This window comes from Homo sapiens, chromosome 15 (assembly GCF_000001405.40).
Source record: "Homo sapiens chromosome 15, GRCh38.p14 Primary Assembly".
NCBI classification, from domain to species: domain Eukaryota; kingdom Metazoa; phylum Chordata; class Mammalia; order Primates; family Hominidae; genus Homo; species Homo sapiens.
In genome coordinates this window covers 73,843,947-74,910,532 of record NC_000015.10, presented here as the reverse complement: position 1 = coordinate 74,910,532, position 1,066,586 = coordinate 73,843,947, and the positions used below count along the sequence as shown (strand labels likewise).

The 1,066,586-nt window shown below is 50.2% G+C and overlaps 25 protein-coding genes, 16 long non-coding RNA genes, 4 other non-coding genes and 4 pseudogenes across 232 annotated transcripts, besides 335 other annotated features; 28 read left to right on the top strand and 21 right to left on the bottom strand.

Moving 5' to 3' along the window:
- Positions 3,340-3,619: an enhancer, noted in NCBI's record as "active region_9818". NCBI's record gives its function as "activates an Ori minimal core promoter by ATAC-STARR-seq in GM12878 lymphoblastoid cells {active_cell/tissue: GM12878}" and the evidence as "EXISTENCE:reporter gene assay evidence [ECO:0000049][PMID:35858748]".
- Positions 3,340-4,265: a biological region, named in NCBI's record as "H3K27ac hESC enhancer GRCh37_chr15:75198609-75199413".
- Positions 3,461-4,265: an enhancer, noted in NCBI's record as "H3K27ac hESC enhancer chr15:75198609-75199413 (GRCh37/hg19 assembly coordinates)". NCBI's record gives its function as "activates a minimal SCP1, AML or CMV promoter by ChIP-STARR-seq in naive H9 embryonic stem cells {active_cell/tissue: H9 hESC(naive)}" and the evidence as "EXISTENCE:reporter gene assay evidence [ECO:0000049][PMID:30033119]".
- Positions 3,680-3,979: a silencer, noted in NCBI's record as "silent region_6660". NCBI's record gives its function as "represses an Ori minimal core promoter by ATAC-STARR-seq in GM12878 lymphoblastoid cells {active_cell/tissue: GM12878}" and the evidence as "EXISTENCE:reporter gene assay evidence [ECO:0000049][PMID:35858748]".
- Positions 3,682-12,570, top strand: FAM219B (family with sequence similarity 219 member B). Of its 25 annotated transcripts, none has more exons than XR_007064481.1 (7): positions 3,682-3,946; positions 4,168-4,255; positions 5,302-5,379; positions 5,821-5,869; positions 7,750-7,929; positions 8,470-8,583; positions 10,396-10,541. XR_007064481.1 is itself a non-coding variant. In XM_017022433.3 (6 exons), the coding sequence occupies exons 1-5, from the start codon at positions 3,733-3,735 to the stop codon at positions 7,912-7,914; spliced, it is 594 nt and encodes a 197-aa protein (XP_016877922.1). In that variant the 5' UTR covers positions 3,682-3,732; the 3' UTR covers positions 7,915-7,929; positions 11,261-12,570. The 25 variants fall into 25 exon arrangements, 8 of the variants coding, with proteins under 8 accessions (XP_016877922.1, XP_047288839.1, XP_047288840.1 ...); XR_243118.5 differs by having other exon boundaries at positions 7,747-7,929; NR_135853.2 differs by adding an exon at positions 5,494-5,551 and having other exon boundaries at positions 7,747-7,929; positions 8,470-10,541.
- Positions 4,266-5,072: an enhancer, noted in NCBI's record as "H3K27ac hESC enhancer chr15:75197802-75198608 (GRCh37/hg19 assembly coordinates)". NCBI's record gives its function as "activates a minimal SCP1, AML or CMV promoter by ChIP-STARR-seq in naive H9 embryonic stem cells {active_cell/tissue: H9 hESC(naive)}" and the evidence as "EXISTENCE:reporter gene assay evidence [ECO:0000049][PMID:30033119]".
- Positions 8,314-20,491, bottom strand: MPI (mannose phosphate isomerase). 7 transcript variants are annotated; one of them, XM_047432536.1, is made up of 8 exons: positions 20,332-20,491; positions 19,879-20,006; positions 18,954-19,154; positions 17,731-17,872; positions 17,213-17,395; positions 14,208-14,381; positions 13,314-13,522; positions 8,314-13,021 (listed from the first exon to the last, which is right to left on the bottom strand). In XM_047432536.1, exons 1-8 carry the CDS (start codon positions 20,333-20,335, stop codon positions 12,803-12,805), a joined length of 1,260 nt encoding a protein of 419 aa, XP_047288492.1. In that variant the 5' UTR covers positions 20,336-20,491; the 3' UTR covers positions 8,314-12,802. The 7 variants fall into 7 exon arrangements, with proteins under 7 accessions (XP_047288492.1, NP_001317301.1, NP_002426.1 ...); NM_001330372.2 differs by having other exon boundaries at positions 19,879-20,095; positions 20,444-20,491; NM_002435.3 differs by having other exon boundaries at positions 20,444-20,491.
- Positions 11,322-11,821: an enhancer, noted in NCBI's record as "H3K4me1 hESC enhancer chr15:75191053-75191552 (GRCh37/hg19 assembly coordinates)". NCBI's record gives its function as "activates a minimal SCP1, AML or CMV promoter by ChIP-STARR-seq in naive H9 embryonic stem cells {active_cell/tissue: H9 hESC(naive)}" and the evidence as "EXISTENCE:reporter gene assay evidence [ECO:0000049][PMID:30033119]".
- Positions 20,042-20,575: an enhancer, noted in NCBI's record as "H3K27ac-H3K4me1 hESC enhancer chr15:75182299-75182832 (GRCh37/hg19 assembly coordinates)". NCBI's record gives its function as "activates a minimal SCP1, AML or CMV promoter by ChIP-STARR-seq in naive and primed H9 embryonic stem cells {active_cell/tissue: H9 hESC(naive and primed)}" and the evidence as "EXISTENCE:reporter gene assay evidence [ECO:0000049][PMID:30033119]".
- Positions 20,042-20,664: a biological region, named in NCBI's record as "H3K27ac-H3K4me1 hESC enhancer GRCh37_chr15:75182299-75182832".
- Positions 20,165-20,244: an enhancer, noted in NCBI's record as "active region_9817". NCBI's record gives its function as "activates an Ori minimal core promoter by ATAC-STARR-seq in GM12878 lymphoblastoid cells {active_cell/tissue: GM12878}" and the evidence as "EXISTENCE:reporter gene assay evidence [ECO:0000049][PMID:35858748]".
- Positions 20,365-20,664: an enhancer, noted in NCBI's record as "active region_9816". NCBI's record gives its function as "activates an Ori minimal core promoter by ATAC-STARR-seq in GM12878 lymphoblastoid cells {active_cell/tissue: GM12878}" and the evidence as "EXISTENCE:reporter gene assay evidence [ECO:0000049][PMID:35858748]".
- Positions 20,825-20,874: an enhancer, noted in NCBI's record as "active region_9815". NCBI's record gives its function as "activates an Ori minimal core promoter by ATAC-STARR-seq in GM12878 lymphoblastoid cells {active_cell/tissue: GM12878}" and the evidence as "EXISTENCE:reporter gene assay evidence [ECO:0000049][PMID:35858748]".
- SCAMP2 (secretory carrier membrane protein 2) lies at positions 37,168-66,803 on the top strand. 2 transcript variants are annotated; one of them, NM_001320778.2, is made up of 10 exons: positions 37,168-37,334; positions 55,884-55,952; positions 56,414-56,512; positions 57,037-57,165; positions 58,347-58,464; positions 59,052-59,180; positions 59,860-60,019; positions 61,832-61,933; positions 64,940-65,060; positions 65,316-66,803. In NM_001320778.2, the coding sequence occupies exons 1-10, from the start codon at positions 37,278-37,280 to the stop codon at positions 65,448-65,450; spliced, it is 1,119 nt and encodes a 372-aa protein (NP_001307707.1). In that variant the 5' UTR covers positions 37,168-37,277; the 3' UTR covers positions 65,451-66,803. The 2 variants fall into 2 exon arrangements, with proteins under 2 accessions (NP_001307707.1, NP_005688.2); NM_005697.5 differs by lacking the exon at positions 57,037-57,165.
- Positions 38,985-39,970: an enhancer, noted in NCBI's record as "NANOG-H3K27ac-H3K4me1 hESC enhancer chr15:75162904-75163889 (GRCh37/hg19 assembly coordinates)". NCBI's record gives its function as "activates a minimal SCP1, AML or CMV promoter by ChIP-STARR-seq in naive H9 embryonic stem cells {active_cell/tissue: H9 hESC(naive)}" and the evidence as "EXISTENCE:reporter gene assay evidence [ECO:0000049][PMID:30033119]".
- Positions 40,486-40,996: an enhancer, noted in NCBI's record as "H3K27ac-H3K4me1 hESC enhancer chr15:75161878-75162388 (GRCh37/hg19 assembly coordinates)". NCBI's record gives its function as "activates a minimal SCP1, AML or CMV promoter by ChIP-STARR-seq in primed H9 embryonic stem cells {active_cell/tissue: H9 hESC(primed)}" and the evidence as "EXISTENCE:reporter gene assay evidence [ECO:0000049][PMID:30033119]".
- Positions 44,042-44,973: an enhancer, noted in NCBI's record as "H3K4me1 hESC enhancer chr15:75157901-75158832 (GRCh37/hg19 assembly coordinates)". NCBI's record gives its function as "activates a minimal SCP1, AML or CMV promoter by ChIP-STARR-seq in naive H9 embryonic stem cells {active_cell/tissue: H9 hESC(naive)}" and the evidence as "EXISTENCE:reporter gene assay evidence [ECO:0000049][PMID:30033119]".
- Positions 50,943-51,052: an enhancer, noted in NCBI's record as "active region_9814". NCBI's record gives its function as "activates an Ori minimal core promoter by ATAC-STARR-seq in GM12878 lymphoblastoid cells {active_cell/tissue: GM12878}" and the evidence as "EXISTENCE:reporter gene assay evidence [ECO:0000049][PMID:35858748]".
- Positions 52,431-52,500: an enhancer, noted in NCBI's record as "active region_9813". NCBI's record gives its function as "activates an Ori minimal core promoter by ATAC-STARR-seq in GM12878 lymphoblastoid cells {active_cell/tissue: GM12878}" and the evidence as "EXISTENCE:reporter gene assay evidence [ECO:0000049][PMID:35858748]".
- Positions 52,731-52,780: an enhancer, noted in NCBI's record as "active region_9812". NCBI's record gives its function as "activates an Ori minimal core promoter by ATAC-STARR-seq in GM12878 lymphoblastoid cells {active_cell/tissue: GM12878}" and the evidence as "EXISTENCE:reporter gene assay evidence [ECO:0000049][PMID:35858748]".
- Positions 53,131-53,190: an enhancer, noted in NCBI's record as "active region_9811". NCBI's record gives its function as "activates an Ori minimal core promoter by ATAC-STARR-seq in GM12878 lymphoblastoid cells {active_cell/tissue: GM12878}" and the evidence as "EXISTENCE:reporter gene assay evidence [ECO:0000049][PMID:35858748]".
- Positions 53,221-53,330: an enhancer, noted in NCBI's record as "active region_9810". NCBI's record gives its function as "activates an Ori minimal core promoter by ATAC-STARR-seq in GM12878 lymphoblastoid cells {active_cell/tissue: GM12878}" and the evidence as "EXISTENCE:reporter gene assay evidence [ECO:0000049][PMID:35858748]".
- Positions 54,077-54,146: an enhancer, noted in NCBI's record as "active region_9809". NCBI's record gives its function as "activates an Ori minimal core promoter by ATAC-STARR-seq in GM12878 lymphoblastoid cells {active_cell/tissue: GM12878}" and the evidence as "EXISTENCE:reporter gene assay evidence [ECO:0000049][PMID:35858748]".
- Positions 66,878-67,789: an enhancer, noted in NCBI's record as "H3K27ac-H3K4me1 hESC enhancer chr15:75135085-75135996 (GRCh37/hg19 assembly coordinates)". NCBI's record gives its function as "activates a minimal SCP1, AML or CMV promoter by ChIP-STARR-seq in naive H9 embryonic stem cells {active_cell/tissue: H9 hESC(naive)}" and the evidence as "EXISTENCE:reporter gene assay evidence [ECO:0000049][PMID:30033119]".
- Positions 66,896-67,615: a silencer, noted in NCBI's record as "silent region_6659". NCBI's record gives its function as "represses an Ori minimal core promoter by ATAC-STARR-seq in GM12878 lymphoblastoid cells {active_cell/tissue: GM12878}" and the evidence as "EXISTENCE:reporter gene assay evidence [ECO:0000049][PMID:35858748]".
- ULK3 (unc-51 like kinase 3) lies at positions 67,377-74,415 on the top strand. 16 transcript variants are annotated; one of them, XM_017022068.2, is made up of 17 exons: positions 67,377-67,529; positions 67,859-67,994; positions 68,113-68,253; positions 68,338-68,458; positions 69,024-69,128; positions 69,892-70,035; positions 70,217-70,299; positions 70,820-70,975; positions 71,160-71,265; positions 71,483-71,523; positions 71,788-71,890; positions 72,029-72,093; positions 72,189-72,267; positions 72,341-72,381; positions 72,735-72,776; positions 73,098-73,164; positions 73,289-74,415. In XM_017022068.2, exons 2-17 carry the CDS (start codon positions 67,860-67,862, stop codon positions 73,303-73,305), a joined length of 1,446 nt encoding a protein of 481 aa, XP_016877557.1. In that variant the 5' UTR covers positions 67,377-67,529; position 67,859; the 3' UTR covers positions 73,306-74,415. The 16 variants fall into 16 exon arrangements, 12 of the variants coding, with proteins under 12 accessions (XP_016877557.1, XP_005254346.1, NP_001271294.1 ...); XM_005254289.3 differs by having other exon boundaries at positions 72,735-72,782; NM_001284365.3 differs by lacking the exon at positions 67,859-67,994 and having other exon boundaries at positions 68,415-68,458; positions 72,735-72,782.
- Positions 67,858-68,383: an enhancer, noted in NCBI's record as "H3K4me1 hESC enhancer chr15:75134491-75135016 (GRCh37/hg19 assembly coordinates)". NCBI's record gives its function as "activates a minimal SCP1, AML or CMV promoter by ChIP-STARR-seq in naive H9 embryonic stem cells {active_cell/tissue: H9 hESC(naive)}" and the evidence as "EXISTENCE:reporter gene assay evidence [ECO:0000049][PMID:30033119]".
- On the top strand, positions 69,826-69,891 carry MIR6882 (microRNA 6882). The gene has a single exon (NR_106942.1). It is a non-coding gene; the product is annotated as a microRNA 6882 (primary transcript).
- Positions 70,860-71,007: a silencer, noted in NCBI's record as "fragment chr15:75131867-75132014 (GRCh37/hg19 assembly coordinates)". NCBI's record gives its function as "represses an EF-1alpha promoter that drives an FKBP-Casp9 reporter gene in an ReSE screen in K562 erythroleukemia cells {active_cell/tissue: K562}" and the evidence as "EXISTENCE:reporter gene assay evidence [ECO:0000049][PMID:32094911]".
- Positions 73,491-74,067: a silencer, noted in NCBI's record as "fragment chr15:75128807-75129383 (GRCh37/hg19 assembly coordinates)". NCBI's record gives its function as "represses an EF-1alpha promoter that drives an FKBP-Casp9 reporter gene in an ReSE screen in HepG2 liver carcinoma cells and K562 erythroleukemia cells {active_cell/tissue: HepG2 | K562}" and the evidence as "EXISTENCE:reporter gene assay evidence [ECO:0000049][PMID:32094911]".
- Positions 74,667-74,736: an enhancer, noted in NCBI's record as "active region_9808". NCBI's record gives its function as "activates an Ori minimal core promoter by ATAC-STARR-seq in GM12878 lymphoblastoid cells {active_cell/tissue: GM12878}" and the evidence as "EXISTENCE:reporter gene assay evidence [ECO:0000049][PMID:35858748]".
- Positions 78,731-83,906, bottom strand: CPLX3 (complexin 3). The gene is made up of 3 exons (NM_001030005.3): positions 83,666-83,906; positions 82,412-82,499; positions 78,731-80,403 (listed from the first exon to the last, which is right to left on the bottom strand). The coding sequence occupies exons 1-3, from the start codon at positions 83,827-83,829 to the stop codon at positions 80,179-80,181; spliced, it is 477 nt and encodes a 158-aa protein (NP_001025176.1). The 5' UTR covers positions 83,830-83,906; the 3' UTR covers positions 78,731-80,178.
- LOC105370897 (uncharacterized) lies at positions 80,832-82,401 on the bottom strand. The gene is made up of 2 exons (XR_932478.1): positions 81,645-82,401; positions 80,832-81,415 (listed from the first exon to the last, which is right to left on the bottom strand). It is a non-coding gene; the product is annotated as an uncharacterized LOC105370897 (long non-coding RNA).
- Positions 83,717-83,924: a silencer, noted in NCBI's record as "fragment chr15:75118950-75119157 (GRCh37/hg19 assembly coordinates)". NCBI's record gives its function as "represses an EF-1alpha promoter that drives an FKBP-Casp9 reporter gene in an ReSE screen in phorbol 12-myristate 13-acetate-treated (for megakaryocytic differentiation) K562 erythroleukemia cells {active_cell/tissue: K562(+PMA)}" and the evidence as "EXISTENCE:reporter gene assay evidence [ECO:0000049][PMID:32094911]".
- LMAN1L (lectin, mannose binding 1 like) lies at positions 84,779-97,698 on the bottom strand. The gene is made up of 14 exons (NM_021819.3): positions 97,504-97,698; positions 94,222-94,376; positions 93,999-94,106; positions 93,843-93,901; positions 91,716-91,815; positions 91,261-91,381; positions 90,434-90,489; positions 89,766-89,898; positions 89,307-89,458; positions 88,633-88,704; positions 87,824-87,891; positions 86,851-86,974; positions 86,055-86,182; positions 84,779-85,057 (listed from the first exon to the last, which is right to left on the bottom strand). The coding sequence occupies exons 1-14, from the start codon at positions 97,676-97,678 to the stop codon at positions 84,928-84,930; spliced, it is 1,581 nt and encodes a 526-aa protein (NP_068591.2). The 5' UTR covers positions 97,679-97,698; the 3' UTR covers positions 84,779-84,927.
- Positions 87,423-88,235: an enhancer, noted in NCBI's record as "H3K4me1 hESC enhancer chr15:75114639-75115451 (GRCh37/hg19 assembly coordinates)". NCBI's record gives its function as "activates a minimal SCP1, AML or CMV promoter by ChIP-STARR-seq in naive H9 embryonic stem cells {active_cell/tissue: H9 hESC(naive)}" and the evidence as "EXISTENCE:reporter gene assay evidence [ECO:0000049][PMID:30033119]".
- Positions 89,050-89,863: an enhancer, noted in NCBI's record as "H3K4me1 hESC enhancer chr15:75113011-75113824 (GRCh37/hg19 assembly coordinates)". NCBI's record gives its function as "activates a minimal SCP1, AML or CMV promoter by ChIP-STARR-seq in primed H9 embryonic stem cells {active_cell/tissue: H9 hESC(primed)}" and the evidence as "EXISTENCE:reporter gene assay evidence [ECO:0000049][PMID:30033119]".
- Positions 89,864-90,677: an enhancer, noted in NCBI's record as "H3K4me1 hESC enhancer chr15:75112197-75113010 (GRCh37/hg19 assembly coordinates)". NCBI's record gives its function as "activates a minimal SCP1, AML or CMV promoter by ChIP-STARR-seq in primed H9 embryonic stem cells {active_cell/tissue: H9 hESC(primed)}" and the evidence as "EXISTENCE:reporter gene assay evidence [ECO:0000049][PMID:30033119]".
- On the bottom strand, positions 107,336-128,453 carry CSK (C-terminal Src kinase). 14 transcript variants are annotated; one of them, NM_001354988.2, is made up of 15 exons: positions 121,956-121,989; positions 119,587-119,716; positions 117,285-117,487; positions 112,221-112,300; positions 111,805-111,918; positions 111,595-111,707; positions 111,042-111,261; positions 110,028-110,121; positions 109,787-109,852; positions 109,611-109,710; positions 109,431-109,521; positions 108,938-109,011; positions 108,643-108,838; positions 108,450-108,536; positions 107,336-108,202 (listed from the first exon to the last, which is right to left on the bottom strand). In NM_001354988.2, the coding sequence occupies exons 4-15, from the start codon at positions 112,233-112,235 to the stop codon at positions 108,020-108,022; spliced, it is 1,353 nt and encodes a 450-aa protein (NP_001341917.1). In that variant the 5' UTR covers positions 112,236-112,300; positions 117,285-117,487; positions 119,587-119,716; positions 121,956-121,989; the 3' UTR covers positions 107,336-108,019. The 14 variants fall into 14 exon arrangements, 13 of the variants coding, with proteins under 13 accessions (NP_001341917.1, NP_001374019.1, NP_001374022.1 ...); NM_001387090.1 differs by lacking the exons at positions 117,285-117,487; positions 119,587-119,716; positions 121,956-121,989 and adding exons at positions 126,010-126,098; positions 127,813-128,453; NM_001387093.1 differs by lacking the exons at positions 117,285-117,487; positions 119,587-119,716; positions 121,956-121,989 and adding exons at positions 126,010-126,090; positions 127,813-128,453.
- Positions 109,002-109,851: an enhancer, noted in NCBI's record as "H3K4me1 hESC enhancer chr15:75093023-75093872 (GRCh37/hg19 assembly coordinates)". NCBI's record gives its function as "activates a minimal SCP1, AML or CMV promoter by ChIP-STARR-seq in primed H9 embryonic stem cells {active_cell/tissue: H9 hESC(primed)}" and the evidence as "EXISTENCE:reporter gene assay evidence [ECO:0000049][PMID:30033119]".
- Positions 109,852-110,703: an enhancer, noted in NCBI's record as "H3K27ac-H3K4me1 hESC enhancer chr15:75092171-75093022 (GRCh37/hg19 assembly coordinates)". NCBI's record gives its function as "activates a minimal SCP1, AML or CMV promoter by ChIP-STARR-seq in naive H9 embryonic stem cells {active_cell/tissue: H9 hESC(naive)}" and the evidence as "EXISTENCE:reporter gene assay evidence [ECO:0000049][PMID:30033119]".
- Positions 110,031-110,325: an enhancer, noted in NCBI's record as "tiled region #11341; HepG2 Activating DNase matched - State 12:CtcfO, and K562 Activating DNase unmatched - State 25:Art". NCBI's record gives its function as "activates a minimal TATA promoter and a strong SV40 promoter by Sharpr-MPRA in HepG2 and K562 cells {active_cell/tissue: HepG2 | K562}" and the evidence as "EXISTENCE:reporter gene assay evidence [ECO:0000049][PMID:27701403]".
- Positions 110,330-110,449: an enhancer, noted in NCBI's record as "active region_9807". NCBI's record gives its function as "activates an Ori minimal core promoter by ATAC-STARR-seq in GM12878 lymphoblastoid cells {active_cell/tissue: GM12878}" and the evidence as "EXISTENCE:reporter gene assay evidence [ECO:0000049][PMID:35858748]".
- Positions 110,979-112,178: an enhancer, noted in NCBI's record as "BRD4-independent group 4 enhancer chr15:75090696-75091895 (GRCh37/hg19 assembly coordinates)". NCBI's record gives its function as "activates an origin of replication core promoter dependent on BRD2, P300/CBP, MED14 and CDK7 cofactors, and independent of BRD4, by STARR-seq in HCT116 cells {active_cell/tissue: HCT116}" and the evidence as "EXISTENCE:reporter gene assay evidence [ECO:0000049][PMID:35650434]".
- Positions 110,979-112,421: a biological region, named in NCBI's record as "BRD4-independent group 4 enhancer GRCh37_chr15:75090696-75091895".
- Positions 111,555-112,406: an enhancer, noted in NCBI's record as "H3K4me1 hESC enhancer chr15:75090468-75091319 (GRCh37/hg19 assembly coordinates)". NCBI's record gives its function as "activates a minimal SCP1, AML or CMV promoter by ChIP-STARR-seq in primed H9 embryonic stem cells {active_cell/tissue: H9 hESC(primed)}" and the evidence as "EXISTENCE:reporter gene assay evidence [ECO:0000049][PMID:30033119]".
- Positions 112,372-112,421: an enhancer, noted in NCBI's record as "active region_9806". NCBI's record gives its function as "activates an Ori minimal core promoter by ATAC-STARR-seq in GM12878 lymphoblastoid cells {active_cell/tissue: GM12878}" and the evidence as "EXISTENCE:reporter gene assay evidence [ECO:0000049][PMID:35858748]".
- Positions 116,567-117,395: an enhancer, noted in NCBI's record as "H3K4me1 hESC enhancer chr15:75085479-75086307 (GRCh37/hg19 assembly coordinates)". NCBI's record gives its function as "activates a minimal SCP1, AML or CMV promoter by ChIP-STARR-seq in primed H9 embryonic stem cells {active_cell/tissue: H9 hESC(primed)}" and the evidence as "EXISTENCE:reporter gene assay evidence [ECO:0000049][PMID:30033119]".
- Positions 116,590-116,639: an enhancer, noted in NCBI's record as "active region_9805". NCBI's record gives its function as "activates an Ori minimal core promoter by ATAC-STARR-seq in GM12878 lymphoblastoid cells {active_cell/tissue: GM12878}" and the evidence as "EXISTENCE:reporter gene assay evidence [ECO:0000049][PMID:35858748]".
- Positions 117,396-118,225: an enhancer, noted in NCBI's record as "H3K4me1 hESC enhancer chr15:75084649-75085478 (GRCh37/hg19 assembly coordinates)". NCBI's record gives its function as "activates a minimal SCP1, AML or CMV promoter by ChIP-STARR-seq in primed H9 embryonic stem cells {active_cell/tissue: H9 hESC(primed)}" and the evidence as "EXISTENCE:reporter gene assay evidence [ECO:0000049][PMID:30033119]".
- Positions 118,715-118,774: an enhancer, noted in NCBI's record as "active region_9804". NCBI's record gives its function as "activates an Ori minimal core promoter by ATAC-STARR-seq in GM12878 lymphoblastoid cells {active_cell/tissue: GM12878}" and the evidence as "EXISTENCE:reporter gene assay evidence [ECO:0000049][PMID:35858748]".
- Positions 120,156-120,255: an enhancer, noted in NCBI's record as "active region_9803". NCBI's record gives its function as "activates an Ori minimal core promoter by ATAC-STARR-seq in GM12878 lymphoblastoid cells {active_cell/tissue: GM12878}" and the evidence as "EXISTENCE:reporter gene assay evidence [ECO:0000049][PMID:35858748]".
- Positions 120,426-120,495: an enhancer, noted in NCBI's record as "active region_9802". NCBI's record gives its function as "activates an Ori minimal core promoter by ATAC-STARR-seq in GM12878 lymphoblastoid cells {active_cell/tissue: GM12878}" and the evidence as "EXISTENCE:reporter gene assay evidence [ECO:0000049][PMID:35858748]".
- Positions 120,516-120,565: an enhancer, noted in NCBI's record as "active region_9801". NCBI's record gives its function as "activates an Ori minimal core promoter by ATAC-STARR-seq in GM12878 lymphoblastoid cells {active_cell/tissue: GM12878}" and the evidence as "EXISTENCE:reporter gene assay evidence [ECO:0000049][PMID:35858748]".
- Positions 121,076-121,155: an enhancer, noted in NCBI's record as "active region_9800". NCBI's record gives its function as "activates an Ori minimal core promoter by ATAC-STARR-seq in GM12878 lymphoblastoid cells {active_cell/tissue: GM12878}" and the evidence as "EXISTENCE:reporter gene assay evidence [ECO:0000049][PMID:35858748]".
- Positions 121,186-121,495: an enhancer, noted in NCBI's record as "active region_9799". NCBI's record gives its function as "activates an Ori minimal core promoter by ATAC-STARR-seq in GM12878 lymphoblastoid cells {active_cell/tissue: GM12878}" and the evidence as "EXISTENCE:reporter gene assay evidence [ECO:0000049][PMID:35858748]".
- Positions 121,776-121,861, top strand: MIR4513 (microRNA 4513). The gene has a single exon (NR_039738.1). It is a non-coding gene; the product is annotated as a microRNA 4513 (primary transcript).
- Positions 122,556-122,665: an enhancer, noted in NCBI's record as "active region_9798". NCBI's record gives its function as "activates an Ori minimal core promoter by ATAC-STARR-seq in GM12878 lymphoblastoid cells {active_cell/tissue: GM12878}" and the evidence as "EXISTENCE:reporter gene assay evidence [ECO:0000049][PMID:35858748]".
- Positions 122,556-122,733: a silencer, noted in NCBI's record as "fragment chr15:75080141-75080318 (GRCh37/hg19 assembly coordinates)". NCBI's record gives its function as "represses an EF-1alpha promoter that drives an FKBP-Casp9 reporter gene in an ReSE screen in HepG2 liver carcinoma cells {active_cell/tissue: HepG2}" and the evidence as "EXISTENCE:reporter gene assay evidence [ECO:0000049][PMID:32094911]".
- Positions 122,676-122,725: an enhancer, noted in NCBI's record as "active region_9797". NCBI's record gives its function as "activates an Ori minimal core promoter by ATAC-STARR-seq in GM12878 lymphoblastoid cells {active_cell/tissue: GM12878}" and the evidence as "EXISTENCE:reporter gene assay evidence [ECO:0000049][PMID:35858748]".
- Positions 122,846-123,065: an enhancer, noted in NCBI's record as "active region_9796". NCBI's record gives its function as "activates an Ori minimal core promoter by ATAC-STARR-seq in GM12878 lymphoblastoid cells {active_cell/tissue: GM12878}" and the evidence as "EXISTENCE:reporter gene assay evidence [ECO:0000049][PMID:35858748]".
- Positions 123,136-123,325: an enhancer, noted in NCBI's record as "active region_9795". NCBI's record gives its function as "activates an Ori minimal core promoter by ATAC-STARR-seq in GM12878 lymphoblastoid cells {active_cell/tissue: GM12878}" and the evidence as "EXISTENCE:reporter gene assay evidence [ECO:0000049][PMID:35858748]".
- Positions 126,094-126,153: an enhancer, noted in NCBI's record as "active region_9794". NCBI's record gives its function as "activates an Ori minimal core promoter by ATAC-STARR-seq in GM12878 lymphoblastoid cells {active_cell/tissue: GM12878}" and the evidence as "EXISTENCE:reporter gene assay evidence [ECO:0000049][PMID:35858748]".
- Positions 126,164-126,293: an enhancer, noted in NCBI's record as "active region_9793". NCBI's record gives its function as "activates an Ori minimal core promoter by ATAC-STARR-seq in GM12878 lymphoblastoid cells {active_cell/tissue: GM12878}" and the evidence as "EXISTENCE:reporter gene assay evidence [ECO:0000049][PMID:35858748]".
- Positions 127,176-127,751: an enhancer, noted in NCBI's record as "H3K4me1 hESC enhancer chr15:75075123-75075698 (GRCh37/hg19 assembly coordinates)". NCBI's record gives its function as "activates a minimal SCP1, AML or CMV promoter by ChIP-STARR-seq in naive H9 embryonic stem cells {active_cell/tissue: H9 hESC(naive)}" and the evidence as "EXISTENCE:reporter gene assay evidence [ECO:0000049][PMID:30033119]".
- Positions 127,984-128,243: a silencer, noted in NCBI's record as "silent region_6658". NCBI's record gives its function as "represses an Ori minimal core promoter by ATAC-STARR-seq in GM12878 lymphoblastoid cells {active_cell/tissue: GM12878}" and the evidence as "EXISTENCE:reporter gene assay evidence [ECO:0000049][PMID:35858748]".
- Positions 128,354-128,573: a silencer, noted in NCBI's record as "silent region_6657". NCBI's record gives its function as "represses an Ori minimal core promoter by ATAC-STARR-seq in GM12878 lymphoblastoid cells {active_cell/tissue: GM12878}" and the evidence as "EXISTENCE:reporter gene assay evidence [ECO:0000049][PMID:35858748]".
- Positions 128,794-128,863: an enhancer, noted in NCBI's record as "active region_9792". NCBI's record gives its function as "activates an Ori minimal core promoter by ATAC-STARR-seq in GM12878 lymphoblastoid cells {active_cell/tissue: GM12878}" and the evidence as "EXISTENCE:reporter gene assay evidence [ECO:0000049][PMID:35858748]".
- Positions 128,884-129,003: an enhancer, noted in NCBI's record as "active region_9791". NCBI's record gives its function as "activates an Ori minimal core promoter by ATAC-STARR-seq in GM12878 lymphoblastoid cells {active_cell/tissue: GM12878}" and the evidence as "EXISTENCE:reporter gene assay evidence [ECO:0000049][PMID:35858748]".
- Positions 131,611-131,905: a silencer, noted in NCBI's record as "tiled region #4992; K562 Repressive DNase matched - State 8:EnhW". NCBI's record gives its function as "represses a minimal TATA promoter and a strong SV40 promoter by Sharpr-MPRA in K562 cells {active_cell/tissue: K562}" and the evidence as "EXISTENCE:reporter gene assay evidence [ECO:0000049][PMID:27701403]".
- Positions 132,248-132,778: an enhancer, noted in NCBI's record as "H3K4me1 hESC enhancer chr15:75070096-75070626 (GRCh37/hg19 assembly coordinates)". NCBI's record gives its function as "activates a minimal SCP1, AML or CMV promoter by ChIP-STARR-seq in naive H9 embryonic stem cells {active_cell/tissue: H9 hESC(naive)}" and the evidence as "EXISTENCE:reporter gene assay evidence [ECO:0000049][PMID:30033119]".
- Positions 134,995-135,064: an enhancer, noted in NCBI's record as "active region_9790". NCBI's record gives its function as "activates an Ori minimal core promoter by ATAC-STARR-seq in GM12878 lymphoblastoid cells {active_cell/tissue: GM12878}" and the evidence as "EXISTENCE:reporter gene assay evidence [ECO:0000049][PMID:35858748]".
- Positions 135,085-135,194: an enhancer, noted in NCBI's record as "active region_9789". NCBI's record gives its function as "activates an Ori minimal core promoter by ATAC-STARR-seq in GM12878 lymphoblastoid cells {active_cell/tissue: GM12878}" and the evidence as "EXISTENCE:reporter gene assay evidence [ECO:0000049][PMID:35858748]".
- Positions 136,294-136,871: an enhancer, noted in NCBI's record as "NANOG-H3K27ac-H3K4me1 hESC enhancer chr15:75066003-75066580 (GRCh37/hg19 assembly coordinates)". NCBI's record gives its function as "activates a minimal SCP1, AML or CMV promoter by ChIP-STARR-seq in primed H9 embryonic stem cells {active_cell/tissue: H9 hESC(primed)}" and the evidence as "EXISTENCE:reporter gene assay evidence [ECO:0000049][PMID:30033119]".
- Positions 137,828-138,541: an enhancer, noted in NCBI's record as "H3K27ac-H3K4me1 hESC enhancer chr15:75064333-75065046 (GRCh37/hg19 assembly coordinates)". NCBI's record gives its function as "activates a minimal SCP1, AML or CMV promoter by ChIP-STARR-seq in naive H9 embryonic stem cells {active_cell/tissue: H9 hESC(naive)}" and the evidence as "EXISTENCE:reporter gene assay evidence [ECO:0000049][PMID:30033119]".
- Positions 138,542-139,257: an enhancer, noted in NCBI's record as "H3K27ac-H3K4me1 hESC enhancer chr15:75063617-75064332 (GRCh37/hg19 assembly coordinates)". NCBI's record gives its function as "activates a minimal SCP1, AML or CMV promoter by ChIP-STARR-seq in naive H9 embryonic stem cells {active_cell/tissue: H9 hESC(naive)}" and the evidence as "EXISTENCE:reporter gene assay evidence [ECO:0000049][PMID:30033119]".
- Positions 142,422-143,199: an enhancer, noted in NCBI's record as "H3K4me1 hESC enhancer chr15:75059675-75060452 (GRCh37/hg19 assembly coordinates)". NCBI's record gives its function as "activates a minimal SCP1, AML or CMV promoter by ChIP-STARR-seq in primed H9 embryonic stem cells {active_cell/tissue: H9 hESC(primed)}" and the evidence as "EXISTENCE:reporter gene assay evidence [ECO:0000049][PMID:30033119]".
- Positions 146,792-146,906: an enhancer, noted in NCBI's record as "fragment used in the pGL3-38k-wt (38N) reporter construct". NCBI's record gives its function as "activates an SV40 promoter in TCDD-treated RWPE-1 epithelial prostate cells and HepG2 liver carcinoma cells {active_cell/tissue: RWPE-1(+TCDD and DMSO) | HepG2(+TCDD and DMSO)}" and the evidence as "EXISTENCE:reporter gene assay evidence [ECO:0000049][PMID:17785579]".
- Positions 146,800-146,806: a protein binding site, noted in NCBI's record as "DRE 2 high affinity site". NCBI's record gives its function as "TCDD-inducible binding to AhR in TCDD-treated RWPE-1 epithelial prostate cells {active_cell/tissue: RWPE-1(+TCDD)}" and the evidence as "EXISTENCE:protein binding evidence [ECO:0000024][PMID:17785579]".
- Positions 146,801-146,899: a transcriptional cis regulatory region, noted in NCBI's record as "range of bases mutated in the pGL3-38k-mut (38X) reporter construct, specifically an ACG->TAT mutation in the DRE 1 site, and a CGT->ATA mutation in the DRE 2 site". NCBI's record gives its function as "necessary for dioxin-responsive activity of the -38 kb CYP1A2 enhancer in TCDD-treated RWPE-1 epithelial prostate cells and HepG2 liver carcinoma cells {active_cell/tissue: RWPE-1(+TCDD and DMSO) | HepG2(+TCDD and DMSO)}" and the evidence as "EXISTENCE:reporter gene assay evidence [ECO:0000049][PMID:17785579]".
- Positions 146,894-146,900: a protein binding site, noted in NCBI's record as "DRE 1 high affinity site". NCBI's record gives its function as "TCDD-inducible binding to AhR in TCDD-treated RWPE-1 epithelial prostate cells {active_cell/tissue: RWPE-1(+TCDD)}" and the evidence as "EXISTENCE:protein binding evidence [ECO:0000024][PMID:17785579]".
- Positions 153,926-161,688, bottom strand: CYP1A2 (cytochrome P450 family 1 subfamily A member 2). Its single transcript, NM_000761.5, has 7 exons — positions 161,636-161,688; positions 159,964-160,803; positions 159,224-159,344; positions 158,679-158,768; positions 158,286-158,409; positions 157,263-157,349; positions 153,926-155,742 (listed from the first exon to the last, which is right to left on the bottom strand). The coding sequence occupies exons 2-7, from the start codon at positions 160,792-160,794 to the stop codon at positions 155,445-155,447; spliced, it is 1,551 nt and encodes a 516-aa protein (NP_000752.2). The 5' UTR covers positions 160,795-160,803; positions 161,636-161,688; the 3' UTR covers positions 153,926-155,444.
- Positions 160,795-161,932: a promoter, noted in NCBI's record as "1137 promoter fragment". NCBI's record gives the evidence for it as "EXISTENCE:reporter gene assay evidence [ECO:0000049][PMID:12920202]".
- Positions 160,795-166,102: a biological region, named in NCBI's record as "CYP1A2 5' regulatory region". NCBI's record gives its function as "regulatory_interactions: CYP1A1 | CYP1A2".
- Positions 161,598-164,893: a promoter, noted in NCBI's record as "-3202 to +86 promoter; KpnI/BamHI fragment". NCBI's record gives the evidence for it as "EXISTENCE:reporter gene assay evidence [ECO:0000049][PMID:2747632]".
- Positions 161,722-161,727: a GC rich promoter region. NCBI's record gives its function as "important for promoter activity" and the evidence as "COORDINATES:motif similarity evidence [ECO:0000028][PMID:19571439]".
- Positions 161,748-161,769: a protein binding site, noted in NCBI's record as "EB11". NCBI's record gives its function as "positive regulation of promoter activity" and the evidence as "EXISTENCE:protein binding evidence [ECO:0000024][PMID:15849719]".
- Positions 161,798-161,821: a protein binding site, noted in NCBI's record as "NF1-like site". NCBI's record gives the evidence for it as "EXISTENCE:protein binding evidence [ECO:0000024][PMID:15849719]".
- Positions 163,019-166,102: a transcriptional cis regulatory region, noted in NCBI's record as "-4412 to -1329; Bst1107I fragment". NCBI's record gives its function as "negative regulation of CYP1A1 and CYP1A2 promoter activity" and the evidence as "EXISTENCE:deletion mutation evidence [ECO:0005510][PMID:16505155]".
- Positions 163,664-164,212: a promoter, noted in NCBI's record as "-2520 to -1970 promoter". NCBI's record gives the evidence for it as "EXISTENCE:reporter gene assay evidence [ECO:0000049][PMID:8120057]".
- Positions 163,705-163,732: a protein binding site, noted in NCBI's record as "3' AP1". NCBI's record gives the evidence for it as "EXISTENCE:protein binding evidence [ECO:0000024][PMID:9466818]".
- Positions 163,786-164,044: an enhancer, noted in NCBI's record as "259 bp enhancer fragment". NCBI's record gives the evidence for it as "EXISTENCE:reporter gene assay evidence [ECO:0000049][PMID:7723729]".
- Positions 163,878-163,900: a protein binding site, noted in NCBI's record as "EB2". NCBI's record gives its function as "positive regulation of promoter activity" and the evidence as "EXISTENCE:protein binding evidence [ECO:0000024][PMID:12663044]".
- Positions 163,885-163,912: a protein binding site, noted in NCBI's record as "5' AP1 site". NCBI's record gives the evidence for it as "EXISTENCE:protein binding evidence [ECO:0000024][PMID:9466818]".
- Positions 164,160-164,182: a protein binding site, noted in NCBI's record as "EB3". NCBI's record gives the evidence for it as "EXISTENCE:protein binding evidence [ECO:0000024][PMID:12663044]".
- Positions 164,179-164,197: a protein binding site, noted in NCBI's record as "X1 site". NCBI's record gives the evidence for it as "EXISTENCE:protein binding evidence [ECO:0000024][PMID:8120057]".
- Positions 164,430-164,451: a protein binding site, noted in NCBI's record as "EB4". NCBI's record gives the evidence for it as "EXISTENCE:protein binding evidence [ECO:0000024][PMID:12663044]".
- Positions 180,647-181,375: an enhancer, noted in NCBI's record as "NANOG-H3K27ac hESC enhancer chr15:75021499-75022227 (GRCh37/hg19 assembly coordinates)". NCBI's record gives its function as "activates a minimal SCP1, AML or CMV promoter by ChIP-STARR-seq in naive H9 embryonic stem cells {active_cell/tissue: H9 hESC(naive)}" and the evidence as "EXISTENCE:reporter gene assay evidence [ECO:0000049][PMID:30033119]".
- Positions 183,168-184,542: a transcriptional cis regulatory region, noted in NCBI's record as "-1829 to -464; EcoO65I/EcoRV fragment". NCBI's record gives its function as "positive regulation of CYP1A1 and CYP1A2 promoter activity" and the evidence as "EXISTENCE:deletion mutation evidence [ECO:0005510][PMID:16505155]".
- Positions 183,168-186,738: a biological region, named in NCBI's record as "CYP1A1 5' regulatory region". NCBI's record gives its function as "regulatory_interactions: CYP1A1 | CYP1A2".
- Positions 183,261-184,460: an enhancer, noted in NCBI's record as "BRD4-independent group 4 enhancer chr15:75018414-75019613 (GRCh37/hg19 assembly coordinates)". NCBI's record gives its function as "activates an origin of replication core promoter dependent on BRD2, P300/CBP, MED14 and CDK7 cofactors, and independent of BRD4, by STARR-seq in HCT116 cells {active_cell/tissue: HCT116}" and the evidence as "EXISTENCE:reporter gene assay evidence [ECO:0000049][PMID:35650434]".
- Positions 183,393-185,297: a promoter, noted in NCBI's record as "-1612/+292 promoter; PvuII fragment". NCBI's record gives the evidence for it as "EXISTENCE:reporter gene assay evidence [ECO:0000049][PMID:8442004]" and "EXISTENCE:transgenic organism evidence [ECO:0001131][PMID:15037607]".
- Positions 183,939-183,962: an enhancer, noted in NCBI's record as "DRE6; also known as DRE-1056". NCBI's record gives its function as "TCDD-responsive enhancer" and the evidence as "EXISTENCE:reporter gene assay evidence [ECO:0000049][PMID:9874250]".
- Positions 183,940-183,961: a protein binding site, noted in NCBI's record as "XRE". NCBI's record gives its function as "negatively regulates induction by Ahr" and the evidence as "EXISTENCE:protein binding evidence [ECO:0000024][PMID:9388470]".
- Positions 183,940-183,961: a protein binding site, noted in NCBI's record as "DRE-1056, also known as DRE6". NCBI's record gives the evidence for it as "EXISTENCE:protein binding evidence [ECO:0000024][PMID:9102211, PMID:9388470]".
- Positions 184,009-184,168: a silencer, noted in NCBI's record as "silent region_6656". NCBI's record gives its function as "represses an Ori minimal core promoter by ATAC-STARR-seq in GM12878 lymphoblastoid cells {active_cell/tissue: GM12878}" and the evidence as "EXISTENCE:reporter gene assay evidence [ECO:0000049][PMID:35858748]".
- Positions 184,011-184,025: an enhancer, noted in NCBI's record as "DRE5; also known as XRE1, DRE-983, X-992". NCBI's record gives its function as "TCDD-responsive enhancer" and the evidence as "EXISTENCE:reporter gene assay evidence [ECO:0000049][PMID:9874250]".
- Positions 184,012-184,030: a protein binding site, noted in NCBI's record as "XRE1; also known as DRE-983, X-992, DRE5". NCBI's record gives the evidence for it as "EXISTENCE:protein binding evidence [ECO:0000024][PMID:8120057, PMID:9102211]".
- Positions 184,060-185,235: a DNaseI hypersensitive site, noted in NCBI's record as "2.4, 2.6, 2.7, 3.1 DHS region; the nucleotide coordinates are approximate for this feature". NCBI's record gives the evidence for it as "EXISTENCE:in vivo cleavage assay evidence [ECO:0001075][PMID:8382688]".
- Positions 184,062-184,100: a protein binding site, noted in NCBI's record as "PPRE1". NCBI's record gives the evidence for it as "EXISTENCE:protein binding evidence [ECO:0000024][PMID:15521013]".
- Positions 184,100-184,122: an enhancer, noted in NCBI's record as "DRE4". NCBI's record gives its function as "TCDD-responsive enhancer" and the evidence as "EXISTENCE:reporter gene assay evidence [ECO:0000049][PMID:9874250]".
- Positions 184,168-184,277: a silencer, noted in NCBI's record as "NRE105; BstNI fragment". NCBI's record gives the evidence for it as "EXISTENCE:reporter gene assay evidence [ECO:0000049][PMID:8349622]".
- Positions 184,168-184,448: a silencer, noted in NCBI's record as "NRE275; ApaI/SacII fragment". NCBI's record gives the evidence for it as "EXISTENCE:reporter gene assay evidence [ECO:0000049][PMID:8349622]".
- Positions 184,191-184,210: a conserved region, noted in NCBI's record as "conserved region; human/mouse/rat conserved". NCBI's record gives the evidence for it as "COORDINATES:sequence alignment evidence [ECO:0000200][PMID:3409463]".
- Positions 184,235-184,253: a conserved region, noted in NCBI's record as "conserved region; human/mouse/rat conserved". NCBI's record gives the evidence for it as "COORDINATES:sequence alignment evidence [ECO:0000200][PMID:3409463]".
- Positions 184,273-184,448: a silencer, noted in NCBI's record as "NRE170; BstNI fragment". NCBI's record gives the evidence for it as "EXISTENCE:reporter gene assay evidence [ECO:0000049][PMID:8349622]".
- Positions 184,349-184,428: a silencer, noted in NCBI's record as "silent region_6655". NCBI's record gives its function as "represses an Ori minimal core promoter by ATAC-STARR-seq in GM12878 lymphoblastoid cells {active_cell/tissue: GM12878}" and the evidence as "EXISTENCE:reporter gene assay evidence [ECO:0000049][PMID:35858748]".
- Positions 184,456-184,495: a protein binding site, noted in NCBI's record as "PPRE2". NCBI's record gives the evidence for it as "EXISTENCE:protein binding evidence [ECO:0000024][PMID:15521013]".
- Positions 184,456-184,495: a protein binding site, noted in NCBI's record as "ER8; -502 to -541". NCBI's record gives its function as "positive regulation of CYP1A1 and CYP1A2 promoter activity" and the evidence as "EXISTENCE:protein binding evidence [ECO:0000024][PMID:19682433]".
- Positions 184,467-184,513: a protein binding site, noted in NCBI's record as "XRE-ER8". NCBI's record gives the evidence for it as "EXISTENCE:protein binding evidence [ECO:0000024][PMID:22837390]".
- Positions 184,469-184,494: a protein binding site, noted in NCBI's record as "ER8-1". NCBI's record gives its function as "positive regulation of CYP1A1 and CYP1A2 promoter activity" and the evidence as "EXISTENCE:protein binding evidence [ECO:0000024][PMID:23041609]".
- Positions 184,493-184,516: an enhancer, noted in NCBI's record as "DRE3, also known as X-508". NCBI's record gives its function as "TCDD-responsive enhancer" and the evidence as "EXISTENCE:reporter gene assay evidence [ECO:0000049][PMID:9874250]".
- Positions 184,526-184,546: a protein binding site, noted in NCBI's record as "DR4; also known as ER8-2". NCBI's record gives the evidence for it as "EXISTENCE:protein binding evidence [ECO:0000024][PMID:21646728, PMID:23041609]".
- Positions 184,535-184,550: a protein binding site, noted in NCBI's record as "RARE1 A1". NCBI's record gives the evidence for it as "EXISTENCE:protein binding evidence [ECO:0000024][PMID:8024563]".
- Positions 184,535-184,550: a protein binding site, noted in NCBI's record as "RARE A1". NCBI's record gives the evidence for it as "EXISTENCE:protein binding evidence [ECO:0000024][PMID:8024563]".
- Positions 184,848-184,870: a protein binding site, noted in NCBI's record as "BTE". NCBI's record gives the evidence for it as "EXISTENCE:protein binding evidence [ECO:0000024][PMID:24382322]".
- On the top strand, positions 185,005-190,991 carry CYP1A1 (cytochrome P450 family 1 subfamily A member 1). 3 transcript variants are annotated; one of them, NM_000499.5, is made up of 7 exons: positions 185,005-185,092; positions 187,410-188,260; positions 188,816-188,942; positions 189,030-189,119; positions 189,211-189,334; positions 189,480-189,566; positions 189,759-190,991. In NM_000499.5, the coding sequence occupies exons 2-7, from the start codon at positions 187,436-187,438 to the stop codon at positions 190,042-190,044; spliced, it is 1,539 nt and encodes a 512-aa protein (NP_000490.1). In that variant the 5' UTR covers positions 185,005-185,092; positions 187,410-187,435; the 3' UTR covers positions 190,045-190,991. The 3 variants fall into 3 exon arrangements, with proteins under 3 accessions (NP_000490.1, NP_001306146.1, NP_001306145.1); NM_001319217.2 differs by having other exon boundaries at positions 187,407-188,260; NM_001319216.2 differs by lacking the exon at positions 189,480-189,566 and having other exon boundaries at positions 187,407-188,260.
- Positions 186,338-186,738: a DNaseI hypersensitive site, noted in NCBI's record as "+0.9 DHS; the nucleotide coordinates are approximate for this feature". NCBI's record gives the evidence for it as "EXISTENCE:in vivo cleavage assay evidence [ECO:0001075][PMID:8382688]".
- Positions 214,460-214,549: an enhancer, noted in NCBI's record as "active region_9788". NCBI's record gives its function as "activates an Ori minimal core promoter by ATAC-STARR-seq in GM12878 lymphoblastoid cells {active_cell/tissue: GM12878}" and the evidence as "EXISTENCE:reporter gene assay evidence [ECO:0000049][PMID:35858748]".
- Positions 214,509-279,975, top strand: EDC3 (enhancer of mRNA decapping 3). Of its 9 annotated transcripts, NM_001142443.3 has the most exons (10): positions 214,509-214,653; positions 217,515-217,647; positions 223,354-223,442; positions 233,511-233,592; positions 235,391-235,572; positions 238,759-239,078; positions 254,465-254,800; positions 269,914-270,067; positions 274,907-275,124; positions 277,587-279,975. In NM_001142443.3, the coding sequence occupies exons 5-10, from the start codon at positions 235,409-235,411 to the stop codon at positions 277,919-277,921; spliced, it is 1,527 nt and encodes a 508-aa protein (NP_001135915.1). In that variant the 5' UTR covers positions 214,509-214,653; positions 217,515-217,647; positions 223,354-223,442; positions 233,511-233,592; positions 235,391-235,408; the 3' UTR covers positions 277,922-279,975. The 9 variants fall into 9 exon arrangements, with proteins under 9 accessions (NP_001135915.1, NP_001338307.1, XP_024305845.1 ...); NM_001351378.2 differs by lacking the exon at positions 217,515-217,647; XM_024450077.2 differs by lacking the exons at positions 217,515-217,647; positions 223,354-223,442.
- Positions 278,233-278,382: an enhancer, noted in NCBI's record as "active region_9787". NCBI's record gives its function as "activates an Ori minimal core promoter by ATAC-STARR-seq in GM12878 lymphoblastoid cells {active_cell/tissue: GM12878}" and the evidence as "EXISTENCE:reporter gene assay evidence [ECO:0000049][PMID:35858748]".
- Positions 278,443-278,502: an enhancer, noted in NCBI's record as "active region_9786". NCBI's record gives its function as "activates an Ori minimal core promoter by ATAC-STARR-seq in GM12878 lymphoblastoid cells {active_cell/tissue: GM12878}" and the evidence as "EXISTENCE:reporter gene assay evidence [ECO:0000049][PMID:35858748]".
- CLK3 (CDC like kinase 3) lies at positions 280,332-302,161 on the bottom strand. Of its 2 annotated transcripts, none has more exons than NM_003992.5 (13): positions 302,107-302,161; positions 291,185-291,336; positions 290,308-290,524; positions 288,317-288,413; positions 287,973-288,039; positions 285,515-285,631; positions 284,565-284,731; positions 283,087-283,181; positions 282,865-282,994; positions 282,481-282,563; positions 281,850-281,929; positions 281,501-281,591; positions 280,332-280,826 (listed from the first exon to the last, which is right to left on the bottom strand). In NM_003992.5, exons 2-13 carry the CDS (start codon positions 291,334-291,336, stop codon positions 280,650-280,652), a joined length of 1,473 nt encoding a protein of 490 aa, NP_003983.2. In that variant the 5' UTR covers positions 302,107-302,161; the 3' UTR covers positions 280,332-280,649. The 2 variants fall into 2 exon arrangements, with proteins under 2 accessions (NP_003983.2, NP_001123500.2); NM_001130028.2 differs by lacking the exon at positions 302,107-302,161 and adding an exon at positions 294,635-294,697.
- Positions 280,708-281,208: an enhancer, noted in NCBI's record as "H3K4me1 hESC enhancer chr15:74921666-74922166 (GRCh37/hg19 assembly coordinates)". NCBI's record gives its function as "activates a minimal SCP1, AML or CMV promoter by ChIP-STARR-seq in primed H9 embryonic stem cells {active_cell/tissue: H9 hESC(primed)}" and the evidence as "EXISTENCE:reporter gene assay evidence [ECO:0000049][PMID:30033119]".
- Positions 288,964-289,013: an enhancer, noted in NCBI's record as "active region_9785". NCBI's record gives its function as "activates an Ori minimal core promoter by ATAC-STARR-seq in GM12878 lymphoblastoid cells {active_cell/tissue: GM12878}" and the evidence as "EXISTENCE:reporter gene assay evidence [ECO:0000049][PMID:35858748]".
- Positions 293,332-293,942: an enhancer, noted in NCBI's record as "NANOG-H3K27ac-H3K4me1 hESC enhancer chr15:74908932-74909542 (GRCh37/hg19 assembly coordinates)". NCBI's record gives its function as "activates a minimal SCP1, AML or CMV promoter by ChIP-STARR-seq in primed H9 embryonic stem cells {active_cell/tissue: H9 hESC(primed)}" and the evidence as "EXISTENCE:reporter gene assay evidence [ECO:0000049][PMID:30033119]".
- Positions 293,943-294,554: an enhancer, noted in NCBI's record as "NANOG-H3K27ac-H3K4me1 hESC enhancer chr15:74908320-74908931 (GRCh37/hg19 assembly coordinates)". NCBI's record gives its function as "activates a minimal SCP1, AML or CMV promoter by ChIP-STARR-seq in primed H9 embryonic stem cells {active_cell/tissue: H9 hESC(primed)}" and the evidence as "EXISTENCE:reporter gene assay evidence [ECO:0000049][PMID:30033119]".
- Positions 294,643-295,182: a silencer, noted in NCBI's record as "silent region_6654". NCBI's record gives its function as "represses an Ori minimal core promoter by ATAC-STARR-seq in GM12878 lymphoblastoid cells {active_cell/tissue: GM12878}" and the evidence as "EXISTENCE:reporter gene assay evidence [ECO:0000049][PMID:35858748]".
- CLK3-AS1 (CLK3 antisense RNA 1) lies at positions 294,741-311,614 on the top strand. 13 transcript variants are annotated; one of them, XR_007064714.1, is made up of 12 exons: positions 294,741-295,542; positions 297,022-297,116; positions 298,736-298,853; positions 298,939-299,122; positions 300,127-300,230; positions 300,302-300,931; positions 301,404-302,319; positions 302,518-302,634; positions 305,319-306,248; positions 306,779-306,846; positions 307,752-308,170; positions 308,565-311,614. XR_007064714.1 is itself a non-coding variant. In XM_017022794.3 (9 exons), the coding sequence occupies exons 2-8, from the start codon at positions 300,857-300,859 to the stop codon at positions 307,818-307,820; spliced, it is 699 nt and encodes a 232-aa protein (XP_016878283.1). In that variant the 5' UTR covers positions 300,104-300,230; positions 300,302-300,856; the 3' UTR covers positions 307,821-307,871; positions 308,565-311,614. The 13 variants fall into 13 exon arrangements, 7 of the variants coding, with proteins under 7 accessions (XP_016878283.1, XP_016878282.1, XP_016878284.1 ...); XR_007064715.1 differs by having other exon boundaries at positions 294,741-299,122; positions 300,130-300,230; XR_007064716.1 differs by lacking the exons at positions 294,741-295,542; positions 297,022-297,116; positions 298,736-298,853; positions 298,939-299,122 and having other exon boundaries at positions 300,104-300,230; positions 301,404-301,789; positions 302,130-302,319.
- Positions 295,603-295,922: a silencer, noted in NCBI's record as "silent region_6653". NCBI's record gives its function as "represses an Ori minimal core promoter by ATAC-STARR-seq in GM12878 lymphoblastoid cells {active_cell/tissue: GM12878}" and the evidence as "EXISTENCE:reporter gene assay evidence [ECO:0000049][PMID:35858748]".
- Positions 311,520-312,408: an enhancer, noted in NCBI's record as "H3K4me1 hESC enhancer chr15:74890466-74891354 (GRCh37/hg19 assembly coordinates)". NCBI's record gives its function as "activates a minimal SCP1, AML or CMV promoter by ChIP-STARR-seq in primed H9 embryonic stem cells {active_cell/tissue: H9 hESC(primed)}" and the evidence as "EXISTENCE:reporter gene assay evidence [ECO:0000049][PMID:30033119]".
- Positions 311,951-312,245: an enhancer, noted in NCBI's record as "tiled region #315; HepG2 Activating DNase unmatched - State 1:Tss, and K562 Activating DNase unmatched - State 1:Tss". NCBI's record gives its function as "activates a minimal TATA promoter and a strong SV40 promoter by Sharpr-MPRA in HepG2 and K562 cells {active_cell/tissue: HepG2 | K562}" and the evidence as "EXISTENCE:reporter gene assay evidence [ECO:0000049][PMID:27701403]".
- ARID3B (AT-rich interaction domain 3B) lies at positions 312,402-369,313 on the bottom strand. 4 transcript variants are annotated; one of them, XR_007064418.1, is made up of 9 exons: positions 366,045-366,673; positions 337,600-337,671; positions 337,329-337,401; positions 320,530-320,713; positions 319,099-319,382; positions 318,719-318,973; positions 317,297-317,398; positions 313,615-314,922; positions 312,402-312,752 (listed from the first exon to the last, which is right to left on the bottom strand). XR_007064418.1 is itself a non-coding variant. In NM_001307939.2 (9 exons), the coding sequence occupies exons 2-9, from the start codon at positions 366,594-366,596 to the stop codon at positions 314,759-314,761; spliced, it is 1,686 nt and encodes a 561-aa protein (NP_001294868.1). In that variant the 5' UTR covers positions 366,597-366,673; positions 369,203-369,313; the 3' UTR covers positions 312,402-314,758. The 4 variants fall into 4 exon arrangements, 2 of the variants coding, with proteins under 2 accessions (NP_001294868.1, NP_006456.1); XR_007064419.1 differs by having other exon boundaries at positions 317,297-317,395; NM_001307939.2 differs by adding an exon at positions 369,203-369,313 and having other exon boundaries at positions 312,402-314,922.
- Positions 313,024-313,524: an enhancer, noted in NCBI's record as "H3K4me1 hESC enhancer chr15:74889350-74889850 (GRCh37/hg19 assembly coordinates)". NCBI's record gives its function as "activates a minimal SCP1, AML or CMV promoter by ChIP-STARR-seq in naive and primed H9 embryonic stem cells {active_cell/tissue: H9 hESC(naive and primed)}" and the evidence as "EXISTENCE:reporter gene assay evidence [ECO:0000049][PMID:30033119]".
- Positions 315,517-316,017: an enhancer, noted in NCBI's record as "H3K4me1 hESC enhancer chr15:74886857-74887357 (GRCh37/hg19 assembly coordinates)". NCBI's record gives its function as "activates a minimal SCP1, AML or CMV promoter by ChIP-STARR-seq in primed H9 embryonic stem cells {active_cell/tissue: H9 hESC(primed)}" and the evidence as "EXISTENCE:reporter gene assay evidence [ECO:0000049][PMID:30033119]".
- Positions 319,427-324,935, top strand: LOC124903527 (uncharacterized). The gene is made up of 2 exons (XR_007064718.1): positions 319,427-320,077; positions 320,472-324,935. It is a non-coding gene; the product is annotated as an uncharacterized LOC124903527 (long non-coding RNA).
- Positions 320,906-321,691: an enhancer, noted in NCBI's record as "NANOG-H3K27ac-H3K4me1 hESC enhancer chr15:74881183-74881968 (GRCh37/hg19 assembly coordinates)". NCBI's record gives its function as "activates a minimal SCP1, AML or CMV promoter by ChIP-STARR-seq in naive H9 embryonic stem cells {active_cell/tissue: H9 hESC(naive)}" and the evidence as "EXISTENCE:reporter gene assay evidence [ECO:0000049][PMID:30033119]".
- Positions 321,692-322,477: an enhancer, noted in NCBI's record as "NANOG-H3K27ac-H3K4me1 hESC enhancer chr15:74880397-74881182 (GRCh37/hg19 assembly coordinates)". NCBI's record gives its function as "activates a minimal SCP1, AML or CMV promoter by ChIP-STARR-seq in naive H9 embryonic stem cells {active_cell/tissue: H9 hESC(naive)}" and the evidence as "EXISTENCE:reporter gene assay evidence [ECO:0000049][PMID:30033119]".
- Positions 321,711-322,005: a silencer, noted in NCBI's record as "tiled region #307; HepG2 Repressive non-DNase unmatched - State 10:DNaseD, and K562 Repressive non-DNase unmatched - State 7:EnhWF". NCBI's record gives its function as "represses a minimal TATA promoter and a strong SV40 promoter by Sharpr-MPRA in HepG2 and K562 cells {active_cell/tissue: HepG2 | K562}" and the evidence as "EXISTENCE:reporter gene assay evidence [ECO:0000049][PMID:27701403]".
- Positions 330,080-332,027: an enhancer, noted in NCBI's record as "VISTA enhancer hs1510". NCBI's record gives its function as "enhancer in: tail[3/3]" and the evidence as "EXISTENCE:transgenic organism evidence [ECO:0001131][PMID:17130149]".
- Positions 363,959-364,268: an enhancer, noted in NCBI's record as "active region_9784". NCBI's record gives its function as "activates an Ori minimal core promoter by ATAC-STARR-seq in GM12878 lymphoblastoid cells {active_cell/tissue: GM12878}" and the evidence as "EXISTENCE:reporter gene assay evidence [ECO:0000049][PMID:35858748]".
- Positions 363,959-364,511: a biological region, named in NCBI's record as "ReSE screen-validated silencer GRCh37_chr15:74838363-74838905".
- Positions 363,969-364,511: a silencer, noted in NCBI's record as "fragment chr15:74838363-74838905 (GRCh37/hg19 assembly coordinates)". NCBI's record gives its function as "represses an EF-1alpha promoter that drives an FKBP-Casp9 reporter gene in an ReSE screen in HepG2 liver carcinoma cells {active_cell/tissue: HepG2}" and the evidence as "EXISTENCE:reporter gene assay evidence [ECO:0000049][PMID:32094911]".
- Positions 364,091-364,385: an enhancer, noted in NCBI's record as "tiled region #9638; HepG2 Activating DNase unmatched - State 8:EnhW". NCBI's record gives its function as "activates a minimal TATA promoter and a strong SV40 promoter by Sharpr-MPRA in HepG2 cells {active_cell/tissue: HepG2}" and the evidence as "EXISTENCE:reporter gene assay evidence [ECO:0000049][PMID:27701403]".
- Positions 368,318-368,377: an enhancer, noted in NCBI's record as "active region_9783". NCBI's record gives its function as "activates an Ori minimal core promoter by ATAC-STARR-seq in GM12878 lymphoblastoid cells {active_cell/tissue: GM12878}" and the evidence as "EXISTENCE:reporter gene assay evidence [ECO:0000049][PMID:35858748]".
- Positions 368,367-368,551: a silencer, noted in NCBI's record as "fragment chr15:74834323-74834507 (GRCh37/hg19 assembly coordinates)". NCBI's record gives its function as "represses an EF-1alpha promoter that drives an FKBP-Casp9 reporter gene in an ReSE screen in HepG2 liver carcinoma cells {active_cell/tissue: HepG2}" and the evidence as "EXISTENCE:reporter gene assay evidence [ECO:0000049][PMID:32094911]".
- Positions 369,068-369,427: a silencer, noted in NCBI's record as "silent region_6652". NCBI's record gives its function as "represses an Ori minimal core promoter by ATAC-STARR-seq in GM12878 lymphoblastoid cells {active_cell/tissue: GM12878}" and the evidence as "EXISTENCE:reporter gene assay evidence [ECO:0000049][PMID:35858748]".
- Positions 369,445-375,192, top strand: LOC124903528 (uncharacterized). Its single transcript, XR_007064719.1, has 2 exons — positions 369,445-369,635; positions 374,798-375,192. It is a non-coding gene; the product is annotated as an uncharacterized LOC124903528 (long non-coding RNA).
- Positions 369,452-369,993: an enhancer, noted in NCBI's record as "NANOG-H3K27ac-H3K4me1 hESC enhancer chr15:74832881-74833422 (GRCh37/hg19 assembly coordinates)". NCBI's record gives its function as "activates a minimal SCP1, AML or CMV promoter by ChIP-STARR-seq in naive H9 embryonic stem cells {active_cell/tissue: H9 hESC(naive)}" and the evidence as "EXISTENCE:reporter gene assay evidence [ECO:0000049][PMID:30033119]".
- Positions 369,452-370,057: a biological region, named in NCBI's record as "NANOG-H3K27ac-H3K4me1 hESC enhancer GRCh37_chr15:74832881-74833422".
- Positions 369,728-369,877: an enhancer, noted in NCBI's record as "active region_9782". NCBI's record gives its function as "activates an Ori minimal core promoter by ATAC-STARR-seq in GM12878 lymphoblastoid cells {active_cell/tissue: GM12878}" and the evidence as "EXISTENCE:reporter gene assay evidence [ECO:0000049][PMID:35858748]".
- Positions 369,928-370,057: an enhancer, noted in NCBI's record as "active region_9781". NCBI's record gives its function as "activates an Ori minimal core promoter by ATAC-STARR-seq in GM12878 lymphoblastoid cells {active_cell/tissue: GM12878}" and the evidence as "EXISTENCE:reporter gene assay evidence [ECO:0000049][PMID:35858748]".
- Positions 378,658-378,858: a silencer, noted in NCBI's record as "peak2387 fragment used in MPRA reporter construct". NCBI's record gives its function as "represses an SCP1 promoter by STARR-seq MPRAs in K562 erythroleukemia cells {active_cell/tissue: K562}" and the evidence as "EXISTENCE:reporter gene assay evidence [ECO:0000049][PMID:32103011]".
- Positions 397,955-398,014: an enhancer, noted in NCBI's record as "active region_9780". NCBI's record gives its function as "activates an Ori minimal core promoter by ATAC-STARR-seq in GM12878 lymphoblastoid cells {active_cell/tissue: GM12878}" and the evidence as "EXISTENCE:reporter gene assay evidence [ECO:0000049][PMID:35858748]".
- Positions 398,325-398,374: an enhancer, noted in NCBI's record as "active region_9779". NCBI's record gives its function as "activates an Ori minimal core promoter by ATAC-STARR-seq in GM12878 lymphoblastoid cells {active_cell/tissue: GM12878}" and the evidence as "EXISTENCE:reporter gene assay evidence [ECO:0000049][PMID:35858748]".
- On the bottom strand, positions 407,726-411,699 carry LOC102723714 (uncharacterized). Its single transcript, XR_007064712.1, has 2 exons — positions 411,666-411,699; positions 407,726-408,373 (listed from the first exon to the last, which is right to left on the bottom strand). It is a non-coding gene; the product is annotated as an uncharacterized LOC102723714 (long non-coding RNA).
- Positions 411,700-413,068: 1,369 nt separating this feature from the next.
- On the bottom strand, positions 413,069-413,904 carry LOC124903526 (uncharacterized). The gene is made up of 2 exons (XR_007064713.1): positions 413,478-413,904; positions 413,069-413,354 (listed from the first exon to the last, which is right to left on the bottom strand). It is a non-coding gene; the product is annotated as an uncharacterized LOC124903526 (long non-coding RNA).
- A 5,600-nt stretch (positions 413,905-419,504) lies between these two features.
- On the top strand, positions 419,505-419,574 carry LOC124900366 (small nucleolar RNA SNORD77). Its single transcript, XR_007064817.1, has one exon. It is a non-coding gene; the product is annotated as a small nucleolar RNA SNORD77 (small nucleolar RNA).
- A 674-nt stretch (positions 419,575-420,248) lies between these two features.
- Positions 420,249-432,386, top strand: LOC101929333 (uncharacterized). Its single transcript, NR_198993.1, has 2 exons — positions 420,249-420,297; positions 429,130-432,386. It is a non-coding gene; the product is annotated as an uncharacterized LOC101929333 (long non-coding RNA).
- On the bottom strand, positions 429,241-449,268 carry UBL7-DT (UBL7 divergent transcript). 3 transcript variants are annotated; one of them, NR_038448.1, is made up of 5 exons: positions 448,435-449,268; positions 444,403-444,497; positions 431,255-431,473; positions 429,619-429,912; positions 429,241-429,482 (listed from the first exon to the last, which is right to left on the bottom strand). It is a non-coding gene; the product is annotated as a UBL7 divergent transcript (long non-coding RNA). The 3 variants fall into 3 exon arrangements; NR_038449.1 differs by lacking the exon at positions 429,619-429,912 and having other exon boundaries at positions 448,502-449,268; NR_120377.1 differs by lacking the exon at positions 429,619-429,912 and having other exon boundaries at positions 448,506-449,268.
- Positions 447,854-448,354: an enhancer, noted in NCBI's record as "H3K4me1 hESC enhancer chr15:74754520-74755020 (GRCh37/hg19 assembly coordinates)". NCBI's record gives its function as "activates a minimal SCP1, AML or CMV promoter by ChIP-STARR-seq in primed H9 embryonic stem cells {active_cell/tissue: H9 hESC(primed)}" and the evidence as "EXISTENCE:reporter gene assay evidence [ECO:0000049][PMID:30033119]".
- Positions 449,286-450,132: an enhancer, noted in NCBI's record as "H3K27ac hESC enhancer chr15:74752742-74753588 (GRCh37/hg19 assembly coordinates)". NCBI's record gives its function as "activates a minimal SCP1, AML or CMV promoter by ChIP-STARR-seq in naive H9 embryonic stem cells {active_cell/tissue: H9 hESC(naive)}" and the evidence as "EXISTENCE:reporter gene assay evidence [ECO:0000049][PMID:30033119]".
- Positions 449,302-449,451: an enhancer, noted in NCBI's record as "active region_9778". NCBI's record gives its function as "activates an Ori minimal core promoter by ATAC-STARR-seq in GM12878 lymphoblastoid cells {active_cell/tissue: GM12878}" and the evidence as "EXISTENCE:reporter gene assay evidence [ECO:0000049][PMID:35858748]".
- UBL7 (ubiquitin like 7) lies at positions 449,345-464,556 on the top strand. 7 transcript variants are annotated; one of them, NM_001286739.2, is made up of 12 exons: positions 449,373-449,425; positions 451,430-451,514; positions 451,637-451,849; positions 453,862-453,981; positions 458,155-458,237; positions 459,013-459,097; positions 459,674-459,731; positions 460,464-460,597; positions 460,858-460,907; positions 461,180-461,347; positions 461,933-462,055; positions 464,306-464,556. In NM_001286739.2, the coding sequence occupies exons 3-12, from the start codon at positions 451,666-451,668 to the stop codon at positions 464,441-464,443; spliced, it is 1,143 nt and encodes a 380-aa protein (NP_001273668.1). In that variant the 5' UTR covers positions 449,373-449,425; positions 451,430-451,514; positions 451,637-451,665; the 3' UTR covers positions 464,444-464,556. The 7 variants fall into 7 exon arrangements, with proteins under 7 accessions (NP_001273669.1, NP_001273668.1, NP_001273671.1 ...); NM_001286742.2 differs by lacking the exon at positions 451,430-451,514 and adding an exon at positions 449,755-449,865 and having other exon boundaries at positions 449,373-449,496; XM_011522124.3 differs by lacking the exon at positions 451,430-451,514 and adding an exon at positions 449,755-449,865 and having other exon boundaries at positions 449,373-449,644.
- Positions 449,742-449,831: an enhancer, noted in NCBI's record as "active region_9777". NCBI's record gives its function as "activates an Ori minimal core promoter by ATAC-STARR-seq in GM12878 lymphoblastoid cells {active_cell/tissue: GM12878}" and the evidence as "EXISTENCE:reporter gene assay evidence [ECO:0000049][PMID:35858748]".
- Positions 450,288-450,807: an enhancer, noted in NCBI's record as "H3K4me1 hESC enhancer chr15:74752067-74752586 (GRCh37/hg19 assembly coordinates)". NCBI's record gives its function as "activates a minimal SCP1, AML or CMV promoter by ChIP-STARR-seq in naive H9 embryonic stem cells {active_cell/tissue: H9 hESC(naive)}" and the evidence as "EXISTENCE:reporter gene assay evidence [ECO:0000049][PMID:30033119]".
- Positions 450,808-451,327: an enhancer, noted in NCBI's record as "H3K4me1 hESC enhancer chr15:74751547-74752066 (GRCh37/hg19 assembly coordinates)". NCBI's record gives its function as "activates a minimal SCP1, AML or CMV promoter by ChIP-STARR-seq in naive H9 embryonic stem cells {active_cell/tissue: H9 hESC(naive)}" and the evidence as "EXISTENCE:reporter gene assay evidence [ECO:0000049][PMID:30033119]".
- Positions 456,043-456,092: an enhancer, noted in NCBI's record as "active region_9776". NCBI's record gives its function as "activates an Ori minimal core promoter by ATAC-STARR-seq in GM12878 lymphoblastoid cells {active_cell/tissue: GM12878}" and the evidence as "EXISTENCE:reporter gene assay evidence [ECO:0000049][PMID:35858748]".
- Positions 460,546-461,046: an enhancer, noted in NCBI's record as "H3K27ac hESC enhancer chr15:74741828-74742328 (GRCh37/hg19 assembly coordinates)". NCBI's record gives its function as "activates a minimal SCP1, AML or CMV promoter by ChIP-STARR-seq in naive H9 embryonic stem cells {active_cell/tissue: H9 hESC(naive)}" and the evidence as "EXISTENCE:reporter gene assay evidence [ECO:0000049][PMID:30033119]".
- Positions 467,220-467,729: an enhancer, noted in NCBI's record as "H3K27ac-H3K4me1 hESC enhancer chr15:74735145-74735654 (GRCh37/hg19 assembly coordinates)". NCBI's record gives its function as "activates a minimal SCP1, AML or CMV promoter by ChIP-STARR-seq in primed H9 embryonic stem cells {active_cell/tissue: H9 hESC(primed)}" and the evidence as "EXISTENCE:reporter gene assay evidence [ECO:0000049][PMID:30033119]".
- Positions 467,691-467,875: a silencer, noted in NCBI's record as "fragment chr15:74734999-74735183 (GRCh37/hg19 assembly coordinates)". NCBI's record gives its function as "represses an EF-1alpha promoter that drives an FKBP-Casp9 reporter gene in an ReSE screen in HepG2 liver carcinoma cells {active_cell/tissue: HepG2}" and the evidence as "EXISTENCE:reporter gene assay evidence [ECO:0000049][PMID:32094911]".
- Positions 468,242-468,751: an enhancer, noted in NCBI's record as "H3K27ac-H3K4me1 hESC enhancer chr15:74734123-74734632 (GRCh37/hg19 assembly coordinates)". NCBI's record gives its function as "activates a minimal SCP1, AML or CMV promoter by ChIP-STARR-seq in naive H9 embryonic stem cells {active_cell/tissue: H9 hESC(naive)}" and the evidence as "EXISTENCE:reporter gene assay evidence [ECO:0000049][PMID:30033119]".
- Positions 476,433-476,942: a silencer, noted in NCBI's record as "silent region_6651". NCBI's record gives its function as "represses an Ori minimal core promoter by ATAC-STARR-seq in GM12878 lymphoblastoid cells {active_cell/tissue: GM12878}" and the evidence as "EXISTENCE:reporter gene assay evidence [ECO:0000049][PMID:35858748]".
- SEMA7A (semaphorin 7A (JohnMiltonHagen blood group)) lies at positions 476,575-501,244 on the top strand. 4 transcript variants are annotated; one of them, NM_003612.5, is made up of 14 exons: positions 476,575-476,792; positions 491,581-491,732; positions 492,224-492,265; positions 492,564-492,656; positions 492,858-492,942; positions 493,088-493,198; positions 493,819-493,958; positions 494,548-494,732; positions 495,587-495,695; positions 495,788-495,986; positions 498,521-498,648; positions 498,823-498,977; positions 499,177-499,238; positions 499,548-501,244. In NM_003612.5, the coding sequence occupies exons 1-14, from the start codon at positions 476,615-476,617 to the stop codon at positions 499,907-499,909; spliced, it is 2,001 nt and encodes a 666-aa protein (NP_003603.1). In that variant the 5' UTR covers positions 476,575-476,614; the 3' UTR covers positions 499,910-501,244. The 4 variants fall into 4 exon arrangements, with proteins under 4 accessions (NP_003603.1, NP_001139501.1, NP_001139502.1 ...); NM_001146030.3 differs by lacking the exon at positions 476,575-476,792 and adding an exon at positions 476,829-476,943; XM_047433177.1 differs by lacking the exon at positions 476,575-476,792 and adding an exon at positions 489,806-490,294.
- Positions 476,993-477,142: a silencer, noted in NCBI's record as "silent region_6650". NCBI's record gives its function as "represses an Ori minimal core promoter by ATAC-STARR-seq in GM12878 lymphoblastoid cells {active_cell/tissue: GM12878}" and the evidence as "EXISTENCE:reporter gene assay evidence [ECO:0000049][PMID:35858748]".
- Positions 477,293-477,412: a silencer, noted in NCBI's record as "silent region_6649". NCBI's record gives its function as "represses an Ori minimal core promoter by ATAC-STARR-seq in GM12878 lymphoblastoid cells {active_cell/tissue: GM12878}" and the evidence as "EXISTENCE:reporter gene assay evidence [ECO:0000049][PMID:35858748]".
- Positions 480,592-480,691: an enhancer, noted in NCBI's record as "active region_9775". NCBI's record gives its function as "activates an Ori minimal core promoter by ATAC-STARR-seq in GM12878 lymphoblastoid cells {active_cell/tissue: GM12878}" and the evidence as "EXISTENCE:reporter gene assay evidence [ECO:0000049][PMID:35858748]".
- Positions 480,732-480,811: an enhancer, noted in NCBI's record as "active region_9774". NCBI's record gives its function as "activates an Ori minimal core promoter by ATAC-STARR-seq in GM12878 lymphoblastoid cells {active_cell/tissue: GM12878}" and the evidence as "EXISTENCE:reporter gene assay evidence [ECO:0000049][PMID:35858748]".
- Positions 481,432-481,521: an enhancer, noted in NCBI's record as "active region_9773". NCBI's record gives its function as "activates an Ori minimal core promoter by ATAC-STARR-seq in GM12878 lymphoblastoid cells {active_cell/tissue: GM12878}" and the evidence as "EXISTENCE:reporter gene assay evidence [ECO:0000049][PMID:35858748]".
- Positions 486,415-487,045: an enhancer, noted in NCBI's record as "H3K27ac-H3K4me1 hESC enhancer chr15:74715829-74716459 (GRCh37/hg19 assembly coordinates)". NCBI's record gives its function as "activates a minimal SCP1, AML or CMV promoter by ChIP-STARR-seq in naive H9 embryonic stem cells {active_cell/tissue: H9 hESC(naive)}" and the evidence as "EXISTENCE:reporter gene assay evidence [ECO:0000049][PMID:30033119]".
- Positions 487,311-487,605: an enhancer, noted in NCBI's record as "tiled region #521; HepG2 Activating DNase unmatched - State 1:Tss". NCBI's record gives its function as "activates a minimal TATA promoter and a strong SV40 promoter by Sharpr-MPRA in HepG2 cells {active_cell/tissue: HepG2}" and the evidence as "EXISTENCE:reporter gene assay evidence [ECO:0000049][PMID:27701403]".
- Positions 488,309-488,940: an enhancer, noted in NCBI's record as "H3K27ac-H3K4me1 hESC enhancer chr15:74713934-74714565 (GRCh37/hg19 assembly coordinates)". NCBI's record gives its function as "activates a minimal SCP1, AML or CMV promoter by ChIP-STARR-seq in primed H9 embryonic stem cells {active_cell/tissue: H9 hESC(primed)}" and the evidence as "EXISTENCE:reporter gene assay evidence [ECO:0000049][PMID:30033119]".
- Positions 497,883-498,383: an enhancer, noted in NCBI's record as "H3K4me1 hESC enhancer chr15:74704491-74704991 (GRCh37/hg19 assembly coordinates)". NCBI's record gives its function as "activates a minimal SCP1, AML or CMV promoter by ChIP-STARR-seq in naive H9 embryonic stem cells {active_cell/tissue: H9 hESC(naive)}" and the evidence as "EXISTENCE:reporter gene assay evidence [ECO:0000049][PMID:30033119]".
- Positions 498,384-498,884: an enhancer, noted in NCBI's record as "H3K4me1 hESC enhancer chr15:74703990-74704490 (GRCh37/hg19 assembly coordinates)". NCBI's record gives its function as "activates a minimal SCP1, AML or CMV promoter by ChIP-STARR-seq in primed H9 embryonic stem cells {active_cell/tissue: H9 hESC(primed)}" and the evidence as "EXISTENCE:reporter gene assay evidence [ECO:0000049][PMID:30033119]".
- On the top strand, positions 499,101-499,176 carry MIR6881 (microRNA 6881). Its single transcript, NR_106941.1, has one exon. It is a non-coding gene; the product is annotated as a microRNA 6881 (primary transcript).
- Positions 500,793-501,293: an enhancer, noted in NCBI's record as "H3K4me1 hESC enhancer chr15:74701581-74702081 (GRCh37/hg19 assembly coordinates)". NCBI's record gives its function as "activates a minimal SCP1, AML or CMV promoter by ChIP-STARR-seq in primed H9 embryonic stem cells {active_cell/tissue: H9 hESC(primed)}" and the evidence as "EXISTENCE:reporter gene assay evidence [ECO:0000049][PMID:30033119]".
- Positions 500,890-501,149: an enhancer, noted in NCBI's record as "active region_9772". NCBI's record gives its function as "activates an Ori minimal core promoter by ATAC-STARR-seq in GM12878 lymphoblastoid cells {active_cell/tissue: GM12878}" and the evidence as "EXISTENCE:reporter gene assay evidence [ECO:0000049][PMID:35858748]".
- Positions 504,513-504,612: an enhancer, noted in NCBI's record as "active region_9771". NCBI's record gives its function as "activates an Ori minimal core promoter by ATAC-STARR-seq in GM12878 lymphoblastoid cells {active_cell/tissue: GM12878}" and the evidence as "EXISTENCE:reporter gene assay evidence [ECO:0000049][PMID:35858748]".
- Positions 504,633-504,702: an enhancer, noted in NCBI's record as "active region_9770". NCBI's record gives its function as "activates an Ori minimal core promoter by ATAC-STARR-seq in GM12878 lymphoblastoid cells {active_cell/tissue: GM12878}" and the evidence as "EXISTENCE:reporter gene assay evidence [ECO:0000049][PMID:35858748]".
- Positions 504,723-504,772: an enhancer, noted in NCBI's record as "active region_9769". NCBI's record gives its function as "activates an Ori minimal core promoter by ATAC-STARR-seq in GM12878 lymphoblastoid cells {active_cell/tissue: GM12878}" and the evidence as "EXISTENCE:reporter gene assay evidence [ECO:0000049][PMID:35858748]".
- Positions 506,192-506,271: an enhancer, noted in NCBI's record as "active region_9768". NCBI's record gives its function as "activates an Ori minimal core promoter by ATAC-STARR-seq in GM12878 lymphoblastoid cells {active_cell/tissue: GM12878}" and the evidence as "EXISTENCE:reporter gene assay evidence [ECO:0000049][PMID:35858748]".
- Positions 506,481-507,446: an enhancer, noted in NCBI's record as "H3K4me1 hESC enhancer chr15:74695428-74696393 (GRCh37/hg19 assembly coordinates)". NCBI's record gives its function as "activates a minimal SCP1, AML or CMV promoter by ChIP-STARR-seq in naive and primed H9 embryonic stem cells {active_cell/tissue: H9 hESC(naive and primed)}" and the evidence as "EXISTENCE:reporter gene assay evidence [ECO:0000049][PMID:30033119]".
- Positions 506,481-507,591: a biological region, named in NCBI's record as "H3K4me1 hESC enhancer GRCh37_chr15:74695428-74696393".
- Positions 506,532-506,801: an enhancer, noted in NCBI's record as "active region_9767". NCBI's record gives its function as "activates an Ori minimal core promoter by ATAC-STARR-seq in GM12878 lymphoblastoid cells {active_cell/tissue: GM12878}" and the evidence as "EXISTENCE:reporter gene assay evidence [ECO:0000049][PMID:35858748]".
- Positions 506,842-506,931: an enhancer, noted in NCBI's record as "active region_9766". NCBI's record gives its function as "activates an Ori minimal core promoter by ATAC-STARR-seq in GM12878 lymphoblastoid cells {active_cell/tissue: GM12878}" and the evidence as "EXISTENCE:reporter gene assay evidence [ECO:0000049][PMID:35858748]".
- Positions 507,062-507,591: an enhancer, noted in NCBI's record as "active region_9765". NCBI's record gives its function as "activates an Ori minimal core promoter by ATAC-STARR-seq in GM12878 lymphoblastoid cells {active_cell/tissue: GM12878}" and the evidence as "EXISTENCE:reporter gene assay evidence [ECO:0000049][PMID:35858748]".
- Positions 507,357-507,566: a silencer, noted in NCBI's record as "fragment chr15:74695308-74695517 (GRCh37/hg19 assembly coordinates)". NCBI's record gives its function as "represses an EF-1alpha promoter that drives an FKBP-Casp9 reporter gene in an ReSE screen in K562 erythroleukemia cells {active_cell/tissue: K562}" and the evidence as "EXISTENCE:reporter gene assay evidence [ECO:0000049][PMID:32094911]".
- Positions 507,812-507,861: an enhancer, noted in NCBI's record as "active region_9764". NCBI's record gives its function as "activates an Ori minimal core promoter by ATAC-STARR-seq in GM12878 lymphoblastoid cells {active_cell/tissue: GM12878}" and the evidence as "EXISTENCE:reporter gene assay evidence [ECO:0000049][PMID:35858748]".
- Positions 508,591-509,091: an enhancer, noted in NCBI's record as "H3K4me1 hESC enhancer chr15:74693783-74694283 (GRCh37/hg19 assembly coordinates)". NCBI's record gives its function as "activates a minimal SCP1, AML or CMV promoter by ChIP-STARR-seq in naive H9 embryonic stem cells {active_cell/tissue: H9 hESC(naive)}" and the evidence as "EXISTENCE:reporter gene assay evidence [ECO:0000049][PMID:30033119]".
- Positions 510,360-510,860: an enhancer, noted in NCBI's record as "H3K4me1 hESC enhancer chr15:74692014-74692514 (GRCh37/hg19 assembly coordinates)". NCBI's record gives its function as "activates a minimal SCP1, AML or CMV promoter by ChIP-STARR-seq in primed H9 embryonic stem cells {active_cell/tissue: H9 hESC(primed)}" and the evidence as "EXISTENCE:reporter gene assay evidence [ECO:0000049][PMID:30033119]".
- Positions 510,372-510,601: an enhancer, noted in NCBI's record as "active region_9763". NCBI's record gives its function as "activates an Ori minimal core promoter by ATAC-STARR-seq in GM12878 lymphoblastoid cells {active_cell/tissue: GM12878}" and the evidence as "EXISTENCE:reporter gene assay evidence [ECO:0000049][PMID:35858748]".
- Positions 512,733-512,782: an enhancer, noted in NCBI's record as "active region_9762". NCBI's record gives its function as "activates an Ori minimal core promoter by ATAC-STARR-seq in GM12878 lymphoblastoid cells {active_cell/tissue: GM12878}" and the evidence as "EXISTENCE:reporter gene assay evidence [ECO:0000049][PMID:35858748]".
- Positions 512,803-513,222: an enhancer, noted in NCBI's record as "active region_9761". NCBI's record gives its function as "activates an Ori minimal core promoter by ATAC-STARR-seq in GM12878 lymphoblastoid cells {active_cell/tissue: GM12878}" and the evidence as "EXISTENCE:reporter gene assay evidence [ECO:0000049][PMID:35858748]".
- Positions 512,803-514,062: a biological region, named in NCBI's record as "P300/CBP strongly-dependent group 1 enhancer GRCh37_chr15:74688843-74690042".
- Positions 512,812-513,445: an enhancer, noted in NCBI's record as "H3K4me1 hESC enhancer chr15:74689429-74690062 (GRCh37/hg19 assembly coordinates)". NCBI's record gives its function as "activates a minimal SCP1, AML or CMV promoter by ChIP-STARR-seq in naive H9 embryonic stem cells {active_cell/tissue: H9 hESC(naive)}" and the evidence as "EXISTENCE:reporter gene assay evidence [ECO:0000049][PMID:30033119]".
- Positions 512,832-514,031: an enhancer, noted in NCBI's record as "P300/CBP strongly-dependent group 1 enhancer chr15:74688843-74690042 (GRCh37/hg19 assembly coordinates)". NCBI's record gives its function as "activates an origin of replication core promoter dependent on BRD2, BRD4, P300/CBP, MED14 and CDK7 cofactors, with strong dependence on P300/CBP, by STARR-seq in HCT116 cells {active_cell/tissue: HCT116}" and the evidence as "EXISTENCE:reporter gene assay evidence [ECO:0000049][PMID:35650434]".
- Positions 513,463-513,662: an enhancer, noted in NCBI's record as "active region_9760". NCBI's record gives its function as "activates an Ori minimal core promoter by ATAC-STARR-seq in GM12878 lymphoblastoid cells {active_cell/tissue: GM12878}" and the evidence as "EXISTENCE:reporter gene assay evidence [ECO:0000049][PMID:35858748]".
- Positions 513,713-514,062: an enhancer, noted in NCBI's record as "active region_9759". NCBI's record gives its function as "activates an Ori minimal core promoter by ATAC-STARR-seq in GM12878 lymphoblastoid cells {active_cell/tissue: GM12878}" and the evidence as "EXISTENCE:reporter gene assay evidence [ECO:0000049][PMID:35858748]".
- Positions 514,113-514,182: an enhancer, noted in NCBI's record as "active region_9758". NCBI's record gives its function as "activates an Ori minimal core promoter by ATAC-STARR-seq in GM12878 lymphoblastoid cells {active_cell/tissue: GM12878}" and the evidence as "EXISTENCE:reporter gene assay evidence [ECO:0000049][PMID:35858748]".
- Positions 514,203-514,272: an enhancer, noted in NCBI's record as "active region_9757". NCBI's record gives its function as "activates an Ori minimal core promoter by ATAC-STARR-seq in GM12878 lymphoblastoid cells {active_cell/tissue: GM12878}" and the evidence as "EXISTENCE:reporter gene assay evidence [ECO:0000049][PMID:35858748]".
- On the bottom strand, positions 515,777-531,451 carry LINC02255 (long intergenic non-protein coding RNA 2255). Its single transcript, NR_146881.1, has 4 exons — positions 531,352-531,451; positions 528,882-528,964; positions 519,452-520,014; positions 515,777-517,226 (listed from the first exon to the last, which is right to left on the bottom strand). It is a non-coding gene; the product is annotated as a long intergenic non-protein coding RNA 2255 (long non-coding RNA).
- Positions 517,645-518,199: a transcriptional cis regulatory region, noted in NCBI's record as "candidate enhancer chr15.2230 targeted for multiplex CRISPR interference". NCBI's record gives its function as "positively regulates SEMA7A gene expression with high confidence in K562 cells {active_cell/tissue: K562}" and the evidence as "EXISTENCE:mutant phenotype evidence [ECO:0000015][PMID:30612741]".
- Positions 521,798-522,338: an enhancer, noted in NCBI's record as "H3K27ac-H3K4me1 hESC enhancer chr15:74680535-74681075 (GRCh37/hg19 assembly coordinates)". NCBI's record gives its function as "activates a minimal SCP1, AML or CMV promoter by ChIP-STARR-seq in naive H9 embryonic stem cells {active_cell/tissue: H9 hESC(naive)}" and the evidence as "EXISTENCE:reporter gene assay evidence [ECO:0000049][PMID:30033119]".
- Positions 522,339-522,878: an enhancer, noted in NCBI's record as "H3K27ac-H3K4me1 hESC enhancer chr15:74679995-74680534 (GRCh37/hg19 assembly coordinates)". NCBI's record gives its function as "activates a minimal SCP1, AML or CMV promoter by ChIP-STARR-seq in naive H9 embryonic stem cells {active_cell/tissue: H9 hESC(naive)}" and the evidence as "EXISTENCE:reporter gene assay evidence [ECO:0000049][PMID:30033119]".
- Positions 522,879-523,420: an enhancer, noted in NCBI's record as "H3K27ac-H3K4me1 hESC enhancer chr15:74679453-74679994 (GRCh37/hg19 assembly coordinates)". NCBI's record gives its function as "activates a minimal SCP1, AML or CMV promoter by ChIP-STARR-seq in naive H9 embryonic stem cells {active_cell/tissue: H9 hESC(naive)}" and the evidence as "EXISTENCE:reporter gene assay evidence [ECO:0000049][PMID:30033119]".
- Positions 523,364-523,683: an enhancer, noted in NCBI's record as "active region_9756". NCBI's record gives its function as "activates an Ori minimal core promoter by ATAC-STARR-seq in GM12878 lymphoblastoid cells {active_cell/tissue: GM12878}" and the evidence as "EXISTENCE:reporter gene assay evidence [ECO:0000049][PMID:35858748]".
- Positions 523,364-523,961: a biological region, named in NCBI's record as "H3K4me1 hESC enhancer GRCh37_chr15:74678913-74679452".
- Positions 523,421-523,961: an enhancer, noted in NCBI's record as "H3K4me1 hESC enhancer chr15:74678913-74679452 (GRCh37/hg19 assembly coordinates)". NCBI's record gives its function as "activates a minimal SCP1, AML or CMV promoter by ChIP-STARR-seq in naive H9 embryonic stem cells {active_cell/tissue: H9 hESC(naive)}" and the evidence as "EXISTENCE:reporter gene assay evidence [ECO:0000049][PMID:30033119]".
- Positions 523,962-524,502: an enhancer, noted in NCBI's record as "H3K4me1 hESC enhancer chr15:74678372-74678912 (GRCh37/hg19 assembly coordinates)". NCBI's record gives its function as "activates a minimal SCP1, AML or CMV promoter by ChIP-STARR-seq in naive H9 embryonic stem cells {active_cell/tissue: H9 hESC(naive)}" and the evidence as "EXISTENCE:reporter gene assay evidence [ECO:0000049][PMID:30033119]".
- Positions 525,030-526,229: an enhancer, noted in NCBI's record as "P300/CBP strongly-dependent group 1 enhancer chr15:74676645-74677844 (GRCh37/hg19 assembly coordinates)". NCBI's record gives its function as "activates an origin of replication core promoter dependent on BRD2, BRD4, P300/CBP, MED14 and CDK7 cofactors, with strong dependence on P300/CBP, by STARR-seq in HCT116 cells {active_cell/tissue: HCT116}" and the evidence as "EXISTENCE:reporter gene assay evidence [ECO:0000049][PMID:35650434]".
- Positions 525,030-526,414: a biological region, named in NCBI's record as "P300/CBP strongly-dependent group 1 enhancer GRCh37_chr15:74676645-74677844".
- Positions 525,315-525,434: an enhancer, noted in NCBI's record as "active region_9755". NCBI's record gives its function as "activates an Ori minimal core promoter by ATAC-STARR-seq in GM12878 lymphoblastoid cells {active_cell/tissue: GM12878}" and the evidence as "EXISTENCE:reporter gene assay evidence [ECO:0000049][PMID:35858748]".
- Positions 526,155-526,414: an enhancer, noted in NCBI's record as "active region_9754". NCBI's record gives its function as "activates an Ori minimal core promoter by ATAC-STARR-seq in GM12878 lymphoblastoid cells {active_cell/tissue: GM12878}" and the evidence as "EXISTENCE:reporter gene assay evidence [ECO:0000049][PMID:35858748]".
- Positions 526,505-526,804: an enhancer, noted in NCBI's record as "active region_9753". NCBI's record gives its function as "activates an Ori minimal core promoter by ATAC-STARR-seq in GM12878 lymphoblastoid cells {active_cell/tissue: GM12878}" and the evidence as "EXISTENCE:reporter gene assay evidence [ECO:0000049][PMID:35858748]".
- Positions 527,048-527,548: an enhancer, noted in NCBI's record as "H3K4me1 hESC enhancer chr15:74675326-74675826 (GRCh37/hg19 assembly coordinates)". NCBI's record gives its function as "activates a minimal SCP1, AML or CMV promoter by ChIP-STARR-seq in naive H9 embryonic stem cells {active_cell/tissue: H9 hESC(naive)}" and the evidence as "EXISTENCE:reporter gene assay evidence [ECO:0000049][PMID:30033119]".
- Positions 527,536-527,615: an enhancer, noted in NCBI's record as "active region_9752". NCBI's record gives its function as "activates an Ori minimal core promoter by ATAC-STARR-seq in GM12878 lymphoblastoid cells {active_cell/tissue: GM12878}" and the evidence as "EXISTENCE:reporter gene assay evidence [ECO:0000049][PMID:35858748]".
- Positions 527,626-527,705: an enhancer, noted in NCBI's record as "active region_9751". NCBI's record gives its function as "activates an Ori minimal core promoter by ATAC-STARR-seq in GM12878 lymphoblastoid cells {active_cell/tissue: GM12878}" and the evidence as "EXISTENCE:reporter gene assay evidence [ECO:0000049][PMID:35858748]".
- Positions 531,119-531,428: an enhancer, noted in NCBI's record as "active region_9750". NCBI's record gives its function as "activates an Ori minimal core promoter by ATAC-STARR-seq in GM12878 lymphoblastoid cells {active_cell/tissue: GM12878}" and the evidence as "EXISTENCE:reporter gene assay evidence [ECO:0000049][PMID:35858748]".
- Positions 531,554-532,054: an enhancer, noted in NCBI's record as "H3K4me1 hESC enhancer chr15:74670820-74671320 (GRCh37/hg19 assembly coordinates)". NCBI's record gives its function as "activates a minimal SCP1, AML or CMV promoter by ChIP-STARR-seq in primed H9 embryonic stem cells {active_cell/tissue: H9 hESC(primed)}" and the evidence as "EXISTENCE:reporter gene assay evidence [ECO:0000049][PMID:30033119]".
- Positions 534,942-534,991: an enhancer, noted in NCBI's record as "active region_9749". NCBI's record gives its function as "activates an Ori minimal core promoter by ATAC-STARR-seq in GM12878 lymphoblastoid cells {active_cell/tissue: GM12878}" and the evidence as "EXISTENCE:reporter gene assay evidence [ECO:0000049][PMID:35858748]".
- Positions 535,319-535,866: an enhancer, noted in NCBI's record as "H3K4me1 hESC enhancer chr15:74667008-74667555 (GRCh37/hg19 assembly coordinates)". NCBI's record gives its function as "activates a minimal SCP1, AML or CMV promoter by ChIP-STARR-seq in naive H9 embryonic stem cells {active_cell/tissue: H9 hESC(naive)}" and the evidence as "EXISTENCE:reporter gene assay evidence [ECO:0000049][PMID:30033119]".
- Positions 535,998-536,057: a silencer, noted in NCBI's record as "silent region_6648". NCBI's record gives its function as "represses an Ori minimal core promoter by ATAC-STARR-seq in GM12878 lymphoblastoid cells {active_cell/tissue: GM12878}" and the evidence as "EXISTENCE:reporter gene assay evidence [ECO:0000049][PMID:35858748]".
- Positions 536,348-536,397: an enhancer, noted in NCBI's record as "active region_9748". NCBI's record gives its function as "activates an Ori minimal core promoter by ATAC-STARR-seq in GM12878 lymphoblastoid cells {active_cell/tissue: GM12878}" and the evidence as "EXISTENCE:reporter gene assay evidence [ECO:0000049][PMID:35858748]".
- Positions 536,658-536,707: a silencer, noted in NCBI's record as "silent region_6647". NCBI's record gives its function as "represses an Ori minimal core promoter by ATAC-STARR-seq in GM12878 lymphoblastoid cells {active_cell/tissue: GM12878}" and the evidence as "EXISTENCE:reporter gene assay evidence [ECO:0000049][PMID:35858748]".
- LOC124903524 (uncharacterized) lies at positions 539,321-545,071 on the bottom strand. Its single transcript, XR_007064709.1, has 2 exons — positions 545,028-545,071; positions 539,321-544,871 (listed from the first exon to the last, which is right to left on the bottom strand). It is a non-coding gene; the product is annotated as an uncharacterized LOC124903524 (long non-coding RNA).
- Positions 540,535-542,937: a promoter, noted in NCBI's record as "PvuII/HindIII fragment for 2327CAT construct". NCBI's record gives its function as "cyclic AMP responsive promoter; drives expression in adrenal cortex, testis, ovary, granulosa cells" and the evidence as "EXISTENCE:reporter gene assay evidence [ECO:0000049][PMID:1700277]" and "EXISTENCE:transgenic organism evidence [ECO:0001131][PMID:10579324]".
- Positions 540,751-540,759: a protein binding site, noted in NCBI's record as "Ad4BP site HSC-h". NCBI's record gives the evidence for it as "EXISTENCE:protein binding evidence [ECO:0000024][PMID:1517227]".
- Positions 540,959-540,982: a protein binding site, noted in NCBI's record as "AdE2". NCBI's record gives the evidence for it as "EXISTENCE:protein binding evidence [ECO:0000024][PMID:8703023]".
- Positions 540,959-541,017: an enhancer, noted in NCBI's record as "AdE; -1903 to -1845". NCBI's record gives the evidence for it as "EXISTENCE:reporter gene assay evidence [ECO:0000049][PMID:8703023]".
- Positions 540,987-541,017: a protein binding site, noted in NCBI's record as "AdE1". NCBI's record gives the evidence for it as "EXISTENCE:protein binding evidence [ECO:0000024][PMID:8703023]".
- Positions 541,136-541,144: a protein binding site, noted in NCBI's record as "Ad4BP site HSC-g". NCBI's record gives the evidence for it as "EXISTENCE:protein binding evidence [ECO:0000024][PMID:1517227]".
- Positions 541,155-541,163: a protein binding site, noted in NCBI's record as "Ad4BP site HSC-f". NCBI's record gives the evidence for it as "EXISTENCE:protein binding evidence [ECO:0000024][PMID:1517227]".
- Positions 541,187-541,309: an enhancer, noted in NCBI's record as "-1697 to -1523; similar to U-CRS". NCBI's record gives its function as "cyclic AMP responsive enhancer" and the evidence as "EXISTENCE:reporter gene assay evidence [ECO:0000049][PMID:1847689, PMID:8119986]".
- Positions 541,220-541,228: a protein binding site, noted in NCBI's record as "Ad4BP site HSC-e". NCBI's record gives the evidence for it as "EXISTENCE:protein binding evidence [ECO:0000024][PMID:1517227]".
- Positions 541,225-541,242: a protein binding site, noted in NCBI's record as "CRE-1". NCBI's record gives the evidence for it as "EXISTENCE:protein binding evidence [ECO:0000024][PMID:8026494, PMID:11864972]".
- Positions 541,237-541,257: a protein binding site, noted in NCBI's record as "-1597 to -1573". NCBI's record gives the evidence for it as "EXISTENCE:protein binding evidence [ECO:0000024][PMID:15613430]".
- Positions 541,247-541,254: a protein binding site, noted in NCBI's record as "Ad4BP site HSC-d". NCBI's record gives the evidence for it as "EXISTENCE:protein binding evidence [ECO:0000024][PMID:1517227, PMID:11328860]".
- Positions 542,185-542,193: a protein binding site, noted in NCBI's record as "Ad4BP site HSC-c". NCBI's record gives the evidence for it as "EXISTENCE:protein binding evidence [ECO:0000024][PMID:1517227]".
- Positions 542,324-542,332: a protein binding site, noted in NCBI's record as "Ad4BP site HSC-b". NCBI's record gives the evidence for it as "EXISTENCE:protein binding evidence [ECO:0000024][PMID:1517227]".
- Positions 542,731-542,755: an enhancer, noted in NCBI's record as "-155 to -131". NCBI's record gives the evidence for it as "EXISTENCE:reporter gene assay evidence [ECO:0000049][PMID:7748495, PMID:10644752]".
- Positions 542,731-542,755: a protein binding site, noted in NCBI's record as "-155 to -131". NCBI's record gives its function as "negative regulation of promoter activity" and the evidence as "EXISTENCE:protein binding evidence [ECO:0000024][PMID:16730372]".
- Positions 542,731-542,755: a protein binding site, noted in NCBI's record as "-155 to -131". NCBI's record gives its function as "positive regulation of promoter activity" and the evidence as "EXISTENCE:protein binding evidence [ECO:0000024][PMID:7748495]".
- Positions 542,731-542,755: a protein binding site, noted in NCBI's record as "-155 to -131". NCBI's record gives its function as "may compete with binding and block upregulation of transcription" and the evidence as "EXISTENCE:protein binding evidence [ECO:0000024][PMID:10644752]".
- Positions 542,731-542,755: a protein binding site, noted in NCBI's record as "-155 to -131". NCBI's record gives its function as "positive regulation of promoter activity" and the evidence as "EXISTENCE:protein binding evidence [ECO:0000024][PMID:11349124]".
- Positions 542,731-542,755: a protein binding site, noted in NCBI's record as "-155 to -131". NCBI's record gives its function as "positive regulation of promoter activity" and the evidence as "EXISTENCE:protein binding evidence [ECO:0000024][PMID:10644752]".
- Positions 542,769-542,792: a protein binding site, noted in NCBI's record as "P-CRS; -117 to -94". NCBI's record gives the evidence for it as "EXISTENCE:protein binding evidence [ECO:0000024][PMID:8119986]".
- Positions 542,831-542,858: a protein binding site, noted in NCBI's record as "-50 to -25". NCBI's record gives the evidence for it as "EXISTENCE:protein binding evidence [ECO:0000024][PMID:15613430]".
- Positions 542,837-542,854: a protein binding site, noted in NCBI's record as "SCC1 site". NCBI's record gives the evidence for it as "EXISTENCE:protein binding evidence [ECO:0000024][PMID:12145340]".
- Positions 542,840-542,848: a protein binding site, noted in NCBI's record as "Ad4BP site HSC-a". NCBI's record gives its function as "positive regulation of promoter activity" and the evidence as "EXISTENCE:protein binding evidence [ECO:0000024][PMID:1517227, PMID:9468515, PMID:11328860]".
- Positions 542,858-542,863: a TATA box. NCBI's record gives the evidence for it as "COORDINATES:motif similarity evidence [ECO:0000028][PMID:3038854, PMID:10419010]".
- Positions 542,887-572,771, top strand: CYP11A1 (cytochrome P450 family 11 subfamily A member 1). 2 transcript variants are annotated; one of them, NM_000781.3, is made up of 9 exons: positions 542,887-543,216; positions 562,478-562,633; positions 565,290-565,489; positions 566,541-566,744; positions 567,396-567,556; positions 570,780-570,946; positions 571,218-571,296; positions 571,765-571,962; positions 572,430-572,771. In NM_000781.3, exons 1-9 carry the CDS (start codon positions 542,948-542,950, stop codon positions 572,559-572,561), a joined length of 1,566 nt encoding a protein of 521 aa, NP_000772.2. In that variant the 5' UTR covers positions 542,887-542,947; the 3' UTR covers positions 572,562-572,771. The 2 variants fall into 2 exon arrangements, with proteins under 2 accessions (NP_000772.2, NP_001093243.1); NM_001099773.2 differs by lacking the exon at positions 542,887-543,216 and adding an exon at positions 544,339-544,817.
- Positions 544,345-544,504: a silencer, noted in NCBI's record as "silent region_6646". NCBI's record gives its function as "represses an Ori minimal core promoter by ATAC-STARR-seq in GM12878 lymphoblastoid cells {active_cell/tissue: GM12878}" and the evidence as "EXISTENCE:reporter gene assay evidence [ECO:0000049][PMID:35858748]".
- Positions 548,492-548,981, bottom strand: PPIAP46 (peptidylprolyl isomerase A pseudogene 46; annotated as a pseudogene). Its single transcript, NR_045207.1, has one exon. The product of NR_045207.1 is annotated as a peptidylprolyl isomerase A pseudogene 46 (transcript).
- Positions 574,061-707,534, bottom strand: CCDC33 (coiled-coil domain containing 33). 19 transcript variants are annotated; one of them, XM_047433141.1, is made up of 23 exons: positions 707,435-707,534; positions 700,999-701,145; positions 698,256-698,387; positions 691,672-692,036; positions 666,385-666,548; positions 647,960-648,093; positions 643,746-643,855; positions 642,075-642,191; positions 638,739-638,830; positions 637,642-637,762; positions 630,441-630,570; positions 629,732-629,865; positions 628,684-628,755; positions 614,585-614,779; positions 580,179-580,344; positions 579,782-579,870; positions 579,421-579,552; positions 579,237-579,330; positions 577,688-577,854; positions 577,211-577,312; positions 576,566-576,652; positions 575,445-575,558; positions 574,061-574,297 (listed from the first exon to the last, which is right to left on the bottom strand). In XM_047433141.1, the coding sequence occupies exons 4-23, from the start codon at positions 691,897-691,899 to the stop codon at positions 574,076-574,078; spliced, it is 2,670 nt and encodes an 889-aa protein (XP_047289097.1). In that variant the 5' UTR covers positions 691,900-692,036; positions 698,256-698,387; positions 700,999-701,145; positions 707,435-707,534; the 3' UTR covers positions 574,061-574,075. The 19 variants fall into 19 exon arrangements, 18 of the variants coding, with proteins under 18 accessions (XP_047289097.1, XP_011520387.1, XP_011520389.1 ...); XM_011522085.4 differs by lacking the exons at positions 698,256-698,387; positions 700,999-701,145; positions 707,435-707,534 and adding an exon at positions 692,952-693,332; XM_011522087.2 differs by lacking the exons at positions 691,672-692,036; positions 698,256-698,387; positions 700,999-701,145; positions 707,435-707,534 and adding exons at positions 673,793-673,930; positions 678,417-678,561.
- Positions 581,844-582,345: an enhancer, noted in NCBI's record as "H3K4me1 hESC enhancer chr15:74620529-74621030 (GRCh37/hg19 assembly coordinates)". NCBI's record gives its function as "activates a minimal SCP1, AML or CMV promoter by ChIP-STARR-seq in naive H9 embryonic stem cells {active_cell/tissue: H9 hESC(naive)}" and the evidence as "EXISTENCE:reporter gene assay evidence [ECO:0000049][PMID:30033119]".
- Positions 587,676-587,795: a silencer, noted in NCBI's record as "silent region_6645". NCBI's record gives its function as "represses an Ori minimal core promoter by ATAC-STARR-seq in GM12878 lymphoblastoid cells {active_cell/tissue: GM12878}" and the evidence as "EXISTENCE:reporter gene assay evidence [ECO:0000049][PMID:35858748]".
- Positions 590,497-591,407: an enhancer, noted in NCBI's record as "H3K27ac-H3K4me1 hESC enhancer chr15:74611467-74612377 (GRCh37/hg19 assembly coordinates)". NCBI's record gives its function as "activates a minimal SCP1, AML or CMV promoter by ChIP-STARR-seq in primed H9 embryonic stem cells {active_cell/tissue: H9 hESC(primed)}" and the evidence as "EXISTENCE:reporter gene assay evidence [ECO:0000049][PMID:30033119]".
- Positions 590,841-599,019, top strand: CCDC33-AS1 (CCDC33 antisense RNA 1). Its single transcript, XR_007064711.1, has 2 exons — positions 590,841-591,013; positions 598,575-599,019. It is a non-coding gene; the product is annotated as a CCDC33 antisense RNA 1 (long non-coding RNA).
- Positions 594,641-594,740: an enhancer, noted in NCBI's record as "active region_9747". NCBI's record gives its function as "activates an Ori minimal core promoter by ATAC-STARR-seq in GM12878 lymphoblastoid cells {active_cell/tissue: GM12878}" and the evidence as "EXISTENCE:reporter gene assay evidence [ECO:0000049][PMID:35858748]".
- Positions 609,010-609,831: an enhancer, noted in NCBI's record as "H3K4me1 hESC enhancer chr15:74593043-74593864 (GRCh37/hg19 assembly coordinates)". NCBI's record gives its function as "activates a minimal SCP1, AML or CMV promoter by ChIP-STARR-seq in naive and primed H9 embryonic stem cells {active_cell/tissue: H9 hESC(naive and primed)}" and the evidence as "EXISTENCE:reporter gene assay evidence [ECO:0000049][PMID:30033119]".
- Positions 618,328-619,529: an enhancer, noted in NCBI's record as "VISTA enhancer hs2614". NCBI's record gives its function as "enhancer in: forebrain[3/7]" and the evidence as "EXISTENCE:transgenic organism evidence [ECO:0001131][PMID:17130149]".
- Positions 618,778-619,206: a silencer, noted in NCBI's record as "fragment chr15:74583668-74584096 (GRCh37/hg19 assembly coordinates)". NCBI's record gives its function as "represses an EF-1alpha promoter that drives an FKBP-Casp9 reporter gene in an ReSE screen in HepG2 liver carcinoma cells and phorbol 12-myristate 13-acetate-treated (for megakaryocytic differentiation) K562 erythroleukemia cells {active_cell/tissue: HepG2 | K562(+PMA)}" and the evidence as "EXISTENCE:reporter gene assay evidence [ECO:0000049][PMID:32094911]".
- Positions 632,391-633,115: an enhancer, noted in NCBI's record as "H3K4me1 hESC enhancer chr15:74569759-74570483 (GRCh37/hg19 assembly coordinates)". NCBI's record gives its function as "activates a minimal SCP1, AML or CMV promoter by ChIP-STARR-seq in primed H9 embryonic stem cells {active_cell/tissue: H9 hESC(primed)}" and the evidence as "EXISTENCE:reporter gene assay evidence [ECO:0000049][PMID:30033119]".
- Positions 633,116-633,840: an enhancer, noted in NCBI's record as "H3K4me1 hESC enhancer chr15:74569034-74569758 (GRCh37/hg19 assembly coordinates)". NCBI's record gives its function as "activates a minimal SCP1, AML or CMV promoter by ChIP-STARR-seq in primed H9 embryonic stem cells {active_cell/tissue: H9 hESC(primed)}" and the evidence as "EXISTENCE:reporter gene assay evidence [ECO:0000049][PMID:30033119]".
- Positions 645,569-646,399: an enhancer, noted in NCBI's record as "H3K4me1 hESC enhancer chr15:74556475-74557305 (GRCh37/hg19 assembly coordinates)". NCBI's record gives its function as "activates a minimal SCP1, AML or CMV promoter by ChIP-STARR-seq in naive and primed H9 embryonic stem cells {active_cell/tissue: H9 hESC(naive and primed)}" and the evidence as "EXISTENCE:reporter gene assay evidence [ECO:0000049][PMID:30033119]".
- Positions 646,400-647,232: an enhancer, noted in NCBI's record as "H3K4me1 hESC enhancer chr15:74555642-74556474 (GRCh37/hg19 assembly coordinates)". NCBI's record gives its function as "activates a minimal SCP1, AML or CMV promoter by ChIP-STARR-seq in naive H9 embryonic stem cells {active_cell/tissue: H9 hESC(naive)}" and the evidence as "EXISTENCE:reporter gene assay evidence [ECO:0000049][PMID:30033119]".
- Positions 664,578-665,577: an enhancer, noted in NCBI's record as "H3K4me1 hESC enhancer chr15:74537297-74538296 (GRCh37/hg19 assembly coordinates)". NCBI's record gives its function as "activates a minimal SCP1, AML or CMV promoter by ChIP-STARR-seq in primed H9 embryonic stem cells {active_cell/tissue: H9 hESC(primed)}" and the evidence as "EXISTENCE:reporter gene assay evidence [ECO:0000049][PMID:30033119]".
- Positions 666,078-666,579: an enhancer, noted in NCBI's record as "H3K4me1 hESC enhancer chr15:74536295-74536796 (GRCh37/hg19 assembly coordinates)". NCBI's record gives its function as "activates a minimal SCP1, AML or CMV promoter by ChIP-STARR-seq in primed H9 embryonic stem cells {active_cell/tissue: H9 hESC(primed)}" and the evidence as "EXISTENCE:reporter gene assay evidence [ECO:0000049][PMID:30033119]".
- Positions 670,366-670,961: an enhancer, noted in NCBI's record as "H3K4me1 hESC enhancer chr15:74531913-74532508 (GRCh37/hg19 assembly coordinates)". NCBI's record gives its function as "activates a minimal SCP1, AML or CMV promoter by ChIP-STARR-seq in naive H9 embryonic stem cells {active_cell/tissue: H9 hESC(naive)}" and the evidence as "EXISTENCE:reporter gene assay evidence [ECO:0000049][PMID:30033119]".
- Positions 670,962-671,557: an enhancer, noted in NCBI's record as "H3K4me1 hESC enhancer chr15:74531317-74531912 (GRCh37/hg19 assembly coordinates)". NCBI's record gives its function as "activates a minimal SCP1, AML or CMV promoter by ChIP-STARR-seq in naive H9 embryonic stem cells {active_cell/tissue: H9 hESC(naive)}" and the evidence as "EXISTENCE:reporter gene assay evidence [ECO:0000049][PMID:30033119]".
- Positions 675,920-676,516: an enhancer, noted in NCBI's record as "H3K4me1 hESC enhancer chr15:74526358-74526954 (GRCh37/hg19 assembly coordinates)". NCBI's record gives its function as "activates a minimal SCP1, AML or CMV promoter by ChIP-STARR-seq in naive H9 embryonic stem cells {active_cell/tissue: H9 hESC(naive)}" and the evidence as "EXISTENCE:reporter gene assay evidence [ECO:0000049][PMID:30033119]".
- LOC105370893 (uncharacterized) lies at positions 677,028-678,940 on the top strand. Of its 2 annotated transcripts, XR_932459.3 has the most exons (4): positions 677,028-677,187; positions 677,317-677,472; positions 678,283-678,495; positions 678,683-678,940. It is a non-coding gene; the product is annotated as an uncharacterized LOC105370893 (long non-coding RNA). The 2 variants fall into 2 exon arrangements; XR_007064710.1 differs by having other exon boundaries at positions 677,182-677,472.
- Positions 677,308-678,507: an enhancer, noted in NCBI's record as "CDK7 strongly-dependent group 2 enhancer chr15:74524367-74525566 (GRCh37/hg19 assembly coordinates)". NCBI's record gives its function as "activates an origin of replication core promoter dependent on BRD2, BRD4, P300/CBP, MED14 and CDK7 cofactors, with strong dependence on CDK7, by STARR-seq in HCT116 cells {active_cell/tissue: HCT116}" and the evidence as "EXISTENCE:reporter gene assay evidence [ECO:0000049][PMID:35650434]".
- Positions 685,672-686,409: an enhancer, noted in NCBI's record as "H3K27ac-H3K4me1 hESC enhancer chr15:74516465-74517202 (GRCh37/hg19 assembly coordinates)". NCBI's record gives its function as "activates a minimal SCP1, AML or CMV promoter by ChIP-STARR-seq in naive H9 embryonic stem cells {active_cell/tissue: H9 hESC(naive)}" and the evidence as "EXISTENCE:reporter gene assay evidence [ECO:0000049][PMID:30033119]".
- Positions 686,410-687,147: an enhancer, noted in NCBI's record as "NANOG-H3K27ac-H3K4me1 hESC enhancer chr15:74515727-74516464 (GRCh37/hg19 assembly coordinates)". NCBI's record gives its function as "activates a minimal SCP1, AML or CMV promoter by ChIP-STARR-seq in naive H9 embryonic stem cells {active_cell/tissue: H9 hESC(naive)}" and the evidence as "EXISTENCE:reporter gene assay evidence [ECO:0000049][PMID:30033119]".
- Positions 691,747-691,956: a silencer, noted in NCBI's record as "fragment chr15:74510918-74511127 (GRCh37/hg19 assembly coordinates)". NCBI's record gives its function as "represses an EF-1alpha promoter that drives an FKBP-Casp9 reporter gene in an ReSE screen in HepG2 liver carcinoma cells {active_cell/tissue: HepG2}" and the evidence as "EXISTENCE:reporter gene assay evidence [ECO:0000049][PMID:32094911]".
- Positions 697,683-698,223: an enhancer, noted in NCBI's record as "H3K27ac-H3K4me1 hESC enhancer chr15:74504651-74505191 (GRCh37/hg19 assembly coordinates)". NCBI's record gives its function as "activates a minimal SCP1, AML or CMV promoter by ChIP-STARR-seq in naive H9 embryonic stem cells {active_cell/tissue: H9 hESC(naive)}" and the evidence as "EXISTENCE:reporter gene assay evidence [ECO:0000049][PMID:30033119]".
- On the top strand, positions 698,274-731,067 carry STRA6 (signaling receptor and transporter of retinol STRA6). 13 transcript variants are annotated; one of them, NM_001437994.1, is made up of 19 exons: positions 698,274-698,406; positions 708,251-708,378; positions 712,715-712,781; positions 713,110-713,195; positions 714,386-714,525; positions 714,858-714,881; positions 715,065-715,231; positions 716,611-716,733; positions 719,042-719,109; positions 719,290-719,366; positions 719,632-719,693; positions 721,256-721,418; positions 725,478-725,553; positions 726,544-726,677; positions 728,073-728,190; positions 728,271-728,372; positions 729,075-729,238; positions 729,596-729,751; positions 730,290-731,067. In NM_001437994.1, the coding sequence occupies exons 2-19, from the start codon at positions 708,266-708,268 to the stop codon at positions 730,451-730,453; spliced, it is 2,004 nt and encodes a 667-aa protein (NP_001424923.1). In that variant the 5' UTR covers positions 698,274-698,406; positions 708,251-708,265; the 3' UTR covers positions 730,454-731,067. The 13 variants fall into 13 exon arrangements, 12 of the variants coding, with proteins under 12 accessions (NP_001424923.1, XP_016877968.1, NP_001185969.1 ...); XM_017022479.2 differs by having other exon boundaries at positions 708,219-708,378; NM_001199040.2 differs by lacking the exon at positions 698,274-698,406 and adding an exon at positions 700,828-701,174.
- Positions 701,384-702,045: an enhancer, noted in NCBI's record as "H3K27ac-H3K4me1 hESC enhancer chr15:74500829-74501490 (GRCh37/hg19 assembly coordinates)". NCBI's record gives its function as "activates a minimal SCP1, AML or CMV promoter by ChIP-STARR-seq in naive H9 embryonic stem cells {active_cell/tissue: H9 hESC(naive)}" and the evidence as "EXISTENCE:reporter gene assay evidence [ECO:0000049][PMID:30033119]".
- Positions 704,032-704,693: an enhancer, noted in NCBI's record as "H3K4me1 hESC enhancer chr15:74498181-74498842 (GRCh37/hg19 assembly coordinates)". NCBI's record gives its function as "activates a minimal SCP1, AML or CMV promoter by ChIP-STARR-seq in naive H9 embryonic stem cells {active_cell/tissue: H9 hESC(naive)}" and the evidence as "EXISTENCE:reporter gene assay evidence [ECO:0000049][PMID:30033119]".
- Positions 704,694-705,355: an enhancer, noted in NCBI's record as "H3K4me1 hESC enhancer chr15:74497519-74498180 (GRCh37/hg19 assembly coordinates)". NCBI's record gives its function as "activates a minimal SCP1, AML or CMV promoter by ChIP-STARR-seq in naive H9 embryonic stem cells {active_cell/tissue: H9 hESC(naive)}" and the evidence as "EXISTENCE:reporter gene assay evidence [ECO:0000049][PMID:30033119]".
- Positions 706,841-707,474: an enhancer, noted in NCBI's record as "H3K27ac-H3K4me1 hESC enhancer chr15:74495400-74496033 (GRCh37/hg19 assembly coordinates)". NCBI's record gives its function as "activates a minimal SCP1, AML or CMV promoter by ChIP-STARR-seq in primed H9 embryonic stem cells {active_cell/tissue: H9 hESC(primed)}" and the evidence as "EXISTENCE:reporter gene assay evidence [ECO:0000049][PMID:30033119]".
- Positions 706,841-707,585: a biological region, named in NCBI's record as "H3K27ac-H3K4me1 hESC enhancer GRCh37_chr15:74495400-74496033".
- Positions 707,416-707,585: an enhancer, noted in NCBI's record as "experimental_40904 CRE fragment used in MPRA reporter constructs". NCBI's record gives its function as "activates a minimal promoter by MPRAs in K562 erythroleukemia cells, with activity observed for both the introgressed and non-introgressed 15:74495374 variant alleles {active_cell/tissue: K562}" and the evidence as "EXISTENCE:reporter gene assay evidence [ECO:0000049][PMID:34662402]".
- Positions 709,378-710,011: an enhancer, noted in NCBI's record as "H3K4me1 hESC enhancer chr15:74492863-74493496 (GRCh37/hg19 assembly coordinates)". NCBI's record gives its function as "activates a minimal SCP1, AML or CMV promoter by ChIP-STARR-seq in naive H9 embryonic stem cells {active_cell/tissue: H9 hESC(naive)}" and the evidence as "EXISTENCE:reporter gene assay evidence [ECO:0000049][PMID:30033119]".
- Positions 709,885-709,944: an enhancer, noted in NCBI's record as "active region_9746". NCBI's record gives its function as "activates an Ori minimal core promoter by ATAC-STARR-seq in GM12878 lymphoblastoid cells {active_cell/tissue: GM12878}" and the evidence as "EXISTENCE:reporter gene assay evidence [ECO:0000049][PMID:35858748]".
- Positions 710,012-710,647: an enhancer, noted in NCBI's record as "H3K4me1 hESC enhancer chr15:74492227-74492862 (GRCh37/hg19 assembly coordinates)". NCBI's record gives its function as "activates a minimal SCP1, AML or CMV promoter by ChIP-STARR-seq in naive H9 embryonic stem cells {active_cell/tissue: H9 hESC(naive)}" and the evidence as "EXISTENCE:reporter gene assay evidence [ECO:0000049][PMID:30033119]".
- Positions 713,377-713,546: an enhancer, noted in NCBI's record as "experimental_40898 CRE fragment used in MPRA reporter constructs". NCBI's record gives its function as "activates a minimal promoter by MPRAs in K562 erythroleukemia cells, with activity observed for both the introgressed and non-introgressed 15:74489413 variant alleles {active_cell/tissue: K562}" and the evidence as "EXISTENCE:reporter gene assay evidence [ECO:0000049][PMID:34662402]".
- Positions 716,558-717,059: an enhancer, noted in NCBI's record as "H3K4me1 hESC enhancer chr15:74485815-74486316 (GRCh37/hg19 assembly coordinates)". NCBI's record gives its function as "activates a minimal SCP1, AML or CMV promoter by ChIP-STARR-seq in naive H9 embryonic stem cells {active_cell/tissue: H9 hESC(naive)}" and the evidence as "EXISTENCE:reporter gene assay evidence [ECO:0000049][PMID:30033119]".
- Positions 725,157-726,356: an enhancer, noted in NCBI's record as "CDK7 strongly-dependent group 2 enhancer chr15:74476518-74477717 (GRCh37/hg19 assembly coordinates)". NCBI's record gives its function as "activates an origin of replication core promoter dependent on BRD2, BRD4, P300/CBP, MED14 and CDK7 cofactors, with strong dependence on CDK7, by STARR-seq in HCT116 cells {active_cell/tissue: HCT116}" and the evidence as "EXISTENCE:reporter gene assay evidence [ECO:0000049][PMID:35650434]".
- Positions 725,365-725,424: an enhancer, noted in NCBI's record as "active region_9745". NCBI's record gives its function as "activates an Ori minimal core promoter by ATAC-STARR-seq in GM12878 lymphoblastoid cells {active_cell/tissue: GM12878}" and the evidence as "EXISTENCE:reporter gene assay evidence [ECO:0000049][PMID:35858748]".
- Positions 726,035-726,189: a silencer, noted in NCBI's record as "fragment chr15:74476685-74476839 (GRCh37/hg19 assembly coordinates)". NCBI's record gives its function as "represses an EF-1alpha promoter that drives an FKBP-Casp9 reporter gene in an ReSE screen in HepG2 liver carcinoma cells {active_cell/tissue: HepG2}" and the evidence as "EXISTENCE:reporter gene assay evidence [ECO:0000049][PMID:32094911]".
- Positions 728,861-729,397: an enhancer, noted in NCBI's record as "H3K4me1 hESC enhancer chr15:74473477-74474013 (GRCh37/hg19 assembly coordinates)". NCBI's record gives its function as "activates a minimal SCP1, AML or CMV promoter by ChIP-STARR-seq in naive H9 embryonic stem cells {active_cell/tissue: H9 hESC(naive)}" and the evidence as "EXISTENCE:reporter gene assay evidence [ECO:0000049][PMID:30033119]".
- Positions 731,412-731,581: an enhancer, noted in NCBI's record as "experimental_40888 CRE fragment used in MPRA reporter constructs". NCBI's record gives its function as "activates a minimal promoter by MPRAs in K562 erythroleukemia cells, with activity observed for the introgressed 15:74471378 variant allele {active_cell/tissue: K562}" and the evidence as "EXISTENCE:reporter gene assay evidence [ECO:0000049][PMID:34662402]".
- Positions 733,489-734,005: an enhancer, noted in NCBI's record as "H3K4me1 hESC enhancer chr15:74468869-74469385 (GRCh37/hg19 assembly coordinates)". NCBI's record gives its function as "activates a minimal SCP1, AML or CMV promoter by ChIP-STARR-seq in naive H9 embryonic stem cells {active_cell/tissue: H9 hESC(naive)}" and the evidence as "EXISTENCE:reporter gene assay evidence [ECO:0000049][PMID:30033119]".
- Positions 733,662-736,823, bottom strand: ISLR (immunoglobulin superfamily containing leucine rich repeat). 2 transcript variants are annotated; one of them, NM_005545.4, is made up of 2 exons: positions 736,514-736,823; positions 733,662-735,682 (listed from the first exon to the last, which is right to left on the bottom strand). In NM_005545.4, exon 2 carries the CDS (start codon positions 735,672-735,674, stop codon positions 734,388-734,390), a length of 1,287 nt encoding a protein of 428 aa, NP_005536.1. In that variant the 5' UTR covers positions 735,675-735,682; positions 736,514-736,823; the 3' UTR covers positions 733,662-734,387. The 2 variants fall into 2 exon arrangements, with proteins under 2 accessions (NP_005536.1, NP_958934.1); NM_201526.2 differs by lacking the exon at positions 736,514-736,823 and adding an exon at positions 735,880-735,986.
- Positions 735,113-736,101: an enhancer, noted in NCBI's record as "H3K4me1 hESC enhancer chr15:74466773-74467761 (GRCh37/hg19 assembly coordinates)". NCBI's record gives its function as "activates a minimal SCP1, AML or CMV promoter by ChIP-STARR-seq in naive H9 embryonic stem cells {active_cell/tissue: H9 hESC(naive)}" and the evidence as "EXISTENCE:reporter gene assay evidence [ECO:0000049][PMID:30033119]".
- Positions 736,102-737,089: an enhancer, noted in NCBI's record as "H3K4me1 hESC enhancer chr15:74465785-74466772 (GRCh37/hg19 assembly coordinates)". NCBI's record gives its function as "activates a minimal SCP1, AML or CMV promoter by ChIP-STARR-seq in primed H9 embryonic stem cells {active_cell/tissue: H9 hESC(primed)}" and the evidence as "EXISTENCE:reporter gene assay evidence [ECO:0000049][PMID:30033119]".
- Positions 737,090-738,078: an enhancer, noted in NCBI's record as "H3K4me1 hESC enhancer chr15:74464796-74465784 (GRCh37/hg19 assembly coordinates)". NCBI's record gives its function as "activates a minimal SCP1, AML or CMV promoter by ChIP-STARR-seq in primed H9 embryonic stem cells {active_cell/tissue: H9 hESC(primed)}" and the evidence as "EXISTENCE:reporter gene assay evidence [ECO:0000049][PMID:30033119]".
- Positions 742,139-742,318: an enhancer, noted in NCBI's record as "active region_9744". NCBI's record gives its function as "activates an Ori minimal core promoter by ATAC-STARR-seq in GM12878 lymphoblastoid cells {active_cell/tissue: GM12878}" and the evidence as "EXISTENCE:reporter gene assay evidence [ECO:0000049][PMID:35858748]".
- Positions 754,169-757,734, top strand: LOC124903523 (uncharacterized). 2 transcript variants are annotated; one of them, XR_007064708.1, is made up of 2 exons: positions 754,169-754,406; positions 757,328-757,734. It is a non-coding gene; the product is annotated as an uncharacterized LOC124903523 (long non-coding RNA). The 2 variants fall into 2 exon arrangements; XR_007064707.1 differs by lacking the exon at positions 754,169-754,406 and adding an exon at positions 755,461-755,504.
- Positions 765,895-765,954: an enhancer, noted in NCBI's record as "active region_9743". NCBI's record gives its function as "activates an Ori minimal core promoter by ATAC-STARR-seq in GM12878 lymphoblastoid cells {active_cell/tissue: GM12878}" and the evidence as "EXISTENCE:reporter gene assay evidence [ECO:0000049][PMID:35858748]".
- On the bottom strand, positions 768,707-810,215 carry ISLR2 (immunoglobulin superfamily containing leucine rich repeat 2). 15 transcript variants are annotated; one of them, XR_931875.4, is made up of 5 exons: positions 779,912-779,979; positions 779,217-779,326; positions 776,382-777,786; positions 771,953-772,217; positions 768,707-768,839 (listed from the first exon to the last, which is right to left on the bottom strand). XR_931875.4 is itself a non-coding variant. In XM_017022446.3 (4 exons), exons 3-4 carry the CDS (start codon positions 777,776-777,778, stop codon positions 772,208-772,210), a joined length of 1,407 nt encoding a protein of 468 aa, XP_016877935.1. In that variant the 5' UTR covers positions 777,779-777,786; positions 779,217-779,326; positions 779,912-779,979; the 3' UTR covers positions 771,111-772,207. The 15 variants fall into 15 exon arrangements, 14 of the variants coding, with proteins under 14 accessions (XP_016877935.1, XP_024305771.1, XP_024305772.1 ...); XM_017022446.3 differs by lacking the exon at positions 768,707-768,839 and having other exon boundaries at positions 771,111-772,217; XM_024450003.2 differs by lacking the exons at positions 768,707-768,839; positions 771,953-772,217; positions 779,912-779,979 and adding exons at positions 806,619-806,687; positions 810,064-810,215 and having other exon boundaries at positions 773,731-777,786.
- Positions 769,529-770,060: an enhancer, noted in NCBI's record as "OCT4-NANOG hESC enhancer chr15:74432814-74433345 (GRCh37/hg19 assembly coordinates)". NCBI's record gives its function as "activates a minimal SCP1, AML or CMV promoter by ChIP-STARR-seq in naive H9 embryonic stem cells {active_cell/tissue: H9 hESC(naive)}" and the evidence as "EXISTENCE:reporter gene assay evidence [ECO:0000049][PMID:30033119]".
- Positions 774,012-774,703: an enhancer, noted in NCBI's record as "H3K4me1 hESC enhancer chr15:74428171-74428862 (GRCh37/hg19 assembly coordinates)". NCBI's record gives its function as "activates a minimal SCP1, AML or CMV promoter by ChIP-STARR-seq in naive H9 embryonic stem cells {active_cell/tissue: H9 hESC(naive)}" and the evidence as "EXISTENCE:reporter gene assay evidence [ECO:0000049][PMID:30033119]".
- Positions 778,823-779,731: an enhancer, noted in NCBI's record as "H3K4me1 hESC enhancer chr15:74423143-74424051 (GRCh37/hg19 assembly coordinates)". NCBI's record gives its function as "activates a minimal SCP1, AML or CMV promoter by ChIP-STARR-seq in primed H9 embryonic stem cells {active_cell/tissue: H9 hESC(primed)}" and the evidence as "EXISTENCE:reporter gene assay evidence [ECO:0000049][PMID:30033119]".
- Positions 779,131-779,330: a silencer, noted in NCBI's record as "fragment chr15:74423544-74423743 (GRCh37/hg19 assembly coordinates)". NCBI's record gives its function as "represses an EF-1alpha promoter that drives an FKBP-Casp9 reporter gene in an ReSE screen in HepG2 liver carcinoma cells {active_cell/tissue: HepG2}" and the evidence as "EXISTENCE:reporter gene assay evidence [ECO:0000049][PMID:32094911]".
- Positions 779,732-780,641: an enhancer, noted in NCBI's record as "H3K4me1 hESC enhancer chr15:74422233-74423142 (GRCh37/hg19 assembly coordinates)". NCBI's record gives its function as "activates a minimal SCP1, AML or CMV promoter by ChIP-STARR-seq in primed H9 embryonic stem cells {active_cell/tissue: H9 hESC(primed)}" and the evidence as "EXISTENCE:reporter gene assay evidence [ECO:0000049][PMID:30033119]".
- LOC283731 (uncharacterized) lies at positions 781,255-784,160 on the top strand. 2 transcript variants are annotated; one of them, NR_152622.1, is made up of 3 exons: positions 781,255-781,568; positions 781,909-782,517; positions 782,800-784,160. It is a non-coding gene; the product is annotated as an uncharacterized LOC283731 (long non-coding RNA). The 2 variants fall into 2 exon arrangements; NR_027073.1 differs by having other exon boundaries at positions 781,909-784,160.
- Positions 787,324-787,930: an enhancer, noted in NCBI's record as "H3K4me1 hESC enhancer chr15:74414944-74415550 (GRCh37/hg19 assembly coordinates)". NCBI's record gives its function as "activates a minimal SCP1, AML or CMV promoter by ChIP-STARR-seq in naive H9 embryonic stem cells {active_cell/tissue: H9 hESC(naive)}" and the evidence as "EXISTENCE:reporter gene assay evidence [ECO:0000049][PMID:30033119]".
- Positions 787,569-787,618: an enhancer, noted in NCBI's record as "active region_9742". NCBI's record gives its function as "activates an Ori minimal core promoter by ATAC-STARR-seq in GM12878 lymphoblastoid cells {active_cell/tissue: GM12878}" and the evidence as "EXISTENCE:reporter gene assay evidence [ECO:0000049][PMID:35858748]".
- Positions 799,610-799,802: a silencer, noted in NCBI's record as "fragment chr15:74403072-74403264 (GRCh37/hg19 assembly coordinates)". NCBI's record gives its function as "represses an EF-1alpha promoter that drives an FKBP-Casp9 reporter gene in an ReSE screen in phorbol 12-myristate 13-acetate-treated (for megakaryocytic differentiation) K562 erythroleukemia cells {active_cell/tissue: K562(+PMA)}" and the evidence as "EXISTENCE:reporter gene assay evidence [ECO:0000049][PMID:32094911]".
- Positions 810,278-810,377: an enhancer, noted in NCBI's record as "active region_9741". NCBI's record gives its function as "activates an Ori minimal core promoter by ATAC-STARR-seq in GM12878 lymphoblastoid cells {active_cell/tissue: GM12878}" and the evidence as "EXISTENCE:reporter gene assay evidence [ECO:0000049][PMID:35858748]".
- On the top strand, positions 810,327-813,420 carry COMMD4P2 (COMM domain containing 4 pseudogene 2; annotated as a pseudogene). The gene is made up of 5 exons (NR_160652.1): positions 810,327-810,510; positions 812,119-812,190; positions 812,702-812,741; positions 813,062-813,179; positions 813,340-813,420. The product of NR_160652.1 is annotated as a COMM domain containing 4 pseudogene 2 (transcript).
- Positions 813,216-813,807: an enhancer, noted in NCBI's record as "H3K4me1 hESC enhancer chr15:74389067-74389658 (GRCh37/hg19 assembly coordinates)". NCBI's record gives its function as "activates a minimal SCP1, AML or CMV promoter by ChIP-STARR-seq in primed H9 embryonic stem cells {active_cell/tissue: H9 hESC(primed)}" and the evidence as "EXISTENCE:reporter gene assay evidence [ECO:0000049][PMID:30033119]".
- Positions 816,100-816,616: an enhancer, noted in NCBI's record as "H3K4me1 hESC enhancer chr15:74386258-74386774 (GRCh37/hg19 assembly coordinates)". NCBI's record gives its function as "activates a minimal SCP1, AML or CMV promoter by ChIP-STARR-seq in naive H9 embryonic stem cells {active_cell/tissue: H9 hESC(naive)}" and the evidence as "EXISTENCE:reporter gene assay evidence [ECO:0000049][PMID:30033119]".
- Positions 818,777-819,577: an enhancer, noted in NCBI's record as "H3K27ac hESC enhancer chr15:74383297-74384097 (GRCh37/hg19 assembly coordinates)". NCBI's record gives its function as "activates a minimal SCP1, AML or CMV promoter by ChIP-STARR-seq in naive H9 embryonic stem cells {active_cell/tissue: H9 hESC(naive)}" and the evidence as "EXISTENCE:reporter gene assay evidence [ECO:0000049][PMID:30033119]".
- Positions 818,981-822,087, top strand: LOC107987224 (uncharacterized). The gene is made up of 3 exons (XR_001751605.1): positions 818,981-819,202; positions 820,656-820,694; positions 821,072-822,087. It is a non-coding gene; the product is annotated as an uncharacterized LOC107987224 (long non-coding RNA).
- Positions 823,565-824,274: an enhancer, noted in NCBI's record as "OCT4-NANOG hESC enhancer chr15:74378600-74379309 (GRCh37/hg19 assembly coordinates)". NCBI's record gives its function as "activates a minimal SCP1, AML or CMV promoter by ChIP-STARR-seq in naive H9 embryonic stem cells {active_cell/tissue: H9 hESC(naive)}" and the evidence as "EXISTENCE:reporter gene assay evidence [ECO:0000049][PMID:30033119]".
- GOLGA6A (golgin A6 family member A) lies at positions 827,983-840,676 on the top strand. Its single transcript, NM_001038640.2, has 18 exons — positions 827,983-828,107; positions 829,798-829,917; positions 831,844-831,924; positions 832,780-832,818; positions 833,080-833,130; positions 833,231-833,312; positions 833,409-833,515; positions 834,548-834,634; positions 834,743-834,850; positions 835,043-835,130; positions 835,532-836,040; positions 836,317-836,385; positions 837,716-837,791; positions 838,224-838,315; positions 838,877-838,979; positions 839,063-839,166; positions 839,256-839,409; positions 839,496-840,676. Exons 1-18 carry the CDS (start codon positions 828,024-828,026, stop codon positions 839,621-839,623), a joined length of 2,082 nt encoding a protein of 693 aa, NP_001033729.2. The 5' UTR covers positions 827,983-828,023; the 3' UTR covers positions 839,624-840,676.
- On the top strand, positions 837,857-838,079 carry RN7SL429P (RNA, 7SL, cytoplasmic 429, pseudogene; annotated as a pseudogene).
- Positions 844,494-844,995: an enhancer, noted in NCBI's record as "H3K4me1 hESC enhancer chr15:74357879-74358380 (GRCh37/hg19 assembly coordinates)". NCBI's record gives its function as "activates a minimal SCP1, AML or CMV promoter by ChIP-STARR-seq in primed H9 embryonic stem cells {active_cell/tissue: H9 hESC(primed)}" and the evidence as "EXISTENCE:reporter gene assay evidence [ECO:0000049][PMID:30033119]".
- On the bottom strand, positions 844,778-846,844 carry DNM1P33 (dynamin 1 pseudogene 33; annotated as a pseudogene).
- Positions 862,046-862,255: an enhancer, noted in NCBI's record as "active region_9740". NCBI's record gives its function as "activates an Ori minimal core promoter by ATAC-STARR-seq in GM12878 lymphoblastoid cells {active_cell/tissue: GM12878}" and the evidence as "EXISTENCE:reporter gene assay evidence [ECO:0000049][PMID:35858748]".
- On the bottom strand, positions 862,706-915,817 carry PML (PML nuclear body scaffold). 9 transcript variants are annotated; one of them, NM_033238.3, is made up of 9 exons: positions 915,592-915,817; positions 912,057-912,529; positions 887,125-887,705; positions 885,606-885,676; positions 877,818-877,961; positions 877,119-877,377; positions 876,003-876,055; positions 867,394-867,544; positions 862,706-866,312 (listed from the first exon to the last, which is right to left on the bottom strand). In NM_033238.3, the coding sequence occupies exons 1-9, from the start codon at positions 915,718-915,720 to the stop codon at positions 865,525-865,527; spliced, it is 2,649 nt and encodes an 882-aa protein (NP_150241.2). In that variant the 5' UTR covers positions 915,721-915,817; the 3' UTR covers positions 862,706-865,524. The 9 variants fall into 9 exon arrangements, with proteins under 9 accessions (NP_150241.2, NP_002666.1, NP_150252.1 ...); NM_002675.4 differs by lacking the exon at positions 862,706-866,312 and having other exon boundaries at positions 867,195-867,544; NM_033244.4 differs by lacking the exons at positions 862,706-866,312; positions 867,394-867,544 and adding an exon at positions 874,139-875,361 and having other exon boundaries at positions 877,111-877,377.
- Positions 863,979-864,170: a silencer, noted in NCBI's record as "fragment chr15:74338704-74338895 (GRCh37/hg19 assembly coordinates)". NCBI's record gives its function as "represses an EF-1alpha promoter that drives an FKBP-Casp9 reporter gene in an ReSE screen in HepG2 liver carcinoma cells {active_cell/tissue: HepG2}" and the evidence as "EXISTENCE:reporter gene assay evidence [ECO:0000049][PMID:32094911]".
- Positions 868,725-869,297: an enhancer, noted in NCBI's record as "H3K27ac-H3K4me1 hESC enhancer chr15:74333577-74334149 (GRCh37/hg19 assembly coordinates)". NCBI's record gives its function as "activates a minimal SCP1, AML or CMV promoter by ChIP-STARR-seq in primed H9 embryonic stem cells {active_cell/tissue: H9 hESC(primed)}" and the evidence as "EXISTENCE:reporter gene assay evidence [ECO:0000049][PMID:30033119]".
- Positions 872,561-873,442: an enhancer, noted in NCBI's record as "H3K27ac-H3K4me1 hESC enhancer chr15:74329432-74330313 (GRCh37/hg19 assembly coordinates)". NCBI's record gives its function as "activates a minimal SCP1, AML or CMV promoter by ChIP-STARR-seq in naive H9 embryonic stem cells {active_cell/tissue: H9 hESC(naive)}" and the evidence as "EXISTENCE:reporter gene assay evidence [ECO:0000049][PMID:30033119]".
- Positions 891,174-891,344: a silencer, noted in NCBI's record as "fragment chr15:74311530-74311700 (GRCh37/hg19 assembly coordinates)". NCBI's record gives its function as "represses an EF-1alpha promoter that drives an FKBP-Casp9 reporter gene in an ReSE screen in phorbol 12-myristate 13-acetate-treated (for megakaryocytic differentiation) K562 erythroleukemia cells {active_cell/tissue: K562(+PMA)}" and the evidence as "EXISTENCE:reporter gene assay evidence [ECO:0000049][PMID:32094911]".
- Positions 903,292-903,591: an enhancer, noted in NCBI's record as "active region_9739". NCBI's record gives its function as "activates an Ori minimal core promoter by ATAC-STARR-seq in GM12878 lymphoblastoid cells {active_cell/tissue: GM12878}" and the evidence as "EXISTENCE:reporter gene assay evidence [ECO:0000049][PMID:35858748]".
- Positions 912,443-912,945: an enhancer, noted in NCBI's record as "H3K27ac-H3K4me1 hESC enhancer chr15:74289929-74290431 (GRCh37/hg19 assembly coordinates)". NCBI's record gives its function as "activates a minimal SCP1, AML or CMV promoter by ChIP-STARR-seq in naive H9 embryonic stem cells {active_cell/tissue: H9 hESC(naive)}" and the evidence as "EXISTENCE:reporter gene assay evidence [ECO:0000049][PMID:30033119]".
- Positions 915,235-915,404: an enhancer, noted in NCBI's record as "active region_9738". NCBI's record gives its function as "activates an Ori minimal core promoter by ATAC-STARR-seq in GM12878 lymphoblastoid cells {active_cell/tissue: GM12878}" and the evidence as "EXISTENCE:reporter gene assay evidence [ECO:0000049][PMID:35858748]".
- Positions 915,911-931,607, top strand: STOML1 (stomatin like 1). Of its 12 annotated transcripts, none has more exons than NM_001256677.1 (8): positions 918,185-918,442; positions 919,588-919,718; positions 920,076-920,182; positions 921,276-921,425; positions 921,731-921,934; positions 925,020-925,215; positions 925,665-925,874; positions 926,403-927,315. In NM_001256677.1, the coding sequence occupies exons 2-8, from the start codon at positions 919,712-919,714 to the stop codon at positions 926,594-926,596; spliced, it is 1,068 nt and encodes a 355-aa protein (NP_001243606.1). In that variant the 5' UTR covers positions 918,185-918,442; positions 919,588-919,711; the 3' UTR covers positions 926,597-927,315. The 12 variants fall into 12 exon arrangements, with proteins under 12 accessions (NP_001243605.1, NP_001311156.1, NP_001311155.1 ...); NM_001324230.2 differs by having other exon boundaries at positions 918,238-918,442; positions 925,662-925,874; positions 926,403-931,607; NM_001256676.1 differs by lacking the exons at positions 918,185-918,442; positions 919,588-919,718 and adding an exon at positions 915,911-915,982.
- Positions 918,012-918,571: a silencer, noted in NCBI's record as "silent region_6644". NCBI's record gives its function as "represses an Ori minimal core promoter by ATAC-STARR-seq in GM12878 lymphoblastoid cells {active_cell/tissue: GM12878}" and the evidence as "EXISTENCE:reporter gene assay evidence [ECO:0000049][PMID:35858748]".
- Positions 918,702-918,771: an enhancer, noted in NCBI's record as "active region_9737". NCBI's record gives its function as "activates an Ori minimal core promoter by ATAC-STARR-seq in GM12878 lymphoblastoid cells {active_cell/tissue: GM12878}" and the evidence as "EXISTENCE:reporter gene assay evidence [ECO:0000049][PMID:35858748]".
- Positions 918,832-918,961: an enhancer, noted in NCBI's record as "active region_9736". NCBI's record gives its function as "activates an Ori minimal core promoter by ATAC-STARR-seq in GM12878 lymphoblastoid cells {active_cell/tissue: GM12878}" and the evidence as "EXISTENCE:reporter gene assay evidence [ECO:0000049][PMID:35858748]".
- Positions 921,371-922,570: an enhancer, noted in NCBI's record as "CDK7 strongly-dependent group 2 enhancer chr15:74280304-74281503 (GRCh37/hg19 assembly coordinates)". NCBI's record gives its function as "activates an origin of replication core promoter dependent on BRD2, BRD4, P300/CBP, MED14 and CDK7 cofactors, with strong dependence on CDK7, by STARR-seq in HCT116 cells {active_cell/tissue: HCT116}" and the evidence as "EXISTENCE:reporter gene assay evidence [ECO:0000049][PMID:35650434]".
- Positions 922,028-922,087: an enhancer, noted in NCBI's record as "active region_9735". NCBI's record gives its function as "activates an Ori minimal core promoter by ATAC-STARR-seq in GM12878 lymphoblastoid cells {active_cell/tissue: GM12878}" and the evidence as "EXISTENCE:reporter gene assay evidence [ECO:0000049][PMID:35858748]".
- Positions 922,258-922,317: an enhancer, noted in NCBI's record as "active region_9734". NCBI's record gives its function as "activates an Ori minimal core promoter by ATAC-STARR-seq in GM12878 lymphoblastoid cells {active_cell/tissue: GM12878}" and the evidence as "EXISTENCE:reporter gene assay evidence [ECO:0000049][PMID:35858748]".
- Positions 922,328-922,517: an enhancer, noted in NCBI's record as "active region_9733". NCBI's record gives its function as "activates an Ori minimal core promoter by ATAC-STARR-seq in GM12878 lymphoblastoid cells {active_cell/tissue: GM12878}" and the evidence as "EXISTENCE:reporter gene assay evidence [ECO:0000049][PMID:35858748]".
- Positions 928,512-928,701: an enhancer, noted in NCBI's record as "active region_9732". NCBI's record gives its function as "activates an Ori minimal core promoter by ATAC-STARR-seq in GM12878 lymphoblastoid cells {active_cell/tissue: GM12878}" and the evidence as "EXISTENCE:reporter gene assay evidence [ECO:0000049][PMID:35858748]".
- Positions 937,120-937,329: an enhancer, noted in NCBI's record as "active region_9731". NCBI's record gives its function as "activates an Ori minimal core promoter by ATAC-STARR-seq in GM12878 lymphoblastoid cells {active_cell/tissue: GM12878}" and the evidence as "EXISTENCE:reporter gene assay evidence [ECO:0000049][PMID:35858748]".
- Positions 944,458-944,607: a silencer, noted in NCBI's record as "silent region_6643". NCBI's record gives its function as "represses an Ori minimal core promoter by ATAC-STARR-seq in GM12878 lymphoblastoid cells {active_cell/tissue: GM12878}" and the evidence as "EXISTENCE:reporter gene assay evidence [ECO:0000049][PMID:35858748]".
- Positions 952,594-953,793: an enhancer, noted in NCBI's record as "CDK7 strongly-dependent group 2 enhancer chr15:74249081-74250280 (GRCh37/hg19 assembly coordinates)". NCBI's record gives its function as "activates an origin of replication core promoter dependent on BRD2, BRD4, P300/CBP, MED14 and CDK7 cofactors, with strong dependence on CDK7, by STARR-seq in HCT116 cells {active_cell/tissue: HCT116}" and the evidence as "EXISTENCE:reporter gene assay evidence [ECO:0000049][PMID:35650434]".
- Positions 957,319-958,002: an enhancer, noted in NCBI's record as "H3K4me1 hESC enhancer chr15:74244872-74245555 (GRCh37/hg19 assembly coordinates)". NCBI's record gives its function as "activates a minimal SCP1, AML or CMV promoter by ChIP-STARR-seq in primed H9 embryonic stem cells {active_cell/tissue: H9 hESC(primed)}" and the evidence as "EXISTENCE:reporter gene assay evidence [ECO:0000049][PMID:30033119]".
- On the bottom strand, positions 958,397-984,071 carry LOXL1 (lysyl oxidase like 1). 4 transcript variants are annotated; one of them, NM_005576.4, is made up of 7 exons: positions 982,648-984,071; positions 967,571-967,679; positions 963,979-964,116; positions 963,310-963,466; positions 962,631-962,726; positions 960,959-961,074; positions 958,397-958,702 (listed from the first exon to the last, which is right to left on the bottom strand). In NM_005576.4, the coding sequence occupies exons 1-7, from the start codon at positions 983,747-983,749 to the stop codon at positions 958,696-958,698; spliced, it is 1,725 nt and encodes a 574-aa protein (NP_005567.2). In that variant the 5' UTR covers positions 983,750-984,071; the 3' UTR covers positions 958,397-958,695. The 4 variants fall into 4 exon arrangements, with proteins under 4 accessions (NP_005567.2, XP_016877668.1, XP_047288454.1 ...); XM_017022179.2 differs by lacking the exon at positions 982,648-984,071 and adding an exon at positions 967,879-968,319; XM_047432498.1 differs by lacking the exons at positions 958,397-958,702; positions 960,959-961,074; positions 962,631-962,726; positions 963,310-963,466; positions 963,979-964,116 and adding an exon at positions 968,475-968,658 and having other exon boundaries at positions 967,586-967,679.
- Positions 969,097-969,992: an enhancer, noted in NCBI's record as "H3K27ac-H3K4me1 hESC enhancer chr15:74232882-74233777 (GRCh37/hg19 assembly coordinates)". NCBI's record gives its function as "activates a minimal SCP1, AML or CMV promoter by ChIP-STARR-seq in primed H9 embryonic stem cells {active_cell/tissue: H9 hESC(primed)}" and the evidence as "EXISTENCE:reporter gene assay evidence [ECO:0000049][PMID:30033119]".
- Positions 972,419-973,018: an enhancer, noted in NCBI's record as "H3K27ac-H3K4me1 hESC enhancer chr15:74229856-74230455 (GRCh37/hg19 assembly coordinates)". NCBI's record gives its function as "activates a minimal SCP1, AML or CMV promoter by ChIP-STARR-seq in naive H9 embryonic stem cells {active_cell/tissue: H9 hESC(naive)}" and the evidence as "EXISTENCE:reporter gene assay evidence [ECO:0000049][PMID:30033119]".
- Positions 977,411-977,705: an enhancer, noted in NCBI's record as "tiled region #13651; K562 Activating DNase matched - State 20:ReprD". NCBI's record gives its function as "activates a minimal TATA promoter and a strong SV40 promoter by Sharpr-MPRA in K562 cells {active_cell/tissue: K562}" and the evidence as "EXISTENCE:reporter gene assay evidence [ECO:0000049][PMID:27701403]".
- Positions 981,898-982,731: an enhancer, noted in NCBI's record as "H3K27ac-H3K4me1 hESC enhancer chr15:74220143-74220976 (GRCh37/hg19 assembly coordinates)". NCBI's record gives its function as "activates a minimal SCP1, AML or CMV promoter by ChIP-STARR-seq in naive H9 embryonic stem cells {active_cell/tissue: H9 hESC(naive)}" and the evidence as "EXISTENCE:reporter gene assay evidence [ECO:0000049][PMID:30033119]".
- On the top strand, positions 982,285-993,065 carry LOXL1-AS1 (LOXL1 antisense RNA 1). Of its 5 annotated transcripts, none has more exons than NR_040067.1 (4): positions 982,747-982,879; positions 985,028-985,263; positions 990,495-990,573; positions 991,150-993,065. It is a non-coding gene; the product is annotated as an LOXL1 antisense RNA 1 (long non-coding RNA). The 5 variants fall into 5 exon arrangements; NR_040066.1 differs by having other exon boundaries at positions 990,495-990,695; NR_040069.1 differs by lacking the exons at positions 982,747-982,879; positions 985,028-985,263 and adding an exon at positions 982,285-982,468.
- Positions 982,564-982,613: a silencer, noted in NCBI's record as "silent region_6642". NCBI's record gives its function as "represses an Ori minimal core promoter by ATAC-STARR-seq in GM12878 lymphoblastoid cells {active_cell/tissue: GM12878}" and the evidence as "EXISTENCE:reporter gene assay evidence [ECO:0000049][PMID:35858748]".
- Positions 982,704-982,823: a silencer, noted in NCBI's record as "silent region_6641". NCBI's record gives its function as "represses an Ori minimal core promoter by ATAC-STARR-seq in GM12878 lymphoblastoid cells {active_cell/tissue: GM12878}" and the evidence as "EXISTENCE:reporter gene assay evidence [ECO:0000049][PMID:35858748]".
- Positions 982,704-983,565: a biological region, named in NCBI's record as "H3K27ac-H3K4me1 hESC enhancer GRCh37_chr15:74219309-74220142".
- Positions 982,732-983,565: an enhancer, noted in NCBI's record as "H3K27ac-H3K4me1 hESC enhancer chr15:74219309-74220142 (GRCh37/hg19 assembly coordinates)". NCBI's record gives its function as "activates a minimal SCP1, AML or CMV promoter by ChIP-STARR-seq in naive H9 embryonic stem cells {active_cell/tissue: H9 hESC(naive)}" and the evidence as "EXISTENCE:reporter gene assay evidence [ECO:0000049][PMID:30033119]".
- Positions 986,604-987,589: an enhancer, noted in NCBI's record as "H3K4me1 hESC enhancer chr15:74215285-74216270 (GRCh37/hg19 assembly coordinates)". NCBI's record gives its function as "activates a minimal SCP1, AML or CMV promoter by ChIP-STARR-seq in naive H9 embryonic stem cells {active_cell/tissue: H9 hESC(naive)}" and the evidence as "EXISTENCE:reporter gene assay evidence [ECO:0000049][PMID:30033119]".
- Positions 987,590-988,577: an enhancer, noted in NCBI's record as "H3K4me1 hESC enhancer chr15:74214297-74215284 (GRCh37/hg19 assembly coordinates)". NCBI's record gives its function as "activates a minimal SCP1, AML or CMV promoter by ChIP-STARR-seq in naive H9 embryonic stem cells {active_cell/tissue: H9 hESC(naive)}" and the evidence as "EXISTENCE:reporter gene assay evidence [ECO:0000049][PMID:30033119]".
- Positions 993,066-1,000,508: 7,443 nt separating the features above from the next.
- On the bottom strand, positions 1,000,509-1,036,969 carry TBC1D21 (TBC1 domain family member 21). 10 transcript variants are annotated; one of them, XM_011521281.4, is made up of 11 exons: positions 1,036,764-1,036,969; positions 1,029,027-1,029,134; positions 1,028,786-1,028,889; positions 1,026,288-1,026,382; positions 1,025,642-1,025,752; positions 1,025,430-1,025,530; positions 1,024,359-1,024,455; positions 1,023,921-1,024,021; positions 1,022,797-1,022,913; positions 1,022,020-1,022,103; positions 1,000,509-1,000,882 (listed from the first exon to the last, which is right to left on the bottom strand). In XM_011521281.4, the coding sequence occupies exons 1-11, from the start codon at positions 1,036,821-1,036,823 to the stop codon at positions 1,000,775-1,000,777; spliced, it is 1,086 nt and encodes a 361-aa protein (XP_011519583.1). In that variant the 5' UTR covers positions 1,036,824-1,036,969; the 3' UTR covers positions 1,000,509-1,000,774. The 10 variants fall into 10 exon arrangements, with proteins under 10 accessions (XP_011519583.1, XP_047288154.1, XP_011519585.1 ...); XM_011521283.3 differs by lacking the exon at positions 1,000,509-1,000,882 and adding an exon at positions 1,003,247-1,003,291; XM_011521282.3 differs by lacking the exon at positions 1,000,509-1,000,882 and adding an exon at positions 1,009,487-1,009,537.
- Positions 1,002,030-1,002,149: a silencer, noted in NCBI's record as "silent region_6640". NCBI's record gives its function as "represses an Ori minimal core promoter by ATAC-STARR-seq in GM12878 lymphoblastoid cells {active_cell/tissue: GM12878}" and the evidence as "EXISTENCE:reporter gene assay evidence [ECO:0000049][PMID:35858748]".
- Positions 1,007,720-1,008,221: an enhancer, noted in NCBI's record as "H3K4me1 hESC enhancer chr15:74194653-74195154 (GRCh37/hg19 assembly coordinates)". NCBI's record gives its function as "activates a minimal SCP1, AML or CMV promoter by ChIP-STARR-seq in primed H9 embryonic stem cells {active_cell/tissue: H9 hESC(primed)}" and the evidence as "EXISTENCE:reporter gene assay evidence [ECO:0000049][PMID:30033119]".
- Positions 1,023,162-1,023,420: a silencer, noted in NCBI's record as "fragment chr15:74179454-74179712 (GRCh37/hg19 assembly coordinates)". NCBI's record gives its function as "represses an EF-1alpha promoter that drives an FKBP-Casp9 reporter gene in an ReSE screen in HepG2 liver carcinoma cells {active_cell/tissue: HepG2}" and the evidence as "EXISTENCE:reporter gene assay evidence [ECO:0000049][PMID:32094911]".
- Positions 1,028,618-1,029,179: an enhancer, noted in NCBI's record as "H3K4me1 hESC enhancer chr15:74173695-74174256 (GRCh37/hg19 assembly coordinates)". NCBI's record gives its function as "activates a minimal SCP1, AML or CMV promoter by ChIP-STARR-seq in naive H9 embryonic stem cells {active_cell/tissue: H9 hESC(naive)}" and the evidence as "EXISTENCE:reporter gene assay evidence [ECO:0000049][PMID:30033119]".
- A 28-nt stretch (positions 1,036,970-1,036,997) lies between the features above and the next one.
- Positions 1,036,998-1,044,346, top strand: LOC102723657 (uncharacterized). Of its 6 annotated transcripts, none has more exons than XR_001751602.2 (7): positions 1,037,018-1,037,173; positions 1,037,293-1,037,395; positions 1,038,430-1,038,590; positions 1,039,417-1,039,781; positions 1,039,921-1,040,056; positions 1,042,229-1,042,506; positions 1,043,232-1,044,346. It is a non-coding gene; the product is annotated as an uncharacterized LOC102723657 (long non-coding RNA). The 6 variants fall into 6 exon arrangements; XR_001751603.2 differs by having other exon boundaries at positions 1,037,293-1,037,399; XR_932455.3 differs by lacking the exon at positions 1,037,293-1,037,395 and having other exon boundaries at positions 1,036,998-1,037,238.
- Positions 1,052,849-1,053,541: an enhancer, noted in NCBI's record as "H3K4me1 hESC enhancer chr15:74149333-74150025 (GRCh37/hg19 assembly coordinates)". NCBI's record gives its function as "activates a minimal SCP1, AML or CMV promoter by ChIP-STARR-seq in primed H9 embryonic stem cells {active_cell/tissue: H9 hESC(primed)}" and the evidence as "EXISTENCE:reporter gene assay evidence [ECO:0000049][PMID:30033119]".

Below are 1,066,586 nucleotides of genomic sequence, written 5' to 3'. Positions count from 1 at the left end.
GTAGTAGTCCTTGCTCCTAACAGCCAATAATCTCTCCCCGAGGATTCACTACCCCCCAATAACAAAGAAATAAGACTGGGAACTGGGAGATACCTTATTTGTCATCATTAGGTTTGCAGGACCCAGCATAGCACCTGTGACACAGTAGGAGATGAATAAAGCTATGCTAAATTGAGAAGCCCCAGGCCCAGCAAGGCAGGCAGCACAAGCACTGGGTTAAGGTCTGAGTAGTAGGAGCAAGGAAGAGGGGCTTTGTGCCCTTTCTGCTGTGGCAATTCTTGCTCTGGAGACTCATCCCCTTGCAACCTAGAGTTGGTTGGGGGTATTTTTGGTGGTGGGGTGGGTATTTATTTGTCTTAGGTTCCTAGTGAACATAATTTTTTTTTTTTGAATTGTAAGTTATTTATTTTTTGAGACAGGGTCTCATTGTCATCTAAGCTGGAGTGCAGTGGTGCGATCGCAGCTCACTGCAGCTCCACCTCCTGTCAGTCAGCCTCAACTGCCTGGGCTCAGGTGATCCTACCACCTCAGACTCCCAAGTAGCTGAGACCACAGGCACACACCACCATGCCCAGCTACTTTTTCTATTTTTTTTGTGGAGACGGGGCTTTGCCATGTTGCCCAGGCTGCTCTTGAACTCCTGGCCTCAAGCGATCCACTTGTCTTGGCCTCTCAAAGTGCTGGGATGACAGGCGTGAGCCCTAGTGAACATAATTTCTTAAGTGGAAAAGGGAACTTCCCACATCCAGGCCAGGATCATTGAGTACAACTATCACAAGACCACAATTTCTTCATTAATAATGACTTTATATAATCTCTAAGAGCTCTTCCAGGCCGGGTGCGGTGGCTCACACCTGTAATCCCAGCACTTTGGGAGGCCGAGGAGGGCGGATCACGAGGTCAGGAGATTGAGACCATCCTGGCTAATATGGTGAGACCCCGTCTCTACTAAAAATACAAAAAAAAATTAGCCAGGTGTGGTGGCGGGCGCATGTAGTCCCAGCTACTCAGGAGGCTGAAGCAGGAGAACGGTGTGAACCTGGGAGGTAGGGCATGCAGTGAGCCAAGATCGCGCCACTGCACTCCAGCCTGGGCGACAGAGCAAGACTCTGTCTCAAAAAAAAAAAAAAAAAAAAAGATCTCTTCCAGCCCCAAAGTTCTATGATACTAGTTAACTAAAAGAGGGGAAATAGGATATTAATTCAACAAATACTTATTACTATAACCTTATGCTAAAAAGTGAATAAGGTCTGCCCTTGGGGAGTGTAAAGTCAAATGAGAGAATAAACACTAAATCCTTGTAATGCTGTATAAGGGTTGTGTAAATAATAGCATATATTTCTTGAACACTTACTATTTGCCAGGTGTCATTCTAAACACTTTACAACTGAACTTCACAATTCCACTTCCATTAGATGGGTTTTCTTATCTCCACTTAGCTAAAGAAACTGAGACATAAAGAGGTTTAATAATTTGCCAGTAGGTAACAGAGCAAATAATTTGGCTTCAGGGTCTATGTTCAATCAGTCAGCAGTTAACAGCATTATTGATGGAAGATTGGGAGGAGTGTGCATGAAGGCTGTCACACTTTTGCTACAAGTTCCTAGTGATCTTGTGACATTAAGTGGGTTTAGGTCGGGGTTCCCAAGCCCCAGGCCATGGATGGATACTGGTCCATGAGTGAGCAAAGCTTCATCTGTATTTACAGTGGCTCCCCATTGCTCACATTACCACCTGAGCTCCGTCCGCCTCCTGTCAGATAAGCCGTGGCATTAGAGTCATATAGCAGCATGAACCCTATTGTGAACCACACATGCAAGGGATCTAGGTTGTGGGCTCCTTATGAGAATCTAATGCCTGATGATCTGTCATTGTCTCCCATCACACCCAGATGGGACCGTCTAGTTGCAGGAAAACAAGCTTGGGGCTCCTACTGATTCTAAGTTGAGTTGTATAATTATTTCATTATATATTGTAATGTAATAATAAAGTGCACAATAAATGTGCTTGAATCATCCCAAAACCAGCCCCCGCATTTCCACCCCGTGGAAAAACTGTCTTCCACAAAACCAACCCCTAGTGCCAAAAAGGCTGGAGACTGCTGGTTTAAATCACATTTTCTTTGGCCCTTGGTGATGTCCACATCAGCATAACCAGGAGAAAACCACTTCGTTGTTTTTTTGTTGGTTTTTTTTTTTTTTTTTTTTGGCTGGGGGGTGGTTGGTTGGTTGTTTTTGAGACAGCGTCTTGCTCTGTTGCCTAGGCTGGAGTGCAGTGGCCTGATCTCGGCTCACTGCAACCTCCGCCTCCTGGGTTCAAGCGATTCTCCTGCCTCAGCCCCTGAATAGCTAGGATTATAGGCACCCGCCACCACGCCCGGCTAATTTTGTATTTTCAGTAGAGATGGGGTTTCACCATGTTGGCCAAGCTGGTCTTGAACTCCCTACCTCGGGTGATCCGCCTGCCTCAGCCTCCCAAAGTGCTGGGATTACAGATGTGAGCCACTGTGCCCGGCCAGAAAACTACTTCTTTGGAGTCCACAGGCAACTGGGTACAAATTCCAGGTTTATCACTTAACTGGTAAACTTGACCAAGTCTAAGCTTCATTTGTTTAACAAGAATAACTATTGGCTTCATTGGGAGGTTATAACCATTAAATACTAAGTTGAGCTATATGAACCTGCTGTTTCTGGAGGCAAAAACAGTCTAACATCATGGGGAGTGGGGGGAATCTACCAAAATGGTAAGGATTCCTTTGTGCTTTTGATTTTTGAAAACTTCAGCCCTAAATTCTTCCTTTTCACCTCTCTTGCCCAAGGCATAGTGCCACCCAACGGTCTGCGTGGCCCTGGGAGCTCGGAGGTTGCACACTGTTGACCTACCCTATTGAAGCCAGTAAGTTAGTCAAGGGACAGCCTCATGAGATTTGGGAGTTCTACAAGGATCTGGAGTTTCTTTCCAGCCAGTCACAAGCACATCCCTTGGGGGCTAGAGAAGTCAAGAGCCCTGACACATAGCCTACCACACACAGACTCAGAGTGCACTTTCACCCTCCTTTTCAACGCCTATTTGCCTCACTGTACAATGAGTAGTGACATTGGCTCTATTTTTAAATGTGGAAACTGAGGCCTAGAGAGGGTCAGGTCCTGTCCAATGTCACAGGCACCAATTGGTGTTGGAAAGAAGGTGGGGTTTGGCGTCAGATGGATCAGCGCAAGCACTGCCTCTAGATGTGTCACCTTCACAAGGTTCTTTAACTTCTGGGGCCTGTTTCTTTTGCTAGAAAAGGTCGCTGATAACGCTTGTCCTCATATGACTCTTCAACCCAAGTCTGCTCTCTGGCAGCCCCACATGTGGGGAGACCCCCAAGGAGACACTGCGAGAAGCACAGAGTGCGGCGCGCCAGGACTCAAACCGTGGGCACCCGACCGACGCACACGCGCAGCCCCACGACAGTATCAGTATTTAATTTCCACTAGAGACAGAACTAAGCCTAACCATCACCAGGCTCAAGCCGCCTACCCCAAAACCGAGAACGGAACTGCCCGGTCCCCCCGAAAAGAAGGGCGGAACATTTCGGCCAAGTCCTCAGACTACCGAACCGGAGAGCTCCGAAAGGGGACTACCTGCGCCTGCGCACCGCCATCTTGTTAAAAGAGCCCGCCTCTCCCTCGGCCGGTCACTCTTTCGCCACGGGCGGGGTTGCACCATCCGGCAGGGCGGGGCCCGGCCATGGCGACCGCGGAGCCCAGCGGGCGCGCGTTGCGGTTGTCTACCCCGGGACCCCGGCCCAGCGGGGCTCGGGACCGCGCGCCGGGAGCTGCGGGGCCACCCTCCGGGCAGATCGGTAATAGAGCCCTCCGTCTGGGGGAGCGCACCCCCGCGGCCGTGGAAAAGCGGGGGCCATACATGGTGACGCGCGCACCCTCCATTCAAGCCAAGCTGCGTGAGTGTGGCCCGATGGTCGGGGGAGGTTTCTCCCTGGGCGGGCGGCCGCGTCCCCAGGGCGGGTTCCGGAGCTCCGCTGGGCCTCGGCCCCGGAGGGAAGGGGTTAGCTGCAGCCTGCTCTCGCCCCTCAAAATCCGTTCGGAAAGAGCGGCCTCCCAGCCTTCGGGAGACGCGGCGGAGTGGGGAAGACCCGGCTGACCCGGGTCCTTTAACTTCCAGAGAAGCACCGGGACCTGGCCAAGGCCGTTCTGCGGAGAAAAGGCATGCTGGGGGCCTCGCCGAACCGCCCAGACTCTTCAGGGAAAAGGTCTCAGCAGGCGCCACCTCCTCTGTGCCAGCAGCTTTAGAGAAGGCTTTAATCCCCAGGACGGAGGCAGGGTGCTCTGGTTTAAGGCCGAGCTAGCGATTCCCCTGATGCAACCTGTCAGGTTCACTATCTTTAAAATGGGAAGAGGAACAATCTCTCTTTTCCTTTAAGGATGTGATAGGATCAGATAAAGGGCTTCGGAATAAGGGAGTTCTGTGAGTGCACAGGCTCATTCACTATCATTCTCCTCCTCTGTTAGGGAGGAGAATGGTGGCTGGAGTCCCCAGCAATGAGGACGAAGAGCAGTGTGGGAATGGCTAGACCTGTTTTTGTTTGTTTGTTTTTAACAGAATAGTAAACTCGGAGCTGCATAGAACCTTATTCAGTGCCTCCTTTTACAGATGAGGGTTGAAACTCGGAGAAGTGAAGGTTAACCCTAACCTTTTACCCAAAGACTTGCAGTTTTTGTGTCCTCTGATTAAATAAGTGGGGAGAGGGTGCTTTTCCTAGATCAGGCAAGGGGAGGTGTGCTTTTTTCCAAGACCTATGGGAGGAGTAGAATACAGGCCGGGCGTGGTGGCTCACGACTGTAATTCCAGCACTTTGGGAAGCCGAGGCGGGTGGATCACTTGAAGTCAGGAGTTCGAGACCAGCCTGGCCAACATGGTGAAAGCCCGTCTCTATTAAAAATACAAAATTAGCTGGGCACGCCTGTAGTCCCAGCTACTCAAGAGGCTGAGGCAGGAAAATCACTTGAGCATGGTAGGCGGAGATTGCAGTGAGCCGAGATCGCGCCACTGCACTGCAGCCTGGGTGACAGGGCCAGACTCTGTCTCCAAAAAAAGAAAAAAAGAATGAGAACATACACATTCTGAGGCACTGTAGCCAGGTACATGGAGCTGCAGGCAGTGGTGGCTGTGACCAGGGAGAAGGCAAGTCAGTAGTGCAGTCAATTCTTTCTCCTTCAGGGCGAGGACTCTGCCTATCCCTGTGAAATGCCTATGCTTTCATCTATGTTTGGTCTCTTCTCCCCCGTCTCCCCTCAGGTCAGTGAAGTTTAACAAGGGCTATACTGCTCTTAGCCAGAGTCCAGATGAAAACCTGGTGTCCCTCGACTCTGACAGGTGAGTGCTCCCCTTGGAAATACCCCCTTGGGAAGCAACTTGGCTGGGACTGAAGATCGCCTGATGCCTTTGCTTGTTCCCTGTCTCCTCCAAGGCCCTTCATGTACATTCCAGGGCCGTTCTCTTCTGAACAATATCCCTTCCCAGGATGGCTTGGTTAGAAGACTCATAGGTAATCGTGCTGCTCTAGAATTCGGAGCACCAATGTCCGGGGGATCATCCTGCCCTGTTATGTTTGCATTGTTAGTGAGAGTGACCCTGTCCCTGCCAGAACCAATTGAGGGAACCAGTATTATTCAAGGCCTGTTCGGACTTGAGTTCTGTTGTGTGTGGCCTTTGCTTCAAAAGTCTTCCAGATGCCCTTGCATGCTCTCCGCCTGATGATTTACAGCTGTGCACCACAGGTACCTCCCGGAACTGACTGTTTTCCTCTTCTCCTAGTGATGGGGAGCTGGGATCCAGATACTCCTCCGGGTATTCATCTGCAGAGGCAAGTCCAGAACACCTTTCTGTGCAGGGCCAGGCTGCAGGCAGCATTACCACCACTGCCAAATGCTTGTTTGGTGCCCGCTGTGAGCACAGCACTGTGCCAGACTTCTGGTCTGTTCTACGATCTTCCACTCTGCCCTCTTCCCCCGGTGGAGGTATAGGTGACCAAGGAGGGCTGTTGAGAATCGAGGAGACCATTTAGACTCAGGGCTAGAAATGATCTCAGAAGTCATGTAAGCTGGGCATGGTGGTACATGCCTGTAGTCCCAGCTACTAGGGAGGCTGAGGCAGGAGGATTGCTTGAGCCCAGGAGTTCCAAGACCAGCCTGGACAATATAGCAAGACCCTGTCTCTAAAATAAGACTCTAAAATAAAAGTCTTCTAGGCCACAGCTTACAAAAGGAACCCTTTTGATAGATCCCAGCTAAGTGTTTGCTAGTCTGTGCTTACTTGAATGCTTTTTGTAATTGGGTACTGACCACCTCCAAGGAGCCTTGCTACCCACCCTTCCCTCAACACACACAGAATTTTTTCTTTGAGTAGCTGTTAGAGAAATCTTCCTTATTAATCTGAATGGGTCCATTGGTCCTTGACCTGCTTTCCAGTGTCACACAGCAACTCTAGTTTCTCTGAGATCAGCATTTCCGTCTCTCCCCTGCCCATCTTTCACCAAGCTTGCTTTCTTCCAGACCAAACAACTTCTGTTTCTTCAGTTGTTCCATCTATGAAAACTCAGGCTAAAACACTCCTGGGATAGCCATGTAGACATTTTTCTAGAGTGACTGTCCCAGATAGAAAAACAGGGATGTAAAATCCTGGCAAGTGAAGCCCATTCCCTTTGACAGAGGTGAAGTGCTGGGGACCTGACTCTACACCACTTGCTTTTCTTACTCTCCTGGAAATCTTGGCTAATCTCTGAGTTTCTGTCACAGAGAATAGAGCAGTTTGCAAATTTTGTCCTCCTTAAATGTCTGAGTGTCAAAGATTGTGTGTAAGAGGAAGTCTTACACTTTCCCCAGCCTCATTTATTTTTCTTTTTCTTTTTTTTTTTTTTTTTTTTTTTTGAGACAGAGTCTCACTCTGTGGCCCAGGCTGGAGTGCAGTGGCATGATCTCAGCTCACTGGAAGCTCCGCCTCCCAGGTTCACGCCATTCTCCTGCCTCAGCCTCCCGAGTAGCTGGGACTACAGGCGCCCGCCGTCACGCCTGGCTAATTTTTTCTATTTTTTAGTAGAGATGGGGTTTCACCATGTTAGCCAGGATGGTCTCGATCTCCTGACCTCGTGATCCACCTGCCTCGGCCTCCCAAAATGCTGAGATTACAGGCGTGAGCCACCACGCCCAGCCTTATTTTTCTTATGTTCAGTGAACTGATGAAACCAACCAACAAATTCCACTTTGCAGGAACCCACCTCTGTTGGCATCAAAGGATAAGTCTAACCAGCAGTGTGTAGACAAAGCTGCTCACCACCCCCTTCCACTGTAACCCATGCTCTACTACGCTAGCCCATTGTTCTGTTATTATCCCATATTCTTCAGCTTTGATAGGGACTAGTCTGGGCTCCCAGTGGGAACTGTCAGAGCACTGATTTTCAAACATATTGGGAACTCGATATTTACATGAATGCCTCAGGATTTAGTGAGAACAGATCCCTGGGGGTCAGTGACAGTGAAGTCTGGACAGTACTAAGGCTTACTGCTGGCTGAGGCACAAGTAGGAGAAGGTGGTACTTCCTCCTGTAGTCCAGGGATGTGTGGGGTTGGCCTGGGGTGGGACATGGACAGGAAGCCCTGGTAACGGAATGTGGTTCTGTCTTTTGGGTAGCAGTTACTTCTGCTTTGCATCTTGGCCTATAGTTCCCTCCTCTCCTTCTCTTAGCAGGTGAACCAGGATGTGAGCCGGCAGCTGCTTCAGGATGGGTATCACCTGGATGAGATTCCAGATGACGAGGACTTGGACCTCATCCCCCCTAAGCCCATGGCCTCTTCAACATGCTCCTGCTGCTGGTGCTGTCTTGGGGACTCTTCTTCCTGTACCCTCCAGTAGACATTACCCTCCAAGGTGGGCCCTGCTCACCATGAGGCCTACAGAGCCCTGTTGGCCACTCATAGCTCACACAGTGCAGTGAGCACTGAAGTCACTGACCCCTAGAAAGTGACCTGCAGGTAGCCCTTACCTGTTGCTTCTCAGGCCAGAGGCCCCCATCTGGGCTGTGGGCTGATAGGTAGAATTCTGTAGTTTTCCTCTGCTGTTGGAGCAGAGTTTGGAGAAGTCACTTTAATAAGGGCAAGACAGAAAATTCTGGTTCTTATGGTGGGTGACAAAGGTGGCTAAGGAAAACACTTGCAGACAGCTTGATTGGTATTTGTCATAGTGCTTCAGGGAGGCAAAAAGGGAGCTCTTGTGCCCAGGCTGTGCTAGATAGTGTTGAATGGAGGCAGAAAATAGCACTTTATGGTTTATTATAGCTGGCAATCCAAAAAAGAAACTGTTTGAGACCAGTTCGAGAAATTCCGTTTGCTCTATTCTTCCTAGCTCTAAGATGGTTTGCAGGCTTGACCTTCAAGACAGCATAAAGTGAGTCCTTTTGTCCCTCTTCAGGTTGCACCTGTCTAACTATGACAGGGATCATAGCAGGTTGCTTAATGATACAGCAGGATCCTGGCTTCCAGAATCCCTGGACCTGGGGCATCCCCAACTGGTCCAACCGTCCGGGTGAGTTTAGTGATTCTGGTTTGCCCTTCCCTAGTTAGAGAAAAACTGCTCTGACATGTTCATATTTATTTATTTGTATTTCCTTGGTCTGGGTGAGTTTCTTCACCCAGTCTTTGAGCTAAAGATTAGGTCGAAGGTACTGGGGCTGGCCCCAGAAGCCTGCAGTTTTTATTATTACCAGCAGAGGGAGCTACAGGGAGCAGTCCGGTGCCTTCCTATTGTTTACTTTTTAAACTTTTGAGAAGTAGCAATGGACTCGTGAGAGTGGGTATACAGCTGTGTGGGCTTTGTCCTAGACTGAGGCTTACAGACAGGAAGGGTAAGAGAGACCTAAGCCAGCTCCTAGACCCTTGCCTGAGGAAATCAGTCCACCAGTGTAGAGGGCCTCCCTTCACTCCAGCATGGACCATTCTATTGCCAGATTCTTCTGGTCACAGCATGGGCCTTACTGGATACTCAGGATTGGGCTTTAAGCAGACCTCTGGGTGTGACACAGCCTCTTTCAGCCCCCAGCCCAAACAGCAGAAATAGGCATAATTTCTGCTGTGACACCCCCTACCCACAAATTGGAGAGTATATCTTGCTATACTCTATACCAAGCCTCTTTCTAGAATTTTTCCAACAGGTTTTGTTTTGTTTTTTGGCTTAACTCAGAACCATGGTGAGCGTTCTGCTTTGTTTTGTTGGAGACAGGGTCTCTGTCACCCAGGCTGGAGTGCAGTGGTGTAATCACAGCTCACTGCAGCCTCAACCTCCCAGGCCCAAGCAGTCCTCCCACATGGTGAGCTTTGAATGGGCATAGACAGGGTTCCCAGCCCAATAGTCGGGATTGGGGTATAGGTTCTACATGGGAAAGTATCCAGTCTCTTGCTTTACTCAGTGTCCTGTGACCACCAGAGGCATGAGAGGGACAACACACTCTTTTCGCTCTACCACAAGGGGTGACTAGAAGATGAGCAAGTCTAATAAAAAGATACGGCCTTATTTGTTATTTGTCTGACAACCATCCTTACGATGGTAATCCTGTGAGTGCCTGATGGACATCTATCTTTGTGTTTTTCTCAAACCATGGAAGGTTGAGAGGAATATACAGTATCTGGGGGCTGACTTACTCTACTAGCTAGGAGCATCACAGCAGAGAGATAGGACAGAGACCAGAGTCATGCCAGCTTGGGGTCTTGGGAAGAGAGGCAGATGGTTACTCTGTTCTGGAATGGGACTCTGCAGCTCTATGCAGTGGCCAACATTCTGAGCACTTTGTGCAAATGCTTGTAGAGCTCAAGAACATCTCCATCCAGAACCCCTTCCCCATCTGCAGAGACCATGTCCAGGCCTTTCTTGTGTCTGCAGAGGTGAAGTGCACATGTGGAAAGGGATCAAATGTAGCACAGTGTAAAGAAAGACAGCAACACAGGTAGAGGGACCCAGTGTGTGCTGGGAGGTGGCTGTGGAAGGTAAGTATAGACCTACATCTCTGTTGGGGAGGTGGTCAGGGCAGAATGGCCTGGGTGTTTAGCAGCTTCTAGGGGTGAGGGTGGCAGGACCCCAAAACCAAGGCCCTCTGCATCGTTGTTGTAATAATCAGCTCTGGCATATTCAGCTGCAACTGTCCCTGAAGAAGAGGTTTCTGAGCTGGCTGACCCCATGTAGGAGGGTGTTACCTTGTAGAAAAAGCTGGAGGGACCTGGTGGGACAGTGCAGTGAGGCAGGGTAGAAATGGTCAGTTGTTTAGGGCCAGTGGCCACATACCAAAATACCACCAATGTGCCCAGGGCCAAACTGCCTTAATTCTGAGTGCTGTGTGTTCTGCAGGTGACAGTTTCCTGAGGAGAGGGGTGTATCCAGGCTTACCTCCCAGCAGGAGTGGTACCATATGGTGTTTATGTACTACTCTATAGAACTCTTGGCTTGCACTTCTACAGCTCTGTACATTTATAAGAATAAATGCAATCACACTAGTTGAGCTGTGTCTGTGTTGCAGTGGATTTTAAAGGCCTTGGCCAGGCACAATGGCTCATGCTTGTAATCCCAGCACTTTCAGAGGCTGAGGCAAGCAAATCACAAGGTCAGGAGTTTGAGACCAACCTGACCTTACCTGGAATTGTAGATCCTGTCACCCCGTCTCTACTGAAACCCCGTCTCTACTAAAAATACAAAAACTTAGCTGGGTGTGGTGGCAGGCGCCTGTAGTCCCAGCTACTCAGGAGCTGAGGCAGAAGAATCGCTTGAACCCAGTGGGCGGAGGTTGCAGTGAGCTATCGCGCCACTGCACTCCAGCCCGGGAGACAGTGCGAGACTCCGTCTCAAAAAAATAAAAGTTAAGAATATCCTGGATATCCTGAAATGAAGAAATAGCTTAACAGCTGACTACAGCAATTCCTTCTGGAAACTCCCTCCCCTTTCTGCTGTTCCCACTGGGCATCACTTTCGGGCCTGTTTCACTGGACGGCATGAGTGAAATAGGCTCTTGCAAGTCACTTCTGTAGAATGGGTTCCCTTTAGCAGACCTTTTCTTTCCAGCTCATCTTTATTGTTTTTTAGCTGAAGAAAATTTGGAGGCAAGAAAACCCAGGAGATTTTTGAAGGTGGTTTCCTGGAACTCCATTGTATAGGGACTCTAGTGTGGGCAGAAGCCCAGAAAGATTCTTTTGCATGAATTTAAACCTTTATCCCACAGGAAGGAGCCAGTGGACTAAGTGATTAGTCTGTGGTGACAGGATCTACGATTGCAGGTCAGAAACCTCAGCAGCAGCAGACAGCCGACAGCCTCTTGCAGGTGTGTGCCACCCCTGGAGCAGGGCATCAGGAGATTCCCTCCTTCACACTTCCTGCCCGTTTAGGAAAGCTAACTGGGCTTCTCCTCGCCATGAAAATTGTCTAATTCGGTTCCTGAGTCCCTGTAATCTGCAACAGTTGAGTATGTTGTAGAGAAGTGGTTGACAGTCAATGGTTTCAGTTTTGCAGGCCGTACAGTCTAGTGCAACTCTTCAACTTTGCCACTGTGGCTTGAAAGCAGCCAGACAGTATGGAAATGAACAGGTATGGCCAGAACTGGCCTGCCAGCCTGGTTTGCGGACCCCTCCTCTAGGGCCAGTTGAAAAACAGGAGCCGGGCCAGGCGTGGTGGCTCACGCCTGTAATCCCAGCACTTTGGGAGGCTGAGGTGGGCGGATCACGAGGTCAGAAGATCGAGACCATCCTGGCTAACACAGTGAAACCCCATCTCTACTAAAAATACCAAAAAAATTGGCTGGGCGTGGTGGTGGGCGCCTGTGGTCCCAGCTACTTGGGAGGCTGAGGCAGAAGAGTGGCGTGAACCCGGGAGGCGGAGCTTGCAATGAGCCGAGATCGTGCCACTGCACTCCAGCCTGGGCTACAGACCGAGACTCCGTCTCAAAAAAAAAAAAAAGAGAAAAACAGGAGCGAAGAGTCTTGCACTGGTGACTGGTGTATCCTTTGAGTCACCTTCTCTGTAGGGCTGCTTGCAAGCTGTGCCTCTGGGCAGACCCAAGGCCTGCTTGCAAGCTGTGCCTGTGAGGCCAAAGCTGGCTTCCTCTCCCACTCCTTCCCATACCGGTGTTCTGGAGTGTAGCCTGCTCACTCCCCCGAGAAGCTGTATGAAATAGGAATAAAGCAAAAACTGGGGCATCATGTAGGGAGGGCTCTTTTGGCCCACTTTAGGAACAGGTACCCCAAAGGCTGAGTGCTCATTACCCCACAGCCTCAACACAAGTGATCTTTAATTGCTTTGACAGAACAAGGGTGTAAACAGCGTTAGTCTACAGGCCTACCCTTTCCCTTTCCTCCTCTGCAGCTGAGGAAATGGGCAGTCCCATCGCTAGAACCCTGTTCTTAGAAATTACCTGGTCTCTTGCTCTGACAGATGCTGAGCTAATGCTGGGTCACATATTTAACAGCTAGCCTAAAGCCATAGGCTGGAACAGAGTTGGCAAGAGCCTGGCTCAGGTGTAGCGAGGAGTAGAGAGGGAAGACAAAGGGAGTATCAGACCCCTCACACGGGCCTCTCCTCCCCAAAGATGGTTCCACCTGGGTGTGTTCAGGAGTCACTACCTTCACGCTCCCTCCTCCCCCACCCCAGCTCTTCCAGGGTATACCTAAGGGGTCCAGAGCAAGGAAGGGGGCTTGAGCTGGGCCCGAGGAGGTGAGGTTGGCTGGAATTTAGGGTGGCTGGCAGAGGAGAGCTGGGGAGGCTGCAGCCTTTACAGCAGACAGCAGGCACGGAATATCAGCAGGTCCTTCGGCTCAGTAAGCTTCAGTGAGACACTCTCATTGGCCCCAATGAAGAGCACGCCACCACGTTGCAGAGGGATTGGTGTCTGGGTTGTGGGTGTGCTGGCTATTACTGTCCCCTGTACCATCAGGAGGATGCTGGCAGAGTCCAGTGCCAAGACCTTGTATTCAGTGACAGAGCCAGGGACCTGGGCAGGAAGAAATGATAAGGCAGTGCAGCTCAGACTCTGCTCTCATCAGCTCATGGGCCCAGGACAGTCCCCAGGGCACGAGGGAGAGCTCTGCCACCTTCTCGCACAACCCAGGCTCAGTCAGCATAGAGGCCTGGTCCCTGGTACAGGAAGGAATGGGCAGGCCCTGGGGCCACCCTCCGCCAAGTGGGCTTGACAGGAAACCCAGCCCCAGGTGTCCTCCACATCGTGACCCTTGCCAGAGATTTTCATGGCACACGAAGGACACCCATCATAGCCCCTCACTCACCTCCGTCTTCATAATGGTGAAGTCTGGTACAGGGGGGTCATAGATTGAGAGGTAGGGGTCTTCCTGACTCCGTGTTGGGAGAAAGAGCCTGTCCTTGCTGGAGCTAGGGGTATAGCTGAGCATTTCACACAGGGTTGGCACATCAATGAACTTGGGTGTCAGGCCAGCACGAACTGTGTTGTCTGAACACGCCATGCACTCCACGCAGTCTGGAGAGACAGTCGTCATGTGCTAAGCTGATGAAGTATGCCTTAGCTCTCCAGTTCTGGGCCTCCTAACCTGAGCTCCATGAACCCCATGCCAAGTTAGGTAAAAATTTCCATGAATTGTATTCTCTGGGAGAATGGGGTTAAGATATCAAATACCAAAAACAGGTGACAGGTCACCCATTATTGTCAGAGGGGAGTCATGTTAACCCCTGGGGGTTGGGGAGCCCCAACTCTGTAGTCTCCCACTTCTACCCCAGAATCCTGTGCATGAGGCATGTGTGGATAAGCAGCCAACAGTCGAAAGGTGGCATCCTTCCATGGCAACATGCATATTTTAGTGTAAAAATCCCTGGTAGGTAGGACAGACATACAAAGGCTGTGACAGAACAACAGCTTTGATCCAATATAGCCTGCGTTCAAATTGTGGTTCCCACACTGACTGGCAGGACTTAAAATCAGAGTAGCATGGCATCACAGGGTTGGTGTCAGGATTCAAGGCGTGTTCAATGCTAAATGCATTCATCATCCCTACCAGCTGTTGCTTGCTGAGCCCAGGAACCCTCAGAGGTCAGAGCTGCAAGGTCCTTGGGGGTCTCCTTGACCACCCTTCTCCTTCCTTTGTCCAGATAGGGAAACAGGGCCCAGCAGGGATGGCAGTGGGGCTCACTGCTGAAATGTGGCTCACCTCCTTTCAGGTAGGCATGGGGTACGTTGGCCTCCAGAAACATGGCCTCCCCAGGCTTCAGGGTAAGCAGGTTCAGGAAGTAGATGGCAAAGCAGCCGATATCACCTGGGTACTGCTGGTGCAGCTGTAGCAAAAGCTCCCCAAAGATGTCCTCCATGTTGTTTCCGGCAGCCGCTGAGGGTCACAGAGCACCCCAAGGTCACTTAGGGGGATACTCAGTGCTGTTCATAGCCCCACATTGGCCAGGGAGTCCTAGGAAAAGGTCCCTGCCACAGGAATCCAGAAGCCAAAGTGGCCCTGTCCTTCTGGCCACGCCTCCAGCCCTTTGGGGGTCGAGCCTTGCTTGATACTCCAGTCCATACAAATACCATCTTTCATCATATCTTGACTATTCATATGCCCAGGACTATACTAGCCACTAAAAGAGCTAGAGTATGGTCCTTTCAGGATGGGATTTCTCAGCCTTGGCGCTACTGACATTTGGGCTAGGTAATTCTTTATTGTGGGGGCTGTCCTGTGTACTGATGGATGTGTAGCAGCTTCCCTGGCCTCCACCCACAAGATGCCACTAGCAACCCCTATCTGGGTTTTGACAATCAAAAAATGGCTCCAGACAACAGCCAAATGTCCCCTGTATGAGAACCACTGCCCTTGGAGCTCAAAATCTAGGGAGATAACGCAAAAGAGTTTCATGAAGGGTAACCAACATGCCCGAGCTTTCCCTTTTTTTTTTTTGAGACGGGGTCTCGCTGTCACCCAGGCTGGAGTGCAGTGGCACGATCATACCTCACTGCAGCCTCAACTGTCCAGGACCAAGCAATCCTCCTACCTCAGCCTCCTGAGTAGCGAGAACCACACGTGCATGCCACCATGCCCGGCTAAGTTTTTTATTATTTGCAGAGAGAGGGGGTCGCTATATTGCCCAGGCTGGTCTCGAACTCCTGAACTCAAGGGATCCTCCCACCTAGGCCTCCCAAAGTGCTGGGAATACAGGTGTGAGCCACCGCACCCGGCGACTTTCTAGTTTTTAGCACTGAAAGTTCTGTGTCTCAGCTGGGCGCGGTGGCTCACACCTGTCATCTCAGGACTTTGGGAGGCCAAGGCAGGCGGATCACGAGGTCAGGAGTTCGAGACCAGTTTGACCAACATGGTGAAACCCCATCTCTACTAAAAATACAAAAAAAAAAAAAAAAAAAGCCAGGTGTGGTGGCACGTGCCTGTAATCCCAGCTACTCGGGAGGCTGAGACAGGAGAATCGCTTGAACCCGGGAGGCGGAGGTTGCAGTGATCGAGATTGCACCACTGCACTCCAGCCTGGGTGACACAGCGAGACTCCGTCTCAAAAAAAAAAAAGAAAGTTCTATGTCTCAGAGAATCTCTCTCGGTCTGCTCCAGAGAGCATGAGGCAGAATGCGCTGAGGGCCAAAATGTGTCCTGGAAACGACAAGGGAAAATGAGCTCAGCCTGGGTAGAGTGGCAAGGGTGGACTTCTTTAATTTTTAAATTTTTTTTCTTTTTCTTTTTCTTTTTTTTTTTTCCGAATCGGAGTCTTGCTCTGTCTCCCAGGCTGAAGTGCAGTGGTGCAATCTAGACTCACTGCAACCTCCACCTCCTGGGTTCAAGTGATTCTTGCGCCTCAGCCTCCTGAGTAGCTGGGATTACAGGCACACACCACCATGCCCAGCATTTTTTTTTTTTTTTTGAGACAGAGTCTCACTCTATTGCCCCGGCTGAAGTGCAGTGGCATGATCTAGGCTCACCACAACCTCTGCCTCGCCTGGCTAATTTTTGTATCTTTAGTAGAGATGGGGTTCCACCATGTTGGCCAGGCTGGTCTTGAATTCCTGACCTCAAGTGATACGGCCGCCTCAACCTCCCAAAGTGTTAGGATTACAGGTGTGAGCCACCGTGCCCAGCCAGGCTTCTTTAAAGTGAGGCAAGGGGCCTGGCGTGGTGGCTCACACCTGTAATCCTAGCACTTTGGGAGGCTGAGGCAGGTGAATTGCCTGAGCTCAGGAGTTCGAGACCCGCCTAGGCAACATGGTGAAACTCCGTCTCTACTAAAATATAAAAACTTAACCAGATGTGGTGGCACATGCCTGTAATCCCAGCTACTCAGGAGGCTGAAGCAGGAGAATTGCTTGAACCCGGGAGGCAGAGGCTGCAGTGAGCCAAGATCGCACCACTGCACTCCAGCCTGGGGCAACAGAAAGAGACCACACACACACACACACACACACACACACACACACACACACACACACACACACACACACACACACACACTGAACAGAAAAAAATATGCTTGGGTCAAATAAATAATGCCCTAAGGCTCAAAGGTAATGGGAAACCTGTAGAGGTAAAATAAAAAGAGAGCTCTGGGCCACCTAGAGAAGGGGTTGTGGCTGCCAGGCTAAGAAGCTGAGACCTCATCGCCTGCACCACATAAGCTCATTGCTGGGAGTCTGTTCTGTTTTGGGTTTCTTACTGCTTGTGTTGACTCCCCACCTTTAGGGTGACAGTGACCACACCCATCACAGTCATTTCCTGAACTCTTCTTAGCACAAGGTTGGGCACACAGAAGGTAAAGGAAAGATCAAATGACTGAGTGCTGGAGGCATCAGTCCTTTCCAGGAGAGGGAGGATGCTCGTGTCCCCTTCCTGCCTCTTTAGCCCCGAGATACAAGTCCATCCATGGAGGGCAGCTGCAGGGCTAGGGAAAATCTCAGAATGCCTAGGTGGAAGGCATCCTAAGAGTCCTCTATGCCAGTCTGCCTCCAACCATCTGGAGAAGATGACCAGTTGGGAAGCAGCACTCAACTAAGAAGGGCCCTGCTCCACAAAGACTAGGCAAGCAATGCTAAGTTGCCAACAGGTCATCTAAGTGGGGCCCCTTTTAGTGTTCCACTTGGGCAAGGGGGTTGAGAACTGTCCCCAGAGTCTGGTGTCTGCTGGGAAGCCCAGGCCAGAGCATTGCACCCAACCAGGAATATAACTGTGTCCACCTTGCTGGGAGATCCGCTTCACCAACAGGTTGAGCTGTTCCACCACCACCTTCTTCTCACTCTTCATCAGGTGGGAGAAACAGCTCTGCAGAGAGGAGGCCACAGCCTGGGAGTCATGGCTCATGGTCTGCTTCAGGTGTGTTGCTGCCTCATCTCCAATCAGGAACTGAAACTCAGGCACCTCTACAGGAAGGCAAGGCCCAGGGCCCATATCAGGAATGGTAAGATGGAACCCACACAAGTGGGGAGTTGGAGGACACCTTTCCATCCCAGCCCTAACCAAAGAGCCGGCAATGCTAAGTAAACTTTGCAGTGGAAACCAATCACTCACCACCAGCCCTTGACTACCACACCTGAGCCTGGTCTCACTGGCCTGGCTCACTGGCTCCAAAAACTGCTTCATGAGGCCCTTCAGTTCCTGTGACATGTGACCCGTTCTCAGCCACTGTTCCTATCATCTTGGTTCCCCAGGTATCCCTGGCCCAGTACGCATGCCTTCAGCATTCTGCCCAACTTACTCTTTAGAAAGGTTACAATCTCCTCAACTGGCCGGAAGCCACACAAGCCCTGGAAGGGGGTGAGGGCAATGGCCATCTCTGGCTTGTGGTTGGCATCGGGGTAGTGCTGCGGAGCCTGGAGGTGCAGCTTCTCTGCCAGCTCCTGTGGGGTGGCCAGGGGAAGAGGAGGATGGTGAGGGTACAGCCATTACCTAGCAGGTACACCAGTGCCACCTAGCCCCTGCTGTCCACCCTCCCCAGTTGCAGGATGGCAGTGACTACCTACCTCTGGCAAGGAGCCCAGTCAAAGCATGTTGCAGAAACTTGGGGCTCAGCCAACCCAGGGCAGGGGCAAATCAGGGGCAACCCCGGGGCAAATCAGGGAAAAGCTGGGGCAGACTTTAAGAGGCTTGGCCTGTGAATCAGGAAACCCAAATACCAGACCAAGCTCTGACACTAACAAGCTGTGTGGCTTTGGTAAATCCCTCCCTTCTCTGGGTCTTACTTTGTGTATCTAGAAATAAGGAGTTTTGGCTGGGCATGGTGGCTCACGCCTGTAATCCCAGCACTTTGGGAGGCTGAGGCGAGCGGATTACGAGGGCAGGAGTTCAAGACCAGCCTGGCCAACATGGTGAAACCCCATCTCTACTAAAAATACAAAAATTAGCTGGGTGTGGTGGCGCGTGCCTGTAGTCCCAGCTATTTGCGAGGCTGAAGCAGAAGAATTGCTTGAATTGGGAGGAGGAGGTTGCAGTGAGCCGAGATCGCGCCACTGCACTCCAGCCTGGGCGACAGAGCAAGACTCAAGTCTCAGAAAAAAAAAAAAAGGAGTTTTGATCCACAGTTGCTTAGGATGGGACTCCGGCTTGTGTAGGGAGACTCCATGGGGGTGGGGCTGAGGGTACCTGCCCTGCCTTGCAAGTTGAACTCTTCCTGAAAGCAGATGAGTAAATGGCAGATATGAATAGACATGGGTTGGATGAGGGAAGACCAGGAACAAGCCCCTTGGAATGAGCTTAGAGAAACTCCCCTGGCACAGGCCGGTGAGCTGTTTGCTTAGACTTAGTTGCTGCATGTGTCACTACCATCTGGCTTTGCAGAGCTAAATTGGGAGTTGTCAGCCTGGATTTGGCCTTGGGCAGGAGCCTGGCATGGGTGGGGTAAAAGTGGCAGTAAAAGTCACGGGAGGGCCTTAGCATAAGCCCTTCTGTACCCTGACCTCTGCACCGCACTCTGTCCTTTACCTTGTTAGGGTGTGCCTGGATGGACAGGGGTGTTTCAACTGAGAGCACTTTGAAGAGGAAGGGCAGGTTGCCATTAAAGGTGTCCTTGACCTTTGAGCCCAAGCTGTCCTGGTTCTCAGCAATCCACTGGCTTAGGGTCTTCTGTGAGATGCGGTTGTCAAGGATCTTGGCATCCCCTCGGGGGTGAGTCCCCATCCACAACTGGAAAGACAGGAAACTTGGGAGGGGAAGGGGGAAGAAACCTGCCACCCTGAGTTGGCCTGTCCCAATCCGTTATGCTGTGCTCCCCACAGGGCAACTGAGTCCTGGGAAAGGCCTCCCAGGTCTGGATACAAATGTTCATGCCATCATGGACATACAGGGAGGCAGTAGACCCAGGCCCTTGTCCAGACTCGGCCTCTAGCCATCTATGAAGACTTGGACTAGTTATTTCCCTTCTTTAGATGTATCTTCTTTGTCTGTCCAAAGAGGAGAATGACATCTGCACTGTCAAGGTAGCAGAAAAACTATGACTCTTAAATGATTCTTTCAGGGGTTAACATACATCTTCCAGTTTCAGAAGCAGAGGCGAAAGCCTTCCTATGCTTTGGCTTTTTCTCCACTAAATAGGCAGGAGAAATATTTTAGGTTAATAAAAATGCAAAAAAATAGTCAAAGTAAAAAAACTTAATTGTCAAAGAGGGCTGAATTAAAATTCACTAAGTGCTAAGAGTGGTTGGGGGAAGGAGAGTGCTGGAAATCCCAGCCTATTATGACAAAACCTCTCTTCTTTTTGATAACACTATCTAGTCCATTAGCCTGAAGAGCCAAGTGGGTCTCCTCCCTCCTTGCTGCCTCACCCTTCCCAGCTGATTCTTATGACTTGCCTCAGGCCCTTTCTCCTGACCTGCGGGTAAAGTGGGCTGAAATACAGCCCGGGGCTCACCTCTGCATAAGGCTTGTCCTCTGCGATCTGGGCCAGTGGATCACTGCTGGCCAACAGCCGCGCCACTTCGCTGTTGGAACCCATCTTCCCCCAGGCATACTGCTGCACCGCACAGGAAAGTGGGAATACTAGGGGCACAGACAGGGTCAGCTGCCACTCCACTCCTCAGGCCCCACCCTAGTGTCCCGGGAAACCAGGCAAGAGCTGGGGGTGCTCACTGGGGACAGAGTCAAATAAGGGTTTTGTAGGCTGTTGGATGAGACCCCCCTCCGCTGCAGGCCTCGATGTTCCCAACTGTCAGATGGGCAGCAGTAAGGACCTTGTGCTGATCTGAGGCAGGGTGGCGGGGAGGGAGCAGAAGGTACCTATCCCACGGCACGACGTCTAGAAGGGCCCCCTCCCCTCGGAGGTCAATCCCCATCGCAGGTGGCCACACCTCTGCCCGGCACCCACCCATCTTTCCGCGGAATGCCAGGAGCGGACTCAACCTGGCCGATAATGCCGGGAGTCGTCCCCAGGACGCGCTCCACGAACACACTCGCCGACACCCCAGCCAATGGCTCACCTCGCGGAGCGGCCATGCTCGCCCCCTGCACCAGGATTAAGCACGTATGCCTTTCCCGGCAGCCCCCGCGGCCCTCTGCGCCCAGAGCTTCACGGGAAATGTAGTTCCCTGAGCGTTCCGCCAGGCCCCGGGGCACCCGTGCCCAGAGGCTTACGGCCGCGATCTTCGGTCTCACTATTCATTCATTCTTTCCATCGCCGGGCACAGATGTACTGAAAACCTGCTAAGTACCACGGACTGTTCTAAGGGCTGGAGGATACATCAGAGAGCAAGATAGCCTTCCCTCTGCCTTTGTAGAGCGCTTACATTCTGGTGAAGGCAAGACAGACAAGTATTGTAAGCAAATCATGTAGTATGTTGAAAGGTCAAGGCCACAAAAAGTAAGGGGGCAGGTGGCAGTGGGAGGCAGTTTGCAGAATATAAAAGGCTGTCTGGGCAAGCCTCTTGAGGAGGTGAGGTTTGAGTCCAGACTTGGCGGTGAGGAAGGCAGGAGTGTTCTGCGGGGAGGAAACAGCCACAGCGGAAGCCAGAGCAAGGCGGGAATGTGGGACTGTGCCGGGCGTGTTGGGGAGGGAACTGCTAGCAAGGAGGCCACTGTGGCTGGAGCAGAGTGAGTAAGACAGGGGCAGTGAGGAGGTCAGAGAAGAGAGGAGGGGGGCAGAGCTTTGCAGGCTATTGCTATTGTGAAGACTTTGGGTTTTACTTCGAGTCTCAGCAATTACAGATTTGAGCAAAGAATTGCTGTGATGTGAGTAGGGACATACTAGTGATGATGATGGTAAATGTCACATGCAAGGCCCTTCACTGCTCTGAGCTTTGTAGAATGGGGTGAATAATGCCAGCCTGACATGCTTGTTGGAGGGTCAGATGGGATGACGTGAGACACCTATAAGGCAGTCAGCTCCCTGTGCTCCTCTGATCCTTCCCGTCCCAGGTGCTGTAGAAAGTCAGAACCCCAACTTCTACTCCAGGCTGAGCTGCTTACAAGTTGCACACACAGAAGTCAGGGGAATTACGAAGAGCTGTGCATAGGGAAGGATGGCCTTGGGCCTTGGCTCTGCAGTAATCTTGGCTATATCCTGTGGTGAAAGGCTTTGACATCCAGACCTTCTCAGTCAACAGCCTCCTAGGAGGAGGACAGTCAGTGGCTCAGGCCTGTAATCCTAGCACCTTAGGAGGCAGAGGCAGAAGGATTGCTTGAGGCTAGGAGCACAACAGTCAAAGCTCCGGGGAACCTGGAATGAGGAGTTACAGTCCTGACTCTACCCTCATCACCCCTGCAATACCCTCATTCCCACAGCCTCTACCATATGTGCCCAGGGGAAAGAGCGGGTGCCGTTTTCCCTGTAATCCTCTGCCCAGGTGTGGGTATCTATCTCACCTCCCCTGGGGTCCTCTGGCTCAAATAAATCAGCTTGCATTTTAAAGGAAGCTTTACCATGCACTAAGGAATAATAAAATGGATAATACAAGACTCATGACAGCCCCCCGCCTGGCCAGCCGCCCCGTCCGGGAGGGAGGTGGGGGGGTCAGCCCCCAGCCCGGCCAGCCGCCCCGTCCGGGAGGTGAGGGGCGCCTCTGCCCGGCCGCCCCTACTGGGAAGTGAGGAGCCCCTCTGCCCAGCCAGCTGCCCCGTCCGGGAGGGAGGTAGGGGGGTCAGCCCCCCGCCCGGCCAGCCACCCCGTCCGGGAGGTGAGGGGCGCCTCTGCCCGGCCGCCCCTACTGGGAAGTGAGGAGCCCCTCTGCCCGGCCACCACCCCGTCTGGGAGGTGTACCCAACAGCTCATTGAGAACGGGCCATGATGACAATGGCAGTTCTGTGGAATAGAAAGGGGGGAAAGGTGGGGGAAAGATTGAGAAATCGGATGGTTGCCGTGTCTGTGTAGAAAGAGGTAGACATGGGAGACTTTTCATTTTGTTCTGTACTAAGAAAAATTCTTCTGCCTTGGGATCCTGTTGATCGGTGACCTTACCCCCAACCCTGTGCTCTCTGAAACATGTGCTGTGTCCACTCAGGGTTAATGGATTAAGGGCGGTGCAAGATGTGCTTTGTTAAACAGACGCTTGAAGGCAGCATGCTCGTTAAGAGTCATCACCACTCCCTAATCTCAAGTACCCAGGGACACAAACACTGCGGAAGGCCGCAGGGTCCTCTGCCTAGGAAGACCAGAGACCTTTGTTCACTTGTTTATCTGCTGACCTTCCCTCCACTGTTGTCCTGTGACCCTGCCAAATCCCCCTCTGCGAGAAACACCCAAGAATGATCAATAAAAAAATAAAAAATAAATAAAAAAAAAAAAGACTCATGAAACAACGTACTCAATACCTCGTGCTTTGGAATACCACTCCTTTCCCTCATCTCCACTACCCAAGTGATATGATTTGGCTCTGTGTCCCCACCCAAATCTCATCTTGAATTGTAATCCCCACATGTTGAGGGAGGGACCTGGTGGGAGGTGATTGGATCATGGGGGTGGTTTCCCCCATGCTGTTCTCATGATAGTGAGTGAGTTCTCCCAAGAGCTGATGGTTTTAAAGTGTGGCACTTTCTCGCTCTCTCTCCTACTGCCATCTAAGATGTGCCTCGCTTCCCCTTTGCCTTCTGTCATGATTATAAGCTCCTGAGGCCTCCCCAGCCATGTAGAACTGTGAGTCAATTAAACCTCCTTTCTTTTTTTTTATTTTTTCTTTTTGAGTATTGAGTCTTGCTCCGTTGCCCAGGCTGGAGTGCAGTGGCATGATCTCAGCTCACTGCAAGCTCTGTTTCCCAGGTTCAAGTGATTCTCCTGCCTCAGCCACCCAAGTAGCTGGGTGCACACCACCATGCCCGGCTAATTTTTGTATTTTTAGTAGAGGCGAGGTTTCACCATTTTGCCCAGGCTGGTCTCGAACTCCTGACCTCAGGTGATCCACCTGCCTTGACTTCCCAAAGTGCTGAGATTACAGGCATGAGCCACCGCGTCAGGCCAAACCTCCTTTTTTTTTTTTTTTTGAGATGGAGTCTCACTCTGTCACCCAGAGTAGAGTGCAGTGGCACGATCTTGGCTCACTGCAACCTCCGCCTCCCGGGTTCAAGCGATTCTCCTGTCTCAGCCTCCCAAATAGCTGGGACTACAGGCACGTGCCACCATGCCCGGCTAATTTTTGTATTTTTAGTAGAGACGGGGTTTCACCATGTTGGCCAGGCTGGTCTCAAAATCCTGACTGCAGGTGATCCACCCACCTCAGCCTCCCAAAGTGCTGGGTTACAGGCATGAGCCACCATGCCTGGCCCAAACCTCCTTTCTTTATAAATTACCCAATTCAGGTAGTATCTTTATAGCAGCATGAAAACGGACTAATACACCAAGCAATAGGAACCTTCTCAGATAAGAACGAGGGACTAATGAGGCTCAAGGAGTTCTTGGAGCACTCCCCACTACCACTACCACAGAAAACAGAGTCAGGGTTATTTGCTCATAGTATCCCTGCAAAGTGAAGGAAGAACTTAGATTGTTGGGAGATACAGACCACCCCCCAACCCCATGCCACCCTCCCCCAATACAGAAAAACTTATCTGTAAGAGAAACTAGGGTGTTTGGAGAACCTAGAACCTTCTACTTCTTCCCTCTTGCTGGTCTATCTTGAGAAAAGAGATTTTATCTGAGGAATGTGCATCCTTTTATATTATCAGGCCCAGAGAGACATTGATATGGAGGACAGACCCTTCTTAGGTGCCCCTCTGGCCCGCAAGTATGGAGATAAAGGGAAAATTTTGAGTCCCTTCAAGGGAGATTTCAGGAACTAGCTAGCCCTGCACCCAGCAATTAGGGAAGTAAATGAATAACCCACCAAGGAAGAAGGTAATAGTAACTTAAGCAGCCACCCAAGTAAGCCAGAGTCACAAGATGTTTAGTTCTCTATAAAAACTAAAGATAGGGGCTGGGCGTGGTGGCTCATGCCTGTAATCCCAGCACTTTGGGAGGCCAAGGCGGGCAGATCATGAGATAGAGTTCAGGAGATCGAGACCATCCTGGTTAACACGATGAAACCCCGTCTCTACTAAAAATACAAAAAATTAGCCGGGCGTGGTGGCAGGCGCCTGTAGTCCCAGCTACTCGGGAGGCTGAGGCAGGAGAATGGCAGTGAGTGGAGATCGTGCCACTGCACCCCAGCCTGGGCGACAGAGCAAGGCTCCGTCTCAAAATAAAAAAAAAAACAAAAAAACAAACAACAACTAAAGACAGAGTGCAGTGGCTCAGGCCTGTAATCCTAGCAGTTTAGGAGGCAGAGGTAGAAGGATGGCTTGAGGCCAGGAGTTCAAGACCAACCTGGCCAACATAGCAAGATCTCATTACTATTTAAAAAAAAATGAAAATAATATCTTGGCCAGGTGCAGTGGCTCACACGTGTAATTCCAACACGTTGGGAGGCCAAGGCGGAGGATAACTTGTGTCCAGGAATTCAAGACCAGCCTGGGCAACATAGCAAGACCCTGTCTCTAAACATACTTTAAAAATTAGCTGAGGGTGGTAGCACATGCCGGTAGTCCCAGCTACTCTGGAGGCTGAGGTGGGAGGATTGCTTGAGCCTGGAAAGTCGAGGCTGCAGTGAACTGTGATTGTACCACTGCACTCCAGCCTGGGTGACAGAGTGAGACTGCATCTCTAAAAACAAATAACACCTTGACATGTCTTCTGGTTTTGTTTTTTTTTTCAGAGATGGGTTCTCTCTGTGTCATCCAGGCCTACTGCAGCCTCGAACTCCTGGGCTCAAGCTATCCTTTCATCTCAACCTCCTGAGTAGCTAGGACTATAAGCACATGCCACCACACCTGACTAATTTTTAAATTTTTTGTAAAGACGGGAGGTTCTTGCTATGTTGCCTAGGCTGGTCTTGAACTCCTGGGCTCAAGCTGTTCTCCTGCCTCAGTCTCCCAAAGTGCTGGGATTCCAGACTCCTACCAGATGGAAAATGCCCACTGCTGTCACATTGACCTCAGATAAGGGGGAACTGAAGACTGAACTCTGACCACCATCCTTTTTTCCAAATTATTCCTGAGGGATGTGGAGAGAGTCACACCCACGGGCCAAACCTTAGCATTCCTTTCTGCTGACACCAAGTTTTTAGACAAAGCCTTGCTTCCTTAGCCAATTACAAATCAAAGAATCTCTGAATTCACATGAGCCCCTGCTTCAAGATATCCCACTTTTTTGGGGCAAACCAATGTGTAACCTCTATGTATCGATTTACAATTTTGCTTTCCTGAAATGTGCCCCTTCTTTTAAAAACCCTTGCTTGTAAGCCATTGTGGAGTTCAGGTCTTAAGCATTAGCTGCCTGATTCTCCTTGCTTGGCACCTGCAATAAATTATCTCACTTTCTTTTGCTGCAAGTCCTGGTGTCGCTGTTTGGCATTTTTTTTTTGTTTGTTTGTTTGTTTTTACTTTGAGACAGAGTCTTGCTCTGTTGCCCAGGCTGGAGTGCAGTGGCACAGTTACAGCTCACTGCAGCCTCTACTTCCAAGACTCAAGTGATCCTCCCACCTCAGCCTCTTGAGTAGCTGAGATTATAGGCACATGCCATCACGCCTGCTTATTTTTTAAGAGATTGGGTCTCACTATGTGGCCAGGCTGGTCTTGAACTCCTGGCCTCAAGTGATCCTCCTGTCTCAGCCACCCAAAGTGCTGGGAGTATAGGCATGAACCACTGTGCCTGGCCAGTGTTTGGCTTTTTCTGCACACTAGGAAAGCAGATCCAAGGTCAATTCAGTAACAACATTAAAATGAGACAGCAACCACATTCTACTTCCTTCCTTTTGAGCTATTTATTTATCTCTTGAAACTGCTTGCTATTGCCACAACTAGGTATAAATTAACCTAATAATACCACAATGGACACTGTAACCCATACCCTACAGCTTAACAATGTATGGCCAATCACTAATCAGTGCTAATTCAGTAAACCAATGAGAATTCCTGACAAAAGACTGTATCAGCCCACTCCTTGTCCCTGCATTTTACCTTTAAAAACATACTTGTGGCTGGGCACTGTGGCTCATGCCTGTAATCCCAGCACTTTGGGAGGCCAAGGCAGGAGGATTACGAGGTCAGGAGTGTGAGACTAGCCTGGCCAACATGGTGAAACCCTGTCTCTACTAAAAATACAAAAAAATTAGCTGGGCGTGGTGGTGCATGCCTGGAGTCCCAGCTACTCAGGAAGCTGAGGCAGGAGAATCGCTTGAACCCGGGAGGCAGAGGTTTCAGTGAGCTGAGATTGCACCACTGCACTCCAGCCTGGGCGACAGAGCAAGACTCCATCTCGGAAAAACAAACAAACAAACAGAAAAAAAAAACTTGAAACAAAGGCCTAACAGAGCTCATATCCAAGGTTACTTGGGTATGAGTCTTATGGACAGCTGTCTCACTGTGAATCAAGTAACTTTAATTTTGTGACTCAGCCTCTTCTTTTTAGGTTAACAATCTCTAGTAGAACTGATCACACTCTATTATCTAGTGACAATACACTTTCCTCTCTCTCTTCCCTTCTAGACTATATGTCTAATTCAGCTTCACATTTCTGCCAGTGCCCAGCTGAGGGTTCAAGCTATAATAGCAGCATTTTTTTTTGAGACAGTCTCCCAGAATGGAGTGCAGTGGCAAGGTCACATCTCACTGCAACCTCCATCTCCTGAGCTCAAGTGATCTTCCCACCTTAGCCTCCTCAGTAGCTGGCACTGCAGGCACACACCACCACACTTGGCTAATTTTTGTATTTTTTATAGAGACGGGGTTTTGCCATGTAGCCCAGCTGGTCTCAAATTCCTGAGCCCAAGGAGTCCACTGGCCTCAGCCTCCCAAAGTGCTGGGATTACAGGTGTAAGCCACCGCACCTGGCTGCAGCTAACTTTTATTGTTATGAGAGTGGCAGGAGGCAGACAAATCCTAGGCAGACAGGGACAGGTCCCCGGTGAAAACCAACCTTCAAACCAAAGACAGTTTAAAGCCTGAAAGCCAAGCTACAAGTCCTGGGTAAATCCACGGACTGGAGTGAGAACCTCTCTTCCACTTTGGTGCACTTTCCTCTGATTGATCCCCACCCCTCACCTATTTTACATATACCTACCCTTCCCTAATTGGTTTCTTACACTGTTGTGCCCACCTTTGAGTGATGCCTTTGTTTTAGCCTTTTTTGCATACTCACAAACCAATCAGCATGTACTCTGCCATTCTGAGCCTATAAAAGCCGCAGACACAGCCACACCGAGTAAGAGACCACCCAACTTCAGGTGGGGGAAGCCCTCACATCCTCCTCTCCACTGAGATCTCTTTTGTCACTCAGTAAAGCTCTTTGTCCCCCTCACCCTTCAATCGTCAACATAACCTCATTCTTCTTGGACACGGGACAAGAACTTAGGACTACCGAATGTAGGTAAAAAGAGGCTGTAACACTGGTCCTCTGCCTTCCACTGGCTGAGGTCAGGTGCCTCATGTGATGGGAAGGAGTGGCAGGGCCAAGCCAGTACTGGAGCCATAGGCTGGAATGGGGCAATGGGACTGACAGAGCTGTTAACACATCAGCCGCTGTCCATCAGGCTGCAGACAGTGGGACCAAAAGAGCTATTAGCATGCTGTAATACCCACTCTGGGGCTTTGGGGTCATAGGCATCCCTGTTCATATACCACCACTTTCCCCTCAGTGCAACATGCCTGGTCCAGCCTCAAGCCCTGCATGGAACCCACTCCTGTGTCTGTGCTTGGTGTGGTGGTCAGACTCCACACTTGCTCACACCTCCTCCCTCCAGGGGCTGAGTGCAGGGATCTGCATTGGAGTGGAAGCCAGGCGTGGCCCAGTGACCTGAGTAGACGGGGCATCTCCTGCAGCAAGCCCAGGCCTGAGCAAGGCCCGGGCAGGGGTGTCGCCAGCTGAAGACCTCCGGCTGACAAAGGGGCTGAGAAAAATCCCGCCTCAGTTATACACTGGGTAAGGCCAGAGTTCAGTCCTCAGTTCCCCCTTATCTGGGGTCTATGTGACAGCAGTGGGTGTTTTCCATCTGCTAGGGGTCTGGGTTTCTGGAAGACAACTCAAGGGCATATGTCAGCCAGGTGCGGTAACTCACGCCTGTAATCTCAGCACTTTGGGAGGCTGAGGTGGGCAGATCACTAGAGCTCAGGAGTTCAAGACCAGCCTGGGCTACATGGCGAAACCCCAGCTCTACAAAAAAATACAACAATTAACTGGACATGGTGGCACATGCCTGTAGTCCTAGCTACTCAGGAAGCTGAGGTGGGAGTTTAGTCTGAGCCCAGGAAGGTCGAGGCTGCAGTGAGCCATGTCCCTGCCACTGCACTCCAGCCTGGACGACAAAGCAGACCCTGTCTCAAAAAAAAAAAAAAAAAAAAAACCACCAAGGCTGGACGTGGTAGCTCACGCCTGTAATCCCTGTAATCCCAGCACTTTGGGAGGCCGAGGCGGATGGATCGCTTGAGGTCAGGAGTTCGAGAGCAGCCTGGCCAACATGGTGAAACCCCATCTCTACTAAAATATAAAAAAAAGTAGCTGTGTGTGGTGGTGCGTGCCTGCAATTCCAGCTACTCGGGAAGCTGAGGCAGGAGAATCGCTTGAACCTAGAATGAGACTCCGTCTCAAAAAAAAAAAAAAGCTTCCAGATAGCTGAACACATGGTCCCTGGAGGTCACTGGAGGGTGGTCCTCCAGAAAGGGCATGGAAACACCACACCCCTTCCCACGGGTCTTGCTCCATGCATCTCTTCCATCTGGCTATCTGTATCATTTGTAATATCTTTTGTTGACCTAAAGAGAAAAGAAACTTAGACAAATTTAATATAAGTAGTGTTTATTTGGGCCAAATTTGAGGCCTGTGATCAGGAGCATGGATTCAAGTTGCCCTTAATATATGCTCCAATTAGCAACAGTTACTAATGGTTTTTTTTTTTTTTTTTTTGAGACAGAGTCTTACTCTGTTGCCCAGGCTGGAGTGCAGTGGTGCCATCTCGGCTCACTGCAACCTCCGCCTTCCAGGTTCAAGTGATCCTCCTGCCTCAGCCGCCCTAGTAGCTAGGATTACGGGCACACACCACCATGCCCAGCTAATTTTTGTATTTTTAGTAGAGACAGGGTTTTGCCATGTTGGCCAGGCTGGTCTCGAACTCCTGACCTCAGGTGATCTACCTACCTCAGCCTCCCAAAGTGCAGGGATTACAGGCGTGAGCCACCGCACCCAGCCACTAATGGGTTTTTAAAGGAAAAGAAGAGGCAGTTCCTATGTTGTTTACCAAGAATTTGCATTAGGCGGGGCATGGTGGCTCACGCCTGTAATCCCAGCACTTTGGTAGGCCAAGGTGGGTGGATCACCTGAGGTCAGGAGTTTGAGACCAGCCTGGCCAACCTGGTGAAACCCCATCTCTACTAAAAATACAAAAATTAGCTGGGTGTGGTGGCGTGTGCCTGTAATCCCAGCTACTCGGGAGGCTGAGGCAGGTGAATTGCTTGAACCCGGGAAGTGGAGGTTGCAGTGAGCCACGATTGCACCATTGCACTCCAGCTGGGGCGATAGAGTGAGACTCCGTCTCAAAAAAAAAAAAAAAAAAGAAGACAAATATATTTAAAATTAAGCATTAATCAGGCTGGGCCGGGTGCGGTGGCTCATGCCTGTAATCCCAGCACTTTGGGAAACCAAGGTGGGTAGATCACGAGGTCAAGAGATTGAGACCATCCTGGCCAACATGGTGAAACCCTGTCTCTAATAAAAATATAAAAATTAGCTGGGCGTGGTGTTGCACGCCTGTAGTCCCAGCTACTTGGGAGGCTGTGGCAGGAGAATCACTTGAACCCGGGAGGCGGAGGTTGCAGTGAGCTGAGATCACGCCACTGCACTCCAGCCTGGTGACAGAGCGAGACTCCGTTTCAAAATAAATAAATAAATAAAGTAAAATAAAATTAAGCATTACTCAGTCTGCACTTAGGGCCACCTCCCTGTAACCAAAAGTCACCGTAGCCCTAGATACTGACCATCTGCATCCACACTGTTCCTATAAATAGGATGTCTGACATTAGAATCATAAAGCTTTTGTTTAAGAATTGCTTAAGATGGGCCAGGCGCGGTGGCTCACGCCTGTAATCCCAGCACTTTGGGAGGCCGAGGTGGGTGGATCACGAGGTCAGGAGATGGAGACCATCCTGGCTAATACGGTGAAACCCCATCTCTACTAAAAAATACAAAAAAATTATCTGGGTGTGGTGGTGGGCACCTGTAGTCCCAGCTACTTGGGAGGCTGAGGCAGGACAATGGCGTGAACCTGGGAGGTGGAGCTTGCAGTGAGCCGAGATCGTGCCACTGCACTCCAGCCTGGGCGTCTCAAAAAAAAAAAAAAAAAAAAAAGAATTGCTTAAGATGTTTTTCAGATCCTTAATTCTGGGGGAACAAGTGATGCCAAACAGTTTAAAGACTCCTGACCATGTACAGTGGCTCACGCACCTTGGGAAGGTGGAACGCTTGAGCCCAGGAGCTTGAGACCAGCCTGGGCAACATGGCAGAACCCCATCTCTACAAAAAATACAAAAATTAGCCATGCATGGTGGGCGTTCTCTTGTGGTTCCAGCTACTCGGGAGTCTGAGGTGGGAGGATCTCTTGAGCCTGTGAGGTTGAAGCTGCAGATTGCTTCACTACACTTCAGCCTAGGCCAGAAAGCAAGAAAGACCCTGTCTCAAAAAAAACAGAAAACAAACCAAGCCAGGCACAGTGGCTCACACCTATAATCCCAGCACTTTGGGAGGCCGAGGCGGGCGGATCACGAGGTCAGGAGTTTGAGACCAGCCTCCTGGCCAACATAGTGAAACCCCGTCTCTACTAAAAATACAAAAAATTAGCTGGGCCTGGTGGCGGGCGCCTATAATCCCAGCTACTTGGGAGGCTGAGGCAGGAGAATCGCTCGAAGCCAGGAGGCAGAGGTTGCAGTGAGCTGAGATCGCGACACTGCACTCCAGCCCAGGCGACAATGTGAGACTCTGTCTCAAAAAAAAAAAAAAAAAACCTTTAAAATCCCTAACCCGGCCGGGCACGGTGGCTCATGCCTATAATCCCAGCACTTTGGGAGGCCGAGGCAGGCGGATCACCTAAGGTTAGGAGTTCAAGACCAGCCTGGCCATCATGATGAAACCCCATCTCTGCTAAAAGTACAAAAGGTAGCCAGGCATGGTGGCAGGCGCCTGTAATCCCAGCTACTCAGGAGGCTGAGGCAGGAGAATGGCTTGAACCTGAGGGAGGCAGAGGTTGCAGTGAGTCGAGATCACGCCCCTGGGCAACAGAGTGAGACTCCATCTAAAAAAAAAAAAAAAAGATCCCTAACCCTAAACACCTTGGGGAAATAGATTTGGGGTTTTCTCCCATCCCCTCTTTAGGTCGCCCTACAATTAAACCTTTTTCTTTGCTGCAACCCGGTGCCTCAGCGTATTGATTTGCACATCTGGCAATGAACTTACTGCAGTTACAATCTGACACTATCTCCAGGTAGAAAGTGTTGGAATTAAATTAAATTGAAGGACACCCAGTTAGTGTCTGCTGCAGAATTGCTTGATGTGTGGAGAAACAACCCACACACGTCAGGTGTCAGAAGTATTGTGTTGAATGACTGTTGAGGGAGTCTGTAGTTGTGAGGGAGAAAAAAACACTGCTTTTTTCATCAACTCTCAAGACAACCCTGTGAGATTGTAACCACCTAACAGCTTCACCTTGCCTGCTGCCTAGACAGAGCCAATTTATCAAGACAGGGGAATTGCAATGGAGAAAGAGTAAATTCATGCAGCGCCAGCTGTGCAGAAAACCGGAGTTTTATTATTACCCAAATCAGTCGTCCTGAGCATTCAGGGATCAGAGTTTTTATTTTAATTTATTTGTTTGTTTATTTTTGAGACAGAGTCTTACACTGTTGCCTGGGCTAGAGTGCAATGGTGTGATCTCGGCTTACTGCAACCTCTGCCTCCCGGGTTCAATCGATTCTCCTGCCTCAGCCTCCGGAGTAGGTGGGATTACAGGCGCCCCGCCACCATGCCCAGCTTATTTTTTGTATTTTTAGTATATAGACAGGGTTTCACTATGTTAGCCAGGCTGGTCTTGAATTCCTGACCTCATAATCTGCCCGCCTAGGCCTCTCAAAGTGCTGGGATTACAGGCGTGAGCCACCGCGCCCGGCCTATTTATTTATTTATTTTAGATGGAGTCTTGCTCTGTCTCCTGTGCTGGAGTGCAATGGCACGATCTCAGCTCACTGCAACCTCCACCTCCCGGGTTCAAGCAATTATCTGCCTCAGCCTCCCGAGTAGCTGGGATTACAGGCGACTGCCACCATGCTCAGCAATTTTTTTTGTATTTTTTAGTAGAGATGAGGCTTCACCATCTTGGCCGGGCTGGTCTTGAACTCCTGACCTTATGATCCACCTGCCTTGGCCTCCGAAAGTGCTGGGATTACAGGTGTGAGCCACTGCGCCCAGCCTCTGGGATCAGAGTTTTTAAAGATAATTTGGCCGGGTGTGGTGGCTCATGCCTGTAATCCCAGCACTTTGGGAGGCCGAGGCGGGCAGATCACGAGGTCAGGAGATCGAGACCATCCTGGCCAACATAGTGAAACCCCATCTCTACTAAAAATACAAAAATTAGCCGGGCATGGTGTCGCATGCCTGTAATCCCAGCTACTTGGGAGGCAGAGGCAGGAGAATCCCTTGAACCGGGGAGTTGGAGGTTGCAGTGACCCGAGATTGTGCCACAGCACTCTAGCCTGGTGACAGAGCAAGACTCCGTCTCAAAAAGAAAAAAAGAGAGAAAAAAAAAGATAATTTGGCTGGTAGGGGCTAGGCAAGTAGGGAGTGCTGATTGGTCGGGTTGGAGATGGAATCATAGGGGGTCGAAGTGAGTTTTTCTTGCTGTCTTCTGTTCCTGAGTGGGATGGCAGAACTGTCTGAGCTACATTACTGTTGGAGGTGGTGTCAGCAGATCCATCAAGTGCAAGGTCTGCAAAATATCTCAAGCACTGATCTTAGGTTTTACAATAGTGATGTTATTCTCAGGAGCAATCTGGGGAGGTTCAGACTCACAGCTGAAGGCTGCATGGTCCCTAAACCATAGTTTCTAATCTTGTAGCTAATTTATTAGTCCAGAAAGGCAGACTGGTCCCCAGGCAAGAAGGGATTTTTTTTTTTTTTTTTTTTTGGAAAAGGGCTATAATCAATTTTGTTTCAGAGTTAAACTATAAATTCCTTCCCAAGGTTAGTTCAGCCTACACCCAGGAATGAACAAGGACCACTTAAAGGTCAGAAGCAAGATGGAGTAGGTTAGGTCTAATCTCTCCCACTGTCATAATTTCCTCAGTTATAATTTTTGCAAAGGTGGTTTCAAGATCAAGATGAGAAAAATGGGTCTTGGAGAGGTGAAATAACTGGTTTAAAAGCAAAGAGCTGCATTCTCTATACCTCCTCTCTTGTAGAATAAATGAATGATGTCTCTCTTGTAGGGAATTAGACAGATAGATGGGCAGCCACCACATTGGTTGTAATTAAGTTTCATTCTTTCTTCACCAGCCCAGCATTGTACTTGGCTGCAGCAGACCCAGAGCAGGCAGGACTGCCTTGTGGGGTGTGGACTGTTCTCCTCTGAGGCTGCAGAGAGCAGACAGCAAAGATCTGTCTGCTGCCCTTGAGGGGTGGCCATAGAGGCTTGGGGACAGGCAATTTCTAAGGGGATACAAAATGGATCCTTCCCCATCCTCCCACTTGTGTGCAGATATTTCCCGAAGTAAAGCTGAGCTAAACCCTAAAGGATAGTCAGGATTTAGATGGGAGAGGAAGGTGAAAGAAACAGATGACCAGGCGCAGTGGTGTGTACCTGTAGGCCCAGTACTTTGGGAGGCGGAAGTGGCAGGATCAATTGAAGCCAGGAGTTCAACACCAGCTTGGGCAACAAAGTAACACCCTGTTTCTAAATAAACAAACAAAATAAATGGATGCAGGGAAACAGTAAAATAGTTACTAAATGTGTATGATGCATGTGGGCTGGGCACAGTGGCTCACGCCTGTAATCCCAGCACTTTGGGAGGCCGAGGCGAGCAGATCATTTGAAATCAGGAGTTCAAGACCAGCCTGGCCAAGATGGTGAAACCCAGTCTCTATTAAAATTACAAAAAAAAAAAAAAAAAAATTAACTGGGTGTGGTGGTGAGTGCCTGTAATCCCAGCTACTTGGGAGGCTAAAGCAGCAGAATCTCTTGGACCTGGAAGGCGGAGATTGCACTGAGCTGAGATCATGCCACTGTACTCCACCCTGGGTGACAGAGTGAGACTTTGTCTGGAAAAAAAAAAAACCCCAAACCCACAAAAAATAAATTAATAAATGTGTATCATGTGCTTTATACTATGTTAGTGACAGAAACACAACAGTGAGCAAAACAGACCTCAGCCCTACCCTCATGGAGCTTTCAGTCTAGCGGAGGATACAGGCATAAAGAACCACCTATACTAGTATTAATTACAATCTGCAATGGGTATTGTGAAGGAAAAGTACAGGGCAATAGGAGAGCTTATGTTGGGTATGAGGTGATGATGTAACCAAGAGAGTGAAGGGAAGCTACTCCTGAAGAAAGGCATCTGAACTTGCATTTAAAGGGTAAGGAGAGGTTAACCAGAGGATGATAGTGGGGCATGGGTTAAGTGCATACCAGGTAGAAGGAACACATGTGTAAAGGCCCTGAGACAGGAGGGCACAAGGAAGGTTTGAGCAACTGAAAAGAACTTGCATGGCTGGAACAGTGGGTGGGGGTTGGGGGCTAGAAGGGGTCAGAAGGGGAGAAACGTAGGGGCAGATCCTTTAGGACCTTGAAGACAAACTAAGAATTTGGGCCTTTATGATTTTTTTTTTTTTTTTTTGAGACAGAGTTTCACTCTTTTTGCCCAGGCTGGAGTGCAATGTTGCAATCTTAGCTCACTGCAACCTCCGCCTCCCAGGTTCAAACGATTCTCCTGCCTCAGCCTCCCAAGTAGCTGGGATTACAGGTGTGCACCACCACACCCAGCTAATTTTGTATTTTTAGTAGAGATGAGGTTTCACCATATTGGCCAGGCTGGTCTCGAACTCTTGACCTCAGGTGATCTGCCTGCCTTGGCTTCCCAAAGTGCTGCGACTACAGGCATGAGCCACCTTGCCTGGCCTGATTTTTTTTTTTTTTTTTTTAACTGAGACAGGGTCTCACTCTGTCACTCAGCTGGAGTGTAGTGGTGCAAAGATGGCTCACTGCAGCTTTGACCTCCTGAGCTCAAACAGTCCTCCTGCCTCAGCCTCCCAAGTAGCTGGGAGTACAGGCACAGGCCACCATGCCTAGCTAATTACGTGTGTGTGTGAGATATGTATATGTATATATATATATATATATATATATATATATATTTTTTTTTTTTTTTTTTTTTTTTTGTAGAGCCAGGGTCCTGGTATGTTGCCTAGGCTGGTCTCGAACTCCTGGCTTCAAGTGATCCTCCTACCTCTGCCTCCCAAAGTACTGGGATTACAGGCATAAGCCACGCACCCAGCCCTTTATGGAAATTAATTGAAAAATTTTAACAAAGTTCTGTGATAATTTTGCCCCCTTTAAACATATCTTTGATTACAACATGAAGAACAATAGACCAATTAACAGCACTGTATTAGTTCAGGGTAAAAATGACAGTGGCTGGGATTCGGTGACAGCAGAGATGAATAATACCAGACAGATCCAAATAAATAAGGTGGATTTGGCCAGACAGTGGTTCATGAGTATAATCCTAGCATTTTAGGAAGCCAAGGCGGGAGGATCACTTCAGCCCAGGTGTTTGAGACGAGCCTGGGCAATATAGTGAGATCCCCATCTCTACAAAAAATCCATAAATTAGCTGGGTATGGTGGTGACCAGCTGTAGTCCCAGCTACTCAGGAGGCTGAGGTGGGAGGATTGCTTGAGCCCAGGAGCTCGAGGCTGCAGTGAGCCATGATTGCACCACTGCACTCCAGCCTGGGCGACAGTGAGACCCTGTGGGGGGCGGGGGCGGGGGAAAGCGGAGCTGTGGAGAGTGAAGCAGCCACCTCCCCCATGATTGAGGCTGTGTTGCTGAATTCCGTGAGTCACTTCATAAATGTTTGATGTCCAGGTTCAAGTCCCAACTCAGGTCCCAAAGCTGATGGGCCCAGGAACCCTCGTCCCTAAAACGATGAAACGACATCAGAGGGCGAGCAGCCCTAGAAGAAGCAGGCTCAGCTCGGGTGGAGGACTGCTGGATGGTCCTGGCACTTCTCTTTCCCCGAGCACGTTCTGCAGAAGAAGCGCTTTCCTAGTTCTCCCAAGGCCTCTGGCCTCACCTGTCACCCCTGTCCTTTGCCCAGGGATCAGTTTGGACTTCTTCCCAAACTTGGTCTACAGAGAAGTGAAGGGGCTGTTTCCTGTCCCACTTTTGAGAGTTTGCTTTAGAAACATAAAATTGGAAGGTGTCAGATTGATAGGCAGTTGGGAAGGACTCCGGCCACGCCTCTGGCTCCGTAGACGCTCCGCGCAGCCAAGACCCCTGAATCCCCAGCAGAGCGAAGATGTGGACGGAAGCCGAATGCCCACCCACCGCACTATTGTGGGCTGGGCGGGGGGGGGGGGGGGGGGGGCGGAGCGACCCCGGTGCCGTCATAGGGCCACGCCCTCGGGGGAGGGCATCGCGCCTGCGCCAGAACCGCTGCCTCGCTCCCGGAAGTGGAGGGTCTACACGAAGCGCCGCTGGGTCTGGGTGCCCGGAGGCAGCAGCGTTCGCGGAGTTCGCCCGCTGGCCCCCGATCACCATGTCGGCTTTCGACACCAACCCCTTCGCGGACCCAGTGGATGTAAACCCCTTCCAGGTAGAGCCCCTCTCCCGCCATCCAGCTCTCAGATTTCCCTAGGGCCCACGGCCGCCGCCCGGGCCTCTCGCTAGAGCCGGGAGACGTGGCGTAGGAGGGACGGGTCATCTGCCCAATGGGAGAGCGGGCTTTGAGGTCTGGCCTATCGTAACGCGTGAGGGGCGCGACTAGCAGCAGGTGGAACTGCAGAGGAGGCGGGGCGCTGAAGTGTTGGAGACAGTGGGGTCTTCTAGCACCCGGAGGCTGGGCTGTGCTAGGGAAGGGGACTGGAGCAGGTACGGTCGGACCCTTCCGGAAGTCTCCTAGCGTCAGGGAGAAGCGAAATGTGGCTATCGCATTCCCTCATTCTTGGATAGACACCTGTCTTGAGTCACTTTAGAAGAGGGGGTGACAGCAACATATGAGGAGGTGGTGAAGCCTCTGGTGGAGGGGAAAAATGTGGGAAAAGCCCAGGACACCTGCCACCGCTCCACCACCAGCCAAACTAGTGTATAAAGTACAGGAGAGCCCCTGAGATTTGTCAGGGAAAGAAAGATGGGAGAGGGCGGGAAGGTAGCCCAAGTTGAAAAATGGCCTTGATAAGAATTCCACATTTTGGCCATGGGTCTAGTTTGGAGTGGGTTTTGACCAGATAGGAGAGCCCGGGTTAGGGAGAGAGGAGAGGTGCGGGGGACTGTGAAAAATTCTGGACCCACAGGGAACGTTTGTCTGATGGAACTGTGTGTGGTGGCAACATAGTTGAGATGCACTGACGTGTGAGCTGGCCTGACTTTTTTTTTTTTTTTTGAGACGGAGTCTCGCTTTGTCGCCCAGGCTGGAGTGCATTGGCACGATTTCCGCTCACTGCAACCTCTGCCTCCCGAGTTCAAGCAATTCTCCTGCTTCAGCCTCCTGAGTAGCTGGGACTACAGGCGTATGCCACCACACCCAGCTAATTTTCATACTTTTAGTAGAGACGGGGTTTCACCGTGTTGGCCAGGCTGGTCTCAAACTCCTGACCTCAGGTGATCCATCCGCCTCGGCCTTCCAAAGTGCTGGGATTACAGGTGTGAGCCACCACGCCTGGCCTGACCTTTTGAACAGCAATCAAGGAAGAAACAATCTTCCTGCTTTCTTTCTTTTCCTTTTTTTTTGTTTTGTTTTGTTTTGTTTTTTGAGACAATTCTTGCTCTGTCGCCCAGGCTGGAGTGCAGTAGCGCGATCTCGGCTCACTGCAGCCTCAGCCTCCTGGGTTCAAGTGATTCTCGTGCTTCAGCCTCCCGAGAAACTGGGATTACAGGTGTGCACCACCACACCCGGCTAATTTTTGTATTTTTAGTAGAGACGGGGTTTCACCTTATTGGCCAGACTGGTCTCAAACTCCTGGCCTGAAGTGATCCACCCACCTTAGCCTCCCAAAGTGCTGGGATTACAGGGGTGAGCCACCACACCTGGCCTCTTTTTTTTGAGACAGAGTTTTGCTCTTGTTGCCCAGGCTGGAGTGCAGTGGCGCGATCTCGGCTCACTGCAACCTCAGCCTCCTGGGTTCAAGCAATTCTCCTTCCTCAGCCTCCTGAGTAGCTAGGATTACAGGCATGCACCACCACGACCGGCTAATTTTGTATTTTTAGTAGAGACGGGGTTTCTCCACGTTGGTCAGGCTGGTCTCGAACTCCCGACCTCAGGTGATCCACCTGCCTCGGCCTCCCAAAGTGCTGGGATTACAGGCATGAACCACTGCGCCCAGCCCTCTTTCTTCCTTTTTTAAGGCAGGGTCTCACTCTGTCGCCCAGGCTGTAGCACAGTGGAGGTCATGGCAGCCTTGACCTCCAGGATTCAAATGATTATTTGAATCCCACCTCAGTCTCCTGAGTAGCTGGGACTACAAGAATGTGCCACTGGGCCTGACTCCTTTTAAAAAAAATTTTTGTAGAGAAGGGGTCTCGCTGTGATGCCCAAGCTGGTCTCGAAATCCTGGTCTCAAGCAATCCTCTGGCCCCAGCCTCTCAAAGTGCTATGATTACAGGCATGAGCCACAGGACAGTCTTCCTACTTAAAGCCCACACCTTTCTGCCTTTCAGCTGAGAGCACAGGGATGATCTTTTTCCACCATGAGGGGCTGAACTGTTACCTCCAGAGCTCCTATGCCTCTTGTTTCACGTCTGCTCAAAACCCGTTCTAGGGAAGCTTGTTTGTGCTGACTGGTGAATTATGAGCCCTGATATTCTGCTCTGTCAGGATGTCACCAGGCACATTAACTCACCCTGCTTGTCCTTTATTTTGGTCATTGGCAGCTTTTAAGTTTCCTGCAGGTGTCAGAGAAGTCCTTGAAGGAGTCCTTCCTGTCATTCACAGCATGAGTTTTCCCACTTTGAATCGCTTCAAGGGTCAGAGCAAAATCAAAGGAGACTTGAACTAAATAATTATACGCTGTCAGGAGAGTGAAAATGTTTTGCTTCTTTCTTGGTCTCAAGGTGTCTTAGCCAACAGGAGCCCTCAGGGCAAATTCTGATAGCTTGTTCCTTAGAACATCAGGGAATTCTGAACATTCCTCTCGTAGCTTAATGTTTCTTGACAGAGCGTTTGCAAGGACCTTGTCTCTTATGTAAGGCAAACAGTCATCTCTATTGAGTAAAGAAAGAAGATTTGCATTTTTTTTTTCTGCCAATGTCTTCTGGTAACAGACTTTAATTACAAAACTGCTGTATAATACTGGGGTTTGGGTTTTAGTAGGATCTTGTAGCCTTATGGTGTATGTTGTATGTGATGATTTTCCATTTTTTATGTGTGTTTTTTTGTCCTCTCAGAATCAGAAATAAAAAGTCTGCTGCTGTCTGACAGAGAGGAAGTCAGTTGTCTAAAAATGCAGAGAGCTTTGCTCCAGTGTTAGCAGAGGGCAAGATAGTTCTACCCTGTATTAATAGCTGCTTGAAAGTCTTAAACCTCATCTCTGGCTCCAAAAATGACTGTGCAAACTGTGGTAGAAGTAACTTCTGCATTCTAGCGAGACAGTCTGTCCATCAGGAAGCCCCAGGATATGGCATGACAGGAAGCAGCTGTGGTCCTGTCAACCAGCCACATCTGGTGGGGAGTCCTGGGTGGGAAGAAGAAAGCTGGCTGGCTGGCTGCGATTTGCTCCTCCTCATCCTGGGCTGGGCTTTTCCTCTTGGCACACAGTGGTGTGGGGAGAAACAGCTTTGGATGTGAGGCCTCTGAACCTTCTCCTGGTCAGAGCTGCCCACCTTTTCCTTGAGATGGTGATGTCTGCTTCCTTGACTGCCAGGGCTAGGACGTTGGGAGGTGTAGCCCTTGGGTGCCTGGGTGTGAGCCCAGCTTCATTTACTCAGGGTGTTGGCACCAAGCTCAGGAGAGAGCAGGTGGAGAGGCGATAGACTCAGAAACTGTCACACCTAGTCACACTCCAGAACAGTCGTTTTTATTTCCGTCATGCAGTGACAGAAATGGTGGATTGCAAAAATATACCTAGTGTTCAGAGCTCATAGTTGACTGTTAAGAGCTGAGAACATTCTTAGAACTCTATTCTAACCTCTTCAGTTTAGAGATGAGGAAACCAAGACCTCAATGAGGATGGTATGTGCCAGAGTCATCAGTTGTTTAGCAGCAGGAAGGTGCTGACCTGGGTCTCATTCCCAGGACAGGGCTGTTTTAAAGGTTTTGAAGCTCAGACATTGGTGTTAAACTGCACTGGGGCTATTTTAGGCTGGCTAAGGAAAGAATGGAATGTAACATCATCACAGTTGTCACCATTCTTGAGAGTACTGGGAGTGGTGAAAGTAACAAATTAGTATTAGCTAAGCTACATTTTTTCTCCAGTGTGAGGGGATGGAATAATACAGATCTTGTGCTTTTGTTCTTTAATTTTTTTATTTTTTATTATTGGTTTTTTTTTTCCACTGGAGAACAATTCTTGGGCTTTTTAAGACAGTTCTTTAAAGCAATATATATTCTGAGTAATGCCAGTCCTGAAAGGTGCTCATGGTTCTGTGGTCAAATAGGTTTGGGAATTGCTACCTATTTCGTTTTTGTTTCTTTGTTTATGTTTTTTGAGATGGTGTTTCGCTCTTTTGCCCAGGCTAGAGTGCAATGGTGCGATCTTGGCTCACTGCAGTCTCCACCTCCTGGGTTCAAGCGATTCTCCTGCCTCAGCCTCCTGAGTAGGTAGGATTACAGGCACCCACCACCACGCTCAGAATTTCTGTATTTTTACTAGAGACAGGGTTTTACCATGTTGGCCAGGCTGGTCACGAACTCCAGACCTCAGGTGATCCACCCGCCTCAGCCTCCCAAAGTGCTAGGATTACAGGCGTGAGCCACTGTGCCCAGCCTGTTTGTTTTTTCAAAGATTCACAAGGCTTGGCCAGGCATGGTGGCTCACACCTATAATCTCAGCAATTTGGGAGGCCAAGGCAGGTGGATCACTTGAGGTCATGAGTTTGAGAATGGCCTAGGCAACATGGCAAAACCCCATCTCTACAACAAATACAAAAAATTAGCTGGGTGTGGTGGCATGCACCTGTGGGCTCAGCTACTCGGGAGGCTGCCACAGGGGGATCACTTGAGCCTGGGAGGTGGAGGTTGCAGTGAGCTGAGGAGTGCCTTTGCACTCCAGCCTGGGTAATAGAGTGAAACTCTATCTCAAAAAACAAACAAACCAAAATAAAGATTCACAAGGCCTGTTAGTTTGTTAAAGGCTCTGAGAAATCCTACAAAAAGACATTGGCTCAGCTTTATTTGACCCAGCATTTCTCAAGGTTATTCGACCATGGAATCTGTTTTCTGCTCAGTCGTTATATCCTTTGAAACTCCCAGTGCACCATTTAGTTGACTTCCTCATCCAAGGTTCTTTATTAAGTGCCTGCTTCCACCCCGCACTGTGGGCATGTGCTTTTATGACCTCTTCCTTGCGTGTGGTTATGATCGGGATGATTAGAAAACTTCCTGCACAGAAAGAGCTGTGAATGGGAAGTTAAGATATGAGTGTGCCACAGAGGTTTGCCCACCTCCTAGGAGGAAGCAGGAAACTGCAAGCCAAGTGTTGTTGATTTCACAGCCTCCACTGGCACACCCTAATTCCTCTGTTGGTTATGGCAGCTGCTTTGTACCCTCTGAGTATTTCGGTCTCTGCTTTGGAATGATCCAGGGTGTCTGCTCCCAAAAGTTTCTCATTAAGTCTTGTCAGGTGATGAAGGGGTGGAAAGCTAAAGGGAGTCATTGTACTGTCCATTTTTCAGCAGTCCACTAAAAATCAGACCACCCAGGCAAGTGCCTAGGGCTGCTTTCCCACTCAGCACTTCTGCCAGATTATCCCAGGCAGACAGCATTGATCTCAAGGAGAGGAAGTGGAATAGGTGGTGGCATTGAACAGAGAAAACCTTTCAGTGTTTGTAAGTTGCCAAGTCACACAATATCACTTTCACACATTGCCTCCTTGCAGTTAAAAGATAATCTCAGTGTTGTGGCTGCTTCCCAAGGATTTGAAATATTTCTCTCCTGTGGAAGGAAGAAGTGGTGGCAGAAACGTGATTTGGGTGTGAACAAAGTTACTTGAATTTCCCTGTGCAGACAGTGGGACCTTCCCAGAGAGGGTTGGCCCCAGCTTGACCATAACTTTGGGAATTCTTGGAATAACCAGATGGACCTGGTAGAACTTTCCTGTGTAACAGAGCATTGTCTCAAGAAATTTGAAAATGGCAGGGTTCTTACAGCTTCACTGTGACTACAGACAGCTGCCCAGATAGGATTCCTGCCTTTATGGTTGGCACCTGGAGCCAGGCTGGGTGTTAAAACTTGGGTAGAGAGATAGGTGAACTTTGACTCTTCCGTTAAGTCTTCTTTGGAAACACTTGGGGTAAGATAATCTTAATTTCAGAGAAATGGTAATATTTAACCAGGACAAACAAGGGGTACTTGCTGTTCATTCAGAGAAGAGTGCTGTGCACATTTGCAAACTGTGACCCATCCAGCAAGTGCTGCTTTGAGATGTTCACGTTAGTGCACATCACTGAGGTCATGCTGCTCTGCAGGCCTGTGCAGGAGACCATGGTAAATGAGCACAGTATGTGATCAATGGCTTCTGGCAGGAGAGCTAAGAAATACTCACTGAGGCTGGGGCGCAGTGGCTCACGCCTGTAATCCCAGCACTTTGGGAGGCCAAGGCGGGCGGATCACAAGGTCAGGAGTTCGAGACCAGCCTGGCCAATATGGTGAAACCCCATCTCTACTAAAAATGCAAAAATTAGCCAGGCGTGATGGCGGGCACCTGTAGTTCCAGCTACTCGGGAGGCTGAGGCAGGAGAATCGCTTGAACCCGGGAGGCGGAGGTTGCAGCGAGCCGAGATTGCACCACTGCCCCCCAGCCTGCATGACAGAGCGAGACTCCATCTCAAAAAAAAAAAAAAAAGAAAGAAAATAAATGCTCACTGAGAGTGACAGCACATCACAAGTGGGATCAGGGCAGTGTCCAAAGGAGCTGGGAGGGCTCTCAGGAGGAAGGGCAGAGACCTGTGGCACAGAGGGCTTGGACTGAAAGCAGAAAGCCTGGCAGATGGGAAAACAGGGTTATTCATTTATTTTTTGAGACAGAGTCACACTCCCGAGTAGCTGGGATTACAGGCGTGCACTAGCATGCCTGGCTAATTTTTGTATTTTTCGTAGAGGTGGGGTTTCAACCACGTTGGTCAGGCTGGTCTCAAACTCCTGATCTCAGGTGATCCACCCACCTCGGTCTCCCGGAATGCTAGGATTACAGGTGTGAGCCACCACGCCCGGCCAGAAAACAGAGTATTTTTGGGTGAAGTAGTGCCAAGAACCAAAAGTCGCTCCTGCTTGCTGTCATCCCTGTACTCCTGTGTCCACTCTTACCCCTGCACCCCCAGGCATGTCCTCACTCTTAGATCTTAATGGTCTCTTAGGGAGTCATGAGCCTGGGATGCGTCTGCTGCTTGTGACTCACATGCTTGTTTGGCCAGTCTCTTGAAATTCTCTCCATCCTTGGCCTCTTTTATCCTGATAATTCTCACCTTCCTCAGCCTGTTTTCACTTCCTGTCTCATACATTTAGGAGTATTCCAGAGTTCTTTTTTTGTTTTTATTCATGCTATTGGAAGTTCAGAACTTAAACTTTGTCTTTCTTTTTTTTCTTTTCTTTTCTTTTCCTCCCCTCCCCTCCCCTCCCTCCCTCCTTTCCTTCCTTCCTTCCTTCCTTCCTTCCTTCCTTCCTTCCTTCCTTCCTTCCTTCCTTCCTTCCTTCGAGACAGAGTCTCACTGTGTTGCCTAGGCCGAAGTGCAGTGGCACAATCACGGCTCACTGCAGCCTCAATCTCCTAGGCTCCAGAAATCCTCCCATCTCAGCCTCCCAAGTAGCTGGGACTACAGGCAAACACCATCGTGCCTGGCTTTTTTTTTTTTTTTTTTTGGAGAAATGAGGTCTCACTTTGTTGCCCAGGCTAGTCTCGAACTCCTGGATTCAAGCAATCCTGCCTCAACCTCCCAAAGTGCTGGGTTTACCCTGTTCTCACTTTATACCTTCATTTCTATGACTTCAGAATAGCATCCACATTTCAGCGATCCCAGATCTAGATCTCTAGTTCTCAGCTTCCTCCTGAGCTCAGACCACTATTTCAAACTCACACCTGCACCTTCCCAATCCTTCCAACCAGAAATATTCCACAGCTATCTCCAACCTGACTCAATATCTTCTCGGATCCTCTCCCTACCCCACCACACCCACCCTTGAAAAACCTGTTCCTCCTCTCCCACAGTCACTTATTTTGGGCACTCCTTTCTTTCTTTTTTCTTTTCTTTTCTTTTTTTTTTTTTTGAGACAAAGTCTTGCTCTGTTGCCCAGGCTGGAGTGCAGTGGTGCTATCTTGGCTCACTGCAACCTCTGCCCCCTGGGTTTAAGCGATTCTCCTGCCTCAGCCTCCCAAGTAGCTGGGACTACAGGCGCATGCCACCACGCCCGGCTAATTTTTGTATTTTCAGTAGAGATGGGGTTTCACTATGTTGGCCAGGCTAGTCTCAAACTCCTGACCTCAGGTGATCCACCTGCCTTGGCCTCCCAAAGTGCTGGGATTACAGGCGTGAGCAACTGTGCCTGGCCTTTTTTTTTTTTTTTTTTTTTTTTGAGATAGAGTCAGGGTGGAGTGCAGTGGTGTGATCTCAGCTCACTGCAGCCTCCACCTCTCCTGGGTTCAAGCAATTCTTCTGCCTTAGCCTCCTGAGTAGCTGGGATTGCAGGAATGTGCCACCACGCCCGGCTAATTTTTGTATTTTTAGTAGAGATGGGGTTTCACCATGTTGGCCAGACTGGTCTCAAACTTCTGACCTCTAGTGATCCACCTGCCTCACCCTCCCAAAGTGCTGGGATTACAGGCGTGAGCCACTGTGCCTGGCCTCAACTCTATTCTTTCCCTTCCCTTTCCTGCCCTGTAGTCTTTCCATTCCCAGGCCAACCCAGAGAGTTGCTGAGCCTGTGGGATTGATGTGAGGAAGGTCTCTGAAGTCCCTCTTGTTCCTCTTCTCCATCCCCAGCTGCTGTCCCTCAATTTGGTCCTCACTTCACCCATGTTGACAGTTGTGTCCTAGCCAGTCTTCCCGCTGTTGTCCTACCATGCTGTTGCACTCCCTTCACTGCTGATAGAATGATCATGTCACCCCTGACTGCAAATCTCTAGTTGTTCCCCGTTGCCTGTAGAGCAACATCCAAAGTCCCACAATCTGGCCCCACCCTCTTCAGACTGGTTCCCTGATACTCCAGACTCTTCTCTCCACACACCCCTCCACAGCCTCCATAACCTTCTCTCTTCTGAACACATGCAAGCTCTTTTTAAAGATTCTCGGCCAGGTGCGGTGGCTCAAGCCTGTAATCCCAGCACTTTGGGAGGCCAAGGCGGACGGATCACAAGGTCAGGAGATCAAGACCATCCTGGCTAACACGGTGAAACCCTGTCCCTACTAAAAATACAAAAAATTAGCTGGGCATGGTGGCACACACCTGTAATCCTAGCTACTCAGGAGGCTGAGGCAGGAGAATCACTTGAACCTGGGAAGCGGATGTTGCAGTGAACTGAGATCACGCCACTGCACTCCAGCCTGGACGACAGAGTGAGACTCCGTCTCAAAAATATATACATATATAAAATAAATAAATAAATAAAGATCCTGTGGCTTTGCAAGTGTGGTTCTTGCCTTCCTCTTTACTGTTTGCTAGGTTTCTTTCATCTCTCAAGATCCAACTCAGATTCCAGCTCAGTAGAGCCTTCCCTGACTCTCCCAGACAGCTTAATTACTCTCTCCTCTATGATCACACTGTGTCTCACCCTGTGTCTGCCCTCACCCTGTTACAGTGCTGATCATGTGCCATCACCTCTTGCCCTGGCTTCTGTGTGATTCTCTGTACTATTTGCTTCTCAAAGGCAGGAATCAAGGTTCTTTCTTGGTTTCCCTAGCCCAGTGCTTGGCATGGAATGGTTTGTGTATGGAGAGACTACACAGAGGTGCGAGGAGATAGTAAGTGTCCCATTTTGAGGGTAGATTCCTTTAGAGGATTGGTGCCAGGTCCTGGAAGGCCTTGAATGCCCGGCCAGGTGACTCAGACTTGCTTTTCTGAAGGGTTCCACACATTGCAGCCGGTGGCAGGAAGCGAGGCCTGAGTGTACCTTGCTCACTTACTGTTTTTTTTTTTTTTGGAGATGGGGTCTGTCTCTGTCACCCAGGCCAGGGTGCAGTAGCGCAATCATGGCTCACTGCAGCCTCGACCTCCTGGGCTCAGGCAGTTCTCCTGCCTCAGCCTCCAGTGTAGCTGGGACCACAGGTACCCACGACGAGACCTGGCTGATTTTTTTTTTTTTTTGAGACGGAGTCTCACTCTGTTGCCCAGGCTGGAGTGCAATGGAGTGATCTCGACTCACTGCAATCTCCCCGCCTCCCAGGTTCAAGTGATTCTCTTGCCTCAGCTTCCCAAGTAGCTGGGGTTACAGGCGCCTGCCACCACACCCGGCTAATTTTTGTATTTTTAGTAGAGACTGGGTTTCATCATGCTGGCCAGGCTGGTCTCAAACTCCCAACCTCAGGTGATCCGTCCACCTCAGCCTCCCAAAATGCTGGGATTACAGGTATGAGCCACTGCACCCGGCCTAATTTTCGTATTCTCTGTAGAGACGGGGTTTCATCATGATGCCCAGGCTGGTCTTAACTCCTGGGCTCAAGCGATTCTCTCACCTCAGCCTCTTAGAGTGCTGGGATTACAGTCATGAGCCATGTGTCCAGCCTATTTTTTTTTCTTTCTCTTTTTAAAAATATGTGTGTGTGTGTGTGTGTGTGTGTGTGTGTGTGTGTGTGTGTGTATGGTTTGTTTTTTGTTTTTTTTTTTTTTTTTGAGATGGAGTCTCGCCCTGTCACCCAGGCTGGAGTGCAGTGGCACGATCTCAGCTCACTGCAACCTTTACCTCCCTGGTTCAAACGGTTCTCCTGCCTCAGCCTCCCAAGTAGCTGGGATTATGTATATGTGTTTTTAAAATCAAAATAACATGACCATATTATAGAAAATTTGGAAAACAGAAAATAAGTCTTCCATATTTCTACCAGTCATTTGCAACCATTGTTAATTATTTATTTATTTATTGAGATGGAGTCTCACTCTGTCCCCCAGACTGGAGTGCAGTGGTGTGATCTCGGCTCACTGCAGCCTCTGCCTCCTGGGTTCAAGCAGTTTTCCTGCCTCAGCCTCCCAAGTACCTGGAATTAGAGGCATGCACCACCGTGCCCTGCTAATTTTTGCATTTTTAGTAGTGAGAGGTTTCACCATGTTGGCCAGGGTGGTCTTGAACTCCTGATCTCAAGTGATCTGCCCACCTTGGCCTCCCAAAGTGCTAGAATTATAGGTGTGAGCCATTGCACCTGGCCAGGAATTTTTTTTTTTTTTTTTTTTTTTTTTGGAGACAGAGTCTCACTCTGTCACCCAGGCTGGAGTGCAGTGATGTGATCTCGACTCACTGCAACCTCTACCTCCCAGGTTCAAGCGATTCTCCTGCCTCAGCCTCCAAAGTAGCTGGGAATACAGGCGCATGCCACCACGCCTGGCTAACTTTTGTATTTTTTTTTTTTTTGGTAGAGACGGGTTCTCACCTTGTTGGCCAGGCTGGTCTCAAACTCCTGACCTCAAATGATCCGCCTGCCTCGGCCTCCCAAAGTGTTGGGATTATAGGCATGAGCTACCGGGCCTGGCCCATAATTTAGTATTGATGTAACAAAGCCTTTTCTTTTCTTTTCTTTCTTTCTTTTTTTTTTTTTTTTTTTTGAGACAGAGTCTTGCTCTGTTGCCCAGGCTGGAGTGCAGTGGTGTGACCTCGGCTCGCTGCAAGCTCCACCTCCTGGGTTCACACCATTCTCCCACCTCAGCCTCCAGAGTAGCTGGGACTACAGGCGCCCGCCACCACGCCCGGCTAATTTGGTTTTGTATTTTTAGTAGAGACAGGGTTTCACCGTGTTAGCCAGGATGGTCTCGATCTCCTGACCTCGTGATCTGCCCACCTTGGCCTCCCAAAGTGCTGCGATTATAGGCGTGAGCCACCATGCCCGACCAGAAAGCCTGTTCTGTATTGCTGCACCATCTTCATAGCTGTGATGCTTAGTGGCGTTGTGGGCCTTCAAGGGGATGCGTACCAAAACATACCTGTGGTCTCTGTCATTGGATGTTTGTTTCGTGCTTTTTTCTCCTATTGTAAGTCCTGGTCCTATGAATATCATTGCAGGTACAGATTTTTACATGTTTTTGTGATATTTTCTTAGGACAGATTCTCAGGTATCAGGTCAGAGAGCACCAAGGTCAATTGTGGCTCTTTGTGCACTGGGACCCAGCTAGCCACTCTGGGGGTGATTGCTTTTTCGTGCTCTGTGACACTCAGCCTCATCTCCAAAGCCAATAGGACTTCACAGAGGTTCCAGAGTGTTGCTGACTCTCTGCCTCTCAGCATGACCCTGAATTTTTAATGTTTTAAAATTTATTTATTTATTTATTTTTCCCTGAGTTGAGTCTCGCTCTGTTGCCCAGGCTGGAGTGCAGTGGCACGATCTTGGCTCACTGCAACCTCTGCCTCCTGGGTTCAAGTGATTCTCCTGCTGCAGCCTCCTGAGTAGCTGGGATTACAGGCACCCGCCACCATGCCTGGCTAATTTTTGTACTTTTAGGAGAGATGGGGTTTCACCTTGTTAGCCAGACTGGTCTTACACTCCTGACCTCAGGTGATCTACCCGCCTCAGCCTCCCAAAGTGCTGGGATTACAGGCATGAGCCACCGTGCCTGGCCAGAATTTATTTATTATTATTATTATTGTTTATTTTTTTGAGACAGAGTCTTGCTCTGCTGCCCAGGCTGCAGTGCAGTGCTGCGCAGTGATCTTGGCTTACTGCAGCCTCCTCCTGGGTTCAAGTGATTCTCCTGCCTCAGCTTCCCAAGTAGCTGGGACTACAGGCATGCACCACCACGCCTGGCTTTTTTTTTTTTTTTTTTTTTAAATGGAGTCTTCCTCTGTATCCCAGGCTGGAGGGCAATGGCACAATCTTGGCTCACTGCAACCTCCGCCTCCCAGTTCAAGCGATTCTCCTGCCTCAGCCTTCCAAGTAGCTGGGATTACAGGCGCCTGCCACCACGCCCAGCTAATTTTGTATTTTTAGTAGATATGGGGTTTTGCCATCTTGGCCAGGCTGGTCTCAAACTCCTGACCTCAGGTGACCCACCTGCCTCAGCTTCCCAAAGTGCTGGGATTACAGGCGTGAGCCATCACGCCTGGCCAATTTTTGTATTTTTAATAGAGATGGGGTTTCACCATGTTGGCCATGTTGGCTGGTCTAGAACTCCTGGTCTCAGGTGATCCTCCTGCCTTGGCCTCCCAAAGTGCTGGGATTACAGGTGTGAGCCACCAGACCCGGCCAATTTTTGTATTTTTAATAGACATGGGGTTTTACCATGTTGGCCATATTGGCTGGTCTGAAACTCCTGTTCTCAGGTGATCCGCCTGCCTTGGCCTCCCAAAGTGCAGGGATTACAGGCCTGAGCCACCGCGCCAGGCCTAAACTTATTTTTTATTTTTACTATGAAAAAAAAGAGACAGGGTCTCGCTATGTTGCCCAGGCTGATCTCAAACTGGATTTAAGCAACCCTCTCACCTCAGCCTCCCAAAGTGCTGGATTATAAGCTTGAGCCACCGTGCCCGGCTGGCCCTGAATTTTTTTTAGTCCGTGAGATAAGATATTTATTTAATGTGTTTATTTGGAGCCTGAAATAAACCTCACACTGGGAGCCTGGGTGGAATACAGGAAGGGAAGGCAAGGAAAAGTCACAGAGAGCTCAGACAGCCAGCACCTGTGAAACGCATGGTATGAGGTTTCCAAACCAGTGACAAGTGTGGTTTTCAATTAGCCGGGCGTGGTGGTATGTGCCTGTAATCCTAGCTACTCAGGAGGCTGAGGCACGAGAATCGCTTCAACCTGGGAGGTGGAGATTGTAGTGAGCAGAGATTGCGCCACTGCACTCCAGCCTGGGCAACAGAGCGAGACTCCATCTCAAAAAAAAAAAAAAAAAAGTGTGGTTTTCATGGCCGTTCCTGGGAGAGCTGCAGCCTAACTCTGCCTGCCTCTCTTCCCTCACTGCCTTTACCCCCCAGCTATGTGGAAGTGCCCCCCTGCCTTGCAGTGGTGGGGGGCCTTACTGATCTGGGCCTTTGCTGTCTGTCTTCCTTCTACAACCTGGCCTTTCTTGAAGCCCACCGAGGTGTCTCCCCTTCTTCCTGTTTTTTGCTCTGCACCTTGCCGTGGTCCCCAGCACCCCTTCAGGGGGTGCCCACTTGTCTCAGATACCAGATTGTGGACTCCAGAAGGGTGAGAGCTGTGTCTTATGCATTGTGGTATGTTCCTCACACTGTAGCTGGTTGCTGAATGAAAAGAACTGAGGTTAAGAGCCTTTTATTTGTTACAAATTCAGTAAAGGGCAATAGCCACTCTGAGTGGCACTGCAGGGGAGTTTTAGGTTATTCCTCCTTGTAGGTGAAACTTAGCCCTCACCATCCTACTTGACCCATTTAAAAGCCAGTTAGGACCGGGCATGGTGGCTCACGCCTGAATCCCACCACTTTCGGAGGCTGAGGTGGGCGGATCACAAGGTCAGGAAATCAAGACCATCCTGGCTAACACAGTGAAACCTATCTCTACTAAAAATACAAAAAAAGTAGCCGGGCGTGGTGGCAGGTGCCTGTAGTCCCAGCTACTGGGGAGGCTGAGGCAGGAGAATGGTGTGAACCCGGGAGAGCTTGCAGTGAGCTGAGATCGCGCCACTGCACTCCAGCCTGGGTAACAGAGCAAGACTCCGTCTCAAAAAAAAAAAAAAAAAAAAAAAAGAACCAGCTCTTTGAAGGAAAGAAGGAAGCAAGGAAACAAGCAGAAGCCCTTGTCAGTGTCCTCCTGGAGTGGGGCTCATTCATCCTGCCACATATTCACTGAGCGCCTTCAATTTGTCAGGCTCCGTACCAGGCTTCGAGATGCTTTGCCCCACTCAGCTTTACCATCTTGTGTCCCTGGAGACAGACTTGGATTGAAAATCTGGCTGAGCCACTACCCCTGAGATCTTAAGACAAGCTACTTCCCCTCTCTGAGCTTGAGCTTTTCCAGCTGCAAAATATAAATATTCCTTCCTCATAAGGCTGTTGTGAGGGTTAAATGAGGAGCTGTATTGTAGCTTTTCTCAGCCAGGGTCCCGAGCTGAGCCACAGAACAGAGAAGCTGATTGGAGTGACTCTCTCAGCTCTCTCAAGTATGGAGTATAACTAGTACCACCCTAGGTACCAGGAGAGCAGTAAAGTCATTATAAATAGTGGATTAGGGGGTCATAAGTCTTTTGAAGAACCAGGTCAAGGAAGGCCAGTAAAACCCTCTTTTCTGACAACTCGACACAGTGGCTAGTTCTGGGGTGACTAGAATTTCACAGTAGCATCATTGTGTGGTGAGTTTGGCACACCGTAGACACTAAGTAAATGTCAGCTTCCTTCCCCAGTCCCTCCTCCTCCCTCCCTTTCTTGCCAGGGCTCAGCTTGTCTTGAAGCCACGCACATCTTTCAGAAAGAGCCTAGGTTTTCTTAGATGGGAAAATATCCACTTGTCTCAGCGTTTTAGGTTGCTCTTCCTAGGCAACGTGCTTCCAGGCCCTTGGGCTACTGCTGTGATGCAGGTGCCTCCTGTTTGCTATGCCCTGGCACTTGGGCAGTGCTTTCTAAAAAGAGGGAGGCCCTACAGCGTGCTGCGTGTCTTCTCAAACCGCTGAGCTGCTGTGCTGCCATAGGCCCTTCACCAAGCACCAAGGAACTAGAATATGAACCAGACACAGATGCACATGGCTGCAGGGAGCTTCTAACTTAATCATGGAGATCAGATTTGTTTATGAGGAGCCCGGTGAGGAGTCCAAGGCCATGTCTTTAAGATTTTAGGAAAAAGGGAGGGATCAGAGTGGACAGGGCAGTCACCCTATGATCCCCATCACAGTCCCCTTCTGTCTGCCATTCATAAAGGAAATGGCATCTCTTTGTGGGCCTGGAGATCACCTATTAAACATGTGCACCTTGGCCAGATGTCTGTTTGCCATTACCTGAAACTGCTACCAGAGTGGCCCCTCTTCCTCTGTCCTCTGGTGACTCAGACTCGAGGAGCCACTTCTGTGGATGGTAGATCCGATTTCAGTGACTTCAGCGGTGGCTAGGTGTCTGCTGAGTCTGAGAGGGGAACAGATACCAAGCCCCAAATCTTCCTTGCAGGAAGCCAGATGATTCTGGTAGTAAACCACTGGTCATTCAGGCATGAAATAACCTCAAGGCCAATTCTTCAGCAACACAGAGCCTCCTGAACTTCACCTTGTCACTTTGTCCAAGTTGCAGGAGCCATCAGGGCAGAGGTGGTGTTCAGCAGGAAGAACATAGCCACAGTCTGTCGCAGAGGAGGTTGGAAGGGGTGGAGGCTGTAGTATGAGGCCCGTCCAGACACAGTGAGTTCTGGCTGTATGCCTGGAGGCAGTCAGACATTCATACCCTCTATGAACTGGTGGCTCAGGTGGGAAGATAAGAGATAAGAGGAAGTATCTGTGATAAAACCAGAGAACATATTCAATGCTGACCCTCAGCTCTATAAATATTCAGAGTAAGGAGAGAGCTCCCATTTTGGGTCCTAGGATCATGGTGAATATCAGTTTCTACATCTGTAAACTGAGGGGGTCACTCTGTGGCTATGTCTAATATTAGCATTGTATTTAACAATTGGATCTGGACAGGGCAAGGTGGCTCACATTTGTAATCCTAGTGCTTTGGGAGCCCAGGGTGGGAGGACCACTTGAGCTTAGGACTTCAAAACCAGCCTGGGCAACAAAGCAAGACCCCATCTCTACAAAAAAACTTTAAAAATCAGCCAGGCCTGGTGGCTCATGTGTGTAGTCCTGGTTACTCCGGAGGCTGAGGTGGGAGGAATGCTTGAGCCCAGGAGTTTGAGGCTACCATGAGCTATGATTGCACCACTGTACTCCAGCCTGGGCAACAGAGTGAGACCCTGTCTCTAAAAAAGAAAAAGGAAAAAAAAAAAAAAGAACTGGAGGCCAGGTGCAGTGGCTCACATCTGTAATCCCAGTACTTTGGGAGGCTGAGGTGAGCGGATCACCTGAGGCCAGGAGTTCAAGACCAGCTTGCCCAACATGGTGAAACCCCATCTCTACTAAAAATATAAAAATTAGCTAGGTGTGGTGGCAGGCGCCTGTAATCCCAGCTACTCAGGAGGCTGAGGCACGAGAATAGCTTGAGCCCAGAAGGCGGAGGCTGCAGTGAGTGGAGATCATGCCACTGCACTTCAGCCTGGGTGACAGAGCGTGACTCTGTCTTAAAAAAAAAAAAAAAAAAAAAAAAAAAAGAACTGGCTCTGCAGAGGCTTCCAGTGGAGGTGAGGCTGGGCCTGAAGTTTGGGAGCATCTGGTTTAATAATTAGGGGTGTGGGGTGAGGTGTGGAACCCAAGCGGTGTCTCCACAGGCAGGAACAGCCCTGAATTTGGCCACCCTCAGGGCTGTTCCTCATGGAGCCCAGGCATGGCTGTGAAGCTGGACCTGAGCCCTGCATCTGTTACTAGGAAGGGGAGGGTGTGGAGGAGCTCTTCTTGGGGCAGGGCAGGGTGAAGACAACTGTTCCAGGCCAGCAGGGGCACAGTAAAGAGGATGGCAGAGCCCCATGCAGAGATCAGATGGGAAAGGGAGACAAGGTTGTGTTCTGAGGACATTCTTGGATTTTATGAAAAGACTTTAAAAAACCCCCGAAACCCAGAAACATTTTCTTGAATTTTCACCTCAGCTCATCATATCTCTGCTCTTAGCAAGTGTGCCCGATTTAATAAAATCAGTACTGGCAGCCAGCAGCATGTTTTTGTTCTAGAAACTTAGACTACTTTTTTTTTTTTTTTTTTTTTTGAGATGGAGTTTTGCTCTTGTTGCCCAGGCTGGAGAGCAATGGCACAATCTGGGCTCACTGCAACCTCTGCCTCCCGGGTTCAAGTGATTCTCCTGCCTCAGTCTCCGGAGTAGCTGGGATTACAGGCATGCGCCACCACACCTGGCTAATTTTATATTTTTAGTAGAGACGGGGTTTCTCCATGTTGGTCAGGCTGGTCTTGAGCTCCCGACCTCAGGTGATCCACCCGCCTCAGCCTCCCAAAGTGCTGGGATTACAGGCATGAGCTACTGCACCCGGCTACCTTAGACTGTCTTTTACAAAATAAGAGGAATGGCCAGGCATGGTGGCTCACGCCTGTAATCCCAGCACTTCGGGAGGCCGAGACAGGCAGATCACGAGGTCAAGAGATTGAGACCATCCTGGCCAACATGGTGAAACCCTGTCTCTACTAAAAATACAAAAATTAGCCGGGTATGGTGGCGGCCGCCTGTAGTCCCAGCTACTCAGGAGGCTGAGGCAGGAGAATCGCTTCAACCCAGGAGGCGAAGGTTGCAGTGAGCCAAGATTGCGCCACTGCACTCCAGCCTGGGTGACAGAGCAAGACTCTGTCTCGAAAAAATAAAAAAATATAAAAAAAGAGGAATAAATGAATAATAAGTAAAACAGTACAGAAAGGTTATAAAGTCAATAGTAAGTCTCTACCCTCACCACCCCATTCACTTGCCCCTCAGCACCCCACCCCTCAAAAAAAAAAAAAAACCCACTCCCTAGAGGTAAATACTATGAACCATTTTGAATCTGTATAGGGCACCAACAGGAGCCTGTGTGGTGTGTACTCTCAAGCTTCTGGGTAAAGCTTGCTCTGGGTCTCTTCTGGGCTGAACCTTTTCCAGGAAGGGGGAAGGGAGAAGGGACCGCAGCTGTGGTGTGGCAGAGGCAGGCACAGGACCCTTCCAGAGAGGCTTCTCAGGGTCCCGGGAGGGTGATCAGCTGCCCTGCTTCAGTCAGGCGTCACCGGCTCGCCTGCCGGCCCCTGGCCCGGATTTTCTCCACTGTGTCTAAGGGCTTTTTTTCACCTTCTCAGGATCCCTCTGTGACCCAGCTGACCAACGCCCCGCAGGGCGGCCTGGCGGAATTCAACCCCTTCTCAGAGGTTGGTGAGCAGGCCCTCTTTCCAAGTCCCATGGCCCTCTAGGGTGGTGCTGGGGTGTCCGGGGCAGGGATCCTTGGCAAGGACAGAAGCAGCTCTGAGAAGCGGCAGTCCTCAAAGGGACAGTCCTAACATGAACCCGGGAGGCAGGGTAAGGATGGCAAAGCCACCAAACGCTCTGTAAAATTCTCCCCTTGGGATCTGTGACCGGGGCCCCTCCCCAAGGAGGTCAGGGCAGTGCCCAAGTGTGCTGGACCCAGCGAGCCCAGGGGTGCCGGGTTAGGGATCAGATGGCCTGAACCTGAGGCTTGTTGGCTGGGAAGCCACAGGGGAAGGCCCAGTGCAGGCCCCGAGGGAGTCCCCTCACAGGCAGGGGCACATCACTCATCCTGCTGTGGGTTTGCCCCCTCGTCACCAGCTAATGGAGTCCCACTCAATTCTGTCTTTTGATTTGTTCCATGTAGACAAATGCAGCGACAACAGTTCCTGTCACCCAACTCCCTGGGTCCTCACAGCCAGCGGTTCTCCAGCCATCAGTGGAACCAACCCAGCCGACCCCCCAGGTAGTGCTGACAAAGAACTCTGGCCTTTTCTCTCCAGTGAGGGAATCATCCAGACCAGTAGCTGAGCCCTGAGGCTGGGGGCAAGCAGAGAGCTTTCAGCCTTGGCCCCCTAAGGGCCCTCTTGCTAATTTGTTCGGAGCTGGTCACCTACAAGTAGAGGGGCTGCTCTGCCAATTAATATCCTTACTCCCTCCATCCCACCCACCACCACCACTGAGAAATAAGCTCTACTCACCAGGCCGGGCTCCTCGGTGCCTCCAGAGAGGGCATTTGTCCCTGTTGTACCCCTCCAGGTCCTCCTCGGGCCTTTGGCTTGTTCTCTCTTCCTTGGGGCCCAGAATCTCTCTCTTTTTTTTAACTTCATTAATTCTCACCTTCCTTCCTGTCTTCCTTTGTCCCTTCACCAAATACTGTGAATCTTGCCTGCTTTGTGCCTGGTGCTCCACTGCGCCGCCTCACTGCCCTCCCGCTGCACCCCTCGCTGCCCCTATGAGCGTGACCCATGGTGGAGTTGTGTGTTGCAGCTCCTGCTTAGACAGGCCAGCAAGTTCCCGCCTGCCCAATTCCTGGCAGTGAGCGAGCTCTCAGAGAGGCAGATGCTCCTAGGAGGAGAAAGTATTCTCAGAGACAGCTACATGCGAAAGCTTCCGAAGGTAGGCCTAATGTAGATGAGCAGGAGGAAGGGCAGGGCACCCGGAGCCTGCCCCACACCCCTCCCAGGCCCCAGAGCCCTGTGGAGGTGAGGCAGGCCTTACATGCGGAGTTGCCTTTCTGTGCAGCTGGGTGGTGGGCTGTAGGGAGCTGGGTCCTTCTCAGCTGGCGTCACAGACTTGGAGGAGGTCAAGACCCCCAGCGTGGCACAGCGGGGTCAGTTCTGCTCCTGCTTCCGCCCCCAGTGCCTGAAACTTGGCTCTCCACGTCAGCCTTAGGTCTTTGAAGAGCTTTTGGAGAGGTTGGTGTGTGTATACATGTGTGTGTGTACACATGTGCCTGGTTTGTCATCCTGTGAAATGACCAGTTTGAGATCTCTCCCTAAAAAGGACTGTAGTCTCATCCTTCAGGAGGAACCTGGCCCAAATGGCAGCAGCTGCCAGCAGGTGCAGGGCCCCGGGGCCAGGTCTGTTCAGCCTCACATACAGTCAGTCCCTTACTGTTACTCAGAGGCTCTACCCCGCCTGGAGAGGAGATAAGTGTGGACTCTGCATGCCACTAAAGCCAGGCAGGGCAGGGCCACACCTAAGGGGCTGTCCTGGGGTGTAGCCAATTGCAGTTTAGGGGGACCTCAGGAGGCAGCTCCTGGGGGCAGGCCATGGGGCAGGGTGCTTGTACAGATCCTGAGGCTCAGGCACACGCCATCTGCCTTCACGTGTCTCCCCTTTCCACTCACTGTTAGCAGGCTTGCACTGTTTTCCTTCTCACACATCCACCAGGCTCTTCAAATGAGGCTTGGGTCTGTGGGTTTCTTATTATAGTTTAGTTTCTTGTGAGGTCTTTTTCCCAAAGGTCACAATCACTGAGCGCTGCCTTGACCCAGTATGGGGAAGAGGTGGAGAAGCCAATGGGGGTAGTTTTCCCAACTCAAGCTTAGGGATGAGGGGAGAGGACAGCTTAGTCATGGCCAAGGGGTCAGGAAGGTGTGGGGGCAGTGGAAGACAGGTTGGCCTCTCTAAGGTGGTCTCTGGTACCTAAGACACTCTGTGGGGCGGGGACTGCTTCTGGGACTCCTTGATGGCTGTCCCTGCCTGGGGCAAGGCCTCTCTGCCTGCCTACCCAGGCTGACACTGTTTCTGTTTGTTGTGTCTGGCTGTCCCTGTACCTCCCCTGTTCTCTCCAGGCCGTGGTGTCTGCAGCCCAGGCAGGCCTGCTCCGGCAGCAGGAAGAACTGGACAGGAAAGCTGCCGAGCTGGAACGCAAGGAGCGGGAGCTGCAGAACACTGTAGCCAACTTGCATGGTAAGGGAGGCTGCTGGGGCCTGGGGCTGCCCTGCCTGGCATAGAAGAGTGTCCTGAAACCTGTGCGGAGGGCCTCCCAGCATTCACCCTGAGCTGCCTTAGAGTTTTGTGGGGCTCTTCTCATCACAGGATGCTGGTCCTGGGAAGAGCAGTAAGTTGCAAGTCAGGAGACCTGCAGTGTAGTTGTAATGGCTGTAGATTACTTCTGCACTCCTTCCTAGCTCTCAAATTCCTTGATTCTTTGATAGCATAGGGGCTTTGGTCCCACAATTCCTTGCTAATGATGATGAACTGAGTTCTCACACTTATGGGCTGCTTGTTAATAAAAATAATCACTTAGGCCATTTAGCTGTCTGTATTTCCCAGTGCATTTGGGGTCTTTTATCTCCATGTGAGCTTGTTGGTATCTCTTTGGGTTCCATTATCCTGTTCTGTCCCACTCCATGCTCCATGCAGACTCCAAGCCCCGCTTGCTGGAGCCCCTCTGGGAACCCTGGTTTGGCCCATACACTATGCTGGCGTGCATGCACCTTGATGCCCCTTCTGAGGCTGGGCCCTTACCTCGTCACTCTTTTTGCCCTACCCAGTGAGACAGAACAACTGGCCCCCTCTGCCCTCGTGGTGCCCTGTGAAGCCCTGCTTCTATCAGGATTTCTCCACAGAGATCCCTGCCGACTACCAGCGGATATGCAAGATGCTCTACTATCTGTGGATGTGTGAGTCCCACTCCTGCCTTCCAAGCGCAAGGGCGAATTGGGTGTGACTTGAGAGCCCCATCTTGGTCCTGGCTGCTCCTCCCTGGTATACAGGCTTTCAGCAGACTCCAGCCTTCCTCAGTGCCTGGGCTGGGTTGGGGAGATGCCTCTGCCCACAGGCTGCCCCCTGTCTGGAAACCTCCTTGAAAGGGGCAGTCCAGACCACCGATCAGGGAGGGTGGGACTAACTAGAGGCTTCCAAGTTCCTTCAGAGCTCACTGCACTAAAAGGCCCTCCTTAGGTGAAGGCCTTCCCTGCCCACAGGCCTGTGAACTCTGAGGGGTGAGGAAGGAGACTCCCCCTGCAGCTCCATCAGGGGCCATCCAGGGCCAGGGAAAAGCATTGCTAAGAGAAAGACTTCCTTCCCCAAGGACCAGCCCTGGGTCTGCATCCTCCCTCCACACCCCTCAGATACCCGGGCTGTCCCATCACCTCTCAGGAACGTAGTTTGATCCCTGGTTTTGAGGTCCCAGAAAACCAGGATATGGGAACTATCCCTGCCTAGGTACAGAGCGGGCTCCTCTGTTTCAGCAGCTGCCTTCGCAGCATGAACCTCACCTCTCCTAGGGAGTGGCTGCCACATTGGAGCCCCTCAGCCACTGTGGCACAAGTCATAACTCTGTCCTGTCCCCTTCCCCAGTGCATTCAGTGACTCTGTTTCTGAACCTGCTTGCCTGCCTGGCCTGGTTCTCGGGCAACAGCTCCAAGGGAGTGGACTTTGGCCTCTCCATCCTGTGGTTTCTGATCTTCACTCCCTGTGCCTTCCTTTGTTGGTACCGACCCATCTATAAGGCCTTTAGGTGAGTGAGGCCGGGGCAAGGGGTGAGACTTTATGGCTGGCATCCCAGGTAGCAGGCTAAGGGCTATAGGCCCTGGGACCCCATCTGAGTCTTAGAGCAGAATAGAATGTAGGGAAATCCACTTTCCCTACATTCTGTTCCTCTGTTCCCACCCAGAGCAGAGATTGGGGGCCCCGTTCCTCAGTTTCTGTACCTGAGGTCTGCTCTGGGCCCTGTCCTTGGACCAGGCACAGGAGACCTAGAGAAGGGACCTCCCATCCCACTGCTCCCAGTCTGGCTGATGCCGTTACTGGGAAGAGGGAGGGGACGCTCTTTGGGAACTCCCTTCTGAGGCTCTAAGGTGTGCTTCTCTGGTAGTATCAGATGAGTGCTCTCCAGGGCTCTTTCTCCATGACTATTGATGCTTCCCAATAAAGACTGCCAACACCTAAGCTAGATACTGGGAACATAGCTGGATACACCTTACAGACCCCCAGGGGTTCTGGAATTGTACCTCAGGGTTTATGCTTTCAGGGCTGGGAGCCCAGCAGGCCCTGGGAAGAGGGATTAGGGTAGTGGCTGAACCATCCCTGTACCACTGGAGGCCCTGAACCCTCACTGTGATCTAGCCCTCAAGGACACAGAGATGGAAGTCCTCAGCTCGTGAGAGAGTTTTGTCTGGTGTCCCCTGTTTCCCAAATATTTTTTTCTTCCAGTCAGATGTACAGGTTTTGTTTTTTTCTCATTGTTCTTTGTTACCACGTATCCTCAAGTTCTATTGTTTTTGTTTTGAGAGGGAGTCTCGCTCTGTCACCCAGGCTGGAGTGCAATGATGCGATCTCGGCTCACTGCAACCTCCTCCTCCTGGGTTCAAATGATTCTCCTGCCTCAGCCTCCGGAGTAGCTGGGCTTACAGGCACACACAATCACACCTGGCTAATTTTTGTATTTTTAGTAGCGATGGGGTTTCCCCATGTTGGCCAGGCTGGTCTTGAACTTGTGACCTCAAGTGATCCACCTGTCTCGGCCTCCCAAAGTGCTGGGATTACGAGTGTGAACCACCGTGCCCAGCCTGTTTTGTTTTTTTGAGACAGAATCTCAGTCTGTTACCCAGGCTGGAGTGCAATGGCGCAGTCTCGGCTCACTGCAACCTCCGCCTCCCAGGTTCAAGTGAGTCTCCTGTCTCAGCCTCCCAAGTAGCTGGGATTACAGGCGCACACCACCACGCCCAGCTAATTTTTGTGTTTTTAGTAGAGACAGGGTTTTGCCATGTTGGCTAGGCTGGTCTCAAATTCTTGGCCTCATACAGTTTTATTATTAAGAGATTTACTTAGTTTTACTTATTATTAGAGATTTTACTTATTATATAGAGATTTACTTATTATTAAGAGATTGGCTTAGTTTTTCTTGCCTGTTATGAAACGCAAGTACTCCAGGAGATGGAGTGTTAGGTTCTTTGTTTTTTATTTACTTATTTTTCTGAGACAGAGTCTTACTCTGTCACCCAGGCTGGAGTGCAGTGGCGTGATCTTGGCTCACTGCAGGAGTGTTAGGCTCTTTATATTGTCCTTTGGGGGAGCAACTTTATCAGCTCTTTGAGGAAGGGGTCAAGCACTGACCCCTTAAATTGGAAGGCAGTGAAAGGCAAGCTCTTCTTGATTATGGTGGGGGGTGTGTGCGTGTCCTTACGGGTGGTATGGCTGGGCCCCTGGAGCTCTGTCTCTTGCCCATGCTGCCTCCTGGCTCCTAGTGAGGAGGGATGTCACACCAAGTAAGGATGCTGAGGAACACAGCCCAAGCCCTCTTGTGACTTATTTCCCTCTCTCTCCACAGGTCCGACAACTCTTTCAGCTTCTTTGTGTTCTTCTTTGTATTTTTTTGTCAAATAGGGATCTACATCATCCAGTTGGTTGGCATCCCTGGCCTGGGGGACAGGTGAGACCTGGGCATCACAGAGGGAATTAGGCTTTGGATATGGGACTCAGCCTCTCTTGCCCTGTTTTCTAGCTCCCACAGAGCCCCGCCAGTGCCCTGCTTTTCCCATGGCGGGGAGTGGGTGAGTGGGCCAGCTCGGATCTGCTTTGGGCCTTCTCTCCAGTTCTTCATCAGTAGCCACTCACTTTTTTTTTCTCCTTGATACTAAAGGCATCAAAAGACACTCACTATTGGTCAGGTGCAGTGGCTCATGCCTGGAATCCCAGTACTTTGGGAGGCCGAGGCAGGCAGATTGCTCAAGCCCAGGAGTTCGAGACAGCCTAGGAAACACAGGAAGACCTTGTCTCTACCAAAAATTAAAAAAATTAGCCTGTTGCAGTGGCATGCACCTATAGTCCCAGGTACTTGGGAGGCTGAAGCAGGAGGATCACTTGAGCCCAGGAGGTTGAGGCTGCAGTGAGCCATGATTGCACCACTGGACACCAGCCTGGGTGACAGAGTGAGATCCTGTATCAAAAAAAAAAAAAAAAGACACTATCTTCCCTTGCTCTCCACTTTCCAGGGTATTGTGGGTGAACTTGGCTTGACTCTTTAGGCTACCATGACAGTGTCCTGCACTGGATTGCAGCCTCTTCCTTTTCTCCTGCCACACCCTCCTGAAAGCTGATGGATGCCCAGGCCTTTGCAGACTCTGAGCTGCAACTTTTTCCAGATGCCTTGTAACTTAAGGAGACGGTTCCCTCACCTCCCCTGGACAGGCTTCTTCTGGCTGCCCTCTTTGAGCATACGGCTGGTTTGAGTTTCCAGGGTACCTCAGTCCTCAGCTCAAAATTAATCTCAAAAGAAAAGCTGATGGCTGATGTTTTCCTTTCTGCCCCAGTGCACAGGGAGCATTGCAGAAAGGTCAGACTGGCACTTGGCTGACAGCCTGAGCCTGGAAGGGCGGTGCTATTTTGGTCCCCTCCCTCTGGCAGAGCTGGCAAGTCCAGAGCAGTGGGGAGAGAAAGGTTGCCTCCCCTTGCCCTCCAAACAAGTGCACGCTGCCCTCCCACCACCCCTCATGCTTCTTGCCCTGCTGTTGTTAATCTGGTCCCTTTTGACCAGTGACCCAATTTCATTACTCCTTACCTAAGTAAGACCCTGGTAGAAAAGCTGTGATTCATGACTGCCGTTTGCACCTGTACTGGGAATCAGAAGGCTTGAGTTGGCTGGGTGCGGTGGCTCATGCCTGTAATCCCAGCACTTTGGGAGGCCAAGGCGGGTGGATCACCTGAGGTCAGGAAGGAGTTTGAGACCAGCCTGGCCAACATGGCAAAACCTTGTTTCTAGAGAGTACAAAAATTGGCCAGGCGCATTGGTAGGTGCCTATAATCCCAGCTACTTGGGAGGCTGAGGCAGAAGAATCACTTGAACCCGGGAGGTGGAGGTTGCAGTGAGCCGGGATCACACCACTGTTCTCCAGCCTGGGCTACAGAGCAAGACTCAATCTCAAAAAAAAAAAAAAAAAAAAAAATTAACTGACAATAGGTGTATGGGTTTATTTCTGGAATCTCAGTTCTATTCCATTGATCTATTGATCTATATGTCTATGTTTATGCCAGTCCTACACTATTTTAGTGACTGTAGCTTTGTAGTAAGTTTTGATGTCAAGAAATATGAGGATATCCCTTTTACAGATGAGGACATGGGGCTCAGACAGGTGACAGCAAGTTGGCCAGTGATCCTCCTTCACAGAAGGTGGGTCCTCAGGAGTGAGCAGCCACGCTTTCCATACTCCCCACCCCCAAAGCAGCAGAAAAAGGCCCGGCCCAGTGCTACCTTTTTAATTAATTATTTTTTGAGATGGAGTCTCTGTTGCCCAGACTGGAGTGCAGTGCCGCGATCTCTGCTCACTGCAAGCTCCGCCTCCCAGGTTCACGCCATTCTCCTGCCTCAGCCTCCCGAGTAACTGGGACTATGTAGGTGCCTGCCACCATGCCTGGCTCATTTTTTGTATTTTTAGTAGAGATGGGGTTTCACTGTGTTAGCCAGGATGGTCTCGATCTGCTGACCTCGTGATCCGCCCATCTTGGCCTCCCAAAGTGTTGGGATTACGGGCTTGAGCCACTGTGCCCAGCCCTTTTTCTTTTTTCTTTTCTTTTTTTTTTTTTTTTGGAGACAGGGTCTCACTCTGTTGCTCAGGCTGGAGTGCCGTGGCGTGATCACAGCTCACTGCAGCCTTGAACCTCACGGGCTCAAGTGATCCTCCTACCTCAGCATCCCAAGTAGCTGGGAGCATAGGCATGTATGACCACAGCCAGCTAATTTTTTTTTTTTTTGAGTTGGAGTCTCGCCCTGTCACCTAGGCTGGAGTACAATGGCATGATCTCGGCTCACTGCAGCCTGCACCTTCCAGGTTCAAGTGATTCTCCTGCCTCAGTCTCCCGAGTAGCTGGGATTGCAGGCGTGTGCAACCACGCGCAGCTAATTTTTGTATTTTTAGTAGAGCAAGGTTTCTCCATGTTGGCCAGGCTGGTCTCAAACTCCTGACCTCAAGTGATCTGCCTTCCTTGGCCTCCCAAAGTGCTGGGATTACAGGCACGAACCTGGCCTTTTTTTATTTTTTATGGAGACAGGGCCTCCCTCTGTTGCCCAGGTTGGTCTTGAACTCTTGGGCTCAAGCGATCCTCCTGCCTCAGCCTCCCAAAGTGCTGGGATTACAGGTGAGAGCCATAGCACCCAGCCCGGTGCTACTTCTGACTCTGTGAAGGCAGCAACCACATCCTCCCTTTCAGACCTCACATAACCAGAAGATTCCCCTTGTGAATGGGGTAGTGTGGGCCTGTCAGCCTTCACGGAGGTCTGGCCTCACAGGCCAAGGGCTTCTGGCTCACAGGGCTCCCTGTGCTGTGGGGAGATGCCAAGGTGATGGTCAGGACACAGCAGCCACTTGGAGAAGAGCCCCTTATGCTGACTTTTGGAGCCCACTCCCACTTTGCTCCCTCTGGCCTCTTCTTCCCTTTATAGCGGTTGGATTGCAGCCCTGTCTACACTGGATAATCATTCCCTGGCCATATCAGTCATCATGATGGTGGTGGCTGGCTTCTTCACCCTCTGTGCCGTGCTCTCAGTCTTCCTCCTGCAGCGGGTGAGTGGTGTGGGCAGGGCTGACAGCAAATGGGAGGAGGCAGGCAACCGTTTCCTGCCCTTGCCACGAGATGTTTTTCACCACTGCAGTTGGGCATCCTAGGCCCCCAAAGGTCCAGTACCTTTCTCCAGGGATCTGGGTGGGGGGTCAGGCAGTGCCAGGCTTCTGGTGACCCCTTTGGGAGTATAACCTGGATGGCTGGCTTCCTGGTGGGCCCAAAGGACAGGCTTCTCTCACCCCACCCCTCTTCGCCAGGTGCACTCCCTCTACCGACGGACAGGGGCCAGCTTCCAGCAGGCCCAGGAGGAGTTTTCCCAGGGCATCTTCAGCAGCAGAACCTTCCACAGAGCTGCTTCATCTGCTGCCCAAGGAGCCTTCCAGGGGAATTAGTCCTCCTCTCTTCTCTCCCCCTCAGCCTTTCTCTCGCCTGCCTTCTGAGCTGCACTTTCCGTGGGTGCCTTATGTGGTGGTGGTTGTGCCCAGCACAGACCTGGCAGGGTTCTTGCCGTGGCTCTTCCTCCTCCCTCAGCGACCAGCTCTCCCTGGAACGGGAGGGACAGGGAATTTTTTCCCCCTCTATGTACAAAAAAAAACAAAGCTCTCTTTCCTTCTCTGGTGATGGTTTGGTAGGATTCTTTTGTCTCTGGAAGCAGTGGGACTGAAGTTCTCTTCGTCCTGTGCACACACAGACACCCCCACACAGTTGGGATCACAGGCTGACCTGGGCCCATCCCAGCTGGAGCTTTCTGCCAGGGTCCTGGGCCTTGACTCCCCCACCCTGCAGGCCTGGCCTGAATCTGGCTTCTTAGACACAGCCCAGTCCTTCCTGCCTGGGCTGGGAATAAGCCTCTCACAGGTTCTGGTGGACAGATCTGTTCCCCAGGTCACTCCAGTGGTCTCCAGGCTTCCAGAGAAGGCTGGTTGCCTCAAGCTCTTCTCTGCCTCATAAACGGATCCAGAGAAGGCTGGTTGCCTTAAGCTCTTCCCTGCCTCGTGTTCCTGAGAAACGGATTAATAGCCCTTTATCCCCCTGCACCCTCCTGCAGGGGATGGCACTTTGAGCCCTCTGGAGCCCTCCCCTTGCTGAGCCTTACTCTCTTCAGACTTTCTGAATGTACAATGCCGTTGGTTGGGATTTGGGGACTGGAAGGGACCAAGGACACTGACCCCAAGCTGTCCTGCCTAGCGTCCAGCGTCTTCTAGGAGGGTGGGGTCTGCCTGTCCTGGTGTGGTTGGTTTGGCCCTGTTTGCTGTGACTACCCCCCCCCCTCCCCGAACCGAGGGACGGCTGCCTTTGTCTCTGCCTCAGATGCCACCTGCCCCGCCCATGCTCCCCATCAGCAGCATCCAGACTTTCAGGAAGGGCAGGGCCAGCCAGTCCAGAACCGCATCCCTCAGCAGGGACTGATAAGCCATCTCTCGGAGGGCCCCCTAATACCCAGTGGAGTCTGGTTCACACCCTGGGGGGTGTGTCACTGTGATGGGACACGTAGGAGTCCACCCTTAAAACCAGCACCCTGTCCCTCGAGGCTGCCGAGTGGGTGTGTGGACTGGGGTGCCTTCCCACAAAACTAGCCTCCGGCTCTGGGCCCGAGACAGCCGCAGGCCCCAGCCACTGAATGATACTGGCAGCGGCTGGGGTTTTATGAACTCCTTTCTGGTATTTTTTCCCCTCTATGTACAAATGTATATGTTACGTCTCAATTTTTGTGCTTAAGTAAAAATAAAAACATTTTCAGACAACACGGGTCCACATGTCTGGTGGACTTGGGAGGACGGGGCAGCCCACAGGATTAGGGGCTGGGCGCCGCTGCTAAGATTGGAGAGCGGGGACAGTTAAGATGCAATAAATAGGTCAAGGCCCTTCCTCAGAAAAGTGAAAAGCAGCTGGGAGGCCTGGGAAGCCAACGCGGCCTCTTCCAAAGGCGCCTTCTCGTGCCAGTAGCTCTCCTTTCAGAGCTGCGGGTCCTGGGGAGGGGCCCTGGGAGCCTCCCGGACGCCGTCGCCCCCACACACGCCCGCTCCGCCGCCCGCGCCCTCACGTGGGCGATCTCTAGACGCCTCTGCGCCCGCTAGGAGTCCCCGGAGACCACGCCGGCCGTCCTCCGTTGTTAACTTCTAGGCTCGCGGGGCCTCCGTATCCCCACGTGGGCCCTGCAGGAACTGGCGGGGCGCGTGACCCGGCGAGGCCCAGAGACAGGGGAGGGGCGCCGGGAGCCGGGCGGATCCGCGTCCCCGATGCGCGCTGCATTTCCGGCGGGCGGCGCTGGGGGCAGCGTGGAGCCACCCAGTGCTCGGCCCGCCCCGCAACCCGCCGGAACCGCCGCCCGCAGCGAGGAAGCGCCCGCGCGGGCGCAGGCGGCCGGAATGGCGGGGCCCGGCTGGGGTCCCCCGCGCCTGGACGGCTTCATCCTCACCGAGCGCCTGGGCAGCGGCACGTACGCCACGGTGTACAAGGCCTACGCCAAGGTGGGTGCCGGCCGATGGCCCCGTGCCCGCCCGAGCTAGCTCGGCTGGTGCCGGCCGGGGAGACTCTGAGAGGTTAGCGACAGTGTGGGAATAGTTAGGGGCGGGAGGCCGGCCTCGCCCCAGCTGACCCTCGGCGGAGGTTGGAGCCGACTGCCACGCTTAGGTCTTAAAGAGCGCACCTGCACCCACCTGCAGGGTCAGTGGCTGAAGAACAGGCTCAAAACAGGTTACCTGGTGGGCTGGGAGGAGTCTGGGACTGGAGCCAGTTGGGAGGCAGAGTGGGCGGTTCTAGAACCCTGAGTGACATGCCTCTGCCGGGAGCACTCCAGAATGCAAAGAAATGGATCAGCTAGCCGAGGGTTGGAGAAGACCAGGCTGAGGCTGTGTCGGGAAGCCAGGATTCCAGAATCAGCATTCCTCACTGGCCTCACAAGGGAAAGCTGGGAAGCCCGGTGCTGGTGTGCAGTAGGTAGACCCGGGGAGGGGCGGGGTGGGGGAACAGAGGGAACCAGATAGAGCCTTTCCAGTCAGACAAGGGTCCTGGCCCCCTCAAGGCAGAGTCCCCAAATCTCCTGTCTCGCAGAAGGACACTCGTGAAGTGGTAGCCATAAAGTGTGTAGCCAAGAAAAGTCTGAACAAGGCATCGGTGGAGAACCTCCTCACGGAGATTGAGATCCTCAAGGGCATTCGACATCCCCACATTGTGCAGCTGAAAGACTTTCAGGTGTGAGCCTGGGGCGGGGCCGCTGCCAAAGGGAGCTGGAGAAGGGACACTCTCTTCAGGCCGCCTCTCTGCCTCTAAACACAGTGGGACAGTGACAATATCTACCTCATCATGGAGTTTTGCGCAGGGGGCGACCTGTCTCGCTTCATCCATACCCGCAGGATTCTGCCTGAGAAGGTGGCGCGTGTCTTCATGCAGCAATTAGGTAAAGGCCTGTGACACCAGCCTGACACTCTGTCCCTTGTTCTCTGCCCCCCACCATCCCACCCCTCCCCCAGGCTTAGAGCCTTGGCACGCATTGCAGCTGCCTCCTGCACAGCCTGAAATTTTATGGTCCTGTTTATCTCATACACTCAACCCTTGCTCAAGGACGCTGTGGGAGAGATGAGGGGGTAACCCCTCTGTGGGGTGTTCAGGCTTCCATACATAGAACATAATATAAGGACCTTGTAGAACATTCCAGAGTCCTGTAGGTAGGACTCAAGTGCTGTGCCAAGGAAAAGAGCAGGATCTCAAGGGCTGGGGCATCCAGAGAAGCTTCTGAGAGGTGGGGAGACTTGTGAAGGGGCAGAGGGAAGGAGGGTGGGCACTCGGGTGGGGTGGCAAACTCCTAGAAGTGGTGTGATCTTGGTGCTTATATGGAAAACATTAGACCAGCCAGGCAGGAACTGGGGTTGTGCAGGCTTGAGGAGGCAGATGTGAGCCGGGGAGGCGAGAGGCAGGCGGGAATGGGCTCTGAACTGTCTCTCTTCGTGGGTCCTGCTCCTCAGCTAGCGCCCTGCAATTCCTGCATGAACGGAATATCTCTCACCTGGATCTGAAGCCACAGAACATTCTACTGAGCTCCTTGGAGAAGCCCCACCTAAAACTGGCAGGTCTGTGTCTGAAACAGCAGGGATGAGGTTTGGAGAGTGCAGAGGCCTCCCTCTGCCTGGGCTCACTCAGCAGCCCTGGTTCTTATGGAGCCCTCTATAGAGTCCTCAAAGAGTGACAGGCCGTGAAGTCTGGGGTTGGGCCCTGTCATCAAAAGGTGGAAGCTTTCTCAGGCTACCCATGCTCAAGTCCAGCAGCATAATGGGTGGAGTTAGGGCTCAGTCTGTGGCCAGAGTTGGGACTCACTGTGTGTCCAGGTTTAGGGGTCAATCTGGGAACAGTGCCAGGGTTCAGCGTGTGACAAGCATCAGGGATCCCTCTGTGGGCAGGGACAGGACTTGGTCTGTCATCAGAATTGGGGCTCAAGTCTGTGACTCCATCTGTGGCCACATAGGAGGGGTGTGGTGGGGGAGTAGGAGGTGGTGACCCTTGATAAGATTTGGATAATTGACACTGGAGGCCAGAGACTGTGATAGAACCTAAGCCTGGGGGGACAGTGAGAGGGTGGGGGCTTATGCAGGTAGCTGGTGTGATCAGGTGGGCTTCCTAGGAAAAGGTGCCCAAGGGAGCTGGGAAGGATGGGTAGGTTTTATACCCCAGAGGCAGATATAGGAGGGTGTTCCAGCCTAATGATGAGCAGAGGCTTGGAAATAGGGTTGATCCTGGCGGGTCTGGAGGGTGGAGAGGAGCCTGGGGTGAGGCTTTACAAGTCAGGAGCTGAAGCAGCTGGAATTCAAGCCCTGCTGCCTCTCCTCTTGCCTGCAGACTTTGGTTTCGCACAACACATGTCCCCGTGGGATGAGAAGCACGTGCTCCGTGGCTCCCCCCTCTACATGGCCCCCGAGATGGTGTGCCAGCGGCAGTATGACGCCCGCGTGGACCTCTGGTCCATGGGGGTCATCCTGTATGGTGAGACCTCTTTTCCCTGCTTCTCACCCTGAGGCCTACAGTTTCCTCAGGCAAGGCCTCTCTGGGCCACTTCTGAAGGGTTCTGATGAAAACTGACTGCTGGCCCAGGGCCCCTGCTGAGGGGCGTCAGGCCAGGCTTGACCCATTCCCTCCCAGCCTCCGCTCTGCCTCCCTTCCACAGAAGCCCTCTTCGGGCAGCCCCCCTTTGCCTCCAGGTCGTTCTCGGAGCTGGAAGAGAAGATCCGTAGCAACCGGGTCATCGAGGTGTGTCTAGCAGGGCCTTAGCGACCACTGGGGGGCAGAGGGAGTCAGGGCCCTGAGGGTTTAGACCTCGTTCTGACCTGCAGAGACTGGAGTATGGGCTCCAGGCTGCCTTTGTGGTGGAGGGGCAGGTTCTAGGCTGGAAGTCGAGGTGCCAGGCTGTCCCAGGGCCTCAGGTCAGCCCACAGCTGGCAGCACAGTGCCCATTTTGCAGGCCCTTGTGGGGAGAATGCAAAGCAGAGCCAGGCCCAGCCTTCCTAGGAGCATAGTCCAGGGAGGGAAATAAGGACCCAGAAACACGATTCTAGCTCAGCTCAGGGCTCCAGCGAGGGTGCACCGGGAGCCCAGGGATGGAGGCCTCGCTCCCCGCTGGCTCCATCATCCTGACCCATCCTGTTCCTCCTCGGTCTCAGATTCCCCACCTGTCCAACGCGTACCTCTGGGGTTCCTCGCAGACCCCTGGGCTAGGGGTAGGGGTGGAGGAGCCCAGTGTGATCTGTCCCTGCCGTTCCCTTCCCTGCAGCTCCCCTTGCGGCCCCTGCTCTCCCGAGACTGCCGGGACCTACTGCAGCGGCTCCTGGAGCGGGACCCCAGCCGTCGCATCTCCTTCCAGGACTTTTTTGCGCACCCCTGGGTGGACCTGGAGCACATGCCCAGTGGGGAGAGTCTGGGGCGAGCAGTGAGCAGACGGCTGGGGCTGGGGTGGGCTGAGGGTGGGCTGGAGGTCTCCTTGCCCCCGTTGGTGGTGAATTGGTGACTCACCCAACAGAGACAGAGGGCGGGCTCAGGGGAGCTGATCTCCCATCTTGGTGAGTGTGGGAGGGTAGGGAGGTGGACCTGACCCCTGATCTGCCCATCCCCAGACCGCCCTGGTGGTGCAGGCTGTGAAGAAAGACCAGGAGGGGGATTCAGCAGCTGCCTTATCACTCTACTGCAAGGCTCTGGACTTCTTTGTACCTGCCCTGCACTGTGAGTCCCAGGCCATGCCTGAAGCCCGTGGGTGCAGCAGGGATGGGAGTCATCTGTGGCTGCAGTAGGTGGATTCCAGAAGTTCTCTATCTAGAATTTTGTAGGCGATAAAGCAGAGCGTAAACCTGGAATATTGTGTTTTGAGGGATTCCAGAGGGTTCGTTGTGGGGCAGGGAGGGGTTCGCCCAGACTCCTCATATGACCTCACTTTCTGCAGATGAAGTGGATGCCCAGCGGAAGGAGGCAATTAAGGCAAAGGTGGGTGAGAGTCCCCATGAGGAAGTGGGGGGGCAGGGGGTAAGGCCCGGAGATCTCGGGGGCCTCTGGGGAATGGCTCTCTTAGAATTGGAACTTCCTCTCCTGCAACACAGAGCTGGGAATGGGTCAGGCCAGCCACATTTGCCCCCTGACATGTTTATAGCTTGAGGCAGTCACTAACAATGCAAAGGGAGAACTTGGAGGTGGGTTCTGGCAAGGGTAGCTGGTGAGACAGCCCCTCCTCAGGCCCTTTCCCTGCTACAGGTGGGGCAGTACGTGTCCCGGGCTGAGGAGCTCAAGGCCATCGTCTCCTCTTCCAATCAGGCCCTGCTGAGGCAGGGGACCTCTGCCCGAGACCTGCTCAGAGGTAGACTCCGGTTTCTGGCTGACCCCAGGGCCCCCAGCAAACCTCCCCACAGCCTGAGGGGGAGGCGGGTGGGGAGAGGCATCCTGCAGCGAACAGGCAGGTTGCTTCCCTCACCCTGAGCCTTTCCCCTCATCTCAGAGATGGCCCGGGACAAGCCACGCCTCCTAGCTGCCCTGGAAGTGGCTTCAGCTGCCATGGCCAAGGTTTGTGCCAGTGGGAGGGGTCCAGGTGGGTCGGGGCAGGGCAGGGAGATACCCAGGCCATGACCCTAAGCAGCCTGGTGTCCTTGTGGCTGCAGGAGGAGGCCGCCGGCGGGGAGCAGGATGCCCTGGACCTGTACCAGCACAGCCTGGGGGAGCTACTGCTGTTGCTGGCAGGTGAGGGCCCCCATTTATGCCCCCCACAGGGCCTCTGGCCACCCTGTCCTCACCACACACCCTCTCTTTACAGCGGAGCCCCCGGGCCGGAGGCGGGAGCTGCTTCACACTGAGGTGCCCACTGAGCTTGAGAGGGTTGGGGGGCTTCCTCTTCCCCTTTCTCTGCTCTTACCTGTGGGGACCTCTTTGGGTTCCCTCTGGAATGTCCCACTGTCAGGGTGTTCCAAGTCTGGAAGTCAAACCATAGGGCTGGGGTGCTCAGACAGGGCAGTGGGGGATCTGGGAACCCAGCAGCAAAAAGTCTGGGAAGGCTTCCTGGAGGAAGGAGCAGATAAGGGACTCAGGAGGCAAGTTGTTCTGATGGGGCAGAGGGTTCTGGAGAGCATCAGGGGTGAGGAGGAGTTCCCTTTGAAACCCCACCCCCCGCCACTCTCCCCCACACCCAAGGGCATATCTTTCCTTGGCAGGTTCAGAACCTCATGGCCCGAGCTGAATACTTGAAGGAGCAGGTCAAGGTGGGCACATGGGGGCCACGCTGGGGCTAGGGTCTGTGGGTTCTGTTGCTCTCTGCTTGTGGCTGTCGTCCCCCCCTGCTGGTGTATGTCTGCTCTCTCGCCTCCTCTGCAGGCCTCCCTGTCCCTGTATCTGCCCTTCACTCTCTCTCTTGCTCGGCACTGCGCTGTGGCTCGTGTCCCCGTCCTTCACTCTCTCACTTGCTCGGCACTGCGCTGTGGCTCGTGTCCCCGTCCTTCACTCTCTCACTTGCTCGGCACTGCGCTGTGGCTCGTGTGTCTGCCTCTCATCCCTTGTGCTGCCTTCACATCCCACAGATGAGGGAATCTCGCTGGGAAGCTGACACCCTGGACAAAGAGGGACTGTCGGAATCTGTTCGTAGCTGTGAGTCCTGCCCTGGGGTCGATCCTCCATCCAAGGAGGGGTGAGGGCTGGGGGCCCTGGGTTCTGCCTCCCTTACCAAAGACCTGAGACTGACCCTCCCCCATTGTCCCCCTCACCCCCGTAGCTTGCACCCTTCAGTGACCCTAGAAGAATGATTGGACAGATGTGAGCCATCTGGAGCAGAGGGGCACTAACCCAGGCTGACGCCAAGAATGAAGTGGCCCACTGCAGCCCTGGCGAGCAGGCTTCTTGGATGGACAGTGCTGAGACCCCCATATCCCAGAGTCCCCAGCCTCCCTCAGGTTACTCTGCACCCCACAGATGGTTTGATGGCTGTGCTGTATACTGGAGGGGAGGGCAGGACTCTGGGAGAACAGCACTTCTTTCATGAGACCTTTGTTACTCGGTGGTTACTGGGTCCTGTGCCTGTCCGTTTTGGGGCATGCAGCCCTCTATCATTTTTGGCTCCGAGAAGAGGGCAAGGGGCCCCCGCAGGGTACTTCTGTGCTTGCCCTCGCCCTGCCAGCAGGCAGCTGTGCCCCTGGCCTGCCCTTCCCGGGACCCCTTATTCCAACTCAGCTCCTCTTTGCACTGGAATGGGGCACTCCAACACCCCTCAGGGACCACCCTCCCCACAGTATGCACTCAGCCCCACAGAACCCACCAGTCTTTCTGGGAACTCACACCTGCCCGCCATCTTGGTACTTTAGGTTAATCCCTCAAGCATGAAAGCTGGATCTTTTGGGGTTTAAGAAGCCCAAGCCTTGTTCCTGCCCTGGCCTAGGGAGCACTCAGGAGGGTTCCTTGGTCCTCATCTCTCCCACCTCCGTTCCCTCTGGGCCCCACACTAGCCACAGCGCGGGCCTTGTGCTGGAGTTTGAGCCTGGGACAGGGAGAGGGAGGCTTGGAGACAGTCTGACCCAGTGCCCTCTAGGCCACCCACTTCTAGGCCTGCCCTGCCGCCGTGGAGCCCTGGGCAAGCTCTTTCCCCTTTCTGGGCCTGGGTCTCCCCATCTCTTCAATGGGGCTGATACCTTCACAGCCCACAGCATGGGCACTTATGAGGACAAAGTGAATTTAACCTGGAAAAGAATGTATTTGAGAGTTTCTTTTAAATAATCAGCGGGTGTTGGTGATTTGTAGCCCTTCTGCCCTTAAATGCTTCCTTGGGCAAGAGCTGTCTGTCCTCCCTGCAGGAGGCTGAGTGTAAAGAGTATCATTCATTGTTTCTCTATTAAATTATTTTCTCTATTTGCGCGTCTCTTCTTGCCTTAAGAACGACAGGAGAGGTGGCCGCTGCCCACAGGCTGGGGCAAGAAGGACTGCAGCAAAAGCTGCGGAAGCTGAGGTAGGGCCGGAGAGGTCGCGAGATGGAGGGGAATGCTGAGAATGATAGCCACATCTGCCCTCAGCCCCCAGAGATCCAGGAGAAGGGCTGACCAGGGTCATTGCTGCCCACACCCAGGCGACCGGTGGGGAGAGGAGCACAGGCCTGGGAGCTGGGAAGGCTCAGCTCCAGGAGTGCAATCTTCCACCATGCTCTGCCCTCCACACCGCACACTGTCTCACCCCAGACAGGATCTCTTGGCTTCCTTCCCTCCCTTACCCTGGGCCACTGAGGGAGCAGTGAGCTGGACTGGAGGAAAGGGCATGTTTTGAGGTATCATGCTCACACCCAGCCCCCAGGGTCTCCATTTCCAGCAGGCTCTGTACCCTGGCCTTCCCCCAACCCCACGTACACCCCAGGTGTCAATCTGATCAGCACTTGTTGGGAGTAGGAGGGGAGCACATCCCCTGGCAGCCAGCAGGGGAGCAGTTCCTTAGACTTACCCATGCCCCCGGGTTGCTCAGTCATCCCAGGGTTTCCCATACCTGGATGGGAACAGACCCTGGGAACTATTCTCCCTGAAGCCCCTGGCCTGGCCATCGGGGGGCAGTGTGGAGCAGTGTCCCAGAGGGCAGGAGGAACTGCTAGAATTCTGGCTCTGCTACTTGGCCTTGAAGTTTAGGATCCATCGATGAGCCTATTTCTTCATAGAATGAGGTTGAGGATAAGGGCCCCATGTGTAATGAGATGTTGCACATGGGCATGGCATACAGTAAGAATACAATAAAATGTGACTTTCAGATCTAAGGAGAGAAAGGTACTTCAGATTATCTCTGGAAATGGGCCAGACAAAAAAGCCTCAATATATAAAGTGAGGGAACAGGAGGGGAATGAATGGACCTGGTTGAGTGGATGAATTGAGAAGATGGGAGGGGCTGGGTGCGGTGGCTCACACCTGTAATCCCAGCACTTTGGGAGGCCAAGGCGGGTGGATCACGAGGTCAGGAGATGGAGACCAGCCTGGCCAACATGGTGAGACCCCATCTCTACTGAAAATATAAAAATTAGCCGGGCGTGGTGGTGGGCGCGTGTAGTCCCAGCTACTCGGAAGGCTGAGGCAGGAGAATCACTTGAACCTGGGAGGCGGAGGTTGCAGTGAGCCAAGATCGGGCCACTGCATTCCAGCCTGGTGACAGCGAGACTCTGTCTTAAAAAAAAAAAAAAAAAGAAGATGGGAGGAAGAGTGGAAATGAAAGACGAGATGGAAGACTAGAGAGAATTGAAGGGCAATAGAGAAAGGGTTGGCCCATCGACTCCAGTTGCTTATTTGTGATCACTATATTGGCTGGCTGAGAACAGAGGCCTGAAGTTCTTAGGCAGGTAGGTGTGGAGAGCAGTGGGCCCCCACAGGGAGGATTCAGTACTCGAAAGGCCTGGGGACTGAGGCTGCTGGAGGAGCCCCTGGGAAGGGGCCCTTCTTGAATAAAACATCTAGATGGTCTCTAGGTTGGTCCTGTGTCCAAGCCGCCTGCCAAGCAGGGAGGCAGCGCAGTCCGGAGGCTGGGGCGAGGGGGGCAGGGCTTGCTTCTAACGGCAGAGGCCTGTAGGAAATGCGCAGATCCACTTTCTAAAGGTCATGTTTTCCTTCAGAGGAGGCAGAGTTGTTTTTGCCTCTCACTTTCAACACTCTGTAGGTGCCCAAAGCAGGATGGCTACCTCCTAGCAACGTTCAGGGGACTGCCCTGTCCTCCTACCTCCATCCCAGTCACCCAAGCACAGAGCCAGCCCTGGGCCAAGCTGGGGGAAGCACCCAAGCCTTCTCCCACGGGGCCAGCCCTGGAAGATGCAGATGGGCCTCAGAAGCAGATAGAGGGACCCAGGTGTCCAGCTGGCCCTTCTTTACCCTCTTTACCTGGGATGTGGGAAAGGACATAGGACCTTTGTTCCTGCGGAAGGTCATCTAGAAGGGCTTTTGTCCCCAGAGGCCGGGTTGCTGTCCCAGCCCTCCCTGAAAGGGCAATGGCCCAACACCGAGGCTGGGGCCCAAGGGAAGGAGCACACCAATGACAGCTTCCCCAGAGGAACTCATACTACACCTACACACAGCAGATCCCACAGACACAAGACAGCCGTGTGCAGGCTCACAAACCCCCGCAGGCCCCACACACACGCTCATGAGCACACATGCAGGCGCAGCTCCTGCTGAATGAGGCTGAGGCTGCCTCAGTGCTGCTGCTGCTCCCCTGATCTCAAACCTCAAATGGCCTCTGGGGACAGCTCTGCCTGGCAGGCATTGGGTTGGAGGCATGGCAGTGGACCCTGTAACTACACCCCCAGCCCCACCTCAGGTCTGTGGGATAGAGGACAGAAGCTCCAGCCTCACGGCTGAGTGTCAGCTGGGTCAACAGGCAATGTCAGCAGCTCGGCTCAGCTAACAAGCATGTCCCAGGTGTCCTTAGCGCCTGCCTGGGGCCTCCGGTGTCTGAGGAGGAACCATCTGGCTGTTGAGGGAAGAGGAGATCCTCCATGCTGCAAACCCTGGTCACCCTCCCCAGTTCCTTCCTGGGGACCAGCTGGCCTTGGGAAAGTCACTTGTTCTCTTGGCACCCTCTTCCTGCTGGCAACTGGGCCTGAGCTGTCCGGGTGGGTAGAAGGTAGGAGCAGGGGACTGCAGGCTCCTTGGGCAGGGTTTCCCTGAAATCTGCATTGTGGAACCAGAGCCCCTGAGGGTGAAAGGTGGTGGGACAGGCAACCATCTCTGCCTCTTCCCTCCTGCTGAAGGGGTTTGGGGAAGTTGGAGGGGCTCTCTTAACTACCTTTTAACATTTCCTGTATGCTCAGACTGCCTGCAAGGGTATGAAGGAGAAAGGAAAGGGGAAAAGGAGGGAGGGAGGGAAGGAAGGAGCAGGCCTGAAACATCAGAGTCCTAACTACGGGGTACTAACGGGGTTCTAGGCAGAGGGTGAAATGGGAAGTTTTGGTGGCAAATGACTCTGTGGCCCTCACATCACACCAGGTGGGTGGACCAGTCACAGGACAAATATGTAAATATCCTAGTTAGACATTGGATTGTCTAAATAAGAGAGGGTGGGAACAGCTTGGGAAGAGAGTAGTAGTTGATGTATTCAGGGCTCGAGGGCTTGGGAGTTGGGGGGCAGGTGCAGAAGAGCTCCAGTTGGGCCAAGTCAGCCCCCAGCTGCGGGCAGATACAGGACAGGCACTGAGCCAGCAGAGCAGCAGGGCATGAGGGCACACAGGTGAGAGGGGTGCAGACTGACAGAGACCCAGATTGCAGGGCTGATGGGGAGGGGGAAGGAAGAAGGGAGGCCAGGCATGCCCAACAGAGCCAGGGACCCCTCAGCCTACCCTCATTGTCCATCTCTATCTGAGCCCCACAGCCTCCTCCACCCCATTCCAGGGATAGTGCAAACTGGTCAGGGCTTCTTGGAGTTCCGCTCCCAGGGTGAAGGGGAAACTAATGTGGGGGCTCACCCCTCTCCCGACCTTTAATCCAGGTTCCAACCAGCCTTGCTTTGACAGGGTTCAGCGAGTGCAAGTTCCCCAGCCCCCACTGCCCACCACCCCTGCCTCTCCTTCTCGGCCCTGCGAAGCACTGAGGGGGAAGGGGTCTGTCGAATCCCATTAGGCAGAAGGCCCCGGAGGGCGGAGTGCTGACGTGGGCCTTGCTGCTGATGCTGCGGAGGCAGCCCATGACCCCCCTACCCGGCTTGGGGCTCTGGCTTGGGTCTCCTCCAGCTCTGAGAAGGTCAGGAGGAGGCCCTGGCCTGGGGGCAGCCCAGGAGCAGCTCAGAGGCCCAGGCCCATTCCCTGGGGACACTCAGGAGAGTGAGACCAAGAGTGACAGCTTCAGCAGCAGACTCCAGGGCTGGGCCTGTGTCTCTCCCTGCCCTGTCTCCTCTCTTCCAGCCCCGCATGATCTCCTGTACAGGTTGTATATGCCTTGTTTTTATTTTACAAAGGAGACCTCATGGAAACTTTGCCCTTGAAACCCAATCCTCAGACAGCCGCTCCTGCCTGTGAACCTTGGCTGGCTTCCCTACAGGCCGGGCCCTGGACCTCGGGGTGGGGCACCTAGGGTTGGCCCCATAGCACCTTCCTCCTGCCCAGGCCCCTGGGGCGACCTGCTTGGGGAGCTTCCTGGCTGGTTTCTTAAACCTCCCCTGACCCCTGCCCCTCAGCCCCTGCCACAGGTGAGCGGGATGAGATCTGGGCTCTTCATTTTTTTAAAAGAATGAGTTACATTTATTGATATGGTTTGTCATATGCTTTATAAATGGTCACCCTTTGAAACATGTATTATTACTATTTGGGGGAGAGGGGGACTGTTCATTTTACAGGGGACAAGCAAGACAGGCTCAAGGAGGGAAAGGACAGGCTCAAAGTCATCACAGTGTGGGGCTGGAATGCAGTTGCCCTTCCTTCTTTCTTTTTGCACATCTTCCGTCTCTAGGGTGAGGAGGGGTGTAGGCACAGGCACCCAAGACAGCTGCGGTCCAGCCCCGGCCCCACCTGTGGTCTCAGTGACGCCCCAGAGGCCCCATCTTCCCCACATAATGAGGCTGCTCCATCCTCCTCAAAGCCCAGACCTATTTCATAAGCCCCAGACCCCACCTTCACCCAGGGCCCCAAGAGAACAGAGCTGGAGACACTTCTACTCCTAGCACTGGATGCCTTCTCCCCTCCTGTGAAGCTGTAGGTGGGGGGTGGAGGACACCCCTTTAAGGCAGGCTCGGGGGGCTATGAACTCCAAGACTCCTGGAAGCCAGTAAGAAGTGGGAAGGTAGGCACACCATTTGGGATTTTTATTTTTCACTGAGCTAAGAGAGGAGATTCCAGCTATGGAATCCAGAGAGCGTTCTACAGGAACAGAACAGAAATTGGCTGGGCCCTGGGCCCAGAGGAGGCCTGGAGCCGCTTACTGTTCAGTGCCAGCTTCATCCTTGGCACTCTGCCTCTCACACAGCATCGCTCCGGCTCCCAGAGCCCACAGTGGCAGCCGCTGGAGGCTGTGGCAGCAGCTGCTGCCCTGCCCAAGGAGGGATGTGGGCTTGGCTCTGACAGTTCAAGCCAGAAAGAGCCTTAGAAGTCATTCAGGACATTCCCATTTTACAGATGATGAAATAAGGCTCAGAGAGAGCAGGGGCTTTCAAGAACAATAAAGGTGGAGACTGGAACTCAGGCCTCCTGTCTGCTGAGGGTGTCTGCCCATGCTCTCTCTCAGAGTTTCTGAGTGGTGGTGTCTGGAGGGGCTGGACACGCAAGGGAGCTGGCCTCGTGTGTGTCTGTCTGTGCCGGGATGTATCTGTGGCTTCTGTCTCTGAACGTGCCAGGGGTTTTGTGTCCTGTGTGTGTCTCTCTGTGGGTGCTCCTGTGTGCAGGAACTTGGGGCCATGGCCAGAGAGGGATGGGCCTATTCCTACAATCTTGGGAGGCCTCCACAGGCTGAGCTGGTGGGGAGGGTCCTGAAGGGTAGAGTGAAGATGGGGACTTTACTCCCAGCGGAGAGGAAGAAACCAGAAGATAGGCTTGGGGCATGGATGGGAAAGGTCTTGGAACTAGGATGGGGCAAGGGAAACAAAGCCCCAAATGGAGTATGGGTCCCTGGAAGTTGACACACTCTTAGCCCTCATGGGGGCCCAGCCCAGTGGGTAACCCCGGGGAAGTGGTCACATGACGTGACACTTCTCAGCTGATTGCTTGAGATCCCCCAGTGTGGCCTGGGCCTTGTCCTTGAGTGAGCCCAGGTTCAAGCCAGGAAGGCTGGCCAGCTGCCCAAGGACTGAGGCCTTCTCCTCCTCCTCCTCTGTGTCCTCCTCGATCATCTTGGCCAGCTCCCGGGGCAGCTCCACGTCTCCACCTGCCATCTGGATCTGGCTCTCATCTGTCTCGTTCTGAAGGGAAGAGGGGAAGAGGGGGTGGGGTGGAGTGGAAGTCTGTGAGGACCCAGAGTTGAGAGGACAGGGAGGAGGCTTGGACTGGGTTCCAGGCCCCTAGATTCTATTTTTTCTTTTTTTTTTTTTTTGTAGAGACGAGGTCTCCCTATGTTGCCCACGCTGGTCTCAAACTCCTGGGCTCAAGTGATATGCCCACCTTGGCCTCCCAAAGTGCCGGGGGAATACAGGAATGAGCCACTGTGCCCGGCCCCTTAGATTCTTGAGCCCCATGTTCCAGTGAGCTCAGCTCCCACCCCCACATCCCAGGATCAAGCGTTTGATGCCTGGACATGGAGACCTTTTTATATTACCTTATTTCACTCTGAGATGCTGAAGGACCAGCACAGTGAGTAAAGACAAAATGAAAATACCTATGAGTCACACTGTTACAGTCAGCTAAGTCATGTTTTGACTCTTGTTATGCTTAAGGGTGTAACCAAAAATAGTGATGGGTACCATTTATCAAACATCTATTATATCTATTACATGGCAGACGTTGAGCTGGGTGCTTTTAATTCTCACAATAACCCTGTGAGGTAGGTAGGTATTGTTATTTCCACTTCACAAATAAGGAAATTGAGGCTTACAGGATTTAAGTAACTTACTTTAAATTTAAGTTACTTAACTAACTTAAGTAACTTAAGTAACTTAAATTATCCAAGATCACACAGGCAGGATGTTGGGGAGCTAGATTCAAACCTATGTCACTGATTCCAACATCTGTGTTTTTTTGCATGGCACCTACGATGACCATTGCCCTTCACTATTCTTCTGGGGGGCGCCTTATGTCCTACTCAGTTGCATCCAAGTCTTGGCTCTTCTGCTCAACTCTGACTTTGCTGATGGCAGGTGTCTCTTATATGCCTAGCGCAAGCATCTGAGGAATGATTTTATTCCTAGAAGAGTTTGCAGTGAGGCAGGCTTTCTGGACCGGTTTTTCCCCGTGACAGATTTCCAAAAGATTGGTGCCCTGTGGGGAGTCAGAAGCAGCTGGGGACTCAGTAAATATTTGTTGAATGAGTGAATGTGATGTTCATATATTTGGTCATTCAATTCAAGTGGAAGATCAAAATCAGGAGCGCTATAGCCCTGTGCTGTTTTCCCCTGAGTCCAGCACAGTTCTGGATGCACTAGGGTGATATTCTGGGAGAGATTTGTGCTTCATTCCCCTCCTTAGACAACAGGAGCAGCACACTTACACGCCCATCTGGTGGTGCACTGCCCAGGGGAGCGTGGGGGCAGGGATCTCCTGAGATATACTCTCTGGCTGCTTGGCCGGCCAAGGGGGTACTTGGCTCTCTACGGGCAGACTCCATACTCTGGAAAGCAGCCTGGGGCCCTGGAGCAAAGGCAGGCTCATATTCACCGGCTTGAGGGCTGGTCCCAGCTCCATGGCTCACTGGCTGTATGATCTTAGCCAAGTCCCTCCATTTCTCTTAGCCTCAGTTTCATCTTTTGTCGCTGTGGGTGATAGCTGCCTGGCAGCATTATTGGGGGTTAGATGAGGACATGAAGGTCAAGTACTTGGCACACACAGGGCTTCTCTCCCCCACCTTAAGTAAGTTCTGCCCTTCAGTAGGTTCAGAAACCCCCAGAACACTCACCTCTGCAGTCAAATCTACTGATTTCTGCCTCCCCTGTGTCTTCCTCTGCCCAGGCCTGGCCCAGGCTTGGTGGGGATATGGGGGGTGGAGGAGAGAAGAGGCCTAGATTGGCTCCAGAAATACAGACCTGTCAGTCTCATGAGGACTGGGGTCCCCTCAGCACAAAGCCCTGGCCCTTGGTGGGCACAGATTTAACTACGAGTGAGTGAATGAATAAAAGAACAAATGAATGAGAAGGAAGGATCTAACCAAATACCCTGTGAGTCTCATAGCTGAGGGCTGTGGTGCCCAGAATGGGGCGAAGGAGTCCAGAACCCAGAGCTCAGGGTCCCAGATGTGCCTCACAGCCGGGGCCAGCTTACCTTGGGTAGCCGGTATTTGTCTCGGAAGTGGCTCCGCAGTGTGGCCCGCTCTGCCTTCCTCTGTGTGAACTGTGCATCCCGCTCCATCCTGCAGGGTCACCGGAGGCAGAGTCACCACGAGGGCTGAGAGAAGGGGGTTGAGGTCTTCGAGGGAGGGACAGAAGGGGTCTCTGAGTCCTAGCAGCTGCTGCATTGGTCCCTGTGTGTAGCAAAAGCGCTCCAACCCGGACATCCAGGTTTCTGCTGCCTCTGCCCATCACAGTGCCCTTTGTCGTCTCTGCCACTGGATGGAACTAGGGAACCAGGGTGGCAGTCTGTCTGGCTCTCTCTGCAGATCCTAATTATTTGTCCCTCATGGCCTCCAACTTGGTCTGCTGTTCCCTCACTGACAAGCTATGTCATGTGGGGAAAAGTATTCAGGCCAAACTTGGGTTCACATCCCAGCTCCACTACCATTTTAGGTATATCCTTAGGTAAGTCACTTACCTTCCTCTTCTGTAAAATGGGGATAAAATTTTGCAACTCACAAAACTGTTATCAGGATTGAGCGAAATAATAGCTATCATTTATGAGACTTTATCATGTGCCAGGTGCTGTGCTAAACAGTTTACATGCATTGGCATTTAATCTTCATAAATATACAAGGCATGTATTATGATTACCATCCCCACTTTCCAGAAAAGGAAACAGAGGCACAGAAAGGTTAAGTAACTTGCCTAAAGTTATCCAGCTAATAGGCAAAGCCAGGCTCTGAACCCAAGTAGCCTAGCAGCAGAGTCCAGCCCCAAACTCTGTCCCAGCACTGCGGGCACACAAGTGCTCAATGTTTGTGAGTGCCCCCATCTCAGGGTCTGTCTCCGCGACTCTGAGCGGCTGCACCACTTTTTTCAGAGCCTCAAGTTCAGAGGAGCCCCAGTTGGAAGACATAGGCGGCTGGGACCAGATCGGATTAAGGGATTATCGTTTCGTCAGAAACGCACGTGCACCCCCTTCCTCGTCCCAGGCTCCGGTCGGTCCCTCGTCCGGTCGCCCCTCCCCCCACTCCCCCTTGGCCGGAGCATGATGCTGGAGCGGGGTTTTGGGTGTCAGATAGGATGGGTCTGGGGGCAGTGTAGAGGACACCTCCCGGTCTCTTACCGTGTCTAGGAAAGTAGGGGAGAAGGGATTGGGACCTGAGGCTGGCCCGGGGATGGACTGAGCAGCTGTGGGGGTGGGGAGGGGAGGTCGTTGGAGCCAGGAAGGGATCCCACTCACTTCTCTTCCACGAGTTGCTTCTGATACTCCTCGTACTCCTCCCGGCTCATGCCCTGAGCTTCGGCTGCCGACTTGTCCCCATCTCCCTTATCCTCGCCGCCTCCCAGGCTCCCAGTGAGGTTCTTCAGCTGGCCGCCCACCATGGTCTTCACCATGAACGCCATGGTCTTCGCCGGCCGGGGCACCGGGCGCCTGCTACCACGCGCCAGGCACCGGGCACGTCCGCGCCTACTTCAGCACTAGGTTTCGCGGACAGCTCCCGCCGCGGGCCCGCGCCCCACGCTTGGCACCGCCCGCCGCCCGCCCCCGCCCGGGCCCGCCCCCACCTCCCCAAACCCCTCCTCACTGGGGGCGGGGGGCAGCACGGGGCTGAGAAGGCTGGACCACGTGCCCGCTCCCCACTCCCGCCTCCCCCACGTGCCTCCTTCAACGCCGAGCTCCGCTGGGCACTGCTGACAGAGGATTAGGGCCTGCGGTGGTGGGGTCGCTCTCCCGGGAGAGGGGTTGAGCTCATACACTCCCGGAACCCTGTTCCATAGCCTCTTCCAACTTTCTCCTCTCCTGGGCCACTAATAACTAGGATTTCAGCTGGGAGATCCAGGTAGCAGCAAGGGGTAAAAACCCAGCCTTGGGTGCCCCCCATTCTCCCCACCCACCCAAGTCACTGAACCCAGCAGCTGCCCAGAGAGCTTGACGCTGGAAAAGGGAGGGAGACCTGAGGGCGCGAGCGGGAATCCCAGTTATGGTTCCACGAGTTGGCCTCTCAGGGTTGCTCTGTCACGCGCCTCCCCTGCTGCCCCTGGAGCAGCTAGGAGTGGGGAGGGAGAGAGCTGCTCAGTGATGCTGGCTGAGCTGGGCCAGGAGGGACACTGGGAGACACTGCTCTCTGTTATGGGTGAGTTTGAGGACAGAATTATATACAGTCATGGCTCTCTTTCCCTCCATAGTCGAGGGTTCAAAGCCCGTGGGGTATCCGGTCTTTTGGAGGTTAAGCCAGGCCTTGGCCTCCTTGCCTGCTTGGAGCGCACTCCCAGCCAGGTACTCAGAAGGGGTGGAAGCCTTCACAGAGATTAGGGTGAGGCTGGAAAGAAGACCAGCATATCACAGCATGGGGAGAGGGAAATCACCTTTAACGAGGTGGGAGCATGCCGAAAGCTCAGGTGTGCGTGGGAGCTGGGCACCCAGACGGAGAGGATACTGACCAAGCCCCCACCCAAGACACTGCCTGCTTCCCAGTGATGCAAAGCAGGCTCTGAGGTGGGTCAGGCAGGCATGCTGGCAGGGAGAGGCTGCCTCCTCAGAATCCCCAGGGCCCTGGGGGTGTGTGGTGCAGGACCCAGAGGAAGGCTGCCTGTGGACAGACACTCCTGAAGGCTCTTGTTCAGCTCCTGCCTGCTGCCAGAGAGAAGGTTACAGGTTACTTGCGTCTCTCCTTTATGGGCTTTTGAAAAACCAGGACTCTCATGCTTGCCTTGCTACACTCACTGCACCACAACCTCCGCTGTTCTTGGACTTTCTGTGGCTCCTTTGGCCCGCTGCATATGGTCCACGCTTTCCCCCTGGGCATGTAAGGTCTGTCCTAGTGGCTCCAGGCTGATTGCCACCACTGCACTCCTGTGCATGTGCTGAAGCCTGTGAGCATTTCTACCTTGTGCTTTTTAAAGCTTAGCTCATTTTACTCCTCCTCCAGGACCATCCCAGCCCACACGGACTCTTCTTGTCTTGAAATTCCACCAACAAAGATTGTCAGTCTCATTGCTGAGGCCTTTAGCACACCCCACATCTCTAAACGGTGCACGTTCATTCAGCAAACACACACCAAGCAAAACTAGTGACCTCCTCTCACTTTTTCAGATCTCTTTGCCCAATTTCACAAACTCGTCCTGCCCTTTGCTCCAACATTACTGAACTTGCCACTTTTTCTCTAAAATATTATGTTTTTCTCATGCCTCCCTGCCTTTTCTCATGCTGTTCCCTCTGCCTCTATGCCTTTACCTATCTTGTCAGGGTGGAAAACTCCTAGTCACCTTAATGACCATATCAAATGTCCCTTCCAGGTTGATTCCCTAACCAAGGGGGGTCAAGTGTGTTCTCCTGCACTCTCGTAGCCCCTCAGCTTCCTGACATCATGGCATTGACGACACAGGGTCAGTTAGACCTGTGTGAGTGAGCTCCGTGAGAGCAGGACCCAGATGGGGCTGGGGGCCGAGCAGGTGGTCAGTAGTGCTTGGTGAGAGAATGGGCCCTATCCCGCACTGTGCTCTTTGTGATTTGGGGACTCGGCAGGTCCCCTCTGAGCTGAAGTGTCCCCTCTCCTAAATCCAATGGTTATAGCTGAGAACCAAGAGATGCCAGTGCTGTGGGAAATCCTGCTCACGGGGTGGCCCACCTGAAGTGCACGTAGCCGAAGAAGCCTACAGTCTGAATGAGGAGGTAGAACAGGAAGATGCCAGGCTGCAGGCACGAGGAGGCCCTTGGGGGCTGGCCAGGTGGGCGGGGGGCCTTGGCTGCTGCCTTCTGAAAGGGGAAAGTCTAAGGTCCTAGCTTAGCTTCTTACCCAGAAGGAGTGGGGGACCTGGAATCTAGGCCATGTGCATGCTCCGTTTCCTTTCCCCAGGCTTGGGGCGTCCTGGCTCTCATCCAGGGAACTTGGAGAGGGGGCAGTGTACAAAGCTGCCTCCCCCACCCCAGCTCCCATGGCTGCATCTGTGGGAACAGCTGGGAAGGCCTGGGGCCTGGGATCATCAAGGGGCCCAGGGTTCAAGAGAAGAGAAGAGAGAAGTAAAGAGCCAAAGACAGGGTGAGCAGGGTGAGGGCGAGGGAACGAGGATGGGACAGGGCATGGGGAAGCGCTGACTACCACTGGACTCAGTGATCTTGGACACAGCCCACCCTGTTTCCCCTCTGGTCATTGGATATTGGATCGAGGGGTGTCCAGGGCCCTGCTGCTGCTGAGTCTGTGGGACTCTTCAGAGAGGAGAGAGGACAGAGAAAAGATGAGATGTGTGGTGGCACGTATGCACGGACACACAGACACTGACGCAGGCACAGATGTGCTTGCCAGCAGTCCTGGGAGGGGAGGGCAAAGGCAGGAGGGCTTGGGGCTGCTGAAGTGCTGGAAGAAGGGTGGCTGAGCCCAGACGTCAAGGTTGGGGACCCCATGCTGCCCACTACTTTCCCCTCACCGCCGGGCCCCGAAGCTCCTCCTGCAGGAGGCCCAGGATGTGGTCCAGCTCTAAGAAATGATGCTCAATGCCCACAGGCAGGTAGGAGACCTGGGCTTCTGCAGCCATGCGGACAGCTGCATCCCTAACCGGGGGTGGTAACCAAGTAAGATGACTCATTACCTCTTCTGCTTCCACCCAGATGGCCTAATCATTTCCCATCTCCCCAAGGGCAGCACATGGATGGGGAACAGGTACCATCCATGGGGCCCCTTCTTGGGGGCTGGTCTTTTCACCTCCAACCTTCTTCCTAGATCCTGAGACTTTAGCTCAGATAAAGATCTCCCTAAAGCTATCTGTGTCAACCCCAGGCTCCCCGGCTCTGCCTTCCATTCCCAGCCCCTGGGGATTTAACTCCTTTCCTTCTTCTCATCTAGGTGCCTCTCCACCCCCAACCCTAGGCATCTAGCTGTGTGTGTACAGGTGGGGCTTTAGGCTTCAGCCTGGGATGCATGCCTCCTCCACAGCATCCCCAGGACTCCCCCAACCCCCAGGGCTCCAGAGGCCTGGCCTAGAGTGGGATACCGGGAAGTTAATGGGGGCACAAAACCAAGTCAGGGACTGTCTCATCCAACTGGTCTGATCTTGGCTGTGCTCCCTCTCCAAGAGCCCCCAACAAAATGCCCCTCATCCTAGGAGCTGCCATTGAAGGAATGCTCAGATTTCTTAAGCCTCCTGAGGGTGGGAGTGTCTGAGGGGGCCTTCATGATGGGCTTCTCCAGGAGAGAATTGCTTTTTAACTAGGACTTGCAAAACATTAAACTTGATTCAATTAAATTCAAGTCAACTCAACAAACCTAACTCCACCAGTAGCCCTTCCAATTGACAGGCTGTGTGCTGGGCGCTCAGGAAATGATGGAAGGAATGAAGGGCTAATGGAGGAACTTAAGGCGGAGAAACAAGGTGGTGGAGGGGTCCCCACCCAGTCCCTTACCTCATCTCTTGCAGGGCCTGGAGCAGAGTCCACTGTCCATGGAGCAGGGCACCGACCTTGGCAGAGTCCTGCAGAGGGGCAGCCTCTTGTCTAGGGCCCAGGACATAGCCCCTCTCTTCTCAGAGCCCACCTTCCCAGCGGCACTGCAGCCTCTTCCTTCCAGAGGCCTTCCCAGATTACCAGGGCCTCCTTATTTGGACACACTGTGTTTCTCTGACCTCATCCATAAGGGCATCCACATTCCCCCTCCACTCACGCCCCTCTCCCCAGGGGTGGTTGTTTCCTCCCAACAGTGGCCACTTCAGGGTTTTCTCAAAATACTTCTCCCTTCTTATTTATTTATTTGAGATGGAGTCTTGCTCTGCGGCCAGGCTGGAGTGCAGTGGCACAATCTCAGCTCACTGCTACCTCTGCCTCCTGGGTTCAAGCGATTCTTCTGCCTCAGCCTCCCAAGTAGCTGGGACTACAGATGCATGCCACCACGCCCAGCTAATTTTTGTATAATTTTTGTATTTTCAGTAGAGACAGGGTTTCACCATGTTGGCCAGGATGGTCTCGATCTTTTGACCTTGTGATCTGCCCGATGGTGTCAGTCTTTTGACCTCGTGATCTGTCCGCCTTGGCCTCCCAAAGTGCTAGGATTACACGCGTGAGCCACCATGCCAAGCCAAAATACGTCTCCCTTCTAAAAGTGGTTCTGTCCCCTGAAGGAAGCAGAGGCCCAGCCCAGTCCTCTCTGCCCTGGTTCTCCCAGAGCACCAGCCAAGCTGGGGCCAGTGCTGGTCAACACCCAGTGTTTGGGTCCCTACCTTATTGAGTGACATGGAGAGGTGGCCACCCCTCCCTGGGGTGGATGGAATCTGGCAGGAAGCATCCAGGGCCTGGGGATAGGATCAGAGAGGCTTGGCCCTGGAGTGTAAGTCCCCTCCCCTCTTCCCCACACTAGCAGCCCAGCCTAAGCTGCTCTGACACAAGATTAAAACCTCGAGCTGTCAGAGCCCAGCAAAGCCCACAAGAGCTGCTGGCCTCCTCTGCCCAGTATCTAACACCTTGGCTGAGTTTAGCTCTCAGGCCCCCAGGCTGGGCATGACCCGAGTTATGACTCCCTGGGGGAGGAGCCAGATGGCAATGGAGATGCAATGAGGCTTCTGGTGCAACTGAGCATTAAGCAAGCCCTATGCAAATCGCATGTGAAGCTACATGCAAATTAGCACCTAGTCTATTTCTGTCATTCATCTACAGAGCTGAGTCCAAATAGCTGGCATCTCCTCTCCCCAGCCCCAGCCTCAGCCCCAGCCCCGTGCGCATTTGCTTGTGCAGAGATGCCATCCTGCATGCTGCCCTGCCCCATCCTGTGACCTGCAGCATTTCATCCCTGCCTTCCTTTCCCTCCAGGCCTTAGGGGAGACTAGTTGCTGACTACAGTGCTTGCTCCTCTTTCAGGCCCGCAGGTGGAGCCTTGGATGCCTGTAGGGCTTCTCACCCAGCCTCCGTCAGGCCTGGCTTGGCCTGGGGGCCCCAGCTGCTTCTTCCATTGTCTCTCAGCCTGGGCCAGCTGCTTGGAGAGACCCCGCAGAGCCTGCAGGATCCGGCGGTGTCTGCCCAGCGTCTCCTCCAGGTCAAAGAGCCTTTCCCCTGGGGATTAGGGCAGAGCTGGGATGGGCAGCCAGCCATGGTGGGGTAACACAGCCTATCTTATCTTTGGGGTGGCTTCTTGGAGAGGGGTGCCAGAAGGTGTGGCTGCTGCCTCCAAGACCCTCTCCTGGAAGATGAGTCTGAGTGGTAAGGTGGGGATAGCACAGAACACTTGGGCCCAGGGCCTGCTTAGATGTGGCCTCCTCAGGCCTCAGTTTCCCTACTGATTAAAGGACCCCTGGTCATAAGGGTGGAGGATGCTGTGACACTCAGATGGGCGCCACCTGCCCGCTCTCTCGGTCCCTACCTTCTCCTTGAGCTTCAGAGTCTGATTTTGGAGTTACATCCTCCCTGGTGCCCAAGCCCAGCCTTGCCCACAGCCCTTCCAGCTGCCTCGCCAGGCGGAGCTGCTGCATCTCCAGGAAGGGCTGAGGGGGAACCTAGGGGAGGAAGACAGAAAGTCGGGCCCCAAACCCATGGGAGATCCAGAAGCAAGGGGAGCCTTCCCACAGGCTTCCCCACGAGCCCAGCCTTCCTCCCTGGCCAGCTGGCCCTGCAGTTTCCAGCCCTCTGAGTTCTGCCTTCACGCAGATCCCCACCATCTTCCCTCCCTGCTGTGGCCTCAAGCCTATATGTGCTGGTCCGAGGCTCCTTTAAGCTCATCTCCTCCAGGCAGCCTTCCTTGACCCCCTGGCTGGTTGGGACTCCTCCTCTGTGCTCCCACAGCCCCCTGCACCTTTTGAGACCTGGCACTGATCGCTCTGAACTGTAATGTCACAGCCTGAGCCAGCCAGCCTGCGAGACCTCACACACCGGCCCTGGCCCGCAGCACTGCCCTGCACAAGGTCTGGCCTGAGCAGAGCTCAGAGGCCAGGTGGAGGTAAGGGCTGGAATGGCAGGTCTGAGGGCACCATGACATGGGTGAGGGCAGGGTCCCTGGGCTGCCATTCCCAGGTAGGCCAGGGCTGGCATCACCTCTGGGCTGGGCTCACTCAGGCTGAAGGTCAGGAAGGACAGGACATCATGATCATCTGGAAGGGGACAGATGAAGGAGAAGTAAGACCCCTCCACCCAGCAACCCCCTCGCTCAGCCTTCACCCTAACCGCCATGATATCCCACCGAGGCAAGAGGGGTGACTTTGGGCCACCGTCTGATGCTTGTCTTGCTTACTTCCTAGGAAAGGTGTGAGGGTTGACAGGTAGACGGGTGGGTGGTGAGGGTTGAACCTCACACTCAGTCAGAGGCAGGCCCCTGTGGCAGAACTGGACGATCCCAAAACATCCTGGGCTAGAGCCATGGCAGCAGACCATCTGACACTCTTAGGCCCCCAGAGCACAGCTGCTACTGGTAGTAGCAACTGCACAGTGGCCACCTTTCCAGCATAGCTCTGACCATGTCACTCTCCTCCTCAGAAACCAGACCAAGGTCCTGGCATTCAAGGACTCCCACGCTCTGGTTGCCCTCAGCTTTCCCGCTGTGGGACCCTCCGTGGACTCTCCATGGTGTCACATTTCTTTGCTCCATTTTCCTAAATGCCCCTCTTTGCTGTCTGTCTTCCACTTGTCCCGCAACTCACAGCTAGGGGCACTTATGTGGCCAGCACTGAAATCAAAGCTTCTCTTGTTTTATCCCATTTGAGACTTGCAAGTCTCAAGGCAGACATGACTTCTCCCAAGGGTCACAGAAGCCCAGGTCATGTGGTGAAGTGGCTGACGCCACCCCAGTGCTCTTTAGAAGGTGTGCTGAGGGTGATTTATTCATCACTGCCCTTCTGCTCTTACCTGTCCAGTGGGATCCTCACCTGCCAGGGTGCCGGTGGCTGCTGAGACCCCAAAGAAACCTCCAGGGACCAAAAGCAGGGGCCCCACATCCACACAGAACTCACCTGGATCACTGGGAGTGAGGCCACTGTTCAAGGACATCTGAGGGACATGGAGAGAGTGAGCAGTGGGGGGGTGTCCCTACCTCTGACTCCCTGGCTCCCCTGGCCGTGGGATGGCAGGTGGCCCTAGGGCTTGGTATCAGAATGGCATGGAGGTGACCCGCACTCCTGGTCTCATGTGAGCCCTTACATGTATGTGCTCTGGGTGAGTGTTAGGATTCTGTGTAGGGATGGAGGATCCCCTGTGGATGTTGGCCCGTGTGTGCCAGGGACCTCACGTGGTGTCACAGGCACTGGTGTGTTGGGGCCGTGGGCACGCACACATAGCAGCTCTGTAACTCAGAGCCCTGTCAGAAGCAGGAAGGGTGACTCACGCGCAGCCTCTGCCCCCAGTAGGTGATCCGTGCTCTGAAGGGGTGTGGCCGGTTCCGGAAGTCCCAATGACAGGAGCCCAGCCCTTGGCTAGCTCCATCCCTGTGGGCAGTTTGTTCATTTGTTTGTTTTTGAGAAAGAGTCGCTGCCCAGGCTGGAGTGCAGTGGTGCAGTTGTGGCTCATTGCAACTTCTGCCTGCTGGGCTCAAGTGATCCTCCCACCTCAGCCTCCCAAGTAGCTGAGACTACAGGCATGCACCACCATGCCCGGCTAATTTTTGTATTTTTAGCAGAGATGGGGTTTCACATTGTTGGTCAGGCTGGTCTCAAACTCCTGACCTCAAGTGATCCACCTGTCTTGGCTGCCAAAGTGCTGGGATTACAGGTGTGAGCCACCATGCCTGACTCTTGTGGGCAGTTGGAATCCAGCCAGGATATACAGGACTCAAGGCCTGGACAGTGAGGGCAGTCCCAGAAGCCACTCTGCCCAGATTTGCTGTGCCACCTCCCTTTCCGCTGGGCGAGCTGGCATGGGACATGTACCTTGTCTAGCTTGAGTCTCCCTTGTTGTACCCTGCTCCCTTGGCAGAAGAGAGAGGAGCAGGGGAAGCAAGCCCTGCCTGACGGAGTGTTGGGACTTGGATTTACAGAAGGGGCCAGGGGCCTCCCTGTGGCCCTTCCTTAAGGGGACAAAGGCCTGGACCAACAATACAGTTTCTGCCCTCCATTCCCCCGACCCACCTATCACCCTCGTCCTATCACCCTTACGTCCCTCCTTCTTCTCTCTCTCTTTTTTTTTTTTTTTCTGAGACGGAGTCTTGCTCTGTTGCCCTGGCTGGAGTGCAGTGGCGCGATCTCGGCTCACTGCAACCTTTGCCTCCTGGGTTCAAGCGGTTCTCCTGCCTCAGCCTCCCGAGTAGCTGGGATTACAGGTGCTCGCCACCACACCCGGCTAATTTTTTTAATTTTTAGTAGAGACAGGGTTTCACCATGTTGGCCAGGCTGGTCTCAAACTCCTGACCTCAGGTGATTAGCCCGCCTCAGCCTCCCAAAATGCTGGGATTACAGGCGTGAGCCACTGTGCCTGGCCTCTCCCTCCTCCTTCTTTTAAACTCCAAGTCCTCTGTGCCTCTGGCTTCCTTTTCCTCTCCCAGCTGCCAGGGCTCAGAATGCAGCTGACTCAGGACGGATGACCTGGACATGTCCCGGCAGCCAAGGACAATGTGACCAGGCTGCCTCCCTGACAGGTCGGCTCGGCAGGCTCTGGGGAGTCAGGAGAAGAGTGTTAAACGCTGAGTGTCTCTGGACACCTCAGGCTACTCACAGCAGAGCGTCTGACAGTGCCGCCTTCCGCCAAGAGGGAGGCAGCACAGGGCAGGGGAGAAGCCAGCACCACAGCAGCCACCTGGGTTTGTGCCCCGAGCTATGTGACCTTGGGCAAGCCATCTCATCTCTCCAAACCCCAGTGTTCCCATCTCTAAAACGAGGATGGTAATTGGAACGACCTCATAACAATGTTATGAGGGTTAACTAAGACAGTAAATGAGAAGGGCTTGGTGCTGTGCCTGGCATACAATCAGCTCACTCCATAAATGCAGGCAATTACTCTAATTGTTATGAGCCGAGAGAAGGTTGCTGAGAGACACTGACAAACCGGCCCAGCTACTGAGGAGGCAGTAGGGCCGGGGAGGGACAGAAGCCAAATCATCAGGGGAAAGGGAAGGGACAGCTATGCAGGGAAGGGCGAGGACCCTCCAGGGGTAAGTCTGGGCTCAAAGTTCAGCACTGCGCACGGCACATCCCTTCCCCTCTCTGGGCTCAATGTCCTGACCTGTAAATGGGACGAATAACCCCCCACTTATGGAGGGTGTTGGAGATGGGATGAGATCATGGGAGCAAAGATACTCATCACAGGCCCCAGCCTGTGTCATTTCACCTGGGGCTGCTGGGTCGAAGGAATCAAGCCCCAGGGGGGCGGACGTCGGCTAAGTGAGAGAGTCCAGCAAGTATGGCGGCCCGGCAGGGTGGGCCCCCTGCTGGAGGAGGCTGGGGCAGGGGCTCGGATGGGGGGGATGGGCCCCTCCCAGTGCAAAAATGGAGGTGAGTGGTCAGTCCAGACAGGCCCTTACCCAGGCTGCTCAGAGGGGATGTGCCCGTCGCTGGCCAGCACACGGATGGCAGGACTGTCCTGCAGGGAGGTGAGAAGCAGCCTGAGCCGCGGACATGGCGGGAGGGGGAGGGTGTGAGCGGGCAGGCGGGCTGGCAGGCAGGAGACCACTACGCACCTGAGTATCCTCTGCCGGAGAGTCAAAGAAGATCCCGATGCCGTCCCACGAAGCCAGCCCCCCAAGGACAGAGCCTACATGGCCCCTGCCCCGGGTGTACCACACGGCCTGCAGGTCCCCAGCCCCTCAGCTCAGGGAACCGTGTGGGATACTGGGACCCCGGGGCTCATCACCCGCCTCCCTGACCCACCCCGCTCTGTCAGCTCTGGGAGAGGACACTCACCATGCCCTGGGCTCCCCGGCGCCCCAGTCCCGTCACCCTCATCTGCACCTCTACTTCCCAGGCAGAGAAGGGGACAGAGGCCCTGCTCCACACGGCGCCACTCCGGTTCCTCATGGATGGCGTCAGCCGCACTTCCTCCAGGCCCAGGATGGCGTCTGTGGACAAGGGCAGCTCAAGCCCCAGGCTCCACTACACCCCATCTCCCCCTTCACTCTCTCACTTGGCCCGGGCTGGGCTCCCGGAAGAGAAGGCGACAATGCCAAGGCCTACCATTAAATAAGCGGCCAGCCAGGGAAGCAGGAGTCAGAGCCCAGCACAGCTGGAGGGGCCTTTGCTGGGGAGGGCAATGAATGCCAGCACCATCCACGTCGTCAGTGAAGCCTCACCGCAGTGTGTGCTGTCTGTTTTTATAAGACCCCATCTAACAGATGAGGAAGGTGAGGCTCATAAAAGTTAAGGAACTAAGTGGATTGGATGGAATTCAGCTCCATATGACTCCAAAGCACAAGCTTTTTCCACCACGAGAGAGATTTGTGTCTAACCCTTCCCATTTCTCAGATGACGAAACTGAGGCCTTGTGACAAAAAAGGAAGTGCCTGAGACCACAGAACACAGGAGAGCACTTTAGGAGGGAGTAACTGCAAGAAGGCCCAAGACTCTAGGCTGTGGCCAAATGAGGCCAGAGCTTCCTGGTGGACAGGACCTAGGGGGCATTCCAAGGTGAGGAAAGCAGGAAAGCAAAGATGTGAAGGTGAGAACCGGCCCACAGGACTGCGATGAAAGAATGCAGGATGGAGTATGTGTGTGAGAATTGCCACTGGCGGTGGTGGGGCGGGGAGGAAGGAGCCCTGCATGGTAGGAAAAAGGAATGGGAGAGAAACTGAGGCAGTCTTGGCAGGAACTGGGGGCAGGGAACTCAGAGGCCCTACTCGAGCTCGCTCCCCACCCTCCAACCTGCCAGCCTGGAACCTGGCCCAGGGCCCAGACTCTGCCAGGACGTTCTGGAGGCAGCTAATCCAGCCTGTTTGCTCTATAAAGGCCAGGGATGGGGGTAGGGAGGCTCAGAGCTGCAAGGCCACAAGTCCCAGGGCCTCTGGAAGCTGTCACTGCCTCTGAAATCCTTGCAGAAGGCTTTCAGCCTTACAAGGCCTGTGGGTGAGACCTTGCCCCAGACCATGGGCTCCTTCAGCCTCACTCTGCCTGGTATCTCTGGGCTGGGCACAGAGGAACATCAGGGTGAACGAATGAATGAACAGACAATGCACACATCACTGGGTGATCTTGGAGAAGGTGCCTCTGCTCCCTCACATGATCTGTGACACCCAGATTTGGCAAGGCCCATAGCAGTGAGTGTTGTATAAGTTTTGCCATCCTGGTCCTGAAGCAGGGCCCAGCTTGGTGCTGTGAGAAACAGCCCACCTTTTTGTTACCTCCTGTGTCTCTATGAAGGAGGACTGGAAGAAACCCTACTGACAGGGCCTATCATCTTAAAGGAATATTTTGGGCTGGGCGCGGTGGCTCATGCCTATAATCCCAGCACTTTGGGAAGCCGAGGCAGGCGGATCATCTGAGGTCAGTAGTTCAAGACCAGCCTGGCCAACATGGTGACAACCCGTCTCTACTTAAAAAATACAAAAATTAGGCTGGGCGCGGTGGCTCGCCTGTAATCCCAGCACTTTGGGAGGCCAAGGCGGGCGGATCACGAGGTCAGGAGATCGAAACCATCCTGGCTAACAAGGTGAAACCCCATCTCTACTAAAAGTACAAAAAATTAGCTGGGGGTGGTGGCAGGCACCTGTAGTCCCAGCTACTCGGGAGACTGAGGCAGGAGAATGGCATGAACCCAGGAGGTGGAGCTTGCAGTGAGCCGAGATCACGCCACTGCACTCCAGCCTGGGCAACAGAACGAGACTCCGTCTCAAAAAAAAAAAAACAAAAACAAAAACAAAAATTAGCTGCGTGTGGTGGCACACACCTGTAATCCCAGCTACTCAGGAGGCTGAGGCAGGAGAATCACTTGAATCTGGGAGGTGAAGGTTGCAGTGAGCCAAGATCACACCACTGCACTCCAGCCTGGGCAACAAGAGTGAAACTCCATCTCACAAAAAAAAAAGGGATATTTTGTCCTGGCTTTAGTTAGGAATCGTGCCATTTCTCAGAACTCACATCTTTTTTTTTTTTTTTTTTGAGCCAGAGTCTGGCTCTGTGCCCAGGCTGAAGTGCAATGGCAGGATCTCAGCTCACTGCAACCTTGGCCTCCCAGGTTCAAGCAATTCTCCTGCCTCAGCCTCCTGAGGAGCTGGGACTACAGGCGCACGCCACCACACCCAGCTAATTTTTGTATTTTTAGTAGAGTCAGGGTTTCACCATTTTGGCCAGGATGGTTTTCAACCTCTTGACCTCGTGATTCATCCGCCTTGGCCTCCCAAAGTGCTGGGATTACAGGCGTGAGCCACTGCACCTGGCCAAGAACTCACATTTTATAGACAGAAATCCACAGCCGATCTGCTTTCTGTCTTTGCTTTGCCTGCTAAGAGGCTCAGAATTAAATCCATGGCCCAACTCTCAGGTGGACAGACCTCACAGCATATGTTTTGGAAGCCATGCTCCTAGACTATTTCACGCTCCACTCTAATCCTCATTGTTCTTGCTCACTCCCTCTATCGTGTAGTTCCATCATCACAAACCCTTTTTTGAACAAGATCTGGTAGAAGACACACTCTTTGTAGGTCTGGGTTTGGAAGTCCCTGAATACAAACCTATGGGCTAAGATGCTCTCATGCCTGCTTCCACCCACAACACACATACAGGGAAGGGCTGGTGCCCACTCACCTGGGATGAGGATGCTTCCCTCCAGGTAGCCCCCAGTTCTCATGGCCAGCCACAGGCCCGCTGGGATGGAGCCGGGAGAGTGGAGGTTTGTGCTGGTCCACATTGCCTTCTGTGTGCCTGGGACTTAGTGTGTGAGCATGTGTCTGTGTGTTCACAGGTCAGAGGTAGAGGAAGGGCAGGGGTCCAAGGAGAGGCAGAGGAGAAGAGAGAAGTCCTGGGGCAGGGAAGCAGAGAGGCAGAGGAGAAACAGCTTGGGCAGGGGTGGGGGGTGTTGAGGCGGTGGAGCAGGAGACAAGCCTGGAAGGGGTCCTGGGGTGCCTGGCACTGTCCCAGGCCTTGCCCCACCCTGGACAGAGGATGGCTGTGACAGACCCACTCCCCACCAAGTCACAGCCCCTCCAGCACTTTGAGGGACCCTGGGCATAGCTGGTCCCCACCCCTGCCCCTCACCTCCATGATGGCTCCAGAAGGGTATTCCAGCCCCAGGCAATGCCAGCCTTGGGCCTTTGAAGCTGAGCTTGTACTCAAACCTGCGTAGAGGAGGACACCCCGTCTCAGGGCTGTGGGGGTCCAGGAGCAGGAGGAGAAGGCAGAATAAGGGACCTGGACCACTGACCGCCGGCATCGTGAAGGCGCCTGAAGTCTGGGCCCCGGGGTAGATCATAGCTGGGAGGCCGGGGAGGGGATCCTGGGATAGGGCCAGGCAGGGAGGAGCTGGGGACTGGCCAGGAGCTGGGTTTTGGCACTGTCCTCTCCCTCTATCTCCAGCATAGACATCCTGTTCCTTCCAGGCCTGCTGTCAGGCCCCGCCCATCCCTCACCTCCAGTCTGACGTGGGCAGCGGGACCCCACGACAACCTGAGCTCTGCCCCTGCTCCTGACTCAGGCCATCTTTCTGTCTCCCATCACTTCCAGCAGTTGGATGCGGCAGAGGGGAAGGGGGGGTGCCCAGGGTTGGCCCCCACCCTTCAGCAGCCCTGGCCTCCCCTCCCAGTTAGGGAGACAGGCCTCCACATTCTGCCTGTGTCCCCCAGCATGGATGGCACATCTATCTGGACACCCATCCTTCTCTCCTCCCTGCCCCCTCTCTCCCTCTCCCGAATTCCCCCAGGCTCATCCTTCCAAGCAGCCTGGTTTCCTCAACAAAAGCATTACATGGAAAAAAGAAGGGAGTCTTTAGAGACAGCACAAAAACGCAACGTGCAGACCTTGTTTGGAGCCAAATTTTAACCCAACTGCAAAAAAAAAAAAAGATATTGGGGAAATTTGAACAATGGATATTTTTGAACAATGGATATTTGACTATATTGAGGAATTGTTAAAAATTTTAGGGCACTGTGGCTCATGTCTGTAATCTTAGCACTTTGGGAGCCCAAGGCAGGTGGATCACCTGAGGTCAGGAGTTCGAGACCAGCCTGGCCAACATTGTGAAACTCTGTCTCTACTAAAAAAAAATACAAAAAATTAGCCAGGCCTGGTGGTGCATGCCTGTAATCCCAGCTACTTGGGAGGCTGAGGCAGGAGAATCACTTGAACCTGGGAGGCAGAGATTGTAGTGAGCGGAGATTGCACCATTGCACTCCAGCCTGGGTGATAAGAGCAAAAATCCATTTCGAAAAAAAAAATTGAGAACTAATATGGTATTGTGGTTATGTTTTTTATTTTTTATTTTATTTTATTTATTTATTTTTTGAGACGGAGTCTCGCTCTATCGCCCGGGCTGGAGTGCAGTGGCGCGATCTTGGCTCACTGCAAGCTCTGCCTCCCGGGTTCACACCATTCTTCTGCCTCAGCCTCCCAAGTAGCTGGGACTACAGGTGCCCGCCACCATGCCTGGCTAATTTTTTGTATTTTTTAGTAGAGATGGGATTTCACCGTGTTAACCAGGGTGGTCTCGATCTTCTGACCTCGTGATCCGCCTGACTTGGCCTCCCAAAGTGTTGGGATTACAGGCGTGAGCCACTGCGCCTGGCCTTTTTTTTTTTTTTTGAGAGGTGGTGTCTTCCTATGTTACCAAGGATGGACTCAAACTTCTGGGCTCAAAGGATCCTCCTGCCTCCTGAATAGCTGGAAATAAAGGCATGAGCCACCACGCCTGGCTTGTGGTTATGTTTTTAAAGTGTCTTTTGGAGAAACATACAAAAGCTTTACAGATGAATTGCTGTAACATCGGGGATTTGCTTCAAAATATTCCAGGGCTTGTTGGTGAGCAGGTGGGGTAGAGATGAGACAGAATTGACCTTGAGTTGGTAAGTGCTGAAGCTGGATGGCGGGATGCAGGGGTTCCTTATATCTTCTACTTTTATTATTTTTTGAAACAGGGTCTCACTGTCACCCAGACTGAAGTGCAATGGCAGGATTGTAGAGGAGCTGGGACTACAGGCACACACTACCGTGCCTTGCTAGCTAATTTTTTTTTTTTTTTTTTTTTGAGACGAAGTCTCACTCTGTCACCCAGGCTGGAGTGCAGTGGCGGGATCTCGGTTGACTGCAACCTCCTCCTCTCAGGTTCAAGCGATTCTCCTGCCTCAGCCTCCTGAGTAGCTGGGATTACAGGCACCCACCAACCCACCACCATGCCCGGCTAATTTTTGTATTTTTTTTTTTTTTTTTTGAGATGGAGTCTCCCTCTGTTGCCCAGGCTGGAGTGCAGTGGCACAGTCTCCGCTCACTGCAAGCTCTGCCCCCACCGGGTTCATGCCATTCTCCTGCCTCAGCCTCCAGAGTAGCCGGGACTACTAGGCGCCTGCCACCACGCCCAGCTAATTTTTTTGTATTTTTAGTAGAGACAGCATTTCACAGTGTTTGCCAGGTTGGTCTTGATCTCCTGACCTCGTGATCCACCCGCCTCAGCCACCCAAAGTGCTGGGATTACAGGTGTGAGCCACCGCGCCTGGCCAATTTTTGTATTTTTAGTAGAGACAGGGTTTCACCATTTTGGATCAGGCTGGTCTCGAACTCCTCACCTCAGGTGATCCGTCCACCTCAGCCTCTCAAAGTGCTGGGATTACAGGCATGAGCCACAGCGCCCAGCCCCCAGCTAATTTTTTAATTTTTATTTTTGTAGAGATGGGGGTCTTGTTTTGTTGCCCAGGCTGGTCTTGAACCCCTGGCTTCAAGTGATCCTTCTGCCTTGGCTTCCCAAAGTGCTGGGATTACAGGTGTGAGCCACAACACTGGCCTATTTTTATATATTTGAAAATTTTCATTAAAAATTTTTTTTAGAAAGAAAGAAATCCTATATTTCAAATATTTTCATCCAAATAAAAGTTGGTTTTCCAGAATGACTCATTTGCCAAGAATCCTGGATAGCTGAAATTTTACTGTGCTTTGGAGGTTCCCAATAGGAGTCAGTGACTGAAGCTTTACAAATGGATTAAAATCAAAGTTGTACATGTGAAATGTTAGAACATGCTATGAGAAATCATTTCACAGGCCAGGTGCAGTGGCTTACACCTGTAATCCCAGCACTTCGGGAGGCCGAGGTAGGCGGATCACCTGAGGTTGGGAGTTCAAGACCAGCCTGACCAACATGGTGAAACCCCATCTCTACTAAAAATACAAAATTAGCCAGGCGTGTAATCTGAGCTACTCAAGAGGCTGAGGCAGGAGAATCGCTTGAACCCAGGAGGCAGAGGTTGCAGTGAGCCAAGATCGCGCCATTGCACTCCAGCCTGGGCGACAAGAGTGAATCTCTGTCTCAAAAAAAAAAAAAAAAAAGCATTTTGCAACACCAAGCCCTCACCTGCCTCCATCTGCTCCTCCTCCCTTCACAGCCACACTGGTGGACAGGTTGTCCATTCTGTCCCCGCCTCCTCACTGGATCCTCAAGCCCCTCAAGCCCACTGGATCCTCAAGCCCTTGGCTTCCCGATCCTGTCCCCACCACTCCATGGAAAACGCCCTCGCAAAGGCCTGAGCAGCTATGCCTGTTCTTTGGTCCTAGGAGACTCTTCTCAACCCAGTCTCTGCCGCTTGAAATGCTGCTGACATCCACCTGCTCTCCCCGACCCCTCCTGTACCCTGAGTCCCCCCAAGGCCCACCTGCTTCTCCCCCTGCCCCTGGCTGCTCCCTTCACTAATCCCTTGCCAGCTGCTCTCCCTCCCTACCCCCATAAGCCTCAGGGCTTGCTTCTCCTCAACCCCACACTCCCTGACCAAGCTCCTCCATGCCCATGACTTCAAGCACATCCCTGTGCACACTCTCAAATCTACTTCTAGCCAGCCTCTCCTGGAAGACTTGAATGAATGTGTCTCTCTGCAGCGGACATCTCTGCTTGGATGTCACTAAGGCCCCCAGGAATTCCAAACTGAATTCCTCTTCTCCAGCCCCTTCATCCTCCTCCAGGCCTCAGGTCTCCCAGGTGGCACCGCCCCCTTACACCAGAGAGTGGAACTGCTCCCATATCCTTCCCTCTGCCTCATCCCCACATCTAGCCATAGGCAGGTTCTTACATTTGTTCTTGCCATTCATACCGTGTTACCTGGTTCCTTAATCTTGCCAAGCCTTAGTTTTCTTATCTGTAAAATGGGAGCATTAATGGTATATGCCTCCAAGAGTTGTTTGAAAAGTTACATGGAACGTATTTAGAACAGGGCCTGGCAGACAGTGCTCAGCTCAATAGGACAGCAGCCCCTTTATCCTCCTCTTCCCCACTACCTGCTGACTGCAGCCTCCTCACCGTCTCCCAGACTGCAGTGAAAAAGGTCTTTCTAAAATGCAGATCTGGGCTGGGTGCGGTGTCTCACGTCTGTAATCCCAGCATTTAGGGAGGCCAAGGCCGGTGGATCACCTGAGGTCAGGAGTTCCAGACCAGTCTGACTAACATGATGAAACCCCGTCTCTACTAAAAATACCAAATATGCATGATGGTGCATGCCTGTAATTCTAGCTACTCGGGAGGCCGAGGTAGGAGAATCGCTTGAACCCGGGAGGCAGAGGTTGCAGTGACTCGAGATTGCATCATTGCACTCCAGCCTGGACAAGAGCGAAACTCTTTCTCAAAAAAAAAATAAATAAATACAATAAAATAAAATACAGATCTGGCCATGCCACACCTCTGTCCTAAGCCCTTCAATTGCTTCTGGCTATCTTCCCATAACATTGAGCTCCTCATTGGGCCTACAGAGGCAGGTGAGGTCCAGGCCCCTGCTTTCGCTTCAGCTTCACTGGCTTCCAAGCCACACCCCTTGGCGTCTGAGCCCCAGCAAGCTGGTCAGCTCGCTGTCGCACCTCACCACCTTTGGCTGGGCAGTGCCCTTCCTTTGCCAGGAATGCCCTTGCTGTCCCTGCCTGTTCTTTGAGTGTCTGAGGAGCCGCCCTGCACTTCCCACCGCCTCTGCCCCATTGGTGGGGTGCTGGTGGCAGGTATTCCCCCACTTTTCCGGACAGCAGACTGAGTCCTGAGAAGGTTCCCCATCAGTTCACAAGCTCCTTAAGGGCAGGATCTATGTCTTGCTCATCTGTGATGAGCCAGTTGCCAGGGCAGAGAAGGGAGAGATGAGAGAAAAGAAAGAGGAAAAAAACAAGCAGAAACAGAGAGGCTGGGTGCAGTGGCTCACACCTGTAATCCCAGTACTTTGGGAGGCTGAGGTGGGTGGATCACTTGAGGTCAGGAGTTCGAGACCAGCCTGGCCAATATGGCAAAACCCCCTCTCTACTAAAAATAAAAAAATTAGCCAGGTGTGGTGGCAGGCGCTTGTAATCCCAGCTACTGGGGAGGCTGAGACACGAGAATCGCTTGAACCCAGGAGGCAGAGGTTGTACTGAGCCAAGATCATGCCACTGCACTCCAGCCTAGGTGACAGAGCTAGACTCCCTCTCAAAAAAAAAGAAAAAGGAAAGATGAATGGGAACACCCAGCCATCTGAGCCTGCAACCCTCAGGGTCCCATTGGCTGAGCCCTGTCCCTTCTCTCCTGTTGTTTTATGCCTGGCCCATCTCTGTTGTGTTGCTTGGCTGGCCCCTGTTGTGACCCTATAGCCACGGGCTTCACTGTGGGTTTCTGAATCCTAGCTGGCTTGGACCAGCTGTGAGAGCTGATTGCTGGAATCCCCATCCAGCGCTGTATTCAGTGAAGTCAGATTGGTGCTTGAAATTGACCACAGTCAGAGTATTAACTCCGCGGATATCAGCAAATGCTATAAATCAGAGCTACCCCACCCAGCCCGTGTCCTAGATTTGGATATTAAACATTCATCAGTGCACCACTGCCTGAGTCTCCCTCCTTCTCTGCACTTGCGGAGGGACTATCCCTCTCCCATCTCAGGCCGGTTCCCCCATGTTCTGGGTTCCCACCACCCACCCCCTGCTCTAAGGAAGGCTCTACCATCTACATACCACCCCTCCTGTCTATATCTCTTGCCTCACTCTCAGTACTCAGTACAATTTAAAGGTCAATGTCCTTCCCTTTGGCAGCCAAATTTGCTCAAGACTCTGCTGTCTTAAATCTACCAGCCGGGTGCGGTGGCTCATGCCTGTAATCCCAGCACTTTGGGAGGTCAAGAGATCGAGACCAGCCTGGCCAACATGGTGAAACCCTGTCTGTACTAAAAATACAAAAATTAGCTGGGTGTGGTGGTGGGCACCTGTAGTCCCAGCTACTCAGGAGGCTGAGGCAGGAGAATCACTTGAACCCGGGAGGCTGAGGTTGCAGTGAGCTGAGATTGCGCCACTGCACTCCAGCCTAGGTGACAGATCGAGACTCCATCTCAAAAAAAAAAAAAAAAGAAAAAGAAAAAGAAAAAAACCCTAAATCCACCACATCCTCCTGTCACTCTTCCTCTCTCATCTCTCCATTACAACTTCATTTCTCAGACTGTCCACCTCTTGCGTTTCTCACACCCTTCTCTAGTCACTGTGATCTGGAATCAGCCCTTATCAACACAGACATTGTGGCTAAAACCAAGGGGCAGTTTGGCCAGGTGCAGTGGCTCATGCCTGTAATCCCAGCACTTTGGGAGGCCGAGATGGATGAATCACTGAGGTGAGGAGTTCAAGACCAGCATGGCCAACATGGCAAAACCCTGTCTCTACTAAAAATACAAAAATTAGCCAGGCGTGGTGGTGGGCACCTGTAATCCCAGCTACTTGGGAGGCTGAGGCAGGAGAATTGCTTGAATTTGGGAGGTGGAGGTTGCAGTGAGCTGAGATTGTGCCAGTGCTCTCTGGCTTTGGCGACAGAGCGAGACTCCATTTCAAAAAAAATAAATAGCCAGGCATGGTGGCTCACGCCCGTAATCCCAGCACTTTGGGAGGCCAAGGCGGGTGGATCACGAGGTCAGGAGATCAAGACCATCCTGGCTAACACAGTGAAACCCCGTCTCTACTAAAACTACAAAAAATTAGCCGAGAGTGGTGGCAGGCGCCTGTAGTCCCAGCTACTCGGGAGGCTGAGGCAGGAGAATGGTGTGAACCTGAGAGGTGGAGCTTGCAGTGAGCCGAGATCGTGCCATTGCACTCCAGCCTCGGTGACAGAGTGAGACTCTGTCTCAAAAAATAAATATAAATACATAAATAAAAACCAAGGGGCAGACTCAGCCTCCATCTCTGTGCCTTCTGGGAGGCGGGGACCCTGGTGGCTTCCTCCTCTTGAAGTTCTTTTTCCTTGGCTTTTACGACATGGCACTGGCATGGTCAACCTCCTCTTCTTGACCTTTTTTTTTTTTGAGAGATGCAGTTTTGGTCTTGTTGCCCAGGCTGGAGTGCAGTGGCATGATCCCGGCTCACTGCAACTTCTGCCTCCTGGGTTCAAGCAATTCTCCTGCCTCAGCCTCCAGAGTAGCTGGGATTACAGGTGTGCACCACTGCGCCCAGCTAATTTTATATTTTTAGTAGAGACGAGGTTTCACCATGTTGGTCAGGCTGGTCTCTAACTCCTGACCTCAAGTGATCCACTGGCCTTGGCCTCCTGAAGTGTTGGGATTACAGGCGTGAGCCGCCGCGCCCAGCTTCTTGGCAGTTTCAAAGCCTCACTTAAAACTCAATGTGTGGCTTGGTGTGGTGGCTCACGCCTGTAATCCCAACACTTTGGGAGGCCGAGGTGGGAGGACTGCTTGAGCCCAGGCGTTCAAGGCTAGCCTAGACAACATAGGGAGACCTCGTCTCTACAAAAAATTTAAAAATTAGCCAGTCATGGTGGCAGGCACTTGTAGTCCCAGCTACTTGAGAGGCTGAGGCAGGAGGACTGCTTCAGCCTGGGAGGTCAAGGCTGTAGTGAGCTGTGTTTGCACCACTGGACTCCAGCCTGGGTGTCAGAACGAGACCCTGTCTCAAAACAACAAAAACCTTAACATGTCCTTAACAGAGCTCATGATACTCCCTCCTAAGCATGAGTCTCCTGTCCTCGCTCAGCAGATGCCCCCTGCTGCCCTCCCTGCATCCGTTCTGCTCAATCAGGCCTTGCTACGGCCCTTCCCTCTCCTCCACTCTCACACTGAATCCATAGCCAAGTTCGGTCAATTTTAGCTCTGGAGCTAAATCTCTCTGGAGACCGTCTCTCATCTGGACCAGTCCTCACTGTACTCTCTGAAACTCCTCTACCAGTAGCTAGGGTGATTTCAAAAACACATATCTGGGCCGCGTGCAGTGGCTCACGCCTGTAATCCCAGCACTTTGGGAGGCCGAGGTGGTGGATCACCTGAGGTCAGGAGTTTGAGACCAGTCTGGGCAACACGGCGAAACCCCGTTTCCACTAAAAATACAAAAATTAGCCAGGCATGGTGGCGCATGCCTGTTGTAATCCCAGTTACTTGGGAGGCTGAGGCAAGACAATCGCTTGAACCCAGGAGCTGGAGGTTGCAGTGAGCTGAGATGGCACCACTGCACTCCAGCCTGGGTGACAGAGTAAGACTTCTTCTCAAAAACAAACAAACAAACAAAAATTATCTGACATCTCACCCTCCTGATCAAACTTGTCATTGGCTTCCCATTATTCTCTGTTTGATAAAAGCTAAGTCTTTGCCACAGCCACAGCCTCACCTCTCAGGCCTGGCTGTTCGTCCATCCTCACCCACTTTCTTGGAGATCTGAGACAAAGCTGCCCTCCCTCCAGTCTCAGCATCTCTTCCTGGAATGCTGCTAACTCCTGCCATACAACCTGTTCATTCTGCTTCTGATCTCAGCTTAAACGCTGCTTCTTTCCAGAAGCCCTCCCTGATCTACAAAGATTCCCATGTTTTGTGTTCCTCATGTAGCACTTAAGTTTGTCACTGTCTATATGTGACTATTTGATTGTCTTCCCAACTGTGGACTCCACAGGGTGTGTTTTGCTTATTGATGAACCTCAGTCCTAGCAAACAGCAGGTATTCAAATATTTGTTGTTGAATGAATGGTGTAGTTTTAGAAAAATTAAGTCTGGCAGTATGCAGAGAAGATGAAGTGGAGGCGGCGAGGAGGCTGTTGCACTGGTAGATGGAACTACAGTGGGGCTGAGGAACAGACACAAGGTAGACTTCGAAGTCAGATCTTCCTGGATTTCAGGTCCTGTTGGCTGGTAGAGGAAGGGTCGGGGCCACAACAGGACAGGGGAACACCCCACCTGCCTGCCTCAGGGAATACATGAAGCCTCCTCACACCTTCAGAGGTTCTGTACTGACCACTGCCCCTGGACAACCTGAGTGAGGGGAGAAAATCTCATGGCTGGTCCACATTCTCTATATGTTCCCCGACAAGGTGGGGTGGGGAGGGACTCCCCCTGACTGGAAGGTGCCAGGATCTCCCCTCTGCCCTGCATCCTCAACCCCTGCCAAGTCTGGTATGACCTAAGGCCTGGCACATGGCAGGGGTGGGGACAGGGCAAAGCTGTGACATCGTGGGTGAAACTGGAGAACCACCAGGAGCTTTCCCGTCCCTCTCCGGGTCAGCATCTTCTCAGGCATGAGACACTTCTCCTCCTGCCAGAGGAAGCCCACTGGGCCCACCATTGCTTTTTCTCTCTCTTGCACAGGGGGCTTGACTAGAACCCCGTTCCCATCTGTGCAGGCCTGGGCTCCCTCCCATCCCTAGCTGTAGCCCTCCTTGTGCGGCAGGCTTGAAAACAGCAGGGGAGGCAGCTGGAACCCCCAGGCAGCATCCTGTAGATGGGGCCCCGGAGCTGGGCCTGGCGGCAGCAGGGCAACTGGTGAGCACTTCCCGGAGGGCAGACACAAGGACACTCACTCGTGCAGCTGACACAAAGCGGCGGCTACATCTCCCAGCCATGCTCCCCACCCAGCCCCACTCACAGACACAGGGGGATGGACAAGATGGCATGGGAGGGACGACCGGGCAGGACAAGCAGGCTCGGTGGAGGAAGCGCCGAGGCGGGCGGCGGTGTCCTCATGGCGTGGTTTATTACAATTCCATCTCACAAGGCGGGTGGGCGGGTGGCAGCGGCACACGAAATCCAAGCCCCTGACAGACGTCTGCCTCGGGCGCATGCAAACAGTGCAACATGGTCAAGCGCAAACACGGGGCGACCGAGGAGACACGGGACATGGGACACAGAATGGGGAATGAGGCTGGGGCGAGGGGTCCCTAGAGAGGGGCCCGGTCCCCCCCACCCTCACGGGCAGGACAGGAAAAATAAGATTCGTACTTCTTGTAAAATGCCCATTTGCTGGGTACTTTCTTTCTCCTTATCTTGAAAAATAATAAAAAATAAACACACGGAAAAAAAATCTCAAAAAAGGAAAGGAATAAAACTCTAAGAAGGCGAGTGGCGGGAGGCCAGGGAAGCCCGACGTGGTGGGGCGCTGCCTCCCGCTCCGTGGCCTCCTTCCTCCCTGGCCCCTCAGTGGGCTCCCCAGGCCCCACAGGTGGGTCCAAGAGAGACGGGGCCGGAGGGGTGCAGGCTGGGACGCAGGAAAAAGGCCCGCCAGCCCGCTGGGGCTCAGTTCAGGCTCGGGCCCAGTGAGCAGGGGCACCAGGTCCATGATCTTCCAGGTTCAGTCCCCACAGGCCCATGACCCAGGCGGAGGCCAGCCGTCACAGGTGCAGCTCGTGGGTTTTGATGTGCTCAAGCTGCTCTCGGAGCTGTAGGAAGGAGGGCCGCATGGCGGCGTCCAGGTGCCAGCAGTTCTTCATGACTTCATAGACTGCGGGCGGGCAGCCGTCGGGGGCATCCATCTTGTAGCCCTTCTCCACCCGAGGGACGACGTCCTTCAGGGGCTGTGGCCAGGGGGAGGCAGGAGTCAGTCCAGGCCCTGGCCTCAGAGAGGACACCTACCCAGCAGCCTCTCAGGGATGCCCATCAGCTTTGCCGCAGACCCAGGCCCGGAGAGTGGCCTGTGAGCTCCCCAGGGCAGGCCTGAGGCTTCTAGGCCTTGATTGGGGAGGCAGGGCCCAAGGAGGCTCACGCCCCTGCCAACCCCTCCGGTGCTCCAAGAGCCACCCTGATCCCAGTACCCATACTCACAATTCTTGGATAAGGCACTCGCCCAAAGGAGTAGATTTCCCAGAGAAGGATTCCGAAACTCCACACGTCAGACTTAGTGGAGAATTTCTGCCATGTGGATGGAAGAAGCAGCGTCAGATCCTGGGACTCCAGGGTGGGGAGTGACCCAGGACTCCTGCCCACCTCTGTAGGCCCCAGGGGAGGCCAGCCCCACCTTCTCTCTCAGGGCCTCAGGGGCTGTCCACTTGACTGGCAGCTTGCCCGTGTCCTGGGTGCTGGACGCCTCCTTGGTGAGACCAAAGTCGCTGACCTTGGCCACGTTGTCCTCAGACACCAGCACATTGCGGGCAGCCAGGTCTCGATGCACGAAATTGTTGCCCTCCAGGTATTCCATGGCCTCGCAGACATCTCTGGGGGTAGGCCAGCCACATGTCCCCTCAGACTGGGGCTCCCATAGCAGGGCAGGGTACCCCTCAAACCCTACCCATCCAAGAGGCTGCTTCACTCACAGCGAGAACTTGAGGAGACAGTCTCCGCCCAGCACTGACCGACCCCTAGACCGCAGGTAGTCCACAAGGCTCCCCTGGGGGCAGGAAGGACAGACCAGGCCGAGGTCAGACGTGCCCTGCAGCCCTCTCACACAGCACGCTGGGGCCGGGTGGGTGTTGACACTCCAGGGAGGTGTGAGACAGGGAAGGAGTGGGGAGGGGCCAGAACATCCATGCCGGACACTGCTCTGTGTTATTCATGCCTTATCCCTTGACTCTCACAAATCTCTAAGTTGTTATTATCTCCATTTCCCAGATGTGATGCTGAGGCTTGGAGGTGACATGATTTGTCCAATGTTACAGTCAATGAATGGTAAACCAGGACAAAAGCCCAGCCCTGGTGACCTAAAAGCTCACTTGGGGTCGGGGGACTGAGGGAGCAGGGGCCCTAGAGCACAGTGGGGGTTTCGGGGCAGTTGGAAGGCCTGAGTGCCGGGTCTCGGCAGGTGCCCACCTTGGCCATGTACTCAGTGACGATGTAGAGCCCGCCCTTCTCCTCCACGATCACGCCCAGGAGCTGCACCAGGTTGCTATGCCGCAGTTGCCTGGGGCAGGACGAGAGTGGTCAGAAAGGGGAAGCTGGTGCCTCACTCCTAACCTAGGCCAACCTCCCCCCTACCCCGCCCCCACTCACGTCATGACTGAGGCTTCAGCCAGGAAGGCCTGGGCAGTGGCGTCGTTCTTAATGCACTTGACGGCGACTTTGTTCCCTCGGTAATCGCCCAGCATCACGTCTGGGGGCAGAGAGGTGGTCTTGTTCCCAAGTTCGGAGTCCCTCAGAACCCCCCCAGGGGGCCCGGCCCAGCTCACCTCCGAACTCCCCCTTCCCGATGGTCTGCAGCAGCTTCAGCTCCTTCATGTTCAGGGCCCAGCCGCCTGTGGGGAGGGGCCAGTGAGGGCCTGGAGGCCACTAGGGACATGGCTGGGATGACAGAGGCTGACTGGACTATCAGGCACTGGGGTTCTCTGGAGGTTCCTGGATGGGGCAGTGCCAGGAAGCCTGCGTGGGAGGAGGTGGGTGGGCAAGAGGTCTGGGGTGGGGTGCACTCACTGCGGTAGAACTCATCCTGGGCCGCCACTGTGCCCTCCATGACCTTTGGTTTAATGAGGCGCGTACAGAGTCCATCTGCGTCTGAGGTGTAGTGCTGCAGGGTGTGGGGGGCAGGGTGCTCAGAGACAGCCCAAGGTGCCCCATATGCACCGTCCAGGCCTGACCACCAGAGGGCGGCAGAGGCCAGCCCCGCCTAGCCTGGAGTCACTGAGTGGGGAGGGCTCCCCATTTCTGGTAGGGCAGGGGTTAGGGAAGTCCCAGATTATGACGTATGGCCCATTTCCCATGCCACCCTACATGCGGTTGCTGGACACTCAGCTGCTGCTACCACTCTGGGCCCCATGGGTATCTGATGCAGAGGGCAACCCATGGCTCAGTCCTGAAACCAGCCTCTAGCCAGGAGTGCCCAGGACCCCACCCTCACCTGCCACAGGCCAAGCCAGGCCAGTAGGGGAGGGAGATAAGAGTGAATACAGAGGGACACGGGAGGCTTCCTGTGGCTACCGGATGCCAGGTGTGGCCTGGCCAGGGCTGGCAGAGCTGGCCTGGGAAGCTGCAGGGACCTGTGGGCATGTCCGTGCAGGTGCGAGAGCCTCAGGGGCCCTGGCGATCAAGGCGCATGGCTCATGTTTCTGCACACGCTTCTGAGCATGCAGGTCTGTGAGTGGCTGGAGGAAAGTTAGCTCTGGGATCAGACAGACTCAGATTCTAGTCCTGGCACCAAATTATATCTGTGGGACCTCAGGTGGGTCCCCTAACTGCTCTGAACCTTCAACTCCTGGTCTATAAAATGAGGATAAGGCTCCCCTCCTCATGGTGGCACTGTGGGGTCAGAGGTGAGTCCTGGCACGCAGCAGCTGCTCCACCAAGGTGTGAGGAAACAAGGGCTCACAGAAGTTGCCCCACATGGCTGGTCACCACGCAGAAGCAGTGGGGCTGGAGCTAGAAGCCAGGGCCCCAGATGGGTTTAGGGTGTGTGAGGGTGGGAGCAAGGCTCTGTACCCCCCAGCTCACCTCCACCAGCTGCATGAGGTTCTCAAAGTACACCTCCTCGTCGATGCTGAGCTTGCTGGCATGGTACATGATGCGGTAGTGCTCCACCTTGCCGTCGCAGCTCACGCACAGCGTGTAGTCTCCGGGGTAGTTGGTGCTCTCCCGCACCAGGAACAGGCCTGTCTCCGGCGGGTACAGAAGCCGCTCAGCCTGCTCCCGTGTGATCTTGCCGTGGAACCAACTGGGGAGCAGCAGGGCTGGAGGTCATGGTGGCCCAAAGGTACTGACCCTGGCTCCCCTTTCTGAAGGGGTTCCCTCTGCTTGGCACCCGTGGCTCGCACTCGCTCAGTCAGGCATTTGAGGCCCTCTTCTTCTGCTCCCTGTCCCTTCTTTGCCACCCTCCTGCCTCTGCCCCCAGCCCTGCTCTGTGAGGTCCCGCACCCGCACCCTGCACCTCCTCCTGAGGCCCTCCCCAACACCCAAGCCCCTCACTCTGGCCTCCCTGCTTGCTCCTGATGCTCCTTCAGGAGGACCAAGGCCCCTTCCCTCCCCAACCCCTCCTCGTGGTACTCACGGCATGAGGCTGAGTTTGGTACCCGCCTTCACGCCCTCCCGCTTCTGGACGTAGTTGGCTGGGATGATGCCCTCACGGCCCACCTTGTTTTTGGCTTTGTACCAGTTGGGGTCCTGGGGAGAGGGCAGCCCAGACATGCTCTCAGGCCCACCTCCCCCTGCAGAGGGAAGGCCCAGCAGTGGGATGGTGGGGTGGGCGTCACCTGATTACCTTGGTGACGGCCACAATGGTGAGCACGTCTCCTTTGCAGAAGGGCAGGTCCTGCTCGGCAGTGCCGTGGAAGTTGTACTTGGCAATACATTCTGTACCGGATGGCCAGGCGGCCTGCAAGGCAGGTGACACGTGGGCGGGTGCAGCCTGGGCCCCCTCCAGCCACCTGCTGGCGCACCCTCGTGGTCACAGCCTCTGAGCTGGCCTCTGTGAGCCTGGGTGAGGTGCTCTGCCCGGAGAACGAGCCCTGGGTCCCTTCCTGTTGAGACTCCCCCACTTCCCCAGGCCTGTACCTGACTGAGTGCTGGGAAAAAGGGGAGTGGGTTGATCTAAGCTGCATCCTCTCTCCTCTGCTAAGCACCCCGCTGGGGCTGGTGGGAATGCTTGCATGTCCCAGACCCTCACCCCTGTGGTACCTGTATTGCTGACATCTTCTCAGGAGCTCTGGCGTCCCCGAGTCACAGTAAAGCCAACCTGTCACTTGGTACCATTAGAGCTGTGGGGAAGAGCATGAAGACTGAGGAGGGGTGTGAAGAAATGCCCCCCAACTGCTGAGATCTGGCTCCTCACTGGGCATGAACAGGTGCCAAGAGTGTCCTGCGCTGGGATTTGACACATGGGCCATTCTCTCCAGTCCTGGCAGGCTGACGGTACTGGGTAGAGGAGCATGAGGGCTGAGGACCCCCAGGGGCAGAGGGAGCCACCAACCCTAAGGCCACAGGGGGCCTTCCAGGACTGATAGAAAGGAGCAAAGGGGGCTAGTGGGACAATGGACACCTGACCGTCAGCCCCAGGCCTGGTTCCAGCTACTGTTCTGTGGGGAAAGGGGCCCCGGAGCAGCTCTGAGAAGGGGCTATGTGATCTGAGAAAGTCCCTTATGCTCTGTGGGTCCTTGGGTCCTTCACCTGCAAAATCCCGCCCAGGTAGCATCTCTAAACATATACCAACCCCACTTCTAGGTACACACCGAGAGGACACAGGACATGTGTCTGCCTAGACAGGCACAGGAGGGCTACAAGTGGCATGCTTTGTAATAAACCTCAAACTGGGAGCTGCCCAGATGCCGATCCAGAGGAAAATGGATAAACAGTGGCATATTCACAAAAGGGACTACGTACAGCAGTAAACACCAACCATTAAATAAACTCCAACACAAACTCCAACCATTAAATAACACTGATGAATTTCTTTTCTTTTCTTTTTTTGAGATGGAGTCTGGCTCTGTCACCCAGGCTGGAGTGCAGTAGCACAATCTCGGCTCATTGCAACCTCCACCTCCTGAGTAGCTGGGATTACAGGCATGCACCACCACAACCAGCTAATTTTTGTATTTTCAGTAGAGATGGGGTTTCACCATGTTGGCCAGGCTGGTCTCGAACTCCTGACCTCAGGTGATCCACCCACCTCGGCCTCCCAAAATGCTGGGATTACAGGTGCCAGTCACCGTGCCTGGCCAATCCCGATAAATTTCAAAACATAATGATGGCTAGGCACAGTGGCTCACACCTGTAATCTCAGCACTTTGGGAAGCTGAGGCAGACAGATGGCTTAAACCCAGGAGGAGTTCAAGACCAGTCTCGGCAACATGGCGAAACCCGGTCTCTACTAAAGATACAAAAATTAGCCGGGGGTGGTACTGCGTGCTTGTACTCCCAGCTACTCAGGAGGCTGAGGTGGGAGGATCGCTTGAGCCTGGGGAGGTCAAGGCTACAGTGAGCCAAGGTCACACCACTGCACTCCAGCCTGGGCGACAGAGTGAGACCCTGCCTCTAAATGAATGAATAAATAAATAAATAAATAAAATGTTAACCAAGAAGCCAGACACAGGAAAGTACATATTATGTAATTCCATTTGAATAAAGTTCAAAATCTGGCCAAACTAATCCATGCTGTCAGGATAGCTGCTCTTGGGACAGGGAGACTGGAAGGAATGCAAGGGGACCTCTGGGGTTGGTTTTCAGACTGTCTGAGCCCAATCATGAAGTGGGTCCACTCTGTGACAATTCACTGAGCTGTACCATTGCGATCGGCACACTTTTTGGTGTATAGTGCACACTTGAACAACTCGGGTCTGAACTGCGCAGGTCCAGTTACACATGGATTTTTTCTTTTTCTTTTCTTTTTTTTTTTTTTTTGAGAAAGGGTCTCACTCTGTTGCCCAGGCAGGAGTGCAGTGACGTGATCATAGCTCACAGCAGCCTCAAACCCCTGGGTTCAGCCAATCCTCCTGCCTCAGCCTCCTAAGTAGCGATTACCACAGGCATGCGCCACCACACGTGGCTGGATGTTTTTCAGTAAGTTACACTGAGTGTGCCTGCCTTTTCTGCCTTCCTTTCCACCTCCTCCGCCTCCACCTCTGCCACCTCTGTGACGGCAAGACCAACTCTTCCTCTTCCTCCTCAGCCTACTCAATGTGAAGGATGAAGACCTTCATAATGATCCCCTTCGACTTAAAGAATAGTAGATATATTTCCTCTTCCTTATGATTTTCTTTCTTTTTTTTTTTGAGACAGCAAGACTCTGTCGCCCAGGCTGGAACGCAGTGGTGGGGTGACTCACGGCTTACTGCAACTACCTCCGCCTCCCAGGTTCAAGTGATTCTCATGCCTTGACCACCTGAGTAGCTGGGATCATAGGCGTGCGCCAACACAGCAGACCAATTTTTGTATTTTTAGTAGATACAGGGTTTCACCATATTGGCCATGCTGGTCTTGAACTCCTGGCCTCAAGTGATCCGCCTGCCCCAGCCTCCCAATGTGCTGAGATTACAGGTGTGAGCCACTGCACCCGGCCATATGATTTTCTTATTTTATTTTCACTAGCTTACTTTATTGTAAGAATACAGTATATAATATATATAACAAACAAAATGAGTGTCAATCAACTTTATCTACAAGGCTTTCTGACAACAATAGGCTATTAGTAGTTAAGTTTTTGAGGAGTCAAAAGTTAATATATGATTTTTTGACTGCAGGGAGGAGGTTGATGCCCTCAACCCCTGTGTTGTTCAAGGGTCAACCGTATATTTACTTCAATAAAGTTGACTCCCCAAAAAAGCTACCCTAGCCAACCCCATTCCCTGAGAGCAGCAACCCACCCGTCTGCACACACATACTTTGTAATCCCAGCCCAGAGCCCCCTTGGACCTGTCTCAGGAAGCAGAGGGGCTGGAACTACTGTTTCCTTTCTACGGGTGAGGAAACTGAGGGTGAGAAAGGGCCAGTGGCATCTTCGTGGTCACAGTGTGTTAGAAGAGAAACTCCTCCATGAGCCTCTTTGCTGGGCTCTTTGATACAGTGGATGAGGTCTGGGGGCTAGGCTGACAGTCACAAATATTGCTACCTACCCCAGTGGAAGGAGACATTTTATTTTATTATTATTGTTATTATTGCGACGGAGTCTTGCTCTGTTGCCCAGGCTGGAGTGCAGTGGCGCGGGAGAAGACATTTTAGTGCAAAGTGCTGGGGGTGTGAAGTAGGCACGGACTGCAGAGCTCAGACAGGCTCCCTGGAGGAGGGAGCTCTGGGGCTGAGCCCTGAAGATTGCAGGGCTTACACAGGCAGAGGGCGGGCCAGGGAAGGCACCCCAGGTTGATGCAGCAGTCTGAGCAAAGGTGTCAGGCAGGGGACTGGCATAGTATGAGAAACTGGCCCAGGTGGAAGCCGATGGTGAGGGAAGCGGGAAGGCAGACCCTGCCCATCTGGGGCTCTAGGACCCCACACACTTCCAGAGTCCACCTTGAGCACCGCTGCTCAGGGGACACTGTAGGGGATGGTTTCAAGTGGGCCTGGCATAAACTCTGCCAGGCAGCAGGGGGACTTCCACTGCCAATGTGAGGAACCAGGGTTTGACTCCAAGGGCGATGGGGCCTCAGCAGGGGGGCATGTGATCATGGAGAGCAGAAGGAGCTGGGGAGGAGACGGCCAGGGAGAACCAACACTTCCAGGCCGCACACCTGGCTCTATAGTCAGGCCTGGGCTTAATACCTGGCTCTGTTGACTGTGCGACTTGGGGTGAGTGACTCAACCCTTCTAAGTCTTGCTTACCCTGAAGGGGAGGACAGGTATCTCCTGCAAGCTGGCTGAGGAGGGGCTGGAATGAAACCCTGAACTTGGAAATGTCTGGTGCGCCCCTGCCCCATCCCCTGGATGAAAGAGCTTCCGTTCCTCCCAGAATACAGGGCCCTTTCTATCCCCAGAGGCCAGGCCATCAATCCTGCTGTTTAGGCAGGGACACTGAGGCCCAAGGAGGATGAGCCTGAAACCTGCCTCCATCCACATGACTCAGTCACCACTAAGTACAGGAACCATCCCTTGCCCCTGCCTCCTGTGGACTGTAAGCTGTGAGGGTGGGGGTGGCGGGGACCCCTTGCCCCTGCCTCCTGTGGACTGTAAGCTGTGGGGGTGGGGGTGGCGGGGACCCCTTACCCCTGCCTCCTGTGGACTGTAAGCTGTGGGGGTGGGGGTGGCGGGGACCCCTTGCCCCTGCCTCCTGTGGACTGTAAGCTGTGAGGGTGGGGGTGGCGGGGACCCCTTGCCCCTGCCTCCTGTGGACTGTAAGCTGTGAGGGTGGGGGTGGTGAGGACCCCTTGCCCCTGCCTCCTGTGGACTGTAAGCTGTGGGGGTGGGGGTGGCGGGGAGGGAAGGAGGATTGTGAGCTCTTCTAACCCTCTTACCCCCATTTCACAGAAGCGGAAACTGAGGCTCAACTGGTTGAACAATTTGCCTGAAGTCACATAGCTAGTTAGGGGTGACAGAGCTTGAATTAGGGTCCCACTAGGGCTGGCTGGGCCCCCAACCTTTAGGTCCTTCTGAATAGGGGCCCTGCTAGCATTCCACATCCCCATGCCTCCCCCTTCCTCCCCAAACTCCCTGCCACCACAGGGGGGCGCGGAGGCTGCTGCGCTGTTAGTCACCCTTCCAGCTGTCAGTTTGCAAACACTCCCTTCCTGGCCTACAGCTACTGCCACCGCCGCCTCCCCACTGCCTTGATTATAATAATAAAAATAATAACAGGCCCTGTTTTCTGAGCACTTATTCTGTGCCAGGCCCTGTCCTTGGCACGTTATGGCTCATCACATCCTCTAACAACTCTGAGACAGAGAAGCTATTATTATCCCCATTTTGCAGATGAGAACCCCAAGTGAGGCCCACAGGGGCAAGGCGGGGGTCCCTAGGGCCACACCTTGAGTGAGCATTCTGTCCCCCTCAGGTGTCAAACTCCTGAGCTGCTGAGCCAGCCCTCCCCATAGCCCCGTGCCTCCCTGCCGGACAGGCCCCAGGAGTTGCCATGGGGACCACACTAGCCTAGGGGCAAGGGAGAGGAGGGAGGAGGGAGGAGGCAGAAGCAGCTATGAGGGGCACAGGGGCGGTGCTCAGGGAAGGGTAAGCCTAGGAGCGGTCGGGGTGGGCTGCCTCAAGGAGCTGGGCTCTGAAGGCCTCAGAGGGTCTGGAAACAGGGAAGAGGGCTAAACTCATCACCTTTACTCTGCTGGCTGTGACTCTAGAACCCAGCTTCCCCATCTGTGCAATGGACTGGTGATACTCCTTGGCTCTGGGGGCTGCTGTGAGGACTGGAGTTGAGCTCTCAGCACCAGAACAGTGCCTGCCTTGCCACAGACATCTTGCAAGTGGGAGCTGCTAACTCTCTTGGACGGCTCCTCCCTGGTGGGGTCATGAGACCCCTGAATGAATGAATAAATGAACAAACAAAAGGGGGAATCCAGCCTGGCTACATCACACTGAGGTCCCATAACCAATGGGACTATAGTTAACCCCAAAGGGACTATAGTTAACCCCAAAGCGATAGCAGCTGTCACCCCACCCCCACAGAGCTAGGGGACAAGGGGCTTGGGATGTGGCAGGACCAGTGCTTCACGCTGACTTCCTGCCCCAAACCCGGCTCCCAGTAGCCCTTGTGCTGGGGTCCCGGGAACAGGCTGGCATTGTGCCCAAGCACTGACGTCAGTGGCCGCAGACAAGATGGCTCAGTGGCTTCCCAGCTAGTGCCTAGGCCGGGGTCCCCTCCTTAAAACATCTCCAGAAGGTGAGACCCTCCCACTGCAGGTCAGAGGCTGACAGCCAGAGTGGCTGGGAGGAGCTACTGCAAACTTAGGCCTCTACAACCCAGCGGGGGTCAGGCACAGAGAGGGGGTCCTTCCTGGGGTTATTTAAACTTAAGAGTCGGGCTACTCTATGGAACAGTGCAGGAACATCGTCCTGGGTGTCAGATGCTCTGAGTCCTGTACCCAGCTCTGCCATCAACTTGCTGTGTGACCTTGGGAAAGTCACTTGACCTTTCTGGGACTTGTTGGCTTCTGGTACCTTAGCCAGACCTGTTTCCCATCTGCTGTTGCCAGGACACCTGTGCCCTGTCTCCCTCCCCGCCTTGCCATTCCCTTCACACTCTCTCCTCCTCCTTTACCGAGGGACTTCCACTCAACCTTGGGGGTGCAGCTGAGCAACTGCTTCTGGAGTACCCATGCCTTAAAAAAACACAGCAGGACAGTCCCTGCAGTGCTGTCTGTAGTAGCAGGAGATGATGGGGAGACAGCCTTTATGTCCATCAGTTGGGGGCTGGGTGGATAAATTACAAGATGTCCCTGAAAGGGGACAGCATAGCTCTAGCTGTGATGGGGCCAGGGGAGATCTCTAGATGCCGATACTGAACACTCCCCATGATAGAGTATGGAAAATGGCAAAACACCAGCTCAAGTCATTGAAGAAAAAGTTGCCAGGGGAGCAGAACAGACACAGCTTCCAAGTCCCATCCCACAGGCTAATTGGAAACAGGAAGGAGCACCTGCACTACAGGGAGACGTGCGGACAACCCCGGAACCAAGTGATCCAGTGAAGCATCACCAGCAAGGTGACGCATGGACACTAAGTGCCTCCTGGAGGAGGACTCTGCATTGCCCGGGGGGGCGTTCCTGCCAGAGCTGTTCCACCTGACTCCAACCAGGGAGAAGCAATCAGACAAATCCAGAACAACTGGCCCGGACTCTTCATGTCAATGTCATAAAAGAGCAAAACAAAAAAAGGGCTGGAGAATGTTCTAGATTGAACAGGACACTAGAGAAACATGACAAGATTCAATAAATGATCTTGAATTGAATTCTATATCAAGGGGTGGTCGGGGGGACAGCTATAAAAATCACTTGGGGAGAGGGGAAATGGACATAGTAGATAATATGGAATTAATGTCAATTTTCTTAAGTGTGATCATGACATTGTGATTATATAAGAGATACACGCTAAAGTTCTTAGGGTGAAAGATGCAATGCCTACAACTAACACTCAAATCAGCAAAAAATACATACACACATATGTCTATGTAGATAAAAGAAGAGATAGAGTAAATGTGGCAAAATGTTAAGAACTGGCAAATCTGCATGAAGGATATATGAATATTCATTATACTATTACTTCAACTTTTTGGTAGGTTTCAAATACTCAAAATAAAAGGCTGTGAAAAAAAAAGCCAGGTGCAGGTTCTCTATGGAATACTACAAGTTGTGTTTTTAAAGAGGTATTAATGCAACACCTCCCTAAACTCAAATATGCCTCGATTATCTTTGGAAAGACAGAGGAAACTGGTAACAGAGGTTGCCTCTAGGATGAGAAGGGAAAGTGAGATCAAGTTCAAGAGAAACTTACTTTTTACTGTTCATTTGCTATTTTGTCCTTTTGGGCTTTTAAAAAAATTATTATTATTTTTTTAAAGCCACATGCATCTATTACCTTCCCCCTTAAAACTGGAAATAAGAAACTTTTTGTAAATCACCTCTCTCTGGAGAATTCCTTGGGTCCCCAGCTGTGTTGGCTGCCGAGGCCTCCAAGGCCTCTCACACATCCCCGTGCTCCAGTGAGAACCTCACTGGTTGTGGCCTGTGGTTTAGGGTGGACTGGGAGCTCTGCAGGGGGAAAGTGAGGGTCTGACTCACGTCTGCATGGGCTGGGCCCAAAGCGGCTGCTCAGTAAATGAGTGCTGAATGAATGAATGAATGAACGAATGAAAAAAAGGGGACGCCAGGCTGGCTGTACCACACCGAGGTCTCATAACCAATAGGACTATAGTTAACCCCAAAGGGACAGCAGCTGTCACCCCATTCCCGCAGGGCTAGGGGACAAGGGGCTTGGGATGTGGCAGGACCAGTGCTTCACTCTGACTTCCTGCCCTAAACCCGGCTCCCAGCAGCCCTTGTGCTGGGGTCCCGGGAACAGGCTGGCATTGTGCCCAAGCGCTGAGGTCAGTGGCTGCAGCCTCAGGCAGCCTTTCTTGTGAGCCCAGGCTGACAAGGAGTGGGGAGAAAGAACTGGGAGCCCAGAAACTCCCAGGCTGCCCTTTTCCTACCCTGGAAGCAGCTGTAGACCCCCAAGGCCAGGCACGTGCTGAGGGCCAGGGGAGGTCAAGGGGCTCCCTTGCCCTTCCCCCTTGCCAAAACTCTGCTGCCTAATGGGGCGTGGGAGCCTTCAGTAACTGTTTACGCCCAGCTAAAAATACCCACTGAAAAGGGAAGTGCACAAAAGACCTGGGGGAACTCAGGGCCCTGGCCCCCGGAGATTCTGGTGCTGCCACAGGACCTAGCTGGATGCTCTGGGGGATGGGGACAGCCACTGGAGGCAAAACAGGCAACAGCAAGGTCCACCTTGCCTTCTCATTCTTTGAGCCAGTGTTTTAGAAGCCTTCCTGTGTGCCCAGAGCCATGCTTGGTAGGCCAGGATATCCGGGTGGAGAAGGAAAGGACTCAAGAGGTCCTGCCTTTGGGGACCCAAGGTCACCACTCACACACCTCTCCTCTGTGCACAAGCCAGGGCTGGATGCTGGGAACCACCACAAAATGCAGACCCGGCTCCTGTCCTCCTGGTTACTGGATGGTCAGCCATGGCCTGGTATGTTCAGTGCCTCAATAGATTGTGAGACAGGGGCCACCCGGGAAGGCTTCCAGGAAGATGGGTGAGGGGAGCAGGAGCTAGAAGGATTTTAGGGGAAAGTGACTGAGAGAGGGGCGCCTTGAAGTAAACCAGGATTAAGACTGCAAACTGTGGTACAGAGCGAGTTAATGAAGACTGAAGAAGGTTCAGGATGGGGGCCCAGGGAACCTCCGAGCAGGGCCTACAGGTCATAGTACAGATACAGGCAGAATTAAGTTTCAGATTTGGGCCCGCCCCTCCAAAGGGCAGTGCACCTGAGGAGGGCGGGGCACCCACCAGCAGTTGGGCAAGTTTGGCAGCAATAAAATCAGCTCCACCTCTGGTTCTGCAGAGGACACCAGGCTGAGGCACTGTGACATTCCCCACCACACATCAGGCAAGGAAGGGTGCCCGAGGGCTTCCACTGACCCCCGCAGCCTGCGCTGGTGGTCCCTCAGCACCCCCACTGCACAGGTGTCTCAGGGTGAGCAGCAGCAGAATTGGGCGCCAGGGTCTTGGAGATGCCTACACCTCCCGGGGCGGTTACGAAGGAACAGAAGAATGCCTGCTCTGGCTCCAGGGCACGCTGCCCTACCCCCATCCCGGGGCTCCCGTCAGCACCCTGACCTAAGGAGAAGGGCGGATTTAATGGATAAATACCAAATTATAGCAACACACTGGCTTTTTTTCCCCTGCCCCCAATGGTTCAGTGGGACCGGAAATCCCGTCTAGTGGTTTGGGAGAGGTGGGGGCTGGGGTTAGAGCAGGCTAATGGGGAGCCTACTCCCCAGGCACCGCTGCGGCTTGAGGCTGCCATTCCTGGCCCAGAAAGGTTTCTAATTACCGCTCAGGAGCCTAATTACCTATGTGCGCTGGGCAATGGGGACTCTGGGCCTCCCCAGGGCCCTAACCCAGGCCTCTGCTCCCCCACCCCCTTAGCACAGGATGTGGTCTTTGCATCTTCATTTGCCTGCATTTGCATATAGCCTCTCAGCACTAGCCTTCAATGGACCCTTCAAAGTCATGTTCTTGTCCCTCACCCGGAAGTCTCCTGGCCACATTCTAGGTGGGGAGACTGACGGCTGGAGGCCCATAAGCTGTCTAAAACTTCGGCCCCCAGATTTCTGGTCTCCCCACTTCAGAACCAGGATCTGCAGAACACACAGCTCAGAAGGTAAAGCTGTGGGGATCAACACAAAGGACAGACTTGCTACTACTTAAGGGAGATGGGGGTGTTACCAGTACACTCCTCCAGCAGGATGGGCTGCAGAATGAGAACACGGGAATTACAGCTGACTGACCCAACCGGGTTTGGGGCACTGCATTAGTTACTTAATCCTTCAAACACCCCATAGGGCAAGGACTGGTGATCTCTGACAGAGGAGGAACTAGCTGTGTGGGTACTTGAGCTCAGAGTTGTCTGAACCTTGGTTAGGGGACCTTTCTTCCCACCTTTCCTTGTGCAGGACAGACGACACCCTGAAAATGGACAGGTGGGGGGCACCGAGGGGAGGTCTGCCCAGAGCTTGGCTGTTCTGCTCTGGGAAGCAGAGGTACTTCTGTGCCCACTTCTTGCTTGTCTGCATACCCCAGCCTCTCAGAGAGGCCAAGAGCCTGTCGAGGGACACACAGAAAAGAGCCAGCAGCCCTAGAGAGGGCAGAAGCTTCAAACAAGGACCTCTCCTCCTACCACGCTTCTTCTTCAAACACTTCTCAACTTTCACAGGACCTTCCCCTCCAGGAGGCCCTCCAGGCTGCCCCAGCCCACGCAGAGCCCCAGCTTCAGAGCTCCTACCAGCTCTGCCAGGAAGTGAGAACCACAGGCCTCCCCTCACTGACTCCTCGTCTCCTCTACCCGCCAGCAGAGGCGCTCTCAGGGTTTGCTCTTCATCCTTCCCTCCTGTCTCCCTGCAGCACGGACAGCACAAGCTGCAGATAGATAGATGCGCGAGTCTGCATGAGGACCAGGTGTCAGGCTGGGCTGAGAAGCAGCAGCCAGGGTCCAAGGGGGGCAGATGATGCCCAGGTTTTCGCCTGCCCACGAGGCTTACAACCATGCCATGATCAGGACAGCCAGGGGGGCACCAAGCAGCCTCTCTTCTACTTGTTCCTTCGACTCTGGGCCCAGACCACAGAAGGAGGGGTGGAGGGAAGCTGCGGTTGGAGGGTGTGTGCACAGCTAGTGTGTGATGAGAAGCTGACTTCATCTTAGCACCTCAAAACCAGGAAGAGAAACTGAGCAGGCAGAAAGGGCAGGCTGGGCTGCACAGGGCCCTCCAGTCCCTGGGGGCCTGCTGAGGGGAGCTCTCAAATAGTCGCTTGACAAACCACTTCTCCTTTCTGGGCCTCAGTTTCCCCATGGGAAAAATGGGATTTTTTTTCTAATGGGTCCTGCCAGTCTGCCCTGAGTGGTGCCGTCTACACTTAATGGGCCACATCATGGCAGATAAAAGAGCACCCCCCCAACTGGTGGAGTACTTCTGATCCCGAGGAGCAGGGGCTCAGCCACCCAAAGCCAGCCTCTCCCTGCTCACTTCTCCCCTCAGCCATGCAGGGAGCACCAGCTCTTCCTTCACCAGCTCTTTATTTTTAGGTCTGAATTTGACTTTAATCATTACTTAGCGGATTCTATTTCCAGCCCTTGGATGAAGGGACCCAGAGGAGAGGGGGAAGGGAGGCAGTGCTCCCTGCCGGGCGTTGGGGGTGGCCTGCTCCTCCACCCATCCTGTCCCCAACCAAGGGCGGGGGAAACTGAGAAACACCCAAAGGGCTCTCATCTGAGCCAGGCCAGGCCAGCATCTTGGGGCGGACCCCACCCTGTGACCTCATCCCATCCCAAGCTGTGGGACAGGAGGGCAGTTGTCATGCCCACTTCCCTTACACTAAGACCAGGGAGGAGGAGATACTCCACAGGCCAAAGTTTGGCAGCTGGAGTCTGAAGTCGTGTGCCCAAGGGACCTCTGCACTGAATGGGCCACCTGGGGGAGGACCCCTTCCTTAGGTTAGTCCTGGGCCACCCTAGGGTCATCTGGGGCTACAGTCTCTTAGGCCCAGGGTTGCCAGGAGGAGACTGGTGTCCTGCTACTGCCCACGGGGTGGCTGTAGGAGGGCACTCCCAGTTACCCTGGTCTCCACAAAAGTAGAACAAGAGGAAGCAGGTGTGTCACAGTGATACACACTCAGGTTAGACCTGGGGAACACCTGCTGAGGAGGGGGAGGCTAACATGAGTTTCCCGATGTGTCCAACTCCCTCCTGGGAAGCTCTGGGAGGCTCCAGAATCCCCCTACCCTTAATCTCCCAGCTTCTTTCCCTTCCTTGGCTACTGGAACAGGGTGCGAAGATGAGGCTGGCATGGCTGTTCTTGGGCTGGGGCTCAGGATGCCTGGGTTCCTTGTCTAAGTCTCAGGCTAAGCAGGCCTCTATTTCCTCTGGGAAAATGCCAAGCTGGGCTGACCTAGCCAGAGCTGGGAGGCAGGAGGCAGCCAGGCTCTTACAGAAGAGGCGCAGTGGCTCACGCCTATAATCCCAGCACTTCAGGAGGCCGAGGTGGGTGGATCACCTGAGGTCAGGAGTTTGAGACCAGCCTGACCAACACGGAGAAACCCCATCGCTACTAAAAATACAAAATTAGCCAGGCGTGATGGCACATGCCTCTAATCCCAACTTGGAAGGCTGAGGCAGGAGAATCGCTTAAACCGGGAGCCGGAGGTTGTGGTGAGCCAAGATCGCGCCATTGCACTCCAGACTGGGCAACAAGAGCAAAACTCCATCTCACACACACACACACACACACACACACACAAAAAAAAAAAAGAGAGAGAGAGAGAGAGAAGAGGCCTTGTCTATTTAGCTCTGATGCTGGGAGACCGGAAGGGGAATGGGTGGAGTCAGGTCCCGGACCCTAACCAGCAGCCCATCTTCCCAGGGCCAGCCCCATGTCCTAGGCCAGCCAATCATATGGTAATGGGGAGAAGGGAAGGCAGGCAAGGGCACTGGCCATAGTATTCTAGAACCTCAGGGCCAGGGGGTTTCACAGGGGCTCCTCAGGCGGAGACCACCTCTTTGCCAGGTGAGTGGTCAGTCAACATTGGCCCGTGGCTCAGGCACCTTCCCCACAGGTTGAGGCAGCCAGCAGTGGGCACTCCTTCAACAATGCCAATCCTACTCACAGAGGGAGTGAAGAAAGGGCTGTGCCAGGCACTTTAGAGTCCCTTGGTTAGTTAGTTGACACTGTCCTTACACCTTCCTCTGAAGTAGGTGTTACCATCCTGTTATTTATATCAACGAGGCTCAGCAGGTCAGTGACCTGTCTAAGGTCCCTCTACCCTGGGCCTAAGTGGCATGTCTGGGCCTGGAACCCACATTCAGTTGGGTGCCAAGTTGCTTGTGCCCTCCAACACCCTGGCTGCTTTTGGGACTCATAGTAACGACAACCACAACAGCAACAGAGGGGAAAAATGCACACGCTCCAGTGTATGGGTGATGGCGCTGCAGCAGGCCAGCCTAGAATGTTCTGTAGCTTTTTAGAAGCAACGTTACTTAGACCGCGTAGCACCATGAGAAAATGCCCACAGACGCAGTATTAAATGAAAAAAGGTGTCACGGCACACACACTCCAGTGACAACGACAATGAAGGAAAAGGATGGGGAAAAGACTGGCAGTGAACTCCAAAATGCTAACACAGTCACTGCCTGCTGAAGAAATAGTGGGTGATTTTTGTTTCATTTTCTAAATTTCCTGTAGCGCTGTTTTGTTATTTTCTAAATCAAGAAAATGAGTACATTCATGGTTTCCCTATAATGAGCTCAGATTCACTTCCCTGGGACCCACCTGCTCCCTAGCTCTGGCCCACGTGTCTGGGACAATTTCTGCCATGGGATGCCTTTCTCATTTGGGACAGTCCCTCAGACATATGAGAATCTGTCCCTACTTTCTCTTTCCCAGACTCAGTCAACATCCCTGGCTCTTTGAAGATGACCTGTCAAGGTTTTAAAATCCTTCAAAAGATGGAGCCCAGAACCGCACCCAGGTGGGTCTGCCCCCTTTGGGGGGCAGCCATGTCACACTGTGGATCCTGGGTCTCAACCCCTACCTATACTTGTTTGGAGGAAGCTGCATTCTGTCCCCGAAATTTCCAACCCTTGCCGAGGGCCACTCTGTGTGGCTCAGCCTTTTGGGGTCTGGCCCCCCTGCGGTGGTGAATGGGAACATTTTCTGCTTTTTCCTTGCCCCTGACCCAATGCAGAGAGAAGAGCAGCTGCTTCTGAGAGGGTGGAGGGCACCAAGCTCACCAATGAAAAGCACATCCCTGCACACGTGCCAGCCAGAAGCCAGACTCCTTTCTTCAAAGGCCCTGGGACCCTGGATCACACCTTCACAGCTCACAGTTGGTAAAAAAATAAAATAAAATAAAATAAAAATTAAAAAGGCTGACTGGGGTGGGAGGGAGCTAACCATGTCAGGCTCCAGCCCCAGTCCCTCAGGCTGGAAAGGAAGTTAGGGCTGGGTGTGGGGCCATGTGAGGGGAGTCTCACAGGCCCAGGACATCTGGGTCCCCTCCACTGTGCATGTCAGGACAGCCAGAAAAAAAAGTGAAAAAACAAAAAAACCCTAAATCGTGAGCAGGGACCCAGCAGGACAAAACTGCCAGCAGCTCCAAGGGAGCCCAGACACTGCTCAGCACCCACCAGGGCAATGCCTGCTCTCCTGGGCCAGAGGATCCTGCCAGGCCTCAACCTCACCCCTGCTGTCCTTGCCCTGTTCCTGCTGTGGCCACAACCAAGAAAGACACTGGAACCGCCAGGGTACTAGGAGCTTGAAACAGGCCCCCTGGGTGTCCCCACTCTCACAATGCTCCCATGTCCCCAGTCTGTAGCCTGCTGCCAGTGGAGACAGAGCTTCCACGGTTCCCATGTGACCCCATTTATATCCTGAACTTGGCTGCTCCTGTGCCAGCTGGGCCATAGGTGTGGCGAGTGCTGGGTCAGGACTGACCACCAGGTTGTTTCAACTCAGAGCCGGGGCCAGGACCGGACCTTCCTGCCACACCACACAGATGGCCATACACCACACATTCCCCACATCTCCTGCTAGCTGACCCAGCCACAGCTGGAGCCGGAAGCCCTTTCACTCCCTCCAGCCCTCTGCAGGGAAGCACGTGCTCAACCAACAAGGTCCCTCTGGGGCCGGGCTGGGGGCCTGTGTCCCCAGTGGGTGAAGGTGCCTGCCTGGTTTCCTTCCACCCACAGCCATCCAGCCCTGTATAGCTGGGGATGAAAGGACAGCCAGCCTAACTCCACTAGAGGCCTGGGGTAGCAACTTCTCCCTTTGAGCCTCGGTTCCCGGGTGTACAAAATGGGCGGGGAAGTGAACTGGTAGTTAAGCTCCAAAAAATCTGCTGGCTGGACACACCCCTTCCTGACACCTGGTCTGGGCCACAAAGAGCCTAGGAGAATGGGCTGCCCAGGGTGCCAGAAGGTGGGGGCATGGTGCTAATGCTCCGTTACCTCCCCCCGGGCAGAAGGCCTGCCCAGTTTCCCACCCAAAGATCCCTTGGCTTAGGCCTGGTCTTCTGAGAGGCCAAGGGTGACAGGCTCAGTCCTAGGACCTGGGCTTCTAACTGCTCACCCGAGGTGGCTGGGCCCTGGGCTTGCTTGCAGCCCGCAGGGTCATGGTGGGGTAATGAGGGAGGGGTCAGAACCAAGCAAGCCAGGGCACCTGCGGGGAGGCCCTGTACAGGGAAGGGCAGGGGAGTCCAGCACTCTCTCTAGGGACCTGGCCCATACGGATCCTCTTCCTCCAGACTCCAGCCACCTCCTACTCTGAGCTCCACAGAGGGGGGGACTCGGGATGACCCGAGAAGACGAGTCCGTGGAGCTGCAGGGCAGTACCTCCCTCATGCACTCCCTTCCAATTTGGGTTCTGACAGTGGCTCCTGGGAGAATTCGAACCCGTGCAAGGGAGTAAAGGAGAGAAGGGAGAAGTGGGAGAAGAGGGGAATGGGAGTGGACGCGACAGTGGCAGCAACAGAGACTAGACGCGCGACCTCCACCCTCTTCCCTCCAGGGGACACTCCGGGACGGCCAGGCACTCACCTCTCTTGGGGCACTGCGGTCCGGGCCACCTCGCCGCGGGCGGCATCAGCGGCCTGCGGGACGGTCCATGCGGTCAGGGGGGAGGGGAGGGGCGCAGGGGTCCCCAGGGGGTGCGGTACAAAGAGGTATGGGTGCAAGGAGAGGGGAGGAGGGACCGCCAGGCAGAGGCAGGGGGACGGACGCACGGCCCGGGTCGCGGAGGGAAGAAAGGCGGGGGAAGGGGGCGGGAGGGAGTCGGGGGGAGGAAACAATGTAGCCGGCGCGGCCCCGGCAGAGTTCCGCTTCCGAGCGCCGCCACTGAGGTTCGATTTTGGAACGTCGCGCTGGCTGCCGGGGGCCGCCCCGGACGCTCGATCGGGGCCGCGGGGCTCCTCGCGCTCCACGCCCCGCGGGCTCCGGCGGCCAGAGGCTGGCTGGGGCGGGAGGGACGGCGGGCCGGGTTACGGCCCCGACGGCGGCGCAGCCGGGCGGTCGCCCGGCTCGGACCCCACCCCGGCAGAAGCCCCCGGGCAAGGCGCGGGTGGGGCAGGAGCGGGAGGGCGGCAGCGGGCTCGGCGGCGGCGGCGGCCAACCTCGGCTCGCCCAGGGCTCCGCTGGGAGGAAGCTCGCAGGCCTGGCGAGAGGAAGCGCGGCCCGGATCCTCCGCCCGCGGCAGCGCGCCTGCGCGAGGGGGCCTGCCCGGCGCGCGGCGGGGCGTGGGCCGGCGGGGCGGCGCCCCCTGCCGGGCGCCGGGGGCACTGCGGGGGGTGTGTCCGCGCCCACGCCCTGCCCCCACTTGCCGCCTGGCTGCGTTGAAGGCTCCGAGGGTCTCTCCTCAGCCGGCCTGGGAGCAACCTCCCAGCCTTCTCTGGACGCAGCTTTCCCGCTGCAGAAGCGCTGGGGGCCGGGCCTGGGCCCCTCTCCTCAGGTCTGTTTGTGGAGAGTGGGCCTGATTCGCAGCAGAAAGCCTTCATTCATTCATTCACCAACATTTCCTGGCGCTGACATCGTGGCGGAGCCTGCTCTGGAGTCTATTGGCAAGACCATTTCACTACCGTCAAGGCGTTCTCGGTCGGGTGGGGGTAGGCTGACAGGCCGACAGACAACGGCAAGGAAATAATTGATCAAAGTGGAGAGGTGGTGGACACGGTTCCCAGGAGGCAGAAAGAAAACTAGGGCTAACGGGGAGACCTCACACCTCACAGAGCCGGGACCAGGCAGAGGGAACAGCATGCACAAGGGCGGGGAGTGCGGAGGGAGCTTGGTGGCTTCTGGGATCTAAATATAGCTCAGGCGGCTGCCGCTTGCAGTGTGGGTGGGGGAGAGTGGTGGGAGATGGGTTCCTGCAAACAACAGGGGCAAAAGAGATCCAAAGAGCCTCATGGGACTTTCTTGGAGTTTATGTTCAGCCTGGAGGCAATAAAGAAGTTGTCAGCAGCTCTGTGACCTTGGGCAAGTTACTTAACCTCTCTGTGCTTTAGTTTCCCCATTTGGTAAAATAGGTGATATATAATGGCACCGACTTCTTAAGTTTTTGTGGGGAGGGGAGGAAATGAGTTAATACGTTTAAAGTGCTTAGTATGCAGTAGCTGGCACGTGAGGAGCCCTCCGTTAAGCAAGGGCTGTTACATCACTGTTAACGAAAAGCAGGGAGATGACCTGCTCTGAGCCACAGGAGAGGACAGCGTGCTCAGGCATGACAGGGGTGGGAGAGTGCAGGGTGGCGGGGGAACAGAATGGGGATGCAGTGATGAGGGTGAGACCGGGGAACAGAATGGGGATACAGTGATGAGGGCGAGACCAGAGACTCCAGCGTAGGGAGGAGGTAAAGGTGGGGGACTTTCTAGGGACTAGACCCTGAAGCAAGGGTCAGGCTTGGGTGGACAGAGGGAAGAGGCACTCTTGGGGTTGGGGGGGAGGAAGTGGGGCATGCTGACAAAGTCTTGGAACACAAAATAAGCATGAAGAGGCCCGAGGGAGCGAGAAGAGGGCAAACAGCCCTGTGGGAGACGGAGCTGGGAGACAGTGTGGCTGCAGATTGTTTTAAAGAGCCTCGGATGCCAGGAGGAGTTGCCCCCAAAACCACAGGTCGGCCCTCTGACCCAGGGCACCCTTAGGCCGGTTTCCCAGCTGGAGCCAGCCCTTTGGAGAGGGATGTCCTTTGAGGAGACAGCCAGTAAGTTTCAGAGATAGGTGTGGTGTAACAGAAAAAAGATGAATTTGGGGTTCAAGTCTCCAAGTTAAATTTCAACCCGTCCACTTACTAGCTGTGTGACTTAGGGCTAGTTACCTAAGGTCTCTGAGCTGTTTCCTCTTTTGTAAGATCAGGCTCAAAATATACTTCTCTCATGATAGATAGTGCAGATTCAGCAAGATAACGGCCTGGGGGTGAGGGAGTGGAAAGGGTGCTCAGCAGAGCTGGTTTCCCTTTCTTTCCTCTGAGGTCAAGATGGAATGATAATATGGGGCCGGATGGGGGGCCGCCTCTCAGCCTACAAGAAAGCACTTCAGCAGCTCTGCAAAGCCTTCTGGGAGGGAGAAATTGACATCTCCCCTCCCCTGGCTGAATCAGCTAGCAGAATGGGAAAGAAAAGACTGGGGATTTGGGGAAAATACTCTAATCCCTGTTCCAGTTTTGTCACCAACCTTTCTTTATCCCCAAATGCACTTGACTTTTTCCCCTGGGTGTGCTGTGGCCCAGCTGTGAACTTTGGAGTCAAATAGACCAGCATTTGAATCCTGGCTCCACCTCTTCTCAGCAAAGTGAAATAAATTTTTTAATCTTCCTGTACTCCAGGCACTGGGGATAAAACCATAAACAAATCGATAAAGGGCCCCACTCCCACAGACCTGTCCTCTGGTGGAATTATTGGGCTGGGCGCCGTGGCTCACACCTATAATCCCAGCACTTTGGGAGGCCGAAGCAGGCAGATCACAAGGTCAGGAGATCGAGACCATCCTGGCTAACATGGTGAAACCCTGTCTCTACTAAAAATACAAAAAATTAGCTGGGCGTGGTGGCGGGTGCCTGTAGTCCCAGCTACTGGGGAGGCTGAAGCAGAAGAATGGTGTGAACCCAGGAGGCGGAGCTTGCAGTGAGCCGAGATCACGCCACGGCACTCCAGCTTGGGCAATAGAGCGAGACTCTGTCTCAAAAAAACAAAACAAAACAAAACAAAACAAAAAAACAAATGCTTATTGAGCACCTACTAAGTGCTAGGTGGGAAGTGCTAATTAGGGAAAGGGAATCTGGTCGGTGGGAGCAAGGGAAAGCAAAAAGAGAAATTAGATAAGCTGTGAGTCTGCCTTTCTTCATGTCTAGGACATATAGCTCTCCTGTGCAAATAATTCACAATCTTCCTGTGCCCGACTATCACCAGACTCCTGCAAGTTAGCTCACTGTACCCTTGGCAAGTTAGCTCACTGTACCCTTGGCGTTTGATACTGCACAAAAACCTCCTCAACAGATAGCATAACACTAATTCTATAAAATCTCCAACAACCTTTTGTTTCCTGGCAGTCAGCTTCTCTTCTGCCTTCTTGCAATGTATTTTCCTACTTTTTCTAATAAATCTGCCTTTATCTACAACTGTCTTAGTAAGTTTTTGTTTTGTTTTGTTTTGTTTTTTGTTTGTTTGTTTTGAGACGGAGTCTTGTTCTGTTGCCCAGGCTGGAGTGCAGTGGCATGATCTCGGCTCACCACAACCTCCCGCTCTGGCATTCAACCATTCTTCTGTCTCAGCCTCCCACGTAGCTGGTACTATAGGTGTGTGCCACCATGTTCAGCTAATTTTTGTGTTTTTAGTAGCGATGGTTTTCACCATGTTGGCCAGGCTGGGCTCAAACTCCTGACCTCAAATAATCCACCCACCTTGGCCTCCCAAAGTGCTGGGATTACGGGCGATAGCCACCACGCCCCAGGCCAGTGTTGGAGGAGTGGGGGAGGGTATTGCAGGTGGGGAGGAAGATAGTGAAAGACCCTGAGGCACAGAAAGCCTCAGTGGCTCAAGGGACAGCCAGAAGGCCAAGGTGATGAGACCGGCAAGCAGGGGAGAGTGGTGTTTGAGGAAGGGACAGATTCTATAGGGTGTTGTGGGCCAGAGATTTTTATTACAGGAGTTTAGGTTTTATCATATGAGCAATGGGGAGCCATTGAAAGATGTTTATAAGCAGGGTAGTGATATGATAAAGAGTGAAGGTCGGCTGGGCCCTGTGGCTCTCGCCTGTGATCCCAGCACTTTGGGAAGCTGAGGCAAGAGGATCACTTGAGGCCAGGAGTTTGAGACCAGCCTGGGCAACAGAGCAAGACCCTGTCTCTACAAAAAAAAAATTTCTAATTAGCTAGGCATGGTGGTGTGTGCTGGTAGCTAGCAATCTTCCCATCTCAGCCAGGCTGAGGTGGGAGGATCACTTAGGGTGGGAAGATGGAGGCTGCAGTGAGCCACTGAACTTCAGCCTGTGCAACAGAGTGAGACCCTGACTCCAGAAAAAAAAAAAAAAAAAGTTAAGGTCAAAGGTCAAAGCCCTAGTGAGGAGGCTGTTGCATGGCCTGGACCAGGGCTGACGGGTCTAGCCCTGGTGGAAGCAGCGGGATAGGGAAGTGAATGGACAAAGGCAAGTCCCAGGGCAGCTCTCCGTGAGGGGTTGTTTGTGGGGAGTGAGGCCACAGGAGAAATCAGGCATGACTCCTCAGTCCTCAGGTGTGGCTGGAGCACCTGGGGAGATGGTGCGAGATGGGAGAACCTGGGGAGAGTGCCAGGCTGGGGGAACACTCAGGAGTTTGGTTTTGGACAAAATGAGCTTGGGATGCCTGTGAAATGTGGAGTCAAGGCAGTGTTGGGAACTGAACACTAGCTCTCTGAGGCTGGGCCACTCTTGCCTGGCTGTTGGGCCTGCCCCAGGGGAATGGAGAAGAGAGGAGAGGTTGGAGACCCACCCCTGGATGTGGGGAACCAGAGAGAAGCTTCTGGCTGCATTTTGATGATACAAGTGCCAAATGGGATAGCTCCATGCAAAGTTGGGTTGGCCTCCAGCAGTCCAGAGCTTATGCACATGTATGTGCATTTATACCCTTATGGGGTCCCCTGGGAAGGGAAGGGCCGCTCCTCTCTCCACCCAGCCTCCTCCCCTCCCCCAGCCTCTTTGCACAGAGATGACAGTTTAGAGAAGCTGGTGTGAAATAGCTTGAAACTCAGACCGTCTGGGCAGTCCCCCAGGGCAGAAAACAGGAAGCCAAGATTAAAGGCAGATTTCCAGCAAAGTCCCCTTCTATTTCCTGCAGAGCAGGTGCTCAGGCTGAGTTGGCTGCTAGCAAGAGGGGCCGGGCAGCTTCCCTTGCTGACAGCACCTCCAGGCCCCCCGCAGTGGCTGGCTTTCCAGCTTTGGGAGCTGTCCTTTGGCCCTGTCATCACCATCCCCACCAGGCCCTTAAGGAATGCGCCTCCTCCGGAAAGAGGCTGTCGCGGGAGTCATCACTAGGAAAGAGGCTTAACGGTGGCACAGACAGGAAGCAGAACTTGGGGGCACCCGTGAGGCAATGGGACCAAGCAGAAAAGGCATGGGCCGTGGGTCACTCAGGCCTGGCATGAATCCAAGGTGCAGGGTGCAGGGTGCAGGGTCTCACTGAGCTGTGGGGATGGGTTGAGACATGAAAGTAGGGGGAAAGGGGCCTTCAGGGAAGGTGGCCAGGGAGATCCGGCCAGTGCTGGGGCTGAGTGTCTCTAGGGAGAAACAGGGAGAAGCCAAGAGGCCACAGTAGCCCTTGTCATCTTAATGCCAGGGGCCTGTTGGCTGAGTGCCAGCTGAGGCCCACAGATAGCAAAGACTCAGGGAACCAGGGGCCAGGACAGGCCTCCCCTGTGACCTCTGCCCCTTCCTGCCTGACCTGCGGGAGAGCAGGCTCTTGGGGATTCCATCAAGTCAAGCAGCTGAGACTTCCTCCTGCAGAGATAAACCTTGGCCTTCCCAATAACCCCTCTCGCCCTCCTGAGAAGGCCTGAGCTCCCATCCTTCCAAAGCTGTCCTTTGGAGGAAACATGTCTGCCTGAATCTAGGCACTGAAAACCTCCCTCCTAAGGCTGGAAAGTTTATTATGAGGATGAGGCATTGGCCCAGGAGACCCAGGTTCTAGGGACAGACACTGCTTCTTTTTTTTTTTTTTTTGAGATGGAGTCTCGCTTTGTCGCCCAGTCTGGAGTGCATGGTGTGATCTCGGCTCACTGCAACCTCTGCCTCCCAGGTCCAAGCAATTCTCCTGCCTCAGCCTCCCGAGTAGCTGGGATTACAGGCGCCACCACCACACCCGGCTAATTTTTGTATTTTTAGTAGAGATGGGGTTTTACCATATTGGCCAGGCTGGTCTTGAACTCCTGAACTTGTGATCCGCCCGCCTTGGCCTCCCAAAGTATTGGGATTACAGGTGTGAGCCACCGCGTCCGGCCGACACTGCTTCTTACTTTGGGCCAGTCCTTCTCCTCTAGGCCTGTTTCCCTACCTAGCAACTGAAGGGTTTGGATTTGGTGATCCATAGGTCTGAATCCCTGTGTACAAGTGGAGGACCTTGGGAGTAAGGTGGGGAGGGGCTGCTGACTGCCTCTAATTTCTGTCCCCCTGGGACCAGAGAACTATCATTTACTGAACACCTACTATGTGCCAGGTACTTTATTATTATCATTGATAATAGCAGCTAATATTTATTGAGCACTTACTATGCACAACCGCTTTTCATGTCAGACCAAGGTCAGCTCTCTCCACTGCACCAGTTTGCTCCAAGAGGATTTCCTGAGAAGTTAGTTTTTGTTTCCCGTCGCGATGATGGTAGAAGTCTTGATTTGTTGGCTTGGTGGCTTGAGTGGTGTGGTGGTGACCCAACTGAGAGGCCACTGGGAACTGGAGGACCCCACCCTCGGGGCCTGAGGCAGCCAGCACTCAGGGGTTAACTGGCAGACCCCTGATCGCAAAGGTTTTGGGTCCTGGGCTTCCTGGTTTGATATCTCCCTAGAGAGGGCAGATCCAGAGCCAAGTCTATGACAAGAGTTCGCCAAGGTGCCTGGGATCCCTGCAGGCTGTCCCAGCGCCTCCCCCACGCACACGATTCCCTCCTCCTGGGTCCCTATCTTCTTGGAATGTTCTGTCTTGTGGGGGCAGAGGTGTTCAACAAGGCGAGGCAAGTTCCCAGAGGATTGTGCAAGTGCAGTGTGAGTGCGGAGCAGAGACCTCTCCTCACCTGAGCACTCAGACCCTGCAGGAGGAGAGGTGGTGCCTGGGGGCCTGGCAGAGGGGGCAACAGGAGCAGAGGCCCTGGAACTGGAAGGGATTGAGCTTTGGGCAAAAGGAAAACAGGCCAGGATGGGATGGGGTCAGAGCCTTGGAAGCAGAGGCGCAAATGGCCAGAGCCTGTAGGATCCCCTGTGGAATAGGGGAGTCTTTGGACTTCATCCTTAGGGCATCGGGGCCCCGCCCCCATGCTATTTGAGGGTTCACCACAGCCTCAGCTGATCAGATTTGCATGTTAAAAATATTACTTCTGCTTCTGGTTGGAGAATTGACTGGCTGTCCTCGGGAAGCTTTGATGACCTCTTCCCACATCCCAAGGCTGGAAGCCTCCCCTCTGCTATTGTCCCTCACTGGCCCACTTCTTAGTATTATAGCACTGACTACCCACTTCGTATTTGTGTCCTGATCGGCTGCTGGAGGCTGAATCCTGGTACTCAAACGTTTGTTGAATGAATAAGTGATATGAATTTCAATTAATAATAATAATAATAGGCAATGCTAATGTAGGTGTTGCATGTGCTAGCATCATTCTAAGCATTTTACGTGTCTTTTTGTTTGTTTGTTTTTGAGACAGAGTCTTGCTCTGTTGCCCAGGCTGTAGTGCAGTGGTGCGATCTCATCTCCTGCAACCTCCACTGCCACCCCCCTCCCCCCACCCTGGGTTCAAGTGATTCTCCCACCTCAGCCTCCCAGCAAGTAGCTGGGACCACAGGCACATGCGTGCCATCACACCCAGCTAATTTTTGTATTTTTAGTAGAGACAGGGTTTCGCCATCTTGGCCAGGCTGGTCTGGAGCTCCTGAGCTCAAGTGATCCACCTGCCTTGGCCTCCCAAAGTGCTGGGATTACAGGTGTGAGCCACCGCACCCTGCTGTTTACTTTTTTTTTGAGAAAGGGTCTCCCTATGTGCCTAGGATGGTTTTGGAGCTTCTAGGCTCAAGCAATCCTTCTGCCTCAGCCTCTCAGAGTAGCTGGGACTACAGGGGCCTGCCTGGCTATTCTACATGTCTTAAGTTTCATTTGATCCTCCCAATCTCTTTACAATGTAGATATTATTATTACTTCTATTTGCAGATAAGAAAACTAAAGAGGGATTTAAGGAGGACACAGTCACCAGATCCCAGCTGGGGGAAAAGGGACCCGGGATGCCACCACATCATTCTTGCTCAATTTATTACAAAGTCTTCCAGGTTGGAGTCCTGGCTGCACCCCATCCCAGCCTTGTGACCTTAAGCAAAAGTCACTGAACCTTTCTGAGCCTCAGTTTCCTCATCTCTAAAGTGGGACTGAGAGGACCCATGTCACAGGGGACTTATGCTAAACCGAGATGATGTAAAGTTGCTTGCTTAGCAGGGTTCTTTGACACAAGGCAGACTTTCACACCACGGCAGTTAGATGAATATTTTTTCTCTCACTCCTGAAACAGGCTTTGTAGTTCTGGCTCTCCCCTGCTGGGTTCAGTCGGGCTTTCCAAGGGTAGGGCCAGGCCTTTTGTCTGTTCCTAGGCCTACAGTTTCGCAATGGCTGATGAATTGAAAACCCTCATTCATCCATTCACTAAATATTGAGGGCGTGTTTACTACCTTCCAGGCACTGGAGCAGCTGGAATTGGGCAGAGCCAGAGCTACCTGGTTCCCACCTGGAGTCCTGGGCTCACAGCAGGCTGACATATCTCCCTCAATGCTGTCAGGGGTCACTTTTGTGCTGAACCCAATAGTCCCCAGGCTCTGCCTTGCTGACTGGAAGCCGCAGTTGGCACTGTTCTGGCTTTCCTCCTGGGAACTCTTTGGGCGAAAGCAGGAAAAGAGGCCCTGGGGTTCTCTGCAGTGCAAAGGTTAGAGACCTGGCCCAAGGTGGGGCAGGTGAGAAGGAGCAGGAGGTCTGCTCTGCGAGGGCTGGGAAGAGAGAGCAACTGGGCACTGGTGAGCCTCAGGCCCAGCTTTTGCAAAACCCATGCAAATGCCCCCGCCCAGGTGTTACACCTGTGAAGAAACCTGTGTGCCAACATTGTCCCTGTCAGAGATCAGAGGAGCTTTTGAAAGACCTCCTTGCCTGATTGGGGGTGGGGTGGAACTGGGCTGGGGGCTGGGGCCAGGGATAGATACTCCCTGAGCCGGAGGAGACTTTGGAAGCCCCAGTGAGTCAGGGATGAGGCCTGGAGGGCCCTTTGTCAGGGGACTCCAGAGGACCTGGAGGGAAATGCCCCTTCCTTTTGGCCCGTAAGACCCCCAGAATTTCCTTCTAGAGAGTGTGTGTTTGGGTGAGGTGAGCTCCGTGAGGACAGGGACTGGCTCCCTTTCTTCTGTCTCTCCATGGGAAGGCACAGAGCCTGTAGCCATAAATGTGTGCTGAATGAATACGTGAGTGACCAGATTTTCCCCCGGGGGTCTCAGGGCTCCCGTTCCAAGGAGAAGCTCCTTGCCTGCATCCCTATTGCCCGCGCCCCAGTCTATCTTCTTGAATCCCTAACTGGAAGCTTTGGGTCTCCAGGAGTGCTCTCCTGACATTGAGGTAGCCCCGGGAGGTCCCAGTCACCTCTCCCTCCAGCCAGGGTCAGTTCCTTCTTTTCTTTTTTTTCTTTTATTTTGAGACAGAGTCTCACTTTGTCGCCCAGGCTGGAGTGTAGTAGAGCGATCTTGGCTCCCTGCAAGCTCCATCTCCCAGGTTCAAGTGATTCTCCTGCCTTAGCCTCCTGAGTAGCTGGGACTACAGGCGTGTGCCACTATGCCTGGCTAATTTTTGTATTTTCAGTAGAGATGGGGTTTCACCATGTTGGCCGGGCTGGTCTTGAGAAATCCTGACCTCAAGTGATCCACCTGCCTCGCCCTCCCAAAGTGCTGGGATTACGGTGTGAGCCACCGAACCCAGGGCCGATCCTTTTTTTTTTTTTCTGAGACAGGGTCTTGCTCTGTCACCCAGGCTGGAGTACAGTGGTGCGATATCAGCTCACTGCAACCTCTGCCTCCTGGGCTCAAGCAATCCTCCTACCTCATCCTCCCGAGTAGCTGGGACTACAGGTGCATGCCACCACGCCCAGCTAATTTTTGTATTTTTAGTAGAGACGGGGTTTCACCATGTTGGCCGGGATCGTCTCGATCTCTTGACCTCATGATCTGTCTGTGTTGGCCTCCCAAAGTGTTGGGATTACAGGAGTGAGCCACCGCGCCCAGCCTGGGGCCAGTTCTTATCCCCTAAAGATTCCCACCCTCACCCCGCAGCCAGGTTGCCTCCTGCAGCCTGCAGCCCTCAGCGACTCCAAGTCCTCTGCAGCTGGTGGTGTAGCCAGCTCTCAATGCCTGTCTCCACCAAGTGACCAGCCAGCAGTGTGTTTGGCAGCTCACTGAGGAGGCCCACCAGGTGGGCTGCTGGGAGCCAGCCCCTTGCGTGGGGCCTGGCGCGGGTGCTGACACCCACCTCCACCCCCCGCTTTGCTGAATGAGTGAGGATAGATGTTGGGGAGACAGGACCAAAGCTTGGGATGAGTCAGGCCGGCTAGGGCCAGGATGTGTGACTGGGGCCCAGGGAGATGATGTTTGCTGGCAGTGCCCTGTTCCAGCCGCACTGGAGCCCTTACTTTCCCTGGGTGACTGCCCTATTCCCAGCTTGGTTCTCTGTCTTTGTGAGCGGGGCATTTATTTTCTGCTAATGTTAGCTGGAGGTCAGTCTCTGTTGTTTGTGACTTAGAAGCCTGACTGGTGCCCCCTGACCCCACCCCCATCATGGCGGGTGGGAAGATGAGGTCAGGTCTTGCGTTTGAAGTGCCAGATTCACAGCAATTAGACAAAGGCCATTGTCTTCCCTTGCACTCTGGGTGATTACTCGCCTCCTGCCTCTTTCAGAATCTAGAATTCAGGCCTGGCTTGGTGGCTCACGCCTGTAATCCCAGCACTTTGGGAGGCCGAGGTGGGCGGATCACTTGAGCTCAGGAGTTTAAGACCAGCCTGGCCAACGTGGTGAAACCCTGTCTCTACTAAAAATACAAAAAATTAGCCAGGCGTGATAGTGCACGCCTGTAGTCCCAGCTACTCAGAGACTGAGGCAGGAAAATCGCTTGAACCCAGGAGGTGGAGGTTGCAGTGAGCGGAGATTATGCCACTGCACTCCAGCCTGGGCGACAGAGCGAGACTCCATCTCAAAAAAAAAGAGAAAATCTAGAATCCAGTCTGGTCTCTGGTGGCGCTGGGCTGTTGGTCTACTCGGGTCTGAGGGGGAACAGCGCCTCCTGGTGGCCACAACACAGAGCTCAAGGGGAAGGAATGAGAGAGCGACAGAGAGGCAGGCAAGGTCACACTGCCCTGTCGGGCAGGCTCAGAGGCACGCCTGGAGAGCAGGCGCATGTCTGCTCTGGGAAAGATGAGCCGTTTGGCTCCTGGGAGGACCATGTCCCAGGCTTACCTAGGGCTGGAGCCAGAGCTGACTGTTCCCGATTGCGAGCATCACAGGGCAGGTCCTGGGTGGATGAGGGCAGGGAGCTGGAAGGGGCCCCATTTGGCTGTGGAATAACTTTTCTAGAGGAGGTGCTGGGGGGTGGGTGAGCCAGATCAGCATATGGCTGCTGGGACCCCACAGGGCCCCCTACCGTGGGCTGCTCCCTGATTTGAAGGCCACCACCACGCTGGCCCCTGGGGATCCTGGATTGGCCTCAGTGTTGCTGACATCCTCAGATTTTCCTGAGTAATAAGAGCAAAGTGAGGACAGGTAGGAAGGCACACTTTGTTGAACACCTACTGTGTGCTGGGTGTTTGCACATTTGCTCTCATTTGATCATCTTCCTTCAAGGAAAACAGTAGCATCTAGATCTTAACTGTAGGGCAAGGGAGACCCACAGAGGGTGATTTACAGAACCACCCCAGAGCCTGAACTCTTTTTCCTGCCCCATGAGGAGGTCACCAGATGGCAGCTGCAGAGACCCCAGGCCCCAGGTCCTAGGTTTGCTCGGCAGTGAAGGGCTGCAAGTTGGGGGAGATGTTTGCCTTCTGCCTGCCAGCCCTCCATGTAGACCTTCAGAAGCTTCTGGTGCAGGGACCATCTCCTGCTGGACATGGTTGGGGTAGGAGGGTCTGGTTGCAACAGTCCTGGACCTTGAGGTGGGAGGCAGAGATAGGGCACAGGTGGAGGCAGGGCCAGGAAGGAGGAGCATGACATAGCAGGCTGGGGTCAAACTCCTGACTTCACAGTCTGCCCTGAGCCTTCTCCGCAGCTTTTGGCTTGGTCCAGGCCCTTTGAGGGGAATGCCAAGTTGGAGTGTCATGTGTTGCCCCAGTCACTTCTGCATGGGCTCCAAGAGCCACCAGCAAGCTTGAGGCCAGATCCAACTCCGCAAATGACTAGAGGTGTCATCCTGGGCAAGTGACCTCCTGCGCCTCTGTCCCCATCTGCCCAGTGGGCATTAGCACATCGCTATCACAGCGAGCTTTAAGGACTAAGTGGGACAAAGTGCCAGGAGGGACCTGGCATGGAGCAGGTGCTCGGGGAACTTCGGCTGATTCTCAAGTGAAAGCAGAAGCAAGGGGGCAGCTGGACTGCAGCCATCTCCAAGATCCTGGAATTTAATCCCTTTGAATATAAGATCCCTGAGAAGAGGCAGGTGGAGGTGTAGGTCCGTGAAGAACTGGCCGCTCTCATCCCTGTGCCTTTGGCACACCTGCAACCCTCGTTTTCTCACCTGTTGCTCCAGCTAAGTGAGCAATGTGAGAGTCCCAGGAGGTTACAAATGGATCTGCACCATCAGTGTTCCCAGTGCCCCAGCACAGAAAATATAATGAATCAGCCTTGAGGGTAGTGAGCTCTCTGTTCTTAAAAGTATGAGAACAGAAGTTGAACTCCTGGCAGGGAGTTAGATGAGGAATTGGTGTTTTTTTTGTTTTGTTTTGTTTTTTTGAGATGGAGTCTTGCTCTGTCACCCTGCCTGGAGTGTAGTGGCGTGATCTTGGCTCACTGCAACCTCTGCCTCCTGGGTTCAAGCGATTCTCCTGCCTCAGCCTACTGAGTAGCTGGGATTAAAGGTGCCTGCCACCATACCTGGCTATTTTTTTTTTTTTTTTTTGTAGTTTTAGTAGAGACGGGGTTTTACCCTGTTGGCCAGGCTGGCCTCGAACTCCTGACCTCATGTGATCAGCTCGCCTCAGCCTCCCAAAGTGCTGGGATTATAGGTGTGAGCCAGCACGCCTGGCCTGCACGAGGAATTTCTACTCCAGGTGGGTCTATGAGGACCAGGCTGGGGAATGAGAGGAAGTGGGGGGCTGTCCTCTGGCCACTCTTAGTGGCTTCTCTAGAATTTCTGCATAGGACTGACTTGAGACTTGTCTTGAAGTTGTATTTGCAAAACAAAGTCGCTTATTCCTTAGGTTGCCTTTTTATTTGGGGTGGGGTCCCCAAGACAGTGGGTAAAGGCTAGCAGCTATGAGAAACATGTGTTTCTCTAACTGCCCACGAGGGGGCAGCCTACACTGCATTTTCGGCTCCAGTTCTTGGCTGGGGAGAGTGACGCGGGCAGATCCTGACATGAGGACAGGGCTGGGGGCTGATGGATTGGGAAGAATTGGGCATCAGATGGGTGTGGGGCGGGGGCTATTCTTCTCCCCATAGATCACAAGCCCGACTTTTTTGGGGTTAGGAGGAACAGGCAAGGTGGGAAGCTTTCCTTTCAACAGTGAATCCTGCCACTGGAAAAATTTAGTAGAATTTGAAGACCACGGTTGTAGCAAGCGTCCAGGAAGCGTTTCAGCTCGACATTTCGGGACAGATTCCTGCCTCTCCGGGGCAAGGAGCACGTGACAGCATGGCTGCTGGGAGGAAGGGAGCCCCGCACATTGTGCACATGTACCCTAAAACTTAAAGTATAAATAAATAAATAAATAAATAAATAAATAAATAAATAAAAGAAAAGCCCCCAGAGGGCGGCCCTGAGCTCACATAGGACAGTTAAGCAGGGGACTTGAGGCACGGTGGTGAGCTGGAGCTCCTCTGTCATCCCCTGGGTGGGAGGAACCTGGTGCTGGCTTGTGTGTAGTGCGTATCTACCCACTTCAGCCTCCCAAAGTGCTGGGATTACAGGCTCATTGCAGAGCTCCTGGCCTTTTCCCCGGGCAGCCACTCGCAGCAGGCCCAGTGACATCCTGGGTGGATGAGGGCAGGGAACCGAGAGCGGCTGGAGGGGAAGGAGATGGGATAGGACCATTTCTGGAAAGAATGGGTGGATTGGTCACTCAGAGAACAGCAGAACCCAGCCCTTCCAGGAACCATCCCCAGAAGCCCCTTCTGGCTCTGGATGGGCTTTTCTAGATGGGGTGCTACAGGGGTGAGCCCGATGTATATGTGGCTGCCAGGACTCCCCACAGTCCCCTGAGTCTGAGCCCCTGTGCATCCGCAGCTTATGCATGTAGCATTATCAGCGCAGGATGCTCACACTGGTTTAGCACAGTGCGCCTGTAGGCACCGGGAAGTTCTGACTCTCCCTTGGAGTGGGGCCTGGAGCCCCTCTCTGGGTGAGGGGATGGCCTCACCTCTCTCTGGGTGAGAAGGCAGCCCCTTCTCAAACTCATCGGGTGCATCCCTGGGGACACAGGGCAGAAAGACCCATGACCCCCTTTGGGCTCCAAGTTGGGGGTGCAGGGCAGAGGCCAGAGAGCTCAGCCAGAGCCTAGCAGACCCCAGGCGGGCAAGGAGGAAATTATACCGAGTCCCACCCACTGCCTGTTTGCCCAGCTGCAGGGGAGCCTGGCAGGAGCCAGGATAGGATTCTGCAGCCCTGGGGCAGCAGGGACTAGGAGGGGACTGGCCTGGCAGAATGAAGGCTGGGTTTTCAGCCTTGCCCGTACACCACCTTCCTGGAAAGAAGACCTTCTTCCCAGGAAAAGAAAAGCCCCCGGAGGGTGGCCCTTTCCTTCCCGTCCTGGTCTTTACAATCTTGCAAAAGGTCCCCAAATGCATACCTGAAATACCTCTGAGTTCATAGAGCCAAAAAGATCTAGGTTTCAGTTCTGGCTCTTCTGCTTTCCTGAAGAAGCCATCTTCCCTCTCTGAACCTCTGTCTCTCCATCTCTAAATTTGGGTTATTTCACAGGTGAGGCTATGCCTTTCCTAAGAGGGGTGATAATTTGCCTTCAAGCACACAGTAACCCCTTTCCTGCCTCAGGACCTTTGCACAGGTTGGTCCCTCTGCCTAGAACTCTTTTTCCTCTTTTTTTTTTTTTTGATTTTTTATTTTTTGAAGCAAAGTATCGCTCTATCTCCCAGGCTGGAGTGCAGTGGTCCGATCTCGATCTTGGCTCACTATAACCTCCGCCTCCCGGGTTCAAGCGATTCTCCTGTCTCAGCTTCCCGAGTAGCTGGGACTACAGGCATCCGCCACCACTCCCGGATAATTTTTGTATTTTTAGTAGAGACAGAGTTTCACCATATTGGCCAGGCTGGTCTCGAACTCCTGACCTTGTGATCCGCCCGCCTCAGCCTCCCAAAGTGCTGGGATTACAGGCGTGACCCACCGCGCCCACCCTCCTCTTTTCTTTTCTTTTCTTTTTTCAGATGGAGTCTCGCTCCTTCGCCTGGGCTGGAGTGCAATGGCACAATCTTGGCTCACTGCAGCCTCCGCCTCCTGGGTTCAAACAATTCTCCTGCCTCAGCCTCCCGAGTAGCTGAGATTACAGGCATTCACCACTATGTCTGGCTAATTTTGTGCTTTTAGTAGAGACGGGGTTTCTCCATGTTGAGGCTGGTCTCGAACTCCTGACCTCAGGTGATCCACCCGCCTCAGCCTCCCAAAGTGCTGGGATTACAGGCGTGAGCCACCGCGCCCGGCATACCTGGCTATTTTTTTTTTTTTTGAGATGGAGTCTCGCTCTGTTGCCCAGGCTGGAGCGCAGTGGCATGATCTGGGCTTACTGCAACCTCTGCCTCCCAATGCCCAGCTAATTTTTGTAGTTTTAATAGAGACAGAGTTTCACCATGTTGGCCAGGCTGGTCTTGAACTCTTGACCTCAGATGATCCTCCTGCCTCAGCCCCCCAAAGTGCTGAGATTACAGGTGTGAGCCACTGTGCCCAGCCAACCTTTTTTTTTTTTTTTTAATGGGCTCTCGTTCTGTTGCCCAGGCTGGAGTGCAGTGGAGCCATCTCAACTCACTGCAACCTCTACCTCCCAGGCTCAAGCAATCCTCCCACCTCAGCCTCCCGAGTAGCTGGGGTTACAGGCACCCGCCACCATGCCCGGCTAATTTTTATATTTTTAGTAGAGATGGGGTTTTCACCATGTTGGCCAGGCTGGTCCTGAACTCCTGACCTGAAGTGATCCACCCACCTCAGACTCCCAAAGTGCTGGAATTACAGAAGTGAGCCAACGTGCCCAGCCTCCATCTTAACCATTTTTAAGTACACAGTTTAGTGGTATTAAATGCACTCATAATGTTGTGCAGCCATCACCACTGTCCATCTCCAGAGCCCTTTCCATCTTGTAAACCTGAAACCCTACCCATTAAACACTAACTCCCCATTCCCCCTTCTCCCCAGCCCCAGGCAACCACTGTTCTGTCTATCTGTAGGGTTTTGACTATTCTAGGTATTTCACAAAAGTGGAACCATACGGTATTTGTGTTTTTGTAACTGGCTTATTTCACTTAGCATAATGTTTAAAGCTTTACTTTTCAACTAAAATTCACTTCCACCAATGATAAATATGAATGCCAACTTTTCAGCACCCTTGCTAACACCATACATCTTTCCCAATGTAATTGGTAAAAAATTATATTTGTAGTTTTAAGTTATAGTTCACTGATGCCAGGCATGGTGGCTCACACCTGTAATCCCAGCACTTTGGGAGGCCAAGATGGGTGGATCACTTGAGGTCAGGAGTTGGAGACCAGCCTGGCCAACATGATGAAACCCTGTCTCTACTAAAAATACAAATATTAGCCAGGCATGGTGATGCATACTTGTAATCCCAGCTACTTGGGAGGCTGAGGTGGGAGGATCGCTTGAACCTGGCAGGTGGAGGCTACAGTGGGCCGAGATTGTGCCACTGCTCTCCAGCCTGGGCGACAGAATGAGACTTCGTCTCAAAAAAAATTGTAGTTTGCCGATTGTAGGTGCAGCCAAGCATCTCTTTATATTTTAAAATATATTTGTGTCTGTTAACAGTTCATGTTTTTCATCTATTTTTTACTGGATTGTTGTTTTTTTTTTTTTTTTTGCTTTTTGTTTTTTGACATGGAGTCTTGCTCTGTCACCCAGCCTGGAGTGCAGTGGCGCGATCTCAGCTCACTGCAACCTCCGCCTCCCTGGTTCAAGCAATTCTCCTGCCTCAACCCCCTGAGTAGTTGGGATTACAGGCACGTGCCACCACGCCCGGCTAACTTTTGTATGTTTAGTAGAGACGGGGGTTTCACCATATTGGCCAGGCTGGTCTCGAACTCCTGACCTCGTGATCCGCCCGCCTTGGCCTCCCAAAGTGCTGGGATTACAGGCATGAGCCACTGCGCCCGGCCTGGATTTTTTTTTTTTAATAGGAACTCTATATATTAAAGAAATTAACCTTTAATCTGTGCATCATTCAGGGTCCCCAGCAGGAAACAGTTTAATTCGAGGAAGGATTAATACAGAGATTATTACACGGGGTTAGGCAGGGAACGGTGGGGGCCCTGAGAGGGTAGTGCCTGAAGAATGCTACTGGGGGAAAGAGCTGCATGGAGAGGATTGCCTCAGAGGACACATCCCCATCTCCTGTGAGAGCCTCCATTCTATGAACCCGTCTAGGAGCCAGAGGGCCAGGGAGTCTGTGGATAGAAGCCCCACAGGTCAGCTTCCCCTCACAGAGCACGGGATGGAGGGGGACTGAAGGGGAGAACTGGAAGCCAACCGGCTTATGTTCCTTGTGTGTCTTCCAACTTGGTTATGATTCTTTGGAATGCAGAAATGATTGATTTTTATGCAGTGGAATCAGTCTTTTCTTTTGCCGCTTCTGGACCTGTGTCAAACTTAGAAAGGCTTTCTCCACTCTCATACTACTTTAAAAAAATCAATTCCTTGCCAGGTGTGGTGGCTCACACCTGTAATCCCAGCACTTTGGGAGGCCAAGGCGGGCGGATCACCAGGTCAGGAGATCAAGACCATCCTGGCAAACACGGTGAAACCCCGTCTCTACTAAAAAATACAAAAAATTGCCAGGTGCGGTGGCTCACGCCTGTAATCCCAGCACTTTGGGAGGCCAAGGCGGGCAGAACACGAGGTCAGGAGATCGAGACCATCCTGGCTAACGCGGTGAAACCCCATCTCTACTAAAAATACAAAAATATTAGCCGGGCGTGGTGGCGGGCGCCTGTAGTCCCAGCTACTCGGGAGGCTGAGGCAGGAGAATGGCGTGAACCTGGGAGGCAGAGCTTGCAGTGAGCCGAGTTTGTGGTGGAGGCACTGACCCAGAGCGCAGCCTGTCTGGTGTGCGATGGTTGCTGAAATTTGCCCAACTGTGCTCAGCTACTTGTTTTATCACTGTGGACCCCCAAAACTCTGGGCAGGGCCTCAGCTTCCCGCCCCCCACTACTGCTGTCCAAGGAGGTAGAGTTACCAGTCCAGGTCTCCCAGCCCTCAGATGTAACCATGGCCCGCCAGCAGGAGCAGAAGCATGCTTCCCAAACCTGCCTGATTACCCAGCCAGCCACCCCACTCCAGCCCCCACCTTGGAGGAAGCACTAATCTGGGGACTTTGAGATTCCATGATTCTCACGGCAAGAAGGACTCTCAGACACGCGAGCCAGCGGCTCCCTTGGCCCTGAGGGCACAGGAGATAGAGGCACACCTGTAAACACATGCCTGGCTACAAACACGCACATACCTGGCTGGCGTGCTGAGCCACCTGAACTGACACCTGGAGAACTCACGCACAGGCATCCACCTGACCACTCCAGGCCACATCTGCCCATGCGCATGCACCCGCTGAGAGCTGGCACTCACGTCTGTTGTTGCCTTATCGACACACCCGAGACTAGGGTTCAAAATGCGTGCCCACGCCTGCTCCCAGCCCCTGCCGGCCCACTGGCACTTTCAGCTGGGCCACCCCAGGTCAGCAAGGCCCAGGGCAGGGTCAGTTTCAGCCAGGCCCCCCAACTCTTCATATTTTCTAGCTGGGGAAATTGATGTCCAGAGTTTCTGGTCAGCAGCCAGCCTGGTGGGGACCCTCTGAGCTATCCTGCTAAGTGTGGATAGGCACGGTGCAAGAACAGCTCCTCATCTGCTCCTGGCCTCCTCCCTGACCCCTGCCTTTAAGAGCCCCCATCTGATGGTGGAGCTGCTGAGACCCCTGGAATGAGTGTGATTGTGTATGAGAGAGAGAGAGGAATGCGGGCCTGTAAGGGAAGTGTCACTACACAAATGAAACTGAGCTGAGTGTTCCAAAAATTTGGGGGGAGAGCATCCCCCAGCCCTCAACAGCATGCCCTGTGCTCTCCAGAGGCATTTCTGGGACCACACCCCTATCTGCAGCACAGGCGTTTTGGCCACTCTGAGCTGGGCCCTTCTCTCTCTCATGTTTTCTGGCTCAGCTGCTGGGTCCCTGATCACCCCTAGTCTGGCTCCTTTCCCTCAGCCTCTCATGCAGTTGGCCAGCATTCCTCGAGACGACTCCGGAACAGGCTACACACGGGGGACACAGAGATGAATGAGAACAGGGCCCTAGACTCTTGTGGGGAACCCAGCCCAGCCCCAGAGAGAGGGTCTGGGACCATCTTCTCTGAAAGAGGGGGCGGGGGAAGCCAGTCCAGGTGGTGAAAACAGGATGTCCCAAGGGTGGCAGGCCTGGAGTGCACAGAGGCCCGCCCCTTGAGCAGCATGGGGGTCTCCAGACTTCCCTGGGGCAGACGTCAGGGGGGCGGCGGCCTGTCCCACTGGGAGGTGAGTTTCCTTCCGGCAGCTCCTTCTCACGCAATGGGCGGGAAGGGGTTGGGGGCCCATTGTTCCCTGGCACGCTACCACCCCCAGCCCTCCCCAGCTTCTGGGTGGGGGGAGCAGTGGAAGGAAGTGGGCTGAGCCCAGGCCCTGGCAAGACCCCAGTGAGAGAGCGCAGGGTTTGGGGAAATGCTGGCTCACGTGTGGGCCTGGTGTGTGCACAGCTGCACATGCCACACGTGTGTCGGGGGTCCATCTTGCCCTGAGTCCACCTTTCTCAGGATTTCTGGTGTGTGTGTGTGTGTGTGTGTGTGTGTGTGTGTGTGTGTGTGTGTTGTACCCTGACCTGTAATTTGGCACTTTACACACATTATCTCATTAAACCTCCCACCCAACCTGTAAGATAAGATTATCATCCCCAGTTGCGAGATGAGAAAGTCTAGACTCAGAAAGTTTATGTCACAGGCCCAAGGTTAGTGGGTGAGCTGGGATTTTCTTCTGGATCTGTGAGCCAGCCTCTGGTCTCATCTCTTTTCCCTTTCCCAAGCCCTGTAATTATCTTAATACTGGCCTGGGGTGGAGGGGTAAATACAGAGGTGAAGGCCTGGGGGAACCTATTGAGTATCACCTATGCCACTATGTTATCTTAAACCCAGAAAAACCCGCTGGGCTGCAGGGCCCACAGGGAGAGTGCAGGTCCCTCAATGCAGAGCAGAGTCTGCTTCCCTTATTAGTGCAGGGTGATGGGCATCGGGCAGGCTCCTTGCCCAAAAGTGCCCCCCTCCGCCCCATTGCACTGCCTGAGAGGCTCCATCGCAGCTGTACTCCAGAGGACTCTAGTGAACCTGGTGTTATGTCATGGCAGAGGGGTGGACAGAATGCAGGGTCTCAGAACTAATTTTGAGGGGGATCACTAAAGAATGGGGAGCTTGGCTCAGGGTATGGCTACCTCTGGTGGCAGTCCCCTCTCAGGGACAGGAGCCAGTGATAGGGATAAGATATAGGGCAAGCTCATGGACTGACGCTGAACTGCATAAACCCTGGTCTAGTCAGCCTCTGCTTGGTTCCCCCACCCAGATGGTATACTCACTACCATTCTTTCAGAGAGTCTGCACCCTCCTCAGATTCCTTTGTCAACTGGAAAATCCTTCCTTGGGGGGCAAGTTACTTTAAGACTGAGATTTGGCTGGGCATGGTGGCTCATGCCTATAATTGCAGCACTTGGGGAGACCGAGGTGGGTGGATCACCTGAGATCAGGAGTTCGAGACCAGCCTGGACAACATGGTAAAATCCCATACTCTAATAAAAATACAAAAATTGGCCGGGCACGGTGGCTCACGCCTGTAATCCCAGCACTTTGGGAGGCCGAGGCAGGCGGATCACGAGGTCAGGAGATCGAGACCATCCTGGCTAACACGGTGAAATCCCGTCTCTACTAAAAATACAAAAAATTAGCCAGGTGTGGTGGCGGGCGCCTGTAGTCCCAGCTACTCAGGAGGCTGACGCAGGAGAATGGTGTGAACCCAGGAGGCAGAGCTTGCAGTGAGCTGAGATCGCACCACTGCACTCCAGCCTGGGCGACAGAGCGCGACTCCATCTCAAAAAAAAAAAAATTGGCTGGGCATGGTGGCACATGCCTGTCGTCCCAGCTACTTGGGAGGCTGAGGCAGGAGAATTTCTTGAATCCAGGAGGCGGAGGTTTCAGTGAGCCGAGATCGCACCACTGCACTCCAGCCTGGGCGACAGAGCAAGACTCCACCTAAAAAAAAAAAAGAGAGAGAGAGGCTGAGATTTATCTGGGCAGATCTGGGTGAGGGAGACCCCAGTGACTGAGTTCATTTGCATAGGGACTGAGTGGAATCCTGGGAGGGAGGTCACCCTTAGGGAAAAAAGAGCCAGGCAAGACCACCTGACCCAGTGTTCCAACCTTAGTTAGAGCAGTGTAAGCTGGTTTGCAATGGGGTGTGTGTTAAAGCTATTTCTAATTTGTTGTTAGGAGGTCTCAACCTGGGAGTCACGGGAAAAGATGAGAGCAAAGATAATTTTCTTTGTAGTGTGGGTGTGAGGAGAGGTGGGCAGAGCAGAAAAGTGACAAATGGAGGCTTTTGTGTGTTCCGCTAGCTTTCCGCTGTGCCATTGTTTCTTCCAGGACTTGTGTGCAGGGATCCCTTGCTGAGGTAGCTTAGACCCTGTGACCCTCACTCTGTTGCCTGTGGCTATTTACCAGGGTAAACATTGCTCCAAGGGGACCCAACCACTGACTGACTGTGGTCTCTGACCTGTGTAGCCTGGCTGAAAAAGATGAGCTGAGCCAATCAAACCCCTCTCTCAAGAAGCTGAAACTAGGCTGGGCGCGGTGGCTCACGCCTGTAATCCCAGCACTTTGGGAGGCGGGCGGATCACGAGGTCAGGAGATCGAGACCGTCCCCGGTGAAACCCCGTCTCTACTAAAAAATACAAAAAAATTAGGCGGGCATGGTGGTGGGCGCCTGTAATCCCAGCTACTGAGGAGGCTGAGGCAGGAGAATGGCATGAACCCAGGAGGTGGAGCTTGCAGTGAGCCAAGATTGCGCCACTGCACTCCAGCCTGGGCCACAGAGCAAGACTCCATCTCAAAAAAAAAAAAAAGAAGCTGAACTAGCTCGGCACGGTGGCAGGAGACTGAGAGACTGAGGCAGGAGGATATTGCTTGAACCCCAGGAGTTTGAGGCCGCAGTGAGCTATGATTCGCCAGTGTACTCCAGCCTGAGGGACAGAGGGAGACCCTCATCTCTTTAAAACAACAAAAAACAAACAAACAAGAAAGACCTGTACTAAGATATAAACGAAAGATCTGGTATCTGGTTGGTGGTAGATGCTTGACATAAAGGGAGTTGGGGATCTGAACTGAACAGGTGGGGAGGTCTAGAGAAGTCTCTTAATTTTCCCTACCAGGCAGAGGTGGGATTCCCAGCTCAAGGTTTTTCCCACCATTCTACCATCTTTCATTCCACCATCTTTGCCAAAAATCACCCCTCACCGGGTACACTGCACTTCGAAATTTGCCAGGCACTCACTGGATTTGCCCACAGCCTTATTAAGCAAGAGGCTGGCAGAGCAGGGGTCATTGCTAGTGGCCTGAACTTCAGGCTAATGGTGCTGGAGAAGACCTCACAGAAGGCTGAAGATGGGGTCGAGGCCTGTGAGGGGTGGGACTGGCCCAAGGTCACCCACACTTGGAACCTGAGTGCAGGACTCCTAGCCCTCTGGCCAAGAGCTCTTTCTAACTCTCCATGCCGTTCCTTGATCATGTAGTGTTTCCAAGCTTCCTGTTCCAGTCCCACAATCCTGACTCAGGGAGAGACACAGGTAGGGAAGAGACCCTGGAGGTGGTATAGGGCAAATGGTGCAGTCCTGAATCTCTCCACCACACATGCCCTCCTCATGCTTCCTGAGCCTCAGGCTTCTCATCTCTAAAGTTGGTATAACAGTACCCATCTCCTGTGGTTGTTGTGAGAATAGCCTGAGATGATGCGTGTCCAGGGCCTACCAGGAAAAGATAGAACAGGCTGGTCCCACCTGCCTCGTACCTGCTGTGGGAGGCAGGAATGGCAAGCAGCGGGGCGAAGTCTCCAATTCCTCCTACCTTGGCTCTGGCCAGAGGGGAGCTCTAGGCCAACCAGTTAAAGATTGGCCAGGTGTGCATGAGAAGCTCAAGCCATCTCCAGACCACAGTGAGCCAGATGGGGCAGTGGCTGTATGGTGACCATCGAGCCACCTCAGATCGGTCCTGAAATTACCTCAGGGAGCTGGGCCCTGCTGATTCTTAGATTGGCAAAGTATGGCAATGCCTGCTTGCGGCTTGCCGGGAGGTTTTTTTTGTTTTGTTTTGCTTTTTGTTTTGGGACAAAGTTTCGCTCTTGTCGCCCAGGCTGGAGTGCAATGGCGTGATCTCGGCTCACTGCAAACTCTGCCTCCGGTGTTCAAGCGATTCTCCTGCCTCAGCCTCCAGAATAGCTGGGAATACAGGCACCTGCCACCATGCCTGGCTAATTTTTGTGGTTTTAGTAGAGATGGGTTTTTTTTTCTAAGCTGGAGTCTCACTCTGTTGCCAGGCTAGAGTGCAGTGGCGTGATCTCGGCTCACTGCAACCTCCGCCTCCCAGGTTCAAGCAATTCTCTGCCTCAGCTTCCCGAGTAGCTGGGATTACAGGTGCCTGCCACCACGCCTGGCTAATTTTTTGTATTTTTAGTAGAGATGGGGTTTCACCATATTGGCCAAGCTGGTCTTGAACTCCTGACCTTGTGATCCACCCACCTCGGTCTCTCAAAGTGCTGGGATTACAGGTGTGAGCCACCGCCCCCGACCTTTTTTTTTTTTTGAGACAGAGTCTCCCTCTGTTGCCCAGGCTGGAGTGGAGTGGCGCAATCTCAGCTCACTGCAACCTCCATCTCCTGGGTTCATTTGATTCTCCTGCCTCAGCCTCCCAAGTAGCTGGGATTACAGGTGTGTGCCACCACTCCCGAATAATTTTTGTATTTTTAGTAGAGACGAGGTTTCACCATGTTGGCCAGGCTGGTCTCGAACTCCTGACCTCAAGTGATCCACCCGCCTTGGCCTCCCAAAGGGCCAGGATTACAGGCGTGAGCCACTGTGCCTGGCCAGGTTTTACTCTTAAAAATTTTTTTGGCTTGGCGCAGTGGCTCATGCCTGTAATTCCAGCACTTTGGGAGGCTGAAGCAGGTGGATCACTTGAGATCAGGAGTTCGAGACCAGTTTGGGCAACATGGTAAAACCCCATCTCTACAAAAATTAGAAAAATCAGCCAGGCATGGTGGCCTGCATATGTTGTCCCAAGGTGGGAGGATCGATTGAGCCTGGGAGGTTGAGGCTGCAGTAAGCCAAGATGGTGCCACTGCACTCCAGCCTGGGCGACAGAGTGAGACTGCAAACTCTGTCCCTGGGTTCAAGCGATTTTCCAGCCTCAGCCTCCTGAGTAGCTGGGATTACAGTCGCCCGCCACCATGCCTGGCTAATTTTTGTATTTTTAGTAGAGACAGGATTTCACCATGTTGGCCAGGCTGGTCTCAAACTCCTGACCTCAGATGATCCACCTGCCTTGGCCTCCCGAAGTGCTGGAATTACAGGGGTGAGGCATCGTGCCCGGCCAGGAGTTCTTTATATATTCTATATATAAATGCTTCAACAGCTATATGTTTTGCAAATATTTTCTCTCATTCTGTGGGTTGTCTTTTCAATTTTTTTTTTTTTTTTGAGACAGAGTCTCACTCTGTAGCCCAGGCTGGAGTGCAACAGCAGGGTCTCAGCTCACTGCAACCCCTGCCTCCTGAGTTCAAGTGATTCTCATGCCTCAGCCTCCTGAGTAGCTGGGATTACAGCCTCCTGATCAGCTGAGATTACAGTCTCCTGAGCAGCTGAGGCTAGCCACTACATTCAGCTAGTTTTTGTATATTTAGTAGAGATGAGGTTTCACTATGTTGTCCAGGCTGGTCTCAAACTCCTGACCTCAAGTGATCCGCCTGCCTTGGCGTTCCAAAGTGCTGGGATTACAGGCGTGAGCCTCTGTGCTTGGCCTCCTTTCAATTTCTTGATAGTGTCCTTTGATGAGACCTGGGCCTTTTTCAAATAACCTAAGCACTTCTGGGAAGCTTATCCCCTCCCGGGCTGTGAATGAAGAAATCAAGGCCTTGTGAGAAGTCACGTGTTCTGCCTTTTGAGAATGGGACAGGAGGGATCCCCATCCACCCAACTGGGTTTGGCCCCTGAGACTGGATCCCTTTCTCCTTGTTCCCTTCAATTGTTAAAAAACTTGGGTCAAACAACATGAAAGGAGAGGAGAGGAGTGAAGGAGGTGCCTATCAACGACTTAAGAGAGCACAGACCTAGACCCAGTCTCAGGACTCAAGCACCAAGAGCTTACTGACGCACACCACAACACACATAAGCCTTGAAAACATTGTGCTAAGTGAAAGAAGCCAGTCACAAAAGACCACTCATTGTGTAATTCCATTTATATGAAATGTTTAGAGAAGGCAAATCCATAGACACAGAAAGTAGATTAGCAGTTGCCAGGGCTGGTGAGGCAGGGGAGGCAGGCTAGGGGGAAATGTGGAGGGACTGCTAATGGGTGCAGGGTTTCTTTTAGGGGTGATGAAAATGTTCTAAAATTAATTGTGGGCCGGGCACCGTGGCTCACACCTGTAATGCCAGCACTTTGAGAGAGGTCGAGGCGGGCAGATCACTTGAGGTCAGGAGTTTGAGACTAGTCTAGCCAACATGGTGAAACCCGTCTCTACTAAAAATACAAAAATTAGCCAGGCGTGGTGGTGTGTGCCTGTAGTCTCAGCTACTTGGGAGGCTGAGGCTGGAGAAGCACTTGAACCTGGGAGGCAGAGGTTGCAGTGAGCTGAGATGATGCCACTGCACTCCAGCTTAGGAGACAGAGGAAGACTCTGTCTCAAAAAAAAAAAAAACAAAAAGGCTGGGCGCGGTGGTTCATACCTGTTAATCCCAGCACTTTGGGAGGCTGAGGCGGGTGGATCACGAGGTCAAGAGATGGAGACCATCCTGGCCAACACAGTGAAACCTCGTCTCTACTAAAAATACAAAAATTAGCTGGCCATGGTGGCGCATGCCTATAGTCCCAGCTACTCGGGAGGCTGAGGCAGGAGAATCGCTTGAACATGGGAGGCGGAGGTTGTAGTGAGCTGAGATCGCGCCACTGCACTCCAGCCTGGCAACAGAGTAAGACTCTGTCTCAAAAATAATAAGAATAATAAAATTAATTCTGGTGATGGTTGCACAATTCTACACTAGAAGTCATTCGACACTTTAAGAATGTAAGTTAGGCTGGATGTGGTGGCTCACACCTGTAATCCCAGGACTTTGGGAAGCCAAGGCAGGTGGATAACTTGGGGTCAGGAGTTCGAGACAAGCCTGGCCAACATGGTGAAACCCCATCTCCACTAAAACTACAAAAATCAGCCAGGCGTAGTGACTCATGCTTGTAATCCCAGGTGCTTGGGAGGCTGAAGTGGGAGGATTGCTTGAACCTGCGAGGTGGAGGTTGCAGTGAGCTGAGATCACGCCACTGCACTCCAACCTGGGTGACAGACTGAGATTCTGTCTCAGACAAAAAAAAAAAAAGAAGGTGAATTATATGGCATAAGAATTATATCTCCATAAAGCTGCTATATATATATGTATATATATGGTTTTTTTTTTGTTTGTTTGTTTTTTTTTTTGAGATGGGGTCTTGCTCTGTCACTCAGGCTCTTGGCAAATTTTTTTTTTGTAGAGACAGGGTCCCACTATGTTGGCCAGGCTGCTTTCCAATTCCTGGGCTCAAATGATCCTCCAACCTTGGCCTCCTAAAATGCTGGGATTACAGGCCCTGCACTTGGCTAAAGCTGCTATTTTTTAAAAAAAGAAAGGAAGAGAAACAAGGGCTGAGTCCCCGTGGCTGGCCCCCACTCGCTCCCTGGCCTCAGAATGGTGGTGTCTTCTTCAATTGATGGAGAAGCGCAGCCGCGCCTGGACATGTTCACAGCGGGCGTGCTTCATGGTCAGCCCGTAGATGGGGGTCAGGTCGACTTTCACGCCCGGCGGCACGCTGAACTCCAGTTGCTGTAGCAGGATGGCCAGGAAGAGGAAGATCTCCCACTTGGCCAGGACTTCCCCGATACACCGGCGCTTGCCCATGCCAAACAGCATCATCTTCTCACTCAAGGGCTTGTTAATGGCAGTGCCATCGGCGGTGAGGAACCGCTCAGGCCGGAACTCAGAGGGGTCCTCCCACAGCTCTCTGCAAGAGGAACAGAGGAGATGGGACCTCAGGGCTGGAGAGGCCCTGGGAGGAGGTGCCTGGGGGAGGGAGACTTCTGTTGAGAACACAAGTGTGAGGGCACTTTGAAAGCAATGAAGGGTAGGTGGGAAGGAACCAAACTGAACTTTGATGCTTATTTCTTTTTCTTTTCTTTCTTTTTTTTTTTTTGAGACACCCTCCGGCTCCTATCACCCAGGCTGGAGTACAGTGGTGCGATCTCAGCTCACTGCACTCTCTCTGCCTCCCCAGCTCAAGCCAACCACCCACCTGAGCCTCCCGTGTAGCTGGGACTACAGGCACCATATCCGGCTAATTTTTGTATTTTTTTTTTTTTTTTTTTTTGCAGAGACGGGGTTTCACTGGTCTCAGACTCATGAGCTCAAGCGATCCACCTTCCTCGGACTCCCAAAGTGCTGGGGTTACAGGCATGAGTCACCACACCTGGCCTGATGCTTATTTCTTTTACAAAGCTCTCTCTAAAATGACCAGCCTTAAAGATAGTGCCTTTTAATATTAATTTACTTTAAATAATGCTTTATCTAAAAGAAATTAAAAGAAGAAAAACAGGCTGGGTTTGGTGGCTTACACCCGTAACCCTAGCACTTTGGGAGGCTGAGGCAGGAAGATCCCTTGAACCCAGGAGTTCAAAACCAGCCTGGACCACATAGGAAGACCTTGTCTCTATTTAAAAATTAAAGTGAAAGGAAGAAAGAAAGACATACGTTTCTTCATCCTACTCAAAATATGCCTCCTAAGGGGCCTCAACAGTATGTCCTGGCTTATGTTTATTGTTTTGGAGTAATGATGACTAGCATAAACATTGATAGCATTTTCACACTCAAATGTCCCAGTGTGGATGGTAAATTATATATATGGTCCCCCTACCTATACACTAAAGTGGGGCTTTCCAAAGAGAGGTCTCTGAGCCATTCACATCAGAATCGCCTGAGGTACCCCACCTTAGATACCACAGTAGAATCCTGGGGGAACCATCACCTGTAACAAACGTCTTGGTTGATTTTTTTTTTTTTTTTTTGAGGCAGAGTCTCACTCCGTCACCCAGGCTGGAGTGCAGTGGAGCGATCTCGGCTCACTGCAGCCTCTACCTCCAGAGTTCAAGCAATTCTCCTGCCTCAGCCTCTGGAGTAGCTGGGATTATAGGCGCACCACCATGTCCGGCTAATTTTTGTTTTGTATTTTTAGTAGAGATAGGGTTTCACCATGTTGCCCAGGCTGGTCTCAAACTCCTGACCTCAAGTGATCTGCCTGCCTCGGCCTCCCAAACTGCTGGGATTATAGGCTTGAGCCACTGCGCCTGGCCATCCTAGTTGATTCCTGTGCACTAAAGTTTGTGAAACTTTTGTAAATATCGTCACTTAGAGCAGACTATAGCAATTGAGGTCCCCTCCTTTCATTATATAAACAGTTCCTAGCAGGGACAAACAGCCTTCCTGACTGCTGAACCTGCACACATTTTTTCGTGAGGGGTATGTACTCACGGGTCATGGTTGACCTGCCACTGGTTTACGAAGACACAGCATTTCTTGGGGATGTAGAAGCCATTCAGCGTTGTGTCCCTTGTTGTGCTGAGGAGGGAAGAGGGCACTGTGAGGCTCAGGGCTGGAAAGCTGGGGCATGTGTTGCTCCTACCTCCACCCCATCCAGACAGCCTGCCCACCGCCATCTCCATCCCTACACTGGGAGGGGAGGGGAGGAACAGGGAAGAGGTAGAAACATCCTCCCTCTTCCTTGCGTCCTGTTCTTTAACTTCAGCAAGTATTTACTAAACTTCTCTTTGCGCCTGGCTGCGCACTTGGCTGTTCTCTGGAGCCAAGAAGCAGGCAATTTCAGATAAATGTTTTTCTATTTTCTATGAAAAAAAAAAAAAAAAAAAAAAAAGCAGCAGGCAGCCTGGGGCAGCCCCGGGGAATTTCTAGCCTGGCTGGGGATTCAGGCCTCTTACTGCAGGAATAACTAGAACAACGTTTGGGTAGAAGTAAATGCTCACTAACTCTCTTGACATTGTTAAAATTCCAGGGCATGATCAAGGGCTGATGGCTGTAAGTCCTATAAGACATCAGGAATGAAGCTGTGCCAGCTGGATGAGTCAAAAGGCTTCTGGGGAGAGGAAGCTCGTGTCGGCATTGACTTTGAGCAAGGGTAGGATTCTGGTGGTCAGAGAAGAGGCTAGAAGGTATTCCAGGCAGAAGGTTCAGCGTTAGCAAGATTGGAGGCCAATAGGGTCATGCTTGTGAGGGTGAGGCCGACCTGACTGGCACAGAGGGCACTGGGAGGGAGGGAATATGAACAGAGGGGAATGAGCGCTGAGATCACAAGTGGAACTTTCTCCTGAGAGCTGGGGGTTAGATTATGTTTGGACTGGATGGGGGCAGACTGAGGCCGGGATCTGTGGGGAACGAGGTCGGGAAGGAGATGCTGAGCCAGGGCCAGGGCTGAGAAGCCAGGAAGAGAAAACATGGCAAGCACTTTAGAGGTGGGAGGGCAGAACCGGCAGGCCTCACCTGTGGGGGATGGTGAAGGGCAAGAAGGAGGAGTGTCGGAAGGTCTCCAGGATGAAGGCCTCCAAGTAGGGCAGCTGGGGTCTGTCAGAGAGCCGGGGCCGCCGCTCCCTGCCAATCACAGTGTCTGTAGAACACAGAGGACAAGCAGAGCTCAGGGGCTGCCCTAACTGCCCCATGAATTATCCCCTCTTATACCCCATGTCACTCTTATGTAAGACTGTCTATTCACAAGTCTGCGACCCCACTAACCTCCCACATCTTCTAGGCAAGGGCAGGCACTACTGTGTGCCCAGGGCTTGCACACAGCAGGCACATAACAGGTGTTTGTAGACTGAACAAACAACCTGGGTCTCAAGGCTTCTCCTGGCTATAGGGTTGGGGGCCCCCATGTACCCAGCTCCTTCTGGATCTTCCTCTGTATCTCAGGCTTGGTCACAAGGTACATGAGGCTCCAGGAGATGGCTGTGGTGACTGTGTCAAATCCTGAACCGTGTAGTGTAAGGTGAGGAAAGAAGGAAGACAGAAACAAGGAAACCATCATTTCCCAAGTATCTGCTATGTATGTATCCAGCATTAGCTTTCTCTGGCCCTAGCCTGTGAGTTTCCTGAAGACAGAGGCTGGGTCTCTTCAACATAAACTTGAGATACAGGTTTCAGAATTAGCTGCTGGAATTATAGGGGCCTAGACTTACAGGCCAGAGAACACCTTATTGTTCAGATGGGGAAACTGAAGCCTAGGGGAGGAGAAGGACTTTGCTGTTTCTCCACTGGGAATTGGTGGCATAGCCCAGGCTCAAACCCTGATCCCAAGCCAGATCTCAGTATGTTGTACCATCTGGTGTAGGGTTGGTGGGTTATTTCATGGACTGAGGGGCTGGGCAAGGCTGTGGGTGAACAGCAGGCATTGTTGGATGGAGGGGCAAGGTTCTGGTTCCTACCTGCTCCAAAGATGTCATTGACAAGGTTGACAATCTTCTCCTGTGGGATGAGGTTGCCGCTGGCTCTAGGCCCCTTCTTGCTGTGCTTGAACAGGGCACCCGTGATGTCCCGGACACTGTTCTGAGGGGGCACAAGCTTAGGGGCACCTCTGGCACTTCCAAGGTCAAAGGCTGAACGTTGCTCCACTCCCCTGGCCTGTACCTGGTGGCTGGGTACCCCCCTATCCTCCCAACTTGGTCTCTAGGCAGGGGGTTGCAGCTTGCAGCAGGAGCTGGTAGCAGCCCTGGGTATGGCTTAAAGTGTCATTTTATGCCCCATTGACCCTTCCTCCCAATAACACCAGGGGTCCAATTTCAAAGAAGGAAAAGGTTAGTGTGAACACAGGGAAGCAACGTGACACCAGAGCTGGGGATTAGCCTCTGTTGGGGTTTAGGTTTCTGCAGAATGAAAGCTTTCTCACTCATAGGCCCCCCACATTGCAGGACTCTGCTAGGGCCCCATTTCCAGGGCTTTTTTCTTGGGGGCTTTGAGGAGCCCTGAGAAGGGGGCTTCAAGGATGAGGAAACTGAGGCCCAGAGAAGGGGAAGAGTCGGCTCCAGGTCACACAGCTGGTCTGAGGTGTCCAGAGCCTTCCTAGGCCTTGGCAACACAGCAGCTGTGTGGGCATGCTGGAGCTGGGAGGGAGGGGCTGCACCCAGGCCCTGCAAGGTGCCCCTTGCCACCTGCACCCCGGGCTCACCTTGTCAAAGTCCTGATAGTGCTCCTGGACTGTTTTCTGCAGGAACCACAGGAACCTCTGGTTGAAGGCCTTGAACCTCTGCAGGGCAGGGTTAGGCAGGTAGCGAAGGATGGGGAAGAAGTCCAGGGGGTTCCCGGAGGAGGCAGTCTCCACGAACTCATGAGTGTTCTTCACGAGGCTGAGCATCTCATCGCTACTCTCAGGGAAGTGCTGTCCGAAGCACATGGCACCAATGACGTTGGCCACTGACACCACCACCTGATTGTAAGGGTCGAAGTGCCCAGGCCCTGCCATCAGCTCCTGCAACCTGCTGATCAGGGCCTTAGCCTCCTTGCTCACATGCTCCTCCAGGTAGCAGGAGGATGAGGAAGCTGGGTCAGAGGCGATGGAGAAGGTGTTGAGGGCATTCTGGGCCAGGCGCCGGCGGGCAGCCCACACCGGTCCAGAGTCTGTGCTGAAGGTCAAGCTCTGGCCATCAGTGATGAGGGTGGAGGTGTAGAGGTCAGGCCGGCCCTTGAAATCGTCGCCCTGCCGCACCAGGGCCTGCCGGATGGTGTCCAGGCGGCTCAGCACCAGCACGGGCGTGGAGCCAATGCGGATCTGCAGGACGTCCCCGTAGCGCTGGCTCATCCTTGACAGTGCCAGGTGCGGGTTCTTCCCCAGGGTCAGCACATGCCCGAGCAAGGGCCAGCCCCATGGCTCTGGTGGACTTTTCAGGCCTTTGGGGACCCGAGGCCTCAAACCCTTGAGCACCCAGAATACCAGGCAGAAGATGGCAGAGGCCAGGAGAAGCTCTGTGGCCGAGAAGGGAACAGACTGGGACAATGCCATCTGTACCAACTGCAGGGAAAAAAGGAGGGACCAGGCTGAGGGTTGAGATGGAGACATTCATTCATTCATTTCCTCAGTCATTTGATAAACACTGATGCGTGTTCTGTGCTTGGCTCCCAGCTGGATACCAGAAAGACTAAGCTCCATCTACCATGCGTCCTGGGCCCACAGAGCTCACCCTTTGAGCATCACAGAATCTGAGAGCTGGAAAGGAGCCTCAAGATTCCCAACATGAACGCTGGCTCTCTCCTCCACACATCATCTCAGTTTCCACTTCTGGGGCTGGAGTAGAGGCAAGTGACCACTCCAAAATGGGGAAGCCAAGGACAGCACCCTTGTCAGCCCCTGGCACAGCATGCATGCTGGGTATTGTACCAAAGAGTCCCTGCCAGTGCTGGCTTTCTGCTGATACCTTCCATATACCCAAGGGACCAGGAGTTCCCCCTACCCAGTGACACTGAGGTGGCCAAGGTCCCAGGGCTGGTTCAAATAGCCTGTGATGCCCCCTCCCCAGGGCATTCTTTATCAATACCAGGAGGGGCACCTCCTCCAGGGATGAGTCCCCATCCTCTCACAGTCTTGGAGGTTGGGGTTGGGCTTCAGCCAGGGCCAGGGCTGCCCTTGTGCTAAGGGGGAAGCCCTCCCCATCGCTCTCCTTAAAAATGGCTTAGTCCAAACTGCTCATTTAAAATCGGGAAACAGAAGTCAAGAGCTGGGTAGCAAAGCCCGGAACTCAGGACCCCTACACCTAGCCCAGGCTCCCCGTCTTTCTGTCCCCACTAGCTTCCAGGTTCTATAGTTGGGGATCCCAGAGATTGTAAATTGGTCCCAAGAAAGGTACCTGTAGAGGCAGGTGCTTGAGATTGGCAGGGTTGTAATGGCTGGTGTGGAGCTTCTGGCTCTAGGTGAGTGGCCTTTTTATAAACACCGCCCCCTATCAGATTGGCCTGGTTGTCCTGATCACCTGATATGAAAGCTGGATCACTGAACAAAGTTGGAAGGATCAACTCTTGGCCTTGGGCCATTATCCCTCAGCTCCACCTACTACCTAAGACCCAGGGTGACTCTTTGGGGATAGGCCAGAAGGGGTGCTGGGTCCCTGGGGATGAAGGTACAGCTGTCTTTAGGGTTCAGGGTAGGGAGCCTATTTCTCTGAAGAGTAGGGTAGGGTCTGGGAGTGGGGGTTAGGCCTTTGGACTGATCTGGGCTTCTTTCCCACTGCACACATGAGGAAGAGCTCTGCCAGGGCACTCAGTCTAGGCCAACCAGGCTCACGGCCCCTCTCCAGAGGGATGTTCTTCTGTAGTACCCTCCAACAACCTGCAAAACCAAACAGTAAATGGGCGTGTTCCAGCCACTCCTGATTTTCAGCCCAAGTCCCCAAGTGGAAAAGAAGAGATGATAAAGATTTTGCATCCTAAAGAGAGGCCCCCCTTATGCAAAAAGACTAAGAGACATAACCAAATGCAATATGGATTTGCATTTGATTGCCATATCGATTGGATATGGCATTTAAACAAAATTTTAAAAAAATCTATAAAAGATGTTTTGGGGACAATTGGGGACATGTAAGCACGGACTGGAGATTAGATGATATTCTGGAATAAATGTAAATTTTTTTAGGTGTGAACAGAGTGTCATGGTATGTGGGAGTGTATCCTTATTCTTAGGAGATTAATGCTGTAGCATGGAAGTGTCATGATCCCCACAACCTCCTTTTGAATGGTTCTGTTAAAAAATGTACACCTCTAGGCCAGGCGCGATGGCTCGCACCTGTAATCCCAGCACTTTGAGAGGCCGAGATGGGCGGATCACCTGAGATCAGGTGTTCAAGACCAGCCTGGCCAACCTGGTGAAACTCCGTCTCTACTAAAAATACAAAAATTAGCCAGGCATGGTGGCATGTGCCTGTGATCCCAGCTACTCGGGAGGCTGAGGCAGGAGAATGGCTTGAACTTGGGAGGTGGAGGCTGCAGTGAGCCAAGATCGTGCCACTCCACTCCAGCCTGGGCGACAGAGTGAGACTCCGTCTCAAAAAAAAAAAAAATGTACACCTTTAAAGAGTGTAATTGGATTGTTTGTAACTCAAAGGTTTATCCTTGCTTGAGGGGATGGATACTCCATTCTCCATGAATGCTTATTTCATATTGCATGCCTGTATCAAAACATTTCATGTACCCCATACATATATACACCTACTATGTACCCATAAAATTAAAACAATGTATACCTATCTATCAATAAATCGAGAGAAAGTAGATATGAGAAATGTCAGATATTCATGGACTTACGTGAGGATATATGGTGTTTGTTGTACTAAAGGAGTCTTTAATATGGACCCAGATCTCAGTCAGATCTAAGAGGAGGAGGAGGACAAGCCTTAAATTGGATGTGAAAAGGAAGTTTGCTATCTTTTTTTTTTTTTTTTAGATACAGAGTCTTGCTCTGTCACCCAGGTTGGGGTTCATGTGCCACAATCATGGCTCACTGCAGCCTCGACCTCCTGAGCTCAAACAATCCTCTTGCCTCAGCCTCCTGAGTAGCTGGGACCACAATCACAGGTGTGTGCACCATGCCTGGCTAATTTTTTTATTTTTAAACATTTTTTTGTAGAGAGGAGGTCTTGCCATGTTGCCCAGGTTGGTCTTGAACTTCTGGGCCCAAGCAATCCTTCTGCCTTGGCCTCCCAAACTGCTGGGATTACAGGTGTGAGCCACTGTGCCCGGCATGGATGTGAGAGGGAAGTTTTGATTTAGACTGGAGTGGGCTTTTATTCCTGAAAATGAGAAAACTGTGGGATCAACCTGTGAAGATGCCAAGGCAGATGGATGGGGAATCCAATAGAGAAACAGAGCATGTTTGAAGGCCATGAATGGGAGAAGAGGAAAGTTGTTTCCTGTCTATATCTCCATTGGGTTCAGATGACTCAATGAAAAAGGTCAAGGTTTGAGGTTAGGCTCGGTTTTATAGAAAATGGACTCTTTCTTTCTCTCTGTCTGTCTGTCTCTCTAATTAACTAAAGTTCATGGTTTACTTAGATTTCCTTGCGTTTTACCTAATGTCCTTTTCCTGTTCCAGGACCCATTGGATATCACATGACATTTAGTCATCACGTCTCTTTGGATTCCTCTTGGCTGTGACAGTTTCTCAGGATATCCTTGTTTTTGATGACCTTGACAATTTTCAGGAGTACTGGTTGGACATTTTGTAGGATGCCCACTATTGGAATGTGCCTGATGTTTTTCTTCTCATGGTAAGCCTGGGGTTATGGTTTGTTGGTGGGAAGACCTTGGAGGTTAGGTGCCATTCTCGTCACATCATATCAGGGTTACATCCTATCAATGTGACTTACAGATGTGGATGTTGACCTTGATCACCTGGCTAAGGTAGTGCGTGTCAGGTCTCTTCACTGTAAAGTTACTCCTTTCCCACCTTTCCATACTGTACCTTTTGGAAGGAAGTCACTATGCACAGCCCACACCGAAGGAGTGGGGGATTACGCTCCTTCTCCTTGAGGGGGGATTATCTCCATAAACTATTTGAAATTCTCCTGTATGACAGACTATTTATCTTTTTATTTTTAATGTTTTCTTAAAACTTAAAAAAATTAAATTACAGGATACAATATAGAAAAGTGCATATGTCAGCTGGGACCGGTGACTCACACCTGTAATTCTAGCACTTTGGGAGGCCGAGGTGGGAGGATCACTTGAGTGAGGCCAGGAGTTCAAGACCAGCCTGGCCAACATAGTGAAACCTCATCTCTACTAAAAATACAAAAAAAAATTAGCTGGGCGTGATGGTGCACACCTGTAATTCCAGCTACTCGGGAAGCTGGGGCATGACAATTGCTTGAATCCGAGAGGCGGAGGTTGCGGTGAGCCAAGATCGCACCACTGCACTCCAGCCTGGGTGACAGAGCAAGATTCTGTCTCAAAAATAAATAAATAAATGGAAAAGTGCATATGTCATGTATAGCTCGATCATGTGTAGCTTGATGAATTTTTGCAAACTTAACAAACACACATATAACCAGCTCTAATCAAGAGACATCATAAGCATCCAAGAAGTCCCGTTGTGTTCCTTTCTCAAGGGTACCCATGACCCCAACATCTATTGCATGGATTTGTTTTGCTTGTTGTATTTTACATAAATGAGATCATGTCATATGTACACTTTTTGGAGGGGAGCCAAGGAATTTTAAAAAGCTAATAGATTTTTTTAGAGCAGTCTTTGGTTCACAGAAAAATTGAGTGGAAAGTATGATGAGGGAGGTAAAAGTGGCCATTTACCACCCCCACTCTGCAGTTTCCCCTATTATTAACATCTTGCAGTGGTGTAATATATTTGTTACAATTCGTGGATGAATATTGATACATTCTGGTTGTTGTTGTTGTTGTTTTGAGACAGAGTCTCAGGCCTGGTGTGGAGGCTCACATCTGTAATCTCAGCACTTTGGGAGGCTGATGTGGGCGGATCACTTGAGGTCAGGAGTTCTGGACCAGCCTGGCCAACATGATAAAACCCCATCTCTACTAAAAATACAAAAAAATTAGCCGACCATGGTGGCGCATGCCTGTAGTCCCAGCTACTCAGGAGGCTGAGGCAGGAGAATCCTTTGAACCCCAGAGGTGGAGGTTGCAGTGAGCCAAGATCGCGCCACTGCACTCCAGCCTGCGCCATAGAGCAAGACTCGTCTCAAAAAAAATAATAAAATAAAATAAAGAGAGACAAAGTTTTGTTCTGTTGCCCAGGCTGAAGTGCGGTGGTACAATCTCAGCTCACTGCAACCTCTTCCTCCCAGATTCAAGCGATTCTGGTGCCTCAGCCTCCTGAGTAGCTAGGATTACAGGCACACACCACCATGCTCGGCTAATTTTTGTATTTTTAGTATAGACGGGGTTTCACTGTGTTGGCCAGGTTGGTCTCAAACTCCTGACCTCAGGTGATCTGCCCACCTCGGCCTCCCAAAGTGTTGAGATTACAGGTGTGAGCCACCACGCCCAGCCTCTGATACATTATTATTAACCGACGACCATAGTTTAAATTAAGATGCACTTTGTGTTGTACAGTTCTATGGTCCCCCACCTACACTTTTTTGGTTGTGGTGAAATAATATACATAACATAACATTTAACACTATAGGGCCAGGCATGGTGGCTCACACCTGTAACCCTAGCACTTGGGAGGCTGAGGTGGGAGGATCGCTTAAGCCCAGGAGTTCAAGACCAGCCTGGGCAACATAGTGAGACCCCATCTCTATTTTAAAAAAAATTTTAATTTACCATTTTAACCATTTTAAGTATACATTTCAGTGGGCGGTATATAATCTTGTGTCTGGTTTCTGGTTTCTGTTACTTAACATTCTTTTTTTATGAGACTCATTCATGATGTTGGGCATAGTTATAGTTCATTCTCATTGCTGCACGGTATTCCATTATAATATGAATACCCAACACCTTATTCATTCATTCAACTGTTGATTGATACTTCGGTTGCTTCCTCTGTTGGGCTAAGATGAGCCCTGCTGTCAGGAGCATCTTTTTTTTTTCTTTTGAGACAGAGTTTAGCTCTTGTTGCCCAGGCTGGAGTGCGATGGCGTGATCTCGGCTCACCACATCTGCCTTCCCGGTTCAAGCGATTCTCTTGCCTAAGCCTCCTGAGTAGCTGAGATTACAGGCTACCATGCCCAGCTAATTTTGTATTTTTAGTAGAGATGGGGTTTCTCCATGTTGGTCAGGCTGGTCTCAAACTCCCAACTCAGGTGATCTGTCCTCCTTGGCCTCCCAAAGTGCTGGGATTACCGGCGTGAGCCACCGTGCCCATCCAGGAGCATTCTCGAACCTGCTTTTGAATGCATGTTTGCTGCTCAGGCTGGAATTGCTAGTTCATAGGATAGGTGAATGTCCAGCAGTAATATATTCTACCAAACAACTTTCCTGGCTGGGTGCAATGGTTCACACCTGTAATCCCAGCACTTTGGGAGGCCAAGGCAGGCAGATCGCTTGAGCTCAGGAGTTTGAGACCAGCCAGGCAAACATGGCAAAACGTTGTCTCTACTAAAAATACAAAAATTAGCTGGGTGTGGTGGTGTGCACCTGTAGTCCCAGCTACTCGAGAGGTTGACACACAAGAATCGTTTGAATTCGGGAGGCGGAGGAGGTTGCAGTGAGCCGAGATAGTGCCACTGCACTCCAACCTGGGTGACAGAGTGAGACCCTGTCTCACAAACAAACAAACAAACAAACAAACAAAAACTCCAACTTTCCTAAGCAGTTGAACCAGTTTATACCCCCACCCGGTGTGTATGAGGCTCCAGCTGCTTCTCATCCTCACCACCACTGGATATTTTCTTTCTTTCTTCCTTCCTTCCTTCCTTCCTTCCTTCCTTCCTTCCTTCCTTCCTTCCTTCCCTCCTTCCCTCCCTTCCTCCCTCCCTCCCTCTTTCTTTCTTTCTTTCCTTCTTTTTTTCTTTCTTTCTTTCTTTCTTTCTTTCTTTCTTTCTTTCTTTCTTTCTTTCTTTCTTTCTCTCTCTCTCTCTCTTTCTTTCTGATGGAGTCTCGCTCTGTCACCCAGTCTGGAGTGCAGTGGCACAATCTCTGCTCACTGCAGCCTCCGCCTCCCAAGTTCAAATGATTCTCCTGCCTCAGCCTTCCGAGTAGCTGGGATTACAGGCACCCACCACCATGCCCAGCTAATTTTTGTATCTTTAGGAGGGACAGAGTTTCACCATGTTGGCCAGGCTGGTCTTGAACTCCTGACCTCAGATGATCCACCTACTTCAGCCTCCCAAAGTGCTGGGATTATAGGCATGAGCCACCACACCTGGCCACCACTGGATATTTTTGATCTTTTTCATTTGAGCCACTCTGGAGGTATGTTGACTACTTCCCTTTTAAAAGTGCTTCAATATTCCCCAGAGATTTCAGGATAAAACCAACTCTTTTGCTTAGCACCCAAAGGCTTCAGCAGCAGTTTCTGTTCACTCTCTGGCTCTGTTGCCCCCCATGTCACCCTTGCCCCCACCTTTACTGTCTTTCTCCAAAGCTGATCCCTTTGCTTGAAACCTTCTCCCCACCCTGCATTCCCCGGCCACTTTGGCTCATCATTTTATACCCTGCTCAGCTGTCACCACACTGTCTGAGTCTCAGCTCCCCCGCAGTTAAGTTCCCACAGCCTCCATACTGCCCTCCTTAGCAGCATCCGTAACACCGTTGCCCCTCTGGACTTTGAGCTCCTTGAAGGTCAAGGCAGCTTCTGCCTTTCTTCCTATCTCTAGTCTCCAACGCAGGGGCTGGCATGCAGCCACACAGTTGGCCCTCGTATCTGTAGGTTCCATGGATTCAACCAACCACAGATGGAAAATATTCGGAAAAAAGATGGATGGTTGCATCGGTACTGAACATGTACAAACTTACTTTTCTTGCCATTATTCCCTAAATAATATAGTATAACTAACAAATCTTTTTTTTTTTTTTTTTTGAGATGGAGTCTTGCTCTTGTTTCCAAGGCTGGAGTGCAATGGCACAGTCTTGGCTCACTGCAACCTCCGCCTCCCGGGTTCAAGCAATTCTCCTACCTCAGTCTCCCTAGTAGCTGGGATTACAGGCATGCGCCACCATGCCCGGCTAATTTTGTATTTTTAGTAAAGATGGGGTTTCTCCATGTTGCTCAGGCTGGTCTTAAACTCCCGACCTCAGGTGATCTTCCTGCCTTGGTGTCCCAAAGTGCTGGGATTACAGGCATGAGCCACTGCGCCCGGCCAACAACTCTGTATATAGCACTTATGTTGTATTAGATACTACAAGTAATCTGGAGATGATTTAAAGTATAGATTATATGCAAATACTATGCAAAGATTATATGCAAATTTTATGCCATTGTATATCAGGGACTTTGGCATCCATAGATTTTGGTATCCATGGCTAGTGGGGAGGTCCTGGAACCAATTCCCCACAGTTACTGAGGAACACCTATTCAGAAAAACATTTATTGAATCAATTAGTGTTCACAAGTAAGAATGCTCACCTGCCCAAGAACTTTAGGAAGACTCTGCTTGGGGGCATTTCCTGCATTGGTTTTATGGAAATTGCAAGGAATAATGCATTAAGATTTATTGAGCACCTACTATGCCCCAAGCTCTGTGCTACATGGTTAACACGAACCATCCTTGTTTTAGCTTTATAGCCACCCTGTGAGGTGAATACTAGTTTTTTCGTTTTGTTTTTAAAAAAGGGTCTCACTCTGTTGCTCAGGCTGGAGTACAGTGGCACAGCCTTGGCTCACTGCAACCTTGACCTCATGGGCTCAGGTGATTCTCCCATCTCAGCCTCCCAAATAGCTGGGAATACAGATGCATGCCACCACATCCAGCTAATTTTTTGTATTTTTTTGTAGAGATGGAGTTTCACCATGTTGCCCAGGCTGGTCTCGAACTCTTGGGCTCAAGCAACAAGCCCATCTTGGTCTTCCAAAGTGTTGGGATTACAGGTGTGAGCCACTGCGCCTGGCCTAATTTTAAATTTAAGTAGCCACACAAAGCTCTAAGGCTTCCTGCTCCCTCATCCTTCCAATCCACACACTCCACGCTGCCACTCAAGTGAAGTCTCTGAAGTTGCAAATCTGAGCATGTCAGATCTCTAATCAAAATCCCTTATCAATTTCTTCAGGCATTCAGAATAAAGCTTGAACTCCTCAGCTCAACATGTGAGCCAGTTCCTACTCTTCTCTCACCTCATTTCCCATCCCTTCCTCCTCACACAATTTTCCCACCAGCCAGTGGGGACAATTTCTCTAGTTTTCTGTCTTTCTGCATGCACACATGATGTTCCCTCTGTTTGGAACACCCAACCTTCCTTCCAACCACTTCTTCCCCATTCAACAAACACCCTCAAGGAAATGCATTGCTTTTGGGTTAGAGATACTTACTCATACTGCAATATTATGATGCATTAATGACAAAGCATCCTCACCTCTCCATTAAAACAAGTCCTTCAACACTTGGTACCAGGCCCACCTCCTCCAGGCCCTACTCTGGTCAGAGCCTCCTTCCTTGGGCATGTCTCTCTCCTGGTATGACACCAAGATGCCATATTGCTTTGGTTTTACTCTCCCTCTCCAGCTTGTGAACAACTGAGGCACGCTATGTTTTATTCATTTGATTTTTTTTTTTTGGAGAGTCTTGCTCTGTTGCCCAGGCTGGCGTATAGTGGCACCATCATGGCTCACTGCAGCCTCGACCTCCCGGGCTCAAGCAATCCTCCCCTTCAGTCTCTTGCATAGCTGGGACCACAGGCACACACCACCATGCCTGGCTAATTTTAAAAAATTCTTGTAGATCCAGGGTCTCATCATGTTGCCCAGGCTAGTCTTAAACTCCTGGGCTCAAGCAATCCTCCTGCCTAAGCCTCCCAAATTGCTGGGATCATAGTCGTGAGCCACCACACCCGGCTTCATTTGATTTCTAGTACAGTGCCTGCTGCATAGTGGGTGCTCAACCATATTCTTTGAGCGTAAGTTGTGCAGCCATCCGCTGTTCTAGGAGGAAACTTACAGCAGTAAGGCAGTTCCTGCCTTCAGGGAGGAGACCGCCAATATGCAGGCAAACAGATGAAAAAGATAATTGCAGGCCCGGGTAGTGCTGAAAATCCTTTGTCCTCTAGATCACTCTGCGAGTCTCTGTGTTCTGGGAGGATGACCTCTGCATATTGTCCATGGGCTCCCCGCCCACTGGCTTCTTGTTGGGTTCAGCCAATGGAAGGCACTGGCATAAGATGGGCGGGTAGGAGAAGAATGAGTTTGGGGTTGTTCCCCTCCAGACCCTGTCTGTGAAGACACCTGCTAGGCAGCTCTCCTCTCCTTATAGTGTCTCTCTGGGTTCCTGCCCCTTGCTCCTTCAGGCCCAAGGTGGTGAGGGCTCCCCTCCGTTACTAGTCCATTGGTACTACACTATCCTGGGTTAGTTTCTCTATGCTCTGCCTGCACTTTTGTAAATAGCCCCCTTATTGAATTCTTCTAATAATCCAGTTTGAGTGGATCCTCTGTTTATTACCAGGATCCTGAAAAATGCAGGATCTTTCTGCATTTTTGCACTGCTAATCTTTGAATGCAGCTTCCCCCCACGCTGGCTCCCTTGTGGTCACAAGATGGCTGCGGTAGCTCTGGCCATCACATCATCCACACCTGACAAAGGCCAGAGAGACTAGAGTGTATCTCTTGCCACTTATCCCCCTTTCAGAAAAACTCCCCACACCTTGCAATTATTTAATTTAATTTATTTTATTATTATTATTATTATTATTTTTGAGATGGAGTCTCACTCTGTCGCCCAGGCTGGAGTGCAGTGGCGCGATCTCGGCTCACTGCAAGCTCTGCCTCCTGGGTTCATGCCATTCTCCTGCCTCAGCCTCCCAAGTAGCTGGGACTACAGATGCCTGCCACCATGCCCGGCTAATTTTTTTGTATTTTTAGTAGAGACAGGGTTTCACTGTGTTAGCCAGGATGGTCTTGATCTCCTGACCTCGTGATCTGCCCGCCTCAGCCTCCCAAAGTGCTGGGACTACAGGCGTGAGCAATAGCACCCAGCCTATTATTATTATTATTTTTTGAAGATGAAGTCTCACTGTCACCCAGGCTGGAGTGCAGTAGTACGATCTTGGCTCACTGTAACCTCTGCCTCCTGGGTTCAAGTGACTCTCATGTCTCAGCTTCCCAAGTAGCTGGGATTACAGGTGCATGCCACCACTCCTGGTTAACTTTTGTCTTTTTAGTAGAGACAAGGTTTCACTATGTTGGCCAGGCTGGTCTTGACCTCCTGACCTCAAGTGATAACCCCACCTGGGCCTCCCAAAGTGCTGGGATTACAGGCGTGAGCCACCGTGTCCAGCCTAATTTTAATTTTTAATTTTTGTGGGTACATAGTAGGTGTATATGTTTATGGGGCACATTAAATATTTTGATACAGGCATACAATGTGTAATAACCACATCGGGTTAAATGAGGTATCCATCATCTCAAACATTTATCCTTCCTTTGTGTTACAGACATCTATTCTTTCAGTTATTTAATAATGTACAATAAATTTTCATTGACTAATATGGTTTGGCTGTGTCCCCACTTAAATCTCATCTTGAATTCCCACATGCTGTGGGAGGGACCCAGTGGGAGGTAATTGAATCATGGGGGCAGGTGTTTCCTGTGCTGTTCTCGTGATAGTGAATAAGTCTCATGAGATCTGGTGGTTTTAAAAAGGGGAATTTCCCTGCACAAGCTGTCTTCTCTTGTCTGCCACCATGTGAGATGTGCCTTTCATCTTCTGCCATGATTGTGAGGCCTCCCCACCCACGCGGAACTGTAAGTCCATTAAACCTCTTTCTTTTGTAAATTGCCCAGTCTCGGCTATGTCTTTATCAACAGTGAAAACGGACTAATACATTGACTGTAGCCATCTTGTTGTGCCATCAAATACTAGATCTTATTCATTCTTTCTAACTATATTTTGTACCCATTAATCATCCCTACTCCCTCCCTGCTCCCACTACCCTTCCCAGCCTCTAGTAACCATCATTCTCCTATCTCCATGAGTTCAACTGTTTTAATTTTCAGCTCTCAAATAAGTGAGAACATGTGAAGTTTGTCTCCCCGTGCCTGGCTTATTTGACTCAACATAATGACCTCCAGTTCCATCCGTGTTGCTGCAAATGACAGGATCTCATTGGTTTTTTTTTTTTTTTTTTGAGACGGAGTCTCGCTCTGTCGCCCAGGCTGGAGTGCAGTGGTGTGGTCTCGGCTCACTGCAAGCTCCGCCTCCCGGGTTCACGCCATTCTTCTGCCTCAGCCTCCTGAGTAGCTGGGACTACAGGTGCCCGCCACCATGCCCGGCTAATATTCTGTATTTTTAGTAGAGACGGGGTTTCACCGTGTTAGCCAGGATGGTCTCTATCTCCTGACCTCATGATCCGCCCTCCTACGCCTTCCAAAGTGCTGGGATTACTGGCGTGAGCCACTGCGCCCGGCCGGATCTCATTCTTTTTACAGCTGAATAGCACTCCATTGTGTATATGCACTATATTTTCTTTACCTATTCATCTGTTGGTGGACACTTAGGTTGCTTCCAAATCTTAACTTTTGTGAACAATGCCGCAGTCAACATGGGAGTGCAAATATCTCTTTGACATACTGATTTCCTTTCTTTGGGTGTATACGTAACAGTGGGATTGCTGGATCGTATGGTAGCTCTATTTTTAGTTTATTGAGGAACCTCCAAACTGTTCTTTGTAGTGTTTACACTGATTTACATTTTCAACAGTGTACGAAGGTCCCCTTTCCTCCACATCCTCTCCAGCATTTGTCATTGCCTGTCTTTTGGACAAAAGCCATCTTAACTGGTGAGAGGATATCTCATTGTAGTTTTGATTTGCATTTCTCTGATCAATGATGTTAAGCACCTTTTCATATACTTGCTTGCCATTTGTATTTCTTCTTTTGAGAAATGTCTATTCAGATCTTTTGCCAGATTAAATTTAAAAGCCAGATTATTAGACTTTTTCCTGTTGAGTTGTTTGAGCTCCTTATATATTCCAGTTATTAATCCCATGTCAGATGGGTAGTTTGCAAATATTTTCTCCCATTCTGTGGATTGTCTCTTCACTTTGTTGATTGTTTCCTTTGCTGTGCAGAAGCCTTTTAACTTGATGAGATCTCATTTGTCCATTTTTGCTTCAGCCTGTACTTGTAAGATATCACTCAAGACATCTTTGTCCGGGCCAGGCAAGGTGGCTCATGCCTATGATTTCCAGCACTTTGTGAGACCTAGGCAGGAGGATAGCTTGAGCCCAGAAGTTTGAGACCAGCCTGGGTAGCATAGTTGAGACTGTGCCTCTACAAAAAAAAAAAAAAAAAAAAAAAAGAAAGAAAAAAAGAAAAGAGGAATTTTTGTCCAGTCCTGGAGAGTTTTCCCAATGCTTCCTTTTAGTAATTTCATAGTTTGTGGTCTTAGATTGAAGCCTTTAATCCATTTTGGTTTTGATTTATGTATATGGTGAGAGACAGGGGTCTAGTTTCATTCTCATGTGTCTCTTTGAAGAGTGAAGAAAGCTTCTCCTAAAAGTTGTCCCAGCAGATTTTTTCCCATATCATTGGCCAGAATCATGTCACAGATCTATGTTTAATTAAATCACCAGCAAGACAGCCAGGGCAACAATGACTGGTTCAGATCAGCCAAGACCCACTCTGTGAGGCTGGGGCTGGGGTCAGCTTCCCCTAAAGCACATAGTTCTAGAAAGGAAGATGGAGGGTTCCTAGACAAAACAAGAGCGGTGAGTGCTAAGGAGGAAAAATCAAGATTGGGAGGAAGGGCTATTGGGTGTCTACAAGTGATGGAGCAGTTGAGTTGGAAAAGGATTCGTAAGTTGGCTGAGTGGCCCTCACTGGCTGGACACCCCAGTGGATCTGAATAGGCTACCTCCTTGGCAAAGACCATGGGAGCATGTATGTCTCAGTCTGTTCTCGGTTGCTATAACAGGATACCACTGACTAGGTCAGGCGTGGTGGCTCACACCTGTAATCCCAGCACTTTGGGAGGTTGAGGTAGGTGGATTACTTGAGATCAGGAGTTCCAGACCAGCCTGGCCAATATGGTGAAATCCCCGTCTCTACTGAATAAATGCAAAAATTAGCCGGGTGTGGTGGTGCATGCCTGTAATCCCAGCTATTTGGGAGGCTGAGGCAAGAGAATCACTTGAACCTGGGAGGTGGTGGTTGTAGTGAGCCGAGATCACACCATTGCACTCCAGCCTGAGTGACAGAGTGAGGCTCAATCTCAAAAACAAACAAACAAACAAACAAAACAAGCCAAAACACCAAAACACAGAGGGGGACATTACATGGTAAGAGGGCAAGAGTGTGGTGTCAGCTCAGGTCTCTCTTCCTCTTCTTATAAAGCCTCCAGTCTCATCATGGGAGTACCACCTTGATGACCTTATCTAATCTTAATTACTTCCCAAAGCCCTCACTACCTTTAATCAACATATGAATTTTGGGATTATGTTTCCAACACATGAAAATTGGGGCGCACATTCTAACCAGGGCGGAACACTTCTAGGAGCACTTGGCTGATAGAGAAGTGTCCCCAGAGGCTCTGCTTTGATTGAGGACATGAATGTTCATTATCAACAAACATCAGTGTTTATATGTAAAGAGGCATTACTAACTTGGAAACAGAGTGTTCCTCTGATCATGCCGAACATGCCCTTCAGTAGCTCAAACATTCCCCTGCAAGGCTTATTTCATAATTCATTGGCTTGGGAAACATTTGTGCAATAATAAACTGCTAACCTGAGAAGAATTAGTCAAATTCTCATCTATAATATGGACCTAAATTAATCATATTTGATGTTATTAAAGGCAGAAGAGAAAGGAAAAAGAAGATCTCCTTTCATCTCCACTGCCCTCCATCTAGGGTCAGTCCAGAAGCTCTGGGCCACCTGCTCCCCAGCTTTCTCTGGGCAGCATCCCGGAGGCTGGATCTTCATAGCCCTTCCCCACCCACCAAAACATGGAGGATTTTTGTCCCAATCCTGCTGAGAGCAGCTGCAGAGCCTGATCTCCCCTGATTACTGTGGTGTATCTGGGGTGTGTAGAGAGAAGCCATCCTGTTGGGAGGAACCTGGAGACTTTAAAATTGGAGGAGGTTGGGAAAGTCTGAGGATCATGGCCATGTGGTTGGCAGTGAGACCCAGCCCAGATGTTGGTCTTGGATAGAGTGAAGCTGGCACAAGGCAGGATGCTAAGCTAGGCCAGACCAAGATGAACTTCTTAAGGCAGGAGTGTACCTGATCACCTATCTCCTGGGAGCAAAATGATTAACGCCCATCTAGCAGGCATTAAAAAAGCATCTGAGCTGAGGGGATCCATTCAGCTGACTGTCTTGGACTTGGTGCCCTGCCTACCAGGAACCAGACTCTCACACAAGGCCTCTGCCACTTCAAATCTCGTGTATTTTCCCACTTGGGGGCCTGCCACGCTTAAATTCAATTATTTAACAACTATCTATTTAGCATCTGCTATGTGCTAGATGCTATTCGTGAAGCATTGATCACAAGAGATCAAAGTGCCTGCTCTGTTGGAGCTTACATTTTAGTTGAGGGATATAGCCTATCTGCAACATAAATACGCAAAATATACAGTATGTTTGGAGTCTCTAAGTGCTATAAAATTAAGTAGAGAGAAGGATAGAAACTATGAGTCAGGGTAACAGTTTTAGGTGGGATGGCCAAGGAAGGTAAGGAATACCTGAGACTGGGTAATTGATAAAGAAAAGAGGTGTAATTGGCTCATGGTTCTGGAGGCAGTACCAGCATGGATGCAGCATCTGCTTCCGGTGCGGGCCTCAGGAACCTTACAATCATCCCAGAAGGCAAAGCGGGTGCAAGAGAAAGCAGGAACAAGGGTAGGGGGAGGTGCCACATACTTTTAAATAATCGGATCTCACATGAACTTAGGGTGAGAACTCACTTAGCACCAAGGGGATGGTGCTAAACCATTTATGAGGATCCGACCCCATGACCCAATCACCTCCCACCAGCCCCCACCTCCAACATTGGGGATTACATTTCAACGTGAGATTTGGAGGAGACAAACATCCAAACTATATGAGAGTCTGGGCGTGGTGACTCACACCTGTAATCCCAGCACTTTGGGAGGCCGAGGAGGGTGGATCACCTGAGGTCAGGAGTTCGAGACAAGGCTGGCCAACATGGTGAAATCCCGTCTCTACTAAAAATACAAAAATTAGCTGAGCATGGTGGTGGGCACCTGTAATCCCAGCTACTCGGGAGGCTGAGGCAGGAGAATTGCTTGAACCCAGGAGGCAGAGGTTGCAGTGAGCTGAGATCATGCCACTGCAAACCCGGTGAGACTGTCTCAAAAAAACAAAAACAAAACTATAGGAGAAGGCATACTGAGAAAGTGATATTTGAGGAAGTAAGACATGAGGATTTTGGGAAAGAAGAGTTTTCTGGTAAAGGAGGTGGATGATGAGAAATTACTTAATGGGTAATTGTACAATGCTTTTGGGTACCTTAAAAGTCCTGGCCTGACCACTTTGCAATCTATGCATGTAACAAAATTGCACTTGTACCCCATATATTTGTATGAAAAATAAACAAATAAAAATTGGGGAAGGGGGAAAAGATAAATGCAAGCAAGCTTTAAAAAAAAGTTTGCTGGTGAAGGGAGGAGCAAGTGCAAAGGCCCTGGGGTAGAGCACTAGATGCTTTCCACTTGTCTCTCCAGACTCACTTTCCACCCTTCTCTGCCCACTGTCCTAGAGGGCTAACTTATGCAGGCTGCATTCATGGACTCTTTGCATCCTGGCTTCCAGTTAGGTTCCATTCATGGAAGTCACCAGCAGGACAGAGAGCACGAATGGAGCGAGGTTGGAACATGTAGGCTGTTTCTCTGCGGGTCTTTGAGCACTAGCTGTGACCCTCTACTGAAGGCCACAGCTCCTGTCTATAGCCTTTCCATAGCAACCCTCTCTGGGTTCCGTTTTCTCCTCCTTTCCCTTGTTGGCTATTTGCTTGGAGCCAAGGAGCCTCCAGCCTCCATGGTGGTGAGCTCTGCTCCCAGACTGCTGGGAGTGCAGGAGGAACTGCACAGTGACACGGCGCAGACTCAACTGATCAACAATGTCACGCACATGGCTTCTCTCACAGGAACTGTCCAGCCAACAACTTGACACCATCATGGGGTCTTCTGGAGATACAATTTGCCTCCCACAGTGGTTCGGATGGTGGCCATTTAGGTACAGAAGCAGACCAGTGGGAAGCTGCTAGATAGAAGTAACCTCTTAGGACTCTGTTCAACCTGGGTAGGTCTTCTTGGGGCCTGCAAGTACCAGGCTTTAGTCACTCAGAGAGCTCTGCCAGGTAAGGCTTCCTGGCTGGCAGGTTTGTGTTCTTGCAGTTGTAAGTCCCCCAAACCCACCTCATACTAGAAAAGAAAGAAGAGGAGGAGGAGGAGAGGGAAGAGGAGGAAGAGAATGAGGCAGGGGTGAAGAAGAAGGAAAAAGAGGGAGACAGGAAGAGAAGGGGGAGGTGATGGTGATATTGGTTTTTTAACAGGGACCTTCTATGGGTGAACTTCATTGACTTCAGGAATAACTGGATCTAGAGGCTTAATGTCTTCAATTTCCCCCCCGCTTCCTCCCCTCATCTCCCAGATCTGCTTTTCCTTGAGTAGGTATCATTCTAAGGCCGGCTTCCTTAAAAAATGACTACTGGCAGCTTCAGACTTACTTTCTAGCCAGTGTAGCCACCTCTGACAGAAGGAGAACCTCTCTTTTCCAATGATTTCATCAAAACTCCCATAGGGGGCCAGGTGTGGTGGCTCACGCCTATAATCCCAGGGAGGCCAAGGCAGGGGGGATCACCTGAGGTCAGGAGTTCAAGACCAGCCTGGCCAACTTGGTGAAACCCCGTCTCTACTAAAAATACAAAAAAAAAAAAAAAAAATTAGCTGGGTGTGGTAGCAGGCGCCTGTAATCCCAGCTACCTGGGAGGCTGAGTCAGAAGAATTGCTTGAACCCAGGAGGTGGAGTTTGCAGTGAGCCAAGATCGCACCACTGCACTCTGGCGAGCAACAGAAGGCAGGGGGTGTTGGGAAACTCCCATAGGGTTCTCATTGGCTTGGCCTGGGGTGGGTCAGCTACAGTAACCCTATGGGCTGAGAGTAGGGGTGAGGTGATCCCGAAAGGACAATTGATGTGGTATTGCCAAAAGAAGGGAGAACAGATGCTGGGCCCCCAAAACCCACCCATGCCCACCATCACTGGGGTGACTATATAACTTATTATCATCTAAGCCAGGATCTTTTGAGAGTGAAAGAGGGCACTTTTAACAATTCTTCCATGACAACAGGCTTAGACTGTCCTGGGAAAATACTGTCATCCTAACTATAGCAGCCAAGAGCCAGGGAGCCAAGAGCTGCCCCATCTGAGCCCTGTATCCTGCAAACTCAATCTATCTGGCTCTCTGGGCACAGGCAGGAGAGGAAGGGAAGATGCTCAGGCTCAGATCTCAGTAGGAGAAGGGGATGACTGGGTGGGGAGAGGACACATTGGGAGACAAGTCCCAGTTCTCCACATCCACCCAAACTGCCTCACCCCGACCTCCCACTACTATCTGTTGTTCACATTGTGTCTCTTCCCCATGCTAGGAATGCCCTTCCTATGCTCCTTAGACTCCAGGGGCCTTCTCTAGTTCTCCACTCTCCGGGGAGCATCCCTTTAACACCCCTCCTGCCCCAGCCTCCTCACAGCTCCTGCAGCATCTCCAGACTCATCACAGGACTTGTCTAGGGTATGACTCCCATCTCTACCATGGGGCAGGGGTTTGCTGTGGATCTTGCTTGTCTTCCAGTCCCCTTTGCCCACAGCCTTCAGCAGGGCTCACTGAAAGCCCTAGGCTGATGATTTTGCTGGGCTAAGGCCTCTCAGCTGTCTCGATCTCTCCAGCCCAGAGCCCTTTCCCCTCCCCAGCACTTCTGCCCCTGCTCCTGGTATTGATCACTAGGGAATCCTAGCCAAAGAGCTTCTCACGCAAAGGCATGCAAACTTTGACCCAGGAATGAGTGTTCAGCTCCAGGCCAAGGTCCTCTAACCTCCTGCCTGACTCCCTCCTTCTCTGCCCAGTGCTCAGTGTGGGCCCCCTTCCTGTTATTGTGAACTGTTAGCCAAGATACGGCTTGGTGATGAGAAGTGCAACATCTCTTGTAACCCCAGTGCACCAGTCCAGGGGTGTGGAGAGGTGAGGGGCCCTGGCCCAGGGGCTGAGTCTGTCTACCTTTGGCCCCCTGGGGCTTCACTCATAGTCTGGGATGATAAGTTATGGTGAGACGGGCCCTGGCCTAGAAGCAAGAAGCTGGAGTTCTAGGCTCTGCTTTGATTTGCCATGCGTACTTGGGCCTTTTCTTTTCTGGCACCCATCTCTCCACCTAAGAAGTGAGAGACGAATTGGTTTTATTAGCTAATGAGTTTTTGAGGAGTCAAGAGCCTCTTAGATAATGCAAGCAAAGCAACGCACTTTCTATCAAGAGAAGGGTCCCTGGTTGGGAGCCCTAGCACTAGTTGGTCTTCCAGCCCTGGTGACCAGGCTGCCATGATTCTCCAGCGCTGGGGCATTGGTGGGGACCCTGGGAAGCTGAAGAAGAGGTTGTGCTGCAGAGCATGTTGGAGGATCTAGGAGTGCCTTGCTTTCCACTTCCTTGCCATGGCTTCCACACAGGCTCGTTCTCTGTGGCTCTAGCTCCAACTAGGATTGAAGGACAGACCTCTCTTGGGTACCATGAAGCTCCTCAGACTGAATCAAAGATGCAGAGAGTAGAATAATTGGAAGGGTGCTGAGAAAGCCCAGCAATACCTCCCTTGTCTCCTGCCTGTTCTGTTGCCTAAATTCCACCATTATAGCATGAGCACTTTGGATTCAACATCTCTCTTGCCATTTGGCCTGTGTATAGTATAGCTGTGTCTAATTCCTTTACCAGTTATTAATATCTTGCCTGGACTTGGCTTATCAGATCAATTTCCTGCAGGTTGGTTTTCCTTGTTAGAGCATACGGAAAGAAGTGGCAGGTTGGGTCGGGGCTATAGCAAGTATCCAGTGTCCTAAGAATTACCGTGGAGAAGTGCTGGAAACAGCGACCAGGAGAAACATAATTTTCTGGGGGGAGAATCCAGGAAGGCATCCCAGAGGAAGTGATGTTTTATCTGAGACTCAAGGTAGGGGACACTAGAACTAGAGGCAGGCAGGCCTGGTAGGTTCTGCTAAAGATACTTTTTTTTTTTTTTTCAAGAGTGCAGGATGGATTTATTGCTCGTGGTTTGAGGAGGCTTCAAGCATGTCCTTATTTTTTTTTTTTTTTTTATTGATCATTCTTGGGTGTTTCTCGCAGAGGGGTATTTGGCAGGGTCATAGGACAATAGTGGAGGGAAGGTCAGCAGATAAACAAGTGAAAAAAGGTCTCTGGTTTTCCTAGGCAGAGGACCCTGCGGCCTTCCGCAGTGTTTGTGTCCCTGGGTACTTGAGATTAGGGAGTGGTGATGACTCTTAACGAGCATGCTGCCTTCAAGCATCTGTTTAACAAAGCACAACTTGCACTGCCCTTAATCCCTTTAACCCTGAGTGGACACAGCACATGTTTCAGAGGGCACAGGGTTGGGGGTAAGGTCACAGATCAACAGGATCACAAGGCAGAAGAATTTTTCTTAGTACAGAACAAAATGAAGAGTCTCCCATGTCTACCTCTTTCTACACAGACACGGCAACCATCCGATTTCTCAATCTTTTCCCCGCTTTTCCCCTCTTTCTATTCCACAAAACCGCCATTGTCATCATGGCCCGTTCTCAATGAGCTGTTGGGTACACCTCCCAGATGGGGTGGTGGCCGGGCAGAGGGGCTCCTCACTTCCCAGTAGGGGCGGCCGGGCAGAGGCGCCCCTCACCTCCCGGACGAGGCGGCTGGCCGGGCGGGGGGCTGACCCCCCCACCTCCCTCCCGGACAGGGCGGCTGGCCGGGCGGGGGGCTGACCCCCCCACCTCCCTCCCGGACGGGGCGGCTGGCCTGGCGGGGGCTGACCCCCACCTCCCTCCCGGACGGGGTGGCTGCCGGGCGGAGACGCTCCTCACTTCCCAGACGGGGTGGCTGCCGGGCGGAGGGGCTCCTCACTTCTCAGACGGGGCGGTTGCCAGGCGGAGGGTCTCCTTGATTCTCAGACGGGGCGGCCGGGCAGAGACGCTCCTCACCTCCCAGACGGGGTCGCGGCTGGGTAGAGGCGCTCCTCACATCCCAGACGGGGCAGCAGGGCAAAGGCGCTCCCCACATCTCAGACGATGGGCTGCCGGGCAGAGACGCTCCTCACTTCCTAGATGGGATGGCGGTGGGGCAGAGACGCTCCTCACTTTCCAGACTGGGCAGCCAGGCAGAGGGGCTCCTCACGTCCCAGACGATGGGCGGCCAGGCAGAGACGCTCCTCACTTCCCAGACGGGGTGGCGGCCGGGCAGAGGCTGCAATCTCGGCACTTTGGGAGGCCAAGGCAGGCGGGTGGGAGGTGGAGGTTGTAGCGAGCCGAGATCACGCCACTGCGCTCCAGCCTGGGCACCATTGAGCACTGAGTGAACCAGAATCCGTCTGCAATCCCGGCACCTCGGGAGGCCGAGGCTGGCGGATCACTCCCTGTTAGGAGCTGGAGACCAGCCCGGCCAACACAGCGAAACCCCGTCTCCACCAAAAAAATACGAAAACCAGTCAGGCGTGGCGGCGCGCGCCTGCAATCGCAGGCACTCGGCAGGCTGAGGCAGGAGAATCAGGCAGGGAGGTTGCAGTGAGCCGAGATGGCAGCAGTACAGTCCAGCTTTGGCTCGGCATCAGAGGGAGACCGTGGAAAGAGGGGACAGGGAGAGGGAGGGAGAGGGAGAGGGAGAGGGAGAGGGAGAGCTGCTAAAGATTCTTATTCCTGCCTTCAGAGTGGTGGGAGCTACCAAAGAAATTTAAGCAAGGTGGTGATGGAATGAGATTTTGCATTTTTGACAGGACCACTCTGGGTGCCACAGGATGGAGAAGTAATTGGACGGAGCAAAAGGCAAATGGGAACCTAGGTGGAGGCTAAGTGCTCCAGGGAGCAATGATGGGCCCTGGATGAGTTGTGGCAGTGGAGCTGGACAGATGCCAAAGCAGATGCCAAGCAGAGAAATGTGCCTCCTATTCTTAGCACAGTAGCCCGAGTGACCTTGCTTCTCTTACACCCCAGCCATGTCTCTATCTCGCACAGAGGAAGTCTCATGTCTCTCAATGGGGTGCTCCCTGCACATGCGGCAGGGCGCTGTGCCTCATGGGCATCCCATCCCCCTGGACTACATGCCAGGAGAACTCCCCAGTCACATGACCTCTGCACATCCCTGGTACTGCTCGGTCCTTCAAGAACCACTGTGGTGGGGGGTGGCGGGAGGCTTTGATTTTGCTTATTCCCTCTGCCAGTTGCAGTCTTTTATTTGAGATGGAGTCTCGCTCTGTCACCCAGGCTGGAGTGCAGTGGCGTGATCTCAGCTCACTGCAACATCTGCCTCCCAGGTTCAAGCAATTCTCCTGCCTGACTCCACTCCCCCCAAACCCCCCTCACCGCCCCAGTATCTGGGATTACAGGTGAGCAACACCATGCCCGGCTAATTTTTGTATTTTTGATAGAGATGGGGTTTTGCCATATTGGCCAGGCTGGTCTTGAACTCCTGACCTCAGGCGATCCTCCCGACTCGGCCTTCCAAAGTCCTGGGATTACAGGCGTGAGCCACCGCACCTGCCCAGGTACACTTTTTATCCAGATATCTATGCACATTGATTCTTGACTCCACACTCCTGCCTCTCTCCGCAAGGCCTTCCCTGACCCCCTTGTTTTGAATTGCAATCTGCCCTCACATAATCCGTACGCCTTTTCTGTTTAATTTTTTTCAACCGCACTTTTTACCCTCTCACATTCTCTAGATTTGGGGCATATTACTTGTCTCCTTCCATCAGAATGTAAACTCCACGAGATTAGGAGTGCTGTCAGCTGTGTTCCCTTCTCTGTCAATCGCCAGCGCCTCCGAACAGCTCCTGGCACATAGTAGTTGCTTGGTAAATATTTGTGCAATGCACGAGGCCGCATATGACCGGAATGGGAGGTGAGGGGATTATTTTCTGGCCTGGACCAGCGACGGATGGTGGTGCCACCGGGTTGGGGAGCACGTCGGGGATGGCGCGTAACGATGTTAGCTGGGGCCAGGTTGAGCTAGGCACGCAAATACAACTTTTTTTTTCCTGGAAACCCTGTAACAGGAAGGTTCCGGAGGGCGGGACAGCGTCGGAGGCAGGCAGCTAGGCCATGCCAAATGGCACTGGGGCTTCGTGTCGTGCCACAGGCGTGGACCGAAAATGCGGACACATGCAGGCTGCCTCTCCTCGCAGGCAGAAGCCACACGCAGACCTAGACCCTTTGCACCGCATCCCCTTATTCAATCGCGCACCCGCCACCCTTCGACAGTTCCTCTCCCTCCACCCCAACCCCACGCCGCGCGCGAGGCTGGCCCTTTAAGAGCCCCGCCCCGACTCCCTCCCCCCTCGCGTGACTGCGAGCCCCCGCGCCGGGCCGGGGAATGGGTCGGCTGGGTGGCTGCGCGGGCCTCCGGTCCTTCTCACGCAACGCCTGGGCACCGCGCCTCCGGGCCAGGTGGGGCGGGGACGGGCCGCCTGACCTCTGCCCCCTAGAGGGATGTCGCCGGCGCACGCAAGCTAGCCGGGGGTAGGGTGGGGGCTCCGCGCCAGGTGCCCCCTCCGTGGTCCCTGGGCCCGAGTCTTTCCGTGGCCCCCCGCCGCCGGATTTCTGTGCTCTGCCAATCAAAGCACTAGCCACCCCGGGAGCCAAGAGGGACCCTCAAGGGCCGGTGGGTCCTGGCTGGAGGGACCGCGCGTTGCAATCAGCACTAAGGCGATCCTAGAGGCTGCGAGGAGCCGCTAGTGAGCGCTCAGCGAGCCTGCCCCTTCGCCATCCATTCCGATCCTTCAATCAAGAGGCGCGAACCTCAGCTAGTCGCCCGGGCTCTGGGGGACAGGTCCAGCCCCGCGGCGCCTCTGGCCTTCCGGCCCCCGTGACCTCAGGGCTGGGGTCGCAGCGCTTCTCACGCGAGCCGGGACTCAGTAACCCCGGGAAGGAGGTCACCACGGGGCAGCCCCGCCCCCGCCTGCCGAGTCCTGGTAGGCTGTAGCGCTGGGGAGGCATCTGCACGCCCAGCGTTCCAGTGGGTGCAAAAATGACGAAGAGGAGTCCCCGCGCCCCAGGATGGAGCTTCCCGTACCCTCTCTTCGGGCTGTCCTGGGACTTCTCCCTCAAGCCCCCTCCTCGGCTGGGTTCTGCACTGCCCTTGGGACGCCTTGGAATTGGGACTTCCAGGTGTTCCCAGCCCTCACCCCTCTATGTACAGGCACCGAGATGTGTCCCATAGTGGGTTCTTGCCCACCCGACCCCCCACCCCCGCCGCCCTCCGCCACCTTTCTCTCCAATCCCAGAGAGACCAGCCCGGTTCAGGCTGCTTCTCCCTCCATCTCAGCTCGCTCCAGGGAAGGAGGCGTGGCCACACGTACAAGCCCGCCTATAAAGGTGGCAGTGCCTTCACCCTCACCCTGAAGGTGACAGTTCCTTGGAACCTTCCCTGATCCTTGTGATCCCAGGCTCCAAGAGTCCACCCTTCCCAGCTCAGCTCAGTACCTCAGGTGAGTTGCTGGGGGACTTCTGGCTTGCCCTTTCTCTCCCAATAAAAGGAACATTTTGGTGCCTCCAGGACTTCTTAGGTAGCTACCTGTCTAGCACCTCCAAAAAGGGAGGCTCAGAGTGTTTTTAGTGACCAGGCAGTCTAGCCCCCTAGTGGGGAAACTGAGGCCAGGGGAAGAGGAGGACTTGCCCATGGTCCCACAGCTGGTACCAGACCTCTAGATACAGATGGCATCTCATTCAGGACTTCAGGACCCAGGCTCCAGCTCCATCCCCTAGTGAGTGTCTCCCTGCCTACCCTGGGGCTTCCCCATCAAGGCCACCTGGCAGGCTGGAATATGTGCAGCCCCTCCCTCAGGCTTTCTGATGACAGGGGCTTCTCCTTGGGTGGACAGGGTGGATGGAGGGGGTGGGCTGGGTTCTTACCAGCTGTACCCTGCCCTAGCCTAAGAAGCTACCCCTGGCAGATTTTACCCTCCTAAGGGTGGCTTGTCAGTGCTGAGATGTCCTAGACAGCTGGGACAATAGAGGCAGATCTGTGCAGGAGTCCCAGGCCTTTCCTATCTCATTGACCATCTTCTTTGTCCTTTGCTGGGAGACAATCAGGGTGACAGATTGCCAACTGCAGGGAGCTGGAAATACCAGTCCCTAAAAACTCACCAGTCACATCTCCCTTGGCCTCCTACCATCTTACAAAGGCTGCAGGTCCTTGGGATACCCACTGTGCAGAAGGGGACACCATAGCACACCAAAGCCTGGCACTGTCCCCTGTTGACTCAGGGATCTAGTGTGCTTTGATATTTAGCCCCTCCAGGAAGCCTCCCTCCACTATAATACTTGTGGTAGGAACCATCCATCTCCCTGTCTTGTGAGGTTCTCCTGTGGGGAGCCTAACTGGTAAGACTGTCAGGTTCCCCACAGCAGATCTGGGTTTTCTCTTCCCTCTGGATCCAGCTGGGTACTCTGAACTGAGAGATCTTGTCTTACCCTCTCTCAGATGTTGAAATTGGACCCCAGAAAAGTAAAATGTGCAGTCCAAGATCACTTTGACTAGAATGTTGGGTCTACTGACCTCTAGTCCAGGGTAACAGGCAGAGATGCCTGATATGTTGGAGAGAGTGGTTTATGAATTTAAACACCCTTTTTAGGTCAAGCTTACAGAGAAAGTATTGCCTCAGTTTCCTTTCAGTTTAGATCCATTCCTGATTTCCCTGATTCCAGTCTGGGGTTTTCTTACAGCCTAGTGGGAACCTTCCATTTATTCTCTGCTCTCTGGTAACCTGCAAAAGGGGGAGGTCCAAACTGTTCATTCATTGAGAATTGAGCCAAAAAAAAACCCTGGCCTGGATTTCTCTGACTAAAGAGCTCAATCTAGCTGGTCTCCAGCTGCCTTTAAACTGTGGATCAGTTGAACTCAGAGAGCTGGGGCTGAAAGCAATGTGGTTTGGGAAGTGGCCATCCTGTCCCCTATCTCTTCCTCAGTCTGTCCTGGGGTCTGGTGGGATTTCCTGCATCCTGGGATTGAGCAGCAGAGAACTGAGGGTTCTGGGAAAATTCCTTCATTGATCTGACCACTCTTCAAAAGGAGGTACATGTGACAGCAGCTGGAAATTTCCAGGGAAGTGTCCCTAAGGAGTCTGAGTCCTGGCTCTGTCACTGATTGCTGGGGGACTTTGGACAAGTCAGCGCTGCTTCCCCCAAATGTTAAATGAGGCTAAAGGATCAGATGATCCCTAATTCCCCTGAGAACATGATTTTCCTAAGTGTGGTGGGTAGGACTCGGGGTGATACACCTTGATTATGTGTTTATTTTAATGTGTTAGGGGAAAAATCAAACTTGTACTTTCACATAGATATTGTTTATGATGATATGTAGGTAGATTTAAAGTTGATTTTAGGAAAATGTGAAGTAAATAACAGTACTGGTACTATGTGGAAATCACAGATTGACATTGGAAGATGTCAGTTTAGATTGGTACAGCAGTTAAGAGAAAGCGTTCTGGAATTAGGCAACTTGGCTTGGGAGTCTGCATCCAACACTTTCTGGCTGTGTGACCTTGGGCAAGTTACTTACCTTCTCTGAGCCTCATTGCAGGCTACTTCATAGATTTGTGGCCAGGGCTGAATGAAGAAGGACTGTGAAATTCTTAGCCCACAGTGGTAGTTCAACAACTTCTCCCCACCTCACCCTCTTCTTCATGCCCAGTAAGCAGTTCTGGTGGAAAGGTTTCCCCTTTCCCTGACACTCTAGATATTGGCTTTTCTCATCCCCCAATCTGACGGCTTGACTTTTTTTCTTCCTGCACCTTCTCTCAGCAGCCACCTCCAAGATCCCTACACTGATCATGCTTTTCCCAATCTCCATGTCGGCCACGGAGTTTCTTCTGGCCTCTGTCATCTTCTGTCTGGTATTCTGGGTAATCAGGGCCTCAAGACCTCAGGTCCCCAAAGGCCTGAAGAATCCACCAGGGCCATGGGGCTGGCCTCTGATTGGGCACATGCTGACCCTGGGAAAGAACCCGCACCTGGCACTGTCAAGGATGAGCCAGCAGTATGGGGACGTGCTGCAGATCCGAATTGGCTCCACACCCGTGGTGGTGCTGAGCGGCCTGGACACCATCCGGCAGGCCCTGGTGCGGCAGGGCGATGATTTCAAGGGCCGGCCCGACCTCTACACCTTCACCCTCATCAGTAATGGTCAGAGCATGTCCTTCAGCCCAGACTCTGGACCAGTGTGGGCTGCCCGCCGGCGCCTGGCCCAGAATGGCCTGAAAAGTTTCTCCATTGCCTCTGACCCAGCCTCCTCAACCTCCTGCTACCTGGAAGAGCATGTGAGCAAGGAGGCTGAGGTCCTGATAAGCACGTTGCAGGAGCTGATGGCAGGGCCTGGGCACTTTAACCCCTACAGGTATGTGGTGGTATCAGTGACCAATGTCATCTGTGCCATTTGCTTTGGCCGGCGCTATGACCACAACCACCAAGAACTGCTTAGCCTAGTCAACCTGAATAATAATTTCGGGGAGGTGGTTGGCTCTGGAAACCCAGCTGACTTCATCCCTATTCTTCGCTACCTACCCAACCCTTCCCTGAATGCCTTCAAGGACCTGAATGAGAAGTTCTACAGCTTCATGCAGAAGATGGTCAAGGAGCACTACAAAACCTTTGAGAAGGTACAGTCTGGGGAAAGGCAGGTGGGTGGTGGGAAGCAGATGGCATCAGGGCCTGGGAGGTCAAAGGTAAGAGGAACTGCATGGGGCTTGGCAAGTTCTCAGGAAGGCTTCAACCTGGGATCTTGAAGCCAGTTGTGGAATAGTCTTCTTCCTTGGCAGGGAAATAGAACTTTATCTTGACTAACCCTTCCATGCTTCCACAGACAGCAATAGCCACTGAAGAGTCATTACATGCAGGACCCTGGGGCAGTTGCTGAGGGAGCCAGGAAGAGTTAAAGAGTTCATCTCCTGGCCTCATAATAGAAAGAAGATAAAGAGCACATCCAGATGATAACAGTACAAGACGCTGTGTGTCAAATGTCCCATGAGTTGGGGCTAGCAGCATTCTAAGGTAGTAGGAGAGAGCCTTGCAGAGGCAGAGAGAAGCTGGGACAACAGCCTCAGGGGGCATCACCTCCAGAACAAATGTGCTAGGAATAGTGAAGGACCAGACCTGGATGGAGAGGTAGCTCTGGGTTTGAGATCTTGCTCACCTGTGGACTTTCCCTACCTAAGGGCCACATCCGGGACATCACAGACAGCCTGATTGAGCACTGTCAGGAGAAGCAGCTGGATGAGAACGCCAATGTCCAGCTGTCAGATGAGAAGATCATTAACATCGTCTTGGACCTCTTTGGAGCTGGTATGGTTACCCCATTGTGTCCTTCCTGTGCTCAAGTGCCCTGACCTGCTGCTGCCTGCCTAACTTCTTCTGTTCTACCCTGTCCAGGGTTTGACACAGTCACAACTGCTATCTCCTGGAGCCTCATGTATTTGGTGATGAACCCCAGGGTACAGAGAAAGATCCAAGAGGAGCTAGGTAGGTAGTGGCTCCCTTCAAAGGGGTCAGTGCCAGGGGTCTGGCCAGGTCTAGGCAGCCCCTGCATCCATCTTGTCCCTGTGTTCTGCAGACACAGTGATTGGCAGGTCACGGCGGCCCCGGCTCTCTGACAGATCCCATCTGCCCTATATGGAGGCCTTCATCCTGGAGACCTTCCGACACTCTTCCTTCGTCCCCTTCACCATCCCCCACAGGTAAGGCCCCATGGAGCCACTGCTGTCTGTTACTGATCTTACTCCGGACCACATACCTGATTAGGGTTAGTGGGAGGGACACGGCATGGGAGACAGGGAGATTTGCCTGTTGCCCTGAGCCTGACTGAGCTTCCTTTCTCCCTAGCACAACAAGAGACACAAGTTTGAAAGGCTTTTACATCCCCAAGGGGCGTTGTGTCTTTGTAAACCAGTGGCAGATCAACCATGACCAGTAAGTTCAGAGATGCAGAGGAAAGGCTGGGTCCACCCTCTTAAGCTCTTATATATGATTAATACAATCATTGCATTGATCCTCCTGTCCATGGGCTGCTTGCCTGTCCTCTATCCTTTGGGGCTGGAGCTCCACTCACTTGACACTTCTGAGCCCTGAACTGCCACTTCAGCTGTCTCCCTCTGGTTACAGGAAGCTATGGGTCAACCCATCTGAGTTCCTACCTGAACGGTTTCTCACCCCTGATGGTGCTATCGACAAGGTGTTAAGTGAGAAGGTGATTATCTTTGGCATGGGCAAGCGGAAGTGTATCGGTGAGACCATTGCCCGCTGGGAGGTCTTTCTCTTCCTGGCTATCCTGCTGCAACGGGTGGAATTCAGCGTGCCACTGGGCGTGAAGGTGGACATGACCCCCATCTATGGGCTAACCATGAAGCATGCCTGCTGTGAGCACTTCCAAATGCAGCTGCGCTCTTAGGTGCTTGAGAGCCCTGAGGCCTAGACTCTGTCTACCTGGTCTGGTTGGGCAGCCAGACCAGCAGGCTGGCCTATGTGGTCTAAGGTTCAGCCTGAAACTCATAGACACTGATCTGGCTGCAGTTTTGCTATCTGGGCTGTGGGCAAGCCTAAGGGATCCTGCCTGCCCCTACCCTGGACTTGCCTCTGCACACCCTCCAGAGACAACAGGTAAAACAGGGCCACATAGATGCTGATGGAGCCTTCCCAAGTTGTGCTTGAGCCAGGAGGCCTGCTAGGGTTAGGAGGTCCTTAGGCCTCTGAGAAGCTCTGAAGAACTCTCTGGAAGCCCCTGGGCCCAGTACCTAGCTGGCTCTGTGAGGGTGCTGACTGGCTTCAGCAAGTTAGAACTAGCCAAACCAGGACCCTGTCCAATCTTTGACAATTGGGAGCTGCCAAGAGTGAAGGGAAGAGACAGCCCAGGATACTGGCACAGAGGTAGTCTCACTGCTTGAACTAGGCTGAGCAATCTGACCCTATGGGTCTAGGACACAGTTCCTGGGAACATCACATTCCTCTGCCCTTCCTGCAGGCAGGAACAAACAGGGCTGCCTTCTGGCCTTGTAAGACCCTTATTGCTGTCCTGGAGGGGCTGGGGACTTGTGTCTGCGGGGATCAGAGCGCACAGGGAGTGCACATATCCAGGCACCAGGACTAGGGCTGGAGTGAGGGGGGGGTATTTCAATTACCTTCTATTGGTCTCCCTTCTCTACACTCTTGTAATAAAATGTCTATTTTTAATGTTTGTACACAACAATCCTTCTATTCTAGCCTGCATTGAGCTTGCATGCTTGCATAAGAGCTTAAGAACCATTGATTTAATGTAATAGGGAAAATTCTAACCCAGGTATCCAAAAATGTGTAAGAACAACTACCTGAGCTAAATAAAGATATTGTTCAGAAATCCTATAGGTGGAGATTTTTTGAATCATAAATGATTCATCACTCGTCTAAATACTCACCCTGAACCCCATTCTGTGTTGGGTTTTACTGTAGGGAGGAAGAAGAGGAGGTAGCAGTGAAGAGGTGTAGCCGCTGCACTTAAGCAGTCTGTTTGAGGGACAAGACTCTATTTTTTGAGACAGGGTCCCCAGGTCATCCAGGCTGGAGTGCACTGGTACCATTTTGTTTCACTGTAACCTCCACCTCCTGGGCTCACACGATTCTCCCACCTCAGCCTCTGAGTAGTTGGGGCCGCAGGCACACGCCACCACAGCTTTTTTTTTTTTTTTTTTTTTTTTTTGTAGAGATGGGGTTTCACCATGTTGCCCAGGCTGGTCTCAAACTCCTGAGCTCAAGTGATCCACCTGCCTCAGCCTCCCAAAGTGCTGGGATTACAGGCATGAGACAAGACTCCTAATCACTGTGCTGACTTACGCCCTCTCTAACTTATCACAAATTGATGAAGCGTATTCTCCGAATTAGGCAATAAGGGTATCAAGTGAATATAGTACAGTCCCTGCTTTCAAGAACCTCCCAAAATGGTTGAGGGAACTGACACATAAACACATCATTCAATTCATTGTGGTCAGAACTCTACCAGACAGATGCATACGGGAGGTGGGGTCCAGAGGCTGGGTTGGGGAGTGGGCACCGCGAGATTTCCAGGTCTTTTTTTTTTTGAGACGGAGTCTCACTGTGTCGCCCAGGCTGGAGTGCAGTGGCGCGATCTCGGCTCACTGCAAGCTCTGCCTCCGGCGTTCACACCATTCTCCTGCCTCAGCCTCCCAAGTAGCCGGGACTACAGGCGCCTGCCACCACACCCGGCTAATTTTTTTGTATTTTTAGTAGAGATGGGGTTTCACCATGTTAGCCAGGATGGTCTCGATCTCCTGACCTCCTGATCCGCCCACCTCGGCCTCCCAAAGTGCTGGGATTACAGGCGTGAGCCACCACGCCCGGCTCCAGGTCTTGAGACTATCTGAGCCAAGCCTTCCTTGAAGGATGAGAGACAGTCTTTCATTTGGGACTGATAGCATTAGATGCTGAAGTCCAAGTGGGTAGGCTCTGGTCACAGTTTTGTGGGGAGAGGGGTTCTCAGCTCAGCAGTTGTAATCTGCTGCTCACTCTTCATGCCCTGGCGTGGGTTCTACAATCACATTAGAACCCACATCTCAATGCTGAAAGCCCCTGTCCATCTGAGATGGCAGAGTGGTGGTGATGCCAAGTATGGCAGAGGCTGAACCCACATAGCCAGGAGCTGAAGGGAGACACACCTTGGGATGTGACCTCCCTACCCCACCCCAGACCAGCTTTCTTCCTGAAGCATTGCGTAGTGGCCAGCAGTTGCTGTTCATGCACCGTGGCTCCCGCTCACCAGGAGCTTCAGGCTACTGCAAGGAACAACCAAGCTGAAGTCAGCTGCGGCAACCTGCTTTGTGCAGCGGCGGCCGGGGGGATGAGAAATTTGGTGCTCAATCATTCTTGTAGTGATTTATATTTTCTACTTAAACTATAACTTGCATTTATGCTATATACATAAACAAGCCATGAAAGCATGCTACGTGAAAGAAGCCAGACACAAAAGGCCGTGTATTGTATGACTCCATGTGTATGAAAAGTTCAGAATAGGTAAATTTATAGGGACAGAAAGTAGATGAGAGGTTGCCAGGGAATGTGGGGCAGGGAGAATTGGGAGATGCAGAGTTTACTTAGGGGTGATGGAAATATTCTAGAATTAGATAGTGGTGATGGTTGAACAGCTTTGTGAATATACTAAAAACCAGTGACTTATGCAGTTCAAAATGGCTTAAATGGTAGAAAAAAGGCCTGGCGCAGTGGCTCACGCCTGTAATCCCAGCATTTTGGGAGGCTGAGGTGGGTGGATCACTTGAGGCCAGGAGTTTGAGACCAGCCTGGGCAACAAGGGGAAACCCCGTCTCTACCAAAAATACAAAAATTAGCTGGGTGTGGTGGCACACGCCTGTAATACCAGCTACTCAGGAGGCCGAGGCACGAGAATCGCTTGAACCCAGGAAGTGGCGGTTACAGTAAGCTGAGATCACACCACTGCACTCCAGCCTGGACAATATAGCAAGAATCTGTCTCAAAAAAAAATCAAGAATTTATTCTACCTGTCCTATATGAACTATACCTAAAAAGAACCAAATAGATTAGAAAGAAGTATCTCTTAAAAATACTCCAGCTGGGCACAGTGGCTCATGCCTGTAATCCCAGCACTTTGGGAGGCCGAGATCACCTGAGGACAGGAGTTCGAGACCAGCCTGGCCAACATGGTGAAACCGTCTCTACTAAAAATACAAAAATTAGCCAGGCGTGGTGGCGGGCGCCTGTAATGCCAGCTACTCAGGAAGCTGAGACAGGAGAATCACTTGAACCCGGGAGGCAGAGGTTGCAGTGAGCCGAGATCACGCCACTGCACTCCAACCTGGACAACAAAGATCGAAACTCCGTCTCGAAAAAAAAAAAATTCAATTATTATGTGAAAAAGAAATTATAGAATTAGTGTCATTATTTTGTAGTCACCAATAAATTAATAGATCTAAACATTGTGCCTAACAACTGCTGACATCATAAAAGGAGAGAAAATCAGACATCATGTGACTCCTGATGAAAGAACACAACAGCACCTATAGTGTTGTCAAAGGGATTGCATCAGAGGCTGACCAAGCCTCCGGAACCAGCAGCCAATATGCAATAAATACAGAGGATGTAGGGACGTGAATTGCAACATGAATGTGCAGTCAGTAAAATTCAGACTTTGGAAGACTGTGGGTCAAAAGGCCTGGGTTCTTCAACAGAAAATCTATAAGGAAAAGAAAGGGATGGAGGGAAAACTTGTAGATGAAAAGAAACTATAAAAAGACATCAAATTGCTTGAACCCAAATTTTAAGAAATGAGCAACAATAAACTATAGTGTCCAGGGATACACACTTAGTGATGAAACTGTAAAGAACAGGGAAATGATTACTACAAGAGTTTGGGGAGTGGTTACTTTTTGGGAGAGGGAGTGGGTGATAATTGAAATGGGACATGTGGAGGGCCTCTGGGATAGCTGATAAAGTTCTATTCCTTGACCCAGTGTGGTTACAAAAATGTTTGCTTTATAAAAACGAAGAAAAACATATAAATAGCTTGTATTGCTTTTTGCTTTTGAGAAATATAATTAATATATATTGTCAATGCCCTCCAGTCAAGGGCCACCAGGAAAACACCTGTAGTTAAACAAGTTGGATTTATTACTCATTGCAGTGGGGAACCATGGGGTATCTCGACAAGAGGGTTTTGAAAAGACTGATTATATATAATACATATATAATTGGCTCTCATGAGCCAATACCTCAAAATAAATCTCTTTATATATATAATATATATCTTTATAGGTATTATATATAACATATCTTTATATGTAATATATAATATATATCTTTAGATGTATTATATATAACATCTTTATATGTATTATATATAATATATATCTTTATATGTATTATATATTATATATCTTTATATGTATTATATTTAATATATATTTATATGTATTATATTTAATATATATTTTATATATTATATATCTTTATATATAATATATAATGTATAATATATAATATAATATGTAACATATCTTTATATAATATATATGTTCATATTCTTTTTCCATTTATAAATATATATCTTTATGTATAATATATTATATATATTATATATCGATATATTATATATACTATATATCTTTTACATAATATATCTTCATATATTATATATGATATATATCTTTATATATAATAATCTGTATATAATATATAATATCTCTTTATATGTATATAAAGAGCTCATGTAATATCTCTTTATATGTATATAAGAGCTCATGAGATTATGGAGGCTGAGACAGTCCATAATTTGTCATCTGCAAGCTGGAGACCCAAAAAAACCAGTGGTGTGTTTCAAAGGCCTGAGAGCTGAAGAGTTGATGGTTTAGATTCCATTCCAGGTCTGAAGGCCCAAGAACGAGAGCACCATGGACAGAAGAACCATGTCCAAATTCAAAGGGTCAGGCAGAGTTCACTCAACCTTCTTCTGCCTTTTGTTCTATTCAGGTTCTCAACAGATGCCCACCCACATTGGGGAGGGCCACCTCCTTTACTCAGTCCACCAATTCAAATGCTAATTTCTTCTGGAAACACCCTCACAGACACAGCCAGAAATAGTGTTTAACCAGCTATTTGGGCATCTTGTGGCCCAGTCAAGTTTACACATAAAATTAACCATCACACCCGCTGTTAGAGCCATTCAGAATCCTCTGTGCATACCCAGTGCATATATATATATATATATATATATATATATATATATATATATAATGTATATGGAGGGGTGTGTGTGTGTGTGTATATTATATATAATATATATATGAACAGCTGAAACATTTTGGGGAAAGACTGTATTTCCAAACTAATGCAGGTATCTGCTGCTCAGCAAATTTAATATGTTCAGCATCTTTCAGTTGGGCTCCTTATCTTATTAACAGTTTGGAAGTTTCACCAAAATGAAAGCCCCACATAGTGACAACTGCAAGGGACCCTCAATTCTTGAGTACTCAGCTCTGTCCTGTCGTATGCTCTTCACTGATAGTCTTCTAGTTCTGCTGCTGGGATAGTATGTGTCAAGGACAATAGCAAGCTTCAAATATTTCCATTGACTTCTCATTGCTTTCTCTCTCTCTCTATCTCTCTCTCTATATATAATATATATATACACATATATAATATATATTATATATACACATATATAATATATATTATATATACACATATATAATATATATTATATATACACATATATAATATATATTATATATACACATATATAATATATATTATATATACACATATATAATATATATTATATATACACATATATAATATATACACATATATAATATATATAATATATACACATATATAATATATATAATATATACACATATATAATATATATAATATATACACATATATTATATATATTATATATACACATATATTATATATATTATATATACACATATATTATATATATTATATATACACATATATAATATATACACATATATACACATATATAATATATACACATATATAATATACATAATATTTACACATATATAATATACATTATATATACACATATATAATATACATTATATATACACATATATAATATACATTATATATACACATATATAATATACATTATATATACACATATATTATATATGTAATATATACACATATATATGTAATATATACACACATATGTATATATTATATACATACACATATATAATATATATTATATACATACACATATATAATATATATTATATACATACACATATATAATATATATTATATACATACACATATATAATATATATTATATACATACACATATATAATATATATTATATACATACACATATATAATATATATTATATACATACACATATATAATATATATTATATACATACACATATATAATATATATTATATACATACACATATATAATATATATTATATACATACACATATATAATATATACATACACATATATTATATATATTATATACACATATATAATATATATTATATATACACATATATAATATATATTATATATACACGTATAATATATATATTATATACACACGTATATAATATATATTATATACACACGTATATAATATATATTATATACACACGTATATAATATATTATATACACACGTATATAATATATTATATACACACACATAATATATATTATATACACACACATAGAATATACATTATATATACACACATAGAATATACATTATATATACACACATAGAATATACATTATATATACACACAGAATATACATTATATATACACACAGAATATACATTATATATACACACATATAATATATATTATATATACACACATATAATATATACATTATATATACACATATATAATGTATATATTTTATATACACACATATATACACATATATATAATATATATTATATATATACACATATATATAATATATATTATATATATACACATATATATAATATATATTATATATATACACATATATATAATATATATTATATATATACACATATATATAATATATATTATATATATACACACATATATAATATATATTATATATATACACATATATATAATATATATATATTTTTTTTTTTTTTCTGAGAGGGAGTCTTGCTCTGTCACCCAGGCTCGAGCGCAGTGGCGCGATCTCAGCTCGCTGCAACCTCTGCCTCCCAGGTTCAAGCAATTCTCCTGCCTCAGCCTCTGGAGTAGCTGGGATTACAGGTGCCCACCACCACGCCTGGCTAATTTTTGTATTTTTAGTAGAGATGGAGTTTCACCATCTTGGCCAGACTGGTCTTGAACTCCAGACCTCATGATCCACCCGCCTCAGCCTCCCAAAGTGCTGAGATTACAGGCGTGAGCCACCACGCCTGGCCTATTTTTTTTTTTCTTGGAGGCAGAGTCATTATAAATCTTACAATACAATGTTATCATTTTCCCCCTTTCTTTTTGGTAGACAGAGTTTTAGTCTCCCAAGTACTATGCCATTTTTTGTTTACAGACTGCTGAACCTATAGATGGCATGAGCTACCACGCCCATCCTGATTTTAGCTCTTATATGTAGGTCTTTGATCAATTTTTAGTTAACTTTTGTATATGGTGTAAAGTAACGGTCCAAACTCATTCTTTTACATTTTACCAAGCACCATTTATTGAAGAGATCATTCTTTCCCCACTGAATGGTTTTGGCGTCCTTGTCAAAAATCAATTGGATATGGATGTATGAGTTTATTTCTGGACTCTCAATTGTCCTTATGCCAAGACCACACTATTTTGATTACTGTAACTTTGTAGTAAGTGTTGAAATCGGGAAGTGTGATTCCTCCAAATTAATTCCTCTTTTTCCCTGGTATGATTTTAAACAGCAGTTTTTTAGGGTCTTGTAATAAAAGAATAATATTTCTCAGCATTGTCCTTCATGTTTATATGATTTCAATAAACATGGTTCCTAATATTATGTCCTTGACACTCATTATCAGAAGCAATGGCCTGTTTGTCCTTTTTACAATTTTCCTTTTTTTATCTAAGATGAGACCTCAAAATTCTGATTCACGTCCCTAGATTTTCACAGTTGTATTTAGTCCTACTCTGTATCCAGTTGATCACCAGTTATTTAATTTTTTTTCTTTTTTTGAGATGGAGTCTTGGTCTGTTGCCCAGGTTGGAGCGCAGTGGCATGATCTCGGCTCACTGCAACCTCCTCCTCCCAGTTCAAGAGATTCTCCTGCCTCAACCTCCCGAGTAGCTGGGATTGCAGGCACCCGCCACCACACCCAGCTAATTTTTTTGTATTTTTAGTAGAGGCAGGGTTTTGCCATTTTGGCCAGGCTGGTCTCTACCTCCTGAGCTCAAGTGATCCACCTGCCTCGGCCTCCCAAAGTGCTAGGATTACAGGCATGAGCCACTGCGCCTGGTCTTTGCTTTTATCTTTTAATATCTTTTCACATAGTTAAGAACCATTTGTAGTTTCTTTTCTTGAAGTCTGTTCATATTCTTTGTCCTTTTTTTTTTTTTTGAGGCAGTCTTGCTCTGCCTCCTAGGCTGGAGTGCAGTGGCGCCATCTTGGCTCACTTCAACATCTGTCTCCTGGGTTCAAGCAATTCTCCTGCCTCAGCCTCCTAAGTAGCTGGGACTACAGGTGCACGCCACCATGCCTGGCTAATTTTTGTATTTTTAGTAGAGATGGGGTTTTGCCTTGTTGGCCAGGCTGGTCTCAAACTCCTGACCCCAGGTAATCCACCCGCCTCAGCCTCCCAAAGTGCTGAGATTACAGGCATGAGCCACTGTGCCCAGCCTCTGTCCATTTTTTTCTTTTCAGTTATTGGTCTTTTTCCTATTTATTACTTGGGACTCTTTATATATTCAGATTAGATATTTGTCTGTGATGTGAAAATATTTTTCCCTGTTTGTATTTTGACTTTTTGAATATGGTGGCTTTTAATATGGATAGGTTTTTTTTATGTAGTAGAATTTCTTAATCTTTTCTGTTATGGTTTTTGGATTTTTGAACGACAATTAAGGAGGTCTTCTCAATTCCAAGATTATATGGAATTTTTACAATCAGGTATTCTGTTTTAAAGTCCAGTACTCTGTTCATTCTATGGTATGATGCCTCTCATACCATAGAATTTTTACAGCAGATTTAATTCGGGGAAAAAATTAACAGTTATTTTGAATTATGTGGCTTATGGCAGGGTAAGTTCCTTACAAACCAACCCTCCTACAGATAACAAATGTAATTTTGGGGCAAAACACACACACACACAAAACTCCTTGAAGGTTTTGGAGAGTAAACAAAAGCCTGCTCCATCAGAATAAATCTGTATCCATTCCTAGCCAAATCATAGCCAAAGGATGACAGGAAGAAGAAGAGTCAATGTGAGATCAGGCTGCATAGGCTGCTATGGTTAATCCAGGAAGTCTGTAGGTCTCCACAGAGGAGAGAGTATCTAAGGGTTTCCTCAGTGACTCAAAAACGGTTTGGCAGCTTCCATACAGGGCCCCAATTTCATCTGGAAAATGGGGGGCCCAGGAGTGCCTATCTAGCTTGTTTAAGGAGCGAAGGACACAGAGAGTTCCAAAGGAGATGCTGGATCTCCCATTCCAAGCCTGGGAACCACCTCCAGCACCACCCACCTTTAAAAGCCTTCTTGAAACTGACACTGGCTGTCGGCCTACAACAAATGTTAACTATTTCCCAGAGGGACTGGGAGCAGTATGAGTGGTTTGCTACCCTGACTTATGACAAGAAGCCTGGCCTGGGTTCTAGCCCTGGGACCTGGTCAACTTCTTCCCAGCACAGAGTGGCCTTTAGCCACTTGCTGGTTTTTCTTGTTACTTCCTGTGTCATTGTGGCCCAATTTTATTTCCTTCCTGTATTTATTCCCTTTACAAAGTGACTTTACATATCCTCCTGTGAAAATGTATGGTCTGTTTTCCCCCTCCTTGAATCTGGGCTGGCCTGGTGACTTGCCTTGATCAGTCCAATGCATTGGAGGTGATGGCATGCTAGTTTTGAGGCCAGGTCTTAAGAGACCTCATCGACCTTTACCTTCTCTTGGAATCCTGCCACGACCACAACAACAAACCCAGGGAGCCTGCTGGAAGATAAAAGACCATATGAAACAGAGAGGAATTGCCCTGGTTGAGGCCACCATAGACCAGCCAGACTCTAGCCAACTTCCTTGAGTGAGTCCAGCCAAGATCAGCCAGTCCCACCCCAATCAGCAGTATACCCACCTAAACCACAGACTAGTGAGCTCAGTACATGGTTGTTATTTTAAGCCACTAAATTTTGGGTTAGTTGTTACAAAGCAATGGACAATTGATACCCTGTGTTAATTTGGTTTCCCTGGATGAGCCATAAGCTTCTTCAGGGCACGTCAGTTTTTTTTTAAATTTAATTTTTGAACCATGTATGGTTTGAATATGTATGGTTCATACAATTTTTGAACCATACATGACACTTAAATGGGGCAGGTCAATTTCTTTGTTGCCTCCATCCCAGCTCCTAGCACTGGGATTGAGCACATTTTGGGCATTACATAAAGACTTGTTGATTGCTGGGTGTGATGGCTAATGCTTGTAATCTCAGCACTTTGGGAGGCTGAGGCAGGAGAACTGCTTGAGCCCAGGAGTTTGAGACCAGCCTGGGCAACATAGTGAGACTCCTTGGGCAACATGGTGAGATTATCTCTACCAAAAAATACAAAAAAAAAAAAAAAAAAGAGGCAGGAAGATCGCTTGAGCTTGGGAGGTCAAGTCTGCAATAAGCCATGATCATGACAGCACTCCCACCTGGGCAACAGAGCAAAACCCTGTCTTAAAAAAGAAAGAAGGAAAAAGAAGGAGAAGGAGAAGAAGAAAAGATTTGTTGATGAATCAGGTCTTCACTAGAAACTGTCTTGGTTGATTGGGTGACTTTGAGAATACTGTTTTGCCTCCCTGGATAAATGTATTTGTCTCTTGTTCATATCTCTGTTTACTCTTTTCAAGAACTGGATTAGGAATGAATAAAGATGTCAATCTCCATGTCGAAACTTTTCCAGAGCATCTCCTGGTGGGATCTGTGAAGACTGAGTCTTATGAAGACTGAGTCATAAGAAGACTTGATCTACTTTATTATAAATGCAGAAAAATTGTGAAACAGGTCTTGTGAAACATTTTTGGGTTTAATCACCATTTGTTTAAATGCTTTTACCCAGCATGCAAAATAATTCATTCACTTTCCACTTTTCTCTGTACTTCTCTTGCAGGGGGAATGTCAGATGTCAGATATTTCAGGATGTAAGACTGAAGTGTGTGGTAGTGGAGGCAGACGGGTCCCTCAGAGAACAAGGCAGCAAATAAGTATACACCTTGCAATTTTCATCCATCTGGGTTGTGGGTAACACACAGAAGTGCCCTGGACTCCTAAATACCCTGCAGAGTGGTCTAACCCTTGTGATGCTTGGGGAGGACACCTGGCTTCTAGGTCCCCAGGAATACACGGAATCTAGAAGGGAGCCCATGTTCTGTGCTATTTCCCATGATGACCCTGGAAGCTTCCCCAACCCACCCCCTCTCCTCCACCATCTGGGCTTGTGTCTGGTCCAGTTCTGTGCCTGCACAGCAAGATCATCTCTCCTGAATACTTTAATAGTTGGCTTGCAGGTCCAGGTAAGGAAAACCAAGAGCCACTTGTCTTCACGCAGCCCCTCAGGCTTGCCTGTGAAGCTGAGAGGAGATGGGGAAGCTGGCACTCCTGAAACGGTTAAAAGCCCCAGCACAGGAGTAAGAAGTGGCAACTCACTGGCATTTCTGAAAAGGCTAATTGTTGCTGAGCCAGTTGTTCTCTAAATGTGTATCCCAGGAGGGGAATGGGAGAGGGCAGACAGCAGAGGTCAAGCGGCTGGAGCTGGGAGGGGCCACACACCTGAGGCAGGGCTGCTGCCACAGCAGTGACAGCTGTCTGTTCTCTTCTCAGATGTCTTTTTTTTTTGAGATGGAGTTTCGCTCTTGTTGCCCAGGTTGGAGTGCAATGGCGCGATCTCCGTTCACCGCAACCTTCGCCTGCTGGGTTCAAGCGATTCTTTTGCCTCAGCCTCCTGAGGTGCGTGCTATCATGCACGGCTGATTTTTGTATTTTTAGTAGAGATGGGTTTTCACCATGTTGGCCAGGCTGGTCTCAAACTCCTGACCTCAGGTGATCCACCTGCCTTGGCCTCCCAAAGTGCTGGGATTACAGGTATGAGCCACCATGCCCAGCCTCAGATGTCTTTTCAAATTGGCAACACACGTGCCTCTATTAGCTAGCATCGTTCTGGATTCCCCCTTGTTCTTTTTTTTCTTAATTTTTAATTTTTTTTTTTTGAGACAGGGTCTTGCTCTGTCACCCAGGTTGGAATGCAGTGGCATGATTTTGGTTCACTGCAACCTCGACCTCCTGGTCTCAAGCAACCCTCCCACCTCAGTCTCCCAAGTAGCTGGGACTACAGGCGCATGCCACCATGCCTGGCTAATTTTTGTATTTTTTGTAGAGATGGGGTCTTGCTGTGTTGCCCAGGCTGGTCTCAAACTCCTGAGCTCAAGTGATCTGCCTGCTTCGGCCTCCTGAAGTGCTGGGATTATAGGCGTGAGCCACCGCACCAGCCCACTCTCCCTCCCCATCCCGTTCTTTATGTTCAATATCCATCCCTGCTCCAGTTTTAATTAAGAGAATTCTCTCTAGTTTAGACATAGAGAATGGAGCATGAGAAAGCAGGCCAAGGAAGAAGCAAGGATTACAGGATGTTGTGGGAAGGGTGCAGCAGGAGGGAGGGCATAAGGGAGAGAGGCATGCTGTTGTGGATGGGTGGAGGAAACAAACAAGAATCCTTGAGGTCAGGTCCTCATCCAGCCTCATCTGCTGGGATTCAGGATCCCCACTTACTGCACCTGACTACTGTTTCATGCCTAAACTTATCTCAACAAAATGAGGTCGAAAGGGAAAGCTATTTTCAGATGATTGCAGCCAAAACACAAAGCTACCAGCTAGCAAATCTGGATTCATTTACTTGGGGAGTTCTTGATTAATAGAATGGGGAAATTACAACAAGTTTGATGGTGACACAAGTTTCTATGAGAAGAATCCCATTTCACCATTGTCTTCCATGACAAAAATTGATGAATGATGAAGAGAGTTTCCGGCCTTGCAAACAAAAATAATTGCAACAATAATGCTAACAATGAGATAACATTATTATTATTATTTAGAGACAGGGTCTTACTCTGTTGCCCAAGCTATAGTGCAGTGGCCATATCATAGCTCACAGTAACCTTGAACTCCTGGGCTCAAGCAATCCTCTCATCTTAGCCTCCCGAGTAGCTGGGACTGCGACCACATGTCATCATGTCTGGCTAATTAAAAAAATTTTTTTTTTTGTAGAGATGGGGTCTTGTTTTGTTGCCCAGGCTGGTCTCAAACTCCTGGCCTCAAGCAATCCTCCTGCCTCGGTCTCCCAAAGTGCTGGGATTAGAGATGTGAACCACTGCACCTGGCTGCAGAACTAACATTTTTAAAAAAAGAACTGAGTATTCGTTGTTCATTAAGTATATTCTTCTTTAAATTTTTCTTTATTGAAGTAAAATTCACATAACATAACATCCACCCTTTTAACCATTTGAAAGTGTACAATTCCATGATTTTTAGTATATTCACAATGTTATGCAGCCATCAGCACTATTTGATTCCAGAACGTTTTCATCATCATTCCCCCCTCCCTGGCAAAACAGGCTTGGCGAAGTGGCTCACACCTCTAATCCCAGCAATTTGGGAGGCCAAGGTAGGCAGATAGCTTGAGCCTAGGAGTTCAAGACCAACCTGGGCAACGTAACGAAACCCCATCTCTACAAAAACTACAAAAATTAGCCAGGCATGGTGACACCTGCCTGTAGTCCCAGCTACTCGGGAGGCTGAGGTGGGAGGATCTCTTGAGCCCCAAAGGTCAAGGCTGCAGTGAGCCGAGATCGAGCCATTGCACTCCAGCCTGGGGGACACAGCAAGACCTTGTTTCAAAAAACAAAACAAAAACCCAACTCAATAACAAGAAGACAAACAACCCAATTTAAAATGAGCAAAGAACTTGATAAACATGTCTCCAAAGAAGATACGGCCAAAGAGCACATGAAAAGATACTTGCCATTAATCATTAAGAAAATGAAGGCGGGGTGCGGTGGCTCACGCCTGTAATCCCAGCACTTTGGGAGGCCAAGGCAGGTGGATCATGAGGTAAGGAGTTCGAGACCAGCCTGGCCAAGATGGTGAAACCCCGTCTCTACTAAAAATACAAAAATTAGCTGGGTGTGGTGGTGGGCACCTGTAATCCCAGCTACTTGGGAGGCTGAGGCAGGAGAATCACTTGAACCTGGGAGATGGAGGTTGCAATGAGCTGAAATCTGGGTGACAGAGCAAGACTCTATCTCAAAAAAAGAAAAGAAAAAAGCAAATGAAAACCACAATGAGATACCACTTCACATCCCTTTGGATAGCTATAATTTAAAAAGATGAAAATAAATGCTGAATATGGAGAAAATTGAATCTTCATGCATTGCTGGTAGGAATGTAAAATGATGTAGCCATTGTGGAAAACACTGGGCGGTTCCTCAAAAAGTTAAACATAGAATTACCATATGACCCAGCAATTTCACTTCTAGGTATATACCAAGAGAATGGAAAGCACATGTTGAAAGAAAATTTTGTACACGATAGGCAAAGATGAAAACACATTAAATGTCCATCAACAGATGAATGGATAAACAGAGACAGAAAGTAAAGTAGTGGTTCCCAGGATCTAAGGGGAAGGGGGAACAGGGATCTCTATAGATTTGCCTATTCTGAATATCTTATATAAATGGAATCATACAATATGTGGCCTTTTGTGACTGGCTTCTTTGAGTTAGCATAATGTTTTCAAGGTTCATCCATGTTTTACCATGTAGCAGTACTTCATTCCCTTCTATTTTTTTATTTTATTTTGAGACAGAGTCTTGCTCTATCACCCAGGCTGGAGTGCAGTTGTGCGATCTTGGCTCACTGCAACCTCCACCTTGGGGGTTCAAGTGATTCTCCTGCCTCAGCCCCTGAGTAGCTGGGACTATGGGCATGTGCCACCATGCCTGGCTAATTTTTGTATTTTTAGTAGAGATGGGGTTTTGCCATGTTGACCAGGCTGGTCTCGAACTCCTGACCTCAGGCAATCTGCCCGCCTCAGCCTCTCGAAGTGCTGGGATTACAGGCATGAGCCACTGCGCCCAGCCTCATTCCTTTTCATGACTGAATAATTTCATTATATGGCGAGACCACATTTTGTATACACATTCATGTGTAAGTTTTTATTTGAACACTTGTTTTCAATTCTGTTAGATGTATGCTTAGAAGTGGAATCGCTGGGTCACATGATAATTCTACATTTAACTTATTGAGGAACTCTCAAACTGTTTTCTGTAGTGGCTGTCTCATTTTCCATTTCCACCAGCAATATTCAAGGGTTCCAATTTCTCCACATTTTTGCCAACATTTATTTTCCTTTTTAAAATTTATAGCCATCCTAATGGGTGTGAAGTAGTATCTCATTGTTTTGGGCCTTTTTTTTTTTTTTTGGCTGTGTTTCATTTTAGAGACTGGGTCTCCCTCTGTCACCCAGGCTGGAGTGCAGTGGCATAAACATAGCTCACTGCAACCTCGAACTCTTGGGTTCAAGGGATCTTCCTGCCTCAGCCTCCCAAGTAAGTGGGCCTATAGGTGCACATCACTGCACAGGATAAATTTTTTTTTTTTGAGACAGAGTCTCGCTCTGTTGCCCAGGCTGGAGGGCAGTGGCACGATCTTGGCTCACTGTAATCTCTGCCTTCCATGTTCAAGCGATTCTCGTGCCTCAGCCTCCCAAGTAGCTGGGAATACAGGCACGCGCCACCATGCCCAGCATATTTTTGTATTTTTAGTAGGGATGGGGTTTCACCATGTTGGCCAGGCTGGTCTTCAACTCCTGACCCCAAGTGATCCGCCTGCCTCAGCCTCCGAAAGTGCTGGGATTACAGGCGTGAGCCACCCCACCTGGCCCACAGGCCAATTTTTTGTTTTTGTAGAGACAGGGTCTCACTTTGTTGCCCAGGCTGGCCTTGAACTTCTGGCTTTAAGCCATCCTCCTGCCTCATCCTCCCTAAGTGATGGGATTACAGACATGAGCCACAGTGCCTGGCTTCATTGTGGTTTTCATTTTCATTTCCCTAATGACTACTGATGTTCAGTGTCATTTTATGTACTTGTTGGCCATTTGTGTATCTTCTTTGGAGACATGTCTATTAAGTACTTTGCTCATTTTAAGATTGAGTTGTTTATCTTTTTGTTGTTGAGAGTTCTTTTTTGTTATTTCTTGTTTTTATTTTTTAAACCCTTTATTGACCAAAAGAAAGTTCTTTACATACTCTGAATACCAGACCGTTATCAGATATATTATTTGTAAATATTTTCTACCATTCCGTAGGTTGTCTTTTCACTTTCTTGATATATCTCTTAATGCACAAAAGTTTTTAATTTTGATGAAGTACAGTTTATTTTTTTCTTGCTTTGCTTGTGCTTTTGGTGTTACATTTAAGAAACTGTTGCCTAAAAGGTTATTATTCTTTTTAATCCTAACCTTTGTTTAGCACTTTATAGTCTGGGGCCTGCTTTTATGTATGTGCATTACTTCATTTATAAAGTGACATTTGAGAATGTAAGAGACTTAAATCTTTGAGATAATATAAAAGAAAAATGATCTTAAGTAACCAAGAATGCTTGCCAGCCTCAAAGCCTATGCCATATAAGTAGGCTGACTATAGAAAGTTATCACCTTTAATCAAATTTTTCTCAATGTATTTGAGAATAAAAGCAGGTGGTATTAATAATTACAATAAGGTAACAGGCATGAACAGGGACTATTCCATCCAAACTGGAACATATGTTTCCCCTACATATATGTAATAAGAGACCTGAGTTCTAATGTCAGATTCAGCATTAACTTGCTAAGCTTTCAGCTATACACATGGGGTGAAGTAGATAATTACTTTTTTTTTTTTTTTGAGATGGAGTCTTGCTCTGTCGCCCAGGCTGGAGTGCAGTGGCATAATCTCGGTTCACTGCAACCTCTGCCTTCCAGGTTCAAGTGATTCTCCTGCCTCAGCCTCCCAAGTAGCTGGAACTACAGGTGCACGCCACCACGCCTAGCTAATTTTTGTATTTTTAGTAGATATGGGGTTTCACCATGTTGGCCAGGCTAGTCTCAAACTCCTGACCTCAGGTGATCCATCTGCCTTGGCCTCCCAAAATGCTGGGATTATAGGGGTGAGCCACTGCGCTCAGTGCTTCCACTTGCTTACCTCCCGTTCTCTCCTCAAACCACTGGCATTTGACTTCTGGGGCCTTTACTCCGATTTAAAACCTCTGTCAAAATCACCAAGGACCTCCTAGTTGCTAAATCTAATGTACATTTTCAGTCTTCCTCTGATTTGAGCTCTTTGGAATATTTAGCACTGTTGACTTCTCTTAAAGATCCTCTTGGTCTCTTTGGCATCACCCACTGCTGGATTTTCCTCTATGTTCCTAGCTGCTGCTTCTCAGTTGCCCTTGAATAGACCTCGTCCTGTGCGTATCCCTTAAATGTCGGTGTTCCTCAGGGTTCTGTCCTTAGCTGTTGACTCTTCTCATGCTATATGCTATCCCTGGACTATAGTGCCCATTATTGGGACTTTAATTATTGCCTGGTAATTGACTTCCAAACCTCATCTTTCTTTCCTGAGCTCCAGATCTATTCTTCCAGGTATACATTTCCATGAGTTTTGCAAATGCATATAATCAAGATTTAGTTCTACCACTCCTCCAACCCTCTCGCCAAATCCTTTACAGTCATACCCTCCCATTTTCTACCCCAGGCAAACACTGATGTTTTCTGTTCCTATAGTTTTGCCCTTTCCAGAATGTCATATAAATAGAATTACACAGGCCGTGCGAGGTGGCTCACGCCTGTAATCCCAGTGGATGGTGGATCGCTTGAGGTCAGGAGGTTGAGACCAGCCTGGCCAACATGGTGAAAGCCTGTCTCTACGAAAAAATACAAAAATTAGCAGGGTGTGATGGCGTGTGCCTGTAGTCCCAGCTACTTGGGAGGCTGAGGTGGGAGAATCACTTGAACCTGGGAGGCGGAGGTTACAGTGAGCTCTTGACAAAAATCTTGTAGTGTGATGGTTTATTTGCTGTCTTGTATGACAAGATGTTCCAGGCACATGATGTATATTTCTTGTCCCAACTTGTATTCAATGTTAACACACTATTGCTGGTGATTGTTGAAAAGACAGGTATCTGGAATATGTCATAGCATGACCCACGTGTCCCTAATTCTGTATGATGTTGATCTTTAATTTGAATTTGTTGTATAATTAACAAACACCCCAAGTTCTAGATTCTGTTGCGAAAACATCCTCTTGTGTAAAACTAGATATGCATTAGTGTGGGAGTGATAAGAGCCCAGGGAAAAAGGTGGGGAAGGAAAGAACCAAATTAGACATTGGAGCAATGAACCTCCAGATTTTTTTGCGTGAATGGGGCATGGGGTGGTATTGAGAGTCTTGAGGAGGGAATGGTGGTGATATGAGGCTTTCCCTTGTAATGTTAAGCAAAGAGCTTGGTGCAGCTCCAAAAGTGTGGTCTTCTGCTTCTGGCCATAAGCATCTGAATTCTGTGAGGAGCTCTTTTTTTTTTTTTTTTTAAGACAGGGTCTCACTCTGTCGCCCAGGCTGGAGTGCAGTGGCATGATTTCAGCTCACTGTAACTTCCGCCTTCTAGGCTAAAGCTATCTTCCTGCCTCAGTCCCCCAAGTAGCTGGGACTACAGGTGTGAGCCCCCACACCCAGCTAATCTGAGGAGCTTTTTAAAATACAGATCCCTGGCTTGTACCCCAGACTAGGCGAATCAGAGTCTCTGGGAGTAAGGCCTGAAGTGGTAGGAGCCTAACCTACTGGGGTTTTATTAAAGCCTAACCTTGCTGTGGAAAGAAAAATACCCAACTTTAGCCTCTTTAGCCATCCTGTCCCACCTAAGGTGAAAACTAAGAAATGCTGGTAAAGTTAATAATATATGCTTATGTATAAGTGGCATGAATGACAACAATGATAGCAGGGACAAGAGGGAAGAATTAGGAATATTTTGTTATTATAAGGTACCTGCACTGTTCATGAGGTAGTATAGTGTTATTTGAAAGTTGAATTGGATTATTTGAAAATGTAAATTGCATATTTGCAAATTCTTGGGCAACCACTAAAACAAAAAAAAAAAGAAAAGAATAATTGGTATGTTAATATAGGTGAGAAAAGAGAATCATAAAAATTCTTAATTAAAACCCCAAAAGGTGGCTGGGTGTGGTGGCTCACGCCTGTAATCCCAGCAATTTAGGAGGCTGAAGCGGGTGGATCACCTGAGGTCAGGAGTTTGAGATCAGCCTGGCCAACATGGCAAAACCCCATCTCTACTAAAAATACAAAAATTAGCCAGGTGTGGTGGCACATGCCTGTAGTCCCGGCTGCTTGGGAGGCTGAGGCAGGAGAATCGCTTGAACCTGGGAGGCAGAGGTTGCAGTGAGCTGAGATGGCACCACTGCACTCCAGCCTGGGGAACAAGAGCAAGACTCCATCTCAAACACACATAAACACACACACACACACACACACACACACACACACACACACACCCCAAAGGCAGAAAATGTGTAGAAGACAAATACAGATAAAAAATAAGGGTAACAAACAGAAAATAGTAACAAGGCCAGGTGCCATGGCTCACACCGCAATTTCAATACTTTTGGAGGCTGAGGCAGGAGGATCACTTAACACCAAGAATTGAAAAGCAGCCTGGGCAACATAGTGAGACTCTGTCTCTACAAAACAAACAAACAAATAAAAAAGCTTAGCAGGCTGGGCGCAGTGGCTCACGCCTGTAATCCCAGCACTTTGGGAGGCTGAGGTGGGCAGATCACGAGGTCAGGCGATCGAGACCATCCTGGCTAACACGGTGAAACCCCATCTCTACTAAAAATACAAAAAATTAGCCAGGCATGGTGGCGGGCACCTGTAGTTCCAGCTACTCGGGAGGCTGAGGCAGTAGAATGGCATGAACCCGGGAGGCGGAGCTTGCATTGAGACGGGGTTTCACTTCGTAGAGATGGCACCACTGCACTCCAGCCTGGGTGACAGAGCGAGACTCCATCTCAAAAAAAAAAAAAAAAAGCTTAGCCAGGTGTGATGGTGGGCACCTATAGTACCACCACTTGGGAAGTGGGAGGATTGCTTGAGCCCAGGATTTAAGGCTGCAGTGAGCCACAATCATACCACTGTACCCTAGCCTGGGTGACAGGGTGAAACTCCAACTCACACACACACAAAAAAAGGGCCTGGTGTGGTGGCTCACACCTATAATCCTAGCACTTTGGGAGGCCAAGACTGGTGGATCACTTGATGTCAGGAGTTCAAGACCACCCTGGCCAATATGGTGAAACCCTATTTCTACTAAAAATACAAAAATTAGCCAGTTGTGGTGGCATGTGCATGTAATCTCAGCTACTCGGGAGGCTGAGGCAGGAGAATCGCTTGAACTCAGGAGATGGAGGTTGTGGTGAGCTGAGATCATGCCACTGCACTCTAGCCTGGGTAACAGAGCGAGACGGTGTCTCAAAAAACAAACAACAACAACAAAAAATGAAAAAAAAAACAGTAACAAATATAGTAGACATTAATTCAACTATATCATTAATTAAGCATCAGTCATCTAAATACACCAATTAAAAGACAGAGGTTCTCAGTATGGATGAAAAACAAGACCCAACAATATGTTGTCTACAAGAAACACATTTTAAATATAAAGACATACATAGATTAAAAGTAAAGTGGTGGAGAAGGATATATCATTGATAACACTAATCAAAAGAAAGCAGGAGTAGGTATACTAACTTCAGAAAGAGCAGATTTAGAGAAACAAAAGGTAGGCTGGGTGGCTCACGCTTGTAATCCCAGCACTTTGGGGGGCTGAGGCGGGCAGGTCACCTGAGGTCGGGAGTTCAAGACCAGCCTGACCAACATGGAGAAGCCCCATCTCTACTAAAAATACAAAATTAGCTGGGCGTGGTGGTGCATACCTGTAATCCCAGGTACTCGGGAGGCTGAGGCAGGAGAATCACTTGAACCCAGGAGGCAGAGGTTGCGGTGAGCTGAGATCGTGCCACTGCACTCCAGCCTGGGCAACAAGAGTGAAACTTTGTCTCAAAAAAAAAAAAAGTCATCAGGTTATAAATCTATACAGCAAAACATATACAAGAGCTATATGAGTAAAACTACAAAACTCTGATCAAAGATATAAAAGAATTACATAAATTGAGAAATATTTCATGTTCACAGATAGAAAGAAAATATAGTCAAAATGTCTGTTCTTCCAAACCTGATCTATAGATTCGATGCAATCCCAATCCAAGTATCAGCATATTATTTTTGTGGATGTCGACAAACTGATTGTAAAATTGATATGGAGATACAAAAGACCTAGAAGAGCCAGCTCACTATTAAAGGAGAACAAAGTTGGAGGACTGATACTACCCAACTTCAAGACTTACTATAAACTACAGTAATAATGACAATGTGGTATTGGTGAAAGAATAAACAATCCAGAAGTAGACCCACATAAACGTAGTCAACTGATCTTTGACAGAGGAGTTAAAGCAATATAATGGAGCAAAGATAGGTTTTTCAACAAATTATGTTGGAACAACTGAATTTTCACACACATAAAAATGTATCAGGCCGGGTACGGTGGCTCACGCCTGTAATCTCAGCACTTTGAGAGGCCGAGGTGGGCAGATCAATTGAGATCAGGAGTTCGAGACCAGCCTGGCCAACATGGTGAAACCTTGCCTCTACTAAAAATACAAAAACTAGCCAGGTGTGGTGGCGGGTGCCTGTAATCCCAGCTACTTGGGAGGCTGAGACAGGAGAATCACTTGAACCCAGGAGGCAGACATTGCAGTGAGCTGAGATCGTGCCACTGCACTCCAGCCTGGGCAACAGAGTGAGACTCCGTCTCAAAAAAAAAAAAAAAATTATCTAGGCAAAGACCTTGCACCCTTCATAAAAATTAACTCAGAATGGATTGTAGACCTAAATGTAAAATGGAACACTATAAAACTCCTGGAAGACAACACAGGAGAAAACCTAACTGATCTTGGGAATGGCAATGACTTTAGGGCAATACCAATAGCATAATCTGTGAAAAATATAATTGATAAGCTGGACTTCATTAAAATTTAAAACTTCTGCTCTTCAAAAGAAGAATGAGAAGACAAGCCACAGACTAGGAGAAAATATTATAAAAGACGTATCTGATAGAGGACTGTTATCTACAATATACCCAGAACTCTTAAATCACAACAAGAAAATAACACAATGTAAAAATGGGCAAAATACCTGAATGAACACTTCATCAAAGAAGATATACACATGGCAAGTAAGTATATGAAAAGATGTTCAATATCATATGTCATTAGGGAATTGCATATTAAAACAATAAGATACTACTACACACTTACTTGAACGGCAAAATACTGACACCACAAAACGCTGACAAGGATGTGGAGCAACAGAAACCCTCATTCACTGCTGTGGGAATGCAAAATGATGCAGCCACTTTGAAAGGCAGTTTGGTAGTTTCTCCCAAAACTAAATATACCATCCAATCCAGCAGTTGCACTCCTTGGTATTTACCCAGATGAATTGAAAACTCATGTCTACACAAAAATCTGCACATGATGTATAGCGGCTTTATTCATAATTACCCAAACTTGGAGGCCACCAAGATGTCTTTCAGTAGGTGAATGGATAAACCGCAGCACATCCAGACGATGGAATATTATTATTCAGCACAAAAAAGAAATGAGCTATCAAGCCATGAAAAGACATGGAAGAACTTTAAGTGCATAAGTGAAAGAATCCGATGTGAAAAGGCTGCATACTGTATGATTCCAACTATATGGGATTCTGGAAAAGGCAAAACTATGGAGACAGTAAAAGGAGCAGTGGTTGCCAGTGGTTAGGGGACTGAGAAGGATAAATAGGCAGAGGACAGAGGATTTTCAGGGCAGTGAAACTATCGTGTATGATACCATAATGGTGGATACATGTCATTACATATATGTCAAAACCCACAGAATGTGCAACACCGAGAGTAAACTCTAATGTAAACTATGGACTCTGGGTGATAATGATGTGTCAAAGTTGGGTAATCAATTGTTACCAAATGTACCACTGTAGCACAAGATGTCCATGAGGGGACAAGTTGTGTATGTGCCTGTGTGTACAGGGGATATATGGGAACTCTGTACTTTCTGTTCAGTTTTGCCCTGAACCAAAAACTGCTCTATAAGTGTTCATTAATAACAGTAATTTTAAAAGACAAGGACCCCTTCTGACCTAGGGAATCTCTGGTGATGGAGGGGGAAGGGTGAAGCAGTCCCCTAGAAAGTGTAGATTTTACAAAGTTCTTCAACTGATTTTGTAGAGCTAGGTTTGGAACTGCTACCCTACTCTATGCTATTCGCCCAAGTAGTGGTTCCCAAACCAGGTGTCAGGCTTCAAGGCTGTGCAATATTCCTCATTACACGGTCTTGGCCCTAAACGCATGCTTTCCCGTCTCCCCACAAATCAAGACTCTAAAATGCCAGGGGTAGAAGAGCGGCACTTTCCTGTGTACTGAGTATGGGGGAAGGGAGAGCAGTCAAGCACGGACTGGCTGATTTTAACCCCCAAAAGGGCTGAAGCTGATACGCTTTGAAGATCGACCACGGCAGGAATATCTTGTTTTCTTTAATCCATCAGGGGGTTGTCGCACTTATTAAGTCCCACAGCTGCAGTTTAGCACGGAGGGGCTGTCACGTCACCAGGCCTCCCTGAAAGTCCTCCGCTCCAGCTCTGCGATTGGCGCTGGGGTAACAGGAGGGGAAGCGGGTGCTTTTCATCGAGCCTGCAAGAGGGGGGCCCAGGCATCGAGGCTGGGGAGTCGTGGGTAGAGCCCCGATTCCAGCCAAGACGCCACAGGACATAAGTAAGCGTGGAGGGCAAAATGACTACCCAAGCGCAATTCTGTAAGGCCGAAGGGACGTTCTTCCAACCTCTTAAATTTCCCGGGTGCCACGCCCCTCAATTGACGGCCCTGGATTCCAAGGTGTCGCGCCGGAAGTGACCTCACGGTGGTGGCGTGGAGACGTGGGGGCGCTTCCGGCAGCGGCGGCGGTGGTGAAGGCCGATGCTGTGGGGGTGGGCGTGGAGAGAATTCTTCTGTGGGTCCTCTGGTGTTGAGTGGTCGGCTTGGTGTGGTGTGCGGAGGAGCTCCAGGCCCGTCGGCGCGGAGGTGGGAGCGAAGGGAGGCTACTGGTTTGTGGACGGTCGTGGGAGGGGGCTGCCGGGGTTGCTTTAGGCTTCAGAGTTCCAGGCCTCGTAGACCTTTATAGAGGCAGGCAGGCAGGCAAGAGCTGGGGGCTTCATCGGATGAGCAGGGGACCACGTACTACGGGCGGCCCCAGGAGTTTGGTTTGAGGTGGAAGGCTGAGGACTGCAGGATTCTAAATAGTATGGGGATTGTGTGGGGAGTGAGGCATTAGCTGCTTGGGCCCTTAGTCCAGCCTTGTTGGTGGCTGCTGCAGTTCTTTGGCTCACTCACTCTGTTCTTCGTGCCTCAGTTTCCCTTTGCATAATGAGATACGGTGGCAGAGAAGAACGCCAGTGCCACATCCATGACTGATAGCTTGAGGACGGAGATGAACTGGAGGGTAGAAAAAGAGGATGCCTGAGAAATTTATACCTACCAGGTCACATCTTCGAATCCCAGGAAGTTATCCCTGGATTCATTTCTGCCTTTGATGCAAGTCTGTGGTTCTTTTCAGTACACTTTGTGTGATATTGATTGTATGTATCAATACTTGACTTGCTGAGTGGTTAAAGTGTTTTGGTTTGTGGGAGGCATAGTCCTTGTTGGCTTGGTCAGTTAATTTTCAGTTAATCTCCCAATAGCAATTGCTTCGCCTAACTCTTCAATTGGGAGATTAGTTGAAAATCAACTGACCAAGCCAACAGTCTTCTCCTGTGGTTACAGGTGAGGAACTCGCGACCCAGAATGGTTTTTCTTCTCTTCCTTCGCCACAGACCAAACCGATTTCAGTCTGCTGTCTCAAATACAGGTCTTCACCCCACCAAAACAGAAATGGCTGTCTCCAAGCAGTTTAGTATTTCAACTGGACACCCAGATGGATCCTAATCTTTTTTTTTTTTTTTAATGAATGGCAGATTACGTGTACTGAGCACAAAATCCTCTTAGCTAGTTTCTCTGTATGATGTAAAAACATGACATTTTGTTTATTACCAATTTCTTGGTAGAGCCTCCTTGGCATAGGGCTGTGGGGCTAGAAAAGTGTCTCAAAATTTTTTACCTGTGACCCACAGTTAGATATATTATACATCATGACTTATTGTGCCCCTGCACACTCAGTGTGTACACACACACACACACCAATGAAAAGTTTACTTACCCTTTCTACAGAAGATGCACTCTAAAAAAATATTGGTTGCAACTCACTAAATTGAGTCTGACCCCTAATAGGTCATGACGTATAGTTTGAAAAATATTAAGGCCGGGCACTGTGGCTCACGCCAGTAATCCCAGCACTTTGGGATGCTGAGGCGGGTGGATCACCTGAGGTCAGGAGTTGGAGACCAGTCTGGGCAACGTGGTGAAACCCCGTATGTACTAAAAATACAAAACTTAGCTGGGTGGTGGTGGGTGCCTATAATCCCAGCTATTTGGGAGGCTGAGGCAGGAGAAACGCTTGAACCTGGGAGGGAGAGGTTGCAGTGAGCCAAGATATGCTACTGCACTCCAGCCTGGGCAACAAGAACTAAACTTCTCAAAAAAAGAAAAGAAAAGAAAAATATTAGACTAGGGCCGAGTGCAGTGGTGGGAGGATTGCTTAAGGCCAGCCTGGGCAACATAGCAAGACTCTGTCTAAGAAAAACAACATTAGAAAATGTTTAAAATCCTTGCCATTTGTGAGATTCTGTAATTAATACAAAATGGAAGATGTATCATTTTTCTTTTCTTATCCAGAGAAGGGCTTACTAGAGTTCTCCTAAATTCAGCCAGAACAACAGGACAGGACATCCAAATTGTGGCTCAAAGGAGTGTAGTGACCATAATGATAGTGTGTCAGAATTTTAGCAAGGCATTTATGAAGTTTTTGTTTTTTTTTTTGAGATGGAGTCTCACTCCATTGCCCAGGTTGGACGGAGTGCAGTGGTGCAATTTCTGCTCACTGTAACCTCTGCCTCCTGGTTCAAGCGATTCTCCTGCCTCAGCCTCCCAAGTACCTGGGACTACAAGCATGCACCACCACGCCTGGCTAATTTTTGTATTTTCAGTAGAGATGGGGTTTCACCATGTTGGCCGGGCTGGTCTCGAACTCCCGACCTCAGGTGATCCACTCACCTCAGCCTCCCAAAGTGCTGGGATTACAGGTGTGAGCCACCGCGCCTGGTCTTACTGAGTCTTACTATAACTGAGTGGGCGAGATGGAGGAATTTGCCAGATTGTGGTAGTTAGATGGAGTCATGAGTTTGAAAATCTATGTATGGAGAGGTTTGATTTGTGGACACTACTTACAGCTGGAATTCCGGTGATCTAAACTGGGGTTTCATCACTTTCTTTATATACTTCATGTATTTGAGACCTTATCTAGAAGGTTTGCTTATTGGATTTGGTGCCTTTGTGAAGTAAAGAAAGAGTCATTTGGTTGGTGATTGCCAGAATGGGAAAAGATCTCAATATAATTTGCTCAGTGCTGTTTAATGAAATGAAGGAAGCATGTATAAATGTGAGAAATTGCGCTTGGGTCCAAACAAAATCAACTATACCTATTAGGGGAGGGTGGAGATGTGACCTCACAGGAGTTCTATAATAAAAAGATGTGATGTTTTAATCACCAATCAGTGGTGTGGTTAAGAAGGCTGTGAGAAGAACCGATGTGACCTGCATTAGTATATTGTATCAGGAAAATGCAAAATCTAGAATGAGAAAGGTTGCATCACTGGTAGGCTTGTACCTGGAATATTAGGTTTAGATCTAGATGTGCTAAGAGTAAATTTATGGGCAGAAGTCAAAAGTTTGAAGATATGGTGGTGTTGCTTTGGCATGAATGATTATTTTTCTCCTTGTCATTTCAGGCTTTCAGGTATAGGCTGGGTCACTAGTCTTAAAACATTTCTTCTTGAGAATGTCTAAAAGACTGTGGAATCTGTTAGATCTTATATACTTTTAAGTTGGCACCTGAAACTTTTCATCCTAGATTTACATAGTGTAAGTATTTAATTTTAAATAGTTTAGGATGTAATTTCTGACAAGTAAATATTGACTTCTTAAAAATAAATATAAAATTACCTAAATACAATATCAATTTGATGTTGTAAAAACATACAACTAAACTTTTGAAACAAAGACTGTAAGAAATACATAACATAGCTTATTACATTACTTGATTTTCAGATGTTAAACCCATCTTGCATTTGTGAAATGAACCCTGCTTAGTAATGTATCTACTACTTTTTACATATAGATGGATTCAATTTGCTAACATTTTGTTAATTTTTGTGACTGTGTTCATGATGGATATTGGTCTGAGGTTTCCTTTTTTTTATGTCATCTTTGGCCTTAGTAGCAGGGTAATTATGACCTCATAAAATGAATTGGGAAGTGTTCCTTCCTCCTCTGTTTTCTGAAATAGTTTGTGTAGGATTGGTATTATTTCTTACGTGTTTCATAGAATTTACCAGTGAAGTCCTATGGGCCTGGGTTTTTCTCTCTGGGAAGATTTTACTAATTCAATTTCTTAATATAGTTAGTTGAGTTAGTTTTGGTCATTTTTATCATTTTGGGAGTTTGTCCATTACATATTTTTCCTTTTTCTTTTTGAACTTGTATCCATTCCACTTTTCCCACAGAATTTTATCCTAAAGCAAAAGTCAACTTTCTGTCAAAGGCCAGATGAAAGGCTTTATGGGCCACATGGTTTCTGTGATTACTGCTTAATTCTCACTGTAGTGAGAAAACAGCCATAGACAATATGTGGCCGGGTGCGGTGGCTCACGCCTGTAATCCCATCACTTTGGGAGACTGAGGCAGGCGGATCACGAGGTCAGGAGATCGAGACCATCCTGGCTAACACAGTGAAACCCCGCCTCTACTAAAAAATACAAAAAAAATTAGCCGGGCGTGTTGGTGGGCGCCTGTAGTCCCAGCTACTTGGGAGGCTGAGGCAGGAGAATCGCTTGAACCCGGGAGGTGGAGGTTGCAGTGAGCCGAGATCGCTCCACTGCACTCCAGCCTGGACGACAGAGCAAGACTGTCTCAAAAAAACCCAAAAAAACCCAGAAAATAGCCGTAGATAATATGCAAGTATTTTTGTGTAGTTGTGTTCCAATAAAACTTTATTGGTAGCAGACCAGATCTGGTTTAGGGCTGTAGTTTTCCTACCCATCCTAAAGTAATAAATTTTATGCCTGAAAATTTAAAATTGATCATCTAGTTATCCACACAGATCAGGTTTATGAGAGTAGCATGGAAGTTGATTCCCTTGCTTGCATATCTTTGTGTACCCCCTACGGACATGTGTATTCCAGTGTAAAGACCAGGACTTGATTTCCAAGATGTTGTAGAGGGAATTCATGTATTTTTGTAATTTTGTTTGGGTGAGAAGTGAGGTGGCCCTCACAGCGCCATAACTTAAGTTCCCTATGTGATCGGTATTCTTTCTGGCAAAAGGAGACATTTGAACTAAAATTTTTTATGTTGTAGACACTATATGGATTATCTCATTTAATCTTAAAATAATCCATATAGTATCTTAAAATAATCCATATAGTATCTTAAAATAATTCATATAGTGGTTCTATGAGATAGGTGTATAATTGGCATAATTCCCTACAGATGAGGCAGTTGAGACTCAGATTAGGTAATTTGCCCAGGTCGTAGTGCTGGTTAGTAAGGAAGTTCAGAAGTGAACCAGGGGCTGTGATGTCTGATTTCATTTTTTTCTTTTTTTTTTTTTTTGAGACAGGGTCTTGCTCTGCCACCCAGGCTGGAGTGCAGTGGTGCAATCTTGGCTCACTGCAACCTCCGCCTCCCAACACTTCTGACTAATTTTTTGTATTTTTTCTAGAGACAGAGTTTTGCCATGTTGCCCAGGCTGGCTTTGAACTCCTAGGCTCAAGCGGTCAGCCCTCCTTGGCCTCCCACAGTGCTAGGATTGCAGACACTAGCCACCTGAGGCGTGAGCCACCACACCCAGTGTGATTTCAGAATTTTATTCTCTTTTCACCGTGCTGCCTTTTATGGAAGATATGGGTTTAGTACTGGATTTAGATAGGGGATTGTGCTGGATTTCTTTTTCTGAGGCGGGGTGGGGGTGGAAACAGTCTTGCTATGTTGTCCAGGCTGGTCTGAAACTCCTGGCCTCAAGTGATCCTCCTGCCTCAGCCTCCCAAAGTGCTGGGATGTAGGGCCTGAGCCATCATGCTGGGTTGCATATTTTCTTTTAAGATCTCTGCCTTTCCCAATATTTTGATTAAACAAACACCTTTCCTGTTGTGTGGAACAATTCCTAGTTTTTCAGAAATCTATAACTACTCACTCATCCACAGCTGTTAATTATAATTGTTTTTAGCAGGCCAAGGGTTGTTTATTGGATCTGAATGCTGTGAGTTGTCTGATGTGGCACAGAGATGGAGGTAGCTAGATTTGTAATTGGCAACTTGTTTATTTGTAATTTATGGATCATTTGGGCGCTGCCTTAGTAATATAATAGATGGAAGAGTGTTTAGCGCTACCTGACTTTGTTATCCAAAGGCTTATCAGAATAATGATAAAGTCCCATTACTTATCTGGCATTCAGTAGTCTGGAAATCCTGATAGTTCAGCATTTGAGCAAAATAGTCCCATAATTAAAAGTAATCTGGAAAATCTTGATTATGTCACATCTGTGGCTCCCTTCCTAGCTACACAGATTGTTAGGATAGATTTTAATAACAAGTTGGCAAAATAAGTGTTGGTTAGCTAGCTGCACAAACATTGCATTTTTTTGAAATATTTAACATTGTTGAATACTACACAGAAAAATTAGTTTTTTTTAGAAGTGGAATTGTTTGAAGGATTTATTGTCATGAATAGGCTTTACAGGGAAGATGTATTTTTTTTTATTGTACATCAAATCCTGTCAGCAAACTTACACTAGTAATGTATTAATGAGATGAAGGATATTCCAAAGTAGCTAGATTTGTAATTGGCAACTTGTTTATTTGTATAAGAACAAAGTGGTAAATGAATTAAAGTATTCTTACCTGGAGGTGTTTAAGAAATGGAGGCAGGGCCGGGCGCAGTGGCTCACGCCTGTAATCCCAGCACTTTGGGAGGCCGAGGCGGGCGGATCATGAGGTCAGGAGATCGAGACCATCCTGGCTAACACGGTGAAACCCCATCTCCACTAAAAATACAAAAAATTAGCCGGGCGCGGTGGCGGGCACCTGTAGTCCCAGCTACTCAGGAGGCTGAGGCGGGAGGATGGTGTGAACCCAGGAGGCGGAGCTTGCAGTGAGCTGAGATAGTGCCACTGCAGTCCGGCCTGGGCGAAAGAGCGAGACTCCGTCTCAAAAAAAGAAAAAAAAAAAAGAAATGGAGGGAGAAGGAAGACAAATAAGACTAAATGAACTTTGGTAGCAAGTTCTTGACTGAATAGTAATTCACAACATCTCTGAATTCAGTAGTCATTACAATTTTAGGAATAATTTATTGGGAGAATAACAGTATCAATGAAGCAAGAGTAAATAAGAAGTATGTTTAAGAAAATACCAAAACCATTGCACCCCACCAGAATGAGTAAGTTGAAGAGAACAATAGTACCAAGTTTTGGCAAGATGAGGAGCAGAAAGAACTCACGTATGGTGGGTTGTATAAATGTAGATGGTAATACAAAATGGTACAACCACTTTGGAAAACTGTTCAGTGGTTCCTAATAAAGTCATAAATATAACATGACTTCCTGTGTTATATGCCCAGTAGAAATGGATGTATTTGTCCATCGCAGAAATATACTGTATACAGTTTAAGAATATTATTTGTAATAAGTCAGAACTAGAAATAACCCAACTATGTATCAGCAGTAGAATGGATAAATACATTGAGGCATGCTTACAGAAAACAGCACAGCTATGAGAAAGAATAAACTTCTGATACATGCAACAATGGGGATGAATCTCACAAATGTACTTTTTTTTTTTTTTTTTTTGAGACAGCATCTCGCTCTGTCACCCATACTGGAGTGCAGTAGCAGGATCTTGGCTCACTGCAACCTCCGCCTCCCCAGTTCAAGCGATTCTTGTGCCTCAGCCTCCTGAGTAGCTGGGATTACAGGCATGTGCCACCACGCCCAGCTAATTTTTTGTATTTTTAGTAGAGACAGGGTTTTGCCATGTTGGCTAGATTGGTATTGAACTCTTGACCTCAAGTGATCCACCCGCCGTGGCCTCCCAAAGTGCTGGGATTACAGGCATGAGCCACCATGCCTGGCCTCACAGATGTACTTTTGAGCAAAAGAAGACAAACACTCTGAAAGAGAACCTTTATGATTCTGTTTATGTGAAGCTCAAAATCAGGCTCAAATAATCTTTCATGATAGATGTCAGAATAATAACTACCTGTAGGAGGACACAATGGAGCCTTTTGAGGTGTTGGAAATAGTCTGTCTTGTTTTGAGTGGTGGTCACATGGGTGAATTGATATGTAAAATTTCAGGGAGGTGTACACTTAAAATATGTAGACTGACTTACTGTATATGTTATACCTTGATAGAAAAGTAGAAAATAAAAGACAAGATTGGTTCCTTGTAGCTCCTGTATCTCCTGTACTTCTTTTGACGTGGAGGTGTTAGCTGTATAATTGATGGAGCCCCTTCCCTAGTCCGATTAGGAACCCAGTTGATGGGCACTGTACTTGTTTTAGATTTACTGTTTTCTGTAAATAGCATAATTTTCTTTATAGAATAAACCTGTTTGAGGAGTTTTGAATAATGCTATTTTACCAAGGGAAGTTTCTGAGGAAAGGGAAGTTTGTTACACATTCAGTGGTTATATTTTTAAAAGTTTCTATTAATATTAACTACATAGAAGAACACTTATAAACGAGTATCCACATTTTCAAAGTGTTAAAAATTCTATTCAGTTACTACTACCATAATATAAACTTGAATGCACAACATCAGTGTCTTAAAGATATATGTTAAATAAAACAGTAAAAGCCTTTTCATATCTGGTTAATTTCTGGTGCTTTTTATTCTGCATCTATCTAAGCATCTGAGTAGAATTATGATGGATTATAAATGATAGGAAAGGAAACTCATGCTTTTGTGACATTAGGCAAAGGTTGATCAGGAAGGGAAAAGAAGCCTAAAATGTGTGTATTTTGTGCTTTTTTACCATCATCATTATTGTTGAAATTGTGTTGCATTGAAAATTTACCCAAGGGCCAGGCACAGTGGCTCATGCCTGTAATCCTAGTGCAGAGGCTGAGGTGAGCAGATCACCAGAAGGCAGGAGTTCGAGATCAGTCTGGCCAACATGGTGAAACCCCATCTCTACTAAAAATACAAAAATTAGCTGGGTGTGGTGGCGGGCGCCTGTAGTCCCAGCTACTCAGGAGGCTGAGGAAGGAGAATTGCCTGATTGAACCTGGGAGGCAGAAGTTGCAGTGAGCCAAGATTGCGCCACTGCACTCTAGCCTGGGCGACAGAGCAAGGCTCTGTTTCATTCTATAATAAATGTAACAAAAAAAAGCCTGTATGAGCCTGCTAATTCATTGTTCTTTTAATCTTCGGTTCTGTCCGCATAGTTTTATGATACTGGCTCAGTTAGATCACTAGAGAACTATCTAGAGTTTGATTAATCCCTAGAGCTGGACTCTTTCAGACTTAGTGTTTCTAATGGGGCATACTGTTTTTTGTTTTTTTTTTTGAGACAGGGTCTTGCTGTGTTGCCCAGCCTGGTCTTGAATTCCTGGACTCAAGTGATGCTCCTGCCTTGGCTTCCCAAACTCCTGGAATTACAACTGTGAGCCACTGCACCCAGCCAGGAGTGCTTTATTTTTATTTATTTTTTATTTTTTTCTAGACGGAGTCTTGCTCTGTTGCCCAGGCTGGAGTGCAGTGGTGCGGTGTCGGCTCACTGCAGGCTCCGCCTCTTGGGTTCAAGCAGTTATCCTGTCAGCCTCCTGAGTAGCTGGGATTACAGGTGCATGCCACCATGCCGTCCACGTCGGCCTCCCAAAGTGCTGGGATTATAGGCGTGAGCCATTGCGGCTGGCCTGGAGGAGTGCTGTATATGCTTTTTTGCCCCTTTCCCTTCATTTATGTATTTATTTTGAGACAAAGTCTTGCTCTTGTTAGCAGGCTGGAGTGCAGTGGCGCAATTTCTGCTCACTGTATCCTCTGCGTCTTGGGTTCAAGTGGTTTTCCCACCTCAGCCTCCTAAATAGCTGGGATTACAGGCACCCACCACCACACCTGGCTAATTTTTGTATTTTTAGTAGAGATGGGGTTTCACCATGTTGGCCAGGCTGGTCTCAAACTCCTCAGGTGATCCACCTGCCTCGGCCTCTGAAAGTGCTGGGATTATAGGAGTGAGCCACCGTGGCTGGCCTATTTAATTTTTTTTGAGATGGAGTCTTGTTCTTGTTGCCCAGGCTGGAGTGCAATGGTGTGATCTCAGCTCACTGCAACCTTCGCCTCCCAATTTCAAGTGACTCCCCTGCCTCAGCCTCCCAAGTAGCTGGGATTACAGGCATGCACCACCATGCCCGGCTAATTTTTTTTTTTTGAGACCGAGTCTTGTTCTCGTTGCCCAGGCTGGAGTGCAATGGCACGATCTCAGCCCACTGCATCCTCCGCCTCCCGGGTTCAAGCGATTCTCCTGCTTCAGCCTCCTGAGTAACTGGGATTACAGGAACATGCCACCGCATTTGGCTAATTTTTGTATTTTTAGTAGAGATGGGGTTTCACCTTGTTGGTCAGGCTGGTCTCGAACTCCTGACCTTGTGATCCACCTGCCTCAGCCTTCCAAAGTGCTGGGATTACAGGCGTGAGCCACTGCGCCCGGCCAATTTTGTATTTTTAGTAGATATGGGGTTTCATCATGTTGGTCAGGCTGGTCTCGAACTCCTGACCTCATGTGATCCACCTGCCTTGGCATCCCAAACTGCTGGAATTATAAACGTGAGCCCCCACACTCAGTCAGGACATACTCTTTTACCAGAGGGGTGCTTTATATGCTTTTTTGCTCCTTTATGTCTGAAATTAGTATTTGAAAACAGTTTCAAGTGCTGGTTTCTTTTTTTAATGTAAAAACACTGAACCAGTGTTTCACTTTGTGCTTAACATGTGTATTTATATTCATCTGCTATCATCTGCTAGCTGTTTTCTGACTTCCTCGTGTGAGTGGGGAAGTGTTAGGTTTCATACCTTATATAGGATTTTGCATAGAGTATGCCCAAGGATACTGTATTTTTTAGAACCATTTTCAAAAAGAGCCAAGACATTTAGATATAAACATGTAGGTACTCTAGATTTTGAGTAACTTCTGTCACGTTTATTATTTCTAATTCATTCATCGATTGATTAAATATTTATTGACTTCTTCCACTCTAGGCACTCTTATTGACTGAACAAGACTATGTCATTTGTCCTATTCTAGTGGGGTGACACACACACTATCTATCTATCTATCTATATACTTTTTGTTTTGAGACAGGGTCTCACTCTGTCATCTAGGCTGGGGTGCAGTGGCCTGATCATGGCTCATTGCAGCCTTGACCTTCCGGGCTCAAGTGGTCCTCCTGTCTCAGCATTCTGAGTAGCTGTAGCTTGTATTACAGGCATGTGCCACCAAGCCTGGCTAGTTTTTTTAATTTTTTTGCAGAGATGGGGTCTCCCTATGTTGCCTAGGCTGGTCTCAAACTTCTGGACTCAAGCCATCTGCCCACCTTAGCCTCCCAGAATGCTGAGATTACAGGCATGAACCACCATGCCTGACCAACACACACAATATGAAGAAACAAGATAATTCATATAGTGATTGATTTTGAGATCATAACAGGATTTAAGGTGTTGGAGAATAACGATGAGTAGCCACGTTAGATTGGGTAGACAGGGAAGGCTTTTTTGAGATGGTCATGTTTTACCAGATGTCGGAAAGGCAGGATGGAACTAACCATTCATAGAGCTGGGGAAAGTGTTCTAGGAATAACTTGTGTAAAATTTGGGAAGCCTTGGCCTCCTAAAGTGCTGGGATTACAGGCATGAGCCACCATGCCTGGCCTAAAATTTCATTTTCAGTTGTTTGCTGCTGTTGTTGTTTTTTCTACATCGAGCATATATCCTGTGACCTTGCTAAATTTCCTTATTAGTTCTAGTAGGACTTTTTATGGATTGACTGTAAACAGCTAATTATGTCATTGCAAATAAAGACAGTTTTACTGTCTTATTTAACTTTATTATTTATTTAACTTTCTGGGTTTTTTTTTTTCTTTTTCTTGTCTTATTACACTGGCTAGGACCTACAGTTGTTGAATATAAGTACAAGTGGTGAGAGTGGACATCCTTGCCTCATCCTCAGTACTTGGGGAAAGCATTTATTTCAACCCCACCTTTTTTTTTTTTTTTTTTTTTGAGACAAAGTCTCAGCTGGGCATGGTAGCCCATGCCTGTAATCTTAGCACTTTGGGAGGCCGAGGTAGGCAGATAGCTTGAACTCAGGAGTTGGAAACCTGGGCAACATGGCAAAACCCTGTCTTACAAAAAATACAAAAATTAGCTGGGTGTGGTGGTGTGGGCCTGTAGTCCCAGCTACTCAGGAAGTTGAGGTGGGAGGATCAATTGAGCTGTGAGGTCAAGACTAGCTTGGGCAGCAAAGTGAGACCCTGTCTCTACAAAACAGAAAATATTAGCTGGCCATGGTAGCATACACCTATAGTCCCAGCTACTCAGGAGGCTGAGGCGGGAGGATCACCTGAGCCCAGGAGCCCAGGAGGCTGCAGTGAGCCAAAAAAAAAAAAAAAAAAAACAGAAACAAAAAACCAAAATATATAAAATAAAGACAGTGTCTGGCTCTGTTGCCCAGGCTGGAGTGCAGTGGTACAATCATAGCTCACTGTAACCTCAAACTCCTGAGCTCTGTGATCTTCTTGCCTCAGCCTCTGAAAGTGCTGAGATTACAGGTGTGAGCCACCATGCCTGGCCTATTTCACCATTAAGTATCATGTTAGCTGTAATTGTTTTGTAGATGCCAGCTTTCCCTCCCCTTTTTAAATATAGTGAATGATTGTTAAATTTTGTCCAATTATCTTTCTGCATTTATTGATATGATTATACATGATTTCATCACTTATTTTGTTAATGTGATGCAAGGCATTGATTTTTTTTTTAATTAAACTTCTGAGATAGTTGTAGATTCACATGCCATTGTAAGAAATAATACAGAGAGATTCCTTATGCCCTACCCAGTTTCCCCTGTTGGTAACATCTTGCAAAACTGTAATACAGTATCACTACTAGGATATTGACATTGATATGGTCAAGATGTAAAATATTTCCATTACTACAAGAGTCCCCCATGTTGCTACTCTGTTGCCCAGGCTGGAGTACACTGTCACGACCTTGACCTCAGCTCACTGCGACCTCCGCCTCCTGGGTTCAAGTGATTCTCCTGCCTCAGCCTCCCGAGTAGCTGGGACTATAGGCGCTTGCCACCACGCCGGGCTAATTTTTGTATTTTTGGTAGAGACGAGGCTTCGCCATGTTGGCCAGGCTGGTTTTGAACTCCTGACCTCAGGTGATCCACCCTCCTCAGCCTCCCAAAGTGCTGGGATTACAGGCATCAGCCACTGTGCCCGGCCCTGTTCTCCATTTCTATAGCTTTGTCATTTCAAGAATGTTACACAAATGGAATCATACAGAACACAACCTCTTGGGGTTGGCATTTTTACTTTTTGCCCTGTGGTATGAATGTACCACTGTTTGTTTATTCACTCATTGAGGTTATCTGAGTTGTTTCCAGTTTGTGGCTTTTTTGAGTAAATGTGATATAAACACTTGTGTACAGGGTATTTTATTTTATTTTTTTTCTGAGACAGAGTTTCGCTCTTGTTGCCCAGAATGGAGTGCAGTGGTGCGATCTGGGCTCACCACAACCTCTGCCTCCCAGGTTCAAGCGATTCTCCCGCCTCAGCCTCCCGAGTAGCTGGGATTACAGGCATGCGCCACCGCTCCCAGCTAGTTTTGTATTTTTAGTAGAGACAGGATTTCTCCATGCTGGTCAGGCTGGTCTCGAACTCCCGACCTCAGGTGATCCACCTGCCTCAGCCTCCCAAAGTGCTGGGATTACAGGCGTGAGCCACTGCGCCCAGCCCACGTACAGGTTTTTGTGTGAACCTAGGTCTTCCTTTCTCTGGGATAAATGACCAGAAGTGCAACTGCTGGGTCATATTGTAGTTGCATGTTTAGTTTTTTGGTTTTTTTTTTTTTTTTTTTTGAGATGGAGTCTTGCTCTGTTGCCCAGGCTGGAGTGCAGTGGCCCCATCTCGGCTCACTGCAAGCTCCACCTCTTCAGTTCACGCCATTCTCCTGCCTCAGCCTCCCGAGTAGCTGGGATTACAGGAGCCCACCACCATGCCCGGCTAATTTTTTGTATTTTTAGTAGAGACGGGGTTTCACCGTGTTAGCCAGGATGGTCTCGATCTCCTGACGTTGTGATCCACCCGCCTTGGCCTCTCAAAGTGCTGAGATTACAGGCGTGAGCCACCGTGCCCAGCCTTGGGTTTTTTCTTTTTTTGAGACAGAGTCTCTGTTGCTCAGGCTAGAGTGCAGTGGTGGGATCACGGCTCACTGCAACCTGCGCCTCCCAGGTTCAAGCGATTCTCATGCCTTAGCCACTCAAATAGCTGGGATTACAGGTGTGCGCCACCACACTTGGCTAATTATTGCATGTTTAGTTTTTTTAATAACCTGCCAGGATGTTTTCCAGAGTAGCTGTACTATTCAATATTTGGACTAGCAATGTATGAGTGATCCATTTTTTCCACATTCTTACTAGCACTTGGTGTTATCACTGTATTTTAGCCATTTTGAAAGGTGTATATTTCCTAGATACTACTCCTTTGTCTTTGTCAGATAGGTGGTTTGCAAGTATTTTCTCCCAGTCTGTGACTTGTTTTTTGTGGAATAAAAATTTTAATTTTCAAGAAGTCTAGTTGACCAGCTTTTCTTTTTATGGATTGTGCTTTTGGTGTCAAGTCTAAGAACTCTTTGCCTAGCCCTAGATCTTGAGGGTTTCTCTTATGTTTTTTCTAAAAGTTTTAGAGTTTGATGTTTTACATTTAAGTTCATGATACATTTTGAGTAAATTTTTGTATAAAGTGTGAACCTTAGTTTGAGGTTCATTTTTTTGCTGATGGATTTACATTTGCTCCAGCGCTATTTGTTGTAAAAACTATGCTGCCTGCATTGAATTGTTTTTGCACTTTGTCAAAAATCAGTTGGGCATATTTTTGTGAGTCTGTTTCTGGGTTCTGCCTTCTATTTTATCGATTTACATGTTTGTCCCTCTGCCAATACTATATAGTCTTGATTATCATAATTGTGTAAGTCTTGAAATCAGGTAGACTGATTGTTCCCACTTTCTTATAAAAAATTGATTTAGCAGCCAGGCGTGGTGGCTCACGCCTGTAATCCAGCACTTTGGGAGGCTGAGGTGGGTGGATCATGGGGTCAGGAGTTCAAGACCAGCCTGGCGAAGATGGTGAAACCCTGTCTCTACTAAAAATACAAAAATTAGCCAGGCGTGGTGGTGGGCACCTGTAATGCCAGCTACTCGGGAGGCTGAAGCAGAAAACTGCTTGCACCCGGGAGGTGGAGGTTGCAGTGAGCCGAGATTGCGCCACTGCACTCCAGCCTGGGCGACAAAGTGAGTCTCCGTCTCAAAAAAAATATTGATTTAGCTATTTTAGTTTCTTTGCCTTTCCTTGTAAATTTTAGAATAACCTTGTCTATATCTACAGATCTTGCTGGGATTTTGATAAGAATTGCATTGATCCTTTATACCAATTTGAGGAGGATTTATGTACTTTTTGTCGAGTCTTTTAATCCATGAACATGTTATATCTGTTATATTTAGCATTTTGATTTTTTCCTCAGTGTTGCATAGTTTTCAGTATACAAATCCTGTACCCTTTTTTTTTAGATTTACACCTAGTACTTTATTTTTTGAGCAATTGTAAATGGTATTGTATTTTAAATTTCATTGCCCATGTGTTCATTGCTAATATACTGAAATAAGATTGGCTTTTGTATGTTTATCTTGTATCCCACAATCTTGCTGAACTCACTTGTTCTAAGACTTTTTGTAGATTACGGGGAATTTCTACATAGACAGTTATGTCATCTGCAAATGGGGATAGTTTTGTTTTTTCCTTTACAAACTGTATACTTTTTTTATCTGTTTCTTGCTTTATTGCGAGAACTTCTAGAGCTGTGTTGAGTAATAGTGGATATCTTTGCCTTGTTCATGTTCTTATAGGGAAAGCATTCAGTCTTTCACCATTTAGTATAATGTTAGCTGTAGGGACTTTTTAGATCCCTTTACCAGATTGATGAAGTTCCTCTCTATTCCCATTTTTCTGAGAGGCTTTTTAAAAAAAGAATGAATGGGTGTTCGATTTTGTCAAATGCATTTCTGTGTCAGTTGCTATGAACATGTGTTTTTCTTATTTAGCCTGTTAATATGGTAGATTACATTGATTGGCTTTCTGATCTTGAGTCAGCATTGCATCCTTGGAATAAACTCCACCTGGGTGTGGTGTATAAATCTTTTTTTTTTTTTTTTTTTTTTTTGAGATGGAGTCTCGCTCTGTCACCCAGGCTGGAGTGCAGTGGTGTGATTGTGGCTCACTGCAAGTTCCTCCTCCTGGGTTCCCATCATTCTCCTGCCTCAGCCTCTCGAGTAGCTGGGACTCAGGAGCACGCCACCACGCCTGGCTAATTTTTTGTATTTTTAGTAGAGACAGGGTTTCACCATGTTAGCTAAGATGGTCTTGATCTCCTGACCTCGTGATCCGCCCACCTTGGCCTCCCAAAGTGCTGGGATTACAGGCGTGAGCCACCACACCTGGCTGGGTGTGGTGTATAATTCTTTATGTTTATTGTTTTGTTTTTTACTTTTATTTTAGAGATGGTGTCTTGCTTTGTTGCCCAGGCTGGAGTGCAGTGGTGTGATCATAGCTCACTCCATCCACTGACTCATGGGCCCAAGCTCCCTTCCTGCCTCAGGCTCCCAAGTAGCTGAGATTACTGGTATGCACCACTACACCTGTTTTTTTTTTTTTTTTTTTTTTTTTGGTAGAAATAAGGTCTCACTGTGTTGCCCAGGCTGGTTTCAAACTCCTGGCCTCAAGCTATCCTCCCACCTTGGCCTCTCAAAGTGCTGGGATTACAGGTGTGAGCCACTGAGCCTGGATCATTATTGTTGAATTGTTGGGTGATATTTTGATAAGGAATTTTATGTTTACATTCATGGGGGATAGTATTCTGTAGTTTTGTTTTTGTCTTATTGTTGTCAGGTCTTGGTATCAAGATAATATTTCTGTATTTACTGATGTGATAACGTTTATGATTTTCTCATTCTGTTAAAATGATTTAAAATTGATCGATTTTTAAAATATCAAACCAATTTTGCATTCTAGGAGTAGGGACCTAAATATATGTGATATATTAGACTTTTAAAATTTATTGCTGGATTTGATTTGTTAATATCTTGTTGAGGATTTTTGGTCTATATTTGTGCAGGATGTTGATCTTTTTCTTATAAAGCCTTTGTGGGGAGGCTTTCACGTCAGAGTTATACTAGCTACATTGAACAAATTGGGAAATGCTTCTTTCTTTTTTTTAATTTTTATTTTTGAGACAGAGTCTTGCTTTGTCACCTGGGCTGGAGTGCAGTGGCGCGATCTTGGCTAACTGCAACCTCCCCTCCTGGGTTCAAGCCATTCTCCTGCCTCTGCCTCTCGAGTAGCTGGGATTACAGGTGTGTACCACCACACCTGGCTAATTTTTTTTTTTGTATTTTTAGTAGAGATGGGGTTTCACCATGTTGGCCAGGCTGGTCTTGAACTCCTGAACTCAAGTGATCTACCCTCCTCAGCCTCCCAAAGTGCTGGGATTACAGGTGTGAACCACTGTGCCCAGCCTTTTTTTTTTTTTTTTTCTGAGACGGAGTCTCGCTCTGTCGCCCAAGCTGTAGTGCAATGGTGTGATCTCAGCTCACTGCAACCTCCACCTCCCCATTTCAAGCGATTCTTCTGCCTCAGCCTCTTGAGTAGCTGGGATTACAGGCACGTGCCACCATGCCTGGCTAATTTTTGTATTTTTAGTAGAGGCAGGGTTTCACCATGTTGGCCAGGCTGGTCACAAACTGCTGATCTCAAGTGATCCACCTGCCTCAGTCTCCCAAAGTGCTGGGATTACAGGCATGAGCCATTGCATCCAGCCTCATTCCCCTGTGTTTTCTAAAAGTTTGTATGAGATTGACATTATTTTTTTCCTAAAATGTTGGATAAAATTAACGAGTAAAGCTGTCTAGTTCAGACTTAGTTAAAAAGAAAAAGCCAGTAAAGCCATCTAGGCCTGGATTTTTCTTTGTAGGAAGGTTTTAAATTACATAATCAATTTGGTTTTTTCTATTAAATAGACTTTATTTTTTAGAGCAGTTTTAGTTTCAGGGAAAAATTGAGCCGAAAATACAGAGGGTTCCCATATATCTCACTGTTGTCCCCCAGTAAGCCCTCTCTGCTGTCAACATTCCACACCACGGTCGTGTTTGTTACAATTGATGAACCTACACTGACACTTCGTTGTCATCCAGAGTCCATAGTTAACATTAGGGTTCACTCTTGGTGTTGTACATTCTATGGGTTTTGAAGTGACACATATCTACCATTATAGTATCAAACAGAATAGTTTCACTGCCCTAAAAATTCTCTTGTTCACCTCCCACCCCCACCCCACTAACCACTGGCACCCACTGCTCCTTTTACTGTCTCCATAGTTTTGCCTTTTCCAGAAAACCTTGTAGCTGGAATCATATAGTATGTATGTATCCTTTTCACATTGGCTTCTTTCACTTAGTAATGTGCTTTTCAGTTTCCTCCATGTCTTTTCATGGCTTGATAGCTCATTTCTTTTTTGTGCTGAATAGTATTCCACTGTCTGGGTGTGCCATAGTTCATTCATCCATTCACCTACTGAAGGATGTCTTGATTGCTTCCGAATTTGAGCAATTTTGAATAAAGCTGCTGTAAACATCCACGTGCAGATTTATGGTGGATGTAAGTTTTCAGTTCATCTGGGTAAATACCAAGGAGAGTGATTGCTGGATCAGATGGTATATTTAGTTTTGTGAGAAACTACCTTATTAATATGCATATGCAAGCTAGGCACAGTGGCTCATGCCTATAAACCTAGCACTTAGGAGGCCGAGGCAGACAGATCACCTGAGGTCAGGAGTTCGAGACCAGCCTGGGCAACATGGTGAAACCCCTCTACTGAGAAAAAAAACAACAACAAAAATTAGCTGGGTGTGGTGGCACGTGTCTGTAGTCCCAACTACTTGGAAGGCTGAGGCAGGAGAATTGATTGAAGAGGCAGAGGCTGCAATGAGCTGAGATTGTACCACTGCACTCTAGCCTGGGCGATAAAGATAGAGTGAGACTCAGTCTCCAAAAAAAAAAAAAAAAAAAAGGCTGGGCATGGTGGCTCACGCCTGTAATCCCAGCACTTTGGGAGGTGAGGCGGGTGGATCATGAGGTCAGGAGTTCAAGACTAGCCTGACCAACATGGTGAAACCCCGTCTCTACTAAAAATACAAAAATTAGCCAGGTGTGGTGGTGCATGCCTGTAATCCCAGCTACTCAGGAGGCTGAGGCAGGAGAATTGCTTGAACCCGGGAGGTGGAGGTTGCAGTGAGCTGAGATTGTGCCACCGCACTCCAGCCTGGGCGGCAGAGTAAGACTCCATCTCAAAAAAAAAAAGAAAAATGCATACTCAAAGTGGCTGCATCATTTTGCATTCCTGTCAGCAATGAATGACGGTTTTTGTTGCTCCACATCCTCGTCAGCATTTGGTGTTGTCAGTGTTTTGGATTTCGGCCATTCTGACAGGTGTGTAGTGGCATCTTATTGTTGTTTTAATTTCCATTAATTCCCTGATGATATGATGTAGAGCATCTTTTCATATGCTTGCCTGCCGTGTCCATGTCTTCTTTGGTGAAGTATCCTTTTGGGTCTCTTGCTCATTGTTTCATCAGGTTGTTCATTTTCTTATTGTTGAGTTTTAAGAGTTCTTGGTATGTTATGGATAACAGACCTTTATCAAATATGTCTTTCACAAATATTTTCTCCTAATTTGTGTCTTGTCTTATTCTCTTGATAAATTCAGTTTTTAAAATAGACATGCAGCTACTCAGATTTTTAATTTCTTGTGTCAGTTTTGATAACTTTTGTCTAAGAAGTTCCCCATTTTGTCTAGTTGTCAAATTTGCTGGCATAAGGTTATTTTTTAATGTCTATGATGTCTCTTTGTTCATTTCTGATATTAATAATATGTGTTTTATCTTTTTTCTTTATTAGGTGTTTACCAACTTTATTAATATTTTCAAAGAGCTAATTTTTGTTTTATTTTTCTTAGTTGTTTCTTGTTTCATTGGTTTCTGCTCTTGATTTCCTTTCTATTAACATCAGGTTAATCTGTTCTTTTTTTACTAATACTTAAGATGGAAGCTTAGACAATTGATTTTAGACCTTTCTTTCCTAACAAGCACTTAAAGTTATAAATTCCCCCTTTTACGCACTATATTAAGCATGTCATACAAAAGTTGATGTTGTGTTTTCATTATCGTTGAGTTAGAACTATTTTCTGACTGCCCTTTTGATTTCTTCTTTTACCCATAGGTTATTTGGAAATGTCTTGCTTAATTTCCAAATATTTGGGAATATTCTAAATATCTATTTTTATCAATTTCAAATTTAATTCTGTTGTGGGTAGAGAATATATTTTATGTGATCTCAGTCTTTTTAAATTTATTCATACTTGTTTAAGGCCCAGCATATATGCGTGAACATTCTATGTAGACTTGAAAAGGATATATATTCTGTAGTCGTTAGGTTTAGTGTTCTATAGTACCTTCAATTGGCTTTAAAAAAATTTCTTTTTTTTTTTTTTGAGGCAGAGTCTCTCTCTGTCGCCCAGGCTGGAGTGCAGTGGTGTGATCTCGGCTCACTGCAACCTCCGCCTCCTGGGTTGACGCCATTCTCCTGCCTCAGCTTCCCGGGTAGCTGGGACTACAGGCACCCGCCACCACGCCTGGCTAATTTTTTGTATATTTTAGTAGAGACGGGGTTTCACCGTGTTAGCCAGGATGGTCTTGATCTCGTGACCTCGTGATCTGCCCGCCTCGCACCATTGCACTCCAGCCTGGGCAACAATAGTGAAACTCCGTCTCAAAAAAAAAAAAAACAACTATCCAGAATTTACTATTATTATTAATTATTATTATTATTATCATCATCAGCAAGAGTGGCATTATCAGTAATTTGTTTTTTTAATATATTATTTCTCAGCAACATACTCTCTTTGAAAACATTTTGACAGCAGATTTATTAAAATACAATATAAACAGATTATAGTTTGTGTGATTTGATGTGTAATAAATATCTTTATCCAATGTATGCGCTTTAAAGCAATTATAAGATCTTTATATGTATTAAATAATATTATTTTTTAATATTCATACTCCTGAAAAAAAATTTTAATTTTTTTAAGATTTATTACCTCAGTTAACAATGTGATAGAATATGTTTTATTAACCAACACTTGGTACAGAGCCTGATATATTTGCTGAATTTAATTAAAAGTTTGTCTTTTCACCAAGGCACACTGAATAGTTCCTTCTCTTCACAGTGGTCTCACGTGTGAAACATGGCTACAGATTGGCTGGGAAGTATTGTGTCCATCAATTGTGGAGATAGCTTGGGTGTCTATCAGGGAAGAGTGTCAGCTGTGGATCAGGTCAGCCAGACCATTTCTCTCACCCGGCCTTTCCATAATGGAGTGAAGTGTCTTGTTCCAGAAGTCACCTTCAGGTGAGTGTCCTGACTGACTCTTCTGAATCCAACCTGGTGGTCTGTGGAGCTTGAACCTAGGTCTGATTGCTAGTATTCTCTTGGCATATGGCCGCTTTTTGTATTTTTAGTAGAGATGGGGTTTCACTGTGTTGGCCAGGCTGGTCTCGAACTACTGGCCTCAAGTAATCTGCCCGTTGTGGCCTCCCGAAGTGCTGGGATTTCAGGTGTGAACCACCATGCCCGGCCTATACTGTTTATTTCCTCTTTGCATTCCGATATTCATTCCTTGGCCTCCCCTTTATTAAAAACAACCCTCTCCCTTAGATCTTGCATTTGCCACTAGGTATTGTTGTGTCATTTCCCTTCCCTTTAACCCATAATCCTTGTCAGAGCCAAATAATCTGCTTTCTCTATCTTTTGTGGCTTCATTCTCTAGAACCTCCGTACCCTACCATTATCTTTTTTTCTAACTTTGTCATCTTGCTGAATTAGTTTTTGCCAAGGTTACAAATAACCTAATGGCCAAATTCACTGACAGTATCTCAATCCCAATCTCATTTGAATGCTCCCTGATGGGTGCAGTGGCTTATACCTGTAATTCCAGCACTTTGGGAGGCCAAGGCAGCAGTATCACTTGAGGCTAGGATTTCAAAACTGGCTAGTCAACATAGTGAGACCTCGTCTTTACAAAAGAAAAATTTTAAAAATTAGCTGGGTGTGGTGGCATGTGCCTGTAATCGCAGCTACTCCTGGGGCTCAGACAGGAAGATCACTTGAGCCTAGGAGTTGGAGACTGCAGTGAGCTATGATAGCACCACTGCACTCCAGCCTGGGTAATAGAGCAAGACCCTGTCTGTAAAAAAATAAATAAAAATAAAATGCTCCCTATCTTTTAAAGTACAGTACTGTCCTTTAGTTTCCCTGTCACCTCTTTGGTTTTTCTTTGCATGTATTCCACATATTCCTCCATTCCTTTACTTTTTTTGTTGTTTTTTATGTTCCTTTTCTTCTACTCACCTGTTAAGATTGAATTACTCAGGGTTCTATCTTTGGTTCTTTTCTCAGCTTTTATTCTCTAGACAAACTCTTGTGTACTCTATATGTTAATGAGACCTCAAATCTTTTTTTTTTTTTTTTTTTTGATGGAGTCTCACTCTGTCACCCAGGCCGGAGTGCAGTGGCACGATCTTGGCTCACTGCAAACTCCATCTCCCGGGTTCATGCCATTCTCCTGCCTCAGCCTCCCGAGTAGCTGGGACTGCAGGTGCCCGCCACCATGCCCGACTAATTTTGTTTTTATATTTTTAGTAGAGACGGGGTTTCACCGTGTTAGCCAGGATGGTCTCGATCTCCTGACCTTGTAATCTGCCCTTCTCGGCCTCCCAAAGTGCTGGGATTACAGGTGTGAGCCACCATGCCCCAGCCAAGACCTCAAATCTTTAATTTAGTCCCATTATGAGACAGACACCTTGTCTGCTGGTCATTTCCATTGGACATCCCACAAGATATCTTAAATGCAAGATTTTCGGAGCTAATCTCGTTATGTTTTCCTGTAGATTTGTTTTTCCAAGGGCATACCCATTATTTATGACTAATAACACCTTTCCCCTATGTTAGAAACTTAGGAGTCATAATAAACTCTTCTTTCTCTTTAATCCTCGTGTTCAGTTAGTTGCCAAAATCGTATGGATTCGAAATGTCTCTTGATCCCTTCTCCCTTTGTATTACCGCTTGCTTGGTTCATCCCCTCTTATTTCTTGCTTGGTCTTCTAACTGGTACCACTGCCTCTTTTTTCTTCTCCTTCCCTATAGCCACCAGGAAAATCCATTGTGATCATGATGTGGTCCTTGGTTACCTCTGCAACCTTACTTCCTGATGGCCTTCCACAACATCCGTCCCTTTAGTATCACCATAACACTTGCAGTTCCTCACGTGGGCCATATTTTCTACATTTCCTCAGTCTCTGAGCCCCTACCTGAGATGCCTTTCTCCCTGCTGTTCTTTGCTTAGCCACTCATTCCCCCTGCCCTGGCCAGATTTAGCTTAAGTATTGCATTCATCTCCACCAGACTGACTTAAATATTTTGCTTTTAGGCTCTCTAGTCTCCTATGCACACCTCTGTCATAACATTTAACACTTAAAAAAAAAAATTTTTTTTTTTTGAGACAGAGTCTCACTTTGTTGCCCAGGCTGGAGTGCAGTGGTGCGATCTCTGCTCACTGTAACCTTTGCCTCCCAGGGTGAAACGATTCTCATGCCTCAGCCTCCTGGGTAGCTAGGATTGCAGGTGCGTACCACCACACCCGACTAATCATTTCTATTTAGTTGAGACAGGGTTTTGCCATGTTGACCAGGCTGGTCTCGAACTCCTGGCCTCAAGTGATTCGCCTGCCTCGGCCTCCCAAAATGCTGGGATTATAGGCATGAGCCATGGTGCCCAGTCCATTTAACACTTTTGATTGAATATGTACTTGTCTTTTCCACTGACCAGACTGAGTTCCTGTGGGCACGTAGTGGTTTTCATCTCTATATACCAGATCAAAATAGTTCATAGTGCAGGGCTTACCACATAGTAAGTATTTTATATACTCCTGTTGAATGAGCGAGGGAGTGAATGAATGAACAAAAGCCATTAAACATTGTGGGAATGTAAGATTAATACAGTTTTGTTGTTAGCAATAGCCTCTCTTTTTTTTTTTTTTTTTTTTGAGACAGAGTCTCGCTCTGTCGCCCAGGCTGGAGTGCAGTGGCGGGATCTCGGCTCACTGCAAGCTCCGCCTCCCGGGTTCACGCCATTCTCCTGCCTCAGCCTCCCAAGTAGCTGGGACTACAGGTGCCCGCCACTATGCCCGGCTAATTTTTTTTTTTTTTGTATTTTTAGTAGAGACGGGGTTTCACCGTTTTAGCCGGGATGGTCTCGATCTCCTGACCTCGTGATCCGCCCGCCTCGGCCTCCCAAAGTGCTGGGATTACAGGCGTGAGCCACCGTGCCCGGCCAATAGCCTCTTTTTAAAGGCTAGCATTGTGTCAGTTGGATAGTTGGTGGCTGACCCCTGTCCTTAAGCACACAGCCCCCTTTCCTAGCCTCTGATAACTCAATAAAATGCAGTCCTGCAAAGGGGTAGCTGTTTGCTAATGATCTCAGTTTCATCATTCTTACCACTATTATAATTTTGAGACTTGGCTTTTTTGTGTATTTCAGGGCAGGTGACATTACGGAGTTAAAAATTCTGGAGATACCAGGACCTGGAGACAACCAACATTTTGGAGACCTTCATCAAACAGAATTAGGCCCCTCTGGTGCTGGCTGCCAAGTGGGCATCAATCAGAATGGCACAGGCAAGTTTGTCAAGAAGCCAGCCTCTTCCAGCAGTGCCCCTCAGAATATCCCTAAGAGGACAGATGTGAAGAGCCAGGATGTTGCCGTTTCCCCGCAGCAGCAACAGTGCTCAAAGAGCTATGTCGACAGGCACATGGAATCCTTGAGTCAGTCCAAAAGTTTCCGTCGTCGGCACAACTCCTGTAAGTAGGGTCAAGTTGATATTTCTTCTCAATCTGGTGTTTCAGGGCTATAAGCCATAAGCACTGCTGCTCTTTAAACAAATCCTTTGTTATTCCAATAAAATGGATGCTGGCTGAGCGTCACAGAAATACAACATGGTTCTCTTCCTCCAGGCCTCATTCCTCAAGATGTTAAGGGAAAGGAAATAAGCTGTTAGGGATGCCTGTGAGCTTCCTGCCCTCTCTTACCACTTCCTTCAGGAAAAGTCTGCCCAGAGTTTACTAACAGTGATGTTTTAAATCCAGGAACTACTGGGCGTGGTGGCACGCATCTATAGTCCCAGCTACTTGAGAGGTTGAGGCAGGAGGATTGTTTGAGCCCAGGAGTTCAAGGCTAGTCTGGGCAAAATAGTGAGATTCTGTTTCTGAAAAAGAAAAAAAAAAAAACTTAAATCCTGTTACTGATGTTGGTAGTAGTGTTTGAGTTGAACCTGCACTTGGGCTGTTCCAGAGGATTCTTGAGTAACTTTTCTTCCTGTGATTTGAGTCTCATCCTCAGAAGAGAGGAGGGGACTGATCCAAACATCTCTGTGATCTTTGATTTTCTAGCAGACAATTTTTAATTTGCTGTATTTGTTCCTACTGACACACCAAGAAGAATGTGCATTGGTCTCTGTTGCTGCCCAGTTTTGTTTGATACTAACACATTATTAAATGCCATTTGCTGATTATAAAACCATAGTTGTGACCAGGCACGGTGGCTCACACCTGTAATCCTAGCACTTTGGGAGGCTGAGGCGGGCAGATCACCTGAGGTCAGGCGTTTGAGGCCAGCCTGGCCAACATGTTGAAACCTCGTCTCTGCTAAAAATACAAAAATTATCCGGACGTGGAGGTGCATGCCTGTAATCCCAGCTACTTTGGAGGCTGAGGCAGGAGAATCCCTTGAACCCAGGAGGCAGAGGTTGCAGTGAGCTGATATTGTGCCACTCCAGCCTGGGCGATAGAGCGAGACTCTGTCTCAAAAATAAAATAAATAATATAAAATAAAACCATAGTTGTGTTGGTGGTATGATGGTGAGCATAGCTGCCTTCCAAAACCATAGTTAATTCACTAGAACTGTTCTTCTCCAACATATTTACTAGAATAATGTTACAATAGCGAATCATAACATTCACTGGAATCTGTTATGCTCCTTAAATTAATATGAATGTTGTTTTAAAAAATTACTTCCAAATGCCAAACTATTCTTATTTTACTTAGATGGTTTTGTACTCACAGATGGTAGCAGAATGTATTAGAAATTTTAAGTGAGAGGCTGGGTGCAAGTGGCTCACACCTGTAATCTCACTACTTCAGGAGGCTGGGGCAGGTGGATCGCTTGAGCCCAGGAGTTCGAGACCAGCCTGAGCAACATGGCAAAACCCCATCCCTACAAAAAAAAAAAAAAAAAAAAAAAAAAAATTAGCTGGGCGTGGCAGCGTGCACCTGTGGTCCCAGCTACTCAGGAGGCTGAGGTGGAAGGATGGCTTGAGCCAGGGAGGCGGAGGTTGTGATTAGCCAAGATCATGCCACTGCACTTCAGCCTGGGTGACAGTGTGAGACTGTCTCAAAATGAACAACCAAAAGAAATTTTAAATGAGTATTCATTAACTCATTTAAAATTATAAGCTAGAGTCATGCTATGGCAATACCTTCTAAAAGGCACAATTTAGAGTGAGCTAGGTCTCTCTAGACCCCACTCAGAAAGTTTATTACATAAAATTCCGGATACTTCTTGCTACCATTGTTGCTCCTCACACTGTGGTCCTGGTGGCAATGTAGTAAGGTTTTAGTGTGCTGGGTGAATTCTATTAGTAGCTTGTGGTGTGACACCTGTGTCAGGGGCCAACATTTTAAGTTTTGGAGATGCCTGATTCAAGTGAATAAACAACTAAATTAAAACTAATTTTTTTTTTTTTTTGAGATGGAGCCTTGCTCTGTTGCCCGGGCTGGAGTGCAGTGGTGTGATCTTGGCTCACTGCAACCTCCACCTCCCATGTTCAGGTGATTCTCCTGCCTCAGCCTCCCTAGAAGCTGGTACTACAGGCACTTGCTGCCATGCCCGGCTAATTTTTTTTTTTTTTTTTTTGAGACAGAGTTTCGCTCTTATTGCCCAGGCTGGAGTGCAATGGCGTGATCTTGGCTCACCGCAACTTCCGCCTCCTGGGTTCAAAAGATTCTCCTGCCTCAGCCTCCCGAGTAGCTGGGATTACAGGCATGTGCCACCACGTCTGGCTAATTTTGTATTTTTAGTAGAAACGGGGCTCCATGTTGGTCAGGCTGGTCTCAAACTCTCGGCCTCCCAAAGTGCTGAGATTACAGGCATAAGCCACTGCGCCCGGCTAATTTTTGTATTTTTAGTAGAGATGGGATAATGCCATGTTGCCCAAGCTGATTTCGAACTCATGACCTCAGTTGATCTGCCTGCCTCGGCCTCCCCAAGTGCTGGGATTACAGACGTGAGCCACTGCACCTGGCCTAAAAAAATGTTTTAATGTATGTAATATACAGTTTCAAGGTAGTTTCCTTTGGTGCATATGAAACAACTATCTGAAATGACGATGTTTGCAAATATGAGACTGAAATTCAGTTGTGACTTCTGTATCCTTAGAAAAACTGTAGAATGCTTGGATAGAAAATGATTCTTTCCATTTAGACTTTAACCTTTTTCTTTCTTTCTTTCTTTCTTTCTTTCTTTCTTTCATTCATTTTTGAGACAGGGTCTTGCTTTGTCACTCAGGTTGGAATGCAGTGATACGATCACAGCTCACTACAGCCTTGAACTCCCAGGCTCAAATGATCCTCCCACCTCAGCCTCCTGAGTAGCTGGGACTACAGGTGTGTGCCACCATACCTGGCTAGTCTTTTTACTTTTAGTAGAGACAAGGTCTCACTATGTTGCCCTGTCTGAAAATCTTTTTTCTTTTAGCAGAAATTGTTGATTTGTTAGAAGTTCAAATAGGCAGTTTATAATCTTCCGTGCACTTGAAGATGACCCTTATTAGCAATTCATATTATTTTTTTCTACACATTTTTCCCCGTTATTAACGTCTTACATTTGTATGGTATACTTGTTATAATTATTGAACCAATGTTGATGCATTATCATTAAACAAAGTCCATATTTTATTCAGATTGCCTTAGTTTTTACCCGGATGCCCTTGTTTCAGGATCCTGTCCAGCATATCACATCATATTTGGTAGTCATTTCTCTGCTTGGCTCTTACAGTTTCTCAGACCTTCCTTGTTTTTGATGACCTAGACATTTTGATGAATACTGGTCAGGTATTTTGTAGAATGTCTCTCAGTTGGTACTTGATGTTTAAATCATGATTAGACTGGGGTTATATGTTTGGGGGTGGAAGACAACAGAGGTAAAGTACCATTTTCATCACCTTGTGTCAAGTGTATATATTATCACCATGGTTTATAACTTTTGATGTTCACCTTGATCACCTGGCTAAAGTAGGATATATCTAGTTTCTCCTCTGTAAAGTGACTCTTTCTTCCCCTTTACATATGTACTCTTTGGAAGGAAATCACTATGTGCAGCCCACACCCAGGGAGTGAGAAGTTATGTCCCCTCTCCTTGAGGACACAGCATCTTCAGACATTACTTGGAATTCTTTTATGCCAGAGATTCCTCTCTTCTCCCCCATTTGTTTATTTATTCAGTCATTTATTTATATCAGCATGTACTCATGGGTATTTATTTTATACTTTGGCTTATAATTCAATATTACTTTATTTTGGTACTCAAATTATTTCAGTTTTGGCTAGTCTCCAATCTTTCACTTGGATCTCATGTCCCTTTGACATACTCCAATCATTGTGGATTTTATTTTTTTTTTTTTTTAGTACTTAGGTACTTTCTCACACTGAAAGATGCTTACTACTACCACTACTACTACTACTACTGCTGCTGCTGCTGCTTCTCCTCCTCCTCCTCCTCCCTCCTCCTCCCTCCACCCCCTCCCTCTCCCCCTCCCTCCTCCCCCCTTCTCCTTTCTTTCTTCTTCACTAGGGATGCTCATTGCTCCTGGGTGTCACCCTTATAGCTGACAGCAAGAAAATGTGTATACTTCTCTGCAGAGTTCACAGAAAAGAAAATATATGTGTGTATATTTAACCAGCATATATATACATATTTAAATATTTCTATATGTAACTATGTATATTGTACTATACTAAGTATGAGTTCATACTGATGTCTCCAACTTTAATCCATTACCACATGGATCCTTCTAGCCTTCTCCTTTTGCTTGTCTGTTACTTCTCACTCCAACAGTGAGAAACCTGTCTCCTATTGTCATTCATTCTTTACATAATTATTCAATTCCAGTATACATGTATAGTGGTATCAGAATTATTAACTTGTATCGCCATTCCTGTGGGAGACTATCAAACAGAATGTGGTGCTTACGTACTGTTTCTTTTGCCTTTCATCTGACTCCATTCATTTCTAGAGTTATTTAGGTCTCCCATTTCCTTCATTGACTTGTTTCATATATTCATAATACAATTAATTTGTTTTATCACATTCTGCATTCCATCCTGGGATCTTCTAACCTCCTAAATGATTTTTAAAAATTTGCAAACACTAAGGCTCACTCTTTGTGCTGTAAAATTCTGTGGGTTTTGACAAATACATAGCATCATGTATCTGTCATTACAGTATTAAACAGAATAGTTTCATTGTCCTAAACAATCTCTTGTGCCTTACCTGTTCAACTTCCCCCACTTCCCCCTGGCAACTACTGATCTTTTTATTATACCATCCCTGCAGTTTTGCATTTTTCCAGAATATCACATAATTAAAATCATACAGTATGTAGCCCTTTTCAGACTGGCTTCTTTCACTTAGCAAGATGCATTTAAGATTCATTCATGTCGTTTTGTGACTTGATAGGTCATTTCTTTAATTGACGGATAATGTTCCATTGTGTGGATATATCAATTTGTTTACCCATTCACCTATTGCAGGACATCTTGGTGGCTTCCAGGTTTTGGTTATTCTGCTTTTGCTGTTTTGTCAGTTTCCTTTTTCTAGATTGTTAACTGTACATAAATGAGGTAAAGAGATCATAGGGCAGTAAAATGTTACTATTTTTCAAGAAACTTATGTAGAATCCAGATTAGTTTGGAAAATGTTTGTGGCCTGGGAATGGCAATAAGACGTGGCTCAGAATAGGTTTCTGATAGAAGGTAGAGTTATAATTATTTTTCCACTCATTGAGCCCTGTAAGTAAAAAGGTCTGCCTTAGAATTTTCTCCAGTTTATGTACATTGATATTGAGACTAGTAGATTGATGAAGCTATAGAAATATAATCTGTCGGCCGGGTGTGGTGGCTTATGCCTGTAATCTTAACACTTTCGGAGGCTGGGACGGGCAGGTTGCCTGAGCTCAGGAGTTTGAGACCAGCCTAGGCAACATGGTGAAACCCCGTCTGTACACAAATACAAAAAATCAGCTGGGTGTGGTGGTGGGTGCCTGTAATGCCAGCTACTCAGGAGACTGAGGCACAAGAATTGCCTGAACCTGGGAGTCGGAGGTTGCAGTGAGCTGAGATTGTGCCACTGCCCTCCAGCCTGGGCAACAAAGCAAAACTCTGTCTCAAAAAAAAAAAAAAAAAGGAAAGAAAGAAATATAATCTGTCTTCAGTTCTGGCTTTTAAGTGTTCTTTCAGGATTGCAATAAGGAGTTGAGGAATTTGTTGGTTTATAATAGTTAGCTAATCCAACACTGATGATTTAGCACAAGCAGATTTTAATCTCTTTTCGGGTGGGAGTGGGTTTAAAGAATCATGTAAAGAATAGTTTTTCTGTGACCATTCAGAATGTTTGTCAAATAGACATAACATCAGTCCCAGGGAGCAGAGGGAAACCAAGCCTTGTTTAGGGTGCAGCTCTGTGTATGGGTATAATTCATATTTATCAAATCCCATGTCACAGCTGAAAATGGTGACCATGAGGGGCAGATGAAAGGCATCCCTCTCTGAAATCTTAGTCTATGAGCTTGAATAGTCATTGTAACATGCAGTTGAATAAAAATTTAACAGTTAAGTTAAGGCTCTTTTGCCTGTAGAACATGAAAGTAGATAGCTGAGGCTGGGCATGATGGCTGATGTCTCTAATCCCAGCACTTTGGGAGACTGAGGTGGGCAGATCACCTGAGGCCAGGAGTTCGAGACCAGACTGGCCAACATGACGAAACCCTGTCTCTACTAAAAATACAAAAAATTAGCTGGGCCTGGTGGTGCATGCCTGTAATCCCAACTACTTGGGAGGCTGAGGCAGGGAGAATTGCTTGAACCCGGGAGGTGGAGGCTGCAGTGAGCCGAGATCGTGCCATTGCACTCCAGCTTGGGCAACAAGAGTGAAACTGCATCTCAAAACAAACAAAGTAGATAGCTGGCCTTTAACTCATTTATATTTAGAGAGAGGTGGTCCTATAGGCATGACAGTGCCTCTGTTTAGTGCTGATTTCCCTTTTTCTCTTTGTTACTGGAGGTGGAGAGAAATGAGGGATGGAATTGAACCTTTTAAATGGAAAGATGGTCGATATTATCTTGTTGCAGTATGGTTGGGCTTTAACGGTCTGTTCATTTTAACAGTCATCCCACCACCTGAGGCAGGAAGTGAATTTTGCCAGGTTTTCATGGTTCTACTGAGGTTTTCTTGACTTTTAAACTTCCTTGGATGTGCTTCATATATCTAATAGGCTTGAAAACCCAGGGCCTAGAATTTGAGAGTTGAGAAGAAGGTCCCATATATTCTCAGGCACCTTCTCATGATGCCTGTTTAATCTGGCAGTAAAACATTTGTAGTTTAACATTCAGGTACCCTTTAGTGTGATAAGTGCAGGACAAAGTTCCCACTTACAGTGTGTGTGTGACAAAAACCAATAAATAAGTGGCACTGAGGGTTACACAACAATGGGTTTGTTACAAGTTGTCCTGGCCAAAGGGCCTCTGTGCCAAAGGGTGGCAGAAAAACGGCACAGGAAGGCAGCCAGCCTGCAGTACTTGCATGGCCCTTGTAATTGAAAGGTAAAGAAATCTGGGAAGACTGTTTGTCTTTTCCAAGGGAAGTGCTTTTCTCTCGCAGTGGCCAAAGGCCAGTTTAATGCAGAGCCAGGCCCTTTGGGATGAGTAAGCCAAGTACTGAGACAGCTTGTTCACTCAGGACTTCCTAATATTTGTATTAAAGTATGAGGAAAGGGAAGAATAAGAGACAACTGAGCACATTAGCCTGCCTTGCATTTATTTTATGTTCTCTTATCTTTCTCTTACTGACCTGTGATGTCAGTATTTCCTCTTGGGAAATATTTTTCACACTCTGCTTTCCTGACAGTGTTTAGAACATAGCTAGTCCTTAGTGTCTATGTCTCAAATGAATGAATCAACTCTGCATTTAGAGGAGTACAGGAAAACACCTGAAACCTTCTTCATACAACATCTCTGGGTTTTGTTGTAAGTTATGTTTGTAGAGTCCTACAGTTGAGCCAGAAAATGATGACCAGTGCCCAGCATCATTAAGGCAGAATTAAGGCGTCTCCCACTGTGGACCCTGTTAGTCTTTATAGTGGGGCACTTTGTCAACATGCTGTGAACGAACTTTACAGCTAGTCATGTTTGTTTTCTTTACTTTTCTACTTTGCATTTCAATAGCTCCTCATCATGTGGCATGATATGAAGTGGGTACTATTTATTAGCTTTTTTTTTTTTTTTTTTGAAACTGAACAAAAGTTTTCTTTCTATGCTGCACTCTCTCCTCCCAAATAAAAGTTGCGTATCTCTTAACGCAAAACGCTTGGGACCAGAAGTGTTTCAGATTTTGGATTTTTTAAAAAGGATTTTGGAGTATTTCTGGAATACATACCAGTTGAGCATCCCTAATCCAGAAATCCAAAATGCTCCAATCAGCATTTTCTTTGAACATCACGTTGGCGCTCAGAAATTTTTGGATTTTGGATGTTTGGATTAGGGATGCTCAGCTTGTGCTTTTGAACATTCATATTGGTGTTCAGTGGTTAGCGCACTGCTTAGGGCTAACAAATACTGGGCTAGTGGTTAGAGAAGCAACTTATGCTTTTCTTTTTCTTTTTCTTTACATTTTATTTTTTATTTATTTATTTATTTTTTGAGACGGAGTCTTGCTCTGTCACCCAGGCTGGAGTGCAGTGGCGCCATCTCGGCTCACTGCAACCTCCACCTCCTGGCTTCAAGCGAATTCTCCTGCCTCAGCCTCTGGAGTAGCTGGGATTACAGGTGCCTGCCACCACACCTGGCTAATTTTTGTATTTTTAGCAGAGACAGGGTTTCACCATGTTGGCCAGGTTGGTCTCGAACTCCTGAGCTCAGGTGATCCACCCGCCTTGGCCTCCCACAGTGCTGGGATTACAGGTGTTGAGCCACTGCGCCAGGCCAGCTCATGCTTTTCAAACTTTAGTTCCAGGATAACTGGCCTTCTACCAGTGTCATTTGGCAAGTCTGACCTGCCTTCAGAGTATTTGGGTCTTTGGATTCTAGATTCTTTCCTGTTTTCTCCTATAACTGTTTTTGTGCCTCTACCTGTTCCTCTTTAGCAGTGTCTGTATCCTGTTTCCTCTGAGCTTTATTCTTGGTCACCTGGTTTCAGGAGCTTTGGGTTTTATCTGAATGGGAGTGATTTCCCATTTTGCTTCCTTAACCCTGTCTTCTCCTTCACTGATCAACTGCTTATTTTCATCAGTCATTGTAATAGTTCCAGGATAGTTCATTTTCAGTTCATATTGGACATGACTGAAGTTTTTCCACTGAAGCCCTTGCTTCGTAACTCTTTTATATTATATTATTGTCAACAACTTTATCTTCCTGGCCTTTTCAGTCATGTAACAAAGTTGGCATGATTTTTATTGCTTTTTCTTGTAGTTAATCTCAAGTTGCCCTTTTTTTATAACCTCTTTTTAGACTTCTAACTTTTGATTGGCTAGTGTTTGCTTTTTAAAAAAAAAATATATATATATATATATTGCTGTTTTTATTTCTTAATTCAGCAGAGTTTTGTGTACTTACGCTGAACTGGGCATAGTGTTGGGTGACAGGTATGAATGACATCATTCCTGCCCTCTGTTGGCTTATAAACTCCTTGGGAAGTTAGAGCAAGAACACAGATTAACTACAGAACAAAGTAGGTAATGTAGCATAAGTGCTAGGTCAGTGGTAACGCACACTGTTGTAAGTGGTCAGATGGGAGTGATTTTTTTAGCAAGGGTAGTCAAAGATAGTGTGTTTGGGCCGAGTCTGTAATAGCAAAAATGAGAAATAACTTAAAAGTTAATCAGTAGGTATGATCCATGTGCTGTATATCAATATGGTATGATCTATGATTTATGTGGCCATAAAAAGTAAGATACAGTATTTGAAGAATTTTTTCATGAAACTCGAGGATGCTCCTAAGCGAGAAAGCAGGATACAAAACTTTATAAGATGGATGCAAATTTTTTACTAAAAGAAAATCAAAATATTATGTGAATATTTAGAATTTTCTGCATATTTGGTATGAACATCTGTTAACAAACATTATTTTTAAAAAGGAATACTCCTTTCCTATTACCTTTGAATTATTTATTTGACCATTGTGCTGTACTGAATTGTTTTTCATTTTTGCATTGTGTGTACATTTTTTCTTTTTCTTTTTCTTTTTCTTTTTTTTTTTTTGAGACAGAGTCTCGCCCTGTCGCCCAGGCTGGAGTGCAGTGGCGCGATCTTGGCTCACTGCAAGCTCCACCTCCCGGGTTCAAGCGATTCTCGTGCCTCAGCCTCCTGAGTAGCTGGGATTACAGGTGTATTCCACCACGCCCAGTGCTGGTCTCGAACTTCTGACCTCAGGTAATCTGCCCACCTCGGCCTCCCAAAGTATTGGGATTACAGGTGTGAGTCACCACCCCTGGCCGTGTGTACATTTTCTAGACATTATCCTCTGTGTTCTTTTCACTTTGCCTAGACCATGACTGTGCGCCAATAAAACTTTATTTACAGAAACAGGCAGTGGGTTGGATTTGGCCCATGAGCTATAGTTTGCAGAGTTTTGATGTAGAGTATATACTTAGGGTGAAGTTAATTCATAATAGTTAATGTGGATTCATGTTTGGAATGACCTTCTTGATACTTTATAATTTGGGAGACCATCTTCATAGATTTAATTAATTTTTGACAACCTCATTCTAGCTAAAGAAGGCCTGTAAGAGGAATAGGGAAAGTGTTCTGCCATTTTCTTGTTTACTTATGATTACATTAGTATTATCGTTATTTAACATATAGTTTCTTTACAAGTATCTTTTTAAGCCACATACTCATTTTCGTATGCTTTAGTTAAAAATTGGCATGGTTGTATAGTGTGAATGCACTTAATGCCACTGAACTGTACACTTAAAAATGGTTAAAATGGTAAATTTTATGTAATGTATATTTTACTGCAATTTTAAAAAATTGATGTATAACCACTTGCATGGATAGACTTCTTGTTATGGAATGTCACATTTTCCTCAGATATCTCAAATATGGGCAGCAATTGGCTGGCATGGAACTTCATAAGGGTCCTGGTTTTCATCAATACATTAAAATTCATAAAGTTTAATTTCTACTGTTTTTAGTTAAAATAAAAATAAATAGAATATTCCGTATCTTCTTCCTACATCCTGGTGAATCGTTCTGTCCACCCCTGGGGAAACACATACCCACTGAAGAGTGACCACTGGGCAAGAGACCTATTTCTAATAGGATGTTTTGATTTAATATTGAGGCAGTACGTTGATAATCCTTATTCTTTTGTTCTTCCCTTGTCTGTGTATATTGCTAATGGTGTTATCCTGACCTTGTATTTTCATACCCATTCTGTCTTCCTGATCCAGCTCTGCTTTTTCACCCACATATGTAAAATATATGTATATATTTTCATATATATAAATATCATTATATATGCATATATTTTCATATACACACACACACACACACATATATATATATATATATATTTTTGGAGACGGAGTCTCACTCTGTCCCCAAGGCTGGAGTGCAGTGGCGCAATCTTGATCTCAGCTCACTGCAACCTCCACCTCCTGGGTTCCAGCGATTCTCCTACCTCAGCCTCCCAAGTAGCTGGGATTACAGGTGCACACCACCATGCCTGGCTAGTTTTTGTATTTTTAGTAGAGACGGGGTTTTGCCATGTTGGTCAGGCTGGTCATATACATATATATATTGCTCAGGCCGGAGTGCAAGTGGTGTGGACTGTGGCTCACTGCAGCCATGACCTCCTGGGCTCAAGTGATCCTCCCATCTCAGCCTCCTGAGTAGTCTCATCCATATTTCTTTCTCTTTATTTTATTTTATTTTTTTTTCTTTTGAGACAGAGTCTCGCTCTGTCACCAGGCTGGAGTGCAGTGGCGTGATCTCGGCTCACTGCAATCTCTGCCTCCTGGGTTCAAGCGATTCTCCTGCTTCAGCTTTCCAAGTAGCTGGGACTACATGTGCGCGCCACCATGCCCAGCTAATTTTTGTATTTTTAGTAGAGACGGGGTTTCACCATGTTGGCCAGGATGGTCTCGATCTCCTGACCTCATGATCCGCCCACCTCAGCCTCCCAAAGTGCTGGGATTACAGGCATGAGCCACCGCTCCCAGCCCTCTTTTATTTTATTTTTTAGCCAGGATGTGTTCTCATGTGGTTTTTTATTTTTTTATAAAGACAGGGGTCCCACTATGTTGCCCAAGCTGGTCTCAAACTCCTGGGCTCAAGTGATCTGCCCACCTTGGCCTCCCAAAGTGCTGAGATTTGGGCATGAGCCACTGTACCCAGCCCATCTCATCCATATTTCTATGGCACTTTATATAAACTTCTTTCTAACTCTAATCACATCATATTTTCATTATTTGCCTATATATATATATATATATATATATTTCTATTTTTTATTTATTTATTTTTTTGAGTCGAAGTTTTGCTCTTGTTGCCCAGGCTGGAGTGGAATGGCACAATCTTGGCTCACTGTAACCTCCGTTTCCTGGGTTCAAGCAATTCTTTCCCCAGCCTCCCGTGTAGCTGGGATTACAGGCATGCGCCACCACACCTGGCTAATTTTTTGTATTTAGTAGAGATGGCATTTCACCATGTTGATCAGGCTGGTCTTGAACTCCTGACCTCAGGTGATACACCCACCTCGGCCTCCCAAAGTGCTGGGATTACAGGCCTGAGCCACTGTGCCCAACATATTTCTTCTCTCTCCTTGTTGAGCAGCATGTCTTGGTTGTATTTTATCATCCTAGCACCTAGCTATGGCATAAGTGTGCTCTCACAGAGTGCTTCATCAAATTATTGGAACTAGAACTTAACCCAAACTGTGGCTAGCTTCATAGTGGTTCATCATCTAGCTGGCTGTGGTGTCTCAACCACTCTGCCTTACCTTCATAATTTTGGTCAGCCTTAGTGTTTTGTTTTTGTTTTGTTTTTTAGGGACAGAGTCTCACTCTGTCACCCAGGCTGGAGTGCAGTGGTGCATCTCAGCTCACTGCAACCTCCGCCTCCTGGGTTCAAGCAATTCTCCTGCCTCAGCCTCCTGAGTAGCTGGGACTACAGGCGCATGCCACCATGCCTGGCTAATTTTTTGTATTTTTAGTAGAGACAAGGTTTCACCGTGTTAGCCAGGATGGTCTCGATCTCCTGACCTCATGATCTGCCTGCCTCGGCCTCCCAAAGTGCTGGGATTACAGGCATGAGCCCCCGCGCCTGGCCTTGGTTTTTTTTTTTTTTTTTTTTTTTTTTTTTTCAGAGACGTAAATTGCATCTTCACTGCCATCACCACTTTTTCCACACCAGTACAAGGCATTAGGAATACTTGGGCATAAATTGTATTTGCATAGTGTATACCTTTCAGAATAATTATTGTAATTGATCTTGCTGATATTAATTTGTTAATGCTAGAAACTCTACTGGAGATAACCACAGTGAGCATTCTATATACAGGAAGTTAAGACCCTGAGAAGTTAGATGATGGTATAAGATTATATAATATTTTGGTGAGAGAACTAGATCCTAGCTCTCCAAACTCTTGGTCCTTTGGGTTGAAGGAGGTTGCAATGAGAAGAGTTAGGGCAGCATAGTTGGTTTAGTATATGTGAGGGGCTTTGCTTGGGATCATTCTAACCGTGACTTGAGTGTTTTCAGTAATTGAAGAGCCCAGTCTTTCAGAAGGAAGTACATTCCATTTATTTAGACTGTGATAGAGGTTCAGTCTGGCATACCAGTCACCTGATTCACGTTTTCAGGGTAGTCAGATGGAGACCAGAGCTTGATTCTCTGGGGGTGGGTGGTTTGGAGAATTCTGTGAGACCTTCTGCCTTGGCTGCTAGAGTAGTTGTTGACTGATGTGTAGTAGCCAAATAAGGTGTCAGAGACAGGGTGTGGCTGGCTACTCTGTTGTGGATGTGCATTAGTGTGGCCTCTACAGGATCAGTTCAGTATGGACCCTGTCATTATTTGGTGTTTCAGAAACTGCTTACCCACAAGAGATAAAATTCTGAGAAAAGAGATCACGTTAACCGAAAGGTCTAAAGAAAGGTTTGTAAGTCAGAATAGCAATTTGTAGTGGTAGGTGTATACCTGGCTCAGAATGTAGAATTTTTTGAGCAAACCAGGGATTCCCTGCTGCTGGGATCTAGCCTAAGACCAAATTAAAAATCAGAAGATTGCTTGCTGGGTAAGCATAGATTTAAGGACTAGCTGAATAGTATTTTCCTACAAGCTTCAGGCTATAAGACCAGGCCTTCTTTTACTCTGGGGGTATTTCTCTCTTAAACAACTGCCAGACACTCAGACTCAAACTGAAGCAGGATATTTCCCTTCCCTGACCTATTCACAGGACTCATGACAGGGGTGCCCCGTTTACTCCACGCACTGCTCTCAACTCCTTGCAGAAGGGAGTGTGCGAGAGAACAAGGCAGGAACTGGAGTGCACAAGCACTGGAACCTGGCTGTCTGTTTCAGTGCCAGTGGGATCAAACTCCACTCACTCAGACCCACTGTGTTCTACCCATTGTGGGAGGGAGTGCACATGTGAGCCGGTGCAGGAGCCAGAATGAGCGCTTCTGGGCACCAGCAGGAGCGAACTCTGTGCAGGCCATATGGCAGCATCTAGGTGGGGTGTCTACAACTCCTGAAGCCCCAGAGGATGTGTTATGGTGCTCTTTTAGCTCTGCCATCCACAGATGGCTTAAGTGTTAACAGCTCAGTGGGCCTGCAGCTGCCCTCTGCCAGTGAGGGCAAAGGATCAGTGTGACAGTCTTTTGTATCTGCACTCATGGCTTCTGAGCTTTTGTCCAGTGTCCAGGAAAAATGAGGTCACATGAATGAATTAAAGGATGGTAAATGTGGGTGATTTTATTTTTATTTATGTGGGAAGGGGAGCTGAAAAGGGGACAGTCAGTGGTGGGTAGGTAATTTTCCCCTTAAGTCTGGCTGTCTCCAGCCAAATTCTTCTCCATAGTTACACAGTCAAGCTATCCCTCTGAAGTCAAGCCACTTCTCTCTGACATCCAGCCATAGTCTCCAACATCCAGCTGTTTCTCATCTCTGCTGACTGAGTCTGGGGTCTTTATAGGCACAGGATAGGGTGGGGGCAGAGCCATGGGTGGTTTAAGAAAAGACAACATTCTAGTGGGAAAACAGGGATATAAGTTCTCACTTTGGGCCACAGTCTCAGCCTTTTCAGCTTCAAAGGTGGGGCTTCGCCAGGGACCCGCCTCTAGAATTTCTCTGCCTCCTGCCTCTGTCATTATGTCAAAACCACCATGCTATATTCTTACTCTTCCTCTTGTTTGCTAATAGTAAGTTGTCAGAAAAACTTTTGTCATTACCAGTTTCCTTATGAAGGGGATAACTGGTTAAGATTTCCAGGAGTACTGCTTATTTCATATTCATTAACAAGTTACTTGGGTAATATTTGTTGTTGTTTGTGTGTGTGTGTGTGTGTGTGTGTGTGTGTGTGTTTTGAGACAGATTCTTGCTCTTTGCCCAGGCTGGGGTGCAGTGTCGTGATCATCACTCACTGCAGCCTTGAACTCCTAGGCACAAGCGATCCTCCTGCCTCAGCCTCCCAATGTGGGATTATAGGCGTGAGCCACTGTGCCCAGATTGGGTGATGTTTGAAACCTATTATTGCACATGAGATTTGTTGTTTGTGCTACTTAATATGAGTTTGCAATAGTTACCTTTACCATTTTCACATTGGTTCCTGTAACACTCTCCACAAAAGACTAATGTATTTTCCACGTTCACTGAGCGCTTTCTGTGGATACACTGACTTTAGTCCCTATTTTTTCTCCAGGGTCATCTAGTAGCAGGCACCCAAATCAGGCAACTCCCAAGAAAAGTGGTTTAAAGAATGGCCAGATGAAGAATAAAGATGACGAGTGCTTCGGGGATGATATTGAGGAGATCCCAGACACAGATTTTGATTTTGAAGGGAACCTGGCTCTTTTTGACAAGGCAGCTGTGTTTGAGGAGATTGATACCTATGAAAGGAGAAGTGGTACCCGTTCCCGGGGCATCCCAAATGAAAGGCCCACTCGGTACCGCCATGATGAGAACATCTTGGAGTCCGAGCCCATTGTCTATCGACGGATCATAGTGCCCCACAACGTGAGCAAGGAGTTCTGCACGGGTGAGTTGCATCAGGTCCCACATCCTGCTGGTTGCTGTTGCCTTTCTATTATGCTTGAAACAGAAAGACCTGGCTTCTGAGTCAGAATCTCACACTAGGAATTAATTTAAGTGGCTTGGTGGCTGGCCCGGTATTATTGTCTCTTGGGGATTGCAGCCAATAACAGCATTCTGCCATGGTGGAGGGGTAATTTCTGTAGATGTCTGTGTATATCCTGTATCTGGTAGGATATGGCCTGCCACTTATTTAGTATGCTGTGAGTAACAACTAAAGGCAAAGGGCCTGCTATGTAGATTCAAATATTCAGATCTATTTTCACTTTGGCTTCTCTATTACTGCCCATACATTTCACCAGACTTCAACTCTGTTTTACTAATTATTTGTTGTTGCAAAAAAACAGTTGAAGATGGATGATTGGAATCATTGGCTAAAAATAGAGTTTTAATAAATTACATTTCTTTACTATGCTGTTCTTATCTCCTGTTAGCCCAGGACATTGAAAGTTGGCTAATTTCATGTAACAGTGTAGTGCCTTATGTAGGTCATTGTAGATGATAATCTAGTTCTATTACCTCAGTGATTATTGTTTCTTTTTTTAGCATTAGAACCTTTTCTTCAAACCTATGGCATATAAAACAGATTAAAGCAGTGTGAGAGAGGTAATTCATCACATCCGTGTCCCATCCCTTCCCCTCAAACCACATTACTAACTGGGCCTCTTGGAATATGGTTTGAAAACCATTGTTATTGAATGATCCTAAGAGCTAAAGGGGAAGTCATAATCATTTTAGTAAGTAGAGAAGGAATTGAGTATAATATTTTTATTTTGGTTTGAAGTTTGGAATATAAGGAATATAAATCTTGAATGCTGGTAGCTGCTATAAGGAGAACTGTGGACGCAGCTAATTGCATTTGGAGGAAAGCCAGACATGGCTTTTTTTTTATAGATAATAGTAGGACTCTGTTGTATTTGGTTTCGCTGAGTATAGTAGCTTGCATGTGCTTTCCATGTGAAAAAAAAAAATAGGCCAACTGTCAGGCTAAGAAAGACTGCTAAAAAAAAAACAAGCTGCTGAACTGTGTCAGTCTTTTGCTGGCAGATTCTGGTAGGCATGCCTGTTTATTAAGGTGGTTTCCTTAAGTGGCAGTGACAGTGACACTGTAACTTGCCGAAGTCCTTCGATTTTTAACACCTGTGTAAAGGCAAACAGCCTAGCTCAGAATCGGGTTTAATTTAAATTGCTAGGTTTTAAGCCTTTCAAAGGCAGTTATCATCTGTTAAGTCTGGTACTCCTCCAGATCAGCCAACTATCTACCTCTGACTGCTTCCTTTTTTACTGCCCTCTTTGTAAAAGAAGCTGCTCCTGCTGCTAGCTCTCTATATCTGTAGTCCAAGTGCTGCTGCTGAGGCTGTTGGTTTATGCAGCGTGTGATTTCCCTGGAACTATTTACACTGCAGGATTTTTTTTTTTTTTTTTTGAGACGAAGTCTCACTCTGTTGCCCAAGCTGGAGTGCAATGGCGCAATCTCTGCTCACTGCCAACCTCCACCTCCTGGGTTCAAGCGATTCTCCTGCCTCAGCCTCCTGAGTAGCTGGGACTACAGGTACACACCACCATGCCTGGCTAATTTTTTTGTATTTTTAGTAGAGATGGGGTTTCACTATGTTGGCCAGGCTGGTCTTGAACTCCTGACCTCGTGATCCACCTGCTTTGGCCTCCCAAAGCGCTGGGATTACAGGTGTGAGCCACCGCGCCCAGCCCTACACTGCAGGATTTTTTTAACTTGGGAAGATTATGATCTGCCCTGGAGTCAAGTGGCTAAGAGTGAGAATAACAGTGAGAATCAGGGAGAATTCTCAGAACTAACAGAGCATGAGAAAATATTTACTAACATGGACAAAAGCAGAGGTAGAAATTTTTTTCTGCTACACACTCTGGCTCCCCAACTTGATCTTCACACTTCTTTTGTTTTTAATGACTGAAGTGAAAAGTTCTGTCATATAAAATTATTTTCCTATCAATAAACATACCACAAACCACATGTGCTGGTCCTTAGCCAGAAACTTGGGTGTGGCGTCTTGTGGTATGTAGTGACCAGTTGCACTCCACTGGTTCATGACAATGAGGGGGAAAGAAGCCCAGCAGCTTCATGCCATCTGGTTTTTCTCTTTGTTCTTAACAGTGACAAGGAGTGGAAAGGAAGCCCTTTTGCCAAGCAGCGTCTGTGCTGGAAATAGAGCAAGCAGGCAGTTATCTTACTGAGCAACTTCTTCTACAGGGGGGTTTTCTCTGTGTTCGAGTTCCAAGGCACAATCCTCAAGCAGGTTTTCACTGAGGGGCAGTCAGTGCAGAGCTGGGGACACTTTCTCCATTGGATCTGCTATCCAAATGTTTGGATCAAAAAAGGCAAACTAGAATATATAGGGAAACAGTCTAAAAGCATAAAATGTTAGTGTTAGGTTAGTTGATCACCTAGTATGATTTTTTCATTTTACAGATGAGGACATGAGGCCCAGAGAGGTAAAGGTTTTTTTTTTTTTTTTGGAGACAGAGTCTTGTTTTGTCATCCAGGCTGCAGTGCAGTGGCGTGATCTCAGCTCTCAGCGCACCGCAACCTCTACCTCCCAGGTTCAAGCGATTCTCCTGCCTCAGCCTCCTGAGTAGCTGGGATTACAGGCACCTGCCACCATGCCTGGCTAATTTTTGTATGTTTAGTAGAGACGAGGTTTCACCGTGTTGGCCAGGCTGGTCTCAAACTCCTGGCCTCAAGTGATCTGCCTGCCTTGGCCTCCCAAAGTGCTGGGATTACAGGCGTCAGCCACCACGCCCAGCTGGTAAAGGGTTTTCCATTGGCCAGGTGCAGTGACTCATGCCTGTAATCCCAGCACTTCGGGAGGCCAAGGTGGGAGGATTGCTTGAACTCAGGAGTTCAAGACCAGCCTGGGCAACAAAGTGAGACCCTGTCTCTACAAACAATAGAAAACATTAGCTGGGCACGGTGGCATGTGCCTGTAGTCCCAGCTACTCAGGAGGCTGAAGTAGGAGCGTCTGAGCCCATGAGGTTGCGGCTGCAATGAGCCAAAGTCATGCCACTGTACTCCAGCCTGGGTGACAGAGTCAGACCCTGTCTCAAAAAAAAAACACAAAAACCTTACCCATCACATCTCCTTTTCTCTTCTAAATGTGAATAAAAATGAGGAAAAGGCCAGGCGCAGTGGCTCATGCCTGTAATCCCAGCACTTTGGGGGGCTGAGGCGTGTGGATCACGAGGTCAGGAGATGGAGACCATCCTGGCTAACACGGTGAAACCCCGTCTCTACTAAAAATACAAAAAAATGAGCCGGGCATGGTGGTGGGCGCCTGTAGTCCCAGCTACTTGGGAGGCTGAGGCGGGAGAATGGCGTGAACCTGGGAGGCGGAGCTTGCAGTGAGCGGAGATCGCAGCACTGCACTCCAGCCTGGGTGACAGAGCGAGACTCTGTCTCAAAAAAAAAAAAAAGGAAAAATATAAGAAGAGAAGGGCAGTTTAATGGCAAATAGACTACAGATGATCCTCCAACTTACAATGGTTAGACTTATCATTTTTTGATTCTAGGATGATGTGAAAGCAATAGTCAGTAGAAACTGTAGTTGAAATTATTAATTTAGATCTTTTCCTGAGCTAGCGATATGCAGGTATGATATTCTCTAATGCTGGGCAGCAGCAGGAGTCAAAGCAGTCAGCCGTGCAGTCATGAGAGTAAACAACCAGTATTCTACAGTGTACTGTTTTGCCAGATGATTTTGCCCAACTGTAGGCTAGTGTAAGTGTTCTGAGCAGGTTTAAGGTAGGCTAGGCTGAACTATGATGTTTGTTTGGTAGGTTAGGTGTATTAAATGCATTTTCAACTTAGATATTTTCAATTTATGATGGGTTTATTGGGATAACACTCATTGTAAGTTGAGGGACATCTCTGTAGTCTTTTCTTTAGTACTGCAGTCTCTCAGGAATGGACCAGCAGTTTACAGAAGTAACTTGGAGAGCTCCCGCAGTCTGGCCTTGTGGCATTCATGTCCTAGAATACCAAGTACTTTTGTACTAATCCCCATGGTAGCAAAAGAACAACATATTTATTACCCATTTGGTGATGGCTTGGGATTTAGGATTCTGACAGCTTGCTGCTGGTGCCCTATATATTGACTTCATGCTAAGTGGTGTCAACCAACAGTACATAAGCTATTATTCACTAATTGCTCATACTCCTCTTGGCAGTACTCTTTGCCAGCTGTGTGTGTTGTGATGGGGAACAGTGTTGTTTTAGGTCTATTGATTGGGAAAACACATTCAGGAAGCAACTAAATTTAGCTCTTTGTTTAACCCCAATTTTTTCTCTCTGGAAATTCCTTTCAGGTTCTTTGGCAGGGCTTCTGTCTCCCGCAGTCACGGATCATCAGACATTTCTCTAGCTTGGGCCTGCCCTGCTAAATAATGGTGTCCAGTGATCACACTCTGGATTGGCCAGGGTCTTTCTGGATCCAGACTTGTAATTTGAAATTCTTTGAAGACTGATTCTACGTGCATGTGTTAAGTTTAAATATAAAACACTAGATGTGTGTGAGCACTCTGTGTTCAGTGGTGAGAACTCCCCAAAGAATACTGCTTAGTAAAGTGGTAAGGCTTCAGAGAAGAATCTTTATTCAACACTCATAAGATTCTTTTTTTAATTTTTTTTTAAATTTTATTATTATTTTTTGAGACAGAGTCTTACTCTGGCACCCAGGCTGGAGTGCAGTAGTGCAGTATCAGCTCACTGCAACCTCCACCTACTGAGTTCAAGTGATTCTCCTGCCTTAGCCTCCCATGTAGCTGGGATTACAGGCACACACCACCACACCTGGCAAATTTTTGTATTTTTAGTAGAGATGGGGTTTCACCATATTGGCCAGGCTGGTCTCGAATTCCTGATCTCAGGTGATCTGCCCACCTTGTCCTTCCAAAGTGCTGGGATTACAGGCATGAGCCACCGCGCCTGGCCTAACACTCATGGTATTCTAAAGGAAATACTTTAAGACAGTTTGGGTCAGTCAAAACACTGTGTTTATTATGTTTATTATGTGTAACTGACTCTAAGATAGTCCTTGCCTTTAAGTTATGAAAATGTAATAGGAGATGGAAAGATTCCATATATGCCCAGAGTCCAGTGAAAGTGTGGACATTAAGTGCACTAGGTGTTGAGAGGCAGGAGAGGTCCTGTAGGCTGCATCAAGGAAGGCTTCATGATGGAAGCCTTGAAACATGGGCAGGATTTCACCAGGCAGAGAGAAAGAGGAAGATATTCATGGGTAGGCTAGGCAGGTGCAGGTGAATAGTATGAGTAAAGGGCTGTGTGGGAGACTGGTCATTAGCTGGCTTGGCCAGGGCAGAGAGTTTGTGCTGGGGAGTAGAAGGAACTAAAATATAGCTTTGGACCAGAGCATAGAGGGCCTTGTGTGCCAGTGCTATCCTTGTCCTGTAGTCATAGGGAACAACTGAAGGCTTTTGGATAGGAAAATGACATGATCCAAATCTCTTTTAGGAAGACTGGTCTTGTGGTAGGATTCCAGGTGGAACGAGAGGGGAGAGAAGAGACCAGAGCAGGACCAGTCATGCTCATGATGTAGTTTACATACTAGGGATTTAGACCATTGAATGGAAAGGAACACAAAGATATGAGGGAAGCAACAGAGGGCAATTTGATAGGCTATGATGATTGAAAACAGGGTTGAGTGAACAGGAGGATTTGGAGGTATTGAACCTGTGAGGCAGGAAGAATGGCAGCAAGTCAAGTTATCATGAGATTGCACGAATTTATAGTGGGCCAAGCCTACATGGTTTTGTGACCCCCCCCCCCTTTTTTTCCCTCCTGCAATGCTTTGTGCCTGAGCCCAGAGAAAGCAAAGGCAAGAGTTGCTACAATGAGGGATAGGGAGATGTGGGAGTTATTGGTTATTAAGAGCTTTAATGAGGAGTTAAAAGTTATATAGCCAAAGAGAGGCTACTAAGCTGGTTTCCTTATCTATAAAGTGGGCTAATACTGTGGATTAAATGAGATTATGTGGAAAAGTAGCTAGCACAATACCCAATCTGTAATTATTATTCAGTAAATATTTGACTTCAAATGTGAATTTGCAAAGGCCACCTCAGTAAGATTATTTCAAAGCATCAGCATTTATAGAATACCTACTATGTGCCAGACACTGTTTTAAATACTCTGGGTAAGTCATAGTTCATCACCTTAGGGGCCTCTGAGTATAACTGAACCAAATATGTAAATATACTAATAACAGAAGTGTAGTTGGCTGCAGTGGCTCACACCTGTAATCCCACCACTTTGGGAGGCTGAGGCAGGAGGCTGGCTCGCTTGAGCCTGGCCTAAGCAACATAATGAGACCCCATCTCTACAAAAAAATAAAAATAAAAAATTAGCCAGGGTGCTAACACGGTGAAACCCCGTCTCTACTAAAAATAACAAAAAAAAAATTAGCCGGGCGTGGTGGCAGGTGCCTGTAGTCCCAGCTACTTGGGAGGCTGAGGCAGGAGAATGGCGTGAACCTGGGAGGCGGAGCTTGCAGTGAGCTGAGATTGTGCCACTGCACTCCAGCCTGGGCGACAGAGTGAGACTCTGTCTCAAAAAAAAAAAAAAAAAAAAAATTAGCCAGGGTGTGATGGTATGTGCCTGTGGTCCCAGCTACTCGGGAGGCACAGGTTGGGGGATTGCTTGAGGCCAGGAATTCAAGACCAGCCTGGGCAACATAGCAAGATCCTATCTCAACGTTTAAAAAAAATGACTAGAATTCTTCCTTCCCTCTGTTGTAATAAATTCTCTATTCATGAGCCTTTCCTTCTGGGTAGACTTCTTTAACCTCCACCATTTGTTTTCTACTGTGCAGCCCTCTTCTGTCCTCAAGTATGTAAAAGCCCAGATGGGAGGCAGTAGGGTGCTCTTGGTGCAGGCATCTCTGCAGCTTTGCCTGAAGGATGATCCACTTCCACACTGTGCGCTGAGATTTAGGGAACAGGAAGTGTGTGAGGATGACCCGAACTAGAGTTCCTATTTATTTCCTTAAAAAGGATCCAGTTAAGCTTGAGTGAGGTGCTCTGGTCTGAGCTCCAGCACCTTTTACCAATACTCATTTCTTTTGGAAAAGGCAGTTCTGGTTTCTGCTAGGAAGGGAGGCAGCTGGTGAAGCCACAAATGATTTGTTCCTGTGGCTTTGTGACTCTACTCTTCTCACGCTGGCCGGCTAAGTCTTTGAGCCTTGGTGGGGATGTATCTAGCTCTTAGGACAAGTTTGGCTTTCAGAAAATTCCAGGCTAGCAGTTGTCTCTTTCACAGCTGGCATTCCATTCCTGCCTCTGAGCCGTAGCTGCCTTCCTCTGCTTCTTGTCACCAAGAGTCCCTCTAGAAGTAATCTAAGGCTTTCAAGACCAGCAGTGTTTTTATCTCCTCAAAAATAGGTAGTCAAGAAATCTGTTTTGATTTTTTTGCATGTGTGTTCAAAAGGAATTCAGGAAGAAATAAATCTTGGAGTTTAGAAGTGCCACTGAAGAATTTTACCTGGAGGTAGTGAGGTCTCCTTTGGCAGCTGTTGTACTCTTGCAGATAATTCTTCCCATTGAGAGAATCAAGTGTCTACCACCATGGAGCTGGTCAGCATCTCATTGCCTTCTCACCCATAGACCCAACCCATGCAGGGTCCTGCCTTGTCTCCCCATAACCCCCTCCCCAACTTCATTCCCCAACGGTATGTGTATGGATTAGATCAGGTGCCACAAGGATGTTATTCTGGGAGACATCAGGAAATAAATTCTGGGTGGTGTTCTGGACAGAACACCTGCACTGGATAAACCTGTGCTCCTCTGCGAAGTGTCACAACTTTTCACTGAACACAGCTAATGAGCCTAGTTTCTAAATTTGTGTCTCCAGCAGGCAGACTTCCCTGCCAGTGACTTGGTTGAGTTGGGGAACCTCAGGCTCTAGCAGATCCTTCAGTGCCAGGTGTGGAAGAATGTATCAGTCCCTTTCTTTACCTTGGAATCCTTCAGAGTTCCTGGGCCTGGATAATCGGGTGGATGGTTGTCATAGGCCTGAAGGGCTTGGTTATGATCATTGGTGATCTCATGAGGTTTTAGAGCAGTACTGTTAAGATAGGTGTCTTGGCTGGACTCCTACCCCAGTAATGAACCATTGTGCTTCTTACATGTTTTCCAAGAGTTTAAGCTCAAACCAAGGGCTAGAGGATCTGGAGCCTAGTGCATTAAAGCCTGACACCTGAGTTTTTATGAAACTGCCCATTGGTCATTCCAGAAATGCACTGGTCCCTGCTAATGTGACTGCTTTGCTAATATGTGCCCTCTTGCCATTCCAGAGCCACAAGTGCCTAGACAGAGTGAGAAAGGAGTTTGATTTCTATGTATATACCATTCTCTTGAAATTTAGCAATCAGGCTGAGGCAGATGGATCACTTGAGGTCAGGAGTTTGAGACCAGCCTGACCAACATGTTGAAACCCTGTCTCTACTAAAAATATAAAAATTAGCTATCCGTGGTGGCACATGCCTGTAGTTCCAGCTACTTAGGAGGCTGAGGCAGGAGAATCACTTGAACCCAGGAGGTGGAGTTTGCAGTAAGCCGAGATCGCACCACTGCACTCCAGCCTGGGCGACAGAACGAGACTCCTTTCTTAAAAAAAAAAAAAAAAAAAGGTCTGGAAAGGACTAGGGAGGTCATTTTTTCTAATTTAATATGCAGACACTGTGTTCTGTAGCAGCCTTGGCAACAGATTTTTCTTTATCCTCAGTAGTATTCATTCTGGCCCCAGAGTCTCTCCTTCCTTCAAAATTTCATTTGAAATTTTCATGACCTTTTAGTTCCTTATGCTATCCTATAGCTTCCCTATGTCCCTTGAAATCAATTCTCCTTGGTCTTTCTGTTCTTACTTTCTACCCCTGTCAACTTTATCCTGCATAAAACAGCTCAGCTTTTAAAACCTTCTGACCTTGGCCCTGCCCACTGCTCTACACTGAGCCTTCATACCACCCTCTGGGCTTCAGGCAGGGACATATTCATCTGCACATGTCACATGCATTCTGGCCTCTGAGAAGTTCATGGTTCTCCACTCCTACCTGGAGTCCCTCTTCTATTCATTGTGACTACAGTCCTGCCTGTCTTTCAAGGCATAGTTCAAATTGAGACCTGACATCTCCTACCTGTAGCTCCTGATTTGAAATTGATACTTTGCACTCGTGCTCAGGATAACACAGTTTAAGGCTGTTGTGTTATTTTCTGAAGTTTGCACCTATGTATTTTTTTGTTTCTAGTTAGATTATAAGACTGGGGGGCCGGACACAGTGGCTCACGCCCGTAATCCCAACACTTTGGGAGGTCGAGGCGGGTGGATCACCTGGGGTCAGGAGTTCAAGCCCAGCCTGGCCAATATGGTGAAATCCTGTCTCTACTAATAATACAAAAATTAGCTGGGCGTGGTGGTGCACGTCTGTAATTCCAGCTACTGGGGAGGCTGAGGCAGGAGAATCACTTGAACCCGGGAGGCGGAGGTTGCAGTGAGCCGAGATCATACCATTGCACTCCAGCCTGGATAACAAGAGTGAAACTCTGAACTCTGTCTCAAAAAAAAAAAAAAAAAACAAAACAACAACAACAACAAAAAGACTGGGAACGGTCTCTGTATTTCTACTCGTTTTATTTTCTCTGTTTCCCCGGCTGTTCCCCACTTCACCACTGACTTGCTTGATGTACTGTTACTCTATAAACATTTTTAAATCATATTTGGAAGCACTTAACTTTGTTTCCCTTTTTCCTTCCCAACTCTTTTTTGAGACAGGTCTCTCTCTATCGCCCAGGCTAGATAGAGTGCAGTGGCACAATCTCAGCTCACTGCAGCCTCTGCCTCCTGGGCTCCCCTGACCTCAGCCTCCCTAGTAGCTGGTACCACAGATATGCGCTGCCACCCACAGCTAATTTTTTTTTTTTTTTTGTATTTTTAGTAGAGATAGGGTTTCACCATGTTGCCCAGGATGATCTCGAACTCCTGAGCTCAAGTAATCTGCCCACCCTTGGCTTCCCAAAGTGCTGGGATTACTCTTTGGCCGGGCATGAGCCACCTGCCTGGCACCCCCCCCCCCCCAACTTTTTTTATTGAAAAAAATTTCAAACTTACAGAAAAATTGCTAGAATAGTATAATGAACAACCATATACCCTTCATTTAGATTCACCAGTTAACATTGTGACATATTTGTTTTATGTAAAATACATACGAGCACACACACATATTTCTGAACCATTTGAGATTTAGTTGTACTCATCATTAGATTTCATCCCTAAATACTTCCACAGCACATAAATTCAGTGTGATATATATTGCTCTACACAACCACACTACAAGATTGCTCTCAGCAAAATTTAAATTATTACAAAAATACTATCTAATATACTCCGTATGCAAAACTTCCCAATTATCCCAGTAATATCCTTTATAGCTGTATTTTTAATCATCCATTGCACATTACATTCAGCTGTCATATCTCTTCTGTTTCCTTTAAACTAGAACAGTTCCTACAACTTTTGTTGTCCTTTGTGATACTGATATTAGTGAAGAATCTAGGCCAATTGATTTGCAGAATGTCTTAGTTTTGATGTATTGTTTGTTTCCTTTTGATCTGATTCATGTTAAACATGTTTTCTAGGATTTTGGTAGGGCTGTGTCTTTCTCAAGGCGTCACATCAGGGAGTACGTCACATCAGGGAGTACGTCACATCAGGGAGTACATTGTATCCCCTTGTCCCATCACTGGGGCTGTTTGACCACTTGGTAAGGTGTTGACCACCAGATTTCTTCCTCGTAAAGATAATTTTTCCCTTCATAATTAGTAGGTTTTTGTTGAGCAGTTCTTTGCCTCTTAAAGTTCAAAGCTTGTTCCAGTGGAGCTTTAGTATGAAGGAATGAGGTCCACTGTGGACATGGGGCTGGTCTAGTTGTAAGTGGGGAAGGGAAGAGGTGGGGAGTCAGATTTATTTATATATATATATATATATATGTACACTTTAAGTTCTGAGATACATGTGCAGAATGTGCAGGTTTGTTACATAGGTATACACACGTGCCATGGTGGTTTGCTGCACCCAACAACCCGTCATCTACATTAGGTATTTCTCCTAATGCTATCCCTCCCCCACACCCTGACAGGCCCCGGTGTGTGATGTTCCCCTCCCTGTGTCCATGTGTTCTCATTGTTCAACTACCACTTAAGAGTGGAGTCAGATGTATTGAATGCAATGAAGGGAAGTAAGCAGCGTGCTGACACCTGACAGATGAGGAGCCCGCTGTGTAGGGGTAGCATTGGAAGAGAGAATAGAGCCCCAGAAGAGAGAATAAAGTGTTGGGATGGAGAAAGCATGTGAAGCGAACTGTCTCTTGAGGCCAGAAGGAACTTGGAGAATTTAGGAACCAGAAGGTGGCCAAGGGGTCTGGGGTACATGTTGGGTACCAGGTAAAGGTAGTGAGGTAGACAGGCCAGATCACAGCAGGTCTTGTGGGTCATAATAAAGAGTATCGTGAATGTGTAGTTAGGTTTCTTATAACAAATCCTTCCTTCAGAGAACACTTGACACTAAATTGCATTACTACCAGTTTGTGGTAGCTTTAGTGTAGATCTCCAGGGACTCTGTACATTGCTGGTCAGGGGGTATAAATTTACCAGTGGATTTATATCCCTAAAGGAACCAGTGTGACATCAGCACTCAGTTTTGTTGACTGCCACAGAAGAGAATCAGAAGTCATAGTCCTGGAGAAATCCCATGCCTGTAAATGAGCTGTGCTCCTTATTGATAAGACTTGGGACACATGCAGCCTTTCCAATTAAAGGGCCAATCAGTGAGAGGATTGAGTTAGATCTGAGATAACACTTTGTTGTGGGATCTTTGTTACACAACAGAAAGACTGGGCAGGTCTGAAGGAGAGAGGAACCTTGGACATGGTACTACTGAAGGGTGTCTGTGTCAGGGGGAGTGGGGACGCATATATGTGTCCATAAGGGAGGGAAAGGCCTGAAATGCTGTGTGCTGGAATGAGCAGTGCCAAAGTGATGACCTGACAAGGGGCAGACTGCAGCCGGCACGGGCACTGCTGGACCACTGCGTCCCATGGTCCGAAGAGACAGCCTCAGCCTCATGCAGTGGAAATCAGGTGTGCAAGGAGGAGTTTTCTTTCCTGGCCTGTACTGAGTGTACTTGTTGTCTTCCTTGATACCCTAAGGTCAATCAGATCCTAAGAAGTTCTCTGCTTGTCACGATCTGGTTATAATTATCTCTCCCTTTCTTGTTTCACCAGCAGCTGTAAAATACATATTAATGCTCAAAGAAACCCTACCAACTGATTTTACTGCCTTGATTCCCGAACAATAAAGATCTACCTTCCAACTCAAACATAATTAGACTTGGCCCATGTTCAGGCTTTGGCAGTGGCAGTGTTGTTGTTTGCAATTTACACGCTATGTTCTTGGTTCCTTTCCTTTGGAATTTATTTTATTCCCTTGGTCTGTTTCTGATAAGCCAGTCCAACTTGTTGGACTTACGTGTATAAATGTTTAAAAGGAACATTTTGTGGTGTTTGTACGTTCCTTTCAGAGGAACAGTCAGAGTAGAGTTCTAGACCCCATAACTGCCAGACTCTGAGCAGAAAGGCTCTTGGCTTTGTCTTTCTCTAGGCTGCAAAAATATGCTGATTCACCAACAGTGCCCCTTCCCCCAACAAAGATCAGTGAGGAGGTGGTAAGAGACTCACAGCTTCCAGCAGCAGCATCTAGCCAGCCGGTGGGGGGTGATGTCTCCTCTCCTGTACCATTAAGTTTTGTACTCTTAAGGACTGTGAGGGCACAGCTAGCAGAAAATGCTTCTGCCTGCTCCCAGAGAGCCCTCAGAATGAGGGGGCAGGGGAGGGGCTGCCTGCCTGTACACGTAGCACAAGAGCCAGACCTAGAAAGAATGCTTGATTTGTGGAGTAGCAGGCCCAAGACTCACTGCCCTGACCCATTTCAAATCTAACAGAAAGAGTCCTGATAAATAGGTGAAGAAATGCATAGACGAGTGAAAGCTCTGCCTTGCGTGACTCTGCAGGTAAAGAGGGTGTTTGAAGTAGTCAGGTGCATGACTTGTCTGACAGGTTTGAGTTGTTCGTGGCTTAGGACTTTTGAAAATTGTTCAGCCTAATTAGTTCTGATAATATGTGCGTGTCTGAAGCAGGCCATAAAAATGGCTGTTTTAATCAGCTGTTGACATGCAAGGTCAGTCTGCAGCCTCCAGCACTGGCACCTGAGATACCAATGACTGACATTTCAGAAAGAGGTGGGAGGAGAGACTCAGTGCTCCTAATGGCACTGTTTGTTGCCTCTCCCCAGCCCAGGAATAGGACTTGGGCAGGTAGAGGGGCTCAGTTAGCCAACAGGATAGTGTTAGTGTTTATTTGATACGTTAGACCTTTTTTATCATCATCATTACATGACATTGTTATTCTGCCTTCCCTGAGAGGATACAGACCTGGGTCCTATAGTTTCAGTCTTTGTGCTTGGTTTCCTGTTGTTAAAACATGAAGCTATAGCCTCATTCTCTGTGGCTTTAGGAATATGCAGGTAGGACTGGACCTGATAGATAACCTCAAGAGATTTCTCCCGACAGGACCAGTGAAGAAAACAGATTTTTCTAGACAAGGCTCTGGAACAATGGAAGGAGATAAATGTACTGAAAACTTTTATTAACTTTTATTCCCTAACTCTTCTACCTTAGAGTTAGGCCAGACCAGAAATGGCACTAGGTTTGCATCATTTATATGTCTGAGGACCTGATAAGAACTCAACTCCGTTGATAAGTGTAGCTGGAACAAGTTGAGAAGGCGAAGGCTGAAGAAGTAAAAGATTAATTTCCTTACCTCAGGCAGTTGACAGTCCAGTATAATTGAGGACACAGGATCTAAAAAGGTACCTGATCTAGCTGGACAAAGTGAGTGACGTGCAGTCCCACAGTGGCTTGCTGATTGGAATCTGCGTTGGTTGGTCCACTGGCCGGTGAAGCCAAGTGGGGCTCTTTGGGAAAGGGTCTGCTGGTTAGCCCAGTGGCTTTGGCATTTGTAAGATGGCATTGGCTTCTTGGAGGGAGCAATACCTTGGTTGTCAAGGTAAGAGCTGTCCATTGCAGATCCAAATTTTTGGGTTTGCTGTTTCTTTCCTGGTATGTTGACACTGGTGCATATAATAATACTATAGACTTCTTCACATACACCAGCTGCTGTAGATGTTGGCTTTGAGCCTTGAAAAACCAAGTATTTTCCACAGTGTACTTTCAGTGACTAATTCTCCCCAACTTTTATAAAAGTTACCCTTTTTTAAAGCCAGCCATAGCTTACTTAACTTGTACTGCTTCCCTGTTTCGTGAGTACTGGGTTACACCCAACTCAGATGGGGAGAAAATGATAAATTATTTGAGAAAACAACTTTGCTAGCTAAGTTTCTTAATCAAAAAGGAAGGGGTAAATAGAAGAGAGAAGGAAGAGGAAGAGGGAAGCAGATGGAACAAGTCCTCCTGCCCTACAGTTGAGGAGAACAGCAGGGACCAGAGGGCCATTAGGGTTAGCTAGTGTCTGTTCCACTTCTCAGGAAGGACAAGGGGCCTGCTTGTGAGGAAGCCCCGCTGCCCAAGATGGCATTTCCCCCACTTTGGGAAAATCATGTTCTCTTCTCATGTGCCTGATAGGTTGCTGTTACAGGCTGTGTGCTGGTCTCGATAGCACTAAATATATCCTGGTAGATTTGGCCTTTGTGGTCTAAAGCTAAATTGCTAAGGGAGCTTAAGTTTGTCCCCACTCTGTGGTGACCTGGAACAAGTTGTTACTTGGTTCACCAGTCACTACTTGAGCTCTGCAGAGCTGCAGAGCGTGCCTTAGTCCCGGAAGATGAAGAGGATGGGCCAGGGGTGATCCATGGTAAAATGTTGGCATTTGCAGAATCTTGGATAGAGTATACCCGGTTTGGACTTGGTTTCTGTAGTCACTTTCCCTTTCTCTTCTCCTTTTGAACTGCAGACTCTGGCCTGGTTGTCCCAAGTATTTCCTATGAGCTGCATAAAAAGCTGTTGTCCGTGGCTGAGAAGCATGGGCTGACCCTTGAGCGGAGACTGGAGATGACAGGTGTGTGTGCCAGTCAGATGGCACTGACCCTCCTCGGAGGACCTAACAGGTAAATGTCTATAAACTGGCAGGGACTCAATGTGGAGTAAGGATGCTCTGCCTGGCCACCACCACAGTGCCTCCCATACACACATACGAGTTCATTAGGCAGTTTCTGCTCATCTGATGGGAGTGTCTCTCTGAAGTCACTTTCCTGGATGCTGTGAGGTTTCTTTGCCCCTCCTCAGACCCATCTCCTAGATGTCCTCATTATTCTTCTGGCAAGCTGCCTTTTGACTCTCTCCTGATAGCAGCCATCGGGCCTGAGACTCCTGCTAACTATCAGAAGCCTTCCTTCTAGGAACCTTCGGAGACCTGGCCTTTGGCACTCATCATTTACTTTACGTGGCTGGGATGCAAATCAGTCTCCATACCTGAGAGCTTCCAGAACCACACTGACAACTGAGTAGGGGAGCTGGAGTTTGGCACCTTCCCACCTGCCCCTTATGCTCATATATCAAGGGCAGTGCCTTATTTTATTTGTAGACAGACTGATACCAGGTGCCAGACCTTCTGCTAGACACCGGGGACACGAAGAATAAAATACTGTGCCTTTCCTCTAGTAGCCCAATGAGGTCTCTAGAAAGTATAGTGCTGTAGTAGAGGAAACAAAATTCTCCAGTAAGCCATATTATTGCCCCAGGCTGGAGAAACCAGTCACCCTTCTGGAGCAGTGGCATCCAAGCTGAGCCCTGACGAACAAGTGGTGATTAACAGGGGCAAGCAAGAAAGAAGAAGGCATTCTTTTTTTTTTTTTTTTTGAGACAGGTTCTCACTCTGTCACCCAGGCTGGAGCACAGTGGCACAATCTCAGCTCACTGCAACTTCCACCTCCTGAGCTTGAGCAATTCTCCCACCTCAGCCTCATGAAGTAGCTGAGACTGCAGGCATGTGCCACCATGCACAGCTAATTTTTTGTGTTTCTGGTAGAGACAGGGTTTCGCCATGTTGTCCAGGCTGGTCCCAAACTCTTGGCCTCAGGTAATCTGCGTGCCTCTGCCTCCCAAAGTGCTGGGATTACAGGTGTGAGCCATTGCACCTGGCCAAGAAGAAGGTATTCTAAGTACAGGGAGTAGCATGTGCCAAGGGCAGAGAGAATCGAGAGACCATGGCACATGGTTGTTGGCAATCCGTAAGTCACTATGTGGCTGGAAAGTAGGGCCTCAGTACAGCTGAGTGGTAGGGAGCTGCTGAAGACATTTCAGTAGAGCTATGACATAGTTAGTCTTGTGTTTTAAAAAGATGATTTTTAGCTACAATGAGGACAGTCAATTCAATGGAGGCAAGACTGAAGGCAGTGAGATCAGGTAGAAAACTGCAAAACTTAGAAAACTGAGCCAGGGCCCAAGTGATGGTGGCCCAACTAGGGAAGCAGGGATCAGAAAAGTGGACAAACCAGGTTTGGTGAGGCATGCCTATAATCCCAGTTACTCCAGAGGCTGCAGTGGGAGGACTGCTTGAGCCCAGGAGTTCGAGGCCAGCCTGGGCAACGTAGTGAGACTTTGTCTGTCTCTTTTTTTTTTTTTTGTCTCTTAGAAAGAGAAGTGGACAGATGGGTGTTGTTGTTGTTGTTGTTGTTGTTGTTGTTTTTAAGGTAAATTCAGCAGGGCAAGGTAATTGAATGGATTTTAGAGGTAATGGAAAGTATAATGTCAGAAATCAGTGAACTTCAAGTTTTCTAGCCTGGACATCTGATTGGATGGTGGTTACATTCACTGTGATAGGAAACATGGGAAGAAGAGCAGGTTTGGGAGAGATGGTGGGTTTTGTTTTGGATGTGTTGAGTTTGGAATACCTGTGAGATATCCAAATAGTCTCTTAGCTATAAGGATCTGAAACTTAGGCCAGGCGCAGTGACTCACACCTGTAATCCCTATACTTCGGGAGGCCAAGGCGGGCAGATCACTTGAGGTCAGGAGGTCAAAACCAGCCTGGCCAACATGGCGAAACCCTGTCTCTACTAAAAATATAAAAATTAGCCAGGCATGGTGGCAGGTGCCTGTAGTCCCAGCTACTCAGGAGGCTGAGGCAAGAGAAATGCTTGAATCTGGGAGGAGGAGGTTGCAGTGAGCTGAGATCACACCACTGCACTCCAGCCTGGGCAACAAGAGCAAGACTCCATCTCAAAAAAAAAAAAAAAAAAAAAAAAGATCTGAAGTTCAGAAAAGGGTCTTAGCTGATGCTAGAGATTTAGGAGTTGTCAGCTTGTAGATGGTGTAAGAGTAGATGAGATCATATAAGGAGAAGGTGTGAACAGAAAGGGCCTAGGGTGGGATTCTGGGGAACGTCGGCATGTAAGGCACAGTTAGAAGGATGAAGAAGAAGGCAGGAGAGGTAAGAAACCAAGAGGGTAGCGTGTAAGAACCAAGGAAATAGTCTTTGAAGAAAAAAGGAACGGCCGGCAATGGTAGTGCTGAGAGATCAATCAAAATTAGAGTTGACAAGTGCCTGTTGGATTTTTCGGTAAAGAGGAGGATGTAGGCAACCTTGTGGGAGAGTGGTGTCTGGAGTGGGGAGGCCACTTCCAAAGAGCAGGGCAGATCTGGGTTCACTGGGGCAAGGAAAGCCTCCTTTCCCTGAGCAGCACTCACAGATCCAAAGCCTCACATGATAGGATGTTGCTTCCCACAGGGCCCCTTCCCTATTTGCAAAATGGAACCTGGTCCTTGGCTTGTGCTTCCAGCCATGGTGTTTGGGAGTGCTTGCCAGAAAACTGATATTGCAGATAAATCCTGTAGCTCCTCACTCCAGCCTATTTTCATTCTCTGGGCCTGATAATGTGTTTGGATGGAAGGCATCTCCTGATTCTGAAGTGATCTTAATTCAAGCAGGCTTACTCCAAGCCAGATGTAAGATTTCCACCTCCCTCATCCTATTTGAGTTGGGGGTTGGAGTGTTAGTTTTTCCTTTTTCTTTGATTTAGGCCTGCTTCCTAGCTGTTAGATCCTTGGGCTCTCCTGTGCCAGGGAAGAGCCAGGGAAATGCCTACAGGAGGGGGTAGTGTGAGGTGCCCTCTGAAAGAGCATCAGGCCCGTGTGTCTGGTGTCTCCTGCACCTCCTCCCAGAGCCACTGTTGGGGGCACTTTGAGACCATTAAGTGGCTTCCCAGAAACATTAGTTTTGGAGCAGGAGCTGAATGTCCTTACCAAATCACACTCCTCTCTAGCCAGCTTCTTGGGGCTGGCTGTCCTTGTGCCAGTCTTTTCTCTTAGTGTCTGAACTATCCAAAGGTCCATCTCCTGTCCTTTGTAGCAGTTGCTGATGTTGAGAAATCAGACCCGTGGTTAGTAATCTTGAAGTTTAATGTATGTCAGGTGCCATGCAGTGTTCCACAGTGCTTTCACAACATAATTTAATGTGGTCCTCATAACTTCACCTCAAAGCTAAATAATAGCCCTGTGTTTTTGGATAAGCACACTGTGGCTCAGAGAGCTGAGGGACTTGCCCACATGATACTGCTGGTACACAGTCCAGCCAGGCCTCTAATCCACATAGGTCCATTTCCAGTGCCCATATACTCTACACCTTGCCGCTGGGTGTGTGAATGCCATGCTCTGCTTCTTTTGATTGGGGGTGGGAGAGGTTCTCCCTGAGAGGAAGAACCCTTTTAGAGAACAAAGTGAGTCAGATTCCACAACTCTGCAGCATCCTCTGAAGGGAGCAATTCTCATCATATTTCCTCTAAATGCAGAAATGGGAAGGCGAATGGTTTGGTGTCTGGAATATAGAGTAGATTGTTAAATTCTCCAAAATGTGTTTGGGAATGGGGGCAGTTATGAAGCTCCTCTTAGCTTGACAACATCTTGTCATCTTCCTCCCTTTGGGAAACCGGTAAGTGACTATCATTGCTCTGCCACTAGGCAGGGACCTATGGCCTTGCCGTCCATCTCCTCCCTACATTGCTGCCCCGTGAGCCAACTGTGCTGCCTATGAGTTGGGCACAGCTCTGGGGCTAATCCTCTTTATCTCCTTATTTGTGGCTTCTCTGAGTCTAGAGGAGTCTCAGCTTTGAATAGCAGAAAACTGGAAGTGACAACTTCATCCAAGGCAGCTGCTAGCCTAGGAGGCCAGGTAACCCTTGGCCTGCTGCCTCCGCCATGGTCAGCACTGACTGAGTACCTTACCTTCTTTGTGTTAGGCACTGCTAAGTGCTGGGCATCCGATAATCTGCACAGCATCCTATGAAATAGATACTGTTAATGCCTGCAGCATTGCTTTCATTAACTTCAGTAAGCTACTAAGCTCAGTAAAGAGAACCATTGGCAACTGACTGAGGAGAATGGAGAGCTATGGTACTTGCTGTGAGCTTATTAGGAGTTGAGGAGAGGTAAAGGCATGAGCCAGAGTAATCCCAGCAGAGGTAAGTCTTGAACTGGATCTCCAAGAAAAGGCGGTTCAGAGTTTGGAAAGTGAAAGGCTTTCTGGGCAGGGGATGTAGTTTGAGCATAAGCAGGAAAGAGCCTTACAAGTGCAGGAGAGGATGAGACCAGCCCTGCTGGAGTGAAGCAGACACGTTGGGGAAGAAGAGCAGACAAGGCTGCAGAGGAACTATTAAGTGTTCATGGGTCAGCAAAGCGGTGTTGTGGCAACAGTGTTGTGTGGAGCAAGATCTGGGTGAACCACTTAGTGGGAGGACCCAGCAATGATGTGAGGTTGGGGTTTGGGACAACAGGAGTGCCACCCTATAGACCTGGCCTGCAGTGGATTTTGTCCCCCTCTGGAGCCTGGGACTTGGTGAGCAGTGGGTAAGAGATCTGAGACCAATAGGTGCTACAGGCAATTGTCTGGTATAGGGTGCAAGGGATTGGCAAGTATGTAGCTGATACTGCTTCTTCACCTTCTTTTCCAGGTTGAATCCCAAAAATGTTCACCAGAGGCCTACAGTGGCTCTACTGTGTGGACCTCATGTGAAGGGGGCTCAGGGTATCAGCTGTGGAAGGCACCTAGCCAACCATGATGTCCAGGTCATCCTTTTCCTGCCCAATTTTGTCAAGATGTTGGAATCTATCACCAATGAGCTGTCGCTCTTCAGCAAGACCCAAGGCCAACAAGTGTCTAGCCTCAAAGGTGAGCACTTAGGCAGGGCTGGGCTGAAGGCCTCCTCCCTCCTTAGCAGTTTGATGGTCTCGTCATGCCACCCAGTGGCGACAGGTGGAAAGGCACTACGTGTGTAAGGATGGTGCTTCGCCTCTAAGGAGTCTTAGAACAGTAATATACTACTTCCCATCCCCTTATGCTTCTCCCTCTCCAACTACTCACATGAAGAGCTGGGGACCCATTGGTCCATTCCACAAATATTCGTTGAACAGGCACTCTTCCTGATGCTAGGGATATGGCAACAGATTTTTTTAAATCCATTCTTCTGTGGAGCTTATATTCTGGTTAGGAGGAACAAAAAGACATGTAACATACTTGTGTAGTTGTAGTAAGTGATGTGGATAAAAACAAAGCAGGGAAAGGAGGCATGTTGGAGGACTGGGTGGAGAGTAGGAGACTTGGACATTTCAGGGTCAGGTCATGATGGGCCTTGGGGATGACCACAAGGATTTGGGCTTTTACTCTGGTGAGATGGGCAGTCATTGAAGGAATAAGTAGAGAAATGATATAATCAAATTTAGGTTCCAGATGATCATTCTGGGTGCTGTTTGAGAGTAGACTACACAGAGGAGTACAGAGAAGTGTCAAGATGCTGTTGTGATCATGGGAGAGAGAGATTATGGTGGCTAAGACAAGAGTGGTAGTGCCAGAGGTGGTGAAGGTAGTTAGTTTCTAAATCAGTTTTGGAGATAGAATCCACAGACTGGATGTATGGGGGGTGGGAGAAAGAGAAGAGTTGGCAATGGCTCCAAAGTTTTTGGCCTCAGTAACTGAGGTGCGATCACTGAGATGGGAAAACTTGATAGAGAAGGTTTGGGGAGGAACAGCAGAAGCTCAGCTTGAGACACCTATTGGATATGCAGGTGGAAATGTTGATAGGGAACGAGTTATATGAATCTGAAGTGAAAGGATTCAGCCTAGAGTTACAAGCCATAGGGAATATTTAAGCCATGAGGAGCCTGGATATGCTGTCACATAGGAAGAGAGTAGATACAGAAGTTGGAAAACTGAGCTCTTTATTTAGAAGTCAGGGAGTAAAGAGCCTAACCAAGGAGATGGGACAGGAATGGTCAGTGAGGGAGGAAGAAAACCAGGAGAGTATGGTAGCTGAAAGCCAAGTGAAGAAAGGAGCATGTGGTCAGTGTGTCAGCAAGCCCCGTTCTAGGTTAAGGTCAAAGGAAGACAGAATCGACCACTGGATTTAGCATCTCTGTGGAGGCTCCTGGTGAGCTTGATGAGTGGTCTTAAGTGGAGTGGTAGGGACAGAGTCTGACTGGAATGGGTTTAAATGAGAACAGCAGGGAGAAGAATTGGAGAGAGCAAATATGGCCCAGAGAAGGGACTCCACCAGAGGTCACATAGTGAGTCAAGGGCAAAGCCTGGACCAGAAACTTCACCTGCTAAGTCTCGGGCCAGGCTCCTGTGGGCACACAGAAGATAGGATGCCACTCTCACTCTTGAGAGCCTCATCACCCACAGGGACTCCCCCCGGTGGCACATTCTAAGCAAGGAAGTTGTGAGTCTCTAGCTGAGAAATGCTAATACTCTAGGCTGAGAGCTGGGAAGGGGGCCTGGTGTGGGTTCCCCTTGTAATTTTTAACATGATGCCCCCTTCCAGGCAGTTCTTCCTCTTGCTGCCCAAAAGTTTTCCTATCCCAGCTGCTCCAGGACACAAGTCTCAACGACCATTAAGTTTGGTCTGATTTATGCTATTCTCAGTTTAACTTCTTAGGCCAGTACAGGATCTACATACTTGTTGAGACATCCTTTTCTAATACTGTCCCAGAAGCCTGGTTAGAGCAGAGGAGCCTGGGAGAATAGTAATAGGTTCCCTCTTAATTCTTAATTAAGGTTGGGCTGAGTGGAGGACCCATTCCTGTGAGATAATGAGTACGAGAGGGGACAGGCTTGCTAGAGTAGAATGAGTAGGCCAGCTGGAATAGAATAAGCATGCTCTCACCTGCTCACCCTTCTTGGGTCAGCAGATAGCAGTCAGCTCCTGTTTTTGCTGGACCTGAGTGGGGTTTCCCTGTGATGGCCACCTTGACAGTGGACTCTGCCTTCCCAGAGGTCATAAGGTGCCCAGGGCATTAGTTGGATATACAGAGGCATGCCTGAGAAGGCAGAGGAGGTGAGGGCTTTGTGCCCTGAGAAGCTCTGCACACTCAGGACGACAATGGTTCATCCTGAGAACTCCAGGAGGGCAGTGGTCTGCTGGGCTGACATGCACTTGGTCTCTAGCACTCAGCCCAGCCAGCTTGCAACTCCTAGGGCCTGTGCCCTGGCCCAGCTTTAAGAAGGCCAGCCTTTGGAGAGGCATTCGAGTGGTGTCTGGAAAACAAAGACACCCTTGGGGTGACCTGGGCCCTAGTCCCAGCCTGGGCTGCTCTCTGCTCATAGGGACTTTCAGATGGCACTCTTTCCACCTGCAGATCTGCCCACTAGCCCTGTGGACCTGGTCATCAACTGCCTGGATTGCCCTGAGAACGTCTTCCTGCGCGATCAACCCTGGTACAAGGCAGCTGTGGCCTGGGCCAACCAGAACCGGGCACCAGTACTCAGCATAGACCCTCCTGTGCATGAAGTCGAACAGGGCATTGATGCCAAATGGTCACTGGCACTGGGCCTGCCTCTGCCACTGGGGGAGCACGCAGGCCGTATCTATTTGTGCGACATTGGCATTCCCCAGCAGGTCTTCCAGGAGGTGGGCATCAACTACCACTCGCCCTTTGGCTGCAAGTTTGTTATCCCACTGCACTCTGCTTAGAGGGTTCCTGCGCAGGCAGGACTCTGCTGTCCCCTGCTGCTCCTGATAACAAACGCCTTAAGGATATGAAGCTTCATGGACCTTGTTAAAGTTTTTTCTCTTTTGGGTTTGTTTCTTCTGTGAGAGAACAGAACTTACTTAAAACTGACCTGTCACTTGCTCTTAGCCAGGGAAGTCTTTCCCACTGGGTTCCGGGCTGGGTGGCAGGCTGAGCGTGCAGCAACTCCAGGCATCTCTACCCTCAGCCCCCTGCACGGCCAGGTGGGCCTTTGTTTACAGCCGTAGGCAGCTCTCAAGACTGTGTTTCAGGTTTACAGCCACTGGGCCTGGGCACACACATTGAAGAGTGGGCCAGGTCCTGTCTGGGGGCCTGTACCTGCTCTATTTCAGAGCTTGTGGCTTTGTGTCTCCCCTGCTTTCCCCACGCAGACAGCCCTTCCTCTGTAGAACCAGCTGCACGGCAGCTGTCCACCAGAGGGCAGACCTGCACTCTCCATTCATGTCCAGGGCTGTGACAGACCAGGCCTTCCCCTAGCCCCACAAGTTGATTTGGGGGGTTTTGACCCTTACTCCTGAGCTGATCCAAGTTTTATGCTGATTTTTCCAAGGATCTCTCCCTCCTTTTCCCTCCATCACTCAGAGGTAGGGAAGGGGGCGGCATTAGGATGGTGTTACTGTATTGGGATTTTATGTTGTTCTGTCGTCTTCAGCACAGGTAGTATAAGGTTATATTACTGTAGAACCACAGTGCCCATCTTGCCAGCAGTGCCCGCCCCCACCCTCAAAGCTGAGCAGGTTGAGCCTTTGCCTAGTCTGGGGCCAGACCCCTCAGATGGGGATATCCCTGGGGGAGCCTGGTGCTGAACCAGAAGAGGCTTCCTGGTGCTTCTGTCCTAGGCCACCACTCCTCCAGCCCTTTGCCCGCACATACATGCCCCACCTACTCTTTCATCCCCTCTGCCCTTCCCCTGAAACGGTCCTTTGCAGCTGTCATCCCAGAGCAGGCAGATGGGCTCCCGTGCTTGAGCTCCACCCCAGCTCTTACATCATCTGGGCTTTGAACCTTTTACATTTGTCCAGTCTAGATGAGTAGGCTTGGGGCCAGCACCCTGTCTCAAAGATGGCAAAATGAGGCTAGTTCTGGATGAGCTAGCTGGTGTGGGTTCCAACCATAGGAACACACTGATGCTCAAATCCTAAGGTGCCAAGCTCTAGGCCCTGGAGGCTGGTAGAACAGGATCTATGCCTGGAATCCTGGCAGGGATTCCTGTCAAGGACTTGTGTTTAAGCCTGCTTCAGGGCTTCAGGCTGCTTCTGCTCTGTGTCTGCCCAGGCTGGCTGAGCGGGTGGATGGGTGGACAGAAGGGCTCACCAAGGATTGTGGACATAGGGTAGGCCCTGGTACCACGGGTTTCAGGCTGTTATCACTTCCCTTGTAGGAACATAGCCAGAAGCAGATGAGCCAGGGTAGAGGGCTGGCCCCTCCTCTCATCTTCCCTTCAGTCTTAAATTGTCTCCAGCGATGGGAAGAGGCCAGGGACTGTAACCCTTGTGCTGTGTATTCTCTGAGCCTCTGCTCACTCTCAGGGCCAAGCAGCTCCCAAGCCGGGGCCCTCTCTTGGCCAAAATCTGAGGAGCAGTCTAGGTTACAGGCTTTTTGGTAGGTAGGTTCTGGCTGCCTGTTAATGCAGTTAGGCCCCCTGATTAGGTACAGTGAGAAACAAGCTAGAACAACCCTGGCCCAGAAGACTGTCCACTCCAGCAAGATCCAGGGATGATAGCCTTGCAGGGCCACTGGGAGTTTGTGCCCAAGCTTCTCCCTCTTCTCTCCCCAGGGGGCACTGGGACTGGTCCCTGCCCTCATCCTTAGCCTGGGCCTTCCCCAGAGGTATTAAAGAGAAGTATGATTCCTCTGTCTTCAGTTCTTTTCAGGGGCATCCTGCCCATAGTACCCAGTTCCCAAGGGGCCCCCAGTCACGTGGTGAAGCCTAGCACTCATGCAGCTCTTAGGGAACCAAAAACCAGCACTGAAATAAAGCTGAATGACTGACTGAGTCCTGTGCCGTGTGACTTGCTCTGTAGGCTGTCATGAGGTGCTGTCTGTCCCAGCCTAGGAACCCGCCCCACTCGTCTCCTGCCCTCAGCAGGCCATAGTTGTTGGGCACATACAGCCTAAAGTCCTGGCCAGTAATGGGACTGGCAGGCTGTGGAAAACCAGACCCCACCTGGCTAGCCACGGTGGGCTGATTCCCTTAGGTTCTCTGGGGCTGAGAGGTACAGAAGCCAGCAGGGCAGAGGTGCCATCTAGGACTGCTCAGCAGCCTGGGCCCAGAGGATGTCCCCAATTCTGGTCTTACCCCTGCCTAGCTCTTCTGTGCCTGGCCCAGTTCACACTTAGCTCTCCACAAGCTGAACTGCTAAGAAAGACTTTATTAATAAGGTCAGGTAAGGGGAAGGCAAGGAGCCTGGAGATGGACACACTGGTACCAGGGGTTACAAACAGTAAGAAACACTTTATTATAACTTTATAACATATAAATAGCTTGGGTCAAATCTGTGCTTTCTGGCAGCTGGGCACCAAGTCTGCTCCCCTGCAGGCTCCTGCCTTCCTTCACATTGCACTGTTCATTGGGTGGCTCTGGCCTGGGGCCTGGCGGTCGAGGCTGGAGTCAAGGGGCTGGGCGGCCCAGTCCCGCCCTCCATCTCCTCATGCGGTGGCCTGTGCCTGTCATCTGCTTGGGTTGCGGCTGGTGTGGAAGGACCGCTCCTCAGGGGTCAGGCCAGCAAAGAAGGGGTGCAGCAGGGCCTCGGCCAGTGTGATGCGCTGGGCAGGGTCAAATTCTAACATCCTCCTCATCAGGTCAAACAGCTGCACGTGCTCCAGGGAGTCTTGGAGCATGTAACTCTGCTCAGGGACACAAGGTGCCTCAGTGTGACGGCAGGGTCGTGGGAAGCCACAGCAGGTCCCCTTGCCTCTGGGACGCCTTGCTGGACTGGATCGAGGAGGCAGTGATGCCTCCTTGGAGGACTCTACTTCCGCCCTCCTGGACAATGAGCAGCTCCTTTCCTTTCATGCCTGTTTAACGTTTTGCTCGGAACTTGCCAGGCTACTAGGTGTCTTGCTGGGTTGATGCCTCTGCCCCCACATGCAAAGTCCTGACAGGTGGGTAGAGATCACCTCTGCGAAATTCACTTGTCCGAGCACCAAATGCAGTTGACAGAGGCTTCCTGGCCATGTCTAGGTCTTCCCTCCCCCTCACCTCAGTCCTGCCTAGTTCTTCCCAAAATTTCGAGGAGAGAGAGGGACAGGAAGCAGCAGGGCTTCTGACATCTGGCTCTTCTGGTGTTCCCCAATTACATTCATAGCCACCCTATGGGGAAGGGGTAGGGCTAAGGGCCCCTCTGGGGCAGTTTGCAAGAAGCCCCATTGCCAGCACCCAGCAGTCTTGGGTGCCGCCTCCCATAGAGCTGGATCAAGGAGGCAGCCTTTAGCGGCCTGGCCTGTCTCTGCTGTATGTCTGCCCAGTGCCTGGGGTCTCTCCTTGGCATGAGTTCAGCTGGGGGTAGCCAGAAACTGACCTTCAGAGGTTTGCAGTTCTCCTTCACATACCGGCCGTCAGAGCTGTTCTCATCCCAAACTAGGCCCCCTTTGTAGAAATATTTCTGCTTCCTGAAAATTAAGGGGGTGGAGTCAAGTGTGGGAGTAGTAAGGGGACAAGCCTCTGGTGGGAGGTGGGGAAGAGCAGCTCCCAAGACAGCAGCAGAACCAGGGCAACAGGTCTGCAGGGGCACACAGGGAAGGCTTTTAGGAGCCTGCGGAACCATGGACTGTCCAGCAAAGACTCACCACATCCAGTACCCTGCTGACCCACAGCCAAGAAGAGAAAGGCCTCTATACCAACCCTGAGGGGGCTACTGGGGTCCTTACCTGGTACGGTGGATCATGTGTGATGGGATGGGCCCTAGGATCTTCTCCATCATCACCAGGTGCTCTCGGTTTTCGTGGGTCTGTGGAAGATTAGGGACAGTGCAAGGGGGTCAGTACTAGCTCTGGCCCCTTCAAGGAGAAAAAGGAACAAGAAAGATGGGCAAGTGCCCTCACTGCCCCAGGACATGCAAACCTACCAATGAAGCGGCAGCCCCAGCTTCTCCTGCCAGCCTGTGCCTAGGCTCCTCAGCCCTTGTGGGTGGAGGTGGACTGGGCTGTGACTACATTTCTCTCTGGTTAGCTCTTCACTCCCTGCCCAGAACATGCCCTGTCCCAGCCCATCCCGATGCCTTTAGTCATCTGTGCCCCTTATCTAGAAGGTCAGGTCACCTCCTACCCCATCCTCCATCCTCGATGGCCTAGCATAAGACTCCTCTGAGTGTTCCAGCTACCCTGACCTCTGCCTTCCCTTTAGCATCTACATCCTTAAAGGGTCTGAATCTCACATGATGATTAGTGGGAGGAGGAAGACACCTGTCTTCTCATCCATGTGGGGCTTCCCACCCCAGTGGCCTGCAGCCTATCACAGTAGCAGTACTCAGGGTAGGGGACCAATGCAGGGTGGCTGTACCTGGAAGAGTGTGAAGCCCCGGTAGTACTCAAAGAGAATGCAGCCAATGCTCCAGACGTCACAGGGCTGTGCCCAGCCCAGCTCTGCAAGCCAAGATGGGGAGAGGCTGTGAGATCCGGCCTTATGCTTCCAGCCTGGAAGTCACAAGGCAGCCACCACACCGGCTGGCAGGACTCTTGCCCAAATCCCAGTACGAGGCCCTCTCTCAGTAAGGCTGACAGATAAAGCCAGGTCAGTCACCTGTGTCTCATGACACTGGCCCCTTGGTCTGAGAAACTCTGCCTGCCCTGGGTGGCAGAGAATGACAGGCATGCCACTGCCTCTGCTCATACCCTCCCAACAACAGTCCAGTATGACAAGGTCACAGGCCATACAGTCACTCACCAAGGATCACCTCAGGCGGGCGATAGTGACGGGTGGCCACAATGGTGGTGTGGTGCTCATGGTCAAATGTGGCACTGCCAAAGTCAGCCACTCGGATGCTGGTGTTCTTCACTGACTTCTCCTCACAGCTCTGAAAGGCAAGGCAGGCCTGCCAGGTCAGGAGTCTGCACCAGCGGGTAACCCACCCCTGAAACAGGGCCTCACCCTTACCCCCACCAATACCTTGTGCTCATTGTAGAGGGTTTCAAACTCAGAATTCACAAACAGGATGTTCTCTGGTTTCAAGTCTGTATGGGTCAGCTGATTCTCATGCAGAACTAAGGTAGCAGGGAAAGAAGGGGAAGTAGGCACTGAGAAGCTGGCTCTCCTGCCAGCTCTAGGCCAGACCCCTCTTCCAATGCCAGCAACTGCCAGAGGTCCTCACACCCCCACCTCAGCAGGGAGCTGGACTACAGCCTGCCTCTGTGCTGGCCTCCCTCTCAAGGGTTCTCTGTACTTGAGGCCTTGGAGGGTTCTGATACTTTAGCAGGGGGGTAGGAAAGAAATTTGCCATTCGAAAAACCTCCCTCCACCTCTCCTCTGCAGAGACCAGGCCTCCTCACCTGTCTCTCAGCAGAGCTACAGCAACAGCCTCGAGGTGGTTCCCTCTTCCCTGCACCAGCTACATAATTTGCAGGGCCCTTTGCAAAATGAAAATGCAGGTCCCCTGTTCAAGTTACTAAGAATATTAAGGTGGTGGCAAAAGGACATTAAATCAAGCACAGGGTCCTGTGCGACTGAGTGCACAGGTCGCATACCCAGGAAGACAGCCCCGCCTCTCATTGCTAGTCATAAGCAGGCAAGCCTTTCCCCTCCAGCCCCTTCTGACAGTGGCTTCTTGCTAGTAGTCACTTTTCAGCTCAAGGATCCCATCTGGCACTCAAGACCCTCACAACTATGTGGCCCACCACTCCCCAGTGGCAGTCTACTCCACTGGAGCCAATTCTCAGCCCGTTAACAGGCTCCAGGCCTCACCAAGCTGTTCCCCTTGCTTGGAATCCTTGTCCCTGTCCCATCTTGCAGATCCTGTGGGAGGAGGAAGACACCTGTCTTCTCATCCATGTGGGGCTTCCCACCCCAGTGGCCTGCAGCCTATCACAGTAGCAGTGCTCAGGGTAGGGGAGCGATGCGGGGTGACCTTGAGCGATTCTAGCTCAACGCCTACCAACTTCACCAAGGAGCCTTTCTGTACTGCTGCAACCATTGCAAATCCTACTGCGCTGAGCCCTGGCACTGCCAAATAATGCTTTTCCAGGCTGGCAGGGAGATGACAAGTCAGGGTTAGACCGAGGGTCTCCATGTGGGCAGGACCTGTGGTGCTATCTGTCAGGTCAGGCTTCTACCTTTTTATCCCATGCATGAAGCAGGGAGGCAGGGTTGGTGGTTAGGCCAATTCCAGAGCAGTTCGTTTCTGTTTTCTTCCTGAGTGCCTGGGGGTAGAGAGGCTGGTCCAGGAGGTCCCTGGAGGGAGCCCTAGCCTTTCCATCCTCACACTGAGATTCCCACCCAAAGACAGGCCTTTCCGCCAAAGGGGATCTGGTGTCCCTCAGGCCCAGGAGAATGGTTAGTAACGTGCTGGAATGAATGGGGACAACAAGTAACCAGATGACTTGGCTGCAGGCATGTGGCTGCCCATGCTTCTTTTGAGGGTGGACACTTACATCTAAGGGCGTGGCAGAGCTGGTAGGCCATGTGCCGGACATGTGGTAGGGGGTAAGGCTGGAAGTTATTCTCCTTCAGGAACTCAAAGGTGTTCTTGCCCAGGAGCTCAAAGGCGATGCACATGTGACCGTGGAAGTTGAACCAGTCAGACATCAAGACACACAGGCTGGAGGAGGAGGATGGGCAGGGCTCAGGCTGTGTGCTGGGGGCCTGCCTCACCCCCTCTCTCAGATGAAGACAGTTCCCAACTCTCTCCTAGGCCACCGGGTCACACACCAGAATGCAGATACACACAGTGCAAGAGAAATCAGAGCAAGAGCACCTCTCCCCACCAGCCATCACCCAATACCCAGATGAGCTCTGGGCAAGGACTAAGCTTCCTGCGGGGGGTAGGGGAGATGTCCACGGTTCTGGTCCAAGCCCTCCGAGCTTCCCTACTTATGATATGGAAGCAGCCCTGCCTCAGAGTTGCTGAGGGAGAGATGGAAAGTGCTAGTGCACTCCGCAGGACTGGTGCTGCTTTTCTCCACTTGCTCACTCTGCTGAGCTTCGTGAGGGTCTGTGCTGGATTCACCCATCTGCCCAGGCTCAGCACAGTGCGTGGAGGAGAGTGCTCAGTGTGTCTGCCACAGAAAGGCCCTCCTTTGGGTATCTCCTACTATGTGAGAGCCCCAACTTCATGTTTTTATCTTGTTTTATGCCCAGCATAACCCAGTGAGCTCCCCAATTCACAAAACGCAGGGCTGGGAGGCCTTCCTCAGGACACAGAGACAGCTGGGGTGAAGACTGGACTGCAGTCTAAAGGCTTCCAGCAAGACCTTTGCCACACTCCCCTGGTTCTGAGTGTGGGGAGAAGGCACAGTGCGGATGGGTGAAGGCACACTACTAAGCCCCTGGGGGTCCAGCAGCCCCACTGAAGGCTTCCCTCCCACTCCTTGCAGATACTCACAACTTGTTTTCTTTGTCCTTCTCCTTGATTTTTTTGAGCACGTTGATTTCTAGCCGGGCAGCCTCCCGGTACTTGCCCACGTTGCGGATGATCTTCAGGGCAACCTGAGACTTCCCTCTGGTACCCGGGAAGGAAACAGAGGTTCTCATCAGCAGCTGCCCAGTCCTTCCCCAACCCTCCACCCCAACCCAGCAACTCCCAACAAACACCACTCCAGGAGCAGCCGGCACTGAAGAGAGCAGATACTGGATGCCCAGCCTGCCCCATGCAACACCAGACCTTTGCCCACCCAACAGCAAGCTCCCTGAGATCTGTGAGTTAATGCTCTTAGCATCCTTGCCATCCTTAGGCTTTTATGTTCTCAGCCACTGCCAGCTCCCAAAGGAGTGTGGGAGAGTAGAGGCCAATCCTGCTTAACCAGTGCCAGTCCAAGAGCTCACACAGTGACCTAACCTATAGGCCAGGCAGCCCCAACCCTGGCCAGGCTGTCCCACCGAGAACCCTCCTGCGGCGCCTCTTGACCTTCCTGAGCTTGTCTGCAAGTCTGAGCAAACAGGGATGGGGGTTCCAGGATCGAGTAAAGATCTGGCAAGAGGTAGGGGTACCAGCAAGGGTACCTCTCACTGTGAGGCCCAGGGCCACTCCCTTTACCACACCCCTCTCCAGCCGCACCTACCTGCCACAGTGTTTATCAGTGACCACAAAATGCCAGGAACCCTTCTTAAGTGTCCAAAGAAGGTTTTAACAGTCCCTGCTCTGTGCCTCCCACCCCCAACCTCACCCCAGGAGGCCATCTGCAGGGAGCCAGCAGAGAAGGAAACCTGCTGAGGCTCAACTGCCAGGCCCTGTCAGGAAAGGACAGCTAGAATTCAGATGCCCAGTGGGGAACGAGACAGTCCTAGCCTGGAAGGGCGTGTCCTCTGAGGCCTCAGGGAGGCTGACTGTGGTGCCTAAGGCTCACAGGCCCAGGATAAAGGGACCTTCTAGAGAATCCCCTGCTTTTTTCTCCCTACCTATTTTCCCAGATTCTCAGGGCAGGAAGGGACCTCAGGGGAAAGGCCATGCACTCCGGCCTCCTCCTAAAACAGGGTCCCTCCGTGGCATTCCAGTCCTCAGCACAGGGAGCTCATCACTTCCAAGGCAGCCCCTGTCAGAGTTGCACTGCTCTTAGAATAAGACCCTGCCTTTCGCTGAGCTGAATTCTGCCTCTGCATGACAACCCCCACTGGCCCTGGCTCCCTTTGAGTCCCGTAAAGTTTCCCTGGACCCTCCACCTGCCCCCTAGTGACTCCAGAGGCTCATTTTCCCTCCAGCTCCTGAGAGAGGAGCAGCCCAGAATGCCTACATGCATCCCGGCTGTTGAGTCTGCCATGTCTCCACCTGGCCACGGTGTGGTTGTGCATGTCCCTCCACCCACTGGTCCCAACCCTAACCTCTTGGGCCACGCTGAGTCGTACAGGCATTTACATAGGAACTTGGAGCAAATGGACACTTCCTCTCAGTCTATCTCGTGGCCACAGGAAAGGCTGGACGCCTGGGTCTGAATGACCTGAACACCCCATTTAATGTAGGAGCACTACAGCGCAGTGGTGGCCAGCTCTGCTGTTAACTGGAGTATGATGCAGGCAAACCCTGAGCATGTTTATTCATCTCTGAAATAGCGAGAGGGCCACATATGGGTGGCATGTGGCTCCAATGAGGACACAAGCACTTTGTAGCTGAAGTGCCAAACCAACTAGAGAGCCTATGGCAGGGTGGCAACTGGCTCCCTGGAGGTGGCCTCCCCAACCCAGACCTATAGGAGAGGAAGCAAATGTTCTAGTCTTGTGGAATGGTAAGGGGAAAAAACTATTGTACTGTTGGGCTTGGGAGAGAGTGAGGTGCAGCATGACACACACAGGTATACCCCACTCTCCCAGGCACACTCAGCGGAGACCACACACTACCCTAGTCACACTGAAGAAGGCAGCAGCCTGCTTGGTGAGAAAGCCCAGGGTCATGTTTCTCTCGACTGAGATCTGCACAGCCTCTCAGGCAGACCCTCAGGGAATGGGACTTATGCTTGGGCTGGGCTTATTGGTACTCCTAGCCCCTTGCTAAGCCAAGAACCTAAAAGTTATCACAGGAAGCAGCTCCAAGCCACAGGGGAGCCGGGGCCTTGGCCCTGTTCTGATATCCACCACCACAGCCCTGGAGAAGTGAAGAGATTGGAGCAGAACCTTTCACTGACCAACAATTCTTGGGTAGGGATGCCACATAACTGCAGGACCCAAGAATTTCTCCCTTATTACAGGGGGTCAGCAAAACCCCAACATGGACAGGTCGGAACCCTACTTTGATGCCACCCTTCAAAAAGAAAAAAGTTAAGCTCTGATAGCTGCCACCCTCAAGAACCTCAGGCCAGCTCTTCCCAGGAAGATCACATCCGGAGCCAGCTGTACTGCCGCAGCTCGCTCACCTGGCATGGTCCAAGCACTCCACCACCTTGCCAAAGGTGCCTTCACCCAGGTTCCCCACAATCTCATCTAGGAGAGAAAAGAAATTGGGCATGAGAATCTGGAGGGCAGGGGGTTGGCAGCTCCTGCAAGTTCACAGCATTCAAATTCTCAAAAACAAAAAAGGTTTCTCTCTCACTGCTACACTCTTAAAAATGGAAGTTGCTAGTGTCTGTGTCATTCAGGCAATTACTGGTGGCCCCGCTAAGGCACCACGCGCACTAGAGGCCCCTCCAGGCAGGAGAGGTCTCGTCTAACAAGGGGGGTAGAAAGTAGAGAGGTAAAGTTTTACGAAAGGTGGCTGTACATCGCTCTTGGAGCCAATCGCCGATCCGGCACACCAGGTGACCCTCCTTGTCATCTTCCACACTCCGGCTGCTGCGCTTACTGCTCTGTTGGCTTCTCTGCATGCACCGCCCCCCGAAACGCCATCCGACCAATCGCATGGTAGGCGGTTCCGATTGACAGATTGAGGTGTCAGTCAAAGGCAGAGGTGGAGACGGTGAGGAGCCGGTGGGTTGGTTGGTTGGATTTTCCAGATCCCAGCATTTCATAAGGCACACAGCATATATAACGATAGGGATATTGCAAGGGACACGTCAAGACACAAACTGACTTCAAAAACAGAAAAGTAAAAACAGCTACAGGTATGTAAAGAAAACTCGGACATTATCTTTAAGAGGAGCGCCACAAACGCTCAGGAAGATGACCTGCCTCTGCTGCTGAGGGCCACGCTGTGAGGAGAGCCATCGCCCCGACTCCCTCCTCCTCCTCCTCCGAGTCTCTCCCTCCCAGACCCTCCCATGTGGCTTTGGGCCAGAGCGGAAGATGCAGTGAGAACGGCGGCGCAAGAAGGCAGCTGGCCCCGCCTGGGTCCAACCATCCAGACTGGTCAGCGGCTGCTCCGGCTTCAGCTGCAGAATGCCCAGCCTGTCCTTGCCTGCCTCTGTTCGCCCACGCAGACTTGCACATGCCTGACAGCTGCCACTCACAGCCAAGCTGCTACCTGCCTCCAGACGGCATCCTTGGCCAGATTTCACCATCACTACCAGAAACAGCCTTCCGTCAGCAGCCCTCCTGCCACCAGCCTCAAGAAGGAAAGCAGCCTGGGATCCTCTGGGCCAGTCGACTGCCAGGCTTCCTACCACAATGGCCCACACAGGCCCCATGCCAGCTCCTGCCCTGGCCTTGGCACCCATGCTGCTCACAATCTAGGCCCATCCCAAGCCTCACGACGATCGATAGAGGGCACCAAACAGAGAAACAGAGCCAGACCTGCACTGCCATCCTGTGGCAGCATGTGGCAGTGTGCAAAGAGGTGAAAGGGCCACGCTGCAATCGCCCGCACAGTCAACCCTCAACCTGTAGCCACTCAAAGAAGTCACAGAAAGCGCTGGGCAGAGAAGACACCTGGCCTCTCCACTGCTCCTCAGGGGCCTCAAGGCCGGCAGGAGGGAGGCAGGGAAGAGGGATGGGGGAGAAGAGAAGACCGCACGTAACCTCGGAAATACACAACTGGCTTTGCTTCCCCAGGGGACTGAGCGCAATGTGGGCTCCAGAGACCTTACAACCCTCCATGCTAGGAATACTGGCCAGGCCCTGCTCTGGGCATGTGGCCTGCAACTGGACGAGGCCTGGGGCGGCAGCCTTTCTGCCATTTCTTCACATGCCCCATCACACAGGCACCTGCCCCTCCTCACCGCGACTGCCCCTCGTAAAGAGGCTCGGCTGGAGAGGGCCTGGCTGGAGATCAGAAGGGAAGTTCCCAGTCTGAGCTGGCTGACAGGCAAATCCTCCGGTCCTGTGAGGCACTCCAGACTGGGGGCCTTTGGGAAGGGGTGTGCAGATGAGACGCAGAGGTGGGTGCAGTCCACATCAGAGCACTCAGTTACACGAGGAGGCAGTCTCTGGGTGGGAAGGACCAGGCCATATAGCTGCAGACCACCATACCAGCCACTCTACTAGGATCCCTAAGAAGTGTCCTAAGAAGTGTCCCCAGCCACTTGCACCACGTGGCCTTTGTCTGGAGCACTGTGTAGACATAGACAGGCCAGGGGCCAGCCAGCATCGGAGCCAGAGTTCCTACAGTTGCCACTGGAAAGAGCCAGAAGACACAGAGGCCAGGACCCTGTGATCAGCCCTACACCTGGACCAGACAACACATACACACACACATGCACGCACACCAGTGCACGTGCACAGGGCTGGCAGTACTCACCCGGACCAGCCAGCCTGAGAGAAGGCTAGGAAGAGATGAGGCCTTTAAGCCCCAGCCAGCACACTCTGGCTACCACTCACCGAGGAGGCGCTGCTACAAGACCTGGTGCGGCGTTTGTGGCAGTGGTGGGCATGCTTGCGGGTCCGGTATGGCCCCCTCTCCCGCGATCGCCGACGATGACGAGAACGTGAAGGTCCATAGTAGTCCTCTCCAAAGGATGGGCTCCGCTCTTCACACCGGTATGTATCGCTGTCACGGCGCTCCCGGTACCTCCTCTGGTAGGGCAGGCGGTCATGGCTGCCAAAAGGGGGATGGGGACGCTGGTCAGCTGGGTCCTTGCTGTTAGCAAGCAAGAGACCTGTGGTAAGGCCACTGTAAAGGGCTAAAGGGGGACAGCCTGTGCTAAAAGCATCCACACTGGTGGGAAGTGGGCAGAGAGGGGAGGGTGCAAAGGTACTAAGCCCGCCCTCCAGAGCCCTGTCCAACGACAGCATCCTCCAGCTGTAGGAGGAGGGGTACAGGGGAAGGGGAGTATGGTAGAGTGCCTCCAAGGGTTCTATACCCTTCCAGAGTTCCCTGTGGCCTGCTGCAACTCTAAGTTTGACCTGGGAGCTAAGATAGGCCCAGGGAGCAAACTTTCCAGGGGTGAGGTTATGTTCCTAATCCTCACCAAGGAAGGCTTAGGAGGTTAAGCGGAAAGATGCTGGCCTAGAAAATGGGGGAATGTGTGGGGAGAAGAAAAGGCACTCCAAGACAGAGAAAGAGTGGGCGGCAAGGATGGTAGCTACTGCTGAGGCCAAGGCATGCAGGTGAGGTTAGTGGAGGAGCCCAAAGAGGACAGGGCAGGGATCCAGGGACAGCTGGGCAGGGATGGAGTCATCTCAAGGAGTCTGGAGCTGCCACAGCTGAGCCCAGCTGACAGAAGGAGTCTTTCCCTCCTATCTAGTTCCCTCTCACCTTCTGGACCGAGATCTTCGTGGGGGAGGCTCCCTTCGGGACGGGTATCGCAGTCTCCCTTCATGTTCCCGACTGTAGGACCTCCTCCTCTTCCATCGGTAGCTCAGGTACGGGTCTGGTTCAGGGGAGCGGTATCGCTTACAGTGATGCATCTAGGCCACGAGGAACAGAGAGCCCTGCTAAACACACAGCCAGCCACCTCCAGCCATGGGGCTGCTGGGGCTTCCCGGTTGCTCCTGAAGAGGCCCATTGTTCTGTTTGAAGGCGGCCCCTCCCAGAGGTTTATGAAGTGAAGAAGAACTCTGAGGTCACACTGGTCAAACAGCAGACAATAGGAAACAACTTTCTCTGCCAGTGAACAAACAAACAGCTCCCAGCAGAGCATCACTAGCCTGGTGGCCTGGGTGCTCAGGGAACTGGGTGAGCCAGGGCCAGGGGCTGAGGCAGTAACCCTGGGTGGGGACGGTGAACACTACCACAGGGAGATCAAAGGCAGGAGAAAGGGGAGCCTCCTGCACTCTATTCCCTCCCGCCCGGGGGGGCGGTCCCGTGAAGTGAATGCTCTGTAAAGCCAAAGGCCAGGCAAAGGGCTGTACACAGGAGGCGAGGGCTCAAAGCCCTCAAGTTTGAGAAGCTGAACGCTGTCTGGCTAGGGCCCTGAACTGGACCCCACTCAAGGGAGTAAGGACCACAAGTGAGCATGAGGAGCCACAAGAGACTAGAAGAGCAGCCCTTGGAGAAAGAGGCACACAGGCCTCACAAACATTCCATAGCCCTCCTGAGGGTCAACCCAAGGGGACGTGGACCCAGCGCATCTAACTTTCTTTCCAGAGGCCCATTTAGCACCCTTTTAGACCCCCACAGTGCCCTGCCAGGTGCCTTGCCTTTATCCAACAGTACCGTTACTGTCCCTTCTTCTAGCTCTCTGGCTCTAGTATCCTACCCTCCGCCTATCCCAGGATAGCCAGAGGGTTAGCCATCTGGCAGGTAAAAGAGCCCCACCTCACTATCCCTGTTCAGTGAGGACTTATATCCACCAAATGAAATTGCCAGGCTGGATCTGCCACCAGCGGAGAAAGCTGGCCATGTGAGGCCAGCAACCTGCTCCACCCATACGTCAATCCCTGACTGCCTCCATGGAGCCAGCCTTCTTCCCAACACTCACACTTGGCCACAGCCAACCTCCAGTCATGGTCAGTCCTGAGCTTGCCTGGCCAAGCACATTTTGTACAAACCCACTGAGGCTGCCCCATCTCACCAGCAGGGTCTGTCAGGAGAAAAGCAGCATAGAACAGCTCCCCATGCTTGAGCAGGACAGTGAGGCCTATGTGACCAAACCCCTGGGAGCCTCTCCGTGTCCCTAAGAAAGCCCTCCATCTCCCCACTAACTTGTCTTCCCCCGTGTACCTGGGAAGTCTTTGGAGATAAATATTTTGTGAAATCACCTCCCCAAAAGCTTAGATTTGTTGTTTTGGTAATCAGCTGACTAATATTTCACTGTTTTCCTGCAATTACTCTGGGTCAGGTGCCCAAGCTATGGAATGAAAGCAGGAACTCACACCCCACTAATTGACCCAGAAGATGCTCTATTGGCCAGGGCACATGTCGTGCCACAAGGCAAGTATGGTCCTGCCCATCCTCACTGGGCAGACAAACACCAGAGCTGGAGGACACAGTCACAGTCACACCACGCCAAAGACTACCTCCTGGGACCTAGAAGATTCTTATGTCCATACATATTCACATCAATGGAAAACAAAATTTCAGAGTCATATAGATGTCAATCTGAATCATGGCTTGCCACTTCTAGCTGTGTGCCTTTGAACAAATTATTACACTACTCTGACCGTCAGCTTCATCTTGCAACAAGGGAATAGTAATCTCTTACAAGGTTCTGTGAGGATTAAATATCTCTCTCCTATAAGTGAAATGCCTAGCACAGCTTTGTGCCCACAGAGGTACTAGTGGCAGCTTTTCATGAACATCTGAAAGTTCCAGGTAACACTTCAGGGCTGTGTTAAATGCCTTACAGACATTTTATAAGTCCCTTCCAAGGAAACTGGGAGGCAAGAGCTCTGGCAGAAAACTAAACTAAATCCTAGTGCTGTCACATACCAGCCTCATGACCTTAGACAAGTCACTCTAGGCCTTGGTTAGCATGCCTGGAAAATGGAGATAACATCTCTCAGCCTGGCAAAAGAGATGACAAGCATGAGAGTTATAAGGTACCACACACAAAGCAATAACAGAGAAGAGTATCCTTCCTTTAACACATTCTAGGCAAGTAAAATATTGGAAATAGCAGATATCATCCTCCCAGCCAGGGCTCTAGGGCCCATTTCTCAATTATCTCTGATTCTCGAAAACCTCAGCAAACAGCTTGTTTAAAAAGCAGCTAAAGGCCACAATTATGCTTTGGGAAGCTCTGCTCTGCACAATGAGGAAAAAGGTGATATGAAGAAAACCAAGCCAAGGATGTCAACTTTGAGCACAGGCCTTGTCGGCTTCTCATTTGCTGTTCCTGGCCAGAGAACTGGGCTGACTAGAAGTGCAGCCAGCCAGGTCAGCGGCTGCCCTCCCGGATTCCAGCCACCCCAGCACCCATGGTTATTTTTGGCTGGACTGCCCTACCACTGCAACCTCAAACCTGCCACCTCGCAAGCCTCCACCACCAACGGTGAAACGCTCCTCCTTTTCAAGGGCATCAAGAAGGGAAGCTGGAAGGCCGCCAACTCCGCCTCTGATGGGGGCCTGGTTCAGGCAATTTCCACCCCAGCTCCACATCAGGGCACCCACACCCGGAACTAAAGCTAGAGACTCCCGGGCGGGACGGAGGAGCAGCCAGGGGATTTGAACTGTCAGCTTGGCCTAGCCCATCCTCCGGGCTGGAGTGGCTCTACCACCACAACAAAACACACAGGGGAGCCTGCGCCCTCGTTCGCGTCCCTTCCTGCCGCCCCAGGTCCCAGGGGGTCTCAGAGTCCCATCCCCTGTAACCGCCACCAGTGGCGCCGAGGGGAGACCCGGGGACAGAGGGAAAGCCGGACTGGGCCAGAATCAAACTCCAGGCCGCCAAGGGAGGAGTCATCTGCGGACTAAGCCTGAAGCCAGGGGTAGGGGAGGGGTCTGAAGGGCTTCTCTGGCTCTTCTACGTCGGACCCCGACCCCATTCCGCGGGCAGGCACAGAGCCCAAACTGGACCCTTGAGCGGCCCCAGAGGCCGTTCAGGCTCCGCCTTCAACACCGTGGGGTCGAGGTCAGGGTCTGCAGTGACCGCCCTCCGGGGCAGAAGCAGCGGGTCAGGGGTGAGAGGTCGCGGCCCGATATGGGCCGAAGAGGAGAAAGAAAGGGAGTAGGCCGAGACCGAATGGCACCAGCGCGCCTGCCCCGCCGACTCACCCCCGGCCGCCGCCGCCGCTGTCGCCGCCGCGGACCCCAGCCCACACTTACCGTCTCCCAGGCTCCGGCTGCAGCTAGGCCCCACTCCCCGCTCCGAGCGCCTCTTCCGCTTCCGGCTGCGACCTCCGCCCGTGGCAGCCCCGCCCCCTCGCGTGACGCAGCCGTCGCCAGCCTCGGCTCGACCCGGCTCGGAGGCCTGGCCGCTCTAGCCCCCGACTCGAAGGCTCCGGGGCACCAGCCCTCTCCGCTCCGGCGGGCGCCGCGGCCTAGGAGACTAGTTCCGGGAGGGCCGAGGGGACGAGCCTGGCCCGGCCCGCCTCCCGCCGTGTCGCGGCGCACGTAGGTCCCCCGACCTGACAGGTGCGCGGCCCGGGCCGGCTGGGCTCTCAGAGCCGAGAGGTGGGGCCCCGACCTGGCCGTGGGGCTGGGCCCGCTCCGTCGCCCCGACCCCGCGTGGTCCGCCAACTCCCTCCTGCGCGCGGAGAGGACGGGCATTGTTCTCGGGGCCCCGGAGAGCGCGAGAGCGGCCTGAGGTCTGTGTGCCGGAGCTCGGGAAGGCGGACGCGACTCCGCTTGCGCGAAACGAGCGAACGACACATTATTATCTTGGTGTGTGCGGGTTTTTTGAAAGCCGTGGTGGCGCTCCCAGCTCGCCAGTGCGTGCGGGGCAGTTTCTGGGAAGATACCCTAGAGCTACTCTGGCGGGGCCGGAGTCTGGAGGGAGGAGATCCCCTCTCCTTGAGCCCCCTCCTGTGGAGCGGCTTCCTGCCGGCCTGCGTGGCCTCTCAGTTAAGACTCCCCCGCTAGACAAAAGCCCCGCCGGCTGCGTCTCTGGGCCACTGGACAGCCCCCTTTTGCAGAGGCCTCGAGCGTGGGGTCACCAAAATCCCTGACACCTACTGTCCCGCGCCGGGTCGGACAGGATTACGAGGCCCCACTTTCCAGATGAGAAAACTGAGGTGGGGATCTTTTGAGACCTCACTGTGAGCGTGCGCGTCCCGCCCGGTCTGGGAGTGGCGTCCCCGGCCTCGCGAGCGTCGCGCAGTGAAGCGACAGGGCGTGGCGCCTAATTGTCCCCACGCCACGCGAGGGCTAGAAACCCGCAGTCGGGGCGGACCATCCCTCCAGGCACCGCCCCCTCCTTGGGACCGCTCCGCGGGGGCGCCAAGGGTTTCCCCAGCACCGCCCCGGCGGCCGCCAGCCAGCCGCGGCCCCGCCCATGCCCCTCCCCGCGGGTCTGGGCCCGCCCCTGAAGCGGGGAGGTGTCGCAGGGGAGCCCCCCGCTTCCGAGCTGCGGCTGCGCATCAAGTCCTTCGCCAGCGGCTCTCCCTGAAACGGGGGGTTTCAAGGCGTGATTTGTAGGGGTGTTTAGTATCCCCTAAATCTCTGCCAGCTCCACCATGGCTATCCGAAGTAAACAACAGAAGCTAATTCAAAACTGGGTCCCCTTCCAAAAAATTACAAAAATTAGCCGGACTGGGTGGCGCATGCCTGTAGTTCCAGCTCCTTGCAGGGGACTGAGGCAGGAGGATCGCTTGATCCCAGGAGGTTGAGATTGCAGTGAGCTATGATCACACCACTGCACTCCAGCCTGGTCGACAGAAGGAGACCCTGTCTCAAAAAATAAACAAAAAATCGGCCAAGCGCGGTGGTTCACCCCTCTAATCCCAGTACTTTGGGAGGCTGAGGTGGATGATCACCTGAGGTCAGGAATTCGAGACCAGTCTGGCCAACATGGCGAAACCCCGTCTCTACTAAAAATACAAAAATTAGCTAGACGTGGTGGCACGCGCCTGTAGTCCCAGATGCTCGGGAGGCTGAGGTGGGAGAATCACTTAAACCCGGGAGGCAGAGATTGCAGTGAGCCGAGATCGCGCCACTTCACTGCAGCCTGCGCAAGAGAGCAAAACTCCGTCTCAAAAAAGAAAGTTAGGAGCCGCTTCAGTGTACAGTGGGTGACCCAGATTGGCTGCTGAGGTCCTGCCCCCTAAGGTCCTATCTCAAAAGCTGAAGATTTTGAAAAATCCCAGGCCATCTGAGATGCCATTCCTGCCTGGTACCCATGGCCTCGACCACACTAGCCAGGTTCCATCTCGGGGTTTCATCAGCTCAGATGAGGTGGAGTAGGAGGCCTCTCTGGTGTCTCCTCCTCCCACCACTTAGTGTTGCCTGAGTTTCCATGGCTCCAGGATACTAGCCCTGAGGGATGGATGTTCTCAGAGAAGCTTCTGTCCCCGGGATGGATGTTCTCAGAGAAGCTTCTGTCCCCAGCCCTGCCCTGAGCTATAGGCTCTGATGGGGTAAGTTAGTCACCTTCCCACAAAACTGCCCACCACTGAGAATCCAGGAGTCCCTACCTCCCAGCCACGAAGCAACTCTCTTTTTCTGAGGTGGAACAGAAGCCATCTCCCAGCTGTCTCCCTCTCCACACTTTGCAGCCTGGAGGCCATCCTGCCTGAGATTCTACCCTTAGAGCTTCATTCTTTTGTGACTTTCACACCTTTCAGAAACTTGGAGAAAGATCTGCCCCCAGGTGAGGTTTGGGTAACTCCTCCACTCCCATCCCCACCTCAGAGGAGGCTTGCTCCACCTCCACTGCCCCTCAGGCCCAAGCTCCTGTCTGGGTCCTCAGCCTCTGTGGAGTTGAGGTCTGTAGCATATCTCAAGGGCACTGGGGAGGTGCCGCTGCCCTGCATCCTCCCAAACCCCACAGCTCCTCTCACCCCTTTTGGTCTCCCTTTTGCCCCCCACCTCCACTTCCACCAAGCTTAGGGCTCAGTTCACTGCCCGCCAGGCCCAGCTGCTCTGATGCCCTCCTTGTTCTATTGTCCTTACTGTCTCCTCTGTCTGCCTCATCTGACTTTGCCTTCTCTGGAGGCAGTTAATTCACCTCTGAGCCTTGGCCCCAGGGTCACCTCCCTGGAAAGCCTTCCTGGGGCTGCCCTGGCCTGCCCCCCTGCTCAGGACAATCTGGCCTGCATGTGCACTCCATTCTGTGGACCATGAGCCCCTCCCGGACCAAGCTGGGCACAGCTCAGCTTCTCACTAAGGGCAGGGGGCTGCCATGGAAAGCCTGTCACTTCTAACTGGCAAGACAGAGCACCCAGGTAGAGTGGCATTGTGGGAGCTGTACCCAGTATGGGAGGTGGGGGCAGCGGCCAGTCCTCATGGTCTGTCTTAGAGAAGCCTTGTGTGGCAGTGACATTTTGGAGGGGAGACAATTTTGGAGGGGGCTGCAGGAGCCTGGGCCTGGAGTAAGGGGAGAGGAGAGTCAAGCTGTCCAGTGGGGAGAAGGCCTGGTGGGCGATGGTGCCATCCTGAGTGGAGAAGGCCTGGGAATGTGAGGAGTGGGGAGGTCAGGGTGGGGGTGGTAGAGGTGCTAGGTGTAACCACTGCTTAGGTGAAGACAACTCCTGTGCCCTTTCAGAGCCAGGGCAGGGTGCCTCGTGCCCAGGGTTGGGAGTTGGGAGGCAGTGGACTTGGGCCCAGACCCTAGAGGTGAGGAGGGTGATGGTGAGGGGTGTAGGGATGGCAACACTGGCAGAATAGCCCCTGTCTACCCTCTGACCTTCCTCACCAAGCTGGTGGGTGAGAGGTCCGTCAGGGCCTCCATATTACAGCTGAAGCTATGGAAGCCAGAGAGGTACCTGAGCAGTGACTTGACTTAAGGGCTCTGACCCCCACATCATAGCTAAACTGTGGTGGCCCCCAAATGCTCCCCTGCCATTTCCAGACTTCCACACTGGAAGGGGGAACGTGGCTCTGGTGCAGACAGTGTTGGGTGGGGATTGCAGCTCCTCACGGGACTCCCTGCCGGACTTGGGCACCAATTTCCCCTCAGGAGTGCCTGCTGCGCCTCCCCAGACCAGCTGCTGTGAGGATAATGGGGTTTGTGTTCAGCAAGTGGCCACCCCTGGCAGCACCCACAGCTCATGGAAACCACTGGGAACTGAGAACTGTTTAGTGGAGTTGAGGCTGGTGTTTAGTGAAGTTCCAATCACCAGGAGACTTTCGGGCCAGAGGATCAGGGTTGAAGGGTTTTAGTGCGTGCTCAGCCAAAGGGCCTCAATTCTGAGTCTGAGAAGAGGCCTCAGAGCCTGGTGCTTTGGGAAGCCAAGACTACCCCAGCTCCAGGATCTGTCCTGTTCTCAGGTCCCACTGAGGCAGAGCCCATGGACTTGATGCCCAGCCCTGCCCGCTGTCTCTGGAACTCCTATTTCCTCGGGGCATTGGACCGTGTCTGCCCACCAAGCCCCACTGAAGGGTGCAGGTGAGCATAGGAAAGTTGGGCATGGCAGCCCCCTGGGGCCTGGGCTGAAGTCTGGCTCCTCTTTCCCTGGCATGTGCTCCAACAGGGCCCCCGAGCGGGACTGGAGGCGGGCAGAGAAGGACCTGTGGGAGCAGCTGGCAGAAAGCAGGCAGCAGAGGGCCGAGCTGGCAAGCCGTCTTCGGGCAGTGCCGGAGGCCCTGTCGGAGCAAGCCCTGGTGCTGCAGAGGCGGGAGCACAAGCTGGGACTTGGCTGGTCCCTAAAGCAGAAAGTGAGGCCCTGTCCTCCCCCATTCCTTCTTCCTGGGCTTTCTGTAGCTGAAAGGAGGTCCCCTGAGCTAGCAAGATCCCCTTAGCAGGCTGAAGCTCCAGAATGCCCAGAGCTGGTGTCCACATCTGGTGCCATATTCTCAGGGAGGCTTTCCGGGGTCTGGGGCACCCAGAGGAGAAAGGGAAATGGAGTCCCCAGCAAGGCTGCGGTGTTGAACAGAGATGTCTCTGAATGGTGCCCCTGGAAGGGTGCAGGGTGTTGCCTGAGAGGCATATGCTGGGGGTGGCTAGGGACACTGCTGGAGGTGAAGGAAGGGCCAGGGTCCCTGTGGCCCCCCAGGGAGAATCTGAGGGAGGGAGGGGCTGGTTTTAGCTCCATAGACTGAAGAGCTTCCTTAGAAGCCCAATCTCCCCGAGTGAAACAGGCGAGCCCCAGAGAGGGGGAGATGGCTGTGCAAGCTGAGGGTTCTTGGGAAGGTTACCAGGATCTCTGCCTCATGTGAGGGTAGGAAAGGGACACCGTGTGATGGCCCAGTTACGCAAGCCTTCAGTGACTCTGTGTCTTAGCTCACAGCTGGCCCACCTGGAGCCACTGCTCCCTACCAGGCCTGGGGGACCCTTGGGACCCAGTTGACAACCTCATGTCTGCCTGCCCTTTAGCATGCCACAGCAGTCCTGCTGGCCTCCACCCTGAAGCTGTCAGCAGCTGGAGAGCAGCTGGAGAGGCGGTGTATCTCGGGCCCAGCTGGAGGTAGAGATGCACAGCTGGAGCCTGTCGTGATAGATAACAGCCAAAAGCAGCCCCTCAGGGCCCCAGGGCACAGTCCCTTGTATATAAGCCAGGGCATGGGTCCATGTTGGGCTGTCAGCTGGGCTGCTGGCTGCCAGTCCGCCTGCGTTATCAAAGGCTGCAGACACTGCCCTGCCTGGTGGGAGGCAGGGAAGCTAGCCCTACCTATCTGAGGCTCTGTGCTGCCTTCAGCCCTCCCACTCAGCCTCCTCCTAGCAGGTGGAGTGCTCCCTGGCCTGCCTGGAGCAGGAGAGGCACCAGATGCAGGGATCCCAGGGACAGGCTGAGTGGAGGAGGCCAGACCAGAACATAGAAGACAAGTGAGTGGGGCTGGGCTGTGGGGGAGGGGTGGGGTGGCAGGGAACAGGCAGACCATCCCTTCTACCCACAGGATCCTGCTGCTGCAGACAGAAGTGGAAAAGGCCTAGCGGCATTTGGACCAAATGACCCAACAGCCTGTTGGCCCAGAGCCCAGCCTGGGGATCCCCCAAGTGGGTGCATGGCAGGCCCTGCGCACTGGCCCTGCTGTACCTTTGACTCTGCCCCACACTTTATTCTCTGGTCCTCATTATTGAAGCATTATCTAGAGAAGGAAGGCAGCGCAGGGGCTTAGTCCAGCCAAGAGAGGGATCCTCTTCCAACATTTGGGAATACCCTGGGATCATTCAGTGACTTCCCTCCTGGTTCAGATGGGAAAACTGAGACCAGAGAGCAGAGGAGAGCTTGTTCAGAGTCATAACTTGAGTTGGGGCCAGGACCCTGCCACAACATGCCCTGAGGCATCAACGGTCTGCCAAGACCACCCCAGTGTGGTCTGGAAGCTGGAAGGAGACCCCAGGATTCTGGACCAAGTGTATCTACAGGAGATGCTGGTGCCAGGCCTGCAGATCCAAGAGCAGAGCTGGGATGGAGGCAGGGCCCAGGAGCTTCGGGACCCAGAGTCTCCATGCCAGCAGCTGAGACCCCTGCCCAGGCTCAGGACACAGTCCGTCTGCAGGAGCAGTTGCTGATACTCACTGAGGTTGGTCAAGACAGCTGGCAGGGGCAGCCCCACAGGAAAGGGAATCTGGGCATTAGCTGATCCAGGCCATGCCCATCTGTACCAGGGGGCAGAGGCAAGGGAGCCTGGGCCCCATTCCTGGGGGATTCCAATGTAGGGCAAGGGGCTCTAGGGGCACAGAGGAAAGGAGAATGACCAGGAGAGAGAGATTCTAGCAGGGCGTCCACACAGTGACACTCCAGAGAGCACCATCCTCATCTTCACATAACTGGCCCCCCTGCTAGTGTGCAGCCAGGCACTGGTCCAGAGTCGTAGCCTGGAGTGTAGAGAAGCCTCTGCGGGCTGGGGTGGTCAGAGAGGCCTCCTGGAAGGGCTGAGACCCAGAGGAAGTGGAGTTCGGGGCCTCTGAGGAGGGGCTGCATGGGTAAAGGCTGGAGCTCCACAACCCTGGTGGAGGCTGAGCCACAACTCGGTGGGGTGGGGATCTCCCCAGGTGAACAAGAGACTCAGAAGAGCTGGGCCAGAGCCACCAGCAACTAGGGGCCTGCTTGGAGCAGCTGCAGCATCTGCAGGGAGAGCAGATGGTGTTGGGGGGCCATTGCAGGCCCTGGAGGCAGAGCACACCTGGCTACTTCAGGAGAAGGTGGGGCTGCTAGCAGCACTGGGTGTGGCCCCGGGCCAAGAGTCCTGGTAGGTGGCTGCTTGGGCCCATCCTCAGAGTGTCCAAGCCAGGCTGGGGTGGGGGCTCTGTTCTCACTGTAGGTGAGATGGCCCTCTCAGCAGGCGGTGGGCCAGTCTCTGTCACCAGCTGGCTGAGGGGGAATGGCCCAGAGCCCTAAACCCGGAATCACACGACCAGAGCCAGTCTCCCTTCCCCAGGTATCAGCGCTCCTGGTTGTCACATTCTGGCTCTTTTATGGGGTGGGAAATCTTTCAGCTTCAAGAAGTCCTGTCTCGCCTACATATGGCCAAGCCCCTCCTGCTGGCCCAGGGGCAGGTGGGAGGTGGGGGTGAGATGACCTTAGCTGCTGGGTGCAAGTCAGGGTCCTTGGGAGTAGAAGTGCCCAGTACAAAGGGGTTCTGTGTGTGCAGGGAGCCATGAAAGAGGCATCTCTGCCCCACTCCCCCTCCTAGTTCATAAGACAATAATCACTGAAAGGGAGTGGGGTGGGGGTGATCTGGGGTCCATGCTGTACCTGGACTGCACCATTTCTTCCAGTACACTCCAGGTCCTGGAGGTACCAGTGCCCCTCAGGAAAGAGCTAGAGGCACAAGAATCACATCCCAGGCTTCATGAGGAGATGGCTGAATATTGGAAGGCACGCTGGCACCGGCTGGCAGTTGCCCTGAAATTTAAAGAGGAGGAACTGCAGAGACTCCAGAGGCAGAGTGGGACCTGGCCTCCCCAGGTGGGCACTGTCTCCCACCTTCTTCTCCACCCCCTCAACCCCGTTCTCCCCATTGTCTTCCCCACTGCCCAGTCTTTCCCATACAAACCAATTAGTCTCTTACCCCTCCTTAGGATGCCCCCATCTTGATCCTATACTTCCTTCCCATTTTCTGCCTCTTCCTCATCATGCCCCATCATTCTCCATCCATGTTTTCAGCATGCATTTATTGAGCATCTGCTACATGCCTGGCCCTCTTCTGTGTGCAGAAGCAATGTCAAATCAGATCACTCCTTGTCCTCAACAGCTTATGGTTTGGGGGCACCCGGTAATTGAGTAAGCAATTATTTATTTATTATTGATTGATTTATAATCGATTGATTGATTGCATCAGGGTCTCTGTCACCCAGACTGAGGTGCAGTGGTGCAATCATAACTCACTGCAGCTTCAAACTCCTGGACTCAAGCGATCCTCCTGCCTCAGGTAGCTGGGACTGCAGGCACGCATCACCATGCCTGGCTAAGTTTTTTTTTTTTTTTTTTTTTTTGTAGAGATGGGGGTCTCACTACATTGCCCAGGGTGGTCTTGAACTTCTGACCCTCAAGCAGTTCTCCCACCTTGGCCTCCCAAAGTTCTGAGACTACAGGCATGAACCACTGTGCCTATTTTGCAAGTAATAATTTAATGTGCCAGATGAGGGAAGAGGCACAGTGGGAGCTGGTTAAGGGGTGGCAGATAGGAGAGTCCCTCCCAGAGAAGGGGTTTCTGAGCCTCTGAACCCTCACACAAGGATAGACAGGCATTTTCCAGGAGGAGAGAGGAAATGAAGGGCATTTCAGCAAGAGGAAACTGCACATACATATACCCAGAGAGACAGGGGAGGAGTGTTGTAAATAGCCCCTGATCCACTTGAGAAGGAGAGTGGGTGAGGGGGTTACTATGGACATGGGACAGGGGCCAGATCTAGGGTTTAGATGTCCCAGCTCCTGTCCACCTGACTTCACCTCCAGCTTGGTGGCTGCCTTCTCCTGGTCAGCATCCCTTAGTCTCCTGGGCAAGTGTATGTGTGCATGGACAGACAGACACACAGACATGCATGCACACACACACCCCCAGGATACACATCAGACATCTGCAGACACCCCCAGATATGCACACACACAGACACAGAGAGAGATACAGACACCAACGAGGTGCCTGGGAGCCATAGGGAAGTAGTATTCTAAGGACCCCATGTGGGATCCACGCTCTGCCACAAGGCACCTGACTGAAGCTGATCTGCTGATCTCGATGGAAGGAAAAGGAGAGAAAGCTTAGCTGGCTTTGGGCCTCATAAAGGTTGAGTTGGTCTAAATCAGTGTATCTCAAATGGGTACACAACTGTGCTCATAGGGGGCTGTTCCTTAAGTCTGCAGTGTAGTCTGCCACTATATATTTGTACAGAGGAAAATCTCAGTTTTTTGTTTTGTTGTTTTTTTTTTTTGTTTGTTTGTTTTTGTCTATTTCTCAAACCAGACCCTTGAGGGTCAGAAGATATATCCTCAGCGCCTGGATGGGCTATATTCTTTGGTCAAGTCTGAGGACTTGCAGTGGGCAATGTCAGTGAGAAGGTAGTGGAGTGACAGAGGGCTGGGCCCTCGGCAGATTTGTCTCCTAGCAGGAAGAGGTGCTAGGTGAGCCGGATGCACTTAACCTGCACGTGATGCATAAGCCAGTGCCACTTTGGGCCCCACATGCAGGGCCTTCCAGCCCCTCAGAGACTGTCCAGGCCATTTTTACTCCCTCCCTGGACCCCTAGAAGGCCAACCCAGGACTCACCTTCTACAGGCAGGTGGGGACCCTGGGCTCTGGGCCTATCCAGCAAGGATGGCCTAAAATGCAGACCCTGGGTCCTGGGCAGGGGTCCTGTGCAGAGTGGCTGATGAACCAGACTAGCAGTGCACTTCCAGCAGGGCGAGGCTCTTGGAGATGGGGCAGCAGCTGGATAGGGTCTGGACAAAGCCATATTGCATCAACGTCCGGCTGGCCAGGGGGTTCACGGGCTCAGCACCCAGCGCTCCCAGGGCCTCTGGCATGCTCCACCTCCAGTCCCATCCCCAGCCTCAAGCTCCTCCACCCAACCCTCTCTGGGTGTCTACCTCAGTCTGTCTTCCATCCAAGGATTCAGTAGTCTGCACTGTCCCCAGATTAGTGGCTAAGATTGTGGGTTTAAATCTTGGCTCCACAATATACTAGCTGTGTGACCTTGGGCAGTTCCTCTGCCTCTCTGGGCCTTATCTGTAAAAGTGAAAATAACAGTTATCCTCCCTGAATGAGTGCCTAAGAGGATGACATTTGACAAGCACGTGAAAACACATGGCATTCAGTCATGAAGCATTAGCCACTATGATTGCACAGTTCCTGCTGCTGCAGGTGTGGTCACTTTGAGGAGAAAGTTCTCCTCGAAGTCAGGGTCCTTTTGGGGCCAGAGAGCTGCCACATGGGGCTGGATCCCACTTACCCTCTGTGAGTTTGCTAGGGCTGTGATAACAAAGTGCTGAAGACGGTAGCTTCAATGGCAGGCATTCATTGTCTCTTGGTTCTGAAGGCTGAAGTTCAGGTCAGGGTGTCGGCAGGGTTGGTTCCTCCTGAGGCCTGTGAGGGAGGGTCTGTTCTAGGCCTTGTCCCCAGCTTCTGGTGCTTTGCCAGCAGGCTTTGACATTCCTCCAGGATGTCCGCGTGGTGTCTCCCTCTGTGTGTGCCCGTGTCCACATTTCCCCTTTGTATAGTCACCTTGGATGAAAGCCCAGCCTATTGACTTCATTTTAGTCTGATTACCTCTGTAATGATTCTGTCTCATTAGGAGGTACTGGGGATGTCAATATATCTTTTTGTTGTTGTTGCTGGGGATACAGTTCAACCCAGAACGCCTCCAATTTGCTTCCTGCTATCTTCCTGGCTGGGTGGTTTGGTTTGGGTGTGACTTGGGACTTCAGGGCCCCAGATGCTCCCTCTTGCTTTTCCCATCATGTAACCGCAGGACCCTTACACAGCTGCACAGGCCAGAGTGCACGCAGGAGGAGCTGCCGTGAGTCTGGGCGGGCACCATCCAGTGAGCCCCCAGGCCCCTAGTCCACATGCCAGCCAGGGAGGGCAGGCCAGGGCCCAGGAGGAGATCCGCTCCCCTCTGCAGGCTGGACCTGCCCAAACCCAAGAGCCAGGGTGAAGGTTTCTGCAGGCATGAGAGGATGGGGGAGCAGGGCCCCTAGATGGGGATGCAGCTGGCCCCTCCCCAGTCAGCCACAGGAGCAGGATGCAGGCTCTGGAGAGGGAGAATGACCAGATGGCTGCTGGGATCCAGAGGCAAAAGGTGGGCAGGAGCTGGGCTGCCTGGGGTGGTGTGAGGTGGCCCCACCTACAGTCAGGGCCCCCAAAGAACCCCTCCTAAGTACCCTAGAGCCCTCCCCAAGCCTGAAGTCAGGGGCCTTGTGCAATAAAGTGGAGGCCCGGGCTGTGCCACAGCCACAGCTCTTCTCATGGGGCCTCAGCTTCCTGATTGTTTAATGGGTCCCAAGCTCCCCACCCTGGCCCTGAGTACCGGGGAGCTCAGGCCCAGGGGTGTGGGGCCTCCAGGGCTACTATGGCCCATCTGTCCGTGAACAGAAAGGGCCTTGCCCTCCAGCTTGAGCTGGGTGCCTGTGGACAGAAGCAGGACTTTGGCCACCACTGGCACCAGAACCCTCAGCACCAGCTGCTAGGGGTGAGGGTCGGGTGCCCCCAGGTCAAGGTGGCCTGAGCCTGCCCACCCAAGGACAGGGACATAAGAATCTGGACAATCCTGCCAGCCTGAAGGGAGGGCAGCCACCCTGGAGCAGCCCAAGTGCTCCTGAGTCCTTGCCACCTCCCCTCTGCCCACAGGGCAGACCGCAGCAGAGACCCCAGGCCAGCCCCCGGAGTCTGCAAATGAAAGGTGGGTCCCACCTCACCCCTGCCCCACCCAGCCCACTGTGGCTTCTCCTGGGTACTACACAGGCATTTACCTGAGTGGGCACCAGCCAAGACCCACCCACACACCTCCAGCCCCACAGCCTGTGGGTGGGGCCGCTGGGAATCCTCACTGGCCAGTAAAGCGACGGGTTCCACAAACACTGATGGGACTGTGGCAGTCCCAGCTCTGCCACAAACTGGCCAGTGGCCTTGGCCAAGCCCCTCACTACTCTGGGGCTCAGGTTCCATCTGTACATTGGGTGTGGTGCTGGGGGGACTCTGGGGAGCTCTGACACTCAGTGATCCTATGACCCTGTTCAGTTTACTCACTGGGTCACTGTCCCTGCGTCGGTCTCCCCAGCTGTATAGAACTGGGCCTGTGCCACATTTGAGTTACCCAGTGGCCTTGGTGGAGCTAATGATGCACAGAACACAGAACGGGGTGGGGGCAAGGGGACAGGGTCCTGCTGTCCCTGCCACACCCCAGCAGCGTTTCTGCCTCCCATCCCCCAGGAGCTGTGGGAGCCCAGGTCTGCCAAGGAGCTGGAGTCTGCAGTGTGGACTCCACCAGAGGCCAATGGGTGAGCTCAAGGGCAGACTGGGGTGGAGCTGGGACAGCCCCATCCAGGGGTGAGAGCTGGTGTGGGGCAGCCCTGGTTGCCCTCCCTGAGATCAGGCTGGATGGAGGTGGGACCTCCCAGGCAGAGAACTTGGCTCTGGTCTCCCATTGCCATGTGGACTGGGCCCTCTGGGACCACACTGGGCCCTTGTTTCCAGGAGCTGGAGGAGCTGAGACAGGGACCATGTGAAGTGAAGGCAGGGCCTGGGCCGGGGGGCAGGGGTTGGAGTAGGAAGCCTGGCTTGTTGGAACCAATGAATTGGGATGGGGGTTCTCCATTGAGCACCAAGGACTCAGCCTAGACTCATCCCAGGCCCGTAACCCCGGCTGCCCTGTCCTCGTACAACCTCAGCGTGGCCCTGAGAGGGGACTAGGCCTCACTCCTTGGCAGGGTGGACTCACCAATTGAAGTGATGAAACAAGTGCGTTGGGGAGCGAGGCTTTGCGGGCCCAGCCCTGTGCAGGCAAACTGTGCAGGGACCCTGGAAAGGATGTGGAGATGGAGGGCGATGTGAGGCCTGCCCTCAGGGGCTCCTGGGCTAGGCAGTACTACCCGTATGGGGAGCGCTGCGGGACTCAGGGTAAAAGAGGGAGTGAAGGATCAGGGGTTCAGGGCAAGTGTTCTGGACTTCAGTCACCTGCACAGCTTGGAGGGGAAGGTGAGCCCTCTTGCCCCCTCCCCTGGTGCTGTTCCGTCAGCACTGCACCTGATGCCGCCATGGTGGCCTCTTTGGGGCGAAGAACAGTCCCTAGGAAGGCCCCTGTGAGGCTGGAGCTCTGAATCCAAGGGGGAGCGAAGTTCTTGGGGAGCCTGCAGATCAAGATACGCGCCAGCCCCACCCTCCTCCATCACAGACTTCTTTGCAGGAGGTGGGTTCAGAGCTGGCTGAGATGCAGACTGAGCTCGAGAAGGTCTGCAATGTGCTGGAAGCTTGAGACTCAGAGCTGAGAGCTGAGCAGTGGGCCCTGGAGGCTGCCCAGGACCAGGTGCTCAGCAGCTGCCCCCCTGCACTGTGCTTCCGACTGGCCTGCATGGCTCCCACAGGCTCCCCCATGCCCGATCCCTGCTGCCTGCCGCATGGTGCCCATGCAGGCCTTGACCTTTCCTTCCCCACACTCCGTCACTCAAGTTCCTCCCAAGCCCTTGCTGCCCACTGGGAGGGCTCAGCCTGGAACGTGTTCACTGCTTCCCCCCGCCCACCTCTAAGCTGGTGGAGAGCCTCCCTGAGAAACTGAGGCTGCAGCAGCAGCTGAAAAGGAGCTGGTAGAGAAGCAGTGACTGCGGGGTGAGGGGTGCCTGCATCTGAGGGGCTCTTTGGGGAGAAACCCCACCCTCCCTCCCAGAGATGCTCCTCAGCCCCCACAGCTCTTCCTCTTCTCTGAGAACCTGGGGCAGGGGGCAGGGGGGCAGGGGCATTTAGGGACACGTTGTGGAGGCTGCCCTCTCATCCCCTCAGGGGTTAGGATGGGTGGGGCTGAGCAGCGGCCTGAGGCCTGACCTATCTCCTGGTCTGCCTTCTTCTCTCTGAAGAGGGGAAGCCAGGGAAAGCAGCAGCAGGAGGGTGGGCTGTGGGGCACAGGGAATCAGACCATCTGGGCCCCTGGGCCTGGAGCAATGGATGGAAGGAGAATGGCAGTAGAACCGAGAAGTCTTACACTTCACTCTCCACCACTCCCCAGCTTGGCGAGCATGAGCAAGTCCTGCCTTCACTAAGCCTCACTATCCTCTGTAAAATGGAAACACGGACAGTACCTATGACACAGGATTGATGTGAGGATGACATGGGACACAGTGCACCGGGGACAGTGCTTATGTTCTCCGTCCTTCTCAGTTTCTCCTGTATCTGGGGTCCAGTTAGGCTGAGTCAGTACCAAAGTCATAAAACCACGTATATGTGCCCAGGGGCGGCTGCATACGGGCTTTAGTCCCAAAGCCTTTTTTTTTTTTTTTTTTGAGATGGAGTTTTGCTCTTGTTGCCCAGGCTGGAGTGCAATGGCGTGATCTCGGCTCACCACAACCTCTGCCTCCTGGGTTCAAGCGACTCTCCTGCCTCAGCCTCCCAAGTAGCTGGGATTACAGGCATGCGCCACCATACCTGGCTAATTTTGTATTTTTAATAGAGATGGGGTTTCTCCTTGTTGGCCAGGCTGGTCTTGAACTCCTGACCTCAGGTGGTCCACCCACCTGGGCCTCCCAAAGTGCTGGGATTACAGGCGTGAGCCACTGCGCCACACACAAGGCCTATTTTATGCAATGTTCAATCCATAAGGCTTTGTTTGCACTTCTTGTGATATTCAGGCAATAGTTTGATGTAATGCAATGCTGCCAGTGACAGACAATACAGCACATTCCCCAGGATGGCAACAGCTACTGGCTTGTGCTTAAATACCATTTCATTCTGACTGAGGTCATCATCTTTGAGCTCCTGCAATGAGGAGCTCAATAGGGTGGGGGATGCTGTCCTTTGCCTCAGGTGCTCTTTGGGTGCTTTCATAAAAGAGGGTCAGAGCCGCCGATGGGGTCTAGGAGACCCTAAGAGTTCTGATGGTCAGGCTGAGAATTGTGTCCTCAGGGAGTGGGAGCTGCTGCAGGTCTGAGCACCAAGGGCTCCAGCACCAGGACAGGAGCCTCCAGCCACCTCCACCTTGCAGCCCCTGAAGGTAGCATATGTGGACCCTCTAGATGGGGTGGGGAGTGACCTCTGCCCAGTTCCTTTCTGTCCCGTGGCCTTCCCATCTGCAGGTTGTAGAGGGGAAACAGAAGGCTAGAAAGGCCCTTCCAGCTCAGGCTTTTACTGGTTCTAAATGGATTCCTGAGCTGGCCTCCCCATCCCTGGACAGAGCGGAAGCTACCCCCTGCCCTGCCTCTCTGACCCCCATGGTATCAGCCTCTGTCTCATCTGCCCCCAGATCCCAGCCATGGCCCTGGAGCCCAAAGAAGGGCATCTGAGAAAAGTTGGAAGCCAGGGGCAGTGCCCAGGCAGTGTAGAGACTGTGCCCAGAGCCAGCAGGAGGCAGATTCACAGCCTCACTCTGCAGCACAAGAGATTGAGGTCAGGCCCTGCACCCCCGCCCAGTGAGCTGAAGGGTCCTGGCATAGAAAAGCTGAATTGAGAGGCCTCAGTGAGTTGGGCATGGTGGCTCACACCTGCAATCCCAGCACTTTAGGAGGCTGAGGCAGGTGGATCACTTGAGGCCAGGAGTTCAAGAACAGCCTGGTTAACATGGGGAAACTCTGTTTCCACTAAAAAATTCAAAATTAGCTGGGCGTGGTGGCACATGCCTGTAATCCCAACTACTCAGGAGGCTGAGGCAGGAGAATCGCTTGAACCCAGGAGGTGGAGGTTGCAGTGAGTCGAGATCGCACCACTGCACTTCAGCCTGGGTGAGAGTGAGACTCTGTCTCAAAAAAAAAAAAAAAAAAAAAAAAAAGGCCTTAGGCAACCGCGGCTGGGCAAGGACTTGGGAAGAGGGGAGGCCCGTTTGGCTGGCCTTCAGCCCCCAAGGCCAGGGTTTCTATGAGGCCTGAAGCCTGGAGCCTGTCATAGGCAACTGCAGTCTGAGGCCTCCCTGGCAGAAACCACTCCTTGTCCCCTCCCTGACACAGGCCTGAAATGCCCATGTTGGCACAATGTTGCCAATATGGCTCTTGGTGGATGAGACCACCTGGCACTTTCCCAGGGGACCCTGTGGCTAAGAGTAGAGCTAGGCAGGCACTGCCCAACACCATAGGGGGTGCTGCGGGCCTGTAGGCTTGGTTGGCCCAATTACTGCCCTAATGCCATCGGACAGTGCCCACCAGGGACTCTCTGTCTTGCCAAGGAAGGCCTTAGGCACTGGGCTTTAGACATTTCAAAGTGAGTTCTCATTCACTTGTGTCTCCGATCACACTAGAGTCCCCATTTCACAGACAAACTGCCCAGAGTTTGTCATAGGTCACACAGCAAACCAGCAACTAAGCCCCCTGGTCCCCTAATCTGCCCCAGAAAGGTAGTTTCTCAGCTGTTCTGAGCTTGACAGCATGAACATCCTCAGGAGCCACAGGCAAAGTGGGCTGAGGCTTGGCATTCCCCTCGAGGTCATCTGGCCATTCTGAACGCCCCTCCTCAGCCTGCTTCCTCCGGCTGAGCCATGTGCCCCCGGAACCCCTCTGAACTCTGTTGCCGATCCCTCCCTCCATCTGCGCCTTCAGTGAAGCAGTTTCTTAAAGGAGGGGTCCTTGGTACCGTGGAGGGACAGGACATCTCTGGGAATTCGTACCCAGCTGCGTTCGTGCTGAGTTCTTCATGACCCACTCCTTCCAGCGTCAGCTGGTGGATCCAGGGCTGGGTACTGAGCCGTACTGGACCAGTGGGCCCCCTCCCGGGATCGCTGGACTTGGAGCAGAAGAGTCCCTCCAGGGCTGAAGATTGGACACAGAAAACTTGGGAACTGTCAACTGCCCTGTTATTCACCTCGTGAAAAAAGCTGGATTTCTAATGAGAGCGAATGGAGGTGACAATTCCCAGAAACTGGAATTGGGATGGTGAGATTTTAGTTCAGCCGCCGGCGGTCTCATGCGTGGAGGTGATAAAGTTGAGCTTTGAGGTGGTCTTCAGAGGGAGAGGAATACCCTCTGCGGGCAGAGCTTCCTGGGTTCCGGGCCCTTCCGGACGTCAACACAGGTCCAAATGCCCTTGGGCTCCTCCGCACACCCTGGGTGCAAGAATAAATCCTTCTCTCTGCCGCCATTAGCCTGACTGGCTTCGGTTACTTCGCACAAAAAGCCCTTGCCGAGCAAACGTCCCCGGTGCTGCTCCAAAGGAGACCCCTGCCCTCCTGGAAGCTCCTCCCTGAGGCCGGGTATCCACTCGCCGCTCGCAGCCCTCGCTCTAGCTCCAGCTCCTGTTCCTTTTCCTGCCCACCCCGCCCAGTGAGGAGATCAGCACCCCTTGTCTGTCTCTGTGTCTGTCGGGGTTCGTGCCTCACTGTGTCCAAGCCCGGCTTCTATCCCTAGTCCCTTCCTGTTCGCGCCACTCCTGCTTGCTTTCTTCTCCCCTTCCCTCCAGCGGTGGTTCCAAACCTTCTCTTCCATAAGACCCTCCATTCCGTTTCCCAGAGACCCAGGGGTGCCCCTCGCAGGGGCAGAGGCGCAGCCTGTAGTGGATCTCCCTCCGCGCAGGGCGGGCAGTCTAAGGTCATTCCCGGTCACCCTGCCCCCTCGCTCCCATTGGCTCTGGGGAGGGCACGTGACTCAATCCTGGCCAATGGCGTGGCGGGGCCTGTGGCTTGCTGCCGGGCAGGCTTTTCTAGGAGCTTCTGGGGTAACGCCAGAGAAACCTGCTAACACACAAGGTTAGCTGAGAGTGAGCTCAGTGAGCTTTCCCTTTGAAGAAGGCGTGGGTGAAGGGGAGAAGGTTCAGGAGAAATCAAGGGGTCAGGAGTAGTTCACTCAGTCCCCTTTCACTCTGAAGGAGCTCACCTCTCCCCAGTACTGTCCAGTGGAAAGGCCACTCAAAGCAACTGAGAGAGACCTGCTTGTGTGAAGAGGTAGAGGTTTATTGAAATATAAACATTCGAGAACATGTAAGATAGAAAATAACCACAACATATAGACACTTGCTGCAGGAGGACATCTGAGGTATTTACTCACTGCCTAGGCTACCCATGTGCTATCACATTTTTCCTGGTTAGAATACATATAAGATGGAGAGCAGGAGGGGACAGAGCTGCCCTGGCTGATGGCACCTTCAGGGGAAGCTCTGCTTGGGCCAAGGCCCCACTCGTGGGGGCACCTGCTGGCACCCCTCATCGGGCTCTGGGTGACACCCTGCTGTTGTCCTTGAGGGCAGTGAGGGTTCACTCCAACGGTGTGGCCAGGCGAGCTGCCTGGGGAAAGGGAGAGGATCCAATGACCGGAAAGACACAGTGTGCTTTCCCTGCATCCTCTGGGTGGGAAGAGTCCATCCTTTGTGACCAAACCCCTGAGAAAGACATACTGGCCAAATGTCTGAGACACCTTCAAATGGGCCCAGTGCCAGCCAACTGGGCTCCTCACTGGCACCACGTCCCAGATGCCCTTCTCTGCCCACACCCTGCAGGCTGAGGCCAGAGGAGGTCAGCCCTCGGGAGATGGGGTATGTGTGTGTGTGTGTGTATGTGTGTGGGAGTGGGGGTGAGTGTGTGTGGAGGGCTGAGAGAAGACGCAGTTGAGCAGAGCTGCAGCTTACCGGGCTGAGGTATCTGTTTGTGCTCAAGCTTTTGATTCCCTTTCCTCTCCTACACAGGACTGAATGCGAGCCACGCTGCCACACACACCCACGCCACGCGCGGTGTCTCCCACTGCCACAGCCCCATGTCACAGTGGTGGTGTTCTGCTGAACATTCCAGGGCTTCCTCGACTGAGGTGAGCCGCAAGCGAATCAATTTTCTTTACAGCACAGGAGCTGCCTGCTCCCGCGCAGGGTCCAGGAGGAGCTGTGGAGTTATTCATCTCCTCATACCCTGGGGCGGCTCAACCTCTGGCAAGGCCAGCGAGGACCCCAGCCTGCCTGTGCCCTGAGCTGGGAATGCTGAGTGATGGGGAGGTGTCCTCTGCCTCCCTGGTCAGCTGGGGGTGGGGGTGTGGCAGAAAACGGTCTTCAGAACTGGTACAGTTTCAGGGCCCGACCCGGTGTGAGAGCGGGCCTCTCCACTCCACCTCCCCGCCCCCGCGATCCCTGAGTCGTCTCCCCTGCATGCCTCCACCCACCTCCTCACTGGGCTTGAGGGAAGGGCCAGAGGGGCCGGGTTACCCAATCACTTGCTTGGCTTTGGGGGTGATCTGTTTTCATTTCTTTGGTGCTACGATAAAAATTTTAAAATAAAAAAAAAACAAAAGTCAGCAAAACACATATAAAAAAGATTTCAGAGATGCAAATACTTCCTGAAGACTCAAACATCAACAATTACAAATCTGAGGTATTTCAATGAACCTGACATCGGCACGTGTGGGGATGGTGAGGCCAAGATGGCCCCATAAGAAATAGAAGAGGGCTGAGCTGAAGAAGGCTGAAGAAGGCTGGGGAGGACTGGGGAGGGCTGAAGAGGGCTGGGGAAAGGATGAGTGGGCTGTTTTTGGGAAAGCAGGCCAATAAGGGCAAGTGGGGAGCATGAGGTTTGGCGGGGGCGGTCAGAGAATGGTCCGTGTGAAGCAGGTGCCAGGGCTGGGCAGCCCCGAGGCTCTGCCTTCCCATCAGCAGATGCCCTGTGGGCCCTGGCCCTGAACTGCCCTCACAGCCTCTTCCTTCAGACTATTAGAAGGGGGATCTGGGGCCCTGAGGACTGATTCAAGACTTGTGTTTGAGGGACCCGTACCCCAGGAACCTAACAGTAGGCAAAGTGGGCTGGAAGGGCCCCATCCCATGCTCTGCAGAGAAGGGCATGAAGGCATGCTCTTGGCTCCTGGCAGCCCCACATGGGACTTAAAAACAGGGGAAGAGACTAGTGGCCCTGGGGTCATGGCAGAAGGCAGGGTCAGGGAAATAAATTAAAAGGGGAGGGAAATGGAGGGCCTCCAGCCCTGCGTCGGCTGACAGATTGTCGATACACTGTGCCCTGAGCTGGGAGGTGGCTGGGGAACCCTGGAGGAAGCTGGACACCCACAGACCCCCACCCAGTTCTCCAGGACAATCCCTGATTGGACAACGCTGTCTGTCCTGCCCCTCTAGCCTCTCCCTGCCCCCAGAGTACAGCAGGACCTGAATGGAGCCTGGACAGACGGACACGTCCAAACTCTCAATGTCTGGCCAAATGGTGCTCGTCGACGTGGGCTCTGTGAGATGAGGTAAATTCTGTGCATCAACTTCCTTCACTCTCGACAGGAGAGTGGCAAGTGGGAAGCTGGGTCCTGCCCATCAGAGGGACCAGCTGGTGGAGGGCTCTGCGCTGGGGGTGCCCCGGGATGAGGTAGGACTTGGTGAACAGTGAGAGCTGCTGCTGCTGCTGGCGCTGCTGCCGAGGCTCTGGGGAGCAGACCCCGTGATGAGGTGGACCACAGGCTTCTGGGCAAACAGCACACCTTGGTGGGTGGAAGAGAAGCAAGTGTGGGCAGAGGAAGAGCGAAGGGGAGGGCCAGCTCCTTTCAGTAAGTATTCACCGCTGGCCTAGCCTGTGCCTGACTCCGCTGTAGACACTGTGCTAGGGGGTGATGGGAGAAGATCCAAATGCTGTCCTGCCTTGAAGTGCTGATGGGCTGGGGAGGGGGACAGATAGGTCGACAGAGTAATTTTGCTAAAATGTCATAAATGCTCTGAGACAAGGTGTACCCAGGGTACACAAAGAGGAACACCAAGGCCAGGTGTGGTGGCTCACAACTATAATCCCAGCACTTTGGGAGGGTGAGGCAGGAGAATAGCTCAAGGCCAGGAGTTTGAGACCAGACTGGGCAATACAGCAAGAGCCTTGTCTCTATAAAAATTTTTTTTAAAATTAGCTGGGCATGGGTAGTCCCAGCTACTCAGGGGGCTGAGGCAGGAGGATCACTTGAGCCCAGGAGGTTGAAGCTGCAGTGAGCTATGACCGCACCAATGCACTCCAGCCTGGGTGACAGAGCCAGGTGGGGTGGGTGACTGGCTCCCTTCTTGTCAGGGGTTTGAGGAGCCTTCAACTTCTGACCCTTCCTCATTCTGAGAGGGAAGGAGTTACCTTCTCCTTTCTCCTTGACAGAGGACAAAAGGATATCAAGATCCAGGCCTTGAATTCCTACTTCCCTGCTTTCTCCATGGACCTAATTCCAACCCCCAACCCTCCCAAACCACAGCACAATGAAGAGGCAAAGGGCACCAGGCCCCACCTCCTCCAGGGGCCTCCTGTGACAGGTAGAGACCTCTGAGCAGAGTCTGCAGACATAGCATGACTGGTGAGCCCACTTGGCACCACTGCTCCTCTACACTCTGTCCTCTCTCTGAAGTGAGTGGCCCAGCAGAGATCCAGAGCATGCTCCCAGGAGGCCTGCAGGGCGGTGCTCTGAGGGAGTGTGGCCCTTAGAATGGGAGTAGGCCCTGAGGAAACACTCCCAGTTGTGATAGAAGGTGCAGTTGTAGGGCTTTCGCCTGTCTCCACGAGACACCTTGCCAGGCTGGCTGACACTCCGCATGCCCTTGGGCCCTTGGTAAAACAGGTGGGTGATGCCCTGGGCCAGGCCTGGTGGCCCCCACTCATAATACTGTGCTTTTTTTTTTTGAGACGGAGTCTCACTCTGTCGCCCAGGCTGGAGTGCAGTGGCGCGATCTCAGCTCACTGCAAGCTCTGCCTCCCAGGTTCACGCCATTCTCCTGCCTCAGCCTCCCGAGTAGCTGGGACTACAGGCACCCGCCCCCACGCCTGGCTAACTTTTTGTATTTTTAGTAGAGACGGGGTTTCACTGTGTTAGCCAGGATGGTCTCGATATCCTGACTTCGTGATCCACCCGCCTTGGCCTCCCAAAATGCTGGGATTACAGGCGTGAGCCACCGCGCCCAGCAATGCTGTGCTTAACAAGAGTCAGGTGGGCTTGTTCCCAAGCTCGTCCGTAAACCAATGAAATGGGAATGGGAAAAGGACTGCTGTTTTTATGAATATTAAGTTTTGTTTTTTTTTTTTTTAATTGAGACAAGGTCTTGCTTTGTCACTCAGGCTGGAATGCAGTGGTACAATCACGGCTTACTGCAGCCTCGACCTCCTGGGCTCAAGTGATCCTCCTGGCCTCAGCCTCCCAAGTAGCTGGGACCACAGGTGTGCACCACCATGCCTGGCTATTTTTTTTTGTATTTTGTAGATTTGGGATTTTGCTATGTTGCTCAGGCTGGTCTCAAACTCCTGGGCTCAAGTGGTCCTCTTGCCTCAGCCTCCCAAAGTGCAAGGATTACAGGCATCAGCCACCGTGCCCAGTCATGAATACTAAGTTAAACCCTTAGAAAGACTCTGTAAAGGTGCGAAATCAACCAACCAACAAAACACTGTTGCCAAATTAGGTTTAGGAAAAGATAACTGTAAAAGACTGGGGGGCAGGGAGCTTAACAATGTAAGCTGATTCTCCTATACTGGGGTTCCTTTGCCTGTGTCTCAGTCTGCAAAAGGAAGAGAAGAGCTGAATTACAGTCAGAGAAAGGCTGTGCATGAGAAGACCTGGGGATTGTGGGACACTGACTGACTTCTTCAATTAACGAGCCAACCACTGGTCTAAAAGGGTTAGGTGAAGGGTTTCTGCCAAAGTGGGAGGGACCTATCATCCTGTTAACAATCCACAGTCTACTAGTCCAGAGGACCACTTGACCTTTGCAACTCTGAGACCAGGAAAAAGGAAGCCACTGTGGGAGGTGTTCAGACAGAGGGTAAGAGGCAGGGCCAGCCGCAGAGCTGCCCTGTGGCTAGCTGCGGCCACGTGGGCCTCCCCCAGAGCTCCAGGGCCTCACCTGCATAGGTGGTGCCATCGATGTCCACAGACATGTTAATGCTCCCAATGCTACTCGTGGTCAGGTTCAGTGCTGCAGCCGAGGCCTCTGCTCTGTCTTCTGCTGGGGACAGGGAGACAGTGGGCCTGGTCAAGCCTTCCACAGCACTCCTGTTGTCCTCTCTGATGCTGCCTGGCCACCCCTGGTCAAAGCCTCACGCTGTTAAAAGGCATCTATGTAACCTTCTCCTGAGTGTAGGGTATGGCAGGAGATCCCAGGCTCGCCAATCTCCTGTTGCTGGCTTTTTCCACTGACCCAGTTCATCCCCTCAACTACCTCTGCTCCCAGAGAAAAGGAATCACAGTAGGCAAGGAGGCCGGCTCCGGCCCCACCACTCTGCACTGGCACTTTCCAAGTGACGGGCAAACCCTGAACTACACTATACACCAGGCCCAGGAAATCAGAGATCAATGAGACCCAGCCCCAACTTTGAGGACCCACCTGCCCTTTCTTTCCTTTGACTCTGAGTCCCTCAGAGAGAGGAGTCTACGCCCTCAGCCCCTCCCCTCCATGACCACCCAGGCAGCTGGCGTTTGTGGAAGCCTGCAAGTGCTGGCACACACGGCCTTTGGCTGGCTCACCCCAGACTCAGAATTCTTCCCGGTGAGCTGTCTTTTCTAACAGCCCTTTGCTTTGTGCAGGAGCAGGGTACCTGGCCCTGGATGAGCTGTTACCTCCCAGTTTCCTTCTGGTCCCCAAGGGCAATGGGGTAGGAGGGGCAGCCTGGGAATATGTATAGCTCCCTTCACACCTGGCTCCTTCCCACACATCTCATTCATGTTTGCTTTGAGATAGCATCAGGACCAGAATGGGAAAGAATGTGTGTGAATGGGAAAAGGGGCGTGTGGCTTGAGGAAGAGAATGTGGGGCACCAGAACAATGTGAAGAGGAAGGGAAAGGATGTCAATTATGCTGCCAAACTTGTGTTTCCTCCTTCTGTCTATATTCCTGAGTCCCACTGTCCAGCCCGGGGCAACTTGGCCCCTCGCTGAGCCTCAGGAACATGGGGTGTCTTCCTCCCAGACCTGCAGACGGTGCCCTGCTCTTGCCTACATCCAGTGAGGTGCTGGGGTAATGGCTGGTGGGGAAACGCAGCAGCTCTCTGAAGGCCTCTGGCTCCTCCTCTGTGAATAACTGCTTTTCCCTCTTACTAGAGAACAGGGCACTGCCTGAGGCAACATGTGGTCCCCTCTACCAAACAACCTCAGCTTGGTGAACTAAGATCTCAGTGCCTCTCTTCTAGGGGCCTGGAAGGCAGAACCTGGAGGGGCCTCTTCCAGGTCAGGAGTATGTGCCTCACCACCCCTGCCCCACCAGTCCCAGGAGGCGTGAATGGGCTTGGGGTTTCCAGGAAGGGAAGGCCCGGCCCTGAGCCTGGCTCACCCCTGCCGTTGATCCTGATCTTCATGGGGAGCTGCCGTGCCATGCTGAAAAAGTTGCGCTGGAAGGCCTGCTGCACCAGGCGCTGCTCCTCCTCAGACAGCCTCGATGCCTTCTTCTCAGCAGGCTCCCCTGACTCCAGCCGCTCCCGCAGCTGCTCCAGTGCGGCGGTCCGAGTACCAGCCTGCTGGCTTGCCAAGGTCACGGGCACAGCCAGACGATTTGGCACAGGCACTGTTGTCACTGGGGCTCCATCACCTGCAAAGGAACTGGAGCTGGACCAATCCACAATTGACCCTCTTGCCCCAAAACCCCAGTCTTGAACACAGGGAACTGGCATCCCTTCCTCCCTTTCTTCCTTCTCCCCCAGGAGCCCTGCTGACCTTTCCTGAGAGTGGTTGCTGGGGATATCCGAGGGCTACTGGTATTGGTACCACTGCTGGAGCCAAGCCCAAGGATGGGAAAGCGGATCTTGGGTGGGGAGAGAAGGGCAGGGGCCCCGGCAGCGGCAGCAGCAGTAGCCGCAGCAGGTGAGTAGCCAAAGAGGGAGGAGCTGTAGCTGGGCCGCCGGCCCTCCCTGCGGTTGCCATCAATTGCTGCCTGGAGCTCGGCTGGGGAACTCAAGGCTTTCTTCTCACACTCATAGGCATACAGATACTTCATGTACCTGGAGGAAAGGAAGCAAGCAGGGAGAATAATCCAAAACAGCACCAGAGACCACCCAGTTGAGGTTGGTGGGTCTCTGGAAGCAGTCTCTGTTGGGCAGGACTCTAGGGCAAAGGATTGCAACCTTGGTATACTTGGCAGAAAAGTCTGGGATGGCCGGACACTCTGCCCCAGCCTCCTCTGACTGCCACTCAATCCTAAATAGGCTCTACTTTGAAGCACCATTCATTAGGGGAAATAAATAACATCTTAGTTGGCGTTTTCACATTTGTTTTGAAGCCCTGGGAAAAATTAGGCCCATGTTTTACAAGGGCTTTCTGACTTCTTGATCTTATAACCATTCAGAGCTGGGCTAGTCAGATAGGAGCAATTCTTCCCATTGTGCATGGGACCTAGACACTGTCATTCTTTGTGTCTTAGGTCCCAAGAAGCAGTTCTCTACCCAAGAACCTTGCCATTCTGGTTGTAGCTACAACATGCTACCTAACTGATGTCAGTTGTTCATTGCATACTCTTCACAGAACAACTTCCAGAGTGTTCCAGAAGAAAAGATTCCTCTCTGGCCCTCATTCTTCAGTGCTACTATTGGTTTCACCGCTTCCATCACCCATGTAATTAACTCAAATGCTGACAAAACCAGGTCACCAATCCAAGGGGGCCTTCCTGCCTGCCTTTCTCTGGGTCCTCTGCCGCTGGGTAAGCTGAATATCAGGTAAGAGGGGCCACTTGGGGTGGAGATGCTGTTTGGAAGACAATGTCCTGGAAGGGGCACAGGTCTTAGAGACAGAAGCCCAGGTCTGAATCTCAGCTCTACCACTTACTGGCTGGTATATGACCTTAGCCAAATTATTTAACCATGGAGACTTCATTTTTGTAATGTGGGAAATGGGGGCATACCTACTTTACAGGGTTGACTGTGAGGTTTAAATGAAATAGTAAAGTACCAGCACAGAGTAGACACTTGGTAAATGGTGGTTCTCATCACTACTTGGTTTAGTGAGGGATTCATCTCAGAAAGCTCCCCACTGTTTCGGGAATCCACTCATCTTGCTAACCATACAAAGGAATTTCCTTCCTTCCTCTCCTCTAGGTTACAACATCCCCTTTCTCCAGCCTCAGCTTCCTTCTCCCAGGCCCTGGCCACTCACTGCGTCCTGAGGGTGAAGGCGGCGCTGGTGATGGATGTGGGCAGGTTTAGGCCTTTGGTGATCTCCCTCCAGATCTTCTTGTTGATGATCTCCACCAGGCCTCCCTTCTCGGTCACCAGCTTATACAGCATGTACAGGTCCAGGATCTGTTTGGCCATGATGGGGATTCGGTTGATGGGGGTCCCTGTGGTTGTCCAACGAGAGAAAGAGACAGCGGGATCATCATCAGGCTGAGAAGAAAGATTCCGTGTATGCCCACCTTTAGCCGAGCTGGAAACAATGCTCATCAACCTGGAAGTGTAATTTAACTCAAACTCCCCAAGCCTGAACACTCAGACTAGCTGTCAGGACAGGTCCAACGCACAGGCTGTGTGGGCCTTTGGCAAAGCACTTAGCCTCTCTGGTTCTGTTTTGCCGTCTGTAAATAAGAGGGCCAGACTAGATGATTTCAAAGGTGCTTGTTTTTTAGTTCGTGTGTGTGTGTTTTTGTTTTTGTTTTGCTGGCAGTATGATTCCAGACTATTCCTAGTGATCTGGCGACTTATCTCTGCAGCTTTCAGACTCCATTCAGCGGCAGCTTCCTCTGGGATGCCTTTCTCTGACTTCCTAGAAGGGGAGCCCTGCCTAGTCACCCTCCTGGCAGCGCTCAGTGCTGCTTATAAGAGTGTGCTCGCTGGCTGGGTGCGGTGGCTCACGCCTGTAATCCTAGCACTTTGGGAGGCCGAAGCGGGCAGATCACGAGGTCAGGAGATCGAGACCATCCTGGCTAACATGGCGAAACCCCGTCTCTACTAAAAATACAAAAAAAATTAGCCTGGCATGGTGGCAGGCGCCTGTAGTCCCAGCTACTCGGAAGGCTGAGACAGGAGAATGGCATGAACCCGGGAGGCGGAGCTTGCAGTGAGCCGAGATCACACCACTGCACTCCAGCCTGGGCGACAGTGAGACTGTCTTAAAAAAAAAAAAAAAAAAAAAAAAAAAAGAGTGTGCTTGTTTGCACATGCCTGCTTTCTCCTCTCCTGCTTGATGGAGAAATGGTTTATTTCTCTCTCGTGTGCCCCGCCATGTCAAAGGAGCTGCTGGACACACAGGTCTCCAGAGGAATGAAAAGCCACTCAATTCTCTCCCCACACCAATCACTCCACCCACTCCCTGGCCTCTGAAAGGGGGAGGGTCAGAGCAGCTTCCACCCAATGGCCCCGAGGGGAAGTGAGAGGAGCCAGGGACTTGATTAGGAAACCTGGCACCGAGGAGGAAGGGCTACTAATGAGCACCAGGGGATATGGTGAGGGCGGGGCAAGTCCTTTCACAGCCGGCTGGGATGCTCATCAGGAGGCGTGATGGATGACTGTCATTTGGCAGCCTCGGGATTAATGATCTGGAGGTCAGAGGGGAGAATTCCACAGGGAAGGGTCACCGTCCAGGGCAGGGTATGAGACTTGTTGCCTTTTGATGGCAAACTCCTTTTACTGTACACAGACTACTGCTCCTCTGCCTTGCCCCCTCCCATTGCCCCAGTCTCGCTGAGGTCTCACTGGGCTGCCTGGTGGACCTTAAACCAACCTGAGCAGGGAAGAGCTGTTTGTTTCTGCTCCATCCGCCTTCTTTCCCTAAAGGCACAGCAGTTTTCTCAGCTCTGAATGGCAGCCTCACCAACTCTTTTACAGGATGGTTCAAGCCAGAGAATGAAAAGGAAGCACTGTGGGCATGGATATGTGGGGCTGCTGCGGCAGGACCAGGCCTCTTCTTCTTCTTTTTTTTTTTTTTTAAAAGATAGGGTCTCACTCTGTTGCCCAGACTGGAGTGCAGCGGTGCAATCATGACTTATTGCAGACTTAACCTCCAGCCATCCTCCCACTCAGCCTCTTAAGTAGCTGGGAATACAGGCACACACCACCACACTCAGGGAATTTAAAAACATTTTCTGTAGAGACAGGATCTTCCTATGTTGCCCAGGCTGGTCTCAAACTCCTAAGCTCAAGCAATCCTCCTGCCTCAGCCTCCCAAAGCACATGGACTGCAGCGTGAGCCACAGCACCTGGCTTAGGCCTCTTTCCTAAGTGTGGGGAGGGGGTTAGTGACCTTGAAGACCTTTATCTTGACCTGCTGGTCCTTGGAGGGTCAAGGACAAAGGGGTCATGGAATTAGATCCACAAATTCATAGGTAAAATAACAGAGGATTACGGGCATACTCCTAAGACACACAGCTCATGTGCTGGTTGACTTCTCCCAGTGCTGTTCTGGACAGTAAACCTTCCCCCTACCAGAAAGACAAAAGCCCCCAGCAGGACAGGGCTAACGTCGACCTCCTTTTGGAGGCCTATCTGCCCAAACACACCCATGGCCTTGAGTCCACACCTTCCAAGGCATTACCTGGAGTGTCTGAGAGGACCACTCCCCAGGTCCCCTCACACAGGGCTCCTAAGCTCACATTTCCGGAAGCTCCTAGGGCATCTTCACACGTGTGACCCGTTTACTTCCAAGTCAGAATGTTTGTGCTGGGCTCATCTTCATTCCCCTAAACTAGCTCCCTTTCCCCACACCTCATTTTTTCCCAGCAACACTACCACCCTTGGAAGTTAGGCAGGAAGGCAGGAACCTCGTGTCAGCACTGGCTCCTCTCCTCTCCCTATCACCCACTTTCAGGGTGTTAGAAGGCTTCATGATTCGTCCTTGGAGGTACCTCTCAAAGGCATCTTCCTTTTTGGCCTGCAGCCACCATCCTGGTCCAGGCCCTCTCTGGCCCACAGTTAGATGCCTGCAGCAGCCTCTTAGCCATACGATCAACTTGAACACTGCAGCCAATCTTATTAAAATACTACTTTTACCATATTACTCACCTCCTTGTTTAAAAACCTATGAAAACTCTTATTGCTTACCTAGCCCATCTCACATGTCCAATCGCATGACCCATGTTCCTCAACACTCCCTTAGAAGATCACATGTGAAGTATTCCTGGCATATCCAAGCAACTCTCTTGTACTCCAACTCACTGGGCCTTCTCCCTATTGCCCCCAAAACACGCTCTTTTGTGCCTCCCCTCAAATCCTTCACAGTGTTCTTCCATATCCACTCCTTCCAGGAAGCATGTTCTCACTACCCCAGTTCATGTGGGTTTCTTCCCTCTCAGAATTTCTATCATGCCCCTATAAGTTTAGCAAATTGTCCTTCTCTAATTGTTTCACATCTGTCCATCCGATATCCCAGGAGGACTGTCAGCTCTATGAAGGCAGGGGTTGTCTTTCCTTTACCATGCCTACCATGCCTTATAGTGTTAATAAATTAACCTACCCAGAAATGTTTCTCGAGGTCTCACTATGTTGCCCAGGCTGGTCTCAAACTCCTGGACTCAAGCAATCCTCCCACTTCAGCCTCCCAAAGTGTTGGGATGACAGGCGTGAGCCACGCACCCGGCTGAGATTTTCTAGTGTGGTTCAAACTGCCTCTGAAGGCAACTCCCCAGAGAGGAATTACAAATTCATTTTGAGTAGTCATTGGACTAATTGCCTGGCTGTTTGAGATGGCATCTTTGAAGGACAACATTGTTATAGATGTAGAAATTTCATTAAAAATTAGCCTCTTTATAGTCACACACAACGTGACTGTATTATATTAGACTGAGAACTGCTTAGGGCCAGGGGAACAATGGCAGATACAGAACCTGAGGAGACAAGGAAGGGTCACAGTGGTGTCTGAAGTCAAGGTTGTAACCTAACTAATAAGTGATCTCTTCCCAGAGGGGAAAGTGTACTCTTCTGGGAACTGTCATCACACTACAGAGAAACCGCAGGTAAGAGGTGCACTGGAAACCGTGGTGGTGGCCCCTGCACCCTGCTGTGTGGCCCAGCTCCACCCAGGGCATACTTGGGAAGCTGTTTTCCTCACTCCACAGTGAACTCTCCTCACACGAGCCCCCATGCCCTGATCAGGCACCCTGGTTCTGGAGATCAAGCTGATAAGGAGATTGGGCGCATTATTCCCTGTGGCTGGCCCTCTGTGAAACTGTCAGTGGCTCCCAGTGCAGGCTGGCCCTTGGTGCCATCAGAAACAGAGCGGAGGCTATGCCGAGGGCTCTCTAGATGACAGTGGCGCTTTCTCCCATCAGATAATCCAGACACAAAAGCCTGCCGCGTCTTTGATTCTTCTAACAACTGAGAGAAGCAGAATCTGCAGGTTGGTCTCAGCAGTTTGCTTTGTGCTTAATGGACCTGGTAGCCATTTCTCTTGTCCAAAGTAGATTCTACTATGAAGAAAGAGAGAAGGCCTTTAAGCTAAGTTTACCTGCTGAACAAGAACCAATAGGCAATCGACAGACTCAGGCCTCAGTTTCCGCAAATGTGAAGTGAGGAATTTGGACTAGATGATTTTCAGTTCTAAAGTCTATGAATAAAAAATTAAAACAAAAATTCTGCTGATGTACCTTCAAACCAGCAAGATATAAATCGATAAACAAAAATTGACAGTTGTGATTATTACCAAAGGGAGAATCACATGGTTTTAGGAACTTGCCTGAATTAGAGAGTAATATTGTCAAGTGGCCTTGATACAGATAGTTTGAGATTTTCTCTGTGAAGGGCCCCTGGCTTAAGGCCAGATTTGTGAAGTTCACGTCCACAAGCAATGGCTCCTTTCCCAGTCTTTGCGGGAGGGAGCAAGGGGTCTCTGGCCTGCTCTCTGGGCTGTATTCTATCTTCCTCTAAGGAAGCTCTTCACCTGAGAGAGAGAGGCCTCTGTCCACAAGAAATGCAAAAGCAACCCACAGAGCACCAGGAAGGAGGCAAACACCCACTGAAGAGAGATCTTTGTGGGTCACTGGTGTTGGCCCTACAGGAGACCAAATCTCCACCCCCATCATGCCTCCCAGAAGGGGGTGAGCACCTGATGGGGAAGCCTGTGGACTGTCAGTCACTGCTATCAAAGCAGGAGCTGGGATTGAGGGTAATTAATCATGCTCTCTCTGACAGGAATCCAGGGCCTTATCTGCACCCCAAGAAGTGCCACTGGTCTCCAGTTCCCTCCTCAATAAAGGAGACTGACAGTTGCAACAAAGAGGCCCCTTATCAGATTTCAGCCAGGGAGCCTGCAGCCTGAGGGACGGATGTAAAAGGCTTTTATGAGGGCCATGGACCCAGTGAAGCTGGCGGGACTCCTGGGGCTTTAACCCTTGTTGGTGGGAATGCCGCTGGGCGCTGGCACTAGCAGGCCACAGCTGTGATCAGGAGCTTCCAGTGCAGATGTGGCCAAACAAAAGCTGCTCCCTGGTACTTTGTTTTCCTTCCTGCCACTCAGACAACCAAGATGTAGCTGGGGATAGGGGTGAGGGCAGAAGAGATGGCCTCTTCTGGCTTTGGAGACAAAGATGAGAGATGGTAAGAGTGTTGAAGGGAAAGCCACTTCCTCCCCATTGCAGAGAATGGGCCGGTTCCAGGGAAGTCCAGAAGCAAACAGGGGCAGGGACCCCAGACAGACTCATATGGCTGCCTTCCTGCCCACTGGGCAGGGGTGAGGGCCCAGGACCCAGGGTGTGGCCCTGCCAGGGACCCTTGCTGCTTTTTCCAGGCTTTGAGAAAGATCATTAATCATTTCCATAGCCTGACTGTCAAGAGAGCTGACCAGAGAGCCTGGAAGAGTTAAGACCTGTGTTAAGCAGGGAATGTGCGCAGGCAGGCAGGCTTCCTGAACATTCCTCTGCATCTTCATTCTTGCCCTGCTCTAGAACTGCTCCCCAGAAGCCAGCAGAGAAATGACTGCTGATTTCCCCCCATGACTTGTTCATATAGAGAATATCACAACAGATACTGGCAACTACTACAGGGGACAAGGGCTGAAAAACTACCTATTGGGTACTATGCATACAACCTGGGCGACAGGATCAATCGTACCCCAAACCTCAGTGCCCTGCAGTATATCCATGTAAAAAACCTGCACATGTACCACCTGAACCTCTAACAAAAGTTTTAATAGGAAAGGGAAAGGAAAAAGAAACGGGAAAGGAAAAGGAAAAAGGTCTCCCACTGGGAAATCAGGCAGCAGTGTCTGGTAGTCTGCCGTGCAGCTTGTAGTTGCACTGTTCCACAAGACAGGCCAGAGGCAAGCATGTGCCAATATGCTAGTATAGACTGACAAGAATCCTTAAGCCTTCCACCTCCAACTGCCCACTGAGTGGGTCTAACTTACATATGGTATAGTGCATTAACCTTAACCATACAGCTCACTAGATGTGTACTTCCAAATACACCTCCACAACCATCCCTCAGATCAAAATAAAGAACTTTTTTTTTTTTTTTGAGACAGAGTCTCGCTCTGTTGCCCAGGTTGGAGTGCAGTAGTGTGATCTTGGCTCGCTGCAAACTCCACCTCCCAGGTTCAAGCGATTCTCCTGCCTCCGGCTCCCAAGTGGCTGGGATTACAGGCGCTTGCCACCATGCCTGGCTAATTTTTGCATTTTTAGTGGAGACAGGGTTTCACCATTTGGCCAGGCTGGTCTCAAACTCCTCACCACAGATGATCCGCCTGCCTCAGCCTCCCAAAGTGCTGGGATGACTGCCGTGAGCCACCATGTCTGGCCAAAACACAGAACATTTACAGCACCCCTAGAAAACTCTCTCATGCCTCTTTCCAATCAATATCCATCCCTCCACCCTACCCACTCTGGAAATAAAATGCTATTCTGACATATATTTTTTTGAACTTTATATAAATGGACTCACATAGTATATATTCTGTGTCTGGCTTCTTTTGCTCAATATCAGGTCTGAGAGTCATCCCAGCTGCGTAAAGCAGTAGTTCACAACTTTTTTTTTTTAGGTGGAGTCTCACTCTGTAGCCCAGGCTAGAGTGCAGTGACATGATCTCGCCTTACTGCAGCCTCTGCCTCCCAGGCTCAAGCACTTCTCTCACCTCAGCCTCCCAAGTAGCTGGGACTACAGGCAGGTGCCACCACATCCAGCTAATTTTTTTTTTTTTTTTTTTGGTAGAGATGGGGTTTCACCATGTTGCCCAGGCTGCTCTTGAACTTCTGAGCTCAAGTGATCCACCTGCCTCACCCTCCCAAAGTGCTGGGATTACAGGTGTGAGCCACCGTACCCGGCTAGTTCATAACTTTCTACGGCTGTGTAGTGTTCCGATATGTGACTATGCTACATTTATTTATCCATTCTACTACTGATGGACATTGGAATTCTTTCCAGTTTTTGGCTATAATGAATGGAGCTGCTATGAATATGCTTACCTGTATCTTTCAGTGAACACAAGCACTCATTTCTGTTGGGAATACACCCAGGAGTGCAACTGCTGGGTAACAAGGTCCAGGTATGTTTAGCTTTAGCGAACACTGCCAAACAGACTTCCAAAGTAGTTGTATCCCTTTACACTCCCAGCTGTAATGCATGGGAGAGCTGGTGGTTCTACAACCTTGGAGGCTAATTTTAAACTCATTACCTTTTTTGCTACTCCAGCTTGGACTAATCTCTTTAGGTGAAGTTCAACGGTAAATGTAATATTGTATTCTGCTATGCCTAACAATAAGATTATGGTGGCTGGGCGCGGTGGCTCACGCCTGTAATTCCAACATTTTGGGAGGCCAAGGTGGGCAGATCACCTGAGGTCGGGAGTTTGAGACCAGCCTGTCCAGCATGGTGACACCCCATCTATATTAAAAATATAAAAATTAGCCAGACGTGGTGGCAGGCGCCTATAATCCCAGCTACTCGGGAGGCTGAGGCAGGAGAATGGCGTGAACCCGGGCGGCGGAGGTTGCAGTGAGCCGAAATCGCGCCACTGCACTCCAGCCTGGGCGACAGAGTGAGACTCTGTCTCAAAAAAAAAAAAAAAGATTATGGCTATGACAACTGCATTCGGAGAAACTGGCCAATGAGTCAGAAGGAGGTGGACTGCAGGGTCTTCCCTGCTTTGCCTGCCACTGGGCAGATCTGCCTGGCATCTCCAGGAGAGGAGTGGAAGGCTGGCTGGGCTGGGGCACACCTCATGGGCCTTCTGGCCTGAGCAGTGCACGGCTGTCTGAGTTTCCAATGCTGTTGTGCCACTAGACTCTCAAAACCCAGCAGAACTTCCCCATGGTGTAAGCAGGCCAAACACTCACTGCAACTTTTCACCATACCAACTCTTAGATGATTTACTGAATATTGGTTCACTTTGGGACAAAAGAGGCAAAACTATCAAATAACTCAATTTTCCCATGTGTTAGAAATACCAATAAAAGATTTTGAAGGGGAAGAGGCTGAATTTAACGACAAAAGCAGGCTATTCAAATTAATTGTGACTTTCAAAAACCAGACTCCCTTCCTATGATCGTGGATAACTGGGTATTTATAGAGTATTATAATGACTATTAAAAATGGGGGAAAAACCAGTATATTTTTTTAACAGCAGCTGGGTCACCTAGAGAGAGAAAAGGATCTGGCCTGAGACAAAGGGCTAATCCAGACACTAAAAGATTTGCATTTTAGACTTTCATTTCGGGATAAAGTTAGAAAATGAAGCCCCAAAGCCTATATCGTCTGAAAAAGACAACATATTTTCGTCTGCCAGGAAGGGTGTCCAGGGCACAGACCATTTATGGTAAGATACAAAGAATATACAAGAAATTGCCTCCACCAAAAGGCAAAGCAATATATGTCATGAACATTTCCTTGCCTGAGATGGATAGATAAGCACACAACAGAAGGAAAAACACTCAAGTTGCACTTTGAAGCAGACCAAGCCCTTTTCCCACAGTAAATTCTTTGTATATACACATCAAAAAAGATCCAGCAATCCATTTGGGAAAACCAAGGTCAGTTTGCAGCCTTGAAGAGAACTGATGGGGGCGGGAGGGCAGGTCTACAAGTGAGGGCTTGACAAAACTTGTCTTCCATGTGACCAGGCAGTTCCTTAGCCTGGTGTGCCCAGATGGGGCAGGGGCAGGAAAAGAGAGCCTTGCTTGTGGGCATTCTGGGTGCCTCCTGTGTCTCCCAAGCCCTACCCCATCCTGCCTTGACAGATGGCAGCCTCTGTGCCACTCTGAGTTGTCACATCTGCCCTTCCCTATTTCTCTGAGAAACAGCCCTGACCCTGAGATGAAGACCCATCTTGCACATCAGGTTCTACCCTGTGTTCATCAGCTAGATGCTCAGAAGCGCTACTGAACGGTGGCCTGTGGAGGCAGGCCACCACCCTCTTGGAGGCGGTGAATGCTGCCGAAGACATGAGGTTTGCCTGCTTCTCCAAAGGGGAGTGATGGGGTTGCTAGCTCTAGGGAACAAGTTTCTCAAAGATAAGGCAGGAGAAGCAAAGCACACTGGCCTGGGAGTTAGGAGACCGCGTGCTAAGTCTGCTCTGTGGCCTTAGGTGAGTCACTTAACCTTGGGGCTGCTTCTTCAGGGTTACAGGTGATAACCTTTGCTCTCTCTACTCTACAGAGCTGGAGCTGAGGGGAGCAGCAGATCAGATAATGGGTTGCAAGGGTTCTGTAATGTGTATGGTATAATAAAAATGCAAGTAACAGTAAAATCACCATTATCGTCATCATCATCCTGACTCTTTAATGAAACCACACTTCTGTTTCACCTCCTAGGGAACAAAAAACAAGCTTTTCTTCCTCACTGATGAAGGAAAAATGAAATTGTTTATAATAGCCTTTGCTTATTAGACTTAGAAATTAGTCCCTCCCCTTGGGCACTGAAAGACTAAATGGAAAATCTATGAGGGAATGGTATTTCAGAAACCACCCACAGGGAGTTAAATTAGCCAGACAATTTTATTTACAACTGTTTTGGCTTTATGTTTGCCAAAGAAACACGTTTTTTGTTTTTTATTTGTTTTTTTGACAGTCTCATTCTGTTGCTCAGGCTGTGGTGCAATCCTGGCTCACTGCAACCTCTGCCTCCCAGGTTCAGGCGATTCTCCTGCCTCAGCCTCCCGAGTAGCTGGGATTGCCAGCATGTGCCACCATGCCTGGTTAATTCTTGTATTTTTAGTAGAGATGGGGTTTCACCATGGTGGCCAGGCTGGTCTCAAACCCCTGGCCTCAAGTGATCCACCTGCCTTGGCCTCCCAAAGTGCTGGGATTACAGGCATGAGCCAATGCGTCCAGCTGAAACGTGTGTATTTTTTGCGTGTGCGCGCGCGCGCACACACACACACACACACACACACACACACACACACACACACACGGCAACAGGTGAGCCCAAAGGGGCATCAGAGTTCTAAACCTAACCAGTCTTTTCTAGAGAAATATTCTGGCGGGAATAGGGTGGTGGGGGACAATCGAGGGCAACTTGCTTAGTTGAATTTGGCTTCAGTCAGCAAAAGAGGAAATATATTACACAGCAAGGACAGGAGAGAAGCATTTGGTCTCGGAGATTCCTGGTGATGTTTCATACAATTACTTTGATAGAAAACTGCTAAAGGGGCTTTTCTTCTTTTATTTTTTGTTCATCAAGGGTAGCTCGATAGACACAATCATGGACACACAATACAGACAATAGAAACTTCCAAGATGACACTAATTGAACCCTCTCATTCAATAGATAAGGAAACTGTGGCCACCAGAGTGGGGAGGATGTGCTCAAGATCAGGAGAACGAAGGGATGTTAGCCCTGGCTTTGCACTGCCAGTCCAGAGCTCTTTCCACCCCCACAGGGCACTGCGCCTCGTCCCACTCCAATCTTCTCAGGCTTCTTTATGCGCAGGTTGCTCTGCTGCTCAGGGAGGGGAGGGGGTCGCCAAGGTGCAAGTCACCCCGGTCTTGCCTAGAAACCAAGGTGCTGAGGGCTGAAAGGCCCATCTGTTGCAGTCAATTCACCCAAACATGTTAACAAGCAAGAGATACAGCACAAAGCAGCAGTTATGGCCCGTCCCTGTCTCCCACTGGACAGCCATTTTATCACCTGCAGCTGCGGTCATTCGGGGCGGCCTGCTGTGTGCTGCATCCCTCAGAGCTGTCTGCTTCCTCTGTGGGCACAGCCTGCTGTGTCAAAGCTGCTGGCCCCTCTCACAGCCCACCTGGGTGTCTCCGGGCCTTTCAAACTCAGGCTATTTTCTTTCGTTTCTTTCTTTCTTTCTTCCTTGCATTTCCCTTTCCCTTTCCTTCTTTCTTTTGTTTTTTGAGACAAGGTCTCACTCTGTTGCCCAGGTTGTAGTGCAATGGCATGAACTCAGCTCACTGTAGCCTTGACCTTCCAAGCTCAAGTGATCCTCCCACCTCAGCCTCCAAAGTAGCTGAGACCACAGGCGCATGCCACCACACTCAGCTAATTAAAAAAAAATGTTTTTTTTGTAGAGACAGGGTCTCACTATGTTGTCCAGGCTAACTCAGGCTATTTCCAGTGACTCCTGTGATATCTACTGCTTACCTTTCATATTAGCTATGGAGGCCAAGTCCCTGACCTGCTGCTGAGGTCTATGAGGCTTTTCCTTGGTCCCAACTAGCAAGATCTGCCTCCTGTGTCCCCCAGACACTCCACAAGTGACAAGTCACAAATGTCTAAGGGCCCTTGTTCTCACCATTCTGTTAAGAACAAAGACAGCCGGGCTCGGTGGCTCATGCCTGTAATCCTAACACTTTAGGAGGCCGACGCGGGCGGATTACCTGAGGTTGGGAGCTCAAAACCAGCCTGGCCAACATGGTGAAATCCTGTCTCTACTAAAAATACAAAAAATTAGCCAGGTGCAATGGTACATGCCTGTAATCCCAGCTACTTGGGAGGCTGAGGCAGGAGAATAGCTTGAACCCAGGAGGTGGAGGTTGCAGTGAGCCGAGATGGTGCCACTACACTCCAGCCTGGGCTACAGAGGGAGACTTTGCTTAAAACAAAAAAAACAAAAAAAAACAAAAAAAAGACAGGCCAGGTGCGGTGGCTCATGTCTGTAATTCCAGTACTTTGGGAGTCGGAGGCAGGCGGATCACTCGAGGCCAGGAGTTTGAGACCAGCCTGGCCAACATGGTGAAACTGTTTTTACTAAAAAATATAAAAATTAGCCAGGCATGGTGGTGCATGGCTGTAATCTCAGCTACTTGGGAGGCTGAGGCACGAGAATCACTTGAACCCGGGATGGGAAGGTTGCGGTAAGCTGAGATCGACCACTGAACTCCAGACTGGGACTCTGTCTCAAAAAAAGGAACAAAGACAGCAAGCCTCACATGATTAAAACTGTAATCTGAGGCCCAGCACGGTGTGGTGGTTCATGCCTGTAATCCCAGCACTTTGGGAGGCTCAGGCAGTTGGATCACTTGAGCCCAGGAATTTGCTACCAGCCTGGGCAACATAAGGGCCTCGTCTCCACACACACACACACAAAAAAACAGAAAAATTAGCTGAGTGTGGTGGTGCACACCTGTAGGCCCAGATTCTCAGGAGGCTGAGGTGGGAGGATCACCTGAGCCTGGGGAGGTCAAGGGTGCGATGAGCCATGATTGCGCCACTACACTCCAGCTTGGGCAATAGAGTGAGACCCTGTCTCAAAAATAAATAAAATAATTAATTAAAATAAAAGTGCAATCTGCTCCCACCCCTCTTTTAAAATTTTCTTCTTCTTTTTTATTTCTGAGATGGAGTTTCGCTCGTCACCCAGGCTGGAGTGCAATGGTGCGATCTTGGCTCACTGCAACCTCCGCCTCCCGGGTTCAAGTGATTCTCCTGACTCAGCCTCCTGGGTAGCTGGGATTACATCTTCTTTTTTTTTTTTTTAAATTACAGGGATGGGGTCTTGTTACGTTGCCCAGGCTGATCTCAAACTCATGGTCTCAAGTGATCCTCCCACCTAGGCCTCCCAAAGTGCTGGAATTATAGGCATGAGCCACCATGCCCCACTCCCAACCCTCCTGAACCACTCACTCTAGTTCGGACTACCAGATAAGAGTTTTCTAGAAAGGAGATCGCTGGGAATAACAACCTCTACACTATCTTCCTGCCTCAGTCTCTCCTCTCTAGCCCAACTATACACTGCCACGGCAAGTTTCCTGAAAGCCAATATTTTGCCTTCAATAACTCAGCTATATCTACAGACTGAAGCGCTTTTTGGGCAAACATGGCTCTTCAGAGTCTCATGCCAGCTGACCCATCCAGGATGGCCCCTGGCTCTGGGCCATCAACAAGGGTTCTTCCAGCTACACCAGGGCCACATGTGTCACAGCATTTTTTCCTCCACCTCCATGGTTGGGTCTGATACACTAGAGCCACAGCTCTTCTCAGAGCCTTTCTCTGCACTGCAGGCCAGGGTGAGGCCCCAGCACTCACTCCTTTGGCACTCAGTCACAGGAAACAATGCTACCTAACACGGCTTGCTCTCATGTACCTGACTGGAGGTAAGATGATTTTCATAAAAAGTTTTTTTTTTTTTGAGACAGGGTCTCACTTTTTGGCCAGGCTGGAGGGCAGTGGCGCAATGTTGGCCTCCATGACGGCCCCCAAGTCCCCGGCTCGAGCAATTTGCCCACCTCAGCCTCCCAAGTAGCTTGGGACTACAGGCATGCATCACTATGCCTGGCTAATTTTGTTTTCATTTTTTGTAGAGAGAAGGTCTCACTATGTTACTGAGACTCACCTGAGCCTCCCACCTCAGCCTCCCACAGTGGTGGGATTACAGGCGTGAGCCACCACACTCAGCTAAGAGTTTTTCTTGCAGAGGATATTTTACATCTTTATTCTCTTTCTCATCTTTCCATGCCAGAGGGTCTCAACGGGACAATTTTGCCCTCCAGGGGACATTTATGACATCTAGAGACATTTTTGGTTGTTGTGACTGAGGGGCTGATATTGGTATCTAGTGGATAGAGGCCATGGATACTGCTAAACGTCCTACAGTAACCAGGTGCGGTGGCTCATACCTGTAATCCCAGCACTCTGAAAAGCCGAGGTGGGAGGATCACTTGAGGTCAGGAGTTCAATACCAGCCTGGGCAACATAGTGAGACCTCATTTCTACAGAACAAAAAAGTTAGCCAGGCATGGTGGTGCCTACCTATAGTCCCAGCTACTCAGGAGGCTGAAACAGGAGAAAGGCTTCAGCTCAGCACTTTGAGGCTGTAGTGAGCTATGATCGCACCACTGCACTCCAGCTGAGGCAACAGAGTGAGACCCTGTCTCAAAATTAAAAACAAAATCCTACAGTGCACAGGACAGTCTCCACAACAAGGACTACCCATCCCAAAGTCAACAGTGCTGAGGCTGAGAAACCTTTTATTAAAGTAACAAGTGGCAGACAGAACCGTTTCCCTTCTGTTGGTAATGCCAGCAAACAGTGAAATACCTGACGTAAGTGCTGAAGACAGGACAAAGATTTACTCAGGACCTGAAGAATCATAAAGTGACATTATCAAAGGGAGTCACTCACTCCTGCTTTGGGTTCACTCAGAAATATACTAGATGGCAATCTGGCAGTCCCAGTTGCCACAGAACAGCAGGATATGCAGCAAAGACTGTTCTCTACTGCTGACTCTCAATTACGGGGCAGCTGGCTGAAGGACACAGATGCACCCAAACCTCAAGGCAGCTTGAATACCCTGCATGTTGCAATCTGAGCCAGGAAAACCAACAAGACTGCTCACACAGCAAACATGTCCTGAGCACCTTCCTGCCTGGCCCTGTGCTAGCACTGGGGACATGAAAGAATGACAAAGTGGCCCTCCTTGAGGAGCTCCTAGTCTAGTGGGGACATATAGTAGTAAACAATTACTGATCTTCACAATCGGCTTGGCTGATCTCACTTCCATTTTCCTTTAAAAATCCTTCAGGGAAGGGAGAAAAACAATAAAGTGGAAAATAAAGCAGTGGAGCTCCACTGCTGATTAAAATCTATATTGCTATGGCAGCCCCTTTGAGACAGGATCAGCTCCTGGGTTTGCACCAGCTGGGCTTGTGGAGCTTGTAAATAATTAAAAGGTAATTGGAAGGGGAGACCAAAGTATTAAGTGGATTTCTCTCTCAGGGCAAACGGGGAGGTTCATTGCTGCCAGTCACATTATCTTTCAGGATTATATTCTTTTTTTTTTTTTTTTTTTGAGATGGAGTCTCGCTCTGTCGCCAGGATGGAGGGCAGTGGTGAAATCTTGGCTCACTGCAACCTCCATCTCCCGAGTTCAAGCAATTCTCCTGCCTCAGCCTCCTGAGTAGCTGGAACTACAGGCACGCGCTACCATGCCCAGCTAATTTTTGTATTTTTAGTAGAGACGGGTTTCACCATGTTGGCCAGGATGGTCTCGACCTCTTGACATCCTGATCCACCCACCTTGGCCTCCCAAAGTGCTGGGATTACAGGCAGGAGCCACCGCGCCCAGCCTCAGGATTATATTGTTTTTTACTGACACATGCAGTTCCAGGTAACAGCTGGAGGAGCAAACTAATTAAGGCTGCTCAGATTGCTTTGATGGGCTTAGAGACTGGGGAAAACCAAGATTCAAAACTTTCGATTGCCTTTTTTACGCAAACCAACAGTAACAGGCAGGCTACACCAAGAAGGCAATAAGGCTGCCAAAGGTAAAGGAGTAGGGAGGAAGGAGGGAAATAGAGAGAGAGAGAAGTTAACTTAGAATATTTAGCTGCTGGGGGCTGCCATTACAGCTTGGCCCAGGATAAAGAGGAAGATTTCATTCTTAGGTCTCAATAAAGTTGTTGACACAGGCACCAAGGGATGCATGATCAGCTATAACAGGATGCTGGGAGCAGGCTACTGGGAGTAGCTCTCTCCTATGGTTTTGTCCTGAGGGTGACGAAGGTGGAGCCACACAGGTTGCTGAAGGCCTTCTCCTAGAGAGGCTGGGGTGCTGGCCATGTGTTCTGAGGGCTGACCTGGCTGGTGAACCCATTGCTATGACTGAATACAAAGCCAGGAAGTTGAGTCACTCAGCTCTAAACTCAGTCACACCATAGTCTACAGTGAAGATGGCTCTTGGGGATGTGCAGAGTGAGGAGAGAAGGAAAGAGAATTGGGAGGGTGCATTATAAAGCAGATGCCGGCTGGGCGCGGTGGCTCATGCCTGTAATCCCAGTACTTTGGGAGGTCAAGGCAGGTGGATCACTTGAGGTCTGGATTTTGAGACCAGCCTGGCCAACATGGTGAAACCCCAACTCTACTGAAAAAAGAAATACAAAAATTAGCCAGGTGTGGTGGTACGCGCCTGTAGTCCCAGCTACTTGGGAGGCTGAGGCATGAGAATTGCCTGAACACGGGAGGCAGAGGTTGCAGTGAGCTGAGATCACACCATGGCACTCCAGCCTGGGCAACAGAGCGAGACTCCATCTCAAAAAAAAAAAAAGGCAGATGCCTATGTACCTGACTATTAAACTGCAGGAATGTTCTAACCAAGCCAGCAAATACAAACATCGAAAGCCAATGGGTAAGAAGAAAGTGTTGGCCTTTTCTTTCCATGGATCATTTCAGACCCTTCCAAAATATCCTGAGGGGCCTCTTTTCTTTCACTTACCTTTCTCCATGAGACTAGATATGCCAACAAGAAGGCCCACATGCTAGATTAAGTGAAGTCCAGGGTAGCTTTAAGGCTTAAAAAAGGCATATTTGAATTTGAAGTGACTCCAGAGACCAGTCAATTGGAAGAAGAGACAAAATCAGGCAGGGCCAAAAGTGGACGATCATTCCATCTACTTTGTGCCAACACCTTCTCTGTCCTCTTCAATCTGGCTATCGGTTAATTGGCTAAATCCAGAACCAACTGGCAGTAAATGCCTCTTCTCCTCCTGGATGAGGATTAGTGGGCCAGGATGTCTAACAGTGACTAGCACACAGTAGGCACTCTATCAGTATTCCCTGAATTGGAATGATGAGTAGATGCACACTCACCCCTCTTCTGCATAAAGACGAAGAGGTCATCCAGGAACTCTTTCCTTTCAGGATCACCGTCCAGTTCATACAGCTGCAATCCCAATCCCCCAAGAAAAACACACAGTGAAAAATTCCATCTTGCTGAAGTCTTATACCAGATATACTATGACCATCTGAATCACTACAAATGCAACTCACTGGCTACCTTGGTCCTTATTTCTTGGGAATCAGCTGTAACAAGCCACTGCAGAACTGCCCCTATCTGTATCACAAAGGAAGTATTACAGACCTTGGCAAAATCTCGAGAGATCTCTCTTCCCCGGCCTCCATCTGCATCATCACTCCAGGCCAAACCACCATTCTAAAAGGGAACAAAACACAAAGTTGAGAGGGGCAAAGGAAGAGAAAGAGTTAGGACAGAGGGCAAGGCAATCATTTAGGGCAAAGATGAAGATGCTTAGCAATTGTGCTATCCTCACTCATACTATAAAAGACAACTCAGAAGACTAATTCTGCCACCCTTACAGGGACATCTTTTTTTTTTTTGGCTTTTGATTTGGTTCCAAAATAAAGAGGGAATCGGGTGGAAGAATCATCTCCATTTGTTGGAGAAGGGTAGGTGTCGTGGGTGTCATTTATACTTGATAATCCTGGAAGAGGAGGACACAAAGGCCCACGTTGCTTAGAAGGGGCTCATTCCCGGCTGATCGCCAGAAGCCATCACTCTGAGATGCACCACTTTCCTGCAGACTGGGAAGACACCTTGCCTGGTTTCCTATACAACACTGTAAGTGATAAGGGTCAAAGCGAGCAGGACATACATCCTGAAGTTGGTCTCTTAGTCAAGCCTCACCATTCAAAACCCTAAGCCGCATGGCAAGAACTCATGGTGATATGAGGGCCACCATGGCCTGAGATTGTTTCCAAGGTACAGACTCTGTGCCACTAGGGCGAGAGTTCATTTTTATTAGAGAAACAGTGAAAATCTAAGCCCAACTTAATTGATTGGGTTGAAGCAACACCATTCAACTAAATAGGAAGGGATGGCAAATATTCTTTAAACTTGCTTCCTATCTTTAATCAGTCCAGTAACTTTTTTTTTTTTCTTTTTCTGAGATGGAGTTTCGCTCTTGTTGCCCAAGCTGGAATGCAATGGCACGATCTCGGCTCACTGCAACCTCTGCCTCCCAGGTTCAAGTGATTCTCCTGCCTCAACCTCCTGAGTAGCTGGGATTACACGTGTGCGCAACCACGCCCGGCTAATTTTTGTTTGGTATTTTTAGTAGAGATGGGGTTTCACCATGCTGGCCAGGCTGGTCTCGAACTCCTGACCTCAGGTGATCCGCCCACCTTGGCCTCCCAAAGTGCTGGGATTACAGGCATGAGCCACTGCGCCCAGCCAAGTCCAGTAACTCTTATTCCTCCAATCAGTTATCTCTTCAGCAGGAAGCCTTCCCTTCAACCCTCTAAAAGCAATCTCTGTTCACTTCTAGCTTAGATTTTAACATATTACTTGGGAAGTATCTGTCATCCTCACCATATGGTAAGCTCCTTGAAAGGAAAGGTATCTTATTTATCTTTGTCATCAGGCACATAGCACATTGCCTGGCACACCAATTAAGCACCTCTTCAAAAAACATACACATACCTTACAGGGGGGTCAAAAAGTCTTTGTGCTAGTGAGGGTATGAACTCTCACAGTATAACTCTCTTGTTCACCCCGACCCACTGGTCAGTGGAGGTCCCAGTGGCCTGGACACACTGAACCTGTCATATTCATTTCTCCCACAGGACCACAGGTGCATGCGTACCATGCCACCCAGCTGGCTGGGGTGTGTATGTGGTGAGGAAAGGACATGTGGGGCTGGGGAGCAGTGGTTTCTTGGGAGAACATTCTTTGGACTACTCAGGAATCTTCTTCTAAAACCATGTCAACGAAATAAAAGCTTGGTTGAATTCCACTCTCTTCCACCTGCCCCTTTAATAAAGCTTGTCTGAAAGCAGAAGGCATTATGCAGTTATATTTTGGGGCCAACTTTGCTTCCCCTATTCACAGTGGGCTCTGAGATGAAGACCCACTTTCCGATAGCAGCAATCTGGCACACAGTGACATAAGTATAACTAAGAAGTGACACTCTGTCAGTTAAAATGAAACAGACTACATCAAATTGTTTCCCTGCTTATCTAGTAAAAGATGTGTGTATGGAAGTGCTTGGTAAATGCTATCTGACCATGCACTCATCATCTCTCAAGGCAGACATTGTTGGATCCCTTCCTACAGCACCTTCAGCACAGGGGAGCCAATAGCCAAGTGGGAGGAACATTGTTTAAAAAGAAAAAAAAGTTAAAGCTCATCCCACATTGTAATTACAGTCACCAGAAATCTGGTGTCATCTGGTGGCAACTAGCACAATGAATAATCAAGATGAATTATGCCTGTCAGGTCAGCAAAACCAGACAGAGTTACATTCCCCCTTTCAAAGGATGCAGTAGGTTGCCCTAATGCCCAGTGATTTTGTTTGAGCCAGTAATTCCTGCTGGAAAGTCAATTATCCCAGGAGCCCCTATCAGTTGAAAGACATTTAATGGGGGATCATTGCCGCTTCTGTTATGTCAGCTGTTTACTGCGGCAGCTCAATTCCCAATTCTCTGGCGAGAGCTCTGAAGCTGATCTCATTCACAGAAGGACTCTTTCTCTATCAGTCACCAAGAGAGATGAAAACACTTTTTTTTTTTTTTTTTTTTTTTTTTTTTTTTTTTGCTAATTATAGTAACTTCCAAGCACTCTGAATGCTCACTCAAAAACTATTTAACACTCAGTTGGGTGGAAAGGGTGGAATCCACAACCTAAAAAGTCAGACAGGGCTTTCCACAGAAGGACAGCAGTGTGAAAACAAGCACGCTAGTGTGACCACTATGTGACTATGTGTGAAAATAAACACCCAAGTGTGAGCGCTCGGCTCCACACATGGAGAATGCCTTGGCAGGATGGGGGCTGGGGCTGGTAGGGTCCTCTTGGCTTCTCCAGCTTTGTCCAACCTGCAAGAGAATCTGACAGTCAGATGGTGAGGCCTTGCACAGAGCCCACTAAGTGTGACCCACTTAGCTTAAAATGCCTCCAGCTTGGTGACCACAGAGGTCAGGAAGACTTGCCAGAGCAGGAAAGAAATGAGACACCGAACTCTTTGAGTAATCCCACTGTTGGACCCATTCCACAGATAGGAACTGTCAGTTACTCTATTTAAAGAAAATGTGGGGAAAATAGTTGCCCAGAGAGGAGGTATTTTCTTTCGTCCAGCTCCAAGGCAAGGATGGTCAATTCAGCTGGGGCTGATGTAAAAATGTCCAACGTGCATTCCATTCTTTGTCTTAAGGCAGTTAAACTTTGGTCCCACTTCACAGGATCTTCTGGCTGAGGTGAGAGTAATTCCTGAGCCCTGCCTGCCTTTCGCAGTCTAGCAGAGCCTCCTGCCTCTGCCCACCAGGCAGATTCAACACCTTTCTCCTCTGGGCTCTACCACCTGTGTTCAGTTACTCGTCTGGGTATCTCCAGCCCTGAGCACATAGAAAGCACTGACCAGCTGGGCATGGTGGCTCTTGCCTGTAATTCCAGCACTTTAAGACCAACCTGAGCAATATAGGAAGACTGTCTCTTTCTTGTAGGCTGGAGTGCAGTGGCATGATCTCAGGTCACTGCGACCTCTGCCTCTTAGGTTCAGGCGATTCTCCTGCGTCAGCCTCCTGAGTAGCTGGGACTACAGGTACATGCCAGTACGCCCGGCTAATTTTTGTATTTTTGGTAGAGATGGGGTTTTGCCATGTTGGCCAGGTTGGTCAGGGAGACTCCATCTCTACCAAAAATAATAATAATAATAATAATAATGAAGAGGGAGCACCGATATATCTGCTAAAAGACAGAGATGGGCTCCCCTGTGGGACCTCCAACCCCACAGCTCCTCCGTCTTCCCCTCCCCCTTTCATTGGGTGGGTTACAGGCTTAACCAGTTATTTTCTTGGTTCTTAACTCTGATCAACTGCTGTAAAACATGGCTCACTTATGCAATTCAAGTTTGTGTGCAGCAGGTTTCTTGGCCTATCAATAGAGTATGGGTGTGACTACTAGAAAATTATCAGCCCAGAAATAATTTTTTCTCGGATGCTGACTGTGGCTGACTGAGACTGTAATGGTGGAAGAAAGCAGGGAACAGCAGAGGCAGATGGAGGGTGGGGAAAACAAACCCAAAAAGAGACAGCTCAACATTTTAGGGATCAAAAGAGGTTGATGAGGAAAGCATTTCAGTTGAAGGGTTGCTGCATGCAAGTTTAACCTGCCCAGGGAACAGGCTTTGTTACACCATCAGCAGCAGGCAGCAGTATTATATAGCCCAGAAACGTGTGTGGGAAGTCAACAGTAGCCAGAGTGGCCACTTACTGCCATTTACAGCCTTCTCAGCCTCTCCTACTTGAGAACTGTCTTTTAACATCTTTGATCTCTCCAGGAGCTCACAGGAAACTGATAGTTTGCTCCCAAATACACACCCAAGACTAGCTTTGGCTACTATACCTACATTCAGCTAATTTTCCCCAGGAAAAGAAGGTTGGGGGAAAGAGAAAAGGTAGCAGGAAGCTAGTGTTTGTGTGCCTTCTGCATACTAAGGATTGTACCAGGAGCCTTACAAGCATTTTCTCACTTAATTCTATAATGTAGAAGTGGTTATTTTAGAAATGGGAAAACAATGGCTCAAAGAGCTCAAATAACCTGCTCAGGGTCTCAGAGCTTCTTAGTGACAGTGCCAGGATGTAAACCTAGGTCTGTCTGGCTCTCGCTGTTACACCATACTGACTTGTAGTTTGAAAGAATAACACGAAGTGTTCTGGATAAGGAGATCAGGAAGGGAGAAAAGAAGAAAAGGAAGTGAGAATAAAATCCTCTGTCCAGAGATGCCTGAAATGCCCATGTCATGGCACTGGGCAGCTCCTATCAATGGGAGACTCTTTTATCTTTGCTTTATCTCATGGCTTCACCTGGGCACTTTAGCCAAACGAAAAGCAGCCCTCACACAATGCTTGCCCAGGAGAGTTATCTGGCGGTACTGAAATAAGAATTGCTAACTTTTTACCCCTCCCTCCAAAATAGACCATTCCAGTAGAATGGGCCCATCTTCCCCCAGAAGACAGAGGATCAGGGGAGAGGAGAAAAAGAGAAGAGGGCTACACCTCTGAATGGACCAGAGGAAGATGGCAGCTTACACTGTGACATGCACACACAGGCCTTCAAAAATAATGAATCAAGGTCTGACCTGACTGCTACTCAAAATTAGAATAGTGCTTCTCCAGCATCTCAACCCTGGAACCCATTTCAACAGCACACAGGGGAAATAAACAGACTATCTTTGAAAATCTAAAGGTAGTGAGTGAAGAGAAACTAGGCTTTTTCCTCCTTTCTTCTAAAGCTCCAGAGGGCACAACTAGTGTGATAGGCAGAAGTTACCCTGAGGAAGATTTCAGGTCTACAGAAGGACTTTTTAAAACAAGTAGAACTGCCTGGTAATGGAGTGAGCTTCCCAGGAGGTGGGCAACTTCCTGTCTCTGGATGACTATCTGTATGGCATGTCATGGCGTGGAATCCAACATGAGACAGGGTGGATGAGATGGTCTCTAGGGGCCCTTTCTGTCCTGAGAAGCAAAGACCTGATGACAAGTTTATTCAACACAGATTTCCTGAGAACCTACCCCAGGTAGAGCATTGTGCAAGCTGCTGAGAATACCACTAAAAAAAAAAAAAATTGTTCCCACCACTGGGAGTCTTACCATGAAGTTGGAAAAACAAACTGAACACATATAGCATATAATAGCAAGACAACAAATAGGAAAACCCAAGGTACTCAGGAGGTAGAAGAAAAGGCTGGATGGCTTAGAGGTGGAGGTTAAGCTGGCCTTGAAGAATGGGTTGAAGGGAGATTTGCAGTCTAAATGAGCATGGAGTGGGGTATAAACAAGGCATGTTTTGACAGGGAGGATATAAGGACAGAAAGTCTGAATAGTTAAAGTTGAAAGGGGCTGTGAGATGCCTTGAATACCAGAAGGAAATTTAAACTCTGAACTGTGAACAGTGGGGAGGCAGTGGATGTTTTCTGGACAGGAAAGCACATGATTAAATCAATGTTTTAGACTGCTTTAGTGGCCCATTTTTGTTGAAAAAAAAAATAACAGAAACATACAAATGTACATAGACACCTAATCGGATTGGAACTGGGGGATTTTCACTTTTCCTTTTTTTTCCATTATATTCATTCATGTACAAACACTTGATCACCTAGAATTTACCAGTTATGGTAAAAGGTTCTGAAGGAAAAGGAACAAGACAGATGATCACCTCATGGAGCTTACTGTCTAATGGAGAGAGAGAGAGACAAACAATTACAAAATGCAATTATGCTCTTTTTTTATTTTAAAAATTATATTATTTTCTAGATTAATCTGAACCATTTGTCACGACTTATCATTTGCTTTCCACCCTACAATGAAGATTTGGAACCAGGCTGCACTGAAATCATAGAGAATTTCTCATAGAACGGACACCTTCACAAAATTTATTTAGTCTCTTTTTTTTTTTTTTTGAGACAGAGTCTCACTCTGTCACCCGGGCTGGAGTGCAGTGGTGTAATCTGGGCTCACTACAACCTCCGCCTCCCTGGTTTAAGTGATTCTGGTGCCTCAGCCTCCTGAGCAGCTGGGATTACAGGCACGCGCCACCATGCCCAGCTAATTTTTGTATTTTTTTTTAGTAGAGACGGGTTTTACCATGTTGGCCAGGCTGGTCTCAAACTCCTGACCTCAGGTGATCTGCCCGTCTCAGCCTCCCCAAGTGATGGGATTACAGGTGTGAGCCACTGCGCCTGGCCTATTTAGTCTTTCAATTACAAGTAAGAGAGTAGTATGATTTTTCATTTAATCAAAAATATTTTTAATGCCCCTCAGTAATGACTTGTAATGCTGACAGATTTTGTAAATGGTATTGAAAATCTGAGAGGGAAAGCCTGCACTGGGGGTAGGTGGCTGTGCAGTAGCCCAAGCTGAGAATGTGGGACTGGGGGAGACGGAGAGTAGCAGAATGAGGGAGAAATCAGTGCCATAAATGGAGAATCAACTGGATCTGGATTGAGGGGATGAAAGAGAAAGAGAAGGATTAATCTGAATTCTTATAGTGAGAAAGGTATGTTCTGATGCAAACAGAGGCTGGACAGGGGATCAAGCAGGAAGCCTTTAAGCACTAATGAAAACAGACCACTGCCTAGTGAGGTGGGGTGACAACACCAATCTCACAGCCCTGGAAGAAGCCAGGTTATGGCACCTGGCAGCAGGAGAAGCCAATGGCTTACTGCCAATCTTCCAATGAGAAGAAAGAGGTAGATTTAACAAAGGTCTCCTGATCCAAGAAGGCTACCTTGGGCCTTTTCTTTTTACTGGGATTAAAAAAAAAAAAAACAAAAAAAACAACGAGACCATGCTTCTAAGATCTTAGGAGCCAGCTCTGCATTCCTTAGAGCTGCACTTCCCCAGAGACAGAAGCGCCTGACTTTAAAAGCAATTAAGTATCTAGGCTATTTTAGGATTACTCCTTGACCACCTGGAATATCTTATTAAAGCACAGCTCAGATGTCCAAAGCAATTTTAGTTCCCATACCTCATTCCTCCCCAAGGCAAGGGTTAACCCTTCCTTGGGGTTTAAAGCCCAGGGGCTGAGCTAACAAGTCTTCACTTGGGTTCCTGATATTTTGGAACCTCTCAGAAACTGCCCTGTCCTTAAATTGCCATTGTGCATACTGACAACTTTTATAGAGATTCTTGAGAGTTCTCTGAAGACACAGAACAGGGTGCGGTGGCTCACACCTGTAATCCCAGCACTTTAGGAGGCTGAGGTGGAAGGACTGCTTAAGCCCGGGAGTTTGAGACCAGCCTAGGAAACATATGGAGACTCCATCTCTACAAAATTAAAAAAATAAAAAAATTAGCTGGGCATGGTGGCACATGCCTATAGTCCCAGCTACTTGGGAGGATGAGGTGGGAGGAGCGCTTGAGCCTGGGAGGCTGAGGTTGCAGTGAGATACAATTGTACCACTACACTCCAGCCTGGGTAACAGGGCAAGACCCTATTTCAAAAAAATAAAAAATAATAATTAATTTAAAAAAAAAAGACACAGAACAGTAATGTGTCTATTCTCTATAAATCAAATAGATTATGAATCCCAAGGTCAAGGATTTAAGCAAACTCCTAGGACCTGAACCTCAAAGTAATCATTAGAAAATCACTAGACTTCAGGCCAGACATGGTGGCTCATGACTGTAATCTCAGCACTTTGGGAGGCTGAGGCAGGTGGATCACTTGAGCCCAGGAGTTTGAGACCAGCCTGGCAACATGGTGAAACCCCATCTCTACCAAAAAATTAAAAAATTAGCTGGGTGTGGTGGCATGTGCCTGTAGTCCAAGCTACTTGGGAGGCTGAGATAGGAGGATTGCTTGAGCCTGAAAGATGGAGGCTGCAATGAGTCATGATTGAACCACTGCACTCCAGCCCAGGTGACAGAGTGATACCCTGTCTCAAAAAGAAAAAGAAAAAGAAAATCGTTAGACTTCAAAGGGGCTGATCCCAAGCTCATGGATGGCAACTAACTGCTCCAAAATACAAAATGTAACTAAAGCATTTGGGCTGACTGTGGCTGTTGTTGTTTTTAATAAGCAACAAATAAACTATCTTATCATTGGCCAGATCCATGGCTCTGCAGGCATTACGTATACCACATTTGTGACTACTCTACTGCTGGCCTGATTAATGATGTAATGTTAAAAATCCAATTCTCAGATCTTGGTATGAAGAAAAGAAAAAATGCTCTTTGCCCTCATACCAGTTTTAACTGATTTCAGGAGGTAATGAGACATGCACAAGGCATAATGGGCAGGATTACAGGAGAATCCTAAGAGGGGAGGGGAGCCCCAGGAAGTAAAACAGATACTGTTATAAGCAACACTGTTGGACTACAAAACCCTCTTGATAAGATCAGGATTAGTGCTCTTAACTAAATCGCTCAGGCCTTGGAAACACTAGAGTTATAATTATCAGATGCACACCTTCCGCTGTCAGGTAACTTTAGCAGGAACCAGAAAGAGCCTTCCCACCTCTTGCTAGCAGCGGAGATCAATTCAAACTCAGTGGCTTGGAAAAGAGCTAAAGGACACTTCTCTGATTAAGCTGTAGAAAGCGGGCAGAGCAGGGGAGGAAGAGAGGGCAGCGGTCCCACCTTTCCACTAAGCACAGAATCACTCCATGCAATGATCAAGAAGACTTCCCAGAAATAGATGTTCCTACCAAAGGTGGCAGAAAAACTAAAATACATTGTTGGTGATGAGGACACCCTGATACCAAGGCATGAACTGGCCCAGCCAAGTCCAAGTCCGAGAGCCACAGAGGTAAGTAAGTCCTAGCTCCTTTTCTCTGCAGAATCTGACTTGGCAGCACTACGGCTTACTCCAACCCTTGAGCTACCACCTGAACTTCCACAATGGTTGCTGACATCCATCCACACCACAGAGGCTCCACACAGAGTTGCACAAAGTCAGAGTTGGAGAGCCCAGCACAAGAACACTTCAATGGACCCGCTGGTGACAGAAAGGAAACAGACCTAAGAGGTTGGAAACTTGCCCAAAAGTTTCATAAAACTTTTTTTTCCCCCCAAACAACACATTTTAAATGTATAGGAAGAACAACATTTTTAAAAATTACTATCATAAGTTACTTTACAAAGTTAAAAAATCCCTCCTTTATTTTCAAATTTGGGATTCCACAAGTTTGGGTGTCCTCAGGCAGAACACAGTCACAGTTTGTGTTTAAAAGTCAGCTGCATTCACAGATTTCTCAGAGCTTCTCCTAAGGCTTCCTCCAGGTCCACACCCCCATCCTGGGGTGCTACTATGATATACACATTCCTTCTCTGATGACAACTGTCCCTATGCCACCGGCCACCTCTACCAGGCTGAGGCTCTCTCACATGGGGATAGTGATTGACTCCTCTGTGAGGCTGGTGCATCAAGCACAGGGCCTGACAGGTGGTCGAGGCTCAAATGAATGTTGATACCTGAAGAACAAGCCAACGGGAATAAACTTAGGAGACTCAGCACAAGCTAAGTGAATAATCTGGGGGGAAAATCAGAACACACTTAAAAGAAGGTGGGCTGCTAGTTCTAAACGACAACTCTAGAAAAGGGGTCTAGAAGGCAATATAAGTCATTTCCTAAAGATAGCAGGTAAATTTTAAGGCCCAAGAGCTAAACATAAGAATTTGTATTTTTAAAAAAGGGGCCCATGATTCATATGTAAAATTAGCAAAGCTTCAAAAAATAATTTTCAGTGACAACAAGGGTTGGTACAATGGGATCTCCCATATTCCCATACTGGAAATATAAAATAGTATGACTTTCTGGAAAGTCACTTGCCTTAAAATGCCTATCACAATAAAAACAGCAGCAGCAACAACTAATAATTGAGTACACGTGCTCTTCAACTTATGATGGGGACCAGGTGAGGTGGCTCGTGCCTGTAATCCCAGCACTTTGGGAGGCTGTGGTGAGAGGATTGGTTGAGACTGGGAGTTCCAGGCTGCAGTGAGCAGCAATCACACCACTGCATTCCCCCCGGGAGACAGTGAGACCCTGTCTCAGAAAACAGAAAAATACTTATGATGGCGTTAACAACCCAATATACTCACCAGAAGTTGAAAATATTGGACTGGGCATGGTGGCTCATGCCTGTAATCCCAGCAGTTTGGGAGGCCGAGGTGGGCGGATCACCTGAGGACAGGAGTTCGAGACTAGCCTGGCCAACATGGTGAAACCCAGTCTCTACTAAAAATACAAAATTAGCTGGGTGTGGTGGTGGATGCCTGTAATCCCAGCTACTCGGGAGGTGGAGGCAGGAGAATTGCTTGAACCTGGGAGGTGGAGGTTGCAGTGAGCCAAGATCGTGCTATTGCACTCCAGCCTGGGCGACAGGGCAAGACTTCAACTCACAAAAAAAAGAAAAGAAAAGAAAAGAAAAGAAAATACCGTTGTCGGAAATGCATTTAATACACCTAGCCTACTAAACATCATAGCTTAACCTAGCCTGCTTTTTTTTTTTTTTTTTTTAAGACAGAGTCTTGCTCTGTCGCCAGGGCTGGAGTGCAACCTAGCCTACCTTAAACGTGCTCAGAACACATATATTAGCCTACAATTAGGCAAAATCATTTAATACAAAGCCTATTTTATAATAACATGTTGAGTATCTTGTAATTTACTGAATACTACAATGGAAGAGGATAAACAGAATAGTTGTATGGGTACTTGAAGTAGTTTCTACTGAGTGTGCATGGCTTTTGTACCACCATAAGGTTGAAAAATAGTTGAGTTGAACCATCTTAAGTCAGGGACTATCTGTGCTAACTACCTGCCAGGCACTATTCCAGCATTTTATATGTATTGACATTTAATCCTCAGCACAGTGCTCTGAAGTGGGTACTATTATTATCCCTACTCTTCAGATGAGAAAACCAAAGCAAAAGGAAGTCCAGTGACTTGGTTACAAAGTGACCAAATGGTGGAGTTGGGAATCAATTGCAGGCAGGGCAGCTTTAAGTCCCTGCTTATAACTGCCTCACTTTCTTAGTCTCCTCCTGATCTTGTAATTCTGGTCTATGACTCTATCCTAAGGAAATAACTAGAAATACAGTATAATTTTATTTATAAGAGTAAAAAATTTAAAGCAGTCTAAATGTCTGACATTAAGGGAATGGGCAACACATGAAGGTGCTATCCATGTGATAAAACATTATGCAGCCATCAAAAATAGCAATACTCTTTAAACACACTTGATTCCTATTCATTCTATTCATCCTTCTCATTCATTCTAGATGTAGTAAAGAGCTACGATTAAAAACACAACCATAAAGTATTAAGAATAGAGAATATTTTTTGTAATCTTAGGGAAAGGCCTTCTCAAGTATGACAGAAACCATAAAGAGAAAAATCAATAAATTTAGCTATATCAAAATTTTAAACCCCTACTTGATTAAAGAACCACACATCAAGTTGAAAGACAAACTACGGGCTGGGCACGGTGGGTCACACCTATAATCCCAGCACTTTGGGAGGCTGAAGCACAAGGATTGCTTGAGCCCAGGAGTTTCATAAACATATGAAAAGACAGCAAAAATAAAAGGACTGATAATAACCAATGTTGACAAGGGTTTGGGAAAATATATCACCGGTAGCAAAGCGGAGTAATATCTTTGAGGGTAATTAACAGTATATATTGAAAAGCTAACATATACATAGACACCTAATCAACATCTATAATAATCTATCCCACCACAGAAATACATATACCAGGGCATAGGGTTACACATACTACACACACATACACAAGTACATTCACACTCACATGTTCTGTGACTGCACACTTCAGTCAGTAAATACACAGAAACAGTCCTAGAAGCTGATTCACTCCTACTTGTGAGGTGTAAGGACACAGGACAGGCAACAGGACACCATGGTATTTTTTTAACTACGAATTTTTACTCTGTATTTTTCCATATTGTTTTAATTTTCATGAGCACCTATTCATACCGCTTATGTGATTTTAAATAAATAATTATAAAAACACGAAAAATAGATCTTCATGAACACTCATGGAGGACTGCCAGAGCAGAGTACAAAAGCAAGTGGTAGAACAATATGTAGAACAGACAAAATATATTTGTGAAAAGAAAAAGCTCCAAGAAGGTGTAGACCAAACTGTTAACAATTACACCTGAAGAGTCAGACTTTTATTTCATACATTTCCAAATTTCTAAAATTATTTGAGTTATTATTACTTCTGTAATATACTTTGAAAACTAAAATATTTTAAAGTAATACTTTAAATTGCTCAAGGCCTGTTAGGTGATAAAAGTTAAGCACAAAATTGTATATAAATTTTTTTTTTTTTTGAGACAGTCTTGCTCTGTTGCCCAGGCTGGAGTGCAGTGGTGCAATCGTGGCTCACTGCAATCTCCATCTCCCAGATTCAAGTGATTCTTCTGCCTCAGCTTCCTGAGTAGCTGGGATTACAGGTGTGTGCCACCACTCCGGCTAATTTTTGTGTGTGTGGTTTTTTTTTTAGTAGAGACAGGGTTTCGCCATGTTGCCTAGGCTGGTCTCAAACTCCTGGGCTCAAGCGATCCACCTGCCTTGGCCTTCCAAAGTACTGGAGTTACAGGTGTGAGCCACGGCACCCAGCCTGTATATAAAATTTAAAACTGTATCTATAGTAGGCATTTTTCTTCAAAACGCAAGTACAACAAATGTTTATAGTTATATTAAATCTAAGTTATGTGGCTGTAGTGATTGTATTTTCTTCTTTACAAATTTTTACATTTTCCATGTTTTCTAAAATGAGCCTGCATTACCTTGACAATCAGAAAAAATAAGTAAAAGTCATTTGCAGAGTAATAAAACCACTAAGGAAAGATTATTTTTCTCCTGTTCTATCTGGAAGGGAGCAAGAGGGAATATGGAGCTAGAAGTCAGACCACCTGGGTTCACTAGCCAGCTTCCCAACTGTGAGACCACAAGCTTCCCACTTGACCTTTTCCCTCATCTGTAAATAAAACAAACACATAAAGGGGATAATATTAGGACCTGCCTCACACAATGAAATGAAATAAGGTACTTGGCACATAAGAGGTCAAAAAGTCTTAGTTATTAAAAAACAAAAACAAGAAAACAAGCAAACAAAACTGTGAGTGAGGATAGTCTGATGTGAAGGAACTCCACCATCTCCCTCGCTTCTTCCCCAAAGAAAACCTCACATAGAAAAGCTGGATAACATTTAACACTCTACCCGTTGCATACATAGCTGAGCTTGAAACCCAGAAAGAAAGCAGAGTCCACAGCAGCAGAAACAAAATGGTAGCAATCAGTGAGCAAGTGGCAAAGCTGAAGGGCTCAAGGGAGAACATGACCCGAATAGGGTTCTTAAGAGCCGAGTGCTGAACTGAGAGCTGGAGACTGAATCAACCCCAAGAGAAGGGAGTCCAGGCTGTAGGCCCCTGCATGCCAGGAACCAGAACAGAAACAACTGCATAAAGCCAGAGGCCATGAGAGACTACATGGCCCGCCATAAACTGGGCCTAAAAACACTGCCCACCAGCCCGGCGAAGCTGCAAGGAACCGTGCCATCTGGCAGGGGACTCATATTGAGGGGCTCTCACTAGGCACAGATGTAGGCTTCAAATTCACACTACCCAAACCAATGCAACGAGCTAAACTTGTGCAGCCCCAGCAGAGGGAAAAACAAAACTCCCCTTAGGAATGCTTCCACCATCCAAGGCACATGGGATTCCTACAGAAACAAATCCCCACTCAAAATGAATTTACACTGGAAAAAAAACAAAAACAAACCAAGAGGAAATAAACCATCTTAAGGGACAGTAACATGACACAGGAAGAACTTGCACCCCAAGAATTAGAGATAATAATAGACTCTAAAAGCATCTTTAAAATAAGCATGTTTAAAAAGAATGGCAGACTGTTGATACTTGTTGAAAGCTGATTAAAGAACACAGATGGTTCATTACTATTCTTTTTTTTTTGTATGTATGAAATTTCCATAAATGAGTTTTAGCAATTCCAATATAAAGTTTTAAAAAGTCAAAGATGTTCAAAGAGCTGAAGGAATAGAAACCATAAAGTAAAAACAGGCAGATTTTTAAATGCCAAAAAATTTATAAACAAACACAATAATTACGACAAACCATTTTTTAAAGAGCCATAAAGTAGAACAGATAGAGCTGAAGACAGAATTAGAAATTAGAAAATTAAATGTGAAAATAATCCAGAATGCAGGAGAATGATATAAATACATAAGATTTTAAAAGAAAAGACGCACAGGAGACTGAATGAGGAGGTTCAAATACTTCTATTAGAATACTGGTTAAGAAAAAATAGTACCCAAAAAAAAAAAAAAAAAAAAGACACAAACCAGATTGAAGGAGCAGACAGAGACCCAAGTGGAATAAAAGTAAGTTGAAAGGCCGGGCGCGTGGCTCACGCCTGTAATCCCAGCACTTTGGGAGGCCGAGGTGGGCGGATCATGAGGTCAGGAGATCGAGACCATCCAGGCTAACACAGTGAAACCCTGTCTCTACTAAAAATACAAAAAATTAGCTAGGCGTGGTGGCGGGCGCCTGTAGTCCCAGCTACTCAGGAAGCTGAGGCGGGAGAATGGCATGAACCCTGAAGGCAGTGCTTGCAGTGAGCTGAGATCATGCCACTGCACTCCAGCCTGGGCGACAGAGTGAGACTCCGTCTCAAAAAAAAAAAAAAAAAAAAAAGTAAGTCGAAACCTAGAATACTGTAATTAAAGTGCAGAATAGCAGAGTCAAAAAGAAAAAATCTTAAAAGCTACAAGAGAGAAAAAGATCCTCCCTACTCCCTTGGACACAACCATATTGAAATTAGGCCAATAATAACCTTGCAATGGCCTCTAAGTATTCAAGCGAAAGGAAGAGTTGTATGTCTCTCACTTTAAATAAAAAGCTAGAAAAAGATTAACAGACTGACACTAGATTTCTCAACAGCAAAAACAGTTGTTAGGAAACAATGAAATCTTATCATTAAGGGTGAAGAAAAAAATAATGGTCAATGTAGAATCTAAAGCTATGAACAACTGTACAAAAGTGAGGGCAAAATAAAAAGATTTTTTGAAAGTTTCAAACATACCACAATTTTTTTTTTTTGAGACAGGGTCTCACTCTCATCCAGGCTGGAGTGCATGGCACCATCATAGCTCACTGCAGCCTCCATCTCTTGGGCTCAAGAGATCCTCCCACCTCAGCCTCCCAAGTAGCTGGGACTACAGGCAGGTACCAACCTATCTGGCTAATTTTTTTTTTTTTCGGTAGAGACAGGGTTTCATCATGTTGCTCAGGCTGGTCTTGATCTCCTGGGCTCAAGCAATCCGCCTGCGTTGGCCTCCGAAAGTGCTGGAATTATAGGTATGAGCCATCATGCCTGGCCAAGACTTTTATTACATATAAGTCTCTGCTAAAAAAAGTTAGTAAATAAAGAAAAAGGAGGCTGTGCATGCTGGCTCACGTCTGTAATCCTAGCACTTTGGGAGGCCGAAGCGGGTGGATCACGAGGTCAGGAGTTCGAGACCAGCCTGGCCAATATGGTGAAACCCTGTCTCTACTAAAAAAATACAAAAATTAGCTGGGCATGGTGGCACACGCCTGTAGTCCCAGCTACTCAGGAGGCTGAGGCAGAAGAATCGCTTGAACCTGGCAGGCAGAGGTTGCAGTGAGCCGAGATTGCACCTCTGCACTCCAGCCTGGGCAACAGAGTGAGACTCCGTCTCAAAAAAAAAAAAAAAACAAAAAACAAAAAAAAGAAAAAAGGAAAAGGAAAGTGAGCCCAGAGGGAATGAGTAGGATCAAGTAATGGTGAGAAAAGAAATGGATAAACTTCGTAAGTCTAAATAAATAATAACTGTGAGGGGAAAAAAACTAATTTGGGGACGGGTTAAAACAAATTAGAACTAAAATACTGGCCACTATAAACTGGTAAATAGGATTGGAGAGGTAGATGTTAAAACTAGAATTTCTAAGGTACCAATGTTTGAAAGCACAGCACACCTAATTTCTAACAGCACGTGCTCACTTTGTGTCTCTGTCACATACTGGTAATTCTCGTAGTATTTCACACTTAAAAAAATTATTACATCTGTTATGGTGATCTGTGATCAGTCATCTTTGATGTTACCATTGTAATTGCTTTGGAGAGCCTAGAATCACACCCATATAAGATATCAAACTTCACTGATAAATGTTGTATGTATTCTGACTGCTCCACCAACCACCCTAGCTGTTCCTCCATCTTTCTCCCTCTTCTTGGGCCTCCCTACTCTCTTGGACACAACCATACTGAAATTAGGCCAATTAGTAACCTTGCAATGACCTCTAAGTATTCAAATGAAAGGAAGAGTTGTATGTCTCTCACTTTAAATCAAAAGCTAGAAATTATTAAGCTTAGTGAGGAAGGCATGTTGAAAGCCCAGATAGCCGGGCTCGGTGGCTCAAGCCTGTAATCCCAGCACCTTCGGAGGCTGAGGCGGGCGGATCACAAGGTCAGGAGATCGAGACCATCCCGGCTAACACGGTGAAACCCCGTCTCTACTAAAAATACCAAAAAATTAGCCGGGCATGCTGGTGGGCGCCTGTAGTCTCAGCTACTCGGGAGGCTGAGGCAGGAGAATGGCATGAACCTGGGAGGCGGAGCTTGCAGTGAGCGGAGATTGTGCCACTGCACTCCAGCCTGGGCAACAAGGTGAGATTCCGTCTCAAAAAAAAAAAAAAAAAAAAAAAGAAATACAGCTCGTAAGGCTACAGCTGCCATAGACAGGGATTCCTCTTATGGATCCGGGCAAAGCAAATTGGAAACCTTCTGGAAAGGATTCACTGTTCTAGGTGTCATCAAGAATATTTCATGATTCATGGGAGGAGGTCAAAATAGCAACTGGGGCCAGGCATGGTGGCTCATGCCTGTAATCCCAGCACTTTGGGAAGCTGAGGCAGGAGGATTGCTTGAACCAGGAGTTTTGAGACCAGCTTAGGCAACACAGTGAGACCCTGTTTCTACAAAAGATTTTTAAAAATTAGTTGGGCATGGTGACACATGCCCGTGGCCCCAGCTACTCAAAAGGCTGAGGTGGGAGAATCACATGAGCCCAACAGGTCGAGGCTGCAGTGAGCTGTGATTGCGTCACTGCACTCCACCCTGGGTGAAAGAGTGAGACCCTGCTTCAAAAAAGAAAAAAAAAAGAGTCAATCGTAGCAAACTTCACTGTTGTCTTATTCTATGAAATTGCCACAGCCACTCCAAGCTTCAGTACCCAGCACCTAGATCAGTCAGAAGCCATCAACATCAAGGCAGGACCTTCTATCAACAAAAAGATTACAACTCGCTGAAGGCTCAGATACTTGTTATTGTTTTTCTTGTAATAAAGTATTACTTTAATTTTAATTGACAAATAATAATTATATATATTAATGAGGTACACAGAGTTGTTTTCATACATATTATGTATAGTGATCAGATCAGGGTAATTAGCATCTCCATCACCACAAACATCTACCATTTCTTTGTGCTGGGAACATTCAAGAGCAATAAAACATTTTAGTTAAGGTATGTACATTGTTGTTTTTTTTTAGGTATAATGAAAGCTACTGTATACTTAATAGACCAGAGAATAAACATAATTTTTATACAGGAAACAAAAAATGTATGACTTATTTTATTGCAATATTGCTTTATTGTGGTGGTCTGGAACTGAACCTGCAATATCTCTGAGATATGCCTTTAGTGTAAAAAGAATATAAATTACAATCTAAAAGTAACCAATAGAAGAATAAAAACAGAAAAGTATAATTTCTAGACCAGCAAAGGACATAAAGGCTAAATAAATAAAACTCGATCAAATCAATACAAGACAGAAAAAGAGAAAACAAGAAAAGTATAGTTAAATTGAAAATCCAAAATAAGAGGGCATGACCAGGCACTGTGGCTCACACTTGTAATCCTAGCACTTTGGGAGGCTGAGGCGGGTAGATCACTTGAAGTCAGGAGTTCAAGACCAGCCTTGCCAACATGGTGAAATCCTGTCTCTACTAAAAATACAAAAATTAGCCGAGTGTGGTAGCGCATGCTTGTAATCCCAGGTACTTGGGAGGCTGAGGCGGGAGGGCTGCTTGAGCCCGGGAGGCAGAGGTTACAGTGAGCAGAAATCATGCCACTGCACTCCAGCCTGGGTGACAGAGAGAGGCTCCATCTCAAAAACAAACAGGGCTGGGCATGGTGGCTCATGCCTGTAATCTCAGCACTTTGGGAGGCCGAGTTGGGTGGATCACCTGAGGTCAGGAGATCGAGACCAGCCTGACCAACATGGAGAAACCCCGTTCTCTACTAAAAATACAAAAAATTAGCCAGGCGTTGTGGCAGGCGCCTGTAGTCCCAGCTACTTGGGAGGCTGAGGCAGGAGAATGGCATGAACCCAGGAGGCGGAGCTCGTAATGAGCCAAGATCGTGCCACTGCACTCTAGCCTGAGCGACAGAGCGAGACTCTGTCTCAAAAAAAATAAACAACAACAAAAAAAATACAAAATTAGCTGGGTGTGGCGGTGCATGCCTGTAATCCCAGCTACTCAGGAGGCTGAGGCAGGAGAATCTCTTGAACCCGGGAGGCGGAGGTTGCAGTGCGCCGAGATTGTGCCATTGCACTCCAGCCTGGGCAACAAGAGCGAAACTCTGTCTCAAAAAATAATAAATAAATAAATAAATAAATAAATAAAAATTAAAAAACAAAACAAAAAAAAGAGGGCAGAAATAGATCCAAATGTATCACTAATCCTTATAATGAAATGGATTAACATACATTCTCTCCAAGCACACATGGAACATTTATAGAAACTAATCACACATAAGGCCAACATAAAGAATATCTTAAATTTCAGAGAATTGATACCATGCTCGTTTCCCAACTACAATGTAATCAAGCTATAAAATAATACTGGAAAAGAGATAAAACCCACATATTTGGGAACCAAAAAATACTTTTAACAACCCATGAGTTGAAGAAGCAATTAAAACTGAAATTATAAAATGTTTAGTACTAGCCAACAATGAAACCACTACACATCAGAACTTGTGGGGTACAGCAAAAGTGAGATCCAGGGAAAACTCTATAGCCTTGAATGCATTTATTAAGTAACAAGAATTTCAAAAAATGTGTTCAACGTAAAACTAAAATGGCTTAAAAACAGAACACACACAAATGAGTACATGTAAAACTGAAGAAGAAATCTAAGTAGGATCAGTGGATGATGTCAACATCAATATCCAGGTATGACAGCATACTATACCTGTATATGCTGTTACCATAGGGAAACTGGACAAAGTGTACATGACATTGCTTTCTTTCAACTCCCTGTGAATCTATAATTAGCTAAATAAAAATTTCAGTTAAAGGAACATGGCCAAAATCCAAAGCACTAACGATACCAAATGCTGGTGAGGATGTGGAGCAACAGAAGCTCATTCACTGCTGACGGGAATGCAAAATGGTACACCCACTTTGAGACACAGTTGGGCAGTTTCTTAGAAAGCTAAAAATACTCTTACCACACAATCCAGCAATCACGCTTCTTGGTATTTACCCAGATAAACTGAAACTTATATCTACACAAAAACCTGTATACAGATGTGTATGATAGCTTTATTCATAATTGCCAAAACTTTGAAGCAACCAAGACGTCCTTCAGGAGGTGAATGGATAAACTGTGGTATGTCCAGAAAACAAAATATTATTCAGCACAAAAAGAAATAAGCTACTAAGCCATAAAAAGATATAGAGGAAGCTTAAATGCACATTACTAAGTGGAGAAAGCCAATCTAAAAAGGCTACATTAATGATCCCACCATATAACATTCTGGAGGAGACAAAACCATAGACAGGAAAAGAATCAGGGGCTGCCAGGGGTTAAGGGGGAGGGAAAGATGAATAGGTGAAGCACAGAGAATTTTTAGGACAGTGAAACTACTCTGTGTGATACTACAATGGCGGATACATGTCATTACACATTTGTCAAAATCCATAGAATAGGCTGGGCGTGGTGGCTCATGCCTGTAATCCCAGCACTTTGGGAGGCCAAGGTGTGTGGATTACCTGAGGTCGGGAGTTCGAGACCAGCCTGACCAACGTGGAGAAACCCCGTTTCTACCAAAAATACAAAATTAGCCGGGTGTGGTGGTGTATGCCTGTAATCCCAGCACTTTGGGAGGCCAAGGCGGGTGGATCACGAGGTCAGGAGATTGAGACCATCCTGGCTAACATAATGAAACCCCATCTCTATTAAAAATACAAAAAATTAGCTGGGCGTGGTGGCATGCGCCTGTTGTCCCAGCTACTTGAGAGGCTGAGGCAGGAGAATCGCTTGAACCCGGGAGGCGGAGATTGCAGTGAGCCAAGATCACGCCACAGCACTCTAGCCTGGGCGGCAGAGCGAGACTCCGTCTCAGAAAAAAAAAAAAAAAAAAAAAGGAAAGAAAGAAAAAAGAAAAGGAAAAGAAAATAAGCATAAGCAGAATGAAGGACTATAGAAAGCAAAAGAAGAGAATATTCAAGGAGGGAGTGCTCTGTATTCAATAATGCTGAGAAATCAATGAGGTCAGGGAAGGCTGGGCTTAGCAACATGGAACTTCAGGGACATGGAAGAAACAGAGATCAGACTGGAGTATGCTGAGGAGTGAGTAGGAGGTGACAAATGGAAATAAAGAGTAAAACCAATTCCTTTGAGAAGCTTTGTTGCAAGGATGTGGGGGATAGTTAGGAATAGAAAAAAAGCTGGCAATAATGTGCAATCAAGAGGAAATTTTTTAAAAGTGGTCTCTCATTTCCTTGTTAACAACTGACTCAGGTAAAATTTAAGATTAAAGGTTTTTGTTGTTGTTTGCTTGTTTTTAAGTCTGACAGAGAGAAGATGCGTAAACGTGGAAAAGGCCTGGAAGAGAATGAGCCCAAAGAGTCAGGAAATGGAGGGTTCACTGATGGAGCAAGTCCCTGGAAACCTGGAAGGGGATGGGATCTGGGACACATGTAGAGAAATTAGCCTCTGGTGAGAGGGTAAGGACCCAAGTCAAGTCAGTGATTGTGTATTTATAAGGACTTAGTATCTATAAAGCTTACTTCTACCTAAAGAACAATACACACATATCCCTATGCTAATACGGAAAGATACAGCTTCAGAAGCGCCATGGTTTAAGCTCACATAATCCTGAAAGGTTTCAGAGAACTTCAGAACACCAGAGTGTGGTCAGGGCTCTAGAAAACCTGAAAAGGAGTTGTTTTAGAGTAGTGGGTAGGATTTATGGAGCATCTTATCTACAAAGGTCATAAAGACTGAAAAATTATGATTGACCCTTCAACGTGGATTTGAACTGCCTGGGTCCACTTATATGTAAACTATTTTCAACCCAACTTGGATCAAAGACAAAATTTACGAGATGTGAAACCCATGTATATGGAAGACTGACTTTTAATATATGTGGGTTCCACAGAGCTGACTGCAGGACTTGAGTATGCTCAAATTTTGGTATATGTGGGGGTCTTGGAACCAATCCCCTGCATGTGAGGGACGACGGTAGCTTCAAAAAGGACTTAGGTGTTGATGACAATTCGCCCTAACCCTGCAAAGCTCTTTCACACTCATATTTTTCTTCTACCTTTGTAATATCCTTAAAATCACTTCCTGAGGATAGCGGGAGAGGATTATCATCCTCTGGAATAGATTGATGCATGGGTTCAGAGAGGCAGATTAGAACGCTTGTCCAAAGTACTAGAGCAAGCAAGCAGTGGAAGCAGGGTCTTTTTTCTTTTCCTTTTTTTTTTTTGAGATGGACACTCACTCTGTCACCCAGGCTGGAGTGCAGTGGTGTGATCTCAGCTTACTGCAAGTTCTGCCTCCCGGGTTCATGCCACTCTCCTGCCTCAGCCTCCGGAGTAGCTTGGGACCGCAGGCGCCTGCCACCACGCCCAGCTAACTTTTTTTTTTTTTGTATTTTTAGTAGAGACGGAGATGATGTTTCACTGTGTTAGTCAAGATGGTCTTGATCTCCTGACCTCGTGATCCGCCTGCCTCCGCCTCCCAAAGTGCTGGGATTACAGGTGTGAGCCACTGCGCCTGGCGGGAAGTAGGGTCTTAATCCACATCCTCTGGCTCCAAAACCAATGCTGATTTAATAATTAAATCTGTTACTAGGTAACAAGTCTGCCAAGTATTTACACTTTAACCTTTTGGGGTTAATGTCTACAAGGGCAACCAAGCTCTCTCATATATCACCAAAGATATCAAAGATATCATGGAGTGCTGGGCTGAAAGAATCACTGATAGAGTCAAGTAAGAGATCTCAAGTTCTAGGCCCCAAACCTTTCCCAAGTGACAGTCTGTTCACCTAGATGACTAGAGGAAAGACATGAGCTCGGTACAGATATTGAAAGCAGAAGTCAAGAAAATTCAAGGCTGCCAAACTCCTCAGTTACTGAGACTGAAACACAAAGGAAAAGAGTCTCTGGTGCTGTCTGATGATAGCGAAGCTTATGTTCTTTCTGGTTGCACAATCTAGAGCACGGTTTCTCAACCTTGGCACTACTGTTATTTTGGACCAGATAACTCTTTGCTGTTGGGGGGCTGTCCAGTGCGTTATAGGATGTTTAGCAGCATCCCTGGTCTACCCACTAGACGCCCATAGCACACTGCCCCCTACTCCAGTCATGGCAATCAAAAATGTCTCCTGACACTGCCAAATGTCCCCTGGGAAGGGGCAGGGGTCACCTCTAATTGAGAACCACTCAACTAGATGGATTCCATTGTGACTGCAGAAGGCAAGGGCATGCAAGGTAGCTCTATAAAGAACATGAGGAAAGCCTACGAACATTTTCTTTTTTGGGCAATACTTTGCACAGTTTTTTAAAAAAGCCTCAAATGTTCCATAGTCATGCTGTATCTTTTCTTTTTCCCTTTTTTTTTTTTTTTACACCATCTCACTCTGTCATCCAAACTGGAGTGCAAGTGGCATGATATCGACTCACTGCAACCTTCGCCTCCCAGGTTCAAGTGATTTTCCTGCCTCAGCCTGCCGAAGTAGTTGGGACTACAGGCGTGTGCCACCACACCCAGCTAATGATAGTCATGCAGTATCTACCAAGAAAAGTAGGCCTATCCCGGCCGGGCGCAGTGGCTCACGCCTGTAATCCCAGCACTTTGGGAGGCCGAGGCGGACGGATCACGAGGTCAGGAGATCGAGACCATCCTGGCTAACACGGTGAAACCCCGTCTCTACTAAAAATACAAAAAAATTAGCCGGGCGTGGTGGCGGGCACCTGTAGTCCCAGCTACTCAGGAGGCTGAGGCAGGAGAATGGCGTGAACCCCGGGGGGTGGAGCCTGCAGTGAGCCGAGATCATGCCACTGCACTCTAGCCTGAGTGACAGCGAGACACCGTCTAAAAAAAAAGAAAAAAAAAGAAAGAAAAGTAGGCCTATCCCAAGGGACTACACCTTAATTAGAGGGATGGCTTCTGGACACCAGTCAGTCAGTCATGGCATTAGAAGAAATGGACAGTAGTCTCCACTAATTGCCCAGCAGGAAGTCGACTCTCACGGTAAGATGAGATTGATTTTGCTCATGGTTAAGAATAGGCAAAAAAAACCCCAAAAAAACAAAAACAAACACGAAACTCCCTCTTCTCAAATCACATTCCCTTTGTCTCTCCCAGTGCCCATCTAACATGGCAATTCTTCCCATTTGTCATGGAGCTTCCTTTGCTTCTGTACTGCAGAAGTGCTTCTCCAACAAATTCAGAGAGAACCCACGCTGTCATGAGCTGAGGGTGCCCCAAGCGGCTTGGAGGTGTTTGAAATTGGTAATACCCTGTCCTTGTTAACACATGTGATTAGCAAGCTTTAGGACGTTAGGAATTCTTTAATTGCAAATATTCTGAAATTAAACCCTTCCATCCTAGAAGGCAGTCACAAAACAAAATCTTGTAAAACATGCTAGAAGGGGAAGGGTAGAGGAGGGGGCCAACATTTATTGTGCAATGGCTCCCAGTGCTTTCAACTGAATTGGCTGTGAAAGTATGTTAAGCCCGTGGTTGGATCACAGCCACATGCAGTAACCAAAGCGACTGCCAAAGTATGCAGAAAATCGGACACATGCACCCTGGCCCCACATGCCTGCCAAGCCATCTTTCTTCTTTCTATTCTATCGAAGGGGGTCTACACCCTTCTAGTAACCTAGCTCTACCAATGGGCTCAAGACAGACCCAGCCTGTACTGCTTGAACCACCTTCTACCAGAGGGGGAGAACACCACCCCCAAAAGGCCAGCAACATCCCCTAGTTGGCTGTATGATCTCCTTTGAGAAAAGGAACACTCAGTTCTTTGTCTGTTTTCTTGTTTTACAATTATTTACTCTGCCCATAGGAATCTGATGGGTTTTAGAACACTTGGCTCAATGGCGTTATCCATCTTCCCATCACTGTGGTGTCAGAGAATAATACCACACCTTAACAATCCAGGCCTTGAGAAGCAAATATTTTCTAAGAGTTTCTTCAAAGAGAATCCACGAAATAATTTTGACTTTACATGTTCTAAGTAAGGGATTTCAGATGCAAAGAATAATCTCTGGAACCCTTAAGCTTTCCCAGTTTCACTTTTCAGTTAGCAGATGCCTGTCCTCCCTTACCCCAAAATCTTGCAAAATACTTCTGAGTATTCCTGTTGGTTTGCCAAGCTATGCTATGCTGTAGACAAAATTAACTTTTTAAACTTTGGCATGTGAATGTTTGAAACAAAACTCTGTTTTAAAATATCTCTGCCATAGCAGACTGGGTGGCTGGGCTCCAGTAGACTCAGGACAGAATCAAATTATTGTAACCCAAGTTCGAATCCCCCTTGAGGTTCCCACACTGCCACCGCTAGACCTGAACTCCCTGAGAGAGAAACATGCCTTGTTTCATACAGCACAGGTCTGGCACAAAGAAGCCTCTGTAAAAGTTTGTTGTTCAAAAGAACAAGATGGACACTGTATCACATTAACAATAAGATCTGTGTCAGGGTAGGCGCGGTGGCTCACGCCTGTAATCCCAGCACTTTGGGAGGCCAGGACGGGCGGATCACTTGAGGTCAGGAGTTTGAGACCAGCCTGGCCAACATGACGAAACCCTGTCTCTACTAAAAATACAAAAAAATAAATAAAAATAAAAAAATAAATTAGCCAGGCATGGTAGCATATGCCTGTAATCTCAGCTGCTAGGGAGGGTGAGGCACGAAAATCACTTGAACTCAGGAGGCGGAGGTTGCAGGAAGCCGAGATCGCGCCACTGCACTCCAGCCTGGGCAACAGAGTGCGCTCTGTGTCGGCGGGGGAGGGGGAAGGCGGGGGGGAAAGATCTGTGTCAATTGTAAAGGTCTTTGTAATTGTTGCTGGAGCAAGGGATATTCTATTTTTGCACTCCATTAAGTTTCATAAAGTAAAGATTTTGAACAACAAAACAAGCTAGTCTAATGATCTGTAATGGTTTCTATAGGCTCTCCCCAAGAATATTATTATTTTTGGCCCTTCTAAAATATACTAAAAAAAAAGTTTTAAAATCCCCAAGCATATGATTTACTCCTTTAAAATCAGGATTTATAGAAAAGGAGAGCACAGATCAAATCAATGTTAAAAATTAAAGGGGAAAAGGACGTGCACATCTGACGGTTTAAGTCATTGCTACCCAAAGCCCCCCAGTTCAGTTCTTGATCTCCAAATCCTGGGGGAAGGTAAATTTTGGGTGAGGGATTATACCTCAGCTACTGTGGTATTTATAAAACATTTTGGCAGGTGCTCTGCCAAGCAGTCTATAATTAGTGAATATGCCTCAGAAACATAAAGTGAACGCAAAGAGTTTCAAATGCCAACAGCCAGCCCCCTGAATACTGAGCTACGTAGTCATAGGGCTGCCACCATCTAGATAACATGATGCTGGGTGCCCTGCCACGGTGCACACGTGTGCACATGCACACGCCAGTTCTGAAGAGTCTTTTTTTAAACCTCTAATGGCTTGACCTCAACACCTGCTACACTTCCTGAAGACAGACAGGCTCTGGAGCTCCACTTGTTCCTCGCATGCGGCTGCACTTTCTAGGAACGACCGCACACACGCAGACGCTGGCCAGCTGCCAAGGCGGGGGCAGCCCAGCCGCCTCGGGCCTGAACTTTCCCAGCGCTGTCAGGGCAGGATCCTGCTATGAGCTGACTCAGCGGCCGGTATGGAACTCTGCCAACCACACAGCAGTGCGGGGGCAGCCGGCAACTCACAGATGTTTTGCTAAACCAAAGCAATCAGTGGGAGGCGGGTCTGGGCTGGCGGCCAGGGTGCTGCTGTCGTGGAAGTTGGGATTCTCTGATTCTAGTCCTAGCTCTGCCACTATCTCCCTGGGTGATGAGTGAAAACCTCTGTGTATCTCAGTACATCTCCCACTTCAGAGGCATGTCTATGTGATGCAGGAGAGGATGGCACTGTTTACATAAAAGAGCTCCCCCGGGCACTATTACCTACCATGTGCCTGGCACTGGACAAGCTTTCACATGTGCTAGCTCGGTTAATCCTTACAACATCCATGGGAGGCAGTGGCACTCTTTTTATTTCACAGATGAGAAGACACAGGCTCAGAGCAAATCAGAGCCCTACTAAAAGATCACAAGGGCAATATTTGGAAGTGATGGGATTTGAATCCCACTGCTGGCTGCAAACACTATTGTTGTAAAACTCAGATCTACTGTACAGACCTCCTGATCCAAGATGTTTGATTTTTTGGGTTCCAAAGGACCTTTCTTATATGACTTCTCAGTTGCCCTGTGAAAACCCACAGCTTTTCACAAATGATTTCTAAACAGTACCACTGGATCACAAGAAGTGTGTGTGCTTCTGCAGGGTACCCATGAACTCCCTTACTAAGCACCAACAAGTCACTTAAGCTGGAACAACTTATCATCACTCCCATCCTTTGGGCGAGGAAAAACTATATTATGGGTCACAAAGAGAAGAGGCTTGGTTGAAAACAAAGATTCCCTAGGCTCCACCCTCCAAGATAATTCATTAGGACTCAGCAATCTGTATTTTTTAAAAAGCTCCCTAACTGACTCTGATACTCAGCCATTTGGAAGTCACTTCAGCTTTCCTTGACTAAAAAGGAAATTTTGAGGTCTACCCTTCCCTGTTGTCAAGGGGATGATGTAAGAGTGAAATGAAATCATGTCTACAAGGCTCTTTGTTGGAAAATATATACAATGCAAGTGCTTCTTGTCAGCTGTGTTTAGCTCCAAAACAACCAACTGTCCTTAAAGAGGGTTAGCCTGGAGCTAAGAAACTGTCTTAGGCAAGAACTTTCTTTTACATTACTGTTAGAAACATTATTATTAGAAAAGCTGTAATTAGTCACACATCTCATTTTAGATATTCCTCACAACACTGTTGCAACTTCATCCTTCCTTTAAAAAAGAAGATTGTATTGACATTCTTTCACATCAAACTTGGCAAAACCTATATTAAGAGTAACATACAGGCCAGGGGCGGTGGCTCATGCCTGTAATCCCAACATTTTGGGAGGCCGAGGCAGGCAGATCACGGGGTCAGGAGATCGAGACCATCTTGGCTAACACGGTGAAACCCCGTCTCTGCTAAAAATGCAAAAAATAAGCCAGGCATAGTGGCACGCGCCTATAGTCCCAGCTACTCAGGAGACTGAGGCAGGAGAATCGCTTGAACCTGGGAGATGGAGGTTGCAGTGAGCCGAGATCATGCCACTGCACTCCAGCTTGGGTGACAGAGTGAGACTCCATGTCAAAAAAAAAAAAAAAAAAAGAGTAACATATATTTCATTGCTTTAATGAAGAAAATAAATATTAAATAAGAAAAAAATCCAAAGTCTATTCATGTCTAGGCTGTTGGTCACCGAAGTGGGGTGAGAAGGCACAGACTGGCACAGCCCCTGACCCTGTCAGTCCATGACCCCTCTCTGGCCTTCAGGAAGACCAAATGACCTACAATACCAGAAAGACTGACCTGCTTGAGCTGCTCATCCAGATTCCAGTTCGGCTGTCCTGCTGTGGAGACAGAAGGTGAGGCCTTGGAAGCATCTTTGGTATGGTCTTCTTTAGCTTGTTGTCCATGTGGTGGGAGCCCTGGTGCTGGAAGTAGATTGGACATGGGTGCCACTCTGGGATCTTGGCGAGCTACTTTCTGCACATGAAAATATTTTGAAGCAGCCTGGGTTTCTTTCTCAGCCACCTCTGCAACTTCATCATCCCCATCCTCATCTTCCAAACCTCCGTCCTCTTCCTCAGGCTCTGAGTTCATGTTGCCCCGTTCAAACACTTGGGCCACTGCTGCGGTGGGTGGAACTCTGGCTAAGGGACCTAAGGGAGTGCTGCCAGAAGGTCTCCCAGCTGTGGCGGAAAGGAGAGTCGGCTGTGTGACCAGCTTTTGGGCATACAAGAACTGGGCTTCTCTCATCTGCTGGCCCTGCTTCTCTCTGGCATCCATCTGCAGAGGAGCCAGGTGTGGCTGCTTCTGTTGTTGCTGCTGCTGCTGCTGCTGCTGCTGAAGTGGCTCCATTTTTGCCTCAAGCTTCACCCACAGAGTGGCATGACTCTGAACCTGGGCACAGCCCACCAGGCACACTGGGTCTAAACCTTAGTGATTAACAGAAACCACAAAGAAGGAGGGGGAAAAAACAACCATGTTAAGCAGGTATAAAAAGGTTTCCTTTTCTCCAGTAGAGGGCCATGAGTTCCGAACGCTAAACATATGCTCCTAAACCTGAGTTTTAAGATGAGTGAGTGGTGGGGGTTTCGTGGGTGGGTAGGAAAAGGTGTGAAGAAGAGAAACAGGATCTAAGAGGGGAAATAGGGAATGAATTTCAGTAGTAGTAGCAGGCTTTAAAAGAAGTACATCCAGCCAATATCTAGTCTGCTAACGTGTTCTGATCTCTCTTCCTCTACATTATCAAACATTAATCTGTTACTGAACTAATGTTACTGAACATTAATTACTGAAAAGGTAACTGGGTTTGCACTGTAGCAGAAGCATAATTATGCAAACAACAATAATAAAGGAAAAGAAGGACCTGCCTGCAAAGGAGAGAGTATGTTCCCAAGCCCACAGGAGAAAGATATCACCTCTAAGCTAGACACAGAACTATCAGGCAGACAGTTTTACTCTCATAGAAAAAGCAAGACCAAGCAAGCTGCTCTTGGGTCTAAGCTTTTCAAATTTCCCTGATCAAATTGCCAGCCTGCTTGTTGAGTGGACTGAGCCATACTAACTGGACATTATAGCCTCAAAAAGAATCCAATTTCAACAACATGAAAGAAACACGCAAGGAGGCAAGAGTCTCAAATTGCAATCGTCACTCAAAAGCAAACGGGGGAATTCCTCTGGAGATTTTAAAGTTAATTAATTTGAAACAGATATCAACATTGTCTGAACAACAAGTTAATGCTGCTTCTTTTTTATAAACAGCGAAGTAAATCTCTTCACATCCCCTTTCTTTCTGATTCATTTCTATTATGATATTCTCTGACAAACACAAAAAGAAAAGTCTTTCGGGCCAAAAGCATTCTGGGGGCAGGTTTATCTGCATTCTTACCAATCAGTCTCCAAACACACATCACTTTCACACCCTCTTCTCCTTTTACTCCCCCACCTCTCCCCTGCAGGCCCTCACCCCCAACAAACTTCACTTGAGTTATGTTTCTTCAGCAAGTCTCCATAACTGAATGGATTACTATGCAAGGGCAATTTTAGGTGAACAGGACTTGCAACATGGCGTACAATTTTGTCATCACATGAAAGAAGCTGCACTGCACATGTTGGGACTTGATATCTGCATTGTTCCAGTGTTTTAGGATTGGGTCGAAAGACAAAAAACAAAGTGTCTTTAGTATCTTCAAAAATTCACGGAGAAGTAATCACATCTTCAGCAATAAAAACTGCTTGGATTTAAGATTTTTTCCAGGTTAGAGTAAAAAAGGGTACAATTTTTAAAGCTAGGCCAATTAGTAGAGATTAAAAATTCTCATTTTCTGTTTATCTTATAGCCCTGTTTGTGCCTTTTGTGTTCTGTGAAAGATTCGCATTCCAATTTGCCTCTTACTGCCTTTACTTCCTCTCTTGGCACTTCAGAAAGTGTGAGTTACGCTTGCAGCAATACTTTCATTCTGCTTTAGCTCTTCTTACAGTGTAAAAAAGCATGACAAGATTTACATCCACATTAAATTCAGTTGGCAAAAGTGTTCATTTAAAATGAAAACAATTTGGGTCAAAGAAAATTACAGAATAAAGCAAATAATTCGGTGTTCATTTTAAATGTCCTCATAGTCATTACAGTCAATCAATCACGATCGGAATAACTTCTCAACCAAGTCCTGCCAGTCACTGAACAACTGCTTCTTGTCTTGTGGCACCATCTTCTCTGAATGCTGTCCCCAGCAGAGGGGGAGGTGTCCCTCCCACAGCCTCTTATAGTAAGACTGAGATGACTCAGTTCTACAACTCAATACACACACCCTCCCCCAAAGAGCCCATTTTCCCGCAGTCCCTAAGCAGCCAGCGATCCAAACAATGCCACCTGCCTACATTTGGAGAACTTATGTCTCAAATCTAAACCTCTTCATCCCTTCACACGGGCCCCTCCCCCATTTCCCCTAAAGTTCCCGGACCACCAAGCCGGGTACAACGGACTACCTGCAGCTTTGAACCCGGCCTGCTGACCATTCCCCTGCTTTTGCTGCCGGATTCTTTTGGCCCCGGGCCCCTGTAAGCCCCACAGCCCACCTTCCCGGTCACCCCTGCACGCCTCCCCCCATTCTTTATTCACCTCCCCCCATTCAGCCCTATCATTTTTACCTCTACCAACCCTCCCAGCCAATCCGCTGGCTCTTCCGATGGCCCCCGCCCCACCTATCTGCGCGCCCACTCAGCTCCAGGGCCCCTCACCCTTCTCATCGCTTTATCTCAAACGCTTTATCTCAAATGCCCTAATGGGCACAGGGCGCTCGGGGCTCCCGCGGCGCTCTCACTTTCCTTCGCGGTCCCCGCGCCCCCGACTCGCGCATTCCCCTCTCTCTCTACACCTGCCTCGGCTCCTGGCCTCGGCCCCTCCACCTGTCGCAGCCTCCTCTCCCGCCATGCCTGAGGGAGCCCGGACCCGGGCCACTTACCTGTGCGGGGCACTCCGGGTTTTCGGGCGGCGGAGGAGGCGGCAGCTCAGGCCCCGGCGCGGCAGCTGCGTCTCGGACTCCTCCGCAGCCGGGGGCCACAGCCGGGGCGGGGCCCGCACCGGAAGCGGCGCCGCGGGGCTGGACCGCCAGCCAGGGGCGGGGGCGGGGGCGGGGCGGGGCCACAGGGGGCGGGGCGGGACCGAAGCCGGAAGCTGCTAGAAAGGGACCGGGGGGCGGGGTGGGACGAGGCGGAAGTGACTCCTACGGACCGCGCAGCCCGACTGAGTTGTGGGAGGAAGCGAATGGAAGCGGGCGGAAGCCTCGGCCAATGGCAAAGTGCGGACACAGAGGGGTTCCGGTGTGAGCACTTCCGCGGGGAGTTGAAAAGAGCTGGGCGGGAGATCGTGTTCTCCGAGCGTTTTCTATTGCGGAGGTTGGTGTGGCTTGGGCGGTTGGCTGGGAGGAAAGTAACTAAAGAGCAGAGGAGTGTAGGGTTTGCCGTCGCTTCGGTCCCCTCCTCAATCTCCTGCCTTCAAGCCGGTCTTCCTCAGAGGTTCTCGTGTTTAGATCAGCTTGTCTCTAAACTTCTCCGCTCCTTCCTGGGACAGAGACCTGGCTGTCCCGAGAATGTTGCGTCCCTTGAAACTTTCTCACATGAATTAGTATTCTCAGGTCTCAGTTTGCAGAGGTCGGGATTATGTGCCAGGTGCTGTCACCTCTTGTAAAAACACTTGCTTCTTCAGCCCTTCCCCTTAGACTCTGTCACCTACTTCACCCCGTTTGGAGATAATCTGCCGATCTGTGTATCCAGCTCCTTGTCTGTCTCCCGTCTGACCATCTTTGATAATTTCAGAGCCTATGTGGCCAACCCATTCAACATCGGGCCTCGTCTTTAGCGACCCTTATATCAGCCTCCCAATCCCAGTTAAAACCTGGACCTTGTCCCTCCAAACGCTATCGCGTCACGACTCAGTAATTTGAACAACCCTCTTTTCAACCACAGCCTGCTATTCTCTCAGCTTGACTACTTTTGAATTATAGGCCTGATGCAGTAGCTCACGCCTGTAATTTCAGCACTTTGGAAGGCTGAGGCAGGCGAATCTCTTGGGCCCAGTAGTTGGAGAGCAGCCTGGGCAACAAGGCGATACCCCATCTCTACAAAAAATACAAAGTTTAATGAGGCGTTTTGGCGCATGCCTGTGGTCCCATCTACTCGGAAGGCTGAGGTGGGAGATCACCTGAGCCCAGGAGAGGCGGAGGTTGCAGTGAGCCATGATTGTGCCACTGCACTCCAGCCTGGGTGACAGAGACACTGTTCCCCCCCCCCAAAAAAAATAGAATTACAGCATAACTGTTATTACTGTTATTTCACTTTTTTTTTTTAGAAGGAGTCTTGCTCTGTCGCCCAGGCTGGAGTGCAGTGGCGCAACCTCAGCTCACTGCAACCTCCGCCTCCTGGGTTCAAGCAATTCTACTGCCTCAGCCTCTCGAGTAGCTAGGATTACAGGTGTGCGCCACCAAGCCAGCTAATTTTTGCATTTTTAGTAGAGACAGGTTTCGCCATGTTGGCCAGGCTGGTCTCGAAGTCCTGAACTCAGGTGATCCGCTCGCCTCGGCCTCCCATAGTGCTGGGATTACAGGCGTAAGCCACTGCACCCGGCCTGTTCTTTCACTTTATCAGAGCAGAGCATCTAATCGGTTGAAAGCCTCTACTTTATCTCTTATACATTAATCCCCTCTTCACTTCCTTCCTTATCCATTTTAGATTCAGTGGTACATTAATACAGTCCTGCCCCTACTTAATCTTAATCCCACCACAACACTCCTTTTTCCCCAACGAAATCCCTCACCCTGGATGGACCTATGTGTTTCTCCTTGCTTGTACCTTGTCATAGAAAGTTGTCCTGTTGCTGGGCGTGGTGGCTCATGCCTGTAATCCCAACACTTTGGGAGGCCGAGGTGGGCGGATCACGAGGTCAGGAGTTAGAAACCAGCCTGGCCAATATGGTGAAACCCCGTCTCTACTAAAAATACAAAAATTAGCTGGGTGTGGTGGCGCATGCCTGTAGTCCCAGCTACTGGGGAGGCTGAGGCAGAAGAATCGCTTGAACCTGGACGGCGGAGGTTGCAGTTAGCCGAGATCACGCCACTGCACTCCAGTCTGGGTGACAGAGCAAGATTTCATCTCAAAAACAAAAAAATTGTCCTGTTGAGGCCGAGCACGATGGCTCATGCCTGTAATCCCAGCACTTTGGGAGTCCGAGGCGGGTGGATCACCTGAGGTCAGGAGTTTGAGACCAGCCTGACCAACATGGTGAAACCCTGTCTACTAAAAATACAAAAATTAGCCGGGCGTGGTGGTGAAGACCTGTAATCCCTGCTACTCCAGAGGCTGAGGCAGGAGAGCTTGAACCTGAGAGGAGAGGTTGCAGTGAGCTGAGATTGCATCATTGCACTCCAGCCTGGGCAACAAGAGCAAAGCTCCACCTCAAAAAAAGAAAAAGTGTCCTGCTGAACAGATTGGCGTCACTACATTAATAAAGACCAACTTTAAATGGACTGTGGGTCAGGTGCGGCGGCTCACACCTGTAATCCCAGCACTTGGGAGGCTGAGGTGGGTGGATCATGAGGTCAGGAGTTCGAGACCAGCCTGGCCAACATTGTGAAACCCCGTCTCTATTAAAAATACAAAAATTAGCTGAGCGCAGTGGCAAGCACTTGTAATCCCAGCTACTTTGGAGGCTGAGGCAGAAGAATTGCTTGAACCCGGGAGGTGGAGTTTGCATTGAGCTGAGATCGCGCCACTGCACTCCAGCCGGGGTGACAGAGCAAGACTCCGTCTCAAAAAAAAAAAGGACTGTGAACTGTGACTAGAAATTTCATTATATTTTTCTAGTCAACTTGCTCTCCACGATCTCTACAAATCTCTGACCTATACCCTTACCACTTCCCCTGACTTCCTTATCATGTAAGTAACAGAAAATGTAGAATGTCCTGAAATCGAGAAACCTACTTACTTGCCTTCCCATCCTGTCCTTACCTCCTATTTATTCAATCAAAAATATTCATTCAACTCCCACTATATGCCAGACCAGGCACTCATGTAGGTGCTTACTGAGCAATGGACAAAACAAATTCCCTGCTCGCAAGGATCTTTACTAGTTCGAGGAGAGAAAACAAGTATGTAATGTCAGGGATATATGCTAAGAAAACAAAGCAGGGTAGGGATTAGACAGTGGTGTCAGGTAGCTGCTATTTTAGATGTTAGTCAGAGAAGAATTTATAAGGAGCCCTTAAGCAGAAACTGGCCTTGACTTAATGGGTGTAAGCCATGTAGATATCTAGGGGGAGAGTGTTCCAGGCAGAGGAGACAGCAAATTCAAATGCCCTGAGGCAGGAGCCTGCTTGAGGTGCTATGGGAATAGCAAGGAGATCACTATGTTGATTCAGAGTGAGTGATGGGGAGAGTGCTAAGAGACCAGATAAAAAAGGTAGCTGGGGCCTTACCATGCAGGGCCTTCTCAATTATGGCAACAATTTTGCCGGTCACCACTGAAAGCCCTGGAGAGTTCTGAACACAAGAGCTACTTGATCAGATTTATATCTCTAAAGGGATCATTCTAGCTGTTGTGTTGAGAATAGACTATGAGGGTAAGGGGTAAGAGTAGAAGCACTAATCTTGGCAGAAGATGATGGTGGCCTGAACTAAGTAACAGCAGTGGAGGTAGTGGTAAGTGGTTAGATTCCACGTGTATTTTGAAAGTGGAGCTGGCTGAGCGAGCCAGTGAGCACAGTGGCCCATACCTGTAATCCCAACACTATGGGAGGCTGAGACGGGTGGATCGCTCGTGCCTAAGAGTTCGAGAACAGCCTGGGCAACATGGTGAAACTCCGTCTCTATCAGTAAATACAAAAATCAGCCAGGTGCGATGGTGTGTGCCTGTAGTCCCAGCTAGTCAGGGCTGAGATGGGAGGATGGCTTGAGCCCAGGAGATGGAGGCTGTAGTGAGCCATGATCATGCCACTGCACTCCAGCCTGGGCAACAGAGAGAGACGCTGTCTCAAAAAAAATAACTAAATAAAAAGATAAGAAAGTGGAACCACTAAGATTTGCTGATGGATTGGTTGTATAGGCTAGAGAAGAGAGTGAAGGATGATGCCAAGGTTTTTGGCCCAAGTAATTGTTAGAATAATGGTATCATTTGCTGACCTAAGGAATACCAGCAGAAGCCAACACCAATGGAATATTAGCAATAAAAAGAATAAAGTATTGATATACACAACAAGTAGGCATTATAACTACATAATAATGAAAGGATTATGCCAAGTAAACTAAGTCAGTCTCAAATGACACACATACAAATATTGAAATTATAGTTTGGAGAGTAAGTCAGTGATTGCCAGGAGCTAAGGGGGTGGAGGGAATGACTAAAGAGATAGCAAAAAGGACGGTTTTAGGGTGATGGAACTCTTTTGAATCCTGATTTTGGTAGTAGTTACTTCAATCTGTACATGTGTTAAAATCCATAGGACTGTATATAACAAAAATAAAGTCAATTTTATTGTATGAAGTTTTTTTCTTAAAAGCCAAACTCCAGGCCGGGTGCAATGGCTCATGCCTGTAACCTCAGCACTTTGGGAGGTCGAGGCGGGCAGATCACTTGAGGTCAGGAGTTCCAGACCAGCCTGGCCAACATGGTGAAATCTCGTCTCTACTGAAAATACAAAAATTAGCCAGACATGGCGGCAGTTGGCCGTAATCCCAGCTACTCGGAAGGCTGAGGCAGGAGTATCTCTTGAAGCCAGGAGGCAGAGGTTGCAGTGAGCCAAGATGGTGCCACTGCACTCCAGCCTGAGCAACAAGAGCGAAAACTCCGTCTAAAAACAAAAAAGCCAAACTCCATAGCTGTTCAAGTTTCCCTTCACAATTCTTAGGGATCTCCCTTTAACCTCTTGCAATGTTGGATCCTTTCATTAGTATTCAAGCAAACTCTAGTTTCACTCATCTTTTGCTTTCAAAAGAAGAAGGAAAAAAAAGCCTTTCCCTCAATCCCACATTCTGTTGACTAAAGCCTTATCTCACTAATTCCCCTTCCTGGCAAAACTTCTAGAGTTATTGTCTTCACTACAGCTCAAGTGATCGGATCTTTCTCCTTAAAATGCTCTATGGCTTCGCATTGCTCTTGGGATCAAGTCCTAAATTCCTTTATGTGGCCTACAGGGCCCTAAGAAGATCTAGCTTCTTGCCTACCTCTTCAGTTTTATCTCTGTCTCAAGGTATAGAAAAGGTCCTAGGAAAGTGGCCCTACTAGTTGACCTCAGTAGCTGAAACAGAAAAGCATGCTCCTCCCATCACAGAAATATGATATAAGTAACAGAAAATGTAGAATGCCCTGAAACCTAGATGATTAAACCCTGAGATACGTGCCCATTCATGTTACAAGGAATATCATTTAATCTCTACTTTAGCTTCTAAAGGGTAGTGGGTTGAACAGAATAGCCACAGTGTTTTTCAGCTTCTCCAATGCAGAGGTGGAGTCTGTTTCTCCATTCACTGAATCTAGGCTTGGCCGTGTGACTTGCTTTGTCCTGTAGGACACTGGCAAATGTAAAGCAAGAAGTGTCTTGAGAAGTGATTACAACAGGGGGTTGCTTTCTCTTGCTGCTGTGACCTCTTCCACTACCACGAGGATAACTCCTACTAACCTAATGGATGATGACAGACACATAGTCATCACCCCATCTGACATCTGACCAACTGCCAGACATGTATGAGTGTGGCCCCTTAGACCAGCTAGCCTGCCAGCAACTACCAGACATATGAACAAGAGCATTCTAGACCATCCAGGCCCAGCTAAGCTGGCCCAGACCAGAAGACTTCCCCAGCAAACCCACAGACTGATGAAAAAGAATAAATGCTTATTGTTTAAGAGTGAAACCAGTAAGTTTTGAGGTAGTTTGTTCTGCAATAAAAACTGAAACACAAAGCATGTCTTTGCAGCTCTCAGGATGGATTTGTTTGGTGTACTTCTTGGAGTGCCTGAAGCCAACATGCATCAGCTTCACAGAGCTGGTCTGTGTTACCTTAAGTTATCTCATCAGATTTCTCATAGTTTTGCTGATTTATAGCAAAACATATTTAAGGCTTAATAATACACATCAAGTCTCTTGTTATTTCACTTGTTCAGTGAAGGTAATTTTATTTGCAAGGTTTTCATTCATTTTATTACTTTTTTTTTTTTTTTTTTAATTGAGCCGGGTCTCACTGTACTACCCAGACTGGTCTTGAACTTCTGGGCTCAGGCGATCCTCCTGTGTCAGCCTCGAGGTCTCACTGTGTTACCCAGGCTGGTCCGGAACTCTTGGGCTCAAGCAGTCCTCCTGCATCAGCCTCCCAAAGTGCCGGGATTACAGGCACAAACAACTGTGCCAAGACTTGTTACTTTTTTTTTTTTTTTTTTTTTTTTTGAGACAGGGTCTCTCTCTTTCACCCAGGCTGGAGTGCACTGACATGATCTCAGTTCACTGCAGCCTCTGCCTCCCAGGCTCAAGCGGTCCTCCTACCTTAGCCTCCCGAGCAGCTGGGACCACAGGTGTGCACCATCACGCGCAGCTAATTTTTGTATTTTTTGTAGAGATGTGGTTTCACCCTGTTGCCCAGGCTGGTCTTGAACTCCTGGACTCAAGTGATCCTCCTGCTTTGTCCTCCCAAAGTGTTTGGGATTACAAGCGTGAGCCATCGTGCCTGGCCCTTGTTACTCTTCTTTTTTTTTTTTGAGACAGTCTCACTCTGTCACCCAGGCTGGAGTGCAGTGGTGCGATCTCAGCTCACTGCAAGCTCCGCTTCCTGGGTTCATGCCATTCTCCTGCCTCAGCCTCCCCAGTAGCTGGGACTACAGGCACCCGCCACCAAGCCCGGCTAATTTTTTTTTGTATTTTTAGTAAAGACAGGATTTCACTGTGTTAGCCAGGATGGTCTCGATCTCCTGACCTCGTGATTCGCCCGTCTCAGCCTCCCAAAGTGCTGGGATTACAGGTGTGAGCCACTGTGCCCGGCCCTTGTTACTCTTTTTTTAAAACAAAGGTTAAGGCCAGGCTCGGTGCCTCTTGCCTATAATTTTATCACTTTGAGAGGCCTAGATGGGAAGATCACTTGAGGCCAGGCATTCAAGTTCAGCCTGGGCAACATAGCAAGACCCTGTCTCTACAAAAAGGTTTTTTTTTTTTTTTTTTTTTTTGAGACGAAGCCTCATTCTTGTCCCCCAGGCTGGTGTGCAATAGCCTGATCTCAGCTCACTGCAACCTCTGCCTCCTGGGTTCAAGTGATTCTCCTGCCTCAGCCTCCTGAGTAACAGGGATTACAGGCACCTACCACCACGCCTGGCTAATTTTTGTATTTTTATTAGCGATGGGGTTTCACCATGTTGGCCAGGCTGGTCTCGAACTCCTGGCCTTAGATGATCCGCCCGCCTCGGCTTCCCAAAGTGCTAGGATTACAGGCGTGAGCCACTGCACATGGCCTGAAAAAGAATTTTTTTTTTTTCTTTTTTTTGAGACGGAGTCTCAATGTGTCACCCAGGCTGGAGTGCAGTGGCACAATCTCTGCTCACTGCAACCTCCGCTTCCTGGGTTCAAGCAATTTTTCTGTCTCTGCCTCCTGAGTAGCTGGAATTACAGGCACCTGCCACCACACCCAGCTAATTTTTGTATTTTTAGTAGAGATGGGGTTTCACGATGTTGGCCAGGCTGGTCTCGAACTCCTGACCTCAAGTGATCCACCTGCCTCGGCCTCTCAAAGTGCTGGAATTATAGACATGAGCCAGCGTGCCCAGCCTCAAAAAAGTTTTTAAAAACTGCTAGGAATGGTGGTGCATGCCTGTAGTCCTGGCTACTCTGATGGGAAGCTGAGGCAGGATCACTTGAGCAGTGAGCTATGATCATGCCACTGCACTCCAGCCTGGGCAATAGAATGAGACCTTGTCTCAGAAAAAAAAAAAGGTTAAGTTGTATAAACATTGGACATCATTTTTTACGTATGTTTTGCATGTTTAGTCTTTTTTTTTTTTTAGACGGAGTTTCGCTCTTGTTGCCCGGGCTGGAGTGCAATGGCAGGATCTTGGTTCACCACAACCTCTGCCCTCCTGGGTTCAAGCGATTCCCCTTGAGTAGCTGGGATTACAGGCATGTGCCACCAGGCCTGGCTAATTTTGTATTTTTAGTAGAATCAGGATTTCTACATGTTGGTCAGGCTGGTCGCGAACTCCCAGCCGCCTGGCCGTATATATCTTTTTTTTTTTTGAGACGGAGTCTTTCTCTGTCGATCTCAGCTCATTGCAACCTCCACCTTCCGGGTCCTGCCTCAGCCTCCCGAGTAGCTGGGATTACAGGAGTGCACCACCACACCCGGCTAATTTTTTTTTTTTTTGAGACAGAATTTCGCTCTGTCACCCAAGTTGGAGTGCAGTGGTGCGATCTTGGCTTACTGCAACCTCCGTCTCCTGGGTTCAAGCAATTCCCCTACCTCAGCCTCCCGAGTAACTGGGATTACAGGTGCCCACCACCACACCCAGCTAATTTTTGCATTTTTAGTAGAGACAGGGTTTCACCACGTTGGCCAGGCTGGTCTCAAATTCCTGACCTCAGTGATCCGCCTGCCTTGGCCTCCCAAAGTACTGGGATAGGCCTGACCTTTTTTTTTTTTTTTTGAGATGGAGTCGCGCTCTGTCACCCAGGCTGCCAGGCTGGAGTGCAGTGGCACAATCTCGGCTCACTGCTACCTCCGCCTCCCGGGTTCAAGTGATTCTTCTGCTTCAGTCTTCCAAGTAGCTGGGACTACAGGTGGGCGCCACCACGCCCAGCTAATTTTTTTTTTTTTTTTTTTTTGTATTTTTAGTAGAGATGGGGTTTCAGCATATTGGCCAGGCTGGTCTCGAACTTCTGACCTTGGGATCTGCCCTCCTTGGCCTCCCAAAATGCTGGGATTACAGGCGTGAACTACCGTGCCTGACCAATTTTTTTTTTGTATTTTTAGTAGAGATAGGGTTTCGCCATGTTGGCCAGGGTGGTCTTGAACTCCTGACCTCAAGTGATCCACCTGCCTTGGCATCTCAAAGTGCTGGGATTACAAGTGTGAGCCACTGAGCCTGGCCTAAATTTAGTCTTAAATGTACAGTGCATAAAAGCTAAGAAACAACGGGTAAATGGCCATATTATGGGATAATAATCTCGTAACTAATGAGATCATAACTAATGAAGGGAAAATGCCTTTAGTTTTGTTTATGATAGCCAGTGTAATTGTTAATGTAATTGTGTCTGTCTTAATGAGATTTGATGTTTTAGCATGAGTGGGTGTTAATTTTGGGACACTGTGCACATATAAAATGTTTTCCCATTGAAATTAAGTACTGATTACATTTTCAACTTGAATTGCCCCACAAGAGGTTTTTTAGGATTAACTACCCCAGGAAGGCAGGAAAGGACTGTCCTGTAGTCACTGTACCTTTTACTGTCATGGAAAATTAAAATGAAACCAGATGATTAAGGTTTCCACTTGTCCTGAGATGAAGGTGTAGCCTGAGGAGCCTCTATTAGCATGTGTAAAGCCTCTGCTGAGTAAATGGTATTAACTTGTGTAAAGAAAGAATGTGACTAGGGGGCCCAGCAAGGAGGTATATCAAGTCAACACATTCCTGAGGGTATCTCTCTAGCTGTGGTGGTGGATGCGTCAGTAACGTATCTGCAGCCTGAGTGGGCTTTCAGTGTGTTTTCCTGTGGGTAGGGGATACGACCATCAGGCTGACTACTGGGTGTCCTCTTTCATAGAACTGTTTGTATTTTAAGTCAGACAATTGGTATTTGGTGTCTGGTGACCTGGGTTATGTGAAGTGTCAGCCTCCACTAACCACTAAACCCTGGGGAAATGCCAGTACCTAGTTACTGAGGCTCAAAGGTAAACTTTGAAAACTTTTTCAGAGTAACAAGCCCTCCTGGCAGTGGGCAGACCAACATTCCCCTGAAGATAGCTGCTCTCTTGCCACATTCTCTTTCCACATGCCTTCACTGCAAAGGTCTTCTCCAAGCCTGGGACTCCGATTTGCCAACATGCTGATGAACTGACTTGACTACATTGTTCTGTCTCTCACCTGTGAATGGAAGAGGTTAGACCTCTAAGGCAAGCAAAAAGGCCAATCCCAGAGTGACTCATCTTTGAAAATATTGGATTGTCTCACTCTCCCTGATACTTAATTAAAAGCCATCTTTGCAAAGCATCATCCAATTTCTGTAGTGGCCCCAGCGCTCAGTAGTCCCAGAGACTGTCAGAGCAAAAGGGAGCAGGAGGCAATTCAAGCCATCTGTCCTAGAATAGGACACCTGGTCACAGGCCTGTGCCTCTGGTCAGGGCTCTTTGGGAGCCATCTGGCCCTCCATCCCATAGAGCTGTGCTGAGCCAGACTCTGTCAAGTATTGGTGAAACTAAGAGGAGAAGGTACACAAGCCAAAGTTAGCCTGGCAGTGAGCTTGACTGGGAGAGTTGCAGGGCCAACCGATTCTCATAAATGTGTCCACAGATACCTACACAGGTGTCTCAAAAAAATACATAAATAAAATAAAGGAAGCTAATTATACTATAATGGGAGTTTTCAGAATTTTATTAAGGTGAAATCTATGAAATGCCAGAAAGGTTAAAAAGCTTGTCTACTTCAGGCCTTTGCTTTCTGCTTTATGGCAAGAGCACATGTTGAATATTTAGATTAATTCAAACCAACCTCAACACAAATTTTTAACCCTGATGCAATTTCGGGGAACAATAGTTAACATCATTTAGGAATACAATTTAGAACCCTCACCTTTAAAAATGGAGCCAGATTTTCAATCTCTCTAATTAAAGTGAAAGTTTGATTTCCTAATGCTTATAACTCTACTGAGATTGTGTTGGAAGAGAAGAGATTGATTATAAAGCTAACTGATCTGATGTCCTCCTGACCAATTCCCTTTCATCTCTCTCCCCACAAAAAGGGACAAAAAGCTTAACACTGTGGTCATCCAGCAGCCAGTCATTTCCTAATATGGACAGTACAGTCCTTCAGTTTCACTTCCAGAAGCCAAGTACTAGGAGAATAGTTTTTACATTTGTATATGTTTCCTACACCTCTTTCCCTTCTCAGTCCCAAGAGAGAAGCCTCTGTGTTGCTTGCTTTAACGTTAATGATGATGTCTGCAATGACTGTATTTCCTGAACCTACAGTATGGGATCAGCTCCAACACGTCACCCTAATGTTTGATTACAAAATTTAAATGAATAATCACAAAATTTGAGGCCGGGCGCGGTGGCCCACGCCTGTAATCTCAGCACTTTGGGAGGCCACGGCTGGCAGATCATTTGAGGTCAGGAATTCGAGACCAGCCTGGCCAACATGGTGAAACCCTGTCTCGACTAAAAATACAAAAATTAGCTGGGTGTAGTGGCAGATGCCTGTAGTCCCAGCTACTTGGGAGGCTGAAGCAGGAGAATCGTTTGAGCCCCAGAGGCAGAGGTTGCAGTGAGCCGAGATTGCGCCACTGCAGTCCAGCCTGGGCAACAGAGCGAGACTCCCTTAAAAAAAAAAAAGAACCAAAAAATTTGAAGAATCCCTCTTTATTAAAAATGAATGATTACCAAAAAAAATGACTAAAGGTATTAAAAATAATGAAGTCGATATACTTCTACTGACTGAGAAGATGTCAGCAGTACAATTTAAAGAGAAATTAGCAGCCAGGTGTGGCGGCTCACACCTGTAATCCCAGCACTTTGGGATCGGAGGCAGGTGAATCATGAGGTCAGAGGTTCAAGAAGAGCCTGGCCAACATGGTGAAACCCCATCTTTAATAAAAATACAAAAATTAGCTGGGAGTGGTGGCAGGCGCCTATAATCCCAGCTACTTGGGAGGCTGAGGCAGGAGAATTGCTTGAAGCCAGGAATTTGCAGTGAGCTGAGATCACACCATTGCACTCCAGCCTGGGCGACAGAGCCAGATTCTGTCTCAAAAAAAAAAAAAAAAAAAAAAAAAAGGAAAAGAAAAGAAATTGGCAGGCTGGGAGAGGTGGTTCACGCCTGTAATACCAACACTTTCAGAGGCTGAGGCGAAAGGATCACCTGAGCCCGGGAATTGGAGATTAGCCTAGGCAACATAGCGTGACCCCCATCTCTATAAAAAAAAAGTTTTTAATTAGCTGGACATGGTGGCTGTAGTCTCAGCTACTCAGAAGGCTGAGGTAAAAGAGTTGCTTGAGCCCAGGAGGTCGAGGCTGCAGTGAGCCATGACCATGCCACTGCACTCCAGCCTGAGTAACATAGTGAGACCATGTCTCAAAAAAAAAAAAAAAAAAGAAAAAAGAAAAAGAGAGAGAGAGAGACTGGCAAGTTGCAGAGAAGTATGTAAAATAAAATCATTTTGAAAAAACTGAACAATGATTTAACCTTTTGAAAACCAAGGCGCCCACCACCATGCATGGCTAATTTTTGTATTTTTGGTAGAGACAGGGTTTCGCTATGTTGACTAGGCTGGTCTTGAACTCCTGATCTCAGGTGATCTGCCCACCTTGGCCTCCCAGAGTGCTGAGATTACAGACATGGGCCACCGCACCTGGCCCCTATTTCCTATCTTAACAATAAAGACAGTTATGATACATGTCCCATCTTCAGACTAAAGTTTAATTTTGGCTTTTTCTTTTTTTTTTTTTTTGAGACGGAGCCTCGCTCTGTTGCCCAGGCTGGAGTGCAGTGGCACGATCTCAGCTCACTGCAACCTCCACCTCCCAGGTTCAAGCAATTTTCCTGCCTCAGCCCCCCTAGTAGCTGGGATTTCAGGCATGCACCACCATGCCCGGCTAATTTTTCTATTTTTATTTTATTTGTTTATTTATTTTTTGAGACGGAGTCTCACCCTGTCGCCCAGGCTGGAGTGCAATGATGCAATCTTGGCCCACTGCAACCTCTGCCTCCCGAGTTCAAGCGATTCTCCTGCCTCAGCCTCCTGAGTAGCTGGGATTACAAGCGCCCGCCACCACGCATGGCTAATTTTTTTTTTTTTTCAGTAGAGACGGGGTTTCACCATGTTAGTCAGGCTGGTCTCGAACTCCTGACCTCGTGATCTGCCCTCCTCAGCCTCCCAAAGTGCTGGGATTACAGGAGTGAGCCACCACGCCCAGCCAATTTTTGTATTTTTAGTAGAGACAGGGTTTCGCTATATTGGCCGGGCTGGTCTCGAACTCCTGACCTCAGATGATCCACCTGCCTCGGCCTCCCCAAGTGCTGGGATTACAGTCGTGAGCCACCGTGCCTGGCCTTAATTTTGGCTTTCTTTGGTAATTTTTTAAAGTTACGTAGTAAGAAAAATTCTACAGTACTTGTTAACTGAATATCATGTACTGAGCACTTCATTATCATTTAATCTTCACAATAGTCACCACTTAACAGGTGAGAAAATGGATGCTTACAGTTCAGTAAATTGTGTAAGGTTAAGTTACATGTTATAGGTAGTAGAGCTGGGATTTGAACCCAGGGCTGTCTCATTGTAATCATGCTGTTAGGTCACCATGTTATAGTCCTCCTACCTGTGTAAGTATTGGACTTGTAATCACTTGAGTTTATTTTTCAATATGTATTTTACAATAGTAGACCACAGAGAATCAATAGAGCATATTATCTTTGCAACTTGGCTAAAAGAATCTAAGGGAAGTCCTAAATTAAAGAATAGAACTAGATAATGCTGGACATGTAGCTGACCTGTCTTTTGCATTTGCAGAGTGCCAATTGAAAGAACTTGAATCGGCCAGGTGCAGTGGCTCACATCTGTAATCCCAGCACTTTGGGAGGCTGAGGTGGGAGGATCACAAGGTCAGGAGTTTGAGACCAGCCTGGCCAATAGGTGAAACCCCATCTCTACTAAAAATACAAAAATTAGCTGGGCATGGTGGCGGGTGCCTGTGGTCCCAGTTACTTGGGAGGCTGAGGCAGGAGAATCGCTTGAACCTGGGAGGCAGAGGTTTCAGTGAGCCTAGATGGTGCCACTGTACTCCAGCCTGGGCGACAAAGCGAGACTCCATTAAAAAGAAAGAACGAGAGAGAGAGAGAGAGAGAAAGAGGGAGGGAGGGAAGGAAAGAAAGAACTTGAACCAAGGACAATAGCAAAGGACTGTTAACAAACTAAATGTCCATCAGTAGGGAACGGGCAAAATAACATGTGGTACTTAAGCTATTCAAAAAGCAAACATAGTAGCTCACTCCTATAATCCCAGCACTTTGGTAGGCCCAGGTGGGAGGATCGCTTGAAGCCAAGAATGCAAGACCAGCTTGGGCAACAAAGCAAGACCCTGTCTCTACAAAAACTAAAAGATTAGCTGGGCATGGTGGTCCACACCTGTAGTCATAGCTACTGGGGAGGCTGAGGTGGGAGGATCACTTGAGCCCAGGAGTTTAGGCTGCAGTGAGCTATGATGGCACCATTGCATTCCAGCCTGGGCAACAGTGTAAGATCCTGTCTCCCCTGCCAACGCCCCCCGCAAAAAAAGCAAAAATAAAGAAAATAAAAACAAAGAAGTTATTTTATTTATTTATTTATTTTTGACGGAGCCTTGCACTGTCACCCAGGCTGGAGTGCGGTGGCGCAGTCTTGGCTCACTGCAAGCTCCGCCTCCCAGGTTCACGTCATTCTCCTGCCTCAGGCTCCCGAGTAGCTGGGACTACAGGTGCCCACCACCACGCCCGGCTTTTTTTTTTTTGTACTTTTAGTAGAGATGGGGTTTCACCGTGTTAGCCAGGATGGTCTTGATCTCTTGAGCTCATGATCCGCCTGCCTTGGCCTCCCAAAGTGCTGGGAATACAGGTGTGAGCCCCTGCGCCCGGCAAAGGAGTTATTAATGTACTGATACAGAACACTTAGCAGGAAATTTAATGAAAAAAAAAAAAAAAAACAGAAAACAAAAAAACAAGGTTCACTACAGGGTGTTTAGTATGTTACCATTAATAATTATTGTTTAAAAGGATATGCATATATAGTCATGTTGAACAAGCATGACTCATGGGGTGTGTATCAGTTAATAATAGGTTAAACTACTGTGACAAATAGATCCAAAATATGACTCAGTAAAATACTTAATTTCTTGCTCACCTAACAGTCCCGGGCGGATATTCAGGTCAATGGGGCCACTCTCCTCCACTTTTTTCATTAAGGGGCCCAGAAGCTGTCCATCTATTATCCCCTGGATCAGGTAGTGACACACATTGGTTCCACTCACATTACATTGGAGAAAACCGTCACATGACCACACTCAAATTGAATGGGAGTATGGGAAACAGTCTTGTTGTGTGCCTAAAGAGAATAATGACTTTTGGTAGATAGCAAGGGGTCGCTGCTACAGTCAGCCTCTCTGACCAGCAAATCTCATATTCACCCTTCTCCCAAGAGCTATGACAAAAACTTCCATTCATTTATAGGATTCATATCAGAATCTGGATTGTGGTCTTCTGTAATTGGCCTGAGTGAATTTCCTCATGGTCTAGCAATCTATGAACTAAAAGCCAAGTGGTTGCCACTTTCTCCCCACCCCAATAAACCCACCTGCCCATCTACAATGATGAAGCAGAGACAGGAAAAGGGCAATAGCAAATCCTATTTGGAAAAGGGAGAATGGGAAAAACCCAACCTTCCTGTCCAAAGCAATTATGGAGTTCTGCTAGATATGCATTATGAAGACATCCTTTCCTGGCAGTGGATGAATTTCCTAGATTAGACCAGATTTTGCTCTTTAGGAAAAATTATCCTGGCATTGTTCTCCTTCCACCCTTGTTCTGCCCTCTGGCAAGTTCTTCCTCAGCCATTGTTCTTCCTGGCTTTGTGTGAAGTGGGGTGCCTGTCCTCCTTGGGAACTACACAGCCTTGAAAGCCTCCTTCCTGATGGTGCAACTTTGGATTTCCAAGTGTTACTTTATGGTTTTACTTATTTATTCGGACCAGGCTGGGGAATTTTTTGGCAATACAGTTCACTCAGAAACTTTTTGGATCGATTTGCCTCAAAGCAAACAGTATCTTGTGCCACAACAGTATCTTGTGCCAAAAAAAAAATATATATATATATATATTTTTTTTTTTTTTTTAAAGAGAGGGTCTTATGCCATCATATATATATATATGTATATATATACATATATATATACATATATATATATACATATATATATATATATATATATATATATGTATATATATATATATTTTTTTTTTTTTTTTTTTTTTTTTAAAGAGAGGGTCTCATGCCATCGCCCAGGCTGGAGTGCAGTGGCACCATGTCAGCTCACTGCAATCTCCACCTCCCGGGTTCAGGTGATTCTCCTGCCTCAGCCGGGATTACAGGTGCCTGCCACCATGCCTGGCTAATTTTTTTTTTTTTTTTGAGACAGTCTCGTTCTGTCACCCAGGCTGGAGTGCAGTGGTGCGATCTCAGCTCACTGCAAGCTCCGCCTCCCGGGTTCTCGCCATTCTCCTGCCTCAGCCTCTCGAGTAGCTGGGACTACAGGCACCTGCCACCGTGCCTGGCTAATTTTTTGTATTTTTAGTAGAGACGGGGTTTCACCATGTTAGCCAGGATGGTCTCGATCTCCTGACCTCGTGATCTGCCTGCCTCAGCCTCCCAAGGTGCTGGGATTACAGGCGTGAGCCACCGCGCCCGGCCAACCTGGCTAATTTTTGTATTTTTAGTAGAGGCGGGGTTTTGCCATGTTGGCCAGGCTGGATTTTTTTCAAGACATAAATATCAACTTTTGCTTATCTCTTTCTTTCTTCACTCCATGCCTCTCTCTCTCAACTTAATGGCAGTTACAGTGAGGCCATAGGAAACAATAGGTTTAGGTAAGAGAAAACACCTTTAAACTGTTCTTTGCAGTAGTGCTGAATTCCTCTGTTTAATTGAAATACCTTAGTGGACCTGTGTTTCTCAAAGCCTTTTCAGTCTTTTTTCCTGTTGTTGGGGTTCAGCAGCTTCTCCAACCCTACAAGGCTCCATTGCTGGACTCCTTCTATTCCTTTTCCTTTCACCTGCAAGTCAGTATGTTCTTACCTGAGCTTATCTCTTACTATATCTTGTTAAACACAGCAAGGAATGACTAACACACATGAACATTCTGACTCATGGGCCATGGCTTCAGAATACCATGGAAAGAAACAGAAAATTTTCCTTCTCAATTGGTATCCCTGTTAAAAATAGACAACAAATAAATGAGTTTCATGATGTCTTGGAAATTGCTGTCATTAAGCAGAGGCCCACACTTTAAAAAAATGAGAAGAAATGCTTTAGCAGATCTTTATACTTATAAGTTGCTCTGTCTGAAGTCTTTAAAAGTGAGTTCTTTTAGCAACAGAATGATGATGAGCCCATGGAGAGGTTCAAGAATTCCATCATCTATGCACACTATTGGGTTATAAGATCCATGAGGACAGCCTCCATGTAGCACCAGAAAAGTTCAAACGAACACTTACAAAAGCTCTCCATAGAACAGTTTACCGCAGTGGGGGTGATATGGTTTGGGTCTGTGTCCCCACCCAAATCTCATGTTCAATTGTAATCCTTAATGTTGGAGGTGGGGCCTTACGGAAGGTGATTGGATCATGGGGGTGGTTTCTCATGGTTTAACATCATCACCCTTGGTGCTGTCATCATGATAGTGAGTTCTCATGAGATCTGGTTGTTTAAAAGTACATGGCACTTCCCCACCACACTCGGTACTGCTTCTGTCATGTAAGCCTCCTGATCTCGCTTTGCCTTCTGTCATGATTGTAAGTTTTCTGAGGCCTCCCCAGAAGCGGAGCAGATGCTGCCATGCTTCCTGTACAGCCTGCAGAACCATGAGGTGATTAAAACTCTTTTTTTTTTTTTTTTGAGACACTCAAAGTGGCTAAGAAACTAATGGACTTTGTATTCCCTACAGGAGCTATTCTAATTTAATTGTGTAATGATAGATAAACTTATTTTACTGGGGCAATCATTCTTGAGCTATGTAAAGCATTGCCTGTCATGTCAAAGCCTCGTGCTCCTTACCACTCTCAATCATCTAGAAAAGTCAAAACCACAAAAGGAGTACTAAGCTTAAATTAACTAAATTATCAGACACACTTGAGTTCCCATGGCCTTAAATACTGTCCTTTGCTCTATGACTCTGTGTTCTGCCCATTCAGGAACCCATAGACTGTCTCCCTCTGATTCGGCCACTGGCAGGCAGGCCCATATAACTAGGAGTCCCTCCACCCATACTTGATTCTAATCTCTTACAGGCAGATCTGGCTACCTTTTCAAGCTGCCTTCTGTGTTACTTTGACATGTCACTATCATTCTTTTTTCTTTTTCTTCTTTTTTTTTTTGAGACGGAGTTTCGGTCTTGTTGCCCGGGCTGGAGTGCAATGGTGCGATCTCGGCTCACCACAACCTCTGCCTCCCAGCTTCAAGCAATTTTCCTGCCTCAGGCTCCCAAGTAGCTGGGATTAGAGGCATGTGCCACCATGCCCGGCTAATTTTGTATTTTTAGTAGAGATGGGGTTTCTCCATGTTGGTCAGGCTGGTCTTGAACTCCTGACCTCAAGTGATCCGCCACCTCAGCCTCCCAAAGTGCTGGGATTACAGGTGTGAGCCACTGCGCCCAGCCTCATTCTTTTTTTTTTTTCTTTTTTTAAAAACAGAATTTCATTCTTGTCGCCCAGGCTGGAGTGCAGTGGTGCAATTTCAGCTCACTACAGCTTCTGCCTCCTGGGTTCCAGTGATTCTCCTGCCTCAGCCTCCTGAGTAGCTGGGAGTACAGGTGTGCACCACAAAGCCTGGCTAATTTTTGTATTTTTAGTACAGACGGGGTTTCGCCATGTTGGCCAGGCTGGTCTCGAACTCTTGACCTCAGGTGATCCGCCTGCCTCAGCCTCCCAAAGTGCTGGGATTACAGGCATGAGCCACCGCGCCCAGCCCATTCTTTTTTTTCTTGGAGACAGGGTCTTCCTCTGTTCTTCAGGCTGGAGTGCAATGGTGTGATCATGGCCCACTGCAGGCTCAACCTCCTACCTCAGTCTCCCGAGTAGCTGAGACTATAGGTGTGCGCCACCACACCTGGCTAATTTTTAAGTTTTGTGTAGAGATGGGGTCTTACTCTGTTGCCCAGGCTGGTCTACAACTCCTGGGCTCAAGTGATCCCCCTGTCTTGGCCTCCCAAAGTGCTTGGATTACAGCTGTGAGCCACTGAACCCAGTTTGTCATGTGTTTCTTTTTGCACAAATGAATATATACATGTGTATTTTCTTATTTCCCCCTTTTATTTCTTACCCAGAAGGGAAGGTAGCATACTACAAGATCATATATATATATATATATATATTTTTTTTTTTTTTTTCCCCCAAGAGATAGAGTCTAGCTCTGTGCAGTGGTGCAATGGTGCAGTGGTGCAATCATAGCTCACTGTCGCCTTGAACTCCTGGGCTCCAGGGATTCTCCTGCATCAGCCTCCCAAGTAGGTGGGACCACAGACACACACCACCACAGCTGGCTAATTTTTTAAAAACTTTTTGTAGAGACTGTGGGTGGGACAGGTGGTCTCACCATCTTGTCTAGACTGGTCTTGAACTACTGGGCCCAATAGATCCTCCCACCTCAGCTTCCCAAAGTATTGGAATTACAGGTGTGAGCCACTGTGTCTACTGTATACGGGCTTTTTATTATTCCTGTTTCTGTTGTTGATACTCTTGCCTTTAGTAAACTCCTCCTATACAACAATTACTTATCCACAGTTAGCCCACAGTCTAGCCAGATTCAGTTGCTGGGTTGCACTCACTTCCCTTTAGGTTGTATAATTCTTTTGGGTAGTAATCCCCTCAAGTGATATCAATGACTTCATAATGAATGAAGTTATTATGAACTCTTAACATAATTACTGATAATCACCATCACAAACCTTATATTTCTAAGCCACCAATACCAATATTGTCATGCCTAAAGTAGGACATTTTTGCTTACACAGAAATCAAACTAAAGGGCCTAAGGTGGGGACCAGTTCGTGTGTTCAAATTTTTGTAGCACTGACAGCCCAGGGGAAGAATCACTGGTATGGTTTATCTTAAAAAATGCATAACCTGTACAACTCTTACCACAAAGGCATACCAAAGCATTATTTTCAGATATTTTAAGTTAGTTTTAAAGTGAAGTAGACTCAGATTCATTATCTTTGCCAGGATCCATAATGAGAGTTCTGGATTTTCCTGGCCTGAACCCAGTTCCTAGGTGACTCCTAATGAGTGGTACTTGCTTTGTGGAATAAAGAACTCCTGGTTACTCCCTGAAAATTGGTGATATGTTTCTATTTATGGCAACTGATTCCTGTATTAAGAATCATTCATGGCCGAGCACGGTGGCACATGCCTGTAATTTCAGCACTTTGGGAGACCAAGGCAGACAGATTGCTTGAGGCCAGGAGTTTGAGACCAGCCTGGGCAACATGGCGAGACTCCATCTCTACTAAAAATGTAAAAATTAGCTGGGCATGGTGGTGCCTGTGGTCCCAGCTACTTGAGAAGCTGAGGCTGGAGAATCACTTGAACCCAGGAGGCTGGGGTTGCAGTGAGCCAAGATCACACCACTCACTCCAGCCTGGGCACAGCAAGACCCTGTCTCAAAATAATAATAATAATAATAATAATAATAATAATAATAATTCAGGACCTCACTCATAGACCCTTAATAATAATAATAATAATAATAATTCAGGACCTCACTCCTAGACCCTTTTGGTCAAAATTATCTAAAGAGAAATCCTTTTTTAAAAAAACGGTCTCAGCTGGGCACGGTGGCTCAGCCTGTGATCCCAGCACTTTGGGAGGCCAAAGTGGACGTATCACGAGGTCAGGAGTTTGAGACCAGACTGGCCAATATGGTGAAACCCCGTCTCTACTAAAAATACAAAAATTAGTCGGGCGTGGTGGCGTGCGTACCTGTAGTCCCAGCTACTCGGGAGGCTGAGGCAGAAGAATTGCTTGAACCCTGGAGGTGGAGGTTGCAGTGAGCTGAGATCGTGCCCCTGGACTTCAGCATGGGTGGCAGAGCAAGACTGTCTCAGAAAAAAAAAAAAGGGTCTCTCTGTTACCCAGGCTGGAGTACAGTGGCACAAACATGGCTCACTGCAGCCTTGACCTTCTGGGCTCAAGTGATCCTCCTGCCTCAGCCTCCTGAGTAGCTGGTACTACAGGCGTAGGCCACCGTGCCAGGCTAACTTTTAAACGTTTTTTGTAGAGATGAGGTCTTGCTATGTTGCCCAGGCTGGTCTCAAACTCCTGGGCTCAAGCAATCCTCCCACCTCAGTCTCCCAAAGTGCTGGGATTACTGGTGTGAGCCATTGTACCGGGCCTAAAGGGAAACCCTTTCATTACTTTCTTTTTTTTTTTTTTTGAGATGGAGTTTCACTCTTGTTGCCAAGGCTGGAGTGCAATGGCATGATCTGAGCTCACTGCAGCCTCCGCCTTCCAGGTTCAAGCGATTCTCCTGCCTCAGCCTCCCAAGTAGCTGGGATTACAGGTGTGTGCCACCACACCTGGCTAATTTTTGTATTTTTAGTAGAGTGGGGTTTCACCATATTGGCCAGGATGGTCTCGAACTCCTGACCTCAGGTGATTCACCCGCCTTGGCCTCCCAAAGTGCTGGAATTACAGGCATGAGTCACTGCATCCGGTCCCTTCATTTCTGTTACAAGCAATTAAACCTTGGCATAAGAGAATTTTGAAATTTTTTTTGTCCCCAGACAGCTTCACACCATGCTTTACAGGGGGCACATATATTTGAGAGAATTCTTCAAGTTTATGACTGTACAAATGACTGAAAGCTTAACAAAGACCTTCTAAGCTTTAGACTTATTGCAAGAAGGCAGTCAGCCAAAATAGAGCGCCCATGACATATTCTCCTTATCTCACCAAAAGGAACTTGTGCTGTGCTAAAGGAAAATATTGCACTTGTATTTCCCAAGATGTCTCAGAGATTTTCAACATTAGCAAAGAGATTAGAGAAACTTCAAAAAATTTCAAATGATAACAACCTGGTCAATATTCCTTTGTCTGGGCCAGGCACGGTGGCTCATACTTGTAATCCCAGCACTTTGAGAGGCCGAGGCAGGTGGATCCCTTGAACCCAGGAGTTCGAGACCAGCCTGGCCAACATGGCGGAACCCCATCTCTACCAAAAGTACAAAAATTAGCTGGGCTTGGTGGTGCACACCTGTAGTTACAGCTACTCACTCAGGAGGCTGAGGTGGGAGAATCACCTGAGCCTGGGAGTTCGAGGCTGCGGTGAGCTGAGATCATGCCACTGCACTTCAGCCTGGGTGACAGAATGAGACTCTATCTCAAACAAAAAACATTTCTTTGTCTTATCCCCATACTTCAGGTCAAAAAGAGGGTTTAATCTGTGAAAACTTGGATCATGATTTTGGTGCACTTTCCAGTCCTTCCTTATTCTACTAGTTGTAGGCTGGGTATGGTGGCTCACACCTGTAATCCCAGCACTTCGGGAGACCAAGGCAGGCGGATCACCTGAGGTCAGGAGTTTGAGACCACCATGGCCAACATGACGAAACTTCGTCTCTACTAAAAATACAACAATTAGCGGGGTGTGGTGGCGCACCTGTAATTCCAGCTACTAGGGAGGCTAAGGCATGTGAATTGCTTGAACCCAGGAGGTGGAGGGTGCAGTGAGCTGAGATCGCACCACTGCACTCCAGCCTGGGTGATGGAGTGAGACTGACTCTAAAAAAAAAAAAAAATCTAGTCCTGTGTGTGTGTGTGTGTGTGTGTGTGTGTGTGTGTGTGTGTGTGTATTTTTAAAGACAGAGTCTCCGGCCGGGCACACCTGTAATCCTAGCACTTTGGGAGGCCAAGGCGGGTGGATCACCTCAGGCCAGGAGTTTGAGACCAACCTGGCCAACATGGTGAAACCCCATCTCTACTGGAAATACAAAAAATTAGCCAGGCATGGTGGTAGATGCCTGTAATCCCAGCTACTCGGGAGCCTGAGTGAGGCAGGACAATCACTTGAACCTGGGAGGCGGAGGTTGCAGGGAGCCAAGATTGCGACACTGCACTCCAGCCTGGGCAACAAGAGCGAAACTCTGTCTCAAAAAAAAAGACAGAGTCTCGCTCTGTTGCCCAGGCTGGAGTGCAGTGATGCGATCTCTGCTCACTGCAACCTCTGCCTCCTGGGTTCAAGAGATTCTCCTGCCTCAGCCTCCCTAGTAGCTGGGATTACAGACGCCCCCCAACACGCCTAGCTAATTTTTGTATTTTCAGTAGAGACGGGGTTTCACCATGTTGGCCAGGCTGGTCTCGAACTCCTGACCTCAAGTGATCTGCCCACCTCGTTCTCCCAAAGTGCTGGAATTACAGGCGTGAGCCACTGTGCCTGGCATATATTTTAATGTTGTATTTATATACTGTCTAGCTGGTGTCCAGAATTTTAAACTCTACTGTGTGTTGGCTGTCTCATCAGATGGTGCAACAGATGATCTTGAATCAAAAACAAAATGAAATCATGATGATCACCACAGCCACCATTTCACCCCCGAAGGAAAACCATGTCAGTGGACTACATCTAGAGTTCTAGACCAGGGGCTAGCAAACTATGGCCAATGAGTTAAGTCTGGCCCACCACTTGTTTTTTTAAGTAACGTTTTATTGAAACACAGCCACACCTATTCATTTACGAATCATTTGTGCTATTTTTGTGTGACAGCAGCAGAGTTAAGTTGTTACGATAGAGTCAGTAGGGCTCACAGAACCTAAAATATTTACGTTTTGTCCCTTTACAGAAAAACAGTTGCCCACCACTGTTCTAGACAATATTTAATGGCCTCTTCCATGACCTGTCAAGCAGGGGCAAAATGGGAGATGACAATAGAAAATTCCATTCTTGCCTGAAGAACCTAGCTGATGTCTGCAGGCATTTACACAGGAAACTATAAGATGAATCAATATCAGTCTTGGGCTGAATCACCTGCAGTCATCAAACCTTACATCAATAGGTCACCTGTTCTTGAAACCTATCTAATCAGTGACTAACCCTACTCACTTTGAGCCAAAACCAATCACTTATATTTTCCTAAAATCCCATATAAACCTATTTTTTACTTTGTTCACAGGGATTACATGTATCTTTGCAGTTCTCCCTTGCCCAGCAAGAAATGAATTCTACTTTTGTTTTCTAGATCTGAAGGATTTGTGATTCTTTTAACATGAGCAAAACTAAAATATAATGCCTTAACAAAATAGAGGTTTATTTCCCGTTCACATAGTAGTCTTGGACAGTTGTTTGGCTTGGTGGGGCAGCTCTCCTCTTTGCCATCATCCACAGACCCAGGTTTCTATCTGTCATCACTTGAGCCCTTGTCATCATCTACTTTAAGTTGGCAAAAGGTGGGAAAAAATAGAAGAGTGTTATGGGTGGGGGTGCAGTTATAGGCCAGTTCTGCAAGTCATACCCATCGTATTAACCCAAACCTGTTTTGCATTTCACTGGAAAAAATTTAATAAAAAGATTATACCCAACTGGGCGTGGTGGCTCAAGCCTGTAATCCCAACACTTTGGGAGGCTAAGGCGGGTGATCACTTAAGGTCAGGAATTCGAGACCAGTCGGGCCAACATGGTGAAACCCCATCTCTACTAAAAATACAAAAATTATGCGGGTGTGGTGGTGCACGCCTGTAATCCCAGCTACTCGGGAGGCTGAGGCAGGAGAATCTCTTGAACCTGGGAAGTGGAGGTTGCAGTGAGCCAAGATCTAGCAACTGCACTCCAGCCTGGGCAACAGAACGAGACTCTGTCTCAAAACAAAACAAAACAAAACAAAAGATTATACCAACCTGCAATGTATGCTGGGAAACAGAGCCTAGCTTTGTGCCTAAAGGATAGAATGCCTATTAGTAGGGAGTCTCCGCTACCGCGTATGAATCAGAAAAATCTTAACTTTCATCTTTCACTGGCCTTTTAATGTATTCTTTGGGGCTAGTTTTCCCGTGCCCCCTTAGGTGAAACCATGGTCAAATCCCTCAACTTTTCTGGTTACTCATAAGTATTAAAAGTCTTCCTAGGTTGGGCGCAGTGGCTCATGTCTGTAATCCCAGCACTTTGGGAGGCTGAGGCAGGTGGATCACCTGAGGTTAGGAGTTCGAGACCGGCCAGGCCAACAAGGCAAAACCCCATCTCTACTAAAAATACAAAAATTAGCTGGGCATGGTGGCACATGCTGTAATCCCAGTTACTTATAAGGCTGAGGCAGGAGAATCGCTTGAGCCCAGGAGGTGGACGTTGCAGTGAGCCAAGATCACGCCACTGCACTCCAGCCTGGGTGACAGAGAGAGACTCCATCTCAAAAAAAAAAAAAAAGTCCTGGCCGGGTGAGGTGGCTTACGCCTGTAATCCCAGCACTTTGGGAGGCCAAGGCAGGTGGATCATGAGGTCAAGAGATCAAGACCATCCTGGTCAACATGGTGAAACCCTGTCTCTACTAAAAACACAAAAATTAGCTGGCCGTGGTGGCACACACCTATAGTCCCAGCTACTTGGGAGGCTGAGGCAGGAGAATTGCTTGAACCCAGAAGGCGGAGGTTGCAGTAAGCCCAGATCACACTACTGCACTCCATCCTGGCAACAGAGTGAGACTCTGTCTCAAAAAAAAAAAAAGAAAAAGAAAAAAAAGTTCTCCTGTCATGCTAGTTTCCCAAATAATATCAGTTAAGTGATAAAAAAAAAACTTCCAGCCCCCTCTAACATCCATTACTGTAAAATTCATTTATACAGAGGCTCCACCCTCTTTCCCAGATTGGGCCTCTACGAGGTGGGTTACCTACTATGGAAAAGGAGTGTGTGGCCAGCTCAGCTCCTTCCTCATTCAGTGCTTCCCCTCCTCTCCTCCTCTTGCTAGTCACTGTCTCTGAGACCCTCCAAACTGGGTGGCTGCTAGTCCATCTGGTGCCTCTGTAGATTAGGAATATGTTCCCCTTCTGGGTGTATGCAGCCCCATGGTGAGAGAACTGTACCTCTGTGTGAATTAGGAAAACACTGCTCTTATTCCAAATAGATAAAACCCCATGCCAGGGCATACAGTTTGGAGAATGGAACCCAGACTGGGTTGCAGCCACCATATGCGCCTTCATTTAGGCACCCTTTAGCAGTGAATGAATCACACAGCCATAAGGCCTGTTAAGGTTGGAACATATGGAGAAAGTAATAAAGGAGACGGTAAAGTTCACACTTGACTAGTACTGTCATGAATGGCATCTGTACTCTGGCAGGTGTTTAAGGCTTACTCTTTTTGTATGTGGGCTGTATTTCTGAGTTCCTTAAAGCTTCCTCCTCCCATCATTGGGGATCTCATCTCTGCAGTTTCTTTTTTTTTTTAAGTTGGGGTTTCACTATGTTGGCCAGGCTGATCTCAAACTCCTGACCCCAAGTGATCCACCTGCCTTGGCCTCCCAAAGTGTGGGGACTGCAGGGATGAGCCACCGTGCCCCGCCTGCAGTTTCTTCTGCATAAATGAATACATGGCTTTTCCAGTTGTTTATTTACAATTCTTTATCGAGACTCTAGGCATCTGGTGCTACGCCTCCACCTTCCTTCTGCTGAAGTCCACTTACTTTCCCGGCAGCTTTCTTTTTTTCTGAGATGAGGTCTCCCTCTGTCACCCAAGCTGGAGTGCAGTGGTGCGATCTTGGCTCACTGCAACCTCTGCCTCCTGGGTTCAAGTGATTCTCCTGCCTTAGCCTCCTGAGTACCTGGAATTACAGATGCCCACCACCACGCCCAGCTAATTTTTGTATTTTTAGTAGAGACGGGGTTTCACCATCTTGGCCAGGCTGGTCTTGAACTCCTGACCTCAGGTGATCTGCCCGCCTTGGTCTCCCAAAGTGCTGGGATTACAGGCATGAGCTACCACACTTGGCCTGCAGTTTCTCCTGCATAGATGAATACATGGCTTTTACAGTTGTTTATTTACAATTCTTTCTCGAGACTCTAGGCATCTGGTGCTACGCCTCCACCTTCCTTCTGCTGAAGTCCACTTACTTTCCAGGCAGCTTTCTTGAACAGGATCCAAGGCAATGCTTCTCCAGAGCTCTTGCATGTTTGTATCATACTTAGATTAGAGAAAATATGTTCATTTGACCCATTGTTGCAAGTGCTGCTATATCCCAAATCGCAACCTCTTCTCTACCCCACAGGATGCCTGCATTAACCCTTAACCCTTTACACATCCCAGACAACTCAGACTTCAGCCCACTGTGCCTCTCAAAGACGAAGAAACACATATTCTACTATGTGATCCCAGTAAAATTCGTTTTATTAGTGTGAGGTGAGGGGCATGTACCCCTTAGGATGAGGTTGGAGGCAATGACTCAGTGACTCAGTTCAGCAATAGCTTTTTCTAAAACCTTGAGTCTTTTTTTTTTTCAATCTCTTCAACATCTTTTGCAGGCTGCGGATGGGTAGTGAATGAAGATTGAAAACTGGTTTTCTTTTCTTTTTTTTTTTTTTTTTTGAGATGGAGTCTTGCTCTGTCGCCAGGTTGGAGTGCAGTGACACTATCTTGGCTCACTGCAATCTCTGCCTCCTGGGTTCAAGTGATTCTCCTACCTCAGCCTCCCAAGTACCTGGAATTACAAGCACGTACCACCACATCCAGCTCATTTTTGTATTTTTAGTAGAGATGGAGTTTTACCATGTTGGCCAGGATGGTCTCGATCTCCTGACCTCGTGATCCACCTGCCTCGGCCTCCCAAAGTGCTGGGATTACAGGCGTCAGCCAGCGCGCCCGGCATGAAAATTGGTTTTCTATAATCTTCTTTTGCAAATCCTGTATTGGTGGACTTGCCCGTAACTTTGAAGTGTGACCTTATTGTTTTGGTGTCTCGGCCAAACTTGAGACGAGTGAGGTTCCTTTAAATATCCTATGTATGACATAACTCTGGAAGTACACATAAGGAACAGGAAATATTGGTTACCTTTGGTGGGGAATTTATTGGCTCAGGGCAGCAATGAGAGTGAGAATTTTTCACATATATACTTTTTTGAACCATTTTAATTTAAAACCATATGGTATATAATATCAATTCAAAAATTTAAATTAAAGAAATGTACCTCCTAAATATATTATAGTCATACAATGGAACACTTGGCAAATCTTAAAAAGAATGAGCTATATATCCCGATGTACAAAAATCTCAAAGAAACTGGTGTGGTAGTGTGTACCTATAGTCCCAGCTACTTGGGAGGCTGAGACTGGAGGATTGCTTGAACCCAGGAGTTTGAGTCCAGCCTGGGCAAGATAGCAAGACCCCCACCTCCACCCCACAATTACCTCTAAGGAAAAAAATAATAAAAAGAAAAATCTCAAATATCTTAAACTTGATTCTCATTTCTTAACCACAGAAAAGGCCTTTTTTTTTTTTTTGAGACAGAGTTTTGCTCTTATCACCCAGGCTGGAGTGCAATGGTGTAATCTCGGCTCACTGCAACCACTGCCTCCCAGGTTCAAGCGATTCTCCTACCTCAGCCACCTGAGTAGCTGGGATTACAAGCGCCTGCCACCATGCCTGGCTAATTTTTATATTTTTTGTAGAGACGGGGTTTCACCATGTTGGCCAGGCTGATCTCGAACTCCTGACCTCAAATGATCTGCCCGCCTCGGCTTCCCAAAGTGCTGGGATTACAGGCGTGAGCCACCGCGCCCGGCCAGAAAAGGCTTGTATTTCTCGTACATGGGCATGTATAGTGCAAGATGGACAACTTTTCAGGGCAGCTGTTTCTGCATCTGGTGACTCAGGGATCCAGGCTGTTTCCATTTTGTGGCTTCACCATCTAAATGCGTGGCTTTCACAATTGCTGCAGCAGGGGAAGAGAGAGCTGGAGAGACATAAAATGGCACTAAATGCTTTGGCCCAAGAGTGCCCAATATCATTTCTGTTCATAGCCCTTGAGCCAGAACTAGTCTCATGGTCTCAGCCTCACCGCAAAGCAGGACAGGAAATGTTGTCATCCTTTATGCCCAGAAAAAAGGAAATGAAATGAGGTTCAGTATCATATGGCATCGTGTCTACCACAAAGACACAAACAAGTAACAGGAGGAAGGGTCCTGAGGATCTAATATCAGGAGATTTACTTTTCACTATACTATTCACTCTATTTCTCTTTTTTTATACAACAAAAAGTGAGTATGTATACATACTTGTTCACTGTATTGTTTTGAATTTTTTAACCATTGGCTTGTGTATACTTTTTCAATGAAAGACTTTGTAATTTTTGCAATGGATGCTAAGATTAGTGGGTAAAAGTTTTATGAGGAACAGGATATAGTCTCAAAATATCTCCCCACAAGATACTTATTGGCCAGGCATGGTGGTTCATGCCTATAATCCCAGAGTTTTGGGAGGCTGAGGCCAAGTTGGGAGGATTACTTGAGGCCAGGAGTTGGAGATCAGCCAGGGTAACATAGCAAGACCTGTCTCTACAAAAATAAAATATTAGCCAGGCCTGGTGGCGTGCCTGTAGTCCTTGTTACTCAGGAGGATGAGGTGGGAGGATCACTGGAGCCCGGAAATTTGAGGCTGCAGTGAGTTATGATTGCGCCACTGCACTTCAGCCTGGGCAACAGAGTGAGACCCTGTCTCTAAAAAAAGAAAAAAAAAAGATACTTATTAACTAAAAATCGACAAAGAATAACTTTAAAGTGGAAAACTGGCAGACACCACCTTGACCTAAAAATAAAAATTAACATCACCAGTAGTCAGTAATGTGCCTCCTGATTTAATAAACCAAGAACACAGCATCAGTTTTAGAATATTCCTGCCAAAAATGTATAGCCTGAATCTAATCATGAGGGGAAAAAACAGATAAACCTAAAACAAGAACCTCATACAAAATATCTGGCCTGTATTCTTCAAGTGACAAAGGATCGTGGGAGGCAAAGTCAGACTGAGGAATTATTCCAGATTAAAAGAAACTAAAGAGATTTCTCAACTAAGTGCAGTGTGTGATCCTGGATTGGATCCTGAGCCAGAAAAATAATTTTTCTTTCTTGTTTTTGAGACAGAGTCTCGCTCTGTCGCCCAGGCTGGAGTGTAGTGATGCTATCTCGGCTCACTGCAACCTCCGCCTCCTGGGTTCAAGTGATTCTCCTGCCTCAGCCTCCTGAGTAGCTGGGACTACAGGTGCGCACCACCACGCCTGGCTAAGTTTTGTATTTTTAGTAGAGCCAGGGTTTCACCATGTTGGCCAGGCTGGTCTCGAACTCTTGACCTCAGATGATCTGTCCACCTCGGCTTCCCAAAGTGCTGAGATTACAGGCATGAGTCACCATGCCTGACCTTAGAAAAATAATTTTTCTTTTTGCTGTGGAAAACATTATTAAGACAGTGGAGGATATCTGAATAAGGTCTCTGGGTTAGGTAATATTATTATATCAATGTTATTATTTTTATTTTATAATTGTGCTACTGTTATACAAGAGAATACAATATTCTTGTTTTAGGAAACACATACTTAAGTATTTAGAGATACAATTTCATCCTGTTTGCAATTTATTCTCCAATGGTTCTGGAAAAATAATTTCATATATCATACATATATTTGTGTGTGTATATATGTCTGTATGCATATATATTACCTGTGTGTGTGTGTGTGTATATATATATATGTATATATATATATAGAGAGAGAGAGAGAGAGAGAGAGAGAAATGATAAAGCAAATGTGGTAAAATGTTAACATTTTGAGAATCTTAATAAACGTCATATGGGGCCGGGCGCGGTGGCTCATGCCTGTAATCCCAGCACTTTGGGAGGCCGAGGCATGCAGATCACAAGGTCAGAAGTTCAAGACCAGCCTGGCCAACATGATGAAACCCTGTCTCTACTAAAAATACAAAAATTAGTCAGGTGTGGTGGCACACACCTGTAATCCCAGCTACTTGGGAGGCTGAGGCAGGAGAATTGCTTGAACCTGGGAGACTGAGGTTGCAGTGAGCCATGACTGCACCACTGCACGCCAGCCTGGGCGACAAAGCAAGACTCCGTCTTGGGAAAAAAAAAGAAAAAAAGAAAATGATAAAGCAAATGTGGTAAAATATTAACATTTTGAGAATCTGAATAAAGGGTATATGGGGCCGGGTGCTGTGGCTCACGCCTGTAATCCCAGCAGTTTGGGAGGCCAAGGCGGGCGGATCGCTTTAGGCCAGGAGTTCGATACCAGCCTGGCCAACGTGGTGAAAGCCCGTCTCTACAAAAAACAAAAAACAAAAAAACAAAAAATACAGGCCGGGCCCTGTGGCTCACACCTGTAATCCCAACACTTTGGGAGGCCGAGGCGGGCGGATCACGAGGTCAGGAGTTCGAGACCAGCCTGGCCAGTATGGTGAAACGCTGTCTCTACTAAAAATACAAAAATTAGCAGGGTGTGGTGGCACACGCCTGTAATCCCAGCTACTCAGGAGGCTGAGGGAGAAGAATTGCTTGAAGTCGGGAGGTGGAGATTGCAGTGAGCTGAGATTGCACCACTGCACTCTAGCCTGGGCAACAGAGTGAGACTCTGTCTCAAACAAAACAAAACAAAACAACAACAACAAAAACACACAAAAATTATCTGGGCATGGTGGCAGGTACCTGTAATCCCAGCTACTCAGGGGGCTCAGGCAGGAGAATTGCTTGAACCTGGGAGACAGAGGATGCAATGAGGCGAGATCGCACCACTGCACTCCAGCCTGGGTTACAGAGTAAGACTCTGTCTCAAAAAAAAAAAAAAAAAAAAAAAGTACATGGGATGTCTTTGACCTTTCCTGAAATCATTTTGTAAGTCTGAAATTATTTCAAATAAAAAGTTGTAATAAGTCTAGGTGCAGTGGCTCACTTGTAATCCCAGTACTTTGGGAGGCCAAGGTGGGAGGATGGCTTGAGCCCGGGAGTTTGAGACCAGCCTGGGCAACATAGTAAGACTCTGTCTCTACAAAAATTTAAAAAATAGCCACCCATGGTGGCACATGTCTGTAGTCCCAGCTACTTGAGAGGCTGAGGCAGGAAGACCACTTGAGCCCAGGAGGATCACTCTTGCCACTATATTCCAGCCTGGGCAACAGAGCAAGATTCTTGTCTCCAGAAAAAAAAAAAAAAAAAAAGTTGTCATAAATGACTAGTAATTAACTACACTTATTAAATTTCTGAACTTTTGCATGAGATATAGTGCTTGTTAGTAAATTCTATTTGTAATAGAATTAAGGTCCAGAGTAATTATTTTTCACATGATATCTCACAGAATTATTGTGAGGAACAAACGTAAATATGTATGAATACGGTCTATAAACCATTATTTGAATGCATTGTTTTCACTATTATTGTTACTATTATTATTATTATCATCATCATTCTTTTTAGTTAAAGTGGGTAATTCTTACTGGGGAGTAATGGGTGCTGGTGTCAGAAAGTAACAAGAACAATATATGGAACAAGATATTGAATGCCAGGCCAGGGCACTTGAATTTTGCCTTCTGGAATACTGAAAAGTCATTGCTTACCAAAATGGCTGGGGAGAAAGTTGAATCCTTTTTCCTTCTTTTTTTTTTTTCTTTTTTAACACAGACTGCTCATCTGCAAGAAAGTTTAAGTTTTTTTGTTTGTTTGTTTTTTGGTTTTTTTTTTAGACAGGCTCTTGGTCTGTCACCCAGGCTGGAATGCAGTGGCTCGATCTCGGCTCCTTGCAACCTCTCAAGCCATCCTCCCACTTCAGCCTCCCAAGTAGCTGGAACTATAGGCACACACCACCACACCTGGCTAAGTTTTGTACTTTTCGTAGAGATGGGGTCTCGCTATGTTGTCCAGGCTGGTCTCGAACTCCTGAGCTCAAGCAATCTGCCCGCCTCAGCCTCCCAAAATGCTGGGATTACAGGTGTGAGCCGCCATGCCCAGTGGTGAATTCTTAACAGTTCTAAAAGGTATCCATAGAGATCAGATAATGGTTCAACCTCCTCATTTTGCAGTTAAGCTGGTGGATTTGGCAGATGAAGCATGTGAATTAGAGTCTTGTGGATGAAGCTGTGCAGATTCAAAGATTGAAAGGGCAGAAAAAGAAACACAAGGAGATAAGAAATGTCACATCACCAGGACCAATTACATAATTAGGAGGGCCCAGTGCAAAATGAAAATGCAGGGCCCAGGCCAGACGCGGTGGCCCACGCCTATAATCCCAGCACTTTGGGAAGCTGAGGCGGGCGGATCACCTGAGGTCGGGAGTTCCAGACCAGCCTGACCAACATGGAGAAACCCCATCTCTACTAAAAAATACCAAATTAGCTGGGTGTGGTGGCGCATGCCTGTAATCCCAGCTACTCGGGAGTCTGAGGCAGGAGAATCACTTGAACTCAGGAGGCAGAGGTTGCGGTGAGCCAAGATCGTGCCATTGCACTCTAGCCTGGGCGACAGAGCAAAACTCCATCTCAAAAAAAAAAAATTAAAAAAAAAAAGAAAAAAGAAAATGCAGGGCTCCTTGTTCGTAAGTTATTAAGAATTTCAGAATTTCAGAGATATACCTAATGTAAATGACTAATGGGTGCAGCACACCAACATGGCACATATATACATATGTAACAAACCTGCACATTGTGCACATGTACCCTAGAACTTAAAGTATAATACAAAAAAAAAAAATATATATATATATAAAAGAATTTCAAAACCATGAAAGCAGAACATTAAACCAAGCGTGGGGCCCTACTAAGTGTGGGCCTGGTGTGACAGCACAGGTTGCACACCCGTGAAGCTGGTCCTAAACATCATAACACACCAAATACATCCACATTCAGTAATTCATCCAAGGTCAGTTAAGGTCCTACTAGTGAGGTGCTTTCAGTTAAAAGGGACAGAAACCATGATTCAAACTGACTTCAATCATAAGGAAATATAGACCAGCAGAAGGTTGGTTTTTAAAAATTATTATTATTATTTCAGACAGCCACCTGCCTTGGCCTCCCAAAGTGCTGAGATCACAGGTGTGAACCACCATGCCATGCTGAGCTTCAGATTACACTTTTATTTATTTATTTATTTATTTATTTATATTTATCTTTTTTTGAGATGGAGTCTCGCTCATTTGCCCAGGCTGGAGTACAGTGGTACGATCTCGGCTCACTGCAACCTCCGCCTCCTGGGTTCAAGCGATTCACATGCCTCAGCCTCCTTAGTAGCTGGGATTACAAGCACGCACCACCACTCCCAGCTAATTTTTGTAGTTTTAGTGGAGACAAGGTTTCACCATGTTGGCTAGGCTGGTCTCAAACTCCTGACCTTAAGTGATCCGCCCACCTCAGCCTCCCAAAGTGCTGGGATTACAGGCATGAGCCACTGCTCCTGGCCTTTAAAGTATTATTATTATTTTTGAAATGGAGTGTTGCTCTGTCACCCAGGCTGAAGTGCAGTGGTCCGATCTCTGCTCACTGCAACCTCCATCTCCTGGGTTCAAGTGATTCTACTGCCTCAGCCTCCCAAGTAGTTGGGAAATATGCACCACCATACCCGACTAATTTTTGTGTTTTTAAAAATTATTATTTTATTATTTCGGGACAGGGTCTTGCTCTGTTGCCCAGGCTGTAGTGTGGTGGCACGAACATGGCTCACTGCAGTCTCCACCTCCTGGGCTCAAGTGATCCTCCTGCCCTGGCCTCCCACAGTGCTAGGATTACAATGTGAGCCACCATGCCCAGCCAGAAGGTTGTTCTTTAGGCAGAGTATGATCACTGGCACTCCATGTCACCAAAGGCCCAGCTTCTATCAGACAAGTCTCAGTGCTGTCCTCAGTGTATGGGATTTATCATCCAGCCTAACAACATCCAACATGAGTAATGATCTAACTCTTCCTGTTCTCTTTGGCAGGAACAAGGATGACTTTCCCAGGAGCCTCTTGCATCTCATTAGCTAGAATTGAGTCCTATGTCCATGGCAGGAGGAATGTGGAACCACAATTGGATTAGGCCATCAGGATGCCCTTCCTGTGGCTGAGGTGGGGGCATCTTGCCCTGAAGCACAGGGCTATGTGGGGGAGAGTGGACACCTATGCAAAGTCAGGGCTCTGGTGGGAAAGGGGAGAAGAAGCGTGGGCCACAGTGTCCGACACACTGTTATTTCCACACTGCCGGTGCAAAGGCAGGGTGGTTAGCAATGCCATGCTGTGTGACAGCTGCTTGGTTAGTGGAAGGATGAAGTGCAGGGCAGGGAGCAGTGGGACGGGGCTGGAGGGCTTGGCAGGGGCTTGATCAGGTGTTTCACAGTAGGCAGTTGGGCTTCATCCAAGAGGTCAGTAGTGTTACACAATATGATCGTAGATGGTTCACAGAAGAATATTTTTATGTCGATGAGTATATGTTTATTCTTATGTGTATTTTAAAAATAATTAGTGAGCAGAACACAAAAAGCACTAGTCATAAAGAAAAAGATTGGTAATTTGAATTGATTAAAATGAAGAACTAATCAAAAGACACCATTAAGAGGGAAAAAAGGCAAACCATAGAGAGGGAGACTATATTTGCAATCCTCATGTTAAACTTCGAGCCCTTGTCAAGAATACATGCAGGCTGGTGGCTCATGCCTATAATCCCAGCACTTTGGGAGGCTGAGGCAGAAGGATCACTTGAGCCCAGGAGTTGAAGACCAGCCTGGGCAACATAGGGAGACCCTCATTTCTCCAAAAACAATTTTTTGTTGTTGTTTTATTTTGTTTTGTTTTGAGACAGAGTCTTGCTCTGTCGCCCAGGCTGGAGTGCAGTGGTGCAATCTCGGCTCACTGCAACCTCTGCCTCCCAGGTTCAAGCGATTCTCCTGCCTCAGCCTCCCAAGTAGCTGGGACTACAAGTGCCCACCACCACGCCCGGCTAATTTTTGTATTTTTAGTAGAGATGGGGTTTCACCATATTGGCCAGGCTGGTCTCGAACTCCTGACCTCAGATGATGTATACACCTTGGCCTCCCAAAGTCCTGCTATTACAGGCATGAGCCACTGTGCCCAGTCCAAAAATTTTTTTAAAAGTACCTGGGTGTGGTGGCGGGCACCTGTAGTTCCAGCTACTCGTGAGGCTGATGTGGGAGAATCACTTGAGCCCAGGAGGTCAAGGTTGCCGTGAGCTATGATTGCACCACCGCACTCTAGCCTAAGCAACTGGATGAGATTCTATCTTAAAAACAAAACAAAACAAAACAAAAAATACATACACATACACACCCACACATTTGTGTGGGAGATGGGAGAAGACACTGTGTGTAATTTGTGGCAAGTCCTAGCAGGGTCACTGGGGTTCTGGAGCAAGCCCATGCCATCTGGAGAATCACCCTTGGAAAAATACATACATACACCACAATACTACAAATCAATAAGGAAAAAAACAGACAACTAAATTAAGGGCAAGAAACATGAACAAGCACTTCACAGAAAACATGAACAAGCGCTTCACATCCAATTGACTGATAAACATAAAAAGTCTTTCAACCTCATTAGTCATTAGGGAAATACAAATTAAAACCACAATGAGATACCACTTTACATCAATGAGAATGACTAAAATTAAAATAACCGATGACATCAAGTGTTATTGAGGATACCAAACAACTGGAATGCTCATTCAGTGTTCCGGAGGAGGTAAATTGGTATAGTCATCTTGGAAAACTATTTGGCAGTGTCTAGTAAAACTAAACAAACATAATCTATGACCCAGCAATTTAACTCCTAGGTGTTTACATCCAGAAATGCATACATGCGTATAATAAAAGACACCAACAAGAATGTTTATAGCAGCACTATTCATAACAGATACAACCTGGAAACAACCTAAATGTCCATCACTGGTAGACGGAATAAACAGACTGGGATGTGATTATACAATGAACTACTATATATCAATGAGAAAAGTAAACTATTGCTACATGCGATAAGACGGATGAATTTCACAATGTTGAAGGAAAGAAACCAAACATAAAATAATACACATGGTAGAATTCATTTCATTTATATGAAAAGCTCAAAAGCAGGTAAACAATCTACTTGTGTTCATAGCAATATTATTTATACTAACCAAAAGGTGGAAGTAACCCAAGTGTCCACTGATGAATGTATGGATAAACAAAATGTGGCATATAGATACAGTGGAATTTTTTTATTATTTTTTTTTAGAGATGTAGTTTTGCCCTTGTTTTCCAGCCTGGAGTGCAATGGCGCCATCTCAGCTCACTGCAGCCTCCATCTCCTGGGTTTAAACCATTCTCCTGCCTCACCTTCCTAAATAGCTGGGATTACAGACATGCGCCACCACACCTGGCTAATTTTGTATTTTTAGTAGAGATGGGGTTTCACCATGTTGGCCAGGCTGGTCTCAAACTCCTGACCTCAAGTGATTCACCCACCTCAAGCTCCCGAAGTGCTTGGATTTCAGGCATGAGCCACTGTGCCCAGCAAGATGCAGCGGAATATTAGTCGGCCTTGAAAAGGAAGGAAATCCTGTCACATGCTACACCACGGCTGAAACTTAAGGATATTAGGCTATGTAAAATAAGCCAGGCACAGAAAGATGCATACTGTATGATTCCATTTGTATGAAGTACTTTGAGCAGTCAGATTTTTTTTTTTTTTTTTTTTTGAGACGGAGTCTCGCTCTGTCACCCAGGCCGGACTGCGGACTGCAGTGGCGCAATCTCGGCTCACTGCAAGCTCCGCTTCCTGGGTTCACGCCATTCTCCTGCCTCAGCCTCCTGAGTAGCTGGGACTACAGGCGCCCACCACCGCGCCTGGCTAATTTTTTGTATTTTTAGTAGAGACGGGGTTTCACCTTGTTAGCCAGGATGGTCTCGATCTCCTGACCTCATGATCCACCCGCCTCGGCCTCCCAAAGTGCTGGGATTACAGGCGTGAGCCACCGCGCCCGGCGAGCAGTCAGATTTATAGACACAGAAAGTAGAATGGTAGGCCAGGCGTGGTGGCTCACGCCTGTAATCCTAGCACTTTGGGAAGCCGAGGTGGGCAGATCACAAGGTCGGGAGTTCAAGACCAGCCTGGCCAACAAAGTGAAACCCTGTCTGTACTAAAAATACAAAGATTAGCTGGGCATGGTGGCAGGCACCTGTAGTCCCAGCTACTCGGGAGGCTGAGGCAGGAGAATCACTTGAACCCGGGAGGCAGAGGTCGCAGTGAGCTGAGATTACACCACTGCACTCCAGCCTGGGCGACAGAACGAGACTCTCTCTCTCAAAAAAAAAAAAAAAAAAAAAAAAAGGAAAGAAAAGAAAAAAAAAGGAAGTAGAATGGTAGAATGGTAGTTAGTAAAGGCTTGGGAAAAGATAATGGGGATTTGTTTAATGGGTACAGAGTTTTAGTTTTGCAAGATGAAGAGTTTTGGAGATTGGTTGCACAACAATGTGAATGTATTTAACACGGCTGCACTGCACACTTAAAAATGGCTCACATGGTAAGTTTTATATTATGTGTATTTGACCACAGTTAAAAATTTAAAAAGCAGGTAAATGAGTCTATGGTGATAGAAGAAGGATAGTGGTTACCTTGGGAAGAGAGATTGACTGAGAAGAGGAATAAATGGGGGTTCTGTGATGCAGATCATTTCTACTTTTTGAGCTGGGTGAGTTCACCAAATTGTATACTTAGGATTTATGTCCCTTCATGTCTGTATGTCATTGTGAGACACATGGTGATGTGTTGCCCAGATCGCCTTCAAGAAAGGACATGCTGCCTAGCTGCAGAGAGAGGGCAGCAGACAATACCAGCTTTCAGTTCCTTCAGAGCCTGCTTCAGCTGCAGGGCTGCCTCACCTGAGGTCATGCCCTTCCTGGGGTAGCCCACATTTGGTGACTGAGCAAGGCAGAGGTATAAAGGTCCAGCCATTTAAACTTGATGCTGGAAAGCCCTGATGAGCACTTCTCATTCTAGAGTGACCTGCTGATCGGCTGAGCTTGGTCGAGCCTGCAGCACAGGTTGACTTTCCCTCTGCCCAGTCCTGCTTTTTCTTCCTTCCTTTCACAGGTATGGGTCCTTAATAAACATTTTGCCTCCCAAACTCTATCTCAGCATCTCCTTCTTGAGAATCTGGTCTTCCACAGTTGCTACCAAAGTAGATGAGAAAGGAGATGGTAAGATGGGGTTTGGAACTGGATCACCACCCATCTGATGATGAGGATCCCATTAGTGGAGGTGGGCAGAGCACAGACAAATGGCAGCAAATTGGGAGAATGTACCAGTAGAACTGGATACTCTAAGGGCACAATGTGCCAGGTACTTGAGATGTATGGAGGGAGTAGTAGCTATGAGGATGATGGAATTGGTGGCTATTGCCAAGCTCCATGGATGTGCTACAGGATAATAAACAACTTAGGGCCAGTAACATGCATTAAAATCCAGGTTATGGGGCCAGGTGCAATGGCTCATGCCTGTAATCCCAGCACTTTGGGAGGCCAAGGCAGGTGGATCACCTAAGGTTAGGAGTTTGAGACCAGCCTGGCCAACATGGCGAAACCCCATCTCTGCTAAAAATACAAAAATTAGTCAGGCGTGATGGCACATACCTGTAGTCCCAGCTACTTGGGAGGCTGAGGCAGGAGAATTGCTTGAATCCGGGAGGCAAAGGTTATAGTGAGCCAAGATCGTGCCACTGCACTTCAGCCTGGGCAACAGAGTAAGATCATCTCAAAAAAAAAAAAAAAAAAAAATCCAGGTTATGAAAAGGAAAAGGCCTCTTTGGTTTATACAAATAAGCCAACATCTCTAGCAGTGAAAGGGTGGAGAAAAGCAAGGACAAAGCCTAGGACTTAATAATCTAAGCAACTGGCCAGGCGTGGTGGCCCACACCTGTAATCCCAGCACTTTGGGAGGCTGAGGCGGGCAGATCACCAGGTCAGGAGTTCAAGACCAGCCTGGCTAAGATAGTGAAACCCCGTCTGTACTAAAAATACAAAAAATTAGCTGGGCATGGTGGCGTGCGCCTGTAATCCCAGCTACTAGGGAGGCTGAGGCAGGAGAATCGCTTGAACCTGGGAGGCAGAGGTTGCAGTGAATGGAGATCGTGCCACTGCACTCCGGCCTGGGGGACAGTGCAAGACTCCATCTAAAATAATAATAATAATAATAATCTGAGCAACTGACTTCAAAGACAGTTAAATGTCCAAATAAGGCACATCTCTTATGCTAAAGTCAAAGTCCTGGTTGGAAAAGCTTGGGACCCTGACACGTGGAATGGAGATATCAGAGTGGATGCTCCTAAAGATTTTTTTTTTGAGACGGAGTCTCGCTCTGTCTCCCAGGCTGGAGTGCAGTGGTGTGATGTTGACTCACTGCAGCCTCTGCCTCCAGGATTCAAGCGACTCTCCTGCCACAGCCTCCCAAGTAGCTGGGACTACAGTCATGCACCACCATGCCCAGCTAGTTTTTTTTGTATTTTTAGTGGAGACGGGGTTTCACCATGTTGGCCAGGTTGGTCTCGAACTCCTGACCATAAGTGATCCACTCGCCTTGGCCTCTCCTGAATATTTTGACTCCACAAATTCCTCTGAATCTCCTGAGCCTACAGAATTGGCCCACTCCTCCCTAGTAAGAACTACCACTCTCTCCCTGCTGAGGGACAATGCAGTGCCTTTCTCCACAAAGCAACAGCTCCCCCTCAGAATCTGCCCCCACATTGCCTCCTAGCCTATACTAGGTTAGCTACAGCATAACCCAGCTGGAGAGGTGCTGGGTATGATAGGGGTGGAAAGGGACTATATGCCACAGAAATAGCAAGACCTAGCCAGCATGTATTGGCAGGAGCCAGGGAGATACATGTGGAACTGGATTCTGAGAGTGCTTGATGAAGGAGAAGGAATATAAAATTGGATAGGGAAGAGTTTATTGACTTGGGAATCCCTCTTTGTTTCTTTTCGTTTCTTTTCTTTCTTTTTGAGATGGAGTCTCACCCTGTCAGGCTGGAGTGCAATGGCGCAATCTCAGTTCACTGCAACCTCTGCCTCCCGGGTTCAAACAACTTTCCTGCCTCAGCCTCTCGAGTAGCTGGGATTACAGGCACGTGCCACCATGCCCAGATAATTTTTGTATTTTTAGTAGAGACGGGATTTCACCATGTTGGCCAGGCTGGTCTCGAACTCCTGACCTTGTGATCCGCCTGCCTCGGCCTCCCAAAGTGCCGGGATTTCAGGTGTGAGCCACTGCGCCCGGCAGGAATCTCTCTTTCAAAATACAAGATTTAACATCCTGGCAAGGACAATAGGAGATGGTACAATCTTACTACCAGGATGGATCCTAGAAGCATGGAAAAAGTGATGACCTATGCCAAAGAAAGCTTACATGCCGGAATTGCTATGGCAGATAGTGATGGTAGAATGAAAAGACTCAGGGAAATAGGTGTGCCAGAATGGATAGACTATAGGTAACCAGAAGATCTCCTAGCTAATTATGCCTCATGAGAAGGCCCAGAGAACACGTTTTCATCTGTTTTCTGTTGCTCTCACTGCATAGCACAGACTGGGTAGTTTATAAGAAGTTTACTGAGTTCATGGTTCTGGAGGCTGGGAAGCCCAAGAGCCTGAAGTCAGGATCTGGTGAGATCCTTCTTGCTGTGTCATAACATAGCAGAGAACATCACATGGTGAGAGGGCAACCAGAAAGATTCTGGTTACTCTTGCTTGCTTTTATAACAAAGCCATTCCCATGATAGAGCTTGCTTTTATAACAAAAAAACAAAGCTTGTTTTTATTGCAAAGCCATTCCCGTGATAACGAACCTACTCCCATGATAATGACATTACTCCATTCAAGAGGGCAGAACTCTCATTACTCCATATATTCATTCATGAGGGCAGAACTGACATTAATCCATTTATGAGGGGAGAACAATTAAGTTTCTAACACACAGATTTTTAGGGGCCACATTCAAACCATAACAACACACTACTTATCAAGGCCGTGAAGAATTTGCTGCCCGGCATGGTGGCTCACACCTGTAATCCTAGCACTTTGGAAGTCCGAGGTGGGTGGATCACTTGAGGTCAGGAGTTTGAGACCAGCCTGGCCAACATGGTGAAACCCTGTCTCTCCAAAAAAATATAAAAATTAGGCCGGGCGTGGTGGCTCACGCCTATAATCCCAGCACTTTGGGAGGCCAAAGTGGGTGGATCACTTGAGGTCAGGAGTTCGAGACCAGCCTGGCCAACATGGTGAAACCCCGTCTCTACTAAAAAATAGAAAAATTGGCCGGGCGCAGTGTCTCACGTCTATAATCCCAGCACTTTGGGAGGCCGAGGCGGGCGGATCAAGAGGTCAGGAGATCGAGACCATCCTGGCTAACACGGTGAAACCCCGTCTCTACTAAAAAAAATACAAAAAATTAGCTGGGCGTGGTAGCGGGCACCTGTAGTCCCAGCTACTTGGGAGGCTGAGGCAGGAGAATGGCGTGAACCCAGGAGGTGGAGCTTGCAGTGAGCCAAGATTGTGCCACTGCACTCCAGCCTGGGAGACAGAGCGAGACTCCTTCTCAAAAAAAAAAAAAAAAAAAAAAGAAAAATACAAAAATTAGCCAGGCATGGTGGTGTATACCTGTAATTCCAGCTACTTGGAAGACTGAGGCAGAATCGCTTGAACCCAGGCAGCGGAGGTTGTAGTGAGCCGAGATTGTGCCACTGCACTCCAGCCTGGGTGACAGAGCGAGACTCTATCTCAAAAAAAAAAAAAAAAAAAAAGGGCTGGGTTTGGTGGCTCATGCCTGTAATCCCAGCACTTTGGGAGGCCAAGGCGGGTGAAACACCTGAGGTCAGGAGTTCGAGATTAGCCTGACCAACATGGTGAAACCCCATCTCTACTAAAAATACAAAAATTAGCTGGGTGTGGTGGTGCATGCCTGTAATCTCAGCTACTTGAGAGGTTGAGGCAGGAGAATCACTTGAACCCGGGAGGCGGAGGTTGCAGTGAGCCAAAATTTTGCCATTGCACTACAGCCTGGGCAACAGCGAGACTCTGTCTCAAAAAAAAAAAAAAAAAAAAATATATATATATATATATATATACACACACACACACACATATATATACACACACACACACACACACAAAATTAGCTGGGTGTGGTGGCAGGTGCCTGTAATCCCAGCTACTCGAGAGGCTGAGGTTCGAGAATTGTTTGAACCTGGGAGGCGGAGGTTGCAGTGAGCCAAGATCGTGCCACTGCACTCCAGCCTGAGTGACAGAGCAAGACTCTGACTCAAAAAAAAAAAGAAAGAATTTGCTGGTGAGAGGCTCACCAGAATAAAAAGTACTAAAAAGATAAGTACTCGCTCTCCTCTGTAGGCTAGGACTGATAATAGAAGAGACTAGTACAGAACTTGACTTACTGATAGCAATGAGGATAATGGGACACTGAAACAAACAAACAAACAAAAGTCCAGATGGCAGTGCTTAACTTCCGGAAGCTAGGCAATGGCAATTATCATCATGGCTGGTGAGGTTTGAGTGGCAGCCAGGAACACCTGGCCAACAGAGAGTTATGGAGATGACTAATAAAGCAAAATGTCCCTAGGGGCAAATTAGATGGGCAATTGTTAAGGGTACTACTCAGCTTGTACTAGCAGAAGAAATTAAGGAAAGATGACTAGAAGACTGAAGGCCATAGCCCAAGAAAAATTCACAATCCCTTTCCTAGTGTTCAGACTAGAGCCAGCTTGAGACTTGGAATCCCATGATTAAAGAGGTGGCTGGGTCCCTAGGAGGAAGGACCCTCAATACTATAACAAGAATATGTGATAATGATCCCCTCAGTTCTTTCTCAAAAAGACCAATGGCCATTTATTTGGGTAACTGTGCACCTGGGAAAGAAAAATACCTAGACATATCAGGGTCTGTTGGATGTAGGGTCTGTGATGACAATGATGCTCGAGGCCTGAAGCACCATCATAACCTCTCCTTGTTAGAGTGCAGGAAGCACATGGGGCCAGGTTGTAAGTGAAATCCTGTCTTGGGCCTGGCTTACAGTACAGCCATTGGGTCCTTGGAGCCACTCAGTGGTCATTTCCCAGTCTCTGAGTTCATAACCAGGATTGGTTTACTCCTGGGGGACAACAAAGAAAAGTGTTGAGAGTAGGTACAGCAGAAATTAGTTCCATCCTTAGGATATAAAGGATACAGGGATGGTGGTTTCTATCATGTATCTGTTTAATTCACCACTCTTGACCTTATAGAAACCAGATGATCCTGGAAGGTGACTGTAGACTGCCATGAGTTCAACCAAGTACTATAGCCCCGATTACAGCCATTATGTAAGATGTAGTATCTTTGCTACAGCAGATTACTTTGGCCTCGGGAACATATTATACAACCACTGATTTGGCAAATGTGTTCTTTTTTATCCTAATCAGAAAAAGAAAAAGAGTCAGAAAAAAGTTTGCATTTACATGGAATGGGCAACAATATACATGTGAGGTTTTCCTCCCAGGGCTATGCCTTCCACTCTATGTAAAATACAGTCTGAAGAGATTTGGACTATCTCAACCTTGTCCAACCCACGGCTTGCAGGCTGTACATGGCACAGGAGAGCTTTGAAACTTTCTTAAAACATTATAATTTTTTTTTTTTTTTGAGACAGAGTCTTGCTCTGTCACCCAGGCTGGAGTGCAGTAGTGTAATCTCAGCTTACTGCAACTTCCGCCTCCCAGCTTCAAGCGATTCTCCTGCCTCAGCCTCCCGAGTAGCTGGGATTACAGGCGCCCGTCACCATGCCCAGCTAATTTCTGTATTTTTAGTAGAGACGGGGTTTTGCAATGTTGGCCAGGCCAGTCTCAAACTCCTGACCTCAAGTGATCTGCTCACTTTGGCCTCCCAAAGTGCTGGGATTACAGGCGTGAGCCACTGCGTCTAGCCTTTTTTGTGATTTATTTTTTGGCTCATCAGCTATCGTTCGTGTTAGTGTATTTTATGTGTGGCCCAAGACAATTCTTCTTCCAATGTGGCCCAGGGAAGCCAAAAGATTGTACACCTCTGAACTATCTGGACATACTTTAGAGTTTCATGCTGATCCATTGCATTGATGACAATATGTTAATGAGCCAGATGAACAAGAGATGGATAATACACTGAAGGCCTTGGTAAATAAGACAGGCACTTCAGAGGGCACTCTGTGAAGATTCAGGGACCTTCTACATCTATAAATTTTTTTTTTTTTTGAGACAGAGTCTCACTCTGTTGCCCAGGCTGGAGTGTACTGGTGTGATCTCGGCTCAGTGCAAGCTCCCACTCCCGGGTTCACGCCATTCTCCTGCCTCAGCATCCCGAGTAGCTTGGACTACAGGCACCCGCCAGCACGCCCGGCTATTTTTTTGTATTTTTAGTAGAGACGGGGTTTCACTGTGTTAGCCAGGATGGTCTCGATCTCCTGACCTCGTGATCCGCCCGCCTCAGCCTCCCAAAGTGCTGGGATTACAGGTGTGAACCACCGCGCCCAGCAAAATTTTTATTTTTTTATTTTTTTGAGATGGAGTCTCGCTCTGTCACCCAGGCTGGAGTGCAGTGGCACGATCTTGCTCACTGCAACCTCTGCCTCCCAGCTCCTGCCTCAGCCTCCCGAGTAGCTGGCATTACAGGCACCCATCACCATGCCCAGCTAATTTTAATATTTTTAGTAGAGATGGGGGTTTTGCTGTGTTGGCCAGGCTGGTCTCAAACTCCTGACCTCAGGTGATCTGCTCACCTCGGCCTCCCAAAGTGATGAGATAATAGGCATGAGCCACTGCGCCAAGCCCCAACATCCCTAAAATTTTTAGGAGTACAGTTGTCAGGGGCATGTTGGGATATCCTCTTCAAAGTAAAAGACAAATTATTGCATTTTATGCCTTCTCCCACAAAAAAGGAAGCGCAACACCTGGTGGATCTCTTCAGATTCTAGAGTCAGCATATTCTACACCTAAGGATGCTGCTGTAGTCTATATACCAGGTGTCACGAAAGACTGGAAGCTTTGAGCAAGGCCTAAAGCGGGCCCAGAGCATGACAGAGCTTTGCAGTAGATACAGGCTACAGTGTAAACAGTCCTACTCCTAGGACAATACAATTCAGCATATCCTATGGTGCTGCAGATTATCAGAAGTGGGAGAAGATGCTATGTATAATTTGTGTCAAGCTTTGGAAGTGGCACTGGGGCTCTGGAGCAAGACCCTACCATCTGCAGTGAAGATTTAAACATGCTGTTGAAAAACAACTCCGGGCCAGGTGTGGTGGCTCATGCCTGTAATCCCAGCACTTTGGGAGGCCGAGGTGGGTGGATCACTTGAGGTCAGGAGTTCGAGACCAGCCTGGCCAACATGGTGAAACCCCGTCTATATTAAAAATATAAAAATTAGCAGGGTGTGGTGGTGTGCACCTGTGCTCCAAGCTACTCAGGAGACTGAGGCAGGAGAATCACTTGAACCCGGGAGGCGGAAGTTGCAGTGAGCCAAGATCGCGCCACTGCACTGTAGGCTGTGTGACAGAGCGAGACTCTGTCCCAAAAACAAAACACCACAGAAAAGCAACTCTGGTATGCTACTGGCCCTTAGAAGAAACAAAATGGTGGATCATGACCAAATGACTGCACAGCTGGAATTTCCCGTTATGGTTTGAGTCCTCTCAGAACAGCCAATTCATAAGGTCAGCAGTGCACAGCAACACTCCATCATAATAGTGAATGTGACATGGGCCAGGTGTGGTGGCTCATGACTGTAATCCCAGCACTTTGGGAGGCTGAGTGGGCGGATCACTTGAGGTCAGGAGTTTGAGACCAGACTGGCCAACATGGTGAAACCCTTCCTCTACTAAAAATACAAAAAGTACCTGGATGTGGTGGTGCATGCTTGTAATCCCAGCTACTTGGGATGCTGAGGCGGGAGGATCAGGTAAAGGTTGCAGTGAGCCAAGAGGGTACCACTGCACTCCAGCATGGAAAGACAGAGAGCGAGACTCTGTCTCAAAAACAAACAAACAAACAAACAAAAAACCAAAAACCAAACCAAAACAAAACAAAACCATTGATGCGGTATGTCTAGTATCAGTCACAAGTAGGACCAGAGGACCTGGGAAAGCTGCATGAGCAGGTAGCCCAGACTCCCATGGTCCCTACCACTGTAGAACCAATTACTCTCCCTCAATTCATGTCTTTGACTTTATGAGGAGTCTTATATGAAGGAGCTGAAGGAGGAGAAAAAAGCCTGTGCTTTTTTACAGCAGGTCAGCTTAGTATCCAGATGCAGGAAACAAGTGGGCAATGGACAGCATTACTCTGAGACAGTCTTGAAAGACAATGATGAAGGGGAATTCTCCCAGGAGCAGAACTTTGGGAGATCCACTTTGGTGATCCACTTTGTGTTGAAAGAAAAGTGACCTTAAACTAGAATATATATATATAGACTAATGGGCAGTAACAAATGTTCTGCTTAATTTTATTTTACTTTATTTATTTATTATTTTGAGACACAGTCTCATTCTTGTCGCCCAGGCTGGAGTGCAATGGTGCAATCTCAGCTCACTGCAACCTCTGCCTCCCGGGTTCAAGCGATTCTCCTGCCTCAGCCTCCAGAGTAGCTGGGATTACAGGCGCGCGCCACCATGCCCTGCTAATTTTTGTATTTTTAGTAGAGATGGGGTTTCACCATGTTGGCCAGGCTGCTCTCGAACTCCTGACCTCAGGCGATCTGCCCACCTCAGCCTCCCGAAGTGTTGGGATTACAGGGATGAGCCACCACGCTCAGCACCCAGTGCTCCTTTCTTTCTAGAAATACATCAAATCATTCTTTCTGGGAGTTGACAATTATTTTGTATTGAAGTATGTATACAGGTACATGTAACTAGAAGTTGTTGCCCATGCTGGAGTGCAGTGGCTCGATCTCGGCTCACTGCAACCTCCACCTCCCAGGCTCAAGTGATCCTCTCACCTAAGCCTCCTGAGTAGCTGCAACTACAGGCATGTACCACCACACCCAGCTAATTTTTGTATTTTTTGTAGAGATGGGGTTTCGCATGCAGGCTGGTCTCAAACTCCTGGGCTCAGTGATCTGCCTGCTTTGGCCTCACAAAATGCTGGGATTACAGGTGTGAACCACCCTGCCTAGCCTAGAAGTTCTAATCGTGCATGTGCAGCTTTGTTTTATGTTTATTTCCTCATTGGGTTAGTAGTTAAAACAATAATTTTTCCTTTTCTTTTTATTTTGAAATAATGTTAAACTTACAGAAAAATTGCAAGACAAGGGCAAAAAAATTTTTTTTTGCCTTGAGCCATTTAAGAGTATGTTGCCAACAACATGCCCTGTTGCCCACGAGAATACTTTACTGTGTGTATTTCTCACAAACAGCAACATTTCCTTACCTAAGTATAATACAACCATCCAAACTAGGACACTGACAATGATGTTTTACTACAGTCGCATCAATGTACTCCATTCAAGTTTCACCAATTGTCCCAATAATGTCCTTGCAAAAGAATACAACCCAAGATCAAAACACTGCTTTTGGTTTTCATCCCTCTTTAGTCTTCTTTAGTCTGGAACAGTCCCTCAGTCTTTCCTTTACTTTCATGACCACTTTTGAAGATAACAGGCCAGTTATTTTATAGAATGTCCCTTGATCTGCGTTTGTCTGATGTATCCTCTTGTCTAGATTCAACATGGTGAAGATATTTAGATCAAATGAAAACCATGGGCTGGGTGCGGTGGCTCACGCCTGTAATCCCAGCACTTTGGGAGGCCAAGGTGGGCAGATCACTTGAGGTCAGGAGTTCGAGACCAGCCTGGCCAACATGGTGAAATCCTGTCTCTACTAAAAATACAGAAGTTAGCCGGGTGTGGTGGCACGTGCCTGTATTCCCAGCTATTCAGGAGGCTGAGGTAGGAGAATTGCTTGATTCCAGGAGGCGGAGATTGCAGTGAGCTGAGATTGCACCGCTATACTCCAGCCTGGGTGACAGCCAGACTCTGTCTCCAAAAAAAAAAAAAAAAAAAAAAAAAGAAAGAAAAGAAAAAAAGAAAACCATGAATCCACCCCCAATACCTTCAATTCCAGTCTAATGCCACAGGGTTTATTCTAGTTTCCTCATTACTATATTTATTCTTTCATTTTAAATAGAAGCTTCACTCCCATTATTCTCAAAATATTTACTTATTTGATCAATCTCTTGTCCTGCCCCTCCATGAACCATTTCCTTACCTGGCTTGGACTCTGATATTCTCAGCTGGGCAGCTAGAGTCACCACCCCTACTTTCCTATGGAAACTCTCCTCATGCTTGGGCTCCAGCACCCCATTCTTACCACCACCAGTCCCCCTCTCCACACCACGGACTCCCTCTTCATTCAATCTGGGCTTTCATACTCTCAGCCCAGTTGTGAAATGGGACTTTTTACAACCAAAAGATTAAGAATGTACACTATAAATTGTGACTTTGATGAAATCAGTAATATTTCTTCATATAGGCCTGAGGACCAAATTAACTATATTCTGAACTTAGTTGGGGTTCTAAAAGGACCTGCTGGCCATGCATGGTGGGTCACACCTGTAGTCCCAGCACTTTGGAAGATTGAGGTGGGTGGATCACTTGAGCCCAGGAGTTCGAGACCAGCCTGGGACAACATAGCAAAACCCTGTCTCTATAGAAAATACAAAAAATTAGCCAGGCGTGGTGGCACATACCTGTCCCAACTACTTGGAAGCCTGAGGTAGGAAGATCGCTTGAGCCAGGGAGGTTGAGGCTGCAGTGAAGCGTGATTGTGCCACTGTACTCCAGGCCAGGTGACAGAGTAAGACCCTGCCTCAAAAATATAAATATAAATATAAATAAATGAATAAATAAAAGTACCTGCTATGTTTTAGTATTTAATCTACTTGGAACTTGTTTTTGTATGATATAAAATGGAGGTCCAATTATTTTCCTGACAGATATCATCATTTATTATATAATCCATCCATATCCCACTGAATTAAAATTGCACTGTTCACATTTTATGTTCTTAAAAACAGATATCTATTCCTGGATTCTCTTTTCTATTCCACTGGTTTATTTGTCTATGCCCAGGCCAATATTATATTGATGCTATTGTGGTATCTTTATAGTGTCTTCTGAGATCTAGTAAGCCAAGTGCACCCTTACTGTACTTCTTTCTACATTTATTGGCTATTTACAAGTACTTTATTCTTTCCAAATAAATCATCAGATAATTTAATCCAATTAAAAAGAAACCTGTTGGATACTGTGACAGTTGCATCGTTCAGCAGATTGAGTCACGAAGAGATGTATACCATCTGTCTGATGTATCTGGGGTGGTTGGGAAAAAAAAAACTGTTGGGATTATACTGGAATTTTTTTCTTTTTTTTTCTTTGCCCCAGCTGCTGGGATATAATAGGAATTTTATGAATTTTATATATATTTGTAGAGTTGTCCTTTTTGTGATAGTGTCTTAATATTCAAGAAAGAAACAATGAAGGTCATACAATGCCTGCTCATTATTCAGATCTTGATTCATTTATTTCCCCAACATATATATTTGAGCACCTACTATAGGCTAGACACTGTTCTAGATCCTGGGGATTCAACTGGGAACAAAACAAAGTTTCTGCTTTTTCAAAAAAGCAGAAAGTTTAGTAGTAGGAGATAGGTAATAAATATAAATACACACACACATATATATATGTAAATACATATGTAATACGTCAGATGGTATTAAATACTATGGCAAAAAATGAATCCAGCTAAAGGGGATATAGTGTGCTGGGAGGAGGGCTGTTTTTTAATTTAGTGCAAAAGATGATGTGGTGATATTTGACACATATATGAAGGACATGAAGGAGTCATCTGTGCATTCCAGGTGGGGGAGACAGCAAATGCAGAGGTGGGAGTGTGCTTGGTGGGTTATGCTGGCAGAGGAAGAGCAGGCAGCCCGGTGTGGCTACAGCAGGGTGAGCAGCCGGAAGAGGGGCAGGAAGTGGAGACAGAAAGGTTGCTGGGAGGCGCCATACCGAGTACAGCCATGGAGACCACTGTGAGTACTGTGGCTAAATAACTCAGGGAGAAGGGAAATTACCCTGAATTTTGAGCAGAGGAGTGACATGATCTGATGATCTTAACAAATCATTCTGGTGGACAGGAGTGGAAGCAGGGAGACCAGTTAGGACTCTGGCTTTGTCTTGCCTGAGATGGGGGTGGCTGGGAGGAGGGTGGGGGTGTGGGGGGTGAGAGATGGGGGATTCTGATTTGGCTGGCTTGCGTGCCATTGCAGGCCACCAGAGGGCACTACACATACGTCCTTGGTGAGGCTAAGCTGTGACAGCCAGTCCTTCCCTCACCCTCCCCAAATGACAGGTTGTGATACCTCCTTATGCAATAACCACCCTACCTGCTTTGCTACTAGAATTTAGATTCTGGTCCAGACTATGACATGCCCATACTCAAAAGATGAACCGTGGTAGTACAAGCACCATCTGAGTCTCCACGATTGCAGTCATCTAATGTCACAGTCTTCCTTTGTTTCCAGGACCCTCCTATCTCTCCATCAACCTCCCCTGTACACTTACCTGCATCAACCAGTGCATGAATGTAGCTGGGAAAACAGGTTTGCTGAATGTGACTGGGAGTTCCTTTCTTTGCCATTATTTCTTATGGGAACACTGCCTTTTAAAACCTATAGTGCTGAATGAAAAGGGTGTTTTTAGACCAGGCGCAGTGGCTCATGCCTGCAATCCCAGCACTTTGGGAGGCTGAGGCTGGTGGATCATTTGAGCCCAGGAATTCGAGACAAGTCTAAGAAACATAGCAAGAGGCTGTCTCTACAAAAATTAGCCAGGCGTGGTGGTGTGCATCTGTAGTCCTAGCTACTCAGGAAGCTGAAATGGGAGGATCACTTGAGCCCAGGAGGTTGGGGTTGCAGTGAGCCAAGATTGTACCACTGCACTCCGGCCTAAGTAACAGAGCGAGACCCTGTCTCTACAAAAGTACAAAAATTATCCAGGCATGATGGCAGGTGCCTGTAATCCCAAATACTCTGGAGGCTGAGGTGGGAGAATTGCTTGAACCTGGGAGGTGGAGGTTGCAGTGAGCCAAGATCACACCCTTGCACTCCAGCCTGGGCGACAGGGTGAGACTCTATCTCAAAAAAAAAGAAAAAAAAGATACCCACATGTGGTTAGTGTGTGCTGTATTGGACAGGGCAGGTTTACAGTGTGTGGAAGAATGTCTTATCATCTCCCTAATATTCATGCTTCTCTTTCTTTCATCATAGAACTCCTCCTCCAAGTTTAGCAATGCACATGAATATCCAGCTTGAGACACCATTTACCAACCTCTCTCAGTTAGGAGTGGCCATATGTGTTTGTTTTCTATTGCAGTGTGACAAATGACCACAGACTTAGCAGCTTAAAACAACACCCACTTATTATCTCAGAGTTCTGTAGGTCAGAAGTCTGGGCTTGGCTGGGTTCTCTGCTCAGGGTCCCAAAAGGCTGATACCAAGGTGTCCATGGGCTGGGCTCTGGAAAAGAATCTACTTCTAGACTCATTCAGGTTGGCAGAATCCAGTTCCTTGTGGCTGTAGATCTGAGATCCTGATTCCTACCTGGCTGTGAGCAGCGGGGGCTGCTCTGTGTTCCCAGAGGCTGCCGGGATACTTCCTGTGGTCCCTACACCTTTTCTTTTCTTTCTTTTTTTTTTCTTTTTTTGAGACAGAGTCTTGCTCTGCCACCCAGGCTGGAGTGCAGTGATGCTATCTTGGCTCACTGCAACCTCTGCCTCCTGGGTTCAAGAGATTCTCCTGTCTCAGCCTCCCAAGTAGCTGGGATTACAGGTGTGCACCACCACGCCTGGCTAATTTTTGTATTTTTAGTAGAGATGGGGTTTCACCATGTTGGCCAGGATGGTCTCGAACTCCTGACCTCAAGTGATCTGCCCTCCTTGACCTTCCAAAGTGTTGAGATTACAGGTGTGAGCCACTGCACCTGGCCAGTCCCCTACATCTTCAAGGCAGCCTTGGTGCAGTGCCTTTCTTATGCTTGGAATCTCTCTCTGATGGTTAATTTTAGGTGTCAACTTAACTGGATTAAGGAAAACGTAGAAACCTACTAAAGCATTCTTTTGAGTGTCTCTGTGAAGGTGTTTCCAGAGGAGATTAGTGTGTGAGTCTCAGTGGACTAGGTGGGAAAGATCTGCCTGCAATGTGGGTGGGCACCATTCAATCTGCTGGGGGCTTGGAGAGAAGAAAAACCAGGGCAAAAATGAATGTGCTGATCTACCTGCTGGAGCTGGGATACACTCTTCCTCTCCCGTCCTTGGACAATAACTCCAGACTTCTCGGCCTTTGGATTCCAGGACTTACATCAGTGGCTCCCCTCCCTGAGTTCTCAGGCCTCTGGGCTCGGCCTGAGAGTTACACCCTTGGCCTCCCTGGTTCTGAGGCCTTCAGACTTGGATTGAGCCATGCTACCAGCATCCCAGGGTCTCCAGCTTGCATATGGCTCATTGTGGGACTTTTTGCCTACCATAATCACATGAGCCAATTCCTCTAATAAATCCCCTCTCAGCCAGGTGCACTGGCTCACATTTTTTTGTTTCCCAGTGCATGTAAAAGTTATGTTTACACTATACTGTAATCTATTACATGTGCAATAGCATTCATTATGCCTAAAAAAAACATAGTACACACCTTAATTAAAAAATACTTTCTGGCTGGGTGTGGTGGCTCATGCCTGTAATCTCAGCACTTTGGGAGGTGGACACAGGAGAATCAGTTGAGCTCAGGAGTTCAAGAACAGCCTGGGCATCCTAGTGAGACTCCATCTCTTTTTTAAAAAATACCCCCTTTATCTATCTATCTATCTATCTATCTATCTATCTATCTAATCTATCTATCTATTCATCCATCCTTTCTATTGGTTCTGCCTCTCTGGAGAACCCTGATTAATACACTCTCTGTCTTCCCCTTCTGCCCAGCAGCCAGAAAAACTGATTTTCAAGGGCTTGTGATTAGATTACACCCACCTGGATAATCCTTTTGCTTTATAACAGAACATAATCTCAGGAGTGAGATCATGTTGATTTCTACCTATCCTCAAAAAGGAAGAAAGGGATTATGCCAAGGCAAGGATCATAGGAAGAATTCTTAGAATTCTGCCTCCTATGCCATGTGATTAAATTCTAGTCAACAAGAAGTTAATGGCAACTCTGTTCTTCCAGTTGCTCAAAATACTGGGTGTCCTCCTTGGCCTCTCACTTCTCACACCCCATTGGTCAGTCAGAAAATTCTGTCAGCTCTGCCTGCAAAACACACTCAGCATTCAAGCACTTCCCATGCCTTCCTACTTCCCAATGCTGGGCAGGTCACCATCATCTCTCACATGGATTAGTGTAACTTCCTAGCTGGCTTTCTCTCCAGCATTGTTCTTTTTTTTTTTTTTTTCTGAGATGGAGTCTCACTCTTGTTGCCCAGGCTGGAGTGCAATGGCACGATCTTGGCTCACTGCAACCTCCGCCTCTCAGGTTCAAGCGATCCTCCTGCCTCAGCCTCCCAAGTAGCTGGGATTACAGGCATGCACCACCCATGCCCGGCTAATTTTTGTATTTTTACTAGAGATGGGGTTTCTCCATGTTGGTCAGGCTAGTCTCGAACTCCCGACCTCAGGTGATCCGCCCACCTCGGCCTCCCAAAGTGCTGGGATTACAGGCGTGAACCACTGTGCCCGGTCATTTTGTTCTTGACACAGCAACCAGAATGATCCTGATACAGCATATGCCAAACCATGTCCCTTAGCACTCTTCAGTGGGTCTCTATCTCATAATAAAGACCAAAATCCTTAATATGGACCACACGATTCTACTTTGGTCTCCATATTAGGTTTGTGACCTCAAAATCCTATCACTCTTCTGGCTGGGTGTGGTGGTTCACGCCTATAATCCCAGCATTTTGGGAGGCCAAGGTGGGCAGATCACTTGAGGTCAGGAGTTTGAGATCAGCCTGTCCAACATGGCAAAACCCTGCCTCTAATAAAAATACAAAAATTAGCTGGCATGGTGGCACACACCTGTAATTCCAGGAATTTGGGAGGCTGAGGCGGGCGGATCACTTGAGGTCAGGAATTCGAGACCAGCCTGGCCAACATGGCAAAATCCCATCTCTACCAAAAATACAAAAACTAGCTGGGCATGGTGGTATGTGCCCGTAGTCCCAGCTACTCAAGAGGCTGAGGCACAAGAACCACTTGAACCCGTGAGGCGGAGGTTGCAGTGAGCTGAGATCTCGCTACTGCACTCCAGCCTGGCGACAGAGCGAGACTCTGGCTCAAAAAAAAAAAAAAAAAAAAATCTTATCACTCTTCTCCTCCTTCTCTTCACTGTAGCCTCATAGGGCTCCTTGCTGTTCCTTAAACATGTCAAAAAGTGCTTTAAGTCTTTGGTACTTGCTATTCTCTTTGCCTAGAATGTTCTTCTCCAAGATATCTACATGGCTAGCTCTCATTTCCTTCATGTCTTAATTCAAAAGTTGCCTTTCAGCCAGGCAAGGTGGAGCATACCTGTAATCCCAGTGCTTGGGAGGCTGAGGTGGGAGGATTGCTTGAGGCCACGAGTTCGAGACCAGCCTAGGGAACATAGTGAGACCTTTTTTGGTTCTACAGAAAATAAAATAAATAGCCAGCTTGGTGGCACATTCCTGTAGTCTCAGCTACTTGGGAGGCTGAGACAGAGGATACCTTGAGCTCAGGAGTTTGAGGTTGCAGTGAGCTATGATCATGCCACTACACTCCAGCCTAGATGACAGAGTAAGACCCTGTTTCTAAAAAAAATAAAAATAAAAAATAAGCCTGGTGCGGTGGCTCACACCTATAATCCCAGCACTTTGGGAGGCCAAGGTAGGCGGATCACTTGAGGGCAGGAGTTTGAGACCAGCCTGGCCAACAGGGTGAAACCCCGTCTCTACCAAAAAAACCTAGCTGGGCGTGGTGGCATGTGCCTGTAGATCCAGCTACTCAGGAGGCTGAGGCATGAGAATCCCTTAAACCTGGGAAGCAGAGGTTGGAGTGAGCCAAGATCGCGTCACTACACTCCATCCTGGGTAACAGAGCGAGACTCCATCTCAAAATAAACAAACAAACAAACAAACAAAATTCAGCTGGGCGCAGTGGCTCATGCCTGTAATCCCAGCACTTTGAGAAGCCGATGCGGGTGGATCACCTGAGGTCAGGAGTTTGAGGCTGGCCTGGCCAACATGGTGAAACCCATCTCTACTAAAAATACAAAATTAGCTGGGTGTGGTGGCGGGCACCTGTAATCCCAGCTTCTCCGGGGGGCTGAGGCAGGAAAGTCAACTGAACCCAGGAGGCGGAGGTTGCAGTGAGCTGAGACTGTGCCATTGCACTCTAACCTGGGCAACAGTAAGACTCGGTCTCGAAGAAAAGAAAACATTCAGGCCAGGCACAGTGGTTCATGCCAGTAATCCCAGTGAGGCTGAGGTGGGCAAATCATTTGAGCCCAAGGAGTTTGAGGCCAGCCTGGGCAACTGGGCAACATGGGGAAATCTTCATCTCTAAAAAATAGAAAAATTAGCCCAGTGTGGGGCATGTGCCTGTAATTCCAGCTAATTGGGAAGCTGAGGTGGGGAAGTTGAGGCTGTGTGAGCTGTGATAGCACCACTACATTCCAGTCTGGGTGACAGAGTGAGACCCCGTCTCCAAAACACAACAAAAATTTACTTTTCTAGTGAGGCTTCTCGTGGCCACATCACTTCATATTCTCCTACCCTGCTTTAGTGTTTTGCACCTTAGTACTTTTCACTGTGCAACCTACTAAAAAAAATTTTTTTTTTTTGAGACAAAGCCTTGCTCTGTCACCCAGGCTAGAGTGCAATGGCGTGATCTTGGCTCACTGCAACCTCCGCCTCCCAGGTTCAAGTGATCCTCCTGCCACAGCCTCCTGGATAGCTGGGATTACAGGCATGTACCAACACGCCCAGCTAATTTTTGTATTTTTAGTAGAGACAGGGTTTCACCATGTTGACCAGGCTGGTCTTGAACTTCTTACCTCAAATGATCCACCCGCCTTGCCCTCCCAAAGTGTTGGATTACAAATGTGAGCCACCACTGCTGGCCCACACTACAGATTTTAATTTTGCATCTTGTTTATCTCTCCCACCAAAATGTAATCCATTAGCACAGAGATTCTCTCCCATTCCCTCCCTTTCCTCTTCTTTTCTTCATTACTGTATCAACTTGGCATGTGGTAGGCACTCACAAATGTTTGTTGAATTAATAATACGGTGAGAGGGAGATGATGAGAGTCAAAGCATTCTTTTTGGCCAGGTGCAGTGGCTCACGCCTGTAATCCCAGCACTTTTAGAGGCTGAGGTGGGTGGATCACCTGAGGTCAGGAGTTGGAGACCAGCCTGGCCAACATGGTGAAACCCTGTCTCTAAAAAAAAAAAAAAAAAAAATTAGCCAGGCATGGTGGCACATGCCTGTAGTCCCAGCTACTTGGGAGGCTGAAGCAGGAGAATCGCTTGAACCCGGGAGGCAGAGGTTGTAGTGAGCCGAGATCATGCCACTGCACTCCAGCCTGGGCGACAGAGCAAGACTCCATCTCAAAAAAAAAAAGCAATTTTTTTTTTTTTTTTAGTAAGAGACAGGATTCCAGGCTGAGGTGTAGTGACACTATCATAGCTCACTGCAGCCTTGAATTCCTGGGCTCAAGCCATCCTCTCACCTCAGCCTCCCGAGTAGCTGACATTACAGATGCGTGCCACCACACCCAGCTAAATATTTTTATTTTTTGTAGAGACAAGGTCTTGCTATGTTGCCCAGGCTGGTCTCAAGGGGTCCTCCTGGCCTCAAGAGGTCCTCCTGTCTCAGCCTCCCAATGAGCTGGGATTACAGGCATGGGCCACCATGCCTGGCTGGGAATTGGAGCATTCTAAGATCTTCATACTGTTTGGGAGGGAGGTGGTGATACTGATTAACTTTAGAGTTTGCTAAGCTAAATGTGGATGCTGTGCTTTTAAGGGATACCACTGAGAGAACCGAAATGGAACTATGACTTCAATGTGGATGGGAAGGGAAGGGCAAAAAAGAAAATTTGATTAAGCCAATGGGAGGCAGGAATGAAGAAAAAGCAGCAAAGATACAATAAAAAGAAAGCACAAAGCTTCCTGATTCTCGTGGAATAATGGCAGATGCCTAAAATCCCTTCACAGTCCTTCACAAACCATACAGATTGACAATGAAAGCAACTTAAATAAATCACCCCATCCCTCACAGCATCACTAGGAGACAGGGCATACCTCAAACTTCAATTTACATATAAATGGGGAGATAAATATCTGAAACCAGCAGAGCTAGGTCTAGAGCTCACTTCTGAACGGGAAGTCAGGAGGGTTGTGTGGAAGACAGCAGAGTGCAGCCAGGTCCTGGAGGTGGCAGCACACAGATAGCATTGGCTAGAATTAGCCCCAGAAGGAGAGGACCGTATCCTGAGAATTGGTGGATCAGAGAACTGTCTACTGAGTAATTGAAAGAAACATTCGTGAACTAGCAATAGCAGAAACAACATTCTCTGATCACAAAATGCAATACAATGACAAATTAACAAAATTAAAAGTAAAAAGACTTTTCGAACTAGAATTTTTTTTTTTTTTTCCGAGATGGAGTCTCGTTCTGTCTCTCAGGCTGGATGGAGTGCAGTGGCGCGATCTTGGCTCACTGCAACCTCTGCCTCCCGAGTTCAAGCAATTCTCGTGCTTCAGCCTCCCAAGTAGCTGGGATTACAGGTGCCTGCCACCACGTCCAGCTAATTTTTGTATTTTTAGTAGAGACGAGGTTTCACCATGTTGGCCAGGCTGGTCTTGAATTCCTGACCTCAAGTGATCTGCCCCCCTTGGCCTCCCAAAGTGCTGGGATTACAGGTGTGAGCCACCATGCCCAGCCTAGAAATTTTAAAGAACTCGATCGAGCAACTCTTGAGTCAACAGGGTAATACAAACCAAAATTGCAGAATTTTATAAAATAACAATAATGAAAACACAGCTTATCTGAATTTATGAGGTACTGCAAAAGCATTGTTAGGAAATGTATTACATCAAATACACATATCAGTAAAAGTAAACATCAACTAAAAAGGAAAAAAGCAAAGTAAACCAAGAGAAAGTAGAAGGTAGGAATGAATATAGACATAAATAGAAATTAATAAGTGAGGGCCGGGGGCAGTAGCTCACGCCTGTAATCCCAGCACTTTGAGAGGCTGAGGCAGGTGATCACTTTTAGCTTAGGAGTTCGAGACCAGCCTGGGCAACATGGCGAAACCCTGTCTCTACTAAAAATACAAAAATTAGCCAGGCACATGGTGGCGCGTACCTGTAATCCCAGCTACTCAGGAGGCTGAGGCAGGAGAATCACTTGAACCTGGGAGGCAGAGGTTGCAGTGAGCTGAGATTGTTCCACTGTACTACAGGCTGGGCAACAGAGTGAGACTCCATCTCCAAAAAAAAAGAAAGAAATTAATGAATTAGGAAACAGAAAAAACGGTGTTTGGAGCTGGAGATGGCATGGGCACTGGTAGAGCTATTCTGGCTGTGGTGAGGAGGTGACCCCTGCCTGGTCCAGGAACTCCCAACTCTCCCTGCACCCTCCTTGGCTCCAGCCTTTGAAGCATGTCTGCCTGCCCCACTCCTAGTTTCCTGCGTTTCCTTGTCCTCTGCCCCTCCCCGCACCATTGAAGGCAGAAGCATGGGGTGCTCCCCTGTGCCAGCCGTCCACGGGCAGCACCAATGGGCAGAAGGCAGTGAGGTCTCTGATTCGCCTCTCTCGTTTCTCCATTCCACCTCCCCGTCCCCCTCCATAAGAAGACTGGATGCCTGTGCTAACGCAGAGATTGAGAGACCCCAACATAAACCCTTGCTTGAAGGAATCTGATGCTTCTACCAGAGGAATGGATGAAAATGACCATGACAGGGAAACATGTTCCATTTATTTATTTATTTATTGGTGGTCTTGCTGTGGTGTCCAGGCTGGCCTCAAACTGCTGGACTCAAAGGATCCTCCTGCCTCAGCCTCCTGAGTAACTGTAATTATAGGCCACCACTCTAGGCTCTACTTCTTGGAACGCAAAAACTACCGAGAGTCTGGAATTTTATCATGGTCCGAAGAATACAGGATGGAGTGAAGCCATCTGTGTCCATAGCAGAGAGAGAGATGAAATCTTGGGAAAATGGGAAAGAAGCCCTATTGAATGTTTGCATTAAAATTGTTTTTATAAATTGATGCCCACATCAACATGGACAAATATCATAATCGTTATGCTGAGTGAGAGAAAACAGACTCAAAGGGCTACATACTGTATTGAGAGGTGACAGCGTGCTGGCAGTCCTCAGAGCCCTCGCTTGCTCTCGGCACCTCCTCTGCCTGGGCTCCCAGTTTGGCGGCACTTGAGGAGCCCTTCAGCCCACCACTGCACTGTGGGAGCCCCTTTCTGGGCTGGCCAAGGCTGGAGCCCACTCCCTCAGCTTGCAGGGAGGTGTGGAGGGAGAGGCGCGAGCGGGAACCGGGGCTGCGTGAGGCGCTTGCGGGCCAGCTGGAGTTCCGGGTGGGCGTGGGCTTGGCGGCCCCGCACTCGGAGCAGTCGGCCAGCCCTGCTGGCCCCGGGCAATGAGGGACTTAGCACCCGGGCCAGCAGCTGCGGAGGGTGTACTGGGTCCCCCAGCAGTGCCAGCCCACCGGCGCTGCGCTCAATTTCTCACGGAGGCTTAGCTGCCTTCCCGCCGGGCAGGGCTTGGGACCTGCAGCCCCCCATGCCTGAGCCTCCCACCCACTCCGTGGGTTCCTGTGCAGCCTGAGCCTCCCTGATGAGCGCCGCCCCCTGCTCCACGGCGCCCAGTCCCATCCACCACCCAAGGGCTGAGGAGTGCGGGCGTATGGCACTGGGACTGGCAGGCAGCTCCACCTGCAGCGCAGGTGTGGGATTCACTGGGTGAAGCCAGCTGAGCTCCTGAGTCTGGTGGGGCCTTGGAGGACTTTTATGTCTAGCTCAGGGATTGTAAATACACCAATCGGCACTCTGTATCTAGCTCAAGGTTTGTAAACACACCTATCAGCACCCTGTGTCTAGCTCAGGGTTTGTGAGTGCACCAATCCACACTCTATCTAACTGCTCTGGTGGGGCCTTGGAGAACCTTTATGTCTAGCTCAGTGATTGTAAACACACCAATCGGCACTCTGTATCTAGCTCAAGGTTTGTAAACACTCCAATCAGCACCCTGTGTCTAGCTCAGGGTTTGTGAATGCACCAATCGACACTCTGTATCTGGCTACTCTGGTGGGGCCTTGGAGAACCTTTATGTCTAGCTCAGGGATTGTAAATACACCAATCGGCACTCTGTATCTACCTCAAGGTTTGTAAACACACCAATCAGCACCCTGTGTCTAGCTCAGGGTTTGTGAGTGCACCAGTTGACACTCTGTATCTAGCTACTCTGGTGGGGCCTTGGAGAACATTTATGTCTAGCTTAGGGTTTGTGAGTGCACCAATCGACACTCTGTATCTAGCTGCTCTGGTGGGGCCTTGGAGAACCTTTGTGTCGATACTCTGTGTCTAACTAATCTGATGGGGCCATGGAGAACCTTTGTGTCTAGCTCAGGGATTGTAAATGCACCAATCAGCGCCCTGTCAAAACAGACCACTTGGCTCTACCAATCAGCAGGATGTGGGTGGGGCCAGATAAGAGAATAAAAGCAGGCTGCCCGAGCTAGCAGTGGCAACCCGCTCGGGTCCCCTTCCACACTGTGGAAGCTTTGTTCTTTCGCTCTTTGCGATAAATCTTGCTACTGCTCACTCTTTGGGTCCACGCTGCTTTTATAAACTGTAACACTCACAGCAAAGGTCTGCAGCTTCACTCTTGAAGCCAGCGAGACCATGAGCCCACCGGGAGGAACAAACAACTCCAGACGTGCTGCCTTAAGAGCTGTAACACTCACCGCGAAAGTCTGCAGCTTCACTCCTGAGCCAGCGAGACCACGAACCCACCAGAAGGAAGAAACTCCGAACACATCCGAACATCAGAAGGAACAAACTCCAGACGCGCCACCTTAAGAGCTGTAACACTCACCGCGAGGGCCCATGGCGTCATTCTTGAAGTCAGTGAGACCAAGAACCCACCAATTCCGGACACAGTATGATTCCATTTATGTGACATTCTGGAAAAGGCAAAACCTTAAAGTTACCAGCTGCTGAAATTGGGGATGAAAAGTGCTGACAAAGAGGCATGAGTTATAATTGAATCTTGATTGTGGTAGTACTTATACTATTGTGTATATATGTCAAAAGTCATCATATTGTACAGTTAAAATAATTTTATTGCATGGAAATTAGGCCTAAATAAAGTTTTTTTTTTTTTTTTTTTTTTGAGAAAGGGTCTTACTCTGTCACCCAGGCTGGAGTGCAGTATCATGATCTCAGCTTACTGCAACCTCCTCTGCCTGGGCTTAAGTGTGATTCTTGTGCCTCAGCCTCCTCAGGAGCTGGGACTACAGGTGTGTGCCACTACGCCTAGCTAATTTTTGTATTTTTAATAGAGATGAGGTTTCACCATGTTGCCAGCCTGGTCTCGAACTCCTGACCTCAGGTGATCCACCTACCTTGACCTCCCAAAGTGCCAGGATTACAGGTGTGAGCCACTGTGTCTGGCCATAAATTTGATTTTAAAACTAAAAAAAACCTGTTTGTATAACTTTGATGCAAATAATTTTTTTTCTTTTTTTCTTTTTTTTTTTTTTCGAGACGGAGTTTTGCTCTTGTGCAGGCTGGAGTGCAGTGGTGCAATCTCAGCTCACTGCAACCTCTGCCTTCCGGGTTCAAGCGAGTCTCTTGCCTCAGCCTCCTAAGTAGCTGGGATTACAGATGCCCGCCACCATGCCCAGCTAATTTTTGCATTTTTAGTAGAGACGGGGTTTCGCTATGATGGCCAGGCTGGTCTCGAACTCCTGACATCAGGTGATTGACCTGCCTCAGCCTCCCAAAGTGCTGGAATTACAGGCATGAGCCACTGTGCCTGGCCAAGAACATTGTTTTAATGTCAACTGACAATAAACTATCTATCTGAATCCTAAACCCAGCTCAGAAGATTTTAAGTCATATGACCTTGATTGTTAAATATTATTCTATTTGAATAAAAAATGGATTGTTTCAAAAAAAAGAAAAAATATAAAAAACATAAATTAACTGAACTGCTGTTTCTTAGAGAAAACAAATCAGTCAAGTAGACGAACTGCTAGCTAACCTAATCAAGAACAAAAGGATATGTTCCCAACACAAAGAGATGGTATTTGAGGTGAAGGATATCCCAGTTACCCAGATTTGAACATTACATATTGTATGCTTTTATGAAAATATCACATGCGTTCCATAAATATTTATGACTATTATGTATTCATAATTTTTTTTTTAAAAAAGGAAAGGAAAAAGGCATCAGTGTGCAAGATAAGAAATGACAAAGAGGACAACCACTGAAACAGAAGACAATTTACAAATCCTAAGATACTACTTTTCTCAAGCCTAGACAAATGCCTTTGAAAACCTAGATTAAATAAATAATTTTCTACAAAAATATTACTTACCCAAATTGACCCTGGTAAACACAGAACATTTAAACAAATTAACGAATTGCTCTTTAACAAGTCACAAGGCCCAGATGGATTCACAGGAGAATTTACCAAACCTTCACAGCTACTTAAAATGTTCCAGAGCATAAAAAAAGAAAGCTTCTACTTATTTTTAAACGGCTGCATGCATTTTAAAGAAACTAAGAGGAAAAAGTAGTCTTTTCACATATTTATAAATTTGTCCTTACTTCACTCACTTTGTTTAAACAAGGTTAGGCACATATTAACCATTTCTGATGCTCAACAGTCTTTTCTGAAAATTCCAGTTTCCATCTGGTTCTGGCAAAGGGGTGCAAAGGAGAGATGGAGTAGCACCTACAACTGGAAGACGAAGCTTTTCCAGATAACCTTGGCAGCGTTTTACTGGCCAGAGAGGTCGAGGTCATCCCCAGTTGCAAGGGAGGCAGGGAATTGTAATGTTTTAGCTGGACACATTGTGATATGGTGTGGCTGTGTCCCCACCCAAATCTCATCTTGAATTGTACTCCCAAAATTCCCACATGTTGTGGGAGGGACCCAGTGGGGGATAATTGAATCATGGGGGTGGTTCCCCCATACTGTTCTTGTGGTAGTGAGTAAGTCTCACGAGATCTGATGGTTTGATAAGGGGAAACCTGTTTCGCTTGGCTCTCATTCCCTTCTCTTGTCTGCTGCCACGTGAGACGTGCCTTTCACCTTCTGCCATGTTGGTGAGGTGTCCCCAGCCACGTAGAATTGTAAGTCCAATAAACCTCTTTCATTTGTAAATTGCCCAGTCTCGGGTATGTCTTTATCAGCAGCATGAAAAATGGACAAATACACATTACTTCCTCCATCAAATTCAGGGTTGTACTAGTCAAGAAGAAAAGGAGACCAGTCATTGGGTAGAAGGAAAGCAGTGACTGCCATAGCCCACCCTTGGCTATCCATCCTCACATGCACAGAATATACTCCCTTTCTAAGGTAGACAGTGCCAAAGTCTCACCCAGAGCCTACATCCATCTCAAAACCCAGAATCTGCAGCTGATATACAGCTTTCTCCATTTAGTCTTGATGTGAATCTTCACAGTCCAGTAATCTGTAAGCTAAAAGGCAAGTTATCTTCCCCCAGCATGTCTCATATACAATAATGGAGAAGGAACAGAATAAAACTTCAATGTAGGACAAGGAAGAATGTGAATAAAGGAAAGAATCTCTCTGTTTTAAGCATGTCAAAGCTATTGCAAATATTGGATCTATAACAAATGTCAGATCCTGCTAGACAGGAGTGGCCAGGACTCCCTTCCAGGCAGGGAATAATTTCCTTGTTCAGCCAACCTATTCTCTAGGAGGAATTCCCTTCTCTATTGTACTCTGTGGTCCAAGTTCCATCTTCTTTTGAGACGGCTTCTTGTTCATTATCCTCTTAACCATATCTGAAGTGAACTTTGGGGAGAATATGCTTTCTGTTGTGTGAGTTTAGGAACCTGGGATTGAAGAATTATACGCTTTTGCTGGCCAGGTTTTTAAATTTTCATTTTTGGTGATATGATTCCTTAAAAATTGTTGTAGGCTCTCAGTGTATTTGCCTCTGGTTGATCCTACGTTTGAGTCGCCATAGCCAAATCTCCTATATGGCCATAGTCTTTTAGACCTGAAAACCTTCCTTTGTTGGCTACTGGCCTTTGTGTCCTGCCTGTCCCTTTAGCCTTTAACTTAATGATTATTGACTTGAGACAATTTGAAACAAAAGATTCTAGTGGGAAGAAACCACTTTGCGGACTCCACTTCCTCTGCTGAATGAATTCTTAGAGGAAGGTGCTTAGGAAAGGCCCAAGATACCAACCAGTCTTACCTTCTTCTACCATATTGCTTGGCAGCCACTACTCCTATATGGAGAAAAGAGCAATTATCTTTTTTTTTTTTTTTTTTGAAACAGGGTCTTGTTTGGCTCTGTTGCCCCGGCTAGAGTGCAGTGGTGTGATCACGGCTCACTGCAGCCTCAACCTTCCTAGGCTCAGGTGATCTTCTTGCCTCAGCCTCCCAAGTAGTTAAGACTACAGGCACATGCCACCACACCAGGCTAAGTTTTTGTATGTTTTGTAGAGACGCGGTCTTGCTATGTTGCCCAGGTTGGTCTCAAACTCCTGGGCTCAAGCGATCTGCCCACCTTAGCCTCCCAAAGTGCTAGGAATACAGGCATGAGCCACTATGCCTGGCCCAGAGCAATTGTCTTTTTCAGCCCTGCAATTCTCCAAATTATGAAATGCTCCTTCAAAGTAGATTTGCAGGCCATAGGCAGAAGTACTACTTAGTGAAGTAGCACTGCCTTCCTTTTTTCCTTCAGCCTGGATAATTCAAGTTCACTGGTCTCCTTCAAGAATTCATCGAAAGTGGAATGAAGTCACCAGCATGTGCCAACATTCTGAATTATTCTAGCCATTTACCCTATCACTACAGACTTGGCTGGTATGTGGGGTGTCTCCCATAAAATAGCAGATCGACCAAATGTTTTCCCACAGCATAGCAGGGTTGTCAGCATTCCCGTCTGCAGTATCTGTGCCCCCACTGCCCAAAGCTCCGTCTCTACCACTCAACGAAGTCCACGTTTCAGATGATATTATGTGCAGCACCCCACTTCAGTGGACCTAATTCTCTATTTGATAGGAATGCGCTTGGCTGCACTTAACAAACCCAGCAAAGCAAAGGCTTAACAAGAAAGGGGTTTACTTTTTTTACATTACGAGGAGACTGGGATAGGCAGTCCAGGACTCTCGCAGCAGCTCAAGGAATCTGGCTCTTTTTATCTTCTTCAGCCATCCTTAGTGTGTGTCTTTTGGCTTCATGATCACAAGGTGGCTGTAACTCTTCTGGTTTGCAGGTAGGAAGAAGTGGGTAGGGGAAGGCAGAATGCATGTGCCAGTTGAGACTGGCTTCTTCTTCTTTTTGAATCAGGTAATCAATTGCTTTTCCAAAAATACCACCCAGTGACTTTCACTTGTACCTTATTGGCCACATTGACATCCTTAGCTCTGGAAGAATGTGGGGAGATAAATATCTAAAAACTCTAAATAAAATGGGGGTTCTGTGAGAAGGAGAGAATAGGCCAGGCAGTGTGGTGACTCACATCTGTCATTCCAGCACTTTGGGAGGCTGATGTAGGAGGATCTCTTGAGCCCAGGAGGTTGAGACCAGCCTGGGCAACATATTGAGACGCCATCACTGCAAAACATATATTTATTAATTAATTACAGAGATGGGGTCTTGATATGTTGCCCAGGGTGGGCTCAAACTCCTGGGGGTCAAGTGATCCTTCTGCCTTGGCCTCCCAAAGTGCTGGGATTATAGGCATGAGCCACTGTGCCTTGCCTACTACAGAAAATTAAAAAAAAAAAATTAGTTGGGCATGGTGGTGTGCACCTGTGGTTCCAGCTACTTGAGAGGCTGAGGTGGGAGGATGACTTGAGCCCAGGAGGTCAAGGCTGCAGTGAGCTGTGATTACACCACTGCACTCCAGCCTGGGTGACAGAGCAAAATCCTGTCTCAAAAATAAATAAATAAATAAATAAATAAGAATAGATATTGCATAGTCAACTAGGTCTGCCAGACCACTACAAACTGGTTTATACACAAGAAGTAATTTCTTGGCTTAAGAAACTGAAAAGTTCAGAGGGGTTGTTGTTACTTGATCCAGCAGTTTACCAAAATCATCAAGAAGTTAGGTTCTTTCCAGCCCTCCCTTCTGCCTTAGTCCATGTGAGAATACTCTGAGGCTGGCTCCCCTTACAGTCCTCAGAAAGCCCCCATGGCTATGTGCTTTCTCATTCATGCCCAGTGAAAAATATAGTTTCAGCATCCTAGCATTTGTGGCTAACATGCTGAACCCATCACTGGGCTCAGAGGATGGACTGTGCTGAATGGCTTGGCTTATGTGAAGCCACATCCCAGGAACTACATGGATTGATCCCCAAAGGGAAAGTATGGTCTGTTGAAAAGAGGCCAGGGATCTCTGGGAGTGATGTGGGAAAATGGATAAGACAACCAACAAATGTCCTCCAGCATAGCTGAAGTAAGAGACAAGAAAGGGGATGAGTTACCACTGGAGAGGCTGAACCCAGGACAGTCCCTGAGGTGACACTGGTGATGCTCATCTGAACACTGCTGGGGGAGAGGGAGCCCTGGGCCAAAGTCACATCCTGTGCAATTCTAGCGGCAGATCCATCTTTACTGTGAGGGTCTTGAAAGCACACTCTTATTCTCCCTTGACCCCCTCTCCCATTGTGGTGCTCTGATTCTAGCTCTCCAGGCAGGCTTGTGATTATATTTGGCTTTCCATGTGTTTTGTTGCTTTGTTTTGTTTGTTTGTTTTTTGAGACAGAGTCTCACTCTGTTGCCCAGGCTGGAGTGCAGTGGCGTGATCTCGGCTCACTGCAACCTCCGCCTCCTGGGTTCCAGTGATTCTCCTGCCTCAGCCACCAGATTAGCTGGGATTATAGGCACCCGCCACCATGCCTGGCTAATTTTTTTGTATTTTTAATAGAGATGGGGTTTCACCATGTTGGCCAGGCTGGTCTCCAACTCCTGACCTCAAGCGATCCACCCACCTCGGCCTCCCAAAGTGTTAGGATTACAGGTGTGAGCTATGGTGCCTGACCCCATCTATAGCCTTTTGTGTCTAGCTTCTTTCATTCAACATTATATTAATGGGATTCTTCCAGGTTATTGTGAATAGGGGTGGCTCCATAACTCTCATTACTTTATAGTGCACCATAGTTTGAATATAACACAATGTATTCATTCATTCTACTATTGGTGAATATTTGTGTTATTTCCCATTTAGCGCTATCAGGAATGGTGCTGCAATGAATATTCTTGCACATGTCTTTTGTGAGCACGTGTGCATTTCTGTTATCTACATACTTAGGAATAGAATTGCTGGGATATAGGATAAGTGTAAATTCAGCTTCAGTGCATATTGCCAAACGTCTCAAGTAGCTGTACTAATTTACACTCCTACCAGAACCACGAGAGTACTAGTTTCTTCACATCCTTGCCAACACTTGGTATTATTGATCTTTTTAATTGTAGTCATTCTGATGGGTGTATAGTAGTATTTTTGTTTTAATTTACATATTTCTTATGACTAGTGAGCATGAGTAAATTTCCATATGAACATTTAGATATCCTTTTTGGTGAAGTATCTGTTCATGTAAGATTCAAGTCTGCTTCATAGACTCTTCTACAAGATCAGAAGGGCAGCTAGGCAGGTCATGAGGCTCACAGCAAGAGATGCTAAAGATGAAAAAGAACTTTGAGGCCTGGTACAGTGGCTCACACCTGTAATCCTAGCATTTTGGGAAGCCGAGGCAGGTGGATCACTTGAGCTCAGAAGTTCAAGACCAGCCTGGGCAACATGGTGACACCCCGTCTCCACAAAAAATGCAAATACTAGCCAAGCATGGTAGTGTGCGCCTATAGTCCCAACCATTTGTGGGGCTGAGGGAGGAGGATAGCTTGAACATAGGAGGTCGAGGTTGCAGTAAGCCGAAATCATGTCACTCCACTCCAGCCTGGGTGACAAAGTGAGACCCTGTCTCAAACCACAAAAACAATAACAACAACAACAACAAACAACTTTGCATCAGGCCGGGCACAGTGGCTCACGCCTGTAATCCTAGCACTTTGGGAGGCCGAGGTGGGCAGATTGCCTGAGCTCAGGAATTCAAAACCACCCTGGGCAACATTGTGAAACCCCATCTCTACTAAAAATAAAAAAATTAGCCGGGCGTGATGACATGTGCCTGTAGTCCCAGCTACTCGGGAGACCGAGGTGGAAGGATCATTTGAGCCCAGGAGGTTGAGGCTGCAGTGAGCTGTGATCACAGAGCACCTTAGGGGCACAGAACAGGGCATACTTCATATTTTCTCTTGTATTAAAATTATTCATGGAAAAACTTATGCATGTACATATCCCCTTCAGGATTCTGAGCTTCTTGTATATGCTTCATTCTCACATTTTCCTCAGCTCCTGACATAATATCTTGCATATAATAGGCACTTGAATATTTGTGAAATAAAACTTCAGCCATAAAGGTAGACATTTCTTTTTTGTCCTTTTTTTTTTTTTTTTTTTTTTGAGATGGAGTCTCGCTCTGTCACCCAGGCTGGAGTGCAGCGGCATGATCTCAGCTCACTACAACCTCCGCCTTCCAGGTTCAAGCAATTCTCCTGCCTCAGCCTCCTGAGTAGCTGGGATTACAGGTGTGTGCCACCACACCTGGCTAATTTTTGTATTTTCAGTAGAGAATACAAAATCAAGAAGTTAGGTTCTTTCCTAACTTAACGGTTTCACCGTGTTGGTCAGGCTGGTCTGCAACTCCTGACCTCGTGATCTGCCCGCCTTGGCCTCCTAAAGTGCTAGGATTACAGGCATGAGCCACCGCGCCCAGTCTCTTTGTCTATTTTTATTTCAGGCTACAGGAGAAGAAAAAGACTTACAGATGTGGTAAGACCTATCTTTATATTTCACAATCATTTTAGTGGACTCATAGTCTTTATTCTTTATTCTCCAGTCAAGTGAAGGGTTGGTGGAATCCCAGCACAGTGATTGATGGGTGGAATCATTCAAATTTTGATGGGGTCCTTTTTTGGGGTCTTCTATGTCAGGGGTCCTCAACCCCAGGGGGTTGGGGTTGAAGCCTTTTAGGAACCAGGCTGCACAGCAGGAGGTGAGCGGCGTGAGCGAGGCGTCATCTGTATTTACAGCTGCTCCCCACTACTCGTATTACTGCCTGAGCTCTGCCTCCTGTCAGATCAGTGGCAGCATTAGGTTCTTACAGGAGCATAAACCCTACTGTGAACTGCACATGCAAGGGATCTAGGTTGCTCCTTATGAGAATCTAATGCCTGATGATCTGTCATTGTCTCTCATCACCCCCAGACGGGACCATCTATTTGCAGGAAAACTAGCTCAGGGCTCCCACTGACTCTACATTATGGTGAGTTGTATAATTACTTCATTTTATATTACAATGTAATAATAACAGAAATCAAGTGCACAATAAATGTGAGGCACTTGAATCATCCTGAAACCATCTCCCTACCCTGGTCTGTGGAAAAATTATCTTCCATAAAACTAGTCCCTGGTGCTGAAAAGGTTGGGGACTGCTGTTGTATGTGTTTCTATTTTTCCTTTTTTATTAGAGTAAAATACACATAACCAAAAATGACCATTGTAGCCATTCTAAGTGTACAATTCAGTGATATTTAGCACATTCACATTGTTGTGCAACCATCGCCATGTCTATCTCCAGAACTTTTTCCATCTTCCGAAACTGAAACTCTGTTCCACTGAACAAAAAATAATTCCTCATTCCCTCTTAACCCCAGTCCTGGACGACAATCATTTTACTTTCTGTCTCCATGATTTTAACTACTCTAGGTACCTCACATTAGTGGAATCATACAGTATTTGTCCTTTGTGACTGGCTTATTTCACTTAGCATATTAAGTGACATAGTTTTTTCTCTTGAGAACAGGGTCTTGCTCTGTTGCCCAGGCTGCAGTGCAGTGGCACAATCATGGCCCACTGCAGCCTTGACCTCTCAGGTTTAACCAATCCTCTCACCTCAGCCTCCCAAGCAGCTGGGACTACAGGCACATGCCACCATGCTTGGCTAATTTTTAAATTTTTTGTAGAGATGGAATCTCACTGCATTGCCTGGGTTGGTCTCAAACTTCTGGGCTCAAGTGATCCTCCTGCCTCAGCCTCCCAAAGTACTGGGATTACAGGCATAAGCCACTCCGCCCGGCCAAGCTTTTTAATCTTTCTGGATCCACAATTAAAAGCATAGCAACTGGGTGACAAAACAAAAAATCCATGGACAGTGTTTACAAAATAACTAGGTGCTATGGCCTGAAATCCCAGCACTTTGGGGGCCCGAGGCAGGTGGATCACTTGAGGTCAGGAGTTTGAGATCAGCCTTGCCAACATGGTGAAACCTTGTTTCTACAAAAAATACAAAAATTAGTCAGGTGTGGTGGCACATGCCTGTAGTCCTAGCTACTCGGGACGCTGAGGCAGGAGAATCATTGAACCCGGGAGGTGGAGGTTGCAGTGAGCCAGGATTGCATCACTACACTCCAGCCTGGGTGACAGAGCAAGCCTCTGTCTCAAAAAAAGAGAAAAAAAAAAAAACCTAGGTGCTATGGACTGAATTGCCCCCTACCCACCACAAATTTATATATTGAAGGCTTAACCCCCAGTGTAACTTCAAATGTGATTTGGAGATTGGGCTTGTAGGAGGTTATTAAGATTAAATGAGGTTGGCCAGGCGCAGTGGCTTATGCCTGTAATCCCAGCACTTTGGGAGGCCGAGGTGGGCAGATCATGAGGTCAGGAGATTGAGACCATCCTAGCTAACAGGGTGAAACCCCGTCTCTACCGAAAAATACAAAAAAAATTTAGCCGAGCGTGATGGCGGGTGCCTGTAGTCCCAGCTACCTGGGAGGCTGAGGCAGGAGAATGGCGTGAACCCGGGAGGTGGAGCTTGCAGTGAGCCGAGTTTGCGCCACTGCACTCCAGCCTGGGCAACAAAGCGAGACTCCGTCCCAAAAAAAAAAAAAAAAAATGAGGTCATGATGGTGGGGCCATAATCCAATAGGACTGGTGGCCTTATAAGAGGGGGAAGATCTCTCTTTCTTCCATTACAGGCATCAAGGAAAGATTGTATGAGGACAGAGCAAGAAGGTGGCCATGTGCAAGCCAGGAAAAGAGCCCTCACCAGAAATTGAACACTGCTGAACTTTGATCTTGGACTCTCCAGCCTCCAGAACTGGGAGAAAATAAGTTTCTGTTGTTTAAGCCACACAGTCTGTATTTTGTTATATTAGCCTAAACAGACTAATATCAGGTGATGATATATCCCCATTAACTGCAAAATCCAAATTGGTGAGGACAAACTATCGGCAGCTGCAAGACTTGTGTGGCATCATCAGCTGTGCAGAAAGAAGCAGAAGGAAGCAACGCTACAGCTAACAGATCTGAGGATAGGAATTCCTCTAACTAGCCAGCAGGCATTCATTAGAAAGCTTGACTAATTTGCGAACAACAGCTGAAACTGGGAGGTTTTTTGCCCAATAGTGACTAAATGCAAGGGAACTGCTTTAACGTCTTAAAGGACTAGAGCAGCTCGGCCTATGTGAATCCTAAAGCTGGCATGCCAGGGTTTCCCTCCAGAACAGGGTCTCATACTGAGGAAAAACTGCTAGAAATGGAATCAAAATTGATCAGGACAGACATAAATAAAGATGAAGAAAAGAGAAGATCCAGATAAAAATTAGGAAGGCTAATGGCCAGGCGCGGTGGCTCACGCTTGTAATCCCAGCACTTTGGGGGGCCAAGGCAGGCGGATCACGAGGTCAAGAGATGGAGACCATCTGGCTAACATGGTGAAATCCCGTTTCTACTAAAAATACAAAAATTATCTGGGTGTGGTGGTGCATGCCTGTAGCCCCAGCTACTCAGGAGGCTGAGGCAGGAGAATCACTTGAACCCGGGAGGGTGGAGGTTGCAATGAGCCGAGATCCTGCTACTGCACTCCAGCCTAGCGAAAGCGTGAGACTCTGTCTCAAAAAAAAAAAAAAAAAAAAAAAAAATTAGGAAGGCTAATAGAGCTAAAGAATCTCAGAAAGCAAGCTGCCATATTTTTTAACACTACATGAAAACAATAGAGGAGGAAGCTCTCTCAAGTTCAAAATGCTACCCTGAACCACATCTCTTTTTAAAAGCATAGGAAAAGTAATTTCACACAAAAATGAATAACAGAAAATATATAAGCCAAATATCATACAAAATTATGATAAGAGAATAAGCAGCAGAATTATATTTCTATAAATAATAAAAGCATACCAATAAGATGTGAACAGAGAACAGATAAAAACTATAATCATCTATTTTCAAAATAAACTGAAATGTATTAAGAAAATGATATGGCCAGGTGCAGTGGTTCACGTTTATAATCCCAGCACTTTGGGAGGCTGAGGTGGGTGGATCACTTGAGGCCAGGAGTTTGATACCAGCCTGGTCAACATGGTGAAACCCCATCTCTAGTAAAAATTCAAAAATTAGCTGAGTGTGGTGATGCCCGCCTGTAATCCCAGCTACTTGGGAGGCTGAGACAGGAGAATCGCTTGAACTCAGGAGGCAGAGGTTGCAGTAAGCTGAGATCGTGCCACTGCACTCCAGCCTGGGCAACAGAATGAGACTCCATCTCAGAAAAAAAAAAAAAGAAAGAAAATGATATATGAAAACACAACATCAAAAAGAACTTGGAGAACTCAGAAATGAGGTGACAGAACTCAGGAAAGAAACTTATAAATAAAAGAAAAAAAATAGGCCAAGCACAGTGGCTCATGCCTGTAATCCCAGCACTTTGGGAGGCTGAGACAGGTGGATCACCTGAGGTCAGGAGTTTGAGACCAGCCTGGCCAACATGGTGAAACCTCATCTCTACTAACAAATATAAAAATTAGCCGGGCACTGTGGCAGGCACCTATAATCCCACCTACTTGGGAGGCTGAGGCAGGAGAATTGCTTGAACCCGGGAGGTGGAGGTTGTGGTGAGCAGAGATCACGCAACTGCACTTCAGCCTGGGCGACAGAGCGAAATTCTGTCTCAAAAAATAAAAAATAAAAAATAAATACAAAATGAAGACTAAAGCAAAAGGAACACAGAAGAAATAAATACAACAGATGATGCCTTAAGTAGAATGTAGAAAGGAGGAACATTTAAAAAATATTTTTAAAAATGAAGAAAGAGAAAAGATTTGAGAAAAGTGGCAGATATTGAAGAGAAACAACAAAGATACAACATATGGCTAACATGAGTCCTCTTAAGAACCAAACCAAGGCAAGAGAACGGAACTATTCTAAAACCTGTAATTCAAAAATCAATCTTTACTGAAATAAAAAAAATATAAATTACATTTTGGAAGAGAATACCACATAACTGAGACTACTGACCTAAAACAAACAGCACCAAGATGTAGTCAGGTAAAATGACTGGAAATTAAACAAAAAATTTTAAAAACTACTTGGGCAACCTGGTGAAAAGAGCAAGTAACTTGTAAGGGAAAGAAAATTAGATTTCTGTCATCAGATGAAAATGAAATATCTTAAGAAAGAAAATGTGAGCCAACAATTTTATATTTAGCAAACTGATTTTCAAGCATAAAGGCCAGAAATAAACTGCTATTAATATGCAAAAGTTTAGGGAATATCATTCACAGAGAATATTGTAGTCCTTCCAGGAAATCCACTAAAGAACGGGTTCAGTAATAAAAACCACTGGGCCAGGCACAGTGGCTCATGCTTGTAATCCCAACATTTTGGGAGGCCAAGGCGGGTGAATCACTTGAGGCCAGGAGTTTGAGACCAGCCTAGCCAACACGGTGAAACTCTGTCTCTATTAAAAATACAAAAATTAGCCGGGCATTGTGCTACATACCTGTAATCCCAGCTGCTTGGGAGGCTGAGGCAGGAGAATCGCTTGAACCTGGGGTGGAGATGCAGTGAGCCAAGATTGCACCAATGTACTTCAGCCTGGGTGATACAGTGAGACTCTGTGTCAGAAAACAAAACAAAACAACAACAACAACAGCAACAAAAACCAGTGGAAAGCATTAAACATGGAATTCTGATTTTATTTATTTATTTATTTTTGAGATGGAGTTTCACTCTTGTCGCCCAGGCTGGAGTGCAATGGTGTGATCTCGGCTCACTGCAACCTCCACTTCCTGGGTTCAAGCAATTCTCCTGCCTCAAGCTCCCAAGTAGCTGAGATTACAGTGCCCGCCAGCACACCCCCACTAATTTTTGTATTTTTAGTAGAGAAGGGTTTCACTATGTTGGCCAGGCTGGTCTCAAACTCCTGACCTCAGGTGATCTGCCTGTCTCAGCCTCCCAAAGTGCTGGGATTACAGGTGTGCGCTGCCGCACCTGGCCTAAACATGGAATTCTTTGTAGTATTAAGAGAGTTAAAAAGAGGAAGGTAGAGTAATGAGTATAGGCTCAGATAATATACAGCACATCTGTTAAAATGGAGAGAATGAATGGAGGGGATAGAATGAGAAGGGCATATGCAAACATTTTTTTAAACGTCTCAATAATTATATTGGTGGTGATAGTATCATTAGTATTGTTATTTTGAGACAGTTGGGTATGTGATATGGGATAAAGGAAATGAAAATAGATATTTAAATACTGTTGTCCCTTATGTTCTTGAGAACTAGTATTCTCAGTGTGGAAGAAAGGAAATAAAGATGTAATATAGAAAATATTAAATTAAAATTCTGCAGTCTTACTTTGGGAGGCTGAGGTGGGCAGATTGCTTGAGTCCAGTAATTCAAGACCGGCCTGGGCAACATGGTGAAACCCTGCCTCCACAGAAAATACACAAATTAGCTGGGCATGGTGGTGCACAACTGTAGTCCCAGCTACTTGGCAGGCTGAGGTGGGAGAATCGCTTGAGCCTGGGAGTTTGAGGCAGCAGTGAGTCATGATTGCACCTCTGTACTCCAGCCTGGGCAACAGAGGGAGATCCTGTCTCAAAAAAAACAAAACAAAAAGCAACCCATAAAACCAAAAGCCAAAACCAAACCCAACCTCTGTAGTCTTGAATTTGAAGTAGCAGTATAAATATTCTCTATTTATATCTCTATGGATATAGATCTCCCCCTAGCTCCATCCACTAATGTGGCTTACAAGTAACAAACAATTCAGTAGCAATAAGCATCCCTAGTGCCCAGATTGTGGTCTTAATATACCATTTCCCACAGAAAACCATATGAATTTCTTGAAGAAATGGCTAATTTTTATGCCTAGGGCAGGAAGTACAAGATTAGCTAGGAACTCTTGTCATGCTAGATAGCAGGGAGCTATCAAAAACCTCCAGGGTTATGTCAAAAGGACTCAAGAATCAAGTTGAAGAGGAGGCTCCATTGTTATGGTACTGTATTAGTCTGTTCTTGCACTGCTATAAAGAACTACCTGAGACCAGGTGATTTATAAAGAAAAGTGCTTTAATTGACGCACAGTTCTGCAGGCTATACAGGAAGCATGGCTGGGGAAGCCACAGGAAACATACAATCATGGCAGAACGTGAAGGGGAAGCAAGCACATCTTCACATGGCAGAGCAGGAGAGAGAGGGCAAAGGGGGAAGTGCTACACACTTTTGAACAACCAGATCTCTTGAGAACTCACTGTCATGAGAACAGCAAGGGGGAAGTCTGCCCCATGATCCAAACATCATGACCTCCCACCAGGCCCCTCCTCCAACATTGAGGATTACAATTCAACATGAGATTTGGGTGGGGACACAGAGCCAAACCATATCAGGTACCATGAATGTCAACATGAGAAAATACAAGTATATTGTGGAAAATGAGAATCAAGTTTCCTACTATTGCAGAAGGGAGGTAAAATTATAGAGAAGAGGAAGACTAGAGGAAAATATGTGGTATTGGATTGGAATTTGAGGTATTGGTGTGAACTCATATTTTATATATACATATATATTTTGATATATGTGCACATATATATGCTCACATATACATAGATCTATATATACATATACACATCTATATGCACACATATTTAAATATATTTCATAGAAATATAGATGAATGGGTGTGTATATCAATATTCATTTATTTGCTAGGTCTAGTCACTGAAATAGACTGGAAATAATGACATCTCAGTAGCAATAAACACACCTAGCATCCAAACTTGGCTTCTAAATACCATTCCTTACTAAAAGGAACTAAGGCTCTTTGGAGAAATGAATGATGTGACAGATGTGAAAATCTATGACATAACTTATGAAAATGGCAGAGAGATGATCAGCCTCCACCCAACTGGAATGGTTGATGAAAGCTGAATGAGATTGTAAGTTACATGGTATTATTGTATTTATTAATTTCTTGATTTTGCTGGGTTGTACTGTGGCTGTGACATAGAATATATCCTTGTTTTCAGGAAATACAGAAATACTTTGGGTAATGTCTGTAATTGGCTCTTAAACGGATCGGGTGGAAAAACAAAAGAACAATATGCATAGTGAGAGAGTGAGAGAGAAAGAATGATGAGGTAAATGTAAACTATTAACAACTGGGGACTTTGGGTTAAGGGTATGAGGGCATTATTTTGTAATATTTTTGCAACTGTACTGTAAACTTGAAATTATTTCAAAGTAAAAAGTCTCAAGAATATTTGAGCACAGGGGAAATATTCAAGCTAGGTAAAATATGTAGATTACTAAACAAATGTACAGTGTAATCTAAATTTTGTTGAATATACATATTTAAGATTCAGTAAAATTATACTTTTAGAAGCATAAAACAAAGTTAACAATTGTCATCTATTGGTGATAGAATAGCCATGCCCCTCTTAAAGCCAAAAGGCTAGCAGATATCAAGACCTACTCTAAAGTTAGAGAAATCAAGACGTGTGACATTGGCACAATGACAGAAAAATACACCCATGGCACAGAATAAGAGTCAAAAATTGACCCAGACATACATAGTCACCGGATTTATGACAAAGCTGCCACTGAAATTCAGTGGGAACAAAATTTTTAAATAGTGCTGGATCAATTGTACACCCATATGGAAGAGATGAATCTTGATGTCTAACTCCTATCATATACAAAGATTAATGTGAAATTAATCATAGACCTAAATGTGAAAGATAAAATAACACAGAAGAAAACCTAGGATAGTATCTTCATAACGAGGGCAGGCAAAGATTTCTTACATAGGACACAAAAGGCACTAACCATCACAACAAAATTTCAGGCCGGGCGTGGTGGCTACCGCTTGTAATCCCAGCACTTTGGGATCACCTGAGGTCAGGAGTTCGAGCAGCCTGGCCAACGTGGTGAAACCCCGTCTCTACTAAAAATACAAAAATTAGCCGGGCGTGGTGGCAGGTACCTGTAGCCCCAGCTCCTCAAGAGGCTGAGGCATGAGAATCTCTTGAACCCGGGAGGCGGAGGGTGCAGTGAGCCGAGATCGGCCACTACTGCACTCCAATCTGGGCGACAGAGCAAGACTCCGTCTCAAAAAAAAAAAAAAGTTTTAAAATGAAATTAAATTATCTAATACCATTAAGAGTAAAAAAAAAATCATGAACTGGGAAAGTATTCACAATATATAATTTTGATAAATTATGGAGCTCAGGTGCAAGTAACTTAGTAGGCAGGAGAGGAAGGAGTCTAAAGAAGTCTAGTTAGGAAGGATTACTGAAAGAGGGGGTATATCTAAAAATGGGTAGGATGGGAAAGGGAGACTTTGGGAACAGCCATGGGTTCCTAATGCGCCCACAACATACATGGGAGTTATCCTGAAGATAAACTCCCTGAAGACAGTGAAAGCCATTTCAAAACTCCCCATATAACTTATGAGAACAGAGGGGTGATCTGCCTTTAATGTTAGGCCTTCTGAGATCCTGCGATCTGTTCGCTCTCCTCAGTAACATTACCCTGCTCAATTGCTGCCTTAATCCCAGGTCGCACATTGGAATGTGGGAATTCAGCGTTTACATTTACCCACACAGGATCAGCCTTCAGCTGCTACGATCAACTTCAGTATTTTCATATAATCACTTTTTTCTTTCCTTAGTTCTTGAATTATTAATTCCTTGAGAAGAGTCCAATCAGAGGTAGTCTTTCTTCAGTATTTTCGGTAATCCTAATTTCTGTGCAAAAAAATTTCTGTTCCATTTTAACCGTGCAGAACTTTCTGTTATCTAAAACACAGTTTCTCTATGAGAGTTCAGTGAAAATTCCCCTTCCCAAACTGATTCTATGAATGACTGTTAGATAAGCTTCACCACTGCATGTAGAGGGTGTACCAGGAACCCAAGTTAGTAGCTCTCCTCAAAGACCCAACTTTTGGAGGGGGTCATCGTCTGGTTCCTGGTATGCCTCCACAGGTAGGTCCGCCTCAGGAAGTCAGCGGCGAGGAGCACAGAAGAGGCTGCCTTCACCAACGGACAGCAGTTTTCATCGTGAGGGCCGTCGGCAACCGCTTGGATGTGTCTAAAGGGGCCGTTTGGGAACCGGCCCTTCTGGAGGGAAGGGTCGGAGTGGGAGGGGATCCGGGATCCGCCTTACGGCCGAGTGTCCAGCAGCGCGTTCCAACCTGGCAGAACCGACGTACTTCATATGCTCCTCAGGGGAGCGCGGGAATCACCAGGCTGAAGAATGACTGGAAATGGGACCCTCTCCAACCAAAGCACCCAGACATTCCGGCGCCGGACATTTCAAAGAGCGCGGAAGCCACGCCTTCCCCCAGAACCGGAAGCTTTGCAACTAGCGCCTCTTGTAGACTGGCTGTTTATAAGGGGGCGGGGGGCCACAGCGGGAACTGCAACTCCCAGAATGCAGCGCGGAATTTCCGGTTTCCGGCGAGAGGGCCAGAGTGAGTGTTTACACCGGCGGCAGTGCGGCCGGGTTCCTTCCGCGGGACGGGTGAGGGCGCTGGGGCCCTGGGCAGCGCGGGCTCGATGTGTGTCAGCCAAGTAGCTGGTCCCACTGGAGCGGTGAGGTCGCCACCGGATAGTGTTCCTGCCCCATTACTAGCGATCTGTGACCTTGGGCCAGTGATTTTACTGAGTCTTGCTTCCCTCATCTTTAAAATGTGGCTAATGCCTGCCTTAGGGAACCGTTGTGAGGATTAAGTGAGACATGGTATATAAAACGACCTCCTTCTGGCATAAACTTGAGGTGGAAGATACCTTGAGGATGCTTGAAGGTCTGCTAGGCAGCTTCACAGCCTTTTCTTTCCTCTTCTCTATCAGAGGTCTCTTTGGAAGCAATAATGATGACTATAACAAGAACTTATCTTGCTTTGCAAGATTCTTCCGCCGTCAGAGTTTCTGATTTATTTTCTGGGGTTCCATGTATGCCAGGTATGGGGACAAGGATGAAGAAAACTTTAGTCTTTTGTTTTCAAGGGCATTCAAGAATTGGGGTGGAGGAGGGGGCAAGCAGATATTTGTAGCCCTTTTGTTCTGAGGGGATGTGGGAACAACAGAGGAAAGAGAGGGGACTGAGGTTATTGAATCTGTGTTGGTTTCGGTAGGAGTTTGCTAAAAGGCCAAAAAGGGAAGAGAAATTACATGCAGAGTTAGATGAGCAGAGGTGTAAAATAGGGGAGAGCTTTGTTATGAGTGTGTACTTACATGTTGTGGAGGTCCTTTGCAGGGGTAGGGCTCTGTTGGGGAATGAGGCTGGCAGGGAGTTTTGTAAGCCAGGCGATGAAGTTTAGACTTAATTTATATAGATGGTTTAGAGGTATTGGAAGAGGTCTTTTTCTGGGGGGCCGGGGTGGGGCAGGGAGGGACGGAGTCTCTGTCGCCCAAGCTGGAGTGCAGTGGCGCTATCTCGGCTCACTGCAACCTCCACCTCCCGGGTTCAAGCAATTCTCCTGCCTCAGCCTCTCAAGTAGCTGGGATTACAAGCGCCTGCCACCACGCCCTGCAAATTTTTTCTATTATAGTAGAGATGTAGTTTCACCATGTTGGCCAGGCTGGTTTCAAACACCTGATCTTAAGTGATCCGTCCTCCGCGGCCTCCCAAAGTGACAGGATTACAGGTGTGAGCCACCGCGTCTGGCTTTTTTTTTTTTTTTTTTTTTTTTTTTTGCGACAGAGTCTCTCTCTGTCACCCAGGCTGGAGTGCAGTGACGTGATCTTGGCTCACTGCAACCTCAGCCTTCCGAGTAGGTGGCACTACAGGTGCGCACTACCACGCCCAGCTAATTTTTGTATTTTTAGTAGTGACGGGTTTCACCATGTTGGCCAGGCTGGTCTTGAACTCTTGAGCTTAGGCAATCCGCCCGCCTAGGCCTCTCAAAGTGCTAGGGTTACAGGCATGAGCCACCGCGCCCAGCCCGACATTGGAAGAGTTCTAAGCAGAGAAGTGACTTGGTCAGATCTGTGTTTTAGAATGATGGGTTGTGGCCAGGCGCAGTCGCTCATGCCTGTAATCCCAGCACTTTGGGAGGCCGAGGCAGGTGGATCACGAGGTCAGGAGATCGAGACCATCCTGGCTAACACAGTGAAACCCCGTCTCTACTAAAAGTACAAAAAAAAAAAAAAATTAGCCTGGCGTCGTGGCGGGTGCCTGTAGTCCCTGCTACCTGGGAGGCTGAGGCAGGAAGGCAGGAGAATGGCGTGAACCTGGGAGGTGGAGCTTGCAGTGAGCCGAGATCGCGCCGCTGCACTCCAGCCTGGGCAACAGAGCGAGACTCCGTCTCAAAAAAAAAAAAAAAAATGATGGGTGTTGTTAGGTGGCAGCATAGATATTTGATAGGGAGAGGCAAGAGGCAGGGAACTTGTTATAAAGCTGTTCTACTGGTTCAAGCAACAGTTGAAGAAAATTGGAAAAAGGGGCATACAGAAGGGAGAGGGTTAGATGATCTCTCTCACAACATTCCTATTAGATTGGATGGCGTTTTTATGTCCACGTTAGGGATGAAGAAACTGAGGCCTAGAGAGCTGTCCATCACAGTATGAGTAGAGAGAGAACCCCAGATTCTAGTTCTGGCCTCCTGATGGTACGCCCTATGCCTCTTCAACAGTGTCACATTGAATTGTCTTTCATTCAACCCTTTGGTGGGTGGGGGTGGAGTAGAGTGGTGGTCTGTCTTTTAACCACTGAGGTTTTGTTCTTTTACAGGGAGAAAGAGAGAGCGCGAAAGAGAGAGGATGTCTCTCTCAGACTGGCACCTGGCGGTGAAGCTGGCTGACCAGCCACTTACTCCAAAGTCTATTCTTCGGTTGCCAGAGACAGAACTGGGAGAATACTCGCTAGGGGGCTATAGTATTTCATTTCTGAAGCAGCTTATTGCTGGCAAACTCCAGGAGTCTGTTCCAGACCCTGAGCTGATTGGTGAGTCTCTCTGGACTGGGGTTGGGCTGCTGCTCTGATCTCTTTTGGGGGAGGATACTTCTGGAATTACAAGAGTAAAGTAAGGGCTTGGGATTTGTTGCCTCATAATGTTAACACTCCAGGGAAGTGAATGTTGGGTAAATAGAAACACAAATCATATAATGAAACTATTGGTTGCCATTTCAGCCATGTATTATACTGAACTACCTTATCACCAGGTTCTTTATGACATTGTCTTGTTTTTTGTTTTTGTTTTTGTTTTGCTGTGTAGCCCAGGCTGGAGTGCAGTGGTGCGATCTCGGCTCACTGCAACCTCTGTCTCCTGGGTCCCAGTTCAAGCAATTCTGCCTCAGCCTCCCGAGTAGCTGGGATTACAGGCACACACCACCATGCCCAGCTAATTTTTGTATTTTTAGTAGAGACATGGGATTTCACCATGTTGGCCAGGCTGGTCTTGAACTCCTAACCTTGTGATTCTGCCCGCCTCAGCCTCCCAAAATGCTGGGATTACAGGCATGAGCCACCGCTCCTGGCCAACATTGTGAATTCTTTTTCTGAAAGAACAGAAGTTTGGGATGAGTTAGGAAAGGAGAAGTTGGTCAGGGGAGGCTCCTCAGTATATTTGAGGTAGGTCTTCAGGGATGATTAGAAGGATTTTTGCTTGGTTGACTGAGTAAAGGAAAGGCAGTAAAAAAGAAAAAGTGGCGTGGGCAGTCCAGGTGGAGGAGGGAGGAATTTAAATATAATTAAATTACACTGAAAAGGTAATTTTTAATAGCTAAAGGATCCAACTGGCAAGAAAGATGTTTTCAGTCATACCTGGATTGGGTTCATCCTATTTTGTTGTTTTTCCATTGATTTAAATTGGGCAGCCTCCACAATGTTAAACTCCAGAGTTTTTCTGTGGATAGATTCTGTGTGAATCCTTTTTTTTTTTTTTTTTTTTTGAGACGGAGTCTTGCTCTGTTGCCCAGGCTGGAGTGCAGTGGCGAGATCTCAGCTCATTGTAACCTCTGTCTCCCAGGTTCAGGCAATTTTCCTGCCTCAGCCTCCTGAATAACTGGGATTACAGGCCCGCACAACCACAACTGGCTAATTTTTGTGTGTATGTGTGTATATATATATATATTTCTTTTTTTTTGAGACAGAGTCTTGCTCTGTTGCCCAGGCTGGAGTGCAGTGGTGTGATCTTGGCTCACTGCAACCTCCGCCTCCTGGGTTCAAGCAATTCTCCTGCTTCAGCCTCCTGAGTAGCAGGGATTACAGGCGTCTGCCACCATGCCTGGCTAATTTTTGTATTTTTGGTAGAGACGAGGTTTACCATCTTGGCCAGGCTGGCCTTGAACTCCTGACCTCAGGTGATCCACCCACCTCGGCCTCCCAAAGTGTTGGGATTACAGGTGTGAGCCACCGTGCCCGGCCCTAATTTTCGCCATGGCCCAGGTTTCGCCATGTCGGCCAGGCTCCAAAAGTGCTGGGTTTATAGGTGTGAGCCACCACATCTGGCCAGATTCGATGTAAGTCCATTTTATGAGTTTATATTTGCAAATAGTTGTTGAAATGTATTTAATTGGCTAGGCATGGTGGTTCACGCCTGTCATCCCAGCACTTTGTGAGGCTAAGGCAGGAGGATCCCTTGAGCCCAGGAGTTAAGAGACTAGTCTAGGCAACATGGCAAAACCCCGTCTCTACAAAAAACTACAAAAATTAGCTGGGTGTGGTGGCATGTGCCTGTAGTCCCAGCTACTCAGGAGGCTAAGGTGGGAGAATTGCTTGACCCCAGGAGGTTGAGGCTGCAGTGAACCGTGATGGTGCCATTGCACTCAAGCCTGGGCAACAGAGTAAGACCCTGTTTTCCAAAAAAAAAAAAGTATTTGTTAAGTTATTGAATAAGAGTATCTTTTAAAACATGTATCATTCTCCAGCTATCTAATCAAAATAAGGTTCTCGGGACAAAAACCATGTAAATTTGTTTTGAGGAGCAAAATATAAGTGGACAGTTCTTTTTTTAGATCTGATCTACTGTGGTCGGAAGCTAAAAGATGACCAGACACTTGACTTCTATGGCATTCAACCTGGGTCCACTGTCCATGTTCTGCGAAAGTCCTGGCCTGAACCTGATCAGAAACCGGGTGAGTGAGGGGCAGCCCTTAGGCAGGCAGAGTTTCTGTAATATCCGCAAGGGAAGGATCTGTGTGTTCTTGAGGCACAAGCCTGGGTGGAACAAAGGGATGATTTACTGAGCTGATGATAAATGATATCTTTATTACTTATTGGATTAGACCATGCTGATAAACAGAGTCCAATTTTGACCTTCTTACTGCCGGCATCACTAATGGAAGATTTGTTTCTCCATTTTGTTTTTTGTTTTTTGGTTTTTTTGAGACAGTCTCACTCTGTTGCCCAGGCTGGAGTGCAGTGGCACAATCTTGATCTTGGATCACTGCAACCTCCGCCTCCCAGGTTCAAGTGATTCTCATGCCTCAGCCTCCCGAGTAGCTGGGATTACAGGCATGAGTCACCATGCCCAGCTAATTTTTTTTTTTTTTTTTTTTCTGAGACGGAGTCTCACTCTGTCTCACAGGCTGGAGTGCAGTGGTGTGATCTTGGCTCACTGCAAGCTCCGCCTCCCGGGTTCACACCATTCTCCTGCCTCAGCCTCCCAGGTAGCTGGGACTACAGGCGCCCACCACCAAGCCTGGCTAATTTTTTTTGTGTTTTTTAGTAGAGACGGGGTTTCACCGTGTTAGCCAGGATGGTCTCGATCTCCTGACCTTGTGATCTGCCCGCCTCGGCCTCCCAAAGTGCTGGGATTAAAGGCGTGAGCCACTGTACCCGGCCTTCAATTTTTGTATTTTTAGTAGAGACGGGGTGTCTCCATGTTGGTCAACCTGGTCTCGAACTCCTGACCTCAAGCCATCCACCCCACCTCAGCCTCCCAAAGTACAGGCACCATTCCTGGCTTGTTTCTCCACTTTCTAAGTTTGTCATCCACTGTTTCCTAATGGGACAGGGAGTTTGTGTCTACTTAAACTCCTTTAAGTTAACAGTTTATTTTTTAGTGATACAAAGTAAACTTTGTATCCTTTTGTTATTATCGTTGTTCTCATTAGAAAAAAGCTGGAAACTTTTGGCACTTTCCTAATGCTGCAGTTTATTCCCTTGTTAACAAATCTTCCTACAAACTGCCTCAGGTGGTGATTTGTTCAGTTAGCTAACTGCTCTTGCTATACTGGTATTTTCCTGAAGATATTCAAAGAGTATTTAAATAGCTCTTGGAGAAAATATACAAAGCCTCAGATGCCTTTTTGGTTTATAAATAGAAGGTGCTTGGAATTCATGATTTAAATTTTGCATGTGTGTTTTAAAAGCCTCCCTAAGAATAAAGCTAAGCTGTGTAAAAGAGATTAGCTTTGTTACACTGGCAGGTTGACATCTTTTTATAATGTTCATGATTGCTGTGACTAGTTATCAGTTTGAAATTTACCCCCCTTTCAGTTCTAACTGTAAAAGACAAAAATGTCTTTCATACCCTGATGGGAAGTGAGAAAGAGGAACAGAGTTCCTGACATCCAGAGGTTGGCCTGGCACTCACAGCCAGGCCCTGGAATCCTTTTGGGGATCATGAACAATTGTACAGATCCCCAGTAGCAGTCAAGGCCACTCTGAGACCACTATGGATTAAGACAAAAACAAGATCCCTATTATTGCTGAACAGAAACACAAAAACATGAGCATTATCCAAACCACAAAGGTGACCAAGTATCTTTCTATCTTGGCTGATGAGAGTAACAGCTGCTTCTTGGCCAATTACAGCTTCCACCTTGCTCTAGTTTTCCTTCCTTCTAGGTAAGAGTTATTAAGATACTCAATTATAAAATCACTCCCACTGCCTGAAAGCATCCTATCCAGAGTAAAACCTCACTTCTTTAAATTTTTCCCCAAATCAGCCAGACAAAACCAAAATCCTGTAAGAAGTCCTTTCTGGCCGGGTGCAGCAGCTTACGCCTGTAATCCCAGAACTTTGGGAGGCCGAGGTGGGCGGATCACCTGAGATTGGGAGTTCGAGACAAGCCTGACCAACATGGAGAAACCCCGTCTATACTAAAAATACAAAATTAGCCAGGCATGGTGGTGCCTGCTTGTAATCCCAGCTACTTGAGAGGCTGACGCAGGAGAATCGGTTGAACCCAAGAGGCAGAGGTTGCAATGAGCCGAGATCACGCCATTGTATTCCAGCCTGGGCAACAAGAGCGAAACTCTGTCTCAAAAAAAAAAAAGTCCTTTCTAATATCCTCTTACTGAGACAGCCCACGGTTTCCTGTGGTGTGCATTCTTCTCTCTGTACTGAGCAGTAAACCCAACTTGTTTAAATACAGATATGCCCCTCAGCTCTTTGGCTGGAGGGCATTAACAGAAGGAAAATAACATTTGTGGCTTCTGTGAGCCAGGTTTTTTCCCTTTTATACCTCATTTAATCATTACAGTGGCCCTGCAGGGTAGGTAACAGCATTAGCATCTTATGGAGGAAGAAAAGGGTTAGGGCATTTATTCAAGGTCAGCTACTTAGAAAGTGAATGCAAGAGCTGGGATATGGACCAGGGGTTTTCCTGGCTCAAGAGGAAAACCATTTCCACTGGGCTGGCTGCGTTCCACTTCTAAAGGATGAATTTAGCTCAGAGATCTTACAGTGACAGCCATGGCTCTTAGCTGAATAATGGCTTAAGATATTAAGAGTCCTTTTCCTCCCACCTTCTACCTGGAGGATTATTTTTGAAACAAATGACCTTTTTATTGGAAGGTTACAATAAACTTTTAGATCTGTAAAGAAACTGTTTTGTGACAGTGTTTTAGATATTTGCTCCTTGAGTGCTTTTCTTCACAAAGGAATCACATTTTGTGTTCTCCCACAGATTAGGGCCTATAGGAGAAGAACCCATTGTTGTCTGTCTTCCCACCTGGATCTCTTTGGTAGTCCTCCATGGCGGGTTACAAATCCCTTCAGGACGTCACCTTAACCTGCTGTTTGAGCTGGAATGTGTACCCCAAGCTCCAGCCACAAAGAATGACTTGCTGTTTGTTCAAAGCACCACATTCTTTTATTCTCCCATGCCTTTGCACATGTTCTCATTCAGGCTTGGAATACCTTCACCCCCCCAGTAAATATCAGCTCTCTCTTTGATACCCATTTCAAATGGTCTCCTCTGGGAGGCAGCTGTCTATCTTCACCCTCCCTCTCAGTGGTGCCTGTCTGCCTTTGTGTTCCTGGTACCCTAGCTGGGATCCACGTCTCTGTTGAGGTCTTCAACGTGGCATTTTGTAATTGTGTATTTGATGTAGTCTCATTTCTCCTCCTGCCCTAAGAGTTCCTTGATGGCAGGGGTTCTTATTTTTCATATTCTAGTTCCTTGCCTAAAGCCAGGCATGGAGTAAATGCTTAGTACATGTTTGTTGAATGAATAAATTAGGTAATTTACTTAAGATGACTGTTTTTCAAAAGACAGCCTCATGATCAGGACTGTCGATAAGGATGTGGCTGCCACCCTGAACCCCAGGGGTGCTATTCACCTTGCTTTGGGAGTGGTGCCCTGGAGTTGGGCAGTACACAGTCAGTACAGTCACAAGTAGTGGTCCTTCGTGAGGATAACCATACTTTAAAAAGTGTGACCCAGGGCTGGGCACGGTGGCTCACGCCTGTAATCCTAGCACTTTGGGAGGCCGAGGTGTGTGGATCACTTGAGGTCAGGAGTTTGAGACCAGCCTGACCAATATGGTGAAACCCCATCTCAACTAAAAATACAAAAATTATCCAGGAGTGGTGTTGCACACCTGTAATCCCAGCTACTCAGGAGGCTGAGGCACGAGAGTTGCTTCAACCAGGGAGGTGGAGGTTGCAGCGAGCCGAGATTGCGCCACTGCATTCTGGCTGGGCAAGAGGTGAGACTGTCTGAAAAACAAAGGCAAAAACACCAAAAAACAAATGTTATTAGTCTAGAATTCCTGCAGTGGTATGTTGATCAGAGCACCGTTTTTCATGTGGTAAGAGTCTCCTCTGCTGCAACTTGAATTTGTTTGTTTATCTGTGCAAGATGCTTACAAGTGAATGTAAAGATGCTTACTAGCAGTTTTCACATCCATGGCACAAATGGGTTTTTCTGAGCAGGCACTCACATTCTTAAGGGGTGATGAGGGAAGGGAATGCACAGACCAGGCTGCTCCTTGGCACATGCTGAAATGATGTTGCCATGTCTGTGGCAGAGACAGGACCTGCGCTATAGGGTAACTCTGAATGTCTTGTCCCCCAGAACCTGTGGACAAAGTGGCTGCCATGAGAGAGTTCCGGGTGTTGCACACTGCCCTGCACAGCAGCTCCTCTTACAGGGAGGCGGTGAGTGTGTGCTGCGGCCCCCAGCCAGGACTGTAGGAGAGGGTGTGAACGCTGGCTGGCGAGTGGTGTGGAGTGGGAGCTGGAAGCCCGTTGCCATGGCAACCAAGAGTTCCTTGGGGAGTTTTTGCCATGTCTGTGGGCCTCAGTAGAGCCCTGTCTTTCCCCAAAGAGCCTGTCTCAGTCAGGCGTTGTTGATTCCCTCTAATGATAATAATACAACCTGCCCGTATGGTGACAGCCAAAAGATCCTCATACTGTTTCTGCTGGGCCTCATTCTTCGACTTTGGCTGAACTGCCTGCTTACTGCCCCTTGACCTAGATGTCCTCACTGGGGAAGTGGGCTGATGTCTTTCTGTAGGAGAGTTGAGAGGCAAAATTAGTATAGCTGTGAACTTAGCGATATATACAAATATGAAATAGTAATTGTACAGAGATTGAAAAGGACTTTTGGATTGGAACCTAGAGAAACCTTTGTTACCGGGCTTGTAATGAGAGCTTTTATTTTGGAAGCACTAAACTGTAGGTGGGGAAAAGGAGCACAGAGATTTGAAGGTTTACTGTGGTCTTGCCTTTTTTTTTTTTAAATTGTTTGTTTCCCCTCCAGTAAGCTAAGATCTTAGAGCAAAAAGAGGTTCATCTGTTTCTGGGGCTATTGTTCCATTGTGGTGATGTACATGCAAGCACTTAGAGGGAGGAAGTCCTTTGGCAGAGTGTGGGCATTTGATGAGTACATTGAGCTGGTTGGAGTGCTCAGCCCCCGCCATTTCTCCTGCAGGTCTTTAAGATGCTCAGCAATAAGGAGTCTCTGGATCAGATCATTGTGGCCACCCCAGGCCTCAGCAGTGACCCTATTGCTCTTGGTAAGTGCAGGACTGAATTTGAGGAAATAGGAGTTGTCGGAAAAGGAGAAAACAGGAGAAGACAATTCCTCTAAAGAGACTTGGACTATCTTTTGAAGAATGACTGGTCTTGTGGGAAGAGGGAGAGTAATCAAGGTGTGTTTGATATCCCCAGCCCTTTAAGAGCTCTCAGTCCCACAGAGAGATAATGGCCTAACTAACATCGTAAATAAGGGTATGAGGATGCCAAATGAGGATAGCAGTTAGCCCACATCACAGCAATCAGGGAAGGCGTCCTGCACACCCTGAGTAAGGGAAGAACCCAGAGATACGGGAGAAAGAGACAGGTGTCTTGGTACCCAGTCTGTGATGTGACTAAAGTGCAGGGGAGGTGGAGAGCAGGGGACCATCCTCACTAGACCAAGATGAGGAGTACCTGAATTGTATTGCTTGGCGCTTTGCTTCCTCTACTTCTCATGAAGATTGGCTTGTTGTCCTGTGTCCCTGTTGAGCTGGTTGCTCTGAGACGCAAAGCCTCTTCTCCCTCCTGGATCTGGCTGATTTCCTTTCTTTGAGGTGAGCTCTGCTCTTTTTCAGGGGTTCTCCAGGACAAGGACCTCTTCTCTGTCTTCGCTGATCCCAATATGCTTGATACGTAAGTGTACCTGTCCTATTAGAGGGTACCTTCTCTCTCCTCGTGCTCAGGCCAGAAGCCTAATTGTCACCCTGCAGTCTGCTCTGGGAGCCCATCCATAGTCTGTCACCAAGTCTACCCCTTAGATACGTCAGGGGGTGAGAAAGAGCAAAGCCCAAGAGCAGGGCTTTTGTCAAGAGTGCTGGGAGGAAGCAGGATTCTGAGGGAAAGGGTCTTGTCTGCCAGGCTCAGTTTAGGTTTCGTGTGGTAGAAATTAGGGAGCTTTTCAAGGATTTTAAGCTGGCAAAAGGAGAAGCAGGTGTACAGATCCGTAAAGTGTCAAAGCTAAAAGGGACATGTCCTCATTTTGCAAGTGAAGAAAACAGCCCCACCCTGGGAAGAGAAGGGACCAGTCCAGGGTTGCCTGATGTAGTAGTGGTGCCTAGACCAGACACTCCTCATGTGCTCAGGCCAGAACCCTGAGCCTCCCAGGCTGCACCTTTCCCATCATGCCTTGCCTGTGGAGAGGGTGAAGAATCTGCAGCGGACCCCAGGAATTTGAAGGCCTTGCACCCGTTGCTGGGGGCAGATCAGCAGGAGGATAAAGCTTCCTGGTGGAAGATGCTAAAGACTGAGGAATTTGAGAGCAGGCACAGGTGGCTGCATTGTTGTGAGGGGGCACCCAGAACTCCTGTTATGGCTGAGGGTGCTCTTTTGGAGTCACCCTTGGGTTTCTTCCTGCTTCTATCCTAGGTTGGTGCCTGCTCACCCAGCCCTCGTCAATGCCATTGTCCTGGTTCTGCACTCCGTAGCAGGCAGTGCCCCAATGCCTGGGACTGACTCCTCTTCCCGGAGCATGCCCTCCAGCTCATACCGGGATATGCCAGGTGAGCGCCTGAAAAGTGTAATGTGGGCCCCTCAGGAGCCGGCAGTGGCCCAGGAATTTGCTTTACTCAGCAGCTATGTATAGCGTTGGCAGAGGGCGTTCCTTGGGAACTCTCGGTTTGAGTCAGGAAGTGCATCTGTCCTGTAATTTTCCGAGGGGAGAGATGAAAATATGAATTTGGAGAGTAACTTGAGCTGAGATTCTGGAGCTGCGCCTGTGCCTTTCTGTTCTTCCTCCTGAAATCTGTTCGTCCTCCTCCAGGTGGCTTCCTGTTTGAAGGGCTCTCAGATGATGAGGATGACTTTCACCCAGTAAGTGGCCTGCCTGCCTGCCTGACATGCTGACATGTGGGGGAGATGGTGCTGGGAATGAGCTGCATCCTGGGACCTGGCACTCCCAAGGCTGGGAGATGGACATACGCCATTGGGGGGCCAAGACCATGTCATACTATTTCTGCTTTTGGATTCCTTTCTGAACCTGGGAACTTAAGAGTTTCCCCAAGAACTATTGCTGGAGGTGGGTGGAGTTCATCTGGGAGTTTCACAGTACTGCTTCCCTGATTCTGAGTGTCTTCTTTCTCCAGAACACCAGGTCCACACCCTCTAGCAGTACTCCCAGCTCCCGCCCAGCCTCCCTGGGGTACAGTGGAGCTGCTGGGCCCCGGCCCATCACCCAGAGTGAGCTGGCCACCGCCTTGGCCCTGGCCAGCACTCCGGAGAGCAGCTCTCACACACCGACTCCTGGCACCCAGGTATGAAGACGGGGCCGGGAAGATCAAGGCTGGGCCCCCAAGGAACAAGCTCCCCAGCAGTAGAGTAGATTTGCCTTTGCTGACCCTGGTGCTAGATCTAGTTTAAGCTGAACCCTGGAGTCCTGGTGGGGATTTCTTACTGCAGCTTGAGTGACCTCCCCTTCACTTGCCTTGAGGACTCAGAAGTCTAGATTTTAACATGGTCCCGTGTAGTCCCCCCTATTAGTTCAGAAGACTCTTCCTGCACACAATATGCCCTTCCTCATCCCTGACAGGGAGCAGACATCACCAGCTTAAGCATTTCTGGGTGACAAGTCACTTCAGCTTTCAAGGCCATCTCTCCCAGTGCTGCAGTGCTGGGGTCCTAGGCTGGGACAAGGGGCTCAGTGCAGAAGAGAATGGAACCTTTCCTGCCCACATAGAGAGCTTCTAGTTACCTTTGTTTGGTTGTCTTATGGCAGGTCTTTGTTGGGAGGCAGAAGTTGGGTACCTCAGGAGTGCTGTGAGGTGATATGACAACAGCGAGCATCTGCTATAAGATTGAGATGGCGCTGAGGGTGGCACTGACCACTAATTTGTCTCTAGGGTCATTCCTCAGGGACCTCACCAATGTCCTCTGGTGTCCAGTCAGGGACGCCCATCACCAATGATCTCTTCAGCCAAGCCCTACAGCATGCCCTTCAGGCCTCTGGGCAGCCCAGCCTTCAGGTCAGTCTTCCCCACGTCTTGGTTTCCATGTGGCTTCCTTGTTATTTTGGATGCCCAGCCTTTGTTTTGCTCTCTGGCGGTCCTTCACACCTGGCATGCTTCATTCTAGGAACAGCTGGAGCATGGCAGTGGGACAGGTGCAGAGTGTTCCTAGCAAGGGCACACTCTCAGACCATACACAGTGGTCACTAGGCTTCTCCTGCCCCTAGTGACCATGGCCTGACTCCCTAGACCACCTGGCTTAGATAATCATGGCCATTTCATTCATTCATTCAGTGATCATTGACTGAGCATGTGTATACTAGGCCTGAGTCCAGATGCTGGGCTAGTGGCAAGCTGGTTCTCATCCCTGCCATGGAGGGGCACCAGGCAGGCACTGAGCTGGGGAGCAACAAGGCAAGAAACCCAGCTGCTTGAAGTAAGGGCCTAGGTCAGACAAAACTTTTCTGAGAGAGGGGTATTTAAGCTGATTGTCAGAAGAATTAGTTAGAAGTTAGCTAGCCAGGGAAGGGGGTTTGAGGTAGGAAGGGGCTGATTTCCAGGTGAAGACAGCTACCTGTTTGTGCACATGTGTGGAGGTATATGTGACATACTCAAAACTACAAGGCTAGGATGCAGTGTCCAGTGTAGAAGATCCGCAGATGGGGCCAGAGAAAGAGCAGGAGCCTACGAGAGGGGCTTGCATGCCAACCTGCGGAGATTAGACTTGATGACTTGATGTAGCAGTCACCAGGGATCCCTGGGAGGCATTGATTGATTGATTGATTGATTGAGACAGGGTGTCACTCTGTCACCCAGGCTGGAGTACAGTGGTGTGATCACAACTTACTGTAGCCTCAACTTCCTGGGCTCAGGTGATCCTCCCACCTCAGCCTCCCGGGTAGCTGGGACTACAGGTATGCACCACCATGCCTGGCTAATTTTTTGTATTTTTTGTAGAGATGGGGGGGTCTCCCTATGTTGCCCAGCCTGGTCTTGAACTCTTGGGCTCAAGCGATTCACCCACCTTAGCCTCCCAGAGTTCTGGGATTACAGGTGTGAGCCACCACACCTGGCCCATGGGAGGCTTTAAGGAGGAGAAAGGTCACCCTAGCAGCTAAGTGGAATACCTGAGGGGCCAGCATTGTAGTTCACAGCTCCATGCATGAGCAGTTTGGTTCACGTCTGTTTTCCTCTATTCCACATAGTAAGCCTATGGGTAGAGCATCATCCCTGGAACTTGTCTGGGGTCATAAGGCCATGAAGTCGTAACGATAGGGTTCAAGCCTGTGTGGTTTTCACTGTTCCATGTGGTCCTTGTAGACAGTGAGGGAACAGAAGCAGGATTCGTGAACAACTTGTCTTCTCCATTCTTGCATCTCCCCTGTTGCTAGATGCCTGTTTACTTTATTCCCTAGCTCAGAAGCTTTCACTGGTTCCACCTGGCCTGTAAAATGAATTCAAATTGATCTGTGTGCATTTTTTTTAAGCCCTCCATGTTCTCATCACTGCCTGCCTCTTTGACTTTGCTTTTCTTCCCCTTTGCATTGCCTTCTTCCCACATGTGAACACGTTGTTTTCCCTAAATTGTGCTCATCCCTGCTGTCATGAAATAGAGATATTAATGAAGCTATGAAAGTACTAGAAGAAAATATGGGTGAATTTCTTCAAATCCTTATAGTAGGGAAGGGCTTTCTTGGCTGAAACTCAGTATCCAGGAGCCATTAAATAAAAGTTATGCATTTTGGGTTTGTAAAAGCGAAAAATTTAAAACATCTCTTACAGTCCACAAATAGATATACCTACTATATACCACAAAAATTTAAGACATTTAAAAAAAGGTGAAAATTTCTGCGTGGCAAACCAAACCAAACAAAAAACCGAAGCAAAGTCCAAAGGCTAACAAACTGGGAAAAAAATCTGTAACACTCATCACATAAAGAGCAAAATCTTGCTGTTGTGTGTGTACACATAGCAAGAGAAAGAAAGTAATTTAGCCTCTTGGAATTCAGACAGTGAATAATTTGTACATTCTCTTTTGATCCTTATGCCAAGAATTTCCTTTTTTTATTGTAAAACTTTGGATTTGTTCTCTTAACCCTCAAGCCTATCTTTTAGTCTTCCTAGAAGCACCGTGTTCTGTGGAACTCAGCATCAGCAGCTTTGCTGAGGACTCCCCCATCTTCCTTTCCTTCCCCGGAAAGCACAGACCTAAGTGAGTCTTCACTGGATCCCAGCTAACAGCTTCTGCCCATTCCTATCTTTCCACAGAGCCAGTGGCAGCCCCAGCTGCAGCAGCTACGTGACATGGGCATCCAGGACGATGAGCTGAGCCTGCGGGCCCTGCAGGCCACCGGTGGGGACATCCAAGCAGCCCTGGAGCTCATCTTTGCTGGAGGAGCCCCATGAACTCCCTGCTTCCCCTGAACCCCCAGCAAGTTGCAGAGGCTACTGCCCTTGGGAGGCACTCATGAAGGTGCCTCCATCTCTCCCTTCCCCAATATACCTGATGGTCAACTCTCCTGCTTTGTCCAGTTCTTGACCTTTCTGGCTGATCTGAGTTGGTGGAGGCAGTGGGGCAAACAAGGTGTGCTGGTCTTGATGCTGTGGCATCAAAGCAGGGCTGGCCCCTAGTTCTGGGCCCTGGATGGAGGATGTTAGACCCTACATCATGGGATGCTGTGAGATACCCATGTTAACTTCTGGGAGAAGTTTCCAGCCGTAGCCCCCAGACTCTCTGGGGCTTTGGAGTTTGGGAGCCTCAGGATGTGCCGAAGTCTAGGCAGAGCTATCACCCAATCTTCAGGGTGGCTGCTGGATTACAGCTGTGCCCAGAAGAGGCTTATGCTTCCGAGATGTCCAGTCTATGGAGTGGCTGGGTGGACTTTCAGGGGAAGCACATGGAGGCAGCTTGCCTTCCACATTTCTCTCTCTCTCAATGGCTTCCACAGATTTCTTTGTCCACCCCACCAGTCTATTCTCACCAAGCATTTTTTGATGCTTGTTCTGTAATGATTCCAGAATCCAGGCCTCAGAGCTTCGCCAGGAGGTAGGGCCCTCCTTGTCCTGAAGGCATAAATACAAGAGCAGTTAAATAGCAATACTAAAAAACAACACCAACATGAACAGGGCTCAGCTTTAATATTGAAGAGAGGGCACCAACCCCCAAGCTGTTGCTCCATCTGCCTGTGCTCACTCATGTTCCCCTTGGCATGGCGTTCCCTGTGATGTTCCCTGCGGCATCGCAGACATGTCCAAGTTGAGAAAGTGGGTTTTAAATGCTTTGAATACTTCGTTGGGAGAACACTTCTTCCCCTCAGATGGTGTTTTGGTTCATTTGGGAATAACATGGGTGGAAAGGGGCTCAGAGATGTGCTCCTGCCCTCTGCCTTGGCAGGCGTTTCATCTCCACCATTCCCAGTCATGGTCATTTGGTTTCTGCTTGTCTCCTCCAGGAACAAAAGATTTACCACTTACAACCTATTCTGTCCTTTAACTATTTGCCAGGGCATTACCCCTTGGTCCCCTCTCTGCCCTAAGGAACCACTCGGAACAAGCCTGCTTCCTCTTCTACCTTAGCAGGGCTTTAGTTATTTACGGAATGCCATGGTGGGTCATTGACTTGCCCCTTTGACCTGTCATGGTTTTGGTTCCCAGCATATCCTGTTCGTTTTTCTGGATGACCTCCAGTGTATCAGTGATACTCTTAACGTCCAGATATGGCCCGAACAGGATGTTATTCTTTGCCTCTTCCAGAAAATTTGAGAAGTCTCTCTATGTGCATTGACAGAAAAGACTCAGAACTGGGCTTCTCAATGCCAGGCCTCTGTGTGCCTCAGTGGTCTGCCTGGAGCCCAGCTGCCTACTTGTGGTTGAGAGCAAAGACCAGGAAGCTCTGTCTTTGTACACAGTGTCTCTTGCTTGTTTGTGGTGGAAACAAAGGCCAGTCCTATCCTCATGGGTCTGTCTTGGTCAAATGGGGCTGACACAGCCCTTCCTGTGCCCATGATACAGCCTGCCCAGAGCTCGTTTCCATTCTGTGGCAGCTCTCACCCTGCCTCTGAGGACTGCCTTCAAAGGTGCTGGGGTTCCTTAACTCCCCTATCCCATTATGCTGCAGAACATTTGGGTCACCCTGCCCTATCCCTTGGACCAACCCCCAATACCAGTTCCCAGAACAGAGCCGTCCCCACGGTTTCCCTTTCCCTTCTTTGTTGGCTCTTTCCTCCAGGGGCTTGGCAAGTTGGCTTTGCTTCCTGTGGCCATGTTTTGAGTAGTCTATGTTGAGTCTGATAAGTGCCCCCACTGAGCCTGGGGCTTTCCATGAGCCAAGGACTCTTTCCTCACCATTGTCCCTTTCATCCTTTCTTCTTATTTTTATTATTTTTTTTAAAAAAATTTATTTTTTTTGAGACAGAGTCTCGCTCTGTCGCCCAGGCTGGGGTGCAGTGGCACGATTTCAGCTCACTGCAACCTCCACCTCCTGGGCTCCTGCCTCAGCTTCCCAAGTAGCTGCGACTACAGGCATGTGCCACCATAGCCAGCTAATTTATGTATTTTTAGTAGAGATGAGGTTTCGCCGTGTTGGCCAGGCTGGTTTCAAACTCCTGACCTCAAATGATCCACCTGTCTTGGTCCCCTAAAGTGTTGAGATTACAGGCATGAGCCACCGCGCCGGGCCTCCTTTCATCCTTTCAACAAACATTGACTGAGCCTCCACTCTCTGCCAGATAAACATGACGGTATCTTTGCTCTGACAATGCTGTGTTGTTGGTAAGATGGACAAACAGATGATTGCATTAAAGCCTAATGAGAACTGGGCGAGGCAAGTCTAGGGGCTGTGGCGCTCACAGGAGAGGGGGCTAACGTGGGCTAGGGGTGGGGGTGTGAGGGTGAGGGAAAGCTTCATGGAGAAAGTGGCACTACGCTGAGACCTGAAGGGTAAGGGAGAATTGGGCACGAAGGTATATGTACTGAGGGGGCTGGGAGTGGGGAGCAAACCTGGCTTTTGTAGCCCTGTTTGTCAGGGTGGCTTGCAAGGCAAGTGGGTGGGCAGAGGCTAGATCATTTGAAGCTATGTAAGGAATTTAGACTTACCCTGGACAATGGGAGTCACAGAATGGCAATCGGGAGAGAGTCCAATGTGTGTTTTAGAAAGGTCATTCTGGCTGCTGTGTGGTGAGTATAGTGGGAGTAGAAGACTGAGGGAGGGCAGGCATGAGGAAGCCGGGGAGGAGGCTGTGGCAGTGATCCACTTAGAGCTGCTGGTAGGCTGACCTGACGGCGTGGCAGTGGGGAAGGAGAGGAGGAGGTAGAGAGGCTTTAGGAGTTAGAATTGATACCAGATCTTTGGGAAAGGCGAGTATACTGTTGTCTCCACTGAACAGATGGGGACACCAAGGTTCCAAGGGTTGAAATCATCTGCCCACAGTCTCATGGGCAGGAAGTGGACAAGTGGTCCCAGAAACTCAGGTCTGTCTTACTCCAGAGCTGGTGCCCTTCCTCCCACTGCCCTTGGCCTCTGAAGTGTGGAGGAATGGGAGATGATGAGGGCTTAGATCCGGCTGAGGAGCTAGGGCTTTATCCTGAGGGCAAAGAGCACCCCTGAGGCAGCTGCAGGCAGGGCAGTGGGGGACCAGATCTGTGTGTGAGATAATCTGACAGCTGTGTGGAGGCTGGATTTGTGGGAAGTGAGATGGGGTAGGCGACCAGCTAGGAGGCTGGCTGGATCCTCCAGATGGGACATGGAGGGGGCCTCAACTGGAGCTGCTGCAGGGGAGCTGGGTGGAGGGGAGCTGCTAGGTGTGAAGGACAGACTAGCTCTGGGGGCTGAAAGTGGGGAGGCAGGCAGGATGTGAGCAGGCGGATGGTGGTGCAGCAGTAAGAATAAGGGACTGGGGTGACAATTTGGAATGAGGTGCCATAGGACAGCCAGGTGGGGATGTGTATAATTAAAGACAGTTGGATGTCTTTGGGCTGAGGTAGTGATCAGGAAGTTCTAAGTTGAACACTGGGCCTGTGTCATGTGAGAAGGCAATTAAGCTTTTCAGAGAAAGGTAGAGGAAAAGGGATACCCACTAAGGAGTTCAGCTTTATAGAAAATGGTGACTGATAGATGTGAGGCATGGAACGGGCGCAGGATCTGCTGCTTCTGGGAAGGTGAGAGCAGGAGTCAGCAAAGCTGAGGGAGTGAAAGGACCTGGACAAAGAGGGCATGCTCAGTGGGGTCAGATGCCACAGACAAACCTAGTAACAGAAGGGCTGACCTTGGACTTGTTGACTTGTGCCTTGGTGACCTTGGGGAGACATTCCAATGGAACCGGAGCCAGATAGCAGGGGTTGAGGACTGAATAGGTGAGGGGCAGTGGATGCAGAGAGGGCAGGGGACCTTGCTTGTGAGGGAGAGGATAGTAGTTAGAGGAGAGATGGGATTGAGTGTGAGTTTTTGCAGTTCAGCAGAGGTGAAGTTGGAAGTGATCACAAGAACTTTTCTAGGAAGCTGAGGGAAAAAAAGGAAAAGACCCCAAAATAGAATATGCAAATATGTAGAGATGGGTGAGTTTTCTAACAGATCCGTTCTCCTGATATAACTCAAATTTGGCTGGGCTGGTATGGGCTGGGCTGGCACAGCTTGCTGGGCACATGGGCCCCAGATCTGCTCCTCGCCTCAGTCCCATCTGGCCTGGGCCCCAGACCAAGCTCACAGAGCCCTACCCTGAGGTGGCTTCTTGTTGCTGTTGCCACAGACTTTGGCCCTGGGTGTTTGTTGAGGATGTTGGGGAGTTTATTCAGGCCTCCCTCTTTCTGCTTACCCAGCCTCTCCAGCAGGTGGGGTCCCCTCTGGCCCTGGGCTGGGCTCAGGTCAGTTCAGCTGTGCCCCTAGTTCCTCTGGGCCTGGGCCTGTCTCGTTCTCATAGGCTCTGAGATCGCTGGGAATAGAATTCAACTTCTATGCTAGAAATGCTTTCGTGGCAACCCAGGCACTGGCCTACTCTATCTTGGCAAAACTAGCTAATATTAATAGTACATTACACAGCACAGTAGTGCTTATTTATCAAGCATCCTCTCTGTGCCAGGCATTGAGCTAGGCACTCACATGTGCCATCTTAGTTAATCCTCATAGCGACTCTGAAAACTAGATATTATTAGCCCCATGTACAGAGGAGTGCTTCCTGTATGCTGGGGAAGTGGCCTTTCTAGGGCTTGGGTGGGATTGTGTCAGCATGATTCCATCAGTGCACCCACCTGGGGCCTTGTGCCTGGCTGGCCGAAGGGTCTCCTAACCACTTACCTTTGGAGTGGCAGCTCAGGTCTTGGAGGGGACTTAGGCTTCTAAGTCAGATTGAGGTTTAGATTGCTTTTCCACATATGACCTAACTTCTTGGAGCGTCAGTTGTGCCTTGTTTGACGTTTTCCCTCAATTTCTATAAGTGGATATTGAGTATGTGTATCAGAGATGCCAGGCACTCAGAGCTGGGCCAGTGAATGTTCTAGATGGCATCAGGGCCCAGACAATGAAGTAACCCTAACAAGGACAGAAGCAAAGAAAGTCTAAGGTCCTGCAGTGGGGACCAGAAATTTTTTTTTTTTTTTTGAGACAGAGTTTCACTCTGTCACCCAGGCTGGAGTGCAGTGGTGCAATCTCGGCTCACGGCAACCTCTGCCTCCCGGGTTCACACCATTCTCCTGCCTCAGCCTCCTGAGTAGCTGGGACTACAGGTGCCCGCCACCACGCCCAGCTAATTTTTTGTATTTTCAGTAGAGATGGGGTTTCACCGTGTTAGCCAGGATGGTCTCGATCTCCTGACCTCGTGATCCGCCCACCTCGGCCTCCCAAAGTGCTGGGATTACAGGCATGAGCCACCGCGCCCGGCCAAGGGGGACCAGAAAATTAATTGCTCTTATGCAGAATCGAGTCTCATTTCTTCTCCTGGGCCCAGATTCAATAATCTTTCTCAAATGAGCATCCCAGAGAGCCACTACTGATGGTTGAGAATTGGCCCAGGGATAACCCTGGGCTGAGATCAAGAGGATTTAACAACGTGTTGTCTCAACCCATTAAGAGTGCCTTTAGAGGTGCTAGAATAAGGAGGAAGGAAGCTAGTCTTTCAGCCCTTTACTGCTCAGCCTCCACACTAGGTGTTGTGTTCTGATCTGAGGCCTGATCTTTGAAAGAGAGAGACACAATCTGGACTGTTTAGCACCTAGGAGGGGTCAGTAAAAGTTTGCTAAATGACGGACTGATCGTGTCTTAGAAATCAACCAGGATTAGAGAGCCTCTCAAGGAAAGCCCCATGAGGGATCTATTTGAAACTGGAGTTATTTACCCTGAATAAAGAGCCGATTTAGAAGGATGTGACCTCTGTGAAATCACTGAAGGGCCGTATTCCAGGAAGAGAGATTAGACATGTCCTTGTTGCCTCAGAGGGCAGATTTAGGACCACTGTTTGGGAGTCTTCCACTGGGGAAGAAAGCTCTGTGTCAGAGCTAAACAAGATGGGCAACGCTGGCTTGTGAGGGAGCTCATCATCACTGGAGGTATGTAAGCAGAACCTGCATGGCCACCATAAGGAGTCTTGTGAGTGGCTCTCAGGTAGGACTGAATCCCCTTTGACAGCTACTCCTAACTCCAGGAATTGAGATTCTTGGATCATTATATTCATGAAAGAAAGTGAACTGTTTGTGGGTAACCACCCTTTTGCATGTGTATCTCCTCACTGAAGTGGCCTCAGCAGGCCCAAGGATCACATCAGAGCTGGGAGGGTCCTGGGACATCTTCTCTCCTATAGACATCACTTTATTTTTATTTTATTTTAGTTTAGTTTAGTTTAGAGATGGAGTTTTGCTCTTGTTGCCCAGGCTGGAGTACAATGGTGCACTCTCGGCTCACTGTAACCTCCACCTCCTAGGTCAGGTGATTCTCCTGCCTCAGCCTCCTGAGTAACTGGGATTACAGGCACACAACACCATCCTCAGCTAATTTTTATATTTTTAGTAGGGACGGGGTTTCACCATGTTGGCCAGGCTGGTCTTGAATTTCTGACCTCAGGTGATCCACCTGCCTCGGCCTCCCAAAGTGCTGGGATTATAGGCGTGAGCCACCATGCCTGGCCGACATCATTTAAAAGCATATTTAATTCATCCTATAGAAGGAAATGCAGAAGATGGAATGAGAAAGCTTTGTCTCTCTCTGATACAGAGAGAAGATAGACCAGGAGAAGAGATGGAGTTTTAGCTCTTCTTTCTCATTTTGTACACAAAGAAACAGAGGCCTGGACTGGGTCAGGGCCTTGCTTGAGTCAGTATCCAGGCTGAGACTTCATCTTTGGCCTCCCAGCCATGTCTAGTCAGGAGATTTTGTTAGTCTAGATGGATTCTATGTGACATCCATGAGATTCTGCCCTGCCTCAGGCTTTGGACAGTGAGAATAGAGGCTCAGAGATGGATTAGGGGCATAGGAATGGGAGGGAGAAGTTTGTCTCCAGAAAGTCTGGGGAGTGTCTATCACAGAAAAGTGCATGTAGAATGTATGACTAGAACAGAGAGCAGAGATGCACTTGGTCTTTGCTAAGACTCGGCTCTGTTCCAGAGTGGCCACCAGGTGGCACTCCCACCACAAGCCCAGTGCCACGTTGGCCAAGTTTGGGGCTTGGGGCTAAGGATGTTGCTGATTTGTCTGTGGAAGGCACAGGACCTGTAGTGTTTTCAGGTGAGCTGAGTGCCCTGCTAGAAGGAAAAAAAATCTGTCTCTTCTCTGCTGACTGAATATTCCTCTTTGGATTTTTCCTTTGTCTTACTTAACTTGGCTGGCCCTACTTAGATCTTAGCAATTTAGGTAGGGTTGATCAGATAAAAATGCACGTAGAATGATTAGGATAGAAAGCAGAGATGTAGGCATGGGATGCTGCTGGGAGCACGACCCTCAGGGCTAAGAAGGTGGTGGCAGTTCTGAGAAGTTCTCCATTCACAGTGGGCTGAACTGATGTATGGAAGGTGGTGATCTCTGAACTGGTCTAGGAGGAAGAGGCAGGCACTTGAGGGGAATGTCCTGGCTGAGGTTTGGAGGCAGGCAGAGCACTGAGGGGAGGGTGAGGCATGGCCTGGGCAGCCTGAGAAGTGTCTTCTTGGCACTCCTTGCCTGACATGGTCTGCCAAGAGTTGGGCCAGGTATAGTGACTGTCGTGCCTGTGCCTGTGAGATAGTCACAGTGGGCACATGGTATGTTGGGGGTCCCAGATATGGGCCCCAGACCTGTTTTTATTTGCCCATATCCATCCTCCTTAACTTTTGAATTATTTGCCAATATTTTAAAAGAGAGAGTTTCAACAAAGAGTCAATTTTCTTTTCTTTTTTTTGATGGAGTCTCGCCCTGTCACCCAGGCTGGAGTGCAATGGCGCAATCTCAGCTCACTGCAACCTCCACCTCCCAGGTTCAAGTGATTCTCCTGCCTCAGCCTCCCAAGTAGCTGGGATTACAGTTGCGTGCCACCATGCCCGGCTAATGTTTACATTTTTAGTAGAAATGGGGTTTCACCATTTTGGCCAGGCTGGTCTCGAACTCCTGACCTTGTCAGATAAAAATGCATGTAGAATGATTAGGACAGAAATCATTGACCTTGTGATCCACCCACCTCGGTCTCCCAAAGTTCTGGGATTACAGCCGTGAGCCACCACCCCTGGCCTCTTTTTTCTTTTCTTTTCTTTTTTTTTTTTTTGAGACAGAGTTTCACTCTTGTGTCCCATGCTGGAGTGCAGTGGTGCGATCTTGGTTCACTGCAACCTCCGCCTCCTGGGTTTAAGTGATTTTCCTGCCTCAGCCTCCCAAGTAGCTGGAATTACAGGCGCTCGCTACCATGCCCGGCTAATTTTTGTATTTTTTAGTAGAGATGGGGTTTCACCATATTGTGCAGGCTGATCTTGAACTCCTGACCTCAGGTGATCCACCTGCCTTGGCCTCCCAAAGTGCTGGGATTACAGGCATGAGCCACCGTGCCCAGCCCTCAATTTTCAGCTTCTCTTGAAAATCATACTACCTTTCACTACTGGGTTTACTTCTTCATGGTTCCATGGGCTGGAGCTGAGTCGAAATTGCCTTATAGACAGCACAGGGTTCTGCAGACCCCAGCCCACCCACTCCCCTCGTTCTCATCAGTTCCAAGTCTCTGCCCCCTGCAATAGGTAGTAATGGTGGTAGGCAATAGGAATTGTTGCTGCTGTTAGTAGCCAGGAGGTCTGAATGGCCACCAAGCTCTGAGGCCTCAAAGAAGGGGTGGGATCTAGCATGGAGGGGGCTGTTGGGGATTGAATGCCCTCTGAGAGCTACTTCTAATCCTAAGAATTGGGATTCTTGGATCATCGTATCTGTGAAAGGAAGTGAACTGTGTGTGGGTGACCTCACGTCTGCATATGTTATCTCCTCACGGAATCCTTCTATCTCCCACAGGCCTCTTGTTTGAGGTGGGTCACTCCTGTGAAGGCCATGTGTAGCCATGGAATCAGGGCTGAGGAGGAGGTCAGATAACTCTGGAGAATGGAAGGATGAGTTAAGTTGGACCCTGAAAGGTGAGAGGCTTTAGTTGGAATGTTGGGGGGATTGCCCGGGGCTTCTGCCACTGCTTCAAGACCATGAATCTCAGGTCTGTGTGTATCCATTTCTTTCATTCCAAAAGGAGCCTTCTTGGATTGGGCTGTGCCTCAGCTGTCCATGGGGCTCAGGAAGTGATCCTTCTCAAGGTATTTTTCTTATCGATAGAAGCCCTGCATCATTTCTTCCTCCCTCCCCTGAATGTGGAATCATGGAGAAGGGAGGGACAAGAATGTGCCTCCCCATCAGACGTGTCAGCATCCACATGTGTTGCTTCCTCTGCTGGTCCACTTCCCATCACTGGCTGTGAGTGGGAATTGTGCCCCTGTTCTTGGTCCAGGCTCAAGAGCCAGCCTTGGCCTCCAATGAGGCAGGCAGGCCTCTGACACCACCTATACCATTCTGACTTGATTTTCCTATGCTGCCTGAGGCAGGAAAGTCCATGCCTAAACTCTGGTCATAGTGCCTGCCCCACAGTCTAGCTGCCTTTCCCTTTATAAAGTTATTGCCTCAAGTCATGGGCTTAGTTCTCTCCTCCCCTGGCTGCCTGCAGCCAACCGAGAGAGTGGGCTGCCATCTCGCCTGGCCCTTTGTCCCCAGGTTGGCTGGCTTGTGGGGAGGATGGTCTTAAGTACTACTTCCTTCCCCCCTACCCCCCAGTCTGGAAAAAAAATTATCTGGCATCTACCCCAGTTTCCATCTGCTACTCTGTTGATTGGGAGATTGAGCCCATTCCCTGGTCTGCCCTCCTACTCAGCACCTGGTGACCTGGGCCCTATCTAGGTCCTTCTGGGGATGGTTTGGACCCAGACTTCAGCCACAGACAGGAGGCAGCAGTGCCAGGGTACATCACACAGAGAGAAGTCAAGGGTGTGGGTCCTTGAGAAACCACCTGAGTTTCAATCCGTCCTGCCTCTAGTTGTGCGATCCTGGCACTTCACATCCCTTGTCTGTGCCTTGATTTCTTCATTTGTAAAGGGAGGTGACTAATAGCTCCTATCTCATAGGAGTGCGAAGATTGAATGAGTTGGGAGAGGCTATGAGATGGCACAGCACATAGGAACCACAGTGTTAGCAATTGTTATTGCAGTCAGAAAACCCATCTTCGTTCTACCATTTACCGGTTGACCTCGGGCAGGTCCGTCCTTGTCCCTCCCTGTACCTCAGTTTTCTTCTCTGCAGTGGAGTTACGCTCCCTCCCTCAGTGAGAGGAAGAGAGTGGAGGACTGGCAGAGATGAGGTAGGTGAATGTGGGTTATGTGTTGTGAGTTGCCATGCACATGGGCAGTGTTATCATTGATTTTGAATCCATTTGAATTCTTAGTTCCAAAAGGCAGAGACAGGTGATTTCTTAGTTTGCCCTAGCTTTGCATAGAGAGGACAGACACTGAGGGCAATACCTGTCTAGCAGGTGAAACCGAATGTCCATCTTAGAGGCTGGCCTGGGCCAGGCTCCACTGCTGGCTTCAGGGCCACAGGCTTAGGTGCAGGCCTGAGGAGGAGCTCTTAGACTGTCCACAGCCTCCCTCTCTGGGGCAGTGTGCCCCTGTGTATCAGGAGGCTGTTGGCTTCACCCAGTGGGCCAGGAACCTCACTCTGCACTGTCTCTGGAGGTACCTTGAGTTTACCTTCCTGGCCTGCTGGGGTGCCTCAGGACTCTGAGGGAAGAAGGAGGGGACAACTGGAAGCAAAATGTAGAATGGTAAAGCCAAACTTCTTGGTAGCAAAACTTTCCTGGTTCCAGGAGGTAAAAACAACAACCAAATGGTCCTGGCCCCATGGAGCAGGGCAGAGGGCAGAGGGCAGCCAGCCCACCGCCTTTGCTGGTGTCTGCAGTGCGTGAATCGTGTCTAGGTCTGTGAGTTCTGAAGGTTGGATGTTCACCTCTACTCCTTCCTCGGCCTGTCTCCTCTCAGTGCAGCTAGACATCCAGTAAACACTAGATAAGTACTTACTGAGCTGGGTGGATTTTCCATTCATGGTTCCCTGGGGCACAAGTGGAAGTGGTAGGTCTGGGCCCTGTCTGGTCTAGAGAGAGGAGACCCTTTTACAAAGGGCAGGCACGTAGTTCTGAGAGGAGGAGCTGATGGCAGAGCTGGCTGGACTGCTCAGGTAACTGCAGAGGGTCTGGGCCTGGACCCCCCAAGGGAGTCCCCACTGAATGGTCAGGTTGCCTGAGATAGCTGAGCCCTAGGCACTTTGCGGGCAGAGATCCCCTTAAGCTGCTTTGACCCTCCCTCCCCCACAGTGAGTGGGGCACGGGGGATGCTCCCCTCTCTACTTGGGGAAGGGGCCTTCCTAATTATATCCCCCTCCACTCACATGGAAATGAGTTTGGATTTTCTGAGCGTACACCAGCTGGCTTGGGGGGAGGCAGCCCAGAAGGCTGCTGGCTGGGAAAGGGAGGAGAAAGGAGAGGGAGGGGAAGGAGCCAGGCCAAGATGAAAAATTTCCAGTGTTCTCCCAGGCAAAGCAACAGCGGGTCCCTGAGTGCTCCCCACATATCATCGTTGTGCCTGCTGGTAGGCTCAGCAGGGAGCCGTGTCCACTTAGGCGAACGCATCCTCCGAGGACCATAGTCCTCAGGGTGCGAACCACTTAGCTGGCCATAGCAAGGTTGTTGGGTGTTGGACTCCTCTGCGCCCTTGGAGAGAGGTCCTCCACGACTTCTACGCCAATCTTTTTACGGGGTGCGGGGAGTGGAACTGAGGCCCAGAGAGGGGATAGGGCCTGCCGCCCCTGGCAGAAGACCACAAGTCTGGCTTGTCCGCAGCTGGGCTTTCCCCGTAGAGTTGCCCGGGAGAGGGTGGCGAAGGTTCCCCCAGCAGTTCCGCTCTCGCTCAGGAAAGCCAGTGAGGCGAGAAAAGGCTGCGAGGGGCGGGGGGAGGGGCGGGGTGGGGTCAGCGCTGGCTCCGCCTCCTGGCGCTTGGGTCTGCCTGCGGCCGGGCGCTGGCTCAGTCTCGGCTGATTGCCGCTGTCGCTCCCGGGGCCACGGGATGACGCCTCCTCCGCCCGGACGTGCCGCCCCCAGCGCACCGCGCGCCCGCGTCCCTGGCCCGCCGGCTCGGTTGGGGCTTCCGCTGCGGCTGCGGCTGCTGCTGCTGCTCTGGGCGGCCGCCGCCTCCGCCCAGGGCCACCTAAGGAGCGGACCCCGCATCTTCGCCGTCTGGAAAGGTAGGCGGCGCCGCGCGGCCGGTCAGGCGCGGGATCAGACGCTGCGCGGGGCGGGTGCGGAGTGTGCTGCACCCGGAGGGAGTGCGTGCGCGCAGCTCTGCGGGTCCCGGGCTGTCCCCGCGCTGTCCCCGCGTGGAGCGTGTGGGTTTGGGTGAGTGTGTGTGAGTGTACACGCTGGCACACCAGAGCCGGCTGTAACGCTGCGGCGAGCGAGCGGCGGGGGCCGGAGCCCCGGCTAAGTCGCACCAAGTCCCTGGCAGCCAGGAGCCGCAACGCCCGGGCGCCAGGGGAGGGGGCGGGCCCCTCTCTCGGCCCCGAGCCACTCTGGGTCCTCTGGCTCGGGGGCTTCGGCGGAGGACCTTTCCCCGCCTGGGACCCCAACCCGGGTACCCTCCTTTTGAGCTGCGGGCTCTGCTGGCGCGCGGGGCGCAGGCTGGGCCGGCAAGGGGGGCGCGGACCCCTTGCCGCCGCCGCCGCGCTTCGGCAGCGGGAACAAAGACCCCGCCGCCTGCCCCCGCCCCCGCCCCGGCCCGGAGCTCGGGCCAGGCAAGGGGGTGGGCATCCTGCAGCGAGCGGCGGGACATGGTGCGGTGCGGCGGCTTGGGGTACCAGGGCGCTGCCTCAGCAATGCCGGGACCGGCCGCTCCCCCCTTGCCCGCACGTGGCAGTTGTCACCAGAAATCGGCTCCAGCGTTGGGGGGCAGTGCCCGTTGGGTGGGGCACGGCCGTTGGGACCCCCAGGCGGTGGATCTAGGGCGGGGGTGCAGCCTTTAGGCCAGGGTAGATAATAAGAACCTGGGGGACTGGAGTCTCCCCCAGGGCACCTCAGTTTAGACCCTGTACTATGGGACAGAAAGCCGGTTAGGCGGGGGTTTGAGGCTTTCTGCCGCGAGGAACTGATCTCCCCTCCCCTGCATTGCACACAAATGCCTCCCCGCCCCCAGTCCGATTCGGCTCTGTCCCCAAATTTGGCGTGTCTGCGGCCCCCCTGTCGTGATGGTGGGGGACTCGCAGTGGGGGCTGGGGGAACTGGTCGGGTCTGGCCCCACCGGGAGCCTTTTGATGCCTTTGGCAGTTTGCAGGGATTGCGGGAGTCTGAGCATTATCTGGGGCAGGTATTATTAGCAGAGGGGAAAAAAAACCATACACAAAACGAGTGGCCCGAACTGCCGCAGTAGCTGAGGGAATGTGACTTGCCCAAGGTCACTGAGCAGTGTGGGAGCCCAGGTGCAGGCAGGGGCTCTGATCTGGCACAGGACCAGTCCAGGTTCTGGGTTAGGGAGGGGAGAAGGATTTAGGTGGTTCAGGGACCATGAATGAGGTGCTCTGGGGACCAGCTCGGCTACCCAGCCTGAGGTGCTCCTGGAGGAAGCCGAGCAGTGCTGCTAGAGCTCCGGCCGCCTGTACATGGAGGAGGCCTGCACACCCCTCTGCCATCCCAGCTCCAGCCCAAGCTTCCTTTGCCCTCCCAGCAGCTTTGCCTTCCCTCAGTCTCCTTGGCTGTCTTGGACATCATAGCGTGTGGGCACTCTGGAGGGGACAAATGGCCACATCTGAGTGTTCTGGAATCTTTCCCTCCATCAAACCCCTTGCATTTTGACTCTGTTTGCCTGTCCCAAAGTCTTCCCATGACCCCCCACCCCCACCCCACTTAATGCACACCCACTTCTTAGCACTTAATGCATACATCCCATCCTGGGCACTTAGTTCCCACCCTGAGGCTATTTAAAGTTGCTTTCAGTCCTCTTACCCACTTTTCGAAGCTCCCAGCACAGCTCCATGGCCTACCCCCCCGCCCGCAGTTCACTGCTGTAGCCACACTGGCTGTGCCCTCTGCTTAGTAATGCACTGTTGAGCCCCGCTGGCTGGGGTCTGCCAACCGTTCACCAGTCTTGTCCAACGACAGTCTGTGGTCTCCTTCACCAGTGCCAGGTGCCCCACTGGCCAGACAGGCCCTGCCATTCACCTGCCCCCCACCCCCAGGGCCACCAGCTGGTGATGGTGTGCCCGACTGACAGCTGCCTCCTGTCTCCTGTGGGGTGACACATGGCAATCGGACAGGAATGGGCTTGGGTAGGACAAACCCAGGAACAGGGTAAGAGGGGGTCTTTCTGGAAGCCTAGAGCTCTGTCTACCAGTGGTGGGTGGGAGTATGGTGGTATCCAGGAATGACAAAATCAGGGATGGTGGTGGTTCTGGAGCCATTTCTCTATGAGGCATAGATGGGGGTTTTAGTTTTGAGTCAGGACAGCTGTGGGGACTGGAATAGGTATGGAAAGTTCTTTATTTTCTGCTGCTTGGATCCCCAAGTTCTAGAGAAAGATTAAAGCAGGGAACTCTGAGAGGGGCCCAGCCTGCACTGATCAGGGAGATTGCTGCCTCTGCAGCTTGATGAAAGTCTGGCACAGCGTAGCTCAGGCCAGGGAGAGAGATGGGCCATCATGTACCTGCTGGGTGTCCTTGAGCTCCACACTTGTCTTTGACCCTTAGAGCCTGCCAGAGCAAGAAAGGCTGTAGGGATTGTCCCCCAAGGGCTGTCACTGACACATGGGCCAGTCAAGGATGTGCATGTGTGGTCCTGATCTTCCTGTAAGCAGGAACTGTAAGGGAGTAGATTGCAGGTGAGGGCTGGGGCTTAGCAGGAGGTTGGCATGCGTTTGTAAGCTGTGCACCCCTCTTCCATTTTATCAGTGGTTGGAGGAGCTAAAGAAGGCTTGGAACCCCAAGGTCAGAGGTGAACCAGCCTGTCCATGGGGAAACAGAACCCATATCCCCAGTCTCAACCTGCCCGGCTGGTTCTGCCCTCCCTCGCTTTTGTCCAGTGAAACAACGGGATGTTATTGTTGACTTGGTGGCTGCTGGGGAGCCATTCTGGGGCTGCTCCCCAGGGCAGGAGGTTGTTGTTACCTCCTCCAGGGGATGAGGTCACATCTGGGGCTTCCCAAGCATCAGCATTTCCAGTGGAAATCCTTGCCCCCTTGGGGACTTAGATGTGTTCATCACCTTCAAGGTGAACTCCCTCCACAGAGTCTCATGGTGGGGGGGCAATTCCCCGGAGGAGAGGGGGAGTTTCCTAAGCCAAGAGAGATGCTTGGTGAGGTCACCAGGAGCTTCCTACCAAGCTCTGTGACCCCTCTGTCCTGGACAGTGAAGATTCTGAGAGCAGGTCCGGTGGAATGGACGCTGGCACAGGTCCAATGATGACCATGGTATAGGGGAGAGAGCTGGGAGGTCGGGAGCCTGGTTCAGGCTGTGACCTAATTTGCTCTGTGACTGGGCAAGTCTTTGCCTTTTACTGAACCCCAGTTTCCCCAAATGCCCAAAGAGGGTAGGGGAGGGGGCTCATCCTTTTCTGAGATTTAATGTCTTAGGATTTCTCTCTCTCTGGGATGGGAGGGGCTGGGCAGAGTCTGTGGTGGCCTGTTTAAATCTTAGATTTCGAGAAATCTGGAGGAGAAATTGAAACCTGGGAAGTCAGGGGAAACCCTTAAGTTCGCGTTCTTTCCTATCTTTTTCTCTCGTGGGCCAAAGGCTGAGGATCATTTGGAGGAAATGGATCATCAGCATGTGCCCTCAAGGGTGGACATATTCATTCAGCAAACATTTGCCGGGGCCACCCTTGTGCTGGTCTTGGGGATGAGCTTGGGGATCTGGTGATGAGGAACAAGATGATTCCGTGCCCTTGTAGACTTCTCAGTGTAGATGTAGATGGGCAGATAAACCTGCAGGTACAACAGAATGTGTAACAGAGAGCAGTTATGGGCACTGAGGAGATGCCTAACCCAATTTTCCCAATCAGGGAGGGCTTCCTGGAAGAGGGAGCAAGCTGAAATGGCAGGAGGAGGAGCCAGCTGGGGGAGGGAAGGAACAGGAGGAAGCACCCCACTTAGTAGGATTTTAAACCCAAGAACTTACAGCTAGGACCACAGAGAGGAGAGAAGCCATGTGAGGGGCCCCCATGTGAAGAGGCGTTGAGTCAGCCTGGGCCTGGGGGCTCCCGAAAAGTTTGAAACTTGTCCAGATGGGCATAGGTGAGGGGATACCTGTCATCCTATGACTGGCGCAGCAGTGAGGAGGAAGGACGCACCCACTGGAGAAGGGCCGTGGCAGGCAGGGAAGGCCTCTCGAGTGCTGGCAAGGCCATAGCCCCGTCACAGTTCCCTGGTGGGAGGCTGGCTCTGGGTCCAGGGAGACCATGGCTTTCCCCATTGACTCCTGACCGCAGGACAGTCTCCAGGTGAGAAGGTCTGTCCCTCAGCTCTGTCTTCTCCTGCTCTTCCTCTGCAGAGATGGAAGGAGCATGGAGGTGGCAGGGTGGGGGTGGCATGGATAGGTCACTATCTGGGCTGAGGGTGGCGCCCTGGGGGAAGCAGGGAAAGCTGGGCTCTGTTTTTTGAGGAGGGCCAAGCAAGGTGGGATGTGAAGCTCAGCCCAGGGGGCAGGTCTGGCAGCCCTCAGGGGGCAGTAGCTGGAGTAGATGGGCCACTAGCTGATAGCCTGTCCACCCCCAGCTTCACACGGCTCTGTCACAAGAGACTGACTGCACTTCCCCTGCTTTGGTCGGCAGCTCTGGACTGAAAAGTTTCCACTTCTCTTGATTTCCTTTTTTGGCCCAGCGTGGCTGCCCCAGGAGCCTTCCTTCGCCATGGTTGGGGGAGGAAGGGGCCCTTAACCTGTCCTGCCTTCAGAAGAGCCAGGGTTCCGTACCCTTGCAGGGAGGGCCAGCCACCAGGTGTATGGCCAGCTGTCCTGTCCTCAGGGAACCAGGCAGGCCAGAAAGAAAGCAGGGGGATGGAGGGCCACGGCACCTTGTTGGGCCCTGCCTCCTCAGAGGACAGAGTTCCCCCTTCCCTAGCCAGCCAGGCCTTGAGGGACTGTCCCCTCTCTGCCCCGAATGGTATGGGGTGGCTCTCCAAGCCCTTTATTCTCCCTGGCCCTGGCCTTGCCATCTCTCCAGATCTGTGCCCAGCCTCCCGGAGGACCTCTGTCCCTATGCTGCACCCCATCCAGAACACATGGCACACAGCTGCCGCCTTCCCCAGGCCCTGCATGGTGGCCTGGCCCCACTGCCTCCTAGACTCCCACAGTTCTTCCCTCACTGCTCCCTGGCTCCGCCTCCTCTCTGCACCCCACTCACCCTCCTCCTCCTTTCTGCCCAGAAAGGAGGCTGCTGGTTCTTTCTCAGTTCCTCTGAGGAACCTTCTTGGATGACCCCAACCCACACAGCCTGACAGCGCGAGCTTAGGATGTCAGAAAAGAAATGTCAGAGATTAGCTGGGCCAGCCAAACATTCCACAGATGGGGAAACTGAGGCTCAGAGATGACAGGGACTGGCCCGAGATCACCCAAAGAGGCAGAGCTGGGACCGGGGCTGAGTCGTCTGAGCCTGCTTCTGCCCCAGCTCTCAGCCTGTTTCCAGCTTTCTGTCTGCCATCATACTCTGTCCCAGGCTGGGGGCCCCTTCAGTGCCTTTCCTCCTCTGCTAGCCCAGTTGGGCCCAGACTCTTCCCGCCCCAGTGCTGTCTGTTCCCAGGAGCCACACCAGCTGTGAGTGTCCTCTCTTCAGGACCTTGGATTTGGACCAGCTCCATATACCTCTTCTGGTCTTTCCTCAGGTGGGTTGGGCCTCAGGTCCCAAGGACAGGTTGATCTGTGTCCCGGCTCGGGCTAATCAGGTTTTAACTGTCATGACAGCCTGGGATTATGCTGATCCTGCCATGCCTTCTGCACCCCATGCTTCCAGCCAGAGGCTTGGGCTCTGTGCCAGCACCCCTGGGTGACCCCTCATCATGGAGGGCAGCCAGCCTAGGTCTGTGTTCGGCTCCTCTGGGGGAGAGGCAGGAAGAGAAGCCCTGGGTTTGCCCTTGGGGAGCCCCCACATTCCTGGAGAGGTGAGTCTTCTGCCTGTGAAGTAGGGCGGACCCCTGGGGAGGTCAGGAATGACCTGCAGATGTAGCCTAGGACTGTGACAGGAGGTGAGAGCAGGAAAGGTCAGTGTGGGATGGTGCAATCAAGGAAGGCTTCCTGGGGGAGGAGGAGGAGCCAGGCTAGAGCTAGGGGCAGGAGCATAGGGTGGGGGCAGAGTGCAGCATAGACAGCTATTCATATTGTTGTTTGTACAGAGTCTCACGCCTGTAATCCCAGCACTTTGGGAGGCCAAGGTAGGCAGATCAGTTGAGGTCAGGAGTTCGAGACCAGCCTGGCCAACATGGTGAAACCCCGTCTTTACTAAAAATACAAAAAAATTAGCTGGGTGTGGTGGCACACGCCTGTAATCCCAGCTACTTGGGAGGCTGAGGCAGGAGCTCTGGCCCAGCCTGTCGAGGAAGGAAGGTCACTGTGATGACTTCTGCACTCCATTGGTGGCCCAGGAATCTGTTCTAAGATACCTGTCCCTCTGGCATGGGAGTTTGGCCTGCCCCAGTCTTGCTTCTCTCCACTGTCTGAGCTGCTCCCTGGGAATGGAAGACTTGGAGCAAGAGGAAGCCTGGTCCTCACCTTCAGGGCCCCATAGGCCAGATGAAATCCCATCAGACAGCATGATCTGAGCGAAGATGGTGGTGCCAGATGGTTTGTGGTACAAGGTCGAAGGTACGGGCAGTGAGGGCTGGAGCAGTCTGGAATACTTCCTGGATCCAAGGGATTTAGCTACATTTTCAAGGACAGGTAAGATCCATGTGCACAGAGAAAAGGAGGAAGGTCAATCCAGGGAGGGGAGAACAGGAGCAAAGTGCAGAGATGGAAATGAGCCATGGCAGAGCTGTGCAGAGATGAGGTGGGCCTTGACTGCCCTGCCCTGAGGTTTTGGGCCCTGCTTGGATGGGCAGTTAGGAGCCATGGTGGGTCCTTGAGCTGAGGAGTGGAGGTGAGTGTTTTCGCCAGGGCTGGCTGAGTGGGGACCTGGCTGGTGAGCACACTCTGCCCTTCACTGTGGTCAGCTTCAGAGCATGCAGTACTTTTTTTCTTAGAGACAGGATCTCACTGTCTCCCAGGCTGGAGTACAGTGGTGCATTCATAGCTCTCTGCAGCCTCTAACTCCTGAACACATGTGATCCTTCTGCCTTGGTCTCCCGAAGTGCTGGGATAACAGGCATGAGCCATGGCACCCGGCCCCACAGAGTACTTTATGTTCTGAGCGAGATCTTGGGAGACTTGTCTTTCTAATCAGTCACTCAGGACCGGGGCCCCACGCTGCACCTCGAGAAGATTCCTGCCCCACTGTTGTAACTTAGGATCTTTAAGATGGAGAGCACCTCTTCCATGATTAAGAGAGAGGCAGGTGGAAATAAAGATTTTGTTACTAACAGGTCTTGAGGGATACCTGGTGTACCTGAAGCCACACACAGGTGGAGGTCAGGGAGCATGTGCAGGGTGGGGGGATCTATGGGCCAGCATCTTTATGGGGTCCATGGTGTTATTAAAACAAGTTTTCCACAGGGAGTTTGTTTTGTTGTTGTTGTTGTTTTGAGATGGAGTCTTGCTCTGTCACCCAGGCTGGAGTGCAGTGGCGTGGTCTCAGCTCACTATAACCTCTGCCTCCTGGGTTCAAGCGATTCTTCTGTCTCAGCCTCCCAAGTAGCTGGGAGTACAGGCGCACACCACCATGTCTGGCTAATTTTTTTGTATTTTTGGTAGAGATGGGGTTTCACCATGTTGGCCAGGCTAGTCTCGAACTCCTGACCTCAAATGATCTGCCCACCTCAGCCTCCCAAAGCGCCGGGATTATGGGCATGACCCACTGTGCCTGGCCTCCATGGGGAGTTTTAATTGGTGGGTTTACAGCAAGCAGTCATGAGTTCCAGGAGGTCATGTTGTGACTTGAGACAAGGTCACTGGCCTATCTGCACAGTCCATGCGGGCTGTGGGACAAGGTCAGCAGGACCAATCAAGTGGGCTGTATGTAGCCATCCCACAGGGAAGCAGTCACCAGGAGACGACTGTCTACGGTAGATATCTGGATTGAGCACATGGAGGAACTGGGAGGAGGTGGGGAGCTGGAAACGGTGTCAAGGTTGACTGAGCCCTGCTTCTAGTGTGAGAAAACCCAGCTTATATTCAAAACGGATGCCAGGGCAACATCAAAGCATAGGAATTCACTACATTCACCTGGGCCTGCACACCTGTGCTCACTTGCACACACTGTCTTCAGGGTGTTACGGGCAGAGGTCAGGACTTCATTAGCCAAGTAGCCTCTAACTGGGCCTCACCCTCGGTAGGCTTTGGTCTCCTCATCTGTCTGGGAAGGGCTGACCTTGGAAGCCTCCAAGGGCTCATCTCTGGAATACGATGTTATAAGCACAGATTCTGGAGTCAGCTTGCCTGAGTATGAACCTCTGCTCCACCCCTTACTAGCTGTGTAATGCTGGGTAAGTTACTCAGCTTCTCTGTGTCTCATGGTCCTCATCTGCAAAATGGGGATAATAAAAGAACCTACTTCATGAGAGTTCAGTGATGATTAAATGAGTTAATATATCTAAAAATCATTTGGAATAGTGTTTGGCACGTAGTAAATGCGATGGAAGGGTTGGGTGGTAGGGGCATCATCATCGTCGTCATCATCTTCCTCCTCCTCCTCTGGCATCTCTGGTTTCTGATGGAATGCAGCCCTGGCAGCCCAGCCCCTGCCAGTTCTCCCTAATGGGCTTTGCTGGCTGGCTGCCCTTGCTCAGTCTCCCCTGCTGGTTCAGGCTAAGGCTAAGACTGGGGAACCTTCTGTTTCTCAGCAGTCTTCCACCTGCCTCCCTCCCTCCACTTGGGGTTGTGTAGCCATTCTCCGCCCTCTCCCCGACCCCTGCCCTGGCTGTGGGCCCAAGGGCAGGCCCTGCACCGCTACCCTTTGTCTGCTTTGAAGGAGCCACCAGCGACTTCGGCCCCACTCTGGGGCTTTTGGAACCTGCTGGGCTGGAGAACAGCTGGAAGGTAGATGGGACATGATGTTTGTCCTGGGCTTCCGGCCTTCCCTGGGCGTGGGCTCAGGGCATCTTACCCACTCCAGCTGGGCCTCAGTGCCAGCCTTCCTTCCCTGAGTCCCTGAATCCTGCTCAGCACAGCCTCTCACCAAGGGGCTTGCTTTCCACACTGTCCCTTCTCCCTAGGACTTTGCCCCAGACAGTCTCCCCAATAGCCAAACCTTCTTCTGGTCCTTTGAGCACAGTGGTGCCATGGGGAGAGCATCCAGACCTTGGTGGCTTGGAAGGGCATTAGTTTTCCTGTTTGTAAAACGGCAATACAGGTTGTCCTGCCTTCTTTGCAGGGTGGCTGGAGGTTTGGTGGGCTGGTCAGTGGAAGCAGATGAGAATGTCAGTTTCTTCTGCTGCCTCCACTTCCAGAAAACTGTCTGACTTCTCTGGCACTCAGAGAGTCACACTTTCCCAAAAAGACCCATGGACTTCACCCTGATTGTTTTGTGATTTGTTTCAAGAATCCTGGTGGGTCATAAAACCCAGGCCCAAACAAGTACCAGCACCCACCCTGACTCGCACCCAGCTAATCCACAGGGAGGAAAATGAACCCAGGAAGGCCCAGCCCCAATCACCGTCACAGCCAGCCAGCTGTCCAGCCACCAAAGAGATAATGAGGCTTCTTGGAGCCAGGGCTGAGCCACACATGAGATATACTCCCCTCCCACCCACAGCTGACCTTGGTGGGTGGGAGGATGCTCCCCTTTGGCCCAGCACACAGCTCGCTCTTCTCATAGCTCATAAACAAGTTAGACTTCTCAGTCCTCCATGAGCTGAGTGCTGTCTCGAGGCCCCACCACCTGCCCCAGCACACAGGCTCTGCCCCTGCCAGGCGACTAGCTAATCTAGAACCTAACCCTGCCTGAGAGTTGCCAGGACCCACCTGCAACCATGACCTATCCTTAGCACCGAGCCGGTGCCACCCTGGAAACCAGGCTTCTCACACCCTCTTCCTGGCCATATCAGGAGAGACAGAAACATTTGTTCCTGTATTCCCACCCCTAGTGGAAGGGTTTCCTCTACCACTCTGACATGCACGGCACCTACACTTCCACCATTAGTCACTCCTTTGGATTTAAGGCTTTGATCACTAAAGGCCCCTAGGAGATCAGGGCCTCACCTGGAAGGTGGGTGGGCGGGTGATTCCCTTTAGTTATCAGGTTAGTGACTCGGCACCTAGTGAGCAAGAGAGGGAAGGGTAGAGTAGGGATGATTCAGGGAAGTAGGGAGAGGCTGAATATACAGCTTTTTGCAAATCAGAGGCTCTCCAGGAAGCCCAGGATGTGATCCTGGAGAGAAGCAGCTGGGTAATGGGTACTGGAAACTTGGAGCTTCCCTCGCTCTGTGTCCTTGGGCCGGTGGTACAGCCTCTCTGGCCTCTGTGTCCTTCAGTTCAATGACTGTTTAGATCCTCTCCCTTCCACCTTGACATGTGGATGTGGGATTCCAAAGGGTGGAGAGGCTGCAGGCTAATTCCTAGGCATCACGTGGGCCTTCCCTCTACTCTCTTTTCCAGACACGTAGTTGGGCGAGGGTGTGAGGTAGGCCTGGCAGTGCAGGGGTGGGGGCACAACTGTGGGAGGACGCTCCTGCCAGATGTGCTGGCTCTCCAACCTGAGGTCGGCCTGCTTTCTGCTCTTTGGCCCGGGGCCTCTCTGACTGCCTGACTTAGGCATTCTCTGTGGGGGTGCCCACATTCCTGCCATTTTCAGAGCCTGACTCTCTGCCCACTTTCAAAAGGCTCCTTGAGGTTACATTCAAGGCCCACTGGGTCAGTGGGTCAGGTTGCAAGGCTGGCTTTGCCAGACCAGAGCATGGGACCCAGCCCCTTCATGGACAACAACACCTCCCACTCTGCCCTCCCCTGGAGCTGCACTCCTCTTTCACAAACAACAAGAGTATGGGGACAGCGGGCCAGACGGTGACAGCACCAGAGTGAATGAGAAGAGGAAACGTGCTCCACCAGGCAGGCCTGAGTTAGGAAATGCATGCCAGAGGCCCAGACTTGCCACAGTCGGTCAGCTGCTGGGGTGGTGATCGAGGGTAGGGTCCCTAAGGAGTCAGGCCCCATTCTTTCCAATGGGATCAGAGCCCTGTGAGCACCCGGCCCTGCGGCTGTGTCTGGTGGAGGTTATCTCCTACAACCCAGCCATCCTTGCAGCCCTCCTATCTGGCCGGAGCTGGGCCTTGCTGGCCCTGCCACCATGAGAAATGGTACTCAGGGGAACTATGGAGTCCGGCTGGGTACGGGGCAGCCTGAATGTGCTTTCTTGGTCCAGCACGAGTGAGGATTGGCTCGGAATCACATGGGGCGGGAGGTGGGTTGTCTTGTTCCTGGCCTGCCTCTGGGCTATGCCCTCCCCATATGTCCCTAGCCCCCTCCCCTACCTGAGCCCCTGGTTATTCTGGGAGCTTTTAGCTACCACTTAGCCACTAATGCGTCAGGCTGGGGAGTGAGGGGGGGACACGGTGCCAGACGGTGCTCCTTTTAGACAAGCAGGATGGGAAGCAGGGGGAGCCAGGAGGTGGGGGACGCCAGAGGATGGGGAGGCATTTTCCACTCCTGGCCCTGCTCGTAGGTTCAGGCAGCAGGGGAGAGTGGTGGGCAGTGGGTCAGTGTGTCCTTGGACAGGCTGCATCTTCCCTCCCCCATCACACGTGGGCCTCAGCTCACCTTCCCGATTCTTCTCATTAGGACTCTGCCAGGCTGCAGCGCATGGCCTCTGTCCTCCATACAGCCACCTTCCCCACCTTTGCTCAGGTTGCGTCCTCTGCCTGGCTTTCCCTCCCGGCCTGTTCAGGGCCCATCCAGCTTTTATCTACCTCACCTCTCCGTTTGGGTTCATAAAGCATCACAAAGAAAATGTTCAGGGATATGATACATACTCCCTTGGCCTGGCCTTTTTAGGGGTAGCCCCTGGCCTTGCTCAGCCCCTGCCTGGGCAGAGACTCGAGGCCTGGCCCTGATGGCTTGGTGCTGCCTTCACTTCCAGGCAGCCCTCCTGCCCCTTAGCCCCCAGCCCCCGCTCCTGCCAACCTGAACAAAGCTTCCTTTCATGTATTCATCGAGCTGCTGCTGCTCGACACTTCCCGGGCACAATCAGGCCTTTTGAGGGCCTCAGGCGGTGCGGGAGCCCAGGCTGGGGCTGGGGTGGAGAATGGGCCAAGGCCTTGTCCTGGGGCTGAGCTGGTGTCATTCCCTCTAGTCCATACGCATCACCAAGAACAGAGGTGGGAGGGCCAGGAACCTGGGGGTCATGGGAGGCCGTGGTCCTGGGCTCCTGTTCGTTTTCCTGCAAAATGGGACGAACAGTCCCTGCTTCCTCCACCCTAGCCATTGTGGCTAGGGTTTGAAGGGAACTGGGCTCAGGCTTGCAGATCCGCATGGGATTGTCCGGGCCCTAGTGCTGCAGCTCCTACCCAGGGGCCAGCAGCCCTCACCCTCCCTTCATGTCTTCAGCAGATACTTTGTGGGCAGCCCTGGGGTCCATGCTAAGACAGTTTTGCTGGAGAGCTGTGGAAGTTTTCTGTGGTGTGGCTGTCTGACCCCTCAGATGTATTCCCAGGGTAGGGCCAGACCTCCCCCTCAGACCTTGCTCTCCAGGACCCAGTCATGTCTCTGCCATCAGGCTCGACTCCCCAGGGCAGGACTGTTTTCCTCTTCTCTTCAACAGCCCTGCAATTCCTAGACCAGGGTGCCCCCACCCAGAGTCCTGTCTGGTGCCTCTTTTCCCTTGAGTAGTTGTACATTGGCCTTGCCGGCCCCCTCGGAGACCTGGGCCTGTGGCCTTGGTGCAGGAGTGGGGCTAAGGTGACTGATGAAGGTGGCTAGCACAGTCTGACGGCTAGAACTTTTCTGCTTTGACTCCCAGGGACTATGGATCTCAGGTCCTAGCCCAGCATCTCTAGATGCAGACACGCACCTTTTCCTGGCTGCCAGTCTGGCTATCGGTGGATGGGAGGGGAGCAGGAGGGGAGTTGGGGCGGCAGACTGTCTGGATCTCTGGCTGGGCCACAGAGGATGGTGGCTGCAGTTTGGGCTGCGGGTGGAAGGGGAGTTACGGGAGCTGAGTCAGGAAGACTGTGTCTGTGACCCCAGCACTCTAATTTTATCCCAGGAAGGGAGGGGGAGCAGGGCAGCACCCAAGACCTGCCAGCTCTCCCTCCCTCCCACCGAAGTGCCAGTACCTCTCAGCCCTTGCTCTGCACATCTCGGGCCTACAGGGAGGGAGGCTTGGGGGCCAGGGAGGGCTGATATCCCCGGAGCTGTTCAGTTGGGCTGTTTGTGATGTGCACCAGGAGAGCCACACCACCCAAGGACAGTGAGCTCAGCACTTCTCTCTGTAGCCTGCCATGCTGCTGAGAACTGATACTGCAGCCTGGGACAAGCTAATGTGTCCTGCCTGCTGGTGTGACCTTGGCATGTCTCCCAGGGTACCTCAGCATTCTTCTCTGCACAGTGCGCCAGGCCACAGAAGAGGTGAAGAATGCTCACTTCCGGGGGTGACCTGGCCATGAAGGGATGTTTCTTAAAGAATGAAGGTGTGGTGGCACAGTGTGTGGTCCAGCTGCTCCTTGCCCCTGTTAAATGCAGAATCAATAGGGATGGCTCCAATGGGAATAAGAGGGATCGGGGGCAGAGTTGAGGAAATGGTAGTTCTTTTTGGTCAGAGCTGGAGCTTGGGTGTCACTGCCAAGCTGGCTGCCCCAGAGTTTCCTGCAGCTGAAAAAACAGTGGTCAGACCCAGTTCCTAGGTGAGGCCCAGGCTGGTCAGAGGTGGGAAGATGCTGGGTGTGGCTGATTGCTGGGGGCACAACCACAGGCCATCCCATCCCTATAATTTACTCCTGCAACCAGGACAACCTCAGCAGTGTCACTGGAGATGAGACACCTCCCCAGAGGCAGTGGCTGCAGTCAGTTTCTTTTTTGGGGAAAATTTTCCCGGTCAGCCCTTCTGCTGAAAGTCCCAGGCTGTGCTCTGTGAAGGTTCCCCTGTCCCAGAGTTGCTGGGGAGGAAGAGCCGATCTTCACCCCCCGGAGAGCTAGCATCCTCATGGGTGAAACCAGGCCAGAGTGGGCCATGGAATAGAGTCCAGCTTGGTAGGCAGGAGTGCAGGCTCTGGTTCAGGGTCTGCTACTGACCTGCTTCCGTGTGCCCTTGGGCTGCCCCTCCCTTGGCCTCTGTTTTCCCATCTGTGAAATGGGACGGAGTAGATGTTGAGATTCCTTTCCTCCTCTAGTCTAGTGCTCACTAAGGGGCTGGGGATGGGCCAGGAGAGGTTGGAGAGGGATTCCTGAAGGAGGAGAAGGGGTTCTGAGCATTGTGATTCCTGGGAACCTGGACTCCAAGGGGGGTGCTTGAAGGCCCTGCTGCCTGCTGAAAGGCCCGGGGTTGGGGGGCGCTGCTTGCTTTGGCTTAGGGCAGCAGAGAACCTCCCAGAGCATGGCCAAGGAGCCCTGGTCCTCCTGCCTTAGCCCAGCCCTCAAAAGTGTGTGCCAGAGGAGGGGGTCTGTTCCCCCAAGAGGTCCCTAAATCCTTCCCCACTCTGAGATCACACATACTGTGAAGGAAGGAGAGGCTGCCACACTAGGGGAGGGGCCGTGCTGTGGGTGAGGACAGCTGGTTGCTGGAGCCCACCGGAGGATCTCTTACTTCTCCTGTCCTTGACTCTCTGAGTCTGGGTACCACCCCAGCCCAGAGCTTGTCTGACGCCCTGCCAGGACCCTGAGCACCAAGCACTGGTTCCAGTGTGCCATGTGGAGGGGACCCAGAGTCTTCTCTCTCGGGACCTGGCTTCAATGTTTCTACTAATTGTCTCCTCCTCAGGCCATGTAGGGCAGGACCGGGTGGACTTTGGCCAGACTGAGCCGCACACGGTGCTTTTCCACGAGCCAGGCAGCTCCTCTGTGTGGGTGGGAGGACGTGGCAAGGTCTACCTCTTTGACTTCCCCGAGGGCAAGAACGCATCTGTGCGCACGGTGAGCCTCTCTCTTCCCCCAACACCCCCCCTACCCTCTTATCTCCCCTCTGGCCCTGCCAAGGGTCCTCAGGGAATCCGAGGGAGCTGGCTTCTCTTCCTAAACTGCCCCCACCTCCGTATCCTATAAATGGCTCCTGGGGGAGGCTCCCTAAAGGTAGTCCAGATTGGAGTGGGGAGCTGGGGCGGTGTGGAGAAAAACAGGAGCTAATGGGCCTGGCCAGCTGGGCAGCGCTGCTGCGGAAAGCCCAGGCTGGAAGCTGGGCCCCAGAGCCCATGCCTGGTCTTCTGAACCCTCTGGGCCTCAGCTCTGGATATGAGACCCTGTTTGACCTCAGGTAGATCACTCACCCTCTCAGAGCCCCAGTTGCTCATCTGTCAGATGAGAATAATGGTTGCTTCCTTTGGGGCTTATCCTGAGGCTGTGTGGAAAGCATTTCAGGGGTACCTCACCCCTGGCAGATTGAACTAATGCTTCTCCCCTTCCCCCAGGTGAATATCGGCTCCACAAAGGGGTCCTGTCTGGATAAGCGGGTGAGTGGGGGAGGGGGTATGGAGGGGTCTGAGCCACTTGGTAAAGGGAGAGGAGACCCTGAGGGTCTAAGGAAGGAAGCATGGCCCTGCCCCACGAGTCCCAGACTGATGGGGAGACGTGGTCCTCTGTGCTTAGGGGATGGCGTCAGCTGCACACACTCTGGGCTGTCCCGGGAGGCTGTCACCTATGCTAAGCCCTTCTGACACCTTCTTCCCTGATCCTGGGGGTCCTAGTGCTAGGCTTGCCAGGGCCTTCCAGCAACCAATTTCTCTCCTCCCTTCTCTCTTCCCCGGGCAGGACTGCGAGAACTACATCACTCTCCTGGAGAGGCGGAGTGAGGGGCTGCTGGCCTGTGGCACCAACGCCCGGCACCCCAGCTGCTGGAACCTGGTGAGAAGGCTGCTCCCCATGTGCCTGATCAGCTCACCTTCTACTGCGTGGGCTTCTGCCCCTCATGGTGGGAAGGAGATGGCGAGACTCCAATGCTGGCCTTGCCCTGGGAGGATGGGGCTCCTGGCCGAGAAACTGGCCGTCATGGGAGGCAGTGGCTGTGGGATTATGTGGCCATCCAACCCTCTGGATCTCCCACAGGTGAATGGCACTGTGGTGCCACTTGGCGAGATGAGAGGCTACGCCCCCTTCAGCCCGGACGAGAACTCCCTGGTTCTGTTTGAAGGTAGGGCAGTGCTGGAGCAGGCGCCCCAGGGGGATGCTTCTGAACTGGGCTGGGAGAGGAGTGGTCAGCTCTTTGTCCAGTGTCCGGAGGAGGGACTTCCAGGAGCTGCCTGCCCTTACTCATTTCTCCCTCCCACTGACCCCAGGGGACGAGGTGTATTCCACCATCCGGAAGCAGGAATACAATGGGAAGATCCCTCGGTTCCGCCGCATCCGGGGCGAGAGTGAGCTGTACACCAGTGATACTGTCATGCAGAGTGAGTCAGGCTCCGGCTGGGCTGAGGGTGGGCAAGGGGGTGTGAGCACTTAAGGTGGCAGATGGGATCCTGATGTTTCTGGGAGGGCTCCCTGAGGGCCGCTGGGGCCATGCAGGAAAGCAGGACCTTGGTATAGGCCTGAGAAGTTAGGGTTGGCTGGGAGCAGAGGAACAGACAAGGTATAGCAGTGGGATGGGCCCAGCCCTCTTCAGGAACACAAACAGAGGGAGCCCCAGACCCAGTGCAGGGTCCCCAGGAGCCAAAGTTTATCCTCTGCTGAGTTCACGTGGAGGCAGCCCCCAACTCCCTCCTCATCAGGGCTCTGCCAATTGAGCAGAAGTGACATAGGGGCCCCCAGGGACCTTCCCCCAGTCCCCAGGCATGAAGTCATTGCTCCTGGGCCGATGACATCTTTGTAGGAAGAGGGCAAAACAGGTGTGGGGTGGAGGTGCAGGGTCTAGGGCCCCTCGGGGAGTTGGACCTGATGTTCTGAGTCCTATTCCAGATCTGATTTGCCATGGTTTGTGCAGACCCGAAGGAGGGAGGAGAGTGTGCAGGGTTGGGATGGTCTCCCGGGCAAGCTTCCCAGCCTTACGCCCACTCGCCTCTGTCCCTGGCAGACCCACAGTTCATCAAAGCCACCATCGTGCACCAAGACCAGGCTTACGATGACAAGATCTACTACTTCTTCCGAGAGGACAATCCTGACAAGAATCCTGAGGCTCCTCTCAATGTGTCCCGTGTGGCCCAGTTGTGCAGGGTGAGCAGGGGCGTGAGGGCTGCTGGCTACGTGTCTGTGCATGAATAGGCCTGAGTGAGGGTGAGTTCTGTGTGTCCGTGTGCATGTAGAAGTTGTGTGGATGTATGAGTGGGTCTGTGTCAGGGACTGTGGGAGCAGCTGTGTGTGCATGGAGCATCATGTGTCTGTGTGTGGGTAAAGGTGGCTGAGCTCCTGTGCACGTATGATGGCGTGTGAGCGTGTGTATGATGGGGTGTGTGTGTGTGTGTGTGTGTGTTTTGCCTGTGTGAATGTGCTGTGCCACGTGTGTGGGTGTGTGAGTCAGTAAATGTGTGTCTGAGTCCGTCTGCTCTGTGGGGACCTGGCACTCTCACCTGCCCTGACCCTGGGCACTGCTGGCCCTGGGCTCTGGATCAGCCAGGCCTGCTTGCTGGAGTCTCATCTGGAGACCTGCCCTGAGTCCTGGGGCACCCCCGGCAGGTCCTGGCCCCTCACAGCCTGCCTTCCTCCTCTGGGCCCAGGTGTTGATATTGCTGGCAGTGGTTTCCTGGGGTGTGTGGGGAAGCCCGGGCAGGTGCTGAGGGGCCTCTTCTCCCCTCTACCCTTCCAGGGGGACCAGGGTGGGGAAAGTTCACTGTCAGTCTCCAAGTGGAACACTTTTCTGAAAGCCATGCTGGTATGCAGTGATGCTGCCACCAACAAGAACTTCAACAGGCTGCAAGACGTCTTCCTGCTCCCTGACCCCAGCGGCCAGTGGAGGGACACCAGGGTCTATGGTGTTTTCTCCAACCCCTGGTGAGTGGCCCTTGTCCTGGGGCCGGGGCTGGCATTGGTTCAGTGTCCAGTAGGGACAGGAGGCCTTGGGCCCTGCTGAGGGCCTCCCTGGTGTGGCAGGAGCAGGGGCTGCAGGCTCAAGAGGCTGGGCTGTTGCTGGGTGTGGGGTGGGGGGACAGCCAGTGCGATGTATGTACTGTTGTGTGAGTGAGTCTGCACTCATGGGTGTGTGTGCATGCCCTATATGCACACTCATGACTGCACTTGTGCCTGTGTGTCCCACCACCTGCTTGTGCCGAGAGTGGACACTGGGCCCAGGAGGAAGCTGCTGAAGCATCTCTCGGGGAGCTGGGTGCTATTACACCTGCTCAGGCACTGCCTGAGCCCGATAATTCACACTTCTTAATCACTCTCATTGATTGAACACACGGCAGGCGGAAGTGTTGGGTGTGTGTGGGGAGAGTTAGGGATAGAGTGGAGGAAGCCAAGACCCTGCTCTGTGGCTCCTGGGTGAGTGGGGTCCCCCAGGCTGGGAAGGGGTTGGGGGTCTGGCCTCCTGGGGCATCAGCACCCCACAGCCTGTGCCCAGGGAGGGCTAGAGAACTGCTCAGCCTATGATGGGGTTCCTCCTGCCTTGGGGTTGGGTAGAGCAGATGGCCTCTAGACTCAGTGATTCTGTAACAGGATACAAGTTTGTGGTTTTAAATTGCAGCACAAAGAAATTAGGCTGAACTCCTCTCCTTCCTCCTCTCCATCCCTCCCCATTTTCAGTGGTGGTTGGCAACTCAGTGCCAGGCACAAGGCTGGCCTGGGTGAGTGGAGGTGGATGGGTGGGTTCTGGGCCCCCCATTGAGCTGGTCTCCATGTCACTGCAGGAACTACTCAGCCGTCTGTGTGTATTCCCTCGGTGACATTGACAAGGTCTTCCGTACCTCCTCACTCAAGGGCTACCACTCAAGCCTTCCCAACCCGCGGCCTGGCAAGGTGAGCGTGACACCAGCCGTGGCCCAGGCCCAGCCCTCCTTCTGCCTCACCTCCCACCACCCCACTGACCTGGGCCTGCTCTCCTTGCCCAGTGCCTCCCAGACCAGCAGCCGATACCCACAGAGACCTTCCAGGTGGCTGACCGTCACCCAGAGGTGGCGCAGAGGGTGGAGCCCATGGGGCCTCTGAAGACGCCATTGTTCCACTCTAAATACCACTACCAGAAAGTGGCCGTCCACCGCATGCAAGCCAGCCACGGGGAGACCTTTCATGTGCTTTACCTAACTACAGGTGAGAGGCTACCCCGGGACCCTCAGTTTGCTTTGTAAAAACGGGCATGAAAGGTGTAAGGAATAATGTAGTTAACATCTGGTTGGATCTTTACATGTGGAAGGAATAATTGAGTGACTGGAGTTGTCAGGGGTTAATGTGTGTGGGTGTGGAAGAGTCAGGCAGGGAGAGCTTCCTGGAGGAGGTAGGGGCAAGAGGGAAAGGGGGATGGGAGAAAAGCAAGCACTGGGATTTGGAGGCGGAAATCTGGAGAGTCTGAGCAAAGCCAGGTGCACCTTTGGTCCAGATGTCTGACTCAGGGAAGAAGATGGTAGGAAGAGACGTGGCAAATGAGGAGGAGGGGCCTGAACCACAGGGATACTGGCCTCTGCCAGGCAGAATGAGGGAGTCAGGCCCTGCGCCTGTCTTTGGGATTGTGCAGGTGAGAGGAAACATTTGAGGAGTTGATGGGGCACAAATTAGGTATGAGGAAGGAGTTCCAGGGGGCAGAACCTTTGCCATCTCACAGAGGACAGGGGCAGCTTCTCTTCTTCCCTGGAGTAGGCCCTGCTGGGGGAAGCTGGGTGGAATGCCGTGGGAGATGCTCCTGCTTTCTGGAAAGCCACAGGACACGGAGGAGCCAGTCCTGAGTTGGGTTTGTCGCAGCTTCCCATGCCAGCTGCCTTCCTTGAGACTGGAAAGGGCCTCTAGCACCCCTGGGGCCATTCAATTCAGGCCCAGGCGCCCAACCTCAGTTGTTCACATTCCCCATGTGATCTCCTGTTGCTGCTTCACCTTGGAACTGTCTCGGCTTTGGTGACCTTGTAGGAAACTGGAACCCCAGCACCATTGTTTGGCTCCTGGAAGCCTTGGGGAGAGGAATTTCCCACAGGGCAGGGCCTGGGTCCTGATTCCCTGCCTCTTTACTCCCTATTCATCCCGGCTACACCCTTGGGCCCCCATCCTTGCTTGGCTCCAGTAGTGGCTGGCACAGCTGTTGTGGTCAGCCAGGGATGGCAGGGCACTGGGGAGCAGAAGAGGAGAGGTCACACAGTGCGGAACTGGGAGCAGGAGCTAGGACAAGGAAGGCTGGACTTGGGCCATGGATTCCCTTCCTGCAGACTTGGGAGGTGAGCACACTTGAGTGATTAGAGAAGGTGTCTTCGTTCTAAGGGCAGTGGAGGAGGCACCATTTTGGAGCCTGCATCATTCGTATTTGGGCTAGACTGAAAAATAGAGCTTTCTAAGTCCTCTGCAGAGAATGGGAGGCTCTCACAACTGGGAGAAGTATTGGCTCTTTTCCTGAGAATTTTGCCAAGGGTATGCTGTTACTGGGGCTGGTTTGGAAGGAGGTATAGGGCAGTATGTCTGTGAAGGCAGTGGCTGGGGTGGGGCCTTATCAGGCCCAAGGAGCATCTGGCCACATCTCAGAGTCCACAGATGAGGATCACGGATGTGTAGAGGAAACATCCTAGGCAGGCAATCATCTGACTGCTTTTTTGGGGCAGGTGATGCCCTGGGAAATTGGGAGGGAGGGAGAGAGGGAGGTAGGCTATTCTAGAAACTGGGAGAGCAGGTGAGGTAGGATTGGGAGGACCAGGGGTCAGGGTGCCCATTGGTCCCTAATTGTGAACGGAGAGAGCATTGGTCTAGGAGGCAGGCAGCTCGGTTATAAGACCTTGGGAACTCTTGATTTAGAATCCAAGATCCTTTTTAGATCTAAGATTTTATAAAATTAAGATATCCCCTAAGATCAAATGCAACGTGGAGTCCTGAATTGGATCCTAGAACAGAAGAAGGACATTTGTGGAAAAACTAGTGAAATCCAAATAAAGTCTGTAGTTTTGTTAATAGTAATGCACCAATGTCAGTTGCCTAGTTGTGACAAATATACCGTGGTTATGTAAGATGGTAACATTAGGGGGAACTGGAGAAGGGTAGATTGGAGCTCTCTGTACTATCTTTGCAACTTTTCTGGGAATCTAAAATTACTCCAAAATAAAAAAAAAATGTATTTAAAGTAAATATATTCCCTAAGAGTCCAGGAGGCAGGGGAGTTGTAGAAGCAGCTGAGTGGTTGGGCTCTGACAGATTTGGGTTCCAACTCGGTCTCTGCTGCTCACCAGCTGTGTGACCTTGAGCAAGTGGCTTAGCCTTTCTGAGCCTGATTTCCTTATCTGTGGAGTGGGGAAGATGACAGCCACCTCGCAGGGCTGTGGAGGGTTAAACGAGGTGATGCATGGACAGCAGCCGCACTGACCTTGCTGGTGTGGGGCTCCTGCTTCTGTTCTTCCCGTGCAGCCTTGGGAATGTTGGAGGCCGTATCCAGGGACCCCTGGGCCTCCTGGGATGGCCTCTCTGGATCAGCCTTGGAAGGTTCCAGGCTGCCCTTAGGCTCCCACATTCTTCCCCAGTCACGCTCTCCTCGCCCTGCCCACACCAGTCCTGTGACCCTTGCCTGAGTTGTGACTTCCCACCCCTCCCCGGCCTAGAGGAAAGCTGCCTGGCCCCTCAGTGGGACTCCCGCCCACTGACCCTCTGTCCACCATACACAGACAGGGGCACTATCCACAAGGTGGTGGAACCGGGGGAGCAGGAGCACAGCTTCGCCTTCAACATCATGGAGATCCAGCCCTTCCGCCGCGCGGCTGCCATCCAGACCATGTCGCTGGATGCTGAGCGGGTGAGCCTTCCCCCACTGCGTCCCATGGGCTATGCAGTGACTGCAGCTGAGGACAGGGCTCCTTTGCATGTGATTTGTGTGTTCTTTTAAGAGCTTCTAGGCCTTAGGGCCTGGACATTTAGGACTGAGTGTGGGGTGGGGCCCGGGCCTGACCCAATCCTGCTGTCCTTCCAGAGGAAGCTGTATGTGAGCTCCCAGTGGGAGGTGAGCCAGGTGCCCCTGGACCTGTGTGAGGTCTATGGCGGGGGCTGCCACGGTTGCCTCATGTCCCGAGACCCCTACTGCGGCTGGGACCAAGGCCGCTGCATCTCCATCTACAGCTCCGAACGGTACGTTGGCCGGGATCCCTCGTCCCTGGGAGAAGGTGGGCATGGGAGAGGGGGAGGTGTTGTCGGGCTGGAGGAGGTGGCGGTACTGGGCCTTTCTTGTGGGACCCTCCTCTCTGCTGGAACTGCACTGGGGTAAGGATAGGAGGGTCAGGTCTGCAGCCTTGTATCTGCTGATCCTCTTTCGTCCTTCCCACTCCAGGTCAGTGCTGCAATCCATTAATCCAGCCGAGCCACACAAGGAGTGTCCCAACCCCAAACCAGGTACCTGATCTGGCCCTGCTGGCGGCTGTGGCCCAATGAGTGGGGTACTGCCCTGCCCTGATTGTCCTGGTCTGAGGGAGACATGGCCTTGTCCTGTGGGCCCCAGGTACATGGGGCAGGATACAGTCCTGCAGAGGGAGCCCTCTTGGTGGGATGAGCGAGACGGGAGAAAAAAGGAGGACGCTGAGGGCTGGGTTCCCCACGTTCATTCAGAAGCCTTGTCCTGGGATCCCAGTCCGTGGGGAGGACACATCCTCCCCTGGGAGCTCTTTGTCCCTCCTCACGGCTGCTTCCCCACTGCCTCCCCAGACAAGGCCCCACTGCAGAAGGTTTCCCTGGCCCCAAACTCTCGCTACTACCTGAGCTGCCCCATGGAATCCCGCCACGCCACCTACTCATGGCGCCACAAGGAGAACGTGGAGCAGAGCTGCGAACCTGGTCACCAGAGCCCCAACTGCATCCTGTTCATCGAGAACCTCACGGCGCAGCAGTACGGCCACTACTTCTGCGAGGCCCAGGAGGGCTCCTACTTCCGCGAGGCTCAGCACTGGCAGCTGCTGCCCGAGGACGGCATCATGGCCGAGCACCTGCTGGGTCATGCCTGTGCCCTGGCCGCCTCCCTCTGGCTGGGGGTGCTGCCCACACTCACTCTTGGCTTGCTGGTCCACTAGGGCCTCCCGAGGCTGGGCATGCCTCAGGCTTCTGCAGCCCAGGGCACTAGAACGTCTCACACTCAGAGCCGGCTGGCCCGGGAGCTCCTTGCCTGCCACTTCTTCCAGGGGACAGAATAACCCAGTGGAGGATGCCAGGCCTGGAGACGTCCAGCCGCAGGCGGCTGCTGGGCCCCAGGTGGCGCACGGATGGTGAGGGGCTGAGAATGAGGGCACCGACTGTGAAGCTGGGGCATCGATGACCCAAGACTTTATCTTCTGGAAAATATTTTTCAGACTCCTCAAACTTGACTAAATGCAGCGATGCTCCCAGCCCAAGAGCCCATGGGTCGGGGAGTGGGTTTGGATAGGAGAGCTGGGACTCCATCTCGACCCTGGGGCTGAGGCCTGAGTCCTTCTGGACTCTTGGTACCCACATTGCCTCCTTCCCCTCCCTCTCTCATGGCTGGGTGGCTGGTGTTCCTGAAGACCCAGGGCTACCCTCTGTCCAGCCCTGTCCTCTGCAGCTCCCTCTCTGGTCCTGGGTCCCACAGGACAGCCGCCTTGCATGTTTATTGAAGGATGTTTGCTTTCCGGACGGAAGGACGGAAAAAGCTCTATTTTTATGTTAGGCTTATTTCATGTATAGCTACTTCCGACTGCATCTGTATGAAAATACCAAAACTACATGCGGGGGGGTGGGTGGGAAAGGGAGGGGCTGGGAAGGGATGGGTTGGGGAGCGGGGGTGATCCCAGTCTGAGGCTCCCGGGGATGAGATAAGAGTCTGGAGACGGGCATGGGTTCTTGGAGAGTGGCATGAGCTGGCTCTGCCCTGGGAGCCCGGTCTGAGGGGGACGTTGTTGGAGCCCCTAGTGTTGGGGGTGGTTATGGGAGGGGGTGGGGTGAGGGAAACGGGAGAATGAAGGAGAAAACTGAGCCCTAGTTTCACCGTGTTCATTTGGAAGGACGAGCCGGGTCCTCAGGGGGAGGTTCCAGGACTCTGCCCTTGGCGTTGAGGGTTGGGGGGCGGGGGGCCTCCTCCCTTCCTCTCAGCCCCCTTCCCCAGGGGCTGTGCTTCCATGCTCCTAGCCTCCCACCTTCGCTCAGGACATGTTATAACTTAGGCTAAACTGTGAAAATTCCGGTGGGGATGGCCTGGGCCGAGCTCTCCAGGCAGGCGGCCCTGCCCCCAGCCCTGTCCATCCATTTCAGGGGGGAGCTGGGCCCTTCTCCGGCTGTGTCTGGCCACCCAGGGCAGTGGCTGGGGCCAGTGGCCTTCCAGCTTTGGCCCCTGCACCTCTTCTCAATGCACTTTAATAATGTAACATATTACTAATAAACAAGCTATTTATTTACCTGCGCCTGTTCCTTGCCTGCAAAGCTGTCCTGGTCAGGGGGTGTTGGTGGGGGCTCCTGTTTATTACTCGCCACCCCCTGGCTGCGTGAGCATCACATGCATTCTTTCATGTCCTGGTTAGGGCCCAGGAGCCAGCTCAGCAGGGCTGTAGCTAGTGAGAGGCAGGAATGGGGACCTGAACCCACGACTCCTCAGCAGCGTGCTGCTTGCTCGAGCCTTGACCCCAGAGCCCCAATAGCACGTGCACCCCTTTTCCCCATTCCCAGCCTTCACCTCCCACCACTTCCCCCTGGAAGGCCTGGCCTGGGTCATGCTAGAAACAGCCTCAGGACTCCCTGCCTTCAAGGGGCAGTTCTGGAGGGCAAGCTGATCAAATGCGACCCTGTGGGATGCTGTGGCCTTGAGTGTGTGTGCAGGAGGCTGGTGCCGGCTGAAGAGATGTGGGAATGGGATTTGCTCCAGGCAGGGTAGGGGTCTGGGTGAGGGTTGGAGAGTAGGGAGGGACCTGTGGGGAGGGTTTATGAGTGATGAGGTAGGATTTGAGTTGTAGAAACTCAGGACTCCCTCCAAGATCAAGTAAATAGGTTTTAGAACACAGAAGTTTATGCAGGAAGGAGCCTCTGAGGCTGGGGTGGAAGGATGCAGGGGAGTTAGTTAGGAGGCTGTCTGGTGGCGGGTGGAGGTCAGGATGAGAGCAGTGGTCCTGGGATGAAGGGCAGGGACAGTAGGGAGCACTGCAGATAGAAGTCCAGATAGAAGCCCAGAGGCCTCCCCTCCCCCTTGTTCCCTTCTCTGTCCCCTGTCCCTGGAGGCAAGGACCTAGGCCTTTGGGGTCTGCTAGGCGTTTTTCCTGAGCAGTGACTGCTGGAGGGGTCCATGGCAGACTTGGGGCAGTTTACTTCTCTGTCCGAGCCCAGCTTCTGGTTGGCTCTGGCAAACCCCACAGGACTGGAATTGCCCCCACCCATAGTGCTCCCTCCCACTTCAGTTTGCTCTGCACTCTCATAGCCAGCCCATTCCTGAGGATTCTCCCCATCCTTTTCTCCCCCAACACTCGGCATGCCCTGGGGGACCAAGGTCTCAGCAGGTACATGGGACCAGGGGTCTTTGGGAGTTTGGGGGACCCAGAAGAGCCCTGGGCAGCTGGGGCAGAGACCTGGGGCTGCTGCCACCATTTTTGGCGTTTGTGGTCCTGGGCAGACCCTCGCCTTTCCCGAGCCTCATTTCTCTCCTGTGTAAAAGGCAGGGCTGGACCTGGGCTTCTGTGGACCCTTTCCTGCACATCTCGTCTGTCCCAGTCCGTCTGTATTCCAGTGCACAGCCAAGCATCGGCATCAGGATGGGGGTTTCACAGGCTCCTGCTCAGCAAGCTGGAGGCTGGTGGCAAAGCAAAGGATGGGAGTGAATTCCAGCCCCAAATGGTCTGAGCGGCGAGTGGACAAAGTGTGGGCTTAAGCCTTGGTCCCTCCTGGAGTGCTGCTGGTGGTCTCCACTGAGTTCCCTGTCCTCTCTGGGCCTCAGCAGCCTCCCTCTTTCCAGAGATGCTCCTGGTGCTCTGATGGGTCCATGGCAGGGGATTTGAGTGATGGAACCCACTCCATTGTCTCTGTGGAGGCACCAGGAGAGGCTGGGCTGGGAGGGAAGCCGTGTGCATTAAGGCATGAAATGAGCCCGTGTAAATTCCATGTAAATGAGCTGGCAGGGATGAGGCCAGCCAGGCACAAGCCTCCTGCCCTGTTTTCCCCAATGGACAAGCAGCACAGCAGGCCTCTAGCTGGCGGTGTGTGGGCAGGACGGTTAGGCTGGGCCCGGGTGGTGGGAGGATCTGCTCTAGCCATAACCACACGATATCCACAGTCCCAGCACTGGCTTCTTGAGGGCCAGGCCAGGGACCAGAGCCAGGCCAGGGGCAGGAACCAGGCCCATCCTTCTCCCCTCTCTTGTGCATTCTCGTTGGGGAGGAGGAAGAGGGACGAGACTGAAAGCTCAGCTCTCCTGGGGAAGGCAGCAGGGAACTGCAGATTTCGTTCTGCCTCCCTCCCACTTTAGGAATGTAGAGTCATTACGGTTTATCCCCCATCCACATGTCCTGTCATCCTCTCTCCCCGAGGGAAGGCTGCTGTCCTCTTGTCTCTCTGCTACATCAAATCATACCCTTCCCATCTCTCCTCAGACTTCTACCTTCCTTTGCTGGAACCGCTCTGCATTTGCTCCTGTGATTCCCTCCCCTGGAATGCCAGGAGGAAGATGCTCCCAGGCAAAGATTTCAGAATGACATGGAATTCTCCAGAGGAATCCTGGATCCCCCCTACACTAATGCCTCAGCCTGTTCACTCCTGATCTTTGGGAGGGTGCACCTGGAAGCAAGCTCTGGGGTCCCTGGGGGAGAAGGCACAGCCCCTGCCCTGGAGACACTTAAAGCCTGGTAGGGAAGGGCTGTGGGCTGGACAGTGACCATACGTGTGACGGTCCTAGGTGGGAGGTGGGAGCTCAGAGGAGGAACCTAACCCATTGAGCGGAGTGCTCAGGGAAGGCTTTGAGTAGGGCCTTAGAGGATGTGTAGAAGTTCCCCAGGAGGAGAGTGACTGAATGGAGAGGGAACAGCATTTACAAAGGCCTGGGAGTGTGAGAGGGCCTGGGGTGTTATGGGCTCGCTGGAGTAAAGTGAGCTCCATGAAGCCAGAAATCCTTGGCAGTTTTGTTCACAGCTGTATCTCTAGTACCTAGAACAGTGCCTGGCACATATTAGGTGCTCAGGACATTCTTACTGAATGAATGAATAAGATGAGAGAAGGGAGAGTATCTAGAGGTGAGACTGGATGACTCCAGCAGTTCCCGATCCTGGGAACTAAAGCAAGATCTTTATCCTGCAGACACTAGGGAGCAATTGAAGGATTTTGAGCAGGGGTGGGGTAGATGATAATGATAATAATGGTGAGGATAATGGGAGCCTGAGATCCGTGTTTTCTTACACCCCATCTCTTACACCAAAGACCCACTCCTCACCATTTCCAGGTGTTTCTAGCTCCTTAAATGGTCCAATTTTAGCCTTCTGCTTACTGGAAAAGAAAGTGCAGCCATCCTGGCTACAGTGCCAGACAGGAGGTCTGTAGGCTTGGGCCAGTGGAATGGGGCTGAAATGGCTAAATCTGGCTCGGAAACACTTTTATCTCAATATTGGTTAACTCTGGGAGGAAGAGACCTTGGGAGAAAAACAAAAACAAAATCCACATTCTCAGGGTCACCAATGGCCATGAGTCAGCCCCCACCAAGGGAAGGAGCACAGAACCACACTCGGGAGGCGCTGGCCCTGTTAGTATGCTGGGGCGTTTCTGTAGGGTGGTGTTCACACCAGAACCGCTGCACTCGAACCAAGTCAAGGTCCCAGAACTCTGGCAGTTCTTTCAAGTTGGGCAAAATAAATGAGCTCAGAAGGGCTTAGGTAGAGGTGAACACGTCCTTTGGGGCTGAGCCTATATCATGGTGGGGAAACACATGGCTTGCAGCTTGATTCAGCTGTAGCCTATGCCTGGAGCAGGCATTGCTGATCAATTGTGGCATTCCTTTCCTGAGCTCATATGAGTGATTTTCTTCAGAACTTGCATTCTCTGGGGGCTACTGGGCACTTGAAATAGGGCTCATCTGAATTGAGATGTGCTGTAAGTATAAACAACACACTGGATTTTGAAAACATAATATGAAAAAAATGACCTTAAATTTTTACATCGATTACACTTTGAAATGATAATATTAGAGGTTGGGCGTGGTGGCTCACACCTGTAATCCCAGAGCTTTGGGAGGCTGAGGTCAGTAGATCACCTGAGGTCAGGAGTTTGAGACCAGCCTGGCTAACATGGTGAAACCCTGTCTCTACTAAAAATACAAAAATTAGGTGGGCATGGTGGCGTGTACCTGTAATCCCAGTTATTTGGGAGGCTGAGGCAGGAGAATCGCCTGAACCTGGGAGGCAAAGGTTGCAGTGAGCTGAGATTGCTCCATTTTACTCCAGCCTGGGCAACAAGAATGAAACTCTGTCTCAAAAAAAAAAGAAAAAAAGAAATGATAATATTTCAGATATAAGATATATTTGGCTAGATAACATACAAAAATTAATTCCACCTATTTCTTTAACTTTTTTTGTTGTTGTTGTTTTGTTTTTTAGATGGAGTCTTGCTCTGTAGCACAGAATGAAGTGCAGTGGCAGGACCTTGGCTCACCACAACCTTCGCCTCCCAGGTTAAGCGATTCTCCTACCTCAGCCTCCCGAGTAGCTGAGATTACAGGCGCCCGCCACCACGCCCGGCTAATGTTTGTATTTTCAGTAGAGACGGGGTTTCACCATGTTGGCCAGGCTGGTCTCCAACTCCTGACCTCAAATGATCTGCCCGCCTTGGCCTCCCAAAATGCTGGGATTACAGGCGTGAGCCACCGCTCCTGGTCTTCTTTAACTTTTATCTAGTGTGGCTACTGGAACATTTTAAATTATGTGTGTGGCTCATATTGTATTTCTGTTGGACAACACTGTTACGGAATATCTGCTCTGCGGGGGCAGGGAATTTTGTCTTTTTTTGTTCACAGCTAAATTTCATAGCACCTAGAGTAGCACCTAGCACACAGTAGGTGGTCAGTAAATTATTTGTGGAATGAATGAATGGATCCTCACCAGCATTTCTCCTTAGGAGTCACCAGCAATTGATCAGATGGAACTTATTTGCTACCCCGAGCCTAGCGGATGCTACACCACAGTGCTAACAACCCCCGTTTGTGCTTTCTGACTTTAGAGCTTGTGTCGCTCTCCTGGGACTCTCCTGATACCCAGTGGGGCAGGTGAAAGTGGACTCTGGTGAATGCACTGCTCCGCTGAGGGTCTTCTGAAAGGGAACGTTTCCGTTCCTTCTGATCAGGAAGCAGGGCAGTGTGCAAATGGTATGGAAATCACTTCTTGTGGGTGTTTGCCTATCTAGGGTGCTGGGGATACTTCCAGTCCACTTCCTGACCCCAGCCCTTGGTCCCTAGAGACAAAAGAGGAAGCTCTGGAGACTTTGAGCTCTGGGGGCAGATCGGGGGAACTGGGGCCCCCTTAGTCTTTCCCCAGCGAATGAGGGCTTGTAGCCCAGAGCATCCTCATCTCTCAATTCAGCAGGAGCCTAAAAATAGTCTGCAGTTTCAGCCTCCCCCACAGCCGCCCGCGCCAAGTGGGGCCCTGCGCCCGGCAGCTCCTCCACAATCCAGACTGTCTGCACAATCTGCCCCAGCTACCGACCCCCATCTCCTCGGCGTCTGTCCCATCCTGGCCCCTGAGAACCCTGAGCTCAGCACTCCCTGCTGTGAGGCCTGCTGAGGGTCTGCTTCACACTCTGCCTTTCCTAACAGCCTGGGCCCTGACCCCTGGAATTCCAGACCCCATGTTTTGTCCACTCTCCATTCTGGAGGGGACGCTAGCCAGACACAAGTGGGGTGAAGGTGTTGCAGGTAATGAAACCAGCACATGCAAAGCATGGGGTGCGAGAGAGCACAACATGCCATGGAAGGGGTGAGCCGGAAGGGCTGGGTGCACGGGATGGAGTACGGGGGCCAGTCCCAAGCTGGAAGGCAGCACCGCAGGTCTGTTGGCTCCCACCCCACGCGTGGATGCCCTGGAGTAGATGATGTCTTCGTCCAGCCCACGGTGGAGCAGGACTGCCCCTTGGATCAAGTAGCCTGCAGTAGCTCTGGTGCCACCCACACCTTGTGTAGAGCCCAGAAGGAACGCTTAGGTGCCAGGGCCTGTCTCCCTGTTTTGGGTCCTCCACATCTTGTGGGAAGCCCTGGTGCCTTCCGGCTCTGAGCTTCTGGGGTTCCTGCCTGCTTAGCAATACAGGAAGTCTCCTCAATGAGGTCCAGCAAGGGGAATGCCTCGAGGCAACCAGTACCTTGGTGGCAGAGCTGGAATGAAACCCTCCATATCCTGATGCCCAGCTGGGACCCGTCCCTCCCATCAATGTCGGGCGACCACTGCTGAGGACACATCCTGGTCAGAACCTGAGATACGGGGCTTGGGGACCTGCCCTGCAGAAGGGTTTCCTGGTGGCAGGAGTGAGTGTGCAGGTGACACTGCTGGCCCATGACGGTTCCACATTCTGAGTGAGCAGGGTCCCAGCTGCAGGAAGTGGTGGCGGCAGAAGTCACAGTCACCTTCCTCTCCTGGGGGCCGGCTTTCGGGGAAGCCAGGGGAAATGCTGAGCTCATGGGCTGTTCTTCCCACAGCTGGTTTCCAAGGCCTTTTCTTGTCCCTGACATCTCTCCACAGCCTCACCACAGCCCTCAGAGGCGGAATGCCATCGTGGGCATTACTGTCCCATTAGGCAGAGCAGGTGCAAGGCCAGCCTCTTGCTCTGAGCTACCTGCCCCTTCAGAGCCTGGCCTAGAACCTGGACTCCTGCCTCTTCCCACCTCCACACAACACCCTCCCCCAAGGAAACAGGGGTGGGTGGAATCTAGAAGCTTCTCAGGTGAGGTGAAGGTGTTGGGAAGGCATTAGAACTTGAGGTTTTCTCACCTCCACCAGCCCCTCATTTCCCAGCAGATGTGAGACCTCCTTGGTGTGCATGTCAGCCCGTGATAGGTCAGTCTCAGGACGTTTCCCCCAGCATGGGGCCTGTCAGAGGAGCTCCCCCTCCCCAGCCACCACAAGAGCCCAGTCACTGGGAGCGCCCCTGCACCCTGGAAGGCATCCGAGGGATCCAAGCCCATTCCTCAGCTTGAGGAAATGGCAGCCCCTGCAGAGGGCCCTGACTGGCCCTGTGAGTGTGGAGGTGGGGGCGTCCTAGCCCTGATACATCCTTTCCTGAACTCCACCCCAATCATGGGTATAAACACAGGCAGAACATCAATGAAGTGAGAGGAGAGTTGTCTGCCTTGGCAGCCAGCACCAGGGAAGATGGAACTGTGGCTTGTCTACCTGTCTGGCCTTCTGTTGTTCTCTGTCTCAGTCTCATTCTGTTTCCCTGTTGGTCTCTGTTTCTATTCTCTCTCTCTCTGTCTCTCCTTGTTCCTATTTCTCTCTCTGGCTTGACCTCTTATGCTCACTTACACAAAACAAGCATGCATATATACAACAGGTGGGCACATGGGACCACACGTATGACCTGCTCACCCATACACACGTACAAACATGCACATCTGTGCACACATGCATCCACACAGAATCCTCCCTCCTCAGATCCTGTATGTATATTCAGAGAAGGGGGTGGTGGTGAAGCTCTCTTTCCATGTATCCACAGGCTCAGGGAGAACCCACAGTTAATTTCCAGGCTGTTTCTGCCTCCCTGTCACTGGCAACTGGGAGCTTGGAGGAATAGGCTGGGATCCCCACTGATATCTGGGACTCTGGTGGGGATCTCTGGGCCATCATAACCTGCCAGTGAAGAGCATGAGAGGGGAGGGGGAGTCTCCGGAGGTGAGCAGAAGGGACGAGATAGGAAGATGAGATGTTGAGTTAGCAGTGCACTGGCCTGGAGGGCTCTCTGGCTCCTTCCCCTCCTGATGCTCTTCCTGGTGGTCCTGCTGAGATGCCCTATGACCCACCTGAGAGCTGGGGACCAGGGACGACTGGACCACAGGAGGCCCCAGAGGGAGGCGCCTGCAGGGAGGGAAGCCTCCTCAGTCATTTGCCCCACCCACAGAAAGCTGGAGGCTGGACGTCCCTAGGGTGTGTGGCCATGAGGAGAGAGCCTTTATTCCTGTCCTTTCAGGACAATGGGCCAGATGAGGCCCCACCAGGTACTTGGGTTTCCTGGGTGGGTCGGGGCTTTCCTGGAATGCTCAACCTTCCTGGTGTCCCAGGGTTGAGGTAACTGCATGGGAAGAGGGTAGGCAGGAAGCCCTTACGGTCTGTAAGGACCTGTCCTGCCCTGGAGTCTGGGTTCAGGTGGTCATCAGAGCCTGCACGCCTCCACCACTCTCAGCATGTGGGCCTGCTCCCTGTTCAGAGCAACCCCCTTACTGAGCACCTGTGTGGTGCAGGCTGTGCTGGGAGGAGGCTTGTGAAGAGCAGGTGAGCTAGGACTGGGCACCAGAGAAGGAGGAGCCCCTTTCGCTGCTGGGGCAGGAGCTAGAGCCCCCACGGGCATGTTTTGGTGTGGGGACAGATTCAACAGGAGCCCAGGGATCTTTCTGAAATGTGACACTTGCCTCCACCCTCCTTGCCAGAAAGGGACATTGCTCAGCCACCTGGCTCAGCTTCAATAAGCAAGTAGTAATAGTGGTGAACAAAAGCCAAATGCGTAAGTCACGCACCTGCCCGGGACTGTTCTGAAACTTTGTGTGAATTGTCTTGGTTAGTTTTCTCACCAGCCCTTTGAGGTTGATACTATTACTATTGTCTCCATTTCATAGTTCAAAGAACTGAGGCTGAGAAAGAGTAAGTAGTTTACCAAAATTTCACAACAAAAAGATGCATCTAATCTTTGTCCTCAAGAAACAGGGGTTCTACTTTTACTTTTTTTTTTTTTTTTTGAGATAGGATCTTGTTCTGTTGCCTAGGCTGGAGTGCGGTGGCACGATCTTGACTCACTGCAACCTCTGCCTCCCGAGTTCGAGTGATTCTCTTGCCTCAGCCTCTTGAGTAGCTGGGATTACACCACGCCTGGTTAATTTTTTTTTTTTTTTAATTTTTAGTAGATACGGGGTTTCACCATGTTGACCAGGCTTGTCTCAAACTCCTGACCTCAAGTCATCCACCTGCTTCAGCCTCCCAGAATGCTGGGATTACATGTGTGAGCCACTGTGCCCGGCCCAAGCTCCTGCTCTCTTTGCTGGGTTCGCGGTTAATACAAGTGATACACACAGCAGAGAGAAGCAGTCAGGTGGGCCACTCTGGCAAAATGGCAAAGATCAGGTCTGGGACAGAGTCTGCCCCAGTGACCAGGGTTCCCTACACAGAGTCCATTAGCACCCGAGTCTTGGACCTCAGAGGAAGATGATGGGATCACTTGTTCCAAGACACCCTGAGGCTCTGAGACAGGGAGGTCACCTGTCAATCTGTCCTACTTGGGACCGAGGTGGGCTGAGAGGCCCTCTGCTTGGGCTGCAGGGCCCCTGCAGGGGTTGAGGATCAGCTTTCTCCTCTCATTGGTTCCTGCCAGAACCATCTTAGGGAGCAGCTGCTGTGGGGGCTGCTCTCCCACAGCAGGGAACCCACATCCTGCCCCATTACAGCAAAGTGAGCATCCGGTGGGGGAAGGACCCCCACGGGGGGCCTGAAGCTGATGAAAGTTGAGTCAGGGTGACTCAGTGGAAGGCCTCTTCCCACTGCTGTCTCCAAGTGGAATACTGTGGTCAGACCAAAGGAAGAACTTCCCAACCTCTGGTCCCACATCTGGAATGCATGCCAAAAAGGGGTCTCTGAGAGAACATGGCAGTTTGGCAGTTCTCAGGCTCTGTCATGCTACATACTGACCTCAGAAAGACCCCGGGAGGCAGACTGCAGATGGGGAAACTGAGGAAAGGGACAGGACCTGTACCAGAGCTGGGACTGTAGCTGGACCTTGAGTCTGCTCATCATGGGGGCACCTGCCCAAGGAGAGGGCAGCACCCCACTGCAATGCCCCCTATGTTTCCCCAGAGCCCCTCTCCTCCCATCTGCTCCTCAGAGGCCTTGTCTCGAGGTAGGAGTGGAGTGAGGGGGTGGGGGTTTCCCTGAGCAAAGAATAGTTCTCCTGTAGGATGCTGTTTTAAGAAACACACAAATAGACAAGCCACCCAGCCAGTCAGACAAGTTTGGCTTTCCAAACCTGTCCCTGGGGTGGCTGTTGTTGCCTTTTTATTTATTTATTTATTTATTTATTTATTTATTATTTATTTATTTATGTATTTATTGAGTAAAGGTTCATATAACACAAATTTTGCCATTTCAAAATGCACATTGCAGTGGTTTTGAGTATATTCATAATGCTCTATGACACCTACCTCTAGCTAACTCTGGAACATTCCATCACCCCCAAGAAACCTCGTGCCTGTTAGCAGTTACTTCCCCTTTCCTTGTCCCCCAACTAATGTACTTTCTGTCTCTATGCATTTGTCTCTTCTGGACATTTTTTAAAAAATTAAATTAAATAATTTATTCAGAGATGAGGTCGCGCTATGTTTTCCAGGCTGGATTCAAACTCCTGGGCTCAAGTAATCCTCCTGCCTGGGCCTCCCAAATAGTTGGGACTACAGGCGTGAGCCACTGCATCCAGCTTCTAGGCATTTCATATAAATGGAATTGTACATGTCACCTTTTGTGTCTGACTTCTTTCACTTAGCATACTGTTTTCAGGGGTTATCATGTGGTAGCCTGAACCAGGACGCCCCATCTTCTCACTGCTGAATGAGAGCTCATTGTGTGGCTAGGCCATGTTGCTTATCTGTGCCTCAGTTGATGGACATGGACATTGTTCCCACTTTTCGGCTGTTATAATAATATCCAGAATAACGCTGTATGAATATTTGTGTACAAGTTTTTGTGTGATCAGATGTTTTCAACTCTTTGGAACATCTATTTACCTGGGAGTGGGACTGCAGAATCCCATGGTAACTCTGTGTTCAACGTTTTGGGCAACTGACAAACTGCTTTCCACAGAGGTGATACCATTTTACATCCCCGCCATCAGAGTGTGAGGGCTCTAATCTTGCCACAGTCTCACCAACACTTGTTATTTTCTCTGCCTTTATTCTTTCAACACACACACACACACACACACACACACACACAGAGAGAGAGAGAGAGAGAGACATTGAGACAGGGTCTTGCTCTGTCACCCAGGCTGGAATACAGTGGTGCAATTTTGGCTCACTGCAATCTCCGTCTCCTGGTCTCAAGCAATCCTCCCACATCAGCCTCCCGCGCAGCTGGGACTGCAGGTGCATGCCACCACACCCAGATAATTTTGTGTATCTTTTGTGGAGATGAGGTTTCACCACATTACCGAGGCTGGTCTCGAACTCCTGAACTCAAGAGATCTGTTGGCCTTGGCCTCCCAAAGTGCTGAGATTTCAGACATGAGTCACTGTGCCTGGCCTTCAACACATATTTTGTTGAGCCCCTGCTTGGTGTCAGGCCTGTGCTGGGGTAGGGGATGCAGGGGTCCAGGCTGCTCTTGCAGAGCCAAAGGGACATAGATGTGACCCAGTGGTGGCTGGTGCTGAGTGGAGGGAAGGAGGAGGTGAAGTGATGGGAGTGACCTGCATGGACAGTCAGGGCAGGCTTCAGGGAGGCAGCGTTTGTGCCCTGGGAAGGTCTTGGCTGTTACTGTCCAATCCCAGCCTCTGTCCCTTCCCAAGTCCCCAGGATGAGTGGTAGTCAAGGTGCTGGGTGCCTCAGTGTTATAATGTGAAAAGTCTCAGCCTGGCCTGAAACTCACCCATTAGAGCCCTCACCTGCAGATTCTATGCCCACAGCCCAGGCCAGATGAGGAAACTGTGGCTCAGAGAAGGGAATGACTTCCCAAAGGTCATCCCAAAAGGTAGTGGCAGAGGGAGACCAGATCCCTGATCTACAGATGCCCAGCCTGGGGTCCTTTTAGCTCTGATGGGGTGAGGCCTGGGGCAGCATGAGGCTGGGAGCAGGGAAGATGGGGGAGGGCAGGAGGCTGAGAGAGCCCAGGTGAGAGAGGGCCAAGCTTGAAAGGTTTTCCCAGGCTGGGGGAGAGGCCCTGGTCAGGATGTGTATGGGTAAGGGGTGAGATACAGAGGTCCCTGGGGCGGGCCCAGACCTGTTTCTCCTTTGCCCAGTTTCAGTTCTGTTTTGCTTGTCCCCTTCTGTTTTGCGTTCAGAGTGGGTTGGGGTGGTGGTGGGGTGACTCTTAGCCCCCATCTTGATCCCCATGGTGGGGGATGAGGAGATGGGCTTAACTCCAGACACCACTTTCAGTCCCCCTTTCTACCCCCACCCAGGGTCCCCCAGTCTAAGGGCGGATGCGGGAGGCCTGGCTGGGTCCGTCCTCACAAGGAGGGGCAAGCTGGGCAGAGCCTGGCTGGCCTCCCCTGCTGCCATACCTTGGAGCCCACAGCCTCCAGTGGGTAGTGACTGGCCCCAAATCTAGACATAGGTAATGTTTGCTTAGTGAGCTCATGTGCTATGGGACTAAGTTGAAATGCTCTGCCCCTTACTCATACACCCTTATTGACTCACAGGTCCCCAAGGTGAGTCACGCCCACATCAGGTATTGTGGGTGTATGAGACATACACCCACTGCAAACTGGGATGCAGTTTCCAGTCCCCCTGCCAGCATGCTTAGGGCACCAGGAAGGGCAGTGGGTGCTGATGGGCCCCAGATTTACCAAAGATGACTCCAGTTGGAGGCCTTGGACTGCTGTGGGCTTGTCAGGGGCCTTTGTGGCCCTGGGAGGAGGTGTCTGGGGCTGCTCCAATGTCTTTGGGGTCTCTCAGGTTGGGGTGGATCCTTTGGGAGTGCTGGGCACTGGCAGAGACTCAGGCCGCAGGGAGGGGACTTGCTTTCCCTCTGGCTCCCTCAGGAGGCCTCAGCTGCAGTGCTGGGTGCTGGCTGTCCTCAAACCCATGTCCTCCAGCCCCCTGACGTCTTCTCATTTCCTCATCTCAGGTTTCAGCCCACTCAGGCTGACGTTGCCTTCTGATCTCGTTTTTCAGCAGCCCCCAGGTCTCCGTGGCTGCTGTGCAGAAACGCGAGTGGTTGGGGGAAGTCCACATGATGCTGGCCTTGAAGAGCCTCCTGCCAGCCAGGCCTCAGGAGGGCTCACTTCCCCATTGCAGAACTCCTGCGGAGACCCAGGGGCAATTTCTGGTCTTTAGCACAGGGCCTCTGAGGGGCTGGCTTTTCCTAGGGGCTGCCCTGGTGCTGTGGCACCGTGGGGTGGGGGATTTCGGCAACGCCAGGGGCTCGACATGGCTGAAACTTCTTTGGACAGCTCAGCTACCCCAGGTAGAAGCCTCTGTCCCTCCCGGAGCCAGGCCTGTCCCAGCTTCGAAGTCAGATGTTGGGACATGCTGTATGCCTTTGGGACGAGTAGCCCCGTGGGCTCAGAGCTCTGACAGTGAACCCAGATGGGGTTGCTGTGAGGCACTGGGCGGGTCTAAACAAACAAGGTGCTGTGTGAGTGCATAGGTGCGAACAGGCTGCTCCAAGGGACTCTTGAATTGTCTTTGCGGACAAGTGGGAGTTAGCTGGAAAAGAAGGAGCTGCGTGGTCAGAGGCGTGGAGGCAGGCAGTGGAATAACCCATGTGGAGAACTGCAAGCATTTCCACATGACTGACTGGAGTGTGAGGGGGTGTAGGAGACCGGAGGGCAGGCGGTGGGCAGGGGGCTGGAGAAGGACCCTGAGGGCTCAGCCAAGGAGCAGGACTTTTCCTGAAGCAGCAGAGGCAGAGAGCCAGGCCCCTCCTGAGCCCTCTCACTTCTGTGCAGGGACACCTCCCAGTGAAGTAGGCCTGGGCCTCAGAGGCACCCCGACCCTGGCTGCTGACTCAGCTCTGCCTCTGTGAGGGCCAGTGGGGGGCTGCCCACATGAGCCACGGAGCCATGGCATGGCCTGGGGCTGGCTCTCCTGGGCTGCCCTCCACCCAAGGTCTTGAGGTTCTGCCATTCCCTCTTCAAGGGGTCTGACCATGCAGCCCTAGGTGGGGACGGACCCTGTAGCCTGCTCACTGGTGCCTGGGGTGCCACTGCCAGTCCTGCTCTGGCGCTGATGGGGAGGCAGAGGCAGCCGCCAGAGAGAAGATCCCAGGTGGGGAGAATGTGGGCAAGAGGCCATGCTCCCTCCTGCAGCCTTCATGAAGGCTCAGAGTGTTCTGGAAGTGTTTGGGGGCTGGCCTCATCTCCTCGGCTAGCTCCAACGCCTCCCGGCTCGGCCCCCACATATCACGCTCAAGTGGACCGATCCTGACTGAGGCAGAAAGTAGAACTGGCCCCTCACCATGCGCTCCAGCCCTACTGCTGAAGGAGGCAGGATGGCACAGAGGTGAGGGCGTGAATTCTGCATCACTCAGACTTGGGGCTAGATCCTGGGTCTGGTGGGGAGCACACTGGGCTGGCAAGGCCCGTCGTGCTTTACTAGCTACCTTTGACCCAGTAATCCCACTTCCAGGAGTCTGTCTTACAGAGACACCCGAACGAATATGACAGATGCACACACACCAAGCTGCATACTTGTGATGGCAGAAGATCAAAAACATTAATAGCCATCAGCTTGGGACTGATATATCCCAATGGTATGTCCCCATGATGGAATTCAAGACAGCTCTAAAAAGAATGTGAGACTGGGTGCGGTGGCTCACGCCTGTAATCCCAGCGCTTTGGGAGGCTGAGGTGGGCAGATTACTTGAGGTCAGGAGTTGAAGACCAGCCTGGCCAACATGGCAAAACCCTGTCTCTACTAAAAATACAAAAATTATCCAGGCGTGGTGGTGTGCACCAGGTACTCGGGAGGCTGAGGCACGAGAATTGCTTGAACCTGGGAGGCGGAGGTTGCAGTGAGCTGAGATCACACCACTGCACTCCAGCCTGGGCAACAAAGCGAGACCCTGTCTCGAAAAAAAAATCTGAAAGTTTTCTGTGTATGAAAGTGCAAAAAAGCTCTGGGATTTCTGTTAAGTAAGAAAGCAAGTAAAAGTCAGTGAAGAGTAGAGAAAACACCCAATGCCCAGGCCAGGGCAGGAGGCAGCATGACGGGCTCAGGAGGCCCTGGGGAGTTTGGTGGGACCGGGAGCAAGAAGGGACAGACCAGGCAAGTGAGAAGGAGACCAGCTTGGGAGGGCCCCTGGGTGCAGAGAAGAAACTGAAAACTACCAGGAGCCAAGGGACAGTTTTCAGCAGATTCGGATCTCCTTTGTCTGGTACCAAGATCTGGCAAGTGTAAAGCAATAATCCACATTTATAATGTGCTTTGCATGCAGCATCTCATTTAAACCTCTCAGCACTGTAACCCCTATGAGAGAAGTGCTATTATCACAACATGTGGAACTGGAGCACAGGAAGGTTAAGGAACCAGTCCAAAGTCACACTGCTGGTAAACAGCAGAGCCAGAGAAAGGACCCTGAGCCCACGCCAGAATCACCTTGCTATCCTGCCTTTCACAGCGGTGTTGGATTGGAAGGGGATTGCTGGAGACCGGGGACAGTCAGGGGCTGTTATGAGTTGGGGACCCAGACGAGAAACAGTGAGGGCCTGGGGAAGGCAGCGAGTTTGGGTTGGGGATTCAAGTGTAGATTGAAAAGCTCTGAAGGATGTGGGAACGAGACCTGGTGGTGAGTGGGGCCCCTAATCCATTCACTCATTCATGCAGCAAAAGTATAGAGTGCCTACTGGGTGCCAGGTACTGTCCTGGGAGCTGGGCTTACATCAGTCACCAAAACCAACAAATGCCCCTGCCCTCAAGGGGCTTTCCTTCTAGCTGATGGAAACAGACAATAGTAATAGACATAAGAAATATGTAATTAGGTAATCTGTTAGAACCGTGGAAAGCTAAAGTAAAGGTAAGGGGGATTGGCAGCCCGTGTCCAGGAGACATCTGAAGTTTTAAGTGAGGTGGTCAGGGAAAGCGTCATCAAGAAGGTGACATTTGAACAAAGACTGAAAGAAGGTGAGGGGCGAGCTGTGCAGGTGTTTGGGGAAGGGCACTCCAGGCAGAGGGAACAGCCAGGGCAAAGGCCCGGGGCTGGGGCGTGTCTGGCGCGTTCGAGGAACAGCAGCGGGGAGGCTGTCACCCCTGTCCATCAGTGCCTGTCTCTTCTTCTGGAAACAGGGAAGGGCTACACTTCTTCCATTTGGGGTTAGGCCCAGCTGTGTAATCTGCTTTGGCCAGTGAGATACGAGTGGAAGAGATGCGTGCCACTTCCGAGCTGAAGCATGCAGGAGTCAGCGAGTGATTCCACATTCCCTTCACCCTGCCTGGAAGCAGGTGATGCTCCAGATGTCCCCGACATGGTCATGAGAGAGGACGATGCAGCGTAGCCCTCCCTGCTGACCCTCATGACGTGAAGCTGGAATGAGAAATGCCCCTCTCTGTTTTAAGGCCCAGTGAGTAGGGATGGTCACCACAGCACACCCCAGCCTGCCTCAACTGATACCCCAGGGGAGGCCTCTGCAGTGCAGCCAGAGAGAGGAGGGTGCAGGGAGGAGAGCAGAGGATGCAGGCAAGGAGGCCAGGGCACGCAATAATTCCCCGGCTTTTCCTGAGAGCGACACAGGAGCCATTGGGAAGCGTCAACTGGAGAGGTGCGATCCAGTGACATATCTGAACAGGACGGCTCTGGCCACTGTGCTGGGAACACCTGGGGGCAGGAGTGAAAAGGTGGGAGCAGGGAGACCAATTAGGAAGCTCCTGCAATGATCCAGATGAGAAATGATGGGGGCCTGGCCCAGGGTGGGGGCGGCAGTCTGACTCTGGGTCTCCTTTGAGATTAGAGCAGTAGGGTTTGCCAGTGGATGGGAGAGGGAGAGGGGTCTGGGATGCCTCGAAGGCTTTTGGTCTGAGCATCAGGAAGGAGAAAGCTGCCAGCCGGGGGTGGGGAGAATGCGGTGGTGGGGGAAGCGGGTTGGGGTGCTGTGGGGAGCGGGAGCTGGAACGGCTGAGATGCTTGTTATACATCCAAGTGGAGTGTCATGTGGGCGGCTGAGGAGAGGCCTGGCTGGGGGAGGGAGGACAGTCAGGCGTCTGTTTGGGTGTGGACAGTACAGACAGCATCTAACGGCTTGAGACTGGATGAAATCAGGAGGGGTGAAAGCTGGTGCCCCTTTCAGCATCTGGGCTGAGGACAAGGGAGAGAGAAGGGAGGGCATCTCAAGGGACATCCTGGAGGTGGTCTGGACCTCAATAGCCAGAGGGTGGGGGGCTTGAGGATGCAGGAGGAGGGGCAGGCTAGGGGTGGGAGAGGTCTGTCTCCCAGGGTGGAGGCAAGGGAGGGGAGAAAGGCCAAGGACAGACCCCTGGGTGGGGCTTCTTTGAGGGTGGCCCCAGGAGGAGGAAGTGGAACCTTGAAGGGGACAGTGATGGAGTGGGCAGGGAGGTGACAGGAAATCTGGGTGGGCGTTTCAGGAGCCAGGAGTATGGGCACATGTTTTAAGAAGAGAAAGAAAAAAGGGTCTGTGCTTTGGAATGGTGTTGAGGAGTGGAGGCAGGGGTGGCAGTGAAGTGCCCCAGACATAACAGCAGAGAGGTGATCAGTGGCCTCGGTGGGATGTTGGGGCAGGGGTTAGATCCCAGGAATTAAGGGGATGGGGAGGAGGGGGTTAATGGAGGCAGTGGGTGGAGACCGTGCTTTCCAGAGCCGAGGGCAGAGGCTGGAGGTGTGGGGGTGTGGGGCTATTGAGAGAGGGGTCCTGTGGGATGGGAAAGACTCAAGCAGCTGGTTTGATGCCCAGAGGCAGCAGTAGGCGGTGGGGGAAGGCTGAGAAGCCAGGGAGGCCAGGCAGAATGTCGGCAGGTGCCCCACAGCCTCAGTGGCTCCTGAGTCCTGAGGAAGGAGGGGAGACAGGCTAAGGTGGTGATGGGAGGGGGAACACAGGCAGAGGCAAGGAGGGGCAGAGGCAGGAGTGGAGGGAGCGTCAGCCGCTTTGATAGATAACTGATGAGACCATGTGGTGAGAAACCCATAGAACACAGGGGAAGGCCTCCAGGTAGGGCAGGCCTGCAGGCACAGAGGTGGAAGCAGGAGTGTACGGGGGCAGGTGGGTGGCCTTGGCAAAGTCATGGAGGCAGGGAAGCCTGTGGGACTTTGGGGAGCAGGATGAGAGGGGCCCAGAAGAGAGAGGCTGGGGCCTGACCATGGAGACCAGCCTGCCAGGCATGGGCATCTGTGAGTTGCTCAGCAGGCTTTGGGTGCTGCTGGAATCTTGGCCAAGCTCTGCCTGATGGAAGATGCCCACTGTCCCTGCGTCTACCTCCTGCTTGGGCTTGGGAGGGCCTCCAGGCGTTCACATCCTCTCCAGGCCTGGCCTCGAGGTCCCAAGAGGGGATAGGTGTCCAGAGGCAGGGTTGGGCTGGATGAAAATTCAGGTGAGAGGACATGACTTTGGTAGCTTGCGCCTCCTGGGAACACCTGGAAGTCACCTACTGAATCATCAGAGCCACTTGCCTGGGATGGAACTAAGGTTTCCTAAGAATCCACCCACTTCCTCTTTTCTAAAAGTCCCTTTCATCACTTCAGGGAAAAGGAACTCGTCTTCATTGACATCCCTGCATGCACGAGAGCAGGTCATGATTTACCTGGTGTGGTGCTCATGATGGCTTCATGGGGAGGGCGCTGTTGTTCTTCCCATCTGACAGGTGGGGAAGCTGAGGCCGTACAGGTACTGTGACCTACCCAAAGTCACATTGTGGAGTGAGTCTGTGGAGGTCACAGACACGGTATGGAGCATGGGGGCCCTGGCCATGGTGTTATCCGTCTCCTGCAGGTGGCTGCCAAGAAGCCTCTGTGACCTGGTAAATTCCTGATCTCTTCATCTATCTTGGGTACCGGTTTGGTTTCCTTGAATGCTTGAGGTTCCTTTCACTCTCACGGACATATGACAGAGTTCTTCCATCTCCCGTCACAGGCACTTCATGCAGGGCCCCACGCTACCATCGTGGGCTTCCTCATTCTTGCTTTGAAGGTCATGACCTCCTGGAGGCCCAGGAAGGGACATGAACCCTAATCCCCCTGGCTGGACCATTGGCTCCCTGAAGGCAGGAACCAAGTCCCAAAGCTTCATTCCCCATTTCTTTTCAGAGCCGACTCAGTCCTGGTGCCTAGGGGTGGATGGTGGGGGTCATCCCAGGAGGCACAGGTCCTGTAAGAAAGGAAGTAGCACCTACTGAGCTTTTGTTTGTTTGTTTGTTTTTGTTTTTGAGGTGGAGTCTCACTCTGTCACCCAGACTGGAGTGCAGCAGCGCGATCTTGCCTCACTGCAAACTCCACCTCCCGGGTTTAAGCTGTTCTCCTGCCTCAGCCTCCTGAGTAGCTGGGATTACAGGCGCACGCCACCACATCCAGCTAATTTTTTGTGTTTTTAGTAGAGACGGGGGTTTCGCCATGTTGGCCAGGCTGGTCTTGGACTCCTGACCTCAAGCAATCTGCCCACCTTGGCCTCCTAAAGTGCTGGGATTACAGGCGTGAGCCACCTTGCCTGGCGTTTGGATGAGCCAGGCTCTAGCACCATCTCCCCCACTCCTTTACAGGAACCCTCTGAGGACGATGTTACTGTCAGCACCCCCATTTTACAGGTGAGGGAATGAAGGTGACATAGCTGGCTTCCAGCCCTCATCTCTGAGCCCAGAGCCTGTACGCTGTACACTCGAGCAGGCAGAGACTGCACAAGCAGAGAGCAGGCCTCTGTGGGTCACGACAGGGGAGCCAGGTCAGCCCCGTCACGCATGGGCCCCCAGCACTGGCTGGCAGCCCCCCTCGGGGGCCAATCCCGAGTCCCCACTGGGAGGTCCAGCAGTGAGTGCTCCATGGTGCCCTGGTGACGGGGGGGGCCTGTGAGGCAGGCCGTGAGCCAAATGTCCCCACACAGCCTATCTCAGGCCACTCACAGAAAAGGAAAGAAAATATCTTGAGATCTTTTCTGGCCTTATCAGCCCCACACAGAGGCCCCGCTGTGGTGTGGTAACAGGGTCCGTGAGTGTGTGCTCAGATAAGCGCCAGGCGTTTCTGAGAACCTGCAAGGCACCGTCCTGAGTTCCCCCTCTCTAGAACATTCTTCTTCCACATGCTGCACAACTGGTTCCCTTAGGTCCTCAGGGCATATTCTTAGAGAGGCCCTCCTTGACCAGCCTTCTCAACCCCTTGCCCTCCCCTCCTGCCTCCAGCTTCGTCTCCCTCCTGGACACTCCCCGTCTCTGGGAGCCTCCTGCGGGTTCCTGGCTGGTGTCTGTTTTCCCAGCATGAGGGAAGCTCCTGGAGGGCAAGAGGCACATCTGTCTGGGCCTCGGGATCCTGGTGCTGCTCAGTAATGTCCATTGCCAGAGTGAGGCAGGGAAGGAGGTCTCAGCCCTAAGGTGTTCTTGGCATAGGGCCTGGCCTATGCGTGTATTTTATCTAATCCCTCTAACGACTTTACAAGGCAAAATTTATTATCTTCATTTCATAAATGAAGGAGCTCAGAATATAAAGCAGCTTGTGGGAGATCACAGAGAGTGTTAGTGGAAATTTGAACCAGGGGGGTCTGTGAGGCTCCAAAGAGGTGGGTGATGCCCCCTGAGCTGAAGGGGTGGGGCAGGAGACCCGTCCTAGCCTGGGCTCAGCTGCAGCCTCGCTCTGGGACTGTGGGCCGCAGGCTTCTCTTTGTATACTGGGGCTGGGGTCGCTCCCTGAGCTAAGATCCTGGCTCCAATGGAAGAAAGGTGATTTGCAGTGAGGGGGGTGAGGGGGCTTGGAGCCTCGGAGGAAGGGGTTGAAGCTGGGTAGGGAACAAGGGGCAGGATCCTCCTGAGGTGCCAGCATGGGAAACCGTGGGGGAAGGGCTTGGCCACAGGAATGAACTCAAAAAAGGGATCGAAGCACCCTGAGCTCCGAGCTGGATGCACAGGTGGGTGAGCCTTGGAAGCAGGAGGGACCTCCAGGGGGAGGGCACAGCAGCCGCATCCAGGCTGGGTGTCCCTGGGCCACAAGCTCAGCCTCTCTGTGGCTTTCCCAGCTTCAAGCAGAAGCTCAACCCTGGGAGAAGCGCTCTCTCGGGTTCCCCTGCTCCTAGCCCCAAGGACCCAGCCTGCTAGGTCCCACCAGCCCTGAAGCTAGGTCCACAGGTGCATATGGGCTCCCTCGGCTGCTGGCTTCCTGCCCAGCCCTCCTTCGGCAGCGCTCACTGGCTGGAGAGCAGGGGTCTCCTGAGGGGTGGGGCAGGGGCCAGGGCTTGCCCTCTGATCCTACCCCTAACATTGCCTGGGCCCAGGGCAGGAGTAAAAATGGAGGCCCACATACTATATGTCTGGATATTTCAAAGTTATAAATCAAGCCAACAACCTCTAAATAGGATATGCTCTATCCTCCTACATTAGCAAATACACCTTCATAACACCCTGAGGACCAGGTTTGTACTTAGAATTCTTGGGCTCCTGGAATGCAGGACTGGAATGTGGCAGGCAGAGGCTGAGCCAACCCCAGCTCCCATCCCGGGCTCCCCCTTGGGCAGTGTGTGACCTTCCCAGACCCATCCATATACGTAGCAGTGGCTGCCCCTTGGCCACTCCCGAGGCCTTGGGGTGTGCACACCCGCTGCAGGTCGGTTCTCAGGAAGGCAGGCCCAGCGGAAAGGCCCACGTGGGCTGTGGAGTTAGATTTGGGGCCCTGTGGGCAGGGAATTCTGGGGTTCTGCATTTGGAGGGGGGATGTGGGGCTCGGGTGGACACATTTCCTTGGCTCATGGACTTTATTTCCCTGTTGGAGGGGCAAGGCCAGTGGAAGGCTGGAGTGGAATCCTCTAGAATGCAGGTGCCAGGGCAGGGCTCCTTCTTGCTTGCATCTAAGGGTAATGCTGTCCCCGGGCACTCCCAGAACCTGGCTATGGATAAAATGTCCCTACCCTGCTTACATCTCAGCATCTGAGGTACCCTGGAGCCACACTGGACTTGCCTACCTTGCCCCACCCACAGTCTATGGTGCTGGCATTCCCTCACCCTGGACGCTGGCACTCTTCTCTGGCACCATCCCCTCCCTTCCTGCCCAGCATGCCCACTTTCCTCATGTGGCAGGGGAGGGGGCGCCTCCTGTTCCCCACCTCTCTGGGACCTTGGTCTCCGCCGGTCCATGTGCTCTCTCTGCCTGGTCTGGCTCGGTGGACCTCTCGGTGCCGAGCCCTCCCGCCCTGACCGGGGGCCCTGCGGGCAGTGGGCAGCCCTCCTGGAAAGTGGGGCACCAACTCCACTTCAGCCAATGTTTCTCGCTCTCTCAGCTGAAAAGCCACCGCTTCCCCGAGGCTCCCAGCCCTCGCCCCACCGGTACTAGCAGCTCCTTCCCTGATGCTGTGTGACAGGCCCAACGTCAGGGCTCCCACACCTGGCCAGCTGCCCTGCTACTGGGTGCCTCCCCCACAACACCTGCCACAAGCCAATCAGGGCACTGCAGCCCCTGCTGTATGGGTGCTGTCTGCCTTTGGGCCCAGGATGGGCCCTTCTGGGCTCCCCTGTTCCTGTCCAGTCTCGCCTCCCACCCTGAGGGGGATCATGGCAAAAAAAGTGGGGGTGGTGAGCGGACCCTGCTGTCAGGGTTGAGAGGTGATTCAGAGGCCTTTTCTGTCACGAGTGAAGGGGGTTGGGCCCTGGGGGGAGGTGATGGGGATTTTTGGACTGAGCTGTGCCCCGAGGGCCTTGATCAGCTTTGGCCCCCGAGTATCTGATCAGGAACATGCTGGCTGGAACACTCAGGGAGAGGCCGTCCTGTGCCTCCTCAGCCTACAGTCCACGGTGCTGGCCGCCACCTCAGGAACGACTCCTGCAGACGTGGCCCCTTCCCATGTTTCTTTGTTCACGGCTGGCCTGGTTCTTGCTGTGTCAGCATCGGCACCATCCCCTGCCAGGCATGGCCGCAGTCCCACAACCAGCATGGCTCCCTAGGGAGGACAATGCCGGGTGGGAGGGTCCCGGCTGTGGGGACCAGGTCTGGGCCTAGGCAAGGAGAGTGCCCATCTCATCCTGCCAGATAATGGATAGAGGGAGAGGCACCCACTTGCCCCCTGTGCAGCTGTGGGTTTCCCTGGACAGGCTTGTGCCTGCCACCCTGGGGAGGCCCCTCCTTCTCCTCTCTCCTCATCAGGATGGCCTGGCCTGTCTCCCTCCTGCTACAACGCCCCTCCCTGCTGGCCCAGCAGGGTCCAGGAGCCTGAGCTACTGGGACATACCCAGCTTACAATGGACAATGAGCCCAGATCTTCCTCTGCAAGCCAGCCGGTGCCGGGAGGCGAGACAGGCCAGGTCGGTTACCTGAGGGGGATCTCTGAGCGCCTCCTCTGCTCTGCCCTTTGCACCTGCTGAGCCCATCTCAATGCCTTCCTCCCTCCTTGTTGCCCTTGAGCCCCCCACAGCACCCTTCTCCGGGAAGCCTTCCTGACTGCAGAATTCCCCAGCATGAGTCTGAGTGAAGGACCCATCCCTACAGGTCCCTGTCCTGGGAGTCAAGGCTCCTGGGAGCTGGCCCAGATATCCTTTTAGCCATAGCCCAACCCCCTCCTTGGCTCATGCTAGGCCCTTGGGCTCAGTAGAGACTTTCACAAGAGGTGGGGGCTTGTGGTGGCCACAGCATGCTGGCCTATGGCTTGTGGCTCAGTTGCCCATCTGAGAAATAGGGGCGCTGTCGCTTCCTCTGCCAGCAATGGTCTCCATCCCTCCCCGCCTCTCCGGTTTCCTTTATGGAGCAGCTCAGCTGTTTCCCAGTTGGGAAGCGCCCTGCTCCTCTGGGAAGGGCTCAGGAAGCAATTGAGGATCTGACCTCATGTTTCCGTCCATCCAGCCCTGTCTGGTGCTGCCAGATGTCTGAGGAGCTTCTGTGGGGGAGGGGGAAGGGGTAGGAGATGGGGCTGCAGGACTAGGGGCTGGATCTAACTCCAGCCCCTCTTGGGATGAGGCTGTTGTCCCTTTTGATGGGGAACTGAGGTCCCAAGTTGAGGGGAGCTCAGGCTGCAAAGCTGGCTGCCCGTGCCTTCCTGCTCAGAGCTACCCCTGGCATGTGCTAAGGAATTTGCAGGGGAAAAAATACAACTGGATGCCAGGCCTTGAGGCCACCTGAGGCCCACAGGCTGTGAGAATGCAGGTTTGGGCTGGAGCTAGCACAGAAGCAAGGTCTGCCAGGGGCCAGGAAAGGCAGGAGGCTGACCTCAGCTTGGGGGATGGGGTGGGAGGGTCAAGAGGACAACAGGCGAGGGAGGCAGCGGCTGGTCTGAGTGCCCCGAGGAGCCTGCCCAGGTGGGAGGCTGCCAGCCAGGCCCTGGGAAGGGGACTTCTGGGGCACTGCACCCTCTCTGGGAGTACCACTGAGCAGGGCGGGCAGGAAGGCTGGGCTTATTGCGTTTCAGGACCAGTCACTTCCTCTCTCTGGACCACACCTTTCAGATGAGCTCACCACCTACTTCAGTGCCCAGCCCACCCTGATGTTGCAGGAGCAAATAAGGTGATGAAGACTCTGAAAAGCAGAAATGTGGTATTATTAGTAGACTTCATATTTGACTTGCTAATTCACTTCCTAAAAATAGCTACATTTATTATAGCATGGGGAGAACCCTATGCTAGAGTTGGCGCCCTGGATTCTTGGTGCGGCTCTGTGACAGCTATGCTGTGTGACCTTGGGCTGGGTCCTAACCATTTCTGGTCGTCTGATTTCTAGGTGGAGGCTGGATAGTCCCTGAGGGCCATAGGCCCTGAGATTGGAACAGCAGCTGGATGCAAAATCATCAAGGAGGATGTGGACTGGATGTGGGCTCTGGAGGACTGGCTTCCTCTGAGTCACGGGTCAGAGCAATTGGTGCCACTGAGGCTGCCCCTGTAACCTGTTGGAGGGGTATTGAGTCTTGTGTCTTGCCTTGATCTTGAGGCCCCAGGGGCAGGTTGCCTGGTCCCCACCACAGAGCCCAACCATTAGGAGGCTCCAAGGACTGCAGATGAAAAGGGTCACAGAGAGGAGCTAGAGCCAGATGGGGTGGGGTGGGGGAAACCGTGGGACATCCAGCTGGCTGGGGAACCCACTCATTCACAGCACGTTTACTGAGGGCCTTCTATGTGCCTAGCACTGACTCTGCCACATGCTGCAGAGACAATGGAGGGTGAACTAGACCAGGCCCTGGTCCCTGCCCTCCTGGAGCTTCAGCTGTAGTACAGGAGGCAGGCACTCATCACTAACCACACAACTAAACTCTACAAAGGGCTCAGAGAGGGGTGCATGGTGCCAGGAGCACATGTAATGGGGGATTTGACTTAGGTGAGAGGTCAGAGAAAGCTCACTGGAGGAGGTGACATGGGTTGAAACCTGAAGGATGAGTAGGTACCTGCTAGGCAAAGCAGGGGTGGTAGGGGAATGCTAGGCAGAAGGAAGAGCAGAAACACTGGCCAGGTGGTGAGCAGGGGGTGCAGAGGGGCTAAGGGGAAGCCAGAGTGGCTGCAGTGGACACCGGGACCCAGGAGTCCTGCCTTTACCATCAGCTTGGTGAAAAAGCCCCTGAAGAGGAGATTTTTGATCTGAAGCAGCTGCTATGTGGGCCTGATGGTGGTTGAACCAGAGTGCGGGGGTTTAGATGGCCACGGGCCAGACTCAGACGTCAGCATGAGGCAACGGAAGGGATCAAGGTGGTTGTGTCTAGAGACACTGATTCATAGAAACTCTGGCCTGGAAGTGCACATGTCTGAGGACACAGGTTACCTGGTGGGTGTTTCTTCCTCCTTCCTGCACTCTCCTGTCTGGTTTCAGTTCTTCTGTCAGCCCCGTGAGTCACCGGCTCCTCCAGGTGGTGCAGGCCCGGGACCTGCCAGGATGCTGTCCCCACCCCCTGAATGTGCCCCCATCTCCATTTTCCTTGCCCCTCTGTCCCTGGGTGCCTGCTGTGACTCCCCAAGCCCCTGCCCACCCTGTCTGCTCTCTGTGTGGTGGAACCATCAGCCTGGGAGAACTGAAGAGTTAATTGTAGGACAACTGGCCCTGACAGGGGCTTTCCAGTAGACAGTGTGTGAACTTTGGTGTATGGTGGCATTGATGGGAAACCAAGGGGAGTGGTGCTGAAAGGGGCCCCTTGGAGACCATCTGTCCATGCTGCACAGGGCACAGTGGGCTTGGGGCTGAGGACCACCACGAAGCCTAGTAGCAGGGGATGGGAACCCCTAGCCCCCTGGTATTTTAAATCTTGGGAGAGGCAGGTGCGTGGGGCCTTTCTGACCTGGGGCCTCAAGATCCCCTGCCTCCTAGATCTTGTATTGCCAGCTGCTGTGGGGCTTTTGCCCCGAGAAGCTGGACTCCTGGGATTTTGAAGGGAGGCCTTGGGGGCACTCATTATAGCAGGGGTTCCCGCTGGGACCAGATCCAGAAGTTTGGTTAGGAATACAAGCCCTCGCCATTGGGAAGGGTCCCAGGGCTGATGGGGGTGACACGGAGCCCCCTGCACCCTGGCCATCTCTCCTGGGGGCCAGAGTGGCTCATCTTCTTGACCCCTGCGGCCCTGCTCACTCCCCCATGCCCCTGCTCTTCTTTAGCCATCCTGGAGAAAATTCTCTCTTGTCGCACCTAAGAGGGTCCTGAAACAGCAATAAGGACATCTAGCCCCTGTCTTCACATAGCACTGCAGTTGGCCACCCTTTCCCCACCTTCTCCTAGAGCATTATTTTGGGAAAGGGACACTCCCGGAATTGAGGTTGGATACTCAGTATAGAGGCCTCTAGAAGTTTCTCCTTAGGTCTAGCCTCCTTTGCAGGACAACTTTCTGTGGAAACCTGTGGCCTGGGAGACAGTCTCTTCTCCAGCCCCTTCCCCTCTCGAGAGAGCAGACTTTGGATGGAGCTGGGTGCATTTCTAGAATGTTCTCTCAACTGGTGGAGGTGCAAGGAGAAAGGAAGGGCTTGTTTCCTCCCTCGCTCAGGTTAGAAGGAGCTGGCATCAGAATGGGGCCGGGGAGTCCCATGCTCAGCTCTGTGTGCTGTTCTTCCCACCCCAGAAACCCTGCCTCCCACCTATGCCTTCTGTGTCCCCAGCCCTGGTTCTGCCCTGGGACCTTGGGATGGGCCTGAGGGCAGTGGCTGGGAGTCTGGGAGCTGTCACTCCTGGGGCAGTACCGCCCCCTGCTGGCCACCCAGAGAGGCCCGGAGGCTAGAAGTTTCATTCAGTGCCTGCTGGTCAGCCCAGTGCCAGCTGATTGGCCCCGTGGGGCTGGTTCCTGGGTTCTCCAGGAACAGCCTGGGTGCGCTCTGGCACAGATTCTGGCTTGGTCTCTGGCAGGCTGAGTGGTTTTAGACGAATTTCTCTTCCTGACTGGGTGGGCCTCAATTTCCTGATCTGTACAAAGAGTAGGGTGACTCAAGGAGGTTCCTCCCAGGTTTCAGATTTGGAGCCTGCTCCTAGCCTGCCTCTTCATTCCCGTTCCTGCTCTCCCTGCCCTCAAGGCCTCCCAGCCCCTTCTGGCCTCGCTCTCTACTTGGCAGGTCCCAGTGCCAGCAGCCCCCACCTGCCCTCCACTTCCCTGGGCCCCCCTCCCGCCGCCACAGGCTGCCTCCCCTCCCACTTGGCCCCTCACTCAGTGCTGGGCCTGGCTGGCTGAGGTGGGTGGAGGAGCACCCCCAATCCTCCTCCCACTCAGGCATGAACCGTTGTGACTGGGCTCCTAGCGAGTAGGTAAGACATCATACATTATCCAGTTTGCCAACTGTAAAATGGGATAATAACACCCAACTCCCAGAGTTGTTATGAGGATTAAACAAAATAATGACACATTTGTGAAAGAGCTTTGTAGGTAGGTGGAGAGTCTGTGTCAGAGGAGGGGTCAAGAGTAACTTGGGCAGGCTGCCTGGATGGTCCCTGAGGCCAACAGCGGAAGGCTGGACGACCTAGACAAGCCCTCGCTGGACACCACCCACCCTCCTGGGGTTGGAAGTCAGGTCAGACCCCTGGGAGTCCAGTCCTGATCTCCTGTGGTGAGAGAGGCCTGGAGTCTGGCAAGAGAACTCTGCCGGGCATAGCTCCATGACTTACCAGTCCCAGCAGAGACATGGGAGCGGTGGGGGAGCCAGAGACAGACCTCTCAGCACCCCTGGGACAGGAGGGGCTCTCAGTCTCTGCAGGAAAGAAAGCAAGACATTCCATAGGCACCATAGGCACCAAGACATTCCAAAGGCACAACATTGATCAGAGACTTAAGACTATCCTGAAGGCTCTCCACTCATCTCAGGAGAAATTTCCCAGGCCTTAGTTGAGCATTGAAGGTCTTAAGGACTTAAGGACCTGGCTCCTGTGCCCCTTTCTGCTTTGTTTTACCCCTCCCTTCTGTCCTCTATCGGCCACTCTGAATTCCTTGGCAACCAGACTATTCACAGGCAACTCTAGGAGAGAGATACTATTAAGACAACGATGCACAGAGAGGTTGAGCAGCTTGCTTAAGGCCACACAGTCAGTGAGTGGAGGAGCAGGGGATGGAATGCACTGGAGCCCTGCCCCTAACCTCCACGCTATGCTGCTCTCAGGACACATGGGAGGGGGCGGGTTTAGGCGGGGAGAGCAGGGAGGGGCCTTTTCAGAATTTAGGGGACAGAGGATGGTGGCCTGATGGGCAGGGCTCGGGGTCTGGGAAGAGAGGGGTGGGGTTTGGAGACACTTGGAAGAAGGAGCAGGGGGAGCAGCAGTTTGACGCTTTGAAGACTGGATGAAAGGGGCCTGGGGTGAGGGGCAGGGGCAGAGGAAGCTGGTGGGGTTGGATTTGGGTGTGGCATGGGTGTGGGCCTGGGGGCCACCCAGATGGTCGAGTTGTGGGAGGTGGGATGCTGGGGCTCAGGAGTGGAGCCCCTTGGGATTGCCAGCTCTGTGCCTAGGACTGAGTGTGGGCACCTGGCGGGAGGTGGTATGTACAGTGAGAAGTCCCAGGGAGCCTCCACATCAGGGCTGTCTCAGAAACTGGTGGGGCTAAGGAACCAGGCGAGGTTTAGGGGAGCTGGACACCTGTCCAGGAGAGGACCAGTAGGGGGGACAGTATCCATTGGCACACCCAGGGCAGAGGGAGTAGTAGCCCCAGAGACTTGAGATGGGACCTGTGGGTAGAAAAAAAAGAGGAGGTGGGGCGTGATGACTCATGCCTGTAATCTCAGCACTTTGGGAGGCCGAGGTGGGTGGATCATGAAGTCAGGAGTTCAAGACCAGCCTGGCCAACATGGTGAAACCCTGTCTCTACTAAAAAAATAGGCTGGCTGTGGTGGCTCGTGCCTGTAATCCCAGCACTTTGGGAGGCCGAGGTGGGTGGATCATGAGGTCAGGAGTACAAGACCAGCCTGGCCAACATGGTGAAACCCCGTCTCTACTAAAAATATAGGCTGGGCGTGGTGGCTAGTGCCTGTAATCCCAGCACTTTGGGAGGCCGAGGTAGGTGGATCACTTGAAGTCAGGAGTTTGACACCAGCCTGGGCAACAGGGTGAAACCCCATCTCTACTAAAAAATACAAAATTTAGTTGGTCGTGGTGGTGGGCACCTGTAATCCCAGCTACTGGTGAGGTGAGGCAGGAGAATTGCTTGAACCTGGGAGGCGGAGGTTGCAGTGAGCCAAGATTGTGCCATTGCACTCCAACCTGGGCAAAGAAGCGAGACTCCGTCTCAAAAAAAAAAAAAAAAAAATATTAGCCGGATGTGGTGGCGGGCACCTGTAATCCCAGCTACTTGGCAGGCTGAGGCAGAGAATCGCTTGAACCTGGGAGGCGGAGGTTACAGTGAGCCGAGATCGCACCACTGCACTCCAGCCTGGGCGACAGAGCAAGACTCCATCTCAAAAAAAAGAAAAAGAAAAAGAAAACGGAAAAAAATTGCACAGAGGAGGCTGGATGTGGTAGGTCATGCCTGTAATCCCAGAACTTTGGGAAGCTGAGGCGGGTGGATCACCTGAGGTCAGGAGTTCGAGACCAGCCTGGCCAACATGGCGAAACCCTGTCTCTACTAAAAACACGAAAATTAGCCAGGTGTGGTAGTGTGTGCCTATAGTCCCAGCTACTCAGGAGGCTGAGGTGGGAGAAACTCTTGAACCCGGGAGCCAGAGGCTGCAGTTAGTCGAGATCATGCCACTGCACTCCAGCCTGGGCAACAGAGTAAGACTCTGTTTCAAAAAAACAAAACAAAACAACAACAACAACAAAATCTCCAAACAACAACAAAAAAGAAATTGCACAGAGGGAAGCTTATCTTGATGGAAGAAAAGCTTTCTCATTAATGGAGTACCCAAATGTCACAGAGGCTTGGGGTACTAATCCCAGTCACAGGAGGCATCAGAGGCAGGGCTGGATGGCTGCTCTGCAGGGTGAGGGCTGTTGCTAAGGGAGCTTCAGTGGTGGTGATGGACATGAGGCCGGGGAACCTGTACCTAGTGGAAGGACCATTGCTTTCTAAACTTAAACAGCCCCTTTCCTGGGGAACAAGCTCTAACTCATGCTGTGAAACCACGACCCGCCCCGGCATTCTAAGACTCACCTGCTGTGTAGACGGAGGCCTTCTGCATCACCAGAAGGAGTCCCTCTCCCCTCCCCCATGTCGCAAGCTCATCATCTTGAGGGACTTTCCCTGTCTCTCTTCATCCCACACCCACCCCAGGGCAGGCCTTTGAACCAAGGTTTCCTTCCTGGTCTGGCATGAAAGGAAGCCAGGAGGGAGACGTCAGCAGCAGCCACGGGCACTCCCACTCCATTCCAGCTGGCCTGGGGGCTGCGGTTGACAGGCTGGCCCCAGGGAGGGGTTCCTGAGATGTTTCCTTACATGCGTAACTGGAATTGCACAGCTTGGTAATTAGGAGAGGCAGCAAAGTGTTCTATAAATGACTGTAATTATGGCCAACATGGCGAAACCCGTCTCTACTAAAAAATACAAAAAAATTAGCCAGGCATGGCGGCAGGTCCCCCTGTAATCCCAGCTACTTAGGAGGCTGAGGTAGGAGAATCGCTTGAACCCAGGAGGTGGAGGTTGCAGTGAGCCAAGATCAAGTCACTGCACTCCAGCCTGGGCGATAAGAACGAAACTCTGTCTCAAAAAAAAAAAAAAAAAAAAGGCTGTAATTATAGTTACTTTCTGAAGCCAAACCAGAATTTCCAGGATCACCTGGGGGAACCGGGTGAAGGGGAGAGGAGGAGGGAGGGGAAGATCTGGTTGTGAAGTGTCAGTTGTGGGCCAGACTTCCTCCATGAGCTATATACATGTTCACAAGGCCCCTCTGCAGACTTCTTGGGGGTCTAGATCACCAGCGGGCCTGGAACCCATCTGGTTCGGACCCCAATTTGACAGAGGCGAGAAGCCTAGAGAATGGAGTGGACTTGGTCCAAGTGACAGAGGCATCAGCAGCAGAACCTGGGCTGGAACCCAGCCATCCCATCAGCCAGACTGAGACACACATTTTTAGTTTTTGGACCACGCCAAACACTTTGTTTTCTCCTGGTCTTTCCCCAGTGTCCTCTCTAGCCTGGCACTCTCTCCTTACCCTTTTCTGGGATATATTTACCCTCCCCTTTGTTCTCTATAATGCTGCCTCCTCCAAGAAGCCTTCCCTGAACCCCTGCACAGAGTGTCTCCTCTGGTTCTCCGTGGCCCCCATGCATCCCTCTGTCCCCCCACAGACCGGCCCACCCTGGGTAGACCTGTCGCCTTCAGAGAGCAGGGACCACACTCAATTCCCAGTGATGGGCCTGCAGCCAGCTGGTACCGGCTCATAGGTGCTGGTGGCCACATTTTCAGAATTTTGCGAACGAGTTGTTAAGCACAGTCATTGTCGGTACTTAAATTATATAACCTTAAATACATTTTGTTAAAAAAGGAAATACCCACTAGCAACTCATCATTTCCTAATTATTTTACTATATGTTACCATTATTCATGCTCGTAAGGTAATTTGTGTCTATTGCACCTGGTGGTGCACACACTTTGTGATGTTGTGAACCAGCTCCACGCTCAGTGACAAAATACTGCTGGCTTTATATCTGCCAGGGTAGGAATATTTGCACCACAGAAATAGGCAAAGACTACAAATCAGGGCCCCTCACCCCAGTCCAGAGACCTGGTTGTTAAACACTGTTCAGCTCACCCCTGAATTTGCCTCTGACTTTCTGGCCCTGACAGCAGGCTTCGCACCTGGCAGATTTGGCAGGTGCTCAGTGAGGAAGGGCCACCGCGCAGGAGGAGAGAGGATGCAGGCTTAACCATGGGAGGAGGGACTGCCTGCTTCTGCCCCCAGTGCTGGCTCTGGCCTCTGCCCCATTTTCTGACCCCTACCCAGGGCTCTCACAGGGGTGTAGGTAAGCCCTGTGGCAGGGGCCTGCATCTTGGATTTGGGCGAAGCCTCTTTCCCAGGCCAGGGCTGAGGGGCCCCAGAGAGTCAGGCAGGTGTAGGTGGCCTTGGCAGGGCTCACAGAGAGCTGGGCCTGGAGGGGTTCCTGGCTCTTCCTCTTCCAAATTGTACATGGCAGTGTGCCACCTTCCTGCACCCCTCCCAGCCTGGCCACAGCAGGTGGAGTGGGTGGAAAGGCCGTGGGGCTGGGAGGCTTCAGAGAGGCATTTAGTGGGTTTTGGCATTTTGCAATGCACAGGTCAGATTTTGGGCTAAGGGTGTTTGCAGGGATGTGTTGGAGTTAAAGGTCACAACACACCTATAAAAACTGGAAATGGTCAATTATTGTCAGTGTCAAGAAGAAAAATTGCCCCTTTGTTGCCCTTTCACTACAGCAGAGTGCTACTTCAAACAAACCAATACGCAAATGCCAGCCCACAGGTGTGTTCTGGGAGGGATCTATCTAAGAATGATCTGGCCCTAAGTATCAATAGTGCTGAGGCTGAGAAACCCTGCCCCAGAAAGATGTTCTCACACACACCCAATTTTAGGGGACCCTTCAGTCCCGAGTAAAGAACCCCTGGTCTCTGCAACCTTAGTTTACAGAAGAGAAACTAACCAAGAGCTGAGGTGGGGGTGGTAAAGAGTGTGCTCAAGATCACCCAGCAAGTCCCCCTTGTGCACTCAGCAAGGTGCCTGCCCACAGTAGCGGCTCAGTAAATGTTAAATTGGGAAGAAAATCAGGAAAGGATTAGGCTCTGGCCTGAAACTCTTCTCAAGGTTGCCCTGGAAAGGATCCCACCAGCATCCCCTTGATCCTTGTTGGACTCCAGCTTCTTGGCAGCAGTTGCTGCTGCTGATTGGCATCTTCTTGACTGACATGAGGAGGCCCGATCCTGGCTGATGGTGGAGGCAGGCAAGGCTGCCTATAAGGTAAGGAAGAGAGTGGGTCAAGGTCAATTTCACACATCTAAGCCAGAGGGGACACAGTGGTTACAAGGGTTCACCATGGTGGCAGGCACCCAGGGTATTGGAGAGCTGGGCCACCCATGGTGATGGGTGGGCTAGGACAGGTTCCTGCAAGGTGTGTGGGGTTTATGTGCAGGTTGAGCTCAGATTTTCTGACCCTACCTGCCTGATGACCCAAGGTCCTTAATTAGCTAGATGCTCCTGTCTGGTGCCTGCTTCTGGAACTGGCCTTAAAGAGCCCACAAGGGTAATATCTGTGGGGGCCTCAGCTGCCACCTCTGCTCGCCATCCTTCCCTCCCTCTTCAACGGAAGCAAAATTGCATAGGTTTATGAATGTCAGATTTATAGCTCTACTTCAGGGTTCATATCCCAGATTTGCTTCTTATTGGCTGTGTGACCTTAGGCAAGTTATTCAACTTGTTTTTTTCCTCAGCTGTAGAATGGGGTTAACACAATTGTATCCACCTTGATAGGGTTAATGGCAGGATCAAATTAATTTTTTTTTGAGACCAAGTTTCACTCTTGTTGCCCAAGCTGGAGTGTAGTGGTGCGATCTCGGATCACTGCCACCCTCCTGGGTTCAAGCGATTCTCCTGCCTCAGTCTCCCAAGTAGCTGGGGTTACAGGCATGCACCACTATGGCCGGCTAATTTTGTATTTTTAATAGAGTCAGGGTTTCACCATGTTGGCCAGGCTAGTCTTGAACTGCTGACCTCAGGTGATCCACCCACCTCGGCCTCCCAAAGTGTTGGGATTACAGGCATGAGCCACCACGTCCGGCCCAAATTACTTAATTTTTTTTTTTAACAGATCAGTCAGAGGGATGGCTGGCCTAGAGTAACCAGTCAACAAATAGGAACTAATACCAGTACGGTTTTTATTGGGTTCCTCACACCCTCCACGGATGGTGAGAACTAACTTAAGTCTCCTTTTCTCTCGAGCATCTCCATCTTTCTGCTGCCCTCTAGTGGAGCCCGGCTGTATGTCCTGAGAGGACACGAGATGAACTTGGTTGTGTCCGGAGAGGTAATTTCTTGCTTCAGATTTCAAAGAAAGTGTGCCATTTAAGGAAACCTGGTGATTGGTTCTTGTACAGAGTCAAACAACTAGTTTCTCCCCCATCCTCCCAAGCGGAATGCACCTGTGGTTGGCATTTGTGTGCTGGTTTGTTGGAAGCAGCACTTTACTACAGTGAAAGGGCAACAAGGGCAATTTTTCTTCTTGACATTGATGATAATTGGCCATTTTCACTTTTTACAGGTGCAGTAACCCCAACATATTTCTGTAAACTTCCTTACCTGAGCTTTTATAGCAACCAGGTGGGGCCACATGTTGTCCCAGCCTGGTCCCCTGCTCCCATGGACCTTGCGAGAAGCGAAAGGACAACCACAGAGGGTGGGGGTTCTGTGCTGGGCACTGGGTGTGCAAAGCTGTATGTGATGTAACCGTGGACCTTGGAGAGAGGTTTCTTTAAGGGAAAGATGAGGATGGAGCGGGGCAGGGGGCAGGATAGGAAGGAGCCTGGATACCTACCTGGTCTGGCTGCTGGGAGGTCAGTGAGAGCGAGGGGAGGGGCAGGCCAGAGTACTGGATTGGAATAGTCCCCGGGCCCCCTGCTGGGGAAACTGAGTTCTGGGAGGGACAAAGCTGTGCCGCACACCTGGCTACCTGAGGGACCCTGGAGCTTGGTCTGTCGCAGCACACCTGTGTCTGCGGGCAACACGGCCGATGGCCACTCCAGATGCTCGATCAATTCTGCAGCTTAGGCCAGTCTCAGAAGGCTCCGCAACACCTGCGCCAGGTCTCTGCGCCTTCCCCACGCGTTCACGCTCCAGGTCCTCACGCCTCTCAGCCCTGGCCTTGGTCCCGCCCCCTCATGGCCAGCCAATCCGAGAACCCCAGCAACCCCCTCGTCCAATGCGGCGCCTCCGGGTCCGCGCCCGCCCCGCCCCCTCCACCGCAGCCTCTGTAGGTGGATGCTTTCCGCTGCTCCGGCCGCCGGCGCCCGAAGCCAGCATCCCAGCTGCGGCCCCCACCAGGAGGTGCTGGAGGGGACTGCGGCTCGTGCCCCGGAGCCAGTCCTAGGCTCCGGAGCCAAGCGTGTCTCCCGGCCTCGTTCCCAGGATCTCCCTTCTGGAAGCCGCACCTTCTTCTCGTGCGCCCTCCCCACGGGCAGGGGATACATCCCGGAAGCGGTGCAGGGGAAGGCTCTGTGGACAGGGGCGCGGGCTCTGGCTTCAGCCCTGTTCTGGCTCTCCTGGATCCTCCCCTCAGGCCCTCAGCCTCCTTATCTGACAAACGGGGATTTGCGGCTGCCGGGGTTGGCTCTGGGACCATTTAGCCTACAGTGCGAGTTCGGACGGAACGGACCATGTAAACCAAATAAGTCCACTGTGGGCTGTGGCTGGCTCTCCCACTCCTTTCCTGGCCCCCCGGTAGGGCCCAGACTCAGCCCGGGGCCCCCAGTCCCCTGCCTCGCGAGCCCACCTCCTTCCTGCACGCGGGCGGCTGGGTGTCCGAGCCCGGCGCTGTTGCTGTGGGCTTTGGCTCCACCTAGTGGCACAAGGTTTGATCTGAGAGGCGCCGGCTGAGGCTCTGGAGTGAAGGAAGCGGTATCTGAATGGCTGAGAGAGAGACTGGAGCAAGGACAAAGTGGCATTTCTCTGCCTCAGCTTCTGCCGCAGACCTGGCTGAGGGTGGCCTCAGTCCACTCCGCCCTCTGGTTCCGAGGGGAGGCTGGGGTACTGTGCACTTGCCTGTGCTACTGTGTTAGCTTTTTCATGTTCTCCTTGTGGGGTGCTGTCCTTGTGCCACGTGGAAGCCTCTCATAGCCCGCTGGCCCCATGCACACCTGCCTGGAACACTGAGGCTATAGTCGTCGAATAAGTGTGGGCCACCGCTCTGTGGCCGACTATGTAAACCAGGCAGGTGGCCCTTCCCCTCCTGCCCCCACTACCTACTGTCCCCAGGAGGGAAGAGGTGCCCATGCCAACCTCCGTGGCTCACTGGTCTTGAATCTTAGTGCCCTTAGCAGCCCCAGCCACTGGTTGCAGTAAGAAGCTTCTTGCTTACATGACATGGCATGGCATGGCTTCTGTGCCCTTGTCTGACTGGCCCCATCCTCTTCCTCCTCTGGAACTGGACTCTGTCTCCATGGTCCAGCCACGATGGGTGTTTTTCCTTATGTGCCTGTGTAAAGGGGTGCGAGGTGTGTCAGGGGGAGGACAGGGAAGAGCTGTTGGCCTGGTTACTTATGTACTGCCCGCTAGAGAAGCCCGCAGCGGGGGCCTCCCAAGGGCCCATGTGAATATTTCACAGCTGAAGAAAAAATGATTGGCTCTCAAATAAGAACACTGCAAAATGGAAATCAATAAATTCTTAATCAAGTGTCCAACTGTAACATTATATCAACCTCATTAACTGTTAAATTTAGTATTCATAAAAATTTCATTACATCTGAAAGAATGTGTGGGCTAGGTTTTTCTCATTTCACAAGAATTCCCAATTGTAATTTAAATCAGTCACTCCTAGCCAAATGGTTTCAAGAGCAAAATTATAAATATCCTTTCAAAAACTTTACAGCAAATTTTTAATATTTTAACATGTTTGCACTGAGGAAGTGAAGTGAAGCTGTAAAAATAAAAATGAAGCTGAACGCGGTGGCACGCGCCTGTATTCCCAGCTACTCAGGAGGCCGAGCCAGGAGAATTGCTTGAGCCCAGGAGTTCAAAGCCAGCCTGGGCAATGTATAGAGGGGGACAAGGAGCCACAGTGTGCACCCAGGCAGGGAGTGCCTGGGTACTCATTCACCCTTCAAGTTGGGGTGTGGGGGTTCCTCTGGACTTACAGGAGTGATGAGGATTTAGAGGAGCAGGGAGAGGCTGCCCTGGGTAGCTAAGATTAGGGCTCAGGTTCCAGTTCACCATGTGGAGTTAAGTTCTCATAGGAGGGCTGCAATGGGTGGGCCCCTAGGAACAGCCCTCAGAGATGCCCTTTGCAGAGGCTCCCAACCTGGCAACACTCCTTTGCCGGGGGCTCTGGGCCTTTGACTTCTGGGTCCAGTCTTCTCCCCTCCTTTACCCCAATTACTCCTGCCCCTAAAGCTATGTCAACTCTGTCCCGTATTTCCCTTCATTTCACTCTTGTTGGACAGAAGGAATAGCCCAGGATCCATAAAAAGAAACAGTCCCCAAAGCAGGGACCCCTTTCCTCCAGGACACAGAACATTCAGTCTTCATAATCCCTGACTACATAAGCCCTGGCCCGGGCAGGAACAATGTGTTTCATTCCTTCCTTGGGAATGTCTCTTTACCATATGGCCACATGACCCCTCCCAAGGCCAAACAAACAAACAAACAGGAAAAACCCCAAACAGCAAAAGGAATCTATTTAATAATAGTTTTAACAGCCACATCTGATACTTAAGCTGAGAAATGCCATAACCTTGAGTCCCATCTCTAGGGCTGATTTCTCTCCAAACATCTTAGGTCCTTGCCTCTCCCTCCTCCCTTTAAACTGTTAGAGTGGGGTGACACCGAAACAGATGAAATGCCCTCAGAGAAAGAAATAGGGTGGAGTCGGGGGGACCATCTGACTTAGTGAAATACCCTGAGCTGTGCATGTGAAAACAAACAGGGAAAGAATCACCTAATTTTCATGTATGGTGTCCATACCCTAAGCTGAGCAAGAGGGTGATGTTTAAGGCAATGATATTAGGTGGGCTACTTTGAGAACCTCTGAATCTTTTAAGTGCTTTTTTTTATCTTGCAACAGCTCTGAGAGGCAGGTCTGATTATCTCCATTTTAAATATGAAAAAATTAAGTCTCAAGTAGCTCAAGTGTCTTGCCCTATGCCACGCGACCACTCAGTGGTTGAACTAGGATTTGAACCTGAGTCCATGTGGCTCCAAAACCGTTGCTTGTTTCATGATACAAAACTGTATTATTATGTCTATGGTCTGGCCAGCACCTCTGCTAGCGGATGTATTGCCATCCAGAGCAAAACGACATTGTCCAGCCTCCCTGTACCTACCTCCCTGTACCTAGGTACAGTCATGTGGTTACTGAATGGAAGGTCTTGACTGAGTTGTCCAGGTTCTTGGCATGTTAAAGAATTGAACAAAACGCACAAAGCAACAAAAGACAAAGCAACGAAAGAATGGAGTAATGAAGGCACAGATTTATTGAAGATGTGCAAGTACAATTCACAGAGCAAGAGTGGGCTTGAGCAAGTGGCTCAGGAGCCCCTTCAATTAGAGATTTTATTAAGCTAAAGAACATGAACACCCCCGGTGCCCTCCAGAGGCCTCCAATCAGTTACATCCAATGAAGGATTGATCCGTGACCAATTAGAGGCTTAAGTGGCGACTTGGCCTGTGGTTATCACAGAAGTGAAGATGTGGCCTGTATGTTGCCTAATCCTGCCTAGAATTGGCTGTACCTGCTGTGCCTTTTGCTTATGTGAACTGGCTGCACCTGCTCTTCTTTTGTTCCTACCTTAATCCTTGGTTGCCCTAATTCCCTATTCTCCTGCCTCAATGTGGTTAAGTTCCCACCAATCAGATATGGTTGGACTCGTGTGGGACTTTGAGGAAGGGGCTTAAATGAAGCTGGCTCTTCAGGGAGGGCCCCTTTTGGTCTTCTTGAGTTCTTCCGCCTTCTGGCCAGCAACACGGTTAATGCTCCAGCAGCAGCTTGGACCATCGGGTGGCCTTAGAAATGCCAACCAAATGTCTTCGTGGTGAAGCAGGAAGATGGAGCCTGGCATTTTGCTGGGACTGACACACTCACCCTGGACTGCCCAGCCTTGGACATCCTTTATGGGAGAGAGAATACACTTCTATCTTCTTTAAGTCTGTGATTTGGATTTTCTGTTTATCCATCCAAGCTGCCTGCAATGAATAAAATCATGTTCCCCGTCCTAGGCAACGTTTAGATGGGTCTAAATGTGTACACCCTCTACTCTGAGAATGATAGGATAGTTACAGAATGTGGGAGGCAGGAGTGGGAGGAGAAAGCACTATAAGTATGGGCCTGTCTTGAGAGAGCCAAGAAGGACTTTGGCATAGCCGAGCACTAGGCTAACCTCACCTAGCAGAGGATTCACTTGCCCATCGTAAGGGGCTTGGTGAGGGTTGGACCCTAACTTCCCATCACTTTTGAGAGGGTGAAAATTTCAGTTTGGGCACTGGCAAGAACAGAGAGAGGGAGGGAAAAATTATGTAATATACACATGTATATGTGTAATATATATATTTTGAAATGTATGTATCATTCATTAATCTTCTCAATAGTCCTGAAACAGCCACTGAAAAGTTTTGAAGCAGGGCCAGTTTAATCCACTGAGCTTGGAAGCTGATCCTACACCCTGGTCAAGCTTCAGGGATGGCAGCCGCTTGTGAGAAACCCTGAGCATGAGCCACTCAGCCACCCAGCCACCCAGTCACCCAGCCACCCAGCCACCCAGTCACCCAGAAAAGCTGCTCCTGGGTGCTGCACCCTCGGAAGCTGTGAGATAATAAACATTTATTGTTTTAAGCCACTAAATTTTGGGATAATTTGTTAAGCAGCAGTAAACAGCTAATACATTCAGCCTTGTTTGGAGTGAGTGATGTGTTTCTGGAAGCTCTTTCAGAGAAGTGAGGGAGCTATTCTCCCAGAAGCCACAGCAAACCTTTCCCTGTGTTTCATTGGCCCAAACTGAATCGCTGGCCTATGCTGTGATGTGACCATGGCCATTGGAGAGGATGAGGCAATAACCTCCAGCCCGGGCCACTTCTGGGGAGGCGGTCAGTGCCCCACAACACTGGGGGAGGTGCGGAGGCCTGAACGGAAGTTGGGGTGGCTGCCAAGAGGACCACAAGTTCTTCCATGCCACATCGATTAGGGCTCCTTCTGAGGGAGGAATGTGGGGCTGCGTAGAACAATGGGATTGACTTTAAGTCAGAAAGTTATAAATGTCACCTCAGTGCTGAGACCCTTGGAGGAAAAACTAGTCCTTGGAAGACTGCTTTTCTTTGTGGAAGCTCATCACCCTGCCGCTGCTCGTGAGACACTGCCTTCCTTGGCTGATGTCATTCCAGGCTCAAGGTCATCAGTGAGGCAAAACAGGCTTTCTCCATACTCTCTTTATCAGAAGGTTCATGACTGATGAGGTAGTGGTCACTCCAGCGGGAAGAGCAACAACCACTCTTGATAAGTACTTTTTTTTTTTCTTCTAAAAACTGTTGCTCTAAATTTGTTGAAAGTGGTTCAACAGTATTGGAGTCTGGGGTCAAGTGGCTGTGTAAGGACAACTTTTGCCATTGTGGGTGATCTATGGGCTGACACATACAACAGAAGAGGCCAGGAGGATGTCACTCGTGTGTGTGTGTGTGTGTGTGTGTTTGGTAACAGCTCTATTGAGATATAATTCACACACCATACAATTCACCCATTTAAAGTATGCAATTCAATGGCTTTTAGTGTATCAGAGAGTTGTTCAATAATTACCACAATATACTTTAGAATATTTTCATTTTCATCATCCTAAGAATCCCTACACACTTTATGTCCCATCCTCTAATTCCTCTATCCCCCTAGCTCTAAGCAACCACCAGTCTATTTTCTGTCTCTTAGATGTGTGTTTTAAATGCCTTATTTGCCAGAAAATAAGATTTTGGGGAAAAAAAGCAAGAAGTTGTACCTTCCAATGATAAGTATAAGGTATAGTGTAGATTGCTGTCATGAAATGCTCTACATGGCACATGTATGTTTTCTGACCTACACATTTTTACCAAGTGGGCTGTAATTTTGTTGAAATGACTTGAAAACTCTACAGGTGACTGACCCTTGTTGTTTGGGAAAGTGGTAGGTGCAGGGTGATGGGGGGTGGGTGTGGGGGCTGACCTGGGCTGGAAGGATGGGTCTGGGGATATGATATGATGGGAGGGGGTATGGAAGCAGCTCTGAGGGGAAAGCAGCACAGATCAAGTGTGTGGACAGGGAAGAGCTGACATCCTGAGTTCCATGGCAACCAGATTTGCCAAGGTCTTAGAGTGTGTCCAGAGTGGAGCCTGACCACAGACCTCAGCTCAAGGGACCCAGAGCCCCTCTGAGTCAGCTGTACTGAATTACAGCCCCAAATCTGGGTCAACTGGGGAGAGACGACGAGGATTAGGGTTCCAAGGTGAAACTGTGCCATTGCGCTCCAGCCTGGGCAACAAGAATGAAACTCTCTTAAAATAAAATAAAATAAAATAAAATAAAATAAAATAAAATAGCCTAAGGATGCATTTCTCAGAACTTATCCCTGTTGTTCAATGATGTGTGTCTATACAGTGGGGCCATAACTAAGACGTATGTTGCCCAAGCTGGCAAGATAGCTCTGACCTTCTCTTGGGCCCCTCATTTCCCCCAAACACAGGTTGTCTGCAGTCTTGACCAATGGCTGCCAGGGCATGGACTCCGCTGCAGGGGCCAGTGGGAGGCCCCAGCTCAGGCAAAAGCACAGGCAGATATTTCAGGAGTCTGCTAGGGCTGGCACTGAGGGCAGAGACAGAGGGGTCTCCCTGTCCTTTGGAGAACCTCACGCTGCAGAAATTCCAGACTGAACCTTCATACCGAGTAGGGGAGGAGCTGTCTGCGGGTTTGAGCCTGCAGCAGGAGGAAGGACGTGAACATTTTATCAGCTTCTGGTATGGCCTTGAGCTGGTAGTTATAATCTTGGCCCTGGTGGCCCAGGGCTACAGTCATCCTAGCAGTCCCCGCTGAAGTGGAGCAGGTACAGTCACAGCTGTGGGGACAGCATGCTGGCCAAGGGTCTTCCCCCACGCTCAGTCCTGGTCAAAGGCTGCCAGACCTTTCTGAGTGCCCCCAGGGAGGGGCTGGGGCGTCTCAGGGTGCCCACTGGCGAGGGAGCTGGCATCTCCACCCGCAGTCCTCGCCCCTTCAATGAGATCCCCTCTCCTGGTGACAATGGCTGGCTAAACCTGTACCATTTCTGGAGGGAGACGGGCACACACAAAGTCCACCTTCACCATGTCCAGAATTTCCAGAAGTATGGCCCGATTTACAGGTAAGCCTGGCAGAGGGTGGGAGCCGAAGGGACAGGGAGGAGGAGGGGCCTGGGTAGCCCTGCTGTAGTCCCCACTCCCCCAACAGGCTGTTCTCTGGTTCCAAACTCCTGTCTAACTTCTTTTTTTTTTTTTTTTTTGGTAATACAATACAGAAATATATCAGGGATATTTCAAAATTCAACATTTGAATCTGTGAATGTCTTAAGTACTCTAAACCAGACATCTACTTTTGAAACAATTGGTGGCAAGACCGCCAGCCATCTGTAAGGAAGCTCTTTAATGGGTCCAAACCCCAGGTCTGGCCAGGCATGGTGGCTCACACCCATAATCCCAGCACTTTGGGAGGCCGAGGTGGGCGGATCACTTGAGATCAAGAGTTCGAGACCATCCTGGCCAACATGATGAAACCCCGTCTCTACTAAAAATACAAAAATTAGCTGGGTGTGGTGGCAGGCGCCTGTAATCCCAGCTACTCGGGAGGCTGAAGCAGGAGAATGGCTTGAACCGGAGAGGCAGAGGTTGCAGTGAGCCGAGATCGCACCATTGCAATCCAGCCTGGGCGACAGAGTGAGATTCTGTCTCAAACAAAACAAAACAACCTCCTCGGTCTGAGGAGGGGAGACTGGTGAGGCTAAGTTTTGAATTCCTGGCCCTGTAGCTGTCAGCCCAGCCAGCGAGTTTTAAAAATTGGGAGAAGGCCGGGTGCGGTGGCTCACGCTTGTAATCCCAGCACTTTGGGAGGCTGAGGCAGGCGGATCACTTGAGGACAGGAGTTCGAGATCAACCCGGCCAACATGGTGAAACCCTGTCTCTACTACAAAAATAAATAAATAAATAAATAAATAAATAAATAAAATAAAAAAAATTAGCCGGGCATGGTGGCGGGGGTCTATAATCCCAGCTACTCGGGAGGCTGAGGCAGGACACTCGCCCGAACCCAGGAGGTGGAGGTTGCAGTGAGCCGAGATCATGTCACTGCACTCCCGCCCTGGGCAACAAAAGCGAAACTCTGTCTCAAAAAAAAAAAAAAAAAAAAAATCGGGGGAGGGAGATTTGAAGGTCAGAGCACAGAGTGAAAAGGTCGCAGCGTGGTCAAGTTTGGCGCTAGCGACAGACCCAGCATTCCTCCCAGCGCACGCCGCCGCCCGGGCCGCGCTATTCCGAAATTGGGTCCGCCCTAGCGTGGCCCCCGGCCTGCTCCTGCGCTCTTCGCGGGTCGCTCACCTCCGCCTCCCCTCGACACAGCCCGAGCCCATCCGCCCCCCGGGTCGACCCGCGTTTACCTCAGGGCGAGGTCCAGGCGCTCGGCCCCGCGGAGGCGGCGGCGGCCCCACCGCAGGTCCTAGGTCCCAGTCACTCTGCCGCCAAGTTCCCCAACACGGACTCCGTGCGCTTTGAGGTGTTACGGGGGCGCTGGAGCACTGGCTTCGCTGGCCCTGCCAGGAGGCGGCGGCGAAGCAGGGAGCGACCCGGTATGCGTTTCTCTGCCCGGCCTGCGGCCCTGCAGCATCCACTCCTCGCCTCTGCTGGCCTCTGCCCTCGCTCGCTGCGTTCACCCGAGCTCACCCGAGCCCACCGGAGCCGACAGTGGCGCGCTAAGGTGACGTCCGCGCGGCCGGACCTCTCCTGTCCAACTTCTGATCTTCTTCCAGGCCTGGGATGGTGGTGGGTAAAAGGGAAAGTATTCCTAGTTCCCAGGCCTGAGGCCTCAACCTTCCCCAGATCCCACTCCCTTTGAAACTCTCGGAGAGAGGTGGTTAGAGAACAAGCCCTACTAAATGCCTCCCTACATCCGTTACCCTCCGCACACCTTGCAAGCGAAGTTTGTTGTCCCCATGGTCAGAGGAGGAGACTGAGGCTCAGAGAGGTCACCCAGCTAGATTCCTGTCCTGCTGGGGTGCTGGATCTCACCCCTTGGCCCTGAGGCTCTGAGTCTGTCCCTTCCCTTTCCCAAGAATCGGGCTTGCTTCCTGCTAGGAGGAAAGGCCTTTTTTTTTTTTTTTTGTCTTTGGGCCTCTGTGCCTCCAGGGCTTGTGGCTTTTTCCTGGGAAAACTGCTAAAGCTGTTCCCACGGTGGGCAGCCTTTCAGCCACACCTGGGTTCTTTGCTAAGAGTCCGGTTGAGAGGGAACGGAGGTGGCGCAGGGGTGGTTGGGGGCTGGGAGGGGAGACCAGGAGGGACAGTACGTTTTCCTTTAAGTGAAAGGTCTTTACAACTCAGAGCATTCCAATGGGTCAGTCACGAAGAGGGAAGGGTAAGATGTGTTGGCCGGCTTGATGACTGGGCTGGGGGTGGGTGAGAAGGCAGGCTAGTTTGTGTTGGGGCTTCAGCTGCTCCCTCCCTCTCTCACAACTCCTTTAAAGTCCAAACTGCCCCTTTTGATAGCTGGTTGGTGGCAGGGAGCTCCCCCCACCCCGCACCCCACCCTATTCAAGGTTGAGTGCTGGGCTTGGGAGGTTGCGCCCCGCTGGGTCTCTCCTTCCTCCCCCTCTCTCCTAGGCCTATTAGTGCTTCTGTCCCGTGCTCACTTCACATAGATCTCTAGTTATCCTTGCTTCCTCCTCTCTTCCCTTTTCACCACTTCCTAGACCCTCAGTAGCAACTCCTTATTTTATTAAGCCCCTTTGTTACCGGTGGAGGGTGTCCAGGTTCTTGGCGTCTTGAACAAAGAATTGGACAAAATGCACAGACAAAGTAAGGAAGGAATGAAGGGATTTATTGAAAATGAACATACACACCACAGTGTGGGAGCAGGCGGAGCGTAGGGGCTCAAAGGTCCCGTTACAGAATTGTGGGGCATTTACCCCCAGAGGATTCCATTGGTTACTTCAGATACACCTTATGTAAATGGAGAGGATGAAGTATTCAAGTTACATAGTCATACACCCTATGGAGAGGATATTTCCTGTTATAGCTGAAGTGTGAATCGATCTTCACACTTCAGACCCTATTTTCCTGCCTCATCTGCCCCTTCAAGAGATGTGATCCCCATAAATCTTTATGGGAGGCAGAGGGACCGATGGTCTTTTTTCTGTAACTGCTTCATGCTGGCTTGGGGCATAGTCCCTACCTATTGGGGATCATGGAACTCTCACCCTGCTCTATCTAGTGGAGGAAGGGTAGCTTCTTGATGTCCAGGGGTGGTGTCTTCACTTGGAACTGGCTGGAACCTTTGTTACATGATCATCTGAAGCTTGATGGTCTCTAGGTGAGAGGAAATGAATTTGGTTAAAAGATTTAATGGAAACTTTAGGGGGTGGATACCTATACTGTCAGAAATGTTTGTTGTAGTGATTTGCAGAAGAAAAAACAAAACCTAGTCTTTTCTAGAATCTATGTGTTTCCTTAAAGTCTTGGCATGAGTGGCCCCATTTTGGTTTTGTTTGGTTTGTTGGGGCCTAGTGCATGAGATCAGTCCAAAACAACGGCCTCCCAGAATTTTGTTGAAAAAAATTCCCTTTTTGATCAGGTTTTCACTTAGGTGAGAGTGTGACCAAAACCTAGGGCCTCAGTGCCACTCTCAGTTACCATCATTTTGGGTTTCTGGTCTCAGCATGTCATTTATAGGTTATGGTGTCCTCATGGTTGCATATTTCTTTGAGCTCCTGTTATTCCAGTTGAAGAGAGACCATATGACATTCTAGAGATGGCTCATGCAAGCATTTAAAACCTTTGAGAGCATACAGCTCGTCAGGGAGACCATTATTATGGCTATTAGGAGGATAATACCAAGAATTTGGGAGTATACTCCTTACCCAAGGTCCCCATAAACCAAACCTCCTAAAATCAAATGGATCTAAGAATGAGCTAGATACAGTTTACTCACGGCTGGGTGAGGTGGCTCACTTGAGGTCAGGAGTTCAAGATGAGCCTGGCCAACGTGGTGAAACCCCATCTCTACTAAAATACAAAAATTGGCTGGGTGTGGTCACGTGCACCTGTAATCCCAGCTACTTGGGAGGCCAAGGCAGGAGGATTGCTTGAACCTGGGAGTCGGAGGTTGCAGTGAGCCAAGATCACGCCACTGCACTTCAGCCTGGGCAACAGAGAGAGACTTGACTAATCAATTTCTTTGTCAGTCTCCTACCACTGAATTTCTATAGTCTTCATTTGATGTATTTCTGTATAGGCCACAAGTGCCAGCAGCTGCACAGATACTTCGCTGTTTAGCCAATTCTATTATAACTTTCACAAGAGAATTTAGAGTCTGTAGCCTTTAGAGTAGAATTTGCTATGGAACCTATCATGAGGGATACATTTCTAATCATTGCTTCTTTTACTTTAAACCATGGAAAAAGGACCTAACAAATGATGCCCTTTCAGAAGAGTGAAGGACTTCTGGCAATGTTCTCTTTAACCCACGATGTGGGTTATGTGGAGTGAATCAATTTTTTGTTTTTGATTGATTATGAGCTAACACATCTACCATTAAAGTTTCTTACATACATTGGGCCTTTATCCATGTATAAGGCTGGCTGCAAACTCCTTCACAAATAAAAATGTTCCCCATAAGTGCACATAACAGACCCCTTTTCCACTTCTATTGTTCGTAGAAGGCATAAGCAAGAAAAAATATTCAAAAATAAGAGTTTCATGATAGTAGAAGTCTTAATCTGTGAACTTGGGAAAAGCTGTTCACATCAATGATGTCATCTTCTTCTTGGGAGAAATTTCCCTAGTTAGTTTTACCTTAAGCATTCCAGTGGGTGCACAGCTCCAAGAGCATGGAGGGGCCCTTCTCAGTTGTGAGATTATGAACCCAAAGTTCAAGGTCCTGAAGTTTTGTTATAGTGTAGATGGCAAGGACAGTCTTTCTCTGATGTTTCCAGCAGATTCAAACCATAAAAAGCTTTTTTTTTTAATCTGGTGAAAATACACTGTAGCATAATAATCTACTGTTATAACATCAGCCCTCTTGCATGGGAAAGCTTTTCTACAACCAGAAAACATGCATGGAAAATAACAATGGAATGAAATCCCTTTATAAAATGTTTAAATGGCTGACCAGAAGACCAAATATACCTGAAGCTTTAATTGTTTTCCTAGGAATATGGGATCAAGCATTGGTTATAAACAATTTTTTGTTGTTATTTAGTTTTTATTTCATAATCATAAACTTTAACTCAACTCTGCAGTCCAGCTAGGCATGGAAGGGAACTGCAGCGAGAGCACAAAGATTCTAGGATACTGCGAGCAAATGGGGTGGAGGGTGCTGTCCTGAGCTACAGAAGGAATGGTCTGGTGGTTAAGATAAAACACAAGTCAAACTTATTAGAGTTGTCCACAGTCAGCAATGGTGATCTTCTTCCTGGTCTTGCCATTCCTGGACCCAAAGCGCTCCGTGGCCTCCACAATATTCATGCCTTCTTTCACCTTGCCAAAGACCACATGCTTGCCATCCACCACTCAGTCTTGTCAGTGCAGATGAAAAACTGGGAACCGTTTGTATTGGATCCAGCATTTGCCATGGACAAGATGCCAGGACGTGTATGCCTTAGGATGAAGTTCTCATCATCAAATTTCTCCCCATAGATGGACTTGCCACCAGTGCCATTATGGCATATGAAGTCACCACCCTGACACATAAATCCTGGAATAATTATGTGAAAGCAGGAACCCTTATAACCAAATCCTTCCTCTCCAGTGCTCAGAGCATGAAAGTTTTCTGCTGTTTTTGGAATCTTGTCTGCAAACAGCTCAAAGGAGACGTGACCCAAGGGCTCGCCGTGACTGCGATGTCAAAGAACACGGTGGGGTTGACCATGGCTGATAGTACAGGGCTCCTGGTGGCAGTGACGGCATCTGCAAAGCGACAGGTTATAAACTATTTTAAACAATTTCAGTATTAGCTGGTTTAACATGAAAGTCTTTTCTTGATATGTAATTAATTTTTTGTTGTTGTTGTTTTACGTGGGTTAGTAGCTTTATACAAGAAAATTTGGTCATTTTTGTGGTTTACAATAACTTAACATAATTATAATTGTGATTGGTAACATATACTTAGACATTAGAATTTGAGAAATCCCATACAATTTTGGAATATATTATTCACAAAAATATAACCTAAAGAAGATTTAACATCATTTTGTCAATCCCATGTACCTAAACATGTCAAATAATCCTGTTTACCTCTTTTCTGGATGTTTTCAGGGGCCCTCTGATTCATCTAGAAAGCCAGGCATTAGGAAAGACAATTTTGAAACTGAAGTTTGATTTTGGAATTCCAGATTACCGTAAACTATTTATTTTGCCAAAATGATGACTCAGAAATTTTAAAGAAGCAAAAACCTTTTGTAACCTTCCACACACACAAAAAAACCCCCAACACTTTCTACTGTTCTTATACACCTTGCATGTAAAACTGTTTCTAGTAGTCTTAATTGCATGTTATAATGGCAAATTTGTTTTTTTTGAGACAGAGTTTCACTCTTGTTGCCCAGGCTGGAGTGCAATGGCATGATCTCGGCTCACTTCAACCTCTGCCTCCTGAGTTCAAATGATTCTCCTGCCTCAGCCTCCCCAGTAGCTGGGATTACAGGCAGGCACCACCTTGCCCAGCTAATTTTGTATTTTTACTAGAGATGGGGGTTTCACCATGTTGGTCAGGCTGGTCTTGAACTCCTGACCTTAGGTGATCCACCTGCCTCGGCCTCCCCAAATGCTGGGATTACAGGTGCGAGGCACTGTGACTGGCCTATAATGGCGAATTTTAACATAAAACCTGGTAAGTTAGGCCAGGCGCGGTGGCTCACTCCTGTAATCCCAGCACTTTGGGAGGCCGAGGCGGGTGGATCATGAGGTCAGGAGTTCAAGACCAGCCTAGCCAAGATGGTAAAACCCCATCTCTACTAAAAATAATAATAAAAAATTAGCCAGGTGTGGTGGCGGGCGTCTGTAATTCCAGCTACTCAGGAGGCTAGGGCAGAGAATTGCTTGAATCTGGGAGATGGAGATTGTGGGTGAGCCGAGATTGCGCCACTGCACTCCAGCCTGGGGGACAGAGTGAGACTCTGTCAAAACAAAAACAAAAACAAAAAAAACTGGTAAGTTCTGATAAAGTTTCTGATAAGGTTTGACTACTTCCAGCACAGCTAGGGGCATGGCTAACTCCACGTGTCCCCAGGCCTTACCTAGCTGGAAAGCAGGCAAGTTAAACAATTTTCAAAAGCCAAAGGAGTAGCTTATGATGTTAAAGGATTTAGCAAACCTAGTATTTGAACATAATGTACACCACATGTTTACATTTTGAAGACAACTGTATTTTTCCAATAATCTTGAAAACTGTCTTTATTTCCCAACTATTGCTAAAGTCACATGAACTAAAAGGCATTACACTTTCTACTTTTCTGACAAAATATTTGACTTAAGCTTTTATTATTATTAAACCAATTAATTTAAAATCTTACAGAGGAGATATACGTGACTTCTACTTTATATTTAACCAGTTTGCATAGAGGGAAAGAGCCCAGAGACTGACTCATAAGAAATTCTTATCCTTTCACCGGCATGCCAGATTTCAGGGTTCTCTCTTTCACGCGTGTCCCTGTGAAGAGACCACTGAACAGGCTTTGTGTGAGCAATAAAGCTTTTTAATCACCTGGGTGCAGGTGGGCTAAGTCCGTAAAGAGAGTCAGCGAAGGGAGATAGGGGTGGGGCCGTTTTATAGGATTTGGGTAGGTCATGGAAAATTACAGTCAAAGGGGTTGTTCTTTGGCAGGCACGGGCAGGGGACACAAGGTGCTCAGTGGGGGAGCTTTTGAGCCAGGATGAGCCAGGAGAAGGAATTTCACAAGGTAATGTCATCAGTTAAGGCAGGAACAGGCCGTTTTCACTTCTTTTGTGATCCTTCAGTTACTTCAGGCCATCTGGGTGCATACGTGCAGGTCACAGGGGACATGATGGCTTAGCTTGGGCTCAGAGGCCTGATATTCCTGTCTTCTTATATTAGTAAGAAAAATAACATAAAATAGTGTTGAAGTGTTGGGGCAGCAAAAATTTTGGGGGTGGTATGGAGAGATAATGGGCAATGTTTCTCAGGGCTGCTTCAAGCAGGATTAAGGGCAGTGTGGGAACCTAGAGTGGGAGAGATTAAGCCAAAGGAAGATTTTGTGGTAAGGGGTGATATTGTGGGGTTGTTAAAAGGAGCATTTGTCATGTAGAATGATTGGTGATGGCCTGGATGCAATTTTGTATGAACTGAAAAACTAAATGGAAGACACAAGGTCTGAATAAGAGAAGGAGAAAAACAGGTATTAAAGGACTAAGAATTGGGAGGACCCAGGACATCCGATTAGAGAGTGCCCAAGGGGATTCAGTGTAATTACTTGTTTGGTTGGTGAGTTTTTGGGCTCTATTCTTGACAGAGTCCTTTTTTTAAGTTGGAGGCTGAGTTTGGTGAGGTGTGTTTTTAAAAGACCATTAGTCCGTTTTACCTTTCCTGAAGATTGAAGACGGTAAGGGGTATGAAGGTTTCACTGAATACCAAGAGCCTGAGAAACTGCTTGAGTGATTTGACTAATAAAGGCTGGTCTGTTATCAGACTGTATAGAGGTAGGAAGGCCAAACCGAGGAATTATGTCTGACAGAAGGGAAGAAATGATCGTGGTGGCCTTTTCAGACCCTACGGGAAAGGTCTCTACCCAACCGGTGAACGTGTCTACCTAGACCAAGAGGTATTTTAGTTTCCTGACTTGGGGCATGTGAGTAAAGTCAATTTGCCAGTCCTGGGCAGAGGCAAATCCCTGAGCTTGATGTGTAGGGAAGGGAGGGTCCTGAGGAGTAGTAGACTAGCAGATGGAACCCTGAGAAGTGATTTCCTTGTGGATAGATTTCCATGATGGAAAGGAAATGAGAGGTTCTAAGAGGTGGGCTAGTGGCTTGTAACCTACATGGAAGAGGTTATGAAATGACGACAGAATAGAATGGGCCTGTGAGGCTGGAAGGAGATATTTTCCTTGGTCTAAGAACCATTTGCCTTGTGTGGGAAGAGATTGATAGGTGGAAGTTTTAGTAGGGGAGTAGGTGGGAGTGACCGATGAGAAGGAGAAAAACTGGCTGTGAGGGATAGAAGTTGGAATGCTAGCTGCTTTTTAGCTACCTTATCAGCATAAGCATTGCCCAGAGCAATGGGATCTGATGCCTTTTGATGGCCCTTGCAGTGAATGACTCCAGCTTCCTTTGGAAGTAAAGCGGCCTTGAGAAGAGTTTTTATTAAAGAGGCATTAAGATGGAGGACCCTTGTGTAGTGAGGAGACCTCTTTCAGCCCATACAACAGCATGGTGGTGCAGGATATGGAAGGCATCTTTAGAGTCAGTATAAATATTGACGTGTAATTCATTTGCAAGGGTTAGGGCTCCAGTTAAGGCAATGAGTTCAGCTTGCTGAGAGGTAGTGGAGCGGGGCAGAAAGTATATGCATCAGGTGTGAGGAAGAAAATAGATTTTGGAAGTTATGAGAACTGGAGAGAGTGAGTTGAGCACAGTTTGTGATTTTGAGGGCCTCTAAAAGTATTAAAGCAGCGACAGCTGCCGTACACAGACATGAGGGCTAGGCTAAAACAGTAAGGTCAAGTTGTTTGGATAGAAAGGCTGCCGGGCGCGGTCCTGGCTCTTGTGTAAGAATTCTGACCGCACAGCCCTGCACTTCAGCTGTGTGTAATGAAAAAGGGTTGGATGAGTTAGAGAGAGCTAGTGTGGGAGCAGCTTCTAGGGCTGTTTTTAAGGAACAGAAAGAGGAGTGGCGAAAGAATTTAGGATCTATGGGATCAGCTAAGTTTGCATTTTTAAGTTTATATAATGGTTTAGTCAGGATGGTAAAACTAGGTATCCAAAGGTGGAGTATCTAACCATGCCTAGGAAGGAAAGGCATTGTTGCTTTGTAGAAGGGGTTAGGGTTTGTGAGATTAGCTGGACGTGATCAGCAGGGAGAGCATGTGTGTTTTCATGAAGAATTATGTTGAGATAGGTAATGGATGAGGAAGAAATTGGGGTTCACTGAAGTAATGGGGCCTGTCCGTGAAGACTTGCAGCAGTACAGCCCAGGTAATTTGCTGAGCCTGATGGGTGTCAGGGTCAGTCCAAGTGAAAGTGAAGAGAGGCTGGGATGAAGGGTGCAAAGGAATAGTAGAGAAAGCATGTTTGAGATCCAGAACAGAATAATGGGTTGTGGAGGGAGGTATGGAGGATAGGAGCATATATGAGTTTGGCACCATGGGGTGGATAGGCAAAACAATTTGGTTGATAAGGCACAGATCCTGCACTAACCTGTAAGACCTGTCTGGTTTTTGAACAGGTAAAATGGGGGAATTATAAGGAGAGATTATAGGCTTTAAAAGGCCATGCTGTAACAGGCAAGTGATAACAGGCTTTAATCTTTTTAAAGCATGCTGTGGGATAGGATATTAGCATTGAACAGGGTAAGGGTGATTAGGTTTTAATGGGATGGTAAGGGGTGCATGATCAGTCACCAAGGAGGGAGTAGACATGTCCCATATGTGTGGATTAAGGTGGGGAGATACAAGGGGAGGATGTGAAGGAGGCTTTAAACTGGGGAAAAGGGTGGCAATAAGGTGTGGCTGTAGCCCAGGAATAGTCAGGGAAGCAGATAATTTAGTTAAAATGTCTTGACCTAATAAGGGAACTGGGCAGGTGGGGATAACTAAAAAGGAGTGCATAAAAGAATATTGTCCAAGTTGGCACCAGAGTTGGGAAGTTTTAAGAGGTTTAGAAGCCTGGCTGTCAATACCCACAATAGTTGTGGAGGCAAAGGAAATAGGCCCTTGAAAAGAAGGTAATGTGGAGTTGGTAGCCTCCATATTGATTAAGAAGGGGACGGACTTACCCTCCACTGTAAGAGTTACCTAAAGCATCTGTGATGATCCAGGAAGCTTCTGAGGCGATTGGGCAGCATCAGTCTTCAGCCGCTAAGCGGAGAAGATCTGGGAAGGAGTCAGTCAGATAGCCTTGGGCCAGAGTTCCAGGGGCTCTGGGAGTGGCTGCTGGGTGAGTTGGACAGTCCAGTTTCCAGTGGGGTCCTGCACAGATGGGACATGGCTTAGGAGGAATCCCAGGCTGCAGGCAATACTTGGCCCAGTGGCCAGATTTCCAGCACTTGAAGCAAGATCCTGGGGCAGGTGGTCCTGGAGGAATGCCTGGCCGCTGCAGTTCAGGCGTTTTGAAGTTCTTGTATGCTGGAGATGCGGCTGGGTTTTGTCTCACAGCAGAGGCAAGTAATTGTAACTCAGAAATGTGTTGCTGTCTGGCTGCCTCCTTTCTATTATTGTACACCTTGAAGGCAAGGTTGATTAATTCCCATTGCGAGGTTTGAGGGCCGGATTCTAATTTTTGAAGCTTTTTTCTAATGTCAGGGGCTGACTGGGTGATAAAATGCATATTGAGAATAAGACAGCCTTCTGACCCTTCAGGGTCTAGGGCTGTAAAGCGTCTCAGGGTTGCTGCCAAATGAGCCATGAACTGGGCTGGGTTTTTATATTTGAGGAAAAAGAGCCTAAACACTAACTGATTTGGGAGAGTTCGGATAAAGAAAAAGGAGCATTAACCTTGACTATGCCTTTAGCTCCAGCCACCTTTTTAAGAGGAAATTACTGGGCAGATGGGGGAGGGCTAGTTGCAGAACGAAACTGTAAGCTGGACTGGGTTTGGGGAGAGGGGGTGATAGAAGGATTATAGGGTGGAGGAGCAGAAACTGAGGAAGAATTGGAGCCTGATTCAGCCTGGCTGGGGAGTGACCTGAGGAGCAGTCTGGGGATGAGGGGAGAGGTCAGATGGGTCGGTAGAAAAGGAAGATTGGAAAGACTCAACAACACTTGGGGTTGGGACTGAAGGGACAGGTGGGAGGGAAAAGAAGATTTGGGACCAATTGCATTGGAAATAGACTAGGGAGGGAACAAAGAATGCCTGGGTGTCAGGTACCTCAGACCATTTGCCCATTTTATGACAAGAATTATCTAGATCTTGTAGGATGGAGAAATCGAAAGTGCCGTTTTCTGGCTATTTGGAACCATTGTTGAGTTTGTATTGGGGTTAAGTGGCATTGCAGAAGAAAATAAGATGTTTAGGTTTTAGGTCACGTGTGAGTTGAAGAGGTTTTAAATTCTTGAGAACACAGGCTAAGGGAGAAGAGGGAGGAATGGAGGGGTGGAAGTTTGCCCATAGTGAAGGAGGTAAGCCCAGAGAAAAGAGAGGATAGAGACATGGAGAGAAGGTGTGGGGGATGCCTGCCCCCCAGGAAAGTGGAGAGAAAAGGGAGGGTAGAGACACGGAGAGAAGGGAGGTGCTTGCCCCCCAAATTAGTGGTGCTTGCCACTAAGGGTGAAGGATCAAGGCAGGTGTCCCCGTGGTGATCAAACACCTCTGAAATGTGGGTGAATAATCAAGCAGGCATCCCCGCAGTGATTAAACACCAAGGGAAGACTGTCTTCCCGAGTCTGTGACCAGCGCTGGAGTTTTGGGTTCACGGATAAAACACGTCTCCTCTGTCTCTGCCAGAAAAGGAAAGGAACTGAAATTAAGGGAAGGGAGAGATTGAAAGATGGCGCCAAGATTGAAAGGAGAAAGAGGTTGAGAGATAGTGAGAGAGGTTGGAGAAGAGAGTAAAAAGAGGCTGCTTACCGGGTTTAAAATTGGTGGGATGTTCCTTGGGCTGGTTGGTCTGAGGACCTGAGGTCATAGGTGGATCTTTCTCACTGAGCAAAGAGCAGGAGGACAGGGGATTGATCTCCCAAGGGAGGTCCCCTGATCCGAGTCATGGCACCAAATTTCATGCGTGTCCCTGTGAAGAGACCACCAAACAGGCTTTGTGTGAGCAATAAAGCTTTTTAATCACCTGGGTGCAGGCAGGCTGAATCCGAAAAGAGTCAGCAAAAGGAGATAGGGGTGGGGCTGTTTTATAGGATTTGGGTAGGTAATGGAAAATTACAGTCAAAGGGGGTTGTTTTTTGGCTGGCAGGGGTGGGGGTCACAAGGTGCTCAGTGGGGGAGCTTTTGAGCCAGAAGAGCCAGGAGAAGGAATTTCACAAGGTAATGTTATCAGTTAAGGCAGGAACAGGCCATTTTCACTTCTTTGTGATTCTTCAGTTATTTCAGGCCATCTGGATGTATACGTGCAGGTCACAGGGGATATGACGGCTTAGCTTGGGCTCAGAGGCCTGACATTCTCTCCCTGAGTGGCCCCAGGGACCCTGCTTGACTGTATGCAAACAAACACATTGCAATGAATTAAGAATATTCATAAATAGTTTACAAATTTTGGAGAAACTAGGCAGAGTGAGAGAAATATGACTAAAATTCTATTTGTGAGAGTATACTCAACACACTTAAAGTATCAGGAAGCCTAAAATCCAAAAAGTTAGTTTAAGGATAAAAAAGCTAGTATGCTCCATTAATTCCTGCAGGCCCAACAAAGGTAGCTTGGGAATTCCAGAAAAATGGAATGAATGATGACTTGCTAGAAATGCACAGGAACACAGAACTAAATGAAAACCTTCCACTAGGAACTAAGAAAAATCATGGTTTTTATATACATGCATACACAAGCAAAGTCAGAGGAGAACAAATGGCAAACAAATGAAAACTAGAAGCAAAAACAAATAAGCAGGAAACCAACCCTAAATTTTCTTATTCAATTTACCCTGGAGGCTACAGTGTTACATAGGGCCCCCAAAAACCCACATAATGAATATTTTATTCCTGATACACAATTCAGTATCCTTAAGTTCACTAATATTATCATACATCCTGTGCAATTAACAAATTCACTTTAGGCGTATGACCAATAAGTACTCCAGCACTATCCATGCAAAACAGTAAACATAGTATGAAGCAATGTAAGCATGTATGTGGAATTTGGTTCCACACTAAATCCAGCTTCATGCTTAACTATATTAAAAAAAAGAGTTGCCAAACTGCCAATGCATTTTTACAATACTTCTTACTTTAATCAAGACTAAGAGCTTTAACTATAAAAATGTTAATTAGCCAAATGTTTCCAATTCTTTATCAGGTTTTAAAGAATATTTTATTATTTAAACTGTACCTCATCTTTCTCCCCTACTTAATGGTTCCTTACTACATTGTTTCATAAATAACCTTTTCAAAACTGTAACTTGAACTAACTTTTAGATAACTTCTGAATTAGACAAAATTATTCTTTCCTTTTTTTAGTAATAACCCTTTCAGGCACTTTTTGTATACAGAATTACGTGTTAACTAGAAACCTTATCCTTTGTAATGTAAAATTTTAGTGAAACCCTAAAAAGCAAGAAATCCTGAAATATCAGATATGGGCATTTATAGATAAGAACAATTCCACAATTTTAGAAACATATTTCCCCATATCACAACCCTTTCTTACTTGGAAATGACCCAGATATTAAATGAGTGCCAAAAATAACTTTAAGGTTTTAATTTACACAAAAAGTTTACCTAAAGCATTTATCCCATTTGCTGTACTCAATTTTTACTTTTAACAAGGGAGACATGAGACACTAATTAACATATGTAAAATGAACATTGGTTTGGTCCTGAAAGGTGGGACAACTCAAGGCAAGGAGTGGGCTTGGAGGCTTTCAGATCACAGGTGGGAGACAGATGTTTACATTCTTTTGAGTTTCTGATTAGCCTTTCCAAAGGAACCAATCAGATATGCATTTATCTCAGTGAGACTTTGAATAGAAGGGGAGGCAGGCTCGCCCCAAGCAGCTCCCAGGTTGAATTCACTGACATTTAAGAATATCTAGTGGTGGCTCATGCCTGTAATCCCAGTGCTTTGGGAGGCTGAGGCAGGCAGATCACAAGGTCAAGAGTTCAAGACCAGCCTGGCCAATATGGTGAAACCTTGTCTCTATTAAAAAATTTAAAAATTAGCTGGGCGTGGTGGCGTGTGCCTGTGGTCCCAGCTTCTTAGGAGGCTGAGGCAGGAGAATTGTTTGAACCCAGAAGGCGGAGGTTGCAGTGAGCCGAGATCACACCACTGCACTCTAGCCTGGGTGACAGAGTGAGACTCTGTCTCAAAAAAAAAAAAAAAAAAAAAAAGATAGCAAAGACAAACATAAAATTCAAACAAAATGTATACTGATAATACTGAAGGCATTTCTATTTTTATTCCACCAATAATTTTAAAGCTAGCTTGTTTAGTAAAGTTATACTTTAAGTCACGTGAACTTGAAAATTGCTTAGACTTATTTACTTAATTTATGAGTGCTCTTTTACTTATAAGGCAATTTGGTAGACACAACATATAACAATGTGTACATACAAATAAACACATCTAGACATGTATACACACACATAAACGAAGATTCAATAGCTTGGAACCTTAGCCATGAGATAGCAATACAAGCTTGCCAGTTTTTGCCCCAACAGATAATCCAATGAAGGCTGTGAACCAAAATTTTGGCTAAAGCAGTCTCCATGGCAGTTTGATTTTTAAAGGCCAAACCTCCCACGACTTCAAAGCAGGGTGTCACATGTTAACCAGGCCCCCTGCTTAGAGCTGCAGCACAAAAGCCTGGATACATGCAACTCTATTCCACTTTCCAATTCAACAGTAAACTTCAGATTCCAAACAATGTTGGGGCCAAACAGCATTGCAACTGCGGAGAGAAAATTCTAAGGAGGGCTAGACCTCAGAACCTCTGCCAAGAGCATCCTCTTTGGAGTGGCTGGGGTCCGCAGGACCCACAGAGCATCCTCCTGTGGGGTCCAATCTTAGGGTCCCAGACGTCTCTGGCTTTAGGTGGGCATCACATGCAGGCTTTCCCCTCTGGAGCATACTATGAACTTTATAAGAGTAGCCATGAACTGTAATGTGAACTGGATGCTGCGTGGGCTTTTTTTGTCCTTAGCTAGTTGAGCACTATAAGGGAAGAATTTAGCATAAGAAAGTAAGGTTTAAGCCCCCAGAAACATTTATGAGTTTGCTCCGAGCAGCACCGCATGTAGGGATCAGGAACCATAGGCAAAAAAGATTTTTAAAAAAAGTCCCTCCCGCTTTGGGGCAGCGCAATTATTCCCTTTCATTCGTAGACCTTCAGGCAGTACTGGTGACCCCAGCCTCAATTTCCAAGGAGCTACTAGGAAACAGCCGCTGAAAGACTGAAATAGAAAGAGACAAAAAAAGAGAAAAAAAACATAAAAAAGACCCAGGTCCCTTAAGCGAACCGGGCGGTGGCAGTCAGGCTGCTTCTCCACGTGGAAACCCCTTAGTTTCACTGGCCACGGCCAGAAACCTGCAGTTGTCTCCGTGTTTAGGTGGGGCCCAGCAAGGGTCCCAAGTTGGAACAGAAAAGAGAAAGAGAGAGCTCCTGTATGGAGCAGAAAGGAAAGGGAGAAAAACGAATCCCAAACTTTGGGCTTACCTCTTCCTCCTGGCTGGCTGGCCAAAATACATGTTACCGGTGGAGGGTGTCCAGGTTCTTGGTGTCTTGAACAAAGAATTTGACAAAACGCACAAACAAAGCACGGAAGGGATGAAGGGATGTATTGAACATGAAAATGCACACCACGGTGTGGGAGGGGCCTGAGTGTAGGAGCTCAGGGGCCCCGTTAACAGAATTTTTGGGAGTTTAAATACCCCTTAGAGCATTCCATTGGTTAATTCCATATGCCTTATGTAAATGGAGAGGATGAAGTAAAGTTACAAAGTCATTTACAGCATACGCCCTATGGAGAGGATATTTCCTGTCACAGCTCAAGTGTGAATTGGCCTTATGTTCCCTGCCTCCAGACCCTAATTATCTTTCTGTTTTCTGAGTCACTTCCATCTGAATCTTGCAACATATCCCTGTAGTTGGTGTTATTATTTCCCCACTTTACAGATGGGGAAACTGAGGCCCAGTGAGAAGAAGGGTCTTGTCAATGTCACACAACTCATGAGAGCAAAGCCAGGGCAGGAACTGGAATTGTCTGACTTCCAGCTCTGTGTGTCATTATACTTGAACTTATAGCTAATAAACAATAAACTTCTGAATAAATGTGAGGAATTTAAAATACAACTTTTGTGGGTTTTTTTCCTAACACAAAGGCTGTTCTTGTTTTATACAGAGCAATTTAGAAAATACAGAGAAACACAAATGAAAAATTGAAGTCAGATACAATCAATTCCAATTGATTTAACATTTAAGTATCATGAGGTATGTGAATATACTACATATGCTGCTTATGTTGTCTCACAACAATATATCAAGGAATTCTTTCCTTTTTTCTCTCTCTAATATAAAATTATTTTATATTTTAAGAGAAAGTGATGTTCAGTGGTCCTCAGACTTTTCTGGGGAAAGATCTCGTTTCGTTTATTTATATCTTCTTCCTTTTTCTTGATCTATCTTATTAATATTTACTTTTTTTGAAACAGGGTCTTGCTCTGTCTCCCAGGGTGGAGTGCAGTGGTGCCATCATAGGCTCACTGTAGCCTTGAATTCCTGGGCGCAAGTGATCCTCCCTCTCCCTCCTCAGCCTCCCAAAGTACTGGGATTACAGGTGTGAGCCACTGTGCCTGGCCTCTAATATAATTTTAAAAGGCAGCATAGTAGTTCACAGTATGGATTTTTTTTTTCGCGGGTTCTTTAAAGTGAACATACAACCTACTCTTGACTTTTTTGCTGTTAGACATGAGGCTGCAATGGACATCCTTATCCATCAAGCATTGTTGCTGATGTCAGATCATTGCCTTGGGCTAGATTCCCAGAAGTGGAATTGATCATGATAATAGCAGTTCAAGGGCTTGGCTGAACTTGGTTAGGGGTATGGAGCTAGTTAGTGCAAAGACACATGGTAGCTGGAAAAACACTGAGGGGATTTTCTGGGAGGCCACAGAACAAGTGAAGGCCTGAAACTCATCAAGGTAGGCCCAGGCTTTCTGGCTCAGTGGTTAAAGCAGCACTATGAGAGGAGAGAGAGAGAGAACATGCACACACATGAGCACACTTGGCTTGTATCTCCATGTTTTTATGCTATTTTGCCTAAAAGTGTATCTTAATTTTCTTCGATAAAAGGCAGAGGCTAGCAAGAAGTGGAATTTTCTGTTGTTTTTTAGTAGTTGTATTTTTATTTCTTATTTTTTGCTTAAACAACAGAATTAATTTTCTGGCAGTTCTGGAAACTAGAAGTCAGAGATCAAGGTTTTGGCTGAGTTGCTTGCTTTCTTCTGAGGCCTCTCTCCTTGGAGTTAGATGCTATCTTTTCCCCGTGTGTTGACATGGTCCTTCCTCTTTGTGTATCCGTGTCCTCATCTCTTCATGTAAGAACACCAGTCATATGTAACAGTTGTATGTGGGTAGGCACATTGGCTCAAACCTGCCATCCCAGCACTTTGGGAGGCTGAGGTGGGAGGATCTCTTGAGCCCAGAAGTTTGAGACCAGCCTGGGCAACATGGCAAAACCTCATCTCTACAAAAAACACAAAAATTAAGCATGGTGGTGCCTGTAGTCCCAGGTACTTGGCCGGGCTGAGGTGAGAGGGTCGCTTGAGCCTGGGAGGTCAGGGCTGCAGTGAGCCGTGATCACACCACTGCACTCCAGCCTGGGTAACAGAGACCCTGTCTCAAAACAACAATAACAACAAAAACCCAGTTGTATTTAATACAGATTGTCTGCAAAGTGATTTGCAAGCCTGTCTCCCCTGCCTGTATGTTGGGGCTTGATGTTTTACTGAAGTTTTATTTTAATAGAGACAAAGCGTGTTGTTGGGTGGCCTCTGACTCTTAGGGTCAGGGTGGCCACTCTCAGAATTTCAGTTGTAGAGTCTGACAGGGATTTGGCCTGGAATATGGCCTACCTTGCAAGCTATAGTGAGTCACTCTAGCAGTGACATGAAAGTGTGCCATGGTTCTGAGCTCTGTGGACAGGTGAGAAGCTGGGGCTGCTGTAGGTGTGGACACAGGAAGAATGCGCAAGGAGTGGAGGACTTGCTGGTCCATGGAAGGCTCGGGGGTGGCTTTGGGCTGGCCCTGGGGATGTGCTGTGGGACAGCAGCAACAGTGATCATAAAGCTCTCACTTGTAGAATGTTTAACAAAGGTCACATCCATATACTTCCTATTGTCTTGTCCTTCAGCAGCGCTGCGAGACAGGTACTGTATTTGTCTCCATTTTACAGAAGAGGAAACTGAGACTCAGAGGGGTTAAGGGCCTCGACTCAGGTCCCACAGTCAGCAAGTTGTGGAACTGTGAGGCAGCTGTGCTGAGCCTGTATCCATAGCTCTCCTCGGATCCTTCCATCAGCCCCTCTCCCCCACCCCTCCAGGGAGAAGCTCGGCAACGTGGAGTCGGTTTATGTCATCGACCCTGAAGATGTGGCCCTTCTCTTTAAGTCCGAGGGCCCCAACCCAGAACGATTCCTCATCCCGCCCTGGGTCGCCTATCACCAGTATTACCAGAGACCCATAGGAGTCCTGTTGAAGTGAGTCCTGGGCCATCTCCCAGGGACTGGAGGGAGGTGGTGGGGAGCTGTGGAGAGGGCAGAGGCTGGGGGTGAGGGGCTGAGGCCAGGCTTGCCCTGTGCCTCCTAGCAGGGCCTCTAGGTGAATCCCCGTCATTTTCCTGCCTCCCTAAAACAAATGATGGTGATGATGATGATGATGATGATGAATTGCTCTGCCAGCCTTCAGGGAAATGGCCATGCTGAAGATCCTAATGAATAATTAAAGATCTGGCAAAGTTCTCACTGACTGGTTTGCTCACTGAGTCCCACCTTACTGAGCATCCTTGATGAATCAGGACTTGTGCCAGGAACTGGAGATACAGTGACAAATAGAGCAGGGACCTGCCACCGTGAGTCCCATACAGGCTAAAGGGGCAGTGAGACATTTGTCCTACATGGGGACAGATCAGTGTATTTAAGTGTAGTGGATACTGTTTTCTACGAAATTGTTCATAAATTTTTTTTTATTTTGAGATGGGATCTCATTGTGTCATCCAGGCTGGAGTGCAGTGGTTTGATCATGGCTCACAGCAGCCTCTGCCCCCCGGCACAGGTGATCCTCCCACCTCAGCCTCCCAAGTAGCTGGGATTACAGGTGCGTGTCACCACACCCAGCCAATTTTTACATTTTTAGTATAGATGAGATTTTGCCATGTTGCCCAGGCTGGTCTCAAACCCCTGGGCTCAAGCAATCTTCCCGCTTCAGCCTTCCAAAGTGCTAGGATTATAGGCATGAGCCACCATACCCACCCCATCAAAAATGTAAAATGAGGGTCAGGGCGCATTGGCTCATGCCTGTAATCCCAGCACTTTGGGAGGCCAAGGCGGACAGATTGCTTGAGCTCAGGAGTTCAAGACCACCCTGGGCAACACAGTGAGACCCCATCTCTACAAAAAATAAAAAATAAAAAATTAGCCGATGTGGTGGCACATGCCTGTGTTCTCAGCTACTTGGCAGGCTGAGGCCAGAGAACTACTTGAGCCTAGGAAGCAGAGGTTGCTGTGACGAGAGATGGCACCACTGCACTCCAGGCTGGGTGACAGAGCTGGATCCTGTCTCAAAAAAAAAAAAAAAAAAGAAAAGAAAAGGTAAAACGTAACCATATCAAGTGTGGGTAAGGCTACAGAGCAACTGGGGCTCTCATCTGTTACTGGTGGGAGTGTAAACTGGAGCCACTACTTTGGAAAATGGTTGGACATTTTCTCCTAAAATGGAATATTTGCATACCTGTGACATAGCAGTTTGATTTCAGGTATATACTCCAAAGAGTATCCCTGCTTTGGGGGATGTGTAGTAGAAGGTTTGCAGTGGTACCGTTCATGATATTAAAAACCAGAAAGCTACTGAAATGCCCAATAGGATTATAAGTGAGTGAATTGTGGTACACACCAGTCAAAATGAAGGGACTCAGTCTCCCACAGCAATACAGATGATACTTGGAACGGTGCAACTAAGTGAAAAAAGCAAGTCTGGCAAAGCATGACAGCTTTTCTTTCTTTCTTTCTTTTTTTTTTTTTTTTTTTTTGAGGCAGAGTCTTGCTCTGTCACCCAGGCTGGAGTGCAATGGCACGATCTTGGCTCACTCCAACCTCCGCCTCCCGGGTTCAAGTGATTCTATTGCCTCAAGCTCCGGCGTAGCTGGGATTATAGATGCCCGCCACCATGCCCAGCTAATTTTTGTATTTTCAGTAGAGACGGGGTTTCACCATGTTGGCCAGGCTGGTCTCGAACTCCTGACCTCAGGTGATCCACCTGCCTCGGTCTCCCAAAATGCTGGGATTACAGGCGTGAGCCACTGTGTCTGACCGACAGCTTTTTAAAAGAAGTTAAACACTAGTATATATTTTGTAATAGTACCTTTTGGGAATAAATGGAGATCAGATAAAATTAGACACAAATGAGAGCAAGGGATTCTAGTGGGTGGTCTCCTTAGAAGGGAACAAAGGATGTGGAAGGACCAGGAGGGCAAGTGTAAGTTACTGTCAAGTTCCTAGTTTCTATGGTGGGTGGTAAGTTTGTGATAATATTCTTATCAACAAAAACACCCCCAAGTCACGAAGAGGACTTTGCATGGATTGATGAATTTCAAGAGTGTGCATGAATTAAGGTTTATTATGACCAACCCAGTTCGGGGCACCTGAGGTCCCCCGACAGAAGTGAGTAATGGGACGTGTTGGGGGTGCAGAGGAGGAGAGGCTGGTCAATTTTGTTTGTGCAAGAGTCAGAAAATGTTATATAGAGGGGCCCTGGAGTGTCAAAGGTGAGCATCGGCCAGGAGGAAGTGGGAGTGGCATGGAAGGCATGCCTGCAGCTGAGGCAAAGACTGGAGAGACTGAAAGTTACACAAAGGGTTCTAAGAATATCAGTTCCTGGCCCTCAGCAGAGGGAGTGGAGGGGAGTTGGAGTTTTGTTCCCCTTCACTCTCTTTTTTCCTTTCTCTTCTCCCAGCCAGGCAGAGCAGGGAGGAGGTGAGAGGCAGAGGGTGCTCGGAGAGGTGAGGGCAGAGGCCCTGGTGGGAGTGCTGGATGCTGTGAGCTGTGACTCAGCTTCCTGGGAAAACTGAGTCAGCCCCCTCTGTGTTCACCAGGCCTGGGGTCTGTGACCATGAGGGCTTGTGGGCCCATGTTTTCTCAGGAAGTCGGCAGCCTGGAAGAAAGACCGGGTGGCCCTGAACCAGGAGGTGATGGCTCCAGAGGCCACCAAGAACTTTTTGCCCCTGTTGGATGCAGTGTCTCGGGACTTCGTCAGTGTCCTGCACAGGCGCATCAAGAAGGCGGGCTCCGGAAATTACTCGGGGGACATCAGTGATGACCTGTTCCGCTTTGCCTTTGAGTGTAAGGGGGCTTGCACCTGGCTGGCAGTGGGCATGGGGGTGGGAGGACTCAGTGTTCACTCTCTTACCTTGAGGTTCAGTACAGACCCTGCAGAGGCATTGAGACTGACTTCTGGGATGAGCCGCTGATCATGTCCTCCACTGCCTGCTACTCAGAGGCAATTTAAGACCACCCTGGGCAACAGAGTGAGACCCCTTGCTCTGGGGTTCTCTCATCTGGCATTCTCTCTCATCTGGCATTTGTGCTGTAGGAGCAAGGGTCCCCAAAGTACAGGTCCCTATTGCCACCATCCGCCAAAGCCAGAGCTTGGCTTGGACCTTCATTCTGCAAGTCTCCACCTCCTGGGCCATAGACCTTTGGAGTCTGGTAGGGTAGAGGAGAGTTCAGTGGTTAATCTGAGGTAGGCATTGAGGAATCTGTAGGAGTTATCTAGATGGGGTAAGGAAGTCAGGCAGTATAGGTAGAGGGAACCACACATACAAAGGCCCTGTGGCTTGATGAAGATTGTGTGGTCACAGCAAGAGATTTGGGGTGCCCAGAGCTTTGTATGAAATCAGTATTCAAATTACTCACCTGGTAGGTGGGGAAAACTTGAGGCTGTTGTAACTTCTTAGGTCCAGCAAGACTAGGTCCTGGATGGTTAATTATCCAGGGATTTATGACCCTCAGTCTCCTTTCTGACCTGTTTCAGGAAGTATTTAGCCAATTCAGCCAATTACAGATGAGGAATCTCTCTTGGTGGAAGCCTGGGCAGAGCAGTTGCATCCTGGGCTAGGCCCTCTCTCAGCTCTGCTGGAGACCCTGCTTCCCACCTTTCAGGTCCTCCACATGCCCCTCTGCAGGACCTGTGTGGTTGCCAGAGGTCAGCTTTCTCAGCCTTGCATCTTAGCCCTTTGGGACTCAGGCCTCAATTTATTTACTGAAGGAGGCTGAGGGTAGGGGCAAGAGATCCTTTGTGCTGAGGGAGGTGAGGGTGGAGGAGTCCCTGGGAGTTGTGGCTCTCAGATGGCCCCGTCAGAAATGGCTCCTCAGCCTCTTCCTCTCCCTGCAGCCATCACTAACGTCATTTTTGGGGAGCGCCAGGGGATGCTGGAGGAAGTAGTGAACCCCGAGGCCCAGCGATTCATTGATGCCATCTACCAGATGTTCCACACCAGCGTCCCCATGCTCAACCTTCCCCCAGACCTGTTCCGTCTGTTCAGGACCAAGACCTGGAAGGACCATGTGGCTGCATGGGACGTGATTTTCAGTAAAGGTGAGGGCTTCTCTGGCTGTGCTCTCCTCCTCGGAGCCCCAGGCCTCAGCCGGCTCCTTTGTCCCACGCTATGTCAATGGGCGCTGACTTGACCTGTAGGAAACCCACACTGTGGCGGGCAGGCGTGGGTGTCAGGAAGGCCCTGGGACCCCTGGAAATGGCGGATGGAAGGCTGGCTGTTGGGGATTATTAGATTTTTCTGGAAAAAGAGGAGCAAAGACATCTGTGATCTTCTTCAAAGGAGCTCATGCTCCCCAGAGGGCAAAGGACCAGTGTCTGAGCCACGGCTGTGCTGGATGACAGGGACTTGGGTGGGAGAGATGGGGAAGGTTGGGTGGAGAAGGCTCGTCAGGGTATGGCAGAGTCAAATCCCACCTCTGCCCCTTACAGCCATGTGACCTTGGGCAAGTGACTATGTCTCTGCACCTCTGTTATCTGTAAAATGGGGATGATGTCACATACCCCAAGAATTCGATGAAAAAACAGATATGAAGGGCTTAGTACAGAGTACGTGCTCAGTAAAACGGCAGCCTAAGAAGCACAGGGCTCCGGAATCCCCAGGCCCTTGGTGCCACCTTTCACCACAGACTGCCCTCCTTCCCACCCGCCTGCAGGGAACCTCACTCTTTTTTCTTTCCTCCTTCCCCACAGCTGACATATACACCCAGAACTTCTACTGGGAATTGAGACAGAAAGGAAGTGTTCACCACGATTACCGTGGCATCCTCTACAGACTCCTGGGAGACAGCAAGATGTCCTTCGAGGACATCAAGGCCAACGTCACAGAGATGCTGGCAGGAGGGGTGGACACGGTGAGGTGGCTGTAGGGGCGGCACCTTGTTGCCCCCTGTGCCCACGTGCCCCTTCCCCACCAGGCCCCTCGTTGTCTGAAACCCTGTTGTTCAAGGCGTTCCTACTCATGTAGGATATGTCTTCCTCCTTGCCTCCATTTCCAAAGCGCTAATCTCCTAAGATGGTGGGGTCAAAGTCAAGTCACCCAGGGCATGATTTGAGGATGATCAGCTATTTTTCTTTGCCTGTGAGAGAGGAGTGGCCGGGCATGGTGGTGAGGTCCAGGTTCCACGTAGAGTCTCCACAGGAGGAGGTCCCCTCTGGAGGCTTGCTCTATCAGAGCCCTGCTGATGGAGGACAATGCCCCCAGCTCCTGGTGGAGAACACACTCACTCAAATCCAGGGAAGCAGGCAGGAGCCCGGAAACATTGGGAGGCCGAGGCATTTGCTGTGGGCTCTGCCGTCCATGGTCTTTTTGTTGTCCTTCCTCCTCCCCTTTCCAGACCTCAGTACCCTACGGTGCCCCCAACGCCCAGAGGCATCCCCAGTGCTCTTTCCATAGCAGCATGGCACCCTAGAAACTTCTTTCTTTGGATATTAAGAATAATCAGTCCTGGCCGGGCGCAGTGGCTCATGCCTGTAATCCCAGCACTTTGGGAGGCAGAGGTGGGCGGATCATGAGGTCAGAAGTTCGAGACCAGCCTGGCCAACATAGTGAAACCCCATCTCTACTAAAAATACAAAAAATTAGCTGGGCCTGGTGGTGGGCACCTACAATCCCAGCTACTCAGGAGGCTGAGGCAGGAGAATCGCTTGAACCCGTGAGGCAGAGATTGTGGTGAGCCGAGATCGCACCACTGCACTCCAGCTCAGGTGGTAGTGTGAGACTCCATCTCAAAAGGAATACAGTAGACCTCAAATGTCCTCACGTGGCTCAGAGGGGAGGGGTGTACTGGTTTGCTAGGGCCGCTGTAACAAAATGGCATTGACTGGGCGATTTAAACAACAAACATTGATTTTCTCACAGTTCCGGAGGCTGGAAGTTCAAGGTCAAGGTGTTGGCAGGGTTGGTGCATTCTAAAGGCCTCTTTCCTTGGCTTGTAGATGGCCGTCTTCTCCCTCTGTCTCACATGGGCTTCCCTCTGTGTCTGTGTCAGAATTGTCTCTCCTCATGAGGACACTAATCAGAACTGGATTAGGATCCTCCTCAAGGACTTCATTTTACTTTAAAATCTTTAAAGGTTCTATCTCCAAATATAGTCACATTTGAGGTTCTGAGGGTTAGGACTTCAGCAGATGAATTTTGGGAGGGGGTATACAGCTCAGCCTATAACAGGGAGGCAGCAGTGTGAACGGAGGAATAGCACACTGCAGTGACAGAGGCAAGCACCTGCCACTGACAAAGCTGAGAGGTGGGGAGTGGCTAATGTGGCCATGAAGGACACGGAGAAGGCTCCACAGAGGAGCTAAAATTCAACGTGCGTGTCTTGCAGGCTGTTGCCAGGAGGAGAGAGAAGGAATAGCATTTCAGGACTAGGGAGAAGCACATGTCAAGCCCCCTGGGTGAATCACTTTCATTCCCAGGTATTATATCTGTGTTACACTCTGATGAAGGAGTTTCCATCCCTGAGACAGACTGCAAATGGAGCCTTTGAGCATACCTTAAACATAGTTCATTGTCTATTACGTAGAAGAGATCTTCAAAAATCACTCACCGGCACCAAAGAAACGATTACTGTGAGGTCACATTTATTAAGCACATACTATATGGCAGGCAGGGTCCTAAGCTGTTTACATATGTTACCTCATTTAATACTCACAAACAACCCTCTAAGGTATGTTACCATCATCCCCCTTTTTCAGATGAGGAAAGTAGAGCACAGAGAGGTTAAATAACTTGGTCGAGGTCACACAGCTAGTAACATAGTTAACCACCTTATTAAATCCCAAGTACATCTCTATGGCAGGCCTTGGCAGTACTGAGATGAATACACACATTTGATTAGAGTCTTGCAGAGGGAGCACATCCTTCCTTCTTAGGCGGGGAAGGGAATTCCAGGAAGAGGACCTAGCGTGGGGAAGACTTCTGGGCTTCAGGGGCTGTGTGCCACTCCATGTAGCTGGAACATTAGGTGTGTGTTGGAGAGAGGTGGGGAGTGGGGTATTGGGGAGCAGCAGGCAGGTGTTGAGGGGCCCTGTGGCTCAGGCCTGAGCCTCTGTATTTCATCTGGAGGCTCTGGGGAGCCAGGCAAGGATTTTAAGCTGAGAAGGAGCTGTGTGTTGTTTCAGTTTCCGCATCTGAAAAAGGGGGATGATGGTAACATACCTTAGAGGTTTGTTTGTGAGTATTAAACGAGGTAACATATGTAAACAGCTTAGGACCCTGCCTGCCATATAATATATGCTTAATAAATGGTACCTCACAGCTTGTCATTGTTGCCCCTGCCAGGAGGAGGGAGGTGGGTGTCTAAGTCTGTTGGACAAAAATATGATCCTTGGTAAGATAATGTGTCAACAACCCATGTCCTAGTCCCCAGGAGGGAGGGCTGCTCCAGGCTGGAGTCCCAAACGGGCCTGGTTTGTCATCATTGAGGAATCTGGGACTGTGGGGTTTGATGAGGGTCACTCAGATCTCTGGCGAAGGGCTAGTGGTCACAGCCTCTGGCTTACGTTGAGATTAGCTGATTAATTTCAACACACACCACACCCTAATTGCAACACTGATAGGAAACATCCGGCTGGTCTGGTTTCAGCTTCTTTGAGCCTTACTTGAAGCCATGTTGCTATAGGTGAAGCCTAAGGTTTTAGGAAGTTCTACTGGAAAGAGGGGTGGTTGTTTAACAAGGCATTTCAAAAGGAATGGCAGTCATTCTGGAGTGCAATCATTACAGAAGGATTTGGCCTCTAAGGGCCTCTGGAATTCTTTGGAAGAAGGCATTGGCTGTGTAGCTGACACTCTACTCACTGTGGACATGGGTGGGTTTTTGGTGACATGAGGGACGAGGGCAGGGACAAGTGCTGCCCTGAATGTTCCTGCCTGGCCGGCAAGAAAGGCTTCTTGGACATTTGCCTTTTAGACAATGGAATGTGTTTTGCTCTTGCAGAGGATGGTCTTGGAGACTGGGATGGGGTTCGGGGAGAAAGAGGTTCTTGGAAATGAAAATTTACCATGGGGTCAAGGACCTCAAGGGGCCCCGGAGTGACAGGCCCTCCTGGTCTTCTGTATACCCTACTCCCCACCAGACGTCCATGACCCTGCAGTGGCACTTGTATGAGATGGCACGCAACCTGAAGGTGCAGGATATGCTGCGGGCAGAGGTCTTGGCTGCGCGGCACCAGGCCCAGGGAGACATGGCCACGATGCTACAGCTGGTCCCCCTCCTCAAAGCCAGCATCAAGGAGACACTAAGGCAAGCCCACAACCACCCATGCCGCCCCCAACTCCAATCCCTGGGCAGGGCCAGGGAAGTGCCCGGGGAAAGGGTTACGAGGATGGGCTGGTGGAGGAGGTTGGAAGCAGGAAGTGAAAAGTCTGGAGGAGAAAGAAATAGAGCCAGGGCCCTACCCCCAGGTCCCCCCAGGCTGCTGCAGCTAGGGCTGAGATGCCACACAGGGTGTGGGGCTCCGGCGGCTGTGTCCAGCCTTTGGGGCCATCAGCTTCTGAGTGCCCTCCTCCCGCAGACTTCACCCCATCTCCGTGACCCTGCAGAGATATCTTGTAAATGACTTGGTTCTTCGAGATTACATGATTCCTGCCAAGGTAGGTGCAGCCAGCAGGCTGCAGGCTCTGCCAGTCAGAGAGGGCTGGGGCAGGCTGGAATTGCAGACAGAGGGTGGCACTGGGGCCCTGGTGGGGCCCTTGATGGCAGCAGTCTAAGTCTGAATGAAGGGCAGAGGTGGTGGGCATGGTGGGCGGTGACCTCTAGGATGTTATTGGAACCCAGGGTTAGGAGGGAGACTTCATGATTTGCCTGGGTCTGAGGAAAGGGTGGGACAATCATCCTGGCCTTGGGTCTTCAGCCATCCCCATTTGGTGGGTAAGGATTACAGAGGGGCGGGGCCTTGTTCAAGGCTGCACAGTGGGCAGAATGTCCTGCCCTGGAGAGCTGGGCAGCCATGCTGGGGAGTGGGAGTGGTGGTGAGAGGGCAGGGGACTAGGGAAGGGGGTTTTGTGCTCAGGGCTGTGGGGAAGTGGGGCTTACTCAGGCCTCTGATCACCTTGCCCCAGACACTGGTGCAAGTGGCCATCTATGCTCTGGGCCGAGAGCCCACCTTCTTCTTCGACCCGGAAAATTTTGACCCAACCCGATGGCTGAGCAAAGACAAGAACATCACCTACTTCCGGAACTTGGGCTTTGGCTGGGGTGTGCGGCAGTGTCTGGGACGGCGGATCGCTGAGCTAGAGATGACCATCTTCCTCATCAATGTGAGTCAAGCTGGGGACATCTAGGCACCCTGGGCTGGCCCTGGCCCTAATGAAGGCACCAATCTTCCTCCTCCTATCTCTGTCCAGAGCCCAAGGATGTCAGTGCTGGGGCGCATCTACCTCCAGTTACTTGCTCTCGCTCTCTCCCACAGTTCTCTGCTGCCCCCTCTTTCGGGCTCAACCACTCATCACCCACTGATGCCCCTGGCCATCCATTCCCCATGGTGGTGATGGGATGGGATAGGACTGAGGTTTGTAGACAAGTTAAGGTCTAGGCCTAAATCAAGGAAATGCAGCACTAAGGGTGCATTATCAGGCACTGTGCAGGGTTACACCAGGAGCTGGTGGTGAACTCCTTGGAACTCCTCAAATCACACTCCACAGGCACTGCCTATGGGTGAATTGGCCTGGCTAGGGAGACAGATCCTCCCCTGCCCTCCCCTAAACCTACCATCTGCCTTTCTCAGATGCTGGAGAACTTCAGAGTTGAAATCCAACACCTCAGCGATGTGGGCACCACATTCAACCTCATTCTGATGCCTGAAAAGCCCATCTCCTTCACCTTCTGGCCCTTTAACCAGGAAGCAACCCAGCAGTGATCAGAGAGGATGGCCTGCAGCCACATGGGAGGAAGGCCCAGGGGTGGGGCCCATGGGGTCTCTGCATCTTCAGTCGTCTGTCCCAAGTCCTGCTCCTTTCTGCCCAGCCTGCTCAGCAGGTTGAATGGGTTCTCAGTGGTCACCTTCCTCAGCTCAGCTGGGCCACTCCTCTTCACCCACCCCATGGAGACAATAAACAGCTGAACCATGTGGTGTCTTGCGTTCCATCAGACTCATTAGGTGTTCATCACTCCCGTGGAGATGCTTCCTGTGTTAAAGCAGGATCTGGGCATGCTCAGGAGACCCCAGGTAGCCACACTTGAAGCCACCTCTGCTGGGACCCCCTCACCCATGGCAGTTCAGGAGCCAGCAGAATCAACTCCAGGCTCCCTGGGGCAAGGGGTGAGGCAGAGTGGGGCAGAGGAGGGGAGGCAACTGCTACTGTGCCAGGAGCTACAGAAGCATCAGGCAGAAGGACAAAGGAGAACTGGGGAGTTCTGTGGGTGGCCCCAAGAAGTGTGGGCCAGTACTGCCTTTCTGAGTGGACCTGCCCCACAGGGGTAAGGCTCGCACAGGGCTCTGCTTGGGTGAACTCTGGGTGGGAGTTCCCTGTGGGGCATGAGGACTTCCTGCCAAGGCCCAGCCAGAGTCCTGGGCATGGCAAAGGCCGAGAACTGTGGGTGAGAACCCCTGCTACTGAAGGGCTGGTGTGAGGTGGCTGACTGGGGATGAGAGGCCAGCCTGCTTCCTTTACCATTCCCGGGCCTCCTCTGGGCTTGCTCCAGGCCTCGTGTTCTTGCTCTGGGGGCTTGCGCCCCCTTGTCCAAGGGTGGGAGGTGGGGATACTATTCTGCAGCAGAGCCGCTGGTTTGTCATTTGGACTGAATGACACTGGTCTCGACTTCCGCCCCCTAATCCCTTGGGGTCTCCCAACTCCTGACCTGATTCCTCTTGGCCCTCGGCTATCCAAGTCTAAGTCCTGCAGGCAGGTGGGGGAGCTAGTCCAGCTGAGGCCAGTGGTCCAGCTGGCCTGGCCTCTCCTGCCCGAAGCTGTGGGATCTGGATCCACTCTTGGAGCCCTTCTGCTTTCCCCACCACAAAATCCTCTTCCCTGTTGTCTTTGTCTTTCCTTCCTGTGTCCTTTTTCTTCTCTGGTCCTGAGTCAGCTTTGACTCAGAAATGTTATAGCTGGAAAGAGGCTTACAGCCAATGAGGTCAAGCTCTACATGGAATAGATGGGGAAACTGAAGTCCAGAGAGGTTGCTTGGGTCCCTTGAGGTCACACAGCCTGTTTGCCCCCAGAACCTGGGCCTCCTGACTCCCTGTAGGTGCCTCCTTTCCCCTGGCCCAATCTGCTCTCCTGCCCCGGCTACATTTGGACACATCATTGCCAGCTCAGCCTAGTGGCTTAATGGAGTATTTCACAATGATACGTGACTGCCACAGGAAGGCTTCAAGCCTCCAAGTCTTTCCCTTTCCAAGAGACAGACAAACCAAACTTGAAAGAAGGAATATCAGACATGATAGATGTTTTGGGGCAGATGAAAAGGACAAGCCTCCCTCGTATTTCCCAACAGAGCTGGTCTCTGGTGGCCTTGCTTCTTCTCCGGGTCTGGAAGGGGCCCGTCTCCCTGGCCCCTGCTTTGGAAGGCCTCTTCTCTCCACCCTCCTGGGTCCACTGTGGCCCTTGGCTTTCCAAAGATGCTGGCTCCTGGGGCAGGCGGGAGGCTGTAAGGCTGCAGCAGAAGACCCAGGCCCAGGCCCAGAGTGAGGTCTAGGAGGAGGAAGCAGGGCCCCCAGGCTGCCCTGCTCCAGGAAAGAGGAAAATGCTCACAGAGCTACAACATTTAATAACGTCATTTTTAGGGGGCGGTGATGAGACTCCCCAGCACACAGGGAAGGAGGCCTGCTCTGGGGCTCAGGTCTGCTGAGAGTTAGCGGTCTCCTTCTGGGGGCTCAAGGGCTTGTTGAGCTTAGAGTCTGAGCTGGGCAGCAGGGGCTCCAGCTCTGAGGGCTGCTTGAGGTCCATGGAGTGGGTGAGGGCACTCTGTGGTGTGCAAAGCGGGGTGCGTGAGTACCCCCCATTCCCAGGGGGTGACCTGCTCAAGGGCATATTGCCTGACAAACCAGGCCTCAGAGTATCCAGAATCCAGTGGGCCATGACCTGGCAAAGATTTCTAAACCCATTTTGCCACAGCAGGTGACACCTAATTTCTCCAAGGGTCCCCAGGGCTCAGGTGAGTGTGCAAAGGTTGCCTTTGTTCCTTGCCTGTTCCCTCATCCTTTCCAGGCCTTTCCCAGGAGCCGCTGCTGAGCTTCTGGCCACGGGCAAAGCACAGCTGGCTCAAGAGCAGGAGAAGTCAGGGTCTTTGCTTTGCGGGGCTGGGCGGTCCCGGGGTTGAACTTGAGGGGCAGTTGTGAGCAGGCCTGTTTGTTCTCGGGAAGTTGGCAAAGTGGAGCCTACATCGTGGCCATCTGAGAAGGGTGTGCTAATTTGAGAATCTTAGGCTCTATGGATTCAGGGGGGTAGGGCCACAAGCTACTCTGCCCATGAGCGCAGCCAGTCCTAAAGCACAGTGTCAGGGCATCCTGGAGATGCCTGCATGGACCCCTCATCCACAGTCATCTCCTTGAGTTTCACAGCACCCCATGGGGGAAAGGGTAGTTTTGGCAGGGGTTTTCTGTTCCCCTTAGACAGGTGGGGGAATTAAGACCGAGCCTTCGGTTGGTAATGGAGCAGGAATGGGAGCCTAGGACTCCTGACCCCCAGCCCTGGAGTTGGCTCCACAATGGCTTTTCTCAGGGCCCAGTGACTTTGGGGGTGCGGTGGCTTCCTGCTCCACCACCTGAACCCCTGGGAGCTACTCCAGGGGGGTCACTCACAGGCTGTTCTATGATGATGGAGTTCGAGGGGTGCCTGAAACCTTTTTCTTGCTCCTGCAGCCGTGTGGCCAGATCCTGCTTCTCTCGTCCCCAGCGTCGAGCTGAGTCCTCTAACTGCAGACACAGAGAGGGACAATTGGAGGACCATGGGCAGCAGGGCTAATCCCTGATGGCCAGGACAACCAGGGCCTGAGCCTGCTGTCCAGGCAGAAAGCAAAGCTCTGGGCCATGTGGGCTTGACACCTTCCCGAGACCTCAGGGGTGGCGGGGTGAGGGTGAGGGGGCCAAACAGTCAGGCAGCCTGACCAAGACACAGATGGACATTTCAACAACATACTGAGCTCTGATCCTGAGTCCACACTGATCCCTGATTCTGGTCATAGACAGAGCCTGACCCTGGTCACACAATGAACCCTGACCCTGGATATACACTGAACCCTAACCCTGGTCATACACAGAACCCTAACCCTGGTCATACACAGAACCCTAACCTCGTTGTACACGGAACCCTGACCCTGGTTGCACACTGAACGCTGACTCTGGTCACACACTGAATCCTAACCCTGGCTGCACACTGAACCCTGACCCTGGTTGTATACTGAACCCTAACCCTGGTCGCACACTGAACCCTGACCCTGGTTGTACACTGAACCCTGACCCTGGTCACACACTGAACCCTAACCCTGGTCACACACTGAACCCTGACCCTGGATGTACACTGAACCCTGACCCTGGTCACACACTGAACCCTAACCCTGGTTGTACACTGAGCCCTGACCCTGATTGTACACTGAACCCTGACCCTGGTCACACACTGAACCCTAACCCTGGTTGTACACTGAACCCTGACCCTGGTTGCACATTGAACCCTAACCCTGGTAACACACTGAACTCTAACCCTGGTTGTACACTGAACCCTGACCCTGGTTACACACTGAACCCTAACCCTGGTTGTACACTGAGCCCTGACCCTGGTTGCACACTGAACCCCGACCCTGGCCACACACTAAGCCTTGATCCTGGTCATAGATTGAGCCTAGACTCTGCTCACACACTGAGCCCTGGTTATAGGCTGTGTGGTGAGCCTGATCCAGCCTCATCAACTCCTGCATCTCACCCACCTGGCTTTCCAGGGACAGGATCCGGCTCTGAGCGTGTTCCAGCTTGGCCAGGAGGTTGAACTTGTCTGAAGTACCAGAGAGGAGATCCTGTGGGCAAAGCACAAACTCACATTTGGCCCCAGCTGGAGGCTGTGGCAGTGTGAGCTTGGGAAACCATAAGGTATTGAGGAAGAAACCAGTCAGGCCTGAGTTCAGACTGAGCTCCCGAGGCAGAGCGTCAGACCTGGGCCGAACCCTCTTCTGGAAGTTCAGAACAGGGTCTGGCATGTGCTTTTTTCACAGCTGTTTCCCACACAGATTTTGAGAATACGAAGTTTTGACACAACATTTTTTTTAATGTAAAATGCATTAGGGAGCCCCCTATAATTAACGCACTGGGAGTCTTTGAGTGAAGTGAAGAACCTGTGAGGCAGTTGACCTCATCCCTCACACTTTACCTGGATGTCCATGAGTCAGGTGTGCTTTCAACAGAACTCACCTCCGGCGAGTCCTGGGATGGAGAGAAAACTCTCCTGTGCCCCTGCCCTGCCCAATATTCTGTGATTCCAAATGTTCTGCTTTGGGGTTTATGTAAAGCAAGGGGCCCCTGAAGCATCTTCAGAGGTGGAGCAGGGCCTGGGCATTTCTGGGCCCTGGGCCACCCACCTGTGCGGGCAGGGTCTCTGTGCACTCTGAGTGGCCTGGGCCATGCGTCTCTTGTAGCCTCTCTGTCAAGTCTCCTCCTGCTCCCAACTCCCCGGGGTCCACCTGGGATGGAAAAGGGCTCTCCAAGGCTGCACCAAGACCAGGGAATGCTCCAGAAGGGAGTTTTGAGAGGCCTGTGTAGGGTCCAGGTGGAGGCCAGCCAGGTGAAAAAGGGGTCAGGGTTCAGGGACCAAGGGTCAACAAGGGGCTTGCTTTCTCCTGGGATGCTAGATGAGGTTAAAGGTGAAGTGTTCGGGGACACACATTCCGCAGGAGAAAAAGACCAAGGCCTGAGAGCTGATTCCAGGAGCCCCCAGGCAGACTGGAGACCCTGGGAAGCTTAGCTCCTGGTCTTGATCTTCAACTTGGGTTGTACCATGGGTGATTTCTGGGCACCCAGTGACCGGCATAGGCAGGCCCAGGTCAAGGGCCTCTTACCGGCAGGGCCTGTTGCTGCAGAATGATGGGGGCCTGCTGGTGGCGGTTCTTATCCAGCTCCGTCCGCAGCTTCGCGTTTTCTGCCAGCAGCACCGAGTAAAGTTCAACCGGCAGGTTCTCTCCCATAGAACCCAAGGGAAGGCCAGAGGCTGAGAGCATAGGGAAGCCTAGAGACACGGCCACAGATGTTGGTGAGATGGGCTCTCCTGCTTCCCATGTCCCTGTCCTGATCTGCTCCAGCATTTTGCTTCAATCTGCCACCCCTCCCCTCTACTCCCAAGCCTTCAATGGCTCCCTACCACCAGTGGGATCAGGTGCACACAGGCTGTCCTTCTAGGCTCTTTAGAACCTGACCTCAACGTTCTCTCTAACTCCTCATTTGTCTTCAGTGTATTTCAGCTCCTCACCTCTCTCTCTTCCTCCCTTCTCTGATCCTGGAATTCTTCTCACTCCCTGGGCCTTTGATCTGGCTGTTTCCCCTCCCTAGGTTGCCTTCTCAGTCTCATCCAGACTCCTGGATGACCTCAGGCTTCCTGAAAGGCCAGCCCAGCTTTCATTGCATTCTAAAGGCTCCTAGAAACACCCTCCTGCCCCTGAGACCCTCAGCGGTGAAGGCTAAGCACAGGGCTGGGCACACAGGGGCCCTGGGTGAGGTTGCACAGGCAGGCTCAGGGAAATCCCTTGCTTTGGGCTGGCCTGATATGGTGTTACCTGGTCCTTTCTGCTTATCAGAGGCTGATTGGCAGTTTTAGGTGGCTTTTGGTTAATATCGATGGGGAAGAAAACCTCCAAATCATTTATTTATTTATTTATTTTGAGGCGGAGTCTCCCTCTGTCACCCAGGCCGGAGTACAGTGGCACAATCTTGGCTCACAGCAACCTCTGCCTCCTGGGCTCAAGTGATTCTCCTGCCTCAGCCTCCCAAGTAGCTGGGATTATAGGTGCCCGCCACCATGCCCAGCTAATTTTTGTATTTTTAGTAGAGATGGGGTTTCACCATGTTGGCCAGGCTGGTCTTGAACTCCTGACCTCAAGTGATCTGCCCTCCTCGGCCTCCCAAAGTGCTGGGATTACAGGCATGAACCATTGCGCCTGGCCCCAGATCATTGATTTAATCAAAGTATTTTTGTTTGTTTGCTTTGCAGAGGCAGAATCTTTGGCGGTATGGGGAAATAATTCGACGGATCCTGGGGCTAGGAGCTGGGAAGTGTTGCCCCAGGTGGCCCTTCTTCAGGGGAAGGCCCTCTCTGCTGTGCTAGTCTGCAGGGCCCTCCTCTGGAGGTCCACCCTCTTTCTAGCCTGGCTCACACTGCATCCCAATTGTGTTCTGAGGGGCTTCCAGGGAAGGAGGGAGCTCAGGGGATCTCTGGATGGGGCGCCTGAATGAGGAGGGGAGCAGGGCAATCCTGGGTCTCCCAGGCCCACAGACATAACTGAGTGCAGGGGACCTCTTCGCAGGTTCTCCTGAAGCTGAGAGGCTCCAGGAAGGCAGGGCCTCCAGGGGTGGAGCAGAAGCTGGGGAGCTGATCACATCAGGGTGTGGACCCACCCGTGTAGGGCTTTCCCTGCTGCCTGTTCAGAGGAGGGGGCTTGCTCCTGTCCTGCAGCCTGTCCTCCAGCACCCGCTCCATCTTCTCGATCACCTGGAGAGCAGAGCAGAGGCTGGGCTGGCCCAGGGGCTCCCTACTCTGCCATCATCAGTTGGCCTCGGGGGCAGCCCCTCTGCCACCTGCCTTCTCTTGGTGCCGCACAGTCTCCTCCAGCGCCTTCATCTTCTGCAGCTTGCCCTGGTACTGCTTCAGCAGAGCGGCCTGTGGCTGCTGGGCCTGATACAGAAGGAGCAGCTCCTTCTCTCGATCATTCTTCTGTGAGATGGGGGAGGAGAGAAGGGGAGAGAATGGGTGCCTGGGAGTCCACCTTGGCCCTGAGGGTCCACCTCGGCCCCTCTGCTGAATCCTCCACCAGGCTGGTCCCCCTTTCTTCCGTGCTTCCATTCCCTCTGTGCCTGTTCTCCCTTCTCCTCCCAGACTCTTCTCACCCCGATGCTCCCCCACCATAGCTCCCTCCCCTCTGCCCCCACAAGCCCCAGCTCACTCGAATCAGCTCATTCTGCAAATGCTGCACCCTGTCCCTCAGTTTCTTCATATCCAGCTCACTCAGCAGCAGTTTCTGCTTCATGGACACTGTTAGGTGGGTTGGGGAGCTGGCTCAGGGAGGAAGCCTCTCCCAGCTCAAATCAGCATGGTCAGTAGCAGGAAGGCAGATATCCCTTGGCCCGAGGGCTTGGGACGGGACTGGATTCTCTGTTTCCCATCCCTGAGAGGACCCAGCTGGGCAGGGACTGTGTGAGTGTCTGTGGGCGAGGGGCTCCTATTTGCCAGAGTCCAGCAGCATGCACATCTGGGAGAAGCTCCCAGCCACCCTATTGCACAACCTGGAGCCTGGGCCCAGGCAGAAGCCCGGGTGCCCTTGGTGGCCTGCACATCCTCACCCGTGTTCTGGGCCTCACTGGCTTTGCCCTGCCCCTCTTCCTCCTCCTGCTGGGCCAGGCGGCTCCTCAGTATGCGGTTCTCTCCTTCCAGGATGCTGGCCTGTCTCCGCAGAGACAGGATGTCCTCTGCCATCTTCTGCATGGCCCGCCGGTAGTTGTTCATCTCCTGTGGATCCCAGAGCCCAGAGCTGAGCCCACTGCCCCATAGCAACCCTGGTCCCACATCCACATCTACACTTGAAAGTCAGTGGGTCCCCCACAAGGCCAGTGAGCACCAGGAGCCCCAAGCCATGGCCCTAAGTCTTAGCAGCTCCCTGGAAGGGTGGTTATGACTTGATCCTCACCCATCCTGGCCATGTGAGGGCAGCCACACTAATGTTCTCTCCCCGGGGCCACATCACGTCCTGTGATACCAACTCAGGGGGAAACCCCAGGTGTGGACACAGGGGAGGAGGCCTATGGGCAATGGAGACTTGAGAAGATCCAGGGCCAGGTTTGCAGGGTCTGGCTCGATCATAGCTATTTCTTCACCTTTTCCCTCCTCCTTCCCCATCTTCTAACTCCTCTCATTCCTCACGTCACTGAGAACCCAGGGAAGAACCTCTCAGAAATCCCACTGGATGCCACTTGGAAGGTGACTGGGCATCAGCCCTCCAAACAGCTCAGTAGTCAGAGGACCCAAGGTCACCCTGGGAGACCCAGGTTAGAGCTTAGTGGAGGCTGGGATCCAGCTACAGGATGTGGGGTATGAGGTGGGGCTGGGGGCTGGAGTCAGCCATGAGGTCAGGAACAACAGCAATCCTAATGTCTGATGCTCATTGAGCATTCACTGTGTTCCAGGTCTTCTTCTAAGCTTTTTATGTGCCCTCCCTCAGTCCTCTCATCAGACCTGCGTGGATAGGTACTATTATCTCCGTTATACCAATGCGGAAACCAAGGCCCAGAGAGGTGAGTAACTTGCTCAGTTACAAGACTGATTAGTGATAGAGCCAGGGTCTGAAATCCAGGCCTGCAGGGACTTGAGCCTCTGTTCTGAAGAGCCGTGCAATTCTGCCATGAGGCCTCCATATGTGGACACTTCACAATACGCTGAGAAGTGATAAAAGCAGGCTACAAAAAGGAATGATCAGTGCAATCCCCAATCGAGAGAAAAAATCATGCCTGCCCATGTGCATGTATATATATATATATATGAAAATTAATAGGCTATATTTATATGCATTTGTTTTATAAGCAGAAATTCCCTACTGTTATTTATAAAGTTTCACAAAGGGAGTTTCTTAAATCTGAACAGCACAAAATAGAAAAGGATCGTGCAGTGGCACCATCATAGCTCACTGCAACCTCGATGTGAAGCCAGAGAGGTCTGGATGGAGGAACAGCAGGTGGGAGCTGGGATGGGGGAGGAAATGGGCATGGGGAAGTGAGTTTGCTCCTGCGTTTGCTGAGCCCCTGTGGCTGTGGGCTTCCTGAAGCTGTGGGAGGCTGTGTACATACGGGTGGGGACTCACACCTCCAGGAAGCAGAGCTCGGCCCCCAGCAACCACCTGGGCCTCATGCTGACTGCGGATATGGCCTGCCTTCTCAGCCACTGCCTCCCACCTGCTGCATGGCAGGCCATGGCTTCGAGAGCAGGGGTCTCCTGGCAGCAGGGGCCCACCAGACACCACTTGTCACCTGCCACTGTCTAGCCTTCTGGTTGGGCTCCCTCTAATTGCACCAGTGCCAGGTTCATCTCTCCAGCACTTGCCCCTGTTGAGTTCCAGGTCTTGGCTCCTCCAGATCTGCCCATCTGGTGTCCTCGGACAGCATTGTTAATGGAGAGACTCTGTCTAGAGACCACACACACACAGGGCTTTGCAGTCAGGCCCAGATCAGCAGGCCAGCTTGGCCACTCACATGCAGTGTGAGTTCAGCCAGGCCCCTTCACCTTTCTGAGCCTCAGAGTCCTCACACGGAGATGCCTGGTGTTGCTGTGAGGCTCAAGAGTTGGTGCGTGAAGCCCCTGCCCAGGCAGGTATAATTTGGAGGCTGCTGCTCTCCTCCACACCCATTTCTATTCTAATCACTGCTTTAATCAACAGGTCAGACCCCTTCCTCTTCCTCCTTGCTGCCCCCAGAGCTCCCAGGCCCTTCCTTTGCTGTGCTCTAAATCTTCAGTTTATGGCAGCCCATTACTGATGGGGGACTGACCAAAGGAAGCACACGATATTTTGGCAAAGGAAATTTGGCCCCTTCTTTCTTTGCCCAGCCTGGTTCAAGCTCTTAGCATATCTGCCCTGGACAATTACAGCAGCATCCAAATGGGTTTTCTTGGCTTCCAGCGAAACACGCACACACACATCCAGGAAAATGCATGCAGGGATGCTCACTGCAGCACAGCTTGTGGTCTTATATGAGGGCATGCTCAGTCTCTGCACCACAGGCTGTGGTCACAAAGGATGACCCAGATTTTATTATACTGACACACAGAGATGGCCACGCTCTATTGTGAAAGGAAAGTGCATGTGGCAAATTAATACGATCCTGTCCATAACCGGGTTGTGAGCATGCTCATGGAGTGAGTCCTGGGGGAGGGGGCTGCCAGTTCCTCAGCCCACCCCATGGGTCTGATCACCCCCTCTTCTCATTCAGAGGGTCATTTTTTCTAAGACCCTCCTGTTCTCCAACTCAGCTGTTTTGGGGCATGAGCAGAGCTCTGTTATTTTTATTTTTGTTTTGTGACGGAGTCTCACTCCATCACCCAGGCTGGAGTGCAGTGGCACAATCTTGGCTCTCTGCAAACTCTGCCTCCCAGGTTCAAGCCATTCTCTGGCCTCAGCCTCCCAAGTAGCTGGGACTACAGGCGTGCACCACCACGCCCAGCTAATTTTTGTCTTTTTAGTAGAGATGGAGTTTCACCATGTTGGTCAGGCTAGTCTCGAACTCCTGACCTCAGGTAATCTGCCCGCCTCAGCCTCCCAAAGTGCTGAGATTAGAGGAATGAGCCACCGCACCTGGCCCAGAGCTCTGTTATTAACACCTCGCTTTGACAGACAAAGAAAGCTGGGGCCCAGAGCGAGGAAGGAGATGGAGGGAGAGCATGGCTTCTGGTGAGGCCGCGTCCCTGTCTCAGTCAGACGGTCCCTGCTGGACTCCACTCCTCGGAGACTAGTCCTATAGGCCTCCACAGGTGCCTATCCCCCTCCCCCACCAAGCCTGGCTGCTCTCTGAGAGAGAGGGCTCCCCCAGGGCATGGAGAGGGATCTCGGCCCTGGCTTACCCCTCAGTCTGTATGCTCTCTTCCCTCTACATCTGTGGGAAACTGAAGGACCTGCTTTCCCTCCTCGGCTTCCCCCACCCGCACAGCAGTGACCTTGAGCAGCACAGCTGGTCTGGGAGGACACTGCCTGCAGATGAGCAGCCCTGACCACTCCCTACAGCCTGGAGCTGGGCCTCCCCAACCCCCAGGGCCATGCTCTGCGTCACAGCCCAGCCTTGAGAACAGGAAGGACACCATGGCCCAGATTCCTGTTGTGGTCCTGCTGACTCCCCTGCTCCAATCCCTCCCCTCCAGCCCCCTCCCCACTTTCCAGTCTGCTGGGGGAGGGTCAGGCACCAGCCACTTCCCTGTCTTGTCCCTAGGCTTAGCCTCCTCTAGAAGGACTGACTCCAAAGCCATTGTGCCTAAGGCTAGTGCCCACTGCATTCTCCTCACCCATTGACACTGCGCTTTCCCCATCCAAGACCCAGCTATCAGATCCTGCCCAGGTGAGAAATGTCAGGTGTCCTTGGGTTTGAATTGCCCCACTGCCACTGAGCGCTGGTGGCCTTTGCTGCACCGACACCTTCGCTTTGGCTCTGGAAGGGAGGCTGTTCTCTGAGCCTTAGCGTCCTCATCCGTGGAATGGGAAAATCACCCCACCCCAAGGGGGGTTGCTGTGGAGAGAGAGGGGGCATGAACAGTGCCAGCCCAGGCTCTGGCACACAGGGTGCCTGGCAACAGCATCTCTTTTTCCTCCACCACCTTCTGAGTGCTTTCTTGTTTTCCAAGATGGAGACTTACTCTGTCACCCAGGCTAGAGTGCAGTGGCATGATCATAGCTCACTGCAACCTCGAACTTCTGGGCTCAAGTGGTCCTCCTGACTCAGCCTCCCAAGTAGCTGGGACTACAGGTGTGTGCCACCATGCCTGGCTAATTTTTAAATTTTTTGTAAAGATGGGGCCTTGCTATGTTGCCCAGGCTGGTCTTGAACTCCTAGCCTCAAGAGATCCTCCTACCTTGACCTCCCAAAGTGCTGGGATTATAGGCATGAGCCATTCTGCCTGCCGTCGCACTTTTAATGGTTCTTATTATAACCCTGGGCAGTGGGCACAGAAGATATGATGATGTGACTACTTTCATTGTATAGAAACTGAGGACCAGTTCCCACGAAGGAGGAGGAATGGCGATTGTCTTTGTTTTTATGCTGGGAGTGGGGAGAAGGAGGAGCTGGGTTAGGGAGGGTGTGTTGGGGGTAAGGTACCTGCAGGGCCTTGGGTGCAGGAGGCCTAAAGAGGGTAATGCTTAACCCTTACCCACCCCCCGCAAAAAAATAAGAAGTGCTTCTGGCAGAATCTGAGGCACTGCATCCAATGACACCTGTGGCTACTTAGGGTCCTTATAAACTCATTGTAAAATGGGGAAGCTGAGATTGGAAGTAGTGTTCCCAAGGTCACAGAGACTCAGTGTAAAGGCTACATTGGAAGCAGCACAGTCATCAGCAGTTGCTGAAGGCCATGTCCACACTGGGGCCATGGAGCCCAGACCAGCCCAGACCGTCCCTGCTTGTGATGGTCTCCCATCTACACCAAGGAGATGGCAGTGACATCTGTGACAGAGGAGAGCTTACAGGAGTCTCTTTTCCTAGCCCCAGGTCTAGGAAGCCTTCCTGGAGGTGGTGATAGCCTGAGCTCACTCTAGGAGGGTGAGCAGGTGTTACCCGGGGTAGGGGAGAGGGCTCTTGGGCAGAGGAGACACTGTGGCAAAGGCAGGGAGGAGAGAGAGTGTATGATCAGGAACAAAGTCGGTGACTTCCTGGAGGGCAGAGTGCTGGTTGGGGAGTAAGTAGGGGTGTGGCCAATCTCAGGAGCTTGGATTCCATCCTGCAGGCCAGTGAAGGGCCTAAGCTGGAGGGGGTTTGTGGCAAGATGCCTCAGGCCACCAAGATGGACAGAGAAATGAATGGAGGCCCAGAGCAGGGAGCCAGGGACCCTTGCTGGGTGGAGGCAGACCAAGGAGGACTCAGCATGACAGAGTGAAGTGAACAACGAAGAGGAGGGTTGGGGATGGCAGAGCAGGAGGTTGGCAGGGGGCTAGGGTCTTTGGGTGGAGGAGGTGCATGCCTGTAGTGTGGAGGAGGAGGAGGTGGGGGAGGAGGGGGAGGAGTGGGAGAAGTCTGGGGCCTTTTGGTAGAGGTGCATGCCTGGAGTGGGAAGGAGGAAGAGGGGAGAAGGAGGAGGTGGGGGATGAGGAGAGGAGGAGCTGGGGTCTTTGGGTGGAGGAGGCGCAGGTCTGGAGTGGGAAGGAGGGGGAGCTGGGTTGGGGGAGGAGCGTGTTAGGGGTGAGGTACCTGCAGGGCCTCAGGTGCAGGAGGCCAGCAGTGGCTGATGGTGATCAAGCCTGGAGTGAATCCTGGTGGGGGACAGGTGGCAGGACAGCCCTGGTTCCATTGGAGCCTTGGGAAGGGAGCAGATTTTCAGCGTCTGGCAACTGTGGAGTGAGGAGGGGGTTCAAGGACAAGGGGTGGTAGGAGAGGAGCTCTCAGGACTAGCGCAATTGCCAGAGAGGTAGGAGGAAAAGCGGCGAGAGCAGGCTGGCAAGAGGGCTTCAAAAGGAGGACAACCACCTTCCGCTTGAGTCTTGCGGCTTGGATGATGGAGATGAACCCGCCGCTAGAGATGGTCTGAATGGGACACAAAGCAAAACTCACCTTCATAAAAACATTAAAGAACTGGCAAGTGAGTGAGGAATTATGGGGCAGAGATAGGGGCAGGTGGAGACCCATACAGCGGGATACTTCAGAGCAATAAGAAACCATGATGTGGGTGAACCTCACATACATCAAGGTGAGCAAAAGAGCCGTGTGCAAAGCAATGTGTATGTCACGGTGCCCTCTCCATGAAGGTAAAAATAGAAAATTTAGGCCAGAGTGATTCGAGAGGCATGCTCAGGTAGCGACAGTATAAAGAAGCAAAGCAGGTCAGGCACAGTGGCTCACACTTTTTTTTTTTTTTTTTTTTTTTGAGATGGAGTCTCTTTCTATTGCCTAGGCTGGAGTGCAGTGGTGTGATCTTGGCTCACTGTAACCGCCTCCCGGGTTCAGGCAATTCTCCTGCCTCAGCCTCCTGAGTAGCTGGGATTACAGGCGCCTGCCACTATGCCGGGCTAATTTTTTTTGTATTTTTAGTAGAGACGGGGTTTCACCATGTTGGTCAGGCTAGTCTCGAACTCCTGACCTCATGATCCGCCCACCTTGGCCTCCCAAAGTGCTGGGATTACAGGCGTGAACCAACCGGCAGCTTAACCCTTTAATCCCAGCACTTTGGGAGGCTGAGGCAGGCAGGTCACTCCAGGTCAGAAGCTTGAGACCAGCCTGACTAACATGGTGAAACCCCATTTCTACACAAAAGCCCAAAAAATAGCCGGGCGTGGTGGCGGGTGCCTGTAATCCCAGCTACTTGGCAGGCCGAGGCCTGAGAATCACTTGAACCCGGGAGGCGGAGGTTGCAGTGAGCTGAGATTATGCCACTGCACTTCAGCCTGGGTGATAGAGCAAGACTGTGTCCCAAAAATAAAAAAAATAATTAAAAAATAAAAAAATAAAGAAGCAAAGCAAGGACAGAAAGCTGGCAGAGTGATTACATCCAGGAGAGGAGGGGTGTGGCTGGGAGGGGCATGAGGGGCGTGAGGATGCTGGTGATGCTGTTTCCTGACCTGGGTGGTGGTTTCATGGACATTTGCTATATAATAATTTATAATAATTATGTTCTATATGTTCAATGCAATTTTTCTTAAATTGTGAAATGGGTTACATTTCACAATTTAAAAGAATTTTGGAAAAAGGAGAGAAGGCTTAGCAGTTTCCGGATCTGCAGAGGGAGCCTCTTGGTGTGGCCTGGAGGAAGTGACCTTGGCCAGTGCTCTGAATGCTGGGTGCTGTGGGTAAGGTCTGAGGGGACAGTGAGGTTGAGAAGGGTCAAAGGTAGCTAGGAAAACAGGGTCAAGGAGAGGCATAGTGGTGGAGAGAGAGGATTTCCTGGAGACTTAGAAGGTAAGAGGGAGGGATGCATAGGGGAGGTATGGGCTGGAGCAGGGGTAGGAGCGGGGAGGGGCTTCACTCTCCCAGAGAAGGAGGCCTGAGACAGGTTGCTGGGTCTGAGGTAGTGTGGGTGGCAGTCTGGCTAGTGTTGAAGTGGGTGCAGAGGGTGGGTTTGCTGGACCAGGCACACACCCTCTCCTCTGTCCCCTTCCTTGGGCGGCCACCCAATCTCAGGGTTCCCCGGATCCCCAGGATCCATCGCTGGCAGGCCCAGGCCATCTGCATGTGGTTTGCCTTTGCAGTCAGCAGAGGGCAGCCGCCTCCCACAGACACTCAGCTTCAGCCTGTGGTGGGATGAGGCCAACCTGAGTGGCCCACAGCTCATATTGTGGGGAAGGTGTGTGCGGAGCTGTCTCTCTCCCCAGTTCCAGGAGCACATGTCCTTCCTCCAGGTGGTCCAGCCAGCCTTCCAAGACCTCTAGCCCTGGAACCCCCATCTCACAAGTTCTGATATTGGGACCAGAGAGGTGCAGAGATTTGCCTGAAGTCACTCAGTGAATCTTGAACCTGGGGCCTCTATCCTGGGTTAGCTCCAGGGAAGATGTTGGGGCTGAGTGGTGAGGACAGGGGCTTGGGATGAGACCCATCTTGCAGTAACCCCAATTCTTCCCTGCTAGCTGCTAATTCCTTGCTGCCCTGAGACTGTGAGGAAGCCCAAACTAAGTGTATGGGAGAGAGCGAGGCCCACCCAGCCCTGGCTGCTCCCGCCCCTGCCCGTAGGTCGTCCCAGCTGAGGACTTAGACCTGCTGTGCCGTGGCTGAGTTCCTGACCCACAAAGCTATGAGATGTGATAATAAAAGAAAAAATTATCGTTTTAAATGATAACATTTTGGGGTAGTTTGTTATTGCAATAGGTAACTGGAACATCCTCTCTGGCCTCCAGACCCCTCCAATGACTCCCACTGGCCCTCATGGTAAATTTCCAACTTTGAATTTCCACCTCTTTCAGCACAGCTAGACCCCCTTTCAGAATTTAGCCCTGGCCACTCCACCCATGGGCCCAGCCTTCTGGGCCCCTATCTTCAAAGCCTTCCCTACCTCTGCCCAGAAGCTGTTTCTCGCCTACACCAGCCTGGCACTCCTCATCTGCCAAGGGCCACGCACATGCTCCCCCTTCAGCTCCTAAAGACCTTGATGGCAGGGAAGGGCCTCCCTGCCTCCCTGACTTACTCAGGCAAATCCTTTGACCCAGACCCTGCTCCTGCCAGATTTGCCAAACAGAACTCCTGTAGGTGTCCTTTGAATGTCAGAGAGGTCTCTCTTGGCTAATCTAAATTTCCCAATACTTTTAAAGGGAATTAACCACATTTCTTGGCCCGGTGCGGTGGTTCACGCCTGTAATCCCAGCACTTTGGGAGCCGAGGGGGGCGGATCACTCACGGTCAGGAGTTCAAGACCAGCCTAGCCAACACAGTGAAACCCCCTCTCTACTAAAAATACAAAAAGTACACCGGGCACAGTGGCTCATGCCTGTAATCTCAGCACTTTGGGAGGCTAAGGGAGGTGGATCACCTGAGGTCAGCAGTTTGAGACCAGCCTGGCCAACATGGTGAAACCCCATCTCTACTAAAAATACAAAAATTAGCCAGGCATGGTGGTGGATGCCTGTAATCCCAGCTACTTGGGAGGATGAGGTGGGAGAATCGCTTGAACTGGGGGGCAGGCGGGGGTGGGGCGGAGGTTGCACTGAGCTGAGATCGTGCCTCTGAACTCCAGCCTGGGCAACAGAGCAAGACTCCATCTCAAAAATAAATAAATAAATAAAATAAGATAAAATAAAATAAAGCGAATTAACCACATTTCTTTAAAATACAATGGAAAATTCAGCTGGCAAATTGATGCTGGCCTCCTCCAGTTCCAGAGACCAGGGAGCAAAAGCCCAGTTCTGAGGGGCCGTCTCAGGGACAAGTCGGGGAGGATGGAGGTTGTGCCTGAAAATTTGCTGAAAGGGACTAGTGTTTTCCCAGGGGTTGGGGCTCACCATGGCTAAGAAGTCCCCTTACTCCCAGAAACACACGGGCCAATGCCACTGGGACCCTGGCCTCTCAGTTCTTTGCCACTGCCCACCCAGCCAAGCTCCCTTCCCAGCCACTGAAGGACAATAGAACCCACTGGCCATGAGGACAAGCTTCTTTCTTTCCCTCCATTCACTCTGGAACCTCATCACCACCAGAGGGCAGGCGAGGGAGGACTGAGAGCCTCATTGGCTGGGTGGGATATCGAAGCGGCAAGGGCATAGCCCAGTGGGAGAGGCTGCGCTCCTGAGACACAGAGGGCAGGGTTAGGGAGGTGAGGGCAGGGTGGTCTGTGCGATGTGGCATTGCCCTGGGGGTGGGAGCCTGGAGGAGGCAATGGCACTGGTGGGTCCCCTTCTCCACCTGTCACCACCCCAGGGTGGCCCCAGCTTCCCAAACCCCATTTTGGACTCTGGCATATATCTCCCTTCCACCTGCTCCCCAGCAGGGCCTGGCAGCTGCTGTTTGTACCCCTAAGCTCAGCTCTGTTGGGGGTGGGGAGACCCTGCACTCAGAGAGTTCCCGGTGGGAGGCAGGCCTTGTGTGGGACATGGCTCACACCCTAGGAGTGCAAGTCAAGGCCAGGGGTAGGGTTGGGGAGGGGATCCTGCAGGGGAGGGGTGGAGCTGGGCCTTTGAGGTGCAGGTGAGATTTGACTGGATTGGGTGGGACTTCAGAGGTGGGGAACACTGAGGGAAGGTGTGGAGGCCCATGTGGGCTGGGCTCTTTGGAGGCAGCAAAGTACACAGGTCTGTCTGGCTAGAGAGCTGGAGCAGGCCCACCTGTTTGCACCAGCCAGGCCCGGAAGCTCTGCTTCTGAACAGAGCGCAGTGGGGAGTCACAGGAGTTTCTAGAACCAGGGCCCTGCTCACCCCAGGTCTCTGCTCCTGGTTCCCCTCGAATGTCATCTGGGCCTCCCAACCACAACAAATCTGTGCAAATTGCTGTTTAAAACAGACTTCCTGCTCCACAGAAGCTGCCCTCCCAGGGAGGGGAGGCAGTTGCTTCTTTGTTCAGCCCAAGGTTATGGCAAAGAAACAAAAGGAGTGAATTTTCCCTTTCTTCTGTTCTTTCTTTCCCTTCCTGCTGCAGCAGAGATGATGCCTAGAAAGCTTTTGTGCTTGGCTTGGTGAAGCTTGGAGGGGTGGCAGGGCCTTGGCCGGCAGCTGACCTCAGCCCCTGTCTAATTGGCCCCTGCAGGAGCCAGGTGCTAATTGGGCCTGGCTGGGACAATGGAGACCGGCTGGGCTGGGGTGGGGGCGGGGCTTCCTGGAAGATGCTGGCTTCCCATTCCTACTTCCCCTCCTAGGCTTTTCTGAACGCTGCCTGACCCTCAAGGCTCCATTCTGGGCCCTCCTCCTCCAGGAAGACCCCCGGGCTATCCCAAGACAGGCCATCAGTCATGACTCCTTGGGTATTGGGCCAGAGTCCAGCCTCTGCTGACAGCAGATTGGGGCCAGCCCTTGCTCTCAGCCCAGGTGAGTACAGGGCTGGGCATTCAGCAGGTGGTGAGGGGCAGGCCCCAGTCCTGGTCTCACAGGCCCTGTTCACTCTTCCTCAAAGAACCCTTCCCCACTGGTCACCTCCTGCCAGAATCCTCCCTGGTTAGAGCTTTGCTGCCTCAGGAATGCCCCACATTGGGTGGGGGAAGAGCCCTGGCTGGAACCCAGAACCTTGGGTTCTGATCCAGCCTCTGCCCACAGCTGTCGAACGACCCGAAGCGAGGCCCTTGCCCACTCCGTGCCTGCTCATCTGCACCCTGTGGGGAATGACCCTTGTTGGGGTTGTCCTCTGGGATTCTTGCCAAAGGGGAAGAAGAAATGCTTTGGCAACTGGGGCCCAAACCAGAAGGGTTAGCACTTACTGGGGCGGCCCCAGCCCCCAGTCTGAGCTGCTGCTTCCACTGGATGCCCCATCTGCCACACCCACTCCTCCTCACAGCTCGGCACCACACATGCACTACCAGCAAGCCTTCCCAGGCTAGCCCAGGCTCAGCCACTTTCTAGGATCCAAGGCTGGACCTCCAAGACACCAGAGGTAGGGCCCAGACTAGCAGGAGGCAATGATCACTTCAAGGGATTTTCCCAGAAGCCCTTCTGTCCTCCCTCTCTGGATTACTGTGTGGGCTCAGGTGGCCTAGGCTGGAGCCAGGGGCCTTGCAAAAGATTCCTGTGACCACGGGCATCTAAGGGCCAAAGCCCTGGTCCTCTCCACCCTGCCTCCCACTTAAGAGGCTCTGGGAACACCTCTACTGGTTGCTGGGCAACACACCCCAACACACCTGCTGCTAGGCGAGCCAACCCATCTTCCCAGAACCAGTGGGCGAGGGGGCGACTTACAGAGAAGCTGTCAATGAGGCCTGGGGCAGCCTTGGGGGCTGGAGGGGATGGGGGCCCTGGCTCCCCCATCTTTACTGCTAGCAGTCCTGTTCCCCAGGATGGGTCCCCAGGGACTGTTGCTACAACAAGTGCCTGCCTGGTGACCAAGCCCAGCCCTGAGCTGGAAGCAGGCAGGCCCATGGGGCCACTTCCCCTTTGTTCCAGGGTGGGGGGTGTCTGGGTGGGGTGGCTGAAATCATGCAAGGTTCACTCCTTGGCCACAGAATTGTATGGAGACAGCAGGGCCGGGGAGGGCTGTGGGGCCCTTCAGGGCTCCGGCCTTCTGACTCCCCTGGCCCAGGCTCAGAGTCCCTCCTCCCTCACCTGCCCTTGGCTACACCTTGGTTCCTGCCTCCCCCTCAACTCCCTCCGCTCTTCTCCACTTTCTCTGCCTCCTGGTTACCCCCATACCCTGTCTCCCCTTTCTCTCCCACTGAGCCTCACCCTCTGTCCCTGAGTCTCCTCCTCCCCCTCCCCCTTAGTCTCTCTGCTCCCTGATTCCCCCTTGTCCCCTCAGGAGTCCTCCCCACCCCGCAGCAGCACAAGCTGGGCTCACTCTCCTCCCTGCAGCTGCAGTGTGGCTTAGGGCCCCACGCCTGGTCCCTGGGGACTTCCTCTGGCTGCTTTCCTGATGCTCTGGACAAATTCCTTTCTCTTTAGTTCAGCGGAGACATGGGTGGATGTTTTTGAAAGAAACTCACTGGGAAGCAAAAAAAAAAAAAAAAAAAAAAACAAACCCAAACAAGCCAGCCCGCCACCTAGAAACGGCCCTGGTCATGAAGGCAGAATGTCTGATATAACTGGCTTCAGCCTGGGTTGCGGAGACCCCCTCCTGGGGCATGGAGGGGCCTGCCTGCCTTTCCCCAGCTGAACTGGGTTCAGCCTGTCTGTCCCAGACAAGCTTGGTCCCAAAGGCTTTCATGATAGGGCCCTCCACCTGGACCTAGCAAGATGCTGACCAGCACTGGGACTTCATAAATATTTGTTTACTTGTTTAATGAATGAATAGATGACTTACAGTGTTCTTTGGGGCCTCAATGGTGGCACAATAATAATCCCTGACTGGACAAGCCAAGACAGTCACCTCTACCCGTTTCAAAATCTCCACCCCTGCTGCTGGGTGCCCAGCTCAGCACTCTGCACAGGGTTGGGGGGCCTCTGGCTTCTGCCGGTGTTGTGGAGGGCGCTTCCTTTTCTCATTTGCAGGCCTCATGTTTCACTTACTCTTTTTCTTTTTTCCTTTTTTTGAAATGGAGTCTGGCTCTGTCTCTTGCTCTGTCTCCCAGGCTGGAGTACAGTGGCGCGATCTGGGCTCACTGCAAGCTCCGCCTCCCGGGTTCATGCCATTCTCCTGCCTCAGCCTCCCGAGTAGCTGGGACTACAGGTGCCTGCCACCATGCCTGGCTAATTTCTTGTATTTTTTTAGTAGAGACTGGGTTTCACCGTGTTAGCCAGGATGCTCTCGATCTCCTGACCTCGTGATCCACCTGCCTCAGCCTCCCAAAATGCTGGGATTACAGGCATGAGCCACTGCACCTGGCCCACTCCACTTTTTCTTAATGGGGACACTTCCTCTGAACAATAGGGACAAGTAGGGGAGTGGCACAAGACAATCCCCATACTCCTATTAGTTCTTATTTGAGTGGGCCTGGTGAAGTGGAAAGATAGTGGGCTCTGTTACTAAGCAGCTGTGTGACTTTGGACAGGTCACTTAACCTCTCTAAGCCTGTTTTCTCCTCTGTAAAATGGAGTGCATCACTGTGCCCATCTCATAACGCTGTTGGGGATTAAATGAGGCTGCGAGTGTACACGTCCGAGCAGCGTCTGGCATATAAGAGTGGCTCCAGAAATATTACTCCCTCCTCTGTGCAACTCTCATGAGGGGCTCTGGAGGGTCTAGCACCCCTCCAGGGAAATGAAAGGGAGGCCCGTGGTGGAGTCGGCCATCCTCCCTGGATGGCACCAGTCACTGGCTGGCACTGAGATGTGGGCCTTAAATCTTCCTGCTCCTGCCCCTCAGCCTCCCCACCAGGGAAATGGGTGTGTGCCCCCTGCTATCCCCAAGATCCTGGGGCAAGAAGCCTCCCAGACCAGGCTTCACCACCCCTCCCTGCAAGGGGCCCTGTCCTCCCCTGCCTGCTGTGCGCCAATCGATTGAGTCTGCTCCCATCCTCGGGCGTGCCATGAATTTTTCATCAAAAGCCTGTAGACTTTGGGAAACGCACAATTAGAAGCCCCATCAATAATGCACTACGCAGAGGCATGCACTGAGCTCAGCCTGGCCCCAGACATGGCAGTCTTCCAGCCCTGCTCTGGCGGGAGGCTGGAGGGGCGCCCCAGCGGACCCTCAGGGACCCATCACCGGACATAGAACAAGTGTGGGCTGCTGAGAGGGAGGGAAGCCGCGCCCTTGAGGGACTTGAGCCTGCCCCATGAAGCCAGGGAGGCCCCAGGGGCTCCCGCCTGGTCTCAGGCATTTCATCTATAAAACGGGTGCTCAAGAGCCCCCACCCCTGCCCCTTGCCCACCCCTTATCACTGGGTGAGACACACAAGACAATTACTATGTGAAGACTAGGGCAGGGCTCTTTGTGGAGCTAAGGGATGTCCTCCTTCAGGGGGTCCCAGGAAACAGGGCAGGTGCCTGGCTGGAGTGGGGAGGGAGAGGAGGGCAGTACAGAGATGCCTGGTGGCATTGGGGCTTTATTCACACTTCCTTCCCCCAGCTTGGCGGTCAAGGTCCCTGTGGTCCTGCTCCTGTCCCCCTCCCCCTCCACACTTAATAGTGCAGCTCCCCTTGGACCAGCCACTCCCACGCCAGCCACTTCCTGTGGCCTCAGAACCTCTGGGGGAACAAACAGGTTCAGTGCATCCGGCCTCTGTGCCTTTGCTCACGCAGTTCCCCCACCTACAGGACAGAGTCGCCTTCCCCCATCTCTGCAGATCCATTCTGCAAAGCCCACCTCCTAACAAAAGACTTTCCTACTCTTCTTGGCTTCCTTTCTGAATTTCTAGAGCCTGCACCAGGCAGGTAACAAGAGCTCACCATAGGCTGGGCACTGTTCTAACTACCTTAAATAGATCGGCCTAACTTCACCACCAGTCACCTGATGAAGTAGCCTTCTCCATGTCCATTCCACAGAGGAGGAGAGTGAGGTATGAGGAGGCTAGGGAAGTTCTTGGAGTGGGTGAGCTGGTTCCAGAGTCTTCACCACCACTCCGGACCCTGGGGCTGGCTCTCCTGTCCTCAACTGGCCTTGGCCTTGGAGTCCGCAAGGGCAGGGCTCATGCTTCATCACTCATCAGGGCTGGGATCTCCCTATTGCAGGGCCAGAGGCTCAGCTGAACTCAGGGTGGGGCACGCAGGATGTTGATAGCCATGCTTAGCTGCTGGTAGGAGAGGCCTCCCCGCAACTCGAGCTTGAAGCTGGCCTAGCCAGAAGGTCCAGATGCCTCCCTGGTCCCCTGCAACGGCCTCCACTGAGCCCACATCCCATCTCCTGGAGTCGCACAGTTGCTCTGCTCCCCTTACCCCTGCTGGCTCCAGGTCTGGCTCATACATTCTGAGGCTGTCATGAATGCCCTCACTGCCCGCAATAAAACCACCGCATCAGACACACGGGGGTGGGGGATGGGAGGCTCCTGGGCTGAGGTGGTTTTTGCTGTTGCTTTTGGCAGGCTGTCAGACTTCTCTGGGCCCTGCCTGGCTGTGGGCTTCTGCTGCAGCCTAGGAGGGGGCTCGTTGGCACCTGGGGTTCTGTGCCCCTGCACATGGGCCATGTGAGAGCAGAGATGCCAGCTCCCGGAGGCGGGACATGTGCTGAGGGAACACAGCCCTCCATTTCCATTTCTAAAACTCTCTCCTGGCAGGAATGCTGCTGGGCCTGAAATACAAATGGAACTGTACCCCTCCTAACCCCCAAATCCCCACCCCAGGTGCTCCACCACAGCTTGGAGCTGTCTGCAGGAAAGGGCTCGTCATGATGCCAGTGATGTTCACAGAGGGGCCCTGGGATGGGTCCAGACTAGGGGGCTGGCAGGGGGAGGGTGGGCAGAGAGCTTGGTTAAAGCCCCCTGCTCTGTGCCCCCCACCCCTGAAATGTGTGTTTGCATTTTGCCCTAACTGAATCCACTGTCTGCCTTGAGGTCGCCATGACCCTATAAGTGGGCAGCCAGGGTGGCAAGAGTGTGTCTCCTTCCATCTCTAGGGGAGGGGTGAGCACTGCCTTTCCCCCACCCAGGCCAAGGACTGAGGTCCTCCCAGTTCAGGATATACTCTTTGGCAGGCCCACTTGGCCAGGCCCTGTGGTGGGCACTGGAGACACAGATGTGGCCAAGGCTTGGGGTCTCTGTCCCCAAGTAGCTTGTATTCTAGTCGATGTGAGAGCAGGCAGTGTGGCATAGTAAATCAGTATGGCAAATGCAGTAGCGGGGGAGCCCCCCAGCCAGCCCCCTCCTCACCCTGGGGTGCAGGCAAGGGTGTATTGGAGGGTATGTCAGAGCGGGAGATGGGTTTTGAAGGATGAGTAGGAGTTTGTCAGGTGATACAGGCATAAGGAGGAGACACAGTCCTAGCACAGGGAACAGCAGGAGCACAGGTGTGGAGGTGAGCAGCAGCCTGGAACACCGTGGGAGTGCAGACAGGACACGCGGCAAGGAGGGGCTGGTAGGAGATGAGACTGGAGCGGCTGCAGGGTTCAGTCATGGGACCTTGGATGTAAGTCCAAGGCCCAGCTGTCAAGCCTGTTATAGGCAGGCAAAGTGGACTGGGCTGGGCCTGGATGCTGGCACCAAGCATGCTTGTGACCCTCCCAGAATAAGGTCTGGTTGCATTCTAAACAAATCCAATGTGCTATGCAGGACCCAGAGCCCAGACAGGGTAAGAAGTTGCCTAGCACTTCTGTGGCAGGGCCAGCTCAGCATTCATAGCCCTCCGGGGTTAGAAATCTGTGCTGGGCTAATCACCTGAGGTCAGGTGTTCGAGACCATCCTGGCCAATATGGCGAAACCCCGTCTCTACCAAAAACATAAAAATTAGCGGAGCATCGCGGCCAGCACCAGTAATCCCAGACACTTGGGAGGCTGAGGCAGGAGAATCGCTTGAACCCGGGGAGGCGGAGGTTGCAGTGAGCTGAGATCGCGCCACTGTACTCCAGCCTGGATGACAGAGTGAGACTCTGTCTCAAAAAAAAAAAAAAAAAAAAAGAAAGAAAGAAAGAAAGAAATCTGTGCTGGGGTTGGAAGGGACTGAGAGGCCTTCTGGAAGACAGAATGACCCAGAGAAGAGTAGGCTGGGATGTTGGCTGCCCAAAACCTCGGGATGGGGAGAGAGCCAAGGGAAAGCATCCTTGAGGTGCTGCCTTTTCTCAGTTATCTGGGTGGGCCACCTGCCCTGGCATCCTGGAGCCACCAGGCCATGACCCACCCCACTCTAGGAGCTGTCCAAGCCTTGGCCCCTGTACCACCCTTAACCAATGCTGCTCAAGGGAAACAGAGACTTCCAAGTGGCTTCTTAGCCCCTTCCCACCCCTGTGACTCAAAGATGTCACTGTTCTCGTAACAAGAACCTGCCAAAGCTCAGGCTATGGGAGCCAGAGTGGGGATCAGAACAAACACCCTACCTCCCAGCACCCAGAGGCAGCCAGCCTTCCAGGGCATTGTTTGGTTTGGGGTCTGGGGGCTTCCTCTGGAGGGCTGAGGCCCTGCCTGGTGGGGTCAGACTCAGAAGGTTTTGCTAGGGTCCAGGCCAAGCTTGGCTCAGCAGAGAGAGGCTGTGGGTGTTGAGGGGGAGGTGAAGGAAGATGAAGACTTGGCCTTGCCTTCAGGGGTCCTAGACTGAGGGGGGAGACAGTGTCCCACCCTGAGGAGCCCAGTCTGAGAGGGGAGATGTGAGCCTGCCCAGGAAGCCCCTATATGTATGAGGAGGGTTGCACTGTCACATCTGAGCAGGAGGCAGGACGCACACACTCCTGATAAGGACACATGAAAAGAACAGATGGCGCCAACAAGTGCAAATTAATTGAGCGAAGCCTGTGTACATAGGCGCTGTGAACAGGCAGGCTGATGGCTCAGGAGGGGTGGTGCGGGGGCAGGGCAGGGAGCAGGGAGAAGCTGTAACGAGCACTTACCGATGTCTCGCTGGATCTGCAGCCGGTAGCACAATTATTGACAAAGCCTGTCTATAAATCTCCCAGCCATGTCTTCAGAAACCTTAATTACGGGGCCTCATTACCCTTCACACCTCTAGGCACGGGGGACCCTCCTGGGCTGGGGCGGCTGCTGACACTGCGGCTGGCCTGCCATGGACAGGCTGAACCCCTTCAGGAAGATGTGCCTAGCGGGGGTGTCCAAGGGACACTATTCAGGACCACGTGGCTCCGAGGAACGAGCAGAGGCTCAGCCTCTAGGCAAGGGCAAGGGGGTGAAAGGGACTTTGGAACAAGGGGAACATAAGCTGGGTTTACATTCTAGTTTTGCCAGTCCTTCTGGACTCTGATGGGCACCTTCCCTCTCTGAACCTCAGTTTCCTCATCTGTACAATGAGGAGAGGGCTGTGGTGAAGATTACGTGAGCAAGGTCTGTCTAGTGTTGAGCACAGTGCCTGGCATGTGCTGTGTGAGTAACATCTGTCCCTTTCATCTCTTCTCGGTCACTGTCTGAAGCTACCAAGAAAGAAAAGCGGCCCCTGGTGGCCAGGAGCTGGCGGCCACAGCTGGACCCTGGTGTCATTCACAACACCACTCTCTGACCACTCTGTAAAGTGTGTGAACACAGATAAAACATAGTCATTGTCCAAACCACAAAAATGACCAAACTCCCTTTCCTGGCTAATATGAGTGACTGCTGCTTCTTTATTAGTGACCATCATTCCTGCCTTCTCGATGAGAACTCCTATGATACCGACTCTTAGAATGCTGATTCTAAGCCAGCCTCCCGCTGTCATCTAACCCAGAGCAAAGCCTGTTTCCTCAAACCCTTTCCCAAATCCCCTAACACCAGCTTGAATCTGTGAAGTCCTTTCCCACACACTCTTTCTGGGATGCCCCGCAACTCCCATGGTTGCATCCCCCTTACTACAACGAGTCAATAAACCCAGAATAACTCCAACTTTGTTAAACTGCATGTGTGTTCCTGGTCGTTTTCAGCTGGAGGGGTTGAGATCCTGCTATTAGAGCCTCGTCTGTTTAGATGACTGTGCTCTCCAGGCCTGAATCCTAGGCTCTCATTTTCACATTCTTCCCTCTCATTATTTTTGCGAAGCATGTGCCCACTGTGTCCCATTTGTTGTCCTCACCCAGGCCAGGAGAGAACACACTGGGGTAGGGGGTGTGGAGGGGAGAGATGCTGGGGGCACCTGCCACATCTCTCCCTGGGGGAAGGAGCCCTGTCTGGACATTTGGGGCTCTTGGGGGATCCAAGGAGGCCTAGACCATCTTTAGCCTTGGGAGGGACCATGGGTAGGGGAAGGGACCAGGGTGATGGGAGCTCAGTGTCACAGGAGAGCAGAGGTGGGGTGAGACCACCCGTCCTGCCTCCAGGCCTGTGCTACAGGCCCCGTGCGCCCTGTCCAGGCAGATCACGGTCCTGCCTCCAGCCTAGGCCACAAGCCTCCTCCCCAGCCCTGTGTTGCGGAAAACCACCTCACTGCTGCCAGGCTCCAGGCCACCCCAGAGCTTCACAAAGTGCTTCAGCCATCAAAACCCCAGTAATCCCTGTGTTCAGCTTTGCCTCTTGAGGCTTGAGCCTCAAGGCAGTTGGTCCTTTCAGAGCCCCCCACCTCCCCTGCCTGTCACCCAGCCTCTTTTGGCCTCAGTTCCTCTCACACCTCACTCTCCCCATCCCTGAGAGTCCCCCATGGGAACCTTCTCTACAGCCTGCTCAGCCTTGCCCACTGCTCAGGTAATGGAAATCCAGGGCCCAGACCTCACAGATGCAGGTGGCAATGAAGGGAGGGGGCTTCCTGGGGGCAGCACTCTCGCTGCTGGCGGGTACCCTCCCTGCTGGCTCTCTCAGGATGCCCCCTGACCACCTCAGGCCCCTCAGAGTCGGTCTCAAAATTCAAATTTCTTTTTTTTTTTTTTTTTTGAGATGGAGTCTCCTCTGTCGCCCAGGCTAGAGTGCAGTGGCTTGATCTCGGCTCACTGCAACCTCTGTCTCCTGGGTTCAAGCTATTTTCCTGCTTCAGCCTCTCAAGTAGCTGGGATTACAGGCATGCACCATCACGCTCAGCTGATTTTTGTATTTTTAGTAGAAACGGGGTTTCACCATGTTGTTCAGGATGGTCTCAATCTCTTGACCTCGTGATCTGCCCGCCTCGGCCTTCCAAAGTGCTGGGATTACAGGCATGAGCCATTGTGCCCGGCCTCAGAATTCAAATTCTGATTAGCCAGACCTTCTGCACCAAGCACATCTCCAGTCCTGCCTCCTAACCATCTTCCCAGAGTTGTTTTTGTTTTTATTTTGTTTGAGTCAGGTTCTCACTCTGTCATCCGGGCTGGAGTGCAGTGGCGGGCACATGGCTCACTGCCCGCAGCCTCAACCTCTTAGGCTCAAGCAATTCTCCCACCTCAGTCTCCCAAGTAGCTAGTATTACAGGCACGTGTCACCATGCTTGGTTAATTTTTTAAAAAAATTTTGTGGAGACGGCATCTCGCTATGTTACCTAGGCTGGTCTCAAGCTCCTGGTCTCAAGTGATCCTCCTGCCTCAGCCTCCCAAAGTGCTGGGATTACAGGTGTGAGCCACTGCGCTAGCTTCTCCCAGAGTTTTTAAGTTCCCCTCATACTTAAAGTCCAGGCTGTTCTGTTGAGATGGCTGGTGGAGGACTTGGGGGGTCTGGAACGGGTGGGGCACAGATCCATTTGTAGTGGATAAATAGATTCCCTGAAGGAGTGGCCAATAGTGGTGTAAGATGTGGGTCTTGGAGGGACCGAGAGAGATGGAAGCTTGTTCCCAGACCCTCTGCACTCTCCTACACTGTACTCTTCACTCCCCACTGTAGGAAAAAAAGGCGCCAGAAGCTCTTCATGGCTCACAGAAGCCGCTCCAGGCACTGTGAGGTTTTCACAGCCAGCCTGGGGATAAGGGCTAGCACTGTCCCCCTTTCCCAGCTAAAGAGACTGAGGTTCCTGTAGGTGCTGGCTGGGAGCCGAGTAGGAGGTAAACACCTCTGTGATCCAGACCACCCCTGGTCCACCAAGCTGCTCAGGAAGGGCATTCTGTGCATTCAGTGAGCACACACTTACTGAGCACCCACTGCACGCCAGGCACCTGGTGTGGAGGTGGGCGAGGGGTACAAGGTGGAGTGAGCCGGGAACACAGGCCTGGAGCTGGGAGGAGGCACCACTGCCATTGAGCATGGGTAGAATATTCTGGGTTCAGGTAAAGGCTTGAGGCAGGGGCTTCAGAAGCCCCAGGGCCCATCAGGCTGAGGGGCTCCTGTTGCAGGCAAGGGAACAATGCATGGGTTCAGGGCGGGGGGTAGCATGTCTAGATTTGGGCTTGGGACAGGTCACCTGGTGGCTGTGTCTTAGGAGGAGGAAGGCTGAGGTAGGCAGGAGGGCCCCATCTGGACGGTCAGCTCCCAGATCCTGAGCCAGCTCTCTGAGTGAGCCCACTGGCCCTCCACAGGAGCCCCCCCACCCACATACAGGAGAAGGCAGGAGGGTGAGGTCTTCATCTTGGCCTCCACAGGACCCTCCCTACCAGCGTGGCAGCTCCCTACTGAATGGCTCCCTACCCAGCCTGAGGAGGAAGAGTGAGATGCCTCCAGTCCCAAACTAGTCCTCTGAGAGGGTCCAGCTGTCATTGCTCTTCCTGGCCCTTCCAAATCCCCGAGCCCCTCTGCAGCCCAACCCCAGGGTCCACCCTGTGGAGGTGGATTTGCATATCTGAGAGTGAAAAAAATTCTGCTGCAGAGGCTTAGTGCCACCAGAGATGCTGAGCCCCCTTTTGTCTGTTTGAGTAAGAGCTGGCTAAAGGCTGAAGGATAATTAGTCCCCCGTGGGCAACGCTGTCCCCCCTCCTTGAAGATTTAAAGGCGCAGCCCACATGCTCAAGCCACTCGGGTCTCAGCCCCTTCCCCCACAGGCCCTCCCCGCCCCCTCGACTCCGCCCTAAGGAGGGGACGGCAGCTCTGGCAGGAGCCGATGAATGAGCATTTTATCTGATTAAACTGGGAGTGAACTGGCTGGTCTCTATTATCTGCGGACTTGATTGGATATTTAGCACCAAATGTGTGTGTGTGTGTGTGTGTGTGTGTGTCTGTCTGTCTGCACACATGGACTGGGCTTTTCTAGTCCGTGTGTCAGGAAGAAATTGGATTGTACTGAAAAACATTTAATCTGAACTCAGGAGTGCACCCTGATAGAGTCACCAAGCTAGTGGTGAGGGTTGGGGGAGGGACAGTTCTGCCTTTAGCCCTGGACAAGAGGGGCTCCAGCCCTGGGCCCCGTGGGTTGAAAGGTCCTGCTTTGGCCCTCTTCGGGGTACAACCCTTCCCATGGGGTGAGGAGTCAGTGGTCCCAAGGGGGACGTGCCCACCTAGAGCCCGTGCCCGCTTTAGACCTCACCCTGGGTAACTGGGATCCTGGCACTCCCCTGCTTCCAGGGCCTGTCCTCCTGAAGGTGGCAGTATACCCTTATGCACTCGAGAGAGCCCACAGAGTCTCATAGGTGTGGGACTGAAATTGAGCTGTGTGAGAAGAAAAGGGGATGGGTGGGGTTGAGGGGTGGGGGCCTGGGAGTGGCTCTCGCCATACTGCCAGGGGCCAGTGTGGAAGCTGAGAATTCTTTGAGGTTGTTCATAAGGTGTATTTATTGAGGTAGAGGAATGGAACATATTTAGGAGTTTGCTAGCTTCTGCTTGATTTATATTTTGATTACTGGGGTTTGGACATATGGTATGTAGGCCTTGCTTATACTCTCAAATGTTCCAGGTGGAACTCGGCAGGGGGTGGCCTGAGGCCACAGAGCTTGTCTTGGTGTTTACTAGGAAACTGAGGCAGCTCTTCCTCCCAGATAGGCTGGGAAGATGGTGAGTTAAGCTCACCAGGCTCCTGACTTCCAAGTCACCAGGCTCGGCCAAGGCTCAAGTGCTAGGCTGGAGACCCCCAACCTGTGTTGGACCAAGACTCCCCCTCGGTCTTGTCTGGTGGCCCTGGGAGGGTTATTGTGCTATCAGCAGGTTCCTCTCCCACAAAGTGGGGATGATAATTGTATGTTCCTTTTCAGTCTGGAGTGAGGATTACATGAGATTGTGACCGAAGTTCTGGGTACAGAGTACGAGCTCAGTGAATCTTGATGGGAACACTTAGTGTTATTAAAATGAGTACTAAGGTTGGGCTGGTGCTTGCAGAGCACAGAAGGGACAAGCCCCATTTCCCAGGTTAGCAACTCTTTCTCCCAGTCGCTCCTGGTTCTATAGTCCACCTCACCCTCACCAATCGATGATTCAAGCCCTCAGCAATTTATGGCCTCATCATCTTGGCTTTAGTTACCGAGAGTGCTCCACTCCTGCCTCGCCCACCCACCATTTAATTAAGGATGGACAGCAAGACCTGGCAGCACCGGCCATCTCACTAAGGAGCAGCGCCAGGAGGCTGTCCCACCTCTGCCTGCCTTGTTTGCTGGGATGAAAGAGGAAATTGTCAAGACCAGGCTCCTCACTCCACAGGAGGGGAGACGGAGGCCCAGGAGGGGAGGGGTCAGTCAGGCTGACTCCTCAAGTCAGAACTGACTCCATGTCTCCTGATGCTCCTCCTGCCCAACCCTCTCTCGGCAGTAAATTTTCTCTCTCTCTGGGTGGCCTCTGCCCGGAGTGACCTCGTTCTCATCTCCTCTGAGCCTGATCTTCTGGGTACTTAGGGCAGGCCCTGACTTGACCAGTCCTCTAGTCCACCTATCCCATCCATTCTTTCCTCCACACCGCTAAGACTTTCTCATCCCTCACTGGAGGGAGGCATTCGCTCCATTAATACAGATAGAGAAACTGAGGTCCAGACAGGGAAGGGACTAGCCCTGGGGCCCCACAGTGCCTTTTGGTGAGACCCCAGGCCAGGCCTGGAGAGAGACAGGCACACACACACTAACTAGTAATTCCCACTCAACAGATCAACAGATTCCTCTTGCAGGAACAAGAGGAATTTCATTTCCCTTCCACCAACAAATCAAAGATCTGTTATGGTTTCATGCTAACCGCCACTGATGCTTGGTTGGCTTTTCTCTCTTGCTTATCACAGTGACATCTGCAGACTACCCTGGCATTCTGTAGAAAGTGTGCACTGCCTGGGGTGGGAGTTGATGGGGGTTAGGATTAGGTAGACCCCCTCTGTGCTCCCACAATCTCCTGAGGACCCTGAGCCCCAGTCCTGACCACATCCTCCTCCAGCCATTCTTGATGTGTCTCCCTGCTCAATTGGGACTTCTTGAGCACAGGGACCCTTGTACGGAATTATCTTTATGTGACTGTCACATATCTTGGAGGTGAACTTCTGGAGAGGGGGTCAGAGGGAGAGGCCTGGGTGAGTTGTGCTGCCTTCCGTCATCCCCCTCAGTCTCGAGGGATCCCATGAACACAACGACTATTAATAAGCCTCCTGCAAAGTGCCAAAGTGGACGGCCCTTTACAGTTTCCAGTGCATTGCCATCCACTCTCCTGTTAGTCCTCTGAAAAGCCTCAAGAGGCGGGGAGAGTATTTCCTCTACTTAACAATGAAGAGACAGGATCAGAGAGGTTGAGTGATTTTTTCAAGGCCACACAGCTCTTGGGAGGTGGAAATGGAACTCATACCTGCTGGGGCTGCACAAATGAGTGGAGGAATCTGTGGGGCGAGATAACCAGACTTGGCACAGAGTAGATGCTCAAAACCCTGGTCGAACAAATGAATGAATGCATGAATGAATGAGTAGGTGCATGTACCAGAAATGAATGAATGAGTAGGTGCCTGTGCCAGAATACAAAGTCAACAGGGAAAGGAGAGACAGCTGGGGGTCTGAGGAGGTTGGGGGCACCAGACACTTTTGCTCCCTGTGCTCATGTGGCCCCTTCTTGGCTCCTGAAGCACTGCTCATCCTTGGGGTTTGAGTACTTCCCCCTTAGCCCCTGGGTGATGCTCCTTTTCATGCTGTCTCACTTCCCTTGGCCTTTGCAGACTTCTCCCCAGTTAGGCTGGGGGGCTTTCTCTATGGAAGCCTCCCCTCTCCAGGCCCACCCCTAATATCTGTAGTGCCCAGTACAAGAACAGAAATGGAGGCTTCCAGCATGTGCCCTCTGCAAACAGCCGTTGCTTCTTGGGTCTCAGGGTGCACCCTTGCAAAAGTATTCAACCCTTAGAAGTGTAGATTTAAGCTTGCATAGTCCTCAGAAGCAGGTTTAGGCCAGGCGTGGTGGCTCACGCCTGTAATCCCAGCACTTTGGGAGGGCGAGGCGGGTGGATCACTTGAGGTCAGGAGTTTGAGACCAGCCTCACCAACATGGTGAAACCTTGTCTCTACTAAAAATACAAAAGTTAGCTGGGCATGGTGGCAGGTGTCTGTAATCCCAGCTACTTGGGAGGCTGAAACAGAAGAATCACTTGAACCTGGGAGGCGGAGGTTGCAGTGAGTTGAGATCACGCCATTGCACTACTCCCTCCTGGGTGACAGAGCAAGACTCTGTCTAAAAAAAAAAAAAGAAGAAGAAGAAGCAGAAGCAGGTTCAGGCCCATTCGGGGGTCTTGGGTACCGACAGAGTGTTCTAGAAGCGTGGAGCTTGGGATCTGGGGCACATTTACCTAGCCAGGTGGGGAGGGACAAGGCTGGAGGAGTGTGAGTGGGCCCTCTAAATCAGCTTAGGTACCTGGCCAAGTCGGTCAGGAAGACAGGCCCACCGGACTGGCTCATAGCTTTGCCTGGCAGAGCAGCACCAGGCTCCCCGCCAGCTCCAGGGCTGGGGGCTGGGGGTGGGAGGCGAGGCACCCACACACATGTGCAGGGCGTGTGGAGTGGGGGAGGGGACTGGCCTGCAGGGGGCCTTGCTCAGCCGCTTGCACACACCAAGAGACAATAAATCGACAAACACTTAATCTCTCTGCAAATTGAAACGGAGCCGTAAATATCTGCTGCATCCCAGCAGCTGAGTTATGAGTCTCGTTTATTAATCTCTTTAGTCTCAGGTGATGGATGGAGGAGGAGAATGGCCCGCTGAGACTCGGAGGGATGGGGGAAGGAGGGAGGAGAAGTGGGTCAGGGGTCTGGGAACAGCCCTGCCGGAGAAAGGGTCAGAGGGAGAGGCCTGGGGGATTTTTGCTTCCTTTTTATTCTCCGCCTTGATCGCAGGGCCCCAGGAACACAGTGACTATTAAGTCTCCTGCAAAGTGGACAGCCCTTTACAGTTTCCAACACATTGCCCCTCATTCTCTTGTTAATCCTCCCCATAGTCTCAAGAGGTGGACAGGGTGACAGTGTTCCCTCTACTTAACAATGAGGAGACAGGAGCAGAGAGGTGGAGTGATTTATCCAAGGTCACACAGCTTCGGAGTGGTGGAGATGGAACACAAACCTGCAAGAGCTATGCAGGTGAGAGGAGGGGTCTGCAGAGGGAAGTAACAGACACATGTGGGATGTGATCCTTATTTCTTCCTTTCTACCCTTCTCCTCTCCCTCCCTCCCTTCCTCGCTAAAATGCTTGGTAAGCACTGTGTGTGATTGTGTTTAGGAATTGGAGAGAAAAAGGTCAGAGTTGGGGGAGGGACAGGAAAGGGAAAAGAGCTGGCGAGTGTTCTCAGCCATGGCTTAGGTCGGTTGCCTTGTCTTAAGTATTTAATTGTAGGACCCCCTCCAGCCCCTGTCAGCAGGCGGTGCTCCCAGCTCGGGGCCTGCAGGAGTGCAGGGGAGGAGCTGAGGAGGGCTGGGGCCCTGAGAAGCCTTCCTGCCTTCGGGGAGCTGGGCCTGGGCGGGAGCTCGTGAGTGTGTGCTGCACAGAACAGGGATGCTTGGAGAGGTGACTGGGAGAGAGCACAAACCCAGCAAATGGGGCAATCACGCTGGGCAGTAGAGTCAGGGGCTACGGAGACTGAGGGGACACAGCAGGAAGGCTGGGGTGGCCAGTGTTTTGGGAACGTGTCTTGTGGCTGGTGTGGGATGGCCTGAAGGGGACACTGAGTCAAGGGCATCTGTTTGGAGGCCGTTGGGTGGGCCCTGGTTGGCTCTGCTCTCTGTCTCTGTCTCACTCCCTGTTTCTCTTGTAGTTCCTCAGCCTCTCTTGGTTCCAAAGGACCTGGGGCCTGGGCCCTCTCGTACTCCCAGACCCTGGGTGACCCTGCTCCCAGGCTGGGCTTGGTGCCTGAACTAGTGGCCCTGGGGGGGCTGCTTATTCCTGCTCCTGGGGGCCAATCCCAGGCTCCCGGGGCTTTGCAATGTCACCACCCTAGGCTGACGTTCCTGCTGCTTGTTGCCACCAAAGTGGGTAGTGTGCAGGGGTGCTCCAAGTCCCTTCCCTGGTGACTGCTGCTGGCAGCCTCAAAAGACTCCTGCTCAGAGTTAATCACCTGCCACCAGGTGGTGCTGAGGAGTGGAGGCCGGGTCTGACTGCTCTGCTGTCGGCCTCACCAGGCTGCAGACCCCATCCTGGGTGTGGGTCTGGGGGCAGGACCAAGGCTGCAGCCACAGTGCAGGAGCCTCAGGGCACTCAGGAACATCTGCTCCAACCGCCTGTGCTGTCAGAGGCAGGAACTGGGGCCCAGAGAAGGGAAGGAAGGTCAAGGTCACTTGCAGGAGCAGTGGGAGCACTATGAGTGCATGGACAGCACGGAGCTGGGCCAGACTGGGCAGGGGGAGTATGCCCTGTGGATGAGGGAGGCTGACAGGGTAGAGAGTGTGGCAACCTCCAGTGGGGCAGACCTGGGACAGGGGAGGTTTCTGTGCCATGTAGGGTGGCCCCCATCCAGGTTTGCCTAGGACTGTCTTGGTTTAAGCACTGAACACCTCATAGTCTGGAAACCCGTCAGTCCTGGACAGACAGGGATGGGTGGTCACCCCAGGGCCATGCCAGCCGGACAGAAAGGACTAGGCTCAGGGTGTCTCTGCTACACGGCCAGCCGCCCTTTCTGGGGGGCCTCACCTCTCCCATCTGATCCTGAGAGGCAGGTAGGGTAGGGTAAGCAGCATGCTAAGATGGAGAAACCAAGGCACATGGTCACCCAGCGTCCCCAGAGCACCCCTCCGCCTGCCTGCGAGGAAAGGGGTCCCTGTGCTGGGAGGCTTGCCTTTCTGAGGACCGAGCCCACCTCTGGCACACTGGGACTTGGGAGAGGCCACAGCTTCCCTGGTCCTCCTTCCTCTCTGCACTCATGATCTGGGGCTGTCTCTGCTGAAGTCAACCTACACCTCCGGAGCACGGCAAGTGGGGTGGGGACAGCTGGGGAAGGGGATTTAGAGAAACCGAGGGATTAAGGCCGAATCATTCTAGGGTCCAGCAGACTCAAGAAAGGAAGAGAAACAAAAGCGGTATGCTCAGAGGGGGCGGGGATGTGGAGGAGACAGGTGGAGGGAGGGGGAAAGGCTTTCAAAAACAGAATGAAAGAAATGAGTTATTCCAGTGTAAGGAGGTTGGAAAAACTCCACTGAATCTTTTAACAACCCTTGTCAATTATTCATCTCCTGGTATGAGGGCCCTCTGGTCTGCCACAAATCTCCTCTGAGCAAGGCAGAAGGAGGGAGGGAAACAGAGGAGGCAGAGAGAGAGAGAAGGAGAGAGAGGTGGAGAGAGAGAGGGGGGAGGGAGAAAAAGAGAGAGAGCGAGAGAGAGCAGGAGAGACAGGGAGAGAGACAGGAAGAGGAGGGAAGCAACCCTGTGCTTGAATTTCTGTGCTGGAAACAACACTGAATACACAATTCTTCCATAGTAAATGAGCACATCTGCCTTTCTTTATCCAAAGCATAGTCTGCCTCCTCCAGGAAGACTTCCTTGCCTGCCTCTCCCCCTATCCACCACCTCCCCAGCTCTCTCTCATTCACTAAGGGCTCACTAGGTGTGTCCAGGAGTGCTGGGTAAGTGTGGCAGTTAAAAAGCTACATTGTCCCAACCATGCCCCTCCTTTGCCTGTTCATCCCCCACCAAATATTTACTGTGTGCCTACTCTGTGCCACTAATCGTCTCCCCGGGTATGGCTTGCTCCTGTCCACTGGGGAATTCTCAGAGCTGAGGTCCTTGGCCTCTTTGTCCCCATGTCCCTGCCCCAGCTGGACACAGGGCTGGGCACATGGCAGGGTGGAGAGTTCTGGTTTTCTGACAGGCTGGAGGAATGGGGAGTCCAGGCACATGGCAGGTGTTTCAGAAGCCCTTTGTGGAGGAAGTCGGTCCATCTAGAGGTGGCATAGAGCCCCCTCGCCTTACCTGCTCCCCTCCTGGCGTCAGGAGGCATGGCCTGGCTCCGTGTGAGATGGGCTCAGGGTGCCCAGAGAGTGGAGGGCAGATGCTTGCAGGCTGTTGACTATTTGGGGAGTTGCCATGTTCAGGATGAACCTTAACACCTCACTCTTCACACTCACTTAAAGGCTCACCTCTTCCCAATGGCTTCCTGAGCTACTCAGACGGGAGATAAGGCTTCCTCTACCTCTGCCTGAGGCCCTACACTTGACCCAAGACCATACCCATGGGACCTTGACCTTGATGGGCCCACCCAGGACCAGAGTTTTGTACCATGTTGACCAAATGGAACTTGAAAGGCCTGCATCAAAACGAAGTGTTCCAAGGTGAGAAGAAATGGTTGGGTTGCAGTCTGGGAATGAGGTAGATCAAGGGCACATCCAGGGACAGGGAGCCACAGTGGGCTTAGTGAGCCATGGGGATGGGACAGGCAGGGCCAGGGGCAGCAGGCAGCATTGCACAGAGAGGCATAGACCTCCTCTTCTCCACTCTCATCTATTCCCAGAGCGCTTTTCTCTCCAGAAAATGTTCAATTTCCTATTAAGCTGAAGTCGGATCTGAAGGGAATCAGAGATAAAATTGTTTTTTGGGCTCCGGGGAATGCATGATGAGACTGGATATAGACAAACACACTCCTGAAATCAGGGGAGGCCAAGAGGCTCAGCCGGAGACAACGGCCCAGCGTGAGGGAGGCGGTTCTTCATTTGACTACAACTCAACCACTGCCATGTCGCTGGCGCCTGCTGCTCCAGCCCTGGGACCTGCTGCCGGCCACCGCTCCCTGGCCGCATGTCCAGGAGCCACACACACTGTGACCGTGCCATTGCTACTCAGTTGTGTCCCAGTGCTACTACTCTGTATGTCTGCCCACGTCTTCCACACTGTGCTCCGTACTCATTCCCGTGATTGCACCCTCCTGCGGTGCAGGGCTGTGTGACATGCTTCTACGGCTGGGTCTATTGTTATGCAACGACACTCCACTGCTCCGCGGCCACGTTCGATTGCTTGTCACTGTGCCTCATGGTCGCTTGAGTTCATCCATTGCTATGTAATTTTGTTTGGTTGCTATGGAAGAGTGACCCATTGCTACACAGCTAGGCTACCTGTGCTTGTCATGGAGCCGTACACTGTTGCTACTCACCCACGTTCTACTGCCTGTAACTGGGATCTACTGGCCACGTGAACATGTGTGTCTGGGTCCTGCCATGATCCTTCTGGGCACTGGCCAGTGGGTAGGAGCTGGGGCTGGGGGCTGGGTCTCTAGGCCCCAACTAGGGCAAAGTGTCAGAAGTAGAAATAGCCAGCCTGGTAAATCTGAGGAGAGCGAGAGAGTGAGAGCGAGAAGGTGAGTGAGAGAGGGAGTGAGAGAGAGAAATGATGAGTTGGGAGACCGAACCAGAGGTGAGAGGATAAACAAGGACGTAGTCAAGAGTCAGGAACAAGGAGGGATGGCGTGCCTGGAACAGAGTGGGATGGGTAAGGGAGAGGGGCATACCCACTGCCCTGGATACTCTATGAGTCTCTGGGGGACCCGATGGTGCCAGGTTGACTGAGCATACAGGCCTCTGTAGTGTCCAGTATTTCCTTGGCTGGATGCAAGGTGGCATGAGATTGCCATGTCAGGAAGCTTTGGGCAGGCCCATTCCTGCCCATCCCTGGGCCACCTCATTGCCACCCTTTGTAAAATGAGAGGATCAGTCTAGATACTTTCTAAGGTTCTTTCTGATTCTCTTGCTGTCCAGCCAGGGGTTCTCTATTCCATTGCCCAAAAAGCATTTACCAACATCTGTCTTGGACCAGGCCTGGGCAGGGCTCTGGAGCCCAGAGGCGAGTAAGTCAGTGTGTTCTTTAGTTCAAGGACTGGATGGTGGTGGCTGAGTGGCCCTAACCCGATAGCAAACCAGGGCTAGCAGCCAGTCCTTAAGGCCTCACCAGGTGTCCAGCAAGAGGGAGGGTAGAGGGACCAGGAACACTCTCTCCGGGTGAATGAGCCACTGATGGGAGTGCTGAGGGTGATGCCCAGGGTGGGCATGCTTGAGTGAGTTCTCCATCAGACCCAGCTCACAACACCTCTGCAGTCTGTGGGTATGGGGTATCACTCAGAGCCTCCCAGAATCCCGGCCTAGCATGCTCAGGCTGCTTCTTTCTCTGCCTACTCCTCTGTCGCTCACAATGGTTACTGTTGCTCAAAAACACCTCCTCCTGGCTGGGTGTGGTGGCTCAGGTCTGTAATCTCAGCACTTTGGGAGGCCAAGGCGGGCAGATCACAAGGTTAAGAGCTTGGGACTATCCTGGCCAACATAGTGAAAGCCCGTCTCTACTAAAAATACAAAAATTAGCCGGGCGTGGTGGCGCCCGCCTGTAATCCCAGCTACTCAAGAGGCTGAGGAAGGAGAATCGCTTGAACCCGGGAGGCGGAGGTTGCAATGAGCTGAGATGGTACCACTGCACTCCAGGCTGGTGACAGAGTGAGACTCAGTCTCAAAAAAAAAAAAAAAAAAAAAAGGCAGAATTAGCCAGGGTGTCGAATGCCTGTAATCCCAGCTACTTGAGAGACTGAGGCAGGAGAATCTCTTGAACCCGGGAGGCGGATGTTGTGGTGAGCTGAGATCGCACCATTGCACTCCAGCCTGGATAACAAGAGCGAAACTCCATCTCGAAAACAAACAAACAAACAAAAAACCAAAAAACACTTCCTCCTAATGGCTAACCTTGACTTCTCAAGCTGCAATCTGGTCCCATCTCTTTTGGTTTAATTCTTAAGAGAAAATCAAGACTGGCCCTCTACCCATGTTATTCTAATATTCTTTCAGATGTTGAAAACATTGTTTATATTGCCTACCTCTCAGATCCATTCTATATTTAAAGGCCATTTCTTCCTCCACTCTATTTTTTCCTCTCTGCTCCTCCTCCACCATCATCATCACCATCATCACCACCACCATCATCATCATCATCAAGTTTTATAAGTACAGTGCAGACTCCAACCCAACCCACCCCAGCAATTTGTGTCTCACTTCCCACAGACAAATCCATGGTATTAAGACATCTGTATCTGGTTTCTCTCAAAGACTCTCAGACCTAATGACCTCAGTTCAGACCTTGGATGCTTTACCCAGCAGACTCCAAACGAAGGACTGCCTGCCATGCCCAGTACTAGGAGCAGGGCTGGGTACTTCCCCCTCCTTGGTTGTGCTATGTCAGTGCCCAGATGGCTGATGTGAGAGGCTTGTCCAGCCAGGAGGTGCTTGTGGTTCCTGCTTCTAGAGGTGGTGTGAGTCAGGGGCTGAGGTCTGCATCCTTGGGGGAAGGTGGAGGCTTAGCTTGGGGAGGGCAGAGGGTTGGCTGGTTGGCCCCTCCGGGGCAGCTGAGCAGGAGAGGTTGCTCTGAGCCCTCCACAGGGCTGAGACCAGGGAGGGATGCCTTCTTTCTCTTCCCTTCCCATGTGCCTTTCCCCATGATGGCACCTTCCCTCTTCTTTCTTTCCTGGCCTGTTTTTTCTTTTATTTTGTTTTTCTCTTGAGACAGGGTGTTGCTCTGTCACCCAAGCTGGAGTACAGTAGCACGATCATAGCTCACTGCAACCTTGACCTCCCAGGCTCAAGTGATCCTCCTGCCTCAGGTTCCTGAGTAGCTGAGACTACAGACGTGCACCAACAAGTCCAGCTAATTTTTTGAATTTTTTGTAGAGATAGGATCTCATTATGTTGCCAGGGCTGGTCTCAAACTTCTGGGCTCAAGCGATCCTCCCACCTCGGCCTGCCCAAGTAGTGAGATTACAGATGCAGGCCATGCACCTGGCCTCTCTTTCCTTTACTACCTCTGCTTAGAGGCACAAGAAGGGGGAACCACGAGGCCAGGATGTGGAGAGGGCAGGAGCAAGTGGTTTATTCATGCTGCCCCAAATCTCCAAAGACAGGGTTTCTTTATTTTCAATGCAGTTTATGACTGAGCTGGATGTTAATCCCAAGGGCTCTTTCCCCAAGGGCCAGAGGTGACGGGAGAAAATTGTAAAGATGGCCCATAAGTGCTGTGGTGCCTGAGCAGGATGGCCCTGCTCCAGGGTGGGCAGGGGTGCTCATGTGGAAGAACCCTGGGCATGCCCAGCAGACAGCCAGCCTTCCTATTCGTCTGATGGGACATGTTCCAGAAAGGTGCAGAAGTGCCAGGGGAAGATGAGGAGGCTGTTGGTGGAGGAGGTCAGGTCCTGGGAGGAGGATGGCTTGGACTTCCCTGTGGACTGGTGGCCTTGTCTGGGGCCTTTTCTCAAGATCTTCCAGAGCAGCGTTCCCCATGGGACCCGCTGTGGAAGAAGGGAGGAAGCTACCCAATAATTCAGCCATGGTTACTGGGTAGCACCTCCCTGGACTGTCTCTTTGGTAGCCCATTCTTTAGCTCTCTGCATCGAGGGCTGAAACCCAGCACTGACTCCTCAGCAAATTAGGATGTCACTTTGGCCACCTCCACCAGCCCTTCCTGAGCATCTGCTCAACCAGCAACAGGAAAACACAGCAGCTCCCATGATCAAGGACACAGACTATGTCACCAGAATTGGTGTCCTCTTTTATTATTATTATTATTATTTTTTGAGATGGAGTTTCACTCTTGTTGCCCAGGCTGGAGTGCAATGGCACAATCTTGGCTCACCGCAACCTCCACCTCCCAGGTTCAAGTGATTCTCCCGCCTCAGCCTCCCGAGTAGCTGGAATTACAGCCATGCACCACCACGTCTGGCTAATTTTGTATTTTTTTAGTAGAGACGGGGTTTTTCCATGTAGGTCAGGCTGGTCTCGAACTCCCGACCTCGGGTGACCCGCCCGCCTTGGCCTCCCAAAGTGCTGAGATTACAGGTGTGAGCCACCGTGCCCAGCTGGTGTCCTCTTTTTTTGAGCCCCAGTTTCTCCTGTTATAAGCTAAAATGAATCTCTTAAAGGTGTTTCCCACTACCCAGTGGCCATGCACCTCAGGAAGTTCTGAGTTGATGCCTACACACATAAATGGAACCCTGGCTTACAAGTGTTGCATGGGTTTGTTTTGAAAGAAATTACACGGGAGTTCCACTCAAAAGGTGAAGAGACCCTGCAAACGAAGAAGCCACAGCGCCCAGCAGTTTGACTTTGGGGTAACTCACATGCAGAGTGTGCCTAAGGGGAGGGAGGTCTACTGGCCACCTGAGGCATGAAGCAGTCCTGCAGATGGCAGTCAAGTCCCCTTCCCATGGCCTCATCACTGCCCCGGCCCTTCCCACCTGGGGAGAGACACTCACTGTGTCATGGGACATCTCAGGCACCAGAGGTTCCTCCTCTGCTTCTCGTGGAGTGGACGTGCTCAAGTCCATTGTGGAGCTCACTGTGTCCTTGGACCAGGACTCTTGGATGGTTCTCAGCTTCTTATCCAGGATCTTGGGGTCCAAGGTAGGAAGAGCCTTGCTGTTGTTTGGTGTCAAGAAGTTTTCTGGTCTCTGAGAAGAGAAGGTGCAGAGAAACTTCAGGACAGGCCCCTTCTCTGTGCCCATCTACCATAAGCACACCATCTACACCCCAAGCCTCTCCTCCTCATGGCTCAGGAGGCCCTGCATGGCTGGCCCGTGCACACCTCCTACCATCTGCCCCTTGCTCACCGGGTCCCAAATACATGGCCCTTGCTGTTCCTCCAACAAGCCAAGCTCGCTCCTGCCTCAGGGCCTTTGCATTTGCTGTTCTCTTCCTGGAGGTCCTCAGGGATCCTTACGCAGCTGTCTCCTTCTTATCATTCAAGTCTCAGCCCAGATGTGATCTGCTCAGAGGGTCCCTACACTTTGAGATAGAGGCCCACTCTATCTAAAGTAATCCCACTTCCAATATACTCTCTATTCATTTATCCCATTTTACTGTGTTCATAGCACCTACTCTACCAGAAAATTTAAAAATGCATTTACTTCTTAACTGCCTTCCTTCTGCAAATGCCCATGCTAGGATGTGAGTCCCATGTCAGCAAGGAACCTTGTCTATCCCTAGTCTCTGGCTCATTGTAGGCACTCAATACATTTTTGGTGGAAGAATAAATGAATTATGCCATCTCTGGCACCCACACTTGGTGCAGTAACAACAGCTTCTAAAATCCTACACTCTTTTGACACCCTTTGCTATGTAGACCTATTTTCCATTTCATCTCCTCTATCATCCTTCAATCTTACCACCCATTAAGCAGACAGTCTCTCCTCTCTGTATATTCTGATGAGCCTTCGTCTCCCTCCATGTTCTTTTCCCGTTCTCCTCCTTCTCCCTTGGCAGGATTATCACTGTCATATGTCTAAAGTCTGATGCCACTCAAATACCAGCACCCCCACCGCCCAAGGATGACTTGATGTCTCAGCTCACACTGACTTGTAGGTTTTCTGGGTTCTTCTGGTCTAGCAGTTGGCTGTCTGTGCTTTCATGTTGCTAATTCCAGACTTGCCTGCTATTTTTTTTTCTTTTTTTTTTTTTTGAGACAGAGTCTTGCTCTCTTGCCCGGGCTGGAGTGCAGTGCCATGATATCGGCTCACTGCAACCTCCACCTCCTGAGTTCAAGTAATTCTCCTGCCTTAGCCTCCTGAGTAGCTGGGACTACAGGCATCCGCCACCACACCTGGCTAATTTTGTGTATTTTTAGTAGAGATGGGGTTTCACCATATTGGCCAGGCTGGTCTCGAACTCTTGACCTTGTGATCTGCCCACCTTGGCCTCCCAAAGTGCTGGGATTACAGGCGTGAGCCACTGTGCCTGGCTGCTTTTTTTTTGTTTTTTTTTTTTAAATAAAATTTTAAGTTCCTTGGGCTTAGGGACATGTCTGTGCTCCCTTTGGGGAAGGGTTACTTTAAAGCCCTGTTGGAAATTCATGGTTATCTCTAAAACATACTCATTGTTCAAAGAATCATGCAGTCCTAGGGTTTTCAGGGACCTCAAAAGTGAGCCAGTTCCACCCTGCACCAGCTGTTGGAATCCTCTCTTGGCTGCATAGCAGACAAATTATTCCACTGTCTGGAGTCTTGTGCTAGAAATAAATAGAGCAATGGGCACACTGCCAACCAGTACAGATGCGCTCAGAGTTAGAGGTGCCCAGGTGTTTGACCCTGAACAACCAGAGAGGGAATGAATGCAGGTGGGCCTCTTTTAAAGTGGTTCTTCTATAGGAAAGTCCATGCATACTAATTCAATGAATTGAGACAAGGACCCTTCACTTTACCACTGAAATTCTTTAAGTAATTATTCTTTTATGCCCCTTTCAAATAAAATTTGCTGTGCAGAAATTCATTAATGTGAAGATGTTTCTGGCCATGTCTATAGAGTAAGGGACAGTCACATAAGTACACAGAGGCATTTGGCTAAGTCTGGGCTCTATGTCCCCCAACTCCCCATCAAATGGGTGCAAAATAGACAACGCCAAAGAGAAAGCAGCTATAATAAGACTCTTGGAATGGGAAGAGTGGGACACTGGGGGACCCCGAGGCTGACTTTGGCAGGCCACCTACTGCACTTCATGACCAAGACTCCTGGGCCTGTTTTGTCTGTGGGCATCAGGCCTGGCTCTCTCTCCCACCTGGTCCTCTCAGTAGCTATGGCTCACAGAGGGCAGGCTTCACTTGGAGGCTCCCCACTGACGTGAAGACACCCAGGGTAGCATCTGAGTCAGATGGTTTAGGGTTTTCTGGCCATGTGTTTTAGATAGGAAAAAGTACCACATCTGTCTCTTTCTCGGAACAGCTGAACACTAGATTGACTGCAGAGGAAGAGCTACAAAATGCATATTGGATGGATGGATGAATGAGTGGGTGGATGAATGGATGGATGAATGCAGGAGAGAATGAAGGAAAGCATAAATACAGGGCAAAGACCACCTTCCCATTGACCAGGTGGCCCCTGGGGCTGTGGTGAGATGCTGATTCAGGACCTATAATGACATTTCTGCTCATTTCCAGGCAGAAAGCCAATCTCTATGCCCTGGATTTCATAGACTGCCATCTAATCCAGTTAGGAGAGGAAGTAGAAGTAATGAAATCAAGGGAGAGGTCTCCAGAGGTGCCCCCATCAGTACTGAAAGCAGGGACAATTGCAAAGGAGTTCCCTCCCCCATAGCCTGTCTCCCTGACATCCACTCAGTGTGGCCCCAGCACCAGATGGGTCAATGCAATAACCCAGAGCTGACATTTACTGAGCCCCTGGTCAGAGCTGGGCACTCACCAGGTACTTGTATGTGGATTCTGAAATTTACCATGTATAATCCATTTAATTTCATCACAAAGCTAAAATAAAGGTGGGAACAACCCCTCAGTCCAGACCAGTGCCTTTACCCCATCAGTCTCTTATGGGGTGAGGTGGGGGTGGGCTCGGGGAAGGAGGGCAGGCAAGGCAGAGTACCTATGGACTTTAAGTCTATCCTGCCCATTCCTGCTCCAGCCACCCTTCCTGTAGTGCCTGCCAGACTCAATGATTCTGTCCTGCCCTACCCTGGGGCTGGCCCTGGCCAGGATCTGCTCCCATGGCTGCTCCATGCCTGTACCTCCCCAGCCTGCAGGTCTCTGCCCACATTCCCATTCCCCTGTCCCATTCAACTTTGCCAGGATCCATCCTGGCCTGGGATTTGGAGGCAAGGTGGAGAGGTGAATTTTATAGTGAAATCTTTAGACCTCCAAACAGCACAGATCCCGCAGGGCACATCAGAGGGAGTTGCTTTTGTCATGTGAGGTGACGGGCACCAAGAGATCCATCATGTCTAAATTCTCCCTAATAGTTCTCCTTCTTTAGGGTCAGCATTGCCTCTCCAGACTCCACAGCTTCAATCAGCTCACATTTGGGGAAGGAAATTATGCCCTCAGCCCCTTGCTTCTCAAGGAAGGGAGCTTGCCTGAGACCATAGAGAGGGCCAGGCTGCTCGAGACCATAGAAAGAGCCAACCCATAGGAGATGGTGAGTCAGGGTGGAGGATGGGAAGAGCCTTGGAGACTAACTCCTCCCAAGACTAACTCCTCCTAATCAAGCCCAGCCTTGCCTCGCTCTCCTTTCCTCCAGGTAAGGTGGGGGCTGCTGGCCCACCCCACAAGCCTACTTATTTGCTTCTGTATTTGACAAGCCTTGCTCTGCCTGCTGGGGCAGCTTGGGGCTGACAAGTGGCCCCTGTCCCCATGGCTTCGTGGCTGCAGCACATCCTGGTTCATTAAGACTATAATTGGAGATTGACTTTGAAAGCTCAAAGAGATGCATGGCCACGCACTAGCTCAGACCCAGCATTCAGCTCACTGCTCCCTGTGTTGTTGCAGCTGCCCACACCACATGTGAGTGCCATGGTTGGGGAGAAGACATCCCTTCCTCACTCCTCCCAGCACTCACTGTTGTTAGCAGAGTTGGGTCTGTTGAGACAGACCAGGCCAATGGCATCACAGGCTTGAGGCTTCTTAGGTCACCTGTCTCCCTCCTCCCCACAACATCCTCTGCCTTCCTCCTACCCATTCCATCCCCTAGATCCCCAATCATGCAAAATGCAGCAGTTCCAGCCTGCCCCACAATTACTGACTAGCCAGGCTGCAGCTGCTGTCCTTGGTGCTGAAAGTGCCCGCCTTCCGGCCTGCCTGCCTCTCGCCCCGCCCTGAGCCTTCTTGCTGGAGCGCACATGCTCTTAATTCAATTAGCTGGCCCTGAACCCTCCCCAGGGGGCCTGAAGCGGAAACTGACAAATTCTGTTTAACAAAGACATTTGTCCCTCGCCCCGCTGGCTTTGGGCTCTGCCCGCCTGTATCCCGCTCATTAGGTATCTAACAAAGTGAGTCCCAAGAAATCTGCTTCCAATCGCTAGTAATTCAGGAGGCCTGATGCAATTTTCTCCCTGATAAGGGTGTCTCGCCCACTGGCAAGCGCCATAATGAGCCCTGTGCAGCAGTTCCCCGATCAGTCACTGCTTTGTCATTTCCTGTGGCTGCAGTTGTAGGTTCTTATCTCTTCAGCTGTAGGCGAAGCTCAGACAACAGGCCCCTCCAAGAGGGCTTGCTGCCTCCCCTGCATACAGCGAGCCTCATTTATGGCATCCTGCGTGCTCTTGCAGCTGCAGTGGGGTTTGAAGCTCCGGGTCTGTCTCCCAGCCAAGAAGGGCCCCAGTGTTAATCCTTGGTGGGGCCATGATTCATTTGCCAGAAGTGGTGTTAGAGGGTTAATCCCAAAGCACATTTTGAGGCCAGAGGAGGGGTGCCACTGATAAGAATTTTTAAAAATTCTGTTGGGGATTTTAGTATGAAAGTCCTGCCTGTGGCTCAGTGGTTTGACTGTGGGCTCACTCTTGTTACCCTGAAACCTGGCTTTCTGAATTTATTTTTTTCCCTTGGGTTTCCCCTATTCTCATGCAGACAGACCTTTCCAACACAGATGAAATCACATCCTACTGCTGCTCCAAGACCTTTCTTAGTTTCCTACCACTTTATGATAAAGCCCTCACCCTGCACCCTAGCACCCAGGTCCTCTACAATCTAGACTTCTTCTAGCTTTCTAGTCTCACTGCCCATTACAGTTCTCATATGTCATGTGCTCCAGACACTGTCATGCCTCCATGCCTTTGCACATGGGGGTCCCTTTGCCTGAAGCACCCTTGCTTTGCCAATTTCCAACCCACTATTTGGAACAGAGCTCAAACCATGCCTTTCTGTGATGCTTGCCCTGACCTCTGTATATTCAATGCACCAATCTCAACCAGGACCCTTAGTAAGATGGGTGATAGTGATCTGTTGGGGTGCTTTACTGCTTGGCACAGGTTAGAAATCTAATAAATGGCTTTGGGAAGCCAAGGCAGGTGGATCGTGAGGTCAGGAGTTTGAGACCAGCCTGGCCAACATGGTGAAACCCCATCTCTACTAAAAATACAACAGTTAGCTGGGCATGGTGGCGGGCACCTGTAATCCCAGCTACTGGGGAGACTAAGGCAGGAGAATCGTTTGAACCCAGGAGGCGGAGGTTGAAGTGAGCCGAGATCATGCTATTGTGCTCCAGCCTGGGCAACAGGTCAGGACTCCATCTCAAAAAAAAAAAAAGGAAAAGAAACCTAACAAATGGTTAATGAATGAATGACCTTGGCTGGGCCAGAGATACATCTTGGCTGAAAGCACTGAAGGGAGGTCTATACTAAGGTGGTTGGGTTTTCAGAAGGGGGGAAATCCCAAGACCAACTCCCATTTTCTGAGAAGTTTTGTCTAGAAGCTTCTGCCATGTCTCTCTCTATTCCTTCCCTCCCCCTTCTTCAATCTACCAATTATGCACTGGGCTCACAGGGAGAGCAGAGCAAGGGAAGGGAGTGTTCAATGTCCAGTTTTCTCAGTCATCTCTGCATTCTGACTTAATACACACCATCTGCAGCTGGGAGTTGTAGGCTCACATTCTCAAGGCAACACTAGGTTCTGTGGTTGGTGAGGCATTTAAAAAAATAAATAGACAAAGGTTCTCACTCTGTTGCCCAGGCTGGGGTGTAGTGGCACCATCTCAGCTCACTGTAGACTCAATCTCCCAAGTTCAAGCAATCCTCCTGCCCCAGCACCCCCAAGTGGCACCATCTCAGCTCATTGCAGCCTCAACCTCCCAGGTTCAAGCAATCCTCCTGCCTCAACGCCCCCAAGTAGCTAGGACTACAGGTGCACAACACGATGCCTGGCTAATTTTTGCATTTTTAGTGGAGATGGGGTTTTGCCATGTTGCCCGGGCTGGTCTCGAACTCCTGAGCTCAAGTGATCTGTCCACCTTGGCCTCCCAAAGTGTTGGGATTATGGGCATGAGCCACTAGGCCCAGCCTGGTGAGACATTTGAGATGAGCTAAAGCAGGTCTTCTGAATGACTAGCAATTGGAAGCAGTATGCCTCTCCATCCAGCCCTTCCCATTCTGGCCTGGGAGCTCCTAGGCTCCACAGCCCCCAACTCAGGGCAGGGTACATTGAGGACTTCAGCAAGTCTGGCTTCTGGAGAGATGGTTGTCTGTCTCTTCCCCCATTTCATTCTCAGAAAATTGCAGCGAGACCAAATGTGGTGCTGGCGATGTTTATCTTCAGCACCTGACAAGGCCTCCTGATGTCCTTATGGATGCGAAGCTGGTGGAGCAGCTGTCATGAGGGGCGGGCACCGAGTGATGGGTTCGCAGGGCTCCACCAACTCCCCTCCCCCAGGAGCCCTGTCCTCATCCCTGATGAGTTCAGCATGTTTGTCAGAAACCTGGGTGAAAGACACTAAGAGATCCCTTTACCGAGCATCTGCAGGACACTGTGCTAGGTTACCTGCACATGCTTCCTCATTCAATCTTCACTATGTTCCTGGCTGGTAGGGATTACAATCCCCTTTTATGGATGAGAACAGTGAAACTCAGGATGGCTAAGATCAAATGGAAGATCCAGATTCAAGCCCAGGTCTACAGGCTTACAAGGTGGACATTGCAGCACTTCAAGTGTCTTGGCCACCTCCACAGATGACCTGGAGCTTGGGGTTGGGGGTACAGATGGGGCTGTGAGTGTGTTGCATGATAAAATCAGGGTCCAGAATGATCTCAAGCTTAGAAGATGGGCTGAGATAAAAAAGGTGAAATACCACAGGGGAGAGAAACCCTGTCTAAGTTCAGTATAGAACAGCAGGGAGGCAAGATGCAGACATGCTGCTTACTGATGTGCCAGAGTTGGACTCTGGCTCTAAACAGACCCTCACTGCTTTGATAAATACTAAAATAGAACCAAAGCTAGGCTTCAGCTGCACCAAAGGGGAGAATGTATTCAGAGAGAGGGAGTGATGTTCCTACTCTACCTCTAATGCTGATTGGGCCCCACAGTTTTGGGGGATACTTTAACAGGAATGTTGTCAAGAGGAGACAATCAGCAGGACAAGAATCAGAAACCAAGTGCTACAAAGAGGAAGAGGAATGAGAGTGGGTTCAGGCTGGAGATGCCATAAATAGTTTGCAAATGTCAGTAGGGCTGACAGGCCCTGACTTCTCTGGAGTTGGCCTCTGGGAGGAAAAGGCAGGGCCAGGGGGAGGAAATTGAAGAGAGACAGAAGGAAGTTTAGAAGGGAGCTAGTAGAGGATGGAGAGGGCATCCTGGGTGGTAATGAACTCTCTGTCGGGAAATGACCAAGTAGAGTCTGTCAAACTCTGTGTGTGTTCTGGAGGGACTGTTCAGTTCCTTCTCTCTGAAGTGGGCAGCATGGGAGTTGCATGATCACCAAGGGAGGCCAATATTGTCCCCAAGGCAGGGAACACTATAGGGGGATTCAGGCATTGTGGAAAGCAGGTAGGAGCCTCCGTCATGGCAGCGCAGGAGGAGAGGTGGGATGGCCAGCCCTGCTCCGACACAGAGTCTGTGACCTGGGGGCCAGGTTGGCCTTGTGAAAGCACAGACTCTCATGTCTCTCCTGCCCCATCCTAAGCTTCCTTTGATTTGTTTGTTTTCTGTTTTTAGAGACAGTCTTGCTCTGTCGCCCAGGCTGGAGTGCAGTGGTGTGATCTCGGCTCACTGCAACCTCCGCCTCCCAGTAGCTGGGATTACAGGCTCCTGCCACCAAGCCCAGCTAATTTTTGTATTTTTAGTAAAGACGGGGTTTCTCCATGTTGGCCAGGCTGGTCTCAAACTCCTGACCTCAGGTGATCTGCCCACCTCGGCCTCCCAAAGTGCTGGGATTACAGGTATACAGATTTAATCTCTCCAGAGCCACCACGCCCAGCTCTAAGTTTTCTTTGGATGGGATGGGAAGAGCTCTACACTGGACCTAGAACCTGAGCAGGTGAGGGAAAGGGCACCTGTGGGTAAGGGGTGGATCTGTCTCCTCTGCCTCCTGCCAAATGACCTGAGGCAATGAGAGGATAGGAGGGCAGAGGCTTTGGGTGTGGAAAGGAGGGCAGTGAGGGATGGTGTGAGATAGTGGCAGGGAAAGGGTCTCTCTCTCTGGATCCATCCTTATGGTAGTGTTTTCACAGATGGAGTCTTGGGGGTGGGAACAGAGCCTTCAGAGGGCAGAACCAGTGGAGGAGACTGCTGTGCTGCCCTGGGCACTGGCCCATTCAGGCCGCTGTGCTTGGGGAAGAAATGGAGGGAGGTTTGTGTTGCAGTTTCTCTAAGGACCATCTCAGGGGTGTCAGGTGTGGCTTACAAAAAATCCATAAAAATTCTTCAAAAGCCAGCATGATGCTGCCTGTCCCCTGCCCTTTCCTCTATATTTGCTAAGTGGCCACTTGTCCTCACTCTGGGCTGGTCTCCAGAGAGATCTTTGTAACTAGTCTGAAAAGAAGCCACCAGAGTAGCATCAAAGACTTGCCCCCCTCTCTCCCTATGAGGGGAAGAGGGAGGGGGAAGGTCAGATGGGACCATGGCACCTGCCCCTCCCCTCAGTGGTGGCAGCAGGTGCCACTGCCACCTCTCCTCAAATGCACCCTCTCTATACTCCCAGGAAGCCAGGGGGTTTCACGTCATCCCAGCATGTCTGTGGGCTGTGGGCTGAGGAGGGTGTGGCCACCCATCTGAGAGGCCCTACTTCTGCCTGGTGCCCTATCTGGGCAAGGTGATGGATCCCAAATCTTAAATGCAAGAGGAGAAATGTTGCTGTATACCCAGATGACGGCATGAACTTGTCCCACCTCATGGGGAGGTGCATTTCCAGGCAGAGAGGCAGGAACTGATGCAGTGAGCACCTACTGTGTGCATGCCAGGCTCCAATCCACAAGGTCAGCCCAGGAAACCTGGGCAGTGTGGGCCTCACTTCAAAGAGGCTGGCTGCAAGCTGGAGGGCACCCAGGATGCTGTGGGATCTCGAAACCAGTTCATTAAGAGAGCCAAGCTGCTTTGCCTGGGGAAGTGTAGACTCCCCAGAGACCACATCACACTCTTCAAAGAGAAGAGGCTGAGATCAGAGGAGGAATGGAGGAGACCAAAGGTTTCTGTGTGTGTGTGTATGTGGAGTAGCCATAGGCTCATGGAGTTTTTTTGTTTGTTTGTTTTTGTTTTTGAGACACAGTCTTGCTCTGTTGTCCAGGCTGGAGTGCAGTGGCATGATCTTGGCTCACTGCAACCTCTACCTCCCAGGTTCAAGTTATTCTCCTGCCTCAGCCTCCCAAGTAGCTGGGATTACAGGCACCCACCACCACACCCAACTAATTTTTGCATTTTTAGTAGAGACAGGGTTTCACCATGTTGGCCAGGCTGGTCTTGAATTCCTGACCTCATGATCCGCCCGCCTCAGACTCCTAAAGTCTTGGGATTACAGGCGTGAGCCACCGCACCCAGCCAGACTCATGGATTTTTAGAGCCTAATGGACCTCAAAGGCCAGTCCCCACTGAATGTGCAATAAAGGGAAGTTTTCTGTGTATGTGTTTTTGTATATGAGTGTACATGTTTTTCTAGTTTTTGTGTGATCTGTGTGTGTTCATATACGTACTCACCTACACACACAAGCCATCTTAATGCAGATCACTTTAAGCAGCAAATGACTAGAGAAGTCCTACCAGAGGGTGAAAAACGAACCCATCACCAACCAACCACCTTCAAGTGCAATATTCCAAACCAGAGACCACCACCTCTTGCCATTCACTGAGTCTGCAGGCTTTGTTATCTAGTCTGCCCTCAAAAGTGTTGGCTGACTATGTGATCTATGTAGGAGGCTTGCTGAGGTCGCCCTGCAGCCTCGGGGGCAAAGCCAGGAGCTTGGGGCAGAGGGAGGTCCCCAGGAGGCAGGTTGAGATCATGTGGGGTGGCCATTTCTATCACTCAGCCATAGGAAGGCCTGCTTCTGGAGGTAGTGAGCTGTCTGTCATGGCAGCACAGGAGGAGAGACTGGGATGACCACGTGCTGCCAGGGAGATTGCTGTCCAGTGTGGGCTGTTGAGAGAGGCCACTGCTGTCTCTGCCTATTTGCAAATTTCACCATGCTGCTTCTGAAAGCTCTGAGAATGGGTGACGTGGTAGTGGCGGGTGTGGGGAAGCTGTGTTCACCAAAATGTCCAATTATCCAGGACAGCCTGTGCCCAAAACTCCTGGACATGGAGGCTCATGGAAAGAGCCTATGTCCTCAGACTGGGGCTGGGCCCAAATACGGCACGCGCATTCATTTCTCCTGAAGCATTTCCGCTCTGTGACAGCACTGACCATGTCTGACCACATGCAAAGAGCTACCCCTAGGATGGAGTTGTTGACCATGTGAACGAGGGGCCTGAGAGGCCCAATATCACAAGCCTCGGCAGCTGGAGTGTCCACAGGACTCTAAGACCTCCAGGTGTCAGGTGGTGGCTTCTGGACCCATTATGCAATATTTGATTTAAAGGGTGGAAGAGTTGATGGCCCCAGCCCTGCTGCTGCCTTCCCAAAGTCTAGGATGCAGAGATGAATACCAGGTACCTTCCATGATGAAGTTGCAGGCAACACCTTAGGCGCAACAATAAGGGGGCAGGAACCTGATCTCTTTGTTATAGCAGCTTAGCTCATCACCGTACTCAGCTACCATGAGGAGTCCAAATAGCCCCTTCAAGGACTCCGTATCATGTCACCTTGTTTGAGTTTCCTCAGACCCTTTATCATTAGCTGACATGAATTATTTTTTTATTGTCTGTTCCATACTCCCTGCTAAGAATGCAAGCTTTAGAAAGACAGGGCCTGATTGTTTTTTTTTCTTCTTCTTCTTCAGTGTAATATTCCTAAAATCCAGAACAGCAATTGCTCATGTGGGTGCTTCAGAAATGTTTGCAGTTGCATAGAGAACAATGATGGTATTGCAGTGAAGGTGGTGATGAGGGATGGAGAAGGGGATGGGCCCCTTTAGATTTAGCTGCAATGCCATCTGACCTGTTCATGAATTCTCAACACTTTCCTGCCATCCCTTAGGGAGAAGGATGCCAAAAGGTCTCAGACACTAGAGAGCCATGTCCAAGCCCAATGAAGGTGTGAGCTCAAATCAAAATGAGGTCCATGGCTGCCAACCCCTCCTTCTCCCCATTTCAATCCACAATGGCAGCCAAAATTCTACTTCTTGCCTTGCATGCTACCTGACATGCAGTGACTCCTCATCAAATATACATGGAATAAAAGAATAAATGAATGGGTGCTGCAGCTGCAAGGACTTCATGGTGAATTTAACCACATTAGCACTTTATACTTAGGCTCCTAAATTGGTCTTCAAGATTCTAGAATCAAAGGGAGTCAGTTATTGGCCAATTCTCAGATAGTTTACCAAGAAATAGTTCCACTACAAAGAGATTTAGCTTCCGTGTGTGCCACTGCAGGTGTGAAAACATCTGTGTGTCAGTTTGCATGTATGTGAGAGCGTGTACATATGTGTTAAGAGTGTGCATCCTTCTTGCCAAGGTATGTGCGCACACATCTGTGTGTCTGTGACTGTGTGTAGATATTCACACGTGATTGAGAGTGTATATGTAGAGGGGGTGTGTGTGTGTGTGTGTGTGTGTGAATTCTTGGCTGCAGAATCTGAATTTCTGCTAGTACTATTTTCTTGGTACACACCCAATCCTGATCCCCTTTCTTTTCCTTTCTTCTCAGAAATCCATTACTAAAAGGTTTTTTACCCGCCTCCAGGGGGAGGGGGTTGGGGGAAGGAGACGCTAAAATCACAAGGCCCAGATCAAAACACTCAGCAGCTAAATGAATTCGGCAGCATTTTCCCGCATGACTTGGAGGGATAATTTAGTGAGGCCGCCAGCTGGAAGGAAAGGGATTAATTCTGCACTTAGCACAGCTCCGGTGAATAATTCATTACTGGAGACCTTTGTGCCCAGCCCCTGGGCAATGGGGAAACTGTTCTGCCCACCTGCCTGTTGCCTGCCTGGGCCCACTAGTCAGTCCCCTGACCAGGGGCACCTGACGCTCCTTTTAGTCCCAGGATACACATGCCCAGTGGAAGGGGCAGGAGACAGAGGGAGGTGGGGAGGGGCTGGCAGTGGCCAGTGGCCACAGGCAGACTCTATACCTTGGGAAGAGGCCCCGGAGGGTTGGGCTCCAAACTGGGAAGTTTGTGACCTTTTTCTCCAAGATTCTGGTGCCTCTTTCTTGGGGTTTGTTGCTTCTACCCTTGAGAGGGCAATCCTGAACACCTATAGCAGGGAGTGCTAATGGGGTCTCAGGCCCTCTCCAGAGGCCTTGTAAAGGCACTTTCAGGCTGGTACCAACCCAGATATACTCCTCATACCCCACACCATAGGATTCCCTGTGTTCTTCATGAGTGAGGTCACAGAGCCAAGTGCTACCCCAGAGCTGGTGGATATTTTTCCTGCGTGGGAAGAAGGCAGGAGTGGGTTGGCGCGGACATTAGTCCCTGCAAACACTTTCTGGGTTCATGGTCCTAAACTACTCACATCCCAGCACCACTGAGAGGAAAGAGGGAAAGTCCAGCGGGTGCCTGGCATGTGCACTGCAGCCAAATGAGCAGGGTCTAAGCTGGGCTGAGACCAGGTGTAGCTAGCGAGAGGGATCGAGGCTCATCCAGCAGGCAGGGCTTAGCCCTGGGTGTCTTCACATTTGGACCAACCCAGCTGTGGTAGACAGAATTCCAAAAACGGGCCTCCAAGATTTTACACCCTCATTCTTGGAACCCGTGAATATGATGACTGATCACTCCTGGGATTATGTTTGTTACATGGCACCGTTGACTTTAAGATAGGAAGATGATTAGAATGGCCTGACCTTATCACACCAGCCCCTCTAAAATCCCTCTAAAAGCACCTCTAAAAGTTTTCTGTGGCTGCTGACAGAAGAGGAAGTCAGAGTTTTGAGGTGTGACAGGGACTGGACATGCCTGCTGGCTTAAGATGAACGGGGCCATTGTGAGGGGGCATGTGGGCGTCCTTCAGGAGCTGAGAGCTGCCCCGGCTGACAGCCTGCAAGGAGACCGGGATGTGAGTCCGGCACTGCAGGGAACTGGATTGTGGCAGCCACCTGAATGAATTTGGAAGCAGATTCCTCCCCATAATCCCCAGAAAGGAATGTGACCCTGCCAACATCTTGATTCCAGCCACCCTGTGTCATGGGACCTACATATAGAAGTGTCAGCTAATAAATGGGCATTGTTTTAAGCTGCTAATTTGGTTATAAAGCAATAGAAAACTGATATCCTAGCTCACCCTTGCAGAACCTCGATCCCAGTGAGCCAGACTTGGCTTGGGCTTGGTCAGAGGCTGACTCCAAGGTCTGGGTGGCCCTCTGCTCACAACTCTCCTCTTCCTAATCCCAGCTCTCTCTACGTTTGTCTGGAGTCTCAAATCACCCTTAGACGTTTCTATCCAAAGTAGTAGTCCCATCCTCCCAGAAGTCCCTGAACAAAGCCAGCAATTGTGAAGGAAGTTGGATCTCACTGACATGTGCCTGCTGGCCCTGACCCTCCCCTGGCCCACAGCCTTACCTCAGAGGAAAGCAGCTGGAAGGAGAGAGCCACTGTGGGGGCCTCATCATTGATAGTTTTCAGGCTGGTGTCCTGGGGAGGAAAAGGGAGCACTCAGACCATGCTGGCCAGGGCAGCTTCCGCCTCTGCCCCACCTACTGTTCTAGATTTCTCTGGAAGGTGTCACCTGCGGGCTGCACCCAGGAGGGTGGGAGGGAGGTGGGAGCTGGCCTCCTGCTTTTGCCCTCGCAAACTGCCTCCACACCACCCCTTCTAAACCCCTCTAGAGACCTGTCTGGCACTACCAGGCTCATCTGACAGAGAGATTCTCATTCATTGAGGTCTATTATGTCAGGATGGCCAGAAGTATTTTAGGGGAAATGGTGGCATAGGAATAGAGAATGATGGTAACGATATTATTCATTCTTGTTGAGAACTTACTCTAAGTGCTTTCCATGGGTTTTCTCATGAAATCTCACAGCAACCCTATGAAAAAAGTGCTATTGCCATGTACCCATTTTATAGGCAAGGAAACTGAGGCATTGACACTTTCAGTAGTTTTCCCATGGTCATGTTAGCTGGTATGTGGTGGAACCAGAATTTGGACCCAGACAGTCTGGCTCTAGAGCCTGAGCTCTGAACTCTCTTGTTATACACAGAGATTGTGTACTTGGCATGCTTCTCCTGTGTTACAGACGAGGACTCTTGTGGTTCAGTAATGTGCCTGAATTTCCACAGTGAGGATTTGAACTGTGGTTCAAATCAGGGTCTGGCTGGCTGAAAGCCTGAACTCTTGCACTGTCTCACAGGGTCACCCTGTACTTGTCTCCCAAGTTGCTCAGGGGCAATTTCTCTGGCTTGGTTCGTCATAGTCCCAGAGGCAAGACTGGCTTCTGGGGTTCCAGGGAGCTCCTCACTTCTAGACTGGGTGACTTCCCTGGTGGGTGCCTTGACAGAAGCTTCTGGAGAAGCCAAATTCTCCTATGGAGGTGTGGTGAGGTGGGGCAGGGTGAGGCAGGGTGGGGCCAGGTGGGCACGCTAGGGGCCCAGTTCAGGGCAGGGGGCTCACCATGATGGGGAGCCGCTCCACGTGAAGCCCGTCCAAGCCTTTCCCTGTCAGCATCTTCTGGTACAAACGGCTCTTTAGCGGCAACACAGAGATGCCCAGGGGCTGGTTGAGGGTCCACGGCTGGCTGCCTTTCACTGTGGGGGAAGGATCAACTAGGGCTCCTGCCAAAGCCCCCACCTCGGCCCCATCCTTTAATACCTGACATCCAGTCCTCCTGTCTCCCGCTGCCTGCTTTCCTGCCTCCTGGCCTTTCCCTGCACATACATCCTCTTCTCATCTTCAGGGCTTTGTGAACTCAAAGCCAACTCTAAACATACTCTGTGTGTCTGGGAATTTATATACATCAGCCTCATCTCTACCCTTTGGGGGCTTCAATCCCACAGTGCAGAAAACTGTGGATCAGCTGGTCTCTGAAGCCCATCTCCCTCACCCCTCTCTGTGAGTTCCGAGGGCTCCAGCCCTCCCCCATCACTGATGGGTGCAATAAAACAAAGCTTGGGGCCAAGACCTAGTATGGGACAGGCCCACGTGTCCTGGCCTGTGGACAAGGAACGCAGCCAGCTCTCCTCTGCCTGCATTAGGAAGCCGCCTGGACACCTGGGAACCATCCATCCCTGTGGGAGGCAGAGGTGGGATGGTCTGAACACCCTTTCATAATACAGATCTCCTGAGGCATGGCTGCCCTGGCGAGGCACCAGGGGTCACGTACTTGAAGTTGAGGAGTAGTACTCCAGCACCAGGGCTGTGTCTTCTGAGAAGCTGGTAGCTCCATCTCGGCCTTGGAAGAGGAAGGACTGATTCCACAGGGGCTGCTCTGGGGGTCCCCCAGGCTTGGACAGCTGGAGGGAGAGGGTAGGAGCAGGTGGTGGGGGCCACAGCTTCTCCCAAATCAAGGCATACACAGATATTTGGTTTTGTGTATCTAGATTTGTCACAAATGTTTCTCCCAACTATAAAAGCAAGCTGGCTGGGCACAGTGGCTCACGCCTGTAATTCCAGCACTTCGGGAGGCCAAGGCAAGTGGATCACTTGAGGTCAGGAGTTCAAGACCAGCCTGGCCAACATGGCAAAACCCTGTCTCTACTAAAAATACAAAAATTAGCTAGGTGTGGTGGGGGACTCCTGTAATCCCAGCTACCCAGGAGGCTGAGGCAGGAGAACTGCTTGAACCCGGGGGGGCAGAGGTTGCCCTGAGATGAGATTGCGCCACTGTACTCCAGCCTGGGTGACAGAGCGAAACTCCGTCTCTAAATAAATAAAATAAATAAATAAATAAATAAACAAATAAATGCAGCACACACCTAATAAATACATTTAGGAAAATGCAGAAAAATAGGAAGAAGAAAAACAGCTCCTGTGTTCCTATGATAAACACAATAATTCATAAAACTGTGCTTCTTCCTAGTTTTTTTCTGTGTATATTTTGTGTATAATCACCATTCTAGCATCCTGCATTTTTCATTTGCCAGTAAAACCTAAGCAGATCCAAAGTCACAGAAAGCTCATTACCCATGACTTGAGTAACTTCAGGATATGAAGTTCATGTCCAAGTGCCCTGATTTCTTCCTTCCCATTTTTCCCTGTAATAACACTGCATTGAACGTTCTCTGCTACATATCTTCATGTCGCAAATTACTTCCTTAGTACAACTACCTAAAATGGAATTGCTGGGTTATAGGACATGTGTATTTTAGGACACCTCATTCATTATTGGTAAACTGTTTTCCTAAAGTGTTGTATCTGTGTTCACACCCATGGCTGGTGGTGTCACAGATGCCAAGTTAGACATGACCTCTGTCTGTGTCACCAGCCCCTCTCTTTCCCACACAGTTTCCCCAGCCCCTTGCAGAGGCCAAGACATCTCTGCAGACTACAGAGGCTCCGTGTGCCCGCAGTGTGGGCCAGTGGGCACTCGGGGGACTTGATGGCACCCTAGGTCAGCAGTTAGGGCACACACATGGGTATGATTTAAACAATGAAACAAGACAGTATTAACTGTAGCACTGCCCAATAAGAGAGCTATATGAAATATTCCCATGGGTGGTCAGAAAAGCCTCCTTAAAGGAAGCAGAACCAGAGAAAGGCTCTGAAGGAAGGTCTGGCTGGGTGAAGAGAGGGATAAAGGTCTTCAGGATGGGAAAACAGCACAATCAAAAATGTGGAGTGGCACTGAGCACACCCTGTGCAGAGGACGCCTGAAATGAGGAGAGACTCCAGGGGGAGGCCCAGCATCTGCCAAGGCCAGAAGGTGGGAGATGGGAGATGGCCATCGGCCCATAACTCCCAGCAGGCAGCCCTGCAGGGTCCCAGCACAGGGCGGGGCTGCGGGTCGTTGCTACAGACCCACCAAGTGGCTGCCTTGCCTCTGTTCCCCAGCCAGGGGCTGTCAGCAACAGTAGCAGCCGCTCCCACCTCCTGCTCCCCCACAGGAATCAGTCATTGCTCGAAAAGGTCAGCACAAATGCACTGCGGCTCCAGGAGTTATTGATGCAGGATCATGAAATATCAGTGTAGGTCCACTTCCCCACAGTGGCAGGGTGCTGATGACGGTCACACTAATGGGCCTGGTTTGTCCAGGCCCAGCCCAAGGCTCAGCTGTGTCTGCCCCTGCCCCTGGGGAGATGGGTTGCAGTCACTGCAGGGCTAGGGTGCCCTGGACACCTGAACAGAGACTGCAATGATGGGAACATCCCACTTCTTATGGGAGCTTGGCCAACAGGTCCGGTGAGAGAAGTTGGTTCTGACTTCTGTGGGGCTTGGGAGTGATCTTTCAAGATTGATCCCCAAACCATGTCCCTCCCAGAGTCACCCCATTCTCCTGGGTGCAGGAGGGTCCACATGGCTGGGACTGTCTGCCAGGCATTGGGGCACCTGTGACTCAGTCCCCTGCCGTCCATACCTTGCTCCTACCCTGGAAGAGGGTTATTTAGTAGACGCTAGCTGCCCTTTCTGGGACCTATTCATGTGTCTAAATGGAGCCTATGAAGCCAGAGGTGGTGAGTGGCTGCCGGCCCAATAAGGAACAGCCCTTTCCCTGAGTAGTTTCCCAGGGCAAGTCACTTAGGAAAGATCACTTCAGACCTAGGACTGGGGAGGGAGGGTCAGCCTGTCTTGTGCATGTGCAGGCAGGAGTGGTGGGAACTCAAAGTTAGAAGACCTGCAGTCTGACGCCAGAGCCCTGGTGAGGGTACTGTGGCTGATGTGTGTGCAGGATGGGGGCGGGGAGAGGCAGGCATCGCCTGCAGATGCTAATGGAAGGGCCACAGCGGTAGTGGAATTATGGAATGTCATTAACCCTCAGCTGTGATCTTCAGAAAAGCCATTAACCCCCAGCCATGGAGGCAGACCTGCTTCCCCTGGGGACAGAGCCTTCATTCCATGGCCCCTCCACGCCCACCGCCTTATTTCCCCTGGGCCCACCCACATCCACCTCTGCCTGCTCTGCCCAGGCATAGTGGCCGCCATCTGGAGGAGTAGCTGCTGGGAGCAGATGCTGGGCTGGGGTCTCTAGGGATCTAGGACCCCTTGGCTCTGGGTCTGGGTCTGCCTCAACCTTGCTGTGTGGCCTTCAAGTCCCTTCTCCTCTTTGGGACCTACTTTTCCCATCATCCCATGGGGATATGCCTCAAACTCCTCACTTTGAAAGCCTGTTGTAAGGTTAAAGGAGACAATGGATGTTTTGCTATTAAGATGTAAGTTCAACTTCACTGAACTCAGCAAATGTTGACTCTGGGGGGCTTCTCCATTCCAGATGCCTGTGGGGTGCTGTAGAGCCAGACTCTGCCCCCGACCCTGTAGCCCACCATCATCCAGGAGGATAGGGGACAGACAGACAGACAGACAGACAGACACACACACACAAACATGTAGAGTCCTAAGCAAGCTGTGGTTGTGGGAGCTGGGGTGTGCGAGGAGAAAGCCATGACTTCTGACCCCATTCCTCAGGGAGGACCTGAAGGACAAGGGCAGTAGGTAAGGAAGAGGAAGGCCATTCCAGACTGCGAGTGCAGCAGAGGTGGAGGCTGGAGGTGGGAAGGGGCAGTGTGGGTGTGGAGAACAGCAAGCTGTCCAGTGGGGCTGCAGAATGCCTGTATGAGCTGGAGCCATAAGCCAGGAGGCTGGAGGGCACAGGGCCTGTGGACCTGGCTGAGAGTGGGATTTGCCTTGTCGTGATAGTAACAGGGGGCCCAGGGGAAGGGCTAGGCAGGGGATGCCCTGGCTGCTCCTCAGAGAATGGATGGCAGGGGCCTGAGGGGAGGCTAGCACTAGGGCAGGGTCTGTGGGGATGGAAGGGGCCCCAGGAGAGCTTGGGGACAGGCCAGCTGTGGGGCTGAGAGAGGAGGGGATGGTGGTGGGCACACATGGCTTCCCGGAGCTCCACTCCAGCTCTGTAGGAGACCAGAACAACAGGAGCAGCCTGTTGGGCAATGGGCCCCTTCCAAGGTGCCGGGGTAGGAGTAACTTACACGGCCCACCCTATGTTGGTTCCAGCAGGCTGGACCAGGTGAAGTCCGACAGGCCATCTACCCCTTAACTCACCAGTTCAGCCTTTGCCATCATCACCAGGCTCCACTGAGGGCCACCTAGCCCACCACCATGCCCCTCCTTGCCTCATCACCAGCAGATGGCCCTTGGGTTCGGGTGGCTCCGCCTCCATAACCTTCCACATTTATACCAGCAAGGCAGAGCCACACCCCTCCTTAGTGATTGGCTCAGGGAAGTGCATGTAACCCAATCCTGGCTAATCAGACAGGAAGGAGGTCTGCTGAGGGATGGCTGGGTAAGGTTGGTTTCCAGTTGCTCTTTAAAACCACCTACAAGAAGAGAGGGTGCTGCTGGGTGCGGTGCCTCAGGCCTGTAATTCCAGCACTTTGGGAGGCCAAGGTGGGCGTATCGCCAGAGGTCGGGAGTTCAAGATCAGCCTGGTTAACATGGTTGAACCCTATCTCTACTAAATATACAAAATTAGCTGGGCATGGTGGCGCTCGCCTGTAATCCCAGATACTCGGGAGGCTGAGGCAGGAGAATTGCTTGAACCCAGGAGGCAGAGGTTGCAGTGTGAGCCAGGATTGCGCCACTGCACTCCAGCCTGGGGGACAGAGACTTGGTCGCAAAAAAAAAAAGAGAGGCTGCCTCTTATCTGCTGGTCTTTCATTCTATTTGGATGAAGTGCCCCCATGAGCCGTTAGCCAGCTGAAGATGGTAATTCGGGGTGTTGGAAAGATCCTGAGACCTCGAGGATGCTTCTGAGCCTGAGCATCCACCAATTCTGGCAGCATTCTATGTCGTGAGTTGATGTGGTGTGTGACAATAAATATCCTTAGTATTTAAGCCGATCCAAGTTGGGGTTTCTGTTACTTGGAGCCAGATGTGAAAAGGGCAGTGGTGAGGCTGGCCTCAGAGGGGACACTGGCACTAGGGGAGGTACAGCTCTGTTAAGAGTGGAACCCATTTACCTTGGACCCTGGGCCTGGACACTTTGCAAAGATTATCCTTTGAGTTCTCCTAACAGATTGGAATCAATGAGTCTGGAGAAAGGAGCAGCTTACCAAAGGTCATGCAGCCAGTAAGTTACAGAGCTGGGGTCAAACCCAGGTCAAACAGTGCTTTTGCACAGTGACAGTTGGTGAGAAATCACAGCCCCCCAAGATGTCAGAGAGGGCAGGCCCTAAAATTACCAAGTCCAATCCCACCCCCTCAAGTGTAGAGATGAGGGGACTGACGCTCAAAGGGAACAGGGCAGGGGTCTGTGTGAAGACTGAGCTCACGCTGCTGACTGGTGCCCCTCCAGGTATGGCTCTGCCCGGGCAATCCCCACCCCTCCTTACCACAGCAGCCTGCTCCTGTTCTCTCACTGCTGCACCTGGGCACCTCTGTGCCAGCTGCCAGCAAATTCCCAACCTGGCCCAGCTGCCATGGGGTTGGGTGATGTTCAACAGGTGTCCTGCCATTGCTGGACCGGGTCCCACACATGCAAAAGGCACTGGGAACAAGTCTCTGTAGTGAGTGGCACCTCTCCTACCCAGACTAGTTAGGCAGCAAAGGCAGCCAGAGAAAGCCTGGGGGTGGGAGGGGGCACACTCATTAAAGCAGGCAGTGCCTCTTGCCCCTTGGGACAGCCTGCTGATTGGTTCTTAATTTTCTGGGCAAATGCAGGGCCATGTGTGAGGTAACTCTAGGGAAATCAGGCAAAGGATTGGTTTGGGTTTGAAGCCTCTGTCCCCAGGGTCCCCCTTTGTCCCACTCCTCCCCACCACCATCACTCTACCCCATGTCTGAGCCTTCTTCAAATGTCTTTGCCTTTAAATGAAGCCTGGGCTCCAAAGGGGTGTCTTGTTCTATTTTTGCTATGCCAGACATAAGCACTGGTGGGCAGACAATAGGAGGGACCTCCAAAAATCCCTCTGTCCCCCAAGGCCCCTAGGAATGTTGGGACCATCGTGTAGGGCAAGCTGGCAGTGAAGCGCAGATCATGAGAAGAGACCAATCTGGCTATTCCCCTGAACCCAGCCATGTTCTGTGCGTGCACCCGCCCCCAACCTCATACTCAAACACACAGCCCTCCTGTCTGCCCTGACATGGGTCATAGCCTGCCTGTCTCCACCTCACACTTGTGCTATTGCTGTGTCCAACCTGTACCAACCCTTCCTCTGTTAAAAATTCAAGACTGCCGGCTGAGTGCAGTGGCTCATGCCTGTAATTCCAGCACTTTGGGAGGCCGAGGTGGACAGGTCACAAGGTCAGGAGTTTGAGACCAGCCTGGCCAACATGGTGAAACTCCATCTCTACTGAAAATACAAAAATTAGCCGGGCATGGTGGCGGGTGCCAGTAATCCCAGCTACCTGGGAGGCTGAGGCAGGAGAATTGCTTGAACCTGGGAGGCGGAGGTTGCTAGTGAGCCAAGATGGTGCCACTGCACTCCAGCCTGGGCAACAAGAGCAAGACTCTGTCTCAAAAAAAAAAAAAAAAATTCAAGACTGCCTTCCCTAATCCAGGCTTTACATCCCTCTCCTCTGATTAAAAAAAATTTTTCGCTGGGCGCAGTGACTCATGCCTGTAATCCCAGCCTTTTGGGAGGCCAAAGCGGGTGGATCACCTGAGGTCAGGAGTTCGAGACCAGCCTGGCCGACATGGTGAAACCCTGTCTCTACTAAAAGGATAAAAATTAGCCAGGCATGGTGGCATGTGCCTATAAGCCCAGCTACTCGAGAGGCTGAGGCAGGAGAATTGCTTGAACCCGGGAGGCAGAGGTTGCAGTGAGCCAAGACTGCGCCACTGCACTCCAGCCTGGGAGACAAGAGCGAGGCTCTGTCTCAAAAAAAATTTTTTTACTGGGTTAAAATATACGTAACACAACATTCACCATTGTAGCCATTTTTAATGTACAGTTCGGTAATGTTAAATGCATTCATTTGTTCGTATTGTTGTGTAACCATCACCACTATCTATTTCCAGGACTTTTCATCACTTGAAACGGAAACTAGGTACTTATGACCTGTAACTCCCCATTCTTCCCTTTCCCCAGCCCCTGTAGCCACTGTTCTACATTCTGACTCTGAATTTTCCTATTCTAGGTATCCCATATAAGTGGAATCATATATTTGTCCTTTTGTATCTTCTCCTCTGATGTGATAGCCCTGACAGGCCCTCCCAGTTTGTTATTAGATTATACATTATCTTGTGTTGATGTTCAACTTTTTCACCCACGTGACTCCCATCTTCACCAGACCAAGAGTTCCTGGAGGGCAGTTTCTCTGCCGCACAGGCGAGCACAGCACTGGGTATGCCGTGGGATTCAGTCAACTCTTACTCGATAGTCAAGGGAACTGCTGACTGACTCACTGAGTGAGTGAACAGTGAATGTGTGGGGTAGTTACAGGAAGCTGGAACCACTGGGGAGGAGACATACCTGAGGGCATCCGTTCTGGCTGACGCGAGGCACGTCAAAGTTCATCATGGACGGGATAGGGAAGGACAGTGGGGTGATGGGCAGCCCCACAGAGGCCAGGTCCCTGTTAGCCTGGCTGACCCTGGGGAGGCAGGGAGACAGGGTCAGTGCTCTGGGCTCTGCACCTGAGCCTGGCAGCCCAGGGCCCCCCGCTTAGACTCTGGGTTGATGCAAGAGAAGGGAGTTGCAGGGATCCCGCCGAGTTCGGGCCTGGACCTCACGACAAGTGGGGACCACTGGGCTGGGCGTGCATCAATCATCTTCCTTCCTCCAACAAGCAAGGGGGCTTCATAAGTCATAAAAACTCAACAGGAGATACAGAGAAGTAGGGGAGTCATCTTGGGCCATCAGGGCCAGTTGGAAGTGACCAAGACAGACCCTGACTCCCAGGAGTCGGTGCTGTGGCAGAGAGCACACGTTCATAGGGGAATTTCCCACTGTGTGGCAAAGTATGAATCTCCTCTTGAGGACTGTGACTCCAACAGACTCAAAAGGAGGTCTAGGGGAGGAGGGGATGAGTTGTGGCTGGGACCAGGGAGACCTCCAGGATGAGGAGGGAGGAGACTCCGCCCGGCAGGGCTAAAGGCTGTGAAGTTCCAAGATGGCCTTTGGGGCCAACCACTGGCTGGAGCCTGTGGCCCTGAGCTAGAGTGGGAGGGGGAGTGGGGAGGTGGTGGGTGTGAGGCAGGGAGGCAGGTTGGAGGGGCTGAGGTTCCCTGAGCAGGGAATGAGGACCCCTCTTGTTGTCCTCCCCACACTCTCTAGCTGTTAGGCCTGGTATCGGCACTCATCCCCACCACCTGCCCTCCAGCTTGCTCTCAGGAGAGGACTGAGCTGCCCCTTTCCAGGGGCCTGGGCTCTCCCTGGGGAAAGAAAGGCATGGTCTGCTGCAGGAAGCTTACTGGGACCTCAGACCCAATGGAGAGGCTTGAAGGGCCTTAGGGGTAGAGGGGTTGCCGGAGGTCCTGGAATCAGCCCATGGCAGCAATGACAGCCTCACCCCCTCCTCTGCCCTCTGCTCTGCCCTCCTCACCCAGGTCCACCTGGGCCCCACTCACTTAAATTCCTTGTAGTTGGGAACGACCCGGGCAATCACCACTATGGGGTTGGGGTTGTTGGCCAGGGGCTCGTTGACTCCCCGGAGAAAGATCTGGAGAGGAGAGGAGAGGAGGCAGGTGAACACCATGTGGCCTTGGGACCTTCCAGAGACAGCCAGCCAGACTGCCTACCCTCTTTTTCCCCATCCGTGAGCTCATGGCTGCCTCCACACTTGACACCTGCTTCTCCCTGTTCCCTGCCTTACTCGGTTCTTGCTTTGCACCAGGCTGCCCTCCCTCAGGAAGCCTTCTCTGCCGAGCTGAGGCAACTGCTCCCGCTTTCTGTCCTGGGATTTACCAATGGATCTCTTACACTAGTTTCTTTGGGGAGAAAGGGTACGATGAGAGTTGGGTCCTGGGAAGGGAGGTTGTGTTCTAACCTCGGCCCCTCCACTGGCTCCTGGGGAGGGGTTGGGCTAGGGGTAGGGCTAGGTGTTCCAGCTCCTTGGTTTCTGTCAGTCAAATGAGGCTCCTCCCAGGGCTGTGAGGGGTCTCTGATTAGATCGTTTGTGAGAGAGCACTTTATAAACTGAAGACAGGAAGCCCAGGTCTGGTTTCTCCGACCATGCTGAACTTCCTGAGATCAGCGGCCACAGCCAGGCTCCCCTTGCCTCCCTCGTGCCCATCACCCTGGTGCCTGCTCCACTGCTCACCCTGGTGCCTGCTCTCCTGCCTTGCTGGTTTCCCCAGGAAGTACTGGTTTGGAACAGGATCATAGCATCCGCATCTCTGGGCTCCTCTTTCTTCATCAGATCCCGGTTGTCACTCCCCTGACCGCCCTTGGTTGTTCCCTCCTCAGTCCTCTGTCACCCCCTAAAGGCTTCCCTGCCTCCCAGTCCTGACTGCCCTCTCCTCTACTCCAGGCTTCTATTGGCGCAGCTTTCAGAGAGCCGAGCGGGGTCCCAGCAGGAGGTTACAAAGCAGGAGTGGACAGCGTCACCTTGCTCCAACCCTCACTGACCCCCTGCTCAGTCTGGGCCTGGGGGACACTGGAAGGCAGACAGGGGAGACAGGGAGTCTGTCCCCATGCGCCTCTGCTGCCAGCCTAAGAGGCCCTGATCTCCCGGACCCTGACCCTCACCCTGTATCCACCAATGGCTCCCACTCTCCCTCAGCCCTCACCCACCTCCCACTCGGCTCTCATTCCTCTTGCTCCTTCGATTCCTCTGCCTCCTCACTAGCCTCTCCACTTCTGTTCCTTTCCCTAATCCATCCTCTTTCCCAGGCAATTTGACACATGATGGCAAAAGTGCTCTTGTTAAAAATGAACTGGGTCACGTTATTCCCTGCCCGACACCCCACAAGCCCCTCTGCCGTGTCTCCCGACAGGCCCCCAGCCCCTGTCTTCTTGCTCCAGACTCTTTTACTCCTGCCACTTACCCCTCTTATTTCTGCCACAGGGTCTTTGCACATGCTGATCCCTCTACTCAGACTCCCTGCAGCTCCCACCAACCCATTGTGGCTGGCGAGGGCCCAGGAGTGAGGCTTGTTCTGGATCATTCTCCCTTTTCTCCCTCCGCACCCTCCTTTCAGGCTCCTCTTTCAATACCCATCTCAGCTGGTTTTCCCACCTCTAACCCCACACAGGTGTGAGCTGATGGGCACGTACAATAGTCCTTAGGGCCTCGCAGCTCTCACTGAGGGCTCTGGAGACTGAATCCCTTCATCACATTCAAAGGATTGAATCTCTGATGGTACATTTCACACTTTGGATGGGTCTGGGGTCTGGGGCTGAGGGATTTCACTGGAGGCTGGCAGGCCCTATTGCTCACAGGCTCCCCAGCAGGTGTAAGACTAAAAAGGGGGTGGTGGCAGCTAATTTGCACCTGTTCTGTGTGGACTCTGATCAGGTGTGAATGAGACAGCTGCCCAAGTACACCTGCTCATGACAGCCTGGGAAGTAGCAGAAGTTCCTGCTCCTGCCATGCGCTCACCATCAGGAGCAGGCAGCTGCTCTGTGGCCATACCTGTCGCACGGATGGAGAGGGCATCTGTGCTGGGGCAGGAGAGTGGGCAGGGTGCTGTGAGCCAGAGAAGGCCCCTACTCTACCGCTCTACCAGGCAAGTCAGAGGGCTGGGTGGGGTGGGGCAGCTCCACAGCAGCCCTAAAGTTCTGCCTGTGTCTTGGGGATGTGGCCTCCTCCCTGTGGGGTGCGGCCTGGGGACAGCAAGGCCAGGCTGTTGCCCCTCTTCCTTGTTCTGTGTGTGTGTGAATTGCTGGCTGTCCTCAGGAAAGGGCGTGATAGAAGGTGGCGGGGAGCAGAGGGCGCCTGTAGGTCTGATATGCTGGCATCAGAGGGGTGGCTGTAGGGGAGTAGAAATGTGGGTTAGGAGTTTTGGCTCCCATACCATACTCCCCTTGGGTCTCAGTGTCCCTGGCTGTGAAAGAAGGCAAAAGAATGCTTCCTTCCCTGCCAGGCCCACGGTGCTGGTGGGAAGTAGGGGGGTGGGAAGGATAGGAACAGATCAGCCATGTTTGGGTAGGTGGAAGCTCAGAGCTTGGGTCCTGTGGCTCCCACCCTGATCATACTCAGGCCATAGCTGAATTTGAATCTGTCACCCATGGGCAGTTTGAAAGTTGGGGGGAATGGGAGAGGGGCCAGGTCCCTGCATCATGTCTGCTTTGAGCATCAAGAGTTCCTCCCAAAGCTGCTAATTGGCCTAGGGGGTGGATGGTGATGGGTCAAGGGGCAGTGGCCAGGCCCAAGGTGGGCTCAGCCCTGTCCTGGCTAATGGAAGAGGCTCTGTAAACAGTTGCTGGATGAATAAATGAATGAATAAACTAAATACCTAATCGCCAGACCAGTCAAACCTCTTTAGACACAGTGCTGAAGGAAAGCTCAAGGAGGCCCTAAACTTTTGCTTGGGGGCCAAGGCACTATCCCAGGAGGGGAAGAATAGAGCAGGAAACTGCTGGGCTGTGGGCTCAGGGGGAGCACGGGGCTTCTCCCCTGCCCCTAGCATAAGATTCGGGGAGACAGGCTCTGGTCCCCACTGCAGCACAGAGACGGTACACCAGGAGCAGCAGTGTGGCTGAGCCCCTCCCCGCCACCTCCAAGACAGAGAGGGAAGGAGAAGAGGCTTGAGCATCTTCATCCTTGTCATCCCTGCCAAAGGGCTTGTCTTCACAACTCCTTTTGCTATTTTGGAAAGGCCTGGTTGCTTTTTCCATTCTTGACATCTCTGCTCCACACCCTCAGGTCAGCCAGAGGGGGCTAAGGGCAAGGCGTGGGGCCTGCTCAAAGCTTGGCCCTTTCCCACCCCCACCACCACCCCAGAGGGCCCCAGCCCTGGTACCTCCAGAGCCATGTGGTTGCAGCCGATGTAGCGGGGTATGAAGCTGCTCTTCCGAACGACTGTTGCGTACAACTGGGTCTTGGCAGTGGCTTCATCGGCTTTCCCAGACTCAGTGGGCTGGAGACAGGGTTGGGGCAGAAGACACAGAGGAAGGAGAGTGTCTAAGGGGCAGATCCTGGCCATAAATCCAGCCCTCTGCAGACAATCACTTGGCATTGCTCCGCTGGGGCTCCGAGCTGATAATTAAAGCTCATGGTCCCTGTGAGCCCTTCCAAGGAGATCAATATAATAAATCTTCCCTTTTCCATTTGAATATTTCATCACCCTCACAAGGACCACTGCCTGTCTGCTTTCCAGTAAAGATGTGATAACAAGGCCTGGGTTGTAAGTGAACAGACAGCCAGGGGGCCTGGGTGATGCCCCCAGAATTACAGCTCAAGTGCTGAGTCTCCCAGGGTGAGTAGCACATCTCTCTTTTACTTCCCTGCATGGCCCATCCTGAAGCCCTGGGATTGGGGTTCCTCATGGGGCCTAAGAGAAGGTAAAGCCCCCTGGTGCCATGATTGAAGAAATGCTTAGAAGAAAGTTCAGTGCTGGCCCGGAGGAGGGATGGGGGAGGGTAACTGACCAAACTGAGCACCTACTGTATGCCAGGAACCTTGCCTATCATTGCTTGAGATCCTCAAAACGACTGTGCCAGCTTTGCCAGTGAGGATGGAGGCCTGGGGACCAAGTGGCTTCCATGGGTATCCAGCTAGGAGGCAACAAACTTGGTCTAGGACCCCCGACAGTCTGGCTTCACATTGTTCTTTACTCTCAACCACTTTCAGGGTCTGGAATGCACAGTGGGGAGGGGAATGTGATGCTTCTGTTCATCTCTGGCTCACTACCTGGCACATAGTAGGTGCTTCATAAGTCCTTGAGCAATGAGAGAGTGAATTCTACCCCTTACCCTTCAGCACTAGGAGGGAGGACAGGCAGGGGTCTGGCCTGGGAGGCCCAACCTTGGAGTGAGGAGCCTCAGGCCCCTCAGTCCATGGCTTGGACCCAGTTGCTCACTCCAGGGGTGCATTCCAGGGAATGCTTTATTCCATGTACCCCCCAACTCTCCTGGGCCTTCTGGCCAAGGCAGCATGTGGAGGCAGCTCAGAAGGAACTGGCTTGGGAGACAGCATGACTTGGGCTCACCCTCAACTCTGCCGCTCACTTGCTCTGTGACCCAGGAGGAGGAGATTTTTCTCCCCAGGTCCCAGTCCCATGTCTGCAAAATGTAATTTACCTTGAGGATTAGAGAGGGGGTGTGAAATGTCTAGCACAGGGCGTGCAAGCAGCGGGTACTCGGTAAATATTGTGTTTCTTTGATTTTTAGATCCGCTCTTTTAACATTTTTGTAATCAAAATCTATCTTTAATTGGTATATTCATTTAATGTGGCAGTTGTCCTATAATAATCAGCTGTTTTTACAGAGATGAATTTGGAGAATTCCAAATTCTTGTAGACACCATTCCTGTGTATGTACCAGGAGCCATGTTTCCTGAGCCCCACATGGTCCTAGACTTGTCATGCTGTGGGTGGGTGTGGGATGCTCAGGGCTGCTCCGAGGGAATAGCTGGGGACATTCAAGGTGGTTCCCACCTGCTCTCCCGGCACTTCCCCAGGCCTCTGACTCACCTTCACCAGCTCAAAGTGGTAGGGGTGGAAGACACGCAGGTACTTGATGGGGATTTTGTAGGACAACAACTCCTGTTTCTTTCTGTTGTCCACCACCTTGAGGATCACATCTGGAAAGAGAAAAAATGAGCCCAGGTTTATTTTTAAATGGATCCCTTTCTCTCCCAGTAAGGAGAGACAGTGAGAGGTGAGAGACATTGTTGAGAGTAGGGAGCAGGGGCCACACTGAGGAATCAACATGCACACACATGTGTGGATCACCCCTGTGCACACAAACCCACAAGCACAGTCTGAGCCCCTGCACAGGGCAAAGCTCCATGCCGGCAGCTGTTAGGACCCCAACATGCAATTTTCTCCCATGGTCTAGAAACTCCCAGGTCAGAGATAGACACACACAGAACTGAGTCCAGTCCCCTGTGGCAACAGACACACATGTGCACACACTGAGATACACAGGCAAGCAGGCATAGCACCTCTTTCCAGGAATAAGACTCTTTCCCTTGGTCACAAACACTTATGCCAGCTCTTGAGGCAGGATGGGGAGAGATTATCTCACACATGTTGCAGGTGGGGAAACTGAATTTCAGTAAGAAAAAGTGATCTGCTCAAGGAAATCCTTTAATACAGCTATCAATAAAAGTCTACTACAAGTAAGGGAAAACTAGTCTAAATACTAAGAATAATGCACCACTTAGTAAACACCCTCCAAAGAGACTATATTTTCTCATAAAATGGCATGAATATTGGTATAAACTTTTTCTTTTGAGACAGCGTCTCACTTTGTCACCCAGGCTGGAGTGTGGTGGCATGATCTCAGCTCACTACAACCTCTGCCTTCCAGGTTCAAGAGAGTCTCCTGCCTCAGCCTCCCAAGTAGCTGGGATTACAGGTGCCCGCCACCACACCCAGCCAAGTTTTGTATTTTTAGTAGAGACAAGGTTTTGCCATGTTGGCCAGGCTGGCCTCAAACTTCTGACTTCAAGTGATCCACCCGCCTCAGACTCCCAAAGTGCTGGGATTACAGGCATGGGCCACCGCACCCGGCCGGTAAAAACTTTAAGAAGAACACCAATGTCCTATAAATAATCATGACAGTCCTGTTTAGTGAGCGGGACTGTCATGATTATTTAGTGAGTATCTACTATGTGCCAGGCATGTCTCAGCCATGATTCCAACAAATTCTCACCACAACCCCCCGGGTAGGTATCATCATCTCTGTTCTTAAAATATGAACAATGGAGCTCAGAGGGTTATATAACTTGATCAACATAACACATCTAGAAAGTAGATGATAGGAAGGGTTGAATTTGGTGACACTTGAGGCATCTTTATATTCTGGAAGTCTATGATTTCAGGAGGAAGAAGAGATGGGGAGGGAGAAAAGGAGGAGAAGGATAGAGGAGGGATGGAGAAAGAATGAGAGAGATGAGGTAAGAAAGGATACAAAACAGAGAACAGGAAAGGGAGGATGGGGCGGAGGGGTGTGCCTGAGGGAAACACTTGGGGAGACCCTTGCCCTCTGCTTCTCTTGAGACAAGGGGTTTCAGCACCAGGGACAGCAGCTGGCCCTTGAGGGCTCAGCAGGTTCAGCGGGCTCAGCCGCTGGGTCATTTGGAACTGGATGGGTCATTTGGAACTGGATGGGTCATTTGGATGTTGGGGTGGAGAAGGAAGCTGAGGGCTTTATTAAGTATTCTTCTTTCTCTGTCTTCCCCACAGCGACCCTGAACACTTGCCAAGGTATCTCAAGAGCTTGTCATATGGGATCCATGCTCAAAGGAAAGAAGGGGGAGAGGGCACTGAAGGTGTTGAGGTTGGCTTGAAGAAGGGAGATTGAGGTAAGGGATATGAAGTCAGCAGACCTGGGTTCTAGTACCAGAATACTAACTTGCTCTGTGACTGTTAGCAAGTAATTTAACCTCTCTGAACTTCATGTTTCTGCTCTTCAAAATGTCAACACTTTAATAAAAAGCCTTGTCTCTCCCCTTGGGTTGTTGTAGGGAGAAGAGTGTGTTTTCAAGCTGTAACATTCTGTGCAAATGCTCCTCGTGGTTGTCACTATTTTCCTTCTCTTTAAGCATCTGCAGCTCTCCAAACACAAACCCTGATGTAGGCAGACCTGAGGAAATTCAACTGGGAGATTCCAGTGCTCCCAGCCAAAGCACCACGAGGAGCTGTGCAGGCTGAAGCCCCTTATGCCAACTCGCCATGGACCAAGAGTCCCCAGATCCAGTTGGGATTTGCCAAGGTTGAACGAGAGGTGAGTGCCGTACATTTTCCCCACCCGCTATTCCTGGAGCTCTGTGTGGGCAGCCAGCAGATGAGCTGGAATTGGGGGTAATGGACAGCCACTCCTCCCTGCTCCTGTCTCCATGCTACAAACACACTTCATCAGCTTCCTCTCTGGGCATTGTGCCCTTCCGGCCTCCCACCGTTCCCTTTGTGTGGCCAACAAGCTATTTCTGCCACCCGCCTGCTTTGGCCCTGACACAGGGTCTGAAACTCCCCTTTGCTTTTCATTAACACATCCTTGAGCTACCTCCCACCCTTCCCCCGCCTCTTGGCCTGGCCTCCATCTCCCCCACCCCCACCGCAGACATCACCACAGCAACCGGTTCCAACAAGCATCCAGCTACTTCAATCTGCAATGAGATGCCTGCCAATATTCCCTGCCTGCCCATGAGGCCTCCCCACTCTCTTGTCCCTCCTGCAGTTAGTCCTGCCCCTCTCTCTGCTGCACAGATGGGCCCTGGGGTCACTGACCTTATTACATTTTTTCCTCTGTTACCCCAAGTATGTAGAGCCCAGGGCAGGATCCCAGCTCAGGTCCACTCATCATAACCTCTAACTTCCCACCAGCCACATAAATACATGCATGCATACACACAGAGCCACACACACGATCTATACATACTTGTGCACTGCAAGGCATACACCACCATCCAGATTCATCCAGACACACATATAACCACACTGTTGCAGCTAGACACACCCACGCGCACACACACATAAGACACACAGACATGCATGCCTACAAGTACAGACACAGCACACACCACATTCACACATGCGCATGAACCAGCATGCAGGCATTCACAAAGACATGCACACACAGGCACGCATGTGCCTCTGCATGAAATCCTAGGTCAATTTTTCCTCCTCTTTTGCATCTTCTTAAAGCATCCCAACAGCTCCACCTATCCCTTTACAGGCAGAAAAGAAAAATTATCTGGCTTGACCTAGAACTAGCTCCTTCCCCTTTTACGGAGGCTCCCCTTCCTGTTTCCTTTCTCCTCTCCCATAGTCTTCAGCTGGCTTTCTGCTCTGTGTGAGGAGAACAAGGAGATCTGTCTAGGTCCTGGCAAGATTTCAAGGGGGAGAGGCAAAGCCTGTCCTCTCAGGGAGAGACCACCTGCAAGAAGCAAGTCTGAGGTCCTGACTAGATAAGATCAGAGACATCGCCAGGCACCTCCAGTCTGTGCTGGCAGTGCCAGATGCGATGCCCCCCTACCCGGGCATCAGCCAATCAGTATTCCCTTGTGTCCAGCCTGAGCTCCCCCAGGAGAATGGAAATCCAACAGACCCACAGTGTGAAAGTAAATATAAGTGTGCACATGCATGTGTGTACATGGGCACCTCGTGGCTCAGGCTGACACCTGGGGAGGACTAGGCAGGAATAGGGATCCATTCTAGGGACATTTCAAATATTTTTTAAAAAATCAAATGGAAGCAGCGGGAACCCTGGAGCTGCAGTAAGAACATGCAATGCTGAGTCCTTGGTCCTTGGTCTTAAGCTTAAGCCAGTTAAATTCCCTGAACCTCGATGTTCTCTTAAGCAATGGGAGCAGCATTGCTCCTCCTGGGAGGTGGTGACTCCAATGAGTGATGTGTGGGGACGTGCCAGGAAGCTGTAATGTCCTGTTTCAGTAGGAGACAGCGCTAATAACAGCCATGAAAATAATAACAACAGTCATAAAAAAGATAAGCTTGCATTGTCTGGAAAATTCATTTATGTGGAACAACTCATTTTTCGAGCAGGATGGGGAGATGAGGCGTGACAGTATTATGATTTTTTCTAAGTGCTTTTAACTGAGCCCAAGGAGGTGTTCAGGTGGCTACCAGCTGCAGTGAGAGGGAGCCTGCTTCTTGCTCTAAGTCCTTGGCTGTGTTCACACCCTGCCTGCACATGCCGGCCCTGCCCAGCCCCTGCTTACCTTCTTGCCCTGCATCCTCAGCTTGGATCTCCACATTCACCGTGTCCCCCCAGATAGGGGCTCTGGTGGGCTCTGAGGTCACAGATGTGACTGCCTTGGAGCTCTGATTGTTCTTTTCCTCAGATGTGCTTTTCCTGGGGAGAGCAGGGGCAGGGTGAGTCAAAGGGAGGGGTTCTGTCTGCTGCTTGTCCCCATCCCAGGCTCCACTGTCCATAAATCTGAGTGAAAGGTGGACAGAATATGGAGAGCTCTGTCCCATGCATAGACACTTGTGTCATCCCAGGCCTCTCCCCCAGCTCTCCTGCCAGCCCAGGTGACCACACTGTCTCGCTGGCCACTACTGAGGCCTTCACTTAGTCACAAGCCTCTCACTTAGAGAGGCTCAGGGCAGGGGTAGGGATGGGGGTAGAGGGTAGATGCTTTGCCCGCCTGACTTCCTAGCCCTTGCCAGGGAGGGCTCTCCAGCAGGAGCCCGTGTGCATGGCCTCCCTCTTCTCTAGGTTCTGTTTCGGTGGGAGGAATCCTCTGGGCAGAGTGGCTGTGCGATGCCCCGCCTGGCTGTCCTCTCTTCTTCACCTTATTTCCCTAAACTTCTGGCCCAGATTTCCAGGCTCCACCCGGCAATCCCAGTTCTAAATGCTTGCAATGAAGCACGCACATCCTGCTGCCTTCTGAGATGCCTGCTGTGTGCAGGGCCTTGGGCTGGGCCCCTGGAGCTGGAAACCTGGAGCTGGGTCCAGGCCTGGGGGCAGGGGGTGGTGGAAAGGGCTTTCCAGCCCTCAAGCACTCAGATTGTTCAGGACCAGGCTGTATAAGGTGAGAGGTAAGCTTGGGCCCTCTGCATCCCAGTGCACCCCACAGATATCGGAGATCCAGAGCCGTCAAACGGCTCAGGGAGAGAGTGAATACTTCTTCTGTAGAAGAGGTTACTAGGCCAGGGCCATCCCCAGCGCTGCTCCATTAACTGCAGCAGTCATGGGCTGAGGAATCATCCCAGAGATCCTGTAGCAGGGGGAGCCACACCACACACCTTGCGGAGGGAGGCAAGACGCACTAATGGTACCCCAGGATGGGAACAAAGACGTCATCCCCACCAGCCCTTGTTTCACCCTCAAGGACCCCAAAGGGAGTGTGGGGCAGGCCAGTTGGCTCAGACCCCACCTTCTCTGTGCATTAGCAATACCAACATGGTTCTTCCCAGCCCAGCTTGTTCCTCTCCTCCAAGAAGCCCTCTGGAGTCCCCCGGCCCTCACTGTTCCCTCTGCCCTTTAGACTTAAGTGACGCTGTGACCTGGCTCCTTGCTCCCACTCATCACAGCCCTGCTCCTGTGGGTAACCATGCTTGCAGGAGCCCTTCTTCTGTGGGTGACCATGCTTGCAGGAGTTCCATCTCCAAGTTCCAGGGGTCAACTGAGGACTCCTGCTGTGCTTTGACTGAGGCAGTATGACACAGTGATTGTAAGAAGGACCCTGCAGCTGGGCATTTTGGGTTCCAAATCCCAGCTCTACCCCGTGCCAGCTGTGTGATGTTAGGCAAGGTACAGAACCTGTGGTGCCTTATTTTCTTCATCTATAAAACAGAGATGCTAACGGTGCCCAGCCTGCAGGGCGGTTGTGGGAAGGAAACGAATGAATATGTGTAGTGCCTGGCACATTGCTAAGTACCAAGAAAGTGTTAATAATTCTTAGTACCTTAAATTATTAAAATATAAATATGATTCCTGTTATTACCCCATAGCACCAGAGAGCTTAGCCTTATTGACCCTCCTGTGACCAGCCCCTTTGCCGTGGCGTGATTTTTCCCCATCATGCCCCCAGTTCTGGGTCTACAATTGGGAATGTCTGGCTGCTCGGGCCAAGGTGTGGAATCCTGGAAAGAGCACAGGCTTGGGAATGATTCAGAGCTGGGTTTGGAGCCCGCGTTTATCCTGGCGAGATCATCTCCCCTCTGCACCTACTAAGTTCCTCCTTTTTCAATAGTACCGCCCTGAGAGAGTGTTATAAGGACTGGAAAGAAAGCATGTTCAGCTCCTGGCATCCAGAAAGCCCCAGTTCATGTTATTCCCTCATTTGTGATACAAAACAGCTTGGGTGTTTTTGCAAGAGGACCTGCCTGAGGGCAGCATGAAGGGGAAGGAGCACTGAGTACAAGCTGGGGTGAGAAGGGGCATCTCCCAGAGAGCCGGAGTCCTTCTCAGATGAGCGTCCATCCAGACACACCCCTGCAGGCTCTGCAGAATGGACTCCTCACACCCGCAAAGTGGTGTGTGGGAGGCTGCCAGGCTAGAGAGGGAAGGCAGAAGCCTGGCAGGAACGTGGCGCTCAGCTTGCTCCCTCCACCCTCGGGTCCCTTTTTCCCTCCGGCTCTGTGACCATGCTTGACCAAGGGGTGCAATCTAAGTACCTCCCATGACGCTCTGTGCCTAGGCTCCCGCTCCTGACAGCTGCCCCAGCAAAGTCAGAGACCTCAGGCTCTCAGCAGCCTCCCTGTGCTACCCAGCCACCCGATCTGCTACTTATAGATATATAGTTAGTGCACAATAAGGCCTCACAGCCTCCCTCCTCAGGGACCTGCACAGAAACAGCAGAAAAGCAGAAGCGCCAAGGGTGTGTCAGGAAGAAGTCAGTCCTTCTGCACCCAGATGTCAACCCCAGAGCTGGACACAAAACTGCACCTGCATGGACACATTCCTGGGGGATTCCCAGGGATCTTCATGTGGCTCTGTGTGCACAGAGAAGACACAAATGAAGGTGTGAAGTCACAGGCAACATAGTGACAGGATTCAGATTGAACCCCATGCCAGCCTGTCTTCTACTGTCCTCGTATCCTCCCAACCCTCCTGGGAGGGTGGCAGGAGGAATTCCCAGGTGCAAAGAGGTGGGTAAAGGTGACGGGGCAAGGCAAGGGAGCAGGTGCTGACTTTCCTCCAGCAGAGAAAGAGTTAAGCAACTATTTTCCCCACCTCCCTGCCCCATCTAATATGAAGGTCATCAGGGCTAGGTGAGTGCAGATAAAGCAACTGGGTGGGAGGGGGAGGCCCCAGGGGAAGGGGGAGGCTTTTAGCAGGTGGAGGGAGGCTCTCGGGGTAATGGCTTTTCCTGGCACAGCTGACTCCTCCGGGTCTTGATGCTATTCTAGAATCTGGAGAGCAAGAAGGGCCTCTGATTCTTCACAGAATAGGAGCAGGGGATGAGCTCACTCCCTGCTCCCAGCCCCATTCTGCACCCCGCAGATGGGCACGTGGCTGAGTTCCAGGTCCCCAGGCTCTCTCGGGGCTCCCAATGCAGTCTTAGAACCCAGGGGACCTCACCAAGACCTGCTTCCCTAGGCCTCTCCACAGGCTGTCTGCAAGGAGAGACCCCCCTCCCTGTCCCCCCAAAGACCTGCCCTGTTGACTTGGACCCGTTGGCTCCAGGCATCCAGGGCCAGGAGGAGCTAGTGGGTGGTGCCTGCTGTCTCGGGGCCAGATTTAATCCAGCCACAGCATGGGCAGCCATGCCAGGATAGGACTGGAGTTGGGTTTAGAGTGCAGCAGCCCTGAGACCAAGCTGCAGGAAAACATAAACCTCCCTCAACCTGGCCTACCCTCCAGGCTGCTGGAAGGGTGTGTGTGTCTTTGACAAACTCCAGTCCCCAGCTAGGCATTCCTGGGGCCCCCACCCCAGCAGGGTGTAAGGGGGCCAGGCTCAAGCACAGCTGTGAGTGGGAGGGAACAAGGACTTTGCTTTCCTTCTGCAAGGTCATGACTAAGGGAAAATATGTCATCTGGTTCCCGGGGGCTGCAGCTGTGAGTGGAAGAAATGAGCATCGGAAAAGCATGGGATTTGATGGACAGAAAGCAAGAGTGCTCATGAGCCGCTTTCCCCCTCACTCCAGGAGACACACACACACATCCACACATACATACACACACATGCACACACATGCGCACAAATGCATGCACACACACATACATGCACACATGCACGTGCACAAAGGCTGCCCAGAGAGGTGTGAGTACCATACTGTACCCACTCTTGTTACCCAGTCCTCAGGCTGCCTCTGGGGTCTTCTATTCACACCTGAGCCCACCTCCCCCACCTGCCCTGCCTGTCCTGTTGGCCTCTGGCTCCCTCAAAGCCTCAAATCATGAACAATAGTCAAGACCTGGCCGCCTCCTGGGCAGAGCTTTAGAAGCTGGGGCACAGGCGGCCTGGTTTGTTTTGAGTGCCAATCCCAGGACAGCCACCAAGAGAGCAAAGGAAAGGGGAGGGCCCTGACTCAGATCTGCTGTGGCTGCTGGGGTCTTGGCTGGGCAGGCTTGTAAATCCTGAGAGACTAGAGTGATGTTCCCAGAAGCCCCTGGCACTGGGGAAGTCAGGCAGGCACTGGGAATAGTGGATAAGGAGCAGACCTTTAAGTGGATGGATGGTGGAATAGGAGGTATTGGGCACCTTTGACCTGGCCCATCACAACCCATTGCTGGCTCACCTGGGAAACTGAGAGGGAGGTGAGGGAACTGGCAGTCCTGCAGGCCAGCTGTCAAGGTGTAATGGTTGGGTCTCAATCTTTCCTGAGAAGGTAGGGCAATTCTCCTCAACCTGCTTCCTCCATGCCAACTTCTGAGCCAGGGAGGCCTGCCTCCCCCATCCTCCAGAAGTCCAAGAGGCTGCCAGACTCCCAGGCCATAGGCTAGGCCTGCCTCCACTCCTGGAAGCTCTGAAAAACCCAGTGACCTCTTCCCAATCCAGGAGCCCAGTCTTATGCAACAGGAGGTGTGGAGTTGGCTTCTGCAGAGACAGTCATCTGAATGGGGTGGCCAAAGTCTGGGTTCCTGTGTTTCTGACCCTAAACCTGGAGAAGGCAGGGCTTGAACAGATAGATTGGAGGATCTTTCCACTTAGAGGAGAGAAGGTGAGGCTTGAGGGGGGCTGTTTGGCTGATGCAGGTGCTGACTTCGGAGCATGGGTTGGGGGAGTCAGGAGAGGGAGGCTGTGGTTCTCCCCCGAGTCCCTCTCAAGGCCCCTTTTTGCCGTGGCCACAATCAGTGTCTTCTGAAGCCAGGCAGGCAGGAGGGAAGAGCCCCAGCCCTCACACCTCTGGCCTTAGCCAAGCTCCCCTGGGATTGCTGGGCAGGGGGTTGTGCCCAGGGACTCCTCAAAGGAGGAGCTGAGATCTGAGGCAGGGAGTCAGTGCTGAAGCTCCCTTCTCTTCTCGCCCCCGCTTCACCAGACAACAGCCTTGACAAGGCCCCCAGTCTGTGCTGCCGCCTCCCCCAGCCCCATGCTGACGGCAGGGCAGCTGGTCCTTGTGGGTTTTGAGCCCCAGGAGGCTGCCACTTAAGGCATGAGCAGGGCTGTTATTCTCAGCAACGCGAGGGACTCTCATCCTGGGTTTCATTTATTAATTGGACTCTAATGAAGCATCACTAATTCCTGATGGTGCTACAACACTGCAGGTGGGCCTCAGTTTACAGAATAACTGACTCTGGAGTAAGGAGGGCACCAACTGGAGGCCAGCAGCTCCCAGTCCCTGAGGGCCCAGCTCTTCCCCTGCCCTTGCCTGCAGGGCATGGGGGCTGCTCTGGGAAAAAGAAAGGGCACCTTCCGAGAAACTCTGAGAAGCACTCTAGCAAAGGCAAAGATCTTCCTGTCAAACAAGGATGCTGCTCCTCCACCCCACCACTACTCACACTTCATCCAAAAGTGTGGGTACCCCTCCTTTCCACCCATGGCGGACAAGGAGAAAGCCACAGCCCACAGAGCTTTGTGATGGCCCAAAGTCAGGCTTAAGTGCCGGTGTTCTGGGCATTGTTGCACCTTCTACCCTCTTCTGGGAAGGGGATTTCCTTGTTTTCCAGAGATACTTTTTTGCTCTTTTTGAGGCTGGAGGCGATGCAGGGTCAGGAAGGGCCGCTGTCTGCACCATCTGTCAGCCTTTGGAGTGTCATGCCGTGTCCTGTCCTGTGGCATAGCTGGTGAGGGGCCCTGGGAGCCACCTTCTTGGGCCGCAATGGGTGGACCTGTCAGTCACCATCACAGTCCTATGGGGAGGCAATGACAGTCCCCTTGGAAGGTGTGGGCCTGGATGAGCAACCCAGCAGGACTTGCCAGGACGTGGAATCCTCTCAATGGTTCGGTCACTCTGAACAGCCACTCTTTCGAGTACCCCCTTTCTCCCGTACGCAGCCTTAGGGCAGGAGGAACGTGGGCCAGACATAAAGTCGAACTTCCTGACCTCACAGAAATCACCGGACTCTTCTGATTCCTGTCATTCTGATTCTCATTCCCTGCTTAACTCGTGTGGTGTTCAGTCCACGTTTTGAGGTCTGGGGCCACTCCCTGGCTCAGACACAGAGCCCAGCCTCCTGAGGGGCTCCGATACCCTAGTGCTGGCGACTGGAGCCTGGATGGCCGCCTTCCTGGGAGACTGTGGGCAAAGGATGAGTGAGTGGGGACAGCATTATGATTCCTGGCGCCTCCCCACCCTCACCACCACTACTAGACTGTTCACCCCTCAAGGGCAGGGACCTGTCTTGTCGCTGCTGGAGCTCAGTTCCCACTGCCTGGGCAAAGTGGGGCCCAGCAGGTGTTTGCTGAAAGAAAGAAGAAGGGACAGACCACTGGAAAATCAGGTGGGACAGTGGCAGCCCCTCCTTTCAAGCTCTGCCAGGCCAACTCACTGGCCCAGGCTGCTGAGCCAGTGGCAGCTCCTCAGAACTGTCCTGGAAATAGCTCTTGGCTGGGAGGAGGGTTCAGATCCCAAGTCCTGTCCCAAGAGCGTGTCCCCAAAGTGGGGAAGCAGAACCCAGCTGTGGGGGGAAAGTGGGGGAACTGGGCTCCCTCCAGGCCCAGGGGGCACTGAGCGCCTCGGTCCAGCCTGGCCCCTGGTCTCTCTGTCCCATTCCAGGGTGCTGTGGAGGGATCGAGGTCTGGTTTTGTTAGCCACACTGACCATCCTGAGAGTCCCTGCCACAGTCCCCGGCTAGTCCCTAGGCCCCACTCCTCCAACGCCACAGGGCACCGCAGGAGCACACCGCTGGGAAGTCGACAGGAGAGGGAGGGGGCCATGCCCACTAGCTCCTCTCCTCACTCAGGGCCAGTTGCTCCTCTGTCCCCACCTTTGTATGGGAACAGGGAAGGGGTAGGCCACAGCCTGCCCTCCCAGGGATAAAACCCCAGGGCCTCCTGAGCATTCCCAGGCCAGGCTTGCTGAAGACCAGAGAGACAGCTTTGTGTTCAGGCTCACCAGTCGTGGGCTTGAGTCCTGGCTCCTGGCTCACCGCTGCTGACTGTGTGGCACATCCCCTAAGCATCTCTGAGCTCAGCTCCTCCCTGATAACAGCGCTCAGTATCTCACAGGTTTCGAGAAGGAGGGAGGATGAGGAGATCAATGAGGAAGGCTGAGTCTGAGTGGAGACGTATATTGGCAGGTGGGTCTATGGAACTGGAGCTCAGGAGAGGGCTGGATCCAGGGATTCTGGGGCTTTCAGGATGGGGGGAAAGGGGGATGCCTAGGTGAGGGGGGATCTCTTAAAAAGTATAGAGGCCAGGCGTGGTGGCTCACACCTGTAATTCCAGCATTTTGGGAGGCCGAGGCAGGTGGATCACCTGCAATCAGGAGTTCGAGACCAGCTTGGCCAACATGGCAAAACACCGTCTCTACTAAAAATACAATAATTAGCCGGGTGTGTTGGCACACGCCTGTAATCCCAGCTACTCAGGAGGCTGAGGCAGGAGAATTGCTTGAACCCCAGAGGTGGAGGTTGCAGTGAGCCGAGATCACATCATTGCACACCAGCCTGGGTGACAAGAGTGAAACTCCGTCTCAAAAAAAAAAAAAAAAAAAAGAAGGAGGGTAGAGATGCAGAGGAGAGGCCAAGGACTGAGCCAGGAGCATTGACATTCGCAGGGTACTGGGACAAAGAGTATCCCACAGTGGAGTGGCCAGAGACAGGGTAGAAAATCAGGAGAGGGAGTTGTCCTGGAGGCGAGGAAAGAAGGGGCTTCAAGAAAGGAGAATGCCTACTTATACATGTGTGGAGGATGCACAGCCATTGGGAGGTCACTCCCCTGGCAGAGGGGGACCAGTCAGCAAAGCTGGAGGCACCGGTGGTGTCCGAGTTGGGTTGAGGGTTCAGGAGAGGAACAATGAGGGGCCCAGAGATCCTCACTGACCAGAGGTGTTTGGCCTGAAAGTAAAACTTGGCTGATTTTACACAAACATTTGGATTTCTGGTTTCTCTTTAAAAATTGAGAGAGGCGTCCGGGCGCAGTGGCTCACGCCTGTAATCCCAGCACTTTGGGAGGCTGAGGCGGGCAGATCATGAAGTCAGGAGTTCGAGACCAGCCTGACAAACATGGTGAAACCCCATCTCTACTAAAAATACAAAAATTAGCTGGGAGTGGTGGCGCGCGCCTGTAATCCCAGCTACTCAAGAGGTTGAGGCAGGAGAGTCTCTTGAACCTGGGAGGCAGAGGTTGCAGTGAGCTGAGATCACACCACTGCACTCCAGCCCAGGCAACAGAGTGAGACTCCATCTCAAAAAATAAAAAAATAAAATAAATAAAATTGAGAGAGGCTGGCCAGGGTGGCTCACACCTGTAATGTCAGCACTTTGTGAGGCCAAGGTGGGAGGATCACTTGAGGCCGGGAGTTTGAACCAGCCTGGGCAACACAGTGAAACCCCATCTCTACACATTAAAAAAACCTAATAATTAAACATAAACAAAAATGAAGAGGGTTGACAACCCATGCCCTCATTCTTCCATGTAGAGATCAGTAGGACGGGCAGGGGCTACTCCTCTGAATGAGCCAGGTGCTCTCTGGTTTGCCACAGTTGCTTCCTCTCTCTATTGCATCACATGCCAGGAACTACAGGATTTGCATAAGTAGATTGGCCCTGAAGACATTGACTTTGAATTCTGGCTCCCGGCTCCACTGCTGCTGACTGTGTGGCACATCCCCTAAGCATCTCTGAGCTCAGCTTCTCCCTGATAATGGTGTTCAGTATCTCACAGGTTTCTGGATGGATAGGGGGAGCCTCAGAGAAGGAGGGGGGGAACGAGGAGATCAACGGGATTCCAGGGCAGCTCCTTCTGCTGGAAACTTAAGTGTGTGCATGGAAGGATGACAGAATCAGGGAATACACAGGGGTAGGAGGAGCCTAATCGGTGCCCAGAGCCCCAGCCCCTGCTCAATGGCCTCCCTCACTCCACTACAAGCTAGACCCTGTGGCATGTGACCCTGGGACCCACGGGGGCCAGGCTAGGGAGAGGGAAGCTACATAAAGTCTGGAGGGATCACCAAGCCTCCTGGCTGCTCATGATGACCAGGGAGGGAGGAGGAGGCTGTCAGCCGCTCTGCCCATGCTCAGGAGTAAGCAGAGGAGACAGCCCATGCAGGATGCAATGAGGACACCAGGAAGGCCCCCTCTGGCCTGCCTCATGGCCCCAAATCTCCCCCATGAATGCCCTCTGAGGCTGTTATGCAGGATTCCAGAAGAAGCCTGTGGGGGAGAACTCATGCTTCTTGAGTCTGAATGGGGGTTTCAGGCATGAGAACACCTTAGGGGCCCCAGGTGGCAGAGATGGGAGAACATCTGGAAAGAATCCTTATGGCTTCGGTCTGGCTGGGGATGGTTCTCAGGCCAACCATCCTTCAACCACTGACACCAGCTGTGTTTATAACCCTGGGACAAAGGGAAGTTCTCACTGAACAAAAATTCTGAGGTTCTGAGTCTCCAGGAACTGATGTCATGGGGGGCAGGTGTGGGTGGAAAATCAAACCATGGTGTGGGGGCCCTGCAGGGTAGATGAAGACCCTGGTTCCCAGGCCTCACCCCAGGCCTGCTCCCCACCCTTGTCTTTTTTCCCATGGGGATCCTGCTGGAAGAGAAGGAGCCTTGGCTTCTGTAGGAGCCAGCGGCCAGATGGGAATAGTCATCTTCATCTGCTCCACTCCCACTGGCCAGCCATGTGACCTCAGACACATCCACATTCTCCCCTGGGCCTTGGCCTCCTCCACTATCACATGGGAATAACGCAGCCTGCTTCCAGGACTGCACCGTTAGAACCAGAGGGTGTAAATAGCCGAGCTCGCAGTGAGCTTCGAGTGGAACATCATCAGCAAGTGAGGGCTGCCTTATTCCTGGGACTATCCCATGATCACTGTCACTGTGTTATTGTTATTTTTGCTGAGCCCAACCCTCTGGCTGCTGAGACAAGCCCATGGGTCACCTGTGAGTCATTGTGAGCCTCCACCCACTCTGCCCAGATCCCTGCCTTCAGGGGTCCTTGACTGAAGGCCCCCAGCCAGACAGGGAGGAAGGAGAACTCCAGATCCCAGGATGGGTCTCCACACTAGTCACTGCATCTTCTCTGGAAGTCTGGGTTAGCATCCTGTCTCAACAACCCCCCTTCCAAAAGGGGTAACCACGGCATGAAATATCAAGGCAAAGAATGAGGTGGAGGGAGCTTTTAGATTTTGAAATCCTGGATCCTGCATCCTCCTTTGGGTACTAACTAGTTCTGTGACCTTGGGCAAGTCATGGAAATGCTTTGAGCCTCAGGAACCTCATCTGTAAAATGAGGTTTAATGATAATATTATACCTCAATTATAGGACTGGGTGGCGATTAAACTGTATGAAACACACAATACACTCCTAGCTTATTTCTCAGGGGTATGGTGAGTATTTGATAACTGTAACCTTCTTTATCCCCCCTCTTGCCAGGATTTCAAACAATTGTCCTACTTTTAACATCTTCTTCAATTAGTCACCAGAGTCAGAGCTCATCCTGTGACCAAGGCCAGCCTCAGTCTGTGACCAGGGTCAGGGCTGAGCTCAGTCTACAATCAAGGTCAAGCTCAGTGTAGGGCCAGGGTCAGGGCTCTCAGGCTTATCTAAGAAAACCAAGGATCCTCTGAGTATGACTCTAGCTGGCCCTGATCTGTGCCACCTCCCCTGTGCCATCCCAAGCCTGCCCCACATGCACAGAGGAAGCAGCGCCTTCCCCTTCGAGTCCTGGCTCTGTCCCCACTCATTAGCTCTGGGCAGCAGGCAGCCGAAGAAGCAGCTGCCAATGCTGGCAGCCCTGACATGCAGCCTTTGGCCAAGGGTCAGAACCCCACAGGCCATCTCCTGGCTAGCCCCTTTTCCATATCTCATCCTGTCCACTGGGGCACCCCGTGCCTGTCAGTGCCACTGTCTTCCTGGTCCCTGCTGTGCTCTGACTGGCAGGTCTCTCTGTGTCAGGCTGGGTGACAGGTGCTGGGTACTGTTCAAGCCCCAGGGCACTGAGCCAGGCCTAGACCAGTCATGGGACACCCTGGGCCTGGAGACTGGCCCAGTAGACCTGGGCACAGAATCTGTCTCGGGTGGCAGAGCTGGGGTTCTTGTTTTCTCTAAAGAACTGAGAGTGTTTCCCAGGCCAGAACACAAGCCAGCCAGGCAGGCCTGCAGCAGCATGCAGGCCAAAGCTTACATCCTGGCCATGGGAAGACTGAGGCTCAGAGAAGGCAAGGACTGGCCTGAGTTCATACAGGGAGTCAGGGGCAGTGGGCCAGATGCTAGGTCTTCCTGTACCCAGCCTGGCTTCTTTCCACTGTCCTGTGGCTTTCTTATGATAGGTCTCAGTGCCCACTGTGAGCCTGCTCAGGACTCCCCCTTCCCCCTGTAGAGCTTTAGACCCGCAGCATCTCACACTGTCTAGCACCACCATCTCTATAGCCCTTTGAGACAGGTTCCCAGGTGAGGTTTTCAGGCATTGAAAGACAAAGTAACTTTCCCACAGTCATACAGCAAGCTAGAAACAGGGCCAGATTCATTCGACGATTATTTAGTGACAGCTTCCTATGTTCCAGATACTGTGTTTCATGATAGGAATAAAATGGTGAGCAAAGCAGACCTGGTGGTTGTCCACGGAACTAGTGGGGCACAGTGGAGGCGGGATGGGGAGGCACTGGCAAAGAGTACGCACATAATCACATAAAGTGCATAAGCACATATCCTGGTACAGAGTCGCATGAAAACATGTAATGAGGGAGGATTTGGCCTCATCTGGGAGATCAGTGAGGACAGCTGAGATGGGAAAAGGGGAAGGGAGAATGTTTCTGGGAATGTTTCTCAGAATGTTTCTGAGAATGCCTAGGGTGGGAGGGAACAGGGTTTGCTCAGAGAACGGAGAGATGTCCAGTGTGGCTGGAGCAAAGAGAGGGAGGTGGAGGTCCTGTTGCTGGGGAGCTGGAGGGGCCGGCAAAGACCCAACCGTGCTGAGCCTGGAATCCTCTTTACTTTGGGAACAATGGGAAGCCACTGAGTTCCTTTGGTACTATGGCACCACAGTACCCAATGGTAACCTGCCTTTGAAGGGATCTTCAGGGAGCAAGAGTAGAGGAACCAAGAGCAGTTGGAGAAATAGTGCGGTGGCCTAAGTCGGTGGTGGAGCTGGTGGAGAGAAGCAGCTCAATCCGAGAGACCGGGAGACATGGACATGACTTGGTGATGGATTGGATGAGGGAAGAATGTGATTCCTGACACCAGGATGGGGTGGGATCACATGGAAAAAGAGTACAGGCTAGAGAAAGAAGAGCCACATAGGGCAGAAACCTGAGACAGGCTAACATTTAAGGTCAGGTAGACGAGATCAAGAGATGTGGCCATAGGGGAAGGTGGGAGAGTGGGGTAACTTGGAGGGGGAGAAAGGGCTTCAAAGAGACTGAGTTGTCTGGAGGGGCTGCTGCCTCTGTGTAATAAACAAATTCACCCGTCCAAACCCAAAGAATGGACTCAGAGACCCAGGGAACAGCGAAATTGAGACTTTTAACACGGGTCTTGCAAGATTGGGTGTCTGATAGGCAGGCACACCCAGCACAGTTTCAATAAGCAATTTACCCCTAGTGCACGGGTCTCTCCCCCGGTTCCTCATAGGGTGAATACTGCGGGGTCACAGTTTTCCCAGATGTCACCTATTGATTGTTAGCTTTAAGTTTGTTTGTTTGTTTGTTTTTGGGTTGTCTTATTGCATTTTTTGCAGCCCACAATGCACTGCAATCCTAGTTAGCTCAGGGGCTATTCAAGTTGTTTTTATTTTTTTATTATTTTTTTTAGACGGAGCCTCGCTCTGTCACCCAGGCTGGAGTGCAGTTGCTTGATCTCAGCTCACTGCAAGCTCCACCTCCTGGATTTACGCCATTCTCCTGCCTCAGCCTCCCGAGTAGCTGGGACTACAGGCACCCGCCACCACACCCGGCTAATTTTTTTTGTATTTTTAGTAGAGACGGGGTTTCACTGTGTTAGCTAGGATGATCTCGATCTCCTGACCTCATGATCCATCCGCCTCGGCCTCCCAAAGTGCTGGGATTACAGGTGTGAGCCGCTGCACCCGGCCTCAAGTATTTGGCTTATGACCTAAGCAGCTGGGCGGGCTGATAAAAACAGACAAAATGAGCTATTTTGCAGACTAATAAACTTTCATTTTAGACTAAACTTCTTGTTCTGGTGAGGGCGACTAAGCAGGGAGGGTGGGGGGCTGCCGACAAGCAGGCGTTGGCTATCCAAGCAGGGGCCTAGTATATATCCGGTTTCTTCTGTAGTTTGCTGATCTAAGCTGATTTAAGGCACTTTGTCTTGGCAATGGACCACTGTATACATTATTTCCTTTACCTGAGAGATCGCAAAAGATGAGATGCCCGTTGGATGCAGGGTCAGAGATGGTGGTCACTGGTGACTACAGAGAAGCTATATTGGTGGAGAAGTGGGGTCAGATTGGAAGCCAACCAGTGGCTTAGATGAAGACAGGCTGACCCCCAAGATGAGCCAAGTGCCTGCTGGTCTGGAATAGTTTTGGCTGGAGGATGTGCCTATTACTATATGGGCTCAAGCCTGGTGCCTCCTTAAGGGGTGAAATGGCCATGCCCCAAACAAGAGAAGCACCATCTTTGGGCCTGAACCCTCTTCAGCTCCCCACTAAGGGGATGAATGAACGAACAGTTCTGGGGCACTCTCAGGTCTGTGCTTCACTACTTCCCCTGCCCCGATCCCTGCAACTGTGGTCCTGCCTGCTAGGGATGCAACAAACCCAGAGAGAAGGACAGAATCCAGGCTGAGACAGGGATTCCCAGGATATCCATCCCCAACCTCAGGTGAGAGAAGATGGGATGGCAGAGGGCAGGAAACCAAGCCAGGAGACTAAGCTCAGGGTACCAAAAAACAGGGGCAGCAAAAAGATGAGAAAAAATGCTTGGAAAGAATGTAAACTTATATATAATATATATAATATATATACATATTTTCGCTGTTTTATTGAGGCATAATTGACAAATAAAAAATAAAATTTAGATGTATTTAAAATGTACACAGTGATGATTTGATACACATATACTTTCCGCAGTGATCATCATGATCAAGTTAGTTAACACATCTATCACCTCACAGTTACCTTTCGTGTATGTGGTGAAAACACTTAAAATCTACTCTTAGCACATTTCAAATACATAATATAATATCTTTTTTTTTTTAGACGGAGTCTCACTCTGTCGCCCAGGCTGGAGTGCACTGGCACAGTCTCGGCTCAGCGCAACCTCCACCTCCCAGATTCAAGTGATTCTCCTGCCTCAGCCTCCCAAGTAGCTGGGATTACATGTGCCCACCACCACGCCAAGCTAGTTTTTGTATTTTTAATAGAGATGGGGTTTCACTATGTTGGCCAGGCTGGTCTCAAACTCCTGACCTCAGGTGATCCACCTGTCTTGGCCTCCCAAAATGCTGGGATTACAGGCATGAGCCACCGTGCCCAGCCACAATATAGTATCATTAACTAGAGTCACCTGCTGCATATTAAATCCCCAGAATTACTCATCCCAAAACTGAGAGTTTGTATCCTTTGGCCAACATTTCCTCATTTCCCTCATCCCCAGCCCCTGACAGCCACCATTCTACTCTCTGCATCTATGAGTTTATCTTAGATTCCATTAAGTGGGATTATGCAGTATTTGTCTTTCTGTGTCTAGCTTATTTCATCTAGCATAACGTCCTCCAGGCTCATCTGCATTATCGCAAATGGCAGAATGTCCTCCCTTTTATGGCTGAATAATATTACATTGTGTATATGTTGTCTATATGTGGATATATATGTATACAATATATAATTGTGTGTGTATATATGACACAAGTATATACAAATATATGTATATGACGTGTGTGTGTGTGTGTGTGTGTGTGTATATATATATATATGACATTTTTTCTTTATCCATTCATTCATCAACAAACACTTAGGTTGATCCTATATCTTGGCTATTGTGAATAATTCTGCAATGAATATAGGGGTACTCTTGACCTCAGATGATCCACCTGCCTCAGCCTCCAAAGTTCTGGGATTACAGGCATGAGCCACTGCACCAGGCCCAGATATCTTTTCTTTTCTTTTTCTTTTACTTTTTTTTTTTGAGATGGGAGTCTCGCTCTGTTGCCCAGGCTGGAGTGCAGTGGCGCAATCTTGGCTCACTGCAACCTCTGCCTCCCAGGTTCAAGAAATTCTCCTGCCTCAGCCTTCCTAGTAGCTAGGATTACAGGTGCCTGCTACCACGCTCGGCTAATTTTTGTATTTTTAGTAGAGATGGGGTTTCACCATATTGGCCAGGGTGGTCTTGAACTCCTGACCCTGTGATCCGCCCACCTCGGCCCCGCAAAGTGCTGGGATTACAGGCGTGAGCCACTGCGCCCGGCCCGATATCTTTTCAAAATACTGATTTTGTTTCCTTTGGATATATACCCAGTAGTGAGATTGCGGGATCATATGGTAGTTTTATTTTCAATTTCTTGAGGAACCTCCGTGCTGTGCTCCATAATGGCTGCACCATTTTACTGCGTATTCCCACCAACAGTGTACAAGCGTTCTCTTTTCTCCACACCCGCACCAACACTTATCTCTTGTGTTTTTGAGAACAGCCATCCTAACAGGTGTGAGGTGCTATCTCCTTGTGGCTTTGATTTGCACTTCCCTGATGATTAGCGATGTGCACCTTTTCATGTGCCTGTTGGCCATTTGTATTTCTTTGTTGGAAAAATGTCTATTCGGGTCTTTTTCTCATTTTTTAAATTGGGTTACTTGTCTTTTTGCTATTGAGTTGTATGAGTTACTCATATATTTTGGATATTAACTCCTTATCCGATACATGTTTTGCAAATATTTTCTCCCATACCATAGGCTGCCTTTTTGTTTTGTGGATTATTCCCTTTGCTGCGCAGAAGCTTTTCAGTTTGATGCAGTCTCACTTATTTTTGATTCTGTTGCCTGTACTTCCGGTGTCATATCCGAAGATTAATTGCCAAGACCAATGTAAAGGAGCCTTTCCCCTGTGTTTTCTTCTAGGGGTGTTACAGTTGCAGGTCTTACATTGAAGTCTTCACAAATACATATTTTTAAAAAGCATTGAAATATTCATCATGAACAAAACGAAAACTTTCATGAACTTTCTTATGCCTATTGTGTGCTTTGTTACTTGTTTATTTGTAATCAGATGTGCAGGGATATAAATTCTTTCCAGGTTCTATGGCCTCTGAGGGTCTGGATCCTCCCTCTGGGGTTTCTGCCTGGGGCTGGGGGTGAGCACTGAAAGCCCCCTTCAGGTCCTGACAGCTCGGCCTTCACATTCTCAGAAGCCCTTCCTTCTCCCATCATTTGCATCTCATTAGCACCACCTCGAGCTGGTGGCAGCTTCGCCTGTCTGGAGCCCTGGGACGCAGGCTGCAGCCTGGCCCGGGCGCTGCTCCCAGCTGGAGAAGGGTGCAGCGAAGTGCTTTCCCCTCCCCCCTCCCCGCGTTCTCTGTCCCCACCCTCCCGCCCCACGTGCCGCAGCCACAGGGAGGGTGCAGGAGGACTCGGGGTGTGCCCGGCTCTCCGAACCCCCACCCAGGCTCGTGTCGCCTAGGCTCCTGCCGCGCGTTCCCATGGCAACCGGGTGATGGCGCGGGTCGCGGTGCCTGCCTAGGAGCCACACAGCCACCCAGCTCCCCGCCCCGCCGCCCAGGCCGGATTGGTGACAGTCAGGGCCTCAATCTCCCGAGATGATCGGCGATAATTGGTTTATGGAAATAGCTGAGCGGAGAAGGCGAGCTCCCCGCTAGAAACCAGCCTCCCTGCCAAGCCTGCTCCCACCACCTGTGCTTCCCTCACCACGGAAATGGAGTTGGGGGAGGGATGGCCGAGGAGCTGGGCTGGCACAAATGGGGCTTTTAAGGCAAGTGTTTCACCTGTTGCTCTCGGCACAGCTTCTACCCCCCTTTCACAGTGGGGGCCCTGGGGGGGCAGGGACTTATCATAGTAACCAGGTGTTGGCCTCAGTCACTCCTTGGCTCCTAAGTTTGGGCTCAGGCCTATGTTGGATGCATTGTTGAGGGAAATGGAGGAGGAGATCCGTCCTCAGGGAGCCCCAGAGGAGTGCATAAACCATGTTGATATAAAGTGCTTCAGACCAGGGTCACCACTGCTGTGGAGCTCCAGAAGAGGGAGAGCTCAACTCTGGTGGCTGCCTGGAGGAGGAGGCTTTGAAGGCAGGATTTCAGCAGGCATTGGTGAGTGGGCTGGGGCAGGCACTCCCCAAAAGGAAATGTGGGCAACAGACTCTTGGCAGGAACTGAATGGTGCCAGTATTGGTGGGGGAGGGGAAGTATAGGGTGGCTTGGTGGGAGGCCACCAAGGCTCCCGCCGTCTGTCTATAGAAGGTCTAGGGGTGACATGCTCCTTGGAGGGTGCTTTATAATAAAGATTGAGCAAATATTCAGTGTCCCCAGCGAAGGTTGGCTGGATGGAGATTGTGTTGCCCCTTGGCGCCTTTCTGGAAGAAGTGAGACCCGTGAGGTGGGCATAGACGTGGCGTGGCAGGCCTTGGTGCCAGGCTGGGGAAGTGTGTACCCTGACAGCAGCTGGCTGGAGGGGGTGTGTGGGGTGCATTAAAGGCCCAGAACTAGGGGAGTCCCCATAATAGAAGTGACTGGAGAAGGAGGGGAGGAGGGGAGGGTGGTTATGAGGACCCTACCCCAGGGCTGGGTATGGTGGGGTGGGGCACCCAGAAGTCAGGAGAGGCAGGTCCCAAATCTTCCCCTTCCCCAATCTGACCATCATGCCCATGAGCCCAGCCCAGACTTTTGCATACAAGGAACCTGCCCCACTGGAGCTGAGCTGTGACCAATCCCTGCCCCACTGGTGTGGGGTGGGGAGGGGTGACTCTCTGGATCCGTTGGCACCCTGTCTTCCCCAGCCCTGGTGAGCAGCTTCCCATGCAGCAGCGGAGATGCCAGGTAGTGCCCACAGCAGCTCCTCCCCTCTGGGTATGACAGTCCCAGTCCTGGGCCTTTGGGTGCTAGTATTCCAAATAGCTGTCCCCTGGTTTCTGCTCACAGCCCAACCCATCCCCTGCCCCCACTCTCACGCAGCTACTTACACCACCACATAGGGCCACGGCTCGGAGCCATCCTTGCAGGCAGGCAGGTTGGTAGCCCCATGGAGGGTGACCATGATGGTCTCCTTCTTAGAGGGAGACAGGTGACCGATCTCAGGTTCCGTGCTCTGGGAGGCGATCAGGGGCTCCTCTGGGTCTTCAGTGTTCTGTGGGGAGAGCCAGGGCTGAGTGTTTTTTTTTTTTTTTGAGACAGAGTCTTGCTCTGTTGCCCAGGCTGGAGTGCAGTGGTGCCATCTTGGCTCACTGCAGCCTCTACCTCCCAGGTTCAAGCAATTCTCCTGCCTCAGCCTCCACAGTAGCTGGGATTACAGGCATGTGCCACCACATCCAACTAATTTTTGTATTTTTAGTAGAGACGGGATTTCCCCATGGTCTCAAACTCCTGACCTCAGGTGATCTGCCTGCCTCGGCCTCCCAGAGTGCTGGGATTATAGGCATGAGTTACTGCACCTGGCCCTGAGTGGCCTCCTCTGCTGCGGCACCTCCCTTCACTGCCACCCTCTAGCACTAGCCACTCACAGCTTCCGTCAAGTGCCTGCCTCCCTCTGTCACCCTTCCGCCCACTCTGCAAGGCAGTCGCCTTGGCCCCATTTTCTCCCTACTTCTGTCCCCATCCCACGTCTCTCTCAGTGCCTCTCCTCTAGTCCTGGATCCTACCCTTCCTGCAGGATGAGACAGGCCACCTCACCTTTCAAGTCTGGTCCCACTTCTAAGCCTTAGCTTTCGCAGGTGTCCTCGTCTGTAATTCCTAAATCCCACCTGCTTTTGCAGTCCTAACAATGGGCCACCTTCTTCAGTCTATCTTGTAACCTCACCTCAGCTCACCCATCACCTCAGGTCCCTCCTGTGCACAGCACTTTACAGCTGACAAAGCTTCTCCACGTTCATGGGGGCATTCAGTGCATTACGTGGAGGTGAATGCATGTGTCTGTCCCAGATGCCCCACCTGTCTTCTACCCAGGAAACTTGCGGACTAGGGAGGAAGAGGTGCCTGCCCATGCAGGGGGCTTCCTACACCAGTTGCCCCAAGCAGGGACTCAGCAGCTTAGTAACTTGTGGATTCATGGCCCAAAGGACCATCTTAACGAGAGCTGCTGAGAGAAGACAAAGCCCTGGCCGGCTGAGGCGGTCAGGGAAGACAGCAGGGAGGAGGAGGCCTTAAAGGGTTGGGAGAAGGTGCAGGAGTGGAGTCAGGGAGGACAGGCCAGGAGCAGAACACTGGAGCGAAGGCAGCAAGCGGGAAGGGGCAGAGCTTTCCAAGGCCCAGAGGTGGCTCAGTTTGACTGGGGAGGCAGTGGGGACTCAGAGAAGACGGCAGAGCTGGGCATATAAACGCGGTGGGGTGGGGAGGGGTGTGGCCATGAGGCTGCTGTGGCTCAGGGGTGTCCTTGTCCTCCCTGGCCCTGGTCCTCCACTGGCCGGCTGGCTGACTCACCACTTCCAGTTAATCTGACACAGATTAACCCTTGATAGGCCTCCCGTGGTAGGAGGTCTTGCCTACCCTTTGTCCCTCCAGCTGATATGAGGGGCCATAGAGGGGCACTCCTGGCTCTGGGAGAGGAGCAATGGACCTCCTCAGGGTGGAGGCAGGGCCCTGAGGGGCCACTGGCAGGCTGTTCCTCATCTCTGGAAAGCTCAGCCTGTCAGACCCTGCATTCCAGGGCAGGCCCTGGTTGGGTGGGGTTGAGAACAATGTCCTATTACATAGAGAGGAAATTGAGGCCCAGACAGGAGCAAGGACCTGGGCCCTGGACGGGCTCTGGTTTTGGTGGCAGCCTCGGCAGGCTGGGTCCTTGGCTCAGAATGGCCGGCTCCTGAGGAGCCCTGAGTGTCAGGAGAGGTAGGTTTAAACCAGCTCTGCCTCTCACCATGCTGGGCCCCAAAGCCAGCCATGTTCTGAGAGTCAGTTTCCCCAGTGGGGAGATGAGGACTTGGACCGACCTATCTGGAAGCTGCTCTGCTCCTACCTTGAGCCTTGGCTCCTGGAAGCCTCAGGCAGACAGAAAGAAAAGGGCACAGTGCCTGAGGCTCTGCTCTGCCCCGAGGAGTTTTAGGAACGTTATTTCATCCATTTCTCACGGTAGCGTGGGGTGCCCACCAATCGGAGCCACACACCCCCTCAACAGCTCCCCTTGGGGGTCTACTGGCCTCTCAAAGCTAACGAACTCTGGACTCCCCTTCAAACCCCTCCTCCTGCTGTCTGCCCCAACTCGTTAATGAGTTAATGGCGATGCCATTGTTCTAGTTGTTCAAGCCCCACATCTTGGAGTCCTTCCTGATTCTTCCCTCTCTTCCTCTACATCCCTTATCCAGTTCTTCAGCAGATCCTGTCAGCTCCACCTTCAAACTATATCTGGACTCTGACCCTTCTCAGCATCCTCAGGTCAGCACTCAGGTCCCAGACACCTGTATGTCCCGACTCGCCTCTGATGGAGTTCTGTTTCCTCTCCGACTCTCCGTCCACCCCATCCAATCGCCAGAGTGAGCCTTTACAGATTGGACCCAGACCCTCTCTCTCCTCTGCTCAGAACCCTGAAGTAGCTTGCTGCTTCTCTCAGAGCCTTGCAATGGCCCGTGGGGCCCTCCAGGAGCTGGCCCAGAAAACTGACCTCATCTTGTCCCACGGGCCCTGTGGGTCACTCCGCTCCAGCCACACTGGCCTCCTGGCTGTTTCTCACACCTACCAAGCTCCCTCCTGCCTCCCCGCCTCTGCCCTAGCTGTTTCCTCTGCTCCACCCTGGGTGTCACTCCAGAACTGTCATCCCTGTGCCTTGCTCCCCTACTTCCCTTGGCTTGCCTGGTGCAGGCTGTGGTCCTTGCCTAGCAAGATGGCTAATTAGGAGGTGAGAATACATGCCCCCCAGATCAGAAGTGCCAGTCCTGCAGAGAGGCCCCCCTCTCCTTCCTCTGACTGAGGAGGCCACCCCCACCCTCTTCCAGGACCCAGCAGGGCCTGTCACCATCTACAGAGGTGTTGATGAGGGTTGCCCCTCCTTCTCTCCCCCATGCTCCTGTCAGGGGAGAATGAGGGGAGGGGAAGATGCCCCTGCCTGGAGGTGAAGGAGGAGGAGCAGCCAGAGTGCTGTTCCCTGCCCTCCTGGGTAGGCAGCTTCCTCCCATATCCACCCTCATGCAGGCCACCATGACCCCCCCACTCCCCAGCAGCCTTGCTCTCCTGGTTTAGTGGCACAGGAGTAAGGCTGGCAGCCTCAGGGCAAAAAGACCTAGGTTTCAACTTGGCCGGGTGTGGTGGCTCACGCCTGTAATCCCAGCACTTTGGGAGGCCGAGGCGGGCAAATCACTGGAGGCTGGGAGATCGAGACCAGCCGGGCCAACATGGTGAAACCCCATCTCTACTAAAAATACAAAAATCAGCCAGGTGCGGTGGCATGAGGCTGTAATCCCAGCTATTCGGGAGGCTGAGGCAGAAGAATTGCTTGAACCTAGGAGGCGGAGGTTGCAGTGAGCCAAGATGGTACTCCAGCCTGGGTGATAGAGTGAGACTCCAACAACAACAACAAAAAAAAGACCTAGGTTTCAGCTCAGCTCTGGCCCTACCTCTCTGTACCACCTCCCTGAGCCTTGATTTTCCCACCTGGCCAATGGGAATGTCTGGAATAGTTTGTGATTCAGCCTTTCCAGTGGTTACTGTGCCTGAAGTTCCTGCAGTGAGGCTGGGAGGGGTGATTCATGTTCCTAGATGGATTCACCTTGCTGTGAGGGCACAGGGCCTCTCATGAGCTCCCTAGGGCCATGAAAGGGAGGGCCCAGGAGTAAGACCATTGTCCAGGGGCTCTCATTGGCTCCCTGGCAGCCCCAGAGCCCAACTAGGCATCTGCAGACCTGGCCAGGAGTCACACCGGCTCCTCCTCTATCTCCCCTGCACCTCCCCTCGGGGACAGCCTTCCCTTCTGGGAATAAAGCTTGCAGGAAGTTTGGCGAGAACTATTGTGTTTCAGTTCTGGGCATGAGGCCAACTGCCAGGCTGGCGCCTCCTGGTGAGGCTTGCAGGCATGTGCCCGCTGGGCAGGCTGGGCCCAGGGCCAGGGAGGCTTGGGGCCAAGGGTAAGGCCAGAAGGGGGATGGTGGGCCAGGGCTGCTAACCTCCTGCTATCCCTTTTTTATTCCCATGTCTGGATGGGAATCTGCAGGCTTCCCTCAGAGATGTCCTGCATCAGAACCAATGTCCTCGACCCATCTGTTACCCCTGGCCTGCACTAGAGGATTGATGAGGGAACAGAAAATGCATATACTGGGTTACATGAGTGGTAGGGAACTGGGGGTGATGGGGTACCCCCCCCGTAACTCTCAGTTTGCACAAACTCATCTGTAGGGGTGTGGTGAGCCCTGGGGAGGGAATTCATGCCTCCTCTTGGCTGGGAGCAAAGCTGGATGCTCACCATCAGCTTCTCAGGCTCCCTCTCACTTAACCCACCCAACACTGCTAGGGTGCAGAGATCAGCAGGCAGCTTTTCCAGGCAGGGGTTTGGCCAGTTTACCTGCCCAAGGCCACACAGCCAGTGGATGAGAGGCTGGGCTGTGAGCACCGAAGCAAGCCTGATTCCAAAGCTCAGCACTCTCAGCTACTCCACTGGGCCTGGCAAGATTGGAAGCTGCTAACTCCAGTGCCCTTATCCAAACAGACAGGCAGCCTTGCCCTCAATAGGCCAGGATTAGCCAGCAGATGTTGCAGGGGAACTAGGACTGCCCATCACTTAGGGCATTTTTGGATCCATGTGCTGGGGGGAAGGGCTAGGGTGAGAGGAGGAGGTAGGAACAACAGGGAGTTAATGGTCCTTGAATTCAGCTCCCGCGGGTGGGTTGGGGGGTGCTTAACTTGGTTCTGGTGGGGAGAGAGATGGAAGGAGACAAACTCTTCCACCCACTCCTCCCTATCCTCCAGCAGCCTGGGAGGCCTGAGGAGCTGAGCCCAGTTCTGCCCTCTAGAAGGGCCGTGTGTCTGAAAAGTCACACTAGCTGGAGCGGGGCTGGGCTGGGAGGCAGGGTGCCTGGCTGCCCGGATCTGTCATTTGGGCAAGTTACTTGACTGCAGTGGGGCTATTTCCCAGCAGTTTCACAAGGACTTTCAGTTAAAAATGGTCCCCCATGTTCCTTCTAGTTTCAACATCTAAACTTGCCTGAGAGTTATGGCGGCCAGGGGAAAGCTCTTTCACAGGTGAGGAAGCACACTCAGAGAAAGTAAACCTCTTGTATGAAAGCACACAGCTTAGCTAGTGAGGCCAGGGCTGGAACTGGAAGCTGGGTCTGTCTGACCCCACACTCTTGCTGTCTCTGCTGTGCTCTAACCATGCTTCCTTGGATGTGGATCCCTTCTCTGCTCCACAGTGGATGCCCCCCTGAACTCATAATCTGAGTATCCATTGGTGGCAGCAAGAGGAATTATGTTCTTTGGAGCAGAGAAGCATTCCAAAAGATGACACAAAAGTCAGAAATCATTAAAAAGGGATAGGTTTGATTACATTTTAAAAATCTATACTAACTTCTATAATGGTCCAAAATGCCCTGCAATACAAAGAAAAGAAAAAAAGGAGAAAATGTTTGCTGCATATTTAAAAAAGGATTAATATCCCTAGTATACAAAGAGCACTGAAACCTATAAACATTATCCAATTTAAAAAACATGAACTGGGGATTCACAAAAGAAGAAACACAAATATGTATTATATATACATGATGAGCATCCTTTTTTTTTTTTTTTTTGAGATGGAGTTTTGCTCTTTGTTGCTCAGGCTGGAGTGCTGTGGTGCTATCTCGGCTCACTGCAACCTCCGCCTCCTGGGTTCAAGCAATTCTCCTGTCTCAGCCTCCCGAGTAGCTGGGATTACAGGTGCCCGCTACCACGCCTGGTTAATTTTTGTATTTTTAGTACAGACGGGGTTTCACCATGTTGGCCAGACTGGTCTCGAACTTCTGCCTTGGCCTCCCAAAGTGCTGGGATTACAGGAGTGAGACACCAGGCCTGGCCAACGTCCTTTTATTTTTGAGGCAGAATCTCACACTGTTGCCCAGGCTGGAGGGCAGTGGCGTGATCTCGGCTCACTGCAACATCTGCCTCCCAGGTTCAAGCGATTCTCCTGCCTCAGCATCCTGAGTAACTGGGATTACAGACGTGCACCAACACACCCAGCTAATTTTTGTATTTTTAGTAGAGATGGGGTTTCACCATGTTGGCCAGGCTGGTCTCAAACTCCTGCCTCGGCCTCGCCAAGTGCTGGGATTACAGGCGTGAGCCACCACCCCCGGCCATGATGAGCATCCTTATAGGCGATTCTACCCAGCTATCAAAAGCGCTTCTCAAAGCTACTAATCAAAGCAACCTTGGCTCCTCCTCAGGACTCCCACGCACACTCCCCAGATCCCCAAATCCAGCTCTGTGGGGCAGGTGGGGACCAGCTGGCAGCTTAGGGTGCCAGGTCAACCTGGTGACCGGTTCTGAGTGTGTGGCATTACAGAAAGAGGCTTAATGGGGAGGGCAGAGTCTGCAGGGGGTGGGGGGCAGCTGTGGGCAGAGAACATCAGGAACCAGAGACATCAAAATCAAGAGTAATGAAGTGGAAATCACACTAGGGCCTGGGCACCCCCAGCTATTTGGCTTATTCAACCTGAGTGTAACTACAAAGAGGGTATCCCCCATTTGCAAGTATCTGTGTGCCTTTGGTCTCAGCTCCTTCTGCTATCCCTGTGGGTTAACACCATCTAGGGCAGGGGCTCAGCCTTGCTAGTGAGAGGAAGGTAAGGGGTCCCTTACATTCAACTGTTTACATCTCATCACACTGAGATTCTAGTCCCTTCCTGACAGAGCCCTGCTGCTGGGCCACAGCTTTTTATTAAGCACCCACTATGTGCCAGGCACTGTTCTGAGTGCTGGGGATACGGTGATCAACAAAACACACAAAAATCCCTTCTCTTCAGAGACCCAAGCATCTGTGTTCCAGGACAGGGGCCTAGGCCCCAGAAAATCAGGGCCAGGGATTGGAGAGCATGGGGGCAATGGGGGCATCAGGGCTGCCAAGCCAGCAGCCTGGGAATCTCCTGGGAGATCTTGGACAGGGGTAATGAACCATCTCAGTGGGCTCTCAGACTGTGTGACCCCAGCAATAAGAGTGCAGAAACAACCAGGTAAGGGTGGTCAGCATTGACAACACCTGCAAGTACACTGCATTCCAGTTCCCGTGTGGCCCAAGAGTATAGGGCAGCTAACCTGGGAGAGCCACAGAGACCACCTCACTCCCCATTTCACAGCTGTGAAAACTGAGACCCAGGGAAGGGAAGCTTTTGTCATGATTAAGGAGCAAACAAAACTTTGAAGGAAGGACTTTGAAGGAGGGACGGATTCATGCAGGTGCATGGCCCATGCCCCTGGCCTTACCTTTTTGTTTTTCAGTCCCATCCTCTTGAGGCCAGGAGTGTCTGGCCTTGTTTAACAATCTTGGGGATGAGTACTTGGTATCAGTGGGTGATCAGGAATCAGTCCTGCCCAGACAGCTGGCCTGGGCGTCTTGGAGTCCTTATGGGTAGTAGACAGTATGGAGGTCAATGTGGTCTCAGGGGTGCCACACACCAGCCCTGGGGCCTGGATGTGGGGGGAGGGGGAGGGTGGCCAGGTGGGAGCAGGTCCTGGATCTCTCAGCAGCGAGATGGTCTGTGGGTGGAAGGGCCTTGGGGGTTGAGGGCCATGGCCAGCTGGACAGGGTCAGCAATGAGGCAATTGACTCTTGGCACACCTAGGACGGTGGAGAGATGGGGCAGGGGGGCCCTGTCTCTGCCCAGGCCTGGAAAACAATAAGCTCTTCCACCTAGCTGGGTCACCTGGGCAACACTGTGTGATGTCACAGGGCAGGGCCGAAGTCACACAGGCACCTGTCCAGGTGCAGTGAGCTAGAACGCGAAGCCCTTTTCCCTATTCCTGGAGCTGTGTTCCACCTGCCGCCTGGCACTCAGGCCCCACCCTTCCTGCTCTTGGTGCCTCAAGTAGTCTCCACCAACCCTGTGGTGTGGCCAGCCCCATGCTGCTCAAGCTGCAGCAAAAGAGGAAGCAGACACTGCTCTCAAGAGTGTTGCAGCTTGATCGGTAAAACAGCTACTTCTGTTGAAGAATCTACCAGCCATCGTGCCTCTTTGGGTACCTATAGTCTTCCATTTATTTGATAATAATAAACACAAACTTCAAGAGGATGGTTTCTTCTTGGAGGGTGGGTGGGAAGATCGGGGAGAGAAGAGGGTAAGAGCATACATTCTAAACTTTTGGGTTTTTAGATTGGGTGGTCAGTTAATGGAAATTCATTACATTATTGAAAATAAATTATAATTAAACAATTAAAGAAAGCCATGATGGGTCAGTGATGGCACTAGAGTACGAACCAAAGATTATGGTTCAGTTCTGAGCACTGCAAGAAATTATTACAAAGACAAAGAGCATTTGCTGCACGCCAGGCAGGGTCCTAAGTGCTTTTGGTGAGGTGAGATGGCAGAATGAAGAGAGACTAGTCCTTGGCCTGGGGTGGGGGGTTGCTCTATAGAGAGGTGAGGTCTGAACTGGGCTTCGAAGAATGATCAGAAATCCTGGGCTAGAAGAGGAGGGATTTGGGGTACTGGGCAGTGTTCAGAAGTGTTTGGGGGGCCCCTGTGGCCTGCCTCATTTCTACCTATTTTGGGCCCCAAGTTGGAGATTCTTTTAATCTGGCCGAAGAGCAGGACCAGCCTGGCAGCCAGGAGGCAGGAGACTCCGGCTTTGCAGAGGCCTCCCAGCCTCCCTCTCTACCCCCACTCCAGAGAGAGCAGCAGCAAGGATGTGGTTCTCCCCAGTTTAGAGACAGAAAAACTGAGGCTTTGCTTTTGATTAGAACTGAAAGGACCAGCCAAGGTCACCCAGACACTGGTGGGGGATGGTAGTCAGGAACCCCACTCCTAATTTTCTCCCCGTCTAGGCCTGCCAAGAGTGGTACTCCTGGGGCTCTGGGGCTGGGGGCCTGACCAGGAATGGCCTGGCTGTGAGCACTGTGCTTTATCTCCCTTGTGGGCCAACATGTCCCAGCACAGTGTGTATGTGTGGAAAGGTCTCAGTGGCTGCTCCCCCAGTCTCTCTAGAGCGCATCTCCCCCAACCTCTCAGGCCTGCTTAGTCTAGGAGGCTAGGGCAGCAGGTTCAGGGGGTGGGGAGCCATTGCTCCTTCTCTAGCAGCAGGACTGAAGATGCAAGCCAGGTGCCTAGGAAGCAAACTTTAATGAAGCACTCATTCTCAGGGCTGTGCGAGCGCTCCGCTCCCGACACAGAGCCTCACATTTTGTGCCCTGGCCACCTTGCCTGCCTCACTGTGGTCCTTGCCCTGCCCTGCAGCTCTGCCTCAGTCCCCGGGGCTCGGGGCTCTCACCCAGCTACCCTCCTTGGCATCTGAGCTTTCTGCCTCTGCAGCCACGCCCCTGCCATCTTCCTGCCTGGGAAGATAATGCGATTGGGCACTGGTTCCAGGCCGTCTGGCTCCAGGGTGCAAGTGGGCCCTGTGCACTCAGCAGCCACCAGTAGGGCCCTTCTACCTCCTGACTTGCTGGTTGTTCACCTCCCCAGACCAAGGACCCCTGAGACACCAGCTCCTGTGCCTGTCCTAACCTCCCCCGAGAGCTGCTTCCTCCTTGCCTGTGAGAAGGCCTTAGCAGCATGAGCCCAGCTGCTCTACCTTCTCCTCCCCTTCCTCCAGCAAGGTGAGCTCTATATCCCCAGCCCAGAGAAGTGGGCTTGCTCCTCAAATGTCCAGGGGCCAGCCCCAAGCTGTGATGATTCAGGGAGATTCCAGGGTGAGGGAGAGCAGGGAATGATTAATCTCACAGCTAATAGATAACTGTGCCCACCCCCTACCCACAGGAGACAGCACTTGGAGCTATATCACTAGGAGGGGCCAGGGGTTAAATGTGGCCACTAGAGAGCCCATAGTTCTGGGAGGGGCAAGCCCCTGAGGCTGGATCTGGGGCTGGCTCTTGGGGAAGGAGGGATCTTGCTGGCTGGACAGCAAGAAGAATCTGGGTAGACAGATGTGGCTCATAGTCAGCCCTGCTTCCTCATGCCATGTCTGGGGCCTGGAGTCTGAGGAAGCAGCCTGTGAGGACAAACTACCCATGCAATGAGACTCAGGGGAGTGTGTCTGTCTTCCAGAGACGCCCCCGCCTCCTGACTTGGCCTTTCCTTCCCTGTGAGTCCTGTCCCACCCCCACATTTGGGCAGCTGAGTTGGATGAGGTGGGAAATGTAGGCAGTGTGATTTTGTAGCAAATGGCAGCTCAAAGCTGTGTGATCTTGGGCAAAATGTTAACCCTTTCTGAGCTTTGGTTCCCATCCTTATTCAGTGAGGCAATCAGGGCTGCTCTGTGGGCTGAATGAGACCACGCAGGTAAAGCTCTTAACACGGATGGTTATGAGCTCCAGGCATGCTCGCTTTTCCCTGCTAACCAACCTTGGGCTTGGCAAGTTCTCTCTAGTGCAGCTCTGGGTGGCAGTGACTTCAGTTTAAACCCAGCTCAGCACCTTAAGGGGTGGGGTGTGAACTGGCCTCAAGGGGCCCAGTTAGAGCCCTTGTGGAAGCACAGGGCAAAGCCAGCTCTCCAATCTCTCTGCAGAAACTCCTGAGGCTGAGCCTCATAACTTATATGAGGTCAGAGCAGCCCTCGAAGGTCCTGGCCAGCAGCCGGTGGATTCAGAGCGGGGAGCCCTCTCAGAGTTTTCCATCCTTCAGCCAACAAGTGAAGACCTGCTGTCTACACCACTGGGGCCGAGGGTGCGTGGCAGTGGGAGCATAGAGACCCTCTAAAGGAAATGCTTCAGTAGACAACAGTCAAAATAATCAAAGGAGGGGCAGGGACTTGCCCTGGTCCCACGCCCCTGCCTCATGTTTCTTACATACCAGGAGTGAACTTGCAGCTCCAGAAGCAGCACACACACAGGAGGTGTTGCTGTGGACCAGGAGGACTGCACACACGTTCAGAGCAGGAGATAAAGGGGTCGAGGAAGGCCTCCGGGATGAAGGGCCTTGAGCAGGACCCTGAGAACACATTGGATTTAGGTAGGAAAGGGGACATTTCTGTTGAAGGGCTACCTGAGAAAGGTGCGGCCATGGGCGTGGGCCTGGAAGCCGGGAACAGAGAGGGGATAGAGAAGAGGGCAAGTGGGCCTGGGATGATATCTGGTCTGGGTGGGTGTGAAGGCTCAAGCGCTGGTGGAGACATGCAGACTTCACCCCATGGCCATTTCTCACTTCTCTGGCCCATTCCAGTGGGGGAGAACTCACCAAGTCCAAAGTTGGTTAGCAGGGAAAAAAGCAAGCACGTCTGGGGGACTTCACTGTCCGCGTTAAGAGCTTTACCTTCATGGTCTCATTCGGCCCTCAGAGCAGTCCTGATTCTCCCACTGGATAAGGACGGGAACCAAAGCTCAGAGAGGGTTAACATTTTGCCCAAGATCACACAGCTATGAGCTGCCATTTGCTATAAAATCACACTGCCTACATTTCCCACCTCATCCAACTCAGCTGCCCAAAAGCAATGGAGAAAGAGTGATAGGGAGATATGGGGGAAGGGGCAAGAGTCAGGAAAAGAGAAGGCCAAGTGTGGGGGCTCTGGGAGAGAGGCACACTTTCCTGGACTCTGCCTGGCAGCCAACTCTCTCCATACAAGTGCCTTTCCAGGTTATGGTCATTGTTCCCTCTTGTCTCTTCAAACCTAGGAGTCAGGGAAGGCTTCTCACAGGTTCCAGCCCCCAAGGCGCTGTAGTCTCCCTCTTGTTTTTCCTAAACCCCACCCTCAGTATTGTAAATAGTCCCTTTATTAAACTCCCCTCAAGCTCCTGAATTTGAATGCCTTCTTTTTCCTGGCAGGACCCTGGCTGATATACCTGCTGTGTGAGCCCCTCTCCATGGCCCAATCTCTCGCCCCGCCTGATGTCCTGGTATTACTGCTGTCATCGTCACCACCAGCCCCTTCACACCCCCAACTTTTAGTGAGCACTTACTGTGTGCCAGGTCTCATGCCAAGAGTTGACCTGCGCCATGTCATTTCATCCTCACATTTACGCTCCCGGAGTTATTGCTGTGAGTCTTTTCTTTTTTCTTTTTGAGACAGGGTCTCATTCTGTCTCCCAGGCTGGAGTGCAGTGGCATAATCTCAGCTAACTGCAACCTCCGCCTCCTGGGTTCAAGTGATTCTCCTGCCTCAGCCTCCCCAATAGCTGGGATTATAGGCATGCCACCACGCCCGGCTAATTTTTTGTATTTTCAGTAGAGACAAGGTTTCCCATGTTGATCAGGCTGGTCTCGAACTCCTGACCTCAAGTGATCCACCCGCCTCAGCCTCCCAAATTGCTGGGATTACAGGCGTGAACCACCGCACCTGGCCAGAGTCCATTTTTAAGGTGAGGACACAAATGCTCTGAGGGAATGGACTTGCCCAAGGTCACACGGCTTTGAGGCGGCACAGCTGGGATTTGACTCCAGGCCTGCTGGCTCCAAAGTCCGAGATCATTACCACCAAACCACGCTGCCTTTTCCTTTCACTCTGGGAAAGGAGTCGCAGCTCTCCTTTCCTCTCTCCAGAAACTGGGGCAGCATGAAAAATTCAAGACCAGAGATGAAAACACCTGGCCTTTTGAATGAGGCCAGACCAATGGCTCTGCGGCAGTGCAGCCTGCAGACACTGGTGTCAAAGGAGATTGAGGTGGTGTGCCCCAGAGGCTCAGCTGGGCATGGCTGGCCGGCCCCCATAAGCAAGGGCAGAGCCAGGGGGCCTGGAGGACATCACTTCTATCCAGCACAGAGGGGCTGCAGGGCTGTTTGATTATGAGGGCTGGTGGGGTCATAACACCCCAGACTGTGACTCTATCACTAATGTAGCTCGCTCCCATTTCCAGCTAAGCCTGTTAGATGCAGGCTGCTGTCTTTAGGGTCTGCTTGCTGAGTGGGCCAGGGTGGGATCCTGGAGGCTCTGGGGGCCTGCCCTTCTGACCTTTCCCTGGTTGCTTGCCGTGCAGAGGTGACTTCTATCAGCTCAGTAAACGGCTACTGGGCTAAACCCTTGTGTATCTGTGTTTTGTCTCAGAGCAGACTTTGTGATAGTCCTGACCCTCTCTTGCTGCACCTAGTTCTTGTGGGCTCTGGTCACCACCAAATAGGCAAAAAGATTTGGCAGCAAAGAAAAAAAGCATGATGACTTGGAATCTGTCAGGCCTGGCTCTAACCCTGGTTCTGCCAGGCACCGGAGTGAGGGTTTGGGCAAACCCCCTGATCCCTCAGAGCCTCCCATTCCTCATCTGCAGAGCAGGTCTACCAGCAGGCTCTGTGCAGGGTGGTGGCGAGGATTAGATAAGAGAATGGATGCCTTCACATGGTAGGCAGCCCCACAGTGAGCTTTCCCTCACACTTACACCAATGTATGCCAAGATGGAGCACCTCTGGCCCAAGCTTTGGCAACAGGAGACTTGGGGGTGACGAGTAGAGTGTGATGTTCTCGTTGTTGGACAACGCGGCTTCCATTTGCTTAGCAGGCACGTTTATGGATTGCCATGTTGAAGGATTCCTCTTGGCATTTGGCAACCACAGCTCTCATTTGGGGCGGCCCAGCTCCCTCCATCATGTCATAAATCACTTTGCTAAAGATGCAACGTTGCTTTTGGGCATTTTTCTTTTGAAAAATCAATAACTCGTGTAACAAGGGACTGAATAAAGGAGTGAGCAATGAAGCTGCCTGCCATTTCCTTCCATCAGGAGGGGCAGAAGCAGTGCTCTGCCAAGGTTGGGTGGGGGGTCTACTCAGAGGGCAGAGAGGCCTTGGGGTGGGGACAATAGGCTCAACCTGTTTCCAGCAAACCTGTGTCCCCTCACCCCAACTCTTCCAACCTCCAAATCTGACCAAGGCCCTCCTCTGCTTCAAAAAACACCTTAGTAGGACCCCATCACTGCAGGGGACCCCTGCCAGCCTCCTGGTCTGCTCACCCCAGGCCCTCACACCCACACTCATGACATGCCTGTGGTCCCTGTGAAGGAGCAGTGGTCTCTCCAGCCTTCAGGCCTTCACCTTTACTGTTCCATGTGCCTGGGCCATCCCTCTTCCCCAGCCAGCCTGAATAATTCAAGACACAATTGAATTGTGCACAACCTGCACAAAGATTCGCTGCAACCTTCCCCCACCCGACCTCAGGGACATCAGATCCACAGCCCATGGGCCTCCCCTGCCCTGGCTCATGATCCACTGTGGGCTTCTCTGGGACAGGATCTATCTTCCCCAAGGGCGGGGACCATGTCCCCAGGGCCCAGCATGTTGCCTGGTGCAGAATTGGCACCAGATGGGTGCTTGATGTATGAGTGAGGGATGACATTTGTGTCAAGTATCTTCCTCCTTCCTGCTACTTCAGCCTGGGACAGTGATGCCTGCTCCCCCAAACCCTCCCTCTCCACAGTCCAAGCCCCCAGTGCCTTCTCGCCTTGCTAGGGCATGCACGGGTGTGTATAGGAACCTCATAATAATAGCTAACAGTGAGCAATATTCTGTGTGTTTTACATACGTTAACTCAGTCCTCACAATGACATATGAGGTAGGTGCTACTATTGTCCCCACTTTATTTTATTTTTATTTCTATTTTTTTGAGACGGTGTCTCAATTGTCACCCAGGCTGGAGTGCAGTGGTGGGATCTTGGCTCACTGCAACCTCCGCTTCCCAAGTTCAAGCGATTCCCCCGCCTTGGCCTCCCAAGTAGCTGGGATTACAGGTGCCTGCCATTACGCCTGGCTAATTTTTGTATTTTTAGTAGAGACTGGGTTTCACCATGTTGGCCAGGCTGGTCTCGAACTCCTGACCTCAAGTGTTCTGCCTGCCTCGGTCTCCCAAAGTGCTGGGATTACAGACGTGAGCCACCGCCCCCAGCTTGTTGTCCCCATTTTAAAGATAAGAAAATGGAGGCAAGCTTCAGACTTAGGCCACCTAGCTGCAGAGACTGTGGCCTTAATCACAGCACTCTCCTTACTGAGGTGCTTGTGGGGAGCCTGGGGGTGGGGGTGACAGCCTTGGGTACCTCGCCCACTGGACAGGGCCTCAGGGTTGGCTCTGCAGCCGGGATGCGCCAGCAAGTCCGAGGGGCTCCAATTACAGGAAACTGCTCACTCAGGCCAAGTCAGCCCGGGCTCCCTCCCTCTCAGATTCCCTGCTCAGCGCCCGCCACCCTTCGCTCACACCACCCGCCATCTCTACCAGAGAGCAGAGCCTCTGGCCCTAATCTCATTTGAGGCCATGAAATCGCATTTGCAGCGTATTAATGCAGCGTGGAGCTGGCCCGGCCCCTGCCTGTCTCCTGGAAGAGAGGAGCCTGGAAAACAATCCCACGGGGAGGCGTCTCCAGGAACACCCGCCGACAAAAAGCAATTATGCTTTAAGAGGAAGATTAAAATAATGTCTACAACCTCCTCGCTCCCATGCCCATCCGTGAGCTCCACTGGCCCAATAGTGACTCAAGACCAGGCTTCCGGGTGGGGTAAGGAGTGGGGGCCCCATGGCCCAGCCCCTCAACTGCTCCCACAATCACTGGCTCCCCAGAGAGCTTCCAAGTTCCCCAAAGAAGCCACAGTCTCTCCAGCCCCTGGGTCTTTATTCAAGCTTTTCCGTCCAACCCTTGCCTACCTGGCAAGCTGCCATTCACTCGGCGTCACGAGAATGGCCAGCGTTTTGTGAGCATTGGCTATAGTCTTTAAATTTACTACACATTGAATTCAACAGTCCTGCTGGCGAGTGTTGTTATCATCCTCATTTTACAGATGAGGAAAGGAGGTGCAGAGAGGTGAAGTCCCACAGCTGGAGGGGGCAGAGAAGGATTGAAACCAGAGCCCATCACTACTCTCCTCTCTGCCTTTCTGCCCTGATCAAATACTTTCCACCCCTCTACTGCGCCTTCAGCCTCCACAAGGTGGGTCCAGCTGCTTCCCCTTCTATACCCAGGGACTGCAGTGCTCTCCCTGTGGTGCTCCTGTCTTTCCAAGAGCTCTGAGAGGCCAGGCCTGGCATAGAATCAGGGTTCAACAAATGCTTCCTGCATGGAGGAATCAGTAACACCTCTCTGCAGAGGTAATGGGGTGGAGATGGGTGGCCCATCCCCCCACCCCCGCCTCCAAGGCTGTGAATCAGGGTGGCTTCCAGGCTGCCTGTGTTCTGGAAGTCTTTGGAACCCCCTCTCCTCCGAGACCTCTTGGACTGCACTGAGGCTAGAATGTTATTTAATTGTCACAACCACATTGCCAAGTAGACATCATTATCCCCCTTTTACAGATGAGAAAATAGTCAGAGAAGTAAAATGACTTGCTCAGGAACACCTATTGCAAGGCAGACCAGGAACCTGAACTCAAGCCTGAGTCCAAAGTTTGTCTACTGAACCTTCTTGACTGTAACTCACTGTCACTTCTCAGACAGGGTGGAAAGGCCTTAATTATGGGCCAGGGCTACTTATGCAACACTTTTTTCTAAGTGTCATTAGCCAACAGCAGTGGTTCAGGGAGTTTGCTCTGGGACTCTGAGCCACTGACAGCCCCAACTCCATCCCCAGCCTTGCTCCCAAACCATTCAGTGCAATAAATGAGCACTCATTGTTGGGGCCAGCGTAATACCAAGTAACCTGTCTTGGCAGGACTCGGTGTGATTTGGGGCCACCAGGAAGAAATCTCCTCCCTCAAAGTGCTTCCCCGTGATCCTTTCACGTGCCCAGAAAGCCCAGCATTAGTGCTGCATGGGCTGAGGAACAGCTTGCAAATGGGCTAAGGAACAGCTTGCAAAGTGTGAGTCTCCCTGGGAAAGGATGCTGTTAGTCATTCCCACCTGTGTGCTGACTACTGGCTCAGAAAGACCAAAATATATGGTGATCTGGATTCCAGCTTGACCTTGCTACTGACTGCCTTGGGCAAGCTGTCTATCTCCTCTAGGGGCTCAGTTTCTTGCTTCAGAAAATGGGCTCTATCAAGGTTACCCTGCCTACCTCCCAAGACCAGTATGATGCTCCAATGGGCTCTGCAGGCTGCCAAATGTGATATAAGTTCCACCTCTGCCAGCCTGGCCCAGAGCAGCCTCTGGTACAGAGGGGATAGTACAGAGCTCGAAGTACTCAGAGATGGCACCTCCTGTGCATTCCATTGGCATCCCCTGCAACTCCCTACCACCTCCATCCTACGAACCAGCTCTCTCCACCTCCTGTTTCCCCCCTACTTGCTTGTCCCTCGAATACCTCCACGCCTTTGCTCACACTGTCCTCCACCTTTTTTTTTTTTTTTTGAGATGGAGTCTCGCTCTATTGCCCAAGCTAGAGTGCAGTGGTGTGATCTTGGCTCACCGCAACCTCTGCCTCCCAGGTTCAAGCGATTCTCCTGCCTCAGCCTCCCGAGTAGCTGGGACTACAGGCACATGCCACCACGACGGGCTAATTTTTGTATTTTTCAGTAGAGACGGGGTTTCACCATGTTGGTCAGGCTGGTCTGGAACTCTTGACCTTGTGATCTGCCTGCCTTGACCTCCCAAAGTGCTGGGATTACAGGCGAGAGCCACCGTGCCTGGCTCACCCTTGAAAACCATTCTCCCCACTCTCTGCTGGAATCCCACCCCACCATAGAGGCAGGGTGCAACTGTCTCCCTGACATTTGTGGGATGGGTTGTTAGCACCACGCAATTTCCCAATCTCTTCCTCACTTGAGCCTCATAACTTCCTTGTTAGTAGATAGGACTCTGTCCATCGTACAGATGAGGAATTTGAGGCCCAGGGAGGTAAGGGACCTGCTCCAAGTCATAACTGCTCATATGCAACTGGGAAATGAGGTTCTAAACTAAGTCTTCTGACTGCCAGCAGAACTGTCTTCCTCCAACAGACTGAGTCCTTGACGACCACCCAGCTCATGCCCACCACTTCCTCCACAATCGGCTTGGAAAGTGATTGTTCCTCAACTCCTCCTATTTCCTCTCCCTGCCCAGCCTGGCAGCTCCCTGAAGGCTGGACATACAGCAACCCAGTTTACTGCTTGGGAAAGTGAATGAATGAATGAATGAATGATCATCACCTCAGGCTGAGGGAGGTTGGACCTTTGGAGCCCAGGGCAGGCTGTCAGGTCCAGGTGGAGGAAGGACGTCCCACACGCATTCTCCATCTTCCCTGGGACGGGGCCTGGTACCTGCTGGCCTCAGCTGCTCCTGACCCCAGGACTCTGCAGAACTAGCCCAGGACCCAGGCTGGGGGTGGCTGGGCTGGCCTAACAGCCCTACCCCTCACCAGGGCCAGGGTGGGCTCACTGGGTGCTGTCAGCCTTCCTACCCTGCTGCTCCCCACCCTAATCCACTGTCAGAGGTATATTAAAGATGGGTTTCACGCAGGGTTTTAATCTCACCTCATATATCACATATGCCATGTCCCCAAGTCCCTTTCTCACCTGGTGCTGCACTTGGGGTTGTTGTACAGAGATGGAACCAGGGAGACGCAGGAGATCCAGGGAGGTGCGAGTCTGTGTGTGGGAGGATGTGCGCTTCCCAGGCATGTCCATTGGTGTCTCGGGGTGAATCTATCATTGAGATGGAGGTGGAGGGTAGGGGGGTCTCTGCATGTTGAGGATGCTGGAGGTCTGTGTATATTCACGTATGTGTGCATGTGTATGTGTCCTTGTGTGTCGCAGCATCCATGAGGGTGGATGGAGTTGGGGGTGGGTGGAGGGTGTTCAGGAGTTGGGGGCACATCCGCTTTCCATGGGTGTAAGGTTAAGAAAAGGCCATCGTCACTGGGCCTTCCTGCACATTATGCCCGCTTCCTTCACTGTGAAGATAATTTCTGGAGATGAGAAGGCCACCACATTTCCCTTCCCTGGAGCCCATCAGCTGCTCACTGGGGCTGGGGCTGGTCTGGTTGGGAAGACATCAGAGGCAGGCAACCCCTTCCTCTCCATCTCCCCCCACATCATTCTCTGTCACACACACACACACACACACACACACACACACACACACGCCTCCAGGAGGTGTGAGTCAGCGTCAGCCCCTGGCTGGGGTGAGGAAAGGCAGAGATGAAGGAGGACAGCAGGGCCATCTGGTGTGTTCGGTTACAACAATCTGCTAATGGAGGCTCTTCCCAGACTAGCACCCAGGCTGGGCTGGCCTTCTCCACCCTGCAACCTGGAATCTGGGCCCAGACACAGTGAGACTCACAAGCTCCTAACACCCCTCCCTTGGGAGACTGGCTGGGCAAGAAGGAGCAATCCTATTTTCTAGGTGCAGAAACCAAGGCCCAGACACATCCTCTTTGCCCAATACAGACATCCCAAATCATTACTAGAACAGCAGGAATTTATTAACCACTTACTGCAGGGCAAGGCTAACTGTACACTAGCTCATTTCATCTTGCCAGCAATAAAGGGCACAGAAATTGCTCTCTCCCATTTTACAGACGTGGAAGTGGAGGCTGAGGGAAGTTATATAACCTGCACCAGGTCAAACGCTGCTAAATCAATGCCAGAGCCCAATCAGCATCCAGGTCCTCCTGACTTCCATGCACCTGCCTCTCACCCTAAGCTGGTTGAATCCCAAATCCCTCCCATCCTCTACTCTGCTGAGTTCCAGGCACAGACCCTGTTAGGACCCTAAAAGCATATACAGATGACATGGAAATCTGGAAGCACAGGGGTGGAGGGACAGGCTTGGGCAAGGACACAAATATGGGACTCCCTCAAACTGTGCAATTTTGAGTCTCGTCCATGCTGCCCAGGACCTCTGGGCTCTCCTTCAGGGACCCCATGAATGGAGAGTGTTTCAACGCACCCAGAGGAGGAAGGGGAGCCAGCAGGCTGCCTGCAGGGTGATCACGATGTATTTAGCCCCTGGCCTCTCTCCCTGACAGGGTGGGAGGTGCAGGGGTGAAGTGGGGGCTGGAAGTGCCCCCCACCCCAGCCTCCCCAGGGCCAGCACCTGCCTGCCCCACCTCTCTCTCCGCCATGGTGCCGGTCTGCACCCCTCCCTGCGTGGGTGACAGCATTCTCTGAGAACGCCATGACAGTGCCTTTGTTCCCCTGAAATAAAAGAAAATCGAGCTACAAAGGGAAACCTCAGGTAGCTTTTAACGGGGCTCAGCTGCCTGGGGCAGAGTGTGTTTAAGCTGGAGGCAGTTGTCAAAGGAGGAGAAGGGGGAGCTGCCTGCAGTCCCCTTCCCACCCCCTACTCAAGGGGGAGCCCCCATGATCGTGTTTACTCAAGGAAAAGGCTCTTCCAAATAGTGGCAGAGGAGAAAATCAATGTAAATTGATGGAGAAATGTAAAGCAGCTGTCTGCTGTCTGCTGTGTGTGTGTGTGTGTGTGTGCATGCTTGCGTGTGTGTGTGTGTGTGTGTGTGTGTGTGTGTGTGTGTGTGTATGCTGGCGGTGGGCACAGCCTCAGCAGAAGCATGCTGCCTGGACGGGGCTGACCTGCTCGGGCCTGAGGCCCAGAGGGTGGGGGCTGGGAGTCAATCTCTGGCACGTGCCTGTAGAGGGGCACTGGTGGCTGGGGGAGGGGTGGCAGCAGAGTCTCTAACTCGAGTTAAGAGAGAGATTAATATATTCAATCCGCTCCAGGGTAATTGAGGGAACAATTGGAGTGTTTTTCTAAAGCCCATAAAACTGCCTCATTTGCAAGGAGGAGCTGACTGGCCTCCAGTCCTCTGTGTTTGGTGAAGCGCAGGAAAGGAGGAGGAGGGGGAACCCCAGTACCCAAGGGCTGGGACATCAGCCTGGGAGGGGCTGGCAGTCCTGATCTAACCTGTTCTCACCTTCCCCACCTCCCACCACTTTGTTGGTAGCAGCCCAAGCATTGCTTTCTAGAGCCTCTCTTTCCCCACCTGTGAAATGGGCCAGTGACAACTCCCCTCACCAGGAGAGCAGAGGGAGTGGCAGAAGGGGAGGCTTCAGAAGATGAGGGAAACCAGCTAACCCAAGGGTCCAGCACTGAGGGGATGGGGCATGAACGAAGAGGTGCCCAGTTCCCCAGCCACGCCAGCCCCCACTCACACCCCCGTGCTGCACCCCTGAGATTAAACGGGCAGTAAAGAGTAAAGTTAATGAAATCCACATCATGTGCCTCTCCCTGCTTGAACCATTCCAGTCTCCAGGGCAATAGAAATAGTGTATGCAATCGCGAGCAATAAAAGGCATAATGAATTTAAAAGCAGGCCATGGGGGCGGGGGGAGTGAGGACGGAGTGCTTGGGCCTTAAAGGCAAGAGGATGCCTGGGGCTGGGAGAGCGCCGGCCTGGAGCTCCAACTAGAACTGGGACCAGAGACATGCAGGCGGCGGGGGTCGGGGGAGTGGGGTGGGATGGGGGTAGGGGTGGCCGAGGGGACGCTAGGAAAGCCGTTCACAACAGCTCCGTGGCCGCTCTCCTTTCCCCTCCACTTCTCCTTAATGAAAGCCCCCTAGCCAGTGGGTGCCAAATTCACAATCAGAATCCACAGGCTTAGAGCCAGGTGCTTGGCGTTTGGTGATTGCTTTATTAGCTTTTCTTCTCCTTTTTTTCCCCTTGGGGGAAAAAAAGGTGTTTTAAACGGAAGGAATTAAAAAAAAAAAGAAAAGAAAAAGAAAAAAAAAACAACCTTGAAAGTGTCATTTAAAAGGCTCCTGGGAAACGAAATCGTTTCTATGAAACAAAACTGCGATTGTTGGGAAGAGGTAAATGCTGGGGGAGGGAGGAGCAGTGCACCCCTCCTTCTCCTTCCAGAGCTCAGAGCTGTGTGGGAGGGAGTTCCCGGCCTTCTAGCGAGGGAGCCCCCAGGATGGCTCCCAGAGCTACAAACAAGGAACCTTAAAATTTGCGTTTCCAGAAATTATATCTCTGGGAATTTCCAGTTTCCCTCTTGAACAGCTATGCCAGTGGGAGACTGTCAGTAGACTTTCAGGGATCTCTTGGAGAGGGCAGTGAGGTACCAGAAGCGTTGTGGCCTCTGAGAGCCCAGCCCCAGGCCCACAGCTGTTGTGGTCTCCCCCGCCCTTTCCAGCCCTCCAAGAGTCATCATTTTCCCCTAAAAATGTCCAGCCGAGTCACATCTGATGGCCTTTTTGCCGGCTTTGGGTTGCACCTTGCTGCTTTCCTCACCCCGGGGTGCTCTGTCCAGCACCGAACAGGCCACCCTCATCTGGTCTGATGAACTCCCCCTTACCCCGGGGAAGGAGAGGCTCTGGGAGCTGGAGAGGCATAGCTCTATGGTCTCAAACCTGCCAAGAGGTGACAGGAGGCAGCGCTGAGGGGGTGGGACGAGTGTAGTGGAGCTCTACCCAGAAAGGAAGCACCCTGAGCCTCTGGGAAGGGCTGCTGCTCTGGCTGGCAGGAACCTGGAAATAGTTAGCCCTCTAGGTGGGTAAATTCCCTCTGCAGCCCCTGCCTGCATGCTCCCAGCATCCCCATCCTTGGGTCAAGGGCTCAGGGAGTGACCTCTATCTTGGAGCTGTGATTGTGCATGCTGGAAATATTCATGGAGGACAGTCCCTCCCACCATCACCTCCCCACCCACACAGAGCAGGAAGCTTGGGGACTGGAGAAGCGAAGGTGTTCACTGTCCATAATTTTATTGCTCAGGGGAATTGATTGTTTTAGTTCCCGAGTCTCCAGGACTAGGGAATGCTGTGACCAGCATTGGCAGGGCCATTTAAGGCTGTGTAACCCAGGGGCCGTGGCTGAGAAGCAAAATGATTCTGATTCAAAGCCAGTCGTGGAAGTTTGCTGAGCTCTGACCCTGGTCTCACACTGAGCCTTGTCTTCCGCTTCCTTCTCATTCTGGATCATCTTGATTATTGCATTCCTGCTCATCCTGCTCTCCTGCCCCTGCTCCACTGCCCCCCATGACCATCATCAGTTCTGGTGAAAAAAAAAAAAAAAAAAAAAAAAAAACCAGTGCCACACACTACACAAACTGGAGAACAACTTGTGAGCCTACAACCAAGTTCTGAATTGAATAGATTCAATTGTTGAAATGCCTGATCACAGTCAGGACTGAGGATAACTTGGGAGGGATAAAATCAATGCTGGGAAGGCTTCCTGGAAGAGGTGACTTTGAGCCTAGACATTTGCATCTGGAGCCAGAAATCCATCCGTAGCTTTGATCTGAATATTGCTCGCTGACAGCCCACTCTTGCTGCTGTCCTTCCAGCTGTGCCTTTGAGCCTCCAAGTAGCAGCACCAGAAAGGTGCCTGCCTTCCTTAGCCTGAACTGCTAGAGCAAGTTATCTGGAGCTGAAACAGCCCCTGTATTCTCTGAAGGACCTGTCTTCATTGTCTGCTCCCTTGTGCTTCCTGGCCCTGTCGTCAGGGTTATGATTGCTGACTCTCCCCCCACTCTCCCCCAGGGAAGCGATTTTCCTCTCCCTTGAAAGCCATTTTCTTGTCTTGGCAGAAGCAGACATCTGACACTTTAAGAGGGAGCATGGTGGGGAGATGATGGCTTTAAATAACAGAAATTAGAGCTGCCGAGTTCGACTCAGCCATCTCGCCAGTCCCCTTTCCCCTCCCTCGCACACATTCAGAACTGCAGCCTGAAGAGCATCGTCCACGTGGCCTGTGGCTCAGGTGGCCAGGGCACTCTGGGACCTGGAGAGCAGGGGACAGCTTCTTCCGAGTTCACAGCTTTTGTGTGCCTAGTCCTGTGACAAACTGTAGGACACCAGGCCCTGAAGTCAGGGAGCTTGCAGTCTAAGGGAACAGAATGTCACCTAGGAATGCAGGTGACATGCATTTTATTTTACAAGATCAGCACTCAGCACAGAGCTGGGTGTGCAGGAAGTGGTCAAAAGTATGTGTTGATTGACTGATGAATGAATTAATGGACAGAGGCCATAGTGGGCCATGTCAACAGGCTGAGTGACTGGGCAAGAGAAGCTGGTCCCTGGGTCCCTGCGTCCTTGGTCATCCTCGTAGTTATCCTGGTACATGCTGCCCTATCACTTGGCCTAAACCACAGCTCAGATCTGGTCTTTCTCCCGCACAAACCCTGCACAAACCCCTCTGGTGTTCCCCACTGCCTCCTGAAATGAACATCCACCTCTGCTCTTCCTGGTGCCCTCGACTCCCTCCACTTTCTCCCATCCCCAGGCCCTCTCCCAGCCTGACAGTCCACCACCTGGGCTCCACTTCAGCACCAGACCAATGCACTGCAGGGAGAGAAGCACCGCAGATGGGCCAAGAGCCTTTGGTTGTCAACTTCTGGCTCCAATCTCTGCTCATCTTCTACTGCCAGCGGAACCTCTCCCTTCCTCTTAGCCAGTGTATCATGGTCCCTCCTCCTGGAATACCCTCCCCAAAGCCCAGTATTGCTATCCCTAAGTCTTACCCACTTGGCAGGCAGTCGGCGGAGTTAGCATTTAACAAATGTCTGATGGATGAATGAATGGATAAAAGGGTAAATGAAGGAATGAATGGGAAGATTCACCTCAAATAAACCCTCTTCCAAGAAGCCGTTCCTAGTCACCAAAATCTGACATGTACAATCCCTCACCAGAACTCTCCTGCCAGGCATGCCCTACAGGACCATAGATGATACCCTCACTATACCCAACTGTCTTCAAGCCAGGCGACACCCTGAGCTTAGGTGCTGTCACTTTTGGATTCTGTGCACTATTATACACTAAGGTTTCCAGGAAATGTTGTTGACATTAAATGGCATCAAGCATACCTTGGGCCTGTTTCTCCACCTGTCAAATGGGCTACTACTTGCTCTACCAGCTTCTATCTGTGCTGGCGTGAGGCCTACTAGACATGCTGTCTGGTCACAGAACATGGTCATAGGGGAGAAGCCTCCTATATTTCGGATAAGGACTAGACTCTCTCACCTGGGTCCTGGGTTGGGGTTGAGCCCCTCCTGGTCAGGGTGGATGCTAGATGGGCTTGAGGGTGGGCACACAGAGGAGGCTTCTGTCCCCTGGTCACTCGGGGCCTCCCACAAAAACTGGTGAGAACGAGGTTGGGAACTGAAGGGTCTCAGGGGACACTAACCCACAGGGCAAAAGAAACCCCACTTGGTTGGCTCCCTGCTCTGTGTGGCCTTTGCCCCATTTTCTGTCTGCCCATTGTAACTGGGACTCCCATGTCCATCCTCAGACTGCACGTTCCTCAGACTGAACATGGCAGCCTTGGGAGCTCTGCTGCTCTGCTCAGCTCAGCTCAGGACAGGGGGTAGCCTGGCTTATCACGGAGGCTGGGTCTTGTACCCGGTGAGCCCAGAACCTGAACTGGGACCAGGGAAGCACCCACCTGCAGTATGGGGAGCTGGGGCTCTGGGCATGGTGACATCAGTTCTGGCTGGCCAGCCCTGGGAGGGCTGTCTGAGACTGGAGGCTGAGGGCCCCGGTGGACGTGGAAGGCCACACTGTAGGCCAGGCTCCCACAGTGTCGGGCTGTGGGGTCCGTGCTAGCCCGGAGCAGAGCCAGGTTGCCACAGTAGCGGTACAGGTCCTCGTGATCCTGAGCCTTTGGGTTCATGCGGGGTTGGTCTGGCCTCGGGTAGATGGGGAAGATGGCCTCACCCACCCGCTGGGCTGCCCGTCCCAAGGGTTCGTCCAGCCTCAGTGCCTCCACATGCAGCTGAGCATCATGCTGCCCGTCATTCTTGCAGAAACCTGGATGAGGGAACACAGGGCTCAGAGATGGTCTCAGGTTTCTCTGCATCTGCCAGGTGACTAGGAGGACAGGCAGGGCCCTGGGGAAACCTGGGCTGCCCAGACTTTGAGTCAAAGCCAAGCAGTCTTGGCTAAGATTTCCCTGGTAGGCGACTCCCTCCTAGGCCCCACCCATGGCTCCCTCCCTTTGCTGATGCCCAATCCAAGCCCACCGGGCAGGGGTGAGGAAGGGAGGGCTTAGCCTGTGGGATGATCCTAGGTCCTGCCACCACCATAGACTCCTAGACTGGGGAAGAGTTCAGCCTGCCCCTGATTTATAGCCATTTAAAGTCTGGGACTTGGTTTCCCTGTTCCCTCACATCCCTCCTCCTCCAGGCAGCCTGCCAGGGTGGCCTTAGTCTAGGCATGGATTTCCTTCTCATTCCAGCTCACTTTACTTTTCTCTGCTTGGAGTTCCTTCCTCTCCACCTGCTCTGGAAGTTCCAGAAGGCAGGGCCCAGGTCCCCTCATTTCTGTCCACCCCAACATACCCACAATCTAGTGGGGCTCAGGGACAGGCACACAGGGCTGAGTATAATATTACTCGGTGTAATGTCCACTGCTCAGGACTGGCCCCCAAACCCACTGTGTGCTCAGCACTTTTACATTTACAAAGCCATCTCTCATCTGCCCTTCTATTTCCTTCTCACCTGACCTTGCGTGACAGGCACCAGTGTCCCCATGCCACACTGAAGGAGGCACGGGTTACAAAGGCCCAGAATTTGCCCAAGGTCACACCGGCAGAGCTTTGGGATGCAGTCTGGAGCTCTGACCCCACCCTCCCAGTTCTCCTGAGGCTCTCTGGGGTCCCAGAAAGGGACTCAGGCAGGAGTTCCAGGGTCTTTCTCTCCCCCAAACCCCACCCCTACTTCATACCTTTGGGCAAAGTAAAGATAAACTTGCTCCTGGTGAGGGTGAGGCTCTGGCCAGGCTCCTGCTGCTCAATGACATCAGTGATAGCAGAGCAGGCAGGGAAGGGGTCCCCATCATTCACTTGCAACTGCACCCCAGCCCCAGAGCCCACCTGCAGGGGGTTCTCTGCTGACAGTCTCAGGGCGTATCTACCCGCCTCATTAAACCCCACGCTCAAAACTTCGAACTCCAGATCCAGCGTCTTCTCCTCGGCCTTCAGCCTCTGTCTCAGCAGGGATGCAGAGACCCAGGGTTCAGGCCCCCTGAATGCCATGGCCACTGAGAGACCAACTGCCAGGCTGAGCACTGCACCCTCTCACCCACAGCCCAGCCTGGACCCAGTCTGAAAGCCTGCAGGCTGGGTGCTCAGGGACACTCCCCACCCACCTCTGTTTGTTTGAGGAGAAACCAGGTAACAAGGCAGGAAGCTGGGCCTGACCCAGGGAAGTTTTTTTCCATCGATCCCTTCCTTTTAGCATTTGTTCCTTCAACAAATATTTCTTGAACACCTACTGTGTGCCAGATACTATTTTAGGCATTTGGAATCCAGCAGTGAACCAAACAATAACTCCAGCCCTCTGAAGCTTATCTTCTAGTGGGGGAGGTGGGTAGAGACAGACAAAAATAAACACTAAATATGGAAAATAAGTAAATTATAATGTATGCTAGAAGATGTTAAGTTCTATGGAAAAAATTAGAGCAGGGACAAGGAAGAAGATTCTGGTGTGGGGAGCTCATGGGTACGTGGTATCCAGAACTTCCCATTCTGGGAGAGCCTGTTCATATGCCTATTCTTTCTCAAGAGTTCTTGACTTGGGGTGTAGGGGAGTCTCAAGGGAAGGGAGACAGTGTCTATTCTCAGGGAGCAAGCCCTTAGTTTACCTTTTTTTTTTTTGAGATGGAGTCTTACTTTGTCACCCAGGCTGGAGTGCAGTGAGCCAAGATTGCACCATTGCACTCCAGCCTGGCAACAAGAGCGAAACTCCATCTCGGGAAAAAAAAAAAAAGTGGTATTGGCCAGCCCAGCTACAGGTCCCAATGTATACAGCAGGCTTCCTCTGCAATGATTAAAATTCAGTTTCTTCAGATCCCCCAGGGAGAAGCTGAGACAAAGAGTTCTAGTCGCCTGACTTGTAAGTGAAATTCAGGAGATCCCTTCTGTTTGGGTGTCAGTGTGCCCATCTGTATGATTGGGGTAGTGGGGCAGATAAGTCATCTCTCAGCTCTGATAGTCTGAAATTCTATAATTCATGTCGGGAAAGACCACAGTATGGCCATTTTGGGGAGAGGGTAGGTGGCAGAGACTACCTGGAAACCTTTGCCTCAGCGGCTGGGCATGGCCAACCAGTGTGGGTCTGGAGGCGGTGGTGTACCTCTGCCAGGTCTGAGGTCTTGGAGCTTAGTGACTCAGTAATAGCAGCTCTCTTCCCTTGCATATTTGAAGTGACCAGCAGAAATGTTACAAGATAGGAGTCCAGTTGCTTCTGCCCTAGGGCCAACCTTTGTGCACGTATCCTGGCCCCATCCCCTGCAAGCAGGGCCCACGCTCAGAATCACGCCGGTTTATCCCGAGTCCCTTCAATACTTCCCACATACCCCTTGCTCTCCCTTCTTTCCCTCCCTCCAACTTTTTTTCTTTCTTTCTTTCTTTCTTTCTTTTTTTTTTTTTTTGGTGAGATCGAGTTTTGCTCTTGTTGCCCAGGCTGGAGTGCAGTGGCGAGATCTCGGCTCACTGCAACCTCTGCCTCCCGGGTTCAAGCGATTCTCCTGCCTCAGCCTTCTTCAGTAGCCGGGATTACAGGCATGCGCCACCACGCCCGGCTAACCTCCCTCCAACTTTCTACAAAGAATCTGAGGTGGCTCTGTTGGCCTTAGCAAGGTTTTAGGATCCTCCACCACCTAATGTCCACACCCACTCCTATTTCTTGCCTCCCCTCTCCCATTATCTCTGGGGAAGGTACTTTTTTTTGGTGTGTGTGTACAGTTACTTTTTAAAAAAAAATTGTAGTCAAATACACATAACATAAAATGTACCATCCTAACCACTTTGAAATGTGCAGCTCAGTGGTGTTAAATAAATTTACATTGTTGTGCAACCAATCTCCAGAACTCTTTTCATCTTGCAAAACTGAAACTCTACACCCATTAAACAACAACTTCTTCCACCTCCCCCCAGCTCCTGGCAACCACCATTCTACTTTCCGTCTCTGTGAATTTGAATACTCAGTGCTTCATAGAATTGGAATCTTACAGTATTTGTCTTTTCACAAATGGCTTATTTCACTTAACATAATGTCCTGGGGAAGGTTCCCTTTTGCTCCAGGCCAGGTCTGCCCTTTCTCACCTCCCTACCCTTGCTGGTGTGATTTCCACTACCCAAACTGCCCAGCTCCACCCGACAGCAGCCCTACTCATCCTGCAGACTGGCTAAAAGCCTCCTCCCCTGTGACCCGGGTTAGTGACTCCCTCCTCCATCCCATTTTGCATTTTCCTCTCCTGTCTCAAATGATGACTTGCCCACACAAGTCATCATTCATTGCCCTGAATGTTGTTTCAGGAATCATGTTTGTGTGCCCACGCTGGGCGAGGGATAGGTGCCTGGGAAATGGTTAAAGCATTATGGATGAATAAATGAATGAATGCATGAATGAATGAAGTGATGAAGAAATTCAACCCAGCTTCTACTTATGCAGAAAGGAATAAGAGTTCTTTTGGCTATTTCATTTGGAGTCCATCTGTGACAAGCAAAGACCATTTGGGCTTTTGAGTCAAATTTAGACTCAGAGATGCAACCTGGTGCCTCAGTGGGCAAGCAGGTGGTGAGGAGGGAGGGTACCAGTGTTGGAGGGTAGTAAATAGGACAGGAGGCAGAAACCCTGATGCTCAGGCATCTCTGAGTCTGGCCTCAGTTCTATGTAGAAATCTGGAAACATCAGTGAATTTCAGCAAGTCAGGGCTAGACGGCAAGCCCATTTTACAGATGAAGAAACTGAGCCCAGGGCCGCAGGGCAGCACCAGATCCCTCCTCCCTTCTCAGGGTTCTCTCTACTCCTGGCTGCCTCCCTGATTCAGCCTCCCACGGTTTTCAAAAAGTTTAAACTCCAGGTGAGACTGTCTCTGGGGGGCAGGGCCTGGTTCCCCAGAGGGGTTCAAGAAGGGGTAAGGGATGTGGGCTGGGGTGAGTGGAGGGAGGCAGGAAGGGAGCAGCCTTGGAAGGCGAACTTCCAAGCCACCTTCCAAAGTCCCAGCGTGAAAGACCTTAATGGGGCCCTCCAGTCTTCTTTCTTCCCCCAAAGAATGGCCACTCAGAGGCCGCTGGCTTTGTTTGGAAGAGCCAGGGCCTATAATTAGCCCACCCCAGAGGGCCCCCTTCCTGCTTCCCACAATGGCTCCTTTCAACCTCCCCCGCTGACACACCCCCATGGCCCCTGAGGGCTCTGAGACCCCTATCTTCAACGATCCACCTCCAACTCCCTCCCCACCCCCACTTTACTTCCTTCCTCTAGGCAGAGCTGAATCCTGGCAAGCAGGGAGCCCATGAGTTCTCTGGAGCCAAGGATCTGGGGCTGGGACTCATCTCCTTCCACAGGCGCAGAATCTGAGGTGCAGAGAGAGCACGTGGCTAGTGAAGGGATAGACCTCTGATCTCCTGACTCCTGGGCCACTGCGATTAGGTGATCATGCGATCATCACTGCTCCACCCTGGGCCTTCAGCACCCAGCCCCCTGCAGCAGCCTCCCTTCCCCCGCAGGGGTACGTCACCCCAGGCCCACTTCCCACTCCCTTCCCTTCAAGTCCACAGTGCCAGAGGCCCACAGGGCAACAGGATCACAGGCTCAGACCAGCAAAGGGAAGAATGGCAGCCAGTCTCCCTCCGTCACACAAATGGGAAAACTGGAACCCCGAACACGGAGGGGCTTGCAGCGGCCAGGGGAAAGCTTCCCCACCACCCTCTGAAGGTTGGCTAGAAATCACCAACAAGAGGCAGGTGAATAGGAGGAAAGGTGTACACCTTATTAACATGTACACAGGAGCCTTCAGAACAAGGACCCAGAGATACAGGGAAAATTGTCCACTTTTATGCTGAGTTTCAAGGACACATGGACAGCTGTGTAGCGATATGACTGGACAAAAAGGGCAATGATCGAATGTGAATAGACGGAGTGGGGACACCCAGCAAGGCCTGTCTCTCTGGATTTCTTCCTGGCCCCTCTGAGCATGCATTTCTTCCTTCTGGGTGTGGGTATGGGGCAGGACTTTCTGGAATGGAGGTCTGACCTACAATCAAACAAGGTAGGCCTGAGAATTTTTTTTGTTTTTTTTTTTTTTAGAGACAGAGTCTCGCTCTCTCGCCCAGATTGGTGTGCAGTGGAGCGTTCTCGGCTCACTGTAACCTCCGTCTTCCAGGTTGAAGCGATTCTCCTGCCTCAGCCTCCCAAGTAGCTGGGATTACAAGTGTACACCACTACTGCCTGGCTAATTTTTGTATTTTTAATAGAGACGGGGTTTCATAATGTCGGCCATGCTGGTCTTGAACTCCTGACCTCAAATGATACACCCGACTCGGCCTCCCAAAGTGCTGGGATTATAGGTGTGAGCCACCATGCCCCACCTAGGCCTGAGAATTTATTTGTGGCCAGTTTTTACACAGAAATTGGGGAAAGTTAGAGTTTGTAGGCTTTATGGCTAGCTTTGGGGAAAAGGGGTTTTGATTTCTATAACCCGCCTTGAGGAGGAGGGATTCTCTTTTCTATGTCCGTCCTTGGGGGAAAACGGGCCTGAGACACAGGAGGGCAGGAGAAGGCTAGAAGGTCACTTTTGCTTCTGAGGCTTTCATTTTCGGGTGTTATTTTCTGAGTTCCAACAGGCTGCATTTGTGGTCACTCAGCTAGTAAGTAGTAAAAACAAAATTAGAAGCCTCGTCTCTTCCTTCCACCGAGGGGCCTGGCTACTTTGAAGCTTTCTGCCATGAGTAGTAACTGTGATCCTGTCTGCCACGCCAGTGCCATTGGATGGCACTCCGTTCCTCTCTTGGCCTCCTGCTCCGGGCTCCAGCACCAAGCACTGTCAGGAAAGTCTTGGGTCATCCCTCAAGTCCTTTTGCTCTGACCTCCAGCTGAGCAGGAGCTGGAGGAGGGGAGCTAGGGCAGCATCAGTGATCCCTGGGCTTGCCCTGACAGCCCCCCTCTGCCAGACTTGCCTTGGAGGGGCTAAAGTTCTTGGTCTGGCGGGAGGGAGAAGGTAGCCTTACTGCTCAGCAGCACTGACCTTTGTCTTCATGTGCCCAGTTGCTTGGCTGCTCCACCAGGCTCTGAAGGCACAAACCCCTGAGACGGTGTCCAAGCCCAGGGCCCTGTAGACTCTGCGGATCCCGAGACCAGCGCCACTCATCCTGCAGCACTGGGGACAGACAGAGCAGGTAAGGCGGGAAAGAGGGCAGGAGATGGCAGGGGCAGCACTGAGTCAGCACAAGACAAGGCCCAAGATCAGAGATTTAGGCATGGCCCAGGCTAGCTTAGAAAAGGTACTGCCTAAAACCTTTAGGAGGAGAGACACAAACTTCACAGCCAGACTGGGGAGTGGGGAGCAAAACAAAGAGCAGGAGAGAGAAACAAAAAGGAAACAACAGAGAGAGTGATAGAGAGAAAACACAGAGTTAGACAGAGAAAGAAGGAGGAGGAGAGACAGAAGGAAAGTAGAGAGAGACAGAAGGAAAGGAGGGAGACTGAGTCAGACACAGAGAGGGTGAAACAGAGAGTGGCATACCAGGGACAGGCAGAGAGACTGATGGACAGGGGCAGAAAGGCAGACAGGAGGACAACCAGATAGAAAGAGAGAAAGGGGCTGAGCACCGTGACTCATACCTGTAATCCCAGCACTTTGGGAGGCCGAGGTGGGCAGATCACCTGAGGTTAGGAGTTCGAGACCAGCCTGACCAACATGGAGAAACCTCATCTCTACTAAAAATACAAAAAAATTCAGCCGGGCATGGTGGTGCATGCCTGTAATCCGAGCTACTCGGGAGGCCGAAGCAGGAGAATCGCTTGAACCCAGGAGGCGGAGGTTGCAGTGGACTGAGATAGCACCATTGCACTCCAGCCTGGGCAACAAGAGCCAAACTCCATCTCAAAAAAAAAAAAAAAAAAAAAAAAGCCAGGGGCAGATATTGACAGAGAGACCCAGCAGTAGGCAGGGGTTCTGCTGTGTTATCAGACAGAGTATTGAGAGGTGTGTCCCAATCCTGCAATTTGGCTTAATCAACACTTGGGGCCTTCCCTCAATCCCAGAAGGAGTCTCCCAGCCATAGAATGAAACGGAGTCCAAGCTCTAGGAAGGAATGTTCTTGGGGGAAAAAGCAGTGAGGTGTGTGTGTGTGTGTGTGTGTGTGTGTGCGTGTGCGTGCGTAGTGGTGGGGGGGAATCTCTGGCAAAACTTCCCCTAGGTCAGTCACTGACCCTGGCACATCATGTGGCCTCTCTGGGCTTAAGTTTCTTTTGGATGTGTTGGAGTCTGGGGTACAGCAGGAGTCTCCTTCAGCCTTATAATCTGGCCTTAGCTAAGGCTCTGTCTTTGCCAGTAACTTACTGCTCTATTCTACTTAACTCATGACTTCTATCTCATAGTCCAAGATGGCTGCCTGAGATCCAGCTATCACAACTGTTTTTCACCCAGCTAGAAGGAGGAGGGGGTAAAGAGAACACCTCTCTTTTTGAGAACACAACCTGGGAATTGTGCTCAACACTCTTTTTCCAAGTCACTGGCCAATACCTAGTCTAAGGGCTACATCTAGCTTCAAGGGAGACTGGGAAGTGTGCAATATTGGGCTGGGGACGGAATCAAATTCACACAGCTCAGTGATGCCTTCACAGCTCCTTACTCACAGCAGGCTTATTTAAAAAGAATTACACATGCAGTATGAGTTTTAAAATATGCATTTCAAACAAGTGAAAAATCCTGCTTCATTCTCCAAAATTCACCCCTCCCCCAAGTGTGACCACTGTGAACAGTTTGCTGTGTGTCTGCCAGATTCACTTTTTATGTGTACACACATACATACACATATGTCTACCTAGTTAAAGAAGCATAAAATGAGATCACGATTTATGTATTGTTCAGCAACTTGCTTTCTTGGTTACTGTTACTTGGCAATATGTCTTGGAGGTTCTGCCACGTCAGTCCAGAGAATTACCTCATTCTTTTTATCAGCAAAATAGTACTTCAGTGTGTCAACTTATCAGCATTGATGGATGGATATTGGGGTTGTTGCCAATTATTTTTGCCATTACAAACGGCCTTGGGAATTTTGTCTCCATATATATGCATGCAGGCATTCCTTGGGAATGGATTCCTAAAAGTGTGCCAAAGGTTAATTTTCTCTTTATGTGGGTTTAACCCTTTGGAACTAAAAATCCTCTTCTCCATGGACAAGATGGTGATCAGATCCAAGCTGGCTGGCTGCTTCCCTTTCTCGGCTTGAGCTGCTCTCTCTCTCCCTCTCTCCCTGCCTCTCCTGGGCAGGCCTGGCTCTGGCATTGTCCTTCTCTCTTCCAGGGTCTTTTACTATCATTGGAAGCCAATCTCACATACAAAAGCCTGTGGTCCCACCTTTTTATAGATGGCACTCCCTTTCTCCTTCAAGGAAGAGACTGCCTCTCCAGGGCCCTTCTCCTGAGAATTTAGGGCCCCGCTTCTTGGCCCGGCCTTTATCTACTCTCTCCCTGCCCTGCTTGCCACAGCACCTAGGTGGAGCACCCTCTGAGCACCATTTCCTTCCCCAGTCTTGTCTGCATCCCTGCAGGATACCCCCTCTAGGAAGGGGAGGGAGGGGTAGGGAGAGCCTGTGCTCAGGTGAGGGGGGATGCAGCCGACTGTCCAGCAGCGTTGGAGGTTGCAGGCATGTACTTGGGGTGAAGAGCAGGACTCCAGAACCCCAGCCTGTCTGTGAGAAGTGAGAAATAGAAGAGAAAGCTCCGAGGGGGCCTTTTTCACTTCCCCTGGGAATAGATCATACCTGGAATTCCAGCCCTGAAGCCCTGTGATGACTCCCCTTAGCTGTGGTCAGGGCCCTCAGCCCAGCTGGGCAGCAGCAGGATGCAGATCCGGTTATTAAGAGCCGAGCTGGTGGTTCCCCTCTGGCAATTCATCAGGCAGTGGCCCCCTGGGAGTGATGGATGGGGACAAATGGAGGTAAGTAGGGGGTTCCTCAGCTTCTCTAAGGCCACATCTGGGGAAACTCAGCCATCAAAGCCCTGTGCAGGCTTCTCCACTGAGGTGACTCTGAGGGCCAAGGAGATCAAGTTTCGAGCAAACGGTTTGGGGGTGTGGAGAGGCTATACCGCTGGAGACAAGCCGCCCTGTGTGTTGTGTGGGGCCCCAGCCCCTGCTCTGTGCCTGAGCTGGAGATGGGGGTGGGGTGGGTTCCTCTGATCCCGGAATCAAGGGCGGGAGGTCTGTGAGGGCAGGAGGAGGGGCAGAGCCAGACTGGAGAAGGGGGGAGCTGCCTTCCGGGAGGAGCAGATCAAACACCTTTTAAAGCAGGTGCTGGGGACACTTCTCAGGGCCAACTGCCGAGACCACACAACCAGCCACCCCTCTAGGATCCCAGCCCAGCTGGTGCTGGGCTCAGAGGAGAAGGCCCCGTGTTGGGAGCACCCTGCTTGCCTGGAGGGACAAGTTTCCGGGAGAGATCAATAAAGGAAAGGAAAGAGACAAGGAAGGGAGAGGTCAGGAGAGCGCTTGATTGGAGGTAGGCTGGAGCCAAGTCTGGGAGGCCAGGTGGGATTGGAACAGGTCGGGGAACAGCGAGAAGGCACATGGGGTGTGCGGTGGGAAGTGAGCAGGAGTCAGAGCCTAGGGGCAGGAAGTGAGCAGAGTGATGGGCTGGAGCAATTCTGATGAGTAAGTTTGGAGACCTGGGGTGGGCTGCCCTCAGGGGACACTGGGGGGCTAGCAGGAGCTCCAAAAGGCAGGAGACATTCGCAGAGTCCTGTCTGAGTTGGATCTGACTGGCTGTGGGCAAAAGGTTGGTGGAGAGCCCTGTCCTGTGGTCAGCAAGGGAACAAGGAGAGAGAAGTCAGGGGATCTGCCCAGCAGTCAATGTCCTCAGTGAGGAAGGAGGGCAGCACAAAGCCTACATCTCAAGGCCACACCACGGTGGCCAGCCCAGGGAGGAACGTGCTGGGAACGGAGAACGTGGGGCTCTTATAGCTGGGGAATCTTCATGGCCTTGTGTCTAGTCCTCCGAAGGCAGGAAGCCCTCTGTTGCATCTTGATGTTAACAGCCTCTTCTTGATTGCCTCCCTTGATGGGGGCCTCACTACTCTAGAAGGCTACCTTTGTTCTGAGCTGAAATCTGCCTCCCTCCTCCAGGTCAGTACTAGCCTAGCCCTCTGGGAGGGAAAGAACATGCTGCTCCCCTGGCACAGCCGGCTACCCTCCTCCTCCTCACCAGTGTCCACCCTCATACCAGAACAGCCTGGTCTAAATCCTTTATGTTATGATGATGCTGTTGGTGAGGGGGGCATGAGAATTGCAGGAAGGGCACATCAGATGGTGCTTCTGACCCTCCCACATGGCAGGGGAGGTAGGAGGTAGAGAGACAGGAGGTGGAGAGTCACCCATACTCTTCCTGCCGTGAGCACGGCAGCCGACGACACTGCCTTCCAGCCCACTGTGTGGAGTCAGACTTGGTCTGGTGCCAGAATTAAGCACGTATGTGTGCGAAGGGCAGTTGGATGTGTGTGTGAGTGTGCTGTGCCACTGAGGGCACACCCCAAGCTCACGGGCCCGCATGAGGTTGACTCTCTCGGCTGCTTATTCATGGACTCTCAAGGGGACTGGGCTGCACAGGTGGGCACAGTGGCCATCCCCCCACTCCTGGAACGCCTCTCTTGCGTGTTCTCTTCCGTGCTATCGAAGTTGGGGGTGTACCTGAGGTTTGAGTATTGTAAACTATTGGGTTTGCTGCTGGACTCAGAGTCAAGGGCTGAGATGGGAGGGTGGAGAGCAACGGGGGTCTCTGGCCTTTCTGCAAATGGTCACAGGCTTTTGAACATCTTGTTCCAATCTGTGGTTGATTTGCCAGAGTTTGAGTTTGCCAGAGTTTGAGTGTCCTGAGGTGTTGCAGTGGTTCTGATGTGTTACTGAAGGTCTGGGGCTTCTTGGGGGCAATACTGAGGTTGCAGGGCTTCTTATGGCATTACTGAAACTCAGAAATGTTGCTGAGATTCTGGAGGTTCTCTGGGAGATCTGGGAGTCCTTGAGGGGATGTTTCTGAGGTTCTGGGGATGCTGCTGGCCTTCCCCATTCCTTCTGGCCTGCTGTTAGCTTCTTCTAAGCTTGGCACTTTGCCCTTTGAGGATTTGATAATCACAGGCTCCCGCAGAAATGCACGTGGGCCTCTGCTCCTGGATGCAAAAATTCCTCAGGTTTAATCAACTTGAACAAAAACATGAGAGGAAGGAAGCCCTGTCCCAAGGCCTTCATGGGCCAGCTCCAACCCGAGGGGCATAGCAGCTCTGTGCCAAGCCCAAATGGCAGATGGCCTTCACTGGCTCAGAGTCCAGAAGCTTTTTAGGACCTCCTCCCATAGTGAGCAGGGCTTAGCCACCCGCCAATCTGTGCCCAGTTGGGAGACCTGCTGGTTTGAGCTGCTCCTTGGATACTGGCATCAGCCTCATCTGAGTGCCCACGTGGGTTCATGCTGGTCACAGCGAGGGAGCCCTGCCCTGACCCTTATGCTACTCTCTCCTTGTCTCTCAGACTTCCCTTCTTGGCACTCCTGAGACACGTGTCAATTCATTCTTGTTACCATTCCAGATCTTCCATGGCTTCAGGGCCCTGCTCCAGGCCCCCTCCTCCAGGGAGCCTGCAAGACTGCCCAAGCCATCTCCTCCTTTCCCTCCCCGCTCCTCAGGCTTTGGCAGTTCTGTCTTTTGAGCACTTTTGCTCTCCTGAGGGCAGGGCTGGGCCTTCCTGGGTATCAGTGCCCCTTTAAAGCCAGCTCCAGAGGGCAGGCCCTTGACTCTGCTGCCCAGGCCTTTGGAGAAATTCTTCAGGGGCACATCATTACCATCCTTCTCTTCCTAACACTTCTTGCCTCCTGCCGTCTTCCCAGGTAGCATCTTTCTTAACAGCTCAGAGCCGAGCCTCCCATTTTGCAGATGGGAGCTCCAAGCGATTCTAGCCCCAAGCTGAGGAGGTACCTTGGGCTCAAGAAGTGGGCTCACCTTGCAGCTTGAGCCACGCGGCCACCCGCTATCCATGGATCTTCAACCCAGCCTGCCCACCCTGCCCGCACCAGACTGGGCAGGGCAGCTGGGGGCCAGGAGGGGGCAGGTGGGAGGCAATGGGGGCACCTAGGAAGTCACAACCACTCTCTGTGACCTTCTTGTTACAACTGGTTACTGGTGTGCAGGGACGGGGGCCTTGTGGGGAGAGTTCACAACTGGAGAATCTCCAGGCCGGATTTGAGAGAGGACAGTGAGACCCACAGAGAGGAAAAGACTCACTCAAGGCCACATAGCCAGTCCCAGGGTTCAAATCCGGCTAGGTGGCCTCCCCAACCAGGCGTTCTCCACTGCCATGCAGAAACCTGGCCCTTACCTCTGGACCTTCCAGCTATGCCCTGGCCAAAGTACCAGGCACAAGGCTGCGCTCTGCTTGCTAGGCCCCCACCAGGGGAAAAGGACGAAGCTCACCATTTCCTCCCCTCTGCTTAGGGCCTCCCTTGGTGGCCTCTGTGTCTTCCCATGAGGAGGGAGGTGGTATTGTTGGCACTGGGCTCTCCGTGGGGGGTGGGGAAGGGACTGTGCCTGGGCTCAGCTGGGGTCCCTTTCTGCCAGCCTGGCTGCAGCCCCTGGGCAGATGGAGGCTCCTTCAGGCAACCTGATTGCCTTTCTTCAGTGCCCGATATGGTTTGGATGTGTGTGCCCTCCAAATCTCATGTTGAAATGTGACCCCAGTGTTGGAAGTGAGGCCTGGTGTGTGGTGTTTGGGTCATTGCGGGGTATCCCTCCTGAATGGCTTGGTGCCCTCCCTGTGGTAATGAGTGAGTTCTCGCTCTATCAGTTCATGTGAGAGCTGGCTATTTGTAAGTGCCTGGCATCTCTCCTGCTCCCTCTCTTGCCAAGTGTCCTGCCTGACCCCCCTTCACCTTCCATCACGATTGTGGGTTTCCTGAGGCCCTCCCCAGAAGCTGATGCTGGTGCCGTGCTGCTTCCTGCACAGCCTGCAGAACTGTGAGCCACATAAACCCCCTTTCCTTCTAAGTTACCCAGAGTCAGGTTTTCCTTCACAGCAATGCGAAACAGATGAACACAGTGCCCAACTGGTACCTCCCTCTCTCCCCTCTGGTATCAGCAACACACCACCTTCTCAGTGAGGCCTTCCCTGACCACCTTGTCTCAAACAGCCAACTCCCGTCTCTCTTCTCTTCCCCCACTTCACTTCCCCTCTGGTGTTGTCTCCCCTAAGCCCTACCATACATCAGGTTCCATTTGGTGCAGGCCTTGACTCATCTTGCTCGCTGCCAAACCAGCCTGGGGAAGGCAGAGTTAGGCTTCCTCCAAGGAAGAGGATGGTTTCTTTTCTTTCTTTCTTTCTTTTTTTTTGAGATGGAGTTTGCCTCTTTTGTCCAGGCTGGAGTGCAGTGGCACGATCTTGGCTCACTGCAACCTCTGCCCCCTGGGTTCAAGCGATTCTCCTGCCTCAGCCTCCCTAGTAGCTGGGATTACAGGTGTGCGCCACCACGTCCGGCTAATTTTTTGTATTTTTAGTAGAGATGGGATTTTGCCTTGTTGGCCAGGCTGGGTCTCTAACTCCTGACCTCAGGTGATCCACCTGCCTCGGCCTCCCAAAGTGCTAGGATTACAAGTGTAAGCCACCACACCTGGCCAAAGGGCATGGTTTCTGATAGGCAAGGATGTCTAACCCCTGACACTGCTGCCTTGTAGAGGGAGTGGGCTCCCTGTCTGGAACTGGACTCCAATGGTTGGAGGTGGATTTAAAATCAGATGGGAGTTGGCTGCTCCCTAAGGTAACAGTCTGAGACCCCTGAGCAGGGAAGGGCTTGCTGGCCTCTGGTGTGGGCACGGGGACTCTGGGAAGCCCAGCTGGTGAACCTCAGGGCACAGCAGCCGCCTGTATAGGACAGGCCCACAAATGAATACTGGCCGCCAGAACAAGCAATGGCTTTGCCAAGCTCAATTTCTGAAGTCCCTCTTACCCAAGGGCCAGGCGCTGAGCATCAGGGGAAGGCAGGAGGAGGGGTGGGAGGGATAGAGTCCCGCCCTCCGGGAGCTCACACTCGCGCCTGGAAGGCAAGTTTCCCGCATCCCTGGGATCAGAAGGGCCAGTGTGGGCTCCTCATTACATCAAATAAAGCTCGGGTTCAGCTCTGAGTCAGCAGATGCTGATATCTCTGTGGGATGGTGGAGAGCAACAGAGCCCTCTTCCTGCAAGAAGGGCCATTTGGGAAGAAGGGGGAGGAACTCAGGCTAGCAGGGTGCTCAGCCCCTAATCCTGCCCTGCAGGCTTGGGAATTTGAAAGAGAGCCTCCAGGATTTCAAGCCCTGTCTACTCTGAGACTTCACCCGTGCTGTTTCCTCTGTGGGGAACACACTTTCCCCCACCCCCATCCCCATCCTGAGCCTGCCACCCTCTGCTCAGCGGACTTTCCCCTGCCCTTCAGATCACCACGGAAAGGTTCTTTTCTTCAGGAATCTCCCCCCATCCCCAAATGCTCTTGGACTAAATTTGGTTTCCCATGGTACAGACCAGCTCAACCTGTGATTCCCTTTGTAACCCTCAGACTTTGGAGGGGATTTAGTTATCTGGCTGTGTCCCCGCTGAACTGTCATCTCTCCTGCCTCAGGGCTCAGAACAGTGCTGGCACATAGTGTGTGTTCAATAAATTTAAGTTAAAAGACTAAATGAATAATGTCTTCTTAAAAAAGCTGTTGAATGACTGCCTTAGCTGACAGGGTCCAAGCCGAAGCCCCTTGTAGGGTATTGGAAGGACAGAGACCCTCACAGTTTTAGGGGCCTAAACCTCCACCAGGGACAGTGGCCTGAGAACTGCTTTCTACCTTCTTCTGCCTCTCGCCCCTTCCTCCAGGCTGGGGCAGGGTCCTGCTCCTGGGGAGGGAGAATGCGGAGGAGCCCTCCTCCCTGGCCCAGACCTTCCCTTGCTCACCCTCAACCTCACTCCAGGAGGAGCAGGAGGCAGGCGGGGCTCCTCTTGCCTACCCGTGGGTCTGGTTTGTGTTTAAAGAGCTAATTTCCGCCTTGTGGGGGTGAGTTATCTCCTTGTGAAATCAACTTGTAGGAACAAAAAGGGTTTACCAATGAGACACATGTTGCCTCCTTCATGGAAACCCTAGGAGAAGAAACGGACAGATTCCCCTTCCCTGCCTCCGCCCCAGCCCAGCCCCAGCGGTCCGTCTCACTCGGTTGTTGCTGTAATGCTGGTCTCCTGTCTGTGTGCGGCACTGCAGATGTGGCGGGCAGGGGCTTGGGAGCTCTGGGGCAGGCGCTGAAGGCAGGTATGTGTGTGAAGTCAGGTGCGGGGGTGGGGGTGGCTCCTGGCCACACCCTTGCAGGGCTCAGGCCGCCAATGGTGCTGGGGCCTCCTCCCCCAGGAGGGGGGCTTTGTCAAGGATTATGGTGTATTTCCATCACCGAGGCCCAAAGGGGCCAGAAAGGGGCAGGCTGAGGCTGGGGGAGGGGCTCAAGGGAGCCCAGCTGGGAGGGCCCAGGCAGGCAGTGCGGAGCTGGCCGTGGGCTGCCTACCCTTTCATCTCTGCAACTCCTTCCTCCCTGGGCCTCCCTTCTGGTGTGTCTGTGGGTCTGTCTAGGTGGGCTTGGGAAAGGGGAAGGAAGGGGCGTCTCTTTAGGCAGCTCAGACTGGACAAGCCTTCTTTGAAAATGGTCCTTTGAACACACGCCTGCTGGTGGTTGGTCAGACAGATGCGCCAGCGGGAGCCCCGGGGCCCCAAGGGGACAGCTATCTCTGCAGGACCAGTGCGATGGGCGGGAAGGGAGGAGGGGACACGAGAGGCCCTGTCCTCTTCCCGTGCCAGCTTGCTCAGGCCCTCAGTCCCAGACGGGCTTTTCCCAGAGAGCTAAAAGTAAGAAAGTAACCTTCAGGATTAAAGAGAAATGTTTCTTTGTTTGGGTTTTCCGTCTTTCTTTCTTTTTTTTTCTCTTTTAAGCCTCTTTTCACATCTGTAGTGGCTTTTTTTTTCTCTCGCCTGGGGTCAAAGGAGAAGGGCCAGAGAATGTCGTCCCAGCCAGCAGGGAACCAGACCTCCCCCGGGGCCACAGAGGACTACTCCTATGGCAGCTGGTACATCGATGAGCCCCAGGGGGGCGAGGAGCTCCAGCCAGAGGGGTAAGTGTGGAACCACCCCACCTCACTCTGTCAGCCATCAGAATGGGGTGATGGCAGAGGTTGCAACTGGCCAGGGAGCAGCTCCTGGGCAGGGGCTGCTAGGTCTGGCTCTGCCACTCATTTGCTGTGTGACCTTGGGCAAGTCACAGCCTCTCTGGGGTTCATTCAGTCTCTGCCTCTGTTACATGAGAACAACATCCCTCACCCTGCTGTTAAGACACCTAAGGCTGGTCACCTTAGGTATGATGTGTGACGTGTTAAAAATACAGATGATTCAGATCTGCAGGGATGGCTCCCTGGGTGATTCTGGCCCATAGCCAGGATGGAGAAGCTGCTGAGAGCAGTTGAGGCAAGCAGACCTCCCTTCAAGGGGTTATTGGTCTCTGTGGTGAGCATTTGGGTGTGGTGTTTCCAAGTGTCAAGTTCTCTGGGCAGGCTGGGGGATTCGGGGAAGGCAGAGAACCAAAGGGAGAAAGCCTGGTGAGAAGTCACTGAGGAAACAAGCACCCTTGTTGTCTTTGGATGGTCTCAGAGGATGAGGAGAGCCTATTCCCTTTAGCAGAAGTGCTCAGGCCAGCCCAGGTGAGGGTGGGAGCAGGAAGGCAGCCCGCCCCAGGGTGGCCTGAGAACCCAGCCACAGCTGCTTTGCCTGGGTCCATTCTACCGGGGTTTAGTCTGGGCACCCTGGTGGAGGAGCTGGGCCCCTTCTGTGTCCCCCACCTCCTGCCAGGATGTCTTGCCTGTGTAGGACCCAGAGCCAGTTCTCCCCTGTTGTTCCCAGGCCTGGCCCCATCCCTTATCTCCCTGCTCTGTCTGACGGTTTGGAGAAGTAGAAAGGTGAGGCTGGGGGTTGCCGAGCCAGATGTGTGCACATCTGTTCTCCATCAAAACCTGAAACTTGAGAAGGAAAAATCCTTGCGTGCCTCCCCAGGGGCTGGGGCTGCGGCCTGGCTGGGCTTGGGTCATCCAGCAGGGACAGAGGCTCCACCCAGGCCTCGGGGAAGGAGCTGTTGTTTGGAGGACTCAGGGTTCTGACCACCTGGAAAATAGCCTGCAGTCAGCAAGGGCGTGCTCCCCACTCATCTTGCCTGACTGACCGAGAGCCTGTGGGCTCCACATATCCTGCTGTGTATGTGTGGCCTGCGAGAGACCAGAATGAGGACAGGCCCAGGAACCCATGAGGATGGTTTCTGACCTAGGTGAAGGCTCTAATCTGAAGCTGTGTCCTTGGGAGCCTCAGGGCCTGGGCACTGGCTGGGGGCCAGGTGCCTGTAAATGTAGCTGTGGTCTATAGCTGTTGTCTCAGAATAAAGTTGTGTGTATGTCAGGCACTGGGTGATGGGGAGTCCAGTCCCTCATGTGGGTGACATCTAGAAGATTCAGCTTCTTTCTCCCACTGCAGGGCATGACATCCATAAGAATAAAGAGATTTGTTTGAATCTACTTACTTAGCCAAACCAATTGAGCTGCCTGCCATCCCCCTGCCCTCAAAGTGGGAGCAGAAAATTGGGAGCTCAGGGGAATCCCAAGGAAATGAACTTGGGTTCACCTCTGTCTGTGTGAGTCAGACACCCTGGGGACATGTTGCATCAGAGCTTTGAAGAACTCCGGAGTGCCCAGTGCCCCAGCACTCTCAGGCTGGAGTTGGGGTGGATGAACACTGATGGCAGTGGAGTCAGCCACAGAAATGTCCTAAAATCCAGAACATTCAATGGCTCAAACACCCTCAGTGGCTTCCTGGGGCCTCCCATGCTTGCTGTAACCTCATCTCACCTGACCTCTGGGCTGCAATCAAACTGGAAGGCCTGCCCAGCCCCAGCCACGCTGCCTGTCGCCTGCCTCTCTGCTTCCTCATGCACTTCCCTCCACCTGGAGCTGCCTCTCCCCTTCTTTGCCTAAAGAGATGCTAACCAACTTTTATTTATTTATTTTTTGAGATGGAGTCTCGCTCTTGTTGCCCGGGTTGGAGTGCAGTGGTGCGATCTTGGCTCACTGCAACCTCCGCTTCCCCAGTTCAAGTGATTCTCCTGCCTCAGCCTCCCGAGTAGCTGGGATTACAGGTGCGTGCCACCACGCCCAGCTAATTTTTTTTGTATTTTTAGTGGAGACAGGGTTTCATCATGTTGGCCAGGCTGGTCTCAAACTCTTGACCTTGGTTGATCTGCCTGCCTCAGTCTCCCAAAGTGCTGGGATTATAGGCGTGAGCCACTGCTCCCAGCCACTAACCATTTTTTAAACTCCAATCAGATACCACCTCCTTTTGCCCAAAGTTCTCCCTCCTCTGCATCCTTCAGCACCTGCTGTGCCTGTCCCAGGATCAAGCTCACCACCCTCTCCAAGGTCTTTATGTCTGTGCCATCCTGCCTGTCCCATGGCACAAAAAGTGGGGCCACAAGCCACTAGCCAAATATTTGCTCATTTCTATGCCACCTGAGATCCCCATCTGACCCCTCACACTGAGCTGAGAGGTCAGATGGGGACCTCAGGTGATACAGAAAGGGCCAGAGGCTCCCCCAGGCAGGGCCCTGGAGGGCATTTCTGGGGGTAGGGGTGGTTTGGGGTAAGGTCCATAGGAAAATGGTCAAACTACTCCAGGGACAGTTTTCCAAGTCCCTGCCGGGCCCAGGTGTAAAGGTGGAGCGGGACCTAGTCATGCGGGGAGATGCCGGCTGAGAGGGAGGGCTGCCCTACGCACCAGAGTGAGAGGCCTTGGAGCTGGAGGTGGGGAGCTGACACTGGAGTCAGTGTGGCTGCTACTCACGATCCCAGTTCTACTTTGGGAAGAGGCTGGTCTCCTGGCCAAGAAGCTGCCCAGAGCTGACTTACTCTGCCTCTCCACCAAGTGACTGGTTTCTTTCCCACCGCTCACCCGCTGGGATTTCCTGAGAGAAAGCGAGCAGGACAGACCGAGCTGACCCAGCAGAGCATCCCAGGGCTCTGCACTCCCCTGGATAATGCAGCCTTGATGCCTCTCTTCATACAGTGGAGGGCGTTTTGGTGGGCGGCTAAGCCCTCTGTGCAGGCAGGGACTGGCGGCAGCCCAGGCTCCATCTCAGGCCCTCGCCCACCAGACCCCACTGGCCTCACCCATGCTGCCACCCTCCCTCTGGCTCTCCCAGGCCCAAGCTGGGAAAACCCGGAGCTCTACTGCTCACCAGGGACCCAGTCCTGCCTACTCTCCCAGGGCCAGGGCCAGCCCTGAGCTCAGGACTCCTGCCTCACTCCCTTTCTCCACCACATGATTCTGCTGGGGAAGCGGAGGGTTTCATTGTCCTCAGTGACCCCTATCTCCACTGTGGGTTTACCTCTGCGCTCAGCCAGGGTGAGTGCAGGACCATTGCCAGGCCATAGGGAGCCTCTGTGGAATTAGAGAAAGGGATCCCCAGTTAGGTGCATTCAGCTCAGCAGGTGCTGGGTTTGGTGAGCAGGGTGGCCTGCTCGTTCCCTTGGCTGAGCATCTTTGTGCAGTGGGCAACCTGCATGGCTGTCCATGGAGGCTCTCAATGAGAGGGAAGCAGGAAAAGAGAGGGACCAGGGGAGATCATTTTAGTCACAGACCAACCTCAGATGGCAGTGAGTAGAGGGCGAATCACAGGGCCAAACCCTTGACTGCTTGACCCAGGTAGTGTGCTCAACTGCAGTTCTGAGAAGACGTCTGTGAGACCAGGAGCAGTCAGAGGGGCTCCCTGGAGAGGGGAGGCCTTGAAGGACAGGAAGCATCTGGGTGAGCAAGAATAAGTGCTCAGCCGGGCACAGTGGCTCACACCTGTAATCCCAGCACTTTGGGAGGCTGAGGCATGAGGATTGCTTGAGCTCAGAAATCCAAGACCAGCCTGGGCGACATGGTGAGGCCCTGTCTCTACTAAAAATACAGAAAAAAAAATGCCAGGCATGGTGGTGCACACCTGTGGTCCCAGCTACTCATGAGGCTGAGGTGGGAGGATCTTTTGAGCCCAGGAGGCTGAGGCTGCAGTAAGCCGAGATCGAGCCACTGCACTCCAGCCTGGGTGACAGAGCAAGACCCTGTCCCTCCAGAAAAAAAAAAAAGAGAATAAGTGATCAGGCCGAGCCGGTCTACTCTGCTTCCCCTGGGAGCTTCCCATGTCCTTTAGTCTTATAACCCCAGAGCTTGGCATGGGGCTGGCACATCACAGGGACACGAGGGCCCCAGAATGACCCTGAGAAGGTGGGACTGGGAAGGCTTGTGTAGGAGGGATCAGAGGGTTGAGGGAGGTAGTGGGTAAAGCCTCAGTGTGAACAGTCTTGAACCCCAGACCCATCTGCACACCCAGGGGGGCCTGACGCAGGCCTGAGCCAGCCTTCATTTGCTCTGCAGGGAAGTGCCCTCCTGCCACACCAGCATACCACCCGGCCTGTACCACGCCTGCCTGGCCTCGCTGTCAGTGAGTCCAACCCAAGTTGAACCTGGCTTGCAAGCTGCTGCCAGCCTGGGCAGTGGGACCTGTGTTCCCCACTGGGGCTGGTGAAGGGGGGCCCTGGAAGATCCTGGGTGGGGGGAGCTATCTGGGAGTTCTCCCAGCTTGGAGGCCCAAACCAGGATGCAAGTCCAACCTTCCAGATGTCTGTCACCCCTTGACCAGTCCCCAAGATGTCACATGAGTGTGCACTGGGCAGGTAGGGGATATCCTGGGGCCTGAGTCCAAGCCCTCAAACTCAGACCCTCAGGGGAGGCCTGGGCACCCCAAGCCCTCCTCTGCACTCTCCTTTCAGATCCTTGTGCTGCTGCTCCTGGCCATGCTGGTGAGGCGCCGCCAGCTCTGGCCTGACTGTGTGCGTGGCAGGCCCGGCCTGCCCAGGTTTGTACCATGGCCTGGGCACCCCCACTCAGGGGACCCAGCTGACAGGGTCCCTCTGGGAGGGTGGGTGATTTGTTAGGTACCTAAAAGGCAGCTCTGGCTTTAATGACATCCCTATCGCCCTCAGCCTGGAGCTTTCCTCACCCCCACCTAGGTCTCCAGGTTTAGTCAGGACCCCCAGAGGAAGGGGGAGGGACTCGCTCAAGCCCGCCTGGGAGAAAGGACTCCAACCCAGACCCTAGGGAAACAAGCCTGACAGGACCCAGCGTCAGAGTGTACCTTCTCAGGCAGCCCTCCATGTGTGGATTGACGTGACCATCCCAATGCCATCTTGACCGTCATCTTCCCTGAGGGTATCACCTGGACCCTAATGCTTGAAGGCAGATTTATGGGGACTGACATCTAGCCCCTATAGCTGGAGCTTTCTTCTCCTATCTCCTTCAGCCCTGTGACTCCAGAGCCTGGACAGGCATGATCCTGAGGAGATGGGGCTGGGCAAGCTAGTGTGCGAGAGACCAAAGGGTTGGGGCAGGTGATGGGTGGCTCCTTGGTGTAGACAGCTTCACATCCCAGACCCAGACTGTGCACCGAGGCAGGTCTTGCTGTGCTGGTTTTGTGGGGAACCAGCCTGGGGTCTCTGGTTGGCCCCAGAAAGAGCTTGCCCTGGCTGGGGCAGTGTTTGAGGGAGAATGAACCTCTCAGAGCATGAATGCAAGCTGCAGTGCAGAAGCTGTGGGTCTGAGTGGCTTGCCCTGAGCCCAGAAGGGTGATGCCTGGGACAGCTATGCCCGCTGTCTGCCCTCTGCCCCGGGTCCACACCCAGCCCAGGGCGGCGGCTGTTGTACAAGGATGTTGTGACTCGCTGAGTTCTCTGAAGGTTTGCCAGCTCAGACAGACCAATTAGTGTGGAGGTGGCTGCTTCCTGGAGCTTCCAGGGTGGGCGGAGGAGCAGTCTTAGGGCTTCTTCCCACTGTATGTGTGTCCCAAGTCCCTTTGGCACGGGGCCCAGAGCTTGGTAGATAAGAGGCACTCCACAAATATCTATGGAATGAATGAATGAAGGGGCCTTATTCCCCCATCTAGAAAGTGGGACTGACTCCACCTCCTTGATTTATGGAATACAGCTGGGAGGTAATGGGGGTGCAGGGGCTGAGCAACTCCCTCCTGCCCTGTCCTTGCCTCTGTGCTAGCCCTGTGGATTTCTTGGCTGGGGACAGGCCCCGGGCAGTGCCTGCTGCTGTTTTCATGGTCCTCCTGAGCTCCCTGTGTTTGCTGCTCCCCGACGAGGACGCATTGCCCTTCCTGACTCTCGCCTCAGCACCCAGCCAAGGTACCCACTGACCCCCAGGCCCTGGGGTTGGTGTGATGGGATGGGGTAGGGTGGGGTCTCGGAGTTTTAAGCTTGGCTCAAGGAGATGAGAGTAACAGGAACAGCTGTCAATGAGATGGGCTGCTATCCTGAGACGTGACCTTTTTAGACCATCCAGTCTTTACAACGATGCTACAAAGTATGCATATTAGCCCCATTTTGCAATGGAGGAACTGAGAGCCAGGGAAGTAGTATCTTAAATTGAGTATTTGCTCAGGCACCATGCTAAGCATTATATATCCACCTTCTCATTTTGCCCTTGCTAATATACTGTGATTATTTTCATTTTACAGATGGGAAAACTGAGGCTCCAAGAGGTAACTTGCCCAAGATCACAGAGTTGAGACTAGTCAGAGCCTGGATTTGAACCTAGTGTTCTTGCCCACTGAACGTGCTGAAGGGCTTGGAAGCTGGAGACCGAAGAGAGGCCTGGGTGGGCTCACTGCAGGCCCCATGTCTGCCCCTCCAGCATGGGTCTCTCTGCTTGTTTCACCTTCCAGGGGCCTGGAAGATACTGGGACTGTTCTATTATGCTGCCCTCTACTACCCTCTGGCTGCCTGTGCCACGGCTGGCCACACAGCTGCACACCTGCTCGGCAGCACGCTGTCCTGGGCCCACCTTGGGGTCCAGGTCTGGCAGAGGGCAGAGTGTCCCCAGGTGCCCAAGGTAACCGCTGATCACAATGGCCTAGGGCAGAGGGGCGCACAGAGCAACCTACTCAAACCACAGTGCCTCCTTTGAGCTCTGATTCTATGATGGGCCGCCCTGCAGCCTTCCATTGTGCATGGGATTCCATGCCTTCAAACATGTGCCCCTTCCAAGCTTGGCTGCTCTGCAGGAGAGGCAGGGAACAAGGTGGCTGGGCCCAGCCCTCAGGAACTTTAAGTCTAGGAGGTGGCGGAGAAGGGGAAGTGGGCAGAGTAGGGGGAAGAGAAAGCCTGAAATGGCCCCCACCCCCAATGCCTGTGTTAGTGATCCCCCAGCTTCCCTTTGGTCAGGCTGGAGAGGGAATGGGAGTGAAGCTTGATGGAGGCCGGCAAGTGCGAAGTCAGGGATGGTCTAAGAGGGCTGAGAGGAGAATTCCGGAACCTCAGGACCTTGCTCACTGGCTGCTGGCTGGGGCTGTGAAGCTGTCCAGTCTAGAACTCAAAGAGTGATGGTACAGGCTTTAGAGCCAGACAACCTGAGTGTGAATCCAGCTTCACCACTTCATTCATTCACTCACCCATTCATTCAACAACATATTTGAAGCACATACTTTGTACCAGGGACATTTCCAGGCACTGGACTACAGCTATGAACAAGACAAACAGTCCCTAGCCTCCCAAGAGCCGTCACTTCAGAAGGGCAGACATGACACGCAAACAAAATGATGCCAGGTGGTACCAAGTGCCTTGGGGAAACAGTGCCACCTTTCTGAGACCGTTTCTCCATCCGTCCATGGAGCTGATAACACCAGTCCCTCAGGGTGGAGGTGAAGACTAAGAGGTTGCTTTGAGAGGGGGAACTTGGTGGCTTTTTTTCACCACCTAGAACCTGGCACATACTAAGCTCTCAATAAAAGTATATTGAACCAACAAATAAATGAATGAGTATACAAAAAGCCCACCCCCAGGAAGGCCTCAGCCCTGAGGAGTAGGGCATAGACTTTCCTGATGCTCAGGTTGAAAACTATATGTAGGCAAAGGCAGGCTTTCGTGTGATTTTCAGAACTGTTCCTAATGCTCCGGGAACACAGAAACAGAAAGAGGTGTCCTTTCCAGTGGGGGGCAGGAGGGAATCAAGTGATCTCCTCCTCTTGGCTCCTCTCAGGCCCGTGGGGATCCAGGAGCCTGGGGGAGGGGTGAGCATCTCTGCAGGGCTCGAGAAGGGGAAGTGGGCAGGTTTGCGCTGGGTGGCAGGTTGGGAACCATAGAGCTGAAGCCTTCCCATGGCCCCCCAGACCACCCTCAGGGCCCAGTGTGAGGTGGGAAGGGCAACGGATTCTGGTTCTTGGCTGGGGGAAGAAGGTGGAAAGTAGTCTGTCTGGGTGTTTGTCTGTCCAGATCTACAAGTACTACTCCCTGCTGGCCTCCCTGCCTCTCCTGCTGGGCCTCGGATTCCTGAGCCTTTGGTACCCTGTGCAGCTGGTGAGAAGCTTCAGCCGTAGGACAGGAGCAGGCTCCAAGGTAAAGGGGCAGGCCTGGGATGAGCTCTTCCTCAGCACCCAAGACAGCCCTACTCCCCCGTATCTGTGGTCCCAGATACATGGCCGTGCTTGATGTAGGGCCCAGCACAGAATAGATGCTCAGAAAATGTTTGCTGAGTGACTGCTTAGTCCTCCCTCCCTAGGCAAAAGCTGGACTGGGCCCTTGACTGGCACCCAGGATACCCGCGGCACTGGGCTGTGTGAATAGTAGGGACTTAACAAAGCAGAACTGAGTCAGAAGCCAGGAGAGTCATATCTCTGTCTGTGAAACACTGAGATCTGGCTGGAGAGACAGCCTGGAGCCTTGTGCCTAATCCGAGTTCTGCACATAATGAGATGATTCAGGAAGCACCCAGGGCAGAACTCCATTATGAGTCAACTCTAGGTTGGATGTGGTTGAATAATTTCAGATAAAGGGGAGGGCTGAGAGGGCTTCCTAGAGGAGGTAGACTCTACAAGGGCCTGAAGGACAGGGAGATCTAGAGTGATGAGAGAATAAGGAGCAGGCATTGTAGGCACGGGAAAGAGCATGAGTAAAGGGGAAGAGATAGTTTTGTGTCTGTTTTGTTCATTATATTTGCAGCACTGGGTGGGTCTTGGCCCTTAATAGATACTCAGCAAATATTTTTGAATTTTTGAATAGATGGATGAATGGATGGATGGATCGAAGGAAAGATGTATGGAAGGAAGGATGGATGGATGAATGCATCATGGTAAAAGAGAATTCTTAGAAGATACTTCAATCTCACTAAAAAGCCTTCTAAGCACCTACCATATGTCAGGCCCCGGGCTCAGTGCTGTGGACTTGGAGCTGATGGACTTGTGTCTGATCTCCAGGAGCTCCCAGTGTGGTGGGGGAGACAGATGCGGCACAAAACACCTGCAGTGCAATGTGAAACCTGCACCGGGTGTTGGGACTGTGGTGCAGGGGGCGGGGTCCACTACTTCTTTCTGGTGAGAGAGGAGGAGGAAGAAAGCTCTGCAGAGACCCTCAAAGGGGAAAGAAGAACAGACTCAGGAGAAAGTCTTAAGACATAGAGGCCAAAGGGCGTGGCTTCTCTTCAGACAGGGCAGGGGAAGGAAAGGCTTGATGGGAGGCACCTGGCCAGCCAGCAGGTAGGTGGTGGTGCCAGCTGCTGGCCCAGGGAAGGTGGAGGGAGGAGCAGGTGCTCCTGGGATGATGCTTGGTCCTGAGGGTGTACTGCTCAAAGTCTGGAGCTCAGCAGAGGGGCTGGGACCGGGTGTTAACTCGGCAAGGTCAGACTGAATCCAGAGAGTGAGTGAGATCCCTAGGCAGGATGGAGAACCCCGGGTCCCTTTTGGGCTACTCTGGTCCGAGAAGGCCCACGGACTCCAGACTCGGCTCCCACGTGGCAGGCAGGGAGTTCTGAGCGCTTGTAGCTCCTGCCTATTGAGGCCAACACCCCTCGAGGAAGCCTGTGTCCCCTCCTGTTTACAGCTGGCTCTGAAAAGGGAGCGGCCCCCCGGGACGACACAGTGCCTGAGGCATGCCCCTTTACCTTCTCTTCCAGGGTTTCCACCACCCCATCTCTCTCTCCATTGCCAGCCTTTCCTCCCAGGCTTGAGAGGTGTACAATCCTCTTTGGACTTTGGTCAAAGAGGTTTAAGTCTCAAAGGACCCCCATCAAGCTTTGAGCTGACCCACTCCTGCCCGGGATCCCAGGGTTGTCATGGCAACAAGTGACAACAGCCTGTGTTCTCCCAGTGATTCCAGGCAGGGGCTCACCCCATCTTCCCATGGGCCTCTGCTACTTCACAGGCAGCTTAAGGCCTGGAATGTGGCTTAGACAAATCTGGTCACCCTTGTGATCTCCCTTGCGCAGTGGCAGCAGGAGAAGCCTGAGGGTGTCTGACCTGGAATGACCCTCTTCTGTGTCCTGGTCTAGGATGTGCCCGTGGGACACAAGCTTCCCTTTGCCCCAGTTTCAGCTAGCAGAGGCCAGAGGGCTAGGGGTGGGAAGAAACGGTGAAGAGATGTGACTGAGTAAAGCAGGCGAGAGTTGGAGACAGATCTTAGGAAGAACTTCCTGGCATTGATGGTTCTTTGATAGGAGACTGGCCTTGTATTTGTGAGAGAGAAAAGGGAAGCTTTGGAGGGCACGGACCTCATCCCCACAGGTCAGCCCCATCCACACTCACCACCACCGCCATGGCCAACAGGTTTTTATGGAGCACCTGCTTGGTGAACACTCTAGTTCCCTGAGCCAGGGACCCACGAATGGGTCGAGGCAGATCTCATCTGCTTGTTCAATTGTCTGTCTCCACAGGGGCTGCAGAGCAGCTACTCTGAGGAATATCTGAGGAACCTCCTTTGCAGGAAGAAGCTGGGAAGCAGGTGGGGTCTCTGACACACCCTTTGTGGGCCAATGGATTGGGCTGGTTAGCAGCCGTGCTTGGGAAGCTGGCACTGGGCAGCATGGCAGGGGCAGAGGGGAAGAATGACCAGCCTCTGGGGCTGGCCCTCAGGGAATGGGCTTCCCCTGAGGACCCCGCACCTGCCTGGGTCTTTCTGCAGCTACCACACCTCCAAGCATGGCTTCCTGTCCTGGGCCCGCGTCTGCTTGAGACACTGCATCTACACTCCACAGCCAGGTATGGGGTTGGGAGCTGAGGCCGAGCGTGACAGGGGACGTTACCCTCCCTTGCACAGAATGGCTGCAGTGGAGGACTGGCTCCTGCTCCCCAGAATCCTTGTCATCAAGAGGGACAACTACCAGCTTGGGACAGCGGGAAGACCCTGGCCTGGCCTTGGTCATTTAGGGTCCTGCTGGCCCTTTTCCTGGGCCCCTTGGGAGGGAGGAGGGCTCCCGGGCCTGAGTGGTGCTGTTCACCATACTCCTTCCTTTGAGGACTACAGGATTCCATCTCCCGCTGAAGCTGGTGCTTTCAGCTACACTGACAGGGACGGCCATTTACCAGGTATGTCCCTCACCCTGTACTGCCATCTGCCTCTGGAGCCCTGCCCTCAACCCCCAAGCCTGGAGCAGTTCCGGCCCAACCCAGCTCTCCAGGTGCTCCATCCAGAACCCTGACCAGGTGCTGCAGGCCATCTTGGGAGTTCTGGCCTACCCAGAAGGGCCGGGGTGTTCACTCTTGGACTCATGAAGTGACTCGGAGCATTAATTTTGGAGGCCACATAAACACGAATTTAAATCCTAGCTCCACTATTTACCTCCTGTGTGGCCTTGGGCAAGTTATATAACCTCTCTGAACCTGTTAGCTCATCTGTAAAAAGGAGAAAATAGAATAATTTTCCTCTTTGAGTAATTGGGAAGATTTAGCAAGACAACATGTTTGATAAACTCTGCCTCACCACCTCCGAAAAAAAAAAAACCCCGAAAAAACCAACAACAACAATTAAAATCCTGGGAGATGGGTATGATTATTCTCCACTTTACAGATGGGGAGAATGGAAGCTTGGAGAGGTGAATTTGACTTGGCCAAGTTTCTGCACAGCTAATATCTCAGCGTAGCCTAAGTTTGAATCCAAGTCTGTCCAGCTTTAATTCCTGTGCTCATTTACTTTCACAACATAGAAAAACCAGAAATTTTACATTCCAAAGTTTAGATAGATAGATGATGGGTAAATAGATAGAGGTGCAGACACAGTCATCCCTCAGTATCTGAGGTGGGTTGGTTCCAGGAACACCCCTCCATACCAAAATCCAAAGGCTCAAATTTCTGATATACGATGGTGTAGTATTTGCATATAGCCTACACACATTCTCCAGTATACCTCGTTATCTCTAAAGTACTTATAATATCGAACATAAGTGCTATGTAAACAGTTGTCCTATGTCTGGGTGTGGTGGCTCACACCTGTAATCCCAGCACTTTGGGAGGCTGAGGCGGGCGGATCACAATGTCAAGAGATTGAGACCATCCCAGCCAATGTAGTGAAACCCTGTCTCTACTAAAAATATAAAAATTAGCTGGCGGTGGTGGCGCGGGCCTGTAGTCCCAGCTACTCAGGAGGCTGAGGCAGGAGAATTGCTTGAACCTGGGAGGTGGAGGTTGCAGTGAGCCGAGATCGCGCCACTGCACTCCAGCCTGGCCACAGAGCAAGACTCCATCTCAAAAAAAAAAAAAAAAGAAGAAGTTGTCCTACTGTATTATTTTTTATTTGTATTATTTGTATTGAATTGTTATTTTTTATTGAGGGTTTTTCCCCAAATATTTTTGATCTGCGCTTGATTGAATTGGTTGGTTGTGGATGTGGAACCCACAGATACGCAGGGCTGACTATATGAAGTTACGGTGCTCGAAGGCATGCCTTTGGCCTATTAGGCTGTGATTGCACCTGTCTGTAATGTCCTCATTTAGAGGCGTGAGATCCCTGCTCTAAGGGGCAGATAAGAACACTGATGGGCAATGGGCATGTGGCTGGGGCCTGTGTGCTGCCAGTTTCTTCCCCAGCGTCTCCCCTGTTAGCACAGAAAACCCTTTCCTGGGATGGGGCCCTCACTGTGGGGCTCTTCCAGGTGGCCCTGCTGCTGCTGGTGGGCGTGGTACCCACTATCCAGAAGGTGAGGGCAGGGGTCACCACGGATGTCTCCTACCTGCTGGCCGGCTTTGGAATCGTGCTCTCCGAGGACAAGCAGGAGGTGGTGGAGCTGGTGAAGCACCATCTGTGGGCTCTGGAAGGTGAGGCCTCCAGGGAGCCCCTGAGGGCTGCAGTGGGGAATGAAAGCGGGGAGACCCAAGGTCTATGCCCTAGTCAGCCATGGACACACTGGGGGCCCTTGGACACATTCCTTCCTCTCTCTGGGTCTCGATTGCCTCATCTCCAAATTGTGGCAGTTGGCGCTTCCAGTTCTGAGCTTCCATGAAACCTGAAGGGACATCTCAGCAGCTCCTGTCCCTTGCCTGCTTCTGTGGCATCTTCCCCCACCACCCCCAGTGTCTCTGACCAACTATCCAGGCATGGAGATGAGGAAGGCCATGGGATGGGGGAGCTGAGGGTGGGGAAGGAGGGAAGAGACGGCGAAGGGAGATGGTGAGGATTTCTGAGCGAATCCTCGTGGCAGGGGTCTGGCGTTGGGCAGGGCACAGGCTTTCTCTTCCCCACTCCCTGTCTTTTGGGGCCGTCTCCTTTCTCCTTCCCTCCTCTGACAATGAGCTCCTGAACCAGGGAACCATCTTGGCTTCCCCTTCTGTGGTCTGATGCCTCCTGCAGCCACCTACTTACTCTGCCTCCTGGGCGCTCCCAACAGCGCTGTGGAGGGGACTGAGAAGTGTCCCCACTTGACACATGGGGAAGGATTTGCCTGAGGCCATCCAGCAGGGCAGAGTGCAGCCAAGAGAACGCAGGGCTCCTGAAGCCTAGGCGGGGGCCTTCTCCATCACCTTGGGACAAAGCCCGGTGCTGAGGACTCAGGAGGCATGCGCCTTCTGCTTACTTGGGGACCCCAGGCTGGGACGGATGGGCCCCCGGCTTCTGAGGAGTAACATGTGGTCAGAGCGTGGGCTGCCAGCGTTGCAGGTGGAGGTGTAGCTGCTCCGCAGCTGTACCTGACCATTAACATCATCCTTATCCTACAGACCTGGGCATGCTGGTCATGGCGGGGCAGGGAGTGGGGGGTGGGCAGAGGTGCACGGAGTGACCACTTCCTTCCCTGACCACCTCCACCATCTCCGTGAGCACCTCAGTTCCCGTACTAGAGGCTGCCCTGGAACTGCTGCTGAGGGCAACAAACTGGACAGGTGACAAGTTCCGGGTGAGCTGAAAATGTCCTCTCCCAGGAGATTTTCTGAGCTGGTTGCAATCTGGTTCATAGGCAGGTGCAGACATGGTCCAGGTCAGCCCACAACCAACCTCAGACCCTTGCTCACAGTGACCCTGTAGGTCAGCATCATTGATCCCAGCTCACAGGGCAGGACATTGAGGCTCAAAGACAAAATGAGACACATCCAGGGCAAAGGACTCTGCTTCCACTCATCATGTCTTATATTTTTAATTGCATGTTGCAGTTTCCAAGCTCAAAGGCTCCCACTTTGAATCTTCTTGGGCCAAACAGAGCAACAGTTACTCTTTAAATTTGCAGATGAGGAATACTGAGGCCCAGGAGGATTACAGATACGGCCAAAGCCATCCCGCAACCTGGGCTCCAGTGTCCCTTGGTCTGTCCTTCGCCTAAGGAGCTAATGTCTTCTGAGCTCAGAGCTTCTGTTAGGACTGCCACCCAGCACTTGGACCATAAGCCTGGCATCACTCACAGAGAGCTCAGACTGAGTCAGGCAAACTAGATTAGAATCTCTGTTCCATCACTTACAAGCTGAGTGACCTTGGGCAAAGTGCATTACCTCTCCTGACCTCAATTTCCCCAACTGCAAAATGAGTGCTGGAGTGAAAAAGGAACACTTGCCCTTGAGGCCCTCAATCACATGAGGGAAGACAGATCTATCCCCCAAAGCAGGGCCCAGAAGAAGGCAGGCACAGGATCCCAGAGGTGGCAAAGAGCAGGAAGATTGTGTGAGTGCTGGGGTTTGGGGGTGCCCAAGTTGGGAACCAGTGGAGGGAGAGAGAGGTAGGAGGTAGATGGATGGAGATCAAAGGCCAGGCCTGTGGCCAAGGGGGCTGCTAACCCTTCAACCCTGTGTTAGCCTGTACACTCACCAGGCCAGGCTCAGCAGGCGGGCTGTTCACCTCCTGGCAGCAAATGGTCCAGAATGTGCCCTCGCTGCAGCCCAGCTGGCTCCAGAAGGGGGACCACAGAGGCTGGAGCTATGCATGCACAGTGCTTTCTCCCAACCTTGCTTCTGAGAAAAGTGTCCCTGCGAGGGCCCTGGAGGAGGGAGCTAGGGACCAGCAGAAGGGCCTAGGTTTCTGTAGCATCATTTTTAGCCCTGGCTGAATCTGGGAAGCACCTGGTGGCTTTAACATTCCCGTTGCTCAAGCCCTGTGCCAGACCTACTGAATCAGAAACTCTCAGAGTGGGGCCCAGCCTCTTTGAGTGAACAGCCCTCCCAGTGATTTTTTTTTTCTTTTGAGATGGAGTTGTGCTCTGTCGCCCAGGCTGGAGTGCAGTGGTGCAATCTCGGCTCACTGCAACCTCCACCTCCTGGGTTCAAGCAATTCTCCCATTTCAGCCTCCCGAGTAGCTGGGATTACAGGCACATACCACCAGGCCCGGCTAATTTTGTTTTGTTTTGAGACGGAGTCTCATTCTGTCTCCCAGGGTGGAGTGCCGTGGCACAATCTCGGCTCACTGCAACCTCCGTCTCTCAGGTTCAAGTGATTCTCCCATCTCAGCCTCCCGAGTAGCTGGGATTACAGGGGCCCGCCACCAGGCCTGGCTAATTTTTGTATTTTTAGTAGAGACGGAGTTTCACCATATTGGTCAGGCTGGTCTCGAACTTCTGACCCCAGGTGATCCACCGCCTCAGCCTTCCAAAGTGTTGGGATCACAGTCCCAGTGATTCTCATGCAAGCAAAGTTTGATCACCACTGTAGTAGGCACCCAATAAATATTGGTTGGTTGGTTGATTTCAATTCATTTCTGATGGAAATAAATCATGAAGGCTCTGCCTTTGGAAAGCCCCCAGAGCAGTGGCTGTCAGTCCTGACTGCACACTGAATCACCAGTGTTGCTTTCACAGGCTAAGGCTGGGTCCCACCCACAGAAATTCTGATTTAACTGGTTTGGGTGCAGGCTGGGCTATGGGCGAGTTTTAGCAGCTCCAGGTGATCCTAAAGGCGCTATCGGTGCTGAGATCCACCACTCTAATCCCTGTGGCTATGTGGAACTAGCACTCACCTTTTCTGTGTTTGCTCTCCCCGTCCTTGAGATTCTGGTGGTGACACGGGCACCAGGAACACTTCCCTGGACTGACTGATGAGATCAGGGTGCAGGCATCTCAGGCTCATTCTGGATCTGCTTAGAAATGGTTACACACCTCACTCTATCATTCCTAGCAGCATGGCTGTCTGGGCGAAGCCCTCTCTCTGAGCCTCAGCTTCCTCTTCAGCCCAGTGGGAACAGTTCTTCTGTCTAACCTTGCGGGGTTGCTGTTACAGTCCAGAGCAAGACTGGATGTGGACGTAAGGTGGGAGAGTTGCAGCCTGCACCCCTGAAATTCTTAAACACCCAGGCTTGTTCATGACACACCATCATGCACACACTCATTGTGTGCATGGCCAGGGAGAGGGTGAGGGAGCTGGGTGACAGCGGCTGCCTCCCTATTCTGATGGACTCAGTCCACACCGATGTGGACTCACACCCTCTATGCCCTGAACGAAGACCATTAGTGCAGACGTGGATGGGGCCTTATGGCTCACATTATCCTGAGAGCTGGGCAGCATAACGGCGTGCGGTATGTTCACGAGCAAATGGGGGCCTGGGGAGAAGGAGTGCCCTCCTGAAGGCCACATGGCCAAGAAGCAGTGAAGCTGGAGGCAGATGCCAGGTTGGATGGAGGTCCCACAGCAATAGAAGCAGCAACAGCAGGGTGAGGACTAGGTCTGCAGACTCAGAGCTGGTTTCATCTCTTGACCACTGTATGTCACTGGGAAGAATGGGGTGGCCGAAGTCATTGGCTTACACTGCATCTGAGACCTGGGGGTGGGGCCAAGAGGCTTCCACACAGAGTTCAGTTTGGGGCAGGGGGAACTCCCCACAAGGCACCACCCTGGCAGGGGTTCTGAGGCCTCCAGGAGACTCTCCAGACCCTGACCTCTCACTTTGCTCATTCTCTGCCCACCAGTGTGCTACATCTCAGCCTTGGTCTTGTCCTGCTTACTCACCTTCCTGGTCCTGATGCGCTCACTGGTGACACACAGGTGAGTGACAGACTCTGGCTCACCCAGCGCCGAGGTGGGGAAGGAGTGGGAGTCCTGTGGGCCTGCGGGGAGGCCCTGGGCCTGGAGGGAGGGAAGGGCTCTGCCGGCCCGGGCTGTCATGGAGCCCACCTGTGCGTGGCTGCGCTGCAGTGGGAGAAGGTGGGGCTGGGTCCTGCCCTTGGGCCTTCCTGTCTGGTTGGGGAAACGTCTGTGAGTGTGAGGGACATAGGGCACCACCAACTCAGGGCAGCTAGTGGAGCTTGCCCCCTGAGTAGGGGCCACCGGGTGGGCTGGATGAGAGGGAAGGTGGCCTGGGGAAGCTGCACCTGCCCGGGAATGGAAGGAGATAGGAGGTGAGGACTGTGTGGACGAGAACAGAGGCTGGGGTGGCCCTGCCATGTGAGAGTGTAGGTGAGGGGTAGCCTGGTGGCATAGCACACTGGAGAGGTGGTACGGGTCTCGCCATGCCACCTTGCTTGCCCTGCAGCGGTGAGTGGTGAGGAGCACTGAAGGCCCAGGGCAGGTGGAAGGGGCAGCCCGAGCACTTACCCATGTCAGAGAACTGGCCCATGTCTCCTGCGCACTTGCCAGGTCTCAGAGCTCTTCCCAGGGATCTTTTTCCACAGGTCACCCCTCCTTCTTCTGGCATTCAAGGCTCCTCAGCCTGTGCTTGCCTTGCCTCTTTACCTGTTGGCTGTGCTGTGTGTCACTTCCATTCTCACTGTTGTTTCTCACTTTTCTGACTTGGCTCAGGTTGAGCCTTCTGCCTCGTTTTGTATTCCTCGTTCACTGTTTAAGACTACCCAGATATCACCTCTTCCAGATATCTTGGGTTAGTGGCCTCCTCCTGGCTCCCACAGTTCTGGGCTTCCCTGCTGATGGCTGTGAGTTGAAATTCTATTGGGAGTTTGGCCAGTTGCTGGCCCAGAGGAGGATTTAGGAAGAGTGTGTTGCTCCCTGAGGTCTCTGCCTCCCTGGCTCCCACCCCAGGACCAACCTTCGAGCTCTGCACCGAGGAGCTGCCCTGGACTTGAGTCCCTTGCATCGGAGTCCCCATCCCTCCCGCCAAGCCATATTCTGTTGGATGAGCTTCAGTGCCTACCAGACAGCCTTTATCTGCCTTGGTGAGCCTCCCTTGCCCGCCACACCCAGCCTTGGCCTGGGCCTCCCCTCAGACACTGGCCTCAGTTGGGGAGAAGAGTGCTCAGCAAGTACTGCCCTCAGAGTTTGTCTGGGAATGCTCTGGGGCAGCAGCAAGAAGGAGGGACCCCCCTGCCTTCCCTGCCCTTAAGAAGCTTATTCAGGATGGGGGTACAGGAGCCCTCGGGAAATTGAGTGTGTACCCTCCACATGGAGATGAACCCTGGGTGCCACCAAGTATTCACATGGGGGTGGACCCAGGTCTGGAGGTGTCAAATTCAAAATGGTACATTCCTGGCTGGGCTCAGTGGCTCACACCTGTAATCCCAGCACTTTGGGAGGCTGAGGCAGGTGGATCACGAAGTCAGGAGATGAAGACCAGCCTGGCCAACATGGTGAGACCCCGTCTCTACTAAAAATACAAAAATTAGCCGGGTATGGTGGTGTGCACCTGCAGTTCCAGCTATTCGGGAGGATGAGGCAGGAGAATCGCTTGAACCCAGGAGGTGGAGGTTGCAGTGAGCCGAGATTGCACCACTGCGCTCCAGCTTAAGAAAGGGCTGTGTCACATTTGGCTACCTACAAAGGTAATGAGATCCCTGTCACTGGGGGTATGCAAGCAGAGTTCCATGGATATTGTTGCAGTCTGCAAAGGGGGTCCTGCCCTGAGAGAGTTGGACCAGATAACCTTCCAGGACCCCTACCAGCCCCAAGTTTCTGACTCTCCCCTTGGGTACTGCAGTGAGAAAAGCACTCTGAATGGTGAGGGGCTGTGGCCTGGGTTGCACATCCAAGGGCCTTGTATCTCTCCCTCCAGTTCCTTCCATTCTCACCTCCTTGCGGGAGGAGAAGGATGGTAAAGGAGTAGATGAATTACTAGGACAAAAGTCATAGCGTCTCTTCTTGGTAGCCCTTATGCCTCCAGGCCCTTTTGTAGACATCATTCTCTAATCAGTTGGCCAGATTATTTCAATAGACAGTCCTTGGGCACCTACCGTATGCCAGGCTCTGGCTTGAAGGAATGCAAACATCAGTTTAATATGTAGCCTTATCCCCCAGTAACTCAAACTCAGGAGAAACTGGAGGGAAATAACATTTGCAAAGTATTTTGTGATTTTAAGAGTTTCCACAGACATTATCTCATTGGATCCTTACAACAGCCTCTGAGGTAGGGACTATTATCCCCATTTTACAGAGGAAGAAACTGAGGCTCAATGAAGTAAAGTGATTTGTTCAAGGCAGCATAGCTAGGCAGTGGCAGAGCAGAGATCTAAAACCAGGCCTGCCCAATCCCAAAGCCCTTGGTTCTGGGGGCAGCGGGGATGGCCAGTTTTCATGGAACCTGTTTTCTGTCCCCCTGCCACTCCCGCCCCTGGCAGGGCTCCTGGTGCAGCAGATCATCTTCTTCCTGGGAACCACGGCCCTGGCCTTCCTGGTGCTCATGCCTGTGCTCCATGGCAGGAACCTCCTGCTCTTCCGTTCCCTGGAGTCCTCGTGGTGAGTGAAACAAGACATGGAGGGCTCAGGGACTCCTTAGAGGTCCGCTAACAGCGACCACCTCCCCACCCCACTGGCAGGCCCTTCTGGCTGACTTTGGCCCTGGCTGTGATCCTGCAGAACATGGCAGCCCATTGGGTCTTCCTGGAGACTCATGATGGACACCCACAGCTGACCAACCGGTGAGGTGGCATCTGGGCTTGTGGCTCCCTCAGGCCCTCGCCTCTTCTTCGGTGTCTCTCTCTTTTTGTGTCCTCCCTCCACTGCCATCTATCCCTTCTCTCTATCAAGGAACCCAGATGATAGTAGAAAGAGCTTGCCTTACCCATAGAGAAAAGGGACAATGGCTCAGCCCACTCCAAAGTACCTCTCTACATACCCGGCATGGGGCTGGAAGTACCCCCGTGAACCTTTCTTGCTTTGGGAATCGGTACTGCTCTCCCCTGGATCCTCTGTTTCCTTAAAACCATGCCCCTCCCCACTTTGTAGCAAGGGAGTTCCCTGTCAGATGACAAGTCTGTGGGAGAACCTTGGCTCCCAGGGGAACTTGGAATTAGCAGACAGGGGACCCAGAAAAGGGAGGTGGGAGGCATCAGGGTCATAGAAAGACTCAGATGGACCTAGAGTTAAAGCCCAGCTCTGCCACTGAATAGCTGACAGCCTTGGCTAAGTCTCCCAATCTCTCTGGGCCTCAGTTTCCCATCTCCCAGCATGGTGGGTTGAAAGAGAGAAGGCCTTGCCCAGGGTGGGGTGCACAGAAGACATAGCAATAAATGGTAGGCACTCAGTAAATACACAGCAGTTCTGGGCATCCAGGTCTGACACTGACCCTGGGGAGGGAGCTCTGGGGAACGGCCTGCCTCAGCTTTCTTCTCCCATCCTAGGCGAGTGCTCTATGCAGCCACCTTTCTTCTCTTCCCCCTCAATGTGCTGGTGGGTGCCATGGTGGCCACCTGGCGAGTGCTCCTCTCTGCCCTCTACAACGCCATCCACCTTGGCCAGATGGACCTCAGCCTGCTGCCACCGAGAGCCGCCACTCTCGACCCCGGTAAGGTCACTGGGCGGGGCTGGAGGATTGCTCAGGCTACCCAAGCAGTGAGGAAGGCATCTGCCCTGCCCCAGGGCCGTGCCAGCTGATCAGTTCACACCGATGCCTGTAGCTGCATGTGCCACCTGTGTGCCCCTGCGCTGTGCCTCCTGTGGCCCTGCAGCACGTGCAGTGGATGTGGGGTGTTCTAGCAGGTCCACACGTGCCCATGCAGCCAATGTGCCACGTGCTTGGTGTGTCGACATGCTTGGATGCAGGGAGTGCACGTGCACTCCCTGTGTGTGTGTTAGGGGATGTCTGGATGCCTCCAGTGTGGCCCCTGCTCCCCCAGCATTGCCATCCGCCACCCCACCCCAGGCTACTACACGTACCGAAACTTCTTGAAGATTGAAGTCAGCCAGTCGCATCCAGCCATGACAGCCTTCTGCTCCCTGCTCCTGCAAGCGCAGAGCCTCCTACCCAGGACCATGGCAGCCCCCCAGGACAGCCTCAGACCAGGGGAGGAAGACGAAGGTGCGCCCTCCCACTGGGAATGGGGGAATAGAGCCTACCCAGCTTCTTCTAGGAAGGATGTGTGCCCCTCCCCAGCACACAGAGTGAGCGCCAGGAAAATTCTCACTTCCTCTCTTCCTTGGCTGCCTTTGGTCACCCCTCCTGGTCTGATCTCAGGGTGATTTTTTCCATGATATGAACACACACATACACACACCATATGTGTGCACACAGAGAGAATGAAACAGCTGCCTTCCTAAGGGGCTCCGTCACTGCCCCCGCTTCTCCCTTGGGGCAGGGAGTATGACTCCTCCTTTCCTTCTGCCCAGAAGTGTGTGTAGGGAGGGGACACTAAGCCAGCTCCAGACCCTTGTCCCACCCAGCTTCCAGTCCATCCACAGACCTCACCCCCCACTTCCATGTGCTGCCTGCAGGGGACATCCTAAGCCTCACGACCTGCACACGCCTGGGATTTTCAGGCTCTCTGATCAGGTCTGAGGGCCAGGGAGGGTTGGCTGGGTGTTTGCTGAGTGACTCACAGAAAGTCCGTCTCTCTCAGGGATGCAGCTGCTACAGACAAAGGACTCCATGGCCAAGGGAGCTAGGCCCGGGGCCAGCCGCGGCAGGGCTCGCTGGGGTCTGGCCTACACGCTGCTGCACAACCCAACCCTGCAGGTCTTCCGCAAGACGGCCCTGTTGGGTGCCAATGGTGCCCAGCCCTGAGGGCAGGGAAGGTCAACCCACCTGCCCATCTGTGCTGAGGCATGTTCCTGCCTACCATCCTCCTCCCTCCCCGGCTCTCCTCCCAGCATCACACCAGCCATGCAGCCAGCAGGTCCTCCGGATCACTGTGGTTGGGTGGAGGTCTGTCTGCACTGGGAGCCTCAGGAGGGCTCTGCTCCACCCACTTGGCTATGGGAGAGCCAGCAGGGGTTCTGGAGAAAGAAACTGGTGGGTTAGGGCCTTGGTCCAGGAGCCAGTTGAGCCAGGGCAGCCACATCCAGGCGTCTCCCTACCCTGGCTCTGCCATCAGCCTTGAAGGGCCTCGATGAAGCCTTCTCTGGAACCACTCCAGCCCAGCTCCACCTCAGCCTTGGCCTTCACGCTGTGGAAGCAGCCAAGGCACTTCCTCACCCCCTCAGCGCCACGGACCTCTCTGGGGAGTGGCCGGAAAGCTCCCGGGCCTCTGGCCTGCAGGGCAGCCCAAGTCATGACTCAGACCAGGTCCCACACTGAGCTGCCCACACTCGAGAGCCAGATATTTTTGTAGTTTTTATGCCTTTGGCTATTATGAAAGAGGTTAGTGTGTTCCCTGCAATAAACTTGTTCCTGAGAAACTGTCCTCATAGCGGGAGGGGTATGCAGGGAAAACCCCGCCTACACTGTCAGGAACACTGTGCATTGATGGGGATGGGGCTTGGGGTGTTCTGGTCACATGCTGGGCCAGACACTGGGTGGAAGGCAGAACCCATAGCTGCATCCTTTTGGGTGGCAAAGAGACTGGGGACCCTATGATGCCACCCCTGAGCCATGTGAATGCTGGCTTTGGAAGTGGGACTTATTCTGGGTCTTGAAGAAGGGGCAGGATCTGGGGAGGAGAAGCGACTTCAGGAATGCTGGGGAAGCAGTGTGACTCCAGGTGTGGAGGTAGGAAGGGGCGTGTCACATGGGGGGACATAGCGTAGGCTGTCCTGATGGGAGGAGAATGAGAATACGGAGGGGAAAGGAGGGTGGAGACAGACTGGGGTCTTTTCCCTACTGGGGGCTTGGTGGAGGTGGAGGGCGGGGTATATGAATAAAGAACATGCCCTGGGTCCACTGAGGGGCTGGGGGCTACAGAGGGTAGGAAGATGTGGCCACCCTACAGATCTAGGTCAGCAGGGCCTTGAGAAATGCCTGCACAGTTAGTGGAGATCAACAGTCCCCTGCCCCAAGCTCAGGTTCCTGCTACAGCCTCAAATACCTGTAAAGCCAGGGGTGGGGTCAGGGACCTGAAACCCACTTTCAAGGCTGCCCCGAGGAGGCCAAAGAGGGCACACTGTGATCCCACTGCAGCCCGTTGAAAAAGGCTTCCTGACCTTGTTTCAGCAACTAACAGGGTCTCAGGGGAGGAGAATCCAGGTTCCCAGAGAAAGGGGGCCTGTTCACATTGGGGATGGGGGAACATCCAGGAAGGCTTTCTGGAGGTGGTGATGCCAGAGCCCACTCTCAAAGACTGACTTAGCCAAATGAAGAACAGGGAAAGGGTGCCTGGGCGGAGGGAACAGTATAAGCAAAGGTGCAGAGGATGGCACACCATGGAACATTAAGGGAACAATTAAATAGCTGTTCCAAGAAGAGGAAGGAAGGGTGCGCTTGTTGGAGGAGCAGGTCAGAGAGGCTCTAAGTGGGGAATTCAGGCTTTACCTGGAGGGCAGTGGGGACCACGGAAGACCTTAAAGCAGGGGAGCAGCTAGTCCACTCAAGGCACAGCCATTCCCTGTGTTAGGTCTTAGGTCCATGTCCTACTCCAAGAAGCCAAGCCACTCAGCTAGGAATGGAGCCAGGGATGTCCAAGTCAGGCTGGGAATATCAAGCCTTAGGCAATCAGAGTCTATTGGACCATGAAGTAGCACCTAGTCCTACCATGTCATTTGGTTTTTGAGGCAACTGAAGCCCAGACGTGGGCAATGACTTACCCAAGGTGGCCTAGCGCATGGAATTTGGCTCCATCCTGCTGTTTTCCACCAGACGTGAGTCATTTTTTTCAACTTTTATTTTAGATTAGGAGTCATTCTTGATACATGCTGCTGGTGACATCAGCTCAGCAGGAGCTGCAAGTTGATGAGGGGAGAGTGGGCAGGGGGAGGTGCTGTATGTGGACCTGGAGGGAGGGAATGGGGCTGGCCAGCAGCCAAGGCTCACAGCTGCTACCCCAGACTCCTTAGCATCCTGCCTCCACTTTGCTGAGCTCAGCAGTTCTGGGAGCTCTGGAGAAAGGCCACAGAGCCTCTCCCCCAGGCCATTGTCTCTGCATGCAGCATCCTCGATCTTGAAAGGGATGGGATAGAGGCAGTAGGAAGACATATATCCTACCTGGCACAGATAGGAGGTTGTGCAGAGTCTCCAGGTTAGGACCTCATCCTTATGCTCCTCATCTGGAGAGGCTGAAGGTTGCTGTACACACACACACACACATGCACTGGAGAGGCTGAAGGTTGCTGTACACACACACACACGCACCGCTCAGGTTGCTGTACACACACACACACACACACACACACACACACACACACGGCCCAGGCCAGTTACTGATCCACTTGCTCTGTGGGGAAAGATTCCTACAGGGAATCTGCAGTCCTCATTTGGACTTTCCTCTTGGAATACCATTTCTTCTTTGGGAGAAAGATAAGTACGATTTGTTTCCCCCCTGGTTTCTCCCTCAAATATGTAAATATGTTCTCTTATTCCCAGTCTCTCTGGGGCTTTCTCCTCCTCTGTCCTGTGTCCCCTTCTCCTCATCTGTCTCCTCCATCTTGCCCCACCTGTCCCCTCTTTCCTCTTCATTCCTAACATCTCTTCCAGGAGCAGGACAGGGAAGAGGAGCTACCACCCAGGCACTTCCATTTCCTTGCGCCTTTCCAAAATGCCTCTCTTGAAGCCACTGCTGACATCAGGCGCTGCTCAGGGTCGCCAGCCACCCCAGGCTCCTGCCCCCAGCTGTCCTGTGGGATGGTTTGGAGGAAGGGAACATCTGCAGCTCAGCTCACCGCAAGGCCCAGCCCCTGACACAGCATCGGGCCAGCACTCCTGTGCCTCCACAGTCTGTTGGAGTCTCAGAGGCCCCTGCCACTGTGGGCAGGCAGGCTGGCTGCCCTGACTCTTCAGCTCCTGATCCTATCTCCCAGCAGAGGCTCCTAGATCCAGACAAAATTCCAGGCAGACACGGAGGGGCATCAGAAATGCTGTTTATTTCTCTGCTGCTCCCAAGCTGGCTGGCCTTTGCAGAGGAGCAGACAACAGATGCATAGTTGGGGAGAAAGGGAGGACAGGTTCCAGGATAGAGGTTGCAGGCTGAGGGAGGAAGGGTAAGAGGAAGGAAGGCCATCCTGGATCCCCACATTTCAGTCTCAGATGAGGACAAAGGGACTCCCAAGCCCCCAAATCATCAGAAAACAGCAAGGAGCAGGAGGAGCTTGAGCAGGCCCCAGGGAGCCTCAGAGCCATACCAGCCACTGTCTACTTCCCATCCTCCTCTCCCATTCCCTGTCTGCTTCAGACCACCTCCCAGCTAAGCCCCAGCTCCATTCCCCCAATCCTGGCCCTTGCCAGCTTGACAGTCACAGTGCCTGGAATTCCACCACTGAGGCTTCTCCCAGTTGGATTAGGACGTCGCCCCGTTAGCATGCTGCCCCTGAGAGGAGAGCACAGGCAATGCTGTTAGCAGCAATGAGCACCGCAGACAGTGAGTTAGGGGATCAAATTCTATCCTAGTCACTAGTTTGGAGCAGGTCTAGAAGTTGGGGATAGCAGGTGCTCTAGAAGAGATTAGAAGGAGAGGTAGGAAAATGTGAAGTCACCCATGCAGGCCTCAGGAGTTGCCAACCCCAGACCCCTGCAGCACTTAAAGGGGCATTGGTAGGGGCAAGGGGAGGAGTTAGGGAAGCCCTGGGTGGGGCTAGAAGGAGGTGAGGAAGAAGAAGAGGAGGAGGCTTTGGCCCAGCAGGAGCAGGCCTGGGGGCAGCTGCCCAGGGACCCCTTCTGCGACTGCAGCCTCAGGGTTCCCAGCACGGCTGAGGTAGATGATGACCACATTGTCCTCCGGCCCTGATGGCTGCACCTCGTTGTCAACCGTATAGCAGCCCTTTCCCTCAACCGCTTTGCCATGGAACCTGCGCCCCAGTGTGTCCTCACCACCCTCACCGGGCGTGGCCAGTGCCACGTCCACTGAGCTCTCAGCACTGCCCAGCTCATTGGTGGCCAGGCAGCTGTAGGTGCCTTCCTCCAGCTTGCCAAAGTCGGGGATAAGCAGGCTGCCATTGGCAAAGGCCTGGAAGCGCGGCTGGGAGCTGGCCACAGGGGTGCCAGGCAGGGCACGCCCATCAGTGCCCACGTTGGGGCTGGTGATCTCCACAATGCCACTGGGTATCTGGATGTGCCAGTGAAGCTGAGGGGCCGGCTGCCCGTCCACATCACAGTGCAGTGCCAGCACAAAACCAGGCCGCAGCTCGGCACCATCCTGGCTGGGTTGGTAGCTGAGCTGCACTGAGGGCGCCGAGCATGGCAGTGGCGGCAGGCGGCTCAGCGGCGTACCCTTGAGCACATGGGGTGAGGTGCAGGCGATGTTGTCCTGCTCCGGGATGGACACGGCCGTGGTCAGGGCCCATGTCTTGAGCCACACGATGCCGCAGGTGCAGTCGAAGGGGTTCTCGTTGATCTGCAGGTGGGACAGCGCGGTGAGCGGGGTGAAGGTGCCCTCGGCCAATGTGTGCAAGCGGTTGTGGTTGAGTTGCAGCGAGCGCAGAGCACGGAGGCTGCGGAAGGCGTCGCGGGGGATGAAGGTCAGCTCGTTGCTGTCCATCTTGAGCAATTGGAGGGCACTGAGGTTGTGCAGGTCGCTCCAGGCAAAGTCAGAGATGAGATTGTGGCTGAGGTCCAGGCTCTTGAGATGGCTCAGAGAGGCCAGGGCTCCGGCGGCCACCGTGCGGATCTCATTGTGTGCCAGCCACAGCGACTGCAGCAGGGGCACCTCCCTGAAGGCACCCTCCGGCAAGCCTGGCAGCCGGTTGGCTGACAGGCTCAGTGTAGTCACATTGGCCGGGAAGCCAGGCGGCACGGATTCTAGGTCGCGGTAGGCACAGTCGGCGATCTGGAAGCCATACTTTTCCCCACAGTCGCAGGGCTCAGGGCAGGCCTGAGCCAGGCCCAGGAGAAGCGCCCACCAGAGCAGATGCAGCTCCTGCATGGTGCCTCCTGCAGAGAAAGGCATGTCACCCAGGGGATCCCGAGAACCTGCCAAAGGGACTCATTCCTCCCACAAGCCCAGCCAGAGCTCTTTCCCATCAGGAGGCCCTGTCCCACATAACCCAGCTAAATCCCAACACCACCTAGCCCACCGCCCCCATCCTACGGAAGGAGAAACTGAGGCCAAGAGAAGGGCGGAGACTTGCCCGAGGTCACGCAGCCAGGCAGGATGAAGACGGGATGGAAGAGGACCCCAGCTCCTCCTCCGAGTGGAGAGTTCTCCCTGCCTCGGCCTGTTCCTAGCTGACTTTATGACTTGAAATCTGTTTTCCAGCCACCCCCCTCCCCCAGCACTTTGCAGAACCTCCCCCTGCCCTCCCACATCCTGGCCGCAGTCCCTCCCACCGGAGCCCCCCATAGGTATGCTTTGCCTTGGCCCAGACGAGGCCCCTTGTGCAGTGCACACCACCCCCATCCACTCCACCCGCCCTCTCCCGCTCCTCCGGCCATGACCGCAGCAGACACCAGGCCTTTTCTGTGGAATCACACCCGTGGCCTGTTCTGTTCAAACTTAGCCAGGCAGCTGCCTAAATAAACCCCCGCCAGGACCTCTCAGCTGACTTGGGTGAGGCCAGAGGCTCAGCCCAAACGCAGCTGGGATTTCTGGGGCCTCAGTTGTGGGTTGTGGAAGAAGCAGATGCCCCCTGGACGGCTCCAAGCTAGGGATTGTCCCACGCACCTCAGACCAGCAGGGATGGACCAAGAGGGAACCAGCCCCTATGTCCAACAGGCCTCCCGCTCCCGCCGCTGGCCCTGGAGCCCTCCTCCCCACTGGCTTACCTTCAAGCTACTCTTAGTCAAGCGGAGCCTCTTCTAAGGTGGAACCAAAAAGCAACAGAGGACCTTAGCCCTGAGAGTCTGCAGGGCCACGGGCGCCCAAGGGAGGACTTGGATGCTGGGGCGAGGGGCAGCCTGGTCCCACCCCACCTTCGATGTGCAGGCCTGTGCCCTCCCTGCCCCAGACAGGGTGCCTGGAACCATCCACTGAGAGGAGGCGGCAGGGAGGAGCCCGGGGCAGCCCGCGCACTCCCTCCTTCCAGCAAAACAACTGCTTCTCTGCAGCAACAAGGACCTGTGTTTCATAAGTGACACCAGAAACTTGAGGGGGGAAGAGATGCCAAATTTTTTTGGGTTGTGTTTTTTCTCTCTCTCTCACTCACTTTTAGCAGCTTCAACTTCCTTAAAGACACAGCACTGTCTGGAAAGGACCCAAGAAATGATGGGGCCAGGAGGATTTTAGCGGGGGAAGGGCGAGAAATTGAATCTCATGGAAGGTGGGAGATTTCCACTTCAAACAAGAAAAAACGGGAAGCTTTTGTCCAAGCCAGGGTTGTATGTGTGTTGGTGTGTATACGTGTGTGTGTGTGTACAAGTTTGTGGGTGTGAGGGTGCGTATTTCTGGATTTGTATGTGTGTTTGCATGGATGTGGGTATGAAACCATGTACATGAGTTTGTGTGTGAGTGTGTGTGTGTGTCTGTCTTGGTGTGGGTTTGTGTGTGGAAGTGAGTGTGCATCCATGTGTGTGTGTTTCAGTGAAAAGCCAAGAAGGCCAAAGTGTACAAAGCAGATACCAACCCTTCGGTGAAAGCCAAGATGTTAGGCATTTTTTTTTTTTTTAAGAAAACATATCCTGCTGGCTCTGAGACTGAGCTGCGCTAAATGCATGTTGTTGTCCAGGGAGCTCCCAAGACTCCAGGCCCCGCCCCTCACTGCGCTCCCCACTGGCTGGGGAGGAAACAGGGAGGCCTGGCTCAGAAAACTCAGGGCGGGAGCCTGTTGACCTTCAGTGCTCCTGGCTGGGATTCTGAGCCACCCAGGCCCACTGCCCACTGGGCACCCAGAGGGGAGGCCAAGGGGCCGCACTCCCGGAGAGTTCTCTCTGTGTCCCCCACAGGGCCCAAAATCCCACTGTTGGTGCTGGACATCTACGCGGTCAGCATCGGCCTCTCTGAGCTCCACTGTTCCAACACCAACTGTGTGGAAGGGGCAGACGCCTCCAGGGTGAGGATATGTGACCCCTTTTCCAAACGGGAAGGCCCAGGGGAGGGGAATGGGGAAACAAAAGAGGCCCAAAACGAGGGAGCTGGAAGAGAAACCGAAAGATGAAGGAGCCCAGAAAAGAACTTTGTAGACTGAAGAATTTTGCTCTCCACAGACAAGCCTACCGTATCCCCTCAGTAGCCCTCCCCAAGCTTCCTTGGCCTTCCATCTGATAACTGGTTGAATTCTGCTCATGACTCAACTTACCCTCTCAGCAGGGCCAAGGGCAGACAGGGCTCATCTTTGGCTGAAAGCATCCCCAGGAAGCCTGCCCCAGCTCATCACACCCCATTCCCTGTCACCAAGCAAGGCCACAGAAGTCCCCAGCATGCTGCCTGCAAAACACCCGAGTCTGATGCTGAGGATATTATTATGGTCCAATGGAGAGCACCCTCTCTTTCCCCTGCAGAGGAAGCCCTCTCTTGCATCATCCTGACTGTGCTGGAGAATTTCTAGGAAAGTCCTGAATTTGGTGGGCCAACCAGAGGCTGCAAGAAACACATCCAGGGTTCAGTAAACCAGAGGGGAGACTCAGTGACCTCAGTGTCAGTCAGGGAGGGCTTCCTGGTGGAGGGGGCTTCACTATGTTCTGCACAGCCCATACACACACCCTCACCTGCACAAAGTCTGTGCCACCAGCTTTACCTCCAGGGTGCTCTGAGGAGCTCATAGTTCCCACCCCACCTCCCTCCTTGCAAGCACATCAGGGTCAGAGTACAAGCACCTCCTCAGCCCTCAGTTCCCAGTGACTGTTCTCTCAGACATTCCTGACTTTTCTTCATAGCTCCTCCTATAAGCTGTGATTATTTATTCATGCGTGCTTAATGTGCGACCCCTTACTAGAGAGGAAGCCCACTGAGGGCAGAGGCCTTAACTTCCCAGGTGCTATTGATCTCCAGCACAGGGAAGACACTCTGTAAGCGCCCCCTTCATGGCATGATGGACAAGTTGGGTGGTCATCAGAAGGAAGCATTTTAGAGCTCACCCACTTCATCTCCTCATCAACTTACAGATAGGGCCTTTGGGCCCAGGCTAGGGAAGGGGCATGCCCAAGACATTTTAGAGAATATTTCATACAGTGTAGGAGACCCATGCTCTGTTGGGTGGGTGAGTATGTCAGCAGCCTTCTGGGGGCAGGGAGTCTGTCCCCTCATTCCCTACCTAAGACCTTAATGACAGCCAAACACTAAGCTCAGACTCCCACCTCAAAACAGATGTGGGGGGCTGAGGGCGGGAAAAGTGGGAGGGACCAGCCCACCTGGGCAGAAATGAGACTGTGCGTGCTGGTCACTGATGTATCTTCCTGGTCTGCTCAGGTCCTGCCACTGCCTGCAAGGTGTGGCCATACCCGCTTCCACCAGGAAGGACAATAAGGCCGCCAGGATCTCAGCCAAGGACTATTGACTCTCCAAGGTGTCTCACAGTGGGACAGGTGGGCCTGCTCCTCAGCAGAGCCCAGGAGCAGTTGTGCAGGCCTCTGAGGATGGGGCGTATGACCTCCTGGGTTGCCCCTCTGCTCTTCTCTTGCTGTCAGAGCTCAAGTTCTTTCTGTAAAGCCCACCTCACAGGAGATCATGCCAGCAGGCAGGGAGACAAGTCAGAAGTCGGGCTCCCTGATCTTTTCAGGCTGGGAGCTTCCTGTGGGCTGTCTGGGCTGCCATCTCCCCTCTCCTGGCCTCCTCTAAATTGGGCTCAGGCCTGAGATGGGGACCCTTGGTGAGTATGTGCGGCCCTGACTGTCCCCAGAACTAGGAGGCCAAGCTTGGGAGCCCCTCCTGTGAGTCCTGGCCCTGTCTCCTGTGGGTCCCTGGCAGCTTGTAGGGTGACCAGCCAACAGTCCTGGTTCACCTGGAACTGATGGGTTTTCTGGGACATGGGACTTTCCATGCTAAAATCGAGACAGTCTCAGCAAACCAGTACAGTTGGTCACCCTAGCAGGGGAGGGGGGCTCACTCCCTCCCACAGTTTTTCTTTCCCCCTGCTCCCCTTCCTGCCTGCAGAGGTCCAGCCCTCTCTCCTCCCATTCCGCTGCCTCTCGCTCTGCTCCTGCTCCTGCTGCCCCTAGCCAGGGCGCCAGCCGCACCCCAGCTGTGGCTGCTCAACCAGGACTCCCCCACCCCAGAAGGCCTCACTCCCACTGACCAGGGGCACCACGTCAGCTTTTCCTGGAAGGCAAAAAAAAAGATCCTGATGAGAAGATGGAGCGAGAGGGACAAGCCCAGCAGAGACAGAAAACTGGAGAGAAACAGAGAAATGAGAGAGACACCAGGAAAGAGAGGGAAAAACAGAGAATCACAGCCTCCTTTCTGGAGGTAGAGAAAGGAAGCAAGGGAGAAAGACCCAGAAAGAGAGATGGAGGAAGAAGGTCTGAACCCGGAAACAGGCTCTGAGAGGAGAGAGGCAGTCGGGGGCTGCTGTGGTCAGCTGTGGTTGTGGGCTGTAGCCATCCCACCAAGAGGGGCAGAGTCTATCTTGGTCCCGACACTGTATTCCCCCCAGCAGCCTGCTGGAATAGCTGGGAGGAAACTCGGGGCACTCCTGGTGGGACTTGGTTAAGCCTGTGGGTGTCCTGGGAGAGAGAGGCTGTTGAGAAGATAGGGTTATGGAAGGAGCTTTGGACAGCTGGTGGGACTGCGTGCGTGCATGTGTGTGTGTGTGTGTGTGCGCGCGCACACACACACAACATGCACATGCATGGGGGGACATAGAGTGATCTGCCTAGGTCACCAAATTATGAGGCTTCCTTTTTCTAGGCCTTAGTGCCTCTGTCATACGTGAGAGTTGGTCTAAAGTCCTTTGGCCCCTATATTCTGCCTGTTTAGAATTCTCAAAAATGTCTACACTAACACAAGGGGCCCGTGTGCATGCGTGTGTTCATGCACAATTTCTGTGTGCATGCATGTGAAAGGTGAGCCTGTGACTATTCTCCATGTGTGTGTGTTGTTCATGCACAAGTGTGGGGATGTGAGGTGGAGTGAGCAGGAGCTCGTGGCATGTGCACCCAGGGCTGTGGATGGGGGAGAGGCACTGCAGGCCCTATCTTCTCTTCTGGCGTCACCCTAGCCCAGAGGTTGCAGCTGACCTTACCTGGGGTGGCCTCACTCCCATTTCCTCCCCATTCTCCTCCACCCCTTCCCACCACTTGGGCATGAGGGCTTCTCCCCTCTTCTCAGGATCTCTGACCTAGGAACCCAGGTGAGCCTTGGTGGGCAACCTGGCCACTTTCCCTGGCCTCACCCCCCTTTGCTCTGGCCCTGCTCACTGTGTGCAGCCCCACGTGTGCCCTGCTCCCACCTTGGGGCTGCTGCTCCTACTATTTCCTCTAACTGGACAAAGTCTGTCCACACCTGCAGGGCTCCCTTCCTCTTGTCTTTTGAGGTTTGTTCAAATGCCAGCTCCCCAGAAAGGCCTTCCCAGGCCACTCTATATAAACAGTCTTTGTCCCTTGCTGTCTCCTCACCTTGCCTTACTTGTCCTTCTTCCCTCCCCTCCCCTGACATCTCTGTTAGTGTGTTTCCTGTCTATCTCCGCAATCTGAATGTGAGCTCCACACAGGTGGGTACTTCGTTCTGTCCACTGCTATCCCCCTAGTGCCCAGCAAAGGGCCTGCCACTTAGTAGGTGCTTAACAAATAGTTGCTGAACAAAGGAATGAATGAACAATAACCTTGACCTTCCAGCTGGAGCCTTTGCCCCCCTCTCTCCTCCCTCCTCCGTCTGCCCAGGGCCTCCTAAGCCCTCCCTGCTGACTGTCACTGCCCTTCCACTCAGGGCCATCTCCAGCCACTTTTCTGGTCCCCTCTCCTGGCACCATTCCCACTGCTCTCTCCTGACCTTCATGTTCATCCTCAGGGACTATTTTCAGCAGTAGCACCAATTGAAGCATACTTCATAGGAATTATTTTTGTTTTTCCCCAAGCCAGTCCCAGTTTCCAGGAATGCAGAACTTGGCCGCACCCCCAGGATACATCACAGACCTCGAGTTTTCAGCCCCAGCCCTTCCCAAAGGGTAGGGGTGGGACTGGGGAGTGTTATGAATGACAGTGAGTGTTCAGTTTAAAGTTCTAGATTGGAACCAGTGCTATAGGGTCAGGATCACGACCCTCTGTTAGCTGTGGGGCACTAGGAATGGGCCAAGGGCCATTTGTTAGGGGTCAGCATGAAGGGTCTGGATTAGACGCGGGTGCAGGTTGAGTGGGTGGGGCAGGGTTAGTTTAACCCTGAGGATGAAGCAGGATCTGGGGTCTGGAATGGGGGAGTCACAATAATCCCTCTGCTCCAGGGGAAGATGGAATTGAGGGTAAAGGGCTTGGAGGGTAATGCAGAGAGAGAGAAAAGGAGAAACGGGGGGACCCAGCAGAAAGCGAGGGTGAGGGAAGGGGGAGGGAGGGAGACTGAGACATAAAGAGAACAGTGGTGGCAAAGGCCTGGGACAGTCAGGAGGAAGGTGGAGCCTCTCACTGACAGCAGAAACCCATCTGGCTTGGCAGACACCTGCTTCTCACGAAGAGGTGAGGCTGCAGCGCTGTTCCATGCAACACCTCCCCACCCACCCCCAGCCACCAGACAGAGACTGTGGGCAGAGCTTGGCCTTCTCCCAACCCTGAGGGGCTACCAGGAGGTACAGGTGGGAGCACCAGGCTAGAGATGGAGGGAGGAGAGAAGCTCTGGCAGAGAATGCTGACCAAGAGGAGGCAGGGCAAGCAGGCTGTGCTGACCTCAGCCCAGGGAACCTCTCGGGGGAGACAAGAAGACAGGTGGCCAGTGGGCCTGGGGAGGTGGTATTGTCTTCAGGGGCCTCTGGGAGAGCAGGCCAAGCAGGACAGAAGGCGGCACAGCTGCTGAGGGTTGTAGAAGCTGAGAGAAGAGAGGTGAGAGCTGCGGATCAGGAAGACTCAAGGGAGGAGGTGAGAACTTGGATAATTTTCATAAGTTTTATTGAAGTGAAGCATGCAAATGGCAAAACAGAGCATCACATTGACAGAGAGGCCTCTAACAAAACACTACGATCCTCCTTCTCCCACCCTCGCCTTCTCTTATGCACTCTCCAGAGCAACAACTGATGGTTTCTGGTTCTTCTTCGGCTGTGGTTACACACGTCAGGCCTGCCCATAACATTTGCAGGGCCTGTGACAAAAGAATAATTGGAGGCCCATATACCATATGTGTAAATATTTTATTTATTTATTTATTTATTTATTTTTGAGATGGAGTTTCACTCTTCTTGCCCAGGTTGGAGTGCAATGGTGCGATCTCGGCTCACTGCAACCTCTGCCTCCCAGGTTCAGGTGATTCTCCTTCCTCAGCCTCCTGAGCAGCTGGGATTACAGGCACGCACCACCACGCCCAGCTATTTTTGTATTTTTAGTAGAGACAGGGTTTCTCCATGTTGGTCAGGCTGGCCTCAAACTCCTGACCTCATGTGATCCACCCGCCTCGGCCTCCCAAAGTGCTGGGATTGCAGGTGTGAGCCACTTCGCCTGGCCTATTTTCTTTTCTTTTCTTTTCTTTTTTTTTTTTTGAGACAGAGTCTCACTCTTGTCTTGCTATAACAAAATACCTGAGATTGGGTCTGTCGCCCAGGCTGGAATGCAGTGGCATGATCTTGGCTCATTGCAACCTCCGCCTCCTGGGTTCAAGTGATTCTCTTGCCTCAGCCTCCCAAGTAGCTGGCATTACAGGTGCCCATCACCACGCCTGGTTAATTTTTGTATTTTTGTAGAGACGGGGTTTGGCCATGTTGGCCAGGCTGGACTTGAACTCCTGATCTCAGGTGATCCGTCTGCCTTGGCCTCCCAAAATGCTGGGATTACAGGCATGAGACACCACATCTGGCCATATGTGTAAATATTTTAAAGTTATAAATTCTACAAAAGATTTAATATGTTCTGTTCTCCAATCCATGACAAATGTGTCTTAATAACTACGTGGAAGGCCAAATTCAAAATTTAGAATTCTTGGTGTCCTCATAAAGAGGAGAAATTTGGATACAGAAGGAAGACAAGGTGAAGACACAGGGAGAACATAAAATGGAGATGAAAGCAGCTGGTGGAGCCGTGCATCTGCAAGCACCAGAGATCGCCAGCAAGCAACAGATCCTAGTAGAGAGGCCTGGAACAGATCCTCCCCTGCAGAAACCAACCCTGCTGACACCTTGATTTCAACCTCAGCCTCCAGAACTGTGAGATGATAAATTTTTGTTGTTTGAGTCACACTGTTTTTTATTTTTATTTATTTATTTATTTATTTTTAATGAAGTCTTGCTCTGTCACCCAGGCTGGAATACAGTGGTGCGATGTGGCTCACCGCAACCTCCACCTCCCAAGTTCAAGCGATTCTCCTGCCTCAGCCTCCTGAGTAGTTGGGATTACAGGCTCCTGCCACCAAGCCTGGCTAATTTTTGTATTTTTAGTGGAGACAGGGTTTCACTACATTGACCAGGCTGGTCTTGAACTCCTGATCTCAGATGATTTGCCCGCCTTGGCCTCCCAAAATGCTGGGATTGCAGGTGTGAGCCACCACGCCCGGCCGAGTCACACTGTTTTTGATACTTTGTTATGGCAGTCCTAGGAAACTCATTCACTCTGCTGGGAAAAACAAGGTTTTAGTTCATACGCATGGCTCCCTTTCATCACTCTTCATTCCTCCTGGTTTTTGCGAGTTAAAATATTCTTGGTTCTTCCACTGGTTACCTTTGAGCTCTAAGTAATAGACCTACATCCTACTCCATAGAGTGAAGATACAATCGAATGACTTCCCACTATGTAAAATAAGAAACCGACTTCTATCTCTCCTCTATCTCTCAAGTCTTTAATAGTCTTACTTTTACATTTTAAATGATGATAACATTTAGATACTATTCTGAAGTCATTATTATAACAGCTGCATTTTGTCCATAAATTGACTCTGAAAAAATCAATAAACCAATATTACATTCTCATGCCTGTGTGAGTACAGTTCACTGTCACCGCTGAGCCAAGGAATATCCAAGAATTACATTTCTTTCCTTTCTGATCCAATGTCATGATGCCCAGGCTGCTCAGAAGGGGTCCTTAGCATCAAGGTCAAATGTATTCAATTTTCTTATGCTCCATCAGCTGCTCAAAGACATGCCACATTTCATTTGCTTTATATTTGGGCTACAGCTTTTTCTGCACAGCTTTTCATTTTCCTGGAGTTTCTAATTGCTTTCTTTATTCTAATTGTCAAAAGAATAATGTGCCTTCAACCAATACTAAAAATAACCCACCTTTGTATACATATTCTTATGCTGACATTACCTGGTATTAAAAGCACCTACTTTCTTAATGACTTACCTTATTGACATATGAGCTTCTTCTTTTTATTTTTGCTTTTCAAGCAACTGGAAGCCCTTTTAACCCTAAAGCCTCTTCAGTTGCAGAACCCAGAATGAAGCTGGGCTTTAGAGAGCATCTAATCAGAGCCCATTTGAAGCTTCACTCTCTTCCCTGATATGTGATCATAATGTTCCCTCTAGAATCTCATTGATGTTGGGGAGCTTTCTACTCCAAGGAGACCCATTTGCTTTGGAAAGGTTTTAAGCGTCTTCTTCTTGGAGCAACTCTGTCTTAGTTCATTTTTGTTGCTATAACAAAATACCTGAGATTGGGTCATTTATAAAAAAGAGAAATTAATTTTCTCGCAGTTCTGGAGGCTGGAAAGTCCAAGAGCAAGGCACCAGCAGGTTTGGTTATGTCTGCTGAGGGCTGTTCCCTGCTTCCAAGATGGCACCTTGTTGCTGCATCCTCCAGAGGGAAGGAATGCCATGGTCTCAAGTAGCAGAAGGGATGGAAGGGCAGTAAAAGAGTGAACTCCATCTGTCAAGTCTTTTTTTTTTTTTTTTTTTTTGAGATGGTGTTTCACTCTTGTTGCCCAGGCTGGAGTTCAGTGGCATGATTTCTGCTCACTGCAACCTCTGCCTCCTGGGTTCAAGTGATTCTCCTGCCTCAGCCTCCCAAGTAGCCGGAATTACAGGCATTTGCCACCATGCCCGGCTAATTTTTGTATTTTTAGTAAAGACGGTTTCACCATGTTGGCCAGGCTGGTCTCAAACTCCTGACCTCAGGTGATCCACCTGCCCCGGCCTCCCAAAGTGCTGGGATTACAGGCGTGAGCCACCACACCTGGCCTGTCAAGTCTTTTTATAAGAGCCCTAACCCCCTAACCCTATCCGTTTATGATTATGGAGCCCTCGTGACTCAATCACGACCTCAAGACCACACTTCTTAATACTGTTGCATGGGGCATTCTGTTTCAACATGAATTTCAGAGGAGACACTATTATACAAACCATAGCAATCTCCAATCATCATCAGGCTCATGCCTCTCCCTCAGGGAGCACCCAGTTAGGAGGACCACTTTCTGTTTGTCTTTGTCTTCCTCCTTCATGATGTTCACACATGAAATGATCCCATATGTCTGTGGGAAAGGATGAAAAAGTTCTCCCTCACTGGCTATTTTCTCTATTGTGTCCTGTTGTTGTTTGGTTGGTCTTTTAACCCATGAGGCCTCTATCCCAAGGTAGAGAGGAGCTGGAGGGAGCATTGTGACTGACCAGCTTCTCTTTAGGGCATGTGACCCATTAGGCTGGGGGCAGCAGCACCCACACTTAATCTCTACCCAGGTAATTCCCTCCCTAGGGAAGCAACCTTCAGTGTTACGGCTGGGAAAGAATTAGAAAACAATTAATTAATTATACCCTTATTTTTAGCCTTTTTTTCTTTAGGCAGGAATTACCAAAAATCATATCTACTATGTTTTAAATTCCTACATTGTTAGTATATGCCAGGCCCCCTTTATACATACCATCTCCTTACACAAACCCAGGGTAGGTACTTTTTTGTTTTGTTTTGTTTTAGAGATGAGGTCTCCCTTTGTCACTCGGGTTGGAGCATAGTGGTGCTTCATAGCTCACTGCAGCCTCAACTTCCTGGACCCAAAGGATCCTCCTGTCTCAGCCTCCCAAGTAAAGGTAGGTACTTTTTATTGCCCATCTAGAGAAAAGAGCACTGAGACTCAGGTTAAGGAATTTTTCAATGTCCCCTTGGTTAGGAAATAGGTGACTAGAGTTTGAACCCACATCTCTCTGATCCCGAAGCCCTGGTTCTTTCGTTCTTTTGAGAGGCCATGCAGACAGGATAGGTTCGGTTTCAGCAGGAAAGGGCAGTTTTAAAAACATGAAGGCAGCTGGGCGCAGTGGCTCATGCCTGTAATCCCAGCACTTTGGGAGGCCGAGATGGGCGGATCATGAGGTCGGGAGTTCAAGACCAGCCTAGCCAACATGGTGAAACCCCGTCTCTACTAAAGATACAAAAAGTTAGCAGGGTGTGGTTGCACCTGTAATCCTAGCTACACAGGAGGCTGAGGCAGAAGAATCGCTTGAACCTGGGAGGTGGAGGTTGCTGTGAGCCAAGATCGTGCCATTGCAATCCAGCTGGGCATCGGGGCGAGATTCCGTCTCAAAAAACAAACAAACAAACAAACAAAAAACAACAACAAACATGCAGATAGACTTTGACCAAAATCAAGAGCCCTCCAGAGGGCCAATGGGAGCTGGGATATAGGAAGGGAGCTGGGGCCAGTTTCCTGTTGGCTCTTCTTTTGTGGATATCAAGAGCCAGTACAGGGGCTTTGATGTGACAGGTCAGGATAAGAGCAAGGCTTATGAATCCAACATCTGGCAAAGATAAGACAGATTAGAAACTGGGGGACAGAAGAGGACTGGGGGAGGCTGTGAGAGTTGTAAGGAGGCTATGTCAACAGCCCAGAGAAGAAGCAGTGGTGAGGGAAGGGGTAGTAAAGTGAACAGGTGTGAGAGGTGGTGAAGAAATGACAAGATGGGTCATAAACTGGGCCTAGGGCAAGCAAAGGGGGCTTTCACTAGACTGGCAGAAAGAGTGCAGTCACTGTTCTGTGTGACGTTCACTAAAGCAGCTTCAGCGGTCTAGAAATATTCATTATTCCATCCACTCCATAAGTACCTCCTGGGCTCCAACCATGAGACAGGCAGTAAGCCAGGTGTGGGAACAGAGCAGGGGACAAGAGTGACGATGGGTTGCCTTCATGGAGCTCACAGTATGGTGACGTGGACACTGCCCATCAAAAATAAGCTTTCTGGGTCAGGTGTGGTGGCTCACACCTGTAATCCCAGTACTTTGGGAGGCTGAGGCAGGAGGATTGCTCGAGCCTAGGAGTTCAAGATTGGTCTAGGCAACATGGCAAAAGCCCATCTCTACAAAAAATAAAAAATTTGCTGGGCGTGGTGGCACATGCCTGTAGTCCCAGCTACTTAGGAGGCTGAGGTGGGAGGATCGATTGAGCCAGGGAGTTTCAGGCTGCAGTGAGCCATGATCATGTCTCTGCACTCCAGCCTGGGCAACAGAGCAAGACCCTGTCTCAAATAAATAAATAAATAAATAAATAAATAAATAAATAAATAATAAATAATAAAGGGCAGAACTCTTTCTGCCCTCCCCCCACCCCAACTCCTTTTTTCCTCTTGAGACACGAAGACCTGAGGACTCTCAGAGCCCTGGGTCTGAGCTCTGGGAGAGGGGGCAGTCTGGTTGACATAACCCCCCACCTCCCTGGGGCACTTTTCCTCAGCCAAAGCTGATTTTTTACCCAGAATATGCTCAATGTCATACCCATTCCTGGGACCCTTTCCGCACCTGTTCCCATTCTTCCGCTCCACAGGCAGAATTTTCTTTCTTTATGTTTTCTTTTTGTCTTGGTTCCCTCTGAGGCAGTTGTGAATGCCAATCAAAATGACTGCTATAAAATTTTAAAATAAGAAAATACCACTACACATCTATTAGAATAGCTGAAAATTTTTAAAAATGAAACAAATTATCAAGTGCTAACTAGCATGCAAAGCAGCTCATACACTGCTGGTGGGAATGCAAAAATGGTTCAGCCACTTGGGAAGATAATTGGGAGTTCCTCACATAGTAAAACATACATTCATAATATAACCCACGAATTCTGCACTTAGGCAGTTACCCAAGAAAAATAAAAATGTGCACACAAGAACCTTTATGCACATGTTTATAATCACCAAGAACTGGAAACAACCCAAATATCCATCAGCTAGTGAATGGATAAAAACACCACCACCACCACCACCACCAGGGGCTCATTGTATCCATACAATGGAACACCACTCGGCAGTCTAAAGGATTGAGCTACTGATATGCACGACAGCCATGTGGATGGAACCATAGATACATGATGCCGGGCCAGGCGTGGTGGCTCACACCTGTAATCCCAGCACTTTGGGAGGCCGAGGTGGGTGGATCACCTGAGGTCAGGAGTTTGAGACCAGCCTGGCCAATATGACAAAACCCCTTCTCTACTAAAAATACAAAAATTAGCCAGGAATAGTGGGGGATGTTTGTAATCCCAGCTACTTGGGAGGCTGAGGCAGGAGAATTGCTTGAACCTCGGAGGCGGAGGTTGCAGTGAGCCAAGATTGCCCCATTGCACTCCAACCTGGGCTCAGAGAGAGACTCCATCTCAAAAAAAAAAAGAAGAAGATGATGAAGAAAAAAGAAACATGATGCAAGTGACAGACAGGATCACCAATATTTTAGAAAGACAACCCGGGACACAGCCATGCCATGCCATGCCAGACGAATACAAAAGCCATAATACCATATATAATAAATAATTATACACGGATGTGCCATTGATTTTAAAATATTACCATAAAATATGGAAGATAGGTGCTTATTTGAAATTATATATTCTGATTTATTTACCTTTCTGTTATATAAATGTTATTTAAACCAGACAATAGGACTAGTTAATAACAAGTAGTGACAATTAATAGTAAGACCAATTAAATATGTGTGAAAAAATAAAACAATATTTTTACACTGTTTTTATCCTTGTATATGGCAATTTGTTTTTAACTTTTTAAAAGTCCTTATTGAATATTTAAGGTTTATAGGCTATTTATTTTATATTATTAAGATATATAAACATAAGACTTCTAAAAAGGAAAACGTAACTATTCACGATAGCAAAGACATGGAATCAACCTAAATACCCATCAATGATAGACTGGATAAAGAAAATGTGGCACATATAGACCATGGAATACTATGCAGCCATAAAAAGGAATGAGATCATGTCCTTTGCAGGGTCATGGATGGTATTGGAAGCCTTTATCCTCAGCAAACTAACACAGGAGCAGAAAACCAAACACTGCATGTTCTCACTTATAAGTGGGAGCTGAATGATGGGAACACATGGAAACATCGGGGGAACAACACACAATGGGGCCTGTCAGAGGGTAGGGGTGGGAGAAAGGAGAACATCAGGAAGAATAGCTAATAGATGCTGGGCTGGCTTAATACTGAGATGATGGGATGATCAGTGCAGCAAACCACCATGACAAACGTTTACCTGTGTAACAAACCTGAACATCCTGCACATGAACCCCTAAACTTAAAAGTTGGAAAAGAATAAAAAAAAGGAAGGCAAAAAATTAAAAAGGAAAATGAAAATAGAATAGGAATGATGAAACAGGTATTTCATATATTTGATTTTTTAAAAATGTCAGTTTCCTCCTGTCCCATGCTAAAGTAAGATGCCTTAATGTCAGTTTCCTTCTGTCCCATGCTACAGTAAGATGCCTTTTATTCTTTCAGCTTCCTGTCTTAATAATAGTTCTCTGAATTGCCTGTGGCATTTATGACACCCATCCTTTCTTTTATGCAATGATAAAACTGAATGGAGATAAGTATAACATTCACTTTGGCCTGCGGCTCTGCTCTTCTCAAGCCCACATTACACTGATTTCTAGTGTCAGTCTGATGTGATAACACAATGCTAAATAGCTTCTCAACAATACTGTGTGAGGGCATGGAGTACCTAGGCTTTTATTTACTAGCAACAGCAGGTTTTTAGACTTGTAGGAGTTAATTTCCACCTCTCCATAAATGTCCATCCCCTGTATCTATGGGCTTGTTTTGGTAGGCCAGCTGTTCGTCAATCAGTTCTTTTGCTTCAATAAATTAATCACACAGGCTATCGATGTCTAAAATGTCTGTCATTCTAAAACACTTCAAAGCACATTGGATGTCATCATAAGGTAAGCCTCTTTTCTCTGGAAAAAATGGTTTCAAAGCAGGGAGGTACTTTGAACTTGTGAAATTGAAGCTGGATTCCAAATAAGTTACAGTTTTAGTAAAGAAATTGAGAAAATCCTGTTTAACTTGGCTGTCCTTTCCTAGTGATAATTTTTTAAGTTTCAAAGCAGTCTTATTTCCAAGAAATGAGTCATTTGTTCACTAGATGAGTTTTTGTCACAACCTACACCTAAATGGAACGAGTTAGATGCACTTAGTTCATCCTTTTCTGTAGCTTTTTTAAAGATTATGAAACAGTCTTGGAGAAACGGCATATAAATTTCCATTTTACAGTAATCCTTTTCTCTGTTCTCATCCTCAATGTATTTCCAAAGTAGTGAAGGACATTCTTCTCATCCTACACTTTGAAAATATGATTTTATAGTAGGCCAACATGCTAACATCTTTTCTGCAAGACATCTTGTAGGCATGTCTAAGAAGGCTATCTCCTACCACGCCCATAAAAATCAAAAATCTCATAAAGCGCCTCTGCATGCTTTGAGGAAACTGAAAACTAACCAAAAATGTCATTATGAAACTGTCAATGTCACAGTAGGCAAATCATACCTCTTTTTAGCAGTGTTATGTAAAAGGTACAGAGGGGTCAGGACGTTTAGCAGGAAATTTTTAAAATTTCCTTTGGTAAGTTTATAGACTGAATGGAATTTTCCAATATTTACATTTGCACCATTTGCCAAATATGCAGATAGATGAGCAGTCTAGTTTGCATTTGAACACAATATCAACAATCTTTTGTTTTATATATTCTGCAATTTCATCACAATCTTCATAGAAGTCAGGAAAACAACTTGAAACTCCATTTTCCAAATAAAAAATACTTAAGAGCTAGGGAGAACATGTTTTTGTTGCCGTGATTCCACACATTGCTTGATAGAGTTTAGAATGCATGCTTGTTGGAGTAGTTCTCAGAATCAGCTCTATACCATAAAGGGTCAACCCATCTGTTATCAAAATTTCCCCTTTTGTTCCCACTTGGGCCATTTCAGTTGCAACTTCTGAATCAGGAAATGTGACTTCACTCAGTTTCATACAGCATCAAGGAAAAAATATGATAACGAGAGTTTGTTTGTGTGATAAGCCCAGGTGAATTGAGTGGCTACCACTTTCAACTGGGCATTAGTGTCTTTTTGGAAGATGAGAAAACTTGAAAGATTGATTGACTGATGATTGATTGATTGATTGATTGACTTAGAAGTACCTGTCCCCTCCTAGACTGGTGAGATTCAGATCTATATTAGTGAACAGCACTCCCCTACCTCAGGCAGGGCTGCTGCACACAGCCCAGGAGGTACTCCCTGCACTGCAAGGACAACAGAAGAACATCTCTGGGGACAAAGCAAGAGCATGTCACCTCCCCAAACTAGAGCCAGTTTTCAGGGTGACTTTTCTAGACTAATGCACAGCTGTTCAACCGTGTAGATGGAAAGGTGGGAGGTGATGTTGTAATGATTGTAACTGCTTCTGGGCCTGACACATGATGGAGAGAAGTTGGGGAGTGTTCTGCGCTGTGAGTGATCTGAGGATTTCACTAACATAACATCCTCAGTTCTCTGCCCTGGGCAGGGAGGCAGGTAGAGTGAGCAGGCGCAGATCATCGGGTGCAACCGGCATTCATGGAAGAGGGAGCATGTTGCGTGTGCAGGTTGGATGCATCTTTGTCATCAGTTATCCAGGAGAAGGACAGTGCTCCATTCGGCACCCTAGGAACAAACAGGTGCTCTGTCAAACTAAGAAGGACCAGGCAGAGGTCAGCTGGTTGGAAGAGATTCCCAGGAAAGACAGAGGGCTAGGCTACCGGGTCACGGGTTAGCCAGCAATAAGGCCAGTGGGAGGATATAAGTGACCCTCGGCCTGCAGCATGAGCATCAAAGAGCACACAAAGTGGAGGGAAAATGTCTTTTATTGTTGGATAATTACCTTGTTTCTAGCTCGTTGCTATTACAAACAGAAAAAAAGGAATAATCAGCTGAAAATGGATTCAAATGATATTTTTAGGTAAAGAAAAAAAGAAAAATCCATCAAAATTAAGAAAATCAGATCACTAAAATGCTTAAAGATGCATAAATGTTTGCAAAACCTCTCTATGGGGAAAAAATTAATCAGATGGGGGAAACCAGTGATTGGGGATGTTCAGTGCTGGGGACATTAGTGTATGCCCAGATTGCTTTGGATGAGTCTATTTTTGCCACATTGAGATGCTGGTTCTGTTGGGCAATGTCGTTTTCCCATGCCTCTCAGATTGACAGATTCCAGAAAGCTGGCAGAGAGGCAGGGTTTGTCAGAGGACAGACATGAGATCCAGAAATAGGCCAGAGCCAGTCAAGAGTGATGAAAAGATAAACAAGGCCCAGCGAAGCTGCCGGGGATGGGGACCGGCCTCAGCAGCAGTGTCAGGGAAAGGGTGAACAGATTTTAGTAGACTCAGCTTCCTCAAGAGCAGCTGCAACCCGCAGATCAACTTCCTGCCTCAGTCAATAGGGTGGGCCAGGCTGCTGCAGAGACACGTCTGTATATCCAGTTGCAAGCTGGAGAAAGTAAATATGGAGAGAGCAAGGCAAGGGCTAGCAGAGAGCTCAAGCAACTAGCAATCATTTGTGCGTTTCCAACCCATTATTTGAGCTTCATGTGACACTGTCATAGTTAACCATGTGAACACAATTACTGCCACTCAGTCACCAACTCCTGCAGGAGCAAGGACTTTTAGAGATCTGCTTCTAAATGATGTAACTCTCTCAGAAAAGTAACTTAACTGTTCCCACTCTGTGACTGCATTCATTTCCATGGCAGCAGGATGTGTTTCCAGAATCCCTGGCAGCTATAGCTGTGAACAGGGAGAACATAGCTCCTGGAGCAAGCAGAGGCCAGACACCAGCTCTCCCAGCTTCCTTCTCTGTCTCCTGAGTTCAGCATCTGTTCGTTCATTCATTCATTCATTCATAAAACACATAAAGAAGTACCCACTATGCCTCAAGCACAGTCTAAGTTCTAGGGAAGAAAGGTGAATGAGCTCTATTCCTGACTGCAGTCAGGTTTCTGATATTGACTAAGTTTTCATCCCCAGAAAATGGTGACTATATTTTGTCAAATAAAAACAAATCCAGAATTAGAGAGGGAGGGAGAGGCTTTAATTAGAAAGACGATTGCAATATGGAGAACTCTCCCATCTCAGAAATCTGTGAGTGTCTCAAAATCAAACAGAAATAACTTTTTCTTTCACAGGGTAAAGAGAGGACAAGCAGAGGTAAGCAAACGTTTGGAAGGGAAGCTGGCCACACAAGGGGTGGGGTCTGGCGGGAGTGTGCCTAGGAAAGACAGGGTCAGCCGATTCCCAGGAGGAGCTGATAAGGGGTCACAATCCACTTTCTGTTATGCTTGCTCAGGCTTGGAGGAAAGCAGACCTCAGAAGCCTGGAGGAAAGAGAGAAGCTGCCTAAACCTTGGCCAAGCCAAAGCAGACGGTAAGAAACAGGCCGCTGCGGACACCTGGTCAATCTCCAGCAACCGATGCTTTTGATGAGTGTCAGATGGGTGGCTGATGAGCACCGAGCCTCAGCTGATGAGCTGCATTCCTCAACCATTTTCTAATAACCATCCGCTCACACATCCACACACAGACAGACCCACAGGGCTCCTTTCCTGTGGTGATTTTGATTGCCTTACTCTATACTTTATCGTTTTCTAGGCCACGAACAGTAGCTTCCTTCTGATGGGTAAAATTCAACCTAATTAAACCCGAAGCACACCCAATCGCCAAAGAAAGATGAAGAAACAGATATATTCCTTTGTTTCTTGAATAGAAAAGCCCGAAGAATGGAAATAGGATTTATAACTTCCTGACTGTAAGAAGAAAAATACCATAAATAAAACCTGACCTATCTAACAAAGGGCACAAATGGGGGTGGGAGGCAAAAAAGCATGGCCGATAGAAAACTCAAAGTGTCAGGAATCAACCCAAACATATCATTAAGTATAAGAAATTATGAATAAGTTGTTATAAATTAAAGGAAAGACATTCAAATTGGGTTTTTGAAAATCCAGTTAGATGATTTACAAGTGTTCAGTTATCTATTGCTACATGACAAACCACTCTAAAACTTAATGGTTTAAGATGAAGATGATTGATCATTTTTCATAGTCCTGTAGGCTGGTATCTGTGTGGTTCTTCTGCTGATCTTGTTGGGAGCACTCATGTGGTTGCTGTCAGCTGACAGCTCAGCCAGAGCTGGAGACTCCAGGATGTCCCCCGTGCATGTCTGGGGGTCAGTAATTGTCTTGACTGGGGCGCCTCAGTTCTCTTCCATGTGGTAGTTGTCCTATTGTAAAAATGACCATTTAGGAATACTCTTGCTGTCCACTGGGCTGACTCACAGGCATTGTGACATGAAAGGTCAGGGTCAAATGTATCACAATATGAACTTGGGCTGGCATGGTGGCTCACATCTATAATCCCAGCACTTTGGGAGGCCAAGGTGGGAGGATCACTTGAGGCCAGGCGTTAAGAAACCAGCTTGAACAACATAGTAAGACCTCATCTCTACAAAAAATACAAAAATTAGGTAGGTGTGGTGGCGTGCACCTGTAGTCCTAGCTACTTGGAAGGCTGAGGCAGGAGGATTGCTTGAGACTGGGAGGTCGAGGCTGTAGTCAGCTGTGTTCATGTCACTGTACTCCAGCCAGGACAACAGAGCAAGACCTTGTCTCAAAAACAAAACAAAACAAAAATGAACTTGTTCTAAGGCATTTGGCAATGAAGCAGCTGGGTAGTAGAGAAAAAACAAATTTTGAGATGTACAGAGCCAAAAAGCTTGGCTAGGGAAAACCCTTCCCATTAGATATAGAAATTTGCGAGGAGAGTACTCAGTTCTCATTAACGTTTAGTCAAAGCCAGCAGTCTCTCCTGTCAATAATGTATTCAACATTGCAAAATAGACCAACACCTTCAACATTCTAAGGGAAAATAGTTTCAAACCTAGAATTCTACGTCCAGCAAAACTATTAATTGTCAGGGCACTTTTTTTTTTTATTTTTGAGTGAGAATCACATGAAATCGAATTTATCAGAATCCCTATGTCTGTGGGACACAAAACTGCAATAGTATTATAACTTCAAGATCACCAATAATAAAAAACAAATTTTGATCAAACATACTGAAGAAAATACTGAATTGTCTTTTTATTTTTCTTTCTGGAAATTATTACAAACCATTACCATTAAGAAGAAGCACAGTGGCTTTGTACTATGTTAACTTGGCTAGGCTGAACTGTTTTTTTCAGAATTGCCTTTCTGGAATGTTTCCAAGTAGGGTGGCCACACGATATTTCTTTTTTTTTTTTTTTTTTTTTTTTTTGGGGATGGAGTCCCATCTTGTGGCTCAGGCTCGAGTGCAGGGCTTGATCTTGGCTCACTGCAACCTCCGCCTCCCAGGTTCGAGCAATTCTCGTGCCTCAGCCTCCTGAGTAGCTGGGACTACAGGTGTGCATCACCATGCCTGGCTGATTTTCGTATTTTTAGCAGAGACGGGGTTTTGCCATGTTGGCCAGGCTGGTCTCAAACTCCTGACCTCAAGCAATCCGCCCTCCTCGGCCTCCCAAGGTGCTGGGATTACAAGCGTGAGCCACCGCGCCCAGCCACAGAGACATTTTTGAAGGTGATTTAGAGGGTGGAAGACAGGCAGCAGCCATTTGGTTGCTTACCTGCTGGCTGACCTCTTGGGCATGGGGCAGCAGCTGGGCTTGTACCTCCTCCAACTTCTCCTGATCCTCTTTCAGTTGCTCTGACTCCTGGCCCAGGTGTGTGTTAAGCTCTGCGAGGCAGGGCACCAGCTTCTCCCACAAGACACCCACATCATCAAGGTTGGAGACAGTTCTGCTCTGTCCTTATAGGTTCCACCTCATGTTCTTGGACTCTAGCTTGTTCTTGCTCTCCCTGGAGTTTTATTTCCCTCTTCCTTTCCACCCTGCCTGCCCTGCAGACTTCAAACTCCAGCATCAGATGCAAGGTAACAGCCTTACAAAGCATGCTTAGTCAGCTTCCACAATTGTGTAATGTTGAAGCCCTACAGCAAATCCATTTAAAGAGAGGGAGAGAGAGAGAGAGAGAGAGAGAGAGAGAGAGAAACATATCCTTCTAGCAGGATCTGCTTCTGCTTTTGATTGAAGGTCAACTGATACAAAGGTCTTCAGAGATACAACTAAAAGTTCAGGAGAAAATCATTATAAAGCAATGTCATGTAGTTTAATGTTCGACTACTTTCCTGGATTTTGTGGTTTGTGGTAATTGTCACCATTTTCAAAAACTGCAGTTTGTTGTGATTTCTTTTCCCACATTTCTTTGATGTCTAATTTTCCATTTGTGATTCTGTATAATTGCATAATTTTAGGCCTCACAAGATCAAGATCCTCTCTTGCTTCTCTAGAGAATGTGCTCCATCAAAAAGAGAGAATAAACCAAGAAGAGGAAGACAGAGGATCCGGAAACAGGGATGATGGTGCACGGAAGTCCCAGGATGACAGCTGTGCATCAGGCCTTCAGCAGCCAGGATGGGAGCAGAAGGATGGGGAGCTCTGGGAGTGTCTCCAAGAAAGAAAAAGAAACTGATCAAATATCTAATTTTTAAAACATATTGAGGGGAAATTTATACTTCTGCAATAAATTTTAGGATATCGTAATAGAAACTAAGAAAATAACAAATAAAAAAACAAAAAAACAAAAAACAAGGTAATTATCAACCGCGGGAGAAGAAAGGTTGTATGAGAAAAGAAATAAAAACAGAATTCAGTACATGGATCAGCTGTGAACTGTGTTTGCATAATTATTATAATGTAAACATTGGAACAATCATTTCAGCAAAAGTTGCAATTTAATCATATTGGAAGGATGAAAGGAAAGTTGAGTGTGTTTGTGTCTTTGTGAAAGAACGAATTTATTCAACCTCCATAGGAAGTCAATAGGTGATACATAAAATTGAAAAAATAACAGGAAAGCATGTTATTTTTTAATATGGTAGGAAACAGCAGAAAAAACTGAAAAAGTTCAAAGTGGAAGGGAAAGCACTAGGAACTGGAATCAGAGATAAAGTATGGGACTGTTTTCTCATTATAAACCTTAGAGAATTATTAATTAAAAATGAATTCTAACACTAGAAAAAGATATATTAGGAATATATTTTTAAAAAGAAAGTGGGAGTGAGAATATTAATATTAGAAAAATAAATTCAGGACCGGGTGTGGTGGCTTAGGCCTGTAATCCCAGCACTTTGGGAGACTGAGGCGGGAGGATCACTTGAGTCTGGGAGTTCAAGACCAGCCTGGACAACATGGTGAAACCTCATCTCTACAAAAACCGCAACAAAATTTAGCCAGGCATGGTGGTGCATGTCTGTACTTCTAACTACTTGAGAGGTTGAGGCAGGAGGATCAAATGAGCCTGGGAGGCAGAGGTTGTAGTGAGCTGAGATTATGCCACTATACTCCAGCCTGGGTGACAGAGTGAGATCCTGTCTCAAAAAAAAAAAGAAAAAAGAGAAAGTCAAGGCAAAACACAATAAAAAGAACAAGAACAAGGAGGCTACTCATATTAAAACATAGGATAGTTCACCAAGAAGATATAATAGGCACAAACATTCATGCATCTACTAATATAGCTTTGACAGAAATATAAAGAGAAAACAAATCTCAAATCAAATTAGGAGATTTCTAATACACCTCTCAGAAGTCCACAGGTCAGATAGAAAATAAGTAAGGATATGAATGGTTTGATAAAAATTAAGGAACTTGATCTTAAAAGTAATCTAAAATATCTTACCCAATAAGAAAATACATATTCTCTTCAAGCACACACAAAATTTTCAAAAAAAAATTAAACATGTACTAGCTCACAAAAGAAATCAATAAAACTCAAAAAACAGAAGTCATACATGACACCTTCACAAGTCACATGTAATAAAATTAGGGCTGAAAAAAGAATAGGCCAGGTGCAGTGGCTCACGCCTGTAATCCCAGCACTTTGGGAGGCCGAGGCGGGTGGATCATGAGGTCAGGAGTTCGAGATCAGCCTGGCCAACAGAGTGAAACCCCGACTCTACTAGAAATACAAAAATTAGTTGGGCAAGGTGGCACGCTCCTGTACTCCCAGCTACTTAGGAGGCTGAGGCAGGAGAATTGCTTGAACCCAGGAGGCGGAGGTTGCAGTGAGCCAAAATCACACCACTGCACTCCAGCCTGAGCAACAGAGCGAGACTCCGTCAAAAACAACAACAACAAAAACAAAACAAAACAAAAAAAAGAATAGTCAAATAAAACAAGAGCAACAGCAACAGCAACCACAAAATGATCCTGAAAAGTTTTAAATATGTATATAAATATTATTGGGTTAAAGAAATAACTCAAACAAGAATTACAAACTTTTCATTGTGGTAAAATATACGTAACATAACATTTTCACCACTTTTAAGTGTACAGTTCAGTGGCATTACATTCATTCATATTGTAGTTAATCATCCATCCATCCATCTCTAGAACTTTTTCATCATCATACTGAGATGCAAACTTTTACAAGAACACTTAAAACATTACATAGTAAAACTTGCAGTATTCATCCAAAACAATATGCAGGGGATCTATAACCAATGGATTCACCCAAAAGCAATAAATGTTTAAAAAATTAACTAAGGTCTCAACTCAAAAAGCTAGAAAAAAGAAAAATAAATAAATCCAAAGAAAGTAGAAATAAAAATACTGGTAAAGATAAAAATCAGAGATTAATGAACTAGGATGGATGCAGTGGCTCACACCCATAATCTCAGCACTTTGGGAGGCTGAGGCGATTGGATCAATTGAGGTCAGGAGTTCAAGACCAGCCTGGCCAACAGGGTGAAACCCCAACTCTACTAAAAATACAAAAATTAGCTGGATGTAGAGGTGCACACCTGTAATCCTAGGTACTTGGGAGGCCGAATGAGGCAGGAGAATCGCTTGAACCTGGAAGGTGGAGGTTGCAGTGAGCTATGATTGCGCCACTGCACTCCTGCCTGGGTGACCAAGCAAGACTAGTCTCAAAAAAAAAAAAAAAAATTTAATGAACTAGACAGAAAAAGATGTAGAGTTGATTAATAAAAATAAAAGCTAGGTGTTTTGTGAAAAGACCACAGCTTGGGAATCTTAACAGAAAAAAAGAGAGGAGACATAAAAAACAACATTAGGAGTGATAATGAAGACATGATCATGTGAATAAATAAAAATAAGGATTGGTTATAAAAATAACATTTAAAACATCTTGCTTGGTGTGGTGCCTCTCACTTGTAATCCCAGCACTTTGGGAGGCAAAAGTGGGAGGATAACTTGAGCCCAGGAGTTCGAGACCAGCCTGGTCTCAACGTAGTGAGACCCTGTGTCTAATAAAATAAAACAAATAAAATAAAATAAAATAAAATAAAATAAAATAAAATAAAATAAAATAAAATAATTCACCTAGAGAATCCCAAGGAAAATACTAAAAATTCTTAAAACCAATAGTTAGTTCAGCAAGGTTGCAGATATAAGATCAACACAAGGCCAGGCGCAGTGGCTCACGCCTGTAATCCCAGCACTTTGGGAGGCCGAGGCGGGTGGATCACGAGGTCAGGCGGTCGAGACCATCCTGGCTAACACGGTGAAACCCCGTCTCTACTAAAAATACAAAAAAAAAAATTAGCCGGGTGTGGTAGCGCGCGCCTGTAGTCCCAGCTACTAGGGAGGCTGAGGCAGGAGAATGGCCTGAACCCGGGAGGCGGAGCTTGCAGTGAGCCAAGACAGCGCCACTGCAGTCCAGCCTGGGCGAAAGAGCGAGACTCCGTTTCAAAAAAAAAAAAAAAAAAAAAAAAAAAAAAGATCAACACAAAAATCATCACTTTTTATATACTAATAATGAACACCCCCAAAGAAATTGGGACATAACAATTTTTTTTTTTTTTGAGACAGAGTGTCGCTCTGTCTCCCAGGCTGGAGTGCAGTGTTGCAATCTCGGCTCACTGCGAGCTCTGCCTCCCGGGTTCATGCCATTCTCCTGCCTCAGCCTCCTGAGTAGCTACGACTAAAGGCACCCGCCACCACGCCCGGCTATTTTTTTTTTTTTTGTATTTTTAGTAGAGATGGGGTTTCACCATGTTAGCCAGGATGGTCTCGATCTCCTGACCTCGTGATCCGCCCGCCTCGGCCTCCCAAAGTGCTGGGATTACAGGTGTGAGTCACCGCGCCCGGCCAAACATAATAAAATTCATACAGGATCTGCAAGCTAAAAATTACAAAATGCTGATTAAAAAAGTCAAAGACAACCTAAAGAAGTAGAGAGACAATATCATGTGCTCACAGATTAAAAGGTTCAACATTGTAAAAATGTTTATGGGTTTAATGCAATGTCTTTGTCTTTCTTTTGTAAACATAGATTTGCTTATTCTAAAATTTATATGGAAAGACATAGCCCCTAGAATAACTAAAACAATCTTACAAAAAAAAAAAAAAAAAAGTAGGCGGAACGACTCTACCTGATATTAAGTCCTACTATGTGGTTACAATAATCAACACAGTGTGTTATTGGTGGAGGCACAGATACAAAAATCAATGGAATTGAATAGAAAACCCAGAAATAGACCCACCCAAGCATGCCCAACTGATTTTTTAACAAAGGTGCAATAGCAATTCAACAAAGGAAGGATAGTCTTAACAAATGGTGCTGGAAACATTGGACATCTACAGACAATGGGTTCATCTAAACCTCACACCTTATACAAAAATTAACTGAAAAAGTATAACTTGCAACTATAAAACTATATATGTGCAACTATAAAACATATAACTATGTTTTCAGACAAAAACATAGGGGAAAATCTTCAGGATCTAGGACTAGGCAAAGAGTTCTTAGACGACATCAAATGTATGATCCATAAAAGGAAAACTTGATAAATTTGACCTCATCAAAAAGTTTTTAAAAGTCTTCCTCTGTGAAAGACCCTGATGAGGATGAAAATACAGGCTACAGAATAGAAGAAAACATTTGCAAATCACATATCCAGCAAAGGACTAGTATCTAGAATGTATAAAGAACTCTTGGCCAGGCACAGTGACTCATGCCTGTAATCCAGCACTCTGTAGGGGCTGAAGCGGGCAGATCACCTGAGGTCAGAAGTTTGAGATCAGCCCGACCAATATGGTGAAACCCCAACTCTACTAAAAATACAAAATTAGGCAGGCGTGGTGGCGTGCACCTGTAATCCCAGCTACTCGGGAGGCTGAGGCAGAATTCCTTGAACCTGGGAGGTGGAGGTTGCAGTGAGCTGAGATCATGCCATTGCACTCCAGCCTGGGCAACAAGAGTGAAAAAAAAAGAAAAGAAGAATATATAAAGAACTCTCTAGTATCTAGAATACATAAAGAACTCTCAAAAATCAATGGTAAAAAAATCCCCCAAACCTGAGAATATGTTAGGTTACATGGCAAAAGAGAATTCAGGCTTCAGACAGAATTAAAGTTGTGATTCAGCTGGCTTTAAAATGGGGAAATTATCCTGGCTTATCTGGGTGGACTCAATGTGATCACTAGGATCCTTAAAAGTGGAAGAGAGACACAGCAAAGAGAGTCAGACAAAGAGATGTGATGACAGAAGCCGAGTCCGGACTGCAAGGGGAAAAACAATGCATACATATATGGTCACCTCACTGATGACAAAGGTGCTAAGGCCTTACTTACAGTGGGGGAAAAGATAATCTTTTCAATAAAAGGTGTTAGGTCAACTGGATATTCACATGGGAAAAAAATGAATCTTGGCCCCACCTCACTCCTTATACAAAAGTAACTTCCACATGCATTGTAGATGGAAATAAAAAAGGTAAAATCATAATGTTTTTCACAAGAAATCATAGGAGAATATTTTCATCATCTTAGGGTGGGCAAAGATTTCTTAAATATGGTCCTAAAGAGTTCTAACCATAAAGAAAAAATTGATAAATTGGAGCACATTATAACTAAAAACAGCTCTTCATAAAAAGACACTACAAAAAGTGTGAAAAGAGAAGCTGAAGAGAGAGGGAAGACATTCTGTACAGAAAGCTCATACCCAGAATATATGAAGAATTTCTACAAATCAATAAGAAAAAGACAACCCAATGAAAAAGAGAGAAAGACAGTTTACATAAGAGGATTTTCAAATGGACAGGAAACAACAGTATTCAACTTAATTAATTGTCAGGGTAATGCCAATTAAAAACACAATGCAATACCACTACACACCCAACAGAATGTCTAAAACCAAAAACAGATAATACTGAGTTTGATGAGGACTCTCACGGCTGGTGCAAGTGTAAATTGGTACATGTTGAAAAACTGTTTGGCAGTATCTACCAAAGCTGAGCATATGACAAGACTTCAAACCATTTGTGGAAAAATGGAATTAAAAGATAAAAATAAGAAATATAAACTCTATGTCTCAACATAAGCACCACGAAGTTCTAGACACTTTTGTAACTGATGATACCAGCTATTTAGTCCACCTCTAAAGAACAGAGGGTCCTGGGAATTTAACCATGTCGATGCCATCTTTTAAATATTGTTAACTAAAGAAAAATGGGTGTTTTAAAATATTTTTCTTAAGGTTAGGAAACAAAAAGAAGTCAAAAGGAGCCAAATCAGAACTGTAAGGTGGATGGCTAATGATTTCCCATTGAAACTCTTGCAAATTGCCCACTTTGATGAGGGGAATGAGCAGGAGCATTGTGGTGGAGAAGGACTCTCTGGTGAGGCTTTCCTGGGCATTTTTCTGCCAAAGCTTTGACCAACTTTCTCAAAACACTCTCATAATAAGCAGATGTTATTATTCTTTGGCCCTCCAGAAAGTCAACAAGCAAAATGCCTTGAGCATCCCAAACATCTGTTGTCATTGTCTGGACCACTTCCACATCTTGGTAGCCATTGCTTTGATTGTGCTTTGTCTTCAGGATGGTACTGGTAAAGCCATGTTTCATCTCCTGTTGCAATTCTTTGAAGAATGCAACAGGGATCTTAATCCCACTTGTTTAAAATTTCCATTGAAAGCTCTGCTTTTGTCTGTAGCTGATCTAGGAGCAATGGTTTCAGCACCCAGTGAGTGGAAAGTTTGCTCAACTTTAATTTTTCAGTAAGAAGTGTATAAGCTGAACCAACTGACATGTCTACGGCATTGGATATTTTTTGTGCTATTGTCAGTCCTCTTCAATTAGGGAACAAACAAGATTAATTTTTGGCCAGCACAGTGACTCATGCCTGTAATCCTAGCATATTGGGAGGCTGATGCAGATGGATCGCTTGAGCCCAGGAAGTTGAGACCAGCCTGGGCAACATGGTGAAATCCTACCTCTACTAAAAATACAAAAAATTCGCCAGGCGTGGTGGCACGCACCTGCAGTCCCAGCTACTTGCTTGGAGGCTGAGATGGGAGGATCACCTGAGCTTGGGAAGTCAAGGGAGCAGTGAGCTGAGATCACATCATTGCACTCCAGCCTGGACAACAGGAGTGAGACCATGTCTCAAAAAAAAAAAAAAAAAAAAAAAAAAGATTTTTTTCTTCAAAAATTGACATGGATGGTCTGCTGCTGTGGGCTTCATCCTCAATATATTCTTATTCCTTCTTAAGAAAAGTTATCCATTTGTAAACTGCTGATTTCTTTGGGGCATTGTCTCCATAAGCTTTTCCTAAGGTATCAATGATTTCATAATTCTTCCACCCAAGCTTCACCATAAATTTGATTTTCATTCTTGCTTTGATTTTAGCAGAACTCATGTTGCTGTAATGGAGGTTCTTTTCAAACTCATATCTTATCCTTCTTAGAGCCTCAAACTAGATCCTGTTCAGACATGTTATAACAAGTTAGTACAAGTTAGTGAAAACATTTTGAAATCATGGTTAGTTTTTTCATAATATGCATTTTTCGTGTACATTTTGAAGACTCCTGGAATATATGAGGTTTCAATACAGGCAAAACTAATCTATGATATTAGAAGTCAGGAGAGTGGGGATGGAGGAGTGACTCCGAGGGAGCATGAAGATGCTGCAGGAGTGCTGGTAATTTTCTTTTCTTGATATGGGTACTGGTCATAAGAGGTATTTTCTCTTTATGAAAGTACTTTCCTGAACGTGTGTTAGACTTCAACAAAAATTTAACCAAAAAGGTATACACCTTATGACATGGCCTCAAAAATATACAATGCAATATGAGCAGAATTACAAGAAATAATTGACAAGTCTAAAATCATAAGAGATTTTTAACATGCCTCTCTCAGAAATTAATAAAACAAGCAAACAAAAAATTAAGTGAGGAAATAGAGAATATGTAATCAATAATATTAACAAGCCTGATCTAATTAAAATATAAAAATCATAACCCAATAATTCAAGAATAAATATTCTTTTCAAACTTATATAAACATTTGCAAAAAATTGACTACATCCTATTCCTCCAAGCAAGTTTTAATAATTACCAAATAATCAGCATCACCCAGTCTGTATTCTGACAACGAGGTAATGCAAGTGGTATCAAAAACAAAAGTGTCAGAAAAAAAAACACATACATTTGAAAATGTAACAGCCCATGTCTAAATAATTCATGAGTCAAGGAACAAATCTCACAGAAATAAAATATTTAAAACTAAATGGCAATGTAAACACTACCTATTAAAACTTGGGGAATACTGTTAAAACAGTACTTAGGAGGACATTAATAGCTGTAAATGCATACATTAAAATGAAGAAAGTTTAAAAATTCGTGAATTCAGAATTGAACTCAAAAGGTAAACACTGAGAGGTGCATTGGTCTGAGTCAGACGGAGCCTGTGCCTTATACCAGAGAGAAAATGATGATGTTGGTACCAAGGGGATCTGGGGCAGCTTCACAAAAGGGTTCCATGCTCCAGTGTGGCATTCATGAAAGCAGCAAAGGACCTCTGCGAGAGGACCCAGAGGGAGCTGAGTCATGCCTGCAGACCTCCTAGACTCTACCTTAGGAAGCACCACCTTCAGGCTAGAGAGCTGCACCACAGGCTAGCTCTTCATACAGACAGTGTGGAGTGATGGCTCCCCTGGATTTACAGTTACACCTTGCCCTAGGAACACCCAACAGGAGTGGCATTGCCAGTTCTGCAGTGTGACTGTACCTAGTGACCATCTGACTTGCCCCATGTGACGTCCCCTCTCACAATATCCCAGGACCACAGCAGCTCGAGATGAATAGGAAGAGAGCCCTAGACACTGGGTGGGATGTGGATGATGGGGATAACACCCTTCCTGTGCACTTCGGGAGACTGAACTGAACCAGGTGGAAGCTCCTTGAGTCAGGGTGATGTTAATGGCTCTGCTGTGTATTTCCATACACAGACATCATGTTTATAAGTACCTGCGAAAATGGTCTGAAAAGATACATGGTACCAGGCAGGGCGTGGTGGCTCACATCTGTAACCCCAGCACTTTGGGAGGCCGAGGCGAGCGCATCATCTGAGGTTGGGAGTTCGAGACCAGCTGATCAACATGGAGAAAATCCGTCTCTACTAAAAATACAAAAAAATTAGCTGGGCTTGGTGGCACATGCCTGTAATCCCAGCTACTCAGGAGGCTGAGGCAGGAGGATTGCTTGAACCCAGGAGGCAGAGATTGCAGTGGGCCAAGATAGCGCCATTGCACTCCAGCCTGGGCGAGAGAGCGAAATTCCATCTCAAAAAAAATAAAAAGGTACATAGTACGCTAGTAAGAGTGGTTACCACTGGGGAGAGCTCTAGGATTGCAGGCAATGGTCAAAGAGAGTTTCAGTTTATCAATATTTAATTATCTTAGGACAAGAATGCATTCATATGTTACTCTTGTAATTTAATAAAATTTATTTTAGAAAGAAATTAGAAGTTAACATAAAATGTTAATACATTATTTTTTGGATGAGGGAATTATAAATAATAAATTGTTTTTTTAATACACTTCTATATTTTTCAATTTCCTATAACAACACTAGCAATAGAACTTTCCATTAGGATGGAAATTTTCTATAGCTCTGCTGTCCAAATAAACAATTGCTGTTAGCAATGTGCCTAGTACTTAAAATGTGGCTAGTGGGATTGAGGAACAAGTTTTAAAATTTATTTCACCTTAATTAAAATTAAAATGTAAATAACCACATGTGGCTAGTGGCTAGTATCGGACAGTGCTATTCAATAAGGAGCACGTATTACTTTGGTGCCTGATTTCCAAGGGTTATTTTTCCATTTTTAAAAATTGAGGTATAATAAGGGCTGGGCACCGTGGCTCATGCCTGTAATCTCAGCACTTTGGTAGGCCGAGGCAGGCAGATCACCTGAGGTCAGGAGTTTGAGACCAGCCTGGCTAACATGGCGAAAGCCCATCTCTACTAAACATACAAAAATTAGCTGGGTGTGGTGGCAGGTGCCTGTAATCCCAGCTACTCAGGAGGCTGAGGCAGGAGAATCACTTGAACCAGGGAGCTGGAGGTTGCAGTGAGCCGAAGTCACGCCATTGCACTCCAGCCTGGGCGACAAGAGTGAAACTCCATCACACACATACTCACACACACACACACACAAATTGAGGTATAACAAATTCAATAAAGTATACAACTCAAGTGTGTAGCCCATGGATTTCTACATATGCATACACCCATGTAGCCACCATCCAGATCAAGGTATAGAACATTTCTAGAATCTCAGAAGTCTCCCTTGAGCCTTCTCCTAATCCCGGTTAGTACCTTCCAACTTTTTCCACCAAAAATTAGTCTTGCCTGTATGTGAACTTCCTTTAAATTAAATCACTCATTCCATAATCTTTTGTGTCTTTCTTCTTTCACTCACTGTGATGACATCCATGTTGTGTGTAGCTGCAGTTTGTTCTTCATTGCTCTGTGGTATTCCAGGGTATGAATATACTACAGGTTACTTCCTCCATTCTACTGTTGGATATTTAGGTTGTTTCCAATTTGGGGCTATTACAAATAAAACTGCTATGAACATCGTTGCACTTGCATCCACCAAAGGACTCTTCTGTCTTTTGATGGATGTAAACATTCATTTCTATTGAGTATATACCCAAGAGTGAGATTACTGAGTCAGACGTATGTGTATCTTTAATGTTTCTAGATTGCCAAATATTTCTCCAAAGTGGCTATGCCCATTTACATTCCCAATGGCAACCAAAGACAATTCTAGTTGAAGCATGCATTACTTTTATTTTTATATTTGTTTCTTTTCTTTCTTTCTTTCTTTTCTTTTTTTCTTTTTCTTTTTTCTTTTTTTTGTTTTTTGAGACAGAGTCTTGTTCTGTTGCCCAGGTTGGAATGCAGTGACCTGATCTCCGCTTACTGCAACCTCCAACTCCCGGGTTCAAGCAATTCTCCTGCCTCAACCTCCAGAGTAGCTGGGATTACAGGCGCACACCACAACACCTGCCTAATTTCTTCGTATTTTTAGTAGAGACATGAAATAGTAGTTTGAGACCACCATGTTGGCCAAGCTGGTCTCAAACTCCTGATCACAAGTGACCTGCCCACCTTGGCCTGCCAAAGTGCTGGGATTATAGGCATGAGCCACTGCGCCTGGCCTGCACTACTTTTATAATCAGGAAAAAAAAAAATGCTATTTTGAGAAATAAGAGAAACAGCAAGAGAAATCCTTTTTCTAGACAAACTCTGTAATTAGCCGCAAATTTAACCATATAGAAAATATGTTATTCTATACTTCACTGGTTTGTAGAGGCTTCAGGAGGAGGTTTGGCTTGGTGACTAAGATCTCTGGCATTGGAGTCAGATAACAAAAGGACAAACTTCAACCCTGCAAATTGCCAGCTGTGTGATCTTCAACAAACTACTAACCCTCTGTGCTCTTTGGTTTCTTTGCCTGTAAATTAGAATAATAATATTACCTCACAGGATCACTATAAGGAATGACAAAATAATGCTTGTAAGATCCATAGTATGTGCCTGAAATATAGTAAGAGTTCAATAAATGTTAGCCACTATTGGTATTATTAGTATTTATACTAATATTAGGTGGTGACTATTAGCATTCTTAGTCTAGATGTGTGACAAGCCTCTATTATTAAGACGCATTTGATAATTAATTCTCCATTCCTATTCTCTCCCCATTTCGACAATGATCAATTCTTACGAAGTTCCTCGGTAATTTATATAATCATAGAAATTTTTCTCTCAAATGGCTGGATGCCTTGAATGGCTTTTAGATTCAATTTAAGAAACAGTTTGAGAATGTTGCTGGGAGAAAATGCATTTAATTTGCCAAAACCAAATTAACTCCTAATACACAAGGGAATACATGTAAGCAGTAAACAGTTGATAAAAATACAAACACTTTTTCTCTCCTTGTTCTATGTGGACTTAAACTTAATTATTAAACTTACATTCACATGTTCAAACAAAGCACACACAATTAGCACAATTTTCAAAATCGTCCTGTCTTTAAATCCCATAAATTACTTATTCAACAATGGAATGATACAAAGTCTTTCCAACTAATTTAACCCAACAAGTTGGTTTTGTTTTTGTGCCCATCATGGGGCCTTTGGATGGCTTTTTAAAAAATCCATATCAAGTCTCATTAGGAACACTGGTCATATTTTGAACAAAATGCGAATATTGCAAAACATTTTAAAATTTAATCTCTTCTATATGCCAGTCACAGCAGATCTTTCATTTTCAATATAATGTTATTCTCTATTGAGTCCTAAGGCAAAATCTTATCATTGAACAGATAGGTGTGGGTGGCTACATTTCAAATGTAATCAATGAATTGACACATTACAACTGAAATGGCTCCACTTGCTTCCTCCGAACTGCCCAGCAGGATTTCTCTTATCTATACCTTTATGTTGGAAATGTATAAGGTAAAGGTATTTGTTAGGTCAGACTTGGCAATTTATAGCCTCAACAAGGGGCCTTTCTTATGTCCTGGTACTAGGGCTTGGCTTTCTGCAGAATACAGGCTTGGATTTCTGCAGAGAAAGGAGATCCCCCAGTTTCCCTTGCTCTGTGCTTACATAGTCATGGTCCTTTCTTTGCAGGCGACACCTCCTGTTGTGCAGAGAGCAGGTCCCTTTTTCCCTATGGAATGTCTCATAACTGGGGCTCTGTTAACAAATGTGGGGCAGGGTAGTCATAGCAAGATGCCACTCCTTTCCCTCTACCTACCAAAATGCATTTCCCTGAGATCAAGGAGGAAAAACTGAGATGTCTACCAGGAAGTCACAGGCCATATATGTACTGACAACGAATCTTTGGAGATGTTAGCTTTAGTTGTGGTTGTTATTTTGATGTCATGGGTGGAGGGCTGCATTCCAGACACAAGATCTGGGACCAGAGGACCCTACCCCAGCTGCTTCTTTCTCAAAGAAGCCCTGCCTTCCTTTGTTCTTTTATATTAATGGACTTTAATGATCTTCAAGATGGTTCTCATTTCAGCTGATCTTTAGGAAACATTTAGGGGGAGGAGGCACTCCTTTCAAATAACCTTTCTTTAGACAGGTTTCTGATCTGATTCAAGGCCACATCCTGGCCATCTGGTTTCTGTAACTCAGAGAATTACTGCTCCTGATAAATTGCTCTGAGTTCTGAGGCTACTGCTGTCATATTGCATTCTCCGACCATTTTCCAGGTCTCTCAAGACACACACACACACACACACACACACACACACACACACACACACACACACTCCTCAAGCCGTTAGACTCCATTCCCATGTAGTATCCAAATAAGTTTTACAGCAAGACACACTGGAGAGATTGAAGCTAGCACAGCACATGAAGCATACAGGAAAGGCTCAAAAAAGTTGCATTGAATGGAAAGCCTTGGAGCCAGGGAGAGAGGGTCAGAGGTGAAGATTACACCTCCACACCTGGTAGGTTCTCCCAGAGAACTTGCCAGTGGCAGTCAGGCCTGAGGGGTGGAACCCAGGCAGAGACACATTTTAAACTGCTAAACAACTGATTCCCTGGAAGCGGGGAGTGGAATGTGAGCTCCCCATCTCTGGATAAGTATAAGCCAGAGTTTTACAACCACCTGATGGGGACACTGTGAAAATGAATTCAACCTCAAATTGGTAGTTGAACTGGAACAATTCAAAAAAGAACAGAGAGGAATGAGGGAGAGGAAATGAAAGGAAGACATTTTATTTTAATGTAATTAAATAAGTTAAATTAATTACATTTAAAAAGAGGTAGGAAGGAAGGCCAGAGGCTGGGGACCATTCTGTGCATTGGCCAAACATTTGGACAGAAACTAGAGTTTTCCTGAGAGGGCTGGGATTTCAGTGGGCAGTTGGCAGAGTGTCCCAGCACCCTGGTCCTTGGCCTCCAACACGTATTCATTCCTACCTGTGGTTGGAGCCTTTGGGCCTGGCCAAGCCCAGAAGGCACAAGGTCTAGCTGAGTAGTATTTGCTCATCCATTAGGATACGTGGCCCTGGACAAAGAGGGGCAGAGCTTTCACCTCCTCTCCACCTGCCCTAGTGGCACTCAGGATCCTAGAGGGTCTCGAGGAGGGCCCCCAATTCTTAGGACAGGGAGGGAAAGGAAGGGGCCTGTCTTCCCACAAGAGACCCATGACCAGATGATTGAGTTGCACCAAAACTGCTGAGCACTCACTGGCCCAGCCAGGCCTGTTCCCAGAAGCAATCACGTGGCTGGATTCCTAAACAGGCCCTAGGAATTGGGCCAGTCCTTGCCCCGTGCTCAGCGGTAGGATTTGCAGGTAGAACAAAACAGGTGTCTTCCTAAGAGATAATATTCTTGAGTTGTGTCCCAGGCAGTGGGGTGGACTGCAGTGTTGGGCTGTGACCAGGAGCAGGGCTCAGGCTGTGGCCCTCAGAAGGGAATTTTTCTTGAAAACAGCTTTGCTATGAGATCGGGCTGTTGACAGTTCTTGGTTGGCCCACAGCTACCCATGTCAGTTATCTCCGCTAACATTTCTAAGAATCTTTGTAGGACAATTTCTCACCTGCAAGCTCTTTCAAGTAGAACTCTTCTTTCCTTTAAGGCAATTAGCCCATTGCCTAAAGGTTTTACTGTCTTAAAGCTGGAACTGTCTTTCTGAGATCTAATTCCAAGGACTTCTCCACAGCTAAGTGAGATGCCTCACACCAGTATTAGGTGATTCTTTGTGTACAGAACAGAGCGTTTTCATCTTGTGTTTAAAGCAATTTCTTGGCTTCGGCTCCTCACCACTTTCTATACCAGTCTCCCATTCACATCCCTAGTAATGCCTATGCAAAAAAAAAAAAAAAAAAAAAGAGAAAAGAAAAAGAAAAAGCTGATGGTGAAACCTACAGGTTTAAGGGCTTAAATCTCAGACTTTGTGTTAGGAGTAACAGGAGTGTGCTGAGAGGGCAAGCAATAAAACAAGTCATACGAAAAAGCCACATTGCTCTCTCCTAAGCCCCAACCCCACTCCACTCCTGTGGCCAGTGGTCCAAACAGAAAATGACTGGAAGAAGACGAGGAGGTTAAAGGATCAGGGAACAAAGCATTATGTGAATTCACCAAGAAGATGTACAGAACGCTTGTGTTTACATTGTTTTTATGGAACTAGCAGAATAAAACTGATCTATTTTAAAAATAAAAAAATAAAAAAAAAAGAAAGAAAACAGCTTTGCTGGTCTGGGAAGGGAATCTGGGCTCAGGCCCCAAGAAGTGTCACAGCCACCACCTATGCCAGAGGACAGACCTGAGGCTGGGGTAGGACCCTGAGCATTGGAACTTGGGCCTGTTGCCAGCCTGGACTGGTCCAATTAGGAAGACCCACAGAGACAGCAAAAGAGGACAAGAAATTGGAAGCAGGAAGAAGGGAGGGGAGAGAGAGAATCTTTATCTGCTTCCCATTTCTGTTGCTTTCCTCTTCCATCTCTCTTCCCCGCCTCTTCCCATCTTAGGGGGATTCAGCTGAGACACACAGCAGCCCAACCCGTGTGTTTTAGGCTGGCCAGGAGCACAGTCTCCTTTCTTGATCCCCCTGTCTCTCCTGTTCCTCACCCAAGAAAGCCCCTTTCTAGGACTATGAAATCAGTGTGTTTTCAACCCTGATTCCCCAGGTGCACCCCCTTGGCACACCCTGACGGTTGTGCATGCATCATTCACTGAGTGCTCCCCACCCACCCACACAACGCACACACTTGGCTCCCAGGCCAAACGTGCCGGCTCGCTCTGGGCAATCGGCCTGGCCAGGTTCTCCCCCTTTCCTGCTTTACATCATTTGCCCGCTCTGTACTTTGTGTTATTTGTGACTTCTCTTGTGCAAGCCACAGCGGTCTTGTCCCTATGAATCCCATCCTCTTCCCACCGGCTTCTCAGGGAACTCAAAGGCTGATGTGGAGACACAGAAACTGGGCAGTGTGACACCATATACAGCCACACCCCACTACACAGACAGTCTCAAGTGAAAGAGGGTGCCGCACACCCTTGAGTGCAAATATACTTGCACGCACACTCAGACTCCCTGTGTTCAGGGTCTGCAGACACCCGCCTTCCTTTCCTGCAACCTCCCCCTACTCACTTGCAGCCTGCCCTCGTTTTTTGTCACCCCACCCTGGAGTTGGAGACACTAAGAGCAGGGCTGGGTGCAAACACCTGGCAAAAAAATCACAGGATGGTCACGCAAACAGGAAATCACTCAAAAGATTCCAACGGGAGGCTCTGGGGGGGCTCCTTCCTTCCGCGGTTTCCTCCTTCATCGCCCAGGCCTCCTCCCTCTGTCCCCTGACAAAAAGTCACCGAGCCCAGTTCAAATCGATTGTTTTATTGACTGCATACAGACGCGTTTAGAAAAGGGCACGGGCTCCGGGGGGCTACTCCGTCCCAGGCCCGCGCTTGTGCTGCGCTTCGCGGAGAGGGCTGATCCCGAGGACTGAAACTCCCCCCACCCCAACCCCGACGCTTTCTTTCAAAATGGAAAAAAGAACCCCGCCCCGAGTCGCCGCGCCGCGCCCCTCCCCTTCCCTCCCTCCCCGCCCATCCGCCCCCCCGCCCGCCCCCCTACACTACACGGTCACACTTCACAGGACACAGACTTTTCTCCTACAGGGCACGCTTGTCAGGGACTACACGCCGGGCAAACACGATTCCCGCCGAAGCAGGGGCGGGTGGGGCGGGGCGACGCGAGGACCGAGACGCGAGGACGGAGGGGCTCGGCTCCATCCGGATCCCGTCGCACAGTCGCACAGTCACGAGCAGGCTTTGTGCGAACTAGGGCGCGAGCCCTCCAGAGAGCCGCGGCCCGGGAGGCCACAGTCAGCTTCCTCCGCCTCCGGCGCTTTCCAGCTAGGGTCTGGGTCGGGTGGAGCCGCGGGAGCGGCGCTGTTGGGCGCACAGACCTCCGGAAAGCCCAACACACGGACAACGAAATTGGCCCGCGACCAAGTCCACAGGCTCAGCCGCCAAGGGGCGCGCGGTCCTGCGGCGCTTTAAGTTAGGAGAGAGACGACAGAAAACGCATTCCCTCCCTACCCCCCGACACACACACTCGATTTTCCCAGAGGCTGGGAAGGGGGTGTTAGCACCAGACCCGAAATGTCGCTGTCTTTGAAAACAACGAAAACAGGAAAATCTGAGCGCGGAGCTGAAAGGCGCCCCAGGCACCGGGCTGGACTCCAACTGGCCAGAAGTGGGGTGGGGGTGGGAGGACAGAAGGATTTGGTTCCCTGCCGGCAGGAGGCTTTGGAACTAAAAACTAGGGGTTGCCACGAATCCCGGCTTCTGGGAGTAGGGATTGAAAGGGAGGAGGGGCCGGGCGCGGTGCCTCACGCCTGTAATCCCAGCACTTTGAGAGGCCGAGGCAGATGGATCACCTGAGGTCAAGAGATCCAGACCATCCTGGCCAACATGGTGAAACCCCGTCTCTACTAAAAATAGAAGAAATTAGCTGGTCGTGGTGGCGCGCGCCTGTAGTCCCAGCTACTAGGCAGGCTGAGGCAGGAGAATCGCTTGAACCCGGGAGGCGGAAGATGCAGTGAGCCGAGATCGCGCCACTGCACTCCAGCCTGGCGACAGACCAAGACTCCGTCAAAAAATAAATAAATAAATAAATAAAATTAAAAAATAAAAAAAAAGGAAAGAAAGAAAGGGAGGAGGAGGGGTCGAGGTGGGACCCCACAGCACTCCACTGGCCTTGGCTGGCCCCCGAAACCACCGCGTTACCGCGAGGTTTCCAAAGTCTTCGCTCGTTTCCTCTGGCTCCAGAGCCCACGGTGGGGCGGGCTGCGGGGTGGATTTCGCAGATAATCGCGACGGGAATGGAGGGACATAGATATCGCCCACCGTCTGCGGGTGGAGTCTTGCATGGGGTAAGATAAACACTGTGCTTGGCGGGGAAGGGGATTCAGCCCGCAGGGAGAATGGCAGCCGTGGGTAGCAGGGACTGGTGAAATCGGCCCACTCCCTAATAGAAGTCCCTGGTAGTCAAGGTTGGGGAGTAGTAAGGGGGAGGAGTAGGTGAAGGTTGGGGACGGGGGACATAAGTCCTGCCAGCCCTAGACTGCTGCTCCCAGGCACCCTAGGTGGAGGTCGGGAATGGGCGGGCCGGACGGGCGGAGGTTCAGCCTGCCGTCTGCCTGTAGTTGCCATTAATCTCCTGGGCGATGTTGACCGCCTCGGCGCCCAGGGGCAGCCGATCGCTGTACTCAGAGCCCGCCTCGAACTCCTCTTGGTTGGCCTTGGACTGGGACTCCACCAGTGAGCAGGCCGCCAGGCTCTCCTCTCTCTGCAGGTCCCCACTTGGGTCTCCCTGCTCCGCGTCTTCATCAAGGCCCTCCCCCTGCACGTCCTCTGGCTCCTCGCCGCCCGCCTCGCCGCCTGCCGGGTAGCTTTTCTCGGACTCGAGGTACGAAGCACGCGGGTCGAAGTCTGCGGCGATGCGCTTCTCCATAGGGTCAGGGGCCTGAGGCCGCAGGATCAGACGGTAGGGCTTGCCCGGGTGTTTAGCCAGCAGATGGCAGCAGGCGGCGCCCAGAAGGGGCACTGTGGCCAGCACCAGGAGGAATACGCTCACTGCCACTATGACCAGCAGCGATGGGAGCTCCTTCTTGGTGGAAAACACCACTTGCACGTGGCAGGCTTCGCCCGCCAGCGCCAGGCACACGGAGTAGTTGGTACCCGGCCGCAGGCCGCGGAACCAGTAGGCGTTGACGCCTTCCTCTACGCGGGACCACTGCACTGCCGCGCCGCCCCCCGCTGGACACAGATAGAGTAGGCGCAGGGGTCGCCGCCCGGGTCGCGGGGCTCCGCCAGCCCCGCCGGGCCCAGGGCCCCAGCGCGCAGCCAGCGGAGTCAGCTGCACCCGCGCCTCGCGCTCCGCCACATCCAGCGCGATGACGCCCAGCTCGAAGACGTGCGGCTTGAGCTCTGCGCTCTGGTTGAACGCGTGGTTAGAAACGTACCGAGAGGGGTCCCCGTTGCCACAGCGCTGCTCCTCCGCCGGGTCCGCGAGGATCTGGTCTTCGGCCTCCTCTCCCTCACTTGTGTCCTCCTCCGGCTCCGTCTCGGTCTCCCCGAGAATGCTGACCTTGGCCAGGCCTTGGCCTTTGATTTTGCCCTCGGGTTTGGAAGGCAGGACGCTGTTGCCCCGGCCCTTGGCTGTGGACTTGCGCTCAGAGGTCGGGGCCTGTCCGTCGGGTTCTCCCCCGGCGCCAGGCGCGTGTTTTGGGGGCCCGGTTGCTGCCACCGCCACGCGTATTGACGTAGAGTTGGCGCCCAGCTCATTGTGTGCACGGCAAGTGTAGACGCCCGCCTCCTTGGCACTCAGGAGGGGCACCAACAGGGAGCCATTTGCGAGGGCCAGGAAGCGCGGTGTGGCTGGGGGCGCCGGCCAAGCGGGTGCTGGAGTCGGCGTTTGGGCTTGGGTCTGCGTCAGCAAATCCCCATCTCCTTCTCCCTCTCCTTCCTCCGCCCCAACCCCGTCGTCCTCCCCGCTCAGAACCGGTGGCTCTAAGACTACGGTGCCACCGGGGATCTGAAGTTGCCATTGCAGGCGAGGCGTAGGGTGGCCGTCGGCGATGCAGTGTAACACGAACGCCAGTCCTGCGCGCAGTGGGGTGCCGGGTGCTTCAAGCGGTGGCTCGGCACTCAGATGCACGCTGGGCGGTGCACAGGGCAGGGCGGGCAGGCGGTACACCGGCACCCCCTGCAGCGCGGGAGGCGAGGCACAAGCAATGGAGTCGGGCTCGGGTAAGGACACCCGGGTGCTCGCGGCCCAGGCCTGCAGCCACACAAGGCCGCAGCCGCAGTGGAAGGGATTGTGATAGAGTTGCAAGTGTGACAGCGCGCTAAGCGCGTCGAAGGTGCCAGGCGCCAGCGTACGCAGCCGGTTGTTGTTGATGCGCAGGGAACGCAGGTCGGGTAGCGCACCGAGTGCGTCCCGGGGCAGAGAGCCCAGGCGGTTGTGGTTCATTTTGAGCAGCTGCAGCGCGCTCAGGTTGCGCAGGTCGCTCCACGGAAAGCTGGATATGAAGTTGTGGCTCAGATCGAGGTTCTTGAGCTGACTCAGCACGGCCAGTGCGCCTGGCTCCACGGTGCGCACCTCATTGTGCGCCAGCCACAGCGACGTGACCTGTGTGACGTCGGCGAAGGCCCCGCGCCGCAGCACAGTGATCTTGTTCGCGGACAGACTAAGCGTCGTCACGTTGGCAGGCAGTCCTTCCGGCACCTCACGCAACTCTTTGTAAGCGCAGTCCGCGAACTGGTGAGCGTACTTGTCCACGCAGGCGCACGGCTCCGGGCATGATCCGGCCACTCCTAGAAGCGCCCAGACCAACCACAGGGCCCGAAGGGGGAACATCGCGGCTCCTGCAGATGGAAGCCAGGTGAAGAAGAAAGAAGGTGACTCACTGAACCCCAGCTTACCTCCCCTATCAAGCTGTGCCTCCGCAAGCCCGTTTAGCACTAGTTCCAGGGCTCCGGTAACCTCCTCTATGGCCAGGAGCCTCTCTGAAGTGAAGGTCAATAAAAATCTCGAGGTTCAACGGATGCTCCCTCCCAGGGCCCTAATTTCCTTTTCCAGCGGCCCGGTATATCGCCCTTTTTTCTCTTCCTACTCCTTCCTTCACGCTGGAGCTGGCCCCTCCGTGGGCTCCGCAGCTCGCCCATCTCCAGCGGGCTCCTCACGTACCCCTCTCTGTGTTTCTAAGCCTTCGTTTAACCTGGTGAAATGGATCCTACCCAAGAAGGACATTTTTGTCCGTGACTGGCTGTCCTCCCTGGAACCTTTGTCCCACGCACAGCACTCGCACACACGCCCATGCAGGCACACAACAATACAAACAGACGCGGGGCTTCATAATCAAACCGCCAACTTCTGCAGGGGTTTAGAGGACCTGATGCTCAATTAGGAGGCTCACAACACATTTCCTAAACTCACAAACACATATGCACCCAGACATGGACACAATAGACCCTGCAGACCTCATTGTTCTCTTAACCAGCATTTGTACGTGTTTTCCACCACGGTACAAAGCGCTTTCCTGTCCATTGTGACAATTGACAGACACAAGGACACAAGTCCTCACACGAACCGACCCACCCACAAGAACACAGGCATGTGCCTGTGTGTGCATACAGCCCTCCACTGTGACCGAAACCCAGCAGAGAAGCAATAGGAGGACCTGCACTGCACGACTTGAGATGTGGGATCTGGGGAAGCCCATCCCCATGCCCTACTGCATCTAAGGCCAAAGTCACCTGCCCGGGGCTGCAGCTCCTGTGAGGGGAGAAGAAGGGCTGCTCTGCCAACCTTCCTTACGGGGAAGGAGGTTCTCCCCCATGTTTGGACCAGGTGTGTTGGGAAAGCGGTCACTAGAGCTTCCTCTCAGGTCCCTCAGGCGGCTCCCATTGGGCAGAGGCGTCCTCAGCCAACAGGTCATGGGGCTGCCACTAGCTAATGAAGCTGGAGAAGATGAAAGATTCTGCGCCTTTCTCCACAGCTCTGCGGTGCCTAAGGACCCCCTCCCCATAACACCTTAAGCCCGGTCACACAAACGAACTTGCACAGACTCCCTGCCCCCATTTGGAGCGCCTGTCAGGTTTGGCAGAGCCCCTCCCACAACTTGTCTTTGGGAACCTGCTCCTTCACTCTGCCTTTGCTCTTCTGGGAGGGTCCCTTCCCTCCCTTCCCGGTTCCTGCCAGACAGCACCCCCACCAGCCCCGCACCCCATCAGGTGCCCTAGGCTGGACCTAACCCCACCTGGGTCAAGGTTGTGGGGTGGCCCCCATTGCTTACCCAATATTCGCCGACTCTCAGTAAATGTCCTGGGGCTGAAACCCCTTCTCCAGACCCGGCGTGGCAGAGCAGGGAAGATAGCCCAAGCAAGATACACGCATGTGTTGTGGCTGTGGGGAAAACGGGGGGCGGGGGGCAAAGAAAGGGACAGGTAAGTTTGGGGACTTGGTGGCCCCAAAGTACCACTTCAATTTTTCCTTTTGCGTCCGTTTCCCCCACCTCTCTGGCTGCAGGTTGGAGAAAGTCCTTGCGCACTCCCGGGCCTGGCGGGGACGCGCATAGCCTCTCCCGCCTCCTGCTTGGTCTACTTTTGTTAAAGCCACGGAGACCCTCCCCAAGGCCAAGACACGTCGGTCATAAGGGGCATCCCACGCCCACTGTCCTGGCTGGGCTCTTCGCAGCCTACTGCACCCCCATAACCCACGTACCCCCACATTTACACAGCCGCTGGCATTGTTACTGTCCCTGATCACACCACCTCCCCCACCCCACGTTCAAACACATTCGCGCACACAGTCCCTCACACCCTCCCCATAGCCGACCTTCACAGTTTACAATCATCCATGGTCAGGTAATAATCGCATCAATGTGTTCAGCCCCTGCTACATTCACACGCATTTTCACGGGCACACCTGCACCCGGGACACTTACCGTTCTCCTCTCGCACACGCATACACACATTCACGCGAACTCACCCTCACGCGCCTGTCCCGCCAGCGCCCGCGAGCTTCGCTGCTAATTGAATGCAAGCCGCTTTTACGCCCTGCAACACGTGAGACAAACCATCTTTGAGGAATTTGGGGGAAGGAAAGGCGCGCGGCTGAAGTGGGGGGGGAAGGCGTGTCTTTGCCTTTAAACTCTTTTTGCAAATGCAGGCGGTGGCACCGACAGACTTCGAGCGGGACCCGCTGAGCTGCGCGCAGCCGAGCTCGCGCGGACCCTTCCCTCCCGCACCCCCCGCTGCTAGCCGCCTCCTCCCCGAAGCCACGTTCAACATGATGCATAATTGATAGTGTTAGCAGAGCGCCGCACCCTCCCTACCATTTTTGCCTGGATCTGGGCTGATATAAGCCCTAGTCTCCCCCGCCCCGCCGCCCCAACCCCCCCGCCCCGCCTGCTAGTCTAACCCGACACCAGAACGCACAGCCCTGCAGGGCGTGCTGGGAAGGGACACCCCCCTCCCCAGCCCACCGCAGCCCTGCCCAGCCTCTTAAGCCGGAACTCTTTACTTCTGGTCTTTTGTGGCTAAACCAGCGCTTGAAGCCCACTGCCCGACGCGTTGGCCTGCGCGCACCGCGGGACAGGTGGAGCAGGGGGAAGCTCTCTCGAGCGCACCCAAGCACCTCACTCCAGGTCTTGCCTGCTCCAGGAGAACGGGGCACGGAAGCTGCAGCAGACAGTAGCACAGACAAGGATGGTGGCAAAACGTCCGCTACTCTTGAGCACGGTGGGCTGGGGACTTCAGGCCCGAGCATTTCTCCCATATCTGCCCCCCATATCTTCACAGCCTCTCAAGCAGACACACGGTCAACCCCACACGCACTATCCCCCAAGCCGCGGTGGCCCCTCACCGCCCCGCCGTCTCACACCCTCACACAACAGCCGGCTTCGGCAGACTCGCTGTTCCCGACTGTCGCTCCCTAGCTCTGATGAAACCCCGACATTTCTTTCAGCGACGAGGAGGCGGAGGCGCGGCGATGTCGAGGCATTTGGCTAAAACCCGGTTTCCGCCCCCCTGCGCTGCCCACGTTAGCCCTGGAGACAGCTACCGGCCATAACCAGGAAAGGGGTTCAGGCTCCGGGAGACACGCAGAATCCCCACCCATTCTGTAGCCACTGAGCTCTCTGGGAGCACCAAGCCCCACAGCCATCACCCCGGGCCATGGGGGTCTCTCGATGGCGAGGGTTTGGGGCTTCCGTGGAGATCAATACCCCGATTTGAGTGTTGAGCATCTTAATGAGCTAGGGGAGGGGGTGGGGAAGAGAGACAGGCTAAGAGCGCAGCGTCTAAAGAGACCACCCGGCCCGGGGTTCCGAGGCTGCTTTGTAAATTAAATATGAACAGACTGGTGCGCTCACACTCCAAGCGTCCCTCCCTCTCCCCTACTCCTGCCGTCGCTACGGGCGGCCCAGCGGGCTGAGACCATCGCATCTTGCTCAGCCCCAGTTCAGAACACAGAACTTCACACCGCCTGCTCGGGCCTGGAGTCCCCCCCCGCCGACCCATGGGGAGGGCGCAAGGCGCCTTTCAGGGAAGGTGTCTTCGAAAATGGTCGAGGGGTGAGAGCACTGTGACCCGTCCCTGCCGGGGATCCTGTGGTGGGACAGCCAGGATTGGGTCCCTAGCCCGGGGTGAGTCCCTGAGGTTTCTAGGCCTTGTGGGGTCGGGAGAAGGAGGCAGACGGCGGGGCCAGCACACCCTTCTTTGTCTGCCGAACAAGGTGGGGGTGGGGGCGGGGAGCGGCGTCTTGGGCAGTTGTCCGGGTGTTGGGAACCCTGAGGGGGCGGTCTTGGGAGCCTGTGCCTGGGAAGGATATTTGGAGGCAGGGGCCCAGCAGCGGGAGCTGAGTCCGGTCCGGCATGGCGTGTCCAGGGGACTTTTCGGGACTGAGTGAGGGGCGCCAGGCGGGGAGGCTCAAGGCCCTCCGCCGGTTTTTACCTATTTTCTTTCTTTCTTTTTTGCCTTCCGCAGGGAGGCAGAATCTGGGTAATGGAAGGGAGAATGGGCTCGCTATCTGCCCAGAGCTTCCCTGGACTGCAGGAACCCGTCCTATAAGCAACCCCGAAACTTCGGGGCCCGAGGACCAGGGAAGACCCCCTTTCCTTGCTGTCTTGACAGGGTTGCAGAAGCCAAGGAGTTCGGCAGGGAGACGGGGCTCCTGGGGTGGTTAAGGACGCGGTGACCACCCCTGGGCGGGAGCTGACTCCCGCGGGCCCGGAGGCTCTAGCTCACTCTACAGCAAATGCTTTTGTTCCCGGAGGCTGCCCTGGGGGAAAGACGCCCCTTACCCCTGCCTTCGACCCTGGAGAGCCCAGTGCCCGCCCGGGCAGGGCTGGAGCCCGAGTCGCCCCAGGCAGAGTCCGCCGAGGCCTGGGGTGGGAGCCGCGACTTCTGGATCTGCCTCCGAGCTCAGCTAGAAGACTGCGCGCACCTCGTCCGGCGCCGTCCGGCGCGCAGAAGCGGGTCTAATGTTTATAACGTTAATAATGACAGTTAGGGAGGGCTGTGGAGCCGGGAACCAAGACCTCATCCCGCCGCCGCCCACGTCTTTGATCATTAAAGAAACAGACAACTAATCAGGTGTGTGGAAGTAGGGGTGGGGGAGGGGAGGGTGACAAGGTTCCAAGCCGCTAGCGCAGAGGGTCCCAGATTCAGAATCTGCCGAATCCAGACTAAGGCTTCTAACCAGGCTGGAGCCGACCCCAGACAGACCCAGGAATGGAGAGCTGGAGCCCCTGGCCGCTTTCTGCGGATCGACCCTTAACTTCAACGTCGCGAACCCGGAGCGTCGGGAGGGTGGGGAGGGTTGAAACCGGTTGGATCTGGGGACTTGCTCCAGCGACTCCATCCGCGCTGTTCTAGGGCCCAAGCCTGGTCCGCGCGCGCCCCCTGCTGGAAGCCGCTTGCCGGGCGCAGAGGCGGGTCAACGGCAGAGGGTGCTGGCTGGGCGAGGAAGATGTGGCTGGAACCCTGCACCAAGGCGACCGCTGCTCACGGCTCTGCAGTCCCGCGGCGCGATACGCCAGTGGGGCGCGCTTAACCAAAGTCCCGAGGCTTTACTTCCCGTGCCCACCCAGTCTATGTCCCAGGTATCAGCAACCTCTGGTCCACTACACAACACAGGCGCTGTCCCTACTTCGCGCTGCGTAGTTTCCAGTGCCCAGGGCGTCTCCTAATTCTTGAGCGACTAGTCCCTGGCACAAAACCTTCCTATACACCTCTCCCACTCTCCCTTCTCTCTGAGTCTTATGACTTTGTCAGGGGCCTATTAAAATAAATGTCTGAGATCTGGAAAAAAAAATCTGTTGGCGCTAACAGGGGCAAAGAAAACTGCAAAATTGGAAGTAATCGATGTTTGATTGAATGTTTAAGACATGCGACATTGTGCAAACGATTCTGTTGCAACTGCACTCAGAGTTGTACTTGCCCTTGTATTTTAATGTGGCACGCGGAGGATTTAATGGACTTGCCTAAAGATGTGGGAAGGGCCTCTGAGAATAAGAAAGCCGGGGCCCAGATGGGCATCAAACATCCCCAGCATAGCAGCCGGTTAAGGCTGCGGAGACCTTCCCCAAGGCTGCCCTCCAGTCAGAAGCCCCTGAACACTCACTACTTCCCATCTTTCAGCTTCTGCGCGCACAGACACACACACACACACACACACACACACACACACACACACACACACACACACACACAAATGTTCTCTCCAGCCCCACACCCTCAAGAAGCTGCTTTCCTTTTCTAATTTCCAGTCGAAAGATCACTCCTCAGGGAAGCCAGGCCCTGTTTATACTCCCTCCTCCGGCCTTTCCTTGTACAGGTTCTATGTAGTCGTCAGGCGGGCAGGTCCTAGCGTCAGACTCCATTATGTACTGACTGTGTGTCCTTAGCCAAGCTATTTAACCTCTCTGTGCCTCAAGAAAAAAAGGCATAAATAAGAGTACTGACCAGGCGCGGTGGCTCACACCTGTAATAATCCCAGCACTTTGGGAGGCCCAGGCGGGCGGATCACAAGGTCAGGAGTTCGAGACCAGCCTGACCAACATGGTGAAACCTCGTCTCTGCTAAAAATACAAAAATTAGCCGGGCGTGGTGGTGCATGCCTGTAATCCCAGCTACTCAGGAGGCTGAGGCAGGAGAATCTCGGGAGGCAGAGGTTGCAGTGAGCCGAGATAGTGCCACTGCATTCCGGCCTGGGCGACAGAGCGAGACTCTGTCTCAAAAAAAAAAAAAAAAAAAAAAAAATACCTATGCTTTTCGGTCACCTTGAGGATTAAATGAATCAATGTACGCAAAGCACTTAGTACCTGACACTTAGTGCTCAGTACTTGAGATACGTTTTTTATATAATAGCTGAATTAGCCATTATTATTGCCTTGCAGAGTGGGACACAAGTTTGATAAAAGGTTCTGCTGCACACACCCCTACAGGCTTGTGTCCTGCCTCCTCCACAGGGGAGCACCTTGGCTCTGCCCCCAGACCTCTTCACCACCACCACCCCCTTTGCACACACACACACCATGGGTATATGTAGAAACCAGATTTACTATTATTATTTGTAAAGGTTTCTAGTTTCAGATACTTAGACTGATGCTTGTCAGCATGCCTGTTTGCAAAGAGAGACCCGCAACTGCAGACTTGGTGGAAGGTTTTTAATTAAAACTACATTCTGTTTAAGTATTTATTGGACTTTGTGACTTTAATTATTTTCTAGGGAAAAACAAAAAAATCCACATTTGCCTATGAGAAGACTGTTGATTTCAGAGGAAAGTAGCAACCTGTTGCAGTTTGCTGGAGGCAACTGAGAGGAATTTTCTGAATGGTTCAAATGAAGCTCGACATTATTAATAATCTGGGATCCAGCCCATGACCCTCCTCCCAGCATTTTCATGAAATTAGCTTAACGTACTGGCAAGGCCTTTTATTGCCATCAAAATTAACAGCAGCTCTTCCAGTGGCAGCTCATGTAATTATCTGGGTCTGTGCTTGTCTCACTGAATAAGAGGAACTCCTGCCTGGAAGAGGCGATACTCCTGCATTCAAAGGGGAACATGGCTGAGCAAGATGGCTCATGCCTGTAATCCCAGCACTTTGGGATGCCAAGATAGAAGGAATATTTGAGCCCAGGAGTTTAAGACCAGCTTGGGCAACATAGTCAGACCTCATCTCTACATTTTTTTTAAATTAGTTGGGCGTGGTGGCACACAACTGTGGTCCCAGCTACTCTGGAGGGAGACTGAGACCAGAGGATCGCTTGAGCCCAGGAGGTCGAGGCAGCCATAAGCCATGATCACACCACTGCACTCCAGCCTGGGCAACAGAGTGAGACTCTGTCTCAAAACAAAAACAAAAACGAAAACAAAAAACAAAACAAAAAAACACCAAAAAACAAGTAAGGGGGGCGGGATGCAAAATGCTTGGCAATCCCACCCCAATTCAGGCAGGACTGGTTTCCCCAAGAGATTTTCTGAGGCAGCCAGCTCCTCCGTGGCAGGACTTGCCATGGTAAAGGGTAGGGCCGGGTGAGGCAGGGGAGTGGGGGCTGGGGATGATGTGTAATATTTCCATCGGCAAATAACAAGATTCCCACCCCCAAGGATGGAAAGTATTAAGTGTATCGTCTCACAAAGCAGGAAGCAAGGCTGGCTTCCCGGCTGTTGATTCAGCGGCTCAGTGACATCAGCAGTTGCAAGTTCTTTCATCTCTCCCCTCTGCCACCCTTAATAGGGCTTCCAGCCCAAGGACTGGGTCCCTTGGTGCCTTGGTGTCACTGGAGGGCTTCCGGAGCCACCAAGGAAACATACCTATTGTGTTTTTTGTTTTTTTTTCTTTTTAGATGGAGTCTCACTCTTGTTACTCAGGCTGAAGTGCGGTGGCACAATTTTGGCTCACTGCAACCTCCACTTCCTGGGTTCAAGTGATTCTCCTGCCTCGGCCTCCCGAGTTGCTTGGATTACAGGTGCGTGCCACCACACCCCGCTAGTTTTTGTATTTTTAGTAGAGACAGGGTTTCACCATGTTGGCTAGGCTGGTCTCAAACTCTTGACCTCAAGTGATCCTTCCGCCTCAGCCTCCCAAAGTGCTGAAAATTACAGGTGTAAGCCACTGTGCCCAGCCACAAACGTAATGTTAACAGACTAGTGGGTTAGAAAGACAGGCTTCTCTTTTCCGAAGCCACAGCCTCTCCCCTGGGTCTTGACACCTATTGTCATAGGACTGTTTATCTCTGAACCAGTCACTGGTGAAGGGGATGAAACTGATTGGTTCAGAATAATTATCTGGCCCTGATATGGCTATAGAGGAGTCAATCCCAAGGCTCACTACAAGCAAGAAATCCCTTTTAAATAGAAGGATTGGGGAATTGCATGTTCAGAGTAGCCTAATATTGTATCAAAATGAATTGAAATGAGAATGACCAGGATTATAATGGACCATACTAGATACTTCCTTATCTGGAGTTTAGACCAATCTATATCCACAGTCTGAGATCACAGTCAGGGTCAGGGCAGTGTGTGTGACCAACTTCAGGAAACTCTGGTAGGCATACAAACCAGAGGATTCTTTGCTTTCACAGAATTCTTGGATCGATTGATTTATTTTTATACTTATTTATTTATTTGGGCTGAGGATCAAACTGTATTGTCCAGCTGGCCTCAAATCCTGGGCTCAAGTGATCCTCCTGCCTCATCCTCCCAAGTAGCTGTGCCTAGAGGCACACATCGCACCCAGCTCTTTCACGGAATTCTTGAAAGGATAAAAATCTGTTCTTGGAAATGCCTGTGCTGGGATCCAAAGCTATTTTGGGAGCAGTGGAAGCTTCAGTCTTTAGTCGGATATTTATGAACAGGAGATGTTTATGAACTCAAAGATGTCCCTATATGACTTCACATCCTGAACATGTCTCCCAGTCCCATGGCAGAGAAGAGAGGCACTTTTACTGTTGAGGTGGAAAACAGGAGGAATAATTCTACCTTGGTCTTAGGAAAAATGTGGGGCAGTGCAAAGTGGGGCAGACCACACTGGGCTTGGAGCTCCACAACCTGAAAGCTCACTCCAGCTTCACAAACTCTCTAAGTGGTCTTAAGCAACTCCTTGCCCTCTCTCCTTCTAGGTTTCCACCCATGCAATGGTAGGGGAATGGGCTAGATGTGTGTCTTGAGGCCCTTGGGTGCTGTGGCCTTAGAAGAAGCCAGTTTGCAGGTTGAGTTGGGGCTTTTGGGCCGCAGGCTGCCATCTGACAGGGCTTCCTGCAGGAAGACACCCTCCTTGGGAGCCTGGGGTTGTGGCTTCCTCTCTTCCTCATGGCCCTTGGCAATTTCTGTGTCTCCCCTCCCATCACACTGCAACCCGCCTCCCGCCTCATCTCTTGAGGCCCGCTTGGGTCCCAGGAGCTAGCCCCTCCCCCAAACTGCTGTGCACTGCTCTGTGGGCAGAGGGAGTCTTCCTGCTTCAAAACACTTACCAAAGGCTCTTTCCATAGCAAGATTCAGGGGCGGTTGGGGCACTGCTATTTGAGGTTAAAATCTGATCACTGAATATTTTGGGAGCCTGGCACATTGACCAGGAAAGAACAAGGCTGCCACCCCTTCCTGCTCTGCAACTCTCAGTCCTCCATTCCGTGGGGCCATCACAGGACACAGAAAGGCCACAATAAACACACATTCAGAGAACCCCCCACCACCTCCTGTGGCCTCCTGCAGACCGCAGGAGGGCTGGCCCAGAGTCTCCTCCTCCTCCTCCATCCCCCAGACTCAAAGCTCCTGGGGTTGGGGGGCTGCGCAGGGCCTTCCCCTCCACTGTCCCCATCAAAGCCCAGAACAGCACAGGGAGGGCACTTGGTGGGCTGAAATAAAACTGACTTTTCCCTCAGACCTTCAGTCTCTTGCTTTCAATAGACTGTTTTCATTTACTCTTGAAAGTGGCTTCCCAGAAGCAGAGCTGAGACAATGTTTTGTGTGCAGGTGGCTGTTTAAAAAACTGCCCAAGCGAAAAACAACCAGAAGAGAGAAGGGGAAGTAGGAAAGGAAGAGGAAGAAGCTAAGCAAAGGTGTGATTTCAGGCACAGTCTCAATGTTGGACTGATCCCAGGAAGCTCCAGAATGAAAATGAATCCTGTTTGTCCCAATGAGAGGCAGGGAAGCTCACTTCCACAGATGCACAGCAGTCAGACATTGGCCAAGGGCTGCCCCTGGGGGATGGGACTCCCAAGCACTTTCCCCTCTCCTTGCCTGTAGGCAATCAGCTCTAGTAGCCTGGAAAGACTCTGTGAAGTCTGCACCCACCTTAGGGAGATGCAATGACAGCCTTCAAGGATCAGAGAGTCACCCAGCATCAGAGTTTGGGGCCTGGAGGTCCTCTATCCCTTTCACTTTACTGGGAGGGAGACAGAGGCCAAAGAGAGGTCACAGAGCAGTTGGGAATGGGAAATGTCCCCAGCCTATCTGGGCAGTCTGGGTCAAGGACGTGCCAAGCCTGGTGGCTGTGGGTGAGCTTGCTGATTAGGAGGCCCTTGAGGCTCTTGGGCAGGTGTGGCCTCGACAGTGGCAAGGGCAGCTGTCTCTGGGGTGGATGGGACAGGCGCCCCCACTTCAGGTCTCCTGCGTTAGTCCCCCGTACCCCCACTCCATTGCCCACGGGCACTAGAACAGAATCCCATCCATGTGTGGGAGAGACTGATGTTGTACCCTTGAGTTATCTATAATAGGATGCTGACCCCAAATCAGGCCCCATAGAGAGGGCATCTCATCAGGCAGCTGGCTGGGGCAGAGATCTGGAGGGAGGAGAACCCTCCCTGAGGTGGATCCTGGCATGTTGCAGAGATACCTGGAATTCTGTACCCAGGCAAGGCCAGTTCAAATGGCCAAGTCTGGGGGAAGCCAGGCACAATTCAGTGTAAGGGGGTCTAAAGTGGTAGATCAGGGGTTAGGGGACTGTAACTTCTCTTCACTGACTTCCTGTGAGACTTTGGAAGTCTTTCTCCCTTCTCAGCCTCAGTTTCCCCTCCTGTGCTGTGGGGCTCAATTTCCCTCCTTCCTGCCTCATCTTGGGGTTGGGTCTGTCACATTCTCACTCCTCAAGCCTGTCCCTACCAAATCCAAGCTGAGGAAGGGTGCCTCAGTGCAGCGCCTCCCAGGAAAAGATTGCTCAGGTGCTGTCCTCTTCTGTGTCCTCTTCAAAGTGCCCCAAATAGACTTTCCTGGGGAAGCCAGAGGAATCAGGCTATGAAGAGTGACCCCGTGCAGTGCAGCATCTGTGAATCCTGCAGCCCCATCTTCCTGCGTCCTTATCTCCAGACTCAGCTGGGAACTTGATGTATTTATTTGCCTCTCCCAGGGCCCCACTGTGTCCAACCCACATATCTTCCGGCTGTCTGGTAGCCCCGTGCAGGCAAGGAGGGAGGGAATTGCTATAAATCCCTCCAGCCTGCAGCCAGCAGGGTGACCCTGTCAGGTAGAGGAGACAATCAAGGTGGCTTGGAGAGATGGGGACAAAGGCACCAGGAGAAGAAGCTTGGGATAGAGTCACCTAGATACTAAATGGGCTGGAATCAGGGGAGAGGAGAGTGAGAGAGGAAGGGGAAGGGAAGAGGGATAGGGTGGGCAGGGGAGGAGAGAAAAAAGGAGAGAACAGAGGAAAGGAGAACAGAGGAGAGGAGAGGAAGGGCAGGAAGGGAAGAAGCAGACTGCTTTCTAGTGCATTCTGGGAGTCAGCACAATGCCTTCTGGTCTAGGGTGCTGGGTGTATAGAGTTATTTTTTAGTGTGTTGCCAATCACTAAATTTAGTACTTTCTATATGCTGTCTCATTCAATCCTCACAATTTGTGAAGTATGCATTATCACCCCCATTTGCATATGAGATCACAAAGGGTAAGCAGGTTGTCCAAGGTCACACAGCAAAGCTGGGATTTAAAGCCAGGTCCCTCCAAAGCCTATCTTTTAACTTCCACACACACACAGCTCCCTGTTCCCAAGCCGACTCTATGAGTGCACCACCGTAAACCCAGCCACACCCCCCTCACCTACCCTCTGCCTCCCCGTGGGTTGGTCTGACTTTTTTTTTTTTTTTTTTTTGAGATGGAGTCTCTCTCTATTGCCCAGGCTGGTTTGCAGTGGTTCAATCTCGACTCACTGCAACCTCCACCTCCCGGGTTCAAGCGATCCTCCCACCTCAGACTCTGGAGTAGCTTGGGATTACAGGCACACGCCATCACACCCGGCTAATTTTTGTACTTTTAGTAGAAATGGAGCTTCACCATGTTGGCCAGGCTGTTCTCAAACTCCTGACCTAAGGTAGGCAGTTTCCCCATCTGTCTTCATCCTACTGCCTGGCATCGTATCCATCAAACTGTTTTTAGAGTTATGTCTTGATAAGATAAAAATCATGGTGGGAGTCATTTACACCCTAGTGAGAGTCACCTAAGATTCCCTTATCTTCTCAGACCTTTTAGCTGAAGTTGGTTATGAGAGAGGATGGGGTTGGGGCAAGCGCTTGGAGCCTGCACTGTTTCTTGCTGATGCCCTGGCACAGTGTGAATATGTCAATCTAAATGGAGAGCTCTATGCATGTTCCTCTTTATTCCCTTTGTCACCAATACCAATTCCCAAGGCCGAGCCCTGGGAGGGCTGGCCTGAAGGACCTGGAGGTAATAGAAAACGCTTGGCTTTGGGTTTCAGGTCAAGCTCTGCCAGTGACTTGCTGTGTAAGATGAGACAAGTCAGTTCACCTCTCTGCACTTCAGTGACCTCATGTATAAAAGGCTGGTCTGCTCTAGATTATTAATTTTCTTTAGGTTTTGCAATTGTTTTTTGTTTTAACATTATATTCAATTATTCCCTCATCTTTATTAAAGTATAATTGACAAATAAAAATTGTGTATATTTCCAGTGTTCAATGTGATATATGCATACATTGTGAAATGATTAAATCAAGTTAATTAACATTTTAATCACCTCACATACTTTTATTATTATTATTTTTGTGGTAAGAACATTTAAGATCTATTTGCTTAGAATAGTGTTTACTAGCGGTGAGGAAGGGTAAGGGGGAGGGGGTAGCCAAGGGTTGGCTAACAGGTTAACAGATACAAGAGTACATGGCTGAGTGCAGTGGCTCACACCCGTAATCCTAGCAGTTTGGGAGGACCACTTGAGCCCAGGAGTTTGAGACCAGGCTGGGCAACATAGGGAGATCCAATTTCTACAAAAAATTTAAAAATTAGCCAGGCATGGTGGTGCACGCCTGTGGTCCCAGCTACTTGGGCTGCTGAGGTGGAAGGATCACTTGGGCCCAAGAGGTCAAGGGTACAGTGAGTTGTGATTGCACCATTGCATTCCAGCCTTGGGGACAGAGTAAGACCCTGTCTGGGGAAAAAAAAAGAGTACAGCTAGATAGAAGGAATAGTTCTAGTGTCTTTAGCACTATTGGGTGACTATAATTAATGACAATTTATTATATATTTTTAAATAGCTAGAAGAGTGGATTTTCAATGCCCCCAGAACAAAGAAATGATAAATGCTTGAGGTGGTGGAGATGCTAATTATGATTTGATCATTACACATTGTACATATGTATAAAAATACTATACTGTATCCCATAAATATATACAATTATGTGTAGATTAAAAATAATAAAAGCAGGCCAGGTGCGGTGGCTCAGACTGGTAATCCGAGCACTCTGGGAGGCTGAGGTGGATGGATCACGAGGTCAAGAGATCGAGACCATCCTGGCTAACACAGTGAAACCCCGTCTCTACTAAAAATACAAAAAATTAGCCGGGCATGGTAGCGGACACCTGTAGTCCCAGCTATTTGGGAGGCTGAGGCAGGAGAATGGCATGAACCTGGGAAGCGGAGCTTGCAGTGAGCCAAGATTGCACCATTGCACTCCAGCCTGGGTGACAGAGTGAGACTCCATCTCAATAATAATAATAATAATAATAATAATAATAGCTTCAGATTTTTCCCCTTCATTTGCTTATTTTTCTTTTTGCCAATTACCTACCCATTTTTTCAGATGCTCCAACCAATCTATCAAATGCCTAGTGATAATTATCCAAAAACTAAGATACACTGGATACTCTATCAGCCCCATTATTTTCGAGGAAATTCCCACCTAATAAATTTTGGTCAGACTAGTTGTCTGCTCTCAAACCCTGTCTCCTGATAAGATGTTATCAATGACAATGCGTGCCTGAAACTTCATTAGCAATTTTAATTTCACCCCGGTCCTGTGGTCCTGTGATCTCGCCCTGCCTCCATTTGCTTTGTGATATTCTATTACCTTGTGAAGCATGTGATCTCTGTGACCCACACCCTATTCGTACACTCCCTCCCCTTTTGAAAATCACTAATAAAAACTTGCTGGTTTTACGGCTCGGGGGGCATCACAGAACCTGCTGACATGTGATGTCTCCCCCGGACACCCAGCTTTAAAATTTCTCTCTTTTGTACTCTTTCCCTTTATTTCTCAGACCAGCCGACACTTAGGGAAAATAGAAAAGAACCTATGTGAAATATCGGGGGTGAATTTTGCCTGATATCTGGCTGAATTTCCCCCAACAGTTCATTATATGCCAGCAGACACTAGCGAGAAGGGCACCTGAATGTTTGAGAGACTCAGTGGCACTATCCTTGGTAGGCCGGGATCGATAAGAGGAGATGCTGCCATGAGACCAGGCTTCGTGGTGTCAGTGGGAATGGTGGAAGGTGAGAACAGTGGATGCCAGGTGGTGGCCCTTCACCATCATCCACAAGGTGGATGTAATTAACTTAATTGGTAGGAAGGCTAGAGTGATAGCCAGGATGCCCTGACCTCCAGGGAGCTGTTGTGTTAGCTACAAACTGATGGCATTCCAGGGGAGAGTTACATAGGCAGTTGACTAGGGTGGTTTTTTCTTTTGTTTTGTTTTTTGAGACAGGATCTTAATCTGTAGCCCAGTCTGGAGTGCAGTGGCACAATCATAGCTTTCTGCAGCCTCAACCTCCTGGGCTCAAGCAATCTTTCCACCTCAGCCTCCCAAGTAGCTGGGATTACAGGCATGTACCACCATGCCTGGCTATTTTTTTTTAATTTTTAGTGAAGATGAGGTCTTGCTATGTTGCCTAGACTGGACTCAAACTCCTGAGCTCAAGCAATCCTCCTGCTGCAACCTCCCAAATTGTAGGGATTACAGGTGTGAGCCCTAAGATATTTCCTGATTTGTGTATTCAGGAAACAACATCAACAAGATCTGGCCACAGAAGGTTGCAACAAAAAATTGCAATTTCCTACCCAGTTTTCAGACTGAGACAATTGAGACCTATAGCTCATGGATTGTAGGGGAGGCTGGGTATTCTTAGAAAAAGATCCTGCAACATTACCCCATGATATTCATTAATTATTACCTCAGTCCTTCTCCAAAGGGATCTGGGGTCATTGATGAAAGTAACTGTAGCTGATGAAAAGGGAATACCCAGACTGTTTGAGGGTCATTCATATAGGATTAGAGCTGACCGTGCCACCATAAGATCCACAATGCCACCATGTCCCCTCCCCAGTAAGACTGAGGACATGTGAAGGCTAGGTAATAAATGGATCCCTGGATGAAGAGGCTGCAGCCCCATCTGGTTGTCATTTCTCTGTCCCTAAATATGCAATTGATATGAGTATGCTTAGAAGCTAACAGAGCTCTCACTTTACTCCCTGACCTGTGGGTATGAGCCACTATAGTAGGAAGAGCCCAGGGGAAGTCTCTGAAACTCCCTCTTCCCACTTCCAGGAGCAATGCAGTATTCCAGGTGGAATCACAGAGATTTATCACCTCCCTCAACTGTGACTGCCACCTTATAATGATGGTATTCTTACATTTCCCCACCTGTCCCTTGTGCCATTCTCATCATCATTTTACTTCCACATGTTATAAACCCCATAATGTTATTACTTTTGCCTCAGTCAATTATTTCTAGACATCAAAAAATAAGAAAATAGGATCTTTTCTATTTATCCATGTATTTATTATGTCAGTGGTCTTCATTCCTTTGTGTAGATCCAAATTTCTATCCAGTGTCATTTTTCTTCTGACCAAAGAACTGCTTTTAACACTTCTCAAGAGTGCAGGCCTGCTGGTGATTATCCTGGCTTTTGTTTGTGTGAAAAAGTCTTTATTTTGCCTTCATTAAATTTTTTGAAAATTTTTATTCCTTTTTTTTTTTTTGTAGAGATGAGGCCTCATTATGTTGCCCAGGCTGGTCTTGAACTCCTGGCCTCAAGCAATCCTCCTGCCTTGGCCTCCCAAAGTGCTGGCATGATTACAGGCGTGAGCCACCACACCTGTCCTTATGGAGTATTTTAACTGCTTTTAATCCCATATCTGCAGAGTTAACTTTTTCGTCTCTAGTAATTCTTCTTTGTTTTATTTTGAGACAAGGTCTCACTATGTGCCCAGGCTGGAGTGCAGTGGCACAATCACAGCTCACTGCAACCTCGACCTCCTGGATTCAGGTGATCCTCCTGCCTCAGCCTCCTGAGTAGCTGGGACTACAGGTGCATGCCACCATGCCTGGCTAATTTTTGAATTATTTATAGAGATAGGTCTCCCTATGTTGCCCAGGCTAGTCTTGAACTCCTGGGCTCAAGCAATCCTTGTGTCTCAGCCTCCCAAAGTGCTGGGATTACTGGTGTGAGCCACCGCACCCAGCCTGTGTTGTTTTTTTTTTTTTTTTTCAATATATCTTCTATTTCTCTCTTCTCATCATGTTCAGATTTTTCTAGCCTTCTTGAACATATGGAGCATATTTATAATATGTTAATGTCCTTGTCTGCAAATTACATCATCTCTGTCATTTCTGGGCCTATTTCCATTGATTTATTTCTCTCCTGGTTATAGGCCCTATTTTGCCTGTTATTTTATTTATTTATTTGAGACAGGGTCTTACTCTGTCACCCAGGCTGGAGTGCAGTGGTGTGATCTCACCTCACTGCAATCTCCATCTCCTGGATTCAAGTGATTCTCGTGTCTCAGCCTCCCAAGTAGCTGGGACTACAGTTGCGTACCACCATGCCTGGCTAATTTTTGTATTTTTAGTAGAGACAGGATTTAGCCATATTGGCCAGGCTGGCCTTGAACTCCTGGCCTCATGCAATCTGCCCACCTCAGCCTCCCAAAGTGCTGGGATTACAGGCATGAGCCACTGTGCCTGGCCATTGCCTGGCAATGTTTTATTTACTGGTAGACATTGTGTTTTTGTGTCGTGACTGCTGGATTTTGTTTTCCTTTAAATAGTGAGGGACTCTGTTCCAGCACTAGTTAAGTTACTTTAAATAAGTTGGATCTATCAAGGTTTGCTTTCAATCTTTGTTAGGACAGTTTCAGAGAAGCCTTTACTCCAGTGCTCATTTAGCCCCACTATTAAGGCAATACTTTTCTAAAGCTTCTCTTCCATTTCCTAAGTATTATGAGGTGTTTTCATTCTGACTAGTGAGAATATGAATTCTCTCTAGCCTGTTGTGAGCTCCGGGGATTCTTCTGTCTGCTTTCTGGCAGTTCTTTCCCTGGGTACTTTCTTCTCACATACATCCATATCAGCCCTTTGCCAAAGGCTTGAGGGCATCTTCCATAGCTCTCCAGAGTTCATGTGCTCTCTTCTCCCACCTCCTCCCTGGTACTCTACCTCACAAATTCTACCAGCCTTGAAGATCTTCCCAAGCTCTGATCTCTGTCTCCTCAATCCACCAAGACCACTGGACTTTGGATTTCCCTCCCTGCATTGGAGCCTGTAAGTGCTTCCGGCAGTAAACTGAGGACACTGTAGGGTTCACCTTCTTTTAGGGATCATAGTTCTGCTCGACCTGTTCTCTGATGTCTGAAAACTATTGTTTTATATATGTTGTTCCATTTTTCTAGTTGTTCAAGGTGGGAGGCAAATCTGGTCCCTGTTAGCAATCATGGCCACATGTAGAGGTTGCAGGATGTTGTTTACATCTGTATCTTTTTTTTTTTTTTGAGACAGGATCTTGCTCTGTCACCCCAAGTGGCGCCATCTCGGCTCACTGCCACCTCCACTTCATGGCCTCAAGCGATCCTCCCACCTCAGCCTCCCAAAGTGCTGGGATTACAGGTGTGAGCCACTGCACCCGGCCTAAAATTGTATCTTTCTTATTATCAGTGAAGTTAAACATTTTTTCCTGTGTGTCAGTGGCATTTGCGCTTCTTTTTCTTTGAACTTTCATATATATTTTTCCATTTTTCTTAGAACTGTTGGTCTTTGTCTTCTCTACTTTTAGAATAGAATGAATATGATATTAATCGTACTTCGAATTGTGGCCATGATGGAGTACCTGTATTGATGATGGTCTCCCAGCATAAACAACTACAAAGCTGGACAAAGTACATGAAGAAATTGTCTTCAGCCATTGGGCAATAGGCAGTTCCAGGTACAATCTGAGAGAAGGGAATCACATGAAGTGACTGCTGTGTTTTTCTGGTGGGGAAAGTTTCTAAACCCTCAATGACAGCATGAGGAAGCAGAGTTCAGGCAATGAGGATCAGTCTTGTTTGGTGGAGGAAACAGAGACTGCTGCTCAGGGCTGCTAAAATGTGTGTGGCAGAGTATCAGAAAGGATGGAGTTGCAGAGGAGAAGCCCCAGAAATCTTATAGAGGTTGCTGCAGGTCCTTGGCCAAATCCCAAACTCTGAATGTGTGGATTGAGACTCTGCAAGGCCCAGCACAGAACAGCTGATGGGGAGCTGAGAGCTAAACAGCGATTTCAGTGGTCACAGAGTGCTGGAAACACATCTGAATTCTGGCTCAGCCAGAGTCTCCACTCTTGGAATCTCAGGTCTTGATGAATATCCCAGACATTCACAGAGGGCCTAGAAGGCCATGCCTTAGGATTAAGGAAGATTCTCTAGGAATAAGAGCAAAACTGAAAAACAGCTCACCCTAACAAAACCTAAAATGTAGCCTTGACACTCAAGATCAAGTTAACCCAACAGCAATTTAATTCCCTGCCAAAATAAAACTCAACACTAGAGTAGGATAACATAACCCACATCTCTACAATGAAGGTTCACAACGTCCAACAGCTCAAGAAATACTAGATGTGTGAAAAAGCGAGAAAATATATCCTAAAATTAAGAGAAAACCAGTCAATACAAACAGATGCACCGTGCATGGTGGCTCATGCCTGTAATCCTAGCACTTTGGGAGGCCAAGGCAGGTAGATCACTTGAGCTCAAGACTTTGAGACCAGCCTGGGCAACATGGCATAACCCCATCTCTACTAAAAATTCAAAACTGAGTTGGGTGTGGTGGTGTGCAGGGGCCCATAACCCCCAGGCTGTGGACTGTACCCGTCGGTGACCTGGTAGGAACCAGGCTGCGCAGCAGGAAGTGAGTGGTGGACAGCGAGCATTACTGCCTGAGCTCCGCCCCCCATCAGATCAGCAGGCATTAGATTCTCATAGAAGCGTGAACCCTAATGTGAACTGCACATGTGAGGAATCTAGGTTTCACACTCTTTATGAGAATCTAATGCCTGATGATCTGAAGTGGAACAGTTTCATACCATAACCACCACCCCTGACCCCGTCTGTAGAAAAATTGTCTTCCGTGAAACCAGTCAGGACTGCTGGTGGCATGTGCCTGTGGTCCCAGCTACTTGGAAGGCTGAGGTGGAAGGATGGCTTGGGCCTGGGAGGTGCAGGTTGCAGTGAGCTGAGATCATGCCACTGCAATCCAGCCTGGACAACAGAGTGAGATCTTGTCTCAAAAAAAAAAAAAAAAAGGGCCGGGCACAGTGACTCACACCTGTAATCTGAGCACTTTAGGAGGCTGAGGTGGGTGGATCACCTGAGGTCAGGAATTCAAGACCAGCCTGGCCAACATGGTGAAACCCCATCTCTACTAAAAATACAAAAATTAGCTGGGCGTGGTAACATGCGCCTATAGTTCCATCTGCTCGGGAGGCTGAGGTAGGAGAATTGCTTGAACCTGGGAGGTGGAGGTTGCAGCGAGCTGAGATGGCACCATTGCATGCCAGCCTGGGATACAAGAGCAAAAATCCATTTCCAAAAAAAAAAAAAAGCAGACCCATAAATGGCTCACACATTGGAATTAGCAGGCAAGAGCTTTAAAGTAACTACATACATACGTTAAAGAATTTAGAGAAATATCAACCCTTGGTGAAGATGGTTAAAAGAGAATTTAGAGAAATGATTTTTAGTATAAGTATGTCCTAAATATGCATGGTACATACTTACTAAATAATTATTTGTTATCAGAAATCTAAATTTAACTGGGCTTCCTATATTTTATCTGGCATCTCTACTCTAAAGCCAAGCAGGACATAGTCCAGAGTCCTATCTTCCAGCAGGTGACCTAGCCTAGGACACGGCCTGGCCAGGGGCAATTGTGCATTGAATGGGTTATAGATGCCAGTCATCCAATGTGTCAAAGGTTTTTCCAGACCTGCATACAATCAATATTATTTTTATTTAATATTTTTGCCTAAAGCAACTTTAAAAATTTTAACCTTTTATTTGGAAATATAGATTCAGAGGAAATTTCAAAGATGGTACAGAGAGGTTTCATGTACTCTTCACTCAGTTTCCTCCAAAGGTTCTATTTTGTATTAGTGTAGAACAATATCTAACAATGTCACATGTCTAGGTCTATGCCATTTTATCACGTATGTAGACTCCTTTAACCACTGCTACAATCAAGATACAGAGCTGTTCTACCACCACGAAAATCCCCCTCCTGCTATTCCTCTGTACTTATTCCAGGCTCTTCCCCTCCACTATTCCTACTCCTGACAACCACTAATCTGCTGTCTTTATAATCTTCTCACTTCAAGAACATTATAAAATGGAAAAATTAGCCAGGCATGGTGGCACGGGCTTGTAGTTCCAGCTACGTGGAGGCTGAGGCAGGAGAATCACATGAACCTGGGAGGTGGAAGCCACAGGGCAAGACTCTGTCTCAAAGAATGAATGAATGAATGAATGAATGAATGAATGAATAGAGGCCTGGCATGGTGGCTCACACCCATAATCCCAGCACTTTGGGAGGCCGAGGCGGGTGGATCAGTTGAAGCCAGGAGTTCGAGACCAGCCTGGCCAACATGGCAAGCCCTGTCTACACTAAAAATACAAAAATTAGCCAGGCATGATGGTGCACGCCTGTACTCCCAGCTACTCGGGAGGCTGAGGCACAAGAATCACTTGAACCCAGGAGGTGGAGGCTGCAGTGAGCCGAGATCATGCCACTGCACTCCAGTAGGGCCAGAGTGAGACTTTGTCTCAAAAACAAAACAAAAACCAAACGAAAAAAGAACATTATATAAATGGAATCACCCAGTATGTGGCCTTTTGAGATTGGCTTTTTTTTTCTACTCAGCAAATGCCCTTTGAGATACATCCAAGTTGTGCATGCTCCTTTTTATTGCTTTTCTGTTTTTTTTTTTTTTTTTTTTTAGATGGAGTCTCCCTCTGTCGCCCAGGCTGGAGTTCAGTGGCGCGATCTTGGCTCACTGCAACCTCCACCTCCTGGGTTCAAGTGATTCTCCTGCCTCAGCCTCCTGAGTAGCTGTGATTATAGGCACCCACCAACACACCTGGCTTTTGTTTTTTGTTTTTGTGTTGTTTTTGAAACAAAGTTTTCCTCTCGTTGCCCAGGCTGGAGTGCGATGGCACGATCTCAATCTCGGCTTACTGCAACCTCTGCCTCCTGGATTCAAGTGATTCTCCTGCCTCAGCCTCCCAAGCAGCTGGGATTACAGGTGCCCGCCACCACGCCCAGCTAATTTTTTTGTATTTTTAGTAGAGATGCGGTATCGCCATGTTGGCCAGGCTGGTCTCGAACTCCTGACCTCAGGTGATCTGCCTACCTCAGGATCCTAAAGTGCTGGGATTACAGGTGAGAGACACCATGCCCAGCCTTTTTTTTTTTTTTTTTTAAGTAGAGACAGGGTTTCACCATGTTGGCCAGGCTGGTCTCGAACTCCTGACCTCAAATGATCTGCTCACCTTGGCCTCCCAAAGTGCTGGGATTACAGGCGTGAGCCACCGTGCCTGGTCCCCTTTTTATTGTTGAATAGTATTTCATAGAATGGATATGTCAGTTTGCTTTACCATTCACCTATTGGGGGATATTTGGTTCTTTCCAGTTTGAGGCTATTACAAATAAATCTGCCACGAACAATCATGTATGAGTTTTTATGCAGACATCAGTTTTATTTTCTGGTACAAATGCCCAGAAGCAATTGCTAGGTCATATATTGAGGTGTATGTTTGATTAAAGAAGCTGCCAAACTATTTTCTAGAGTGTCTGTACCATTTTATATTCCCACCAGCGATGTATGAGTTAGTTTTGTCTGCATCCTCGCCATTATTTGATATTACCACTATGTTTGATTTGAGCTGTTCTAATAGATCTGTAGTGATATCTTACGTGGTTTTAATTTGCATTTCCCCAGTGGTTAGTGTTGAAGATCTATTCTTGTGCTTTAAGTCAACTCATTTTTAAAACCTAAATACATGTATTTAAAAAGGAAACTTTTAGGAGGCCAAGGCAGGTGAATTGCTCGAGCCAAGGAGTTCAAGACCAGCCTGAGCAACATGGTGAAACTCTGTCGCCACAAAAAATAAAAAAACATCCGGGCGTGGTGGCATGCGTCTATGGTTTCAGCTACTTGGGAAGTGAGGCAGGAGGATTGCTTAAGCCTGGGAGTTTGAGGCTGCCGTGAGCTGTGACTGCACCATTATACTCCAGCCTGGGAGACAGAGCAAAACCCTGCGTTAAATAAATAAATGAATAAAAGGAAATTTGTGATTAGTGGTTCTCAAAGTGTGGTCCCTGGGCCAACAGCATCAGCATCCCCATGACCTGAGAACTTGTTAGAAATGCAGATTCTCAGGCGCCACCCCAGACCTCCTGAATCAGAACCTCTGAGGCGTGGGTTCAGCGACCTGTGGTTTAACAAGCCCTCCCGGTGAGAATCGGTCTCATTCACTACAGATAGAAGGAAATGGTAAAAATCAATTCATCCCCGTATCGCCTAAAATCCTCCTGTGGGCCCCAGGTTGGCACAGCACACTTTTGGGCAGGAGCCCCACTCACAGAGGCTGTGACAAGAATGCTCCTGCCCCTGGGGTTGTGCAGTGACAGCTCACACAGCTCCACGTGGCGGTTCTGAGTTTGGGAAGCGCTGATGTAGTCCTACTGCAGCCCTTCCTGCCCTTCACCGGACTGAGGAAATCCAGGCTCTGAGGAGGGAGAGACTTGCCCAAGGTCACCCAGCAACATGGTCAGTCTCCTTTCCCAGGGCCCTCACAATGCGTGGCCTGTTTAAAGCCTGCCTCTATTCACTGCTGAGTGAAAAATCCAGCTCCAAAACAGAATATGGGGAAGGATACTATCTTGTGCAACTTATGTTTATAGCTGCAGATACATGAGAAAAAAAGTCAGAAAATACTGTTGAAGCAGTTACTTAGGGAGAGAAGGTGTTTGCTGGTCTTTTGTGTTTTTAACTTTTCTATATTTCTTAATTTTTAACACAATAATGTTTAGTTACATAATCAAAAGGTATTAAATGTTAAAAATTGACATGAAGCCTGATCCAGCCACGGCCTATTGTTGGCAGAGTCAGGAAGCCTTCCAGATAGAGCAGCCCCGCACCTGCCCCAGGTCACACCCTGGGCCTGGGCACATGCTAGGTCCTCTGTCTGGATACCCTCACCCTGTGGTGGCCTCCACGTCCGTACCCACCAGCACCTCCTGTGGGCGAGGCCCTACATTGCATCCAGCCCTGGGCACCCCCTAGCCCAGAGGGCACCTCATAGTCTGAGAGTCCACCTGTCTGTCTCTAAAGAGAGGAAAACTCCTTGGGACATGTGTTCCGCTTGACCCATTACCCCTGGCCTGGTACAGAAAGGTGGACAGTGGGTATTTGGTGAATAAATGAATGGATGATTGGAATGAATCCCCAAAATGGTGATTTCCAGAGGCCCTTCTCCAGCTGGCCCAGGTGGAACCAGTTTCACTTTTCACAGGAAAGCCAGGTGGGAGGAGTGGGGCAGGTGTGTGTGAGGGGCCAGATTCTTGAGGGCTGCGTGGACATGGGGCTTTGGGGGGTCTGGGGGCGGCAGTGCTGCTGTGGAAGCCTCAGGGAGGGCTCATCCCTGGAATCCCCCAGGGTATCCTGGTGCCCCCAGCTGCTGTGCGGCGTGAGAATTCCTGGCTGGTGGGGACACACAGGGACTTGTTTGGATTGGCCACCTGGTCCAGTCCAAGGAGCTGTGCCTCCAGCCCCTTGGGGAAAAGCTCACTTTTGATGTGTGACAACAGCTGCAGGCAAGGGGAGGGAGAGGTGTGCTGGGCCTCAGCCTTAGAAGCCAGAAGCCCTACCTTGGTCTGGGTGGGAAAGGGATGCAGCCTCAGTTAACTCTAGCGTCCTGGGTTATGGTCAGAACCCTCCCTTATGGACTCAGTGACTTGGGCTGACCCCGCCCCTCCCTGAGCCTCATCAGTGAAACCTGGACTGGGCCAGGGCTGTCGACACCTCCCAGCTCCAACCTCTGGCTTTCTCCTAAGAGGGCAGGAGATCAGACAGAGGTGACCCGGGCTCTCCTGTTTACCTCAACCTCCTTGTGAAGCCTCCCTCTGCCTGTGAGGTGGGTGGGGCCGGAAGGAGGGGCATTCACCTGTGGGTCTCTGACTTCTCTGCCCAGGTGTACCTGGAGAGCCTGATCCATACCCAGTGCTCTGCTACACCCCATGGCCTGGCCACGACCTCCCTGCCTCCAGAGCAGCCCTGGCCCAGGGAAGAAGCTGGTCTCTGCATCGAATGATAGGTAGAAAATGAAAGTGGGGACGATAGCTCTGAAAAGGTCAAGGAGGAGGTGCCTTCCCAAGGACGTGGAGGGTTTTTCCAGAATGGAACTTGACTGGTGCGGGCAAACATCAGGAGGTGGGAAGGGTGGCTCCCTCTGTGGGAGCCAGGACGATTTGCCTGGGCCAAATGGTGGTAAGCTGTGGGTAGGGCAGGCAGAGCTGGAGTGCCCAGAGCCTGGGGTCCCTGTCCTTGCAGAGGACTGGAATGCAAAACAAGTGTCCCCTGCCCTCTGGCTGGGGGACATCCTCTATTTCCAAGCCCAGACACACATCATCTGCCACAAGCCCCTGAGGCTCTTCAGAGGACCAATGGACAGCCATACCCACACTGGGCCAGCCTGCTGGGCCCACCTGCACCCTGGTCACAGCCCATGACTGAGGGGACTCTCTGGGGACAATGGGGCAGTCTTATGCTGCCCTCTTACAGGTGGATCAGTTCCTGGGATCTGGTGTTGGGCTGGGGTGGGCTGAGACTGTTCTTTGCCGGGATGCCTGGTGGACAGCAGGTGGAGCAACTTCTCCTTGGCTTTCCTGGACCCCAGGACACAGCTGAACAGTGCACTTTACCCTGGATGCCTTTGGATTCTCAGGGGACCCTGGGAAGGAAGAGGGGCTGCCCCTGCAGGAGGCCAGGGCCCTGGGCCATGCTTGCTCCCCCCAGTCCCTCCAGCAGGCACCTCCTCTCCAGATTGACATCACCTGATTCCTGAAGGCCTGGGCTACTGACCAGAGCCCCAACACCCTCACCAAGGTCTGTTCTTATATCAGAGCAACTAGTACGAGTTCGGAGCTGAAGGGGGCGGAGAGAGAATGAAGGGCTCTGTAAGAATTCTCGGCTCTCTGCTGTGGTGGGCCCCGTAGAAGTCCCCCCAGAAATCTGCAGCTGCTGTAAGTCACTGGGAGGAAGCTGCAGCAGACATGTGTTTCCCAGCCTAGTAGATGCAGAGGGGTGTCCGGGCCCCCAGGTGGGAGGCCCAAACGTGGCCTTGGATATGGCAGTGCAGGAATTCTAGCCAGCTCTGGGGCCCTGGGCAAGTCATTTAACCTCTCAGAACCCCATTCATGGTCACCATGGGGCTCTTGTGTGGACGTAAAGAACCCCCCTGGCCACTTATATCCCATCAGTGGAAGCCTAGCATGGGTGGAGACCCCCAAGACTGAACTCAGTGGTGGGATCCAGCCTGCCCAGCTCTCCTACATAGAGCCCAGAGCCAACAGGATGGGCTTCCTGGAGAAGCAGGCACTCCTGTGGGCTGGAGAGCATGAGCAGGGGTCCCTTTGGGGAGGTGGAAGAGGCTGCGGTCATTGAAGGCCATAATGAGGCAGAGCTTGGGCAAAAAAGGCATGATGATCAGGGGATCTGAAACCCAACAGAGACTGGACTGAGGACACTGTGACCACCTCCAGGTGCCACTCAGGTGGTAGAAGCTGAGCTAGGGCTGGGCCCCCTGGTCCTGAGTAAGGCCTCACCAGTCTTGGAAGCTGTACCCAAGGTGGCTTCATGTAAGGGTGCATCTGAGCACTTTTCTTGAGACGGGGTCTTGCTCTGTCATCCAGGCTGCAATTCAGTGGCACGATCATAGCTCACTGCAGCCTCAAACTCCTGGGCTCAAGTGATCCTCCCACCTCAGCCTCACAAAGTATTGTAATTATAGGCCTGAGCCATGGAGCCCGGTTTTAAATCTTAATAAATATCTCCTCCTGGTCTGCTTCCCTGGCTGACACACATGCTGGAATCTTGCGCCTAGACAGACATGTTTCTAGACTTGGTTCCATTTGTTCTGACGGCCTCCTCTCTCTCAATGACCGCACATTACAGTATGTGGCTATTCTTACACATTTCTGTATAGACTTGAGGGTTAGTATATTAATGTCAAAGTTCTACTGGTTTTCGAGGCTGGGTGGAATGTTTGGGTTAACTGAGGAGTGGGCATCTTGACAATATAGGCTTTTCCTCCAGGAATGGTGATTCTGGGACGCAGGCTTTGCACATTCTGGTTTATTGCTTGGCTCGCTGCCACAGAGGGATGGCACTGCTCCACATGCCATGCCCAAGAGATGTCCCACCTTATCTTTCTAAATCAAGCTGAATGTTCTCAGCTGACAGGATATCCTATCAGTGCTGCGGGGACTCACACCTTCCAAACTGAGATGAAGTGAGGTGGAGACTATGGAGCAGATCCGTGCTGACTGCATTCGCCCTTCCTGACCCACACTGCTGCTGGCCGGGGCTATGTCTGAGCCATCAGAGGGCATTGATTTGGGGACGGGGCGGGGGGCGGTCCTGGAGAGATGCCCCTCACCTCCCTCAGCTCCTCCTGTCCACCTAACACTTGGCCACCAAGGTCCCTGACTTCCAGGCCCCAGTCACCACTAATGGGGTGCTGCATGGGAACAAAGTGTAGGCCCAGAACCTGGAGCTCAGGTCACTCCTCCTTCCATTCGAAGCCTCTGCCCCTCCCAGGTGATTCCACCCTCATTCCTCCATGGGCCAAATATCCTAAACAAAGGCCTGGACAGGGGTCTTTATCCGAGTACTCAGAAAACACACACGGAAATGCTTTGCATGCCCCCTGTGGCCTGCCAGGGGTAAGAGCCTGCCCGTCAAAATGCACAGTCCTGGTTCTTGCAGGGAGGTGAGGAGCGGAGGAAGAAAAGATCCATCTCATTCTTTCAGCAGGATCCTAAACTTGGGAAAGCCAGATGCAGTACATTTCTTAATCCTGATACTTTTATAACTGGTTATAGCGGGGTCACATGCGCAACTGTTTTCCAACATCTTTCAACGGGCCACATAACATCCTGTAACTTCTTTTTTTAATTTTTATTTTGTAAGGCCAGGGGCAGTGGCTCACGCCTGTAATCTCAACGCTTTCGGAGGCTGAGGCAGGAAGACTGATTGAGGCCAGGAGTTTGAGAACAGCCTGGGCAACATAGCAAGACCCCATATGCAACAGAGAAAAAAAATTTTTTTTTTTGAGTACAGTGGCATGATCACAGCTCACCATAGCCTCCAACTCCTGGGCTCAAGCGATACTCCCACCTCAGCAGCTGGGACTATCAGAGCGCAGCACCACATCTGGCTGATGTTTTAATTTTTAGTAGAGATGTGGTCTCACTATGTTGCCCAGGCTGGTCTTGAACTCCTGGCCTCAAGAGATCCTCCCAATGTGACCTCACAATGCACTGGGGTTACAGGCATGAGCCACCATGCAGCCCCTGCAAAATCTAACTGTTCTTCAGGTGCTCCTTTTGGACCTCCTAGCTAGACTGCCATTGGCAAATACCAGTTTATTATCCACCCACATTTATGTTAATGGATTTCCCATGTTTTATTTGTCTAGACCAGGCTTTCTCCACAGCAGCACTGTTGATGTTTAGGGCTGGACAGTTCTCTGTTCTGGAGCTGTTTGCGCCTCGCAGGATGTTTAGCAGCATCCCCAGCCTCCGCCTGCCACATGCCAGCAGCACTCCTCAGTGTGACAGCCAAAGTGATTTCAGATATTGTCAAATATCCCCAGGGCGGCAAAATCACCTCCAGTTGAGAACTGCTGACCTAAAACCCTCTGGAACAATGTTAGATCATGGTAATGATAGCACATACTGCTCCTGACCTTAATGGGAATACCTCTAGCATCAAAGTATAGTAGTACCTGTATACTACTGTCTGGGCTGTTATTAGTACACTGTATTAGTCCATTCTCATGCTGCTATGAAGAAATACCCAAGACTGGGTAATTTATAAAGAAAAGAGGTTTAAATTGACTCACAGTTCTGCATGGCCGGGGAGGCCTCAGGAAACTTACAATTATGGCAGAAGACACCTCTTCACAGGGCAGCAGGAGAGAGAAGGAGAGCCGAGCAAAGGGGAAAGCCTGTAATAAAATCATCAGATCTGGTGAGAACTCACTTACTATCATGAGAACAGCATGGGAGAAACCACCCCCATGATTCAATTATCTCCACCTGGTCCCACCCTTGACATGTGGGGATTATTGCAATTCAAGGTGAGATTTGGATGGGGACACAGAACCAAGCCATATCATATCCTTTATATTAGCATACTGTATCAAAGTATAATTTTCTTTCTTTTTTTTCTTTGGGACAGAGTCTCACTCTGGCTCTGGCTGGAGTGCAGTGGCACAATATCAGCTCATGGCAACCTTGGCTCACTGCAGCCTCAGCCTCCTGGGTTCAAGCAATTCTTGTGCCTCAGCCTCCCGAGCAGCTGGAACTACAGGTGTGTGCCACCAATGCCCAGCTAATTTTGATTTTGTTTTTAGTACACATGGGGTTCGACATGTTGGCTAGGCTGGTGTCAAACTCCTGGCCTCGAGTGATCCAGCCACTTCAGCCTCCAGAAGTCCTGGGATTATAGGCATCAGCCACTGCACCCAGCCTGAAGTATAATTTTCACAATATGAAAAGCTTGACTTTCATACAAATAATGAAGGAATACGTATAAGATATTTTCTTTAATTTACAAGGGAGTCAGCAACACGGTGAAGCTAGTTCAAGGAGCGTTTTGAGAGACAGTGTCTGTAGTGCTCCAGGAAGGGCATTCCGAAATGCATTCTGAGATAGAGACAAAACTTGTTAATATCCTAAAGGGAGGCCGGGCGTGGTGGCTCAGGCCTGTAATCCCAGCACTTTGGGAGGCTGAGGTGGGTGGATCACCTGAGGTCAGGAGTTCAAGACCAGCCTGGCCAACATGGTGAAACCCTGTCTCTACTAAAAATACAAAAATTAGCCAGGCGCAATGGTGGGTGCTTGTAGTCCCAGCTACTCAGAAGGCTGAGGCAGGAGAATTGCTTGAACTGGGAGGTGAAGGCTGTAGTGAGCCAAGATCATGCCACTGCACTCCAGCCTGGACAACAGAGCAAGATTCTGACTCAAAAAAAAAAATCCTATTGGGAAATAAAACTGTCATCTTTGGGAGTTATCTTTTCTACTGTACTGAAATCTGTACGTTAACATATATACATATTCTCACATATATTCATAACATATTCTCTAGTATATTTCCCTACATTAGTGGTTTTCAAACCATGGTCTCAAATTGGAAGCACCAGTGTCACCTGGGAACACAGACATGCAATGCTCAGGCCCCACCTCAGTCCTATTGAGTTAGAAACTCTGGTGTGGGGCCCAGCAGCCCATTTCACAAGCCTTGCAAGTGATTAGGATGCACTCTAATGTTTGAGAAACACTGCTCTAAATAGTCAATCTTTAATAGTAAAACAAGTATCTATGAAACAATGCTCAGTATGACATTAAAAGGGCGCACCACCCACCTTTTAACTTTATTTCTGAATTTAAATATTTTGTCTGTCTAATGTTAAATTTGCTGTTTTGTTTTTCAAATACTCTTAAGATAAGACAGTTTTCATCTGTTCCTAATTTTCTTTTTAAATAAAAAATGGTCCCAAAACTATCCATTTTTCTCTTCTTTAACCTACTGACAGCATGAAATAAAAGTTGAACCATTCCTACATCTTTTTTTTTTTTTCTCACCTTGTTGCTCAAGTTGACTGAAATGCAGTGGTGCAATCTCGGCTCACTGCAACCCCCACCTCCCGGGTTCAAGCGATTCTTGTGACTCAGTCTCCTGAGGCTGGGATTACAGGCACCCAGCACCATGCCCAGCTAATTTGTATTTATTTATTTACAGTAGAGACGGGTTTTGCCATGTTGGCCACACTGGTCTCCAACTCCTGACCTCAGGTGATCTGCCTGCCTCGGCCTCCCAAAGTGCTAGGATTACAGGCATGAGCCACCGCACCCAGCTTTTTTTCTTTTCCTTTTTTTGTTTTGAGATGGTCTCATTCTGTTGCTCAGGCTGGATGGAGTACAGTGGCGCCATCATGGCTCACTGCAGCCTCCACCTCCCATGCTCAAGAGATCCTCCCATCTCAGCCTCTTAGGTAGATGGGATGACACGTGTGCACCAGCACAAGCAGCTAATTTTTTGTAGAGACTGGGGTCTCCCTATGTTGCCCAAGCTGGTCTAGAACTCCTGGGCTCAAGCGATCCACTGGCCTTGGCCTCCCAAAGTGCTATGATTACAGGTCTTATGTTCTTAAAATTTTTCTTTGACATGGTATAGGATAGTCTAGTAACTTAACACACTGTTGCTTTCAAGAGGATAGTGCTTATGATTTGTAAAATAACTCTTCAGAAATGAGTTCAATTTTACCATGAATTGGGACACTTTCTATTTCTATTCTATAGAGCAGTTTACTTGTCATGAGGTCTGTCTTTTGAAAACTTGAAAGCCTGCAACAATAAAACCAGCTGCACCTGGTGCATGGGATAGGCATGGAATTGAGGAGAGAGCTCAAACTATGGTCAGCCTTCTGTATCCTCGGGTTCTGGGTCCTTGGATTTAACCAACTGTGCATCAAAAATATTTGGAAAAAGTAAAACAATAAAAAAACACAAAAATTTAAAAATACTTTATATCAGCTATTTACAAAGCATTTATGTTGTATTAGGTATTATAGCAATCTAGAGATGATTTAAAGTATACGGAAGGATGTGCATAGGTTATATGCAAATACTATGCCACATTATATCAGGAACTTGAGCATCTGTGAATTTTGGTATCTCTGGGGTCCTGGAACCAGTATCTTGAGGTTACTAAGCGACGACTGTATTCAATTTCTTCTTTGGTTATTAGTTTATTCTTTAATGTATTTTTGTTGTTGTTTTGTCTTTTTGTTTTTGCCTCTTCAAGTCAACGTCGGAAACTTAGTTGTTCTAGACTACCCATTAGCTCAAAGCTACCAGTAATCAGACTACCACTGCAATCTAAGCAACCGATTTTTTTTTTACCCATCAGACTGGCAAAAATTAAGATAAGATCTAGTGATGTTGAAGCTGTGGGGAGTTTTTCCTGAGCATGTTAATTATGACAGCCCTTTTTACTAGGCACCTAGACGATTCATCAAAATGAAATAAAATACCCATGCACTTGAAGAAGTTACCTGGTTATTTCCTTATCTGGGTGCTGGTTATGTGAGGTCTACAGTTGATGAAAACTTATTAAGCTTTATATTTCTAATAGGTACAATTTTCTGTATGTGTAATATATTTGAAAAGTTTTTAAAATGTTTTTTGCCACAGCCCGCAGCTGTGTATAATGCTATTCGCTTAACAGTGGAAAACATGGCAATGACCTGAATCTCCCTGGCTCCCGGGATCCTACCCCCTTAAGTTAACGAAAATAAAAGTAAAAGAAATAACTTCCACTGTCTTTCGTAATGCCTTAAATCCGTCCTCAGTTAAACCGGCGGTTGGCGCTGGTTTTTTCCAGGGCAGGATTCTGGGAGACGGAGGAGCAGACGCCAGCATTTCGCCCCCGGCACCTCCAGCGGGCTGCGGTCCGCTCCCGGCCTCACTCGAGCAGGTCCCGCCCCGCCAGAGGCCGTTAGTCCAAGTCACGTGATCGTCGACTCAGCTGACCTGGCGGGACCGGAAAAAGAAATTCCCGGGCCCTGGCTTCCTCGCGCGATGTATGAGGCACCAGGGGTGAAGCGGGCATGGGCTGCTGGAGCGGGAATGAGGGGGCGCCAGTGGCTCCGGAAACGGGTTGAGGTTGTCTGCACTGGCCGCTCCGCAAACACAGTGTGTGCGGGCGTCAGGGCAGCAGGTCTGGTAGAGAAAAGTCCACCGCCATCCCTCTCCCGAATGGGGCGGGTAAGACAGAGCAGGCCGGCCGGCTTAGAGTTCCCTGCTTCCCTGGCGGAAGGAAGGGCCCCTGACTCCTGGGGCAGGAACTAGGGCTTGTCTGGAGCTGGGAGTCCTTTCAGGTCTTCTCTAGCTCCAAAAGGACCTCCCAAGGACACCCCCTTCCCCAGCCCTGCTGTGGGACTTGGACAGGAAAGTGCTAGAATCAGGCTCACTCTTGCACACTGTTAGGAAGCCACTCCGCTCTTTTCAGATCCAGAAAGTAGTAGTTTTGGGGCTGATACTTATCCATCCATTCATCCAATCCATCCATCCATAGGTTCAAAGTGCCTAGTCTATACCATGAATTGTACTAGGCACTGGGAGGACTTGAGCTGCCGCGGGAAGGGGAAATCAGAGGCTTGAATTGGCAGTCATAGTTAAGGCTCCAGGGGCAGAGACCTAACTGCGCCTTGTGTGTAGTGCTAAGGGGGCTTCCTGAGGATGCCTTCAACCTTAAAGGCGATGGCAGGAGTTGGCTGGCTGAAGTACAGTTTGTGTACCAGGGGTTGGGAGGCAACGGTGGGAGGCGTGTGTCTTCAGACAGGGAACAGCATGTGCAGAGACTTCAGGTGAGAGAGAGCATGGCTCCCCAGGAATGAATGCATTTCCCATAGCTGGGAGAGTATCATCTGGAGGTTAGGGAAAGATGAGTCTGGACAAGTAAAGGCCAAATCTTCCTGACTGTTGGATCACCACAATCAAGATAACGAATATATCCACCGGCCCCCAAAATTTCCTTGTGTTAGGGGCTGTTTTAGGAAGTATGATCAAGAAGGGCTGGCCTGCCAGGGTGGAGTGGCTCACGCCTGTAATCCCAGCACTTTGAGAGGCCAAAGTGTGCAGATGACCTGAGGTCAGGAGTTCGAGATTAGCATGGCCAACACAGTGAAACCCTGTCTTTACCAAAAATACAAAAAAGTTGGGTGTGGTGACGCATGCCTGTAGTCCCAGCTACTTGGGAGGCTGAGGCAGGAGAATTGCTTGAACCCGGGAGGTGGAGGTTGCAGTGAGCCGAGATTGTGCCATTGCACTCCAGCCTGGGCAACAGAGCGAGACTCCGTCTTTAAAAAAAAAAAAAAAAAGAAGGGCTGGTCTGATGAGGTGTCACTTGAGCAGAGAGTGGAATGAAATAAAGGATAGCAAGCCACATAGAGAGTGCAGCGGAAGCAAGGCTGGTGTCCCTGAGCTGCAGCAGGGAAGCTGGAGTGGCTGGAGTTGTGTGGGTATGGGGAAGAAGGGAGAGAGTTCACTCGTCTCTGTGAGGCCCAGGACTTTGTTTTATCCCATGCTGTACCCCCAGCACTTAGAGTGGGAGCTAGCACAGAGAAGGTGCTCAATTGATGTTTGCTGAGCAGATGAATGCCTGGAGTAGACCTCAGAGCAGGGTTTGGTGGCAGGGTGGGTCAGGTAGAGTTTACTCAACAGCCTGGTGATAGGGGAGAACAAGTGGCCAGAGGGTATCCATCTATGTCGGGGACCAGGGGTCCCTGCTGGGCAGCAGTGTGGGAGACACAGGGATCCTGGCCACACCTCAGTCTTCTTTCCAGCCTGATTACCTGCCTCCCTCCCTTGCAGAGGTTTCGGTTCTGTGGTGATCTGGACTGTCCTGACCGGGTCCTGGCAGAGATCAGCACGCTGGCCAAGATGGTTGAGTGCACAGGGTCTACACTGGGTGGAGGAGGGGTGTTGGGCTGGGGATTGTGGCTGTAGAGGATGGTGAGGTTTCTCTGGGGCTAGGGCCTCAGTGCTCTCAGCCTGTGCTACCATGCTTTGTGACCTTGATCAGTGGCTGGCCTGCTTTGAGCCAGTCCCCAGGAAGAAGGGGTGAGGTTTGCCAGCCTGGCTGATGTAAGGACTTCCTTTCCAGTCCTCTGTGAAGTTGCAGCTGCTCTGCAGCCAGGTACTAAAGGAGCTGCTGGGACAGGGAATTGATGTGAGTACAAGATCCAGCACCCCATTGTCCCATGACCTTATGACCACCACTGCCCTGAAACTCTGCACTAGGCCCGGGGAGACGGGTGAGCCAGCCTCTCAACCTCTCTGGGTACCTCCCTTCCTTCTTTCCAGCCTGTCTGTTCCTTATTGCAGGATCCAGGCTGGGGGTGAGGGGCTGGTGAGCAGGGACCTGGCACCCCCTGAAGGTCTCCTTTCCCCATAGTATAAGAAGATCCTGAAACTCACAGCTGATGCCAAGTTTGGTGAGCACCCCGCTGAGTTCACAGGCCCCAGGCAACCCTGGGACCTCGGCCTGGTGCCTGGTACAGAGCCCGCCCCCCACCCCCCCGCCAACACACACATCCCAGCAGTATCCTTAACCTGCCTTCCCTAGTGGAGGAGCATGAGGGAAAGAAAGACATTGACAGTCCCACCTTCCTGTCCTCTGCCAGCTCCTGGTGGAGCAGTAGCAGTGCCTATGGCTCCAGGAGGCCTGGGGGCTTTGAGCTGAAGTTAATAGGGCAACAGGGAGGTGGCTGGGCCCACAGTGACACCCCCTGTCCCATGCATGGGTCCCTGAGAGTCAGGCGATGTGAAGGCCACAGTGGCAGTGCTGAGTTTCATCCTCTCCGGTGCGGCCAAGCACAGTGTCGATGGCAAATCCTTGGCCAGTGAACTGCAGCAGCTGGGGCTGCCCAAAGGTACGGGTTGTGGGTGGGCAGCTGGGCAGCCTGTGGGCCAAGGGCTGCTAGAGAGTGGGCCAGGCCCTGTGACCCTGAGGTGTACCCTGCCCTGTCTGGGCCAGGAGCCCAAGCCCAGCCCCCACCTGCTACCTCCAGAGCTTCTCCATTCTACCCCCAGAGCACGCGGCCAGCCCGTGCTGCTGTTATGAGGAGAAGCAAAGCCCCTTGCAGAAGCACTTGCGGGTCTGCAGCCTACGCAGTAAGTATGAGGCCAGCCAGGGTCCGGGCTCATCCTAGAAGGTGCACGCAGCACACAAAGTGCGTGGAGAGTCCAGGGAGACAATTTAACCGCAGTCACATACCGAGCAGCCGCAGAGCCGGGACGTGGCCCTCGGTCTCCTGACCCCGCGCGCTCTGTGATGTGTACGTACAGGATCAGACCTTGCCCTTTCCTCCTGGCTGACCCTTCCTTAGTCCCCCGTGCCCCATGTGTGAGCACCCAGCTCACTCTCATTCCTCCCTCTCCAAAGCGTGGTCCCTGGCAGCACGAGTGGCAGAAGGGACAGCAGAGACTGTGGACCCCTCAGCTGCACCTAAGACCTCTGTGTGGTCTAGCCGTGTGTGCTGGGGGAGGCTTTTGGCCACCATTTCCCCCTCTGTAAATGAGACCGATACCTGTGGCATGGAGGACAGGAGGCTGGTGTGAGTGCCAAGCACTTGGAGCAGGGCCCTGAGTGAGCATGGACATGGGAACAGGGGTGTTTCTCGACTTTGTGCACCTTGGGGATGGGAGTGGGGCTCCCTGCATGGGTTGACAAGGCATTGCTTTCCCCCACCCCACCTCTGTCCCAGCCCTGCAAGTCCAGTCCTTGGGGGTCTAGGAAGGAAGAAGCCCCTGGCTGTTTGGCCTCAGGCTGGTGCCTGGCCCTCTCTGGCTCTGAGTTCCTGGGAAAGTCAGCACCCAAGGCATGCCCTCAAGTTTAGCACCTTGACAAGAAGGGCGGGGACACTGGGATCAGGCCCAACTCTTTGGCCCCAAATCCCACGGCCCCAGCTGGAGGATGAGGAGACGCTGGGCTTGGATGGGGAAATCAGGGGTGTAAAGGGGCCTGCTCACCCCTCAGCTTGGCTCAAAGGCTCAAGGCGTCAAAGGCTCAGCCTGCCACTCAGGAAGGAGCCCTGGCCAAGCCAGACACTCACCAGGACAAGGGCAACTGTGATGAGCAGGAGGCCCAGGATGAGGAGAGCCATGGCATAGCTGGAGATAAAGGCATCCAGCAGGCTGGAGGCTTTGGGGCTAGGACTGCCTAGAGCAGAGCAAGAAGGCTATGGCCAGGCGGGGCTCTGCCTCTCAGACTTCTGAGAAGACAGAATCTGGGCCCAGAAGTTGCTGCGGGACCAGAGAGCTGGGGCTAGGAGCACCTTAGAGGGCTCCATGAGGAGGGGAGGCAGGCTTCAGATCAGGGCATGTGGAGGCAGCGAGCCCAAGGGAGGAGGCAGAGGGACAGAGGGAGGCAGCCTGCAGAGGGAAGGAGGTACTGACCGAGGTCTAGGATGACCGTGTCTACCAAGACGCCCGCTGCCTCCCACAGGGTGTGCAGGCCCTGGCGTGCACAGTGCCACATGACGGCCTGGGCTGGCGCCACCCTGAAGAAGGTGGCACCCACTCTGGCGGTCAGTGGGTCCAGCCTGCTGAGAGGATTATCACAGACTTCAGGGGTCTGTGCAGCCTTGGGGGACTAGGGGAGGTCATCTCTTCCAGCCTCCTGTCCTCAACCCCAGAACCCCGGTATGAGCCCTGGGTCACCCAGGGCCACCCCGGACCCACTGGAATTCCTCCACCACCGCTTGGTCAAAGTTCTGCAGAGATCTGAGGACAAGGGTCAGCTGGGGGGTCAGAAGAGGATGAAGAGGGTCACAGCTCTACCAAACAAAGCTTCATTCCTTGTGGCCCCTGGCCCACCCCTCTGCTGCCAACCTCAGGCTGGCCCAGCCCTGCAGAGTAGGTGCCCAAAGGCATCGTAGCAGTTCCTGTCATGCTGGTCTCCCCCCGGGGCCCCCTCTGGAGCCTGGTACCACAGATCTCAGGGTAGGGGGTACAGCTCAGTCTCCCTTCCCTCTCATCCCCCTCATAGGGGCTTAGTCCACCAAGGCCCCTGACTGCTAGGGGACCCACACCCACGGCCTCCTTCTTTCTGACTGCTGGCCCTTCCCCAGCCTGGATACTTGAGCCCTGGGCAGAGGGGTAACAATCCCAGGACTGTCTTCATAAGCAGAGAGGCCACTTGGCACCAGGCTCTTACTCCTTGGGCTGAGCTCAGCAGCAGGTGTGTCACCAAGGTCCCCTGGGCAGAAGGGGCTCAGCCCTGAGGGCCCATCACTCGCCATGCCTGCACGTTCCTGCTAGGCATCCACCCTGGGGACCCAGCTTTCCCCCTTCCCCCAGCTGCTGGCAGGCCTGTCTTGATTCATCCAGGGTCCTTCAGGCCATGCCGGGAAGCAGCCAGCAGCTGGGAGGAGCACTTGGGGTTTCTGCATCTTTTTTTATGGAGCTGACTTGGGTGGGAGGGGCTACAGACTCAAGGGAGACTGCAGGCCACCCCTTCCCCACTCCCTGGCTGGGTAGGCTTCCAGCTCAGGAGTCTGATTGGAAGGATGGGACCGTCCTGTCACAGAGGCAGGTCTGAGTAGTCCAGGCCCAGTTTTACCCTCCAGCAGGGCCCCTTTCATTCATTTGTCCAGCTGGCTTTGCCCAAAGCACAAGTAATGTCTATGTGTACTGTGTCCCCTGTCCCCAAGGGGAGTATGGCTCCAGTCCTGGCCTGGAACTCAGAGACCTTAGAATTAGAGGCCACATCTGGCAGGGTGGACCAGCATGGTCTGCCCACGGCCAGGGCAGGTACCATGTTGGCAGCCCCAGACCTGACACCACGGCTCCCGTCTCCCCTCTCCACTTCCATCCTGCACATCACCTACACTACGCGCTGTCCCTGATGAATCCAAGCTGTCAGCTTCTGTCAGCTTGGCTGGGAAGTCATGCTGACCGTAAGGGGAATGGTGCAGCCTGAGTTGGGGGCTGAGTGGGAATGGGCCTGGTGTGGGGTGGGGGAGGTGGGGGTGAGGCGGGTGTCTGGCGCCTCTCTGCTTATCTTCCTTTCTCCTTTGTCCACAAAGGAGGCATCTTTTCCATGTCCCTCTGCCACCCTGGGGACATAAAATACTGCCCCACTTCTGTCTTCCCTTGGACATAGCCCACCTATCTTCCTGTGGGACTCAGGGCTTTGTTTTGTCCTGTGGCCCACATGAGAAGCAATTATCCCTGCTCTGCTCAGCTGAGAGAGGACAAACTGAGGCAGAGCAGGGGAACAACTCTGTCATAGTCTGGCTGTTAATGGCAGAGTAAAGACCAGCCCTTCCCTGAGTGTCAGGTCCAGTAGACATTATATTAGTCCGCTTTGCATTGCTCTAGAGGAATACTTGAGACTGGCTTATTTATTTATTTTTGAGATGAAGTCTAGCTCTGTCGCCCAGGCTAGAGTACAGTGGCACAATCTCAGGGCACTGCAACCTCTGCCTCCTGGGTTCAGGCTACTCTCCTGCCTCAGCCTCCTGAGTAGCTGGAATTACAGCCATGCACCACCATGCCTGGCTAATTTTTTGTATCTTTAGTAGAGACAGGGTTTTGAAATGGAGTTTCGCTGTTGTGGCCCAGGCTAGAGTGCAATGTTGTGATCTCAACTCATTGCAACCTCTGCCTCCCAGTTCAAGCAATTTTCATGCCTCAGCCTCCCAAGTAGCTTGGATTACAGGCACGCACCACCATGCCCGCCTAATTTTGTATTTTTAGTAGACAGGGTTTCACCAGGTTGGTCAGGCTGGCCTTGAACTCCTGACCTCAAGTGATTCACCCGCCTCAGCCTCCCAAAATATTGGGATTACAGGCATGAGCCACCACTCCTGGCACTGAGACTGGTAATTTATAAAAGAGGTTTATTTGCCTCACAGTTCTGTAGGCTGTACAAGCATCTGCTAGGCTTCTGGTGAAGCCTCAGGAAGCTTTTACTTCTAGTGTGAGGCAAAGAGGGAGCAGACATGTCGCATGGTGAGAGAATAAGCAAGAGAGAGGAGGCATCAAGCTCTCCTGTGAACTAATAGAAAACTCACTCATTGAATCACTTGAACCTGGGAAGTGGAGGTTGCAGTGAGCCAAGATCATGCCACTGCACTCCAGCCTGGGCTATGAGCGAGACTCTGCCTCAAAAAATAAAAAAATAAAAAATAAGAAAACTCACTCATTACCATGGGGAGGGCACTAAGCCATTCATGAGGGATCCCCCACCATGACCCAAACACCTCACACTATAGGCCCCATCTCCAGCATTGGGGATCACATTTCAACACGAGATGTGGATGGGACAAGTATCCAAACTATGTCAGAGGCCTCCCCCTCCCTCTCATCAGAATCTTCTGTCCTCAGTTCAGGTGCATGCTGGCCTCCATGCCTGGCTTCCTAGAAAGTCATCTTGGCGCCAAGGGGTTGGGCAGGGCCACTAGGCTGAGGGTTGGAGCCCTATCTCTCCTAGTCCCAGCCTGGGTCTCCATCACTGGGTAACCCGTACTGCTCGCTGCATTCTCTCCACACCTGCTCCCTACAGCCCAGGGGTCAGTCTGGGTGCAGGCCTGGGTAGAGGTCCAGGAGCAGATTCTGCCCCCCAGCTCATACTTCCTGTGCACCATGGCAGAAAATGCACCAGCATGGCCAGGAGCACTGGCTTGTCCCTGTAGTCTCAGTGTTTTGGGAGGCTGAGGTGGAAAGATCGCTTCAGACCAGCCTGGGCAACATAGTCAGACCCTGTCTTGAAAAAAATAAAATTAGGCATGGTGGCATGCACCTGTAGTCACAGCTACTCAGGAGGCTAAGGTGGGAAGATTGCATGAACCCAGGAGGTCCAGGCTGCAGTGAGGTGTGATTGCACCACCACAATCCAGCCTGGGCAACAGAGCAAGACCCTGCCTCTGAAACAAGAAACAAAGTGCACCAGTGTGTGGATTCCAGCTTCTCCTGGTGTGTGGACCTGACCTCACTCAGCCCCATCAGTGAGTAGGAGGCTTCCTGCTGTCTTCCAGAACACTCTCACCACTACACCTGTGTTCCTCCTGCATTCTCTGGCAGGCTTTGTGAGGAGACCTGTCACCTGCCTCTCTGGCTGCCCTAAGGCCCAGCTCAAACCTTCCCTGACCCTGAGAACCTTTTTCTGAAGAGTCTTTCCCCCACCCATAGGCCCCCTCATTTCAGAGCTTTTGGTGGGGTGAGTACAAGGATCGACTCTCTGCTACCAGCCTGGGTAGGGTCCCTAGGGTTGGGTCTCTGGATGGCATATGAGGGTCTAGACCAGGATCCAGATGCCTGTAACCTGAAGGGCAGGCCCTCAGCTGCCCCAACTTCATGGAGCCCCTCGTCCAGCCTGACCTTCTGGGATAGGCCCAGCCCCTGCATCCTTTGGTCTTGGTCCCTGCAGGGAACTCTGGTTACCCTGGCTTACCTACTTTGACTCCAAAAGTAATGCTGACATCCCCCGTGAGACACAGTGACAGACTGAGACTAACGTAGGGTTACGTGGCTCAGAGTCACCATGGCCAGGCAGAGCTCAGGTCCTAGCACTGTTCAGCCCTGCCTCCCGGGTTCAAGTGATTCTCCTGCCTCAGCCTCCCAAGTAGGTGGAACTACAGGTGCATGCCACCACACCCGGCTAATTTTTTGTAGTTTTAGTAGAGATGGGGTTTCACTGTGTTAGCCAGCGTGGTCTTGATCTCCTGACCTCGTGATCCGCCCACCTCAGGCTTTCAAAGTGTTGAGATTACAGGCCTGAGCCACTGCACCCAGCCTCCCTAACACTCTTCTAGCTCTGGTGCCCTGCAGGGTCTCCCTTGGAGCACCTGGAGCCCAAGAAGCTGTCCCTCACCTTTGCAATCCCAGGGACTCGCCCCCTGATCATGATGAAGGTGGACCCAAACCCGCTGAGGGGCCTGAAGGAGCAAAGGTCAGCCTCTGCCTCCCACGGCCTCTCTGATGGGGGGGATGTTATCCCAGCAGCATGAGCTGGGAGCAGAATTGGGAGGATGGGGGGTTTTCTCTGTGGGTAGCTCTGGGCTCCAAGGTGGAGCCCTCTTAACCTGGCCGCTCCCCTGTGACTCTCCTTAGCCCCAGGCAAAGAAAGCAGCTTGCCGGAGGTCACCTGTCAGATAGGGAAAGAGTGGGACCTGGGTTCTTTCTCACCCAGCTGCAGCTCTCCCTTCCCCCAGCCCCTTCCCCCAGGTGATAGAGAACCTGGCAGGCTGTGTCCCATAGAAGAGTTCACTTTCCTTCTGGTAAGGGATGGGAACCAGCTTGGGATGGGAGGGATGAGGGGTCTGGGGGCTCTCCCAGCCCTGCCTCACATTTGAAGGATGGCATCTGGGTGTCAGCATGGTTTAGGCTAGACGGGGCGGCCCCGAGGTTTATAGCCTGGCCTCGGGCAGGATGCTGCCATGCCACCTTCTCTTCTGCACGTCCTGACCTGGCATCCTACCTAAAGGTCCTCAGGTCTCCTGCCCCCTGGGCATTGCCCCCACTCCCTGCCCAGACACAGCTGTCCTTGTCCTGGACTAATCTTCAGAGATTCTTGTCCAGCCCACAGCTTTGCTGGACATCGCAGGCTGGGCCAGGCCCCCTGCCCAGCACTAACATCTCTGTGTGTCTCAACCAGACTGAGCTGCAGCTTCAGGGTCAGGGTAGGCTCTGACTTAATTGACGTGACCCAGGACAAGGGGATTTATTGATGGTGTCACATATGCTTAAGCTCTTGGCCTCTATGATTTCTTTGGGGCATGATACCCCTCTGTCCCATGCTTAGGTGCCCACCTGTGGCCACAAGTACCTTTCTTACCACCATCCCTACTTGAGATCGGTGTCCAGGCACCTGTGGCTCCACGCAGAACGCTGAGCACAGAGCCAGGCCTGGGCGGATGTTCTGCAGGGGCTGCAGGAGCTGACAGTCCTGACCACCCAGCCCGTGGCCATCCATTCCCTTTCACCGTGGCTGGCTCTTCATCCACCATCCTTCCAGGGGCCAGGCCTGAACCCAAACTGACTTTTACCTGCCCTGGTCCCCCTTGTGCCTATCAGGTTCTTGGCTGAGCATGATGTTCTTGCCCATTTCCTTGATTATCCTCAAAAGGTTTATAGAACCACTTGGGGACATCACATCTGTCTACCAGGTCCTCACCAGAGACATGACTGCCTTGGGCCGGGCCTGGGATAGTCAGGGGTCACACTCACCTGTTGGGACCTAGCTTCAGTGGCTTCAATCTGGGCAATGGCCTGATGGGCGGCTGCCCCTTCTCCTCTGCTTGGGGGAGGCAGGAGAGGAAGGTCAGGGAGGAGATCTGCTTCCTGCCCACCTGACACTGGTTGGAAGCAGGGCGCCCACCTGTGCCTGTCTCACCTTGCTGCAGGTGCATCGGAGGCCGAACCCCTCTCCTGATCTCCTGCAGGTGTGGATTCCAGGTTTCCAATGGGTGTCAGTGTGGGCTCCAGAGCTCTCCTGGTCCTAGGGAACCCTGGGCTCCATGAGGCCTTCGCCTAGCCAGATTGTTTCCCACACTGTCACCTCCCCACCCTGTCACCTCCCCAAACATGGGGCTGCATGCTCTGTGCCCTGGGTGGGACATTGGAAGGAGTGCCACCTTCCAGGTTTGGATCACAGTAAAGCCTCTGCCATGGGGATGTGCTGGCTGAGACAGATGGGGTTGAACCAGTCATGATATGTTGGCCTTGGGCAAGTCATCTGTGCCTTGCTTCCCTTTCCCCAGCAGCCAGAAGGGATAATAGCACCTATTTCACCCATACTCAAGTGTTCATTTGTTAGCAGGAACTGAGTCCCGGAGGAGGTGCAGGTGGAGCCATTGAGGCAGCACTGCAGCTGGACCTGGGTCTGAGTCCCAGCTCCTGGCTGTGATATGCATCACTCTCTCCATTTATTTATCTGAAAGACAGGGCTGTGCTGTTCTGGGGTCACTGTGAGAATGCAACTGGCCTGTGTGAGTTGGTGGTGGCCTCCTGTGATAGTTTGAGGTGGGCTGGAGGTGTGTCTTGAATGCCCCCTCACCCCCATGGGGAAGACCCACTTAGGGAAGACTCAAGTGTCTGTATGGAGGAACCCACATTCCCTGCCCCTCAGCTGTCCTCTGTCCCTTCCTAGCCCCCTCTGCTGTCCTGCAGGCTCTGGCGGTGGCCATCCAGCTTGGTGGCCATCTGGCTGATCCACTCCTCCAGGTGGACCCTCTGTCCTCATGTGGTGCAGGTCCCATTGTGCCACCTCCAGACAGGCCATGCTAGCCCCAGGGCCTCCGTTCCCTGTTACCCAGCCCCCACCCCCAGGTACGTGCCACCTCCCTAAAGCCCACTGTGTCCACCAGCTGTGTTTCAACTCTGTCTCTGAGCAAGGCCTAACGCAAAGCCTGAAACAGCCTGGCTTGTAGAGGGCCAGGAGACCAAAGCTTGAAGAGAGAGTGACGGTCTCCCAGAGCCCACTTAGCCTCAGCCCCAGGGCTGTGTCCATGCTGTTCCTGGCTCCAGTGAGCCAATTCTCTCCCCTGACGCCCGTAAGGGCTCCAGTGGTGATGGAGGTAGCTGGAGAGAACAAGGCTGTCTTAACCCTCCCTCCCTGAGAAGGCCCAACGGGGAACGTTTTAGGCATCAGGGCATTCTGGGGGGCATCTTCCAGGGACCCCTCCTATACCCTGCCCTGCCCTGGCTCTCTAGTGAGAAATTGCAGTTGCTTGGACAGTGGGGCTGACCCAGGACAAATGCATATATTGGGCTGGTCTTCAGGGTGCTGGGGTAGGGGCAGGGGCACTTCAGGGATAGGAAGGAGGGGCCTGTGTGTTCCAGAAGTACAGAGGAACCTGGTGCCGGCCGCAGTCAACCCCTATGTGATGATCTTTCTACCCGCCCTCTTTCGTGTCTTGGTGCTGGCTGCTGTCTTTGGCCAGGTAAGCTCATGGTCTGGGCTCCTGGGGTCCACTCACTGGGCCTCCACACTGCCTGCAGGTAGGGGAGCCTTTGGGCCAGGACTATCCTTGGCTCCCCTTCCAGGTGGTGGGTTCAAAGACCATTCCTGGGTTCCACCACCGCCAAGCCTCAATGGTCACAGGAACTGCTGGGGCTTTCTAGGTTAAGACCCTTGCCTATCCCGGTGTTCCTCCCTGCAGTAGGGGGCTGCAGGGGTCAGCCTCAGTCTCTGCCTTGGGAGCCTGCCTTACCTTGCCTGAACTCAAGCGATCTGCCTGCCTTGGACTCCCAAAGTGCTGCAATTATAGGCGTGAGCCACTGCACCCAGCCCAGCCTTGACTTTGAAATATATGTTGTACATCCAGACAGCAGTGAACTCTGGGGGAACACCAAAGATGAGGAGAATGAGAGAAGAGATACCTCCAATTAAAGGAGTTAGGAAGAGATGCTTGAACTTATGTTTTAAAAAGTCAATGCAGGTTGGGCACAGTGGCTCGCACCTGTACACACAGCACCTTGGGAGGCTGAAGTGGGTGAACGGCTGGAGCCTAGAAGTCTGAGACCACCCTGGGCAACATGGCAAAACCCCGTCTGTACACAAAATACAATAATTAGCCAGGCACGGTGGTGCCTGTGGTCCCAGCTACTCGGGAGGCTGAGGTGGGAGGTCGAGGCTGCAGTGAGCTGAGATCCACCACTCCACTGCAGCCTGGGCGACAGAGTGACACCCTGTCTTAAAAAAAAAAAAAAAGTCACTGTTTTGGAGTTTTCTGGGTGAAACCTCTGTTTCCATAAAAAAAGAAAAAGGTCGAGACAGTGTGTATTACTGATTCAAAATCATAACCTGATGCTTAGAGTAAATCATTGTATCTATTGTTTCAAAAACCAACGTCAGGATTATTAAAAGTTAATTTTATTGGGTTTTTCTTTAAGCTTGGCTGATTCACTCAGGTCTGTCACTTCCAAGCCCATGTTTTACTACTTTGTAACCCTATTTGGAAGGAAAACTGCAGCTCACATTATGATCCATCCTGAGATGAAGAGTTTCACACATATACACCACATATACCCCCCACCACAGTATGACGACACAGCAACCCAACCTTGGGCAAATGGTACCACTGCCAGCAAATTTTTTTCTTTATTTTAAATATTTTTACTGTATTTCTTCTAACAGCAGCAAATGCATTTAACACTTTATTGAGATTCTCAACAGCTGCCATTTGGTTTGTATAGCAAATTGTTTACAAAGTAACTTTTTTCCATTTTTGATATTTTAATGAAAATTATGTTCTTCAGTTTTAAAGCTCTGTCCCTCTCCCAAAGAAAGGTTAATAACTAACTACCAAGTAATGATTATTTGGGAAAAGAAGAAAAGCAAAACCAGCTTGTAAACACTTCTGGAACGTGGGTAAGGGGCCAAAGTCAAGACCTTCTGGGCCCAGTGCAGGTGCTAGGCTTGCCTCGGGACACCATCAGCACTTCCCCATCCACAACATCCTCAACAGCTGGGAGCCATGTGCAGACCCCAGGGGGCTTCCTGTTCCACAAGCTCCCCTCTCTTTTTCCTCTCCACCCTTGCTGTTGGGCCTCCCTTCCAAATCTGCCTAACAAAGGCAGCAGGATCTTTAATACTGTTCAGCTTTGTCAATGGAGACAGGATACTCTAGAAAGTTGAGAGATTCCCTGGTCCAGTCTGGGGGAGGAAAAAATATGCAGTGTAGCATAGATGGTTGTACTTGTCCACTCAGACACATGCTCATACTTATTAGATGGATGTATCAGATGCTTCAAAAGTCCTGATGTGTAGTAGCACAAAAGCTGCTTGTAAAAAGGAAGTTGCAAAATGATAAAAATTTCTGCAGCAGTTCAGGCTCCTGATGACAAAGCTGGTTCTGATAAGTAGTTCTTTTGACATGCACAGCAGGTTTCACTGTAAGTCCTGTGTTCCAGCGGTTTCATTTAGACCACGGGAAGTTGAAAGCAAAGTTTAAATGTTCTCTGCTGACAAAATGTGGTATATATCCATCAATGGACTTCTACTCAGTAATGAAAGGAACAAACTACCAAAACCTGTTATATGTCATGGACCAACCTCAAAAACCTTAGCTAAGTAAAAAGCCAGACATGTGACCACATATTGTATAATTCTGTTGATTTGAAATGTCCAAAAAAGGCAAGTTGATAGAGACAGAAATGGTCTGATTTACCTCAAGAAGTAGGGATTCAAGCTCTTAGGGTACATGTGATACATACATTAGAAGAAATAAGGAAAAGAAAAGAAATTTATATGTAAATAAATGAAAATAATACTTCTCCCTGATTATAAAGAAAATTGCATTCTTTTTGTAATAATTTGGAAGACAAAATATGAAGAAAAGTCTTTAATTTTGCCACTGAAAGCATTCTGGTTTGTTGCTTTTTATATTTTTTTATGCATATGAACATTTTAAAAAGTAGAATCGTAATATATAGTCTTTTGTCACTATGTTTTGGGCATATTTCTATGGCAGTAAATATATCCTTGGCATCATCTTTTTAAAAGCTCGATGTGTATTAAGTTAATCATTGCCACCCCAGAAGTAAATTTTCTTATATATATATTTTAATGGACGCAAGCAAGCATTTTGGGGCTGAAGTCATAGAAGTAGAATTTCTGGAGAAAAATAACATAAAATAGTTTTAAGATTTTTAATAGAAATTTTCAAATTATCCTGCAGAAAAATTGGTTCAGTTTATACTCCCAACAGGGGCAGAGCTCCAGTATCCCGTTTCCATTTGTCCTCTTTGCTGATATTTAAGGAGAAAATCTCATTGTTTTCATTGTATTTCTTTGGTTTCTAGTGCTTTTGAAACTTTTTTTTTTTTTTGAGATGGAGTCTTGCTCTATGGCTCAGGCTGGTGTGCAACAGTGCAATCTCGGATAACTGCAACCTCTGCCTCCTGGGTTCAAGCGATTCTCCTGCCTCAGCTTCCCGAGTAGCTGGGATTACAGGTGCCCACCGCCATGCCTGGCTAATTTTTGTATTTTTTAGTAGAGATGGGATTTCACCATGTTGGTCAGGCCCGTCTCAAACTCTTGACCTCAGGTGATCCACCCACCTCGGCCTCCTAAAGTGCTGGGATTACAGGCGTGAGCCACGGCCCTGGCCTTGAATCATTTTTATGTGCTTATTGGCCATTTTTATTCTTGTGGGAAGTGCCTGTTTCTCCATTGCCTATTTTCTGGCCAAGCTCCCAAGTCACATTTCACTTAATTTTTATCCTGCTGATTGAAAGCATTTTAACATAAACAGGAGCAGGACAGACTGTAATTATCTAGATCTTGCTCTGTCACCCAGGCTGGAGTGCAGTGGCATGATCATAGCTACCACAGCGTCGTACTCCTGAGCTGAAGCAGTTTTCATACATCAGCCTTCCAAGTAGCTAGGACTACAGGTGTGTGCCACCACCCCCAGCTAATTTTTAAGATTTTTTGTAGAGATGTGAATTCACTATGCTGCCCAGGCTGGTCTTGAACTCCTGACTTAAAGTGATCCTCCCACCTTGGCTTGCCAAAGTGTTGGGATTACAGGTGTGAACTACTGCTCCTGGCCGAGGGCTCATTTTGTTTGCTAGTGGTGATATTGGTATCTGTTTATATTTGAGGCTTTGGTGCTAGTGCTGAAGTATTACACTCACCATCCGAGGTTTGCAGGACTTTTGTTTTAATATTGAATAGATGGAACTGTTTACTTCTGCATCTTTGCAGGCATACAAAATGTGCCTACCAGGACTCTGCTTTATATCTATTGAAAGCAAGAAGTAATACAGTAAAACTTTGCCTGGCTAGAGGCTTTGGAAGAATGGAGTATTCTGATTTAATGCTATTGAAGTGTGAAGGTGAAAAGAATGAAAAACTTACATTTCCTGTTGAATGCAACTTGAAAATACAGCCAGTGATTCCACTTTTCTTCTCTAGTAAGTTTGGACATTCTGATCTACTTGGTGTTTTATTATAGAACTGCTAGTGTGCCCGAGACTTACATTGTGAAGACACTTTTTAAAAAACCTGAGAGGGAAGAGGGTGTAAATGGTATTGTGTGAGATCAGGCTGGATGAGAACTGACACTTGTAAACATACTTTTTAGGCTGAATCTCTGATTGCCGTTTGTTTTCTTATTTAACTCATAAAAATAAAACACATTGGATGGAGGGTGGGAGCAGGAAGGAGATTTATGTCTTTTAATTGCATGCCATTGTTTCATATCAAGACAGAACATATGGTATCCCTGGCTTTGGACCTACAGAAGGAAACACATTTTTCTGCCTGCTGTATGCCAGAGGTTCTTGAACACCTGGAGGGATGACTGCAGCACAGATTGCTGAGCCCTACTCCAGAGTTTCTGATTCACCATGTCCAGGGTGGGGCCTGAGAATTTGCACTTATAAAAGGTTCTCAGGTTCTGCTGCTGCTGCTAGTCCAGAGACTACATTTTTGAGAACCACTCTTGTCTACTAACTGTAAATTGTAGAACTCTAGAACAAAGCTTAGTTTGGTGTAGGAAAAGACGCTCACAGGTTATGGAGCAAATCATGAAAGATTCAACCCTTGATCCCAGCCTAGTGTGGAATTCAGGTAACAATCAATACACAGTGACATAACACAATTCTTGGTTTTCATGATTGCAAGTCATAGCCAAGTATCAAGTGAGAAATTCAGTTTCATTTGCAAGGCTTAGAGAGGCCAGGTGATTCTAGAAAAATAGGCCTTGTATTTGCTTTAAACCAGTAAAGAGCTTTGAGTGCTTATTAAATGGAAAGCTTTGTGTTTTTATTTATTTTTGACTATTTTATTTTATTTTTTTGAGATGGAGTCTCAGTCTGTCACCCAGGCTGGAGTGCAGTGGCGTGACCTTGGCTCACTGCAACTTCCGCCTCCCGGGTTCAAGTGATTCTCCTGCCTCAGCCTCCCCAGTAGCTGGGATTACGGGTACCCACCACCACACCTGGCTAGTTTTTGTATTTCGAGTAGAGACAGGGTTTCACCATGTTGGCCAGGCTGGTCTTGAACTCCTGACCTAAGGTGATCCACCCACCTAGGCCTCCCAAAGTGCTGGGATTACAGGTGTGAGCCACCACACCCGGCCCAAAAGCTTTGTGTTTTTAAAGATATTAGACATGTTTCTTGTTTTTTAAAAAATCTTAATAATGTAGGAGAATAAGAGAAATGTTTTTTCCAAAGCCGAGAAATCATTGTGATTATTTTACCTTATTGGGATGTTGGATAATATAGTCCACTTCATTCATTAATCATCAAACATGCTATGGATTTTCCATTTTTATAGGATTTGTGTCTTAACTGGGGTAATACTGGTAATTCTTATACTCCCTCTGAAGATGAAAAATGTAGGCCAAAATCATAGACCATGCATAGAAGCTGGATAATGAAGACAGCTCTGGAGGAACATGTAGACACACACACACTGACACACATATATATAAAGTATAAATACATATTTTTTTAAAGTTTATTTTTAACATTTTAAAGCAAAAACCAGCCCTCCCCTCTCCCGGAGTAGGCAGGCCCCGCCCCTCTCCCCAAGTGGGCAGGGACAGCAGTCGCATGGGCAGCTTTCCTTGTGATGTCACAGGTTCCTCTGGGCACACTGCTGCCTGGCCACGCCTCCTTTCCCTTTCATCTTTCTCATTGACCAATGGGATTGGAGCATTAAGGCCACACCCCTATTCTGCATTCTAGTGTGGCCCTGGTTACGCCTCCTCTGGCTCAGTCACACAGCAGCCTTGTAGGTGACTGGAGGTGTTCGCTGATGTGGCCCCAACCCTACCTCCCTCCCCACCCCATGATGTTAGAAGAATCTCGACAGAATAAATTGGCAGCAGCCAAGAAAAAGGTAAAAAGCCAAGAAAAAGGTCATGGCCCCCCAACCTAGCCAGAGATCCCCTCTGATGACAAGACCACTCCCAGAGTCCATACCACTCCTGAGGCACACCGGGCTGGGCCCCCCTACCCCGGCGCCTCTGGACTCCCCCCACCAACGTCTTGTCAGTCAGCCCCGCCCCTTCAGCAAGCAGCCCAGCCTCTGCCCTCGCCAATCACCCTGCGGTGACTTTGGGCGGATGACTACTGGGGATACCTGCTCCATATTCAGCCCTCACGTCCTGCCACCCCAAGCCCAACCTCCCTGGGTTCTTTGGGCTCACCTCTCCAAGGACCTGGGTCCCCCAGCCCCAACCCCCCAGCATCGCCAGTCATCCCGGGGTGACTTTGGGCTGGTGACTCCTGGGGTTCCCTGAGCAGACTCTGCTCTCCCCTCCTGCTGACCCAAGCCCGACCTCCCTGGGCTCTCTGGACTGGCATCTCCAAGGACCTGGGTCCCAGCCCCACGTCCCCCCTCCCCCATCGTGGATCGGCAACTCAGCCATTGCACTGATGAGGTTTCCCCCACCCCCAGGAGGAGTGGAATGTAGTGATGTCACAGTCCTCCTAGGAACTGTCATTACTGCTGCAAGACCGGCCTTTGATCTTATAACCCAGTCCCCTAAGCATTCTCACCCCATTTCTGGTTCCTCTGGTCACAGCACAAATTTCCAGCTAGAAGGGAAATGGGGACCATGGGACCTAGGAGCAAGAGGTTTCAGGCTGCCTTACTCCCTTCACATAGACATCGACAGTGTGAAAAGCCTACACTTCCCCTGTGAGCTCAAAACGTTGACAGTATCTCTGGGTGGTAATGGGAGAATGGGTTTGGTTTGGTTTTCTCCCAGGCTTCTACTCTCCAGAGAGACTTTAACATTTTTTTCCGAGTTCTCCACCTCATATTCTAATTCTCCACGGTTCTGGGACCAGACTGCCCTTCAGTCAGTGGTCTCTGAAGTGAGATTTGCTCATCTTCTGTGGAATAGGTCTTGGGAAACTGAACTTGACAGCTTGAATCTTCCTCATATCATCTCAACTTAGGGTACATTGAGTGCCACAGGATAAATGTGGGAGATCTTTCTGAAGCATCAGTTTCCCTTGATTCTCTTGAGAGAGAAAAAACATTAATGTACTTAGGGGTGACCCTCACATAGGTTTCTAAGAGTATACCAGACTTCTCTCTGAAATGAGACTTGGGTTGTCCTCTTTCTGATAAATTCCCAGATTTAACAAAAAAGCTGCCTTCTGCCATGAGGACACATTGATATAAAAGTTTGAGAGATACTGGTGCACTTCTTCACACTAACAGGCATTTGAGGATGTATGACTCTAAACCACACAGCGTGTAGTTCATGCCTATGTAATGTTTACTTTTCTACCTCTGCGTCTGGTTTTGGTCCCCGGCAGCTGCTGATTCATGGCAAAACCCCAGAGCTTGGAGTCAGAAGACTGAGTTTAAGTTCCATTATTGCCCCCCCACACTTTTTTTTTTAGCCATAATATCCATCCCTCTCAGTCACTTAAGTGATTGTGACAACACCTTGTACAGTTGTTGGTGGCATTAAATCAGATGGTGTATAAGAGTATTTTGCAAAAACTGTAAGGAGGGTGTGGCTGTAAGGGCTGGTAGTTCTCATGAGTATTACTGCTCTTCTTTCCCACAGCTAAAAGAATATCAGCAAAGGAAGAGCCCTGGTATTCCAGCAGGAGCAAAGACAAAAAAGAAAAAAACTGACAGTAGCCCTGAGACAACCACTTCCGGTGGTTGCCACTCACCTGGGGATGTGAGTCTTGGCTGGCCAGGCTCCTGGGGACAGGGGGCCCAAGGGGCAGTAGAGGGTAATTGTTGAGATTGCTGGGTACTGGTTAAGAATTCTGGGTTTGAATCCTGCTTCTTCATCTGCTAGCGATCTGATTTATGGCAAGTTGCTTGAGCTCTTTGGGCCTCTCTTTTCACATCTGTAAAATAGGGGTAGTATTGTTTGACTTCCATTTGTGAAGTTTAAATGAGATTCCTTATTGTTGTTGTTTTCATGTTAACCCCCAGTACGTGGCCTGCTGTAAACACCCAGGATACCCAGGAAATGGTCATTGCTGTTTGATTTTCCTGATCCCCACTCGCAAGGGGAAGCTGGGCTAATGAGTACAGCCACTTGCCATCAGGCTGTCCCTCTAGGAGTCACTGAAGGGGGCCCAGGGTGTGGTGAGGAGAGCCCAAGGCACTAGGAGCAAGAGAAGGTCTAACTTGCCACCAGCTTGCTGGGTGACCACAGAAAAATCACTTCTTCTGCTGGGCCTCAGTTTCCTCCTCTGTAAGATGATACTGGATAAGATCAGTGTCTTTCAAACTTGTTTTTTAGCTGAAGTCCCCTTAGTTCAAGTGAACTCTTACTCAGGAGTCTGTTTTTTTTTAATGGAGGTGGAGGTCTGGAGCTCTACCAGATTCATCGCCCATGTCCTGGGCCTGAGGAGAGGGGTCCAGTGAGCGTATTAAGATCTGCATTGGTCAGCTGACTCCACTCTGTGACTGCGTCACTCGGGGGACTTTTCCATCTATTTTTTCCTGCCCCTGGCAAGGCAGCAGGTGGCCATTTGGAAGAATGGCACAGGCCATGGTTTTAATCTCCTCTGCTCTTCTTCAGCGTTTCCTTTTCCTGAACCCACATCTTCCTCCTACCCTGACTTTCTTGCTTCTCTCTAAGCCACTTCTGTCTTTCACCCCCTGCCCTTGTTTTTCCCTTGTCACCTCCTGTAGATTCAGGACATTCTGAAGGTGCGGGTGTCCAACCTTAACCACTCCAATGGGGTAGTGCTCCCCCATTGGACAAGTGGAAGGTGAGGCAGTGCCAAGACCCCTCTCTGGCTTGCTGTCTACAGCTGTGCATGGCCCTGAGGCTTCTCTGGCTTGGGGGATGCTTGGCCTCTGCCTTGTTTTATGTTGCTGCCATTAACCTTCAGCCTGTTTCTGTCTGCTTCTTCACCTGCTTGATTGATTGGGTTTTTTCCTTCCCCGCGTCTTTTATTATCTTGGAAATGGTGACGCCTAAAAGTTTAAAAGTAATCTGGGAATAACGTACAGAGCAGGCACGTGGGATTTGGGCTCTTTTTTTTTTTTTTTTTTTTTTTTTTTTTTGAGACAGAGTCTCACTCTGTCACTCAGACTGGAGTGGAGTGGTGCGATCTCGGCTCACTACAACCTCTGCCTCCCGGGTTCAAGTGATTCTCTTGCCTTAGCCTCCTGAGTAGCTGGGATTACAGGCACCTGCCACTACGCCTGGCTACTCTTTGTATTTTTAGTAGAGATGCAGTTTCACCATGTCGGCCAGGCTGATCTTGATCTCCTGACCTCAAGTGATCCACTTGTCTCAGCCTCCTGAACTGCTGGGATTACATGTGTGAGCCACTGTGCCCGGCTCCTTGCTGTTTTTATACTTTCTCCATATACATAACTATTTCCCATGTAAGTTTTTTTTTAATTTCTCATTTTTATTACTCCTGCATCATCTGTTACCCTGAAGGATCTGGAAGTAAGAGGCCCTGGGCTGAGGTGCAGTGACTTTGCAGGCCAGCCCTCCAACCTCCTCTCACAGTGGGGGCTGGGTGACCCTCTGCCAGCTGAGACAGCCCACACACACCCCAGCCCTAATGATTGTTCTCTCTACCTCTCCCCACAATCCTCTTCCAACTCCTCCTCTCTGCATGTGCCTCAGAGCCAGTACCAAGAACTAGCAGTAGCCCTGGAGTCAAGCTCAGTGACAATCAGTCAACTCAATGAAAACATAGAATCATTGGTAAGTCCAGTGGGGTCCCCTGATTCCATGCTGCCAATCCTGGGCTTTAGTTTCCCCTTGGGGCCCTGAAGAAAGGGGCTGGGGGCCCCTGGTGCCAAGGGCAAATGGGGAGCTGGAGCACCCAGGCCTCACCTGGAGGGACCCCAGAGCAAGGAGCACGCAGCATGGCTCTTCTGTCACTGCCCTCTTTGCCGACTCTCTCTTCTCCAGACACCCCTGCTCCAGTCCTTGCCACACACGCCCTGAGGTTGTCACCTCTCAGGGAAGCGCTAGCCTGACTGGTTGTCAGGGGCCCTGTATTTCTGCCCTGACTCAGTCCCTAATTTGCTTTGAGTCTGGACAAGCCACCTGTCCTCCTTGGGCTTGTGTTTCTGGAGGAGGTAGAGCATCAGAGTTCTCTGTTAGCTCTGAGAGCCTGAGATTTAAAGGCCCCTAGAATGGAAACCTGAGGGCCAAGGGCTCCTGTCTGTCCTTTTCCATCCTATATCTGCTGTGAAGAACCGTAGCTGGCCCGTATGTGTTCAGTAAATATTTGTTGAATGAAGGCACCTTTCTAAATCACAAGCTGGCAGAAGGGTGGGCCTTCCTGAGACTCCCTCTCTAGGGGTTTATGTTACTGTCCTTTCAAGAGAATCCAGATTCAGACTTCGAGTTCTGTGGCTGTGGGCAAAAACCAACAAAGACCCAAGTCCTCTGTCCTTGGGAGCTTGAAGAGGGTTGACCAGTTTGTGTTGCCATTGGTTCTGAGAATGTTGCCTTTAAAATCCATTCCTGGACCCTGCCTACCGCTTCCAGGTCTGGGGAATAGAGTTGAGGGGGCCACTCTCAGTCACCTGAATTTGACTCTCCCCACAGAAACAGCAGAAGAAACAAGTGGAACATCAGCTGGAAGAAGTAACGTGATTTCTTTGCTCACAACATGACTGCTGGGTTTGGGGGACACTCAGATGCAGAGGCGCCAGTCTCATCTTGCCCACTCCCAGCCTGGGGAAGAAGGCTCACCCATCAGATTCCACCCCATCCCCACAGGGTCCCTGATAACCTGGTCCCATGGGTGGGCCTGTCCTGGGGCATTGGTGGCATTCTGGGGGCATGTCTCTTGCTGTGCCATCTCTGCCTCCCTGTGATAAGAGCTCTGTCTTCCTCTTCCTACAGGCAAAGAAAACAAACAATGAAATACACAAAGCACAAATGGAGCGGTTAGAGGTGAGTGGAGGGTGGGGAGCTTTCTCCTGTCCTCTGGAGAATGTTTCTTTCCTTCTCTTTCAGCATTTCCTTGGCTTTTCTCCCAAACGTTCAATTCCAGACAATCAACATCCTCACATTGGAAAAGGCAGACTTGAAGACCACCCTTTACCATACTAAACGTGCTGCCCGACACTTCGAAGGTGGGAATCTGGGCATCCCGTCATCCTTCAACCTGGCACTTTGACAGGTCTTTAGGGGGAGTCTTTTGGGCCCCATCTCAACCTCTCTCATTACAGAAGAGTCCAAGGATCTGGCTGGCCGCCTGCAATACTCCTTACAGCGTATTCAAGAATTGGAGCGGGCTCTCTGTGCTGTGTCTACACAGCAGCAGGAAGAGGACAGGGTGAGTCCAACCAGCTGCCCCATCCCCTGGCAGCCTGGCTTCCCAGATAGAGGAGTGAGCCTAAAGGTCCCTTCTGCAGGATGGAGTGTCCTGCCCAGAAGGCAGCATGGTCATTTCTCACTACTTTTGTGTATGGTTGTTAGAGGCAGCCTGGGGCTGAGTCAGCTGCTGTGGGTGAGTTGGGGGGCACTGTGGGGAGTGAGCACTGGATGCAGAGCTCAGAGGCCAAGTGCCTGCCCTGCCCTTTCCTGGCTGTGGCCTTGGCCAAGTCCTAGGTGGGGTATTGGGTAGTTGTTCTGTGAAGGTACAGAAGAGCACCTTTAGTATGTTACCATTTCTGTAGAGAGAGGAAAGGGGTGTGTGTGTGTGTGTGTGTGTGTGTGTGTGTGTGTGTACTATGATAATATACAAAAACATGTCTGCAAGCATTCATAAAAAACTCAGGAGAGAGTAACAGGGTGCCTGGAGACACCTCCCTTCTGTACCTTCTGAGTTTTGGACTATATGAATGTATCATCCTTTCAAAAAGTGAACAAAAGATTAATTTCCCCCTTCCTATCTGTGTCCCCACCCCCAGCAAGAAAAATGGGCTTAGAGAATAGGATAGACCTGGGTGTTCAAATCCCAGCTCTGTCTAAGTGATCTTAGGCAAGCACTTAACCTTGAACACTCGATGTTTTTCATCTACACAATAGAGGTAATCCTAGTAACCGTCTCATATGGTGGTTGTGAGGATTAAATGGGATTGCTAGCATGGAACCTGGTGAAGCACTCCATAACGGTTCAAACAGTGGTAGTAATAACAGTAATAACAATAGCAATATTATCTGATCTCTCTGGGCCTCTGTTAGCCAGCTGTAAATTCTATCTCTTTCCCTCTCCCTTCCAACTTTACTGAGTTCTTTTAATAACCAGGCCACGGGCTTGGAAATGCCTTGACCTTTACTGACCGAGTTGTATATTGAGCCTAGCCCTTTTAAGGGGCACTGCCTGAGCTCCCCAGATCAAAACTTCTCACTCTTCACCATCCAGTCCTCGAGCTGCAGAGAAGCGGTCCTCCAGCGGTGGTTACAGCAGACCATAAAGGAGCGGGCGCTGCTGAACGCACACGTGACACAGGTGAGGCTTTGCAGAGGGAGGGATGTGGAAGGAAGATGACCCCAGGTGGCCAGGAGCAGGTGAGGACCAGTGACAGCCCTTCCTAACTTCTGTGCCCATTTCTTGCAGGTGACAGAGTCACTAAAACAAGTCCAGCTAGAGCGAGACGAATATGCTAAACACATAAAAGGAGAGAGGGCCCGGTGGCAGGAGAGGATGTGGAAAATGTCGGTGGAGGTGAGGTCTGACCCTTCAGCCCCCACTTTAGATAGGTCACTGGATCTTTCTGGGCATCTGTAAAATGGGAATAGTACAGCCAGAGGTGGTCATGGGTCTGGGCTTTGTGGAGATGGGGACAGAGAATGAGATGGTAGCCTGTCCAGCCACCAGCCCCTCTCTCCAGGGCCCTTTCCCCTGTGCTTTGGGCAGGCTCGAACATTGAAGGAAGAGAAGAAGCGTGACATACATCGGATACAGGAGCTGGAGAGGAGCTTGTCCGAACTCAAAAACCAGATGGGTAAGATGGGGCTGGTGTGACCTCGGAGCAGGACTGGCATCAGAGGTCTGTGGGGGTGGCTTAGAATGCCCCAGGGAGGTGGGTGGGTGGAAGGGCTTTGAGGCAGAGGGAAAGAGGTCTGTGCCAGGAGACGGCAAGTTTTGTCATCTCCATGAGCCTCAGGGTCCCCATCAGCAAAGAGGGAGGAGTGCCCGTTGTCAGCCACCCACAGTGCTCTCTATGTGAAAGTGGCTTGGAAATTGGCTACCATTGGGTGCGAGGAATGATTAGCAGTGAGGCCAAGTTTGGGAAGCCTGAGAGGAGCTGTGCATCAAGAGGAGGTTTTTTTTTTTTTTTTGAGGGGGATGTGGGTAGAGGGGTTGGGGAATCCAGAGGCCCTTATTGTCTGCTTCATTTCTCAGCTGAGCCCCCATCCCTGGCGCCCCCAGCAGTGACCTCTGTGGTGGAACAGCTACAAGATGAGGCCAAACACCTGAGGCAGGAGGTGGAAGGTCTGGAGGGAAAGCTCCAGTCCCAGGTGGAAAACAATCAGGCCTTGAGTCTCCTTAGCAAGGAACAAAAGCAGAGACTCCAGGAGCAGGAGGAGATGCTCCGAGAGCAGGAGGCGCAGAGAGTGCGGGAGCAGGAGAGACTGTGTGAACAAAACGAGAGGCTTCGGGAGCAGCAGAAGACGCTACAGGAGCAGGGTGAGAGGCTGCGAAAGCAGGAGCAGAGGCTACGCAAACAGGAGGAGAGGCTGCGAAAGGAGGAGGAGAGGCTGCAAAAGCAGGAAAAGAGGCTGTGGGACCAGGAGGAGAGGCTGTGGAAGAAGGAGGAGAGGCTACAAAAGCAGGAGGAGAGGCTCGCGCTCTCCCAGAACCACAAGCTCGACAAGCAGCTGGCCGAGCCACAGTGCAGCTTCGAGGATCTGGTGGGTTGCCCCACCTGGGGAGCCTGCCCTCATCCCTATCCCTCCAGGCCTTTGTTTCCCCACCTGTAAAATGGGCCAGTGTAGCCCTCACATGAAATGCTACTTCTAAAGGCACCTGTGAGCTACAGCTCATCGGGCTCTGCTCTGATGGCTGTGGGGGAGAAGGGATGATTTTTCTAACCTGCCTCCACCCTTCCTGGTGATATGGGAGGCAGACACCAAGGTCTGGTGTCTCCAGCTGCAGTGGATGGCCACTGATTGCTTCTCTCTGTCCAGAACAACGAGAAAAAGAGCGCACTGCAGTTGGAGCAGCAAGTAAAGGAGCTGCAGGAGAAGCTAGACGAGGTGAAGGAGATGGTAACCTCCACCCCATCCAAGAAGGGCTGGGAGGCGGGCACCAGCCTCTGGGGAGGGGAGGTGCCAGGCCAAAGGCAGCTCCAGCTGGGAGGCAGGTGACCCCAGCACCCTCCAGTGCAGCTCTATGACTGTTTCTTGCTTCCTGCCCTCTGACTTTTAGAGGTGGGTAGCCCTGGGCTCCTCCCAGGTCTGGACATCATCATCCCAGCTAGAGACATGGAGCCCCCAATCACAGGGGAAGAGACAGTGGTACAAGAGGCTCCTTATCCAGGCACGGTGGCTCGCACCTGTAATCCCAGCACTTTGGGAGGCTGAGGCAGGAGAATCACTTGAGGTCAGGAGTTTGAGACCAGCCTGGCCAACGTGGCGAAACCTCACCCCTACTAAAATTACAACAACAACAACAAAAAATTAGCCAGGCATGGTGGCGCATGCCTGTAATCCCAGCTACTCAGGAGGCTGAGGCACGAGAATCGCTTGAGCCCACGTGGTGGAGGCTGCAGTGAGCTGAGATTGCACCACTGCACTCCAGCCTGGGCCACAGAGTGACACTGTCTCAAAACAAAACAAAAAAGCCTCCTTAGATTCAAACTGGATTCTGGCCTGGGTTCCACTGGTCACCATTCAACTACTGTTCATCTCTAAGTCTCTGTTTCTGTGACTTCAAAAGGAAGTTAGCATTTTCCTTGCAGAGGTGCTGAGGATTGAATGAGAGAATACCTGGAAAGCATTAGGCATGTAGCACACTTAGCAGATGGTGGTTGGCTCCCTCTGCTTTTCCACCAGTCTGTGGCCTACAGTTTAAATGGTGGGAAGAAGGACATGAGATTTGAGGCTGGGGAAGGAGGTATGGGGTTCTAGGCAAGGGAGGAAGCCTCTTAGGCCTGGAGCAAGGGACCAGGGTCCTGGGCAGGTGACAGAGCCCCACGGTGCCCTCGCTACCCTATTAATGGGCCCAGAATCTGGAAGCCAGCCGCCATGTGCCCTCATGCCCAGGGTCTTCCTGCAGGTGGAGCTGAAGAGCCAAGAGTCTCAGAGTCTGCAGCAGCAGCGAGACTAGTACCTGGGTCACCTGCAGCAGTACATGGCCACCTATCAGCAGCTGACCTCTGAGAAGGAGGCGCTGCACAGGCAGTTACTGCTGCAGACCCAGTTCGTGGACCAGCTGCAGCAGCAGGAAGCTTGGGGCAAAGCGGTGGCTGAGATGGCCGGACAAAAGTTGCAGGAGACCCAGGGGAGGGAGTTGCTGAGGACGGGGCCCCGAGGGGGATGACCTGGCAACCTCCGTGCCTTCTCACTCTGTTTCCCGTCCCCTTAGGAGCACCTAGAAGCTGCCAGCCACCAGAACCAACAGCTAGAGACCCAGCTAAGCCTCGTGGCTCTCCCTGGAGAAGGTACAGGAGACCACTCAGAGGAAGAGGAGAGAGCCCCAGGAGGAAGGGGGGACTGTTAGCAGCATAGGATTGAGGGGTTGGAAGAGACCTTTAGAACAGCTGGTCGTTATGCCAACCGGGTGTCCGCACTAAGTTCAGCATCAATATGGTGACCTCCTGGGAGCAGGGGGCCACCAGGTTGCCTAAGGATGAATGAACTGGACCAGATCAGAAAGGGAGCAGGTCAGGACTCCCGCACCGACCGGTAGTGGGACTGTGCCTGGGCAATATAGCAAGATCTTGGTTCTTAAAAGGAAAAATAAAGAACAGCAGCTCACTCCCCTCTGGGGAGAGGCTGGCTCAGGGTTACACAGTCAGGGTGGGGACAGAGGTGGGCCCACAGTACCTCCCTTGTTGGGTTGTCTGAGGACCCCTCTGGCCACCTCCCTACAGGAGATGGAGGACAACATCTGGACAGTGAGGAGGAGGAGGCGCCTCGGCCCACGCCAAACATCCCAGAGGACCTGGAGAGCCGGGAGGCCACGGTGAGCCTGACTTTCCCTGCCCCGCTTTGCCACCTTCCTCTGTGGTCCCTCCCAGACCCCCTTATGCTCTTGGTTTTCCCACCTTCTGATTGCTCTGGCCCCTCACCCCTTCCGGGAGCCAGTGGTCAGACACTTTGTCACCTGTGACCAACAGGTGCACTCTCTGAGGCCCCAAGGGAAGGGGTTGTTCTCCACCTCCCTGCCTCATTTGTTCTGTCTATGCCCCTACAAGAATACTCACCTCTTGCCTTCAAGTGGCATTTTTCACCTCTGCTGGAGCCAGTTCCCAGGAGGAGCAGGCACGGCTATGTGGGCAGCGGAAGGTGTGAAGGCTGTGCTGCCTGCACCTGGCTCATCTGTTGGCCTTCGCCTGGAAGGAGCCAGAGGCAGAGGCCCCAGCCCCAGGGAGTGGGGGTGAGTTTGTGTGTGGGGAGAGCTACCGGGCCCTGAAGGAGGCCATGGTGAAGCTGAAAGGGAGTGAGTCCTGGCATGGGCCAAGAAAAGTGGGGGCGGGGCAGAACAGGTCACTCCCGAGATGTGACCCCATTATTTTGGCTCCAGAGCAGCTTTATGGACCTCCCGAAGGAGAAGGCGGACGGGACGGAGCAGGTGGAGAGACGAGAGCTTGGATTCGTCCAGCCTTCTGGAGTGACAGACGGCATGAGTGAGCGGGAGGCCAGGGCACGGGCACGGGGAGCTGCAGGGCCGTCGGAGGGACCCTAGTGTCTGAGCTGTGTCCTCTCACAGGAGAGTCCTTCACCGTATATGAAAGCCAGGGGGCAGTGCCAAACACGCGGCACCAGGAGATGGAGGATGTCATCAGGCTGGCCCAGAAGGAGGAGGAGATGAAGGTAGGGCGTGCAACATCTCTGCGGGGTTGGGGGTGGGCATGGGCGCTGGTGCAGGCTCCAGGGTGGGAGCTGAGCACCCCTCCCTTCAGGTGAAGCTGCTGGAGCTGCAAGAGTTGGTGTTGCCCCTTGTGGGCAACCATGAGGGGCATGGCAAATTCCTCATCGCTGCCCAGAACCCTGCTGATGAGCCCACTCCAGGGGCCCCAGCCCCCCAGGAACTTGGGGCTGCCGGTGAGCAGGATGGTGAGTAGAGCTCTCAGGCGGGGTGGGCAGGCAGGGGCAGGGGAGGCTCGCACTGTGCTCAGACCCCCGCCTCCCTCTCTCCGAAGTTTTTTATGAAGTGAGCCTGGACAACAACGTGGAGCCTGCACCAGGAGCGGCCAGGGAGGGTTCTCCCCATGACAACCCCACTGTACAGCAGATCGTGCAGCTGTCTCCTGTCATGCAGGACACCTAGGAGCACCCAGGCTTGCCCAGCAAACCCTGCGTGCCATTCTTCTACCAGGCAGCCGAGAACAGGGAGATAAACATCATCATCTTCTAAGAGCTGGTCAAGAAATTTAAAACAACAACAACAACAAAAAGTTACGGGGTTCATCTCCTACACAATTCATTTACTCCATTTGAATGCTAGAGCCACTCACATTTATTTGTGTTTCTAATTTACCGTTTAAATTTATTTGTAAAAAGTTAAGGGAGAGTTGGTCTTTCCCTGATGTTCTTTCTGGCATCCTTTAGCATTTTTATTTTTAATTTGATAATTGTAGGTCATTAGTATGCATATCGAGTTTGCCCTTAGGTGGTGGGAATTCAAACACACAAAGACCCACTAATTTGCACAAAACTATTCTGGCTGGTTTGGAACAGGCTGCCATGCTTTTTTAATGTTATTGCAGCATGTATATTCATTCCAGAATTCAGATAAAATGTGCTTATGTTCTGCTATTACGTTTGATCGAATCCTAACCACAGTGAGCTCTTCATTAGCTCAATATGTGGTTTGCCCTCAATTGAGCACTGTTTATTACTTTGTAATATGCCACTGTGAGTACTGACATTTAGAGTTGTTTAAAGGCCAAGAACTGGAAACAGCCTTTTCCCTATTTTCTGTGTATTGGGGATGGGAGTAATAACATTTTGGGGAGCTTTTTAAATCTCACAGAAGAGGAAAGTGGCCTGCTCTGGCAGGTGTGTGCAGGATAGAGTGTGTTTCATTTGTTCTGGTGCCAAGAATGAGCGCTGTACTATGGTAGTTCCCTTAGGATTTGTATGTGCTCTGGGCTCATGAAGATATTGCATCATGAGCTGCAGCAGTTGTACCCTTTCTTGATGACCTAAAAAGGGATTATTTCTGAGGAATGAAAGGCTCCCATCATTGACTGTGGATGTGGAAAACCTTTTCTAGCTTAGAGCATTTATATCTACAATACATTTTAAAGTCAGAGTTCATGTTACCTGTTTTAATCACGAGTATATGTCCCAGTACACAAAAGGGCACTGGTTGGCATTCTTCTTAAGGTATTTAGTGAAGATCATAAGAAATCCTTTAAGAGTTTAAATGTCCCTGGAAGAGGCATACAGGCTCTAGTCAAGAATGAATTCGAGTGAAGGAAAGCTGTGTGACACCTGGCCTTCCTCTATGTTCATGGAGCTTCTTTGAGGCTAGAAGATTGATTTTATCATCTAGACCTCTCTGGCTAATACCTATTCTTCAGCCACATTAGTTACTCTGACATAGGAATTTACTTCTTTTCTTTGAATGGAAAACACTTTAAAAATAATAACAACCATTATTATAAACCAATATATGTGAGAGTACTTAGTTGAAACAAAAAGGAGTTTTAGTAGACAGTATTATACTACACATGAAAATCAAGGCGAAGTTTATGCAACTTAAAATGTTTACAAGCTGCAGTGCAATCTAATGTTTGTGAATGTCCAAGTATTATGAGAAAAAGTGTCTATACAATGACAGACTTATGTTTCCTCACAAAGTTCTTCACAAAGAGTGAAATATGTTTTTATACCTCTCAGTTTCAGTTAGAGGCATATTTTGTGCCATATTTATGTTAATGTGCCTATACGTGATGAGTGAATTATTTCAGTCATACATTGCCTAAATCATAACTTTAAGATGCTTGGGAAAGAATCAACAGCTAAAAGTTCATGAAGTTCTAATGTCTGTGTTCCAAAATACGTCACAGTATTAGGATGCAGGGAGAGATGTGTGTGCGCTCCCTGGGGTGGGCATTTCTAGTTACTAGACCATCTCCATTTTTAGCATTTGGCATCCTCATGATACTTTTATACATATGACATTAATAGGAGAGCAATAATACGATTTTACAGATGGAATAACAGATGTGCCTGCATTCAGTGAAAGAGTGCAAATATTAAGTCCTTGTGACTTCAACTGACTCTTCCAAATTGTATGAATTTATCAATGTATTAGATAAACTCAGTTCCAGAATTATAAAGAAAAACTGTTAGACCAACGAATGTGGCTAATTAACAGTAGGACGATTTCTAGCCCGAGGGTTTAAAATGGACTTCAAGTCCTGTTCTTGCCTTTTATTTTCTGAACTTGCCACTTTTGCATTCTTTGAGTTCAGTTTAAAGACAGTTTGAGTCCAATTTAGACCCTCGGGCTAGAAATCATACCACTGTTAATTAGCCACCTTATTTGGTCTAACAGTTTTTCTTTATAATTCTGAAACTGGGTTTACCTAATACATTGATAAATTATTTCAAAGGTATTTTTATAGTTCAATCACTTCACTTTTACCCTGATAAATATAAATGACTAGGAATGATCTTCAGCTAGCCTTTAGCACCTGCAACCAATCTGACAATAATGTGTTCATCAGGTACCTGTGGATTAAATCACACACCGGCATATTTAAGCTGAATGTCAGTCTGGAAAATGAATGTACTATATTAACTGAAATACCACTCTTTGTGTAGGTATTCTGTCATATATTTAAGAAAAATTAAATAGCATGTAAATCATATGACAACAACTTAAGTCTTTCTTCAAAGTGCATGTGGTCCTTTGCAATACCTCATTCAGCCAAGTATTTGTTCTCTTCCTCATTCAGTATAAGGCAGCGTTCAATTTGCTTAGAAGGCAACATTAGAAGGGTAGAGTTTAATCAGAAACATAGAATTTTAAAGTGTGGGTTCAACTGAATAAATTTGAATTTCTGTAGGAAGTAAAGAATTAAAAACCGATTTAAAGATTGCAATATATAATCATTTTTAAAGTATTTGATTAAATCTGATAGGTTTTCCAGAAATGAAAAAAAGTCAGTTCTAAAACCAAAGCTGATATTTAGAAAATGTGAAAATGTAAATCAGTCCTATCCATAATAGTTTCTCTAAAACTTTATCTTAAAGAGTCATTTTAAAAGAATATAACTATTCAAAAATGTAACTGCTATCTTAAGTTTTAAAATAAGTTAAGACATTTTAAAATATGAATACTGTAGTTTAAAAGAAAGAAACTGGGGGAAGGAAAAGTAGAGAAAGAAATGCCAATTCCAATGCAAAGCTTTATTTGCCAAGTTTTCTTAGAATGACTTTTACCAATTTATGAATTCTTGTAAACAGAATGTATAATGGAAATACTGAAACACTGTTGCCTAAAGTGGCATTATTCACTGCTACTGTGATGCTACTGTAATGTAATAAATTATTAAATTGTTGCAAAGTGCTGTTTTTGCCTTAAAATTTTGTGTGTCTTGAAAACTGTGGTGTTAAAGGTATTGAGACTGTGCAAATGCTGGGCACGCTTGGCATGAGATAATCGGTTTTTATTTTTATAAAATTTTAATGTAACCATGAAGTGTGTTTATTTGAAGAACACAAACCAAAGTTATGGGATAAAAAAGGTTGTGGGATGAAAAAGTTACAGGATAAAAAATGTTGTGGAAAGGTTGTGGCAAAAAAAGTTGTGGAAAAAACGTAAAAGTTTTATGAAAAGCTTAAAAAAAGGGCCGGGCTTGCTGGCTCACGCCTGTAATCCCAGCACTTTGGGAGGCCGAGGCGGGTGGATCACAAGGTCAGGAGATCGAGACCATCCTGGCTAACATGGTGAAACCCCATCTCTACTAAAAATACAAAAAAAAAAAAAAAAAAAAAAAAATTAGCTGGGCGTGGTGGCGGGCGCCTGTAGTCCCAGCTACTCGGGAGGCTGAGGCAAGAGAAAGGCGTGAACCTGGGAGGCGGAGCTTGCAGTGAGCCAAGATCGCGCCACTGCACTCCAGCCAGGGTGACTGAGCAAGACTCCATCTCAAAAAAAAAAAAAAAAAAGCTTAAAGTATTATGAAAAAGAAATTATGGGATTAAAAAATAAGTCATGGGATAAAAATAAATAAAAGCAGGCCCCTGTCAGCATAAGCCTGGAGAAGTGGGGCTGGAGTCTCTGTCCCTACCATGCTCCTACCACCCCCTCCCAGTCACCCCTTTACCATTAGGGTAGCAAGACAAGACCCCTGTCTAATGGGGGGAGAAAAACAGACCCTTTGCCACCTTGACCAGGGCTGAGTCCTTAAATTTCTGGATGATGATGATTATTATTTAAGAGCCAGAGGCTGGTAGAGCTGGTTTGTTTGGAGGAGGCCTCATGGCCTCCCTACTCTCACCGAAGCAACTTTTCCCTCAGGGGGCTCCCATCTTCTTATTCAGAGAGGCAGCTGAGGCGGGACAGTGGGGCTAACTGTAGAGCAGGTGAGGGCACAGGCTGCTGGGGTGGACCCCCTTCCGCAGTGTACATATAGTATCTGTGTGACATTTTGTATATTCCAGGGGGTAGGGCCACCCCCTGTATTGTACCTAGAGGAGGTTGGAGCTGGCATATGAGGAGGAGGTTCTAATCACTATTTGTGGCTGGGAAACTTATTTATTGATAGCATAGGACAGAGGAAGGAGGCGGGGATGGGGTTGTGGCTCCCTGGTGATGTGACTCCCGTTTATTTTGCTTTTCATTTTGGAGTAAATGGATTTAGCCATACTGCTCAGCCTGGTGGATTCCCGTGTCCCTCACTGGGTCCTGGAGTTTGTGCCACTGAACGAGGAGCCCTAGAGTGTCTGAGCATGTCCAGCTGGGCTCTTGGGGACCTTCCAGGCCTGTTACCTGTATGCTGCCTGGTGACACCTGGTGGATTTCACAGGGACTGCCATGGCGCCTATAGGGCACAGTCCCGCCCTGACAGCCAACAGCCTCAGAAGCCTGATGTAGCAGTGGCCGGGAAGACAAATACCAGCACCCAAGGGCACTGACTTCCACCCCAGGCATCTTCCGTTCCATCCCCCTGCCTCCCTCGCCTGTCTGCACCCGGTGGCCTGTTCTGTCTGTCCCTCCAGTGTACCTGGTGGCCTGTTAGTGCTGGCTGCCCCGCAGGCTCCTCCAGGCTGAGTTCATGGCCCTGCCCCCTAGTGGCCAGAGCCGGCTTCGCAGGATAAAAGCCAGCTAAGCTCCAGGGGCTTTCCAGGAAAAGTGTCCCTTGGAAAGGGTGTGTGGCCTTTTCACTCCTCCCAACAGCACCCTAGAAATGGCTTGGCCTTTTCCCTCCCCTGCACTCCACAGAGAACACAGCTAGCAGAGGACACATTCCCCATCATCCAGAAATGGGTTTGATTCTCAGCCGAGGGACAGCAGGACTGGTAGAGACTGTCAGGCCACACAGCTGCCTGCACAGCACCCCCATTCTTGGTGGGGGGTGGGAGGGATGGCGGGGGCTGGCTGTCCACAGGCCGGACATGACAGGGAGGCTCACTGGAGGTGGCACACTTTGGAGGGGCAGTGTCAGGGGAGACCTTCGTCTTGTTGGGCCACAAGACTCCACAAGGACAGCACGGTGACAGATTCCCAGTGCTAGAGGCGAGGCGGTCAGCCATGTGTAGGTATATATACATATGAGTATTTATAGATATTTATAGAACAGGGCAGGGGCATACCACAGAGGGGGCACAAGTTTTCAGCAAGGGTCACACCTGGATGTGTCAGCTCACCACTACGACAGACTAAGTCACAGATGAAGGGGGCTGGCTTTGGGGCTGGGGAGCCACTGTCAAGTCACAGGACACCCGCCCAGGCAGGCTTGGAAAGGGAGGCCTCCGAGAAGAGGAGGATCTGTTTAGAGGTCAAAGTGGAACCTGGGGCTCTCAGGACAGGATGGACTTGCCTGACCTGATCACCTGGCAGTTGGAGAGAAAGCAAAGAGAAAACGGGAGAGAGAAAAGTGAGCAGAGAGCTGGTGAGGCAAGCACAGAGCACAGGCGTGCTGCAGCAGCTGTGGGAGGGCCGGGGAGGGGAGGACGCAGGTGCAGGTGTGGCAAGGTTCCTGGAAAAGAGAGGCTGGAAGGAAAAGGGGAGGAAGATGGAGGGAGGAGCCGGAGCTTCACAGGTAGTGCCTGGGGGCTGCGGCGGCCCTCCCCAGCCCACACACACTGGCCTCTCCCACGGCACCCAGGCAGTGCAGCCACAGTTCAGACCAATGCTCAGCCCCCTCCCTTCCAACCCACTGGCCCAAGGCCACCTCTCACCTTGGGGAGCCCCACCCAACAGCCACCAGGCCTGATAGAAAAGGAACACTGCTTGACCCAGGATGGTGAAGCTAAAAGGGATGGCTGGACTGGAGTGTGCCAGGGGCCCCTCTGGGTGGTCAGAAAGCCCAGGACCCTCTGAAAGGACCCTGGGGGAGGCAGGAAGGGCATATGCCACTGGCCATAGACTTATAAGTCTAAGAGGGGAGCCTCAGCTGGTTGTGGGGGCCTGCAGGTTGCATAGGTGAGCCTGGGCCCCTCCTGCTGGGAAAAGCAGAAGAGGGAGAGTCTGTGGCAGGGGAGGTGGGTGGGCTGGCTATGTGGAGCTCAGCTGGGCCAGCAGGGACTGTGGTCTCCTTGGCTGAATAGCACAGGTGACCCCTAAGAGCAACAGGCCAAGGTGAATGAGCCCGCTGGCTGGCGGTAGTGTTTCAGCAGGGGCCAGGGACCCTGCCTTCAGTCACACGCTAGCAGCTATGGTGGTACCTGGGAGGGAGGGAAGGGGGCTGTGTGTTCCTGCCTGGCCTGTGAGGTGTGTTGTGGGATGACCATGTGTATGGGACTCTCAAGATTTTATCCAGGATCACCACTGGATTGCCAACAGATAGAGGAGGTGGGACCCTGACTATCACCCCTGCTCTACAGTGGATTTGGCTCTCGGCACTCCCAGACTGGGAACTGGATACCCTGCCCTGGCAGCATGACTCAGACTGCACGACAGTTATGTTGTGCCCAGGTGACATTCCTAGGCCTCTGGCCGCCTCAGAGTCCAGCCCCACACACAACGCCCTCCACATTCCCAGCCCCTACACCATAAACCATGAGTTCTCTGCCCTCTCCGAGGACTCTAGAGAGCACCCACATCTGCCAACTTGGGCATGGAGCCTGTTCCAAGAGCCCACAGTCTTAGCCATGGAGGCTGGGGGGCTTTGGGGCCGTGGGGGCCAGCCCTGGTACCTGCATCCAGTAGGATGCTCTGCACCTGCAGTCAGGAGTTGTCCATGGGCCCCCGTGGGCGTGCTGATTGTGTTCATGACCGCTGTGCCTGCTCTGCCGACTCCTCCATCAGCATGTTCTTGTCCCCATGCAAGTACAGGTTGGCCAGCAGCTCCGAGAAGATAAACTCCTTGGTCTGAGAGTGGGCAAAGAGGGAAGGAGGTTGGGACCTGATGCCTGTGCCACCCTGGCCACGCCGCCAGGTCCTGCTGGGGCTGTACGCTGGACTTGGAGCCCCGGGTATGGCTTTTCAGATGCGGCTTCTACACTGCTTAGACTCGAAGACCCACCTCCCCACCGCTTTTTCTCACTCAGATGGGGACACTGAGGTCCAGAGGAAAAGTCACCTGCCCAAGGTCACAGATCTGGGAGGGGACCCAGGACCTATCATGCCACCAGGACACCTGTCTACTCAGTTTTTAATTTTTGGAGATAGGATCTCGCTCTGTCACCAGGCTGGAGTACAGTGGGTGAGATCACTGCTCACTGCAGCCTCAACCTCCTTGGCTCAAAGTGATCCTCCAAGGCTAGCCTGTTGAGTAGCTAGGATTACAGGCACGTGCCACCACCAGGCCCAGCTATTTTTAAAATTTTTTTGTAGAGACCAGGTCTCACTATGTTGCCCAGGCTGGTCTCAAACTCCTGGGCTCAAGCGATCCTTCCGCCTTGGCCTCCCAAAGTGCTGGGATTACAGGCATGGGCCACTGTGCCCAGTCCCACGTTATAGTTCTATGGGACAGCTCTGGTCTGGACCGTGCCCCTCTCCCTGCACCTGGTCCCATAGGGCTGGTTGTCATCTCTGCCAGGCCAACACGGCCACCTGTGTCCCCAGTGCTACAGGAGCCCCTGCCCCCATGAGGTGGTGCATGCACGTTGTTGATCATGAGGTGCATGATGGTCTTGGGCGTGAGACCAACCATGAGGTCCCACACGGTCTTGTTGACAATGGTCACATAGGAGTCCACCAGGCTCTGAGTGGTCTCCATTTGCTGCTCCAGCTGTGGGTCCATGGAGTGCATGAAGCTGTCGGAGACATTCTCCTCAGCCTTGCTGGCCTGCCATGGAGAGCACGAGGGCATCAGGGCGGCCAGGCCATGCAGCCAGGCTCCAGGCATCCCCAGGATCTCAGTCCCTCCAAGGGTACCTGGAACATTGAGGCACAGGGAGAAACAACTGGCCAGATCACACACCCAGCTCCCCACACGATCTAGAGGGTTTCAGGTCTCGGCCTCTCAGGACCCCAGACTCTCCCGATTCAGCCTCATCTTAGTTCTGACTCTAGTACCCAGAATTTGTCTCCATTTCCCAATCCAGAAATTGGAAAAGAACATCTCCAGGTCCCTTACTTGAAGACCTGGCCAGAGCTGGTGCCAGGTTACAGACGCCTGGCAGGAGGCAAGAGAAGGGCACACTCACATTCCCCTTGTCCTGGGAGGCCCACACCCCAACATTGCCGCCACCGCTGCCACCTGGGATCACAGCCACCTGGGATCACAGGAAAAGGGGAAGGGTTGAGTGAAGCTGGGACACTGCACCCCAACTTTAATGTGTTGATGAATTCAATTTGCTAATATTTTGTGGAGGATTTTTGCATCAATATTCATCAGTGATATTGGCCTGTAGTTCTCTGTTTTGGATGTATCTTTGGTTTTGGTATCAGGGTAATACTAGCCTTGTAGAATGAGTTTGGAATAGTTGGGTAAGGCCTCTAGTTTTGGAATAGTTTGGGTAAGGTTGGTATGAGTTCTTCTTTTAATGTTTGGTAGAATTCAGCAGTGAAGCACCAGGTCCCAGGCTTTTCTTCGCAGGGAGACTTTTTATTACCGCTTTGATGTCATGATTTCTTATTGGTCTGTTCAGGTTTTGGATTTCATCACGGTTCAATCTTGGCAGGCTGGATGTGTCTAGAAATGTATCCATTTTTAGTAGGTTTTCCTATTTCTTTGCATACATTGCTTATAACAGCCACTAGTGAGCCTGTGAATTTTTGCGGTATCAGTTGTAATTTTCCTTTTTCATCTTAGATTTTATTCACTTGTGTCTTCTTTTTGTCTTAGTCTTACTTAGGCTAAAAGTTTGTCAACATTATTTATCTCTTCCAAAACCCAACTATTCTTTTCATTGATGCTTTTTCTTCATTTCAATTTCATTTATTTCTGCTCTGATCTTTATTATTTCTTTTCTTCTAGTAATTTTGCGTTTGCTTTGTTCTTGCTTTTCTATTTCTTTAAGGTGCATTGTTGTTTATTTGATGCTTTTCAACTTTTTAAAAGTAGGTGTTTATAGCCATAAAGTTCCCTCTTAGTACTGCTTTTGTCGTATCCCATAGGTTCTGGCATGTTGTGTTTCCATTATCATTTAAGAAATGTTTCAATTTCCTTCTTAATTTCTTCATTGACCCACTGGTCATTCCAGAGCATATTATTTCATCTCCATGTGGTTGTATAGTTTCCAACATTTCTCCTGTTACTAACTTCTAGTTTTATTCCATTGTGATCAGAGAAGATATTTGATATTATTTCATTTTTTTCTAATGTTTTAAGACATGTTGTGTGACCTAAGATATGGTCTATCCTTGAGAATGATCCATGTGCTGAGGGAAAAAAAATGTGTATTCTGTAGCCCAAGGGAGAAGACACCTGCCCCCACTCTGCTGCAACACACAGCGCTCTGCTCAGGGATGGGGCAGTGGAGTGCTGTTGTTACACAAGGGGCTCTCTGTCGGGGAGGGAACAGAAGTCTGTTCTGTAGTGTTTGCCATTTCCATGGTGCAAATCTTCCATGGCTGATTTCAAGCTGCCACCATCTTCTCAGCCTGGGCTTGTTTGTACCCACCCTTGGGAAGGCTTTCCAGGTATTTGAAAGGATGTGGGTGTTGTGATCTCAACTGTATCTTTATTAGATACACTCCAAGCCCAGTTATGCTATGGTTCTTGCAGACTCATAGAGGAACTGCCTTGGTAGTCTCGGATAAGATCTGGAAGAATTCTCTGGGCTACCAGGCAATAGAGACTCTTATTCTTTACCTGTAGTTTCTCTCCAAAAACAGTCTCTGTCTCTGTCTCTCTCTCTGTCTTCCTCCCTCCCTCTCTCTCTGCTGAGCCACTTGGAGCTGGGGGTGAGCTGACACAACATCCCTATGGCCACCACCACTGGGACTGCACTGGGTCAGACCTAAAGCCAGCAAAGCACTGGGTCTCACTCAGGGCCCACTGTCAACACTACCTGGCTATCGTCTATGTTCACTCGAGGCCCTGGGGCTCTACCGTCAGCATGTGGCAAAGCCAGCCAGGCTTGTCTTTCTCTTCAGGGCAACGAGTTTCCTCAGGCCCTGGCGGGTCCAGAGATGCTGTCTGGGGTCAAAAACCTTAGAAATTTACCTGGTGCTTTATTCTAAGGTGGCTGAGCTGACACTGAAACCATGAGACAAAGTCCTTCCCACTCTGCCTTTCCCTTTCCACAGGCAGAGGAGCCTCACCCTGTGGCCACCACCACAGGTGCACAGGGAGTGCTGCCAGGCTACTGTCGATGTTCTCTTAGGGCCCATGGGCTCTTAAGCCCACTTCCAGGCCTGGGGCTCACCCTTCAGGGCAGTGGGCTCCCCTCTGTCTCAGGGCAGGTCCAGAAATGCTGTCTAAGAGCCAAGGCCTAGAATCAGTGACCACAAGAGCCCATTTGGTGCTTTCTACCCCATTGTGGCCAGACAGGTACCTAAGCTGCAAAACAAAGTCCCTTTTACCTTTCCCTCTGCTTTTCTCAAGCAGAAGAAATCTCTCACCACAGCCACCATAGCTGGGAATGTGCTGGGTCTCACCTGAAGCCAGCCACCTCACAGGGGGAATGATTGGTAGAGACTACTGTTCAGCCATCTTGCTCTGCCCCTCCTCCCTCACTTAACTTTACCTCCTAAGAGCCCTGTTTCCAAATACAATCATATAGTGGGTTAGGGCTCCAAGTATGAACTTTTGGGAGACACAATTCAGTCTATAGCATTTGGACTTGGGAAGAGGGAGGAAAAGAACACGCACAGGAAGGTCACAGTGTAAGCAACAGTATGGAGGTGGGAAAGTTCAGCTCATGGATAGGAAAAATTGATCCAAGTTGGCAGGGCCCACAGGGAGATGTGGTGCGGTGGTGAGTGGCGGCCACATCAAAAGAACCTTGAATGCCAGGCTGAGGTGGGAGGCATTTCCTGTTGTGTAGAAGATGCCATGAGGTGGTGAGGAGGGTAACATGATGAAAGGACATTTGGGAGGATGGATCTGGCATCAGTGATGGGTGGGGATAAGGGGTGAACAAAGCTGGAGGCCAGGAAACTGGACACATGGCCCAGAGTTCAGGCTTAGGCTGTTCAAATGTAGTTTCCACACTGAGTTCCCATGTGGATCCAAGCATGCAGCGGGTAGATGATTTGGAAAAGCAAAACCATTCTCTTCCCATTACCACAGAGTTTCCCAGTTGAGTTCATCACCAGAGTCCTACACATCAGTCGACCTGCCCCAAACTCTGTCCCTAGAGGCTGTGACCCAGAGGGAGCCCTTGTCCAGCTGTAGCCCGGGGACACTGCAGCCTGAGCAGGACTGCACCTGTTCCCTCCCAGGAGCCTTATCTCTGTCTAGCCAGGCTTTGGCTTCAAATGCCCTCAGCTTTGGCTTCAAAACCTCCTGGGTCAGATTCATGAGGGATCTGGTCTTCTTTGGTTTAGGGATTTTTAAATAGCTTTTTCAAGCAGGCAGTAGATCAACTCTGCTTGGTTACCTCTAAGAACTGGCTACAACTCACAGAGATCTATTATACTTATAGCTGTGGTTTGATTACATGGAAAGGATACAGATTAAAATCAGCCAGGGGAAGAAAGGCATAGGGCTGAGTCCAGGAGGGCACCAGGCATAGGGCTGAGTCCAGGAGGGTACCATGCACAGAGTGTCCATTATCCCTTCCCCATGCAGTCAGAGTGCACTGCCTTCCCAGCTTTGCTATGTGCCAATACACATGGAGTATTCCCAGCCAGTGAGGCTCCCTCAAGCCTCAGTGTTCAGGGTTTTTACTGGAACTTCATCACAGAGGCATGCTTGATTGTCCATGTGGCTGCTCTCAGTTTCCAGTCTCCTGTCCTTCCAGGGATGACCTAAAGCCCAGACTCTAAATCACTTAGTTGCTTTTCCTGGCCTGGCTAGTCCCCACCCTAACTATTATTATTAGACCAGCCATCATGAGTTAAGATCCCCACGCAAACATATTCCTATCAGGTATTACATGTTGACAGTTACGTCCCAGGAGTCTAGGACAAAGGCCAGACCTCTTTTTTGGTCAATGTTAACTTTTATTTGAAACTATACAACATGCCATCACCCTGTTATCCTTTCTATCTTCAAAATAACCCTAATTGGTGGGTAAGGATGTTTATTATTATAAACAAGATCTCAAGAGGGAAGATGCTTGGGCAAGGTTGCACAGTTGATCCTGGACTCATGGTATGAGACTCTTTCCACTCTCTGAGAGCCCCGAGTCCTGAGAAGATGATGGAAACAAGGTGTGTATATGTGTGTGTGCACGTGTGTGTTTGTGTAAATGTATATCTAATGAGTATGTGTGGATATGTGTATGTCTCTGTGTGTATACATTTGGATGTCTGTGTGTGTATATGCATGTTTGTGTGTGTGTGTGTGTGTGTGTGTGTGTGTGTACAGTGGTGTACACCTGTAATGCCAGCTACTCAGGAGGCAGACAGGGGAAGATCACTTGAACCCAGGAGTTTGAGAGAGAGAGAAAATTTCAATGACCTTTTTCTTGCAGTTAGAAGATAAAACCCGGGGCTGGGCATAAAGAGACAAAGCACAGCGTACAGAGGCAGAGAAATGTCTAATAAAAACAAGTGACCAAGAATTAATTAGTTCATCTATAAAGAAATATAGCACTTAAGCAGCAGATTAAAACTGGAAGATAATTTCCTCTAGAACCCTGATAATCTTTGTGAGAAAACTGTTGGCCACATATGTTAATTGCCAAAACTCACAGGGCCCTGTGCAACAGAATTGGGGAGAAAAACCACCTTTTTTAAACTCACTATGCTACAAGCAGCATTCAACTCTTTCTCAATTAAGATTTCACAAACCTACCTCCAGCTTCCAGATGGTGAGGGAAAGTGTGATCAGATTTTACGATAAATTGTGCCTGTCTCTGAGCCCATCTCCTCCCATTGAAGAGAAGGAAAATGAGGTGAGCGCATTACAGCCCTGCCTGACAAAAGTCACAAGGGAAGCAAATGATTATTATTTAAAACCAGAGAGTCCTATAATTTATTCATGAATGCTACACATTCTGTATCAGATCTTCCATTTTGATTTACTTGTATTCTTTGAAGCAAATTTATAAGATTCAAATTATTCAGAAAATGCTCCCAGGTAAATAGAAGAAAACACTTTAACCACATGAAGTATCATGCTACACAATATGGTGTGGTGGTGAAGGGTGCAGGCTCTAAAACCAGAAAACAGGTTCAAGTCCTGGCCCTACCACCTTGGCAAGGTTACATGGTCTCTCTGTGCCTCCATTTCCCCATCTAAAATGTGGGAATGACAATAATAGTGTCTATTTCACAGAGCTGTTTTGAGGAAAATAATATATGTAAAGCACTGTGAACAGCAGTCAGTGCTATATAAGTGTTTGCTCTAGTTATTTTAACATTTCAGATGATAAATATCTACCCTGTTATTCAGATGACAAGCGTCCCTAAGCTGATAACATGATGAAGAGCTTTTGGGTTTCTTAATTTCCATCAGTTTTGTGAGGGAAAAAATACCACATGAAGAAGAGCAACTGAAGCAGGCGTGAGGAGGAAACTTGGCTTAAGATTGGGGGGCTTGGGGTTATTAGGCTTTCATCTTCTAAAATGTCCTAAGCTCCACTGATAAGAAGACGCTTAGTATCAATCTAGCTAAAAAGGACCAATAGGCCCCAAAAGACACTGAGTTAGAGACAAAAATAGAAGGGTAATAAATGAAATATGGAAAACTACACAACCAGAAAAATAAACAGCTACCAGTACCCAAAACGTGGCTAAATCTCACAGGATTCTGTTGAATGAAAGAAGCCAGCCACAAACGCGCACATACTGAATGATCCCATTTATATGAAGTTCAAGAACAGGCAAAACTAATCCATGGTGACAGAGGTCAGGATCCTGGTTAACTGTGAGGGGACAGCAACTGAGAAGGGGCAAGAGGGAGCCCTCTGTGCTGATGGGAACATCCTGTATCTTGAGCTGAGTGTTGGTTACATGAGTGTGCACATATGTAAATACTATTGAGTTGACTGGGCGTGGTGACTCACACCTGTAATCCCAGCACTTTGGGAGGCCTAGGCAGGTGGATCACTTGAGGTCAGGAGTTCAAGACCAGCCTGGTCAACATGGTGAAACCCCATCTCTACTACCATACAAAAATTAGCCAGGCGTGGTGGCAGGCGCCTATAATCCCAGCTACTCAGGAGGCTGAGGCTGGAGAATCACTTGAACCCGGGAGGCAGAGGTTGCAGTGAGCCAAGATCTTGCCACTGCACTCCAGTCTGGGCAACAGAGCAAGACTCCATCTCAAAAACAAAAAACAAACCAAAAAACGATAGTACAAAGTTGTAACTTTAGGTATATGCACCTCACTGTATGTAAGATACTGTCTTAGTCCATTTGTGGTGTTATAACAAAATATCTGAGACTGGGTAACGGGTAAAGAAAAAAAATGTGTTTCTCACAGTTTTGGTGTCTGAGAAGTCCAAGATCAAGGGGCCAGCAGGCTTGTAGTCTCGCAAGGGCTGCTCCTGCTTCCAAGATGGCACCTTGAACAGTGTCCTAACATGGTGGAAAGGACAGAAAAACAAAAGAAAACAGAGCTAGGTAGTTCCCTCAAGCCCTTTCATAAGGTCACTAACCCCATTCATGAGGGGGCTCCTCCCTTACAGCTTAGTCATCTCCTAGACTCCACCTCTTAATTCTATCACATTGGGGATTAAGTTCCAGTATGAATTTTAAAGGAGACACAATCATTCCAACCATAGCAAATATGCTTTACTAAAAAAAAAAAAAAAAAAAAAAAAAAAAAAGGAATACCTTGTCTCTAAACATAATATTTTAAGAGTTTATATATTTATAGCCCAATTTTCCACTTGCTTAATGACGACGAGTGTCATTCTTAGCTGAGAAAAGTTTCAGTAAATTATTTTTCTCACATTATCTATTAATATCTTATTCAGATAAAACCAAATTTCTAACCTGGATTTTAGGTTAAGACAGGAACCATAGTCATTTGTTGCAATGTGAGAATGACAAGAGAGAGATATTAACTAGCAGAATCCAACTATAAAACTAAATTTAACGGCACAGTTCTCTACTAATGACTCCCCTAGACAAATCATTACTTGGATATCAATGAATCAACTAAAAATGGACGTGAAAACAGTTCGAGTCCTTTTTGCAATGGATGGATGTTTTCAAGACTATTAAGTGAAGAGGGTTCAGAAACAAGGGGATAAATGGCATGCTAATTTGGGGTTGAATGGAGTAATGAGATGATCTTGGAAATACAAGAATCCTGCTTAATGGGACTTGTCTACTTGCAATTCAATAAACCAATATACGTAAATTAAAAGAGACGAAGGAAATGAGCACTCAGAACAAAATTACAGGAATAGGGCCGGGCACAGTGGCTCATGCCTGTAATCCCAGCACTTTAGTAAGCTGAGGCGGGCAAATCACCTGAGGTCAGGAGTTTCTGACCAGCCTGGCCAACGTGGTGAAGCCCCGTCTCTACTAAAAATACAAAAATTAACCAGGCATGGTGGCGCGTGCCTATAGTACCAGATACTTGGGAGGCTGAGGCAGGAGAATGGCATAAAACCAGGAGGCAGAGCTTGCAGTGAGCCGAGATTGCACCATTGCACTCCAGCCTGCACGACAGAGCGAGACTCCGTCTCAAAAAAAAAAAAAAATTACAGGAATACATTTAGCAAAGAGGCACCAAAATTGAGATAAGAGCCACTGTCCCACCTGTGACATCTTCTGACATCTTTCATTCTTGAGTCATGGGGGTTGCAAGCCAGGGAACAGAGTCTTCTGCCTGGAAGCTAAAACCAGGTTTTGGGGTAGGTTCAGAGAGACTGTTCAGACTGAATATGCATGTTGCCAGGTCAAAAATATCCCGATTGCAAGAGCATTTGCAAAGACAATGGTGCTCAGGGAAAGATAATGCTGTGTGTTTAAAAGGGAAAAAAATTAAAAGAATGGAAACAAAGAAGAAAAAGTGACCGGAGGGTAGGGTGACCATATGTTCTGGTTTGCAAGGTACAGCTAAAGTTATGTCTGCTGTCCTCGTGCAATTATTATAGTGCCCCTTTCACTCTCTTAAGTGTCTGGATTTGGATGATAAAGCATATGATCACCCTACCAAAGACAGGAAGTTAGCCAGAAGACCCATGTATCCATTTTAAACGGTGCGGCCTGATCTGTAGTCACGCTCATGCTGCTGCGCAGCTGAGCGCTCTGCACCACCTCTGCCTCGCCCTACCACGCCCTGCCTGGGTCTCCTGGAAGGCTGGAGCGGAACCCACGATCCTGCGCTGCTCTGGTGCCACCTGCAGGTTACATGGGGGAACTGCTTCTCCACCACCCCCACCCCCCTCTACCCCCACCCTCCTCCACCCCCACCCCACTATCCTCCACGCCGCCTCCCCACCCCACCCCAACCCTCGACAGCCATGGACTTGGCCAAAAGACATTCAGAGCAAGTGAAGCCCTGCCTGGGGAGTTGGCTGGAGCCAACAAAAGCCCGCGTTACACAATCAGACCAGCCCACTTTAAACTAACAAAGCCAAGCTCCTCTTCCTACCCACTCCTGTCCTGTCTCATTTTGTAGATGGTAAACTGAAGCCTAATTCAGAATTTTCATTGGCATTGTGTCCAGAAATGGTGGGTTCTTGGTCTCACTGACTTAAAGAATAAAGCCACAGACCCTCGCGGTGTGTGTTACAGTTACACGCCTCGCGGCGTGTCCAGAGTTTGTTCCTTCTGGTGGTGGGCGTTTGTTCTTTCTGGGGGGTTCGTGGTCTTGCTGGCTCAGGAATGAAGCTGCAGACATTTGCCGTGAGTGCTACAACTCTTAAGGTGGTGCTTCTGGACTTGTTCCTTTCTCCAGGGGGGTTGGTGGTCTCGCTGGCTTCCGAAGTGAAGCTGCAGACCTTCGCCGTGAGCCTTACAGCTCATAAAGTCACCGTGAACTGAAAAAGCAAGCGGTAACAAGATTTATTTCAAAGACCAAAAAAAACAAACCCCCACAACGTCAAAGGGAATCTAAGCATCATTGCCACTGCTGGCTGGGGCGGGGGGGGGCGGGGGGGGCAGCCTGCTTTTATTCTCTTACCTGGCCCTACCCACATCCTGCTGATTGGTCCATTTTACAGAGAGCTGATTGGTCCGTTTTGACAGGGTGCTGATTGGTGTGTTTACAATCCCTGAGCTAGACACAAAAGTTCTCTATGTCCCCACTAGATTAGCTAGATACAGAGTGTGGATTGGTGTATTTACAAACCCTGAGCTAGACACAGAGTGCTGATTGGTGCATTTACAAACCTTGAGCTAGATACAGAGTGCCGATTGGTGCATTCACAATCCCTTAGCTAGACATAAAGGTTCTCCAAGCCCCCACCAGAGTAACTAGATACAGAGTGCCCATTGGTGCATTCACAAACCCTGAGCTAGACACAGCGTGCTGATTGGTGTGTTTACAAACCTTGAGCTAGAGACAGGGTGCTGATTGGTGTATTTACAATCCCTTAGCTAGACATAAAGATTCTCCAAGTCCCCACCAGACTTAGGAGCCCAGCTGGCTTCACCCAGTGGATCCCGCACGGGGGCCGCAGGTGGAGCTGCCTGCCAGTCCCGCGCCGTGCGCAGGCACTCCTCAGCCCTTGGGTGGTCGATGGGACTGGGTGCCATGGAGCAGGGGGTGGCGCTCGTCCTGGAGGCTCCGGCCGCACAGGAGCCCATAGCGGGGCGGTGGGGGGAGGCTCAGGCGTGGAGGGCTGCAGGTCCAGATCCCTGCCCCGCGGGGAGGCAGCTAAGGCCTGGCGAGAAGTCGAGCACAGCAGCTGCTGGCCCAGGTGCTAAGCCCCTCACTTGCGGGGGGCTGGCGGGGCCCGCTGGCCGCTCCCAGTGCTGGGCCTGCGGACCATGCCCACCCGGAACTCGCGCTGGCCCACAAGCGCCGCGCGCAGCCCCGGTTCCTGCCTGCGCCTCTCCCTCCACACCTCCCCGCAAGCTGAGGGAGCCGGCTCTGGCCTCGGCCAGCCCAGGAAGGGGCTCCCACCATGCAGTGGCGGGCTGAAGGGCTCCTCAAGTGCCGCCAAAGTGGGAGCCAAGGCAGGGGAGGCCCGAGAGCGAGCCAGGGCTGCCAGCAGGCTGTCACCTCTCAGTAGGATTGTGAAGCATACAGCTGGAGCTTCCCAGGTGACATTCCCCACATCTGTCTTTCCCCTAACACTTTAGGGTAGTGGGGAAGCAAGAGAGCTTAAGCTTACTAAGCTCCTACCGTGTACTGGCCAGAGTGGGCACTTTTCTTTCCAGCCTTGCAATTGATGGGAAATAGGTGATTGTACAAATAGGATACAGGATCAGAGTGGGCTGGCGATGTGCTCACAGTCTCTCAGCTGAAACTGGAATCCAGGAGTCTTTGACTCTAAAGCTAGTGCTCGTTTTGGGTCTCCAGCTTAAGCAATAGTTGCAAAATGCAAAGAGCACCATGAAAATCTAATATTGATCCATGTAAGACTGTATTGCAAACAGAAACATGGAGTGACTTCGTGGGGGGTGACGGCGAGATGGGGAGATTATCTCAGGTCTATGTAACCTGGGAAGTCTCCGAGAAAAATGAATGAAGCATGACTAAGTGCAATTTGTCTGATAAACAAAATCTGTCAGAACGTGGGGCTTTGTGGGTCCTGAGTGAAGGTGAACCCATAGTGCTGGATATTTGCTAAGGTGTTCTTTATAAAATCACTCAGGGCCTCAGTGCCTCCACCTTCTTCATGACCCTAGGTCCACTTGCCTCGGCCTCCCAAAGTGCTGGGATTACAGGCATGAGCCACTGCGCCCAGCTGGTTGGTCTGACTTACTGTGCAATCAATCCACCCTGGGGTCGGCCAGGGCTTTAAGGCTCTAGAACTGTAGGAGATAGTCAGTGCTCCTGAATTCCACCCCCAGGCCTTCTGCACTCAGTCTGAGAGGAATGATTTCAGGAAATCAGACAAGCAACACAGGATTTCACAATATCTCATACTTGTCTGACTGGCTAGCATTTTGGAAAATTTCTGCGGTTAGCTAGCTAGCTTTTGTAATGTGCTTGGCTATCAAGTTTGGGATATTTATAATATTTATAAACTGAATTTAGCACAGTCCAGGCAGCTGGTCTTAGTTTAAGGAAGTTCCTTGAGCCAAGAATGAAGGAATTTTCCCCTCACTTGACAGCAAATGCATTTTGTAAGGGTGAACAGAGACGTCCAAACTTCCTGTTTTTTGTTTTTGTTTGTTTGGTTGTTTCATTTTGTTTTTGTTTGTTTGCTTTTAGTATGGGGAGAATCTGTTGAAATTCTAGACTCTTCTCTCAACAGAGTCTCCACAGGTATTTGCTTTATTCAGGTCCAGCGGGTCTGGAGCTGACATCTGGATTCAGAGACAAAAATAAGTGACGGTACTGGCCCCATTCCTCCCCTAGCCCCAGGCTCAGCCTGTGCCTGTGCCTGGGACCAGGACCAAGGCCACTACAGGCGAGTGTGTTCTCAGAAACCTGGATCTCCATTCCCTTCCATCTCCCTCCATCTGGCCCACCTAGTCTCCACCCACATAGAGGTGCAGCCCGCATCCCACCCACTCCTTCCCGTGACCACTTCTTACCTACATTGTAACGGGGTGGGGCCTTACCCTAAATCATGCATTCTCAACAGAGGCATTATCACCCCACAGAGGATGAAAAGGCAGGGGAGGAAGGGCAGTTGACCATCTTGGCTATTACCATGGTTTCTGACCCTCCAAAGGCTCACAGTCCATACATATGTCCATGTAAGGAAGAAGTAAAACCATCTCTATTCGCAGATGATGCGATCTTGTATCTAGAAAATCCTATGGAATGTACAGTGTATCTATGGTATTAAAATTTCATACAGGGAGGCACAATTGGGAAAAGATGCTAAAAATGCTCCTTAAGAGGACAATAATAATAATTATAAAAAGGTCCAGAAACACTGCCCTAAATGAAAAAATTAAAATGAAAGTTCAAGCACAGGGATGAGAAGGTGGGGGTAGCTTCCAGAGACCTGCCTTCTGCATCACCTGAGACTGACAACTCAGGAGAGCACAGAAAGGAGAGAAGGAGAGACCAGGCAGCCTGTCCCCCAACACGTGGCCATGCGCTCCATGATGTAGGCCACAGATGGTGCCAGTCTAGACACAGGCTCCCCGCAGGCAAATCCCAGCTCTGCCACATACAAGTTTAATGACCCTGACGAGGTACTCAGCCTTGCTGCCCTGCTGTGCTCCTCTGTAGGAGGAAGATGGGCTGTAACCACATAGGACAGTTGGGAAGATTAAAGGTTACTTGTGCTAAATGGTGAAATCGTGTCTGGTACCCAGTTGTCTTACCTGGTTGTCCCATGCTCTCCCTCCTGGGCAGGATTGCCCACTCCTCAGTCCCTCCAATCCGATTGGTGTACATTGACCTTGTTGGAGTTGTGAGCTCAGGCAGAGCCCCTGCCAGGTGCTTCTAGAAGAGGATTTGGGGGAAAAGGCAGATTGAACTTGGGGTGCCTATTAGGGGGTCGAGAAGCTCCTGCCCATCTGTTCACAGTTCCATGGACTTTTCAGTTACTAAAGTCACAAAGACTTGTGGCCTGAAGAGTGACTTTAACTCCATTTCTAACTAAATTCCTAACTCACCCCAATTCTAACTCAATTCCTAATTCCTAAGGTTTATTCTCAACCTTAAGCACCAAATGTGCCCCTCCATCTGATCTAATCCCAAATCCTAACCTGGGGCCTCCCCTGAACTTTAGCTCTAACCCTCACCCCGATTCTAAGCCCACCCCATCCTTACCCCAGTTCTAACTTGGGCCCTATCCTTAGCTGTGGAGCTCACCCTAAGTCCACTGGTAACCCAGTATTTCCCCAAATTAACAGGCCATTCACTTCCACAGTCATAAGTTTTCCTCTACCTGTGTCCCTTCCGAGTGTGGAGTTACTTACTATTTGTCCTAAGTGGATCTTTAAAGAATTCCACTTCAGCATCATTCTGAGCAACTAGATCCCAGAAATCACAATTTTTTTTTTTTTTTGAGATGGTGTCTCACTCTGTTGCCCAGGCTGGAGTGCAGTGGCACAATCTCAGCTCACTGCAGCCTCTGCCTCCCGGGTTCAAACAATTCTCCTGCCTCAGCCTCCCGAGTAGCTGGGCCTACAGGTGCACACCACCACACCCGGTTAATTTTTTGTATTTTTAGTAGAGAGAGGGTTTCACTGTGTTAGCCAGGATGATCTTGATCTCCTGACCTCATGATCCACCTGCCTTGGCCTCCCAAAGTGCTGGGATTACAGGCGTGAGCCATCACACCTGGCCAGAAATCAGACTTTCGATGAGCTGGTTGTATTGTTTCTTTTTTTCTTTTTCCTTTTTTTTTTTTTTTTTTTTTGAGACGGAATTTCACTCTTGTCATCTAGGCTGGAGTGCAGTGGCACAATCGCGGCTCACTGCAACCTCCTCTTCCCAGGTTCAAGCAATTCTCCTGCTTCAGAGCTTCCCGAATAGCTGGGATTGCAGGCACGGGCCACCACACCCAGCAAATTTTTGTATTTTTAGTAGAGACAGGTTTCACCATGTTGGCCAGGCTGGTCTCGAACTCCTGACCTCAAGTGAACCACCCGCGTCGGCCTCCCAAAGTGAGTGCTGGGATTACAGGTGTGAGCCACCGCGCATGGCCTGGTTGTATTGTTTCTAACAGATGTTAAACTAAATATAAAAGGTTTAACATTTTAAAAAAATGTTTCTCCACGTGCCTCGTATCTACAGTTATCTCCCATACCACAGGAAGCACGCATAGCACTTTAGAAAGGACTGAGCTGCCTGAGCTTAAACCACCAGCACCACCAGCACTACCGTGGCCCATGCCCGTTGCCAGGCACCGGGTGGCGGGGGGGGGGGGGGGGAGGGGGGGTGCGCTGCAGCGCCCTCTGCTGGCAGAGTCCGGGAGCAGCCCTAGCTCAGCTCCCCTTCTCGCCAGGCAGGGTTCCCTGTGTCCTACCCCCTTTGACTTGACATTTGGTGCATTCCAGCCCGGGTGGTATGCACACTAGCCATGGAGTTTCCTTAATTGTGAGGAGTGAGGAAAGATGAGAAGGGAGCCCCTTACTCTAGGCTTAGGTGCTGGAGGCACCTGGGGTGTGAGGCGGAGACAAGGCTGAGGTCAGAGGAGGAGATGGGGCCTGCTGGCAGGGCTAGGCTGAGGGTGAGACTCTGAGGCATGGAGAGTGGTCAGGGTTGGGGCCAGGAGTCAGAGTGAGGCTGGGATAGGGAGAATGGTGGACATGGGCAGGGAGAAGGGTGGACATGGGCCAGGACAAGGGGAAGTAGAGGGTGGGAAAACAGCCTGACCAGGCTCTGTGACAGCTGCTGGAGCTAAGAGCCAGGTTGGGGTTAGGGGCAAAGCAGATTTTTAAATGACTTCAGGCCTCAGAAGGAGACCCTGGAGCAGGGCTTCGCTGAGCTGCCACATAGAAAGCTTGTTGTCTACTCCGGGCCCCAGTGAGTGAAATGTCCCATCTGGGTGTGCTGGGAGCACAGTGCCACCTCCTGTCCAGCCCCTCCATGGTTGACCCCTTGATCTTGGCTCCTTCAGACCCCAGGACCCCCACAATTGTTTGTTCATCCCAGATCTTGTTCTTTACTACCCTGAAGACAAGCCCATGTTTTTTTGTTTTTTTCTAAGATCTAAAATGTGTTTATTTTCCTATAATTCATAAAGCACTTTATAAAGCAGTAAGATCTTAAATTTGTGCACTTTTAAAATATACCAAAAAGCTATCTTCACACACATTTTCTCATTGGTTCCCACAAAGATCCCTTGAAGTCAAAAGGAGCCGCATTCTCCCATTTGCCAGAGGTGCAGCCTGAGGATCAAGGAGGGAGGTTAATGTGCCAAAGAGGGCCACAGACTACTAAGTGAGGATTGAAACTCAGTGTCCTGACTTCTAACCCAGTAAGCTCCCATTAGTTGACACGTAAACACCTGAGATATAGTCCAAAGATGAAGCACAGGTGACATATTGGGACTGGATCTTCTTGGTCAAAGGATCAAGCTGAGAGAATAAAACTCCAGGACTGGAATCTGGGCATCTGGGATGGTAGTTGGGGTCAAGGGTGGTGGCACTGATCAATTCCCATTACCTGGCTGCTCACCCACGCCAGTGGTGGACTAATTCCTATAATGCTTGTGCCAGGGGAATCCCTCGGGTACTAACTGAAGCTCCACCTGTGATGGCCAAGACAACACATTCATCACCTGTTACCAAAGTCCTGGGCCTCCCACACCTCCCTTTTTAAGGGTTTTACCACCTGTCACTCAAGGAACACAGAGAGAAGTACAGGATTAGCCAGTGAAGGGCAGTGGCAAAGTTCCTGCAGACTCTGGTCTCTAGTTCCTGACTTTCTCTAGGAAGTAATTCTTGAAATCGGTGCTTCTTTCCTGCCACATGGCACTCCCATTTGGAGATGATCCAAAGGAAAGCCTACCCTGGGTCTCCCCACTTGTCATGTGGGGGGATTCACATGCTTAAGGCTCACAGCATTGAGCAACAAAGGGCTCTCAGCTCTGCTAAGTCCTAAAAGACGCCCCACAAAACACAGTTGTGCTGGGCAAGTGGCCACAAGCCTATGCCTGGGAGAGCCCCCTCCTATCCAGGCAAAAGGCTTCTCAGTGGTTCCTCTGGGGATGCTGAGCAGAGTCTGTGATTGGAGCATCAGGCTTTCAAGATTCACATCTTTATTAAAGGCTGTGACAGTGGAGGCAGGGCAGAACACCCCTCAATCACATCTGAAAACAGCACACATGGTGGGGCTGGAAATCAGTGGGCCCAGTCTCCCTTCCTCCTTCCATCTGCATCAATCTGTTTCCATCGGTGCTTCAGAACCAGCGCCTGTTTTAACAGTCTGGCATCAGAATCTTATTTTAAATGCATCAAAATTCACTGTGAGAGCCAGCACTCCGGTCGTGGGAACAAGACCCTACGGAATTCCTCAGTGGGTCTTCAGGGGCCCCATGGGATGGGGCTGCAGTATGGGTACACAGACTTCACCAGTGTGAAAGCTGAGGTCATCAGCCATGGAGGCTAGAGGCCTGGGCTGCTTGGGAAGCATCCCAGGAGCAGGGAGCTAATGAGTAGGGATGGGAAGGAGGGAGGAGGAGGAAGGGGCTGTCGTTCTGCTAATCAGAGCGGACAACCCTGACCTGCCTCTGTTCTGCTGTTGACCTCTGATGTGACCACAAGGTTGGGGACTAACAGTTTGGAATGGGAGCTAGAATTCAAGGATGAGAAGTCTTCCTGTCCACTGCCTCAGAGGCCTGCTTTCCATTCCTAAAAATGCAGGATGGCACAGCCAGATGGCCGCTCTGACCGTGGAGGCCAATCAGCCCATTTTACAGATGGGGACACTAGAGCTTAGGAAGGGACCTGTTCCTAGGCCACACTCACTGCACAGTCAGAGATAGGGACGGGACTTTCTCTGCTGTTCCACACTGCTTCCCCTTGGAGGAGCAGTCTATGAGAGCAGCGGTTCTCAAACTTGAGCATGCACCAGCATCACCGGGAGAACCTGTTAAAACACAGACTGCTGGGCCCCACCCTGAAGATTCTGATTCCAGAGGCCTGTGGTAGAGCCCACAGGTCTGCATTTCTAAGAAGCTCCCAGGGGATGCTGATGCCGCAGGTCCTGGACTACATGCTGAGTAGTGCTGGGCACTCCTTGGGACGGCTGAGGGTGAGGGCAGTGCAGGAAGAGCCAAGGGCCATGCTGTGAGGGGTCTGGTGGCCTGAGGACCAAAGAGCAAAGCTGTGGCCAAGCAGAGGTGTCTGTGCAGCCAGGAGGAAGGAAGCAAGCTTTGGAAGGTCAGGCTTTGGAAGCAGGGACATGCATGGAACATCAGTTTCTGTCTTTGCTGATGAGGCCCCTCTGGGATGAAAGGAGAAGGGAACAGAGTTGGCCTCTGGGCAGGTGGAGGGTGGGGGACCCTAACCTCATGAGGGGCAGTTTGGTTTGGAAGGCACTTTGAGTTGCCATGGGCTGCCAGGGCTGTAGCCAGCATCACCTCAGACTGTTCTGTGTGGGAGCTGTCAGCAGGTGTCCAGGGGCAGGGGCTGGGGTCAGGGCAGAGCTGTAAGGACACCCAAGGTAGTGGCAGGTGGGATGGATGGGGCAAGACCAGGGCCACCTAGAGAGCCCAGAGGTCATGCCTTCCTCACTCAGGACCTCCCTGGTTCTAGCTCCTGGAAGGAGGGGCTAATAGGAGTCTGGTGCACACCTAGGGTGATGGGTGCTCAGCTTTGGAACCTTCTCTGTAGGATGTTTAGAGAAGGGAAATTTGGTCCCAGAGAAAGGGAACTGATTCTGAACCAAATGACAACTGAGGGCTGGGTACCAGGACCTGGGAATGCTGTGATGGGTGGGGCCTGGCTCAGGGACCCCATCCCTCTCTGCCCACCAGAGACTCCAAGCTGGTCACCCCCTCCTCTCAGCTCTGCTGGGAGGCCCTCTCTGCCAAGCCACGGCCAGCAAGTGGGGTGGAGACTCCTTCTGCCCGTGCCAGCGCCGGACCCTCCAACAGGCCTTCAAAGTAGGTGCCCAGAGCCTGCAGGTTGAAAGCAGGCTGGGCAGGGGGCAACGTGGTGGTCTGCAGGCTTAGATAGCGGCTGTACTTCTTCAGGCCCCCCTGCCGGTCACGGCGGTGTGCACTCAGCAGCTCCATGAAGCTCACGTTGTGTAGGGCCAGGAGGCGGGCCTCAGCCCGGGGCAGCACAGCTGCCTGCACCAGGGGCTGCAGGGAGGCAAAGCACTGCAGGCTACTGAAGGGGTAGACATGCTGGGCCAGCTGGGGGCCCGGGGAGACCTCGAGGAGGCGGCACAGGTCACGCATGGCCAGCACGGCAGCCATGGCGCTGCGCTCGCTCATGTTTCTCGCCAGGTAGGTCTGGGCCAGGTTCTTGAGTTTGAAGCTGCTGGCCCCGGGCACACGCTCCCGGATGAGAGGCAGGGCAGCCAGGAAGCCCGAGATGGCCTCCTGGAATTCCCACAGCCTGTTAATGTCCTCCAGGGCCCGGAAGAAGTTTGGGAGGCCAGGCCCCCACAGCTTGTAGCAGGCCAAGATAGGGCGGCGCATGGAGCTCAGAAAGCTGAGGAAGTGCTGCAGCCCCACCTCCAGGGACACGGCCTTGGAGTAGATGCTGAAGAAGGCTTCAGGCTGGATGACCACGCGGAACTTGCTTTCCCGGTTCACCGCAGCCAGCTGGCTAATCTTCTGGGCTGGGCAGGAGAGAAGGGCAGGGTGAGGACCCAGGGTCACAGAGAGCTCTGGGGTGGGAGCAGGGGGTCCTCTAGGGCTGCTGACTCACCATCTAGAGACCTCACCTTGGGGTCTGCTGGCAGTAGCCACACATCAGCCCCCAAATGCAGCTCTGATCCTGGTTGTGGTGGGATAGCAGTCAGAAGGGGAGGCTCGGCTGCCCTCCAAACACTTTGTTCACCAGCTGGGGATCCAGCTCTCCCCTCCTCCACTACCGGCCCCAGAGTTGGCCAAACCCCATGGATACAGGTCCCTCCTGTCTTCTATCAGCCTCAGCCACCTATACTAGAGATCCCAGGCTGCTTGAACTTAGCTCTCCATCCCATGCTCCTTCCTCCAATCCCCTCAAGGACCCCAGCCCAGTCAGAGCCCTGGGACATAGAAAGCACTCCACTCAGAGCAAGGCCAAGAGCCTCCCACTGAGGTCTGCAAATGACTTTTCTGTACCATGAAAACACTTGCTGTTTCTGTCTGGCTGGGCTAGCCCCAATGTTGAGTCCATGCCACAGGGTAGGGCCTGGGGCTCTGGCTCAAGGAGGGGCATTTGCAGAGCCAGGGCAAGCACTGGAGGAAGTAGAGGGGCTTCCAGGATAAGGGGTCTGATCCCTCTGTGACCTTGGATCTGTGGGCAGCCCTGTGCAGCCACCTGTGGGATTGGCCCTCTACTCAGAAACGTGTAGCACAGCCAGAGGCCTTACTTGGATGACAGGGCTCACGGCAATGAGCTCACGCATTGTGTTTCTGTCTAGGAGTGTGTTCCCCAGGCTCTCTGTCTGAGAGAAGAACTGGTCAGAGGTGCACTTGTGGAGGCATCTGCCTCTCTCGCACACTCAGGCACTGGATAAGGCGGACATCTTTATTCAAGCCAGCAAATGACACGCCAGGAGCCCAGGTGAGCCGGAGTGCTCTGCCCAGCCTGGCTGCAGTTGTTGGCCAGAGCTCAGAGCTCTCCTGGGCCTGGCAGATGGCTCTGCCTGCACTTCTTTTTGGGACTCAGAGACTAAATTAGAAAGGGGTGGGGGTAGCCCCAGGAGAACCCACTTTCATTGTCAATCTTGAGGTCAAAGAAAACCAGAGGTCTGTCTTCTGCTTGGGGGTCAGCAAGGTTCTCGTCCAGGACCCTGAGGGTGCTGGGGCCTTCCAGCTGGAGGTCACTGGACTCACTGCTGCTGTCATCCAGCTCTCGGGAGGACTGCAACACAGAAAAACCAAGCGTCAGGGATTCAGAGGGCCAAGGCAAGCACCTGTGCAGAACACTAGCAAGCTGGTATAGCTGGGAGCATCTGCGTGCACATGAAGGAGGGTGTACCACTGGGAAAGGGGACGTGTGCACAAGAGAAGGTATGTGTGCATGAATGGGTGTGAACTGGGTGTGTCACATGTGAGGGTTACATGTATGAACCAGGGCATACACCCTCATGAGTAGGGGAGGAAGGGTGACACACACAGGTTGTGAACGTGCATGTGTGGGAATGAATCCAAGTGCTAAATCTGTGTGTGCATGCACAGTTAAGTGTGAGCTGTGAACCTGCGTTGACACAAGTGTATGAAAGTGTGAGAGAAAATGCCAGTGGGTGTGTGCATGAGTGTGCTGTGCTGCTTATGGAGGCTCAGGGAAGGAGCCATCTGCTATGGCAGGCAGGACCTGAGATGTCTGCTCCTAATTTCATCTTTCTGAGCAGACTCAGAAGAAACACCAAAACTTGGGACGGGAGAAAGAAGCCTCATCTTGAACCCCAGATGATTCTTTGGAAGGGGTCGGGAGCCTGCCTTTTCTTGTCCCCGAAGTCAGCCGAGGTGCCAGTGTCCTACACAAAGGCGAGGGGAAGGACTGCTTGGCCTCCTGAAGGCCACATCTAGGTGGACACCCAGGTCCTTGGCAGTGAGAGAGCAGTGGAGGCTCTTGGCATCTGCCCCAGCAGCTTAGAGAAACCTGAGTTTTGGGAGTCCTTCAGGTGAGGCGTTCTCTCCTGTCCCAAGGTCCTGGTGGGAACACTGTTCGAGAAGCCATGGGGTGGGGAGCCAGAGGATGAGGGAAGGGCTCCAGCTCTGAGATTTTCCCAAGGGACTGGGACTACAGAGGGAGGTGGAGCCTCTGATGGTAATACAGAGTTAATTGCTTATCATCTGCTCAGCTGCCAAGCCCAGATGTTTAGTCTTTGATGACCAACTTGGAACCTCCCATGAATGCCACCTGTGGACGTTAGCCAGAGACCAGCAAGGAAGAGACATGGACAGGATCACAGGGCCAATTGGGAGCATGGCTGGGACAGAGTCCAGGGCAGGCCTTGGGTTTTTCCTCTTTATGGACTGCCGCTGGCTTCTCAATGAAGTTGGTGTCACCTGGTGCTAAAGCCTCAGTTAATTCTGGCCTCTGGCTAATGTCCCTGGCCTAGGAGGCAGCACATTTCCCCAGACCCTTCCAATGCCCAAGTGAAACATCTGCTTCCAACCAAGCTTCAACTGAGAGAAAAAGCGTTTCCACCCACAAGTAACCTAAGATGTGGTGGGTTTTTGTAGGAGTGGCTGGATTTCACTGGATTTGCATTTCACAGCCCTGCTCCAGGCTCATCAGCTTTCTGCCAGTTATTGTCAGAAGCAGACACTCACTATGAATCCATCTAGAGCTGGCTTTGCCTCTTCATATCCAGGGATCTAGTCAGAGAGTCTGCCCAGCGCCTCGCATCTCCAGATCCTCATTCAGCCACGCTGTCAAAAGCTGATTTCACACGTCTTGCTCCGGGTGAGCCCACACTGCTGTCTCGCCTTTCCAACTCGGTTTCCTCCCTGTAAGGAGCCTTCTACAAGGCGTCTTCCTAGCTTGTAGCTGGGTGGCTGGAGACTCCACCTTCTCCCGCTTTGGGAGAATCCAGTTGTTTCCTCTCTCCAGGCTTCACTGGGCAGCAGCGCTCTCCCACAAGCTGGTGGAGGGGCTGGGCTCCCCTTCTGGGTCCTCCCTGGTTCAGATCCTTGGTGCCAATAGCTGAGGCTGAGTCCATGCTGCCACCCACTGACATGGCACACAGGACTTTCTCTTTTTCGTTCTTCTTCCTGCTCCAAACCCAACTGGAAATGCCCCTTTGTGTTCCTGAGTGCCTCCACAAAGCTCGGGGCAATGTCCTCGGCCTTAGAACCAGTCTTCCCGCCTTCAGATCTGCTCTTCCAAGAGGAGAGCTCCCTGGAGAGCCACAGTACTGTCTCTTTAGGCCACCCCTCCCATCGTTACAGCAGGGTCATTTATGGCAGCCACTAGAACCTCGTTTTTAGAGCCTTCCATTGTCCCGGGGCCAGGGAAATGTCCTTTGTCCTAAACTTACTCGAGCTGCCTTCTCTAAGAAACCTCTACTGTCTCCTTTAATAAAAGGACACCCCCTTTCCACCAAGCTTGTTAATGGAGGAGAGGCTGGACCTTTCAGCCCTGACTCACTTCCTCCAAAATTCCTCTTGCCCTTGGGGACTTCCATAAAGTATGGCCACCCATGGAGCTGGTCTCACTGGAACTCCAGCCAGCTGTAAACCCAGAATTCTCCCCTGCTCCGCCTTAAACTCCAGCATCACAGCTGGGGAGTGCTGACGCATTTAAACAAGACTTTCTGAAAGACTCAGGTTTGCCAGCAGGGCCATCAGACATAGTGGCCTGGTGCAGAACATACTCCCCTCCCTGCTCACTAGGGGAGACTCTCCCATTCTGCCCCCAGGCCCCACACCTTGGCCTTATTCCGCAAATTAGGATAACTGGGTGTCGGGGGAGCATAGAGAGGGACAGTCACTGGAAAAGACTTAGATTTGCTTGGAAGAGAAAAGGAAGGGGGACAGAAGAAAGAAGATGGGAAACAGAGCCTTGAGCCTGCGTGTGAGGACCGGGAATCAAGGGGGAAAGCTTTGCTATGCAGTGAGAGATGCCAGGCGCCAAAGAAAAGGGGAAGAAGGACTGAAGAAGTGCTGCTGGGGTTATGAGCTGGATTCCCTTTAATGTTCTTTCAAAAGATGCAAGTAAATACTGGGATTTATTTCTTTATTATACTTGGTTAATGGACATTGTTTCTTTGAATGCAAAACTGTGTTCAGGCTGAGCCTCGTGAGAGCCAGGATTTTTTCAGGATATACATGCAACTTGGATACACCTGCAATCTGGCTCATGAGCTACATCCATCTCACTCCCCTTCCTCATAGATTTCACGGCCTGAGCAGGTCAAGTGCATTCTAACTCAACACAGCAGGTCTAACAGTCGTCCCAAGCATGCTCAGAGGAAGTGGCTGGATTGGCATTGTAATCACACTCCAAAAGTCCAGGAGGTACATCAGGGAAGATCCAGCCTCTCCCCTCCTCTGCGGTATTACACCCTGGTATGAAAATGTCACCTGCATTCAAGACTGCCACATCTATAAACAAATGAGCAGCATTCCTCTACCACAGACATGCAATGAATCCCCCGATTCAGTGGTTCTTGACTTTGGTTAGGCATTCATAGCTTTAAGAAAAAACTGAGGCCCAGGCTGCACCCAAGACTGATTCGATTAGAATCTCAGGGCGTAGGACCTAGGAATCTGTAGTTGGGAAAACTCCCCAGTGTACAGCCAGCTTGAGAACAATTGTCCTTATCACTGATTCATTCCAGGTTTGCTCATCAGCCAAACACAAGCCAAACTCTGATAGTCAGCATCCAGCCTCTGGAAGATACAGAACATCTGACATTCATGCTTATCAAGAGCCCTCAAGCTCCTGAAGAACTTTCTGAGCACTTAAGCATCAGCTACAGCTGGGATCAGTTTGGCAAGACACATGCATTGCTATCTTTCTGCAGACACAAAACCCCAGCTCTTGCAAAGCCTCAAAGACCCCAGGAATACTGCACATGTTATGAGTGAACTGGACCATAAACTCGGCCAGCCTGTGGCCTCTGCTGCCCTTCTGCCTAGCTCCAGCCTCTTGGCCAGCACCTCCGTTTCATTTTCTCAGATGCACACTCACCAGTGCCACGGCCCCTCCCCTGGATCAGCCATTCCCCACAGGCCTCCCTTCCTCCGCCGTCACCACTGCCACTTCTGCCACAGGCTGCCCCCTCACCTTGGCCCCCTCCTGTTGCTGCTGCCACCAAGGCACCGGAGCCAGTAATCTGTCACAAGAGTGGGTGAAAACACCTATCTTTTCCACTTTGGATCCTAAAGCAGGGGCCCCAGGGCAGGCGCACTGCTGACCCACTCTGGCAGTTTTTAAGCAAAGTCCTCACCCCAGGTACTCCACAACCAGGCCTGGGGGACTCACTGCTCCACCCCATGACTATGCCCTGCTGCCTCTCGCTCCTTCTTGCACAAACAGTCTCTCACTGAATCCCTAGGACACAGGTGAAGCTCAAGGGAGGGGTTCCTAAATGCCCTGATACACTTGGAAAGTAGTAATGTAGCAGACCAGTATTCTGCAACTTTCCTCACTGCAAAGCTGGATATAAGCTGCAGAGCTGGGGAGGATGGGTTAGGTGGGAGCCGGGATCACCTTGGGAATATCACCCCACCCCCTCCAAGCTGGGGAGTAGGAATTTGCAGTGGTGGTGCTGGGTGTACTCTGGGGGCACCAGGGGTCTGGAAAGGGCCCAGAAGTTGGGTGAGAAATGCATAGGGGGGACCTAATTTGTTGGGGTTTTAAAATATATATTTTCTAAAGTTTGGGACTCCTATAACAATTTTTAAAACCTGTGTCTTAAAGCTACATACACAAAAGCAGCGGTCCTCTGGCTCTCTCCCCACGTCTCTAGGCCTGCTCTCTAATGTGAGCTCCTAGGTATTTAATTCATCATCACCTGAAATGTGCTTTTACCCCCTCCCTTAATTCACTGTATAGCCCCTAATGACTCCTTGCTGATAGCTGAGCATTACATACTCCCCGCCCCACCCCCAATATTGCTGGGGTCCCTCTACTTGATTCTCCATGACATCTGGGGACACTGTTGGCACTCCAAACCTGTTCTCCACCTTTCCTTCCCAGGCTTCTGCCTCTACCCAGGGTCAGTGGTAGCTTTAATTTTACCAAGATTATGGGATGGAAAGAAGTGCCCAGATTTCAGAGGAATTTACACCCTAGAAAGACAAGACTCAATAACTGGTTGGATGTGAGGAATAATCAAAAGGGGGGTGCCCTGGGTGGCTATGGGGTCTTGGCTTGTGCAACCGGGCAGAGAGTGGGGCGAGCCAGTGAGACGGGAGGAGAAGGTGCTGAGTTTGAGGTACCTATGGGCATCCATGCGGAGCTGTTGGAAGGTCACTGGCCATGCTGGTCTGGCAGGCAGGTGCGAGTGTTGGGTATCAGCTACCCCTGGGCAGTAACTGAAGTCAGGGGCGTGGCTGAGAGCACCTGGGAGAATACACAGACTGAAAAGAGGAAAGGGCCCAGCAGCAAACCTGCAGGAGCACCACAACCAAGAAAAAACAGAGCCTGCAGAGGAGAGGGAGGAGTGCCCAGAGCTGCATCCGAGCAGGCGATCTTTCCAGGAAAGACCGGGCCCAGCGCCGGTCAAGAATAATAACGACTAAACGCGACACTGCACCTAGAGGCACAGAGGCCACCCTGGTACTGGCGGGGAAGCGCAGGAGGTGGGGTGAAGAAGGGGCAAGGAGGGGGCTGAAGTGTAAACAAGGAGAGCAGAGGAAGGGGAGCCGACAGCTGGAGAGAGAAGTGGGTGGAGTTTTCTGAGATGAGAAAGACCTCATTCAGGGTGTTTAGTTCAGAAGGCAGTGGATACATTAGAAGATGCAAGAGAGATGAGGAGGAGGAGTGAGGCTCCCAGGGGGTCAAGGGCTGGGGCCAGGACACAGGGTGAGTCCTGGAGGCAGGTGGACATCCCTTCCACCCTAACGAGGGCAGGGAAGGGGTGCGATGGGGATCTGTAAATAGCAAGATGTCAACTGTCCCTATGCCATTGGAGAGCTCCTGTTTTCTCCCTGGAGCAGAAGGTGCCGCCATCAGCTGAGGGTGAGGCTGGGACAAGGGCCCAGTGAAGAAAGGCAGGCGGGGGCTGCCCTGCAGAGCAAAAGGACATGCTGGGCGGAGCACCAAGGAGCCCTTAGCAGTCACAGGCAACCACTCATAGTTTTCCCAGGCCTTTCTCCTGCAGATCTCGGTCTCCAGGTGGCAGCACAGAGGCGACAAGCTCCTGAGTCCTTCCAGGATTTTCTGCTGGGCAGGGAGCTGCAATTCTGATGAAAGATGGGATGAAATGGGGAGTGCGCGGGGCTGGAGGGAGGCGAAGGTAGGACTGAGAGCTCAAGGAACAGGAGGCTGCGGTCAGAGTCTGAGAGGACCGGCTGAGGGACCGACAGTGCTCGGTGATGGCAAGGTGCAGGGCACGGCCACGGGGCAGGCAGCTGTCTGGGGGAATGGGGTGACAACCCCTGAGAGGTTAAGGAGTGGCGGGCAGGTGGGTGGAAATAGAAGTCACTCAGGAGGAAGGCAGGACCTGAGCAGGGAGAAGAAATCTGGGAGGTGAATGCTCACGTCTGCCCTCAATGAGGGTGGGCAGGTGGGTGTCTGGGATGAGCTGGGGAGCATGGGGCCCACCCTGAGAGGGACAGAGGATCTTACCAGACGGCCAGGAAGGGGCTGGAACAGTCCAGGAAGCAGGGGGCCTTGACCCTACCTCCCACCTCTGATGCCCATGAGTGTGGGAGGAAGAGGGGACATGGTATCCCCAGAGGAGAACTGAGTTCCAGCATAGGGAAGAGAGAACAGCCTGCAGGGAGGAGCTGGATCCATCGGAGAACGCGATGGTCGTGGAATAAGGGTTCGCAAGGGTGATGGTTCAACAAGTGTTTATTGAGCAGCCACATCTGCCAGGTCTTGGGATAGCCAGTCCCTGTGCTCATGGGCTTAGATCCTGGCAGAGGCCTAGTGGAGAGGCTTGGGGTGGGGGTCGGGGCATGGAAGGCTGTGCTATTGGCCAGGGACTCAGAATACAGGAGAGTGCAAGGGTGACAGAAGTTTCTTTCTTGGGCAAAGAGGCCTGGAATGGTGGCTTGAATCTCAGCCATGCCTTAGCCTTCCCCTCTCAGCCAGAGAAGACCCAGGTCTCCCTGCCCAGAGGTCCATGCATAGCCATTCATTCGTTGATTCATTCCTTAACCAAGAATTAATGAGTGCTACTCTGTGCAGGGCCTGTAAGAGCATGGGCTGGAGGAGGCAGCTCAGGGGCCGGGCAGGGGTGTTGGCTGCAAGGTTACAAGAGAAGGGTAGCACTCTCAGAGGCCTGCTTGACGGGCGCCTGGGACTGGGCTGATGGGGGGCCTTTCTGGGGCACAGGGTGGTGGGAATGTAATTGGAGAGGCTTCCAGAGGCACTTGGACTTGAGAGGCCTCCATGGAGCCTCTGACAGAGTCCCCAGGGGGAACACCTGCTCCAAGAGTCTGGGCTCTGCTTTCCCCTGCCCCCACCACGGAAGACATGTCAAGCTGGGAAGCCATGGAGGAGAAGGGGAGGGCAAAAAAGTTGTTGAGCCACTGGGATAAATGGGAGGAGCCCCGGAGGGAGCGGCTGCGGGATCGCACAGCCCCTCGTATCCGGTGGGGTGGGCTGATGCCCCTTTGCAGCTGGGCAGGATGTTCCTGGGCATTGGCAGGATGGTTGAGGGGCCCTGTGATGGCAGGAGTGCTGGCTTGGACCACATGGGGAGACCAAGTCCGAATAGGGGCCCGATGCAATTGAGGGTGCAAGCGGAGGGCATGGCGAAGGCGGATGGCTCTCTGTGCTCTGTACAACAGGTAGCGGATCCCACGGTGGACGGCAGGGCGCTCCTGGTGATCAGGAGGCTCGCTGTGAGGCTCAGCATCGGGGGTGGCAGCCTGCTCAGCGGGCTGGTGGGGAGGCCAAGCTGGGGGGTGGTATGTGCCACAGGGCAGGCTGGAGGCTCCTTGTGCTCTCAGCAGAGACTGGACTGGCGAGGAGTGGGCTGGCGAGGAGTGGGCTGGCGAGGAGTGGGCTGGCGAGGACTGTGGCTCGGCGGTCTCCATGGGCTCCATGCACTTTCCAATACAGAACCTCAGACTGAGGGCTGGAAGAGACCTCAGGGGCCACCCAGTCCAACCTTTCACTCTATTCAGATCCCCTTTTCCCCTGGACAGGTGATAGTCCAGCCTCTAGTAATAAACCTCTAGGGACAGAAGGGTCACTACCCACGAGGCCACCTGTTTCACTGTGGAATGGATTTATATATCTTTCTACATGGATGGAGTCAAACCTCACTTGTTTGGCCCCTATATAGCTGCCCTGTGGCCTGACACCCCTTCACTGGCCCCCACTGGCTGTAATAAACCAAGGAATGGATTCTTGTCCAGCCCTCCTCACTGAGGACTTAGAGGACAGAAAATGCATAAGGAAGCTCCAGACAAAGGTCTTGGACATTCCAGAAAAGAGACAGGGCTCTGGACACATGCTATCAGCATTTCAGAAGAGCTCCTGGCCCTGGTGTAGTGGGAGGGCTGGGGTGGTCCAGGCATGCAGCTGTCATTTGGAGACTGTCCTCAGCACAGCTTGGGACTCAATGCCTCACTGGAAAATTCCCCAGGCGCAAGGCAAGTCTGAGAGTCACCTGCTGTGGCTGTGCCCCCTGGGACCTGAAATGGGGGGAGGCAGGAGTCCTGGGCTGAACTTCTGGGCCACTCACCGAGTTTTCGGCATCTGAGTCTTCCGAGCTGCTGATCACCACAACGCGTTCCTCTGAAACGGGGAAGGGGAGATGCATTATGAACTGCCTAGGATGCATGCTGGGAGGGGTGTGGGTGTGCACCTATGGGAATCCTTGCAGGCCAGTCGGCTGGGGGAAACGGATGCCCTGCAGGGGGACGGGAACAGCCACTGTGTGTGCCAATGTGACTCTGCTTTGCATTTGGATTTGAGTAATTCACAAATGGGTTTCCATAATTTCTTGCTGTGCCTTATCTATGAATATTCAATTAAGTTATCTGCCCAGAATTCAGAATTTGCCCCCTGTACAGGAGGCCTGACAACTGCTACCTGGTCTGGAACCTTCTGCAATCCTAAAGAAGCACACTGTCCCCATTCTCAGCTCCATGAGCTGGGATGTCTAGAGTTAAAAGACGCTTCATTTAGTTAATCAAAACCCATCGATTACCAATAGCATTTGTGGGTAAGGAATATCAGTCAGTGCTCAGTGTGTGACCAAGGCTAGGGCTCAGTCAGAATGAGGAACAAAGCTGTACTCTGGGTGAAGCAGATCCTTAGAACTCTCTTGTTCCAGATTCCTCTGGGTTGACCTCAACTCCTGCCCAACTGACTACCTGCCTGGCAGTGTTCATAGAAGATAACTCTGACAAATGAGATACTTAGGTAGGTGGCCTTTGCAGAAACACTTGGGGAAATGATGGGTGTAGACTGAGAGAGCAGAGTTAAGGTCATGGGGAGTCCAGTTTCCTGTTATGGTATGCCCAAGCCCTCTCTGGGAGTATGCTAGGCATCAGCCAACAAACTTCTTGTGGAGACCTGCCCTGTGCAAAGGCACAGTAGTGTTTGGGAGAAAGGACTCATAGAACTGTGCATTTTAGCCTGTCAGGCTCCCCACACCTCAATCATGGCAAAACACATGGTAAACTGTGTCCACTCTCACCCCCACGCACACTGTGAACTTTCCCTATCTTATTCAGTGGGAATAAGGGACTCCTGTTGGCTTTGGGCTTTCTGGATGGGGCCAAAATACAGAAGAGGGGCACCGCCCAGACCCTGGCGGGCAGCACCCAGGCCACTGCCCTACCCACCTCCCTACCTGCCTCCCCGGCGCCACTGGCCACGTGGTTGCTGTTGGGCAGGAAGACCTCACTTCCTATGACGGGGCTCCTGGGGCTAGGCGGTCCATCCAGGTGGGGTGGTGAGACTGCCTTGGAGGTGCTGGGCCTGGGCTGCTCCGGGGAGCTCCGAGCCAACCTTGCCTCCTTCCCCTCCTCAGACTCCATCTTGATGACCTTCCTGGGGCACTGGGTCTGGCTGCACTTCCTCTTCTGGGCTGTCGTTGTATTGGAGACATCCTGCATAGAGGGAGTCACAGAGCCAGGTCAGGTGCCTGCAGGGGTGAGTGGGCAGAGCCTGCCCTGACTGCCAGGGACTTGTGGCCACCCTTTTGCTCCTGCTGTCCCCTCTCCTCTGCTCTCAACCACGCAGATTACGTCTCTCTTCAGACAGGAAGCCTTCCCAAGCTGGTACTATCTGCTGTCCACCAGTCTCTGCTGGCCTCTGACAACCCTGAGTGTCTCAGCACCCCTGCTGGGCTGGGAGTGGGCCATGCTTATGGGAAGCTCCCTGACCATGCAGCCAAGAACAGGGGAGAGCACAGAGAAGGCGTTGAGCAAACACTTTCCCACAAAGAGCTGATCTGATGAAGGCCTGGATTCCCACCCCAGTGCCAGCTCACTTTCCTGGTGGAACTCAGGCCTTCAGGAGGGAAGGCTGGGGCTGGGGAGAACCTTACCTCTCCATAGGAAGGGCCTTTGATGGAGAAGGCGTACACTGGCACGGGGTGTGCCCCGGGCACTGACTGTACCACAGCCATAGGCTGGGCTTCAGCCAGCCCCAGGGCCTGAACCTGGGCCTTCACTCTCTCTGCCTCCTCGGGCTGCAAAGTTGGGAAAATTGAGTCAGAAATGACTAGGCAGCAGCCCCAGGGCCAGGTACCCCAGACCTGTGGTTGGCCTAATCCCTGGGGCCTCACCAAGTCACAGGTCCAGGCTCCCTGACTCAAAGCTCCGAGCTCACTGGGGACAAGAAGTCCTCCAAACTCTCCATCACATCACCTCCTTTTTTTAAAAAAATTTTTTTGTAGAGACAGGGTCTCACTATGTTGCCCACGCTGGTCTTGAACTCCTGGGCTTGAGCAATTCTCCTGTTTCAGTCTCCCAGAGTGCTGGGATTACAGGCACGAGCCACCGCGACTGGCATCACCTCCTTCTGACTCTGAGTTACTGGAGCCCAGGGACCACTTTGGTTGTTGTGTGTCCTAACAGGGCTGGAAGATACCCCAGGAATCACACTGCCCAACTCAGGACATGCTCAGTAATTAGCCCTACTTAGACACACACCTCCAGGGACAAAGTGCTCACTACTGGCGAAAGCAGCTCCTTTAACAGTGAGAAAATCCTCCCATTGAGCTGAAACTGGCCTCCCTGGGACCTTGCCTCTGCCCTCTCAGCCTTAACTCTACCTGGGTCAGCTACTACACAAGTTGGATGAATTGCTTAAAACTCCTCAGGCCTCAGTCCCCCTCTATAAAGTGGGAATAATAACATCTACCTCATATGGTAATGTGGATGAAATGTGTTAATACAAGTAAAATATAAAATACCTGGCACTTAGAAAATGTCATTGATGATGATAAATATTGTTCTTATTACTACTCTGTGCCAGGCACAGTGCTAAGTGCTTCATGTACCTATCTCAAAATGAAATAGAGGCAGTTTCTTAAAAAATTAAATGTAGAATTACCATATGACCTAGCAATTCTACCCCAGGTGTGCACCCAAAAGAAGGGAAAACAGACGGTTAAACAAAAGCTTGCACGTGAATGTTCAGAGCAGCACTACTCACAATAGCCAAAAGGTAAAACAAACTAAATGTGCATCAACTGATGACTGAATAAACAAAATGTGGTATAGCCACGTGATGGAATATTATTCAGCCATAAAAAGCAATGAGGACTGAGATGTACAACATGGATGAGCCTTGAATGTATTACATTAAATGAAAGACACCAGCCAGACGTGGTGGTGCACACCTGTAGTCCCAGCTACTTGGGAGGCTGAGGCATGAGAATCGCTTGAGCCCTGAGGCAGACATTGCAGTGAGCCGAGATTGTGTCACTGCACTCCAGCCTGGGGCACAGAGTGAGACTCTGTCTCAAACACTAATAATAATAATAAATTTTTTTAAAAAAAGAAACCAGACACAAAATACACATTGTATGATCCTATTTACATGCAATGCCCAGAATGGATAAATCCATAGACACAGAAAGCAGATTGGTGGTTGCCAGGAGATGGGGGAGGGGGAAATGGGACTGACTGCTTCATGGGTAAGGGGTTTCCTTTTGGGGGCATAAAAATATTCTGGGGCTAGATAGGTGGCAATGGCTGTGCAAGATTATGAAAGTACAGGAGGCTGAGGTGGGAGAATCACCTGAGCCTCCCACCTAGGCAACATAGCAAGACCTCATCTCTGAAAATTAAAAAGAAAAAAATTTAATCATTTGAGCTGGAGCTGCAAAGAAAAAAAATTAAAAAATTTAAAAAATATTATGAATGTAATAAATACCACTAAATTGCACACTTCAAGAGTTAAAATGGTGAATTTTATATGAATTTTATCGCCATAAAAATTATAGTTAAAAAAAAAGTAGGTACCGTACTATGATTATTGCCAATCTTCAGAGAAGGAAACGGAGGCAGAGAGAGGTGAAGTGATTTCCCAAGGTCACATACCTCGGGACCCCTGGCCTGACTTGAATCTAGTGTTTTTTGTTCGTTTGTTTGTTTGTTTGTTTTGAGACAGAGTCTTGCTCTGTTGCCCAGGAGATGGAGTGCAGTGGCACTATCTCGGCTCACTGCAACCTCGGCTTTCTGGGTTCAAGCGATTCTCCTGCCTTAGCCTCCTAAGTAGCTAGGATTACAGGCGCACAGCCCCACGCCCAGCTAATTTTTGTATTTTTAGTAGAGATGGGGTTTCACCATGTTGGCCAGGCTGGTCTCAAACTCCTGACCTCAGGTGATCCACCCGCCTCGGCCTCCCAAAGTGCTGGGATTACAGGCATGAGCCACCACACCTGGCCAAATCCAGTGTCTTGAAATGGAGGCCTCTTCCTGCCCCGGCGTGCTCTTCATTTTCTTTACTTGATGAGTCTTTTATGTCCCTCCCCACCATCTTTCTCTCTTTTGTGAACTTTAAGCGTCCACTGGACCGATTATTGAAAATGAGTGAGTGGCAGGGATACACCTTCCTCACAGGGACAAGCTCTGTCCCTCCTGTGTGGGCCTTCTGAGAACCACCCAGGCAAGCTGGGGCTGGGCAAGGAGGCTCCCGACAGAGGCTGCTGGGCATGTGAGTTAAGGCAGGGATGGCCCCAGCACAGTGCTGGCTCCTGGGTGTGCCAGGTACCAGAACCCCGCGGTGGGTCCTTCTCATGGGCTCCACACCATTGGCCATGATGGATTGACCTCCTTCCCTCCTCCCTTCCTTCCTTCCTTTCTTTTTCTCCAAATCTTTAAAAAGAAGGAGGATGACCTCTCTGGATTAGAGAGTGTGAGCCTGTCTTGGGAAGGAGAGAGAACAGATTATCTCCCAGGATCTGTCTCTGCCAGGCCTCTAGGAAAGTCTAGTCACTCTTAAGGCCAGTGGTTTTCAAACTGCAGCTTGTGACCCATTAGTGGATCCAACCATGAAAGCAATTTAGTGGGGCATGACCAACATTTTTATGTCAAAAATAATAGTATAGAATAGAAATTATCAGAGTACATCCCATGTAACAATCATAATTTATTCTGTAAAACTTTTTTCTTTCTTTCTTTTTTTTTGAGGCAGAGTCTTGCTCTTGTTGCTCCGGCTGGAGTATAGTGGCATAATCTTGGCTCACTGCAACCTCTGCCTCCCAGGTTCAAGTGATTCTCCTGCCTCAGCCTCCTGAGTAGCTGGGATTACAGGTGCCTGCCATCACGCCCGGCTAATGTTTGTATTTTTAGAAGAGACGAGGTTTCATCATGTTGGTCAGGCTGGTCTTGAACTCCTGACCTCAGGTGATCCACTTGCCTCCGCCTCCCAAAGTGCTAGGATTACAGGCGTGAGCCACTGGACCCAGCCTATTTTATAAAACTCCTTTAGCTACAGTATGTGTGTGCATATGTATATACTATAAGTTAAGATATAATATATATTTTTTTTCAATAGAGGATAGTGGTCAAAAAAGAGTTTAACCCACCTCACACACATTAGAATGACTATTATTTAAGAAAAAAAGAGAGAGAGACAATATAACAAATGTTGGTGAGGCTGTAGAGAAGTCGAAACTTTTACACGGTGCTGGTGGAAATGTCAAATGGTGCAATAAAAAATGGAAAACAGCATGGTGATTCCTCAAAAAAAAAATTAAAAATAGAATTACCATATGATCCAGCGATCCCACTTCTGAGTAAACATGCAAAATAATTGAAAGCAAGGTCTCAAGGAGATATCTGTACACCCGTGTTCATAGTAGCAGATTCACAATAGCCAAAAAATGGAAACAAGCCAAGTGTCCAACAGACGAATGGATCAACAAAATGTGGCATATACACATAATGGGATATTATTATTCAGCTTTAAAAAGAAAGGAAATTCTGACACATGCTACATGGATGAACCCTGAGAACACTGCACTAAGTGAAAGTGGCCAGTCACAAAAGGACAAATACTGTGTGATTCCACTTATAGGAGGTACCTAGAGTATTGAAAATCATAGAGACAGAAAGTAGACAAGGGTCACCAGGGCTGAGGGAGGCAGCATGGGGAGTGACTGTTTAACAGGAACAGAGTTCCAGCTTGGGAAGATGAAAATCCTTCTGGAACGGGTGGTGGTAATGGCTGCACAGCAGTGTGAATGTACTCAATGCTAAAGAACTGTACACTTAGTGTACACTGAACTGAACATTTTGAAATGGTTAAGATGATGTATTTTATATTATGTGTATTTTACCAAAATTAAACATTTTTTTTTTTTTTTTGAAAAAGGAGTTTAAAAGGTCCTGCTCTATCGTTCTGTGTCTGGCTCTGCAAACTGCTGGTATGTAAAAGACCCTCTTTCCAGACAGGCCACGAACTCCCCGAAGGCCGGGCTGGCCTCTTCTCTGCCTCTGTCCCAACCTCCCTGACACACCCTCCATCCACGTTAATAAAACAGGGAACACACCAGAGGGCTCAGTAGAGAAAAACACATCATAATGACTGATTTATAATTTTTATAGCTTTAAAATAATAAATTTATTTTTTTCCATTAAAGTATTATAACACGATTACAAAAAGCCTATGAAAAACAGAGGAGGGAAAATATCTGAGCTGCTGCCACCCCACCCAAACAATCCTAGTGAAGCCTGTTGAGCTTTCTCTTCATCTCTTCCAGGCATATAGTTGCAATGAAAGTAAACAAACCAGCAGTTTCAAGAGGGATGAGTGCTGGAGCTAGATGCCCAACTCCTGCCTTCTAAGGCAGAAACACGGACCCAAGAGCTGCTTCTCTCCTGGCACAGCTGATGGAGCACTTTCCCTTGGGACAGCCGTCTGTGCCTGCCTCACCTGTCCTTGCACTCACAGTGTTCCCCACTTCCTTCCCTCAGCAGCACTGCCATCCCCAGGCAAGGATTGAAGCCAGAGGCTTGGCAAAAAGAGCAACCCTCTGATACTCCAAGTTCAAACTGCTTCCTAGCTGATAGTGAGAGGCCACGTCTATTCTGATTTTATCAAGACAAAGACCCAAAATACCTAGACCTTCACACAAGACAGTGCAGGCTCTCTTGTTGTTCATTCACCAATGACTAGCATCTGGAAGACAGCTGAGTCTGTGGACCAAGGGCATTTCCCTATTATTATTTTGATTTTATTTGTTTATTTGCTTTTTGAGACAGGGTCTCACTCTGTCACTCACGCTACAATGCAGTGGTGTGATCACAGCTCACTGCAACCTCAAACTCCCTGGGCTCAGGTGATCCTCCCACCTTAGCCTGCTGAGTACCTGGGATTATAGGCATGTGCCACCACACCTGGCTGATTTTTACACTTTTTGTAGAAACAGGGTCTCACCATGTTGCCGAGGCTGGTCTCAAATTCCTGGGCTCAAGCAATCTGCCCACGTCAGTGTCCCAAGGTCCTGGGTTTGCAGGTGTGAGCCACCACACCTGGCCTTATTATTTTATATTATTTATTTGCAAACATCATGCATTGTAGCATTGTTTGTAATAGCAAAACAACCTAAATATGCAGCAACAAGGAACTGGCTAAATAAAGCCTGCCATATCCATTTAATGGTCCATTATGCAGCTGCAAAAAGGTATCGGGAAGCTCTCTACCTATTGATAGGATAAGAATTCTGGTATGATACCATGTGTATCTGGTATTATCCTACCTTTGTGAAACACAGAATGCAAAAGGCAAATATCTATAATAATATTTGCTTGTAATTACATACATTCTGGAAGGATATATAAGAATTTAAAAAAGAGGTGGGGCACGGTGGCTTATGCCTGTAATCCCAGCACTTTTGGGAGGCTGAGGTGGGTAGATCACTTGAGGCCAGGAGTTTGAGAGTATCCTGGCTAACATAGCAAAACCCCATCTCTCCTAAAAATGCAAAAAATTAGCTGGGTGTGGTAGTGCGTGCCTATAATCCCAGCTACTCAGGAGGCTGAGGCATGAGAATCGCTTGAACCCAGGGGGCAGAAGTTGCAGTGAGCCGAGATTGTGTCACTGCACTCCAGCCTGGGTGACAGAGCAAGACTGTCTCAAAAGAAATTTTTAAAAGATAGTTATATGGGCATAAGAACTGGGGGCTAAAGTGGGAGTAAGACACTATTGATCACTTTCTATGTTTTTATTTCTGACTATGTGATTGTATTATGCACACATATATTAAAAAATTCCTCTTTTTACTTGAGGTTGTGTATATAGGAATGCAGTACCCAAGGCAGTTAAGAGTCAGCTTTTAGGCTGGGCACAGTGGCTCACGCCTGTAATCCCAGCACTTTGGGAGGCCGAGGCGGGCAGATCATGAGGTCAGGAGTTCAAGACCAGCCTGGCCAATATGATGAAACCCCGTCTCTACTAAAAAATACAAAAATTAGCCAGGCGTAGTGGTGCGCGCCTGTAGTCCCAGCTACTCGGGAGGCTGAGGCAGGAGAATGGCTTGAACCCCGGAAGCGGAGGGTGCAGTGAGCCGAGATCACGCCACTACACTCCAGCCTGAACAACAGAGCGAGCCTTCATCTAAAAAACAAACAAACAAACAAACAAAAAACAGAGTCAGCTTTTAATCTTGCCCCTAATTTGCTGTGTGTAGCCTTGGGTAAGTCACATCCTTTCTGGGTCTTAGCTTCGTCCTCTGTGAAAAAAAGGGGGTTAGACTCCATGCTCTTGCCTGGCTCTAAAACTCTGAGACTCTTAAGTCCTGTCTCTTCCAGGAAGCCTCTCCTGATTGCCTCAACCTACAGCACTCTCTCTCTCCTATGGGTCATGCCATGGCAAAAGCTAGGCCCCTACCCACCACCAGAAGACCTGCTGTCCATGAAGGACTGGCCAGTCCTGGGCCAGATCCTTGATAGGCTAGGCGCATGCAAACCTGAGTGACTAGGCTAGGGAAGAGACCAGATGCCAAGTCCAGGAAGAAACCGAGGATGCTTATTCTGGTGGAAAGGAGCCATACTTGTGAATGCCAAAGGGGGCAAGTCAAAGGGACACCACTGCATTTCCACTCGGAAAAGCACTTTCTAAGTCAGAGCAGTCCAGAGTTGGGAGCAGCTGCCTCTAGAATGAGCAAGCTTCCTGTCCCTGGAGATGTGTACATGAAAGCTGGACAGCCACAGGTCAGGGGTGCTGCAGAAGGAATGCCAGCATTAGATGGGACATGGATACCTTGAACCCTGAGACAGTCTGCTTTGTTACATGTATGGTGGCCCTGGAATCACACCAGCAGAACCCGGGCAACTGGGATCGAAATCTGACTCCTGGCACCATTCCCCGTTCCTTTCCAAGAACCATCTGTGGGGAAAGAGCAGGGGAAGGCCCACCTATTCTGACTCCAAGAGAAGGCTCCCACATTGGGGGTAGGGTGTAGGAGGGGAGAGGACATCTGCACATCCCTCAGGACTGCTGACCCTATATCTAACCATACATCTGACAACCATAGTTTCTCATGGCTGGAAGGCACTAATATGCCATCTAATGCTGGAATTCCCTCTGCAGCAGCCCTGATCTGTGGCCGACTGTCTACCCCACATCTAACCCCCACTGAACCTGGCTCATGGCCCATCAAGAGCAACTTTGGCATTTAGGAGCCTAGAGTCAGAGCCAGCTAGCCAGCCAACCCTTCTTTAATGTCTTCCTTTACTTCCTCTCACTGAAATTTCCAGTCCAGCCACTTGCTGTCCCTCACTCAGACGCTCTCCCTGCACACACAGGGACAGCAGGACTCACAACCTGCCTGACCTGCTGGGCCCCACCACCACCCCTTCAGACCTCAAACCCATCTCACCAGGTCAACGTCAATAGGGTCCCTGGGAGTGCTGGCAGCCTCTGGGCTGGCTTTCTTGGATACAGCTGCATCTGTAGAACACAAAGAAGGTCACAGGCAGGTCAAGGACATGCTGGTAAGGGACATCCTGACCTGGGACAGTGATAGAGAGGAGGTCCCTGTTGCTTTTCCAGGATACCTATTTTCCAGGGCATCCCAAAGCACTGGACAACTCCCTGGAGGGGCAGCTGGAAGGAGAGCTCTCTCGAATGCAGTGGGCAGGAACCCAGCCAGAAGGGAAAAGGAGGTGGCATTAGAGTGCTTGCTTTTGGCTCCAAACCCCAAGTGTACCTCTCTCCATCTCTGAGCCAACAGCAAGGCTAAGTGTGCGCAATCATAAAGCCATCACTACCGGCTCACTGACTCTCTACATATAGTGAGAGCTCCATGATCTTCCTTATCTGCAGCCTGGTTTTTATTAAATCTAAATCTCTTATGCTTCAGAATAAAATAACCCTTCTCTCTGCTATTGCCCAGTTATAACACCCAAGGCAAGCTGTGTAAACTCTGTGGGGTCATTTCCTTAATATGGGTGACATTCACTACCTAGGTGGAGAAGGCACAGGTCCAGGCCCTCTAAGATTATCCTTCATGACCCATGTCCAGCTCCAGGAGAAGTAAATAAGCTCTTTGTCACTGGCACCCTACCCAGGTGCCTTCAGATTCCATAGCCTCCCTCCCCTTTCCCAGTAAGGGCATCCTATACTAGCTGCTCAGAGCTCACATTCCAGCTTGGAGATTTAGTCAAAGACTCCTGGAGACTCTCTGGCACACTCCCCCTACCCCTTATTTTGAAAGCCCCCCTGTTCCAGCTAATACACAGCTGCTACATCTCCCGGATTTGGATTGCAGAGCTGAGCACTGTCTCATTCTCCAGCTACGTGAAGTGGCTCTGGCTCCTTGAGATCAGAAACTAGTCTGTGTCTCCTTACCTCTCAAGCGTCCAACACTAGGCAGGGCGCGCAAAGGTTGGCAGACAGCAGGTCATCCTGCAGACAAGGGATCTCCTCCACTGAGCCACTGTATGGTTTTGGGTAAGCATCCAACCATCCCCAGGAGGTTTTCTTAGCCCCCTTCTACCGTAACCCCAGGTCCCAATTGACTTCTCTGTTCCGAGACACCGGTGGCTTAAGAGAACCTCCTGAAGTGCTTGGTCCCTCTGGCGCCAAAATGATACTGGGTCTGATTCTCAGCTTTGCAGTTTTTCAACTTTCACGTGTTCCCCATGAGTCATCGCTAGGTCAATCCACAGAGTCTTGTAAATTAGTAAAATGTGTCCCCTCTGGGTGGCTGCAGCCCTTTGTCAGGGCCTCATCTCCCCCTTATCCTGTGCCCTGGAACCTAAGACCTTACCAACCCCCAAAGACTGAATAAACACCCAGTTTTCTTTTCTGTCAAATGGAGATGATCTCTTCTGACTCGCCTTCCCTAGGGTGCAGCAGAGGCACAGGCCGCCCAGGAAGGTGGCGTGCGTGCTTACCTTTCCCCTGGGTGATGCAAGAGCTGAGGTCCTGCAGGCGCACCTTGAACTCGTCGAAGCCATCGGTGCGCACGGCAGCTTGCAGGCTCTGGGGCTCCTCCTGGCGCAGGCGGCAGAGCGCCTGGCGCAGGAAACCGTGCATGTCCAGCACCTCCTGGTCCGAGGCGTAGCACTTCATCCTCTGCACCAGCGCGCTGCCCGTGCGGATGCGCTGCAGCACAGCATCCAGGCGGCCCAGCCGACTGGCCATCTCCTCGTAGTCGCGCTGGTACCGCGCGTCCACAGCCTCCAGCAGCTCGCGCTCCTGAGCCCGCACGTGAGCTACCACCTGGCGCACGCGCTCGCGGATCAGCTCCTCGGTCTCGGCACGCGCGCGGCCCAGCTGGCCGACGGCCGCGTGCATCTGCGCGTGAACCGCGCCAAAGGCACTATCCTGCTCCTGCAGCGCCTGCGTCATGGCGTCCAGCTCCTCCTGTCGCTGCTGGATCTCTGCGCTGATGTCGCACTTGAGCTCACTGTGGCTGCTGTCAAGGAGCGCGCACGAGCAGCACAGCGGCTTGGAACATCCTCGGCAGTAGATGCTGTGGACACACAAGGTTGGCCTGGGTTAGGACTCTCCTGACTTTTTCCTCTTAAAACGTTCGTTATTAAATTCCTCTTCCAAAAATACCAGACTTTGAATCATGGCATGTTTCTAGGTTTCTGCTTTTCCTAATTCAGTGTTTGTGGTTATGGTGATAGTATCCAAACTACCAATAACACATGAGTATAAAAAGTTACTACAGTAACAATTTCAACATCCGGGAAACAATACAAAGATATACGAAACGACAATCATCTCTTTCCACCACTTCTGAATTTCCCTTCCCCACCGAGGAAGCACCAGGTGAGCATCGTGGGGTGCACCCTTCCACACATCTCTCCACTGAAACCGCCTTACACAAATGCCAGACTGGGCTGCTGCTTGCAGGATGGTACAGACTTGACACATGTCAGCCATGCCACTTAACCTTTGCAAGAGCCCCTTGAGTGAGAATTGTCGTTATACATATTTCCCAGAGGAAGAAACAGAACATGTTAAATGATTGACCTAGATATCTACAATAATTTTGGGGGCTGATGTTTGTTCAAAAAAAAAGAAAGAAAGAAATCGGCCGGGCGCGGTGGCTCACGCCTGTAATCCCAGCACTTTGGGAGGCCGGGGCGGGAGGATCACCTGAGGTCGGGAGTTCAAGACCTGCCTGACCAACATGGAGAAACCCCGTCTCTACTAAAAATACAAAATTAGCCGGGTGTGTTGCCGCATGCCTGTAATCCCAGCTACTCAGGAGGCTGAGGCAGGAGAATTGCTTGAACCCGGGAGGCGGAGGCTGCGGTGAGCCCAGATGGTGCCATTGCACTCCAGCCTGGGCAACAAGAGCAAAACTCCGTCTCAAAAAAAAGAAAGAAATAAATCAAGTCATATAATTACTTTGAACTTCCTCCTCTCAACGAACTTTCACTCAGAGCATTCCTCTAGGTGCATAGGCACAGATCAGATGTATTCTCTTTAATAGCTCTGGTATATCCCAGATGGGCCACAATTGATTCAATCACTGTCGTTTTGCTGGCATTCAGGTAATTTCCTGTTTGTGCATTTTCTTTCTTTCGTTTTCCTTTCCTTTTTTTTTTCTTTTGGTGCCAATATGGACAACACTTTAGTAATATCCAAGTTATATAGCCTAATCATGGAAGCTTTTGTTCCTATGAAATAGATTATAAATATAGGCCTGCTAGATCAAAGTGTTTGTATTTTAATATTTTTATTTGGTTATTTTTTTTTTGAGATGGAGTTTCGCTCTTGTTGCCCAGGCTGGAGTGCAATGGCACCATCTCAGCTTACCGCAACCTCTGCCTCCCGGGTTCAAGCAATTCTCCTGCCTCAGCCTCCCGAGTAGCTGGGATTACAAGCATGCGCCACCACCCCGGCTAATTTTGTATTTTTAGTAGAGACGAGGTTTCTCCATGTTGGTCAGGCTGGTCTTGAACTCCCGACCTCAGGTGATCCACCCGCCCCAGCCTCCCAAAGTGCTGGGATTACAGGTGTGAGCCACCGTGCCTGGCCTGGTTAATATATTTTAGCTAGCAGATACTTCCATAGCATTTATTGTGTCTCAGATACTATTATAAGCATTGGCAAATATTTACTCATTCAATCCTCCTGACAATCCAGTGGAATAGATACCATTATTATCCCCATTTTAAGGATGAGAAAACTGGTGCAAGAGGCAAAATAATTTGTTCAAGATCACACGATTAGTAAGTGGTAGAGTCTAGATGCAAACTGTAGTAGCAGAATAGTGGCCTCTAAAGATGTCCACGTGCAAATTCCTGAGACCTGTGAATATGTCACCTTACTATGGCAAAAGGGTCTTTGCAGGTGTTATTCAATTAAGGACTTTGAGATAAAGAGATTATTCTAGATTATCTGGGTGGGTTCAACGTAATCACGTGAATCCTTTCAAAGGAAAGGGCAGGGAGGCAGGAGAATGAGAGGAGATGTGATGTGATGAATGCAGAGGTGGGAATGTTGTGATGTTGCCGGCTTTGAAGACAGAAAGGGGCCATGCACCAAGGAATGTGGGCAGCCTCTAGAAGCTGGGAAAGGCAAGAAAACGTTCTCCCTGAGAGCCTCCCAAAGGAGCAAAGCCTGCTGACACCTTTATATACCTCAGTGAGACCTGTTTCAGACTTCTTACCTCCAGAACCATAACAGAATACATTTACATTGTTTTAAGCCCCTAAATTTGTGGTAGTTTGTTACAGCAGCGAAAGAAAATATAAAAACCCAGGCAGTCCAGCTTAGAGTCCATGTTCTTAACCATTACAAGGCTGCTTCTTCAAATATTACCAGGGAAAATACTGTTAGTTCCCCAGAAATATTGCTGTAATTTACTCTCACCGGCAGTGATAAGAATAAGTCTTGGTGGTGTGCGCCTGTAATCCCAGCTACTTGGGAGGCTGAGGTGGGAGAACTGCTTGAACCCAGGAGGTGGAGGTTACAGTAAGCCAAAATTGCACCACTGTACTCCAGCCTGGCCAACAGAGCAAGACTCCATCTCAAAAAAAAAAAAAAAAAAAAGGAATAAGTCAGCCCACCTGAGGCCAGAAGAAAGGGTCTCATCTGGGACTACACTGAGATCAACTTGTTCTGGAACCACCAACAGAGAGCCTACTAGCCAGCCAGACTGATACATAGTGCTCATCAATGCTACGTTTAATTAGAAATACTAAGCAATTATGAAAAGAACTAATAACTCTACAGAAGGCAATTTGGCAATACCCATCAGAATTACAAATGCATTTAACCCAGCAATCCTCTTTCTTTGGATCTGCTCTGCAGCTCTATCTCTACACATAACAAGATGATATCCATACAATATATTCACTGCAGCACAGTCCACAATAGCAAAGAATTAGAAGCCACCCACGTGTCCCTCACAAGGCAATTAGTTACATAAATTATGATCCACCCATACAACGGAATACTATGTAGCTGTAAGCCATTGAGGAAGCTCTTTATATACTGATAAGGAAAATTCTCCATGGAGAAATGAGGTTAATAATAGGAGTACTGGAAGGATTAAATGAGTTAATATATGGATAAAAGTTTGAAAAATGACTGGCATACAATGAGTGTTCAATAAATGCTAACTATTTGTATTATTATGATATATATTTTAAGTTAGAAATCAAGGTGCAGAAATGTGTGTATCAGATGCTACCTTTTGTGTAAGAATGGGGAAAAATAAGAATATCTTCATAGTTGATTGTATTTGAATAAATAAATATTAAAAGGACATGCAAATTAATAAAAGTGGCTATGGGATGGGTGGAATGAGGGTAGAGTAAGACATTCACTGCATACCTTTTTAGATTATGTTTGAGCCTTGTGAATGTATGAATGTATTCCTTTTTTTGAAATTAAAAAACAGAATACTAATAAATGTGGGCAATTCTATAGGGTATAGGAATAAAGGGAAGAGAATAAGAAACAGTTGTTATTTTCCCCCTTTGGATCTTGGACACTTGGGGAGAGGGGCTGTGTCTGATGTTGGATCCCCTTCCTTGGAGACAGGGTTCCAAGCCTGGAAGGGCACGCCTCAGGCAGCCTGGCTGGATAGAGAGCAAGACGTTCTGGATGGCCATAGCCTCCGCTGGGTCCTTTTTCTAAGCTTCTTTTGTCCTGAATGGGGTCTCCCTAGGGTGACTGGCCCCTGCTTTCCCTCTAGATGGAAATGGGCGGCAAGTGTCTGTGAGGTGGCTAGCCTGAATCAGACACCTGGGTCTAAAAGCCCCCAGCCCTCTGGTAAGACTGAGGTGCAGATCCTGAATCAAAGGGCTGCCACCCAGGGCCAGGAATGACCTTAGCCAAGCGGTTCCTTTACCTTCATTCAGAGGACACTCACTGAGTACCTGCTGCGTGCTTGGCACTTTGGAGGAGGCAGAGGTGAAGTGGGAAACTGCCCAGAAGGGCTCCGTGACAAGAACCCAGACTTAACCGTATCTTCAGAAAGGCGAAATAACATCTATTTGCTTCTGGAATACTCAAAACAATAAGCAAAAACACCACTAACTTAATAAGAAATTGCTCACCAAAGTGGCTAGATTACATAATAATTAAGAAAGAAAAATAGCATAATTCTATCTTAGCAAAGCAAATGAGAAGAAATATGGGAAAAAAATCCATCTTCCCATTCACAGCAGCTATTTAAAAAATTCTACAAAGCCATGATTGTGTGCCTATAGTCCCAGCTACTAGGGAGGCTGTGGTGAGAGGATTGCCTACACCCAGGAGTTCCAGGCCAGCCTGGGCAACTCAGCAAGAACTCCATCTCTAAAAAACTTTTTTTAAATTAAAAAAAAGAAGGTACAAAATACCTAGAAAATGACAAAAACCTACTAAGAGATAAGACTAAATATTATAAGATTATTAATTCTCCTTGAGTTAATAAACAGGTTTAAGGCAATTTAAATTATTTTTGAAACTTAACCAAAGTATTCTAAATTTCTTTTCTTTCTTTTTCTTTTCTTTTTTTTTTTTTTTGAGACTGAGTCTCACTCTGTTGCCCAGGCTGGAGTGCAGTGGCACAATCTTGGCTCACTGCAATCTCTGCCTCCCTGGTTCAAGTGATTCTTGTGCCTCAGCCTCCCAAGTAGCTGGGACTACAGGTGTGAGCCACCATGCCTGGCTAATTTTTTTTGTATTTTTAGTAGAGCTGGGGTTTCACCATGTTGGCCAGGCTGGTCTCGAACTCCTGATCTCAGGTGATCCACCCGCCTCAGCCTCCCAGAAGTGCTGGGATTACAGGCGTGAGCCACCACGCCTGGCTAGGTTTCTAAATTTCATATGAAGGAACAAACAGATAAAATAGCTAAGAAAAAAATTTTTAATTTTATAGAGACAGAGTCTCAACATTTTGCCCAGGCTGGTCTCAAACTCCTGGGCTCAAGTCATCCTTCCACCTTGGCCCCAAAAGTGCTGCGATTTCAGGCCTAAGCCACTATGACCAGCTGCTAAGAAATGTTTGAGGAATCAGTGTAAGGAAGGGATAACACATTATAGAAATGCCATTATTAAGAGAATATGGTACTAGTTCAAGAGTCAAGAGAAGGATCAGTAGAACAGACCAGATAGGCCTGATGTAGTCCCTGGCATCTATAGAAATGTAATATTTTATATAACAAAGAAAGCAACCCATCTTTTTCTCTTTTTTCTTTTTGAGAGAGTCTCACTGTGTCACCCAAGCTGGAGTGCAGTGGCGTGATCTCAACTCATTGCAACCTCCACCTCCTGGGTTCAAGCGATTCTCCTGCCTCAGCCTCCCAAGCAGCCGGAACTACAGGTGTACGCCACCACACCTGGCTAATTCTTTTGTATTTTCAGTAGAGACAGGGTTTCACCATGCCGGCCAGGCTGGTCTCGATCTCCTGACCTCAGGTGATCCGCCAGCCCCTGCCTCCCAAAGTGCTGGGATCACAGGCGTGAGCCACTGCGCCCAGCCAGCAGCCCAAACTGATGGACATTAAAGGGGTTTTCAACAATTGGAATCAGAGAAATTGGCTAGGGAGGAGGGTAGGGGGCAGGAATGAAGTTAGAGCCTTGCTTCTTGTTTCATACCCATATATGCTTCCAATGAATCACAAAGTTAAATGTGTAAAATTACATCTCGAAGGAGAAAACACAGTGGACTATTTACTCTCACCATAGTAAAGACACTATAATTACTGAAGAAATAAAAGAAACCATACAATCAATAGATGCCACTGCCCGGCCGGGCGCGGCGGCTCATGCCTGTAATCCCAGCACTTTGGGAGGCCGAGGTGGGTGGATCACGAGGTCAGGAGATCGAGACCATCCTGGCTAACATGGTGAAACCCCATCTCTACTAAAAAATACAAAAAATTGGCCGGGCATGGTGGCATGTGCCTGTAGTCCCAGCTACTCAGGAGGCTGAGGCAGGAGAATGGCATGAACCCGGGAGGCGGAGCTTGCAGTGAGCCAAGATCGCACCACTGCACTCCAGCCTGGGCGACAGAGCGAGACTCCATCTCAAAAAAAAAAAAAAAAAAAAAAGATGCCACTGCCTAAAAAATTCAAAACTGTATATTTTTTTGAAAGATCTTCATGACTATTTATAAGAAAAGCAAGTTATACAACACTAAATGTTGTTCATTTTGTTTTAGATGATCACAGAGATAGCAAAAAGGAAAGGAAAAGGTCTAGAGTGATAGTAGTTTCCTCTTTCTCTCATCCCTCCTTTTCACCTATTTAGATTTTCCTAAACTTTCTATAATCAATTCTAAGTAAAGGAGTTTGGACTTTAAATAGGAAGCAATGGGGAACACTCAAAGAACATCCCATCTAGGTATTACAACAAAGCTCTTTCTCGTCTCTGGGATGTATTGTTTCATTTATCCCTTTATGATTATTCAGTGAAATAGCCACACTGTTAATTTTTTTTTCAGAGACAGGGTCTTGCTATGTTGCCCAGGCTGGACTTGAATTCTTGGGCTCATGTGATCTTCTCACCTCAGCCTCCTGAGTAGTGTATTTTATTTTATTTATTTATTTTTATTTATTTATTTATTTTGAGATGGAGTCTCGCTCTGTTACCAGGCTGGAGTAAAGTGGGGCAATCTCGGCTCATTGCAACCTCTGCCTCCTGGGTTCAAGTGATTCTCCTGCCTCAGCCTCCTGAGTAGCTGGGACTATAGGCGTGCACCACCACACTCAGCTAATTTTTGTATTTTTAGTAGACACAGGGTTTCACCATGTTGGCCAGGATGGTCTCAATCTCTTGACCTCGTGATCTGCCCACCTCGGCCTCCCAAATTGCTGGGATTACAGGCATGAGCCATCTCGCCTGGCCGAGTAGTGTATTTTAATAGAAGCCTCAACGTGTTTCCTGGGTTCTCAGTCTCCCCATCCTAAAGCTGTCCATGTCTAAACTGCTATGCCAAGAGTGGTATGTGTTAGCTCTTCCAAATTTCTAGCTACAAGGCCTTGAGCAAATTACCTTTTCTCTCTGAGTCTTAATTTCCCCACCTGTAGAATGGGAGTAATAATGCTTCCCTTATAGACTGTTACAAGCACAAAGACAGGCTGGTGTATGTGAAGGACTCAGCACAGTGCTATGTAGTCATTGGACATTCTGGAGCTATGAAAGAAGAGGGGGTATTACACATGGCACAGGACATCCCTGCTGTTGGGTGAACCTGTCAATGTCAGATTTGGGGTGTCCCCTCCCCAGTACAGATAGGCCACTATAGCCGCACCTGTTGGTTGGGCCAGGGGAGCATGCTACTTCTGCTGTTCTAGGAAACTGGTAGCTCTAAAATGCAAGAAGCAAAAATGTTATGAAATAGGACCAGTGAAGGAGAGCTGGTACCACCTGGCTTGCCTGAATGGTGACCAAAAACTCTCCTCTACCTGTCCCATTTCCATGCAGCAACTTGGCACTTTCACTTTGGTAGAGTGGTAAAAGAGAGCTCTTTTGGAAATTCAAGTAACTACAGTTAAAAGGATCCATCAATCATTTATACAGTAGTATGAATGCATTTTACCAGATCAGTTTCCTGCTATCTCACCATTGAAAAAACAAGATTTCTGAAACCAGGAGAGGAGATGGGTAATTCTAGAGCCTGGGATATTTGAAGAGAGTGAATGCATTATTCCTATGGACCTCCCCTCCAGTGATTTATTGGCTGAGAAGGTAGTGTTGGAGAGGGGAAAGCCTGAGGTCTTGGAGAAGAAGATACCAGAATAGAAAAGCAGCAAGGAAAGCGGTGAAAGGAAGCACTGTTTGAACTCCTGTCTGATGCTGGTGCCACACCCAGGAATGGGGAGGAGAAAGTTTGTGCTTTTTCTTCTCCACTCTTTTCTACACAGGTACCTGCTCCCAAGGCATATGGCTGGTGTATCCATAGTGGGCAGTGTTCCCCTGGATCATGTCACTCATTCAACAGGCAGTGGGTACACTGCCACGTGGGTTCCCTGTTTCTCCTGCCATCTTTATGGTGGGGAATGGCACCACCATTCAATGGCCACTCCTGGATGCCTCCCTGTCCTCTATGGCTTCAATGATTTCTTTTTTTTCTTTTTTTTGAGAAAGAGTCTCGCTCTGCCACCCAGGCTAGAGTGCAGTGGCATGATCTCGGCTCACTGCAACCTCTGCCTTCCAGGTTCAAGTGATTCTCCTGCCTCAGCCTACTGAGTAGCTGGGACTATAGGCACCCGCCACCACGCCCAGCTAATTTTTGTATTTTTAGTAGAGACAGGTTTTCACCATATTGGTCAGGCTCGTCTCGAACTCCTGACCTTGTGATCCACCCGCCTCGGCCTCCCGTCTCTAATAAAAATACAAAAATTAGCTGAGTGTGGTGGCGGGCACCTGTAATCCCAGCTACTTGGGAGGCTGAGGGTAAGAGAATCACTTGAACCCAGGAGGCAGAGGTTGCAGTGAGCTGAGATCACGCCACTGCGCTACTGCCTGGGAGGCAGAGCGAGACTCTATCTCAAAAAAACCCCCCCAAAATTACTAAGTACCAACTAGGTCTAGGCATGCGGCAAGGGTGTAAAGATGATTAAGGCAGAATGCTGGCTCCTAAACCTGTCCCAGCAGTTCCCACTGCTACTGCCTCTGTTCTTGCCTCAATTATTGCTTATCTCCTTGAGCACGATGTCCTAAGAGGCCTCCCTGCCTCTGGTCTCTCCAGCTCCAATCAGCTCTCCCCAGTGCCACCAGCATGGTATTTCTAAAATATGGTTATCCTCATATGCTGAGGTGATGGCCAGTATGCCTGTCATAAGTACAATCCAAATAGTGTCAGCAGTGAGAAATTTTTTAAGCAACTTATGTGTTATATGTTATTAAAGGAGATTCAAATTTTGGAACAAAGTACATCATGGGGGGAAATTCATTGACTTTCATAACAATACACTACAATTATATAGTATTGAATATTGCTGAACATTAACCAATATTCAATTTGGATTTACATGCCGGTAAATGTTGCAAGAAATAAGACAGAGTTTATCACATAAATACTGATTATAAAGCTATTTTATTTAAATCTGATCTATTTTCAGTACATGAAATGTCCAGAGATGGAAATACCTAAAATAATCAATTAATTAAAGCCATGTATAAGAGAAAAGATAATTTGATGAGTAAGGTAAAAATAACATAGCAATATATGAGTTGAGTAACATATGGTGAGAACGGGCAGCTCTTCTATTCAGTCATGCCAAATTTGAAACACCTCACCTACTGTTACAGCTTTGGCAGAACATAACCAAATTGCAAAATATGCCACAGCAGGAATTTGTTACAAAATTCAAAATTCAAAGAGTAAAGGTAATCATTAAATGTTAATAGAATCTGGTGACACAGAAAACAGGCAGTAACTCCTTGTGTGACATAAATAATTCTGATATTCTCAAGCACTTTTATAAAAATATGTATCAAGTGAATGTATATGGTGGTTCTAATCTTTGTTACTCATTCATTAAGTCATTAAGTAAATAAGTTCCCCCACCCTAAATGGTAGTAGTACTGTTATATTACTAAACTGAACACACCTAAAGTTAATAAATTACAAATTGTGATATTATTAGTAATAGAGCAAGAAAAAGAAGAAAATGAGAAGGAAGAAAAGGAAGATGGAGGAGAAGTAATTTAAGCAATTGAAATAAAGATAATTTTTAGATTGAAGGAGCATGCTAGGTTCCAGAATAATTTGATACAAAATGTTAAACACCAAGACAGCTTGGTTAAATTAATAAATTTCAAGAATAAAAAATATCTTTAGGCATAAAGACAGAAAAAGCAAGTCAGTTTGACCCCAGAGCTGTCCTAATGAACATTTGATGCTGGAAGATAATGCAGCAGTGTCTACAAAATTGTGAAAGTGATTGTGACCTAAGAATATTATACCCAGCCGAGATATTATTCAAGTATCAGAGTAACCCAAAGACATTCTCAACACCAAGAGACTCAAGGAATTCAGAACAAAAAAGTCCTTCTTGGAAAAAAAAAATTGCTTTTTGATAATATCTATCCAATTAAGAGCTCAATCAAAATACAAAACTTGGGAAAAGTGATGTTAAAGTAAAAAGACCAGTGGTGAACCTTACAGTCCTATTGACATGGAACCAAAACTAGAAGGATGGAAGCCAACCATCTTGATCTTTCATTGCAGAGACTCAGTTACTACCATGTAAAATAGAAGCATTTCATTAAAAACAAACGATATGGGGCTGGGCATGGTGGCTTCTGCCTGTAATCCAAGCACTTTGGGAGGCCCAGGTGGGTGGATTACCTGAAATCAGGAGTTCGAGACCAGCCTGGCCAACATGGCGAAACCCCATCTCTACTAAAAATACAAAAAAATGGCCAGGCACGGTGGCTCACGCCTGTAATCCCAGCACTTTGGGAGGCCAAGGTGGGTGGATCACGAGGTCAGGAGTTCAAGACCAGCCTGGCCAAGATGGTGAAACCCTGTCTCTACTAAAAACACAAAAATTAGCCAGGAGTGGTGGCAGGCACTTGTAATCCCAGCTACTCGGGATGCTGAGGCAGGAGAATTGCTTGAACCCGGGAGGCGGAGGTTGCAGTGAGCCAAGATTGCGCCACTGCACTCCAGCCTGGGCAACAGAGCGAGACTCTGTTTCAAAAAACAAAATGGCTCCAACCTCTTAATGTCTTGGGGTTTTTTTCTCTTAATCTTAGAGGGACCTTTTAGGAAAATATTTTAAGATGAAGAATTATTTCTTTGAAGTTCAGCAAGTCTAATTTCACTTTAGTTTCTTTATCTTCTGTAAAAGGGAAAATTAAGTTCAACATTGCTTAAATTGCATGCTTACTTAAGATACACTCTAAATTCTTAAGAAACAACTTTTAGAATTCTTTTTGCAACTCAGTGCAGTCATTAGCTGTGGGCTGCCTGAATGTAGAGTCCAGCAGGAGTAGGAAAGGGGCACCCATTCTGCAATCAGGAAACCCTGCATCCTGTTCTGGCCCCGGCTCTGGCAAGCTCTCCCTTTTGGGAAGCTCCTGTTAACTCTCTGGCCTCTCGCCTTGTTTGTACAAAGGGAACAGTTCTCTCTTCCTGATAATCTTACAGGAGGGTGTGGGAGTTAGGAGAATAGCACAGGAAAAACATCTCAAATGGCAGGATAGTTCTCCACTTTGTCAACAGGAAAGGTTGCATGCAGCCTGAACAGCCCATTCCCTAACCTGGTTGGAAAAGGATGGCTTTCTATTGAAAAGAGTTTACCCAGGCACCAAGGGGTCAGGGTGTTTCACTTGAGGCTGGCTTCAAACCTGTCCCCTGCACTTCAGTTTCTGTTCCACTGCCTTCCATATACCTGGAGTGTTTTTTTCTTCTTTGCTTTCATTTACGGTGGCTATTGGACATTTTTTCTAAGATGTATTAAAGGCACATTCTTCTTTCTTCTTGTACCAATATGAAACTGGACTTTGCCTTTAGGTAGCCACACATTCCTGTTCTCAGTCCATGAGCTTTGGGGGAGCATATGACTCAGGCTTACGCTAATCTGAGAACCCCCCTAGCCTGAGCCACCCTTGCAGGGAGAGGAACCTGACCCAATCAAAGACACACTGAGATTTAGCTTGGAATGCTGGGAGAGATTCACACTCTTTTCCCCTTGAATTTGGGGCTGAGGGTGTAACCTCTGGAGCTGTTGCAATCATCTGGCACCCATGAGGAGTAAACCCTTCTGTGAATGGACCAGTCTTGGAAGAAAGCCAGGTCACAAGAAATACAGAGAAAGTACCTCCTGGTGACACAATCTGAATATCTAATTGGTCAGGTCAGAGGCCAGCTTGACCCCTATGCACTTACATCAGCCATCAATCCAGCTTTTGCTTAAGCTACTAACTAAAAAAACTCACTAATTTATACAGTTTGTTTTAGATGCAACTTATAGAGACAAATAAACCCTTCAAGGTGTAGCCCAAATGCTAAAATATCAGGGTTTCCCTGACCCTCCCACATAAATACAAGTTTTCCCTTCTGAAAACTGCCACAGCACTTGATCTGAACGTATCTTCTGGGACCTCTGGGTTCTTGCCATAGAGTACAAGTCTGCACACACATGCAACTTATCCATAGGCTGAAACTCTCCACAAATTCAAGCTTCGAAGGCAGGCATTCTTTTTCATCTGGCAATAGCTATCATAACACCAGTCATGAAATAAATGCTCAATAAGTGATTGCTCAATGGCTGTCTGGCTGGCTGGCGGTGGTTCTATTAATAGTTTTTAATTTTATCAGTTAGCAATCAATGAGAAAAGCTTGTTAATTTCTTTTTTTTTTTTTTTTTTTAGAGACAAGGCCTCGCTCTGTTGCCCAGGCTGGAGTGCAATGGCATGATTATGGCTTACTGCAGCCTCAACCTCTGAGGCTCAAGTGATCCTCCCACCTCAGTCTCCCTAGTAGCTGGGACTACAGGCGTGCACCACTATGCCAAAAGCTTGTTAATTTCAAGTCTTGTTAAAAATTGTTCTAAAGGCTGGGCACAGTGGTTCACGCCTGTAATCCCAGCACTTCGGGAGGCCCAGGCAGGTGGATTGCCTGAGCTCAGTAGTTTGAGACCAGCCTAGGGAACATAATGAAAGCCCATCTCTACAAAAAAAAAAAAAAAAAAAAAAAAAAAATTAGCTGGGCATGGTGGTGCATGTCTGTAGTCCCAGCTATTATACTTGGGGGTCTGAGGTGGGAGGATAACTTGGGCCTGGGAGGTCAAGGCTTCAGTAAGCTATAATCGCACACTGCACTCCAGCCTGGGTGACAGAGCAAGTCCCTGTCTCAAAAAAACAAAACTAAAAAACCCAAATTGTTCTAAAATGTCCCAGGCCTCCATCCCTGAATAGCAAAGCCCACTCCCATAGCTGCAGAAAGTAGAGGCGATTGGCCTTCAGGAGAAGTGAGACCGGAGCACCAGCCCTAATCCTGATCTTGGCTTGCGCTGCTTTAAATTCCCTGCTTCTGGCTGGGCGTGGTGGCTCAAGCCTGTAATCACAGCACTTTGAGAAGCCGAGGTGGGTGGAGCCCAGGAGTTCGAGACCAACCTGGGCAACATGGTGAAAACTCGTCTCTACAAACTAGGAAGGCTAAGGTAGGAGGATCACTTGAACCTGGGAGGTTGAGGCTGCCGCAAGCCATGACTGTGCCACTGCACTCCAGCCTGGGTGTCAGATCAAGACACTGTCTCAAAAATAAACAAATAAATAAATAAAGTCCTTGCTTCTTTCTCCAAAACATCAAAGGAGACCAGGAGGAAAACCCCTTTTATCCACATATTATTCTATAAATCTACCTTCAAGATAAGTTCATAGAAAAACTAGGAAATGGGTCATTTATTGTCCACATCTTTCATCATGTTGCCCAACTCCTGGCAGCAGCCTTTCTTCTGCCCATGTAATGCTCCTTGCAGGCCAGGAAGCAATCCCAATAATATCAATCCCCAATAAAATGCAATTTACTGCTAACTTCACAGAGGGCACCAAGAGAGCACCAAGCAGGGATAGGTGCCAATCCTTCAATCACACCTCTTAAACTTGATTAATAGGCCTTTTGTTTCCTCCATTCAATGATAATTCAAGCTCTTTCAGCTGGATTAATTCCCCAACTCCATCCAGCAAATTTTAGGATCTGACACCCAGACGCAGACAGGACTTAGCTCCACCTGCAGCCCTAGACCCACACCATGCTTGGGTGGAAGCACTCCTGAGAATGTCTGGTCAGGCAAGTGCTGGCAGTGTGGGACCACAGCCGTCTCCACACCCCTCCATCTCTGCATTCTTGCAGGCCTCACCCCCACCTGGACCTAAGACCTAGTGTACTCATGAGGCTCCCTTTCCCTTGTCCAGATTCTTTGCTTCAGTTTCTATTGGATAAGTATCCCACATCTGGTGATAAATCCCCTCAAATTCTCCGTGGAATGGGGTGAAATATAAATAAGTATGCAGCCAAAGAAATACTGATATCCCTGTTCCCAAACTTGCCCACTCTTGTCAAAGTACCAGAGTGCAGAGAGAGGCTCTGATCATCCCACCACTCCTCAATGCCCATCAATGGGTTTTCCTTTTTTTTTTTTTTTTTGAGACACAGTCTCGCTCTGTCACCCAGGCTGGAGTGCATCGGCGCAATCTTGGCTCACTGCAAGCTCCGCCTCCTGGGTTCACGCCATTCTCCCGCCTCAGCCTCCTAAGTAGCTGGGACTACAGGCACCCGCCACCACGCCCGGCTAATTTTTTTGTATTTTTAGTAGAGACGGGGTTTCACCATGTTAGCCAGGATGGTCTCAATCTCCTGACCTCGTGATCTGCCCACCTCAGCCTCCCAAAGTGCTGGGATTACAGGCGTGAGCCACCACGCCCGGCCCCATCAATGGGTTTTCAACAGAGCCCTCCACAGGGTCCCATTCCCATTGTCTTCCAGAGGATAGTCACTGGTGAGAAGATTAGGTGGTATGAAGGCATGACAAAGGAGAAAGCTGAGAACACTGAGTGTTCTGGAAATTGTAGCATAGAGTCCTGACTCCTTCCAAGCCTGCCACATCTGACCCCAACTCACCCTTCTAGTGCCTGCCCTCACATCAACCTTCTATTGCAGTTCCTGAGATGCTGCAAACTCACTAGTGCCCCTTCCTTGCACGTGCAGTCCCTCCTGTCTGTGGCCTTTCTATTTCCTTATACATCACACTAAGTGTGATGGCCTCTTGGAAGCCACCTTCCCCAGCTGATCCCAGCAGGGTAAGTGGCCTTTTCTGAGCTCAGCCACCTTTGTGCCTGCCTGACTTCTTCCTTCCACAAATGACTGAGCACAAACAGGATGTCAGCCCTGTGCCAGATACGACATGTTGCTGAGGGCAAACATAATACAGAAGACAGTGTGACAAAGGTAACTATCAAAACGCAGTCACAATAGACAGCAAAGTCATGCAGCCTTCTGCACGGAACCCTGCCGCCTCAATTGTTAATGGCTGATCTGTTTACCAGGCTGTGATCTCAAGGAGGGGCTATGTCCATTCATATTTCTACCCCACCCCCTAGTAAAGAACATGCAACACAGTAGGTGTGACATGAACATGAAAAAATGGACTCCACAGGCATGTGGAGCAAATACCAATGGCCCCAGGGCAGCCACCCCAGGGCAGCCACCCCAGGGCAGACACCCCGAGTCCCAGGTTTAAAGCCACCTCTGGGGCTGCTCCCCAGTGTGAGCTCTAAATCAGCCCAGGGTCAAAGAGCGAGGTGGCTGCTAACTGACTTGTGACCAGAGGAAAGTTGTGAGCTCTTATTTATGGCATTGAAGTTTTGTGCAGAAAAAATAAGTTGAGTTTGTCCAGTAACCACTGGTAAATTGTGAAACAATGTGAAATGGGAGTGGGAGCACATGATTTTTCAGGTTTGTTAAGGCCATGCACCGTGCTCAAGGAACAGGAATCCTGCCCTCTTGCTGGCTGAACCTTCCCTGCCCATTGTACCTGACATAAGGGATAAAAATATGCCACTCCAAAATATGCCACTTTGGCATATGATTGTTTTGAGCTGCAGGCAAATGAAAACCAACAGACGCAGAAAGGAGCCTTCTAAGAGCTTCTCTCATGACTAAAAACAGAAACTCTTTTGACTCTTACGCTCTTTGCTCTTATGACAAAAAACAGAAACTTCTGAGAAACAAGAACTACCATAAATCTCCTCTCTCAGGGAAGTTTTACAGCCACGAAGATGGAAAGCTGGCACCAAGTAGGCCCGCACAAACAAACCTTACTCCATTAGAGTTCCCATATATTTACCAAATCTCATGTTGAAGTGTGACCTCCAATGTTGAAGGTGGGGTCTAGTGGGAGGTGTTTGGGTCATGAGGGTGGATGCCTTATGAATGGCTTGGGGCCATCCCGTGGTAAAGAGTAAATCCTCTCTTTGGTAGTTCAAGGGAGAGCTGGTTATTTAAAGGCGCCTGGCATCTCCTTCTCTTGCTTCCTCCTTCTCTCTCTCTTGCTCCCCTCTTGCCATGCGACACGCCTGTTCCCCCTTCACCTTCCGCCATGAGTAAAACCTACCTGCAGCCTCACCTGAGGCCAAGCAGGTTTCTGGTGCCATGATTGTACAGCATGCAGAACATGAGCCAAATAAACCTCTTTTCTTTACAAATTACCCAGCCTCAGGTATTCCTTCTAGCAATGCAAAACAGAAACACAACTTCCAACAGTTTGCCACCTTTGCAAGCCTAAAACCCCTTTCTTTTACCCTGCCACTTCTCTAAACATTTCTTTCTCTTTCATTAAGATGCTATGTAAGCTGAAGTTCTAACCAACGCTTTGAGTTACTCATCTCTGGATACTCCCAGGTATATGCACAATTCCCATGCTAGATGTGATACCCATGCTAGATGCACATGCTAAAAAGCTCCTGTTTTTCTTTCTTTTTTTTTTTTTTTTTTTTGAGACGGAGTCTCGCTCTGTCGCCCAGGCTGGAGTGCAGTGGTGTGATCTCAGCTCACTGCAGCCTCCACCTCCAGGGTTCATGCAATTCTCCTGCCTCAGCCTCCTGAGTAGCTGGGATTACAGGTGTGTGACACCATGCCTGGCGAATTTTTATATTTTTGGTAGAGATGGGGTTTCACCATGTTGGCCAGGCTGGTCTCGAACTCCTGACCTCAGGTGATCCACCCACCTCAGCCTCCCAAAGCGCTGGGCCTACAGGTGTGAGCCGCAGCACCCAGCCTGCTTTTCTCGTGTTAATCTATATCTTGTTAGTCTAATTTACAGGGACCTAGCTGGACATCTAAAATGGGTACAGACAAAAGGTTTTTTTCTATCCCTAATGGAGAGAAATCCACCTCTGACCCCCACAGCAGAGGTGGGACTACTTACAAGCTGACACCATCTGGGGCTCGTGGGGAGCGGCCCTGTTCCACTGCAGGGATTGAATGTGGGGTATAAATTGTGCTTTACACAATTGCTGCCAGCCCACGCTAGCTACAAACACTGAACAATCTAGATGTCAACTTTTACATGGGAGCAGATAGCACAGACCGCAGGACCTATGAAGAGAATCAGCAGCCAAACTGAGCAAGTACCCATTGAAAAGGGGATCGTGTAGGAAACATACACCTCTGTAAATGCCAACTGTGTTTTTCAGGGAGACTTAAGAACACACTACAATGAGAAAACAAGAGCAGGCTGCCAAGAAAAAGCATCCTGAGAGCATTAAGCTCTTTTGGCAATTAAAAAAAAAAAGATTGCTGGGGGGAAAAAAACCCACAACAACTCTACAGGGGTAGCAGATAGAAGAATGGAGTCAGCGGCGAAAAGATGAGCTGGCGAGTTAGAAAAACAATTCGAGGAGCTCTCTGAGAATCTCGGGGAAAAAAGCAAAGCAACAGAATTAATGGGGAAAAAATTTAAAAGATGTAAAATATGTTCTTGGAGTTCCAATATCCATATAACAACAGTAGTAAAAATTTTAAAAATAAACAAATGGGCCGGGTGCAGTGGCTCACACCTGTAATCCCAGCACTTTGGGAGGCTGAGGCGGGTGGATCACGAGGTCAGGAGTTCGAGACCAGCCTGGCCAATATGGTGAAACGCCGTCTCTACTAATAATACAAAAATTAGCTGGGCATGGTGGTGCGCACCTGTAGTCCCAGCTACTCGGGAGGCTGAGGCAGGAAAATCACTTGAACCCAGGAGGTGGAGGTTGCAGTGAGCCGAGATCGTGCCATTGCACTCCAGCCTGGGTGAGAGTGAGACCCTGTCTCAAAAAATAAAAATAAAAAATAAAATAAACAAATGAAGGGCTATCAGTATATTAAAAAGTATGGCCAGGCACAGTGGCTCACGCCTATAATCCCAGCACTTTGGGAGGCCAAGGCGGGCAGATCACTTGAGGCCAGGAATTCAAGACCAGCCTGGCCAATATGGCAAAACCTTGTGTCTACTAAAAAGAAAATGCAAAAATTAGCCAGGTGTAGTGGCGCATTCCTGTAGTTCCAGCTACTTGGGAGGCTGAGGCATGAGAACTGCTTGAGCCTGGGAGGCAAAGGTTGCAATGAGCCAAGATCATGCCACTATATTCCAAGAGCAATACTCTATCTCAAAAAAAAAAAAAAAATTAAAAAGCAGAATACAATTTCCCTGAGATGAAGAGCTGAAGAAAGACTTGAGTTTTTCAGATCAACAATGGCGATAGAAGATTATTGAAAAAAGAAAAAATTATATAAAGATCTTTAGCAGGCTGGGCATGGGCTCAAGCCTGTAATCCCAGTGCTTTGGGCGGCTAAGGCAGGAGGATCACTTGAAGCCAGGAGTTTAGACCAGCCTGGGCAATATAGTGAGACCCTATCTCTACATAAAATTTTAAAAATTAGCCAGGCATGGTGGCAGGCACCTATAGTCCTAGCTACTCAGAGACTAAGGCTAGCAGACCTCTTGAGTCTAGGAGTTCGAGGTTACAGTGAGCTATGATCACACCACTGCACACCAGCCTGGGCAACAGAGCAAGAACTTATCTCTAAACAAACAAATAAACAAATGAAAACCATCCAACTATATTTATTAGCCAGGCACGGTGGCAGGTGCCTGTAGTCCTGGCTACTTGGGAGGTCAAGGTGGGAGGATTGCTTGAGCCCAGGAGTTTGAGGCTGCAGTGAACTCTGATTGCACCACTGCATTCCAACCTGGGTGACAGAGTGAGACCCCATCTCTAAAAAGTAAAATAAATAAAAATAAATAAAGATCCTTAACAAACAAAAACAGATTACTCACAGAGAAAAAATAGACCATTAGTGGACTTCTCATCTACAACACCAGAGACTAGAAATTTATGAAGCAAGGTTTATATATTCTGAGGTGAAAGCACTGTGATTATGACCTCAGAATTTTACACCTAGCTCAACTTTCCCTCACATGTGACAGCAAAAGAAGGACATACAAGTAAAGACACTTAAGGTCTCAGAAAGTAAACTCTGGAATAATTTTTTTAATTACTTGATGGAGTATTCCTGCCAAATGGAAAATTAATCACCTTAAATAATTCAAGAAAGGAGAAGAAAAGCTATAGGAAAACTTATCATGAGCAATGAAACCAATTAAAGTATAAGGTATGGCTAACAAGTGCGTTGTAATATGACCATGAAGCTTAATACCTGTTCAGAAAGGATGTTTACAAAAGAAAAAAAAATTAACAATTTGGTAGTAATCTGGAACTAAAAGTTCACATTATTTCAACTAAATCTGAAAGTGAGAAGGAAGAGGGAAGAAGAAAAACTATAAAAGTGTGCTAAATGTTTTATTTTCTCTGGAAGAATAGTTATATTCTACTCTTTGTGGTGATAGATGAGATAGGTTCTAGAGTGTGCATGTATGTGTGTGTTGGTGTGTGTATACACTTTTTTTTTCTGAGATGGAGTTTCACTCTTGTTGCCCAGGCTGGAGTGCAGTGGCACAATCTCAGCTCACTGCAACCTCCGCCTTCCAGTTTCAAGCAATTCTCCTACCTCAGCCTCCCGAGTAGCTGGGATTACAGGCGCCCGCCACCACGCCCGGCTAATTTTTGTATTTTTAATAGAGACGAGGTTTCACCATGTTGGTGAGGCTGGTATTGAACTCCTGACCTCATGATCCGCCTGCCTCAGCCTCCCAAAGTGCTGGGATTACAAGCGTGAGCCACTGCGCCTGGCCCACTTTTTTTCTTTTTTTAAGACAGAGTCTCATTGTGTCACCCAGGCTGGAGTGCAGTGGCGTGATCATGGCTCACTGCATCCTTGAACGGACAGGCTCAGGTGATCCTCTCTGAGGAATACCTCCACCTCCCGAATAGCTGGGACGAGAGGCATGTGCCACCATGTCCAGCTAATTTTGTATTTTTTTGTAGAGACGGGGTTTCACCATATTGCCCAGGCTGGCCTCAAACTCCTGGGCTCAAAATATCCACCGGCCTTGGCCTCCCAAAGTGTTGGGATTACAGGTGGAAGCCACCACATCTGGCCTATATATATGTTTTGATGGGGAAGTTACCACTCTGTAATTATCATTTAGAGAACTGGTGAAACAGAATGGAAGGAAAGGTAGAAAGTTTCGGCCAGACATGTTGGCTCACGCCTGTAATCCCAGCACTTTGGGAGGCTGAGGCGGGTGGATCACAAGGTCAGGAGATCAAGACCATCCTGGCCAACATAATGAAACCCCTTCTCTACTAAAAATACAAAAAAAAAAAAAAAACTTAGCCGGGCATGGTGGCACACGCCTGTAATCCCAGCTACTCAGGAGGCTGAGGCAGGAGAAACACTTGAACCCGGGAGGAGGAGGTTGCAGTGAGCCGAGATCATGCCACTGCACTCCAACCTGGATGACAGAGCAAGACTCCATCAAAAAAAAAAAAAAAAAAAGAAAAGAAAGAAAGGTAGAAAGTTTCAATAGCGTGGAGATACACACACACACACAAGCACTAGAACTTACATATATATGGATATATACATATAGATATATGCATATATACACATATATATTATATACATATATTTGTGTATGTATATATATGTGTGTACAACAAATACAACTTTTCAACTCTAAGGATTATTGCTAGGAATATGTGAGTCCAAGGAATATCCTAGGCCGCTAAGAAAATCTCAATATAGTCTTAGATGTAGAACTCATACAAACTGTATAAACTGGCCATAGTGCAGAAATTAACAAGTATGAAATCGCACCATCACATTCCAGCCTGGGTGACAGAACAAGAAACCAAACATCAAAACCACTTGAAAATTTTAGAAAACACTATTCTCTAAAACTTTTCAAGAGAAAAAAATTTCTTTTTTTTTTTTTTCGAGTCAGGGTCCGGTTCTGATGCTCTGGTTGGAGTGAAGTGGCACCATCACAGCTCACTGCAGGCTCAAATTCTTAGGTTCAAGCAACCCTCCTGCCTCAACCTCCCAAATAACTGGGACTACAAGCATGTACCACCGACCATGCCTGGCTAATTTTTTTTATTTTTTGTAAAGATGAGGTCTTGCTATGTTGCCCAGGCTGATCTCGAACTCTTGACCTTAAGCAAGAGAACCTTTTTAAGAAAAGACTGAAATGAAATTTGAGAAATGATTGACTATGAGAACACTAATGAAGTTATCAAAGTTATGGCATACAGCCAAAACCATATACAGAGAACTTATGCCTTAAAAGAGTTATTATTAGGCAGGGCATTGTAGCTCACGCCTGTAATCCCAGAACTTTGGGAGACTGAGGCGGGTGGATCACTTGAGGCCAGGAGTTCGAGACCAGCCTGGTCAACATGGGGAAACCCCGTCTCTACTAAAAATAAAAAAAATTAGCCAGGCATGGTGGTGGGCACCTGTAGTCTCAGCTACTGGGGAGGCTGAGGCAGGAGAATCACTTGAACCCAGGAGGCACAGGTTGCAGTGAGCCAAGATCTACCACTGCACTCCAGCCTGGGTGACAGAGGGAGATTCTCAAAAAAAAAAAAGTTATTATTATTAAACAATAAAGATTGCAAATAAATGAATTATAAGTTCAAGAAGCTAGAAAATGAATAATGACAAAAGTTAGAAGGAAGAAAATGACAAAAATAAAATGATCAAACAGAAAGAAGGAAAACATTAAAATCAGTAAGCAATCTAAGGAAAGACTAAAAGTACAGTACTTTGAAAAGACTGCTAAACCACAAATATACAACATCAGAAATAAAAAAAGGGGGTATAGTTACAGGCATATAGGAGATTTTTAAATAATGAAAGATAACTCAGGATGAACTGGAAAATCTTCCAAAAATCTGACACAAGAGCCAAAACAGATTAATGCCATGGCAAAAATGGGAAAAGTTCCCAAAAATCTACTATAAAAAAGGCACCAGTTCCAAGATGGTTTTTCAAAAAACTTTTATAAGCCTAAATTTCTTATATTCTTCAAATTGTTCTAGAGCAGAGAAATTATAATAGAATTTTAACATTCACTGAGTATTTAATATGTGCCAGGCACTACGCTAAACAATTTATATGTACAGTTGGCCCTCAGTATCTGCAGGTTACGCACCCGTGGATTCAACAAATCTTGGATCAAAAATATTCAGGCGAAAAAAAATCAATTAAAAAAGTACCACAATAAAAAAATATACAAATTCAAAAATATAGTAAAACAACTCTTTACATAGCATTTACATTGTATTAGGCATTATAAGTAATCTAGAGATGACTTAAAGTATACAGGAGGGGATGGGTACAGTGGCTCACACCTGTAATCCCAGCACTTTGAGAGGCCTAGGGAGGGTTGCTGCCTGAGCCCAAGAGTTCTCAAGACCAGTCTGGGCAATGTCGTGAAACCCTGTCTCTACAAAAAATTTAAAAATTAGCTGAGTGTGGTGGTGCACACCTGCAGTCCTGTATAATCTGGTGGCTGAGGTGGGAGGATTGTTTGAACCCAAGAGATTGAGGCTGCAGTGAGCCACGAGTGCAGCACTGCACTCCAGCCTGGGCGACAGAGCAAGACCCCGTCTCAAAAAATAAAAATAAAATAAAAAATAAAGTATACAGGAGGATGTGTAGAGGTTATATACAAATACTATGCCATTTTATATCAGAGACTTGAGCATCTATGAATTTGAAACAGACTCCCATGGATCCCGTGGGATGGCTGCATTATCACGTTCAAAACATGAAAGCTTACAAATTCATTAAGAAATTAGTATAAGGCTGGGCATGGTGGCTCATGCCTGTAATCCCAGAACTTTGGGAGGCCGAGGCAGGTGGATCACCTGAGGTCAGGAGACCAGCCTGACCATTATAGTGAAACCCTGTCTCTACTAAAAATGCCAAAAAATTAGCCAGGCATGATGATGTGCACCTGTAATCGCAGCTACTTGGGAGGCTGAGGCAGGAAAATGGCGTGAACCCGGGAGGTGGAGGTTGCAGTGAGCCGAGATCGCGCCACTGCACTCCAGCCTGGGTGACACAGCGAGACTCCATCTCAAAAAAAAAAAAAAAAAATTAAAAAAAATTTTTTAAATCCAAAAGATAGAACCAGAGATAAAGCCAATTTCTCCTAATTTATTGCAATTTCAATCAAAATCCAATAAATATGTAAGTTTTAAAACTGCATAAATTGTAAGAGCAAAAGAAATGCATACATTTTTTTCTTTCGAGGAATTTGTTCCTGAATTCTTTAATTAGTCCCTTAATTCCTCAACGGAAACAACAACAACAACAGGCAAAGGACCTAAACAGGCCACTCGCAAATGCAGAAACACAATGGCCAATAAACAAGTGGAAAGCCACTCAACCTTTACAATAAGCTAAGAAACGTGGTGATACCAGCTGTTGAGGAGTCGGAGGGGAAAGCTTATTCTGATAGTGTGGGAAGTTTATCCTAAAGCAGGAAACAAATCACAGTCAGTTTAGCAGATATGTAGTTCAGCAAATATGTGGTTTAGCCATATATAGTTCTGAGTTGTCAAAAACCAGCGAAAAATGCTTTCATTTTGCAAGTGGATCTCTAAGAACCAAGAAGCGCCTTCTATGAACAATCTATTGCTAATGGTGAAAAGTTCACATAGTTATGCTACCTTTTTGGCTAAAAGAGGGAAAATAGGACCTGATAAGATTGCTCCTACCTGCATATATATTCGTAAAGAAACTCTCAGAAGAAACATTCAAAACTAGTAACAATGGCTACCTGTGGATGGGAAGAGGGAGAAGTGGTGGGAATTAGGCAGTTGGGCATGGACAGAAGATTGCACTCTCTCTCTCCTCTTTACAAATTTTGTTCGTGAACTGTACGAATGTATTACCTATTAAAAAACTGAGTTAAAATCTGTTTAATAAAAATAATTACAACTGGATGTGATTTTTTTTCCCCATACAGACATTCTCAGATAGCGCTGCCTGGTGTTAATGGTTTCAACTTTTCAGACAGAAACTAACTACTTGTCTCTGATCCTAGAATCCAGCCTTACTGAGATTCCGTGTCAGTGCTCTCGGAAAATTCCACTAAATTCTAAAGGGCAGTTTGGTAACATGTATCAAATGTAGAATTCCCGTCCCCCTACACCCAGCAGTGGCACTTCTAAAAATTTATCCTAAAGAAGTTACTGGATAAAGATGCAAAGATGATTCTGCAGCATTATTTATTACAGGAGGAAACTGGAAACTTACTATCCACCTGCGTGGGGACTGGCAGCATAAATTGTGGTCATCAACACGGACACTGCATATCTGCAGACCACATTTAGAGTTGCAAGGCCCCAGAAGCTCCTTGTCCTCAGCTGTGTGACTCTTTGGATCTTTGCTCCTCTCGCCCTCTACCTGGTACTTGGATGCACCACCCCACCCTGTGCCGGCCTACTCACCTGGTCAGCGTAGGGGTGCGGTGGTTGGGGTTGGAGCAGAAGATGTTGTTGGTCTTGCGGGTGCCGTCCAGGAACTCACGCACCGACTGGTTGCGCAGCTCTGCTAGGGGCCGGGCCTCGTGCTTGAGGAACCACTGGTGTGCCTCGAAGCACTTGGCGCAGAGGAGCTGCTCGCACTCAAAGCACCAGAAGTCGGCCGACTCTTTGCAGCGGGTGCACACAGCCTGCGCATCCACAATCTGCCGGTACACCGACAGGCGCCGCTGCAGACTCTCGAAAAAGACGTTATCCAGGGCGGGTGTGTCTGCACCTAGGGGCCAGGGCGCCTGGCAGATGGGGCACTGCATGCCCGACGCCTCCAGGCATCCTGAGCACAGCGTGTGCAGACAAGGCAGCAGCTTCGGGCACTTGGCTTCCGCCTGGCATTGCTGGCAGCGCAGAAACTGGAACTCCTCCTCCGAAGCGGGGGCTCGCTGGGGGACCAGAGAGGCAGGTGAGGCCTGGAGAAGTCCCAAAAGCCCCCACCTACCGGCCAACCACCCTTACAGCTGGACCCTGGAGTAGGACCTCATATTCCATTCCAGCCAGTCATTGGATGATGCAAAACCCTGGCTTATCAGCACCCCAATACCCCCATTTATTCAGGCCCTCCAGCTCTCACTGCACCATTTATTGAGCATCTACTTCTCATCACCCACAGTAATAGGCTCTGAGATATAAGAGGTGTAGGATACATTCTGCCTTCAAGGAACTCAGTTTGGAAGGTAGATACACTAAGTACCAACCTCATATAAAGTGCTTAATGCACAGTTTGGGGGTTCATTAAAGAGGTAAGCATGGAACAACAATATGACCCAGAAATTCCACTCTTAGATATATAACCAAAAGATGTAAAAACAAGGCCCAAACAGATACTTGTACAACAATGTCCACAGCAACACTATTCACAATAGACAAAATGTAGAAACAATCCAAGTATCCATCAACAGATGAATAGATAAACAAAATGTGGTCTACACATATAATGGAATATTACTCAGCGTTAGAAAGAAATGAAATTCTGATACATGCTACAACATAGATAGACCTCAATGACATTATGCTAAGTGAAATAAGCCAGTCACAAAAGGTCAAACACTGTATGATTCTGAGGCAGGAGAATAGGGTCTGGAGGCAGGGAACCTAAGGCCGATTCCCTCTGACTTCCTAGAACTAAATCGAAAGGAAAACCGCAACTCTCCATGCCTCAGTAACAAAAGGAAGAGAGGCTACTCTCTTTGCAAATCACCCCATTTCCTGCAGGGCAGATGGAAAATTGAAAGTACGTCTGGTTGGTTGCTTTCTGCAACCAATGGGGTGAACACCAAGTGGCCAATGGGAAACCTCTAGGGGGTATTTGGAACCCAGAAGATTCTGTAACTGGGGTCCTTGAGCCCTGCTCTAGCCGCTCCCACCCTGTGGGGTGTACTTTCATTTTCAATAAATCTCTGCTTTCATTGCTTCACTCTTTCCTTGCTTTGCTGTACATTTTGTCCAATTCTTTGTTCAAAATGCCAAGAACCTGAACAATTTGCAGTCAAGATCCTCTACTGGTAACAATTCCACTTACATGAAATATCTAGAATAAGTAAGTTCATAGGGACAGAAGGTAGATTAGAAGTTACCAAGGGCTAGGGGAAGGAGAAAATGAGGAGCTATTGCATTACTGGGGCTCAGGACACACCACTTCAAAGTATGACTGCAGGAGGCTCTTGAAATATACTTCTTTGGCATATTTTAAGCTGGTTATTCTGAGAAACTGCTGATACAGGAATAGCTCTGAAAAGCTCTCCTTTTGTAAAAAAGAAAGGCATTTATATCTTAAAAGAAAATCTACATTAGTAAAATGATCTATATTAAAAGAGGGCTGCTCCAGACAACTTTTATTATCTAAGAACTTTTAATCTACATAGCAAGACAACCTCTATTCACCAAACAGCTCCTCTCCTCACCCTCCCATAACTTGTGTTATCACCATCACCCAGAAGCTCCAAGCTCTTTTCCGTAGCTCAGGATGTTATACAGGCTTCAATCATCTGACCTTTCTTTGAGTCTCATATATTGTGGGACTCCTGAGTATACATATGTAATTAAATATGGGTTTTCCGCTGGTAATCTATTTTATGACTATTTAATTCATAGGCTATTTAATTCATAGCCCAGCCAAGGAAACTAGAAGGGTGGAGGCAAGCCATCTTTCCCTCCCCTATGGTTTAAAGAGTACAGAGTTTCTGGAGTAATGAAAAAGTTCTGGAAATAGATGGTGGTGATGGTTACACAATATTGTGAATCTACTTAATGCCACTGAATGGTACACTTATAAATGGTTAACATAGGAACTTATCCATTAGGTATATTTTACCACATTTTGTAAAATACAAAAACAGGCCGGGCATGGTGGCTCATGCCTGTAATCCCAGCACTTTGGGAGGCCGAGGTGGGTGGATCACGAGGTCAGGAGTTAGAGACCAATCTGGCCAACATAGTGAAACCCCATCTCTACTAAAAATATAAAAAATAGCCAGGTATGGTGGCGTGGCCTGTAATCCCAGCTACTCGGGAGGCTGAGGCAGGAGAATGGCGTGAACCCGGAAGGAGGAGGTTGCAGTGAGCCGAGATCGCACCATTGCACTCCAGCCTGGGCGACAGTGTGAGACTCCGTCTCAAAAACAAACAGATAAACAAACAAACAAAAAACAAAGCAAAACAAACAAACAACAACAAAAAAAAACCAAAGTGCTTAATACAGTACCTGGCACATTTGAAGTGCTCATAAATGTTACCTAGTATTGTTAAGTAATGTTATTCTTAGTTGTAATAATGTTTATAAAAGTTACTGTAATACGGTGTCCTCTGTACTTTCATGAAGGGGAGTAAAAGGGCCTGAAAGGCAGCAGAGCAAGAAACCCAAGTAGTTCCTTTGTCGGGGGAGGTGGGAGGTGGGCAGGAAAGGTGTGGCAAGAGAAGGGTTCGTTGGGGAGGCTTCCTTAAGCAGAAACCACATGAGCTGGGAGGCCTTGGCAAAGATACCTCTTCAGTCTGAGCCAGTTTCTCACCTCGGATCTGGGAAGTTGGTTTTAGTTTTGCCGTGCCTGGGACATGCCCCTGGCTCCAGGCCAGCGCAACAGGGGTACTACCTCCATCCTCCCTAATCTGAAGTCCTGCATCTGAGGCAAAGTTGAGGCAGGGCTCGAGGGTGGGCGGAAGGGCCCAGGCCCGGAGGCCACTGACCCTTCTCACCTTGCCCAACTGCTCAGTGGAGAAACCGCAGCCCAGCGAGGCCGCCCCAACTCCTCCGTGTCCTCTTTTCTACTCTATCCTACCCTCCCTTCCCTGCCCCACCCGAGACGGTCAGGACCCTGGTGTCTGGACTTCCCGCTTTGTGTCACTCTCTAGGGTACTTGACCAAATCCTCCGTTAGACCCTCTCTTCCCGCCTCTCCCCACCACAGCAAACCAACAAAGCTTAACCCCATCATCCCCTAACCCAATAGTACCTCTGTAGGGCTGGGGCTGGGGCTGGGCTGGCGGCCTTCAGAGGGGGTCTCGGGGGGAGGCATGGTGGGCTCCTGGGGCCGGGCGGGGTCCTGCTGGGGCCTCGGAGATCGGGCGGGTGCAGGCTCCATGGACCCCAGCTTAGTTTCGATTCTCGGTTTAGATCTTGGAGTGCGTGAAGAGAAGCTGAAGGGGAGGCGTGAGCCAGTTGGCTGAGTCCCTTGAGCTGTCCGAAAGGGGAGGTGCCGGCTCAGGGCCCGCCTCTGGAGAGGAAGTGAGACAGAAGCTGGGGGCGGTTCTAGGGGGCAGAGAGGCCGACTGTGGGTTTTAAAGACACGCCCAGAGCGGGGAGGAGGTAGAGGCGGAGAGCTGCAGACCTACCGCTGACTTACGGTAAAGCGGGAGAGGTAGGGCAGAGCTGCAGGGGGGCAGCCCTGCTCCCGGCTTTGATCCATTCATCCGTTCACACTGGCACTGCTTCGTGCCACGTCCTGCCGGGAGCTGGGCGTACAAAGATGAGCCACACGCAGCCCCTGCTTTCTAAGAGCCGTAGATGTAATGGAAGAGCAAGCCTGCAAACGGAGACATTCTGGAAAGGAGAGCCCACAGCTGGGACCTGCAAAAGCAGTGGAAATTCACCAGGGATTTAGGGTTGTAGGTGGTGGGGTACGGGGGACACTTGAAACAGAAAAGATAGCTCTTGCAAAAGCCTGTTTGGGAACTAATTTTGGCCATTTTCAGATTTAAGAGGGAATTCATGAGAAATGATACCCAAGGAGTGTGCTAGGACAAGATCCTAGCTGAGGAGATTGAACCAGTTCTGTGAGTGATGGGAAGTTGCTGAAGGATTTGGAACCAGGGAACAACACGATCAGCTGTGCATGATGGGACAGTCACTCTGACAACCTAGGAGCAGGTGCCCTGGTCTAGGACAGTGGCTGTGGGATGCAGAGGAGGGACTTGATTCAGAGATCCTGGGAAGCCAGTGACTGGAGGTGAGGGAGCAGGATGATGCCTTGAGTGACAGCTGGAAAGGCTGGTGGATCTGAGGTGGTGGGGGCAGGAGGGAGGGGGAGAGCTGGAGAGCGGGTATGAAGAGGGTGAGGGGAGAGCCAGCTAGGTCTTCGCCAATGGAAAAGCATGTCAGACTCCCAGCTGGTAAGGGGAAAGGGGCACAGTTCCAGGTGACCTCACTGGGTCAGCGCCCCGGCTTCAAACTTAAACCATCGCAACCACTGTGCTGGCTCCTGTGTACCCATTCCGTACTCTGTTCCAACTTAGAAACAGACTAGAAAGGATGATGATAGGGCCTGGCTCTTGTAAACCTTACAGTCTGCAGGGTGGAGAGCAGGGGTTGGGCAGATACGCAACTTCCTAGGGACTGTAAGGCCTCAGGAGCCTGCCCTTCCCTCCAGCCTGGTCAGTACTCCCAGGCCTTTAGAGAATCAGTCCATGAAAGCCAAATATGGTGGGCAGCCATCTGCACAAGGGACCTGGAAGTGGGCTATGGCAGGATGGGGCTTCGGAGGCCAGAGGCGATTGGCTGAGGAGGCAGAGCTGGGGAAGCTTTATTCATTTCTTTGCTTGCTTTGGAAGATAGCCTGCTCCCAGACTACCCCAAAGTCCTGTTGGAAGTTAACACTTCTCAAAGGAAATTCACGAGTTGCATTCAGGTTTTCTCAAGCCCTGGAGAGGCAAGTTAATTCCAGGTACCTGGATCAAGGGGCATGCTCTTTCTGGACCTGCAGGACTGAGGGCCTCACCTCTGTGGTGCTCTGGGGCCCCTGCCCTCATGTAGCTCTGTGCTATCCCCTTCTTCCTTACACTCCCATGCTCCCCGAAGTCTGCATGTGAAACTTCTTTCTTTTTGTGCCAAAGTTCAGGCCTTCCTACTCCACCTTGATCACGGTGACCTGGCCAGGCCATTACTTAACAAATAAGTATTGAGACCTGCCCTATGCCAGTCCCTGCTTGCTGGGCTGTGGGTTCACAAAGAGGAATAATTTGCAGACTATGTCCCAGAGAAACCCAAAGTCCAGATATGGCATGTCCTGCCTCCAGTGTGAGAGAAGGAGTGCTGAGAAGGCTGATATAGCATGTCCTTGATCCTGGAGAAGATTGGCTTCCTGTAAACCCTGATGAGATCTTGCTCTCTCGCTCCGACTGCAGTGCAGTGGCACGATCATAGCTCACTGCAGCCTCAAACTCCTGGACTCAAGAGATCCTCCCGCCTCAGCCTCCCAAGTGGCTGGGACCACAGGCAGGCATCCCACGCCAGGCTAATTTTTAAAAATTTTTTGTAGAGATGGGCTCTCACTATGTTGCTCAGGATGGTCCTGAATTCCTGGCCTCAAGCGATCCTCCTGCCTGAGTCTCCCAAATTGATGGATTATAGGAGTGAGCCACCGTGCCCAGCTTCCCCTCCAGCTTTTCTAGGGCTGAGTAGGAGAAGAGGGGAGGAGGCGATGACCCCAGCGGGGTCCGAGGAACGCCGATCACACCCAGTAGCCCTGGGCTGCAGTTCGGTCCTCCCAGCGCAGGGGGAGCCATGCGACGGCGGAAGCGGGCCCCGGCCGGCCTCCTCTTCCTGCGCCCGCGCCGCCGCGGGTGGCCGCGCGGGTGAAGCCGGAAGCAGCAGCCAGGAGGGCGGGGCCGCGTAGGGCCCACTGGCCAGGGAGGGCGCCGCGCGGAGGCGCGGGGCGTGTCTCCTGTCAAAAGCCATGCTCGGCAGGTCTGGGTACCGGGCGCTGCCCCTGGGTGATTTTGACCGCTTCCAGCAGTCGAGCTTCGGCTTTCTGGGCTCGCAGAAGGGCTGCTTGTCCCCGGAGCGGGGCGGCGTGGGGACAGGGGCCGGTGAGTGGCCGCCTGGCACGGCGGAGCCGGGGGGGACCGGCCGGCAACCCCCAGGCCCGAATCTCTGCCTCCGAGGAGTCGGCCGGCCCGGTGCCGTCGCACCCTACGAGGGGGGACTGAGAAAGGGATACGATGTGGAGAGGGGGCTGGACCCGGCGCCTGGTGCTAGCGCCGATCCGCCCTCCCTAGGGTCATGGGGCTTTGGCCCCAGAGCCAGCCAGCGTTGCTCCTATCTTCCAAAACCTCACCTCACCACATTTGTCCTCGGCTCTTATCAGCCCTTTAGGCCTGGGAAGACGTTTCAGGTTTCTATTTCGCATAGAAGAAACCGAGGTCTAGGCAGAGGAGGCCACCAGCACCCTAAAGGCACCTGCTGCAGGGAAATGGAAGAATTTTCGCCCTAGGGGGCACCTCTAGAAGCCCGGGAACTAGGCATCTCCTGGATGTGCAGGCCAAAATGACAGGTCCTCAGCTGCCTGTTGGATCTGCCCTGCTTCTGTCTTGCCCTCAAAGTCTTCTGTGGCTCCTTTGGCCTACAGGCCAGATCCCACGCTGTTCAGCCTAACCGCCTAACCTTGGATTTGATCCCTCCCTGGCCTTCCTGTCCTGAAAGCTCTCCCTATCCAGAAGTCTCTTGAGAGGCCTGGTGGATCAGAGCCAGGCACAAAGTGGAGCCTCAGTGCTCTGGGGCTTAGCCCAGAGGGCAGGGCTTCCTGGAAGAATGGAGCAGGGCTCCCGACTGCTTCCTGTCCAGGGTTGGGAGGAAAGCGGCAAATAACCTCATCCCAGATTCTGGAGCTGTCTCGGCTTTGCTCCCAACTTGGGCTCCTGAATCTCCAGGGGCCAGGACATTTGGCTTGGATAAGCCTCATCTTTCTAGCCCTGCCCCTGACCCCGACCCCTAACAATTTTCTTGAATTGAAATAGGCAGGGTTTTTTTTTGTTTTTGTTTTTTGTTGTTTGTTGTTTTTTTGAGATGGAGTCTCGCTCTGTCCCCCAGGCTGGAGTGCAGTGGCGCCATCTCGTGAAATAGGCATTTTTTAATGGTCATTAAGGCATTAAAGTTGGGTGTGGAATAGAAAATAATAATCTAATTCCTCATCTGTGGCTCCCGTTGATAAGCTATTTATGATTTATCCCTGTAGGCTAAGGCATCATCTTCATAAGGACTCCTGGAAAGCACACTTCTGGGGCTGATGGTATAGGAGGAATGTGTTTTGCCAGCAGTATTCAGTGCATGTTTACAGATGCCCAGGTGCTCCTGGCTCCATGCCAGGTATGGGTAGGCAATATAAATTAAACGAGAGGATTGACCCCTACTCAGTCCAGTGAGGAGAGCATCATCACGCGGACTGGATTCTGAGATTGAATGGCTGTTGCCTAGCAGAGAATAAGGCCTTGTGAGGGTTGTTGGACTTGGGACAAATGAGTGTTGATGTATGGGAGGAGGGAACAGACCCTAACTTGCAGCTGCCCAAAGATACGGGAATATTAGGCAAGGAGCCAGATTGAGAGCCCTGAGAAGGAAGGAGCCTCTCGAGGGGAAGGTGGGCGTAAGGTACACTTGCCCAAGTTCACTCCGCTTGGCAGCTGTCGTGCAGGTCCAGTTGACCACCTCTGCTCTCACCTGCAGATGTACCCCAGAGCTGGCCCTCCTGCCTCTGTCATGGCCTCATCAGTTTCCTGGGGTTCTTGCTGCTGTTGGTCACCTTCCCCATTTCTGGCTGGTTTGCCCTGAAGGTAAGGCTGGCTGGGTCAGCCCCCAGGGTGGTTGGGCCACACTGAGAGCTTTGGCATTGATGAATAAATTTGCCTATCCTCTGTCCCCTTTCCCTAAATATTATTACCCCTTTGTGTAATGGGCTAGGCAAGAACCATTCATTCACATTGGTCAGGGGAGGAAACTAAGGCTTGGGCTTGTCTAAAGTCATACTGGGAGCCAGTAGGGGGTAGAAGCAAGTCCCAAACTCCTAAGTCCTGGGATCTGGACACTGGCTTTAAGGTACACGCAGATGTCTTTGCCAAATTATCTTCTCTTTGGGTTAGAATAAATTAGAAATGAAAACACCCAACTTAGCCCAGCTGGTAGTGCATAATAGGAATTCAGGCCTCATTTTCCATAAGGGGTGGTACAGTGGGAAAAGGATGAACCATGGAGCTATAGTTCAGCATCGCACGTGAAAGCTGGGGGAAGGTGGAAGCCCAAGGAGGCCTTGCCCTTTGTGTAGCCCTAGGCAACAGTCCCTCTCTAGAAAACCTCTGGGTTTGGTGTGGTCTGCAAGGGGGTCCTTAAATGGCCTTATATCCTAGTTCTAAAACTGCCACAGAAACAAATGCCATGTGACCTTGAACAGGTTTCTTTGCCTCTCTGGGCCTTCATTTCTCAATTTGGACATCACTACTTCTCTAGGAGGTCCAGGGACCTAAAGTTGACAAAGCCCTTTCCCCGGGGGTGCTGTTAGGGCAGCCGAGCCTTTTCTCCTAACTAATCCAAGGACAGACAGTTTCCTGGTATGAGTCATGTCTAACTTCAGACCACAGAGATGAAAAGTTTCTCTAAGGATCAAGTCAATACAGTGCAGTAGTTAAGACACATGGCCTTTGGAGTTATTCAGAACTGCATTCAAATCTTCACTATTTCACTTAGGGCTATGCAATTTTTGAGCAGTCACTTAGCTTCCCTGAGCCTTGGTTTTCTCATCTGGAAACAGTGCTAGGGATACCTAACTGTGACCCAGGTGAGGAGGAGAGAAGTGAGGAAGGGACCTAGGCAGACAGCATTGGCCAGCCTAGGCTGACCACTTTCAACTCTTTCCCTTGCCATTGTGGACAGATTGTGCCCACCTACGAGCGGATGATTGTGTTCCGCCTGGGCCGGATCCGCACCCCCCAGGGACCTGGCATGGTTCTGCTCTTGCCCTTCATTGACTCCTTTCAGAGGGTGGATCTGAGGACACGAGCCTTCAACGTCCCTCCCTGCAAGGTGAGGGGCTTCTCAGCTGCCTTGACAGAGGAACTGGGGGCCTGTCCAGAATGTACTGTGGTGCCAGGACCTCAGCCTGTGAGTCACCATCTGAGGGGGGAAGGGGGAAGAAGAGACCAGAAAATTGATGGAAGCTAGGAGGACATCCTTGCTTCATACACCTAACCCTACATACTTGGTGACACCATTTGCCCTTGAGGAGCTAGCTGCCAAGCAGGTGGTTCAAGCTGGGTGGCCCCAGTGGGCCTGACCTCCCTGCACCCCCAGCCCCTTGAGTGTCTCTCTCTCATGGCCTCCCCCAACAGCTGGCCTCTAAGGACGGGGCTGTGCTGTCCGTGGGAGCCGATGTCCAGTTTCGCATCTGGGACCCGGTGCTGTCGGTGATGACTGTGAAAGACCTGAACACAGCCACACGCATGACAGCCCAGAACGCCATGACCAAGGCCCTGCTCAAGAGGCCGCTGCGGGAGATCCAGATGGAGAAGCTCAAGATCAGCGACCAGCTTCTGGTAGGCAGCCCCTCACAAGACGGAGCTTGAGGGGTGGCACCGGCCTGGCTCCACCTGCCAGGTCACTTTGAGAAAAGAGTCAGACCACTCTGGGCCTCAGTTTACCATATGTCCCAATAGTGTAACCACCTTTGAAGAGCCAGTGCCTGGGTGGGGCCATGAGTTGAGGAATGGCAGGTGGGCGTAGACCATAACGATCCTGGGCAAACTTGTCCCTGAGAAGAGGAAGTGGCCCCGGCAGACATTCTTGGGGTCTGCCCCTTAGTTTTTACCCCTCACTGCTCTGCCATGATGACACTGGCTTCTACAGCTCTCATTCCGGGCCTGACTCATGGGGCAGGCAGATGGGTGATGGAGCAGGGACCCTCCCAGCCCAGTCACCTGCTGGGGAATTCCAGGCTCACCATGCAGCGTGTGCATGCTTGTGATTTTTGTTTCCTTGTTTGGAACAGAACAAAGGAACATGAGGACATTTGGATCTTTTTCCTGCCTCTTCTCCATGTGTATATTGGAGTTTGCCCTAAATCTCTTCTGCTACAAGATGGGGTAGAAATAAATACACATGCAGAGTTGTGTCCCCTGCAGCCACACTCAACTTGTGCTTCCTCTTGTGTCCTGACAGGGGAATGTAGGTGACATTTCTCCCCATTCCTCTTGGCTCTGCTTTGCCCTGGGGAATCAAGGTTAGAGGACAGTCGGGGGAATGGGATAAATGCCAGTCCTGGAGGTCCCACTGGAAGCAGCGAGGGGAAATTCCTGAGGAAATACTATTTGAGATCCTAACAGTAGCTCTTACGTGCTTAGCAGTTTATGGTTTACAAAGTCCTTTTGTCTGGCCCAGCATTTCTGAGCTTGACATTTTTTGCTGCAAGTCGGTACTACTGTTTTATTTTGGAGGGAGGAAGCTAAGGCTAAGAAATAATTTGACTTGCCTCTGAGAGCTATGGTCAAGGGCAGAGCTGAGCCATAGCTAGACCACCTGCCTCCATCCCACCATCGCCCCTCAATCCAGTGCTTGATCTAACACAACTCAGATAGCAAGTGGATAACAACTTTTATTCATAAAACCATGCCCCGTGTTAATTCACCTTTAGGAAGAGAAAACTGATCTCAGTCTTGTTGCACATTGTTTTGATGTGAGACAGGCAGTTTGGGGAGGTCAGTTCCACACCAGGATGTGAGAGTCCTTTAAGTCCCATTTCCCAGACTGAGTGAGCACCTGGTAGAGTGAGAGCTGTGCCTGTGGTTGAGACAGAACCTCAGGAGGTCCAGCACACCGCCCTCAGGCCCTGGTTCAGGCGTACACTTATTCACATGCCCCTTTTTGCCTGATTTTCTTCTAGAGAAATCAGAGTCCCCACCTCTCACTTGCTGGACCTTCCTTAGCCAGTTACCACTCCTTACCTGCCAGTGCTCCAGGCCAGCTGCCTCAGCCCTTCACTGCCCTCCTCCAGCCCCACCACTGCTCATTGCTCTCTGCAGCAGGCCTTGCCTCCTAACACTCAGGAGAAAAACTCTAGGATGAGCACTCTGCTTCCTCCAGTTTCACCCCTTCAAACCCACCTGCCTCTGTGCTGCTTTCCTGCCTCCTTGCCCTTCTGCCTCCCCTCTCTGAGGCTCATCCCTGTACTGCGCAGTGCTGTGGGCCCCCTGCTATCCCAGGATGCCTTCCCTCCACTCCATGCACTCTCTCTCTGTCACCTCTCCTTTCTGTGTAGAAATGTGCCCTCCCTTTGCCACAGTGCCCTCTAGCTCCCACTCCCTTTCTCCCCTTTTCTTCTGCAAGACTTTCATCCATGCTCCCAGCCCCTGCCCCTACATCCTTCATCCTGGCCTCCTTGGGCTCCCAAGACAGCGCTGGCCAACATCACAGTGACCTCCCACATGCCAGCCCAGTGGGCACCTCTCAGCCCTTCCCTTACATCACCTGGTGGCAGCATTTGACATGGTCGACCCAGCCCCCAGCCCCCAGAACCCCCTGTACTTCCTCCTTCCCTGTCATCCCTGGTTACTGCCACTTATTCTCCTGCCCTTGAGTTTCCAGGGTTTCATCACTGGCCTCTTCTCATCTGTGACCTCCCTGGGAGAGCTCATCCATCTGGGCTGTCTGCTGCCTGTGGATGCTGATTATTCACAATGTCCTGCCCTAGCCCTGATGCTTCTGTACCCTGGGCCATTTCTCCAGCTGCCTACTGGACAATTGACTGCCCCACAGACACCTCAAGCTTACAGTAGTAAAAAAAAAAAAAAAAGTTGCCATCCCTCCCTTCCCACCCCCGTGTGTCCTCTCTAGTGAATGCCACACTCATCCATTCAGGAGCCTGACTCCTCCCCACTCCCGCCCCCTCTCATATCATTGCACACATCGAGGCAGCCCCGAGCCTGGTGCTTGCACTTCTCTAGTGCCCTGTTGTGGCTCAGTACAGTTGATAGAGGCATGCCTCCCTCAGTGGATCTTGGCTTCACAGCTCCCCTCCACCCTCGCCAGAGCTGCATCATTCCTTGGCTGTATTTTGAAACAATGTCTTCCTTGGTCTCCATCCCTCCCCTCAGCCCCCTATAATCCAGCATCCACAGCAGCCAGGAGGATCTTGCCTTAAAGCAAGTCTGCTGTATCACCTCCCTGCTCAAACTCCTCCCTGGGGCTCTTTGTTGCCTCAGAATAAATCAAAGTAAGCAGAAACACCCCACCTCTGACCCCTCAGCTGTCTCCAGTCCTCAGCCGACATGTGAGGGTCCAGCTAAATGGAACTCTGGTTCCTCGCAGCTCCACGAACATGCCAGGTTTTCTTGTCTGGGGTTTTGCACATGCTGTTCCTGTTGCTGGAAGGGTCCTCCTCCACCTGAGGACTCCCTCCTGCTGGCACCACCCTCCTCTGCTGGGGGCTCACCACAGGCCTTGCTTCTGTCTTGGCACTTACCACAGCTGAAAGGTCATTGCCCTCTGCCTGTGTTCCCAGGCTAGGAGTGTCTCAAGGGCGGTGTGGTGCCTCCATGTCCATGCACGGCCACACAGTCTGCCCAAAGAAGGTGCTCAGGAAAGGTTTGTTGAATTAATTACATTTCTCCTCACACTGTCCTCCAGCTGGAGATCAACGATGTGACCAGGGCCTGGGGGCTGGAGGTAGACCGCGTGGAGCTGGCAGTGGAGGCCGTGCTCCAGCCGCCCCAGGACAGCCCAGCTGGGCCCAACCTGGACAGCACCCTCCAGCAGCTGGCCCTGCACTTCCTGGGAGGAAGCATGAACTCAATGGCAGGAGGTGCCCCGTCCCCGGGGCCAGGTGAGGAGCCCTGGGGAGGAGAGCGGGGGTGTTTACCAGCTTGGTGCCAGCACAGACTTTGCTCACTATCCCAGCAGCTCTGTGCAGTACACACCCTGCACAGATGTTCAGCCCACACTGACCACAGCCAAGGCAGTGAGAGGAGGCCAGGTGTCTGAGTGTGTAGAGGCCATTGGCAGCCTCCATGGGAGGAGGCGACATCACCAGAAGGGCAGCTGGAAAGAATTTTATATCTGAGGCTGGAGTAGTTTAGAAACTGAGTTTGCAGTTTAGGCTGAAAACTCAGGGGCACCTTTCTGGTAGAGGAGGAAGTTGAACAGAGGCCTGAAGGGGATCTAAGAGGAAACTGCCACAAAAGGTGCAGAGGCCACAGTGAGTGGTCCTGACCTTGGCAACACGATGACCTCCTCTCTGCCTCCTTCCCCAACCCTGTTGGCCACCCCCAGCAGACACCGTGGAGATGGTGAGTGAAGTTGAGCCACCTGCCCCTCAAGTTGGTGCCAGGTCCAGTCCGAAGCAGCCTCTGGCGGAGGGGCTACTGACTGCTCTACAGCCCTTCCTGTCTGAGGCCCTGGTCAGCCAAGTCGGGGCCTGCTACCAGTTCAATGTCGTCCTGCCCAGCGGCACCCAAAGCGCCTACTTCCTGGACCTCACTACAGGTGCCGCTGCCCTCCTTGCCTCTCCTTCCCATCCAGCTTGCTAGGTTTCTTGTTACCTACCCCAGTGGTGCTCTCGTAGACTGCCCCCTGCTCCTGCCAATAATTTGGGGTGAACCCATGGCAGGCAGGGGCTCAGACACCATTTCCAGGCATTAACTATGCCCTGGTCTCCCCGCCATCCGCAGGACAATGCAGCCAGGCTTCCAATACCAAGAGGCCTGCCCGTGTTACAGGCCTGCTGCCTGTCAGGCTCTGTGCCAAGTACTTTTTGTACATTATCTCACCCACTTCTCACCATGAGCCTATGCTTTAGGAATTGTCATCTCTAAAGGAATTATCATCACAGATTTGGAAACTGAGGATCCAAGAGTTCACACAGCCAATAAGACTCAAACCCAGGGTATTAGAACCCAAACTCTTAACCAGTACTCTCCTCCCAATGGGAAATACCAGCCCCTCCCACCCCCATAGATCTCCTTCACGTTCCTCCATTCCCCTACTGACACTCGGTTTTCTTTTGCCCCACAGGACGAGGAAGAGTGGGACACGGGGTGCCTGATGGCATCCCTGATGTGGTGGTGGAGATGGCCGAGGCAGACCTGCGGGCCCTGCTATGCAGAGAGCTGCGGCCCCTGGGGGCCTACATGAGTGGACGGCTGAAGGTGAAGGGCGACCTGGCTATGGCCATGAAGCTGGAGGCTGTCCTCAGGGCCTTGAAGTAGCAGCCTTGGCTGACTTTCCAGAGCCCAGTCCCAAGCCTGGCACCAAGCCTGAGGGGCCTCTTGGAGGAGGAGGTGTTCATCTGCACCACAGAGAGTTGAGGCCCTAACAAATTTCAGGCCCAGCCAAGAGCCCATGAATGGAGGCTGCAGGAGGCTGAGTCCGGCTGCCATGCACGTCTCCCCTACAGTGGTTCTCTGGACAAGGCTTTGTCCATCCCGGTCCCCAGCTGAGTGCCCAGCGCTGAGCTGGGTGCACGGTGTGATTCCAGGAGGAGAGCCAGGCCTGCCCTGCCCTGCTGGCTTCCTGACTGGAGAGACAGGACCCACAGAAACAGCCTGACAGCAGCTGGTTTGGTCCTTGTGTGAGGGACCAAGCATGTGGCCCAGGCTCTAAGCTCTGCGGGGATTGGAGAGGGATGGGGAGGGAAGGGAAGGCAGCTCCAAGAAGAGGTCCCTGTGGCGAAGTTACCTGGGGATCCTGGCTGGCCCACCTTCCTGGCTGCAGTCCAGGCCCGTGCTGGCGGGATTGGGCATGGGAAGGAGCAGGGCCTGCTGCTTCCCTGGCGCTGCTCCCAAAGATTTCTGACTCATCTGCCAGCTCTGTCCTGCATGCCTGGCGAGCTGGGGCCCAGGGCAGCATGAAGGAGAGCCCTGCGTTCTGTGCTTCTTACCAGAGGTTTGCAAGCCTCAGACAAATAAATGTGGTGTTTACAATGTATAAAAGAGAAGAAGCCAAGCGGGGCTCCTGGGGGCATGGGGTGGGCTAGGAGGGTCCACAAGGTCCATGCTGCCAGCCCAGGCAGGGATTGACATCCTGGTGGCTGACACAGACAGACCCTCACAATATTTGAAGCTCCTTCTCCTGAGTGTCTCAAAGCCCCTGGAAGCAAGGGTGGGGCTGGGTGGGGAGTTCTGTTCCTCTTTGTAGTGGGATACAGGTTCACCAGGAAAGGAAGGCATGAGTGTGCCAGAGTGTCCTGCAAACACTGAGGGGCAGGTGGGGTGGTCATATCCCATTCAAGAGAGGAGTTGGGGCCACCGTCAGCTTCCCCTCCTGGTACACTCTGTCACTGCTTCTCCGCTCGCTGACGGGAAGGAAACAGTCATTGAGGTCTGGCCCCAGGCCCAGCCCAGCCCTGCTTTCTGCTCCAGTACTCTCGCCCAAACCCCAGGGGCCCCAGAGAAGGGGGCCTCTGACTTCTTGAGTCCTAAGAAAGGAATCTTACTCCTTGGAGAGACTTCTGGGAAAAACAAAACCACAAAAATCAAAGCCTCCCCTTAAGAACAGCCCCCAGCCTGTCCTGTGGCACCGCAACTTCCCTCTCCCCCAAGGGGTCTCTGCCCTTCCTGGGTGCCTGGCTCTGTCTTGTTTGCTGTCTGTCCCTGCCTTTGCCAGACACTGCCTTGTCCCGCCTCCTGGAGGTCCTCCACATTGCCTGAGGCACCTCCCTAAAGCCCAGCACAGACCCCTCTGTCACTGCCATGGCCATTGAGGTTCAGGTTTCCAGGGCCCCTTCCTAGAGTCCCAGGCTGCTGCACCTGCTGTTGCCCCTTTGCCTACTTGGAGGCCTCTCATGGGCCCTCCCAGGGCTTTCTAGCTGAGGCTGTCTGTTCCAAAGCCTGCCCTCCAATCCCCGCAGCCACACTGTGGCCACCCTTTGAGGCCCAGTGAGACTTGTCCTCTGTGCCCTTGCCTGGCTCTCTGCACCCATTCCACATTGTGTGTTTCTGCTCCTTGCATATATGGCTGCCCTCCCTGCTGGACTGGGAGCTTCCTGCATCAGCATTCACCTGTGGATTCCTTCCATTGCTATTACACAGTATATGAAGGGCTGCCCAGGAAACCCCAGGCATCTTCACCATGAAAGCTGGCACGGCCCCTTGGCTGGGGTAGGGCTGGAGGGTAGGGAAGACAGGAAAAATGAGATCACAACTTAGGGGAAACCCAAACTCTTCTTTGTGAGCATGGGAAGATCAACATAACGTTTAGGGGAAACCGAAACTTTTCTGGATGTCTGTGTAGGTGGAGAGTAAGGCCTGCCCCTGCCATGAATCCCCACCCTGTGGAGGGGAGCTCGATCCTTGGCCAGCACTCCAGGACTACAGAGGACTGAGCAGACCCTGCAGTCCACAGGGGAGGAAGGACAAGGGCCACCTAAAGGGTCGGTGTGAAGAGGGAGGAGGAGGGTGTGTGTCAATCAGAGAAGGCTTTCCTGAGGAGGTGATGTCCTCCACATCCCAGCTACCAAGTAGGTGGACAATAAGAAGAGATGGGGAAAATCATTCAGCAGAGGAGAAGTCCCTGCAAGGGCACAGCTGGAAGAGGCAGTCAGGCAACTGGGCTTCGGGGAACTAGAACCTGAAGTACCAGACAGGTTGTGTGCGGGCATTTGAGGGGCAGGGTATAGAAATAGTAACCATTACTGTGTGCCAAATATGTCCTTATACCGGACTAGACACTTCTTATTATATTTTTCTTCAAGATAACCTGGTGAATAATGATAATAGTTTAAGTATCCTAGTTAATATATTAATATATAATGTGTTATTTTGATGTTATTGAAAAGTATTTTATTTTTTTTTGAAACAAGAGTCTTACTCTGTTGCCCATGTTAGAGTACAGTACAATCTCAGCTCACTGCAACCTCTACCTCCCGGATTCAAGTGATTCTCCTGCCTCAGACACCTGAGTAGCCAGGATTATAGGCGCATACCACCACACCTGGTTAATTTTTGTATTTTTAGTAGAGATGGGATTTCACCATGTTGACCAGGCTGGTCTCGAACTCCTGACCTCAAGTGATCTGCCTGCCTAGGCCTCCCAAAGTGCTGGGATTATAGGTGTGAGCCACCGCACCTGGCCTTATTTTTAAGCATTTAAAAAAAATTTTTTAGACCGTCTTGCTCTATCACCCAGGCTGGAGTGCAGTGGCATGATCATAGCTCACTGTAGCCTTGAACTCTGGGGCTCAAACGATCCTCTTGCCTCAGCTTCCTGAGTAGCTGGGACCACAGGTTGTGCCACCACAACCGGCTAATTTTTAAAATCTCTTTTGTAGAGATAAGGATGTCTCCCCATGTTGCTCAGGCTGGTCTTGAACTCCTGGGCTCGCAGGATCCTCCCACCACAGCCTCCCAAAGTGCTGGGATTACAGGTGTGAGCCACTGTACCCAGCCAATATTTAAATTTTGGTTGGCTAAACATTTAAAAAGATAGGAAAGCATATTATGAAAATTCTCCCTCCACACATATTTCCCATGCCTTCCCCCATCCCCTGCGATTAGTTTCTTGGTAATTCTTCCTGAAGGTTTTGTTTTTTAAAAAAAAATATATGCAAGAAAATCCAAATATGTATCTTCTGGGTTTTTGTTGTTCCTGTTTTTATACAAATGGCAACATAGAAACACAATGTTGCCTTTTTCACTTAACATTACCCACTGAGGATCTTTCCATGTTACCACAGACAGCCTTTCCCTGTGCTTTCTTGTACTTACATAGGATTCCACAGTATGGATGTATCATAAATTATTCAACCTGTCGTGGACCGATAGACATTTTGATTATTTCTTGTGTTTTGCTATTTTAAATACTTTTGCAATGAATAACCTTTAACATGTGCTATTTGTGGTAGAGTTTATCTATAAGATAAAATCCTAGAAGTGGAATTGCTAAATCAAAGCATTTATAATTTAGTAAATATTGCCAGAATACCTTCTCTGGGGATTATACCAATTTACACTCCCATTGTCAGTGGTGTTTTTTTCTCATAGTCATGTCAATACACTGTGTTATTAAACTTTTGGGTCTTTTGACATTCTGGAAAGTGAAAATTTGTATCTCAGTGTAATTTTTTTGTTTATTGTTCAAGTTATTTTTTTGTTTTTTGTTTGTTTGTTTTGAGACAGGGTCTCACTCTGTCTCCCAGGCTGGAGTGCAGTGCAGTGATTGTGGCTCACTGCAGCCTCAACCTCCCAGGCTTAAAGGATCACCATGCCTGGCTTTTTTTTTTTTTTTTTTTTTGTAGAGACAGGGCCTTCTCAAGCTGGTCTCTAACTCCTGGCCTCAAGTGATCCTCCCACCTGGCCCTGGCCCGCTAACTGCTAGGATTACAGGCATGAGCCATCTAGCCCAGCCTGTTTATTGTCCAATTGTTTATTGCTTTGTAAGTCTTGGATTTCTAGCTCCAGCAAAGAACAGGGTTTGGTTTGGTTTGGTTTCTCTTCCCCTAGCATTTACATATTTTTTAAAGGTGTAATTTACATACAACAAACACCCTTTTAAAATGTATTATTTGGCTGGCTTGCGCCTCTAATCCCAGCACTTTGGGAGGCCGAGGCAGGTGGATCACCTGAGGTCAGGAGTTTGAGACCAGCCTGACCGATATGGTGAAACCCCATCTCTACTAAAAATACAAAATTTAGCCAGGCATGGTGGTACACGGCTGTAGTCCCAGCTACTCGGGAGGCTGAGACAGGAGAATTGCTTGAACCCAGGAGGTGGAAGTTGCAGTGAGTTGAGATCATGCCACTGCACTTTAGCCTGGGCAACAGAGTGAGACTCCATCTCAAAATTAAATAAATAAAGATAAAATAAAAAGTGTCATCTGAGGTGCTTTGACAAATGTGAACACCTGAGTAACCACCACCCCCTACAATCAAATACAAAACATTCCCATCCACTCACAAAGTTCTCCACGTCACTTCCCGTCAGTGCTTGCCACCTCCAGCTTTGAGCAGCCACTGACCTTTCCATAACCGCTGATCACATTTCACTTTTCTAGCATTTCATATGAATGAAATGAGTGCACAGTACTCTTCTGTGTCTAGCTTTTTCCCCCTCACTGTAATGGTTTTGAGAGTAATACATGTTATTCTGTGTATCTGTAGTTTGTTGTATTGCCAACACATTCCATTGTCTAGATAGAGGCACAATGTATTCATTCATCCATTGATGAACATTTGAGTAGTTTTCAGGTTTGGTTATTAAATAAAGCTCCTCCAGACATCTGTGTACAAGTCTTTGTTTGGACATATATTTTCATCTGGGTAAATACCTAGAATTGCTGGATTGAAAAACTGTCAAACATTTCCAAAGTGGTCCTGTCAACATGCGGTATAGTCAGTCTTTTAAACTTTAGCCACTCTAACAGGTGTGACTGACAATGTTGAGCCACTTTTAATTTGCTTATTGGGCACGTGTCTTCTTTTGTGAACTATCTGTTCAATATTTTGCTTATTTAAGAAATGGGCTATTAATATTGTTGAGCTTTAAAAGTTCTTAGTATAGCTGGATGCAGTGACACATGCCTATATTCCCAGGTACTTGGGAGGCTAAGGGAGGATCAGTTGAGCCCAGAAGTTCGAGGCCAGCCTGGACAACACAGCAAGACCTGATCTCTTAAAAGAAGAAGAAAGAAAGAAAAAAGAGAGAGAGAGACTCTCCATACGTTGCCTAGGCTGAGTGCAGAGGCACAATCCTGGCTCACTGCAGCCTCAACCTCCTGGGCTCAAGCAATCCTCCCCACTCAGCCTCCCAAGTAGTTGGCATTATAGGTATACATTACCAAACCTGGCTAATTTTTATATTTTTTGTAGAAACAGGGTTTTGCCACATTGCCCAGGCTGGTCTCAAACACCTGAGCTCAAGTTATATACCTGCCTTGGCCTCTCAAAGTGCTGGAATTATAGGCATGAGACACCTTGCCTGACCTGTGATCCATTTTCGAATTAATTTTTGTATATGGTGTGAAGTAAAAGTTGACGTTCTTTTTTTTCATGGTGATATCCAATCGTTCCAGCACTTTTTGTTTAAAGGTATCTTTTCCCCATTGAATTACCTAGAAACCTTTTCATTTGCTTTTGTGTTATTTTGAGTGAGGTTGAGCATCTTCTAATATGTTTAAGAGCCATGTGTCTCCTTTTCTACAAACTGTTATTTTATCTACTTTGTTCATTTTTCTAGTGCTGGTTGTTTCTATTTCTGTTTTTGACATTTGGGAGCTCTTTAAATATTAGGAAGATTAGCCATTTTTGATATGAGCTGTAAATTTTTCACCCAATTTGTTGGTTTGCATTTTGTCTTTGCTTATAATGTTTTCTCATGAAATTTTAAAAATGTATTTGAATTGATAAATATTTTATGACTTCTGGATTTTGAGTCATAAGTAAAAAAAACCTCCATTCTGAGATCATAACAGAATTTAATGTATTCTCTTTTATTTTTTACTTGTAAAATTGTAAACTCATTTGGAATTTAAATAAGTATAAAGTATAAAATATTGATCCCCCTTTTTTCAACACCATGAATTTTTTGTGTTGAGGTCTATAGTGGGGCTTTCTGCTCTGTTCCATTGGGCTAATGTTTATCCATTCTCTAGGACCACTTTAATTATTGGGGTGCCATAAAATGTTAAATATCTATAGGAGGAATTCTTTTTAATGCTTCTTAAGAAAGACCTTCTGCCTTTTTTTGTTTTAAGAGACAGAGTCTTGCTATGTTGCCCAGGCTGGAGTGTAGTGGCTATTCACAGGTGTGATCATAGCTTACTGCAGCCTCAAATTCCTGGGTTCAAGTGATCCTCCTACCTTGGCCTCCCAAGTAGCTGGGACTACAGATGCAAGCCACTTACCATGGCTGACTAGTGTTTGTTTTTTCAATGAACTTTAGAATTACCTGGTGTAGTTTTTTAAAAAGAATACTGTCAGTGTCTTTATCTGACTAGTGTTTGTTTTTTCAATGAACTTTAGAATGACCTGGTGTAGTTTTTTAAAAAGAATATTGTATCTTTATTGGGATTATATTAAATGTGTCAAGTAACTCATAGAAAATTGTAATCTTTGGCCAAGCATGGTGGCCCAGGCCTGTAATCCCAGCACTTTGGGAGGCTGAGGCAGGTGGATCACGAGGTTAAGAGATTGAGACCATTCTGGCCAACATGGGTAAAACTCCGTCTTTACTAAAAATACGAAAATTAGCTGGGCGTGGTGGCATGCACCTGTAGTCCCAGCTACTTGAGAGGCTGAGGCAGGAGAATCGCTTGCATCCGGGAGTTGGAGGTTGCAGTGAGCCGAGATTGAGTCACTGCACTCCACCCAGCCCAGCAACAGAGCGAGACTCCATCTCAAAAAAAAAAAAAAGAAAATGACAATCTTTATGATATTGAGTCTTCCTATCCTTGAACATGGTGTGTTTTGATGTCTTTTGTGTCCTTTAGAAGTTTTGAAATGTCCTTTATATCGTCTGAACATTTATTCTTAAGTACTTTATCCTTTTTGGTACTACTATAAGTGGAATATTTCTTCCACTATATTATCTGAACAGAATACAATTTGTTGCTCTTTAGTGATTTTGTTTCTCTGTGTATGAGCAGAAAACAAACTCAATTTCTCCTACTATACTCCAGAAACACACTTCTGATACCACATGTGTGGGGTTCCCCCACCCCCCCATATCAAGCAAGGAGCCAGTTCTGCAGTGGCCACCAGCTGGGTGTTCTTAATTCAATTCCAACACTATCTACCTGGAGATAGCGTCAGATCCCAGTCCCACAAGACCGTCCCCCACTTCCAGTGCCAATTACAAGCCCCAGGTTGTATTACCTGTACTTCTGGCCAACTGGCTATAAATCAGGATTCTCATGACCCTCTTCTTGGGTTTGATTAATTTGCTAGAGCACCTCACAGAATGCAGGGAAGCATTTGCTTACGTTTAGCAGTTTATCATAAAGCATATTTTAAAGGATACAAATGAAAAGCCAGATGAAGACATAAACGGGGCACACTCTGGAAGGGCCTCAAATACAAAAGCTTCCATCCCCGAATACAAAATCTTCCATACAAGACCACCTTCCTGGGAAACCCCTGAACTCAGTCGTTACGGGTTTTTATGGCGATTTCATTATGTAGGCATGATCAATTACATCACTGGCCATTGGTGATCAACCTTCGGTTCCTCTCTCCTCCCCGAATGTGGAGGGTGGGGCTCTGAGCAGACGGTTGGATCCCCTGGCAAGCAGCCATCCATCCTGTGGTTATAAACGTTAAGCTCAGTTGTGGCTCCAAACAACAAGCCCGACTTTCACTTTTTTTTTTTTTTTTTTGAGATGGAGTTTCGCTCTGTTGCCCAGGCTGGAGTGCAGTGGCGATCTCAGCTCACTGCAACCTCTGCCTCCCGAGTTCATGCAATTCTCCTCCTCAGCCTCCTGAGCAGCTGGGATTACAGGTATGCACCACCATGCCCACCTAATTTTTGTATTTTTAGTAGAGACAGGGTTTCACCATGTTGGTCAGGCTGGTCTCGAACTCCTGACCTCGTTATCTGCCACCTTGGCCTCCCAAAGTGCCGGGATTACAAACGTGAGCCACTCCGCCCGGCCCATCTTTCACCTTTATGCTTACTCTGGAGCTGCTCCAGAGCTGTTTCAAGAACAAAGGATGAAAGGCCAAATATTTTAAGGAAAGATACTCTTATCACACTCTAGTCTCCTAGGAAATTACAATGATTATATGGGCTGTCAGCCAGGAACTATAGACAAAAACAAAGAATAGATATATCACACTTACTAACTTCTATAAAACAGAATGAGCGTCTTCATGGAGCGGAGCAGAGGACGCAGGTTTTACAGACAGAATAAGCTGAAGAAACCAGAAACAAAAAACAAAGAACGGATCGGTCATTTCAAAATTACTTTCTTAGTAAGGCAAGAACAGGGAAACAGAACAATTGAAAAATAACTGGTGGCCAGGTGTGCGGGCTCACACCTGTAAGCCCAGCACTTTGGGAATCCGAGGCGGGTGAATCACGAGGTCAGATTGAGACCATCTTGGTTAACACAGTGAAACCCCATCTCTACTAAAAATACAAAAAAAATTAGCCAGGCATGGTGGTTGGCGCCTGTAGTCCCAGCTACTTGGAAAACTGAGAAGGGAAGATTTGCGCCCAGTGTGTTTCGGGAATTAATGGGTTCTCGGTCTCACTAACTTCAAGAATGAAGCCACGGATGCTCGTGGTAAGTGTTATAGTTTTTAAACGCGGCCTATCCAGAGTCTGTTACTTTTGATGTTCAGATGTGTGCGGAATTTCTTCCCACTGGTCGGTCTGTGGTCTCACGGGCTCAGGACTGAAACCACAGACCTTCCCAGTGAGTGTTACAGCTCTGAAGGCGGTGCGTCTGGAGTTTTTTCTTCTTCCCGGTGGGTTCGTGGTCTCGCTAGCTTCAGGAGTGAAGCTACAGACTTTCGCGGTTGAGTGTTACGGCTCATAAAGGCAGCGCGGACCCAAACGGTGAACAACAACAAGATTTATCGCAAAGAGTGAAAGAACAAAGCTTCGCCAACGTAAACTGGGCCTCAGCGAGTTGTCACTGCCAGCTTGGGCAAGCCTGCTTTTATTCTCTTATCTGGCCCCACCCACATCCTGCTGATTGGTCCATTTTACAGAGAGCCGATTGGCCCATTTTACAGAGAGCTGATTGGTCCATTTTGACAGGGTGCTGATTGGTGCGTTTACAATCCCTGAGCTAGGCACGAAAGTTCTCCATGTCCCCACTAGATTAGTTAGATACAGAGTGTAGACACAAAAGTTCTCCAAGTCCCCAGCAGAGTAGGTAGATACAGAGTGTCAATTGGTGCATTCACAAACCCTGAGCTAGACACAGGGTGCTGATTGGTGTGTTTACAAACCTTGAGCTAGATACAGACTGCCGATTGGTGTATTTACAATCCCTTAGCTAGACATAAAGGTTCTCCAAGTCCCCAACAGACTCAGGAGCCCAGCTGGCTTCACCCAGTGGATCCCACACGGGGGCTGCAGGTGGAACTGCCTGCCAGTCCCGCGCCGTGTGCCTGCACTCCTCAGTTCTTGGGTGGTCGATGGGATTGGGCTCCATGGAGCAGGGGGCGGCGCTCATCGCGGAGGCTTGGGCCGCACAGGAGCCCACGGAGCTGGGGGGAGGCTCAGGCATGGCGGGCTGCAGGTCTTGAGCCCTGCCCCGCGGGAAGGCAGCTAAGGCCTGGCGAGAAATCGAGCACAGCAGCTGCTGGCCCAGGTGCTAAGACCCTCACTGCCCGGGGCTTGCGGGCCGGCCGGCCGGCCGCACCGAGTGCGGGGCCCGCGGAGCCCACGCCCACCCGGAACTCGCGCTGGCCAGCAAGTGCCGCGCGCAGCCCCGGTTCCCGCCCGCGGCTCTCCCTCCACACCTCCCCGCAAGCTAAGGGAGCCGGCTCCAGCCTTGGCCAGCCCAGAAAGGGGCTCCCACAGTGCAGCAGTGGGCTGAAGGGCTCCTCAAGCGCGGCCAGAGTGGGCACCAAGGCCGAGGAGGCGCCGAGAGCGAGGGCTGCAGGCGCGCTGTCACCTCTCACCAGGAGGAGGTCGAGGCTGCAGTGAGCCATAATTGCACCACTGCACTCCAGCCTGGGCGACAGAGCAAGAACCTGTCTTAGAAAGAAGCAGGGACTGAGCTGGGGAGGAAGGCTGGTGCCTGTGCCCTGGGAAGAAGGGCAAGGTGCTCTCAGAGTTGCTCTGGGGACAGGGACTCTGCCCCACGTTCAGAATTCATCCCCAACCTTGGTCTGCATGCTGGGTATGAGGAGAAAAGTGGCCCAAGAGAAGCCCTAAGTCTCCATGCTGGCTTCTGGGCCCCATGGGAGCCCGAACCACAAAGCTATGCAGGTCACTCCAGAGGGCCCGAGTCACCCCGAGGAGGAGAAGCAGCCCGGGGAGTGGCGTCCAGAGGTCTCCCTGGGAGCCTCGGCTCCTAGGTCAGAGCTCTCGTTTTTTTCTGACGGGAACGCAAAGAAAGCCAGTCCCGAGCTTGTGGTGCCATCTTGTGGCAACACGGGAGATAGCTGGTTTCCTCTTTCCAGAGGCTGCTTTCCAGGGCCGGGGAGGGGCGGGGCAGGGCAGTGAGCTGCTGTAGTAGAGTGACGGTGAAGAGCGGGGTCTAGGGAATATTCACCCTGCCTAGCCTTTCCCAAATGCATTCACACACACACTCACACTCACACACACACCCCTGTTGTACCTGGTCCAGGTGCGCTTGACAGGGTTGTGGGGGTAGAGAGGAAGGTGGGAGGCTTTGGCCAGGAGAAACTGGGGGAGACGGACTACTGCGTCGCCAGAAACTGCAGATTCTGGATTAAATCTACAAAATGAGGCATTCTGAAATCAAACGGCGTTTTAAGACCTTGCTAGGACCAGATGCTATTACCTTTGGAAGTTCCTTCCCACACCTTATTAAATATTAAAATACACAGATTTCTTACGTTAAATATAACATAGCACTGTCAGGTAACACGAGGTGATTTTTGTATGTTTGCCTTGGAAATTACTTGGCTAAGAGTAATTCATTTATGGTGTAATTACCTACGCGTTCTCAGCCCTCCCTGGGTATTCATTTGCATTCTTAAAGTACAGTCACACCCTAAATAACGACGTCTCAGGTCAGTGATGGGCTGCGTATCCGATGGCGGTCCCATAGGATTATAATGGAGCTGACAAATTCCTATCACCTAGTGACGTCATAGCCGATGTAACATTTTAGCTGACACAAAGCATTACTCATGCAAATCTATGACGGAAGAAAGAAACAAACTTGGCAAACCACCATGGACATACTTCTGAAAAGACGGACACTTCTTCAAGAAGTGCCTCAGGCAGGTCCTTTAGGAGAGATTGCAGAAGAAAGCATTGTCCGCTGGGCGTGGTGGCTCACGCCTGTAATCCCAGCACTTTGGGAGGCCGAGGCAGGTGGATCACCTGAGGTCAGGAGTTCGAGACCAGCTTGGCCAATACGGCGAAACCCCGTCGCTGGGCATGGTAGCGCGTGCCTGTACTCCCGGCTACTTGGGAGGCTGAGGCTTGAGGATCCCTTGAACCTTGGAGGTGGAGGCTGCAGTGAGCTGAGATCGTGCCACTGCACTCCAGCCTGGGCGACAGAGTAAGACTCTGTCTCAAAAAAAAAAAAAGAAAAAAAGCATTGTTGCAATAGCAGGTGACAGCTCCATGCGTGTTGTTGCCTATGAAGAACTTCCAGTGGGACAAGGTGTAGAGGTGCAAGACAGTGATATTGATGGTCCTGACCCTATGTAGGTTTAGGCTAATGTGTGTATTTGTGTCTTAGTTTTTAACAAAAAGGTTTTAAAAGTAAAAATAAAATAATTGAAAAATAAAAAGTTTATAGAATAAGGATACAAAAAAAGAAAATATTTTTGTATAGCTGCATAATGTGTTTGTGTTTTAAGCTAAGTGTTATTATAAAAAGTCAAAAAGTTTAAAAAAAATTTTAAAGTTCATAAAGTTGTAGAAAGCTAAGGCTAATTTATTACTGAAGAAAAACTTTTTTTTTGAGACAGAGTTTTGCTCTTGTTGCCTAGACTGGAGTGCAATGGCACAATCTCGGCTCACTACAACCTCCGCCTCTCAGGTTCAAGTGATTCTCTTGCCTCAGTCTCCCTGGTAGCTGGGATTACAGGTGCCCACCACCATGCCTGGCTAATTTTTTGTATTTTTAGTAGAGATGGGGTTTCACCATGTTGACCAGGCAGGTCTCGAGCCCCTGACCTCAGGTGATTCACCCACCTCGGCCTCCCAAAGTGCAGGGATTACAGGCGTGAGCCACCGCGCCCTGCCAAAGAATAATATTTTTAATAAACTTAGTGTAGTAGCCTAGGTGACAGTGTCTTTAAAGTCTACAGTAGTGTACAGTATTGTCCTAGGCCTCCACATTCATTCACCACTCACTCACGGACTCACCCAGAGCAACTTCCAGTCCTGCAAGCTCCATTCATGGTAAGTACCCTAAACAGGTGTACATTTTAAATATTTTATATGATATTTTTACTGTGCCTTTTCTATGTTTAGCTATGTTTAGATACACAAATACTTATTATTGTATTATAATTGCCTACAGTATTCGGTACAGTCACGTGCTGTACAGGTTTGTAGCCTAGGAGCAATAGTCTATCTCTTATAGCCTAAGTGTGTAGCAGGCTACACATCACAGAGTGTGTAAGGACACTCTCTGATGTTTGTACAACATTGAAATCACCTAATGACACATTTTTCTGATGGTATTCCTGTGGTTAACAGATACATGACTGTGCTCCAAGAGTTAACATCTAGTCTACAAATTCTTTTCAAAAGTAATGAAATTCTTATGAACACTGCATTTAATAATTAAAGAGGCCAATAGAGAATTAATGACATAAATTAACAATCGATGACACTTTGTAGACATTTGATTAAACATTTATTAATTTGGATGATTCTGTAGTTTTTACATTTTGGAGCCAAGACTTTTCTCAGGTTTTAAACATTTATTTAGGTCCCTGAGAAGCTCATGGGCTTTCAGCATGTCCTCTGAGACCACTTTACCTGAAAGATAAGTGGCCTGATGTCACCTACCCATAGGAAAGCTATGAAGAATAAAAATTAGATACTAGATGAAAGCACTTAGCATAGTGTCTAGTAAACACTGAGCACCTAATTAGAAGTAGTAGATGTTAGTAAATGTATCTGCACACATGTACGCACAAACTCATTGATTCACTCAAACATTTTTTATTGGGCACTCACTATGTGCTGGGCAAGGCAATGTTCTAGGTGCCAAGGATATAGTAGGGAACAAACCCACCAAGAACCCTGTCCTTGTGGAATTTACATTCTAGTTGTGAGAGCTAGACATAAGCAATAAGCATTAAAAATCAGAAAGGAGGCCGGGTGCATTGACTCCTGCTTGTAATCCCAGCTCTTTGGGAGGCTGAGGTGGGAGGATAGCTTGAGCCCGGGAGTTTGAGGCTGCAGTGAGCTAGGACCACACCACTGCACTCCAAGCCTGGGCAACAGAGTGAGTCTCTGTCTCACACACATATATATATGTGTGTGTGTGTGTGTGTGTATATGTATATACATATAGGTATATACGTACGTATATACATATATATATATAGAGAGAGAGAGAGTGAGAAACAGAGAGAGAGAGAAAAATAAGAAAGGCATACAGTATGTTAGAAGGCCATGAATGCCTTGGGAGAGGGCCTGGCATGTTCTAGAACAGCAAGGAGGCCATTGTGGCTGGGATGGAGAGAGGGAGGAGAGTGGCAGAAGACCAGGCCAGAGGGGAAATGGGGCCAGCTCATGTAGGGCCTGGTAGGCCACAGGAAGGGCTGTGTTCAGTGGGAGCCCCTGCAGGGTTCTAAGCAGAGGAACATGAGGGACTGAACATACACGTGCACCATGGCCAGACCCTGTGGAAACTAGAACTCTGAGCCTAACCTGCAGCAAGCTGCCCAGGAAACCAACCCCCTCATCTGGAATCCACAGCCCAGGATGCCAGTCTGCTATAAGTCAGACATGAAGGAAGCCAGATCACTATCTCCAGTAGCCATCCAGGAAGCAAAACAATAACTTCTCTAACAATCAGCCCCGAAAGGCCAGGACTTGATTAAAAACTGGCAGCTTCCCTAATTTTTGTCCCAGCTTCCAACTTAGGGCCAGCAAGAGAAAGCCAAATATGCACCCACCCCTCCCCAGCCAATCTCAGAATCCCCTCCAAATTATCCCACCCAGCTTCTCCAGGCCAATAGCCTCCAATCAGGGCACACCCCAAGCCTTCCCCCACCTCCTTTCCCGCACCCCTACCCCCGGCCCACCGACAATAAGGCTCAGCCTGATTTTGAGTCCCTACAAAAATGCAAGTGATGCTGGCTGACAACCTTGCTACAGCAAGCTCTGAATGGTTTTTGTTTATTTCTACAAATGGTAGGATCTGTCTTACGAAGCTGCTTTATTGAGAATAGATTGTATGTAAAAGCAGACCCATTAAGAAACTGTTCCAAGACTCCATCTCAAAAAAAAAAAAAAAAAAAAAAAAAAAAAAAAAAAAAAAGCGGCTGTTGCAATAATCCAGGCAAGAAAAGAGAGTGGTGTGGACCAGGCTGGTAGCAGGGCGGGAGGTGGACTCTGGTTATTTGTATTCTAAGTTGTTAATTTTGAAATAATTGTAGGGTCACAGAAGGTCACAAAGGAATGTAGAGAGAAGTCCCATGTTCCCTACCTCTCATGCGAACAACTCACATAACCAGAGTACAGTATCAAAACGAAGAAATGGAACATCGGCACAATCCATTGAGTTTATTCAGATCTAACCAGTTATGCACGCACCCATTTGTGTGTGTGTTTGTGTGTGCCTGTAGGAAATGGGAAATCATGTATATAGTGAGAAAAATAGAGTTGGCCTTTGTCCCTGGTTCTTGGCACAGATCTTTTAAAACCCTCCTAAAATTTCCTGAGTTACAGTGATGTTTTGTTATTCATAACAAACCCCTTTCAACCATACCTGAGCTTATGTTAATGAGGACCCTAAATAGTTTCTGGATACAGGCTGCTGATCAGAAAGACTAAGCCATGATTGATGATGAGAGAGTTGGAACTTTCAGCCTCACTCTCTGACCTCCAGGGAGTGGACAGTGGCTAGGGATGGAGTTCAGTCACCAATGACCAATGATTTCATCAATCATGCCTCTGTAATGGAACCTTCATAAAGTTCCAAAACAATGGAGTTTGGAGAGCTTCTGGGTTGGAACACATGGAGATGCTGGAGGGGTGACGCCCAGAGCAGGCAGGGAGGCTCTGCACACCCACCCTACAATACCCAGTCCTATGCATCTCTTCACTTGGCTGTTCCTGAGTTGTATCTTTTACAATAGACCAGTAATGGTGAAGTAATGTGTTTTTTTGAGTTCTGTGAGCCATTCTAGCAAATTATCAAACCTGAGGAATGGAGGTCACGGGAACCTCCAAATTTGTAGTTGGCTGGACAGAAGTGTGGGTAACCTGGGGACCCAGTACTTGTGACTGGCATGTGAAATGGGGGTAGTTTTGTTTTGTTTTGTTTTGTTTTTTTGGAGACATCGAGTCTCACTCTGTCACCCAGGCTGGAGTGCAGTGGCACGATCTCGGCTCACACAACCTCCGCCTCTGGGTTCAAGCAATTATCCTGTCTCAGCCCCCCAAGTAGCTGGGATTACAGGCACTCGCCACCACTCCTGGCTAATTTTTGTACTTTTAGTAGAGATGAGGTTTCACCATGTTGGCCAGGCTGGACTCGAACTCCTGACCTCAGGTGATCCGCCTGCCTCGGCTTCCCAAAGTTCTGGGATTACAGGCATGAGCCACCACACCCAGCCATTTTTTTTTTTTTTGAGATGGAGTTTCACTCTTGTTGCCCAGGCTGGAGTGCAATGGCGTGACCTCAGCTCACTGCAACCTCCACCTCCTGGGTTCAAGCAATTCTTCTGCCTCAGCCTCCCGAGTAGCTGGGATTACAGGTGCCCGCCACCAGGCCTGGCTAATTTTTGTATTTTTAGTAGAGACAGGGTTTCACCATGTTGGCCAGGCTGGTCTCGAACTCCTGACCTCAGGTGATCCGCCCGCCTCAGCCTCCCAAAGTGCTGGGATTACAGGTGTGAGCCACTGCGCCTGGGAGAAATGGGGGTAGTCTTATGGGACTGAGCCCTTCAGCCTGTGGAGTCTGACACTAACTCCAGGTTAGTATCAGAATAGAATTGAATTATTGAACACCCAATTGGTATCACAGAAGCAGAAAATCGATTGGTGTTGGAAATGATACCACTTATTTGGTATCAGCACAAAGACCACAAAAAAGCTTTTTTTTTTTTTTTTTTTTGAGACAGAGTCTCACTCTGTTTTCAGGCTGAAGTGCAGTGGCACAATCTTGGCTCACTGCAACCTCCTCCTCCCGGGTTAAAGCAATTCTTCTGCCTCAGCCTCCTGAGTAGCTGGGATTACAGGCACACACTGCCACACCCGGCTAATTTTTGTATTTTTAGTAGAGACGGGGTTTCACCGTGTTGGCCAGGTTGGTCTCGACCTCCTGACCTCGTCATCCCCCCACCTCAGCCTCCCAAAGTGCTGGAATTACAGATGTGAGCCGTCGCACCCAGCCAACCACAAAGTAGCTCTATGTAAATTTGCCCTATGTGTAGCCTGGAGTAGCCACCAGAATGACCGAGGTGCTCAACTGTACCATCACCACAAAGCCTCTCGTGTAACCCCTTTACAGCCACACCCTCCCCTCCCTTCTGATATGGTACTGATCTGGGTCCCCACCAAACCGGGTGGAGTTCTCATGAATGGATTAGCACCATGAGATCTAGTTGTTCAAAAGTGTGTAGCACCTCCCATCTCTTTTCCTCCTGCTCTGGCCATGTAAGTGGTGCCTGCCTCCTCCTTTGCCCTCCCCATGGTTGTAAGTTCCCTGAGGCCTCCCCAGAAGCTGAAGCCACCACGCTTCCTGTACAGACTGCAGAACCATGAGCCAATTAAACCTTTTGTCTTTATAAATTACCCAGTCTCAGGTATTTCTTTATAGAAAGAGGAGAACGGACTAATACACATTCCTAACTCCTGACAACCACTAGTCTATTCCCTCTCTAATTATATTATTTGCCGTGTAAATAGAATCATGCAGTGATGTATCCTTTTGAGGCTGGCTTTTTCACTCAGCAAAAGTTCATCCAAGTTGTTGCTTGTACCAATAGTTCATTCCTTCTACAGCAGAATAGTATCCTGTGGTATGAATATACCATAGTTTGTGAGTATTTTCTGGTTTAGGGCTATTATAAATAAAGCTTCTATGAACATTTGTGTACAAGTTCCACCATGAAAATAAGTTTTCATTTCTCTGGGAAAAATGCATGACAGTGCAATTGCCGGGTTTTATGATAAGTCCATTTTTATTTTTGAAAGGAACTGGTTATATTTTGAACATGGGGCCAACAGGATTATCTGACAAATTGAACGTGGGTTTGAGAGAAAAGAGGAGTCAGGGATGGTTCTAAATGAAAGCATGCTGGAACACAGTAAGGGCTTGGTAAATGTCAGCTGCACAAGTGGTAGCAAATACAGCTGCAATCATGAAAGAAATGAGAAAAACCACGAGGCACTGTAAGCCATGAGACATTGCCCTAGAAGGCATTTAGAGTCACTCATTTGCATATGTTAAAAGTGAAAGAGAAGAGTGTTTTATTTCCTCTTAGGATATAGAAAAACCACAAGGGAACATCATTCCCATTCTTTTCTGGGGGGGCTCCAGTGATCATCCCACCTCAGCCTCCTGAGTAGCTGGGACTACAGGCTCCTGTCGCCATGTCTGGCTAATTTTTTTTTTTTTTTTTTTTTTTTTTTTGTAGAGACAGGGTTTCCCCATGTTGCTCAGGCTGGCTGGTCTTGAACTCCAGGGCTCAAAGGGTCCACCCACCTCACCCCCGAAAGTGCTGGGAGTACAGGAATGAACCACCCCGCCCCCCGACTCTAACAATAACAAAACACCAGATAATTTGCAAAACCATAATTTCTTAAACCAGTCAGATAGCTGAGGTGGCAGGCAACCAAGAGAACTGAATTCCAAAGAGTGACAAGCCCCTCCAAGGAAAGGCAAGACCAACTGTCTTGGGCAGAGCATGTGGTGGGCAGGAGGGAGTCTGCCCTGCCTTCTGAGCTTTTTGCACAGGCCTTCACTGCAGGAAAAAGACTGGAGGCAGAGGGGGAGCCGGGAGAGACCCCTCCCCCTTGCTGGTGGCACAAGCACTCAAGCGGTGATTGACTGCTGTGCAGCGACCCCCACCTGCTTCCCCAGGACGATTCTCTCTGGGCAAAACCACGTGGGAGGCTGCACTCTCTGGCCCCAGGGCTGCTGCGGGAGAGGCAGAAACGAAGATCCACTGCTTCTGGGGCAGGATCAAAGTAAACACCACTTGCCCCTGTGGGAGGCGCAGGACGCACTCTCCTGTGTTAAACCCACAGGAGATAGAAGGCACGACAGGAGGGACAGGAGCACTTCGAAGACTCCACCTTCTGAGACCCTAGTACACAGGCTCTGCGGAGGCTGGGCCAGGAGAATGGAGCAACATCCCACCGTCCGGAAACCCTTTAACACACGTCCACAAACTGCCTCCACTACTAGCCCAACCAAGAGTAGCAGCAACGGCATTTACCACCAGGGGGCGGGCAAGAGCACACAGAGACATTTACCACCAGGAGGAGGGCAAGACCACGCATCCCCTAGGTAGTGCAGGCGAGCAGGGGTTGCTGAGAGCTGAGGGTGGAGCCGCAACTTCCAGAAAATTTCCGGGACCCTCAGGCTGTCTGTGAGAAACACACTTTAAATATAAAAACCTAGGGCTGGGGCGGTGGCTCACACCTGTAATCCCAGCACTTTGGGAGGCCTAGGCGGGCTGATCTCCTGAGGTCAGGAGTTCGAGACCAGCCTGGCCAACATGGTGAAACCCCATCTCTACTAAAAATACAAAAATTAGTCGGATGTGGTGGCACATGCCTGTAATCCCAACCACTTGGGAGGCCGAGGCACGAGAATCGCTTGAACTCGGGAGGTGGAGGTTGCAGTGAGCTGAGATCACGCCATTGCACTTCAGCCTGGGCAACAGAGCGAGACTCTGTCTCAAAAGAAATAAAAAATAATAATAAAGACCTAGATAGCCTAAAACCAAAGGAATGGAAAAAAGGCATGCCATGCAAACACTAATCCAAAGAAAGCTCAAGTGTCTATATTAATGTCAGATGAAGCAGAAACAGAGAATATTTCCAGGAATAAAGAAGGACTGTATATAAAGGGGTTGATTCATCAAGAGGACATCATAACTGTCCATGCATGTGCACTGGAGAACACAGTCAGGGTACATGCAATCGAGACCGTTAGAGCTGAAAGGAGAAATAGACACATCCACTCTTCTCTCAATATTTGGTAGAGCGAGTACACAGAAAATCAGGCTGGGTATGGGTAACTTGAATAACACTAATAACCAACAATCTGATTGACATTTATAGGACATTTCGCACAACAACAGCAGAATACACATTCTTTTTGAGTGCCCATGGAACTTTAGCAAGATAGACCATATTCTGGGCCATAAAGCAAATCTTAACAAATTAAAAATAATTGAAATCATACAAAGTATGTTTTCTCACCATAATGAAATTAAACTATAAATCAGTAACAGAAAGATATCTGGAAAGTCCCCAAATGTTTGGAAATCAAACAACACACTTTTAGATAACTTATGGTTCAAAGAAGAAACCATGAGGATAATTAGAAATATTCTAATGGAAATAAAAATACAACATATCAACACTGTCGATGAAAAGAGTCGAACTCTGTAAAATATTTTAGGAGATTTATTCTAAGCCAAATATGAGTGACCATGGCCCGTGACACAGCCCTCCGAAGCTCCTGAGAACATGTGAACATGTGCCCAAGATGGTCGGGGTGCAGCTTAGTTTTATATATTTTAGGAAGCATGAGACATCAGTCAAATACATTTAAGAAATACATTGGTTTGGTTCAGAAAGGAGGGACAACTCAAAGTGGGGACTTCCAGGCTATAGGTAAATTTAAACATTTTCTGGTTGACAATTGGTTGAGTTTGTCTGAAGATCTGGGATCAATAGAAAGGAAATGTTCAGGTTAAAATAAAGGATTGTGGAAACCAAGTTTTATTGTGCAGAGGAATCTCTCAGATAGCAGACTTCAGACAGAGAGGAGAGAGAGAGCAGGTTGTAAAATGTTTCTTATTAGACCTAAAAGAGTGCCTGGCTCTTAGTTGATTATCTCCTGGATCTGGAAAGGAAGGAAGGAAAACAAAGGGGCAAGGGGATTCTCTATAGAATGTGGATTTTTCCCACAAGAGACTTGCAGGGCAATTTCAAGCTATGGCAGGGAAATATATTTTGGGGTTAAATATTTTTTCCTTGTCTCGTAATGTTATACCAGAGTCAGATTGAAAAGTAAGTCACAATATATAAATAAAACCCATCTGATGAGAATTTAGGATTTGTAGGGCATGACTCCCTAGATCCCTTAGATAGAAATTTGGGCAAAATCAAAAATTAGAACTTAGTCCTAAAAACTCATGGGATACCATTTATTGCAGTGCTTACAGAAAATCTTTGTGACATTGTTTAAGTTAAGATTTAGATAGGACAAAAAACACAGCCCATAAAAGGAAAAAAAACCGATAAATTGGCTCTTATCAAAATTAAAAACTTCCGCTCTTTAGAAGGTACTAGTAAAAAATGAGAAGACAAACGACAGATTGGGAAAAAATATTTGCAAAACATATCACTGATGAATAACTTGTATCCAGAATAGATAAAGAATTCTTCCAACTCAATAATGAGACAAACAAGCCAATTAAAAATGGGCAAAGGATCTGAACAGAAATTTCATCAAAGAAGAGATATCCTGGCAAACAACCACATGAACACATGCTCAACATTGTTAGTCACTAGGGAAATGAAAATTTAAACCAGAATGAAATACAGTCAGCCCTCGGTATCTACGGGTTCCACATCCACGGATTCAACCAACTGCACAGTGAACACACAGATAAAAAATATTGAAAAAAATAACAATACAACAATAAAAACAATACAAATAAAAACAATACAGCATAACAACGATTTACATAGCATTTAAATTATATTAGGGATCATAAGTAATCTAGAGATAAATTAAAGTAGAGCGGGTTATGTGCCTGGGTTATATGCAAACGCTGCACTATTTTATATCAGGGACTTGAGCATGCCCGGGGTTTCCTATTTTCAGGAGTCCTGGAATCAGTCCCCAGGAATATGGAAAGATGACTGCCACAGGATACCTACTAGAATGGCTTTTAAAAAGAGGATACAGGCCAGGCACAGTGGCTCATGCCTGTAATCCCAGCATTTTGGGAGATTGAGGCAGGCGGATCACGAGGTCAAGAGATTGAGACCATCCTGGCCAACATGGTGAAACCCTGTCTCTACTAAAAATACAAAAACTAGCCAGGTGTGGTGGCACGTGTCTGTAGTCCTAGCTACTTGGGAAGCTGAGGCAGGAGAATCGCTTGAACCCAGGGGGCAGAAGTTGCACTGAGCCGAGATTGCACCACTGTACTCAAGCCTGGCAACAGAGTGAGACTCCGTCTCAAAAAAAAAAAAAAAAAAAAAAAAAAAAAAAAAAAAAAAAAAAGAGGATATAATGTGTCTGGTGAGCATGTAGCCACTTTGTTTTTGTTTTTTGTTTTCAGACAAGATCTCCCTCTGTCACCCAAGTTGGAGTGCAGTGGCTAGACCATAATTCACTACAGCCTCAAACTCCTGGGCTCAGGTGATCCTCCCATCCCTGCCTTCTGAGCAGCTGGGACTACAAGTGCCCACCACCATCCCTAGCTAATTGTTGTGTTTTTTGTAGAGACAGTGTTTCACCATGTTGCCCAGGCTGGTCTTGAACTCCTGAGCTCAAGTGATCCGCCTGCCTTGGCCTCCCAAAGTGTTTGGATTACAGGCATGTGCCACCACCCCTGGTCAAATATCTTAAATAATGTACATTTCAAAATTATCAACAGAATAAATTCCAAATGTTCTTACTACAAAAAATAAGAACAGTATTTGAGGTGATGGATATGTTAATTAGCTCAGTTTGATTATTCAACATCATATTAATACATCATAACATCACTTCATACTCCATAGATACAACTGTTATTTGTCAGTTTACAATTAAAAATAAGATTAGGCCGGGTGCAGAGGCCCATGCCTCTAATCCCAGTACTTTGGAGGCCGAGGTGGGCGGATCACTTGAGAGACCAGCCTGGCAAACGTGGAGAAAACCTGTCTCTGCTAAAAATACAGAAATTAGCCAGGCGTGGTGGTGGGCACCTGTAATCTCAGCTACTCAGGAGGCTGAGGTAGGAGAATCGTTTGAACCCGGGAGACAGAGGTTGCAGTGAGCTAAGATTGCACCACTGCACTTCAGCCTGGGCAACAGGGTGAGACTGTCTCAAAAATGAAAAATAGGCCTGGCACGGTGGCTCCTGCCTGTAATCCTAGCACTTTGAGAGGCCAAGGCAGGCAGATCACAAGGTCAGGATTTGGAGACCAGACTGGCCAGCATGGCGAAACCCCGCCTCTACTAAAAATATAAAAAATTAGCCAGGCATGGTGGTGTGTGCCTGTAATCCCAGCTACTTGGGAGGCTGAGACAGGAGAATTGCTTGAACCTGGCAGGCGGAGGTTGCAGTGAGCCAAGATCACGCCACTGCATTCCAGCCTGGGCCACAAAGTGAGACTCAGTCTCAAAAATAAATAAATAAAAATAAAATTTAAATTAAAAAAGCATTATGTTAAGTGAAGCAAGCCAGATATAGAAGGCCACATACTATGTGGTTCCACATATTTGAGATTCTGGAAAAGACAAAACTACAGAAACAGAAAACAGCTTAGTGGTTGCCGGGGGCTGGAGGTGGGAGGTAGAAAACGGAGCACAAAGAGGCAAGAGGGAAGTCCTGAGTGATGGAGGTATTACATCTTCACTGTGGGGGTATTTATATCACTGCATATATTTGTCAAAACTCATCAAACTGTTCACCTAAAAAGGGTAAATTTTGCTGTATGCAGATTATTTCTTTGCCAGACACTGTGGCTCATGCCTGTAATCCCAGCATTTTGGGAGGCAGAGGCAGGAGGATTACTTGAGCTCAGAAGTTTGAGACCAGACTGGGCAACATGGCGAAACCCTGTCTCCGCAAAAAAATACAAAAAATAAATAAATAAAATTAGCCAGGCATGGTGACACGTGCCTCTAGTTCCAGCCACTTGGGAGGCTGAGGTGGGAGGATTGCCTGAGCCCAAGGAGGTCGAGGCTGCAGTGAGCCATGATCTGCACTCCAGCCTGGGCGACAGAGTGAGACCTCGTCTCAAAAAAATATGTATTTCTTAATATACTTGAATTTTTGTGAAGAAGTGGAAGGGGCAATGGCTGTGAATCAGAAATGAGATGGCCTCTGATGTCACATATCTGAAATAGGGTGTCCTCCAGCTGCAGCGATGATCTGTTCCCTGGCTGAGAAGCTCCCAGGCTGCTGCAACTCCAGCAGAGGGCAAGGTCTCTTTTTCTCACCTGGCACAGGGGCACTACCAGCTGGATCATGTCCCTTGGGCCCAGGATTCGGTTTCCCAGGGCACGACAGGCACTGTTTCCCAAGTTTTCGGGGGTATGCATGTTGATACAGCAAAGAGGGCATTTATTAGGACTTGCTTATTCAATCATGTTATCAAACCCTGCAGGGAAAAGGTAGAGAAGGTAGCCACCTACCATAAAAAGGAAAAAAAGCACAAAAAATACTTAAGAACTTCTCAGCAAGGAAAAGAAATAACAGCCGGGCATGATGGTTCACACCTGTAATCCCAGCACCTTGGGAGGCCGAGGCGAGTGGATCATTTGAGGTCAGGAGTTTGAGACCAGCCTGGCCAACATGGTGAAGCCCCATCTCTACTAAAAATAAAAAAATTAGCTGGGCATGGCAGCAGGCACCTGTAGTCCCAGCTACTCAGAAGGCTGAGGCAGGAGAATTGCTTGAACCCGGGAGATGGAGGTTGCACTGAGTCGAGACAGCGCCACTGCACTCTAGCCTGGCGACAGAAAGAGACTCAGTCTCAAAACAAACAAAAAAAAGAAATGATGAATGATCACTCTAACAGGATATTGTGGTTAACTATGTTGCCAGTCAACAGCAGTAATCCAAGCTGTAGCCTTTCTGCATATTTGCAAGCTTTGGACACCTGCTTCATTTTACTCTTTGCTTCCTGAGAGGGGGCGCTTAGGACCACAGAAGTGAATGTTGTGTCCAAATTGCCTGGACCCAGATATCAGGTTCCAGTTTTGCCCTAGCACACATCTGGTGGAGGGGAAAGCATGCCAAACACGGGCTGCATCTGGTATTACAATGGTACAGGATTCCACTGGTGGCATTTTATCCAGGACTTCTGTATTCACAGCCAGGAGTAAAATTGGTCTGTGGTTATCAGCGTGAGGGTGGGTGGCGCAGGATAGCAATCTTTATCAGAGTTTGGTGTTAGGATTAGCTTAATAAAATCAATTCAGAAGCATAAAATCAATTCAGCATTTTCCCCATATGCTCTGGAAGAGTTTACATAACACAGAAATTCACTGTTCTTCCAGTTTGAAATAACTCATGCTAAAACTCCCTAGGGCTGGTGTCTTTCTTAGAGATGATAATTTTTAAATTTTCTTCTGTGGTAATTGGTCTTTTTGTGCTTTTCACTCGAGTCAATTTTGGCAATTTAGAAATACTAGAAAATTATTATTTAATGTTGGGACACTCCAATTTATAAGCATGCACTAGTTTCTTCAATTTCAAAAGTCATCTCCATGGCTGTGTTCTTATCCCTTCTAATCCCATATTTTTCTATTAATATTTTGTTGACTAGCCGATGATTTATTTATTTATTTTTGAGACAGGGCTTCACTCTGTTGCCCAGGCTGGAGTACGGCAGCACAATCTCAACTCACTGCAACCTCCACTTCCTGAGCTCAAGCAATCCTCCCACCTCAGCCTCCCAGATAGCTGAGACTATAGGCGTGCACCACCAAGCCCCGCTAATTTTTGTGTATTTTGTAGAGACAGGGTTTCACCATGTTTCCCAGGCTGATCTCAGACTCCTGGGCTCAAACGATCCACCCACCTCAGGCTCCCAAAGTGCTGAGATTACAGGCATGAGCCACGGCACCCAGCCAGTTTATCTATTGTAATTTGCCCTCTCTCTCACCCATAAAGAACAATCTAAGTCTGAATTACACTACCACACTACTTCTAGGAGGAATTAGGCTTCTCACCAATCCTTTTCAAGCTGCGGTTTCCAGGAGCCACACATGATTCTAGAGGACTCGTGGAGGAAGGAGATGATGGGATGGTTTGAACAGTGTTCTTGCCATGTTTCAGAGCACAGACCTATGGCTTCTTTCCTGGTCCCACATGCCTTTGAGGATCTGGAGGAACCTATGCCCTGTCTCCAGAAATGTGCCTGTGTTGGAATTCTGGCTCTCCCATTCACTAGCTGACGGAACTAGGGCAAGTCACATGACTTCTCTGTGCCTCAGTTTGTCCATCTACAAAATGGGAATGACAGTGTCTCCCTCATAGAGTTCTTGTGAGGATTAAATGGGCTTAACCTTTGTAGAGCATTTAGAGCAGGGCCTGGCCCATGGCTAAGTGTTGAAGAAATTAGTGAGTGTCACTAATATTATTGGCATTCCCCTGCTAGGTCTTTTCCTCTTTCTCATTCCTAGGAGGTACTTGTGACTCCTCATCTTAAGGGCCAGAATCCAAAGCTGATTCCTTGAACCAAGGCACATGGCAGGGATGATGGAAGGTTGCCCCAGAGAGGAAGAGGAAAAGAGTGAGTAGTTAGAAGGGAGTGAAGACAGGCCGAGGAAAGAGGCTGGGAGAGTTCCCTGGGCTGGGGAGGTGGTGGCTATGGTTGTGGTGGTGGCTCTGGCTCTGCTAGTAACGAGGACAGTGCCTCCTGGCAGTGCCCTGGGGAGGTGGCGAACCTCGAGGGACATGGCTGCCCATGTGCCCAAGCTTTGCAGGAAGTGGAGACACCGCCCCTGGAGGAGAGTGAATCAGCCAGGGAGCGGTGACCAGGAGGACTAAAGACCACAGGACTCCTCTCTGAAGTTCTGAAGTTCAAGGTGTCTAGGGTGGGAGTAAATGATTCAGGACTTTGACTTTCCCACCTGGTAGCCAGGGGGCTCAACGCATATTAAACGTGATTTTGAAAAAGTTTTTTTTAAAGCTATTTCACATAAAAGGAGACCAGAATCCTTACCTGCTTCCTCTGCCTTCCATATGTTGAGTTTTGTCGTTAAAGCTTTTCCAGGACTTTGCCATCCTTCTCAGAAAAGCTCAGCTGCAACTTTCAGGGTGGTGTGTGTCACAGGCACCCTTGGGTCCCAGCATCTGGCTGCTCTCCTGACCCTTATGCATGGGCTTTAGCGAGGTTCCTGGGTGTGGTCAGTGCCTCTCATTCTCTCTGGCCAGCTGGTGCCAACCCTGGCCAGGTCTGCCCACGGGCACCGCCTGCATGACTCAGTCTGGGGGATGCGAGGGGAAGTTGCAGGGAGGTGTGCAGTTGCTTTCCAACAATGCTGTGGTTGTGGTGTGGATCCGGACGCAGCCGTGGTGAGGAATGGCTGGGGAGGGCCCATCCGTATGAGTAGCCGGCAGGGACTCAGTGCCTGGACATTCAAGGGGGTGTGGTCTCTCTTGCCTTGACCACAAATGGGTGGAGAGCCTGGCAGGAGCTGGGAAATGGGCCCCCTAACCAAGGCTGGAGTAAGTAGGGAAAGCGGTAATCCCCCCCACCCAAGGAGGTGCTGATGGAGCCCTGGCCAATGCCAGCAGCCTCAGGGGGCATCAGAAGGAGCCTTGGCTTGTGGGCCAGCGTGGGGTGCGCGGAGTCAGGCTCAGAGGCCTCCAGTGCAGAGAGGAGGCTCAGGTGGGGTAAGGAGTTGGGGCCCAGGCTCCAGCTCTCTTCAGGGTTAAATGCTGGAAGCTCTGTTTTCAAGGATCTGTAAATATCCTTACGAGCCCTCCACCCCTAGCCGAGCAGTCTATTAAAGGGCTCTCTTCTGAGTCATTTTTTTTGAGGATGAAGAAGCTCTTCATCTAAAAGTGAGACAGGACATGGGACCAGCGCCACCATTCTCACGTTGGTTATCAGGTGCTTCCCTAACACAGGCCCTGCCAACTTCTCAAAACAGGTGGGATTCTAGTGGAAGGAGAGGAAACAGAATGGGTGGGATTTTAGCCTGGGCCCTCCCTGCAGGGGGCTGCTGCCCTGGGTGGGAGCGCACAGTGTAATGCACAGGGGGTGTGGGCATCTGAGGTGCAGGGGGAGGGAGAAGGTCAAGGCTGTGGCCAAGATGGTAGGCCGCAGAGGGGTCAGGTCTGGGCTGGCTTTCAGAGCCCACCCCGCCCTGCCAAGGGCCCAGGGCACCTCTGTCTCTATTAGCAGGCCCTTCCAAGGGTTTCAGGCCAGCCCTGGTTTGAGGTCCAGTACCCCCACTTCAGGCCTCTCTCTGTGGCATCCTCCAAGCCAGATAACGCCCCAGCCCTCACCAGGCTGCAGCCCTAGCAGTGCCTCTGCTGGCTCCCTGCTCCCCTTCTGAGGCAGTCCCCCTGCTGCTTGCCCACCTTCCCCCAGGCTGGACTTTGCCTATCACTCCCTACCCAGCCTCCTTCTACCTCCCATTTCCTCCCCTCCCTCTCTTCTCTTCCCCTGCCCCTTCTTCTCTGCCAGGTAAGGACTAGCAAGACACTCAGCCCCCTCAGGACAGATAGGGAGACTGAGGCCCACTGAAGGACAGAGTCAGGGCCACAGCTGTGCCCCCTGCCAGGTGTCGCCTCTGCTGTCTCTGTCCTTCCTGCTGTCCAGTCACATCCACCAGAGTCATTTACTTAGTAGACCCCGAGGACCAGCCCAAGGGAAGGCTGCGGGGCAGGGGGTGGGGGTCTGTTTCACCTCAAGGTGTTTCTAACAGCAAATGTCTCGAGAAGCAGTGAGCTCCCCAGCCCTGGGGCTGAGCAAGAAGAGGACAGGGAGGGATGCTGGGCAGGTGACTTGAGGCCCTTACAGCCCAGGTGGATTCCTGCACACCAGTGCCCAGTGTACCAGCAGAGACCCTCTTGGTCTGTGCAGCCCAGAAGGAGGTGCTGGGTCAGGAGTGAAGATGGCACCTATGGTTTTTTTGTTGTTGTTGTTTTGCTTTTCTTTTTTTTTTTTTTTTGAGGTAGAGTCTTACTCTATCGCCCAGGCTGGAGTGCAGTGGCACAATCTTGGCTCACTGCAACCTTCGCCTCCTGGGTTCAAGCGATTCTCCTGCCTCAGCCTCCCGAATAGCTGGGATTACAGGCGCGTGCCACCATGCCTGGCTAATTTTTGTATTTTTAGCAGAGATGGGGTTTTGCCGTGTTGGCCAGTTGGTCTCGAACTCCTGACCCCAAGTGATCTGCCCGCCTCGACCTCCCACAGCGCTGGAATTACAGGCGTGAGCCACTGCACCTGGCTGAGATGGCACCTATGTAACCTTTGTCCAGCATGCAAGGCTCGGGTGCCTCCTCCCATGCCCCTGTGTGTCCGTGGCAGGGTGGGGGTGGGAGAGTCCTGAATGAGGCCACACAGTGCACCCCAGTTGAAGGGGAGAGGGGATGGTTAAGGAAGGCTTCGAGAAATCGGGGTTTCAGCTGGCCTTGAAGGGGCAAACGGAAGGGTGAAGGGACCAGTGGGCCTGAGTCCCTGCGTCACGTGACCTGGCCTCCAGTGGGCCTCACACACCCCTCCCTGGGCCTGGCTTGGTGGGGTGAGCCCAACAGGTGAGCTCTATCTAGGGAGGGGCCCGAGCCAGGTGACAGCAAGAACAAGGAACAAGCAGGCTGTTCCTCCATGCAGTGACAGCCAGACAGACCTCAAGAGGCTGAGGCCGAGCTGGGAGAGCACTCCTCTCCCAGCCGCCCTCCTCAGCTCAGCGCCTGCTGGGCCCCTGCCGTCTTGACAGTTTTTCTCTCCCCATTCTCAGGGAGACTCTGCCATTCTACATGGAGTCAAAATACCTGAGGAAACCCTGCCCCCTGAGGTGGGAGCAGCTGCATCTCCTTTCCCGAGGGGCCGTCACTGCTGGGCAGTGCCGTGAAGCTGCACTGATAGGGCCCTGACAGGTCAGCCAGGAAGCGGTGAGGGCTGCCCTGGTCCCTGCGCGTCACGGCTGTCTTCTCTCTTCTCTCTCTATCTCTCTTCTCCTTTGGGTGAAAGCCTCCTCTGCTTTTTGGGGGGCAAAGGGGTATCTGAAGCCCCTCCCCAGAGATCTAATCTCAGAGTCCTCCCAGCATGTGAGGACTGGCCCAGGTGTCCTCACTCTGATGGCAGGCTTGGGGACATCCACCAGCCCCCCTAGAATCTGAACTTCAGGCCAAAGGTTCATGGGCACGCGGGAGCACTGTGTCTGGGAGTCTCCTTGTGTGCTCCCCACCTCCCCACACTTTGTGATGTGTGGGCTTTTTGGAAAAGCCACCCTTACTCTCTCCTTCCATCCAATTCTGTGTTCAGGGCCATAGCTCATCTGCTGAGGGTACAGATCTCCCCAGAAAACTGCACACACCCGGCATTTGGCCCTGGCCTAGGGCTTAGAGACGTGAGCTCCAGCACTGTGTCTGCCTTGAACTTGCCTGTGGTCTCAGACAGGCTTCAGTTTTCTGACCTGAGAAATGGGGGCTTTTGTCTCTACCTCATACGGGCCTCCTGACAGTCTGGAATTGGTTGACCTTGTCTGACCCCCTCCCAAGCTCACTCCTGGGAGTATCTAGGAAGGAGAGGGGGTGGGGCTGCAATAAGGACAGCATCTTGGGAAGCACACACCGGCAGGGGATGCAGCAGAATGGCAGCCCTGGATGACAGGCATGTGCCTGTACTCCTCTCACCCGTCCTGGTCCAGCTCCAGAGGGAGAGTGGCAGAGCTGCGGCACCTACCCTGTCAGCAGAGTTAAATCCCAGCCAGACCTGCAGAGGAAGGGCCGAGGGAGGGCTGCAGCCACACCCACTCCACCCTGCTGCCTGGGCTGGTGAGTGGCCCAAGGGCTCCAGGGGACTGGGCCAGAACCCTCCTGGATGCATAGCATGGCTCCAAGAAGCCCTCCCTCTCTACTGCACCAGAAAACCTCCTTGCTACCAGGGACCCTGAGGCAAGGATCGCATCAGAGCCAAAAGCAGGGGACACCTTCTTGGAGGACCTCTGCAAATGGGCTGGGGCTCACCAAGATCTGGAGGGGTGGGTGCTGACACCCTGTAGCTCCCCCGGCACCTCCCCTGCAGCAGTAGCTCATCAACTCTCCATGTCAGTGTGGGAGCCAGGCAGGAGGGCATTCCCATCTTACTCATGAGGAAACTGAGGCCCGGAGATGAAGTCTGACTTGCCCACAGTCACACAGCAGTGAGCAGGATTGGCCCTGGAACCCAGAGCCCTGGTACTTGGACAAAGTCTCTTTCCCTTTCTCACTGGTGTTGCCCCCACAGGGAAGCAGGTGGGTCTGGAGGCATCCCGAGGGCTCGTTGTTCAGGGCCTCGAGGAGGAGAGGCACCACCCTCTCACTTCTTCCTGGTCCATTCCAGTGTCCAGGACCTCTGGGATGCCACAGCCAGGGCAGGGGACGGGGGCTGCAGGGCTGCGGGGCCTCCCTCCATCTCCCACTCACACCCTGTCGGCCTGCAGCCCCACCTCATGATCTCTGCTCAATGCTGTCTCTCTGCCAAGAATCCTCTTCTCCCCTCCCTGCCTGGAAGGAGGCTCTCTCCCATGTGAAGGCTCCCCAGAACCCCTAGGTGCTGCCTCACTGGGCAACGCGTGCTCCCCGTTCCCTGTGGTTATGCGCTCCCTGAGGGCAGAAGCTACGATGCTCCTGCGTGTGCCCTAGCACAGCACCTGGCCTTCAGGAGACTTGAGTTCGGGAGCCTGCAATTGTAAGGGAGTGGGTGGCTGGTGGAGAGTGAACGGTGTGAGAGTGAGAGGGCCAGGAGGGGGACCGGTGGGAGTGTGAGGCTGAAGGCTGAGAAGGGGCAGCAGTGGGCACACGAGCCCAGATAGGAGCAGGGGCTGAGCAGGGAGAGCAGGCTGGTGCCGCCCACCCCGCTGCAGGGCCCTCCCCTAGTCGGATGTGGTCCCATTCCCATGCGACAGGCTTGGCCAAGGGCTCAACCCCACAGGCTTCCACGATGGGCTCAGCGCCCTCATGGTCACTGTGGTCCTGACCGGGTGGTGGCTGCCCTTTCCACATTTGGCGAGGGGAAGGATGATGCCTAAGGACATCCCCCAGGCCCAAACTAGCTGTGGCTGGCCAGCCAGCCAGCAGGCCGCATGCAGAGCCACAGAGTAGAAAAACCTTGTTTTATTCAGCCCAGACCTGGGCAATCTAGCTCTGTGGTATGGCCAAAGTATAAAAAATAAAAACCAACAACAACAAAACAACACTGTAGAGAAAAGTGAAGTATAAAATGGGGTCTGGCGTCCGGAATCCCTGTGGTTTTCATCCACGTTCGCTCCCTGAGGCCGGCAGGGAGGGATGCCCCTCCGTGCCTGTGGGTTGGGGGCTGGGCCCCTCGGCGGGAGGCTGCCCGGGGAGCAGGGCCTGCTTTGGAAGGGGAGAGATTGGCCATCTGTCCCTCCCGGAGATCAGGATCTGAGGAAGGAAAGACAGTGGGTCAATGAGGGGCTGCAAAGTAGGCCCCCGTGGCCTCCTCAGCCAGGGCGTCCCTCCCACAGCCCAGATCCCTCGTGGCAGGGCAGGCATGGGCCTACATTTCCCTCAAGAGAAAGTTCCGACCCCCTCAGCCCAGCTCCAAAAGGAGGGGTTTGATGGACTCCCACCCACCCAGGGCACAGTCTCAGCACATTCCCCTCCCCATGCCCTAGTCCCAGATTGTTTTCTAGGCCATTAGCAGAGCTGCTACTGTCTGGAAATACTTTCTTGTTTTTTCTAACTCAGTACTTTTTTTTTTTTAAGCCTCCTTTTTCCTCCAGAAACACGATGGAAACCCACAGGCGTCAGTCCCGTGGCCTTTCTGGGAACGCTCTGTCCAGCTTCCTGTGCACGCTGGCCCAGCTGCCTGCCTGCGGTCAGGGTCACAGAGACTGAGACACTCTAATAAGGCCCGGCCTTTCCAAGCACTTATGTAAAGAGCTCTTGGAAGGAAGGGCTTTGGCTCCCCCTGCTGCCCACAGGCCCCCGGGGAGCTGGGAGGGCCGCGCAGGCTGCTTCTCCATCTGCCCTGCCGACAGCCCTCCTGGCTGCTCCAGGCGCCTGGCACGTGGGATGCTGTTTCTGTTCCCATCCCCCTTTCCCAGCAGCAGGAGGGATTCCCTGCCTCCCCGAGCCCCCAGCAGCCTCCTTTGTTTCCTGGATACCCCCTTCTTCCTTCCTCCTCCTTCCCTAGAATGGCTTCTACCACTTAGGTGACCCTGGGTCTTGAATGGCTAAGACAGGCCCTGAGGAGCAGGAATGTGCTGGAAACCCAGGCCTGCTAAAGAGCCAAACTGCCAGTGATGGGACAGGAGTTCGTCCTTTCAAACATGCTGTGTGCCCTGGGGAATTCTGATCTCATTCTACTCATGAGGAACCTAATCTCTGCACTGAACTGGAGGCTGCTGTTCCCATTTTTAATATTCATGATGTGGTGGCAGCATGCTGTGAACAGTTAGGTTGATGGTAGCAACCAAGTGTGAGAGGGCTGTCTCTAAATGAGCCTGGCTCTGGTCACAGACTGAGCCCTGACCCTGGCCACACACTAAGCCCTGATCCTGGTCACACACTGAGCCCTGATCCTGGTCACACACTGAGCCCTGAGCCTGGCTACACACTGGGCCCTGACTCTGGTCACAGACTGAGCCCTGACCCTGGTCACACACTGGGCCCTGACCCTAGGTATACACTGAACCCTGATCCTGGTCACACACTGAGCCTTGATCCTGGTCACACATTGAGTCCTAACCCTTGTCACACACTGAGCCCTAACCCTTGTCACAGACTGAATCCTGACCCTGGCCATACACCACACCCTGACCATAGTCATAGGCTTAATCTCTCATACCTGCCATCCATTAATAAGTACACACTTTTAGGGAAAGATACCTCTCTGGGCCTTAAGATCTCTACCACCTTTCTCCCAGTTGATGAACTAAAGCTGAAAGCTCTAGGACTAATTTTTTTTTTTTTTTTTAATGGAAAAGGGTTGCTTCGATCTGGAGTGTGGTGGGGTTTCCTTGTGAGCTTGTAAGCAAGGGGTCCCTCTGCAAACTACTTCACATGGGGAATCAGGAGAAAGACTGAGGACCCTACCCAGCAGCATGTGCCAAAATCCCAAGCCCAGATTTTAGGCACTTCTTCTACAATGGGGGCCTAGGGACTGAAGATGGCTCCTTTGAACCAGAATCACTTCTAATCTGTGACTGTTTAATCCAGTCCACTTGAAAAGGACACTAATGATCACAGCTGCTGTTCACTGTGTGCCACTGTGAACATGCAGACATCAGGCCTGTAGATCCTCATTGCCAGCCTATGTGGAAATACCTATTTTATAGTTGAGGAAAGTAGCTCAGGGAAGTAACCCAATGTCACATAGCGAGGAAGCTGTGGAACTGGGACTGCAGAGCTCATGGCCTTGCATCAAATGACTCTGCCTTCTGCTGGTTTTCACTTGGGACATCTCAGGGAGCCACAGGATGCAGCCCCAGATCAACACCCTACGGCCTGAGCCCCACCGTAAACACTCAGCTTGGGGTTGGCACGGACAAGGCTCTTTTTGATGGGCCCTGCTGCAGCTGCGTTCGGCCATCAAGGTGACCTAAAGTGCAGGTATCTTAGGTATCTCAGGTGGCCTTGCCTGCTCCCCAGGCAGGAAAGGGACGGAGCCAGGAAGGGTGGTGGGCAAACTCTTACTGGACAATTTTGCAGTTTGTTGCAGAAACGTAGCGACCTGTGTAGTGAATGTTGCATCTCACCACGTTGTTGGTGAAGTCAGACTCCAAAACAATATACTTTGGGTTCACGTGCACCTGAGGAAGAAGAGAAACAGGGAGAAAGGGAGTCTAGTCAGGGGGGCTGCACCTCAACTGCTCACCAGAGAAGGTGGTAAAGAGGCAGACAGACAGACAGAGAGGTGACAGAGAGAGGGAGAACAGAGACACACTGCTAGAGAGACACAGAGGGGAAAGAAGAGGCAGCTGGTAATCCAAGAAAACATCATCTAATCCCCCTTATCAGAAGATTGGATGTTTCCCTAGAGCTAGAGCCTATGCCAGGTGGGCCCCGCATGGGGCATTTGGGGTCAGAGAGGTTGGATCCTGCCCGAGGGAATGCAGTAATGAGGAGCTGAGCCAGGATTCAACACCTGGTCTCCCCAAATCCAAGGCTCAAAGTCATTCCCTATGCATCCCTGTCTAGGTGACTGATCGAGGGCCTGTCTGATCCCCTGCTCTGGAGCCCCACGTGCCCAACATTCACTGAGATGATGGCCCAAGTATGATCTGTGCTTTTTGTCTGAAAAGGAGCTGTTGGGATACAACACTTTTAAATGTTGGATTAACTAGGGTAGGGCCAGCTTTATTTGCAGAACATCTAAGAACAGATGCAGGGATGCAACTTTCAAATCCTGGTACACTCCCAAAGGGCAGGGACTGTGAACTGCATTGCTTATGTGGTTTGTGTGTCTAGTGCCTAGAACTCAGAGGGGACTTCCTACATGTTGATTGAGTGGATGAATGAGGAAAAGAAAAAATATACTGGACAACCCCAGGCCCTGGAGGAGCAAGCTTGGAGCCTGCTGAAGAGCACTCAGGAGGGAACTGCAGAGAACCGCTGCCGGATGCATCTCTCCACCTGCTGACTTTCTGCAGGGAAGGCCTCCGCCTGCAAACCTGGCTTCACTGCTCTGCCTTTACTGAGCTGCTTTTCTGCTTCTGAGTGGGTCCAGATGAACTGGTGGAATGATCCCTACTCATTTTATACCTGTGTGGAGGAGGCTGAGACATGGCTTCCCCAGGTGGGCCCATGACAACCTGGCCTACACGGATGTACCAAGTCTGGATGTGTGTTGTTAATATGCTTTTCTACTTTTCCCTCAACCAAGGGAAGAGGTGATGGAGTGAGTGTCCATTAGAGCAGGAGGGGTTCAGGCTAAAAGGGTCTTAGTCACAGGAGCCCTTGGCTTTGCAGGGGTCCCTATAAGGAGCTGAGGGCCTCTCATCTGTCTCCCAAATGATACAAAGTCTGCCCTGTCCGAAGACAGGAAGATAGACCACATGGCTCTCCAAGTCTTTCTTGCTCTCCCTGGTCCTCTGTCACTTAGGGAGACAGTATCACCACTGCCTCTGGCATTACCACAGCTGGGGCAAAGGTTCCCTGGGTTCTTTATGGAAAGAGAGGCTATGTCAGCCTGAGACCTAAATCTTCGGCTGGGAAGCCTAAACCTCAAGTGATGCCTCAGATGCTGCCTCTGCTCGGCAGCTGGGGAGAAGGGAACAGGCCCAGAGGCTGAAGCTTCTTTCAGGAACGGGGGGACATTGGACATGAACATCAGGTTGGAGGGAAAGCCCCAGACCCAGAGGCCCACCTTGAGGATGTAGTTCCCAGGCTGCACGTCGGTTATGTCGATCCACTGGCAGTCGATGTCCGCATTGTAGGTGTCATAGCAGCCTGGGCTCAGGCCCTGGGAAAGGGACAAGAGGAGCGGCTGTGATGCTGCTTGTTTCCCAGAGCCACCCCACGCCCACCTTCAGGAGTTTCTGGCCCACCTTCCCCTGGGTTTCTCCCCTGACCCTGGCCCAGGGCAACTGCTCAGGGTGGGTCCACACCTTCCTAAAGCCACTGGCTAGATGGACCAGAGGAAAGACAGATATCTAATAGCCAGGTGGGAGGGACGAGATGGATGGCAGAATGGATAAAAAGAGACAGGACAGATGGACAGTTTGTGGATATTTAGGGTGGCTGATGGAAAGAGGGATATGGGTGGGTGAACAGGCCAATAGGACGTGTTGCTCTCCAGACTGTTGCGATGTTTCCTTCTCTCCACGAGCAGATCACCTGGAATAACATGGGAAAGGGGCTGGGGCAGGGAGGGAACAGTCCCTGCAGGGCAGTGTGGCAGCCTGAGGACTGGTGAGAAGACCTTCACTGTGAGCAGAGCTGAGTGGCCAGAAGCCTTGGCACTTGCCGGGCCTCAGCGGGCCTCGCTCTTTGCCTCCCCAACTCCTTATCCTCCCATGCCCCAAACCCCATCTCTCCAGCCCAACCTGGGTATGAGAGGTGCATGCATAGCGCTTGAGGTTGCCGAAGTCACAGGTGCTGTCCTCCAGGCAGAAACTGGCCTTGTGGCCCTCGGCCACCTTCTTGCCTGTGGCTGCATCCAGTAGGTCGTAGTGGCTGAACTCGTCCATGCTGTGGTAATGCCTAGGGGCAGAGGAGAGAAGGAGAAAGAAGAGGGCCTAGTCTTCCCTGGGCCTCTCATCCTGTCCCCATCCTGAGATGGGCTCAGGTGACCCTGCTGTGGCACAGCCTCCTGGCTGGTCTAGGTTCTCCTGTCTCCTGAGTACTGCGGGGTGGCCCCTCTGTGCTCCCCACCTAGCTGGGTCACTCCAGGACAGCACATGCTCTAGACCCCTCACTTCCTTTTTGGGCTCCCACCTGTAATGGCCTCACTGGGCAATGCCCTGTATTCTAGACATTTCCATCCCTGATTGAGACCAATCCTTCTATATCCATCTTCCAGCCTAGCTTTGGCTAAGGCTTCTCTGAGAAACACTTGCCCCAGTGAAAAGAGTTGGCAGGTAACACCTCCCCGGGCCCTCTAATCCAGTATCTGTGTCTCCCAGAGTGCTCATGGTGGGAGGGGAGCTCAGGCACCAAGGTCCCTGGCCCAGAGGAGAAGTGGAAGAGGACGGGCCCAGCCCCTCCCCACTCACTGGTGGCAGCTGTGCCACTCCCAGGTGTGCCGTGGCCGGTTGGGGAGGAAGTCTGCTGTGCCCTGGTTCTTCACGCGCTGGGGGAAGCGCAGTAGCACCCGCACATCGTAGTCGGTGGCCTCAGGGGCATAGGCTGTGCTGCAGGGACGGCGGGGGAGATGAGGGGGGGTTGGGGCACAGTGACACCAGAACCCAGCATGGGCCCCCTCAGCCCCACCCCCAGCCCTTGGCCACTGGTTCTGCAGCCCCACTCCTTGTCCCTGAAGATCTTCTCCTCTGTCTCCTCGAACTGTGGCGGAGGCTCAGGCCTCTTCCTCTGTCTTCTGACCCCGTGAAATCCTGGCTGTCCCCTCCTTTCTGGCCTCCACCATGTGGCCGCCAGCTGCCAACAGCATCTTTCTAAAGCGGTACCAAGCATGGCAGTGTCCCTGATACCTGCAGGTGACTCAGCTGGGGTCAGCCCCTAGGTGCAGGAGCACATAGCAATCTCTGAAGGGCCACTGAAAAACAGCCCTATTGCGGGGGCCAGGCACTTTGGCTCATGCCTGTAATTACAGAGCTTTTTGGAGGTCGAGGCAGGAGGATCACTTGAGGCCCATAGTTTGAGACCAGCCTGGGCAACATAGTGAGAAATTAAAATTTAAAAAATTAATTTAATTAAAGAAATTTTTAAAAAATTAAAAAATTAGCCAGGTAAGGTGGCTTATGCCTGTAGTCCCAGCTACTTGGAGACTGATCCCTTGAGCCCAGGAATTTGAGGCTGCAATGAGCTATAATTGTGCTGCTGCACTCCAGTCTGGGCAACAGAGTGAGACCCCCTTTCTAAAAAAAAGAAAAAAAAAAGTCCTATCCAGGAGATTCTGATAAGTCTCTGACAACAAGACAGAGCCCTAATTGTTGACCAAAGTATGCCATGTCTTGGGTGTGGGCCTGAAAAACAGACGTGAAGTCCTCTGGTCAAAGCCTCTTCACTTTTCTAGTCCCATCTGCCCTTCCACTCCCCCACACACCCTGGGTTCCTGCTTCAAAGCCTATTTTCCAAACAGGCTGAACTTTTTCCCTGACCCATACTTTTGCCCATGCTGTTTGCTTGACCCAGAATTCCAAAACTCACCCAGTATCCTAGGGTCAACTCAAAAGTCCCCTCCTCCAGGAAGTCTGCCCTGATTGCTCTACATAGAGGATCCGGATTGCCTGTGAGCTCTAACAGCACTGACTGCAGCACAGCCCGATACCATCTACATCTTGCACTGGGTCCAGACCACCTCTCCCTGATTGCATGGCTTCAGGCTGGCAACCTGCCCTTTTCCATTCAGGGAACATGGGTCTGGTATGAATTGCCTGCTCGCAAGTCACCTGCTGACTCCAGATTTCCAACTGAGGTAGGCCTTGTGACAAAAGGAAAAGGGTGGAAAGAGGAACGAGGGGCTGCAGTGAGGGGAGACACACACACATGCACACATACACACACATGCACACACATGTGTGGTAGGAACAGGAAGGGGTGGCTGAAGGCCCCTCCCCTCTTTAGCTGACGGCTGACAGCTAACTCTGTTGGCCTCAGGGGCTCTTCCCTGGCACTCATTAAGGTCCGATCCTAAGGCCAGAGGGGAGCGGTGGCCAGTCGTAGGGATTAGCGCTCTCTTTGAGAGAATGTCTGGACAACAGGCGGCTCAGACTGTCTGCCAGGATGAAAGGCCCTCAGCCTTGTCTGGGGGAGGCTTGGAATCTGTCTATGTCTGGGTTGAAACAAAACATCCTCCTTCCCTCTGTTCAGTTAAATCCTGCCCTTCTGTTCGGCTCAGCACACCGTGGGAAACCATAAGGGTCTAGGTTCTAGGCCCAGCTTGGCCACAAACTGGTGGTGAGACTTGGAATTGGTCCCTTTTCTTCTCTGGGTTCTGCCTGCAGCATGTGAACTGGCACCAGCCTGCGGCCCATACTTGAAATGATCTCAGAGGGCCCTCCTGCCCCAGGGCTCCAGTTTTGCAGGATTCTCCAGGTCTGAACTCCCACGCCCACCTCCTCTGAGGCCTCAGCCCTTGCTGATCCCTCCCTCCTCTGACCTCCAGCAGCCCTGGCCTGTGAACCAGTCCTTCTGGCTCTTTTCCCACTCGTGTCTTGGTTCTGTCACTGGGGTACAGGTGAGGGCTGTTCTCTCCAGCTGTACCAGGAGACCCTCCAGGACAGAGGACAGGCTGCCTCCTCTCCCCAGCTGGGAGCGCAGGTCCGGGCACTCAGGATCCTTCATGAAGAGGCAGTGATGTTAATAGTTTGACTTTGACTAATTCTCTTAAGACTGGAAGGGCTGTCATGGAGGCTGTAAGTTCCTCATTGCTGGAGGAATTCCAGCAGGACCATTATGCTCTCTTCCCCAAGACAACTGAAACAAGACAAGAACTGCCCAGACAGGCTGGCTGAGTGGTACTCAGCCTGCGGTCCCTGGACCAGGGGCAGTTCCCACACTGATGCCAGTCTGGGATGGGATTGGGAACTTGCACCAGAATGTACATCGACAACATTCCTAATCACTCTGCTTAGTTCAGCGGATACTTTTTCTTTTTTTAAAGCAAGACTTTCTCAATGAAGGAGTGAGTTGAGTTACATTCTAGTTCAAGCTCTTTATCTTGTTACAGACAGATAAGGGTTTATGATCAGCTACTTAGAGTGGCAGTGAACTAGAAGTTCTAGAAATGAGAAAATGTTGAGATTCTAAAGAGTTTCCTAGATAGTAAAAAGTCAAACTAAACAGAGAGTTCAAATGTCCAAAAAGCAGGTAATTAAGAAAAATAGGTGCTTTCAACATAAAGGGATATTAACAAAAGAAGCAGATAACATAATCTTAACTAATTATTTTGGCCCAGGGAGGTATCCGCAAAGCACCTATGTTCCAGCAGAATATGAACTGCTTATAAATTAGAAGCAAACACTGCGAGAGGCAGGATCACCCATGAATAATGGCGAGCCAGCTGTGCTCACCTTCTAGGTTCATGGAAACTGGTCTCCTTCCCCTCTTTCCAGTGCAACATATAACTGAAACTTCTTTGTCCCCCGGGCTCACTGCCCCTGCTGTGACTAGGCAGAGGCAGCCTGGACCAGCCAAAGCCACAACTGTCCTCTGTGGACATGGCTCCATACTCCTGGGCTCTATCCTGCAGGTACATCCACCCAATAGGACTTCCTTGGGTCCCTGTATGACCACTGGAAGCCTGGGCTCCCAAAAGGAACCTTCTCATTAAACAGCTCAGATCCAAAAGGTTTGAGTTCCTTTCATTGCTCCTCAGTTTCCTGAGGGGGTAACCCATGCCTTCAGGGCTCATATAAAGATGAAGTGCCACAGTAAAAGTGGAGTTCCTTGTATAGTGAGGTACAGTATACAGAAATGCTGGGCCCCCGCTTGCTCCCCTCCCCTCCTGACTCCCTCGGGGCAGGCAAGGCTCACTGATGAAACGGTCAGGGTCCTGGGAGGCTGGGGCACTTGGCCAGGGTCATCAGCTTGCAGACAGCCTAGCTGGCAGCCACAGCTAGGCTGGGTTCTGGGTGACTCCCGGGGACTATCCCAACACTCTACACTTCTGCCTCAGCTCCTTACCTGGCCAGACACTTCTCCTCCGCAGCACAGCGCAGGGAGTACAGGTGGGCTCTCTGCACATAAGTGGATGCTTGCACATAGTTGGGGTCTGGGACCAAGTCAGGGAGACCTGGAGTGGGCAGTGGGAGAGAAGGGGGGAGGGAGGAAGAGCATGACATTGAGAGCATCAGGTTGGCCACTGCTAATGCCCAGAGACCTCCTCACACCCCAAACATCCTCTCATACCCCAAAACCCTTTGCCATTCTCCTTGGGTGTTAGGTCCTGGGCCCAGGTGTGGGGTCAGGGAAGTCAGGCAGCAAGAGCTTACATCTCGAGCTCTGCGGTGTGGGAGCTGCTAAGACTTCCTGGAAAAGCTTGGACATGAACAAGATCTGGGAGATGGGGCAGGATTTAGAGAATCAGAGAGCGGGAAAGGGTGTCCACGGCAGGGAAAACAGCATGAACAAAGACCTGGAGGCAGGAATGAGTGAACCATGTAATTTCCTGACAGAGGCACTCCCTCGAGTCCTTACTCCCCAGGCCTCTGGACAGCAGCCCCCAGACACCCTCCGTTCCTCTCATCCCTGCAGTCAGCATTCTTTGTAAACCACCAAGAGAGCCCTGGGCTTCTGGCCTGGAGTGTGTCCCTGAAGGTTCATGGGCAGAGCCAGGTGGATGCAGGCTGGCAGGAGTCAGGGTGGGCAGGAAGGGATGGGCTAGAAGGAAAACACTTCCCCAGAGCAGGCTGCTGACAGGGCAGGATTCTCAGCCTGGGCACCCAGCCTGACCTTCTCAGGATTCCTTTCTGCCTGGTGCAGCCACTCCTCCCCATACCCCCGCCCCCCATCACCTGCCACCACTTCCTGCCATCATCACCCTAGACCTGACCACACCCTCCTCTGTCTGCAACCTCCGGCCACCAACCTGAGGGAGGCCCTGGCTCTCTCCCCTGCAAGGCCTGGGGTCAAGCGCCCAGGGGAAGTCTGGAGACTGCCCCCGTCCTTGTGGTCCCTTGTTCCCCAGGATGTGCCAGAGCCCGGGGCCTGTCCGTCCTGTTCCTGCCCCTCCACCTTCCTCCCTGGGCATGCAGGAGTCTGAGCAGGAGTTACTAGGAATAAGCAGAAACCAAACTTAGGTGTCCAGACTCCATTCTGCATTGGAATGAAGAGGGAATATCTCCTCTGTTCGTGATGGGGTGTGGGCTGGGGTGGGTGCGGGCAGCAGTGGGTGTGGGCAGGGGGGACTCCAGGGCCCTGGGCTCTATCCCAGCCCAGCCACTGACTTAAAGGGGAGTGGTTCTGGGGCCTCTAATTCCGTCTCCTCTCTGGCCTCAGGGATTCTGTCAGGTAAGTGATAAGATGAGGCTGTAAGCTCCTCTTAGTTTCTTTGAAGTCCTCTGCTCTTGAGGGATTCAGGAAGGGTGAGAGCAGGCAAGGTGGGAGGACTTGAGTCCCATGGAGGGATTTCCCACCCCTTTCCTGCTGCCAAGACCCTCTCATCAGCTTTTAGGTCTGGAAGATGAGGCCAAGGAGGGGAAGGCTGGCTTCTAAGCCATCGGCAGAAGTGTCTGCCAGCATATCCCCCACCCCACACCACCCTGAGTTCCCAGACCCTAGCTTTGCTCTCCCTGGGGCCTGGGCCTCATGGGGGAGCCTGGTCCAGGCAGCCAGGGTGATCTCACCTACTTGGAATGATGAGGAAGCTTGGAGTACAAGGGTGGGTGAGGATGAGGTGGCTCCTGGCTGGTGGGGGACTTCTTGGCCAGCCTAGGCCCTGTTACTTGAGCCCCTAGGAATGTTTGCAGTCATTTCCCAAGGGACCCATAGGCCCTCAAGCCAGCTGGGAGCTGGTTCTCACTCTCTGGACCCTGGAAGCCTCTGGGGGAGGGGTGAGGATGAGAGGGATGGGCCCCTTCCCCATCACCCAGTGCCTTTCCCTCAGCTGCGTATAGGGTGGGGTAGCTGGGCCTTAAGACTCAGGAGACCCAGCATTTGACATCAGACAGCTTGCTGCCCCCACCCCAGGCCCAGTTTCAAGAAATACTGCACAGATGGCTCCACAAAGCTTTTGTGGCCTGACCCTTCCTATCTAGGCTATTTCATGAGCTGGCTATGCAACCCAGGGAAGTTGGAGGAGCGGGAGGAAGAGGCCAGGTGGGGCCAGTGAGGGCCAATGCTGTTCCTGGCCTCTCCCAGCCCTGACTATGTACACACACTGAGCCCTGTGCCTGATCACAGTCTGCACCCTGACCTTGGTCACAGACTGACCTCTGACCCTGGTCACATTAAGCGCTGACCTTGGTCACATACTGAACCCTGGCCCTGGGCACACCCTGAGCCTTGACCCTGATCACACACCAAGCCCTGTTCCTGATCCCAGTCTGAGTCCCGATGCTGGTCACACACCGAGCCCTGATCCTGGTCACAGACGGAGGTCTGATGCCTATCAGCAATTCTGAATCTCAGTCTCATTTCTGTTTGTCCCCTGATGATGGACTAAAGCTCTTCAGCTAAAGGAAAAAAAAAAAAACAGGAATTGCTGTGATATCATCAAGTCTGATTAAAACTGAGTGGAGTAGGGTTATAAGTGCCAGAGTTATGGAGGAGGGGCATTTGTAGAGTACTGCATGTGGAGAATTGGAAGAGAGACTAAGGACAAACAGCTTGGGGCTGCTGGTCACAATCTGAGCCTTGACCCTCGCTACAGATGATCATCTTCTTCCTCTTACTGTTGAGGAATCTCAGGCTCAGGCAGGGGCCTCTTGTTGCGGGAAGTCTCCCCTGATTGCAATGATATCTCAGACTGCACAAAATTCTCCTCTCTCACCACCCCATCTGTATTGATCTACACTTAGATTTCACCATACTAACCTGTGTGTGTCTCCTCCGCTCCAGATGGCATTCTATGGGCAGGCCCTGAGTCCTACTCGCCCTCAGTGGAGCAACTTTTGTTTTGAGGGTGACTGACTGGTCCAAAGCCCCTCAGGCTCTGTCAGGAGAGCCTCTTTAATGACTGTTCTAGGCAACCCAAAGTGTTTTCCATGTCCTGCCCCCAAGACACCAAGGCACATAATGTCTTTGGAAGCACCGGAGGAAACTGAGGCTCAGGCCCATAAATCTGCACAGGGTCACACAGGGAGCTGGGGTACCCCAGGAGGAGATCCTAGGTCTCCTTGCCCTCCCAGGACTCCTCCTGTCACTCTTTTTATAAAAATAAACTTTTTGAGCTGTACTCTATACACAGTGAAATGCACAGATTTTAGGTGTACAGTTTGATAAGTTCTAACAAATGTATAAAGCCGTGTGGCTTCCACCACAATCAAGCTGTGGATTGTTTCTGTCACCCTCTGGCCCCTTCCCTGTAAGTCCTCTCCCCGCCTCCGCCACCCCAGGCAGCCACTGCTCTGCTTCTAATCACTGTAGATTAGTTATGCCTTTTCTAGAACTTAAATGGAATCACTCTTACCATTATTTTGTAAGTTTCTTTGTTCTACATCTCTAACAATCACCAGGGCCTCCTGTGACTCCCTCTCTGAGCTCCACCTCTGTCACACCCTCATGGCCATGGGGGTGACACAAGAGGCAGCAGCTCGGGGAAGCTGCTGGAAAGGAGCAGCCTCAGGAGTTCAGGCCAGGCCCCCCCGCCTCACCCTCAGGATCCTTGCCGAGGTCCCAGGGAATAGCAGACCCCCTCCCATAGCTGGTATGTTTTTCCAGGAAGGAACAATGGCTCCTTCTCTGGGCAGCTCTCCCAGGGGACATTTCGTCAGCAGCCAGGCCTGCAGGCTTGGGCTCTTGGCCCCTCTGCAGGGCTTGGGGCTGGGGGATTATGTGATGTTGGAAGGGGATAAAGAAGGGTTGATTGAGTTGGGGGCTAGTGGACACGATCAGTGTAGGAGTAAGGAGGCTGGTCTGCAATTTTTGGCTTGTAGGGTACAACAGGCCCTCCAAGCAGAGTGGCCAATGTTGGGTGAAGTCCAGTTATTATCAGACTGTGTGATCAGCCCTCACCTCAAAAAGTATGCATTTTAAAGGAAGATCCTGGACCTGGTGAAGGTACATATCCAGCTCCCCACGCCACCTCCACCTTTTCTTTTTTCTTTGAGACAGGGTCTTGCTCTGTTGTCCAGGCAGGAATGCAGTGGCGTGAACATGGCTAACTGCAGCCTTGATCTCCTGGGCTCAAGTGATCCTCCTGCCTCAGCCTCCCAAAGTCCTGGGATTGCAGGCGTGAACCACCGCACCCAGTCAAATGAGGTCTTTTTGCTTACTCCAAATACAGGGGAAACCATCAGCCCAGGCTGGAGGGCAGTGGTGCGATCTTGGCTCACTGCAACATCCGCTTCCCGGGTTCAAGTGATCCTTCCATCTCAGCTTCCCAAGTAGCTAGGACCACAGGCGCATGCCACCATGCCTGGCTAATTTTTGTATTTTCAGTAGAGACAGGGTTTCACCATGTTGGCCAGGCTGGTCTCGAACTCCTGACCTCAGGTGATCTGCCCACCTTAGCCTCCCAAAGTGCTGAGGTTATGGGGTGAGCCACCGAGCCCAGTCCATGTAAACTTTTAAGGTCTATCTAGTTCACTGCCTGTCACTGCTACATAGGATTCCACGATGTGCATCCTCTATGTCCCTTCTAGCTGGCCTCCTGTTCTATCTATCTACCTAGATAGATAGATAGATAGATAGATAGATAGATAGATAGATACGGAGTCTAGCTCTGTTGCCCAGGCTGGACTGCAATGGCGCCATCTTAGCTCACTGCAACCTCCACCTCCCGGGTTCAAGCAATTCTCCTGCCTCAGCCTCCTGAGCAGCTGGGATTACAGGTGTGTGCTCTGGCTAAATTTTGTATTTTTAGTAGAGATGGGGTTTCACCATGTTGGCCAGCCTGGTCTCGAACTCCTGACCTCAAGTGTTCCACCCGCCTTGGCCTCTCAAAGTGCTGGGATTACAGGGGTGAGTGACCGCACCCGGCCAGCCTCCTGTTTTAGACCTCCAGGTCACCTCTAACTCCCCGCTCCACAAACACGCTACAGTGAACGGCCGTACGTGCCCCTCCTGGGCCTGATGAAGGTACGCAGCCAGCTCCCTGGGTCACCTACAGCCCTGCTCAGTCTTCTCCCAAGCCCCCAGCACCACTGGTGGGGGTAGGCTGGGGCGGGTCTCACCACCCAAAGACTGGGTGGATGGGCTTGCTCAGACTACCCAGGAAAACCCTGGCCACCATCAATTTCTTGCTCCCAGGAGGGAGACAGGAGCCTGGGGTCTTGCCCTACTGTGTCATAGGCCTTCTGTGTGGCCTTGGGTTGACCCAGCCCCACTTCAGGCTTCATGGCCTCCATTCTTCCACTTCTAATTGTCCTCCACCTGACTCGGGGCCTGAGGCCCTGTGCCGGCCTCTGTGGGCATTCTTCCTCAGATGCAGGCTGCACAGAGCCTGGGCCAGGATGGCAGGGATGCTGAGTCACGGGGCAGCGAAGACCCTTGAGATGGCCAAAGCCAGGATGCTCGGCTGGGGAGGAGCTGCGTGCGAGGGAATACGGTCCCAGGGCCATTCATTCCACAGGGAGACAGCCAGCCACTGATGTGGGGTAAGCCTTTTAGCTATAGCATGCCCTTCAAACCTCCAGGACAGTGAAGACACGGAGCCGAGAAGACAGAACCAATGTTCTATATCCTGGCTCTGCCCCTGGAGCTTCCTCTGTGGGAGTGTGCAGGAGCACAGTAGGAGGAACCTGTCACACTGACTCTTGGGGCCTGTGTGCTCGGGACAAGCCCACCCTGTCCTCCTGCTCAATGCTGGGTCTGGAGTTGCTGACGGCTCCCGTGCCCGCCCTCGGGAACCGGAGGACAAAGACCATCTGCCCCTTCCCTGGTGGGATGCAGCTGGGGCCTTCTCAGGGGGGAAGCTCCAGAGGTGAGTTCACTGTCTTGTCCAGTCTCCCCAGTCCCCTTTCTGAGGCTCACTTTCCCCATCTGGATGATGAGGGAGACTGAACTAGCTGGCCCCTGAACACAGGTTGGATAGATCGATAAACACTTGGAGATTAAAATACTTTTTAGGAGCTGTTCAGTTCATTCCCCAGCCTTGGGCAAGAGCCCGAGCCCTCTCACAACCCCTACAGACGATACTTTAGCAGTCAGGAAATTCTCCCACCTTCTGACCTAAATCCTTCCTGCTTCATTAGAAATCTGTTCCCTCCTGCCCAGCGGTTCCTGGAGGGAGGCTGCCTGGCGCTGAGAGCCCTGTGGCTGCCTTCCCATTGCTCGTCCACACCTCACCTGTTTCCCTCTTGGCTTCCTCTTTTTTGTGGGTTCAGTAAACCTTGTCTCTGGAATCTTTCCTCTCCAAGCCTCCTCCTCATGAGGGGCAAATGATGGAAAGTGGAATGCAAAAGAGCCCTAATCTCTTGAGCCCAGGGCTGGAGGATAAACAAAGTCCAGGAGGAACTGGTCAGTTGCTTGTGAAATATGTGCTGAGCGGGATGTTTTGGCTAGCGCAGCCAGACTCCAGAGGAGCCCCTAGGTGGCAGAGAAGCAGAAAGCTCTGCAGAGCAGGGCCTTGAATAAAGATGAGCCAGAGAGGCCTCCACGGCGGGAGCTGGCTGCCCGATTCCCTAGGAAATGATTATCTCATAATCAGGAAATTAACTTGTCAGCACTGGCCTGGCAGTGCCACACCTGCTTGGTGAGCAGGCAGGCAAGGTGGCTGCAGATTCCACTTTGCCCCATAATGAAGATGTAACCCAGCTCAAGCCTGAGAGCTAGGACAGCCATCAAGCCAGGCCCAGGGTCTTCAATGGCTCCCCATTGCCCACAGAATCAAGCCTAGAAGTCTCAGAGTGGCAGCTAAAGCCGTCTGTGGTTTGACCTTACCTAGCCTTCCAGAACTCTTAATCCTAAGGATCAGTAGGCAGGTCTCTGGCAGCATACCCCAACCTTTTTTACCCCCTGACTCCATGGTGCCCTTGTCCTGGAATTCCCAGCTATGCATGTGCATGCGCGTACACACACACACACACACACACACACACACACACACACACCAGCTCTACCTATGCAGAGGCACACAGTCTTTAGCTCCAAAGCCCACCCTGTCAGTCCTGAACACCCCTCCACCACCACCCTGCACCCTTTTACAGCACTCACCTGTCCACCCCACCAATGGGGAGAGACAGCAGCAGAAGGGCTTGACTCACAGAAGGGATTTGTAAGTGTGTGCTTGATTGCGCCAGCTGCCCAGGAGGCAGGCTGGGCTGAGGGGGAGGCAGACAATGCTAACCAATGCGGAGGTCAGCTCCCTGCTCAGAGGCCAAGCCTCTGCTGCCTCTCTGCACACCTAATGCACATTTCCTCCCAGCGTGAACCCAACCCCTGCCCCTGAGCCCTCCCCGCCCTTGCAGGCCCTGCCTGGTGCCCCCTACCCCACCTCTAGAAGCTTCCCTTGATGCTTCAGTTACTCCAGGGGTTCCCTCCTTGCCCTCTCAGGCCCTGCACAGTGACCTGAAATTTTCATATTTCTTACAAAACTTACGCTGCCCACAGCCTTCCCATCTCAGCTCAAGGCAATTGCATCCTTCCAGCCACACCAGCCATAAACCACTGTGTGATCCCTGACACCTCTCTTTCTTTCATACCCCATATCCAACCCAGCAGGAAATCCCCTCAGCTCTATCTCAAGAACATACCCTAAAGCTGGCTTCCTCCATTGCTACCACTCTTCCTACTCTCTGGAACAGCCTCCTGTCGGTTCCCCTGGCTGACTCTCCACTGTCCACTCCTGGCACAGCAGTCAGGGGCCCTGTTTAGCAGTCAGGGACCCATGCTTCTACTCAGCTCAAACGCTGAGTAAAAGGGATGCACAGAAAATAAAAGGCAAACCCCTTACAATGGCCGACAAGCTCCCCATGGCCCGGACCCCATTACCTCTCTGACCTGTCCCCTGTTATACCTCCATTTCCACTCTACTCTGTTCTAACCACACTGGAGCACACCTGAAAACCCCAGGGAACTCCTGCCTCAGGGCCTTGCACTGGCTGTCTTCCTATCTGGAATGCTCTTCCTGCAGACAGCTGCATGGCTCACTCATATGCCTCAAGTCTTTGCTCAAGTGTCACCTTCATGAGGCCTGACCACCTTTGCAACCTGTCCCTCTCCTACACTCCCGATCTTCCTTACCTATCTCTATTTTTCCACAGCACTTAGTACCTTCTATTTTTTTTACATATTTATTATGTTTATACATGAAAATAGAAGATCCACAAGGGCAAGAATTTTGTCTCTTTCTTTTCACGAATGAATACCCAGCTCTAGAACGGTGCCCAGCATACAGTAAGTCGCTCAATAAATATTTGTTAAATGACTATTTCCTCATGAGATGATATCTGCCCTATTTCCTCACGAGATGATATCTGCCTTCTGCAGCCAGGCAAGAGCCCATGAGGGCAGGGGTGAGTGGTATTATCTTTTGCCTGTACTCAGCTTCTGGTGCACGTCTCCCAGGTGCACAGTGGGTGCTGAGAGCTGGCAAAGACAGACATGGACTTGGGCCACTCTCCACCCCAGGTGTCTGTTTTCTCACTGCCAGGCTGAGACGTCAGTGAGGCCAGGGAGGGTTCTGGGATGCCCCTGAAATTCTCCACGCCCAGCTCAGGGCCTAGCACCTGTATGTCCTTGGCAAGTGCGTGAGCCAATGCCCATACTCCATAAAACGTCTGGTGGCACTGCCTGTGTGAGCACAGACTTCATTGTCAAGCAGGGTCTGGAATCGATTCCCAGAGTCCTTTCTTTTGCAGAAAGATTTGCGTTGGGTTTGGAAAACCTGTGGTTCCAGCTGGCCCACAAGCAGGGGGAAGGATGGGTTGTCTCTTGAGGTTTGGATGGCAAAGGCCTCTGGGGCCTCGCTTTCCCATCCTGTGTCTCTTCCTGCTTTGGCATTCTGACACCCCTCTCCCCATTTCCAAGTGGTACTGCAATGCCTGGTTTCTGGGTGCCCATCAGCAAGAGGGAGAGGGACCCAGACCCAACCCTCACCCTGTGATCATGAGTCCCGACAAAAAGAAGGCCCTTGGTCCAGCTGCCTGTGGAAATGAGGCGGCTAGGTCAGGGCCAGGGGAGGGGCAAGTCTAAACCTCTCTTTCCAGCATCCCAACCCTGACTGCTCTTCTGCAGGAATGCTGGGCACAGCAATTGGAAGGAGGTGTGGGCCGCCTGGGCGGACCCCAGCTCCCTCCCTGCCCCTTTCCTCTCCTGCCCATGTCAGCCACTGTCCTGGGAAGTCTTCCATGTGTTCCCAGCTTAGAAAGGAGGTAGAATGGACTCAGGAGCTACTAGGGAGCTACTGGAGAGGGGTACACCTTCTGAGAGCAGAGGATGCTGCAGTGAGGACCCCTGAGGTTAGGAGGAAGGAGAGAGGACAAAAAGCCAGAGCTCCCAGGCCAAGTCTAGCAGTAACCTGGTGCCCATAATGGTACTAATGGCTCCCAACCCTGCTCTGCCACCATCCCCAGCAACTCTGTGGGGCCCGCAAACTTGAGGCAAAAACCCAAATTTGGTTTTTTTCAGGTGTTTACACCTCAGGGGAACAGTGAACACAGAGACAGGTGACACAGAATATAAAACACCCGTCCCTAAGAGACGGAACAGAGTGAGGCCAGGGCCCACTGGATTGGACAGTCAGCCTAGGTCTAAGCTTGGCCACTCATTAACCCTGAGACCTTGGGTGAGTTGGTTAATTTCTCCGAGCCTCAGTTTCCTCATCTATAAAATAGAGCTGATAATACTATTTATCTCACAAGGCTGTTGTGGGAATTAAATGAGAAAAATAAAATGCTTAGCATAGTGTATGTTCAATAAATATCAGATATTCTTATTCTTATTATTGAAAACAGGAGCTGTCTCTTCTTGCAGGGATGGTCCAGTTTGAGAGCAGGGGAGAGAGAAGGTGCCTTGCAAGTGGCTGATAAGAGAGGAGACAGGAAGTCTGCCTGGAATGAGGCTGCTTAGGACTCCACTTGTTTGTTCAGACACTGATGACTCTCAAAGGAGAAACAGGGAGGCAGGAGGAGGGCCCAGAACCCTCCGTTTCCACAGCTTGTCTGATCCGACACAGCTTTCTAAGCCTGAAGACTCTTTTTCTTTCTGAAGGAACAATCTGAGACAACTTCGGGGAAGGAAGGAGGGATGCTGATCTGTGATTCTGCCTCCAGGGCAAGTCGCTTAACTTCTCAGGGCCACAGTTTCCTCATCTGCAAAATGGGGATAACAATCCCAGGGTTGTCACAGGGATTAAGTGATTCTAACTGCAAAACTCCAAGAACAGTGTCCGGCACTTAGTATGCACCATATGAGTGTTTGTTACACAAACGTTCTGGAATCTGCAATGACCATGACCAGGCTACACCCTAACCCCACACTGGGGAGAGACTCTGCTTCCAAAGTCTTTCACACTCACTGTCCCATCTCACCCTGTCACAACCAGTGCCCAGAATCTAGCACTCAAATATCTGTTGAATGAATGAATGACCAAATGAATGAGTGAATAAATGAGGTGTACAAGATAAGCAATAATATATAAATTTTTTTTTTAAATGCATGGTTGTTAAGAACTCAGGATAGAGAGTCACACAGACTCAAATCCTGGTTCCACTACTAAAAGTCAGCAAGTGAGCTCGTCACCACATCTGTAACACGGGACAAATAACAGTACCTGGCTAGGACCTGGGAATTAAAGGAGATGATGTATAACGCACTCAGCAAATGCAAGCATAATTCTTCCTCTGGATGCAGATGTGGGAGGTGAGGACCACAGAGGCAAAGCTGGCAGAGGGGTCCATGCTCATGCCCTGCCCCACCCTGCCCGCAGGCTGAACATGATATCCTCCTGGGTCATCTCACTGTGATGCAGAGAGCACAGGTTCAGTTTGAATTCAAGCTCGGCTGTACCCTTCTGTGCCACCTCCCTAGGCCTGTTTTCTCATCTACACCAGGAGGACCATAATCTGCACCTCATTAGGAGGTTGTGAGGATGAATGAAACTGCACATTGAAGTCAGTAAGCCCAGGAAGTGGTCTTCAGCAAATGGCCAAGTTGGTATTATTATCCCTGCCTCTGGGCTCTAACTCTGGAAGCTTGTTGGGTGAAGCCTGCTTTGGTCCTTCCCTGCATCTACTCCAAACTCTGCAGGGGAAGGCGAGTGACCTGGAGGGCAGAGGTGGGCAGGCAGCCTGTGGAGGTGGGGTGGAGCAGGCCCAGGTGAGCTAGGGGCTCAGGCAGGAGAGGTGGTAGCAGGCAGCCAGGGCTGCTCTCAGGGACTGAGGGTCCAGACAGGTCTGGCCTCTTGGGTGCAGGAGGCTGGACAGAGAAGGAGGTACCCTAGAAACACCCTTGCATGTGTCTAGGGAGGTGTAACATCTAGGCCCACGAGCAGCATGGTCCCATGGGGGCTGTGGAGGCTTGAGAAAAGGAGGAAGAAAGGACAGGAAGGAGGTGCCTCTAACTCTGGAGTGCTGGGCTGAGACACTAGATTTTGTCCTAAAGGCCCTGAGGAGCTACAGAATCTTCTTGAGCAGAGGAGTAACCTGGTCAGACTGCAGGGGTTTATCTGCCCCACATGCAGGACAGACTGAAGAGGGAGAGACTGGGAGCAAGGGACCAGGGAGGAGGCAGCTGCGGTTCTCTCCTGGCCTCTGATTGGCCATGTGAAGTCAGGGATAGAGGACACACGTCAGGCAAGGCTAGCACAGCCATCCAAGATGCCCTGGGAGGATGCCCAGGGCTGCCTGTTCCATGTTCCTTTCACAGGATTGCCAGAGCCGGTGAGTCAGGCGGGGGGTGCGAGGGTAAGGCCTTGGGAGGGGAGCTTTGGTCTTCTGGGGCTGTGGGGCTTCTTAGGTGGCACTAAGACCCCCAGCTCAGACAAGCTGAAACTCCAGGGAGGCAGGAGCTGAGGCGAGGATCCCAGGAGAGGAGGGCCTGGTTGGTAATAGCAGGAGTGGTCACATCGAGGGAGCCGACACAGTGCAGGAGACCCAGCTGGGCCTGGGAAGTGGCTGGCCACCCTCCAGGCCTCTCTTCAAGGATTTGCTATGAGAGCCAGGCAAAGTATGTGACCCTCTCTGGGCCTCTGTTTCCTCTAGTTTCTTTTCAGTTTCATGTTTCAGAGTTGGAGAGAATGGTACTGCAGGAAGCCTTGGGCAGTCTCAGTGCCCAGGGTAGGAAGGAAGAGGGCACAGGTACCCGAGGAAGAAACTGGGCTCAGGACAGGCGCTTGGAAACCACCCACCCATGGAGGGAGGTGGGTGGTGCTCACATGTGCTTGGTGTTGTGAGGACACGTCCACGCCCACACACACTCACAGGCTGCCAGCGCCCAGCCTCAGACCCCTGGGTGTGTGGCCAGGAGGAATGAAGTCAGTCTCGGAGAATCCGCCTTGGGCTCCCACACCAGGCCTGGGGGTCTGATCTCAAGCACAAGGCTTGGCCTTCCCTGGGCTGGGATTTTCCACGGTCTGGCCTAGCAGGGTGGGGAGGGAGGAACCAATGATGGGAGAGACTACTGCTCCCTCTCTGGCCTCTTTGTGAGCCCTAAACTAGCCTGCAATCCCCTCCCCAGCAAAAAACACACTCCCACCCCACACCCTCAATGATTAGGGGAAGGGGCACCTGGATGGTGCTGATGACCATCCCTTGCAGCAATGCTTAGACATTGCTTCCTGTGGAAGTCTCCCTGAGCCCTAGCCCCTGACAGGGAGGGCCCTCCTCTGGGCTCACAAAGCCCCTGGCCCCACCAATGCTTGCCTAATCACAGCACTGAGATGCCCCTCCTGGTAGACTGCCCCAGGGAAGGGCCTGGACTTGATGCATGTGAGTACACTCAGCTTGGCACCTAGGATGCTACCTTCAGGGGAGAAATGTTTTTGACCCAAAATGAACTGTGGGGCTCAGGGTAGTGGCCAGAGGTCTGCTAAGCACCAAGCACCCCCACTTCAGACATGGCCTTGCCCTGTCCCATTCCCCTCTCAATCAACTGGCTTCCTTAAGAACTAACAGCCCAAAGACAGGCCCTAGAAGACCCACTGACTTGGTGCCCAGATGCCAAGTCCCAGGCATGCCTCTGCCAATATTGTGGCATTTGAGAGCTCAGTTTTCTCTGCCCAGAGGTGGGGCCCATCAGGCTGAGCCTCATGCTGAGGTCTTGCATTCTAAGAAAAGCCACTGCAAAAGTTTAGCACCCTCTAGGTAAAACATCCTATTCTCCAAGGGGCCCTAGAGCAGCTGATGCATGGCTATAATGCGCCCTTCTGCAGGGATGCTGCAAGTACCTGGTAAGGACCAGAGCAGGTGGATGCATCCTTCATCACACCACAGAAGGACCTGCCATCTGATTTTTCCTGAGCTCCTGCAGGTTCTTAAAGTGGGATTCAGCACACAACTCAAAAGCGACACCTTGGATGTGATAGAGTGAGTGTTCCCAGTGGAGACGCTCCTCTCCCCTAGTCTTGGCCTCCAGCAGTACCCAGGGAGACAGGCACCCCATGAGCAGCAGCCCCTCACTGAGGTCAGCTTGGCTGGAGACAAAGCATCATCCCTCTGCTGACAGAGGCTGAGGAGGAGGCTGGGGCACTAGCACCTATACTCTGAGGCACTGGAGGGCTCAGTCAGCCCTTACTTGGTGGGCCAGGCACAGCAACCTCAATGGGGAGCAGAGAATTATGGGTAGAGGAAACTGACGACAGCTTGAAAGAGGCAAGGCAGAGTTGGACTGCATAAGTATTGGGGACTGAGTAGAAAACCTTGGCCCAAAAGCTGCCTGTATGGAGAGGGTAGCAGGGAGGGGGATTCTAGGACAGCAGAGAATGGCTGATGGCCGTCCAGCACTGGCCACACCCACCAGTCAGCCCTTGTCACAGTAGCCCTGTCTGCTAACAGCATGTGTGGAAGCTGCCTTTCCACTGTGTCCTCATGTGCAGAGGGCTTGGGCCTTCCCAAGAGGAGGACGTATGTTCACCCCCTGAAAAGCCAGAGGGAGTCCTGTCCACAGCTGGGGCTCTCCGCCAGGGCCAGGACTAGGGTGAGGGGAATGAGGCCAGTGAGGTGTTTTTTTTTTTTTTTCCTCGGGGTGCAAAATTTTAGGGGGTGCCAAAAAAACTCAGTAACGGAGATAAGTAATATTTAACACAATAGTTTTTAAAATAAAAATTAATGCAAAACTATCTGTAATGAACAAAATATCCAAATATCAAATAAAGACAGGATCCGTGTTGCTGATTTTTCAGTTAGCCTCAGGCTCCAATATGGCTCGGCATACCACTATTACTGACTCTATTTAAAATCTGGATATTTCCTTTATCACAGGTTTTTTTTTTTTTTTTTTTTTTTTGCATTAATTTTGACTTAAAAAAATACATCTCAATATTACTCATCTCAACTACTGTGTTTTTTGGTAGCCCCTGAAATTCTGCACCCAGGCCAGTGCCTGACTGGTCTCTCTTGCCCCAGCCTTGCAGACTCCCCTGAGGAAGTCCGGACTCCTGCCTGGAGCACACGCTCCCCTCTAACCTCCTGCGCACTCAAGCCAACCTCACACATGCCCAGTAATGGGCAGCCTGCCACACCTCCAGGGGCATCCCTTAAGGCCTTTCTGGCCCTGAAGACTCAGGTTTCTGATGCTCCTTGCCTCACCCTGTGAGCTGGCATAGAACATCTCTAAGGGGGGAAGGAGATGCCCTCATTGAAATGAGGGAGAAGGTGGATGAGGGGCTCCTTCCTTTTGTCCTCAGATGACCCAAGCCAAGTGCAGAAGGCGAGCCTCCTCCCAAAGCTCGGCTAGTCCCTCCACCAAAGCCAGGATCAGAGCCCACACCTGCCTGGCCAACCCCTGGCACTGATGATGCCTGGGTGCGGGTTAAGCTGGGAGGTGAGATGCCAGGGGGGTGCTGTTGGCTGGGTCGGGGGAAGTCGGGAGGGGGCGCTGCTCCGTGCTTAGCAGCTCCGGGGAGGCCTCCAGGAAGTTCTAAGGAGGGGCCCGGGGGGCCCGGAGCAGTTTCCAGTGGCCAGGGGTACGCGCGGCCGGAGGGGCGCCGGGGCCGTACTCACCGCGGCCGTTCTGGTTGGGCCGGTACACGCTGCCCACGCTGAGGCGGCCCTGCTGCGCGCCGTTCCGCTCCCCACCCGGCGGGGGCGTGTCGGAGCTGCGCACCGGCAGGTAGGGCGGCTCCAGCGCGCGCGGCGGCCCGTACGCCTCGGGCGGCGGGTTGGCGTAGGGCGGGTACCAGCCCAGGCGTGGGTCTCCGCCATGGGCCTGCGCCGCCTCGGGACCGGGGTCAGGGTAGGCCTGCTCGAAGCCGGGGGTGCCCTCGCTGTACAGACTGTGCGAGTAGCGGCGGTCCAGGCCGTCGGGGGGCGGCGGCGGCGGCGGCACGTAGGGCCTCTCGGGGGCCGGGTAGAAGCCCTGAGGCGGGTACTCGGGCAGCTCTTCGCCGCCGCCGTACTCCTCGTAGCGCGCCCGGGGCTGGTAGGGGTAGATGACCCCCGCCGAGGCCACGGCCGCCGCCCCCGCGCCCACGCCGCCGCCCGCGGGCCGGTAGTACACGAAACCCTGGTCGTAGGTCCGCGACGCGGGGTCGTAGTTCTCGTACTGGCTGACGAAGGGCGCCTGCGGGTAGGGGAACTGCTGCGGGTAGGAGGGCTGCTGGCGGTAGGTGCTGGCGAAGGCCGAAGCCGAGACCGAGGAGGCGGAGCCCCCGTGCCGTTGCTGGGAGACGGAGGTGCGGGCCCGGGCCATGCCCGTGCTGTCCCCGACGGCCACCTCGCGCCAGTTGTCGGGCACCTGGCCAAAGCCGAATGGGTGCCGCGCCTGGCCGCGCACGGTGTCCGAGCCCACGCGCCCCGGCAGGGGCAGGGACGGCGCCTGCCGACGCCGGGGGCTCCCGTGGCTGCGCCGCTGCTGGGCCTGGGGCGCGCCGGCCAGCAGCACCCGGGAGCTACTCTCGGAGCGCTGAGGTCCGGCCGGCACGTACTCTGAGCCCGAGTTGAGCAAGCTGTACACCTGCCCGTTGTTCTCCCACTGGATCAGCTGCCGCCAGCGGGCGGGGTCCGAGCCCTGCCCGGGCTGCGCCTGCTGCCCGTGCACCAGCACGCACAGGCAGGCGCCCCACACCAGGGCCCCCAGCTGCCGGCTGCCTCGGGCCAGAGCCATGGTGACCCCTCTGCAGAGGCCTGGTGGACAGAGAGGCTCTCAGGAGTGGCCCCCTGGGCGTGCTTCTCTTCCCACGGCCTCGAGGACAGGAAGGCTCCTTGCTTGCCCCAGCTCTAGCTTTGTCCATGCTGGCCTTGTCCCGAGCGGGACGGCTCCTCCGATGACAGCATTTCAAGGCCAAGGGGTCAGGGCAGGGCAGGGGCGGTGCCCAGGGCTGCACGAGGCTCTCCGCAGGGCACCGGGCGGGCAGGACCGCCTGTGGGCCTTACATGGCCAGCCCCGCACTGGCTGGCCGCTCGGCTGGCGCTTTCCCACTCTGAATGAATAAGCAACAGGCTGGGAGCGTCGGGAGGCTTCGGCCTCCTGGTCCGCCTGCTGGGGCCTCCTCCGCGGGGCCCTATGGCCCGCCGGCTTTTAGCTATGCGCCGGTCCCACAGCTGCAGTGCTCCCTCAGTCCCTGGAGTTCCCAGCCAAGCCACAGACCTGCCTCTGAGGAAGGGAATCGAGCAGGGAGTAGGAGGGGACCTCTGGGGACTCGGGCCTGGTAAGTGGGGCTCTGGCAGGCAGAACGGGGCTGGGGTGTCAGCACCACCCCGCCCATTCCTCTCTGCTTTGGTCACAGCATCCCTGGTCTCCACCTTGCTCACTGGCTTCTCGTTTGGGCTGGAATGGGCCTCTGACTCCTGTCTGCCCCAGCCTCCTTCCCGTACTCCCGGGTTCTCCCTTTTCCTTGTTCCCTAAAGCCAGTGCTAATTAAGACACACCCTCTTTGCATGTTCCTTCCACCATTATCCCACACCCTCAATAGGAAGAAAAAAAAAAAAAAGACACACCCTCTTTGTTGGTGGGCCTCCTCGGGGAGATGCTGAACAGGGACCACTCTCTAATTCCAGGTCCCAGGTGCACCGCAGCTCTTGGGCCTGCGAAGAGAGGCACTGGAGCTGCACCTTTTCCCTCGTGGCACACCTCAGGGGCTTACTTTCCCAGTCTGAAGAGTGGGGTGTATCCCTGAGCTGAAAAGCACTTGTGAGATCCTGGGAGAGATCAACTTCCCAGACATCACGTATGGTTTCTGTCCTACATCTCTTGGCTCTGCATAGCCTGGGAATAACTTGAGTGTACACATGGATAAAATGAAACTGGGGGCTGTCTTTGATATGGGACAGGGGTCACTGTGAGGCAGAGAAGCCAGTAAGCATTGAACAACAGAAGGGGGTTCCGGAGACCTGGCCTGGTCCTGTTGCTGTGTGGCTTAGTCCCTTACTCTATCTGATCCAGGTGCCACGGCTTACCAATGGAAGATTAGGCCAGATGGCTCCTGAGAGTGCTTTGGGAGATTCTCTGTTCCTTCTGGGAATGGCAGGGATAGGAGGGGGTCCCAGAAGTTTGAACGCTTTGGCATCCAAGAAATCACACTCCAAATACTGCTCTTCTGGCCTCCCCTGGGCTGCCTTCTCCAACCGTGTTCCTGGGAACCGAAGGGCAGAAATTGCCCTCTTGGGCTTATAAACAAGGTATGAAGGACCTGTCCTTAATTTGGCTCCTGTATATTCTTTATTTTGGAAATGCCTGGAGCCCACCTAGAGAGGAGGCAACTAGAGTGGACATTCTTTGGGAACTATAGACCTCCCAACCCCATCCTTGCCAGGCAGCATTTGTTCACCCATTGCACTGTTCTTCAGGACTGAGGCTTGGACTCCAGCATGTCTCTACCCTTTAAATGCCCAGAATCCAGCCCAGAGGTAGGGGGCTTCCAATACCTCCTGGCCAGCAACTTGTCAACGCTGACACCTCAGCTCCCCAGCATGGGGTTTCCATCTCAGACTCCAGACAAGATTCCTCCAAAGAGCCACTGGTGTGACTGACACCAAGCAAGATGCTGAGGCAGGGCTTACTGAGGGCCGGGACCTGGAGGGTTAAGCCTTCCCTCCCTCCTGCTTGCCCCCTGCAGTGTTGGCCTCAGCTGCTTGGAATCCCTGGGGTCCTGTAGGGCCCTCCCGCCAGCCAGATGGGCAGCTGCTGCAGCAGAGGAGGGGGAGAAATGGAAACAGGCCTCAGGGTACCCCTAGGCAGGGAGGGAAGGGAAGAGGAGTGGAGGGAGGACAGAGGATGGCTGTGAGGAAGGGAACTCAGTTGCCCTAACGTGAAGGCAGGACCCCTCGCCTTGACTCGGACAGCAGGGCAGGGGCTGCCTCAAGGCTTTGGATGTGGGGGGATCAGGGCACATGCCATTCCACTCAGCGGGCCTCAGAGCCAGCTCTTGGCGTGAAACCTTACCCGATGCTGGCTCCTGCTCCTCTCTCTTTTTTTCTTAATAAGGTCGAATCAGAGTGAGTCAGAGGAGCCAAGTTTCCTGTTAGGCTCTATTTGAATAAACTCTGCTCTGAACATAGCCTGGGCCTCTGCACAGACTCCCCTGGCCAGGACTGCGCTCCTGCCAGCCATCCCTGCTGAGATGGAGACCTGGGGGTCCACACCATGACTTGAGCTAGGGACCTGGCCTGGCCCAGCCACTCCCCGGGGAAGCTTTTTAAGCTCTCAGAGCTTCAGAGTCCCGTCTGTGACCTGGGGGTAATCATACCTTTCTTGTGGCATATTTGAGAGGATGGAATGAGAGGATTATGAAAAGTCCCCAGCACAGAGCCAGACATGTGGCCACTATTTTCCTTCTTTCCTCTTGACTTGTGAGAGAAGGGAGGGATTTATCTCTTGGGGTTGACCCCCACTCCCACTTCCTCTGTCTTTCCTGTTTTTATCTGTCTTCAGCATCTTTCCTTGCTCAGGGTGAACCTTGTGCAGGGGGGCCAGAGGTGGCCCCTCCACCAGAGCTGTCCTCTCCCTTCCTCTCTACTCCCTCCTTCTGACCTCATTCTACTTGGGTTTAGGTCTCCTGCAGTGGCTGACAGGCCCAGCAGTTCTGTGAGCCCAGGGGAGCCTGCCTTCCATCACCTCTCCTCATGCTGGGCAAGGCCTTGCCTTGGTGGCTGGAGGTGTCCTGGCATCCTTAGGTTGAAACCTGCAGGGTGGGGTCCTAAAAGAGACCTGGGCAGGTTATGGAGGGTGCAGAGCTGGGGTCAAATGAGGGCGTGGACTCGAAGGCTGAGCTGAGCCAGAGCTGTCTGGGGTGAAGGGCAGCTTCTCTCTCCGCCTGTCCCTGCAGGCTGGGATTCACACCCACATTTTTAAGACCCAGGCATGTGCTTGAAGCTTGTTGCCAGTTCCTGGCACTAGGAACCGGTGTCAAGGGACCCTCGGAGGGGTGGTGATAGAAGGATGAAAGAGCCTGTTGATTGCGCATGACTTTATTAAGCCCCTGCCACGTGCTCAGCTCTGTGTTGCCGGGGCTCCCACGGAGCAGCCAGGGTCCTGTGACCCTGTCATGGAAGGCTGAGTTCTGGAAAGTCCATGGGGGAACCAGGAAGCAGCAGGCCTGACCAGCAGCGGGTCTGGGGAGCAGAGAGGGGTCAGGAGCTGTGGGATTCCTCCCTTGCTTTGCAGAGGGACGTACTAGGAGGCCCATGGTGGGTCGGAATTTTCTGTGATAGTGGGGATGCCAAGAGGGAAGGCCCCAGAGCACCCAAACCCTCCATCTTCCAGGCTGCGCTGTAGATGGGTTTGGGGCAGCACTGGGAATCCAAGACCCAACCCAGGCAGCTGCTGCCTCTGGAAAGCGGGCTGGAGGAAGTGCTGAGTGAGGAGGCTGGGCGAGCTGGCACAGAAAGTGCTGACTCTGCAGGGAGAGGACCACCGAGTGACCACTGCCAGCTGGGCCCCGTGCCTACCCCTCCCCTGCAGCCACATCTGGCGCAACGGTGGGGTGGGGGACCCAGTCCCCAGGGCCGAGGTAGCCGAGGAGGGGGCCTGAGGAGGGGGCCAGAGCCATGGGTTTGGAAGTGTTTCTTCAGGGCTGGAACTCCACTCCGGAAGTGGGGGAGGTGAGGTCAGAGCCTTTTCGAGGGACTAATGGGGTTGGGGGTGGAAGGAACCCACCCTTCTCTAGGACCCAGGAGAATTCTGTGGCTCTGGCTACTTCCCAGTCGGTTTTCCTCCCAGCTCTCTGGGTCCCCTCCCCTACGGCTCCCAGGGGATTTGGAAATAACCAAGCTGATACAGTACTCTGGGCATTCAGGTTGGGCTCTGTGGAGGCGGGAAGCCGCCTCAGCCCCTTAGAGCTTCTCCCCTCTCTGACTTTCACCCCTCCCCAGAGTCTGGGGCAAGCAGGCTCCTGTCTCTACCTCCACTTCCAGCCCCAACCCCTATCCAACCCGGGGGCCCTGAGCCCAGAGCCAGTGGAGACAGGAGCCGATTGTCATTGCAGGAATGAGGACCAGCTGGGGAGAGAGATCTTCTCCCAGGGACCTGCCTTGGCGGGGGGATTCTGCATAGTTGTCTGGGGCCTTCTGGGTGGGAGGGCCCTGAGCTGGCATGCTGTGGGGGTAAGAGGAAACTGTCCCCTGCCCGAGGGAGAGAACTGACAAAACCAAGCAGGGCGCCAGGCCCTTGGGACACAGTCCAGCAGAGACCTGCAAATCTAGGAGGGAAACTAAGGCAGGAACCCCTGGTTCTCTCTGCTAACATCCTGACAAGTTAAGGGAGGGCTTGTGCTCTCTCTCTCCTTTTCTTTTTGTCTGTAAATTTAACTTTCACTGGGATCTCTCTGGGTTTCTCTAGCTTTTTCTTTGTTTGTTTTTGTTTTTTTTAAAAAAGCATAGTCTTGCTATGTTCCCCAGGCTGGAGTGCAGTGGATTCACAGCAGCCTTGAACTCCTGGGCTCAAGCCATCCTCCTGCCTCAGCCTCTGGGACTACAGGTGCACATGACCACGACCGGCTTTCTATAGCTTTTAAATTTTCTGCAGTAACCTCCCTCCACCTTATTCGTTCATTTTCTATCTGTGGCCAAGTCTGTGACTTGCAGCCTCCATCTGTCTCCATCTGTTTCTGTTCTTCCTCAACTCTCTTTCACACTCCCTCCTGTCATCTCTATCTGCTGATGCTTCTACCAATGAACGATTCCTTCATTCATCCACTCACTCACTCACTCAGCATGTTCCCTGGGTATCTGTGGAATACCAGGCCCTGTGCTGACTGCAGTCATCACAGAGAGCAGCCAGACCTGCCAAGTTTCCAGTGGGTGCCCAGGCTGGTGGGGGTGTATAAGTGATAGTCCTGGGTGGAGGTGAAGACGTGGCACTGACTCTCTGTGACCTTTGGGAGGCATTTCTATTTCAGTCTCCATGTCTGTCTGTCTGTCTGCCCATTTACCCATCCATCTCTGTCTGTCAGCGACTCAGTCCTTGGTTCACCTTCATGAGGTGGCTTTTTTTCTGCTTTCTCAGAGCTCATGCAGTTTACTCATTTCCCCCTGGTGGGGGTTGGTAGTGGAGCTGGAGAAGGGGAGGTGGTGTGGGGTGAGACTGGATGTGGTGATGGAAGTGACAGAGGTATTCCAACCAGAGGGGCTCCATCTTGAATGGGGACTGGGTAAAATGAGCCTGAGACTTACTGGGCTGCATTCCCAGGAGGCTAGGCCTTGGTAGTCACAGGATGAGACAGGAGGCCCAAGATACAGGTCACAAGCACTCCACTGATAAAACAGAATGCAATTAAAAAAAAAAAAAGCCAGATGGCTGGGCATGGTGGCTCATACCTATAATCCCAGCACTGTGGGAGGCCGAGACGGGCAGATCACCAGAGCTCAGGAGTTCAAGACCAGCCTGGCCATGGTAAAACCCTGTCTCTACTAGAAATACAAAAAATTAGCCAGGCGTGGTGGTGCGCACCTGTAATCCCAGCTACTCGGGAGGCTGAGGCAGGAGAATCACTTGAACCCAGGAGGCAGAGGTTGCAGTGAGCCGAGATCACGTCATTGTACTCCAGCCTGGGCAACAAGAGTGAAACTCTTGTCTCAAAAAAAAAAAAGCCAGCCCAAACCAAGATGGTGATGATCATGACCTCTGGTTGTCCTCACTCCCCATTGTACACTATCATATCACATTAGCATGCTAAAAGACACTCCCACCAGTGCATGACAGTTTACAAATGCTGTGGCAACATCCGGAAGTTACCCTATGTGAGCTAAAAGGAAGGGGAACTCTCAGTTCTGGGAACTCCCTACCTCTTGCCCAGAAAACTCATGAATAATCCATCCCTTCTTTAATATACAATCAAAAGATAATCATAGATGACAGCTAACCAGCAGCCATTGGGGCTGTTCTGCTTATGGAGTCGCCATTCATTTATTCCTTCACTTTCTTAATAAACTTGCTTTCACTTTACTCTGTGGACTTGCCCCATATTCTTTCTTGTGTGAGATCTAAGAAGCCTCTCTTGGGGCCTGGATCGGGAACCCTTTCCTGTAACAGAAGGAGCAGGCCCTTGGGGCCAGTGGAGACTAGTTTTGCCCAGCTGGGTTCTGGAAAGGAAAGGGCCACAGGGTGATGAAAGATGAGATATCAGCAATCTCTCCCTTAAGTTTTTTTGTAATACAATTTTTAATCTCAGATTACAAAAGAAATAGGTCAATTATAGGAAATTTAGAATACAGAGTAAAAAAGAAAAAGTAATTCATTCTGTAACCTAGAGAAAAACCATTGTTTTAGGCTCCACCCCCCCACTCATTTAAAAAAACAATTAGGATCATAGTGCCTATGTCATTTTACAAGCTGCTTTGTTTGTGTAATAACAGTTGATGAACATTTCCTTGTCTCAAGGTAACTGCCGTTTCAATATTCATATTGATCACAGGAGCTCCTGCCTGCCTGGATGAAGAGGAGGTCAAGACTTTGTCCCCCACTCCGCAAGATACCCTCTCTGTTCCGGAGCGGTGGGTCCCTCCCCTGTTAGGACCTTGTCTCCCTCAGGACTGGACCTGGATCCTGGGCCTGCAGTCAGATTGCCAGTTTCACTTAGAGGTGGAAATGTCAACCCACTGGTTGGAATGGGAAGGTAGGGTGTGGGGTCGGGGAGTACCTTCATTTCTATCTGCCCAGGAGGCCAGCCGCTTCCTGCATAGCATTTCCTTCCTGCAGTATGGGAAGGACCAGGCTTTCTCAGACCACAGAATCTTGAGAGCCATTTCCACGTGGAGCAAGTGGTGGCTACCAGCCTTGGGTCTACATAACTAGGGCCTCATCCCTGGCCCAAGAATCCTGCTCCACAGCCTTCTTGTGTCCCTGTAGGAGGAGAAACACCTGGCAACTTAAATTTTTTAAAATAACTTTTTTTTTTTTTTGAGACGGAGTCTCGCTCTGTCTCCCAGGCTGGAGTGCAGTGGTGCGATCTCGGCTCACTGCAAGCTCCGCCTCCCAGGTTCATGCCATTCTCCTGCCTCAGCCTCCCAAGTAGCTGGGACTACAGGCACCTGCCATCACGCACGGCTAATTTTTTTGTATTTTTTTAGGTGAGACAGGATTTCACCATGTTAGCCAGGATGGTCTTGATCTCCTGACCTCATGATCTGCCCACCTCGGCCTCCCAAAGTGCTGGGCTTACAGGCGTGAGCCACCGTGCCCGGCCAAAAATAACTTTTAAAAACATGAGTATAGCATACACACACACAAAAGTCCACAAATCCTAGGTGTACCACTTGATGAATGATCCCAACGTGAGCACACCTCTGGATTACCACCTGGATCAAGAAATAGGACATCACAGCAGCTGGCAGCTTCCAAGGAGAAGCTCTGGAAAGTTCTGCCTGTCTCAGCACCTGGCTGGATCGGAAACGAGTTTTCTTTAACCAGATTTTTAATGACTGACTTATGTGGACAAATCATAACTGAATGAATCACCTCCTTTGTTGATTTTTTTGGGTACTTTATTTGCTATTATAAATGATGCTGTAATAAGCACCCTTGAAGAAATCTTCATATCTGCCTCTCCTGTGTAGCAGGTCACAGTGCCTGGGTTTGGTTCTAGCCCTCATTTGTGAACTGTGTGACTCACCATGCCTTTTTTCTTTCTGTAAGACAGGAATAATGGTAAGAATTTAAATGGGGGTAATATGGAGCGCGTTTAGTTCAGAGCCTGGTGCATACAAGCACTCAATAAGTACTGGCGATTATTAGACCTTTAGATTAATTTATTAGAAGTTGGATTTCTGGTGAAAGGGTTTGAGTGTTTTTGAGGCTTTGGCACAGAATACCCAGCTGGTCCCAGAAAGGTGGTTCCCATTTACCTGCCCGAAGGTAATTCACCCTTACTGATACTGAGTACTGTTTTCTAAAAGAACATTAAAAATTGGATAGGTTAAAAACAGGTGAATACATTTTTTTAGTTGCATTTTTTTGGTTACCCGTGAGAGTGAACATGTTGCCATGTGTTTGCTGACCTCCTAAATGGTCTATTTGCTCCTACCTTTGTACCCCAAAAGTCTGCTCTCAAGATGGTAGCCAGAATGATCCTTTTTGAGACATAAGTCAAAATTTCACTCTTCTCCTTAAAGCTCTGCAATGGTTCTCAGGTTAAAAGCCAAAGTCCTGTTCAAGGCCTCCAGGGTCCTCACCACTTGGTCCCTTGCTCTTTCTGTTCTAGCCAACTTGGCCTTCTCCTGCCCCTCCGCCGCACCATGGCAATTTCCCCTGCTCTGTGTGGTCAACTACCTGAATCTGTTCAAAGCTTTGCTCAAATGTCTCCTTCCTGATGAGACCTCCCCAGCCCCTGAGCTCCCCATGCCTCACTCCTGATCGCCTTACTTAACCCTTCTTTTTCTTTTTTGCCAGTAGTACTTATCACCGTCTAAAATACTTCATAATTTACTTGTTTATTGTTTGCCCCTCTCCAATAGAATGTAAGCTCCTTGGGGCAGGGACCTTTGTCCTTTGTCTTGTTCACTGCTGTGTCCCATGTGTAAACTTGTCTGGCACAGAAGAGGTGCTCGATAAATATTTGTTGAGTGAATGAATGGTAAATTTTCTGTTCATATTCTTTGACTATTTTCTATTGTAATGTTCATCTTTTTAGTATTGGTTTATAAGATGTATATTTAGCACCTTTTCATATATCACTCTTTGTCACATATTATGCAACTAATTTGTCATTTCCATCAATTTTTAAAATACTTTCTTGATGCTTCATTTTTAAGCTGTCAGATTATTAATCTTTTCTTTATGGTCTTGGACTTTATTGTTGCATAACCGCTGCCTTCACCAGGAACATATAAATTTTCAATTAAATGTTCTTCTGAGATTTTATGATTTCACTTTTTATATTAAACTCTTCATTTTGTCTTCATGTGTGGTGAGAGGTAAGAACATAACTTTAAAGCAAATTAACCAACTATCCCCAAATGAATTATAAATAAATTAATCATTTTCCAATGATCTGAAAGGCCATTTTATCATACACTAAATATTTTTGTGTGTTTGACTGGGTTTACCGTTCTGTTCCGTTGGCCTATCACATCGTTCTTACATTGGTATTTGTTGCCCTATTTTAATGATTGTAACTTTTTAATAAGGGTTAATGACTGAGAATACAAGTCCCATTGTTTTGTTTTATTATTTTTATTATTTTTTTGAGACAGGGTTTCACTCTGTCACCCAGGCTGGAGTATAGTAGCACTATCTCGGCTCATTGCAACCTCTGCCTCCCTGGTTCAAGTGATTCTCCCACCTCAACCTCCCGAGTAGCTGGGACTACAGATGCATGCCACCACACCCAGCTAATTCTTGTATTTTTAGTAGAGACAGGGTTTCACCATGTTGACCAGGCTGGTCTTGAACTCCTGGCTTCAAGTGATTCACCTGCCTCGACCTCCCAAAGTGCTGGGATTACAGGCGTGACTCACCACGCCTGGCCCATTTTTTTCTTTTGAGGTGTTCTTTGTGGCAATTCATATATTCTTTAAGATAAATTCTAAACTTTTTTTTTCTGCCGAGATAAACTAGCAGACAAATCCCACTGGACATTGCAATTGGATTAGTTTTGTAGATTAATTTAGTGATAATCAACTTCTTTGCACCATTGAGTGCTTCTGTCCGGGAACGTGGCATATCTTTCTATTATTAAGGTCTTTTTTATTATAGGTCTTTAGGGAAGCTTTATTTTATAGATGAATGTAGTGTGTTTGGTGCTTATTTTCATAAAATAAAGCAATGACATCTGTGGCAGGCAGCTTCTGAAATGGCTCCCAATGATCCTTACCTTCTGATAGTCACCCCCTTGGAGAATCCCTTTCCTTTGTGTGTGGGCTGGATCTAGTGACTTGCTTCTCATAAATAGAATATGGCAAAAAATGATGGGTTGTTACTTCTGAGATTAGGTTATAAGAGGCGAATTTCTGTTTTGCTGTAATTTTGTCTCTCTAACCCTCTTGCTTTCCTGTGCTCATGAAACCAGCTGCTGTGTTGTGAGCCACCTTATGGAAAACCCATGTGGCAGAGAACCGAGGGTGGTGGCTGGCCAACAGCAAGCCAGGAGCTGAGGCCCACAGTCCAACAACTGGTGAGGAACCACATGCTGCCAGCAGCCATGTGAGGGAACTTAGAAGCAAATCCTTCCCCAGTTGAGCCTTCAGATGACACCAGAGCCTTGGCTGACCCCTTACTTTTACCCTTGTAAGAGACTTTGAGCCAGAAGACTTGGCTAAACCACACCTGGATTCCTGACCCACAGAAACTTGAAATAATAAATGTGTTGTTTTAAGTCACTCGGTTTTGGGGTAATTTGTTACATAGCAGAGATAACTAATATAGCCCCCCTTTTTTGCATCATGTTTTCTAACAGTTTATTAGGAAATGAAAATTTATTTTAGGCTGGGTGCAGTGGCTCACACCTGTAATCCCAGCACTTTGGAAGGCCGAGGTGGGTGGATTGCCTGAGCTCAGGAGTTCAAGAACAGCCTGGGCAATGTGGCAAAACCCTGTCTCTACTAAGAATACAAAAATTAGCTGGGCATGATGGCGTGAGCACCAGTAGTCCTAGCTACTTGGGAGGCTGAGGTGGAAGGATCGCTTGAGCCCAGGAGGCAGAGATTATAGTGAGCCAAGATCACCCCCATTGCACTCCAGCCTGGGTGACAGAGCAAGACCTTGTCTCAAAAAAAAGAAAAGAAAAGAAAAAGTTATTTTATAACTAGCCACTTTACTAAATTCTTCTATTTTGATAATTTTGTATTTTCTCAGTTTTTTATGGGAAGACAATCATATTTGCAAATAATTATAATTTGTTTCCCTCTTTTTTATTTTTTCTATCTAATTTCATTAGCTAGGATCTTTAGAATAATGTTAAATAACAAGATATTAGAACTCTTTGTCTTGTTCTCAGATTTGGTGGAATGCTACTTGTATTTTACGCTTTTGGTTTTGGCTGTTGGTTTGAGATTTATTATTTTTTATCATGTGAGATAAGTGTACTTTGATTTCCCGTTTACTTGAGCTTTTAAAAAGAAAATCAGGAATGGATGTCGCAATTTACCAAACATCTATTCAGTATGTAAAATGATCTTTTTCTCCTTTGACCTATTGCTGTGGTAAATCAGTTCACTGCCATTCTAATATAGAATTATCCATGCATTCCAGGAATGTTTGCTCATGGTGTATTCTTTTAATACATTGTTGACATACATTGGACTTATCTGATTAAATTTTCATTAGGACTCTACATTTGTATAAATGAGGCAGGTGTATGACTCATTCATTCTGTCTTTCTTTGTGCCACTTGTCAGGTTTTAGTATCAGGGTTATTCTGGCTTTACAAAAAGAATTGAGAAGCGTTTGAGTTAAGGTCCTGGCAAAAAAACACTCACCCAAGATGGTTTAACTAAAGAGACTTTAATGAAGGGACTTTTTATAGAAATGTGGATAAGGGGACTGGGTGCGGTGGCTCACGCCTGTAATTCCAGCACTTTGGGAGGCCGAGGTGGGTGGAAAACTTGAGGTCAGGAGTTCGAGACCATCCTGGCCAACATGGAGAAACCCTGTCTCTACTAAAAATACAAAAATTAGCCAGGTGTGGTGGCACATGCCTGTAGTCCCAGCTACTCGGGAGGCTGAGGCAGGAAAATCACTTGAACCCAAGAGGCAGAGGTTGCAGTGAGCCAAGATTGTGCCGCTGCACTCCAGCCTGGGTGACAGAGTGAGACTCTGTCTCAAAGAAAAGGAAATGTGGATAAGGTTAAGTGAACAAAAAAGGCATGGTAAGGATGGTGAGGTACCCAGAGACTAGACATTATGGTGTTACTGTCCTTAGGGCTTCAGGGACAATGGGAGGAACCAGTGTGACCAGAGCCCAGGGAGAGCTGGAACCTTGGAGAAGAGGTGCAGGCAAGAGCTGAGCTTGTGGAGGAACAAAGTCCCCGCCAGAGAGAGGGCACGAAAAGAGGCAGGGCACAGATGAGATACACCAGCTCTTCTCACCTCCTGCCTTCCACACTCCTGCCCATACCCTCCATTGTCAGACTCAGCAAGGAGCTGGAGGACAAGGGAGCCTGGGTGATGAATGCAGTTTGTGGGGCTCAGGGCTGGGCAGGGAAGGAAGTGGCTCTGGTGTGATTTCTGCTTCCTGACTGATACGTGCATAACCATGTGTTTAACATGTTTTTAATATTCACTTCCAGAGCTTTTATACAATTTCTCTGTGTTGATTTTTTTTTTTTTTTTTTGAGACAGGGTCTTACTCTGTTGCCCAGGCTGGAGTGCAGGTCAAGGTCACTGCAGCCTTGACCTCCCTGGCTCAATCAATCTGCCCACCTCCTGAGTAGCTGGGACTACAGGCTTATGCCACCATGCCTGGCTAATGTTTTATTTTTTATTTTTTGTAGAGATGGGATTTTGCCATGTTGCCCAGCCTGGATTTTTTTTTTTTAATTTAGAGACTTTATATGGGCCAAAGTTGAGAATTGCAGCCCAGGACTTGCTTTTTCACTTACTATTATTTTACTTACTTTGACTCTTGCTGGCTTGGAAAGAGTGCATCTCTGAGTACCTTTTTCCCCGTGAAAAGTAGAGCCATACATGGCATGTGTCCTAAGTTCTGGCATGTGGGAAAGTCTTTTTCTGTTGTCTTCATGCATGATTGCACCAGGCAAATTGTTAAAATGTAAGGTCACAACTGATCTCTCAAAATTCTGTAAAAGAGTGGTTCCCAAAGTGTGTTCTATTGAACACCAGTCTTACCACATAGTCTATGGCAAAGGATTTCATAGTCAAATAAGTTTGGAAAACTGGGCTTGCTAATATTGCCAGTTTAATAACATGCATGAATACGTTAAAAGCCCTGAGAAAGCCTCAGCATAGGGTTTTATCTTGTTTTGTTTAATTCAGCATTTCCCAAGCTTATTTTATGACAGAAACTTTTTTCCTCAGTACAAATAGTTAACAAAATTCCATGGACTCTCTCTTCCAATTATACACTTTAAGAAATGTTGGGCTGGGTGTCGTGGCTCACACCTGTAACCCCAGTACTTCGGGAGACCAAGGTGTGAAGATCACCTGAGCCCAGGATTTCAAGACCAGCCTAGGCAACATGGTGAGACCCCCATATCTACAAAAATCAAAAAAATTACCTGGGCATAGTGATACATGGCTGTAGTCCCAAGCTACTTGGGAGGCTGAGGCAGGAGGATCACTTGAGCCCAGGAGGTTGAGGCTGCAGTGAGCTGTGATCGCACCACTGCACTCCAGCCTGGGCCACAAAGTGAGACCCGGTCTCAGCAACAACAACAACAAAAATGAATGTTGCAGATATTTCTCCATATTTCTCTCTGCATGGGTGCTGATAGAATTCTTTCTTTACCCTTGCAATTTGAAAATTCTACATGGCATTTCTAAGTGTTCATTTATTTTTATTAATTTGACTTAAGGAGGAATCTTTTAAATGTATAAGCCCAGGCTTCTCATCAGCTCAGGGACATCTTTCTCCTGTGATTCTTGCTTTTATTTCATTTGTTTAGTGTCTTCTGTAAGCCCGGATACCTATCATGTTGTCTCTCTGTTTTTTATCCTGTTGTGCTTTTCCTCTGCAGTCTCAGAGAACTTCTCCTATCTGTCCTTCACATTTACAGATTCCATTTTCTGTAGTTCCAATTCTGTTCTTTACCATCTTGATGGAAATTAAAATTCTACTGCATTTTTAGTTTCTTTGCAGTCTTTCCTTCTCTCCTCTGGTTTGTTTTTGATTTCCACCTGCCTCTCAGTCAGCAGCCTTCTCATTTCATTCTTTCCATCTTATTTTTCAACTCTCATTTCTTAGAGTGCGCACTTTAATTAAATGAATTGCGTACAGAACAGATGTGGTCTGCAAGTTATTTATGTTTATGTGATAAATCTTTTCAAAGGAATTACTTTTCTCTGCCCTTTTAGGGCCACGTTCTCTTCTTGCCTCATGCAGAGTCTTTTCAAAGGCTCTGTGTATTTCCAAGTATATGTGTGTGCATGTGGGTTTGTGTGTGGGGGTGTGTGTTTGCTTTTCTCTGTACTCCTACTTTAAAGATGAGTGTTTTAAACTTTTTTTAATTTTATTTTTTTTTAATTTATTTATTTAGAGACTGGGTCCCACCATATTGCCTGGGCTGGCCTCGGACTCTTGACCCCAAGTGATCCTCTGGCCTCAGCCTCCCAAGCAGCTGGATTTACAGGCAGGCACCACCGCACCGAGCTAAAAGTGAGTGTTTTATAAAATCTTACTATTTTCCCCCAAACAAGGAGAAGGAAATGGATTCTCTTTAGGTCACCCTTCGTCTGGATGTTGCTCCAATTGTCCTGTCATATTTTAGGACTGGTTAATGCAATTTCACATCACCAGTTGGCTATGAACACAAACTGTCTGTGACATGTCTCCCCACTTGTCACCAGAGGCACCAGCCAGTAGTTGAGCTGGCTGCAGGTTTGTGTGTGTGTTTGTGTGCAAGTGTTCCGTTCTTTCCCCACTCCAGGTAGAGCGTCCAAGGGCCATTACCAGCTCAGGGATCTAGCTGGGACAACTGTGTGGGAGTTGGCTGGGGCCAGGTCCAGCAGGTAACCTTGCCTCCTCTGCACCAAGGGCCAGGTCTATTTGCCCAGCGTCCAGGGTTTCCTGGCTGTTCCTGTAGGTATTCAACATAGCTATGATAAGACTTCTGCCCCCACTAACAGGAAAGGAGGAACACGGTATTAGAGAGAACCTGATTGAGGGAGGAACTCCTCCCACCCCACCCAGCTCAGTTACCTACTTGACATGGCAACCACATACCCCCACCCCAGCCCACCTCCCAGTCAGCTCCTTCCCAAGGCAGTTGATAGTATGGAAAGGGCTTTCCAAAGATGCCCTGCAAGCCCCGTGTCCCACCATCTGCCCTAATTTAGGGTCAGTACATTCTGCCAGGACCTCATCTACTTCTCATAGTATAGTTTTGCTTTCTCAAGAATTGGAGTTGTGAATCAGCCCTTGAGGTCTTCCTTTAATCTGTATCTTGCACACTTTACAGCAATCCCCAGCTTTCCTGGCACGAGAATGTACCTTCTCTGGCTTTCAGTCCAGGCCAACAGGCGTTCTCTTCTTTCCTAGTCTTTTGATCAATTCAGCTGGGATCTGGGAGGGAGGAGAGTTCTGCACCAGCATAACAGGATATTGTGTGGGACTCTTCCTCCTGTTCTGGAATTGCAGCTAACACCCAAAGCTGAGTACAAAAGGCACTGGGGACCCTGCCTTCTGCATTCAGAGGGTTGTCAGTGGGTGGTCAGCAGCTAGTACCATCTCCCTCCCGCAGGGCTGATGGCTCTTCTCTCATCAACCACCACCACCTCCCACAGTGACTGGAAGAGGAGCAGGGGATGGAATGGTCGGTTGCCATGTGGGGAGGGCAGTGTTTGTGGTAGAGGCTGCTTGCTCCCCTCTTCACGGGAGATGATGGGTGGGGTGGGTGCCTTTCCTCCCTGATAACATAAGATAATTTCTTGTAAGGAGAGACAAGCATACCATCCCCCAGGGGGGCATCTGCTTAGTCTGTGAACCCCCTTGTATACCTCTGAGCTGCCTGAGTTGGGGAAGAGGGCAATACAAGACAGATGGTGGAGTGGAGAGAGAGAGCTGTGTGAGGTGGCTGGGCTCAAGTGGACAAGCTGGTGTCCCACCCATGAGGGCGTCTCTCTAGGGCTTGAGAGAATGCACAGGCTGTCCACGAGACAGTCACCAGGGCAGAGAGGAGGGAGTGGAGTAGCCAGAGAAGCAGTGACAATCCACCTAGGAGAGGACATGTGAGAGTTGCTTCCAAGTCCCTCTCCTGGCCCCGCAGTCACTGAGAGACTAGAAAAGTGATAGGGAGGCGGATCTGGAGCTGGATGCTCCCCTCCATTGTGGCCTTGTTGGTGGGGGAGGGCCAGTCACCACTCTCATCTGGGCAGAAGTGGGAATGGCAGGAGAGACAAACAGGAAGTCTTGATTAACGAAATGAGACAGTTCTAGTAGATGAAAGTGACGGCGGAGTTGTGGGACGCAGCCACGATGTCATTAAGATCCCTACCACCCAGTAGGAAAGGGATTTCAATAGAGCACAGTTGACTGTGTGTGTGTGTTGGAGGGGAGATTATTAACAATTTCACGTCTACATCCTAACAAATTGAGGCCCTACAAAAAATGTGCTACACTTGAAAAAAAGTCCTTAAATGAGGAAGAAAACAGCTTTGGAACTTTTTAGGGGTAGAGGATTGCAAAAATGTGGGATGGGAACATGTGGGTAGTGAGGATAGATGGAAGAGACTTTCAGTAGAGGACCCAGGGGGTCGAGAAGCTAGTCCTTGTTCTCTGGCTTGCAAGTGACAGAAGCCCAACTCACACTAGCCTGAGCAAAAATGAGGATTTATTGGAGGATCTTGGAGCATCTCACAGAATCTAAGAAACAGCCCAATAATTGAGCCAGCAGAGGGGCGGGGATGTGGGTGGGCCTTAGAGACATCTGGAACCAGGGATTTGCAAGCCACAGCAGCCCCACCAGGTTCTTGTTTTTGCTTCTTGCTGCAGATCAGCCTCATTTGTTCTTTTCCCAGAAGACTGGTTTTGTCTAAGACAGAAAATATGACCACTGACAGCTTCTGAGTGTTGTAACTTGGAGGTTATGTCATGAGAAAGAAGTGAGTCTCGGTGTCCTTGAGTCTGAAAACACCAGAAGAGGGGCCTCCCTGGCTGTGATGAGTCCTGCAGAGGAACAGGGCTATGCCACCCTAGAAGAAAGAAGGTCAGACAATTGGGACAGGTGTTCCTAACAGGAATCTAACAGCCTGACATCATGGCCTTACGCAAACATGAGATTCTGATGATCCCACCTTCCCTCCACTTCCCAGGAGTCATGCCAGCTGCAGAGGCCCTGATGAAACTCTGTCCTTCATCTCTCGTGAAGCCCGTGGCAAGGGCAACAACCACCACAACAGTAATGCTAGTAGCTAGCATTTATTATGCACTTTGCCTCAGGCCCTGGGCTGCACTCTATGTGGATTTTTTTTTGAGATGGAGTCTCGCTGTGTCGCCCAGGCTGGAGTGCAGTGGTATGATCTTGGCTCACTGCAACCTCACCTCCCAGGTTCAAGCAATTCTCCTGCCTCAGCCTCTGGAGTAGCTGGGACTACAGGTGCGTGCCACCACACCCAGCTAAGTTTTGTATTTTTAGTAGAGACAGGGTTTCACCATGTTGTCCACGCTGGTCTCGAACTGCTGACCTCAAGTGATCTGCCTGCCTTGGCCTCCCAAAGTGCTGGGATTACAGGTGTGAGCCACTGCGCCTGGCCTTTACATGGATTTTTATTTCATCCTGACTGCAGCTGTCTTACTCCCCTCACTTTGCAGACGAGGATGCAGAGACAGGGAGAGGTTAGGAGCCCAAGGTCACACAGCTAGTGAGAGGCAGTGCAGGCACTCTGCCTAGGTCAGTCTGGTTCCCAAGTCCATGTTTGCCATCATCAAGCTCCCTAGCCTGCAGGATTGAAGGTCTGGCCCTGGGCATTCCCAGAGGAGGTGGAAAAGTTCACTGGTCTGGTTGATGGTTCTGCCACATGGACTTACAAGGCATCACAGCCAGAGCCTGAGGAACTTTCTGGGGCCTGTGCCCTTCACACCACCAGCTGTGCCACCACAGGGTCTCTAGACAGTCATCATGAGCACCTGGGAGGTGATGCTCCTGTCTGTAAGCAGCTGCTGTGGTCAGTGAGTGGCTGCATAGCTGGGTCCTCCATCCTGGTGGCTTTGGGGACAGTATAGGCTCTGGTTCTCTTCTCCCTCCATTCTTTACCTCCTTTCAGTCTCTTCCCTTCTGGTTTTCCCCCTTCCTAGACGCCTGGCTTCCCTGGGCCTGCTGCACCTGCTCTGGCTAGGTTGGAGAGGGCTGCAGGGAGGACCGCAGTCAGCAGAGGGCGCCAAAGCCTCTCAACACAAGCATGGCCCAGGCCTGGCCCAGAAGGAGAGCGCTGAGAGCCAGGACTGGCGGGCTACGTGCGCCCTGTGGATTCCCCCATTTCCCATGCTTCATCCAGCCATGGGCCTGCAGTGCACTCACAAATGTGCATATACCCTCCTGTGTGTGTGTTACACTCATCAAATTGTCTCTGAATTTGCTTGGCTTCATGTGTTCCTGTGTGTGTTTATGTGTGTGTGTGGTGTGTCTGGTGTATCTGGTTCCCCAGGAAGCACATTTGACAGCCCCACAGTCAGGGTCAGGGCACAGGGACAGATACTGTGTCTATAACAATCCATAACACTGATTTTGTTCATCTCAATAAATGTGAGAATGAAATAAAAATTAATGTAGAATATTTTGTACATCTCAATAAAGCCACTTTCTGGGGGCAGGCATTATAATTCTAGCCTCTGTTCTACTGTTTGATAGGTAAAGAATAACTTTCCACATAGGGAGAGGAATGGACAGCTACCCAGCCCTCCCACTGTTACAGGCCTGGGCTAGAAGCTTTCCATCTAGGCTCCTGGTTGACCGTACTAGCAGTCCTGTGAGCCAGGCAATAGTAGTCCCATTGTACAGATGAAGACAGTGAGGCTCAGGGAAGTTAGAAAACAATTTCACGTCTATACCCCAACAAATTGAGACTATACAGTAAGTGTGTTACACTTGAAAAAAATCTTTCTTAAAAGTAAAAGAGAAAGAAAACAGCTTTGGAACTTTTTAGGGGTAAGAGATTACAAAATGTGGGAATGGAACATGTGAGTGAGGATGGATGGAAGAGGCCATCAGCAGAGGACCCAAGGGGTTGAGAAGCAAGTTCTTATTCAGCTTGCAAGTGACAGAAGCCCAACTCACATTAGCCTGAGCAAAAATGAGAATTTATTGGAAAGATCTTAGAGCATCTCCCAGAATCTAAGTAAGAGCTCAATAATTGAGCCAGCAGAGGATCACACAGCTAGGAAGTGGTCAAGCTAAGATTTGGTTCCTGTCTCTCCAATTTCAAAGTCTATGCCCGTTTCACACTTTCTAAAGCTGCCCTCTCAAATTTGTGTTTTCCTTCCATGCAGACCCCACCAAAGATGAACTTGAGAGCAGCCCGGTGAAGTATCAGGAGCAGCAGCTGCTCATGGCTAGAACAACTGAGCTGAGAAATTCATGTTGACAGACAGTTTGTGGCTGATTTCTACGAGTCAAAGAATAAGGAACTATATTTAGCTGCTTGCTCTGGGCTAGTTAGCTGGTGGGGAGTGAGGGCTCAGACTGGGGGAAAAAAAGAGGAGGAGGAGCAGGAGGAGGAAGAGGAAGAAGAGGAAGAGGAGGAGAAGGAGGAGGAGGAAATGAGAGAGAAAGAGAGATGCCCAGTTGTCTGCTGTCTGGCCTGGGGTCCTTACCCTCAGAGTTGGGTCTCTGCAGCAAGCTTTGCATGGAATTGTGGTTGGTGGGGCCTCTTTATAAAGTTAAGACCTGCCCATATTACTAGGCTGGTGGGACAGAGAACAAGAGCCTGAAGAGGTGAATCTTCCAGGCTTGCAGATCTCTTCTCTACACACATGACATCGGTGAATGAGTCATTCTACACTTGGGGGTTCTGGAGCTCTGTAAACCAACACTCAGCACAACTCAGATCCAAAAAATAGTACTCAGCACTGCACATACATTCTTGATGGCATAGGGGTTAGCTTTGTCCCTTTGATTGACTTGACCTCAGTCTTCTCCTCCTCCTGGGTCAGGAAAGCCCTTTTCTTCCTCTCAAGGGAAAATCGAGGCACTTGCCCTGGATGGACTTGGGCTTGGATTTCCCAAACAAGCTGCTTCCCAGAGGAAGAGAGAGGCAAGAACCTGCCTCCTCCTCCCACAGATATCTGAGCTCTGCCAGGCCTGCCTTCCTCCTCCGTGTACCTTGTCCTCTCCACATGTAACCAGTGGGGCTGGTCCCTCATCCTTCTTTCCAAACTGCCACCACCCTCTCCACTCCAGATTCCATTCACTCAAAGACATCAGGGAGCAAGGTTGAGTATACTGACAATTTGGGTGGGAAGATTCAGAAGATGGTCTCATACCCCACGGAGACACATGAAATCCTTCTTCCATAGTTCTCTCCAGCCTCTCCCCGACCTCCTCCCACATACGTCTCCCACTTCCCTAGCCCCTCCTGTCCCTAATTTGCCTACCCAGCTCCTTCAAGATGGCAGCACAAAGGGTCACCTGTGACCAGAACTCAGCTTCCTGGGAAGGCAGTGGAGAGTATAAATTTATGGAGACAAAACTTTTCTCTATTTAGAAGTAGCACAACAAACTTTCTGGGACTCTTGAGTGTGAGCAGCTTAGAAAAACGGGACATGAAACTGAAGCCCAGCAGACATGCCCATCCCATCCACCCTGCTGGTGACCAGGAGCCAGTCCCTTGCTGAGAGCCTGGGTTTCCTTGACCGACACCGAGTGATACCTGAGTTCTCCCAATGTTCAGGCAGGAGCTCTTTGTTCCAGACTGTGCTGTCTTGATGGGGAGGCACAATGATCCCTGGGACAGAGGCCAGGGAAGGGCCCTGGAATTCCCAGCTTGGTCCTATGCTGCTCAGTTGACTCTCCCAAACCTCCAAGCCAACTGATTCTGCTCTGCCCCTTTAGGGAGGCTCCCAGCTGGGCCCTGGAGCAAATGCTGTAAACCCACAAATCTGCTCAGGGTTTTATCCCACCTGGGGGCCACAGATTGGTGGGAGAATGGGAGGTGAATAAAGGCAGTGGTGGCTCTTTAAAGAAAAAAAATGCCCTGGTTTGTAGCAGTTGCCAATTTCCATGGTGTAAATACTCCCACCACAGCCAATTTCAAGCTATCAACATGATGTCACTGAATGCAGAATTAAGAAAAGGTGTGAAAATTTCTTTTTTTTCCAGCAAGCTGACTTCAGCACACCACTGGACAAGGTAAAGTGCCTGAATCCGGGGACTCTAATCTAAAGGTTGTACTGAATTCAGCCAGGTAGAGCCAAGAAACAGACTGCTGAGTCGGCACATCCCTTTCTCAGGTTGATTTAAGAAGGGAGAATAACTCAAGGGAGCATTATGAGGGAATTTCAGAAACAATCAGATCATTTAGCAATTGAATTGTCTAAATATTTTTTCCTAATTTAAAGTTGCGTGTCATGTGAGTAATTGGACAATGCATTATTGAATTACTGAGGGATTTAATGCCTAAATTGGAGAAGCAATCAAACATTCACATCTTCAAGTAGTTGATGGACACCTAAGGAGGTATTCACATGATGGCTGGGGCTAGAGGGCGTGGGAGGCCTTGTCCTAAGTGGGCCCTGAGCCTCTCTTGCAAGCTGCCTCATGCACCGTGGGCCCCAGCTAGGCCTGGGCTGCACCCTCCTGGGCCCCCTCTGCTGCTACGGTCTTTGTTTGTCACTCTCCAGTTTGTGTTTTTGTCGCTAAATTCTTCTATTTTTGCCCTTGGCTTCCTCCACTCTGTCATTTCTTCCCAGTCTCAAGCTGTCTCTCGCTCTCTGTTTCTGCCTCTGTCTCTATTTGCTGTCTCACTCTGTCTTCCTCCCTCCATCTGTGTGTTTTGTTTTGTCTGTGTCTCCATGTCTCTCTTACTCTTCTCTCCGTGTCTCTTCCTTGCTGTCTCTCTCCATTTCTTTTGGAGTCTCTCTCTTTTCTACACACACATCCCTGGCCTTTGTCCCCCAGTCCCATGAGCTCCTCTCGTCCCTCCTTTGGTTTCCACTTCACCCAGCTGCACTCTGACCCCTGGCTCCACATCTATCTTGGCACCATGCTGCCAGTCAACACCCCTTCCCCCAAGCTGATTCTGCCCTGCCTCAGACCTGGGACCTGTACTATGAACCCATAGACATACTCAGGATTATGGCACATGGCGGGAGGGGAGGCCATGGTCACTCTTTGAAGAAAATGAAACCCCTGATTTGTAGCAATTGCCAATTTCTGTGGTGTAAATACTCTTGCCATAGCCGATTTCAGACAACCCGCATAATGCCACTGAATGCAGAATTGGAAGAGGTGCACAAGTTTCATTCTTTTGAGCCAGTGCAAGCTGACTTCAGCACACCACTAGGCAAGAAGGGGCTTCCTGCATGCCTGCGGGGGCTGGGGAGAGTGCACACATGGCTGGCTACAGAGCAGCCCACTGTAGCCTTATAGAGCTCGACTTTGGGCCAACAGCCCACTCCAACCTGGTTAGTTCTTCCTTGTGGCTGACTCATAGAAGTGCTCACCTTAGGATGGGGCAGGAAGCCCAAGGACTCACTGACCTCTAGACTTAGAAGGAAGACTTCCTAGATGAAATGCCTGGGCTAAGTCACAAAGCAGATGAGAAATTTTGTGTTGCCAGAGTATATATATATATATTTTTTTGAGACGGAGTCTCGCTCTGTTGCCCAGGCTGGAGTGCAGTGGCGTGATCTCAGCTCACTGCAACCTCCACCTCCCAGGTTCAAGTGATTCTCCTGCTTCAGCCTCTTGTGTAGCTAGGACTACAGGCATACACCACCACACCCAGCTAACTTTTTTTATTTTTAGTAGAGAAGGGGTTTCACCATGTTGGCCAGGCCAGTCTCGAACTCCTCACCTCAAGCCCCTCGGCCTCCCAAAGTGCTGGGATTACAGGCAAGAGCCACCGTGCCCAGCCCAGAATATACATTTGAGGCTGGAAAAGGTAAGAGTTGGTGTCAAAGAGGCAGACCGAGGGCAGGATCACTGAGGTCTTGAATACTGAGTGAAGGGGCCTGGTCTTTTCTTATTGGCATTGAGGAGAGTACCATGATTGAATATGTTGCCTTAGGTTGGTTCCCTGCCCCCACTAAACAGGCCTTCTGACAAGGATTTGGGTGTAGTTGTTTGTTTGGAAGATGATCCCAGGCAGCATGTGAGGGAGTAGGGAAGTGAGACAGGGAAGAGAAAAAGGTAGATAAGAGTTACCCAGCAGCTACTGCTGTGGAACACTGAGGTTCAGCCCCCTGTGGACCCTCTGAGTGTACAGAACAGGTCTCAGACTTGTCCCATTGAGGGGTGGGAAATCTGGGGTGTGTATCCACCAGCTCCCCGCCCTTCCTTCAAGGGCTGCTCCTGGGGTGTGAATCCCCCTGATATTCCATGTGGGCCAGTTTTGGTCCAAGGCCAGATAGTTCTCTCATGAAGAGATGCAGAAGCCGGAGGCATGGGTGCCAGGACAGGAGGCGGCAGCAGCCTGTTATGGTAAGGACTGAGTGGTGTCCTGTGGACTGGGCAGCACAGAGGTGGTTGTGATTTTCAGGAGGGCAGTTTTGGTGGGATAAAGGGGAGCGAGTTACAGGGAGAATAAGAGAGAAGGACACACAGAGACTATGGACTACTCTGAAAAGTATGGACAATGGGAAAACTGTTGCACGGTCGCTGGGACTGGTGAACAGGTGAGCTTGGGTCTGGTTATGGAGTTGCTCTGAGCCAGGGAGACAAGCAGGCAGACCTGCGGGAGCAGCAGCATGTCACCCCACCAGCTGCCAGACCCGACCCGGATTGATGGAAATGTAGAGGGGGGCCTCCCCAGGGCATCCCAGCCTGCACTGATTCAGACTGAGCCACCAGGGCACTCAGCTGACACCTCACACTTCTGTCTTCCTCCTTGGGAATTGTGGATTGGCTCGGCATGACCCAGTTCTACAAGCATTTATTTGATTGATTGGAAGCAGAGAAGGTCTCTGCTCTCCAGGGGAGCAGACCCCATGCTAAGCATGGAGCGGATGGGAAAATGAGAAAGACCTACTGCACAGTCGAGGGGAGAGGCAGGCATGCAATGACAGATGCATGCAGTGGGCTGTGGGGTGGGCACCAGTGGTGCCACCATCGAGCATGGTGGAGGCTGGAGAAGAGGGAGCTGTTCTGTCTGCTCTGGGGAAGGCTTCTTGCAGCAGCCAAGTCTTGAAATGTGACATAGGCTGAGAGGCAGAGAAAAGAGGGGACAGGTATTTCTGGATTTCAAAGGCTTCCAGCTTGCTTAAGCCTTCCTTATAGCTGGGTATCACACACCCTCAGGCCGATAGGGCTCACTGACTCCAGAGACAGGCCTTCCATAGCCAGACCCCTCCTACCGTCCTGTGATGGAGTGAGACTGCCCTTGCTGGGGAGGTGTCAACAAGAGGATGCTTGGAAGGCAATGAGGAGGGCCACGGCAGGCAGGCAGCTGCTTTCTTTGGTTAGGTTCTTCGGTGTGGTAGGCTAAATAATAGTCCCCCAAAATATCCCCATCCTAATTTCCAGAACCTGTGAATGGCAAAAGTGACTTTGCAGATGTAATTAAGTTAGGGATCTTGGCCAGGCGCGGTGGCTCGTGTCTGTAATTTCCAGAACTTTGGGAGGCCAAGGCAGGAGGATTGCATGAAGCCAGGAGTTCGAGACCAGCCTGGGCAACAAAGTGAGTCCCCATCTCTACAAAAAAATAAAAACAATTAGCTGGGTGAGGTGGTGTATGCCTGTGGTCCCAGCTACTCAGGAGGCTGAGGTGGGAGAATTGCTTGAGCTTGGGAGGTCAAGGCTGCAGTGAGCCATGGTGGTGCCTCTATACTCCAGACTGGGTGACAGAGTGAGACCCACCTCAAAAAAACAAACAAAAAAAAAGGGATCTTGAGATGGGAAGATTATCCTGGATTATTTGGGTGAAGGTCAGGGGAGGAAGTAGGAGATGTGACAATGGAAGCAAGGTTGGAGTAACATGAGAAAGCGGCCACTAGCCCAGGAATGCAGGCAGCACCCAGAGGCTAGAAAAGGTGAGGAAACAGATCCTCCCCTAGAGTCTCCAGAAGGAACCAGCCCTGATGACACCATGACTCAAACCCAGTGAAACTGATTCCAGACTCCTGGCCTCCAGAACTGTAAGAGAATGAATGTGCATTACGTTAAGCCACCAAGTTTGTGGTAATTCGTTACAGCAGCCATGGAAACAATACACCTGGGAAGCAGACTCTGATGAAGATGTGCACATGGGCATTTGCATGAGGAGTGCTCTTGGGGGCATGCCCCTCACCTGTGGGGAGAGAAGAGCAGAGGTGGGCAGTTGCAGGTGATTCCCTGGGAAGCTCCAGGGCTGTGGTGGCCTGCAGAGTTACCCCAGATTGAGGCAAGAGAGCCTGGCCCAGGGACTTACACAATCATTGGATGAGGCTTCCCTGTGCAGGGGATGTGGCTTTAAATGGGGCAGCTCCTTTTGGCCAAGAGCAGTTCATGGAGAGGGACTCAACTTTGAGCCCTCGGCCATGCTCACCTTGGTCCCGAAGCAGGCCTCGGAGGCACAGCTACGCATCCCCAGAGCTGTGGAAGGTGCATCTCTCTGAATCTTCTTTCTTTGCTCTGTGGGCCTGGTAGTTCGACAACTTTCTAACATCCTGGACTTCCTGATCTATTGAGGAATTCTGCAATGCATCCACATCTCTCCCTGGGCAAGAAATTGGGCTTTGAGTCCCAGTTTCTATAATTGTCATTAAGTGTTTTACATACACTGCTGTCTTTAATCCTAGGAATAACCGTAGCTATTAGCCGCATTTTACAGATGAGCAGACTGATACTTGAAGAACTTCAATGAATGCTCAGAGTCAGAGCTGGGACTCTTCCTAGGTCTGCCTGATGCCTCTTCGCTACCCTGTGACTTTGCCTCTCATTGTCCACCCTTACTTATTAGCTGCATCATCTTGAATAGACCACTGAACTTCTTTTGGCCTCAGTTTTTTTAAAAACAAGACTCTAGTCTCTGTCCTGCCTCTCTCCTAGGACTGTTCTCACTTGGCTCCAGGAGAGAGATGTATGCAGGCTTTGTGCCTGGGCCTGAGACTCTGCTGCTATGACTCCCTGGATCCAGCGAGTTTGCTCTTGCTGTACCTCCCTTTGCCCAGTCCCCCAGTAGCTCTGGGCCCCTGGTCCAGGGGAGAAGGAGAAAGCAGGACAGGTAGGGGGTCTCATATGAAGGTCTCTTCTCTGGTGCCTTGTGGTTTTCAAGTATGACTCACCCCTTTCATACCATTTCCCCCAGCACTGGGAATTATGCAGGACTGCCGTGCATGGTTACATGGTTCGTGTGCCAGGCCTCAGCCAAGGGTGTGGTGGGGATTGAAACCCAGCCCGCGCCGGGCACTTTTTGCTTAGCACGAAGGCACCATCTGCCAAGAGGCTGTGTCTGCGCAGAGGGGCCTGTCTTGTTTCATTCTCACAAAAGTCTTGCCTGGGTTCTCAGTGGCCCGGAATTATATGTTGGCTTTGCAGGAGCCCAGGGCTGGCAGCTCAGCCCTCAGACCCTGGCATTCAGGGCAGAGAACGGGTGGTGATGGATGTATAGGAGGGAGAAGCAAACCCACACCCAACTCACAGTCACATCGCCAGAAACCACTGATTCTGCAAGTCCCTCTGTGGGAGCTGTCCAGTTTCTCCTGGAGACAGGCAGAGGGGGCGGGGCCCCAGGACTCCTGGGCTGCCCACCTCAAAGCCCTTGGCCCAGTCCCCTGTGCAGACTTCTGGCACAGAGGCCCGCATCCCAGGCTGAGCTCCCTGGGGCCAACCACAGAAGGTCCAAGTGCTCTGCGTTCCTGCCTATGTTTTTAATTACCCCACTTACTTTCCCATTCATCTTTCCCTTCCCAGTCCTTTCTGTACAGCCCCCAGACTAATGTGCCTCAAATCCTGATCTCACTGAATTCCTTCCCTGGCTCAGAGACTTCTATGGCTCCATTCTGTCCAGGCTCGGCATTTAGCGTTCATACACACACCCCTCTCCAAGGGCGACGGCTGTTCCTCTTTTCTCTCCTCTGATTCCGCCTGGGCTCCCTGTCATCTCCTGTCCCGCCACCTCCCACCTCCAGACCCTTGGCCAGACTGTTGCCTTCCTGGATCTCCTTCCTTACTCTCTCCTTTCCACTATCTAAATGTTAACTTTCCTTTCAGGTTCCCCTCACACAGAGCGGAAGCACAGCCCTGGCATCAAGTGGGAGCATGGCCCAGGGCAAGGAGCTCTGGGAGTGCAGCCTGGGGCCTTGAATGACCCGGAGGACTGGATTTGAGGAGGGCGCCTCCTGAACCTTCTTCTGTCCTCTAGAGGGACTGCACCAGATGGCAGCTTCCTGTGAGCGGGAGCCCTCAGGTCAGGAATTGAGGGTGCATCCAGCTGTGAGCCAGGGGCCATGGAGCAAGGCTCACCCGCTTCCCAGGAGGTTCTCAAGGGCTGGGCTCTCAGGTAGAGAAACTGAAGCTCATCAGACCTCTCGGCCACGGCTACTTCAGGCTCCTAGGAGACTCACCTGCCTGTAAAGATGGTACCAGGAGCTAACAATTGCTAGTGAAGTCTAATATGGGAGCTGCTAGCCACACGCGCTTCTGAGCATTTGAAATGCTGCTGTTCCCAATTACAATGTGTTAAAGGTGTAAAATATATGCCAGATTTTGAAGACATTGTGCCAAAAAAGGTAAAATTTTTATTAATTATTTTATATTGGGTCCATATTGAAACTATATATATGTGTGTATATATATGAGTGTGTGTGTATATATATATATATATATATATTTTTTTTTTTTTTTTTTGAGATGGAGTCTCACTCTGTCACCCAGGCTGGAGGGCAGTGGTGCAATCTTGGCTCACTGCAACCTCCACCTCCCGGGTTCAAGTGATTCTCCTGCCTCAGCCTCCCAACTGGCTGGAATTACAGGCACATGCCACCACGCCTGGCTAATTTTTGTGTTTTTAGTACAGACAGGGTTTCATCATGTTGGCCAGGCTGGTCTTGAACACCTGACCTCAAGTGATCCGCCCACCTCAGCCTCCCAAAGTGCTGGGATTACAGACATGAGCCACCGTGCCCAGCCCACATTGAAACAATATATTATGAATATATTATGAATATATTGGGCTAAACACATTTTTTTCACCTGTTTTCTTTTTCTTCTTAAATGTGGCTATTAAAATTTTAAAATACATTGTGGTTCACTCACATTCTGTTTCTACTGAACACTGCTGGTCTTGGGCGTAGAAAACCACAGGAGAGGTCCGTGGATGGTTTTTCACAGTGAAACAGGTAATGTTTAGGAATCAGGTTGAGGAAACGGAGGAGGCCTCTGATTCCAGCCCCACACAGCCCTGACCGTGGCAGGGGATGAGTGCTGGCCTAATGACCTGCCCTGTGGCCAGAGGGCATGGCTTGCACAGCTGCACCCTGTGCCACACGGGCCTGGTGAGGCAGAGCAGTTCCCTGCTGGTGAAGCAGCAGCTCCCTGGGTGAGCCTGCGCATGGTGAGGGGTTGGAGACCGAGAACCCAGGGAGGAGGCTGAAGGACAGATCCTCTCCAGACTGCCCTCATTACCATTCGGGGAGATGACTCAGCTGAGGTCCCTGCTCTCCTCAGGCCATGATGCGGGCCATGATGATGACCACTCACAGTGAATCACACGGAACTACACTGAGAATGTGTGTGTGTGCTGGGGGGCAGGAAGGATTCCCAGCCAGGAAAGGAGGAGTAGAGGCGGCGCGTGGGTCCCACTGCACCTGCTCACAGGGTCCTAGGGCTGCTGGGAAATGCTTCCGGGGAAACCCGAGGCTCCCCTGGTCCCAGGCTCCTTCCCCATCAAATTTGCAGCTAGAGTACAAGGCGTAGGGCCTCTGAGAGCCATGAACAACAGAGTTCTCCCTGTCCCCCTTTCAGACCCAAAGCAGCTCTGGGCCAGCCAGTTAGGCTTCCTCCCTCTCGGCAACACCTCTGCCCCAGAGCACAGGGATTGCCCAGGACTCTTGCAACCTGGGCAGGGTGCCTGGTCCCTGGGGCAGCCAGGCCTCCCCATGGAGTCCTGGGCTTGTGGAGGAGGAGGAGCGCCCTCTGTAGGCTGGCACACGCAAGTGCAGGCTCCACAGGAAAGAGGAGGTGGCTCACCCTGGAGGCTGCACCTTGTGGCTGTGGGAAGCCACAGATCCTGCAGAGGTCCTCTCTCCTGTGGCTACAGCTTCTTGGGTTACAGAGTAACTGTTAATTCTGAACCTGACTACTTCTGTGGCTTTCCAACAGCTACCATTTCTTTGAGTCGAAGTTTGCTGGGCTAAATGCATCATAGACATAGCCATATTACAACCTGTAAGGCAGGTATTGTTATTTCTAATTTCTAGGTGAGAAAACAGAGGCTCAAAGAGGTTAAGTATATTGTCCACGGTCACACAACTATTACCTGGGGCCCGATTCCAGAGTCCAAGGACTAACCAATTCACACTGCAGCCCACTTAGGGTCTGGCCTTCTAGGAGGGAAAGAGAGGTGTGAGGACATTCAGGGAAACAGCTCTGGTGACCTTCAGTGCGGCGACCAAGATGAGGTGGGGATGATGGAGAAATGGAGAGGATCCAAGCCATGGGATGGAAGTGACAAGAGGCCATTGCTTTGAGTTGCCCTGAGAAGACGTTTGTCAATATCTCCCCAGCCCAGTTATCATGGGCTATTTCTTGACATCTTGACATCACCCCTACCCCACACACATATGGCAGCCCCATTCCACTACACATGCACCACTAGTCAGCCATGGGGCATGCACTGGGACTTCATGTTGTCCTCCATTTCAGAGGGGGAAACTGAGGACTAATGGGGGCTGGGATTTCCCCAATCTCAGGCCATCCCACTGATCACTGGCAGACTTCAGGCCTACCCCACTTACTGAGTTAAACTGGAGTGCATACCGAGTCTGCCAAGGAGAGAGAAGTCTGGTGTTGCCTCTGAGCCTTCTTTAGGCCTGTGGTTGGGGGCCTCACGCTTCCTCTCCCCAACACAACAGACCTTGTATCTCTTATTCAAGTTTACCGCCCCTCCTTGTGCCTTTGTTCCGCCACGTTCTCTAGCCCCCTTTCCTATTGAGCTAGGAGTTTTGAGAACTCATTGTCACCAACTCCCCCCACCATCATCTTCATCTTCTCCGCCACTGCTCCGTTACCCTCATCTCATACTGGTCACTACAATGACCTTCATTGCCCCCACCACTCTACCATGGCCTCTAGCACTTGAGCCGCCACCTTGATCTTCACCATTACCACCACGACCTGCCATTGTCATCATTTCTATCCTTTGTGATGGCAGCGTCACTATTTTCCTCCTCGCCATGACTTCCACCCCTCACCTCGGCATTGCCATCCTCTCCACTATGACTGCCACTAACATGACCTCTGTCATCTCCACTTCATCTGCAGAATCACATCCAGTATCACCTCCACTATCGCTGTCACCACTGCTGCCACTACCAGTACCTCCATTATATTTGTCCTCACTACCGCCATGGCTCTCATCTCCTCCAAGCCCATTTTCACCTCTGTTGTCGCCATTATCTCTGTTGTTCATGTCACTATCATTACCAGGAACTTCATCACCCTCACCTCCACCTCTGCCGTCTTCTCAACTATTTCCAACTCTATCACTTCCACCATTACCTCTCCCATGACCTCCACCACCTCCATCATCCCTATCACCACTACTCTCCCCACAAAGTTCAGTGCCTAGCATTGTTCCTGGGACTTGAGTGAGGAGCCCGGGCAGAGAAGAATATCCTGCCTGGCTGACAGACATCTTTGCGCAGATTTCTCAGAGCAGAGCATCGGCAAGCCAGGTGTCCGAACAATCCCTCCTCTTGACCTGAGAGCTGACCCTTCCTCAGGATGCTTCTGACAGGAGACAATTCAGTCCTCTATGTCAGCCATGCCCGTACGTAAAGAGACAGCTGCTGTCTAGTTGAAAGATTGAGGCCATTAATCTGGGCTGCCCTTGTTTGCATAATGATTGCATACATTTGCATCCTATTTGCTCCCAGCCTCTGAATGCTGCACTACCGGTGTTCGGGTACAATTTGCATATCACTGCAGGTGAGGGTCAGACTTTTGAGACTTTGGCTCTTACTAACTCCCTAAAGAAATTCTTTTATGTGCCGGCTCAGAATAGAACTTGGAATGCTTAATTCTAGAGTCAGTCAGCTGAAGGGCTCTAAGATGGGAGGGTAGGGAGGTCTATTCCAGAGCTCCTGGAAAGAGGGCAGCCATTGGTGTGGTCCAGGAAGGAGAGTAACAGGAGATCGACTGCGGAGACAAGCTCTGCTCCTGGACAGTGCCCTGCACAGTCACTCCTGTCCTCTCTGGTCCGTAATCACTCACTGTGAGGACTTCCTTGAACTCCCTCTAAGTGGAAGGAAGGAGTCAAACCAGCTGATCACTAATCCCCCTTCATTAAACTCCTGTTCTGAACTCAGGTGTTCTCATTCCTGACCGTACTTTAGAACCACCTGGGAGCTTTTGAAAAAGACCAGTGCCCTGGCCCCACCCCTAGATATGCTGGTTTAATTGGTGGGCCCTGGGAATTGGTTATTTTTAAAAAGCTCCCTTGGTGATTCTAATGTGCACCCAGACTAAATGCTATTGCTTGTGACTCCGCCCTCCCGTGCCTGCCACCAGCCTCCTTCATTTCTGGTTGTGAATCTCTTCCCCACTACAAGCTCAGCGAGCACCAGGGTCTGGCAGGACAGTGGAGCTAGTGCTTTTGTTTGAGGTCCCAGAAATAAGTCCTTTTCCCTCTTGAGCAGTGTGGCTGATGGCACTTGGCACCAACTGGAAATTCCCTCCTCTCTGCCTTGGTCTTGTTCCATCCAGGGGGTCTCTGCCATGGGGGCTGGTCCAGAGAAAGGTCGGCAGGGGCAGGGATAGGAAAGAGAGGCTACTCCTGCACAGCCCTCCTCCACCCTGTCTCCCAGAGCTGCGCGCCTCTCCCCTCACAACACTTGGCCCACCCCAGCTGCCCAGGCTTTGCTGCTGCTGCTTCCATGCGGGACCTGCCAGCCCCATCTTGGGTCCCCACACTCACCCCTGCAGACTGACTTCCTGCAACCCCAGACCCCCAGCCCACTCCCCATCCTGGAGAAGGAATGCACAAGGAATGTTCAGAGCTTTGTTTCAAAACAAGATGCAGTAAACATGGCTGCATCTGGGCCCTCCCACACTTACTGGGGTAATCGAAGGCATAGAGAGGGACGAGGGAAGTAGGACAGAGCTTCCTGCACACACCACCCCTGTCATCCAGCCCTGGACCATCTCGGCCCATCGGTGGGGCTTCAGCTGCCAAGGGTGGGGTGGCCTGTGAGATGAGGGCCTGCTCTGCAGAGGACCAGACAGGAGACTCAGTGTGGGCTGCGGGAGGATGGCAGACGCCAAGTGAGGCTGTGGGCAGGGAAAGAGGTGAAAACGGAAGCTGCCCAAGAGCCAATACCATGGCATAACAGTGGGGCCCTGGGGTTCGCCCATCAGCATTCACATCCGGACTTGGCAAATCACTAGCTGTGTAACCCAGTGCCTCAGGTTCCTCGCTGGTAATGAGAGGGTAATGACTGCACCTGTTTCTGAGTTTGAATTCAGTCATGAGGGTGAAATCAGAATCAGAATTCTGATTCTGTTAGATAAAGCATGCGAGTGCTTAGCACAAGGCGTGGAACATATTAATTACCCAATTAGTACAGCTTCTGTATAATTGTGAGGGTAGGGGTCACGTGCCCTTGTTCGTGACCTCCTGAAGCTCCAGCCCACCAGCTGTCCTTTGGGGTTGGGTCCTGGGCAGTGGAGGCCCTTCCTAGTAGCTATGTTCTTCCTCCTGAAAGGAGGGAGTATCCCTTCCTCCCCACTGACCAAAGGTCTGGTGGCTTCAGGCCAGGACTCGGTTCTGCTGGCAAGCCTGAGGGTAGGTGCAAAAGCCCACCTTCTTTCTTCCTCTCTGAGGGGGGTAACACAGACCCTGGGGCCCAGAGAACTTGGAGTTTTATCCACGGTGCCTCTGTGCAGTTGTTAGTGGGTAGAGAGCTATTATCCTAACTCCAGGAACAAAAAGTGGCCTTGGGGTCATTCAATGTAGCCAGAGAAGAAGGAATAAATGAATGAATTCTCCAGGGAAGAGGCTTAGAAGAAGAGTGAAAGAGAGGTGAGGGTGAGAGCTTGGAAGAAATGCAGCCAATCCAATCCAAGCTTTCATATCTGGCTCAGGACCAAGTTTTGGAAAGCTTGGATGGGGCCTGGCTGCTTCCATTTTCTTTATGCTCATGGCCACGGTGATTCATTTAAAGATATTATGTCTAGGCCTTGCTCATTGGAAGTGTGCTGGGCACTAGTTTTTTCAGAATGAATTAGTCACTGTTTTCATCTCCACCATGATTGCCCTCACCACCAACACCATCATCAATATCAGAGCCCTCCCCACTGCAATCCCCTTCAGTCCCTTCCTTGAATCTCATCTTTTCCTCTGGCACTATTTAAGGAGTACCATTAGAGACAGTCAGTTTTTGTTGGCAGAATGAAAAGTCAGCACTATCATCACCACCACCAGTGATGACATCATTACCACCACCAGATTCTATATCACCTCTGCCACTGATGTCACCATCACTACCACCTCCACCATCATAAATGACATCACACCTCTGCCACCAACACCGCCATATAATTAGCTTCACCACCATCACTGACATTACTACCACCATCACTGACGTCGCCGACATCACCATCACCATCACCGCCATCATCACTGACATTATTGTGTTATTGTCATGGAATTCTTGAGGTATTCCTTTCCAGCTTGAAACCTGTGTGGACAGTGACGCCTTTGCCTGAGTTTTGCTCGGGCCTACTGGGCTTGTTTGCCCACTCAGCCTGGCAGGCATTCGGCTCGCACTATTGGCCTGGAGCCCACACTTGCCAAGGGAGAGCCAGACATGGAGTGTTGAAGTGTGTGTGAACGAATGAGTGTGGGGTCTGGCCACTGCACACAGACAGCCAAGCATGCCAGCTGTGGTGGGAGGGGCAGCTCCAGATGCTGGTATGGGTGCTGGCTGCAGCTGGACCAGGAGTACCACAAACAGCATCCATGGCTGGCACAAGGGAACGCAGCGGTGCATGGAAGCTTGGAGACACCAAGAACCACAGAGCCCCAAAGACGATGTCACAGCCCTGGCTTGGGGAGCTCCTAGGTCTGGGATCCCCAAAAGGCTATAGCTCTTCTCTCCTCTCTTCTCTCCTTCCTGTCACCTGCAACATGGCAAGCAAGGGGTGGGTTTCAGCCCTCTTTGTGTTATAGCTCTTTCAACCCTGCCATTCGGTGGGTCTCAAGTTTTGTCCCACATCCAGGAAGAATGAGGTATGTGGACAAGTGGAGGGTGAGCAAGGCAAAGAGTTGCTTTATTGAGCAACAGAACAGCTCGGAGGAGACCCGCCCTGAGTAGCTCCTCTCCACAGACAGGTCATCCGGTAGTCTGCCTGAGGCTGGCTGAGTCTGGGGATTTTTATGGGCTTCAGAGGGGAGGAAGTGCATGCTGATTTGTCCATGGGTGGCCATGGGCAGACCCAGAAAAAGCCCCATAGGTTGTCACTCCAGTCTGTGGAACTGGCAGCCTGGCCCCTAGTCCTCAGACTGTCCCTGGCCTGAAGGTGGGGTTCACCAGGATCTGCCCCTTTCCACCCAGGATCTGCCTGCCTCCTGCTGTCATTAACCTGCCATCCACGGTGCCCAGGCTGTTCATGATGAGGGGTGCCTGAAGGCCCATGCCGAGCCATCCTTAGCACCCACCCCCTCAGCCTCTCTTCCATGCTTGTCGGTGCCCAAAGTCCAGAGGGGGGCCAAGAAGGCATGGGGCTGGTGTGTAAGTGCTGCCCCAGGTGTGAGCACACCTGGCCGGGTTGTGACAGCACCTGGTCTCAGCCACAGCTTTGCTCCGAAATCAGAGTGGGCACCAGGAGTGGGGAGAGGCCAGGCAGTGGGAGCAGGCAGTTCTGAGCCTGTGAGGGCATGGGGGTTTCAAGGGCCCCCAAGAGTGCAGAGATGCCTGGGTCCACAGCCATGGCAGGGTGGCTGCAGCTGTGCCAGGGAGGGTGGGGCTCCCACCCCTCCAACTTGGAAGGGGGCGGGGCTCCTGCCTGTTTCTGGCTCCCACTGGCTCCATGGAGCATGCAGCCCTCACTGCGCCTCCCCCACTGCAGCTGGCATCATGGCAGTGGCTGCTCCAGATGGGCTGCCACTGCCATCATTAGAGCAGTCCAAATGGTCTAAGACAGTACTGAATAAATGCATGCTGAAATAAACTAGACTGTCATAACACAAACTTAGGCTCTAGGATTTCAATGCTTCCTGTAGTTCTATCTCCAGAATGGACCCTACTAGAGAAAAACAACACTGGGCTGTATAAATGATAAACTAAGTGAGCCAGAGAAGGGGGAATAAATGAATGAATTATACAGCCCAGTGTTATTTTTAAGGACCTGCATAGCAGCATGGTGGGAAGATCCTAATCTACAGTCTGCTGGGCTGGGAGTACTGCAGATGAGCTGAGAGAAGCTCCACTCTTCCAAGATTGTTACTTTCATCACTCCATCACCTGGGATTTATCTGAATCTGGATCAATTTGGTGTCAAGATTGAATCCACCTCGTCCTTAAGACCTAACAGGTTTTCAAATATGCACCCTAGTAGACAAGAGGCTCCTTGCAGATAACACAGGAAATGATGTGAGGTTCAAGGAGGGGGGCTTGAGAGGGGTGGTCGGGGGAGAGGGCTCTGGGATCTGCACCCAAACTTCATCCGCTGGGCTCCTGGGAAGGACTGTGTAATAAAGGGGCTCCAGTGCTTTTAACAACAGATTTGACAGCAAGTGGTCTAGAAGATGAGTTCTTAAATGTTTGTTTTGAAATAGATGTTTGGCATTGTGTGTAGGTCCCAACCAAAAATAATCGGCCATCTGAAGTCACCAGTCTAAAAGAAGCATTAGAAAATGTTCATCTGATGTTTCTATTGATTGTTCTCTTCCCAAGGCCAAAACTAGCTCAGCAAGATGTCTTTTACTCTTGTTCTCTGCCTCTCTGGCAAAATGCAAACACAGTTTCATCCTTGGAGAACTGTCTTTCATGCGGGAACACTTATTTAAATAAACTGCCTTAGGAACATAAAAGCAAAGGAGAAGTGTAGTATATGAATTGACCCATGTGCCTCCCTGCCCAGCAAACATGAGCTCTTTAGCCATGCAGAGAAGGTGTTGCTGGGGGGACAGGCCCTCATTCTTCAGCATTCCCCCTCAACCTTCCAGCAAAGATACAGCAGCTAAGAGACTCAGAGCTGGTCCTGGATGGGAGACTGTCGCCTGAGGGGAAGGAGACCAAGCACTCATTGGGGACATAATGGCTTTGGAGTGATGGTCACTAAGAGTGCCAGGATGGGAGCAGAGGGAGGGACAGTTGGCTGAAGAGTGAGAGGGATGGCCATGCCTTACCTCTAAGGACCAGTTCACAGCAAAAGCAAGGGATCCCTCCTGCCCATGTGTAATGTCAGCCCTCCTGAAAACTTGTAGTCACTGGGCAGGGCAGTGTGTATGTGTGTGCATTCGTGTGTGTGTGTATGTGTGTATGTATGTGTGTTGCTGAGCAGCTCTGGGGGCACCCAGCCAGCCCCAACCCTTCTGCAGTTTCAGCCTTTCTGGCCCATCTACATGTCTTCCCTCAGAGGGGCCAGCTAGAGCATGGGGCAGGCTGGACAGGGGCTCAGGGCTGTGGCACAGCCTGGGGGAGCAGGTGTGATGCACCTTTTCCTCACAGAGCAACTGACTGCCTGGCCAAGGGCAAAGAGTGCATTCTCAAGAAAGATTGATCAAGACTGGAAAATAAAATGTAGCTTGAGGACACATTTGCAGGCTGATAAATGAAGGCACAATTATGAGGGAGGCTTTGAAACCAGGAAGGGAATTGCCTGCTCATCAGATAGTTCTTCCAGGCCAGCCCCTTCCACAGACTAGCAGGAAATCTCTGGAAAAAATGACTTAATTGTGTGATTGATGTGACAGGACTCAGGGGAGCAGTGGGGGTGGGGGCAGAGCCCCAGGACCAGCCTTCCTCTCAGGACCTAAGTCCAGATGAACTAATCCTTATTAAATGTGCTCAGTTTTGTCCTCCACAGGGGTCTGGAAGCCTTTCAGAGCTGGTTCTACTCTAACCATTTGTATCCAGATATGGATCCACCGCAGCCTTGGAAAACCCTCCATCAAGGAGGAGCCACTGACCCAGTCTCTTCCAGCAAGCACCCTCCCTAGTCTCAGAATGTGTCTCTCAGCCAGCCAGCCTCTCTTCCTATCGTACGACCCTGTCTCAGCCCTCATGTGCGTCCCAGCCCCTAAGGTCAAAGACATAGCATCCACCACAAACCATTATTCCAGAGGACTGTTTATATTGCAGCTGTTTTATCTACTCCCTCACTCCAGTGCCCCTGGCCTTCATCCTGCCCATCGAAGGCATCAGTCCACTGCGGGCTTTGGTGTCCTCAGAGGAAGAAATCCTTTAATGTCTGAGGAACCTAGGGAGGAGGCAGGTGGGAGGTGCACAGACATTGGTCTGTCCCTTTCATTCTTCGGTTCTTCTAAGCAGCGACATTCTCCTGAGCCTCTGGGTGCCCAGACCCACTGGGATGGACACAGGGAATGGGGGATGAGGGCCCTGCTCTCAAGTAGTACAGCCTGCTCAGGGAGGAAGGAGCTACATGTGCAAACAACGAGAAGACCATGAGGAGCAACATGCATGGGTCAGTGGTAGAGAACGTGGCACAGTCTGTGTCTCTGAAGTTGAATGCACCTGCCATGGGCTGCGTTTGGGAGATCAGGATAGGCTCTGATGAGGAGGAGGAGGAGGAGGAAGAAGAGGAGGAGGAGAAGGAAGAAGAGGAGGAGTACGAGGAGGAAGAGGAGGAGGAGGAAGAGGAGGAGGAAGAAGAGGAGGAGGAAGAAGAAGAGGAGGAGGAAGAAGAGGAGGAGGAGGAAGAAGAGGAGGAGGAGGAGGAGGAGGAAGAGGAGGAGGAGGAGGAAGAGGAGGAGGAGGAAGAGGAGGAGGAGGACACATCATTGGGGCAACTTACATCCTTCTGGATGAGCTCAGCATAAACCACGCAGGCGGCAGAGATCAGCTCATCAGCATCAAGGTCGATGAGGTTGTTGCAGGCCTGCATGGGAGTGTGGGAGCAGTTGTGGGTGGGGCTGGGGCAAACATCTCCCAGCACTCTTGGGCACATGCAGCTGCCTGCAGCACCCAGGGAAGAAGGATGCTGCTCACAGCAGTCGCTGGGGACCACCTGACCTCTCCCCAGCCTGCTTGGCTCAATGCCTAAAATTTGATATTTTGGGGCAATGGTAAATGTTAGCTTTCATGTTAGGCTCTAGGAGTCCTGGGGCTCCACCAAGTGTCTTAGGGGCTTTGAAGGAGGACTTGGTTTATAATTAGGGTGTCACCTAAGATTTGTTTCTTCCAACAAAGACTTCAGTAGCTTTTTTAAAATGGTGGAAAACTCTAGGTCCTTCTGTTTCAGCAATATCCTAGGGCCACAGGGTTAACTGCGAGATGGTAGAGCTTAATAGTTAGGGAGTGTTCAAGGCCTCCATTTCCTCATGTGTTAACTAGGGGTGATGATGATGGTTATAGCCTCCCTGTGTCAAGCTTGTGGTGAGGCTTAAACAAGCTCTATTAAAAGCCCTTGGCACGGTAATCCGTACCTTAGATCTCATTGCCCTTTCTGTCTGGGGGGAAAAGGTGGCACTGGTGCCCAGCACCCCATGAACCCCGGTCTTTCAGCTGGGGTGGGGTGGGGTGTCAGGGCCTCCAGGAGCAGGGGTGGTAGCTTGCCCGAGGGTGCTCTCACCAGGAGGATGTCATCCCCGCCCATGCTTTCCTGCAGCACCTGCTCCCGCACCATCTGCAGCATGCTGTAGGCCACCAGCACCTGGAAGTTCCTGCAGGGCTTCCCCGTCAGCAGAACCTGTGGGTCAGGACGTCTCAGTCTGGGCCCTGTGGTCTGAGACTGCAGATGCCCTGAGGATGGTGAGGTACCCACCAACCACGTGCCTGGAGTCAGCCATTCCTGGGCCTTGCTGCTGACTTGCTCATTCAATCATTCCTTCATTCACTCACTCACTCATCCACTCACTCAGGCATGTGCTCACAGGTACTCCTGGTTCTAGGCATTGTGCTGTCTCCTGGGGGTTTCAGAGATAGAGGCTTCAGGGAATTCATTAGATAGAGGAAGGGGAGGGAGGCAATGAGGGGTGGGAAGACACTAGGAAACTGTCGAATTTGAGTGGGGTTTTGGCAAGCAAGGGTTGATGGGAATTAAATGACCCAAGGATGTCACCAAAGGCCTGGGTGTGGTCATGGACTTGGGCATGGAGACCAGCCAGCCAAGAGGCAGGTGGGAATAGATCTGTGGGGCCCTACATGCCAGGTGGATGGTTGGGCTGGACACTGCAGGCAGCGGTGGCCATGGGCAGGGCATTGATGGGTGGGGGTGGCATTCCTCAGAGGGTTCATCTGCTGATGGCCCTGAGGATTGTGGTCACAGGACTACAGGTGTCCTTAGGGACCCACCTTCTGTGAGAGAGTTCCACAGGAGCAGCACTCTGGGGAAGGGGAAGGCCAGGGTTGGGGGGACAGCTGGGGAAGTGAAAGCGTGGGGAGGCCACCTGGGCAGGGCAGCGGGGAAGTGGAGCTGCAGGCCCAGGCTCCCACTGCACAGGCCATAGGGCCCTCCTGTGTCAACTGCTAGCAGAAGGCACAGTCAGTGGGGCCTTTGTGTTAAATGAACATATGGACAAAGTGATGCTCCAGCTTCCTCCAGCAAGGTGGGAGCAGGGTTGCTGACCTAACAAAACCCCGAGATACTGAACTCCATCCAAGCCAGGAAGAAAGGGGGAGGCAAGGAAGACTTGCAGCTTCCACTCTGCCTGATGGGTGGAGCCCAGCCTGATGATCCCTAGCTGGACACCTCACCTCCCAGAGCCTCCAGACATCATCGAAGGACTTGAAGGCACGCTGGAAGCAGAAGCAGAACCAGGGGAAGAGGGACTGCACAGCCCCTGCACCCTTCCCTTCTGTGGGGAGAGAAGGTGAGGCTGTGGTCAGGGGAAAACACATATGATGCAGCAAACACATGCAGATGAGGCCAAACTACAGAGCCTGCAAAACACTTGGGAAATACAAAAAGCCTGCCGCCCCTTTTCCAGCTGCCCTGGGAGATGGTTTAGAGTCAACTTTCAACTGTCCAGGCTCCAACCCCATCCAGATAACCCTCTTCCCAGGGCCTGGAGAAGCAATCAAATGATTCTGCTGCTCTCCAGCCCCCCCATGATTAGGGACTGACAGTTGGGTCCCAGCCCCCTTCCCATGCCTGGGGGGTGCGTGAGGTGGCAGGAGGTGGGAACCACTCACTTAGGTGCTCAGCAAACACGGGGTCCAGGAAGGTGATCAGGGTGCTGAGCATGTCTAGGTTCTTGGCCACGCCAATGTTGATGACACAGCTGTGTTCCTGCACACGATGGTGGGAGACAGACTGAGTCCCCCTTGGCTTCAAGGCACCGGAAGAGTCAACTCTGCTTCCCCCAGCTTCACTTCTGGAGGCTCTGTGTGTCTGTCTGTGCGCTGGGCCCATGTCTCTATGAGTCTGAGTGTGTGTGTGTGAGTGTGTGCATACATATCTATGTGACTGTGATCTGTGTATGCAAGTTTGTCTGTATATGTTGTACGCCTCTGGGTGGCTGTGTAGTGTGTGTGTGTGTGTGTGTGTGTGTATGTGTGTGTAGTAGAGATTCTCAACTGTGGCTCACAGTCTAGTGAGCCCAGTTGCCCAGTTCTTCCCTCACACAATAGTGTTGGGGCAGAGCCAACTGGGACAAGGGAAGGGCAGCAAGCACATGTGCAGGGATGGTGGGGTGGAGGGAGGGATGAGGGAGGGTTCTGGGCAGCCTCTCGCAGATCATGAGGAAAGGCTTTCCAGGGAGGTGTTCCAGGGAGCTGCACCTTCAAAACCCCTCAACTTGGACAGTGAGGGAGCCCCTGGGGACTATTGAGTCCCCTGGTGTGCCTGGAATTCAGGTTATGTGAAGGGAACAGCCCTGAATGACTGGCTAAGGTTATTGGATTTTATTCTGGAGGCCACAGGGAGCCATTGAGGAAGAAGCAGCGAGGAGGGAGGAGAACCGTGCTTGGGGAAGAAAATGCCAGGAGAGGGCACCTTCCCTGGGCCTGGCCAGCCATGCTCTTTCAAGGTTTGTTGAGAGGTGGACCCAGAGCTTTGCTCCATCCCCCTTCTCCACTTCAGTGCCTCCCCACCACCACTACTTTGAACCACTGGGTTTAGCGTCACCCTCCCAGGCTCCTCTGAGACCCAGAAGCCTGGAAGGAATGGCTGGGGTGGCCAATGCCTGCCCATCCTCAAAGAGTTGTTTGGGGAGTAGTGGGGGGTTGGGGAGGGGCGTCCCTGAGCTCAGGCCTTGCCCTCACCGTTTTCTGCAGGAAGAACTGGAAAAGCCAGAAGGTCTCGTGGTCGTGCTCCACCATCAGCTGGAAGAGCATCATCATCTCATGGAAGCCCTGCTGGTACTCTGTGGCGAAGAGGGGGTTGGGGAGGAGGGGCTGGGTGGGAGAGCCTGGACCCTTGGCTTAGGTTGGGCCAGGTCCTGGGAGGGCATTGACAAGGGGAGGCTGAGGCTCACCTGCCTGCGTGTTGCAGACGTAACTCAGGAGCAGGATCTTCTCTAGCCTCTTCTTGTCGATGAGGACGTTGCCCAGGGGATCTTTGTCATAGATTTTCTGAATGTCACGTGCTAGGTTGGAAGCAAGGGGCAAGTAGGTGGCACCAGATCACATCCAGCAGGTCTATGGGTGAATTTCTTCCCCTACCCCAATGGGCAGGCCCTAGGACATCCTGGAGGGAGAGGGAGCTGTGAAAGGTACATCAGCCCCTGCCAGGCTCAGTTCCTCACCACACCTTGAGCTGTCTGTGTTTCTTCCCACCTCCAACCCTCTAACGAGGCCGTACCCTCGGCCAGGAATGTCCTCCCCCACCCTTCCTCTCTGTCCAGTTCAAATCCAACCTCATTCAAAGCCAAAGAAAGGAGAGAGGAAGACCAGGCAGCAGGAACATCATGCACCCAGGAAAACATGGTATGGGGCATCTAGGGCCACCCAGGAGAGACTGGTGGGGTGGATTAACCAAGGTTCAGCTGGCGAAACTCCAGGCACAAGTCAAAGCAACTCCCAGGATCCTGGAGCCATCCCTCCCTGGAAGTGGCTGAGAAGGGGGCAGGGTTGGCTTCAAGCCCTCCCTCTGCCCAGCCCTCTCCACCCCACTTTGCTCACCAATGTTATTGCGAGTCTCTGTGAAGTTCCGGTGCAGGTTTTCCAGAAGGGGCTGAATCTTCTCATACATTTGGCATAAGGCCTTGTAGTTCTTCCTGTGAGAACAGAACTGAGGCTGAACAAGGTGGCTTTTCCCCTTCTGATAAGTGGTGAATGAGCAGCTGCAGCTACCAGGCCCCAGGCAGATCCAGGGCAGCACCCTCACCCAGCCATGCACCCTACCTGTGATGCTGTCCCTCATCTCAACCTGTGCCACCCTAACTGTCCTCCAACATGCACCTGGACTGCAGAACAGAGACAGTTTAACTTCTTGGGCTCTGTACTCCAAACGCTGCACCTGAATCCTGGCTCTACATCTTAATAACGGGGTGTCTGCCACTGGGGGCAAGTCTTGGGGACACGACTTTCCATCTCTAAGCCTCAGTTTCCCCATCTGTAGAATGGGCATAATACTGGCACCTGTGCCTCAGAATTGGAAGTGCTGAGTGAGGCGGTGTTTTGTCCTCATTATTAGAATATGATTAGTTGGTATTGCTGGCCGCATGGTGGCCTCCAAAAAGACATATCCATGTCCTAACCCCTAGGACCTGTGAATGTAACCATGTGGGGGAAAAGAGTCTTTGTAGATGTGACTAAGTCAAGGATCTCCGGACGAGATCCGTAAGACTTTCCAGGTGGACCCCAAATCCAATGACATGTGTTCTTATAACACACAGAAAGCAGAAGGTCTCACCACCATGGGGACAGGGAATGGAGTGAGGCAGCCACCAGCTGAGGAACACCGGGAGCCACACAAGCTGGGAGGTAAGGAAGGGTTCTACCCTAGAGCCTTTGGAAGGAGCCAACACCTTGATTTTGGGCTTCTGGCTCCAGAACTGCGAGAAGACAGGTTTCTGTTGTCGGAAGCCACCCAGTTTGTGGTACTTGCTAAGGCAGCCTCAGGAAATGAACACAGGTGGGCTCTTGTCAGAGCTCCTGAACCTCTCTGAGCTCCCTAGCCCAGCCCTCACACCCCCGTCCCACCCCGGGTCACTCTGGCTGGCCCCGACACGTGAATCTTTTCCACATTCTGTCTGGATGCTCCCTTGGGGCTGGGCCTAGCCCCTGCTTCAGGCTCCCAGACAGGTGAGTCCAGCCCAGGCTACATAGTCATGCAGCCACAATCCAAAGGAGTCCGTTCCTCTGATGGGAAGATTTTCAGCAGTGGAGTCAGTCTGACTCAGCCAGTGTGTACGGAGCCCTCCCATGGACAGGCAAGGTCAGGAGAGGGCCCAAGACAAAGGCAAACTGGCTGCAGCCTCTGCCCTTGTTTGCATTCAACCTGGGAGGGAAGACACAGGCTCCGTTCTCACTACTGTGGGACCAAGTGCCCAGGGTCATGGAAGTGCAAGTCAAGGGCCTCCGGCTTCAGGGAGGGAGGATTCCCATCAAAATCATAAAAGCTACTGATTCCTCCCCTGTGCAAGGTGCCTTACCTGTATTATCTGATTGAGCCCCCACAACCACTCTGTGAAATAGATTGTTACCTGCATTTTATAGAGGAGGAGACTGAGACTTCAGCACTGAAGTTCATGGGCAAGTTTACCCAGGGTGTAAATCAGAGTGCTGAAATTTGAACCCGGTTTCCAAATCCAAGACGGTCCAAGTTCAAAGATGGTGTGTTATCTACTGAAACAAAGTGCCTCATCCCTGGCTCCCTTGGGAGATCTGGGAGGGCTGCTTGGAGTAGGTATACTGTGGGATCTGGGCCTTGAAGGAAGGGTGGGCTACTGATAGGCAGATGATAGAAAGCCATTGTGGAGGGAGGAGAAAGGGTGAACCAAGGACAGAGGGGAGTGCAAACGTGGTCTGTGCTGGGGCAGGAGTGGGCAGATGAGGAGTCAGTGAGGCTGTCAGTGTGGTTGGAATGTCAGGCTCTGGGATAGTGGGCGATGTGGAGCTAGGATCAGGAAGTTTTTGGAAGAGAAGATGTGCTATTTGAAACGTTACCAGTTACACCACTGGGAGTGTTTCATCTAAGGACACAGGCAGCCCATACTGGGTTTTGTACCTTCCCCTGGGCACCGGGAGGAAACAGTGGGCACAGGCAGGGAGTGGGGAGACTAGACCCGGGAGGCAGCTCAGCCATGGGGGGCAGGGAGGAGGTGGAGTTGGGGTGGCACCCAGGGAAGAGGGTGGCAGACTCTGTTCAAGGGCTGCTTCAGAGGAAGAATGCATAGGCCATAAGGAAGGATGGGACTTGGGGCCCAGGGGTAAGAGGAGTGGCTGGGACCAAGCCCATGCCTGGCAGTTGATGGGCTGGTAAATGGAGCTCAGGGAGAGAAGGCACTGGCACGAACTGGCCGCACCTCCTGTGTGCTGTGCCTGGGTCAGGAGGCATGGGGTTCCTCTCGGAATAAGAAGTTGCATGGGGGCAGAAGATAGTCTGCAGGCTGGGGAGGCAGCACCTGCCACCTGCAGGCCCCCCTCCTGTCCCAGCAGGGTCTGGAGTGTTCTACCTCCTCATGCTGTCCACCGTGAGCCGCTCATCCTGGGAACTCTGCCATGAGAAGTAGCCCGTGAGGAATTTCCAGGCTTCAGTCCTCACGAAGGGGTGCAGACCCTGGGGTGGGGGTGGGAGGTGGAGGTCATGGGCTCTATCGATGCCTACCAAAAGGGCTTCATCCAACGCCACACCTGCCCCCTGCCCATCCATGCTCCCAGTTCCAGGGCAAGGCCAAGGGTAGCTTGGGGACCCACCCTTTCCAGGATGTTAACACAAATGAAGTCCCGTGATTTGGCCAAGTGGCCACTCTCATCAAAGAAGCTGTCCCATTCTGTCTTGTCAATGGGTGGTTTTCTCTTCACCTGGCAAAAGCAGCAACCAGTTCTGCCTTATGTTAGAAGGCTTCGGCTTTTAAGTGTGATTTTAAATAATATGTTCTGGACTTTGCAATATGTATCAAAGCGCACAGCCTGACTTACTTCGGAAATCTATCTTGAGGACATTACTGAAAATATATAGAAAAAATCCTGTATGCACAATAATTTTCATGCACATTACTCACCAACATGAAAAATGCAAGCACTCTAAATGTTCTGCAATAAGGGGGTAGTTAAGTAAACTGTGGTTTATGTGCTTAATGGAATATTTTGAGGCATATAAGTGTTGTTTACAAGGAATGAATAATAATCAGAAAAAATACAAATGTTAACAGAAAAAAGCAGAATACAGAATTGTATATCTAGCATTTTCTCTATGTACTATATAGTACAACTATGGCCCTCATAGTAATACCTATGTATTGTGTCCGTTATATATTATAATAATACCCCACATAAACTCTAATATATAATGCATTGACTACTATAAAGTTGTTAGAAAAAGACTGAGAAAATACAAAAAAGTTCCTCTCCCCCACTAAAAACAGCAGTGATTATCTCTGAGTGATAGGAAATAAGTACTTTTTATCCTTTTTCTTGTATTTTTTATTTTTCGAGACGGAGTCTCACTCTGTCGCCAGGCTGGAGTGCAGTGGTGGATCTCGGCTCACTGCAACCTCTGCCTCCCAGGTTCAAGCGATTCTCCTGCTTCAGCTTCCTGAGTAGCTGGGACTATAGGCACGCGCCACCACACCCAACTAATTTTTGTATTTTTAGTAGAGAGGGGGTTTCACCATGTCGGCCAGGATGGTCTTGATCTCTTGGCCTCAGGTGATCCACCTGCCTCAGCCTCCCAAAGTGCTGGGACTACAGGCGTTAGTCACCGCACCTGGCCTTTCTTGTATTTTTAAAATTTTCTATAATAATGTACACTGCTTTGATCACAGGAAAATATAAAATAAGCATTAATTAGACACAGTTATGAGCTCCACTTTACCTTTCCTGGAAATGTAGAATGGTTCATTATGAGAGATAGTCTCTGCTTTTGATAAGGGTGTGTGTGTGTGTGTGTGTGTGTGGTATATATCTGTGTGCTATGTGTATGTGAACATGTGTGTGTGTATGTGTTGGAGAGAGGTGAGTGCACTGCATGCAAAGTAATTCAAAATGCTTATAAAATAATAACTAGGGTCAGGTGCAGTGGCTCATGCTTGTAATCCCAGCACTTTGGGAGGCCAAGGCAGGTGGATCACTTGAGGTCAGTTCGAGACCAGCCTGGGGCAACATGGTGAAACCCTGTCTCTACTAAAAATACAAAAATTAGCTAGGCATGGTGGCGCATGCCGGTAATCCCAGCTACTCTGGAGGCTGAGGCAGGAGAACTACGTGAACCCGGTAGGCAGAGGTTGCAGTCAGCCGAGATCTCACCACTGCACTCCAGCCTGGGCAACAGAGCACATAATAATAATAATATCTCTAACAACAACAACAACAACAACAACAACAACAGGAGTGAGGGTTCCTGTTGGAATAAGAGAAGATTCCTTTCTTCCTGGGATACTCTCTTCTGCTGGAGAGAAGAATATCTTGAAATGCCACATTGCAGACATAAAGATGTGCTGATGGACAGAGCTGAGTAGACATGTAAATATACACACTCCCAACTTCCCATTAGTATACATCTGAATATGTGACTCAAAATTAAATTGGCGTACAAATCACTTAAGGATCTTCTGCAGGTGCAGAGTTGATTCAGAGGGTTTGGGGTGGGGCCCAAGATGATGCATTTCTAACAAGCTCCTGAGTAACAGGTGATGCTGCTAGTCCACAAACCACATGAGTAGTAAAGTATTAGAAGGCAAAACAGGCCAGGCATGGTGGCTCACGCCTGTAATCCCAGCACTTTGGAAGGCCCAAGCTGGCAGATCACTTGAGGTCAGGAGTTCGAGACCAGCCTGGCCAACATGATAAAACCCCATATCTACTAAAAAAAAACAAAAAACAAAAATTAGCTGGGTGTGGTGGCGGGGTGCCTGTAATCCCAGCTACTCAGGAGGCTGAAGCAGAAGAATCGCTTGAACCTGGGAGGCGGAGATTGCAGTGAGCCAAGATCATGGCACTGCACTCCAGCCTGGGTGACAGAGCAAGGCTCCTTCTCAAATAAATAGATAAATAAATAAATGAAGGCAAAGCAGCATTGTTAACTAAAAATAAGAGCCTACAGGCTCCAAATTGGGATAATTTCTACTAACTGTATATTTGATGGAAATGGATTGAGAAACACATTTTTAATAACTCATGTATGCCCTGTCATCTGAACCAAAATAGGACACATGGGCCAAGAAGTTACAAATCTCGGTGTGGGCCTAACCCTGGGAAGCAGGGTCTGCCCTGATGTGTTCCCCACCTGCATAGACACTGCCACTCATCAGAGCAAGCTTTCTGCCCCTCTGATTGTCATCATGTTCTCCCAACCTACACTCATTCAGAAACTGCAACACTCAGCATGCAATGTGGCAGGAAGCAGAAGGGAACAGGCAAAGCTGGGCTGTGTCCCGGGATCCTTAACTATAAAAGGAAATGCTTTAACTTTAGAAATGCATTTCCATAAGGATTTTAGTCAATTTGTCCATTTCTATAATAAAGGCAGCTGTGATTTTGGTGGAGACTGTATTGAATCTGTAAGCCAGTTTGGGAGAATTGATGACATTATTGAGTCCTCTGACCTGTGAACACAATATATTTCTCTGTTTATGTAGGTCTTTTAAAATTTCTCTCAGCAGTGTCTTGTAGTTTTCAGTGTCTAGGTCATTCATATATTTTGTCAAGTTTATCCATAAGTATTTCATATTTCAGATGCTACTGTAAAAAGTATCATTTTAAAATTTAAATTTCTAATAGAAATACAATGTACTTCTATATATCAATCTTGTATTCCTGCAACCTAGTAAAACTCACTTAGTAGTCGTAGTGGCTTTCTTGTGGATTCCATGGGATTTTTGACATAGACCAGGGGTCAGCAAATTATGATCCATGGATCAAATGTGGCCTCCAATCTGTTTTTCTAAATAAAGTTTTATTAGGATACAGCCACACCCACTCATTTTTGTCTGTGGCTGTTTTCATGCTATGATGGCAGAGTTGAGTAGTTGCAACAGAGACTGCGTGGACATAAAGCCAAAAATTCTATTGTGACCTTTGCAGAAAAAATTTGCCAACTCTGACATAGATGAGCATGTTCATCTGTGAGTAAAGGCAGTTTAACTTCTTCCTTTCAAGTATGAATACCTTTTATTTATTTTTTCTTGTTTTACTGCACTGGCTAGAACTCAAGTGCAATGTTGAATAAACGTGGTGAGAGAAGACATTCTTGCTTTGTTCCTCATCTTAGAGGAGCAGCATTCAGGCTTTCACAGTTCAGTATGATGTGAACTCTAGGCTTTCTACAGATGCCTTTTATCAGGTTGAAGACAGTCCCTTCCAGTTCTAGCATGCTGAGAGTTTTTAATTAGGAATGGATGTTGGATTTTGTCAAATAATGTTCTGCATCTGTTGAAATGGTCATATGGTTTTCTTTTTTTGAGTTTGTTAGTATGGTAAATTATATTGAGTACTTTTGAATGGTAAGTAAGCCTCACATTCCTGGGATAAGCCCCACTTGGTGATGATATACTATGCTTTTTATACATTGTTGTATTCTATTTGCTAAAATTTTATTTAGAATTTTTGCATCCATGTTCACAAGAATCATTTGCCTGTGAGTTTCTTTTCTTGTAAGATCTCTAATTTTGGTATCAGGGTAATGTTGGCCTCATAAAATGAGTAGGGATTTCTTTTTTTTTTTTTTTTTTTTTTTTTTTTTTTTTTTTAGTTTTCTGGAAGTGTTTGTATAGAATTGGTATTATTTCTTTTTAAAATATTTGGTAGAACCAGTGAAGCCATCTGGGCTAAAGTTTTCTTTGTGGGAAAGTTTTTAATTGCAGATTCTATTTCTTTATTAGATATTAGGATGGAGTCAAAAGAAATTGCTTTATTTTTTACTTTAAAAATTAGGAATTTATAGGAACAGGACATCTTCCAACTCACTTTAAAAAATAAAAGCAAGCAATATAGGAAACAACAAGGAATTAATAAAAGTATAAAGCATAAAAATGATAGAAACCCAAAGCAATTAATTATGAAAATAAATGCATTTCATTCTCTTATTAGCTGTAAACATTAAAAAGCAATTGATGATGTGCCAGACACTGTTCTAAGCACTTTACATATATCAACCCATTTAATCTTCGCAAATATCTATGAAGTGGTAAAGTTCTTGTACTGTTTTACAGATCAGGGAACTGAGACCACAGGAGGGTTAATTAGCATATCTGAGATTAGATACAGAAAGTATCAGAGCTGGAGTTTGAACCCTAAGCTGTTTGATGCAACAGTCAGAGGCTTAACCCTAATGCCATGCTGGGGGTGGGAGGGGCAGTGGGAAGGAATTAAAAGGCAAGGATTTTCCACTCAAATAAAAAATATGTATCTTACACAAGCTGTGAACAAAAGAAATACCTTAAAATCAAATGCCCTACAATGATTAAAAAATAAATGACGAACAAAGATACGAAAAAAAGTCAAACACAATGGAGAGGTAATATTGAAATTAAAGTAATATGCACCGCACACCGTAACAAAAGATACAGCATCAACGCAATAAGGCAGAAATAATTAGAAACATCACAAGAAGACATCTGTTGAGTATTCAGAGAATTTGCATTTCTAAACCTCTACCTGTAACAATTGGCCATCTGCCTACTTTGCCGTGGTTGAATTTGTTTATAAAAAGTCACTGCTTCGGCCGGGCGCGGTGGCTCACGCCTGTAATCCCAGCACTTTGGGAGGCCGAGGCGGGTGGATCACGAGGTCAAGAGATCGAGACCATCCTGACCAACATGGTGAAACCCCTTCTCTACTAAAAAAAATACAAAAAAAAAAAAACAAAAATTACCCGGGTGTTGTAGTGGGCACCTGTGGTCCCAGCTACTTGGGAGGCTGAGGCAGGAGAATGACGTGAACCCAGGAGGCGGAGCTTGCAGTGAGCTGAGATCGCACCACTGCACTCCAGCCTGGGTGACAGAGCAAGACTCCGTCTCAAAAAAAAAAAAAAAAAAAAAAAAAAAAAAAAAAAAAAAAAAAAAACCCACAAAAAAAGTCACTGATTCTTCCTTCTAGGAAACTCCATTTCTCTACACCCACCAGTTCCCTGTATCTCTCCAAACTTCAGCAAACTATAGGCCACCCACAAGACTATCTCAGACACTTGCTAGCAAGCCAAGGACCAGAACAAGAAGGCTGTTGACCCGCAGAAGGCAAAGGGGGAAATGTCACTTAGAAGCCCTCTCTCTACATGCACACCACCTACCTGCCTATGCTAGAAATCAGAGAATGTGTATCTGGGCTCCTTTAATGTGACGGAGATTGTCAACACAGTGGCTTCTCAAATCAACCTTCATCTTCCCATATTCCTCTGTTCTTTGCTCAACCAACCTAATAACACCCTTTTCCATACACTGGGTATAATGACCTGGTAATCCGGGAGGGGAAGTCTGCAGTTTGCGAGGGGGCTGGATACCCTCCAGCTCTGCAGTGGTGCCTTTCCTAGTGTCCTGGGAAGCGTACTGCTAGATAGAGCAGCTATGGAAATCTCCCACCTTCAGGGTGTATCTAGGCAGGTTAAAGTTCTACATCAGCAAACCTGAGGAAGCCTTGGCCATTCTTCCCCTGGGGAAGGGGACCAGAAGTGGGAGCCCTAAGTGGCTCAGTCCCTCTAAAAGTTTCCTGCTGCTAGAGGCCTTGGCTTCAGGCATAAATCTCCTCTCCCCACTGCATCATTGGGTTAGGGGTTTTCTCCCATATTTTCAGTAAAAAAAGAAAGCCTTTGGAGGACAAGAAAAACTTTTTATGAGGGTTTTAATGCCAAGTTTCTCTGAATACTCATAGCCACAGAACCTCCAATAAAGCCCAGGGAAGGTCATTGACTTTGCTTAAGCTTCCCTCCCTCCCTCCCTCCCTCCCTTCCTTCCTTCCCTTCTTCCCTCCTTCCCTCCTTCCTTCCTTCTTTCTTCTTCTTCTTCTTCTTTTTTTTTTTTTTTGATGGAGTCTCACTCTGTCGCCCAGGCTGGAGTGCAGTGGCGCAATCTCAGCTCACTGCAACCTCCACCTCCCTGGTTCAAGTGATTCTCCTGCCTCAGTCTCTTAAGTAGCTGGGATTACAGGGACTCACTACCACGCCTGGCTAATTTTTTGTATTTTTTAGTAGAGACAGGGTTTTGCCATATTGGCCAGGCTGGTCTTGAACTCGCGACCTCAGGTGATCTGCCCGCTTCGGCCTCCCAAAGTGCTGGGATTACAGGCGTGAGCCACTGCACCTGGACAGGTTCTCTTTTCTACTCCAGTTCACCTGAGGACAAGATAGACTCCCAACCGTAACAAGGGGTTCCCACTTCAGCAATTATTACCAACCCAGGTGTGGAGGGTGTATCATCAGTACAGCACCGTGATGAAGAAAATGGTTTAAAACAGTGGTTCACAAAGCTAATTGTGCATCACAGTGCCCTGGAGGGATGAGTTACAAAAAACACAGATCTCTGGGCTTCGTCTCCAGTTTATTGGTTCAGAAGATCTGGGGCCCAAGAGTCTGCATTCTTACAAGTTCCCAGTTGGTGCTAATGCTGCAGGTTTGGATGCCACACTTTGAGAATACTGAGTTTTGCACCCCACCTGTCTGGGTCGAAATACAACTTCTGCCACTTAACAAGCTGTGTGACTGTAGGCAAGTGACAAAGTCTCTGTGGCTCCATGTTCTCATTTATAAAAGGAAGACAACAGCATTATTCACTTCATAGAGTTGTGATGAGAATGAATGACTATAAATAAAGCATTTAGAACATTCATCGTACATAATAAATGCTATGTGACAGTTTATTTTATTAGCCTTCTCTAAGCTCAGAGAAATGAGAAAGATATAAAGAAAATTTAAAGCAAGGCCTGGTGATAATTTGCCATAAAGCAGTAACATTTAAAACTCAGGGAGAGGAGTGTCCATTTTGCATTTTTATGTATCACTCTCTTAATCACTATGATTAATGAGACTTAAGATTGGCTAAAGTTATTGTAATTAGTTATGATTTTGAAAAAATACCGTGTGGAAAATTTTTATGACTGAAGCCGACTTCTAACAAATAGCTGTATCTTGTAAACTGGGTTTAGAACTACCTACTAACAAAAGCATTACTGCCACCTGGTGGCAGTATACCAAAATTGTTGGCAAAAAGCACCGATGAAAATCTATCAGCATCTTCAGGTTCGCACCTGCAAACCTACAACTCAATAAAGTTAGAATAGCACATATGTGGAGAAGGTTTTGCTGGCTTGGAAAGAAGGTGAAAGGGGGCTTGGATGTCTCAGTCCTGTCCTTGGGCTGATGGTAAGAGTAAGGTACAACCGCCCTTGCTCCACCTTCTATGTTAGCTCAGGGTTCTAGCTTTTCCTACCCAGCAGGGGAAAATGGTCCCAGTGCCAACCAGAGGCTGGGGAGGGAGGCACTCAGAGCTGACAAAGAACACGCACCAGGATGAAGGAGGCTGACTGTCTGGCAGAGAGGCTGTTTTCAGGAGAGAGGGTGGTCATGGCCCCTGCTGTCTTCCGAACAGCCTCTGATCAGAACTCACTTGGAGCCCTAGTGATGCTTAATCCTTTTCGGAGATGGGTTGCATTCCCAGGAGGAACTGGCTGCTCCTGACCTCCCACACTTGAACAGAGCCGGCCAGCAGTGTGTCACAAGTCCCCTGGAACTCTCATCACAATGACCTGGAACACGGGAACACCCACCTTTAGAGATGAGACACAAGCAGGAGAAGAGGGATTAAACCTGCTAGTTTTGGAAAAAAAAAAAAAAAGGAAAGAAAAGAAAAGAAAGAAAGAAAAACAAAAAACAACAACAAACAGAAAAATGCAAAACTGCAGAACACGCAGTGGAGGTTGGATTCAGAGGACATGGGGATCAGTGTGGGCTGTGCTGGTCAAGGAGGGCTTCCAGGGAGAGGTGGGCCATGAAGCCTTGCTCTCTATCTCTGACTCTTCCTCTGGACTCTCTTAGCTGGACTCCCTCCCTATTCCACCAGACCAGTGCCCAAAGTTGGAGAATAACTAGAAACCAGGCTTCAGATGTCTTGGGTACCAGTTATAAAGATTCAGAATCAGTATGTCAGTGCTGGGGCCTGGGGGGCTGGGGAATGTGTTTTGATATGCCTCCTGGGGTGACTTAGCTTCAGCATTGGAATGGTAGCTTCTGGGGTGGAGATCAGTTTTGTTTAGCTTTTTATTTGGAGCACTTACGATCGTGCCTGAGTAGCTGAGTTAATGATTTAATTGAATGGGAGAATAAATGAAGCTGTCTTAGACCTCATCTCACTTCCCTCTCTGTATGTATGACAGAGATTTGTGCCTGCCCCATATCACCTCCTACCCTGAGTTCCTTTAGGCCAGGGTCAACATCAGATTCCTCTGTGGTTCCCTCTCCCAATGCCAGTTCTGCCATCACTTGGCACTTGGTAGGTGCTCAATATTTGTTGCATGGACCCAAGGAGTTGGCTCTGCTTGGCTCCAGCATCACTCTTCTCCACCTTAAGCATTGCTTGCACTTCTACTCAGGTCCCATCTGGCTCTAAAGCATCCTTAGTCATTAGGAGATGATAGTAATTCGACCAACCAAATTGGAATCAGGAGCTGGGTGTTGGAATTTGGACTCTGACCTCAAATTTGGATGCTCCCCGCTTCTGAGCTACAGATTCCCCAGACATGAAATCAGAATACAGTCAACCTCTGGCTTTCACCTCCTTATTAACATAATGAATCACTGTCCATATGGAGTCTTCCACGGACACAATTCATTGTCTCATTTACTGTTTCTGTTCTGCTTGCCTGCGGCACTGCAGAAGGCCTTTTAAATCAAAATGCCTTATTATCGGCCTCTCTCCTCTACCCACTACCCTAGCTCAACCTAGGAGAGAGTTAAGAGCCTCTTCCCTTTGATCTACTGCCCCTAGGTCTTCATGGAGTGGGAGGTGGGCAACGTTGAGTAGGGAAGGTGTGGAGTAAGGATGGGGCCCCTTGCACATTAGGGTGGCTTCATTCTAAGGTCTGCAAGAAGTTTCCAAAGCAAATGTTTAGAGCAAGAGACATAGACATCATTTAGGATTATCTATGTCTCTGTTCTTCCACATTAACCACGTAGGCAACTGAGGATTCACTGCAATTGTTCCTTGAGAAGATGAGGATCAGGTCGGGAATTGGAAACATCTGAGGGCTCAATTCAACCTGGCTTCTAAAACGAACATGGTGAACATAGATCAACTACTGAACTTCTTTTAACCTCTGGCATCCTATCTGTGAATTGTAGGTGATAACCCTTCCCCAAATGAGCCAATACAGTTTAGTCATATTACAAAAGCCCCATAGCAACCACATGGAGGCTTAATATTCAAACAGAACTGCAGGACTCTGTAACGGAAGCAAAAAGGGCTTTTATTCCATCCCTCTTTCTTCTTTTTTCAGATTCTGAAAGGGAATTACATGTGTCCATTTTTTTCCAGGGCTGAATGATCCTTACCATGTCCATTTATTTACATAATTGCCCAAGTGCCTTGGTTTCCCATATATTGCTTTTCTGTTATGCATTTTCTCATCTCTGATGGGAATCCAGCTTTCTGCTTTAAACTTCTATACGTGAGGATTCTTCAGGGAAAATATTATTTTAGGTGTTTGCATTAAAGAAGTCCAAGGAGGGAGAAACCCACTCAGTTCATTTTTCTCTGCTGAATCTGGCTGTCCATTAGCTGATGTGGCTGGCATGAGGAGGGAGAGGAGACTTGGAGTGGCCTGGGGAAGACCTCTCATCAATGAGAAAGCTCATAGGCTTTGGTGCCAAAAAGACCCGGTTCAAATCCTGGCTCTGCTGCACACCAATGATATGACCTAGGTTGAGAAAGGCAGTCTCATGCATGTGGTTTTTTAACCTCTGCTCAGCCCCATACAAGTGGCCTTGAGCCAAAAACACTTCCTTACCAACAGATAAGGAGCTCTCATAGCTTGTGCTGGGCTTATCGCCTTACGTGGGAATATCTTTTTCCTGTTTCAGACTCAGCGTGTACTCTTTGTTCTGCTTAAGCTTGTGCGTCATGTGGCAGGCACCTGGCCAACCCCACTGTTATATCTGTTCCAGGTGGGGAGGAAACAGGGTCCACCCGCTGCTGCACAAGAGGGGTGTGTGCAGACCGTCACCTTGTGTCTGCTGTAGCAGGAGACCCCTGGCCATGCGGGACTGAACCCATGATTGCAGCTGATCTTACTCTGTCTCTTCTCTGTGTGAGTAAAGTGTTGTTCCATCTAGTGCCTGTGTGAGTCGTGTCTTTCGTGGCGACACCTATAAACCATGGAGTGGGCTGACATCCTGGTTCTGCTGCTCCTGGTGGCGGGCATTGTTGTGCTGTTTGCCGTCCTCTACACAGTGCGAATCTTCTCTACCCTGCCCGAGTCTCGGCATCTCCACATGTGCCATGAGGATGGTAATGCTTTACAGAACTGAAGGTAATTGAAGCATGGCCCTGGAGCGCAGGAGGCACCCAATGTGTGGTAGTTATTATTATCTTCAGCATCGCCAGTATTATTACTAATGCCTAGGACTTGTCCACAAAAATCACTATGAAAATTTACTTCTGTGAACTAGACTCACATCAAAATGCTGCCTGCTTCCATGAGGCTTGTAGTGACATCCATGTACAAGTTCAAAGACCCTCTGAGCCAATTTCCACTTCTCTGCATGTCTCTGGGGACCTAGGGGACCAGGATTACTATAAAAGCAGGTAAGGCCAGTATTAAAAAGCAGGTTCACTCCAGTTCCCTTCATGTCAATGCAACAAGACACAACTTTGTGAAATGCCATGCAACTGTATCCCTGTTAACAAGTATCAACCCCTTCAAAGGATACCTACCCATGACTGTCTCAGTCTGCGGCACTCTAGATCTTGATAGAAATCACACGCATTCTGATTTTATTTCATTGCAAAATGCCAAGGATCTTCCATGCCAAAGCTGCACTTTTCTCTTTACCCCTCTTTGTGGAGGACCAGGGTAAGTTTAGATTTTTGGCTTCAGGCTTTCTGCCCTCAACTCCATGGAGCATGGCATTTCTGACAATGCTGGAGATGGCTGCACGTCATGTGTCACTAGCGTGAGGATAGCAGGGACGGGGAGTGGTGGAGACAGCTCCCTTCTGAGCACCAAGGTAGTTGGATTCCCCAGAGCAATAACCAGCCCAGTCACCCTAGAAATCCCCTAACCTAGTTGGAGGGCTAAGGAGTTACTGCACTTTGGGCCATCTCTAAGGTCTTGGGGAGCCCACCTCCTAGGTAGCTCTCTTGCATTCCAGAAATAACCCATAGGAGCAACTCTGGACAAAAGAGGGACACTCAGCCATGGGCAGCTGAGGCAGAGCTCCTGACTACTCTTTCCACCCAGTCCTGCTCCGTGAGGGGTCTTCCTCATGGTTCTACCTGTCACCTGTCCCCCAGCCCAGGCTCCTGGGTCACCACCAAAGCAGGTAGCTCGGACTCACCAAGCCCAGGCTATGCCTTTCCTGCTACCCATGTCTCCTGTTCATTTAGTCCCCAAGTCTCCCTCTTGCCTGTGGACCTCCCCACCACAGCTGCCTTTTACTGGGCACTTGCTATATACCTCCGGTGAAGTGCTTTACCTAAGTGAGTGCCAGCCTTGAACACTATGAAGTCAACAGAAGCTCAGAAAGGTTAAGTAACTTACCTGGGATCATCCAGCCAGAACATGGGGAGCCAACAACCTTCCTAGCTCTGCCTAGCTTTGCCACTAGCCAGGCCGTCACAGTGTCACGTGGAGCTGCCTCCCCCTTCCTGTTGGCAGTGGTGGGCATCGTGGAGCTCCTAGCTGGCTCAGGGGACTGTAATCCTACAGCCCAGTGGGGAGGGGGGGGAGTTTGCTATAACTCCCTCTCCAGGTTTTAAAATAGTTATTCAGTCTAAAAACAGACTATGTGGTGCTGGTTGGAGGTGGGGGTGGGGAAGTATTGCAACCTAGATTATAAAGATGATGGAAAGAGTGAAATGGAGAGGAAAAAGGACAAGAAACTCCAGCAAATGCCAGGGACTGCTAATGGAGAGAAATAACATGGCTAATTACATCTCTGAAGGCTATCCATTCCAAAATAAATGTTTAATGAAAAAATAATGCATTTTCCCTGCAACTTAAATCTGGGAGTGAAGAGAATGAGCAGAGTCTCCCAGTGGGCACTAGAGTAGCTGTGCATGTGCAGGGTTGCCTCTGACCGTCTCACCTTGATGAGTTGCTTCCCCAGCGTCCTCATCCTGAGGGTGACCACACAGCAGTCTTCCCAGGGAAGCCACAGGAGTGAGCCATGGGAACCTCACACACCAAGCAACTAGGCTCCAGGACACCAGGGGCAGACCAAGGTCTGTAAATCCAACTCCCTCCCCCACCAAAGCTTGCGATGTTTCTCTCCAACAGCTCCAGGAGGCCTTCTCTGGTTATTTTCCTCCGCCCACCTCTCCTTTCCATTCTCTCCATCAGGGAGTTCCAGATCTTAAATCTATGGGTATAAAGTTGAGGTCCTTCTGTGAAATGAAGGCTCACCTCTAACAAGCCAAACAGATCTGTTTGGTAAGTGTGGGTTTTGGAGAAGAGGAGCTCCTCCACTCTCCCCTCTTTCTAGCATAATCTGTAGACCAGAATAGGGAGAGAGAATCATGAGTTTTAGAGTCAAACAGACTTGGGTTCAGATCCTAGTCTTATAACTTACTTGTTATTTGACCCAGGTTAAGTCATTTAGTTTCCCAGACTCATTTTCCTTATCTGTAAAAGGGGGTGCTTTGTAAAATTATTGTGTGGTTTAAATAATGTCTGCAAAGTGCTTTTCACAGTATCTAGTATCTAGTATACTCAAGCATTCAGTAAACAGCAGTTTTTTGTGTTATCATTTGTTTCAGAGCACAAGAAGGCTGACCTTGAACTCCTCAAGATGCTTGCTCCTGGGATTCTCCAGCTGCAATCAGCATCCCCCACCCCCACTTGCCTGCGGTTGCTACATGGGTCAGACAGCAAGGACCACAGGGGCACTAAGTTTGCTGCTGACTCTTGACCTCAGATGGGCTATTTGGCCAAGGGCCCAGCTCTCCCTCCAATGTAGAGGAGGCAGGGAGGCAGGAGCCAGCAAGAAGTTCCTCCAGGCAAAGGGAAAGTGGCAAAGATACTCAAGAGCTCACAGGTACCTAGCACACATTGCCCATGGGCACACATATCACTCTGCAAACTATACACGAAACCCCTGAAATTCAGGAGTACACAAGCCCCCACAAAATGTAGGACCACATGCTTCAATATTCACTTTCCAACATATTCAGATCCACAGAAACACAAATAGCCCCGCGTAATGTGCATACAAACACATCTATATCATGCTGCAACATGCCCACACTTACACGTTTCCCCCAAAACAGCATGAAATCAATCTGGGCACCTCACTTCTATGGAAAACTTGCTCTCTGAAGTGTGAACATTTGTGCACACACACAAATACACCTACCCTGTAGGTCCAAATGCCTGGGCAGCATGCCAGGAATGGCACCCCTGGGCCTTGCCAGTCATGGCAGCAATTCACAGATGATTCCCTTCTCCCTGGAGAGATCCCAAGCTGGGGGCCACCGAGGGGGCTGGGCAGTGGGCAAAGGGCTGACCCTGGGGACTTATTAGGGGTCAGGGTTCATGAGGGCAGAGCAGGAGACCCCAGGGGCCTGGAGTGATGGAAGAGACAGACGAAGCTGGGGCTGGGGGAGGAAAAGCAGGAGGATGGAGATCTACACTGACACCCTCAGTCCTAGAGGCAGAGAAGAGGTTCAGATCTGGCCTGGTGCGTTCCAGTGTTGGGCAGAAGCAGGGAGACTGGAATTACTTCTTTCTCACTTCATTCCTCATTTTTTCCCTTTTCTGGAGCTATTCCATCCTCTACACCCTGGGAGACTCTGACTGGGGCCTGGATCTGGCCAGAAAGTAGACCTGTCAGTATCCTGGAGACCAGATACAGGAAGCTTATTACTGAGCTCTCCAAAGCCTGATGCCCGGAAGCAGCATCAGCTCACTGGGTTGGCTTGGAGGAGCAGGACTCTTGCGGCCTTTGCCCTTTGTCTTTGGGACCTCCTCTAGGGGGCAGGAGACAGGTGGAGGATCTTACTTCCTCTGGGTCTGAAACTTTCATTCACCCAATGAAATGGGGAGGCGCTATACTCGCATGGGGTAAACCCCTGACCCCTACCCAAACTCACCAGGCTGGTATGGTCATAAACACACAACACCCAGAGGCAGGAGGTCCAGGACATTTCTCCCACGACCCCTTATTCCCACCTCAACTCCTCCCTATCCTGCCCCGTGCCCTATTCTCTTCTTCTCCCAGCCTTTCAAAGGCAGAGTGACCCTGCAAACCCTCTCCTCTGCTGTCTTCAGTCCTTGACCAAGCTGGAGGCAGCACTGATGGGAATTGTTCCTGCCCCTCATGGGCAGAGCCTGCAGACTCAGGATGCTGCTCCACTAGCCAAGCAGCTCTTTCCACTAATAGATTGTGTAGAAAAACATTTGGCCAAGATAGGAAGGAGTCAGTGAGGTCAAGGTTATGGGGGCAATTCCTTTGTGAGAGGATCTGAGAAAGACAATTCTACAACCTGAACACACATGGAAATCTGGCCCTGGCCACAGCCTGGTCTTGACTACAGAGTTTTAAATTGAGTCCTGAAAAACATATGCAGCAACTTTGCTTCGTAGGTGAGAAATTAAGCTCCAGAGAGGGGCAGCAGCTTACTTAAAGTCACACAGCAAATCAAAGGAATACCTGTAACTAGAATCCAGTCTCCTGCCTCCTATCCTGGTTATCTTTAGATGGCAGCAAAAGGCGATGTTTTAAAAGCCAGATTTTGAGGAAAAGAGGAGTGCCCAGGTTAGCTAGTTTGATGAAGGAGCCCTGGAAGGTCTTATTTCCTGGTGCATAGGTATTCTTTTGTTTTCCTCCTCTTTCCTTCCGGGGCTGGGCCAAATGAAGGCTAGAAAGTGGCAGATTCTGTTTATCCCTGGGATGGAGGGGTACAGGGAGGCAGGGAGACGGCGGGGAGGAGACAGGGCTGGGTTGGGCTTTGCCTCCTCTGTTCCCGTCTTTGAGAGAGTAGCAGCCTCAGTGGTTGCAGGAGCACGTGATGCCACTGTGCAAAGAGGCTGAGATAAGAAGGAGGATTGATCTTTTTGCTGCTTCAAAGAGAACAGAAACCCTCCCTGTCATGGCTGTTGATCAAAGTCTCTGCAGAGGATATTTAATATGCCCTACCCTGCTCCGACTTGGGGTCCCTGGAGGTAGGAGTCCCACTTCTTGTCATGCTGAGACCTTCCTCCAAGCCTTACTGCAAACTAGAGAGACACCTTCCCACCTACCTTCCAGCTAGGGTCCCACTGCAGCTACCAGAAGCCAGGAGTTCAAACTCCTTTCTAGCCTTTTTCCCAGGCAGCTTAGCCCAAGGCCAGGGAACAGTCAGTAGGAACTGATATCATCCCCATCATACAGATGAGAAACTGAGGCATAGGGAGGTTAAGCAACTTGTCTAGAGCCACAAGCTAATTATCTCTTGGGAAACCCCCATTATTGCAGGGTTACATGGCCTTTGTCTGAAAGCCCCTGTCTGATGGTAGAGATAGGCTCCTCCCTCTAGAGCTGCCAGCTCATGTAACATATGTACAACCCAAAAGGACTATGGAAATAACCTCTGTGAAAAAGGAGGGATGGGCTCTGTTTCAAAAATGTCTTCTTTAAAAAATCTTGAAAAATCCAAATCTTTAATTTCACTTTGCCTCCCTGGTGGGGCAGAACAGATTTGTCTTGCCCCTTCTCCTGCCCCTTCACAAGCTATACCCAACTCCATCTGTTTGCAAATAGTGCTTTGTCTTATACGTGAAAATCCTTAAATGCTTATCCATTGAATAAGTGCAAATTTCAAAGTCCTTAGCTGGGCATTCAAGGCTCCGAAAAACCTTGAGAGGCCATGTGGCCTACTGGTTAAGAGCATGGGCAAACTTCCCAGGCTAGCATCCCAGCTCCTCAACCTCACCTTTCTTTAGCCCATGAATTTTTTATGTGTGGCTTAATTTCCAGTATTTGAGAGATTTTCCAGATATCTCTCTTTCGTTCATTTCATTTGACTTCATTACAATCAGAGAACATACTCTGTATGATTTCAATTCTTTTAAGTTTGTTAAGGTTTGTTTTATGACCTATAGAATATGGTCTATATTGGAGCAACTTGAAAAGAATGTGCATTCTGCTGTTGGGGGTGGAGTGTTCTACAAATATCAATTAGATCAAGTTCATTGGTAGTGTTGTTCAGGTCTTCTACGTCCTCACTGATTTTCTGTCTACTTTTCCATCAGTTAGTGAAAGATGAGTTTTGTTAAAGTCTCCAAGTATAACTGGGTTTGTTTATTTCTACTTTTACTTCTCTCAATTTTTTGCTTCATGTGTTTTGAAGCTCTATTGTTGGATACATATACATTGAGGATTGTGACAACTTCTAGATGAATTAATCCTTTTTTCATTGTGTAATATTCCTCTTAATCTCTGATAAATTTCCTTCTTTAGAAGTCTAGTTTGCTTTAAATTAATATAGCCATTCCAGCTTTCTAAAAAAAGTTTCATGGTAGTTTTAAAAATCATTTAATTTTTAACCTATCTATATCATATTTAATGTGAGTTTCTTATATATAGCATAGAGTTGGTCTTATTTTAAAAAAATCTAATCTGACTATCTCTGTCTTTTAATTGATATGTTTAAACCATTTATACTTAATACATTCGTTGATATGGTTGGATTTAGGTCTACCATTTTATTGTTTGGTTTTGGTTTGTCCCAAATCTTTTATTTCTTTGTTTCCCCTTTTCTGTCTTCCTTTGGATTATTTGAATATTGTTTTAGCATTCCATTTTTCTTTCTCTGTTGCCTTTTTTACTATATCTTTTTGTATTTTTTAAGTGGTTATTCTAGGGATTATAATACAAATACCTAATTCTTCATGGTCTATCTAGAGTTACTATTTTACCGCTTCAAGTGAAATATAGAAACCTTGCAGCCATATAGGTCCTTTTCCCTCCTTCATGCTGTACTCGTTATATACATCTATAGACATTGAAAACCTCATTATACAATGTTATAACTTTTGCTTTCAGCTTAAACAGTTTTCAGCTGTTTAAGATGTCTTTGGGTGAGGTTGTCTTTGAATTTATTGTTTTGGGGATTTCTGAATATACTGAGATCCATGAATCAATACATTTACGTCTTTTTACCAAATTTGGGACGTTTTCAGCCATGATTTCTTCCAGTTTTTTTTCCGCACCAAGCAAGCCTTTTCTTCTCTTTCTATAGTACATATTTTAAAGTACTTAAGGAGAAAATAATTTATTATATTTACCTAGTTTTATAATTTTGTCATCTTCCTTTACTCCTTAAGTTCCAAGTTTTGAGTGGGAGTGTGGCCTTCTTCAAGAGAGTAGCAGCAGCAGTGGCTACAGGAGCAACTCAAAATGAGTAAGAGAAAGACATCTGGAAAAATCTCCCAAATATTGGTATCATTTGTCTTTCTCCTGAAGAATTTCCTGTAGCGTTTCTTTTGCAGCTGGCATGCCAGCAATAAATTTTCTTAGTTTTTCTTCATATAAAAATATCTTTACTTTGCCTTTTAAAAAGGTTTTGGGTTTTTGTTTGTTTGTTTGTTTTGTTTTGTTTTTTAACTGGGTATGGAATTCTGGGTTGACAGCTCTTCCAGCATTTTAGAGAATTTTTTCCATTGTCTTCTGGCTTTGATGGTTTCTGATGACAAATCTGTAGGCAATTTAATTGTTCTTCCTCTATATGTATTGTATTGCTTTCCTCTGGCTGCTTTTAACTTTTTTCTTTATCCTTGGTTTTCAGCTGTTTAAGATGTCTTTGGGTGAGGTTGTCTTTGAATTTATTGTTTTGGGGGTTTCTGAATATACTGAGATCCATGAATCAATACATTTATGTCTTTTTACCAAATTTGGGACGTTTTCAGCCATGATTTCTTCAAGTTTTTTTTCTGCACCAAGCAAGCCTTTTCTTCTCTTTCTATTGAACTCCAATGACATGAATATTAGACATTTTGATATTGTCTCACAAGTCCCTGAAACTCTATTCTTTCTTTTCAATCTTTTTTTCTATGTTGTTCAGATTAGATAATTTCTATTGATTTATTTTCAAGTTTATTGATTCTTTTTTCTGTCATCTTTGTTTTGCAATTGAAGCCCTGAGGTGATTTTTAAAATTTCAGTTATTGTATTTTCTAGCAACAAAATGTCCATTTTGTTCTTTTTAAAATGATTTTCAGGTTCTTTTTTGACAGCTTCTATCCTTCCATTCATTTCAAGATCATTTTTTCTTACTTTATGAACTATAGTGATAATATCTGCTTTAAAGTTTTTGTGTGATAACTCCATCATCTGGATTATCTCAGGGCCGGCATCAGTTAATTATCTTTTCCTTTGAAAGTAATTGAGATTTTCCTGGTTCTTTGTGTATGGAGTAATTTGGGGCATTTTGAATATTATATGATCAACCCTATCTAGTTCAGACCACAAGTCCTGACCTGCTTTGGATCAGTTCTACACATGCCCTGCTCAAGGAAGAGTCCAGGACTTCACCCACGGATTTAAGGAAGTCTTTTCTTTAGCACACCGCGATTTCCCTTACACTCTCTGGCGCCCAGAGGCCCTTTTCCGGGTCTTTGTGCTGCAACGCTGGAGTTTTACCCTCCCCTAACTGTTGCATATTTCCCCTGCCTGGGGTCCACCTCCTGGGTGAAGCAAAAAGACAAAGAAAGAAAGAAAAATCAACAGAATTTCCCCCACACCTTCATAGGGGTTCCCTTTCCCAATTCCTCTGACCAGAGAGAAGGATTTTCCTCATGGTTTTAGATCCTGCACTACCAACATTACAGGAGTATAGTTTCATGATTGGGGCTTTCCTTGGGACATACCCAGGAGAGTAAAAGAGAGAACAATTGGGGTCACTCTCTGACCTGCAGGGTCCCTGTTCCCAGTCCTGTGGCTAGAAGGAAGAGTTCCTCTTGGAGCTTTTTTGTTTGTGCCCACTGTGCAGTGGCATTTGGGCCCTCTAGCATCCAAGTCAGGAGATATTGGAGGGAAAATACCAGAAAACTCACGGTCATATTGATCATTCTTTGAGCATTTATTTCCTGCAAATCCACCTGCTATTATTTTTTTTTCAGTATTCTTAAACAGTGTTGCATGCATTCATTCCAGGGATTTTATTTGTAAGCAGTGGGAGAGAGAGGATGAAATTTGCTTACTCCATCTTAGCTGTAATCAGAAGCCTGTAGACATGTAATTTTTAGTTGAAAGGTATGGGAGAATGTAACAAATTTTGGAAACAGTATTGCAATATTTAAGAGAATGTAAAAGTTATTCTATTTATAAATTTATTTATTTATTTATTTTCTTTCTTTCTTTTTTTTTTTTTTTTTGAGACGGAATCTCACTCACTCTGTTGCCTAGGCGGGAGTACAGTGGTATGATCTCAGCTCACTGCAGCCTCTGCCTCCCAGGTTCAAGTGATTCTCCTGCCTCAGCCTCCCGAGTAGCGGGGATTACAGGCATCCACCACCATGCCTGGCTAATTTTTGTATTTTTAGTAGAGATGGAGTTTCACCATGTTGACCAGGTTGTTCTTGAACTCCTGACCTCAAGTGATCTGCCCACCTTGGCCTCCCAAAATGCTGGGATTACAGGCATGAGCCACCACACCCAGGCAGTATTTTTATAAATTTAATTTATTGTATTTACAATGGATTTTCAAGTACGTGATAAAAAGATTTTGCTTATTCCATTAGATATTTAAGTTACGTAGGAAAATCAAATATATTAAATGTTTAAATGTAGCTGAAATTGTTTAAGCAAATTTAATTGAGTTGTAAAAGGCACTGATTGTTTAAAGGAGTAGTTTTTTCAACCTGAGTTAATCAAACTTTAATTGAAGAAAAAGTGAAGGTCTTGTTCTTATTTTATTGCATTTATGCATAGAACAATAAGATTGGTAAGTGGAGCTTAATCCTTCTAAAAAGCTATGTTTTTATATGTGTATCCTTAATAAATTGCCTATTAAATTTTAAAAGGTAGCTATAAATAGTATTTCTGTGTGCACAAGCCCCCACACACTCAGCAAAAAAGCCTCATCGACAGGATGCTTCCTTCCACCACTCCCAGGCAACTCTCACTGTCAGAAAGATGTCTTTCTCTCCACCTGAAATCCATGGGTAGTATAGACTGTAGAAGATACAAGCATTTGGAGACAGATTGGAGAGGAACTTTACTCCTCTGTGCCACCCTCTCCCTTCTCTGAGCATCTACTCTCCACACAACAGCTCCTGCTCACACTCTGTCCTGCTCTAGCCTGTCGCTCTTCTCTGGGTGGTTCTGTACCCAGGAAGAGAGCTGGAGGGAAGGTCCCTCCCCTGACAGCCCTGCTCCAGGATGGGCTCAGAGCAGGTGCTGAACCTGTGCAGGGACCACTGGGGCAGCTGGCCGGGGAACATGAGGCGGGGAGGAGAGGCCAGGTCCTGGCCATGTTTCTCAAAGCCTAGGCTGCAAAGAGGCCAGCAAAGAGGGGACAGTGAGGCCTCAAGCACATTGGGGACCACCTCTCTGGACTCAATAATGAAAACATCTGTATAAAGAACTTGATGGTTTCAGAAGGTTTCCATCCTGCGGCCATTTGACAGTGGGAGTTATTACCTCTTACCTGCAGAAGAAATATCCAGGGGTCCAAAAGAAGCACTGTACCTTCCAAGGTCACAAAGATATCAAGGGAAAACACCCAGACTAGAAGCCAAGGCTCCGGACTTTCAGCCTCTTAGTCTTTGCCTCTAGCATTCACAGGGGTGGGGTTCGAGGAGATAGTGTGAGAACAGAGCAGTGAGTGAGCAGCCACTCTGCATCCACAAACAGCCTCTCCCTGCTTCCTTCAAGTTTATCTGCTGGAAAGAGGGGTAGACGAGGGAGGAGGTAGAGCCAGAGAGGCATCGCGTCAGCCGCTCACTGTCTGTGATGGGTGCAATCTGGAAGCCCCAGTGGCCTAGCTCTCTACCCTAGGGCTGCAGTAGAGCCCTACCCTAGGGCCACAGAGACACCATGGACTTCTGCCCCAGGCTTCTTCCTGGTATGCCAGGGAGATGCATGAGGTGAGCATCTTTGGAGCTTTCCCACCTCCTTGAGTAAGCAGTGATAATACTGGCTGGAGGAGAAGCTCTAGTTCAGATCTAGCCTCCCTTCCTGCACTGTACCCCAGGAAGCTTTGCTCCCTAGGTGTGAACCTGGCTGGATTCCAGCTTCTGAGATCTTTCATCCTGGTTTTCAGTGAGCTGGAGTGGAAAAGTCTTTCTCTGTGTGGTTAATTTTGCACTGGCCCATTTTCCCTTTCTCTGTCCTCTTCTTACCTGACTCTAGGGGATGCCAAGGGAGGAAGACACAGCCAGTCAGCATTCCTTCCTAGGAGCCCATCAGAAGCTTCCAGGAGAGAGCCTTGGATGATGTGTGTGTGTGTGTGTGTGTGTGTGTGTGTGTGTGTGAATTTCCTGAAGACTGGCCAGGCCTCCCCAATCAGACAGGCAGGGACCCAGCCTTGACCAGCAGAGCTTTCAGAAGAGATGTCTCCCAACACCAAGGCCTCCTTATCCCACTGGCAGGTTCAGAAAGTGGAAGATGCTGGCAGTCAAAAGAACCCAGGCCAGCTCATTAGCCACCACTATCCAAAGGACTGGCCAGGCTGCTGGCAGGTGGGAAGCTTTGTCACACAACCCAGGCCAGTGAGGAACCAGGCCAGAGCTGGCAACCGGAGGACCGGATACCTGAGCACACTCCACAGATGCTCAGCCCTGACGGGGGTGGGGGGGGCGGGGGGGGTGGGAAATGAGTCAGCACAGCCCCTCATTATACAGATGGGAAACTGAGGCTCGGAGGGGGGCAAGCCCCTGGCAAATGTTGCAGGGCAAGGTAGGGACTGAAAACAGGTCTTTGAATTTCAATGTGGGTTTTTTACATAGTACCATGTCTCATTGTTCTAAAATCAGTAGATGGAAAGTTTGTTCATCTTTATTCATTGCCCCCTCCCAGGATACTTTTGGGTACCCGGCTAGTGCTGAGGCTTGGGGAGACCCAGGATTACGTGAGAGCCACTCTCTCAGTTGGGCCTTCCTCCCTACTTAGTGTTCAGGAGCCACGGCATGGGTTGGTAACTATGAAAGGGGATGTGCTGCAATAAAGCTACCAGCAGAGCAAAGGGGGATACAGGAAGACAGGAGACAGAAGGGGAGGGATTTTACTCACTTATACCTTACTTCATTCCCAAAAGATTGATGGTGGCAGAGAGGCTGTGAACCTACAAAGGTTTCAGGGTATGAGCTGGTCTTAAAGAGTGAACAGGATTCAGAGGACAAGATGAGGATGGGTCTTCCAGGAGGAAGGAACAGGTTGTGTAAAGACACAGGACATGTGTGAGGTCTCGTAGAGCCCAAGGTGGCTGAGGCAGAGGGGGCAGTGGAAATGCTGAAGGAGTGATGGTCCTGTTCAGATGGCCAGCCCATCGTGGGAACCATTGTGGATGAGCCTGCCCTTCAAAAGGCTGGTCACCTTGGCCTCAGTCACTGTTGTTGTATAACAAAGTCCCCAAAATTCAGTGGCTTAACATAATATTCATTTAACTTATTATCCTGTGGGTCAGAAATTTAGTCTGGGTTCTGCTGGGTGATTCTTCAGTTCTCAGATGGGGTCACTCACTCTGGAGGTCAGCTGGCTATTGGCTGACCTAAGCTAGCCAAAAGCACAGACACAAGACGGCAGGCTCCAATGTGAAAGCTCATTTCAAACTTCCGTTTGCAGCATGTCTGCTAGTATCCCATTGGCCAAAAGAAGTCACATGGCTGGGTCAACTCAAGGGTGAGGTAGTGACGTAACCTCTGTTCATAGTGGGAGGACAATACAAAAGCACACCGCAGAGGGCCAGGACACAGGGAGCAGGAAGCACTGGGCCATCAATGCAATGCAATCCACCAGTCGTTGGCCACCCAGCTTTGGCTCGGGTGTCTGCACTCACATCCCCAGATAGGTGCAGAGCATGCCTCTGGAACCTAGCTCAAAGGAACCCAGCTCAAATCCTGCCTTCTCAAGGGAACCCTCCTTGCTGACTCTGCCCTCAGTTGAGCTTACACTACCCAATCCTGTGAGAGCTCAGTAGTTTGTGTGTGTGTGTGTGTGTGTGTGTGTGCATGTGTGTGTATGTCTGCCTCAACCAGATGGTGGGAACTGGTACAGGGTTGTCTATTTATCACCCTACATGCTGGGTTGTGGAGCCACATGGGTGACTTGGAAATGACCCCTGCCCTCCGTGAAGCCCAGTTTCCTGTAGGAGACACACCTGCCAGCAGTGACAGTCCAGCATGGCAAGTAGTGAGATCAGGCACATAGGGCACAGAGACAGCCCAAGGGAGGCACAGGCCCAGCCCAGCCTCCAGGAAAGGCTTTCTGAGAAGGTGAAGCTGGAATGAAGTCTAGAAGTTGAGTAAAAAGTTAAGATAGACCAGTGCCTGTAGGCTAGAGTGGGAGGATTCTGTCGTAGCTGGGGACAGCATGGCACAGGTACAATGGTGAGAACAGGTGGACATGTCTGAGGAGCGGCCGTGGCTGCCTGCAGCTGAGCTCAGGAGGGCACCTTGGAGGCAGAGGTGGGAGGAAGCTGGAGAGGTGGATAGGAGCCAAGTCATGGAGCCCTGGGTGTCGGGTGAAGGATGAGCAGAAGCAAGAATGTGAGACTGCAGGGCCTGATCTGCATGTCAGAGCCGGCTCTGGGTGGCTAGGGCAGAACAGAAGCCAGATCGTGGGCAACAACAGTCCAGGGGAGATGAGGAAGGCCAGAATCCAGCAGAGGTGCTGGAAATGAAGAAGAGAGAGTGGATTAGAGAAGGGATTCCAACTCTTCAGGCCTTGGTGACCTGCAGGATATGGCACTCAAGGCCCAGGGTTCGGGGTTTGGGGGTCCCCTGGAGTCTAATGGCTGGCTCTGGGAGTCTACTGGTTAGAAGTCAGGGAGATATGGGGCAGGCCAGCCTAGAGCCAGGGGTCCCTAGAGGTCAAGGTCCCAACAGGCTTGGGGTCCTTGACTCCGCACGGCAACTCTGGGCCAGGGCAGCCTGGCACACCTGGGCTCCACCACCTCCTTCCTCTTCGTCTGGCACACCCTGATGTGGTACTGCTGAAAAAGAGCAGGGCGAGCTTGAAAAAGCCACCAAAGACAGGCAGTACTTTCCCCAGCCCCAAAGCCGGCTTCAGAGGCCGCTTCTGCCATAGGCCTTAGGGGCATGATTGTTCACCAGGGAGGCCCTGAGTGGCATGTCCGTCCCCTGGGGAGCTTCAAAGGTGGCCCCGCCAAGCCAGCCTCCTGTTTCCTGCTGGGAGATGGGGGTCTCAGTCCTGCCGGCCACCTGGGAGTTTTTGACGTTTTCACCTCTGAGCCTCTGGTTGACACCACTTCAAAGAACATTCCTTCCTCCCTAAAGCTTCCTCTCGCCCCTGGGCTCCCATTGACTGAGAACTTGTTACCAGCTGTGCCCAACTGGCCCAGAGCCAGGGCTTCTCTGCTCTGCCGAGGTCCCAGCCAGGTTGAGTCTGGCTCAGTGTGCGGGTGCCTTGTACTGTCTCTCCTGAAGAGTTGGTTCTATCTCTCAAGCAGCTGCTAAGGACATTGAGGCCCTGGGATCTCAGATGAAGAACTCTCTGAGGAAGAACTGTGCTGTGTAGAAGTGTTTTTTTCCCCTTCTTTTATTTACAGGCAAGAGCTGTGTTTCAGAGCAAGCCCTGACTGGGGCATCAGGGGGCCTGGCTTCCTACCCTAGCCCTGGTGATTTGACTTTGGGTAACCTCTTTGGGCTTCTGTTCTTGCAACTCTAAAATGAGATTAATAAGACTGGTCTATGAATTGAATAAGACAATACATCTGAAAATACTCATGTGTCTGGCTAAGTTTTTAAATTTATTAATTCAATAATACCCATAAGACGTTACCATGTACCCCCTATTTCCAGTACAGGGGGAAACCTAAGAAGGGAATCCATTGAGGGGAAGGACCTCGGAGAGTTTGCAGGCAGGTCCTATTATCAGCCCCTACTCCACACTCAGTGTCAAAGAGCACAGTCAGGTTAAACCCAGCCAGCAGGTACCATGGTGGGAGAGCTTGGTCCCATGAGTACAGGATAGTGTACCAGGGCTGCAGGGGCTGGGGCAGGAGATAGTGGAGTGGGCTCCTCTGGAATGAGAAGGAGAAGACAGAGAAGAGGCTTTGGTCTATGAATCCTGAATCTCTCGACTGACAAGGAGCACGGCCTGCTGGTCTGACCCAGTGTCATAAATTTGTTTTAATGTAGTTGATGTCTCAGCATCCATTTTAAGGTTTAATATAAATTATTTAAAGCCCAAAACACTTCCCTTCCCCATGTAGTTGTTTGCAATATAGCCTGCTTGTTCCTCATCCCACTGACCCAATACCGCTGATCCCACAGCTTCTGACCATGATGAAACCTAATGGTCAACACCAGAGTCATGTAAATGAGTCCCCCCTTCAAGTATCTTTTCTCTGAACCAGCCAATCAACAACCCCTGTGGGAAAGCCCAAATGATAACGCTAAGGCTTTAAGAAAGGCAAAGTCCCACAGGTCCCCTCTTTCTCTCTCTTCCCCCTGCCCCAAGTTGAACTCCCTGTCACTTTTGGACTTCCTTTGGACACCATTGACACCCCTAACCTATGTGGGACCTCAGAGTAATAAATTTCTTGTCCTTCTGCATTTTACTTTCATTTCTTCTTTGTGTCTCACACACCCAAACCTAACTTTCCCCCCTTCAGGGCTCTCCTGGAGAGTAGCTATCTTGGCTTATGGCCAATCTCAAGAGACAGACCTGGAGACCAAATTACAGTGAAAATCACCATACAAGGGAGACCAAATGGTTCTACGCTGCAGGCACAGGGCCAGGTCTCCTTGGGGCCAGGATGGTGGGGAGGCCTGGCCGTGGGCCTCTGGGACATTCTAGAGCCGTTGCTGCCACAGATTCACCCTGGAAATGCCAGCCCTTCTTTTCCTGCTGAAACTGGAAGCCTGGAGGAGGAAGAGAGAAGTCCCCAGCCTCTAAAGCCAGGACTGGGAACCTGGGGCACAGAACCCGGGGGTACAGAAACTGCAAGTGGACCAGCAGATAGGACGGCTGGAACGTGAATCCTCTCTTTGGACTTTAGAAGCAATCCTTGGGTTCCTGGGCAGGGTGAGCAGGGCAGGTCAAGATGCAGAAATGGGCAGAGAGAAGCAGAGAAAGGCAGACCACACTTCAGGGCTCTTCAAAGTCAGGGACCTGCAGATCGCTTCTTCTCCAGAGCCCAGCCAGGGTCTGGTACAGTGGAGCGGGGAATAAGTATGTGTCAAGTTGATTTGATAAGAGAGATCTAGAGTGACATCCAGCCACAGAGATGGGGGCAGCTGGAGAGACAGAGGAGCTGAGAGGTGAAAAGAAATGCATACTCAGGTAGAAAATCCAAGAGAGAGAACGGAAATGGAGAAGGGAGAGAGAGGAGAAAAATAAAACCGAGATGGAGGAGAGAGCAACAGAGAAGATACTGCCTTCACTGAGTCCCAAAATAGCAGCTGCTGGTGCCGGCAGCCTGCCCTGAGATGGCCCTTTAATTGGGGCTGAATTCAGCACTCTCTGAGCCCAGTGCTTGTGTGTGGGTGTAGCTGTGTGCTGGTCCAAGGTTGTCAGAAAAGGCCCAGCTGGAGTAAAATGTGTGCCCGGGGTGTGGCTTCCCTCCCTGGGCTCCCCAAGCCCCCTCCAGCTCCCACTCTACACACCCAGGCCACAGATGCCACAGTGAGGGAGCAGCACCTGTTCTGGGGTGGTCAGGGCTTCTCCAGCTTGCCTGGGGAGAGGGGAAGAAGGATTTGGGGGAAGTAAGTCTGAGGGAGCAGGAAGATGCTTCAGGGAGTGGATGATCATTGCATTTTGGGAAGAGATCATTGTCAGAGTTGGATACTTAGCGTTGTTATTTTAGGGACAACTTATACTTTCATAAAACTCTCTTAACAGGCTGATTGTCTTCTCACATCCTCTCTTCCAGATGCTAGCACCCAGTTGTGTGGCCAAAGCAGCCATAATTTAAGGTACCACCTCCTCTCCAATCCATTTACCTATTGCTTAGGAAGAAGGGCTGATTCTGCTTTCTTATGGGGACACATTCTCTGCTCCAGCCAGGTATAGAGGTGGCCTGCTTGGGCTCCATTTCCCTTTAGGATACAAAGAAAACACCTGATAGTCTTTACACTGTGAGGAATCCTCTTTAGATGCCAAGAATTTTCCAATGATGTGAAGAAGAAGACCAGTATACAGGGAGAATTCAGTTGAATGACCACCTTCCTGCCTCCCTGATCCATCACATGAAAAATTTGCAACGTTTTCTATAGATTTATATTACACTTGTGATACTCAATACTATTAAAATGTCATATTTCAATATTAAAAATATTAATTGGCAATTTGTTACAAAATGCCCTCAGACTCAAAAGAAGGGAAGGGAATTTATATTTGTTGAGCACATATTTATATGTCAGGAACTGTGCTTTGTAAACATTTTTACTTGTGTTGTATGACTTCTATGATGTCTTCATTATCATTTCATTATCATTTCTGCTTCCAGATCTGGGAACAGTGGCTCGGGGAGATGAGGGAACTTGCCCAAGGGTACCTACCTAGTACCTGGAGGCACTGGAGGCTGATCTGCCTGCCTTCAGAGTTTGTTTCACTATGCCAGAAGACCCAGAGGACCTCGGGGTGGCAGGGCTGCTTCTAAGAGCAAGGCTGAAGACTGTCATAGAATGTGGAGTGAACAGAGTCTTTCTGAAGAGTTGTGGGAAATTAATAAACAGGGCTGCTCCACTCAGCCTTGTTGGGCCTCATCTGAGTAGCCAGCCTGGTGGCTAGTAGAACCCTCATCCCACAGGGCCAAGACTTTAGAGATGTCAGAGGTTGGGTTCCCCTGGAAGCATACTCTGAGAAAACTAGTATGCAGAAAGCATCAGGAAGGGGTCTCAGGACCAATGCCTGTAGGGGAGGGGAGGAAGCAGGATTGGGCAGAGGGAGAAGTTGGGCAGCAATGCAGTTCCCATGAGAGCCTCCAATGATTCCATAGGAACTCTGAGGTTGGGAGGACCCTTCAGAGTGGGGTGAGGGAGCTGGGCCCTAATACCCTGTCATTGGATGTGGACTGCCCTGGGAAGGGGGTGTTACCTTAGGCATGGATGCTTTCTTCAGCTGAGACAATTCCCAGAGGGGCTGAGAAATGAGAAGCGTCAAAAAATCGTTTTCCTGGCAGCTGGGAGAGTAAGCCCTTTAGTTCTGAAGGGGGCATATGGGTGGTGCAGCACGGCACCCATGATAATGCTGCCAGTGGGGAGGTGGCCGGGGATGGTGTTCTCCAGGCTTGGTGAGGCTAACTCCAGGATGCACAGATAATTCCAGGAAAAATACCGTGAATGAGGATTCCCAAGGGGCAAGGGCCTTACAGTTTATGGGAAAAGGGGAAGGAAGCTTGGCTGAGAAGTTCTGGAAGGCAAACTGAGGTTTGAATATGCTCCCTCTGCTCCCTGCCCCAATAGTGCCAGGCAGAAAAGATGTCCAAGGTGGGATTCTGGAAGGTGAATCAAATAAGGACAGAGCCACCCCTTGGCTAACAAGTCCCCCAGAAAGACCCTGAGTTCCTAACCCTGTGTGGAGCTACATTGGGTGGGAAGAAAAAAGGGAGAAAATGGAAGAGAGAAGTGAAGGACAAGTTGGTCTTTCCTCCAGGCCTTCACATTCTGGCTGGGGGTGCGGCTTCATATGTGGGAGCAGGCAGAGAAAAGCACATGATGTGCTCCCGGCTGTCTTGGATGGTGCTGCCAGCTTTTGGGGTAAATTAATTCAGAGAAGGGAGCCAGCAAGGTGGGAAAGTCAAGGAGAGATTCTCAGAACAGAGGAGATTGAGGATAAGCTTTGAATAATGGGGAAGAGTCAGGCAAGCAGGGATCTCTCTCCTGAAATGCACCCCTCTTCCTTGCCCTGCGCCCTTGTTTGTTGGGGGAGGGGGGCAGTGGGTCATATGCTCACTTAGGGTTTCTCTATCTCCAGACTATGAGGTGACCCAGAGAAGCACCCAGCCCTCTCTCTTGTCTTTATGAACACTCTTTGTCTTCCCCTGTGCCCTGGATCTGTCCGTGGTGCTGAACCTCAAGGAGCTTGTTCAAGACTCACCTTGGGAGGACCAGGTCTTCAGGGTTTCAGTTTCTTCTTCTGCAGGAACGTGATAAGGTGAGCCTCTTCACAGAGGGTTTGTGCAGGGGGCTTCAGGCAACCGAGGAAGATCTCTCCATGGACACTCAGTCACCAACTTGCTTTCCCTGGAAAGGCCTCTTTGTGCAGAGCAAGATGGGATAGGTAGGCTTTCCTAGAGTGATGAGCAGGCACACATCCTTAGTGCCTGTGCAGGGCATAATGTGGGCAATTTAAATTCAATGTGGGGTGGTGGCTCACACCTGTAATTCCAGCACTTTGAGAGGCCGAGGCAGGTGGATTGCTTGAGCCCAAGAGTTCGAGACCAGCCTGGGAAACATGGCAAAACTCTGTCTCTACAAAAAATACAAACATTAACTGGGCATGGTGGTAGTCTCTAGTCCCAGCTACTTGGGAGGCTGAGGTGGGAGGATCGCTTGAGTCCAGAAGGTTGAGGCTGAAGCAAGTTGTGACTGTGCTACTGCACTCCAGCCTGGGCAGCAGAGCAAGACCCTGTTTCAAAAAACAAACAAACAAAAAAATGTGCTCTAGAGGGAACTCCTATGTGGTGATCAGTCATTCTATGCCTTGATTGTAGTGGTGGCAATATGGATGTGATAAACTTCTAGAACTATACATATACACATACAAAAAAGAGTGCCTGCAAAAAACTGGTAACAGCAAAGTAAGATCTATAGATTAGTTAATCATATTATGCAAAGTCAATCTCCTGGTTTTAATATTGTGCTGCAGCTATCCCCACATTCCCACATGTCACTAGGGGAAGATTGGTGATGGGTACTTGAGGACTCTTTGTACTATTTGTGCAACTTCTTGAAGTCTACACTTATTTCAAAATTAAAAACGGGGAACCCAGTGGCCTGCTTATGAGCCTCTTATCAGCTGCCTGCTCTTCACATATTCAGAACATGTGGAGGCCCAGCTCAAATTTGCCCTTTTCCAGGAAGCTTCCTGATAGTCCATGCCCACTTTGGGTCCCTATAGCACTTATACTGTGAGCACACAGCCGGGCCTCTCTCCTATGTTGTTTTTATTTGTCAATCTTGCCTCCCCTACCATGCTGAGAATTCCCACAAGGTAGGGGTTGTATCTTCTGGGTCTTCCATCTCCTTCTCAGATCCCGAGGATACACAGCTGGTGCTCAATTATCAGGCAGACTGATAAATATACTGCCTCCCACAGGACCCAGGCTTTCTCAAGCCCTTAATTGCTTCCTTGCTTCCCCAACTCCTAAGTCCAGCTCTATAGCAACATGTCTCCAAAAACCATGTGAGGAAGTGAGAGAATAGAGGGCTTGGAGCCACAAGAGACACTGCATCATGAACTGCTTATTGAGTACCCATGTCATGCAGTGGTTAACATGTGCTGTATCTAATCTTCATCAACACCTTGCAAAGAAGGAGCTGCACTCCCATTTTAAAGATAAAGACAGACACACAGTAGGAAGGGATGGTAATAACAGAATTGAAAACCAAGTTCTGCTTCTCACCTTTGCCACATAAAATGGTGTAACTTTAGGCCAGTTGCTTAACCTCTCTGATCTTCCCTTTCTTCATCTGTAATGTGGGAAAAATAATATGTCTCTCCCGGATTTTGTAAAATAAATAAATGAAGTAAACTTCATAGCATTTGTTATCCTGTGGATTCCTCAAAGGCAGGTCCTCAAAGGACCAGGCCTAACATGTGGATGTTCACTATGTGTCTGTAGAAGTAATCTGTGAATGAATTCGTAATTGAAAGAATGAACAAATGCTTGCAAAGTGCCCCCACAGTTCTGAGCACAGAGGAGAAGCTCTCTAAATGTTAATTCCTTCCTAGTTTCCTGCCCTTCTCATCTTCTTCCTTCTACCCCAGCCCTTTCTGGCATGAATCCTCATCCGAACAGTGCCAGAATGGTAGAGAAGCTGCCAGTTCCTTCTGGTTCCAAAGGAAGAAAAATGTGCCACCTGCAGTTTGAGAGTTTTGGCATGGGGCAGAGGCATACCCAGGCTGAGCCTTCTTCTGCACCTGGACTCATTCTCAGGCTTGTGACTGGGCAGGGCTGGGGAAGGCTGTGTAGACCAGCTACCTGGGTGGGGGCTGCTTAGCGGTTCCTTTTCCAGAGGGCCTGGAGAGTAAGCTTCAGGGGCTGGGCCTATAGCCTGGTGTTCTCCCACAATGTCACCTCATACAAAGGGTTCAGGGAGTCCAGGGGGGCCTGTGGGACACCCACCTTTGGGGAAAGGGGAATAGGGCTTTACAGTCCCTGTCTGTTTGTCCCTCACACAGAATCTTAGAATCTCAGCCTTTCAAAAATGTGAGGGAGCCTGCATGTTGTCAGTGCAAGCTCCAGAAGGCTATTCCTAGGCTTGAACTCCCCAGGGGGTGGGGAACTCACTGCCTCACCAGCATAGGGGCATTCTCTGCTTACCCTGGTTGGAAGGGCATGATGGACTATTCCAGCATCCTGGAATCCAGAGGTGTTTGAGTCAAGCTGAAAGAGCAGTTAAAGTGGTAGTTTCATAGTTAAGGTGGTAGTTTCAAGAGTCTTTTACTAGGAGACGGAATCTTGCATTTGCCTGGAGGGTTCCAGCTAGTAGGTTAGTCCTTGGGGAGGGATAGACCAGCCACAGAATTCACACCAAATTGTAAATGATTGACAGGCTAGGTTCTTTCCGATCTGAACAATGCCTGGCCTGCTCTCAGGAGCCATTCCATGCAGTTCTTCCCCCCAGAGCTGTTTGGCCAGATGGATAGATCACACATTTCTAATGTTCTCTCCTCTTGGCCACAACATTCCAGCCTCTTTAAGCCTCAGAACTTTATTTTAGTGTAGGATTATTGGGTTTAATTCACATTTCCCTTATTTGGCATAATTTCCCTCATTCTAGCCCAGAATGGATGGGAAATCCAACCAGGTGTGCAGGCTTCGCTCCCTCTGTCTATTCCTAATTTGAAAGCTGAATCAGAATTCCTTACATTTTTAAGGCCCCACCCCAAAAATCATCCCCATGGTTGAACTTGTATGAATGAATATTCTTATTTTATAGATAAGGAAAGTAAGGCTCTGCAGGTGAGGTAAAAACACTTGCCTAAGGTCGCACAGTGAGACAGAGTCAAGGCTGAGTCTCCATCCCAGGATTCCTAATTTCTGCTCCTGCACTTGGCTCTGGGTTCCTGAGCCCCTAACTTGCCTTTATAGTTTACCAGCAAATGCCACCTGCAGCAGCATCCTCAGCCACTGTCCTTTACCTCCAGGTCTTCCAGCTTGAATGTAAGTGCCTATTTTCAGGAAGAAACAGGGCTTTGTTCTCAGGATGCTCCTGTTAGAGTGGACAGACAGGGGTGTGGCCCAGGGAGCAGGGAGATGCAGCAAGGCAGGGCTGAAGGGGTCAGAGCATGGAGATCAAGGCAGGCTGGGAGTCAGGGAGGCCTTCCTGGGTAAAAGCACCTGGGGAGGGCTTGCAGCTCACTGTGGGATCAGGGCAGCTCTGTGAGAGGAGTGCCAGTGAGGTGACGGGCTCCTTTTGGGAAACGGGGTAGCTGGGAGGCCCAGGGAAGATTTTGAATCAGTCCCTCACACTGGTAGACATTTGCTTCTTCAACTGCACAACCCCTCACTCAGCAGTGTCCTCAGACCACCTCTTAGGTCCTCCAGACCTACAGAGGACCTGGTCAAAAGTGATGCTTCCATCCCAGAGGACAAATGCCCTTTCTGGGCTTACAAGCTGCCCCCACAGCCTGCCATTTCTGAAGATTTCCAAAGACTGAGGCCTCCAGTGGGAGCCTGGAACCCATCCTCACCCTTTCCCCTCTTTCCCCCAGGACTCTCATTCCCCACTTCCCCCCTTGCCTGGGAGCCTGCCCTGTCACCAGCAGCCTCTGCCTCTCCCCCAGTCCCCAGTGGCCTTGATAAGACCTGATGAGCTGGACTATGGGAGCAGGGCCAATTTGTGCCACCCACACCCTAAGCTTCCCCCTGAGGGGTCAACATATTTTTCCAAAATGTTTACTGGAGTGAAGACTCAGGCTGGGCCCTAAATTAAGTTCAATCTTGGACAGAGTGAGGGTTTAGTTATAAGAGATAAGGTGTGTATTGGTCCATTCTCACACTGCTATAAGGACATACCTGAGACTGGATAATTTATAAAAGAAAGAGGTTTAATCAACTCATAGTTCTGCAGGGCTGGAGAGGCCTCAGGAAACTTACAATCATGGCAGAAGGGGATGGCAAACATGTCCTCCTTCACATTGCTGCAGGAGAGAGAAGTGCAGAGCAAAGCGGGGAAAAGCCCCTTATAAAACCATCAGATCTCATGAGAACTCACTCACTATCATGAGAACAGCATGGGGAGACTGCCTCCATGATCTAATCACCTCCCATGAGTTCCTTCCCCCAACACGTGGAGATTACAATTCAGATTACCATTCAAGATGAGATTTGGGTGGGGACACAGAGCCAGATCATATCAGGGTGCATCCCAAAGAGTGATACAAGCACATTCCTTCCCTTTGGTTTTGGGGAAAAGGACCTATGTCCCTATCCACATGCTTTATTGTGTGTCCTCTCTCTCCCCCATCCCTTGGGACCCAGCCCTGAGCCAGGTGCTGTGGGGGAGGTGGAGGAAGAAAAGGCCCCCAGCCTAAGGGCCAGACCTGCCTCACACAGGGAACAGTTTCCTCACACAGGAGTTTTCTGTAGCTGCCATAACAAATTACCACAAATTTGGTGGTTTAAGACAGCACAAATTAATATTCTTACAGTTCTGACATCAGAAGTCTGGTGAGGGCTCACAGAGCTGAAATCAAGGTGCTGGTGGGGCTGTGTTCCCTGCAGGAGGCTCCAGGGAAGACTCTGTTTCCTTGACACCTCTGGCTTCTAGAGGCTGCTACATTCCTTGGCAAAGCCTCCAGTGGCCAACTGAGTCTTTCTAACATTGTGTCACTCTGACATGGACTGTTCTTCTGCCTCCTTCTCCCACCTTTAGGGACCCTTATGATTACATTGGGCCAAACTTTATAACCTCTCTATTTTAAAAAGTCGGCTGATGGGCAACCTAAATTCAGTCTGCAATCTCATTTTCTCTGTGCCACATCATTTAACCTATTCACAGGATTCAGGGATTAGAATATGGACATTTGGCCGGGGAATGGGGGGTATTATTCTACCTCTCACACCGAGTAAAAGGGACTGTAGTGCTCCCACATCTACACACGGGGCTCAGGCTCCCATTTGGGAGCTGGAGCTTGGTGTTCTCATTTTCGTTTGCCGCCTTGGGCAGGTCCTTTTCCTCCTGGACCCCAGCATCCCCTTCTGTATTTAAACAAGTGGGCTAGATGACTGCTGTATTCATTAGTGTAAAGTTGAGCTCTGAACCATAGAGACCCAGCAAGAACTCAGTTGCTTTAAAAAAGACAGTCTGATACATCAATCCAAGATGAACATTCTGGGTGTACAAAGGCTGTGCTCCATGTGGTCATTCAGGGATGGAGGTGATTTTCATCTCATCCCTCTGTTGTAACTCAGGGACTTGCTACTCAAAGTGTGGTCCCTGGACCGACAGCATCAGCATCACCTTGGAGCACACTAGAAATGGAAATTCTTAGCTCTCACCCACAGAGATATTGAATCAGAGATTCTTGGGCTGGGGCCCAGCCATCCATGAGCTAAGAATTTCTCCAGGCGATTCTGATGCACATTAAAGATGAAGAACCACTGCTCTAGGGCATTGCACTTATCTGCTTGGTTGCAGCTGGGGCCCAGGCCTATCTGAGTTTGGACTCATGGGAAGCGAGCACAGTAGAACACATTCCCAAGGTTTTGTGAGGCAGGCCTGGAAATGGCATATAATGTGCTCACTCTGTTGTTGAGAACCTGGTCCCATGACCATACTTAGTTGCAAGGGGGGCTGGGAAGCATAGTCCCTAGCTGAGCAGCCACGTGGCTAGCTACAACTCTATCATTATGGAAGAAGGGGAGGATGGATTTTGGTGTATAACCAGCAGTCTCCACCATCATTGCCAAGGTCTCATCCATCTTAGAGGAACAATAATTTCTTGCATCTGTCCTGGCTCACAGGCCTCATTTCATCAGCTGAATGCACCCCAGAGGCATGCAGTCATCTATCCCAACTTAGCTCTAGCCTCAGTGACATAGCTTCCTGAACATACTGTTGGCAATCAGGAGTCCAAGGTCATTCTCCAGTTTGGAATGAGGGAGAGCCTAAGAGAGAGAGGAAGAACGGGCTTTACAATGTCTTGGCTTGCCTAAGTTTAAGCACACAGTGGCTGGGGTTGAGGACCTTGTTTAGGATATTAGGCATATATACTTCCACCTGTCCCTTGGAATCCATAGAACACTAGAGGTTTTCAAGATATCCTAGGAACAGCAGGATGGGGAACACACTGGTTACTGCCCCTCTCTCTTCATGAATATTTACCGTGTTCCAGTTCCTGAACTGTATGCTTAATGAGAGAGTGGCCCCAATTGCTGAAGGTTCAGAAAATACTCAAAGCTTTAGGTGGGAGAATGGGGAAACAGCTGTCTATCCTCCTTTTCCTCCTGCCACATTGTTCCAGGAGCTTCTTAAGGTAAGGTGAGAGGCCTCCTTCTTCACACTGGGCATGGTCAGGGACAGAGACCCTGTCTTCCCTTGAGTTCAGAAGCCATAGGTATGGGGTGTGCCTTGGTGTTCTCTCGGTCACATTGAGCATCCCCATTCAGATTTCCTGACGGTGTCACAAGAGGCCTATACTTTTACTCTGAGGTAGCCTGAGTCTTCTCAATGCCTCTGGCTCACATTGGCTGAGCTTCCTGCAGAATTTTGTCCTGAGCTGGGTTTAGGGATGGGCCATGACTTCTGCAGAGGAACAGTGGCGACTGTGTCTATGTTTTCCATGGGGCTGTTGAGGAAGATGCTGCCCATTGTGTAGCTTAGGGTATCTCAAATAATGACCCCCATGATAAATGCTGCTTAGAATTTAATGTCAGGAAAACATTTATGTCTCCTGAAGAACTGGCCTTTTGTTCTGGCAGGGAGAAGAACACTACATCCTTTTGGTTCTACTTTGGTCTGAGCTGCCAGAAACCTGAGAGCTAAGTTTAATGATTAATTGCAACAACCTTAATATTTTCAGTGCAGGATGTAGTTTAACTTCCTTTCCCATTGACCAGGGCTCCTCAGAGAGAGGGCTGTAGATGCCTGCAACAGAATCAACTTGCTCCAGTGCAGCTGACTGGTCTGATCTCAGAGCTACTGAGGTCAGAATCCTGTGGTGGGGCTGGGGGGTGTCTTATGCATCCCTAGTCAATTCTTATGCAAGCCGAAGTCTGAGATCCCCTGCAGTGAGTCATACTGATCATTTATCTCAGACATCCTCTAGTGAAGATATGCTCTCCTTAACCTCAAAATGTATTTGGATGCAGGAAGATTTTTTTACATATAATATACATTTAATTATATGTTTAATTATATGTGTTAAAATAAATATAGAAGTGATAATATTAAACCTCTACACATAGTACTTGAAAACCATTATAAGAATAAATGATTGATGACAGGATTAAATATAGAAATAAATTATAAATTTAAAATGCATCCTGAGCCTTAAATAAGAAAAATTTTTAAACCTCATCATTAAAAAGTTACGAGGAATTAGAAACTGTTACTTTAAATTTTCTGTGAAAAACCATAATGACTATTCCTAAAAAGTCAGATAAAAATGCATCATCTTGTTACCAGTGGCTTCCTCTGGACAATGGTACTTGAGTGAGTCTAACTTCCTATGTTATGCATTTCTGCAACAGGAGGTAGGAGGATTTTGAATTGTAGGTAAATCCTCCAATGGAATACTACGCAGCTGTGAACAATGAATGAGGGAGCTTATTAAGAAAT

What these genes read in the sequence shown, in the direction of transcription:
- FAM219B (XM_047432883.1), top strand. Translation starts at nt 3,733, where the DNA reads ATGGCGACCGCGGAGCCCAGCGGGCGCGCGTTGCGGTTGTCTACCCCG. An exon ending in CCAGACTCTTCAGGGAAAAG is followed by an intron (nt 4,256 to 5,301) that starts GTCTCAGCAGGC and finishes GTCTCCCCTCAG; the next exon opens with GTCAGTGAAGTTTAACAAGG. An exon ending in GTGTCCCTCGACTCTGACAG is followed by an intron (nt 5,380 to 5,820) that starts GTGAGTGCTCCC and finishes CTCTTCTCCTAG; the next exon opens with TGATGGGGAGCTGGGATCCA.
- MPI (NM_002435.3), bottom strand. An exon ending in GATTGTAACCTTTCTAAAGA is followed by an intron (nt 17,396 to 17,730) that starts GTAAGTTGGGCA and finishes GCCTTCCTGTAG; the next exon opens with AGGTGCCTGAGTTTCAGTTC. An exon ending in CCATGCCTACCTGAAAGGAG is followed by an intron (nt 13,523 to 14,207) that starts GTGAGCCACATT and finishes CTGTCTCTCCAG; the next exon opens with ACTGCGTGGAGTGCATGGCG.
- SCAMP2 (NM_001320778.2), top strand. Translation starts at nt 37,278, where the DNA reads ATGTCGGCTTTCGACACCAACCCCTTCGCGGACCCAGTGGATGTAAAC. An exon ending in CAACCCAGCCGACCCCCCAG is followed by an intron (nt 56,513 to 57,036) that starts GTAGTGCTGACA and finishes TGTGTGTTGCAG; the next exon opens with CTCCTGCTTAGACAGGCCAG. An exon ending in ACATGCGAAAGCTTCCGAAG is followed by an intron (nt 57,166 to 58,346) that starts GTAGGCCTAATG and finishes TGTTCTCTCCAG; the next exon opens with GCCGTGGTGTCTGCAGCCCA.
- ULK3 (XM_005254289.3), top strand. Translation starts at nt 67,860, where the DNA reads ATGCAAAGAAATGGATCAGCTAGCCGAGGGTTGGAGAAGACCAGGCTG. An exon ending in TGCAGCTGAAAGACTTTCAG is followed by an intron (nt 68,254 to 68,337) that starts GTGTGAGCCTGG and finishes CTCTAAACACAG; the next exon opens with TGGGACAGTGACAATATCTA. An exon ending in GCTACTGCTGTTGCTGGCAG is followed by an intron (nt 72,268 to 72,340) that starts GTGAGGGCCCCC and finishes CTCTCTTTACAG; the next exon opens with CGGAGCCCCCGGGCCGGAGG.
- CPLX3 (NM_001030005.3), bottom strand. Translation starts at nt 83,829, where the DNA reads ATGGCGTTCATGGTGAAGACCATGGTGGGCGGCCAGCTGAAGAACCTC. An exon ending in AAGCAACTCGTGGAAGAGAA is followed by an intron (nt 82,500 to 83,665) that starts GTGAGTGGGATC and finishes GTGACCCTGCAG; the next exon opens with GATGGAGCGGGATGCACAGT. An exon ending in ACAAATACCGGCTACCCAAG is followed by an intron (nt 80,404 to 82,411) that starts GTAAGCTGGCCC and finishes TCTTCCCTTCAG; the next exon opens with AACGAGACAGATGAGAGCCA.
- LMAN1L (NM_021819.3), bottom strand. Translation starts at nt 97,678, where the DNA reads ATGCCGGCGGTCAGTGGTCCAGGTCCCTTATTCTGCCTTCTCCTCCTG. An exon ending in TCTCCATGTCACTCAATAAG is followed by an intron (nt 87,892 to 88,632) that starts GTAGGGACCCAA and finishes GCCCCTCTGCAG; the next exon opens with GACTCTGCCAAGGTCGGTGC. An exon ending in AGGAGCTTCGGGGCCCGGCG is followed by an intron (nt 86,183 to 86,850) that starts GTGAGGGGAAAG and finishes TTCCCCTTTCAG; the next exon opens with AAGGCAGCAGCCAAGGCCCC.
- CSK (NM_001387090.1), bottom strand. An exon ending in ACCAAACTCAGCCTCATGCC is followed by an intron (nt 111,262 to 111,594) that starts GTGAGTACCACG and finishes GCTGCTCCCCAG; the next exon opens with TTGGTTCCACGGCAAGATCA. An exon ending in ACCTCATGCAGCTGGTGGAG is followed by an intron (nt 110,122 to 111,041) that starts GTGAGCTGGGGG and finishes CACACCCTGCAG; the next exon opens with CACTACACCTCAGACGCAGA.
- CYP1A2 (NM_000761.5), bottom strand. Translation starts at nt 160,794, where the DNA reads ATGGCATTGTCCCAGTCTGTTCCCTTCTCGGCCACAGAGCTTCTCCTG. An exon ending in CAATGACATCTTTGGAGCAG is followed by an intron (nt 158,769 to 159,223) that starts GTAGGAACCAGA and finishes TACACGGTTCAG; the next exon opens with GATTTGACACAGTCACCACA. An exon ending in TGGCAGGTCAACCATGACCC is followed by an intron (nt 155,743 to 157,262) that starts GTGAGTACATAC and finishes TTCCTCTTGCAG; the next exon opens with AGAGCTGTGGGAGGACCCCT.
- CYP1A1 (NM_000499.5), top strand. Translation starts at nt 187,436, where the DNA reads ATGCTTTTCCCAATCTCCATGTCGGCCACGGAGTTTCTTCTGGCCTCT. An exon ending in ACTACAAAACCTTTGAGAAG is followed by an intron (nt 188,261 to 188,815) that starts GTACAGTCTGGG and finishes TCCCTACCTAAG; the next exon opens with GGCCACATCCGGGACATCAC. An exon ending in CCCTTCACCATCCCCCACAG is followed by an intron (nt 189,335 to 189,479) that starts GTAAGGCCCCAT and finishes CTTTCTCCCTAG; the next exon opens with CACAACAAGAGACACAAGTT.
- EDC3 (NM_025083.5), top strand. Translation starts at nt 235,409, where the DNA reads ATGGCTACAGATTGGCTGGGAAGTATTGTGTCCATCAATTGTGGAGAT. An exon ending in CCGTCGTCGGCACAACTCCT is followed by an intron (nt 239,079 to 254,464) that starts GTAAGTAGGGTC and finishes TTTTTTCTCCAG; the next exon opens with GGTCATCTAGTAGCAGGCAC. An exon ending in GAGCAAGGAGTTCTGCACGG is followed by an intron (nt 254,801 to 269,913) that starts GTGAGTTGCATC and finishes TTTGAACTGCAG; the next exon opens with ACTCTGGCCTGGTTGTCCCA.
- CLK3 (NM_003992.5), bottom strand. Translation starts at nt 291,336, where the DNA reads ATGCATCACTGTAAGCGATACCGCTCCCCTGAACCAGACCCGTACCTG. An exon ending in CTTGTAGCAGCGCCTCCTCG is followed by an intron (nt 288,414 to 290,307) that starts GTGAGTGGTAGC and finishes CGGTGCATGCAG; the next exon opens with AGAAGCCAACAGAGCAGTAA. An exon ending in CGATTGGCTCCAAGAGCGAT is followed by an intron (nt 288,040 to 288,316) that starts GTACAGCCACCT and finishes TTTCTCTCCTAG; the next exon opens with ATGAGATTGTGGGGAACCTG.
- CLK3-AS1 (XM_017022791.3), top strand. Translation starts at nt 300,857, where the DNA reads ATGCCAGCAGCTGAGACCCCTGCCCAGGCTCAGGACACAGTCCGTCTG. An exon ending in AGTTGCTGATACTCACTGAG is followed by an intron (nt 300,932 to 301,403) that starts GTTGGTCAAGAC and finishes GGATCTCCCCAG; the next exon opens with GTGAACAAGAGACTCAGAAG. An exon ending in CCGGAGTCTGCAAATGAAAG is followed by an intron (nt 306,249 to 306,778) that starts GTGGGTCCCACC and finishes CCCATCCCCCAG; the next exon opens with GAGCTGTGGGAGCCCAGGTC.
- ARID3B (NM_001307939.2), bottom strand. Translation starts at nt 366,596, where the DNA reads ATGGAGCCACTTCAGCAGCAGCAGCAGCAGCAGCAGCAACAACAGAAG. An exon ending in AGCAACCACTCTCAGGAAAG is followed by an intron (nt 318,974 to 319,098) that starts GTCAGCAGGGCT and finishes GTTCCTTTGCAG; the next exon opens with GTGATGGAGCCCCAGTGACA. An exon ending in CGATGGCACCACCTATGCAG is followed by an intron (nt 314,923 to 317,296) that starts GTGAGGCCCTGG and finishes CCACCCACCAAG; the next exon opens with GTGTGCTGTTTGCCCAGAAG.
- UBL7 (NM_001286742.2), top strand. Translation starts at nt 449,775, where the DNA reads ATGATGACTATAACAAGAACTTATCTTGCTTTGCAAGATTCTTCCGCC. An exon ending in GATCCCAATATGCTTGATAC is followed by an intron (nt 459,732 to 460,463) that starts GTAAGTGTACCT and finishes CTTCTATCCTAG; the next exon opens with GTTGGTGCCTGCTCACCCAG. An exon ending in CACCGACTCCTGGCACCCAG is followed by an intron (nt 461,348 to 461,932) that starts GTATGAAGACGG and finishes ATTTGTCTCTAG; the next exon opens with GGTCATTCCTCAGGGACCTC.
- SEMA7A (NM_003612.5), top strand. Translation starts at nt 476,615, where the DNA reads ATGACGCCTCCTCCGCCCGGACGTGCCGCCCCCAGCGCACCGCGCGCC. An exon ending in GTGTGGCCCAGTTGTGCAGG is followed by an intron (nt 493,959 to 494,547) that starts GTGAGCAGGGGC and finishes CTACCCTTCCAG; the next exon opens with GGGGACCAGGGTGGGGAAAG. An exon ending in GTGTCCCAACCCCAAACCAG is followed by an intron (nt 499,239 to 499,547) that starts GTACCTGATCTG and finishes CTGCCTCCCCAG; the next exon opens with ACAAGGCCCCACTGCAGAAG.
- CYP11A1 (NM_000781.3), top strand. Translation starts at nt 542,948, where the DNA reads ATGCTGGCCAAGGGTCTTCCCCCACGCTCAGTCCTGGTCAAAGGCTGC. An exon ending in TGGCAGGAGGGGTGGACACG is followed by an intron (nt 567,557 to 570,779) that starts GTGAGGTGGCTG and finishes ACTCCCCACCAG; the next exon opens with ACGTCCATGACCCTGCAGTG. An exon ending in TGACCATCTTCCTCATCAAT is followed by an intron (nt 571,963 to 572,429) that starts GTGAGTCAAGCT and finishes TGCCTTTCTCAG; the next exon opens with ATGCTGGAGAACTTCAGAGT.
- CCDC33 (XM_011522085.4), bottom strand. Translation starts at nt 693,261, where the DNA reads ATGGCATTCAGGGGGCCTGAACCCTGGGTCTCTGCATCCCTGCTGAGA. An exon ending in TGGAGCGGCTCCCCATCATG is followed by an intron (nt 628,756 to 629,731) that starts GTGAGCCCCCTG and finishes TTTCCTCCCCAG; the next exon opens with GACACCAGCCTGAAAACTAT. An exon ending in CAGAGACCCTGCCCGCACAG is followed by an intron (nt 576,653 to 577,210) that starts GTGGGTGGCCCA and finishes CTTTGCCCACAG; the next exon opens with GATCTCCTCTCTGGTACTTC.
- STRA6 (NM_001199042.2), top strand. Translation starts at nt 708,014, where the DNA reads ATGGGCGGGAAGGGAGGAGGGGACACGAGAGGCCCTGTCCTCTTCCCG. An exon ending in AGGAAGAAGCTGGGAAGCAG is followed by an intron (nt 719,110 to 719,289) that starts GTGGGGTCTCTG and finishes GTCTTTCTGCAG; the next exon opens with CTACCACACCTCCAAGCATG. An exon ending in CGTTCCCTGGAGTCCTCGTG is followed by an intron (nt 728,191 to 728,270) that starts GTGAGTGAAACA and finishes CCCCACTGGCAG; the next exon opens with GCCCTTCTGGCTGACTTTGG.
- ISLR (NM_005545.4), bottom strand. Translation starts at nt 735,674, where the DNA reads ATGCAGGAGCTGCATCTGCTCTGGTGGGCGCTTCTCCTGGGCCTGGCT.
- ISLR2 (XM_024450003.2), bottom strand. Translation starts at nt 777,778, where the DNA reads ATGTTCCCCCTTCGGGCCCTGTGGTTGGTCTGGGCGCTTCTAGGAGTG.
- GOLGA6A (NM_001038640.2), top strand. Translation starts at nt 828,024, where the DNA reads ATGTGGCCCCAACCCTACCTCCCTCCCCACCCCATGATGTTAGAAGAA. An exon ending in TGGAACATCAGCTGGAAGAA is followed by an intron (nt 832,819 to 833,079) that starts GTAACGTGATTT and finishes CTCTTCCTACAG; the next exon opens with GCAAAGAAAACAAACAATGA. An exon ending in AGTGCAGCTTCGAGGATCTG is followed by an intron (nt 836,041 to 836,316) that starts GTGGGTTGCCCC and finishes CTCTCTGTCCAG; the next exon opens with AACAACGAGAAAAAGAGCGC.
- PML (NM_033238.3), bottom strand. Translation starts at nt 915,720, where the DNA reads ATGGAGCCTGCACCCGCCCGATCTCCGAGGCCCCAGCAGGACCCCGCC. An exon ending in ACCCTATTGACGTTGACCTG is followed by an intron (nt 877,962 to 885,605) that starts GTGAGATGGGTT and finishes CCAACTTTGCAG; the next exon opens with CCCGAGGAGGCAGAGAGAGT. An exon ending in AAGGCCCTTCCTATGGAGAG is followed by an intron (nt 877,378 to 877,817) that starts GTAAGGTTCTCC and finishes CCCTCTATGCAG; the next exon opens with GATGTCTCCAATACAACGAC.
- STOML1 (NM_004809.5), top strand. Translation starts at nt 918,310, where the DNA reads ATGCTCGGCAGGTCTGGGTACCGGGCGCTGCCCCTGGGTGATTTTGAC. An exon ending in CTGGCTGGTTTGCCCTGAAG is followed by an intron (nt 920,183 to 921,275) that starts GTAAGGCTGGCT and finishes CATTGTGGACAG; the next exon opens with ATTGTGCCCACCTACGAGCG. An exon ending in TCAACGTCCCTCCCTGCAAG is followed by an intron (nt 921,426 to 921,730) that starts GTGAGGGGCTTC and finishes CTCCCCCAACAG; the next exon opens with CTGGCCTCTAAGGACGGGGC.
- LOXL1 (NM_005576.4), bottom strand. Translation starts at nt 983,749, where the DNA reads ATGGCTCTGGCCCGAGGCAGCCGGCAGCTGGGGGCCCTGGTGTGGGGC. An exon ending in GAGTGGCACAGCTGCCACCA is followed by an intron (nt 963,467 to 963,978) that starts GTGAGTGGGGAG and finishes CTCTGCCCCTAG; the next exon opens with GCATTACCACAGCATGGACG. An exon ending in CATGCACCTCTCATACCCAG is followed by an intron (nt 962,727 to 963,309) that starts GTTGGGCTGGAG and finishes TCCCTTTCCCAG; the next exon opens with GGCCTGAGCCCAGGCTGCTA.
- TBC1D21 (XM_006720409.5), bottom strand. Translation starts at nt 1,036,823, where the DNA reads ATGACCACCCTCTCTCCTGAAAACAGCCTCTCTGCCAGACAGTCAGCC. An exon ending in AGAGACTCGCAATAACATTG is followed by an intron (nt 1,025,753 to 1,026,287) that starts GTGAGCAAAGTG and finishes CTTCCAACCTAG; the next exon opens with CACGTGACATTCAGAAAATC. An exon ending in CTGAGCTCATCCAGAAGGAT is followed by an intron (nt 1,021,750 to 1,022,019) that starts GTAAGTTGCCCC and finishes TCCCAAACGCAG; the next exon opens with CCCATGGCAGGTGCATTCAA.